This window comes from Schistocerca gregaria, chromosome 5 (genome assembly GCF_023897955.1).
Source record: "Schistocerca gregaria isolate iqSchGreg1 chromosome 5, iqSchGreg1.2, whole genome shotgun sequence".
Taxonomy (NCBI): domain Eukaryota; kingdom Metazoa; phylum Arthropoda; class Insecta; order Orthoptera; family Acrididae; genus Schistocerca; species Schistocerca gregaria.
In genome coordinates, this window is record NC_064924.1 from 526,780,192 (window position 1) to 527,933,624 (window position 1,153,433).

Here is a 1,153,433-nt window from a genome sequence, read left to right on the forward strand (position 1 = left end):
ATCGTCAGGGAGGGTAAAGATATCGGAAAGGTACGAGGGTCAGTCAAAAAGTAATGCCTCCTATTTTTTTTCTACGTTTAATTGTCAGGAAATTTAAATGCAATTACATAGGTTGAAAACCACAACATTGAGGATCATTTTGTCATTTTTCAATGTAATCTCCGCTCATCTCTACAGTTTTGGTCCATCTTTGAACAAGGGCATGTATCCCAGCACGGTAAAAATCACAGCTCTGCTTCTTAAGCCATTGACGCACGGATGTTTTGACGGCCTCCTCATCTTCAAAATGAATCCCACGATGAGCTTCTTTTAGTGGCCCAAACAGATGGAAGTCTGATGGTGCCAGGTCAGGGCTGTATGGGGGATGAGGCAAAACTTCCCATCCAATTTTGACAATCTCGTCAGAGGTGTGACGACTGGTGTGTGGTCTTGCATTGTCATGCAAAAGAAGAACATCTGCCATTGATTTTGTTGGGCGAACTCGCTGAAGACGTGCTTTAAGTTTTTTGAGGGTTGTGACGTATTGAACAGAATTTATTGTGCATCCCTGCTCCAAAAAATCAACCAGAATCACACCCTCTGTATCCCAGAAAACTGTTGCCATAACTTTCCCTGCCGATCGCACAGTTTTTAATTTTTTCTTCCTCGGCGAGCTTGTGTGACGCCACTCCATTGACTGCCTCTTTGATTCGGGTTCAAAAAAATGCACCCATGTTTCGTCCCCGGTCACAATATTTTTCAGAAACTCATCTCCCTCCAAACGGAAGCGCTGCAAGTGTTGGGAGGCTATTGTTTTCCTTGCCTCTTTATTCTGATCGGTTAACATTCTTGGAACCCACCGTGCACAAACTTTTGAGTACCCCAATTGTTTAATAATCGTGATCACACTGCCTTTACTAAGAGAAATAATGCGACACACTTCATCTGCAGTCACCCGACGGTCACCACGAATGATGTCATCAACTTGCTGAATGTTGTGTGGAGTCACTGCACTCACCGGCCTGCCGCTCCGCTGTTCGTCAGTCAACGGTGTTTGCCCTTCAGCTTCCTTACAACGACGAACCCATCGTCTAACAGTGCTGAAATCCACTGTCACAACACCATACACCTTCTTCAGTCTTTCATGAATGCGTATGGGCGTTTCACCTTCTGCATTCAAGAATTCAATCACACAACGCTGTCTCAAACGAACATCGATGTCGGCCATCTTACAAACTTCTGCTGTGCTGCCACCTGTTGACACAGAAAGTTACTACTCCAGTGGATTGCAGAAGAAGGTTTGAAGAATGGCGCCAAATTCAAATTTTTCACTTAACTTAATTTTTTTAAGTAGAAAAAAATGGGAGGGATTACTTTTTGACCGACCCTCGTAGTAGGCAAAGTGATTGGCCTTACTAAGGTTGTCAGGGAAGGGTTGGTCATCATGAAGGAGAGGGTAGTAGGGGAGGTGGGGGGGGGGGGGGGGGGGTTAGATCCGGTAAGTCGGAGGAAGGCAGACCAATACTGGAAAGAGTTGATAGGAAGTGTATCATTAAAAACGGTGCATATCTGTTGCCAGTCCCGGCATTTCTTAGCCACGAGCAAGTTTCTGCCGTGTCGTTGTAGTTGCCGGTGGCGTCGTAGTGTGTCCGGGTCAGGCGTGTGAAGGAAGGCACGTGTGAAGGAAAACACGGTAGAGACGGCGGGATTCACGGAGGAGGAGGACGGCCTGTGGGGTAAAGTGGGACGGTGCGGGTGGATGGCGACAGTAGGAATGGGGGGCTTTGTGTGGCTTTGTATATAAACCTTATTCTCCCTTTATTCACTGTACTTTAAATAATTATAATTTCTACATAGCTTTCCAAAAGATGATATTGCCGCTGCATTTATTGCCAGTTTAGTAACCTTTCCAGACATATTTAATCTAGCAGACCTAACACATTTAATTGAAAAAAGTTATTGTAAGTTTTCGTATATTGACCACTATATACAGTAGCCTTCATCTGTTCCTCATAGCTATGAGTTAACTAATGCAGACGATGCATTTTTAGAAAATTTTTGTTGTAAGTATAGGTGAATTTGAAGCCTGAATGGTGTAGCCTTAATCTGTTGTTCATGATGATCACTTCACTACTGTTAATGGCTCTGTTGCCAATACTGTCTTTGAAGTAGGCCATATGATGGCATTACTAATTTACAGAAGAGCCAAAGAAACTGGTACACCTGCCTAATATCGTGTAGGGCCCCCACGAGAACGCAGAAGTGACGCAGCACGATGTGGCGTGGACTCGACTTATGTCTGAAGTAGTGCTGGAGGGAACTGGCACCATGAATGCTGCAGGGCTGTCCATAAATCCGTAAGAGTACGAAGGGGTGGAGATCTCTTCTGAACAGCACGTTGCAAGGCAGCGCAGATATGCTCAATAATGTTCATGTCTGGGGAATTTGGCGGACAGCGGAAGTGTTTAAACCCAGAAGAGTGTTCCTGGACCCACTCGTAGCAATTCTGGACGTGTGAATTGTCGCGTTGACCTGCTGGAATTGCCCAAGTCAGTCGGAATGCACAATGGACATGTATGGATGCAGATGATCAGACAGGATGCTTACGTACGTGTTACCTGTCAGAGTCGCATCTAGACGTATCAGGGGTCCCATATCACTCCAACTGCACATATCCCTTACTATTACAGAGCCTCCACTAGCTTGAACAGTCCGCTGCTGACATTCATGGATGAGGTTGTCTCCATACTCGTACACGTCTATCCGCTCTATACAATTCGAAATGAAACTCATCCGACCAGGCAACATGTTCCAGTCATCAACAGTCCAATGTCAGTGTTGACGGGCCCAGGCGCGGCGTAAAGCTTTGTGTATGCTATCATCAAGCTCCGAAAGCCCATATCGATGATTTTCGTTGAATGTTTGGCACGCTGACACTTGTTGATTGCCCAGCATTGAAATGTGCAGCAATTTGCGGAAGAGCTGCACCTCTGTCACATTAAACCAACCTCTTCAGTCATCGTTGGTCCCGTTGCAGCAGGATCTTTTTCCGACTGCAGCGATGTCGGAGATCTGATGTTTTAGCAGATTCCTGATAGTCACGGTACACTCGTGAAATGGTTGTACGCGAAAATCCCCACTTCATCGCTACCTTGGAGATGCTGTGTCCCATCGCTCGTTCGCCGACTTTAACACCACGTTCAAACTCATTTAAATCCTATATGCAATTTTATTTGATTACTCCTTTCGGATTATCTGTAAGCCATCATAAGTTTCAGTTATTTATTGCACAAGAATTAAACATTGTACAGATGTCATACATATGAGAATCTCTGAAAGTATTTTTTACAAACATTCGATATGCGAATCATGAGTGACCCGGCAGAGGTCAATACGGTGACCGAACTCTTGCCATACCCGTCCCAGCATGGCATCGTCAACTTTGGCAGTCGCTTCCCGTATTCTCTCCCGGAGCTCTGCCACGTCACGTGGTAAAGGTGGAACATACACCAGATCTTTAACGCGTCCCCACAGAAAAAAGTGCTGATCGGGGAGGCCATTTCATGAGACAGCTCTACCATTTATGTAGCACGGCCGGTCCATCGATGTGGCAGGTCCGAGTTCAGGTACCCACGAACTTCACGATGAAAATGGGGTGGAGCCCCATCTTGCTAAAAGATGAATGGAGAGTCCGATTGCATTTGAGGCATCAGCCATCCGTTAAACACTTGTAGCTCATTTGTTTTTATCGAACTCCAACACACCGAAAGCTCGCTCCACACCTGAACTCAGCCTGTCTGGGACTAGCGCTGACTATCGGCAAATTACCAAACTATGCTGTGGCGGCATATACGAAAAAAACTTTCAGGGTTTCTCTTCAAAATGTCAGATGTATGATTTGTGTGCAATGTTTGGTTCTTGTGCAATAAATAATTGAAAGTGTTCATGGACTTTATGTACACCCTGTGTATAAAATTGCCTGCAAGAAGTACAGACGTTTAAATTACTAATATGAAAGTTCCATAACACGATAAACATCATAAAGAAATGCACTCCATAGCTGCGGTACACATCGCCATAAGTACAATGCACTAATCAATTGCCACTGTTGGCGAGCTGGAAATCGGTGTGCCTGCAGGGCCTTGTGTTGCGCCATCTACCTGCTCTTTGCATGTGTCAAGTGACTTAGTCATTACTTAGAGCATCACATAATAACCCAATTAGAACTTCTGGGTCTAAAAAAGAAGTTACGCAATTATCCCAAATAACAGAGCGTGTGATACATTACAAAAGTGTAATAGAACTACACATTTAAGAGAGACAGTCAAATGAAAACGAGATTGAAAAAAGTAAGTAAACTTTATTATTTCAAAAGTAATCGCCATTGACTACCTCTTACACTTGGAACATGACACGGAGGTTTTCTACTCGAAATTTTGTGAATAATTGTTAATTATGACACTGACTTCATTTGTCAAAATGATTCTACAATGTGATTTTAATGTATGTGCCTACAAGCAAGAGATGTACAATTAGCAACCACAGACAATAAATAATATTTAAATAAACTAATATAAATGGAATGCAGTAGTCTACATCAACCATGATAATTATGCGCTTTTCGTCACTACACTGTAAATGTCTTTTAAATATAGCATTAAATTCAGGTTATCGTAATGTTTCATCAGTTTCGTTCACAAGATGGTACCGAACGATATATTTAACAGTACATGTTAACAATGGCAACCAACACTATTAAAAAAAAAACTGACGTTCCGTTGGTAGCACTGAATAAGCGCTGAGTAGCCACATTGTGTAACACGATTCCATCATATTTCGGGAGTGCATCCAGCAAAGCAAATCTTTTTCTTCCGATATTTCGGCTTATAACCGCACAGCAATCTTCAAGGCATCAGCAGAACTGTTGGAAGAAGAAATATTGCTGCGCCGGATACACGCCCGAAAGATGGTGTAATATTCTATGCGCCGGGTAAACGCCAAGAATCACATTGCTGAACACTGTTTATTACTTCGTTGATTATTGAGCAGTCGTCAGTTGAGTAATAGGTGGCAGAGTTTCTGCGGGTTTTGCAATGTCACATTCACGAGCAAAAAGATGCAACGCAACCTTTTGTGCAGATGTGGGAAAATATTTACGGGAACTAAAACCATCGGAATTGGATTCGAACTCGGAATTCTGCTTTCCTGGAGCAGTGGTCTCACCAGTTTTAATCTGCCAGCGAGTTTCGAAATAGGGCACACTCCGCTGCAGGGTGAGAGATTCACGCTGCCACTTCACGAAGACGTCTGAGCTTCAGAAGTAAGCTTGCGGAGACGATATTCTCAAGCGAACGCGATGCTACGTATGGTGCACCACATAAAAAGTTGTTGTGTATTAAATGAAGATGACCCTTGACTAGGAAGGTCTCTGCCGGCCTCGGTGGCCAAGTGGTTCTAGGCGCTTCAGTCCGGAACCGCGCGACTGCTACGGTCGCAGGTTTAAATCCTGCCTCGGGCATGGATTTGTGCGATGTCCTTAGGTTGGTTAGGTTTAAGTAGTTCTACGTTCTAGGGGACTGATGACCTCAGATGTTAAGTCCCATAGTGCTCAGAGTAATTTAAACCATTAGGAAGGTCTTCTACCACAACAAATAGGAATCACGTTCAGAAAATTGAGACTCTGGTGGAAGTATTCTTCGTCTATCAGAGAAATTGCAGATGAGATTAGGATCTCAGCTATTTTGTTTTTACGAAGTTTGTAACAACTTGTTGTCCCTTCACCATGACAACGCCCTGCCTCACTCAGCTTTAACGATACGCTTGTTTTGTGCCGTACAAAAAGGAGGGTACTGAAGGACGTTCCACATTAAAGTTTTCACCTGTGTGGCGAAGTGGAAACAATACGGAAAGTGTCTGAGTAGACTTGGCGAGTGCTCGTGGTTGTGGTGGAGGGCTGTTCTGGAGGAGACAGAATTAAACAAAAAATTCGGCTATTTTTTTAACATACTTCGCGGAACCCACTTGCCAAAAGAGCTTTCGATCACAACATTATAGTTGTCTGCTGAAACGATTTGAACTCTTTGTGCCACGTCAGACGTCTCGTTGATTTCGAAAGTAATATACTGGGCGAACTTTAACTCTACCGACAAAATTTCAGAAATTTCTCAGAGATATTAGTAAGGTTATTTTTAGATAATAGCCCCTTAATTTCCACTGTCTTTATACTCAATAATAATGTGAATATAATGTACTCGTTTTGTTAACCCATTAACTTTGTTTCTGTGAGAAAATATTCACAACGATGAAAAAGCCGGAAATATACATTCACCAAAAAGTGCAGTACAAATTGTGTATCAATGGAAGAATCTTCAGATGCAAAAGTATTGTGACGTCGTTGTAGCGCTGAGGGATAGCGTTCCATGTCGTGCATTGCGAAGCTTTTCCATTTTTTTTAATCTTATGGGACTTAACTGCTAAGGTCATCAGTCCCTAAGATTACACACTACTTAACCTAAATTATCCTAAGGACAAACACGCACACCCATGCTTGAGGGAGGACTCGAAACTTCGCCGGGACCAGCCGCAGACTCCGTGAGTGCAGCGCCTTAAATCGCTCGGCTAATCCCGCGGGGCTAACAGCAAGTACCGTGAATGAACGGAACAACTTTTTTCCAAAGGACGTACAAATCGCATACAGTTGACAATGACACTGTTGTACAGGTACTTGTAGTGTAATGCAGATACAAAAATGGAGTAAGAAGCCAAGTGGAATCTAGTTACTTAGTAGAAAGACTGTCGACAACAGATACCTTATAGTGACAAAATACCGCCATACAACATTCGAAATTTTGTCGATGGAGTGTTCGCTCTGTATGAAGTCTACAGAAGAAACAAGAAAATCTGTTTTACAACCAAGACTTGTACTTTTCTGTCATCACATTCTAAAACAGCTGGACACTGCAGTAGTCACATCGCCACATCACGGTAAGTGATGACAGCCAAAACAATTGCAGCGTAAAGATTTATTAAAATTCTTGACCAAGGTTTCGGTATATATAAATATACCTTACTTTAATGGGTCTACCTGGCCGTCCAATGTAATAGTTTGGGTAGTCGTTACAAGTAATTGGCACTAAATCCGGAGTTTACAAAATTACTTGTAACGACTACCCAAAGTAGTACATTTGACAGACAGGTAAGGTATAAAGAACACTTGCTAGGTAAAAATGGGGAAAATGTACAGAATTGCACGTTTGCCGAACATCTATGGCTCTTACAGCATACGCCACGTAAACTGGATGACATAGAATTGCTTCATGAAGCGAGTAAGGGTTACAAACTGGACTTGCTCGAAGAACTAGAGATTTTCAAGCATCTGTCACTAAAAGATGGTTTTATTCTTAATGAACAGGTGCAGCTTAGAAACAAATTTTTTTTTTTACTGTTTCAAACCCCTTCTTGCCTTAATGTAATATAGTATGGCTGACTAGAAGTTAGTTTTCTTGCCTGTTGATGCCGATGAAATGAGTTTTTCCTGTCTTGTTGGGATTTTACGTATTTTTGAGGTTTGCTGTTTGTGATTTTCGATGTGTACGTGTAGTTAATTGACTGGTATGTTTTTTTATTCACAATGACAGATGGTTTCGTTTTACTGTAACATTCTGATTGTTTTCGGTAGTATGGATTTTCCCGCTTACGTTACGCGAGATTATTGGGCATGACACTAGTGTCCCCTCTCGTTAGATGTGTTCCATAGCGCAAGCTCCATATGTTCGACACTAGGACACAGGTAAATCGGTTCCATATTTTCAATTTTACACAGATGTTTTAAATGGTCTGATATGTTTTATTTATTAAGACACAAGGTTGACTTATCACAACTTTTAATAATTTTGTTGCGCTTGTGTATGCATCCATGGATTTTAACATGCGCGAGTGTCTGGCACATTCCACAAGTGCCCTCTCTCGGCGAAACCATGTGCCCCAGTGCTTTCACACTCTCGTCACGATAGTTCACAGGCTAAGTACTAGTGCTGAACTGTGTTCGCATTGACCCTGTGTCCATAACCATGTTGTACAAATGGAAATGATGTCTTAACTATTGACGACGCCTTTGGCACAGTTGTTTTATTAATCTCCACTGCAGGATGTAATTTTAGTAAGTAACTAAAAGATTTTGTGCCTGTATTACTCTGGTAATTTTTACGGTTACTTAAGCTTTAGTGTTTTTTCTTTCTCATTTTCTATGCTAAGTTTTTGCTAATGAAAGTGTCTTCCTGTTCAGGATTTTTTACTTCTGATGAAGGTATTTTATATATACCGAAACCTTGGTCAAGAATTTTAATAAATCTTTATTCTGTAACTGTTTTGGCTGTCCTCATTTACCGTGGAGAATATCAACAGTTGCTGTTTGAGCCATGTTTAAAATCTTAATATCGCCACACGCTTCTTTATTGTAAAAATGATTGAACACCGTCACGATGGTATCGGAATCCTGTTCACAATCATGTTGACTGGGATGTAAAACACAGCCGCAGCTGCACAGTTGATCGAGAGCAGTTTCAGCAAAACAGGGAGTCTACAAAATGCTGTCGTCGTCGTCGTCGTCGTCGTCGCCGTCGTCGTCGTCATCCTCGTCGTCGTCGTCGTCGTCGTCGTCGTCGCCGTCGGCGGCCGCGCTCTGCGCGTCCGGGTCCTCGGGGTCGTCGTAGTCGTCGACGTCCTCGTCGTCGCCGCCGCCGGTGCTGCCGAGCGGCAGGCCGCCGCCCTGCTCCGGCGTCACGACGGCGACGCCGTCGGCGCCGAGGCGCACGCAGTCCAGGTCTCGCCGGAACACCTGGTCGCCGTCCCAGCGCGCCAGCAGCGACACGCACGCGTGGATGTTGCGGCCCGCCAGGTACACGTTGGAGAAGCGCACGCACATCTGCAGGATCGGCAGCCGCGGCACCGACACGCACACCGGCCGAGGGTTCTTCCCTGTCGAACAACACTGGCTGCTCATCGCTGCAAGCTGCTGCGGCTGCCACTTCAGTTTAGCGGCAGTCATACAGTTTTCGTTATCACCTCCGTGAACTAAAGTGTCGTAATTAATTGTTTATATGTTTGCAGGGAAACACACTACTGCCCATTAAAACTGCTACACCAAGAAGAAATGCAGACGATAAACGGGCATTCATTGGACAAATATATTATACTACAACTGACATGTGATTACATTTTCACGCAATTTGGCTGCATAGATCCTGAGGAATCAGTACCCAGAACAAACACCTCTGGCCATAATAACGGCCTTGATACGCCTGGACATTGAGTCAAACAGAGCTTGGATGGCATGTAGAGGTACAGCTGCCCATGCAGTTTCAACACGATACCACAGTTCATCAAGAGTAGTGACTGGCGTATTGTGACGAGCCAGTTGCTCGGCCACCATTGACCAGACGTTTTCAATTGGTGATAGATCTGGGGAATGAGATGGCCAGGGCAGCAGTCGAACGTTTTCTGTATCCTGAGAGGTCTGTACAGAACCTGCAACATGCGGTCGTGCATTATCCTGCTGAAATGTAGGGTTTCGCAGGGATCGAATGAAATTAGAGCCACGGTTCGTAACACAACTGAAATGCAACGTCCACTGTTCAAAGTGGCGTCAATGCGAACAAGAGGTGACCGAGACGTGTAACCAATGACGCCCCATACCATTACGTCGGGTGATACGCCAGTGTGGCGATGACGAATACACGCTTCCAATGTGCGTTCACCGTGATGTCGCCAAACACAGATGCCACCATCATGTTGCTGTAAACAGAACCCGGATTCATCCGCAAAAATGACGTTTTGCCTTCGTGCACCCAGGTCCGTCGTTGAGTACACCATCGCAGGCGCTCCAGTCTGAGATGCAGCGTCAAGGGTAACCACAGCCATGGTCTCCGAGCTGATAGTCCATGCTGCTGCAAACGTGGTCGAACTGTTCGTGCAGATGGTTGTTGTCTTGCAAACGTCCCCATGTGTGGACTCAGGAAGCCTGTCATCTCGAATGCTAGTGATACGAGGCCGTTGTGATCCAGCACGGCGTTCCGTATTACTCTCCTGACTCCGTAGATTCCATATTCTGCTAACAGTCATTGGATCTCGACCAACGCGATCAGCAATGTCGCGATACGATAAACCGCAATCGCGATAGAAACGTGATGGTACGCATTTCTCCTCCTTACACGAGGCATCACAACTTCACCAGGCAACGTCGGTCAACAGCCGTTTGTGTATCAGAAATCGGTTGGAAACTTTCCTCGTGTCAGCACGTTGTAGGTGTCGCCACCGGCGCCAACCTTGTGTGAATGCTCTGAAAAGGTAATCATTTGCATATCACAGCATCTTCTTCCTGTCGGTTAAATTTCGCGTGTGTAGCACGTAATCTTCGTGGTGTAGCAATTTTAATGGCCAGTAGTGTAGACTATCTGATCGAAAGGATCTGGACACCGTTGTGTAACGCGGAATAGACCGGTAGATGTCACGAGAATCGGACCCGCCCGTATAAAAGGAGACGGACAGTACTGTGTTTTCAGCAGATGGGTCGCTCACGTGAGCTCAGTGCGTGGTCACGGGATGTCACCTGAGAAACAAATCCATCAGCGGCGTGTCAGACCTTTTACAGCTGCCCAAGTTGACTGTTGGTGGTGTGACTGTAAAGTGGAAGCACGAAGGAAGAGTCACTCTGAACCAAAAGAAGGCTGACGTCATGACTTCCAAACTGCTGCTAGCAGTCCACCTAGGATAATGACAGTGCGAAGAAGAAGTCAGCGGACCACAGTGGTTGGGCGCACGCTCATCTCTTAAGGTTCACATTTCTGTACACATCGCTGAGCGCCGCTTGAGGTGGTGTGAGGAGCCGAACCATTGGACACTGGACGACTGGAAAAGAGTGATTTGGATAAATCATGCTACATCCAGATGGAAGAGTTTATGTTTGGCTAATTCCTGGACAGCGTTACCTGTCGGCGTGTGTACTGCCGACAGTAAGGTGGTGTTACTTATTGTATGGTGGGAGGGGGTGTTTTCCGTGGCTAAAATCACGGAGTATAAATACCTGTGGAGTGAGCGTCGCCTACTGCGCATGTTCTCAACATCAAACTGGGCTAGTCTCGTGGTACTGAGACGTCTCTGCTTGTCTCAATTTGTGGTAACAGCAAAACTTTAATATTCACCTGCTTTTACATACATTTCTACACGTTTTAGTAGTAATAACAGCCATTGTGCAGGATTGTTGTTGCTACGGATGTAAAGAGATCTACGTGCAAGAAGGGTCAGTTACTTTTCATAGGTACTTACAACAAATCTCTAATAGTGAATATCATATTGATGTGAGGCGTTTTATGTTTAAAAATATCGAGACGCGCTATTATCATGTCTTGTATTGTAGAGAAAATTTCTGCATTTTTTCTTTTTTGCCCATGTGCCTACGAGAGAGCACTCCGTCTTCAGGCCACAAGTGGCCCATCGGGACCATCCGACTGCCGTATCATCCTCAGCTGAGGATGCGGATAGGAGGGGCGTGTGGTCAGCACACCGCTCTCCCGGTCGTTATGGTTTTCTGTGTCTATGAGAGAAATGCTAGATAAACACGCAAGTGCGTTTGAGCTGCCAGTCTGTGTTTGCGTATTCGTGCTATGTTCATCTGCAGCTAAAATTTATATAATACAGTGTGATTGATTTCCTTCAGTTTATTTAAGTCCTCAAACCCGTGTGTGTATCTAAGTACTTCAGCATGAGACAGATTTCTTTTAATTTGTGGTAAGTTCTATGGGACTAAAGTGCTGAGGTCATCGATACCTGTAAAACAGTTTCCTACATTATATAATTGAAGATAATGGACAAGCAGATGGTGTAAATTGCTTACTTCCTGTAGCAATTTCATTGCTACAAATGCGCCCTCCCTCCCTTTCTGTGATATTTCGGTGCCCAATACAGTGTGATTCTAACGTAATTAATTGGAATAAAGGTTCGACATTATGAATAAGTGCAATAGAAAACCTAAAAAGGTGTTACTGGCTGTTACTTCTTTTCCCGCACACGAAAAAACGTAAGTGGAACTGAGCTATAATACTGTGGCGAAAAAGCACAATACCCTCCCTCTAGCTTTGAAACTATTTCAGTGACAGGTATAGAATTTTTAAGATGTCTATAACATGCATATAAAAAGTTTCAGTATACTTCTGAAGGTGATCTATCTGTTCTAGCGAAGTAATGACACTCATAATACCCTAAGCGTTATACGGACTAACATGCTCCGTCCCAATACCACGTGACTTGAGCAGCAGGAAGTGTTGTGGACAGATTTCTCGTTTTACGCATCCGAGTGCTTGCTCCGTAGATATTTATACTCTATGGTTAAAATGAGCCGTACGGCAGCAGTCTTGGCCTCGAGTCGTCCTTGTCGATCTCGGGGAGTCTTGCTGCCTCTTTACTTTGATCGATTGTGGTCTTTAGTTTCCCGTGCAGAGGATGACGAGGGCACAGAGGTGTGCTGTATATGCGCCTGGGTGGTGACGCTGGAGATGAGCGGAGTTGTAGAGAGTCAGACGGCCAGCGCCGCGACCGTGCTTTCCCGGCGGTTTAAGGTCTCGAGTTTGCTACACGTGCCAGTACCGTCGACCCGCCACGTGTGTGTCAAGTAATGGGCGGCGCCTGCGGATATGAGTTGTTGTGGTGGCGAGGGGTAGTCTTCACTCGCGCGAGTGGTGCGCTTTTGTCCACTGTTGTAGTAATCGCTTTATGTTATAGGAATTTATTGTCTGCTTGTTTTTCTCTGTCCAAAATTTTCCAAACTCTGCCCGAGCTGTAGGAAGTGGCAGACTCGCATGACATCAGCCACTTTGGCAGAGAGTGATCCTTATATTGTTAATAGCTGAATATGACACCATCTGCATAATTTGACAAATTTGTTCTTAGCTTCATTCACTGTCTTGCAAGTTACCTCACTTATAATTGAGCAGTAGTCGATATTGTATAGAACACACTGCACGACGAATTCAAGCGCCAAAACATAAATGGAAGGTGGCTAGACAAGCACTAACAACACAACAAACCTCATGGGAGGGCACAAGCACGACCACAGGTTCTGAAGCTAAGGAAGGAACCAACACACTAAGTGAACGTGACACAGAAGGGGTCAACACGTAAGGGACCCAAACCAACAACACATGACATTTCATGCCATAACACAGTCACAAACAACTCAACAGGCAGTAACAATCATAAAACAAACGAACACCGACACCACATACTAATCCTCTAGTAATGAGGTAAGGTCGTTTCGGAGGACAAGCCTCGAAGAACTTTCATTCCGAGGCTCCTCCTCCCCAATGACACACTGCATATTGTTTAAAGTACACTGCACGCAAGAAGTAGTGTATTATTCGTCTTATTATGTGAAGACAGAAGTATATTCTCTACTCTATTTAAAGCTACAATCAATGAATTTTATATACCAAATGTATTTTCCGTATAAAGTATGTATAAAACTAAAAAATGTAATATATTAAGTTATTTAAGGAATAATGCATTCAGGTAGCACTGAACTACATTCTATTTCTACTAATAAATTTGCAACCATAAGTCTATTCTTCATGTAAAGCTAAAATTCATGTATCAAATGCCCAATTAGTATTTAACCTATATAATAAAAGGTGTATCTATCTGAGGTATAACGTAGAATATACCACAACTACCAACAATAAGACAAACAAAGAACTGCTGAATATCATGTAGTGCCCTGATTTGCAACACTCCCAGTAATATATCAATACACACAAACACAATAAACATACACAAGCACAAACCACTTTAGATGAGAATAGCTCGACGTTCTTCTCATCTGAAGTAGGTAGAAATAGCCCGTTATCAACCAACAAGCTACTTAGACTGTATTACACATCCAAATATAGTATATCACATCCCTCTACATACTGCAACTTATTTTCAGCACACTCATTGTATTACTGTTTTTTATTTATCTTTGACATTTGCATTATATAAATTATATTCTCATTAACTAGGCAGAAACAAATTATGTAGAACTACTCTGACAATTTTTAAGTATTCAATTCACTGTTACCTTAGAGAAATGTTTATATGCTATGTTCTTTATACTATTTTAAAAAAGAATGAACAACTGTTTACGAGTGAGATCGTAATAATGAGAAGTCTTTGCTGTTAGCTTTAGAAGCATCCGTCCCAAGTTACATTTAAAGGCGGTGGGTTACTCTTTACTGTTAACGAAATAAATAAATAAGTTCTGATCATTAAGTATTTTCTGCTTACTACTAGTTTCAGTCTTGATATTATCTGTAAGCATTAAGATTGTCATCGAGAAGCAGAAATTTGTTACAGGCTGTATAACTTATGGCGAGCTACTCTCACAATATGGTAACTGAGTTCCAAGCCATATGTGGAAATTTAAATTTGGTATAGCTGAGCAGCACGTTCTTGTATTATTATTACTTCACAGTTTTATCAAAAATAGTAAAATCAAGAATATTTACATAACTACAGTTAACTAAAATTGGCCTTATAGAAACACATTTAAGTTATATGTGAATTTCACTTAGTACTGATAGTTCATCAGTGTTCCATGCCGTGGCCTGGATTTCCACTATGTGGTTGTCCACATTAAATAGGATCTTTTATTAAATTTATTTTTTAAAACTTAACTTATTGCAGAATATACTGTCAAAGCTTTACTTTGTAGAGAAAATATCCTGAATGTTCAGGTCAATGATTTTGAATAGTCTTGCAACAATGTATGAAAACGTTTAATGCTGTCATTCTATCAGTTTTGATAACTTCTTTATTGTGTTTTGAAAGTGAGTGTTATAAATCTCTATAAAATTTCGGTCTACCACCTCACAACTCCCTGCTCACCCTGCACTAGTACATAGGGTGTGCTCCCTTATTGCGTTTAAGAAAACGCTAAATGCAGAAGGATGTGAATACATTTTACAGGACTGTGTACTATGTGCAGTAGAGGAACAGTTTGCAGATGCAATGTTGTGCAGAGATTGTAGCGCCACAGACGACAATACGAGTCGATACCACAGACGTTAGCAAGGTCTCGCTGTAGTCTGCAACGAAGTATGGAAGGCGCTCTTGAAGACCACGCCTCCACTCTCAGCACAATAGCGCCTTCGCGCTGGAGGTCAATAATGTGTCGAGCATGCAAGTGCTCTGCCCCAGTTCGCGACCTCACCTGAATACGTCAACACCACAATGTAGGCCCAACGAGTTGTTAAAGTTTCAGATGCAATTATACTGTCGTAAATCTCGAACATGTACATCAAGAGAACAGTTCATTGTTTACTGCATGAAGTGATGCTTTCAAAGTCAATGACAGCAGCAAATTACCCAGTAGTCCTGTTGCAAAAAAGTGTGTCAAAGTTAAATAAAGTTTTGTTCATTAATGCAGTGGAGTGAACTAATATTTCATGTGGTTTAGTTTGATGAGCCTTTTTCCAGAGCACCCAATGGAACCACAGTTATGGTGGGACGAAACTGCGAGGGTCGTTCAATGCCCCATTTCTTTTTCTCTGAACATATTTAATGTTAAGAGTCAGAATTCAGTGACAATATACGTCAACTTGTCTTGCCCATGTCCTATTTTTCTACGAAGTCAGTTCAGTCCCGCGTCCGGCCATCCTGATTTAGGATTTCCGTGATTTCCCTATATCGCTCCAGGCAAATGCTTTGATGATTCTTTTGAAAGAGCATGTCCAACTTCCTCCCCATCCTTCCGTAATCTGATGAGACCAATGCCCTCGTTGTTTGGTCTCTTCCTCCAAACAATCCACCCCTACCCTCTACGTAGTCTCCATCATGTTATATGGCCGTAAGCCAACGTTGTGGAAGAGCTTGTGTGCCCTGCTCGTAAAATCTCTTGTCCTGTAGGCGTAGCCATATTTTCACTGCACGACTGACACTCTCGTCATCTTAAAAGTGGGTTCCCAATAAAGAATCTTTAAGAGACCCAAAGAAATCAAAGTTCAAGGGTGCCAGGTCTGTACTGTAGGGTGGGTGAGGCAATGATGTCCAACTCAGTTTGGCGATGTGTACCCAGGTTCTCGGGCTTATGTTTGGACGTGCATTATAGTGTTGGGGTAAGTTTTCTGCTGGATTATTGTCGATCGAAAACGTCGGAAACGGATCTTGAGTTTATTCAGTCTTCACGTATGCCTCTGAATTGATGGTTGAACCTCTTGGCATCACATCCACGAGAATGACGCCATCACAATCCCAGAATACTGTCACCATGACTTTTCCTGCAGAGGGGGTTGTCTTGAATTTCTTCTCTTGTGGTGAATGAGGATGACGCCACTCCATGGACTGCCTTTCTGTTTCCTGCTAAAAAAGTAGTGCACGCAGCATTCGTTCTCCGTTGCGATCTATGATAGGAATGCGTCTGTCTCAAAACGCTCCAACGGTTATGATGAAATGTCCAATCTTTCAATCTTGTGGTCGGCTGTGAGCATTCGTGGAACCCATCGTGACCACCTCATTGAATATCCGAGAGTTTCGATCATTGCAGACGCACTTCCAATGCTGACCGACAGCTGTAGAGCCAATTGTCGAGTTGTGATGCACCGGTCAGCACGAATAATGGCGTCCGCACTATCTGCGGCAGTGGCTGAGACAGGATGTCCCGAGCATGGCTGATCATGGAGCTCTGTTTCTGCATTTTTTGAGGCTGTAACTTTCTTTACCCATCGCCCAACTGTACTGCTATCAACTGCAGCATCGCCATACACTGCAGACAAACGTTTATGGATGTTCACCACGGTTTCTTTTTCTGCACACAAGAATTCAATAACAGCATGCTGCTTGTAACGTGAGTCGTATGTAGACGCCATTTTGAAGCTGTACTATGGCTGTGCCATCTGCCAGAACGGTTCTAAACTTCTCCGGCGCACAGAACAAACATCAAATGTGAAGAACCAACAACTACGTTTGTCTGTGTATATTAATGATTTTTTTTTAAATGTGGGGAATTACTTATTGAACGACCCTCGTAGTTCCATCTGCTCACAACAGGAGACACGATTGTTTGTATTAGCATGACAATGCCCCTTGCAATAAAGAAGCATCTGTGAGGTAATGTTCCGTGGACATTAGCATACCAGAGATGGACAGGTCAGCCAAGAGTCGCAACACGAACCCAGCGGAACACCTTTGCGATGAATTAGAATGTCGACTTCGCTCTAGACCCCAATATCACTACCTTCTCCGATTTCGGCTCCGGTCTCCGCTTTCGGAAGAATGGGCTGCGATTCCTCCATAGACATACAGACACCTCACGGAAAGTTTCTCCAGCGAAATTTACTCGATCATAAAGGCGAAGGGTGGACACAGCCGATATTAATATCCCCTATTAGGTGTCTGGACACGTTTTATCAGATAGTGTACTATATGTAGTCGTGGTGTACACATTGAAATCCCCGCCCCGCAATACCGCAGTACGCCGCTAGAGGACTCAAAACAAAACGGGGCAGCTCTTTTGTAAAGTGGTGTATCCTACGTGCATCGCCATACTACATCATGTTTAGGAGCAGCAGACGCTTCATGTGTGATCAAACAACCGATAACGGAAAAAGTTAAAATCAGCCGAGGATCAGTTTTCAACATCTTGCACTATATTTCGCAATAGAGTTGATTAGTCCAAGTGCTGAAGTGCACAGAGTTTCAGCTGTGGGGCCCGAAGTTGTTCCGCCCTGCTTGTGTAAGATGTTCCTAGTTCGTATCTCCAAAACCATATTCTTCAGATGCTTCTTGTAGGACAGTGCAGGTCCAATGTAACTCCTAGATATTTTGGGTGCTGACTGTGGTGAAGTGGCCTGACACCAAAATAGACCTGGACCCGCCTATTCCACAAATGAAAGCAAGCCGTCTCTACCTTGTTGGTATTTGGTTTCAGTCTCCATCTCCATTTCCATTATCGCCAGATCAGATGTTAAGATGGTTCTCGTTCCTTCAAACTTTCGATGTCCCTCTGGCAGCATACAGTCATCGCTGCTTACTGTGACGTTTCACCATTTCGTCTACGGGCACATCATCTGACCACGACAAACAGAAGCGAGACTCATCACTGAATATTACAGGTACTACACAATGTTCCAGTTGACTTCGGCTCTACATCCTGCAAGCCTCTGCCGTCTGTGGTAAAAGGTCCACTGCAACGCGAGATCTCAACCCGGACACCTGTAACCTCTTTTGGACGGTTCCTGGTGACACTCTTGCTTAGCCTCTGTCCGCATCTCAGTTGGTACCATCCGTCTATTCGTCAGAGCCAGTGGAACAACACTACGACCTTCCCGTACTGTGGTTCTTCTGCTGTTAGTATGATACTTCCAAGTCATTCATGCCAATCATTCGACGTTTCTTGAAGACCAAGAGATGCATCAGCTACACATGCACCTCCTCTGGAGAAGTCGTGTTGCGATCTCCGCCCGAGAAATTCCAGTAGCCACATACACATTCATAGCCAACACGCACTCACACCATTCTTCTTCTGCACCGAAAATAAAGTCGTATAAGAATGAAATTTTAACATGTCCCACATGTGTGGAAGTAGTGGAATATCAATTTGGTAGTTTTGGTCCAGGTATCTTTGATGTAATATTTTCCGTTTCCGCCACTGCATATATGTATAGTAAGTAAGTAAAGCAAGAGTTGGTCTGATCACTACAGTTCTTTATTAAGCAGGATTTTACGACACACTATATAGTTTCTCGTCAAAGGTAAGAAAAACTTATAAGGTCTGTTCCATAGAACAAAATGAAACGGATTTACAGAAAAATGTTTCAAATGGCTCTGAGCACTATGGGACTTAACATCTATGGTCATCAGTCCCCTAGAACTTAGAACTACTTAAATTTAACTAACCTAAGGACAGCACACAACACCCAGCCATCACGAGGCAGAGAAAATCCCTGACCCCGCCGGGAATCGAACCCGGGAACCCGGCGGATTTACAGCATAATGTCTCTGCGATATCAGATGCAGCAGGAAGGTAAACCCGCTTTTATGCTGATAAATCAGAGAACTGTAGCATGAATGTGCTTTGGAGATAGACGAATATTAGCCAAAAGCAACATAGTGCTACAATTAAGGTATTGTATCACTGAAATAATATTTACACAAAGTGTATAGGCGTATGATTATTAATATTGTTATATACCGTATTTTGTTACTGTAATAAAAGTGTATTTAGGCCATATGGGTTTCACTTTGTTTCAAAGCAGTGGTTACTGTTCTCGCGTTTACGATTACTACTCTTAGAATAATAATACTAAATTACTATTATTACTCATATCGTTTTTTTTGTTTCCTACTCCATTCCTAATGCTCTTCTACACATAAATGTTCGATTTCTAGTAAACTGTGCTTCACTGACACTGAATGTATTTTCGTCTCCATGTTGCAATTAAATGTATAATTAGGAGACTCACTGACTGAAAAAAACGTTAAGAAACTTAATTGATTCAGGTGTTAAATATTGCGGAGGTTCCCAGAATGAGATTTTCACTCTGCATCGGAGTGTCCTCTGATGTGAAACATCCTAACAGATTAAAACTGTGAGCCCGAGTTCGAGTCTCGGTCCGGCACACAGTTTTGATGTGTCAGGAAGTTTCATTGCGGAAGTTTATTACAGATATTTGTTCGTAACCTTTATTAACAGATAATATATCCCGATATACGAGGATACACAGAACGATTGTTATAAATACAAGACACTCAGACACAGATTAAGAAACGAAGAACGATTAAGAGTGTATTAGAGTAAAAATTTGAACTCGGAGTATAAAATAGTTTCTGTCCAGGATAGCGCTGAATTTGAAAACGACAGAAGAAGACACGACACAAGACACAGGACATTGCCAGATTAAGTAAAGACGTAATGAATTCCAAACGTTTACTTAAGCTAGGACAGTCATTGAGGCTGGATGTAAGGGAAATGGAAGATGGAAATTTTATGTAGAGAAAATCAAGAAAGTATTACTGGAATAAGAAAGTTACCAGTAAGAAAACCTTTTATACCACACATGAAAAACGTAATTCAGAAATATACCATATACGAAAACACATGAGTTTATTAAATAACATACTGTGAGTTCGATACAAAACTTATCTCAAATTGATGTCTGTTACCAGAACAGCACCAGTTGGAACCGAAATTCAAACACCCTTTCGTGCATGATGTTACATTCAAATTAACTTTTTGGTTGATGGTTGATTTACTGCTCAAGCTGTTTAGACTGCCTTTATGAACCGGTTATTCCCTGACAGGAAAGCACACTCAGACGTGTAACAAAAGTACTTAACACTAACCAAATTTAGTGTCTGTAGGCATTTTATAAAGCTGAAAATTGTTCTATGTCGAGTTTCTAAAGTAACAAAGATTGCATGATAACTAGTAAAACATTATAATCCATATCATTTACTTACCTGACACGGTATTGGAGTAAAGAACACGATCGTTGAAGTATAACGCCATGTTCATAGCAAAATCATCCGGATCGTATGTCACATTTACACAACCTGTGAACAGAAACGAAAAGGATAAATTGTTAGTAGATAACCAATTGTAGAAACTGCTACTAGATCTTAAAGAATAGAGTGACAGGCTGTTGTGAAGCACTAAATGTTTCTTAATTCCAGCAGGGATCTATTTATTTGTACAACGGAAATCGACATCATTGATAGTAGAAGCTTTGGTGCCACTAGTAACTGAGATCTGAGGTATGCATGGCTGTTGTGCCAACATTAAAAGATAGAAATAAACTAGTGACACTATGTTAAGAAAGCGTAAAAATTTCGCTATCAGGTACTTGTTTCGCTTATTTTCCAGTGTGGATATGAGCGCTACATATAAACTGACAAATGATGTTTGGAAACATTTACTGTTTCCATATATAAGGAGCCCATTGTCTGTTCTCTCATCACTGTTTAATTATGTTACCTTCAGTTTCGTTACACCAGACAATTTTGTACACTGTTGCACATTAAAATATAGGCAACACGAAGGAGGCAAGTAATAAACGTCAATTTGGCATGAAGTCCCTTGTATACTTGGATATGCAAATGATAAGCTTTTAAGTGCAACCTAATAAAGCAGGTTGGAGTAACGCCATCTACAGTGAAGAGCCAAAAAAACTTTTACACCTTCCTAAAATCTTGTAGAGCCCCAGCGAGCAAGCAAAAGTGCGGGAACACGTTGTAGCATGGGCTAATGCCTGAAGTAAGAGCTAGAAGGAACTGACACCTTGAATCCTGCGGGGCTGTCGATAAATACGTAAGTGTACGAGGGGATGGAGATCTCTTCTGAACAGCACGTTGCAAGGCATTCCAGATATGCTCAATAATGTTCATATCTGGAGAGTTTGGTGACCACAGAAGTGTTGAAACTCCTGGAGCCACTCTTTAGCAATTCTGGACGTGTGGATCGTCACATTGTCCTGCTGGAATTGCTCAAGTCCTTCGGAATGTACAATGGATGTGAATGGACGCAGTTTATGAGACAGGATGCTTACGTATGCGTCGCCTTTCAGAGTCGTATCCAGATGCATCAGGAGTTCCGTACCACTCGAACTCCACATCCCCGCTCCATTACAGAGTTTCCACCAGCTTGAACAGTCCCCTGCTGACATGCAGGGTCCATGGATTCCGGAGGTTGTCTCCATGCCCGTAAACGTCCATACGCTCGATAAAATTTGAAACTAGACTCGTCCAACCAGGCAACATGCTTCCAGTCATTAACAGTCCAATGTCGGTGTTGACGGGACCATGCGAGTTTAATGCTTTCTGTCACAGTCATCGAGAGTACACGAGTAGGCCTTCGGCTCCGAAGTCCATATCGATGATGTTGAATGTTTCGCACGCTGACACTTGTAGATGGACCAGCACTGAAATCTGCAGCAGCTAGCGGAATGGTTACACTTCTGCCACGTTGAACGATTCTCTTCAGTCATCGTCGGTCTCGTTCTTGCAGGATCTTTTCCCGGCCGCAGCGATGTCGCGGATTTGATGTTTTACCGGATTCCTGATATTCACAGTACACTCGTGAAATGGCCGTACGGGAAAATCCCCACTTGCCGACCGCAGTGCCATATTCTGACTATTTATATACTCGTATCTCTGTATTTGAATACAGCAGTTTCTTTGGCGCTTTAGTCTGTATTCTGTACATAAGGAATGATTACGCAGTGGATTTCTCATTCAGAAATAAAATTTGAGTGTTGTTTGTTTGGAAGAAAATCGCATTATGCTTCGTGTTCAAAGGAAATACCTAATAACACGTGCTGGAGTGCGACAGTAGAAAGGTTGTGACCCATTGACGCTCCAATTATCTTTCCAGTAAATATATCTCCAGACATGTGCATATGGAATCGATGGGATCAGGAGCGCAGTACTCAACGGCTTGCAGAATCTCAACGGCCCCACGCGACTAGCGTCCGAGAGGACAGTCACATTGTTTGCTTGGCTGTGTGGGATCATTCAACCACTTCACATACCTTGAGCCAGTAAATGGACTCGTTTTCAGTGAGACAAGAATCCAGATTTAATGCTGTATTCTTCCTACTACACTGTTAGGCTACATTAAATGAGTAAAATTTCCTTATTTGCTAACTCGCCTGGTGTTGTAATTTTAATGGCTAGCAGTGTTCATCTTTGGCTTTTCCCCACATCCTAGACACTAGTCTGTGGTGGCTGTGAGAACTCTCGAGGTAAGGTAAGTGCGTACCCCTCTGGCGGAGGTTGATGTTGAGCTGCGAGAGCAGGAAGCCTGTGCAGCAGCCGCACTGGCCATCGGCGCAGGAACAGGGCGACCGCGGGGCCCGCCCCCACACATCGGCCGATGTGCTGTTGTCCAGGGCGCCGGGGGCGGCGTGGGCGGCGGGAGCGGCAGGGGAGGCGGCGACTGCAGCGCCGCGAGCCAAGCCCTCCTCTGAGGACAGTAAAGAATGCGTCATTTTCACTCACTCTCCCACTTCCTACTTTTGTTTCAAATAAAGCGCATATGTTTCAAATGAAAGGCATATTCACAATTGTGTGTCGAATTAGTGGCTTGGTTCATCGGGTTTTTCTCAATGGGTGCTTAGCGTACACTTGCAACTGCCAGATACTACGAAGGTCGTTCAGTAAGTAATGCCTCACATTAAAAAAAAAAATAATAAAAAAAAATAAAAAAAACGCTATTAATACACATAGACAAACGTCCTTGTTGGTGCTTCACATTTGATGTTTTTTTTTCTGTACCAGTGAAATTTTGAACCGTTGGGCAGATGGCAGAGCTGTAGTTCTTTCTGTCACTTGGTGCCTATATCCCGCGGTTTCATAGGGTTGCCATTGTTGGTTTCGGGTTTGGCAAGGTTAATGTTAAGGGGTGGCTGGATGCCCTTCCTGTCTCCACCCCCCCCCCCCCCTCCCCCGAGACGGAATTAGTGTACCCCAGCTGTCTGTGTCTAGTGTAATCCATGGAATAGTATGAAAGTGTTCAGGTGTCTGAGAGTCGTGTAACTGAGGCGGGTCGTGGGGACCAGGCCAGTATTTACTTAGTGGGATGTGGAAAACAGCCTAAAAACCATATCCAGGCTGGCCGGCAAACCGAGCCTCGTCGTCAACCCGCCGAGCGGTTTCGATCCGGGGCTGGCGCGCCTACCCGAGTTCACGAAGCAGCGCATTACCGCCCTCAGCTAACCTAGCGGGTCATGGCAGAGCCGTAATACAGTGTCAAAATGGCGTCTACATACGATTCACGTTACAAGCAGCGTGCTGTTATTGAATTCTTGTGTGCAGAAACAGAAACTGTGGAGAACATCCATAAACGTTTGAGTGTAGTGTGTGGCTATGCTGCAGTTGATAGCAGTGCAGCGGGGCAATGGGTAAAGAAGGTTACAGCCTCAGGAAATGCAGAAACAGAGCTCCATGATCAGCCACGTCAGCGGTACGTCCTGTCACAGCCACTGCTCCAGGCGAGCTGAATCGTGCGGGTGCTATTATTCGTGCTGACTGGCGTATCATAACTCTACAATTAGCTCTACAGCTGTTGGTCATCTTTGGAAGTGCGTCTGCAATGATCGAGACTGTCGGATATTCGAACAAGTGCTCCCGAAGGGTTCCACGAATGCTCACAGCAGACCATAAGATTGAAAGAAAGGCCATTTCATCTGAATTGTTGGAGCGTTTTGAGACTGACGGAGAAGTCTTTCTGTCACGGATCGTTACGGGGGACGAAAGCTGGGTGCAGCACTTTGTGCAGGAACGAAAAAGGCAGTCCATGGAGTGACATCATCCTAATTCACCACAAAGGAAGAAGTTCAAGACAATCCCCTGGGGAGGAAAAGTCATGGTGACAGTCTTCTGGGATTGCGATGGCATCATTCTCGTGGGTGTGATGCCAAGAGGGTCAACCATCAATTCAGAGGCATACGTGAAGACTCTGAATAAACTCAAGAACCGTTTCCGACGTGTTCGATCGACAAGAATCCAACAGAAACCCAGCTCCAGCACGATAATGCCCGCCCACACACAAGCCTGAGGAAATTGCAGACCTGGCACCCTCGGACTTCTCTGCGGGGAACACACTTTGAAAATGATGAGAGTGTCAATCACGCAGTGAAACCATGGCTACGCCTAGCGAACAAGAGCCGGCCGGAGTGGCCGAGTGGTTCTAGGCGCTACAGTCAGGAACCGCGCGACCATTACGGTCGCAGGTTCGAATCCTGCCTCGGGCATGGATGTGTGTGATGTCCTTAGCTTAGTTCTAAGTTCTAGGGGACTGATGACCTCAGAAGTTAAGTCCCAAAGTGCTCAGAGACATTTGAACCATTTTTTATTGGACAAGAGCTTTTACCAATAGGGAGTACATGCTCTTCCACAACTTTGGCGTACGGTCATAGAATCTCATGGAGACTGGGTAGAAGAATAGGACATGGACAAGACATGTTGATGTATGTTGTCACCAAATTCTGACTCTTAACAATAAATATGTTCTGAGAAAAAATGTGGGGCAATACCTATTGAACGACCTCGCGCAATGATGGAAAAAAATTACAACACCAAGAAACAAGTATCGTAGAGTAACGGAATTTCGGAAATGCATTGTTTAGGTAACATACTTAAGTGATTGAGAATGACGAATGACAGGTTAATGTAAACGCGAGGTAAGCCATTACAAATGCGAAATGCTGGTACATTAACAAGCAGTGTAACTGCCAAAATGTTGAATGCAAGCATACAAATGGACATACTTTGTGATGCACAGCTGCCGTATGTCAGTTTTTGGAACGGAGTTCCACGTCTGTACCACTTGATCTGTCATAACAGAGACGGTTAACGCCGGTTGTGGATGACGCTGAAGTTGTCGTCTGATGGTGTCCCATACGTGCTGGATGAGAGACAGACCTGGTGATCGAACAGGCCGAAACTGTGTCAAGACTCCGTTGAGAATGTTGGGTTACAAAACAACAGCGGTATGTGGGAGAGCGTTATTCTGTTGGAATACACCCCGTGGGATGCTGTTCATGAACGGCAGCACAACAGGTCGAGTCACTAGACTGACGTTGAGATTTGCAGTCAGGGTACGTGGGGGAACCACGAGGGCGCTCCTGCTGTCATATGGGATCGCACCCCAGACCATAACTCAAGGTCTAGGTTCAGCGTGTCAAGCGTGCTGATGCTCACCTGGCCTCCTCTCAATCGACACACGGCCGTCACTGACGACGAGGCAGAACCGACTTTCATCAGAAGACACAGTAAATCTCCACAATGAGCTCTTGCTTGACACAACTAAAGTCGCTAATCACGTTGGGGTCAGTGGAATGCACCGTACAGGGTGTCTGCCTCGGAGATGTCCTTGAAATAACAAATTGGTACCAGCTCATTGTTTCATTGCGGTGCCAACTGCTGCTCGAATTGCTGCTGCAGACGTTATACGATGCACCAGAGCCACGTACCGAACACGACGGCCTTCCCTCTCGATAGTGCCACGTGGCAGTGCGAACCCTAGTCTTGTTACGAACGTACATTCATTCCTGTGACCACCGCTGCCAGCAATCACGAACGATGGCTACATTCCTGCCAAGTCTTTCTGCAGTATCGCGGAAGGAACATCCACCTTCCTGTATCCTTATTACATGACGTAGTTCAAACTCAGTGAGCTGTTGATAATGGTGTAGTCGTTGTTTCACCGATATTCTTCTCTAACATCAACTCACTACGTTCAGTCTCAAAGGTAAGAAACGCGCGTAACATTTACAGCGCCTATTTAAGGTCAACCTGATTTGCATCATAGTGGCGCCACGAGCGCCTCTCTTATCCGACTGGCGCCAAATTTGAATAGACATCATCTTTCTCATGTATAAACATACCTACCAACTTTCGTTTATCTCGTACAACACTTTCTTGGTGTTGTGATTTTTTCCTTCCGAGTAGTTTACTGAAGCAGGACGACATCTATCCAGACTCAAGCGTATGTTTGCCTTATCTACACCAGTAGTTAAGTAATTTCTTACAAGTTTTCTTTGTGTGAAGTCCTTCCCTCACATTTGAGTTTTACATTGTGAATATTCATAACCTTATATTTGCGATGATAGCTTGCTTTTTAATTATTTATTATTTTAGTTTATTATATGTCTAAGTTCTCAAATAAGCAGTGATCACGTCATCAACACATTTTAGTAGTAATAAAGTGATTTTCATGGGAAAATCTTATAGTAATGATGTTATGAAGTCATTTTTGTCACTTTTTGTAATCACCATTGTTTTAATAGCTACAATTTTATTGCTTTTTTTATCAATTTGTAAAGTTAAATTTTGCCTTATATCGTACATTATGACAAAACTTCGCTGTGCGAAATGGTAAAAAATTGTTATTAATAAAAAATTAGGTGAAGGTGAAAAATAACGCAAAGGACCTCATAATAACATTGGAAGCGCCTCTCTTAGCCTTTTCACCTGACGAGTTACACTGTAGCGTATTCAATTACGTATGACTGTATATATAAGCTAATTTGATTTCTAAAATAGTTTCATAAAATTAACTATCCACATGTTTCTTCCTTTCTAAATTGAACATAGTATGCTCGAATGGCAATAAATCGAAACTGGTAATGATACGAGTTGTTTGACTTCAGACTGGAATATTTATTACAAAATTAAGAATAAACCTTGTGATTCTAAGAAATAATTGCACTCTGAAACCAAACAGTAATCAAAATAAAGGCAGTCTGTTAGAAACTTCACAACTCTGCACATCTTTGAAATTAAAGGCTGATCCTGGGTGACATTATATATTGAGTTGCTGCCCCTGTAGTAACAGTCTTGGATCCACTTGGCACGCTGTCCACAAAGTGGTCTAGACGTAGTTACATTTTCGACAACAGCCCGCCTGGGGCATCCAGTGTGTCAACAGGACTCCTTGATGGCGCACAGTAATTCTAAACCGGTTCGAAGCTTGCTCAATCGGATCTGAGCCAGAAGATACCGTTCAGTTGAATCCTGCCTCCTGAAGTAATCGTGGCCGTGAAAGAAGGGCTCAAGAGTGGAAAATCCAGGACGAACTTATAACAATGATAGTATCAGCTGATACGGCACTATCCTCAGTTAAAGTGACGAAGAATGGCACGAACTTTTGAATGGAATGAACAATCCATTGAGCACAGAATGTGGAGTGAGAGAAATTACTGAAAGAAGGGCACAGTTGGGAGTAGCTGACATGAGGTTAGCAATAGGCTTTAGATAAAAATTGAGAACCACCACGTAGACGAAGTGAATGAATTCTGCTTCCCTGGAAGTGGTAGAACGCATGATGGACGGAGCAATGAGAATATAAGTAGCAGAGTAGAGCAAGTAAAGAAAGCAATCCTCGCTAAAATGTCTCTGCTATCATCTAACACATGCCTCAGTCTGAGGAAGTAAATTCTGTGAATACCCTTCTGGAGAACTGTTTTGAATGGTAGTGAATCGTGGACTGTGTGGACAGGGGAAAAGAAAAGAACTGGGGCATTTTACATGCAGGCTACGGAAAATTAAGTGAACTGATAAGATTAAAAATGAAGATGTTTTTCCACATAATCGGTGATGAATGGAATATGTAGAAGCGCTGACTAGAAGATGGGACGGGATGACAGGATTTGTGTCATGACATTAGGAAATAAATTCAATGCTACTGCAAGGATCGTCGAGACCAAAACCTGTAGGTGTAGGCCTAGACTGGAATGTATCCAATAATTAATTGAGAGTGTTGAGTGTAGCTGCTACTCTGAGATGAAGGCGTTGACACAGGAAAGGAACTCGTGGTGTGAAACCACCAAGATGACTGTTGACCCCAGAAACATATCTAAAAAAAAGTTACAAGAGAAGTTACATACGACCGGCCCAAAACATGACTTACTCACCCTCCTGGTAAAGCTGTGGGACCTCTCCAGGTTATGTTCTATACACATACTCCGCAAGCCAATGTTCAGTCCATAGTGGAGGGTGCATTTTACTAATGTTATTGATTTCTATCATATTCCATTCACCTTTCGGCGAGAGAAAAATGGCAATAATTACTGTCTATATGTCTCTGTAAGCACGCTAATCTCTTGTATTCTCGCCATCCTTAAGCGATACATACTAGAGTGGCCGTACATTAGCTGCACCTTCTCCCAACAGAGGTTCTCTAAATTTACTTAGCAAGATTTCGTGAGAACTACGTTGCATTTTTCCAAGGATTCCCATCCACGTTTCTTGAGTATTTCTGTGCCAACCTGTCACGATCCTAGCAGTGTGTCTCTGAATTCATTCGATGTCTGTATTATCACAGGTGCTTGACAAATACTGTGAACAATGGACAATATTCTACAATTGTTCCTTTGTCAACTTTTGTTTTTCCACAGGCGTAACAACACCATGAAACCTTACTGTTAACACAGATGTCACTACTCTAGCCAACGATTGTTGCTCAACTCGGAAACCGGAGATCCGGACACAGAAAGAGGAAAAACTCGGCGTGTGGACCGCTCTATGGGGAAGCTGAGAGTCTTAAAACCGCGTCTGCTGTGCACACTCAATCTGTTTCCAAGATATTTTCTTACTTATTGTCCGATTAACACGTTCTTCATTGTACTCCATTTAGAAAGACTGGATCATTGTTTTGTCCCACAATAGCGAATTAATCACGAGTTTAATATATAAAACAGTCGTTTGAAATAAATAAGTGATAATTACTACTACATACAATATTCCAGTTACTTTCTCTCTAATTACTTGTCAGAGTTCGCTTACCTGCTGGTAGGAAGTGGCCAGAGATCTCACGAGAGAGCACGAAACTCACCATAAGGAGTTGAATGGTTGGTAGTGATGGTGGCAGCATGATTCGTAACGCTCCTGGAACAAAATAGAGAAATGTGCGTTGTCCTTGTACAGCGGGCTAGGAGCGAATACTCACTGAAAACGGAACACACTAAAAACAACACAGCATCAGGGTAGAATAGCACGAATTTTGTGAGGAAACGGAATATGACTTCGATCTCCCAGTGGCTCAAAAGCAGAGTGAAACGTGGTCTTTCCAAGCTTTGTGGGCGGACTGACAGAGTTAGCTCCTTGATTTGTTGTGCGTAAACGTACTATTTTATTAAAGAATACAAGGCAGGATACTTCAATTAAAAACTGCGATTTTTAATTTTTATCTCAATCATCAATCTTTTGACAGGTTTGATGTCAGCCTCTCTGTTTTACTACATCCTGTTAATCTTCCTTGCCCCGACTGTCCAGTGGAAATTACGAGTAGCTTCTTAGGGAGAAGAATTACTTGACTCGTTTCGGCCGGTTCCGCTCGTCAGGAGCAAGCATCGTCAGGTGTTCATTGCCATAGTGGCGGGTTAAAAGCACCGCTTGACACTTTGTTTTTGAACTACAACTTTTGTTACTTCTATTCAGTTTATGTAGATTCTTCTCTGCACTTTAGCTCAACTGTCTCACTGTTCCGTTCATTTTACTTCATCTTGCGTTGGCGAACGTTTGTTCTAAGTCCACGTTGCTTGGAAAGTTTCCTGATCTTTATTTCTTCTTCCTTCCATTATTAAGCTCTACTTACATTTGCTCCTCTGATACCTTTTACTATTCTCAAATCAACTGTTTTTCATCGAGAGCTGTTTTTCACTACATTACCCTTGTTGTAAATTTACGAGCATAATATGTCAGATTGCTTCTCTGATAATTTGCACATTTACTCGCTCTTTCCTTCTCCGATAATATGATGATAATTCTCCTCTGGACTTCTAATAGTAAGTCATCCTTGTCAAAAGTTTTTCGCGTAAGCTCAAAGAATCTTGTAGTTACTTTACTTCCCAGACATTCCAGTAACTCAGAAGATGTGTCATCGACTTGTCTGAGCTAATTCTGAGATATGTTAAACACTGGCAAAGTTACTGCGTTATCTTTTCCCACCTCATCAGCTTTTGTTCCTTTTCTGTTTCACTCTGGGACGACTCTTGTCCATCGCACTCGCTTTTGTCGTATTTTTTGCCATCCGCCTGCCCTTTCTTCTGCGCTTAAAAGTGATTTCCCACCTGCACCTCGTAATGCAAGCTTTTTCTATTTTATTTATTAGAAATTATTTTTATGCTTCCTCTGTGCACATTTCACTTTTTCCATTTGATTTACACTCATTTTGATTTAATTCGTTTGCATTTCCCATTAATCTCAGTCTTGTTGGCTTCCTAGCTGATCTTTAAGCTACAATCTGAAGTATTCCTCCGCAGCATGATTTTGTGACTCTGCTATCTGCTTTCCGTAAACTTATTGTGCCCTTTTTACTACATTTTTTTACGTAGGTCATCGTCAATGTGTCGCAGAATTTACACTCAATCTCATTCTGTCCTAAAATTTGAAAGCATTGCTTCATCCTGTTGTCCTTTTTCTTTAACCCTCGGAACAACGGTTCGAACAACATGTGGACAATTTGTAATTAGTTTACTACATCGAAGTCTGTTACAAAATACGTGTTTCCGAGTGCAGAGATATGCAAAAGTGCGAATACATCTAGAAACGTATTTTCGCACATTATAACAAACAGGAACACAACGGCCAGTTACAAAGGAAGGACATAGTGTACATAAACTTGAAGACCTTGACGAGAAATCAGAGAAATTATTATAATAAAAGTATTTCCACTGGATTTATGACAAAACGAGCTGAGAGAGCCTGCATTGGGCGACTATTTACTTCTTCCAGTCTTCTATTAGTCCATCTGCTCCCCCTTCTCTCTGTCCATCTATTCCTTGATCCTCACTGTCTTCTCATCCCCCCTCTTTCTAACACCTCGTTCTCTGTCCTTTCTCTACCTGTTCCCTCTCCCTTTATACACCTCTCCTCCTGCCTCTCTCTCTACCCATCCCCATTGTCCTTGTCACTTACCTCCACCTCACCCTCTCTCTGTTCATCTCCGTTCCCTCCGTCTACCTCCTCCACCCCCACTCTGTCCATTTCCTCCTCTCCGCTCTCTCTATCCATCTCCTCCTCTCCCCTCTCTCTATCCATCTCCTCCTCTTCTCTTCCTCTGTCCATTTCCTCCTCCCCTCTGTCTGTTCGTCTCCCCTCTGCCATCTCTCTGCTTATCTCTGGCTCCCCAATGTCTCTGTCCTTCTCCTTGTCTTTCCTTTCTCTGTCCATCTCCTCCTCTCCTCTCTCTCTCTGTCTATCCCGCCTATCCCTATCCAACTCCTCTTCCTCCTATCTGCACCTATCTCCTTCTTCCTTATCGCTGTCTGTCTGTCTACTCGTCCTCCTTTCTCTCTCCACATAATCACACTCACTACACACCCCTGTAGGAGGCTAGTGGTTCTTACCTCAGCAGCATTTCTTTCCATATTGTAACTAATATATGTACTAAATTTGACTGAAATCGTTCCATGGGTTAGGAGGGCTTTTTACACTTGTCACGTGTTAAACATATTTCACACATATTTGCATATTTAACATATTTCACGGGTATTTGTACTCATATATCACGTGAATGTCTAGCGAAGTTCGCCCTGCTGTTTCATTTTCAGCTTAATGTTTATGACATAGTATCTCCTGAACTACATGCTGTACAGCGATATAATGTTGCAGGTACATCGAGTGGTATATGTGCCTATTGTCTGAGAAATATATTGTGAAGAGAGTTAGTAGTAAATCCGTAAAGAATTAAAACGTCATCCATGATGCGGCAGTTTCAGTTTACGACTTCATATCTCCTGAACTATGAGGCGTAAAATGATAGACTTTTCTAGGTACATTCAACGGAATACGTGAGTGCTGTGTACGAAATGTCTTGTGAAGAGAGTTAGTAGTAAAGAAGTAATAAATTAAAACATCATGCATGATGTGGCAGTTCACGCATCTCATTAATTGACGTCATGTGTACTGGATTGTATGTCGTACAATATATTTCTGCAGGTAAATCCAGTGACACACGTAACTACTGTCTGTGGAAAGTGTTGTGTATTGTTTACTAGCAACGAAATAAAAAAAAATAACGTCTTGCATTACGCGATTGTTTTTACGCATTCTACATCTGTACTCTGCAAAACATAGTAAGGTGCATGGTAGAGGGTCTAGTTATAAGGGTTTCTTCCCATTCCATTCACGTATCGAACGCGGCAAGTATGATTGTTTGAATGCCTCTGTGCGTGCAGTAATATTCCTAAACGTATCCTCACGATCCCTATGCGAGCGATATGTAGGCGGTTGTAGTATATTCCTTGAGTAATCATTTAAAGCCGGTTATCGGGATAGTTTACGTCTATCTTCAAGAGCCTTCCAGTTCAGTTCCTTCTGTATCTCTGTGACATTCCACTATGGATTAAACGAACCTGTGACCATTCCTGCAACCATTCTCTGTTGATTAGATTGGATTCAGTTTTCGTTCCATATACCCAAAAAATGAGATGATTCTCGTTGGTGTGGAACATGTCAGAAAGTATGACATAAAACCATAAAACATTTGAATATAATACTTACTACACTGGAGATTTGTCAAGAGATAGACGAAAATAAGCTAATACGATGCAGTAAACTGGGACAGCTAATATTTACAAAATTAAAAAACTGTCAAAATGAAACACTGTTATACACTATTAATAAATTTATCATACACAAAATACCTAATCTTGACTGTTGTGACAAAGTGTAGTCAAAACTGTAATCTAACAGATATTTTTACTTAAGCTCATTAAAAAGTCTTTCAAACTCTGTTTAATCCGTGCTTTATCTAAAACAAAGTTTCTAATGGTTGCTGGCAATTTATTAAAAATGTATGTTCCTGAATAGTGGACCCCTTTTTTAACCAAGGTAAGTGTTTTTAGGCCTTTATGTAGATTCTTCTTATTATTAGTATTGATACTGTGTACTGAGCTATTGGTTGGAAATTGAGATGTATTACTTGCAACAAATTTCATTAAGGAATAAATATACTGATACGCAGTGGCTAGAATACAAAGTTCCTTGAACAGGTTTCAACGAGATGGTCTTGAATTTACACCACGAATGATTCTTATCACACCCTAAAAACGTTTGCTCGGTTTGATGAGTTGCTCCAGAATATGATTCCATACCACATAATAGAATGGAAGTAAGCAAAGTATGCAAGTTTTTTGCATTTATACCTCCTTCATCTGACCTCATTCTCACGGCAAATACAAACTTGTTTAGGCTCTTAAGCAATTCTGTGGTATGCTCTTCCCAACTGAATTTAATATCGAGTTTTAATCTCAGAAATTTAACAGTTTCAACCTCTTCGATCTGCATGTCTTCATACGTTATACTCTTGTTGGAAGGAAATCTCTTACAGGTTCTGAACTTCATATAGAGTGGGTCTTCTCAAAGTTTAATGACAAAGAATTAGCTTTAAACCAATTATTAATGTCAGTGAAAATTTGATTAGAAGCTATTTCTAAATCTGTACTTGACTTGCTACTTATTGCAATGTTCATATGATATACAAACAAAACAAACTTAGCATCTGGCAATGTAACAGATGAGAGATCATTAATATACACAAGAAAAAACAATGGACCCAGAATAGAGCCTTGAGGAACACCACATGTAATTCATTCCCAGACAGATGAAGACTGACTGATTGCTTGCTAGACAGGTATTTCACAACTTTCAATAGCCCATTTTAGTACTATTTGGTACGTGTCCCACATGCTTGAGCAATATTCTAGAAGCAGTCGCACAAGTGATTTGTAAGCAATCTCCTTTGTAGAGTTACTGCACTTCTACAGTTTTCTACCAATAAGCGAAGCATACCACCCGCTTTACCCATGACTGAACCTACATGGTCATTCCATTTCATATCTCTACAAAGTGTTACACACAAGTATTTATATGAGTTGACCCATTCCAATAGCTAGTCATTTAAATTATAGTCATAGGATACTACATTTTGAGAACTGCAAAATTTTACATTTCTGAACATTTAGATCGCGTTGCCAATCTCTGCACCACGTTAAAATCTTATCAATATCTGACTGAATATAGTACTTCATTATAGGTAATTGCATCATTTGTAAAAAGCCTTATTTTACTATTAATATTGTCTGCAATGTCAATATTCAATATTCAATGTGAACAACAAGTGGAGAGCGAGTTTGGTTTCAAATGATTGATGTTTTCGAAATCCTTGCCGGCTGGCATTGAGAAGCTCATTCTGTTCAAGATACCTCATTATGTATTCAAAGATTTTACAACAAATCCATGTCATTGGTATATATATATATATATATATATATATATATATATATATATATATATATATATATATATATATATATTTTCAGTGTTTGTGACGTCGTATCTCCAGAACTAAGTGTCGTACAATGGTTTAATTTTGCTGGTACATTCAGTGATATACGTGAATATTGTATGAAAATGTGTCACGAACACAGTTAGTAGTAGATAAGTAATAAATTAAAATGTCGTGCTTTATGTGGCATGAACACCAAATAAGTAGTAAGCGATAAACTAGTTCCTTTCATCATTTTGTGGGGGTCATCAGCAAGAAAAGATTTCGTACAGCTTTGAAATTATGTGTAAATGTTGCAAGTCTCTAAGTAGACAGATTCTCAAATACTGGATAAGTACAGTATGGGATTCTCGCGCCGTGGACTCCACAGCCTTTTCACCCTCACCCCCACTTCTTTAATAGGTAGGTGGTTGTTAACCCCAAAGTGATTCTTTCCAGACATTGAATGGTAAGTGTACTAGGTTTCTTGAGATCGGTTCAGTGATGTGGAACATGCGTACATTCAAAGATACGTACATCCTTTTTTTTTTTTAATTTGTTCACTAACACCGCTTTCAAATTCTGTTTTTTCCATGTAATAAAAGAGAACACACACAACAATACAGGGTGGTCCATTGATAGTGACTGGGCCAAATATCTCACGAAATAAGAGTCAAACAATAAACTACGAAAAACGAAACTTGTCTAGCTTGAACGGGGAAACCAGATGGTGCTATGGTTGCCCCGGTAGATGGCGCTGCCATAGGTCAAACGGATATCAATTGCGTTTTTTAAAAACATGAACCCCCATTTTTCATTACATATTCGTGTAGTACGTAAAGAAATATGAGTGTTTTAGTTGGACCACTTTTTTCGCTTTGTGATATATGGACCTGTAATGGTCACAAACGTATAAGTACGTGGTATCATGTAACATTTCGCCAGTGCGGACGGTATTTGCTTCGTGATACATTAGCCGTGATAAAATGGACCGTTTACCAATTGCGGAAAAGGTCGATATCGTGTTGATGTATGCCTATTGTGATCAAAATGCCCAACTGACGTGTGCTATGTATGCTGCTCGGTATCCTGGACGACATCATCCCAAGTGTCCGGACCGTTCGCCGGATAGTTACGTTATTTAAGGACACAGGAAGTTTTCAACCACATGTGAAACGTCAACCACGACCTGTAACAAATGATGATGGCCAAGTAGGTGTCTTAGCTGCTGTCGCGGCTAATCCACACATCACTAGCAGACAAATTGAACGAGAATCGGAAATCTAAAAACGTCCGTGTTGAGAATGCAACATCAAAATCGATTGCACCCGTACCATATTTCTATGCACCAGGAATTGCATGGCGACGACTTTGAACGTCGTGTACAGTTCTGCCACTGGACACAAGAGAAATTACGGGACGATGACAGATTTTTTTGCACGCGTTCTATTTAGCGACGAAGCGTCATGCACCAACAGCGCTAACGTAAACCGGCATAATATGCACAATTGGGCAACGGAAAATCCACGATGGCTGCGACAAGTGGAACATCAGCGACCTTGGCGGGTTAATTTATGGTGCAGCATTATGGGAGGAAGGATAATTGGCTCCCATTTTATCGATGGGAATCTAAATGGTGCAGTGTATGCTGATTTCCTACATAATGTTCTACCGATATTACTACTAGATGTAACTGCATGACAGAATGGCGATGTACATTCTACATTATGGAAGTCCGGCACATAACCCGCGTGCGGTTGAAGCGGCATTGAATAGCATATTTCATGACAGGTGGATTGGTGTTCGAAGCACGTTCACCGGATCTGACGTCCACGGATTTCTTTCTGTGGGGAAAGTTGCAGTATATTTGCTACCGTGATCCACCGACAACGCCTGACAACATGTGTCAGCGCATTGTCAATGCATGTGCGAACATTACGGAAGGTGAACTACTCGCTCTTGGCCCGGTCACGATTAATGGACCACCCTGTACATTCATAACAAATACAACCGATAATTCATTACTTCTGCAGTCAAGTAAAGTGTTGTTTACAGTTTCTGTTGTCTTATATTCAAGAGTTGGACAGTTTAAAGCGCAAGCAAAACTTATTAAGAGAAAGTCGGTTTAAGTGCTCGACATTATTGATTATCTTTGGTTGTTGAGAAACGCAGCTACTTGCCGGATTGGTGTTGTAGTAAAAGTATGTCCACCATAAAAAGCTTATGCAAGTTTTGAATACAGTTTCTGCAGTGATTTTGGATACGAATTCTGAACGAATTAGTTAATCATGCATCGCAGAGATACGCTGAGAAAGAGTGTATCTATGGTCGGCATAGCAACCAGGATAAACCAGACCGCTAAAAGGTGGAGAAAATTTGACATTAATACGTTAAACTTTAAAGAGAAGATACAAGTTACTTCTCAGATCTGCCAGCAAGAAAAGCGGTAAGAACCTGTGTGAAACCATTATCTTCGGACGCAGTGTTGCGAACGGGCTTAAACAATACCGTGGTCGTTTGATCTGACTCTTAATCATGTGCGTGTATTCGTTGTCAGCGCGTTACATTTGTCGACTACACAAAATGTATAAGGTCGTTCCACTGGACACATTGTAGCACAGTAAAAAAATTACAAACAGAGAAGGTAACAATCGAAAAAATACAGTTATACGGAAAAGGCCACTCGGGAACATAGATTACCTATATAAAACCACACGGAAAAAATAAGTTTTCATTACAAAAACTAGATTCATACTATAGATTCTCATTAGCTGTTAAATTTAAATCCACATAAAATCTCTTATTTCCTCCCCCCCCCCCCCCCCCCTGTTTTTAGTTAATGTATTTTCATGTCACGAAAAATGTAAGGTTTCGTCATGTAACTACTCTATGTCATTTTCGTATCTTCAAGAATACTCTGTGTAGTTTTCGTGTCTTCTGTAGATGTAGTATGTAAATCACATATCATGTTCATCTGCTTGGATTGTTATCAAGATATCTTTACGTGTGGTGAGTCTTTTATTCTTTCACTTCATGCAATGTAACACGGCAGTTATGTAACAAGTTCCATTTGTCAGCTTAGGCACCGATGACCTGAGCAGTTTGGTCCCATAAGTTCTTACCTCAAATTTCCAAATTTTTTGTAGCTAGTTTGGGAGACGAAGGTTATACTGTCATCAGAGGTGCTGCATTTTAACTGTCCCCATTTTCGCACTTTACTTACAAAATGTTCATTATTTATTTTCTTCACATATAGTATTGTTCACCTGTTTACTTTTATAGCTAGAGATCAGTGGAAGCATAAACGCTGAAATGTCTGTTTTCCTTCTCGGTCCAATAGAAACTGCAGCGGGACTAAAAATAACTAGCTAAGCCCGTGAAACCCGGTCAACAACTTCAGGATTCAAACGTCCTGCAGATGAAATGAGCGCCGTTCTACTTTCCCTGTGGGCTTTTCCTCCTCTTGGGAATAACCGCCAGGTAACAGTAAGTACTGAACAGCCATTACCAAGTAAGTATACCGTTAAATCTTCAATACAGGCACTTCAGTAGGGAATTGATACTCACGGTCAGTCTCAAATCACAATCGTTTGCTGCATTTTAGCGACTGTTTCTTTCCTTTTGACATTGACATCGCGTTACGAAATTTTGCTTACCGTTACAACCATTTATTTTTATGCACTTTGCGTACATAAACTTTAAAGGAGACATCGTGGACGTTGGGTAGCAAAAATAGCCATTATCGGTAGCCTCTGCAAACCACGCGAAGGTTATCATTGACATCGCGTTACGAAATTTTGCTTACCGTTACAACCATTTATTTTTATGCACTTTGCGTACATAAACTTTAAAGGAGACATCGTGGACGTTGGGTAGCAAAAATAGCCATTATCGGTAGCCTCTGCAAACCACGCGAAGGTTATCAATGTAACCAAAGCAGTGTGTTATTTAAGTACGATTAGTAATATTCCTTTTGTCCTCACTTTGCTTGTACGGCTTAACGCACAGCGTACTGGCTTGCGAGAAGGAAAGAAGGAAAGGAAAATCGGGGCTGAACGTCCCATCGTGGATGACGTCACACACGGAATGTGACGTACTAGACAGGGAACTGAGTGAGGCAAGGATCGAAAGGCTGTGCCGAATCAGCGAAGACTGGTCTGACATACCACCCGATCTAAGTATGGTTTTCTACATTTGTTTACGCAAATTTCCGGCTGCTTCACTATCATGTATTTATAATTCTGTCTTAGGGAAACTGACAGTTGTTGAGAGAGGATGGGAACCTGGAAAAATGATAAAATTGCCTGTAATTCTCAAGTAGTTGGTGGATGGCACTCCATAATTACCAGGTCGTACCGAAGGAGTGACAAATAATGTAAACAGAGAAGAATAGTTTTTCTATCTTTGCGATAAATGTTTAGGAACGAGAAAAAGAAGAGACACATACCAAAATTTCCCAGTGCCATTTCAGCAGTGCAATTTGTGACATGTAAACAAATCAAATAAGCAGATATTTGCATAGAGTAAATGCATCATTCCAGACGCTAGATATTTCTCAGTTTATTCACCGCAGTGATAGGTTCAACATGGAGGCGCTGATAATTTCGTCTTTGCCTGTTTCAAGGCTGGTTTTCTTTCTTGTAAGGAGAACCTCAGATACATCATAGCCTTCTAGTAAGCCGCCACCTGTAACAGCTGATACGCCATTCAAGGCCGAGGAAGCTACGTCCAAGTCATTCTCGTCGACGCTGAACTACAGGCCATCCTGTACGAATTGTGATGATCAAAACTAATTTGTCATCGGCATTCGGTAGTGAAGGAAACATAGTAAAATGGTTCAAATGACTCTGAGCACTATGAGGCTTAACGTCGGAGGTCTTCAGTCCCCTAGAACTTACACCTACTTAAACCTAACTAACCTAAGGACATCACACACATCCATGCCCGAGGCAAGATTTGAACCTGCGACCGCAGCAGTCGCGTGGTTCCGGACTGAAGGGCCTAGAACCGCTCGGCCACCGCGGCCGGCTGGAAACATAGTAGTTTTGGTGAGTTTGTAAGTACCACTCTATATGTTAATACTCGGTGCTATTCCGCGCTGGGGAGCGAATTCATATTATAGATTTTGGAGAACTGGAGTGGTGGAGGGAACGAAGTATTGTTTGTCACCAAAAAATTCATAACGGTTGGAAAACTATGTTTATGAATAGCCAAACAATCTAATGCTACGACTTTGTAATAGGTACCTACTACCTGTCACACAACTGAGAAAGTAGTATAAGATCTGTTCATATTATTGTGCTTGTTAGGCAGGTAACCATCAGACAGATGCTAATACTTTGTATATTCACATTTTTAGTAGTTTTCAAGTTGACTAATAACACGAGAAGGAACATCGCGAACTTTGAGCTACTACATCGTTCTAGAATATTGAGCCATCTGACATTTCTATTTGCAAGGCGAACGGTGAAATAGTTTTGAGATTTCAGATGTGTCTGCACGTTTGTGCTTCTTACCAATATCTACAATACCTAGGACATCTCCTGGCTTTCTTCAAACTGATACAGGACCGATACGTCAGTCTGAATGGTGAGGTAGGACGGGAGTTCGGTTTGCGAATTCCATTTTAGGGGGTGTGGTTAGGGGTGGAACAGGGGAAGCAGCTCCCCTCATTTTGTGCATCTTTATCGATAAACAGATCACATTTATCAAGAAAAAAACTAACAAATAAAAATAGCGTTTTGTGATAGTAATGAAAACCTACATTAAATTATCTGAAGAGTTCAAAGCGAAACATGGGACAGACGTTTTCCATCAAATCAGCGAAATTTACCTTTAAAATAGCAATTACTAGTGATTCTGAAGTACTTGTGATCAATATTATCAATTCTTTTATAACATGACAAGCTGCACGTCTCACTAGTTATGGATGAATGCTATCTTTGTTTCTACGGAGGGCGATTCCTATGTCACAGTAGTTCTGATTTCGGAGTGTGCGTTCAACACACGTAGTGTGGTACTTTGATAATGTGACACCCTTCTCATATAGCATCTAATTCTACATCTACATCTGGATGTCTACTCTGCAACTCGCGTTTAAGAGCATGACAGAGGGTCCATCGAACTACCTTCAAGCTATTTATCTACCGTTCTACTCTTGGACAGCATGAAGGGAACACGAACACTGAAACCTTTCAGTGCGAGCCCTGACTTCCTTTATTTTATTGCGGAGATCATTTCTCCCCGTGTAGGGGATATCAACAAAATATTTTCGCATTCGGAGGAGAAAGCGGATGGTTAAAATTTCGTGAAAAGATCTAACAGCAACAAAAACAAAACCTTTGTTTTAATGATTGCCATCTCAACTCTCTCCCCTGTTTGGCGATAATACAATACGATGTCGAAGGAAATGAAAACGTAGAAATTGGTACTAGTGTCCTTGAAAATTCTGTGAAGTATTTGAAAGTGAATAGGATCAAAGAACGCAATAGAATCCCTGATGGATTTAGAAGTCGGAGACTATGATTACTGCAGATCTCTTGATTGGAGACTCCAGAAACTGCTTGATAATCAAATGTGGTTAATCAGGGAGAACACCTTCACATCTTCTAAGTTGGACAACAATGGTATCCGTCGATGGAAAAGAAATACTCGTATAAAGCCATATAGATTAGGGAAGCATCGGTAGTCTCATTAAATTCTAAGGCTAAAGATGAAGTAATGAGGTCTCAAATGTGGTCTTCTGTTTTATGAAGATATTTATTCTAGTTTTACCCGGTCCTTAGAGCCGGCCGGAGTGGCCGAGCGGTTCTAGGCGCTACAGTCTGGAACCGCGCAAGCGCTGAGGTCGCAGGTTCGAATCCTGCCTCGGGCATGGATGTGTGTGTTGTCCTTAGGTTAGTTAGGTTTAAGTAGTTTTAAGTTCTAGGGGACTGATGACCTTAGAAGTTAAGTCCCATAGTGCACAGAGCCGGTCATTAGATGAAGAAATTACTCCAGTGGAATATTGATCTAAGTTTAAAATTTCGTTAAATGCAGAATTCCCGGTGTGGCTGGTGGCTGGTATGAATGCAGAAAATTGCGAGGTAATGCAGGTCTCTAAAAGCAAAAATTTCCCGTCATTTCTAAACCTTAACGCCAATGAATACTCAAGTGATGACGTCGGTATGACACTGAGGTATCACATATGGTCGTCTGAGTGTAAGGTGATCTTGACTTTGCCAAGTTATGAACATCTGAGAATGGAAGGTGAAGTTAGGTAAATGCTTTATTTGAAGTATTACAGTAGCCGAGTAGTAAAGGAGAAGAATAGTTCCTCGTTTCCTCCTATCATAAAGAAATGCATCTAAAGCAACCAGTTCGAGTAGCTTGGCCGTTATCATACTTTCTTGCTGAATTCTTTTTTTTTTTCGGAAGTAGCCTGCAGCGGTTGTTTCTGCCCATTACTGTATAATTAGACTCGTTCTGCGTCCTTAAAGGCTCTATTTCATGACGAAATTCACGGAACACGAGTGCGAATGAAGGAATAACTGAGTGAATGTTCGGATCGTTACAAATACACTAGGACACTCCAAGTCAGTATCGAATGAGCCTGTTTAAGCGACATTTGTTTGATCGGGGATGGTTGGTACAGGTTTGTCTAGATGTAGACGAATAGTCATCAGTTTAATGAAGTCACATGACTGATCTGTAGACGAGATGAACAGCCCAATTTTTAAGATGATTGGAGAAAGCTGGGGAATATGATGCAAAAAACTTTTTAAGAACTTACGGAGCTAAACTGTAGCAAGCGGCTTTTAAACAGTATGCACCTGATTGTATACACACATGGTTATATCTAAGATAAGAGATCAATGTGGTATCATTTAGTGATAGCTCCTACACACTGATCGTAAATGGAATGAAAAGTGACTTTAATGTCACTGATACAAGGATAGTGACTCAGACAATAACAGGCTTCGTATGCAGTTTGTTAGAAGTTAAGTCATATGGCACTGTTGGCTGCGATACACTCTATAGTTAGAGCTGCGTAATTGGAAAAGGTTTTCTTTCTTTGCAGACATTCGCACAATTGCTTGACGAACTGAGTGTGTTGTGTCGCAAGCGTACAGAATGAGTAACGGTGAAATTCGGTGCTGGTCCATACCTTACTTCTATCGAATGGCGTCAAAAGGGCCGCTGAGCTTAACGCCTCCATTTGACGGACACCATAGTGTCACATGCCCTAAATTCGCTAGACACTGCGGAGAGATTGGAACTTAACCTAAGGCCGCAAAATCTGGTGATTAGAAACCATATGCCACCAACTCTGGTCCATTTCCAATCCAAATACTGGCGATTATTATTTCGTGTGACACCAGGAGTCGTACTGACTAATTCGGAGTCGATCACCACGATAAGAGCGTGTGTTGGTCATCGGCTACGGGTGTAAGGATATGTCTTTGCTATTATATATCTATTGTTTTGGGGTACTATTACACTAGATCCTGTAGGTTTGCTAAATCTCAACATGGTTTTCAACTCAGGGATTATTTTTTGTATGAGAAAAATGATCAAATGTGGATACCCTACACTATGGTTCCTGTGCGAATCTGCGCGAGTCGTATCTCAAGCTAATGAGATGCTAATGACATAGCACTTACAATTTCATCATTAGCGCTGAGACATTCTGATGTACAAAACAACGTTCGGCTATCGAAGAACAATTTTCTTGGTAAAATAATGCTTGTAATTCATCACTAAATAAAACTTTAGGTTAGCTTCTCCCGTGTGTTCACCAAAAGAGACGTAATGTTTCACATTTACTTTGACACTGACTTTCATCGTATTCCAGCGAAATCTCGTGACAGCGTCATTAATAAACATGGCCTCAAGGCCTGTAAAGTACGTACCTTAGGAGCTATGAGTACTCATTCGTCTTGGCTAGTGTGAAATACATCTCTTCTCCAGAACAAGTGCTCATAGTTCATAGGTATGTATTATAGTGCCCATGCTTACCAGACTTTTTTTCTTTTTTTGATTCATACTACCATCTCTGAAAGTTTGTCGGTGGAGTTTTGGTTCATCCTATGTGTGGGTAAAATTACGCAACGATAAATAATGAGGCGAATATTTGAAATCAGTTACAAAAAACGAATGGAAGACAGATTTGTGGAAGTTCGGAGTAACTGTACCAAAAGGAAACCGAATGCAAGGCTAGAGCAACTAATTTTATAATACTGCTCTAACGCTTGCAGTCTTCATCAAATAGGCATGAGAGTACACATGGAACGAATCCAGGGACGCGCTGCAAGTATCGTAGCATGATGCTGCAGGCCATACGAAAGTCTAACGCAGATGATTAGGGAACTAACATGGGAATCTCTGGAAGGAAGGTTACATTCTTCCCTGCTAAACACTATTCGGAAAATCTAGAGAAGAGATAGCTGAGGACCACGATACAACATTTCTGTTGGATGCATTTTATATCCCATGGAGGTATCGTGAGAATAAGATAAGAAAGATCAGAACGCGAGCCGAGGCATACAGCCGTCGTTACCTACTGACATACGTAAAGATAGTAGAACAGAAAAAATAATATTGGATTGAAGTACCCTCCTGTGCAGCGACTAGCAGAGTGTCTATGTACAGATATTGTGAAACTTTGCGTTCGTCTACCTTCGAATCTACCGTGGCGTCCCTCGAAATCACTACTGTGGCCGCGACGTGCGGTGCGCCACACAAATCACGCGACTTAATGTTCCGCATATCAAACCGGAAACGTTTATTGGCGGATCAGAATGCATTCTGTACACTGCGACACTATCCAGTGGATCTAAAAATGTGTCACCAGCCTGTCTTTGACCCACCAAACACAGTTAAGCTTCTCACTTATTTAAAGTCAATTAATGCCATGTAGAAATCCAATTACTATCAGAAAAATTCCGATATGAGAAAAAATGAAATCATCCTATGATGGCATTGATGGCCTGGAGTCCCCTGGGGAAGTTCGACAGCCGAGTTGCAAATCTTTTCAGTTGATGCCACATTTGGCGACTTGCGCGCCGATGTTGATGAAACTATGATGATGATGATGACAACACAACACCCAATCCCTGAGCGGAAAAAATCCCCGACTCTCCCGGGAATCGAACACGGGCCCGCCGCATGGTAGTCAGACACGCTGACCACTTTTTTTAAAATCTCATTTTCTTCGTTCTTATTCGTTCTATTTGTTCGGCCGGACGTCTCATGACGCTGGAGCAAGATCATCGCTGATCCATAGTTTTTTTTACTACACACTGACCGAACACGCTGAGCTACCCTGCCGGGACCACTCAGCTAAGATGATGGGCAATTCCGAGACCCGAGCACTGAACTGGAATAGGAACACAGCTAACAGTTGATACACCGCCTCCAAATTGGCTCCTGACAGCTTCTACCGGCAAAATTCACACTATGAACAGGGGTACGGCTCAACGTCAACGGGTCAAAAGGCACCTACTAACACAACAATCAAACTTCCACGGCAATAAATGGAATTTATTTGATTGAATTAGACCTCACCAAGTCAGGGTCGTTCAATAAACGCCATCTCTAGCTATTTACCGTAGCCACGCCGTGATATACGAAACCCTCTTCCTACGAGTACATGATCGCCCACTAAAAGGCAACAGTCGCCTACAATTCCGGAAAAAGTCCAAACAGTCAACGTTCGAATTACTGTAGTTTTTGAAAAGTTACTTTGTTAATCATGATGTGACATTAAAGTCCAGCCTCCAGTCAAACATTTCAAGGTTCAGACTCCGGTATAAACGGACCACGACTTGCCCCCGAGCCCTACGATGGTTGCCGAGCGACTCCTCGATTTCGCGAACAATAAACCGCTCCAAGAAATTGTTTAACACATAGCCCTGTCATCGAGTCAGAACTAGGAGCAGAATGCAGGGAGTCTCACTGGCATTATACGGCTTCCGCTGATACCGCTTAAGTAAAGTGCTGCCTCTTGGCAGGACTTCGGTTGCACAGCACTGACCATCATGAGACAATCACTCTCCCCTGAAATCTGTCTGCCACGCCCCAACCACCATCCATTTAGGAGGATTACAGAAAGGCCGACCCAACATCCTCAAGTTGTGGAAAGCCTCCTCCACCCGGATGTCGAGAAGAGTCTACGGTGTCCTCAGTAGCTACAGAACGAATACACAGGTGCGACAAGAAAATGATATGTCATAGTATATGTAGGTGTAGATAGGTGTCGCCTCGATACTTTGCCGGAAAACACGGTGACAGGGTGTTGCAGATGCATTGTGTCGCAGTTTACCACTAACACACCCGTTTGGATACTCAGGAGCATTGTATTACTTCGAGTCAGCGATTGATAAGATCAGCAGTATGCCATCGAAAGCAGACGTAGCTGCGGCAGTGGTTGTGTGTACAAAAGTGACGTATTTGACAGGTACTGAAAATATCTAATGGTTTGCTTTCAGGTGTTCAAGCGAGTTGTTGATCGACAACTTGGTTGAACAGCCGAAAGCACACCAATCAATCACGCCAAGAAAACCTGAGAGACCACTGAAGAACTATTTGATTTGTCATTGGAGACTACTTACGGTTCACTGATAGACGGTGTCTGCGAAGTGTCCTCTCCAGAAGCGGCTGCAAACACCCTCCCAAGGAGGAAGAAAAGGAAGTTCAGAACTGGATTACGGACTGCGGCGTTCCTGAACAGCACTGTACCAGCTTGTTCGTATGTGGCGTAGGACTCTGGGTAGCTTGCATGAGATGTGTAACGTTCCTCTCTTAAGGTCCGTGCTCGTAGCGCAGCGTGGGTCTGCAGACCCCAGTGGAAGCTGCCGTGGTGGCGATAGTGGTGGACTGGTGGGCGGAGACGGCGGCTGGCCGCTGGCTCGACGCCGGATGGTGGCCGGTGGTGGGGACAGAACAGGACGGCTCCTCCAGAGGAGCTGAGCGGCCGCGAATCCGTGTCAGGGCGGCTTTCGCGCCACATCTGGGCGCCGCTCGGGCCATTGGGACGACTCACGCACGCGACGAAAGCAAATCCGCTCATTAGCAGGCAGCTAGTCTCTGTCCACGCTGCCAGCACCTTTCTCCTGCGCCCTCCCACTCGGTAACGGTACGTGTGCTCTTCAGGAGCTACCCCACTCTTCTATGCTCTCGGTTACGCTCGTAAATTTAGTACCCGACCGTGATTCGGATTTCCCGCCGAAGCTGAGTGTCGAGATGGAAGACAGCCAGACTGCTCGTGTTATATATTCCGGCAGCAGCTCGCTCTCACTTGACAATCGGGCAGACTCCTTTATGGACGACATGGCAATAAGCATCCATGGCGTAGAGAAAGAACTGAAAGATTTCAAAGCAAATAAGTCACCTGGTCCGGATGGAATCCCAGTTCGGTTTTACAAAGAGTACTCTATGGCATTGGCTCCTTACGTAGCTTGCATTTATCGCGAATCTTTCGCCCAGCAGAAAAGTCCCAAGCAACTGGAAAAAAGTGCAAGTGACTCCTGCATACACTCTACTGGCCATTAAAATTGCTACACCACGAATATGACGAGCTACAGACGCGAAATTTAACCGACAAGAAGAAGAAGCTGTGATATGCAAATGATTAGCTTGTCAGAGCATTAACACAAAGTTGGCGCCGGTGGCACCACCTACAACGTGCTGACATGAGGAAAGTTTCCAACCGATTTCTCATACGCAAACAGCAATTGACCGGCGTTGCCTGGTGAAACGTTGTTATGATGCCTCGTGTAAGGAGGAGAAATGTGAACCATCACGTCTCCGACTTTGATAAAGGTCGGATTGTAGCCTATCGCGATTGCAGTTTATCGTATAGCGACATTGCTGTTCGCGTTGGTCGAGATCCAATGACTATCAGCAGAATATGGAATCGGTAGGTTCGGGAGGATAATACGGAATGCCGTGCTGGATCCCAATGGCCTCGTATCACTAGCAGTCGAGATGACAGGCATCTTATGCGCTTGGCTGTAACAGATAGTGCAGCCACGTCTCGATCCCTGAGTCGACAGATAGGGACGTTCGCAAGACAACAACCATCTGCACGAGCAGTTCGACGACTTTTGCAAAAAGAAAAAAAAAAGTGTGTGAAATCTTATGGGACTTAACTGATAAGGTCATCAGTCCCTAAGCTTACACACTACTTAACCTAAATTATCCTAAGGACAACACACGCACCCATGCCCGAGGGAGGACTCGAACCTCCACAGGGAGCAGCCACACAGTCCATGACTGCAGCGCCTGAGACCGCTCGGCTAATCACGCGCGGCGACGACGTTTGCAGCAGCATGGACTATCAGCTCGGAGATCATGGCTGCGATTACCTTTGACGCTGCACCACAGACAGGAGCGCCTGCGATGGTGTACTCAGCGACGAACCTGAGTGCACGAACGGCAAAACGTCGTTTTTTCGGATGAATCCAGGTTCTGTTTACAGCATCGTGATGGTCGCATCCGTGTTGGCGACATTGCGGTGAACGCACATTGGAAGTGTGTATTCGTCATCGCCATACTGGCGTACCACCCGGCGTGATGGTCTGGGATGCCATTGGTTACACGTCTCGGTCACCTCTTGATCGCATTGACGGCACTCTGAACAATGGACGCTACATTTAAGATGTGTTACGACCCGTGGCTCTACCCTTCATTCGATCCCTGCGAAACCCTAAATTTCAACAGGATAATGCACGAGCGCATGCTGCAGGTCATGTACGGACCTTTCTGGATACAGAAAATGTTCGACTGCTGCCCTGGCCAGAATATTCTCAAGATCTCTCACCAACTGAAAACGTCTGGTCAATGGTGGCCGAGAAACTGTCTCGTCACAATACGCCAGTCACTACTCTTGATGAACTGTGGTACTGTGTTGAAGCTGCATGGGCAGCTGTACCTGTATACGCCATCCAAGCTCTGTTTGATTCAATGCCCAGGCGTATCAAGGCTAGAGGTGGTTGTTCTGGGTACTTATTTCTCAGGATCTATGCGCCCAAATTGTGTGAAAATGTAAGCACATGTCAGCTCTAGTATAATATATTTGTCCATTGAATACCCATTTATCATCTGTATTTCTTCTTGGTGTAGCAATTTTAATGGCCAGTGGTGTAAGAAAGGTAAAAGATCATATCCGCAAAATTACAGACCAATATTCTTAACTTCGGTTTGTTGCAGAATCCTGGAACATATTCTCAGTTTGAATACAATGAATTTTCTTGAGATCGAGAAGCTTATGTCCACAAATCAGCATGGTTTTAGAAAGCATCGCCCCTGCAAAAGTCATGTTGCCTTTTTCTACCATGGTACACTGAGAACTATGGATGAAAGTCAATAGGTAGATTCCATATTTCTATACTGCCGTAAAGCATTTCAAACGGTGCCCCACTGCAGGATGTTAACGTAGATACGAGCATGTAGAAGAAGTTCACAGATATGTTAGTGACTCGAAGACTATTTAAGTTATAGAACGTAGTATGTTGACCTTGATGGCGAGTGTTCATCAGAGCTATCGTCAGGAGCACACCAGGGAAGTGTGATAGGACCGCTGTTCTTCTCTAGCTACATAAATGATTTGGTCGACAGGGTCGGCAGCCTTCTGCGGTTGTTTGCTGATGATGTAGTGGTGTATGGGAAGGAGTCGAGCTTGAGTGGCTGTAGGAGGATACAGGACGACTCGGACAAAACTTCTAGAAGGTGTGATGAATGCCAGCCATGTGGGAAAATGTAAGTTAATGCTGATGGTTAGGAAATTAATAGCGTCCTACTTGACGCAGTTAAGCCGTTTAAGGATCTGGGTATACCGTTGCAAAGCGATATGAAATGTGAAAGCGTGTGAGCATTGTGGAAGTGAAGGCTAGGTAGACTTCGGTTTATTGGGAGAATTTTAGAAAAGTGTGGTTTATCTGTGGACATCGCATATAGGACGCCGGTGCGACTATTCCTGAGTATTGCTCTATACCAGGTCGGAGTCAAGGAAGACATTGAAACAATTCAGAGGCGGCTTGCTAGATTTATTACCGGTAGGTTCGAAAAACACGTAGGTGTTACGGAGATACTTCGGGAACTCAAATCGGAATCCCTGGAGTGAAGGCGACGTTGTTTTTGAGGAAGACTACTGAGAAAATTTATAGAACCTGAATCTAAAGCTGACTGCCGAACAACTCTATTGCCGCCAACATACATTTCGTATAAGAATCGTGAAGATAAGATACGAAAAATTAGTGTTCATAAGGAGCTTCCTCTCTCTGTTTGCGAGTGGAACAGGAAAGAAAATAACCGGAAGTGGTACAGGGTACCCTCCACCACGCACCGTACGATGACTTACGGAGCATCTATGTAGTTTTTTGTCAGATTTTTGTATTATGCAAGAATAATAGAAAAGAGACGGTTTTAAATAATACAAATTAATTAATTCAAAATTGTCACAAAGAGATATAATGGCGGACGATGGCTTTAAATATAAAAAGATTTAGAAGTCAATCTCATCTCCAGTATTATGAGTGATATATGGAAGTAACTAACACTTGTTGGGGTAAACACCTTGGCCACTTTTCCTGACGAGTGGTCTAGGCACTTTTCCCAATTGGGCACCATGTCGGCATTAGTGGTTCAAAGATGAAACTAACTATCAGACCAAAAGAAACAACAAGAAACTACAATTTTAGCCAAATGAATTTGTTTAAACACTGATGCGGTAAAAAGTGTTACTCTGTGTCTCAATAAGATAACAAGAATAATATGAATGACTTAGTAATTGTCAGCATGTTGCTGCTGAATTCTTTATTGCTGCTGCTCCAGTGCCCACCTGAAAAGTGAGCAGCTGATGGACGATACTAAGGTCAGCTACAACTGGCTGCATTTGCGTGTTCCTATTATGTGCACAGTGTTTATTCTATTTACACGCATCGTGAATGCGAAGTTTTAGCACTCTTGAAGCTGATGATGCAACAAGGATGTTAAACGAGTGTCAAGAGGCAAGGCAGTAAGGGCATGTTGCCCTGCTTGAAGAAAGACGATCTCCTCCGCAGCAGAATCTTTCGTGGGGGCACTGTTAATTCTGGCCAGGACCAGTCTCGTCTATTGGTGGTTTAGTTCCCAATGCAGTTGGGTACCCAGCACTGTCATCAAACCCTTAAAAAAAAAAAAAAAAAAAAACTATGCAACCAGGAAGGGTGAATGACATCAGGTAAAGTTCAGTCCCACGTCCACCAGTGAAAATGTATTAGTTTCAAAAGCAGAAGCAAGATTATCATATTTGAGTAGCCTAGGCCCGTATTGACCTTCATTCCAGCATTACCATCACCACAATCGTCGGCACTTCCTGCTTTTTGGGTGACTTTTGATCAGGTCTTGAAGAACAGACGACACTGCCACCTACCAGTGAAGCCACACTGTCTCTGCCGACCACCGACACAATACTATAATGAAAAATTACATACCTACCGACGTTACCAGCAACCTTGGCCTTGCGTCACAGCATGTTTCAACTGTACCAATATCCTTGGAGAAGAGAAACCTAAGAGGGTCATACTACACATGAGACAATGTAACCAATTATGAGCTGTGTGCGCATTGGCATCGATGCATGCCGCTCATTAAAATTCTCTGTATTTCGTTGCACCAGCGGCCCGCCAGAGGCAGCACAGCTGCGCGCTAACCAGATTTAACAGCAGGTGCGTCATCAAGCTCTTTGTGTTTGCTTACTTTTCCGAATGGTAATGGGGCCTGCTCACTGAGGACTGGTTCATCGGTGTTGTGAAAGACGATGCTGTTAAAAGTGTGCCTACCGTATTTGAAGAGTCAGTGCTTCTTTCTGCCTTGAAGTCGCATGTTTGCGTCTTCAGAATCGGCACGTTTCTTATTTCTACTGCCTTGGTTTGTGGATGGTGAGCTGCCAGTATTTAGTATACAGCCAAGGACCGGACTAGAAAGAAAACAACAGTGATCACCTTTTGTTATATGTGATCAAAGTACTGGTTGTCATTCGCCAAAGCCGTCGTATTTCGAGTGAGGCTTTGCTATAGAGATTTAATTTGGGATCTCGTGTGTAATGCTGTCTAACTTCGATTAGCGACAATCTTATTGGTGTTAGTTCCTAATATAGATCAGGATTGCGTTTTGTCAGAACATGTTAGAGTTATTTCAAGCACAATTGTGAAAGGGAAACCGAATTTAGATTTTAATGGCTCTGAGCACTATGGGACTTAACATCTATGGTCATCAGTCCCCTAGAACTTAGAACTACTTAAACCTAACTAACCTAAGGACAGCACACAACACCCAGTCATCACGAGGCAGAGAAAATACCTAACCCCGCCGGGAATCGAACCCGGGAGCCCGGGCGTAGATTTTAATGTTGATAGTTGTATGGAAGTCTTATTTCTTTGTTTATATGCAGAAAAAAATGTATTTTCTGAATTGTGACCGCTGAGCTGTAAGTGTGCCGCGGACGACACTCGAAGGGGTACTGCGATCAAAATAAATGGCAGACCAAATCATCACTCATGGTTCTCGGGCCACATGGCGAGCAACAATCAGGTTGGTATAAGACCGGGTGTCCGGGCCGTTTCCAGACACGTCTTTGCTAGTTGGAAGTGGGAGTCGTCACTGAAGACAATCCTTCGCCAGTCACTGAGATTACAGGTCGAAGACGTATCTGGGGCGCCCCAGATAGCGCTGGGATACCAACCTGTCACCCACCTTGCTGCCTGACAAGGAGGAGCGATGGTCTGCTGTGCTATTTCCTTTATAGCAGGACCCTTTTCGTTGTCATCCACGACACCTTTACAGAGCAGCACTACTTCGAAGATACACTACGTCCCGTTTTGTTGTCCTTAATGACAAGTCAACCTGGGCTTACAATTGAACAAGATTGTGCGCTCCTGAACGCATGAGAGTTTTTACTACTTATCTTCGTACTTGTCAAACCCTACCTTGGCCAGCAAGGTCGCCGGATCTTTCCCCAGCTGAGAATGTTGTGAACATTATGGGCAGGGACTTCCAACCATCTCGGAATTTTGACGATATAACGTGCCAATTGGACATAATTTCACACGATATCGCCCAGGAGGATATCCAAAAACTCTATTAGTCAATGCTAAGTCGAATAACTACTTGCGTAAGTGGACCAACGCATTATTGAATTGCTCAATTAGTGAAGCTCTTTCTCTTGAATAAATCATCCAGTGTTTATGAAATTGTAATCATTTGTTTGTCTGTACATGTACATCACATCAACCGATTTCCGTCCCAGTCAGGTAATTCCTTCGTGGTACGTGTTTCTCGTTCACGGTCTTAGAGTGTTTTTCATGGACATGAAGAAGTGCTGTTCATATTCAAACATGGGTACTTCAGTTTGTGAGGTATCGGACGACTTGTGGCTCCCTGAAAATGTCCTAAGTTCGGAGATGGCGTGGCTGCAGGGGCCACCCTGTGGACGCGGGCTACTCGGCAGGCCGACCACGTGGTGCCGGGCGTTGGCCGAAGCACGAGGGGTGCAGCCCGAGCCCGTGGCTGGGAATTCCATGGTGACGCTGAGGCGAGGACAGTGCTCCGTGTCGATAAAGTAGACGTCTATGCTGGGAGTACCAAAAAGGGCGGTCTTTATGAAACCATCACGGCAGACATTTCACAGTCCATATAGAAATTAATAGTAGCCAGATGAATCATGATACCTCAAAAAGAAACATGTTCATTGCTATTATTTGCACGACGATTCTGATGGTGTAATCAGATTTTCAATATCTTTATTAATTTAAAGTCTATTATCTGACTGTAAACTATACAAGTAACACGCAGCAACAAATTTCCGAAATACGCTTCATCCGATTTTCCCAATCGACATGTCTTTAGAAAGCTATTCGTGTAAACCTAAATTGGTATGAATTACAGACACGTAACTTGAATAGTACATGAGTTATTGGAGGTCAAAGTGGACGGTTACTACTAATCGCGTCAGGCCATAAGTACTCCACACTTACACGAAAAAACGGTAGCAGCATCCTTATAAAAATACACTCCTGGAAATTGAAATAAGAACACCGTGAATTCATTGTCCCAGGAAGGGGAAACTTTATTGACACATTCCTGGGGTCAGATACATCACATGATCACACTGACAGAACCACAGGCACAAAGACACAGGCAACAGAGCATGCACAATGTCGGCACTAGTACAGTGTATATCCACCTTTCGCAGCAATGCAGGCTGCTATTCTCCCATGGAACGATCGCAGAGATGCTGGATGTAGTCCTGTGGAACGGCTTGCCATGCCATTTCCACCTGGCGCCTCAGTTGGACCAGCGTTCGTGCTGGACGTGCAGACCTCGTGAGACGACGCTTCATCCAGTCCCAAACATGCTCAATGGGGGACAGATCCGGAGATCTTGCTGGCCAGGGTAGTTGACTTACACCTTCTAGAGCACGTTGGGTGGCACGGGATACATGCGGACGTGCATGGTCCTGTTGGAACAGCAAGTTCCCTTGCCGGTCTAGGAATGGTAGCACGATGGTTTCGATGACGGTTTGGATGTACCGTGCACTATTCAGTGTCCCCTCGACGATCACCAGAGGTGTACGGCCAGTGTAGGAGATCGCTCCCCACACCATGATGCCGGGTTTTGGCCCTGTGTGCCTCGGTCGTATGCAGTCCTGATTGTGGCGCTCACCTGCACGGCGCCAAACACGCATACGACCATCACTGGCACCAAGGCAGAAGCGACTCTCATCGCTGAAGACGACACGTCTCCATTCGTCCATCCATTCACGCCTGTCGCGACATTACTGGAGGCGGGCTGCACGATGTTGGGGCGTGAGCGGAAGACGGCCTAACGGTGTGCGGGACCGTAGCCCAGCTTCATGGAGACGGTTGCGAATGGTCCTCGCTGATACCCCAGGAGCAACAGTGTCCCTAATTTGCTGGGAAGTGGCGGTGCGGTCCCCTACGGCACTGCGTAGGATCCTACGGTCTTGGCGTGCATCCGTGCGTCGCTGCGGTCCGGTCCCAGGTCGACGGGCACGTGCACCTTCCGCCGACCACTGGCGACAACTTCGATGTACTGTGGAGACCTCACGCCCCACGTGTTGAGCAATTCGGCGGTACGTCCACCCGGCCTCCCGCATGCCCACTATACGTCCTCGCTCAAAGTCCGTCAACTGCACATACGGTTCACGTCCACGCTGTCGCGGCATGCTACCAGTGTTAAAGACTGCGATGGAGCTCCGTATGCCACGGCAAACTGGCTGACACTGACGGCGGCGGTGCACAAATGCTGCGCAGCTAGCGCCATCCGACGGCCAACACCGCGGTTCCTGATGTGTCCTCTGTGCCGTGCGTGTGATCATTGCTTGTACAGCCCTCTCGCAGTGTCCGGAGCAAGTATGGCGGGTCTGACACACCGGTGTCAATGTGTTCTTTTTTCCATTTCCAGGAGTGTACTTATTCTTCTATGTCTTTGTTTATATCCGATATATACTATTCATGAAGAAATTGGTCAAATATTTACTGTGTTTTAGAAAACACAGAGAGATTAGGCTACTGGCCTACTTTCGCTTACTATTCATTTGATATATGTTTATTTAATTTGTTTATGATTTTAATAATGTGTGTTAGAGCGTGTTTATGGTCCAGCCGCAGGAATATTTATTTAATTTCAAGTTGTTTAAATGTAAATCCAGCATTTCGTGTGTGTTTCAATACGTTTGTGAGTATGTGTTGGCTTGGAGACATGGAGGGAGCGCTCTAGCTAATCACAGTAATCGTGAATGCAGACACTGGATGGAAGTGGGAGAAGAGCATCGTTTCCATAGGGGACACGAAGGGTTCTGGAGAGGGAAGTGCTGGACGCGACGGACGCAGGGTCGGCGGAAAGACTTGGACAGTGGAGCAGTTTGCGCGTGGTCGCAGAGGATAGAAATGTTTCGGGATGCCGACCTGAGCTCTAGTGTAATCTCCGTGGCTTCTGCAGAGAAGACGTAGTATGCGTTCAGAAGTGAATATCTCGCTAGCTATGTTGTTGGTCATAACTAATTACGTGAAGTAGGAATCTATTGTTTTCCTATTATTCAATTTATACTTATTTAATTGCTGGACCATCGACACCAATAAGTGCCTTGCAGAAATATACCACATTCGCAAAAGTACTTCTACTATCGTACTCATCACTTAAAGTCGTTAAGATAGTACCCGCAGATTTTATTTAATTTCAGTCTTTTATTTATAAATTTATATGTTACAATCATAATTCGAAATTGCTGAGTGATAGAAACCTTCGACCATTCGATTCATGTGTATATTCGTATTGTATACTGCAGACTCAGCAGTACTTAGCTTGTAAATCGGCAACTACGTATCCAAGCCCCTAGACAACGAAACCAGCCAAAACTTTTAATATTGCAACTCTGAGTCGGAGGGTACGTAGTTCAGGGCCACCACACCAACAACATAATTTCATTCATTATTGATTGAAAGCCCGCAAGTTTCACAGTCAAGCCTTTTTCTAGCCACCACTGTAAACAGTCTGGAATCACATTCGCGTCGCCCTGGACCTCTAGCAGAGGCAATTGGATTCATCTGATCCTTAGATCATTATTACTGTTGTTAACTGTGCTCTGTTATTGCAAGTTATCAGTCATACTGTCTTTTCGACGTTTTTCTTTATTGTAGGTCAATAAGTAGCTTTTTCTTTAGTTCTTCGCTCATATTTATGACTAGGTGTTTAAATAAATGTAAACTTTGTGTCTGGATCAAAATGCTGAAACGCTGTTTTACAGACTTGAACAATTCCTATTATTCAGAAGGGATCAACAAATTAGAACAGCGTTGGACGAAGTGTGTAAGTCTAAAAGGAGACTATGTTAAAAAATAAAATGGCTTACCCCAAACAAGTCGGTAATTTTTTTGTATGGACTTTTCAAATGCCCCTCGTATGTATACATATTTCAATTATGTGAGCTTTTGTATAACATTATTTAAACTGTGCTTGTGGACTTAAGTAACTACTGAAATGATTATTATATAATGTACTGTAAATGATTTGGTCCATAGTCAGGGAACGTAGGGTTGAATGTAAAAGATGTGGGGAAGTTCCGCAGCTACAGAAATAGCCTGGCGGAGTGGAAAAGGTGTGGTTGATGCGCAAGTGGCGACTCGTCCTTTGTGGCAGATAAGGAGTCTGGGCTGAGCAATGCTGTGATTAACACCTCGCTAGCAGCAGACAATCATATTCTTGGAGTTTTGAGGCCAGAGGAGCTTAAGAACAGTATTTATGGGCCTCGGATGCTGTATTTGGTGATATTATTATCGTGGCATGGTTTTTGGCCCTATAAAAGTATAATTCCGACTCCAAGAAGTAACAGGGCTAGGCCAACAGTACTGCCATGACCGCATCGCCGCCATGTTAACAGCCACTGCAAATTTTGCCACCAGTACCACCAGCTTTCCACTAAATTGCTTATATTTGGCACTCTGTAAATGAACCAGGCATTTGTGAAATTTGGTTGATATTAATAATAATCGTGATGTTGCTAAAAACTCTGTCTTACACCCGTGATTATCCGAAATCACAAACCTGGACAGGAATTCTATCCCAGTGAAATTAATTCCGAGTGTTCTAACGCATTATGGAAAAACTTATTCGGCAGGCGTAAAAATAGTTGTGATTGTTTTCTAATGAGTGCAGTTATAGTGTTCAAAGTTCAACTTTATATTTTGAGAAATATTACACTTCCAGTGCATTTTTAAATCAATCTGCAATAATTTTCTTAAATAATTTGCTAACTTGAAAAGCTGCCTGAAAATAGTAACGTTTATCTGAAGTGAGAAAGATTATCAATTGTTGCACTTTGATCAGAATTACAGGGTTTTATCATCTTTTGTTTCATGAGAAAGTGTATGAACTTGAATTTAATGTTTTGTTCACATTCTCACAGCCTACCATCATTTGAGTAGGTTAAAAGACTGCTTACCAAAGCACATTTGTTGCTTAAAGAGCTATAGTTTGTTGTGCTTTACTTAAATAATAAATACTAGTGATAATACTTACCATTTCGCACAGTTTTGTTCATGATTTTGGTTCTTCAAACCATGAAAATTTAAGGGCCCTCATGTACTTGGCTAAGTTAGTTACTGAAGAAAAATAAAGAATCCTTCAGAGTCAGTGTAGTTAGGTTAGCATTCTGTTTAACTCTTTTAAACCAAGCTTAAGAAAGAAATATTTACTGTGCTAGCTATTCTAATGCAAGTTGGTTAATGCACAGACATAGAGTATGTTTATTAACAGACCCCCTGATATAAATCAGAATCATTTCATGCTCTTCCCTGTTTAGCACTGCTACTAGTTTCATGTCTGTTGCTGATAGGTTCTATAAATTGTTGCATGTAGTTCATTTAATATGTAAAGCTTTTTTAACTACCGCTACCAGTGACAATTTTTTTTAAACTATTGTATTATTTATTTGTTGTGCGACATGTTTAGATGGAATACCCTACCATCAGGCTATATGGCATTACAAAAGCAATTTCACAATAAGATCATACGGATGTTAAACAGTCTTTTTGTAAATGCTGTGGTTATCTCTGTTCTTATGGCGTGGCAGTCTAGTTGCGTTGGGCTGAGGTATTTCCATTTCAGTGGCTCGCCGGGCTTTCTTGATCACTGTTCACAAATTTTCACAAACGTACCAGTAACTCGGAAACAAGATCTCAAAAACAAATCTGTGGTGCAGTGGACAAGATGGCGGCATCTTGGAAACAAGATCTCAAAAACAAATCTGAAGTGCAGTTTTGTCTGCTGCCCCTGCCACCACACGCCATTTGCCAATTTTGATGAGTCAGTGGGGGAGAGGGAGAATTACCTGCACCAGCTCTTTGTGCACTGCCAGGTAAGGTGTGCCAACTGTTCAGTTGAAAAGGCTGCCTTTTTGTCCCGCAGTGCAAGTTTACACAAAATTTGAAGTATTTGAATTGCTCAAAATTTGAAGTCCTCCACCAAGTCCGACAAACTCTCCTTTGATGAGCTTTGTTTGTTGCTTACGCAGTATTTCGGACATCAAACCTAGTGATAGTGGCATGGTTGCAGTTTGACCAGCAGCACAAGCATCTAGGACAATTATGTTTAGCCCTGATCCCCGATCTGCTGGGGCCTCTCGTGCAAGTGTTGTTTTGACTGTCCGAAATGTGCTACCTCTTACGCAGACTCACTGATTCCTACAAATGACCACATCGAGGCCATTGAAATCTGCCAATGCACAAGGAGCTCCAGTCTCGTTGTGTAAGTTATTGTATTACACTTAATTCATTCCCTGAGCTGTGCATATGTACTGCAATCTTAACTGACTTCACCAGAAGGGTAATAACTTTTTCTGGTCTGCAGATTGTCAGTGGGCTTTTCAGTCTCTGAAGCAGTGTTTAGTTTGGCTTCCTATTCGGCTTCTTTTGCACTGGGTAAACCTATAAACCTGGCCTGTGATGCATCAGAGTACGGTACTGGTACTGTTTGTCCCACTGGGACCCGAATGGCACCAAAAGCCCATCACTTATGCCTTCAAGCTGCTTTCTGCTGCACATTGTAATTATCACAGATGGGAAAGGAGGAACTAGCTATTATTTTCAGAGTTAAGTTGTTTCACATTTTCCTGTGTGGGGTTCAGTTCCTTCTCATAATTGCCCACAAGTCGTTGGTTTCCTTATTTGGCCCTCATTTCAAGCTCCTAGATAGGACTTACAGCACACTAAATGCAAAAGTGGGCCCTCTTTCGTAATAGCTACTCCTATGATATTCGTCATTGTTCTAGCTCCTAGCATGCCAATGGACGATTGCCGTTTAAGGTAGTTGGTGTTACCATCCCACCCTATGAATCAAATGTGCCACACATTTGCCTCACGAAGATCTCAGTTATCATGTTCATGATTTAAATTTTTCTAATCAATAGGCCAAGACGGTCATCATAAAACAGTCAATGCTTTTCTTTATCTGTTATTAACACACTACTGAAATAACTGAAATGAAAATAATGTTCATGAATATTCCTTAATACCTAGAGAAATGTTTATTATGCTGCTGCTATTGCTGTAACTCACCATGCAGCACGTGCCCCAGATAGTGCTAATGATTGTGCAGTCTCACGAGATTTGTCCACCCCATGGTAAAGAGTATGGAAAGTTTTGCGGTCTATTTTGCACTGGTATCTGTACAAGATTCAGACGGTGCAGCAACTGGAACTTCATGATCAACAGCAACTTTCTGGATTTGCTCTTCGGTTTCTGCCACGGATCGAAGATAATGATATGTAGCTGAGAAATAATCAATGGAAGACGAGGAACGCTTTACACTAAAGGGTGCAGTGAATACACAGAACTGCCAACTTGAAATATTGTTAAAACGTGTATTATGCACGAAGAACCATTGCACTCATCACATGTGACTGTATGGTGTGGATTCACGAGCACCTTTATTCTCGATCAGTTCTTCCTTGAAGAGAATACACTGAGAGGGAATGTAAGGTGTACGGTGACATTTGCTCGTTATCGAAACCTTCTTGTACTACATGTGATTCCTGGTGTACAAGAGTACAACTGTGTGCAAACCACTATTTTTAGGTGAGATGGAGCAACCCTCGTATCACTCGCCCAGTGAAAGATCTGCTTAGTGTAACCTTCCACGAACATGTTATCTCCAGTGGCTTTCCAGAAGGGTGAGCTGTAAGATCACCCGACCTGAATCATTGTAATTTTTTACTCTGGCGTTATCTAAAAGAACGCGTTTACCAGGGAGACTTTCGGTCTCTATCTGATCTGGAGGCTAGTATACAGGAACACGTTGTTAAGTTTTCACCAGAACTCCTGGGACCAACTGCTGATTACGTCATTTTGTGGATGCAGTATCTAGTCGACGTCTCCGATGATCATATTGGATGAATTGCGTAAGCGGCAGTTAATAATAAAATCAATTTTATGTCTTTCTCATTTGTTCGATCTTCTCTGCCCACACCCCATTTCTAATCCATTACATATGGAAACATTTCTATACGTCTGTCTCTCTTGCATTTAAGGCGTCAGATTTGCACCTGGTGACCAAAACTCAAACTAATCTTTTCCAGCATAAATCGGTTCCATATTAACGAATTAGCATATCTACCAAGTTTCACTGCCATACGGTAATTACAGCCTGCACTGGACCCTCGTGAGTAGATGGAAGGAGGCGTAGACAAGCACAAACAACACAACAAACTACATGGGAGGACACAAACACGACCACAGATTCCGAAAATGAGGAAGGAACACTAAGTGAACATGATTCAGAAGGGATCAACATGTAAGGGACCAAGACTAACAATGCATGCCACAACATCGTCACAAACAACAAAACAGTCATAAAACAAATAAACACCAACATAACATACTAAGACTGTAGTAATTAGGTTATGTCGCTTGGGAGGAGAAGGTTCGAAGAACTTTAATTCTGAGGCTCCTCCTCCCCAGTGACATACTGCATAGTTGTTAAAGTATACTACACACAAACACTAACGTATTGCTAGTCTTGTTTTGTGCGGACAGAAGTATATTCTCTTCCTTATTCAAAGCTACAATCAATGAATTTTATATATCAGTAATGTATTAAGTTATTTAACGAATAATGCATTCAAGTAGCAATGAACTATATTATATTTCTATTAACAAATTACAAACATTAGTGTATTTCTCATGTAAAGCTAAAATTCGTATATTCCATGTATGAAGTGCTCAATCAATATTTAACCTGTGTAATCCTTGTAAACATACATTAGCACAAACCATTTCAGATGAGAATAGCTCGAGGTTGTACCAAGACCTTCTCATCTGTAAAGGTAGAAATAGACCATTGTCAACTAACATGCTACTTAGACTATATTACACATCCAAATACAACATATCACTTCCCTCTACATACTGCAAATTATTTTCACTACAGTCATTCTATTTCATTTTCTTATTGTTTTAATTTTTCTTTGACATTTGCGTTATATAAATTATATTCTCATCAACTAGGCAGTAACAAACGATATGGGATCATTTTAACAAGTGTTAAGCATTCATTTCGCTGTAACCACAGGGAAATCTTAATATATTATGTTCTTTATATTATTTTTTAAAAGGATTGACAACTATATACTAATAAAATTTTAACAATGAGGAGTCTTTGCTCTTATATTCAGAAGCATCCGACCCACCTTACATTTCAAGGTGATGGGTTACACTGCACTGTTAATGAAATAAATTAAAAAAATAAGTAGCTGCACTTTAATTACAATCTTCCAGTATTTTTTATTATTTTCAAAAGTCCTTTGCGCTCAAACCTAAAACACAGCCACTGAATTTTTTTTCTTTCTTTTTACGCACATGGTGTTGGTTTTACCTTGAAACAACTAAATATCTCGAAAACGACGCATTGTATGAAAGCTATGTTCTAGGTGAAGGATTAATATTAGTAAAGAGAACATTTGTCTGTGCTACAACTGGCCACCTCCTAACCACCCCTCCTGTGTGCGCGAGGTCAACTTTGAATTTTCAAATGGGAATCCTCGCAAAGTTGGACTCTACGCCAAAAAATACATAATGTTTACTCAAACCATTGTTTCCCATTCGTGGTAGATGGCACTATAATCGACAAAAGTCAAGTGTGTGTGTGTTTGCAATTAAGAACCGACTCATCTGGTTCTACATTTCATTTACCATGTAAATGTCAACCTTTGTATTCTGATGGTTACTGATGTTCACATATTACTCACCGAATGTTGCAAACGTGATTGTCAAGTGTAAATAATAGTGTGCGGTGATGCAATTTCGATCATTTCCGACAAATGCTGTAGTGACTGGAAACATATTGAGGAAAGAAATAATTTAAATTATGGAACTTGTTCTTTGATGTTTAATGAATATGTAACACAAATATTACAGCATTACAAGTGTTGGTTTAAATGCAAGAAAGAGTTACAGAACTGAGTAAGTTTGTTCCGAAATGTGCCGCACTAGATACAATTGTGATCACTTCTTGCTACAATTCTGATCATTGACATCTTCCACATAAAATGTATTTTTTCCCCCTCTGGCACTGATGCAAGCTTTGTAAAACCAGACGTTACATTTTTGGCAGAGAATGCAGTCACCCTTTGCCAATTATACGGCATTGTAATGGTACAAGAAACAAAAACCACAATTATTCTCGTTGTTAGCTGGTGATTTGAAGCTTTTAATACTTCTTTCACCATTACTAACACACCTTTTCTTTATTGTTCTTGCTGCATTTGCCATCTCTTTCTTTGTTCCCTGATGAAAAAGATTTCTCTTTCTGCGGAGGTTTTCCAGGTTTTCATCTGAAATGAGTCTAATTTTTGTTTGTCTTTCTCATTCCCGAGACGATACTCTTTCCTTTGGTGTTGGCAAAATGTCCTTGCCAGTACTGTGCTGAGAAACGGTACTGGATGCTGGTGGTACGGATTTGCCGTGCTCTCCTGTTATATCTCTTAAAACCAAGCGCTCTTCGCCAAAAATGCTGGTATTACTCACTCATTTGAAAATTACTATTGGTTGTAGAAACTTACCTGATGCATTCACACGTGCAGCAAAGTCACATGTTGTCCTATTTCCTCGTTTCTTAACAAAATAACTTCTCGTTTACCTTTACAATTAACTAGATTTGGGGTCTGTTGTTAAGAGGTAAGCCAGACTCATCCACATCATAAATACACTCTAGTTCATCAAACAAATCATATTCCTTTAAGATTTCTTCTGAATTCTGGAAATATTTACTTACTTCTACTTCAGCTCTGGCTTGTGAAAGACCCTCAGGTTTTCGCAGGCTAGGATTGGGTGTCTCTTAATAAATGTGTAACCTCCCCCTCACTTATCGACCTAAACTACAGTGAGAAATTAAACCGCGTGTACCTAATGGAAATTTGGTAAAAGTAATAGTCACCGAAGTTAATCTGTCGGCAAAGAGGGAGGAAAGGGTTACATTTAAATGAAAGGAAAAATGCAAATGAAACTGGTGGAAATTAATTTTTAAAAGGGGTAAAGTTAATAAAGGAAGTAAATGTGCGGCCGTTACGTTAACAATTAACTAGCGGTAATTATATATTGAGATTTGGGGGAAATTACAGTCGCCAGTCCTATGGAGAATTACTATAGTAACTGAAAAAGAAAGGCTATTACACATATAATTAGCACTAGCAGCGTGGCAACTGAAGGTTGACACGTGTAGTGTGAAAATTGAAAGTTTGTCAGAAGTAATAAATTTCGGTACACTCTGATTTAATTTAGCAAAAGAATTAATAAAACCGGAAAATTGAAACTTAATTTAGTAACTGAAATTAATAGTGAGCTTTGTTTCTGAAGCACATCGAAATTCAGTAAAATACGGTTAGTCTTGGGCTACCTCAACAATCATTTCAAAAGCTACTTGAATCTACGCAATTTAGAAATAAGAGATTTAACTTTGAACTTGAATTAAATGATTCTGAACAATTAACCATAGTAAAATTTAGTACGTACCAAGCGGAGCTGCAATCACAGGTAGGCTAAAATACGGTAACAAAACTCGCACTCTTAATTTGTGCTTGTGTAATCTAAATATTGTAGTAAGCTATGAATACCTTAACTGAATTTTGAAATTAAAGCAGTGAAATCGAATGATATTTCCTTAAGTCTGGCGTTTGAATTTCAACAACACTCGGGTTTTGCGGAAAAGGAAGGGACCCTGCTTGGTAATGCAATTGCGACACTGAGCAACAAAGGTTCATGCTACGTTGCTGTAATTTAGTGAGAAAAATTTAACAGTTTGAAAAGCTGAGGTCTGCCATACAGTTCTAAAACTTTACGTGCTACCAGTCTTCCTTGTTGGTTGATTGAAGGTTTGAAGTCGTCGATCGAGGAGTTGGCGACAGTCACTCATTGTCGGCCGTCGTTGTTGCTGAAGCTGGATGTTGGCGCGCCTTCTTCTCGACTCGGTCTCTAGCCGAAACGGGCTCTTGATATGTGCCAGCTAACGCTCCCGTCCGCGGCACCATGTCAGAAACTAACATAGCAAGTCGAGAGCAATTACATGCTGCCAAACCCTGAAAGCGCGGCAACTCGCGGGAGCGTCACACAACACACCTGCTCCACTGCCCTCCTCCAGTCAGACTCTGCTCTGCCCGCGCTCCACGCGGCCGAGTTCACACTATCAAAGATCCTAAACATTTTGGTTCTCCACACGACCTATCGATGTATTCGTTCGATAGCATAGTTTTCCCTAGGCAAGACCCAGCGTACAAATACAAATAGTATTTACAAAACAAACCAATTACACATCGACATAAATGCATGTATATGCAAATAGTAAAACAATTACAATATACAAAGACACAGAAACGTCATACCTTCAGGTAACAAAATAAGGAAAAATTTTAATAGTACAATAGATGGAAATAGGAGGATATGCATTTCCGGCGTTACAAATGCTCTAAGCCGATCGATTCCAGCAACCTTGCCTTCTACGTTCAATGCTTATTTCAAATTATTTTTCTGAGCCAATCGAAATGCCGTTCTTCTTAACTGTAGTGGCCATCGACCCAATCCTCACTGTTCTAGAAATAAAGTTCCTGAACGACAGCATTTTCCGTTTCATAATTGAGCACCGTTGGACCACAACTCTGTTTTCTGCACTTGGAGGTAATTCAGCTGAATTTTCTTTTTAATTTGTACATTACAATGCAGAGCGCTGAAAGGAATGTTGTATAATTATCATGCAGCTCAAATGTCCAACCATTGCACTCTTTATTGCCTGTAGTAATGTAGCTGGACTCCATTTATTGCAGTTTTTTTTGTTGTTTCCAGAGCATCGAAGAAAAAAACGTAAGAGTTTGCTTTAAAAGCGCGCTAGACAAAATATGTTTAAATATGCAGAGCTTATTTTTAGCAGTTGTCTGTAATATGTCTACGGTAACAAGTCTTGAGGAACTAAACTAAAAAACTGCAATGATGAGAATTGAACTGTTGTGGTTGTTGTTGCGGTCTTCAGTCCAAAGACTGGTTTGCTGCAGTTCTCCATGCTACTCTATCCTTTGCAAGGCTCTTCATTTCCGAACAACTGTTGCAACCTACATTCTTCTGAATCCGCTAAGCGCATTCATCTCTTGGTCTCCGTTTACGATTTTTGCCCTCCACGCCCCCCCCCCCCCCCCAATTACTAAATTGGTGATCCCTGGATGCCTCAGAGTGTGTTGTACCAACCGATCCTCTTCTCCCCAATTCTGTTCAGTACCTCCTCATTAATTACGTGATCTACCCATCTAATCTTCAGCATTCTTCTCTAGCACCACATTTCAAAAGCTTATATTCTCTTCTTGTCTAAACTGTTTATCGTCCATGTTTCACATCCATATATGGCTACACTCCATATAAATACTTTCAGAAAAGACTTCCTGACACTTAAATTTATACTCGATGTTGACAAATTTCTTTTCTTCAAAAACGTTCCTTTGCCATTGCCAGTCTACATTTTATATCCTCTCTAGTTCGGCCACCATCAGTTATTTTTCTCCCCAAACGGCAAAGTTCGACTACTACTTTAAGTGTCATTTCCTAAGCTAATTCCCTCATTCCCTCAGTATCAGCCGATTTAATTCGATTACATTCCATTATCCTTGTTTTGCTTTTGTTGATGTTCATCTTATATCCTCCTTCCAAGATGCTGTCCATTCCCTTCAACTGCTCTTTCAAGTACTTTGCTGTCTCTGACAGAATTACAGTATGATCAACAAACTTCAAGGGTTTTGTTTTTCTCCCAGGATTTTAATTCCTAATTTAAATTTTTATTTGGTTTCCTTTATTCCTTGTTCAATGTACTGATTGAATAACACTGGGCATACGCTACAACCCTATCTCACTCCCTTCTCAACCATTTCTTCCCGTTCATGCCCCTCAACTCTTATAACTGCCTTCATTTACTGCATTTTTGTATTTTCTCTTTTCACCAATTAAATTCGATACTCTTGTGTTATCCAAGGATTTCTACTAGCCCTCGTCTGTTTACCTAATTGATTCTCTGCTGTCTTCGTTGGTTCAAATGAGCACTATGGGACTTAACTGCTGAGGTCATCAGTGCCCTAGAACTTAGAACTACTTAAACCTAACTAACCTAAGGACACCACACACATCCATGCCCGAGACAGGATTCGAACCTGCGACCGTAGCGGTCGCGCGGTTCCAGACTGTAACGCCTAGAAGGTGTCTTCATTATTACATCTCTCAAAGCTACCCATTTTTCTTCCACCGTATTCTTTTCCCCTGATCTTCTTAATCGTTCCCTAATGCTTCCTCTGAAACTCCCTACAACTTCTGGTACTTTTGATTTATGCGAGTCGCATCTCCTTAAATTCCTAACTTTCTGCAGTTTTTTCTGTTTTAATCTACTGTTCAGATCCAATGGTTGGGATCCACTTCTGCTCCTGGAAATGTCTTACAATTTAAAACCTGGTTCGTAAATCTCTGTCTTACCATTACATAATCAATTTTAAATATTCCGGTGTATCTAGGTCTCTTCCACATATACAGCCTTCTATCATGATTCTTAAATAAAGCATTATCTATGATTAAATTGTGCTGTGTGCAAAACTCTACCAGAAGACTTCCTCTTTCGTTCCTTTCCCCCAGTCCTTATTCACCAACTACTTTTTCCTTACTTCCTTTTCATACTATCGACTTCCAGTCCCCCATGACTACAAAAGTTTCGTCTTGTTTAACTGTCTGAATAATTTCTTTTATCTCATCATAGATTTCCTCAATTTCCTCGTCATCTGGGGAACTAGTTGACATATCAACTTGTACTACTGTGGTGGGTGTGGGCTTTGTGTCTATCTTGGCTAAAATAATGCGTTCACTGCGCTGCTCATTGTGTCTTACCGGAGTTCCTATTTTTTATTCATTATTAAACCTACTTCTGCATTACCACTTTTTGATTTTGTATTTATAGCTCTGTACTCACCTGACCAGAAGTCCTGTTCCTCCTGCCACCGAAGTTCACAAATTCCCATTATGTCTAGTTTCAACCTTGTCAGTTCCCTTTTTTAAATTTTCTAACCTACCTGCCCGATTAAGGGATCTGACATTCCACACTCCAATATGTAGAATGACGGTTTTGTGTCTTCTGATAACAACATCCTGCTGAGTAGCCCCCTCCCGGATATCCGAATGGGGGACTGTTTTACCTCCAGAATATTTCACTGCAGGAGGATACCATACAGTAGAGCAGCATGCTGTCAGGAAAAATAGGAAAAAATATGGCTGAAATTTCCCCTTGCTTTCAACTGTTCGCAGTAGCAGCACAGCAAGGCCGTTTAGGTTGATGTTACAAGGCCAAATAAGTCAATCCTCCAGACTGTTGCCCCTGCAACTAATGAAAAGGCTGCTGCCGCTTTTCAGGAACCATACGTTTGTCTGATGTCTCAACAGATACCCCTCCTTTGCGGTTGTGCCTACTGTATCGCTGAGGCACGCAAGCTTCGCTCCCAACGACAAGTCCATAGCTCATGGAGGGGGCAGGTAGGGTTTAGTTAACGACCTGAAATTACATCCAGATTTTATTAAATCTTGCATGTCCAATGATTTAGTAAACAAATCTAGAAAATATAGAAAATATTTTATTGGTATATAAATGATGTTGGATTGACACATCTCTGTCTTCCCATTATACACAAAGAGCCAAAGAAACTGGTACACCTGCCTAATATCTTATAGGGCTCCCGTGAGCACGCAGTAGTGCCGCAACATGACGAGGTATTTACTCGACTAATGTCTGAAGTAGTACTGGAGAGAAGTGACGCCATTAACCCTGCAGGGCTGTCCATAAATACGTAAGAGTACGAGGGGGCTGAGATCTCCTCCGAACAGCACGTTACGAGGCGTTCCACGTATGCTCAATAATGTTCATGTATGGGATGTTTGGTAGCCAGCTGAAGTGGTTAAACTCGAAAGAGTGTTTCTGGAGCCACTCTGTAGCAATTTTGGACGTCTAGGGTGTCGCATTCTTCTGCTAGAATTATCCAAGTCGTCAAAATACACAATGAACATGAATGGATGCAGGTGATGAGACAGGATGCTTACATATGTGTCACCTGTCAGAGTCGTATCTAGGTGTATCACGGGTCCCATATGACTTCAACTGCACACGCCAAACACCGCTACAGAGTCTCCACCAGCTTGGACAGTCCCCTACTGCCATGCAGGGGCCATGGGTTCATGAGTTTGTCTCCTACCACGTACAGTCATCCTCTCGATACAATCTGAAACAAGACCCACCCAACCAGGCAACATGTTTACAGTCATCAACAGTCCAATGTCGGTGTTGACGTGCCCAGACGAGGCGTAAAGCTTTGTGTCATGCAGCCATCAAGGCTTCACGAGTGGGCCTTCGGCTTCGAAAGCTCACATCGATGTTGTTTCGTTGAATGGTTAACATGCTGACACTTGTTGATGGTCCAGGATTTATATTTGCACCAATTTGCGAAAGAGTTGCACTTCTGTCACTTTGAAAGATTCTCTTCAGTCGTCACTGGTCCCATTCTTGCAGGATCTTTTTCCGGAAGCGGCGATGTCGGAGGTTTATGTTTACAGGATACCTAATAGTCACGGTACACTTGTGAAATGATCGTACGGGAAAAATCTCCATTTCATCACTGTCTGCGGGATGCTGTCCCATCGCTCGTGAGCCGATTATAGCCCCACGTTGAAACTCACTTAAATCTTGATACCCTGCCATTCTAGCAGCAGTAACCGATCTAACAACTGCGCCAGACATTTGTAGTCTTAATTAGGCTTTGCCGACCGCAGCGCCGTGTTCTGTCTGTTTACATATTTCTGTATTTGAATACGCATGTTTATACCAGTTTCTTTAGCGCTTCAGTGTATAAGTGATCTGAAACCTTCCGATGTCTCCAGGTCTCTTCCAAGTATATAAACTCCTTTCATAATTCTTAAGCAAAGTGTTATCGATGATGAAGTTATGCTGTGTGTTACGGCGTTAAGTCAAGGGCTGGCACGCCAGTCGGAAACGAGAGAGTAGAGAGGGCTGTGAAGAAGACGTCAGCCAATCGCACGCTGACCGACCCCTCTCCAGGACGAGAAAGCTACGGCGGCGACCTCTGAGCGAAGAGGACACTATCGCCGCGCCGACTGGTTGCTCCGCGCTTCTACAACAGCATCAAGATTAGGCACTTCGAGACAATCGACTTAGGAATTGTATATACTGAAGAGTTTTTTATTTGCATATCGCCCTTTGCTTGCCAAACTCCACTGTTATTGTCAAAGCCGAGTACAGTATTGTCATTGTTCATTTAGTAATAGAACTCATTAATACTATTTGTCTGAGTGTTGTCTAGCGACCCGAGAAGGCAGCCTACCTAGTCCCCTTGATGTCAAGGCAGGATTCAACAAAAAAATGGTTCAAATGGCTCTGAGCACTATGGGACTCAACATCTTAGGTCATAAGTCCCCTAGAACTTAGAACTACCTAAACCTAACTAACCTAAGGACATCACACACACCCATGCCCGAGGCAGGATTCGAACCTGCGACCGTAGCAGCCCCGCGGTTCCGGACTACAGCGTCAGAATCGCAAGGGCACCGCGGCCGGCAGGATTCAACACTCTGTGCAAAATTCTACCAGAAAGCTGCCTCTTTCATTTCTTACCCCCCGTCCATATTGAACTACTACTTTTCCTTCTCTTCCTTTCCCTACTATCGAATTCCAATCCCTGATGACTATTAAATTTTCGCCTCCCTTAACTATTTGAATAATTTCTATTATCTCATCATATATTTCTTCAGTCTCTGCTTCATCTGCGTAGTATTAAACCTACTCCAGAATACCCGTACTTGATTTTATATTTATCACCCTGTGTTCGCCATACCAGAAGACCACATGCCAATGAACTTCAATTCCCACTATATCTAAATTTAACCTAACCATTCCTCTTGTTCAATTTTCTAACCTACCTTCCAGATTAGAGGATCTGACACTCCACGCTTAGCCGGCTGGTGTGGCCGAGCGGTTCTAGGCGCTATAGTCTGGAACCGCGCGACCGCTACGGTCGCAGGTTCGAATCCTGCCTCAGGCATGGGTGTATTTGATGTCCTTAGGTTAGTTAGGTTTAAGTAGTTCTAAGTTATTGGGGACATGACCACAGAAGTCTCATAGTGCTCAGAGCCATTTGAAGCATTTTGAACTTCACGCTGCAATTCGTAAAACACCAGTTTTGTTTCTCCTGATAACGATGTCCTCCTGACTAGTCCCCTGCCGGAGATCCGAATGGAGGACTATTTTACCTCCTGAATATTTTACCCAAGACGACGCCATTATCATTGAACCATACAGTAAGGCTGAAGGTGCCGAAATTATACGTTATTTCTGACCAAAAATGTACTACTGGTGAGAGTGAAATTGTGAACAAATGGTACTGAATTGTGGCAAGAAATGGCAGCACATGTCACACAGTCTTTCTCTATGGATGCCTCAGATCACACGGGAACTGGAACGGAAAACAAGCCTCTAAATTGACTAATGTAGAATTTACAAGCACATGGAAACTAGTCAGTTTATAAGAGCGCATAAAACTAAGATCTTCACTTACCTTACAAGAAAACAAAATGTGTCGCATAAACTGATGTATTGAGGAAAAAGACAGGAGGAGCTGCAAAAACCAATGCTATACGAAGGCAGGTATTACCAACACTACGAAACTATACGAAGGCAGGTATTACCAACACTACCAAACTGAAAAACGCACGAAACGTTATGTTGATCCGAACTGTGCCTACATCGAAGTTGTACCTCCTTATCCTATGGCTAGAAATTCACATTTCTGGGCAATAAGCCACTTATTTGGTAACACTGAAAAACGGTCGAAACGTAATGTTGATCCGAACTGTGCCTACATCGAAGTTGTACCACCTTACCCTATGGCTAGAAATTCACATTTCTGGCCAATAAGCCACTTATTTGGTAACATAGTTTTCTGTTCCTTTCCAGGTTGATTGTGGTGAGTCTCCAAACCATCGGTATGCTAGCTTTTGGTGGCCGCCCTCGAACAGTGCCATCAGGTTGACTCGTTTCAATATGCGTTTCCATTCCAACCTGCCATATCTCTCGCACTGCTCGCTACAAGTTTACCTGCGCAATACAAACCACAGACATTGAAAAAAGTGAAATATTCATCAAGTGATAGTCACAGACGCACCCCCATAGATACTCACCGACACTAAGTACTCCAATGTTCGCACACGTCACTCTGCAAGCACAGATGAAACTTCACTGGGCTCTGTGCTGCTAACTGACTCTACGAAATAAACAGATAGCACTGGCTGAGCAAAACAAACAACTGACTAACGACTGCGCAAATTTATACTCTACAGCTATCAGTAAGCAATATTACTCGTAAATACAAGAATACGCAAGAATTTTATGTAATTAAATATGCAAGCGCACAAACACTCGGAAAGAAATTAAGAATCAAACTACAAAAATATGAAAGCTAAATATGCGACTCGCTACTGCACTGTTGCTGCACTGATACTTCACCAGCGGCTGCTCAAGGCTCACTGAGCTGTGTCAAAAGCGCACTGGGTGTCCAAAACAAACAACTGACTAACGACTGAGCGACTTTATACTCTTCAGCTATCAATAAGAAATATAACTCGTAAATACGAGAATACGCAAGGATTTTATGTAATTAAATATGCAAGCGCACAAATACTCGGAAAGAAATTAGAATCCCACTACAAAAGAAATATGAAAGCTAAATATGCGACTCGCTACTGCACTGCTGCTGCACTGATACTTCACCAGCGGCTGCTCAAGGCTCACTGAGCTGTGTCAAAACCGCACTGGGTGTCCAAAACAAACAACTGACTAACGACTCCGCGAATTTATACTCTACAGCAATCAATAAGCAATATTACTCGTAAATACAAGAATACGCAAGGATTTTATGTAATTAAATATGCAAGCGTACAAACACTCGGAAAGAAATTAAGAATCAAACTACAAATCAAATATAAAAGCTAAATATGCGACTCGCTACTGCACTGATACTTCACCAGCGACTGCTCAAGGCTCACTGAGCTGTGTCAAAACCGCACTGGGTGTCCAAAACAAAAAACTGACTAACGACTGCGCGAGTTTATACTCTACAGCTATCAATAAGCAATATTATTCGTAAATACGAGAATACGCAAGGATTTTATGTAATTAAATATGCAAGCGCACAAACACTCGGAAAAAATTAAGAATCAAACTACAAATCAAATATAAAAGCTAAATATGCTATTTGTTACTGCACTGATACTTCACCAGCGGGTGCTCAAGGCTCAGTGAGCTGTGTCGAAAGCGCACTGGGTGTCCAAAACAAACAACTGACTAACGACTCCGCGAATTTATACTCTACAGCTATCAATAAGCAATATTACTCGTAAATACAAGAATACGCAAGGATTTTATGTAATTAAATATGCAAGCGCACAAACACTCGGAAAGAAATTAAGAATCAAACTACAAAAGAAATATGAAAGCTAAATATGCGACTCGCTACTGCACGGGGGTACGTTCCCACAAGCCTGTCAGGACATCTAAAACTAGACATCTACAAACTATAGAGTTTGGGTGTATTTTTTATATCCTAGTGATAAGTTATTTGTTAGTTCACAGTGTGTCGACTGCAGTTAGATTGCAAGAGTTCACCTTCTCCCTACCCACAGAGTGCGTCTCCCAGTCATTGTAATTTGTAGATAAACAGATAGCATGTTATGCATTCGAACCGAGAGCGAGAGAGAGAGAGAGAGGGGGGGGGGGGGGCAGTGCAAGCATATTAAAAATCGCGAAGTGTCGATTTCAATCACTTGAACGTTATCTTCGACTGTGCTATACCCCTGTAAATAGCGAAAACCTCTTCGCAAAAGAATTCTATAGGGGATGTAAGCACATTTAAATTCATCCTGTTAAAGCGCATAACATTTTCAATGCAAGTTACAATACCAATATTTCGTAAGAGTGTTATCTAGATTCTCCAAGAATAACAACAAACCAAAGCATCCTGCCACAACTCTCAGACCTCCGTTTATACTCTTAAAGTATAGCGATGACAGTACATGATTATCCCAGTTCCACTACTTTGTGTGCTAGATGTCCGTTGGAAGGAGGGAGACAGTCCTTCGTGCCTGGGAGTAACGTTGCAAATCGATATGAAATGGAACTAGCATGTGAGGATTGTGGTAGGGAAGGCGAATGATCGACTTGGTTTATTGGGAGACTTTTAGGAAAGAGTGGTTCGTCTGTAAAGGAGACCACATATGGAACGCTGTTGCGAACTATTCTTGAGTGCTGCTTGAGTGTTTGGGATCTGTACCAGGTTGGACTGAAAGCAATTCAGAGGTGGGCTGCTAGATTTCTTGCCAGTATTTTCGAATAATATGTAAGTGTTACGGAGATGCTTCGGGAACTCAAATTGGAATCCCTTAAGGGAAGACTACATTCTTTTTGAGAAACAATATTGGGAAAATTTAGACAATCGACATTTTTACTGTATAACGATTCTACTGCTGCCAACATACAGTGTGAGTAAGAACTACGAAGATAAGATACGAGAAAATGGGGTGTATTAGGAGGCATATAGGCAGTCGTTTTCCCCTCGCTCTGTTTGCGAGTGGAACAGGAAAGGATATGACTAGTATTGGTACAAGGTACCCCCCACGAGGCACTGTACAGTGGTTTGTAGAGTATCTATGTAGATGTAGATGGAGGTAGATATCATTTCTCCATATCAGTACCTTCATGGTACTGACTCCAGACACTGGAATAATGCTCCAGAATTGATAGCACAATTGATTTACATGAAATGCTTCAAACTCCATCTGTCTTGATCTCCATAATGTATAAATCACATATTTCCTCTTAACTATCTGTTATATCCCCACAACACTCTCGTGTCTATTACAAACTGATAAGGGTTGCTAACCTACTTGACATGCATGCACCTGTACATACCTGCTGCAGTTGGAAGGGGTGCCACGTGTAAGGTTGGTGCAGAACAGTCTTTGCTGAACAGCACTTACAGACATAGATCACTCGGTACCTTCAAGAGATGGAATGTACCAGATATAGTACCCTCATACTTCTCGCCAGTTGCAGATTAAATTGGTGATCATATTGCAGGGAAAGAATTTTTTGGGAATATGTGGTAAGGTCTTATGGGACCAAACTGCAGAGTTCATCAGTCTCTAAGCTTACACACTACTTAATCTAAACTAACTTACGCTAAGGTCAAAACACACCCCCATTGCCGAGGGAGAACTCGAATCTCCAACGAGGGGAGCCGCGCGGACCATGACAAGGCACCTCAGACCACTTGGCTACCCTGCACAGCTTGAAGGGAGGACTGATTAAGGACAATGCGGGGTGGGGGGGGGGGGGCGGAGTTATCTGTCAGGTTCCGATTTTATCATGCCAATGGGTGAATACCCTGTGACCTCCATCCACACAAGGAAAATTGGCCAATCGTAACTGCAGTTAATGCACTACAATTGATGGCCTACAAATATGTTGATAAAACTGTTCAAATGTGTGTAAATTCCTAAGGGACCAAACTGCTTAGGTCATTGGTCCCTAGACTTACACGCTACTTAAACTAACTTACGCTAAGAACAACACACACATCCATCCCCGAGGGAGGACTTGAACCTCCGGCAGGAGAGGCCGTGCAGTCCGTGATGCACATACTACATGGTCTATCTGCATCTGTAATATAGTGCATGGTGGTTGCAAAATAATGATGGGATAGTTTAGCGATGCCATTGACTGGCATTGAAATTACAGAACAAATGGTAAAATTGCTAAAACTGATCATGCTGTCAAATGCGATGTTTATTGCTGTACATCATCCCATACCAACAGCGTTTTTACCATCCAATCCATCCACTGGTACACAGTGGATTACCACATAATGACTGACAGACACTACTTGATGGAGAGGGCGTTGGTGGAGTCTGGACGTTTGTTACTTGTCATTGTGGAGCATGGGATTAAATGCAGAGGTCATCACCTTCAGATACTTGTTTGGAAGTTTTACTCAATGGTGTAGACTCGTCCTATTTCCATATGCTGCGATGTCCTCCACATTTTTTCTCACCAATAAGATAACAGTGCCTTCTTTTTATTTCTGCTATCCCACATGTGTTGTGGACAGCACCTTCTAGCGATGGTAAACACTGGAACAGTAATCAAGTACATAAGTAAAAAATGAGGAAGCAATGCCCTCTGAACAGGAACACCAAGAAATCTGCTACTCTGTCACTGTGGAAGATGAGATTAACTGCATATGTCTACACCTTCAGATAGCTGTTTGGAAATGCTTTACAATGCCGACAAATTTTCCAGTTTTCACATATTGCTGTGTCTTCCACATTTTTGTTTTTACCATCCATTGTGTTGTGGGTGCTGTGTAGTTTATACGATGCGGTGTTCAGCTTTCTGTGAGAGTCAGTTGATCGAAATTTGTTAATGTTGATGAAGCATCTGACACAGACCTCGTAGTCATAGTAGAAACACAAAATGTAGCTGTAGTCATACACTTCTTAGATGTGCTACAGCTGAAGAACAATGTATTAAACTGCTTATGAGAGAACAACACAGGAACCATGTCTTATGATTCATAGTACGTTGGAGATGGTCTTCCTCCAGTACAGGCGACAAAACTTTACCCAGGTCTACGCAAGCGACTTCAACCACTGGCCAACTGCTCCAATGGAGTGATATTTGTATCTGTAATATGCTCGATGTCAACATGCAGACATCAGAAGAGAGAGATGGGGTAAAATCTTATGGGTGGTTCTATTACAAGGAGTGGTATGGCTGGATAATGTTTAGATGCAGATAGTTGGTATTTTTTGACCTACTCTGGATCTCACAAAATAATGATGACCTATAAGACTGCATAGATGCTGATCTGTATCGGTATTGCATATATCTGAAATGAATGTAATGCCCTCGTGCGTGACAATTTGTTATGCATGCGGGATGCACCCAAACTGCACTGACTTTGTTTATAGAAGTGATAGAAATCCACTCTATCTGTTCTCATGGAATCATGACTGTTTTCATTATTATCATCAGGACTGCATGTTTAGAAGTAGGTTTTACCACAAGTACTGTGTTATTTTATACTTCATAACCTGCATTTATAAAGTAGATACCACTTGAATTGTAGCTCATTGTGGAACCTAGAAATGATATTTCTTTTCGGGACATGTGGGTAGACTGTATGAAACAGGCTGTTCGTTGATGTTTAAATTGTTTACAAAATGAGAATGCAAACATCTGCTGCTATTGAAAATTAATGTTTACTGGATGACAGAAATTCGACACACAGATCGCTCGAGGCGAACTATGGAACAATAAATGTCAGACTTCCTCATGCATACGTTATTTGTTTTCGATGTATCGGAGGAATCATACAGGATTCTCTACTATGTGACGTTAGAAGGTACTGTTACGCGACATGCACTCACCATTTGTTTCGTTAACACCAGTGCGATATAGCATCACATTGGTAAAACAGGACCTCCCACAGTGTACAAAACAACAACGTCCTCTTGAATTATAGGTTGTTGTTGAGGAACGTAAAAGATTGTGTTCTTCCCGACATGTGAGCTGCTGGTGTGAAAGGCTGTGTTCTGTAATGTTATCTCACGTGTGCGAAACGTTTTTAATACTTCGTTGGATGTCGCAAAATAACAGGAAGCGGATGGAAAGAGAGGTTCAAATTACATCCTGCAGCCAAACATAAAAACTATACCGATTTTCTTATAAAACGGAAAGACAATGGATTGCATCAATTTTCGTGATAAGAGGACATTTATTATCATTGCGAATGTTTTTTTCTTTTTTTAAATAGATCCTCGCTTTCAGGGGTTGCGCTGATGTTAAATAAAAATGTTTTCCATTGCAGAATAGCTTCTTCTTGCGGATGGGGTGGGCGACGTGTGTGTGGATGCCCGAGGGAGCTGCAGTCGTGCCTGGGGGCTTTGAAGCAAGGCTGCACATTCGAGAAACAAGCAAGTTGCGCTTGGGGTGGCCATCATTTGTCTCGCTTTGTTCAGGCGGCTTTATGGTTTTATGTGTATACCTGGATCGTTTGTACAAAGCGGCTGCCTGGACTATGTAGCCGCCATCGCCATGAGGTGGGCTTTGGGCCAGCCAGGTGCAGACTAGGAATACCTGCCCATCCGCTGGGGGAGGAGACTGGTTTAAGACGTAAACCAGCACGCGGCGAGCGAAACCAGTCGTAGCTAATTGTTTGAAAAATGCCTGTATACCTACGATGGTGAGAGGGCGGGAGACAGAGGAATGAGGGGATGTAAGAGTGGATTTCAGCTCTGTAGTTCGTGACCACACATCAAGGAGAATGCACCTTCAACTGCTTCCACCATCTCCTGGTGCTATCTTTTGGGATGACGATTTTCACCCATTACCAGTACATGTGCTGCATTAGGACCCATTGATTAGGACTGCTGGTAATTTTTCACAGCAATTTCGATGCGTAATTAGAACAGTGAAGCACCTTCCATCAGTTATGGTAGTGTGTATTGGCTTTCTTGAATTTCCATTACCTGAGCTGCAGTGTGATTGTCGAGCAATGCATGAGGAGGCATATGTAGCGAACTCTGGTGTCAAACAGTAATAAACCAAGTCCTCTGCTGTATTCGTACAGGTAATACATTTATCAACTTCTTCTCTGTCCAAAGCCGGCATCTCATCAGTTGAACACAATTCCCACCAAAAAATAAAGATAGTACCTTACACTCCAGCCTTTTACCAGCCAGCTTGTATATGAAGGGTAGAGTTTCAGTTCGTCTGCGACTAGTATCGAATTGTATTGTGAAATTTTTCCCAGCAGGATACAAGCAGTTGTATAGAATTGTCAATTTTTGAGTTGTATTGCGCTTTTGTCGCTCCTTCTGTAGCGCTATCCATATAGTTGTGTAATTACTACTAATCTTTATGATTAATTATGTGATTAGGATTCATCATTTCTTCAGTTTCCCAACCCAGATAAATAAATTAATTAACCTAATCTTCCTCTCCTGCATCTGGACAGTTTCCATGTGTTGGGAGAAGAGGGAGGGGGTGCACTTGGGCTTTTCGTCCAGAGGGACCCGGATTCGCGTTCCAGAAAGGGCGCCATTTTGAATTTCCCGCCAGTTCCCGGATGGGGGTGGAACGGGATGTCATCACAGCACTGTAACACTAAAATTCTCGCCAAAATTCGAAATTGCCGCCAACTGGGTAGTTGGAGGTTTGGGAGGGGCGGAATGGGTAGGGAGGGGAGGGAGTGGGGACACACGTGCCGTCTGGGGAAATCACATAACATCATCTGGGGATGTCGGTGGATGAGGAGGGGGGAGGTAATTAATTGATCAGTTCAATTAATTTGCATATCAATTTTATATCAAATGTGCCCTCACGCACACTACATCCCTACTGCTCATACATTGCCTCCAAAGTCGGGTGACCATGTTTGAGCTTTAAGATCTGCCCCACAGTGACCAGCAGTTTTTGAATGTCTTTACATCACTGGTATATGCAGATCTAATTAAAAAATTTCATTGACTTTGTATGCAAAATTCATATGCATCCAAGCTGTTTGCATTCGATACCTGCCGTGAACTTGACTTTAATGTTTGAAGTGTTAAATGTAATGCCACTTCGTTTCCTTGCATCAACTGTCACAATTCATAGGTTGACATTTTTTTGACATCGTAAAAGAAGGGATGACCACCGCTGTTTTTTAGGTTCTGTACAACACTTGACGGTATTAATGAGTCCATGCTTCAATAAATTATGGTAGGGCACCATTGCAAAATGCCTTCGAAGTAAGCCAAAGTACAAGAATCCCAAAAATATGGAATTTGAAACTAACACATGAAGCAGATTAGCGATTTGTCTCACTCTGAAATATTTTGTGGGACAGAATTCTTCCATATTTACTCTCTGTTACGATAAGCTTAATCCTCATACTTCCTTAAAGAAATTAAAATAGAGTGGTCTCTCAGGTTTTCTCGATGTCATTTATTAATAGTGTGATTCTGGGTGTCCTACCGAGTTCTTGATTTCGTTTTGTGTACAAAATTTCGATGACCTACCCAGCCGTCTTTTTGAAGTGCTGTTGAGTACACACAACAGCAAAACTCGCAGCACTGAAGAAGACGGCTGGATCGGTCATCGAAATATTGTACACAAAACGGAATCAACAACTAGGCAGGACACCGGGAACAACAGTATGAACTAAGGTACTGTTAGGACATACTATTTCTCCATGACGTAGTACACTATTGGCCATTATAATTGCTACACCACGAAGATTACTTGCTACAGACGCGAAATTTAACCGACAGGAAGAAGATTCTGTGATATGCAAATGATTAGCTTTTCAGAGCATTAACACAAGTTTGGTGCCGGTAGCGACACCTACAACGTGCTGACATGAGGAAACTTCCCAACCTATTTCACACACACAAACAGCAGTTGACAGGCGTTGCCTGGTGAAACGTTGTTCTGATGCCTCGTGTAAGGAGGAGAAATGCGTACCATCACGTTTCCGACTTTGATAAACGTCGGATTGTAGCCTATCGCGATTGCGGTTTATCGTATCGCGACATTGCTGTTCGCGTTGGTCGAGATCCAATGACTGTTAGCAGAATATGGAATCGGTGGGTTCAGCAGGGTAATACGGAACGCCGTGCTGGATCCCAACGGTCTCGTATCACTAGCAGTCGAGATGACAGGCATCTTATCCGCACGGCTGTAACGGATCGTGAAGCCACGTCTCGATCCCTGAGTCAACAGATGGGGACGTTTGCAAGACAACAACCATCTGTACGAACAACTCGACGACGTTTGCAGCAGCATGGACTGTCAGCTCAGAGACCATAGCTGCTGTTACCTTTGACGCTACATCACAGACAGGAGCGCCTGCGATGGTGTACTCAACGACGAGCCTGGGTGCACGAATGCCAAAAAGCCTTTTTTCGGATGAATCCGAGTTCTGTTCACAGCATCATGATGGTCGCATCCGTGTTTGGCGAAATCGCAGTGAACGCACATAGGAAGCGTGTATTCGTCATCGCCATACTGGCGTATCACCCTGCGTGAAGGTATGGGGTGCCATTGGTTACACGTCTCGGTCACCTCTTGTTCACATTGACGGCACTTTGAACAGTGGACGTTACATTTCAGATGTGTTACGGACCGTGGCTCTACCCTTCATTCGATCCCTGCGAAACCCTACATTTCAGCAGGATGATGCACGACCGCATGTTGCAGGTCCTGTACGGGCCTTTCTGGATACAGAAAATGTTCGACTGCTACCCTAGCGAGCACATTCTCCATATCTCTCACCAATTTAAAACGTCTGGTCAATGGTGGCCGAGCAACTGGCTCGTCACAATACGCCAGTCACTACTCTTGATGAAGTATGGTATCGTGTTGATGCTGCACGGGCAGCTGTTCCTGCACACGCCATCCAAGCTCTGTTTGACTCAATGTCCAGGCGTATCAAGGCCGTTATTACGGCCAGAGGTGGTTGTTCTGGGTACTGATTTCTCAGGATCTACACTCCTGGAAATTCAAATAAGAACACCGTGAATTCATTGTCCCAGGAAGGGGAAACTTTATTGACACATTCCTGGGGTCAGATACATCACATGATCACACTGACAGAACCACAGGCACATAGACACAGGCAACAGAGCATGCACAATGTCGGCACTAGTACAGTGTATATACACCTTTCGCAGCAGTGCAGGCTGCTATTCTCCCATGGAGACGATCGTAGAGATGCTGGATGTAGTCCTGTGCAACGGCTTGCCATGCCATTTCCACCTGGCGCCTCAGTTGGACCAGCGTTTGTGCTGGACGTGCAGACCGCGTGAGACGACGCTTCATCCAGTCCCAAACATGCTCAATGGGGGACAGATCCGGAGATCTTGCTGGCCAGGGTAGTTGACTTACACCTTCTAGAGCACGTTGGGGGGCACGGGATACATGCGGACGTGCATTGTCCTGTTGGAACAGCAAGTTCCCTTGCCGGTCTGGGAATGGTAGAACGATGGGTTCGATGACGGTTTGGATGTACCGTGCACTATTCCGTGTCCCCTCGACGATCACCAGAGGTGTACGGCCAGTGTAGGAGATCACTCCCCACACCATGATGCCGGGTGTTGGCCCTGTGTGCCTCGGTCGTATGCAGTCCTGATTGTGGCGCTCACCTGCACGGCGCCAAACACGCATACGACCATCGTTGGCACCAAGGCAGAAGCGACTCTCATCGCTGAAGACGACACGTCTCCATTCGTCCCTCCATTCACGCCTGTCGCGACAACACTGGAGGCGGGCTGCACGATGTTGGGGCGTGAGCGGAAGACGGCCTAACGGTGTGCGGGACCGTAGCCCAGCTTCATGGAGATGGTTGCGAATGGTCCTCGCCGATACCCCAGGAGCAACAGTGTCCCTAATTTGCTGGGAAGTGGCGGTGCGGTCCCCTACGGCACTGTGTAGGATCCTACGGTCTTGGCGTGCATCCGTGCGTCGCTGCGGTCCGGTCCCAGGTCGACGGGCACGTGCACCTTCCGCCGACCACTGGCGACAACATCGATGTACTGTGGAGACCTCACGCCCCACGTGTTGAGCAATTCGGCGGTACGTCCACCCGGCCTCCCGCATGCCCTCTATACGCCCTCGCTCAAAGTCCGTCAACTGCACATACGGTTCACGTCCACGGTGTCGCGGCATGCTACCAGTGTTAAAGACTGCGATGGAGCTCCGTATGCCACGGCAAACTGGCTGACACTGACGGCGGCGGTGCACGAATGCTGCGCAGCTAGCGCCATTCGACGGCCAACACCGCGGTTCCTGGTGTGTCCGCTGTGCCGTGCGTGTGATCATTGCTTGTACAGCCCTCTCGCAGTGTCCGGAGCAAGTATGGTGGGTCTGACACACCGGTGTCAATGTGTTATTTTTTCCATTTCCATTAGTATATGAACCCAAATTGCGTGAAAATGTAAGCACATGACAGTTCTAGTATAATATATTTGTCCAATGAAAGCCCGTTTATCATCTGCATTTCTTCTTGGTGTAGCAATTTTAATGGTCAGTAGTGTAGTACTACTGTTTCCTACTGTAACAAGTATTTTGGACAGTGGCTTAGAGGTATGTATGAGCTAATTACTCAGACTGTCATAATTATATAAATCTATAGCAACTGGTATTTACCTACGAGATTCAACTTTTCGGCTTCTAAAATATTTCGATTTGCGTTCGTAACAGCAACAGTGACTCACCATTATTGTTATTAATTAACAAATGTGTATATACGGATGGTCGCAGGTTCGAATCCTGCCTCGGGAATGGATATGTGTGATGTCCTTAGGTTAGTTATGTTTAGGTGGTTCTAAGTTCTAGGGAACTGATGACCTCAGAAGTTAAGTCCCATAGTGCTCAAAGCCATTTGAACCATTTGTATATAAGGAGCAGGTAAGTGAAATTTTAAATCTCTGTTCTTAGCGCAAAATGTAAACAATTAGTCTTATACTGAAGTCTCAACACAATTCCAGAACGAGGTTGGAATTTGTTGTCTCACCTCCATAGACATCACTATTGAACATTTAAAGTAGCATAGCGCTGTTGGTGCTTTAAAATGGCAGTTCGGAGCCCATGAGAAATACAGGCCCCGGAACGAACTGGTGACGTCAGACTAGTCGGTCTGCCATCCATACTATACAGTTACACTGATAGTTCCGCTAAGACTAGCCACCATGATGGCCCTAGTATGACCGAAGTGTCGCTCAGAATATTACATTTATCAACGCTCGTGACAAATCCCAGACTTACTCGACGCACCTGATGATCGAAGTTCCTTCGCGAATGCTCGGCTCCATAAAGAGCCTCAGGGATATCATTATGTCAATGAAGAGGTACCCACTAAAGGTCTTAAGTTCATCATGTACTTGCATGCATTTTAAAACCCACGGTTAAGAACTATTAGACTCGTCTGAAACAGTTACTCGCTTACCACCAAAGACGGCTGCTAAAACTCATAAGACTTGGAGTGACATAGGTGCCTGTCTTAACTTGTGGGCCTCGTGGAGAGTTGTCATGCAGTCACAAACTTGAAGCCGACGTCTGCCGAGTTAGTTTCCCGAAACATTAGCTTCTGGTGGAAATGTTTTGATCAAAAATGCCAGCTTGCGACGTTTGTACTTGTATTTGTCTTTCTTATTAAAATCTAAAGGGTAAAAGCATCACATTTCATTTGTAAGTGAACTTGTTCAAGCGGTAATATCTTATATGTAAATGAATTTTAGTTGCACTGTTTAGTTTTACTCTAGTGACTATCTTTCAGTAATTTGAGTTTAGATTTCAGATGAGTTCAACTCGATAAGACCTTTGTATGAACGCTCTGAGTAGGGAATTTGGGAAACTGATAGAAAATTGCGAAATATATTCTCAGAATTTTCGGGAAGAGGACGTAGACCGAATGATAGTTCCATCCGTCCATAGGAAGAAAATGCTTGGTTATGAAAGCAGCCTCTTCATATCACATACTTCTCTTCTTACTAATCCACAACTAATAACAAAAAGGAAGTTCCATTAACGACGCGAAGTGTATCCTGTAACAAGATCAAATATTATTTACGATCAGAAAAATGTTTTGCTAACGATATATTATTTACGAAGCCACTATATCTTTCTCTATTTCAAACAGGTGTTGCGTTCGTACCACAGAAATTAAGAACAGGAAGCAGTAGTAAATAGTAGTCTGCTAATGTATTGGGGCATCTAACTTGGCGGCGCCGGCTTCAAAGCAACGTACAGCGTAAGTCTGTATTGCTATCACCTCCATGATAGCGCACCTCTCTAGGTTTATTAAATTCTTTCTCAGTGACCATACAGCAGGAATATCTTTGGAGCTACCCACACAGTAGTATAAATATCTGTCAAATGAGCATTGCCTTCTGCACGTGTTGTCAACATTAACCTGGAATTGTCAGGTAATCTCGAGACGACGCTGTTTTGTTTAAGACCGCGTCAAAAGATTTCACAACACATTTCAAATGACGGAATTCATAGGGTCGTCATCGGGTTGTCACTTCATGTCATGATTTCTGGGGAAGATTTGACAGTGTCGTCATCTGAGAAAATTGTTAAGAAGCCTGTTTTACGACACATACACGTGACTCGTGTTATAATAGTGGAGTTCATGTGTTTGTATCTTTGTAATCTTTATTTGATTATTATCTCTGTTTTCGTACAAAATTGTAAATGTTCCATGACGATTTGCATGTTTTTTTTTCATAGTGTCGTCACACAATAGCACAATAGAGCTGACGCCCGCAATGTACATAAATAAGAATATAACTTGAAGATGTAATTTCCATTATATAACATTTAAAATGATAAAGTCAGCTTTAATGAAGGCGATAAATACAGTCGTTTATGACGTTATTAGTTACGCAAGAAGAAACATAATTGATATGATTAACAGGCAGAACGTATTCCTTTATAGTTATTGTTTAACGTGTTTGTAGGTAGATATTTTCCGTAGCAAATAAATGTCGATGTTTTTAAATGTTGTCTCACTTCTCAGCACTTAACCAAATAAAATTGACCAAGAACATAAATTGTTAATTTTGCTTCGGCCATTAATGAATTTTTGTCGGTTGTTAGTTCCTGACTTCCGATGATATACTCTGACTCCTTGTACTTCAGATTGTGTCTCATAACGTGACTTTCGCCGGTTGCAAATGGGCTAAGCGAATTGACGTCACGTGATGTGACGGACACTGCGAATACACGCTCACATGAAGGTTCGTGACATTTTGCTCTTCAAAGCTAAGAGCCCAGTCTGTTACAGGTATCAAATGCAATTTGTTATTGTGTCTACAAAACGCCTCTGTCATACCCACGGAACGAACAAAGGAAATCTGTCTGTTCTAGAGATATGACGACATTCAAAATTTCTAGGACGCATTACGAACAAACCTAAGACGTCCCGAGATCACGTGATCATGGTGACAATATATGTTGACAACACAAAATCTACTCTGCGCATTTCAATGCAACTCTGTACACTATGGAGAGACAATAGTGTACTGCTCATGTTGCCAACATCCAAATGATACTGTTGCGTAACTTTCGTATAAAAGTGTTTACATTTTATGCCGATTGTAGGACTGAAACTTCAATAGAGACGTATTTACTTTGTTTCTATATATTTATTTAGCAGTACCGGTAACAGCTGCGATCAATAATTTTTGTTATTACGGACGTAAATTCAAATATGTCAAAGAAGGAAACTTTTCATTGGTATATGCCACAAAGATCTAATTGTGATTACCACACTAATAAGAAGCGCCTCCTATGTCGTAAAATATCGAGACTTAGAGTAATAACGAATTAATAACATAACGCTAATTTAAGTGACTCAGCGGTCATACGGTATATTTAAAAGAGTTATATAAATTCGGGAGTGTGTCACTGAGCCCAACTGCAGAATCTAGCACTCTGGGTGGTGATTAAAGCCTTTAAACATGCTAATGGAGAAAATCATGAATTCGTTGCGGGTATAACGAGATGACTCCCCGAAATTTAAACCAAATCGGTACCACGGGCTGCGAGAAAATCTTGGATTCTTCGCATTATTAGATAAAAACCTCTCATTCTTGACGCCGAGCCGTCAGTATCTGTGTCGACACTCATATAAGAAAAAAATGACATTGTGGCACCGATATTTAGGACCCAAAACCTAATGGGCAAAATATTATTTGTTGCTCGAAAAAAATGGCACTGCACCCCTGATATTTAGGACTAAAACCTAATGGGCAAAATATTATTTGTTGTTCGAAACATAAGAGAGAAATTGAGTGTCTGATTGGTAGTATCTTGAGAATAATTTCATCGAAATCCTGTGTTTAGCGACCAACCTTATACTTATAATGTGTAATTTACTTTCAGTTTCTTTGAAATAAATTAGTTTTGTGCTTGGTATCATAGCTCATGCGACAAGCCGCACCTCAGTTCGTTTGTAAGCAATCGAGCATATTGACTTCGAACATTTACTCAGATATTAGTGAGATTCAAAGGTATGAATATTAGCGACAAGCTGCATTAATATGCAATTACATTACCATTTCAGACACGCCTTACAGGTCCGTGTACGATACTGACGTTATAACACACATTCTCCAACACAAAAAAATTAAAAAGAACAACAGACACTCCACGAAAACGAAACCTCCCTGGCAGATTAAAACTGTGTGCCGAACCGAGACTCGAACTCGGGACCTTTGCCTTTAGCGGGAAAGTGCTCTACCAACTGAGCTTGACATTGATTGATAGAGTGTTGGATGTTGTCCTGAGGATATCATTTCAAATTCTGTCCAACTGGCTCTTTAGCGCACACTCCGCTGCAGAGTGAAAATCACATTCTGGACACCACACGAAAAAATTATCCGAATGTGACGGAATCGGCAGATGTGCTGTACCTGTACAGACTAGCAAATGATAACAGTTTTCGAAAAAATTGTATGACTTAATCAAGAGAAAGAGAGCTTCACAGATTGTTGTTGTTGTTGTTGTTGTCTTCAGTCCTGAGACTGGTTTGATGCAGCTCTCCATGCTACTCTATCCTGTGCAAGCTTCTTCATCTCCCAGTACCTACTGCAACCTACATCCTTCTGAATCTGCTTAGTGTATTCATCTCTTGGTCTCCCTCTACGATTTTTACCCTCCACACTGCCCTCCAATGCTAAATTTGTGATCCCTTGATGCCTCAGAACATGTCCTACTAACCGATCCCTTCTTCTAGTCAAGTTGTGCCACAAACTTCTCTTCTCCCCAAACCTATTCAATACCTCCTCATTAGTTACGTGATCTATCCACTTTATCTTCAGCAATCTTCTGTAGCACCACATTTCGAAAGCTTCTATTCTCTTCTTGACCAAACTAGTTATCGTCCATGTTTCACTTCCATACATGGCTACACTCCAAACAAATACTTTCAGAAACAACTTCCTGATAGATAAATCTATATTCGAAGTTAACAAATTTCTCTTCTTCAGAAACGCTTTCCTTGCCATAGCCATTCTACATTTTATATCCTCTTTACTTCAACCATCATCAGTTATTTTGCTCCCCAAACAGCAAAACTCCTTTATTACTTTCAGTGTCTCATTTCCTAATCTAATTCACTCAGCATTACCAGACTTAATTCAACTACATTCCATTATCCTAGTTTGGCTTTTGTTGATGTTCATCTTATATCCTCCTTTCAAGACACTGTCCATTCCGTTCAACTGCTCTTTCAAGACATTTGCTGTCTCTGACAGAATTACAATGTCATCGGCGAACCTCAAAGTTTTTACTTCTTCTCCATGAATTTTAATACCTACTCCAATTTTTTCTTTCGTTTCCTTTACTGCTTGCTCAATATACAGATTTAATAACATCGGGGAGAGGCTACAACCCTGTCTCACTCCTTCCCCAACCACTGCTTCCCTTTCATGCCCCTCGACTCTAATAACTGCCATCTGGTTTCTGTACAAATTGTAAATAGCCTATCGCTCCCTGTATTTTACCCCTGCCACTTTCAGAAATTGAAAGAGAGTATTCCAGTCAACATTGTCAAAAGCTTTCTCTAAGTCTACAAATGCTAGAAACGTAGGTTTGCCTTTTCTTAATCTTTCTTCTAAAATAAGTCGTAAGGTCAGTATTACCTCACGTGTTCCAACATTTCTACGGAATCCCAACTGATCCTCCCCGGGGTCCGCATCTACCAGTTTTTCCATTCGTCTGTAAGGAATTCGCGTTTGTATTTTGCAGCTGTGACTTATTAAACTGGTAGTTCGTTAATTTTCACATCTGTCAGTACCTGCTTTCTTTGGGATTGGAATTATTATATTCTTCTTGAAGTCTGAGGGTATTTCGCCTGTCTCATACATCTTGCTTACCAGCTGGTACAGTTTTGTCATGACTGGTTCTCCCAAGGCCATCAGTAGTTCTAATGGAATGTTGTCTACTCCGGGGGCCTTGTTTCGACTCAGGTGTTTCAGTGCTCTGTCAAACTCTTCACCCAGTATATCTCCCATTTCGTCTTCATTTACATCCTCTTCCACTTCCATAATATCGTCCTCAAGTACATCGCCCTTGTATAAACCTTCTATATACTCCTTCCACCTTTCTGCCTTCCCTTCTTTGCTTAGAACTGGGTTGCCATCTGAGCTCTTGATATTCATACACGTGGTTCTCTTCTCTCCAAAGGTCTCTTTAATTTTCCTGTAGGCAGTATCTATCTTACCCCTAGTGAGATAAGCTTCTACATCCTTACATTTGTCCTCTAGCCATCTCTGCTTAGCCATTTTGCACTTCCTGTCGATCTCATTTTTGAGACGTTTGTATTCCTTTTTGCCTGCTTCATTTACTGCATTTTTATATTTTCTCCTTTCATCAATTAAATTTAATATTTCTTCTTTTACCCAAGGATTTCTAGCAGCCCTCGTCTTTTTACCTACTTTATCCTCTGCTGCCTTCACTACTTCATCCCTCAGAGCTACCCATTCTTCTTCTACTGTGTTTCTTTCCCCCATTCCTGTCAATTGTTCCCTTATTCTCTTCTTGAAACTCTGTACAACCTCTGGTTCTTTCACCTTATCCAGATCCCACGTCCTTAAATTCCCACCTTTTTCAGTTTCTTCAGTTTTAACCTACAGGTCATAACCAATAGATTGTGGTCAGAGTCCACATCTGCCCCTGGAAATGTCCTACAATTTAAAACCTGATTCCTAAATCTCTGTCTTACCATTACGTAATCTATCTGATACCTTTTAGTATCTCCAGGATTCTTCCATGTATACAACCTTCTTTTATGATTCTTGAACCAAGTGTTAGCTATGATTAAGTTATGCTCTGTGCAAAATTCTATCAGACGGCTTCCTCTTTCATTTCTTAGCCCCAATCCATAATCACCTACTATGTTTCCTTCTCTCCCTTTTCCTACTGACGAATTCCAGTCACCCATGACTATTAAATTTTCGTCTCCCTTCACTACCAGAATAATTTCTTTTATCTCATCATACATTTCATCAATTTCTTCATCATCTGCAGAGCTAGTTGGCATATAAACTTGTACTACTGTAGTAGGCATGGGCTTTGTGTCTATCTTGGCCACAATAATGCGTTCACTATGCTGTTTGTAGTAGCTTACCCGCACTCCTATTTTTTTATTCATTATTAAACCTATTCCTGCATTACCCCTATTTGATTTTATATTTATAACCCTGTATTCACCTGACCAAAAGTCTTGTTCCTCCTGCCACCGAACTTCACTAATTCCCACTATATCTAATTTAACCTATCCATTTCCCTTTTTAAATTTTCTAACCTACCTGCCCGATTACGGGATCTGACATTCCACGCTCCGATCCGTAGAACGCCAGTTTTCTTTCTCCTGATAACGACGTCCTCCTGAGTAGTCCCCGCCCGGAGATCCGAATGGGGGACTATTTTACCTCCGGAATATTTTACCCAAGAGGATGCCATCATCATTTAATCATACAGTAAAGCTGCATGTCCTCGGGAAAAATTACGGCTGTAGTTTCCCTTTGCTTTCAGCCGTTCGCAGTACCAGCACAGCAAGGCTGTTTTAGTTAGTGTTCCAAATCCAGATCAGTAAACCATCCAGACTGTTGCCCCTGCAACTACTGAAAAGGCTGCTGCCCCTCTTCAGGAACCACATGTTTGTCTGGCCTCTCAACAGATACCCCTCCGTTGTGGTTGCACCTACGGTACGGCTATATGTATCGCTGAGGCACGCAAGCCTCCCCACCAACGCCAAGGTCCATGGTTCATGGGGGGGATTCACAGATTGAGCAATTCAATAACGAGTTGGTCCACCTCTTGCTCTTACGCGAGAACCACCTTATTTGTCATCCTCAGCACCATTACAGCACGACGATACGTCGACGATATTCTAAGCCTCGTTTTGTTGCCCCATATGGCGAGCCATCCTGGATTATTTGGCTTGACATTGATTGATAGGATGTTGGATGTTGCCCTGAGGATATCGTGCCAAATTCTGTCCAACTAGCTCATTAAATCGTCAAAATCCAAATGCTGGTTGAAGGATCCTGACCACACTGCTCCAAAAATTCTAAAACTGGGAGAGATTCGGCGACATTGCTGGCCAACCGTAGGGTTTTACAAGCACGAAGACAAGCACTAGAAACCCTCACCATGAGGGGGAGGGCATTATCTTGCTGAAATGTAGACCCAGGATGGCTTGCCATGAAGGGCAACAAAACAGGGCGTAGGGTATCGCCGACGTACCGCTGTGCTGTAAGGGTGCACCGTAGTGCAACAACAGGGTTCCTGCTGTGATCTGAAATCGCACCCCGGGTCATTATTTCTGCTGTCGAGCCGTATGGCAGGCGACACTCAAGTTGGTACCCAACCGCTCTCCAGGGTGTCTCCGTGCACGTCTTTGCTGGTCATCAGGGCTCGGTTCAAAGCGGTACTTATCACTGAAGGTTGCTAGCTTTTTTCTAATGGTGGGTGAGCTCCAAAATTTTCTCGCAGCCAGTGGCAGGGACTCGATTTCCATCTCATGGATTCATGACGGTGGGTACCACATCCTGTGAGATTTGTACCTGCAACGAATTCATGGATTTCCTCCAAGAGCACCCAGTGTGCTAGATTTTATAGTTGCCCTCACTATCACACTAGCAAAACATATAACGCTTGTAAATATATGAGCACTCAGTCACTTAAATTAGCCCTTTGGTATTAATTCGTTATTACTCTACGTCTCGATATTTTTCAACATATAAAGCGCTTCTTACTAGTGCGATAATCATAATTACATCTTTGTGACACTTAACCTACGTAAAGTAACTTTTCCTTCTTTGAAATTTTTTTTTTAATTTGCATCCGTAACAGCAAAAATTAGGGACCACCGCTCTTACCGGAAGTGTTAAATAAATATGTAGAAACAAAGCAAATACGTATATATTGAAGTATCAACTTAATACAAAATGTAAACCCTGTTATACGACTGTTACGTAACAATCGCAGTTTGGTGTCGGCGATGTGATATTCGCTATTGTTGGCTTCATTAAAACAGAAAATAGTTAGCACTTTCAGCCAGAAGACGAATATTTGTTTGTAGAGAATGATTAATGTATAATAAGGCGTCTCATAGCGACGGTGGAATTTCCTATGCAATTCGTCGTCTTTGGGTGGCAATATAAATAGAACAATACGGGTCGATATGCGAACCTTCTCTATTTTGTTCACTGGAGAACAAATGAAGCCATGAGCGCTTAAAACTTGTACTGTTTTTCTTAAGGAAGACGGACGCAGATTTGTGGCAGTCTGATATAATTTTTACTAAATGTATAAAAACGTGTTCCGTCTAAGTTTGAGTGAAGTGTAAAAAGAAGAACTGTTATAACTTATCATGACGACACACGGCGACTCAAGAGGACAATGGCTATATAAAAGAGCGCTCAATGGACATGAAACGGACATAAAAATCTACCGTCATTGTAGTACTAAGCATAAGGTACGATATATGTTTTAGTTATAATAAATATTTGTTCTGGAAATACTAAATCATTTAGCAGTGCTCATTCCTATCATCCCCTCAGTCTTATTTTCATTTTAATTATGCATTTCGCTAAGATTACAGACACCAAGATCAGCAGCCCAGTGTGCGTCTTACATTATAAAACTGTTTTATCGCCTTCCTGCATCAACTTTAATATTGAATTCCCCATTCGTGTGATGTTACAGTTGTTTTTGCGCCCTTAAGAACTTTCTGGTCCCTTAGGAAACGCCGGCCGGAGTGGACGAGCGGTTCTAGGCGCTTCAGTCTCGAATCGCGCTGCTGCTACGGTCTCAGGTTCGAATCCTGCCTCGGGCACGGATGTGTGTGATGTCCTTAGGTTAGTTAAGGTTTAAGTAGTTCTAACTTCTAGGGGACTGATGACCTCAGATGTTAAGTACCATAGGGCTCAGGGCCATTTGAACCTTAGGAAACTGTTTTGTCATAACAATAACTTCACAACCGGGTATGATCGTATCAAAGATCATGAAGTAATAAGAAAGACGATAATGCAATTTCGTAATCAGTAGCACGCTAGCTATGACTGCTATAAGGCACGTGAAACTGCAAGTAAGGACTGCTCACATTTCATAATGCAATATCATATGACAATGGTCAATCCATTATTCTTATGCCAATTGTGATTGATAAAACAGTAAACGAAATCTCAAAGTCCAACTTTTCCATTGAACGACGACATCACTTTTGTTATATTACATCACAGCGACATGAGCAATACACTGTGGTAGCTGCACAGGTGTTCCTGCTCTGTGTTTGTAATGGAGAACGAGTATACTACTTGTAGAGAGCTGCGCTGTCCTGAAGGTATAAAAGGAGGAGATGGCGCTAGAGACTTATGCTGAACGTTGCTTTGAAACCGGCGCCACCATGTTAGATGCCCCAAAACATTAGCAGACTACTGTTATTATTAATTTCTATGGTGCGCACGTAACAGTTGTCTTAAAAAGAAAACATTACATAGCTTTCACGAATAACACAGCGTTTTTCTGGTCTTAAATGCATATTTGATTCTGTAATACGACGCATTTCCTCTCGTTAGTACAACTTCCTTCTTGTTGTATGTTGTGAATAACTAACAACAGAAGTATGCGATGTGAAAAGTCCGCTTTTGTAGTCCAGCATTTTCTACATACGGACTAACGAAATAATGTTCTGTCTATGTGCTCCTACTAAAAATTCTGAGAATATGTTTCCTAATGTTTGGTCAGTTTCCGATCTATCCTTCTCACGTTCACGCAGAGAGATTTTCGAATTGAACATATCGGAAATATAACCTCAAAATACAGAAAGAAAACCACGACAGTAGAAGTAAGCAGCACAACCAAACTTGATGCACGTAAAAGAAATTACTGGTTAAACGAGTCCACTTACGAATGAAATGTGTTTCTTTTACGATTTAGACTGTAATCAGAATGAATAATACACCCCTAAAAAACGCAAGTTAGCATTTTTTAATTCAAAACAGTTCCACCAGAAACTATTGTTTGGGGTAACCAATATGGCGGACGCCAACTTCAATGACACTATTTCCGTGTGCACTACAATATCGTAACCTAGAATAGGTATATCTATGGAGCTGAGATAACATTTTGCGCATTTCACCAACCTCCGACTTGAATTGTCACGTAACTTTAGTATAAGGCTATTTGTTTACAATTTGCGCTAAGACCAGAGCTTTAATATCACACCTACCTGCTCCGTATTTACACGTTTTTTAATTAATAATAAAACTGTGAGCCATTCTTGCTGCTATAGATGCAAATCAAAATATTTTTAAGGAGGAAAAGTTATTTATCATATGTAAGTACCACCTGCTGTTTCATTTATATAATTACGACAATCTGAATCATTAGCTTACACAGATCTCTAAACCATTGTACTTAGCCTAAAGTAGTTACAACAGTAAACTGTAATGTATTAGTACATATGGAGAAACAGTATGTCCTCTGGACCGGCCGTCAAAATATTATACACAAAATGGAATCAACAGCTCGGAAGAACACCCGGAAGCACACTATTAATCAGTCGCGCTGAGAAAAACTGAGAATATTTTAGTTCCTTGTGTAATTTTAGTTTCTCAAGTAATAGTTCCAAATTCCATATTTCTAGAACACTTGCACTTTAGCTTACTAGGAAGCCATTTCGCAATGATATCCTAGCACGATTTGTTAAAGCACAGACTCAACAATGTCATCAAGTGGTGTACAGAACCTAAAAAACAGCGATGCGATAAAGCAGCAACATCTGAAATGTGACGCAAACGCAAGTAAACAAAGTGCCAATGTATTTAACTCTTCAGGTATAAAGACCAAGTTCATTCCAGGGATCCACTGCGAACAGTTTGTATATGTATGAATTGCGTGTGAATGAAATGTTTGAATGAGATCTGTCTGTACTTGCGATGTAAAGACATTCAAAAACTGCTGGTCATTGTCGGGCAAATCTTGAAGCCCTACCGTGGTCACGCGACTTCTGAGTCTGTGCATGTTGTCAACAAAGAGTCTTTCATGCACCTCTGGATGCTCACTTTATGGATATTACTACACTACGTTACCAAAGATCCAACATCTACATTCGTGGGTCACATGCTAGAAGCCAGAATCCACACGGGAATCTCCAGGTGCAATAGAGTTCACAGGCCTGTAAGTTTGAAATGACTAGTAATTTTCAAGTTTAGGATCCCTCTCATACTTTACAGCCTTTGCTAGATGATCAGGATCTCTATAGGCACCAAGCTTGTGTGTTGTAAGTTGATGAACAGAAGTGACGAATGCAGGTCACAGGAATATGTTAGCTGTTGAATACGTCATACTGTGTGTTAATAATTTTTCACTGCGCACGTCAGCCACGTTATGTGTCTTCGATATGGACTCTTATCCTTTAACTCAACGACTGGTCTATAAGACGAGAAATATAATTTTTCGGCGATGATAGGTCACAGACAGGACAGATATATTTTAACATTCAGCACGCATTTGAGAGTGGGTATAAAGCCAAATCATGATTGTGTAAATAAAAGAACAGTTAACCATCAAATGGCAGAAATTTCTGTAAAGAAAATAGATTCCTCGCTCATATGAATATCGAACTCCATACTCGATTGAAAGTAACCATCCACTAACTTTTGTGAAAATTATAACAGTCGTAAAAATTTCTCTAAATGAATCCGAACATACCAAATTTTCAGCTGAGTTAGCCCCTCTTTTAACTATAATCTACCGTAGATCCTTCGAACAAAAAATCGTGTCCAGTAGTTGGAAGAAAGCAAAAATGCGTCATGAGTTTTCTTTTTCTTTTTTGTTTTACGGTGTATTTGTTTTTTCTAGATTTTCTATTCTGGAAAAATTAATGTGGATACGGTCTGTGTATTTACCTCCGAAGTGCTACAGAACACACTGGTTCAGTGGTCATTTTGCTAGATTCATATGTTGTATTACTGAGATTAAAATACTTGTTCGATCACTGCGATTTATATTCTCTGTTGTTTGCTAAATAATGTCAGGCAAAGCATAAGCAGTGCCACTATTTCTACCGATATTCTTCTCCCATTGACTCTACGCTGCGTCTCTCATAATGTCGACTAGACATTCTTCCTTCCTTTACAACATAGAACTGGATCTCATATAATAGAGTCTTAATATATAGTGATAAATATTTTAGACATACCAGGAAGAAGTAGACCTTGTGCTTTGTTAAGTCCGTATTCAAAATTTTCCCGTATGTCTGAAGTTTGTTTCCTCACGTTGTTTGCAGTTCCACCAGGAATATCTTATCACCATATAATGTAAGTTTTCTCTGAACTTAGTCAGTAGTCTTAGACAATCCACTAAGAGATAGGATAAAGAAGCGCCACAGTGTCTAGTTGGTGTTACACTGAGCAAATCGAGTTGAAAGTAAAATTTAAAGGCTCTGATGAAGAACTTCATTATGTTTTTTCTTTAATTTTATAACACGAGCTTATTTAAGGCTCCACACTCGTTTAATAATGTATTTAATAAATATTCAAGTACATTAAGTAAATAAATAAATAAATATGTAAATAAATAAATAAATAACATATTACATGAGTAACACTATTTTGACTTCCCAGAACAACAGAAACCTTAAATTTAAAACTCAAGTGTTTTTTGGAAAAATGCATACCGAGTCGAAAACACTGTCATGGTAGAAAAAAAAACAAAGAATGGTTACACTTGAATGGTTACACTTCGAATGTGTTCCAAAATGTGGACAATTCTCGTGTCTGAAAAACAGGAAAAAGCCAGCAGGAATCCTTGTTACTTGTGATTGATGAAATGCAGTTGGCCTTAGTAACATAAGATCATGTGTTTGAAGGACTAAGAACGTGTGAAGTAAAATGGTTCGTTACAGTCCATTACACCAGAAGTGAAAGACAAAGCGTAACGTAATCTTTCCCATAACACCATTATCACCATCACCAATATCCCTTTCTGACTTGACTGAATAAAGGCATCTGTGTACGGCTCAAAAAGATTAGCAAATAATAGATCTAAGTGTCTGGACTGGCCAGACAAAAAGTTCTTATCTTTGGCATCTGTGATAACGAATGAGAGGTTTTATGAATCGAGTGTTGGGTCATCGTGTAAATGGATAAACTGCAAAAATCCAGGGGTATTCTTTTCGAAAGCGTCTGCCGGTTCTATCAGTACTCATTCAGAGCATCGGAGAAATGAGGGCACCGGAGTCCAGAGTATGTCAGTAGAGCAGTGTAGTCAGCACGTGAGACGCATTTCCCGATGCCCCAGAGCGAAGAAACAGGTCCGACAGCTAGCCGCGTCTGAGCCGGGTCACCGCCTGAGGCGCATGCGCCGGTGGGTGCGGCCACTCAGCGCCGGGACCGGGGGCACTTTGCTGCCCCGCAGTTCGTCGTCGTCTTCGTCGTCCGCACCTTGCTCCTCGTCGCTGTCCTCCACCCGCAGCCCGTAGTCGTCGTCTTCATCGTCCAGGTCCTCGCCACTGTCGCTCAACTCGTCTTCGTCATCGTCATCGGCATCGTCGTCTTCGTCATCGTCATCGTCTTCGTCGTCATCCTCTCCGTCAGGTACGCTGTTGCTACTGTCTGTCGGCTGCTTCTTCTTGTTACCTCCTTGGTGCACATTTCTGTCGATCATCATAAGATCTTCAGCAGGATTGTCAGTCGTGTTCCACGTTTCCTCCGAATCTGGGAACATAGTCACCTCCGCACTGGCTGTTCCTTCTTGTTTATCACCCCCAGCGGCTTCCATTTCGGAACTGGCCTCTCCTAGAGGATCCGCAGGCTTCGAGTACGCTGGCGGCTGTGTCGTCACTTCATTCTTCTCCTCCTCTTCTTCTTCTTCACTCTTATCATCTCCACTATCACCCCCTTCTTGCTGTTCTTCATTCCCTTCTTCCCCAACCTCTTCATCCTTTTCCTCGTCATCCTCTTCGTCATCATCGTCATCATCTTCATACTCTTCATCCTGTTCGTCTGGTGTGTCAGAAGATTCGCCAGCCTCTTCCTCTTCGTCGTCGTCTTCTTCTTCTTCTTCCACATTTTCCTCCGAGCTCTCTGTCGCGGCTGACGCTTCGACAGTTTCGTGCGTGGTAGGCTCCTTGGGGGGTGCTGCTGCAACCGCTGCAGGTTTCTCCGACGCCGGCCTTATCCCAGCTGCGTTAATCTGCGTCGGGGCGCTGGTCACGACTTCCACCACGCTGATACTGGTGACGGTCGCCGTAACAGCTTCCGCCTCCTCCGCGACGTTGTCTGCCGCCGCGGTCGACGACGTCATCTGGTCGTTGCCCGTTCCTGCGACGCTCGACCACGTCACCACCTTCTGGGCGGCAGTGGACGGTGTGGGAGGGAGCGGAGTCGTCGACGGTCTCGTCGGCTTCGCCCGCGGTGTCGTAGACGCGGTAGTGTTGCGGCGGGTCGCCGGGCGCTTCGGAACGGCCGGTCTGGACTTGGGGGGCTTCGGTCTGGTGGCTTTGACCGGTTTGGCAGGCGCCGCGGATGTCGCCTTCGGTGGCGAAGTCGCGGAGGAAGCGGCGCCCTTGCGTACGGGTCGGGGTGTCGTTGCCGTCTTTGTGGGCCGTGCAGGCGCCGCCGCCGGCTTCCTCTTGTTCTTGCCGGGGGCAACGGCAGTGTTGACTGGAGCGGGCTTCTTCTTGCTGGCGCCTCCGCTTCCGCCGCCGGCGAACAGTCCGAGGAGGTCGTCGCCTAAGACGCTGAAACCTGTGTAGTCGGGAGATACGTCGTTCTCAGAAACGTCGTCGTCATCGTCATCGTCGTCGTCGTCGTCGTCGTCATCGTCGTCGAGCGCTATGTCGTCGTCGTCGTCGTCATCGTCGTCCAGTGCGTAGTCGTCGTCGTCGTCGTCGTCGTCGTCATCGTCGTCGTCGTCGTCGTTGTCCTGCTGGAGCGGCGGCAGCGGCGGCGCGGGCTCCAGCGAGAGGCCCTGCTGCGCGAAGCGGAAGCAGGAGACGCGCACGGCCGCCTCCAGGTCCTCCAGCGTGCGCAGCTCCAGCCCGAGGCAGGCGCGGAACTGGTCTCCGTCGCGCTGTACGCCGTACACGCGGCCGCAGAAGCGCGACACGCCGCCCGGCAGCGGCATGCACACCGGCTTGGGGCGCCGCCCTGCCACGGGAGAAAACAAAAACTATTACCTCACTCCTAGCTCACTGCCCGCTGCTTCGCCAACGTAAACTCTGTGGTATCAAAAAATTTTTGGTTTTTTGTAACCGAATTTTTATGTTGTTCACAAACTGCAAGATCTTCTAACCTTTTCACGCTAATTCAAATGGTTCAAATGGCTCTGAGCACTATGGGACTTAACTTCTAAGGTCATCAGCCCCATAGAACTTAAAACTACTTAAACCTAACTAACCTAAGAACATCACACTCATCCATGGCCAAGGCAGGATTCTAACCTGCGACCGTAGTGGTCGCGCGGTTCCAGACTGTAGCGCCTAGAACCGCTCGGCCAGCCCATCCGGCTTCACGCTAATTGATACCATGTGTTGTTGTTGTGGTCTTCAGTCCTGAGACTGGTTTGATGCAGCTCTCCATGCTACTCTATCCTGAGCAAGCTCCTTCATCTCCCAGTACCTACTGCAACCTACATTCTTCTGCATCTGCTTATTGTATTCATCTCTTGGTCTCCCTCTACGATTTTTACCCTCCACGCTGCCCTCCAATACTAAATTGGTGATCCCTTGATGCCTCAGAACACGCCCGACCAACCGGTCCCTTCTTCTTGTCAAGTTGTGCCACAAACTCCTCTTCTCCCCTATTCTATTCAATACCTCCTCATTAGTTACGTGATCTACCCATCTAATCTTCAGCATTCTTCTGTAGCACCACATTTCGAAAGCTTCATTTCTTCTTGTCCAAACTATTTATCGTCTATGTTTCACTTCCATACATGGCTACACTCCATACAAATACTTTCAGAAAGACTTTCTGACACTTAAATCTATACTCAATGTTAATAAATTTCTCTTCTTCAGAAACGCTTTCCTTGCCATTCCCAGTCTACATTTTATGTCCTCTCTACTTCGACCATCAGCAGTTATTTTGCTCCCCAAATAGCAAAGCTCCTTTACTAGTTTAAGTGTCTCATTTCCTAATCTAATTCCCTCAGCATCACCCGACTTAATTCGACTACATTCCATTATACTAGTTTTGCTTTTGTTGATGTTCATTTTATGTCCTCCTATCAAGACACTGTCCGTTCCGTTCAACTGCTCTTCCAAGTCATTTGCTGTCTCTGACATAATTACAATGTCATCGGCGAACCTCAACGTTTCTATTTCTTTTCCATGGATTTTAATACCTGCTCCAAATTTTTCTTTTGTTTCCTTTACTGCTTGCACAATATACAGATTGAATAACAGCGGGGAGAGACTACAACCCTGTCTCACTCCCATCCCAACCACTGCTTCCCTTTCATGTCCCTCGACTCTTACAACTGCCATCTGCTTTCTGTACAAATTGTAAATAGCCTTTCGCTCACTGTATCTTACCCCTGCCACCTTCAGAATATGAAAAAGAGTATTCCAGTCAACATTGTCAAAAGCTTTCTCTAAGTCTACAAATGCTAGAAATGTAGGTTTGCCTTTCCTTAATCTTTCTTCTAAGATAAGTCGTAGGGTCAATATTTCCTCACGTGTTCCAATATTTCTACGGAATCCAAACTGATCTTCCCCGAGGTCGGCTTCTACCAGGTTTTCCATTTGTCTTTAAAGAATTCGCGTTAGTATTTTGCAGGTGTGACTTATTAAACTGACAGTTTGGTAATTTTCACATCTGTCAACACCTGCTTTCTTTGGGATTGGAATTATTATATTCTTCTTGAAGTCTGAGGGTTTTTCGTTTGTCTCATACATCTTGCTCACCAGGTGGTATACTATAGTACCATAGTAATTTTACAAATGTGCTTATGACCAAAAAGGATTTCTGGTAGATAGAGTCCAACATCCAAGGCAGATAAACCAAATGCAAATTTTCATAGATTTAGTCCGAAAAACTTTTGCTTGATAAAATATTAAAATGAAATCTTTCATCCCGTATTTTATCCCCCGGCCAGGGATTGAATTACCAAAAAGAGTGAAACACGTATTTTTATATTATTTCCAACCGAGAAGCCAAACTCCAGTTTTCATAGATTAGCTTTAAAAATGTGTTTGTACTGACATATTTTCATAAAACATTTCATCTTAATTTTAATTTTAAAAACCAACAGCCTCAGTTTCAAAGTTTACCTACATTTACCTTATCTGGAACTGCCTCGGCCCCACTTCGTGACCGCGATGTTGCAGCCATGAGTGCTGTACTGGAGCTGACCGTAGCGTCATGAGACCCAGCTAGGCGGACACACTACCTTGCGCCTGCGCATAAACTGTGTGATGGGTAGTTGTTGGGACAAGACGCGAACCTAACTCCTGACCTTGAATTTACTAGTAAAGTGAAATAAAAGAATGGTACAGCTGGGGAAAAGGGCGTATATGTTATGCTGCGCAGAACGTACTTATGATATGGGGAAGACATCACGTACTTACAACGTTTGGTCTGTCTAGGAAAATTTTGTGCACGAAGGTTAATCACCTAAAAAGAACTTATGAGTGGGAAGGATAATATAAAGCCAACATCGTCATCATTATGACTAGGTCTAAAAAAAAATTTGATACGTAACTGTTTTTATTCCTCTGTTTTATTCTACTAATAATAGTCTTCCGAAGAATCTGATTCATAGTTTTAAAAAGCCAAAAGATAAACTGTCATTATCCGGAGTATAGAAGATGGTCACAGTGGTCACCAGGCCCGATTTATTATGGCAGTGTTCCACACACAGCTTTTACAGTACGTGTGTGGATAACCTCCATGAAGGCTCATAACCATAGCTTCGTCATGAAGCTCAATCAGGCAAGTGCATTAGCTTATTTTGACTTGATTCTACACCATTTCAGGTCAAATATATTAATCTTGAATATTGACCATCTATTTTATATGAGCCGGATTGCCGGATGTTACAGATTAGATGTAGACTTGTTCGTAAGTTCACTCGCGACCATTTGTGTGCTCAGTCAATAGGACGTTCATGAGTTGTAAACGTAGATAAGCAAGTTATTAACATTTACGTCTCAATTTTTTTTTAGATCTAGTCATAATAATGACGATGTTGGCTTTATATTATCCGTCCCAATATAACTTCTTTTTCGGTGATTAAACTTCGTGCTTAAGCACAAAACTCTACTAGACAGACCATACGTTGTAAGCACGTGATATCTTCCTCATATCGTGACCAACGAATACTTCATAAATGTTAGGGCAGACGATCTAAGTACGTTCTGCACAGGATAATATATACGCCCTTTTCCTAAGCTGTACCTTTCTTTTATTTCACTTTACTAGTAAATTCAAGGTCAGGAGTTGGGTTCGCGTCTTGTCCCAACAACTACCCTTCACACAGTCTATGCGCAGGCGCAAGGTAGTGTGTCCGCCTAGGCAGGCCTCACCATGACGCTACGGTCAGCTCCAGTACAGCACTCGTGGCTGCCGCACCGCGGTCGCGAAGTGGGGCCGAGGCAGTTTCAGGTACGTTTTTACAGTCTAACGATAATTTATGGATTTGCAGGCTTAGCTTGACGATGTCCACTACGGACAAACGGTAGTTACTTCTATTCTGAAGAAGGTTGCGTTATCCCGACTGAAACGTAGGTAAATCTAGGTAAACTTTGCAAAAAAGGCTGTTGGTTTTTAAGATTGAAATGAATATTTATACAGATGCTGACAGGGCCGTGAAATGTTGAAAACATTTTCATCCCCTACTTTACCCCCTCATCGGTCGAATTCCCAGAAACACTGAAACACATATTTCCTATTTGTAGCCGAGAACTGAAATACTAATTTTCATAGATGCGGCTTTAAAAATATTTCAGTAGTTCCTTAAAAATGGTTTATTTTAAAAAAAATACCCACTATTTTACCGGCTACAGGGTATACCAAATAGTCGATCAGTACTCAAGAATGGGTCGCACAAGAATTCTATGCGAGTTCTCCTTTGTAGATAAGCTATACTCTCCTAAAACACTCCGAGTCGACCATTTGCCTTCCCTACCACCGTCATTATATGCTCGTTCTACGAGGTGCGACACTGAAGTAATGAGACTGATGTGAAAAAAAAAATTTCTTACCGTTTTAGTCACATTTAGTGCTGTCTCTTTCAAAGTAGTTCCCTTCTGATTGCACACGTTTTCTCCAGCGCTTCTGCCATTGATGGTTACAGTTTTGGTACTCGTCTTCTGTGATATCCTCCAAGACCCTCGTCACAACCTTTTGGACAGCTTGTGCCGTTTGAAACTGGTGTCCCTTGGCCGCCGTTTTGACTCTTGGAAATCGAAAAAAGTCGCATGGTGCGATATCTGGTGAATAAGGTGATTGTGGTAGTACTGAAATTAGTTTTGAGGTTGAAAATTGCTGTACTGTCAGAGCAGTATGGGATGGCGCATTATCGTTATGCAGAATCCAATTATCAGCAGTGTTGCCACGCACACAGGGAACAAAGTCTTTCTAAAATTTCTTTGTAGTAATATTGGTTAACTGTTTGTCCAGGAGGCGTCCACTCATTATGAACAATTCCCTAGGAATCAAAGAAGCACACAAGCATACATTTTACTTTTGACTATGACATGCGAGCTTTTCTTGGTCTGGGTGATCCCTTTGAACAGCACTGCGAACTTTGGCATTTTGTCTCTGGATCGTACTGAAAAAGCCAACTTTCATCATCAGTGATAACAAGACTCAACAATTCTGGATTGATTTCCGTTTGCTCTAACAGATCGGCCGCCACATTTTCCCGTGTTTCTCGCTGTTGTGGTGTGAGATTTTTGCGGACCATTTTTGCACAAATCTTTCTCATACCAAGATCTTCAGTTATTATTAGACGAACCGTGTCGCGATTGACGTTCAGTTCTTCTACAATCATTTTCATGGATAATCTTCGATCAGATCGTACGAGTTCACGCACCCTGACTAAGTTGACATCCGTCCATGAGGTTGATGGTCGTCCACTGCGGTCTTCATCTTCAACATTCGTTCTGCCTTCACTAAACATTTTAAGGCAACGAAAAACTTGAGCTCTTGATATAACCTACTCTCCAAAAGCCTTCTGAAGCTTACCGTAAGATGTCGTCACGTTTTCACCCAATTTAACGCAAAAAGAATTGGCAAACCGTTGCGCAATATTATGCGGTTCCATTTCCGTGACGAGAGACACGAACACGTGCTAATTTATGACAGCACAACTCGCGACTGAGCAGTTGCATCGATGTGCCGCTTGGACTAGAAGCAGCTTCTAGACCAAGGTCAAAGATATTGTGCCTATGCAAGCCTGCAGGGTTGCCACATCTTGCAACGAAAATCAGTCTCATTACTTTTATTGTCGCACCTCGTATTTCTTGTTGTTTTGCAACGCTACGTCTCATATTTAATTGACATAACTGTTTCAAGCATCACACAGCTAATACCGTATTCGAACATTGCAGGATTGTTTTCCCTAGTCACCTGCATTAGCTTACATTTCTCTACATTTACAAAACGTTACACCAAACAGAAACTCTCAGTCATCCTGAAGTCTTCAACAGTCGCTCAACTACGACACTGTCCCCTATACTATAGAGTCTTCAGCAAACAGTACAGGTTGCTGCGTAGTGCGTACCCTGTCCGTCAGATCATTTATGTATATACACTCCTGGAAATGGAAAAAAGAACACATTGACACCGGTGTGTCAGACCCACCATACTTGCTCCGGACACTGCGAGAGGGCTGTACAAGCAATGATCACACGCGCGGCACAGCGGACACACCAGGAAACGCGGTGTTGGCCGTCGAATGGCGCTAGCTGCGCAGCATTTGTGCACCGCCGCCGTCAGTGTCAGCCAGTTTGCCGTGGCATACGGAGCTCCATCGCAGTCTTTAACACTGGTAGCATGCCGCGACAGCGTGGACGTGAACCGTTTGTGCAGTTGACGGACTTTGAGCGAGGACGTATAGTGGGCATGCGGGAGGCCGGGTGGACGTACCGCCGAATTGCTCAACACGTGGGGCATGAGGTCTCCACAGTACATCGATGTTGTCGCCAGTTGTCGGCGGAAGGTGCACGTGCCCGTCGACCTGGGACCGGACCACAGCGACGCAAGGATGCACGCCAAGACCGTAGGATCCTACGCAGTGCCGTAGGGGACCGCACCGCCACTTCCCAGCAAATTAGGGACACTGTTGCTCCTGGGGTATCAGCGAGGACCATTCGCAACCGTCTCCATGAAGCTGGGCTACGGTCCCGCACACCGTTAGGCTGTCTTCTGCTCACGCCCCAACATCGTGCAGCCCGCCTCCAGTGGTGTCGCGACAGGCGTGAATGGAGGGACGAATGGAGACGTGTCGTCTTCAGCGATGAGAGTCGCTTCTGCCTTGGTGCCAATAATGGTCGTATGCGTGTTTGGCGCCGTGCAGGTGGGAGCCACAATCAGAACTGCATACGACCGAGGCACACAGGGCCAACACCCGGCATCATGGTGTGGGGAGCGATCTCCTACACTGGCCGTACACCTCTGGTGATCGTCGAGGGGACACTGAATAGTGCACGGTACATCCAAACCGTCATCGAACCCATCGTTCTACCATTCCTAGACCGGCAAGGGAACTTGCTGTTCCAACAGGACAATGCACGTCCGCATGTATCCCGTGCCACCCAACGTGCTCTAGAAGGTGTAAGTCAACTACCCTGGCCAGCAAGATCTCTGGATCTGTCCCCCATTGAGCATGTTTGGGGCTGGATGAAGCGTCGTCTCACGCGGTCTGCACGTCCAGCACGAACGCTGGTCCAACTGAGGCGCCAGGTGGAAATGGCATGACAAGCCGTTCCACAGGACTACATCCAGCATCTCTACGATCGTCTCCATGGGAGAATAGCAGCCTGCATTGTTGCGAAAGGTGGATATACACTGTACTAGTGCCGACATTGTGCATGCTCTGTTGCCTGTGTCTATGTGCCTGTGGTTCTGTCAGTGTGATCATGTGATGTATCTGACCCCAGGAATGTGTCAATAAAGTTTCCCCTTCCTGGGACAATGAATTCACGGTGTTCTTATTTCAATTTCCAGGGTGTAGGTAACAAGTGCGGTCCTTTCACACTTCTCTGCGGCAGTCCTGCCGATACCCTTGTCTATGATGACCACTCGGTGTCGAGGACAACGTACTGGGTTGTATTAATGAAGAAGTCTTGGTGCCATTCACGTATCTGGCAATCTCCTCCGTTTACTCGTACCTTTGTAAACAGTCCGCAGTGGAGCACTGTGTGAAACGTTTTTCGGATGCCATATATGGCAACGCGTTGATACCATAGTTTTGTAAAAACTACAAACCTGGTATCATCAGCCGTTACTAAGAAGTACATGTAAAGGTAAGCTGTTGTAAATACTGTCTCACGGTAGAAGTGCAACCACACAGCCCAGCACATTAGCGGTACTGCGGATGAGTACTTCCATTTGACCAGCTTACCTGAGATTGTTGTGTTGTGTAGGACCCGATCGGCAAAGCTCATAGTCACCAACATAGAATCACCTTGCAGGTACTGGATACGGGCGCATCCTGAAAAAAATTATAAATCAATTTCATATCTGACATAACGTCTAAATTTTTATTTTATTGGTCTCTCCTGTAACGGTCGTTGTCTCAAAACGTCTCTTTCAGAAAGATATAAGACTCATAGAAACAATAAATACGTAACTGTGAGTAATTCTTAAACATAGCACTTGTTAGCAATAAATTAAAAGTAAATAAACAGGCTAGCATATCGTCGAGTTTTTTATACAACCTATTTTGTATTTATGCCATTTCGAAATGTGTCTCACACTTTCCATTTTTAATCTGATCTAAGACACGGTGTAGTCTTTTAAGGTAGCGACAATAGGTCAGTGAGTAATGCAGGATAAGCCACGACAAGGATGCACGTACAGTAGAAATAGAACAGAGCCATCAGGGCAACACGGAAGTGCAACTAGTTGCGGAGAGCGTCAAACTATTGTCAATGCCCATTGCTAAGATCAATCAGTGAGTAACCATAACAACGATTAAATAAAGTAAGTCACAATTATTTGTTTTCAGGAGGTGGACTGAACAGACGAAAACTGTTCTTTCGAGATAGATGATGAGTATTTTGGTGTCGTATAGGATGTGGATTCGAGACGATCGTTTTCCGCTATCTAAAAAGGGACTTTGGGACCCATAGAAAACCACAATTAGGTTTTAAATGCAGAGAGTTTCTCTGAAATCCCTGTAGTTCTTCTTTAGTTTACTGCTATTGCTGGTGCTACTCTCTGGAGAAACATGGCTGTAATTTAGACTAGACACGAGTGACATTAGAGTGGTAACTTGGATTGGTGATAACATTTTCGCAGCTGTGGTTTTTGAAGTCGAATGCTTTGATTTAGAACAGCGGGTTGTGCTTTTAGGTGTCGGCCTAAAGGGCTAACACAAACGGTCGACTGTTGTTCCTCGTGTATGTAAACAATCTTCCGTCTAATATACAAGAAAATGAATTGGTTCTCTTCTCAGATGACGCTAGTATTGTAATCAGCACGAGCATACATACAGAAACGCCGGCCGCGGTGGTCTCGCGGTTCTAGGCGCGCAGTCCGGAACTGTGCGACCGCTACGATCGCAGGTTCGAATCCTGCCTCGGGCATGGATGTGTGTGATGTCCTTAGGTTAGTTAGGTTTAAGTAGTTCTAAGTTCTAGGGGACTAATGACCACAGCAGTTGAGTCCCATAGTGCTCAGAGCCATTTGAACCATACAGAAACAGAAGAAATAATAAACAAACTACAACTGTCTGGTTTTCTGCGAATCGTCTCTCACTCAATTTTAAAAAGACGCACGATCTTCAGTTCTATAGTTCTAGGAGTACTAAATCAATGATAAGAGTAACACATGATGAGGATATAATATAGAGTGGAAACTTCAAAATTCTTAGGTGTTCATATTGATGAGATTTTAAATTGGAACAAGCATATTTTGGAATTCCAAAAAACAATTTTGTTCTGCAGAATTTGCACTTAGAATCATTGCAAATCTTGGGGAGAGACTGTGGTGCCTCTGGCGCGAAATGCCATGCCTCTGGACCGATGTTCTTTGACTTTACTTTCGTTCACTTTTGTCTATGTCTCGCTCCGCGCTACGTTCGACAGCTTCTCTTGTATTCGCTTTGTTCAGTGTTAAAATAAATGTTCATTCGACTGCGAAAGTGTTTTATTACGGTTCTACGCCAAGTAATACCAACAAGACAAATAAGTTAGTTAACATATTTTGCATATTCTCATTCAATAATTTCATATGAAATAATGTTTTGGGGTAATCCATCCTTAAGACAGAAAGTCTTCATTGCTCAAAAATTTGCTGTAAGAGTACTATGTAGTGTATACCCACAATCATCTTGTTGACATCTGTTTAAAGAGCTGGGCATTCTTACTAATGCTTCACAATATGTTGATTCCCTCATGAAGTGTGTTGTAAATAACCCACTGCACTACAAAACAAACAATGCTGTACATAATTACAATACCCAAAGGAAAAATTTCGTTCATTACTCCACATTAAGATTGTCTTTAGCATAAAAAAGGGTGCACAATGCTGCAACAAAAATTTTTGATCGCTTACCCAGGGATACAAAATGTCTCACAGATAGCAAAGTAAAATTTGAAAACAAACTAAAAAAGTTTCTCCTTGACAATTATTTCTATTCTGTAGAAGAATCTCTGTTACTGTAATGTGTAAAATGTGGTGTTTGGGAATTACTAACTCACATCTGTAGATTTAAAAAAAATTACTGCTTTATAAATGTTTAGCTTAAAAATTAAATTGTGATGTGTACGTAAAACGACTCTGTCCACATCATTATGATTTATCGTGCAAATGATCCATGTAACGTGAAACTAACCAAGTAAGTAACTAACTAACCCTTGAAACTGGTCTGAATGTCAGTGTGCTGAACTAAAGCCAAATCATTAGCACAGATGAATTTTCTGTTGTGAAAAAATCTTGGCTCTGTATTTTCAGTTCGCACCACGGGTCTCGACAAAGAATCAGGGGTTTCACTGGGCCTTTTCAGTGATACTCGTAAAACTATTATATTCTACGGTGGTGCAAAGAAGAATCAGTGTCGCTGTGCACCGCGTTATGAGCTACCGCGAGACTTACATGTGTCACCCAGTAGTCTTCCGTCGTCCGAAACCTTCCTTTATGTGCTGGGAGTGACTGGGTTCTTGTGGTGGAGCGCACTTTCTGCCACATCTAAAGTTCTCTGTTCCTGGATAAGATGTTCTTTAACGTATGTGGTCAAAGAAGAACGCTGCGTGTGTCGCGCATGTGGCAAAATAACGATACGTGTCGCATCTCTTACATCTTATGCAAATGTGAATGTATTACTCAAAGTTGAGACTGAACATTCAAGGGTGTCCTGAACGTCCGTGGAAATGTCCTGCAGGATGCAGGTAGAACCTAAAAACTTTCCTCTGCTTCCATGCATGCTGTGACTGTGCAGAACAATATATATTTCTCTCTGTTGCCAGTGAGTATGTTCTCTCATTTTTGTCTCAAAATTTTTCAGTTTTATTGTCGGGGATAAATAGTTGCATCCATAATTTTCTTTTTTCGGAACGAAAGTAGTGACCCTTAAAAATAGGTGTGTTTATCCATTCTTGATTATTTTTAAACCCTCCTAGAGAACTTCTCAAACCCGAACGGTGGTTAGTGTTGAAAATCGTTTTTGTCTTCAATAGACACACATTGCACTATACTGTTCTCTTTTAGTGCTTCTTCTCGAGAGCATAAATGCGCCCTGCTAACAAGCAGCCGGCAGTGGTTAAAATTGCTTCATTCGAATGACCGTCATCACTACAGTTCACAGACTGAAGAAATTATGAGGATATCCTGCACCATCTATGAACACGGATCCGGTCGAGGAAGTCTTCAAGGCCTACCTTGCTACCTTTTTCGTATATGTGGCCGTTACCTGTGTAGGACACGGTCTGATTGAGGAAACACTCAATGCCCATCCTGGATGTTTTTTCCTTGAGCGTAGCCAGTACGCAAGCAGCGGCGTTTATGTGTTGGATCTATGTCTAGTTTCAGAAGGTCTATCTTTAGAAATTTGCTCCACACTTTGGCTATTTATTTACTCTGAATGTGATAATTTACAAACTCAACGGACTTTCTTGCCGACGTATTTACTTTCTTCCAATGTCATTCCACCTGGACCCGCTACTCTGCCAGTACTTCCTTTTTCCTTTACTTTTTGGTACTTCTTCCAAAGCGTATTTTTTGTGGTCATAAGTCTACATGTTTATTATTTTTTCTATTTACAGCACTTCCTTTTTTTCCATAAGGAAAGGCATCTGGGAACAAGTTGATATGCTCAAGGCTTTTTGTGAAGTTGCCAAAAGTTGTCATGCTTTCTGATTTTGGACATATCAAACTTTTCAAGTGTAGAGACTCATCAAAATATTGTTGGTGCTAAGCCTTTCTGTGCCGTCCCTTCGTCAAGGATTTCAGCTCAAACAGAGCAACAAATTCAGATAAGACAGCTTAAATATATTTACTGAGCACAGGAATATATTTTACTTGGCAGCAATGGAGAGTTGAATGTCAGTACTTGGACAGGTTAAAATAGAAGTAAACCGAATTGTTTTTGTGGAAATCACAATGTTTTATTTGACTCTCTGATGTTGAACTATTATAGCATGGTTTTGGTTTTCTGAGTTTCCAAAGACTTGAAATGTAACAAAGCAGTAGGCTGAAATAAAAACTATTCGCGGTGTGTGACTTTTCGCTCACTGTAGATTTTGAGTTTTGGCTCATAGCTAGATACATGTCCCATGGTTCACTTTGCACGGTATATCGTAATGACGTAGAACGAGCCAGTTTAGAGAACATTTACTTAATTGGCATTTTAAAGGAGGTAACGAGCTGACTATTTACGGATGACCTCACATAACATAAAACAATGTTTGGTTTAATAACACAAGTAAGTATGCAACACTTTTGCAGTAAACGTGATGCAAGTTTCTAAATAACAATTCTTCTGTGGGCTAGAAGGATTTGTCCAGAAGGAACTTTTCCTGTTCCGAATTTGGCTTCTGTGTCTGTAAAGCATTTAATAACATCGGGCAAGTGATCGTAGATGCTAAAAGCAGCATTGTTCATCCTTTTTTTTGAACTCAAGTTAATTTGAACGAAGAGTAACGGTGACCATTTTTTTCTTATAGGACTGTAATTATGGATGTCGTTATTCCTCCTGAACGCCGATGGAAGACATACAACAAATTTCAAGAGAGAAAATATGTACTGGAATGTTGTAGTTAAAATATCCAACTCCTTAAAAAGTTCCTCCAAGTTGAGGTACCCTTGGATGCAATTCCGTTTGAGATTGCTGAATGAAAATACCGAGAGTGTTAGCTTATCAATTTGTGTACGTTCAAGAACTGCAATAAGATCAAAAGTGTCTCCAATAACACAAACCGCTGTTTAAGAAACTCTAAAACGTGTTTTTTTTTTTCAATGTCCGTTCTTGTAAACAAGCAGATCCAAAAAGTTTGAAGATTTTGAAGACTCTGAGAGCAATGGGACTACAACAGGGCTCATATCAGTGCTGTCGGAGCTATCATTATTTTACCTTGCCTTGCCGGTCAAAGCGGGACTGATAAAGTGTGATAAGCGCAGGGCCGCTGAAACTTCATCTCAAGCTGGAGCTACAGCCGCATGTCGCCTTGGCCACACGTTAAAGTTCAAGAGCAGAGGAAGAGGGAAAACTTACAGTTTCTAATATTCTCTTGTCTACAAAAAAAACGACGTCTTCAGTAGTGAAGTCACAACGTGTATAATACAATATTTTGGAGTAACGAAATCTTACTTAGTGAAGCACAGCCAGTTCTTCTCAGAACGAAACGTGTGACTCGTCGTACTAGGTAAAGTATACATTAACTTCATGTAACACGGGTCAGCAGCCAGCGTGAAGTTCTGAGAGGAAATAATATCCCTCTTTCGGCTGCAGACGTTTTATTTATTTGCTGTTGCGATTTCGGCGTTAAGTCATTGTCAAGCATAAATTATTGGTGCCTTGTCACGGCACGGTGTCCTTACTTTATATTTCATCCTGCAAGAGAAACAGTACGACCTATTCTCGGTGGTCGCAGTTATTGCCTCCACTGCTGCAAAGTGGGACACAAGCGTACAATGGTACCGTTAGTTACAACTCATAACTGTTCCGTGACATAGCACCAGTTATTCATGCCTGACGTTGGTGTAATGGCGAAACTGGTATAGCGAAATAGAAAAAAAAAACTTCTACAGCCATAAGAATCATCATTTTTTTAAAGTGTACAGCTCTCCCGGACTTGCTAAGTAATTGTGATGCTATTAATAATGGCAGCAATTCGTTCTCAGTTAGCTATTCAAAGATGTTTATTTTGCGCAATAGAAAACAGTTATTCGTCTTTTGTCGCCTAATTTTACTTCTTAGTCATACACGTTTCATATACATCTACATCTACGTGATTACTCTACTATTCACAATAAAGTGCCTGGCAGAGGGTTCAATGAACCACCTTCAAGCTTTCTCTCTACCGTTCCTCTCTCGAACGGCGTGTGGGAAAAACGAGCACTTAAATTTTTCTGTGCGAGCCTTGATTTCTCTTATTTTATCGTGATGATAATTTCTTTCTATGTAGGTGGGTGCCAACAGAATTTTATCGCAATCGGAGGAGAAAACTGGTGATTGAAATTTAATGAGGAGATCCCGACACTACTAAAAACGCATATGTTTTAATGAAAATGGTTCAAATGGCTCTGAGAACTATGGGACTTAACAGCTGTGGTCATCCGTCCCCTAGAACTTAGAACTACTTAAACCTAACTAACCTAAGGACATCACACACATCCATGCCCGAGGCAGGATTCGAACCTGCGACCGTAGCAGTCGCGCGGTTCCGGACTGCGCGCCTAGAACCGCTAGACCACCGCGGCCGGCTGTTTTAATGATTTCCACTCCAATTCACGTATCATGTCTGTGGCACTATCTCCCCTATTTCGCGATAATACAAAACGAGAAGCCCTTCTTTGAACTTTTACATTATCATCCGTCAGTCCCACCTGATACTGATCCCACACCGCACAGCAATACTCCAGAATAGGGCGGACAAGTGTAGTGTAAGCCGTCTCTTTAGTAGATCTGTTGCACCTTCTAAGTGTTCTGCCAATGAATTGCAGTCTTTGGCTTGCTCTACCCACAACAATTTAGGTTATTTGTAACTGTAATCCCTAAGTATTTAGCTCAATTTACAGCCTTCAGATTTGTGTGTCTTATCGCTTAATCGAAATTTAGCGAATTTATTTTAGAACTCGTGTGAATAACTTCACACTTTTCTTTATTCCGGGTCAATTGGCATTTTTTGCACCACACAGATATCTTATCTAAATCTAAATGTTTAAAGCATGCTCGGTGCTCTAGAAATGAAGTTGTATTACAAGAGGCGATCAAAAAGTTTCCGTTTGAGGCAGTTGCTGCAGCGTATACGCAACGTAGCGCGAATCTTATGCGGGTATATAAACACCGACATGTAGGCAAGGGATTGGTGTGTGCATTCGTCTCTTTCCAATGTCCGAGCAGTAAATGCGGAAACGTGAACTGTGGTGGCGATATTATCAAATGCGTCCAAACAGGACCAACGTGTTATTCTCTTCTTGGACGCCGTAGGACAAACACCGGTAGACACCTATCGGAGAATGAAAGATGTGTATGGGGTAATTAAAGCGAAACGAGGGATAACTGTGACAAGGGGTGCTTCCTCTTCGTGAAAACGTACGCCCCATACCGCAAGTGTCGCAAGGAAGAAGTTCTCACTTGGGAGACGTTAGAGCACCCATCGTACTGGCCTGATCCCTTCCCACCACGCCGTCGGTTCCTTGAGAGACGCCTTGAAGAGTCGACAACTTCTGTCAAACGAGGATGTACAGCAGGCAGTTATGGATTTCTTCGAGTAGCAGGACACCCTGTTTTACCAGACGGGTATGATTGCCTGAATGCCCACCGCGATTTTGCCTAATGAACGTACCGATTCTGGACTGTAAGGCCTTCGAAAGGAAACGTTTTGAGCGCTCCTTATATAATACATTTTTGTTTACTATAAATATTTCATTTTGAGTTGTCTAGTTTAGAATTTACTGTTTCCTTGCAGATTTTTACGTTAACTGCTTAGTTACGTTAGCTATACGTAATGTTGTAGGCCTGTAGGGCGAACGTTTACTTTTAGCTCTCCTGTTTTTACATGAGTTCATTGGCTCTTTTGTTTGCACTTCTGGATGGACATTCATTTAATTACTTTGTACAAATCTATGCACTGTGCTGCATTGCTCTCCCTAGAACTGCGTCGCGCGGGGTAGCCGCGCGGCCTAAGACGCCTTGCACGATTCGCATGCCCTCCCCCCCCCCCCCCCCCCTCCACCCCGTCATAGCCTAGGGACCGATGATCTCAGTATTTGAGTCGCATAGGAACTTAGGGAAACTATGAACTAAGAAACGTAGCAGAAAAATGGGAATCTTGGGGTGAGAAGAGGCGGTGTGGTAGTGGAGGCACTCTTGTAATGGTGTGATATTTATGTGTGTGTGTGTTGGTGTGTGTGCGTGCGCATCTGTGGGCAATATACAGGGTGCGTCAAAAAAGTGTATACACACTCTGAACTGTCATAGACAATTTATTTCCCGTTCTACAAGGTTAAATATCTATGAGAAAGTAATGTTATGTTTCTTCAACAGGTGGCAGCAGTGGCAAGGAAGTAACTGCAACATGGCGGACGTGCGTTTGAGCTTTGAAGTGCGGAAGCAGATAATTAAGTGGTACTAGAAGTTTGAGAATGTAGCTGCGGTTCGAAGACAGTGGAGAAGTGAGTCTGGTACGCAACCATCTTCAAGTTTAACAATTACACGTCTACGAGACAAATTCGAAATTCATGGAAAAGTGTGTGATGTGCATAAAGGTCGATCAGGGCGACCTCGTAGAGCTACAAGTGATGATTCCACAACTGCGATCTTGGAACTGTTTCAGTGTTCGCCTCAAAAATCTTCAAGGCAAGCGGCACATGAGAGTAATATAAGTGCTAGTAATGTGCTACGCATTCTGAAGAAAGGCAAGTTTCATGTGTACATTCCGAGGCTGGTCCAACAGCTAAGTGACGACGATCCAGATCGAAGGTTAGAATTTTGTGAATGGGTTCAGGAGATAGTGAGACGTGAATCGGGATTTATGGGTAGCATAATTTGGTCGGATGAAGCCCAATTCAAACTCAATGGAACTGTCAATAGGCACAATGGTGTGTACTGGGCTGAAGATAATCCTCACATTACAGTTGAAAAGGCTGTGAATTTGCCTGGTGTAAATGTGTGGTGTGGTTTGTCCGCAAGGGGACTCATTGGAACTTTCCGCTTTGAAGGTACTATTACTGGAGAAACGTACCTAACAATGCTTGTTGACTCCATACTCACTGCCATTCGTGCATTATACGGTAATGATGAGTTTTATTTCCAACAAGATGGCGCCCCGCCACACTATCATAGGGACGTCCGAGCATACCTTGATCAAAATGTGCCAGGTCAGTGGATAGGACGCAGGGGACCAATCGAGTTTCCTGCACGCTCTCCAGACCTCACGCCGCTGGATTTCTTCTTATGGGACACAGTAAAAGATGGGGTGTACAAAAGTAAACCACGTAACCTGGACACACTTTCGAATGAGATTCAGGCGGTGTGCGCTGAAATCTCGTTGGATTCAGAAGAATCCAAGAGAAGACAGTGCTGCCAAAGCAGAGTTACTAAAGACAGCCTTCCGAAATTCCTCCATGAAAGAAGACGAAGTAAATATTCCAGAATTCGAATCAAGAACAGCTACCAACATGAGTAACATAGAAGTAGATGTCATCTAAATAGTGAAGCAACTTAAATCACTTACCAAAAGCAAGTCTTCCGGTCCAGTTAGGTTCCTTTCATAGTATGCTACCACAATAGCTCCATACTTAAAAATCCTATACAACCGTTCACTCGACAAATGATCCGTACGCAAAAACTGGAAAGTTGCACAGGTCACACCAACATTCAACTAAGTTAGTTGGAGTAATCCACTAAATTACAAACCCATATCATTAACGGCGACATGCAGCAGAATTTTGAAATACATTTTGTGTTCTAACATCATGAATTACCTCGAAGAAAACATTCTACTGACACACAGTCAATGTGGATTCAGAAGACATCGTTCTTATGAAACACAACTAGCTCTTTACTGGCACGAAGTGTTGAGTGCTATTAACAAGGAATTTCAAATTGATTCCGTATGTCTGGATTTCCAGAAGGCTTCTGACACTCTACCACACAAGCGGCTTGTAGTGAAATTGTGTGTTTATCGAATATCCCTCAGTTATGTGACTGGATTAGTGATTTCGTGTCAGAGAGGTCACAGTTCGTAGTAATTGACGGAAAGTCATCGAGTGAAACAGAAGTGATTTCCGGCGTTCTCCAAGGTAGTGTTATTGGCCCTTTGCTGTTCCTTATCTATATAAACGATTTTGTAGACGATCTGTGCAGCCGTCTTCGGTTGTTTGCAGATGACGCTGTCCTTTATTGACTAGTAAAGGTCATCAGAAGATCAAAACAAATTGCAAAACGATTTAGAAAAGATATCTGAATGGTGCGAAAATTGGCAATTGACCCTAAATAACGTAAAGTGTGAGGTATTCCACATGCGAGCTAAATGAAAACCGTTAAACTTCGGTTACACGATAAATCAGTCAAATCTAAAGGCCGTAAATTCAACTAAATACCTAGGAATTACAAGTACGAACAAGTTAAATTGGAAAGAACACACATAAAATGTTGTGGGGAAGGCAACCGAAGACTGCGTTTTTTTTTTCTTTTTTTTTCATGGCACTTAGATCTAGTAAGGAGACTGCCTACACTACACTTGTTCGTCCTCTTTGCGAATACTGCTGCGCATTGTGGGATCCTTACCAGATAAGACTGACAGACTACATCGAAAAAGTTCAAAGAAGGGCAGCACGTTTTGTATCATCGCGAAATAGGAGAAAGTGACACTGAAATGATACAGGATTTGGGATGGACATCATTAAAAAAAAAAGGCGTTTTTCGTTGCTGCGGAACCTTCTCACGAAATTTCAATCACCAAATTTCTCCTCCGAATGCGAAAATATTTTGTTGACGCCGACCTACATAATGAGAAACGATCACCATAATAAAATAAGGGAATTTGGGTGTGGCACGGAAAGATATATAGGTGTTTTTTTTTCCACGCGCTATACGAAATTGGAATAATAGAGAACTGTCAAGATGGTTCTATGAACCCACTGACAGACACTTAAATGTGATTTACAGAGTATCCTTGTAGAAGTAGACGTAGAAGATGTAAAAGAAACGTGTGTGTGTGTGTGTGTGTGTGTGTGTGTCTGTGTGTGTGTGTGGAACTCCGCTGGCCGGCGGCGCCTTACCTGGCCCACGGAGCAGCGGCAGCGCGAACTCGCGGCAGCACTTGCACATGAGGCTGGCGCACGAGCAGTAGCGGCTGGGCCCTCCGCCCCCGCCGCCACCAGCCGCCTCCACGTCGCCGGTGGCCGCCTCCGCGGGGGCCGGCGCTGGGGCCACGGCCTGCTTCTGGCCCGGGCGGCGCTTCGGACCTGCGCAGCCCATCAGAGTGTCACACCGAACACAAGGCGCATTTCATATAACCCTACATTACACTGAGGTGACGAAAGTCACGGGATAGCGATAAGCACACACACAGACGGCGGTGGTAAAGGGTGTACGAGGTACACAAGGGCAGTCCATTGACGGAGCTGTCATTTGTACTCAGGTGATTCATGTAAAGAGGTTTCCAATGTGGTTACGGCCGCACGACGGGAATTAATACACTTTGAACGTATATTGTTGGATCTGGACGCAAGGGACATTCCATTTCAGAAATGATTAGAAAATTCAATATTCCTCGATCCACAGTGCAAGAGTGTGCCGAGAATACCAGATTTCAGCCATCACCTCTCACCGCAGACAACGTAGTGGCAGACGGCTTTCATCTGCAGTGGCGTTTGAGTAGTGTTGTCAGTGCTAACAAATAAGCAACACTGCCTGAAATAACCGCATAAATCAATGTGGGACGTACGGCGAACGTATCCGAAAGGATAATGCGGCGATATTTGTCGCTAATGGGCTATGGCAGTAGATGACTGAAGCGAGTGCTCTCACTAAAACGACGACATCGCCAGCAGCGCCTCTTCCGGATTTGTCACCATAGCGGTTGGACACTAGACGAATGGAGAACAGTGGCCTGGTCAGATGAATGCTGATTTCAGTTGGTAAAAGCCGATGGTATGATCCGAGTGTGGCACAAACCTCACGAAGCCGCGGACCTAAGTTTTCCCAGGGACTGTTGTCCTCATCATTTCGCAATCATTCGGGAAAATGGCGAGACTGGGCGGAGTAAAGATTGGGATTTTGTATGGGAGCTGATAACCGCGTCGTTGAACGCCCCACAAACCAATCATCATCAGTTGTGAACAAGGTACTGTGCAAGCGGGTGGTGGCTCCATGATGTTGAATGTGTTTACGTGGAATGGACTGTGTTCTCTGGCCCAACTGAACCGATCACTGGCTGTAAATGGTTTTTTTCGGCTACTTGGAAACCATTTGGTGCCATTCATGGACTTCATGCTCCAAACAACGATAGAATTTTTATGGATGACGATGTACCATTTCGCCAGGTCAACATTGTTCCCGGCTGGTTTGAAGAACATTCTGGACAATTTGAACGAAAGATTTGGTCACCTGTCGAACTATTATGCGACATAATCGAGAGATCAGCTCGTGCACAGAATCCTGCACCGGCAACACTTCCGCAGTTATGGACGGTTATAAATGCAGCATGGCTCAACATTTCCGCAGGGGACTTCCAACGACATGAGTCCATGCCACGTCGGGTTGCTGCACTAAGCTGGGCAAATGGAGGCCAGACACGATATCAGGAGGTAACCCATGACTTTGTCACCTCAGTGTAAGATACAATGGTCTCTTTAAATATAATAAAAACTGAAACAATACCAACAGTAACTCAGTTAAACATAACACAAACGATAAGAAAGTTAACTGTGTTTGGATCAAAAAATAAAAAGTTCAAGGATGACATCGTTTCCACGATGCTGTTATAAGTGCACAAATGATGTGGATACATCATCCGCGTACTTAGTGGATATGAGAAAACATGTGCCGTGCGTGACATGGTCGTCAAAGGATGCGACCTCGGATTATGTGTACACAAACCACGCTCAGCTGCGTACCAGATGTCGACCCTTACCAATGGACCTGGACGCGGCGAAGGCCAGCAGCAGGAATATGAGCAGCAGCTCCAGGATAAACGAGAGCCGCATCCTGGATGTCAGAGGTGGTCAGCGGCGCTGTCGGTAGGCTCCAGGCGGTGTGGTTCTCTCTCTGATACCTGCAAAACAGTGCACTCGTTACCATCAGTTGGTTTCGAAGATTAACGGTAATCATGTAGGCCTAGGATTCTGTCTCATTCTCACACAAAAAACCTATACTCATTTCTTAATTGCTGGTGTTGGAGATTAAAAATTAAAACTTTCCCTTCAGCTGTGTATATTGTGTTCAAAATACTAGACGAAAATATTTTCTAAGCTAGGAGAGACGGGGGAACATTGGGCATAGGGGCACGAAAAACAATTAGTATTATTTCGTTGAACTTCCTTCAGACTGCGCCACCAACAAAGACGATTGATGGCAACAATATTGTCGCCTTTCCGTAAACGGGCTAGTGCAGTTACATTGTCCAGCGAGATAGGCATGCTTTTATGTTTTATTGTCACTGAGAGTAAAATTTACTTCCTCAAGATGTTTTGCTGTGTACTCCGAGGTAAAGCTCTCACGAAGCACAAAAGTGCAGCGATAGAAGTCCATGGACTAAGGATTATTTTGACGTTTCAGATGGTGATATAAGTTTAAAACGTTTTCGTAAACGCACTAATATAATTCAAATATGGCGATGGGGTACAATGGCCCATTAAATAGGGGCACGTTGGCCCACATGGCTAACCTGCCCCGTTCTTTTTTTCTAAATGATTACTCTTACTAACTTTAATACTCCCAACAATGTCAAAGATGATATTCAATGCAATTTTTATGTGAGAAAATTATGTCCTGAATTGATTTGAAGCTGGTAATATTATTCAACGTGTAATTATGTTTGTTTTCTTTCCGAAACCAACAACTTTCCTTCATGTATTCAACCAAAACGATTGTAATACAAATTTGAAAGGATTAGTTATGGGACACTGCATGACATATTTTGAAATACACTCCTGGAAATTGAAATAAGAACACCGTGAATTCATTGTCCCAGGAAGGGGAAACTTTATTGACACATTCCTGGGGTCAGATACATCACATGATCACACTGACAGAACCACAGGCACATAGACACAGGCAACAGAGCATGCACAATGTCGGCACTAGTACAGTGTATATCCACCTTTCGCAGCAATGCATGCTGCTATTCTCCCATGGAGACGATCGTAGAGATGCTGGATGTAGTCCTGTGGAACGGCTTGTCATGTCATTTCCACCTGGCGCCTCAGTTGGACCAGCGTTCGTGCTGGACATGCAGACCGCGTGAGACGACGCTTCATCCAGTCCCAAACATGCTCAATGGGGGACAGATCCGGAGATCTTGCTGGCCAGGGTAGTTGACTTACACCTTCTAGAGCACGTTGGGTGGCACGGGATACATGCGAACGTGCATTGTCCTGTTGGAACAGCAAGTTCTCTTGCCGGTGTAGGAATGATAGAACGATGGGTTCGATGACGGTTTGGATGTACCGTGCACTATTCAGTGTCCCCTCGACGATCACCAGAGGTGTACGGCCAGTGTAGGAGATCGCTCCCCACACCATGATGCCGGGTGTTGGCCCTGTGTGCCTCAGTCGTATGCAGTCCTGATTGTGGCGCCCACCTGCACGGCGCCAAACACGCATACGACCATCATTGGCACCAAGGCAGAAGCGACTCTCATCGCTGAAGACGACACGTCTCCATTTGTCCCTCCATTCACGCCTGTCGCGACACCACTGGAGGCGGGCTGCACGATGTTGGGGCGTGAGCGCAAGACGGCCTAACGGTGTGCGGGACCGTAGCCCAGCTTCATGGAGACGGTTGCGAATGGTCCTCGCCGATAACCCAGGAGCAACAGTGTCCGTCCCTAATTCGCTGGGAAGTGGCGGTGCGGTTCCCTACGGCACTGCGTAGGATCCTACGGTCTTGGCGTGCATCCGTGCGTCGCTGCGGTCCGGTCCCAGGTCGACGGGCACGTGCACCTTCCGCCGACCACTGGCGACAACATCGATGTACTGTGGAGACCTCACGCCCCACGTGTTGAGCAATTCGGCGGTACGTCCACCCGGCCTCCCGCATGCCCACTATACGCCCTCGCTCAAAGTCCGTCAACTGCACATACGGTTCACGTCCACGCTGTCGCGGCATGCTACCAGTGTTAAAGACTGCGATGGAGCTCCGTATGCCACGGCAAACTGGCTGACACTGACGGCGGCGGTGCACAAATGCTGCGCAGCTAGCGCCATTCGACGGCCAAAACCGCGGTTCCTGGTGTGTCCGCTGTGCCGTACGTGTGATCATTGCTTGTACAGCCCTCTCGCAGTGTCCGGAGGAAGTATGATGGGTCTGACACACCGGTGTCAATGTGTTCTTTTTTCCATTTCCAGGAGTGTATGAAATCCAAGTGTATCTTAGAATGTAATCATGTTTCTGCTCATATTCGTTATGCCGTTATGTTTTTAGGATGGCTCGAAATTGTAAAAAGAAAACAGAAAGGTGCAATGTTTCTGAAGCAACTATGAGATTAGCAGTGATGGCAGTAAAACGAAATAAAGATTTAATATTTTAGCTACTTTAACAATGGCATCAAATGTAATGGAAGTAATCTATAAAACTAGGTTCGCTAATAGTTTTCTGAAAGATTTCTTTATCCGAGAATTACTCAAATAGGCCCTACATAGGTGAGGGAAATCCATGTTTCCAGGTATTTGACACGAACAGGAAATAATTAGAAAAAATCAGCCTCGATTGCACAAAGTACCTGGTGTTTACCTAGGTTTCAGCGTGGATAACCACGTCTTCTTCAGAACAATTTTATAAAACAGCTTGCCTAAATGGGCATAGTCAAAGGCTAAAATAAACACCTACAGGGGCAAGACCCCACTAAATTTTTTTACAAATATTTTTTTACAAATATTGACTTGGTACATACATCTACATCTACATCTACATGACTACTCTGCAATTCACATTTAAGTGCTTGGCAGAGGGTTCATCGAACCACAATCATACTATCTCTCTACTATTCCACTCCCGAACAGCGAGCGGGAAAAACGAACACCTAAACCTTTCTGTTCGAGCTCTGATTTCTCTTATTTTATTTTGATGATCATTCCTACCTATGTAGGTTGGGCTCAACAAAATATTTTCGCATTCGGAAGAGAAAGTTGGTGACTGAAATTTCGTAAAAAGGTCTCGCCGCGACGAAAAACGTCTATGCTGTAATGACTTCCATCCCAACTCGTGTATCATATCTGCCACACTCTCTCCCCTATAACGCGATAATACAAAACGAGCTGCCCTTCTTTGCACCCTCTCGATGTCCTCCGTCAATCCCACCTGGTAAGGATCCCACACCGCGCAGCAATATTCTAACAGAGGACGAACGAGTGTAGTGTAAGCTGTCTCTTTAGTGGACTTGTTGCATCTTCTAAGTGTCCTGCCAATGAAACGCAACCTTTGGCTCGCCTTCCCGACAATATTATCTATGTGGTCCTTCCAACTGAAGTTGTTAGTAATTTTAACACCCAGGTACTTAGTTGAATTGACAGCCTTGAGAATTGTACTATTTATCGAGTAATCGAATTCCAACGGATTTCTTTTGGAACTCATGTGGATCATCTCACACTTTTCGTTATTTAGCGTCAACTGCCACCTGACACACCATACAGCAATCTTTTCTAAATCGCTTTGCAGCTGATACTGGTCTTCGGATGACCTTACTAGACGGTAAATTACAGCATCATCTGCGAACAGTCTAAGAGAACTGCTCAGATTGTCACCCAGGTCATTTATATAGATCAGGAACAGTAGAGGTCCCAGGACGCTTCCCTGGGGAACACCTGATATCACTTCAGTTTTACTCGATGATTTGCCGTCTATTACTACGAACTGCGACCTTCCTGACAGGAAATCACGAATCCAGTCGCACAACTGAGACGATACCCCATAGCTCCGCAGCTTGATTAGAAGTCTCTTGTGAGGAACGGTGTCAAAAGCTTTCCGGAAATCTAGAAATACGGAATCAACTTGAGATCCGCTGTCGATAGCGGCCATTACTTCGTGCGAATATAGAGCTAGCTGCGTTGCACAAGAGCGATGTTTTCTGAAGCCATGCTGATTACGTGTCAATAGATCGTTCCCTTCGAGGTGATTCATAATGTTTGAATACAGTATATGCTCCAAAACCCTACTGCAAACCGACGTCAGTGATATAGGTCTGTAGTTAAATGGATTACTCCTACTACCCTTCTTGAACACTGGTGCGACCTGCGCAATTTTCCAATCTGTAGGTACAGATCTATCGGTGAGCGAGCGGTTGTATATGAGTGCTAAGTAGGGAGCTATAGTATCAGCGTAATCTGAAAGGAACCTAATCGGTATACAATCTGGACCTGAAGACTTGCCCATATCAAGCGATTTGAGTTGCTTCGCAACCCCTAAGGTATCTACTTCTAAGAAACTCATGCTAGCAGATGTTCGTGTTTCAAATTCTGGAATATTCCGTTCGTCTTCCCTGGTGAAGGAATTTCGGAAAACTGCGTTCAATAACTCCGCTTTAGCGGCACAGTCGTCGATAACAGTACCATCGGCACTGCGCAGCGAAGGTATTGACTGCGTCTTGCCGCTTGTGTACTTTACATACGACCAGAATTTCTTCGGATTTTCTACCAAATTTCGAGACAATGTTTCGTTGTGGAACCTATTAAAGGCATCTCGCATCGAAGTACGTGCCAAATTTCGCGCGTCTGTAAATTTTAGCCCATCTTCAGGATTTCACGTTCTTCTGAACTTCGCATGCTTTTTCCGTTGCCTCTGCAACAGCGTTCGGACCTTTTTTGTGTACCACGGGGGATCCGTTCCATCTCTTACCAGTTTATGAGGTATGAATATCTCAAGTGCTGTTGCTACTATATCTTTGAATTTGAGCCACATCTCGTCTACATTCGCATAGTCAGTTCGGAAGGAATGGAAATTGTCTTTTAGGAAGGCTTCTAGTGGCACTTTATCCGCTTTTTTAAATAGAATTATTTTGCGTTTGTTTCTGATGGATTTGGAAGAAATGGTATTGAGCCTAGCTACAATGACCTTGTGATCACTAATCCCTGTATCAGTCATGATGCTCTCTATCAGCTCTGGATTGTTTGTGGCCAAGAGGTCAAGTGTGTTTTCGCAACCATTTACAATTCGCGTGGGTTCGTGGACTAACTGCTCGAAATAATTTTCGGAGAAAGCATTTAGGACAATCTCGGAAGATATTTTCTGCCTACCACCGGTTTTGAACAAGTATTTTTGCCAACATACCGAGGGTAGGTTGAAGTCCTCACCAACTATAACCGTATGAGTGGGGTATTTATTTGTTACGAGACTCAAACTTTCTCTGAACTGTTCCGCAACTGTATCATCGGAGTCTGGGGGTCGGTAGAAGGAGCCAATTATTAACTTAATTCGGCTGTTAAGTATAACCTCCACCCACACCAATTCGCACGGAGTATCTACTTCGACTTCACTACAAGATAAACCACTACTGACAGACACAAACACTCCAACACCAATTCTGCCTAATCTATCTTTCCTGAACACCGTCTGAGACTTCGTAAAAATTTCTGCAGAACTTATTTCAGGCTTTAGCCAGCTTTCTGTACCTATAACGATATCAGCTTCTGTGCTTTCTATTAGCGCTTGAAGCTCAGGGACTTTTCCAGCGCAACTACAACAATTTACAACTAAAATTCCGACTGTTCCTTGATCCAAGCACGTCCTGTAATTGCCAAGCACCCTTTGACATTGCAGCCCATCCCGCACTTTCCCGAGGCCTTCTAACCTAAAAAACCGCCCAGTCCACGCCACACAGCCTCCGCTACCCGTGTAGCCGCCAGCTGAGTGTAGTGAACTCCTGACCTATTCAGCGGAACCCGAAACCCCACCACCCTATGGCGCAAGTCTAGGAATCTGCAGCCAATACGGTCGCAAAACCGTCTGAGCCTCTGATTCAGACCCTCCACCCGGCTCTGCACCAAAGGTCCGCAGTCGGTTCTGTCAACGATGCTGCAGATGGTGAGCTCTGCCTTCATCTCGTAAGCAAGACCGGCAGCCTTCACCAAATCAGATAGCCGCTGGAATCCAGAGAGAATTTCCTCAGATCCAAAGCGACACACGTCATTTGTGCCGACATGTGCCACCACCTGCAGCTTGCCCCTCTAGGTGTTCATTTTAGCCTTTGACTATGCCCATTTACGCAAGCTGATTTATAAAATTGTTCTGAAGAAGGCGTGGTTACCCACGCTGAAGCCTAGGTAAACACCAGATACTTCGTGCAATCGAGGCGTATTTTTTATAATTATTTAGATACTTACTATTGCTGACGCGCTGCAATGCTGAAAGTTCTCGAACAGAAAACGTTTTTGAAGAGTACCTTAGTAAAGTTAGTGATATACACTTCGGCCTTTGACCAAAAGAAGTTCGACGGTTTCCCTGCACCTAAGCAGTTGCCTGTCAACGCAAAATACTCCAACCTTAGACTGAATTTGGAAAGACGTGACGTGTTGGTTTTCAGTATTTCTGAAACGACATCCAACACTCTCCAATCGAACTCCTCAGTTAGCTAGTTTGGTACGATCTAGTAGCTCCAACAAAAGAAACACAGCTTTGTTTTTTGCCAACCTGACCAACGTTTTGACAGGACTGCAACTGACGCCTGGTGATACCTTGAATGTAGATTAAACTGGAATCACACTGTCCAAAGGCCTGACAGAATGGTAGCTCGAAGGCGATTACATCCAACAGAGCGGAGAACATCAGCTGAAAGAGAATAATTTATCACTAAGACTTTAGCTGTTTGTGCAGTTGGGAATGTCTTGCTTCTATTTTTCATATTCCCAATGATTAACTTCAAACCCCATTTTATCGGACGTGGTCCTATTGGCAGCAATGGTAGTGCGTGACCCTCAAGCTGGATGACAGAAACTACCTTCTTGAAATACACGCAACGTTTCGTATCACATATCCGATGTTCCGAAGACCATCCTTGCTTGGTAATAATTGACAACCGTAGTTCCCTTTTATGAGTTGGAGTCTTATTTGCAAAGAAAATGGTGTCACACTTTTGTCTTTCCCAGCTCAAAGTAGTCACAAACTACAGCTCTTAGATCGAAGTGTTTACGGCTCTTTTAAGAAATTTGTATGGATCATAGCAAACAAAAGATCAATGACAATATACGGGGGCCTAAGCATTGTAAAAACTGTACTGCCAAATGCAGTTACATCTAGAATGATATTGGCTGGATTAAAAGTGACAGGCATCTCCCCCTTAATCAGGCACATTTTCAAAGATACAGACTTTCTGCCTAAGTATACAACAGATAGGCCTGATCCTAATGCTGTCGTTTATGGTTTGATTGCTGAAGCTTGCCCTTCAACTGCTGAAGAATGTAATGGTACGCCTATTTTGTCAGTAAAAACGCCTGTTAAGTTGAACGTCATGTCGCGTGGAAAACCGTGCGTACCAACGCCTGAATAAGTCACAGACAAGAAAAAAAACAGTAAAGAAGTGAAGAACTGCAGCAATAATGACAGACGCTCCAGTTAAAGACGAATTACAGCGCGAACAACAAGCCTCCAAAGAGGGCAAGGAAAACACTTTAAAGGGAAATACATGTTCTGCGCAAAAGTGGCTGTGGTCATTGTAAAGCTGCTCGAATAAAGGGCAGAAAGAAAGCAAACATTCGTAAGAAGGTTCTTCAAGATGAACATGATGAGGGTTAGGATGCTCCCTGTCTTAAACCATTTTCTTGTTGCAATCCAGGTGATGAATAGATTCAATACACAAGTTGCAAGAGGCGGGCATATCAGCCGCGTGTAAATAGTGTCGTGAAAGGATATTTTTATGAATGTTTGAACTGTGAAGATCCTGTCGGACAATCGGACGAAGACTGATAACAATTTTGGACTTGCTTTTGTGTCAAACTGTTATTAAAGCAATGGTAATACAATTTATGACTGTAGTTTCTTTCATAAAGCTGTAGGAATTTATGTTAAAAATGCACTGTGAGTATTAAAGTCGGTATATTTTCAGATAAATAACCAATGTCGTAAGTAATTAAATGATAAAAATCAAATGGGCTAACTTGCCTCATCTGCTAGTTTCACTTACCTCGTGGGTGGGATAGGTTGGGCAATGTGGTATTGCTGTACTAAATATTTTTATGAAGAGAAAATCAGTGAGAGGCCGTAATCACTTAGTTGTAAAGTGCTGAAACTTTGTACCAGTGTTTCCACATAAAAAGATTGTAGGTCCGTAATTGATGAATCGTAACGAGATTTATGCAGGTATAAGAAATATGAGCAGCTACGAAATCGATCGCATATAACATTTTTACATCAATTAATAAAGCTGGACGAAACATTTTTTAAAAATTTTTTTGCTCGGCGTTAGTACAAAGAGCTTAAGTGGTAAGAATTAATGTTCTGTGTGAGAACAACTCATTTTTTTTCTAAAATGCGCCACTGGCAGAAACAAAACAATATCAACCCATAAAGATGTAACAAATTCTGTTTTAGCGGTACAGATTGAGATCACATAATGCTGTCGATTCTTTTCAGATGCTGGGCCTGCCAAGAGCGATGATTCATTATTCTTTCTATATATCGAACTCGATCTGTTCCACTTGTGCAATTGAATCTGTCAGCACTACTCGCTCTATTTGTTTAACTGAGTATTCGTTTTCCTTTCATCGGCGAGGCTACCAATGTCTAACAGCGTGCCATCTCTGTGGACCGGGTACCTTTACACAATACATATTTCTCACACATAATGAACAGAGATGTGGGCACTTGATTCAGTGTCTGTGAATCCGCTTACTCTTCTCTTAGCTAGTCACATAAATCACAACCTTTGCCGAGCCAATAAAGAAAAAAAAACCTCTTAGTTAGTCAGAGAGGAAGTGTGAGTGGATTCCCAAAACATACTGTGACATGCACGCTTTATAGTTCATGTTCACTGGAAAGAAAAGAAAGGGGTTACCAATTACCGCTGCGATTGTTGTGTGTCAGCAGAATCAGCTACCGATGAGTATAGGAAGCTTTTCTGTAGTCTTTGTAAGCACCTCAGGAATAATAATGTAGTTACAACCCCCAGCAGATCTCGACAGCGGTCTACAGCAACGATGACTATCGAAGGCCTACAACACTTTTAACAGATTTTCTCGTTACCAGACATAATTTGGGGTAGGTATCAGCTTGCTCCCACTTAGGATTCGGGAGTTATTCACACTAAGCTTGAAGGCGGTCGCACGAGCTAAAAAAAAAAAAAAAAAAAAAAAAAAAATGGTTATCAGCTGACGTGATGATATCACTGTCTTTTTTCAATAGCCATAGGTGGCTACGAAAGTTACAAGCCATGCTAAATGACAAGCATGTTGTGGTTATCAAGTCAGCTTCAATCAAATTAGACTGACAAATTATATTAATTAACTTCTAATTAAAATATACCCTCATTTACATCTTTGTAGCACACTTCCCAACTTCTAGCCGCGAGAGAGATCAGTAGTGGACGTCTTCACTGCTTCCATTTTATTGGGACTTAATAGTGGTTATGGCATTACCGTTGCAATGAGGTGCTTTCAGCTTTCTAAACACAAACGTCCATTATGATTTTACTCTCAGTCCAAATAAAAATGCCATCGCTGGATTTTGAGATAACATACCGCCTCCAGTTAGTAGAGTGCAATGTTTTTCTTCCACACGACGACCAAAATCTTTCGGTACCAAGACTCTTCAACGCTAGTGCTTGAAAACAGAGTATTAACTATGAAGTGAGTTCATTCTTATGAACAGAAAAGCACTATTGCAATTTCTGTCACCATTCGCAACTTCATCCCAAAGACGAAACACTCTGTTAATAACAATTAAATGAGTAGTATTTAGGACACAGAACTATTTATTTGTCAGTTGTTTTGAAAATATATTTAATTTAAAATAAACAATCTATCTACCGCTGGAGCTACTGAACTAAGAACAACACAGAATTAAGGAGTCTGGGGAGATTTTAAATCTTTCCGGGCTACTGAGTCGTAGCCGAGCAGTAAACTCGACGGAAGATATTTTAGAGGGTGTCGTGGCTTCGATTCACTGCACAAACGGCCTCACTGCTGAGCGATGAGGAATTTCCTATCCTTGTACATTGCGTGACGACTTTTTTTTTTTTTTTTTAATTCGAGCATCGCTGACAGTTACAATTTACTTCCTCGCTACAACTGAAGCTATTGTCGTGTGTTTGGCAATCTCTATCGCTAATACAACAATAGTTTCAATAGGAAAGAGGGAGGCCTCGACCTCATTTCCAGTTCTGTGGAGGAAATTCAGCCTCCCACCGTAGGGCAGTAGCGGTAGTGTACAATAACATACAAACGCAGACTGCTGTCGAATTCCACAGACACATGGCATCACTCCTTGTTGCCGATAGACTTCACTACCAAATTTCCCATTAGTCTACTTAGATACATAATGTGCAGTTAATCGTTACCAATATTCCCCACCCCCTCTGGAGATGCCCTCTGCAAACTCGGAGAAAATATTGCGTTTATCGAGGAAATCCATTCCATTACGATTCAGTAACATGGAAAACTTCAATAATTGTAACTTTTGTGAATATTTCGACTGTGTCCTTAGCCAACAACTGGATCTGTTAAAAATTTCGTGAAACTCAGAATGATTTAGCTGCCGAAACAAGTCGTGTATGAGTTAACCTATGTCTGTAACGTAAGGTCTTTCATAATAAATAGTTTAAAGAAAAAAGAAAAGGAAACTCCGCGATCGTTTCCTCGAGACCAGTCGATCGCCGACCGCCTGCCGTGTCATCCTCAGCCACTGTCATCGGATGCCGTATGGAGGAACACGGGATCAGCACACGGCACTCCCGGCCGCTGTCGACGTTCCGACCTTCAAGCCGCTCGCTTCCTCTGAATCAGGCAGCATCTCAGTTGTCATCACGGGGTTGAGTACGCCCCGGTCAATTTCTCCCGCCGAGGAAAAATCCCTGGCAATCGATGAGGGTCTATCGCGTCGACCACTCTTTTTTGTAGCTCTCGGCATTTGGTCCGAGCGGATTTCACATGACACCAGGTTCATCGTTATTTTTTATTACAAAGGGCAGCTAGTTTAATAATTATTTATTCCAATGAACTGATCGGGACTCCAGTTGATTGTTGGGTGACATAAATTTATACATTACTTTATATTGATATTACCGGTAGAGATTCAGAGTAAGGAAATAAGTTTAGTGTTTAACGTTCCGTCGACAACGAGGTCGTTAGAGACGGACACAAACACGGATTAAAGAAGAATGGGGAAGGCAACCGGCCGGGCCCTTTCAAAGGAACCATCCCGACATTGCCTTAAGCGATTGAGGGAAATCGCGGAAGATCTAAATCTGAATGACCAGACGGGCTTCGAACCGTCGTCCTACCGAAAGCTGGACCAGTGTGTCAACCACTGCGCCACTGCTGCCCCACGTCGCTCGGTATAGAGATTCAAACAATCCCCCTGGAGGTTGCACCCCACAGTTTGAGAACTGCTGTTATTTAGGCTCTCCAATGTAGTTGTATTAGCCACGACCTCTGAGTCGTGGCCGTCCCAAGAGGAAGCGTCTGCTACAAAGATACTATCGCCGCATCTCTCTCAGCCGATTTCCATATCACTGGAGAAGCAGCTTATTAGGAAATAGTACAAAATAACAGATAGAGCTGACTAGTTTTCTTGTAGCAATTACCTTTCTACCCAAAAAACCTGCCTTCAAATACACATTTAAGGGGGGTGTTAAGACTTACTCACTTTTCTTTATGTCTCACCGTACGCTTCAGAACTGATTATTCATACACATTACATAAAATTGGTAGCAGGATTTCTTAGCTTCTTTGGTAGCCGTAACCCTTCTGGCCGCCAGAATTTGGCGCACGTGCTTTGGTTTATTGGGCGAGCTGACGTGATCCCAGATAGAATTAACTGCTATTTTGTCTCTTCATTAACTGCCGGCCGCGGTGGTCTCGCGGTTCTAGGCGCGCAGTCCGGAGCCGTGCGACTGCTGCGGTTGCAGGTTCGAATCCTGCCTCGGGCATGGATGTGTGTGATGTCCTTAGGTTAGTTAGGTTTAAGTAGTTCTAAGTTCTAGGGGACTAATGACCACAGCAGTTGAGTCCCATAGTGCTCAGAGCCATTTGAACCATTTTTTTCTCTTCATTAACTAGGAAACCCCTGTCCCTTCACCGACTACAATTGTGTAAAGTGGCATTTCTCTTCTGCATCGTAACAAAAACGAACGTCCAGAGTCATTCTTAAAGTTTTGGAACATAGGAAACACTTTTGAATCCAACCAGTACAAAACCTGTGGGGCCCTTGTCGTTTAGCCACGATCTTATCTAAAAAACTTGAATAAACTTCCGGAAATTTGACCGATAAATTCCACAGACGTATAGCCACTTCTGTCAGGATCACAAACATTTGTCCTTTCATTCTGAAACAAACGATAAGATTGACGCGCAACACATCCACTTATCACATTCGGTCCGTACACATCAAGCGTGTAGAGATGAGTAACAACAGCTTTGAGATTTTGGTTGCCACAGGCCTTATTACAAAGAATGGATTTCACATTTGGCGGGATTCGCAATAGCTACACTCATTCCGAACGGCTATTGTAGGAGGACGAAAAACAGTGAGCCGTATGAATAAAGTGAAGGAAACGCTTTTCTTCCAAGTTAGAAGCTTAAGTTTCGGAATTTATGAATAAAAGATGAAGCAAGAACTCTAGATTGTGGGAACAAAACGGGGAAAGTAGCTCTTTGAAGAGCATCATCTTTACGCCAGTGATTGTTGTAAGTGCCAGTGATTTCAACGAAGAAAATGTTAAAGAGAATAAGAATTATTTTCTGCCAGACCTACAGAAGAGACGAGGTGGAGCTCGATTCGTCAGAACAAAGGATGAGGCATTTCCTTCGGTATGCAGCTGAATCCAGGATTCCAGTCTGCCATTTCAGAAGAAATGGGCACTCATGAAATTACAGTGATTAGTGCTTTTGAAACGATAATGGAAAAAGCTGATTTGTGGATGAAATTTCTGTCGTCACTACATGATGTGATTTTGGCAAAAGAAGAGTGGCTACAAAAATGTAAATTTGCAGATGATGCTGATGTAATTGACTGAGCGTGTGAATTCCGCAACCAGCGTAGTATGGATACGAATTTATTAACATAAAGTATTACGTTAGTATAAATGTTCATGCTATATGCAGTGTAAATGAACAGAACTGTAGCGTTAAGGCTATCTGGCCCGGGTTATCACTGACGTTCGAATATGAAGAAAGTAAAATGCCCGGGAAGTGCTAAACGAATTTCAAAATGAGTTTAAGAGCACTCTTCTTTTGGGCGATGAAAGCTATTGCCTAGAGCCCTGGCTGATGAACCCTGTCGTAATTCAACAGAGAGTAGTCGCAAATCATTCAGTGTGACGGTGCGTTGTTTTGAGCAGCTGAAGAGGCGGTTTGCTATTGTACAATGTGAGTGTAGAATTGCCTTAACAAATGATTCAACAATTATAGCTTGCTGCTTTGTGCTGCATAATATTGCAAAACATCTGCAGGATGAAGATTTTGAGCATACTGCACAGGATTTACATGGCGGTCCTTCTTCTGAACATCGTTAGTCTACAAGTCACATGTGGGCACTTACAACAAATCGCAAGGAAGCCTTAGGTTTTAAAAAACCGTTTGCTGTACAAAGGCTGCTGACTGTGCAAACTAGGCAGATAGCTAGGAACTTTCGTATTAGAAGTAAATGGAAAAAGGCTATTTATACAATCTGAAAACAAGCTTGATTTCATCATTTTGCTTGCAAGTAAATGTTGTGGCTTCCACATTTTATCTTTCAAACATGCATTTCAGTTTTATTCATACGTTCCAGTGTGAATTTCTCACTGTTACAACTCTGTAAACATAGTTACATACTGCGAAAGCAGTTTCCGAGTGTCCCGTTCCTCCCAGTATTCCCATACGACTAGACCTTTTTACTATCACTTGCACTGAACCCTTCCAATACCATTTCTTTCCGAGTGAAAGACAATGTATAATGATTTTAGTTCATGTCTTATTCAGAACAAACAATATTTTTAAAAAATTTTACCCGCCGTTTCGTATTCCAGTTTGCGGAAGGGTGGGATGTACATGGTTATTCGTAAGTACCTTAGGGGCTTAAGAAGCCGACTACAGAAAAACAACAAGGCCTTCGGGAGACAGATACACGGCAGTGACCAGAGAATCTCTCCAAGTTTTAACTCACATTGCAGGTAGGTGTTCTGTATGGGCAGCGTTTGGGACGCGGCAGACGTCAATACGAGCGTGCGATTCAGTCAAACGAATTCCTCGGGAAGGCAAATCTGTACATCGGGTTGCCTATCTGCACGCGTCAACTAACTCGGTGCTATAATACGGAGCGGAGAGTTAACAATGAAACTTGAAGATATCACAACCTACAAGTTCCAGTTGCAATTATAAGAATTCTGCAGACCATTAGCACGTTTACCATAATCAGTGGGACGCTGATACATAGCAATAACATCCAACAAATTTTCACAGGTTCTCTGATAACGTATCGTCTGACTCGTACACCCAAATGGCGTACTTGTCCGACGATACGTATCCCCATAAATGCCTGGCTTTTAATTCATATCTGATGACAACGCGAAGCTCAAAACAAAGACATCGCGAAACTAAGAACAAGATTATCTGCAAAAAATATGCACTTGGATTACCTACAGCGTATCACATTTGCATACTACGGAAGTACAGGACTACAGTCAAGAATGCACAAAATACCTGAAACTGTAAAAATGTTACGGCTTCTGCATTCGAACGACAGCACTGCTTGTACGATGGAATGACTCAGCATTTCTCCCTCGTTTAGCTGCCATCAAAGAAACTGAATAACACTAATACTGAGTAACAGCTGCGGAACGAACGGCTGCGGTAGAACGTTCCCTAGTAATGAAGACGACGTTGCAGGCGTGAGGATAAAATCCTGGCCGCACGGACTTATCTGTGAGTAATAGGTTGCGCGATGGAACTCTGAGGCTATAAAAACTCACAAGAACCGTTTATCCATAAAATTTCGGGAATACAACCGCGTAAACTTCATTTCTTTAAATATTCCTGCCGTGTATCTTCCTTCCGTCTTAAGTCGGGTTCACACACGCACAAAAGTGTCGCCACAGCTAGTGTCACACTGCAGTCGCTGTGTGAACTCCGAACATTTAGTGCCTTAATTTAAGAGATGCAACTCTTCTCACGGCACAAAACGTTCAGATAGATTGTACTTTGTTGTGCCTACCACCACTGCTCTCTGGTGGCAGTAATTCGAAACACTAGCACTCTGTCACAGTTATCGTGGAGTAATTGCTGCTGCACTCAATCCGATTTCAGTGTGTTATTATTTTATTTCTGTTTAAATTGAAAACAACGGTCGGCAGGTACACTTTCGTAGCTTTCAGAACTACGAGAATAGCAACTGGTTTAATTTTCTGCAGCAGTGTGTGTGTGTGTGTGTGTGTGTGTGTGTGTGTGTGTGTGGGTGGGTGGGTGGGTGGGTGGGTGGCTGTGGGTGTGGGTGTGTGGGCGGGTGTGGGTGTGGGTGTGTGTGCAAACTAATGACATATCTGCGTTTCCGACAGTCTTACAAGATTTTTGAATGAATAAATAAATAAACTTTATATAAGTAACCAAAAATGTGATTCGTATAAACTTCGTAATTCGTGAGACCAAGCATTGTATAAACGATGGATTATATGCAGAAAATAGCTCCAGAACGTGAAGTGCCAGATGTTAAACTAAAAACTAATTTTTCGAAATGCCTGTATCAATGAATACAGCACAATTCTAAGCTTCTGGAGGAGTGGCGTGTCTGCAGATGATATTTACATGATAGCTGTTGGTTAGTTTGCCATTGCACACAGCATTTTCGTCTCCATGTGTTATTTATTTTATAAATGTGTTTGAATCCCCTGGTATACCCACGTGCGAGATCTACTTCCGGATCCAACATCTGGGTTTCATTTTCCTTGTATTTAACTCTTGTCGCAGGTCTAAGGCTACAACCTGCTCTATAACGTTCGTACTCGCCCGTATGATTTCAATTGACGCAATATTGGAAGTTGAGCACCTACGTAGAATTTGTGGCGTCCTGTGTGAACGATCGCCACTACAGCAAGCCACTAGGTGTAGCGCCATATTACAAGCCTGTGTGAACCCTGACTTGGGAATTAGTCGCCTGAAGCTATAGTGCACCACATTACTTATTCCGATGTTTCAAACCACAGAAACACAAGCACCAGAAACGTTTGTCGGAGTTAAATGAGTAAGCCTAAATTGAATCTGTGGCTACGAGTTGTATCCATGCTGAGATATCGATTTGTCATTATTAGCTACACTGAAGCGATTGAAGAAAGAGCCAAAATCCATGATTTGTCTAGGTTTGGCGAGGAATGAAATAACAAAGGTAGCGATTTCATCCTAGGCAAATCATGGAATCCGGCCCTTTCTTTAATCAACTCCCAAAGACGTCGCTGCAGTGTAGCTAATAACGACACATCAATATCCCAGCTTAGATCGATCCTGTAGTCTCAGATTCAGTTTGTTCATGCGTTTTGCTGGAGATCAGCATCTCTGGTGCTTGTGTTCTTTGGTTTTAAACGGCGGAACAAGTACAGTAGCATACTGTAGCTTCCAACGACTCACTCTTAAGATGACCAGAACGTACACAGCCTAAAAGTTATAAGAAATAAAGTTTATGCCAACGCGTTCCCGAAATTTTATGTAAGAATTATTACGCCGCGGAAACACCAAGATGCACTCACGAACGGTACTGATTTGTTCTAGATTACTGAAATTTTAAAGGCATGAGGACAAGCAGTGAAATAAAAACTGTTTTTCTCATTGCTATCCCAAAAGTATGTGAATGGCGAAAACTCGTTTTTCACTTGCTGCATCTAATATGTTCCAGCATCTAACACATTATTTGCTTAATACGAGTAGATACGCAGCAGTAACAGTGCTACTGTAACAGTTCATTACGTGTCGCCTATCCTTGATACCTACCCTCTGTCTTCCAGCAGAACTTGAGGAACCCGTCCAGAACCTCCAGGAGCAGCGCTACTACCGTATGCACCGGTGCTGCACTCTCAGAAGCTCAGCAGGACCACTGTGCCTTCAGTGGCAGCCGAGAGGTGCAGCCAACCGGCAGACCCTCCCTGCGTGGGTGGGGGTCCATGCACGCGGCGCCGGTCGTTGTGCTGGAGGTTCCAGCTGCAGCAAGCGTGCAGCCCTGAGCCACCAGCCGTGTCTGACGACCGCCACACAGAGCCCCTCTTAGCGGAAGTCTCAGAGAACGGCCGCAGCTAGAACCTGATACTGGACGCGGTGGATGCCGTTAGCCGCTAGGCGCCCGTCAGCCGAGCCGTGGCATAAAATTCTATGACGACTGCATTCGTGCTCGAGAGCCACCGTGCGGTGCAATGCACTGTGCGCTTCAAGCTGCTGTTATTCTACTTCCCCGTCCTTTGGCCTCGCGTCCTTCTCCAGAGTCAGACAGAGCTTTAGCGTACCTCCATGTTACTCAATCTGTACAATGAGAAAGAAGTCAAGGAAAACAAACAGAAATTTGGAAATGGGATTGAAGTTCTGAGGGAAGAAATAAAATTCTGTAATTTGTGGATGACACTGTAATTCTGTCAGAGGCAACAAAGAACTTGTAACGCTGAATAAACGGAATGGATAATGTCTTAAAAACAGTTTTCAAATCAAGCTGGGGTAATGAAGTGTAAGCGAATTAAAGCAGGCGATTTTGGAGAAAATACACTACTGGCCATTAAAATTGCTACACCAAGAAGAAATGCAGATGATAAACGGGTATTCATTGGACAAATATATTATACTACAACTGACATGTGATTACATTTTCATGCAATTTGGGTGCATAGATCCTGAGAAATCAGTACCCGGAACAACCACCTCTGGCCGTAATAACGGCCTTGATATGCCTGAGCATTGAGTCAAACAGAGCTTGGATGGCGTATACAGGAACAGCTGCCCATGCAGCTTCAACACGATACCACAGTTCATCAAGAGTAGTGACTGCCGTATTGTGACGAGCCAGTTGCTCGGCCACCATTGACCAGACGTTTTCAATTGGTGAGAGATCTGGAGAATGTGCTGGCCAGGACACCTGCGTCGAACATTTTCTGTATCCAGACAGGCCCGTACAGCACTTGCAACATGCGGTCGTGCATTATCCTGCAGAAATGTAGGGTTTCGCAGGTATCGAATGAAGGGTAGAGCCACGGGTTGTAACACATCTGAAATGTAACGTCCACTGTTCAAAGTGCCGTCAATGCGAACAAGAGGTGACAGAGACGTGTAACCAGTGGCACCCCATACCATCACGCAGGGTGATACGCCAGTATGGCGGTGATGAATATACGCTCCCAATGTGCGTTCACCGCGATATCCCCAAACACAGATGCAACCATCACGATGCTGTAAACAGAACCTGGATTCATCCGAAAAAATGACGTTTTGCCATTCGTGCACCCAGGTTCGTCGCTGAGTACACCAACGCAGGCGCTCCTGTCTGTGATGCAGCGTCAAGGGTAACCGCAGCCGTGGTCTCCGAGCTGACAGTCCATGCTGCTAAAAACGTCGTCGAACTGTTCGTGCAGATGGTTGTTGTCTTGCAAACGTCCCCATCTGTTGACTCAGGGATCGAGACGTGGCTGCACGATCCGTTACAGCCATGCGGATAAGATGCCTGTCATCTCGACTGCTAGTGATACGAGGCCGTTGGTATCCAGCACGGCGTTCCGTATTACCCTCCTGAATCCACCGATTGCATATTCTGCTAACAGTCATTGGATCCCGACCAACGCGAGCAGCAATGTCGCGATACGATAAACCGCAATCGCGATAGGCTACAATCCGACCTTTATCAAAGTCGGAGACCTGGTGGTACGCATTTCTCCTCCTTACACGAGGCATCACAACAACGTTTCAACAGGCAACGCCGGTCAACTGCTGTTTGTGTGAGAGAAATCGGTTGGAAACTTTCCTCGTGTCAGCACGTTGTAGATGTCGCCACCGGCGCCAACCTTGTGTGAATGCTCTGAAAAGCTAATCATTTGCATATCACAGCATCTTCTTCCTGTCGGTTAAATTTCGCGTCTGTAGCACGCCATCTTTGCGGTGTAGCAATTTTAATGGCCAGTAGTGTAGATCAGAAAATGATATGCTCATTGTAGTAGACGAATTTCTCTTCTTGGCCAGCAGATGAATTGAGACCGCAGAATAAAGTGAAGCAAAATTTGGACTGGCAAGAGCAAGAAAAAATTTCCTGAAACAGAGAAATTTTTGCTTACTTCGAAAATAAAATTAAGTGTTAGAAAGTTTCTACTGAAAGTATTGCTTATGAGAGTATTTTTACGTAGAATTGAGATACGGACGATAAACAGAAATATATGTTTTTCCAATGTGATGGCACTGAAGAGTATCGAAAATTTGGGGGGTTAGAAAGGTACTGAATCAAATGAGGGAGAAAAGAGATTTATGCTACAGTTTGTCTGAAAGAAGGGGTAGGTTTATGAGGAAACATCTCGAGCCATCAAGGAATAGTTAATTTGATAATTAGGGGAAGCATGGTGGTAGCCAAGCCGTGGCTACAAAAAGAATGTTCAAGTGGATATGCATAATAGCATTTATGCAGAAATGAAAAGACTTGAAAAATATAGACTACTAAGAATGGATGTATCCTATTTATTTCAACAGCTTACACAGAGACTTATAACTTGACAGACAATCATAAACATCTGCAAAATTCTTTCTAACGATTTTCAGAGAATAGACATTGTAACGTAACGCACATGTTTGGGAGCTGTTCAGCCGCCTAAAGTGATTGGAAACTTGCAATTGTAAGATTTGATTGGGCTGAGGGGCAATGGAGCAATGGCTTGTAGTCGTATGGAGAAAGCATGTTGCCAGGTTGATTCACCACCGCTGGCGTGTGGGCGGCCAGTGACGGGTAATCCGTGGGTTTTCTCAGGGCTCCAGATTATGGGGGAGGTGGTTAGCTCTTTGGATGAAGGAGCTGATTCTATAGATGGTGGCAATCGCAATATTTTGGCCTAGGGCTGCTTAGAAATACTTTGAAATTAAACAGTAATTCACAGTTTCGACGTATAACAAAGTCTGTCACGCCAGAGTAAGCACAGTACTAACGTGCACGTTTTCAGACATTGGCGTCGTGCATGTCAACGAAACTTCAGACTTCATGACGTGATACCAAATTTACACTGTTACGAAAATCTTTAAAAACTAGTAATTGTTAAACATTTTGTGTGATCTTAACAAATCGACTAATTAAATGATAGTGTAGGGCACTAGCTACCATCACTAAAAGCCAAACATGTCTATATTTAATTTATTGATTCAGTTACTACATGTTTTATTTCTTTCTGCTTATGTAAATATGTCACACAATCGTATTCTCCGCGCTTACACAGAACATGAACGCAGTATGACATTCCTTGTACATCTCCATATCTGTCCTTATATCACATATGTAGATTATTAGCTGATTCCTATTTTATTTAAGTATTAAACTTGGTCTTTACTAAAGACTCGCGTTACTTGAAAGTAGTAACATAAATGTAATATTTGATACCAGCAATGAGTAGACCGCGAAGACATGCTTCTATTGGAAAGGTCACTTTTACTTTTTCTTGTGTTTTATCAACAATTTCTTGATTATTCGTCGTGAGCACATGTACGCAAATTTCATGTTTGTCTCTATGAAATTTCTGCATAATGTTGAAGTATGTGGCCAGCAAGATCTCCAGATGAACCCCTGATGGAATATGTGTTGGTCTGGCTCGGACGGCATTTCCCTCTTAGTGCCAGTATTCAGAACATCAAGGATTAGCTGCAACAGTAGTGTGACAGCAAGCTTCAGGATAGGACACAAAGTATTTATGACCCGCCTCCCCTCCCAACCGAATCTGTGCATACAGTTTCATACTGGTAAGTAGTCACATTCTGCCAAGTTCTTTGTAAATTTAACCCGATATTATAATCACTGTAATAACATCATACGTACTCTCAGCCCGCGAACTTTCATTACGTTTCTTCCTCCCTTTACTGGTGCTTCATTTTTTGTCAGCGAGTTTATTTTTAAATATTATCGACTGCTGCCCAATATACGACATAACGCGTTAACACCGCCATATCAACAGACTGATTTGAAGAACGTAATGGAAATCACGAAATTTTCGTAGCTATGAATACTTACGTTGATTATGTTCATAATTTTCTTCTCAGCTGAATATAAAATTGTCCCGTAAAGATAGTAATGAGCAACACCAAAAGATAGTAATTATTTACGTCTAATATCTGAGATGAATCGGGGAGAGAGATTGACAACTGAAGAGAAAGAGATTCGCTAGAGACGATGTTGAAAGAAGAGAGAGCCGAGCTCAAGTCTTTTGTGTTTTTTGTGAAATTTATAATAGAAGATCAATATTGGAGTTGCAAGAAGTGTTTCTTTAAATGAGAAACGTGCGAGACAACCTGAACACAGAGTTATAAATAGGAGCGTTGTTCATCTTTGGGATAAACAAACAATATATGGGCGAAAGATAAATAACTGTGGCTCGAGAAAGGAACGACGTGAGTATCAATTATTGTAAAATAGTTACTACAGTGTGATTTTATGTTTCAAATTTTTTGTTTCGTAAAAAATGGACGCAGGTAAAAGTTATTACATTTTACTTTTAGCAAACGTGGCAGAACCTATGAGTCTTTTCATTCAATAGAAAATACTCACCCACATCCCGAACTGTAATTCTATCAGAAAGTTTTATAGTTTTCAGAGCAGAGACAAACATAATCTGTAGAAGGTTTGTCCACACCGGATGGTAACAGCTGTTATTTTTAACCTACTGCGATTAATACGTTAAACAATACAGTTGCCTTTCCTGGTGAACGGCTTTTTCGCTGATTTTGTCGTCTTCTAAAACAAAACAGCTGCACTCATCGAATAACGACAAAAAACTAGTGAAAGTGCCACAACGAGTTACCGTTAATGATCCATACACGTAGTAAAAGTTTGTAATAAACTCTAACGTTAATCACAAGAGATGTTTGCCATGTAACCATATTAGCTCAGGAATAGATTCTGTCGCAGTTACAGTCAATATAACACTGACTATTCACTTTAACAATACAACACGTACCTCTATCAGTGATAATTAATCGGTGATCGTGTGTATGAAACAAGCGTATATATCTTCTTTATCGGCACGTGTTGAGCAATTGTAAACTTTAGTCTGTTGCGCACGCACACATTTTTGCTCAATAGTGCAAGCACATTATTATTTGTGTGACTTACAAGGCCATTTTACATTTTAATTTAAGAATTTCATTTATAAATGATTAATTATACGTAATATAAGCAAACGACCACAGTAAACATATTGACAGCAAACTGCAGAGAACATATATAATTGAATTCCTTTTATTTATTATATGGATGATAGGTTAAAGTAGGAAAGAGGAAAACTTTGCGCTTTATGTGATTGTGCACAGGGCAGTGAACTCATATGAAGAGATACAATTTTTCTTATCGCTTTTGTACCATGTAAAGGTATGTATAAACGCCTAGTGTCTATTTTTAAGTCGAAGTCTTGTCGTAACATGTGTTGCACTGGAGTCTGATTTTATGATAACTATCTACTATGAGTGAGATCACTGAGTAACTGAATCATCTTGATAGACGTAAGATTTTGTCTTGGAAATAGCGAAGTTGTTATGCAGACCTTATCGGGAATAAACAGTATGTGGATAACTGCTATGTAGTCAAAGGTTTAAAGAATATATGTTTGTGGACTTAAGTATTCTGTCTTCAACAAGTACTTCACAAAGCGCCGATCTTTTGAACATTTCCATCTTAAGCACTCGTTAGTAATTTGAAGACATGCCTATCTCAAATTAGGCTGTCGTCGAACAATATGTTGTTGAGTTCCCATAGAAGAGTGTCAGTAAACAACAGTAAGACGTGGTTTAAACGCGAGAGCGCACTTAACTACTCGTAACTCAATGAATATGCAAACAACACCGAGCGAGGTGGCGCAGTGGTTAGCTCACTGGACTCGCATTCGGGAGGATGACGGTTCAATCCCGTCTCCGGCCATCCTGATTTAGGTTTTCCGTGATTTCCCTAAATCGTTTCAGGCAAATGCCGGGATAGCTCCTTTGAAAGGGCAGGGCCGATTTCCTTCCCAATCCTTCCCTAACCCGAGCTTGCGCTCCGTCTCTAATGACCTCGTTGTCGGCGGGACGTTAAACACTAACCACCACCACAAAACAACAAAACAAGGCGTCTAGTCGTGTCATCGTGAAGCTGCTTTAAACTGACACAACAGAAAAAACAGGATTAGATAATATTTTCAACATTATATTGCCTTCTGTGCCAGCGTATTTAAAGAGCTGCACAGTGTAAGTAGCAAAATGTTGGCGGAGGCTTGGTATCGATTTATCAGCACATGCCAATTTAATACTAGTTTAAACGTCGTCCTCCCTCTACATCTACATCTACATACATATTCCGCAATCCACCATACGGTGCGAGGCTGAGGGTACCTCGTACCACAACTAGCATCTTCTCTCCCTGTTCCACTCCCAAACAGAACGAGGGAAAAGTGACTGCGTATATGCCTCTGTACGAGCCCCAATCTCTCTTATCTTATCTTTGTGGTCTTTCCGCGAAATGTAAGTTGGCGGCAGTAAAATTGTACTGCAGTCAGACTCAAATGCTGGTTCTCTAAATTTACTCGGTAGCGATTCACGAAAAGAACGCCTCCTTTCCTCCAGAGACTCCCGCCCGAGTTCCTGGAGCATTTCTGTAACACTCGTGTGATGATCAAACCTACCAGTAACAAATCTAGCAGCCCGCCTCTGAATTGATTCTATGTCCTCCCTCAATCCAACCTGATATGGATCCCAAACGCTCGATCGGTACTCAAGAATAGGTCGTATTAGTGTTTTATAAGCGGTCTCCTTTACAGATGAACCACATCTTCCCAAAATTCTACCAAAGAACCGAAGACGACTATCCGCCTTCCCAACAACTACTATTATATGCCTGTCCCACTTCATATCGCTCTGCAATTTTACGCCCAAATATTTAATCGACGTGACTGTACCCGCACGGTAGAGAAATTTCATCTTGCATAAACAAGACAGCCGAATCCGACTAAAATATGTTTTCCGTATGCTAAGTTTTCTATCCTTATAACTTTTCGTCGCCTGCTTGTTTCACTTCAGTGACAACTATTTGTGTATGCTTTAGTATCTATCCTGTTAACCTGTCTCTTCGTCTTATAAGGAACTATCATTAATTACATTCCTCCCTGTTGCTTCTGTAGTCTTTTATTTGTCTGTTCTCTCATTTTAAAAACCTTGCATCGTAAGACTTCACAGATGCTTCCAGATAAATCTTCCCTGACTTTTATCTTGCCTAGAATTCATGTTCTTCAGATGGTCACCGAACGAGCAATGATAACCACTCTGTCAGCGTACCGTTCTCACAGTCGTATTTTTTTTTACCATTCTGTTCATTTCTTTACTACTGCACGTCTGTTAATGTAAGCGAGCATAACATTTCAAAACAGCAAGAAATCGGTAACTGCTGACATCTATATTACTAATTTTTAGAGTCTAACATTGCTGGGTGCTGCGAATCGACAGATGGAGAGTGAGTGAGGCAACTGCGCAGCTAGGGGACATTTTAGCTAGCTCTCACGTTTACGAACGTAATATCGATGTTAAATCGACCAAAGCTCGTATAGGGTATTAACTAATCCTAATATGGCACCTGATTTTTTCTTTTACGAACTAGCAATCTTTAATTATCATCAACATCCATAAGCTTCGATTAATATTGGTTAGCATGGACACAGAAATTTTGTAATAACAGTATTTTCCTCCACATCCTTTCCCAGTACGAGCTTACGCACCATCAACAATGACCACGTCATTAACGGGTCGTTAACCAATCCTTCCATCTCCCGGGCGCACAGTTTCAAAGACTTTTACTTCAGTTCCTTACTAACAGAACTTTCTTGTTTATCTGGCCTATCTGCTTGACGTGTCTCCTTTGATCTGGCCATGTTGTGTAATCTTGATTCCTATAAGGGAGAGTATTTTATTTACTCTACCGATACTTAGGAAGCAATTTTTATCTCTTATACTATTCGTATATGATGTAGCGACAAGTTCCAGCTTTCGTACACGTAACATCCTCGTTAGGATCTCCTCTCTCTCCCTCCCCCCCCCCCTCCCCCCCCCCGACCTAACCTATTTAGATTATTACGTTGGGCAAGGATTGTTACATTAACAGTGGTACTTAGTAGGTAACGCAATATTACGGACTTCCTCGAGACACATTAAATAGGTTTTCCGTTAACAGCTTTCCAGCGCTATGTAATTCATGATGTTCTATATTTGTGAGAGAAATAGGTTTTCATTGCATTAAACTTAGCTCACATTAAATTATTTTGAATAATAATACTAGAATGCGTCATTGCTGATGAATATGAAGAAATTCTTCTCAGTCACGGGTATAAACAGAGAAAAGTGAAGTAGTTGTATTCATACCGTTTTTTAATTGCCGAGAGTGGCAACACAATTAAAGAAACGATATTACACTAGTTCAAACAGTTTAAAATAAACTACAGGTAAAGAAACTAACATTATAATGTACTAAACGGAAATGACTGTAGAATCCTTTTATATCCACGTGGAAAACAGGTTAAAATGTACACTTATAAGGAGATAAAAAGTATTTCAATGATTTTGTCGATTTTTATTGTACTGGCCTGCACGCCGAAAAACATTTTGCACTCCCTGTCGTTGAGTGGAACAGTCTCGTGAAGTAGCGCATCTTAGGTCAGTAAAGTACTTACTCTGCGAGAAGCGGTAATAGGAATATGGAATGAGATTTTCACTCTGCAGCAGAGTGTGCGCTGATATGAAACTTCCTGGCAAATTAAAACTATGTGCCGGACCGGCACTCGAAAGCGACACCTTTGTCTTTCACGGGCAAGTGCTCTACCAACTGAACTACCCAAGCACAACTCACAACCCCTCCTCAAAGCTTTACTTCTGCCAGTATCTGGCCTCCTACCTTCCAAACTTTACATAAGCTCTCCCCCAGGCTGTGGCTGAGCCGTGTCTCCGCAATATCCTTTCTTTCAGGAATGCTAGTTCTGAAAGGTTCGCAGGAGAGCTTCTGAAAAATTTTGGAAGGTGGGGGGGGGGGGGAGGTACTGGCAGAAGTAAAGCTATGCGAAGGGGGGCGTGAGTCGTGTGTGGGTAGCTCAGTTGGTAGAGCACTTGCCCGCGAAAAGCAAAGGTCCCGAGTTCGAGTCCCGGTCCGGCACACAGTTTTAATCTGCCAGGAAGTTTCAATAGGAATATGGTTCGTAAAAGAGGAAAATGATCACAGTACGGACTCCACAGATTTATTAATTCTTACAGACAATTCCCAGCACATGTCCTTCGTATTAGTATTTGTGACTAATAATAAAAATAAGTTTATGATGGACTCAGATTCGTAAAACTAAAATATCATCATCACCATCTGTGGCATGATAGCCTTTTATGAATTTTGGCCTTCCACCGCTCCTGGTTGCACTGAATATCTCCGTAATCATTGTGTCATTGGCTTTCAGTACACGTCCTGCTCATGCAATCACTGCAACTCACATTGTCTGGCTCACTGTATAGATCATATAAGGTTCAAAAATTATTTCCACTTAGAGTTTGTTTCCATTTTTATGGCTTTATGCCATTTTTCTGGTGCAGAGGTCTTATACAAGTTGCGTGCAGACTTAAGGTAAAGAATTTCGAATACCTGCGAATTACAAAGAAAATCGAAGAAAAATCTTACTAGTGACTGCTTCTACAAATTACCAGAATTGAAAATTCCTATTGACAGTTTTATTTGTAAGAATCTTCCTTTTATATATGCCTCAGTTTTCACATCATGTAGATGAGTGTAATGAAGCGAAAACTATTATAGTGCTCTTATAAATATTAAGCAAAGAGAAGTAGATAAACAACGGCAACGGGAAAAGAGTTAATTGTATTACATTCATTTATCTCCTTTTTAACTGTAAATATAGCGTATTTCATGTGATTGTTAATTACAGATACAATTAACAGAACCCGTTTTGGAAAAGTAATAATATCTGTTAATTTAGGTACTAACTCATTAACTCCAAAATGTCGAGCCTGGTATGTAGTGGTAAAGTTTGTGCCTGGAAATCGAAACGTTGCGTGATCGAATCCGCGTCGAATTGTAACCTAGCCTTCATCTACCAGTGACGTGAGGATTCGCCAGGAGAGATTCCACGTTAAATAATATTCTCCTTTCCCTGGTAGCATTCTTGGGGTAGATTAAGGACAGGCAATTCGCCGAAGTGGCATCCAATTGAAAGACACACCATGTCGTTGTGCCACATGTATACATTATTATGTATCTCCGACATAATTGGTATATTTTAACACTTCCGGGAGGGTGCCGAATCTCACTGGCATGGCGTTTTAATTTATTACTTCTTTGCTACGATCTCCGGTTGCACCAAATTTTGCAGGACAGCATACACATGTACTTTATGAATGCACTAAATTGTTTCACTGTACGACACATAGTTCAAGAGACAGGACGTCTCTGACTATGTGCCAATGTCCGAGTAAGAGTCTAGCCCGTCTCAAAATCGTTAAAGATATTTTGTATATCATGGTTGAAATATCTATTTAAAAATTAATAGACTGATTTCCAACGTTGGATTGAACGGCTTAGTACCTAGGCCGACAATGACGCAACAGATATCATAGACCTGTATTTTACTGCCCTTCAACCCTTTCAGGTAACTAGGAGTGAGGGCAAGAGTTTGCTGTAAAAATCGCCAGACTCTTTCCTCGCTTCAGTGCATACAGAAGAAAGCTCTGAGAAAACTGAAGACACGTAGACAAATGATAAAATTCCCGACATTATCGACGCTTCGAATCGAGCCGTAAAGTGTAAACATAAGCCTGCATCTATATCTGTACCCTGAAAGCCAGCTAACGAATGTGGTGGACGGTACTTTGTGTAGGATTGTTACAGCTCCGTGAGAGTTCCAATGTCTCTCATTTTACCTTCTTGGGCTTTTTCGCGGGGTACGGGGAGAAAGGAGTAATATATCGGTTAACTATACTACGATTACACACTCGGAATTTTAACAATAAACCACGCTGCGACCTACAACGCTTCTTTTGTAGCGTTTGCTACTGGAGTTGGATGAGCATCTCCGTTTCACATTCGCCCGTACTGAACGAACCTGTGACGAAATGCTCTGCTCTTCTTTATATTTATATTTTTGCTATCTGGTGAGAGTCGCGGGCGAGCAATACTCATCTATAGGTCTAAAGAAAGTTTTGTAATCTATGTCCTTTGTGCGTAGACAACAATTCCTGACTACTTTTCTAACGAATTTCAGTCTGGTCTTTGCCTTTCCAAAGATTACTTTTATGAAGACATCATATTTTAAATGGTTCCATAGGAATGCTGTTGTCTTTGTTGTGATTTTTAGTCCGAAGGTTAGTTCGATGCAGCTCTCCACACTTGTCTGCCCTGTGCGAACTTTTTCACTTCCGAATACCTACTGCAACCTACATAGGATTGAACTTACTTGCTGTGTTCATCCCCTCATCTCCGACTGCAATTTTTACCTCCACTTTCACAAGCTGCGACATTGTCGTGAATAAAACAGTCACCCCTATATGCAATAAGTTTCCTTAATTTACGTCTATGGTCACAAACTTTATGTTAACAGAGTACCGGTTGCGGTCTATAATGACCATCATCAGATCTGCAACAAAAAATGGGAAAAAGCAAAAATACACTCGCAGATTGTCTACAGCTTAAAAACAAGAAATAGACCATAATGAAAAGTACTACTGACATACATATGCGTTTGTGCGCTTAAAGTACGAAGAGGCATACCTGCTTTACAAAATCGAAGCCATAGTGGCATCGTCAAATGTTAAATACAAAATCAGCACCAGCATCGTCAAATATATGTAAATAACATCGTATGGACGAGTCATGCTGTCAGAAGCACTACAGTTCAAAACAAGCTGCTGTACTTTTCATTATGGTCTATTTACTGTTTTTGAGCTGTAGACAATCTGCGAGTGTCTTTATGTTCTTCTTCCCATTTTTTGCTGCAGATCATTATAGACCGCACCGGTAATCTGTTAACAAAAACTTTGTGACCATAGACGTAAATTAAAGGAAACTTATTTTACCCCCACATTTCCCTCAATTACCCGACTAACGAATGATTAATGCCTCAGAATATGTTCTATCAACTTATCCGTTCCTTCGGTCAAATTGTGCCAAAAATATCTTTTTCCCCCAAACTGATACAATAACTCCTCATTAGATACTCGGTCTACCTTTTAATCTTCAGCATGACCACACCACATTTCAGAAACTTCTGTTCTCTTTTTGTCTGAGCTGCTTATCCCCCATGTTTTCAGACGAATTCATTGAGGAGAGTTTCCCTAACACTTAAATTTATTTTAGATACTAACAGTTTTTTTCCGAAATTCTTTTCATGCTATAGGAAGTCTACATTTTTATCCTGTCTGCTGCGGCCATTATCAGTTATTTCGCTGCACAAATAGCAAAACTCATCTGCTACTTTTAGTGTCGCATTTCCTAATCTAATTACAGCAGCATCGCCTGACTTAACGCGACTACATTCCATTACCCTTGTTTTACTTTTGTTGCCGTCCATCTTTTTAACTTCTTTGAAGACACCACCCAGTGCGTGCAACTGCTCTTCCAAGTTCTTTGCTGTGTCTGACAGAATCACAGTATCTCCAGAAAACTTTACGATAGGACATACTCGCAAATGCGAATACATTTCATGTATGTTAAGACTTTTATTTCTTTTCCCTGAACTTTAATTAGCTTTCCAAATTTCTTTTTGGTTTCCTTTATTTTTTGCTTAATGTACAGATCGTACAACATTGGGGATAGGCTACAGCCCTGACAGCCTTAAAGAACGAGATGGCACAATGGTTCACACACTGGATTTGGATCCGCGAGGACGACTTTTCAAATGCCCGTCCACCCATCCAGATTTAGGTTTTCTGTGATTTCCCTAAATCGCTCCATGCAAATGCCGGGATGATTCCTTTGAAAAGTCTCTAATGACCTCGCTGTCGACGGGACGTTAAACTCTAGTCTCTCTCCTTCATAACAGCCTTGATTAGCCTTGTAATGGCGCGTACTGGACGGCGTACAACAGTAAATCTGGCACTCAAGCTGTGGGCGTTGGCAAGTTGGGAGCGGTCGAGGCGAGGGGCCGTAAGCTCCAGCACAGCTTCTCTCCAGCCACGGCCGGCTCTCTCTCCAGCTGGACCGGGACCGGACGCTGCCTTGGCCGTGACCTCCAGCCGGTACACAACGGACCGCGTCCACAGCAGACTGCCTCACGCCTTCCCCCCACACACTACGCTGCTTCTCTGGTTTTCTCAAGCTGCATTACGAACGCAATGCCGTAGAATTCAGCAGTTTACAACTCGGGAAATCTTAGGCGCTTCAACAAATCACGAGAACATTGCCTGATTAGATGACAGGGCATTGCCTTGTTAACCGTTTGAGTACAACAAAATGAAAACAAATATAATTTTGAAAAGTAACCTTTATTACAATGTTAAACAACAAATGCAAGGAGAAGTTGGCTATTGTAAACTCTGAATTGTTTTAAGGAGGTGCTTTCACTTTGGAATACAGTTTTAAAATTTTTCACAAAATTAACCTTTTGTTATCATTGTGAGAACGAATACGAGAAGAAACTCGCAAAAAAATAAACATTCAATTATTTTATGAAAGTGGATTCACTTTATAACCACTATGAATACAGCTTTCAACTACCCGTCATTTCATGTGATATATTTGAAAACAAATCCGTATTGTTCCTAGACACAATCCCATATCTCGAAACGCCCATGAACTCATAATGCCTAAAACAAATTATAGTTCTAAATAACAAGCAATAATGGACATAAAATTTATAACAAAACTACATAATCCACAGTGAATTCATTTGAAACCACTGATAAAAGTAGTAGCAGAAACTCAAATTTACGTGGCACAACTTTACATATACTTACTTTCATTGTTAATCATATCATCAACATGATTATAACAAAAGACGCATGTCCCAATCGCCTACAGCCATACAGTACAATCTCCCACTCCACTGTTGCTTAGATTGCTATAAGCGACTATTACAATGCACAACATTCGTAGAAGTTCCACACTGTACCAGTAGTTATCCCTGTGTCGCAACGGCATCGGTGATTTCATTCTAAAGGCAGTGGTACCTTTAAAAAAGTTAATATGTTGGTTTCACGCAGAAGTCACTGAAACTCAAATGGTTACACTTTCCTGACCTGCGGACATAATATCAGTGGAAAAAGGAATATAGGAACTCACCCCATTTGCGTACTACGCAAGGAAGAGTACATGTAGTGATTTCTACTGTACTTAGTCTGTAATCTTCGGTAATCTGGGAGGGAATATCTGTGCAAACTTGTGTCTTGTGTAACAGTGGTTTAGAATGGCTGTTGTTAAAGTGTAGTTAATGGAACGATCGTTGTGGGTGACTTAGGCGTGACACAGTAGTGCCACATGTTTGGGACAGAAAAATGTGACGCGCGTGTCAGGAGAGCCGTAGGCGACTATCTGCACTCAATGACGAACTTGCGGAAATGATGAAGGAAGCAATTAGAGGGAACAGATGATTACACTCATCGAGTTATCGGACCATTTAGACGTCCTCCTACATGAGCAAGAAATGCCATAGGGCGACAGGGAGCTATAATCTGCCTTTATAAAAAAAATTAAATAAGTGCAGTATTCGTCATATCTTTAAATTTAAGAGTCCGCAGCTCGTGGCCGTGCGGTAGTGTTCTCGCTTCCCACGTCCGGGTTCCCGGGTTCGATTCCCGGCGGGGTCTTGGATTTTCTCTGCCTCGTGATGACTGGGTGTTGTGTGCTGTCCTTAGGTTAGTTAGGTTTAAGTAGTTCTAAGTTCTAGGGGACTGATGACCATAGATGTTAAGTCCCATAGTGCTCAGAGCCATTTTTTTAAATTTAAGGTGAAAGGATTCCTTACGCTAGAGTGTTAATTTTTTACAGCGGTTTTTCTAATCATTTAAAGTATTTTATGTTAATATCGAATATGTCTACTACCATGAAATCTCTTGCTTAACATAAGTTTTTCGTCATTTGAAACATAGATCATCATATGGCATTTTTCATTTTGGATCATCTATGGTTCGCACTATAACGCTATAATAGCTCGAATAGAACAGCATCGGACTGCTGTATATAATATGATGATTACGTTCTTATTTTGTGAAGTGCTTGCAATTAATCTTACCCCTCTCATGTCTATCATCAAATTAGTAAGATATGATTGGTCTCCTTAGCCCTTTTCATCTTAGCTTGCGTCTGACACACAATGCTCTTTCTGCTCTTGAACTTGTTAGTTTGTATGTACGCTTTACCCTGCGAATCCAAAACCAGAAACTATCATCTGGACGTAAGCTATCACTCTTTTGGAGACCCCTTGATCTTCTTGCTGATCAGTATTGGTTGACTGTAATCTTGTCTTAGTGCTATGGATTGCAGTTCGCAATTCAGCTCTTTCTTGGCAGCTGCCAAATCACCTCGAGGTTTGGAGGTTATCTGTTACTTTTAACATTATTAGCAGTGCTATTGACAATCAGTGTGACCCCAAAAATGAACTGTGCCATTTTTCGTGCTTGAAAGTAAACAAAAAATGTCCTTCATGAGAAAAGTAGGAATTCATTGTACTGGTTTTCATACCTGGAATAGATTCCACATAAATATTTATTGTAACTAATAAATTTTTCATGAATTATACTTATTGAAACCGTTCACATTACACTATCACAAGATAAATACCATCCTTGAGAAAAGTTTTAACTCGCAACCAGAGATGCTCGGACAACAAAAATTCTTTACTTATTCACTTACGACAAGAACATCAGTAACATTATGTTAGTGTGCCATTTGGCTCATATTTGCTCTATTATGATAGGTGACACTACTAGCGGCGATGTTTCTGTGTCTTTGAGTGCCTCGGACCGTCAGTTTTCGACTGTATAATACTGTGGACCCGAACAATTTTATTTTCAAGTTCTTAAACACTATTATTAAAATATTTGTGGTAGAGTATCAGTTACAACGTTTTCAGATATTATTTAAAGTTGGTGTGTAGATTTCTAGACCCTTTAGTGACATTTCTTTTTTACCTATATAGATCTTTCACGTCCATATAAAAGCAACGTATTAGTGTAATAACAGAAAGATAGTTGTGGAATACTTCGTATAAAAGCACAGGTCACTCATTCAAGACCATCCCGAGAGTGCTCTGGATCTTTCAACCATCAGCTTTTATGATACTGATATACATAAGGCGAATTTGGCACGGAAGTCTGCCCTTGTTCTGTTCCCTGACTAGCCGTCCGGTGCCCGACCAAGGAACGCAGTGTCACTTCCTGTATGGTAACGGTCTCAGCGCAGCAGTTGAGCCGCGGTAGGTTATGCGCCTGTGTGAAATGGGACAGTGCAGACATTGCCCTATAGTACTCGAAAGAAGCCGAACTCAATTTCTGTATCAGTATCATATTTTTAGTTGTAACGTCTTCCTCACGCCTCTTGAAGAGAATGTTACAATGGTTCCTTTCCTAAGGCCACGATTAGTTCTTTTAACCTTTCTCGTCTGACTATAATCGTGATAAGAATAACCGAAAATAAATATTATTCGCCTCCTTTAAAGAACACACTGGTCGTTTTCGAGCATTGTAGACAGTTCAGAATACCAGGTGGTCACTGTAGACGTAAGTCATGGCACTGAAGTGGTATGTGCTAGTGGTTGCGTAGGATCTGCCCAGTAAGGTGAGTGGACGTGGTGACGTGTCAGAATAGCAAAAAGGAGCTACCGTCTTTGGACGTCCCTACGACCAAACCGTGAAATAACTTGCCTCATTTGTCGGTGTGTCTACACTGTCCAACGTGTTTACAGGGTATGGTGTACCATCCGCAGCCATGTAGATGGCGTAAGAACAATTATCGCAAAAAAGATCGGACGGTCAATGACAATCGGCTAGAAACCTGACAAGAATTCCTGCTGTCATTAAGCGCAGGTCTATCTAAACCAGTTTCCGTGCGAAAACTGAAAAGGAAACTATATGCGATGGACATTATGAGTCGGGTACCTTCCAAAAAAGCGTTGCTTACAGTGGTACAAAAAACTGCACGTTTGCAGTGGGTTAAAAACACAGAAACTGGAGAGTAGATGACTGCAGGCGACTCGTATGCTCTGAGATGCCGAGACTGTGTCTCTTTTCAAACGACGGAAAGCGTGGAGTGCACCGTCGGCCCATTGAGACTTTCAATCCGCAGTGTGTGGAGTGTGTAATTCAGGACGGAGGTGGTTCTGTGTGTTTTGGAGGCGTTTTTACGTTCCCTGACTTGGGCCACTCATTCAAGTCACCGTGAACAAGAACAGAGATATTCATTTTAACATTACGGCGTCCGAGCGTTGCCCTTTCCTCTAAAAATTCGTGATGCGTATGCTGTAGATATTTGCCCTGGATACTGCCTTCCTTGTAGATAACAGTCGTGTACACAAGGATGAAAACTCACATTCCTGCTTACCGTGTATCGACTGCTCCTCTAATTCAGCAGATGTCAGTCCAACAGAAAATGTTGAACTATTTGGAACAGCGTGTGAAACGTAGCAACTAACATCCTTGCAGTTTGGAACTCCGGAGAATCTAATCAACAATGAGTAGCTTTGGTTGAAAGTGAACTCTCTTGCTCACCAAATCGACATTTGGTATCAACGTTAGAGGAGCTGTTGCGTGATATTAATGTGGTGTCTCCTGGGATGATTAATATTTTGTATGGTAGCCTTATGTCGTCCATGGAAGTTTTCCTTCGAATATTTAACAATTTTTGTGATTTGCGCTCATTCTTAAGATATTTGGCGTACTGGAGTTAGCACATGTTTTCTGACAAGAGCACGATTTACGAACAATCTCTTACTGCTATACTTTCTCAGCTGAACCATTAACTCAGTGTGCGAATAAGATTATCCCCCTTTACTGTAGGGCCATGAAAGCGATGTATTGAGTTTTTCACTCATGAATATTAGTGTAGTCACGTACTCATACTTTCATTGCTTTCCGGTTTGTGTTTCCGAAATTGTTCTAATTTATTTGGAAAAAAAACCTGTGCAAACCTTCTGAAAATATAAGAGTAAATTCAAAACTTGTAACGGTAAATCTAAACTGAGTTGTGGCAGGATGCTGTTGTACGATATTGAACTGCTACATGAAAGTCCTTCCATATACCACAGACTCGACAGTTTCTCAAGTTAGTTATCGGCAACAGTCACTGTGTCATACGTGAAATAAACAAATTATTTCTTGTACTATACATTTTCGAAGTCAGTATTGCGTCTTATAGGACAGCAGTTTATGATTATAAAACAATTGCACCATATCATATCATAAAAAAACCTTAAAAAAAGTAAAGCTACCTGTACCATATTCAATATTAAATACTGAAACTAATTCAGATTCCATATCGGAAGAATCAAAAAGAGTACATTAGTCTCAACTGAACATGTAGCAAAATTGCTAAATGCATCCCATAATTCCACGACAAACCGATGTTAGCGAGATAAGGCTGTAATTTTTACAAGCTGCCTTTTGATTCCTTATAAAAACTAATAACTAGTGATTCAAAAAGACACTTATTACACCCCTCTCTTCCAGCGACAAATGATAAATGGTAGCTAGAACTGACAGCCATACAGCGTTCTTGAGTGGAGTTAATTTAATAGAAATTTACAACATATGTAGAAATGCTCTTTCAGCTATGAAACCTCAGTTTCTACTTGTTGCACCAAGTTTTCTCGACCATATCACATCATCCTACGAAGAATTGTCATTGCTAGGTGCCACTAAACGTAGAGTCTATCGTACTCTATGTTTGCTCTATCGTCTTCTCAGTCATTGCGTTCCCTCTTATTTGTCCTCAACTATTACTCTGTAGCACGACATTTCAGAATCTTCTGTTCTCTTCTTGTTTGAAATGTGTATCGTCGACGTTTCAGTTTCGTTCAGGGCTACACTCCAGACATACCTCAAGAAAAGGCTTTCTAACACTTAAATCAATAACAGATGTTAAAAAATTTATGTTTTTCAGAAACGCCTTCTTGCTGTTGCTAGTATATCTTTTATGTCTTCTCTTATTTTGCTCCCCAAATAGCAGAACTCGCCTACTACTTTCACTATGTAACTTCCAGATTTAATTATCTCTGCGTCACCTGATTTGATTCGACAACATTCCTTTACTGTAGATTTACTTTCGTCGATGCTTATCTTATAATCTTCTTTCACGACACTGTCCGTTGCATTCAACCGCTCTTCCAAGTTCTTTGCCATCTCTGATAAATTTTTAAGGTCATTGGCAAACCCTAAATTTGTATTTCTGCTCCTTGGACTTTAACTTCGATTCCAAATATCTCTTTTGTTTCCTTTGCGCTTGTTCAACGTAAAAATTGAATGCCTTGGGGAATAGACTAGAATCTCGTATAACTCCCTTTCAACCAATTATTTTCCTTTATTTTCCTTCGACTTTTATAGCTACCTTTAGGTTTCTGTACAAGTTGTAGGTAGGATTCGCTCTCTCTATTTTACCCTTGTTATGTTCACAATATCAATGAATTAACGCTGACACTAATTACGGAAGTACACTACTGGCCATTAAAATTGCTACACCAAGAAGAAATGCAGATGATAAACGAGTATTCATTGGACAAATATATTATACTAGAACTGACATGTGATTAAATTTTCACGCAATTTGGGTGCATAGATCCTGAGAAATCGCTACCAAGAGACAACCACCTCTGGCCGTAATAACGGCCTTGATACACCTGGGTATTGAGTCAAACAGAGCTTGGATGGCGTGTACAGGTACAACTGCCCATGCAGCTTCAACACGATACCACAGTTCATCAGGAGTAGTGACTGGCGTATTGTGACGAGCCAGTTGCTCGGTCGCCTTTGACCAAACGTTTTCAATTCGTGAGAGATCTGGAGAATGTGCTGGCCAGGGCAGCAGTCGAACATTTTCTGCATCCAGAAAGGCCCGTACAGGACCTGCAACATGCGGTCGTGCATTATCCTGCAGAAATGTAGGGTTTCGCAGGTATCGAATGAAGGGTAGAGCCACGGGTCGTAACACATCTGAAATGTAACGTCCACTGTTCAAAGTGCTGTCAGTGTGAACAAGAGGTGACCGAGACGTGTAACCAATGCCACCTCATACCATCACGCCGGGTGATACGCCAGTATGGCGATGACGAATACACGCTTCCAGTGTGCGTTCACCGCGATGTCGCCAAACACGGATATGACCATCATGATGCTGTAAAATGAACGTGAATTTATCCGAAAAAATGACGTTTTGCCATTCGTGCACCCAGGTTCGTCGTTGAGTACACCATCGCAGGCGCTCCTGTCTGTGATGCAGCGTCAAGGGTAACCGCAGCCACGGTCTCCGAGCTGATAGTCCATGCTGCTGCAAACGTCGTCGAACTGTTCGAGCAGATGGTTGTTGTCTTGCAAACGTCCCCAACTGTTGACTCAGGGATCGAGACGTGGCTTCACGATCCGTTCAGCCATGCGGATAAGATGCCTGTCATCTCGACTGCTAGTGATACGAGGCCGTTGGGATCCAGTACGGCGTTCCGTATTACTCTCCTGACCCCATAGATTCCATATTCAGGTAACAGTTATTGGATCTCGACCAACGCGATCAGCAATGTCGCCATACGATAAACCGCAATCGCGATAGAAACGTGATGGTACGCATTTCTCCTCCTTACACGAGGCAGCACAACTTCACCAGGCAACGTCGGTCAACAGCCGTTTGTGTACGAGAAATCGGTTGGAAACTTTCCTCATGTCAGCACGTTAGAGGTGTCGCCACCGGCGCCAACTTTGTGTGAATGCTCTGAGAAGCTAATCTTTTGCATATCACAGCATCTTCTTCCTGTCGGTTAAATTTCGCGTCTGTAGCACACCATCTTCGTGGTGTAGCAATTTTAATGGCCAGTAGTGTATCATTGGATTGAAAAAATATTTCGTTTCGTTTACATCGAGTCCGCTGGAAAAAATGGTTCAAATGGCTCTGAGCAGTATAGGACTTAACTGCTGTGGTCATCAGTCGCCTAGAACTTAGAACTACTTAAACCTAACTAACCTATCGACATCACACACACATCCATACCCGAGGCAGGATTCGAACCTGCGACCGTAGCGCCACTGGAAATGAAAAGCTGACACAGCTGGCAAGGAAATCGAGCGCAGCTAATTTTGGAGTGATTATTCCTGTTTAGTCTGAAGCAAAGTAAGGAACCCGATTTAGAGTTAAATGTAAGTGGTCAAACGGGGACTAGAACACCGTTTATTACTGCATTACCTCATTCTACTACTGTAGCGAATGCCGTGCTGAAGTCTGTGGCACAACAGAAAGCGAGCGCCCGAGGCGATCGGGAGTTGCCCTGCTGGGTAGGCAATCTTTCGAGGACACGAAGGTCACCGCAGTGTCCAGGACGTCCCACCGGTAGAAAGTGGCCGAGGGAGGAGTCCAGTCCTTCCACATGGGGCGCACACGCGCTCACGCACGCGGCACGCACCGCTGACACACATGCGTGCAGGATCGCGGCCGGTCCTTGTCTGGCGGCCTTCCGGCGTCTGGCGACGTCCAACTCCCGACGCCGTTTCACGGTCAGCTGCCAACGACTCCCGCACGAAACTCGGCCGTATAATGCCACAACCCCTATTCGATATGGACTGACACAGTTTAACACAGTAATAACTTACCCAGCAAGCAGTAAAGGAAACGAAAGAAAAGTTCGGAGTAGGTATTAAAATCCACGGAGAAGAAATAAAAACTTTGAGGTTCGCCGATGACATTTTAATTCTGTCAGAGACAGTAAAGGACTTGGAAGGGCAGTTGAACGGAATGGACAGTCTTGAAAGGAGGGTATAAGATGAACATCAACAAAAGCAAAACAAGGGTAATGGAATGTAGTCGAATTAACTCGGGTGATGCTGCGAGAATTAGCTTAGGAAATGAGACACTTAAAGTAGTAAAGGAATTTTGCTATTTGGGGAGCAAAATAACTGATGACGGTCGAAGTAGAGAGGATATAAAATGTAGACTGGAAATGGCAAGGAAAGCGTTTCTGAAGAAAAGAAATTTGTTAACAACGAGTATTGATTTAAGTGTCAGGAAGTCGTTTCTGAAAGTATTTGTATGGAGTGTAGCCATGTATGGAAGTGAAACAAGGACGATAAATAGTTTAGACAAGAAGAGAATAGCAGCTTTCAAAATGTGGTGCTACAGAAAAATACTGAAGATTAGATGGGTAGATCACATAACTAATGAGGAGGTATTGAATAGAATTGGGGAGAAGAGTTTGTGGCACAACTTGACAAGAAGAAGGGATCGGTTGGTAGGACATGTTCTGAGGCATCAAGGGATCACCAATTTAGTACTGGAGGGCAGCATGGAGGGTAAAAATTGTAGAGGGAGACTAAGAGATGAATACACTAAGCAGATTCTGAAGGATGCAGTCTGCAGTAGGTACTGGGAGATGAAGAGGCTTGCACAGGATAGAGTGGCATGGGATGCTGCATCAAACCAGTCTCAAGACTGAAGACCACAACAACAACTTACTAAAGCCTAATTTGTCTGATGTGATAGAAGAAGAAACAGGAGTCGATTTAGAAGATCTGGGGGATCCAGCGTTGGAAGACTTAAGATCAAATAAGGCACAAGGGATAGATAAAATTCCATGAGAATTTCTAAAATCAATAGGGGAAATGGCAACAAAACGACTATTCCCGTTGGTGTGTAAAATGTACGAGTCAGGCGAAATACCAACTAACTTTTGGAAAAATATCATCCACACTATTCCGAGGACTGTAAGAGCTGACAAATGCGTGAATTATTGCACAAGAAGCTTAACAGCTCAAGTATCCAAATCGCTGAGAAGGATAATGTACAGAAGAATGGAAAAGAAAATGGAGGATGCATTAGATGACAACCAGTCTGGATTTAGCAAATATAAAGGCACCAGAGAGGCAATTTTGACATTGTGGTTGACAATGGAGGCAAGAATAAAGAAAAATCAAGACACGTTCATAGGATTTGGAAAAAGCGAGCGACAATGTGAAATGGTGCTAGATGTTCGAAATTAATGAAAAAAATCGGGGTAAGCTATGGGCAGAGACGGGTAATACACTATATATAGAAGAGCCAAGAGGGAATAATTAGAGTGGACGACCAAGAACGAAGTGCTCGGATTAAAAAGTGTAGGACAGGAATGTAGTCTTTCGTCCCTCATGTTGAATCTGTACATTGAAGAAGCAATGATTGAAATTAAAGAAAGGTTTAGGAATGGAATTAAAATTCAGGATGAAAGGATATCAGTGATACGATTGGCTGATGACATTGCTATCCTTAGTGAAAGTGAGGAAGAATTACATGATTTGCTGAATGGAATTAACAGTATAATGAGTAAGGAATATGGATTGAGAGTAAATCGAAGAAAGACGAAAGTAATGAGAAGTAGCACAAATAAGAACAGTAAGAAATTTAAATACAGGAATTCTGCTACATAGCTAGCAAAATAACCAACAATAGATGCAGCAACTTGGGCATCAAAAGAAGACTAGCACTGGCAAAAAGGGCATTCCTGAGGGCATTTCTGATCAAGAGAAGTCTGCTAGTATCGAACATAGGCCTGAATTTGAGACAGAAATTTCCGAGAATATACGTTTGGAGCACAGAATTGTGTGGCTATGAAACATGGAATGTGGAAAAACCGGAACAGAAGAGAACAGAATCGTTTGAAATGTGCTGTAACAGAAGAATGTTGCAAATTAGTAGACTGATAAGATAAGGAATGAGAAGGTTCAGCGCAGATTCAGAGAGGTCATTCCAAATGAGTGCTAAAAGGAACTCGTTACACTTCGATTACACGATAAATCAGTCTAATCAAAAGGCCGTAAATTCCACTAAATACGTAGGTATTACAATTACGAACAACTTAAATTGGAAGGAACACACAGAAAATGTTGTGAGGAAGGCTAACCAAATACTGCGTTTTATTGGCAAAATACTTAGAAAATGTAACAGACCTACTAAGGAGACTGCCTACACTACGCTTGTCCGTCCTCTTTTAGAATACTGCTGCGCGGTGTGGGATCCTTACCAGATAGGGCTGATGGAATACATCGGAAAAGTTCAAAGAAAGGCAGCGCGTTTTGTATTATCGCGAAATATGGGAGTGAGTGTCACAGAGATGATACAGAATTTGAGCTTGACATCATTAAAAGAAAGGTGTCTTTCGTTGCGACGGAATCTTCTCACGAAATTCCAATCACCAACTTTTCCTTCCGAATGGGAAAATATTTTGTTGACACCTATCCACATAGGGAGAAATGATCACCACGATAAAATATGGGAAATCAGAGCTCGTACGGAAGGATACAGGTGTTCATTATTTCCGCGCGGTATACGAGATTGGAATAATAGAGAATTGTGAAGGTGGTTCGATTAGCCCTGTGCCAGGCACTTAAATGTGATTTGCAGAGTATCCACGAAAATGTAGATGTAGATGTAGGAATGGAATATGTGGTAAACACTGACAAGGAAGGAGAGGATGGTAGGACATCTCTTGAGACATCAGGGAATTACTTCCATGGTACTAGAGGGAGCTGTACAGGGCAAAAACTGTAGAGGAAGACAGAGATTGGAATACATCCAGCAAATAATTGAGGACGCAGGTTGCAAGTGCTTCTCTGAGATGAAAAGGTTGGCACAGGACAGGAATTCGTGGCGGTATGCATCAAACCAGTCAGAAGAGTGTTGAGTCAAACAAAATCGTAATCATTGTTTATCTTTCCTAATAAAGTTATTTTATTGACGTCACCTGTAGAGTGAAATACTTCTTAGTTAACCACAAGCCTCCCTATGGAGACGTAACTCGAAAGTTGTGTAACACATGTCTGTGAGTGGATCACCATTGCTTTGAGGCAAGTTGGACGGTCCATGTCGATACACCAACAAATCGGGAAACATTCACTGTATTGTGACGGGAACGTCCGAGCACGACAGATTCTTTCTGCAATTGTGCAACGTCTCCACGTCGACCCATGATACGACGAAGATTCCTTGCAAACGAGTGGAACACACATACCACTTCGCTGCTGTGACTTAACGTCAGTGCCGGTGAGTTGCATTATCGCCTGGTACCAGTTTATACCATCTACAGCGCTCCAAAGCGACCGATCTCCTCTTTTAAGGATGTGCGCAATGCCAGGGGCGTTCGATAATTAATACAACCTATCCGATCTCCCGTATGCCGGTACGCAGCACACAGCCGTGGCTTTTGCAATGGTGGTACGTGTGGACACTCTCATTCGAGATGCCACAAACATGCAAACTAACTTCTCCTCCATGACAACGTAAGGCTTCACACAAGTCTGCGCACCCGATAGGAGTTGACAAAACGTCACTGAACTGTTCCTCCTCATCCACCTTTCAACCCGGATCTCGCACCTTCCGACTGCCAACTATTTCTTCCGGTGAATGATACACTCGGTGGGAAGCACTACGTGGACGATGTGGAAGTTACTGATGCAGCAAGATGTTGGCTCCGACATCGAGCAGTACAGTGGTATTATGCGGCCCTAAAGGCCTTCCCAGTAAGGTGGCGTAAGGCCGTGGCATTTGAACGGAGATTTTGTTGAAAACTAGAGTTTTGTAGACAAAGGAGTGGGAATATTATGATGTATTGGAATCCTGAAAAAAAAACCAACCTGCTTTCAGAAAAAAAGGCCTTGCATTACTTATTAAACGCCCCTCGTAACTTGCTCTATAATCTTCTATTTTGTTGGTTTATATGTTTGTCATTTCCTTTTGGGAGTGAGTGAAGCAATATCTTTCACCATGCTTTCACAGTAATGGTTGATACGACAAAATTTCGAGGAGCGAACTTTCTGCTTCAGATGTCTAAGACCAGAAAAAAAATACAGTGGTATGAACTGCGACGCTATCCTTGTAACTCGTCTTTCTCTCTGTAACAGTGAATCGTTTCAGTATTTGTTCCTTAAGTAAATTCACACTTCGTTCCTGAAATGCGGTAGCCCTTTATCCTGTCCGTAACAATCTGGACATATTGTTAGTTAATTTGCGTCAGATCAGTTGAACATCGTAGCTTCTGGTGAGAAGTAGCAGGTATCGCACATGTACACTGGGCAAATTACAGAGAAGTCTATGTTGTGCATGGATAAGAAGAGTAGCTTCACAACAAGAATAAGTATTAGCCATTCATTTTCTCTACCACAGCATATACAAAATCAACAAGACTGTGACGTCCATTCTCGCTGATACAGGACGAAGTTTCGTACGTCATAGTGTATTTGGTAATACTGAGCTGAAGTCAATACTAGAATACAGGTTTCCTCCAGTTACGAATCCATTACTATCGAACAGTGAAAATGAACCATATTCGTCGATTATAAAAAAACACTTTGGGAATACTTTCTAACAATGGTTATCCAGATTATCTTATACGAGTAATAAAAATTATATACAGACCCATGGCTACTTTAACACACAAAAATATTGAGGAGGTTAACAAACTAACAATAATAATGAAATGAAGATGTTAATAAATTAATAATAATAAAGATCATAATAAAAGAAAGTAATTTATTGATGTTTTACTGACAGTTACAGAACATCAAGATAGTGTTTCCATTTTTAATTGTTGTCATGGGCAATCAGACACCGATGGAAATTCTGTTAAAGTCATAATAATAAACGACTGGACTAGACAAGGCTGCTGGCTGCCATCAGCATAGTATTTTATTGAGGGTATGGGCAAGAGAAGCGGAAGGAAGTACCGACATTCAACTGTCAGACGGTGGGTACCGTCCTATTCTCAGTCGACCAAGCAATTTTTGCAGCCTTAGCTGCCCTGCAGAAATCCGTTCATTTGTTCCACAAAATTTCTGAATCTCGGTAGCATATACCAGCACCGCGACACTTCAAGGGAAGGATTCAGTTCAATGAAAGATCAGCATTGATAATGTCATATTAGAATACGTGACATGCTTCAAACACCTGGAACATAATATCAAGTAAGACTACGAAAGAGACATTAACAGTGGCGATTTTCTCCAAAACGTGTGGCACAATATGTAGAGTACATAGCCAAAGTTTATGAAGTGATTAGTTCAAATGTGTTTGAGAATGAATGAAACTCACAAACCAAAACTAGCTCTCCGTTATATTCTCTCAGGGAGACACAGTTTGGAACTTCTGAGAAACAACAGAACGTCAGATATTCCGTGACGGTGATGACGATGATGACTATCGAGTAGGCTGATTTATTCTCCATTGAAGCGTGATCTTTCGTTTGTTGGCTCTTTTCGGAGCTACCAGTATTCACAAACTTACCAAATTATCCATGTATAATTTTGATCGTCGATACTTCTGTACCACACATTCTCCCAAATTTACGCCGAATTGCAGCAACGTGAATAAATATAGCCTAGTGAAGCACAAGTGAGACGGAGATGGTCCCCTTACAGATTCTGAGGTGTGTACGAGAGGCCAACATCCTGACGAGATTCTACATACATAATTAATGCTGTGGGCATAAATTATCTATCAAAAAAACACAAATTGCTAAATCTGTCGAATAAAAAGTTGTTGGTTAGTCTACAGCAGTCATTTGTTTTCTGGCACCATTCATCCTTGCATGCTGAAACAGCAGCCTGACGACAAAATTTTGCACTTCAAAAAATCTCTTCAGAAATCAAAAGGACTTTGGGAAGCATTAGCCGTGTGAAAAGCAGCTCGCTCTCTTCACGCACGATCCGAAGGAAAACGTTCACACACTCAAATAGACTCATTCCCTTATTCTGGGTTTCGGAAACACTTCTGGCACTTTACCACATTGCTGTTACTGGCTTTAGCACGCTTGACAGAGCAGTCTTTAGTGACATTCTCTAAAATAATCACATCTGCTCAGTTAAGAAGCATAAAATACTAACATTGTTGAAATTTCCTGGCAGATTAAAACTGTTTGTCGGACTGAGACTCGAACTAGGGACCATTGCCTTTCGCGGGCAAGTGCTGCCGACTGAGCTACCCAAGCACGACTCACGCCCCGTCCTCACTGCTTTACTTCTGCCAGTAATTGTTGTAATATTAGGACACGTCTAATGAGGCTTTAATTATGTGCCTTGGTATACGTAGCCCAGAACAGCGATTGAAAATTTCCCGTGTATGTCGCTTTGTTATAACAATGTAGTTGTTATCATTCTTAAAGTGATCACGATGCGACATGCCTTGTATTTAACATGTTACAATTTTCCGACAATCTTGTAAGGTACAACCATTTTCCATTTGTGTGTTAATGTTACATCGCCGGCCGGAGTGACCGAGCGGTTCTAGGCGCTACAGTCTGGAACTATTGCAGTAGTACATCAGGTTTGAATCCTGCCTCGGGCATTGATGTATGTGATGTCCTTGGGGTAGTTAGGTTTAAGTAGTTCTACGTTTTAGGGGACTGATGACCTCAGAAGTTAAGTCCCGTAGTGCTCAGAGCCATCTGAAACTTTTTTTTGTTACATCAATGTCCTTGTGAATGTCACAGAAGAAATTTATTTTCTTGTATTTTTTATTATCCTTGTCGGGCCACTTATTATAACCACGTCTTGAATGCAACGTTCTGGTCTAACACCTTTGAAGATGTTCTGTGCCACGTTTGAACATGTTCTGTGCAGTATATAACGTTTTTATACAGTCACATCTACATGCAACGTGATTCACGGTTGACAGTTTGTCTCGCCATATCCGCAAAGTAATGCCTTTAACGCCCAGTTGTTAGTTACTAAGTTTCAGTGGAGTAATGTCATTGTCTCTTTCTGCAATGTCGACTGACTTATTGTGGATGAGATGTCGTGCAGGAGTTCTTAAAATATGCAAACATGGCGTAGTCTTGCTGAAAAGAACAACTTCAATCGCTGGTACATTGAAATACTATTGTATATTCGTTGTCAAACACTAAACAGGGATTTTCACGCGAACAGTATTGATTGGAATGTTACTTACGATTCAAATTACTGTTGCAAAAATAAAATACTCCACCTTGAACTGATAAAGATGTAACAAACATACCTGAAATATATAAAAATCAACTTTTCAGGAGAAATGCATAGGGCCGCGCCAAACAGAATTGTGAGTCGCATTATAGCCGAGCTCGGTGACGCTGTCTTCCAGTGTGACTCTGCAGTACTGCCGTACCGCTGAATCATTCTCTGGTTAATTATTCACTTAATGGTAGCTCCTGAGGCATTATTGGTCAGCCCACAGCTTTCCCGGACGCTAATTTCGGCATTCAAGAGCGTAGTCGTTACTCCCGCCTCGAAGATCACCTGGCTTTCCTCATGATTAAGAGTGGGCTCGGCTTGAGTCTTTTCACCACGAAAAATCTAGTGATGTTATAGACCATTCAGTTGAGTCATTTAGCAGCCAGATACGTTGACTATACCGTCGCTGGCGCAATCAAGAAGCTCTAAACTAGTGTACTAGTTTCGAGAAGGCACAAGTATTTCTCACAGTAGATGAACGAGCTTGAGTCGAAACATGTAGCCAACAACGCGAGAATATTTGAAAGAAGAAACGTATAGTTGCGCTATTCTGCAAAACTCGCTTGAGATGCAGTGTACTGATAGATATCTAAAATAACATAATGTATTCCAAATTTAAACTACTGGTAACGTCTGTGCTCTTCTGTTTTCCACATGCAATGAAATGAAAATTAGAAAACTCCCTGAAAGTTAATAAATAGCTTATATTTGAATAATGTCACTAAGTCTTTATAATAAAGTACGTTAAGCGTAATGGATATAATGTTTTACTGTGAGGAATGAGGAATATCTTTTGCCACAGCGTTACCAGAAATACATTGTGGTAAACACTTCTGTAGGCGGTATTGCAGACTGCTTGCTAACGTATGGTCGATCTAACGAGAGAACGACAAGGTGACGCTTTTTAAACTTAGAGCAGATAGTATAACGAATGTCCCAAAATGCAACGAGAAGAATTTTACCGAGAATTATACCAAAACGTTTTCGTGGCTCCGAAACACTTAGCTATGAAAAGACTAAAATTTGAATTCATCAGAGAATAATGAAACTGCCACAGCTAAATAAGTATCCTGAGGCCCAATGTTTCTGTGCATTCCACATGTCTCACGCAAATCCGTTGTGTGAGCTTAGAACGACTATGTTATTGGGGCATCTTTAGTTTACTGCGCATTCGATTAAAAAAGTTCCCCCGTCCCCGGGCATCTTTGATTATTATCCGGTTTTCTTTCTTCATATTCAGATTTGGTTTCTTAAAAACTTCACAGCGTCTTTAATCGCTCACCATTTTCACACTGTGGTGAGCTACTGTTTCAAGACGTTTCTGTTATGGTTAAGTTAGCCTCGGCTGGTTCACTGCGAATAGACTTGCAACTATGTTATGGAATAATGGAAATGGAAATGCCATGTGGCTAGGACCTCCCGTCGGGTAGACCGTTCGCCTGGCGCTAGTCTTTCGAGTTGACGCCACGTCGGCGACTTTCCTGTCGACGGTGCTGAAATGATGATGATTAGGACAACACAACACCCAGTCCCTGAGCGGAGAAAATCTCCGATCCAGCCGGGAATCGAACACGGGCCGTTGGGCATGACAATCAGTCGCGCTGACCATTCAGCTGCCAGGGGCGGACTGTGGAGTAATGAGCTGGCGTCAGTGAGAGACGACACGAGTCTCAGAGTGTAAAATTTATATCAAGAGAAGAAAAGTCTTTCAGATAAATGTATTGCACTCAAACAGGACAGCTGCTCGATAATTCTCAAAAAGCTAAATTAAGAACTTATAATCATTCTACAAATTAAGAAAAGTTTGCTTCTTTATGTCTGTATCCCTATCAGCACTTCAGAAATAATGCCCATTAAAAATTAACATTTATTCATATAATAAGTAAGAGTTGTTAGCCCTTAACAGACATCAGCTTACTGAAGTAATTTTGTAAGTAGGCTGTTTAGGTTTTTTTATTGGTAACGCCACATAGCGCTCTGTATGAAAAATCACTGGCAGTGCTGTGTGCAGTCAGTGGCTGGTTGGCATTGTTGTAATACTCGCCATTGTAGAGTTGGGCAGCTGGATGTGAACAGCGCGTAGCGTTGCGCAGTTGCAGGTGAGCCGCCAGCAGCCGTAGCGCGCCCCCTACCCCATCCAGCCGCCCAACACTACAATGGCGAGTATTACAACAATGCCAACCAGCCACTGACTGCACACAGCACAGCCAGTGATTTTTCATACAGAGCGCTATGTGGCGTTACCAATAAAAAAAACCTAAACAGCCTACTTACAATTTATTACAAGGTAGTAATAGATGAACAGCAGATGAATAGCACAGGTAGAAAAGATGCATATTTTCTTTGTGTTAGAAAGTGAGCTGACCCAGAAGTTAACAAAGTGGACTGGGATTCTGGTGGAACAGGGTTCAACACGGCCGAATTCTTTCCCCCTTTAGCCGTTGTGAGTTTGAGCATCGTCTTTAACAGACTGTTCGTTGGCTCGGTATTAATCCTCAGCTTCATTAGTTCCTTTTACTTCTCTGTTATGGAAGAAGCTCATCTGGAGCCTTTCCAAGTTCAAATATTACATTAATGATAGACTTCTGAAAAATTTTATCACAACTGTATCTACGTCGGGTCTGGTGGGCTAGTGGAAAAACGCGTACATGGAAGCCGAAAGGCCGGATCACGGAAGTTTTAAGTCAGCCTTTAATCTAGCCTTCATCTCTAAACGGTGTGAGAAGTCCTCAGGAATGACTCAAGGTTCGGATAACTGTAGGTTCCCTCTCACCAGTATAACTAAGGAAGATTAAGAACACATATGTCGCCGAAGATGTGGAGTATTGGAAGATTTGCACGCGGCCATTGAGAGACAAGAAATCTGTGTCTGCATCTCCGAAGTAATATGTTTCTTGACGATTGTTCCTCACGAGAGAACACGACGATGATCTGATGAATGGCTGAATGAATGACAGAATTAATCATTAGTGCTTCCGTGGATTAAATCTGACTGTGACCTGTCCACTGGTTTTACCGCCTAGTTCTACAGACATAACGCGAGAATGGGAAAAGCAAAGTACTGACGCAACTGTTGATAAGCGAAAAAGTTGCGTAATGTTATTTTTTATGATATTGATTCATATTGCCTAACATTTACATTTACTCGAAACTTAGAAAGAGATTCTAAGTTACTAAGAGCCTAAGAAAATGTATGCACGTTTTTTTCTGATGACAACTTCAGCATACAGCGGACACATGGGCAGAAATGGTTCAAATGGCTCTGAGCACTATGGAACTTAACTGCTGAGCTCATGAGTCCCCTATAACTACTTAAACCTAACTAACCTAAGGACACCACACACATCCATGCCCGAGGCAGGATTCGAACCTGCGACCGTCGCGATCGCTCGGTTGTACGCAGCTCGTGGTCGTGCGGTAGCGTTCTCGCTTCCCGCGCCCGGGCTCCCGGGTTCGATTCCCGGGGGGGTCAAGGATTTTCTCTGCCTCGTGATGACTGGGTGTTGTGTGCAGTCCTTAGGTTAGTTAGGTTTAAGTAGTCCTTAGTTCTAGGGGACTGATGACGATAGCTGTTAAGTCCCATAGTGCTCAGAGCCATTTGAACCATTTTTTGATCGCGCGGTTCCAGACTGAAGCGCCTAAAGTGCGTAGATATCAGACTATAAAACGAAGTTTCAGGATTGAGATTCCTCGATCTATCCCTAGAGGAAAGGGGACGTTCTTTTCGTGAATCGCTACAGAGGAAATTTAGAGAACCAGCATTTGAGGCTGACTGCAGTACAATTTTACTGCCGTCAACTTTCATTTCGCAGAAAGACCACAAAGATAAGAGAGATGAGGGCTCGTACAGAGGCATATAGGCAGTCATTTTTCCCTCGTTCTGTTCGGGAGTGGAACAGGGAGAGAAGATGCTAGTTGTGGTACGAGGTACCCTCCGCCACGCACCGTGTGGTGGATTGCGGAGTATGTATGTAGATATCCTTGAAAATTTTTGGCATCCGTCTCCTTTTTCACTTCCGACCATAATGAATGTGGAAAATGGAAATCTGTGCCGAGTTTCGGTATCCACATTAAACTGAAATGCTGCTATAAATGACTGGCAGCGAAGTGAAGCGTAGCATGTGCAGTAGGACGATACGTAGTAAAACACTGTGGTCTGAGAACAGCATTAGTTTTTTAGGAGAGCCAGAAACCTTGGAAGGTGCAGCCTGAGAAAGCACGTACCTGTAGTGAGGTGACGGGTTCCGGGTACGTGGCGACCCGCGGCGCGGCTGCAGGGAAGTTCTGGTGGGCGATGCGTCGCGGTCGGTGTGCCGGCGTCTTCTGAGCTGGCGGCGCGGCCGCTTCCAGGTCAGCGGGCAAGTCGGCCGGAGCCGCCGGCCGGATTCGCTTTCCGACACCTGCCGTGCCGTGCCGTGCTGGGGACTCCGGAACCCTCCCTCCGGCTCCCCGACGGCTGCCGCCTGTGCCGTCTCACAAAGTCACAACGCGCGTAGGACGCTCAGTTAATTAGTGACACTCATGTGATGAAACCAGCACTAAGCTAAGACAACAGGACTGAAAGGTTCAAATGGTTCTAAGCACTATGGGACTTAAACAGCTGAGGTCATCAGTCCCCTCAACTTAGAACTACTTAAACCTAACTAACGTAAGGACATCACACACATCCATGCCCCAGGCAGGATTCGAACCTGCGGCCGCAGCAGCCGCGTGGTTCTGGGCTGCAGTGCCTAGAACCGCTCGGCCACCACGGCCAGTAACTGAAAGGTGGAAGGAGTACAGAGGAGAGGGGGTGCCTATATAAGGGAAACAAGTATTATAGATTTCTTTTACATTTCATTCTCCATTCCAATCCGTAGAGCGGACTGTTTCAGAACCGGCCCATTAAAGAGTAGCAGTTACTTTCAGCCACTTACCAGATGTGATCGTAGTGAGACATCGTGAGATCCTAATTGAGCAAAAATGAGAGGGGCTTACCGGCATTTACCGGGTGATCAAAAAGTCATTATAAATTTGAAAACTGAATAAATCACGGAATAATGTAGATAGAGAGCTACAAATTGACACACATGCTTGGAATGACATGAGGTTCCATTAGAATAAAAAAAATACAAAGTTCAAAAAATGTCCTACAGATGGCGCTTCATCTGATCAGAATAGCAATAATTAGCATAATAAACTAAGACAAAGCAAAGATGATGTTCTTCACAGTAAATGCTCAATATATCCACCATTATTCCTCAACAATAGCTGTAGTCAAGGAATAATGTTATGAACAGCACTGTAAAGCATGTCCGGAGTTATGGTGAGGCATTGGCGTCGGATATTGACTTTCAGCATCCCTAGAGATGTCGGTCGATCACGATACACTTGCGACTGCAGGTAACCCCAAAGTCAATAATCGCACGGACTGAGGTCTGAGGTTCTAGGCGCGCAGTCCGGAACCGTGCGACTGCTACAGTCGCAGGTTCGAATCCTGCCTCGGGTATGGATGTGTGTGATGTCCTTAGGTTAGTTAGGTTTAAGTAGTTCTAAGTTCTAGGGGACTAATGACCACAGCAGTTGAGTCCCATAGTGCTCAGAGCCATTTGAACCATTTGAGGTCTGAGGACCTGGTAGGCCAAGCATGACGAAAGTGGCGGCTGAGCACACGATCTTCACCAAACGACGCGCGCAAGAGATTTTTCGCGCGTCTTACAATACTTTGAACTTTTGTATGTTTTTGGTTCTTATAAAACCCAATGTCCTTCCAAGCATGTGTATGTCAATTTTGACCTCTATATCTCCATTATTCTGTGGTTTATTAAGTTTTCAAATTTATACTGACTTTTTGATCGCACGGTATATAGGAAAACCTCCAAGAAACTGTTCTCCATTACCCCAAACATAAATTAAAATTATGTGCGTATGTTTTATGTATGTATGTACATTTACAGCTTTTTTATTTATGAATGTTGTGTATCTGTGTGTTGCGCTTGAACGTTATAGAACTTTTTATTACTTTTCACTCTCTACCCAAGGTAAAGTGGTCTGTTCGAGGAATGCCCCATTGAAGGCTCGGCGACCTTTCAGCCAAATACCAGGCCAGCCGGTAGAGGGCCGAAGAAACCACAACTATGTGGTGTATCTGGGACAGGATTTCCTGTACCTGAATGTGCCTTACGCCAAGGGAAACCTCCCGAAATTCTTGGTCAGAACCGGAAGATGGTATTATAAGTAGGCTATTTAGGTTTTTATGTTGTTAAGGTCATGTAGTGCTCTATATGAAAATCACTGACTTTGCTGTGCGCAGTCTGTGGCTAGTTTGCATTGTTGTCTGCCATTGTAGTGTTGGGCACCTGGATGTTAACAGCGCGTAGCGTTGCGCAGTTGGAGGTGAGCCGCCAGCACTGGTGGATGTGGGGAGAGAAATGGCAGAATTTTGATAGCGGGCGATCTGGACGTGTGTCCATCAGAAAGAGTAAATTTGTAATATTGGATACTAGGAACTGATATATCAAAAACTTTCATTTGCTGACTATGCCTATCAGTAGTTAGTGCCTTCAGAAGTTAGAATCTTTTATTTAGCTGGCACTAGTGGCGCTCGCTGTATTGCAGTTGTTCGAGTAACGAAGATTTTTGCGAGGTAAGTGATTCATGAAAGGTACAGCTTATTGTTAGTCATGGCCACTCTTTTGTAGGGATTTTTGAAAGTCAGATTGCGTTGTGCTGCGCTAAAAAATATTGTGTGTCAGTTTAGTGATGATCAGAATAAGTAAAGAGAGAAATGTCTGAGTACGTTCAGTTTTGCTCAGCTGTTTGAAAAACAAATAACGTAAGGGATTTACCAGCAAAATCATTCATAAATTTTTTCTAAGGGGACGTTTCAGTATTACTTTTAATTTAATTCTGGAAAGCCATATGCCAGACAAAAAAATAGGAAGCCTAGTGTATGTATTTGTTCATGAGCATACCGACTAAACTACATCATTTACTTGACATGCCAAGTGTACGAGACCGGACTGGTAATTACAGAAACGGAACAGAAAGTAGATGAAGATGAGACGCAAGATGTAATAATGGGAGATGAATTTGACAGCACAATAAAAGACCTAAGTCGAAAACAGGCTCCTGGAGTAGGCGACCCTTCCTCAGAATTATTGACGTTCTTGCGAAAGCCATGAAATATTCCACCTGATATGCAGGATATATGCGACTGGCGAAATACCCTGGACTTCATGACGAATACAATTATTCCGATTCTAAAAAACCGTGTGCGGCAAGTGTGAATATTACCGAATCATCGGTTTAATAAGTCACGGCTGCAATAACTGACATGAATTATTTACAGAAGAAAGGAAAAACTGAAAGCAGCCGTCCTGGGAATGTTCCATTTGGCTTCCAGAGAAATGTAGGGACACAGGAGGTAAATGCAGACCCTAGGGCTCATCTGAGACTGAAGTAAGACAAACCAGCTTTTATAGCGTTTGTAGATTCAATACGCTCTTTGAAATTCTAAATGTATCGAGAGTAAAATCCACGAAGCGAAAACTTATCTACAACTTCAACAGAAACCAGGCTGCAGATATAAGAGACCGACGACATGAAAAGGATGCAGTAGTTGAGAAAGGAGTAAGACAGGGCTATAGCCTGTCGCTCATGTTATTCGGTCTGTACATAGAGAAAGCGTCAGGAAATCAATGAGAAATTTTGAAAGGAAATTAAAATGCAGGGAGAATAAATATACGATTTGTTGATGTCATTGTTATTCTGGCTGACACGGTCAAGTACTTGGAAGATAATCTGAACGGAATGTATTATGCCTTGAAAAGAGATTATAAGATGATCGTCAACAAAAGTAAAACAACAGTGATGAAATACAGCCGATTTAAAGAAGAGGTTGCTGAGGGAATTCGATTAGGAAATAAGACATTAAAAACTGTTGATCAGTTTTCTGATTTCGGCAGCAACATAAGGTAATGATGGACGTATTAGAGAAGATATAAAATGTAGTCTGGCAATAGCAAGAAAAGCATCCTGAAAAAGACTAATTTGTTAATACGGAACACAAATTTAAATTGTTGTATGTCTTTTCTGAAGTTATTATTGTGAAATTTTGCATTGTGCGAGAGTGAAACTTACGCAGATACCGGTTCGCCTCTTTGAAATGCGGTATTACAGAATGCTGGAGATTAGATGGGAATATCGAATAACTACTGAGGTATTGAATAAAAATTAGAAAGAGAGAAATTTTTGGCTCAACTTCATGAAAAGAAGGGAATGCATGCTAGCGCACATCTGAGGCATCAAAGATGTGAAGGTAATTGATGGTGGTGTGGGGGTAAGAATTGTTGAGTAGTGCCAGGGTTAGACTACATCTACAGGTATACTCCGACGGTACTTGTCGGAGGGTACCCAGTATCACTATTGTCATTTCCTTTACTGTTCCACTCGTAAATAGAGTCTGCCTCCTTACGAAGCCCAATTTCTCTTACCTTATCTTCGTGTTCCTTACGCAAAATGTACTTTTTCGGCAGTAGAATCGCTCTGCAGTCAGCTTCAGATGATGATTCTCTGAATTTTCTCAGTGGTATTCCTTGAAAAGAACGTCACCTTCCCTCCAGGGATTCTCCTTTGAGTTCCCGAAGCTTGTCCGTAATATTTGCGTGATGTTTGAACCTACCGGCAATAAATCTAGCAGCTCGCCTCTGAAATGCTTATATGTCTTTCTTTAATCGGACCGGGTGGTGATCCCAAACACTCTAGTAGAACTCAAGAATGGGTCCAATAGCGTTCTACATGGGTACTGTTTTGCAGATGAACCCACTTTCCTAAAATTCTCCCTATAAACCGAAGTCTACCATTCTTCTTCCCTGCAGCTATCCTTACATGTACGTTCCATTTCATATCGCTTTCCAACGTTACGCCAAGATATTTAAACGACCTGAGTTTGTCAAGCAGCACGCTATCAGCACTGTATTCGCATATTACAGTTTTGTTTTTCCTACTCATTTGCATTAACTTACATTTTTCCACATTTAGAGCCAGCTGCCATTCATCAAACCAACCAGATATTTTGTCTCAGGTAAGTCACCCTGTGTCCTCCTACAGTCATCCAACAACGTCACCTTCGCATACAACACAGAATTGTCAGCAAACAACCGCAGAATGCTGCCCACATTGTCCGGAAAACCATGTATGTAAACAGAAAATAACAGCAGTGCTATCACACTTCCCTGGAGCACTTCTGACGATGCCCTTGCTTCTGATGAGAACTCACCGGCGAGAACAACGTCCTAGATTCTGCTACTTGAGAACCTATCGGGGAACCTATTCCGTAGGCTCATACGTACGTTAACAGTCTCCCAGAGGGGCACTGTGTCAAATGCTTTTCGGAAATCTATGAATGTGGAATCTGCCTGTTGCCCTTCATCCATGGTTCGCAGGATATCATGTGAGAAAGGGGCAAGCTGAGTTTTGCACGAGCTATGCTTTCTAAAATCGTGCTGATTTCGTTTAAAAATTGCCCATAACTCCTCTACATCCAACACACTGGAACTAAAGGGTGTCATTTCCTTGTCCAATCGGGATGCTAACAACTGCTTATTTCCTCTTTCTAGCAGAAATGCTCTCCTGTCCATCTTAATTGATTTATTAACTTTACTAACCATAGTCGGTATGATTCGTGTCTCTATATTGCCTCCGTCGATAAGGTCAGGTCTGTCTGTACTTACAAGGTTGTAGTGTAACGTGAGATTTTGTTAGGAAATGGCATGGTACACTCTTAGGCTCTTCGAGAAATGTAAGATATTCACGAGAATATATAAAGAAAAACTATTATTTTATGTTAACTGGGCTAGAGTGGAGCAAAACACTGTAGCTGGGCTTCTTTCTATGCACAGCCAAGAGTATACGCGAGAGATGTACCTGTCGTCAACACGAGTGGTGAACGGAAGTCGCCGCTTGATGTAGTGGGCGTGTTGTTCCGTGTAGCCGCCGATATTATGTGTTACGATGGACGGCCAAGGAATAAGAGAATGCATTAGCAATGAATATTATGTAAAATGTATTGTATTGGGCTTACTCTACTGTATATGGACCAGAGAGAAGGACGAACCTGGTGCTTTGACAATATATGATTGAAATTATGGATCTCTGGTTATGAATGCATTCCGTTATTTGAAGCTAGAAATGAGCTCATTTTCCAGCTAATTCACGCACTTTTCGGGTAAGAGGATCCGAGGACGGTAGAGGAGATTATCAGCAGGGATTGATGATGATGATGTTGGTTTGTGGGGCGCTCGACAACGTGGTCATCAGCGACCGTAAAAGTTCCAAATGTTTCCATTTCCAGTCTTGGCACTACCCGACTGATGATGAGGACAACACAAACTCCCAGTCCCCGGGCGGAGGAAATCCCCGACCCGGCGGGGAATCGAACCCGAGACCCTGTGGTCCAGAAGCAGCAACGCTAGCCACTAGACCACGAGCTGCGGACGCTGGGATTGAATAGAGGGACCATCTCGACAAGATAAGTTTATAAGTGACCGTAGCATCCAGAATATATTAGAAAACAATTATAATCTAAAAAAAATCGTGTGCTATTCCAGAAGGACATCTAATTAACTTGCGGAGTTCATAAGCTCCTACAGCCTCTTTTCCGTATTTTTGAGTTAAATTTATGTTTTAAAAAGTCCGCCTTTTTCCTTTCCCTTCATTCTTTATCCAAACATGTATGTACAGGGTGTTTCAAAAATGACCGGTATATTTGAAACGGCAATAAAAACTAAACGAGCAGCGATAGAAATACACCGTTGTTGCAATATGTGTTGCAATATGCTTGGGACAACAGTACATTTTCAGGCGGACAAACTTTCGAAATTACAGTAGTTATAATTTTCAACAACAGATGGCGCTGCAAGTGATGTGAAAGATATAGAAGACAACACAGTCTGTGGGTGCGCCATTCTGTACGTCGTCTTTCTGCTGTAAGCGTGTGCTGTTCACAACGTGCAAGTGTGCTGTGGACAACATGGTTTATTCCCTAGAACAGAGGATTTTTCTGGTGTTGGAATTCCATCGCCTAGAGCACAGTGTTGTTGCAACAAGGCGAAGTTTTCAACGGAGGTTTAATGTAACCAAAGGACCGAAAAGCGATACAATAATGGATCTATTTGAAAAATTTCAACGGACTGGGAAAGTGACAGATGAACATGCTGGAAAGGTAGGGCGACCGCGTACGGCAACCACAGAGGGCAACGCGCAGCTAGTGCAGCAGGTGATCCAACAGCGGCCTCGGCTTTCCGTTCGTCGTGTTGTAGCTGCGGTCCAAATGACGCCAACGTCCACGTATCGCCTCATGCGCCAGAGTTTACACCTCTATCCATACAAAATTCAAACGCGGCAACCCCTCAGCGCCGCTACCATTGCTGCACGAGAGACATTCGCTAACGATATAGTGCACAGGATTGATGACGGCGATATGCATGTGGGCAGCATTTGGTTTACTGACGAAGCTTATTTTTACCTGGACGGCTTCGTCAATAAACAGAACTGGCGCATATGGGGAACCGAAAAGCCCCATGTTCCATCGTCCCTGCATCCTCAAAAAGTACTGGTCTGGGCCGCCATTTCTTCCAAAGGAATCATTGGCCTATTTTTCAGATCCGCAACGATTACTGCATCACGCTATCTGGACATTCTTCGTGAATTTGTGGCGGTACAAACTGCCTTAGACGACACTGCGAACACCTCATGGTTTATGCAAGATGGTGCCCGGCCACATCGCACGGCCGACGTCTTTAATTTCCTGAATGAATATTTCGATGATCGTGTGATTGCTTTGGGCTATCCGAAACATACAGGAGGCGGCGTGGATTGGCCTCCCTATTCGCCAGACGTGAACCCCTGTGACTTCTTTCTGTGGGGACACTTGAAAGACCAGGTGTACCGCCAGAATGCAGAAACAATTGAACAGCTGAAGCAGTACATCTCATCTGCATGTGAATCCATTCCGCCAGACACGTTGTCAAAGGTTTCGGGTAATTTCATTCAGAGACTACGCCATATTATTGCTACGCATGGTGGATATTTGGAAAATATCGTACTATAGAGTTTCCCAGACCGCAGCGCCATCTGTTGTTGACAATTGTAACTACTGTAATTTCGAAAGTTTGTCTGCCTGAAAATGTACTGTTGTCCCAAGCATATTGCAACAAACGGTGTATTTCTATTGCTGCTCGTTTAGTTTGTATTGCCGTTTCAAATATACCGGTCATTTTTGAAACACCCTGTATTATCTTCAGTACGTCTCCTTCTTTTCCTGAAAAATGATATAGGAGACTTCTGTTTAGCACCAAACATTCAAAAAGTGAGCAGCGGCAATAACGTAACGTCTCGATGAGTGTGGAGACTTAAATTTCCCTAAATGTCGTCTTTGTGTATGAAAACTTGCGATACCAAGTGAGACCGAAGTGAAAAAAGTTGAAAAACTGTGTATGTAATTACACTCCGTAAAGGAGCACACCAAGAGTAAACAACACGATGAAAAATATAAGAACATCCACTATTATTCCTCTCAGGAAAAAAAAAATATTTTCTTTCGATTGCATTGCAGGTAACATATTGTTAAGCCATAAAACACGTAACAGCAGTCCAATTGAAACTTTCCCATCTTTAAAATTAATAGTTTCACGAGAGCAATGACAACGAAAAAATATACGTAGCATTTTTTAGGCTTAAAATAGAAAACCAACGAAAAATTTTGTTTAATATTCTACAGAAATAAATCGAGGTCCACTGAAGATGACACGAACATGTCAACACATGTTTGGGTAAAGAAAAACAAAAGGAAATTTATTGAGTTTTGTAGAAAGAGTGGAGTTTTAAAAGCCTGTGTGTTTTTGTCTTCAATACTCATTGCTTTCAAGCATAGACAGGAGAGTCGGCCCGTCAGTTCATCAAGACATTGACATCTACATAGAATGACTTAGTATTAAGTCCCCGCAGACATGCTGAATGTCTGTAAAGAGATGTTCTCAACGTAATGGTTGGTTAGGACACTGCTAAGCTGTACTAGGTATAGTCGTGAAATGCCCTTGCCTTGCTCCGATCATTCAGTTGATTTATCTAGCCAGTTACAGTGCGACCTACAGTTTAACACGGACTAGGAATCACGATGTTACCTGAATGAAATTTTCACTCTACAGCGGAGTTCATTCTAGAAACATCCCCCAGGCTGTGGCTAAGCCATGTCTCTGCAATATCCTTTCTTCCAGGAGTGCTAGTTCTGCATGGTTCACAGGAGAGCTTCTGTGAAGTTTGGAAGGTGGAAGACGAGGTACTAGCGGAATTAAATCTGTGAGGACGGGGCATGAGTCGTGCTTGGATAGCTCAGTCGGTAGAGAGCTTGCCCGCGAAAGGCAAAGGTCCCGAGTTCGAGTCTCGGTCCGGCACACAGTTTTAATCCGTCAGGAAGTTTCACGATGCTACTTGTCGTTAATTCACACAAATGAATCATTGCCTGTGGTGAAAGAAGCGGAAATGTCAGACAAAATCACAGGAGCGTCTGAGGATCAAACCCCATAACTCTGGATTTGTACTTACTCTGTGAACCAGGGAGTTACACTAAGTGTATCATTTTTAAACTGTCGTCAACATACGATCCCGATCCCCAAGATATGGAAATGACGTGGTGTCAGGCGAATTACTGCACACGTGATTGGTTGAAACGCTACTGGATTAGCCGTCCCCTCGCATTACGCGGCATCCATGTTAATTGCGACTCCCCACTTATACTAGTGCTTCTTCACTGATAGTTCCCGTCTTTATGGGATATTGAGCTCTTTCTTATCTTTCTGTCTGTTCAACGTTCCTCCAGAGATTATAATCACTAGGTGTCACATGGATTGTTGCACACTTTGATGGTTGAAAAACATTGGGTTCAAGATCGCAAGCCAAAACCGATATATGTTATTGATACTGTGCTAACGGAACCATCATTGAGCTTAAATTTTACGCTACCACTGAGGTTGCTGCCTCTTCGCTTACAAATGTTGTTATTTACGCATTTTACACGTACACTATTCAAGACGTTGCTAAGTTGAATACCTTCCGCAATCATTCATTATAGAATAGTGAGAGGAGCAGTGTTTTCAGTGTAGCATTCAAAACTAAATTTCAAGGTTTCTCTTCTCGAGGAGGGCTTGCTACTTACAGTTCAGTTGACAATTCACTACATCACTAACGACACTCCGCAGCGAACAGGCGTTCCGCAGCACACTGCCGGAGCCTACGTCCGCCACGACACGGCTTCCCAATAAGATCGTTTTGTAGCGAGCCTGGTAATTTGCTGCTCTTCCTCAATTTCGTGTTAACGTCTGATGTATATAGAACAATTTCATTGAAGATAGCTTTCCTACTCGAGTTTTTGTCATTTCATTCAGTAACATGTACATTAAAGTACGCGGGTTACTTGCACTTTCGTACGTTCTGTTATGTTACAGCACTCATTTATTTTCGTGAATAATTATTGCCATGTAGTTCACAAACCTGAATCAACGATGGACAATTTAATTTTTCACAGCAGTTGATCGAAACAACAGGCATATAGTAAATCAACATCTCCTTAATGGACCATATGCTGAGCTGTTCAAATTTCACAATATCCATCAGTCTCTTACCCATGCGTCAGTCATCTCTTCGAGCAGTGGACTATAGAATAAAGCTTTTTTCGCAGGTCTTTACTTTTCTTTGTTCTCGTGCTCGTATCGGTTGCTACTGCTTTATCGTTCATATTAAATGTCTTTAATTCCTACCTAATTCAGTATTTTTTTTTTTTTTTTGTTTTAGCTCCAAGGAAAAATCGAATAATTCTTTTGTGGATTTCATTTCCACTCTTTCAGTACGTCTTTTGTCTTTTATGTTGAGAGCCCAGTCCTCACAACAGTACACTAGCATAGCCGCTGTCATTGCTTCATAAAATATCATTTCTGCGTCTTATTTCGTTTCGTTGGTAAGCTTTTTGTTTATAGTGTGTGTAGATCATTCACCTTGATCGTAGGATATGATACATCCTCAATAATTACACCAAATTACTACACCACGAAGATGACGTGCTAGAGACGCGAAATTTAACTGACAGGAAGAAGATGCTGTGATATGCAAATGATTAGCTTTTCAGAGCATTCACACAAGGTTGGCACCGATGGCGACACTTACTACGTGGTGACATGAGGAAAGTTTCCAACCGATTTCTCATATACAAAAGGCAGTTGACCAGCGTTGTTGTGATGCCTCGTATAAGGAGGAGAAATGCGTCCCATCACGTTTCCGACTTTGATAAAGGTCGGATTGTAGCCTATCGCGATTGCGGTTTATCGTATCGCGACATTGCTGCTCGCGTTGGTCGAGATCCAATGACTGTTAGCAGAAATCAGTACCCAGAACAACCACCTCTGGCCGTAATAATGGCCTTAATACGCCTGGGCATTGAGTCAAACAGAGCTTGGATGGCGTGCACAGGTACAGCTGCCCATGCAGCTTCAACACGATATCACAGTTCATCAAGAGTAGTGACTGGCGTATTGTGACGAGACAGTTGCTCGGCCACCATTGACCAGCCTTTTCAATTGGTGAGAGATTTGGAGAATGTGCTGGCCAGTCGAACATTTTCCGTACCCAGAATGGCCCGGACAGGACCTGCAACATGCGGTCGTGCATTATCCTGCTGAAATGTACGGTTTCGTAGGGATCGAATGAAGGGTAAAGCCACGGATCGTGACACATCTGAAATGTAACGTCCACTGTTCAAAGTGCCGTCATGCGAACAAGAGGTGACAGAGACGTGTAACCAATGGCACCCCATACCATAACACCGGGTGATACGCCAGTATGGCGATGATGAATACACGCTTCCAATGTGCATTCACCGCGATGTCACCAAACACGGATGCGACCATATTGATGCTGTAAACAGAACCTGAATTCATCCGAAAAAATGACGTTTTGCCATTCGTGCACCCAGGTTCGTCGTTGAGTACACCATCGCATGCGCTGCTGCCTGTGATGCAGCGTCAAGGGTAACCGCAGCCATGGTCTCCGAGCTGATAGTCAATGCTACTGCTAACAGTCATTAGATCTCGACCAACGCGAGCAGCAATGTCTCGATACGATAAACCGCAATCGCGATAGGCTACAATCCGACGTTTATCAAAGTCGGGAACGTGATGGTACGCATTTCTCCTCCTTACACGAGGCATCACAACAACGTTTCATCAGGCAACGTCGGTCAACTGCTTTTTTGTATGAGAAATCGGTTGGAAACTTTCCTAATGTCAGCAAGTTGTAGGTGTCGCCACCGGCGCCAACCTTGTGTGAATGCTCCGAAAAAGCTAATCATTTGCATATCACAGCATCTTCCTCCTGTCGGTTAAATTTCGCGTCTGTAGCACGTCATCTTTGTGGTGTAGCAATTTTAATTGTCAGTAGTGTATGTACTCTGATGGTGCAGTTAAAAGGTGCCTACATGACGTCCTTGGGTGAACACCACTAATTATTCTACTGCTCTCTTTTGTGCAATCAATACAATAGAAAACTATTCCATTAGACATTATTGAGTGGGAATATGCAAAGTACGTTAGGAGGCTGATCTGTTTATTACTGATACTAGCGATTATACGAAGAGCGAAAGAAGCTGAACTTAGTTGTTTGAGAAGCTCAGTAATGTGCTTCTTCCAATTCAAGTTGTCATCAATTTGAACACCAAAGATTTGGAGAAGTCTACCCTGGTAACTGAACCCTGTTCGTATGCTACATCAATTATGGCTATGATTCTATTGGTGTACAGAACTGGATACAGTGAGTTTTTTCAAAATTAAGGGAAAGTCCATTTTATGAGAACCACTTAATAATTCTTTGAAAGACATCGTTAATATCTAGCTCACTATACCAGTATAATCAATATTTTGTAATATATTACGCCTCCTATCTTGATATCGTTTCGTTACTGGATTAAGCAAAAGTCAGAAAATGTTTGTGCTGTTTTATGAAAATACCTGACATTATGCACATAAACGAATTTTCTTTCTTACAAAAGCTTACTAAATCTTTTCACACACATTCTTCTGGAATTGAAATAAAACTAATGCTGCTTTCGAAATTGTTATTTAGCCCTCCACTCCTGTGGAAGCAGTGAACTACAAGAATTCAAAGTGCAAATAAATAAATAAATAAATAAAATAATAAAGTATTCACTAAAGAACAGCCATTCTGTCGCTTGTTAAAAGAACTGTCAATACGTTTCAAATAGACCACATGTAAAAAAGATAACTACTGCTTTATTATCAGGAATTTCTGAGAAATTACCTTAACTGCCCTATTAAATGAATAAAATTGTATTACAGTTCGTTGAATTGTCAAAATCAATGCTAGATTTCACCTATAAATGAGAGAAATTGTAACTGTCAACTCGGCTTCATACAGTGGGTAATGACAGGAACTCAGCTTTCTGCCCCGAGTCACATGATTTACATGTTGGTTTCACGCGTTAACACCGCAGAAATAGGGACATGAGCGGACTATGTTACATATGGTCTATGGTTTATCAAGTGTGGGTGTGCAGTTCTGTTTCATTTCTCTTTGCCCAGGTTGAGTAAGAAATTTGAGTTAGAATTTATAGTTGTCTTGGGAAAGGGAGCTGCCATTTATATTAAGAAGTACGGTAACACAAAATACACCTTCCGATTCCGCAGTGATTAGCATTTTGAAGATTATGCTATAGAAGCAGAATTGATGGAAGTTCATAGTAACAGTCGTGTTACAATAGGCTCCCTCTTGTGAACACGTACTTATACTGTAACGTTCATTTTTCCCGCGCGCTGTTCGGGAGTGGAATAGTAGAGACATAGTATGATTGTGGTTCGATGAACCCTCTGCCAAGCACTTAAATGTGAATTGCAGAGCAGTCATGTAGATGTTAAGAGGACATTTTAATTTCAATGTACAGGACAAATCCATTACACAATTTTACTCAGGTCCGTTGTCATTTCATGTAATCTAACTTTCCTTCGTACAACTTGTAGTAACGGTTACACACTAATCAGTAGTGCCGCCATCGACAACATTTCTATGGGTACATCGAGTAAATTGTATAAATGCTTGCAGTTAAATTATAAGACTAATGTATAGAAAGGAATTCAGGACTAACAAGCGTAAAATGAATTGTAGTGGTACACTGGAAAAAGTTGCACAACCCATTTGGCGTCAGTGAGAAGTGTAATACAAGTCGGAAATGAGCAGCAACTGCTAATAAACGTAGCAGTTCATTTCCCATATCAGAACTTTTCGAAATAGTGACGTTCATAATACTGAATGAAATCTGCTTGGCAAATCGCTTTTGAGTGTGATGTTGAGGCGAGCTACCGATTGCTGGCGACATCGCATGCATAGTTCTTTACGATCCGTCGCTCTTGTGTGGGGCCCCTTAGAATTGCTCTTTTCCGTTTCACTAAAACAATGGCACGTCACGTCGTTAAGTTCGGCAGGCCATAGACACTATTTGGCCGCATTCCCGAGCAACATCGATATAAATGTATCACTTCAAACTGTTTTCCTTTTAAAATGTCAGTTAATATTTGCGATGAGAGCCTAAGATGTGTAATTCTTTGAAACTCCTACATCCACTTTACCGTCAAACAGTAATCTGAAACTGTTAATAAGTAGCGTTCACAGATTCTATTGCTGCAAGTGAAGTTCACGTAACCGTATTGCTCTGGGATTACTCTTGAATTACCATCAAGCTTAGATTTACGCTCAAGGACAAAACGAAACTATTTCGCTGTATTGTTCAGGGTCAACTTTACAAAAGTGTAATTCAGACACTTCTTCAGAAATCTGCAAAACTTTCAATATATGTTCCAACGTGCATCACAGTTCCAAAAATGACTTGCTCACTAATAACTTTAAAGTAGCGTTCCACGTTCAGAAAAAGTTTAAAATGATGTTCTGTCCTTCAGTTATATACATCATTCAATTTTTTTTAAGTTATTCCTTAGTAAGTAAAATTGAAATAATTTGTCTTGCTCGCTACCCAGTAGACGTAGTTATCACACATTTAAAATAACACTAATTTTATTTACAAGACGTTGGAATGGTAAACAGTGATCATTAGAAGCTCACGTCTTATTTTGAACTGATAAATGTACATAAATTCACTTCAAACATCAGTTTTATAATACGCCGCAGAGAAGATGCTCGCAATGATGACACGATGATAACGACGAACGTTGCCGACCGTGATTACTGACCAGTACTCTCGATTACTGCGCCGATGGAACACCGCTGAATCAGCTGCCAGATCTCCCCCGTGACAAATGAAAGAAATATAAAAACAATATTTTAGTACATACATCAAACGTAAAAGATACATAACTAAATCATAGCCTTTTCTTTCCCACTTGATGTCGCTAACACGGTAAGCGAGAACGGTGCTATTCACTAAAACATGGAGCAGCACAAACGTCATGCAGGTTCCCGTTGGTTCCGAGAGACTATATTGTACCCACTGCTGCACTGCATCGTAAACCATATTACGCACCAGCTGGCTTGTTTGCAGCGAGATGAGTATCCATGCGGGCAGTGCGACATTATCTGGAGGACACCATAGCGACAGCAAGGCGACAACGACAGCTGTTGCAGTTAGTTCATTAGTTTCATCTTCCGTAGTATACATTCACGATAAGCATTATCATATGGAGTGTGTCAGTTGAACTCAATGTCACAGAGACACTAATTATTTCTATTCAAGAATTCCTCTGTGGTATAGAAGTTGTTAGAGAAAAACGTCAACTTGTTTGAAATTTTATTCCAATTTACACATTATCGAAGTGTTTCACACGTCAACGTAGCATTCCTTTTTGTGACAAACTTAAGTTCACTAGAGGGAAGTGCATGTCGTTTTTCTTTCTGGTATTGTATTGGTGAATACGGCTATTACTCTCAAACGGTAATGGATTATTGATAACTAATTGCATGCATAAATAAACGTATTGTGAGGCATGGATAAACATTGCTGATTTTTTAAACAGATGCTTACATGATATATGTGTGTGTGATATACACGTAACACTAATTACTTTATTTTGAGCATGTACGACGCCAGTGAATTAAAGCATACAACATCTGTTAACGTACTAATTTCTATTTCCCCAAAAATTGGCAGTTATTGTTATAGCGAAATTTGCTTAACATAACATTTTAGCAGATGTACTATAAGGATGTTACACTATAAGTTTTATCCATACGCACACCCAATAACTTGGAACTTTCTACACTGTTTACTGATATTTTTGTTGGCAAAGTACAATCATAGTATGTGTTACACAATTTACAGTACAGAAGTACATGATACTTTTTGCTGTGTTATTTTCAGTTTCAAGGTAGCCCATTTGTACATATACTCTTTCTATTACCGTTTACTATTTCCACTTTCGGTTATTATTTGATAGGGTTTACAGTAATGCTCGTACCATCTGCAGAAGTATAAATTTTGCGCCACAATTCAAATTAAATGATACATCATTAGCATAGAGCAAGACGGCACTGGGCCTGTATTAGAACTCTTCGGAACGCACATTGATTTCTCCCATGACGATGAAGGCAAGTGCTTTATCGACTAAGCTATCATAGCACAACTCACGACCCGTCCTCACGGCTTTGCTTCTGCCAGTACCTCATCTCCTACCTTCCAACTTTCACAGAAATTCTTCTCCATACCTGACTAGTCCCTCAATGGATGCAGGAGAATTTATGTGGAGTTCGGAAGGTAGGAGATGAAATACTGGCGGAAGTAAAGCTGTGAGTCGGTAGAGCACTTCCCGCGGAAGACAATGGTCCCATATTTGAGGCCCTGTCCGGTGCACAGTTTCAGTCTGCCAGGATGTTTCGTCCTAATGTAACTTCCGGCACCCTGTTTCTTAAACAACTAAACCAGGGATGTACTGAACCATGTACCCCGTAGAAACTCAATTTGTTTAATATAAATTATGGTCGACACAACCAGGTGTCTTTCATAAGTCACCGAAGATCACGATTCGTGATATTTAATCATTTAAACATTTTGTTGTCTGTTCAGTTAAGATAATACAGCTTTCTCGGTGGAGTAGCCTTTCTGAAACGAAAACTGTGACTGACTAAGTATCCCATCACTATTTAGGTGTATGGCCAAACTTTAGTACTTTACAGTCTCAAACTGTTTTTTTTTTAATGATGTAAGAAGTGAGATTGACATATGAGGAGACACCTTTCTTATAGAGTGCTCCAAAGTAGCATATTCGAATCTGTTGGGGGAAATACCCTCAACTAACGATGTGTAACACTTTCGACACATACTATAAGAAATTATAGTGCCACAACTTTTTAATGTCTTATTGGAGATATCATCAGCTCCAGACTTTTCATTTTACTTAAACTGCTCTGTACTCGTCCTTAAGCGTTCTGTTTTATTTTCACTTCTGAACTTATTCAAACTATTTTCTCATTCGCTTTTAAAACGAAATTATTAAAGATATCTGCTACCCTTGAATTGTCCTTAGCAGAAATTGTGCCAGCTTCAAGGGCTTCTTCCCCTGTCTCTATTTTAAATGTATTCCATACTGATTAGATTTTAGCGTCGAATACGGCTATATTGGACAAGATGTGTGCACTCCTGAATGTTTTACAACTTTTCTTAAAATGTTACAGTATTCTTTATAATATGAAAGCACATTCGGATTCTTACTTGTTCTATTTTGTAGATTCGCTCTTTTCGTTCTGAAGATACTTTAATACCTGACGTGATCCAAGGTTTCTTTGAAGACTTACTACTATTGCAAATCATAATTCTTTGGAAAAAGTGCTTTCAAAAATGGTACATTTTGAAATATGCTGAATTTGGAATGGCACTGGACTCACTGTAAATTTCGCACCAGTCACTTTGTTTAAGCTTTCCTGAAAATATTTCGTTGTTTTATCATTAATCGAACTGACGGTTGGACTGTACATGCAGCTAATGTAATGTGATTAACTGCGTATCAATATAGGACATTCCATTTAACACATGATAGGCTTATGTTTATTTAACTTTTGCTTTTTGCGTGAATAGATTATCAGTTACTACTACATTGAACTACTCGAGTAAGGAACTTGATAACGAACTGTTGATACTAAACTGTATGAGACTGATACATCAAGTGTTCACTTATCCTGTCAGATTTCTTTAAAAAATTGCACTAAAATCACCACACATCAGTAACATCTTTCCGTCTGACAGACAGCACAGTGAGGGATCAAAATGTTCCATGAAAATTTCCCTAATACGCAACAGGTACCTTTATATGGTAACGATAAGAAATGTTATATTGTCGCACAAGCACATGCTCCCATATGCTGGTCTATACAAAATTTATTACTTATTTGTAAATTTTTGAATTTATATACATTTTTTATGAAAGTAACAACCTCTCCTTTATCTATATTGGATCTACATGAATTCACTGATAATTGGGAACATTTGTTGACAGAATTTTAATCCCAGTTGTTATATGGTGTTGAGACAGACAAATGACGTCAGTTTCTTCCCTACTATTCTGATCTTCCAAATAAACTGACAATCCCCTTACTTTACTTTTTTCCCCCTACAAATATGTAATAAAAAGTATCCGGACGACCACAAAAACACGCGTTTTTCATATTAGATGCATTGTGCTGCCACCTACCGTCAGGTACTCATTATCAGCGACCTCAGTAGTCATTAGACATTGCGACGGAGCAGAATGCGACGTTCCGCGGAACTCACGGACTTCGAACGTGATCGGGTGAATGGGTTTCACTTGTGTCATATGTTTGTACGCGAGATTTCCACACTCCTAAACATCCCTAGGTCCACTGTTTCCGATATGATAGTGAAGTGGGAACATGAAGGACACGAACAGCACAAAAGCGTACAGGCCGACCTCGTCTGTTGACTGACAGAGACCTCCGACAGTTGAAGAGGGTCGTAATGTACAATAGGCAGACATCTATCCAGACAATCACACTGCATCAGGATCCACTGCAAGTACTATGACAGTTAGGCGGGAGGTGAGAAAACCTGGAGTTCATTATAGAGCGGCTGCTCATAAGCCACATATCACACCGGTAAATGCCATACGACGCCTCGCTTGGTGTAAGGAGCGTAAACATTGGATGATTGAACAGTGGGAAAACGTTGTGAGGAGTGTCGAATCACGGTACACAATATGGCGATCTGGTGGTAGGGTGTGGGAATGACGAATTCCCGGTAAATGTCATATACCAGCGTGTGTAGTGCCAACAGTAAAATTCGGAGGTGGTGGTGTTATGGTGTGGTCGTGTTTTTCATGGAGGGAGCTTGCATACCTTTTTTATTTGCGTGGCACTATCACAGCACAGTCCTACATTGATGTTTTAAGCATCTTCATGCTTCCCATTGTTGAAGAGCAATTCGGGGATGGCGACTGCATCTTTCAACACGATCGAGCACCTGTTCATAATGCACGGCCTGTGGCGAAGTGGTACACGACAAAACATCCCTGTAACGGACTGGCCTGCACAGAGTCCTGGCCTGAACCCTATAGAACACCTTTGGGATGTTTTGGAAAGCCGACCGACCGATCGACATCGATACCTCTCCTCAGTGCAGCGCTCCGTGAAGAATGGGCTGCCATTCCTCAAGAGACCTTCCAGCACCTGATTGATTGTATCCCTACGAGAGTGGAAGCTTTCATCAATGCTAAAGGCGGGACAACACCATTCTGAATTCCAGAATTACTGACGGATGGGGCCACGATCTTGTAAGTCATTTTCTGCCACGTGTCCGGATACTTTTGATCACACAGTGTACATTTTGATGTACCAGGATAATTTTCCATGTCTATGTCTTAAGTGATGGAGTGGGAGTTTGTCTACTTATTTCCTGTAATGCTGTTTGTCAGAATTTCGCCTAAAACATTTGTCTCACTTTTCCCCAACAACCACATGGATTTATTTGTTCTTGTCTGCTGGAGGACTGTCTAAGCTTTCTTCTAATAGATCTGCTAACTTGTCTGCAGCCCTGCTATTCAGTTTTAGACCACGAGAGGTATATCCCGATCTTCCTATAGAACAACACCAACATGAGATCTCTCATCCATCGCAAAGAGCCCACCCAGCTTTGTGCTCCTTCGCTTCACAGGGCGTTAACCCGAGGCCAGCCATGGTTTCACAAGACCTCTACAAGACCCACACGTTTGTGCACAGTGGTTATTGCTATTTTTTCCAGGTCATCCCTAATACTGCAGTTTACCTTTTCAGCCAGGCTGTTTCCAGACCCACGATCTAAGAGCTCCTGATCATCTTCGCTGAAATCGCCACCCGTTTGTCTTACATTTTCTCTTGATGCAGCAGCAAAGATTCTGCCCTAATAGTGGTGTGCTCACGATAGCAACAGGTAGAAGAGGGGACCGCATCGTCTTTTCAGGCGAGTCGGTTCTGCGTGAAGCACCAGGTGAGACGTATGCACGTTTGGAGGCTCCAAGGAGAACGAATATCGTCATATTCCACTCGTCGTAGTCACACAGGCCCACCATGTTGTGTGGTGGTATGACATCCCATCGGGTAAACAACTCTATCACCTCTGGTTCAGGTAGCCATTACAATTCTGCCGTGTTAAGGTCGGTGGCAGTGCCCTGTCTTCGAGGTCTCTCTCTCTTTTAGCAAGGTAACGCATGATCACGTGTTACCTATGCTGTCCTGACCTACATCAGTGTAGAGCGTGTTCGACTGTTGCCCTGACCTTCTCCATATCTCTCACTCACTGAAAACATTGTACCCTTTCTGGACTTGCAGTTTTAATTGCCAGCCTGTAAGTGGAGTGAAAAGTAGGCCTAATTTAATTTTTAAATAGGAACGAGCCATTCATTGAAGTTTTTCTACTTCTTCTTCTTCGTCTAGTGTTCAACCCTGTCTGCCTTCCTCTTCATTTCCACGTATGTGTTACCTCCATCGTCATTCATAATCTGTTGATGTATGATACTCTTGGTCGTCCCCACCGATTCCTTCCCTCAATAGCTCCTTCTGCTATTGTTCCAATGATGTTGTTGTGTCTAGGATGTGCTCTAAAAGTTTTTCTCCTCTTGTTTGGTTGTGGCTCCACAGAGATCTGGTTTCCTGTAATCTTCTAAGCACCTCTTCATTTGTTACTTCGTCTCTCCAGCTGATCATCATCATCCTTCTATAGCACCGCATCTCCAGGGCCTCTAGCCGTCTTCTCTTTTTTCTTCCAACTGTCCAAGTTTCACCTCCGCATAGGAAAGCTTTCATGATACGTTCACTTATTTTCAGACTGATGCTCTTGCTAGTGAGAAAGTTCCTCCCCCATTAAATGCAATGTTGGCCATATGTATTCTGCTAGCAACTTCTTTCTGGCTTATACCAACCCTTGTGATTTTGCTTCCCATGTAAGTAAATTCCTCTATCACTTCCAGCTCCTCTCTTCCAATTCTCATTTTCAGAGGTTCATACTCTGCTCCTGTGCGGCATACCATCACTTTAGTCTTTTAATGTTTATTCTAAGTCCATACTGCCTGCATAGAATCCTTCCCATTGTTCTGAGGACTTCCTCTAGTTCTTCTTTTGTTTCCGTGACTATAGCGATATCATCTGCATAACGTGGCATGTCTATCTTCTGTCCATTAATTTTGATCCCCACCTCAATAGTTTCTCGAACTTGGTCTATAGCTTCCTGGATTTAACCGTTGGATACAAGAGGAAAGAGAGAACATTCTTGTCTTACCCCTTTTCTCAAATTTTCTTCTTGTTCCTGGCGACAGTTCCTAATCACTGCCGCCTCATTCTTAAAGAAACTGAGTATCACACGGATTGTACTTCATTCCATTTTTCCTCAGCACTCTAAACATCTCTTGACAGATAACGTTATCAAATGCCTTTTCCAGTTCTACAAAGGCAATATAAGTTGGTTTATTTTTCTGTAATTGCTTTTCGATACGAAGTCTCAGTGTCAGAATAGCTTCTCTTCCCAATCCCCTTCTCAAACCAAACTTATCTTCACTCAGCGTATCCTCCATTGAAGAAAGAACATTGAAACATTACGTTATTACGTAGTACCATTGGTTTACAGTCCCTCTTTTCTTTCTAAAGCATGTGATGTAGCTTTTTCTCTGTCTAATTGTATATTGTAAGTCTCGGTGAATCGAGCAATAGTAGTCTACCATCGTTCGGTATCGCAACGGCTCTGATAAAGTGTTACGAACTCTTTGATGTTTTTATGAAAGAACTGACTTTACTCAAAATTTCGGGGTAAAATCGAGGTAACTGCTCAAAAAGTGGATCTTGAACTAACATCTTAAACTTTAGCAGCATTTTTGTTACACCACAAACACACTGAAGCGCCAAAGAAACTGGTATGGGGATGCACATTCAATTACAGAGATATGTAAGCAGGAAGAATACGGCGCTGCCTAAATAAGAAAACATGTGTCTGGTGCAGTTGTTAGATTGATACTTGCTGCTATAACGGCACGTTATCAAGATTTAAGTGGGTTTGAGCGTAGTGTCATAATCGGCGCACGAGCGATGGGACACAGCATTTCCGAGGTAGCGATGAAGTGGAGATTTTCCCGTATGACCATTTCACGAATGTACCGTGAATATCAAGAAACCGGTAAAACATCAAATCTCCGACATCGTTGCAGCCGTAAAAAGATCCTGCAAGAACGGGACCAACGACGACTGAAGATAATCGTTCAACGTGACGGAAGTGCAACTCTTCGGCAAATTTCTGCAGATTTCAATGCTGGGCCATCAACTAGTGTCAGCGTGCGAAACATAATCGATATGGGCTTTCGGAGCTGAAGGACCACTCGTGTACCCTTGATGACTGCACGACACAAAGCTTTCCAACTCTCCTGGGCCAGTCAATATCAAGATTGGATTATTGTTGACTGGAAACACGTTGCCTGGTCGGACGAGTCTCGTTTCAAATTGTATCAAGCGGATGGATGTGTACAGATATGGAGACAACCTCATGAATCCATAGACCCTGCTGACGTTGAAGCTGGTGGTGGCTCTGTAATGGTGTGGGGCGTGTGCAGTTGGACAGGTGACACGTACGTAAGCATCCTGTTTAATCACCTGCATCCATTCGTGTCGATTGTGCATTTCGAAGGACTTGGGCCATCTTCCGTGCAGAACACGATCGTGCGGACATCTAATTGACTGTGTGATTATGCCGTGAATTAGACACAGACGGTGAAATAGGAGTTTGCTGCTTTAATTTTGGACACCAGTGTAATATCCCCTGAACTATATATGGTACCATGATATAATTTTGTAGGTTCATTTAGCGGCATTTATTAAAGCTGTCTGCGAAATTTATTGAACGTCATAATGATGGGGCAGCTATTCACGCATCTCATTGTTTATGTTGCCATATCTCCTTAACTATGATAGGTAGGTGGTCTTACCTCCACAACGACTGTTACGTGATAGCAAGGTGTATGTATACCAAGTTTTGTCTAAATCAGTTGAGTGGTTTAGGAGGAGATGCGGAACAAACAAACATATACGCATTAATTTTTGTAATATGTAACCAAACAAAGCACTCTGTACATAAATTTTATAAAGACTACATTCCGAAGAAAAATTTTGTTACATAAGGCAAAGATCGTAGGAAAGAATTGGATTGTGTCTTGAAAAGAGATTATCAGATAAGTGTCAGGATTAAATTAGCTTCAAAAATAAGACATCAAAAGCAGGAGACGAATTTTGCTATTTGAGCATCAAAATAGCAGACGCTGACCGAAGTAGAGAGAACATAAAATATAGACAGAAAACAGCAAGAAAAGCATTTATGAAAAAGATGAATTTGTTAACAGCTACTGCAAACTGAAGTGTTAGTAGTATTTTCTGCGGGTATTTGTCTGGAGTGTAACCTTGTATGGAACTGAAATGTGGGCGATAAGGACTTCAGAAAAAATAATAGCTTTTGAAATATACCACGTGAGAGTACTGAAGATAAGACGCGTATATCTGATGACTAATGAAGAGTCACTGAAATGATTTGAGAAGAACAATTATAGCACAACTTGATTAAAAAAGAATCCATCGGTAGGACACATCCTTTGGCTTCATAGAGTTTTCCGTTTAGTGGAGAGTAGAGTGAGAGTAAAAACAGTCGAAGGAGACCGAGACCTGATTCTATTAAGTATGCTCAAACGGATACAGATTGCAGTAGTGAGATATAAAGAGCCTTGCATGGATGTACCACCGTTTGAGAGCAACATCAAACCGGTCTTTGGAATAAAGACGAAAACACGAAAGGATTTTTAATATGAATATCCACTCCGTGTACTGTAGTAAAATTTTCTTTGCCATTTAGAAAATAATTACTCGTGATTTTGACATGCAGTTATAGGTAGGAAAGGTAATTGCAGTATATCGAATAGCTATATATGTCTTACATTTTTTCTTTTTCTTTTTTACTCGTGAGTTGAATACACTTAAGAGAAAGAAACCAAACAACGTTAAATAACGATAACAGTGTAATCTTCATGCTTCCACTACGGTTACTCTTCCACCCATGCATTGAAGTCTCCAGTCTGAATTTTTCCAGTATGTCCAGTGGCGACCTCTCAGGCAAGGCGTGTGTACTGGGGCGCAGTCAGCAACATTCTCCGGTAGATGGCACTGACAGCCACAATCTGCGAGGCGTCTTTCACAGTCCCATACTTTGCCACTAAGGAAAACTATTCGTACTTCTGAGGTTTCCATTACAGACTCATGCTAGCATTCGTGCAAATTTTTCTGAATGAAAAGGGCCGTTTAGCATTTGCAATAATTTTAAGGAAACTATTCCTCCGCATAAATCGCCAAATCAGTAAGTCATAAAAAATAATTAACACGTCATACAGGAGGATGTCGTTATCAGGAAAAATAAAAGAAGCATTCTACGTGTCGGGGCGTGTATTGTTAGGTTCCTTAATCGAGTACGTAAGTTAGAAAATTTAAAAAGGGAAATGGCTGGACTGAAGTTATACATAGTGAGCATTAGTGAAGAGATGTACGTTTAGGCGCCAGTTGAAAAGTGTCCAAATGAAGTTATCAGGTGATACAAGACACGACCAACACAGCTGATACAACGAGTACTAAACATTGCTATTATAGCTGGCTAGAATTAGTTTTTTCCCTGTAACTTCAGTTCTTTATATTTCTCTTCCATAGTAGTAATTTGCTTTATTTATTTTCAGATCCTTCCATACATCTTCCATGCCAGATGCCTCGGTATCAGTGATAAACTCGATTATAAACAACCGTTATCTTTTATTTTGCATACATTAACTTCCATAAAAAATATTGATTCACCACCCGAAAAAGGAAAGTTACATTCTACAGGTCGGAGTCTGGAAAGGTAGCTTCCTTAATCGGATAGGCAGTTTAGAGAATTTAAAAAGGAAAAGTTGTAGATTGAAGTTAAATACAGTGGGAATTAGCGAAGTGCGGTAACAGGAAGAGTATTCGTTTTGGTCAGATCAGTACAGGGTTTTAAATACAAAAGTAAAGAAGAGTATTTGCAGAAGTAGATCTAATAATGAATAAGAAAATAAGAACGCAGCTAAACTATTATGAACAGTATAGTGAATGCAAATGCGTAGCCAAGGTAGACGCGAAGACGACACCTGCCACAGTAGTACAAGCTTATGCACAAACTAACTCCGAGATGGTAATGAGATTGAAGAAATTTATGATGAGAGAAAAGAAATTTCTTAGATATTTAAGGGAGATACAAATTTAATTTTGTTGTAGAACTGAAATTCGATGGTAGGAAAGCGAAGAGAAGAAAAATTAGTAGGATATTATTGAGAACTTAATGAAATCATTGGTAACATTTGGTTTAAGAATCACGAAAGAAGGTTATGTTCGTGGAAGAGACCTGACTACAGTGGAAGGTTTCAGATTAATTGTATAATGGTAGGACAGATTTAAAAAACAAAGTTTAAGCTGTAAGACGTTTCCAGGGGCTGATCTGGACTTTGAGAATAATTTATTGGTTATGAACTGCATATTGAAACTGAATAAAGTGCAAAAAGGTACGATTTCAAGGCGATGAAACCTGCATGAACTGAAAGAATCAGAGGTTGTTTAGAGTTTCAAAGGGAGCATTAGGCATTGTTGAAATGCAACAGGGGTAAGGAACAGAGTAGAAGATGAATAGGAAGCTTTGAGAGATGGAATGGAGAAGTTAACAAGGATCACAAAGGTAAAACGATAAGGCCTAGTGGAAATCCTTAGATAACACAGGAGATATTGAAATTAATTATTGAAAGGAGAAAATGTGCAGGGTCCGGCAAAAAGACCTCCCATATTTGGAATCAGTTTCGTTGTGGCTGCTGACATGAAGGAGGTATCGATCGATACCGGTGTACGTGCCATTTTCAGCAGGCGCAATGACTTGACTAGGTCATCATAGTGAGTGTGTCATGTCTTAAAGGTGGTTCTGTGATTATTATTCAGTGAACATTTGGCGTCCATTTTTAAGTTAGCCGACATAATTCTGTTTCTGATGAAAAAAAATTCAAGTTTGGGTATCAAACTTTAGAGTAAGATACTCCACCGAAAAGATAATCTGCTGGCAGACCTCATAATGTAACAACTTCCGAAAATTTTGGACGAGTGAGAACGTCTGTCTAGCAATCACCAGAGTGTTCAGGTCTTAAACATTCAGCTGCCTTGGAATTGTCTGACAAGACCATTTGCACAGAGATAATCACATGCACCCGTACAAAATGATGGTTACCCGAGAATGAAGTCAGAGAGATTTTGAATCTCGCAAAGCTATATGTGAAGAAATCCGATGGGCCGAACAAGCTTTGCAGTGGCATCAGTAGGTGACAGCACCTTTGAGGCGCGATGATGGACAAACAAAGTACGAGAAATCCTGGTGCAGGTCAGTTAGCAGAGGCTCTGACCACTCGGTGGGAAAAACCTGACCATTTGAGTGAACTTCGGAAGGTAACCATCGCCGAATTTATTAAACAAATAAAATATTAGAAAAGCGAAACTTTAACCAGTAACAGAGAAGCTAGTCATATGATTTTAAATACAAAAATTAGAAGAGTGCATGGGCTACGAGACTTAGATCTCAAGTTATTTAGTGTTGGACATGTAAGATATAAAATGATATTTAAAAGTTAATAACTCCTGACGCCTTAAGCGAATCATACAAACCTAGTATCAGTAGATGGGTGTCAGTGAGTATGTCAAAATTTATAATAAATCTGGTATTCTGGAAGTTAGATTTGAGGAGAACTAAATTTCACAAGACACCAAAGTTGATTCATTCCTATTGGAATTAGACTCTGGAAATAATAGTTTGCCCAGTTTATATGAAATACACCGTGTAAAGAACTCAATGATTGACGACCCAAAAGTAGAAACCTTTAAGGAAATTATTAAAGACATACAGGAACAGAAAGCCGATCTGCTTAACATTCTGACTAATAATCAGGAAGTGTTTTCAGATAAACTAGTAGTAAAGAACTTTGAATACCGTATTGAACCAATAGAACATGAATCATTTTTCGTGAGACTTTATCCAGTACCTCTAGCTAAGAGAGCAGCCGTGAAGGCGGAAATCGACAAAACGATTGAATGGGGAATTATCGAAAGGAGCAATACTGAGTATAATAGCCCTCTCATTATTGTAAACAAGAAAGATGGAGGCGTGCAAGTAGTAATTGATGCACGAACACTAAACAAGGTGGTCAATCGAAAAGTAGATTGTCCAGAAAACTTAGACGAACTGTTGCAAAAGTTCCACAATGTGCAGTGTTTGACTAGCTTAGATCTCACGAGGGGTATTGGCAAATTCCATTACATAAAGACTCTCAAAAGAGTACCGCTAATACTTCCATCTTAGTTTTTGTTAGGGCTTTAGATTCCGTGCCAGATTGACCACGTAAGTGGACAACTTGTTGATCGCCACGGAAAATTGGAAAGGACACTGGGAATTATTAGAGAAAACGGTTTCTGCTCTTCAAGCAGGATCGATAACACTAAAACTGAAGAAGTGCAAATTCGTAAAACAGGAAATAAAAATCTTGTGGCATATTATTTATCACTTCTGGGATTGGAAAGGACCCAGAGAAGTTAAATACCATTGAAAAATGCCCACCACCTAAGAACCGAAAGCAATTAAAAGCGTATCTCGGTCTCTGCGGATTTTACCGCAAATTCGCGAAGGGGCAAGCATTTAATAGACCTCATTTACATGGGTTAGTTACGACAAATAGTGCATCCATATAGACAGAGGAATGCCAACAAGATTTCGAAAATTTGAGAACTGAATTAATAAGGAACAATATCTTGCATCTCCCTGTTTTAAGTGAACCATTTCATATGGGTACTGATAGCGGTGCATATAGGATCGACATAGAATTTTTCCAAGAAAACATAGATACTTTCGCTAGTCGAACCCTGACTAAATACGAAAGAAATTACACCATTTCAGAAAAGTAAGCTCTGGCCATGATATGGGGTTTGAAAAAGTTTCGAAATTATTTGTGGGGGCATAAGACAATTAAACATACTGATCACAAAGCGTTGACGTTTCTTTAAGACTGTTGCTTAGTTGTCGGCAGATTTAGCCATTGAGCACCGTACCTCCAGCAGTTGGACTACGAAATTTTGGATATTAAAGGAAGTGACAATCATGTATCAGATGCTCGATCCAACTACCAGAAAGCATAGACACTGTGCCAAAGGAAAATAACGATGATGGCGCTTTCCATATGAGGTACATCAAACTGGTATAGGGGAAAAAGAAAATCGAACATATCTGCCAAAATATGCGATACTACCAAAATGAAGACAAAGTCTGGAAGCCAGTTAAACTAAATTATAATAATACTAAATATCCTCAAATTAGTAAGTATTATAAGATCTTCAAAGATATTCTGTAAAAACCAAAAGATATGAGTAGAGAGGATGGAAAGTGTGCTAGCCATCTCAATTTGAGACAGAAGTAATTGACTATTTTCACCTCACCGTACGACAATGTGGTCCGAAAAAGTGTACCGAAAAACTGTCTGACGTAATAAGAATAAATATCAGTGCAATAAAGAAATTGACAGATCGAATTAAGTCATGTGATATTTGCCAGACGACAAAGGTTACAAATCGAACCAGCCAAGGTAACATGCAAAAAAATGTACCAGAAGATACTCTTGACTTATTGTCAGTGGATTTGTATGGGCCTCTACCGAAAACTTCCGGAAATTGTACCTACATTGTAGTGGTATTAGAAGTATTTTCGAAGTTTTTCAAACTTTTTCCTATTAGGAAAGCTACCGCAAAAGCAGTATTTAATAGAATGACTGGATGTTTCAATATGATAGGAAAACCAATTCTTTTCAAAAATATGGAAGGAAGAAATGGAACAGAATGGCATTCAAGTGAAATGTATTTTGGCCTACCATCCTGCAAGCAATCCAGTGGAGCACTATATGCATGAACTAGGTAGACTGTGTTGAACTTACTGCCACCACAATCATAAGGCATGGGGCAGGTTTATTGCAGACTTTGAAATTGTAATGAATACTCTCCACCATGAAACTATAGGATTTCCACCCGAGGAAATTCTCCTTAATCATAAGAGTAAAAGTATAATTGAAGAAAGCCAGCCGCTGTGGCCGAGCAGTTCTAAGCGCTTAAGTCTGGAACCGCGCGACCGCTACGGTCGCAGGTTCGAATCCTGCTTCGGGCATGGCTGTGTGTGATGTCCTTAGGTTAGTTAGGTTTAAGTAGTTTTAAGTTCTAGGGGCCTGATGACTTCAGAAGTTAAGTCTCATAGTACTCAGAGCCATAATTGAAGAAACCTTACAATTTCCACCCTGTGTAGAACTAGATCTAAGGAAGAAAAAAGACTTAGTAAGAAAAAGAATGAGACAAAAAGTGGAAGCCAGATCTAAAAGGCCCGCTAAGGGCCTATATTCAAAATTGAGAATTTTGTTCTCCTAAAAACTCACGAAAAATTTTGTGAAATAAACCAAGAAATTTCTAAGTTCAAACATATTTATAATAGTCCCTTTGAAATGCAAGGAATTCCGCACACGTCTGCAGAAATGAGTAATAAGGGGCAATATTAAAAAGGGTATATGTAATTAATCAAATAGTATTTTCTTTGTATATTCTTGTTCATGATGTTGTGTTGCCAAGTGTTGTTATGTTGGAAAACACTTTTCTGTTATGAGACTATTGATACATGTCTGTAAGTTTCAGAGTCTCTGTAACATAATTGGATATACAAATTACATGTAAACTCCAGGCTATGTCATATATACAGACTGCAATGATTTAATACTTGCAACATGTCTATAGGCAGATAAGGGTTGAAAAGTTTATATAGAATACTCAATGTTATGTTTTTCATGATGAACTGCATGAATATTTAAAGCAGACAAAACATAGTTTCTTAATGATCATACAGTAAAAAAAAAATAGGTGTGGACTAACCACTTGAAAGGAAAGCATTTAAAATATTGACACATCTTACCATCCAAACGAAAATATAATGTAAGCTGTTTAGCTGAGCAATATGTAAACGCCTGTATATGTTTTTCACAAATGGACACATGTACAGAATAGTGTATATTTTCTGAATGTAACAAAAATTCATGTTTTAGTACTTGATGAAACAGAGTTTTGTATAAACAATTATGTGAAGTGTTTCTTGTGTAATATATTTGCAATTTTTTTTCTTTCGGCCAACACAGTTTTGAAGTATTATTGATGTTTCACTGATGTACCCCTGTCGGAAAACCTCAATAAAAAATGTGGCATGTGTAACACTTATATCGATTAGGAGTAGGTTTATTTTATGTAACTGTCTATCAGAAATTTATGAATTCTGTATTCTGTGTTGTTTAAACTCATTGAGGTATGATAAGAAAATTACAGTTTTGTAATGTGTATACAGATTTAACAGACGAATGTAAAAACTGGTAGCAACCACCTCGGGGAAGATCAGTTTCGATTCTGCAGAAATGTTGGAACACGTGAGGCAATTCTGACCCTACGACTTATCTTAGAAAATAGATTAAGGAAAGGCAAACCTACGTTTCCAGCATTTGTAGACTTAGAGAAAGCTTTTGACAATGTTGACTGGAATACTCTCTCAAATTCTGAAGGTGGCAGGGATAAAATACAGGGAGGGAAAGGCTATTTACAATTTGTACAGAAACCAGATGGCAGTCATAAGAGTCGAGGGGCATGAAAGGGAAGCAGTGGTTGGGAACGGAGTGAGACAGGGTTGTAGCCTCTCCCCGATGTTATTCAATCTGTATATTGAGCAAGCAGTAAAGGAAACAAAAGTAAAATGCGGAGTAGGAATTAAAATCCATGGAGAAGAAATAAAAAGTTTGAGGTTCGCCGATGACATTGTAATTCTGTCAGAAACAGCAAAGAGCCTGGAAGAGCAGCTGAACGGAATGGACAGTGTCTTGAACGGAGGATATAAGATGAATATCACAAAAGCAAAAGAGGATAATGGGATGTAGTCGAATTAAAATGGGGCGATGCTGCGGGAGTTAGATTAGGAAATGAGACGCTTAATGTAGTATAGGAGTTTTGCTATTTGGGGAGCAAATTAACTGATGATGGTCGAAGTAGAGAGGATATAAAATATAGACTGGCAATGGCAAGGAAAGCGAATCTGAAGAAACTGAACATCGAGTATAGATTTAAGTGACAGGAAGTCGTTTGTGAAAGTATTTGTATGGAGTGTAGCCATGTATGGAAGTGAAACGTGAACGATAAATAGTTTACACAAGAGGAGAATAGAAGCTTTCGAAATGTGGCACTACAGAAGAATAATGAAGATTAGATGGGTAGATGTCATAACTAATGAGGAGATATTGAATAGAATCGGAGAGAAGAGAAATTTGTGGCACAACTTGATTAGAAGAAGGGATCGGTTGTTAGGGCATATTCTGAGGCCTCAAGGAATCACCAAATTAGTATTGGAGGGTAGAGTGAAGGGTAAAAATCGTAGAGGGAGACCAAGAGATGAATACACTAAACAGATTCAGAAGGATGTAGATTGCAGGAGGCACTGGGAGATGAAGGACCTTGCACAGGATAGAGTAGCATGGAGAGCTGCATCATACCAGTCTCTGGACTGAAGACCACAACAAAAACAACAACAATGTATATATGAAAAAAGCAAAAGAATATGTTGAAAGTTTAAGTTATTATTATATGAAGACGTTTATAAAAAATAGTATGTTTCTTAAAAACTGGTTCATGCTTAGGGCAAGAGAGTGTAAATATTATTGCAAAGAATACCTGCTTCACAGGTAATTAAAGTTCAAGTGCATATAAATTTTTAACGAAGAGATTTACAGTAATATTATTAGAAGAAAAATTATGCACATTTTTAAAGAAGGTGTAATTTTGGTTCCCATTATGAAAGGTTTCTTATTTGAAGTTCATTAACCCCAATGGTGTATTTTATTGTCTTACGAAGGAATTTATGAACTATTCCAAGAGATGTGTATGATAGATTTTAGAGTTAGTCCTTACTATTGTGATAATCAGAGAGCTTGACTAGTGAAACTATATTAGTTTATTGGTCCCCATCATATTCTCAACCTATTAAGAAAGAAATTGAACTATTACTGTTGCTAAGGAAAACTGATACATGTAGAGGAACTTGAACAGTGTATTTATGATGTTATTCATCTTTATTTGTGTTTTTTATGTCGATCAAGATAGATTCCCCTCATGTCCAAATTCAGTTTGCAGTTCATGCAGTGACATTTCAGTATATGATTAAGTAATGCTCTTGAGTGGGCTGTCAGTAGTATGAGCTTGGTGCAAATTTGCTCCCCTTAATTTACTGGTGTGTGTTTTATTGGTAACTGCTGCTACGCACAATACAGAGTGGAATGTGCCAGTTTGTATACTGTTTGCTATTGAAAGGGAAATCTCAACAATATGCAAATTAATATGCCTAATTGGGCTGTCGACCGTACATTTTTTCATTCATTTATGATTTTACCACTTTCGTTAACTCCAAAGATTAAAACCCGTTTCGTTGTTATGTTAATTTTACCAAAATCTAAATTATATGCGATACGCTTGTCCATTAGACACACCTCACAGAGGGTAACATTAGCGTGTTTCACGGCACGTTAGTTTTATAAGTATTACTGAAATTTTATGACAGATTTTTTGTGAATGTAAGGTATTTTAAATTACAGGCCGGAATTTGTATGCATGCATGAAAAATTGAATATTACTGTAAATGAAATACGAAATAGTGAATGTATTGGCAAAACTGTTGAAGTGGTGTAATTAGGGAAGTATAAAAAATCATTCCTCCCATGCACTATTCACGAGGGGAACAGGGTTGGAGGGTTCAGATAGTGATACGGGAGTACCCTCCGCCACACAGCATTAGGTGGCTTGCGGAATATGATTTAGATTTGAATGTCGATATGACTGTAATTAGTTTAGTTGTTCAATATTTATTGATGATATAACGATCCAAAATAGCAAGCGTACGGGCAAAAACACTAACTGTGACAAAACCAGTCAAGCTGCTCGGAAACTGCGATCAACTTTGGAAAACTGATGAAATTTACCTCAAAATTCACGTACAATATATAGCATTATATTTATACTTAAGGTACTCCTTCGAAAGACTGAAGCGTGACAGTTTGACTTACGTTAATGTGAGGCTATAAGTAACAGCGACAATTTGCGTGCGGCACATGCCTTGCATTCGGAAGTCAGTCGGTATGGAGTTCGCGAGTAGACGGGATGTATGAGCGGCAACAGGTGCATCACAAATACGTTCTAAGTGTTTGGTGGTGGACTTGGAAACATTTAGTGTGTACCGCTCGCGAGACACTGAAATTTTTAGCTTGTGACGACTTATAAGAAATTGACATCGAGTGAATTGGTTGTGATGACTCAATAATTTTGGGATAGGCGACCTAGTCTTAAAAATTTAAAAATTGTTCTGCAGTCGATTTTGATGGTGACCAACAATAGAATATTTTGACATTCTGCGATCATAATATTGCGCAGAAGCAGCTTTAACTACCATGCACTTAAACCCTCACACAGAAACATTTCAATAATGAACGATTTTAAATAGCGGGAAATTATTTTTTTTTTTCTGCAATAATCTCAGTTTGTGAAGAGATTAAAACGCAGTGGGAAAGAAATATTATTTTACGACAAATTTTTGCATGTGTTATTGAACTTGCAACAGTCTTCATATGGGATTTTAGGTGATGTATGCGTCGGTTGGCCTCTGGACTGTGCTGTAGCCAACAATTTGAAATCCAACCACGCATCAGAAGGCCCGAAAACAGTGCTGTTCTTGCTTTTATTCAATTTTTATTAGGTGATAGCAATAGCTTTAGCTACATCCTTAGTCACTTAGCTATCTGACAGGAATCAGCAAGAAGCACATTTAATGAACATTAATTATGACTTAAAAAATTTAGCGAGAAAATTAACCAGGAATCTCATACCCTAGTAACGTGATAAGCGAATTTCTTGATTTTAAAAAAAATATTGAATACTTCTTAATAGTTTGTAATGCATCTTATACAGGATGAGTCACTAACTCTTGCCACCTAGAACAACTCCGAAAGCGTGATAGTAGCTGAAAAGTTTGTTGGACAAATGTTGCATGGGACAACGGGGGCCATAATATGACGTTGGTTTTTTGTTGTTAGGTGCGGTCGCGTGAGAGATATGAAGGTCAGCTTTGTTTTCTTAAATGGTATGCTATAGTTTGGTACTTATTTTTTGATAACGGCTATCTAGACGAATCCAATGATGTGTAACAGCAAGATCTTTGAAGCCATTGTTCGCAAGATATCACGTGACAAAAGGAGGAGTTGCGTTTCGCAGGAGCGATGCTGATGCATGGACAGCAACTTCTCTGTCTCAAGGAAATTCATTATATTCGAACTGAGAATATGTTCGAGAATCCTGCAACAAACCGATGTTAAGGATATTGGTCTGTAATTTTGAGGATCCATCCTTCTACCCTTCTTATATACAGGCGTCACCTGCGCTTTCTTCCAGTCGCTCGGGACTTTACGTTGGGCAAGAGATTCGCGATAAATGCAAGCTAAATAAGGAGTCAGTGCAGTAGAGTACTCCGTGTAAAACCGAACTGGAATCCCATCAGGACCTGGCGATTTATTTAGTTTCAACCCATTCAGCTGCTTCACAACCCCAGGGATGTCTATCACTATATCCTCCACACGGGAATCTGTACGAGACTCAAACGGCGGTATGTTTGTACGATCCTCCTGAGTGAAAGATTTCTCAAATGCTGAATTTAAAATTTCAGCTTTAGTTTTGCTGTCTTCCGTTGCCAGGCCAGACTGATCAGTGACTGGATGGAAGCCTTCGACCCGCTTACCGATTTTAAGTAAGACCAGAATTTCCTTGGATTTTCAGCAAGATCTTTTGCTAAGGTATGACGGCGGTAGTGGTTGAATGCTTCGCGCATTGCTCTTTTTACAGCATCACGAATCTCCACTAACTTTTGCCTGTCCTCATTCTTCCGATCTTTCTTGTACCGCGAGTGCAACTGCCTTTGCTTCCTGAGCATTCTCCAAATTGTGCTGTTAAACCACGGTGGGTCTCTTCCGTCCGTAGCCCACTTTATCGGCACATACTTGTCCAATGTGTGATTTACAATGTGTTTAAAATTTGCCCATAATTCTTCCACGTCCGTCGTACCGGAAGTAAATGAAGTCGATTCATTTACTAAGTGGGATGCTAACAACTGCTTATCTGCTCTTTCTAGTAAGAATACTCTCCTAGCCTTCTTGACCGACTTTTTAACTTTCGTAACCATAGTCGTAATGACACCTTCATGATCACTAATCCCTGTCTCAACACTGACACCGTCGATGAGGTCTGGTCTGTTCGTGGCTACCAGATTTAAAATATTTCATTACGCGTTGGCTGTCGATTTAGCTGCTCAAGACAGTTTTCGGATAGTGTGTTCAAAAGTAATTCACACAACGGCTTGTCTGTACCACCTGTAATGAATCCATAGACATCGAAGTCTATACTAGGTAGGTTGAAGTCGCCTCCGACTAATATAGCATGATCCGGGTACCTCTGCGATACAGAATGTAGACTCCCTTTGAATGATTATAGAATAGTGACGGTGGAACCTGGTGGTCAGTAATAACACCCCACAATTAACTTTATTTCCCCTAGCCCTGTTAAACGTGTCCAGATAACTTCACAATCACACTCTACTTCGACCTCAGTAGACAATATTTTCGTCAACTGCAATGAAGACACCCCCTCCTATGGTGTCTAATCTGTCTTTCCGATACACGTTCCAACCCTCACTAAATATTTCAGAACTTGCTATCCTAGGGTTCAGCCAGGTCTCTGTCCCGAGAATAATATGCGCGCCACAAGCTTCCTGGAGGGCAGTAAATTCAGGAACTTTATTCCGAACGCTCTGAAAATTTACTGCTAATATATTGATAGCTGAAGTGTCTTTACACTGAGCGCGTCCTGATTTCCCTGCCTGCACGCCGACTGGTGAGTGTTCATCGGCACACCTCGCACTACTGCATAGCCAAAAAATCCCCCATGTGCACGCCACAAGCACTCTGCTTGCGTTTGAAGCTGTTGCATTTCTTTTTTCGGCAGTGTAGTTCGCTCAGCGCTCCAGTAAACCTTTCTGAGGCACCATTCTCATCTGACAGGTAATCTAACCCTCACCACTGTAACACAAGCTTACTCGATACGTGATCAACGTGTAAACCAATGCTAGACTGCATACTAAACTGAAAAGCGTGCCGCCTTGTCTCACTCCACCATCTCCCCAAGTGCTTCTTCTGCTCAAACCTATTATGTAATAACCATGTGTCTTCTTTATACACATTTTCTTCACTTAAGATGCTCGCCACGCGGGGTAGACACGCAGTCTCGGGCACCTTGCCACGGTTCACTCGGCCTTCGCCGTCGAAGGTTCGGGTCCTCCCTCGGGCATGAATGTTTGTTGTCCTTAGCGTAAGTTGTTTTAAGTTAGTTTAAGTAGTGTGTAAGCCTAGGGACCGATGACTTCAGCAGTTTGGACCCGTAGGAACTTACCACAAATTTCGAAATAAAATGCTTTGGTGACAGGATCTAAAGCTCTGTGCAAACAAGGATTTAATTTTTTGTCTATAATTTTTCCCTCTCGTTGTCAATGAGTGTCCCGTAGTTACCCGCCAATCGCTCTCAGATTGCAAGTTTGCAGTAGTATCATTATTTTTAGACTTTTCATTAAACTTGAAGGGCTCTTTGCGATCCAAACCTTTATGGAATTTAGTTCTTTTCAGCCAAATCACGATGGGCTGAGGGAGAAGAAAAGGGAGACTACAGTTTGAAGTCCCCTCAACAACAAGGTCTCCGGACAGGACACAAGATCAGTCCGGTGAGGGTGAGAAAGAAAATTAGCCGATCCCTTTGTGAAAAAATATCCCGGAAATTGCCCGAAGTGATTTAGGGAAACTATGTAACATTTAAATCTGTATCACGAACGGCGATCTTAACCGTCGTCCTCCAGTGTCTCAAAATGCTGCTGTCCCGCTCGCTGACAGTATTTGGGAGGAGTTCCGGCATGTTCCCTACAACAAAGGAAAACCTCCTGAAAACCTTGATCGAATCCTAGGAGTGAAGCTATTTTTAATTTTTTCTTAGGGCAGTATACTGAGGCGACAATAATGGCATAATAGCATGTTGGACATCCTTTTGCACGGCTTAGTGCAGCAGCTCGACATGGCATGGAGTCAACAACTCGTTGCTGAGTCCCCTGCAGAAATATTGGTCCATGCTTCCTCTAAAGTCGTTCATAATTGTGAAAGTGTTGCCGGTGCAGGATTTTGTGCACGAACTGACCTCTCGATTATGTCCCATAAACGTTCGATGGGACTGATGTCGGGCGAAATGGGTGACCAAAACGACTCGTTCGAATTGTCCAGAATGTTCATCAAACCAGTTGTGAACACCTGTGGCACGGTGACAAGGCGCAATGTCAGCCATAAAAATTCCATCGTTGTTTGGTAACATGAAGTCCATGAACGGCTGCAAATGGTCTCCAAGTAGCCGAACATAACCATTTCCAGTCCATGATCAGTTCTTTTGGACCAGAGGACACAGTCCATTCGTGGTAAACACAGCCCGCACCATTACTCGTGACAGCCGAGCGGTTCTAGGCGCTACAGTCTCGAACCGCGCGACCGCTACGGTGGCAGGTTCGAATCCTGCCTCGGGCATGGATGTGTGTGTTGTCCTTAGTTTAGTTAGGTTTAAGTAGTTCTAAGTTCTAGGGGACTGATGACCTCAAAAGTTGAGTCCCATAGTGCTAAGAGCCATTTAAACCATTACTCGTATGAAGCCACCTGCAGTTTGCATAGTGCCTTGTTGCCAACTTAGCTGAATGGCTTCGTAGCGTCTTCACCACATTCGAACCGTAGCATCAGCTATTATCAACTGAAATCGGAACTCATCTGACCAGGCCACGGTTTTCCAGTCGTCTAGAGTTTAACTGATATGGTCACGAGCCCAGGAGAGGCACTGCAGACGATGTCGTGCTGTGAGCAAAGCCAATCACGTCGGTCGTCTGCTGCCACAGCCCCTTAACGCCATATTTCGCCTCACTGCCCTAACGGATACGTTCGTCTTGCGTCCCACATCGATATCGCCCGGTATTTCACCCAGTGTTTCTTGTCTGTCAGCACTGACAATACTTAGTAGAATCTGTGCTCTCAGTCGTTAAATAAAGGCCGTTGGCCACTGAGTTGTCCGTGGTGGGAGGTAATGCCTGAAATTTGGTATTCTCGGCACTCTCTTGGCTCTGTGGGTCTCGTAATATTGAATTCCCTAACGATTTCCGAAATGAAATGTCCCAAGCGTCTAGATGCAACTAACATTCCGCGTTCACGTCGTTCGGCCATAATCTCTTAAGTAACCTTCCCACATGAATCACCTGATGTGGTATCGATAGCTACGATGCCTCGGCGTAGGTACAAGTTCTTAGGCTGGCACTAAGACACCGACACCCCCGACGACGGCGCCCTCTAGCCGGCGCTGTGTAGCTCTACAAGCGCCGCTCCAGATTCAGCCCATTTGATCAAGAGCAGACGACCAAGCAACTTAGCTTCTACCTCATAGGAGGCTAGCTTCTACTTCATAGGCGTTGAGCCATGACAGACTTTGCCTTTGTTACTTCAATGATAGTTTGTCCAACTACTACTAACTTTTAGCTTTGATACGTGAACGGCTTCGCACTTATGCGCTCATCTGTACGTAAAGTTAAGTAATACTGTAATTTGTATATGTTCATACACCAGTAGAAGAGCTTTAACCTATACGCAGTGCTTCACCTTTTCCTGCTCCTACTCGCGTCCTTCACTCTCGGCCTATTTTGCAGAAGCAGTTCACAGGAGCAGATCCACGCGGGATACAAAACCTGAGACCCGAGTATAAACGGCAGCTCTGCCAATGCGCTGCCCTTCTATACCTTGTGTACGCGATACTACCACTATCTGTGTATGTGCATATCGGTCACAGATGACTCATATATATATATATATATATATATATATATATATATATATATATATATATATATGGTGTTACAAAAAGGTACGGCCAAACTTTCAGGAAACATTCCTCACACACAAATAAAGAAAAGATGCTATCTGGACATGTGTCCGGAAACGCTTAATTTCCATGTTAGAGCTCATTTTAGTTTCGTCAGTATGTACTGTACTTCCTCGATTCACCGTCAGTTGGCCCAATTGCAGGAAGGTAATGTTGACTTCGATGCTTGTGTTGACATGTGACTCATTGCACATCAGTACGTAGCATCAACAGGTTAGTGTTCATCACGAACGTGGTTTTGCAGTCAGTGCAATGTTTACAAACGCGGAGTTGGCAGATGCCCATTTGATGTATGGATTAGTACGGGGCAATAGCCGTGGCGCGATACGTTTGTATCGAGACAGATTTCCAGAACGATGGTGTCCCGACAGGAAGACGTTCGAAGCAATTGATCGGCATCTTAGGGAGCACGGAACATTCCAGCCTATGACTCGTGACTGGGGAAGACCCAGAACGACGAGGACACCTGCAATGGACGAGGCAATTCTTCGTGCAGTTGACGGTAATCCTAATGTCAGCGTCAGAGAAGTTGCTCCTATACTAGGTAACGTTGCTTACGTCACTGTATGGAGAGTGCTACGGGAGAACCAGCTGTTTCCGCAACATGTACAGCGTGTGCAGGCACTATCAGCAGCTAATTGGCCTCCACGGGTACACTTCTACGAATGGTTCATCCAACAATGTGTCAATCCTCGTTTCAGTGCAAATGTTCTCTTTAAGGTTGAGGCTTCATTCCAACGTGATCAAATTGTAAATTTTCACAATCAACATGTGTGGGCTGACGAGAATCCGCACGCAGTTGTGCAATCACGTCATCAACACAGATTTTCTGTGAACGTTTGGGCACGCATTGTTGATGATGTCTTGATTGGGCCCCATGTTCTTCCACCTACGCTCAATGGAGCACGTTATTATGATTTCATACGCGATACTCTACCTGTGCTGCTAGAACATGTGCCTTTACAAGTACGACACAACATGTGGTTCATGCAGGATGGAACTCCTGCACATTTCAGTCGAAGTGTTCGTACGCTTCTCAACAACAGATTCGGTGACCGATGGATTGGTAGAGGCGGACCAATTCCATGGCCTCCACGCTCTTCTGACCTCAACCCTCTTGACTTTCATTTATGGAGGCATTTGAAAGCTCTTATCTACGCAACCCGGTACCAAATGTGGAGACTCTTCGTGCTCGTATTGTGGACAGCTGTGATACAATACGCCATTCTCCAGGGCTGCATCAGCGCATCAGGGATTCCATGCGACGGAGGGTGGATGCACGTATCCTCGCTAACGGAGGACATTTTGAACATTTCCTGTAACAAATTGTTTGAAGTCACGCTGGTACGTTCTGTTGCTGTGTGTTTCCATTCCATGATTAATGTGATTTGAAGAGAAGTAATAAAATGAGCTCTAACATGGAAAGTAAGCGTTTCTGGACACATGTCCACATAACATATTTTCTTTCTTTGTGTGTGAGGAATGTTTCCTGAAAGTTTGGCCGTAACACCATATATATATATCCGGCCGCGGTGGTCTTGTGGTTCTAGGCGCGCAGTCCGGAACCGCGGGACTGCTACGGTCGCAGGTTCGAATTCTGCCTCGGGTATGGATGTGTGTGAAGTCCTTAGGTTAGTTAGGTTTAAGTAGTTCTAAGTTCTAGGGGACTGATGACCACAGAAGTTAAGTCCCATAGTGCTCAGAGTGTGTGTCAGCGCGCGACACACACACACACACACACACACACACTCACAGAGAGAGAGAGAATTTTTCTCGGTATGTGCGGCAGTGCACATGTGTGTGTAGCACCAGCTGAGCCTCGTGCGGTAACACACAACTGCCGCAGAGAGAAACGCGGCACGGCACCTGCTGGCCTGTTTGCGCAGCCGCAGATGACGCCCTCTACCAGGAAGCCGCGCCAGTAGGCCAGTGGACCGGCTCGCCAGCCTGTGCTCGCCCGTTTTGCGCATCGACAAACATCAAAAAAGTTGCTGCAGTTTGCCTCCACATTCCTGACGCATCCGCGCCATCCTCAGCGCGAATAGCGACTCCGAGTCTGGTTTGGGGGCTTCCTACTGTAAGCTTCTGGTTTACTTCTTGTTTATTGTCCTTCCCGTTAAAGATGACACGGATACCAACGCAGCGAAGTTGGCGAAGGCGTTTACTGTGATCCGATGTACGCGTATGTGGATTGTATTGTTCGTATTGTACGTTATTTCAGGCAATTCTTTTCTAGACTATGTGAGAACAATAAAGTATGTGAAAATACTTTACTTCTTATAAACTGATTTTTTATAGAATTCATTTTACATAAATCGTTAAAAAGACCACAAAACGTAATCGTAATTTTTGGGTTTAACTGATGGGATGAATAGATGAACCATGAACTAAGTACGCTTTTTTTTTTTTTTTTTTTTTTTTTTTTTAAGAAAAAGCCAGCCGCAGTAGCTGAGCGGTTCAAGGCGCTTCAGTCCGGAGCCGCGTGACTGCTACGGTCGCAGGTTCGAATCCTGCCTCGGGCATAGATGTATAGATGTGTGTGATGTCCTCAGGTTAGTTAGGTTTAAGTAATTCTAAGTTCTAGGGGACTGATGGCCTCAGATGTTGAGTCCCATAGTGCTCAGAAACATTTGAATATTTTTTTTAACGCAACCAAACCTCTGATGTCGACAGTGTCACTATCAAAGTTTCGTGTCCACATTTCAATTGAGAAAGAGTGATAACTCTTTGATTTCATATTCTCTCCAACTAATAAATACCGTGTATGAGACTGTTAGACTTTATGAAGCATCTGTATGTGGATTATTTGTTTTACGAGAAGTTAGGCGACGGCCTCCAAAGTACTATTCGTTGCATATAGGTACCAGTTGTAACATTTAGTGTCCTTGACGCACGATAGCTGCCAATCTCAGCGGTCAAACAGCTGTGGTGGCTCTATTCCAGCGTGGAAAAGCTTTGTGTCGTGTGACTGTGTTTTTTCTGAGAGGCGTTCTGAGTGCAATAAGATTCGGTTATTCGCTTTAAAGCTTCGTGTAATAGTGATTCATTGATAAAGACAACTTTAGTAACCAGAGCTCTCCATCTACAACTGCAAACAGTAATTTTAATCGTGAGACGGATGAAAGAGATAGTGAATATAATACACCGAAAAAATGTGTCAAAAAAGACTGATACGACGGTAAGTACACAAAAGTGTCACAGAACTATGAAAGTCAAGTGGCAATCGAACATAATGCTTGGCTGACTAACGATGCACGAAACAATACAATGAAAAATGCAAATTATGTGGCGCTACATTTAGAATTGTTTCCGTTGCAGCAGGACAGGTGAGTGGAAAAATGTTTTGTGAATGCATATGTTGCATATACGTGTGTGTACGTTTTGCTATGGTTATTGTGGTTGGCTGGTCTGGTGGTTTGTGATGGATGATACGAACGATTCAGTCTTGTTACTTTCAGGTTAATCAGCACATACACTCCTGGAAATGGAAAAAAGAACACATTGACACCGGTGTGTCAGACCCACCCTACTTGCTCCGGACACTGTGAGAGGGCTGTACAAGCAATGATCAACGCACGGCACAGCGGACACACCAGGAACCGCGGTGTTGGCCGTCGAATGGCGCTAGCTGCGCAGCATTTGTGCACCGCCGCCGTCAGTGTCAGCCAGTTTGCCGTCGCATACGGAGCTCCATCGCAGTCTTTAACACTGGTAGCATGCCGCGACAGCGTGGACGTGAACCGTATGTGCAGTTGACGGACTTTGAGCGAGGGCGTATAGTGGGCATGCCGGAGGCCGGATGGACGTACCACAGTACATCGAAGTTGTCGCCAATGGTCGGCGGAAGGTGCACGTGCCCGTCGACCTGGGACCGGACCGCAGCGACGCACGGATGCACGCCAAGACCGTAGGATCATACGCAGTGCCGTAGGGGACCGCACCGCCACTTCCCAGCAAATTAGGGACACTGTTGCTCCTGGGGTATCGGCGAGGACCATTCGCAACCGTCTCCATGAAGCTGGGCTACGGTCCCGCACACCGTTAGGCCGTCTTTCGCTCACGCCCCAACATCGTGCAGCCCGCCTCCAGTGGTGTCGCGACAGGCGTGAATGGAGGAACGAATGGAGACGTGTCGTCTTCAGCGATGAGAGTCGCTTCTGCCTTGGTGCCAATGATGGTCGTATGCGTGTTTGGCGCCGTGTAGGTGAGCGCCACAATCAGGACTGCATACGACCGAGGCACACAGGGCCAACACCCGGCATCATGGTGTGGGGAGCGATCTCCTACACTGGCCGTACACCTCTGGTGATCGTGGAGGGGACACTGAATAGTGCACGGTACATCCAAACCGTCATCGAACCCATCGTTCTACCATTCCTAGACCGGCAAGGGAACTTGCTGTTCCAACAGGACAATGCACGTCCGCATGTATCCCGTGCCACCCAACGTGCTCTAGAAGGTGTAAGTCAACTACCCAGGCCAGCAAGATCTCCGGATCTGTCCCCCATTGAGCATGTTTGGGACTGGATGAAGCGTCGTCTCACGCGGTCTGCACGTTCAGCACGAACGCTGGTCCAACTGAGGCGCCAGGTGGAAATGGCATGGCAAGCCGTTCCACAGGACTATATCCAGCATCTCTACGATCGTCTCCATGGGAGAATAGCAGCCTGCATTGCTGCGAAAGGTGGATATACACTGTACTAGTGCCGACATTGTGCATGCTCTGTTGCCTGTGCCTATGTGCCTGTGGTTCTGTCAGTGTGATCATGTGATGTATCTGACCCCAGGAATGTGTCAATAAAGTTTCCCCTTCCTCGGACAATGAATTCACGATGTTCTTATTTCAATTTCCAGGAGTGTAGAAACAAATCACCATGAATGTAAATTAGGACTGAAAAAAGAAAATCTCGATTCCTCGAAAAATTCTGGGCTCTGGATATGTTTCCACATCTATAAGTCCATCTTTCAGTGATCATGAAAATTCATTTTTGTAGCCATATTTTAAATTTTTTAACTAAGACTTTAACACATTGTAAGTGTGTAATATCATGGACAATCTTTAAAAAGGACTAAGTAAATGAAAACAAGATCTCTTCTTTCGATATGAGTCAGGAAAAATGTCAACTGTTGTCTTCACCTAAGCTGTCTAGTAAAACTGACAAAATTTTTTATTGTTTGTTAACAAAGCTTTAGAGTATCAACATAAATTGTTTTATTTTAGTGACACAACTAGTTATTTACACCAAGCAACTTAAATTTAGAACGTAATGTTTGATTCGACCATTTTGTTAAGATAGGTGAAAATTTAAAGCTGCCAAAACTCATTTGAAAGATGGGTGAACTTTATGGGGAAACTGCATTATTAAACCAGTTGTATCACATATATTTCTCAAGGTTCTGCAGACTTACCCACCAAAGAAAAATGGCAGCAAATATTTAATAAGACGACTGACCGCTTTACACATATACACGAATTAATTTCATTTCTATTGTTGATTCCTGCCACTTAAGCATTCACATAGTGAGTTTTTTCTGTGATGAATATTAACCGGCATTACAAAAGAGAAAATCTCTGAATTAAATAAAAAGTAATTATTTTTTAATCTTGACTTAAATATAGACTGCAAATATTGTGCGAGGCTACTTATCAATGACAGTTATTTGTTAAATATTGCTGAAGGGAATGATAATATATTTAAAACAAAATCATTAAGGAAAAATGAAATAATACTTTATTTGCATATAGAGTACTCATTTTTCCTGCCTTTAACAACCAATACACTTAATTTGCTCAAAACAAATTGGCAAACCCACTCGTATTTCATAAACTGTGCGTGAAATTTCAAGAAGAATTTCTGATAATGATGCTACGCACTGGGGCCATTTAGTCGTATAGTAAATACGCGTTATCTTTTTATATACCGAAATCTGTACTACTAAAACTCCACCCTGGAACCCGGAACCAGATACCAGTCACAGCCTAGGGGCAACATAAATTCAATATTTCACGTAATTATTCATGAATTTAAAAATTTTTAATGTTGTCATAATACATTTATTAAGAGGTATAATCATATGTTAAAAGGTAAACAGAAGACAAGTATCTCAGAAACAGTGTGTTTCCCCTGAGGCAATGTAACTGAGGACGCGCAAATAACCAGACTTCAATCATTCTGTATTAGAGAACGAGAGGTCTTGGCGTCTGCTAACAAACTTCAGACATAATCTCAAAACTTTACAAAGCTATTTCCCGATGATACCCAGCACAAAATGTTGTCAGGAAAAATATTTGTCGCTTTCTACAGTTTCGTTGTTGATGCAGCCAAACTTCAGCATCAAGCATAACGTTTTAATTATTCCAGCTTTACCTGTAACTCTTTTTGCAACACGGTTTGCAGATAGTTTCCACATAAACCACTGAATGTACTTGCAAAATATCATTATAAGACATATAGTTCAGGAGATGTGACTTCACGACTCTGAGATGGGTGGTAAACTGGCTTTTGCTTAAAATGGAGCGCAATTACCCAGTTTACATTCAACACGTGGATACGCACTCTCGTGTATTACATTTCTATATCATTCGTTGGTGAGAGAGAATAGCAGACGTGTCATAGGCCCCATTACTCCACATGTAAATTTCGTCGGCACATGAATACTCCCACCACCAGAGGTCTCTATTCGCAAGTGAATTGTGTTACCTCATTTGGTTCGCGACTTACCGCATTCTACTCTCCAAGTGCGACAACGTGTATCATGTTACATCAGTCCAGGGAAACGGTTTCCACACTCTGAGCGTCCAGTGTCGGTGGCCATGCTAGTGTTACGACTTGTGCACCACTTGTTAGCAGCAGACACGGTGGCTGCGCCAAAGACTGAGATGGCTTGGAGTTTTACAATTATTTATTGAACTTTCTTTACAATTTCTTCCCCGTCGAGGCTGCCCAGCCCTGCGGATCCCTCCGCCTTGCTGCTGCTGTGTAGATTCTCCGACAATGCCCGCAGAGCGCGCCGCTGATCGCACTCAGGAGCCTCAGGCCACCAGCGCTCCGCTGAAGCCAGGATGCCCTGCGGTTGAGATGAACTCGTCGCCGCTCGGCGCCCCAGTACGGGCACGCCCACGGAGTCGCGTCGCCCTGAGGTCAGCTGCCGACGCCTGCTGCACCGGCGGCTGGGAAACCATCAGTCGCGATGTCCGCGAGGACCCGTCGTGGACAGACCACACGCCGTGGGGCCGGGTTGCCGTGAAGTCCGGGCATCAGTCCCCGGCGGCGCCTGTGACCGAGCCCGCGTTGCGGCCGGTCCTGCTGGAAGTTTTCGCTGTAGATAGTCAGCCATGGTGCCGACCGAACTCGGGCCGACCTCCAGAGCTGAAGTTGACATCTGGCAGCGAACGGATGATTTCTGCGAGCTGGAACAGACTTCCGGAATCGTCATCTACGAAGATTGAACATTCGGACACGGACCACGTCCGTCCTCAGATCGGAAATGCCCTAATGGCTTCTGTCTGTTGCTGCCTGCGCTCCACCATTTATATCCGGTAGGAGGACGTTTTTACGCTCCGTGGTAGCTTTTTGTTATTACTCCTGCAGTATACTGCAGAGTAACTTAGCTTGCTGGCCTCACTTCCCTTTACTCAGCACTCTCCAGGCTTCGCTCGGCGATCGGTCTGTGTGCGTCCTTGCATCAGCCTGCTGGTAGACTGCTGCTGTCAGCAAGACTATCTGTGCCTGCCTACTTCGCATCGCCTCGGTCGCCGGCGTGCCCCTGTTTCGCCATTCTCCACTGCGCGAAGCAATGCTTACTACGTGTGGCTGCAACACTAGTCTTGGTGCCCTGTAACATGTAGGAGCAGTGATGCAGTGCCTTCTATATTCAATAGAGGGCTTGTAGTCTTGGGTGGTATGGCGGTTTACTAGTTGCTATCAGCTTGCGGTTGTGTTATTTGCTGCTGCAACTACTGGGTAAGGGAACTATCAGTTACGGTAGTGATCAGTCCTAACAAACTGTCCGATACGTCAAGATTCTACAAAAATCTGACAAAGAAGGCACCATCCCATTCTCTTCCCCCCAAATGTGTACACCTCAATCCCACAGTTGTGCTACACACGCAAACACACACACACACACACACACACACACACACACACACACACACACACACACACACACACGCGCGCGCGCAGAGAGAGAGAGAGAGAGACAGAAGAAAAGAGACTAATACGAGAACTCAGCACAATGATTAATCATCTCCCTGCTTCAAAATATGATTCAGTCCTCAAATTATAGCGATCCATCAGGAAATCTAGTGTTTTAGTTATTACAGTCTAACTGAATTTAAGCAAATGTCTTCAATTATTAAGAATAACACCAAGAACACAAAGAGTCGCAATGATGTTTGTATCTCTTTTGGATCTTGTAAATCGACCTCACTGCTCTTGGTACATGAATTTCACCAGTAAATATGAAACAATTGGATGGTACTTCAGTTTCTCTTTGAGAAATAGACCTCTCCGTTTAATACAAACTAGCACAGCTTCATAGGAACATGGGAGGTGTATGGGGAAAGTAAGGTCTGATTAGGCGCGAAATGGAGACCACCGTGATATTTCAATGAAACTTTGCACAGATGTGTTGGGCTGTGTCTTTACTGTGCCTGTCGATCGCTTCACGTCGCTCTTTTCGGTTCAGAGCGCAAAGTGACCACGTAGAAATGCCTAAAAGAACAGTGTCTCTCGCCAAGTACGTAGATCTGGTGAGAGATTTCGCCTGAAGCTATGTAGCTGACATAAAATAAACTTCGTACGTTTCTTTCTTCAAAACAACTTTCAGCCGCATTCTGCAGAGGCAATGAAAACGCTCCTGTAGCGTTTTCGATGGGAAGTGTTTGGTCACCCACAATACAGCCCTTAATTGGCTCCTTCGGTTGTTTCGTTTGCTCACTTGAACCGCTGGCTATGAAGACAACATTTTTGTACAAACAACGAAAGGCAGACCAACGTAGAGAATTGGCGGAGAGTGCAGGCGGCTGCTTTCTGTGACGAGGGTACTGGAAAGTTTGTACATCGCCACGACAAATGTCTAAGTCGGAGCGGCGACTATTTAGAGAGGCAGCAGGAAAGTGTCGCTAAATGTAGCGAATAAAATATTTTTTATTTTCACTATGGTTATCATACTGAAGATAAGGTGGATAGATCACGTAACTAATGAGGAGGTATTGAATAGGATTGGGGAGAAGATAAGTTTGTGGCACAACTTGACTAGAAGAAGGGATCGATTGGTAGGACATGTTTTGAGGCATCAAGGGATCACAAATTTAGCATTGGAGGGCAGTGTGCAGGGTAAAAATCGTAGAGGGAGACCGAGAGATGAGTACACTAAGCAGATTCAGAAGGATGTAGGTTGCAGTAGGTACTGGGAGATGAAGAAGCTTGCACAGGATAGAGTAGCATGGAGAGCTGCATCAAACCAGTCTCAGGACTGAAGACCACAACAACAACAAACAACAATGGTTATCATTTCGCGACCGATCGGATCTTACCTTCCGAACAACCCTCATAAGTAGTTGAAACTGGTCAAGAAATATTTGGGGTCACTGAAAAGATGCGCACACCAATCAGTATAGTTTATAATACTGACTGCTTTTGAGAAGACAGATAGCGTCCCTCTCGGGGTGGAAGCAGAGCCATTAGCCTTTTGCAGCATCGTTCACCGAACCGATGGCGGTCCTCTTGTTTGGAGCCGAATGGAGGCTTTGACGAGCCTGAGACGATCCTGGATGCGGATATCTCGACCTCCGGTATCGGGTGGAGAATTATAGGACCCCTCTCTCCCCCCACATAGCAGATCAGGCGTGTACTGCACGCAGGAAGCAGCTACTAGTATACGAGTAGCTAAACACGCTTGGGTTGTTGTAGGACAGAGGCTGCCTCCACCCTTCCGATAAGAGGTGTTGTGATTTCACACGGTTAAGAACATTATCCCTGTCAATTAATGAATGTAACGTTTGTCACGGTAGATCGGACAAAGAAAATGTTAAGATAGCATTAATTAACTGCACAAGCATCTTCAAACAGCCCCCAGAACGAGTCTCTCTTATAAACTGTAACAATGCCCACGTAGTTGTAGGGACAGAAATCAGGCTGAAACAAGATGTTAATAGCAATGAAATTCTAGAGTCCGATTGCAATATATATCGCAAAGATAAACGGTGTTGCAGGCGCGTTTATAGCCTTAAAAATACAAGATTAAAGGTGGATCAAGCATCCAGAACGAAATTTTCACAGGTAGAATACTTGCCCGCGAAAGGCAAACATACTGAGTTCGAGTCTCGGTCCGGCACACAGTTTTAATCTGCCAAAAGTTTCATTTGGATTAAGCATGTTCACAGGATGCTTTTATAGACCCCACCCTCAGCGGTGGTAGCGGCGGACAATTTGAGGGGAAACTTGGAGAAAGGTAATATTACAGTATTAGGTGGAGATATCAGCTTACCAGTTGTAGAGTGGGAGGCTCTAGTGGTTAGAGCCATCTAGTAGGTACACGGAATCGTGTGAAATTGTTCTAGATGTCTTATCCAAAATTTACCTTGAGCAGTTAATCAGAGAAACGGCTCAAGAAGGTAACATCTTAGATCTCCTGGTGACAAACAGACCCGAAGCTTTCAACTCAACGTAGAACAGCGAATCAGTGATCATAAGATCTTTACAGTATCACTGAATACAGCAATGAATAGGAGTGCAAAGACAGGTTTGAATATATTTCTGCTTAGCAAGAGTGACAAGAAACATGTATCAGATAAAGTGAGCGGTTAGTACCAACATTTCATGTCTAACACTGAACAATGTTGAGCATCAACAAAGTTGAAGAGCATTTATGTTAAGCATCAACAAAGTTGAAGATCATTGTATAATACACTGGAGACGGGTAAGTGCCAGACAGAGTTGTGAGGTATGGAAAATGTCCGCTGTGATTCGAGAGCAGTGTTAAAAAATTGCTATGAAAGCAAGGAGAACCTCACAGACAAGCCAAAACTGAACGACGCCGAAATTAGCGTGAGAAGGGCTATACGTGAAGCGTTCAGCGAATTCGCAAGTATTCACAACGAATTCTAAGAAGTTCCGGTCTTATGTTAAATTAATGAATGTATCGAAGTCGTCACTGCGTGACCGTAGTGGGGTCGAAATGGAGGATGACACAGAGAAGGCTGACATACTAAAAGTCTTTTTCCCAAACTGTTTAACTGTGAAAGATACACAGTAGTTTCTCTGTTGGACCGTCGCACGAACGTCGGATTGACAGACGCTCAACGAAAGAAAGACCACAGGAACTGACGGCCCACCAATACGGTTCTATATATACTGTAGTTTGCGAATGCAGAAGTGTATTGTAGGTCGCTGGAGGAGCGAAGCGTTCCTAATAATTGGAAAAGACAGAAGCTCATTCCCGTTTTGAGGAACAGACGCACAAACTCTAGGGCTATATCTTCGACGTCAGCCTGTCGTAGAAGTTTGGAATATGTTTTATGCTCGCGTATTGTGACATTTTTGGAGATCGAAAACCTCCTCCTACAAATCATTTCGAAAACAACGATCGTACGAAACCCAGCTCGCTCTGTTCGTCCACGAGACCCAGAAAGCAGGAGATATCGGCACCCAGGCTGGTGCCGTGTTCTTTGGCTTCCGTATGGCTCTGCCACCTAAGGAACGAAATACGAACGTACAGAATATGAGACCAGCTGTGAGTTTAGATTGAAGAGTTCATCAAACTGAACACAGCATGCCTTTCTCAAAGGATAGAAACCTCTAAACGTAAAATTAACTTCGGTGTACCCCAACGGAGTGTCAGGATCAGTACTTTTCACAACATATATAAAAGACATAATGGACTGCGTCGGAAGTTCCATGAGGCTTTTCACGGACGATATTATTGTATGCAGAGGAGCTGTAACGCTAGAAAATTGTAGTGAAATGCAGAGCATCGACGCTTGGTGCACGGGATGGCAATGACTTCCTTACTCCGCGGCGCTACAGCCCGTGTAGGGGCTTGCCCTCCTGGACAACCTCGGCCCACTCTTCTCTGCTGGCTGCCTTGGCTCTCCATCTTCTAACTCCCATTCTTTTCATATCCTCCACGTTGTCTAGCCATCTGGTACTTGGTCTGCCCCTTATATGGCGTCTATCTGGTTTTAATTTGAAAACTTTCTTGACTGTGCTGCTCTCCACCATTCTTTCTCCATCTCCCAGCGAACGTAGTCTATTACTCTTTATTTCTGTCACTATATATGTTTGTCGTACAGCTCTCTGATATCCTTATTATTTATGATTCGCCAAAACCCCCTGTCACTGGCCCGAAGACTATCCTAGGTATCTTCCTTTCCCATCTTTGCAACAACTTCTCATCATTTTGCGCCATTGTCCAAGTCTCTGAACTGTACATCATCACAGGTCTCCCTACTGTACAATACATTGTCAGCTTCAGATTCCTACTAAGGCTTCTTGCTTTAAATGTTTTAATCAGTGCAACGTAGGCCCTTTAACCAGCTGTAATCCTTACATATACGAGATGCGACAATAAAGTAATGAGACTGATTTTCTTTGCAAGATGTGGCAACCCTGCAATCTTGCCTAGGCACAATATCTTTGACCTTGGTCTATAAGCTGCTTCTAGTCCAAGCGACACATCGATGCAACTGCTCAGTCGTGAGTTCTGCTGTAATAAGTTAACACGTATTTGTGTCTCTCGTCACGGAAATGGAACCGCATAATATTGCGCAACGGTATGCCATTTCTTTTTGCGTTAAATTGGGTGAAAACTCGACAACTTACGGTAAGCTTCAGACGACTTTTGGAGAGGAGGTTATGTCAAGAGCTCAAGTTTTTCGTCGGCATAAAATGTTTAGTGAAGACAGAACGAATGTTGAAGATGAAGACCGCAGTGGACGACCATCAACCTCACGGACGGATGTCAACTTGGCCAGGGCGTGTGAATTCGTATGACCTGATCGAAGATTATCCGTGAAAATTACGGCAGAAGAACTGAACATCAACCGGGAAACGGTTTGCCTAATAATAACTGAAGATCTTGGTATGAGAAAGATTTGTGCAAAAATTGTCCCCAAAAATCTCCCACCACAGAAGCAAGAAACACAGAAAAATGTGGCAGCCGATCTGTTAGAGCAAACGGAAATCACCAGATAGCGCTCTGTGCGACTTTTTTCTATTTCCAAGAGTCGAAACGGCGGTCAAGGGACACTATGTTCAAAGAACACAAAATGTCCAAAAAGCTGTGACGAGGGTTTTGAAAGGTATTACAGAAGATGAGCTCGAGAAATACCATCAACGGCAGAAGCGCTGGAATAAGCACGTGCAATCAGAAGGGAACTACTTTGAAAGAGACAACACTAAACTTGACTAAAACGGTAAGCAACATTTTTTTCACATTCGTCTCATTACTTTATTGTCGCACCTCGTATTTCTTCTCTCATATCATTATTCTCAGTTACCAGTGACATAACATATTTGAAACTCTCACAGAGTTCAAATTCTTTCCCATTCAAAGTCCTGTTTCTGTCCCCTACACTATACCTTTTCCTAGATGCTAACATATACTTGGTCTTTCACCGATTAATTGCCAGCCCCATTTCCGCTCCGTATCTTTCTAATTTTTCAAGGTTCTGTTCTACGTCCTGTTTCTTCCTGGATGACAGGGAATGGCAATTGGCCTTCAACATATCAAATGTAATGTATTACGCAAAAATAGACAAAAATACAGATTACTGTATGATTATAGGATTTCAGAACAATCACTAGAAGTAGTTACATCCATAAATATCTAGAAGCATGTGCACGGAGTGAGATAAAGTATAACGACCACATAAAACTAATCGCTGGTAAGGCAGGTGCAAGACTGAAATTCTTTGAAAGAATCCTCAGGAAATGTAGTCCACCGAGAAAAGAGGATTACAAAACACTCTTTCGACCAATATTTGAATATTGGTCCTCAGTCTGGGATCCGTACCAGGTAGGACTGATAGACGAAATAGAGAAGACCCGAAGAAGAGCAGCACTTTTCGGTACAGGTTCATTTAGTAAGCACGAAACAGTCACGGGAATGCTTAGACAACTCCGGTAGTAGACACTGCAAGAGGTTCGTCTGGCATCACGGTGTGTTTTACTACTGAAGTTCCCACAGCATACGTTCGTGGGAGAGTCCACCAATATGCTGTTTTCTCCTACGTACATCTAGCAAAGCTACCATGAAGCTAACATCAGAGGGATTCTTGCCTCGAATCATACGCGACTGGAACAGGAAAAGGGAGGATTAACAGTGGTACTAAGATGGTACTAAGAGTATCCTCATCCACATACGGCAAGGTGGCTTGCAGAGTGTAGTTGTAGATTTAGATGTAGATGTAAAAATTTAGTCCCAGATCAGTCCAAAATAGTCTAGGACATTTAAGATGATCCAAGATCAATTTGGATACTAAGTGTTTGACCTCTATCTTGTCGGTAAGTGTGTAGTTGTACAATAATCGTTTAGCACACACATATTCACGTTACTTTCACAAAATGGACCCGCGCCATTTTTGTTCATACTTGAAACTAATGTGATACCTGCTTTCGCAACAACATAATTCTACAAAGCTCCTCATCAAGATGCAGAAGAAGCTTGTATCTTTCTTACACATATTAGCTCGCCGAAGACTGTACTCTCCAACTCTCTTCAACGTTCGACCGCTTGAGTCGACTGTCTCCGCATCTCCATAATCAAACTTTCACTACATACGTATACGAACTATTAACATACAAAAATCAAATGGCTCTGAGCACTATGGGACTTAACATCTGAGGTCATCAGTCCCCTAGAACTTAGAAATACTTAAACCTAACTAACCTAAGGACATCACACACACCCATGCCCGAGGCAGGATTCGAACATGCGACCGTAACAGTCGCGCGGTTCCAGACTGAAGCGCCTAGAACCGCTCGGTCACCGCGGCCGGCTGTTAACATACACAAATAAGTCCCGGAGTAGTATAGGATATAGGTATATGTTACACTACACTCCGCCAAACATTCGCACCGTTAAGCCGCTACGATCGACGCCGACACCTGCAGTCCAGTATTCTCCATCTGCCTCCATACTCTGTGAAGAGCACGACTCGATGTACTTCTCATTCATCCACATGATTACTCTGCAAGTCACAAGTATTTGGCATACGGTTCAAAGAACCACTTTCGTGCTGTCACTCGACCGTTTCACTCTAGAATAGCACGTGGAAAAAGTGAAAAGCTATGCCTATCCACGCGAGCGCTGATTAGTCTTATTTTACTGCTATTGTCATTTCTCCGCTTGTAGCGAGCAAAATATTTTGGATAATGAAAAACGGCACTAGGTACCCATTTTTTTTCCTCGCTTGGCACAACACGTTTCGAGAATTTATTCATATTTTCGGGTGCATTTGTTTCCATAAATATTCTGTCACCTTCGCGTTTGTCGTGTCATTTTCTGCCTCTTGCAATATATATATATATATATATATATATATATATATATATATATATATATATATATATATATATTAGGTTACACAGCAATCGGAAAATCGGACAAAATGAATGGAATGTTTTTATATTGTTGCAAATCGAGAATTCTTTGTGACATCAGCAGGAAAATTACCAATGAGATCGCCCCACGTTGGGCGTCAAAATGAAGTGAACGGAGCCGGCCGGTGTGGCCATGCGGTTCTAAGCGCGTCAGTTTGGAACCGCGTGACCGCTACTGTCGCAGGTTCGAATCCTGCCTCTGGCATGGATGTGTGTGATGTCCTTAGGATCGTTAGGTTTAAGTAGTTCTAAGTTCTAGGGGACTGATGACCTCAGAAGTTAAGTCCCATAGTGGTCAGAGCCATTTTAAGTGAACGGAAAAATTGTCCTCTCTTATAGGAAATGACATGTAGATGAATAATGAGGCAGCCCCACGTTGGGCGCCAAAAAATGTTATGAACGTCAATAATTAAATGAAATCAAACACAAAATGTTATGTAATTAGGAAACTGATAAGCGAATGGAACAGACTGTTTAGATGAATATAACATGCAATCACTGCGTATATTTTAGTAACTTTTTCACACAAAACAAAAGAAATTACAAATCTCAGGGCCAGTTTGACTAGGTGCGGACACGGCTCAATCACTGCGGTGAATCTCGGGGGAGGGGGAGAGGGAGAATGAATCATCTCACCATTATTCGTGATGGTTCTTCGTGCAGTGCTGTACGGCGCGAGTCAGCTGCTCCTCTCGGAGACCCACAGCCTTTCGGGGAGGCCCGCGTTGACTTCGCCGTCTGGCGAGTGGCCGAAATGCCGGGAGGTTGTTGTAGGCGATGGATGAAAGAGCCCTTATGTCCTCTTACTTCCACGATGTGTCCCGACTCCTCACTCCTCATCCCTCTCTAAGCCTAACGGTTCTTCGAACTTTTCTTCCTCCCGGCGTTGTCATTGGCAGAATAAATTTCGAATGCCGCCCAGCGCTCAGTTTCATGACCACCCTGTGCAGGGTAGAAATTTCCTACGTCTCGTGGGCTGGTATGTGACTTGGGAATTGGCGTCTGTCTCACGATTTCAGTGGCAAGGCAGTTCTCAGCGTTGATGGCATGACGTTTCGATGTTTTTCTGCGTTCCTAAGTTGCCTTGAAAGCAGCCACGTATCACTTCTTTGTAAATGTTCTCTTTGCATGAGGTCTCAACAGTCTTGTAATTGTGTGTCGTCTAGAGTCTGCTGGTGTTCGTGATTTATAAGCAATTTATAAGCAATGATTTAGACAGTATTCGCGTAATTGTACTGATTAAAAGTTTGTAAGTAATGACTAAAGGTAAATACATTGTTTGTTCTGTATTAAAATCTTTCATTTGCTAACTATGCCTATCAGTAGTTAGTGCCTTCAGTAGTTTGAATCTTTTATTTAGCTGGCAGTAGTGGCGCTCGCTGTATTGCAGTAGCTTGAGTAACGAAGATTTTTGTGAGGTAAGTGATTTGTGAAACGTATAGGTTTATGTTAATCAGGGCCATTCTTTCGTAGGGATTATTGAAAGTCAGATTGCGTTGCGCTAAAAACTATTGTGTGTCAGTTTAAGCACAGTTATGTAGAATTTTTCAAAGGGGACGTTTCAAGTTATCGTTTCCGAAAGACGCAGGTTCGATTATAGCTGTGTGCACTTTTGCGCGTATAATGAAAATATTCATAACACATCGCGTAACAAAAAGAAACCTGCGAATCACAACCGTGATCAAACGAAGGAAATATATGATAACATAAATGTTCTTCGCTGTTATTCAGGACAGGCTCAGATTAGACCTTGAAATTTTTGGTTATAGGAAATCACAAGCCGTTACACCTTCGAGATATTTCTTCTGAATAACTTGTATTTACCTTCTCTCTCTCACCTTTTTACAGCCTTTATACCTTCACATCAATTAAGGAACTTTTCCTTCTCTACCGACCAGTACGAGAACAAAATTCAGACTCAACAAAATGTCTCACATCGAATTATTACTTGCTTAACCCTTAACAATCATATGTAGTTTTGTAGTACAAACAATGCTAATTTATTCCGTGCACTAGTAAGTCTTTGATACACTGATCACAAAAATGAAAATAATAAAATTATAATTACATTTTTTATATCATGAATACTTCTTTAAAACATGAAAATAAGGTTTGTCATCGTCGTAATATTAATTTTCATCGTTGTAGCACTACACCCCCGCGATCAACAGACTTCATGCCGCCGGACTTTTTTCTCTGGGGAGTCTTCACCCGCTGCACGCGAACCACCTAGAAACGAAGAGAAATTAATGGATCGCATTCAACGTGTCGCCAGTCACATCGGGGAAATGCCACGATTCTTTGAGAGAGTTTGGAAAAACACCGTTCGACGTAACCAAGCTTGTGTTGCGTCAGAGGGTAGCCAGTTCGAGTACCTACTTTAAGTAACCAATGTCCTAGCTACAAAAAAGGCCCTTTCAGAGCCGACACAATTTGTAAAAGACTATCTGTACGCGAACTAGGTGCTGTTGACGGGTTTGTTCGCGGTTACGTCTTATCATCAAAGTACAATGGATGTGTCGGGATTCGGGCGGATTCGCCCCCATGCCCCAGAGTGGAAGGCTGGCGCTCTACCACCGAGCGTGCGGGCCGCTTTGTATACATCGCGATCTCCGGCAGGCAGGGCATTCGCGGTCATGCGTTGTCCAGAGCATCAGGGCCATCCCACGGCCAATCGGAGCGTCTGGCGCCAAGTTTCCGTAGTTTAAAAATTGTGCGTTGTCGACCTGCACAACATTAGTGATTTTGGTTTCTACTGGCATCACCTATCCAAGATTAAAATTTGGTGACAGTTTTTCTCCACCCTACATGTATGAATGTTACTGCAATTATCATATGAAGGGCTTATTTCAAGAGTGGTCCAAGTCCATTTTTGTTCATTCTGACATACAGAGTCCTAAAGTTAAATAAGATTTTTCAGCGCTCAGTTAATTTTAGGACTCTGTTTCTCAGAAGGAACAAAAATGGACTTGTACCACTATTGAAATATGCGCTTCATATGCAGGAGAAACATTTGAAAAAAAAAAAGACGAACTGGTGAGCTAACTAGTTCGTCTCTAAGAATTTTTTCTCCTTTCTTTTTGTGGTCTACAAAAGTTTCAAGCTTCTCCATTAAATCCTTTGTTCAAATGGCTCTGAGCACCATGGGACTTAACATCTCATGTCATCAGTCCCCTAGAACTTAGAACTACTTAAACCTAACTAACCTAAGGACATCACACACATCCATGCCCGAGGCAGGATTTGAACCTGTGAGCGTAGCGGTCGCACGGTTCCAGACAAGCGCCTACAACCGCTCGGTTACCAGCGGCCGGCTAAATCCTTTGTATCTCATTTTGGAAAGTAATAGAGTATCGTAAGATCTTCGTCTGTGTTTTTCAATGGGTGTCTAGTGTTATTTCTGTTGTGGGGAAGGCTAACCAAGCGCTGCGTTTTATTGGCAGGACTCTTAGAAAATGTAACAGACCTACTAAGGAGACTGTCTACACTAGACTTGTCCGTCCTCTTTTAGAATACTAATGTGCGGTGTGTGATCCTTACCAGATAGGACTGAAGGAGTACATCGAAAAAGTTCAAAGAAAGACAGCACGTTTTGTATTATCGCGAAATATGGGACAGAATGTCACAAATATGATACAGGATTTGGCCTGGAAATCATTAAAAGAAAGGCGTTTTTCATTGCGACGGAACCTTCTCACGAAATTCCAATCACTAACTTTCTCCTGCGAATGCGAAAATATTTTGTTGACACCGACTTACATAGGAAGGAACGATCATCACGATAAAATAAGGGAAAGATATAGGTGTTCATTCTTTCCGTGCGCTATACGAGTTTGGAATAATAAAGAATTGTGAAGATAGTTCGATAAAACCTGAGCCAGGAACTTAAATGTGATTTGCAGAGTATCGATGTAGATGTAGATGTGTGTTGCTATTGCTGATTTTGTAAACTGGTTATGTGGGTAACAGTTGGTGTGTTCAGTGTCTCTACTTTAAAAGTTCCTGCCGGTTTTTCCTATGTAGTAATTTGAGCAAGTTTCACATGTGATTTTGTATACTCCTGAGTCTGAGAATTGATCTTTATTGTTGTTTAACGTGTGGACTAATTTCTATCGTAGTTTGTTATTTGTGAAGAAAGCTGCTTTCACTTTATGTGGCGTAAGTAGGTTTCGTTTTTTTTGAGAAATGTTTATGTAAGCTATTCCGGCTATACATTTACCGTATTGACTTGGTAGCCTTTCCCGCCGTAATAAGACTCGAAAGCCTCCTCGTGTTTGCTGCCGGATCCTATAATCAAGTTGATTCAAGATTTCGGCGGTCCGTCTGTCCACCATCTTCAGGAGGACGCTGTTGCTGCTGCTACTGAATCCCGCTGAAAGCTGATGAAAAGACTACAAATCGTCATTCTGTAGAGGACTTCGTACCGCGCAGGGTGCATGCACCACCCATCACAATTATTGTCCTCCAAGATTGGGCAGGTGGTGCCTGCCCTAGTACAACACCGGTGGCAACGATATATCGCACTCAAAGACTATTTACGAACTCCCTGATTGGCTGCACCGAAGAACGTTCTGCTTGGAAGCGACATAGTAAATCGTTCCACACCATGCTAAGAGGAAAACCACTCTCTGTATCAATCAAATGGTCTGCCAACCTAATTCAATTGCCTCTTTTTAAACACTGTTCCAAAAACCAGAAGTGTTGCCAGCTGTCACAGTCTTGTCGGATTTCATCCAGTATCCCTAGTTCATGTAATGTTTTGCTACTGCCGATTTTTTCGGCTGCTGTGGCCCCACATGACGGCCATGTTCCACGCACTAGCCTTGAATTGTGCGGACAGAACGGCCGATGTAAGCCTTCCCACAATGACACTGATCCTAAGCCCCAAATCATCTTTCACAGAGAAGAGTAGTGCCCTAGTCTTGGAAGGTGGACGGAAAACACTATTAATCTTAAAACTCCTTGAAATTCTTCCAATCTTGACGATATATCTCCAGCATAACGAATAATACAGTCGGGCGAATTTGCTCCTCAGAGTATCCATTTTTCTTCAAAACAGCCATCAAATGTGCAAGTTCTCGGGTTGAACTGTCCGCGTCGGAAATGGTATATTCTCTGCGTACCAGCGTCCTAAGATGCCACTGCATTAGTATGGTGGATGACAACTCTTGGCATGCAGATACCGATTAGTGTGTGTCGGCTTTCGATGGCCACTGTGTCCCAGAGTATCATCTCGCTTTTTGTAAACCATGACGTCCAAAAATGGAAGCATCCCACCACTTTCAACCTCCATGGTAAACTTAATGCTGGAATGAAGTTGAAGTGGTTCAAACATCTGTTGAGAGCTTTACGTCCATGAGGCCAGACAAAAAGGCCATCATCTATGTAGATGGCTGTTTGTTTTTGGTGGATTTTGATGTTACAGTGTTCATTCTCACTACAGCGACCTTTTCGCCATCAGTTCCTGTAACCGTCATGACGTTCTCTATTTGTTCAGGACTTTTTGTCGCTAAGAGGTCTAGTAGCTTACTGCAACCATTTAGACTTTGTGTGGGCTCCTGAACTGATCAAAATAATTTTGGAAGGAAGCATTTAGTACTACGTGCCGGCTATAACAGAACCTTCGCATTCCATTAGCGTGTGGAGTGCGGAAAGAATGACTCCTTCATTGCATTGTGCATGTAGTAACTGGTCCGATTTTGTCTTAGCACTCCCTGCGGGTCCGATAAGTAGGGAGCTGTAGTACATTCCTAGATTTCTCGCTCAGTACTGGTTCTCTCGTGTGTGAAACAAGCCGGTTACAATTTGCGTTCTCCTCCTCTGCGTACGTTCGATATCCCCCGTTAGATCTATTTGGTATAGGTCTCACACACTTGGCCTGTACTCAAAGATGAGTTGTACAAGTGCTTTGTAAGCAATCTCCTTTGTAGACTTATCCTATTTTCACAGTATCCTACCAATGATCCGACGTCCACTACCTCCCTTAGCAACTATTGAGCGCCATACAAAATATTACTTCCAAGTTTTGTACGAGTTGAGTGATCTCAGATGTTACTCCTTGATACTGTATGTACTAGTTAATGGTTTTTGCGTTATGTGAACACGTCAATTTTACAGCCAATGTTCGCACCACTTTGAAATCTTTCTAATAACTGACTGGTTATTTCTGCAGCCAATTTCAGACTGCACTTCATTATTCGAGGAACGTTCAGTAAGTAACGCAATACATTTTATTCGAGAAAGAAGGTTGTTTTTATTCAGAATTTCAATATATCATATTATTCCCCACTCTTTTGGCTATAAATTCATGTTTTTCAACACAATCTCCGTTCTATGTAACCAGCGTGGTACCCACACTCCATTGGTCGATGTCGGAGCCAACGTCTTGCAGCATCAATAACGTCCCCGTCATCCACGTACAGTTTCCCGGGAAGTGTGTCCTTCATTGGGTCAAACAGGTGGAAGTCGGGAGGTGTGAGATTCGGGCTGTGGGGTGGATGAGGACGGACGGTCCGATGAAGTTTTGTGAGCTCGTGCCGGGTGTACGGACCTGTTCAGGCCTTGCGTTGTCATGGAGGAGGAGAAGTCCGTTGGCATTTTTGTAGTGACGAACACGCTCAAGTCCTTTCCTCAGTTTCCTGAGGGTAGCACGCGGGTGACCGAACAGTTTGCGCTAGTTAGTTGCAATGATGACAGGCGCCTCGCCCAACGTCTCATCGTGCTTTTGTTCGCTGCAAGGTGTCAGTAGACATTCTGCAAGCGCCAGTGAGTATTTGCGATGCTCTGGTTTTCCGGCAAAAGTAGCTCAATAACAGTTCTCTGCTTGGCACGCACCTCCGTTACAGACGCCATTTTGAAGGCTACGTATAGAGTCGCCATCTGTCGGAACTTCGTGAAACTACAGGGGCAGAAGCGGGAATACTGCACCATGTCCCACAACAAACTCTGCATTTTTCCAACCGAAATTCTCCGAGGAAAAAAGTATCGCATTACTTATTAAACGCCCCTCGTGGTAACTCCGTCATTACAAGAAGTCTCAGATTACTATTAATATTATCTTCCAGTCATTAATTTACAACATGAACAGCAAGGAGTCCACTGCGGCACATTTCATGTTATGGCTACGTTTGGCGTTGACTCCATCTAAGATACAATGCTGTTTCCTCCGTCGCACGAAATTTTCGATCCAGTCATAAGTACCTCTTGATATCACGTATGATCGTACTTTCACAAATATGCGTAGGTTTGGCTGAGTGAAACGCTTTTTGGAAGTGAAGAAGTACTGCGTCTACCCGGCTGCGTTGTCCTATGGCTTTCAGGATGTCACGCAATCTTACTTTGGTTAACAAGGCATGAAGTGCTTCGAAGTCCAGTGTTCTGTACCATAGCCACGGAAGCGCTCTCTCTCTTTTCTTTATCTCTTTCTTTCTCTCCAAGACAGCAGCTGTCTCTAATCAAATTTATTCTTGTAGCTATATTTTTATAACTGTTAAGAGCATTCGCCAGTAATCCACCTCTACCCCCACCCTAGTTTCTTTAAAGAATCGAGCTCCCATGCATAAAACATCCGTTTCACGCTTTTCAATGTGTATGACGTCATATCTCCTGAACTATGTGTCGTACAGTCATATAATTTTAAGGTACATTCAATGGCATATGTAGATACGGTCTCCAACTGTATTGCATAATACAGTCGGTAGTAGAGAAGTGATAAAGTAGAACGTCATGCCTCATGCTGAACTTTTATCGCATGAACAGCGAAAATATAGCAAACGATAAACTTTTTTTCCTTTCTTTATTTTGTGAGACGTGTCAGCGAGAAAAAGTTTAGATAATGATTCAAATTATATATAAAGTTTGTTGAAAGCCGCTAGTTGCTCTCATTCTCAAATGCTGGATGAATGTAGTCTGAGTAATTTGCATGCCGTGACTTACGATGCCTTAAGACATAAACACAGTTTCTAACTATAATACTTGTCTTGCTGTGTTAAACCTGTAAAACAAGACTATACTTCTTAATCATCAGATTATGGTACCATTTTAAATAAATAGATTCGATCAGTGCATCAGCAAGGCTTTAGAAAGTATCGTTCCTGCGAAACGCAACTCGCCCTTTTTTGACATGATATCTTACGAACCGTGGATGAAGGGTATCAGACGGATGACATATTCCTTGACGTCCGGAAAGCGTTTGACTCGGTGCCCCACTGCAGACTCCTAACTAAGGTACGAGCATATGGGATTGGTTCCCAAGTATGTGAGTGGCTCAAACACTTCTTAAGTAACAGAACCCAGTACGTTGTCCTCGTCGGTGAGTGTTCATTGGGGGTGAGAGTATCATCTGGAGTGCCCCAGGGAAGTGTGGTAGGCCCGCTGTTGTTTTCTATCTACATAAATGATCTTTTGGATAGGGTGGATAGCAATGTGTGGCTGTTTGCTGATGATGCTGTGGTGTACGGGAAGGTGTCTTCGTTGAGTGACTGTAGGAGAATACAAAATGACTTGGACAGGATTTGTGATTGGTATAAGGAATGGCAGCTAACTCTAAATATAGATAAATGTAAATTAATGCAGATGAATAGGAAAAATAACACCGCAATGTTTGAATACTCCATTAGTAGTGTAGCGCTTGACACAGTCACGTCGATTAAATATTTGGGCGTAACATTGCAGAGCGATATGAAGTGGGACAAGCATGTAATGGCAGTTGTGGGGAAGGCAGATAGTCGTCTTCGGTTCATCGGTAGAATTTTGGGAAGAGGTGGTTCATCTGTAAAGGAGACCGCTTATAAAACACTAATAAGACCTTTTCTTGAGTACTACTCGAGCGTTTGGGATCCCTGTCAGGTCGGATTGAAGGAAGACATAGAAGCAATTCACATGCGGGCTGCTAGATTTGTTACTGGGAGGTTTGATCATCACGGAGTGTTACGGAAATGCTTCAGGAACTCGGGTGGGAGTCTCTAGAGGAAGGGAGACGTTCTTTTCGTGAATCACTACTGAGGAAATTTAGAGAACCAGCATTTGAGGCTGACTGCAGTACAATTTCACTGACGCCAACTTACATTTCGCAAAAAGACCACAAAGATAAGATCAGAGAGATTAGGGCTCGTACAGAGGCCTATAGGCAGTCATTTTTCCCTCGTTCTGTTTGGGAGTGGAACAGGGAGAGAAGATGCTAGTCGTGGTACGAGGTGCCATCCGCCATGCACCGTACGGTGGATTACGGAGTATGTACGTAGATGTAGTAATTATATGAAATATTGAAAATAAAATTTTTGTTGGCCACGGAAGCCGTTACATAGACCTTGTGTTAGTCGTCAAGTAATATACGTGGGATTTCTTGTCTATATGAGATGCACACAGTGACAACGTACCCCACTGCATTAAAAGCCTATACCGATAGTGAAGGTGAACGGGAGTCTTGAACCCGTGACCTCAACTTTCGTGGGATCAACGGTAACCTGGCGATCACGGAAGCAAGGCAACAGAGTTGTGCAGTGTAAGTCCTATAAACGTTCGTTCAAGACCAGTTACGTGGCATTTTTGTTGAAATTACAGGTCAAATCATTCACTTGTACCTCAAATTAGATTTCTAGACTTGCATTATTGTGGTGTGCGTACTGTAAGACCTTCGGAACACACACCATCAGATTATTTGACTTGTCGCTCTGACGAAGTAGGTGAGTAGTGTCAGCAATATGTCTCGTGGTCTTATCGTGGCATGTTTATTTTCTGCCGTTAGGTCATACGATAGAAATGCCATTTGCACGCTTAGAGTAGCAGATTGATAGTGGCCAACTTCAAACAGAACTTGATTAATTTTCACGCACATTAATTAAAATAATAACAGGCATAAACATTACTTAAATTGATTCTGGATGCTATTTACAATTGACAATCTGAAGTTCCTTTGGTCTTGGTACGCTAATCTTATTCTCAAATATCTCTGATGTGATAGTAAAGTGGAAGCTTGAAGGGACACGTACAGGACAAAAGCGTACAGACCGACCTCGTCTGTTGACTGACAGAGATCACTGACAGTTGGAGAGGGTCGTAATGTGTAATAGGCAGACATCTATTCAGACCATCACACAGAAATTCCAAACTGCATCTGGATCCACTGCGAGTACTATGAAAGTTAGGTAGGAGGTGAGAAAACTTGGATTTTATGGTCGTGCGGCTGCTCAAAAGCCACACATCGCTCAGGTAAATGCCAAACGACGCCTCGCTTGGTGTAAGAAGTGTAAACATTGGACGATTGAATAGTGGAAAAACGTTGTGTGGAGTGACGAATCACGGTACACAATGTGTAGATCCGATGGCATTGCGTGGGTATGGCGAATGCAAGGTGAACGTCATCTGACAGCGTGTGTAGTGCCAACAGTAAAATTCGGAGGCGGTGGTGTTTGGTGTGGTCGTGTTTTTCATGGAGAGGGCTTACACCCCTTGTTGTTTTGCGTGGCTCTATCACAGCATGGGCGTACATTGACGTTTTAAGCACCTTCTTGCTTCCCACTGTTGAAGAGCAATTCGGGGATGGCGATTGCGTCTTTCAGCACGATGGAGCACCTGTTCATAACGCACGGCCTGTGGCGGAGTGGTTACACAACAATAAACATCCCTGTAATGGACTGACCTGCACAGAGTCCTGATCTGAATCCTTTAGAACATTGTTGAGACGGTTTGTAACGCCGACTTTACACCAGGCCTCACCGACCGACATCGACACCTTTCCTCAGTGCCGCACTCCGTGAAGAATAGGGTGCCATTCCCCAAGAAACGTTCCAGCACCCGATTGAACTTATGCCTGCGAGAGTGGAAGCTGTCATCAAGGCTAAGGGTGGGCCAACACCTAGTGAATTCCAGCATTAACTATGGAGGGCGCCACGAACTTGTAAGTCATTTTCAGCCACGTGTCTGGATACTTTTTGATCACATAGTGTAGTTACCACATTCATCTACACCTGTGTGACCTGCCTGCATTCCAGTCGCTGTGATGAATGGCAGCTTGCCCTAAACGTGGAAAACTTTAAGTTAATGCGGATGAATGGGAAAAACAAACCCTTAATGTTCGGATACAGTCGCGCGGGATTAGCCAAGCGGTCTAGGGCGCTGCAGTCATGGACTGTGTGGCTGGTCCCTGCGGAGGTTCGAGTCCTCCCTCGGACATGGGTGTGTGTGTTTGTCCTTAGGATAATTTAGGTTAAGTAGTGTGTAAGCTTAGGGACTGATGACCTTAGCAGTTAAGTCCCACAGGATTTCACACACATTTGAACATTTGTTACTAGTGTCCTGCTTGAAACAGTCAAGTCGTTTAAATATCTGGGCGTAACGTTGTAAAGCTATATGAAATGGAACGAGCTTGTGAAGACTGTGGTAGGGGAGGCGAATGGTCGACTTCAGTTTATTGGGAGAATTTTAGAAAAGTATGGTTCTCCTGTAAAGGAGACTTATTCATGAATACTGCAGGAGATTTTGGGACCCTAGCAGGTCAGATTGAAGGAAAGATATCGAAGCAATTCAGAGGCGGGCTCCTAGAGTTGTTACCGGTAGGTTCGAAACACGTAAGTGTCGCGGAGATGTTTCGGGAACTCAAATGGGAATGCCTGGGGAGCACGCGATGTTTTTTTCGAGAAAAATCATTGAGAACATGTAGAGGACCGGGCATTTGAAGCTGACTGCCGAGCGATTCTACTGCCGCCAACAGACTTTGCTCGCAGGTACCACGAAATAAGATGCGAGAAATTAGGGCTCATACGGAGGTATACAGACAGTCGTTTCCCGTCGCTCTATTTGCAAGTGGAACGGGAAAGGAAATAACAAACAGCGGTACAGGGTACCGTTCGCCATGCACAACACGGTGGTTTGCGGAGTGTCTATGTATATGCAGAAGTAGAAATCTGATCGAATTCGTAGCTATTCTATGATTAAGTTAACTGAGAAGGTTTATAAGTGTTACATTGATGTAATCCACTTTTCAGCCTCTCGAATGCATAGTGATAAATCTAGTGCCCCGGAAAGGAAAGAAAATATTCCATTGCCCCAGCAATAACAAAGACAGTCAAATCTTTAGTGGAGTTGGAAAACTAAGAGTGGAAGACATCAGTTCGTGCTGCAAGAACAAAGCAAATACGCACGAACACATTCTCTCTCTCTCTCTCTCTCTCTCTCTCTCTCTCTCTCTCTCTCTCTCTCTTCCTGCCTGTCACTGCTGAGCGAAGAAAGTCACTGGACTTTCTTAGCGCAGTGCAGCGACTCCGCGATTGTGCGAAGAGGGCCGGGAGAAATTAAGCCGCGGCGAAAGCGCGTACTGCGTGAATTACACGCGTGCGTCACCGCCTCTGCGGTCGCTCACCGGGTGGACGGCTTTCCACAGGCGGCGGAAGCAGTCCGTTACTGCGCTGTGGCCTCCTCTATTCTGGCCAGAGCAGGTCAGCGAATTCAGGGAACTTGTCATCTTATAGTTGAGACGCATGTTCTTCTCACCATATGTGATACACGTACTATAAAAGAAAGCGGCCTCCAAGAAAACAGGTCGCCTCACTGTCTTACAGCATTTCCAGTTAGTGATAATAAATTTCAGACGTTAGTAACAATTTCGAAAAAATGTTAGACATTTCTATTTTTAGTTTCCACTGTTACAGACTACATTCCAAAAGAAAACTGTCGCCAGGTGCTACGAAAAAATATATAATCTATCGTTACAATAAATTCAACCTGCAGGAAAAACAGAACCAGTGACACATTTGGACTGAAAAATATATATGAACGTTCTGAAAGTTAGAGATCCATGTGAGACACATTTTTTCATGAAAACACAAAAGTACTGCGAAATAAAAGATAACGTACAGGAAGTGGTGAGAAACTATTCCGTCTGTGTGAGGAAAAATGTCATTGTTGATGAATTTGCATTCTTTTGTATCTTGTACAAACTCCAAGCGAGAAAATTGTAAAGATAGCTATATCATTAATTTAGGTACTGACCTTTTGTCACTGCGCTCATCACCCAAACTGCCGATGTACGCTTTGCAAAAGTAACTGTAGGTACTTTCAGGCCAATATCTCATGTGAAGTCGAGCTTTTGCTGCGTATGATTTTGTGAAACCTAAGTTTGAACGTGGTAGGGAAACTAGAAAATCTGAAAAGGAAAATGCAAAGGCTCAATCTAGATATAGTAGTGGTCAGTGAAGTGAAGTGGAAGGAAGACAAGGATTTCTGGTCAGATGAGTATCGGGTAATATCAACAGCAGCAGAAAATGGTATAACAGGTGTAGGATTCGTTATGAATAGGAAGGTAGGGCAGAGGGTGTGTTACTGTGAACAGTTCAGTGACCGGGTTGTTCTAATCAGAATCGACAGCAGACCAACACCGACAACGATAGTTCAGGTATACATGCCGACGTCGCAAGTTGAAGATGAACAGATAGAGAAAGTGTATGAGGATATTGAAAGGGTAATGCAGAATGTAAAGGGGGACGAAAATCTAATAGTCATGGGCGACTGGAATGCAGTTGTAGGGGAAGGAGTAGAATGAAAGGTTACAGGAGAATATGGGCTTGGGACAAGGAATGAAAGAGGAGAAAGACTAATTGAGTTCTGTAACAAGATTCAGCTAGTAATAGCGAATACCCTGTTCAAGAATCACAAGAGGAGAAGGTATACTTGGAAAAGGCCGGGAGATACGGGAAGATTTCAATTAGATTACATCATGGTCAGACAGAGATTATGAAATCAAATACTGGATTGTAAGGCGTACCCAGGAGCAGATATAGACTCAGATCACAATATAGTAGTGATGAAGAGTAGGCTGAAGTTCAAGACATTAGTCAGGAAGAATCAATACGCAAAGAAGTGGGATACGGACGTTCTAAGGAATGACGAGGTACGTTTGAAGTTCTCTAACGCAATAGATACAGCAATAAGGAATAGCGTAGTAGGCAGCACAGTTGAAGAGGAATGGACATCTCTAAAAAGGGCCATCATAGAAGTTGGGAAGGAAAACATAGGTACAAAGAAGGTAGCTGCGAAGAAACCATGGGTAACAGAAGAAATACTTCAGTTGATTGATGAAAAGAGGAAGTACAAACATTTTCCGGGAAAATCAGGAATTCAGAAATACAAGTCGCTGAGGAATGAAATAAACAGGAAGTGCAGGGAAGCTAAGACGAAATGGCTGCAGGAAAAATGTGAAGACATCGAAAAAGATATGATTATCGGAAGGACAGACTCAGCATACAGGAAAGTCAAAACAACCTTTGGTGACATTAAAAGCAACGGTGGTAACATTAAGAGTGCGACGGGAATTCCACTGTTAAATGCAGAGGAGAGAGCAGATAGGTGGAAAGAATACATTGAAAGCCTCCATGAGGGTGAAGATTTGTCTGATGTGATAGAAGAAGAAACAGGAGTCGATTTAGAAGAGTTAGGGGATCCAGTATTAGAATCGGAATTTAAAAGAGGTTTGGAGGACTTACGGTCAAAGAAGGCAGAAGGGATAGATAACATTCCATCAGAATTTCTAAAATCATTAGGGGAAGTGGCAACAAAACGACTATTCACGTTAGTGTGTAGAATATATGAGTCTGGCGACATACCATCTGACTTTCGGAAAAGCATCATCGACACAATTCCGAAGACGGCAAGAGCTGACAAGTGCGAGAATTATCGCACAATCAGCTTAACAGCTCATGCATCGAAGCTGCTTACAAGAATAATATACAGAAGAATGGAAAAGAAAATTGAGAATGCGCTAGCTGACGATCAGTTTGGCTTTAGGAAAAGTAAAGGCACGAGAGAGGCAATTCTGACGTTACGGCTAATAATGGAAGCAAGGCTGAAGAAAAATCGAGACACGTTCATAGGATTTGTTGACCTGGAAAAAGCGTTCGAGAATATAAAATGGTGCAAGCTGTTCGAGATACTGAAAAAAGTAGGGGTGAGCAATAGAGAGAGACGGGTCATATACAATATGTACAACAACCAAGAGGGAATAATAAGAGTGGACGATCAAGAACGAAGTGCTCGTATTAAGAAGGGAGTAAGACAAGGCTGTAGCCTTTCGCCCCTACTCTTCAATCTGTACATCGAGGAAGCAATGATGGAAATAAAAGAAAGGTTCAGGAGTGGAATTAAAATACAAGGTGAAAGGATATCAATGATACGATTCGCTGATGACATTGCTATCCTGAGTGAAAGTGAAGAAGAATTAAATGATGTGCTGAACGGAATGAACAGTCTAATGAGTACATAGTATGATTTGAGAGTAAATCGGAGAAAGACGAAGGTAATGAGAAGTAGCAGAAATGAGAACAGCGAGAAACTTAACATCAGGATTGAGGGTCACCAAGTCAATGAAGTTAAGGAATTCTGCTACCTAGGCAGTAAAATAACCAATGACGGACGGAGCAAGGAGGACATCAAAAGTAGACTCGCTATGGCAAAAAAGGCATTTCTGGCCAAGAGAAGTCTACTAATATCAAATACCGGCCTTAATTTGAGAAAGAAATTTCTGAAGATGTACGTCTGGAGTACAGCATTGTATGGTAGTGAAACATGGACTGTGGGAAAACCGGAACAGAAGAGAATCGAAGCATTTGAGATGTGGTGCTATAGACGAATGTTGAAAATTAGGTGGACTGATAAGGTGAGGAATGAGGAGGTGTTACGCAGAATCGGAGAGGAAAGGAATATGTGGAAAACACTGATAAGGAGAAGGGACAGGATGATACGACATCTGCTAAGACATGAGGGAATGACTTCCATGGTACTAGAGGCAGCTGTAGAGGGCAAAAACTGTAGAGGAAGACAGAGATTGGAATACGTCAAGCAAATAATTGAGGACGTAGGTTGCAAGTGCTACTCTGAGATGAAGAGGTTAGCACAGGAAAGGAATTCGTGGCGGGCCGCATCAAACCAGTCAGTAGACTGATGACCAAAAAAAAAAAAAAAAAAAAGTTTTATCCGAATATACTACGATAGTCTCCTCAGCAGTCAATAAGTGCATTATGCACAAAACTTCGTTCTTTCTGCCGCAGTGTCCATCATTACACGTTGTGAATAAAAAACCAAGTGAGCGGAGAAGATAAAAACGGAGGTTTCTGAGCCAGAATAGTTAATTTTTTCACAGACAACACCATATATTTTTCTAGCCTTCGAATACTCTCCTCTTTCGTCGTATCGACGTACAGTTCTACGTACTAACTTTTAGTCAAAATTGTAAAATTCCGTAGTTTCCGTTTTTATTTATATCCCTTTCTTTTGGAATCAAAACACGTGTTCATGTATGGAGATTCTGCCGATATTAATACGGAATATGGAAGATTCGGAAATACCACAAGGGATCGGAGTTTCTCTATACATGGGCCCTTGCTCCTGCATTTTGCTCACTACCAAACAGATGTCGAGGCACAAGTTCACGGAAGACTGAAACGACACGTGAACAAACGATATCGCACGGAAACACTGAACATTCTGCGGCAACAAAGCTGTGAGGCAGGTGAATCACAACTCTTAACGGCTGATGACAGCAGGCAGCGGGTACGGAGTATCGTAAGTTAGCGCACGCAGCACCAGTTTTCCTGGTAGATTTGGACAGTTAAGGTCGTACCCGCGTAATTCTATGTTGGCTGTGTTGCGTACCTATTTGGAGTTACCTCACAACGATCGCTTTCTTTACGTATGGGATCAGTTTTAGTAGATTCTCCTAAAAACCAGAAGCGTGAACCGTCTTGAAACTGAGTGAGGATATGTAAAGGAGGGGTAACCAACGAAAAGTGTTTTTTTATGTTTATCCTACTGCCTGTTACTCAAAAATAAACAGTATTTATAGCAAAACTAAGACAGTCAATGGTTAATTCAAATTTAATTGGAAAACTACTGATCTCTAATGTGAAACATAGGAATGCTGTAGTAAAAATAAAGAAAATAATGCAAATTTATCATATGATGCTAGAAAACGCTATTTCCGCAACGAAAGGTGACATAAAAACTGCAGAACATCAATAAAGCGATAATCGTTTCAAAACTTCGTCGAACTTATATAAGTGTGTTGCTGTTATTCATAAACAACCTTTGCCTTTATTAATAATAACATGAAATTCCTGCCTTTGATCAAGATGAAGGACAGTCTAGTGAGTACAAAACGATAACAGTAATTATCAATACTTTTTAATGTTTGTGCATGTAAACTGTGCTTGCATTAATTACTTGTAGTACATAAAAACGGAGAAATCATGCGATCAACTAATTTTCATTACTTATTAAATGCAATTAATATTCTGTAAGTATATACAATACACAATGGACTGACACTGAGTGATGTGCGGTTATAATTATGTGGAAACAAACAACCAAACAAATAAAAAAAAGAAGTTGTCGATGGTGACTACGTAGCCGAAAAAGTCATTTGGTCTGTCTATGCCACAAAATGAAAGGCTGATTTGTGCCATACGTGTTTTACTTCTTCTCATTTACGAAACACCTTCATTGGCTTGCAATACATGTTCGATTTATGTGTATAATAACTGAGCTATATAATGTTCCCAGATATGATTCTACACTATTGGCCATTAAAATTCCGTTATCTGGTGAAACGTAGTTGTGATGCCTCGTGTAAGGTGGAGAAATTCGTACCATCACGGTTCCGACTTTGATAAAGGTCGGATTGTAGCCTATCGCGATTGCGGTTTATCGTATCGCGACATTGCTGCTCGCGTTGGTCGAGATCCAATGACTGTTAGCAGAATATGGAATCGATGGAGTCAGAAGGGTAATACGGAATGCCGTGCTGGATCCCAACGGCCTCGTATCACTAGCAGTCGAGATGACAGGTATCTTATCCGCATGGCTGTAACGGATCGTGCAGCCACGTCTCGATCCCTGAGTCAACAGATGGGACGTTTGCAAGGCAACAACAATCTGCACGAACAGTTCGACGACGTTTGCAGCAGCATGGTCTATCAGCTCGGAGACCATGGCTGTGGTTACCCTTGACGCCGCATCAGACAGGAGCGCCTGCGATGGTGTACTCGACGACGAACCTGGGAGCTCGAATGGGAAAACGTCATTTTTTCGGATGAATCCAGGCTCTGTTTACAGCATCATGATGGTCGCATCCGTGTTTTGCAACATCGCGGTGAACGCACATTGGAATCGTGTATTCGTCATCGCCATACTGGCGTATCACCCGGCGTGATGGTATGGGGTGCCATTGATTACACGTATCGTCACCTCTTGTTCGCATTGACGGCACTTTGAACAGTGGACGTTACATTTCAGATGTGTTACGACCGGTGGCTCTACCCTTCATTCGATCCCTGCGAAACCCTACATTTCAGCAGGATAATGCACGACCGCATGTTGCAGGTCCTGTACGGGCCTTTGTGGGTACAGAAAATTTTCGACTGCTGCCCTGGCCAGCACATTCTCCAGATTTCTCACCAATTGAAAACGTCTGGTCAATGGTGGCCGAGCAACTGGTTCGTCACAATACGCCAGTCACTACTCTTGATGAACCGTGGTATCATGTTGAAGCTGCATGGGCAACTGTATCTATACACGCCATCCAAGCTCTGTTTGACTCAATGCCCAGGCGTATCAAGGCCGTTATTACGGCCAAAGGTGGTTTTTCTGGGTACTGATTTCCCAGGAGCGTGAAAATGTAATCACATGTCAGTTCTAGTATAATATATTTGTCCAATGAATACTCGTTTATCATCTGCATTTCTTCTTGGTGTATCAATTTTAATGGGCAGTGGTGTGTATTCAAGCTTATTATGTATTTATTTTCTGTGTTATTTATTTTTCAAGTTCCTCTGATGTGTTGGATGGTTTTGTGGAGTCTTGGATGTAAGTTCTTGAAACAGTTGTGTAACTGGACAGAAAATGGCTTTAATAACGTACCGGCATGTTTTATGCTTCTGTAGAATACAGGGAAACGATGAAGTTAACTGAATTGGCCTGACAGAGCTGCAAGCGACCCCCGCTACCGCCTCGGACTTCTCTTTGTGTAGCTGTGAGCAGCAGTCGAACCCAGATGGCGGTGCCCTTTGTCATGCTTAAAATGTCGCGCAAGGTGTTAAAAACAGATCGTTGACCGATTCCCATTGTAGGCCGGTCTTCAAGCACCGCGGCCTCCACTTCTTGCGATTTCCAGTTTTTTACAGAGAGCTGGTCAGCCTCTTGGTTCTCCATCATCAGAGTCGTTTGACGGCAAGTGCCGAAATCGAATTAACGTACAAGATTTCACATTATCAGTGGACTGTGCGGTTTTGTTTTGGTTCCTGTAGCAGCGTGCTGCTGTTGTGTGGCGCGAGTATTGCAATGTACACCAGCAGCGCTGACATCTACCTGAAAACAAAAAGGTAGTTTCTTACGTAACTCTTATTTTTTCGAGGTGATGAGTAAATCTTTGATCATCCCTCGTATGATGTATGTCCCAGTTTCAGGTACCTTGTTTTCAAGACAAGAGATACTGACATAGATTGTTTTTCTTTGTATGTTGTGACATTACGAGTAGTATGCCCGCCCTGTACAAATTAATGAAATAACTAGAGGTTTATTTGAGCGACATGTAGCTGAGAAGTTGCCGTGATGTGGCTAGATCAAGTAGGTTTGCAAGAACTATGGTGGCCTCCAGTTCGCTGCGGGAAGCAGTAGAGGAGGTGGGATAGAGATGAAGCGCCTGGAAATCCCGCAGCGGCGACGCTGAACTGTGTCACCACATGGCTACTATAATATAATAAAATAATGGAAAAATGATAATAAAATGTTGAAATGTGAAGCTTTTTAAAATGTATTGAATTAATGAGATTAATTTTTCGGCATGAACGACAAGCACAATAAGCTGAGCTATGCCTGGAAATAAGTTCGTTATTAGTTCATATTATTTTGCAGGGGGGAAGCAGTTTCTTTCTCCGCTGTAGATTTGTGCTCTCCCTTCTTTATAATGCTACGTCTGGTCGCCGTGTTCACCTTCGAAGTCTTGACCGTGTTCCTGTTGAGCTTATCGCATCTTCGTAATTTTCCAAAGTACGCAGGTGGGCTTCAGTTCTTGTAATTAGGGTACAACTTGAAATTATAACTCACACGACCTTTCTGTTAATAAAACAATACTGTATTTTTCTAATTGGTGCACATATGAAATACATACTCCTCATTTATTCATAGCGACCCAAAACGGCGGTCTACAATTACTCGCTAAAAGAAAAAAAAAAAAAAAAAGATGGCGTGCTTCTCACTCGTTCACTAGCTGAGCGCGAATCCTTCCTTCCTACTACTGGCACAAGAAAAGCTCCTCTGTTTTTTAACAACTGAAAACCAAACTATACATGACGGATGACGGTAGGCACAGGCTCTACGCTGGGCTACCGCATAATCTTTACTCTTTGCCTTTAAAGAAGACGAAAACATAAAAGTAAGAAATGGAAAAGGTACATCACACTACGGACGCTAAGCATTATGGCAGGAGTGTGACTGTCTTAAAACTGAAGCTCCAACTATTCACCAATAACGCTAGAATCACTTCCAGACAAGCTACAGGAAATTTGAAGACGCCGTTCAAATCGCAGTCAAGAGACGAATTCAGTAAAATTATTACCATATTTACTCAGCAAATAATATGAAAGTTATTAACATTTATGTGTAAAATTGTTTATAACATCAGTAAAAAAGCTACAGACACGCTAAAAATTTATACATCATGCCATGTGATAGTGCTTGAAGTCAGCTACGAAATGAGTATATTTATTTTCCTGCAAAACAGACTAATTGTTATTTATAAAATACGTAGTAAATAACAACTGAGTGCCAAAACACAGAATTCTCCAGAGATACACGAAAGGTTATCCTCAACATGAAAGATTCATGTAGTTGTTCATTTATTTTGTTTAATAAGTCATTGTTACAAGATATCACTTTGAGTAAGATAGTGAGGAAGTAGATTTCACTAGCACATGCCATTCTGTTTTGTGCTAAACGTAAAATATAACTTCAAATTGATTGTCTTACAATGTTTAATGTATAATGAAGTGATATCTGTCAGCTACGAAATGAGTATATTTATTTTCCTGCAAAACAGACTAATTGTTATATATAAAATACTTAGTAAACAACAACTGAGTGCCAAAACACAGAATTCTCCAGAGATACACGATAGGTTATCCTAAACATGAAATATTCATGTAGTTGTTCATTTATTTTGTTTAATAAGTCATTGTTACAAGATATAACTTTCAGTAAGATAGTGAGGAAGTAGATTTCACTAGCACACGCCATTCTGTTTTGTGCTAAACGTAAAATATAACTTCAAATTGATTGTCTTACAATGTTTAATGTGTAATGATATCTGTACGAAATTGTTAAATGTATCTTATGTGAATCTGAAGTATTTAGAATTGTAATAACCCATACACAACTGAAAGGTGATCGAACATTCAGATATTCACTTGACTGCAATAGTGAGCCAAGTTACAAAAGTGATAAGAGGCAAACACAGCGTGATTCGTGCTCTTGATGTTCGTAGCTGTTTGGGTAAGGTGCTTGGCAAGGTTGAGTTGCTGCATGTGTTCAAGTGTGGTCGGTGTAAAGAATATTTCGAGGACTCAGTCATTTTGCTGTATATCGGCTTGCAATTTAGAGCATATTTGAACAGTGAATGATAGTATAGCTAACACTGACTGACCTCTGTTTGCTGAAATGGTTATTGTGTATAGACTTTGATGAACTAGATGAGCATTAGAAAATTATTCAGTTTAGTTTATTTTGATGCTCTGCACAATGCCTTTTGTTTACATCAGTTATTGTCTGTCAACGCTTTTCTTGCTATGCTGGGTCTGTTATTTCACTTGTACCTCTATATGTGTGGTGTCTGTTCCTTCAGGCATCTGTGAAAGAACATTCATTTCATCATATTTCATTTGTTTCACTTTGTGTAAGCCTATCATTCAAAGTAACTTCTGTTTAATGTGAATAGCCAAATAGTGAATTTTAAACCTGTGGTTAGGCTACATTGCTATCTTGATAGATAACCCTTTATGTCCATTATTCAATACTTTAATATTCATTTTTAGAGCTTCATATATTTACAGGCTGTTCGCAAGATTAATTGATGCTAGTTTTAGTGCACAATAAACCTGTGATCAACCGAACCCCTGTGTTAACAAACAAGCCATAAACAGTTTAAATGTTCTGTACTCGCCATCTCGTGTTTAGGTACCAGGATACTGATTTCATCTTCCTGTTGATATCACAATATTTGTTTATTAGATCCCCCCCCCCCCCTCTCCCACCCGTACAGACGTTGCAGTGTCTGACTGATCCCTCATAAGGAGAGAGTAATTTATTCTCCCATTTTCTCATTATCTGCCCAAAATAAATTCATTAAATGAATTTTGAAAGTAACTTGCTGTGTATTGTAGCTATAGTGTAAGGCCTATACTGTAAAATATGTTTGTAGTGTATTAATCTTCAATATTGTTAAGTCCAGTATAGTAAATAAGGTTTATTCTTTGTGAGAGTATTGATCAACAATTATGGTTTGACCCTCTTCCCAGTGACACAATTACACAAAAACGAAATTACATCAACAGATTGAAAACGAAATGATGGTGTGGTATTATACTCTGGGAGACCTCATTTGGGGTGGTTTGGCTGCCTGATGCAAGTTCTTTCCAAATGTTCTGTTAAGATGATCTGTAATTAACTGTGCGGAATAGATGTGGCACCTACATTATATGCTGATACCATACGGATGGTGTTCGTTCAGCGGAATGTCTTCCAATAACTGTGGGGTATATCTGTTTAGTATTGTAGATTCTTGTGTCTATGTACAGTCCCACCAATCAAACAGGGACCAATGATGGGATGCTTGTAAAGCCTGCACAAGACCCAAACCAACTTAGTATTTACTCTCTTGTCTTAGCCAACATGGATTTTCGACTAACTAGTAATGCATATTGCAAAGACTGATTTGCCCAGGTCTTGTAAATGAGGTCTCATCCATACAGAAAACCTTTCATCTAAACGCTGCACCACTTTGAAGTTTCGATATGCATCATTTGGAGAATTGTGATCAGTTTCGAAAGACATTGGCATGAATTTGTTGATGAGGCAAAATGTGGAACAGATGAAATACGTTAGAATCCAGCATTTTCAGAAAACTCTTATAGCGGATACCATTGACCAATTCAAGCTACTTTGTAGTGACATGCCTTTGGATGACACCTGCATCTTTATGGTACGCACTCATTTTAGATCTGAGCGCCACAAAGTCAAAAATCTGCAACCCATCACCTTGTTTTTCGTCAGGCCAGCAACCTTCCTGTTTTGAGGTTTAATACCATAATAACTATTCGCTGCATATCCAGACGTGTCGAATGCTTCAGGATTGTATCTAATTACCTCATATGGATACCAGCTTTTCACTCAGGAGATGAAACAGTCTGTGTCAATATGAAGCAATTTGGGATGAGCGAAATTTGTCATCGTAAACTCATAGTGGAATCGGTATATGTGGACTCTGGACAGGTTCTGAATACACATACCAATATAGACAGGAACCGTGAGCTGCTCTGAAACTTTAGTCTTTATCACACCAACTAGGCATTCATTGAATATTGTGGCTCACTTAAAATTTGGTTTTTCGATGTAATCCCTTTTGTTGTGATGCTCATCCCAACTGTGAACTAAAGGAATTTTGCAGTGGTTTGTAACATTTCCATTATTTTCCGAAAACAAAATTATTCATTAATTTATAAAAATCCTTTCAGAAATCAGACATCGTAGAGCCCTCTTTTAGGTACCGGTATTTACATAATTTTGCATCTTCAGTCAGAGCTGCTGCTTGAAGGGGATGCTGTGAGTGACTAATAAGTTTAGTCCTTAAATTGAGATACTGCTGGAGGTTTCCATAAAGCAGTATATATCTCTGATTATTCCCCAGCGTTGTCATCAGCTTGGGGACAGAACCATGTCAAGGGACTAAGCTGAAAGTCACTGTGGATATGTCGCAAATGGGCAGGATATGCCAGCTCTCCCTCGAAGACATATCCTTCACCAGAATACGCAGCCATATATTTGGATATTTTTCTGCAGTCTGACGGTTTCCTCTTTGGACAAACAGCAGAGATTCTTGCACGGTGTGCCCATATAGGTTGTTTACAAGTAAGTAAAGGATGTGACTCAAATTGTAAGCTGGCCTGTACTCCTCCTCGCACATTCGCGGGTTATTCATCTTGGGGTATCTGTGCACACAGTTGCAAAGATCCCTGAGAATTCTGCATTCAGAAAAGAGTAACATATCAACATCATTCAACAGTTAGATGTTCACATGTATACTTCCTGATTTTGCATCCTACGAAAGTCCTGATGTGACGTAATAGAAGGCTGGATTCAGAGTCTAAGTGTCCAAGCATACACTCATTACTAAAAAATGTCTGTGAACAGGTGACGTCGGTTTCCACGTACAATCCAGCTTATTCCCCTAAATTAGGAATATTGATCTCTTGTCCACTATTCAATGCCCATACTCTGCATTTATTATGGCAATGGCTGTGAGTTTACTGGAGAATACGCTTACGTCGGGCACTGTGGTTTCTTTGACTACCTTCTTCAAATCCAGTTTCTTCATCACAAGCTAGAACTTTGCATCATCAGGATATGCAGCTCTGATGATATGCGTATCGTCCTGATGCATTGTCTCGACACGTTTCTGAAGAAACGCTTGCATGAAACATAGTGAGTTGAGGAAGTGGGACATTATTCTGTACATGATTCGCTTGGAAAATGAAACATAGTTTCCTACATTGTAAGGTATGACACTGACCTTGTCATTTTTGGTGCCGCTATCCAATGGCAACCCGAATTATGCCTTCTGGTATAAGGTACTGTGCCGTGCGTGGCTCTTGTTCGTAACATCTCTTATTTAACACCCTGTTTTTACCATACTGCCGCCTCGTTATGTTAATTTTCAGTTACTGGTGTCACTGAGTTGCTGCCTTGCCTGCCCGTGAGTGGATGCAGCTGGACTGCTATTACTTCCTGGCCGTCGTGTGTCGTCCAGTAAGTTGGTACGCGCCAGCAGTGGAGTTCGGACCTGGCAGTGTTTGAGTTGGCACGCGGCATAAGTTCAGTCGGGGCGCGGCAGCAGTGAGGTATGGACCGCCATGACTCGCCACACAATTGCTGACACACATGACTTCAGTGGGGACGCCTTTGGTTGGTCATCGGTCGGCCGTCTTGTCGGACGATGTGTATTTGGCCGGCGATCACTTACGGGTTGGCTGCGTGTGCTGACTCGTGATTCGTCCTTGTTATTGTACAGTCACTGCCATTAGCATTGTCTAGTTCTTCAGTGAAGTGTTCGTGAAACTGTGTGTAGTTTGTGTGATGTTGACTTACAAGTTATTTTAAATGTTGTCAGCGTACTGGCTCTCGGTCGGTCGGTTGGCGTGAAGCAGCGAGGAATTCTCTGCTGTGCGTAGTTTGGACGGGCCCGCTGCCCGTCTCTACACAGTGTCGGAGTGTATGGCGCTGTTCCAATTCCTACAGGGTCTGTGGCTTATCGACCCTGGACACGAGTTTTGATTTAACCTACCAGCAAGTCAAGACTGTTCACACTGCGTCGTTTGGAGTTCGTTGTCGGCTATTGGGATTTTCGCGCGAGCAACAATGTGGTTTTCAAGTTGGAAAATTCTAGCCACCCTCTGCTGGAGTTTCACTGTATATGGTTATTTGAATTGAAGTGCACAAGCGGAATCTTCTGGCTTGTGGCCGTTAACATTCCGGTTACCTTCCGTGGCCGTTGACGTAAATTTCAGGCAGTGTAGTTTCCTTATCATGTTGTTGCTGTCCAGCAGATGTGTCGTTTGACAGCTCAATGTATTATTGGTTGTGAGCGCCAATATCTTCTCTGTTGTTCCGTTCAACTCCCTGTTGTGCCCTGGTCGGGTGAAGTGAAAGTTATCTTGTTGGTGGGTCTGTTGACTGTCAGTCAGTCTGGTTGTCGTCGGATTGTAAATGGTTGACTCGACTGCCTGTCTCACCTAAGCGAGCATTAATGTTTGAATTCCAAGCCGACGCTCGAACATCTGTGCTCCCTTGGGTGTACTGCCCTACTTTTTTTTAAAAAAATTGTTCTTGTTGTTTGCACTTGTATGGCTCCCAGACGATTTGTTTAAAAAATAGAGTTGTTTTGCTCCCAAGGCCTTCAGCCTAGTTTAAAGTTCTGTTTCACGTAAGCCCTTTGGCATTTTAAAACTTTTAATGTTGTTGAATTTTATGTCTTGGGCCTTCAGCCAATTTTGAGTTTGAGTTGTTTGCTCTTAAGGCCTTCAGCCTAAATTAAAGAACTGTTTCACGCAAGGCCTTTAGTATTTTTTAAAAAAATAATGTTGCAGCGTTTTTAAGTGTTAGGCCTTCAGCCGATTTGAATTTAACTCGGTTACTTCATTCTAAAGAACTGTTTTAAGATAAGGCTTGCCTTTTAAATTTCTGATTGTGATGGCGTTTCAAGTGATTGGCCTTCAGCCATTTTTAAATTATCGTGGCTTTCAGCTGGTAATCAAGTCCCAAAGATTAAGGCTGCATGTTACAACAAAATTTTATTTGGGTTCTTATAATGTTTGATCAAATAATAAAGTTGTATGTTCGAGTGTAACTGACAGCCCCTTATTTTGGCCCCTTTCCCATGTATACTATCTGTTCTGTCCTGCGTGGTTAGCAGTGCGCCTCAGGTATCATTCCCCCCCCCCCCCCCCCCTCCAATCTCACCACAGGAATGTTGTTACTATAAATCTTATCAACACTCATTTCAACTTTTTCGAGCTCGGAGAGCAACCACCTTGCAGGATTGCTCCCTATGTATGATTTGAATTGACTGTGGTTCGAGTCATATGAACACACAACTGAAATGCTGCCTCATACGTTATGTGCCATTCAGTAGAGGTGGTATGAGAAGCAGTGGAATCACCTTCACGGAGCACCACAGAAATTAGTAAGCACTCGATGTCAGCGTATACGACGAAGGGGCAATGCTCCTGGCGGTGGTCCGTCTTAAACACTTAGAACCTGTTTTCCTTGGTAGGCATTTCCATGAGTTTTGATTCCTGGTTAAGAGCATCAGTTAGGTGCTTTTCTACATAACCGCTCATAGTAAAAGAGCTGAGTCATCTGTAGCAAAAAGGCCTGGTACTATTTCCTTTGTTTTATATCTCTGTCTGTCTATCTCTTACCTTTCTTGTAATTGGCTGGAATGCAGGTGGGACATGATTTTGATCCAGACATATTTTGGCTTCTCGCCGTTGGAGAACAGTAAAAAACCTGGGTCACTGAGATACTGGAAAAGTAGAATGGGTTGAATACGTTACTTCTTCATGCACAGGGTCTTCGTGATCTTCTTCTGGCATGTTTTTATCTACATGCAGGCCATAAATGTCTGTCTCTTTCTGAGGTAGTGTAGGCGGTTGAGTGTCTTACGAGGTGCTCTTTCCAACATTTCGTAAAAATGACCCAGTATGACTCTCTTGGTAAAAAGTCCCAACCACTCTGCAATCGATTCGCTCACTTTCATCCCAGAATTTCACAATGCTTCCTTCTTCTCTCAGCATCACTGCCTTCCTTAGGAGGGGGGAAGGGGGGTAGGGGGAGGGAGGGTCCGTGAGCTCGCAATACAGAATGGCCTTGCACCCATAGTGGTATAATAGTACAGATCGTTGACGATTTTGGTGAGCTCCGTTTCCAAAAGGACTTGACAGACATTGAGGACAATGGTAATTCTCAATAGCGTGCATTAGGGTTGTCAGTGCACCAGCAGTCTTAGAGTAGCCAAATGCAGCGGCGTGATTTACTTGGCGAGCTGTAGCGGAGTGGACCACAGGGCTGCTGTCTGGTTCAGAGGAGTGTTGTCTAGGGAGCGATGGGTCAATCTGAGGAGAGAGCATCGTTGACGGATCCACTCGTGACGAAAGCATCATCATCGATCGGCGTTATCGATGCGTCTGGCGTTGTTGTTCGTGCAAGCCTACTTGTCGATGGTTCCAATACTACTGTAAACCAAGAAACGAGATTGATAAGTATCCTGTGTAACACATTCAATACGCCAATGCATCCATCGACAATTTCTGATATTTACATTGAGGTTTATCGATGTTGGTATAGCCAGTAAGGATTAACCACTCATTGTCATTATCATTTGGGATATTATTAATGTGCTGTAAGGTTTTTCCGTTCAGTTCATCATCAATATCTGTTTGTATATTGTCATCGAGTGCATCTAGCAGAAAGGCGAACATACATGATAAGTATTGCATGCGAGCGTAAATCATTGTAGAAGAAGAAATACGAGTTAACACTCATCTTGAAACTTCTTTATTAAATTCTGAAACTACTGAGTGGAACTGAACGTACTGTTTCTTTGCTATTTTTTATCATTTCATTTCTGACCGACATAACTATTCCTGACAAGTACAACTCAAACTTATTCTATTCACTTGTGACCCACAATGGCCAAGGATAACACAATCTGACTATTAATTAACACAAAAGTATGGCCCTGAATTAGAAGAAATCCTAACAATAGCCTATACATTTCATAAGTCACTTACCTCACAGGAAATCTTCATGACACGAACTACAGCAAATACACAAAGTACTGAGCCAGCTAAATAAAAAAGATTCAAACTACTGTAGGCTGTAACTACTCATAGGCGTGTGGTTAGCAAAGGAAAGACTTCGTTGCAGAACAAACAATGTATTTAGCAAATTTTACCTTAGTAATGAGTCATCCAGTTCCAAAAATTATATAATCGTCAATAATGCCATTACCCACATTTTACAATCCATGTCCAACTAATATTAAATTTCCATGACAGACACATGTCCAGACCGTCTGCTCGCACTATGACTGCTTCCAACCTCCATCACTGCTAACTATTAACTTCCAGCCACACAGACTCTTACAGAGGGCACACAGCGCTGTCAGTGATATTAATGCAGTCTATAGCGCTGGCAACATACAAACACATAAACAGGCTACTTACAATCTATCTGATCAACAACAATCAGGCTTTGAGTCGAGAACTGGGATAGATGGAGCGAAGTAACTCCACCCTGCATGCTTTTAGCCCATTCCGACATAGATATAACAGTACTCAGATAACCTAGAAAAGAAAGAATGCACCGTAAAGCATTGCTTTGGAAACATAAATTACTGAAACTTCCTGGCAGATTAAAACTGTGTGCCGGACCGAGACTCGAACTCGGGACCTTTGCCTTTCGCGGGCAAGTGCTCTACCATCTGAGCTACCCAAGCACGGTTCACGACCCATCCTCAGAGCTTTACTTCTGCCAGTACCTCGTCTCCTACCTTCCAGACGTAGGAGATGAGGTACTGGCAGAATTGAAGCTGTGAGGAAGAGCTTGGTGGCTAGCGGAGTATATATGTATATACAGAATCAAAATACCTGCTGTTAGAGGAGATTTTCCACAGTATTGACGGAGTTACCTACCATAATTTCGGTGAAAGGAGTGATATTCCACAACCTGAAAATGCAAAGCCGAACTGATATTCAGATTCGACGGTGTTGTAATGGAAAACCAGAATCAGATATGCAAATATATTTGATTCATTTGTCATTGAAAGCTGATGTCTTCTGTTGGAGCCAAAGATGTTCCAGCACTCCATAGCAGACGGTAAAGAATAATGTTGTTGTTGTTGTTGTTGTTGTGGTCTTCATTCCAGAGAGTGGTTTGATGCACCTCTCCATGCTACTCTACCCTGTGCAATATTCTTCATCTCCCTCTACCTACTGCAACCTACATCCTTCTGAATCTGCTTAGTGTATTCATCTCTTGGTCTCCTTCTATGATTTTTACCCTCCACTAAATTGGTGATCAGTTGATACCTCAGAACATGTCCTACACACCGATCCCTTCTTCTTCTCAAGTTATGCCATAATTTTTTCTTCTCCCCAATTCTGCTCAATACCTCCTCATTGGCATGTGGTCTACCCATCTAATCTTCAGCATTCTTCTGTAGCACCACATTTCGAAAGCTTCTATTTTCTTCTTGTCTAAACTATTTATCTTCCATGTTCCACTTCCATACATGGTGGCTACACTCCACACAAATACTTTCAGAAACGACTTCCTGACATTTAAATCTATACTCGATGTTAACAAATTTCTCTTCTTCAGAAACGCTTTCCTTGTCATTGCCAGTCTACATTTTATATCGTCTCTACTTCGACCATCATGAGTTATTTTGATCCCCAAATAGCAAAACTCATTTACTACTTTAAGTGTCTCATTTCCTAATCTAATTCCCTCAGCATCACCCGACTTAATTCGACTACATCCCATTATCCTCGTTTTTCTTTTGTTGATGTTCATCTTATATCCTCCTTTCAAGGCTGTGTCCATTCCGTTCAACTGCTCTTCCAGGTCCTTTGCTGATAGTATTACAATGTCATCGGCAAACTTCAAAGTTTTTATTTCCTCTCCATCGATTTTAATTCCTACACCGAATTTTTCATTTGTTTCCTTAACTGCTTGCTTAATATACAGATTGAATAACGTGAGACCTGAGTTTCTCTTGGCGTATACAACTTTCAAATAACTTCCGGGAATTCAAGCAGGTAACACTTTCAGCGACCGCCGATATTTCGTCGGGAGAACACCCCGCCATTTTCAAGGAAAACTGCAATGGATAGGCGAGGTACATGCAAGTTTAAAACCTCGGTTCACGGACTGTCAAAGATAAACCACACACTGAGTACTAGTGCCACCAAAGATGACCAAAGTCAGGGATATCGATAATGAGACTACCAACTCGCAGGTGAGGTAGCATTGCCTCTGTCCCCCTGTTTTTTGACAAGGGAGAGAGCCGGATTCCAAACAGAGATTAAACAAAAATCTCCATCCCTGTTAACGAGGTTGCTCGCTAATTTAATCTCAACTGCCTCCTTAATAACACTGTCCCAATAGCTGGAAGTGCATGCCAATATCTCGGTGTTTTTATATAACATGGGGCGACCAGTATCCAAGCATTGTTAGGCAATAGCAGATCTACATGGGTGCTATAATCGTGTAAGCCGTTTACGCTCAATAGAACGGTCCTCCACGATCCTGATGGTTTGACTAATATATGCCATGCTGCAGCTACAAGGAATGCGATATACACCCACCTTACGCAGACCAAGATCATCCTTAACACAACTCAAAAGCACTCTAATTTTAGATGGAGGTCGGAAAACATATTTCACATCGTATTTCCGTAAAATACGATCGATCTTGCTGGAAGTGTTACCTATGTAAGGCAAAAAGGCAGTAGACTTGGGAGTCGACTCAGAATTATCATCAATCACCCGAAGTACAGTTGGTCGGTATCGGCGGCCACAGAAAGTGTTACTGAATGAATTCCCGGAAGTTATTTGAAAGATTGAATAACACCGAGGATAGGCTAAAACTCTGTCTCACTCCCTTCCCAACAACTGCTTCCCTTTCATGTCCCTCAACTCTTCTTCTGTAAAAATTAAATTATACATAACCTTTCGCTCCCTGTATTTTACCCCTGCCACCTTCAGAACTTGAAAGAGAGTATTCCAGTCAACATTGTCAAAAGCTTTCTGTAGTCTACAAATGCTACCAACGTAGGTTTGCCTTTTCTTAATCTATTTTCTAAGATGAGTCGTAGGGTCAGTATTGCCTCACGTGTTCCAACATTTCTATGGAATCCAAACTGATCTTCCCCGAGGATGGCTTCTATCAGTTTTTCCATTTGTCTGTAAAGAATTCGCGTTAGTAGTTTGCAGCTGTGACTTATTAAACTGATAGTTCGGTAATTTTCACATATGTCAACACCTACTATCTTTGGGATTGGAATTATTATATTCTTCTTGAAGTCTGAGGTTATTTCGCCTGTCTCATACATCGTTCTCAACACGTGGTAGAGTTTTGTCTGGGCTGGCTCTCCCAAGGCTATCAGTAGTTCTAATGGAATGGTGTCTGCTACCGGGGCCTTGTTTCGACTTAGATCTTTCAGTGCTCTGTCGAACTCATCACGCAGTATCATATCTCCCATTTCATGTTCATCCACTTGCTCTTCCATTTCCATAATATTGACGTCAAGTTCATCGCCCCTGTATAGTCTCCTTCCACATTTCTGCTTTCCCTTCCTTGCTTAGAACTGGATTTTCATCTGAGGTCTTGATATTAATACAAGTAGTTCTCTTTTCTCCAAATGTCACTTTAATTTTCCTGTAGGCAGTATCTGTCTTACCGCTAGTAAAATATGCCTCTACTTCCTTACACCTGTCCTCTAGCCATCCCTGTTTATCCATTTTGCACTTCCTGTCGATCTCATTTTTGAAACGTTTGTCTTCCATTTTGCATGCTTCATTTACTGCATTTTTATATGTTCTCCTTTCTTCATCATTTAAATTCAATATTTCATCTGTTACCCAAGGATTTCTACTAGCCCTAGTCATGTAATCACTTGATCCTCTGCTGCCTTCACTATTTAATCTCTCAAACCTAACCATTTTTCATCTACTGTATTTCTTTCTTCCATTCTTGTCAATCGTTCCCTAATGCTCTCCCTGAAACTCTCTACAACCTCTGGTTCTTTCAGTTTATCCAGGTCCCATCTCCTTAAATTCCCACCTTTTCGCAGTTCCCTCAGTTTTAATCTACAGTTAATAACCAATAGATTGTGGTCCGAGTCAACATCTGCCCCTGGAAATGTCTTACAACTTAAAACCTGGTTCCTAAAACTCTGTCTTACCATTATATAATCTATCTGAAACCTTTTAGTATCTCCAGGCTTCTTCCACGTATACAACCTTCTTTTATGATTCTTGCACCAAGTGTTAGCTATGATTAAGTTATACTCTGTGCAAAATTCTACCAGGTGGCTTTCTCTTTCATTTCTTCCCCCCCCCCCCTCCCCCATCCATATTCACCTACTACGTTTCCTTCTCTCCCTTTTCCTACTATCGAATTCCAGTCACCCATGACTATTAAATTTTCGTCTCCCTTCACTATGTGAATAATTTCTTTTATCTCATCATACATTTCATCAATCTCTTCGTCATCTGCGCAGCTAGTTAGCATATAAACTTGTACTACTGTAGTAGGAGTGGGCTTCGTGTCTATCTTGGCCACAATAATGCGTTCACTATTCTGTTTGTAGCAGCTTACCCGCTCTCCTATTTTTTATTCATTACTAAACCTACTACTACATTTGATTTTGTATTTATAACCCTGTATTCACCTGACCAGAAGTCTTGTTCCTCCTGTCACCATCCGGCCGGGGGGCCGAGAGGTTCTAGGCGCTACAGTCTGGAACCGCGCGATCGCTACGGTCGCAGGTTCGAATCCTGCCTCTGGCATGGATGTGTGTGATGTCCTTAGGCTAGTAAGGTTTAAGTAGTTCTAAGTTCTAGGGGACTGATGACCTCAGAAGTTAAGTCCCATTGTGCTCAGAGCCATTTGAACCTCCTGTCATCGAACTTCACTAATTCCCAATACATTTAACTTTTATCAATCCATTTCCCTTTTTAAATTTTCTAATCTACTTGTACTACTAAGGGATTTGACATTCCATGCTCCGATCCGTAGAACGCCAGAATTCTTTCTTCTGATAACGTCGTGCTCCTGAGTAGTCCACTCCAGGAGATCCGAATGGGGGACTATTTTACCTCCGGAATATTTTACCCAAGATGACGCCATCATCATTTATCCATACAGTAAATCTCGATGCCCTCGGGAAAAATTACGGCTGTAGTTTCACCTTGATTTCAGCCGTTCGCAGTACCAGCACAGCAAGGCTGTTTTAGTTAGTGTTCCAAATCCAGATCAGTAAACCATCCAGACTGTTGCCCTTGCAACTACAGAAAATGCTGCTGCCCCTCTTCAGGAACTATACGTTTGTCTGACCTCTCAACAGATACCCCTCCGTTGTGGTTGCACCTACGGTACGACTATCTGTATCGCTGAGGCACGCAAGCCTCCCCACTATCGGCAAGGGCCATGGTTCATGGTTCACCGTTCATGGTCCATGGTTTATGGTTTATATGAACCTTATTATCGCTTTCAAAGAGGATAATATCAATTTAAAACGTATGTACCAATAGGAACGGACAGGACATTCAATGAATTTCCAGTCAAATTCAGAGATTGTTGAACATGCAGTATGGGTTTCTGGTCACTGGTAAAACAATAAAATTGAATGTTTGACAATACGGAAGAAACTTACGGGAGTTTCTTTTTAAAAGATACTGTACCAATGTGTAACTGTCAGTATACTGTATACAATGGACAAATTTGCACTCATCTCGAGGGGATGATGTAGAGACCAACAAGCTTTTATACATTGATACAAGAATTGAAGCAGTTAACACAAAATTTATGGAATTGTATGATATTATCAAGGCAGTAGCTGGAAAAGGTGAGATGTGTGAATCCCAGTTGGAGTTGTTGAATAACATAATCCAGTGACATGAGCTGTATGTTTATGGAAAAATTGAGGCAGTCAATGCAAGACTAACGGATATGCTTCGGTTTATCCAGGCAATAGACATGAAAGTTGATTCCCTTCACCATTATCACTCTAAGGATGTATACACAGGTTGAGACTACTGAGATAGGCTACCCCAAATATATCCAGTATGATAAATATATCGAGGTGCTCCTGAAAATTGTCAACGACCAGTAGTATCGAATCATTAGGTGCAAGGCAGTTCTGTACTGTGAGCTCATAAACCGCCACACACCACTCCCTCCCTCCCAAGCAAAGCAGTGATGCTGAGGGAAAGAGCACTGTGAATTTTTTTTTGGGGGGGGGGGGGGGGGACACCATGACGTGTAGGGCACTCAGCCACATGCTCCACCTCAGTGTGTACTTTCATGTTTTTGATCCAGTTAATGGGGCTCCAGTTTCAAGCCTTTTCCGAAAGATATCACTGCTAAAAAGTATGGAGAACTGTCAATAATCTAGAGGAGAGGAATGAATATTGTTTTGCATGACCCCTTCGGGCTTACGAAAGAACTCACTTGAAAATTGCATGTGTACAGATACATAGAAATCACTAAATGTCTGTGGGCATTATCACTCCAATGGCAATTAGTTTCCCATCAAAATGCAGTATGTACCAAAATTCAAGAGACAGAACACTGATCGTTCCACGTGCAGGAAGAAGTAACCTATTCAACCCATTCTACTTTTCCAGCACAGCTAGCCAACACTTCAGTCACACAGATTTGTTGCTGTTCTCCAGTGGCCATAAGCCAAACTACGTCTGGATCAAAAACATATCCCACCTACACCCCGCCCAATTACGAGAAAGGTGAGAGAGAGAGACACACACAGAGATAGAAAACAAAAAAAAAACAGTGCCAGGTATTTTTTCTGACGATGCCCCAGCTCTTTTATTAAGAGCGAATATCCAGAAAAGCACCGAACTGATGGCTCTAGCCAAGAATCGACTCCTGTGGAAATGCCTAAATATTTAAGAATGCTCCAAATATTTCAGAATTCAAGAATTACCACCACCAGGAGCGTTGCCCGTTCGTTGTATATGCTGACATCGAATGCCTACTGGTTCCTGTGAAGGTGAAGGTGATCCCACTGCCTCTCATACGACCTCCACTGAATGACACATAATATATGAGGCAATATATCAATTGTATGCTCGTAGGACTCTAATCTCTGTCAGTTCACATCATACATAGGGAATAATCCTGCAAGGCTGTTGCTCTCTGAGCCCAAAAAACTAGAAATGAGTGTTGATACGATTTATGACAAAAACATTCCCATGGCTAGATTCTGGAAGGATGATACCTTATACCAGTAGGCAGTTGACTGTCACAATTATGGTCTGCCGTTGGATTGAAAAGTGGAAAAGTCATGATGAGACCACTGTCATGTGATGGGGTAGGTCTCAGCTGTAGCTCGAAATTCATGCAACTTGAGATACCTGCTGGCACCACACATACGCTTCTTCTTCCATAATTTGAATGAGGATGGTGCACTTGGGTGATTTCGCCTTCAAAAATGGTAAAGTCAGTGTCATACCTTACAATGTGGAAAACAATATTTCATTTTCCAAGCGAATAATGCCTAGAATAATGCTCCATTTCCTCTACTCACTATGTTTAATGCCAGCGTTTCTTCAGAAATTTGTTGATTCAATGTACCAGAGCTGCATATCCTGATCATGCAAAGTTCCAGCTTGAGATGTAGAAAGAGGTCTTTCCTTATGAATACATGAATTTGAAGGAGAAACTCGACGAAACCACACTCCCCGACTTAACCGTATTCCCCACTGCCATAATGGAAACAGAGTGTGGGCATGCAGTAAATGTTTGACAAGATATCAACATCCCTAATTTAGGGGAAATATACTAGATTGTACTCCGACGTCGCCTGTTCACGGGCATTTTTTAGAAATTCTGGAGTATACGCATGGACACTTACACTTTGAATACTGCCTTCTATTACACCACATCAGATCTTTCGTAGGATGTAAGGTTAAAAAGTATGCGTGTAAAATCGAATTATTGAATGATGTTGATATGTTGTTCTTTTCGAATGCAGAATACGCAGGGGACTTTGCCAGTGTGTTGTAAAGGAACTGAAAATATTGTGATTTAATCGCAGAGGTGCTGAAAAATTGTTCCAGTGACACACCAGAGAAATATCTGGTCAACTTTTTATCTTTGAGAGACATAGGAACAATTTCGCCCTTCGTTTTTTATTTCTTGTATGAACGACTACTTTTTGTTCTGATGGGCTGGTGGGATGTCGTACTGTCTAATTACTAGTGTGTGTGTGTGTGGTAAATGAAAGAGTTAAAAGACGCAAGATGTGTTTTATATTATTTTCATCGCACAACAAGCCTTATTCCCATGCCTATGGAGTATTTATGTTAAGCAGAGAAGGCGAGTTTTAGATGGAACCGAAGATCTTCAAAACGGCGCTGCTCAACAATAGAGGTGCGTGATTGTGCTCTCTACTTTCCTTTCGTGGCCGCTAAAATTACTTCCGATTCGTTTTGCCGAGACATTCAGAACCTGCAATCTTCTTTTTCTTATAAAAATACTAGTCCGATGCAAAAGAAATACTCTTAGATTTAAATAATTGCCATTCTTTTACCCAGGCCACGGGGAATGATAGAACGTACGTGCCTCTACTCTGAATGTACGTTCGCAATCTCCGAGTGTGTTACGACGAAATTATTTCACAATGAAAATTTCTCATCAGACCGCAACCACTCGCACGCGAATGTACGTACCCTCTGAATGTATCTAGTCAGTCACGCGCGTTGTTCAAAAGCTTTACTTTTAATATTCAGTGGATTGCATTTCCGAAATTAATTTTTGTTTATGCTGCAAATCGTACTTCACGCGAAGTATTTATTACGTAAGTTTCAGGCTAAATTTAATAAAAAAACAAAAAGATTCCGAATAATAGAAATGAAGAATAACAATCAAACAAATCAAACCTAAATAAACAGAAAGAGGGAACGTTACAGTGTGCACAGGTACCCCAAGATGAATAACCCGTGAATGTGCGAGGAAGAGTACAGGCCATCTTAAAATTTCAATTACATCCTTTACATATGCTGCTTGAAGGAACTGCTGTGTTTAAGTAACAAGTTTCATCCTCAAATTGATATATTGCTCGAGGTCTATCTGGGCACGCCATGCTGCCGCTTGGATGTTTCTGATGCCTGTGTAAAGAGGAAATCGTCTGACTGTAGAAAAATATCCAACATGTGGCGGCGGATTCTGATGAAGGATATGTCTTGGAGGCAGAGTTGCCATATATTGCCCATTTGCAAGATACCCACAGTGACTTTTAGCTTACTCCCACGAAGTGCTTCTGTCCCCAAGCTGATGATAACGCTGGGGAATAATCAGAGATCGACCTGGCGTGGAACTATTGAAGCTAAAGTGGCACTCCACAATTTTCAATGAAGGATAACTTCCTTTGAAGACGGCTAAAGTTGCCTTTCTATACTGGTATTTGTATTCGGGGCCCCTCCAAAGTGCACGTGTACCCCTCCCCCCTCCCCCAAAAAAAAAAAAATGGTTAAATGGCTCTGAGCACTATGGGACTTAACTTCTGAGGTTGTCAGCCCCCTAGAACTTAGAACTACTTAAACCTAACTAACCTAATGACACCACACACATCCATGCCCGAGGCAGGATTCGAACCTGCGACTATAGCAGTCGCGCGGTTCCGGACTGAAGAGCCTAGAACCACACGGCCGCAGCGGGAGGCCCCTTGTGTACCCATTCCATTACAAGTTTACGAAGTCAATCTTCGCTCATCCCAAATTACTTCACGTGGATACAAACAATTTCATCCAGTGAGTGAAACGCTGTTATCCGTATGAAGTAAATAGATACAATCCTGAAGCATTCGACACGCCTGGATGTTGTGGGTTAACGAGAATTTCGCTCTCATTTAAGCATATGGGCGAAAGAGTCAGCCTTCAAGAATTGTGAAACGAACCCTGTCGTCCACGACAGTGTAACACAAAGAGCGCAGATTCGCCACGAGATGGGGAAACTCACAGGCGTCTGTTGTGCTGAATGAGACCTAAGCGCTGTAGTGTGCGAGTGAGACAGACGAGAACCTACGTAATAGGGAAACCCAGTAGGAGCTATTTGTGGCCAGGGAGATGAGGCAGTGTTAAATATGGTGGACCTAAGATCGACCATAAAGGGAAACATTTATGAAAACTATTTAATTCTGTTGTAATTCAGGGGATGAATCCACAGTGATTTTAATCTATCATCCTTCATAATATTTTCATGGTGATCCCAAAACACTTGAATATTGATCATATCTATGATAGTTTAGGATTCACTGTTAAAGTGAAATTAACATGTTTTGTTACAGGGACCTGAATGCTAAAATGTGAACGCTTTGACGGTCTTAACGATCGACATTTTATATAGAAGCGCATCATTAAAATGACAAATGTTGTAAATATCAACTTTGTAACTTCATTTGTTTAAAAGATATAGTAAATTTAAAGTATCAGTATTTTCAGTTAAGCATCAGATCATCGTTTCCTCCATACAAAACACATTGAACGATGACAATTACTGAATCATTAGGTAATAGAATATTTGTTGTAAAATTTAGTGCATAATAGTTACTTTTGTTCTTTATTTATTAATCAGAAAGACATTGGTCCAAGGCTACTGGCCGTGACATTCAAAGCTAAGAAGGAAATTGCTTTGGTTTTATTTAAAGGAATTTAACGTTTATTATGTAACGGATATTATTGTTACTATATTTAAAACGTGAAAGCGGTCAAGCTTTGATTATTTAAATACGTTAAAATGTAAAATAATGTAACCACGTGACCACGGCGCTCCTGAGCTCAGACGTCCTTGATGTTGCCTATCTTGCGCATGGACTACTCAGTTTGTATATTTTGCTTATTTTTTTCATAGTTCTGCACAACTTCTTCCTGTTTTCTCGATTGATCTGTGTTCAATTTTTCAATGCCCATCCACTGTGAAAACTTATAACTAAATCTGAGGGGGGTGCCATGGGGAGGTTCCCTTGTGAGCGGTAAAAGTTGGATGAAGTTACTTCACACATTATCAGCCACTATCCTGCGCCACCCACATTTCTTCTGACAACATAAAATACAATAAAAAGTTGTTCAATTCGCATCGCTGTCGTCGCGTTGTCGGCTCTTTATCGTATTCTATTTGGGTGCAACGGCGCCTCTACAGTGGAGACGCTCAGCTCTCATGTCCTGGACGCGGAGGGGTAGTGCTGCGGCGTAGTGGAGTCGATGCGCGTAGACCACAATCGGCGAGTGCCGCCGGCTACGCGCGTCCTGCTTCGGTCAGCCGCCGGGCGTCGAAGCCACGGCCGGTACGTGCCTCGCCGAGCCGGCACACTTGCTGCGTGCTCGCGCTAAGTGGGCCGCTCCCAGCCGCCCGCTGCCCGCTGCCCGCTTTTATTGTCGCAGCCGCCTATCACGGAAGCGCCAAGCCGCACCGCGCCGGCTCTAGTTTCTCCTGGGCCGCGCTACAAATCTTTTACCGTCCGTAATCACAGTAGTCTTGTGGCTAGCCGTAAAACTCCACTCACCGTCCGGGAAATGGCGGGATTAATATTCTCACCGACGTAGTTTTCTCATCTTCTACGCTTAGCGTGTTTGAAACTCTTCCGGCATCGTGACCTTGTTTATAGGGTATTAGGCTGCGTTCACACCGCGCTCCGGAATGGGATGTACTGGATCGGTACACGCCTAGGCTTCACACTGTGCGCCGTGCCGCGACGGTGAAAAGGGGGGGGGGGGCGTCCAGTTCCTCACGCTGTGAAAATTCTTGACGGTGCCCCTGTAAGACTAAGCCACAACGTTTTATGAACTTATCTTTTTCTTACACACTTTCTTTTGCAAAAACAAATCATCATCTTCTTCTCCACTCCAAGTATTAAGCCATTTTAGTTTTACTTGTTACAGTATCCTTGGCCGCTTCTCCCACCTGGCTCAGATCTTTTTACCTGGAGAGGTTGTCTTTCTCCACTCGTTCTTTCAATATGTTCATTTCAGTTTCTCCTATTTTCTTGTGTTTTATTGAAGATGTTGAATACATTTAGCTCTTTCCTAATATCCGCATTTCTAAATTTGTCTGCTCTTATGCATCCGTTTACTGCTCTTAGAAACCTCATCCCCATTGCCTCCAAGTGACTTTCTCACCGTTTGCTCATAACCAACGATTCACTTCAGTAAACAAACACTGGAATTACTATTGTCTTATAAAATATCAGTCTTGTTTTTTCCCCTCGTTTTTATGTTTTAGACATCTGTTCGTTGTTCCACTTATATTCCCAAACTATGTAATTTCCTCCCCATGTCTTCGACATGACGTCACAACCTGAATAATTAAAATGTTTGACCTGTTCTACTGTCGATCACATTTTTTGTCCTTACAGGATATTCACCTTTCAATGGCATTGATTTTGTCCTCTTTTCTGATACCTTACCTAATATTCGTCTTTGTAATCTTCCTTATCCGTCAGCACTGTGGCGTCGCTTGCATATAAAAGACAGTTCAACAGGGAATTACTGTTAGTCACCGGCTGGTGTAGACGAGCGGTTATATGCCCTTCAGTCTGGAACCGCGCCACAGCTACGGTCGCAGGTTGGAATCCTGCCTCGGGCATGGATGTGTGTGATGTCCTTAGGTTAGTTAGGCTTAAGTAGTTCTACGTTCTAGGGGACTGATTACCTCAGGTGTTAAGTCCCATAGTATTCAGAGTCATTTGAACCCTTTGAATTAATGTTAACCTTATTTCCCCCTTGAAATATCTCCTCCCGTTTCCGAAATTCGTCATCTAAATAAATGTTAAAAAGTGTGGGTGAAATGTTGCGCACTCGTCTTACTCCTTTGTTTGTGACTATACGCTGTGTTAGAATGCCATTTACATCTAAATTTACAGTCGTGTGTTTGTACAGACTTTTTAAAACGTTTGCTATATGTTGTGGGTATCTCCTTTCCCATATAATGCTTTACAGTTTATCAACATTATCAAATGCCTTAATGAAATCAATAATCCTAAATTAGTTTCCTCTTACACTCTCTCTGTTTTTCGATTATTTGTTCTATTATAAATACTGCATCTGTCATCGATCTGCCCCTCCGAAATCCCTTTTGTTCTTCACCTAATAAACTCTCAGTTGTAATCTTTAACATCTTGTTCACTTCTGCATAAACTGTGCATGCGGTGTCAAGTAAGGTCAAGTTGATCCCTCTATAATTCTCGCAGCTACTGTGACCTGCTCTTTTAAATAGTGATATCACCTTTCTTTGAGACCATGCTTTTAGAATAGCTCCCCTTCTCCAGCACATATTAAACAAATTTAGTAGTCTATTTTGTAGGAGGGTACATCCTTATTTTATCATTTCACCGTTTGTACCATCCACCCAGTAGCTTTTCTGTCTTTTTGTGGAGTTAAGGGTTTCTCTTAATTCATCCATACATTAATCGTTACACGTCCTATTTGAAGCTCATCCTCTACATTCTCTGGGGAACAGTTTTCTTCGTACCACAAGTTCTTGTAGTGTTTTATCCATTTTGCTTGTTGAATGTTATTATTGACCCAATTTCTTCCTTTTGATTTGACATTTTCACTGTTTTATAAGCTATCATTTACGTTCCGTGAATATCTTCTTCTATTACTTCTTAATAAAACAAGACGCCAACTTTTCATTTACCTTGATTTTTTAGTTCCGTAACGCTTCTCAATTGATTTTGGATAAAGTTTGTGGTTACAAGTTCACATTTTGAACACGTTGTAGTACAGTATCTTAGTTTCTGAATAAACCGTTTACCTTCTCACAGTTCGAACAGTAACTGCGAAATGACGCTATTTGTCAAGCTCGAGCACCTGATTTACAAATCTTGTATTGAAAGATATTGATAGCATGTATCTTGCTGTTTCATACGTTTTAGACCATACATTGCTGTAAGAGAAATATCGCTAAAACTATTAGGTTGGTGGATAAGTTCCTTGTGGTTTACTTTTCCATGTTCATATTCCGGTTGCTATGGGTTTATTTGTTTTTTTTTTTAATTTTAAATTCTTAATTCCAATAATAATAATAATTATACAAACATAATCCACTTCTTCGTTATATGATTAGTGGCTCCTAATTTGTTCAAACATGAATTGCAGCTAATTATAGGTTTAATTAATTTGTGAACTATAGCTATAACTGATGACAATGGGCAGCCAAATTTATACCATTATCATTATTAATATTTAATGTATATTATCTTAACTAGAACTCTATTACCTGCAGCGTCACAGTTGTGTCAGAAATATATATAAACTTACTTTACTGCCTTGCCCATCGAGCTATTCCCGATGGGCGTGCCCCTGACACTGGGCAGGTCAAAGATGTTATTCGCTGCAGGTTCCTAATAACTAATTTCCTAATCTAAGCCCTACTAACTAGTTCTAACCTAAGTCACGTCCGGTGCTTTTGTCTAGTATTGGTGATGTTGTTCCCCACTACTCCTAGTCCTGTACCTGGAGGATTCCAGACTACGAGGAAAGTCGGCCTATCCACGCACAGGCGGTATAGGAGTAGGGTGCGCGTTCAGTATTCGGTATGTATCACTTTTTACGTTAATTTATGTCCCTCAGGTATTCCTTTAACACTTTTCGTGATACCTCATCTGCTAATTTGTTGAGAGTTTGAAAAGTGCCTTCTTGTCTTAGTAACTGGTATGTGTCGCGCTCAGGTAATTGGTCACGTAATGTTGAAGCAACATCATTGAAGAGGAGGCAGTGGTACACCACATGATCTGGGGTACCCTCTGATTCACCACAGTCATAAGCGGGTGTGGCCCTTTTCCCGAATCGACATAAATATATCGGGCATGGCCCATGTCCAGTGAGAAAATGGATCAGTCCTCGAGTGGTTCAAAGTGTCTCACTTCCAGTCGTTCGCTGAAGCCCTGTTTCATCCGCCTCCCATAGTTCTTGCCACACTTGCCCGCCTCTTTGTCGTATCTCACCCTTATCTCTTCTGCCTTCGTGATATTCCCTTTCTTGACCCAGAACCACGCAGCCTGCTCTCTAATTTTGATGGGTTTATTTATCATTGTCATTTTTCATTTGCAGTTCACTGGTGCATCTGAGTGTACATGTTGTCCTTTTGCCATTTGTAGACAGTGAATAGAGTCGCGGACGCTGAAAAATGGAGTGCCAAGTGGAGAAAGCGGAACATTTCCGATATGTTCTCGTGTTTGAGTTCAAGAGAAGGGTGACAGCAGCGGAGGCAGCGAGAAACATTGGCACCGTGAATGGGTTTAATAGTATTGTACAGAACCCCGCAATAAAATGGAAATTGTTTTCTCGTTTTAAGAAGGATCGTTTTGACGTTAGTGACTCCACGTTGAGGAACACCTTCGGCGTTCGGTGAATAATGTTTGAACGCATTAATCCACAATGATCCAAATCACTGTACTTTAAAAGTGGCAGATGTGATGAACTGTGATCATCTTGTAAGGTGTCAGCCAAATCCAACACCTTCCATGAAAACCCTGACATATTAAGCAAATCTAGTAGTATGTCACATAGCTCCGAATAAATCGTGACATTAAATTAACCAAAGTAATACGAGTAACGAGTGAGCAAATGGAATACCACAGACTAACACAAGAATACCTAAATGCATGTCGTACCTTCCCACCGAGAGACCGACGCAGTTCTGAGGGGAGAAACGACGGCAGAAGCTGAGAGCAGAACCGTGTTAAGCTAGAAGGTCCTACGATAAGGGACGGACTGGACACCCACGTTGGCAGCCTACCTCTAAGACTACCACCCGCACGTTTTAGCGTGAGACTTTTTCGCGTCCCTGTTACGTCAAGGACCACCCCCCCAGCCCATGTTAAAAGCTAGAGCCCTCCACAAAAACAGTATAGATCTTACGATAACACAAAAAGGGCCACTACCACCCGCAAGTTTTAGTGTGAGACTTTTTCGCGTCTCAGGTACGTCAAGGACCACCCCCCAGCCCATGTTAAAAGATAGAGCCCTCCTGAAGAACAGTATAGATCTTACAATAACGCTAAAAGGACCACACCAGCTGCAGGTTTTAGCGTGAGAGTTTTTAGCGTCTCTGTTACGTTGCAAACTTTAAAAACATTGCCCCACCACGAAAAGTATAACGTTTCTCATTGGATCGACAGAATTTTTGTAGGCGGAGCTTAAGGTTAACATTGAAACCCTGATTGGTCAGATGAAAACATAGCCAGATAGTTTTTTTAAACTAACTTCGGTAAATTGTAGTAAGGAGAAGTTAGAGGAGAGTTAGTTCCGAGACGGCGAGCTGGATGGCTGGTGCGCCGGCCGCTGTCGCCCTGACGCTGCCTAAACACCGACAAGGTAATGAACGCACGCGATGCCGCATTTTTGAGCGCATAAGGCTTCACTCAGAACTGCAGAAGACACATCTGTTACACCCCTTTTTTGCGTAATACTAGTGTCGATCGTTAATTAAAACTCATGGTGTTCACATTTGCCACTTGAACGACAGATCTGAAACGCGATGATTTTTCTTTTATATGGTTATTGAGAAGCCACATCAGCCACTGTAATTTACGACAAGTTAGATAAGTAATTAAAGATAATTGAGGATCACTGTAGACCATTTTGATAGTTTTCTCTTTTGTGAAACTTAATTTAAACCTAGATTATAGATGTGATATGGCATAGGTCATCCTTCGATCGATTGTAGAACTTGGAAACCCATTCAGGGAATATTCGTTCACATTTTTGTTGAACGCAGTTGGTTTTTACCATCCTGTATTAAAACATTTCCTTTTATCAATAGTGCAATTTATAAACGATGTTTTGTGAGTAGAATAAAATTTCCAATGGTAAACTTAACTGCTTTTTCGACGCTATTTTACCAGCTAACTAAAAATAGGAAAGCCTTGAACCCTTTCCACTATATTTAGTTACTATTAAGATTCTTTTACAGGGAGTGCAGTGGAGCTGACGCTGAGATCATTTAGTATTTGGTTATATCATCGCTAGTCTCACTGAACTCTTCTGAATTCTACATGTAATGTGTGGTATGGCGTCTCCTTACCAGCAACAGGTCCCAGGTTCAAACTAGTTAATTCCCTAAAAAACACGCTCAGAGCGTCGTTGCGCGGAAGTGGTAGGGAGACACGATATAGAACAAACAGACTCCACCATGAATGTTTAGAAAATGCGACCCTGCCAGGATGATAAAATACCATAATTGAAGGTCGACCACATGCCTAACTAGGTCAGAAAAATATCCAGCTGAAAAATTTTCGTAGTAAAAAAAAATTTTTTTTCTAATGTTATACATAGTCGAAAACAGTAGCTGCTGCGATAGATAGTAAAAGTATTCAAGAAAAAGTGAGTCATTGTAGCAAAAACAATAGCATAATTAAGTTATGAATTTTAATATTGTTAGAATTAAGTTTTCTCTCCAATGCAAGCGCACAGGTGGCGGATACATCGTTGACAAGTTGGTTCTGACCCAACAAGTAAGTGAATGGTTTGTCAAGTAGTGTGAACAAAAAGTTTATGAATCGCGTGAGATCGTATGAGGGCATGTTGACGTGAAGTAGGGCACTTGAATTGCTTTTAAAACAGAAAATAAGGGATTCGGAAAGATTAGCAATGGCAAATCGAGACCTTGACCGAACTGAGGTAGAGACCCAGCATGAAAATCGACAGAGAATAGAGGACAGTACAACAGACGATGCAGTATCGCGAGAAGTAGGACAGATAACTAACCACAACGAGGATAATGTACGCCAAGGCACAGAAAACCTAGGTCAGCATACGACAGAGGAGCAGGAAGACAGTCGATGAGGATTCTAACTTGCGTCTTGAATACATAGAACCCATAGTACAAGTAATCAGAGCTCCCTCACCACAGATCACAAGGAATGCGAACAGAAACGTGTCACAGCAGAGGTCAATGCAATCGGTTGAGAACCAACACTTGGGCGAAAACACAGAGCGTAGGATGTCGGAAGAAAACGCAATAGGACCCACCAATCTGGCAGAATTATTACAAATAATTACGAAAACCATGACAAGGCAAAATAAAGACATAGCAAACCAAATTCAAATTCAGAATGCAGAAACCACGAGACAAATGCGTGAGATTAAAGAACAAAACAAAGAAATTCAGTTACACCTAAGTCATATTGAAGACAAGGCAAAAGAATCTCGAGAAGTGATAGAACACTTAATAACAGGTCACAATCAATTGAGAACAGACATTAACACGGTACAAGCGGACGTACAAACATTGCGTAATGACATTCAGGACGAGATCAAAACAAGCAATTACCGAAGATATTACGCATTTGCGATTCCAATCACAGGCGGAAAGTAACATACGTGAAATCAGACAGCCTGCACAGCAACAAACACGTTTCGAAATTCTTGATGAACAAACGTCATCACAAACACATGCGAAACCACAGAGGTATGTTTCAAGACAGTTTGGATCGTGCAGTGAAGCAGCAAGGCTAGCCAGACAAGATACCCAACCAATACGTGACAATGGAAAGTCAGGTCGCGAAGAGTACACTGCAATGCATTCAGCTACACGTTCACAACCGATGGAAGAAAATTATTGCGTACCACTACATCGATACTACGCAAGGGTAGGCGAAAGTTACAGTGGACAACATCCAATGGATCTACCACAACCGGAAAGAACGACGAGAGAAATGATCAGAAACAAAAGTGGCGAAGAATCGCGAATTTCATATGGAACTATGACGAAGTACGACAACGATCATTTCCTCACAGTCAGAAAATTTCAACACTTTCGAGAAGGAAACTCATTACATCCACGAACTTTTATTGATCAATTCCGAGTAGGATTACAAGAACACTGGACGCTAGCACACAAATTAGACTTTATATGTGCACACATGTCAGGAACAGTCGCAGAAACCATGCAGAATGTTGCAGCGACATGCCGATCTTACGAAGATTTCAGAGAGAAGTTTCTCGCACGATATTGGTCCAGCGAAGCACAGAATAGAGTGAAGTACGAATTATTACAGAACCCATATTTTGAAAATTCAGGAGAGAAGAGTTCGGTGAAATTTTTCGAAGTAATGGCAAACAAAAATCAATGCTTAGATGTACCATATAGTGACGGAGAGTTGATTAAATTATGCGCGATGAAGCTACCATTGAAATACCAGCAATCATTAGTAGGTCGCGGAGGCAATGACTTCGAAGCATTCAAAGGTATTCTAAGGGAACTAGAGTTCATATTTTCGGAAGATGACGCAAGAAAAAGACGAAGCGCACGTGAAAACGAAAGCAAAAAGCAGTGGAACCCACAAGACACAGTACGAAGAAACAATAATTACGAACCACGTGATAACTTCGCACCAAGAAACGACAATAGATTTCAACAAAGAAAGAGAATATGGCAATAACTATAATTCACCCAGGAACGGCAACAACTATTACAGAGGGAATAACGACAACCGGAACGGGTACTGGAGCACCAATAGACCGACAAATTATTACTTTTCTGTTGTAATTTCACGTAGTAACACGTTCCATGATCATGGAGATTTGCTTCTCAATTTGGTGCTACGGAACTACACTTGTAAAATAAACAAATAAATAAAAACTTGTGCACCAACCTAATACAAACGATTTGTTGAAATGGTAATGACATGATTTCTGTCTCCTTTCACAAGTGAGTGCGAGTTATTGTGAAGCGTCAATGCCGCGACCCAAGCCTATGCAGTTCGGACTGGTTTAGTTCAGTGTCAAACATTGCAGAACAGAAAAAAGAGTTACTCACGATCAGTGAAGACCTAGTACCGGACTCTCATGTGATTTTAATCATGTATGTTCGGAAATCTTCAAATACACTATGTGATCAAAAGTATCCGGACTCCCCCCCCAAAACACGTTTTCCGTATTAGGTGCATTGTGCTGCACCTACTGCCAGGTACTCCGTATCAGCGAGCTCAGTAGTCATTAGACATCGTGAGAGCAGAATGGGGCGCTCCGCGGAACTCATGGACTTTGAATGTGGTCAGGTGATATGGTGTCACTTGTGTCATATGTCTGTACGCGAGATTTCCAAACAGGTCCACTGTTTCTGATGTGTTAGTGAAGTGGAAACGTGAAGGGACACATTCAACACAAAAGCGTACAGGCCGACCTCGTCTGTTGACTGACAGAGACCGCCACAATTAAAGAGGGTCGTAATGTGTAATACAACACATTCGGGATGTTCTGGAACGCCGACTTCGTGCCAGGCCTCACCGACCGACATCGATACATCTCCTCAGTACAGCATTCCGTGAAGAATGGGCTACCATTCCCCAAGAAACCTTACAGCACCTGATTGAACGTATGCCTGCGATAGTGGAAGCTGTAACCAAGATTTAGGGTTGGCCAACACCATATTGAATTCCAACGTTTCCGATGAAGGGCGCCACAAACTTGTAAGTCATTTTCAGCCAACTGTCCGGATACTTTTGATCACATAGTGTATACACGAATTTTTCCCTCGGTGACTACCGATTTCACTAGACATTCATCTCCTCGAAGTTGGGTACACTTTACATTAAAAAAGACATACATTTATTTATTGCGATATCCTACAATTAGTATAATGTACATTTCGTATTTGGAATTAGAAGAGGAGAGTACCTTAATCTAAAATCGGATTTCGTTGTGGATGGACTATGTAATAAAAGCTCTCTCCCGACACTCTACTTAATTGATTTGTAGTTGGTGATGAAAAACGGCAGATGCCAAAAACAGTGTTACATTTAAACAAGTTTCTACGTCTGAGTTGACTAATGTGGAACATGTTCCTTTCTTAAATTTTCACTTTTGTATTTCTGTGTGCAGTACCAAAAATTGTAAATAATTACACGCTTTAGATCGACCCCATATTCACTTTCAAAGGACTTTGTTTAGCTCTTAGGAATAATATTTCTTTTCGGAAATCCAAATGATGAAACCAATGGCAAATGGAGCAGCATTTCAACGGACTTTTCCTTGAATTATTTGATCTCACCTGGCCAAATTTTTATATTGTCGTCTCCGTGTCTACGAAGTTTCCATTTCGATCTTTCTACACTCCTGGAAATTGAAATAAGAACACCGTGAATTCATTGTCCCAGGAAGGGGAAACTTTATTGACACATTCAAATGGTTCAAATGGCTCTGAGCACTATGGGACTCAACTGCTGTGGTCATTAGTCCCCTAGAACTTAGAACTACTTAAACCTAACTAACCTAAGGTCATCACACACATCCATGCCCGAGGCAGGATTCGAACCTGCGACCGTAGCAGTCGCACGGTTCCGGACTGCGCGCCTAGAACCGCGAGACCACCGCGGCCGGCTATTGACACATTCCTGGGGTCAGATACATCACATGATCACACTGACAGAACCACAGGCACATAGACACAGGCAACAGAGCATGCACAATCTCGGCACTAGTACAGTGTATATCCACCTTTCGCAGCAATGCAGGCTGCTATTCCCCCATGGAGACGATCGTAGAGATGCTGGATGTAGTCCTGTGGAACGGCTTGCCATGCCATTTCCACCTGGCGCCTCAGTTGGACCAGCGTTCGTGCTGGACATGCAGACCGCGTGAGACGACGCTTCATCCAGTCCCAAACATGCTCAATGGGGGACACATCCGGCGGTCTTGCTGGCCAGGGTAGTTGACTTACACCTTCTAGAGCACGTTGGGTGGCACGGGATACATGCGGACGTGCATTGTCCGGTTGGAACAGCAAGTTCCCTTGCCGGTCTAGGAATGGTAGAACGATGGGTTCGATGACGGTTTGGATGTACCGTGCACTATTCAGTGTCCCCTCGACGATCACCAGAGGTGTACGGCCAGTGTAGGAGATCGCTCTCCACACCATGATGCCGGGTGTTGGCCCTGTGTGCCTCGGTCGTATGCAGTCCTGATTGTGGCGCTCACCTGCACGGCGCCAAACACGCATACGACCATCATTGGCACAAGGCAGAAGCGACTCTCATCGCTGAAGACGACACGTCTCCATTCGTCCCTCCATTCACGCCTGTCGCGACACCACTGGAGGCGGGCTGCACGATGTTGGGGCGTGAGCGGAAGACGGCCTAACGGTGTGTGGGACCGTAGCCCAGCTTCATGGAGACGGTTGCGAATGGTCCTCGCCGATACCCCAGGAGCAACAGTGTCCCTAATTTGCTGGGAAGTGGCGGTGCGGTCCCCTACGGCACTGTGTAGGATCCTACGGTCTTGGCGTGCATCCGTGCGTCGCTGCGGTCCGGTCCCAGGTCGACGGGCACGTGCACCTTCCGCCGACCACTGGCGACAACATCGATGTACTGTGGACACCTCACGCCCCACGTGTTGAGCAATTCGGCGGTACGTCCACCTGGCCTCCCGCATGCCCACTATACGCCCTCGCTCAAAGTCCGTCAACTGCACATACGGTTCACGTCCACGCTGTCGCGGCATGCTACCAGTGTTAAAGACTGCGATGGAGCTCCGTATGCCACGGCAAACTGGCTGACACTGACGGCGGCGGTGCACAAATGCTGCGCAGCTAACGCCATTCGACGGCCAACACCGCGGTTCCTGGTGTGTCCGCTGTGCCGTGCGTGTGATCATTGCTTGTACAGCCCTCTCGCAGTGTCCGGAGCAAGTATGGTTGGTCTGACACACCGGTGTCAATGTGTTCTTTTTTCCGTTTCCAGGAGTGTATTTTAACAGAAAGAAGGAAGGGAGGTTAGAGTTTAAGGTCCCATCGAAATCGAGGTCACTACCGACAGTTCAGAGAAAGAGTAATGGGTCGGTGTGCCTAGTATGCAAACAGGCTGGTTGCAGGCTCTCAACTGACCTTCTTCTAACGGTGCAGAACCAGCTTTCATCAGAAAAAACAACAGACATCCACGCTGCCCTCCAGTGAGCTCTCTCTTGACACCACTGAAGTCGCAAACGGCGGCGGTTTGGGATCAGTGGAACGTACGCTACAGGACGTCTGACTCGGAGTTGTCCTCCAAGTAACCGATTTGTAACAGTTCGCTGTGTCGCTGTGGTGTCCACTGATGCTCAAACAGCTGATGCAGATGCAATGCGATGCGCCAGAGCCACAGGCCGAACACGACGGTCTTCCCTTTCAGCAGTGCCAAGTGCGCGCTCTTCTTGCTGCCGTACATTCTCGTGACCACCGCTGCCCGCAATCACGTACAGTGGCTACATTCCTGACAAGTCTTTCTCCAGTATCGCAGAAGGAACATCCATCGTCTCGTAGACCTATTACACGACCTCGTTCAAACTCAGTGAGGTGCTGAAATGGCGTCACCTTAAAGGCGTTCTTGACTAACATCAGACCGCCACGTCCATTATCAAAGGTAACGACCGTTACAGCGTGTATTTAAAGAAAACCTGATTTACATCCACATACATCCTCCTACTATCTGTAGCACAACCACTTCTTGCTGTTGCAGTCTTTTTTCCGACACTGTATTTCAGGCGATGCAAGGTTTAGAATGAGCAATACTTCTGCGGTAGTGCATGTTTCATAATACGAGTAAAAATGTGCTTGCCGTAAGGCTAATCTTCGTTCTACATCGAATATTATACAATCGCCTGTGATGTATCCTTGGTGCAGCTTACCAAATGTTTGCAGTTCCACTGGCGTCTACAACGGAGTGTCAAACCGGGGCACTCCCCCACCCCTCCCGCTTGCAATCCGGAGTTCAGAGTTTGGACTAATATAGTGGGTGAATAACCATGAATTCTCTGGAATATAAACCTACTGAATTTAGTTCTTATGGCATGACATGTCTGGAAACTGACCAGCACGTTTATACCAACAATGGCAATTTCAGAGTCTTGTATCTCCCACCACCCCAACCCTACACAATAAATATTATAGCGGGCGTCGATTTGCGGTACACCACTAGTTGTCAGTGACGGATCATTACTCGACACAAGAACATGCTCACATGCGTTTAATATGTGGTGTTGGAATATGTAGTTCGCGGAGATCATAGCAAATAGAGAGAAGTGTTTTGCAACAAGAGTCGTCGTAATCGGAAGGAATTTAGCTCTGCGGATGGAAATGTGACACAAACTAAACCGTCCGAGCGACAGAGCTGGCCAAGGCTCCCAACAACCGGCTGTTCTCAATTTGAGAAGACGGGTGGTGTTGAAGAAGCTCCATTAATAGCCACCCGTCAACTCTCCTGTGAAATGCACATTTCGGTGGATGCAGTGTGAACAGTTCTGGAGGAGCAGCTGCTACTCCCACATCATTTTATCCATGATGGACTGTTATTCAGTTAAAGATTTCTGGGGAGCCAGCGACCAGACAGAAATTCCATCAGAAGAGCTTTATTTAACTGCCGTACCCGTTTCGAACAAATATACCCGTCCTCAGAAGCTGTGCTTGTCTTAGTATGTGTAGTGTCAGAATCGTCAGTAACATGTCGTTTGCTCCCGTGGGGTGTAAGAATTTATTCAGTGTATCTACATTTACTATTGTGTGGATGACTTGCGTGGTACATAAAATGTGCTAATGTTTATGCTATTCAAACTATATAAAGTGAGTAACTGTTGTACACTTACATTTGTTCTAATGGACAATGATTTTTTCCCCTTCTAACACTATGCGTTTTTTGGGAGGAAGCACGAGATGTTGAAATGCAAACAACAGGCACACACTAAGCAATCAATTGTGGCACACGAATATTTTATAATATACTACACAATAGTTACATCTCAACTACATTTCGTTAAGCGTAGAATATGAGTAAAAGGCGCCACATGTCAAAAGCACAAAGAATTCCATATCTACATCAGAACAAATTTATTATTTAAGGGCTAGAAAACAAATTGCTTACAGATGCGTATGGAAAGAAAACAATGAGAACAAAGATGGAACTAACTTGAAGTTGACATCATAAATAAGTCACTTCCAATATAAATTTATCTAAGTATAATTACAGAACATCGTAGCAAGTTTAAAAATTAAAAATATTTGATATCTACATCCACCTCTACATACATACTCCGCGAGCCACCGTATGGTGCGTGGCGGAGGGTACCCTACACCACTACTGGTCATTCCCTTTCCTGTTTCACTCACAATGACTGTCAGAGCCCTAATCTCTCTAACCTTATTTCCATGATCCTCACGAGAGACGTACGTTGGCGGCAGTAGAATCGTTCTACAGCCAGCCTTTAATGCCAGTTCTCTGAATTTTCTCAATGGTGCTCCTTGAAAAGAACGTCGCCTATCCTCTAGTGATGCCCATTTGAGTTCCCCAAGCACCTCCGTAATACTTACGTGTTGTTGGAGCCTACCGCTAACAAATCTACCTGCCCTTCTCTGAACTGCTTCTGTGCCCTCCTTTAATCAGACCTGATGGGGATCACAAACACTTGAACAGTACTCAACAATGGGTCGCGCTAGTGTCCTATTGGCTGTACCCGCTACAGATGAACCACACCTCCCTGAAATTCTCCCTATAAACCAAATTCAGTCACTTGCCTTACCTACTCCCATCCTTACATGCTCACGTCATTTCGTGTTGCTTTGCAACGTTACGCCTAGGTATGTAATCGATGTAACTGTGTCAAACAGCACACTACTAATGCTGTACCCGAAAAGTATTGATTTTTGGACTACTTTCAGTCTCTGGTTAGCATATATTGGTTTACATTGAAAGTATACTGTTATTTGTGGACTAGCTGATTCTGGGAAAGGGAAGCAATTGAAAGTATGCTATTGTGAATAAAATAATGGTTCTGATAGGATCAGCAAATTGAAAAATTCCTACTTTTAAATCAGTTTCTATGATTTTGGAAAGAGTCGCCATGCGAACTACATTTACCTTGTAGTTTCGTTATAGAACTAATGGTCGCTTAAATTTCATTAACTTTCTTTAATCACTCATTTGATTTACTGGCCCACGTAGAATCTGAATTTGATAATGGCTCTTATAAAAAACTGATAACTTTATTCCATTTCAGTCATTCAATCAAACGATCAGGGCACCACACTCAATTTTTTCCATAAGGACTCTTATTAGTTCATGAACGAATAAAGGGTTGAAAGACTTGCAATATAGGAGTCATGGATTAGTTTTAAATGTTTGTTATGAATGATTTATTTATCTTGCAGGTTAGACTGGATTCGAGATATGTTATGGAATTAAATTCATCAACACAATGCACACACGTGGTCCCTACGTTGTTTGAATTTAAATTTACTGGTATGGCAACACTGAGTATCGATAGCAGAAGATCAGGGTATTCTCACCAAAAAGCACATGCACTATTATAGAAATATCATAATTTATTTGTAAAAGAAAATGAAACTAATTCTCCACTACTGATAACTGCTACATATCCTACTGCGTAATCAATAAAGATGTCTTAGCTCAACCCTGAGCAAGTGCTAAACTCTCAAAAATCCAGCAAAGAAAATTAAAAAAATCAAGCAAATGGATGTTCGTGTAATTCTGTGAATTGAGACCCGTTGTGCTTAGAGTGACACAAGGCTGAATACGCTGCTATGCGTACAACAGGACCTCACGTCTTCCACTAGAAAATTCAACTTACATTTGGAAAACTGCACGCATATGACACGAACATTGAAGGAGCAGGCAATTCGTTACCGAAGAACTGGTGAAGGTTCCTCCATTATCTGAACCAATCCCCAAACCATGAAAAATCCTTTAAATTACTCAATTTCAAAATGATGAAAAATAATGTAGTTATTCACTCTACTTCACAAGTTTCGTCCAATACAATGATTAACAAATAACTGAATTTCGATGTACTCTGAGTGACATGTCATCAAGCACATGATGGTGCCTTCAAAGAAAATCATTCTGTATCCAAAGAAACATAAGTTTAAATTTGGAAACCTCTGCACACATTGATTAAACACTGAAGGTGCAAGCGTTTACTGAAGATTAATGAAAGAAAGAACTTGGCCCATACTGCCAGCCATGTGGCATTGTAGTTGAGCAACGTCACCAACTTTCAAGTCCCTAAAATCCGTGAAAACTATAACATGTATCACCGTGTTTCTCGCAGTAACGTTCCATGCATCTACTTTACACATTGAGAGCAAAGTCACTTTATAAACAGCTTGGAAGAATAAAGTTTCTTTGTATTGCATTACAAATGATAGCTCACTGTCTCACAAACGCATTCACTACCAAAAGCGCGTATGCCCTACCATAGGCGCAAAAATAATGGTAATTCTATATCCGAAGCTACTCCTACCATAACTAAAATAATTTCCCCCACTATCTAAAAATTGAAATAAATACACTGAAATAAATAATACATTTACATGAGTATATTCAAATACCTCTCTCAACAGAGTCTGAAAGGATGCACCTGTTCTTACCAGATCCTAGTGTCAGATTGCCAATCGGACGTACCATGTAAACCTTCTTCCTCGCCAGCACAGAGGGGGAAGCCAGAGATGGCCGCCCATCCCCTGACAACTTAACTGTGTATCTGCTCAGACACCCGACCTAAGGTAGTGCCAAACTTCTCCGCTTTTTTGCTGAATCTACCACTATTGGCACAACTTCACTAGCAGACAACAGAAACTGATTTCATTTACAAAACTCTTACTCACCCTTCTCAGTAACTCATATTGGATCAAACAATAGGAAAAGAATGTAGCAAAGACACAGGTGCATAATCATCAATGTAAATATTGAGAATGAAATGAGTCACTTCTTTCCAAGAGACTCACTACCTTCGCTATCAGGTAGCAGGCGGCAATACGAGAGAAGAATGACTTACAATAGCAGAAAAAGACAGGAGATGTATCTGACAGATCCATCTCAGCACACTACACCTCGTGAAAAGAAAATGTGTTGGGATTAGCCTTGCTGTGGAAGGTTGGTTCAAAACACTTTCATAAACAGTTTCTTTCGTTTGTTTCACAATGCACTCAAAACAGTAACAAAAGTTATAAATCTCCATAGTACACCTGTTAGCTCTGTGTAAGTAAGGAACAGCTGATAACTCCTTTGCAATAATAATATCTAAAATATGCAGAGTATAACAAATAAACAAGAAACATTTCATACATTCAAAATGATTAACAAATGTTACATAAACACATATCATGTCAATTAGTTTTAAGTAGACACCTTTACATAGATGTGCTCCTGCACCAAGTGCAAAAATATTGCATTGACCATTTATATAATAATTTCTTGGCACTAATGGACTAATAGAAACAAAAACATGTAAATCACTAGATATTGAAACAACCAATTAAAGTAGAGAAGAAAATTAAAAATAATGAAAGGAAAAGATATTAAATCCATAACGACACAATGATAAATCTAAGAAGCAATTATGTATGAAAACCCGTCAAAAATACATGTCATAGTGTAATAGTATAAGAGATTTCATATACACACATGTTTTTAATATCATGTGCAAAAATAGTGGATAAAAGAAAGACTTTGTCACAGAAGAGCAAATGTAGTTATGCAAATAGTGATCAACAGGAACAAAATTTATATGAACTCAAAATAGACGGCAGGTACTGATGTATACAAGAAGCAAAAGTAATTATATGTCTTGTGTAAAAACAACAAGAAATTTCAATCATGCAAATGTATTCAGTGTCACATACAAAACTAGTGTGTAAATGAATAACTGTTACAAAACAGCAAATGCGATTAATACTTGAGGGGGACTGTCATGTAATGGCTGTCTACGGGCCACCTTAATAGTTAACAAATTGAAGTTATTTCATATAATAATTTTCATGAAAATAAAGTCCACACTGTGACTTAGCAGATGATGTTTGCCCGTCTTCCCTGTATGTGGTACAAATCTTTCACGGGGTGCCTCTTGAAACACCAAACACTTGAGCTACCTTGTTTATAGAAGTGACCACGAACAATTTCCCAAAATAATGCACTCACGGCTACAAGGAACACTGTTGGACCACAACTTACGTTTGCAAAGTATTGAGGACATTGCACAGGTGGCATTCGTGCGCAAATACAATAGCGCAACTTGCAGGCTTGGCTTCCATCTGCATTCACATACAAGCATGCATTCCTCGTGGTGTTTCCATATTTTTGTGCAACGTATGTAAATGTTTACGCAACGAAATCTGACCTGCTACTTGTTTTACACGCTTGCTATTCACCAGCATTGTTGGTGCAACATGACAGTGCCCTGTCCATCGCAAATGGCGATGGACAGAACTACAGAAACTTCTAGCAGCTAAAACTAGCCAGCTGGCATCTGCTGCTTGGTAGCTTGCGGGCCAGTATCTCTATCGCGGTATCCTTACATTCCCACCATTGATTATTTTGCAAAATGCAAATGTTAGCAAAAATAACAGCTCAAAATCCAATGATATTTACAAACACCCCATCTAGATCGAAACACTCAGTCTCTGGCTTTACTACATTTGTCAAAAGAACAACAAACCAACTCAGTCACAGACTAAAAGTTTACAACTCCGACTAGGACTGACTTAGGTTGGTGATATCCAAGCTTATATTGTATTTTAAGTATCAAAATGTCAAGTATTTATGAAACTCAGTATCACACAAATTGGATGAAGGACTATCATATAGATAGATATAATAGTCTGGAAAAACTTAGTAACTATGCAGTAGTAAATTAAGTAAATAATGAGGAGTATGCCTTTCTGTAAGATCAGTTGCCATGCTGATCATACATACGTATAAATTACATTAATCATTTTCTGTATACATAGTACGGAAAGTATAAATAACCAAAGGGTTCAACTGCTGTTCACCAACATCTTAGAAAACATATAATGTATAAGAAATCATTTCACTTTTCCTGTTAAACATTTCCAACCAAAATACTATTATTAACAAGACGTTGTGTACACGCCGATAAATAAGCCTTGATAATCGTTTTTTATAAATGTGTTTGCTGTAAAAGAGGAAATAAAAACATGAAAAAACATTCATCTTCATTATCAGTGCTTTCCACTTTTCTGAACATGGCGCTTTACTCACTGCGCTGAGAATTGCTTGAAGTTTTCGTACTACTGCATAAGCTGATGAACCGGAGAGCAGACCCACTTTTGTGGATTGCTGATATTTTCGCACCTCCACTCATCGAAGAAAGAGGCGTAGCCCACCTCTGGTGACGCATTTAGTCAGCTGTTGGTGGTAGACCCATGTGGTCAGCAAGTGAATTGAGCCCTGCTGGAATGTGAGTGTTTGGACAGCACTAACAAGAAGACCATCTGACAATGGATTTTTGTAATTTTTTATATTCATGGTATGTGCAGGTTGGGAGTCAGATATTAATATACCAAAGCAGTTCGATGCAACTCTCATTCTCAAAAAATATTCTTTAAAGCTTCCCAGGGAACTTTAATTCAGTAAAATAAAGGCTATTTTTACGATAGACCGTGTGGCCTACTTGGTAGCATTGGAGAATGGAAATTGGATGATCAATGGATAGGTGGATAAAAATCTCATTGTCTTCTTTTTCGTTTTTTTATTCGAATACATCATTTAAATATAAAATTCATCTGTGCTAATAAACACATGTAACCAATTTTTTTCAATGCAAATCTTCTTGTTTCTAATTACACAGGATTCACAAAATTCCAGTTTTCAATGCAAAAATATGTCTTTAATTATCGATGTTTTACTAAAGGTTGCTAATAAATTTGTAATGTTTTTCATTTAAACAATCTTTACTAATGATTTATATTTGCAATGCATGCAATATGCAGTATTAATTTGAAGTAGCGCATTTTTCATAAAAATTGATGATTAAATATGAGGTGATTATCATAAATTTGATGAATTTTGTATTTAAATGATGAAAGTATCAGAGTTGAATAAAAAAACAAAAAATATAGAGAAATTTGAAACGGTTATTCTTTGGTTACCCAGTTACCACTCTACAAAATTACTGTGTAAGCCACACATCTCACTATGGCAATAGCTCTGACTTCAGTGATTGAAACTGCTCGAGAATTTTTTAGAGCACCTCCGAACTGCTGTGAGGGATCGATTTTGAGGTCTGAAGTTTACATACCGTAATCATAAAAAAATCACAAAAATACATTTACCGAGGGGTCTGTTTCTGAGTGTGGTCAACCGTTGATCCATGGCCGTCGGCTGGTATGTGCCCTGCGCACCTCCAAGTACACGACATCATCTCATCCCTCCACTGCGCTCTGCAAAGCCATCATGGCGCCAGCTCATTAGTACTAACGAGTGACTAGCCAGCTGCATGAGCTCCGAGTAGCCTGAGCATGCTATGTGAAACCACCACGTCCGTCGGTGATTCTGACTGTACCATCATGTTTAAAGGCGTGGAATCATTATAAAACAAATCCTTTATTCTAATTTTGGCAGCTTCTAATTGTTTCTTTACGACAAAAGCGATGTATTTTAAACATTTATTTGCGTCATATAAAACTTCTTTTTCTTCTTTTTCCATGTTATATTGCTTGTCTGTTGCAAGTAGTTTTACTTTCAAATTATTACATCTATTCTTAATTTAGAAACGTCAGCTAGACCTGATTATGGAGGTGCAACATTCAATTTGCCTGTGTTTCTCTCTAATGTCTCAGATTATGTTACGATTTTAGCCAAGGTCCTGTTCATATCTCCTGTCTCTTCTTTAACTACAGCTTCCAGTTTGGCAACTGCCATTGTTAAGGCGGTTCCCGCAGCTTTGCTTTTTCTTCTGAGAACCATACTTCTTCGGCATGCACATTCACCACGACTTCTGATAAAGTTGCAAGGTCGCTCAAGGGCTCTGGGGTAGAAGAGTTTGATATTTCTAAAACCATGTTTTTTGATACTCCTGGATCATGTTCTGTTATTTTCTTCTTCTATTGGCTATTTCTTCGGTTTTATTTCTCTGATCGCATTTAATTTATACGTAATTTACTCGTTATTACACAGTCCAGCGAGTTGGGTTGCCTAACTCTGCGTCCATGGGAAAACGGTTGCTGAGTCTAATGATCCACGTTGTGCCAGAATGGAGGCAGAAATGTATGAGCCAAGTGTGCCAGATATAGACATAACTGCGCTCGTACTTAAGTTTGTCATATACCCTGCAATAGACTAGTTTATAAATAAACAAAATCAGGAGCTAGATATGTGCGGTCTCTGTAAAATATCCTGTCTGCCAATGTGGATGCATAGGCATCGTCACTCCTTCACAGGAGTATTGTAGTAACCAACATGTCCTGCAATGATGATAAAAGATGGAGAAACAAGAAGATAAGACCTTCAGAGTGTGGAAAGCCTAATCTTGTTCTAACACTAGTAATGCATCCTGATGGGCTTAATTTTTGGTACAAATATGTTTTTCAGATACCTTGCTTCACCCAAAATAACAGCTATTGCAAAAGATATTGGACAAAATTGAGAGAGTAAAGTAGCGTTTTTCGGCCACCTGGGAAAGTTAATCCAAACAGCATTTCATATTCGATGATGTCTCAGTAGAAAATAGGGATGACAGGCGGAAATATTTTTGCGCTGGCCACCAAATACAAGTCGATGCGTTTTATTTGAACCTGATATACTCAAGTATCCTAAAACAGTTGGTTCAAGTTAATGTGAAACTTATTATAATTTTCAAACAGGACACTCTGAATGTAAAGCATATTTAACAAGATCTTGTAAAAACCAACCTATATCATTCAATGAACTTGTTACCATATGTATGAATTTACTAACTCACAGGATAGATTTCTGATTATTGATAAAACTAGTAAATCGAGTAACGGCCAGTATTGATGAAACTTCAATGTAATTCTGCATAAAAATCAGTCTACTGGAATATAATTGTATCAGTATATTGTAGGCTATGGTCAACTTTGTGCAGATGCAATGTGATCATGCGAATGGGACGTAACGCAAGCCAAACATATGTTTACACATCGACAGAAAAACCGGAGCAATCAACGCAAGATTAACGGAACTGGATGCAGGAGTCGAGTCAGTGATTATGAAAGTTGGACCTCAGCCGAATATGGAAACCAGTGAAGTGAGCGAGCAGTCAACACAAGTCTAACAAAACTGAGTGGCGATATTAAGGCAGAAGCTAGGAGAGGTCAACTTTTGGAGCAGCAGTTCAATGATTTAATACAGTCGCACATTAAGATGACAAATGCAAAGAGACAAATGCAAATGAGGCTCTTACAGCGGCTGTGAGGACTCAAAATACATTAGAAGATATAACAAATAGCATGGAAAGAAAAGCTCGGGAAGAAGGCAATGAAACCCTTATGATGTTACTCAACATAGTAAATACAAAGTAGCTTGAGAGACCTGTCCTGTTTGTAAGTCTATATAAAATGTGTACTATCTCGAAGTGTGACAAACTCCAAAGTCATAGAGATACGAAAGTCATTCATCACAAACTGTGACTCTTGAAACTGGGACGGCTGGATAATGCACAGTCTGTAATATATTTAGACCTGTAACGGAAAATAAGCGGGCCACCCTCGTGGTGGCAACACCAGATGGTGAGTGAAGCAGAGAAGAAGAAGATAAGAACAGGGCAAGGAAGGATATACTGTCACTGATTTGATCAACCTTCATAGTGTTAGCGAACTAGATATGATCAGCCAAGATCAACCATATAAGCTGGGAAAGATACCTTTACAGATAATGAAGGGCACCGTCCACGTTGGTGACAGGGAGTTTGAGTGGACACTTGGTTTAGTGGAGTTAAAATTTCTAAAAACTTCAAACTCCAAAAAGTATCTGCCGAAAGGCAAGAGATCATATGCTGGAATATTACATATGACTAATGTACATAGGGGAGACTGCTTAAAAAGGTCGATTAAAGAACCTATCAGTCTGCAGCAATTGTTTACAAATCTCTGCAACTTTTCTCTCACTCTTCGCTTACAAAGGATGGGTCCAACGGATTTGGAATATGTTTCTATGATCATTAAATATATTTGAATAGTTTATTCAACTGTGAGTATTATCTCATATCTACAAGATCAGTCTGCCATAGATCAGGGCTCTTTCGTGAAACAGGAATTGTTCGAGACAAGAAGCGTAAACGACCTACAGTGTTTACAGAAGCTCGTCTCGATGACATTGCATACCGCCTGGAAAATTCCCCCAAAAAGTCTCTTAGACGTCTTCCGAGCAAACACAAATATCGTGCACCTCTCTACAAAGAGCTGCTAAGCTGCTTGGGCTGTTGTTGTTGTCTTCAGTCCTGAGACTGGTTTGATGCAGCTCTCCATGCTACTCCATCTTGTGCAAGCTTCTTCATCTTCCAGTACCTACTGCAACCTAAATCCTTCTGAATCTGCTTAGTGTATTCATCTCTTGGTCTCCCTCTACGATTTTTACCCTCCACGCTGCCCTCCAATGCTAAATTTGTGATCCCTTGGTGCCTCAAAACATGTCCTACCAACCGATCCCTTCTTCTAGTCAAGTTATGCCACAAACTTCTCTTCTCCCCAATCCTATTCAATACTTCCTCATTAGTTACGTGATCTATCCACCTTATCTTCAGCATTCTTCTGTAGCACCACATTTCGAAAGCTTCTATTCTCTTCTTGTCCAAACTAGTTATCGTCCATGTTTCACTTCCATACAAGGCTACACTCCATACAAATACTTTCAGAAACGACTTCCTGATAAATAAATCTATATTCGATGTTAACAAATTTCTCTTCTTCAGAAACGCTTTCCTTGCCATTGCCAGTCTACATTTTATATCCTCTCTACTTCGACCATCATCAGTTATTTTACTTCCTAAATAGCAAAACTCTTTTACTACTTTAAGTGTCTCATTTCATAATCTACACTCCTGGAAATTGAAATAAGAACACCGTGAATTCATTGTCCCAGGAAGGGGAAACTTTATTGACACATTCCTGGGGTCAGATACATCACATGATCACACTGACGGAACCACAGGCACATAGACACAGGCAACAGAGCATGCACAATGTCGGCACTAGTACAGTGTATATCCACCTTTCGCAGCAATGCAGGCTGCTATTCTCCCATGGAGACGATCGTAGAGATGCTGGATGTAGTCCTGTGGAGCGGCTTGCCATGCCATTTCCACCTGGCGCCTCAGTTGGACCAGCGTTCGTGCTGGACGTGCAGACCGCGTGAGACGACGCTTCATCCAGTCCCAAACATGCTCAATGGGGGACAGATCCGGAGATCTTGCTGGCCAGGGTAGTTGACTTACACCTTCTAGAGCACGTTGGGTGGCACGGGATACATGCGGACGTGCATTGTCCTGTTGGAACAGCAAGTTCCCTTGCCGGTCTAGGAATGGTAGAACGATGGGTTTGATGACGGTTTGGATGTACCGTGCACTATTCAGTGTCCCCTCGACGACCACCAGAAGTGTACGGCCAGTGTAGGAGATTGCTCCCCACACCATGATGCCGGGTGTTGGCCCTGTGTGCCTTGGTCGTATGCAGTCCTGATTGTGGCGCTCACCTGCATGGCGCCAAACACGCATACGACCATCATTGGCACCAAGGCAGAAGCGACTCTCATCGCTGAAGAAGACATGTCTCCATTCGTCCCTCCATTCACGACTGTCGCGACACCACTGGAGGCAGGCTGCACGATGTTGGGGCGTGAGCGGAAGACGGCCTAACGGTGTGCGGGACCGTAGCCCAGCTTCATGGAGACGGTTGCGAATGGTCCTCGCCGATACCCCAGGAGCAACAGTGTCCCTAATTTGCTGGTAAGTGGCGGTGCGGTCCCCTACGGCACTGCGTAGGATCCTACGGTCTTGGCGTGCATCCGTAAGTCGCTGCGGTCCGGTCCCAGGTCGACGGGCACGTGCACCTTCCGCCGACCACTGGCGACAACATCGATGTACTGTGGAGACCTCACGCCCCACGTGTTGAGCAATTCGGCGGTACGTCCACCCGGCCTCCCGCATGCCCACTATACGCCCTCGCTCAAAGTCCGTCAACTGCACATACGGTTCACGTCGACGCTGTCGCGGCATGCTACCAGTGTTAAAGACTGCGATGGAGCTCCGTATGCCACGGCAAACTGGCTGACACTGACGGCGGCGGTGCACAAATGCTGCGCAGCTAGCGCCATTCGACGGCCAACACCGCGGTTCCTGGTGTGTCCGCTGTGCCGTGCGTGTGATCATTGCTTGTAGAGCCCTCTCGCAGTGTCCGGAGCAAGTATGGTGGGTCTGACACACCCGTGTCAATGTGTTCTTTTTTCCATTGCCAGGAGTGTAATTCCCTCAGCATCACCCGATTTAATTTGACTACATTCCATTATCCTCGTTTTGCTTTTGTTGATGTTCATCTTATATCCTCCTTTCAAGACACTGTCCATTCCGTTCAGCTGCTCTTCCAGTTTCTATGCTGTTTCTGACAGAATTACAATGTCATCGGCAAACATCAAAGTTCTTATTTCTTCTCCATTAATTTTAATACCTACTCCCATTTTTTCTTATGTTTCCTTTAGTGCTTGCTCAATATACAGATTGAATAACATCGGGGAGAGGCTACAACCCTGTCTCACTCCTTTCCCAACCACTGCTTCCCTTTCATGCCCCTCGACTCTTATGACTGCCATCTGGTTTTTGTACAAATTGTAAATAGCCTTTCGCTCCCTGTATTTTACCCCTGCCACCTTTAGAATTTGAAAGAGAGTATTCCAGTCAACATTGTCAAAAGCTTTCTCTGAGTCTTCAAATGCTAGAAACGTATGTTTGCCTTTTCTTAATCTTTCTTCTAAGATAAGTCGTAAGGTCAGTATTGCCTCATGTGTTCCAACATTTCTACGGAATCCAAACTGATCCTCCCCGAGGTCCGCATCTACCAGTATTTCCATTCGTCTGTAAAGAATTCGCGTTAGTATTTTGCAGCTGTGACTTATTAAACTGATAGTTCGGTAATTTTCACATCTGTCAACACCTGCTTTCTTTGTGATTGGAATTATTATATTCTTATTGAAGTCTGAGGGTATTTCGCCTGTCTCATACATCTTGCTCACCAGCTGGTAGAGTTTTGTCACGACTGGCTCTCCCAAGGCCGTCAGTAGTTCTAATGGAATGTTGTCTATTCCCGGGGCCTTGTTTCGAGTCAGGTCTTTCAGTGCTCTGTCAAACTCTTCACGCAGTATCGTATCTCCCATTTCGTCTTCATCTACATCCTCTTCCATTTCCATAATATTGTCCTCAAGTACGTCGCCCTTGTATAAACCTTCTACATACTCCTTCCACCTTTCTGCCTTCCCTTCTTTGCTTAGAACTGGGTTGCCATCTGAGCTCTTGATATTCATACACGTGGTTCTCTTCTCTCCAAGGGTTTCTTTAATTTTTCTGTAGGCAGTATCTATCTTACCCCTAGTGAGATAAGCTTCTACATCCTTACATTTGTCCTCTAGCCATCCCTGCTTAGCCATTTTGCACTTCCTGTCGATCTCATTTTTGAGAAGTTTGTATTCCTTTTTGCCTGCTTCATTTACTGCATTTTTATATTTCCTCCTTTCATCAATTAAATTCAATATTTCTTCAGTTACCCAAGGATTTCTAGCAGCCCTCGTCTTTTTACCTATTTGATCCTCTGCTGCCTTCACTACTTCACCCCTCAGAGCTACCCATTCTTCTTCTACTGTGTTTCTTTCCCCCATTCCTGTCAATTGCTTGGGCTAAGGCTCTAAAAGTAACACTAGTGCAAGAACTTCGACATCGTGATCCTGAGCACAGGGTTAAGTTTTGAGAATGAGTTTTAAAACAAGTGGATGTCAGTGAAATGGATCCTTACTCATTCTGTTTTCAGACGAGGCTTTGTTCCATTTACACGGGTATGTTAAATCCCGAAACTGTCTTCATTGGAGCGCAGATAGACCTGCTGTGCTTCATGAGCAACCCCTTCTTGATCAGAAAATAGGATGTGGTGCACAGCTAGTGGTGACAAAAGAACAGGCTCAATTTTTTAATGACACAGTTACAAGGGAAAACATGTGCAAAACATTTTTCGACCGTTTTTTAATTAAATTAGCGAAAAAGAACGAAGCTTCGCATTTTTTCAACAAGATTCGGCAAGGTTTCGTACGGCACGCAGTTTCCAATGTGTTCGATGGAAGAGTGATTACTAACAGTATCTGGCCTCCTAAAAGTCCTGATTTAATTCCATGCGATTTTTATTTGTGGGGAGCGCTGAATTACCAAGTGGACCCAACAAATCCTCACACGACAGAGTAACTCAAGGGCAATATCCGTGAATCGGTTAATTCCATATCTCAGAGAGAATTACATCGTCTGCATAATAATTTTTGAGTAGATGTTAGAAATGAGTAAAAAATAACGTCAGGCAGCTCCAGCATCTCTTGCTTGACGTGGGTGGGTCCAAAATTTATTTTGTTATATTTTAAATGCACTCAAGTCGTACCGCAGCAGTAGAAGGGCGACACGGCATCTGATAGCCGGGCACCGGAGCGCTCGCTGCGCTGCATCTACTGGGCCGCACAGGCGGTCATCATATAAATGCAACACCCAGTATATCTGAAGGTAGCAAGAGCAGGTAAGTGCGAGAACTATCGCCTAGTCCACTTAATAGCTTCTGCACCCAAGTTGCTGACAAGAATACCATACAGAAGAACGGAAAAGAAAACTGAGGAAGTTTTAGCTGACGAGCGGTTTAGCTTTAGGGAAAGTAAAGGCACCAGATAGGCAGACTTAACGGTTCGTTTGGTAATGGAAGCGAGACTGAAGAAAAATCAAGTCACTTTCATCGGATCTGTCGACGCGGAAAAAGGCGTTCGACAGTGTGAAATGGAGCAAGCTATGAGAAATTCTGAGAAAATCTGGAGTATAGGGAAGGAGAATAATATATAGTATGTACAGGAATTAAGGGGGAATAGAAAGATTGAAAGACGAAAAACCAAATGCGTGGATTAAAAAGGAAGGAGAATAATATATAGTATGAACAAGAATTAAGGGGGAATAGAAAGATTGAAAGACGAAAAACCAAATGCGTGGATTAAAAAGGAAGTTAGATAGCGATGCAGTCTTTCAATACAATCCATACATCGAAGAAGAAATTACAGAAATGAAGTAAAGGTTCTGGAGTCAAATGAAAGTTCAGGGTGAAAGGATAGCAATGATAAGATTCGCTGATGAATTTGCTATCCTCGGTAAAAAATGGTTCAAATGGATCTGAGCACTATGGGACTTACCTTCTGAGGTCATCAGTCCTCTAGAAGTTAGAACTACTTAAACCTAACTAACCGAAGGACATCACACACATCGATGCCCGACGCAGGATTCGAACCTGCGACCGTAACGGTCGCGCGGTTCCAGACTGTAGCGCCTAGAACCGCTCAGACACCCCAGCCGGCTCCTCAGTGAAGATGCAGGAGAATTATGTGGATTGAGAGTAAACCGAAGAAAGACGAAAGTAATGAGAAGTAGCATTAATGAGAATAGCAAGAAACTGAACATCAGTCACAAAATATACGAAGCTGAGGAATTCTGTTACCTTGGAAACAAAATAACCAGCGGCGGACGGAGCAAGGAGGACATCAAAAGCACACTAGCACTGGCAGAAAGGGCGGTCATGGCCAAGAGAAGTCTACTCGTATCAAACATAGGCCTCAATCTGAGGAAGAAATTTCTGAGAATGTACGGCGGGAGAAAACACTGCATTGTAGTGAACCACTGAATATAGCAAAACGGAATAGAAGAGAATAGAGGCGTTTGAGATGTGGTGCTAGGGAAGTATGTTGGATATAAGGTGGACTAACAAGGTAAGGAATAAGAGTTTCTCCGCAGAATCAGAGAAGAAAGGAATATATGGAAACACTAACGAGAACAAGAGACAGGATGATAGGACTTGTGTTAGTATATCACATGCTATTCGAAAATTATACCAAATCCGGAACTGAGCAGTAGTGAACAACACGAAAGAAAAAAATATTTTAATACAGTCATCCACAGCCAGTGTGGCAGACTGTCATTCAGAAGACACCCGGGCTGTATTTGTGAAAGGCTTGACACATTTCAAATGTCCGGTGGTTCTGCTCCGTTACAGAATTTGTGGAAATACAATACATGTGTGCACGCACGTTGTTGAGTACCGTGTACAACGCCGTGTTGGAGAGCATGAAGATCCCGTTAACCTGCGATGGCTGACTCCAGCCGAGGAACCGCCAAGAGGTTCGGTTTGCATTGCTGCCCATGCACACACAGGAGCCGTTGCGGAGGCTGAGTTCCTCCATCTTTGGGAGCCACCAGTGCCGTTACGAGAGGCGGTACTGCTGTGCAGAAAGATAGCCGGGAATGCATTTCGACATGCGCATGCATTACTGGACTGTTCCTCTAGCTAATCTCACGACAAAAACCTTTTCCATCCATCCTGAAGGAAATAAAAGAATACAACTGCACTTAAAAAGCTTGATGATGATTTAAGTACCATCATATATCATTAACTGCTGGTTAATGAAAGAGGTTTTGGGCTGCACTAGCTACTGTAGTGGATAGTGCATTCAAGCAGAATGATCGTATCACCTTGACGTCAATCGCTACGTTTACACAAGAGACAACTTCCGGCAGAGGAAAACCGAACTTCGAAAACCATTTTCCGCTGTCGAATTCATACGTTAAGGTCTGAAACGGTTATGCTAGACCGCTCAAATATCCATTTTCCGACAGTCAGTTGTTTTAGACAAATCGACTCTTCAAGGCAATTGTTTCTGTCTCTAATTTAGTCAGCACATTGGCTACTCCTCTTCAGTTAAGCATTGTAGGTAGACTTCATGCTTAGACTCAATTACTGCACACAAACTCACTCCCTTCAGATTAAATGAAACTTTTTAAAAACTAAACGTAACTTGACAAGCGAAGTACATTTTAAAAACGGGTGTGCGTTTACATATAATGAAAATCTATTGTGGAACAAGAAATACGGCAGCTAGAAGCGTAGTTCCGGATTCGATATTGGTGTGTTTACAAAAGCAAAAAGGAGCGGTATTGGGAAATCGGTTAACTAAATCTGAGTTTCGGAGCCTCATGTAAAAGTAGAGAATGTTTACCGCACAGTCAGTGGCCCTCTCTACTTCGTCCACGCGATTACAGTTAACGCTCTGTGAGTCATTGATGCCTCTTTAAGTGTCCTACCAGCTTTCAATGTCCCAGCGATACTGACGGGCAAAACGTTCATCTTACCAGGGACACTTTGACCTCGTACGCTCGGAACCTCACCGAACCGTGTCTGGGATAACACCCGATCATAAAAAAAACCAGTGGTCTGCGTCATTTTCATGCAAAACGTTGCATTCTACCACAAGTGACTTTCAATAGATAAACAAAGTAACAAGATGTTAACACCATAGGAAAGAAATTATAGGTAATTCAATGACTTCAGTGTATAATTACATTTTAAATCAACAGTGGCAAAAACCCTCTGCTTAAAGTAAATATTTCAACGCAAAACACATATATACTAGACACATTAAAGTGCCTATATTAGTCCTCATTGTGCAGATGCTCATTTCGGTGAAGGTATTAAAGCAAACTGCAAGAGAACAATGTGCACACCTGACTGAAACCACGTTTTTACCTTCAAAATCACTTTCTCCTCCAAGCATTCCAATATCAAAAACCACACTAATTACATTTTCAAATGATGATACTGGTATGTCGATATCGTAACCAGCCTTTGGCCAAGCATACCGCGACATAGGCGTATACTTTGAAGCAGAAAATTGATTGTAAATCATAGAGTGAAGTTTTATGATGAAATGACATTTATGCATCTTCGCTTGTGATTTGGCACATTGTAGTCATACAGAATCGGCAATCCTTCTGATACGAAGCTTATACTGCCCAAAGAAGTAAACGTCAAGGGGATGGCAATATTTTGTTGTTTTCGGTGGCAATGTCTTGAGTTTAACATCATTGTTTGGAAATCATGCAACTGGAAGGGTGGGGTCTGTGTGTCCTGACCAGGAATCACACAGCAATAGGCTCTTTTTACTTGTTACATGTTCGCAAAGGACTGAAATTAGAACATGTTTCATGTATTCTTTCGTCATTTTTCCACTTTTGCTTACCACCACATTAATGTTTCGTGGACAGGTAGCTTCAGGTTTCTTTGAAACGTGTGGGCTGAAAGTGTTTTGCGCCTCTTGAAAAAAGACGCAAAACTTGTTTGCTAGTCTACCTGTCCATGATAAATCCACATCAGATGTGTAGCTGTGGGTGAAGCCATGTACGGACTGCAACCTACTAGCTGTAATTTTGCCTGCTCTGTGAGACTGTCTGGATGATGGAGACATTTCATACTGGAACTGAATCTGGACACTGTTTCAAACATTTCCTTTCCCCATCCTCTGTTTTCTCATTATCATGTTCACTTCCTCCACAAAACGTTGCACCTTCTGACGTGTACTATTATCGCCTTCTATGTCTTACGTGTGACAAATGTAGTAATGTGCCTCGATGAAATGCCATATTCAGCCTTAAGATTGTCGATAAAACAAATCGACGATTGAAATTGTCCAAGCCAACCATTTTAGAAGCTTCTAGTGTCCACTTTTGCAGATGTCAATAATGAACTGTAGATCTGTACGACCGTCCTCTATCAGATCGTGATATTACAAGCCTTTTTATAGATTGTATTTAGGACAGTCTGTTTCCTTTGAAACGAGTGCCTGCTTGCCCTATGCTAGATACATAATATAGACTTAGTGTGAAATTTGATTTATTTTTAATGAACTGATAGAGCCTCATTAGTTTGCTGTAGGAATTGAAGCCAGGATTGTAATAGTCTTCGTAAATGTTCGCTAGTACGATGTCATCAATATTTTCTAATACACTGGCCGTCGATTTTAGGGTTGGAGATAGTGCATACTTACTTTGACTGGACTGTTCCTGTTGCTTTGAACATGAACGTCATGTACTGCTTGAACAGTCACTTTCAGGGTCAGGTTCTTCCTGTCCTTCAAAGTCAATATATCTATCCATCGTAACATCCTGTATTTCTGTCTTTCCCACGGTATTCCTGAATTATATTATATTATATTATATACCCACGAACTCTCTATCATCGACCCCGCTTTGACTTCCAATTTCAGAACATTGTAAATTTTTCCCTAATATTTGGACACATTCGTATGATTACTTCTCTTCATGATATCACTGTACACTGTTTACACATAACCCACATGTGAACACTCGAAGAGACGCATTCGTACTGCAGGTGTATCATTCATGCAACGCGAACACTTGTTATTGCAGCTACAGTATGCCATCTTTTGATTGTGTTAGCAGACAAGTGCGGAGCTTGTGAGTTAACGAGCATTTCGCTCTGATTTAAATATATGGCCAAAGGAGTCAGCCTTCAAGAATTGTGAAACGAACCCTGTCGTCCAGGATTATGTGCCACCACTATTGTGCTGAATGAGGCCTAGGGCCTGTAGTATGTGAGTGAGACAGACGAGAACCTACATCGTAGGGAAATCCCATGGAAGCCGTTTGTGGCCAGGGAGACATAGCAGTGTTAAATATGGTGGACCTGAGGTCGACCATAAAGGGAATAATTTATGATAACTATTTAATTCTGCACTAATTCAGGTAATAAAGCCACAGTAATTTTAATCTATCATCCTTCATGAAGTTTCATGGTAATCCCAATAAAACTTGAATATTGTTTATATCTGTAATAGTTGAGAATTTATTGTTGAAGTGAAATTAACAAGTTTTGTAACAAAGATCTGAAAGCTAAAATGTGAACGGTTTGGTCGATCTTAACAATCGACATTTCATATAGAAGCGCATCATTAAAATGACAAACGTTATAAATATCAACTCTGCAACTTCATTTGTTTTAAAGATAAAGTAAATTTAAATTATCCGTATATTCAGTTAATCAGCAGATCATCATTTCCTTCACACAGAACACATCAAACGATGACAGCATGACACCTTATTCAATCATTAGGTAATAGAATATTTGTTGTCAAGTTTAGTCGATAGTAGTTTCTTTTGTTCTTTATTTATTTATCAGAAAGCACATTAGTGCAAGGCTACTGGCCATGGCATTCAAAGTTAAGAAGAGAAATTGTATTGGTTTTATGTAAAAGAATTTAATATTTATTATGTAATGGATATTATTTTGAAGGTGAAAGTGGTCAAGTTTGATTATTTAAATATGCTAAAATGTAAAACAATGTAGAATAAGCTGTAGCCAATCAGATGGACGGCCTTAGGAAAGGGAACTGCACTAGTTAGTTGAGCTAGGAGGTTCGGTGAGCGGGAAACGCAGCCGGGGACGGGCAGAGAGGAGCAGTTCGTATTGAGACGGGAAAGCGGACAGTCGGCCTTCGGGCAGCTAGGATGTGAAGCGACTTAGAAAATTTCGCGTTGTGTGGTATCGCGGTATTTAGTTTCTGAGCGGTGAGTAGCCGCGCGCCTCGTGTGAACTCTAACTTCTCGTGTAGATAATGAGGTGGAGTATTGGACTTGTGTTTTGCGATAAGATAGTAAATTATCGAACTGTGTCAAATGGATATGTGCTCGAGTGTAAGAGTAACTCTAAATACTACTACTTTCTCTATTAGTTTGCTTTCTGAATAAACATTATTCTAACCAAATCGCAACTGTGTGGCCTACATTATTTATGGGTCATTAATGTAGTTCCCGCTATTATTACTACTGTTATTATATGTTATATTAACTTTGTATTTCGCAAACTTGCCCTCAGTCAGACAATTTAACCAAAGGGTAACAAGTGTCTAATTTAGGGCGTGTAATGCGACACATGCGGTTCAGCCCCTAGACTAGTTTGAGCCAAGACATTTCGACGAAGGGGAACCGCATGTGAGCCAGAACATCTTTGGGATGTTAGCTCGCAAGCTTTGCCCGGAAATGACACAGACCACTGTTGTTTTTGTGATGGGTGTTATTCTAAGCATGATTTTGAGCGGTTCCGAGCGTTCGAGGTCAAAGATGTCCCATGTATCACAGGGTCGAGCAAACACACAATAGGTCTCATAGTTGTGGGTGAGTAAAACTCAAGCAGTTGCGAAAAATTAATATAAACAGCTCAAGATTCGACTCAGATGGGCATGTGAGGACTCAATAAATTCAGTACAAAATGATCTGTGCAATTAAAATTGTTGAACTGGGTTGCCATTCAGTTGGTGAACATGTGGTGTGGGTGCGCAGAATCTATCAGTTATTGTGAGGTGTCGGTTGAACATTTAGCAGACCCCTGAGATGCTATAAGGTCTGCACTTGGTAACCTACATAATGAACAAATTTCTCCCTGTGAGATCATGTGAAATGAAAAAGCAAAGTTGCGCTGCAGATAACTAATTAAATATCTGATTTAAACAGGTGTCACCCAACTAAACATGGAATATGGTTATCATAACTCACACAGATATACTGATAACAGTTTCCATCGAGCTAGTAAATGAAGCTGAAGATAACAATCCGATCTATTGGTAGGTAATGTGATTATAATCACTGAACGAACAATACAAATGATTACAAAAGGGTACAAGAATGTAAAAACGTATTCAAACGATCTCGGCGCAGGCGGGTGAATTTGAGATAGAAATGATACAAAAACTGTGTCCATGAAAATCGCCAATAATTGCTAAATAAATTGACAACCTAAAGAAAAGAGCCAGAAAAGTACGTACAGGCACCCGCTCTCTCGCATAAGTGCATATTGAGTACAGCGAGCTGGCGATATGGATTAATTCACTAAAACGAAACCTGACATGAAACAAATACTTCGCGGTCCCCTCGTCACGACATACGCAAATTCGGCACATTTTTGCCGCTCTGCTGATACCCAGGTGCGGAGGAACTCTGCTCAAGTGGTTGAGAACTGCAAGTTCAGCCCTGGCGTCAGTGATAAGCTCTGAGACGAAGACATCGCTCTTTGCAGAACTAAAGTGTAGTCATCTCTCCCTGAACATAAAGGATGAAGAAGTGTGCTATATAATGTACAAGACAAATGTCTTACTCCTCTACTCCCCAAAATCTGATTCTACTAGCGCCAGAATCTGGTAGCCAAGAGCATTAGTATACTTTTCCAGTTTCAACCAATGAAATTTTTGTATCAATTGAAACAATTTTCCTTCTCCTAACGAAACTACCGTGGTTAACCAATACTGCTGAAGTCACCCTTAGAATTGGACAGTAGACAGAAATTCTGTTCCACCACACGTGTACTTTCGAGTTTTGTCCTATTGAAATTCCTGCACGTTCACATTTGCAAGTCTCCGACACCGCTACGATATTAGCTGTCATTCGGTTGCCCTGGTCCTCCGTACAAAATTTAAACATCAACATGTGTGCCTTCGCCAGTCTCCAGCAACTGTGTCCCGTGCGGAGTGTATCGTGTTTCTCTCTTCCCCATGCAGATCTCATCTTTTCTAAGAGGCATTCATTAAGCTGCTTGCACACCGGAAGCTTACAACCGCTACGCACTCTTAGTGCGCCAACCTGACGGCAACCACCCAGGGTCCTCGCATGTGTCGAAAATCAGGGCTCAGTTCCCCACACATACCTGACTGTATCCTGGTTTCCAACAAAAACATTTTTATAGTCCGCTTGCCATGCTCAACTTGGAGCTCTTGTACGTTATCACTGCTAGCTATTGGTCCCAAGTTGCAGAAAAACTCTACAAGGACACATCACCATTCAGAATTAGAGGAAACAGTGCTACTTAGATTTTCAGTTATTGGTGTTAAATTTAGCTGTGTGCATACTTTCATACAGCGTTGGGTATCCTCATGTGAATATTGGTTTATTAACAAGGTTATAGACTAGTTTTGGAAAACCTGTTCCATAACATTATCCCTTCCTTAGTTTCCTAATTGATGCTGATGTACTTACGCTGGGACATGTCAGCAGCACAATTACATCAAAGAAACTTTCTCTTGGCTTGAGCTATATTTTTTCATTTTGTTTTCGTGGGCACTGGGTTAATGTGATTCATTGTGTGGATTATGGCATAAACTAGGGCATCCCGTTGCCAAGGCCAAAACTTTAAACTCGCATTCACTCTTAGCCACAAGTGTCAGCACAAGTACTTATATCTGCTGGCATGAGAGTAAACTTTTATTCAGATACATGTAAATAGGGAGCACCAGATCCCAAACTTACAGTTTTCTTCTACAATAGTCAAGAGAAAAGTCATTGCTTTAAGAATGTCATTCATGTTGCTGAAATTCACTCACATAGTTGTCAGTTGAACACTTACTTATTAGACAAACACATTTACTATATTAGAATCGCAAATCATTCATACTTTTAGCTCTCTTTCCGATTAACATTATTCACAATATAAAAAAACACCTAAATGCCTTGACAAAGTTTCATTTCACTGTATATGAACATAAAATACAATATCGATCTCCAGGACAGTATAAAACTCGTCTGCAATGTCATTTGTGTCACTGTATGAGATAATTTAAGTACAAGTTTATAAAACGTTGTCGCTGTTGTGACATCTTAATTACACAAAACATGGCATTGATATGTTCGACGCAGACTTCAATTATTTTCACATAAAATGAATACATAATAAAATGTTACGATGTTACAGAACTGTACAGATGGCAGCACCGGTGATGGTGCCCCTTAACATTATTTCATTGAATAGGCAGTTCACACAAACATGTTTTTGAATGTCTCAGAAAGCTCTGTACGCCAGTTTCTGCCAATACATTTATAGAGATACACATATCCTCACACAGAGGATTAAATATGGTCCCTGAAAATACATCAAACAGAAACACAAAAATAATACACAGCACTGTTTCTGAGGAAACACTGTCCAACACAAGGGTAGTCTTGACCGAATGTTCACCCCGAGAAATGACATGATTTCGTAGGAGTTAGTGTTCACATAGATTTTATAGTTCATTTCATGGAAGCGTGGCATAGTTTGTAAGCTCGAATAAGGGTTTCCTTTCATTGATTTGTTGGATATCTCTATTTTGGTCAAAGGGCTAGGTAATGTGATTGTTCATGTCCACGGATTGCTTGCAATAAGCAGTCCGATCATTCTCATCTCTACTCCTCTCGATGTTTGTCATTTTATTGTTTATGACTACTGGATCTGAAAGATGACTAGTGTCCCCAACTGCATTATTAAGGCAATGTGAATAGTTTTTCTCGTTGTTTCACAGGAACTGATGCTTTGGTGAGTTTTCTAACAATGTAAAATTGTTATTGTCTGCTGAATTGATTTGATCACACCTCTTATACATGTTCTGTATACCCTAAGGTAAGAGTTCAAGGTAAGTTTCACATGTGATATTCATTGTTTAGTTATGCGGTGTCTCCTTATGTGTGCAACACAGTGACGAGCTCCATTATAGGTTAGTGCAGACCCGACACAGGATCGCTGGTGTCCCAGACTCAAGGCATTGGTGTGACACTGGATAAGTCGACATCTCAAACGTTGCCTTTTGGCGTTGTTGACAGCCATCAGTATGGATGGTCCAAGAAGGATTAGCAAATGGTGAAATATGTTGTGTAGGCGCAGGTAATTGACTGGTGATCAGGTACAAATTCCTCTTGTACTTTCGTCTGTGACTGGTTCCATGCCACTGGCCATAAAACAGTAGTGTGGAACTCCTCATCGAGCATGAGCGTCTTTGACAGCCATGTCACAGTAGACAGAGACTTACATCACAACGACAGTAAAGCACAGCCCGAATCCTCTGTATGCCCAGATCAGACTGTAGGCCAAGGACGATTACATCTGCGACTGGCAACACACGTCAGCTGGACCATCATATCACATGTTCCCTGCTTCCTGCGTCATATGTTTGTCCTCAAACAGCATTGCAATATAGCATACTAGAAATACAAGAAATAAATGTCACTAAACAACCATATGTTAATATGAATATAATATCTTAATATGAATATAATTTGTTAGTTCTTTGACAAATGAAACGAATAAAATGTAGCGTGAATTCAACATTGATTCGTACTTTAAAATACAGAAAACACTGAATGTAGGATGTTGGAAGCCTTGGATGGTACTTCCACTTTATAAAAAAATTAGAAGTTGGTTCTTCGATCAATTGAAGTGAATATGAACATTAAAATCTTCTTCTTCTATTAGAATTAGTTAATGTAAATGGGCACATTGACACCGGTGTGTCAGACCCACCATACTTGCTCCGGACACTGCGAGAGTGCTCTACAAGCAATGATCACATGCACGGCACAGCGGACACACCAAGAACCGCGGTGTTGGCCGTCGAATGGCGCTAGCTGCGCAGCATTTGTGCACCGCCGCCGTCAGTGTCAGCCAGTTTGCCGTGGCATACGGAGCTCCACACTGGTAGCATGCCACGACAGCGTGGACGTGAACCGTATGTGCAGCTGACGGACTTTGAGCGAGGGCGTATAGTGGGCATGCGGGAGGCCGTGTGGACCTACCGCCGAATTGCTCAACACGTGGGGCGTGAGGTCTCCACAGTACATCGATGTTGTCGCCAGTGGTCGGCGGAAGGTGCACGTGCCCGTCGACCTGGGACCGGACCGCAGCGACGCACGGATGCACGCCAAGACCGTAGGGTCCTACGCAGTGCCGTAGGGGACCGCACTGCCACTTACCAGCAAATTAGGGACACTGTTGCTCCTGGGGTATCGGCGAGGACCATTCGCAACCGTCTCCATGAAGCTGGGCTACGGTCCCGCACACCGTTAGGCCGTCTTCCGCTCACGCCCCAACATCGTGCAGCCCACCTCCAGTAGTGTCGCGACAGGCGTGAATGGAGGGACGAATGGAGACTTGTCGTCTTCAGCGATGAGAGTCGCTTCTGCCTTGGTGCCAATGATGGTCGTATGCGTGTTTGGCGCCGTGCAGGTGAGCGCCACAATCAGGACTGCATACGACCGAGGCACACAGGGCCAACACCCGGCATCATTGTGTGGGGAGCGATCTCCTACACTGGCCGTACACCTCTGGCGATCGTCGAGGGGACACTGAATAGTGCACGGTACATCCAAACCGTCATCGAACCCATCGTTCTACCATTCCTAGACCGGCAAGGGAACTTGCTGTTCCAACAGGACAATGCACGTCCGCATGTATCCCGTGCCACCCAACGTGCTCTAGAAGGTGTAAGTCAACTACCCTGGCCAGCAAGATCTCCGGATCTGTCCCCCATTGAGCATGTTTGTGACTGGATGAAGCGTCGTCTCACGCGGTCTGCACGTCCAGCACGAACGCTGGTCCAACTGAGGCGCCAGGTGGAAATGGCATGGCAAGCCGTTCCACAGGACTACATCCAGCATCTCTACGATCGTCTCCATGGGAGAATAGCAGCCTGCATTGCTGCGAAAGGTGGATATACACTGTACTAGTGCCAACATTGTGCATGCTCTGTTGCCTGTGTCTATGTGCCTGTGGTTCTGTCAGTGTGATGTATCTGACCCCAGGAATGTGTCAATAAAGTTTCCCCTTCCTGGGACTATATATATATATATATATATATATATATATATATATATATATATATATATGTGTGTGTGTGTGTGTGTGTGTGTGTGTGTGTGTGTGTGTGTCTGTGTTTTAGTAGTCGTGCTGTTTAAGTCTATCGTATGAAAGTCAATTTACTCCTGAGTTTTCCGTTGATACTTGGCAGACATCACATTGTTACCCTGGTTGTGCATAATTATCATACTTACTAGCGCTATGTGAGGCTAGTTATTTCGCATTCTGCATACGCATTTGTGTACTCCTTTCCTTAATTATAGATCCTCATCATTCTTGCTGTTAAATTCGTCCTTTTTGTTCCTGGAATTCTGACTGCGTGACGGTTACTCCAAATGAAGGTCAGTTACTCTGAAACACAGAACACATACGTGCATAACAACATAAAATACTTAACAATGACCCTCAGCTCAATAAGTACGCCTTTCCTAAATCTACCTTCGTACCTGTTAACTTTCAATATTACGTTTCCCTCTCTTGAAATTATATTGTATTCAATTTACTAATTTTCTCTGTAGTCTCTATCTCTCTTCTTCCATTACGTTTACAATTGAAGACATTATTTTCCTCCAGGCGTTAACTGTACTCCCTGTGAACAGTACAATAAGAAAACAAAAAAATTCTGCACCTTCAGTTCATCTCACGTACTTGTATGTGAAGTGGCGTGTCTTTACTCTAACTCTCCCCTGGATATCCTTGAGCTCTTAAGCATCAATAGAACAAAAATTCCATGGCACTCCATCGCAACTGGCAAATCAACAAGGTTTGGTGCTTCATTGCTACCAGCGATCATAACGTATTGCATCCACTACTGGCTTCTAATGGAGACTCCAACACACAAACCACCTTGATTGGGCACATTCATACAAGAGCTTGTCTGATGCTTTCAGTCCTGTAATCTTTCACACTGCTAGTTGTAGCAGTAATTTTCGTGGAAAGTCAACCAAACGTTCATTTACGAAATTTCTCTCATATTCAGACGTTTATTAGATTCCTTTCAAGCTTTTCAAGTGTACCTCCACCAACAGGTGTGAGACTTACTGTATGATCTTAGACACTCTTTATTCTATAAATCATTTGATATGGGAAATGTGTTGCGGCTCTTGATAGTTTCGAGCTCTACGAAACTGTCATGTATATTTTTCCTTACATGGTATGGTAGACAAAGAAAAAATTGTGGTTTGCGAAGTTAGTTTTTCGTTATCTTTTTCTCTTCTTTGTAATAGAAACATGTTGTCTTCAGAGAACTTAATCTGCGTTCACTCTTTTCTGATTAATTATAAAACACATTTAAGTTGTGCATGCGCCCATGTCGACACACCCGTCACTGTCTTACCTTGTATATTCCCCTACTTCCGGTATTTGCTATCTATGCTCGTCTCTTAACACGAACAGCATGCCTCACAAGTCAACTTCATCATTCAGTGTTTATTTGTTTTTCTTCGCTGTTCAGACATCAGAACAGCTGGGCTACTTTTGCTCATCACACATTCCTCCTCTCAGGGTTCTATCACATGTTCTCCATTCACACATTCGTACTCCATTTGAATCAACATCTTTCCCCGGTGCATCTAGCACCGCATATATCCACTACCTTGCATTAAGAAACACGTTAAATGTCCTACCAGCTCCCTCTAAAGTATCTTGCACCCACAAGAATCCTCTACCATCTTATCACATTCCCACACCTCTTCACCCACATCAAACAGCTCTGCATTTCAGAACGAGATTTTCACTCTGCAGCGGAGTGTGCGCTGGTATGAAACTTCCTGGCAGATTAAAACTGTGTGCCGGACCGAGACTCGAACTCGGGACCTTTGCCTTCCGCGGGCAAGTGCTCTACATCTGAGCTACCCAAGCACGACTCACGCCCCGTCCTCACAGCTTTACTTCAGCTAATACCTCGCCTCCTACCTTCCAAACTTTACAGGAACTCTCCTGCGAACCTTGCAGAACTAGCACTCCTGAAATAAAGGATACTACGGAGACATGGCTTAGCCACAGCCTGGGGGATGTTTCCAGAATGAGATTTTCACTCTGCAGTGAAGTGTGCGCTGATATGAAACTTCCTGGCAGATTATAACTGTGCTTTACTTCTGCCAGTACCTCGTCTCCTACCTTCCAAACTTTACAGGAACTCTCCTGCGAACCTTGCAGAACTAGAACTCCTGAAAGAAAGGATATTGCGCAGACATCATCTCCACAGTTTTCCCACCTAACAAACTCCTATATTTTTACATACCGGCATCAACCTCTATGGAACATATTATCTCTCACCACAAAACTTCTCATCCAGTGTAGGTCCTTCATATTTTAAGTGTAAGTGCAGTGCTTCGTTTCTTTCTTTCTTTCTTTTTTTTTAACAGACGAATGCACCTTCGTGTGATGTGTTTTTAAAATGTATACAGATTTTCGTTTTTTAGCTGTCTGTCAATGATTTTTAGTTTCAAATAGAACATCAGCTACAAATTTTGTTTTCTCATTCTATATTTTTTAATTCGCTTGGTCGAAGAGCGGAATATTGTACAGCTGATAGCCCATCCCTTGCCCATATGGGGCGAGGGGAATGAAATACCAAAACAAGGAAAAAAACCATCAATCTCTTCCCTCCTTCAAACTCAGACGACCTATCCCAGGGCTGGTGTTTCCGATTCTTAGTGACAGGAAAGTGGTTCTTTTAAATATCAGTGTTTCAGCATCAAGTTTTAAATGTTTTTAAATGCGCTTGTTGTGTTTCGTTTTATCTTTTATTATTATTATTTTTAACTATACTTACTATACTATATCTCTCGTACCCTATATGCAAAATCTTCAATTTTATTTTTCATCTATAAAGCGTTTTAAATTGAATGTAAATATATCCCCTATTTGTTTCTTCTTTCTTTTTCATCTCATTTCATTTCTACTGTCAACTGGCTGGAGAGCAGGTTGCTCATAATGCCGACAGCCCACTCCTCGCTCCCGCCCCCCCCCTTCCCCTCCCCCCCCCTCACAACCCATATGCGGCGCAGGGGTCGAAATCACAATAAAGAAAATAAACTAGCGATCTCCAGCGCTGAAAACACATCTAAGGATGGTTGTGTGGTTGTTGGCTGAAATATCGTTGCAAGAAGTCGACGTCATCTGGCTGCAATCCCGAAAATCCATGGAATACCCTTCACGCCGGGAAAATTTCAAGAATCATGTCAAACGACGTGTTTTTGCTGCACAACAACGCACCAGCTCGTGTATCCCAGGGGACAGTCACAGACGGTGCTTTTTTGTGCTATAAAATTTTGCTTCAGCCGCCTGTTTCGTCTGATGAAGAAACCAGTTCGTGGAAGGCAATTCCAGACCAACGGCAAGGTGACTTCCGTCGTGGAACGTTTCCCAAACAACAAAAATACAGACTTGCTACAACCAAATGTCTGGTAATACATTGAGGACAGTGGGACAGTAGCCGGATATGAAGTACTTGAATGACGATGATTAAAACCAACAGCTGTATTGTAATCCAATGTCGTTTATTCAGAACGTGCTACCTGTTTCGACGCTAAAAAGCGTCCTCTTAAGGCCTCAAGCGTAATCTGTCATCAGCATACGAATCACAGTAACAAAGACCAACGGAGTCTTAAATGGAAACAGTACAATTCACTAAGCGTGTTACCCTGACATGCGCAACCAACAATGAAGTCAAGCCCGCATCTCGAGGTCGTGCTGTAGCGTTCTCGCTTCCCACGCCCGGGTTCCCGGTTTCGATTCCCGGCGGGGTCAGGGATTTTCTCTGCCTCGTGATGGCTGGGTGTTGTGTGATGTCCTTAGGTTAGTTAGGTTTAAGTAGTTCTAAGTTCTAGGGGACTGATATAGATGTTAAGTCCCATAGTGCTCAAAGTCAAGGGCAGCGGGGACAAGATCATCTGGATTCGGCAATTTCCAGCAACAAGCCCTCAATAGTCAGATGATCATTGGTTGGCTTGTTACTGGAATTTACCGAATCCAGTTCATTTTGACGACTATTGTGGGGGTTATGACTGGAAGTTGATATTCAGCTGATTTTGGTCACGTTGCACTCGGCTTTGTTGGTTGTAAATAGTGGTATAACACGCTTAATAAGTTGTGCGATTTCATTTAAAGACTCTGTTGGTCTTTGTCACTGTGGTTCAAAAAAATGGTTCGAATGGCTCTGAGCACTATGGAACTTAACATCTATGGTTATCAGTCCCCTAGATCTACTACTTAAACCGAACTAACCTAAGGACATAACACCCAGTCATCACGAGGTAGAGAAAATCCCTGACCCCGCCGGGAATCGAACCCGGGAACCCGAGCGTGGGAAGCGAGAACGCTACCGCACGACCACGATTTGCGGAGTCACTGTGGTTCATTCGTTGATGATAGATTAGGCTTTTGGCCTGAAGATGACGTTTGTTGGCGTCAAAGCTGGTAACATGCTCTGAATAAACGACTTTGGATTGCAATGCAGGTTTCACAAGCTGCGACGTTGTAGCGAATAAAACAGTAGCCCATATATAGAATAAATTTCCTTTAATTAACGTCTATGGTTACAAACGTTTTGTTCACAGATTACCGGTTTCGGTCTGTAATGACCATCTTCAGATCTGTACTTTATAAAAAGTGTCCTAATGTACTGTTGCTGTACGTTGTTGTTGTTGTGGTCTTCAGTCCTGAGACTGGTTTGATGCAGCTCTCCATGCTACTCTATCTTTTGCAAGCTTCTTCATCTCCCAGTACCTACTGCAACACGTCTCGGTCACCTCCTGTTCTCATTGGCGACACTTTGAACAGTGGAAGTTACATTTCAGATGTGTTACGACCCGTGGCTCTACCCTTCATTCGATCCCTGCGAAACCCAACATTTCAGCAGGATAATGCACGACCGCCTGTCGCAGGTACTGTACGGGCCTTTCTGGATACAGAAAATGTTCGACTGCTGCCCTGGCAAGCACATTCACCAACTGAAAACGTCTGGTCCATGGTGGCCGAGCAACTGGCTCGTCACAATACGCCAGTCACTACTCTTGATGCACTGTGATATCGTGTTGAAGCTGCATAGGCAGCTGTACCAGTACACACCATCCGAGCTCTGTTTTAGTCAATGCCCAGGCCTTATCAAGGCTGTTATTACGGCCAGAGGTGGTTGTTCTGGGTACCGATTTCTCAGGATCTATGCACCCAAATTGCGTGAAACTGTAATCACATGTCAGTCCTCATATAATATATTTGTCCAATGACTACCCGTTTATCACCTGCATTTCTTCTTGGTGTAGTGATTTTAATGGCCAGTAGTGTAATAACCTCACGACGTCACGGTCGGAACGTGTTTTTCTCTAGGTCCTAATTAAAACTCTGACTACTCCTCGTCCACCCACGGCTCCGTGCCCATTCCTGTACATCTACATCTACATGCATACTCCGCAAGCCACCTGACGGTGTGTGGCGGAGGGTACCTGAAGTACCTCTATCGGCTCTCCCTTCTATTCCAGCTCGTGTTGTTCGTGGAAAGAAGGATTGTCAGTATGCCTCTGTGTGGGCTCTAATCTCTCTGTAGACCAGAGGTCGCAGCAGACAAGCTTATCACCAGCGGCCAACCGCATCCGGGCCGAGGGAAGCGTCGCCACCGCCCCCTCGTTCTGGCGGCTGGCCGGAGGACGCGTTCCAGAGCTGTCGCGGGCAAACAAAGGCCGGGTTGGAAAGTGCAGGCAGCGTTTGCGCCGGCCCTTTCTCCGGGGAATTTCTCCGGCGCCCTCCCACGCCATCCGGGGCGGCGACCCGGTGACCCGGTTGCGGGGCGGCCGGTGGACCGCGCTGCAGACGCCACACGCCAGACGTCCGCCATGGCCCGCGCTCGCACCACCGCCGCCGCCTCCCGCCGCTGCCGCGCGCAGACACCGCTCCAGCTGCCTCTAGTCCTGGTCGTGCTGTTGGCAGCCTCAGCGGCCGGCGCGCACACCCACCGCGTCGCTAAGGGCTTCTTCGGTGAGTTCAGCGTGTGCGTCGAGGACTTCCTGACACGCAACCCTGGACTCCGAGCTTACATTCAACTTCAGCTTACGGTGTCCCCCGTGAAACGTGATAGACACTAGGGAATTAAGGGAATAGTCTGGTAAAATAATGAAGCTTTTAATCTAATTAAACAATTGGTCTCAAACCTTAAACATACAATTTCTGCATCTTGCTAAATAAAATTACGAAGTTGCAACTCGATCTATCCACCGGTCTTGTGATATTATTATATTTTGATTTTATCCATATTGGATGAGAGGTCGTGGTTGTGAATGTCAATGTTAAAAAAATATATCGGCGCAACCACTTGTTTATAGTGTAAGATTGACGCGTTTCGGAAGTCAAGCTTCCATCATCAGAATAATAAAAAGTAAAAGAACCTGTCAAAACTCGCTAAAATCGAACATGCACCAGGTACAATTTTATTTTGAAGTGTTGTTTTTTAATCTATCTTTTTTTATATAGTAAATTTACTGTAACACTCTAGAAAAATTGAAGACTTTATTTAATAACATAGACAAACAATTTTGTGTTAGCTTGGCTACCTTCTGCGTTGGCCTTAAAATTACTTTTCAAAGTTCTCAATCTTTTTATTTAAATAATCGAAACATTCACTTATCAGTATTTTCTTTTATAAATACTTTTTTTTCAAATTATAATCAAAATTGTTAGCGGTGACAGTAAGAGTGTTCCCTAAAAGTTTCGTCCAGTTTAGGAAAAAAAGTTATATTTTAATGTTCCGTTTCACAAATTAGAGGTAAACGCAGTCAAAGTTACACAGCACAATCACGCCCCGGTTCTTGCTATAAAAGGCCGGGTGGAGTGGCCGAGCGGTTCTAGGCGCTACAGTCTGGAACCGCGCGACCGCTACGGTCGCAGGTTCGAAACCTGCCTCGAGCATGGATGTGTGTGATGTCTTTAGGTTAGTTAGGTTTAAGTAGTTCTAGGGGACTGATGACCTTAGAAGTTAAATCCCATAGTGCTCAGAGCATTTTTTTTTTTTTTGCTATAAAATAGGCCGCGACTGAAATTTGTTCTTTCTGCTCTCTTCTCAGCTTCTATGGCCGTCGATCTGGACGCATGTCGTCTTCTTTTTTTTTTTTTTCAAATTCTGGGCACCGTTTGGCCGCTTGCTTCCTTTGTCGCTCGCCTCTAGCCTTGCTCCTCCACGTCCTTAGTGCTGACAGGCCGGCCGGAGTGGCCGTGCGGTTCTAGGCGCTACAGTCTGGAACCGAGCGACCGCTACGGTCGCAGGTTCGAATCCTGCCTCGGGCATGGATGTGTGTGATGTCCTTAGGTTAGTTAGGTTTAGGTAGTTCTAAGTTCTAGGGGACTAATGACCTCAGAAGTTAAGTCGCATAGTGCTCAGAGCCATGTGAACCATTTGAACCTTAGTGCTGACAGTTGGGTCAAATGGCTCTGAGCACTATGGGACTTAACTTCTGAGGTCATCAGTCCCATAGAACTTAGAACTACTTAAACCTAACTAACCTAAGGACATCACACACATCCATGCCCGAGGCAGGATTCGAACCTGCGAGCGTAGCGGTCGCATCGTTCGAGATTGTAGCACCTAGAACCGCTCGGCCACTCTGGCCGGGCAATGCTGACAGTAGAATGGTCTCTGTTGCTCTTATTGTTTCTGCCATATACCACCCTTGATAGAACTGTGAAACAGCTGATTTCACGGCTAGTTCTGCTTCTCTTTTAAATACAAATACATCCTTTGGGCACTTTGATCAGATTATTCTACTTAGATACTCACTTGCAATTTGAGTCTTTCGAGAAGTGCATCCGGAGGGAATAGTAACTGATGCCAGCCTCTGATAAATAGATATCATTCTAACAACACAAAAAAAGCAGTATGGCTTGCAGTTTTATGTGATTCTGCTTGTTCCTTTTTTGGCAATGGCAAGATTATGGAATGCCAAGAATTCCTGCCTTTTGGACATTTCATCTGTTGCGATTTCTCGTCAGTGCTCGGGCTGTGGTACAGTGTCGCATAGACTGCACCCTTCATTGCCGTAGTGTCTGGAGCATTGTCAACAATGACTCTTCTATAATAATGAGTCAGCTTACAATTGTTTCTTCTTTCAAACTTCCATGTGCTTTCTCATTGAGAGTCACGTTTTGTGCCAGATTTTCTGTCACGAATTTCTCAATCCTGTCCCACCTTGTTTGGCAGTGCGAATAACACAATCTTCCTTCACAATTTCTGTGTTCCCATAGATATTCAGTTGAGCTTATTATATATTTTTATACATTTCTCTTTCGAATTTCACAAAATCCTTTCTCATTATAACAGTGCATGTATGAATGAACATATCTCAGCAAACGAAAGATTTTTTTAATATAAAATTCAATATTTTCTTACCAGAGTATCCCCTTAAGGGGGGACGTATGCGAAATTGCAATATTTTAAAGAAAACCTTATAACGTTCAAAGTTTTCAAGACAATGTTCCTACATCTGGCACAGTTGTTAAGAAATTTTATGAGCATACGCATACAAGTTTTAATGCTTATTGACGTTACACGGTCTTAATTATAAAGAAATGAAATTTTTTCAACAAGGTGAGTACAAACGTTCCTTTTTTGAAAACGAAATTAATGTCTTTTTGTACAAAGTTTGATGTACCATTATTACAAATACCTGTGAAACAGAATTTTGATATCTCCTTTCGCTGTATATTTACTACTCTCCAAATATCTGTGAAAAAATGCACCAAATTTTAATCTTTTTGTCTCTTAAGTGCCTTAATATTGCAGTAAATGAAAGTTCATTGCACAGAATGTTTCACTATAGTATTGACTAATTGTATGCCAGATACAAGTACTGCAACGTCAGTGGTTTGTGAGGAAAAGTTACATAAAGTTTCGAAAATGTTAGCTGCGGAAAATCTGAACCGAAGATTTGTCGATGTGTGTATTATGCCTTGCCTATGCCGGGGTGAACTAGTGCAAATCATATGCATACTCCTCTTCATCCACTAGGACTCTTTTATTTGTCTTCTTGATTTAACCTGATTTTTAAACTGAGTAGTAATAACGTCAGTTGCATCAATTCTCGTCTTCTAGGCTCTTGTTTTCTTGCTTGAAGAGACGTCTTCCTTCAATGTTATTGAGCTTGTTTTCAGGCTGTGTTTATGGAATTGAGAAGAACGACATTTTCTAAACATTTTAAACACTTTACTGGAATGAGTTATGCTGTAGATTGTAATAAGAGATGTATACACAACTTCCGTAAAAGTTACTCCTTTGCAACCACTTGTAAACAAACACCATAAACCGGAGAATACAACATCAATGACACTGATGCCATTCCAAAGCCTTTTTTATGTACCGTATACACATTTCCCGCGTTCTGATTGCATAAAACTATCATAAATCACCGCAGGAATAAATATTATGTGAAAATACCTAACAAAAAAGGAGCGTGGCTTCGAGAAGCTATTTCCGGTTATCATTGTTATCATGCGTAGGAGTGGAATTGGGATCTAATATTCAGGAACCGAAATTCCATTACCATATAGTAAATGAAGAGCCAATAAAATTATGTTTTATTTTGGTCGCTTTCACTTATTTCCCCCCTTAATGACGTCTAGCTGCTAGTGGACATTGATTTACATTAATGGGGAAGGTCGAAAACTTGTGCCAGACCGTGATTCGAACCCGGGTCTCCTACACTTGTGTAGATGCTCTGACCCTAAGCCAACTATTTTATATTTTTATATAATTTTGTTCATTATGGTTCGTTGTATTTGGCGGACGCTCCCAACATTACTCGCGGCATTGCGTCGATTCCCGTAAGAGTTCGAGCATGATGTGCATCTGCACTGAATGGTTCATTGGTCTCACTCGCCTTAATTATGTATATGGTGTCTGTTCTTTCAGACACATATACGAGTAAGCAACGTGATGGACCACTGTTCATGTTGCACACCGAGTATCTAAAATAATAAGCAATGTTTAAACACAGCACACCTTACGTAAAAATAAGACTAAAATCCTGTGTCAACATTTGTCCAGGGGACCTTGCGAACTTCCCTCACCAATTTGATCCATGTTGAGAGGGTGGGTAGGCAAAAAAAAAAAAAAAAAAAAAAAAATGTAAAGAGGAACGCGCCACTCTCAATCGTTTTCGATAAGTCGAGCTTGAAAATTTTAGGCGTCTTTATATGCTTTGTATGGTCGCAGATTTTGAAGCAGTCTGGGGCCGGGTGAGTAAGCGCTTAGTTCCATAAGCGCGAGGTCTACAGATCGAATCTTATTGCTGGTACTTTCTTCTAATCCCCACGTACTTCTAACAATAGAGTTTTACTTATTTTACTACTCATATGTGTTTCGGAGAAGTTTCTCCACCTTCGTTCAGTTTTATTTATTATCTGTTGTGCATTATACGAAGAATATGTGCATCATTATATACACCAGTTTTTTGAGATTATAGTATTTACATTACTATAAGTACTGACATAAATATTAACGCGAAGAATAAGTATATAACTTATTATGACATACTGGTGTCCACATGTCTGTTTGGTATTGACAGAACAGCTACAATTATTATCTGCAGTTAATAAGCATTTGTTTGTTACCTGTACGTAATTTCTCACAACTTTTTTATGTCTAATATAATATTATCGTTTTTTCTTTCTATGGCAGCACTGTTGTTATAATTTGTTGTAAACAAAGATGAGCTATTTTTCTCTTTGACTACCATTCTTAAAGAATCTTTATTTAGAAAACAACAAAACACAACGACAGTAGTGCTATAGAAGGGAAAAAAAACGATAGTATCACATTAAGCATAAAAAGTTGTGAAAAGTTACGTAACAAAACAATGATAAACGCTTATTAATTGCAGATTACATACTGGAAGGTAATAATTGCGGCTGTGTTGCAAATACCAAACATTTGTGAACACCAACACGTAATAATAAGATATATGTTCATTCTATCTAATAATGTAACATTCTAGTGGAACATAGTTCATTCATTTCACATTACCATCACTGCACATGGCACACACACTTACACAAATTGTATCATAATGGAACACTACGCACACTGTCAAATGACACCAAGACACTAGGGAATATGTTTGGTTTCCATGTCGTGTATTGCACCTTCCCATTTGATTGTCTGAAAAGTGCACGTATTTTGTGCGTTTCTTCCCAAGGAAAGAATTCCATAATTGTGTAATAAGAGATATTGAGCTCATAAAGAGGGTAAGATGTTAGCATTGTATATTGCACCTCTGTGGAAATAGGGCATTTGTACCGGCTTCTTTGGCTCTTCAGTGTATAATAGAAGCAGTCTCTTACTACACTGACAACCTCGCAATTTACACGATCTAAAATCAAAGTGTGCAGTCACAGCTATCAGCAGCATTGCTGCTGTGAACACAAGTCTTATACATGTTTGTAAGTTTCGAGGGGGGTGGGGCTGCTGTCTTTTTCTGTCTGTTTTCGGAAAAGTCTTACTTTTTCTTACCGGTGATAAAGTTCATCATCGTCGGTGGCCTCCCAAGTCTCCAGACCTCACACCTTACGACTTTCATCTGTGGGATTACGTAAAAGACCGCGTTTTTATCCCCATGCCATGTGGCATGGATTCGATTAATGTCTGAAGTAGTGCTGGAGGGAATGCCATAGTGAATCTTGCAGGGCTGTCCATAAAATCCGTGAGAGTACATCTCTTCTGAACAGCACGTTGCAAGGCATTTCAGATATTCTCAATTATGTTCATTTCTGGGGAGTGTTTAAACTCAGAGGAGTGTTCCTAGAGCCACGCTGTAGCAATTCTGGAGGTGTTGGGCGTCGCTGGAATTGCCCAAGTACGTCGGAATGCACAATGGACACGAATAGATGCAGGTGATCAGACAGGATGCTTATGTACGTGCAACCTGTCAGAGTCGTAACTAGACGTATCACAAGTCTCATATCACTCCAACGGCACACGCTCTGCACCATTACAGAGCCTCCACCACCTTGAAAAATCCCATGCTGACATGCAGGGTTCATGGATTCATGAGGTTGTCTCCACACCCACACACGTCCATCCGCTCGATACAATTTGAAACGAGACCGTCCAACCAGGCAACGTGTTTCCAGTCATCAACAGTCCAATGTCAGTTCTGACGGAGCAGGCGAGGCGTTAAGCTTTGTGTTGTGCAGTCATCAAGGGTACACGAGTCGGCCTTCAGCTCTGAAAGCCCATATCGATGATGTTTCGTTGTGGTTCGCTGGCTGACACTTGTTGATGGCCCAGCATTGAAATCTGTAATAATCTGCTGAAGGGTCGCACGTCTGTCACGTAGAACTGTTCTCCCCAGTCGTCGTTGACCCGTTTGTAGTATCTTTTTCTGGCAGCAGCGATTTCGGAGATTTGATGTTTTACTGGATTCCTGATATTCACGGAACACTCGTGAAGTGGTCGTACCAGAAAATCTCCACTTTATCGCTACTTCGAAAATGCTGTCCCCCATCGCTTGTGCGCTGACTATAACACCACGTTCAAACTCACTTAAATCTTCAGAATGAGATTTTCACTCTGCAGCGGAGTGTGCGCTGATATGAAACTTCCTGGCAGATTAAAACTGTGTGCCCGACCGAGACTCGAACTCGGGACCTTTGCCTTCGCGGGCAAGTGCTCTACCAACTGAGCTACCGAAGGCAAATGTCCCGAGTTCGAGTCTCGGTCGGGCACACAGTTTTAATCTGCCAGGAAGTTTCACTTAAATCTTGATAATCTACCATTGTAGCAGCAGTAACCGACCTAACAACTGCGCCAGACTCTTAATGTCTTATATAGGCGTTGCCGACCGCAGCGCCGTATTCTGCCTGTTTATATACCTCTGGATTTGAATACGCATGCCTATACTAGTTTCTTTGGTGCTTTAGTTAATTCTTAGGTAAAGTGTGTGGCAAACGTGCTTCTCAAATTTTCAAACAAATGCTCTTAAATGACGTATTTCTCTGAATTCTAATTTCTTGAAGTTATGGCAAAGCGATGTACTAGGTACTGATATAAACACATCATTATTAATGTATTAAAATGTTGTGTAGTTTATTGTTACGTAATTTATTGTTATTGTGTCCTAGGCATCTGTGGTGCCACTTTAAAAGTGGGGATCACAACAAAATCTATTTGGCGTGGATGGGCTAGTTGGAGGAAGGGGATAGTAACAAACTCCTCAGACAATTATTTAAGACAGTGACAAAAGTTTCTTTTTTCTGTCCTGAGGCGTGAACGGGAATTTTTGGATTGAGCAGAGAGGCGTCCTGTGGTACATAGTCTGGACAAATGTGCAAAACCACTGTGCCAGGATAGTATAGTGGTTAGGGCTCGAATCCTGCCCTTGGTAAAAATTTTGCCGCGCATGATTAGCCGAGCGGTCTGAGGCGCTGCAGTCATGAACGGTGCGGCTGGTCCTGGCAGAGGTTCGAGTCCTCCCTCAGGCATGGCTGTGTGTTTTTGTGCTTAGGATAATTTAGATTAAGCAGTGTGTAAGCTTAGGGACTGATAAGTCCCATAATATTTCACACAAATTTCAACATTTTTGGTAAAAAATTTCATTCGTCGCTTCAGTCTGCATATCGATATTGTCGTAGCGGCCCCTTATCAGTTAGAGGGCCCGCACAACCGACAAGCAAAGTGGGCTGCCGACCTCCCTTCAAGAGATCAGATCGAAACATCGCCAGTGTATGTAAACAACAACAGACCCCGCAAAAACACGGAACTACTTCCTGAAAAGCCAAAAAAAAAAAAAGGTCCACATGGCTCTGAGCACTACGGAATTTAACGTCTCAGGTCTTCAGTCCCCTAGACTTAGAACTACTTAAACCTAACTAATCTAAGGACAGCACACACGTCCATGCCCGAGGCAGGATTCGAACCTGCGACCGTAGCAGCAGTGCGGTTCCAGACTGAAGCGCCTAGAACTGCTTGGGCACAACGGCCGGCTCATGAAAAGTCGTATGATAGAGACCCACGAATTGGAACTAATGTGACTAAGTGTAGCACTCCGCCGAATCGGCGTTATGAGCACGCCAGCAGAGTCAGACCGGCAGTGTGTACCAACAGTTAGGACAGCTTCGCCCAGTACCTACACCGGCTCTAGCATAGTAGACACTCTCCATAGCATTCAGTAAAAAGTTGTATCTTTGTAATTGTGTAGCGTAGTATTTTGGTTATTATTTTCTTTTCATCGTGTCGTACTCTTTCCTGGTTTCTGCCATAACAAGAATTATTGTGCTTCTTGTTTTTTTTACGTTTGGAAGGTAGTGCACGGCAAGAAGGTGTTTTAGTTATAAAGAAGTTTGTTCAAACTTGATCGTTAGTTCTTTTCTGTCGACTGCAGGACACTAAACACATAATACATGTTGAAAAAGTCTCTAGAACCACACGGTTTCTTTTGATTAAAATAAGTGAAGTTTTCAGGGAAAGGCTCTTCAGCTTACTGTAGACCATGCGAAAGTAAAACTGGAACTGTTGAAGGTTTGAATTACTGAGCCACGATATCAGCTGCCTGGCATTGGTGAGGAATCGCCACCAGGCCGCCACTAACGGAACACAGCTTCAGTAGTGGCTTTCCACCCGCCGACACTCGGTGGCACCGCTGACAAGCCGAACAGTGGGTGGCCTCAACCGGACCGTCGGCTCGTGACATACTGGGACGGGTCGCTGCTCATTGTTATTTGGTAGTACGGTCGGGCAGGTCATGTGGTTGGCTAGACATGGAGTCAATACAAGGGCTTTCATCTGTGAAGTTGTGAAGAATATTTAAATAAAATGGAGAAGGTTAAACCATGGGAATCAGTAATTTCCAAGTTTTCACTGAACTTCGGAGGCAAAAGTGCTGTACGAAAAAAAAAAAAAAAACTGGTGAGTGTGGAAACAGCAATGATTAACAGACTGGAGAAGCGCCACATTTTCAATTTTATTAAACGAATAAAGACGACAGACCTAGCATATTCAGTTCTGTACAACTCCAGGCACTACGCCAGTTATGCGAGGGTAATCCCAAAAGTAAGGTCTCCTATTTTTTATAAGCACATATACCTGTTTATTTCAACAATGGTTTACATCAGTTTACAGCTTGAACATTTAGCTATTTTTCGACATAATCACCATTTCTGTCGATACATTTTTGTAGACGCTGTGGCTGTTTTTGTATGCCCATGTCATACCAGCTCGCCGCCATACTGCTCAGAAAGTTATGAACCTCTTCTTTCACCTCGTCGTCGGAGCTGAATCGCCTTCCGGGCAAATGTTCTTTTAACCTATGGAACAGGTCATAGTCACTGGGCGCCAAATCAGGACTGTAGGATGTGTGGGTGATTATGTTCCACTGTAACTATTGCAGGAGAGCAACGGTTTGCCTAGCGATGTGTGGGCGAGCATTGTCATGGAGAATGTGTACGCCCTTGCTCAATATTCCTCTTCTCCAGTTCTAAATTGCCCGTTTTAGTTTTTCCAGAGTCTCAAAGTACCTGTCAGCGTTAATTGTGGTCCCAGTGGGCATAAAGTCGACCAACAATATCCCTTTCCGATCCCAAAAAACGATTGTCGTAACTTTACCGGCAGACTGTGTTTGTTTGAATTTCTGGGGCTTTGGCGAAGAAGGATGTCGCCAGTGGCGTGGTTGTTGCTTGGTCTCAGGTGTAAAGCGGTATGCCCCGGTTTCGTCACCCGTGACAATTGAGTCCAGAAAGTGTGCTGTTCGGCTGCAAGGCAGTGAAGAAATATGCGGGAAGCATCAACTCGTTGCCGCATGTGTTCTTCACTCAGCAAGCGTGGCACCCATCCTGCGCACACCTTCCGGTAGTTCAATGTTTCCGTTAAAATTCTGTGAGCCGTGCTTAGGGAAACCTCATGAACCAACGTGCTGAGATCATCCAGTGTGATCCGCCGATCTTCACGCATGCTTTGCTCAACCTTCAACACCGTCTCCTCAGAAATTAACGGTCTCCCGCTCCTTTGTTTGTCGTGAATTTCGGTCCGATCAGCTGCAAACTCTACATCACTTACGAACATTTTTGACATCCATGCACGACTCGCCATACACTTGCGTCAGTCGGCAATGGATTTCAATCGGCGCAGTGCCCTTTGCGTTCAGAAACCGAATAATTGCGCGCAATTAGCAGTTGGCGGTAACATCCAACGGGAGCTACATTCTCAACGGCTGCCAAGCCAAGACTGAGCGCCTCAGCGTGGCGTGTTCATGTTTACACACAGCGCGTGAAGCACTCTTCATAACAGTATGACCAACTGCCACAAAACAGAGTTCTGTAGTTATAAAAAAAAAAACAGGAGACCTTACTTTTGGTATTACCCTCGTAAGTCTAACACATGGTGAGGAAGTAATAGAGCGGAGAGGTCAAAATTTTAAGTGTCCCCATTGATGAGAATTTAAACTGGAGAAAGCAAATTTTTAGAGCTCCTAAAACAACTTAGTATAGCTACGACTGCACATTGACTAATTGCACATATATGTCAGTAAGTTGACATATATTGTATTTTTTCATTCATTAATGTCTACTAGAGGCAAACAAAGGCCTTAATTGGAGGAAGACATTTCCGAGAATACACGTTTGGAGCACAGCATAGTATGGTAGTGAAACATGGACTATGGGAAAACTGGAACAGAAGAGAATCGAAGCATTTGATATGTGGTGCTACAGACGAATTTTGAAAGTGAGATGGACTGTTAGGGTAATGAATGAGGAGGTTCTGCGCAGCATCGCAGAGGAAAGGAATGGGTGGAAAACAATGACAAGGAGAAGGAACAGAATGATAGGACATCTGTTAAGATATCAGGGTCTGACTTCCATGGTACTGGAGGGAGCTGTATAGGGCAAAAACTGTAGAGAAAGACAGAGATTGGAAAATATCCAGCAGATAATTGAGGACGTAGGTTGCAAGTGCTACTTTCAGATGAAGAGATTGGCACAGGAGAGAAATTCGTGGCGGGCCGCTGAATTTCAGTCATAAGACTGATAACTCATTAAATATTCATATGGAATAATGTTCTGGAATAACTTATCTTTAGGAAAGAATGTCTTCATTTGCTCAAAAACGTGCTGTAAGATTAATATTTGGGGCTCACCCAGGATCCTCTTGTGGGCATCTGTTTAAGGGGTTGGACATTTCTCATGAAGATCGTTGTGAATAATCCAGAGCAGTTCAAAAGGAATAATGATATACATAATTACAACAGCAGAAGGAAAAATTACTTTCATTATTCGTATTAGGATTGTCTTTAGCACAAAAAGGGGTGCACAATGGTGCAATTAAGATTTTTGATCACTTATGCAGTGATACAAATTGTCTGACAAACAGCAAAGTAAAATTTGAAAACGAACTGAAAAAGTTTTTCCTTGACAACTCCTTCCATTCCGTAAAAGAATTTCTATTATTGTAGTGTGCAAGCAGTGGTAGGAAGGAATTACTCATACCTGTTTACTAAAAAAATTGTAGATGTTCAGCATATTTACGAATTAATTTGTCAAGTGAATGTAAAATGATTGGTCCGCATCATTACGGTTTATCGTGCAAATGATCCAAGGAACATGAGACTGAGGAAACTAAACTAAACATCCAAAATTTACTTCATTTAAATCAGATTTCGAACAAGATGATCTCGTATTTGTTCATTCCGCCTTGTAGGTAGGTATGGAAGCCAGACGGTACTAAATCTGGACTTTACGGAGGATGCCGTACGTTGGTGAGTCTCAATCTCTGAAGTTGTGCTGTGGTGGCACGTGAAGTGTGTGGTTTGGCATTGTCATGCTGCAGGAAAACATTTCCCTTTCCCTTTAGGACCCTTGTTAGCTGTCGTTTTAGAGTTCGCAGCATTGTGATGTAACGCTCTGAATTTATTGTTGTTCCACAACCAAAGAAATCAATAAGGATAACACCATCTGTGTCCCAGAACACTGTGGTCATGATTTTTCCAGTTGAGGGCTGTGTCTTGAATTTCTTTTTCTGAGCCTAGTCTTTGTGTCGATATTCCATAGGCGGACGTTCCATCTCCTGTCACCATTGAATGAAGAAAGGCGTCACCTTCATTCTCATAACACGAGAGGAGTTCCTGGCAAATTTCAAGTCCGTACACTTTCATTTCAGGAGTCAGCATCCGGGGTACCCATCATGCACAGATCTTCTGATAGCCAAGCAAAGCAATAATGTGACCCACACGTTCTTGTGAAATGCCGATTGTGCTTGCAGTTACTCTCTGAGTGATACGACGATCGTCCTGAATCAATCTGTCAACATTTTGAAACTTCCTGGCAGATTAAAACTGTGTGCCAGACCGAGACTCGAACTCAGTACCTTTGCCTTTCGCGGGCAAGTTCCCTACCAGCTGAGCTACCCAAGCACGACTCACGCCCCGTCCTCACAGCTTTAAATCCTCCAGTATCTCGTCTCCTACCTTCCAAACTTTACAGAAGCTCTCCTGCGAACCTTGCAGAACTAGTACTCCGTGAAAGGCAATGGTCCCGAGTTCGAGTCTCGGTCCGGCACACAGTTTTAATCTGCCAGGAAGTTTCATATCAGTGCACACTCCGCTGTAGAGTGAAAATTTCATTCTGTCAATATTTTGCTTGTGAAACTCGGTGGGTGCTGTCAGAGGTCGTCTAACTCTTTGTTTGTCACGCAGGTCAGATGTTCCCGCCTCAACGTCTTTAAACTTAATCAAAATATCCACGGGTGTACTGCCGGTCTATAGTGTCCAACGGGCACAATATTTCGGCGATCAAACATGTCGCCATCATCAGGTGAACTGACGGATTGAGCTCCTGTGAACGTGCCGGCACGGAGATCCGTACGCTATGGCTGCTCAGGAGGAACTGGGTTCGGTCGCGGCGGCGGCAGATTTAAATACCCTCCGCCCGCGGCGCGCTCCCTCCGCCGTCCGCGCCCCACGCCACGGTCGCGGGGGTGAACAGATTGCGACGGCGTCTGAGATGACGTCGGTGTGATGGCTCTGTCCGCCGTGGTCGTCACAACTATACGTTTGCTCGATTTACTCTTGATTAACCCAATCGCTGGTTCCCAAGCCTTGCTAAGATTATAGCCACAGTCATGGTTTATGAGGTCGTCATTGGTGCGAATTTCGATGGCCTCTCTAACAACGCTGTCCCAGTATCTCGACGTCTGTACTAGAATCCTCGTGCGGTCATACTCCATAGCGTGATTTTCCGACAAATCACGTCTTTAAACTTACTCGCCCAACGACGCACAGTACTCACATCAACTTAATCACCATAAACTGATTTCATCCTCTGATGAATCTCCTTTGGGCTGTCACCTTCTACTGTCAAGAATTCAATGACTGCACGTTTCTCAGATCGCATTGATCGACCATTTGCACGAGGTTCTATACTTTACACTGTAACAACACAACCGTTCAATGCTAAGGCTTCCTACCAACTGGAGCTGTAGAGAAGAGTCTACAGAACAAGCCAGTACCTGCCGCATACCAATGCTGCCAACTGTTGAAGAGTTACGAAGGTGGAGGCATTACTACCCAGTCGACTCTCGTAAAATGCCAGTTAAAGCTACATCTTTCAACACTGGAGAAGAAACAGAGGATGACCCCCAGAAAGACGCGTCACAAACCAGAGAGACCAAAATAAGTACATGTGGATCCCACACACAGTAAAAAGAAGAAACATACAGAAACAGGCCAGCTAATTGGAACTCTTAAAGCTAAATTCTACAGTCGTTTAACAGCGAATGAACAGAAAGCTGAATACACACCCCTGATGTTATCTTTAGTATCTGCAGTCAAAAGTCTTGCAGAACTTGTGAAACTAGACACATAGCGGGGATATTGAATATTTGAAATGCAAGGTCGCATGCTGGTACTTGTTCCATCTGTATCTATACTCTACAAGTGCTTGGCATAGAGTAGGCCTATTTCGCATTGTACCAGTTAGCGGGGTTTCTTCCTGTTCCATTCATGCATGGAGCGCTGGAAAAATGATAGTTTGAATGCCTCTATGCGTGCTGTAATTATTCTAATCTTGTCCTCACGACCCCTGCTTGAGCGATACGTCATTTAAGGCTGAGTCTTCAAATTTTGTGAGCACATTTTCTCGTGTTAGTTTACACGTACCTTCAAGAGTCTGCCAGTTCCGTTTCCTCAGCACCTCGGTAACACTTTCAGAGAGAACTATGGAAAAAGTTCGTCGAGGCATCGTTGGAACTTCGTGCAAAATGTTTCATTACTACAACGCATTTTGTTGCAATTTATGACACGATGGTTATAGTAAGTTAACAATAAACGCCCTATTCTTGGGCTTGTACCACGATTTACTGTGTAACATACCTATGCGTTGCCCGAATTTACCTCTACATTGTTACACTACAACTGACCAGATCACACTGATCACTTTCGTCGTTTGTTAACATCGCTGATTTCTTTGACTAAACTAAACACTGCTAGCACTAGTGCAACAAAGTTAGGGACTCAAAGAGCAAGCAAGTCTTCAACAGAAAAATTGAAACAAGGAAATAAAATTAAAATGAAGAACTTCTCCTATTACGCGGTCATACTTGCGTATATAGCGTTATTCGAAATCGAACTAGCTACAAAAATACCTACGTAAAGTTGAAATATTGGATCTATCACATAAGAAAAATAAAGTTGACACTCACAAGTATATGGCTTATATGAAATTCTTGCACGACTATAATGACATTTTGCGTCTCAAGCAGGTACCGCTAATAGAAGAGGACAGAAAGAAATCAAATCTATTGGCCCCCAGATTTGTTTTGCGAACACAGCTCACCTATAACGGATGACGCCCAACCGGTTAGCCGTGCGGTCTATTGCGCTGCTTTCCGGAGTGGGAAGGAGCGCCTGGACCCAGGCACTAATCCACCAGGCGAATTTGTGTCGAGGTCCGGTGAGCCGACCAGTCTGTGGATGATTTTTAGGCGGTTTTCCATCTGCCTCGCTGAATGCGGGCTGGTTCCCCTTACTCCGCCTCAGATACACTATGTCAGCGATTGCTGTGCAAACAAGTTCTCGACGTACGCGTACACTACCATTACTCTACGACGAAAACATAGGAGCTACACTCGTCTGTTGTGAGACGTTCCCTGGGGTGTCCACCGGGGGCCGAACCACACAATAACCCTGAAAGAGTGGTTCGGAGTGAGGCAGCAGAGGGGTGAAGTGGACTGCGGTAGTCGTCGCGGGGTTGTGGACCACTGTGGCTGAGGCGGGGACGGAGCCTCTCCTTCATTTCTAGGCCCCAATTAACATACGATACAATACAATAACGGATGGCAGACACACTGTCGCTACACTGTCTGTTCTAAGAGCTTTCTCTTATGGTTTCTTTCAATTCCAAAAGATTAGCTGTACTGAAGGACACAAGTGGGGAAGGTAAAGCTCAGCATGAAGGACTAAAACTACTAGCCAGCGAGTGACGACCTGTTTGGCCTTGCAGACTTCCTGTGGGACCTGGGAGAGGAAGTAGCGGAGCAGAGGGAAGTGGCGGACGGCGACGATACTGATGCAGACGTCGACGGCGGCCCGCTGGAGCGCGCCTGCTCTTGCGAAGGACCCGCCTGCACGTGCTGCGTGGACTTCAATTTCACCTACGTCGATCTCGGTGGCCCAGGTGAGGAACTTATACAGCAGAGGCGTTTCCTCCATGTAGCAAATGCTACCGAGCCCTGCCGCACATTTTCTGTTTCTAAGGGCGAAAATTAACCTTTAATTGTTTAGGGTTTTGTGCGAATTATTGTTCAGTATTTTTAAAACACTGTAAATAGTGGATAGTTCACGTAAATTTGTATTTTCTAACGTATGAAGAATAGGCAATGTGTATTGTGCTTGCATGAATAGATTAGTACGACTACTACTATTACTACTACTACTGCTAATAATTATGTTTTAACAAACATTTTACATATTGCAAATTGGCACAAGACTTTTACTGAGACGTTCATTTCCACTATGGTCTGCCGTGCAGTAGATAATACGAACTTGCTCCACAATATTGTGACAGACGTTGTTTGTTTTATGTTATTAACGAGGATCGCCAAAAATCATTAGCTGATAAAAAATATGTAGTACATTTTAACATGAGCTACAATTAAAAAAAAACAATAATGCTAGACAGTTGACACAAGTCTGCACCTACAACTGCCAGCAAATGTCACTTCTGCTCTCCGGCTACTTGTACAATGGTAAAAATGTGGAACAGTTTTTATCCTACTCGTCTCATTAGTGGAAACAAGAGGGGGTCACTTGGCCAGTTCATATGCATACACAACTTGTACAGATACTGGTCGAAAGGGTTTGAATCAGTTTTATAATGTAGAGACTTATCATTCGTAAACAGTTTTTTTCCCTTGCTATTTGGTTGGAGCTGGTAAGTCAGCTGTGAACGGTAGTCTCAGTATCTTGAGTAAATTGATTATATTTCTCAGAAAATAGTTATCACTGAATTTGTTACATTAACAACTGTAATTTGGCAGCTAGACCACAGCAAAGCTACAAAGGTCCTCTTTTCTCCCTCCAACTACATTTGAATGAGTGTAAACAACCATAGGCATCTGCAGAGAGCACAATTTTGCAACTGACCTGATGAGCATGGGAATGTATTGTGCCCAAGACCTAAATATGACAAGAAGTATTTAAATACCTTACAGTTATCCATTCAAAACTTTTAAGGTAGACGAACTTGATACCTGGTATATGTAAAGTACATCATTACATATTATTAAAATCAATATGATTGGCACTTTTGATTCAGCAGTTTCAAATTATGTCCTTAGTATGCATGAATCGTAAGCGCAATATCAAAAAGCAATTAAAAATTGGTTTCAATCATATACAACTAATGTTAAAATCAAAAATATGAAATAAAAATTATAATTATTAAGGAAATCTGTTTGATAACAACAACAAAAATCAGCAATACAACATTAATATTTCTCCAAGGAAAATACAGAAACTAAACTTTTTTGCTTAGAAAACTTCTTTTCTGGCTGCGTGAATGGAGTTATTGTATGATTCTTATATCTTCTATTATGTAATGTTGACTAGCATAATTAAAGTTGGATGAAATATGTGTTGGAAGCAACTTTTTTCTTTTCTTTGTTTGTTTGTGTGTGTGTGTGTGTGTGTGTGTGTGTGTGTGTGTGTGTGTGTGCATGTGTGTACGTGTTTTTGTATTTGTAAAGTGCAATACAGGCCCAGCATTCTACTACCTGTAGAAACTTCTCAAAATTACCCTCAAATTGGTTGATGAAATCAATCTTTAACAGCTTAGAATTGGACCTAAATGGTTGTCACAATCTCCCCTATTAGAAAAGTTATTGTGCAGTTATGTCAGCTTGACTATAGAATTTTTTAAGTCTATATCTACATGCTGTGCATGTCCCCATTCCTGAAAAAGACATTTTTCCTCCTTGAAATTTCATACTTTACCCTCTCTTCTCAAGTGATGCATATGGGTCCCATAGATATACAGATGCACCTACCCACAGTAAAACATTAGTTATATGTTCTCCAGAGTCTACTATAAAATCTGTTACGTGAAACAGAATAGAGGCTCAGGAAACCATGATGAGTCTTCTCTGTCCATAAAACTATCATTATGAAGTTGTGTAATAGGGAGAGGGGTGTCTTTGCAGGAATTGAGGATGGATGTAGGGCAGATATGTTGTAGCCATGTTTATTTTGAGCTGGAAATTGGCACTGGAAACCTCATACCAGTATCCTGGAACAGTGCTTTTCTGCAGCTCAATAATGGCTGTATGACGAAGTGATCAAGAGGTGATTGGGGATTCTATTTTGGCAATGTCTTGTAAAGGTTAAGATCCACTTGGACTGGAGGACAGCATCAAAACCCCAGCCAAGCCAAGAAAATTCTGTAATTTACTGTGAACAGTGTGACAACCAAACAAGTCCTAGTTACATAATTATTGCTAAAGCCACAATATTTCACTTGACATTTAGCGATCTTAAATCACAGATAATTATATCTTTAAATTTTATAATGAATCAACAGTGTATACATCAGATTCCATGATTGGGAGGTAATAGCACCTTCTTGCACCTCCCCCCCTCCGCCCCAACTACAACAGTTTTTATTAGGAGTGCATTTGCCTAATATTAAACAATGGAAATTCTAGTTTAGAATATCAACAATATAAAGAAAAGATAGATTGCTACTTACTGTAAAGATGACACGTTGAGCTGCTGACAGGCACAATGAAAAGATGCTTACACACTATTCAACCACAGTCTTTGTCAATTAAAGGAAACACACACACACACACACACACACACACACACACACACACACACACACATGTCTGCTTCTGTCTGTATATGTGCAGATGGATATGTGTGTGTGTGTGTGTGTGCAAGTGTATACCACCCCTTTTTCCCCCCTCTTTCCGCTCCCGGGATTGGAATGATTCCCTACCCTCTCCCTTAAAACCCACATCCTTTCATCTTTCCCTCTTCTTCCCTCTTTCCTGATGAAGCAACCGTGGGTTGCGAAAGCTTGAAATTTGTGTGTGTGTGTTTTTTTATTGTGTCTATCTACCAGCGCTTTCTCATTTGGTAAATCACAGCATCCTGGATAACATTCCACGTGGGAAGAATATATCTAAAAACAAAGATGATGTGACTTACCAAATGAAAGCACTGGCAGGTCGATATACACACAAACAAACACAAACATACACACAAAATTCAAGCTTTCGCAACCAACGGTTGCTTCATCAGGAAAGAGGGAAGGAGGGGGAAAGACAAAAGGATGTGGGTTTTAAGGGAGAGGGTAAGGAGTCATTCCAATCCCAGGAGCGGAAAGACTTACCTTAGGGGGAAAAAAGGACAGGTATACACTTGCACACACACCCATATCCATTCGCACATGCATAGACACAAGCAGACATTTGTAAAGGCAAAGAGTTTTGGCAGAGATGTCAGTCAGTCGAGGCGGAAGTACAGAGGCATATATATATATATATATATATATATATATATATATATATATGGGAAACATTCCACGTGGGAAAAATATATCCAAAAACAAAGATGATGTAACTTACCAAACGAAAGCATTGGTACATTAATAGAGACAATAACAAACACATACACAAATTCAAGCTTTCACAAGCCACAGTTGCTTCATCAGGAAAGAGGGAAGGAGAGGGAAAGACGAAAGGATGTGGGTTTCAAGGGAGAGGATAATGAGTCATTCCAATCCTGGGAGTGGAAAGACTTACCTTGGGGGGAAAAAGGGACAGGTATACAGGTATACACTTGCGCGCACACACACACACACACACACACATATCCATCCGTGTCTGTATATGTGCAGATGGATATGTGTGTGTGTGTGTGTGTGTGTGTGTGTGTGTGTGTGTGCGCGCGCACGCGCAAGTGTATACCTGTCCCTTTTTCCCCCCAAGGTAAGTCTTTCCACTCTCGGGATTGGAATGACTCGTTATCCTCTCCCTTGAAACCCACATCCTTTCGTCCTTTCCTGTCCTTACCTCTTTCCTGATGAAGCAACCATGGGTTGTCGAAGCTTGAAATCTGTGTGTGTGTTTGTGTTTGTTATTGTCTCTATCAACGTACCAACACTTTTGTTCTCACGCACATGACAGTCATCTCTGGTAACTTGGACCAGAATGCAATGTGTCTTTTCTGTCAAAGGCTGTGCCTGTCTGCTACTTAATGTAGCAATATATTTTGTCTAATATTATAATTTTAAAAGTGTGAATGTTATTCTAGTGGCCTGTTAGAAACATTTGTTACCCTATACACATGGATGATATAGCACAACCCAACAACACTATCTCCTCATATAGTGAGAAGAAACATAATATCAATTTGACAATCATTAACTACAATGTGTGTTTCTTACAGTATACACACTAAGACATACTGTCTGCTGGAATGAATAGTGAGGATGAGTTACAAGAATACATAAATTAAAATGTGAGTTATTGTGGTGTGATGTGGATCTGAGTATGTGGAAAGCATGGTCTCTGTTGTCTAGAGTTAGGGTGTGTATCAGGGACAATAAAACTTAATCTGAATAAAAAGATATACCATTCCATTACGTTGGTATCCTTCCAGCAAGCCAGGTGGGAATTTTATGGACAATACACATTCCAAACAGATCAGTATAACTTACAGATGTCAATGAGCATACACTAAGTGAAGCTTAGGCATCCAGATGCATAACAAATTGAGATGGCACCAGAGTCTGGAAAAAGTTAACTGAAAACCTCAGTTTTGCTGCATTTTTATATTTCCTCTTTTTTATAAAACAAATTTTGTTTGTTTTCTTATCCAGGAAAATCTACTTGGCCTTACCATTTGCATAGTCTATAAGGAAAATATTTTTGCTTGTCATATTGTGCTTTTGAATTTCGCTGTTCATACTAAATTAACTCTTACTTTCACATATACCATAAGGGAGTAAATGTATTGGCAAAGAGATGTAAGAACCCCATGCTCTCAGAACAAGCTTCTGCAAGATGCTCAGTCATCAACTTTACATAATATTCTTACTGCACACTTCTGTATAATGAATCCTTTCACAACCTTAGCTGCTTTACCTTGGTGCATTATGCCTTTGCATAGTACTGAAATCATGCTAGCAATTCTGTCTGCAGTCCAACTTCATTTAGAGAGGTTTCTCAATACAAAGTAGGCAGATCTGCATCATTATCTATATCTATGTGCATACTCTGGAAGCCAGCACATGATGCATGGTGGATGATACCTTGTACTACTACTAATCATTCTCTTTCCTGTTAAACTCACAAATAGAGTGAGGGGAAAACAACTACCTATATGCTTCCACATGCGCCCTGGTTTCTCTTATCTTATCGTCTTGGTCCTTACACAAAATATATGTTGGCAACAGTAGAATTGTTATGCAGTCAGCTTCAAATGTTGATTCCCTAAATTTTCTCAAGAGTGTTTCATGAAAAGGACATTTTCTTCCATCAGTTCACAAAACATCTCCATAACACTCATGTGTTGACTGAACTTAGCAGTAACAGACCTATCATACTGCCTCTGCATTGCTTCGATGGCCTCCTTTAATATGACCTGGTGGGTCCCAGACACGCAAGCAGTACTCAAAAATTTGTTGCACTAGTGTCTTAAACATGGTCTCCTTAACAGATATGCTACACTTTCCTAAAACGCTCCCAATAAACCAAGTTCAACCATTCACCTTTCCTATTGTTATCCTGAAGTGCTCATTCCATTTCATATAGCATTGCAACATAACACTTAGATATTTGATCTCCATGACTATGTCAAGCAGCATGCTGCTGATGCTGTATTTGAACATTACAGGTTTTTTTTCCCTATTCATCTGCATTAACCTACATTTGTTTACATTTAGAACAAGTTGCCATTTATCAATGCATCTATAAAGTTTGTCTAAGTCATTTTGTACCCTCCTACAGTCATTCAGTGACAACATCATCCCATACATCATAGCATCATCAGCAAACAGGCATGGATTGCTGCTCATCCTGTTTGTCAGATAATTTATGGATATAGAGGATAAGGATGGGCCTATCACAATCCTCTGGTGCACTCCTGATGATACCCTTGTCTGTAGTGAACTCACAATTGAGAATAAAGCACTGGATTCTCTTATTTGAGAAGCCTTTGAGTCATTCATGTAACATACATCCAGGTAACTTCACAGAATATTTTTGACAGCTGCAATGAATTCTCCCTCTCCTATGGCATCTAATCTGTCTTCTCGATATACTTTCCATGCCTCTTGGTTCCAAAAATAATTTGAGTGTAAAAGCTTTCCTTGACAGCAGTAAATTCAGGAACTTTGTTATGAATACGAGTACTCTGCTACATGAGTAGCTGTACCCTTTGTGAACTGCACCCACAACCTATCAGGGGGGAGTCCTAAAATCCCCCCCCCCTTTCCCCATAACTCAGGTCAAGAAATGTGCAGTCAAGACTGTCATAGAATTGATAGAGTCCTTGGTTTGTATCCCCCTATCCCCCCCTCGGCTCAAACGATGCCAATCAACATTGGGTACAATGCTGCAAATAGTGAGCCCTGCTTTCACCCCATAAGCCAGGCTAGTGGTCTCCACAACTTCTGCCAGTTGCCCCTACAAACTGAGGATGACCTCAGAACCCAAGTGACAGATGTCATCAGTGCTGATGTGAGCCAGAAATATTGACAACAGTTTTTTGCTAATTCACATGCTGGTCCATCTCAGTCTGGATATCTAGAAATATTACGTGTATTTGTGTGATTAAGGGTTAAACATCTTATTGCGAACCAGTTTTAAGTCATTCCCTCTAAACTCCTGGCTGCACCTGGTGTGGCTGTGGCTGGTATGGATGTGATTGGGCCATCAGTACACACGTTATAGCATACAATATCATTTTTAAGAACCCTCAATTGATTAACAACAGAGCTATGTATCTGACAGGCTGATTATGGTGTACACTATTTAAGTGGTCTCCAAAAAGCTTGAACTAGGCTACGAGCAACACAGAAAGCAAGCAACTAATAAATATTTCTCCTAGATCAGATGATGATAAGATATATTTCAAGTTTCTATTGTCAGTCAAAAACAGAAAAAAATAGAAAGTTGCCTGCTGACTAAACTTCTCTGTTACTAAGTACAGAAAGTTTCATATTGCCTGTAGTTCAGTATTCATATGTAACTTATTTAAGAAAGTTTAGTTGGAAATAAGTCTAATTACTTTATTGCACTACACTTTTGTTTGTTCTTACTCATTTTTCCTGGGGTACTTCTTGAACCAAATAATAAATAATACTTGTACCATATGGGTTGACTGCCATCTTTAGCAACTGCAACAAAACATGCAAAATGGCAAGAGGACAATGATACTTCCCACATGAAAGTGCACTTATCTTAAGTGCAGTGAAAGTGTTCTCTGCAATAACATGTGGAAGATGAAAAAGAATGCAGTAAACAAAAAGAAAAGAAAAAAAACGTTAGTAATGAAAAGAATAAATACTGTTTATAGTAATAAGTAAAGCATGTGAACTATTGATCATAACAAACAAAACTATAAGAGAAAAAACCATATTGTTACAGTGACCACTTCAGGATGTTTTAAAAGAAAGTGAAACGCTTCTGGGCTTAATAAAACTTTTATTGCAGTTGCTAAAGATAGCACTTAACCTATACAACTTTATATGTGCAACTGTGGAAAAAAGAGGCCAGAAAACAAAAAGACAACATGTATAATTAATAAAACATTTGTCACTAATCTTTTCAGGATGTGTGGAGATGACATACTTGTCTCCTGCTGAAGGAATTAATGTGAATATTTCTTATGGAGACAATGTCCTTCTGAGTGAAGCAATCAAGGGTGAGTTTTGTATTTTCTAATCAATCACATTATTCATGAAATTCTTAAATACTTTCCAGTCCATCTGTTCCTGAAAGGTATCCATTGCTAATAATAAAAATTAATTTGAGATTAGCTGTGATTAACAAAATTTAATAAAAGATCAATACATAATTTCCATGTAGATGTTGTCTCCCAGCCTAGAGTTCAGAGTGAGGATCCGCATTCTGTTCGAAAGTTCTTCAGTAAACTATCACCAGATCATGCAATTGAGAACTGCAATAAATTGAAAAGCAAATTGAAAACATATAAGTTAATACTAGTCATTTCTACAAATAATGAACCTTGCTGCAAGGTTTTTGGATTACCAAAGCACTGCAGTTTTCAACATAAACAGATCTCTGTTTTTACTGTAAGAGGATAGCTTCTGTTCTTGATAAGTATAAATGCCAAAACATAAATAATAAGCTGGCAGGAATAGATAATTAGCAGCTATTTAGTATACCTGAGGAAACAGCAATCATTAAATTTATCTTCCATAACCTCATAGGTCATAGTATGAGGGTGGTTTAAAAAGTTACTGGAATCACCATGAAAGGTCAGTGCTAGCACAACGAGTTGTTCACATGATATTCATTGGACTGTTGCCTGTAAACACATGCCATGTCAGTGCTCTTGGAAGAGAGCTGTGGTTGTGATGTGGCTCTGTTGTTGTGATTTGTGAAGATGGAAAAAATCAAGATTCGAGCAGTGATTAAGTACTTCATAAAGAAAGGTATGAAAGCAAAGAACATTCATGCTGATTTCCAGAATACATTGGGAGACTGAGCTCCTTCATATTCAGCTGTTGCCAAGTGGACAAATGAATTTAAACTGGTTGAAGAGCATAGATGATGATCAGCACAGTGGTTGGCCAAGGTGTGTCACTACTCCAGAAATCACTGCGAAAGTGCACGAAATGGTCATTGAGGATCGCCAATTGAAAGTGTGTGAAATTGCTCACACTTGCCAGATGTCATCTGAAAGGGTGTATCACATTTTAACTGAAGAATTAGAAATGAAAAAATTATCTGCCAGATGGGTGCCATGACTTTTGATGCTGTATCAAAAACATGTGCTGTCGCCATGGCAAAATTACATGAACTAAGGTATGAATTATTGCCACACCCACCTTATTCACCTGATATGGCTCTGTCAGACTTCCATCTCTTCCCAAAACTGAAAATTTTTCTTGGTGGATGAAGATACACTTCAAACAAAGAATTGATAGCCAGAGTTGACAACTATTTTGCAGGCCTGCAGGAAATTTATTTCTGAGATGGGATCAAGGCACTGGAACATCATTGGGCCAAGGAGACTACATTGAAAAATAAAAAAGTTTCAGTGATGTAATACTTTTTTTCTATTCTGTTCCATAAACTTTTCAAACCACCCTCTTGCTTTGATGACAGTTAACTATTAATGGTGTTTTAACAACCGTTATACATCTGGATATGTTCGTCAGGCCAGCTTTTCCTTACAGGAAGAAATATACAGAAATGAATGAATGAAAGTTTTTATATTCCAGAGCTTGTTGTTTGGTCAGTTTGCTATGAGGGTACTTAAAAAATTAAGTTATATGTTGTCTAAAAACAAAGATGATGTGACTTAGCAAACGAAAGTGCTGGCATGTTAATAGATACACAAACAAACACAAACATACACACAAAATTCAAGCTTTCACAACCAACGGTTGCTTCGTCAGGAAAGAGGGAAGGAGAGGGAAAGACGAAAGGATGTGGGTTTTAAGGGAGAGGGTAAAGAGTCATTCCATTCCTGGGAGCGGAAAGACTTGTCTTAGGGGGAAGAAAGTACAAGTATACACTCGCACACACACACATATCCATCCGCAAATACACAGACACAAGCAGACATTTGTAAAGGCAAAGAGTTTTGGCAGAGATGTCAGTTGAGGCAGAAGTAAAGAGGCAAAGATGTTGTTGAATGACAGGTGAGGTATGAGCAGTGGCAACTTGAAATCATCAGAGGTTGAGACCTGGTGGGTAATGAGAAGAGAGGATATACTGAAGGGCAAGTTCCCATCTCCGGAGTTCTGACAGGTTGGTGTTAGTGGGAAGTATCCAGATAATCTGGACAGTGTAACACTGTGCCAAGATGTGCTGGCCATGCACCAAGGCATGTTTAGCCACAGGGTGATCCTCATTACCAACAATCACTCCTCTTTCCTGAGAAAGAAGCAACCATTGGTTGCGAAAGCTTGAATTTTGTGTACATTTGTGTTTGTTTGTGTATCTATCAACATGCCAGCACTTTTGTTTGGTAAGTCACATCATCTTTGTTTTTAGATATATTTTTCCCATGTGGAATGTTTCCTCCTATTATAAGTTATATGTTGTTATTGCAGGTCAAGTAACTCATATTGAGTGCTGCACCACACTCCAGAGTGACAGAGGCACATTACACTACTTTTTGACATAGTCACCAATACTCTGTAAACAACAGTCAGAATGTTCTATTAATTGTTCAATGCCTTGATGATAGGAATCCACTTCTCGGTCAGGGTGCCATCTGAGTACTGTTGTGTCAAAATCCAAATCTTATAAAAATCTACACTTACTGCAAATTGGTTCCTTGATTGCTAGACATTGTCATCTATGGGCAGTCACTATCAAATGCTTCTGTGTGGCCTTTGTCATGTTGTTGACACGACTTCACTGTAACTGGACACAGATTTACGTATGGTCCATATACCACCAGAATTTCATGGTTAATCTGTGCAATTTAGACATTTAGCCCACAAGAATAGTGCTGTCCTGCTTAAATCAGCTTTTGAGTGTGTTTCCAGTCACTGTGCCATTTCAGCCCTACACTGTGATGCATTTATTAACCATATCACAGCAGAAATGTGTCCAGAAGAAGCCCAGAAAACAACGTGCCAATGTTCTCAATGTTCTTAGTGTGGATGACATGTTACATACTGTTTCAAGTCACCCCATAATTCTTTTCAATATAACTTAAAAATTAGTGGTGAATCTTCTGTGATTTCCTCCACAGGAATTTAAAGCTGATTTTTTAACCTCAGCTCCAAAGCTGCAAAAAGAAGTGCAAGGTATTGCATCCGGACTGTGATCCGGCACTAAATATCACTCCATTATAAAATTTGATGTACCACAAACATTTTCTGCATAAAGAAATGAGAAAAATTAGCAGTATGAATCCAGAAGTCTTCTGAATCAATTTTTCCTTCATAGTGTAGCAATTCTGGCTGCAAGGTTTATTGCATGTCACATTCATAGAAAGTGGGTGCCAGAGAGGGGGAGGTGGGGGCTCCTCAGCACTCAGACTGGAAATCCTGCACCCCGTGGGACCATCAGGTTATTAGGGAGTATTTGGTGAATCTTTAAATGGTTAACTGTAGCCTAGTAAGAGAATTTCAATAAACTATGCAGAGAGATGTAAATGGTGTTCCATAAAACTTTGCTTGTAGCTATTTATGAAAGGACACCTGAAAAAAGTCTTCTGAATTAATTCCTGTGTACTCACAGTTTTGTATGGGTGGAGATACAGATCTGTACAGAAAACTCAGCTTACAAATTTATCAGAAATCTTGAATGCAACAGCATGTTTTTTAACATTGCCTTGGAGGCTAGTGTGTTGACTTTTTAATGGCAGTGATACTTTTGTGATTTTAATGCTCCTAGGATGGCCAGATGGTTTATTTATAATGGACATACAGTTTTTCTTAGATATGCAACCCATTCCATTATCTCCTGATCTAAAGAGACAACACTGGATTTAAAAGGAAGGACAGGAAAAATGTTTTTGTGTCACAGTAATTGATTCATTCATTATATTTGAAAAAAAAAACAACACTTCAGCTATTTAGTACTCTGTTTCCCGAACCGAAGCATAGATTTCTCTGGTCACACAGGACTCCACATTTGATTCCATCAATGACTGTCTTTTGGGTGATGTATACTGCTATAATGTGGATTAATTGCATATACCTTTAATATCTTATTATTAACATGCATTTCAAATTTATGATAAAAGATTGTTTTCTGTAGTAGGGGGTGAAACTATAAATGACTCTTCTTTTAGAACTGAATAATTCATTTTGTTGATTTCACATTGGTAGGTGCAAAACCAGATCCAGTGTGTCTAAATATGCTGGGTGGCCTCACACAACTGTGCGCACGATTTAGTGATCTTGCACCTACCTCTGATGGGTTGAGATGGTGCTTGCAGTTGGAACCTGCTCTACTTGGTGATGTACAAGCTCAATTCCCACTTGGCTGCTTTCGAATGGGATCAGATGGAATGGTTCCGGATCCACCAGTGAATGCCACACTTCCACCAGCCAATACCGCGTAAGTAACACATATTTATTTGTAATTGGGCATGACCATTGGCATAGCAACTTGCATTTATATTAGAATTGTCAGTAATGCTGTTACTTCATTACAAAAAGCACAAATGCAAATACAAATATATATATTTGTAACATACGCATTTTGTTAGATGTAGGATAGTGTATAATGCTAGACTACAACAAACTTAATATTCTGTATGCAATGTGTTATTGCCATATGAATCTTTTTTTCTAATTATAAATTATCACAATGAGCCAGCTGTTCTAAACAATTTGATGTTTCAATTTGTCATGGTAAAAGTGGTTGTCCTTTACATGACAAATAGATAGGTTCAGTACCACTCTGTGGGTGGACAAATTACTTTCGCATGCACACACACACACACACACACACACACACACACACACACACACACACACACACTCCATATTTGATCTCCCTATCTCTTTCAAATTCTATGGCAGCCAGTTTTGCTTGTTAGGTAGTATCCAGAGTGTCAAACAGATAGAATGTAAACATTTAATTTATCATTGGCAGTGAGAGAATTAAGAACAAAGCACTTTCACTTTTAAAAAAAGGAAGGGCAGGGATATGTGGGGTACTGGTCATGGCCTTATCAATAGAACTAGAGTGAAAGAGGAGGAGAGTGGAAATTTGTTGTGGCTGCATCAACAGAGTTGCAGTGGCATGTGTCTTCTGTAATGTAGAGATACTTCAGAAAATCTTACTGAGGGTGACTGGTCATGAACTGGAGATCCTTTCTTCTTTACTAAAAATTCAGGCTCTGTACCATGTCACTGAGCAGAACAAGAAAACAGTACTGAAAGACATTTCATAATTTAAGGGAAGGTAAACAGGAGACAGAGCCTTAGACCACACTTAAATTTGGATGAATGATAGATACTTTTTGCTTAATTTTACTTTCTGCTCATTTCAATGAGCCTGCTAGTATATCAGATGTTCTGGTCTGGCAACTGAAATAAAAATACATTCTGCACTGATGTAGATGTAGAGGAATTTTGAATAATACCTTTATCTCATTACCAAATGTACTCACAGAAGGGTCTCCCTGTTTTCTACTTCACTTGAAAATGAAATTTTCTAATTTTGCTTCATTTTGGTTATCCCATTATCACATCTTCTTGATTCTGAATACATTGTTATGTACCATCTTAACCAGTACCTTGTCCTGTAAGATTTCATCGGCTATTCAACATATAAGCGGACTTGCTTGCTTTCTCTTCTTTCCTCGGTAGCACAATATGCTCATAGTCTCAAACCAAAAAACTGTTTAGATATTTTAACTATGTCCAACAACAATGAGCTCAGAACTAAAGATTTTTAGTTTTATTAGTGGGCAGATCTATTTTCCTCAACACACTACTGAGTGATGACTAGTCTCTAACAATTAACTGTACTTTCTACATTATTTTACCGGTAGCTCTCATAAACACTGTCCAGCCAATTTTCATACAAAACAGTATCATGAAACAACACAGTGTAGCACCCTTTTATCTTGACATCTTAAACAAAAACACACTCAGTGGTAGTTCATTTGATTAGTTCCTTACTATTGTCTTTAGTAAACTCGTGTACACATAACATTACTTTGTAATTTACTGAAGTCGCTCTCAAAACAATCTAAGCAATTGTTCACTAACTGATGTTCAGTAATCAATGTCAGTGAGCATAACTGTCCTTCATAACATAGTTCATAATAACTGACACAACAAACCAGAAGTTTATGCAATGTATGTGCTCTGTTGTTCACTACAGAAATGTGGATTCCAACACATAACTGTGAACTCCTTACACTGAGATGTTAATGTTTTCAAAACTGACCATTAACTTTAACACACGCATGTGTACAGTACAGTTACCAAATGATGATTACATGTTTAAGCAAGTGAGTGATGCAGAGATGTTAGTGCAGTAATTGCGGTATATGGATTTTTTACGTAGGTGTTACTCGTGTGATTATCGGATGCAGACAGAAGATTTTTGGTATGGTGAGATATATAAAGCATGCCAGAAAGATATATTGTAATCTTTGAAGTATAACTCAATAAATTACACATGATGAGGCAAACCTTGTGTGTATAACAGCAGACACCAAAGATATTCTTATCAGCATCTTCATATTCCACTAATTTCAAATAGTATTGTAACTCCTAGCTTCTTAAAAAAAAAAAAAAAAAAAAAATGAAATGATCGTATGGCATTGTTGGTCGGGAGGCCCCATTCGTGGGAGTTCGGCTGCCGTATTGCAAGTCCTTTTTAGTTCACACCACTTCGGTGGCTTGCGAGTCGATGATGATGATGATGGACACACAACACCCAGTTCCCTGCCAGGAATTGAACCTGGGTCCCCTGCATGGTAGGCAGTAACGCTACGGAGGCGGACGCTTCCTACACATCTTAACAAACATAAAAACAATGTTCCAAATATCCAAAGAACATTCGCTTCTGATCTACACTCCTGGAAATTGAAATAAAAACACCGTGAATTCATCGTCCCAGGAAGGGGAAACTTTATTGACACATTCCTGGGGTCAGATACATCACATGATCACACTGACAGAACCACAGGCACATAGACACATGCAACAGAGCATGCACAATGTCGGCACTAGTACAGTGTATATCAACCTTTAGCAGCAATGCAGGCTGCTATTCTCCCATGGAGACGATCGTAGAGATACTGGATGTAGTCCTGTGGAATGGCTTGCCATGCCATTTCCACCTGGCACCTCAGTTGGACCAGCGTTCGTGCTGGACGTGCGGACTGCGTGAGACGACGCTTCATCCAGTCCCAAACATGCTCAATGGGGGACAGATCCGGAGATCTTGCTGGCCAGGGTAGTTGACTTACACCTTCTAGAGCACATTGGGTGGCACGGGATACATGCGGACGTGCATTGTCCTGTTGGAACAGCAAGTTCCCTTGCCGGTCTAGGAATGGTAGAACGATGGGTTCGATGACGGTTTGGATGTACCGTGCGCTATTCAGTGTCCCCTCGACGATCACCAGAGGTGTACGGACAGTGTAGGAGATCGCTCCCCACACCATGATGCCGGGTGTTGGCCCTGTGTGCCTCGGTCGTATGCAGTCCTGATTGTAGCGCTCACCTGCATGGCGCCAAACACGCATACAACCATCATTGGCACCAAGGCAGAAGCGACTCTCATTGCTGAAGACTACACGTCTCCATTCGTCCCTCCATTCATGCCTGTCGCGACACCACTGGAGGCGGGCTGCACGATGTTGGGGCATGAGCGGAAGATGGCCTAACGGTGCGCAGACCGTAGCCCAGCTTCACGGAGACGGTTGCGAATGGTCCTCGCCGAGACCCCAGGATTTGCTGGGAAGTGGCGGTACGGTCGCCTACGGCACTGCGTAGGATCCTACGGTCTTGGCGTGCATCCATGCGTCGCTGCGGTCCTGTCCCAGGTCGACGGGCACGTGCACCTTCCGCCGACCACTGGCGACAACATCGATGTACTGTGGAGACCTCACGCCCCACGTGTTGAGCAATTCAGCGGTACGTCCACCCAGCCTCCCGCATGCCCACTATACGCCCTCGCTCAAAGTCCCTCAACTGCACATACGTTTCTCGTCCACGATGTCGCGGCATGCTACCAGTGTTAAAGACTGCGATGGAGCTCCGTATGCCACAGCAAACTGGCTGACACTGACGGCGGCGGTGCACAAATGCTGCGCAGCTAGCGCCATTCGACGGCCAACACCGCGGTTCCTGGTGTGTCCGCTGTGCCGTGCGTGTGATCATTGCTTGTACAGCCCTCTCGCAGTGTCCGGAGCAAGTATGGTGGGTCTGACACACCGGTGTCAATGTGTTCTTTTTTCCATTTCCAGGAGTGTATGTTTATGAAATATTCAAACCAGATTACATTTCAATAAATCAAAACTTGAAATTAAACCAAAGCTTTATGCTCTTTTAAGTAGCATAGCTTCCTGCGCACTTATCCTAATCCTATCAATAATTGTCAGTGCAACAGAGTCCGTAGCTGTGATGAATTTTTTTTAAGGGTTTCTTGAAGCCCTCAGCTGCCATTCTCTTTATTTTCTGTACAATTTTGGCCTTAGGCCATTTTCAAGTATTTCATGGATGATTTTTTAATAGCAGATTATGTCATATACGTCGATGCTCCTATAACGTCATGTTATTCTCATAAAATAAATCCAAGCAGTGCTCGAAAGTAATGTGCTCCTAAATAGTGTGAACACCTTGGATTTATTTTATGGGCATAACATGATATCATAGGAGCAACAATGTATATGACATAATCATCAATAAAATACTTGAAAATTGCCTAACTCCAAAACTGTACAGGAAATAAAGAGAATGGCAGCTGAAGGTTTCAAGGAATCTTTCAAAAAATATCCTAGCAATATTCTAATACCACTAAAGCCACTGAGGCTAATTAATAATTATTTTCAAGAGAGAGTAATGTGTTCAGAAATGTAACTTTATTTTGCATGTAGAACACAGGAACAATACCAAAGCAAAGATATATAAAAGAAGATAGCATAGCGGTAGAACAAAACCAAAGAATAAACACATTGTAAATAATATTCTTCACAGAATAAATGCCAAAGTCCACTGTGTGATTTTGTTGTCACCTGGCAGTTCCTAAACAGCCCCCTTTGTAGAGCAAAGATCCGGGCACATAACGATACTTGTATTTTATAATTCTGCCCGCCCTGAAGCACTTCTCTGAGAACAGTGTCTCTTCTGGAGTGGTTTCCTGCTTCTGGCTTGGCGTGTTGCTCTCTGCGGGCAACACCTCTTCATCATATTGTGTAGGGGGCAGTTCTTCACTGGTTCTTGATTTTCTTCATCAGCTGGTGGCCACATGTGTGCATGTTTAACTCTCTCAATGGAAACAGTTTGTCACTTCCCGTCATGATTTATCTGCACCGTATGTTCATCTCTCACGAGTACTTTATACGGCCCAGTATACGGCGGCTGAAGAGCTGTTCGTACAGTGTCTGTCCTCGGCCACACATAAGGGCAATCGCTAAGCTGCCTGTGAACAAATGGTGTGTTGGTGCAGTGTCGAGAACCAGGTGTCAGCTGTAGCTGCCCGCATCTCGTGATCGTGTGGTAGCATTCTCGCTTCCCATGCCCGGGTTCCCGGCTTCGATTCCTGGCAGGGTCAGGGATTTTCTCTGCCTCGTGATGGCTGGGTGTTGTGTGCTGTCCTTAGGATAGTTAGGTTTAAGTAGTTCTAAGTTCTAGGGGACTGATGACCATAGATGTTAAGTCCCATAGTGCTCAGAGCCATTTGAACCAATCAGTCGTAGCTGTGCCATGTGGTTGCGGACTTGTGGTAAGACGTAAGGCATGTCACCCACTGTTGCTTCCATTGGTTCAACAAAAAATTCTGCTGGCAACCAGTTGAGCCATGGATGCACGGAGGTCTGATTTGCGGGCAGTTTGGGGATGTAGCAGCACCAGTGGCAATGCTGAAGTCCAGCTGTCCTTATGGCACATCAATGCTGTCTTTAATGTCCTGTGCCACCGCTCAACCACGCTGTTGCTCGCTGGGTGATACGTGGTGGTGCGGTGATGGCAGAATCTAGAGAGCCTGGCTACTTGTTGAAGCAAAGTGGATTCAAATTGTCGTCCTTGATCAGTTGTCACATATAGTCGACATCCAAAACGGGAGATCCGAGAAGCCAAAAATACTCGAGATACCATCTCTGCTGAAATGTGGAGAAGCTTCCACCCATCTCGTATACACGTCCGCTGATGTCAACAAATACTTGTAGCCTTCCTAAGGTGGTAGAGGGCCCACAATGTCTAAATGAACATGGGAGAACCTCTTTGTTACCAGGGGGAAGTCTCCAACTGCTTTATGTACATGCCGTCCAATCTTGTTCCTTTGGCACAGCAGGCATGTTGTTGCCCAACTGCGGCAAGCCTTCCTTATACTCGGCCAGACAAAATGTTCTGTGAGTAGTTTGATAGTTGCTCTGCTACCCAGATGACTGAGTCCATGTATGCTGTTGAAAACCTCTTTCCGTGGTTGCCTCGGGATGAAAGTCCCGGGTTTTTTCGTAGCTATGTCGCACCATATCTTCACATTCGTGCCCGCTGGCTGGACTAATTTTAACTGAAGTCCAGTTGTTACATCCTGTAAGTAACGTTGGAGTTGTGCGTCGTTAGCTTGTGTTGCGGCTAATTTATTGTAGTCTGTGCTTTGTGAAATAAACAAGACCCGTGACAGGAAATCGGTGGCCATGTTTTCGGCTCATTTGATGAGGTTGATATCTGTAGTAAGTTGACTGATGTATTCTAAGTGGTGAAATTGACATGAAGAACAGTTATCCTGCAACTTACTGAATGCAAAGGTTATTGGTTTATGGTCAGTGTATACAGTAAATGCTCTTGCCTCTACATATGGGTGAAAGTACCAGATAGCTTCATATACCGCTAATAGTTCTCTGTCATATGCACTCCATTTCCTTTGTGGGTCTGTAAGTATTCATGAGAAAAAACCCAAAGTCTGCCATTTGTCATTTACTTTCTGGTGCAGTGCAGCTCCCAAAGCATCTTGGCTGCCATCGTCTACTAATGACAGAGGTGCTTTTGGTACCACATGAGTAATGAGTACTGCTTTTCGTAAGTCAGCCTATAAGTGTTGAAATGCTCTCTCCATGTCCATGTTCCATTGCAACGGTCGTTTGCCATTTGCATTTTTACCTGTGAGAGTGTCTGTCAAGGGTGCTTGTACTAGTGAAGCTTGCACCAAATGCTGTCTATAGAAATCTACCACGCATCAAAATGTTCTGAGTTGACGGTAAGTCTCGGGGTGGTTCACGTTGTCGATTACTGCTACCTTGTCCTCTCGCTGGCATGTGCCCTCCACCGAAACTTCATATCCTAGAAACGTCACTTGCCGTTTTCGCAGTTTGCATTTTGCTTTGTTGACTATTATTCTGTACTGTTTTATGCAGGTGAACAATGTGGACAGTTGCTTCTCGTGTGCTTTTGCCATTGTTGATGAGATTAATATGTCATCAAGATATGTGAAGCATCCTTTCAACCCACGCAACACTTCATCAATAAATAGTTACCATGTTTTAGCTGCATTCTTTAACCCAAAAATCATTTGGACATATTCGAATAAAACCAAAGGTGTTGTAACTGCTGTTTTCAGTAAGTCTTCCTCTGCAACCAGTATTTGGTGATAAGCTTTTTTACAATCAATAGTGCTAAAGATCATTTCCCCAGCTAATTGATTTGTGAAATTATGAATATTAGGCACTGGGTAATGATCTGGTATAGTACATGCATTCAACTTCCTGTAATCGTCACATGGTCTCCACAACCCATTTTTTTTTCTTTACCAAATGTATGGGTGACACCCATGGGCTGTCTGATTTACGTATAATACCTGGTGCCAGTAATGCCTCGAATTCTGCTTTTGCTGCCACAAACTGATCGAGTGCTAACCTGCACAGTCATTGATGTATTGGCTGACCAGGCGTGGTGTAAATGCAGAGTACAATTTTGTGAGTTACTGCGGATTTTTCTGCGACTGTGTTATCATTTATGGCTTGTAACACCACATCACAGTTATTCTTGCCAGTGCAGTTAGTGTCATGTTCCGTGATGCCATCTACTGTCTCTTGATGTCATTTAATCTGTGCATTAGCAAGTTCTATGGTAATGAACATGCCACAAAGAAAGTCTGCATCTAATATCGCCTCTCACACCTCTTCCAGAATTAAGGTCCACTGACAGCTTTGTGAAAGGTCCACTGACAGCTTTGTGAGAAACCTAAAGCAACTTCTATTTTATGTGTGCCATGAGCAACAATTGGCGACTTTTTTTGCTGCGTTTAATTGAATCAATGGAGTGCCATCCATTCCTTGATAGTCAGTAAAGGGGAGCACACTCACATTGGAACCTGAGTCTATTAGGTAGCAACGGTTCGACTTGACATCTCTGACATAAAGCCATTTGGAGGTGGTAAGAAAATTATTGACGTTACTCAACTGTCCGTGGTTTTCATCGATCTCACCTCATTGTTGCAGGCACTTTTCTGTGCTACTGCAGCCCATTGCACCTACTGCTGGCCACCGCTCATGTTTGCGTATGCGCATGGCTCCAAACACTTTGTTGCTCTACCTGTGAAGCGTTGGTAGTATCAACATACACTTTCAACATACACTGGTACCAACATACACTTCTTCTCCATTAAAGATTGCCGTGCAATCCATCTATGGATTGCCTATGGTTGCATGGACTTTTTCTGCTATCTCCAAGAGATTCTGCCTGTTGTTTTTTTCATGAGTTACTAGTGCGGCTTTTACCATGCTTGATAATTGATCTAGCCAGATGTGTTTGAGCATTGCATCTGACAATTCTTCTGCATTGCTTCCAAAATTCCAACGGTGTCCTGTCACCTATAGCTTCTTCTTTAAGCATGTGCCATAAGCATCGATTTCACAGCTTACACATTCTGGTGAGTGATACATTTTTCAATGCTGTGTACGATTGTTCTGCTGGAGGTCGGAGTATTACATCTTCTGCTGTGGTTGCTGCTCTAGCATCCAGTGCATTCACCATTATCATGAACTTTGTCTGCTCATCATGGATCATTCTTTGGGAAAACGTGAGCTCAATCATTACAAACCATAGCTGCAGTTTGTCCAGCAGGAACTGCAGTGTTCAAATTTTTACATGCTGCATGTTTTCTGTCGAACTGTTGGTTTGTACAGCCACACACGTGTTTGATGTTGGAGTAATAGCCATCTCCAACGGCAACTTCAGTGCTTCAAGTTGTTCGTGTATCTGTTCTTGAAAGTTCACCAACTGCATCTCTTCATTCCTCCATGACCTTTCTGAAGTATCTTGTTTGTACATCATAATTTTCTTTATGTTCAGCCACTGAGGCTAATTAATAATTATTTTTGAGAGAGAGAAATGCTTTCAAGAATATAACTTTATTTTTGCATATTGTTAAACACAGGAATGATACCAAAGCAAAGATATATATATATATATATATATATATATATATTAAAAATAAAGATTCCAAGACTTACCAAGCGGGAAAGCGCCGGCAGACAGGCACATGAACAAAACACACAAACACACACACAGAATTACGAGCTTTCGCAACTGGCAGTTGCTTCGTCAGGAAGGAAGGAAGGAGAGGGAAAAATGAAAGGGTGTGGGTTTTAAGGGAGAGGGTAAGGAGTCATTCCAATCCCGGGAGCGGAAAGACTTCCCTTAGGGGAAAAAAAGGACAGGTGTACACTCGCACACACACACACATATCCATCCGCACATACACCCTTTCATTTTTCCCTCTCCTTCCTTCCTTCCTGACGAAGCAACTGCCAGTTGCGAAAGCTCGTAATTCTGTGTGTGTGTTTGTGTGTTTTGTTCATGTGCCTGTCTGCCGGCGCTTTCCCGCTTGGTAAGTCTTGGAATCTTTATTTTAATATATTTATTTTATTTTAATATATTTTTCCCATGTGGAAGTTTCTTTCTGTTTTATTCACACACACACACACACACACACATATATATATATATATATATATATATATATATATATATATATATATATATATATATAAAAGATGGCATAGCACTAGAACAAAACCAAGGTATAAACACATAAGAAATAATATTCTTCACAGAATAAATGCCAAAGTCCACTGTGCGATTTTTTTGTGTCACCAGGCGGTTCCTACACCACCATTCAGCACATCTAGGCCATACTTTGCAGCTATATAACTGATCCAATGCGAATCTATCCATATATCTGTTTAAAATACCTTTACTTGATAATGAGAAGTCTTTTGAGGCACAGATTAATGGGTGACATGACACTGGAAAGAAGAATATAGTTGTAGATCTTAGGAGCAAGAACTTGTGTGGCAGATTCTTGGGAGTGTTGTGTAAACTAGGTACAGGGTGTTTCAAAAATGACCGGTATATTTGAAACGGCAATAAAAACTAAATGTGCAGCGATAGAAATACACCGTTTGTTGCAATATGCTTGGGACAACAGTACATTTTCAGGCAGACAAACTTTCGAAATTACAGTAGTTACAATTGTCAACAACAGATGGCGCTGCGGTCTGGGAAACTCTATAGTATGACATTTTCCACATATCCACCATGCGTAGCAATAATATGGCATAGCCTCTGAATGAAATTACCCGAAACCTTTGACAACGTGTCTGGAGGAATGGCTTCACATGCAGATGAGATGTACTGCTTCAGCTGTTCAATTGTTTCTGGATTCTGGCGGTACACCTGGTCTTTCAAGTGTCCCCACAGAAAGAAGTCACAGGGTTCATGTCTGGCGAATAGGGAGGCCAATCCACGCTGCCTCCTGTATGTTTCGGATAGCCCAAAGAAATCACACGATCATCGAAATATTCATTCAGGAAATTAAAGACATAGGCCATGCGATGTGGCCGGGCACCATCTTGCATAAACCACGAGATGTTCGCAGTGTCATCTAAGGCAGTTTGTACCACCACAAATTCATGAAGAATGTCCAGATAGCGTGATGCAGTAATCGTTTCGGATCTGAAAAATGGGCCAATGATTCCTTTGGAAGAAATGGCGGCCCAGACCAGTACTTTTTGAGGATGCAGGGACGATGGGACTGCAACATGGGGCTTTTCGGTTCCACATATGCGCCAGTTCTGTTTATTGACGAAGCTGTCCAGGTAAAAATAAGCTTCATCAGTAAACCAAATGCTGCCCACATGCATATCGCCGTCATCAATCCCGTGCACTATATCGTTAGCGAATGTCTCTCATGCAGCAATGGTAGCGGTGCTGAAGGGTTGCTGGGGTTGCTGCGTTTGAATTTTGTATGGATAGAGGTGTAAACTCTGGCGCATGAGACGATACGTGGACATTGGCGTCATTTGGACCGCAGCTGCAACACAGCAAACGGAAACCAGAGGCCGCTGTTGGATCACCTGCTGCACTAGCTGTGCATTGCCCTCTGTGGTTGCCGTACGCGGTCGCCCTACCTTTCCAGCACGTTCATCCGTCACGTTCCCAGTCCGTTTAAATTTTTCAAATAGATCCTTTATTGTATCGCTTTTCGGTCCTTTTGGTTACATTCAACTTCGTCTTGTTGCAACAACACTGTGTTCTAAGCGGTGGAATTCCAACACCAGAAAAATCCTCTGTTCTAAGGAATAAACCATGTTGTCCACAGCACACTTGCACATTGTGAACAGCACATGCTTACAGCAGAAAGACGACGTACAGAATGGCACACCCACAGACTGCGTTGTCTTCTATATCTTTCACATCACTTGCAGCGCCATCTGTTGTTGAAAATTGTAACTACTGTAATTTCGAAAGTTTGTCCGCCTGAAAATGTACTGTTGTCCCAAGCATATTGCAACAAACGGTGTATTTCTATCGCTGCTCGTTTAGTTTTTATTGCCATTTCAAATATACCGGTAATTTTTGAAACACCCTGTATGTGGAGATGAACATATTAGCAGAAGGTAAGCAGGGCAGAGGACAGCATTAAATCAGTCAAAAGAGTCATAATCTTAAACAAAATATAATAATTTTGAAAAAACTTTAAAAAACGATTTGTATGATTCTTTGTTACCTTGAAAAATTTCAATAAAAGTTTACATTCAAATTCATGGCTCTTCCGAACCCTGTTGATTTAGTTTGAGGTTTCCTCTGTCCTTAAACACATTGTCAGTGTAAAGCTTAATTTATTTATCCAGTCAAGTGCAAAGAGTGTGAGAATATCTGTGATGTTGATATAAACTGAGATTGTTTTGCTGTTTTTACTACATTTATTTCCCTTCCATCTGATAATAAAAACACTGTTATTGTCAATAGTATCTTTCATATACCTCAATGAACTTAAAAAACCTTGTTACCCATATTTATGATTTCAACAATGATAGTGAAGCAAAATTTAAAGCTATAGATAAAGTTACCTGGTGTATGTATGAATGGTGTTTTTTTTTCCTCCAGTGAGACAACTGAAGAAGACATCAATGAAGAAGCTTTAATTGCAGCAGTAAATGAATCAGCTGAAGAAAGTATTTCATTCCTGAGTAATCTTTTAGGAATTACATTGTCAGGATCAAACAAAACTCAAGAACAAAACACAACTGAAGTAGCAACAGAATCTTCAGAGAATCCAGAAAGCAAAAGAAGATCATTGCAGCAACATAAAAAGACATTCATAAAAAGTGCAAATGAGAAGTTGTGAAATCATTTGTCACAGCTTCATTGATTGTCAAGACTGCAAGAAAATGACTCTCTTGTTACTTCATAGTCATTAATTTATTTATTACATTTCAGAATGTAGTGAACAAAAGCTAATTCCTAAAATTCGTTATATAAGTTATTTATATTTGTTATGTAGAAACACATTAGAGAAACTTTCATTTTCATGATTTTAGCTTATGAGTAAAGTTAATTATATATAACTGATGTACAAACTACTGTCAAGGACAATTTTTATAACATGAAATTACTTATGTGCAGATATAAGAGTTTCTCAGGTCAGTGATAATTTAAGGTTGATCCAGCATTAGTTGAATAATATCCCTTGAAAAAAAGTCATGAAAAGTTAAGTCGGTGATGTTATGTGTGTGACTGTTCCAACTTTTGTATGGTGTTGTATACTGCCAATAATAATCAGTAATGAAACTTAAGATAATAAATTGTTATCTATTGAACATAACATTGTAATTCAATTCAGATAATTCTCAGTTTCTTGTATTTATTTCATTTTAAAATGTTGATGTATCTGAACTCTAGAACAATTTTTAATCAAAAACATGGAATGTGGTAGAATAATATGACCAACTGTTTTAAAAATACAGATACTGCAACTGATACAATATATCAATAATTTCAATGTTTAATTAAAAAAATTGAACACCTTTCATTGTGCACATCCACCTAATGTATTGATGTTTTGATGATGATTTTGAGTGTGAATCAAAATAAATGACACTTTTAAAGTGTGTTCCTTGTTTGTTTCAGAAGACAAAATCATAAAACAGAGAGTGCAAGTGGCTGCCAACTGTTGCACTGTTATGCTGAAAACTGCAGATTAGATCAAAAATAGTGAAAATTTGTGCATTACAATTTTATTTCATGCTGTATTTTATAGGTGCTAAATTTGTACTAGCACAATCACAGATCATTCCAACTGTGAGTAGCATATGGACATTGTGGGTTAATATTTCACCTGGATGATTAAGTGAGGAAATAAATACAAAATTTTATGAGGATTTCCATGGATATGCTGCAGTAATAGGCTCCAGGTTTACATGAAGCCTCTTTCTTGCCACAAGAAGATGTTAAGACACTTATTTTGCCATACACATGAGTAACAGGGGAGGGAGGGGTGGGGGAGTATGTTAACTGAAGTCTGCCATATTAGGGAGGGCCCCAGTGGTTAATCAGAGGCCAACTTTTTTAGATTATCTTCAGTATCCAAGTAGGCAGTTTGGAAACAAATTATCACAACAAAAGACTCCCAAAGAAGTAAAAAATCTCAGGAAAGGTGTTCTATCAGACATTTACCTGAAGAATAAGTGGTTGTCCATTTGTATTTTCCCGATAAAGAAATAGTGTAGGAAAAGGAAGAAATAAAAAATGGTTCAAATGGCTCTGAGCACTATGGGACTCAACTGCTGTGGTCATTAGTCCCCTAGAACTTAGAACTACTTAAACCTAACTAACCTAAGGACACCACACACATCCATGCCCGAGGCAGGATTCGAACCTGCGACCGTAGCAGTCGCACGGTTCCGGACTGCGCGCCTAGAACCGCGAGACCACCGCGGCCGGCCAAAGGAAGAAATAAGGATAGGGCTTATTATTTAACTGATGTGAGTTATTCTGTAGTTTTAACATGCACAAAAAGCTAAAGATGTGTATCTGATGTACAAAGTATTGGAAAGGACAGCTAGCATAGTTTTTGTTCAGCACTATTGTAAAAGAATACAGACACCTTCCTCACAGAGTTCCATCCACTTTTACTGTGCCAAACACCAAACCAACAAATTTTCAGCATTGTGCCAAACCCAGTTCAGTAATGTTTACTCTATCTGCAACAGAGCAAGACGGTGTTCCATCAGGTTCTGGTCACATGAATTTGTAGCTGAGACATCAGTGTGAGTTCACTGTCGTGCTCCTCAGATCACTGTACCACAAATCAGGCCTTGTGACAGGGACAATTATCCTGCTGGAAGAAGCCTGTTGGGCCTTCAAGCATAGAAGGATTGGAAATGAAGTTCAAGTACTCCACAGTTGTCTTGGTGCCTTTGGTTACTACCAAAGGTGTCCAGATGAATGTCCCCCACAGCATAATACTGTCCCCATCAACCTATGTATGTGGTGTGGTGCATGTTTTGACCAATTGCTAGCCCAGATGACAGTGTACTGGGACAAGACCATCGATCTGGAGTATCAAGAAATGTGATTCATCTGACCGGGCAATACATCTCCATTGTTTCAAGGTCCAGTCTTGCCTTCTACAGTCTTAATTAACAATGTCATTAGATCAACATGGAAATACATAGAGGGTCATCTGCTGCATCCAAATACTTGTGCCTGCACCAGCATTGCATTCTGTTCTCAGATCTGCCACAGATCATCATCTTTTCTGCTTTAGAAAGTAGGTAAGCGTCTGACCTCCATATCCTAAGACAAAGCCTCAAACATCTTGTTAATTTACTCATGGTTTCATTGTCCATCAACCACTTTCCATAGATGCTGAAGACAGTAGCAAGCAAACAGCTGACCAGCTCTGCCATTTCAACATGTTCATTGCCACCATGCTTAGCAATCTGTCCTTTGTGAAAGTTGCCTGTATGGAAAGATTTCACTATTTTCAGCTCACACTTGTGGTAGGATGATCCCCATTTGCCTGTGCTCTGTTTATATACTGATCCTGCCATGTCAGGTGCCCACAGTACCACCAAGTGGAATTCATTCTCACCATGGGCAGTGGTCCTAATATTCTGGCTCACCAGTGTATCCTTATGCTGTAGAAATGTAAATGCTCTGTTGAAGATTGGGCAGTTTTCTACTTCACCAGTGACAACATTTGGCAGAGACTTATCAATGACTGAACATGTCCCAATACAGAAAAAATATGAGAACAAAGGGAGGTGTGCGAAACTTAAGAACGAAAGTAACTATTGCATGATGTGCTACTGCCAAGTAACACAGTTTGATGAAATTTGGACTGTACATAGAAAGAACTGTTATACAGTATAGTACAGACGCCAGGTGAAAGAAATATGTAGTGACATGAACAGAAATGATATTTTTATTCATTCAAAGACAATAATTATACTTAAGTCAGCATGATTTGGTCCCTGAACATTCCTGAAGATGTGACATGTTTCTTAAAGGGTGTGTGATCAGCACAGTTAGCAGTGTGTGCTACCCCACTGGCCACAAAGTTGGTAAGGAGATCTTGTGGTAGGGCATTCCATTTCTCCACCCACATGGTGGGCGATTACTGGATGGTCACTGGTGCATGTGGACATGCTGCATTGTCTTCCAAATACATCCCACATACAGTCAGTTGGGTTTAAGTCAAGGAACAGGCTGACCAGTCCACTCGCCAAATATCCACTCATTCCAACAGATCCTCCTTTTGTATTGTTTGATGCCGTCACACATTGTCATCCAAAAAAAATGAAGTCAGGACTGAATGTACTTCGGAAAGGATGTGCGTGGGTAAGGAGTACAGTGTCACAATGTTGTTGACTGGTGAGTTACCATGTTCAACAATTTGGGGGTCAGTATTTCCAAGCAACATTATGCCTCCCCACATCATACACCTGAACCACCAAAATGATCATTTCTGACAATTCTGGACATACCCTCATATGGTGAAAGGTGGAAACACACTGCGTCAAACATGATTGTTTTGATGGTACACATGTTATGATGTGGGAAGTCTAATGGCTCCTATCTTTACTGCTGCTTAAGTTGAATGCCTTGTAATAATTAACCCAAAAACTTCATTTGAGCAATGAGTTGGTTTATTCTTCAATTCTCAAGTATTGTAAACAACTGAAGCATAAAAGGGGGAAGCTTAGTTTTAAGTATCTAATAATTATCTATAAGTCTGTTAACATCTTCACATCTTTTTTACTGTAATTCATTGTAGTTTCTTCTTCTTGAATTCAAAGTTGCAGATGGTCCACACATTTGTTTTCAATCATAATTCACACCTGAAACCTGAACGTGCAACTTCTTACAACAGAACAAAACAGAGTCCAAATTACTAACATTCTTCCATACCACAAACCAGCCAACTCCAACACAAAGCAACCAGCAATGCTCACATTGCATAATAATTCGAAGATATTACAATTACATATCAATGGTCTACATTGAGAGATACAGTTTATAAGTCAGTAATATTTTATGATGTTTAAATTGCAAAAGTTATTCAAATTACAATCTGATATTTATTCAAATAATAACAATAATAAATTAAAATCATTTCAAAACATTCTTTAAAAATTTAATTGATCACAACTCCTCACATTTTTGAAGATTTAGCTATTACATATTTTAGTGTATTTGTATTTAAGTGAAATAATTATCTATAATTTATTTAATGATAATAAAGAAAACAAAAATATACCCATTTCTGAAGCATATTTGCGTATCTGGTATCTAATTGTCCAAGTGTATTCCAAGTACTTCCATGTATCCAATAGCTTGCGTGTATTGGATGTTCCATCCATTTTGTGGTGAAAATAAGATCAATGCCCAATTTCAACCCACAACCACATTGAACAACGTAGGTAGAGCACCTCTTGGAGTAAGGAGATATTCGGCGAATGGACTGGCCTGCCCGTTTCCCAGTCTGAGATCCCATCGAGCATGTGTGGGACACATTGGGGAGACACATTGCAGCCTGTCCATGTGCACCAAAAAGTGTTCAGGTTGGTTGGTTGGTTGGTTTGGGGGAAGGAGACCAGACAGCGCGGTCATCGGTCTCATCGGATTAGGGAAGGATGGGGAAGGAAGTCGGGCGTGCCCTTTTAGAGGAACCATCCCAGCATTTGCCTGGAGTGATTTAGGGAAATCACGGAAAACCTAAATCAGGATGGCCGGACGCAGGATTGAACTGTCGTCCTCCCGAATGCGAGTCCAGTGTCTAACCACTGTGCCACCTTGCTCAGTAAGTGTTCAGGTGTTGTCAGTCATGCTGTGGAGGAAAGGAATGCTCTACCACAAGAACTTCTTACCAACTTTGTGACCTGCAAGGGGACAAGTTTCAGAGCTTACATTGCTGTCTCTGTTGACCACATACCCTTCTAAGAACCATGTTCCACCTGTTGTAATGGCAATGGGATCATCAGGAATAGCAGTGACTTCAGTGTAATTATTGGTTTCAAATAAAAGTGTCACTTCTGTTTATTTCATAGTGTATTTATTTCAGTGTCCTGTGTGTATTGTAGCATTCTTTCTGTATATGGTCCAGGTTTCATTTATTTGTGCTGCCTGGCAGTGACGCACCATGCATAAGTTCCTTCCATCCTTAAGTTTTGCACACTAGTGTAGTATGAATATTACCTGTTTGTAGAAATACCCATTATGGCTAAATCACATACAGCTTGGATACCAATTGCAAGCAAGTGAGTGAATAGTATAAGCCCAAAAGATGCATGGATTTGACAATGTGGCATCCTAAGACCCAAAATGGGAAAACAGAAGTGAGATGATCTCGACAAGGAGAAGAAAGAAGAAGAAGAAGGAAAAGGAGGAGGTGGAGGCTTCTCCTAACTAAACATATTTTTAACATTTGCTTAGCTGTAGTACTCTGCTTTGTTTAGCAACTATTGTGTTTATTTTTGTAGATGATCAATATTCTTACAAACACATCTGAATGCTGATTGCCAATAAGTGGTATTTGATGAGTATTCTTCAAAATGATGGCCATCGTATGTTTGTGAAACTTTGATTCTTCCTGGAGTGACTCATGAGTATGATCAATTATATTTTTTATATTTTCATGACATGCTGTAGATCTCACCATGAAAAAGAAATCTGAGACATAATACTGGGTCAAGATATACATTATCAAAAGGGAGTGGCTGTTAGGAACTAAATCAGTACACACTATTAACAATCATAACTAAAGCTTTTGCGTTGAAAGAAGCTGCTGCATTCTCAGTTGTGTTGAAAGCTGTTATGTATTTTCTACTCTTTGTTTAGTATCTACATGACCACTGTGATTTATACGAAAGAATAAATTCCTACTACTGAAAAATTTTACAAGGAACATTGCTTCCTGCTATGCTGTTAAAAGGAATCTTCAACTCTTGAGTCTATATAACCATAATTTTATGGCTCTCTCATGTGAATTTTCCTTTTGATAATTTACACATATAATTAGTAGAAGGTGTAACCAGTAAGGTGTGTTTTTAATTGTCTTTTCAAATGGAAGGTGTTCCAAATTTCATGTTTTATGTTTGACAGTTATTACCTGCTGAAGACTTTTGCACCAGAAAATGGAAATTTACACTGCAGCATAGATAAGGAGGAGTATCTACAAGAAAATGACTTTTGTGCCTTTTGATGCAGTTTTATAAATCACATTTCATCTCACTCATATTGTTGTTGTTAGCAGTAAGTATAATTAAGAAGTAAAGGTACTACAATAATAATTATTATTATAAAAATAAAATAAAATAATGGAAAATCCAAGATGGAATGTAACAATACCAGAGAAGGAAAGTTGCCACTCAACATATAGTAGAGATGCTCAGTCGCGATAGGCACAATAAAAAGATTCACTCAATTAAAGCTTCCACCATTAAGGCCTTTGTCAGCAGTAGACACACACACACACACACACACACATAAATGCAACTTGCACACACATCTGCAGTATCAGAGAGCTGAGACCAGACTGTGAACAGCAGCACCAGTGCATGATGGGAGTAACGACTGGATGGGGGTAAGGAGGAGGCTGGGGCAGGGAGGGGGAGGCATAGTACGGTGGGAGTGGCGGACAGTCACATGTTGCAGTTTAGACAGAGGACAGGAGAGAAGGCATGGATGGGGAAGGGGGTAAGTAGCGGAAAGGAGAGAAATAAAAGAAATTAAAAGACTGGGTGTGGCAGTGAAATGACGGTTGCGTAGTGCTGGAATGGGGACAGGGAGGGGGCTGGATGGGTGAGGACAGTGACTAACGTAGGTTGAGGCCAGGACGGTTATGGGAATATAGGATGTATTGCAGGGAAAGTTCCCACCTGCGCAATTCAGAAAAGCTGATGTTGGTGGGAAGGGTCCATAAGGCACAGGCTGTGAAGCAGTCATTACGATGAGGGATATCATGTTTGGCAGTGTGTTCATCAATAGGGTGGTACACTTGTTTCTTGGCCACAGTTTGTCGGTGGCCGTTCATGTGGACAGACAGCTTGTTGGTTGTCATGCCTACATAGAATGCAGCACAAAGGTTGCAGCTTAGCTTGTAAATCACATGACTGGTTTCACAGGTAGCCAGGCCTTTGATGGGATAGGTAATGTTAGTGATCGGACTGGAGTAGGTGGTGGTAGGGGGACGTATGAGACAGGTCTTGCATCTAGGTCTGTTACAGGGGTATGAGCCATGAGGTAAGGGTTTGGGAGCCGGGGTTGTGTAAGGATGGATGAGTATATTGTGTAGGTTCCTTGGACAGTGGAATACCACAGTAGGAGGGGTGTGAAGTATAGTGGGCAGGACATTTCTCATGTCAGGGCGTGACGAGAGGTAATCGAAACCCTGGCAGAGAGTGTAATTCAGTTGCTCCAGTCCCAGATGGTACTGAGTTACGAGGGGGAATGTTCCTCTGTGGCTGGACTGTGGAACTTTGGAAGGTGGTGGGAGACTGGAATGATAATTAATCTTTGCAGTTTGTGGGGGCTAGATATATGGTATGCTCAGATAGCTTGCCCTATTGAAGAAAAATGTTCATTGAATATATTTGCAATTTCAGGTTGATCTTCTACTACCATCCCACTGTGGTCAATAATAAGCTCCACACAGGATTTGTCTCTCCCTGTTCTAAAACTGTTTCTCACTCCCAAGACACCATTAGTAACATTGTGTGAAGCCTGAAGATTGTTTCCAACATAATTGCTTCTGGTCTGTATTAATGAATCTTTATAGTATTCTTGATAAATTCTGAAAGCCGCCTTTAGCCTGAGATTCTGTCTGTTGTTGCATTATGAAATAATTTTAACTTTTCCCTTGCTTCAGTGACATCATTATTTATCCAGATACTTTTGTTTATATTTTTTGCTTGTTTAACTTTCTCAAACCATGGTGTGTGTGCTAACATGCAGTTTCTTTTTTAGTGACAAGGGCACCTCATTTGCCTCCAATTGAAGTTGCACTGCATGGTAATCTGAGATCTAAAACTAGCAGTAGATCTAAAACTAGCAGTAGATCTAAAACCAGCAGTTTGTTATTATGTTATCCAGACATGTTTTGCAGTTGTCAGTTTCTCTAATTGGCTCATGAATAATTGGGGTCAGATTGAATTAACCAAGTAGGTAGTATGGCTTTTTTTAGTTGGTGTCACTGGTTAATAAGTCTACATTTATATCCCATTATTATAGTATTTACATGGTCATTTAACACAAAAACTGTATTGTCTATATACATATATCAGCAAGTCAGATAGATTTTTGGAAAATGTATCCATACTTGCCCCAGGTGGCCTATATACACCAATTACTGCTAAATTTTCTCTACCTCATTTGAAATTTATTGCAGCAAATTCTGTGATTCCTTCTATGCAGAATACCCTTACGTCAATAACACAGAAATTACTTGCTTTAACAGTGAAGATTGCTATGCCATCCCCAGTTTTATTTTTCCTACTGAAGGCAGAACAAAATTTCGTGGAGGATGGTTGATTAATGCTAATTACATCTCCAATGTATGAATGTTCAGTTATGACTAAAATATTAGGTTTATCAAGACACATAATAATATCCAGGTCATTAAGGTTATTTGTAAGACTACTGAAATTCTGGTATATGGCATTAAGTCTGAGTTTCTCCTGCTGGGCTATACAGGATGATATAGGCCTACCAAACTGTCCAGCAGGCTTTACAAGTTTCCCAGACTTGCCTGCAGATTCTGATTTGGTGCATTCTGCCATTCCGTGGCAATGCACCTGTTTTCACCGATTTCTGGAAAATTTCATCCAATTTCCTCGAAAATCAATTTATCTTTTTGCTCTTTTATTCATGTGTATACCATGAGTTGTGACCAGGTCTCATTTTAGATTGCTGAGATGTGTGTGTGTGTGTGTGTGTGTGTGTGTGTGTGTGTGTGTGTGTGTGTGTGTGTGTGTGTGTGATGCTGATGAAAATGATTGAAACTAAATGAAATAAGTTAGATTTCTGCGTAAGAGTCAACACAGTGATACACATTTCTAAGGAGAAAACATGCTTAACTGAATTTTTTTTATTAAATTAACAGTGTTGAGACATAGCAAGCTGTAATTATTCTTTCTGTTATGATTTCAACTGCTGATAATAATTAAATTTTTTCTGATCTCTACCCTATGTGGATATAGTAATTTCTGCATAGTATCTACAAAAGAATTTCAGAATGTTATCTAGGCTGAATTTCATTTATATTCATGTGCTTGTTCTCCCAGTGCATGTAGTTTTCCTGGAAGTGTTGCTAATCAACAGATTACTTGTTACTGCAGGAAGACTTAGCAGATACCATATTAACTAACATGTATTTAGGGAAATAGTGGCACCATTCGTTAGAAAGAATGGCATTCTGTATTTTGAGTAACATAGTTCAAATTAATTAACTTAAGATATGTGATTAGCTGTTGAAAATTAATCATTTAGTTCCATATACATTTCATTAATACTTGCTCATATGGGTAAGTTAGAAAAGAGAACCCCTTGTATGAATATCAAGAGCTCAGATGGAAACCCACTTCTAAGCAAAGAAGGGAAAGCAGAAAGGTGGAAGGAGTATATAGAGGGTCTATACAAGGGCGATGTACTTGAGGGCAATATTATGGAAATGGAAGAGGAAGTAGATGAAGATGAAATGGGAGATATGATACTGTGTGAAGAGTTTGACAGAGCACTGAAAGACCTGATTCAAAACAAGGTCCCAGGAGTAGACAACATTCCATTACAACTACTGACGGCCTTGGGAGAGCCAGTTCTGAGAAAACTCTACCAACTGGTGAGCAAGATGTATGAGACAAACAAAATCCCCACAGACTTCAAGAAGAATATAATAATTCCCATCCCAAACAAAGCAGGTGTTGACAGATGTGAAAATTATCAAACTATCAGTTTAATAAGTCACGGCTGCAAAATACTAATGCGAATTCTTTACAGATGAATGGAAAAACTGGTAGAAGCCAACCTCGTGGAAGATCAGTTTGGATTCCATAGAAATATTGAAACACGTGAGGCAATACTGTCCCTATGACTTATCTTAAAATCTGGATTAAGAAAAGGCAAACTTGCGTTTATAGAATTTGTAGACTTAGAGAAAGCTTTTGACAATGTTAACTGGAATACTCTCTTTCAAATTCTGATGGTTGCAGGGGTAAAATACAGGGAACGAAAGGCAATTTACAATTTGTACAGAAACCAGATAGTAGATATAAGAGTCGAGGGGCATGAAAGAGAAGCAGTGGTTGGAAAGGGAGTGAGACAGAGTTGTAGCCTCTCACTGATGTTAGTCAATCTGTGTATTGAGGAAGCAATAAAGGAAACAAAAGAAAAATTCAGAATAGGTATAAAAATCCATGGAGAAGAAATAAAAACATTAAGGTTCACCGACGACATTGTAATTCTGCCAGAGGCAGCAATGCACTTGGAAGAGCAGTTGAACAGAATGGACAGTGTCTTGAAAGGAGGATGTAAGATGACCATTAACATAAAGCAAAATGAGGATAATGGAATGTAGTCGAGTTAACTCAGGTGATGCTGAGGGAATTAGATTAAGGAATGAGACACTTAAAGCAGTAAAGGAGTTTCGCTACTTGGGGAGCAAAGTAACTGATGATGATAAGTAGAGAGGATATAAAATGTAGACTGGCAATGGCAAGGAAAGTATTTTTGAAGAAAAGAAATTTGTTAACATTGAGTACAGATTTTAAGTGTCAGGAAGTCATTTCTGAGAGTATTTGTATAGAGTGTAGCCATGTATGGAAGTGAAACAAAGAGGATAAATAGTTCGGACAAGATGAGAATAGAAGCTTTTGAAATGTGGTGCTACAGAAGAATGCTGAAGATTAGATGGGTAGGTCACATAACTAATGAGAATGTACTGAACAGAATTGGGGAGAAGAGGAGTTTGTGGCAGAACTTGACTAGAAGAAGGGTTCATTTCGTAGGACACGTTCTGAGGCATCAAGGAATCACCAATTTAGTATTGGAGGGCAGCGTGGAGGGTAAAAATTGTAGAGGGATACCAAGAGATGAATACACTAAGCAGATTCAGTAGGATGTAGGCTGCAGTACATACTGGAGGGAGATGAAGCAGTTTGCACATGATAGAGTAGCATGAAGAGCTGCATCAAACCAATCTCAGGACTGAAGACCACAACAACAACAGCATGGGTAAGTTATGTTATCTAATACAGAGAGCAGAGACTACTAAAACTAAATCAAGAGTCAGAGAATAACATGTAGAATGATGAGTGCCATTGAATATTTATGTGCTTTTCGTCACATGTGATACCCTACATGACCCCCCCCTCCAGTATCAATGGTGTACATGATGTCTCATGATGTCATGATGTGCCACACGCATTGCCACTGTTCTTTGGAAACTGAGTATTGGTTGTCATACCTTGTCGGCATTGTTTTGGATGTGTTCAGGTAGTACAGCTTCATCTTTGGCAGTCACAAGGCCAGCAGTCTTCATTGCCTCTTATGTATCATAATGGGCGGGTTTGAGTCTGTCAATGGAAATGGTGGTAGGCATACCCCTTGTTGTCTCTCTACCAATTATCATATATGGAACTTTATTTGGCAACTGCAATGGCTTGCACATTGTGTCATTCTGTATGGATATGTTATTGCAGCTTGAATGGTCCACATTGTTCTCCAGGTATGACTGGCTGGAGTTGCCAGATGTGCGATTGTAATTTGGTGACAAATTCTGATGCATCGATCGTATCATCTATCACGTTATGCATGAACTACCCTCGTAGGTGCAGAGTCTTTCTGTACACTAATTCAACTGCGTAGCCTTCAGGTTGCTCTTAAATGACATACCGAGACCAAGGACAATGACGGGTAATGTCTCCATCCAATGTGCGTAACGCGACATGGAAGGGCTGTCCCGAGTTGGCAATGCAGACTTTCTGCTATTCCATTCACTTCTGGATTGTAAGTATTAGTGTGAATGAGCTTAGTGCCCAATAATCTGGCCAGTACTTTGAATAGGTATGCCTCAAATTGGTGTCCTTGATCTATTATAATGTATATCTGTACCCCAAACTGGGCAATCCATCTGTAAAAAAACATTTGTGCTACTGTCTCAGCTGTGATGTCGTTCATAGGGAAACCATCAGGCCATTGTGAAAATCAATTCATGATGGTGGGGCAGCAACTGTAGTCTTCTGACAATGGTAGGGGCCCTACAACGTCTGGGTGCACGTGTTGAAAGCATTGACTTGGTGGTAGGGGTGTGACTAATGGTGCCTCGACATGCCAAGTAACCTTATTTTTCTGGCACTCCACACAGTGTCTGACAAATGTCTTACAGTCTGCATCCATTCCTGGCCAGACAGAACTCTGTTTGATTAGTTTCACCATGCCATGGGATCCCAGATGAGCTAGGTTATCCACTGACACAATTTCTTGTGACTGAAATCGGTGAGGTATGAACAGTACTACTTTTCCCCAGAGATATCACAGTGCAATGTGACATTGTTGTAACTTTAATCCACCTATGTGATTCAATAACGTGCAAAGCTAGCTCATCATTGTGCTACTGCGACTGAGTGAAGACCTTGTAATCGACTGAGGCAAGGCTATTAATAGAAGAGGCCATACCTGCACAGTTTGAAACAGCTGTAATTCCACCAACCTCTCCCTCTGAAATCAGTAAAATAATAAACTCACTGAAAAGTAAAAGCTCTTATGGAATTGATGGCATTTCCAGCAAAGTACTTAAAGCTTGTTCCCCACAGATAAGTAGAATTCTCAGCCACGTATGTAATAGCTCTTTGGAGCAGGGTGTTTTCCCTGATAGACTGAAATATGCCATTGTAAAACCATTGCATAAAAAGGGGGATATGTCGGATGTCAACAACTACCGCCCAATCTCTCTTCTGACAGCTCTATCAAAAATTTTTGAGAAAGTAATGTATTCAAGAGTAGCCTCCCATATTTGTAAAAATAAAGTACTAACAAAATGTCAGTTTGGTTTTCAGAAAGGCTTTTCAACAGAAAATGCTATATATGCTTTCACTGATCAAATATTAAATGCTCTGAATAACCGGACATCACCCATTGGTATTTTTTGTGATCTCTCAAAGGCCTTTGATTGTGTAAATCATGGAATTCTTTTAGATAAGCTAAATCATTATGGTTTGAGTGGGGCAGTGCACAAATGGTTTAATTCATACTTAACTGGAAGAATGCAGAAAGTTGAAATAAGTGGTTCGTGTAATGTTAAAACAGCTGATTCCTCAAACTGGGGTGCTATCAAGCACGGGGTCCCACAGGGTTCGGTCTTAGGTCCTTTACTGTTCTTGATATACATTAATGACTTACCATTCCACATTGATGAAGATGCAAAGTTAGTTCTTTTTGCTGATGATACAAGTATAGTAATAACATCCAAAAACCAAGAACTAAGTGATGTAATTGTAAATGATGTTTTTCACAAAATTATTAAGTGGTTCTCAGCAAACGGACTCTCTTTAAATTTTGATAAAACACAGTATATACAGTTCTGTACAGTAAATGGCAAAACTCCAGTAATAAATATAGAATTTGAACAGAAGTCTGTAGCTAAGGTAGAATTTTCAAAATTTTTAGGTGTGTCCATTGATGAGAGGTTAAACTGGAAGCAACACATTGATGGTCTGCTGAAACGTCTGAGTTCAGCTACGTATGCTATTAGGGTTATTGCAAATTTTGGTGATAAGAATCTCAGTAAATTAGCTTACTATGCCTACTTTCATTCACTGCTTTCGTATGGCATCATATTCTGGGGTAATTCATCGTTGAGTAGAAAAGTATTCATTGCACAAAAACGTGTAATCAGAATAATTGCTGGAGCCCACCCACGGTCATCCTGCAGACATCTATTTAAGGATCTAGGGATCCTCACAGTAACCTCACAGTATATATATTCCCTTATGAAATTTGTTGATAATAATCCAACCCAATTCAAAAGTAATAGCAGTGTGCATACCTATAACACCAGGAGAAAGGATGATCTTCACTATGCAGGGTTAAATCTGACTTTGGCACAGAAAGGGGTAAATTATGCTGCCACAAAAGTCTTTGGGCACCTACCAAACAGCATCAAAAGCCTGACAGATAGCCAACTAACATTTAAAAATAAATTAAAAGAATTTCTAGATGACGACTCCTTCTACTCATTGGCTGAATTTTTAGATATAAAGTAAGTAAAAAAAAAAAAAAAAAAAAAAAACTTAATCATTAGTGTCATGCAATCTTTTGGGTAATGTAATTTCTTGTACAGACATCTTTTATTAACCTGACACGTTCCACATCATTACGAAGTGTCGTATTCATGATCTATGGAACAAGTATTAATCTAATCTAATCTAATCTAATCTGATCTACTGCAGTGGTTATTGCTTCAACATGTAAGAGAGCTTCTGCAGGTTTACTCAGCTTCCCTTGCATGTAATGAGTGAGTCATAAACTGAGTGATATAGTCCAAATGTTGAAGTTGTCTTGATGATGCTTTCTCTGGTTTCATACTGAACGAGTATGTCAGCTGTGTATGGCCTGTGTATATGGTAAAGTATGAACCTTATAACGAGTGCCGGAACTTCCAGAGTGCAACAGATGCAGCATATAGTTCTTCATCATAAGTTGCCCAGCATTGCTGTGATGGTGGCACCTTGTGACTAAAGAATGTGACTGGCTGCCAGCTACGTTCAACTTGTTGCTGAAGTACAGCATCAGTATCGGTAGCTGATGCATCTACTTTGAGCTTATGCTGTGATTTTGGGCGAAATAATTGTGCAGTCCTGACATTGCTGTTTTTTTTCAGCTTGGAAAGCAGTATCTGTTTTGTTTGTTCATTGCACTCTGTTATTTGGCTTTGGTGTGCCCTTTGGAAGCTCATTCAGTGGAGCTGTTATTAGTGTATGAATCAATGATAAAAATTAAAGATGCCAAGAAAATGACATGACTGCCTAACTGTAATTGGGCAATCTTTAGGAGGCCTGATGCCATGGGCATTGATTGTATGTACAAGAAAATGGACCTCTGTTGCCCCAAAGGTACACTATGCAGTGTTAATAACTAGGCCTTGCACATTCAAACCATCAAATATCTTGGTTAAATGTTCTATATGTTCTGCTTCTGATGCAGACATCTCTCAAATGTTGTCTATGTAGACATCACAGAAATTCAGATCTCGCATGATAGCATCCCTAAAGTGTAGAAATGTCTATGCTGCATTATGCAGTTTGAAAGTCATTCTCACAGACTCAAAAAGATCAAAGGAATTCTTATATTTGTCTTGTGTATGTCTTCTTGTGTGACAGGAATTTGATAGTATGTTCGTACTAAGTCCAAAGTAGAGAATATTTTCTTACCATATGTGTTGAAAACAAAGTTTTCTTGGAGTGGCACCAGATATACCCAGGGATGGTCCTCACATTGAGTTGGCAGTAATACTAGCATGGGTGCCATCGATTATTCTCTTTTAGCACTAAGTGGAACAGGGATGTCAAGCTGCAACTGGATGCTCAACAGATACTTTGTGTCAGCATGCCAAGAATTCCTGCTTCATGACTTTGAATTTTTCTGGTGTTAAATACATTGACTGGTGGTCCTGGTGTGTTAACAACGTGATGTATTGTGTGTGCTTCACTGGTGCAAGTGTGTATGATTGTTTTGTAATCTTGAGGAGCTTCTGTAACAGGTGTATGTACATAGTATTCCCCAAAATTGTGGGTTCTCTCATCAGACTGACACAACATGTCTTTGCTTGGCTATCCTAGTTAGAGATGGAATCTATCAGTTATTGATATCATAGATTTGGGGCCAGCCCTAGAAAAATAAGAAATCAGCTCCTAGAAAGGGCTGCAACACATCTGCCATCATGAACTGCCATTTGAGTCTGTGACGTAATCTGCGATTGAGTAATAGTGTCATTTGCCTATATGTCCTGATCTTTGAACTGTTGGTAATAAATAGGTAGTAATCATTGCAGTTGTAATGTGGTAGTCAGGTTGATGGGTACATTGACACTCCTGCCCCTTGTATGTCGGTGTCACGGTCCATGATGAAGAGGTGACGTGTGCTATTGCCAGAAGTAGCTGCTGCCAATATGGACTCTGTGTCATGGTTCTACTTGCATGGTGGTGTACATTTCCAGACATCATTGGTGAGCTTCTTATAATATTCAGCATAGCAGATGATTGATTGCGGCTTTGCAATGATCAACAACACAGCCGTCGACAAGTGTGCATCATTTGCAGTGCAGTGATTTGTGTAGTCAGCTCAGCTAACTACGACAACAAGGATGAGACAGTCACTGTGGGCACATTACCTTGTAATGAAACTACTGTTGATACACTCACAGAGGGGCACATTTCCATAATTCTGTCTGCTGTTTGTGCTAGCACATTTAAATTGCCAGTGCAAAGTGTTAAAATTTTCTGTGTATTGGAAGGTAGACAAGACAACCAGATGTTTCGTAGTACATCATCACTAACTGCATTACTTGCCAGCATCTGTAGATGTCATGTAAGCTGTGATGGGGTACAATAGCCAAGTTATTCTGTTTGTAAAAGTTTTTCCAATTACCTTGTCTCTGACTGGGATAGGCATGTCATTAAAGCATTTTTTATCGATGCACATCATTCGGTGTTCAGCGGTACAGTCAGGATGTCTTGCACATCCGCAGCAAAATCTTCATTTAGTGCCGCAACAACGTAGTTATATTTGGTCTGATCTGATGATATATGAGCTAACACAAACTGGCTTTCCAACTGTGCAAGCCATAACGCCACATTATGTTACCAGAATGGTGGGTCTTTGATCACGATTCTGCTGATCCCATCGCTTGCAGCCAGTTCTATGGTTGTTGGCAAGTCTGTCATGTCCAACACGGAAATAAGTGTGACACAGCTGGCTTGGAAGGAACAAGCCTGTGGGTTTTGCAATGCAATACGATGCATCATAACTGACACAGTTGTACTGTTGTAACGCTTCACTAGCAGGCAACAAATATGTGGTTATTCATTGAGAATTAATCTCTTATTTACACATATGTTACATTAATACTTGCACATTTGAGTATGTTATATTTTTAATAATTGCAGCATGGAATACTAAAACTAAACCAAGACTCAAGAAACAGCACACAGAATCATGTCAAGGATGCCACTGTGCATGTCATCATGATGTGTTACCCTACAAAGATAACAACAGTAAAGTTCTGAAGCAGTTGCTTTTCCTTTACAGATTCTGCCTCTGAGCTTGTAAGATTCTGATCTCTGCCATTATAGTTTTGTTGACCTGATTTTATGCATAAGATGATATACTTCATTAATTAAGCCATTAACAAAGATTTTTCCCATGATCTACCATAAGTTTTAATATGGTGCTTGTACAACAAAAAGGATGTCCCAAGTGCGGATGCATAAAATGATTTCATAAACTTTTCCAAATTTCCTAGCCCACCATCTAGTCCATAAACAAATTTGTGGTTAATACTTATATTTCATTCTGAGCAGAAAAACCTAACATTGCATTTTTACAAAAGACTGTGTAATTTCGAAAACAACAATTTCTTTATACACCAGTCTTTAGTCAAAAATTACCCAAAATAGTCCGTCCCAGCTGAGAGAGTACATAAGCAACAGCTATGTCAAATCTGCTCCTGGTAATCTCTCACACAAAAGCTATGTGCAACCTGCCCATGAAAACATGCACAACATCATCCACAAAATAAAAACTGCTGATCTTTTTTACCATATGAATAACTGTGGATGTGTTTGGGTTAGATAAAAGGGAGGTATGATTTCACAAATGTGCAGAGACGAGAACTTTTAAATGACAGCCTTTATTTTGGTTATTGTTTTATTCTGAATTGCCAACAAATTTATTTTCTAGTTTCACAATACTGATACGTCCCTTTTATCTAACCCACGCACATCCACAGTTATTCATATGGTAAAAAAGATCAGCAGTTTATATGCAGCGATTTTGCTTTTGCAAGTTATCTAATGTTGTCTACCCACCTTCCATTAGATCATGCAAATGGCCTTTTATTACCTCTTAGAATCCAGCACAATACCTCTTTAATACATGCAATGTTCAGTTTGCCAACTGTTTACACATTTAAAATCTGTATCCCACTTTCATAAACAAAAACTGTTGTAAACTTTTCAGCACACTGGAAATTAAATTTTGAAAATTGTTTAGTTTACCAAAAATACAAAATGATTTTTACTTTTGTCTCTTTAACAGCGAGTTGCCTTGCTTAGAAAAACTCATTAACTGGTTCTATGAAATTGTTATTAAATTATATAATTTTCTTTTCTATTTGTTGATTGTAAATCATTTTACTTGTATGATAATTGATTTGCATATCTTCTTTTAAATTTGCTCTAGTTATTTCTTCTATCCACTGTTAATCTACACTAGGGACTAAGAGCACAATGTCATCAGTGAAATGTAAGTGATTCAGGTATGTTTCATTAACATGTATTACTTCTTTATTTCACCAGTTTTTAGGATCTGTCAACTTCTACAACTGCTTAGGGCACATTTGGTAGTATGAAATGTTTCTGTCCTGGAAGAGGGAGGTCTGGATGTAGCGGAGAAGGATCCACAAGACAAGGATGGGGTAGCAGGATAGTGTGAGCCAGGTGTTTCAACAGCTGAATCAGCGGCTGCATGTTAGATGAAAGGAGTTCAGAGGGTAGAGCTTATAAGGGATAGAGAGAGAGAAAGAGGGGAGAGATGGGGAGGAGAAGAGATTGGACATGAAGAGGGAGACATGCAGAGAGAAGATAGAAAAGGTGAACGTGGAGAATGGGTACAGACGTGGTGAGAGAGAAAGGGGAGGGGGGAGAGGGAGGGGAGGGGTAGAGAGAGGGGGGAGGGAGGGAGGGAGGGAAGGAGAGAGAGAGAGAGAGCATATCTGTATTGGGGGAGGGGGGGCAGGAAGAATGGTGGAAGAAGGTAGACTGTGATCTGGTTGGGAAGGGAACAGTGAGGAGAAAAGAAAGAAGGGAAAAAGAAGTTAATTGAGACAGTGGGAAACAGGTTAGTGGAGGTTTAGGGCAGAGAGACTGCAAAAGTACAGAAAATGTTGGACAGACAATTCCCAACTGCATTGGTCAGAGAATCTTGTGCTGGAAGGGGGTATTCATATGGCCTGTGTAGTCATACAGCTGTTGAAGTGACAGAAGTCATTTGTGTTGTGGTGCACAACATTTTCAGTAACTGGATGGTCAATTTTGTGATTGCCTCACTTTGGTGGTGGCGGTTCACGCAAGTAGACTGTTAGGTTCTTGCTAGCTTACGTAGAATGCAGTGGAGTATTTCCAGTACAGCTTATACATAAGATGGCTCTATCACTCATGACAGTGCTTTTTGTTGGTGGTCCAGTCACTGGTGTCTCCTACTGGGCTACATTTGAAAGCAGTGTAATTATACATCAGCTACATTTGCAATTGCTGTACAGCAGTCTACGTAGGCATCACAAGTAACCAAATGCCTACTCACATAAATGGGCACCGCACATACTATGGCAAATCACAAACTTGACCATCTAATTGCCGAACATGCTGTGCATCACAACACAAGTGACTTCAGCAGCTGCTTCACTACATGAGCCATAGGGGTACTCCATTCCCGCACAAGTTTCTCTGAGCTATGCAATTGAGAATTATCTCTCCAGCATATTCTATATTCACACAATACCCCCTAGCCAAAACCTTCACAGAGCTCAAAAACTAGGGTGACCGTTTCCTGTTACGTTTTTCTGTGTGCCGTACATTGGTCTGCTGTAAATGAGTCATTCCTTTTCCCTTTTTTACGTATTTTCCCATCCAGAAATTTACATTAATTTTGTACATTGCTGATTCAGCACTCTTTCATCACATACCCTTTTACCTTTGTTACTGCTTTTCTTTACCTATGTATACTGCGGTGGAAATATTTATTGCATCACCATGAATTACTTCGTCTTTTTGTCTTTTGCAGCAGTTTGCTTCGGGTTATACCAGTCTCATTGTTGCTAAACTTTGTTGACATATTCTTGCCTTAATAATCTGACTTCTTCACATGTTTTCCAACAGTACACAACTCTTTGTTGTTGTCATTTGGTTTTACAATGAAACCAGTGTTTATATTGCCATTCTGAGTTTGAGAAAATGAGCAGGACAGTTGAATTAATTTCAGAAAAGAAAGCTGCTATACTTGCTTATTTGTCTGTTGGTCTCAGCACCAGAGAGATAGCCTCTATGACAGGATTTAATCAGTCTACAATCTTGAGGTTACTGTAAAAATACAGGTAAAAAGGAAATGTTGATCATGAGAAAGGAAGAGGTCGGGAAAGGGCGTCTACTGCCAAACAGGACAGGGTATTGAAAAGGCTTTTGCTCAACAATCATTGCCTGTCATCAACTGAACTAAAGTGAGGCTGGGAAGAAATGTGTGACATCTCTGTAACCAGAAGAACTGTAAGAAATAGTCTACTGGAGGCTGGACTCTCAGTCCATCATCCTAGAAGGGAGCCTTTATTGACCAATTGCTCAGATGGAAAAGTGCTCCTGCGTCAAAGAAAAGGTGAAGAATTTTTGCCATCATGCATGACACATACAGTCAAACACTCACAAGGACAAATGGTATGGGGGTGCATTTCTAGTCACGGAGTCGATCGTCTGGACTTCATCAATGGCACTGTCAACGCAGATGCCTACATAAGCATGCTTGAAAGGAAGCTTACACCAACCATTAGAGACCAGTTTGGAGATGTTTCCAATTGAATTTTTCAGGATGACTGATCTCCTTGCCATAGAGCTTTGAAGGTGAGTCCTATGACTAATATTTGTACCAAACATGAAGCAGATTACTTTTCTGGTTAATTATCATGTACTTCTACATTTCAGGTAAAATCTTTCCTTCGACAAAATGGGGTTTGAGTGTTAGAGTGGCCTGGAAACAGCCCTGATATCAATCCTATTGAGATTTGTTGGAAGGTTATGGGAAATGCTATCACCAAAAAGAACCCATGGAATAAACAGGAGCTGCTGGAGAACCCCCTGGAGGGTGATCAAAACACACTGTTACAAATGTGTTCTTGGACTTAATCAGATTTTTGTGCAGAAGTGCTCCACAGTGACCACACCCCATTTGCTTAACATAGTGCTTCCACATTGGAAATTGTGCAGACAGACCTGCTCCTTCCCCCTTATGGAAGCCAGCCAGCTGGGTTGTACATGAAGAATTACAGTTTATTTCCCGTGCCGTGCACGATCAAAGATGTTCCATATGACGACACCCCTGTATCACATAACTTGGTGGCATACAGACACAGTTACAGTGATGTGCTTACACTGTAGCATGCATTATGTAATCTCCATTATTTCAACCAGAACACCTGGAGACCTGGTTTGCCACCACAAAAACTGTTCTGTCTGTCCACAACATTGTCAATGATGCAGCGAATTATTCTGCTTTGTTGTGTAATATTGGCAACTATGCATCTATTATCAGTGAAGTCATCTTGTGACCCTGCCCACTAACAAGTTTGAAATGGCAATGGCAGCTTTATTGCAGCATTTGTGCAAAGCAACAAGTTCATTAGGCAATTTGTAGGGAAAAGATGCAGGGCAGGACACCTTTCCAGTTCTGACAACATCTAAGGGTTTGAATGGACACTAATGTTATGCCTGATGATGTATATGCATATGGACAAGCATTTTGCCCCCTCAAATCCAAGTTTCGTTGATTACTAATGAGGGCAACATGCACGATAACAAATTTCATATTGCTGATCGGATTTTTGCACTGCAAGACCAACACTCTTACTACCATGGAACCGCAGGTGATTTTCAGCAGCAGTAGGCATATTACACCACGACACAGCAACTAGTAGCTGACATGAGCTAAGAACATCAGAGTAATGTGGCACGTTCACCAGTGGTCAACGTCAACTGACACCTAGGATGCCTTGTGATCAGCTGCACGTAGCAGACCAGCCACCAGCTGACGCCACCCAGAGCTCCAGCAACAGCTAGCAGAGTGCGCACTAGTACTGGTTTCATTCACATTCTGGAGCAGTCACTCACAAGTGCACCACACCATACATGCACTCGCATGTTTGTGACCTTCAGTAGGTGTCATAGGTTGTGCAATTAAGAAAACTGCACTTAAACCTTATGCATATAAGCCAAACCAGGTTGCCTCATGGTTCCAAGCTTAGCGGCCATTTATATATTTTTGACTGAAATAATGACTAGTGTCTTCTCATTGACTAGGGATCTGAAATGAGTACAATCATCGGAAAACCACCATATCCTACTCCTCCAATGGTAGCAGATTATTCCACATCATCACCAAAAGAGCTTCAAGACTCATACTATTCACTGACTAAATAGCAGGCTACAGTGGAGCAGATGTATGTAGACATGAAAATGTAACATTCAAAACTGGAGGACAGAAAATTGACTATACAGAAAACTTTGCACGGCAAATGTAGCAAACTAGCTGAGATCAGGTATCAACTGTCACTGTTACGGATTAATGCAATTTTTTACCCTAGACATCCTCCGCCTCCTGGTTCCCATCCTCATGCGATCTTAAAAGCTGTGGACAAATTAAAAATTATGACAAACAACTTCACTTGCTGTTTCAAGGAAGCTAAGTAATTTAAATACCTGGATGGTAATCTAAGTCAAACATTGTTAGAGTTGGATGTGGCAAAAATACTGGATATAACAAGAATGTGAAAAAGTTACATAAAGAGGCAGTACCTAAAACTCACAAATGAACTGCCCAGGAATTTTCAGTGACTACACCTACTTACCTACTTTCCCCAACCATGGACTTCAAGCATTAACCATGGAAAATTTACAACTCAGTGACTGTGACATCAGTGAATCACTTCGCACTCACACTGTTACTTAGAGTTTTGCCTAGTGATTCTGCATTCCCTACATATTGTGGAATTAGGGACAATATCATCCATGGAATAAACAGTTCTGAAGGACCTCCAGTCTTCCTCCACAAAGCTTGACATCTAGGTATCAGACAGATATCTGACGCCAAATATCTGCGACTCTGTTCACACATTACTTGGTGCTTTGGTATTTAGTATTAGAGACTGAAAAGACATATCTGCAGATCCCATTGGCTATGGAAGACATTTTCAAGATGGTCATCATTAATCCTTTTGGATTATATGATTTCTTGTACATGCCTTTTAGGTTCAAAAATGCTTTCCACAAATTTGGCCGTGTTTTTATCTCTTTTTCAAATGTAAGGCCTAACAGCTCAGTTCATGGAATCAATACTAGAAATAAGAATAATCTTCACAGAGATTTAAAGTCTCTTCTTTAGTACAGAAAGGTGTGTATTAGTCAGGAACACGCATTTTCAATAACTTGCCAGCAGCCTTAAACGTTTTAACTATCACTAAAGTTCAGTTGAAGAGCCTAGATGATTTATTGGTGGCCAACTCCAACTCCACTGATGAATTTCTTAGCAGAACCATCTAATGTGTACATGTTACTAATAATATCAAATAATGAGAGATGAGTATTATGTACAATTTGACTTCTGTGCAAATTCAGTGCAGTAATGAGATCATTGTAAATAAGTGTTACAAAATGATTTTTCTATTTGATGGTTCTTGGCTACAATAGTGCAAAATTATCATATGCACCTTAGTGTATTGAACATTTGCATGTTTTGTACAAGATTGCTGTTACCCCATAAATGAAAATATGTTGAATATTTTTGACTTATTCCACATCCATGAAGACCATTTCACTTGGGATCTGTGGAAGGTACATTAGCAAATCTGTTTTTCTCGGTAAATATCTAATGTGTATTTTTGTTCTGCATCCTGGAGGATGCATAATGAAAGCAAGGTTTCACACACATATAAATAAATTTTAACCAAAATTCTGTTACAATAATTTTATTCGGTAATCACAAATATGTACATATGAAACATACATCGCCATTCACACAGCTCTAATACTACTAATTGGCTGGCAAACATTTAATAAGTAGCTGACTGTGAATAAAAACATGTGATACGTAAAATGATGAAGTAAGTTTGTTTTGGTATCAAAATTGTACATAAACTGTTATACATAACAGTATCCTTTTCTGGCAAAAATCTAAGCCAGATACTTAGAGGGGGTATGTGTTGTAATGTGTCATGTAATGCCTTTCTACTTATAATTAACAATGTAGAAATATAAATTATATTTAACAAACATTCAAAACCATGTAAAATGACTCAATAAAAAGGAAGACAATACAAAAACATAATTTCAAGTTTGGAATTGGACTGATTCCGTATCCTGAAAGAAATATTCTATGCTGAGACAGTACGTGGTTCTTATTTAAGTGATTTGTGTCGGTTTTCTTTTCTTTTCTTTAAAGTTATAATATATACTTAATGTGAGCTGTAATAAGAAGTGCCTTTTGAACTGCTCTGGGATGAAAACATGGACTGAATAATATTACACAGTAACTTTTTAGCCAATGACTTGTCATTTCCTACCATTTCAGTTTTTCTTGCTTTAATTTTGATTGGTCTAAAGTACTGAAATCTTTTCTGTTTGACTTTCCTGTTATATATTGATATCGATCTAAAAATGCAGAACTGATATGACTGACTGCATTGATAAATCAGTAATAGCTTGCCTTCTGTTAAAATTTACCACAAAAATTTTACAAAGGTTTATACACACATACATTACACAAAAACACACACACACACACACACACACAAACACACACACATGTGGGAAACTGTTTCCTATGTGTAATAATTTCCTACTATATAAGTTACAAATTATGTACATAAATATATACATAATAAATTGCATACATATTTAAAATGGAACACATTTCCAGAAATACACAAATATTTTTAATTATAAAGAACTTGCTCACAGTATCAATTTATGACACATTAAAATGTGCCCTTCAACTATTAATAAATACACATATTTAAAATACCCTATCGGTTTGCTCCAGTCATTAAATGCTTTCCAGGCACTTATAATGACAATATAATGCAAAATGTCACTTTAACAGCACCATATTATCTACAACTTGAACAGAAACTGAAAATATACTAAAACTTGAGGTACATATAAAAACACCATTCATCTTTGTGTAACTAGACAAACAATACAACAGCAATACAAAAATCTGACTGATGTAATTATTAATTTTGTCTGAACTAGTTATCAATTTCACTTAGCTTCAAGGATAACAGCCGTGAACAAACCCACTATATTAGTGATGAATGTTATGCTCCATAGGATGTGCCTCCAACTTAACTGTTCATAATCACATCCAAAGCAATACCTTTCCAACTGTATGTAAAGTATGCAGCTCAATGGTAACAAACACCTCTAGAACTGTTTAGCTTCTGTATTTATGGCTCCACTGAAGATGTCACTGGTCACGACGGGTACCATGTGTTTCAAATAATGTCTTTGGAAAATTCAGGTTAAACAATTTCCAACTGAATTTTCTTGAGGGCACACTGCAGCATTGAGTAACACTGACTGTGGGATGGCATGAGTGTATATTCCCCACGAGTAGCTCACTGGGCCGGCAGCTGTCCTCGGTATCAAGCTTATACCTATGGCAAAATATGCACTAGCAGTTTACCTACAACTTAAATGCCTTGAAAAGCTATGTGTAATTAAATGGTGGAATAACAAAAGTTAACTTGTATGTACAAACAAAAAAGCCTTCTCTAAAATCTATTGCTGTTTGACTACCATCATTCTTTATTAATGCAAGTGCTTCATAAAAGGATAGCAAAATTTTGTTTACTTCAAAAAGCATTTATAAAATGCTTCTTAGCAAATTATAAGCAAGCTTTGTAGCTCCCTACTGGGAGTATGATGATAAAATGACAATCACCATGAATGGATTTTGATATAAAAGATATGCAGAAAGCTGAGACTTATGAAAGATCAAAGCATAAAATGACATCAAATTAATAGTGTAATGTGAAAAGTGATTTGATTACATCCTAAAGTAGCAAAGTGGCTAACAAGAATAGGCAACTGATAAATTTTGTAATTCTCATGGAAATAAAATGAGCAATACTCAGCAAGTGCAAAGCAAGAATATTTAACATCACTTGATATTCATGATTTAATGAAATCCAATAACCAAAACAATTTTACATTTTTCCTGAAAATAATGGTCTGTAAGTGCTAATTGAAGTGTAACAGTCTCCCTTTTGAAAAGTACTGTGACCGACTGCAGCCAATATCAAGTACTGAATCCAGAAGAAAGTGCAGGTTTCACTAAATCTCAAAACCAAAAACTCAAACATAAATTTAAAATTTTGGATTTTTGAGACAAAACATTCTTGGGCTATAGCACAAACAACAAAAATATTATAGTCGTATTTTAGTGATAGGTTCGTGACTAACTGATGTACACCTTTCTAGCTCCAGAAAAAGTATTACAAAATCCCAGTCATTGTAAAACTAAATAAAGAAATAAAGCTTCTGATCTGATTACAAGCTTTTCAGTAATGCAGGCAACTGCTTATTGTGAAACACAACTCCATCACCTATTTACAGTTTGTTTTATGATCCATGATTTTTATGTAATCACCAATAAGCACATTAGAGTATGAGTGCCCTCACACCTCTTACTGCTAACCACCAAATTACAGAATATTTTATGAACTTTTAAGTTGGAGGCATGTTATTGTGTAACCCCACACCATTTATCTTCTAGTGCACCAGTCAGATAAAATAAATAGTATGAAAATAAAGTTATAAACTAGATACCACAGTCAGCATTAGTAAACCCAGCAGTTTCAGTCTTACATGTAGACTGCATTTATTGTATATGAGTTATATTGCACAAAACTGGGACATAATATTATAAATGACATTCGTAGACTACTGTCCACCATATGTTACTCATTTACCATGAATATTTTTATCATTTGGCAGCATAATGACATCTGTTATCAGTTCATTAATGTCTGTTTCAAGCATGGGCACACTTGAAACAAAAACAACTCATACTGTGCGTAATTTCTAGTAAAGAATGAAAGGAAAAAAGGGAACAAGGAAACATGATCTTCATAACATTAATACTTCCAAAAACTTTTCTATGTGCCCTATTTTCTTTTCTTTTTTTTGTATTATTTACAACATTTTTAAAACATGAAAACAAGGATACATACATTAGCACTGTCTTTCCTCACTCATTTTCATATCACTGCACATTCATTTATCAACAGCAATATTTTGTTATTGCATATAAACTATAGCACACTTCAAGCAAACAGTACCAAGAAGCCCAACACACAGCATGTTATCCCTAGAGGTATAGCAACATACCTGATTTGACTTTTTCAAGTTGCATAGTTTCTCATGAAATAATGCACAGATCACTGTTAAATAATTTCCAGTTTTCTATTTCAAGGACAAGACAAACCAAAAGTAATGAAAACCAGTATCCTTGAGGCTTTGTTTTTTCTCACCTCGGATGTTGATTGTCAAGCAAAAATATTTTCTACTTATTTTTGTTGCACTGCTACTGACTTTAGGTTTTCAGTATCACACTTACAAAAATTCATGTATGAAGATATCATAGCAAATCCTGTGAAATGGGCACCAGATAAACAGTTACTGACAAATATCTGCAAAAAGTTGTTGCAGAGGCTATGAATAGAGCAGGAAATGCATCTGATTGCCTGTGTGTCTGGTGAATCTTTCAAGAACTATGCTCAGAGAATGTAATAACAGTTTTACACACCCATTTGATAACAGAAAAGTCTGTGTGAAATACAGACAACCGATGAGGAAAAATTCATCTACTAAACAGGGAAATCACTGAGCAGGTCTCTCTCTCTCTCTCTCTCTCTCTCTCTCTCTCTGTTTCATAGCTTTCAATTCACTTTTTTTAAAGTGCCTATCAGCTGCTCAGCATTTTTCATTGACGTAATATAATGGTATTCATTGAAAAGGGTTTATAAAACTACTTTCCCCTGGAATAAAGAGTGAGTATGTATGTAGATTATCAACAAATCATCAGGAAAAAACAAATTAAGACTTTTTTAAACTGAGGGGCAACCTCTTCAAGCAGTTGACAGAAGGCCTCCACTGCTAAATATCTTTATAGCATTCATCTGAAATACGGAAAGGCAAAACATATATAATAAACTGCAGTGTGCAGTGCAGTCTTTAAAACATCTTTCTACTTAGCTGAGATTGATTCTTACATTAATAATACATGGACCAAATTATTGTAGTACTCTGTCTATCAATCAAGTCAACATGTGAAAATAGAATTAAAAAACAAGGGAAATGTTAAAAAGAACTAGAGAGGGTTATAAAATGAAATACCTTGAGAAAGGCATCTTGACCAGTTTACAGTATGTTAATGAGTTTGTACTCTGAATATGTAAAAACTCTTTCGACGCAACAAATATCAGTCACACAAATAGTTTTGACTGTATAACTGCAAATCAAAATAAATGTACTCTAATATGTAAACTGTCCACAGCCACCACTGTAGCCAACCTCATGCCCCACTATAGCTAGGCATGGCCAACACCAGGACAGGGAATGATAAGCTGGGAGGAGAGCAGTAGAATGCATAGTCCATTACTTGTTATAATCAACATAGACTCTCACTACCTCGCCTGAATATTTCCGCTGTGAAGGCATGAAGTAGAAATCAGGTTGCAAATCAGTAGGCCGTGAGCCTGGACCTCTTGCAACTCTGTTATCCTGGGTGTAATACCCATTGCGGAGCTGGTGGTTGTGTCGTGCACCACCTCCACCAGGTCCTTGAACTGCTGTCCTCGGTAGAGAATATGTAGTGCGTTCTGCAGCTTGCACTGATGATGCAGATGCTGGCAGTGGACGCTGCAGCGATCGTGTATTGTCCGCCGTGTAGCGAGACTGGGAGTGCGGTCGTAATGGTCCAGCAGATGTAGGTGCCACTGCCCTCGACTGTCCTGTTCCCATGCCACCAGTAGACATGCTGATCGCTGAACCATTTCCTGGTAATGTACCACCCCCAGAGCCAGGTCCTCCAGGAATCTTCTCTTCATGTTCAAATGCATCAAATGCATAATTTGTGTTGGCAGCAGAGTAATCCTTCCATGCAGAGTTTGGAATAAGATGATCCTGAAAATGTTTTACACATAAATTGATGTTAAACTGTTGCTGTATTTTTTATGATTATAATTCTTTTTGAAATGTTCTTTATCAAGTATAGGCCTACATTTATTATTGTATGGCAACAATGTGTAATAACTGAGTGAGGAGTAAAACACATCCCTTAAAAGGACAAAAAAAAAGCACATGACATAGCAGGTAAACAAAGACAAGGCATTCTCGCTATCATCAATGATGACATCTGAATATCTGTAAGTCTTATGAAGGCAGTGCTGATGGAAAACAACAGGAATTTACTTGCCTCATTAAATGGTGAGAAAGTTGCACTTTCCACAAGTGATCTGACATTCAATCAAAATGTGTACAAATTTCTGTCATGTACAAACAACATTATAGAAATAAATTTCCTTTAACCTCTTAAGAATAAACATTAAATTTATGCAAGGAGCTTCAAAAATAATATCTGAAAACCTCAATGGAGAAATAACACAGCCAACCAGTTGCAAATAGCTGTTTAATATATTTACCTAGGTTTCAACACCTCTAAGGTTGCCTTCATCACAATGAAAATTTAGAAGCACTATAAAGCAATACATAGAAAATAAGTTTCACAGAAATATTAGCCAAGATGAGGAATGTCACCACATAGAAAGGTTGCTTACATAAAGGTACATTGCGAGAAGGCAAAGTTTACAGCACACATTCTCAAGTAAAATTAAAAATGTTCCAGCCATTGGTATGTACACCCTACAAGGAACAGCATCAGACTGAACAGGCCAGGGGCTGCAACAAAAACAAGACACAGGTTGCCCGATAGGCAGCACAACTTGTGTCTTGTTTTTGTAGGAACAATGTAAGCCACTGGGCTGTTCAGTCTGATGTTCATTGCAAGGTGTACATACCAAAGGCTAGAACATTTTTAATTTTACTTGAGCGTCTCTGCTCTAAGCTTTGACTGTTGCCTTTTTGCAATGTGACTTTATCTAAGTAACTTTTCTATGTGGTTACATTCTTCATCTTAGCTAATATTTCTGTGAAACTTATTTTCTATGTACTGTTTTACAGGGCTTTTAAATTTTCATTCTGATGAAGACATCCTTAGAGTTGAAGAAACCTAGGTAAAAGTATTAAACAATTTTTTGCAACTGTCTCCATTGAAACTTATATACAGTTGCTGAAAGGCAGCTATATTCAAAACTGCAATATTTGCAAATGTCTTCAAATATTCGATTTTGACATTCTGATTCAGTTTTACTAATTTTCACAAACTTCTTCACTGTATTGATCATTTTCTCATTTCTATACACTGTATAATTTGTGCAAATTGTGAATCATAACTTTTCCTGTTGTAAAACATATGGAACAATATCTAATCTGTCACTCCTAGCCACAAAAGCTGTGGCTGAATTATTTTATTTCTATATACAGCAAAAGAGATTCCATGTGCAATCAATCATCACAGCACTTACAGTACCGTAAAACGGGGTGAATAGAAACAGCAGGGTGAATAGAAACAAAACTTCATATACACAATTACTTTGAATACTACAAGGTTTTACTGGATATCAGTTTTAACTGTTATTGTTTTTGGGTTGGGAACACTTCAGAATAACAATGAAATTATGTTTTGTTGGGTTGGCACATTGTAGGTTGATGTTTATCTTTATGTCTGTGTGGATAGTTTTTAAGTTGTTTTCCTACCTCCTTTGAACTTCTCTAGTAAGTAAACATGTATTCTACATATGGCAGTTAATGGCATTGTAAGTACTACATATAACATCTATATAAAACAGTTAGGGCTCGTTTTTGTTTCACTTTCAATGAAATCAGATATGTGAATTTTCAATTTTTTTAGGTTATGTTTATAAACTTTGCGGGGTGAACAGAAACATATGAATTCTGGTGTTTCTATTCACCCCACAATAACAAAATCTAAAAAAAATTATTAATATGTCATATTAATACTATATAATTATCTAGTTATGTTACATGCACAACTAACATATCTTCCTTGTTTCAGAGTTGGTGTTCAAATGCGCCATGGAAATAGAAACCCATCATAGGAGGTTGTTACAAAAAACACAGACCCAATCAAATAAACAATGCCCTCTCTGACATCAAATCAGGGTTAGCTTGCGGAAAGCAGCTGAAATACATGGGATTCATTTTATCCTACTATACAGACACCTAAAAAGAGGCACCGACATTTAACCTCAAGGTGGACAAACTGCCTTGTCTTTTGAAGAAGAGAAGCTGTTTGTAGACAGATTGAAAATATGCAGTGAATGGGGCTATGCTATTGACTTTACAACCTTAAGACTTCTAGAAAAGGATTCTCTAGACAGAAGGGGGGAGGAAGTGAGAAGGTTTATGAATAATCTCCCTGGTCGTGATTTTGTGGAATCATTTATGAGGCGACACAAAGATCAGTTAGCTGTGTGAATGTGCCAAGACATAAAATGCTCCAGAGCTGGTGTTACACCAGAAACCATCAACAGTTACTTCAATGAACTGTTAAAGGAATTGGAGAATGTGCCACCGTCTAATATAATAAATTATGATGAGACAAACCATACAGATGACCCAGAAAAATGAAAGGTAGTCACACGGAGGGGAACTAAATATCCCAAAAGGGTCATGAACTCCTCACAGGCATCAATCTCTGTTATGTTTGCAGCTGCTGCGGATGGCACTATACTACCCCCTTATGTTTTGTATAAGGCTTTGCATTTATATCGAAGCTGGACTGAAGCTGGGCCAAAATATGCAGGATACAATCAGACAAAATCTGGCTGGTTCAATTCATTCTGCTTCGACGAATGGGTCCTAATAGTTGCTGTCCCATACCTGAAAAAGATGGAAGGTAAGAAATTTCTCATTGGAGACAATTTATCTTTGCTTCTGTCTGTAGAATCAGTTAAGCTGTGTCAGGACAGTGACATAAGATTTATATTCCTACCAGCAAATTCAACACACCTGACACAACCACCGGATGTGGCATTTTTTTCGGCCTTTTTAAAACTACTTGGTGCCAAATATTAGTAGAATGGAAGAAAGGCCCAGGAAGAAACGAGGCAACAGTTCCTAAGGATAAATTTACTCTACTTTTGAAAAAGTTGTGTGACTCCTTGAAGGAAAAAAATGTTATTGCAGGTTTTAGGAAATGTGGGATTGTGCCTCTAGACTGCAATAAAGCACTGTCAGTACACCCAGGGATACCAGTAAATGAAAACCAGGATAAGAACAGTCTTGAAGAATCCACTAATGCTGTTGACAACAGTTTTAAAGATCTCTTACAGAGGATTAGGCAAGACCAGATTCCTAAACAAAGGAGAAAAAGGTCAAAAGTTAATGTCCAACCTGGCAGAAGTGTTAGTGTTGATGACTTTGAGGACATGAATGGGGAGGATGTAGCCCCCAATTCTTCACTTTATATCGATCCAAGCCCTTGTACATCTAAACATGCCAAGACAACCAAAAAATACCAAGAAAAACTGAAAACATCATGATTCATCATCAGAGGATGAAGGTACATACTAAGTGCAGGACAGTGATGAAGACTTGATTTTGTCCTCTTCAGATTCTTCAGATCAAGATGAAAATACAGGTATCTCCATAAGCCAAGGTGACTATATGGTGGTCAAAGTATATGGTAAAACATCATCTTTTCGATGTTATGTTTGCAAAGATAATTACCTTACTGACAATGGTTTTCTTGGAACATTTTAAAAAAGAGTTCCTCAAACCAAAAGGTTCACAATGACTGAAGAAGAAGCTTTTGTTTCAAGAAATGACGTCATCCTAAAATTGTTGTCGCCAGTTCTCTGCTCAAGTGCTTGTTTCAAAGATATGCAATGTTTTGAAGATGATCTTTTTGATTTAATTATTTATTAATAATACAATACCAGACTCATGGTAAACAGCTGTGTTCAGTGTTTTTTCACCTTAAGTTTGAATAGATTAGCCATGCGACACAAACATTTTTGTATATTTTACTTACTTTTAAAATTGATAAACCATTTTCATTTGAAATAAATGTTTTTCTGTTTATTTTATAATAGAAAAAAATATATATTTCATGGCTTTTATCAAACTCTCTTTGCTTTTAAAAGAAACAATGATAGTTTTATAACACTGTTTCTATTCACCCCTATCTGCAGGGTGATTAGAAACACGATGTTTAAATTTTTTAAATTTTTTGAAAGAAAATAATTTGATAATACTATCATAAACTGATAAGAGCAATACAGATCTGAGTTTTGGGCAGTACTTTTTGTTTAAACTTGACAAACAATAAGTAAATTTTTCAACCAAAGTTCAAATTTGTTGCTATTCGCCCTGTTTTACCATAATGTAATTCCTATCAATATTTGCCAATAGCATTAGGTGGCAGAAGGGAACATGGTGAATGAATGATGGAGTCTATCATAGCTGAAAGAAACAAATTCAACAAAAGTGGACTTGGAAGAGATCAGACAAGCAAAACAATAATGAAATAATCAACAAGAAGCAATACTACAGATGTGTGTGTAATGTAGGGAGTGACAACGAACTAGTTTGGCAGTTTTCATGTTCAAGTTAACACTCAGCAAAAAGGAACATTGTACTCCTGATATTGATGAACTACAGACGAATTATCATTTTAAATAACTCTTCCTTAAAACCTGACCAATTAGATAACTTGAAGCTGTTAAAGTTAAATGTCTTGAAAAGAACTACAAGAATTCAGGAAGAAGATATATTCTCAGAAGCAAAACAAATGGTTTAGAGCCCTCTCACTCACTCAGTCAGGAAAGACAATCAATGTAGTGAGATACCTGTGATTCTAATGCAGTATGAGAAGAAATAAACAAAAAAGAACATGAGGAAATTTAACAATCACCTCATCATGTAGGTGACAGACTAAAATCAAAAGAAGAAAATTTTGAAATGCAGGAAGGCAATCTAAAGTAGCTTGAATTGAGAACAAGAAAGAACATTATTTCATATACTAGCACAATATCACTAGCACTTTTTCCATTCATTCATTTATCATGCTTTGTGTCTCTGCAAATGAAGGAGAGTCTCAAAGATGCAGAACAACTTAAGTCAAGTTATACATCAACAAACAGAAGCACCTATTACAGACTATTTAAGTTCATTATACTGCCAGCTATTTATAGCTAGTGCTAATCTACTCACATAATTAACACTGGGAACTACTTCTAGTTTAATTTTTAACTTGTTATCAGTCAGTATATAAGGTATATTAGTAAAAAGAAGGTACTTTGGGAGGAAAAAATCCAATACCTTTATCTTGCACTGCTTACTTCCTGTCTTATTTCCCCTTACTTCACACTAAACATTTGTGTAATGATCTCAGAGACTGCTGTTACATGTTTGTATAATGAAAAGGTAAAACTTGTTTAAATTGAATATGAATATTAACCGAATTTACATGACAAAGTCTAAATATTCTGATAAATCAGAAGAGAGTATAGTGCCATACTTTTTTACTTTTTTTTGTACAATGTATACTGACACACCATCTTAAAAAGAAACAACTTCCTTGGACAGCAATACTAATGAAATATTTGATGTAATGACCACTGATGTACACATCACACTGTCAAATTAAAAACAAGGATGCTCCAGTAGAGGAAAAAATAAGATACCTGTTAGAAGCAATAACAGTAGTCATAAATAGAGTACTGAGACTGGGAAAATACTACGCATCTGTAAAAACGTTGAAATGGTGCAACTGTATGAAGAAGAATGTTGTTTGAAAGTTCAGCAAACATTTTCAGTCTGGTTTATGTTCTCATCAGTCACAGAATGCCTTTAATATCCAATCACCTATTACCTTTACTCCTTCCATTGTGATACTATTGTTCAAGAAGGGCAACAGAGAAAAATCTTGAGACTTATCATCCTATAAATTATCTGATTAATGTCATAGCGAAAGTACTTAGTGAACAACAATTGGTCTTCTATCAACCAGTCATATAAGAAGGATTTCGCAAATGTTTATCAAACACTGACCATAACTCATTCAAAAAACCATAGAAAGCTACATCAACATAAATCAATCATTCACTGATTATTGCAAAGCACTTGATTCAATGGACTAGCGGGCAGTCATAAAAGTCCTTTAGAATTCCATTGTCAGTTGGAAATATATGAGCATTTTGGATCACCTTTCTGAACAGGCAATAACATGTGTCAGGCAGATGAAGACCTCATTCCTGACATGATCCCACTATTCAAAGAAGTTCAGTATGGGGATACAACACCTCTGAATGTGTTTACCTTGTCCACAAAAGTTGCTACTACAGCTGAAGAATGAGAGCTACACTAAAGTTTTGAGTACAGGTATCCAGACTGTTAGAACTACCCCAAAGCTAATGAAGAAATAACACGTGAAGAATAGAGTTTGGCATGATTCACAAAGCTCAGTTCATCCTGATCAACAAAGATGTTCCCACATAGTTAAAAACAAAACTGTGCAATAATTGTTACCTGCCAGTAATAACATATGGTATCGAAACACTGGCTCTGACAAAACTGAATTTTAATCAGTTACAGCACACACATAGGACAATGGTGAGCTAGACATTGGGCAAAACTTTCAGCGTCATCAGAAAGAAAACCATAGACAAGATACAGCCTTAGGAGAGTTAAGACATTGAAATGGCAATAGCTTGGCCACACGGAGAAGAAAAGCTTCAATAGGCGATTCGACAAGATTGTTTGATGGAGGCCTTGGGGACACCCAAGAGGTATTGGAATACTAAGAGGAAAATATTTTCCAGATGATTTTTGACATATTCCACTTCCATTTCACTTTGGAGCTGTGAAATAAACTTTAGCATCTTTTGCTCTTACAATATATTCAACATCCCTGTTGATTTTCTCACTATGGCTCAACAGATCAATTTGATAGCTTGATTATATGAAGATGGCTGTGGAAAGCACATGGGCACCTTAGAATTCAGTATCAAATTAAATTCAAGAATATGACGAAAAAATTAGTGTCTAATCTTGTTTTCTAGTCATATTCTGGCACAAACATTATTTTGCAGTTACAAATTCTTAGGACCTCACGTACAGCTGTTGTACTTCTATATACAGGGTGTTTCAAAAATGACCAGTATATTTGAAACGGCAATAAAAACTAAACGAGCAGCGATAGAAATACACCGTTTGTTGCAATATGCTTGGGACAACAGTACATTTTCAGGCGGACAAACTTTCGAAATTATAGTAGTTACAATTTTCAACAACAGATGGCGCTGCAAGTGATGTGAAAGATACAGAAGACAACGCAGTCTGTGGGTGTGCCATTCTGTACGTCGTCTTTCTGCTGTAAGCGTGTGCTGTTCACAACGTGCAAGTGTGCTGTGGACAACATGGTTTATTCCTTAGAACAGAGGATTTTTCTGGTGTTGGAATTCCACCGCCTAGAACACAGTGTTGTTGCAACAAGACGAAGTTGAATGTAACTAAAAGGACCGAAAAGCGATACAATAAAGGATCTGTTTGAAAAATTTCAACGGACTGGGAACGTGACAGATGAACGTGCTGGAAAGGTAGGGCGACCACGTATGGCAACCACAGAGGGCAACGCACAGCTAGTCCAGCAGGTGATCTAACAGCGGCCTCGGGTTTCCGTTCGCCGTGTTGCAGCTACGGTCAAAATGACGCCAATGTCCACATATCGTCTCATGCACCAGAGTTTACACCTCTATCCATACAAAATTCAAACGCGGCAACCCCTCAGCACCGCTACCATTGCTGCATGAGAGACATTCACTAACGATATAGTGCACGGGATTGATGACGGCGATATGCATGTGGGCAGCATTTGGTTTACTGATGAAGCTTATTTTTACCTGGACAGCTTCGTCAATAAACAGAACTGGCGCATATGGGGAACCGAAAAGCCCCATGTTGCAGTCCCACCGTCCCTGCATCCTCAAAAAGTACTGGCCTGGGCCGCCATTTCTTCCAAAGGAATCATTGGCCCATTTTTCAGATCCGAAACGATTACTGCATCACGCTATCTGGACATTCTTCGTGAATTTGTGGCGGTACAAACTGCCTTAGACGACACTCCGAACACCTCGTGGTTTATGCAAGATAGTGCCTGGCCACGGCCGACATCTTTAATTTCCTGAATGAATATTTCGATTATCATGTGATTGCTTTGGGCTATCCGAAACATACAGGAGGCGGCGTGGATTGGCCTCCCTATTCGCCAGACATGAACCCCTGTGACTTCTTTCTGTGGGGACACTTGAAAGACCAGGTGTACCGCCAGAATCCAGAAACAATTGAACAGCTGAAGCAGTACATCTCATCTGCATGTGAAGCCATTCCGCCAGACACGTTGTCAAAGGTTTCGGGTAATTTCATTCAGAGACTACGCCATATTATTGCTACGCATTGTGGATATGTGGAAAATGTCATACTATAGAGTTTCCCAGACCGCAGCGCCATCTGTTGTTGACAATTGTAACTACTGTAATTTCGAAAGTTTGTCTGCCTGAAAATGTACTGTTGTCCCAAGCATATTGCAACAAACGGTGTATTTCTATCGCTGCTCGTTTAGTTTGTATTGCCGTTTCAAATATACCGATCATTTTTGAAACACCCTGTATGATCCTGATACAAAAATAATAGATGTCTCTTTACAGTTACTGGGCACTATTTTCAATTTAAATTTTGAGTAGTATAAATAGTTCCTCCATAATAAAAAGTGTGCATGGGGTATTCACTACAACAAGATGGTGATGTCTATATTGGAATGTTAGTGTCCAATCACTATAGCAAATCATGTTAGTCTGGGACTATATTCAGTTGATACATTAGTACTGAATAGGTTTGCAAACAATGTGATGTGGTGCTATATCATTACTGAAGCACTCCTAGAAACACTGACTATCTTTCCGTTTTACTTTCACTGTCAATAAGCATCCTTGACCTGAATAACACATTGGCAAAGTAAACAAAACCTCAACAAGGTGGCAACACTATCTTCTGTACACCAGAGAAATCAAGAGATGAAGCAGTAACAGCGTGCTCTCCAGTATTCTTACAAGTGGGATGCTCATACGTTACATATCTATAGGCCAGTTTCTTGCATATCTCAGCAATTAAACATTCATCAACACTTTTTTTTGCAATACTTTTACACATTATCACTGTGAAAGTATGTATTCGCAATATATTGTGTTTTAATCCATGCTTCCTCTGCATAAACCACTGGCCTCTTTATCAATGTTCACTTATATATAGTATGCTTTTTTGAAACACTTTAATTTGACTGGCATTTACTGACTCACATATTCTCTCATATTTTCAAAGCAAAGCCCATATGCTAAAACAATTTTCCCAGTTTCTTTGACAACCATGAAGACCTGGTCTATGAGATAAACGCTGTGACTGTGTGCAAAGTTAATATTTCTTTGTTATGTTCATAATATTGACAAAAATGCTGCTTAATAACAAAATCATCAATGGGATATTTTTGTGCACTTTCCTTCTTCTTCTTTAGGGCATATATTTGGATCCCACTATGTACAGCCTCAGTTTCTCCTGTCCTAGTTTGCACACAATCAACGTACTCAACTTTTAACATTTTGCTTCCACATGGTACTTTTTATGTCAGCACTGTCACTTCTTTCTTCTTCTTGACATAAATAAATTTAATGATATTAATAGCATGCAGCCACACCAAACCACAAAAGTATTTTCTGTGATCACTTTTCATGGTTGCACTGTGAGGTAACAATGTGCACTGTTTTAGACTGCATGTGGCTTTATTTAGTTAACTCCTGCTGCAGGCAAATCTCCAGTTCACTTTGCTGCGTAGTGCTTTAAGTTGCTCTATGAAAGGAATATATAGAACTTCAGGTCAGACAATATTATGTTTGTTCTGAGAACCAAAATAATGTTTTTCATAGACAGTGAATGTTACATGAAATACACCACAAGCAGAATTAGTTTGGTCTAACACAAGCAACAAGATACAAAAACAAACTTTTACAAACACACACACACACACACACACACACACACACACACACACACACATATGCATGCACACAATGGCAAAATACACTACATAAATCACATTAATGGGATATTTTCTTAGTGCAGCACACAGTGCTAGAAAATCCACACTGATGACACAAAAATAGGTGTATTGCTTTATGAATTTCATGTGCTCCTACCATTTCCCACAATTTTTATCATTTCTGTGTATGCAAAGACATAGATGTGCACATACATACATGTAGATTACGTATCAAATTACAAATACAATAAATGAATTAAGTTTGTGGTGCCAACTAAGTATTTGATGGAAGTATAGTTCTGCTTTAAAGCCTTCACTCAAATGACACCCAAAAACCAACCTAACAAAGATGGAATTTAATTTAGAAACCTCACACACACTCAGTACACGAACAGATGTTTCCAAGTTTTTGATAGTAGTCATGGGAAAGCAAGGGAACATGATACACCACATACTGCATTTTTAATGGAATTTCAAATACCATGACATAAATGAAATTGGAAAAGCATGAAACTACAGTTGGAATTGTCATAATAAGGCACTCGTATAATGTTTCACATTCATAGCAATCATGGGAAAGTAAGGGAACATGCTATACCACATATTGCATTTTTTTAAATGGAGTTTCCGATATCATGATATAAATGAAATTGGAAAAGTATGAAACTCCAGTTGCAAGTGTCACAATAAGGAGCTCGGATAATGTTTCACATTTCATTATCAATTGGGCACTTCATCCAGTAGATACGAAACCTAACAAAATTAGTTACTATAGCAAAATTAGTTACTAATGTAGAGATAAACCACATACTTCGGATTTATTTTTGACTAGTTTCATTCATCATATATGAGCACATTAAGTAGTCAGTGACTTGGTGGGAACATAAAGCAAGAAGTAACACATCTAGAGATATCAAAAATATTCTAACATACCTCACAGATTGACCAATTCATTAAGCTAAGTTCACATATCATGAAAGAAGACTAAACAGTATCAGTCAAATATCACAGCAATGTCATTTCACGATATAACACACCAAGCTGAAACTACTCCACCTGCTGTTATTACACTCTTGCAAATAATTACTTTTTTTTCTTTACTCATTTTTCAATTTTCATCCAAATATCTACATTTGCATATGTAGTACACACATGAATCTACCAAAATGTTAACCAGACTTTGCTTCACTTACATTTATTATTGAGACTGATTGCAATAGGGCATTTTGTGTTCCCAGAAACCACGTAACTTAAAATATATATAAAAAAGGAACTTATTATTTATGCAACAGCAGATTCAGAGTGAACTAGTATGTTGTTTTGGACATATTTACACCACTCATTAAAAAGACTGGCAGTAAAATATTTTGATTTTTCTGGCACTAATTGACTTAGCAGACAATTAATTTTGAAGTTAGGAGACACCAAAACTTTCCATTCCAGCTTCTATCACTATTCTTTGTTGTCCTAATTTTTATGAACTGACTGACACCCTAGATTACATAATTAAGCCATTAATTAACAAACTGGATAATTCATCACAATTTTTACGATGGCACCTGCACTCATAAATGAGTTATTCCCAATGCAGGCATACAAAATGGTTCCATGAACTTTAACATTTTATTAACTCAACATATACAAAGTCTGTTCAAAAAATTCTGGAACATTCGTAATTTCGCGCCAATGATGTGTTGGGACAAAATGCAGTTGACATCTCTGTACACACCTGTGTTTAATGTGTAGCTGCCAAAAGTTTCATTGTTGTATGTCTCTTAACTATTGTTCAGTGCTGTATTGCGTAGAACGTTGTGTCGCACAGTTTGCGAATTCAGAGATGGTAGAGTTAGAGGAGCAATGCGTCTACATGAAATTTTGCATGAAATTAAAGGAAACCTTAACAGTGATGAGTGCTTAAGCAGTACTCAGTGTTACGGCTTAGAAAAGGCAGGATGAAAGCGAAAGATGATCCTTGTTCAGGACATCCTTTGATTTCTACCAACAATGCTCATGTCAGGAATGTCATCAAAATTGTGTGTGCCAATCGAGGACTGGCTATCCGAGAGACTGCAGAAGAATGTAACATTTCAGTTGGATCATGCCATGATATACTGACACAGCATCTCAGAATGCATCTTTTTGTCACCATGTTCATCCCACAACTCATGAGTCAAGACCACAAAGACTTTCATCTCACAATCTGTGGAGAGCTTTTGGATTATGCAAATGAGAACAAGATGTTTCTTAAGAGAATCATACCTGGTGATGAGATGTGGGTCTACAGTTATGATGTTGAGACTAGGATAAAATTTTCACAAGGAGTTGGGATAGGTTTTCCAAGACTCAAGAGATGAGGTCAAATGACAAAGCCAAGCTGATAGTTTTCTTTGGCTTTGAAGGATCAGTTCATCAAAGGGATGAAATGTTAATCGATGGTACTATCGGGATATGTTGCTCCACTTGTAAGAGAATGTGAGAAGAAAATGGCATGAAATGTAGCAAGACAATTCATGGCTCCTGCATCACGATAACGCACCTGCCCTGTCATCTCTATTGGTGCATGACTATTACACAAAAAATGAAATCACTGTGCTGCCTCATAAGCCATACTCTCCAGACCTGAGCCTTGAGGTCTTTTTTTTATTTCCAAAGTTGAAAACCCCATTGAAAGGATTAAGATTTGCAATGATAGACAAGATAAAATAAAATTCACAAACAGTGCTTCACGCAATCCAGCAAGAGGTGTACCAAGACTGCCTCCAGAAGTGGAAACAGCATTGGAAGTGCTGTGTCAATTGTGGAAGAGAGTATTTTGGGAGACTATGCACAATATGTAAAAGGCAAGCATACAAAAATTTTGGGGACGAAGTTCCAGAATTTTTTAAACAGACCTTGTACTTTGTAAACTAAATGCCTTTAACATTTAACTCATCCACATTAGAAAAATCTGTCCTACCAGTTTTTCATACCATTATGTAATTTCTGAAATCATAATATGTTCATATGCTAGCCTTTATGTAGCACATCTCATTTCATCTCAAAATCATCAATCTGTAGTTAGTTGTCACAATACCCACATCTCAACAAGAGCCAGTGCCAGATTGGTATACAAATAACACCTATGCGGAATGTCGGAAGACCATGACTATTCTGTATTAGTTTTTAATCAGTTTCGAATCTGCTCCCAATCAGTACACTAAACTTCACCCAGTGACTTATGTTATCTTTCATGCATTTATATTTTGTGTCTATTTGTGAGATACTATCACTTTGGGCATTTACTGTGTCTATGCACTGGGTATGTAATATTCGAATTGTTATATCAAGGATCAGATCATAGCATGTGCACTGTCTTTTTATAAAGCAAAGCCACTGTTATGAGAGTGGTTAGTTAGCATGCTCTATAGTTTTGTTGTATTTATATACATCATTTCAATGAAAGGATTGATAGAGGAACCTGCCTGTAAAGGATATTTTTATGAGAAATGGAACTAATCATTGGGTGTTTCACAGAGACAATAAATATGGAAAAAGTCACAATTTTAATTTAAAAGTGTGCAGTGTACATTATTAGAGGAATTCCTGAAAGCCAGTTTGATTAACTTTCTTCAAGGAGACACTGAGTGCGGACTGGACAAAGCAGATAGGTACATTCCCAATGTTATATTGCAAATGTGAAAATCACACACATGGACTACTGCAAAGATGTGAAAATAAAATCAATTAATGTGTAAGATGAAAATTATATGGTAAAAATAAAACATGCACAACTATGTGAAACACATCGTAACACAGTTTCATGAATGTGAACCATGCATTTCAGTCCACCACCATTGGCCAAACGACTTTATTGTTGACTCACCATTAGACAGGAATCATGAAGTTATTGTCTACCAGTCCCTCTGAGAGTGACCACAGCTACTGTTGTAAAGGTATGGTGTGTGGGAGTCGTGGACATGGAAGTGGCCATGGGCTGGAACCCCCAGCGGTATTGCATACACACGCTACACAACAGGAGAAAGGGCTACCAAAGGTGGCAATTGCTGTGGGTAGATACTAGTCATGCAGGGGCTATGTAAATAGTTTTCAGCTTCCTATCTGACTGGTCCTGACAAATTGGCAGCCTCACATTTACCACTTCACAAAGAAAATGATGGACAATAAAAAAACTAAATATTAAATATAATTTAGTAGTGTGTTCAATCCACACTTGCAAAATGGAACTATCAATACCAGAATGAAATCAATATATCTTTCAAATGGTGACACCAAAATGGTAACAATAAATACTATTGAAGCTATTGAATCATTACTTTAAGAAATTATTAAATTATATTTCACTTCCAATGAGGAAAAAGGAAGATACACTATTCTAATGACAAATTTTGAAGATAGAATCCAGAAAAAATACATCTACAGACCATGAATATTTGAGGAAACCTAAGATTTAATTCAGAAATATAGAGGGACTGTATGCAGCTGAATTATGCATACTATAAAGACATATTGCTTGAAAATCAGTACATATGGTATTGTGATGATAGACCTGAATGCTACATAGAAAAAAAGAGCAAAGTATTTATTAATATTAAAACTATAACTGTGAGTTTATACCAAAATTGAGTACCTTTTGGGCATGGTTTTGATGCAATGCAGTGGAAAGTGTGATTTGAAGAAGAGCTATAGCTTTGGCCTTCACTTGCTGCAGAGTACTCAGTATTCAAAATGTTTACAATCATATAATATGATTCAGCCATCTCAAAGCCCTTTAACACATAATGGAACATAGTGCAGAAAACATCAATATCCTAAGTTAAAATAGGTCCCTTGAGCACAGTTGATGCTTTATGAAACATTGTCAGGGAAGACTCATTTACCTTCAGTTACTACAGTGATTCAAACTCTATGTTAAACTGTAGATACCCAAACAACTGGTCTTCTAAGTCAGTTCAAAAGGAAGAAGATAGCAAGGGCATAACACATCCAATAACATTCTGCCCAATAAAGCACTGTGGTGGTAAAACCACCATTCAGTTTAAGGATAGCTTCACCTTTATAATTATGATCAGATATGCATTAGGCAAGTGCTGTATTTTTTATTTATCTTCATCCAGTTTCTCTTCAATTTTCATTACAGTTCTTCTGATATACAATTTGCTAACCTGACATGTTAGGATAATAGCAAAAAAGTTTTCACACGTGTCCACACATGCCTTCTTTGGTAAAATGTTACTGCTTTTCTAGAAATTGGTGGTACTGGTAACATATTGTTAAGATATTGAATAGAACTATTTGAGAATAGGTATACAACTTCAGTGTACATGATATAACCAAAACAGCACAAATTAAAATTGAAAGGTATAAATATATGACACTCTGATTTGATACCTCGATGTGGGAAGACCTTAAGAGTTCATACTGGCATCACAAAATATTAATTGTTGGGCAGTAATGGAGTTGTGTCAGCTTAAATCCTCCATTATTTATTGGCATTACTGAATGTGCCGAACATTTTTGGTAATTAAAAAGTATCTTCAATAATTTCAAGTAGAATTAAATACTCACATACTTCAGGAAAAGCAGATTGATCAAATGATAAAAAAAGTTAACCATCATACTATGACCTGAAAGCAACAGCCATTTAAACTCAAACATATTCAACAAGCACCCTCTGCCCCTTGGCCATATTGCCCTCTGTTTTCAGTAGTGGAGTTAGTATAATCTTTTACACATTTATACCTCAAAGCAAAATAATTCATCATTCATGCTAAAGAAATCACTCTTACAGTGTAAGAAAGTGTACATGTAATTTCTTCTGACTAAACAGAGGCAGATGACTTTTTTCTGACGGTTAAGAGAACCATGTCATGCCCTTGCCTTGTATTTTATTTATAAATGTACTTATCTAATAATATAAACAACAATAATGAGAGGTAACCACCGAATACTATCTAACTGGTGTTGCATACATAAATATGACAGCTCAAAAATTTGCTCTAGCTTGTGAGAAGCGTAACTTGTTGTTTAGAGTCTCTGCCTCCCTCTCTGTCTCTCTTTTTGTTATCATAAGTAATTTTCATTTTCTTGCTTTTGCTGAGAACCACCCACCTCCTTTTCCCCTACTTACCTATACTTCACTCTCTCCACATAACACCACTCATCTGTGTCACTCTTTGTTGTCACAATCCTTTTCTCTCCCCCTTCATCTGTCTGCTTGACAACAGCTCATGTTTGTTTTGGGAGGGGAAGTGGGAAAGGGATGATGGGTATCCACGTATGACTGCAATAAGAAAAAGTGATAGCTCACTCAAAAGCTACAGCAGTTTTCTTAGCTCCTCCATTTGTGTCTGCTCCAGCAATCCACCAGGAGTTGAGTAGTTCCTCCCCTTGCGCCTATGTTTACATCCTACAATCCATACATATTATAAGAATGTGTGTATCATAACAGCATTTCCATGCTGTAAAACGTATGTCTAAAAAGGTCACACATGGGGTCTTCCTGCTCGGTTCCTATTTGAACTGGGAACATGGGGTGAAAAGTTTTTAGTTATGTATAGACCAGCACCCACTTGTATAGCCATTTCAAAAGCTTTCTTACTTTAGGTTTGTTACAGTATATTAAGCGAGGTCTGAATGACAAGCAGAAGCCATTTGTAGGTGTTCCATTTGTAATTTACACAAGAAAGTTGCTACTCACCATATAGCGGAAATGCTGAGATACGCACAACAAAAAGAGAAGAATGATCATTAATTACATGTATTTGCCTACCTTGTTACAAAATTTGAACCGATCCGCACAAGTTTGAAAAACAGAAGTGGTGCACATTAAAAAAACTGCCATGTGGTTTCAGTTGCCTGAGACTGCAGTCGGGCATGTGAGGTAGGTATGTGTGTGTGTGTGTGTGTGTGTGTGCGTGTGTGTGTGTGTGTGTGTGTGTGTGTGTGTGTGTGTGTGTGTGTGTGTGATAAATTTTTGATGAAGGCGTTACTGGCCGAAAGATTTATTTGTGACAGTCTTTTTGTTGTGCGTATCTGCTTCTTCACTATATGGTGAGTAGCAACTTACCTTTTCGTATTTTCCATTCCATCCTAGATTTTCCATTGTTTGATGTTCTTCCTGGAGGTGTTTGAAGTATGTCACTTCTGTACTTTAAACTTGCATGGATTGGTTTAAACTCTGCATAAAGGTAGATAAATGGATAACGTGAAAACTATTTTTTTTTTTCATCCAGTTATCATTACCTATTGTCAAGATATGATAGTTTAAAATATAGCCAAATGTAGCATGTAAAAGTCGTTCTCACATGAACTGAATATGCAGAAAAGTTTTAAAGTGAACAAAATAAATAAAAATCATTCTCATTATAAAACTGAAAACTCACTTCCAAAAATGTAGTTTCATTAGGATTTTATGTGCATAAAACACATTTTAGTGAGGTTCCTTATGCACACCACATCTATGTTTCAAACTTATGCGGATCGGTTCAGATTTTGTAACAAGGTAGACAATTACATGTAATTAATGGCCATCCTTTTATTTTGTGAAAGCTTTAGCCATTGCCACGAATCCACAACATGGTTCGAAAGACAATAAAAGAACTTATACCAGATCAGTCAGTCACTGCCCAAGTCAACCTCAATCCACATTCGTTGTCAAGCTATGGCAGTCTAATGTCAAAATTATGGTATGGTAAAAGTTGGGAACCAGAATGAAAAATAGCACAAAAAAGACAAATATGTCCTGGGCAGAGTTAGGGAGGTAAAAGAAGGGAACTTGCTTTTCAACTTATCTGGCAGCTTTAAAGACATTTAAATGAAAACATCTTGACAAACTGGAGCTTTTTATGAGTTAACCCTACTTCCTCAGCACAGTGAGTGCTCTTAGCTGCAAGGTGCTGGCACACCTGCATCTTGCAATCTATACGCTGCAGTTCCTGATCCTGTACCTAAAATTCAGAAGATTGACCAGCCATAGTAAAAACTATATAAAACATCATATAATATCATATTGCTTAAGAGCATACAAGTAATAGCTAAAAAAGTTTTTTGAGGGGATAAAATTTTTAAGGGAGGATTTGTTCTTGGGAGGACACTAAAACAATCTTTAGATTTCTTGGAGGGGGGGATTGACTTTTTCCCCCACGCAGACCATTTCTCCAACAAATCCACCCCCTATTACATGTACAGTGAGGTGTGTAAGAACAAAGAGAGAGACACAAATGTATGAGCTTCTAGAGAGTGGGATGCATCAACAATAGGAAGTAACCAAGAGGGGGGAGGGGGGGGGGGGTGCATCTATAACAGGAAGTATCCCAGACTGGAGGTGCCCACATCTTGAACTTTAACGACATTTTGTGTCATGCTGTATGTCATGACATAACCGGACATCACCCATTGGTATTTTTTGTGATCTCTCAAAGGCCTTTGATTGTGTAAATCATGGAATTCTTTTAGATAAGCTAAATCATTATGGTTTGAGGGAGGCAGTGCACAAATAGTTTAATTCATACTTAACTGGAAGAATGCAGAAAGTTGAAATAAATGATTCATGTAATGTTAAAACAACAGCAGATTCCTCAAACTGGGGGGGGGGGGGGGGGGGCGCTATCAAGTACGGGGTCCCACAGGGTTCGGTCTTAGGTCCTTTACTGTTCTTGATATATATTAATGACTTACCACTCCACATTGATGAAGATGCAAAGTTAGTTCTTTTTGCTGATGATACAAGTATAGTAATAACATCCAAAAACCAAGAACTAAGTGATGTAATTGTAAATGATGTCTTTCACAAAATTATTAAGTGGTTCTCAGCAAACGGACTCTCTTTAAATTTTGATAAAACACAGTATATACAGTTCCGTACAGTAAATGGCACAACTCCAGCAATAAATATGGACTTTGAACAGAAGTCTGTAACTAAGGTAGAATTTTCAAAATTTTTAGGTGTGGCCATTGATGAGAGGTTAAACTGGAAGCAACACATTGATGGTCTGCTGAAACGTCTGAGTTCAGCTACGTATGCTATTAGGGTTATTGCAAATTTAGGTGACAATAATCTCAGTAAATTAGCTTACTATGCCTTCTTTCATTCACTGCTTTTGTATGGCATCATATTCTGGGGTAATTCATCGGTGAGTAGAAAAGTATTCATTGCTCAAAAATGTGTAATCAGAATAATTACTGGAGCCCACCCATGGTCATCCTGCAGACATGTATTTAAGGATCTAGGGATCCTCACAGTATATATATTCACTTATGAAATTTGTTGTTAATAATCCTACCCAGTTCAAAAGTAATAGCAGTGTGCATAGCTATAACACCAGGAGAAAGGATGATCTTCACTATGCAGAGTTAAAACTGACTTTGGCACAGAAAGGGGTAAATTATGCTGCCACAAAAGTCTTTGGTCACCTACCAAACAGCATCAAAAGCCTGACAGATAGTCAACCAACATTTCAAAATAAATTAAAAGAATTTCTAGACGACAACTCCTTCTACTCACTGGCAGAATTTTTAGATATAAATTAAGGAAAAAAAACTAGCTTAAACATTACATCTACATGACTACTCTGCAATTCACATTTAAGTGCTTGGCAGAGGGTTCATCGAACCACAATCATACTATCTCTCTACTATTCCACTCCCCAACAGCGAGCGGGAAAAACGAACACCTAAACCTTTCTGTTCGAGCTCTGATTTCTCTTATTTTATTTTGATGATCATTCCTACCTATGTAGGTTGGGCTCAACAAAATATTTTCGCATTCGGAAGACAAAGTTGGTGACTGAAATTTCGTAAAAAGGTCTCGCCGCAACGAAAAACGTCTATGCTGTAATGACTTCCATCCCAACTCGTTTATCATATCTGCCACACTCTCTCCCCTATAACGTGATAATACAAAACGAGCTACCCTTTTTTGCACCCTTTCGATGTCCTCCGTCAATCCCACCTGGTAAGGATCCCACACCACGCAGCAATATTCTAACAGAGGACGAACGAGTGTAGTTTAAGCTGTCTCTTTAGTGGACTTGTTGCATCTTCTAAGTGTCCTGCCAATGAAACGCAACCTTTGGCTCGCCTTCCCGACAATATTATCTATGTGGTCCTTCCAACTGAAGTTGTTCGTAATTTTAACACCCAGGTACTTAGTCGAATTGACAGCCTTGAGAATTGTACTATTTATCGAGTAATCGAATTCCAATGGATTTCTTTTGGAACTCATGTGGATCATCTCACACTTTTCATTATTTAGCGTCAACTGCCACCTGACACACCATACAGCAATCTTTTCTAAATCGCTTTGCAACTGATACTGGTCTTCGGATGACCTTACTAGACGGTAAATTACAGCATCATCTGCGAACAGTCTAAGAGAACTGCTCAGATTGTCACCCAGGTCATTTATTTAGATCAGGAACAGTAGAGGTCCCAGGACACTTCCCTGGGGAACACCTGATATCACTTCAGTTTTACTCGATGATTTGCCGTCTATTACTATGAACTGCGACCTTCCTGATAGGAAATCACGAATCCAGTCGCACAACTGAGACGATACCCCATAGCTCCGCAGCTTGATTAGAAGTCGCTTATGAGGAACGGTGTCAAAAGCTTTCCGGAAATCTAGAAATACGGAATCAACTTGAGATCCCCTGTCGATAGCGGCCATTACTTCGTGCGAATAAAGAGCTAGCTGCGTTGCACAAGAGCGATGTTTTCTGAAGCCATGCTGATTACGTGTCAATAGATCGTTCCCTTCGAGGTGATTCATAATGTTTGAATACAGTATATGCTCCAAAACCCTACTGCAAACCGACGTCAATCATATAGGTCTGTAGTTAAATGGATTACTCCTACTACCCTTCTTGAACACTGGTGCGACCTGCGCAATTTTCAAATCTGTAGGTACAGATCTATCGGTGAGCGAGCGGTTGTATATGAGTGCTAAGTAGGGAGCTATAATATCAGCGTAATCTGAAAGGAACCTAATCGGTATACAATCTGGACCTGAAGACTTGCCCGTATCAAGCGATTTGAGTTGCTTCGCAACCCCTAAGGTATCTACTTCTAAGAAACTCATGCTAGCGGATGTTCGTGTTTCAAATTCTGGAATATTCCATTCGTCTTCCCTGGTGAAGGAATTTCGGAAAACTGCGTTCAATAACTCCGCTTTAGCGGCACAGTCGTCGATAACAGTACCATCGGCACTGCGCAGCGAAGGTATTGACTGCGTCTTGCCGCTTGTGTACTTTACATACAACCAGAATTTCTTCGGATTTTCTACCAAATTTCGAGACAATGTTTCGTTGTGGAACCTATTAAAGGCATCTCGCAACGAAGTACGTGCCAAATTTCGCGCGTCTCTAAATTTTAGCCCATCTTCGGGATTTCGCGTTCTTCTGAACATCGCATGCTTTTTCCGTTGCCTCTGCAACAGCGTTCGGACATTTTTTGTGTACCACGGGGGATCCGTTCCATCTCTTACCAATTTATGAGGTATGAATATCTCAATTGCTGTTGCTACTATATCTTTGAATTTGAGCCACATCTCGTCTACATTCGCATAGTCAGTTCGGAAGGAATGGAAATTGTCTTTTAGGAAGGCTTCTAGTGGCACTTTATCCGCTTTTTTAAATAAAATTATTTTGCGTTTGTTTCTGATGGATTTGGAAGAAATGGTATTGAGCCTAGCTACAATGACCTTGTGATCACTAATCCCTGTATCAGTCATGATGCTCTCTATCAGCTCTGGATTGTTTGTGGCTAAGAGGTCAAGTGTGTTTTCGCAACCATTTACAATTCGCGTGGGTTCGTGGACTAACTGCTCGAAATAATTTTCGGAGAATGCATTTAGGACAATCTCGGAAGACGTTTTCTGCCACCACCGGTTTTGAACAAGTATTTTTGCCAACATACCGAGGGTAGGTTGAAGTCCCCACCAACTATAACCGTATGAGTGGGGTGTTTATTTGTTACGAGACTCAAACTTTCTCTGAACTGTTCCGCAACTGTATCATCGGAGTCTGGGGGTCAGTAGAAGGAGCCAATTATTAACTTAATTCGGCTGTTAAGTATAACCTCCACCCATACCAAATCGCACGGAGTATCTACTTCGACTTCACTACAAGATAAACCACTACTGACAGACACAAACACTCCACCACCAATTCTGCCTAATCTATCTTTCCTGAACACCGTCTGAGACTTCGTAAAAATTTCTGCAGAACTTATTTCAGGCTTTAGCCAGCTTTCTGTACCTATAACGATATCAGCTTCTGTGCTTTCTATTAGCGCTTGAAGCTCAGGGACTTTTCCAGCGCACTACAACAATTTACAACTATAATTCCGACTGTTCCTTGATCCAAGCACGTCCTGTAATTGTCATGCACCCTTTGACATTGCAGCCCACCCCGTACTTTCCCGAGGCCTTCTAACTTAAAAAACCGCCCAGTCCACGCCACACAGCCTCCGCTACCTGTGTAGCCGCCAGCTGAGTGTAGTGAACTCAGCGGAACCTGAAACCCCACCACCCTATGGCGCAAGTCAAGGAATCTGCAGCCAATACGGTCGCAAAACCGTCTGAGCCTCTGATTCAGACCCTCCACCCGGCTCTGCACCAAAGGTCCGCAGTCGGTTCTGTCAACGATGCTGCAGATGGTGAGCTCTGCCTTCATCTCGTAAGCAAGACCGGCAGCCTTCACCAAATCAAGTGTCATGCAATACTTTGTGTAATGCAATATCTTGTACAGACATCTTTTATTAACCTGACACGTTCCACATCATTATGAAGTGTCGTATTCATGACCTATGGAACAAGTATTAATCTAATCTAATCTAATCTAACCATGAGAAGTGCCATGATAGTGTATGACATGTTATACGATGTGACATCATGTATTATGTTATTTTACTTGACACAATGCATTACATTACATGGCAAGGGTACTAATAGTAACAAGCAGAAAAGCACAATTAAGTGAAGATGTTTTGATTTAAATGTCTCTGACGTTGCCAGGTAAGTTGAAAAGCTAGTTCCCTTCTTTTACATCACTAACTCTGCCCAGGACATATTTGCCTTTCTTGTGCCATTATAGGAGCTGTTTTCATTCTGGTGTATGTACGTTCCACACCTTCTCCTAAATCATTGGAGCAATTTCAACCAAACTTGGTACACACACACACACCTTTTAACATCGGGAATCAATCACTGTTGGGGTAAAAGCCACCTACCTATCAAAGGTATGGAGGCGGGGGTGAAAAAATGTGCATGACATGCAAATACCCAGACTTTATTCACACAGTATTTTAGAATGAGAGCACTTAGTGACTTCAACAAACATTACACATAATTTCAAACCTTTACAAAACATTTTCTCATTGACAGCCCCCACAAAATGCTGAAAGAAAATAGTTTACTGCTTGCTCACTGCTCCTGCAGTAAAACTGACACATCAGACATGACCTTTTAATTTATTACTTCTGTGCAATTAATTGCATTCATGGCACATTGTGCAGACAGTATTCAAATATACCACTGGATGTGCCTGCAGAATTATATCATTGTACAACACATTGTTCAGAAGATAATAGTGTCATAAAAATTGAGCTGCTTGAAAATGAAACTACAGGGAGAGATTCGATAAAGATACAGATGCAATATGTGTGCAAATAAGTGTGTATATGTTAAATATTTGTGACACATGTGTACTCTACCAAAGCCACAGGTAAAACGCTCCTCCTAAACCCCTGGATCAATTTTAATCAAACATGGTACATATATTACTTACTATCTGGAAAGAAATACTGTGTGGGTAAGAACCACCAGCCTGCTAATACGGTGGTGGTGATAATTAGTGATGGAGAGAGAAAGTGGAGAGGAAGAGATGGACAGAGAGGGGAAGGAAGAGATGGACACATATAGGAGGGAAGAGGATATGGACAGAGAGAGGGGAGGAGAAGGTGGACAGAGAAAGGGGACAGGAGGAGATGAGGAGAGGGAGAAAGAGAGAGATAGGGGGAAGAAGACATGGACAGAGAGAGAGAGAAGGAGGAGGAGGAAATGGACAGGGAGGGGGGGGGAGGAGGAGGTGTATTAAGAGAAGATTGGAGTAAATACACAACCAGGCAATGCTGGTACACAGCTAGTTATTCAGTAAATGCAAACTAACTATTTAAATACATATGACCTGATAACAATGATTGTCTCTATTTTCATCTTACTTTTATAAGTCTCTTTATAGTTGAAAATAATGTTACTGCTGTACATAATATCTTGTAAATTATTTTCTATCTTGATTTAAGGGTTCATCATTCACATCTGATTAGGTATTTATTATTGCTTACTTCATGGTTCTCACTTTGATTATCAACTTTTGAAACAATAGGTAAACAATTGGAGAGACTTGAAGAGTATGTTTAAGAATACCATGACTTTTAGTTTCATTTGTGAAAGCCACGTAAGAGGCATGGCAAAAAAGAGAGAGAGAGAGAGAGAGAGAGAGAGAGAGAGAGAGAGAGAGAGATCCATATTGTGTGATTCAGTAAGTCTCTGTATTATGTCACAGATATCATTCTGGCATAGATACTTCCCACACATTTTGCTGTTCCTTACAAAGAAAGTTTCAATAAAACAGATCAGAAGCAATGGAATGGGGTTGGGGAGGGGGGAAGTAACTTTTTGGTATAAACTTTCATTCTTTCTAATTAATTTGGTTACTGGAAAATATCTTCACACACTTTTTCAGCACATGAATTATTAATTTGTCCCTTCAGCTCATGACAAAGAAGAAGATACCTTGAAAGTAGATGCAAGAAAAGTTAGTGAGTTGCATTAGAAGACACCAGGTTTTACAAGCACGAGCTTAGTTCAAGTAGAAGCCAGTACATCACAAAATCATTTTTACTATAAAACTGTAATTAGAATATTTAATTACAACATTCTGTATATGAGGTTCTATTATTTTTCATAACTTCACAGTAGATCATTTATGAAATTACTATTTAAAATAGTGACAATAACTGTGTAAAGGAGATCTGCAGAAGTAATCTACATTACACTGCTGTAAATGAGGACTCCAGTAGAAGGCTTATCATGATAATGCAGGAGATGAACTGCCATTTTGATAAATACTGGACTGTTTCAACATTTCCTATCAAATACACCCTGTGGTGCAAATCTCTGACTGGCCAATTGATCTAATGCCAGGTAGAGTGTAGCCTTTCTTTCCTGTGACACTAGGAGGGTAAGATGGCAGGCCCATCACCCCAGCCAACCTTTGCCCTTGAGCAAGAGCCACACTAACATTTGATAAATCACATTTAATAAATTTTGCATAAGTAGTGATGCTATGTGAAAAATTCATGTAAACCGTCCACAACAGTGTATAGCAAGAAGAAGCCAAAGATGAATGGCAAATAAAAGATCTCACCTTATCTTTTATCTACCCTTTATTTATAAACAATAGGAGGATTAGTTTCTAATGTAGGCTACCTAACTTGATGATAAGTTGCAGGAAGTGTAGGAAACTCCTTATTATTCTTACAAATGAACCAATAAATGAAAAACACTATAGAAGAGGACAAAGATGTATGCCATACTCTTAGATCTAGATCTGCCAAGTCATTATACATCACAGTTTGTATTAAAATACAAATACATGTTCTGCCATAAATGGGAAATGACAGTTTCAAAGTCAAGGCCATTAAGGCCTACTTATGAGCATGACACAAATGCCACTGGTTTCCAGTCTGAGATGTGATGGCATACAAGCCAACTGAGGTTCTAGATTGCTACACTTTGTACAGATTTTCTAAGTTTACTATGTAATGCCATCTCAACACTAGATCATTATTTTAATATAAATAAAAAGAAATCATTTTGAAATATAAATATCTGGTTTACATGTAAAGCAGTCAATGAAATAAATGGAAGCTTTATCTTATACTAAAAAAGTTTCATTTAGGATTACCTTGTGGTGTGATGCAGGGCTTCTAACTGTTTTATAAATAGTGCAAGCTGCTTGAACAATTGCTATGAACACCAGTGCTGCAATACACCCAAGAACGATATAAAGCTTTGTTGCAGAAAGGACTGTGTCTTTATTTTCAGTATTTTCTGTGTTTTCTGGTAAATCTGATACTTCTGGAAAAGAGACAATTTATTCAATACATAATAATTATTTTAGTTAAAATCAAACAATGGAAAATCCAAGATGAAATGTAACAATATTATGAGAAGGAAAGTTGTTATTATATAGCAGAGATGTGCAACTCACACACACATCTGCAGTCTCAGGCAACAGAAACCATCAGTTTCAGTAGCCTGAGACTGCAGTTGTGTGTGTGTGTGTGTGTGTGTGTGTGTGTGTGTGTGTGTGTGTGTGTGTGTGTGTGCATATGTGCATGTATCTGTGTCTATTGTTGACAAAGGCCATTGGCTGAAAACTTCAAGTGTGAAAATCTTTTTGTTGTGCCTCTCCACAACTCAGCATCTCCGCTATATAGTGAGTTGGATTATGCTGAGCAAACACTTTACACAATAAAAAATGTTACTGATAAACATTAGCAAAGAGAACCAGTTATTCAAAATTATGTAGACTGTATTTACAAACAAACTATCACTACACTTCTAAATATTATTTGTGTCTCAATAATCTAAATTTGACAGTAAAACACTACTGGTGCCCCACTGATCTTCAATAACTACTGGTAAACTTTTGCAAAAAAAAAAAGAAAATAAATAAATAAATAAATAAACAACAACAACAACTTTAATATTTGTCACAGATTAACAATACACTACTTGCTGTGAGATAAGAGACATGTTTACAATAAGCATTATTAGGTGCCCCACAGCTAACTGGAATTATCTTGCCTTGAATTTGGAAGATGAGATAATTTGTAGAAGAAATAGTAATTTACTAAATTTTAATTTTCTTCTTCCCATTTGAATTATTTTTGCCCAATACCTTTGCACCAGAACACAGAAATCCACTTTAAATCCTGAGTTAGGGGGTAAATTCTACACATTATTATTTTTGCCTCTTAATTTTGTCATTAGGTAAACTGAACTTAAACTGGAGCTGATTTTTATTATTAGTAAAAAATACTATCAAGAAGTAACTGCTTTGGGAATCTGCATGAGAGCAATAATTATTGATTTGACAATACATTATTATAGCACACCTCAGCTTAATTTACAATAGGTGCCCAAAAGATAACATGGGGTGAATATGTGCAAAATGAACCAGTAACCTTATCTTCAAGTTTGAGGCTAATATGCAGCAGTCTACAGTTATTTTGTTTATGTGCCATTGTCCAATATCACCCCAGCACAATGAGTAGATTTTTTTCATTCACTATTTTGATTGTATTCCATTCAGGTCAATCTTTAATAGGTCTGTGGAGTGTTTTTAGTGACCCCATTTCCATATTATCTTTTTACAGTACTTAATATATGAACAGGAAGCGATACTGAGCAGTAATGTGAGGATGACAACTTAAGGGCACAGTTGTTACTCAGAGCTAACAAAACATCCTCTCTCTCCTCTGCCCCCCCCCCCCCTCCCCGCGCGCACACACACACACACACATACACACACACACACACACACACACACACACACACACTGTTGTTTGGCAAGATTCAGTATCAAAGGTGGGCATTAAACTTATAACTTAATCCTTGTATCAGTCACAAGAGACGTTCTCAGATGTGGCCAAAAACTTCTGTGTGCCCGACCGAGATTCGATTGAATCTCGGTCGGGCACACAGTTTTAATCTGCCAGGAAGTTTCATATCAGCACACTCGCTGCAGAGTGAAAATCTCATTCTGGAAACATCCCCCAGGCTGTGGCTAAGCCATGTCTCTGCAATATCCTTTCTTTCAGGAGTGCTAGTTCTGCATGGTTCACAGAAGAGCTTCTGTAAAGTTTGGAAGGTAGGAGACGGATACTGGCAGAAGTAAAGCTGTGAGTACCGGACGTGAGTCGTGCTTCGGTAGCTCAGTTGGTAGAGCACTTGCCCGCGAAAGGCAAAGGTCCCGAGTTCGAATCTCGGTCGGGCACACAGTTTTAATCTGCCAGGAAGTGGTCATTGACTATTAGGTTGTTGTAGCAACAGTGATTACCAAAGTACAAAAGGCAACTAAAATAAGTAGAAATCAACTGGATGTAATTAAACCATCAGCCAATTTCAAAGGCAGGTTTCTTGGGCCACCACATCCAATGCTGACACTGTTGATCCCTCCAAACAAACAACCTACGAGTATATATATGGTATATATAATATACCATTATCATCCTGGCCTTGAATTTATTTATCAGCTACTTTGACAAAGCTATGACTTCCTAAAATTGTGCCTGAAATGAGACCCATTCTGTCTGACATTTGGCCACTGCACCTAGAACAGTGTGTAGTTGCCCTCCCTATATCTGAAATATCCTTGTCAAACCCTATGCTCATCTTGCACCCACATCCCTACCCTACGGCTCTTATCCCAGTAATCACCCCTGCTATAAGATTTGCCCTATGCACCTTCTTACCATCACCTATACCAGCCCTGTAACTGGCAAAACATATACTATCAAATGGAGAGTCACCTGTGAACGACACATGTCATATACCAGCTCTTATGTAAACATTGTTTGGCTGTTTACACTGGCATGACCATCACCTAGTTATCAGTTGGGATGATTGGGCATAGGCAGGGGATTGTACACGCAACACAACATTCTGGCGCAGAGCATGCTCTACAACATGACAATCATGACCTCTGTGCCTGTTTCACCACATCTGACATCTGGATTCTTCACTCAGACATGAGTTTCCCAGAACTCAGCAGATGGGAACTGGTGCTACAATATGTCCTTGGTTCTGGCAATGCAACTAGCCTTACTTTGTGTAAATTTCTTAGATCTCACCATTTATTCACAGTATCTATTCCATTCTTCACTCCCATTTATCTTTCGTTTTTTGACCTGTCTCTTTTCTGCAGGCCCCCCACCCACCTCTACCACATACAGTGCACTCAGGTTTTAGCTCTTATTAAGTCATGCTCAAAATTTGCGCAGTAATCTCTTTCCTGCAAATTACCCTCCTATCTTCCACATTTACGCTACCAGGTTTTCAGATATCGTCCTGTGCAGTCCCTACAGTCTGTCTTCCTTTTCGTCCTGTCTGGTAAGTCTCCCCTGACCTTGGGTTCTGGATGACTTTCTTCTGCTGCCACTCGGTGAGTAGATTTTTTATCTATCCCCTTACACTAAAACAAGTAGAAAGATTTATATGTTCAGCAAACTAAATAAAGAGGCAGTAGTGTCAAATCTCAATGAGGGACTTAAAACATTCCATTCTGACAAGGAACCCCTTGAGTAGGAGGTCACAAAAGGCCAATGATGTTTACAGCATTCGACAGCTCTCACATTCTCTACCATGCAACCACAATACTGGCTGCTAATGGCAACAGGAGGTGGAACTGGAGGAATCCGATGCTGAGCACAGCATGAGGCTATGGAGTGTATGTGAACTGCTTAGCCTACGAGTAACTCACAACAGTGCTACAGTGCTAATGGTGCTGTTACAAAGCAAAGCAAAGGCAATCATAAAAAAAGCAAACATTGCATTACATCTACAGCAAGAGTCACCGAAGTTGACATTTCATCAGAAAGAAATTGAATAAATTTTGTGAGGTGAGAAATAAATGGGAAATGAAATATTAGCATTTCTGCAAAATGAGTCAGTGGCAAGTGTGGTTAGTGTTTAACGTCCCGTTGACAACGAGGTCATTAGACAACGGGAAGTGTGGTGTCATATATACTCAACTGTGCCCACAAGGAGTACAGTTATGATGATGTGAAAGTGGTATAGCAAACAACTGTTAAGCCATCTAGTTCATTGTCATGTCAGACAGGAAGCCACAAATCCCATCTCCACTGAAAAGTAGTATAGGACAATATGGTAAAAAAACAACGGTGAACAAATTTCGAATAAGTTTGCAGCAATGTGGCCATGTAGTGCATAAGAAAAACTAAGGATATTCAAGGGCAGACAAGGTGCACTTGTTACAAACACTGCCTTTCCCACGTTTTGAAGATGCTTGATACAATTTACAGGATGAGCCTGATAGTGACTTACTATGTTATGCACATCAAATTGCACACAATGTAGATTACAATGATTTCAAGAGAAGTAATGAAAGATGCAAAACTTCAAACAGCATTACAGAATTGGAAGATTTAAGATAACAACATTTCAAATGGCATCAATCTGACAACACACAGCAAACTGCAATTGGCCTGAAAATTTATAGATGAGATAAACATACATATCCAATTGTCCAGAAAGGAATTTACTTTCAGGTCTGACCAATTGAGGACTCAAAGAGGAAATGCATATGAAATGGACCATGGAAATTAGAGGTACCAAGAGAGTTGTATCAAAATCAACTAACATCTATGTCCTGATGTGTTTGTGAACAATTATGCCGACTGTTAATCTAGATGATAAAGTGGATGGAAAGATATTTAGAGCAAACTATCACTCCTGAAAAGTGTGCAACATTGCAGTTCATACCTACTGAAACCATTGGAGAAATTCAGCCTCTGGATAGTTGTTTTTTCTATGCTTATAAAATTCATGATCACACTATATGCAGCTATGCCTTAAAGGATAGCCAGTTTCATGATAAGCACCATGACTGACTGTTTCACATTCGGTTGCATCCCATCACATTCCATTCCAACAGTTCTCATCACCCCATTACACAATATGATTCTATATGAATTCTTTAAGAGTAGATACCTAGCTGAATATCCTGCATGATTTTAACTACCAAGGAGTTTGCCTTGATCTTAATGGTGCAAACCTTCATGATCACTGTGGCATACCATTTTTCATTCAGTGTTCATGGCACAAGCTAATGGTTTGTTTTGAAGATTTCTCAAATGTCGATGATGTCCATTTTATGAAGGGTAATACATACATCCCATAGAAGATTGAGGTCTCCACCCCCCAAATACTCATTCTCTGTCACCCTCCTGATGCACATTGTGAGTCATTAATAGCTAATATTTTTCCTGATGTAATTGCTAATACAACATTTTCAAAGGAGCCTTACTAAAGATTGTACTTGTGATCTCAATTCAAGGGGTTCCTTGTAATTAGGAGCATGTAGAAGAAACGTGACAAGATCAAAAGAATAGGTGACACTGCACTGGACAAATGCGTATTTATTAGAACAGTATGATATGGTAGAGACTCTCCATGGTATATAGCCACTGCAAAACATCTTCTAAAGAAGCAGCAACTACAGTAGAACACGCATACAGCTAGGGAGAGAGAAATACTAAATGACAATATTATGAAAAGGATAGGTGGCTGCTCACCATATAGGGGAGGCATTGAGTCACAGACATGCACAACAAAAAAAACTGCTATACATTTAAGCTTTTGGGCAAAAGGTCTTCTCCTGAAGTTGAAAACACACACACACACACACACACACACACACACACACACACACACACACACACACACGACCAATGTCTCTGGCCATCCATCTTCAGTGGTCATGTGTGTGTAAGTTGTGCTTGTGTAAATGTGCACATGAGTTTTACCAGTAATTTTCACCCTGCCCATTGATGACAGGAATGAAATATGTTATGAAATGTGTCACACACACATTAGAGGCAGGCCACGAAGTACAAACACCACAAAAGCAGGAAGAGCTGCCATTCAAGAACTAAGGAATGATCCTGAAATAGCCATTCTACCTGTGGGCAAAAGAGATGCCACTTTAGTACTTCCACTGTCAAGTACTATTACAAAATGTACAACCCATTTGAAGATCCAGCACACAGAAAACTGAAGGGAGACCCGACAAAGTGAAGAACAAGACCACTGAGCATTTACACCACTCCCTACCAGAGGAAATCATTAACAAGCTTTGACCTTGAGCTACTACACCACAAAGGCTCTACGGCTTACCAGATGTTCACAAACAAGACGTTACTCTGCATCCAACTGTGAATCACATAGGCGTACCTGTGTACCAGATGACCAAACATCTAACAGTAGTATTAATCTCCACTATTAGTAAATGTCAGCACCACCTGAGAAACTCTGCATATTTCATTCAGGAGAAGCTGGATTCAGTTACTCATTCAGTCATAAAAATTAAAGTTTTCCATGGTTTCACCAAATCAGCAATGGTGAACATCAGCACTGTTCCTTTCAAAAGGACACAGCTGATTACCTTCCCTATCTTTCAGCATTTAAAGGTATCTAATAACTGAATTTTGCTTTGATATTAAATCCTAATCTGCATTTATTACCTGTGGTTATTTTTCAAATTATGCTTGATCCAACATTCTGTACCATGGTCTGACCTACATACTAATATTTTTTTCATTTAAAAAAGTACTACTACGTTTTTCTCCCTAATTCCCTATACCAGAATCAGTGGTTTAATAGCAGAATTTCATTATGTCAGATTTTACAATAAGAACCACCTTACAGAATGCTTATACTTCTGCAAATTATCAGATTTTAATTGTGTATCATAGTGCACACAGCAACAGATTGAAAATTCACTTACTAATTGAATTTCAAGCTTCAGGAACATCAGATTACTGTACAAAAACCAAAGACCAGATGGAGGAAATGAAAAACAGAAACTATATAAAATGGCAAGAGAAATCATTATTCAACAACTCAGCAGTGTGACATAGGATTGTGATCCTGAGAAACGCCCTGCAGCTTTACATTATATGTGTTCAGTTCAGATCCTTACAAAGCACAACCAACTACTATAATTTCAACACTTATATTCTCAATTACTACATATTCCTGTTGGCCTACCCTGAGTTATCATTTTTATTGGAAAATGTTAACTATATGTTCTTCATATATCTGTTTGTTATTTATTATTTTATTCTTAATTTTACTGTTTAAAATATATAGCTATATCTTACGTTTTATAAGATCAAATTCAACATAATTTGGATCAACAGAGAGTGCACCAACACGGCCACTTTTGACAGTCTCTAGGAGAACTTGCTGAATTGACTCTGGAACTTCATCCAGTGGCTTTCCATTTTCATATTTGTCCTTGTCTAGAACTAATTTCATTTTTGCTATGACATTTCCATTTAATCTGGAACACAATAATACGTAATGAGAATTTGAAAAACAGGATGACACTGTGTTTTCAAAATTCATTTTAACACTGGCATTTATTCATGTGAATGAATGAATGGCTGGATGAATAAACAAACATTTAGAGCATAGAATAATATGAGGGCTATCCACAAACTACATTACGGTTTGGAATTAAAAATAAATGAAGTATTGGAATTTTTTTTTTATTATATGCAGATGAAAGCCACACTTAAATACTACTTTTCTACGTAGTTGCCATTTAAATTAAGGCACTTATCGTAGCGCGATGGACGAGCTTGGAAATTCCTTCGTCGTAAAATTCGGCTGCCTGCACCTTCAACCATGTGGTTACCTCTTCTTTTGGGACAGAAAAGGTGTGATTTTTGTGGATTTCCTGGAAAGAGGCACTACAATAAACTCTCAAAGGTATTGCCAAACTCTGCAAAACCTCAGAAGAGCAATACAAAACAAGCACAGGGGAAAGTTGGGCTCAAAGATCTTGCTGATTCACGATAACACCCGGGCCCACACGGCAAATGCCACTTGTGAAGTTCTCGAATCTTTTAAGTGGGAGTTGTTTCCTCATCCGCCGTACAGTCCCGACCTGGAACCGAGTGACTTCCACTTATTCCCAGCAATGAAGAAGTGGTCGGCTATGCAGCATTTTGATGACGACGCACAGCTTCAAGAAGAGGTAACCAAGTGGTTGAAGGTGCAGGCAGCCGAGTTTTACGACAAAGGTATTTCCAAGCTCATTCATCGCTACGATAAGTGCCTTAATTTAAATGCAACTATGTAGAAAAGTAGTATTTAAGTGTGGCTTTCATCTGTACATAATAAAAAAATTCTAATACTTTATTTATTTTTAATTCCAAAACATAATGTACTTTGTGGATAACCCTCGTATAATTAACATTGAGTTTTATCAATATACATACAGGGAGTGAACAAAAATATGAAAACACCAACAACAACACATTGCCATACCTACACAGATTAGAAAAACATTTCGCATTCGAAACAGCTTCCAGTCGTCTCAAAATGGACAAATACACTATTGCATGTTTTTCAAGAGAATCGTATACTATTTTTCCTGCAACATAGTGTCAAGTTCAGGTAATGATTATGTAGGCAGATAGCAATCATGCACCCTTCTCTCCAAAGTAGACTGCTTGGGCTCAATAACATCAAGATCTAGTGGCCATGGGAGATGCAGCACTTCATCCTCTTGCTCGAAAAACCAGTCCTGGAGAATGTGAGCTGTGTGAACAGGAGTCTTGTTGTCTTGGAAAAGAGCATTACCATTGGGGAACAAACATTGTACAATGGGATGGACCAGATAAGCTAAAATGGACACATAATCCTTGGAGCAATGCAGCCTTGCACAGTATCCATGGGGTCTATGGGATACCATGATATGGCTGCCCAGATCATCACTGATACTCCACCACTTTTCAGTCTTGGATGTAAACTAAGCCAGAAGTTGGAAATAGTGTGAAACAAGACTCACCCAACTAAATGACATTCTTCCATTGCTCTATAATCCAAGTTTCATTATTTCAGCACCATGTTTTTCCATTACAGGCATATGTATCAAAGATGATTGGTTTAGGAATTCTATCTTGCCCTGCAGCACACAACTTATGGAGCTCCTTCATGTTGTTTTGGTGCCGAAAGGGTTCATGAGTGTGACATTCAATTGTGCAATGACTCTTGCAGTTGTCATCCTCTTACTTTTGTCACAATCCTCCTCAATGATATCTGTCATGCCACTTTACACTAACTTTGATCCACATTATGACTTAGCAGATGGTATGTTTCCACTTTCCCTATACATGGTACAAATCTTTGATATGGTGTACCATAAAACACTAAACACTTCAGCTAACTTGGTTAGGAAGCACTCACTGTAGTTAAACCAACAGTTTGCCCATATTCAAATGTGCTGAGCTCAGACATAATGCATTCACGACTACAGAAAATAGTGTTTAACCTTGGCTGACACTTGTAATATATTGCACAAGTGTCATTTGTGCTCAAATACAACAATGCAACCTGCATGCTAGGCTAGCATCTGCATTTATATTCAAGCATGCATTTCTCACAGTGTTTTCATATTTTTGTCCAGCCCATGTTTTTCAAAAATGACTTCTCATTATGTCTAGAGTTCTTCATGGATGGTAGATTGAAAAAATCAGATTTACAATGCTGGAGGCAGAGAAGCGAGATAGAGAAACAGAAAAGATGAAATGAAATGAGATGAGATGAGAAAGATACAGGTGAGCTAAGGAGGACCAGAAAAGTTACAGGGGCCAGTGGGAAGGAGGGGGACACTGACATGGGTGGGGGATTAAAGGTACAATTTTGGGGGAATAGAAGATGGAGCAGAGACACGTGGAGAAATAGAAAACATTGAAGTCAGGGGGGTTGCAGGAATAAAGAATAGTGTGTAGATTGAGAGAATTTCAGAAAAAAATGTTGTTAGAGGAGTGTGTATTAAGATGGAAAGCTCTTCCAATCAAAGTTGCACAGTTTGTTGCACAACTGTAGTTATTTATTAGGCCTTTGTTCGCAGTTTGGAAGTGGCCACTCATCCAAATAAACAGTTTTTTCACAGCATGTAGGACACAGCATAGTGACTGCAGGAAGGTTGATGGTAGGTGTGGCTGTTTTCACAAGTAGCCTTTGAAGTAGAAATTGATGCTGACAAAGTTGGAATATCCAATGGTGAGAGGATATTGCATATGGAACAGGCATTACACCTAGGTCTAATAACAGGATGTCACCTATGGAGCAAAAAATTACAACTTGGACCGGACTGAGATGAACAAAAATAATCCATAGATTATGTTCTAGTCTGGAGCCTTTTAAGAATAATGAAGACTGTGAAGTACTTATCAGTGAAAGTAATGTGAAATCACAGACATGTACACATGAAATTAACAGCAGAATTATTCTATTTTGTAAAGGGAGAAAGAAAACATTTTACTGTAAGGAAATAAAAATGAGGCTGCATAAAGTTCAGAATTTTGGCCTTGTATACAAGAAAAACACAGGAAAATTCAATCAATAATGGGGGATTATTTAAAAAAACTCTTGAATAGAGAAGTGGAAGACAACCCAAATGATAATGAAATGCAGTGCGGGTATTACAAGAAGAACAATCACAAAGTTGGATGGGAGTAGAGGAAGCTCTGAGAAGCATGAGCAAGAAAAAAATCTAGTGTAGCTGATGAATTAGATGCAGATACGATCAAAGTGGGAGGAAAACAAAAAATCCATTGGTTGTACAGTGTGTTAAATGCAATCTGGAGAGAGATCAAGATCTCAGATGATTGTTCCAAAGGTGTAATTATACCATTATTCACAAAATGCAACAGAAAACTACCTCAATATAACACAGGTGTAATATTGAGTTTATCTGGAAAATAATTTGGAGAAGATCACAGAAAAGAGTCTTTAAATGATAAATGAATCTCTCCTGGGCAAAGAATGGTATGAGTTTAGGAAAAACAGGAATACAATTTATCTGATACTTGAAACAGTAATGCAACCTGAAACATATTTGAAAAGATAAAATCATCACTCTAGTGTGACGACTGAGAAAAGATCTATGACAGTATACCAAGATCAAAATTCTCAAAATGCCTAGAGAGATGAAACGTACTCAAGGACTGACAGAAGATGAAAATCTCTGCCGAAGATGTGTCAGCTGTGTTTGAGTAGGAAATGAAGACAGCAAATTGTATGAGACTAAATATGGAGTCTAGCAGGGGAGTACCTTATCTCCACTGTCACTGTGATAACTGATATCATGAAAAGGATAGAAGAGCAGTATGGACTTCAGTTTAGAGCAATGGTGTTTGCTGATGATGTTGCAATCTGGGGAGATACAAATTAAATCCAAACAAACTGAGTAAATAGAATAATCACTTTGAGGAGTTTTGTCTTAAAGTTGGTGAATCAAATACTGCAACCATGAAAGTAAGCAGACACAGAGGACAACCCACACTGGAACATCTCTGAAGAATGCGCAACATATCACACATTTGGGCATTGTGACAGACCATAAAAACTTAACATGAAGTGAATTTCTAAATCATACACACTTTGCTATCCAGCTTTACAGTCAAGTAAGGTGCCTTCTTCAAGACAACTAGATACCACGTACCATACAAGGCAAAACTATTTACCTTCAGTTCCTACTATACTCCCATTTTGACCTGCACTCTGATACACACACACACACACACACACACACACAGTGAGTGCGTGAAGTCTGTTAGATTTATGTTGAAGCAAACAAAAAAAGGATAAGATAAGGAATGAAAGGAACAGAATAGTTAGAGGTGCAAATCTCAGCATATTGGAAAACCTCTGTAAATCTAGATTAAGACAGTATGGTCATGTGGAACAGAAGAAAGAAATCAAGAGTATCAAAAAAAAATTCCTTGAAATTACTACAAATGGGAGAAGACCATTTGAATGGCCAATGAGAAGATGAACCAACACAATTAAGAAGGATGTTGCCTAAAGTTGTCTCCTTTATGACAGGATTCATGGGGAAGAACTGTATGAGGACAGAAACAGTTGAAAGACACTCATCACCAGCACCATGAAGACTGGAGCTGCAATCTAATGATGATAATGGTGATTATGTAAGAGAAACCAGATCTGAGTCCCAGTCAAGCCATTGTAGTGTTTCCATAATTTGTGTCCACAGCCAAAGAAAATTTCAAGCAGGTCTTAACAACCACGAAATTAAGTTTCTATGGCACCAACTTTGATTTTTTCTTGGACGCTTCTGCCTCCCACATGGAAATTTGCTATTATTTTCAAATATTTTGCTTCCAACTCCTTTACTTAAGAGTAGTGATCATCTCTCCTTACATCACACAAAGTTATTTGTAACAAAATCACACTATACATATGTTCACACTATACATATGTTTCCATCAATAAATAGACCAGCCCCAATTGAATGTATCACAATTCGTTGAGTTTTTTAAAAAGATCTTGAGATTCCTCTGACTTTCTCCTGAAAATTTACAGTTTTTCAGCGAAATTTTTGTCCTCTACTGGAATTTTTGGCACAGAAGCAGTTGCAGTAATGTGAATACAGTGTCACTTTAAGACAGTTAATATTGTTCCTACCTGTTATCTTCTTCACATTAACATTACATCCTAAAACCATTATAAGTAAATGGCAGGGAGAACCTATCTTAAGCAAAAATTATCAGTAATTTTTGGGGTTGGATTACACTTACTCTTCAAAATCTTCCACCTGCACCTTATGGAAACCTTTCAGTTTTGTGAGAGCATCAGTAAATGCACCGCTCACGGTATTTGTTAGAGTATCATACTCTGGACTCCCTGGTTTTGGTATATGGTAATTTTCACCAAGATTTACAATCTTCACATCAACGGTATAAGCCAGTCTTGGTGGAGCAGGTGTGGTGCTTATTACTTCATTTAACTCCTCTGGAAATGGTTACAGATATTTAAATAATCGTCAGCAGAACAGTACACTAAATATGTATTACTCTTTACTTCTTATTACCTGTCAAGCATGGTTTAATACATATTCTTTCTGCAGAAATACTGGGAACTTGTTCATGTTTCCTCATTCTCTTATTTTTAGAATTAAACACACCACCTCTCACAGGGAACATAAAGTAGTAGCATGTATTTTCAGTGAATGAAAAGTCCTAAAACAGAATTTCATAAGTGTTAACAGCAAATAAAATTAATGTCATCTTGTTATACTGTCATTGGGTGAACAAACTGACAAACTTACTTCATGAAATTGTAGGAAATTAACTCTCTCAAATTGAATTACACATAACAAATAACTTATTGACTACCAACATAAATTAAAATTTGTGATATGAATTAGATTACAATTCATAAACAGTGCACTATGACTATAGAACATACAGTCTTGTACAGGTGGTCAGCCAGTCAAGGAATATCCAAGTTCATAACAAAATTCTATTCTGAAATTTTCTTGTATACTTTTCAACGAAGCTACCAGAGTTAGTTCTTTCAGTGGCTATGTGCCAAGCCAGCATATCCTTCAGGATAAAAGCACTTCATTCCAGTACAAACAGCTGAGCGGGTACACTTTCAGCTCTCTGCTGAATGTGCTGGTGTACTTGTGCCACCATGTTAACCAATAGGAAATGTGGGAAGTCAGTCGTGTAAGGTTGCCAGAGGGTCATGGAGGCAGTTGCACATCTCTTGGTTTCCAGCTCTGAGAGAGAGTAGATGCACTCTCATGAACCAGCCGCCAAGCATCTGCCTGTGGCCCTGCTCACCACAACCAGGCCCCAGTCACATAAACATCAACAGCTGCCTCTCCTGTTCCCCATCTCCTTATTATATTTGACCAAATTCCTAGACCGGCAGTCAACTTTTACCTCTGGCCCCAGGGTGAGCCCTTTCTGTATTCCAAGTACCAAGAGTATACACCAAGTTTTCTTCATTTACCTCTTTTGCTTTGCCACCTCCCTCCTGAACTTACTCATCCCACTCTGTACCCTGTACAGTCTTCAGATTTTGACCAATCAATTACTTTTCAAAAGTTAAAAAGAGATACAGAACCATAAATATGCATACAGTGACTACCAATGTTAGCAATATTACAAATTCTATCCACCACCCCTTCGGTAGAATATGAGCTAGAAGCCAACCCAAACTATGAAACATTTTGGCAAGCTTTGATTACATTAATTCAAATTCTTCTCCTGCATTCTCTCACTTCTTAAGGCCTCAACCTGTGTAGTGTAAATTGAAATACATTGTATGACATTTATTTATTATGACATTCTAAAAAAGTTTCTCTGGTAGTTTATCAACTCCTGTGGTATAACGTGCATTAGAGTTATAATATTTAAAGCATGTTTTTTTCTTTATTTAACTAATACTATGTAGTTGTAGTTTAAATATTTAACTCCTTAATGGATTTTACAATATGTAGCCTTGTTTGAAAGACTAATAAAAAACGAAATTAGTGGAACTTACCTTCTCATCATCAGTGAGTCGCTTACGGCTAAAATATAATGTTGTAATACCGTTATTAATGCGACCACTTATATTATAAATATCTTGTGTCTCTCCAAGTGGAGGAGGAGTGTAGCCTGTCACCCATGTATCCATCATAAATGGCTGCCCATTCTTGCTGTCCACCCATCCAAGTATAGCATCAGTCTGGGACTGTTCATACAGATAATAATAAATATTAATTACAGTATATGAGAGCAGCAGATTTATGTTCATATATGAGTTTGCTACACAGTATTTTTAAATAGAATTATAATAAATAAATGTGACACTGCAAATGAGAACAAAAGTCATCCCTATTCCTGTGCATGGAAGACTGTGGCATGAATTTCACGGTATTTTATACCTGCATAAGAGGCAAATATTTGAAAAATCTTGGACCTTTACTGCACATACAAAATGAAGAAAAAGTGCTAGTGTTTTAGTCAGTTTTTATGTTTCTTGGATTAAATTAGCTAGATACATCTTTTGTTCCTTGCACCCATATATTCTCACAGATGCAGAACACACCGTAAGTAGCACTGTATATTAGAGGTAAGTGATCCCCCATCCTCCACTGATCTACACTCACAATATGCATTTAGTTGTGTACAAATGAACTACTATCTTGCTCTAAGTATACTGCACCTGACTTCTATAAGTAGTTTAACCAAGAAGTCCTTGTCCAGTTGTTCCAGAGCCAAAATAATATCTATAGAGAAAAGTTTACTAAACTCTAGAATCTGTTGATGTGCTCTTTCAAATGAGAGACTGCTGGATATAATACTGTCCTTATGGCACTTTGCAGGAGACGGGTTGGGATCTTTTTTGAGAAATGATACTTTAATAGTTTGAAATGTAGCTGGGGTATGCAGAATTCTGTTAATGAAGTAATCAACAATAGGTGTTACATTCACTTCATGATATGCATTAATACATGTCTTATGTGGTACTACTGATCACAATATAAGTTTCTACCTGTGTTACATGATACTACTGGTCATACAGAAGTAATTATTTCAGGTATTATGGATGAGACATAATAAAAGTATTTCTTTTGGGTTTTGCCATGCACAGCCAGCAGGTACAACATATTCCAATAAAGGTTCATCATCTCACTGATTATTTTGAAAAAGAGAAAGACAAACAGAGATACAAACTTGGAAATAACTATTGTTTAACTTTGCACCCTTGTATTGTTCAGCCATCCGCCTCCGTAGTGCAGCAGTAGTGTTAGTGCCTACCATGCAATGGGGCCTGGGTTCAATTCCCGGCGGCGGACTCGGTGTTGTGTGTCCATCATCATTGACAGACAAGTGGCATCAACTAAAAAGACTTGCAATACGGCAGCCAAACCCCGAATGGGATATCCCAGCCAATAAATGCCATACAATCATTTCATTTCATTTCATTGTTCAGTCTATTGGATTAGTAATGAGTAACAAGGCGAGTGTACAAAATTTCAAGTATTTTATTTGGGATGGTTTAAATTTAGGTTTACTGCTCAAAATGTAGGTAACTGTCATGGTTTGGATATAAAAGGCTAGTTTCAATGAAAACATGTTACTGAAAGAAAATCATCAAAAAGGTAGTGTTATACTGATAAAAATTATTGAAAATAGTTTTGAGTCACAGACATAGACAACAAAAACAGACTGTTGAAAAGTGAGCTTTCAACCAACAAGGGCTTCATTGAAATTAGACAACATACATACACACAACGCAAATGCAACTCACATGCACATGATCACAGTCTCTGGCAGCTGAAGCCAGAAACTGTAATCATATGTATGTGAGTTGCATTTGCGTTAATATGTGTGTGTGTGTGTGTGTGTGTGTGTGTGTGTGTGTGTGTGTGTGTGTGTGTGTTTGTCTATTCTCAACAAAGGAGAAAAGCTCACTTTCTGACAGTCTCTTTTTGTTGTGCCTATCTCCAACTCAGCACCTCTATTATATGGAGAGTAGCAACTATCATTTTCATATTGTTACATTCAATCTTGGATTTTCCATTGTTTGAAAGTAATTCTCATACTTAATGAAAACATTCTGCTGTCAATAAATGCAAAAATAGTTATTTTTGTTCAAAATTATGTTATTTGAAGAATTACAGGCAGTACATAAAGTCCGGGAACACTTTCAATTATTTATTGCACAAGAACCTAACACTGTACAGATATCACACATATGTCATTTTGAAGAGAAACCCTGAAAGTTATTTTTTTTATTTATTTTTATTTTTTTTATTTTTTTTATCATGTATACCGCCACAGCATAGTTTGGTAATTTGCCAATAGTCAGCGCTAGTCGCAAACACGTCAGGATTAGGTGCGGAACGAGCTTTCTGTATGTTGGAGTTCAACAAAAACAAGTGTGCTACAGCTGTTCAATGGATATTTAGAACCAAGTATGGTAAGAAGCCACTGGCACAACAAATTCGTTAAAACGGGTTTCTTGCGCCTGGCAAAGAGAAACAGACGTGCCAGTGTGAGTGAAGTGAATGTGGAGCACGTACGAGAGACATTCATAAGGATTCCAAAGAAATTGGTGTCTCGTGCATCCCGTGAACTCAAAATGGCTCCAATGACAGTGTGGAAAACCCTGTGACAGAAGCTGTCTATGAAACCATTCAAACTGGAGCTAATGCAGAAGCTCCATGATAACAAAGACAAGCATTTTCAGTTTTGTTCGCAGTTGCAACAATTGAATGAGGATGGGGATGGCATTGTTGATCGCTTAATTTATAGTGACAAAGCCACTTTTCACACTAATGGGAAATGAACAGGTATAACTGTCGAATCTGGGGTGCAAAGCATCCACACAAATGCACTGAATTTGAGTGTGGTTACCCAAAGGTAAATGTTTTATGTGCCTTGTCACGTCGAAAACTGTACAGGCCAGTCTTCTTTGCCGAGAGCACTGTCACTGGATATATCTACTTGGACATGTTGCAGCAATGGCTGATGCCTCAAATGCAATCGGACTCTCCATTCATCTTTAAGCAGGATGGGGCTCCACCCCATTTTTATCATGAAGTTTGTGGGTGCCAGAATATGGAGCTGCTACATCAATGAATTGATCATGCTACAGAAGGGGAGAGCTCTTTCATGAAATGGCCTCCCCAATCACCAGATCTCACTTTGTGTGACTTTTTTTCTGTGGGGACATATTAAAGATCTGGTGTATGTACCGCCTCTACCACGTGATGTAGCAGGGCTTCGGGAGAGATTATGGGATGTGACTGCCACGGTCGACAATGCCATGCTGGGATGGGTATGGCAAGAATTCGATTACCCTATTGACATCTGCTGGGTCATTCATGGTTCGCATATCAAATGTTTCTAAAAAAAACTTTCAGTTTCTCTTCAAAATGCAATATGTACGACATCTATACAGTGCTTAGTTGTTTTGCAATAAATAATTGAAAGTGTTCCTGGACTTTAAGTACGCCCTATATTAAAAGGAGTAACCTGGAAAATTCCAAAACTTTGATCTCAAAGCTGAAATTAATTTCAATAATAAACTGTTTCTGCCAAAAATATGTATTTTTTATAACAGAAGTATTTGTTAAAAATTAAAGTAATTAGTAACGCTTGTGGTTCTAGAATGTTCTGGTGGATATAAAGAGTTTATATATATGCAAGAAGTGTGCCACCTGTAGGTTTAGTCTGGCCCATGATTTCAAAGTATTCAGTAATTATTTAGTAAGGATTTTGTTCTCATTCGGTTCAGACATCATGTGATGTTGCATTCAGATATCTTCAAACCACTATTTTTTACTTTTTAATTAAGCCTTTTAAGAAAATTATATTTCATTTACGTGAATGTTGAGGATGAAGTTTATGAGAAGAATTTTGCATGAAAATAAATAATAATGATTCGAAGAACGAGAAAGTGTTCCAATCAAAATGAAATCAAACTCACCTCAGACAGACAAAAAAGTCAATCTTTATCTGCCACTTATGTACCAGACCATAAAGAAGAAGAGCTGGAACATATTTAATGGCAGAAGGAAGAATAAACACAGACAGTGAGTCTGGTTATGCTGTAATGACAGTCAGGATACAGTAGTACATCATGAAAACTTTACCAGAGTAGTGTGTTGTGCCAACTTTCAGAACGTTATTTTTGAGCAGATATTTAGGCACAATTTGTTTTACTTAGATTAGATTAGAATAGATTAGATTAATACTTGTTCCATAGATCATGAATACGACACTTCGTAATGATGTGGAACGTGTCAGGTTAATAAAAGATGTCTGTACAAGAAATTACATTACACAAAATATTGCATGACACTAATGATTAAGTTTTTTTTTATTTTTTTTATTTACTTTATATCTAAAAATTCAGCCAATGAGTAGAAGGAGTTGTCATCTAGATATTCTTTTAATTTATTTTTAAATGTTAGTTGGCTATCTGTCAGGCTTTTGATGCTGTTTGGTAGGTGCCCAAAGACTTTTGTGGCAGCATAATTTACCCCTTTCTGTGCCAAAGTCAGTTTTAACCCTGCATAGTGAAGATCATCCTTTCTCCTGGTGTTATAGGTATGCACACTGCTATTACTTTTGAATTGGGTTGGATTATTATCAACAAATTTCATAAGGGAATATATATACTGTGAGGTTACTGTGAGGATCCCTAGATCCTTAAATAGATGTCTGCAGAGTGTTAAAAACAACATAAGCTAATGACAGCATTGGACACAATGCTAAGTAACAGTCTCCACAGGTATGGAGTAGGCCTTCCACCAAGCAGTAAGCCAATCCAAGTCCAGATATCAACATTTCAAAGGCAACTCATATCATTCCTACACAGTTGCCACATGTGAGGCCACCAGAAGCAACTTTGCACATGTGAGGGCTAAGTTCCAGCATCGTAGCCAGTGCCAAGTCAGGAGCCATGATCTACAGCCATTTACATCATGTCAGCAGCTCATGGTCACTGATGAAACCACATGCATTAACACAAACGTGTGTGACCCAACATACCATGACGGACCGCGAGTGTTATAGCATCACATCCATGAACAACAGTGATTATAAGTGCAAATGTGATGAAAGGTGTATTTCATGGGTGGCTTTTTTCATCAATTTACCTACGAAAAATAACAGTGCAAATAGATGTAAAGGTAAAGTTCTGCATCCTGGCCCTGATTGGCCAGTCAGGAACAACTGACTGCTGTGTCATCCTCTACCAACGGTGTCGTCGGATGCAGTATGGAAGAGGCACATGGTCAGCACACTGCTCTCCCAGATATCAGTTTTCTTCATCTTTGCTTTCAGTTACATCTACATCTGCATCACTACTCTGCAGTTCAAACTTAACTGCCTGGCAGAGTGTTCTTAAAACCACCTTCAGACTATTTCTATATTGTCCCATTTTGTAACAGTGCATGGGAAAAACGAACATTCAATCTTTCTGCACAAGTTCTCATTCTTATTTTATTACGATGGTAATTTCTCCCTATGTATATTGGTGACAATAAAATATTTTCTCATTCAGAGGAAAAATTTGGTGATTGAAATTTTGTGAAAATATCTCGCAGCAGCAAAAAATACTTTTTATCTAAAGAGTGCCATCCCAACTCTCTTATCATATCCACAACTCTCTCTCACCTATTTAATCACAATACCAAACAAGCTGCCCATCTTTGGACCTTTTCGATGTCCTCTTGTTAATCATTTATGGTAAGGAACCCACACCAGATAGCAATAATTGAGCAGAGGACAAACAAGCACAGTACAGGCAGTCTCTTTAGCAGACCTGTTGCATCTTCTAAGTGTACTGCCAATAAAATACAGTCTTTTGGTCTGCCTTCCTCATGATATTATCTATGTGATCATTACAGTTTAAGTTGTTCATAATAGTAATTACTAGATATCTGTGTAAGCGAAATTTAATGGATTTCTCTTCATACTCATATGGATGACTTCACACTTCTTCTTATTCAGAGAGAATTGCCACTTTTTGCACCATACAGACACTGTGTCCAATTGCAATTGTTGTTGATCTTCTGATGACTTTAACAGATGGTAAATGACAGCTGCATCTCCAACCAATATAAGAGGACTGCTCACGCCACGTAACACTTCCTTGGGAAACACCAGGCAACACTTCTGTTATACTCTATGATTTTCCATCAGTCATCATGTACTGTGATCTTTCTAGCAGGAAATCACAAATCCAGTTGCACCACTGAAGTGATACTTCTTAGGCAGTCCACCCTGGTAGCAGAATGGTCAGCATGATGGAATGTCATATCTAACGGCCTAGGTTCAATTCCCGCTGGGTCGGAGATTTTCTCCACTCAGGGACTGGGTGTGGTGTTGTCCTTATCATCTTCATTTCATCCCCATCAACATGCAATTCACCAAAGTGGCTTCAACTTGAAAGACTTGCACCAGGCGAACAGTCTACCTGACAGGAGCCCTAGCCACATGGCATTTCCATTTACTTCTTAGGCACACATTTTGATTACAAGGCTCTTGTGAGGAATAGGGTCAAAAGCCTTCTGGAAATATAAAAATATGGAATCGATTTGAGATCCCCTGTTGATAGCACTCATTACTTCACGAAAATACGTAATTAGCCGTGAATAAAAAATTCTCGGGTTTCCAGCAGCGTTAAGTGATTAAAATTACATGAGCTTTTGGTTAAGCACTCATACACCATTTTCAAGTGTTATAACTGCCATTGGCCTGCTTGAACACCCCTTATATACACTAGCTGCTGGCTATGCATCACTGGTGCTTGCAGCATCACCATATATGGGCATACGTTGACCTGGCAGTCAATGTGCCTACTTCAAATGCGCATCACGATAACCTCATAGTGATGGATAGCGGGCTGAAATTGAAGAGGATAAAGAGAAAGCCCCCCCCCCCCCCCCCCCCAATCCCATGAACCATGGACGTTGCCTTTGGTGGGGAGGCTTGCATGTCTCAGCGATACAGATAACCATACTGTAGGTACAACCACAACAGAGGGGTATCTGTTGAGAGGCCAGTTCCTGAAGAAGGGCAGCAGTTTTACTAGTTCTTACTAGTAGCTGAAGGGGCAACAGTCTGGATCATTAACTGATCTGGCCTTGAAACAACCAATATGGCCTTGCTGTGCTGGTACTGCGAATGGCTGAAAGCAAGGCGCAACTACAGCCATAATTTTTCCCAAGGGCATGCAGCTTTACTGTATGGTTAAATGATGCTAGCGTCCTCTTGGGTAAAATATTCCAGAGGTAAAATAGTCCCCCATTCGGATCTCCGGGTGGGGACTACTCAGGAAGACGTTGTTGTAAGAGAAAGAAAACTGGCGTTCTATGGATCGGATCAGAGAGGGGAATGTCAGATCCATTAATCGGACAGGTAGGTTAGAAAATTTAAAAAGGGAAATGGATAGGTTAAATTTAGATATAGTGGGAATTAGTGAAGTTTGGTGGCAGGAGGAACAAGATTTCTGGCCAAGTGAACACAGGGTTATAAATACAAAATCAAATAAGGGTAATCGAGGAGTAGGTTTAATAATGAATAAAAAAAATAGGAATGCAGGTAAGCTACTACAAACAGCATAGTGAATGCATTATTGTAGCCAAGACAGACATGCAGCCCATGCCTACCACATTATTACAAGTTTATATGCCAACTAGCTCCACAGATGATGAAGATATTGATGAAAAGTATGATGATATAAACAAAATTATTCAGATACATGGGAAACAAAAATTTAATAGTCATTGGGTACTGGAATTCGATAGTAGGAAAAGTAGTAGCTGAATATGGAATGAGGGTAAAGAATGAAAGAGAAAGCTGTCTTGCAAAATTTTGCACAGAGCATGACTTAATCATAGCTAACACTTGGTTCAAGAATCATGAAAGAAGGTTGCATACATGGAAGAGCCCTGGAGATACTGGAAGGTTTCTGATAGATTATGTAATGGTAAGACAGAGATTTAGGAACCAGGTTTTAAATTGTAAGACATTTCCAGGGGCAGATGTGGACTCTGACCACAATCTATTGGTTATGAACTGTAGATTAAAACTGAAAAAACTGCAAAAAGGTGGGAATTTAAGGAGATGGGACATGGATAAACTGAAAGAACCAGAGGTTGTAGAGAGCTTCAGAGTGAGCATTATAGAAAGAAATAAAGTAGAAGAAGAGTGGATAGAGTTGAGAGATGAAATTGTGAAGGCAGCAGAGGATCAAGTAGGTAAAAAGGAGAGGGCTAGTAGAAATCCTTCAGTAACAGAAGAAATATTGAGTTTAATTGAAGAAAGGAGAAAATATAAAAATGCAGTAAATGAAGGAGGCAAAAAGGAATACAAACATCTCAAAAATGAGATCGACTGGATCGACAGGATGACTAGAGGACAAATGTAATGATGTAGAGGCATATATCACTAGGAGTAAGATAGATACTGCCCGTAGAAAAATTAAAGAGACCTTTGAAGAAAAGAGAACCACTTGTATGAACATCAAGAGCTCACATGGAAAACCAGTTCTAAGCAAAGAAGAAAAATCAGAAAGGTTGAAGGAGTATGTAGGGGGTCTATACAAGGGCAATGTATTTGAGGACAATATTATGGAAATGGAAGAGGACGTAGATGAAGATGAAATGGGAGATATGATACTGCATGAAGAGTTTGACATAGCACTGAAAGACCTAAGTCAAAACAAGGCCCCATGAGTAGACAACATTCCATTAGAACTACTGACAGCCTTGGGAGAGCCAGCACTGACAAAACTCTACCATATGGTGAGCAAGATGTATGAGACAGGCGAAATACCCTCAGACTTCAACAAGATTATAATAATTCCAATCCCAAAGAAAGCAAGTGTTGACAGGTGTGAAAATTACCGAACTATTGGTTTAATAAGTCACAGCTGCAAAATTCTTTACAGCCGAATGGAAAAACTAGTAGAAGTCGACCTCAGGGAAGATCGGTTTGGTTTCCATAGAAATGTTGGAACATGTGAGGTAGTACATCTTAGAAGATAGAGTAAGGAAAGACAAACCTACATTTCTGGCATTTGCAGACTTAGAGAAAGTTTTTGACAATGTTGACTGGAAGACTCCCATTCAAATTCTGAAGGTGTCAGGGGTCAAATACAGGGAGCGAAAGGCTATTTACAATTTGTACAGGAACCAGATGGCAGTTATAAGAGTCAAGGGGCGTGAATAGGAAGGAGTGGTTGGGAGCAAGCAGTAAAGGAAACAAACAAAAAATTCAGAGTATGAATTAAAATCCATGGAGAAGAAATAAAAAATTTGAGGTTCGTCGATGACATTTTAATTCTGTCAGAGACAGCAAAGGACCTGGAAGAGCAGTTGAACGAAATGGACAGTTTCTTGAAAGGAGGACATAAGGTGAATATCAACAATAGCAAAATGAGGATAATGGAATGTAGTAGAATTAAACAGGGTGATACTGAGGGAATTAAATTAGTATTTGGGGAGCAAAATAACTGATGATGGTCGAAGTAGAGAGAATATAGACTGGCAATGGGAAGGAAAACGTTTCTGAAGAAGAGAAATTTATTAACATTGAGTATAGATTAAGTGTCAGGAAGTCGTTTCTGAAAGTATCTGTATGGAGTGTGGCCATGTATGGAAGTGAAACGTGGACAATAAATAGTTTAGACAAGAAGAGAATAGAAGCTTTAAAAATGTGGTGCTATAGAAGACTGCTGAAGCTTAGATGGGTAGGTCACATAACTAATGAGGAGGTACTGAAGAGAATTGGGGAAAATAGAAATTTGTGGCACAACTTGACTAGAAGAAGGGATCAGTTGGCAGGACATGTTCTGCAGCAACAAGGGATCACAAATTTAGTACTGGAGGGCAGCGTGGAGGGTAAAAACCGTAGAGGAAGACCAAGAGATGAATATACTAAGCAGATTAAGAAGGATGTAGGTTGCATTGCAGCAGATACTTGGAAGTGTAGAAGCTTGCACAGGATAGAGTAGCATGGAGAGCTGCATCAAACCCGTATCTGGGCTAAAGACCACTAGAACAACAGCAACAACAACAAAAACAAAGAGAAAGATCAATACATTTTACAATGTTGAATGAAAATACATATAATAGAGGGAAACATTCCACATGGGAAAAAATATATACATAAAACAAAGATGCTGTGACTTACCAAACGAGAAAGTGCTGGTAGATAGACACAATAAAAAACAAGTGAGCACAAGATTATTTACAACTTGTACAGAAACCAGAGTGCAATTTTAAGAGTCTAAGGATATGAAAGGGAAGCCTTATTTCAGACAGGAGTGAGACAGGGTTGTAGTCTATGTACCTAATGTTATTCAACCTGTTTATTGAGCAAGTAGTAAAGGAAGCAGAGGAGAAATTTGGAGACAGAATTAAAATTCAGGGAGAAGAAATAAAACCTTTAAAGTCTGCTGATGAGACTGTAATTCTGGCAGAGACAGACAAAGACTTTGATGTGCAATTGAACAGAATGGACAGTGTCTGGGAATGAGGTTATATAAGATGAACATCAACAAAATAAAATGAAATGAGACACCAAAAGTAGATGAGTTTTGCTATTTGGGCAGAAAAATAATTTAGGATAGCCAAAGTAGAGAGGATATAAAATGCAGACTGGCAATAGCATACAATGTCTTTTCTGACAGTATTTGTCTGGAGTGTAGCCTTGTATAGAAGTGAAGCATGTATGATAAGCAGTTCAGACAAGAAGAGAACAGAAGCTTTTGATGGAATTCTCTAATTTTGGGAAGACCGAAGCAGTAATCTGTTTTACTTGCTAAAAACAGTCAATGGCCAATATCAAATAAATATTTCTTTATTTAAAACAACTGGTTTCCATGGACATTTCTGTTATCTCCAGGTGACAAGCTGGCATGAGCTCCAACGTAGAATGAACACGTTTCAAAACAAAAAGATTTTTGTAAGCCCTGAAGATGACAGCACAGTCTGTCAAAACAGGTTGTCTTAAGTGAAGCAATATTCATGCGATCCTGGGTGTTGAATGATTAAGAAGCTTTTTGAATACATTGAAGTGGCTAAGAAACTGTATTCAAATACAGAGATATGTAAACAGGCAGAATACAGTGCTGCGGTCGGCAACACCTGTATAAGACAGCAAGTGTCTGGCATAGTTGTCAGATCAGTTACTGCTGCTACAATGGCAGGTTATCAAGATTTAAGTGAGTTTGAATGTGGTGTAATAGTCAGCACACGAGCAGTGGGTCACAGCATCTCTGAGGTAGCAATGAAGTGGGGATTTTTCCGTATGACCATTTCACAAGTGTACCGTGAATATCAGAAATCTGGTTAAACATCAAATCTACAACACTGCTGCAGCCAGAAAAAAGATCCTGCAAGAACGGGACCAAGGATGACCAAAGACAATCATTCAACATAACGGAAGTGCAACCCTTCCACAAACTGTAGCAGATTTCAATGCTTTGCCATCAATAAGTGTCAGCATGTGAATCATTCAACAAAACATCAGCGATATGGGCTTTCAAAGGCCACTTGCGTACCCTTGACGACTGCATGGCACAAAGCATTACACCTCATCTGGGTCCGACAACACTGCTATTAGACTGTTGATTACTGGAAACATTTTGCCTGGTTGGATGAGTCTCATTTCAAATTGTATAAAGTGGATGGACATGAACAGGTGTGGAGGCAACCTCATGACTCCATGGACCCTGCATGTCAGCAGAGAACTGTTCAAGCTGGTGGAGGCTCTGTAATGGTGTGGGGCGTGTGCAGTTGGAGTGATATGAGACACCTGATATGTCTAGATATGACTCTGATAGGTGACATGTACATAAGCATTCCATCTGATCACCTGCATCCATTCATGTCCATTGTGCATTCCGAAAGACTTGGTCAATTCCAACAGGACAATGCGATACAAGGTTGGATTACAGGAAGATATTAAAGTAGTTCAGAAGTGGGCCGCTAACTCGTTATGAACAGGTTCAATAAACACGCAATTATTATGGCGATGCTCTGGGAACTGAAATGGGAATCACTGGAGGCAAGGCAATGTTGTTTCCAAGGAACACTGTTGAGAAAATTCCAAAAACCACCATTTGAAGCTGACTGCATAACAATCTACTACCACCAATGTACATTTCACATAAAGACGTCAAAGTTCATTTTACCTGGCATAAATGAATCACGCTGACTACTTCATTATGGTAGCAGATGAATGTCATTATTCACAATGAAAATCTCAAAAAAACTATAGTAACTCCTAGTGCGGAGTTTCAAACGAAAGGCTACATGTTATGAGATCCCATTTACAGCAGTATGCAGTAGACATATTACAATGACGACTTTAACTAACATTTTAACTGCTCTCTACGACTTTATATCTGAGCCAATAATCAGGAGGGAAACTTATGACATGAACATCTCACTACAACAGATATTTGGCAGGTGTTGTACTTTATACTTGTATTTATTTACCATTCTTGTATCATTTGAGAAGCCAATTCCTGTCCATGTGTCAGTGTGCTTTGTATGTATTGTAAATCGAAGCTCATCCTTTTTGTTGTGATGTTCCCACCGGGCATAATACTCGCACTGGCCCTTCTCAGGATCACATCCACGAGGAGTTCGCCAGTGACCACCACAGATGCTGGCATCAGTAGTGGCTGCAGTTTTCTGCTCACGCTCTGCTTCTTCTGTAGAAAAAGTTGGCAAACAAAATACTGAGGTATTACATACTTTGCTTAGCATGAGATTAACTTGTTGGTGATAGTATTACCATAGAAGTTGAGTGTCGTTTGTCCTCTTTGTGAGCCATGACCGTGATACTTCAACTCATCCTGACGATAAAAGTCTTTCACTGACGCTTTATCCTTCTCTAATCCTGATTTGGGATTGTGTATGTATCTGTTTGGCTCTTGTCCTTTAGCCCAGATAACATGCATTAAGTCCTCCTCAATTGTGTGATCAGTAGGCTCCACAGCTGTGTAAAAGATTGTACATTTAATAAAATAGTACATCTAGAAACAATTACTTTTGTCTAAAACAGTACCTTATTAATAACATTTTTAATTAAAGCCACATATGTATGTTTTCATCATAGTATAATAAACAAAATAACTGAAACACTATTACTGTGTTTTTCACTTTTCACCTTTCCATTACTTGGGCCTATATGTGATACAGCCAATGGCATTTACTGTTTTGGACATTTTATTTCTGTATAACATAATTATCAGATGCAGTTCTACAACTATTTACCAAAACTCCTCACTACTATCCTCCTCACATTCCTGATGAAGGATATCAGAATCTGACATTTATTATAAACCACTAGTTTTGACCTTTTAAAAATATTGTTGCATTTGATTTACTTTATATATTAATTATCTCTCAGTCTTGGCGATGATTTAATAGATGACCACTTTCCCAAGATAGCAGCTCATCTTCTGACTGATTAGTTGCTCTATAGTTAAATGATTTAAATACCTTTCAGTTTCTTCCTAAACAATATTGTTGTAACTCCATCTTTTTCAAAACCCATTGCTGCAGTCAAATCGTCATTTCCTCCCCAGAACTTATCAACTTTTGGAGTGGACCTGGAAGATACAATCATCTTTTACATTGTAGTACATAAATCACACACAGAAAATTCAAATATAGAGCTATTACACGTCCGTGGCTTGCCGGGTGTCCATAATTACTGAAGTGATGATTGCTATGCAACAACCTTTGTGGGAAAGACACCAAACCTCATTTTTGTGCAAGCATCATAGTTTGAATGTTATACGAGAAACAGGAGATATAGTAAATGGACATTCCTTTTATAGGTCCTCATACTTGCATCGTGTCATTCGCACACTATTTACATATTCCACAGTGCATTCTATCTTATTACTCTAAGATGCAAACATTACTAAATTAAAAAACCCTACTTTAGAGTTTTTGTCATTTATGTTATAAATACAAGAAATATTAGAAGGAACTAGGTGATCTGACCCAGCACACAAGAATTGTGTGTTCTTTCTATTTATTTAGGCAATGTGTCAAATTTAATTCATGAACATTTGGGTGTTTCAGACAATTTAAAACTCTAAGCAACAGCTATCCTAAAAAAAACAATCATTACTATGTGCCAGTTAAAGGCTGCAGTCCTTTGTGTTTTATAGTTAAATTGATTTTTGTAAAATCATGTAGTAAAAAAAAACTATATTTCATCCCATCAATATAAAAAATGGAATCAGAGAATTACACTGAAGAGCTGTATCACAGGAATAAAATTAAACTCAGAATGGGGTACATAAAATATGGAGCCCCATGATTACCCTCATATTCTTAATCTACATTAATAAAGCTTTCTGTTGACACAAAAATATTAATGAAAGATGTGAACTAAACTGTACCATACACAACCATGATGATAACTGAACAGACCTGAACTTCAGAGCAAACACCAAAACAAAGAATAAGAATCATATTATACAATTTTTAAAAAGTGAGTGTGATGTGCTGTTAATACAAATTAACATTACAGATATTCTGTTAATTATGCATTGAGTTTTTCTTTTTACATTTAACATAACCATAAATGGATAGCTTTCATTAGCAGATTCACTGTAAATTTGCTGTTTTCCAATTTCTTTCAGTATCCCATTCAGCTGCTGCTTTCCATTACTCTGTATAGCAATAGCACAAGAGTAAGTTTATGAAACTTGTGGGGAGTGAGGTGACTATTTAAACATGACAATTTACTTTAATTAGAACATTAAAATTAGCAAGTAAAATAAGAATCCAGAGATAAGTCAATATAAGCGAGGAGTGACTAATAAGGAATACTTTTAATCTATATTTCAGTTTTAGTAGATTTACTGCCTTTTGCCTACAAGTCACTTTAACTTCACATCTTTCTGTTTTAGTTTTGAAGAACAGTACATGATATTTGCAATAACACATCTGCCATGCATTGCTCAGTAATAAATAGAGAAGTTATCTCAGGAGCTACAAATACAGTCCAAGATAAATGTTATTTTTGCGTTTTAAAAATAATCTGCTAGGAGCAATGAATTATGAGTAAAAGAATTTTACAGATTCTATGATGCACCATGAAATATCATACACATACCTGTCTCGTGTGTAGTAGTCCATTATACGATGTCTACTTCCCCGAGCAGAGCCAATCACAATGTCAGTGCAATCCATGGCATTAAAGTCATGACGAGGAGCATAGGTATGAAGTGCTCCACCTATAACGGAGAAACCTGTTCAGATAATTATGTCATTTCAGATTAAGATCTTCAAGTTCAAAGTTTACTTGATTAATGTGCTACATATAATTAGTTTCTTTTAATTTTGCTCCCATTAGTTCAACTGCACAAAAAAATCTCTGACCTCAAAGCTTACATTGTAGCAAAAAATTAAAAGACAGAAGATTTCAGCAAAAATATTTTTAAATGTAAATAGTATGTGCTGTGGAGGTTTTAAACCTCACTGACAAACACAAGTGGAAATTTAAGAGAACAAAGTAAGGTGAACTCTTATGCGTTTAGAGTAAAGAAGAGTAATATATGTTTCATATCCATGCCCTTTAACACATTTATGTAAGAAATGTTGAGTGTAAAAACACTGATTGGTGATGTAGAGTGATTCTTCTGCAATTTAGAAGAATTTCTGGATGAACTATCGACAAACAAAAAACAGGTTATAATAATAGTAGATGTGAACATTGACTATTTAAGCTATAACGTAAATTACTTCGGTATTCTGACTTTTATATTGCTATAACAATATCAATACAAATTCCTTACCAACCAAGAAAAACTTGACTCACATTTTGCTCTGTCCATGATGTTATGAAGTTAAATAGGGAAGACATAGTGGTAAAAACCACTAAAATCTCTCTCTCTCTCTCTCTCTCTCTCTCTCTCTCTCTCTCTCTCTCTCTCTCTCTGGCCATAAAACTCTATCCATAGAGATTAACACTCACCACAAAATAATTCTGTTCTGCACAGTGACTTATTCTCTTATAAAAAAATGACCATGACAAACTTAAGGAGAACCTTTCACAGAGAAAGTGGCAGAAGATATACAAAACTGATGATATTAATGAAAAGTGGGGCCATTTCTATGAAACATACAACCACATTTTCAGTGGGCATGTCCAGTAGTAAAAAAAATTAAGGAAATCAGATTACACAAAGAATCCTAAAATTCCTGCCAAAACTGACAAATTAAAGGAAAATATGGACAACTCATGTGTGCTGTTCAGAGATACACATTTGCAATACTTCCTAACAAAGTACAAAAGCAGCAAAAATATGAACAGGAAGTCCCTGAAAACTGTAAATACAAACTATTAGCTGAAAAGAGAAGTGAATTCAGTACTGTCAGTAAGACAATCTTGACTGTAGTGAGAATGTGAAAGCAAAGAGTATTCAGGCTGCAGTAACAAAGCACTAAAAGAAAAATGGAGTGTTGGTGAGGGAGCCCATGACAGTATTTGAGGCTTTCATAAAACATTTCAGTAATGCATGAATAGAAGAAACTGATGAACCAACATTACAATTAAACTCAGTTAAAATGAGTAATTCATTGTACCTAACAAGTATGACAGAATATGAAGTCATGAAAATAATCTCAAAACTCAAAATAAAAACATCCACTCACTGGGATGCCATATCATCTACACCACTTAAAGAACACAAAAATGAATTAATAAAAGCAATAACACATTTAATAAACAGTTCAACTGCCCAAGGGCCTTTTAAAATTTACTGAGATGTGGTCAGTGAATAAAAAGGGAGCAACCACTGAGGTAAAGAATCGAAGGCCAATTTCATTGACTTCAACACTTGGTACATCACTTGAAAGAGTGGAATCTTTCTCCTGTAAATAAAACCTATTAAACAACTTGCAGCACAAATTCTGAAAAGGAAGGTCCACAATAACAGCAGAATAAATTTTTTTCCACACACTGCTAAACAGACTACATAAAGGAAAAAAAGCCATTGGAACATTTTTAGATTTTTCTAAGGTCTTTGATTCTGGGAATCATGCAGTAATATTATCCCAGTTACGAACTTGTGGTATCAGAGGACCAGCACAAACGATTTTAAGTTCTTATCTCTGAAACAGAAGACAGTGTACAGAACTATATTATAAGAATGAAAGTAAGCTGTTAACAGTAAAATCAGCATACAAAACTCTCAGCTGTGGAGTCCCCAGGAGAAGTATTCGTAGCCATTTTTGTTTCTTGTATGTATTAATAACTGATGGTTAGCTGTGGTTCTAGCGAGCAGTTAGCATTCCAAAGCAATGGAGACAACTTTGAACTAAATGTCATACTGAATCCCAGTCTACAGTTGAAACATCTGAGAAACTAAGTTTTTAGGCATTGTGATTGATGAACATCCTCTATGGACATAGCATATTAGCCACATCTGTAAAAAGGTTACCTGCAATATTTACTCACTATAATAGCTCTAAAATATACCTCCTCCTGGTCTTAAACAAGTACGTTTTTTAATCCTTATTTGCAATATGGTGCTGAAATTTGGTGTGGCACATCCACAGCCTAAGTGGATAGCATATTCAGGCTTCAAAAGAGAGCAGTTAGGATAGCTGCTTATATAAGCAGGTGGCAGTTCTGTAGTGACTACTTCAAAAATTATAATTAACTGACTGTGTGTTCACTGGATGTTCTTAACACTGTAATGTTTACAAAAGAGAATGATGAAATAAGTGTAATGAGCAGAAGCATTCATAATTACAATGCATGAACTAGTTGTGATTATCATAGGACACTGAATAATAAACAAGCTACAGATCACAGTCCACTTGGAGCTATAAGACAGTTTTATAGTAGATTGCTAAATAATATAAAGTAACTCCACGGTGATCTTTTTAAGGGCAGGTTGAAATAGTTGTTAACTAAAATATGTTTATACTTACTCAAGGATTTATGATCTGCATTATTTATAGTTCTGCTTTTATGTACTGCAATATATTATAGGTTTTATATAACAGTATACAATGTGCAATGTGGTGTGTGTATCCATTATACATTTGGCAAGATATCATTGTAAATGCACGTACAAAAAATAATCATGTCTAAGACTATTAAGTTATTATTGACACAGATTATTATCAGAACCACAACATGTACACCCAAAAAATTAATTTCAAGAATAACTGCCATACATCATCTGTCTGATGTATATTGATACAAACTATTCGTACATATAACTTTAATGTATTTTCACTTCAAATAAATGCCTTACTTAGCTTCATTTAACAATATCTGTGATACAAGCTGCACATTATCATCCTGCATAACCCTGTACATGCTTGGCATATGTGTACAAGATGTTTCACTAAGTGACAGATACAGATAGTGTGTATTATTTGATAATTAAATATAAAGTACATAGGAGTAAAATTTGTCAGGAGTGTTTTTGCTTATTCTTTGTTTTAACACATATATCAAAATGTTCTGTTATTACCTCCAAACAAATATTTATTGTCACTATGGCATAAGAATCAGTCTTATATTCTGATGTGTACAAATGTCAAGAGATCCCAAGACCAGAAGATTTCGTGCAATATGCACTTTCTATTACCAAGGTGAATATTTTAACATGCTGAATTACAAGTAAATGTTTTAACAGTTGTATGCTGTATACAATAAGGCTGCCTTCAAGGAGGAAAACTCAAAGCAGTTGTTTTTAAGTTAGAGTTTTCTACTTTAAGTTAGAGTTTACTACATAATCTATTACCTTGAGGCTGTAGCACAGCCTGTGCAGAAAAAGGCTTCCCACTGCTTGTAGGCACAAGCTTGGGCTTTGCTTTGGATCCAGTCCCAGATGATGGCTCAGGCTCTGAAGCTGGCTCGGGTTCAGATTTGGGTTCTGGTTCAGAACTGGGTTCAGGTTCAGAACTGGGTTCAGGTTCAGATTTAGGTTCTGGTTCAGAGCTAGGTTCTGGTTCAGAGTTAGGTTCTGGTTCAGAGTTAGGTTCTGGCTCAGAACCAGGTTCAGGCTCAGATTTGGGTTCTGGTTCAGAACTAGGTTCAGGATGGGCTGAAGCATTTAATCCAAGCTTTGGTCTAAGCAGGAAAGCAGGCTTTGTAGCTTGAATAGGACCTTGTGATGTTCCTGGCCTTGATTCTTGAGAGGCAGACTGTTGTCCTTGCACAGAAGTCTTGCCTAATGAAAGAGAAATTGTGCAGTGCAGAGATATACAGAAAACACCAACCACCTTTAGCCCTTACAGTACAAGCTTGAAAGCAGTGTTTTATGGTTCAAGATCAACAACAAAATACTACAGGAACAGAAGATCTATCAGTAGAATAACATACAATATTTACATATTTGACTGTGTATAACTGGTTGACAGATTCTATTTCTGTATCACAGGAAAGTCACAGCAAGATTTTTAAATACCGAAGTTTTGCTTAGAAAAATTAATTACAATTGCACACATATGGCAGGTTTTAAGAGTAATTCACGAATTTTGGTCAGACAAAGTTTAAATTTAATGTTACGATTATTGCAATAAAAGACATATGAAAAAAATCAAAGTGCTTAAAAAATAAGTTTTCAAAAGAGAGCAATGTGCCATAGTTTCCATAAAATGTTTTAATAAACTATGAACGTAGGGTGCTGAGACCACATAATCAAAACAATGTTCAGTCACATAAAATAAGGGAGAAATTCCAAAAGCTAACAGGAATCTGAACTTTTAGTGTATTTTTTGTGTTCCCTACCTTAACTTTGCTGCTCTGAAGAAATCCAAGACCAGAGCTATTTTATATATTATTTTGCAGCAAATTTAGATCAGTAATATCATACACCAATAGATTACAGACATAAGTTGAAATTAACACACAGAAAATGGCCTTTATTTCTTTGCTGCAGAAATTTATCCTGAAATGGAAAATTATTACACTGTAGAGAGGATTGTGCATTTTACCTGGAGACTGTTCCACATTTGGTGTTTCTCTCTTCCGGCGACCTGAAAATGAAGGAAAAAATAAACATACAAAAACATTTAATAATTCTTGCATATTCTATTTAAGGGATTTAATTAATAGTGATTACTGTATCATGTACCTCTTTTGGCACTGACTCGATAAGATACACTTGTCTTCTGGACGGATATTCCTTGGTCACTTGGGACAGTACTTGATTCAGGAATTTCTTCCAGTTTTGTTTCTCTTGATGACACTACCTAAAGAAAAGCAATTAGAACAAAAAGTAGTTATGAATTCCTTAATAATATAATTGTTTACATTACTTGTGAATGAAAAGTAACCAAACATAAACAAATGTGGTATATCTGTGAGTGTCATGCTGAATTTAAATTGCCATATGCACTCATAAATATTATGGCTTGATTGAAATTTATTTTTAGAATAGTTAACTGAACACAGCATCCAATAATATTTTATTTAGACTTTAATATCCTTAATGCTGTTCCACAGTTACTGTTGCTTTGCAGTTAATTTGTGTGTTTTAAGATTCTCCCTTCCCTTCAACACTAAGGCTTTTACTCTTTTCATTTCCTGTACCTTCCTTAACCTCCTAAAGAACTCGTTTTAAAAATTCTGAAAGCTCTGGATTCAAATGTATTTTTAAATCAGCACATATTGTCAGGTAATTTTACTTCTTACAGTTGAAATGCATCTCTACACCACATTCCCAATAAACTATTTTTAATGTTAACTGACTGAAACATATGAATTCAGTTAAGAAATGAAGGAGCTGTTAAATCACTAAGAGGCAGAAAGACTGACCATCATTTACCTTCAATAGACACAACTCCCAGTACAGCTGATAGAAACACTTAAATTGGTTAATAATACTCCTAATTTTTGCAACAATTCATTACCACTCCTGGCATGAAAGAGAGAAGGTTGGAAAGTGGCAGAGGGTAGGTCACTCACACTCTAGATTGAGAAAGATGCACCTGTAATGAGGAGGGAGACAAAGATGTAGGAAAGGGCATACCCTGTGTCTTCTGAAAGAAGACTGACATCAGCATCCTTTATCTGAATAAAGGCTCCAGTGTTGTGATATCTGACCATGACAGAATGCACCCAGTGGGACTTTGTCTGCTCTTACCCACTGTAACAAGCAAAAGCATGTCACAATGACCCAACTCTTTCCATCCAGACAGAGAAACAAAGGCTGTTAAGAACTCTAGGGCCTTCATGGTGGCTCACAGCCACCTTCCTGACAGATGCACCTCCATTTTCTACCAGAAACACAACCTCCCTAGTAATATCGTTGTAGCAGTAGTCTTCAAACCTCCAACCAAACACCTCTAGCTGAACAGAAAGTGTCTCCCACAATACATAAAAGACACCAACCCCTTCCTAGAACATCTCAAATCCATTCTCACTCCTTTGAAAACTTCTATCTCAGCACCAATGTGATCTTCCTTTACACCTACATCCCACATCAACATGACCTCTTAAGTCATTAGCACTTTTGTTTATTGTCACAATAGGAAATTTCATCCTTACCAACATCTGCTTCACCTGTGAGGACCAGACAAACAAAACAAAAATGGGGGAGGGGATTAATTATGTATCCTTGTGTTCTGAGCTCATAGTGAAAAGTAACACTTTTGTGCCTCAAACCACATTAACTTCTTTGCCCGAAGTAAATTCACCTGACCCTTCTCCAAAAACAGAGATACTTTCATGGTTGTTGACCTCAACATCACTGAGGATAAAATTCGAATATAAGTCCACATCAAACCAACCAGAAAGAACAGTATCTCCACTTCAACAGCTGCCATCACTTCCATGCCAACATTTCCTTTCCTACAGTCTAAGTATTTATGGTAAATTTATCTGATCTAACAATAGATTCTTCAATGCTTAGTCATCTCTCAATCAGTCTCCTTCTCCATCTCTCCCCCAATATTGCTCCTCTTTCAAAAGTGTCATAAGCATCCTACTCATCATGCAGTACCATCTAGGCTTTTTAATGCCCCAATACATCACTCTTTCTGAAATTGACCATGGAAATGAGATGGTCTCTTCCAGATATGCTTCCCACACCATCCACTGTTTGCTGGCAGTCACTCTCCTAATTTGCACAACACACTTGTCAAACTATGTCCCAACAGTCTTTACCTACAACAGTTCCCATTGTAGCATTTGCTTTACAGACCCACCCACAAGCACTCAACATGAGAAACTCAAGTTGTATACCAATTGCTAGATGAATGAATATCCAACAAGCTAGCTATCCTTCCATACATACATACAAACATCTCCTCTCTCTTTTCCTCTTTCTCCTTTTTTCTGTTATTTAACTGCATTATTCCACTTTTTTATTCTCACTTCCCTCTTTTACTTCTCACTCTGTTTCTTCTATCATCTTTGAAAGGAAGATAGTACATTGGTATGTAGTGTGCTACCTTCAACCAATTACATTCCCTTACACTTGTCCCATCATCTGCCTTTCTAAAAATAAAAAATAAATAAAAACAAAAAAAAGAAGTAGGTTCCTCTCCATATGAGGCCATGCTCCTGCCCGACTTTCTCAACCTTCCACTACACCCCGCCTTTCACTCTGAAGAAGGAAGATGTTCCTTACTAGTTTAAAAGGGACAGTGTACATTTCACAAAGCACAAAAGGCTAACTTAAATAATTTCCCACACAATCATGATTATATTGTGAAGACTGAAACATGTAGAGCATTTAATAAGTTAATGGCAGGTGTTGGAAACTTGTCAGTCACACCCCTCAAAGGTGCAGTCCATTATGGATTAAATTAAAAAATCTTGCCTTCTCAGAATGGTAAAATTTAATGTGATTCTAAATAAAAAGTTTCGATTCAGTCCTTACATTTAATGTCTGGTGAATTTCATAATCTCAGAGATACATTCTATCAGCAAGCAAAGAAGTTCCTGAACATCCTTACAGTTCATTAAGTAATAATAGTGTTGTCACAATGAAAGCAATAGTAAAAGAAGATTAGAGTTTTACATGGAGGAAAACACAGGAATCTCTAAACACTCAACCAGCTGCAATACTGATTGCATTGAAAAATCACCTGATACCTGTGAATATAAACAGTGACAAGACTGCATCAGTGTGCACCAAGTGAGGTGGTACAGTAGTTAAATTGCTAGAATTACCTTCAGGTAAAGGGGGCTGAAAATCCCCAGCCAGTCATTCTTCCCTAAATCATTAACAGAGAATGCTGTAATTGTTATTTTAAAAAGGGAACACATGATTACCTTCCAAACTTCTGTCTAACCCAAGCTTAGGTTTCATCTCTAATGAACTAATTAATGAAGGTATTACACCCTAATCTTCCTTTTTCTTGTTACATCTGTTCTTATATTAATAAAAGAAAAACAGTCCCATTACATGCTACTGGCGTATAAGACAGATCAAATTTAAGGGCATTTCATTGACATTTTTTTTTAAATCTGTATATACCGCTATAGTCAAGAAAAGCAATTGATAAAATAATGTGTTCAGTCTCTCTCTTCATCTTGTTAAGTGCACCTTTCTTTTGAAGTAAAATTTTCTGTGACGGTGTATCTAGTGACCTTGTATATTATCTCAATAATTGAGTATTTCACAAAGAGAGAAATTTTTAAGTCTGCCTGCACCAGTTTTTTATACATTTTTGCCATAGGCCCAGGTAGGGCATTCACTGCTTGATGTTATATGATGACAATACAACAGTATGAATTTTACATTTTGTGAAAAAATCAAACTTTGAACATACTCTGTCATGACTATTTCCAGTCTAGATGCTGTATGACTTTGAACTGTTTGCAAAAGTCAAGTGAAGTTCTAGGGATGTCAGTCTGAAAAACCAGAAAGTGCCCTTGCAACTCCACCTTAAGACATAAAGAAGAGAAAAGCACACACTAAAATAGTTAATGGCTAAATTTGAAGACTAAAATTTACTGATACACAGAGAAATAAGTTTGAAAAATTCTAGATCTTTACATAAAAGGCTGAGCATTTGTCAACCAAAATAAAATTAATTACAATACATTGTATTATCTATCTTTTTTTTTTCACATGACACACTGAAAGCAGTCAGGCAGATGTAGTATTTCTCAATTTCTGAAAAGCTCTTGGCTTATTATTGTACCTACTCTTATAATCAAAAGTGCAATGTATGGGTAAAGAGCAAAATTTTTAACTGGATTGACGATTTTTTGAAAGGAAGTATGCAGCATGTTATCTTGGATAGCAAGTAATCAACAGATGTAGAAGTAACTTCAAGTGTGCCCAAGGGAACTATATTGCGATCCTTGCTGTTCATATTTTGCGTAAGTTACCCTGTGAACAATACTTCTAGTAACCTCAGACTTTCCACAGGTGATGCAATTATCTATTATACAGTACTGTCCAATAGAAATAGCACAAATATCTAGTCAGATCTTGATAAGATTTCAAATTGGTGGAAAGACTGGCAACTTGCTTTAAATGTTCAAAAATGTAAAATTGTGTGCACCATAAAAAAAAATGTGTAGTATCCTACAACCTTAATATCTTATGTGTCACAGTTGGAATTGGTCAACTCATACAAATACCTGGCTGTAACAGTTTGTAGGGACATGAAATGGAGCTAAGACATAGTCTCAGTCGTACGTAAAGAAGATAGTGGACTGCGGCTCAGCTGTAGAATACTAGGGAAATGCAATCAGTCTACAAAGGCAGCTGCAAACAAAGCACTCATGCAACCCATCCTACAACATTGCTCAAGTGTGTGGGACGCATACCAAACAGGGCTAACAGGGGATACTGAATGGTACGAAAAAGGATAGCACAAATGGTCAGAGGTTTGTTTGAACTGTGAGAGAGTGTCACTAAGATGTCGAAAGAACTGAGCTGGTGGAAGATTGAACACTGATGCTAACCATCCTGAGAAGGGCAACTTATAAAGTTTCTATAATCAACTTTAAGTGGCAACTCTAGGAATATACGAGTATTACAACCCCCAATATATTGCTCACGTAGAGATGGCAAAGACAAGGTTAGACTAATTAAAGTAAGCACTGAGGCATTTAAGCAATAATTCTTCCTGTGATAAATACATGAGTAGGACAGGAGATAGCACGATCTGTCATGCACTTCACAGAAGCTTTGCAGAGTATAGCTTAGGACGTAGCTCTAATATTTTAAAAAAAATGTATTTAATACAATTATTTCACACAAATTACTGATTTCTGTAATGCTGTACTATTATATTAAAGGCCACACACACACACAAACCATTAACTTCTCTAGCATGCCAACAAGATTCTATATAACAGTTCAATTTTTTTGTCAAACTGTACCTCATGTATTCAATGTGTTTTGGCTACTGTATTTTCTAGTAATGACTAAAATTTTCAAATAACACTCACTTTACTGGTAACATTTCTGGACGGTTGCTGAGTTGTACTTGTCTGTGACACATCAGAAAGATTGGATGCACTGCTTTGTGCTGGCTTAGCAGTAGGCTTTAGTTCACTACTGGGTTCTGGTTCACTGCTTGGTCCAGGTTCACTGCTTGGTTCCGGTTCACTGCTTGGTTCCGGTTCACTGCTGGGTTCAGGTGCACTGCTGGGTTCAGGCGCACTGCTGGGCTCTGGTTCACTGCTGGGCTCTGGTTCACTGCTGGGCTCTGGTTCACTGCTTGGTGCTGGTTCACTGGTTGGTTCCGGAGCTGCTGTAGTGTTTGATTTTCTGAGACCAGGAGGTTTTGTGTTTGCTAACTTTGGTTTCCGAAGAAATAATGTAGGCTTTGTGCTCGATGCCGAAGGTTCTGGTTCACTTGTTGGTTCTGGCTCAGTGGATGGTTCTGGCTCACTGCTAGGTTCTGGTTCTGGTTCAGCTGTTTACACACAAAATAAGCCTGAGATAGGTAGTAGATGGCAGATAAATAAACACTCATCATTCATCACATTGCTAAATAGAACAGTGCCTCACACAGTTCCTGAAAAGTATTGTTATAACCAATTCCCATGTATTATATACTTGGACATATAAAAAATCTAATCACCAAATGGTGACAGGAGAAAACCTACATAAAAGATATGGAAATGTGCAAGTTTTCATAGCCAATGGCTTGTTCTTCTGGTAGAAGTGTTGAAGGGAAAGGAACAGGGATGAAGAAAAGGACTGGTGAGATTCAGGAAATGGGAGAGTTATTATTTATTTATTTATTTATTTTATTCATCATCCAAAAGGTAACACATGTGATATAGAATTTGTTATTAGAATGTTTACATGTAACACATGATAACATAATAAACAGGCAAAGCAAATTACATACCCATAATACATAAACAGAGAACAAACACAAAGTACACAAAAAAATGCATATTAATGATAAATATATGTAGGTTATTAAGTGGGTCAGGGGAGACTTGCCAGATAAGATGAGTAGCTGTCTTTTCTGTACCTCTCCCCATTTCCTAAACCTTGCTAGTCCTTTTCCTACCTCCCTCTTTTTTTCCATGCAACTCTTCTGGCACAAGAAGGAGCCAGTAACTCCAAAAACTTGCACAGTTTGAGAACATTTATATTTGTTTTCTCCTGCTGCTGCTTGGTGACAAAATTTTTTATCAATCCAATTATACTATATTTTCAAACATTGATTATTTTGTTGACATATCAATTTCTGCATACTACTTCTGTCTGTGGCAATTTTAGACAAATCATACCAGTCCTCACCATTCAAATGACAACAAATATCTGCTTTCACTGATAACTACACTGGCAGACAATCAAGGGAAGCAGTCAGGCAAAGAACCTTTGAAAATTAACCAACTCATTTCTGTTATGGAAGTCATTAAATGCAAGTTATAAACAAAAACAATCTGTTCATCTGAAGCTCAAGCTTTTAACATCACCTGATGTGAATAAATCCTCTTTTCTATCTTTAAGAAGGAACCTGTGGTTCTAATAGCTGTGTGTAATCCTATGATTTTATTTATTTTTGTGTGTGCCTATAAGCTGCACAAAAAATTGCATTCCTGACTTTGCTGACTGATCAGCCCATATGCCACTCTGTGAAAGTAAAGATTGGGCCTGAAATACAACAGTAATTTGTTATTCCAAACCTGGAAAAATGTAGATGCCAGAAAGGGTAGAAAGAAACAGCAGAATAATGAAACTGATTAGTACAAACTGTACAAAGTAAGTTCCACAATATGAAGTAGCTGGAGGGCAAGGGGCAACCTGTTTCTGTGCACATTTACACCAGTTCATGCACAAAGTACAGCAAATACCTAGAGCTGCCCCTGTCACAGTTTACTGTAATTGTTTATTAATTAGAATCAAGAGATTGGTGCATAGATTAAGTTTTATAACACAATGTCTCCAGCCCTTGAAGTCCATACATTAACTTCGATGATCCAAGCCGTTACTTGCTTAGGCTGACCTTCTCCTAGACAATGAAGATAATATTGCTGTGAAGTGCACACTAGTGAAAAAGACTGATATGTGTCACACCACCAGGCAGAGAAACTTTTAAATCCATCTGCATCTGTATTACTGCATCAGAAGCTGAAGTAAGCAACCACTTTTTATTTGTATAACACTTCTTGACAAAGCAGTATATAGTGCACTTTGTTTCTTAATGCAAAGTATTCTCAAATAAATGTGGAAGAGGCAGATTTCATTGTGTGAATATAAGTGTTACAGTTAACAAACTATGGCTTTATTCCTGCAGTCCCACAACCATATCATGGTAAAAAAAAGAAGTCAATCGTAAAATATTAGAGGTCCATTGGACCATTCTGAAAATACTTTACCTGCAGAACACAACAGAGGCTGCTTCCTTCATTGTATATTATGTGCCAAAGCATATCAGCTCAGTTCCCAGATAATTAACTCAAGATTGAGATTCAGCTGTATAACACCACTCCAAATAACAATAAAAAGGTAGTTACATTATTTAGCTGCAGTAGGGTTCAATAATTTTGAGAACATCTCTTGCCTTCCTGATGTTGCCCGCATTAGGCTTTTCCTTGTGCTCAAAAGTGAAGGTTGACAATTTTTAAGTACTCTGCAGGAGAGATAATGGATAAATGTACCAAGATGCACAAAGATACTTAGAAAAAAATGTCTTTCTGCTAAGCACTGCTCACACTGAGATGGACTGATGCCAGGGTGGATGACAAACTACTGGTGCTGCCACCATCAACTGATGTTCACCATAGAAGCAAGCGTGCTTCCCAGAGTTACTGAAGAATGCTGAAGTAAGATCAGTACACAAAAAAGGTCCAAAAGAAGAAACTGGAAATTACAGACCTGTTTCTATCCTGTCATTTTTCTCTAAGTTATTTGAAAAGTTTGCTGCAACACAGATACTAAATTTTGTCTCAGAATTTAATATCACTGATAAAAATCAATTTGGTTTCCAAAAAGGAAAAAGTACCTCATACACAATAAACACGTTTGTTGAAAGAATTAGCTCCTCATTGGATAACATCAGCAAAGTTGCAGGTATCTTCTGTGACCTAAGCAAAGCATTCGATTCAGTGAATCACTCCTTCTTGTTGTATAAATTAGATATGGGATCAGCGGGAGTGCCCTCCAGTGGCTGACCTCATATTTGACAAACAGGGAGCAAAGAGTTATAATAACATCTAACTCTGCAAATTACTCATATCTCACTAGGTGTTCCCCAGGGCTTGGTTTTGGGACCAATTCTCTTCCTGTTTTATATAAATGATTTATACCCTTGAACATCAGTGTGAAGTCAGTCCTATTTGCAGATCACACTTCAGTGCTGACTGAAAAAAATAATTTGCAGAAATTTCTGACTGTGTTGCAAACACTTTGGATTCTCTGGAAGCCTGGTTTCAATCAAATGGTCTGAAACTAAACATTACAAAAATGCAACTCTCACAATTCAAAACAAAACAATCTAATCTAAGTGAGACCAGCAAGCACAGTGAAATTCTTAGGACTAAACTTGGACGAAAACTTAAGCTGGCAGGCACAATCAGAATATTTAGTTAACAAACTAAATAGCTTTTCTTTTGCAATAGGAATGTTACATGATGTAATAGACAAGGACAGCTGAAAAATTGTGTACCATAGTTACTTCGAATGTGTCATCAGATATGGCATAGTATTTTGGGGTAATTCAAGTTATATGGTATGGATATTAAAACTTCAAAAAAGAATCATTAGGAAGATGTGTACTGCACATCCAAGAACCTCATGTCATTCATTGTTTAAAAAACTAAATCTATTATCTGTCCCATCACTATGCATTTTTGAAATTCTAATTTTCCTGTACAATAAAGTTGAACTTTGCAAATAATTTCGCTTCAAACACGCTTACGCAACTAGGCAAAAACAAAATTTTATGCTTCCTCCATACCAATTAAAGCTATTTCTATGACTCCTCAATATATGATCATGAAAATATACAATAAATTAAAGGGCTGTGATATTCTGGGAATGGAAAATGGTCATGTAAAGAAAAAATTACGTGAACTGTTAGTGGAAAAATGTTGTTATTCAGTGGATGAGTTTATGAATGATGAGGTGATAATTTAAGCAGGGCAATTAACATATCCATAAAAAAAGTGTTGTATAGCTAAAAAATTGTTTGATAACTATATTTGTTATTATTTTTAAGTCTGTAAACTAAATCCCTAAAATTATATATTGATATGTCTCCAGTACAACAGATCACAAGATCTGAATATTGTATGTTATGATATGAAATTAATCAGATCAAATCAAATCAAAAGCAGCATTGTATCTACATCACGGGGAACCAAACGCTGGTGATGGACCAACTGTCACTCTCTGGATGAACGTACTGCCCTCCTTGCCAGCCTTTGCACTGCCCACCATTGATCAGCTGTATTATTTGGATTTAGCTTCAAACTCGCTCTCTTGGCTTCTCTCTTGGACAGTGGCCACTTGCGTATTAATGAAACTTGCATTTCTCAGCATTTAGATTAGATTGTAACTCAACGGACTGGCCACTAGCATGTGATGATTTGGTTCAAAATGTAATTCTAAATACCATGTACTAATCCTTGTGAGTAACTGTTGTTCATAAAATAAAGTGTGGGTCAGAATTAACACACAATTGGTGATTAAGGCTATCATTTGGAATTATTAATAATACAAAATACAGTGTCAAGGCCAAGATGGACCTGTATTTCTTGAAATTTGTGAGAAATTAGGGAGAAAAAAGAAATGATATTGTGGTGTTGATGGCCAAGAGTCCCCATCTGGGGAAGTTCGGCTGCCGAATTGCAAGTCTTATTTCAGGCGATACAACATTGGGCGACTTGCATGTCAGTGATGATTGAAGAGGACAAACACAGCACCCAGTGCACAAGTGGAGAAAATCTCCAACCCAATCAGGAACTGAACCCAAGCCCATTGCATGGGAGGCAAACGCCGTAACCACACTGCTAAGCAGGTGGACAGAAAATAGAAAAATAGTAGAAGCAGTATCAGCAGAAAATTGCCCTGCTACAGTAACTGATGCAAGAAGACGTGACCAACAGTAGTTGATACTTCTCTAAGATAGACACAGCTGACACATATTTGCAGCTACAGTCAGATGAGCAGTCACAGAGAATTATGGTAAAAATACACTGTTTGGTATGTATTGCTGTAAACACTTCTCCTTCAGCTATACCAGTATAACTGGATCTTTCCACTGGTACATAGAATAGATGATACAGGACATCCCCAGTACATCAGTTTCCTGGCGGACATTATCATCACAAAACCCACGAGAGCAACACACTGAGAATATACGAAAGTTGTTTCAGATGCTGCATAATAATAGCTTAAAATGTTAAATGATCAAATGAAGTTTTGTCCAACCCAGTGATGAATATTTAGACCACATTTCAGGAAAGGTGGTCCAAAACTCACAAGACAGAATACTGTATGCCATTGATCACTTCCCAGTTCTCACAACATCAGGAAGCAGAATCCTTACTATGAAAAATTATCCCTTAACTCAATTACGGAAAAAAAGTTTCCATGTATTTTTGGAATCACCAACTCTAAAAAGACATTCCAAACATTAAAATCATGTAAAACTTGGACCTTGTCTAATCACTTACATGCCAGGCAAGAGCTTAGTACTCAGAACACTTGCGCCACAACAGGAATAGTTTCCATGCTGCCCCAGAAATACCTTCATGTCCAGCCGGCACCACCAGTGCCTCCACATCAAAGATGTCACTTATGTCCTTGGCACAATGATCCACTGCCACCCACCAGCAAGAGGAAATGGGGACAAGAGCCTACTGAATTTGCCCCTCACCATGGGGTGTGACACCAATTTTGAAGATTCAAGGCTAAACCAGCATTGTACCACAGTGACAGCAGTACCCAGCTATCACCATTTCGGAATCATCGGTGCGGATTTTGTATCCTCACCCAATGTCAAGATGGGCTAAGACAGTGAAGCAATCAATATGCTAACAGAAACTGGATCAAACTATCACCAACAGAGCCACCAGTGGTGTATCGTATGGAACCAAGCATTGGTAACATGCCAGGCTTAAATGGGCTGTACAACACTCCAGAATGAGGTTGGAGATGGGTAGCTAGCGGCTCAGTGTGAAATAATAAGTTTGGTGGTTAGGAATGTGGAGAGGGAGGGATGGCAAGTGCACAGGCTAGACATGTGACACATTGGTATTGGAGCTGATGAAGTGTGGCAAACGATGAAGATGATGTGAAGGCACAGATTTAGAAAGGGGTGACAGGGCCGAGGACAGGGATACCAACACTTTCCCTTTCCTTTGTCCTATCAGCCCCTTCTAACCAACACTTCCCCTTCATCTTCATCAAGTGCCACACCTCAGCAGCTCCAGTATGTATGTACCTCTCACACCTCCCTCTCCACATTCCTAGTCACCAAACTTACTGCTTCCCTCTGTGCCACTAGCTACCCCTCACCAACCATTCTCTCTGTCTCCCACCTCTCCTCCCTTTACCCACCGTACTCTAGTCCTCTCTCTCTCTCTCTCTCTCTCTCTCTCTCTCTCTCTCTCTCTCTGTGTGTGTGTGTGTGTGTGTGTGTGTGTGTGTGTGTGTGAGTGTGTGTGTGTACTCTAGTTCGCCAAACGATTTATTCCAAAAGCTAGCAAGTTCCTGTTTTGTGTGTGCCTGTTGACGAATCACCACTTCCATTATTTGGTAAGTGTTCTCCTACATTATCAACTCCAGTAACAGACAAATGCAGTTATGTTTGAAAACGTAAATTTATATCTTGTATTTATGGATACCATGCACAACAGAGCTTATAGTAATGTGTACAGGATCTGATAACCCACCTGCAGGTGTTGTGACTGGTGGTGTCACAATGACAGTGTCCTTAATTTCTGGGAAGTTGCGGCATGTTGCAGTTAGAGAGCGAGGTCTCCAACCCAGTCCCACCCAACTGGTACCGTTGACAACCAAAACAGCTTCCAGTTCCTTCTGTTCCTTAAATATTCTCCAGTAGAGAGTAACATCAACACTCATATTTCGCTGGGTGTACTGTGAAAAATCTATTTCTGTAGTCCGCACAGGTGATCCTGAACAATTAAAAAAATTATTGTTAGAAGCACAGAGCAATGATAAATTCATGCACACATCAAAAAGAGTTTTGCGTCACTTCAGTTTTGTGGACTCCAGAACCTGTACAGAAAATTGGAATAGAGATCAACATGAGCATCATTTCCGCCCTTTTTATTACTCAAGAAAACCACACATAGCATGTTGTACCATCATACAGTGAGACATTTAGAGGTGGTGGTCCAGATTGCTATACACACCAGTACCTCTGATACGCAGAAGCACGTCCTCTTGCATTGATGCATGCCTGTATTCGTCCTGGCATTCTATCCACAAGTTCATCAAGGCACTGTTGGTCCAGATTGTCCCACTCCTCAACAGTGATTCGGCATAAATCCCTGAGAGTCGTTGGTGGGTCACATTGTCCATGTTCTTGTTGATGTTGTGGCCTTCACCCCTGAGACTAGTTTGATGCAGCTCTCCATGCTACTCTATCCTGTGCAAGCTTCTTCATCTCCCAGTACCTACTGCAACCTATGTCCTTCTGAACCTGTTTAATGTATTCATCTCTTGGTCTCCCTCTACGATTTTTACCCTCCACGCTTCCCTCCAATACTAAATTGGTGATCCCTTGATGCCTCAGAACATGTCCTACCAACCGATCCCTTCTTCTAGTCAAGCTGTGCCACAAACGTCTCTTCTCCCCAATTCTATTCAATACCTCCTCATTAGTTATATGATCTACCCATCTAATCTTCAGCATTCTTCTGTAGCACCACATTTTGAAAGCTTCTATTCTCTTATTGTCCAAACTAGTTATTGTCCATGTTTCACTTCCATACATGGCTATGCTCCATACAAATACTTTCAGAAATGCCTTCCTGACACTTAAATCTATATTCGATGTTAACAAATTTCTCTTCTTCAGAAATGCTTTCCTTGCCATTGCCAGTCTACATTTTATATCCTCTCTACTTCCTAAATACCAAAACTCCTTTACTACTTTAAGTGTCTCATTTCCTAATGGAATTCCCTCAGCATCACCCAACTTCATTTGACTACATTCCATTATCCTACATTGTCCATAAACAGCCCTTTTCAATCCATCCCAGGCATATTCAGTAGGGTTCATGTCTGGAGAACATGCTGGACACTCTAGTCGAGCGGTGTCATTATCCTGAAGGAAGTCATTCACAAGATGTGCACTATGGGGGTGCGAATTGTCATACACAAAGACGAATGCCTCTAAAATATGCTGCTGATATGGTTGGACTATCGTTCAGAGGATGACATTCATATACCATATAGCCATTATGGCACCTTCCATGACCACCAGCGGCGTATGTTGGCCTCACATAATGCCACCCCAAAACAACATGGAACCTCCACTTTGCTCCACTCACTGGACTGTGAATCTAAGGCGTTCAGCCTGACCAGGTTGCCTCCAAACATGTCTCTGACGATTGTCTGGTTGAAAGTATACGCGACACTCATCAGTGAAGAGAATGCGATGTCAATCATGAGCGGTCCATTTGGCATGTAGCTGGCCCATCCGTACCACGCTGAAATGGTGTCAAGGTTGCAAAAATAGACCTCGCCATGGATGATGGGAGTGAAGCTGTACATCATGCAGCCTATTGTGCACAGTTTGAGTCGTAACATGACATCCTGTGGTTGCACAAAAAGCATTATTCAACATGGTGGCATTGATTTCAGGGTTCCTCAGAGCCATAATCCATAGACAGCAGTCATTCATTGCAGTAGTAGCCCTTGGGCAGACTGAGTGAGGCATGTCATCAACAGTTCTTGTCTCTATGTATCTCCTCTATAGCCAAACAACATCGCTTTGGTTCACTCCGAGACTCCTGGACACTTCTCTTATTGAGAGCCCTTCGTGGCACAAAGTAACAATACAGACGAGATCAAACCGTAACATTTACCGTCTAGGCATGGTTGAACTACAGACAACACGAGCAGTGGACCTCCTTCCTGTTGGAAAGACTGGAGCTGATCGCCTGTAGGACCCCCTCCGTCTAATAGGCACTGCTCATGCATGGTTGTTTACATCTTTGGGCGGGTTTAGTAACATCTCTGAACAGCCAAAGGAACTGTGTCTGTGATACAACATCCACAGTCAATGCCTATCATCAGGAGTTCTGGAAACTGGGGTGATGCAAAACTTTTTTTTAATGTATGTATTATAATTAGAAGTGGAAGAACTTTTCTGTAGAAATTTGGTGGTATACACCCTATTATTTTTGCACAGAAACTACAGAAATTACATTTCAGACATCAAAAAATCATACAGTATTACCAGTATTTATTATGAGATGTTAGTGGATTTTTTTTTTTTTCTTTTTGGGTAGGGTGCACAGCTATGTTACTGCAAATTTTTTATGGGCGACATCTATTGCTCTAGTAGCATTATTATACGAGGGTCAGTCAAAAAGTAATGCCTCCTATTTTTTTTCTACATTTAATTGTCAGGAAATTTAAATGCAATTACATAGGTTGAAAACCACAACATTGAGGATCATTTTGTCATTTTTCAATGTAATCTCCGCCCATCTCTACAGTTTTGGTCCATCTTTGAACAAGGGCATGTATCCCAGCACGGTAAAAATCACAGCTCTGCTTCCTAAGCCATTGACGCACGGATGTTTTGACGGCCTCCTCATCTTCAAAATGAATCCCACGATGAGCTTCTTCATCTGCAGTCACCCGATGGTCACCACGAATGATGTCATCAACTTGCTGAATGTTTTGTGGAGTCACTGCACTCACCGGCCTGCCGCTCCGCTTTTCGTCAGTCAACGGTGTTTGCCCTTCAGCTTCCTTACAACGACGAACCCATCGTCTAACAGTGCTGACATCCACTGTAACAACACCATACACCTTCTTCAGTCTTTCATGAATGCGTATGGGCGTTTCACCTTCTGCATTCAAGAATTCAATCACACAACGCTGTCTCAAACGAACATCCATGTCGGCCATCTTACAAACTTCTGATGTGCTGCCACCTGTTGACACAGAAAGTTACTACTGCAGTGGATTGCAGAAGAAGGTTTGAGGAATGGCGCCAAATTCAAATTTTTCACTTAACTTAATTTTTTTAAGTAGAAAAAAAATGGGAGGCATTACTTTTTGACCGACCCTCGTAATTTTCAACATTTTTGAAGGCACCTGCAAGTTCCGGTTATGGATTAGTAGTGCTAATGTGTTGATAATACCAGAAACATTTTGCAAGCTGTAAACAAATATATTTCTGATGTACATAAGATACTAACACAGCAGAAATATTACAGGGAGAATTTATCTTGTCATATTGCAAAAAATGCTCTACTATGTCTCTAAGCTCAATGTTTTCAGTAAATAGTATTGTACTTAACAAAAATTCCAAAAAATTAATTTACTTTCATAAAGGTAAAATGTTAAATTTTTCACAACATAGACCTAAATTTAAATTTACACTGGCACTCAAAATATGTACTTGACGTAACATAATAAATACAAAACATACAAGGTACACTATCATGAAATGTTTTTTAATCACTCGATGAGCTGGAGCATGGAAAATAGTATTACTTTTTTAACACTCTTGATGCTCTGACGAATGTTAACCTGTATTCACAATTTATATGTGAATACCATGTTTCCCTGCTGTAATGTTCCAAAGAGGAAATTGGTTTCCAAAATTTTTCAAACATTTTTCCATGAGACAATTTGGAGCTTCAAACATGAGCCAGTTCAAACTAGGTTTCCAAAATTTCTCAAGCATTTTTCCTTGAGATAATTTGGATCTTCAAACATCAGCCAGTTCAAACTTCTCAGTACTGTTGATCATCAATGGGAGTACATTTATGAATGACAAGCAACTCAGTGACAAGTATTCTGTCCTTTTGTGCTCACACCACTGACTTCACCAATCACAACTTATTCTCCCTCACTGCCCATTACTCCTCTCAATTGCATGGGTCTCTGACACAGCAGTGAAATGGCAACCTGCAGGGGAATGGCACACTGTGTCATATAATGTTCCCTGCAGTCCTCCTTGGTGGTCCGGTCTGCTTGTACACTTTTCCAAGTCCAACATGCCCCAATACCTGGCAGAATAATACCCGCTTCCTTCATTGTTAAAGGAAATACAGTTGGTCATGTATGAGCTGGACCATTTTCTTTGCTTAGTACTTGTGCTGCAAAGACTGTAGGGCACTAAGAAAATCAGAGCAGATGAGAAACTATTTGCCTGGTAAACACTTTGTCTGCTCCGGTGCCTCCAGCATAGCATGCAGCTCTGCAGTAAATACCCCATCTCTATGCAATCTCTCTTGTGATTCATTAACCTAAAATAATTCTGGACCTCTGCAGAAGCCAAGGTGATCTGCTCCAACCTTGGAGTAAAACTTTAAAATCAACCATACTCAACTCTAAAAGGCAATCCTTCACACGAGTCTCATAGGGCTCATTGCTAGTTGCCAATTATGAAAAACCTATGCAATGATAGGGAATATAGGTGTTTTTGGTGTGGGTGTTGATTTATAGGTCTGTTGTACCATGATAAGTTGTTGCCTGAAATGAAGCAGCGGCTCAGCAGCCTCAGCACAGAGGCTCGGTCTGGGGCTGGTTATAAATGCCCCCCCTAAGTCCTTCATGGTACATCACATCCAACATCTTTAAATAGGAGGGTGCTACAGATCCACAAACCATGCACTCATAATCAAGCCGAGATTGCATGAAGGCTCTGTAAAACTGATCAGACACATTCAGTCTGCTCCCCATGAATTATGACGCAGACCCTTCAAAATACATTCAAGGGAATGTCTTTTCAGGTTCTTAAGGTGTCGCATCCATATAAGTTTATAGTCAAATGTGAGACCCAGGAATCTCACTGTTTCTTTGAAATTAAGGACAGTGTCCCCTCATCCTCAGTTTAGGAATATTTGAAACAGAATGAGAATAGTTTAAAAGAACACACCATGGCCTCTCAGTTGAAAATTTAAAAACCCTCTTCTCGTCCCATTCATACAACCATCAAAGAGTTAGATGCAAGTAATGAGTTTTTGTTGCATGGCTTGAGGAGGAACAAATGACAGAGAAATCATCCACAGACAAAGAACACTGGACAGGAAATTTAAGTACTGATGTGATATGATTAATAGTGATAAGAAAGACAGTGATACCAAAAACACAGCCTTAAGGGACATCGTTCTCCTACTCGAGCTGATGAGAGAGGATGTCACTGAGTCAGTACCTAAAGTAGCATGGCGATAGGAAGGACCACATAAAGGTGGGAAGACACCTTCGAAAACCCCATTCATGGAGCTGCTTGAGGATAATGTGTCTCCAGGTAGTATCATATGGCAAAAGCCTTGCCACTGTGGTAACACTGATTCCTAAAATGAAGTTAAGCATGGTCAGGCTTGGCTATCACTTAGATGAGTGACCAGCGGGGTCTACCAAGTGCAGTTAGCAAGTGGGTTGCACTCACCCCTTGTAAGACAAATTGAGAGCTACTCAACCGAGAAGCAGTGGCTCTGATCATAAAACTGACAATGGCAAGGAGCTGTGTGCTGACCACATGCTGCACCATATCTGCATATGGTGACACGTGTTGGCTGAGGACAAAACAGTGGTCACTCGATGTCATTGGGCCTTCTGAAGCCTGTTCAGGTGGCACACTTTCTCGGTGTGTCAAAAAATATATCCATTACATAGTGCCAGTACAGTAAATCATGTTCCACAGACACTACCAGGAGAGCCAGGTTATCAAAGGTGAAGCGATATCTCCTGAGACCGTCCCCCCCCCCCCCCAAAAAAAAAAACCTTACCTAAGAGAGATGTTTAAAATAACTTGTCAAGTACAAGTGACAAACATGATAGTTAGAATGAACAGAGCAGTATAAAATTACATCTGCAAATAAAAAAAATTAAATCTGGTAGGAAATATGTGAGAAAGTTAATTGTTTCTGGGGTTGCACAAAAGTAGCAGCAGCATGAAAAATGGTTTCAGGACTAAGAAAAGAGGTGAAAGAAAGAGAGAACCTGCTGATTATCAGATACAGTGGGAGAAGCATTTTGAAGTCCTGCTAACAGAAACAAGGATAGAGTATATACAAGATGAAAAGGAACCAGAATGGTGAAGAGGTAAAGAAAATAAGTGCTAAATAAGTACAGAAGGCAGCTACACAAATGAGAATCGGTAAATTACTAGCATCTGTAAATATACCATTAGAGTTACTAAAGTATGCCCCAAGCATTCTGAATGAATATCTGAGCAAGTTATTTAATATAAACACATGTGATATGGTGAGGGAATTCCAGCAGAGTGGAACTTCATGTATTTAAGTCCCGTAAATAAAAAAGGGAACAAGAATGTATATAGCAGTTACTGTGGCATGAGTGTTCCAGGTTCAATTAGCAGGCTGTAAGGGAGGAATTTAAAATCAAGAATGGAGAAGATTATAACTGAAGTGAAAGAATAAAGCTCTTTTGAAGAAGCAGGTCACGAGCAGATTATATCTTTAGCCTAAGACAGTTCATGGATAAGACATTGGAAATAAATTTGATTTTCATAGATATGGGAAATGCATATTACACAGTGCCACTAAAAAGATTGTTCAAGGTGTTCTGACCAGGTAAATTGCCTAAAAACTTATGTAACATGTACCACAAATCTCTAAGAGTCATTAAAGTGATGAAAGAAATTTCTACAGAAGCCTTCTGAGTAACTAAAGGACTAGAAAAAGGATGCTGTCTGTCTTTCCCACTCTTTACGGTGTATGTGCAGAAGACACTGAATCATTGGTGTGCAAAGTGCATGGGAATAGCAACTTAAGTAAGTAACCAGTGTTCATACATACTTTTCTGTGCTGACGATACAGCTGTTGCAGCAAATGATGCAGAGGATGTATCTTACATGCATAAGAAGTTTTTGGAAGAATAAAAAAATGGAGTTTGAAAATTAATTTTGAGAAGACAGAATATTTATGCTACAGAGAGGAGGGAAGTAACCAGGACATTCGCAGATACCAAATTAAAGTGTGTCAGAGTTTAAGTATCTAGGTAATAGCCTATCACGTGTTGGAAGATGTGGCAAAGATATCCAACAATGGTTCAGGCAGGGAAAGGTGGCTACCCAAAAATTAAATACTGTACTTTGGTCCTCAAAATTGAGTTTAAAGGTTAAATTCAACTATACGGATTCATCAGGTAATCAATAACAAGTTATGAGAGTGAGTGTTGAGAATTCACAGGAATAAATACTCAGAGCTTTAGAAATGAATCAATTGAGAAGAGCGTGTAAAATTGCCTGACATTTTCAGAAATGAGGAAGTAAGAGAAAAGACCCAGATCGATTATGTTATTATGGATAGAATAGAATAAAGGCAGCTAGAATGGTTAGGACATGTGAACATGTCAAAAGAATGGAAGAAGACAGGGAAAACCATACCCACCTCCATCCCACAGTGTAAGCAACTCAACCTGTGGTTCACACTTTCGCAAAAGCGGAAGTCACACACAGAGATATAGACAGCATAAGTGTTGTTCACAATCAAAACTGAAGTTATCTTTGTTTAATAGAGATCCTAACTGCAACAATTATGTGCAATTACCACCAGGATAAAAAACAGTGTAAAACAGAATGAAGTTACATCACAGTAACACAGGAGTCAACAATAACTACCTCACACAGTACTACCTACTGTCAGCTAAGTAATTTGTATGATGCACATATACACATTTTCCAAATTTTCCACTTCAGTTTTTGTCTTATCAGTGCTGAGGTTGTACGCATGATAAAAATCATGTGAGTTTTGTGAGATACATATTGTAAATTGAGAACACTAGATTAATGATGAAGTTATTACATTTGGAATGCTATGAGTATTTCAATGGCACAGTTATTGTACACAAATCCAGAGATGATTCCTGAGACAAATTGGTCATCCTTGGTAGAAATAACAGTTTCGTCAGACACTGTGCTTTAAACTTATACCAGACATAAGCACATTATACATAAAATATTCTTATTATTTGAACTTTACAAAAGATTCCTTCTCTAAAGTTTGAAACAAATTGATTGCATAAATTGTTCTTAATGTATAATCATGAATATATACCATATCCCTTTCCGAATGATTGCAATCTTATCACCAACATGTGTATTTGTAAGGTTTATATACATAATTTATTACCACTACACCAGGCGAGTCGTCTGGCTACAGGTACTTTATGCTAGCCATGTGAAGCAGGAGCAGGGAGCTAGTGCAGATCATTTTTGATTCTGTACTCAATTTTACAGTAACTATGTTTTAAAGAAATCTGTACACTGATTGTAAATCTAGATGCTAAATTTCTTTGGTAACTTATGCACAATAATTCATTTATTTTTAACACGCACTGTATGAAGCTGCATCAGTTTACCACTTTTGCATTCATCCTCACTGCACTGGATCACTTCATAACATAGACTTCTGCTCTGATACTCCTTGAACAATGGAAAACCCAGGATGGAATGTAACATTATTATGAAAAGAATAAAATATTATCAATATTATGAAAATAACAAAAAACAATATTATGAAAATAAAAATTTCATAATACTGATACTCTTTGGCTTGTTTGTAATTTATTGCCAATCAGTTGTAACTGTGTCTTCGCACCTAACATGCAACTGTATTTTCTTTTTATTATGGATCATCTATTGTGAGTGTACCACACGATCTCTAGTAAAATATAAGCATGTTATGAGGCGTGGCGATAAAGAAACCAGATTGGCTGTTGTGTGCATTTCCGACTCTGTCAAGGACAATGAGAAGAGTGGGGGGAGTAACATTGGGACTCACCATGGCATGTGTACATAATTTCATGCCTCTGTGGTGGTTAGTCTGGTTGTAAACCTTCTTAGAAATGAGTTGTGTGTCAGAGCTCCATCGGAATTATGCTACGCTCTAAAATGGAACAACATCTTAACATCAAATTCCTCAGAAAGCTTGGAAAGTCTGCCACAGAAACTTACAATTTGTTGAGTTTTCTGGTGATCCATGTCTGAGCTTCAAATATGGTAGGGAAGGAATCAAAGATGATTCAAAATCAGTCTGTCCTTCCATTTTGAATATTGAAGGGAACATGGAGAAAGTCAGTAGAATTGTTCAAGAAGACTGCCACCTAAGCATTTCAGCAATTTCTGAAATTGCCTGCATCAATAAGGAAACTGTTAGACAGATTTTTCACAATGATCTGGACTTGACAAAGGTTTGTGCTAAAGTGGTATCAAGAATTCTCATAAACGAGCAAAAGTGACATCATGTGGACTGCTATGCTGACACTCTCAAAAACACTGAAAATGATGCTGATTACCTCAGCAAAGCAATTGCATGATGAAACATGGATATTCCAACATGCTCCAGAGACTAAGCAACAATCCATGCAATGGAAGAGCCTCAATCCCCTACGAAGAAGAAAAAGCACATGAGCAATCAAAATTCAAAGTAATGATGATTGTTTTTTTTCTATATTCAAGGGTTATCTACACTGCAGAGTTGCAAGTCGTCTTCTGCTATGCTGTTGAGGAGGCTTGTTGCTTTTTCCTGTTTTAACTGCATTGATTGGTTGCCCCAAGATCAGGTGTGAATGGATGCGATGAAAGAAACCAGATGTGGAAGAATCGCTCATGGATTCTTTGTCAGAACAACGAGCCGGCACACAATGCGATATCTGTGAAGAGGTTTTTGGTGAAAAACAACATTCCATTGATTGAACATCCATTGTATTTTCCTGACCTGGCACCATGTGATTTCTTTCTCTTCCCAAAGCTAAACTCTGCACTAAAGGAACCAGGTTCGTGTCCATGGGTGCAATTAAGGAAAAAGCAACAAGCCTCCTAAACAGCATAATAGAAAAAGACTTGCAGCACTGCTTCCAAGAGTGGAAAATTCGAATGGAGTGGTGCTGAGATGAGGTAATGGACAACATTTAAGGGGACAAAATTTCAGTGCGTAAGTCTTTTCAATATGAGTCCGATTTCTTTATTGCCACAGTGTAAAATAAGCATAATAATGAGGTCTGCCACTTTGTTGTTCAGCAGCTCTGATGAGAGACAAGGTTGTAATAATAGCCCAGCCATGATTAAGGTTTAGATGACAAGTGACTAATATTTGGTTTTCTGTAAGTATTAGTTTATACAACCTCACATTTCCATTGAATGTACATGTATTTCTGTTTGTTTTATGCTCTTATTTGCTGTATACAGATGCCACAAAGATGGCTGATAACTAAAAACAATAGTAATAGTAAAATAAACACTGACAGCAGCTTGTCATGAACACAGTGGTAGTCACAGAGTTGCAAGAAAATGCTGATCATAAAGTAACACAGGTGTCACAACTGGGGGTCTATACCTGCTGATAAATGCTTGTTATAATGAAATGCAAGATTGAGACTTTAACAAAGGTACTCATCTCTCGCTGAGTTATCGCAGTCAGCCGAACCATCTGACCATGCCTCATGAAGTGACTCAAAGCTCTAACTCAGCACTATCTATCTTCTAAATTTTTTCAAATTCTGTGGACAGTCTCCTGCACACTTTTCTATAACAGGATCCCTGGGAAAAAGGATAAGGCAGAGAATAGCTTAGGCACAAATCCTCTGCTGCAAACTGAGAGATTTATTCTGAATGCTACAGTTAACTACGGCTAGTCCAGAAAGGTACACAGACAGACCTCTATAGAAAAGCTGGAGGGAAATACTGCCTAACTGATTCTTTTTATCAGGCTGTTAGGCACACCTGAGTGAGACATATGGTAGAGCACTGAGTGAGACATATGGCAGAGCACTGCTAGCAAAAGGAAAACATCTAGCCCTGAGTCCTGGTCCAGTAAACAGGTTTTCATCTGCAAGGTGTTCCATACATTTTCAATATAGAAATGAAATTTATGCATAACTGAATTACTCACTCTTGTTGCACCCAGGACCAAACCAGCCGACATCACAGTAGCACTGCCTGCGGGGTGGTGTGGTGGCGCCGATGTCAATGCAAGCTCCGTGCGGTCCACAGTCGGCAGACGTCTCACACTCTTCCCGGTACTGGCATCGCGGCCCGTGGTACAGCCGGTCGCACAGGCACTTCCCCAGCAGGCTCCGGCCTCGCCCACTGCAGTCCTCCTTCCATGCCTTGCCTATGGAGGCCACAGGAATTCTGACTTGTTGCACATTTGCAAATTTTTCTTCCTACATCTACATAATAGAGTCTCTAACATGCCCTGGTGTGGTAATGTTCTATTTAACTATTTCTAGTTTGAATCCAGGTAGTGGCCTACAAACATTTTTCATCATCAACAACTGACAGTCAAGTAGAAGAGATGTGTATATGTCGCCCACCTTGTCTACCTAGTAAGCATAAAATTCAAAATTTTCTTTAAAAAAATTTCATAAATTTCAAAATTTTCTTTAAAAATTTTTATGGTGTAGCTGTAATTGAAAGAGGACCTAAGTTCTACAGAAGGACAATTGCTTCAGTAGAGGTTGCTCACTTCCTCAAACCGCAGACAACAAATCTGCCCCCTATGCACAACCTGTACTGTCAAGAGGAAAATTTGGGGTGAAATAATGAGCTGGCAGCTACTGAAAAGTGTTGACCCAAGTCATCAGTCCTCTTGTGCAAGCACCTAGCTAGCTGGGTCATCTTTCCTTCCTGACCCTTACAATGATCTAAGTACAAAATTGTGAAACATAGTTTTCTAAGGTGAGCACCTCTTGACCCCCAAGATTGGCTGGTGGCCTTCCAGGCTCTTCTGGGTGCACTTGATTGCACCTCATATAGAAATAAACCTTCAATGTACAGATAAATACATCTTCTCAATTACTGCTTCGTAAGCATGAACATACCTTGTCTATCGTGACCATGCATATTTTTCACCTGCATAGTGGCACACAGTTCCTGACCAATGGATTTGGTGCCCATGTCCCAAGTTGAAACATAAATTTCTCCCTGTAATTGCTGTTGAGTACACGTATGTTATGCTAAATGTTTTGATCTACTTATGAAATGTGGATGTTTAGTTCATTAGCCATCTGGTGCTATTTACCCTCTGCTATTCACATCCATTGGCTTTCAAGAAAGCTGGGCACTTGGCAATTTGCTCTGAAGGAGGAAAAGAAACTCTTAACTCAATATTTCTACTCATCCCACATAAACCCATGAATATGAACCACCATGATTGGCTTGCAGCTAATTACTAGGTAAGCAAATGGCCAAAAGTATGCTAAAGCATTGTCTCTGTTGCCATCACTACCTCCCCCACCCCTTTCCTGTGCTCCTGTAAAACAGTGTTTAATAGTAGTTGCTCTGGCAAGCATATTACTGATTACGTAACAATTAAGGTTCCTGTGGAAAGGACCATTTACTTTATGTTGTTGTTGTGTCCAGTCTGAAAACTGCTTTGCTGCAGCTCTCCATACTAATCTATCCTGTGCAAGCTTCTTCATCACAGCATACCTACTTCCATTACCAAACTTATACGTCCTTGCTGCCTCTGTATGTACTCTATCAACTAACTCATTCTTACAGTCAAGTTGTGCCACACATTTCTTTTTTTCCAATTTAATTCACCACCTCCTCAATGGTTATTCAATCTGCCCTCTAATCTTCAACATATTTCTATAGCACGGGATTTGAAAGGCTTTTATTCTTGTGTTATCTGAAATGCTTATAATCGACGTTTCGCCATCTTAGAATGCTGCACTCCAGACAAATGTCTTCAGAAAAGACTTTATAACATTTAAATTTATATTAAATGATAACAAATTCCTCTTTTTCACAAATTCTTTTCATGCTACTGCCAGTCTGCATTTTGTTTCCACTGTCCTTCGCTCATCATAAGTTATTTAGCAGCCCAAATAGCAAAACTCATCTACTACTTTTTGTGTATTTTTTCCTAATTTAATTCCATAGCATATGATTTAACTCAGCTACACTCCATTACCCTTGTTTACTTTTGGTGAGTTCATCTTATTATCTCTTTTCAAGACAGTATACATTCTATTCAACTGCTCTTCCATGACATCTGCAATCTCTGAACCCAAGTAGAACTAATGGAATTTCGCCTGTCCATAACTCTGAATAGCAATATAAAGCACCTTCGAGCATGCACTGCATACGCTCCACGATCCTGTTACTGGCAAGATGATAGCTCGTAGTCCTGACATGCTTGCAATCACACAGACGCAAATGTTCGTGAAACAGTTGACAATAAAACTGCCTGCCTGTCTGACATTACCAAGTCGGGGTCATCACTTTAAAGGATTCCGAAATCACACCCTCAACACATAAGCTTGCTAATAGAAATCCTTCAATTTTTTTTCCATACCACACAGCAACATGAAATCGAGAATACTTTAGAACAACCGAAAGCAAAGAGCAACATCATCAAAAAAAGCATAAAAGAAGAAATCACCTGCACACCCTTGGGTCAATGATTATTTGTACCTGAACTACTGTCCTCGACTTTATCGATTCTCAGGGCGTTCGCGACACTATACTATTTTCTAGCTGTTCTAGAATTTTGAACAGATACGTCAAGGAACAAAAGGAATCTGCACATTATTCTAATGAAGTGCAGGTCCAGGAATGAAATGGTGTTATGGAACGGCTTCACTCTGCACAACTTTGCAATTAATTCTTAAGATCAGCGAGAACGCTGCTGAATCCAAAGTTCATGCTTACTGTTCTCGCCTTTGATCGAGCGAGATTACTCCAACAATGTGCCACCGGAAAATTTTATTCGGAGGAGACATGCACTGATTGTTGTCTGGTAACACAATTGATGCCCCCCAACACTCTCTCTCTCTCTCTCTCTCTCTCTCTCTCGACAATGCTTACAAGCAGTAAGAATAGAATTTTTTCTCACTGTATGTACTCGAAATTTTGCAGTATTTTCAAGAAAATATCTCCAGCGCTGAAACACACGTGAAAAAATTACACGATTAAGTATATCATAGCGAGACGAACAGTGGCTCGAAAAACATAAAATTCTGTCAGCTCCAAGACTTTCGTTCTCATGCTCTTTATTCACGGTCTCCTGAGCGAGTGGATCGGTCGAATTCTATAAAAAGAGAAATCGGTCAACTTTGAGTCGCGAGTCTTTTGAGGCCGGTCGCTGCCGACATTGGCGATCAGAAAGCCCCCTTTTACACTGGAACGAATGGAAGCGAACACAAGTAGATACGCATTCGCAGACAGTTCGCCAGTGTTATCTATTATTAGCTTATATCTGTGGCTAATCGTTTATGCTAGAGGGAACGGAAATGAACACAAGATAACAAACATGGCCTCTGAACCTTGTGGTGTTTTTTGACGCTAATGATCGGCACACAGGATATAACACTATGTAATTTGAACCACGATGCACAACTTTGATATTGGACGAGACCTTTTTTATGAGAGCAACATTTTACAAACACAGTTTGAAGACATAATGGTGAAAGTGAGCTTCATAAAAAAAGATGCCTTGCATCCAGAACATTCAGTGACTTACCTTACACAGTATATGTACCTAAAGTCAAAAACATTGCATAAATTTGCCGTTTCATTTAGCATAACCTGTGACTTTATATAAACACTGAGATGTTTAAGGTCATTTTTCTCGGAATAAACTCTATGCTTCTTATACAATTATAATTTCCGCTCGAGTCCCATCTTGCACCCCCACCCCCGCCGCCCTGCATGGGTGTGCAGAGATATGAGGCAGACCTATGACCTTAAATGGTCACAACAGCAGCCTGCTTCTTTTTGCACTAGAAGACTGATGAACTTTCACAACGAAGGCACTCAGGTCAAATAGAATCCCCTTAAAAGGGTAACACTCAACACTTTGCAGCTTTGTAAATGGCGTAGGAATGGTACTAGGCGCTCCATAGCTGACATAACTTATGACAGTCAAGAGGCGTATCAGCGCCGAGTCGGTTGTATGGAATCAGCGCAGTAAGGTGGGTCAGCTCCAAGGCGTGACACGGTGGCATGGCAGTAAGAACTACTGTGTTCGGACGCGCCCGCGAGCACAGCAAACTCTGAAGTTCTCATTTCTTGGAATGACGTAGAATTTACAGCGTGTGTACAAGAAACTGTGTTCCGCTGGCAACCGTGTCACCACAGTGTACGAACAGCGGTCGTCAAAATACCCTAATCGACACACACTTTCCGGAAAAGGTTGCACTCTCGATTCAAAAGAAAACGCGCAATGACGACTGGCAGAAGTTAACAGGAATTCGTGCATCTGTAAAAAGATCGATGCGCGAAGCATGCTACAACCACTACCGTCACTCCGCAAAATATCTTGTCGAGAACACGAGATAATTCTGGTCCAACGCAAAAACGCTAAGCGAGTCAAAGGCTTTTATCCAATCACTCGTTGACCAGTCTGGTGTGACAACAGAAGACAGCAAAAGGAAAGCTTAAGTTTTAAATTTGAGCGTTGAAGAAAGACACCGTCGTTTGACAGTCGAACGGATTTCCGCATGGAGGACAAAGTTATAGGCATTCCTGAGGTAGAGAAGCAACTGAAGGAATCGAAAACAATTAAGTCGTAAGATTCGGATGGAATCCCAGTTCAGTTTTACAGAGAGTACTCCACGGTAATGTCCCCTTACTTAGTGTGCATTTATCGTGATCCTCACGCTCAGTGCAAAGACCCACGTGACTGAAAAAAAAGCGCAAATGGCTTCTGTATATAAGAAGAGTAAAAGAACGGACCCGGAAAATTACAGACCAATATCTTTAACATCGGTTTGCTGCGCAATTCTTGAACATGTTCTCAGTTCTAATCTAATAAATTTCCTCGGGGAGGAAAAGTTTCTGACCACAAATCAGCAGGCATTCAGAAAGTAATGCTCGTGTGAAATTAAGTTTTGCCCTTTTCACATAATATCTTACAAACCATGGATGGAGGACAATAGGCAGGTTCCATGTTCCTAGATTTTCGGAAAGCGTCTGAACACTGTGATCCACTGCAGACTGCTGACAAACGTTCGACATACGGATTAACTTCCCACATATGTGAGCGGCTCGAAAACTTGTTAAGTAATAGAAAGCAGTACGTTGTCATCGACGCCGAGAGTTCATCAGAGACAAGGATATCGTCAGGACTGCCGCAACTAAGAGTGGTAGGAATGCTCTTATTCTCTAGGTATGTAAATGATCTTATGGAGAAATCTACGGCTTTTTGCTGATAATGCTGTGGTATACGGGAAAGTTTCGTCGTTGGGTGACTGTAGGAGAGTACAAAATTAAGTACAAAAAATTTCGAGATAGTGTGATGAATGGCACATAGCTCCGAATGTGGAAAAATGAAAGCTGTTGCGGATGAATAGGAGAAAGAATCCCTTAATGTTCGAATTTAGGATCAGTAGTATCCAGCTTGACACAGCCACATCGATTAAATGTCTAGGCGTAACGTTGCAGAGAGATACGAACTGGAACAAGTACATGAGGATCGTAGTAGTGAAGGTGAATGGTCGACTTCGGTCTATTCGGAGAATTTTGGGACAGTGTAGCACATACGAGGTGCGACAATAAACTAATGACACTGATGTGAAAAAAAAAACATTGCTTACCGTTTTAGTCAAGTTTAGTGTTGTCTCTTTCAAAGTAGCTCCCTTCTGATTGCACACACTTTTTCCAGCGCTTCTGCCATTGATGGTAACATTTCTGGAATTCATCTACTGTAATATCCTCCAAGACCCTCGTCACAGCTTTTTGGCATCTTGTGTTATTTGAAAATGGAGTCCCTTGACCACCGTTTTGACTCTTGTAAATAGATAAAAGTCGCATGGAGCTATAACTGGTAAATAAGGTGGCTATGGTAGTACTGAAATTTGTTTTGAGGTTAAAAATGGCGTGTTTCTAGCTGTTGTCTTGTGAGGTTTTTGGGGACAATTTTTGCACAAACTTTTCTCTTGCCAAGATTTTCAGTTATTATTAGATGAACCGTGTCTCGATTGATGTTCATTTCTTCTGCAATCATTTTCATGGAAAATCTTCGATCAGATCGTACGAGTTCACACACCTTAGCCAAGTTGACATCCATCCGTGAGGTTGATGGTCATCCACTGCAGTCTTCATCTTCAACATTCGTTCTGCTTTCACTAAACATTTTATGGCAACGAAAGCTTTGAGCTCTTGGCATAACCTCCTCTCCAAAAGCCTTCTGAAGCTTACTGTAAGTTGTCGTCGCGTTTTCACCCAATTTAACACACCTTAGCCAAGTTGACATCCGTCTATGAGGTTGCCCAATATTATGCGGTTCCATTTCCGTGACGAGAGACACAAATATATCTTAACATATTACAGCACAACTCACGACTGAGCAGTTGCATCGATGTGCCACTTGGACTAGAAGCAGCTTATAGACCAAGGTCAAAGAAATTGTGCCTAAGCAAGCCTGCAGGGTTTGCCACATCTTGCAAAAGAAAATCAGTCTCATTACTTTATTGTCGCACCTCGTACATAAAGGAGACACAGCATATAGATCCATTCTCGCATACCGCTCCATTGTTGGGATCCTCTCCATGTCAGATGAAAGGAAGACGTCGAAGCAATTCAGAAGCGTGCCGCTAAAATTGTTGCAGGTAGATTGGATCACGGCGCGAGTGTTCCAAAGAGGCTTCGGGAACTCGAATGGAAATCTTGGAGGGAAGGCAACGTTATTTTCTCGGAACGCTATTCAGAAAATTTAGAGAACTAACATTTGAAGCTGACTGCAAACGATTCTAGCGCCGCCAACTGACATTTCGCGCCAAGGACCACGAATATAAGATGCGACAAATTATTGCTCGTATCGAGGCGTACGCGAGGGCCGTCCAGGAAGTAATGAAACACTTTTTTTTTTTTTCTCGGCCATTTCGACTGTAAAAATTAGGAATTTGTTGTGGTAAGTCGTGAAATATTCGTGCTTCAGCCCTTATAGTTTCATCAAGTTCCGAAAGGTGGCAGCACTACACGTAGCCTTCAGAATGGCGTCTGCAACGGAGGTGCGTTCCAAGCAGAGCGCTGTCATTGAGTTTCTTTTGGCGGAAAACCAGTGCATCGCAGGCGCTCGCGGAACGTCTACGAAGACATGGCAGCAAAAGCACGGCGAGTCGTCGGGCGAGGCATATGTCAGCATCGCGACAAGGTCGTGCAGAACCTGGCCCATCTCCCGCGTACCGACCAGCCGCACACTGCTGCGAGTCCTGCAGTGTTGGGACATGTGGACACTCTCATTCGACAGATCACAAACATATACCCCGCTGTTCAACAGGGCGTCTGCGTTGGTAGTGCTGACATACTTGTATAGCAGTTTGCCCGCCAAGTTCCTCACCCGCTGACAGAAGATTGTGGAGAGCAACGAAGGAGCATCTGTGCGGAATTGCTTCAAAGTTACGAGGCGGATCGTGACAATTTTTTGTAGGAAATTGTCGCAGGCAATGAAATGTGGGTTCATCACTTCGAACCGAAGAAAACGGCAAACAATGGAGTGGCGTCACATCACTTCTCCTCCGAAAAAAAAGTTCAAAGCTGCATCCCCATGAAATAAATAAGGCCATTTTTGTTTTATATTTCTGTTTTGAAAATTCTGTAATTCCAGTGGTATCTAATAAGTGATTTCGTGTAATATATAAAATCTCGTAAAATTTATGATTCCATTTGGGTACTGGTAGGTCAAGCATGTCCAATATATGTTCGCAAAATTCAGCATTTACAAATAAAGCCATAATTAAGAAAATTTAGGTTAGCATTGTTATCTTCCCACCATGAACAATGGACCTTGCCGTTGGTGGGGAGGCTTGCGTGCCTCAGCGATACAGATAGCCGAACCATACGTACAACCACAACGTAGGGGTATCTGTTGAGAGGCCAGACAAACCTGTGGTTCCTGAAGAGGGGGAGCAGCCTTTTCAATAGTTGCAAGGGCAACAGTCTGGATGATTGACTGATCTGGCCTTTTAACAATAACCAAAATGGCCTTGCTGTGTTGGTACTATGAACGGCTGAAATCAAAGGGAAACTACAGCCATAATTTTTCCCGAGGGCATGCAGCTTTACTGTATGATTAAATGATGATGGCGTCCTCTTGGGTAAAATATTCCGGAAGTAAAATAGTCCCCCATTCGGATCTCCGGGCGGGGACTACTCAAGAGGATGTCGTTATCAGGAGAAAGAAAACTGACGTTCTACGGATCGGAGCGTGGAATGTCAGATCCCTTAATCGGGCAGGTAGGTTAGAAAATTTAAAAAGGGAAATGGATAGGTTAAAGTTAGATATAGTGGGAATTAGTGAAGTTCGGTGGCACGAGGAACAAGACTTCTGGTCAGGTGACTACAGGGTTATAAACACAAAATCACATAGGGGTAATGCAGGAGCAGGTTTAATAACGAATAGGAATGCTGGTAAGCTACTACAAACAGCGTAGTGAACGCATTATTGTGGCAAAGATAGATACGAAGCCCACACCTACTACAGTAGTACAAGTTTATATGCCAACTAGCTCTGCAGATGACGAAGAAATTGAAGAAATGTATGATGAAATAAAAGAAATTATTCAGATAGTGAAGGGAGACGAAAATTTAATAGTCATGGGTGACTGGAATTCAAGTGTAGGAAAAGGGAGAGAAGGAAACGTAGTAGGTGAATATGGATTAGGGCTAAGAAATGAAAGAGGAAGCCACCTGGTAGAATCTTGCACAGAGAACAACTTAATCATAGCTAACACTTGGTTTAAGAACCATGAAAGAAGGTTGTATACATGAAAGAACCCTGGAGATACTAAAACGTATCAGATAGATTATATAATGGTAAGACAGAGTTTTAGGAACCAGGTTTTAAATTGTAAGACATTTCCAGAGGCAGATGTGGACTCTGACCACAAAAATCTGCAAAAAGGTGGGAATTTAAGGAGATGGGATCTGGATAAACTGAAAGAACCAATGGTTGTACAGAGTTTCAGGAAGAGCATAAGAGAACAATTGACAGGAATGGGGGAAAGAAATACAGTAGAAGAAGAATGGGTAGCTTTGAGGGATGAAGTAGTGAAGGCAGCAGAGGATCAAGTAGGTAAAACGACGAGGGCTAGTAGAAATCCTTGGGTAACAGAAGAAATATTGAATTTAATTGATGAAAGGAGAAAATATAAAAATGCAGTAAATGAAGTAGGCAAAAAGGAATACAAACATCTCAAACAGATCGACAGGAAGTGCAAAATGGCTAAGCAGGGATGGCTAGAGGACAAATGTAAGGATGTAGAGGCTTATCTCACTAGGGGTAAGATAGATACAGCCTACAGGAAAATTAAAGAGACCTTTGGAGAAAAGAGAACCACTTGTATGAATATCAAGAGCTCAGATGGATACCCAGTTATAACCAAAGAAGGGAAAGCAGAAAGGTGGAAGGTGTATATAGATGGTCTATACAGGGCAATGTTCTTGAGGACAATATTATGGTAATGGAAGAAGATGTAGATGAAGATGAAATGGGAGATACGATACTGCGTGAAGAGTTTGACAGAGCACTGAAAGACCTGAGTCGAAAGAAGGCCCCTGAAGTAGACAATATTCCATTAGAACTACTGACGGCCTTGGGAGAGCCAGTCCTGACAAAACTCTACCATCTGGTGAGCAAGATGTATGAGACAGGCGAAATACCCTCAGACTTCAAGAAGAATATAATAATTCCAATCCCAAAGAAAGCAGGCGTTGACAGATGTGAAAATTACCGAACAATCAGTTTAATAAGACACAGCTGCAAAATAATAACACGAATTTTTTACAGACGAATGGAAAAACTAATAGAAGCCGACCTCGGGGAAGATCAGTTTGGATTCCGTGGAAATACTGGAACACGTGAGGCAATACTGATTAAGGAAAGGCAAACCTACGTTTCTAGCATTTGTAGACTTAGAGAAAGCTTTTGACAATGTTGACTGGAATACTCTCTTTCAAATTCTAAAGGTGGCAGGGGTAAAATACAGGGAGCGAAAGGCTATTTACAATTTGTACAGAAACCAGATGGCAGGGACATGAAAGAGAAGCAGTGGTTGGGAAGGGAGTAAGACAGGGTTGTAGCCTCTCCCCGATGTTATTCAATCTGTACATTGAGCAAGCAGTAAAGGAAACAAAAGAAAAATTCGGAGTAGGTATTAAAATCCATGGAGAAGAAATAAAAACTTTGAGGTTCGCCGATAACATTGTAATTCTGTCAGAGACAGTAAAGGAATTGGAAGAGCATTTGAATAGAATGGACAGGAGGATATAAGATAAACATCAACAAAAGCAAAACGAGGATAATGGAATGTAGTTGAATTAAGTCGGGTGATGCTGAGGGAATTAGATTAGGAAATGATACACTTAAAGTAGTAAATGAGTTTTGCTATTTGGGGAGCAAAATAACTGATGATGGTCGAAGTAGAGAGGATATAAAATGTAGACTGACAATGGCAAAGAAATCGTTTCTGAAGAAGAGAAATTTGTTAACATCGAGTATAGATTTAAGTGTCAGGAAGTCATTTCTGAAAGTACACTCATGGAAATGGAAAAAAGAACACACTGACACCGGTGTGTCAGACCCACCATACTTGCTCCGGACACTGCGAGAAGGCTGTACAAGCAATGATCACACGCACGGCACAGCGGACACACCAGGAACCGCGGTGTTGGCCGTCGAATGGCGCTAGCTGCGCAGCATTTGTGCACCGCCGCCGTCAGTGTCAGCCAGTTTGCCGTGGCATACGGAGCTCCATCGCAGTCTTTAACACTGGTAGCATACCGCGACAGCGTGGACGTGAACCGTATGTGCAGTTGACGGACTTTGAGCGAGGGCGTATAGTGGGCATGCGGGAGTCCGGGTGGACGTGCCGCCGAATTGCTCAACACGTGGGGCGTGAGGTCTCCACAGTACATCGATGTTGTCGCCAGTGGTCGGCGGAAGGTGCACGTGCCCGTCGACCTGGGACCGGACCGCAGCGACGCACGGATGCACGCCAAGACCGTAGGATCCTACGCAGTGCCGTAGGGGACCGCACCGCCACTTCCCAGCAAATTAGGGACACTGTTGCTCCTGGGGTATCGGCGAGGACCATTCGCAACCGTCTCCATGAAGCTGGGCTACGGTCCCGCACACCGTTAGGCCATCTTCCGCTCACGCCCCAACATCGTGCAGCCCGCCTCCAGTGCTGTCGCGACAGGCGCGAATGGAGGGACGAATGGAGACGTGTCGTCTTCAGCGATGAGAGTCGCTTCTGCCTTGGTGCCAATGATGGTCGTATGCGTGTTTGGCGCCGTGCAGGTGAGCGCCATAATCAGGACTGCATACGACCAAGGCACACAGGGCCAACACCCGGCATCATGGTGTGGGGAGCGATCTCCTACAATGGCCGTACACCTCTGGTGATCGTCGAGGGGACACTGAATAGTGCACGGTACATCCAAACCGTCATCGAACCCACCGTTCTACCATTCCTAGACCGGCAAGGGAACTTGCTGTTCCAACAGGACAGTGCACGTCCGCATGTATCCCGTGCCACCCAACGTGCTCTAGAAGGTGTAAGTCAACTACCCTGGCCAGCAAGATCTCCGGATCTGTCCCCCATTGAGCATGTTTGGGACTGGATGAAGCGTCGTCTCACGCGGTCTGCACGTCCAGCACGAACGCTGGTCCAACTGAGGCGCCAGGTGGAAATGGCATGGCAAGCCGTTCCACAGGACTACATCCAGCATCTCTACGATCGTCTCCATGAGAGAATAGCAGCCTGCATTGCTGCGAAAGGTGGATATACACTGTACTAGTGCCGACATTGTGCATGCTCTGTTGCGTGTGTCTATGTGCCTGTGGTTCTGTCAGTGTGGTTATGTGATGTATCTGACCCCAGAAATGTGTCAATAAAGTTTCCCCTTCCTGGGACAATGAATTCACGGTGTTCTTATTTCAATTTCCAGGAGTGTATATCCTATGTAAAAGCCTTTATTTTTAGAATACGCCAGTGTCAGCATAAAATAAGCAAGGTTTTGTGGATAGTTACTCATAAAATTGTTTAACTTTTAATTATTAATTTAATAAATTTGCACTGTAGCTTTGTTGACTTGATTGTTAAGAAACATATAAATACTAGGAGCACAAGGCTCAAGAAGAGTCAGTTGGACACAGTTTTGAGACGCAACCACTGTGTTGTACGTCTGTGCAATAACCTAATCTTTGTAATACCGTATTGTGACTATGTAGCCTGTTATGTGGAGTGGGCTCCCACTAAGAAGAAGTGGTGCAGTTTGTCATAAATAAACCAATTTAAAAAGATTTGGTACCTGGATTATTTCATGGACTTCACACAACTTGATCCAGTTAGCAGATGAAATGGACCGAGGCAACGACTATTTCAACAGCAACAACAGCAGCAGCGGCAGGAAGCAGATTACTACGAGTTCTAGCAGTGAACAGTTACATTTGTCTCAAAGTAAGTCTTTGAGTGGTGGATGCCAATGTGATCAGTAAGAAACACCCCCACGATCATACGTTTCTTGAATGTATGGAACACAAGAATAATTTTTGAGGTTTTTGTGGTTAAATCAAATAATCGCTTTTCGATGTTAAAAATTTCGCCCCAGCAAAATTTCACTGCCTCCCCACGTAAAGTAACAAAGACGTTTCGTTACACTCAGACAGTAAAGTCATGGTGATCGTCTTCTGGGACTCTGAACGGTTTATTCTCTTTGATGATCTCCCTCACAGTGCACCCGTCAAATCAGGAATGTGTTGTGGCATTCTCAGGAAACTGATGATACGACTTCAACGTGTTCGTTGCCACAAAAATGCAAACGACAATTCAAGTCTTTACCCAAGTCTGAGCACCCGAAAGCAGCTCACGAAACTTCACTGGATTGTTCTCCCTTATGCTCCCTACAGCCTACATCTCGCACCTTCCGACTTCCATCGATTTCGCTTAACGAAGGATGCACTCTGCGTGGAGCAGCACGAGTACAATGGGGAGGTTATTGATGCAGCAAGATGTTGTCTATGCCATCGACCAATACAGTGGTATCATTCGGGCATGCAGGCCCTCCCAGTAAGCTAGCCTAAGGCCGTCGCATTGGAGATTATGTTGAAAAATAAAGTTCTGTAGCCAAACGATTGGGGACTAATATGATGTACTGGAATCCTGAATAAAACTAACCTGCTTTCAGAAAAGAATGTGTGCCATTACTTTTTGATCGCCCCTCCCAGAAAGTCATTTTTCCCTCGGTCTGTTCGCAACTGGAACGGGGAAGAAAATGACCAGCAGTTGTACCCTGCGCCATGCACCATATGACGGCTTGCGGAGCACGTATGTAGACGTAGACGAGTGTCACGGCTTGTCAATCACAGTCGGTTTCAAACTCAACAGGAACTGCTGCTGTATGCGAATGCAAGTCCATTTAAGCCAGTTTCAGAGCGAACACTGAAAGAGAGCGGCTCATATCTCTGCTCGTCTTCTATGGGCCAGACAATAGTTACAGGGTAGAGGCAGACTGGAGGCGTGGAGTGTGTCGGACGAGTCGCGATTTTGCCTCTTCTCAAATGATACAAGGCCGGCGGCGCAATGAAGCGTTTAACCCGCATTGGGTATTGTTCAACATGGAAGTGGTTTTAGGGCGTTTTTCGCACCATCACTTGGACGCATTCATTGAGGTCACCGTGAACGTGAAGCAGAATGTTTATTTCAACATTCTCAGTGGCCAAGTGTTGCTTTTTATTCTACGTGTTATATATATATATATATATATATATATATATATATATATATATATATATATATATATATATATATACTCCTGGAAATGGAAAAAAGAACACATTGACACGAATTGCTCAACACGTGGGGCGTGAGGTCTCCACAGTACATCGATGTTGTCGCCAGTGTTCGGCGGAAGGTGCACGTGCCCGTCGACCTGGGACCGGACCGCAGCGACGCACGGATGCACGCCAAGACCGTAGGATCCTACGCAGTGCCGTAGGGGACCGCACCGCCACTTCCCAGCAAATTAGGGACACTGTTGCTCCTGGGGTATCGGCGAGGACCATTCGCAACCGTCTCCATGAAGCTGGGCTACGGTCCCGCACACCGTTAGGCCGTCTTCCGCTCACGCCCCAACATCGTGCAGCCCGCCTCCAGTGGTGTCGCGACAGGCGTGAATGGAGGGACGAATGGAGACGTGTCGTCTTCAGCGATGAGAGTCGCTTCTGCCTTGGTGCCAATGATGGTCGTATGCGTGTTTGGCGCCGTGCAGGTGAGCGCCACAATCAGGACTGCATACGACCGAGGCACACAGGGCCAACACCCGGCATCATGGTGTGGGGAGCGATCTCCTACACTGGCCGTACACCTCTGGTGATCGTCGAGGGGACACTGAATAGTGCACGGTACATCCAAACCGTCATCGAACCCATCGTTCTACCATTCCTAGACCGGCAATTATTTCAATTTCCAGGAGTGTATATATATATTCCACAAGCCACCTAACGGTGTGTGGCGCAGGGTACCTTGAGTACCTCTATCGGTTCTCCCTTCTATTCCAGTCTCGTGTTGTTGGTGGAAAGAAGGATTGTCGGTATGCCTCTCTGTGGGCTCTAATCTCCCTGGTTTTATTCTCATGGCTCTTCGCGAGATATTCGTAGGAGGAAGCAATATACTGCTTGACTCCTCGGTGAAGGTATGTTCTCGAAACTTTAACAAAAGCCCGTACCGAGCTACTAAGTGTCTCTCCTGCAGAGTCTTCCACTGGAATTTATCTATCATCTCCATGACGCTTTCGCAACTACTAAATGATCCTGTAACGAAGCGCGCTGCTCTCCGTTGGATCTTCTCTATCTCTTCTATCAACCGTATCTGGTACGAATCCCACACTGCTGAGCCGTATTCAAGCAGTGGGCGCATAAGCGTTCTGTATCCTACTTCCTTTGTTTTCGGATTGCATTTCCTTAGGATTCTTCCAATGAATCTCAGTCTGGCATCTGCTTTGCCGACGATCAACTTTATATGATCGTTCCATTTTAAATCACTCCTAATGCCTACTCCCAGATAATTTATGGAATTAACTGCTTCCAGTTGCTGACCTGCTATATTGTAGCTAAATGATAAGGGATCTTTCTTTCTATGTATTCGCAGCACATTACACTTGTCTACATTGAGATTCAATTGCCATTCCCTGCACCATGCGTCAATTCGCTGCAGATCCTCCTGCATTTCAGTACAATTTTCCATTGTTGCAACCGCTCGATATACCACAGCATCATCCGCAAAAAGCCTCAGTGAACTTCCGATGTCATCCACCAGGTCATTTATGTATATTGTGAATAGCAACGGTCCTATGACACTCCCCTGCAGCACACCTGAAATCACTCTTACTTCGGAAGACTTCTCTCCGTTGATAATGACATGCTGCGTTCTGTTATCTAGGAACTCTTCAATCCAATCACACAACTGGTGTGATAGTCCATTAAACGACTGTGGGGAACTGTATCGAAAGCCTTGCGGAAGTCAAGAAACACGGCATCTACCTGGGAACCCGTGTCTACGGCCCTCTGAGTCTCGTGGACGAATAGGGCGAGCTGGGTTTCACACGATCGTATTTTTCGAAACCCATGTTGGTTTCTACAGAGTAGATTTCTAGTCTCCAGAAAAGTCTTTATACTCGAACATAATACGTGTTCCAAAATTCTACAACTGATGGACGTTAGAGATAGTTCTGCACATCTGTTCGACGTCCGTTCTTGAAAACCGGGTTGACCTGTGCCCTTTTCCAATCCTCTGAAACGCTACGCTCTTCTAGAGACCTACGGTACACCGCTGCAAGAACGGGGGCAAGTTCCTTCGCATACTCTGTGTAAAATCGAACTGGTATCCCATCAGGTCCAGCGGCCTTTCGTCTTTTGAGCGATTTTAATTGTTTCTCTATCCCTCTGTCGTCTATTTCGATATCTACCATTTCGTCATCTGTTCGACAATCTAGAAGGAACTACAGTGCAGTCTTCCTCTGTGAAACAGCTTTGGGAAAAGACATATAGTATTTCGGCCTTTAGTCTGTTATCCTCTGTCTCAGTACCATTTTGGTCACAGAGTGCCTGGACATTTTGTTTTGATCCACCTACCGCTTTGACATAAGACCAAAATTTCTTAGGATTTTCTGCCAAGTCAGCACATAGAACTTTACTTTCGAATTCATTGAACGCCTCTCGCATAGCTCTCCTCACACTACATTTCGCTTCGCGTAATTTTTGTTTGTCTGCAAGGCTTTGGCTATGTTTATGTTTGCTTCCACAGCAGTTTTCTAACTCGGTTGTTGTACCACGGTGGCTCTTTTCCATCTCTTACGATCTTGCTTGGCACATACTCGTCTAAAGCATATTGTACGATGTACTTTGTCCACTGATCGTCAACACTATCTGTACTTGAGAGAAAACTTTTGTGTTGAGCCGTCAGGTACTCTGAAATCTGCTTTTTCTCACTTTTGCTAAACAGAAATATGACGAATATGACGCAAGCAGTGTTCACGGGGCTACACGCATACGTTCCTGGTTTGACGAATACTGAGGTGCTCTATAGCACCTCGACTGTCTAGCTGAATCACGCTATCTTCAATCGCAGAGAAAATATATGGCGCTATCTGGAAAAGCTGGTGAAACATAGCAATCAACATCCATGCAGTTTGCTAACTAGTGTACGGGATCGAATGACCGACGCGTGGCTTAAAGTGCATGAGGCATTCCTCACCAAATTGAGTCCGTTATCGCGGCTAGAAGCGGTGTCTGTATATAAGTGATGTGATTTGTGAAACAGACGTAGCCTGGTTTTTCTCTGTGTGTAAAGGGAAAATCTCGACAAGGATCGACCGTGCCAGGACCTGGACTTGTGTCCAGTCAGCAAGATGAGGGCTGAGTTACTCACGGGCCCGGATGTCGACGTCGGCGCAGGACCAGAAGCGGTAGCTGCTGCCCCACTCGTCCGCCTGTCGCTGCAGGCGCAGCGTGCAGTTGGAGCACGTGAAGTCGGGCGGCAGCCGCACCTGGTAGCTCTGCGCCCTGCAACAGCACCAGCGTAGCACACTTCTCAGAAATTTACCCAAGAGGGGGCAATATTCTAAAATTGCAGCTTTCTGTACGACTGATTCAATGAGTCTGAGAATGGATCTTGCCCAAGAACTGTACGGCCTGACAAAATAAAATAAAAAAAATAAAAAATAAAAATAAAAAAAGTGAGGCACCTAGATGACATTCTCAGCATACACACGACCAGCGGATATGTAAATGATTAGGGGTGCAACTGTACATGACAGGTAGAGCGGCTATCAGTGTTGTGCGTGTTTAGTGTTGTTACCGTGGTAGGGTATAAAAGGGATGCAGAAAGTGTGGGGTGCTGGGAGATCGCTGTGAAGGGCACGGAGGTGCCGTGCGCTAGTACGAGACTGCGTTATCAGCACCTGACAGTTTGAAATCGGCCTCATTGCGGTCTACATTTGGCCAACTGGTCGAATGGTGGAGCATTCATTCCTTTGTGACAGTGGCCCAATATTGGACTGCATGACAATGTGAGGGCAGGCATATTCATTGTCAAGGTTCCAGCCAACGACAGCTGGCCACCACATGGGAGGATCGCAGTATTGGGCACCAAGCACATCGTAACCCTTTCACATCTCCATCTGCCATTCAAGAACAAGTAATGGATTCCAGAGAACTCGAACCAGTGGGCTCTACAAGCTGAGCTACCCGAGCTCGACTCAGGACCAGTCCCCGCAATTTTACTTCCACCAGTACCTCTTCTCCTATCTCCCGAATTTCACCGAAGTTTTCCTGCGAAACTTCCCCGACTAGCACTCCTGAAAGAAAAGATATTGTGGAGACGTGGCTTAGCCACACACTGGGGGATTGTTTGCAGAATGAAGGTCCTGGAAACGAGTCCTGATCCGACAAACAACTTCAATCTGCCGCCGGCCGGAGTGGCCGAGCGGTTCTAGGCGCCACAGTCTGAAACCGAGCGACCGCTACGGTCGCAGGTTCGAATCCTGCCTCGGGCATGGATGTGTGTAATGTCCTTAGGTTAGTTAGGTTTAAGTAGTTCTAAGTTCTAGGGGACTGATGACCACAGCAGTTAAGTCCCATAGTGCTCAGAGCCATTTGAACCTTTTTTTCTCAATCTGCCAGATAGTTTCAGGAGATGGACTCCCTGCAAAATTCTGTGTCATCCCACATCTCTGGTTGCAGACTCGCAGGAGCCAGACTAGGGAATCATCACCCCATGGGTTGGCTACCGTTGACACAACAACATAAACCGCTACGTTTCGAGTGGGTCTGTGACCAGGAAGCATGGACTGAACATGAATTAGGCCCCACTGTGTTCACAAAACTTACGATATCTCAAATGAGTGATATGTACCAAATCAATCCTTTTTGAAGGTAGATGACTTTCATACCTACACTACAGGGTGTTACAAAAAGGTACTGCCAAACTTTCAGGAAACATTCCTCACTCACAAAGAAAGAAAATATGTTATGTGGACATGTGTCCGGAAACGCTTAGTTTCCATGTTAGAGCTCATTTTATTACTTCTCTTCAAATCACATTCATCATGGAATGGAAACACACAGCAACAGAACGTAGCAGCGTGACTTCAAACACTTTGTTACAGGAAATGTTCAAAATGTCCTCCGTCAGCGAGGATACATGCATCCACCCTCCATCGCATGGAATCCCTGATGCGCTGATGCAGCCCTGGAGAATGGCGTATTGTATCACAGCCGTCTACAATACGAGCACGAAGAGTCTCTACATTTGGTACCGGGGTTGTGTAGACAAGAGCTTTCAAATACCCCCATAAATGAAAGTCAAGAGGGTTGAGGTCAGGAGAGCGTGGAGGCCATGGAACTGGTCCGCCTCTACCAATCCATCAGTCACCGAATCTGTCGTTGAGAAGCGTACGAACACTTTGACTGTAATGTGCAGGAGCTCCATCGTGCATGAACCAAATATTGTGTCGTACTTGTAAAGGCACATGTTCTAGCAGCACAGGTAGAGTATCCCGTATGAAATCATGATAACGTGCTCCATTGAGAGTAGGTGGGCGAAACTAAAATGTGCTCTAACATGGAAATTAAGCGTTTCCGGACACATGTCCACATAACATCTTTTCTTTATTTGTGTGTGAGGAATGTTTCCTGAAATTTTGACCGTACCTTTTTGTAACACCCTGTATAAGCATATGCTAATTTGATCTCTTCATTTTATTAATATAAATGCCACTATATAATTAATCATATGATCAATGTAATGTAAAATAATTTAAGTCCTGGATATGCAACGCTGTTAATATTAACAAAAATATTTTTATTCATATACCAATAATGTTGGGGTTTATTACGAAAATAAAAAAATCTGAAAAAAATCAAATGACTGAGTAAATCTTGCTAGATAACAACAACAGAAACCAGAAAAAAAATGCGACATTGATTCTTCCGGAAGTGGTAAAACATAAAACAAACTTTAAAAAATACTTATTCAATTGTGAATCCATCTATACCACGTTTGCTCATCAAACTTCACATTTTACCATGTCAATAGGTTTATTGCATTATTTTCATGCCTTCTTATACCTAATGTAAACTTTCATTATTACAGTTGATGAATATTTGTTTTAAAAGCTGAATATCTTGATTGTTTGTATAAAGTGTATCCGGTACAGAAACGCTTTAAAAAAGCTCCGGAACCCCTCTAAAATTGCCCGGTAGAATCGACTCTTTACAGTCTAATATGTAACCTTGACAGTCGTTGTCGCTCCTGTATAACACATTATCGAGCAATGCTAAGTGGACTGCATGATTCATATCCCTATGGCCGCACGATGCGCTGTGTTGCACCCCATAGAGTTTCAGAAGGTCCCAGTTGCTGGAAAGGACATCTTTTCGACCTTGAAAATTACCATTTTCGCTCTCTTTTCGGCTGATTCATTTGGGGCCAGGGATGTGGAAGATGTGCGCATCTACAATTCTGCGTGACAGTGTCCTACAGAGCATACCACAATAATTCAGCCGCGTGAACTGGGTGTAGACTCAGGAAGCCGTCACGTGTCGTCTTTGCCCATCGACAAACGGTAAACTACGCTGAGCAGGATGAGGGAAGCGGGGTGGCAGTCCTTGTGGGAACTTCGTCAGGTCAGATGCACTGCATCCATGTTTAATTTGCGCTGGAAATTTCCCCGGAATCGGCCCTCCTCGCTGTTGGAGCTGCCATTTCCTGGAACTCGATAAGATCCGTACGAGAAAGCGACAGAGAAAATACTGAGTGCTCTACTTCGGGTCTGCTCGCATCAGCCTTGACTGCGGGGCGCAACCCAAACCACCCCGCGCCAAGGAAACGGCATAATATCTAGCGAACTAGCGCGACATTCAAACACATTCACATTATAAGGTAACTGCTAAAGCGAAACTATTTCCCGTTGTGCTTGGCTGTGATAAATCTACTGTCTACTAGAGTCGCAGACAATGATTGTTAGAAATTTGTGAGAATCCTGTAATGCCTGAAAAGTCTATCCTCTCTTTTCCTCTTGCGGACTCCTATGTTCTCAGGGTAATATCTCGACAGGGTTACCAAACGTTCCGTATTGTAGGGGAATTCCCGTACTTGATAGATAAAAAGTTATTCCGTATGGGACTTCTAGCGACGCAAAAATCCCACATTTAACATTTATCTACTAATTTATCTTCTTCTTGAAACCTTTCTTCGAAATGTTCAAGCCCATATGTCGCTGATCAATATACTGAATTTGAATTATAACTCGCTTTTCGGGGACAAGGTACGGTACATCATCTTTTTTTTTTTGCGTCATCAGTTTTCTGACTGATTTGATGCGGCCCGCCACGAACTCCTCCCCTGTGCTAACCTCAACTCGGAGTAGTATTTGCAACTTGCATCCTCAATTATTTGCTTGACGTATTCCAATCTCTGTCTTTCTCTACAGTTTTTGTCCTCTACAGCTCCCTCTATGACCATGGAAGTCATTTCCTCATGTCTTAGCAGATGTCCTATCATCCTGTCCCTTCTCCTTATCAGTGTTTTCCACATATTCCTTTCCTCTCCGATTCTGCGTAGAACCTCCTCATTCCTTACCTTATCAGTCCACCTAATTTTCAACATTCGTCTATAGCACCACATCTCAAATGCTTCGATTCTCTTCTGTTCCGGTTTTCCCACAGTCCATGTTTCACTACCATACAATGCTGTACTCCAGACGTACATCCTCAGAAATTTCTTCCTCAAATTAAGGCCGGTATTTGCTATTAGTAGACTTCTCTTGGCCAGAAATGCCTTTTTTTCCATAGCGAGTCTGCTTTTGATGTCCTCCTTGCTCCGTCCGTCATTGGTTATTTTAATGCCTAGGTAGCAGAATTCCTTAACTTAATTGACTTCGTGACCATCAATCCTGATGTTAAGTTTCTCGCTCTTCTCATTTCTACTACTTCTCATTACCTTCGTCTTTCTCCGATTTACTCTCAAACCATACTGTGTACTCATTAGACTGTTCATTCCGTTCAGCAGATCATTTAATTCTTCTTCACTTTCACTCAGGATAGCAATGTCATCAGCGAATCGTATCATTGATATCCTTTCACCTTGTATTTTAATTCCACTCCTGACCCTTTCTTTTATTTCCATCATTGCTTCCTCGATGTACAGATTGAAGAGTAGGGGCGAAAGGCTACAGCCTTGTCTTAATACGAGCACTTCGTTCTTGATCGTCCACTCTTATTATTCCCTCTTGGTTGTTGTACATATTGTATATGACCCGTCTCTCCTTATAGCTTACCCCTACTTTTTTCAGAATCTTGTACAGCTTGCACCATTTTATATTGTCGAACGCTTTTTCCAGGTCGACAAATCCTATGAACGTGTCTTGATTTTTCTTTAGCCTTGCTTCTATTATTAGCCGTAACGTCAGAATTGCCTCTCTCGTGTCTTTACTTTTCCTAAAGCGAAACTGATCGTCACCTAGCGCATTCTCAATTTTCTTTTCCATTCTTCTGTATATTATTCTTGTAAGCAGCTTCGATGCATGAGCTGTTAAGCTGATTGTGCGATAATTCTCGCACTTGTCAGCTCTTGCCGTCTTCGGAATTGTGTGGATGATGCTTTTCCGAAAGTCAGATGGTATGTCGCCAGACTCATATATTCTACACACCAACGTGAATAGTCGTTTTGTTGCCACTTCCCACAATGATTTTAGAAATTCTGATGGAATGTTATCTATCCCCTCTGCCTTATTTGGCCGGAAGTCCTCCAAAGCTCTTTTAAATTCCGATTCTAATACTGAATCCCCTATCTCTTCTAAATCGACTCCTGTTTCTTCTTCTGTCACATCAGACAAATCTTCACCCTCATAGAGGCTTTCAATGTATTCTTTCCACCTATCTGCTCTCTCCTCTGCATTTAACAGTGGAATTCCCGTTGCACTCTTAATGTTACCACCGTTGCTTTTAATGTCACCAAAGGTTGTTTTGACTTTCCTGTATGCTGAGTCTGTCCTTCCGACAATCATATCTTTTTCGATGTCTTCGCATTTTTCTTGCAGCCATTTCGTCGTAGCTTCCCTGCACTTCCTATTTATTTCATTCCTCAGCGACTTGTATTTCTGTATTCCTGATTTTTCCGGAAAATGTTTGTACTTCCTCCTTTCATCAATCAACTGAAGTATTACTTCTGTTACCCATGGTTTCTTCGCAGCTACCTTCTTTGTACCTATGTTTTCCTTCCCAACTTCTGTGATGGCCCTTTTTAGAGACGTCCATTCCTCTTCAACTGTGTTGCCTATTGCGCTATTCCTTATTGCTGTATCTATAGCGTTAGAGAACTTCAAACGTATCTCGTCATTCCTTGGAACTTCCGTATCCCACTTCTTAGCGTATTGATTCTTACTGACTAATGTCTTGAACTTCAGCCTACTCTTCATAACTACTATATTGTGATCTGAGTCTATATCTGCTCCTGGGTACGCCTTACAATCCAATATCTGATTTCGGAATCTCTGTCTGACCATGATGTAATCTAATTGAAATCTTCCCGTATCTCCCGGCCTTTTCCAAGTATACCTCCTCCTGTTTGTGATTCTTGAACAGGGTATTCGCTATTACTAGCTGAAACTTGTTACAGAACTCAATTAGTCTTTCTCCTCTTTCATTCCTTGTCCCACGCCCATATTCTCCTGTAACCTTTTCTTCTACTCCTTCCCCTACAACTGCATTCCAGTCGCCCATGACTATTAGATTTTCGTCCCCCTTTACATACTGCATTACCCTTTCAATATCCTCATACACTTTCTCTGTCTGTTCATCTTCAGCTTGCGACGTCGGCATGTATACCTGAACTATCGTTGTCGGTGTTGGTCTGCTGTCGATTCTGATTAGAACAACCCGGTCACTGAACTGTTCACAGTAACACACCCTCTGCCCTACCTTCCTATTCATAACGAATCCTACACCTGTTATACCATGTTCTGCTGCTGTTGATATTACCCGATACTCATCTGACCAGAAATCCTTGTCTTCCTTCCACTTCACTTCACTGACCCCTACTATATCTAGATTGAGCCTTTGCATTTCCCTTTTCAGATTTTCTAGTTTCCCTACCACGTTCAAGCTTCTGACATTCGACGCCCCGACTCGTAGAACATTATCCTTTCGTTGATTATTCAATCTTTTTCTCATGGTAACCTCCCCCTTGGCAGTCCCCTCCCGGAGATCCGAATGGGGGACTATTCCGGAATCTTTTGCCAATGGAGAGATCATCATGACACTTCTTCAACTACAGGCCACATGTCCTGTGGATACACGTTACGTGCAGTGGTTTACATTGCCTTCTGCATCCTCATGTCGTTGATCATTGCTGATTCTTCCGCCTTTAGGGACAATTTCCCACCTTTAGGACAAGAGAGTGCCCTGAACCTCTATCCGCTCCTCCGCCCTCTTTGACAAGGCAGTTGGCAGAATGAGGCTGACTTCTTTTGCCGGAAGTCTTCGGCCGCCAATGCTGATTATTTATCAAATTTAGGCAGTGGCGGGGATCGAACCCGGGAACTAAGACGTTTTGATTATGAATCAAAGACGCTACCCCTAGACATCTCGTTATGTAACTGTTATTGGACAATGCACTGATGATTGAAATTGCGTTATCGAAACTGTACCCCGCGTCGCTTGTCAAAGCCCATTGGTGTACCCTTGATGGCCGGCCGCTGTGGCCGAGTGGTTCTACGTGCTTCAGTCCGGAACCGCGTGACTGCTACAGTCGCAGGTTTGAATCCCATGTCGAGCATGGATGTGTGTGAAGTCCTTAGGTTAGTTAGGTTTAAGTAGATCTAAGTCTAGGGGACTGATGACCTCAGATGTTAAGTCCCATAGTGCTCAGAGCCATTTGAACCATTTTTTGTACCCTTGATGACTGCAAGACACAAAGGTTTAGGCCCTCGCCTGGGTCCATCAACACCGACATTGCACTGTTGATGACTCCAAACATGTTGCCTGGTCAGACGGGTCTCGTTCCAAGTTGTATCGAACGGATGGACGTGTACGGGTATGGAGGCAACCTCATGAATCCATAGACCCTGCATGTCAGCAGGGGACTGTTCAAGCTGTATAATGGTGTGGGACGTATGTAGTTGGAATGGGACCCCTGATTCCTCTACATACGACTGATAGGTGACACGTACGTAAGCATCCTGTCTGATCATCTGCATCCATTCATGTCCATTGTGCATTCCAACGGACTTGGGAAATTCCAGCAGGACAATGCGACACCCCACATGTCCAGAATTGCTACAGTGTGGTCCTAGGGACACTCTTCTGAGTTTAAGCACTTCCGCTGGCCACCAAACTCGCCAGACATGAACATTGTTGTGGACAAATGTTCAAGTTTGTGTGAACTCCTAAGGGACCAAACTGTTGAGGTCATCGGTCCCCAGACTTGCACAATACTTAAGCTAACTTTAACTAACTTAAGCGAAGAACAACATACACACACACACCCATTCCCGATCGAGGACTCGAATCTCAGGCGGGAGGGGCCGCACAATCCTTGACATGGCGCCTCTAACCGCAAGGCCACACTTCGCGGCTGTTGAACGTATCTGGGGTGCCTTGCAACGTGCTGTTCAGAAGAGATCTCCATTCCCTCGTACTATTAGGGATTTATGGACCGCCCTGCAAGATTCATGGTGTCAGTCCCCTCCAACACTACTTCAGACATGATTCGAGTCCATGCCACGCCGTGTTTGCGGCACTTTCGCGTGCTCACGGGGACCCTACACGATATTAGGCAGGTGTACCAGTTTCTTTGGCTCTTCAATGTATAAATATAAATCAAACGCGGAATTGACAAGGGATTTGATTTCCAGAAAACAATTATTTTTCAGATTCTGAATTTAATTTCGAAATTACATTAGAAATTATAATTATTCTTATATTTGTAGCTAACTATGAGCTGTAAAAAAAAAAAAAAAAGAAAAAAGAAAGTTCAAATGGCTCTATCTGTGAGATCGCTGTTTTGCGACTGTTATTTAATATCTTTGTTCTTTTCGACATCCTTTGGGTGAGTTGCTCACAGGTTTCTGTTGTAGGCAATTGTGGCAGCGATTTGGAAGGACTGCGTTACGTTGAAAGTGCATTATGGCAATAAACGTGTTTTGAAAAGAATTCACAATCCTGCAACGACGTATTATACACCTAATCTAAGTGAAATAGCCTGGATATCTCCTCGTAACTGCTGCATAAAGGAATCATCCACTTGGATTACTGTTCCGCGAAAACAAAAGATACGGATTTACAATTTTTGCCAAGAAACAAGGTAAGTCGACCACAAATTCTACTAAAATTACATAAGATAATTAATTGCACCATTCACTCTCAAGCTCATGCTTTACGTAGATGAACATTTTTTTTATTCCAAATAAAACACAGTTAATGCTTAGTTTGTAACAATTGTCAATAATTATTTTAGACAATTATTTACACAGGTTAATGAGTGAAAGGTCGGAATACATAGTGGTGACCATCCACGGGTGACAAGTCGTGTTACTTATACAGACGGACATCGGTATGACTTACGTGACATCGTCCCGGATGAACTCCGAGTTTCCCACTTTAGGCGTCAGATCGAGCACCGGGCGGTCCAGGCTATCGAGCACCTGCAGTTTGTAACCACCCTGTGAACAAAAAGAAACATCGTTTATAGTGCTCCCTTAAGGAAATTCAATAATCGACATGCACTGGTCTCATACGTTTTTTGACAATGCAATGTACAAGTTACACGTTTTATTGGTCTGCGTGTCTTTTGTTAATGTACTGCCATCTTCATTCGGTCCACATCCCTAAAAATTGTTCTTTCTGATGAGATGTACGGTGGATGAATGAATCAATCAAATACGGAACACTTTCAATACAACTGTGAAACATAGAGTGGAGCCACCCTATATGAGTTATTGGAGCAACTACAGCAACAACGTTATTAATCAGGCTTTGTGCAATTTTGTCAGATAGTGACAGTATTGGTGAACCGTATCTGTTACTGATGCACAATGATTGTTCATATTTTTGTATACGCTCTGTAGTTTTCGTTACCAGCCTATTTCAAATGTAGTAAATCTATATGAAAACACGAAAAACGTAGCAACTGTTGCTCGTTAGAGAAAGGTGATAAAAACGAGTGGTCCAGGCGGTTATTTTATGGACGTTGCATTCTAACGCGAGTTTGTAGCGCAGCCAATATTGTACACTCCTGAAACTAAATTTTTGTTTTCTTCTTCTTTCGTTTCACCCTCTTTGGGGTACGCTGGATCAGTCATTTCTTTGCACGTTGTTCTTTTCTTAGGGCTCAGTAATTCTTCATTGTTTCTAATCTTCTTTTCCTCTCTTCTTCCGAGATGGACTTTTGTGTAGATTTGTCTTGAACCTTATGTTTTCATCTTTAGTAATTAACTTAGCTGTTCGATCAATAAGTGAATTTTCTGAAATCTTTAATCCTATTAGGTCTTTCTAAGTTTCTTTGAACCAGTTGAGTTTCGTTTTGCGGTTACAGAAAAAGTCAATTTTTGTTTGTTGTATTGCAACTTGTCTTTAAGCAGGCGTCCGTGAATTGTTAATGCAGCACGTAAACAACATGACAATCAGTATGTAAATTCGGGCCGGCAATGGCGCTTTTTTTTCAGTAAAGTAAATCAAAACCAAACTGTGACTGGCTGTGCTGTAATCTATAAGCGCTCTGATAAGGATTTGTTTCTGTTCTTTTTCACCTTGATTTTGCTTAAACGATTGTTATTAGTGTCAGTTCAAAAACGACAGTGACAAATATTCTTCTATAGTAACTGTGAATTGTCATCTACTTACAGAGTGACATGCTCTAAAGTGTAATATCCGTTTTCATAAGTATGGGAATGTAGGAAAGTATGCATTTGTTGATTTATCCTTGATGCGTTCAGATCTTCACGAATTTTGCCACGAGGTTCGTTTTGTCATAACAAAAGCGGAAGAGGAGGAGATTATAAGTTAACATCGACGTCCCGTAGCGCCTCTTCGGTCGGTGTGTTTGGTTTATGAACAGCGATAACGTTTCCAAAATCTGAATTTCTGTATAAACAGTGTACTCTTTGACAGCATTAAATGCCAGGCGTCCACTATGATAAAATGGCTTGCATGTCTGATATGAAGAAATTCAGTAATTCATTGGCTTCCGTTTTGAGTCTTTCCCATACATCAAAAAAGGTCCACAGAACAGAGTAAGTACACGAAATTACACGTTTAACAAGGAAGAATAGACTCTAACGTCACGTCGACACTCGTTCATTAGAGACTGGCGATTTAACAACAAAACTGTGTATTCGTTTTGGCTTATACTGAGGGATTTGCAGACACGAAGTTATTCGCTTTTGATGTATATTGTCAACAGTGAAGTAATGGCAGTATTCAGAAGTAAGCTCCTTAAGAAAAAAGTGAAAAATTGAGCAGCACCGAGAGTGCTAAGCCCCCCCCCCCCCCCCCCCCCCCGGGCCCCTTCAATCCTGCTCCTTTCGCTTTCAGGCATAGTCGACCTTTTCACAATGTCTTTCACCCATTACTCTTATGTTCACACATCTCGCTAACTCATACTTTTTTTTGATTGAAGACGTCTTAAAAGACCTGGGCCAGACCCATTCATGGGACATCAGTCACTGACACAGGAGTGAAATGTTTTGTGTAATACATCTTGATTTATAACTGCTAAATTAATTATGCAACCACAAGTAAGTTATGTCACTCACAGATTACATAACTTTAATATGTTTCCTTATTTTTCATTCATTGAGCAGAGGGAAGAGTGCAGAGCTAAACCTGCAGCAACCGGCACAGCTGAGTATTGCATTGTCGCCAGTACGTCATCGCTTCTGCTGTGGAAGGTCATAGATAGCGAGTCACTTACGTGTAAATGATTTATTTGTTTATAATTAATTGCATAAATCCCCGGTGTCTATTTAGTATGTATGGTCGAATATAAAGAAGGTTTCCTTTCCGATACACCACGACCATGATTTATGGCTTAAAACAAGAAGTTTTGAAAGCAGTTTCATTTACTCTAATAAAAAGTAACAGTAATAACTTGAATGACGCTGTTCGAACGCAAACAGTGTGAGATACAACTAAACTAGATAAACAGAGCAGTTTAGTTGCTTCAGCTGCAAAGTAAGCGTTGATAGGTTTCTCCAATGTTATTTTAATAGCACTATCAATTGATTATGGCTTATACCTTACCGATAAAGGAAACGAAGAGAGAAGAAACTTAAAAGAAGTTCCAGACAAAGCAGAAAAAATTAATGTAGAGGGGCGTGCAAGAATGGCAATATCAATGGTATAGTGAAAGGAGAGGGAGTGGTAGGGGAAGCATGCGATGCATCTTACCACGTCTACGCGCCCCTTAATCACACTGTCTCGATTTTTTTTTTTAAAAAAAGAAAAAGAAAAATCTATGACAAGCGACGGGCAATGTATATTTTATTTATTTATTACACAGTGTTTTTCTTAGTGATACTGTCACAGGTATAAAGAAGGACCATAAAATGCTGATATTTATTTTTATTATTTATTTTTATATCTTTATTACAAATTTTTTCGTTGTCTGAAGGGGCTCTCAAGATGATATATGTGCGTTCCAAGTGTTGTGTAGACACACGGCAGAAACAGAGTTGGCAACATTTGCTTTTCTGAAAGACGCAGCCAAGGTGACCAACTCCAGCGGTTCCTTCGTCAATTTTCTATAAGACACTAGATTTGATGAATGATTTGTATTCCCAACTTATTCTCAGACTCTTCGTTTATTGACAACTTTCACTGTCTTGTTTGAGTCATGCTTTTGGGACCTTATTAAACTTTTAAGATTTTGCCGCCCCCAAAAACCTGCCATCCAGGGCGTTGGCATGCCCCCCCCCCCCCCCCGCCCCCCTCGCGCCCCTTACAGCACCAACATATCTGAGAACGTGTTTAGGCTTAGACTCAAGGGTAGCGGCGAATGAAAGAGTAAGCCTTAAGGGGGCGGGGTGGATGCCTATTAAAAAAAAAAAGAACCCTTTTCTCCTGAAGTCACCCAGTGAATGAGGAGACGCACGCCATGTTTTCGTTGGTACCAAGCAGCCTCAAACGTCCTTTCTTTGCCAGCAGGTACCTGAGGCCATTTCCTGGACGAAAGTGTTCATAATGTGGGTGCAGTAGGTTCGTGTATCACCGTCTTGTAAGAGTAAAGCATCGCCGAAATATTGACCTTACTTTGAAACTGAACAGTCCTCAAGTTACCATCGAATGCGATGACATGCGTCCGACAAACGTACACAGTAGTGACATAAAACATATCTGAACCATATCCCTGATTATTCCAAGGATCTGGATGCTTGGGACGTGGATTAGTACCCAGTGGCCTCCACCCTCTTCTGTGATGATGATCATCGTGTGTCAGACAGATCCTGCACCTCGATGACGTCATTGATCTAGATTCCATTCGAGATGTTTATCTGAACAACTTCGTCACGTATCACGATGTTCTGGGTTTGTACTCATGTTCACAGTAAACAACTAGAGACCAGTTTGATCTTATGGAGACTGTTGTATTCTGTTGGGGTCGACATAGCCTTCTCAGTTGCCTACTAAAAGGCAGTGAGCTTTTTTTCCCCATTCTCCTCCGCTTTATTATAAGCGATAAATTGTAGGTAGCGACCATCAGTTAATATTGGTAGCCATGGGTCATCACATCCACAGCTACATCTACATCGATACGCATCAAATCACATTTAAGTGACTGGCAGAGGGTTCATCGAACCACCTTCACAGTTCTCTATTATTCCAATCTCGTATAGCGCGCGGAAAGAATGAACACATATATTTTTCCGTACGAGCTCTGATTTCCCGTATTTTATCGTGGTGATCGTTCCTCCCTATGTAGGTCGGTACCAACAAAATATTTTCGCATTCAGAGGAGAAAGTTTGTTCAAAATGAAATGTGTGAAATCTTATGGGACTTAACAGCTAAGGTCATCAGTCCCTAAGCTTACACACTACTTAACATAAGTTATCCTAAGGACAAACACACACACCCATGCCCGAGGGAGGACTCGACCTCCGCTGGGATCAGCCGCACAGTCCATGACTGCAGCGCCTCAGACCTCTCGGCTAATCCCGCGCGCCCGGTAAAGTTGGTGATTGGATCTTCGTGAGAAGATTCCGTCGCAACGAAAAACGCCTTTCTTTTAACGATATCCAGCTCAAATCCTGTATCATTTCTGTGACACTCTCTCCCATATTTCGCGCTAATACAAAACGTCCTGCCTTTCTTTGAAATTTTTCGATGTACTCCTTCAGTCCTACCTGGTAAGGATCCCACACCGAGCAGCAGTATTCTAAAAGAGGACGAACAAGCGTTGTAGGCAGTAGGTCTATTACATTTTCTAAGTGTCCTGCCAATAAAACGCAGTCTTTGGTCAACCTTCCCCACAACATTTTCTATGTGTTCCTTCCAATTTAAGTTGTTCGTAACTGTAATACCTAGGTATTTAGTTGAATATACGGCTTTTAGATTAGACTGATTTATCGTGTAAGCGAAGTTTAACGAGTTCCTTTTAGCACTCATGTGGATGACCTTACACTTTTCGTTATTTATGGTCAACTGCCACTTTTCGCGCCATTCAAATATTTTTTCTAAATCGTTTTGCAGTTTGTTTTGATCTTCTGATGACTTTATTAGTCTATAAACGAAGGCGTCATCTGCAAACAAACGAAGATGGCTGCTCAGATTGTCTCCCAAATCGTTCATATAGATACCCTCTGTGACAGGAAATCACAAATCCAGTCTCATAACTGAGACGATATTCCATAAGCACGCAATTTCACTACGAGCCGCTTGTGTGGTTCATCGTTAAAAGCCTTCCGCAATTCCAGAAATACGGCATCGATCTGAAATCACTTGCCAATAGCACTCAACACTTCATGTGAATAAAGAGCCAGCTGTGTTTCACAGCAACGATGTTTTCTAAATCAATGTTGGCTGTGTGTCAATAGACCGTTTCTGCATCTACACCTACATCTACATGACTACTCTGCAATTCACATTTAAGTGCTTGGCAGAGGGTTCATCAAACCACAGTCATACTATCTCTCTACCATTCCACTCCTGAATAGCGCGCGGGAAAAACGAACACCTAAACCATTCTGTTCGAGCTCTGATTTCACTTATTTTATTCTGATGATCGTTCCTACCTATGTATACTGGGTTCAACAAAATATTTTCGCATTCGGAAGAGAAAGTTGGTGACCGAAATTTCGTAAATAGATCTCGCCGCGACGAAAAACGTCTTTGCTTTAATGACTTCCATTCCAACTCGCGTATCATATCTGCCACACTCTCTCCCCTATTACGTGATAATACAAAACGAGCTGCCCTTTTTTGCACCCTTTCGATGTCTTCCGTCAATCCAACCTGGTAAGGATCCAACACCGCGCAGCAATATTCTAACAGAGGACGAACGAGTGTAGTGTAAGCTGTCTCTTTAGTGGAATTGTTGCATCTTCTGCGTGTCCTGCCAATGAAACGCAACCTTTGGCTCGCCTTCCCCACAATGTTATCTATGTGGTCTTTCCAACTAAAGTTGTTCGTAATTTTAACACTCAGGTACTTAGTTGAATTGAGAGCCTTGAGAATTTTACTATTTATCGAGTAATCGAATTCCAACAGATTTCTTTTGGAACTCATGTGGATCACTTCACACTTTTCGTTATTTAGCGTCAACTGCCACCTGCCACACCATACAGCGATCTTTTCTAAATCGCTTTGCAACTGATACTGGTCTTCGGATGACCTTACTAGACGGTAAATTACAGCATCATCTGCGAACAACCTAAGAGAACTTCTCAGATTGTCACCCAGGTCATTTATATAGATCAAGAACAGCAGAGGTTCCAGGACGCTTCCCTGGGGAACACCTGATATCACTTCAGTTTTACTCGATGATTTGCCGTCTATTACTACGAACTGCGACCTTCCTGACAGGAAATCACGAATCCAGTCGCACAACTTCTTCGAGGTAATTCATAATGTTCGAACACAAGGTATGTTCTAAAATCCTGCTACATATCGACGTTAACGATATGGGCCTGTAATGTAGTGGATTACTCCTACTACATTTCTTGAATATTGGTGTAACCTGTGCAACTTTCCAGTCTTTAGGTACGGATCTTTCGTCGAGCGAATGGTTGTATATAATAGTTAAGTGTGGAGCTAATGCATCAGCATACTCCGAAAGGAACGTAACTAGTATACAGTCTGGACCAGAAGACTTCCTTTTATTAAGTGATTTAAGTTACTTCACTACTCCGAGGATATTTACTTCAAGTTACTCATGTTGGCAGCTGTTCTCGATTCTAATTCTGGAATATTTACTTCGTCTTCTTTTGTGAAGGCATTTCGGAAGGCTGTGAGACAAATCTTCAGTCTGTATTAATATCTGCATCTATACTCTGCAAAACATTGGAAACTGCATGGCAGACGGTACTTCCTGTTCTGCCAATTATTAGGGCTTCGTAGCGATCCATTCACGTATGGATCACGGAAGGAATGGTTGCTTCAGCGACTGAGTGCGCTCTTAACTTGTCTAATTTTGTCTTCGCGATGCCTACGAGAGCGATATGCACGGGGTTGTAGTATATTCCTAGATTTCTTACTTAAAGTTGCTTCTTGAAATTATGTAAGTAGGCTTTTACGGCATAATTTGTCTCTATCTTCAAGTATCTACCAATACAGTTTTGTTAGCGTCTGCGTGACACTCTCCCATGGGGCAAGCAGACCTCCTGTGGCCATTCTTTGTATATGTCCAATATCCCATGTTAGCCCTTTTTGGAATAGGTCGGACAAACTTGGACAATATTCTAGGATGAGTTGCAAGATCTCCTTTGTAGATGGATTCCATTTTCCTCGTATCCTACCAATGGCTCGAACTCTGCCAGCTGACTTACCTGCGACTGAGACAACGTGATGCATTTCGTATCTCGACAAATTTATTCACCCAGAAATTTGTTAGAGCAGAATAATTCCAATTCTGTCTCACTTGTATTGTAGTCCTAGGAAATAACATTTTTTCGTTTAGTGAAATACACAAACTTACGTGTCTGAACATTTCAAACAAGTAGTCGGTTTTTCCATCACTTTGAAACCATACCAAGATCAAACCGAATATTTGTGCAGCTTCGTTACACAGTAACAACATCATAGATAATTGCATAACCTGCGGAAATTCTGTGGTTACTACTAATATGGTCATTCTTCAGTTTCTCCTGGCGTTTTTGTTGATCGAACATCCTACGGGCGTACTGCCTGTTCATAGTGTCCAACCATCAGGTGCGCTGACTAGGGGCGCAGTGCCGACTTGCAGCGCGCCCCAGTTGAGTTAGCGTGGGTGTAATTTCTCCGTCCGCTGTGGCCATCAGAACGTTTTGTTTCCCGTGTGTCTTCTTGATTATACCCAGTGCCGGTTTCCATGCCTTGCTGAGATTATAACCACAGTCCTGTTTGACGAGATTGTCCATGGTGCCGATTTCGCCGACCTCTCTAACGAATCTATCCCACTCTTTCGAGGTTTGTGCTAAAATGCTCGTACGTTCGTCTCGGACAAACTGTGCTCTGCGACCACTAAGTTGTTGGGTACGTTAGTCTAGTGTGCCGCTTGTGTTGTCGGCATCGATATTCGATGGTGCGTTGTTTGCCTTGCCACAGTGGTACGGTATCTGACATACACTGGCCTTCCGTGAACCGAGACGCTCCGAGTTTTAATGGGCGGGCAAAAGACAGTTCTTACTCGGTGCTTTCTAGGTGCGTGCCCGATTTTTCCAGGTAGCGCGTCTATGTAGGGTAAAAAGGCAGTGGCTGCGCCTTTCTCCCTGTCTTCGTCCATCTCCACAGGTTCTGGAGTGCAGGGGCACAGAACGCACCTAATCTACCGCTCCGAGACACCTTTTGCCGGTACACGGTTTTCAGGTGTATTTATTCCTTAACGAAATTCGTCATTATAACATTTCTCTCTTTTTCTTACCAACAGCTTAGTTCATCGAATCAAAGCTAGAAATGAAAAATTGTCTGTACAAAGATTTAAAGTCACTTACTTTCGTCCAAAAGTGTTCCCATTTTCCAGGAACACAATTTTTCTATGACTTGCAAGTAGCCATAAAAAGTTTAACTACTAACAAAGTTCAGCTTAACAGGTGTCTAAAGGATTTATTGGAGACCAACTAACCGTTCTCTGTTGACGAATTTCTTTGTAGGACCAACTGATTTGTATATGTTAGTAATAATATCAAATAATACGAGTATTAGCGCAATCTGACTTCTATACATATTCAGTGCAATAATTCGACCATTGCAAATACTTTACCTACATTACACAGAAAAAGGAAAATTAAGGGTCAACGTTCCGTAGATGACTAAGTCTTTAAAGGTGGAGCACAGGCCACGATCGAGGGAGGAAACTGGATGTCTCCTTTCAATGGAACCATCCAGGATTTTGCCTTAAGCGGTTTACAAGACCCGCAAAAATCGGACCTCGCTGTCCCGAGTCAGTAAAGAGAAAAAGCCTACAAGCTTTTATCAAGCCCACACAGACATCCTGAGCTGCCCATTTCGGAGGTTCGAGTCCTCCTCTGGCATGGATGTGTGTGTTGTCCTTAGCGCAAGTTAGTTTAAGTTAGATTAAGTAGTGTGTAAGCTTAGGACCGACGACATCAGCTGTTTGGTCCCATATGAACTTACCACGTATTCCCAAATTACTTTAGTGAGAAATGGTCCAGGTGGTTTATCAAATGCAAGATCTCATGTTTCTCTTATATCTGGGTTACTATGTTACGGCTTGCCTTGGGTCATTAATCCTGCGTCTTGTAAATCGAAGTGAAAGTCACTGCATGGAATCAAACAGCTACCTATAGCACTAAGTTGTGCATTAAAAAAATTATTTCCGTTACGCGAGGCAAATTATAATGTGAAAGAGTCTCGCAACCAGAAGAGAAAACGAATAACTTTACCCAATGAGACAAGTTTGTCACAGATAACACAAAAAGAGTGTAAAGGTTTTGAACAATATCACAGTTCCTATCCAGCATTTCAAAATAGACGACTGAGCAATATTTCAGCACCATCTGAACTGAAAGGATGAAGAACACGTTACTCTTACACTCCTTTTCTATGCGGTTTTATACGACTTCAGTGTTGCATTACCCAGTTGCCCTCGAATACCAGTGCAACAGATTATATGTATTCCGTAGACCCTTACGTACCTACCAAAGAAAGTGCAAGACAAAATATTGTAATGGCTAGAGCGCATGCCTTCGATCAACTTTTTTGTGATAAATAAAAGAGAAGTATCCACAGAAATAGCATAGTTGAGTCTTCTGTTACTCGAAAAACCAATACATAATTTATCAACAGAATTTTTTAACACAGCATAATAGAATCTGGCAAACTGATTATTAATCCATGTCATCAGCTAAACGATTTCGCCTACACTACCAAGAACTCTGAAACGCCATAAGTTTCGCATTCCTTATGCGTTTGATATTTGTCGAACACTTGCGATTCACGCATGGGCTGTACAATTTAGAGAAGTAACCAGGTCTCCCCTGCCATACTGAACATATCTCTATGTGAAGCTGTTCTCACTAAGAGCAATCCTCTTCTTGTTCTGAAGGTCAGGCAGACCTCTCGTCTCGTTGTGGGGAACATGTTAATGAAGTGTCCTTAAGACGAGCGCCTGCGTATGGAGGCAGCACCGCACAGCTGTTTTGCAGTGCAGGTAGCGTAGACGAGTCTGTGTAGGCGAACACACCATCGACAAGGCTAACAGTGAAAGTTCCACTGGACTGCAACAAGATGAATACACCACTCACAGCTTCAAAGCACAACTCGCTTCGTAGAATATATATTCTTTGTAATAAGGGTATAAATGTCAACTATTAAAGAATAATAAAAGAAAGTGGCGCCGAGAGTGAGCAGAACGCTAAAGAGGACAGATTACAGTGACGGGTGTTACAGTTTGATTGTTCATTCCAGGAAATTGCCTGTAGTACTTATTTTTCGTTCGCTTGTACTATCATAAATTTCCATTCCAATTTCATCGATTTTTCCACATCACAAATAAATTATTTCACAATGTTATTACATCATAATTTAAATTTAATTTCATCTATGGAAACTGAACCAAATAAATACTGTTACGTCACAACCCGGCTATTGAGCGGTTACGCATAAACAGCTCCACTTGCTAGGCTGGTTTAAGTTTGAAAATTAGCTAACTACGTCTTTAAAGTTCCTGACCGGCCTAATGCCCATAAAACTGAATTCATCAAGAAAATACAGTAATTGTTTTTCTCTTCTACATAGACCACTTCGCCTGAGTCTGAAATGTTTTACAATTACCCTTCCGTAGATATATGAACTAGCATTTTCGTAAGGGATTTCAAACTTTGCATTTTGACCTCGTCGAGTTACCCAATCAACCAAGACTGCGGCTATAACCTCAAGCAATTCTGGGAACCAGAATCTATGTTGTTGTTGTTGTTTGATGCAGCTCTCCATGCTACTCTATCCTGTGCAAGCTGCTTCATCTCCCAGTACCTACTGCAACCTACATCCTTATGAATCTGCTTAGTGTACTCATCTCTCGGTCTCCCTCTACGATTTTTACCCTCCACGCTGCCCTCCAATGCTAAATTTGTGATCCCTTGATGCCTCAAAACATGTCCTACCAACCGATCCCTTCTTCTAGTCAAGTTGTGCCACAAACCTCTCTTCTCCCCAATCCTATTCAATACCTCCTTATTAGTTACGTGATCTATCCACCTTATCTTCAGTATTCTTCTGTAGCACCACATTTCGAAAGCTTCTATTCTCTTCTTGTCCAAACTAGTTATCGTCCATGTTTCACTTCCATACATGGCTACACTCCAAACAAATACTTTCAGAAATGACTTCCTGACACTTAAATCTATATTCGATGTTAACAAATTTCTCTTCTTCAGAAACGCTTTCCTTGCCATTGCCAGTCTACATTTTATATCCTCTCTACTTCTACCATCATCAGTTATTTTACTTCCTAAATAGCAAAACTCCTTTACTACTTTAAGTGTCTCATTTCCTAACCTAATTCCCTCAGCATCACCCGATTTAATTTGACTACATTCCATTATCCTCGTTTTGCTTTTGTTAATGTTCATCTTATATCCTCCTTTCAAGACACTGTCCATTCCGTTCAACTGCTCTTCCAAGTCCTTTGCCGTCTCTGACAGAATTACAATGTCATTGGCGAACCTCAAAGTTTTTACTTCGTCTCCATGAATTTTAATACCTACTCCGAATTTTTCTTTTGTTTCCTTTACTGCTTGCTCAATATACAGATTGAATAACATCGGGGAGAGGCTACAACCCTGTCTCACTCCTTTCCCAACCACTGCTTCCCTTTCATGCCCCTCGACTCTTATTACTGCCATCTGGTTTCTGTACAAATTATAAATAGCCTTTCGCTCCCTGTATTTTACCCCTGCCACCTTTAGAATTTGAAAAAGAGTATTCCAGTCAACATTGTCAAAAGCTTTCTCTAAGTCTACAAATGCTAGAAACGTAGGTTTGCCTTTCCTTAATCTTTCTTCTAAGATAAGTCGTAAGGTCAGTATTGCCTCGCGTGTTCCAGTATTTCCACATAATCCAAACTGATCTTCCCCGAGGTCGGCTTCTACTAGTTTTTCCATTCGTCTGTAAAAAATTCGTGTTAGTATTTTGCAGCTGTGGCTTATTAAACTGATTGTTCGGTAATTTTCACATCTGTCAACGCCTGCTTTCTTTGGGATTGGAATTATTATATTCTTCTTGAAGTCTGAGGGTATTTCGCCTGTCTCATACATCTTGCTCACCAGATGGTAGAGTTTTGTCAGGACTGGCTCTCCCAAGGCCGTCAGTAGTTCTAATGGAATGTTGTCTACTCCAGGGGCCTTCTTTCGACTCAGGTCTTTCAGTGCTCTGTCAAACTCTTCACGCAATATCGTATCACCCATTTCGTCTTCATCTACATCTTCTTCCATTACCATAATATTGTCCTCAAGAACATTGCCCTGTATAGACCATCTATATACTCCTTCCACCTTTCTGCTTTCCCTTCTTTGGTTTTAACTGGGTTTCCATCTGAGCTCTTGATATTCATACAAGTGGTTCTCTTTTCTCCAAAGGTCTCTTTAATTTTCTTGTAGGCTGTATCTATCTTACCCCTAGTGAGATAAGCCTCTACATCCTTACATTTGTCCTCTAGCCATCTCTGCTTAGCCATTTTGCACTTCCTGTAGATCTCATTTTTGAGACTTTTGTATTCCTTTTTGCCTGCTTCATTCACTGAATTTTTATATTTTCTCCTTTCATCAATTAAATTCAATATTTCTTCTGTTACCCAAGGATTTCTACTAGCCCTCGTCGTTTTACCTACTTGACCCTCTGCTGCCTTCACTACTTCATCCCTCAAAACTACCCATTCTTCTTGTACTGTATTTCTTTCCCCCATTCCTATCAATTGTTCTCTTATGCTCTTCCTGAAACTCTGTACAACCATTGGTTCTTTCAGTTTATCCAGATCCCATCTCCTTAAATTCCCACCTTTTTGCAGATTTTTAGTTTTACTCTACAGGTCATAACCAATAGATTGTGGTCAGAGTCCACATCTGCCCCTGGAAATGTCTTACAACTTAAAACCTGGTTCCTAAATCTCTGTCTTACCATTATATAATCTATCTGATACCTTTTAGTATCTCCAGAGTTCTTCCACGTATACAACCTTCTTTCATGATTCTTAAACCAAGTGTTAGCTATGATTAAGTTGTGCTCTGTGCAAAATTCTACTAGGCGGCTTCCTCTTTCATTTCTTAGCCCCAATCCATATTCACCTACTATGTTTCCTTCTCTCCCTTTTCCTACACTTGAATTCCAGTCACCCATTACTATTAAATTTTCGTCTCCCTTCACTATCTGAATAATTTCTTTTATTTCATCGTACATTTCTTCAATTTCTTCATCATCTGCAGAGCTAGTTGGCATATAAATTTGTACTACTGTAGTAGGTGTGGGCTTCGTATCTATCTTGGCCACAATAATGCGTTCACTATGCTGTTTGTAGTAGCTTACCCGCATTCCTATTTTCCTATTCATTATTAAACCTACTCCTGCATTACCCCTATTTGATTTTGTGTTTATAACCCTGTAGTCACCTGACCAGAAGTCTTGTTCCTCCTGCCAAGGAACTTCACTAATTCCCACTATATCTAACTTTAACCTATCCATTTCCCTTTTTAAATTTTCTAACCTACCTGCCCGATTAAGGGATCTGACATTCCACGCTCCGATCCGTAGAACGCCAGTTTTCTTTCTCCTGATAACGACATCCTCCTGAGTAGTCCCCGCCCGGAGATCCGAATGGGAATCTATACAACATCAAAAGTGAAAGGATTTCCGATGCAGGTGGAGCACCAACGGACACGTTGCTCATTGCATGTGCTGCTGGATGCAGGCTTAACACCGAACATTGGACACGCTCCAAGGTATGAACAGCAGAAAAATCGCCTTGGGCCCGCTACGTGAGGTAAGTGGGAAGGTGTATGTAGATAAAAGACCCGCACTCATCCGCAGGCAACCAATAAATAAGCGCATCTGATGATGGAGACGTGATCGATTTTCGAAACACTGTGCCTGTTGGACACACAGATCCAACCCCACACTAGTGTGTTATCATTCCTTTAGTACAAATATTTTGCTCTATTTCTTTTTTGTCAACCCATCTCGCACAAAGTTTTCTCATAGAGAAGGAATCATACAAAATGTACCCCACTCTTTCTTTAGATACGCTTTTAGTGTTAGGATCTTCACATACTCCTAACACCCATCACCAAAGACAACATTGTACAGCTTCTTCATGTTGTGTGGTTACAGTTTTTGTACCTCCTATAAATGTTTCATTTTCGAGGGAAGTGGCGCGGCGTTTGAATCCAGCCACCCACTTTGTAACTTCAGTATGTCGCAGCACATTTCTTATAAACATTGGCTTCGAAAGCTTTTTAGTATCTTTGAACAAATTATTTCGAACGTGATAAATTTGTATATTTGTCACAATTCATATGTCCTCTGGATCAATCACAAGCCTTTTCAAGATCTAAAACTACACATTCGGTGGACAGTCAAATTCCTTTCTTTTGTGGGTTAATGGCTCAGTTGTTTGTCAGCGATATACGAACAGCCCTACCCAAATCCTCGTACTTCGTATCAAATATTGTGAATCATTTTCCTTTTCAGAATTATTGGAAGCATTTTATTGTCAACACCTGTTCGAACGAATCTACATTTACTGTATACTCCCCAAGTATACTCCCTAAGCCACCTGACGGTGTGTGGTGGAGGCAACCTCTATTACAACTAACTGATCGCCGGGCGGAGTGGCCGAGCGGTTCTAGGCGCTACAGTCTGGAGCCGCGTGACCGCTAAGGTCGCAGGTTCGAATCCTGCCTCGGACATGGATTTGTGTGTTGTCCTTAGGTTAGTGAGGTTTAAGTAGTTCTAAGTTCTAGGGGACTGATGACCTCAGCAGTTAAGTCCCGTAGTGCTCAGAGTCATTTGAACCATTTTTGTTGAACTAACTAATCTCCCCTCCCCCCCTTCCTTGTTCCACTAATGAATGGCTTCCGTGAAGAATAGCTGTCGGCAAACTTAATACCTCGGATTCCGACGTTCTGTGGTCATCTCGCGAGACGTAAGTGGAAGCAGATAAAATGTTGACCGACTCTTTCCAGAACGTACTCTCTCGGAATTTCAATAGTAAAGCACTCCGTGATGCACAACGCCATTCTTGGTGCCCCTGCCACTGGAATTTGCTCCAACATTTCCGTTACGGTCTCGCGCCGACTAAACGATCCCGAGACGAAACCCGCGGCTCTCCGTTGGATCTTATCTATATCTTCTAGTAAACCAACCTGGTAAGGTCCGAAACTAAAAGCAATGTTCAACAATCGGTCTTATAAGTCACTTCTTTCGTGGATGAATTATATTTCCGCAAGATTATTTCTATGAATCTCTGTCTGTCATGTGCTTTTCCTGCTGTTTGTTTTATGTGGTCACTCCATATGGTTAACTCCTAGATATTTTACAGTAGTTACTGCCATGAGTACTGTAACTATACAATAATGGATTTTTTTCCTTAGGTACGAGCAATATAATGCATAGGAGAAGCAGTCCACTACTGTATAAATAGACTGCTGATGATAAACTTCTGTAAACAGTAAATACCGTAAAATATCTAGGACTAACCATACGGAGCGACGTTATGTGCAATGACCACTTAAAGCAAATAACAGGAAAACCAGATGCCAGACAGATTCATAGGAAAAATCTTAACACTTTATAAGAAGGACTACGAGACTTCTAGAAAATATAATTTTATTAATCTCTTTCAGCTGTTGTTGCGTAGGACGGTCTTTTACTCCTCAGGCGTGCCGAGACGGTTTTCGAAATTCTTTGATTTGTTATTCATACTCGGGTCACAGAAATAGTATCATGACTGGTTTTGACTTCTTAGCAACTCATTGCCAGGTGATACGAGTACGTTCAAATAGTAACTCGCTAAAGTACAGCATGTCCGTATATTGTCTTTGCAAGTTAAGACTTTAATAACTTTAAAATTATACTAGATATTAACAAATGGTTTCCAACATGTGACAAGACAGCCCATAAGTTTTTTTTACCTTCCAGGTGACGCAATTTTGACGCAAAATTGAACTTGAAAATACAAAATGTGGACGCCACAGCTGAAAGCTCATTGTATCGCCTGGTTCACACAGAAGACGTCCGCTTCGCAACGACACTTAACACGGTATGGAAGACAATCACTGTCCCGCCCAATTATTCTGGCTTAGGATACGTCATTTATGGAAATAGGTAGTGTTCTCCATAAAAACAGACCGGTTCGCCGACGCTGACAAGGTATTGCAGGCGTCTGAAAGAAGTCCGACAAAATCGGTGCGTACGGCAGCCAGAGTGTTCTAAAGAGAATATCAACAGTGTGCATAAGAAGTTCGGTGATATATCCCTACAACTGTTTCAGGTGTTATAATGTCTACGGACAAATCTCACTGATCAATTCTTTTCCATCGAGTCTACCGTCAGCAGTGATGTTGACCAGATCTTGCTGTTCCACAGCTGGAACACCTGCAACCTGACGTCGTACTCCAGCAGAATGGGTCACCACCCCATAGGTCCGTAAATGTTCGTTAATTTCTAGACAAGAAGTTTACGGATAGGTGGATTGGACGAGAAGGTCCAATTCGATGGCCGTCACTATCCTCTGACCTCACACAACTAGGTTTCTTCCTGTAGGATCTGGTGTGCTGAACAAAAGTAAGAGACCTATAGGCCTTGAAGGCGCGCAAGCACAACGCATTTGAACGTATCACCGTGGAGATCGTGAATCGTACATGGAGAGGGAATTCCGAGTAAACGTTGTCCATGTCACCAAGCGCGCACACATTGATGTGTCTGATTGAGGAAACAAAACTTTATGAGTTATCACATGTTGAAAACCATTTGTTAATATCTAGTATAGTTCGAAAGGTATTAAATTCGTTCTTTGCAAAGATGATTTATTAACACCGTGTACAGCTGAAAAGGGCACGAAAAAGCTGTTCTCTGGCCCTTTTCAGCTGGACTTTCAGGAGTTACCATGTACCAGGTGCATAAGAAAGATACCGGAATTTGTCTGCAATAATTACACGTCTGTTGTTTGAAACTGATAAACGATGTTTTATTCAAAATAATCGCCATTGTTATTTATGCATTTCTCGCAACTCTTCGGCAGGCTATGAATTCCACGGCAAAAAAAAAAAAAAAAAAAAAAAAAAAAAAAAATTTCTTCTTTTGAAGCGAAGCAGTCAGCGAAGTATTTTCGTACATTTTCACACGAATTGAGACGTTGTTCAGTGAGAGCGTTCTCAGTGATGCAAACAGATGATAATCGAACGGAGCCAAGTCTGGAGAATAAGCCGTATGCCCTGGTATTTCCGACATTAACGCCTCGGTGGTTTCCCTGACCCGTTTTGCTGTGGGCGATGGGGCGTTATCACGGGAGCCATATGACTTTGTGTTGCCTTTTTCCATATTCAGGTGGTTTTTCACATAATGCTGGATTTAAATCGATCATTTGCTGCTGGTAGCGATCAGTGTTAACGATTTCACAAGGTTTTAGCGGATCATAATGGATAGCACTCTTCTGTCCCACCAAACACAGAGCATTGACTTCTTTCCAAAGCGATTTCATCTTGCAATGGATGTCGATGGTTTTCCTGGATTCACCCATGATTTACGAAGCTTAGAAGTCTCAAAATATATCCATTTTTCATCGTCTGTCAGTATTCGATGGAGAAACTACTTTCTTTTGTATCTCGCGAACAGCAATGCACAAACAGCTTTTCGATTTGCTTGCTGCCTATCATTCAGTTCAGGCGGAACCCATTTTCCCACTTTCTGCACCTTTCCCATAGCTTTCAACCGAAGAGATACGGCTTTCTGAGTCACATTCAATTGTTCCGCGAGTTCCTTTTGACTTTAAGTATCATCTTCATCCTCCTGCAATTCGTTGTCTCCGAAATTTTTCAGTGGTTTCCCACGCTCGTCGTTTCTCATGCCAAAATCACCACTTTTTAATTTTTTAATCACTCGAAACATTGAGTTTTCGCAAAAGAATGTTCCCCGAAAGCTTCGAGAGGCATTCGATGCGATTCTGCAGCAGTTTTCTTCAAATGATAACGGAAAACCAATGCTGTCCGCAAATCGTAGTTCGTAGGCAAAAAACTCGACATGTTTACGGCTTTGAAAGAGATACTTATGTATGAAACTTGGGTTACTGTGTTGACATTCGTCGTCAGCCGTTACAGGAAGCAGGAGATAGCGCTGCAGATGCGGTCTCACGGGCCCTACACTCACGGCTAGCACCATCTATAGGGAAATTCCGGTTTTATACTTCTGCAACTGGTAATGTACTCATGTGACCTGACGATGACATGCGAAGAAGCTGAGATCGGTTATCATATCATTTGTGCAGCCTTAGACTGAAAAGCAAATTAAAGGATTCCGCTGTTTTATCCTAAAGTGTTACGTCTAGTCTGTCTCTTTAATTTACTTCCGCGGATTGCTCGCCCTAGCCGGCTGCAGTAGCCGTGCGGTTCTAGGCGCTTCAGTCCGGAACCGCGCTGCTGCTACGGTCGCAGGTTCGAATCCTGCCTCGGGAATGGATGTGTGTTATCTCCTTAGGTTAGTTAGGTTTAAGTAGTTCTAAGTCTAGGGAACTGATGACCTCAGATGTTAAGTCTCATAGTGTTCAGAGCCATTTTTTGTTTACCCTACGCTGGCAACCGTACAGGTGTGCCCTGAAAGTATCCTTTGGGGCGCTGTCAACTATTTTGTGAGAAATGTGCTGTTCACAATCTCGCTTTATACGCTTCCAGACCCACCAAGATACTAAGTGCTTTTTTTTCTTTTTTCCCCCTGCTTTGGATGCCAGTGCCGGCTGGAACGAATGAGACTATAGCGGAGCCTTTCTGTCGCAGAGCGCGCTTTTTGTGTGTGTGTGTGTGTGTGTGTGTGTGTGTGTGAAGCAGTGAAGAGCGTGCTGTGCAGGTATTCACTGGCCCGGAACCACACTGGAAGCCAATGGCCGAGAATCGGCGGCCCCCTCTGCCGGCAACCGATACGTGCAAACAGAGCAAGTAGGTGGGACCACCGCCGTGGGATCTCTCAGCCTGCCAGCTAGGCAGGAGCAGCGGGTGAGGCGCGCGTTTGCGTGCCAGGTCACGCCCCGGCTGTGGCCACGAGGGGAGCACGTCCATCGCGGCCCATTCTTCTCCGGGTGCTTCTTCCTCGCCTTTTACTGAACCTCGCCTCCAGTGCAAACACACGCTCTGCTCCTCGGATATTCCTCGACTGGCGACAGAGATTAAACAGCGGATCGGTTCCTGCGAAATTACTGGCAAAGAGCTGCAATACCTACAATTCGTGTTCGAGAAAAACTGATATTCCACATCATACCAGGGCGGCTTTAACATCGAATCATCAAAAGTAGGGTCGCAACCTTCATATGGGTGGCGGAATTTATTAAATAATCAGGATAATTAAAGCACAGGAAGGCTTTAAAGCCAGAAGTAACATAAAAAAGATAAATTCCGCCCTAACCTGTCATGGAGGCCCAACGGTACCGACCGACTGCCGTGTCCTCCTCAGACCACAGGCGTCACTGCATACGGATATGAAGGCCACGTGGTCAGCACACCGCTCTCCTGGCTGTATGTCAGTTTACGATACCGGAGACACTACTTCTCAATTAAGTAGCTCCTCATTTTGCCTCCCAAGGGCTAAGCACTCGGCAGACCGGATGGCCATCCAACCAGGTGCTAGCCCAACCCGACAGCCCTTAACTTCGGTGATCTGACGGGAACCGGGGTTACGACTGCGGCAAGGCCGTTGCTAGAAGTAATATACGCTCATCAAAAAGAGTTTTGCATCACCTCGGTTCCGAGAGTTCCAGAACCTGTACAGAAAATTGGAACAGAGACCAACATAAACATCATTTCCGCCCTTTTTATTGCTCATGAAAACTACACATTGCATGTTGTACCACCATACAGTGAGACCTTCAGACACGGTGGTCCAGATTGCTGTACACACCGGTACCTACAATACCCAGTAGCATGTCCTCTTGCACTGATGCATGCCTTCATTCGTCGTGGCATACTATCCACAAGTTGATCAAGCCACTGTTGGTCCAGATTGTCCCACTCCTCAATGGCGATTCGGCATCGATCCCTCAGAGTGATGGTGGGTCATGTTGTCCACAAACAGCCCTTTTCAATCTATCCCCAGCATGGTTGATAGGGTTCATGTCTGGAGAACAGATTGGCCGCTCTAGTCGCATGATGTCGTTATCCTAAAGAAAGTCATTGACAATATGTGCACGATGGGGGCACGAATTGTCATCCATGAAGACGAATGCCTCGCCAATATGCTGGCAACATGGTTGCACTATCGGTCGGAGGATGGCATTCGTATATCATACAGCCATTCGGCTACTTCCATGACCACCAGCGGCATACGTTGGCCTCACATAATGCCAACCCAAAACAGCAGGGAACCTCCACCTTGCTGCTCTCGTTGGATAGTGTGTCTAAGGCGTTCAGCCTGACCGGGTTGCGTCCAAACACGTCTCCGACGATTGTCTGGTTGAAGGCATATGCGACACTCATCGGTGAAGAGAACGTGATGTCAATCCTGAGCGGTCCATTTGACATGTTGTTGGGCCCACCTGTACCGCGCTGCATGCTGTCGCGGTTGCAAAGATGGACCTCGCCATTGACGTCGGGAGTGAAGTTGCGCATCTTGCAGCCTACTGTGCATAGTCTGAGTCGTAATACGACGTCCTGTGGCTGCACGAAAAGCATTATTCAACATGGTGCCGTTGCCGTCAGGGTTCCTCCGAGCCAAAATCCGTAGGTAGCGGTCATCCACTGCAGTAGTAGCCCTTGGGAGGCCTGACCGAGGCATGTCATCCACATTTCCTGTCTCTCCGTATCTCCTCCATGTCCGGACAACATGGCTTTGGTTCATTCCGAGACGCCTGGACACTTCACTTGTTGTGAGCCCTTCCTGGCACAAAGTAACAATGTGGCCGCGATCGAACCGCGGTATTGACCGTCCGGGCATGATTGAACTACAGACAACACGACCCGTGTACCTCCTTCCTGTTGGAATGACTGGAACTGATCGGCTGTCGGACCCCCTCCGTCTAATAGGCGCTGCTCATGCGTGGTTGTTTACATCTTTGGGCTGGTTTAGTGACATCACTGAACAGTCAAAGTGCTTGTGGCTGTGATACAATATCCACAGTCAATATCTATCTTCAGGAGTTCTGGGAACCGGGGTGATGCAAAACTTTTTTTGAAGTGTGTAGAAACGAGCGCTGCTTCTTTGTCACTGTCACTTTGTCCTCGCCTTTCCCCATTACTCGGGGTCGGCTTTTCTAATCATGCGGCTCCATCTATACTGTCTGATCAAAAGTATCCGGACATCACTATTAGTGCAGAATTGAAACTAGATATGACGAGTGGGGGGGAGGGGGATGCCAGTATGAAAGGAGATGGGAAATACTGTGTGGTCAGCAGAGTACCAGTAACAGTAGGATGGTCAGCCAGCAGAGCTCAATGACTTCGAATGTGGACGGTCATCGGCTGTCACCTGATTAACGAATATAGGATGTCAAATTAAACAGCTTTCAGCCGTCTAGTTTCCAAACATTTTTTTTTTTCAAACTTGTTTCAGTGTTTTTCTACGCCATCTTCAGGCCCCTGACCGACCTGTAGGAAGATTCTACCGCGGTTCTGATCAAAACAGGGGCCAGCCATACTGGCAGACTTCAGCTATGACTATGGCGATTACTTCAGGCATCACCTGTGGGCGGATGAAAGTTGAAACAGACTGATAGACAGAAATGCAGTCGGAGAACAAATGGAAAAAATGTGATATAATTAATAATTAACAATTTTCGGATTTGTTACCTTTAGTTTGCTGCGAAACCTTGCTTCCTTCCGTTGATATCATGCGATTTTTTAGAATTATACTCCGCAATAATCGGCGCTCCCTGTCCGAAAGTAGAGGGGGTCTGGCTGTTCTCCGTTTACCTGTGCTTGTTCCTCTAAGCTTCCTGTTCGTAATCACAACTGTCGACCTGGGCATCTGTAGAAGGGCTGAAATTTCTCTGACTTATTTATTGTAATCGCCATGGCAAAAATCTACTAATACCAGTGTTGCTGGCCCCTGTTTTGATCAGAACCGAGGGAGATTCTTCCTACACGTCGGTCAGGGTCCTGAAGATGGCGTAGTAAAAAGGTGAAACTGGTAGCCAAATAAAACAAGTTTGGAAACTAGACGGCTGAAAAATGTTTAATCTGACATCCTGCATCGAACGGCCGAGTCGCGCAACCAGCTCTAACAAGATGGAAATAGAGAGACTTTGTCAATAAATAAGTCAGAGAAATTTCAGCCCTTCTACAGATGCCCAGGTCGACAGTTGTGATTACGAACAGGAAGCTTAGAGGAACAAGCACAGGTAAACGGAGAACAGCCAGACCCCCTCTACTTTCGGACAGGGAGAGTCGATTATTGCGGAGTATAATTCTAAAAAATCGCATGATATCAACGGAAGGAAGCAAGGTTTCGCAGCAAACTAAAGGTAACAAATCCGAAAATTGTTAATTATTAATTATATCACATTTTTTCCATTTGTTCTCCGACTGCATTTCTGTCTATCAGTCTGTTAAGATCCCTTTCTTTTCTAAAATGGTTAGAGGTATCAAGTAGAAACTTACGTCACGTACTAAGGTCTACGGCCCCTTTGCAGTATAAATAATTTACGTTTCTAAGTCAACGAAATCAAAAGGTATGGCCATATATGTCACATATTTTAATACTCGACAAAAATGCTTACATATATGACGGTCCTGGTGGTTTAACGATAAAATGCATATCTTGAAACCGAGATTTTGTGGGGTCGAATCTAGTTCGGACCGCGGATTTTTCAGTCTACGTTTTAACCTAGCCTTCATCCCTCAACGATTTGAGGAGTCGGCATAAACAACAAATGGTTCAGAGTGCTGGTTAAACTGAAGGTCCCGTTTCCCGTTTTGGATAACTGGGGTGGCGCCGAAGTTGCGGCCAATAGAAAGCTTCTATCAAGCCGCTGAGCCAAACGAAATTGTTATTATTGTTATTGTTATCATCTACATACATAATTTTGTGAGGAACGCTCAGAGCGCGATTCTACTGACATTTGCCCAGTTTTTTCAATTAAGTTTATGTTTTCTGTAGGACAATGAAGGGACGAGAAGTAATGCGGTAAATAAAAACAACAGAGTTACAGGTAACTGCAGGTCGGGAGAAATTACGGTTTTCTGTAGAAGATCCCCCAATTTTTTTGCAATATGAAAGTTATACGCATGGTTGAGAGGAGAGGGGGGGTGGGGGGGGGAGGGGCACTTGCTGTGCTCTTAGATAGATTTGACGAGAGCGGCGATGTGACTCGTAAACTGGCGAGGCGAGAAGTCATGAGGAGTCGGTGCTAGCGCCGATTACTTACCCTGTGTGGGTACGCCAGGTGCCACGTTACGTTGAACACAGCGCCAGCGGGAAACGACGTCTGCGTGGTACCTGAGAAAAGACGACATCCATCAGTAAACTAAAAATTTACAAGTAGTTCAAATATATAGCTAATAATGGGCTCTATCCACCGCTTATTCCTGACGTAAGATTTTGTTTCGATTGAAATCAGTCGATCGCAACAGGCAGAGCCAGTTATCTCCGTCGTATTTTTCCCATGAAATGGAGGACGCTCATTAATTTCGGCGGGCAATTGTAAGTGAGGCAAACAGTTTACAAGTAAAAAAAAAATTGGAAAATAAACGAGCTTTCATTTAGGAAATCAAAATACTTACCTTTGGACTCATTGGGTACTATTACAGGCTGACATACAGTCGTTTTAAGGGCGATGGCTATTTCACCTGCTGTCCTCATCTCTAAAACGAATCTCTCAGATGCAGCACCAGTGAGTTTCTACGGGGTAAGAGTCGTCGTGCATTTATCTCTGTCTGAAAGGGCTTTGTTTGTACAGTGAACCAGAGCTTTGTTCGATGGTTCATGACTCTTTGAATGCAACACTTTCTCTTAGAGTTTACAAAATATTTTGTTTTATTGTTTGGCTAGTGTTTTAAAGTCACTAAAAGAGACTCTTAAGGAAAAAGTTCTAAACCACAATGATGAGATCATTCATTTCATGTATCCTGGTTGCCAGTGTATGCTGTTGTCAAACAAAAGGAAAAGTAATCCACGCGGCCAGCGAAAGTATTGTAGGTGTCCCTATACAATCAGTTGCGTAGGGAATGTTCTCATCAGAGGATTACCTCTTCTAAGAGGATGAAGCTAACACTCGCGCTTCCCCTCTTAATGTCCAAAGAACGTTTAATGAGTCTGAGGTTAAAATATCCCGTCATCACTGAGTCTCAAAAAATTCAAATATGAATGTTAACAATCCACGATGGTCGGTATCGTGGGAGGGGGGGGGGGGGGGCGGTGCCGGAGGACGGGGAGTACGTTTCAAGAATGTGAGTAATATTTTTCTCGACGGATGGTTTAAAGTCCCACTAACTATCGTTTAGGATTTTGTCACGGTGATTCAGGCTGGTCTGGATTCCATATTGTGTGAGAGTTCATACTATGTTATCCAAGCCTTGTATTGATCAAGGTTCTAATGACCCACTTCTGATGACAAGTGGGGCTGCTTCCGCTGATGAGTGGTGCTGTTTAGCGACGTTACCGTGTGAAGTAAACAGTCAAATACGATAGCGCACTGCCAGTGCTAGGAGGACAGGGTGGCAGTCTCCTATGTGCCTGGTGTGTCGTCTGTTACTCCGATGAGTTTAGTGTTCCACAACGTCGAAGGAAACGGTACAGGCTGCCGCTTACTACGTCTTCAGCACGGAGTCAATCAAACCAACTTTTTTAGGCCATGTCTGTCAAGAAATCTCTGTCTTCCATTTCTACAACTAGTCACTACTGAACGGGGCTTGAAGACACTGCTACCTACGAATGATAAATTTTTCCTCCTTTCTTTACTTTCGCTTCTTTTCACTCTGTACGTACAAGCTGTTTGACGATTCAGGATATTTTTGTTTCCTTCTGTATTTGAAATGTAATTGTGTTTTACTTTATGTTGCAAGACGAATCTCTTATGAATTCAGTATGCAAAAATTTCAATTTCCTTTTGATCTTCTTTTTAATTCGTTTGTTAAATGCATCGCGTAAAACTAAATATAATATGCAGAACTGTTATACAATCTGTGAAGCGAGAGCGATACCGATACTGCTAGTCGAAGAGGAAGAGTCAATGGGAGTGTAGCCAAGTGTGCGTTGCTAAGAAAAAAAGAAAACCTTTTATATTTAGAATGACGAAAGATAGTTTCTGTAGCTGTTTTATTACATCATGACTTAATTATTTTGCTTATTTCTAACAATCTTTTTAATAGAACGATGAAACACTTAGCAGTGCACCGCGAGTGTTATCTGTAACTCCTCTTCAGAATAGAAAGCTAGCTATCCACATTGAGGATAGACACTTGTTACAAAACGGGTTCCCTCTGCATCACTACTCTTTGCCTCACCCACGATATACATCCCCGTTTAAAAGCAACTGAATTAAAATGCATGTGCTATACTTACTGTTTGTAAATTACTTCGTTGCTGGACTCCTTACTTCTGAATTGGTATGAATTGCATTGCCTTAGGCTGTTGTGTTACAGACAATTGGCAGCGATCGGTGCGAGAGTACTGGGAGCAGAGCACCACAGGGGCAGAGAGATATTTAAGGCCCTGTGCTCTCTTCCTTACATCTTGGGTTATGATGTCACTGTTGCGTGATTCTGTCTTTCCGGTGGAGAATTATAGCATCTGAAGTTGAATTGCAGTGCAAAGTTGAGTACATTTCTATGTCATTTCCTGTCTCGTGGATCTCTCCTATTGATTTGAATCCTTGGTCTGCTCGCATCTATCGCTAATTCACACGCAATATTGAAGCAACCTCATTTTATGGTTATTGTCATATGGTTATGTTCTGGTTGTAATCATTCTAAGAATATTGTCGATTGATTAACTGAGTAAGTAAATTTGAGGATAGGTTTGGTCAAAATTAAAGCATCTCCTTAATTGTTTTAGTCATTTGTATATAGTTTTGTTTAGGAAAGTTGGCTAGCCAAACCTTAAAAGATCTGTGTTCTTACCCTTAATCTGTTCCTCAGCTGATTGCAAGTAATGAGAGTTCTGATGGGAATTGTATGGACCTTTGTACGTTTTAAGTAAAGCTTTACCTAAGTATATTTAACTAGTCATATTCAAATTTCAAGTTTTATGGGTGTTGTTCCGGTTAAAGAAATTCATTTGGTATTTGTCCAAGTGATGTGACCCTGTAAGGCAGTCTCCTGTATTATTGTGATTGTAGTTTTATAATACTTTTGATTGTAAAAAATATGTAGCAACTACAACGGATTAACATTGTGATTTTGGTGTGTCACTTCCATTACACATTTCATATTGTAACTAATTTGTGTGTTTTTCATATAGTTCAATAATTGTCAACCCGTGCAAGTGAGCGATATTGCGAGGTGTACCATCTTTATTTACGAAATTACTTACAGGTTTTTTTTGCGATCTGTTTTCTATCAGGGTTTTGTTTACCAGATTCTGACACAGTTCCCACCGGTAACCTCGGAAATGTAACGGGTTCTTTTGAGTCTAAATAATCAAACTTTAGTTCATTACGCTTTTTCCGAGTTAAATTTTCAGATAAATTCACGGTCAACATTTCGCAAAAGTGCGTCTCTTAGAACCGGTTTCTTCATGCACGGCTCAGTTCTCTCACAGGACTGAGTGACACGTTACAAGGACACATCGCGTCGGATTCTTGGACTCTTTGAGGGAAGGACCGCTGCTCGGGTTGACGTGTTGTGGTAATGGCAGGCGTAAGCAGTGCCCCCTGTGGGAGGGAAGCCAGTTCCGCGAACACATTCCGGCACGCTCCGGCGGTAACTTGTGACAGGTGTCGGGAGAGGCAGCGCGTGGGACGGGGTCTGACCAAGGCCGCGCCATCGCCTGTGTCTGCCTTCCCGCTGCCGCAGCTGCTGCTGCCTCTACGTCTCGCAAGGCCGGCAGCCGTGGCTCGCTGTGAGTCACTGCGCGGCCATTCCACATGCCTGCGTTCAGCCTACTTCCCTCTGTGTTGCTGCAGCCGTCGACGCTAGTGGACCAGGTACACTTGTTAACAACTTGCTCTCGTCTACAGACAAAAGTATGTAGCATCCCCAAACAACAGACAGAAACTAATAGAGCTGACAGACAACACCTCAGTTCTGCTTGCTAACGCCTCTTCCATTTAACCAGTATATCGCAGACACTGAAGGCAGGGAGTTTCAATATGATAATAAACTGTCAATTACCTTGAAACACGGAGGAAGACGATAACAGACCTACCGTAACTAGAGTACGAATTTCCCTGGAGGCGTAGTTTTATACACTCCTGGAAATGGAAAAAAGAACACATTCACACCGGTGTGTCAGACCCACCATACTTGCTCCGGACACTGCGAGAGGGCTGTACCAGCAAAGATCACATGCAAGGCACAGCGGACACACCAGGAACCGCGGTGTTGGCCGTCGAATGGCGCTAGCTGCGCAGCATTTGTGCACCGCCGCCGTCAGTGTCAGCCAGTTTGCCGTGGCATACGGAGCTCCATCGCAGTCTTTAACACTGGTAGCATGCCGCGACAGCGTGGACGTGAACCGTATGTGCAGTTGACGGACTTTGAGCGAGGGCGTATAGTGGGCATGCTGGAGGCCGGGAGGACGTACCGCCGAATTGCTCAACACGTGGGGCGTGAGGTCTCCACAGTACATCGATGTTGTCGCCAGTGGTCGGTGGAAGGTGCACGTGCCCGTCGACCTGGGACCGGACCGCAGCGACGCACGGATGCACGCCAAGACCGTAGGATCCTACGCAGTGCCGTAGGGGACCGCACCGCCACTTCCCAGCAAATTAGGGACACTGTTGCTCCTGGGGTATCGGCGAGGACCATTCGCAACCGTCTCCATGAAGCTGGGCTACGGTCCCGCACACCGTTAGGCCGTCTTCCGCTCACGTCCAACATCGTGCAGTCCGCCTCCAGTGGTGTCGCGACAGGCGTGAATGGAGGGACGAATGGAGACGTGTCGTCTTCAGCGATGAGAGTCGCTTCTGCCTTGGTGCCAATGATGGTCGTATGCGTGTTTGGCGCCGTGAAGGTGAGCGCCACAATCAGGACTGCATACGACCGAGGCACACAGGGCCAACACCCGGCACTTGGTGTGGGGAGCGATCTCCTACACTGGCCGTACACCTCTGGTAATCGTCGAGGGGACACTGAATAGTGCACGGTACATCCAAACCGTCATCGAACCCATCGTTCTACCATTCCTAGACCGGCAAGGGAACTTGCTGTTCCAACAGGACAATGCACGTCCGCATGTATCCCGTGCCACCCAACGTGCTCTAGTAGGTGTAAGTCAACTACCCTGGCCAGCAAGATCTCCGGATCTGTCACCCATTGAGCATGTTTGGGACTGGATGAAGCGTCGTCTCACGCGGTCTGCACGTCCAGCACGAACGCTGGTCCAACTGAGGCGCCAGGTGGAAATGGCATGGCAAGCCGTTCCACAGGACTACATCCAGCATCTCTACGATCGTCTCCATGGGAGAATAGCAGCCTGCATTGCTGCGAAAGGTGGATATACACTGTTGCCGACATTGTGCATGCTCTGTTGCCTGTGTCTATGTGCCTGTGGTTCTGCCAGTGTGATCATGTGATGTATCTGACCCCAGGAATGTGTCAATAAAGTTTCCCCTTCCTGGGACAATGAATTCACGGTGTTCTTATTTCAATTTCCAGGAGTGTAATTTGAAAAGAAATGAGGAACAGGAAAAGAAAACGAGGAATGGGAGAGGGGAAAGGAGAAGGAGAAATGATTGGAGACCAGTGAATGGATTGGGTCGGAGGTGTACAGGTGGAAATCATGGCGAGCTTCAGATTGGACCATGCTCAGTCCTTGTGCGGAGAGGCTTGTTTATGGTTTTAGTCACTTCCGTTGTGCCAAGTAAGAAAATGCAACCAAGTGTAATGAGTACATTTTGCGTTTGTCGTTTCGCTTGTTACGGGTTTGCGCTGATCGGCAACGACACAATGGAAAAGCATTGGCGTTACTGCTGCAAGCAATGTGGCTTTGGGCTGTGTGTTGCTCCATGTTTTGAATGTAAAAGGTAAAGCTGTCGTCAAAACGAGGGCTGGTCTGAACATCACACTAGGCGTGGTCCAGTTAGATGTTGTACGCCGTTGCCTTCCTCTGACCTTTGAACTGCTTTCTCTTCCCAGTTAGAGGGGCACTCCGAACTACGACGCAATTCTACGTTTTTCACTGCAACAAACACTGCCAGAAGTGGAAGGCTGGGAATAAAAATCCTAGTACTGACAGGAGAGCGAATCAGAGAGCTTTGTATCTGTATTCTAGCACTTTGCCACTTTTTTACCTTTATTTAACAAAATAATGTTACACAAGCATATGAACAAAATAAATAGTTCACGAATTGTTGGCCGAGCGGTCTAAGGCGCTGCAGTCATGGACTGTGCGGCTGGTCCCGGCGGAGGTTCGAGTCCTCCCTCGGGCATGGGTGTGTGTGTGTGTTTGTCCTTAGGATAATTTAGGTTAAGTAGTGTGTAAGCGTAGGGACTGATGACCTTAGCAGTTAAGTCCCATAAGATTTCACACACATTTGAATATTTTTGAACGAATTGTTGTGCACTTTTCAACATATCACAAAGTATGGAGTACATCTTCTGTTTGTTCCGGCGGGATGGGTGCGTGTAAAATGTCATCAACTTTTAATATAAATCTATTGGTGATAACTATCAGATCTGTGGATATCTGTTGAAACTTTCCAAGTTAACTGTTATTTAGTTCTCTTTTTTCTGGTCGATTTCAATAAGTTACTGTTTTTTGTTACATAATCGTAATTTTTAAGAAATTTGCGAACTTGTCCTTATATTTTTTGTTTACCTTAGGCTGTGATGTTCTGTAGCGCTTTCATTTTCTTCTGTCAGTATGTAGTGTACTGTATGTCTTTTGGTCCAATTCACAGCACTGTGTTTTCTGATTGGGCACGAAGTATCACATGGGTTTAGAAAATCTGCTGGTGTAATACATTTGGGAGCTGTTCTTTTTATATTCGCTAGCTTCTGCCTGACAACATGCCAAATTTCAGTTATCTTTATACACACAAATGTTTGCCGCTGCCGATTAAATTACACGACGGTGTGGTTTTCCGATCATAGGCTGTAAATTTTAAGCTATTGCGTCAATTACATCACACGCCTTTAATGGCTGATCGCCTAACACCACACAGAACACATTCTCTAATTTTTTTCTCTGTGGTTGCTGTTTTCGGGCGTGCTTTTTACTCTGAAGCATGCAACATTTACTGTCAAGTGACCCAGTCGCCCTCGCTTTACTAAATAGGTATAAAAGTTCCTCAGTTTACACACGATTCCGTAGAAAGTGGACTAGGTGACGCACAGCATAACTGGTCACGCCTTCCCACCTGAGACTGCTCTACTTAAGCTAACCTGTTCTTGGATTATCTTAATGAATTGGCACGAAGAATTTGTTCCTACCTCTTTCCTCTGAATCTCTCCTGGATGTTGTCTCTGGAAGCAGTTCTGGATACTTCAGAAAATCCATACAGCCTACTTGGAGTTCTAAGTGGATGAGCGGATAGCTAATTTATTTGAAATAATTCCCGGGATGCCATTAGGACGTATTTATTAGCAAACACCGTAAAACAGTAACAATTTAATAGTCTAAGACAACTCATCTGAAGAAGTTAATAAATTAACAAAAGAACTGGCTCCAAGGACAGTGCGTCCTATCACCGTTTGGCGAGATCGGAGAGCGGTGGAAACCTCTCTCTTGCATCGTAATACTTCGTAGCTTTTCGTTCATCTTCGGCAATTTAAAAATTTTCATTTTCCTACCGAATTACTGCTTAGCGATACTATGGTATTAAAGTTCTGGTGACCAGTAGGCTCCAACTGGTATTTGATGTATCAAAAGTGGACTTTAATAACTGATATTTAATAAAGAAAATCCTGAGTTTCACGTCACAACACTTGTGGTTCTCTTACGTATTGACTGCCCAGAAAGATTAGCTTTCAGGGCTCGCGAACATTACCCCACGCCCATGACTCACTAACGGTCCTTGTAGTTTACTCGTCACTGCTACCTTCCAGGGAACCACCTTCCTAGCCGCTGTCATCGTATTTTGCTGCGCTGCTGAAGGCAGGGAGTTCCTTCTACTATCGGCCGAATTCCAGTAAATGTAAAATTCAGAAAATAAAATACATTCCTGAAAAGGAGGAACCTCGCACGCCCTAACATGAATCTGTTCACCCACTGGACTTGCAGTTACCTACCATCAGCCCCACCCCCACCCCTACCACGATGTGTTGCATGACGAGTGCGTTCACTTGATTGTCCGGAAACTTCTGACCACGAAGTGTGTTTCGGTAGTCGCACCACAAGTCCTCATCAGGCGCAGATTTGGGCACAGTGCAACAAGTGAGATCTGCGTACTTCCCTTCACGTCAGGCGATTCGGGCGGAAGGGAAAGCTGGACGCAGTGAGGTACGCGCCCCCGGTCCACCTCGCCGACTTAATTAACGCCGATACGCGTGGCTGCGCCCCCCATCGCAGCAGCCCGGGGGTGAATCTAATTACAGCCCGAGGCGAGGTAACTCGCCGCGTGTCGTCACGAAAAACTTAACGACTTCTCTGGTTAATCTCGGGCCGGTGTCCTTTCTATTTGACGGTCTCGTAATGCTCCCCTTTCGATTAATCTCGAAACGTATTTCGTGCCTGTGCAAAAAAGAAGCTCGCATTCAGCCGTTATTCGAATGCTGGGCGATTGTGTAAGAGTACCGCGCTGTAGGAAATTGGAGCGCCGTCGTTTTTCCTACTTAGAAGCAGATTGCAGTCAATCTTCAGGGAGACGATTGCTTTGTCTCTCAGCTCGAAGAGAAAGTATTCTACAACTCGACCCGTCCTAAGGAGATTGCTGTTCCGGGTAATGAGTGTCTATTACAGTCAGGCGAAGTGAATTGCGAAGTACTAACTAAACAAGAGAAGTTCGTTCTCTTCTTCATACTATCTGAGTTCAAAAAAATCATTCAGCAGGAATGACATTAGAATGTACGCCGATGGCATCTTTAATGTATTGGTTTGGTTTATAAGTTCGTAATGTGTTTATTTTCATGTTGGTATTCCGATTTCTATGGCTTTACTTATCGATTGTAATTGTTTATTTGTAGTTCACTGTTGTTATCTGAGTTTACATATTGTCGTTTTGTCATTTGGAGATAGTGAGCGGAGTTGTGGACGCTAGAAAATGGAGTGCCAAATAGAGAATTCGGAACATTTCCGACATATTCACCTGTCTGAGTTTAACAGAGGAGTCAATCTGAAATATTTTGTTGAGATAATGCCATTGGACAGAACACGGTAAGAAAATGGTTTTCTCGCTTTCAGCAAGATCGTTTTGACATCAGTCACTCGCCAGGTTCAGGAAGGCCTTCTGGGTTTGATGAACATCATTTAAACGCATTTACCTACAATGATGCACGTCAGTGTACTCGAGAACAGGCGAATGTGATGAGTTGTGATCATTCCACCGCCGTGCGACAATTGCATGCAATCGGGAAGGTTCAAAAACAGGGTGTATGGGTGCCGCGTGCTCTAAGCCAAAATCACAAAACTCAGCAGGTGGCCATATATATTACTGGCCATTAAAACTGCTACACCAAGAAGAAATGCAGATGATAAACGGGTATTCATTGGATAAATATATTATACTAGAACTGACATGTGATTACATTTTCACGCTATTTTGGTGCATAGATCCTGAGAAATCAGTACCCGGAACATCCAGCTCTGGCTGTAATAACGGCCTTGATACGCCTAGCCATTGAGTCAAACAGGGCTTGGATGGCGTGTACAGGTACAGCTGCCCATGCAGCTTCGACACGATACCACAGTTCATCAAGAGCAGTGACTGGCCTATTGTGACGAGCCAGTTGCTCGGCCACCATTGACCAGACGTTTTGAATTGGTGAGAGATCTGGGGAATGAGATGGCCAGGGCAGCAGTCGAACATATTCTGTATCCAAAAAGGCACGTACAGGACCTGCAACATGCGGTCGTGCATTATCCTGCTGAAATGTAGGGTTTCGCAGGGATCGAATGAAGTGTAGAGCCACGGGTCGTAACAAATCTGAAACCTAACGTCCACTGTCCAAAGTGCCGTCAGTGTGGACAAGAGGTGACCGAGACGTGTAACCAATGGCACCCCATACCATCACGCTGGGTGATACGCCAGTATGGCGATGACGAATAGACGCTTCCAATGTGCATCACCGCGATGTCGCCAAACATGGATCCGACCATCATGATGCTGTAAATAGAACCCGGATTCATCCGGAAAAATAACGTTTTGCCATTCGTGCACCCAGGTTCGTCGTTGAGTACACCATCGCAGGCGCTCCTGTCTCTGATGCAGCGTCAAGGGTAACCGCAGCCATGGTCTCCGAGCTAATAGTCCACGCTGCTGCAAACGTCGTCGAACTGTTCGTTCAGATGGTTGTTTTCTTGCAAACGTCCCATCTGTTGACTCAGGAATCGAGACGTGGCTGCACGGTCCGTTACAGCCATGCGGATAAGATGCCTGTCAATCGACTGCTAGTGATACGAGGCCGTTGGGATCTAGCACGGCGTTCCGTATTACCCTCCTGAACCCACCAATTCCATATTCTGATAACAGTTATTGGATCTTGACCAACGCGAGCAGCAATGTCACGATACGATAAACCACAATCACGATAGGGTACCATCCGACCTTTATCAAAGTTGGAAACGTGATGGTACGCATTTGTCCTCCTTACACGAGGCATCACAACAACGTTTCACCAGGCAACGCCTGTCAACTGCTGTTTGTGTATGAGAAATCGGTTGGAAACTTTCCTCATGTCAGCTCGTTGTAGGTTTCCCCACCGGTGCCAATCTCGTGTGAATGCTCGGAAAAGCTAATCATTTGCATATCACAGCATCTTCTTCGTGTCGGTTAAATTTCGCGTCTGTAGCACATCATCTTCGTGGTGTAGCAATTTTAATGACCAGTAGTGTATGTATCTCTGCTTGCTCGTCAGCAATTGGCTCGTGAACAACGCCGACCATTCCTACCCTGTATCGTTACTGGTGACGAGAAGTGGTGTCTTAACCCAATGTAGGGAAAAAAGGAATGGTTGAGCCAAAAAGCAAGAACTTCCCAGCAGGCATCCACAAAAGATAATCTTATGCATTGGTGGAACAGCGACGGTGTGGTATGAACTGCTTCCCCGGGATGTAACCATCACTGCTGAGATTTATTTTCAACAACTAATACGTTTTGCAGACGCTGTCCAAGAACAACGCCGAGCGAGGTGGCGCAGTGGTTAGCACACTGGACTCGCATTCGGGAGGACGACGGTTCAATCCCGTCTCCGGCCATCCTGATTTAGGTTTTCCGTGATTTCCCTAAATCTCTTCAGGCAAATGCCGGGATGGTTCCTTTGAAAGGGCACGGCCGATTTCCTTCCCAATCCTTCCCTAACCCGAGCTTGCGCTCCGTCTCTAATGACCTCGTTGTCGACGGGACGTTAAACACTAACCACCACCACCACCATCCAAGAACAACTACCGCGAGAACTGTGTGAAGTTATGCTACTCCACGATAACGCCCGTCCGCGTTCTGCCAGACTGACAAAAAACGCTTTAGAGGAATTGGTCCAGCAAGTTATTTCGCACCCATCTTATTCACTTGGCCCTTCACCCTCAGATATTCGCCTTTTCCGCTCTCTATCGAACTACCTCTCCGGATGAAAACGCGTTCGCCTCGAAACCAAGTGCTTCTACAGTGGTAAAATCAAAAAGTTACCTCAGCGTTGGCAGACTGTTGTAAATAGTGAAGGAGGATGTATTATAGAAACTAAAGTCCTTGGTATGTACATCTGTTGTGCTACGAACTTATGCTCGGACCAAATATATTGGCAATTGCTGGTTAGAATCCTCAATTTCTGGGAACTTCCCTCGAGGTGTTGATTCCGGTTCAATAAAATACCACCTTGGTGAAACAGTGTGTGTGTGTGTGTGTGTGTGTGTGTGTGTGTGTGTGTGGTTGCAAATATTTTAAACATATAAAAGAGATTTACAGTTGAAGAAAAGTACGTCTGCTGACAGTCTCTTGTTTAAAACAAATATAGTTTTCTATGAATATGTTACGCAAAATCTTTGTCTAAATATGTAACTTCTTCACTATACGCACAACGTTGTGTAACAGATGTACAATCAGAAGCACACACAATTTTCTTTTACAATTCAGCATGCGTGCTATTCTTCTTAGACTTTAAGAGCCTTTTATGTCTTAAACTATTCGGTACGTCTCACATCTATGAATACTATGCTTAACTCGTTTAAGTATTTACGGTGTAAGTCATAACTTAATGTATCGGGAACAACACATGAAGTGGCAGGAAATCGCCAATGATTACCGCTAAGAACAGTCATGCAAAAATGCATTCTCCCAGAATTTTGTACAGACACTGAAACACATATAGTAGATGAAGTACAAAGTTTGTAACTGATCCAGAAATATGTATCATGTTCATATTGTTAACTGCTAACGAGTCTACGATCATGTGAAGTATATTCACGAACAAACAGTTAGCTCTAAGAATTTCTGAGGAATGATAGTATCCAATATGTTATACTGACAGCTTACTCATTAATGGAGAAGATCTGTACAGCGCTCATTCGGTAACTTAGTCAAGCATCTGCAACTTGCGTCAGACTCCTATCTTCCGAAGAAGAATATATCCAGATTTTGATAGGAGATAAAATACCACTAGAAAACGAGTGTAAAAGACCAGTTTTATTCTTTTGCTGTTTTATGTACCACTGAGAAGAAAGCTCGGCCAATAAAGCCACATAAAATGTAACCCCAACGGAGGAAACTTCGTGAACCACACTGCTTTTATCTGATTTGCAAACGACAGGCTCTTTGTTGAGATGGATGTGTAAAAACCTGCCATCAGCAATAAAACATTTTTATTAGCATTTTTTTAATACGACGTTTACATTTTGCGTCTGGAGCAATTTTATGTGTAGGAGCTTTTTGTGTGAATTTTATGTCCCTGTATCCTCAGTGAGGAAATAAAAATTCTGGCATACCACGTTCATGATCTATTCCTATCTCTGACAGGCACGATCTGTAAATTTCATGTATCCGCTGTTACTAACTTCACGGACAATCTCATTTCGTAAGAGCTTTAACGCTCTGTTGGCGCCAGCGGCTACTCGTTAAGGTGCGACTAACTCTTAGTCGGCAGTCAACGTATTAACTAGATCGATAAAATTCTCGACATTCCCAACGTAGAAGAAGCCAGTTTACCTTGAACGCAGAAGACAATGTGAGAGGTAAGACGTCCTAAGTAAATAATCCGAGTCGCAGTCGAAGGACAGATAGCTGGTAAAAGAAAAACGAGACCTTGGCCGGAGAATATCGGAGAACATAAACTGAGCCTTGAAAGTGCTTCTGCATATGTTGGCCACTGAGACGTATGTTAGCGAAAGGATTTTTACCGTGCGGAGAGGAAGGATACTAAGACAGGTTAACTACATATTCACGACAAAACTAAGCTGCTCCTTCGATATTCTCGTTTTCTTTTTACCCTCTCTTCTCGCGAAATATCTAGTAACTTCTCCTTATTTGTAACAGACTCCCTGTCTAATGCTGCTTGTGTCGTTACGTGTTCCGCTCTGGTATTCCAAAGCGGTAGGTGGGAAGCGGTTTACTACCACTCGTCAGGTTCATGATAGTCAATCCAAAACGTCGGCCAGGCAGGTTACCGTTCTTATATACTTTCTGACGTGCACTGAAGTAAACGTCCAGCTAACCTCCGACTTCCATAAAATACAATAACCGGAGACACACAAGCTGTGCTTCCTTATACGTTATGAGTGACTTATGACTGTAATCGTGATTGCCAAGATTGCCGTAACAATGCTCCGGGGCATCCAGCCACTGCTGGGTCTGGAAATTTTGTTTTCCATTTCCAGCAGTTAAAGTGACTCGCTTCTAACAAGACTTGGTGTACATGAAAAAAAACCTAAGGTCCATAGTACTAACAAGTCAAGTGTTTCATAATTTTTTGAAATCAGCTCCAATAACGTAGCTGTTATTGACGAGCACAGATTTGAGTAGCTCTGAATGTGTAGCATCGACTTCTGCTGACGAATTAGAGCCCACATTATTCACTGCTCCGTCAAAGGCTGACAGCCTTTCTGGATCACTTATTTCCTCATCGAACAGGCCATCTCTGTGCTACTCCTTTCTGTACGTCCTTTGCCGGCCGACGTGGCCGAGCGGTTCTAGGCGCTTTAGTCTGGAACCGCGCGACCGCTACGGTCGCAGGTTCGAATCCTGCCATGGGCATGGATGTGTGTGATGTCCTTGATGACCTCAGCAGTTAATTTCCATAGTGCTCAGACCCATTTGAACCATTTTTTTGTTCGTCCTTTCTTCCGCAATAAACAGTCTTCCTGCCTACTCCTCTTAGGTGAACGCCTTTACATTTTACTTTCCCCAATTTAAGTTCACTCTGTATGCTTTTTGATTTCCTTCGATAGTTTCACGTCTTTGTAATTCTAGTCTTAACCTATCTATCCTACCGGCCCCCTACCACATTCTTATAGTATCTCCTTTCACTGATGAGTTACAGTACTTCCTGAGTAACCTATGGCTTTTGTGCCACTGCCATCTCGGTACCTACGGTATCATGTCATTCCTTGATTACCTTCCTCTTTATCACATTCATCTCGTCTCCGCCTGAACAACTCACGATATTGCCACTGTCACCGAGAATTTCGCCTTTTTATTATCTTGTTCTAAATTGTCAATTTCTATCGCAATTTCACCCTGGCCTTATTCTCTACTAGATAACGATCTGCGTCTATGTCCGTACCTGGATACGCTTTGCAGTCCAGCATTTGACCTCTGATTCCTGTCTAATCATTGTTATTCCAGCCGATATCTTCACGTATCTGCCCGGTTTTTTTTCCCCTTCAGTTATTCGTTTGCGTTGGGAATCACGAAAAACTAATTAAAAATAAGACTTTTCTACATGTGTCAGCCTGCTTGTTTCCTCAGGCTATGAACCACGGTATGTTATATCTCCGAGCGTTCACGAAACATCTTATTCAAAACTGTTGCGTCTCTCCTCGCCTCTTGTCCCACACCAGTCCATTACTCGTTCGGGACAGTACTGTACATAGTGGCCTAGGGAAAACAGGAATATTTGTATTGGAACGCACTAACAAAACAAAACAAAACATGGTATACCACTGGCTATATAACTGAGAATGGCTGTCAGCTTTAATACTGTAAGAAGCTTCGGCAGTATGCATTCCATTTTATCGTTCACTACTAGACTCTGAGCGACCCTCAGAACGTTAAGACTCGAGGAATGTCAGGGTTCCTTTTCAGTCTGAACTTTATGTGCGTTCCAGTTCAAGGTGTCACTGCAGCAAGAATTCACAAATATTGATATCTCTGAAACAGAGCAGTTGCAATGATACATGAAATGACGCTCCACTGAGACGATCTGCAAACAGATGTGATTGATTCTCAAGCCTCAAGTGACGTACCGCCGTCTTGCTGAATCCACGTATTTTTCATCTTAGCGCCTACGTTGTTATGCGTCTTCCGCGCAAATGGTTCAAATGGCTCTGAGCACTATGGGACTTAACATCTATGGTCATCAGTCCCCTAGAACTTAGAACTACTTAAACCTAACTAACCTAAGGACAGAACACAACACCCAGCCATCACGAGGCAGAGAAAATCCCTGACCCCGCCGGGAATCGAACCCGGGAACCTGGGCGTGGGAAGCGAGAACGCTACCGCACGACCACGAGATGCGGGCATCTTCCACGCAGACAGTATCTCGCGCATTGCAACGTAGTTACTTGATGCCACTGTCCTAGCGACACATACTTTCAGTTCGCGAAGAAATCATTCCAGTATATACCAAGAATGATTTCAATGAATTAAGAGTTTCTGCTTTTACCAAGTTCTCCGTCAGTTAATACATTTTAAGAGAGAACATAAGAGTGCCATAATGCAAGGGATTTCAATAACTATCTTATCTGTCGACACTATCATTTACCACTCCCTAGAGAATGACTGATTAGCATGAGAAATAAGCAAGCTAAAGTGACGAGAAGACACTTTCACTTCTGTAATGTATTCAAAGGAGGTAGACGGAGGTTCTCGAGGTCACTTAAATACGCCTATACCGTCACATATTACCATACATTTCGGCATCGTATGCTTCTCTACAAGCCTCCCATCCCTCCTTTCTATGTTTTGGAAAAAAATTCCGGTTGGACTTCTCAGAAACTGTCGTAATGAGTAGGTGCAATTTCTGATGAAGGCTTTCCACCATTACCATAATCTCTTTAAAGGAATGATAGTGCTTCCTTCAAGGGATGTATAACTGTTATCCGAACCTATCTTTTTCTGACTGAGCAGGTCCTCTCCCTCAATAGCATCTTACGAAAAATACTTTTCAAGAATCCTCTATAGCTTCAGAAGTGACCTAAATATCGAATACCGTTTTCACAATCTAAACTAAAATATATGGCTCTGATTGTTTATTTCTCCGGACAGCCCTAGGATTTTTACAAGTCACTTACCACTTCTTTCACCTCTAGCAATGGTTGTTGACAAAAATTCCGAGTTGCACCGCGTTTCGGAGTCCACTGTGAACCACAGGTTCCTCTGCAGCTGAGTGCGTAAGAGGGTTCAAAGCTCAGCGGAAGACATTGTAAGTAGGCTGTTAAGGTTTTTATATTGGTAACGCCAAGTAGCGCTCTGTATGAAAATCACTGGCTGTGCTGTGTGCAGTCTGTGGCTGGTTGGCATTGTTGTAATATTCCCTATTGTAGTGTAGGGCAGTTGGATGTGAACAGCGCGTAGCGTTGCGCAGTTGGAGGTGAGCCTCCAGCAGTGTGGGGAGAGAGATGGCGAAGTTTTGAGAGCGGATGATCTGGACGTGTGTTCTCCAGAGACAGTAAATTTGTAAAACTGGATGTCATGAACTGATATATGACTTTTGAACACTATTAAGGTAAATACATTGTTTGTTCTCTATCAAAATCTTTCATTTGGTAACTACGCCTATCAGTAGTTAGTGACTTCAGTAGTTAGAATCTTTTATTTAGCTGGCAATATTGGCGCTCGCTGTATTGCAGTAATTCGAGTAACGAAGATTTTTGTGGGGTAAGTGATTAATGAAAGGTATAGGTTATTGTTAGTCAGGGCCATTCTTTTGTAGGGAATATTGAAAGTCAGATTGCGTTGTGCTAAAAATATTGTGTGTCAGTTTACTGATAATCTGAATACGTAAAGAGAGAAATGTTTGTGCACGTTCAGTTTTGCTCAGCTGTTTGAAAATCAAATAACTTAAGTGGTTTATCAGCACAGTCATTCATAAATTTTTCTAAGGGGAGGTTTTATGAGGTTTCAACATCTCTCAGAGGGCCATGCCCAGTCAAGCACTATGGTGTTCAAAACAATCTTTGGCTTGATAACACTTTTACCTTATCTTTACACACATTTCATTAATTATAACTGTACCTAATGTGCTAATACGTAATACTAATACGTACATTACTTACCTAACAGGATATATACTTCTTGCGATGAGTGGACGATTCGCTTATTCCAGTCACAGACGAAGTTATTGCGAACGTTTCCTCGATCTTCCAGTGTCTATTTTACTATTAGGTGTATATGATGCAGCACTCGTTCGGTATTCTTCGCTCTTGCTTTCTGTTCGGATGTGAGGAATGTATTTCTTTATTTTCGTTGATTCTATCTTTATTTTTTAAGTAGCCAATCCACTTCGCACATCGTCATTATTTATTCATGAAGTCTCGTGCAGCCTAATACGGATCTCAGGAACCTCATTTCTGATCCGTGCATATTATTAAGACGATTAGCGACCGTCACTCATGTCTCTGAGGCGTAAATTGAACTGACACAGTCATCAGTTTATAGCACTATATTATTTTATCGTTTTGTTAGGCAACGTTGTTCAGTTTGTTCCACACCAGGCCTGGTACTTATTCAGATTGTGAGTGATATCAATACAGCCAAGATAATGGGAGTGAGGCAGTTGCCAAATAGGCCTGTTATTTTCAGTTATTTCTGTTCACACTGGATATTTGCCTCCACAGCATATTTCATTCGCACATCCAGAACATAGATACTAGATAAGAATTTAGGGAGCATCTTTCCCTCCATTCGTGGGATGAGTAGACCGAATTCACTAATATTGGTAACAAGTTACCACGGCATACACCGTATAGAAATCTGCAGCGTAGATACATCTGTACTGAATATGAGTAAAAATACAAAATAGATCACAAAAAATGTTACTCTGTATGACGTTAGCCGTATCTGTTATCCTGCACCCTTACACTGCATCATCTGGCATATATTACTATCAAATTCTTAGCACGGCAATATAGTTTTCTTATACGCTGAAGGAGAGACTGATGACCTTGGAAGTTTAGTCTCTTTAAACCTACACTCCTGGAAATGGAAAAAAGAACACATTGACACCGGTGTGTCAGACCCACCATACTTGCTCCGGACACTGCGAGAGGGCTGTACAAGCAATGATCACACGCACGGCACAGCGGACACACCAGGAACCGCGGTGTTGGCCGTCGAATGGCGCTAGCTGCGCAGCATTTGTGCACCGCCGCCGTCAGTGTCAGCCAGTTTGCCGTGGCATACGGAGCTCCATCGCAGTCTTTAACACTGGTAGCATGCCGCGACAGCGTGGACGTGAACCGTATGTGCAGTTGACGGACTTTGAGCGAGGGCTTATAGTGGGCATGCGGGACGCCAGGTGGACGTACCGCCGAATTGCTCAACACGTGGGGCGTGAGGTGTCCACAGTACATCGATGTTGTCGCCAGTGGTCGGCGGAAGGTGCACGTGCCCGTCGACCTGGGACCGGGCCGCAGCGACGCACGGATGCACGCCAAGACCGTAGGATCCTACACAGTGCCGTAGGGGACCGCACCGCCACTTCCCAGCAAATTAGGGACACTGTTGCTCCTGGGGTATCGGCGAGGACCATTCACAACCGTCTCCATGAAGCTGGGCTACGGTCCCGCACACCGTTAGGCCGTCTTCCGCTCACGCCCCAACATCGTGCAGCCCGCCTCCAGTGGTGTCGCGACAGGCGTGAATGGAGGGACGAATGGAGACGTGTCGTCTTCAGCGATGAGAGTCGCTTCTGCCTTGGTGCCAATGATGGTCGTATGCGTGTTTGGCGCCGTGCAGGTGAGTGCCACAATCAGGACTGCATACGACCGAGCCACACAGGGCCAACACCCGGCATCATGGTGTGGGGAGCGATCTCCTACACCTCTGGTGATCGTCGAGGGGACACTGAATAGTGCACGGAACATCGAAACCATCATCGAACCCATCGTTCTACCATTCCTAGACCGGCAAGGGAACTTGCTGTTCCAACAGGACTATGCACGTCCGCATGTATCCAGTGCCACCCAACGTGCTCTAGAAGGTGTAAGTCAACTACCCTGGCCAGCAAGATCTCCGGATCTGTCCCCCATTGAGCATGTTTGGGACTGGATGAAGCGTCGTCTCACGCGGTCTGCACGTCCAGCACGAACGCTGGTCCAACTGAGGCGCCAGGTGGAAATGTCATGGCAAGCTGCTCCACAGGACTACATCTAGCATCTCTACGATCGTCTCCATAGGAGAATAGCAACCTGCATTGCTGCGAAAGGTGGATATACACTGTACTAGTGCCGACATTGTGCATGCTGTGTTGCCTGTGTCTATGTATTTTGTGGAGGAACTCAGGGAATTTAACTCCATAGTATTGACAATACTACAGCCTCGGCATAGCCAGCCCTGACAAAACTCTACCATCTGGTGAGCAAGATATGAGAGACAGGTGAAATATACTCAGACTTCAAGCTGAATATAATGATTCTAATCCCAAAGAAAGCAGGCGTTGACAGGTGTGAAAATTATCAAACTATCAGTTTAATAAGTCACGACTGCAAAATGCCAACACGAAATCTTTAGAGACGAATGGAAAAACTGGTAGAAGCCAACTTCAGGGAAGATCAGTTTGGATTCCGTAGAAATGTTGGATCACGAGAGGCCATAGTGACCCTAAGAATTATCTTAGAAGATAGGTTAAGGAAAGGCAACCGTATGTTTCTAGCATTTGTAGACATAGAGAAAGCTTTTGACAATGTTGACTGGAATACTCTCTTTCAAATTCTGAAGGTGTCAGGGGTTAAATACAGAGAGCGAAAGGCTATTACAATTTGTACAGAAACCAGAAGGCAGTTATAAGAGTCGAGGGGCGTGAATAGGAAGGAGTGGTTGGGAAGGGAGTGAGACAAGGTTGTAGCCTATCCCCGATGTTATTCAATCTGTATATTGAGCTAGTAGTAAAAGAAACAAAAAATTGGAGTAGGCATTAAAATTCATGGAGAAGATATAAAAACTTTTATGCTTGACGATGACATTGTAATTCTACCAGAGACGCAAAGGACTCGGAAGAACAGTTGAACTTAATGGACAGTGCCTTGAAAGGAGGATATAAGATGAACATCAACAAGAGTAAAACGAGGATAATGGAATGTAGTCGAATTAAATCAGGTGATGCTCAGGAAATTAGATTAGGAAATGAGACACTTGAGGTAATAGATGAGTTTTGCTATTTGGGGAGCAAAATAACTGATGATGGTTGAAGTAGAGAAGACATAAAATGTAGACTAGCTACAGCACGGAAAGCGTTTCTGAAGAAGAGAAACTTGTTAATTTGAAGTATAGATTTAAGTGCCAGGAAGTCCTTTCTGAAAGTATTTGTATGGAGTGCAGCCATGTATGGAAGTGAAACATGGACGATAAATAGTTCAGACAAGAAGAGAATAGAACCTTTCGGAATGAAGAATGCTGAAGATTAGTTGGGTATATCACGTAACTAATGAGGAGGCACTGAGTAGAATTGGGGAGAAGAGGAATTTGTGGCACGACTAGAAGAATGGATCGGTTGGTAGGACATGTTTTGAGGCGTCAAGGGATCACAAATTTAGCATTGGAGGGCAGTGTGGAGGGTAAAAATCGTAGAGGGAGACCAAGAGATGAATACACTAAGCAGATTCAGAAGGATGTAGGCTGCAGCAGGTACTGGGAGATGAAGAGGCTTGCACAGGATAGAGTAGCATGGAGAGCTGCATCAAACCAGTATCAGAACTGAAGACCACAACAACAACAGTATTGACAACAGCAATTAGTGCACGTTAATGGCAGATATTTCTGCTTTTTATGCATTATGTAAAGGAGTATGTGGACCTGGTGGCGTGCGTAGCTCACTCCTCTCCGTGAAGTCCCAAGCAGCTGCCGTATAGAATTACTCCTCACAACACCTTAGGGACCATCAACAATGAACCAAAGAATAGGCACACTGTCGACACTGAAGCTCGATCTGAGGTGTCTTTGACTATTGCTATTCACAAGGGATTTCAGATCGATTCCGTATTTCTGAATTTCCGAAAGGCTTTTGACACTGTACCACACAAGCGGCTCGTAGTGAAATTGCGTGTTTATGGAATATCGTCTCAGTTATGTGACTGGATCTGTGATTTCATGTCAGAGCGGTCACAGTTCGTTGTAATTGACGGAAAGTCATCGAGTAAAACAGAAGTGATTTCTGGCGTTTCCCAAGATAGTGTTATAGGCCCTTCGCTGTTCCTTATCTATATAAACGATTTGGGAGTCAATTTGAGCAGCCGTCTTCTATTGTTCGCAGATGATGCTGTCGTTTATCGACTAATAAAGTCATCAGAAGATCAAAACAAACTGCAAAACGATTTAGAAGAAATATCGGAATGGTGCAAAAAGTGGCAGTTGACCTTAAATATCTAAAAGTGTTAAGTCATCCATATGAGTGCTAAAAGGAACGCGTTAAACTTCGGTTACACGATAAATCAGTTTAATCTAAAAGCCGTAAATTCAACTACATACCTAAGTATCACAATTATGAACAATTTAAATTGGAAGGAACACATAGAAAATGTTGTGGGGAAGGCTTACCAAATACTGCGTTTCATTGGCAGGACACTTGGAAAATGTAACAGACCTACTAAGGAGACTGCCTACACTACGCTTGTCCGTCCTCTTTTAAAATACTGTTGCGCGGTGTGGGATCCTTACCAGATAGTACTGACTGAGTACATCGAAAAAGTTCAAAGAAAGACAGCACGTTGTGTATTATCGCCAAATATGGGAGAGTGTGTCACGGAAATGATACAGGATTTGGGCTTGACGTCATTAAAAGAAAGGCGTTTTTGTTGCGACGGAATTTTATCACGAAATTCCAATCACCAACTTCTTCTCCGAATGCAGAAATATTTTGTTGACACCGCCTTACATAGGGAGGAACGATCACAAAGATAAAACAAGGGAAATCAGAGCTCGTACGGAAAGATATAGGTGTTCATTCTTTCCGTGCGCTACAGGAGATTAGAATAATAGACAATTGTGAAGGTGCTTCGATCAACCCTCTGCCTGGCACTTAAATGCGATTTTCAGAGTATCCATGTAGATGTAGCTGAAGCTGCCTTGTTCTTTTCTCGCTCAGCACCCAGAAAACGATAACTATTTCCATCGATGAGATTCGAAGGCCACCGCGTGAACACGATGTAGCGACGTGCGTCACGGAGGGCGTGTCCGGCCGTTACCTCAGAGGAACGCAGCAGAAGCAGCTGGGGAAGTACCGGACAGCGGCGCCCGCCAAGGGCCGCCGTCTTTTAGCCGGGCTGCGGCGCTGTCGAGACGCCACCTCTGCGCTCACCTCGTCCCCCCTCGCCGCCTCAAAACACTTGCTATGCTGGAGACGCGCCTGAATTCCGAATACCGTCTCTGTGACCGGACTGGCGACGGTCTCTGAATGCCAAGCGGCCGAGAGTCCGCGTCAGATTCCTCAGCCCAGCAAGTTATCCAGGAGCGACGAGGGTCACATTATAACAGTCTGCTGGCTTGAAACGTTATCGCGAAAGTATTCCCCCGTTCACTAGACTTTTGTTTACAATCCGGAACCTAAGCCAGGATTGGAAGTCGGCCTTGACCTTACCTAGGCAACTATTCTATTCTATCGCTTGAGCCTCGTCCCGCAGTTACGCACGGTCAGCCACTGTTTATCGGATTTGGCATGTTAATGGTTAAGGGATGGCCGGATGCCCTTCCTGCCGCCACCCCGTACTCCCCCGGGATGGAATTAGTGTACCCCAACTGTCTGCGTCGAGTGTAATCCATGGAATAGTGCGAATGTGTTCAGATGTCTGCGAGCCGTGTAACTGAGGCAGAACATGGCATTCACCTAGCGGGATGTGGAAAACCGCGTAAAAACCACATCCAGGCTAGCTGGCACATCGGCCCTCGTCGTTAATCCGCTGGGCGGATTCGATCTGGGGCCGGCGCGTCTACCTTAGTCCAGGAAGCAGCGCGTTAGCGCTCTCGGCTACCCTGGCGGGTTTGACCTTACCTAGATAACGACCCTCAGCATTTAAGAAGGCGAGTGAACACATGGAGATAGCACTTTGCACCATCGCCAGTGTCCCACGCCTCACACACCTGCCGCTGCCAACCCTGTTAACTGGCAACACTGCGGAAGCTACCACGTTGCCCCCCCCCCCCCCCCCTTTCCCCTGTTCCTGCTTCTGACTCTCCTTATATAGGTTTATATTCTCGGAAAACTATCACCGTCACTTCTTAACGCAGTACTTGTGTCTTATTTATGCCATCCATAATGGACACTACAGTGTTTAAGTACCTTCATGACACATGTGCTATGGTCGACAGTCCGAAGACTGGTTTCATGCAGTTCTCCCTTTATCTATGAGTAACCACTGCAACCTACATCCTTCTGAATCAGCTTACTGTATCCATCTCATGGTCTCCATATACGATTTTTTACCCCCCACACTTCCCTCCAGTACTGAGCTTGTGATCTCTTGATGCCTCAGAACGTGTCCTCGCAACTGATCCCTTACTCTACTCAGATTGTGCCACAAATCCACAAATTTCTTTGCTCCCCAATTCTATTCAGTACATCAGTAGTTAGGTGATCTACCTAAATAATCTTCAGCATTCTTCTGCAGCACCACATTTCGAAAGCTTCCATTCTCTTCTTGTCTAAACTGTTTATCGTCCATGTTCCACTTCCGCACATGGCTACACTCCATACAAATACTTTCAGTAAAGATTTCCTGTCACGTAAATCTACATCTACATGACATCTACATCTACATGACTACTCTGCAATTCACATTTAAGTGCTTGGCAGAGGGTTCATCGAACCACAATCATACTATCTCTCTACTATTCCACTCCCGAACAGCGAGCGGGAAAAACGAACACCTAAACCTTTCTGTTCGAGCTCTGATTTCTCTTATTTTATTTTGATGATCATTCCTACCTATGTAGGTTGGGCTCAACAAAATATTTTCGCATTCGGAAGAGAAAGTTGGTGACTGAAATTTCGTAAAAAGGTCTCGCCGCGACGAAAAACGTCTATGCTGTAATGACTTCCATCCCAACTCGTGTATCATATCTGCCACACTCTCTCCGCTATAACGCGATAATACAAAACGAGCTGCCCTTTTTTGCACCCTTTCGATGTCCTCCGTCAATCCCACCTGGTAAGGATCCCACACCGCGCAGCAATATTCTAACAGAGGACGAACGAGTGTAGTGTAAGCTGTCTCTTTAGTGGACTTGTTGCATCTTCTAAGTGTCCTGCCAATGAAACGCAACCTTTGGCTCGCCTTCCCGACAATATTATCTATGTGGTCCTTCCAACTGAAGTTGTTCGTAATTTTAACACCCAGGTACTTAGTTGAATTGACAGCCTTGAGAATTGTACTATTTATCGAGTAATCGAATTCCAACGGATTTCTTTTGGAACTCATGTGGATCATCTCACACTTTTCGTTATTTAGCGTCAACTGCCACCTGACACACCATACAGCAATCTTTTCTAAATCGCTTTGCAGCTGATACTGGTCTTCGGATGACCTTACTAGACGGTAAATTACAGCATCATCTGCGAACAGTCTAAGAGAACTGCTCAGATTGTCACCCAGGTCATTTATATAGATCAGGAACTAAACTTGATGTCAACAAATTTCTCGTCTTCAGAAACGCTTTTCTTCCCATTGCCAGTCTACATCTTAATATCCTCTTTACTTCGACCCTCATCAGTTATTTTGCTGCCCAAATAGCAAAACTCATCTACTACTTTAAGTGTCCTGTTTCCTAATCTAATTCCCTCAGCGTCACCTGATTTAATTAGACAACACTCCATTATCCTTGTTTTGCTTTTGTTTATGTTCATCTTATATCCTCCTTTCAAAGCAGTATCAATTCCGTTCAGCTGCTCTCCCAGTTCCTTTGCTGCCTCTGACAGAATTGCAATGTCATCGGCAGATCTCAAAGCATTTATTTATTCTTCCTGGGGTTTTATTTCTACTCTAAATTTTTCTTTGGTTTTCCTTACTACTTGCTCAGTGTACAGACTGAATAACACAGTGGTAGGCTACAACTCTGTCTCACTTCCTTCTGAACCACTGTGTCCCTTTCATACCCATCGACTGCCGTCTGGTTTCTCTAAACGTTCTAAATAGTCATTGGCTCTCTGTAGTTTACCTCTGATACAGCTGTCAAAACCTTTCTCTGAGTGTACAAATGCTATAAACGTAGATTTGCCTTTCCCTTAACCTATTTTATATGATAAGTCGCATGGTCAGTATTGCCTAGTGTATTCCTACATTTCTCCGGAATCGAAACTAACCTTCCCCGTGGTCGGCTTCTGACAGCTTTTCCGTTCTTCTGTATAGAATTCGTGTTAGTATTTTGCAATCATCACACATAAACTAGCAATAAAATCAATACTTAATGTCCTATGCGTGTCACTAAGGTCACAGTTAAGCCGTTGTCACACGGACTGCATTCTTCAGCGCGTCGAGTTTACGAGGACACAGCGTGGAAAAAGCGCATTTAGGTGTCTTTCAGAACGTCTAGAGACTATCAAGCATGACAAATATTCTGAACGTACCATCAGTGAGATCGAAGAACGCCACCTATGACCTATGCCACGTGCACAACATTTCTTTTCAGTACAGTGTCCGGAGACGCCATGTTGGCTGTCAGCCCATATTTTGTGGGTTTAATATTACAACTAACATGAAATGAATGTATGTCGTTTCAAAGTACCAGCAGATTGAGGATCTCACGAAAGCCCGTTGTTTATTGGTACGGTTTATTGCAATAAAATTACAGGAAACATCATATTGTTCGTTTAAGAATTTTTGAACTGTACCTTACGGGTTACGGAAGTACATCGTTTCGAGGCAAAGACACACTGATGATCCATCAAAAGCACATTGTTCTCGGTACGATTGTTATAATTAAATGCCAGTTAGTGACACGTCTACGGCTGAAGCCTTCGGCTGACAGTGATATACAAGACACGGTCACGTATTACGGAAGTTACGCGTAGAGTGATGTGGAGCAGCTTTGTGTCTCAGAACAGAAATACAGGGTTCTAAAATACTGAATATTATGCAAATGTAAATGCGCTGTCTCTCTCCAGAGTGCCTTTGTTCGACTGGCTGTATCTACAAGAGTGCTTGCACTACTTGCAATAAGAATTTTGTTCCTTCTTGTTTAAAATCTTGTAGTTCACATGTCCTAAAGATTCTGCTACTGAATAGAAACAGTGATCAAATGAAAATGACCCTAGGGTTTTATTGAAAAGTGAGAATGATGAAATAATTTTTATTTTGTGTGAAAGACAATGATAAAATTGTCGTACTATTTGCAATAAAACCGTTCCTTACTGACTGGACATGGAACATTCCTTTTTGCCTAAACACACGTTCATTGATATTGAAGTTTTTACTTATGTGTACTGCAGACAGAACAACAGGGCTATCAAGTATACAAGTGATGATAGTGCATTTTAATAGAACTAAAGTAGGAATTTTAGGCCCGTGCTTACATAAACTAACTGTTTGATTTGCGAGCCATATACAGTTGACAACTATCGATGGAGCGCGTTGCGATTGCAAACGAGTCTGTTCAAAAAATTCCGGAACATTCGTAATTTCGCGCCGATGGTGTGTTGTAGTGAAATGCGGTTGGCTTCCTTGCACACGCCTGTGTTTAATGTGTAACTGCTGGAAGATTCATTGTTGTATGTCTGTTAGTTATTGTTCAGTGCTGTATTGAGTAGAACATTCTGTCCATCAGTTTGCGAATTTCGAGATGGCAGAGTTAGAGGAGCAACGCATCTGCTTTAAATTTTGCTCAAGAAAACCTTTACACAGACACAAAAAACGATGCAGGAAACCTAAGGTGATGACTGCTTAAGCCGTACTCGGTGTTACGAACTGTTCCCACGGTTTAAAAATGGCCGGACAGAAGTTAAAGATGATCCTCGTTCAGGACGCCCTTCGACATCTACCGACGACACTCACGTCAGGAACGTCGACAAAATTGTGCATGTCAATCGTAGACTGATTGTCCGAAGATTGCAGAAGAATGTAACATCTCAGATGGATCATGTCATGAGACCCTGACACAGCATGTTGGAATGCATCGTGTTGCCGCCAAACGTGCTTTTCGATCGCACAAATGAGAACGAGATGTTCCTTAAGAGAATCATCACTGATTCGTCCAAATGATCTAGGAACATGTAACTAACACCAACAAAACGAGCAACTTGATTCACTGAGTGGTCATGAGTATCCCCTAACACGATAGCTTCTTTCTGCCATGTGTCTTACTCTGTCAGTGCCATATAACTGACTGAGCGCGCGTGTTGCGTCATCCGTGGAGGGTCACATGACCCATAGTTGTCCACAGCACCCCATAGCTGTCAGTGTACTCTTTTATGGGGATGGGGGTGGAGAGTGGGGGGAGGTCAATGCTATGTCCGGAGAGCTTAGAGGCATTGGTGGTAGTAGTAGTAGTAGTAGTAGTGGTTGTTGTTCGATACCAGAAATGTTTCCAAACCGTTCACAGGATCATGAGTATGCCAATGAAGGATCATTATGTTCAGTGGATGTCTGCTACAAGCGAATGTAGCAGCACAATCCAGAGTTTTCTTGACGTTATTTAGACAAGTGCAATCGAAATACTGACAGTTCCAATGTATAAGGGACAAATATCACCTGAAATAAATTACGCTATAGGAAATACTGCAACTAGCGACAAGCTTTTTTGAAATCATTTTATTATACTTCTACTACTAGTTTCGGGCCTGAGCTCAGCGTCAGATGGTAGTGTTGACTTCTTTGCAAGATTTAAATTTGTTCCTTGATGAATAAGACAGAGATTTGATTTTCTTAAACAATCCACATTGATCAGTGAAATGGACTAAATTTTTATTTAGTCGTCCAAAATAAAAAAAATACAACTAAAGTAACTGATGAATGAATATACCGCAAATGTGGAGATTAATTATTGCTCATCCTGCAAAACAAAAACCAGATTACAGAAATGACTAGCTGTGTACTCCTCTTGCCATACTATACTTTCTCAAAACAGAGGACATGGCATGGGAAAGCCAATCGTATTCAAGTCGTCCCATAACAAGAGTAGAGAAGCGACGAAATCGGCAGTTTAAGGGTACATTTTCACGACGAAAGCAGTCTTGGTGCAACTCTCGACACAGAGAGATTGGGGCGGGGGCTGATGTAGCTTTCCCTTTGACGATGACTAATTTTTTACAGTGAGCCGTGTCACTCAGACCTAGGTGTACCTGTTTGAAGTCAACTTTACAACCCCAGTAACGGAAGAAGTTCTCAGTGCCTACTATATGTCACAAATCGGATGCTACAGGGACATCCATTAAGAGATAACTGGACGCCTGCGGGTTAACTACCCTGACGCTAGTGTGGCACGGAGTTCATGGTTTTTAAGGAGCAGAAGTGGGTAAGCCACGTTAAGCACGCTTTCACCCCAGGGCACACTTCTGTTGTCCCCGTCTCTTCCCGTGACGCCAGGTGCTCCGCCGAGAGTGCTTTACGCGAGGAAAGCTGTCTTCGCCGTTCGCGCTGCCGGCGTCTTTAAGCGGTACTCTGAAAGAACACTCGTTACGAGAAAGCGAAGCAAAGTCATTGTCGCCCTGTTACGGTATCTGCGCCGTTCCTACAAAGCCTTCCAGGGCGTAGAGCGCACTGAGAGGTTAAAAGAGCGTGCCGAGCAGAGAATAACTCGGACCATGATTTTTTACAAACTTTACACACTCCAGCCAACGGCCTTGCCGCAGTGGTAAGACCGGTTCCCGTCAGATCATCGAAGTTAAGCAATGTCGGGCTCGGCTAGCACTGGAATGGGTGACCATCTGGTCTGCCGAGCGCTGTTGACAAGTGGAGTGCACCCAGCCCTTCTGAGGCAAACTGAGGAGCTACTTGATTGAGAAGTAGCTGCTCCGGTCTCGGAAACTGACATACGACCGGGAGAGCGGTGTGCTGACCACTTGCCCCTCCACATTCTAACAACCCTACCACGATAAAGGTAAGCATTTAATAACGATTGTGGTGTTGCTCACGCTGCTAAATACCGCACTTTCGGGCAACAACAGTCATATTATGTGGCAGGTGTCATTGGAGCACAGTTAATAGTCATTTCATGTTGTTGTTGTTGTTGTTGTCTTCAGTCCTGAGACTGGTTTGATGCAGCTCTCCATGCTACTCTATCCTGTGCAAGCTGCTTCATCTCCCAGTACCTACTGCAACCTACATCCTTCTGAATCTGCTTAGTGTACTCATCTCTCGGTCTCCCTCTACGATTTTTACCCTCCACGCTGCCCTCCAATGCTAAATTTGTGATCCCTTGATGCCTCAAAACATGTCCTACCAACCGATCCCTTCTTCTAGTCAAGTTGTGCCACAAACTTCTCTTCTCCCCAATCCTATTCAATACCTCCTCATTAGTTACGTGATCTATCCACCTTATCTTCAGTATTCTTCTGTAGCACCACATTTCGAAAGCTTCTATTCTCTTCTTGTCCAAACTAGTTATCGTCCATGTTTCACTTCCATACATGGCTACACTCCAAACAAATACTTTCAGAAACGACTTCCTGATACATAAATCTATATTCGATGTTAACAAATTTCTCTTCTTCAGAAACGCTTTCCTTGCCATTGCCAGTCTACATTTTATATCCTCTCTACTTCGACCATCATCAGTTATTTTACTTCCTAAATAGCAAAACTCCTTTACTACTTTAAGTGTCTCATTTCCTAATCTAATTCCCTCAGCATCACCCGATTTAATTTGACTACATTCCATTATCCTCGTTTTGCTTTTGTTAATGTTCATCTTATATCCTCCTTTCAAGACACTGTCCATTCCGTTCAACTGCTCTTCCAAGTCCTTTGCCGTCTCTGACAGAATTACAATGTCATCGGCGAACCTCAAAGTTTTTACTTTTCATGTAATAATGAAAAAACTAGGCACTCATCTTTTTCTGTTTCCCACGCTGGTCTCGTCGTAAAATCATGGCTCAATCGTTGAAAATCTAGTTGGTTATGATTCCAAGCTCGAATGTAAAGAGGCCTAGGTTTTATCCTGCTTTATATTCAAAAGTTTTGTAGATGCGCTTCACAAACCATTCTTGAAGATTACACTTTTACTGGACAATGGTGATGAAAAAAAATATTCAGCACTCCGAAATTTACACTTCCTTTTAATTGCTTTTTTTTGCAATATCACGTAAACACAAAACATCACTTCACAGTACAAAACATACTTGAAAACATCTTCCTCACATTTTATAAGCCAACTACAATATGCATCTTTCCAACATGATGTCCAAGACTTGACTTTTTCAACGTCCGACTCTCTAACAAGTTAACAACCAACTAATAATCGCTTACGCGCCCAAAAATCAGAGTTACAAGTACGTCAATGATCGTAGTGACAAAAGAAAGAATACGCATAAGAATAATATCATTGCAATATAAACATATCGCTATATCAAAAGTGAAATCAAATCTGAATGTTATCTCAGAAATATGTTAAGCAGTTAACAGAAATACAGTAGAATATTACTGGTATCGAGAGTTTCAGGTGAGGTACCATAATGGTTACGTAATTCAAGTACCATTACAACATCCGCATCCAGTGACGCATGTGGGCTGAGGATGACACGGCGGCCGGTCGGTACCGTTGGGCCTTCATGGCCTGTGCAAGAGGAGTTTACACACTCCATGCTAGGCTTGAAAGAAGGTCCTATGAACAATCTATGAACTTCACTGTCGCACGGCGTGGCCGCGCGGTGTGAGGCGCCATGTCACGGATAGCGCGGCCCCTCCCGCATGAGGTTCGAATCCTTCCTCGGGCATGGGTGTGTGTGTGTTGTTCTTAGCATACATTAGTTTAAGTAGTGTGTAAATCTAGAGACCAATGACCTCAGCGGTTTGGTTCCTTAGGAATTCACGCACTTACTTACTCTTTGGCGCTAAAGCTCATGTAGGGCCGTGGCCTCTCTGATGATGATAGCCCAATCCTGACGATTTGCTGCTCGTTCCCTCCATCTCCTGTCTCCAAACTTTCTCTAATCATTTTCCACATCCTCCAGCCATCGTTTCCGGGGTCTCCCTTTGCTCCTTTTGCCACCTGTATTTCCTGTGTAAACCTTTTTGACAGCTCGATCCTCCGACACCTGCTCTACATGATCCAGCCATCGCCATCTGTTACACTTAATTTCAGTCAACAAGTCAGGATTTCTATACAGTTCTTCCAATGCCTTGTTTCTCCTTATCCTCCATTGCTCCACCTCACACAACGCTCCAAAAATCTTTCTTAATATTTTCCTCTCCCATCTTCTCAAGAGCTCTTCTTCTGCTACAGTCATTGTCCATGTTTCTGAGCCAAACATTATCACCGGTCTTATGACTGTTCGATAGACAGTCACCTTCGATTTTCTGCTCAGGCTATGTGACTGAAGGATCTTTATCAGTGCCCAGTAAGCCCCACATTTGAATATTTTTATGAACTACGCTCCGTTTTGACCACCACAAAACTTGTATCGCGTAGCTTGACGAATTACAACTGCTAACAGAAAGAGTGCCGGATGTTCATCGCTCCGGCGATTTGAGATGATAGATAAACTCCAGTGAAAGACTCTGCAAGAGAGACGCTTAGTAGCTCGGTACGGGCTTTTGTTGAAATTTCGAGAACATACCTTCACCGAGGAGGCAAGCAGTATATTGCTCCCTCCTACCGTATACCGCGCGAAGAGACCATGAGGATAAAATCAGAGAGATTAGAGCCCACAGATTTAATCTGCCAAGAAAAGAATGACTGGTTATTCCTTGTCTTCCTTCAGTTTTTACCCTGCCTCAAAACTGAAAGTAGCAGTACACCATATCAGATATTAAATATGAAATTTATCTCTCCTCCTACAAAATGGTATTGGTTAGCTCTGGTGTAATCAGTCACTGTTTTTTTCTACTGAAATTTTAATACATATATAAAACATTTCCTCGGGTGCTGGTAACAAATGCTTTAATTTCCACTAGCAGTTACGTTCTTTAAACATTTTCAGGTGACAGATGGGTCTGACTTAACCGAATGCTTTGGTACATATGGAAACAGTTTCAGTTGTATGTGGCTTTACACCAATCCCCATGATAGAATAATAGCGAATACAAATGTCACTACAGCGCCACGTGGAGGAAGAACCAAGCGGAATGACAGCTATGCATCGTACCTGCCCACAAGCAAGTAGCAAAGAACATTGCTTGTTGGTGTACGTAGCCGGTAGTGGAAATATAAGTACACTGCTTCTTCACAGGAAGTGAGTTGATGCTTTACACACACTGAAGAGCCAAAGAAACGGGTACACCTGCCTAATATCCTGTAGGTGCCCCGCGAGGACGCAGAAGTGCCGCAACACCACGTGGCATGGAGTCGACTAATGTCTGAATCCGTAAGAGTACGTGGCGGGGGGAGGGGGGGCGGGGGAGATTTCTGAACACCACGTTGCAAAGTATGCCAGATATTCTCAATAATGTTCATGTCTGGTGAGTTTGGTGGCCAGCGGAAGTGTTTAAATTCAGAAGAGTGTTCCTGGTGCCACTCTGTTGGGACTGTCCAAGTCCGTCGGAATGCAGAATGGACATGAATGGATGCAGGTGGTCAAACAGAATGATTTCGTACGTGTCACCTGTCAGAGTCGTATCTGACATATCAGGGTCCCATGTCACTCCAATTCCACACGTCCCAGACCATTACAGAACCTCCACCAGCATGGATTCATGAGGTTGTGTCCATACCCATACACGTCCACCACCTCGATACAATTTGGAATGAGACTCGTCCGACCCGGCAACATGTTTCCAGTCATCAATGTCGGTGTTGACGGGCTCTGGCCAGGGGTAAAGCTTCGCGTCGTGCAGTTATCAAGGGTACAGGAGTGGGCCATCGTCTCCGAAAGCCCATATCGATGATGTTTCGTTGAATGGTTCGCACGCTCACACTTTATGACCCAGCACTGGAGCAATTTGCGGAAGGGTTGCACTTCTGTCACGTTGAACGATTCTCTTCAGTCGTCGTCGGTCTCGTTCTTGCAGGATCTTTTTCCGACCGCAGTGATGTCGGAGATTTGATTTTTTACTGTATTCCTGATATTCAAGGCACACTTGTGTAATGGTCGTGCGGGAAAAGCTCCACTTCATCGCTACCTCAGAGATGCTGTGTCCCAACTCTCGTGTGCCGACTATAACACCACGTTCAGACTCACTAAAATCTTGATAACCTGCTGTTGTAGCAGTAGTAACCGATCTAACAACTGCGCCTGACACTTCTTGTCTTAATATAGGCGTTGCCGATTGCAGCGCCTTATTATGAGTTTAAATATCTCTGTATTTGAATACGGACGCCCATACCAGTTTCAAAAAAAAAAAAAAAAAAAAATGGTTCAAATGGCTCTGAGCACTATGGGACCCAACTGCTGTGGTCATCAGTCCCCTAGAACTTAGAACTACTTAAACCTAACCAACCTAAAGACATCACACACATCCATGCCCGAGGCAGGATTCGAACATGCGACCGTAGCAGTCACACGGTTCCGGACTGCGCGCCTAGAACCGCGAGACCACCGCGGCCATACCAGTTTCGTTGGCGCTTCAGTGTATGAGAGATAAATGACACAAAATAATTACATACCTTTCACCACAAAGGTTCCCTCGTATCAGTCATTTTTTTTCGATTTTAGCCGAGTTACTTTAAATGGCTGAAATGAAAGTGAGAATCGACCTGATACTAGTAAGGAAGACAAAATGAAAGTCTGCTGTAAGAAAATAAACATCTCACTCCACCCTTTTTTTTTCACCCACTTGTATACCTTCGGCTTGTGAAACGGACGAATGCCAAACTGCTGAATCGGGTGCTCGGGATTCCTCCAGAGCTCCTACGCACAGCGCGATGTCGCCGCAGATTTCTCCGGAGCGACACCACCTCGACACAAAGGACACTCGAGGTCGGCAAGGAGGACACGGTCGCGGACTGAAGCAGACACAATGGGCGGGCAGGCCATCGGAATTGTAAATCCGCAGTGCCTGACCGCGAATAGAGTGGGTGCAGCCGACACCTGCGGCGGCGCGCCCAGCGCCTGGAATGCGCAGGCGTGCGCAGCCGCCGTCTAACGGTGGGCGCCACTCTCACCGGCTTACTGCAGCAGCTCTCCGTACATGCCGTGAATCTGCTCGAAAGTGAGAGCGCCAAGTATCAAGCTGTGGGTTTTGGGTGTTCAGCTGGACAGTACGCTGTCTGAAACTTCAATTCACAAGCAGGAGTTCTTAGTCAACCCTTTACGTAAGACATTCGGCCCAAGGCGTGGTTCACACTGTCATACACGCTCTAATGAAGACAGCGCGACGTCACGCTTTCGGTGCGGTGCACGGGTTCCCACTGGGATGAAGCGATATGCGATGCGACAAGACAGCACGAATCACGTTTCAGTTTCGGTTGCAACAATGAGCCCTTCTGAAGAGGACATCATTGGAGCTTAAAGCGCTATAAATGTCAAACTTTGAGCTTTCTAATGAAGAGTTTCAACACGAAAAATTCCCCGAGTTCTACAGAATGAATCCATACAGTTTCCACTTTTTTCAGGAACTAGTGTCGACTACTCTGAGGAAGCAGCACACACATTTTCGACTTGCTACTTCTCCTCTCACTGCGATATAAGGTAAGATGATGAAATTGTTTGAATGATGATAAAAATGCCCCCATGAAAAAAATGCCGCCTTGAAAAGTTTGTTTTTTGTTAAGACTACTTAGTAAAGTACTTAACTCAGGTGGTAGATATACACAGCCGGAAAAAATTAATACACCTGGAAAGACGACGTCGATTTTGATCAGATGGCGGCATGTCTCACCAGGGGGTAGTAGATATACACTACTGGACATTAAAATTGCTACACAACGAAGATGAGGTGCTACGGACGCGTAATTTAACAGACAGGAAGAAGATGCTGTGATATGCAAATGATTAGCTTTCCAGAGCATTCACACAACGTTAGCGCCGGTGGCGACACCTACAACGTCCTGACATGAGGAATATTTCCAACCGATTTCTCATACACAAACAGCAGTTGACCGGCGTTGCGTGATGCGTACCATCACGTTTCCGACTTTGATAAAGGTCGGATTGTAGCCTATCGCGATTGCGGTTTATCGTATCGCGTTGGTCGAGATCCAATGACTGTTAGCAGAATATGGAATCGGTGGCTTCATGAGGGTAATACGTAACGCCGTGTTGGATCCCAACGGCCTCGTATCACTAGCAGTGGAGATGACAGTCATCTTATCCGCATGGCTGTAACGGATCGTGCAGCCACGTCTCGATCCCTGAGTCAACAGATGGGGACATTTGAAAGACAACAACCATCTGTACAAACAGTTCCACGACGTTTGCACCAGCATGGACTATCAGCTCGCAGACCATGGCTGCGGTTACCCTTGATGCTGCATCACAGACAGGAGCGCCTACGATGGTGTACTCAACGACGAACCTGGGTGCACGAATGGCAAAACGTCATTTTTTCGGATGAATCCAGGTTATGTTTACAGCACCATGATGGTCGCATCCGTGTTTGGCGACATCGGGGTGAATGCACATTGAAAGCGTGTATTCGTCATCGCCATACTGGCGTATCACCCGGCGTGATGGTATGGGGTGCCATTGGTTGGTTACACGTCTCGGTCACCTCTTGTTCGCATTGACGGCACTTTGAACAGTGGAAACTACATTTCAGACGTGGCCAGGACAATCTCCGGACTTGGATCCAGTCGAGCACGAGTAGGATATGATGAGACAAGAAGTGACTCGCGCGATTCATCAATCAACAACTCTTGCAGAACTGCGTGAAAAGGTCGAGCAGGCGAGAAATAATGTATCACAGGACAGAATTCGCAATCTGTACTATCGACTACATGCCTGAGTCACAGCAGCTGCACCACCGCCCGTGGACACTACATCACGTACTAATATGGGGGTCTCAGAATGGGTCGACACTGGTATCCCAGAACCGCTTGTGCTACTGATCTTTAAATGTAAATATTTCATGTACTCCTTATGCAGCGTTGCCACAATAAATCTTCAGTGAAATGGAAACCTCTAGAATTTGTTTTCTGCTGTGTGCAAATAATGATTACAAATCAATAAACCGAGGATAGTATTTCTGCAGCTGTTCTGTTGTGCAAAGTAGTATATGATTCAAATGAGAGGATAAGAAGAAACGTTGCCGAATTTGACGCGAGGTCAGTCACCATCAATGGTGTACCAGTGGTTGGTGAACACTGCGTACAGACAGACAGTATATTTGAAGAAATGGAAGAGGCCCATGATGATAAAAATTCCGACGTGTCCTCGGCTTCATCCAGCTGCTCGTTGAGAAGTGACAAGACTTTATCTTTCACATTACTTTTATACCTGTCACAAAGTATCCTGAAAACTGCGTGCACAGACTGAAAAAAAAAATCCCGTCAGCAATATCAGCTGATGACTCCCAGTGTCTTTCCATTTCAGTCTGTTTTCCTTTCGTTTCTGACTTCGGCTTGTATCGACAGCATACGAAAAAAGAGAAACAGGAGGCAGGTCCCCCCCCTCCTATTACCAGGTGGCCATAGCATCGCGTATATCACATAGCTGCCAACCTCGTTGTGGACAACCTCCAATACGTACCGTGCACTTTCGCGATAACGGAAAGAGGTACCGTTCTCCTTCCACCGTTAAAAATAGTTTTGATATTTTAGCTGTATTTCGTACACACGAAAACCGGTCAAACGTAAATTGGCCAGGGACTGCATTCTTCAGTGCAAAATTTTCATATTGTGGCTGGTGATTTACTTATTTGTGACGGCCACAATAAGTGTGGGCAATAACAAAATGAAAATCAGTTCATTACCAAGCTGTGATGCCACGCTGTAAGACGTGGAAAGATCAGCTTTTTTCTGAGCAGTTTCCTCAAAATTCAATGGGAAAGTCTGCACAGCAGAGAACACGCGCAAATACCGAAACAGTGATTTTTAATTCTTTGCGCAAAAAAAAGTGAAACTTCTGTTAACACTGAGTACAGAGATGGATGTAGCTTTGCCTCGTTTATATAAAGCAGTTTATTTTAGGCACACCCTCGCCACGTATTGTACAAGTTGAGTGGAGACAGCAGCACTCCGTGTTGCACCGAGCGATGTGATAGAGAAACGTGTCGATGACATATCGCTGTCGCCCCTCATTACGTTTTTATGACTCCGACGATGCAGCTTGTTTCTTGCACCGTATCGGGAGTAGCGTTGCTTATAGTATCGCATCGACTCAGCGTGAACCATGTCTAAGATTAGCAGCAGAACGTTCTATTGAACTATATTGTAATATTGCACTGTGCAACATTCCCAAATTTCGTCATAATCACTGCAGCCATCATCAACAATTAAACTATCTCTGATTTGATACATCAGCAAACATCTTCCTCTGTCCTCTTTTTTATTTGGGCTATCGATCTTTCTTCTTGCTTGTTGTAGCGTAAACTTTAACGCTGACTTTGTTGTTCTGCTTTCTAACATTCTTATTACATACTATCTCCATTTGATCATGTGAATGTCTGGCTTGTTTTTTGCATCGACGTTTGTGTTTCAAGCCATACATGATTCAGTTGTACAAGCCACGTGTGACGGTGATAATTTTCAGTACGAAGATATGTGTGAATTCATTGCGGAAGGCGGGGTAGTAGATATTTCTTTTCATGTTTAATAGTAAGTGATGGAGGTACATCTCCATTTAAATGGAAAACTGAATCTCTACAACGTCACAATTTTGGGTTTACAGCAGTCACATACCATACCGGGTACGAGAGAGACTCTCCAAAGCTGCGCCGTTCCCCGAGATAAAATTTACGGCTATTTTGTTTCTTTTTTTCGCGAAATAAGTTTACTAAATCACGTGGCTGGATATGATAAAGATCTGACTTTTTCCACAACTGCAGGAATAGCCCGAAGATTACTGTTTTTAGGAGGATTGGGTACCACCGCACCAGTACCTCCATGTAAGGGCATAGCATAACAATGAAAGGTCTCAACGATGGACCAGCCTTAAGGGAGCTAATGGGTCTGCACGGTCCATGGTTTTTCAGTAATTCCAGACATGCTCACAAACATGTGGGGAGAGTCTGACCATCGTGCGTGCAGTGACGGCACACGGAAGATTTGTGAAAGATAAGTGAAAACTTTCATCCTAAACGTGACTGAGAACCGTTTTTTTCCAAAACTCTCTCTCTGCAAAATTGAAATTTTTCAGAAAACGCTAAAGATGGTTTAGGAAGATGTATGTGGAAAACTTTGCAAACTTCACATATTATGTATTAATTCCTAAAAAGCAATTGTTACATCCGTAAATCACAAGTGTGTGTGTGTGTGTGTGTGTGTGTGTGTGTGTGTGTGCATGCGCGCGGAAGCGGAGAGTTCTTGTGATTCATGGGTTATCAATTTCTTTGATATATAAAAGACCACGAAAATTACAGACTATTTCAAAACTTGCTTTCTGCCTAACATATTGTTGTACAACTTCCTTTCTTATCATCCATTTATCAAGGAAACACAATAAACCAGTACATTACATTAAGAAAAACATTTAAATATTTCAAGTTAGTGCAGTTAACATGTTTATACATCAGTGACCCATCTATATTTTCACAGACCTCCCTGAAATCATCCGATATTCCAGGAACCTTCATCAACTTTGCCATATATTGGCTCATTTCTTTACTGACATGATTCGTCGTTTTCTCTTCTTTTTTTTTTGGGGGGGGGGGGGGGGGGGAGAGAGAGAGAATCTGCTTCCATGGCTCTGAAGGCTTTCTGTCTTTTCTTGAGTATCTCTATTGCTGTTGACTCCCCACAGTATGAGTATGTAACAGAAATATGAACTTTCAAGTTACAATGCTTCCTGTACTGAATGACGTGGAGTTTGGCAATGCTGAAAAGCATTGCTGCTACACTACTTCTGCTTGAGATTATACGCATTCTAGTCATATTCGAGTACCTTGATGCCACCATGGTCTTTGAAGATGTTATTATACTGTTTAGGTGATTTATTTATTCTTTCTCTCTTTACTTATTTCACACATCACCAAACATACGATCAGGAGACATATAACTGTATGAGGAAGCAAAGGTCTATAGCCGTGAAAACCTTGGACTTTTCCAGGAATCTTAATAAAGTTGTCATTACAATTCTTGTTTTGTGAAATACAGAAATCAGAGAAAAGTCTTGGAACTCTCATATAAAATGGCATTATTAAAATCAAAAGTCTAATCGTCCTACAAATATTAGCTGCGGAATGAGAATGTTGCTATACCAGTTTCGTGGCAGACAGTGAGTTTTAGAATAATCGTGAAGGTACCTGGGTTCTGAAAAAACTGTTTTCTGAATAAGAAAGGCGTCAAGCCCACATAGCATAAGCAGAAAAAACTCATTCCGTCCATTTTTACAGAAGGCAAGGATTGATAAAACGGTCCTCAATGGGAAAAGGTCCTCCAAGGTTGTATTCTTATTTCTTATGTACGTAAAAGATATACCCTTGTAAAATTGAATGAAATAACGTCTCATTGGTCTCACAGACAAATCACGCCATCCTAAAACTCTATTTTGTACCCCCCCCCCCCCTAAGAGAATATATTTTATTACAATTGTCCTCCGAAATATCCACCCCTCTGAGCGATTCCATATAATTGATCGTATCACTCTGGCTGCACAGTCCATATTTCACCTAAATGTCAAAATACCTTCGCCACATACACCCAGAATCACTCAAATTTCACCGGCTAGTTAACGTTGTTTGATCCCACTTCAGCCTATTAGCGTCTCCAATCCAACTACATCAAATCATCGTCGCAGATACAACCATATCCCTGCCTGTTACCCCAATCCTTCGAACGGAACCTGTGATTTTCTCCTTTTACCAATCCACCCCCTCTCCCTCCCCAAATGTTCTTCTTCAACGCCTATTTTCGTTTTCCCATTTTTGAGCCCATTCCATTCGCCTGTCTTCCATCAGCATCATCCAGCTTACCTGCTGCTGTGGCACCAGCAACATCACCAAGCGCCAGAACGACGCAACAACTCTCATGTTTGCCAATGAGCGCGATAGAACCACGCAATGGTAATTCGTTTTAAGTAGTATACTCTACATGTTGTTCTCTTTTAATAGTTGCTTTTAATGACATCATAATTGTAATACCTTGTGCGATAGAAGAGCCACACGTGGGGAATGAAATAACCACTATCAAATGGCCAATAACAGCCAGTAGCATAACAGTCATACACATTAGCACTCCAGAAGTTAGACATGTTTGCCTCATGGGTGTACTGCTCGACGGACACTGACGTCAGAGCCAATCATCATACTCCGGAGACAAACATGCTGTACAAATTTTATCATTTCCTTTCCATCAGAGTATTAATACACACTTAGTTACGTTAGCTATTCAAATTACAGTCAGAGAGGTTCGTAACGCTCTGAAAACTTAATTGTTTCTGTGTTTGAAATTATTTTTTAGCATTATACGGCTGCAATTTCTACCTGGTGTTCAGAAAAGCGTGCAATACATTCAAATAGCTTCACACAGCATTTCGTGATCTCTTTAATGTCAAACGTCGCTCGAGACTAAACAAGAGTATTGATCTCCACAACATAGCTAGCAGGAATTTGAATGTACGGGCATTTCGAGGCACTTAACTGAATTGTGTTATGCTTCGGTCACAGCTTTCACCGGGCTGAAGGTTGTGTAAACAGCATATCAGCAAAGGTAACGCGTCTGCGCTCTTCCAGCAATGTTTATAATTCATTCCGTATGCACTTTTTCTATTGTGAATTGTGCCTTTAATGGAGAGTGCTTCGTGTTAACGACTCGTCAATTATTCTTCACACCGTGACTTTTAAAGAGCGACTGCTAATGATTATCTTCTTTAAATGGTAGATAATTTCGCTTAATGTACCTGAATTCATATTTTCAGTAATTCTTATTACGAAAGGAATGCGTGCTAATGACCGCGTCCCCTTTGCTCGGTGACGTGGCTAAACAGATAGAAACACGTTTACGATTTTAACTGCTAGCGTTTAATTTACTGCTTATCACTGTGCATGTTTCACAAAACTCCTCCAGTGTAACTCCTGTGTTTCTCTTACGATTATATGTTACTTAGTTACACGGTGAAATTTGGTTTCTTGTTCTTTTGACAATGTTTTTCAACTATAGTCATTTTTAACTTTAGTTTCTGGGACTTCCGGTACATTTTTATTCAGTTTGGTAACTGAATTTTGTTAAGTCATACATGGCATTATGTCTTAATGGCACACACATGTTATTCATTTTGGTTTGTTCCTGCCCTGAATATAATCCCCATCAGATAGTACCTGAACGTCCTAGAGAACTTACGCCTTAAATTCGGACCGATCATCTAACACACATAAGGCATTTAATTGTTATCATGTTACCATCAGTTGTGCTGATGTCTGTCTACATATCTCTGGCCGTGGAGATTTACACCTAATTATTCACAGTAGCTAACATGGTCCTAAAGAGAACGACATTATGAAACGCAGAAGCCCTGATTTACAATACTAGCTTCACTGAATGTGCAAGTCTCGGCTCCACATCTTTCCCATTTGGCTGTTGAAGCAACGACACATGAAGTTTTCCTAACGCTGTCAATATGGAGAGGCTTGCGGGATGAATGCTGTCTACTCTCTGCAAAGTATTTTCAGTCGCTGTCCTACAGAGTCTGTGTGTGCTTTTTCCAGTTTTTCAGTTGATCTTAATTAATGATCCCTAATATTTATCGATAAATGCTGGATTCTTTCAAAAAATAGCCTCCAGCTGGATAGTTTGCACCACATACTGATTTCTTGTGCCAGTGAATTTTTACCCCTTTCTCCTCGTCTCGAGGTTATCTTCGTCAGTTCTCTCTATGTTCTGGTTGCTGAATGATGAGACTAACATTAGTAGCAATGTACACCAGTAACAGCCTTCTAGAAAGTATGGCCTTATTTCATCTCTGCAAAATATACAGTTACAGAAGCAACGTGCAATTGGAATCTCAGAACGTGAGAATTGTTAGAGCAACCGGTTTGTAATTCTGCTTTCTTGGCGTGACCGTCATTTGTTCATGACGAGGAATAGAACGCAACCAAACTTAGAACTGCCATGGTACGAAGCACAGGTTCTTTGAAAAGAAACTCCCGAAGAAGTGCTATACTTCCGGAGAATGTAGTTGTACCATTTATGTTCTCTCTTACCTGTTTCCTAACTTCTTGCAGAAGCTTTCCATAGATAGTCGCATACAAACAGCTAGGGCAAGGATTTCGAGAAATCTGTCTGTCACCGAAACTCACACCACGTTTGTCGTCTTGTTCCTAATATCAAAGGCTATTTGAATCTCCATTCGCGAAGATAACGCACCAGTCGTTCTGGCTCTTGCACGGGACATTGTCAGCGTTTGTATATCTTCCAGTCAATATTCTCCGATTTATGCACGGTATTTTTCAAAATACTCGTACTTTAACGCTTTTCCACCTGCAGAATATTATTTACATGTACACAAATATTTAGAAGCTTGATTTTCTCTATTATTTCTGCATTCTCTCTCATTGTTGCGTAAATAAGAGCGCGGCAAAACATTCTGATGTTAACATGGAGGAAGAAAAACTACATAGGCTACTAAAGTACTTCGAGAATTCATAGTGAACGTGATAAGTATACAGAGGGAATTGAGTCGTGGTTGTAGTAAAAATTGAATTATTAGTTCTTCTTCTTCTACTACTACTACTATTACTATTACTACATTCGCGAAGCGTTTCGACTGTATTTAAAGGTAGCTTCAGACAGTCGAACTATGGGTAAACAATCGTCTAATGAACTGAGCAGTCAAACGCCTAAAATTACACCCAAGAAAGAAAGGGCCAAGTGCATGTACGACGCCCATACTTTTCTGAGTGTAATTTTATGCGTTTGACTCATTTCATCAGACGATTGGTTACCCATAGTTCGATTGTCTGAAGATATCTTTCAATACAGGCGAAACGCGTCGCAAATGAAGAACTAAAGATAAATCCATCTTTACTGCGACCACGACTGAATTCTCTCTACAGTCATTACTACTGTACATACTAAACAATTGTGGTCGAGCGGTTCTAGGCGCTTCAGTCTGGAACCGCTCGACTGCTACGGTCGCAGGTTCGAATCCTGCCCCGGACATGGATGTGTGTGATGTCCTTGGGTTATTTAGGTTTAAGTAGTTCTAAGTTCTAGGGGACTGCTGAACTCCGATGTTAAATCCCATAGTGCTCAGAGCCATTTGAACCATGCTAAAAAATTAAGAATCAGTCAGGGGCGCCACGAACAGGCGCGAATTAGCTGAAAGGCTTCGATAAAATTGTTAAATTGCATATGAGTTCGTTCCTCAATATCGCACTTCACATGAAGGTTGCACGATCGCCAGCTTTCTCGATTCGGTAGCAGTTTCGCAAGCAGACATCGCAAGCGGAAATACGAGTACGTAGACGCCCGAAAAGAGGAGGAAGAGTGGATCGCCAGCGAAAGAGAAAGACTACATTTTGCATACAATGACCGAGTATTACCCGCCGGCTGCCGTTTCATTTTCTTCGCCATATCGCAATCCCAGTTTCACTTTTGAGGTTAGAGGGAGTGAATCTAAGGAAGGGGCGTATAACCGTCTCTTGTCTGCGTGGTGTTGCGGTCTCATTGTCTCGAGAGTTTTAAAATTACAGTTAGAAAGCCTTCCACTACGGAAAATCGGATGTCTTAATATCTTGTGCGCTTCAAAATGGTTGTCAGAATTGTCTTCCAGGTGTCAAAAAGTAGTTTTGCAGCAACTGTTACTCTGGAAGTGAAGAAACGAATTCTATATTTCTTTCATGCAGAGAATCGATTTAGTAAAGAGTATCTGGACTGACTTCGTGAATGAGCTCTTTAAACGATGGACACGATGAAAAAATGTTTTAAGGTTCGATTATATCGTGCACGGCGAGGAAAGGAGTTACGTGTATCACCAGATTGGGCACCGATACCATTAATTAAAATCTAAATCGCTTCGCAGGCCGTTAGTGAACCGTACATCAGATGGGAGCAAAATTCGAATATGACCGTTCTCACGCGGAGAAAAGCAAATCAAGTTCTCATAAATCACGCTTCCTTCAAACATGGACCAGTGTTTCATCAATTCGACATAGCTTTGTTCTCTCTCAGTAAATTGACGCTGAAATGAGAGAAATTCGATTAATACAAAGGGTGTAGCGACAATCCTCATTCTGAAAGTTCAATTCGAGAATGGAAATAGGAAAGGGGGAAAATGCTACGCTTGGTATCTTGGCTTGACGAAGTTCAGAGGTTGTGAGGGTGTCGTAGAAATCTGTTTTTGCGAGCGGGTGTTGAAGCACACGACATGGTCAGTTGCAGATACGTAGTAGTGTTTCTACAGTACCAACAGGTACATAATTGCACTTTTTTTTACACGTATCTCTTTACTTTGTTTACAGACACGTCATGTAATACATAGGAGACTCGCCCTTGTTTCCAGAGAATAGAAAAACTAAGAATAAACGGGCTGTGGGCCGGACAGAATTTGCCGACAGCGATGGCTTCTTCTTGTTAACATTATAATGGTGCGAAAAACACCGTAATTGTGTTTTAGTTCCACTCAGAGCTGATGCGAGGCAGACATTTATGCACTGGCAAAGTAAAAAGGTCGAAATTTTATCAGTTCAACCTTTTTCTTTAATTCTGGTCTGAAAGAACTGAAAGTGCTTGTCGTAGGCCAAGAAAGTAACTGATATTTGCTGCGTACCCGAGTATCATTCTTGCGTAATTAGTGGGAACGTAGGTTAGGCAGAGCCAATGTCAGAGGTGGTTATTTTTTGTAACAGTTGAAAAGTAGTCCTCGAGGTCTTTATTTTTGTTAAGGCTTTTGACGCAGTTAGAGCTCAGGTCGTCGAGCATTTAGAATGCATAGTAATAGAACTGATTTACCAGTAAAATATCTGGACTTGTATACCGTTGACTAACAAAAATAAAGAAACAAATATTTATTGTCTTCAAAAGGAAGAAAAGTACGGTTTTCTCACGCGAGTATGTGTGTGTGTGTGTGTGTGTGTGTGTGTGTGTGTGTGTATCGTATTTAACTTTCTACTATAGTTTAATGCGCAGCTTAGCTGTCTTATGCTAAGATAGCATTTTTTTTTTTTTTTTTGTTATGTAAGGAGAGCTTTAAGTTCGACACCAGCTCGATCGTGATAATAGTATCCCTCGAGTTGTGCGACCGGAGAAATATAAAAAGAACAATTGTTTTGTTTGCAGCCAATTGTATGATGTGGTGGTATATAATAAAACATAATTTTTTTGTTTGGTGTAGGACAATATCATGTAAAATTGTAATTTCCTTTTTCTGTTGTGGTACTTGATTTAAAGAGAAATGACCATCATTAGCATTCGGGTCTGATTTTGTCTAGCATGAGTCTGTTAAGCAAACTCAATATCGCCAACTATTTATGTAGATCTTTGATTTTCCGCGTACGTAACATTTTTTGAAACACGGCGCGCGACTCACCGCCTTCTACTGTTAGGTTTGCGTGAGTGGCTGCTATTATTAATAAAGATCTGCGTATATTACGCGGAATGGTGTAACAAAAATTAGTTCGCAGGGGGCCTGATGGCAACTTGTTTAATTATGTACCGATTTTAAAACGACAACATCTCAGATATTTCTGTTTCCATGAAAAGTAATAAACTGCTTTGCTTATTTTTAATTAGCAAGGCAAAGCTAAGGACATTGTTGTCATCTACCGTTAAGCGGCCAATCGAAAATTTACCGGACTCAATGCAACGAAAATATTAATGATTGAAGCTTTAATTTAAATTTACTGGCTTTAGAATACTGAATGAGAAAAACAGAGAACTCTCATGCATACATTTACATTTAATGACTGATTTAATAAGAATAATTGTTTTGCCAGCGTAATGACCAACCTATGCTGCAAGAGAAATGGTGGTCACCTCCGGAGCACACGATCTGCATCGAGCGTACATAGACGCCTACCCTCCATACCAGAACGGAAGACAAGAGAGTGAGTCACATGATACAGTGTCTGGTCTTTTTTCATTGACCACCACAGAAAAAATAAAGAAGATTCGATATCATTGTCTTTAGTTCTCTAGATTTTTCTTCCAATGTTAATGTTCCTTGCACAAAACACATCGCACTTTAACACTTCCAGCGTCACATGACGAACTATTCATCAGAATACAAAAATTCCATTTGTTGTTTTAATGAATATATGTGGCGTTCCGCCACAATGGGGGCGTTGATTTTTGCAGAAGTCACACTGGACCTAAAAGCATAGCAAAATAATTTGTTATGCTACAATGTAAATGTACAATGTGACAATCAGATGTAAACTAGGCAGATGGGGAAAAAAGCAAATATATTGGTTATTTATTTCAAAATAAATCGGCATAACTCTTAATACATTTATTCAACAGTGAGCCAAGATGGTCAATGCTCTCATGGAAAAATGTATTCGGTTACCTACAGAAGCGTGTTGTACACAGGACTGCACTTGGTCGTCTGAAACAAATCGACAGCCACGAATGTCTTTCTTCAGCGCTCCAGAAACATGCAAATCGGATGGGGAGAGACCGGGATTGTATGGAGGATGTATAAGGGCTTTCAGGGAAACTTCTGCAGCGATCTCGAAACAACTTTGGCATCATGTCTGCGGGCCCGCATGTTGCTAAGATTGTTTCGCTCGGAAGGCCTTACACATCCTCCATATAGTCTCAATCCCTACCCATGCGATTTTTATATATTTGGAGCCGTGAAGAAAGAGATTCGCGGCCGTCGATTTAATAAGGGCGAAGAGGTGTGCGCCTGGACGTAATCAGCTTTCCGTAAACATTTTTCCATGAACTCATTGACCATTTTGATAGTGGGATATATGTGTTAATAGCTATAGCGATTAATTTTAAATAGTTCACTTACTTTTTTCCATCTGTCTCGTTTTCATTTGACTTCCCTTTATATTATACTGCATGCATCTAAAAATCAGCATATTTATGACATTAAAGTCGACTAAAAATCTTTACATAATGTATGATGGTTCGTCTGCTGCCCTATTTTTTTTTTTACACTTTGAAATGTTGTCAGTGTGTTCAGTACATAAAAAAGAGAGGATTTAATCTCCCGTAAACGAAGAGGTTATTAGAGATGAGGCACTATCTTCGATCGGACAATGATAAGGCAGTAACTCGACCGTATCCTTTTCAAAGGAACAATTCTAACATTTGCCTTAAGCGATAAGGGTTACTCTAAAACAGGACTACCAGAATTCCGACCGTTCGGAATGTGTGTCCACTGTGTAAACAATACGCCAGTGTATTTGCTTTGGAAGTGAATAGTTGGTATGCTTTTTGAAAGGGAAAGCCGCTACTGCTTGTTGACACGTGTTGAGAGCAATTAAAATGCTTTGTCTGTGCTTCTGTCGTCCTCTTATGAGATTTAAATCTGATGTGTCTAGAGAGAAAGGATACAGTTAGCTTAATGTGAGAATAACCAGGGGAGGGGTGGAGAGAACATGAGAAACAAGAAGCGCATTCTTGCGGCGAAGAGAGACAACAGTTAGACGGCTGTTTGTCTCTTCACTCTCCCACAAACTCGCACTTTGGGGAAAGCGAGTGGGAGAAAATTTGAGCACTGGCAGCGCGGGGCAGATTACGAGAGTCCCGCCAATTTACTGGGCTGCTACAGGAGCGCCTTCCGCCAAGCAAACGCGTCTCACCACGTGGTCAGCTTGCTTTCGCTTGCTTTCCCTTTCACACTTGTGCTCAGCTGCACCCTCGTCTCCCTGTCTTCCTGGACTTAACGGAACTCACTGCGTACATGAATACCAACACAACATACTCAGACACATACAAACACCACGACATTATTTCGAGGGTAACAACTCGAAATAAGTACACCAGACCAAAAAAGTTAGGTCACTCTAAGAGACACTACGCAAATTTCGTGTAATACTGCCTCAGACTTCGAGATGAGCGCAATGATTCCAATTTCAGAGAAAGCATATGCTGACAGGCGTGGTTATACCTAAGTATCAGTCTGAAAAGTAATAGTTGCAAAATACTGACACGCATTATTTACAGAGTAATGGTAAAATCTCCTAGAAGTGGGTCTTGGGGAAGATCAGTTTGGGCTCCGGAGAAATGTTGGAACACGAGATGCAATATTGACCTGGCTCAGAAGACAGGTTACAGAAAGGCAAATCTATATCTATGCAGTTCTAGAATTAGAGAAAATTTTTGACATTGTTGACTGAAATAATATGAAGTTCTGAAGATAACAAGGATAAAATACAGGCAAAGGTTGTATACAACGAAACTAGTCTAGCTTGAAGGGGGAAACAAGATGGCGCTATGGTTGATCCACTAGATGGCGCTGCCATAGGTCAAACGGATATCAACTGTGTTTTTTAAAATAGGGACCCCCATTTTAGTACATATTCATGTAGAACGTAAAGAAATATGAATGTTTTAGTTGGACCACTTTTTTCGCTTTGTGATAGATGGCACTCTAATAGTCACAAACGTATAAGTACAAACGTATAAGTACAAACGTATAAATATGTAACATTCCGTCAGTGCGGACGGTATTTGCTTCGTGATACATTACCCGTGTTAAAATGGACCGTTTACCAATTGTGGAAAAGGTCGATATTGTGTTGATGGTTGGTTATTGTCATCAAAATGCCCAACGGGCGTGTGCTATGTATGCTGCTCGGTGTCCTGGACGACATCATCCAAGTGTCCGGACCGTTCGCCGGATAGTTACGTTATTTAAGGAAACAGCAAGTGCTCAGCCACATGTGAAACGTCAACCACGACCTGCAACAAATTATGTTGCCCAAGTAGGTGTTTTAGCTGCTGTCGCGGCTAATCCGCACGTCAGTAGCAGACAAATTGCGCGAGAATCGGGAATCTTACAAGCGTCGGTGTTGAGAATGCTACATCAACATCGATTGCACCCGTACCATATTTCTATGCACCAGGAATTGCATGGCGACGACTTTGAACGTCGTGTACAGTTCTGCTATTGGGCACAAAAAAAATTACGGGACGATGACAGATTTATTGCACGCGTTCTATGTAGCGACGAAGCGTCCTTCACCAACAGCGGTAACGTAAACCGGCTTAATATGCACTATTGGGCAACGGAAAATCCACGATGGCTGCGACAAGTGGAACATCAGCGACTTTGGTGTGTTAATGTATGGTGCGGCATTTTGGGAGGAAGGATAATTGTCTCTCATTTTATCGATGGCAATCTAAATGGTGCAATGGATGCTGATTTCCTTCGTAATGTTCTACCGATGTTACTACAAGATGTTTCACTGCATGACAGAATGGCGATGTCCTTCCAACATGATAGATGTCCGGCACATAGCTCGCGTGCTGTTGAAGCGATATTGAAGAACATATTTCATGACAGGTGGATTGGTCGTCGAAGCACCATACCATGGCCCGCACGTTCACCGGATCTGACGTCCCCGGATTTCTTTCTGTGTGGAAAGTTGAAGGATATTTGCTGTCGTGATCGACTGACAACGCCTGACAACATGCGTCAGCGCATTGTCAATGCATGTGCGAACATCACGGAAGGCGAACTACTCGCTGTTGGGAGGAATGTCGTTACACGTATTACCAAATGAATTGAGGTTGACGGTCACCATTTTGAGCATTTATTGCATTAATGTGGTATTTACAGGTAATGACGCTGTAGCAGCATGCGTTCTAAGAAATGATAAGTTTCAAATAGGTACATGTATCACATTGGAACAACCGAAATAAAATGTTCAAACGTACCTAAGTCTGTATTTTAATTTTAAAATCCTACCTGTTACCAAATGTTCGTCTAAAATTGTGAGCCATGTGTTTGGGCTATTACAGCGCCATCTATCACAAAGCGAAAAAAGTGATCCAACTAAAACATTCATATTTCTTTACGTACTACACTAATACGCAATAAAAATTGGGGGGGGGTCCTATTTAAAAAAAAAAAAAACGCAGTTGATATCCGTTTGACCTATAGCAGCGCCATCGAGCGGACCAACCATAGCGCCATCTGGTTTCCCCCTTCAAGCTAGACAAGTTTCGTTCTTTGTAGTTTTTTTCGTTTGACGCTTATTTAGTGAGATATTTGGCCCGGTCACGATCAATGGACCACCCTGTAGAAGCCAGATGGCACCAAAGAGTCGAGGGTCATAAAAAGATAGCAGTGGTTGAGATTGGAGTGACACAGGGCTGTAGCATATGCCCGTTGTTGCTCAATCTGTACATTGAGCAACCAGTGATGAAGTCGAAGAAAAATTTGGAGAAGGAATTAAAGTTCATGGAGAAGAATAAAAACTATGGGGTCTGTTGATGATACTGTAATTCTGTCAGACAGCAAAGGTCTTGAAAGTGCAGTTGAACGGAACGGACAGTGTCTTGAAGTCACGATAAGATGAAGCAAGAAAAGAGTAATGGAAGGTAGCCGAATTAATGAGAAGGTACTGAACAGAACTAGGAATAAAAGAAATGTGTGGCATAATTGACTAGAAGAAGGGCTTGGTTGATAGAACACCACAGTAACATCTACTTAGGACTTGAGGAGAGAAATGGGAGGCTACAATGGCGCATGGAGACAGAATACACGCACAGTAAAAAGGTTCAAAAGGCTGTGTGTTGCAGTGGTTATGTAGAAGTTTGCGCAGGAAGAGTAGCCTAGAGACGTGCTCAAACCAGTCTTCAGACTGAAGACGACAACAACAACGACAACGACGACGCCTCTGGCCTGATTTTCTTTTTTTTTATCATCGGTCTTCTGACTAGTTTGATGCAGCCTTCCGCAAACTCCTCTGCTGAGCCAACCCCATCATCTCAGCGCAGCACTTGCAACTTACGTCTTCAATTATTAGCTGGACGTATTCGAACCTCTGTTTTCCTCTACAGTTTTTACCCTCTACAGCTCCCTCTAGTACCGTGGAAGTTATTTCTTGATGTCTTAACACATGTCCTACTATCACGTCCCTTCTTCTTGTCTGTGTTCGATATTCTCCTTTCCTCGCCGAGTCTGCGGAGAACCTCTTCATTCCTTACTTTATCAGTCCATCTAATTTTCAACATTCTTCTGTAGTATCACATCTCTCCATCAGTCCATGCTTACGAGGGGACCTTCCGGGAGGTGGATCGAGTTGAGTTCCAGTTCGCCTGCTTACAGTGTGGGTAGGCTCCTATCACACCCTAAAATTGTAGGTGCCAATGCGGCCTCGTTTTTTACATATTGCGTGATAAAGTTTGGGCAGCTCTTTATATACAGAAAAGTTTCATTATGGTGGCAAGTGAGCGAGTAGCAGAGTGGCAAGCGAGCTAGACTCCCTTCCAGGCTACTTTTGTTTTCTTTTTGTTTTTTCAAATGCTTGTTTTAATTTATAATTACTCATGAAAATTTTGTAAGGAATTGATTAACAATAATTACAAGCCTCTATAAATCAAAATTAAAAAATGGATTTCACATTTTGTTTCTATTTTATTTTAACAGGAAATTAACAGTAATTAAAACGTTGGCATACATAAATTTTCCTATTTACCTGAAATTGAGAGAAGTTGTTAAAATATTTCTTCGAAAATAGTCATAAACCCGGCATACAAATGTTGGGAGAGGGTCATAGAACATTTTATACCTGTCAGATCGTTGACGCGTTGTCGCGCCTAAATCCTGTTTATGGTCTGTGACCGTTGGCGTTCCCCTATTTGTACCTGACGTTCCACGAATAAAGGGACTCTACTGTCTGTGAATGTTAGTAGCGACGGTTATAACTGCCGTATAAACGTTTCACGTCAGTTGAAAGCTTGGCTTTGAAGTGTGCAGACGTTTATCCTTTAAAATGGAGCAAAAAGTGCAAGTTGTTCACGAGTTGTCAGTCAGTGCAATTTTAACAATATTGAACATTTGGTGGAAGACAAAGGACTTCTTTTTTGGGCTCCACCTAACAATGAAGAACGGCAAGAGTAAACAAATTTTGACAAAATTTGACATTAAAAGTGTAATTTTGGTTTATACAGGCTTGTAATTCTTTTTAATCAATTCCTTGCAGAATTTTGATGATTAATTATAAATTAAAATAGGCATTTGAAAAAAAAAGGAAACAAAAGTAGCATAGACATGACTCGAACCAGGGTCGCCTGGACGGGAGTCTAGCTAGCTTGTCACTCGTCTACTCGCTCACTTGCCACAACAGTGAAACTTTTCTGTATATAAAGCGCTGCCCAAACTTTAACAGGAAATATTTCAAAAAAGAGGCCCCATTGGCATCTACAATTTTAGGGTGTGATAGGTGCCTACCCACACTACAATCAGGAGAAGTGGGAGCTCATCACGCGATGCACCTCCCAGAAGGTCCCCTCGTTAGTTACCATACAACGCTGTGCTCCGAACTTATATTCTCAGAGACCTCTTCAAGGCCTATGTTTGACACCAGTAGATTTCTCCTGACTTTTCCCAGTACTACTCTGCTTCTGATGTCCTCCTTGCTCCGTCCACCATGGGTCAGTTTGCTGCCTAGGTAGGGGAATTCCTTAACTTCGTCTATTTCGTGATCCCCAGTTATGATGATAAATTGATCGGTGTTTTCATTTCTGCTTTTTCTCATGACTTTCGTCTTTCTTCTAGTTACTCTCAATCCATATTCTGTACCCATTAGACTGTTCATTCGATACAGCACATCCTGTAATTCTTCTTCACTTTCAAAATTCATATGGCTCTGAGCACTATGGGACTGAGGTCATGAGTCCCCTAGAACTTAGAACTGCTTAAACCTAAGTAACCTAAGGACATCACACACATCGATGTCCGAGGCAGGATTCGAACCTGCGACCGTAGCGCTCGCGCGGTTCCAGACTGAAGCGCCTAGAACCGCTCGGCCACAGCGGCGGGCTTCTTCACTTTCACTGAGGACACCTATGTCATTAGCTAATATTAACATTAATATCATTGACTCCGAATTTTTATCCCGCTCCTGAACGTTTTTGTTTCCGACGTACTGATAGAATAGTAACACGTAAATACGACGCTGAAAATCGGTTTCTGAAATTCGGTTTTCTGCTTGGGGAGGGTGTGTCGTAAGTGAACGTTGTGTATCAAAGCCGCCGAGTAATTACACGAGCGGCGAGTGGCGGCTGGCGTGTCGGCGGCCCATTGTGTTCACGGGGGCGGCGCGCCGCTCCTTTCTCCCGCCTCGCCACCCCCGCCACCTCCCTCGCCACCAAGCAACGGAGCGGATGAACTTGTCTTCTTGTCTCCGGCGAGATGAGATGCGCGCGCGGAAATTGCGAGAGCAGCGTTGCGCGCCGTAACCCGCCAGGCCGTCCGCTGCAGAAAAGTGCCCAGTGTGGAAGGCAGCCAGGCCGTTCTATAGCGCCGGGAGAAAGGTGGAGCTAAGGCGTGTGCAGGAATGCGTGCCGTTTAGTAGTATCCATTGTAGCCAGTACTCTACTTTCCGCCACTGGCGATAGTAGGTAAAAACATAAAACAAGATTTAAAAACAGTTATTTTACTGCCACTCACAATTTGTGTTAATGTTGTACGTTGTTTCATTACACAATGACGTGTTCAAAGAGGGCACTTTGCACAATATCAGACAAATGTGCATGCAAATTACGATTTATTTTTCAGAAACATGAGTATCAAGACTACACCTCTCTCCTTCCTAACACTCACACTCACACACACACACACACACACACACACACACACACACACATACAGATCTCCTACTCTTACTACACTCGTTCGTCCTCTGTTAGAATATTGCTGCGCGGTGTGGGATCCTTACCAGGTGGGATTGACGGAGGACATCGAAAGGGTGCAAAAAAGGGCAGCTCGTTTTGTATTATCACGTTATAGGGGAGAGAGTGTGGCAGATATGATACGCGAGTTGGGATGGAAGTCATTACAGCATAGACGTTTTTCGTCGCGGCGAGACCTTTTTACGAAATTTCAGTCACCAACTTTCTCTTCCGAATGCGAAAATATTTTGTTGGGCCCAACCTATATAGGTAGGAATGATCATCAAAATAAAATACGAGAAATCAGAGCTCGAACAGAAAGGTTTAGGTGTTCGTTTTTCCCGCTCGCTGTTCGGGAGTGGAATAGTAGAGAGATAGTATGATTGTGGTTCGATGAACCCTCTGCCAAGCACTTAAATGTGAATTGCAGAGTAGTCATGTAGATGTAGATGTAGATGTACTCCAGCCCACCGCGCATCGCTTCATCGTTCTAAGATATCACTCCCACCTTAAATTTCGTGCCGGGAATATCGAGGGTGACAATTAGTAAATTATATGAAATAAAATTGTCATGACTTCTCAACAGTTTGCGTTAGGGCTTTAAAAGCGCACGGTTGGCCGCAGGGCATGATGGGAATTAGTATGCTTTGGTTTCGTGACGAAGCCCACTTCCGTGCGCGTGGTTCCGTCAATAAGCAAAATTACCACATTTGTGGGATTGAGAATCCGCATTTCGCGATCGAGAAGTCTCTTCACCCTCAATGGGTGACTGTGTGGTGTGCAGTGTCCAATCACGGAATAATCGGTGAGATATTCCTTGATGGCAAGGCGACTACCGAACGGTACGTGAAAGTTTTGCTAAGATGAATTCATTCCAATTATCCAAAGTGACTATGATTTCGACAAGGTGTGGGTCATGCAAGACGGAGCCAGACCCCATCGAAACAGGAGAGTGTTTGACGTCCTGGAGGAGCGCTTTGGGGACCGCATTCTGGCTCTGAGGTACCCACAGGCCACTGGTATGGGCCTCGATTGCTCGCCATATTCTCCGCGTCGGAACACATGCGAATCCTTTTTGTAGGGCTATATTAAAGAGAACGTGTATAGCAATTATCCTAGCCCCATACGAATTCCTAACTCCATACAGATAGTCCCGAAAATGTGGGACTGTGAAATTGAAATAGCTATGAAAATGCTTGTAAGGTTTATAACGAAGAGCGTGGGGGTAAACTATTCATGAATGAGAGTCATACGTTTTTCGTTACGATCCTCGTAAGTATTCCCACAGCTACTATAAATTTGGTCACAACTATTTCAGGTTGACATGTACAGGATTAGGAATCTGTAAGAAGCTAGGAAACATTAATTTATATCTTTTAGTCTGATTTACAAACAAGTATATTAAAAATTGATTTTTATTTAAATAACTATTTTGTGCTTTTTGGTCTTGTGTGTGTGTGAATTTTTTCAATCGATTTCAAATATTTTGATGATATTACATCAGAGACATGGAGTAAATTTCAAGTTTATTTCAGGTATTGCACCTGAGTCGACCAATATATTGCTTCCTACTATGTATATCTCGCAAAAAGACCGTGAAGGTAAAAATTAGAGAGATCCGAGCCCACACAGATATTTACCAGCAGCCGTTCTTGCCGCAAACCTTTCGCGACTGGAACAGGAAATAAGAGGGCAAATGACAGTGTTACACTGAGTACCTCCCGCCACACACCACACAAGAAAGCGAGTTCATATTACATTGTCACTCAGTTCTGTGCTATGTTTAAAATTTTCAATCTCTAGCTCACCGAGAAGTTAGTTTAAAATAAACTGCGATAAACGGACAGACAAGAACGCGATATCCATCTCCTGATTCCCGCTCTCACTGGTCAGCCCTGACCATCCGCTCACTTGCCGCCTGAAACACCTTTCGATACTACCTACACAACACACCAGTCCTGTAGGGCAGTGGAGATGTCAGGCGTTACCAAACCTTTTCGCTTCCACCTCTACTCCCATGGGATGTAGGTGGAAGAAAGCGAGTTAATATTGCATTGTCATCGATTTCTGTGCTTTGTTTGAAATTTCAGGTCCCTAGATCATTGGGAAGTTAGTTTAAAATCGATTGCAAAATTTGTACCGAATGGATAGACAGGCCAAACACCGACCGAACCTGGAGTGCGTATTAAACGCAGAGAGAGAGAGAGAGAGAGAGAGAGGGGGGGGGGGGATAGAGAGAGAGAGAGAGAGAGAGAGAGAGAGAGAGAGAATCAGACAGTCAATGACCGCAGGTGAGTGACGACCGACCGCATCTCACAGGCCGCGTCCTAAGGCAGCCGGATTTGCGGCCAGACTCAGCTGTGTGTGGGCGGCGTGGGCGGCTGAGTCACACACCGGCTGGCGTGCTAGCGGGCATGAGCCACCACAGCTGAGGCGCTGACCGGACCGCTACGACTGAGTCGGCGCTGACTGCCGTCGCCCACTGGGAACCCCCCTGGCGCAATAGATCCTCTGTGAACGCAGCGACTAAATGGCCGTTTATTCACAGAGAGAAATTTGTCACAACTTGAAAGTGATATTTGAGGGCATCCGGACCACATTTAAAGTAACAAAGAAAGGCAGATACCGTCTAAGCCACTCACATATTTTAACCGAATCCTTGTCCTGCTGACGAGCCGCAGTCTCTCATAAGTTCGCAGCTTTTCGTTCATAAGTTTAATAAGCGCAACACATAAACATAACAGAGACTCCTATACTATTTACAAAACTCTGCCAAAGTTGGGGTAATTCTCCGATTCCGCGACAGCCGAATTCACGTGGTTCTGAGGTGAAAGAACTCGTCGAGCCATGTTAGAAGCGCATTTTGATCCAGAAAGGAAGTTATTTGAAGTTTGTTCGATAGAGAGTGGGAAAGGTGAAAATTTGAGAGCGCAAGATCAGGTGAATAACGTCGGTGCGGACTGGCTTACCAACCTAACTCCTATATAGCGTTTTTCATCTCTCTAGTAGAATGTGCGAGGGCGTTATCGCGGAGCAGCATCACTTCACGCAGTCGCTGGTGATGGAATGCATCTGCAAGAGGTCTCAGTTGTTGACAATAAACGTCAGCAGTGTTGGTTACTCCTCTGGGAAGCAATTCGCAGTACATCACAACATCGCTGTTGTGGATGCGTGCAGATCTCCGTACAGGGAGTTCCTGTTTTGTTTGGGCTCAACCATTCCTTTCTTTTCCTTAGCATAAAGACATCAAGTCTAGCCACCAGTAATGATAAACGACAGTACTGGTAGGTGTTGTTCACGAGTCAATTGATGACGAGCAAGTAAAGATGGACATGTGGCTGCATGCTCATTTCTGTGATTTTGGCTGAGAGCATACGCTACCCATATGTCCGATTTTTGAACCTTCTCCATTGCATAGAAATGTCGCACGATACTGGAATGATCGCAGTTCGTCGTATTTGCCAATTATAGAGTACGCAGGCCATTGTGGATTAACTCGTTGAGACGATCTTTATAGAACCCAAAAGGTCTTCCTGAACGTGTAGAGCCACTATTGTCAAAACGATCCTCCTTAAAACAAGAAAAGCATTATCTTGCCGTGCTCTATCCAATGGCATCATCCTCGTACACGGGGCAAATGTTTCTTGTTGCTTTCGCTGTTGTCCTCTCTCTACTGAACTCAAACAGAAGAATATGACAGAAATGTTCCGATATTTCCACTTGGCAACGTATTTTCTAGCGTCCACAGCCACCCCCCCCCCTTTTACCATCTCCAAATCACAAAATTACAATATGTAAACTCAATTAGCAACAGTGAACTACAAATAAAAAAATGACAGTCGATAAATAAACCCATAGCAACGAGAGTACCAACATGCAAAACAAAAACGCTACGAAGTTACGCACCAACCTAATACATCTAAATGTACGTGATTACTCTGCTATTCACAATAAAGTGTCTGGCAGAGGCTTCAATTAACCACCTTCAAGCTGTCTCTGTGCGAGCCCTGATTTCTCTTATTTTATCGTGATGATCAATTCTCCTTATGTAGGTGGGTGCCAACAGAACGTTTCCGCAATCGGAGGAGAAAACTGGTGATTGAAATTTCATGAGAAGATACCGTCGCAACGAAAAACGCCTTTGTTTTAATGACTGCCACTCCAATTCACGTATCATGTCTGTTACACTATCTCCCCTATTCCGCGATAATACAAAACGAGCGGCCCTTCTTTGTAGTTTTTCGATGTCATCCGTCAGTCCCACCTGATGCGGATCCCACACCACACAGCAATACTCCAGAATAGGGCACACAAGCGTGGTGTAAGCAATCTCTTTAGCAGATTTGTTGCACCTTCTAAATGTTCTGCCAATGAATCGTAGTCTTTGGTTTGCTCTACCCACAATATTATCAATGTGATGGTTCCAATTTAGGTTATTTGTAATTGTAATCTCTAAGCATTTAGTTGAATTTACAGCCTTCAGATTTGTGCGACTTATCGCGTAATCGAAATTTAGCTGATTTTTTTTTAGTACTCATGTAAGTAACTTCACACTTTTCCTTTCTCAGGGTCAATTGCCGCTTATCTCACCATACAGATATCTTATCTAAATCATTTTGCAAGTCGTTTTGATCATCTGATGATTTTACAAGATGGTAAATGACAGCATCATCTGCAAACAATGTAAGACGGCTACTCAGATTGTCTCCTAAAACTGGTTCAAATGGCTCTGAGCACTATGGGACTCAACTGATGTGGTCATCAGTCCCCTAGAACTTAGAACTACTTAAACCTAACTAACCTAAGGACATCACACACATCCATGCCCGAGGCAGGATTCGAACCTGCGACCGTAGCAGTCGCACGGTTCCGGACTGCGCGCCTAGAACTGCGAGACCACCGCGGCCGGCGATTGTCTCCTATGTCGTTAATATAGAGCAGTAACAATAGAGGATCTACAACACTTCCTTGGGGAACGCCGGATATTACTTCTGTTTTAATCGATGACTTTCCGTCTATTACTACGAATTGTGACCTTTCTGACAGGAAATCACGAATCCAGTAGCACAACTGAGGCGATATTCCATAGGCACGTATTTTGGTTAGAAAACGCTTGTGAGGAAGGTGTCGAAAGCCTTCTGGAAATCTAAAGATATGGAATTAATTTGACATCCCCTGTCGAAAGATAATTGCTCTGAGGAAGACCTGTAACAAAGCCGAGATCGGTAATGGAATGAAACTAAACAAATGACGCAGGAGGAGCCTATCGAAACTATCTTAGAAACTTCGATGGCAATTGTGTGACACTGCAGCTCCACCCGCCTCTTCACGTACCAAGGAGTCTGCCATCGGCGCTACGCGAGTTGAAAGGAAGAGCCAAAATCAATTAAAATCATACTTAAATTCTTGCGCAGTATTAATTCGCTCATTATAACTTACAGTCTAAAGTACTTAATTTGTTAATAATCTTACTTCAAATTCAACGTAACTTCATCATCATCATTATCATCTACATCAAGGACTGGCCCTTTTGGTCCGTTCCATCTCCTTCAAAATTGGTCAAGCCACCTCTTCGTCGGTCTTCCTAAACCCCTTTTACTTCTTGGTTATGTTGTTTTATGGCTTTAGCGATTCCTGCATCTGGTATACGATCTATATGATAATGTTTTATTTTGAAATTATATTTTACATAATATTATAATAATATATATAATAATATAAATTATATTTTACATATTCAGTTCAATTCGGATGTCATCATTTCTTTCTTTACCCATCTAAGAATATCCAGCCAGCCTGAATAACTTAACACGCAGAGATCTCTCTCAGAGAAAAATCGGAGAGTGAAGAAACAATCGCAGTAAAATCCCTTCCCGTGTGATCAAAAGTATCCGGGCACGTAATGCGGGACTCACCACCAGATGTCATGAGAGTCGGACACGTCAGTGTGAAAGGAGGCGGGGACAAATGTTTTCTCAGTACAGAAATAGTAAAATCGGAATAGGTACGTCAGGAGCATTCAGTGACTTCGAACGTGGACTACTCATTGGATGACGCCTGAGTAGCAAATCCTCCCTGAGGGACATTTCAACCCTTCAAAATCTGCCTAAATTGACTGTTCTGACGGGCACGGAACGTTGAGCATTGCTGGGGGTAGTTGCAAAAATCGCAAGAAATCAGCGAAAGGAATAACTTGTGAGTTCGAAAGTGCCACCAGCAGTCCAGGTAGATCAATGTCTGTGCGTACGGAGTTAGAAAGAATGATGCACGAAGATCGAACCGCTCCTGATTGGCGACACATTACTGCTGTAGATGGTAAGCGACGCTTGAGGTGGTGTAAAGGACAACACCACTCTACAGTGGATGGCTGGAAACGAGAAGTTAATCACGCTGTACCCTGCGGCAATCCGATGGAAGGGTTTAGGTATATCTAGCGCCTCGAGATGGCTACCTGCCATCATGAATAGCGCCATCGGTGAAGTGGTATTATGGTCTAGTGGTACTTTTTGTGATTAGCGTATACTCCTCTTATTGTCCATCAGAAAACGTTAAGTGCGTACAGCGGAGAAACATTTCGGAGACAACAGTTGACTGTACCAGCAAGAGAATGCACCGTGTCATAATGCAGCATCTGTGAGGCAATGCTTTGTGAGCAATAACATTCCTGGCATTGACCGGCTTGCTAAGAATCCTGGCCTGAACCCAAACGAACCTTTGGAATGAGTTATAATGACGATTACGCTCCAGACATCAGAATCGTACACCATTACTTTCTCTAGTAACGGCTCTTGAGGTAGAGTGGGCTGTCAATACTCCAGAGACACTCGGAAAGTGTTCCAGCAGAGTTCGTGTCGCCACTAAGGTAAAGCGTGGAGATAGACCATGTTAATGTCCGCTAAATAGGTATCCGGAGTCCTGGAATCTAAGATATGATCTTAAAATTCAGTGAAACAGTCTCGATCGCAACAGACGTTTACTGTAGTTGGCAACCTGTTTCTGACTAAAATTTAGGCCATCTTGATGCCGTAAGCATCATGATGGCAGCTGGTGGCGGTGGACTCTTAAGAACACGGACGTATTTTACACCGATCGCTGTTAATCTTCAGTGAAAGAACGCTTTCTAAAACTTTTAACGTACTGTGATCCTGAGGTAGCTTATAAATTTTTCCAAAGTGACTGACCCTTAGAATTCGCGGAATATTTGAATCGCTTCTTCTTTTTCAAAGAGGCGCCTCCAAACAGAAAATGTTCTTGCGTTGGTCGGAGGCTAGGTGGGATGGAAATCCCCGAAGGATACCCAGCAGGTACGAACTGACAGCTGCCTTTGTCAGCAGCGCAGATGGCAGACGACTTTGTTTTTTAAACAAAACAAAAAGTCTGAAGCTTAACGGTGCACCAATGACTCCGAGGTCGTGAGACTCCGGCACGCGGCCATCTCAGTCTCATTCTCGTTCTTCGGAGTCAGCGGTTGCACTCTAGGAAGGCGCCAGCCGTTTCCGCTTTCGGGTCCAGGCACTTGCCGCCTAGAGTCTCGTTACGGTTTCGCTGTTGATTACCTCGGGCAGAGACACTTAATGACGCCCGCGATTTTGCGCCTCCACTTTTAACACGATGGAAGCTGCAAACCACCTTCGACATTGCAACCCTCTCCATTTGTCTCCTCGACCGAATTCTCACGAGTGCAAGGATTCTAGACATCTTCCTCTGATCTCTCTGGTTCATCTCGAAAGTTTTCCGCCAATAATACCTGCAGTATGGATGTTAAATTTAATTTCTAGAGTAACAGCACCTTGTCCGTCGCTCTGCAACCACTACTTGTTACGTAATTTACTAGTAATACTTGTTTCCATTTAAATGTCACTTATTTGCTCAAGTTGTCTGCAGTGAATTCTTCGCAGCAACTGTACTTTGTCAAAGCTATTCTCGACAATGTGGAACTTATTGGTGTAATTCACGAATATTTTCATGGCAACCTTCTTGTTTTCGCGTCGTAACTCCCGTCCAACTCCACAGTTTTTTAATCAATTTAGAAACCCTGAATGTATGGACAAAATTCTTTACCTTAAGGACTGAATATTGAGACTAAGCTAATTTACCAATGGACAGGGCACAAAACTGGAGATACTTTCCTCCCTCACTTACAAGGACTGAATCTATAGCAAGCAAATCGCTATCAAACTGTCACAAAGGTGTGAAGATTTTCCCATCGATGTTCGTCAAAAACACAACACGTTTCCATACTTACACACGGTGTAGGGAAACCGTTGGTATTCAAAACAGCTTCGACTTATCTCGGAACGGATAAATACAGGTTCTGTACGGTTTTCAAGAGAATCTTACACTATTCTTCCTCCAAAGTAGTGGTAGGCTCAGATAACGATGATTTAACTGTATAGTAATCACACAACTTTCTCTCCAAAGTAGACCACAACGGGTCAATATTATTGAGATCTGGTGACTGATCTGGCCAAGAGAAAATGCTACAGTTCGTCCTCGTGCTCACAAAACCAGCGTGTAAAGAAACCCTATCGCCTTGGAACACATCATCACCACTGGCGAACAAACATTGTACCACGGGAAGCCAAAATGGTTGCATAATCCTTGGCAATAATGCGATGTTACGAAGTAACCGAGAGGTCCATGGAATACCACAATATGGCTGACCAAAAGATCACCGGAATCCCGCATTGTTTCACTCCTGGGACGTAAATTCTACCAGAAGTCAGAAACAACTTGCTACAATCCAATGATCATGTGGCGCTGTTGCTCAACACACGCTTTCGTTCGCGTTGTGACTCAGCGGATCAAGTTTCAACGTTTTCCCTGTATGCGGCATAAATCTTCGATACGGGGCCTCTAGAAACACCAAACACGTCGCTCACGCCGGCCGTTGTGGCCGAGCGGTTTTAGGCGCTTCAGTCCGGAACCGAGTTGCAGCTACGGTCGCAGGTTCGAATCCTGCCTCGGGCATGAATGTGTGTGATGTCCTTAGGTTAGATAGGTTTAAGTAGTTATAAGTTCTAGGGGACTGATGACCTCAGATGTTAAGTCCCATAGTGCTTAGAGCCATTTGAACCATTTGAACTTCGCTCACCTTGGCTACGGAAGCACATACCATACGAGCACCAATAATTTGCCCAAGCTCGAATTCATTGACGTCCGACGTAACGCACTCACAACAACACAGAACACTGTTGTGACCACGGCCGCCCCCGCAAGATGTCGAGGGCGGTCTGATTAGCACTGGGCTCTGTCACACACCTGGTTTCTCGCCGCCATGACAGGCTAAATAACAGTCGCGCCACTTCGTCTCGTTTTGTTATCCACTGCGGTCGCAGCGTCCCAAGAGGCTAGCAGGTGACACTTCCGAATACGATATCGGATAAGTGAGAATGCTAACGGTTGTGTTTTTGCAAGAGGGGATGTATGCAGTGCCATAAAAACCGACGATATCTAAAAAGTCATACCACTTTTGTCGTTACTTCGTTTCTTAAGGAACTTGGGAGATACGAAACAGTACATTACAGGACAGTTAATTTATGATTCTGTTCTAACGTATAGACATTTAGTGCATAATATCGTTTTCCTTCGACAGCAAAAACTGCTGGTAAATACCAGAAGGTCTGACTTTTCGCAGAAAGAGATCGTATACTTAGCTAAAATGCAGAGTTTTGGTTGCTATACTTTCTGCCAAATCATTTAGTGGTGGAGCGTAGGAAACCTATATGGAATGTAGTACCTACATTGTTTAACGTATCAAATAGGGCACCACAATTGTCGCTTAAGGAAAAACCACACAGGCGTGATAATAAGTCGTCCTAGGCAGTAAAACTATTTCTCAACAGCGAGGAAAACAGTTGCACAATAGGTGCTAATTCTGAGCTACCAACGAGGAGAATCTTCAGCACATTGCTTTTGAAGTAAAAGTTATTACATTTACAAAAATATTCGTGTATTGGAAAGTTGAGTGAAGTGTAAGAATGGGCGAATCATTAGACGTCATCAAAACTTTTAAGTGTCAAGGAAATTGCCTATAATAATGGTTCAAATGGCTCTGAGCACTATGGGACTTAACATCTGAGGTCATCAGTCCCCTAGAACTTAGAACTACTTAAGCCTAACTAACCTAAGGACATCACACACCTCCATGCGCGAGACAGGATCTTCATCCACACAAATTCTAAAAATTTGGGTATATATATATATATGCCTAAATGTGTGTTCCATCGAAACTCCTTCTAAACCACTGGCCCGATTTCAACCAACACGTATCATTTACTGTCTGGGAAGAACCACTCTCAGGATATGAATCACCAACTTATCAAAGAGGTGGTGGGAGTAAAAAAGCAGTGTGGCCCACGACACGAGAATACCCGCCTTTAGTCATCCAGTATTTGAAAATGAGAGCACTCAGAGAGATGCAAAAAACTTTATTCTTGATTTCAAACCTTTACGAAAATTTTTCTGTCTGACAGTAACAAAGAAATGATGAAAGGAAAACAGTTTAGCGCTTACTACATTTTGGCAGTTTATGCGGTAAAACTGCCACATGAAGCAAGGCGTCCTAATTTATTACTTCTTTACTACTAACTGCAGTTTTAGCACGGTTTACAGACATCATTCACATATATCATTGAATGTACTGAAGCAAAGCAAGCGCTGTATCATGTATAAGATACAGAGGCGAGCGAGTGCACGGGACTTACCCTAGTTCACTGCTAGTAGCGTCACGTCATCGTAACGCGCCTGCATATAGTATTGCACCACATTTAACATAAAAGTAAAAATTAAGATTTGTGTGTAAAACTTTGTTAAAGTATAGTTCTATGTAATAATGTTTCAGGTAACAAATCTTAATGTTATAAAATTAGTAGTTTACGTAAAATTCATTTTTTGAAAGAAAAATAGGAGGCGCTAAATAATGACGCTAGGAAGCCAAAATTTGGTGAGAAGGTGCAGTAAGAAGTCATTAATGAGTGGTGCTGGTTTCCAAAACCATAAAACTAAAATTGACTCCAGAATCCGCGTTTTTCGGAAAAATCAGAGGCGCGAAATAATAGAGCTACAATATTGAAAATTGGTAGGATGCTTCAGTTCACCCTAATAATAATAATGGAAATACCACAATCAGTTACCTCTTCTAGTTTTTTAGTAATTTAGTAAAAACTACTTTTGTGAGTAAAATGTACATAAGCATTATAGATTAAGTACTTTAAATTTTAATGATAAAACAAATTCTTTAAGACCAATGATCAGATAGGACAATTAACAAAGCTACACCAAGTTTTAGTCTTGTAGCATAATTAACAGCTGATACAAGTCTTGATAAAGCTATGGTTCAGAGGTAACAATCTACCGTTAGTTCCATTGTAAAAATTCTAGAGAGTAAAGTTTTAATTTTAGCGGGCTGAGATTTTCTACGTGCTTCTGTACTGCTCAGATGTATGTATACAAAAATTGAGAAGTTTGTAAAGCTATTATTAAATGTGATATTTAAGATTATGTGCCTGAGATAGCGATCATTTGGAGGCTGCAGGTGTCTGCATAGGAACGGAAAGAACAGATGCTCTCTTGGCGGTACGCGCCGGAGCTATATAAAAAGAGCGGCAGAGGCAGTAGTAAGCTCACTCCGCATTAGACCAACGCCTAGTCCACGCGAGCTTAACGTCCGATCGCGCCTCGCCTCGGGTGACGTCATAGCGGGCTGTGACATGCGCGTACTTAGCAATGTAAACGGACATTGAAAATCGCGAGGACTGTACACCGTCCTGGATCGTTTAGACTTCGGTAACAAACTGTTATTGTGCCGTCCGTGTGAAGTATAATTCCGCTTGGCAAGTGGTGACTAACTCCACTTTTAAGGCGAGCATTAATCTTTTTTTTTTAACATTATTGCGAACTATTAATAGAGCACCGTTAGTTAGAGTAATGAACTATTCGGGAGGAACTTGCTGTAGAAGTCGCCTCTGAACTATTAAACGATTGGCTGAATTAACAATATTTAATGTCTTTAGCATTTTCAGAAGTTTCGAGTAATTTGTGTGAGCCTTTAAGATAATAAAATCTTGTTTGGAACTTTAAATTTTATTGAAGCAGCCCTAATCCCGTGAAGAACTATGGATATTTTTCGTTTAGCTGGGCTGTACAGGAATGTGGCCGTGCAGACTGGGAACTAAGGTCAGTAAGTTTCCCTTCGCTTTCTGACTGGCCACCAAATTAGTTGCCAGGCTCGCGTGATTTAAGGTGGCAATGTTCAACTTTCATTCAACATTAAACAACGACTTCTTCGCCGTCCCACATATGTTGCATCGGCAATAGTCTGTTACGTGAAATGAACATTCAAACAACTCATTCGACGACTTCTTCGCCGCCCCACATATGGTGCATCGGCCGGGACTGTCACATTTGACAGAAAAGATGAAGCCAGATATGATCATTATGGGTTTAGAAGGTAAGCTGCCGTGGTACTGGCAGAAGAGGATCATTTCCGCCCCTAGAGATAATATAGACAAATTTATTGAATATCTGGAAAGAGTGGAAAGAGTAGCTGCTGCTGAGGAGCAGGTGCAGCAGAATAACAAATCTTCTAACAATCACGTACAAAATAATGGAAACGTGAACGTTAGAAATATGGAAGTTAGGCACACCAGAACAAACTATCGAAACCAAAGCCGTGGCAGAGGAAGAGGGGGTAGATACTCACCACGCTTTCGTAACAACTACTATGAACGAAAGTGGAGAAGTAAATACTATGCCATTAAGACAAGAAGGGAGTCATGATGCTACTATATCTAGTGGTGTCACAGATGAACACAACAGGCCGCGTTTGGGAAACTAAATCCCGTCTATGAGGAAACTGGCGCTCACCAGGCGGTAACAGTAACACAGCCAGTAACGGAAACACAGACAATCAGCCAACATACACAGACAGACAACATGGATGACGAAATAAATACAGATAATACCAGTGATGTGTTAAGCCACTCTCACAAAATAGTGGATAGTATTTTGGATACACTAGAAAAATGGGTCAAGGAAGAACAGGAACTCAAGGTAGATAATGGGGAAGAAATAGATAATGGGTTTGAGTCTGATGGGAATAATGATGAAGTAAAAGCTTACATCTTCGATGAAAATGGCAATCTAAAAGCTGAAGTAGAAGTAGCAGAAGTAGAATCAGTACTGCAAAACTTTAGAGAGGAGGAAATGATGAATGAAGGGGGTAGAAATAGTAACGAGGTGAAAGAATCTAGTAGCTGTGTAAACGTGCCACAAATGGTTGAAGGTGACGACATTCTGATGAACAGCAATATTGCGCAGGGACGCAGTTGCTCAGAGGTAGAGGATAGTTTGGCTGATGTGCAGCAAACAAAAGTAGAAAAAGTCGTCAGATGCTTCGATTTAAAGTTAGTGGACAGATTAGAGAAAGCAGCTAGGATTATAGAGCATGATGAGCCCCAGGATGTAAATGTAAATGTAATTGCAACTGATCAGAATTACTTTAGCTGGAAGAACATAGAACGAGATTTATTAGACGAGGTGTGTGAGCAACCTGTTCAATGTAAAATAACTCACCCTGTTATCAAAGTAAACATATCAGGAGTCACTGTGCGTTGTCTGCTTGACAGTGGCAGTGAAGCAAGTGCTTTATCACAAACATTTTTTGACACCATACCCAATAAAGAGAAGTTAACAGTTATGAAAGTAAGTGGCTTAAAGATTATAGGTGCTACTGGAAAAGTCTCTAGACCAGTTCAACACGAAGCTTTGATACCCATTGGTATAAATGACGTAGTAGTAGATCATCTTTGTTTGACTGTGCTAGGCTTAAGTGTTGATATGTTGATTGGTACTGATTTCTTATCAAAGTACCAGGGAAAGATCAATTTTGATCAGAACAACTTAATTTTAACTTTACCTGACTCTAAAGTGATAAGAGAGTCTTTTATAGGAAGTCATATAGGCGGTAGTAATGAAACTTGGGAACTGCCTATTAGAGTAATAAAGAATAAAGGATACTTGCAGGAATTTAAAATTAACAGTAATTAATTACTGTAGGGAGTCTGCCACTCTTTGGCGGATACACGGTTTGGCGTACCGTGCAGTCCCAGCTGGGTGAAACTTTATTTCCTTTTCAAGTTTCATTCCCTTCTTCTGGTCTATCATAACACGTAAGAATCACATATGTCTTCATGTTGTATATATGCTATTAGGTTTTAAGTATTCTTAGTAAGGATCTACCTAGTGAATGGCAAAACAAAAGTCTGAGTACCAATAAGAGGCAAACATGGCTAAAATAAATAAATTAAAATATTTCATGTAATTGTAAAGGGTTAGAAACTACAACTAAGAGAGACACTTTGCAGTATACGAAGTACGGTATGAATATGAATAATCCATGAGATTATGCAGAAGGTAGTATGTTGCTAGAAATAAGGTTGTCTGAAGGAAAACAGCGTAAGAAGGTAATGCTCATAGAGGCAAGCAATGGCGTTTTAGAATTAAATAAATGGAGATGTGTGGAAGTGGTGTGAGGATCGCACCAAATATATAGAAACAGGACGTCAATAGGCTGACAAAAGGAAAAGGGAGAAAGAAGTGGAGAAATGAAGTATTTTGAATCTGGAAGAAAAGGGAGAAAATGAATAAGGTGAAGAAGTGAAGTAAGTAAATTGAAGTAAATGATGTAGGATTAAAGAATAATTCCCTCACGTCTCGTGAAATGGTGAAAAACGCTAAATCTTGCTTGAGGCAAATAAATAGTTAAACAGACAACAGAAACACACAAATATTGGAAAATGCAGAAATTTGGAATCGGTATACTGAAAATAACTAATTTCTTTAGTAATTCATACAATAAAGCAAAGTGCTGGTCAGCAAATGACTTCTTTGATGAACTAATCCATACGATAATTAAGCCAGAGTACATTAAAACTAAAAGGTTACTCAATTTTCTAAGTTGAAGCAAGATCTTAATATATTAATTTGCTAAAAGAATTTTCACTATTTAGGAACCTAAAAGATTATTTATGAAAGAAGAAAGTAGGAGCTATTGTATCAGGTACGACTTAGTGCTAAATGTCTTTCTGACAACTTCACAATTAGTAAAATAGTGCCAGAATATAAACTATAAAATGTACTTTGTCCTACCTTAGATATAAGTTGAAAACAGAAACTTAGACTGTATTGTCTGTTTCTCAGGGACATGCAGGCTGCATGAATGACTGACAACAAGCGGTAGGGAGATTGGAAGTAGAGACGCAAACCACAGTGAATACAATTTCCTCCCACAATTTTGTCAATCAGTGAAATTAAATGAGTGTTACAATAGGACACCCACCACAGTGCCGAGTATTATAGTAAAAGAAAAATGTGAGTGCGTTGCAGTGATAAAAGTCGTGTGTATTTTCTTTTTCAGGAAGAGACTGATTTTAAAGAAAAAAAAATAACTATTTTGTAACCATTGAAAAATTTATATTTCCATGTAAATTTATGTAAATAATTTGTGAATGTCTTCTGTACTAGGTTTTCTATGTGTATATGAGTATGGTTATTTTGTGTATGTAGTAATAAGGAATTTCCTAAGAAGAAGCAACTTAAGTTGAAAGAGGTATACTAAAGTAATCCATCGCTTGTTTGTTCTTTTAGAAATTTAATTTTGTTCAAAAATAGATTTTCACGAAAATTAAAAAGGGGGTGATGAAGCAAAGCAAGCGCTGTATCATGTATAAGATACAGAGGCGAGCGAGTGCACGGGACTTACCCTAGTTCACTGCTAGTAGCGTCACGTCATCGTAACGCGCCTGCATATAGTATTGCACCACATTTAACATAAAAGTAAAAATTAAGATTTGTGTGTAAAACTTTGTTAAAGTATAGTTCTATGTAATAATGTTTCAGGTAACAAATCTTAATGTTATAAAATTAGTAGTTTACGTAAAATTCACGTTTTGAAAGAAAAATAGGAGGCGCTAAATAATGACGCTAGGAAGCCAAAATTTGGTGAGAAGGTGCAGTAAGAAGTCATTAATGAGTGGTGCTGGTTTCCAAAACCATAAAACTAAAATTGACTCCAGAATCCGCGTTTTTCGGAAAAATCAGAGGCGCGAAATAATAGAGCTACAATATTGAAAATTAGTAGGATGCTTCAGTTCACCCTAATAATAATAATGGAAATACCACAATCAGTTACCTCTTCTAGTTTTTTAGTAATTTAGTAAAAACTACTTTTATGAGTAAAATGTACATAAGCATTATAGATTAAGTACTTTAAATTTTAATGATAAAACAAATTCTTTAAGACCAATGATCAGATAGGACAATTAACAAAGCTACACCAAGTTTTAGTCTTGTAGCATAATTAACAGCTGATACAAGTCTTGATAAAGCTATGGTTCAGAGGTAACAATCTACCGTTAGTTCCATTGTAAAAATTCTAGAGAGTAAAGTTTTAATTTTAGCGGGCTGAGATTTTCTACGTGCTTCTGTACTGCTCAGATGTATGTATACAAAAATTGAGAAGTTTGTAAAGCTATTATTAAATGTGATATTTAAGATTATGTGCCTGAGATAGCGATCATTTGGAGGCTGCAGGTGTCTGCATAGGAACGGAAAGAACAGATGCTCTCTTGGCGGTACGCGCCGGAGCTATATAAAAAGAGCGGCAGAGGCAGTAGTAAGCTCACTCCGCATTAGACCAACGCCTAGTCCACGCGAGCTTAACGTCCGATCGCGCCTCGCCTCGGGTGACGTCATAGCGGGCTGTGACATGCGCGTACTTAGCAATGTAAACGGACATTGAAAATCGCGAGGACTGTACACCGTCCTGGATCGTTTAGACTTCGGTAACAAACTGTTATTGTGCCGTCCGTGTGAAGTATAATTCCGCGTGGCAAGTGGTGACTAACTCCACTTTTCAGGCGAGCATTAATCTTTTTTTTTTTAACATTATTGCGAACTATTAATAGAGCACCGTTAGTTAGAGTAATGAACTATTCGGGAGGAACTTGCTGTAGAAGTCGCCTCTGAACTATTAAACGATTGGCTGAATTAACAATATTTAATGTCTTTAGCATTTTCAGAAGTTTCGAGTAATTTGTGTGAGCCTTTAAGATAATAAAATCTTGTTTGGAACTTTAAATTTTATTGAAGCAGCCCTAATCCCGTGAAGAACTATGGATATTTTTCGTTTAGCTGGGCTGTACAGGAATGTGGCCGTGCAGACTGGGAACTAAGGTCAGTAAGTTTCCCTTCGCTTTCTGACTGGCCACCAAATTAGTTGCCAGGCTCGCGTGATTTAAGGTGGCAATGTTCAACTTTCATTCAACATTAAACAACGACTTCTTCGCCGTCCCACATATGTTGCATCGGCAATAGTCTGTTACGTGAAATGAACATTCAAACAACTCATTCGACGACTTCTTCGCCGCCCCACAGTACCAGAAAAAGTACACCACTGTACGACACTTAGTTCAGGAGATACGTCACAAACACTGAATGCGTCAAAAACTGCCGCATCATGCATGACATTTAAATTTATTACTTCGTTGCTACTAACTCTACTCGGAACACTTTTCACAGGCAGTATCCACATTTGCCGCTCAGTATATCTACAAGAATATATCACTGAACGACACACAGTTCACTGAGGTGCCTGAAAATCTGCCACATCATGCGTCACGTTTTCATTTATTACTTATTTGCTACTACATTCACGACACATTTCGCAGACAACAGGCACAGACACCACTGGATGTACCTGCAAAATTATATCATTGTTCAGCGCATACTTGAGGAGATACGGCGTCATAAACGTTAAGCTACGTGGAAATGAAAGTGCAGGGCGAAATTCGCTAGAATGAAATAAGTGTAGAAATACGTGTGAAATATGTTAAATGGGTGTGAAATTTGACATGTGCATATAAGATTTCAATCATATTTACTACAGGCATTAGTTATCATGTGGAAAGAATCACCCGCTTCCTATTGGGGTGAGCGTCAGAAGGCGGAGAGAGAAGGGAGGACTCGGACAGACAGTAAGGGGGAAGGAGGCGATAGGCACAGATAGGAGTAGGAGGAAGAGGTGGACAGAGATAGGCGAAGAGGAAATGGGGAGAGAGAGGGGGGGAGGGAGGAGATGGACAGAGACAGGGTGGGGAAGAAAAAGGCACTGGCATGGCGGAGGAGGTCGTGAACAGACAGAGGGTGAGGACGAAGTGGATAGAGAACAGGAAGAGGAGGTGATGGACAGAGGGAGTGGATAAGTGGAGATGGACACAGAAAGGAAAGAAGAAGAGATGAACGGGGAGTCGGAGAGGAGGTGATGGACATAGGCAGGGGGACGTAGAGATGAACAGGGGAGAAGGAACAGACTGACAGAGAAAGTGCTAGGAGGGGATGGACAGAGGGGTGCTGGAGATGAAGAGAGCGAGGGGGTGGTGAATATGGACTAATAAAAGATTGGAATAAGTACACATATGGGCACTGCCGGATTCTGAGCTAGTATCTGAAAAAATGCTTGGTAATTCCTACAACACGATAGTATTTGGTTACGAGTTTTGTGGTAAAAATATTCATCACGTCATATCGTGTGTACGCAGTACTTAGACAGCTAATTTACAAAGCAATAAGAACTGTGCCTAAGCTGTAGTAGGGAAGGTTATTGTAATACCAAAACCTGTCAGGTGGGTTCTCAAGGAGCGCAGTGTATCAGTAAAACAGAATACGAGATATTAGTCCGACCAGGTCTAGAGTACTGCTCTTGGAGTGTTGATCGAGTAGGCATGACAGCAAGCACGCAACATGTCCTGAGACAATGTGCTAGGATCGTAACAGATCGGCGTCGATAGGATGAAATTAGAGCTCAGTAGATGTAAACTTTTCGATTAAGTTTCCAATTAAAATACACTTGTACTTTAGTTGTACTGACCGGCCGGTGTGGCCGAGCGGTTCTAGGCGCTTCAGCCTGGAACCGCGCGACCGCTACGGTCGCAGGCTCGAATCCTGCCTCGGGCATGGATTTGTGTGATGTCCTTAGGTTATAGGGGACTGATGACCTCAGATAAGTCCCATAGTGGTCAGAGCCATTTGAACCTTTTGTTTTAGTTGTACTGCATACTGAAGTCAGTGACTCATAACCAAACGTTACCAGTTATCTCGCAAACAGCTCTTTTGCGAACCCGTGTTTACTAGAACATTTTCGCTCCCATTACCGTATGCGTACAACCGTGTCACTTGTCGCTGTTGTGTTCGATACACGTTGTATACGTCAGGGGCGGTACTCGGCGAACTAAACATGTCGCGAAATCTTTGTTCGCAACTGCTGCCTATGACGTATAGAATCCCGACGGTCACTTTGTGATCCAAACCGGATGCGATGTACTAAAATTAATAGGTGGCTATAATAAGCCGACCACTCTTCTCAATAGACGGCATGTGGTTATCTCTTGAGAAGACATCCAGAGCGTACTCTTTTTTTCTTTTGGCAAACCTCCTGGTGTTGGCCAGCTGGCCTCTAGTAGCTTGACAGCTGTAGCTACCGCACGGGATATTTTCTTTGGCGCGGCAATTAACCGCCGCCCCCGACAGGTATAATGGCCGGTTAAACGGCCGCGCATAAACAAGCCAGTCCGTCCTTTCGCTTTTTTTCCGGCCCGCCGCGCCGCTCCTCCGAGCGGCGAATCCGAACAGCTGGTGAGAAAGGTCGCCGTTGCGTAAGGCGCTGCTCCTCCAGGCGCAGAGGACAGGCCTCGCATCCGCCTCGTAGCGGCCACCGCGAATACCTGATGAGGCTGCAGGCGCTGCCCGCCCCTCTCGGGTTTCACGCACCGAGCGCTGCCCGGACCTGCCCGAACTCCCCCTGGAGGCTGTCTCCCGTCTAAGAGGCAACCATCGCCGGCCGACAAAGCAGGCGGGCCCGATAGAGCAACAGCACCGACCAGAGCAGAGTCCTGTTCCCCGCTAAATAAAAGTCAAACACACGGTTGCAGTATTTCTGGCTCTTAAGGTAAGAGCACTTTTGTGTGTAAGATCGAGCGACTATCTATGGAAATTGCAGAGGAACTGTCTACAGACATGCATCTATTCAACACGCTTACTTTCCATGTTAGAGCTCATTTTATTACTTCTCTTCAAATCACATTAATCATGGAATGGAAACACACAGCAACAGAACGTACCAGCGTGACTTCAAACACTTTGTTACAGGAAATGTTCAAAATGTCCTCCGTCAGCGAAGATACATGCATCCACCCTCCGGCGCATGGAATCCCTGATCCGCTGATGCAGCCCTGGAGAATGACTTATTGTATCACAGCCGTCCACAATACGAGCACGAAAAGTCTCTACGTATGGTACCAGAGTTGCGTAGACAAGAGCTTTCAAATGCCCCCATAAATGAAAGTCAAGAGGGTTGAGGTCAGGAGAGCGTGGAGGCCATGGAATTGGTCCGCCTCTACCAATCCATCGGTCACCGAATCTGTTGTTGAGAAGCGTACGAACACTTCGACTGAAATGTGTAGGAGCTCTATCGTGCGTGAACAACATGTTGTGTCGTACTTGTAAAGGCACATGTTCTAGCAGCAGTGGTAGAGTATTCCGTATGAAATCATGGCGGTGAAGCGAGAAAGTACAGTACATACTGACGAAATTAAATGAGCTCTAACATGGAAATTAAGCGTTTCCGGATACATGTCCACATAACATCTTTTCTTTATTTGTGTGTGAGGAATGTTTCCTGAAAGTTTGGCCGTACCTTTTTGTAACACCCTGTATAGACAGTCTAGATATTTTGTCTCGTGTACACACACACCGGGTGATCAGAAAGTCAGTATAAATTTGAAAACGAATAAATCACGGTATAATGTAGATGAGGTACAAATTGACACACATGCTTGGAATGACATGGGGTTTATTAGAACCAAGAAAAAAAACAAAAGTTCAAAAAATGTTCGACAGATGGCGCTTCATCTGATCAGAATAGCAATAATTAGCATAACAAAGTAAGACAAAGCAAAGATGATGTTCTTTACAGGAAATGCTCAGTATTTCTACCATCATTCCTCAACAATAGCTGTAGTCGAGGAATAATGTTGTGAACAGCACTGTAAAGCATGTCCGGAGTTATGGTGAGGCATTGGCGTCAGATGTTGTCCTTCAGCATCCCTAGAGATGTCGGTCGATCACGATACACTTGCGACTTCAGGTAATCCCAAAGCCAATAATCGCACGGACAGGTCTGGGCACCTGGGAGGCCACGCATGACGAGAGGGGCGGCTGATCACACGATCATCACCAAACAACGCACGCAAGAGATCTTGCACGCGTCTAGCAATATGGGGTGGAGCGCCATCCTGCATAAACATCGTACTTTCCGGCAGGTATCAGCCAGGCTGGGGATGATGCGATTCTGTAACATATCGGCGTACCTCTCGCCCGTCACGCTAGCACTTACAAAACCAGAATCGCGCATTTCCTCCAAGAAAAAAGGCCCGATAACGGTAGATGTTGTAAATCCAACCCATACCGTGACTTTCTCGTCGTGCAATGGAGTTTCCACGACAGTTCTAGGATTTTCGGTAGCCCAAATTCTGCAGACCCTCGGAGCGTGAAATGAGCTTGGTCGGTCCACAACACGTTACTCAACCAATCGTCATCTTCCGCCATCTTTTGAAACGCCCATACCGCTAATGCCCTCCGCTTCACTAAATCGACAGGTAACAGTTCATGATGCCGATGGATTTTGTACGGATAACATTGGAGGGTACGCCTAAGTGTCAACCAAACAGTAGTGTATGGAATGCCGGTGCGACGTGCGACTGCACGAGCGCTGATTTCCCCGTGCAAAGGCGGACCCGCTACAGTCTCCATTTCTTCCTGGACTGTCTCAGCAGCATTACGCCTTGTGCTCGGTCGGCCACTACGGGGTCTATCGTCTAAACAACTCGTGGCGTCGAATTTCGAAATCATTCTCGCCACAGCTGCATTTGTCCACGGACCTTTAACCGTTCGAATCCCCTTCCTATGGCGATAGCATCGTAACGCTGAACTAGCACATTCCCCATTCTGATAATACAGCTTCACTAAAAGAGCCTTTTCAGGTAACGTCAACGTGCTGCGACTGCTGGCGCATCTGATTCTCTCTCTCTCATTACAGCTTCTTTTATACACGATTGCCATACGCAGTCACTGACGTTTTTTGTCCAGCGCCATCTGTCGGACATTTTGTAAACTTTTTTTTTTCTTTCCAATAAAACCCCATGTCATTCCAAGCATGTGTGTCAATTTTTACCTCTCTGTCTATATTATTCCGAGGTTTATTAAGTTTTCAAATTTATACTGACTTTTTGGTCACCCGGTATTTGCCCTGTTCCTCCATATTTTCTAAATATGGCTGTGTTGTGATTGCGGCTTTTGTAGTAGTAATACTGGATAGTGAAACGTTGGTGAATACTGTTTGTGGAGGGGCCTTGTTTCGGCTGTAATTTACTTTCGACTTTGAATTAGAAGACAGCATGTTTTTTTTTTTTCTTTTTTCTGCATAACTCACTGATTCTCAATATTTTTCGGCCAGTACTTCGACAGTATTTTTTTTTTTTTTTTTTTTTTGCGATGCATTACTAACTTCCCATAAGCATGAAGCTGTGCGGAAATATTCCGTCAGGTAGAACTGTCTCTCTCTCTGTTGGTCACATCTTGATTTGCGATGTTAGACAATGAAAAAAACAAAAGTAGTAAAAAATCGACGTAGCTTTTCCCACTTCGCGAAGAAAATATCTGAAGGCCACGTCTTCCAATACGCCCACACTATCAAATGTTGCGCAATTTCGTGTAAGAATTGTCTGATGTCTCCCATATCACATGGGAGTCGAAAGTACTGCGACTGTTTTGCAAAAGCGTGTCTATAGACGAGAAAACTGAAGGAAAAGCGAAAAAAAAAAACAGTGGAAGGACACTTGGTATTTAAAATAATTTCCTATATGGACAATACAAAGAAGACCCGCTTGTATAGATCATAGCGCAGCGTGCTTGCATAAGAGACGTGGAGCTGACGGGTACCCTAATCGCATACGCGTACCGCATTAACGCCAGCTGGTCTGCTTCAGCGGGCAGCCAGTGTGGTTTGTAGGCGCTTTCTCATGCTCGTTTAGGCAACTTCTGCAGCTCTTTCCTAATGTCCATCTCAGCAAACTCGATACACAGTAAAAATTACGAGTACACGCATAACTAAGTTTACTCGATCCAGAAACAGATGGCACACATGACTTTCCTCATGCTGACCGACGGCTGTGGCGGTGGGAAAATAAATAAATAAACCTAATCGTCCAGATTGTCACAGCCATTACTTGAAACATTGCCTGGATGCGTCTGATTGGGTTTTTTAACTGACAGCTGTTTGATTGGTCGGATTAAAGAAAGACATCGAAGCAATTCAGAGATGGCCTGGTAGATCGGTTACCGGTAGGTTCGAACACCACGCAAGTATTATGGAGACACTTCGGGAACTCAAACGGAAACCACTAGAGGGAAAGCGACGTTATTTTCGAGCAACATTAACGAGAAAATTTAGGGAACGGCATTTGAGGCTGACTGCAGAACGATTCTACCGCCTCCAACGTAAATTCGCTTAAGGACCATAAAGATAAGATTAGAGAGATCACGGTACAGGGTACCTTCTACCACACACCATAATGTGGTTTGTGGAATATGTATGTACATGCAGTAATGGAAGGCAATTGTTTGAGACTGTTAGCCACTTGTGCTGCCGAAATGTCGGATCACCCATCTAGGAATCGTCGGTCGAAGAACTCGAAGTAGATGCCTCCAAATAAGTAATGGCCAAATCGTCTGACGTGGGTCAGTAACAACAGTTGTGAAGGAAGACGAACCTCCACTCGAATGTTTGCCTTCGCCCCTCCACCTCCCCGTTAGCTCATCTATATATTTTCTTCTTTGGACACCTCCTCCAATCATCAAGTTCTCCACTAAGCCGATGGAAATCTGCCAAAATGATCAACGTGATGCTTGTTCTTCAAAGCAAATTTACTTGTGCAGTGCATTGCGTAAGACAGGAATCCATCACCAACAAGAGAGGGTTTACTTCACAGGGAGGAAGGTTGTGTGTTTGAAGGTGAGGCAATATTCGTCCAAAGTTGAAAGCACTATTGACAAGGAGTCAAGTTGTTAATTCTAGCGTGGCAGTAATTAGCGAAGTAATACCGTGCTTCTACTGAAATTCTGGCACAAAAATGCAAGCAGTGAGATGCAGCGTGTCTAAGGAGCGGTTGGGTCTGTGAACGAATGCTAGTTCCTTCATCAGTATTAGAAAAAATGCTGTGCGGTGGAGTTATAATCTGTTCAGACAGTAGAGGATGTTTATTTTTCAAAAAAATTGTTAATAGACATATGTTCAGGGAATCATTTAAAGGAAAAGAAAGGAAAATTACCTTATAATATCTCCTATTTCTGGAAGCTGCAAAAGACTGAGTACCAGTTCAGTTAGACAAAAATAAATGAAATAGAACATGTATTTATTGGAGGAAACATCCCGACGTTCTCTTCAAGTGTCTTTACGTAAGCACAGAAAACCTAAAACAGGCTGAGGGGTGAGCTGCATTATATACCTCCATCCGATTTTAGGGGAGTCAACTATCATGAAATTTCACTGAGACCAATGGTGTACAGACTACGTATGGAAATTTCGTACACCTCCAGGATCTCAAAAACTCATCGAGGACTTTGTCACATGCAAGGTAACCACTTAGCAGAAGACTCTGTGATGGTTTGAGGGAATAATTAGGTGAAGGAGATTTTTGTCAGAGCCTCGTCAGATTAGTTTCTCGACACTTTTCATTTGCTTAGGCTCTTTGCCAAACCAGGGTGATTGAATAAACGTTTAAAGACGTGTTGGGCGTTTCGTGATAGATTTTTTCTAACAGCACGACAGCGTTTTAAGAAATTTTCAATCTCATTCGGTCAGTGGAACGTGCTAAGAGAAAATTGCGTCATATTACGATCAGTGCATTTTAGATAGCCACGACAAAAAGAAGCTGTTTTCAGTAGATAAAGCTTACTTCGGCCGGCGATAAAGCTTTCGAGTACAATAGAGCCATAGTCGCTATTCTTGGGTTCGACATCCGGGTGAGTGCTAAGCATTTGCTTACGTAATTCTCGTTTAGCAAGAAGACGACAATACGATTGACATGTCGCTATTAACGTACTTAGACGTCTTTAAACAGTTATTCCACCATAAGACGTAGGCTTGTCTAAACAATCCTTCAAACTACAGCGATCACTTACAGCTCTCCTTACAACCATACAAAACGGAAACAAGAAACAACTTAGTTGACGGATTTTTTTTCTTTTTTTTTCGTCATCAGTGTACTGCAAATTGTGGGTTGCTTTCATCGAAAGCGTTCCGCTTTTACTAAGAATCATCAGCGGCTATGCTGTAAACACTGTAAGTCTATAATAACTTATCTTCCGTTTACTAAGGACAGAAAAAAGTTGATTGGGAAAGAGATTTAATTTTGCTACTTGCTTATGGCTTTTATTCTTCCCTGTTACATGTTCCGATGCAATCGGCTCGTAAAAAATATTTCTATTAAACAAAAATTTTACATGTGTAGTTCTTGAAACATTGAAAGTACTCTGTATTCATAATGTTAATAGTATTACACAGAAGTTTCTTAACCAACAAAAACTACATGCGTCTTGAGAAAACATTTTTAGTTTGCACTACGCGCAAGACAGAAACATTCGCAACAATACTTATTTTAACACCTGTTGCGAAAGACAGTCGTCGAAATAAACGTTGGAAGTTCTGTGGGTACAACTTAGATCACAATAGTAGGACACAGGAAAACTGTTCCGCGCAGAATGCGGTGCATATTGTTCCTTGGAACTTTTAATTTTTTAAAGACTATTGGGAAACATAAGATGCATTATTGTTTTCCCAAATTATGCGAGAGTTATCTTGATGGAAGTCTCTCTGAAAGCTAAGAATACTGATTAAGATCTTGTCTTAGACGTACGAAGACACTGCGAAAAGTTGCGAAAGCAACGCATTGTTCGTGGAAATTTAGTTTGTATGCCACTTTCATCTTTCGAAGAGGTCCAAACAAGCAGTTTTAGTTTGCGAAACTGCTTCAAACGAAAGAAAAGGAACTGAGGACAAAACTCGTACTATAGATACGGTATTTTAAAGATAACTTCGTCCGACAATAACACATCGAGAGTGATATGGACGACGACTTTTGGTGTGTAGCTACAAAACTTGGCTATAAAGCTGTCAGACTCATGTGAGAGACTGTGCTTAATTAACCTGTCGTACGCCTCAAAGAAAAGGCTGCAGTTACCAAACAAGTAGGCGTAAACAGGCAGACGGAAATTTATTTTGCCGTGGAGACAGCAGTAATTAAAAGCTACATTCCCGCTTGATTGGCTAACGGTATGTACGAAACTAAATCTCGTTCGTATATGTTACAAGATAAAACTTTTTTTTTCTTGGGATGACAGATTTTATGCTTAAAAGTTCATTATACCTTGTGTATGAGAACAACAGCTCTTGCGTTCAGAAAACAATGAATGTATACGTCCTAAACCGTAGCTCAGTAGCTCCATCGTTAACAATTCGTTACATTTTTCTACAATTTCAGTTCTTGTCAGCATGAACCATTCGCAAATGTTTTAACGAAAAATATCTCTTACAAACAATAAAAATTCAGCAAAGCCGATTCAATGTACTCACTCATGCTGTCATCATATTTCGCTTTTGCTTATTAATTCAACATTCGGCTGTAAAACGGGGTGGTATTTACATTGAGGTCACTCATCAGTGCTCTCTCGGAACCAAGGTTGATTAGTCCTTTTTTATTTCACTTTGTCTACAAGTGTCAGTGACAGCAACTCTGATTGTTGAAGGGAAGAACTGCATCCAAGGGTTGCATTTCCAGAATACATAAGGAATATGAATATTGAAAACGTTGTAACGTGTCCAAATTGCCGCGCGAACTAGGGCGTCTTGTCACGGACCGCGCTTCTCTCCCCGTCGGAGGTTCGAGTCCTCCCTCGGGCATGGGTGTGTGTGTCGTCCTTAGCGTAAGTTAGTTTAAGTTAGATTAACCAGTGTCTAAGCTTAGGGACCGATGACCTCAGCAGTTTGGTCCCATAAGACTTTACTACAAATTTTTGGACAGATGGAAAGAATCACTTTCGATTGTTCACTGAATTTCATCATTTCATAACAATAAGTGAATAAGCGATTGCTATCAGTAATACTGCGATCGTCCAAACTCATTATAATATTGTAATTCTGTTTGGGTCCAGTGTTTCAAATTTAAAAAAAAGATGAGAAACTCCTTCGTTCTTGTGCATAGCTAGTTGATGGGGCTCAAATAATATACGAGGGTAATCCCAAAAGTAAGGTCTCCTATTTTTATAAGTACATAGACCTCTTTATTTCTACAATGGTTTACATCAGTTTTCAGCTTGAACATTTAGCTATTTTTCGACATAATCACCATTTCTGTCGAAGCATTTTTGTAGACGCTGTAGCAGTTTTTGTATGCCCATGTCATACCAGCTCGCCGCCATGCTGTTCAGAAAGTTATTAACCTCTTCTTTCACATCGTCATCGGAGCTGAATCGCTGGGACCACAATTAACGTTGACAGGTACTGTGAGACTGAAAAAAACTCAAACGGGCAATTCAGAACCGGAGAAGAGGAATGTTGAGCAAGGGCGTACACATTCTCCATGACGCTCGGCAAACCGTTGCTCTCCTGCAACAGTTTCAGTGGAACATAATCACCCCCACCCTATAGTCCTGACTTGGCCCCAGTGACTATCACCTGTTCCCTAGGTTAAAAGAACATTTGGCCGGAAAGCGATTCAGCTCCGACGACGAGGTGAACGAAAAGATTCATAACTTTCTGAACAGCATGGCGGCGAGCTGGTATGACATGAGCATACAAAAACTGCTACAGCGTCTACAAAAATGCATCGACAGAAATGGTGATTATGTAGAAAAATAGGTAAATGTTCAAGCTGTAAACTGATGTAAACCATTGTAGAAATAAGCAGGTCTATGTACTAATAAAAAAATAGGAGACCTTACTTTTGTGATTACCCTCGTATATATGTATATATTCAAGACGCATTCTTCTTGCTGCAACATTATATTTATTGACGTACCAGGCGCGTTTCGCTTTTTAGTTAAAGGGTAGCATCAGTGGATTTATTCTGACAAATAGCCAGAGAAACCTCCCCCCTTGAACCATGGACCTTGCCGTTGGTGGGGAGGCTTACGTGCCTCAGCGATTCAGATAGCCGTACCGAAGGTGCAACCACAACGGAGGGGTATCTGTTGAGAGGCCAGACAAACGCGTGGTTCCTGAAGAGGGGCAGCAGCCTTTTCAGTAGTTGCAAGGACAACAGTCTGGATGACTGACTGATCTGGCCTTGTAACAATAACCAAAACGGCCTTGCTGTGCTGGTACTGCGAACGGCTGAAAGCAAGGGGAAAATACAGCAGTAATTTTTCCCGAGGGCATGCAGCTTTACTGTGTGATTAAATGATGATGGCTTCCTCTTGGGTAAAATATTCCGGAGGTAAAATAGTCCCCCATTCGGATCTCCGGGCGGGGACTACTCAAGAGGATGTCGTTATCAGGAGAAAGAATGGCATTCTACGGATCGGAGCGTGGAATGTCAGATCACTTAATCGGCAGGTAGGTTAGAAAATTTAAAAAGGAAATGGAAAGGTTAAAGTTAGATATAGTGGGAATTAGTGAAGTTCGGTGGCAGGAGGAACAAGACTTCTGGTCAGGTGACTACAGGGTTATAAACACAAAATCAAATAGGGGTAATGCAGAGTAGGTTTAATAATGTATAGGAAAATAGGAATCGGGTAAGCTACCACAAACACCATAGTGAACGTATTATTGTGGCCAAGACAGGTACGAAGCCCACACCTACTACAGTAGTACAAGTTTATATGCCAACTAGCTCTGCAGATGATGAAGAAATTGAAGAAATGTATGATGAAATAAAAGAAATTATTAAGACAGTGAAGGGTGACGAAAATTTAATAGTCATGGATGACTGAAATTCGGTAGTAGGAAAAGGGAAAGAAGGAAACGTAGTAGGTGAATATGGATTGGGGCTAAGAAATGAAAGAGGAAGCCGCCTGGTAGAATTTTGCACAGAGCACAACTTAAACATAGCTAACAGTTGGTTTAAGAATCATGAAAAAAGGTTGTACACATGGAAGAACCCTGGAGATACTAAAAGGTATCAGATAGATTATATAATGGTAAGACAGAGATTTAAATTGTAAGACATTTCCAGGGGCAGATGCGGACTCTCACCACAATCTATTGGTTATGACCTGTGGATTAAAGCTGAAGAAACTGCAAAAAGGTGGGAATTTAAGGAGATGGGGCCTGGATAAACTGAAGGAACCAGAGGTTGTACAAAGTTTCAGGGAGAGCATAAGGGAACAATTGACAGGAATGGGGGAAAGAAACACAGTAGAAGAAGTATGGGTAGCTTCGAGGGATGAAGTAGTGAAGGCAGCAGAGGATCAAGTAGGTAAAAAGACGAGGGCTAGTAGAAATCCTTGGGTAACAGAAGAAATATTGAATTTAACTGATGAACGGAGAAAATATAAAAATGCAGTAAATGAAGCTGGCAGAAAGGAATACAAACGTCTCAAAAATGAGATCGACAGGGAGTGCAAAATGGCTAAGCAGGCATGGCTAGAGGACAAATGTAAGGATGTAGAGGCTTATCTCACTAGGGGTCAGATAGATACTGCCTACAGGAAAATTAAAGACACCTATGGAGATAAGAGAACCACTTGTATGAACATCAAGAGCTCAGATGGAAACCCAGTTCTAAGCAAAGAAGGGAAAGCAGAAAGGTGGAACGAGTATACAGAGGGTCCATACAAGGGCGATGTATGTGAGGACAATATTATAGAAATGGAAGAGGATGTAGACGAAGATGAAATGGGAGATATGATACTGCGTGAAGAGTTTGACAGAGCACTGAAAGACCAGAGTCGAAACAAGACCCCCGGAGTAGACAACATTCCATTAGAACTACTGACGGCCTTGGGAGAGCCAGTCGTGACAAAACTCTACCATCTGGTGAGCAAGATGTATGAGACAGACGAAATACCCTCAGACTTAAAGAAGAATATATTAATTCCATTCCCAAAGAAAGAAGGTGTTGACAGATGTGAAAATTACCGAACAATCAGTTTAATAAGCCACAGCTGCAAAATACTAACGCACGTTCTTTACAGACGAATGGAAAAACTAGTAGAAGCCGACCTCGGGGAAGATCAGTTTGGATTCCGTAGAAATACTGGAACACGTGAGGCAATACTGACCTTACGACTTATCTTAGAAGAAAGATTAAGGAAAGACAAACCTACGTTTCTAGCATTCGTAGACTTAGAGAAAGCTTTTGACAATGTTGATTGGAATACTCTCTTTCAAATGCTAAATGTGGTAGGGGTAAAATACAGGGGGCGAAAGGCTATTTACAATTTGTACAGAAACCAGATGGCAGTTATAAGAGTCGAGGGACATGAAAGGGAAGCAGTGGTTGGGAAGGGAGTGAGACAGGGTTGTAGCCTCTCCCCGATGTTATTCAATCTGTACATTGAGAAAGCAGTAAAGGAAACAAAAGAAAAATTCGGAGTAGGTATTAAAATCCATGGAGAAGAAATAAAAACTTTGAGGTTCGCCGATGACAACGTAATTCTGTCAGAGACAGCAAAGGACTTGGAAGAGCAGTTGAATGGAATGGACAGTGTTTTGAAAGGAGGATATAAGATGAACATCAACAAAAGCAAAACGAGGATATTGGAATGTAGTCGAATTAAATTGGGTGATGCTGAGGGAATTAGATTAGGAAATGAGACACTTAAAGTAGAAAAGGAGTTTTGCTATTTGGGGAGCAAAATAACTGACGATGGTCAAAGTAGAGAGGATATAAAATGTAGAGTGGCAATGGCAAGGAAAGCATTTCTGAAGAAGAGAAGTTTGTTAACATCGAGTAATGATTTAAGTGTCAGGAAGTCGTTTCTGAAGGTATTTGTATGGAGTGTAGCCATGTATGGAAGTGAAACATGGACGATAAATAGTTTGGACAAGAAGAGAATAGAAGCTTTCGAAATGTGGTGCTACAGAAGAATGCTGAAGATTAGATGGGTAGATCACATAACTAATGAGGAAGTATTGAATAGGATTGGGGAGAAGAGAAGTTTGTGGCAGAACTTGGCCAGAAGTAGGGATCGGTTGGTAGGACATGTTCTGAGGCATCAAGGGATCACCAATTTAGTATTGGAGGGCAGCGTGGAGGGTAAAAATCGTAGAGGGAGACCAAGAAATGAATACACTAATCAGATTCAGATGGATGTAGGGTGCAGTAGGTACTGGGAGATGAAGAAGCTTGCACAGGATAGAGTAGCATGGAGAGCTGCATCAAACCAGTCTCAGGACTGAAGACCACAACAACAACAACAGCCAGAGAATAAGTATGGTTTGAATTGAATCTAGAAGATACCTTTAAAATAAAAGGAATAATGCGTCTGGAGCGTAATTAATTATTAATGCAGCAGAAAAAAGGCGTCTTGAATTTAAAAAACGAATAATAAATGCTTTCGCTTACTTTTCCGGTCGAAACTGCTTTAATTACGTCCTCTTCAGCCATAAACACACACACACACACACACACACACACACACACACGCACACACACATTTACTCACTGGTCGAATGTGTTGTCCTCAGACCGTTCCTCAAGTACGCCCGCCAGTGAAATATGAACGTGGCCAATCGATCGTTCATAGCAAGCCGATGATGTCCATGTCGGCTGAATGTGCCATTAGTAGTATGAAGTATGGTGCAAGGTTGCCAGTCGAAAGTAACTGGACACCCCCACCCCCATTCACCCGGAAACACACACACACACTCGCTGTCGTCTGAAGGTACAGTTTTTCCTGTCGCCGCAGGCGGCAGCTTTACAAGCGATGTCTCCTCTTAGACACCTACGCAGCAGAACCGCTGTCCGGGAAGTGTCACCGGCTTTCCTTACACACGCGTCCCAGACCCCTGCCCAGCGAGAGGACGACAACAATGACGTACACCGCCAACTTATAGTTCTACGTGATTAATGAACGTTTCGCTCTGTATTAGAAGCAAGCGCAGTAACTCTGTCTCTAGAATGTTTTCGCCTCTTTGAGAAATACGACAGGAGGATATTACGTGACAGCTGCGAACTCACTGTTGTTAACACGCGCATTATCTGAGTTCACTGTCTCGTCGGCAATGACAGCAGACTGACAGGGACCACCTTCTCAGAGGGTTAAGTCTCTCGTGGAGAGAACCACGACTCTCGCGCATTGGCGGATATAGAAAAACTTCACTCTGAGCACTATGGGACTTAACATCTATGGCCATCAATCCCCTAGAACTTAGAACTACTTAAACCTAACTAACCTAAGGACAGCACACAACACTCAGTCATCACGAGGCAGAGAAAATCCCGTGCGTGGGAAGCGAGAACGCTACCGCACGACCGCGAGCTGCGGTCTCTCAAGGAGGAGGCGCTAAAAATTATCTTTACTTTTACAGTAATAAAAAATAATCAAGTCACATGCAAAGTTTAGTTCTCGAATAAACGTTTTATTGGCACTGACCAATGCCACACCAATACACTTAGCACTAAAATACACACGGTCACACTCCGCGTTTTTCGAATATCACTAAGCACAACACTGGCTAAAGTCAGCCAATAATCGCAGTTGTTCACTTTTTATCACTTCCAACTTATCGCGACGATTGTAGCTTTCAAACTGAATACCTGGCAGCGACTCTGCTTCCGTTATATATGTGGCTCGGTTGTTTCGAGAACATTCAATGCCAGAATGTTCGCTTCCAGACTTTTACGGAGATTGAACAAATACCTACTGTGAAAGAGGAAAGCCAATATGTACCTTACGACGTATAACATAAAGGTGAGTATCCAATGATGACGTCATCTGGCAATTTATATGTGTGGAGCTTTTATTGTCGATTCCGTTCCTTTCTAGTGCATTCCATAGAGGGCCTACATAGTAACAATGCGATTTTAGTAATCTTCTAGAAAGTCACTATTACCGGACATACACGCATCAATAGCTACCATACCTATAATGAAGGGAGTTCTGTCGACCGAAAAATGCCGCACAGCAATACTAAATCAGACGTTGCCCTAAACCGAGTACTTCCGGAAACGAAAGAGAAAAGTCAACGCTGGTGGAGTGTTGGCCCGCCCGTGACCGCACAGTATCCCGTCTGAAGTGAGTCACGCCGTGGCCAGTCGCGCTTTAAATGACTGTAATAGGCTGACCATAAATGAAAGCGACGTTATTCACACATTTTTTAGAAGTCCTCTTATCAGCACTATCACTTCGTACAACTGTCTCATGCTAACGATGTTTTGTTGGTGGTGTAAAGACAACTTATAAGAGTGGAGAGAAAAAGTCAGCTCGAGCACCTAGTACTGATGAGCTATGAAACAGCTATCAGAGATGTACACAGAATGGCTCATACCACAACGTATACATAGTGACCAATATTTCCGTTGCTTCCACCCCTACGAATAAAGCAGGAAGGTGCCAGACTCCTCATAACTGTGGCACTGGACTGTCCCGCGATTACTACTAATACTGCTAGTACCACCACTACTACCATAGTTCGGTCCACGAACGATGGCGGTTCGCTCATGTCGAGACACGGACGGGGATTGCACTGTTGACCATTCCACGCGACAGTTGCAGAACGCACAGGCGCGTGTTTTCCGCCTGAGGAAAGCGTATAGCCTGCGAATTACCTCTCTCGCTAGCTTATACATAATTTATCATTTACCGAACAGTCAGCGACGACAACTCGCAACAAATGGAATCGCAACTGAGTAAGCAACACGCTAACATCAAGTTTAATGCTCACATTAGGTACAGCATCACGGCAGAGCGCTCAAAACAGTCCGAAACGCTCGTTGCCTGTCGGAGAATGTGTGACTTAGGTGTGCAGAACAAACCTAATCTCGACTGCCATCGTTCGTGACTCCAACTATAGTACTAGTAGTACTAATACTAATAATAATAACATTAATAATACTTTTCTCATGAAGCAGTTAAGGAACCACTGATAAGAAAGTGGTATGATTGTAATATACACTCCTGGAAATTGAAATAAGAACACCGTGAATTCATTGTCCCAGGAAGGGGAAACTTTATTGAAACATTCCTGGGGTCAGATACATCACATGATCACACTGACAGAACCACAGACACATAGACACAGGCAACAGAGCATGCACAATGTCGGCACTAGTACAGTGTATATCCACCTTTCGCAGCAATGCAGGCTGCTATTCTCCCATGGAGATGATCGTAGAGATGTTGGATGTAGTCCTGTGGAACGGCTTGCCATGCCATTTCCACCTGGCGCCTCAGTTGGACCAGCGTTCGTGCTGGACGTGCAGACCGCGAGAGACGACGCTTCATCCAGTCCCAAACATGCTCAATGGGGGACAGATCCGGAGATCTTGCTGGCCAGGGTAGTTGACTTACACCTTCTAGAGCACGTTGGGTGGCACGGGATACATGCGGACGTGCATTGTCCTGTTGGAACAGCAAGTTCCCTTGCCGGTCTAGGAATGGTAGAACGATGGGTTCGATGACGGTTTGGATGTATCGTGCACTATTCAGTGTCCCCTCGACGATCACCAGAAGTGTACGGCCAGTGTAGGAGATCGCTCCCCACACCATGATGCCGGGTGTTGGCCTTGTGTGCCTCGGTCGTATGCAGTCCTGATTGTGGCGCTCACCTGCACGGCGCCAAACACGCAAACGACCATCATTGGCACCAAGGCAGAAGCGACTCTTATCGCTGAAAACGACACGTCTCCATTCGTCCCTCCATTCACGCCTGTCGCGACACCACTGGAGGCGGGCTGCACGATGTTGGGGCGTGAGCGGAAGACGGCCTAACGGTGTCGGGACCGTAGCCCAGCTTCATGGAGACGGTTGCGAATGGTCCTCGCCGATACCCCAGGAGCAACAGTGTCCCTAATTTGCTGGGAAGTGGCGGTGCGGTCCCCTACGGCACTGCGTAGGATACTACGGTCTTGGCGTGCATCCGTGCGTCGCTGCGGTCCGGTCCCAGGTCTAAGGGCACGTGCACCTTCCGCCGACCACTGGCGACAACATCGATGTACTGTGGAGACCTCACGCCCCACGTGTTGAGCAATTCGGTGGTACGTCCACCCGGCCTCCCGCATGCCCACTATACGCCCTCGCTCAAAGTCCGTCAACTGCACATACGGTTCACGTCCACGCTGTCGCGGCAAGCACAGCCCTCTCGCAGTGTCCGGAGCAAGTATGGTGGGTCTGACACACCGGTGCAATGTGTTCTTTTTTCCATTTCCAGGAGTGTATGTTCCCAGGCGAATTTAAACAATCAGTTGTTCACTAAGATGAACAGTAAATACATTTTTATAAAACTGTTTCGTAGAGGAAGACAGTGTCACGCTTCTTCTGTTCAATTTTTACACGAACGCAAAAATTATTGACAGCGAAACAAGCGATCATGAGACAAAATAAACTAAATTCCCTCAACAAAGGTGACTGGATGTGATGGGATAGCTACACGATTTTACAAAGACTGTGCGAAAGAAGTTGTTCATCTTCTAACAGCACTCTACCGTAGATCGCTGGAGGAACGGAGCGTCCAGGTCATGGAAAAATTAGCAGGTCTACCTCATGCCCTTAAATTAATGTTTTTTCCCCGCTCGCTCCGTGCAGACGAACCTGTAGTGTCTGTGTCCCTGTGTCTCAACTTGGAAGACCTGGAGGGCTCGAAGCTTACTAACAGTTGACAGTCAACATAAACAAAGTAACGTATTCCGCAGAAGCAGGCTGTAAGAGCCGTTATTGTTTGATTGCACGACAGCCAAATAAGCGACTGAAACAGTCGCATCCAATAAAAATTTGGGAGTACACGTACGGAGCTGTAAATGTGGAAGGACCAACTGAAACCAGTCGTCCGTAACATGTACAATCACTAAATGGGTCTAGGGTTTCTATTCAGTCCTTTCTTGACCAGTCCGGTGTGGCATTTCAAGTTTAAAATTTCACATTCAACAAATCGTTCACACAGGAAAATCGTACAAACATGCCACCATTTGACAGATTCCCTTGTGGACGACACAGTAATAAGCTCCCTGGCACAGAGAAAGAACTGAAAGATTTGAACGCAAATAAATCACCACGTCCAGATGGAATCCCAATTCGGTTTTGCGAAGAGTACTCTACGGCACTGACCCCTGACTATTTTCGTGAATCTCTCGCCCACCACAAAGTCCCAAGCGACTGGAAAAAAGCGCAGGTGACTCCAGAATACACGAAGGGTAAAAGAACGGACCCGCAAAACTACAGACCAATATGCCTAAATTGGGTTTGCTGCAGAATCCTTGAACGTATTCCCAGTTCGAATATAATAAACTTTCTTGGGCTGAGTAGGTTATGTCCACGAATCAGCGTGGATTTTGAAAGCGTAGCTAGTGCGAAACTAGGCTTGCCCTTTTCTCACATACCTCGAACTATGGATGAAGGGCAACTGGCGGATTCCATATTTCAAGATTTCCTTAAAGCATTTGACACGGTACCCATTGCAGGCTGTTAATGAAGGTACGGGGATGTGGAATAAGTTCACAGATATGAGAGTGGCACGAAGACTTCTCAAGTAAGAGAACCCAGTATGTTGTCGTCGAAGGCGAATGTTCATCAGGGACAAGGGTATCTTCGGGAGTGCCTCTGGGAAGTGCTGTTTTTTTTTTTTCTACATAGATAAATGATTTGTCTGACAGGGTGGGCACCGATTTGTGGTTGTTTGCTGATGATGCCTTTGTGCATGGTAAGGTGTCGAGTGACTGCAGGAAGAGAGAAGACGATTATGACAAAATTTCTGGTTGGGGGTGGTTAATGGCAGCTAGCTCTAAATGTGGAAAAATGCAAATTAATGCGGATGAGTAGGCAAAACAAACCTGTAATGTTCCGTTACAGTATCGCCAGTGTTCTGCTTGACTCAAGTCGTTTAAATATTTGAACGTAACGTTGCAAAGCGATAGGAAATGGAACTGCGGTGGTGAAGGAAAATGGTCGACTTGGATTTATTGGGAGAACTTTATGAAAGAGTGGTTTACCTATAAAGGAGACCGCACGTGCTTCATATTCTTGAATGCTGCTCGAGTGTTTGGGATCCGTACCAGGTCAGTTTGAAGGAAGAGGTCGAAGCAGTTTGACATGCGGGCTGTTAGATTTGTTACCGGTAGGTTCGAACAATACCTAAGTGTCACGGAGATGCTTCGGGAACTCAAACAGGAATTCCTGGAGGGAAGGCAACGTTCTTTTCGAGAAACACCATCGAAAAAATTTAGAGAACCGGCATTTGAAACTGACAGCCTAAAGATTCTACTGCCGCCAACACGCATTGCACATAAGGACTACGGAGATAGGATTCGAGAAATTAGAGCTCATACAGAGGCGTATAGGCAGTCAAATTTCCCTCGCTCTATTTGCGAGGGGAACAGGGAAGGAAATGACTAGTTGTGGTACAGGGAACCCCCCATGGAAGTAGCTTAGAAATGTCATTCGACGGATAATTCGAAACGTTTATCAATTTGGGACTCTTAAGGGCAAGGACTAATAGAGTAAATAGGGAATATGCAGAGAAGAGCATCCCCTTACGCTACACACCTGTTTTGCAAGAGGGAAAGCGTCACAGAGAGGCTAATCAAACTCCAGTTCCAGGCGCTGCAAGAGAGGCGTTGTGCTTCATCATGTGGTTTACTATTAAAATTTCCTAGGGTGTACGTTGCCAGGAGAGTCAACCAATATATTGCTTTCTCCTAGTTACATCTAGTGACAAGACCTTGAAAGTAAAATTATTAACATTCTAGCTCACACGGATCCCTAGCAACAATCGTTCACCTCGCTCACCATTCAAGACTGGAAATGTTGGGGAAGGGGGGGGGGGGGCGGTGAGAAGTGACAGTTGTACACAAAATTCGCTCCGCCACACCTTATAAGGTGGCTTCCAGAGAATGGATGAAGAAGACATAATATGCTTTTACAAGAAAGTTAGATAATACGCTTCTGCTTCTACATCAGCCGCCAGCCGACGTTTGGTTTGTGCGGCGCTCAAATGCGCGTTCATCAGTACCCGTACAAAATCCCAGTCTTTACACGGTTCAATCTAGCCACTTCCACCAATGATAATGAAATGATGAGGAAAACACAAACGCCCAGTCCCCGGGCAGAGAAAATCGTCAATCCGGCCGGGAATCGAACCCGGAACCCAGTGAGCCAGAGACAGCAACGCAGGCCACTAGACCACGAGCTGCGGACGCCAACTGAAATACATTTCGCTTATTGTTTTAGAAATATGACAGACGCGTAAGTTCTGAGGTTATCACAATAGACAGCTTACGACACCTGATTCCAGCTGAGAGAGCACGTACGTTTAACAGTTTGAGGCTGCGTGATGTGGAGGACGCAGTCGGAAGTTGAGCCTGAGGGTCGGTTATCCAGCGGCGAGGCGAACTGGGTCATCCGTGGGAGGCTTCCGCAGCCCCGTATGATACCAGCATCGTGCCACACTTCCTGTCCCCGCGGGGTCCGCTACGAGTAGGAAGCTAGTGCTCAAGGTTATGGTCTACTCTGTCACTGGAGCACTAGCACAGCTGGACAAGCAGAGGACAGGAAAGGACCACCCCAGCATTCAGCTGAAAGGACTTGCGGAAACAATGCAACACCAAACTCGGCCTGGCAGGCATTTGAACTCTGATGCAGGTGAAAAAAGTACAACGGCTTAAACAATGCGCCAGTTGTATCTCTCCCATGGAGTTCGCGGTTCCGTTACATCATACTCCCCAATTAGGGTTGCCAACTCTCTCGCATTATACGGGTACTCGATATTCTCCTAAATTTTTAAGCATAATCCCGTCTCCCGTTTTTATTTTATACGGGAGATACGATATCCCGTATTTGAAAAAAAAACAGATTAAGATTTAATCCTGCCGCATATTTTTAAATCTCGTTGCTGGAGGATCGTTACACCACAGATTGATCAATACGGCACAGTATTACGATACAGTTACTAAACCGATAACCAGGGAAAACAAAACATTACACGGTGTCGCGAGTCACGTTCCGATTACCTTGTTTCTTTGTCGTTCCGCCTAATCTGAGTTACGCGAAATGATAGATTCTAAAACTCCGCATAAAACAGAAGAAACGGGAAGCAACTCATTTATGGGTTAATCCTGGAGACAACTCCAAACCGTATTGCACCCTTTGCAACCGTGAATTCAGCGTAGCACATGGTGGTGATACAGGCTGTCAGCAGCACGCCAACACCGAAAGACACAAAAGTAGAGTTAGGGGAAGTAACACATCTAAGATATCCAGCTACTTTCACTGCCTAAGTGTCCCACTAGTGGTGAATCCGACAAAGTTGCAGTGGGTGAGTTATCGTTTGTGTATCATACATTGAAACTCAACCTAAGTTATAGTAGCATGTCGGGTCGAAGTCTCCCTTATTTCGACAAAAGAAAGTTGGCAACCCTATCAGCAATACGGGACTCATTGGATGAAAGTTGCAGAAAACATGAACTTTCTCAGAGTTGTAATAGTAGATCGCAAGTGCAAGAAAACTAGGACTGATCATTATGCTTTTTTGTGGCTACTAACCTCTAGAACTTTATCTTCTTGGTCTTTTTTTGGCGGGAAACGTGTAGGAGGAAGTAATATATTTGTTGACAAACAACTTAAAAAAAACTTCTCTTCCTATCAACATTAATGACAGGAAAGATCCTGTCCATCGCATCAAACTTCTAGTTCCTAAATGAATCTGTAACGAATTGTACTGGTCTTCTTTGGATCGTCTGTATTTCCCGTATCAATCGTATCTGGTACGGATCCCACACTGACGAGTAATATTCAAGTATTGATTTAACTTGTGTTTCGTATGCTACTTCCTTTGTTAATGAGCTACATCTGCTGAGGATTTCACAATGAATCTGTCTGGCATCATCGTTACCTGCAGTCAATTTGATGTGGTCGTTCCACTTGAAATCGCTGGGTGCGTACAGCACTAGATTTTTATAAATGTGTTTCCCGTGCTTGTTCTGCAATCGTGCAATCATACAATAAAGGGTCTTTCCGAATTTATATTCACAACACGTTACATTTGTCTATGTTGAGGGTCAACTGCCAGTTCCTGCACCAACTGTGGATCCTCTGCATTTCGCTACAATTTCCTAGCTACGCGACTTAACGAGTACACAACAGCATCATCTGCAGAAAGCCCCTTGGAACTTCCGACGTCACCGCTAAGTCATTTGTATATACATTGTGTAAGTAAATTCACTTTAGAGACTTTCAGGAAAAGTTGCCTACACCAAAACATGTTCATAGCTCGTAAGGCGTGGATTTTAGAGCCCATGTTTACTGGACATTTTTTTCTACTTTTGGTCCATACTACCTGCTCCCAAAATATGGAAAGCAAGGAGCCTGCTGCAGACGAGACGTGCTTCACAGTATCGAAGATCAGAAAGTGCCCTCAGCTCATAACTTCTACGTTTTTGAGCCCCTGTTCACTAAACGTTTTCCTTGTTTTGCTGTAAAGAACAAGTCCTCAAAGTCTGTAAAGGAAATTCAGTAACATCCTGTATATTGCTAACAGTAATATTCAGATAGCACTCCCTGTGACACACCAGAAGTTCTTTTTATGTTTGAGGACTTCTTTTTGTTGAGAGTGACGTGGTAGTGTTACATTTGCCGGGCTGATTTTCGTACTCTCGTATATTTTCATTAGGCTTGTTCATTAGGACACTGCAATAGATTATAGTGAGAGGTGATAGACATTATTAAACAAGACACCATTGCCAGCGTCGGGCGATAGCAGTAGGGGACGAAAACAGCCGGGAACGGCCAACATAGCTTTCGATTTTTGGTAACGGGTGAACTCACACTTCTGAGAGGAAGCACGTAGAAACGAAATTTTACTTCGGTCAGCAAAGAGGTAACGTGTGAGCCAGATCTTCATAAAATGTGCAACTGCCATCGAAGGTGTCCTCCGCTGTTGGCGAAGAAACTTTGGGGTTCTGCAACAAATTCGTTGTGTCACGGCATCATAGCCCGGAATAGTTTGATCAGTGTCACATTTTTGTCTTGAAATCTCACATTTTAAAAGTTGACCACGTTGAATGAGTGATGCAGCGTCTAAAGGTCCAATATCTTCATGCGAAATTGGTGATGGTGTATCGATAATCACGCAGCAACAGCAGCAGCTGGTTACATTGTGCCCAGTGGTAAAACGTAAACTTTGTCTATCGTCAGTATTTCTTGGTTTCTGTAGTCAGTTGTAGTTAGTGGTTTCAGTTGGCCAGTAGCACTAATGAGACGTGGCCTTATGGATATGTGTGAGATGGCGTATTGTTGTTGTTGAGGTCTTCAGTCCAGAGACTGGATTGATGCAGCTCTCCATGCTACTCTATCCTGTGTAAGCTTCTTCATCTACCAGTACCTACTGCAACCTACATCCTTCTGAATCTGTTCAGTGTATTCATCTCTTTGTCTCCCTCTACGATTTTTACCCTCCGCGCTTCCCTCCAATACTAGATTGGTGATCCTTTGATGCCCTACCAACCGATCCCTTCTTCTAGTCAAGTTTTGTCACAAATTTCTCTTCTCTTCATTTCTATTCAATACCTCCTCATTAGTTATGTGACCTACCCATCTAATCTTCAGCATTCTTCTGTAGCTCCACATTTCGAAAGCTTCTATTCTCTTCTTGTCCAAACTATTTATCGTCCATGTTTCACTTCCATACATGGCTACACTCCATACAAATACTTTCAGAAACGACTTCCTGACACTTAAATCTATACTCCATGTTAACAAATTTCTCTTCTTCGGAAATGCTTTTTTTGCCATTGCCAGTCTACATTTTATATCCTCTCTACTTCGACCATCGTCAGTTATTTTGCTCCCCAAATAGCAAAAATCATTTCCTAGTGTAATTCCTGCAGCATCATCCGATTTATTTCGACTACATTCCATTATCCTCGTTTTGCTTTTGTTGATGTTTATCTTATATCCTCTTTTCAAGACATTGTCCATTGTGTTCAGCTGCTCTGAGGTCCTTTGCTGTCTCTGACAGAATTACAATGTCATCGGCGAACCTCAAAGTTTTCATTTCTTCTCCATGGAGCCGGCCGGAGTTGCCGACCAGTTCTAGTCGCTTCAGTCCGGAACCGCGGGGCTGCTACGGTCGCAGGTTCGAATCCTGCTTCGGGCATGGATGTGTGTGATGTCCTTAGGTTAGTTAGGTTTAAGTAGTTCTAAGTTCTAGGGGACTGATGACCTCAGATGTTGAGTCCCATAATGTTCAGAGCCATTTGAACCTTTTTTCCCACGGATTTAAATTCCTACTCCGAATTTTTCTTTTCTTTCCTTTACTGCTTGCTCAATGTACAGATTGAATAACATCGGGGATAGGCTACAACCCTGTCTCACTCCCTTCCCAACCACTGCTTCCCTTTCATGCCCCTCGACTGTTATAACTGCCATCTGGTTTCGGTACAAATTGTAAATAGCATTTCGTTCCCTGTATGTTACCCCTGCCACCTTCAGAATTTGAATTATTGTTTCAGATAGGAGTTTGGGATTAGATTATTCAGTCCTATAGGTGATTTGGCTATCATGAAGTTTCGCTGTGAAGGAATTTCTCGCAACCTACTTGCGTTATCCAGACATAACGTATTTTAGATTGTTGGTGTTTTCGCGACAAATGAGGTAGTAAACAGTTAGTTTGTTACCTGAAATTAGTTGTTCTAACTTACAACTTCCACTGTCCGCATCATCGTTCGGTTCTAAGTAAAACATTCACAGTATCATAGAAAGTAAATACAGCAAAATATAGACTTATGACTGACAAAAAATGGTTCAAATGGCTCTGAGCACTATGGGACTTAACAACTGACGTCATCAGTCCCCTAGAACTTAGAACTACTTAAACCTAACTAACCTAAGGACATCACACACATCCATTCCCGAGGCAGTATTCGAACTTGCGGCAGTAGCAGTCGCGCGGTTCCGGACTCAAGCGCCTAGAGCCGCTCGGTCACAGGGGCCAGCTTATGACTGACAGTTTAGGAAAGGAGAAAATAGTACTGAAAAAGAACAAAAGAAGTTGATAGATGTGAGAGTGCTAGAGAGTGTCGCAAGCGCCTTTCCGTGAGGTTTCTTTGCGGGAGCGACGCTTTTGCCGTGCCGGGCTTCGGTGTCGTGCATAGTGAGACACGTGGGGGCAGCGGCAGGCCCGGCGGCGTCAGCCGGCTCACCCGCAGTGTCCGGCCGCCCCCGCCTCTTGTTTTGCAGTTCCAGGAAGCCACGAGCGCTGCGCGTGCGTCACGACGGAAGCTGGCGGCCGCTGGTGGCTGAGTGGGTGGGTGGGTGCAGCGAGGCAGCCGCGGCGGCGGCGACGGCAGGAATGCGGTTTCCCAACGGTGCGGCAGCGCCAGCCCGCGCGTAAACAACGCACGCTCCTTTCTCCCCTTCCTTTCTTTCAACGGCCCTTACAACTTAGACCTTACTCGAGCGTCAATGTTAATCATTTTCTGTCTCCGTGTCTGGCAGCGCAGAGTAAGAAATGGACAGCAAAGTCTCCTTCGAGACTTATTTTACTGTTTGTTTGTTTATTGCACCGGTTTCGAAATGTTTCTCATATCCAACTCTTCGCAGTTCCAGACACTAAGTACGTAGATTTTAAACTGCCTGGCAGGTTCAAACTGTGGTGTCACCGCAAGGCACTACACTGGCTAGGTTGTAGGCTTCAAATCGGCCGCGGTCCGTCAGTACACATCGGACCCACGAGTCGCCACTGTTAGCTAGCAGACCGAGCGCCGCCACTCGGCTGGTCTTACGAGACAGGCTAGTGCACTGGCCCAGTTCTACAGCCGACTTTAATAGGAATGGTTCACTTGTTATAGCTTCAGAGACCTCATTTACAGGGACGCTAGTTAGCATAGCCTTCAGCTAACTCGGTAGCTACGACCTGGCCAGGCGCCACATACAGTTTATGCATTGACAATTCATCAATATGTGTGGTTCAAAATGGCTCTGAGCACTATGGGACTTAACATCTGAGGTCATCAGTGCCCTAGAACTTAGAACTACTTAAACCTAACTAACCTAAGGACAACACACACATCCATGCCCGAGGCAGGATTCGAACCTGCAACCGTAGCGGTCCTGCGGCTCCAGACGGTAGCGCCTAGAACCGCTCAGCCACTCCGGCCGTCGAACTATATGTGTGAAGCAATCAGAATTGTAAAGAAGTATTCGCAGTTGAGTCTATAACTGCACTTGTAAATATTATTGTACAAAGTCAAGATCGACGTTCACCGCTGATGCCGAATTAAAGCTAAGTATTTAATTGTATTTCTGTCCACTAACTTTCTGAACACTTAAGATGTTCCAGATACATCCCGCCAAGTATAGTTCATTGATCCTCACGTAAGCCTACGTGATCAACGCGTTCAATTAACGGCCACGCCTCGTGATCAGACTAAGAGTCAAATTGCGTGACTCAGCCGGGTCACCCTTTTTCCATGAGGCCCATAGTTCCGCTTGATACATAACACAAACTTTGTACCGAACTACGACTCAAACCTTTCCCATTTGCGGGTAATTGCTCTACGATTTTTTTTACTTTTTTTTTTTAAAAAAAAAAAGCCTGAGAGTAGGGTCGGGGGCAAAGAGGCCATGGGTCGCCTTCCGAGGCCTGCGCACAATGTCCCGTTCTGCCCTTCCGGAGCCAATGAAGGACAAGAGCCTTACGGGATCAAGAGAGCTTTATTTGAACCAATTTATTTATTTATCGTGCAACGGATACTACTACCACCAACAGAAGCTTCCGAGTCGTCTTCGAGCAAATTAATGGTGGGTGGGACTCCCTCTCAACCGTTTCCTCAGAGCACCAATCATGTTCCGTAAGTCGTCTGCAAGTGTGCCTTCTAGGACTCACAGCGCCCCAATGGGCAGGAGGATCGATGGAAAATGCTCCTAAGTAATTCGCTAGATGTATCCGGTACAATGAATGGTGGCAGAACACCTCGTGAATCGTCGTCCGGTGAAACCACAAGTCGAGAGCGCTTTCGGGAGCGGCTTGCAAAACGTAATGCAGCACCAAGCCCTTCACCCAGGCCGGCCGAAGTGGCCGTGCGGTTCTAGGCGCTGCAGTCTGGAGCCGCGAGACCGCTACGGTCGCAGGTTCGAATCCTGCATAGGGCATGGATGTTTGTGATGTCCTTAGGTTAGTTAGGTTTACCTAGTTCTAAGTTCTAGGGGACTAATGACCTCAGCAGTTGAGTCCCATAGTGCTCAGAGCCATTTTTTTTTTTAACCTTCACCCAGTTGACGGCATTCGTTTTGGCGGTGGGAAAGTAAACAGTGTCTGAGTGTAGGAGTTGGTGCGGCGTGACAGACTCCGGCTGTCGCCGTGAGAGGAGTGCCAGCATCCGTTGTGTAACATCCCCGCAGGCGTTAGTTGCAACGCACGTCAAGCGGTGTGCGTCCGAATCGACGACTGCGCAGTGCGGGCCAAAGCGTCGTCTATAAGGTGGATGGAATGGAGGCGCTGCCCCGTGGCTAGTTTGCCGTTCATCACCACGTACAACAGGGAACGAGCGCATGTCGGGAGGTGTGGACGGACCTCCACACCGTGGGCCAACGGATAGTCGGAGGCTACTGTTCGACCTTGAGCTGTGGGGCTGTCGTGCTTGATAGCAGCGGTAATAGTCGATCGTGCTCGGCGTTCTCGTCGTCGGTATATCCTCGGCCAACGTAGCTCAGTTCCACCAGAAAATCCCGGATGTGGGCGAGAGACGCAGCCTTGTGGCCGACGGCGACCGGCTAAAAAAAGGGGCACCATGGAGATGTGAACACGGATCTACCGCTTCGTAGTGTAACACCGTGACCACACAACCAGGAAGCCGACTGAGCTGCCCAACCATGACTCACCAACCGTCCGTACAGCTTCACTGCCGCCTGTACCTCATCTCCTACCGCGCAAACGTCACAGAAGTTTTCTTCCGAAACTTGCAAAACTAGCACTCCTGGATGAAATGTTACTGCGGAGACATGACTTAGCCACAGTGCAGAGGCTTTTTTTTAGTGTGAATTAGCAGGAAAACTTCTGTAAGGTACTGGGAGAAAGAAAGCTGTGTCGGGTAGGGGGTCCTGATTCGTGCTTGGGTAGCTCAGTCGGTAGAGCGGCTGCCCCCGAAAGACGAGCGTCACGTGTTCGAGTCCCAGTCCGCCACACAAATTCAATCTGCCAGAAAGTTGCAAATCAGCGCACATTTCGGTGCAGAGTGAAAATTCATTCTGGGAACTAAGTAGATCGAGTCCTGGTAGCTGACACTGAACGTAAAAAATGTATCTTATTGCGCATAAATCGGTGAAGATCCAGAATAATTTTATGGACGACGTTGTTGTTTGCTTTGTAACAACGTTTTCGACTAAGTCCCTCCTCCCCCCCCTCTCTCTCTCTCTATACGTTATATATATCATCTCACTGTGCTAATCTTCACAAGCGTGAAACACCAAAAAAACTCTCGGCAACCTCAATTCCAATTAGAGTAATCTTCATGCAGCGTAACGTCTTGTAGCACGGTAGTGTTCAACTAATTTTGTGGAACATAAACCACAAAAATAGGACTTTAGAGCATTTTTTGGAATTAAGACTATAATGCAGAATTTAAGGTTTATAAAATCAAATTGTATAAAATAGTGCTTACAAATTGTGATTTAATGAACGGATGCTATTAAAAAATGAAAGGAATTTGCACGATATATTAACATCGCTGTGAACAACTACACCCGCCCAGATAGCGGAGCGCATTTAACATTCCGCTTGCGCAGTTCCGGGCGACAAGCCCACAGGAGACCGAATCCGCCTAGCGGGTTAACGACGAGGACGGGAGAGCCGGCCACGGCGAGCCTAGCAGTGGTTTTCAGGCGGTTTCCCGCATCCAACTGCATGAATACGGGACTCCGATACACGCTGCGCACACATGTAGGAGCTAAACTTGAGCACGAGATCTACTCCGGACGCAGACAAAAGAGGTGTACAGATTCCGTTCCAAGGGAAGTTTTGGCGTCGGAAAGGGCATCCGCTCACCCACTGTCATTGACACTACCAAACCCTGTATAAAAAATGCGGTCCCTCTAAAGGAATGGGGCAAGGGAAACAAGGAGGAAAAAGAAGAAGTAGGAGGAGGAGCAGATTAAGAAACTGTAAACAATTACACTTAATAAACCATAAGCTTTCATTCGTGTCCTTGCAAAAATCAGTACTTCAGTTTTAACAATAAAATATTGTAACTTTAAGCACGCATGTTTTATAGGCAAACGTAAAATAGCAAAAAGATGTAACAAGCATGCCAATTTTACTTATAACAGTTAGCCTAACCATGAAAGCTGGGACTAATCTTATTCAATAATCAGTATGCCCCTGCTCTTGATGCTAATGACACCACTTATGCCTTCACGGCTTAGCAGTCTTCGGATTTCACTTTTAATACTCAGTGAAGACGGAGGTTCTTGTCAAAACTCTCAAGGTGGTGTGGCATCTCGTGTCAGAGAACTGTCGGACGCTGCGGATGTGGTTTTTAGGCATGTTGCCAGCAATATCTCTTTAATGAATTAAACTATCTAAAACTAGTTTTCGTTAGTCTTAAGAGCACAATCCACCTGTGGCAACAGAAAGCGAAAAACATTATACATCCTAGTTTGGGAACGTTTGCTGTAGTGTAGTTTTGTACGGAAGTAAATAAGCAGTTTAGAGAAGAAGGCAGCAGAAACTTTTTGAAATATGATACTACGGAAATATGCTCAGTAAACCGCGTAACTAATGAGAAGGTACTGAGCAAAACTATGGAGAAAAGAAATTACCGGCACAACCTCACTGAAATTTAGGACACTTTTTGAGGCGTCAAGGAATCGTCACCATATTGTTGGAGGCAAGTATGTCTGTTGAGAAGGGGGAGGGGGGTGGGAAAAAAATTGCAGAGGGAGGCCAGAGACGAAAAATGTAATAACGTTCAAATAGATATGGGTTGCAGTAGTTACTCGGAAATGAAGAGGCGTGCACTGGACAGAGTAGAATGGAGAGCTACATTAATCCAGTCTTCAGAACGAAATCCACAACAACAGGAGTAAGGATGAAGTCAGGTATGTAATAAATCGAAAGGTACGTAAGAAAGCGAGAAAAGTGGTCCAACTAAAACATCCATATTTCTTTACGTACTACACGAATATGTAATAAAAAATGGAGGTTCCTATTTTTAAAAAAACGCAGTTGATGTCCGTTTGACGTATGGCAGCGCCATCTAGCGGGCCAACCGTAGGGCCATCTGGTTTTCCCCTTCAAGCTAGAGAAGTGTCGTTCTTTGTAGTTTTTTCGTTTGATGCTTATTTCGTGAGATATTTGGCCCGGTCACGATCAATGGACCACCCTGTATATATAGAAATGCTATTTACAAATGGTCAAAGAAAAATCACCACAGAGGACTGGAGCTATATCAATAATAATAATAATAATAATAATAATAATAATAGAGAGTAAAGAGTTTTTCTTTTGCGTAATAAGGCAATGAATGTTTCTGGCGTCGATCATCGTTACAGCGCACAAGCAGAGTATTTCGGGACACACGCGCAGTGCAGGTTGGAAGCATCCTCGTGTTAAAGGGCGCGTGTGCGCCGTGAGCAGAGGCGTTCCGCTGAGGACAAGTGGGAAAACGCCGTCTTCCCTCGGCCACAATGGTTTCCCATTGTGTGGCAGACAATGGCAACACTGACTCACAGCGGGCGCGTCTGCATGCTGAAGGGAGCTCGGCTCACGCATCTAGCACGCACGTTTCACGCATACTGTGGCCTTACTTTCCGTTTTTGTTGTTTCTCTTATTAAGTGCCGAATATTTCTCTCCGAGGGTAACAATGGCACAACGGCTGTTTATAGAGTGCTGTTGCATTCTTTCAATTAAAAAGTAAATTAAAAGGTGTAAAACTGTGAAAAGATGGGCGTGAGTCTAACGCGAGAATGAGAGTGTCTGAATTGGCGTTGGATCTGTTTTGAAACTCATTTTAGATTATTATAATCCGAACTAAGAAAGATGGCAGTTCGCGCATGTCGAATCACGGACGCGAATTGCATTGTTGACGACTCCAAGCGACAGCTCCGATACGCCCATCCGCGCTTTGCGCTTGAAGAAAGCGTGTATCCTGCAAATTAATGTCTCTCGCTTACGTATGGGTACTTTATTACTTACAACCACTCTCAGCGATGACAACTCGCGACAAATGGAATCGAAATTCAGTAAACAGCTCGTTACGATCACGTTTAATGCTCGCAATAGCTACGGCATCCACAGCAAAGTACTCAGAATATACTGAACGCTCATTGGCTGTCGGGCATACGTGACGTAGGTGTGCAGGACAAACCTAAACTCAACCACCATCGTTCGTGACACCAGCTATGGTAAACAGAAAATGGAATAAGGTATACGTGGCAATAAAATCTATTTCGAAGGGGCAATAAATAACGGATAAGATACTTATTTTGCAACAGGTAATGGTGAAAATGGCAGAACTTAATTACGGAATGTGGCGGAGCGGTCAGCGTGCCCGATTGCGACAAGCACTGACATTAGATGGATGTTTCCCTGAAGCAAGATGGCACGACATCTGAGTCTGCAGTCAGCTAAGCGGCTGCAGTCAACTAAGCGGTTACTCGTACTTCAAGGGGAAGTAAGCACTGCAGTTTAAGGGTGTCAACATTAACGGTTGAGAGAATGTGACCTCACGAACCTCGAGAGAAACCTGCGTCCGCCGAAAACACCTGACGACGGATTCATAAATTTAGTGCCGAGCTCCTCATTGCCAAGAGCGGGAATATAAAACATGCCTGCGGTTGAATGGAAAACACATTGTGATCTGAAGTCTTTAACACTGCACCCGACAAGTGGAGAAGGCCCAGGTAAATTCCAGCCTGGGAACGCTTGATTCCTCCTGTTAAGCACTGGAAATCGTGTGTGCTGTTGTTACCCCTGACGAGTGCGCTATTGCCAGGGACTATAAAATCATATTAGCCCATCTAGTGCAGATGTTCTTTTGCAAAAAAAGTTCAGTGCTTCAAACTATTGCACTGACGCGAGCGAACATGAAACTGACGTTCATCAACTTCTCAAGCCACTGAGAGCGATACTAATGGGCCCTTAACACCTAATTAAGTGATCAAACGAGTCTATCTCTATCTTGTTGGCTGCAGTGATTGTATGAAGAAAGGAAGTAAGGAAGGCTGGAGTGTTCGACCCGTCAGCGCTTGGGCTACAGGGTGGTCAAAACAGTCTGAAAAGCTCGCAAGGGCGTTTCGACATAGGTTGTGCTGAAGAATGACTATTAAGAAAAAAACAATCGATACGTTGCGCCGTTTCCGAGTTAATTAGCATCGAAGGTAGCCAATCACGCCATTGCGCGAGCAAATTCAAGCGGTCTGCTGTGTCACCAAATTTGTTCTTTGTTTCGCTTTCTAAGACCGAACACGAGAGTGATAAAAAAGTTGGACACGGTACGTTAGTAAGGGCAGAACCCGAGCCAAAGACTGAAGTGTCGTGCGCTGCCATCTACGCTAAGAGAAGAACTGACACTGAATGCATCTGGCGGGCCTCTTGAATTTTCACGCGCAATGGCCTGATTCGCTAAGACTTCAGTAATGATTAACTCGGAAACGTCACAACGTATGGATTTTTTCCTTAAGAATTACAGGGTCAGACAAAGTCTTGCCCTGATTGTAACAATTTATTACAGAACTACCATTTGCCCCTTTATTTTGCATCTGATGCCGTTACATAGATTAGTGTTACTAGTTTAAGACCACTTACGTTAGTAAACCTCAACGTGTGCTCCCTTGGTAGCTCGGAGAATGTCGAGGCGGTATTCCAGTTCCCGCCAGGTGTGTCGTAACATCTGTTCTGTCACAGTATCCACAGCAGCTTGAATACTAGCCTTCGGTTCGTCGACGTCAGCAGCTGGTGTGACGAAGACTCTGTCCTTGATATAGCCCCAGAAAAAGAAGTCAAAGGACGTTATGTCTGGAGAGCGGGGTGGCCAGGGTGTTGCATCGTTCCTTCCAATCAATCGATCCGAAAATGCTTCATCCTTGTGCGTTTCGTTAAACGTTGCATCATTTCATCATCATCATCATCATTTTCTTAGGCCTTTGTCCCACTGCCGGCCCTGTTACTACGGATCTGGCGATCTTAGTATCAGAGGGAGGCCGGATGCCTTTCCTTTCGCCACCCCGTTACCCCCAAGAACAGAATTAGTGTACACCAACTGTCTGCGTCCACTGAAAGCCATGGAAGACTGCGAACGTTTTCAAATGTCTGAAAGTCGTGTAACTGAGACGGAACACGGGGACCAGCCCGGTATTCACCTGGGGGCGGCGCGCCTACCCGAGTCCAGGAAGCAGCGCATTAGTGCCGTCGGCTAACCTGGCGAGTTTTCGTTAAACGTTGCATACCATCGCTTTATTGATTTAGCGTCAGGAGGGCTGCGTCCACAAGAAGCCCGAAATTTACGCTGAAAACTGATGGGCGATTTCGTTTCGTGAAACCAAAGCACACATTGCGCTTTCTCCTGCTTCGACGCCATTTCGCCAGCAACTAACGCGACCTAAGAAACCGCGTCGGTGTTGTGGAGTAGTAGCGCCATCAATTGGTCACAACAACTAGTAACACTAACCTATGTAACGGCATCAAATGTAACTCATTACGTCAAACGGTTATTCTGTTATAAATATTTATAATCAGGGCAAGACTTTGCGCTCGCCCTGTATTTCTCAGCGCAACGTACCATGCAACACCGCTACAAGCTTTTCAGACTTTGTCTGACCACCCTATATAAACATCCATACGAGTTTATTGGAGGCTGGTAAGAATTTCTATCCGGGAGAATGGGTGTTAAAATGAAAGTAAGGGGCATCTAACGCGTTATGAGTAAAGAAGCCTGCATCTCGGTTAAGTTTTTGCAGTACAGACTGTCTCGAAGAGATATCTCTGATTTCAAAAGACTCTTTACCTTCTACATGAATGAAGATAGGAACTTGGGGTAAATTAATTACATTACGCATCGATAACCAAAATTTGCCTTTGGGAGGGGGGGGGGGGGGCGATTGTGAGTTTCCGATTCTCGTTCTCCGTTTCAACTGATGCAAATCAGTGACAACTGCGCGGCTTCATTTTCGTCATCAGCACGGCATTGCACGATCTTGGAGTGCGGATCTTAGGATATACCATTCGCCTCCAAGGTTGGCTGATCTCAAGGTATGTGACTTTTTGTTGTGGGGTTTGTGGAACACTCCATCTGCCCTTCCAACGGCACTTGTGAAAGATAAATCTGAACACTGATCCTAAAAGTAACTGCAGAAAGTATACCCCAAAGATGTAAGCGCATACATTTTAAAAAAATATGTTCTTTCAAAATACAAAATCTTTGTAAATCTATGCGTAAGCTAAAATTAACCTCTAGTTCCTATCTTCATTCATATAGGTGACGCAGTTTTGTAAAATCGAATGTGTTTCTTTTTAAACACTTTGTATTTTGTTCATCTACTGCACACGTTAATAAACGACGGAGGCTGCACGAGATCGGAGACTGACGTCGCCTAAGTTTCATTCCAGGATCTCATTGCACGCTTTAGCCGCTGTACTACGTCCATCAGTCGAGGATCTGTGCGGCACAGTAACCCTCAATACGTTTGCCATGTGACTGCGGGAAAGTAAGACAGCTTCTGGTTCCCAGAGTGTCCGGCGAGATGGGAGCGGAACCTGTCCACCTTGGAGCAAGGCCGAGTTCGTGTTTCGGCGAACAGAAAGAGCCGACTGGTGCGTCACACACCTGTCCAGGGGCCTCACACGTGACGACTGTTTTGTATCAAACACTCACTGCTCACCTGTAGCTCTGTCGATTCCGTTAGTCAACACTGGAGACACCGAGGGATCTTAAGTACTGCTGTACGCTGTCAGTTCCAAGCACTGCCGCTCTTAAGATCACACAGGGCTGTCAGGTATGACTCGAGGGTTCAGTACTGGGGAAGGCTGCTGCGACATTTATAAATCGGAACTAAACTAGACCTCAGGGTATATTACTGTTCAGTCTGTCACCATAAACAATATTTCATGGGGGTGAGGGGGGAGGCGGAGGAACATCATCACACTTTAGCCAAACGTTTACATAGTGTATCTTCTTTCCGTTTCATAATCAACAAAATAACATCAAAAGCTAACTCGAACATAAAATCTATAGGCAGCTTATTTATCTCCCAACGTCACACTTCCCGACAGTTTACCACAACAAATGGTACCAAAATACCCGTTTTGGATATATCTTTAATGCGGTGTATGTTAGCTTCGTTGCATGCTTATAGTTTTAAGTATTTTCATTCCTAAACGTCACACCTTTAATGTTTAGTGCACTCTAACCGCGGTGTTTATCAGTTCGTGACGAAATAGTCACGTTTCAATGACGTCACGAATCTTGTGCTGTGACTGGTTGACATGAGCAACCTGAGCAACCGCCATGAGAATGTAGAGACCGTATTTACACTTGCGTCTTACAAAAATGTGCATTGTAAGTGATATAGCGCATACCACTCAGCTGCATTGCACATTGCTCTGTTAAAACTGTGTACATACCCTTGTCTGGATTTACACCGTTTTTGTTCTTGATTCATGTTTACATGGAATCTGAGCGCATCAGGTTCCATCATTTTACCCTAACAGCATGTTCCAAATATTTACCCGATAAAATTGCACACTGAATTCATATTGAGTTATTTTCGAACTCTTTGTACACAGTTTTATTCGCAAGAAAGTAAAACTCACTACACTGGTGCATAATATACTCACAAAAAGAAACTTGCTAAAAAACACGTTCCCCGCAGTCAGCAAGCAAGGGAACTAAAGTAACGGGACATTATTTCGCGCAAGGGGATATTCGCGCGCTCTTTTCCTCTAATCGTTCGTGAAATTCTCGATAGGTGGTAATACTTACGATACCGTTCTATAGTACACTCTGGCGAGAGATCTGCAAACTTATTCCAGTAGTGGATAGAATAGCCAATAGCCGAAAGAAAAAAGCTGTGTAAAACACTATCAAAACAAAATATTAAACATGACTACGAAATAGCCACTGTGTAATTCTGAAAAGACGGAAAAAATCAGCCAACAATTACAAATAAAGGTTTATTATCCCTTTATTTGCAACATTTTTTTGCAACCTTTATCTACAACTGGTTGACTGATTTTTCAATCGCTTCACTATGAGAATAATAATACTAAACTTCGATTAAAGACGCATCAAAGGGCTGTATACAGATACAACGATTCGATAGGGGAGTTTCAGAAACTCTTTTCATACCTTTTTGATGTCAGCAATGGAAAGCGAAAATTGTGTGCAAGTGGGTAGGACACCTTTAGAGTGAAACACCAGAGCCCTCAGGATGTTCGCAAGAACCATATCCCCAGGAAACCACGTCTTCAAACCTCTGTTACATAGAGCTAAACGGGATTTCAAGGCGCATCCTTACGACTTGCTACTATCTCTTCGAAAAACATCGCGTGACATCACATATTAACAGTCCAGTCTTTAATTATGAGCCGCGCCAAGTCACTACACATTTTTGGGTAGATCAGTAAAAAACACACAAGAATGGTTACCTCAGACGAGGTACAGCTTTCGAGGACGCACTGTAAATCACTGAACAGCTTTAGCTGTTTAGTGACCTTACCTCTAGGCCAACGAAAATCATTCAGCCATTACCTCACATACTTTCCAAAATTCTCAAAGTTCTCCTGCATTCCTAGCCAGAGTTCCATGCCTCAGACGACGGAAGTGGCGGAGAAAGAGCTCAGGCACAAAGCAGGGACTGTTTCCGAAATGAATCCTTCTTTTTCCAGCATAGTATCCTATTCTACATCTATGTCTACATAGACACTCCGCAAGCCACCGTACGATGCGTGGCAGGGGGTATCCTATACTGTCTGTATGCCTCCCCATTAGCCCTAATTTCTCGTACCTCCTCACGCGCAATGTATGTTGGCAGCAGTACAATCGTTCGGAAGTCAACTTCAAATTCCGGTTCTCTATACTTTTTCAATAGTGTTTCTCGAAAAGAACGTCGCCTTCCTTCCAGGGACTCCCATTTGAGTTGCCGAAGCGTCTCCGTAACACTTGCGTGTTGTTCGAACCTACCGGCAACAAATCTAGCAGCCCTCCTCCGAATTGATTCGTCTTCCTTCAATTCTACCTGCTACGGATCCCAGACACTCGGGCAGTACTGAAGAATAGCTCGCACCAGCGTCCTATGCGCGGTCTCCTTCACAGGTGAACCATTCTTTCCTAAAATTCTTCCAGTAAAACGAAGACTACCATTCGCGTTCCCTACCACTGTTCTCACATGTTCGTTCTACCTCACATCGGTTTGCAAGATTTCGCCCAGATATTTAAACGATTGCCGGCCGAGGTGGCCGAGTTGTTCTAGGCGCTACAGTCTGGAACCGCTCCGGTCGCAGGTTCGAATCATGCCTCGGGCATGGATGTATGTGATGTCGTTACGTTAGTTAGGTTTAAGTAGTTCTAAGTTCTAGGGGACTGATGACCTCAGAAGTTAAGTGCCATAGTTCTCAGAGCCATTTGAACTGTTTGAACGACTGTGTCAAGCAAAATAATAGTAATACTTTATCCGAACGTTACAGGTTTAATCTTCCTACTCAACCGCATTAACTTACGTTTTTCGGTATTTAGTGCAAGCTGTAATTCATCACAGCAACTGGAAATGTTGTCTAAGTCGTCTCGTTATCTTCCTACAGTCACTCGACTTCGACACCTTACCGTAGACCACGGCATCATCAGCAAACAAACGCAGTCTGCTGCTTAACCTGTCTGCCAAACCATTTATGTGCATAGAGAACAACAGTGGTCGTATCACACTGACTTGGGGCGCTCCTAACGAAACCTTTGTCTCTGATGAACACTAGTCGTCGAGGACAACATACTGGCTTTTATTGTATAAAGTCCTCGTGGCATTCACATATTTGTCAACTTATCCCATATGCTGCTACCTTCGTTAACAGCCTTCAACGGGACACCGTGTCAAATGCTTTTCGGGAATCTAGAAATACGGGATCTGCAAGAGGGTAACATCCATGAATGTCAAGGGGGAAGCAGCGCGGAGTGGCCGCGCGGTTTGAGACACCATGTCAAGGATTGCACAGCCCCTCCCGCTGTAGTTTCTAGTCCTCCGTCGGGCATGGGTGTGTGTGTGTGTGTGTGTGTTGTTCTTGGCAGAAGTTAGTTTAAGTAGTGTGTAAGTCTAGGGACCGATAACATCAGCAGTTTGGTCACCTAGCAAATTCACACACCCGCATCAACGGGGAAGGGTATTTCAAGAAATATTGTTGTCTCCTGTTCACGAATTTCATTTTGAGAGTATTTTTCGTAATATGTTGTCTTAAACGCCTTTATAGAGTGCATTCGTTTAATAATAGAGAAAGGGCATGATCATTCCAGCAATAGCCCTATTGAGCATCACTTCATTGTGACTCAGGGTGTCAGACTGCGGATATGTGATGCTGCTGATGACCGCCCATGGCTTGGACAGGTTAAGCTTAGCTGCACTGGTTCTCTTGTCAACAGTTGTTGCTAAATAATTCTACTGTTTTAAAAATGAAAAGTGACACAACTGGAGTCTAATCAGGCACACTTGGTCAGAATCCAGATTAAAGTTTACGATAAGCGCTCCAGTACACTTAGTCGGGTAGTTACTGCTCGTACATCGGAGCGCCCTTGGCGGCGGCAAGCAGGCAGTAAACACGGGACAAGTGCCTGGAGTGGCGGCGTTGCGCAAACTGGAGGGCGTCGCCTCTGCAGAGTCGCGACGTGGGCGCCCGGCCTTCGCCGCGGAGGCCGCAGGCTGCGTGGGCGGCGCTGGCGCTTCTCCCTGCAGCTGTCAGCTCTGGGGAGGGCGGCTCACGGCTGGCGCGTCTCCCTCCCGCAAGCGTCGCGGGCCTCACCCCGCTCACTCTGCCACTCGGTTTCTGCGTTTTCGTGGTATGTGTGTTTGGGGGGGGGGGGGGGGGGGGGGCTTAAATTATGTAGAAAACATGGTGTAAGCCTCATGCAGACAAGCAGGCGAGTCTTACCTGTGTCACTGGACTCGCATTCGGGTGGACGACGGTTCAATCCCGTCTCCAGCCATCCTGATTTAGGTTTTCCGTGATTTCCCTAAATCGTTTCAGGCAAATGCCGGGATGGTTCCTCTGAAAGGGCACGGCCGATTTCCTTCCCAATCCTTCCCAAATCCGAGCTTGCGCTCCGTCTCTATTGACCCCGTTGTTGATGGGAAGTTAAACACCAACCACCACCACCATCTTACCTGTGTCTGACCGATGGACCCCCGTGCACAGCACCATCGCGAGAGACCGAGGGCAAGATCCGTCCAAGAAATTCCGAGAGTTATTTTATTCCTGGCGTACAAGCGACGCCAGAGCACTAAGGTGGCAGCTTGAACTATGTTCGGACTCTGCTACTCACTCCAACTGCCATCTAGTGGCAGCTTCAAACTGGGCAGGTCATATTGTCCAGTATAGTCTTCTCCCTGTCGGAAGAATTTGCAACCTACATGCGGAAGTGGACCTCCCCAGTCCTTTGTGCACGCAGGTAGGATTAGTCATTGTAACGGCCGAGCAGGTAGCTGCGAGACCCCGTAGCGGACGGGCGTGTATGTCTTCCAGCTAAGCGAGGAGCCGCAGATGGCGCGCTGCCTGTGCAAGTTGTAAGGTTTAATGTAATAAACACTTATACCAGACAACTTGTTCCGTCTAGTTATTGTGAGTGGAAACAAGGGGAGGGCAGTCAGTCCTCTCGCACTATACATTCACACTCCAATGTGCCACCACGGGAAGAAGAGCCCGCGCGCACAAACTATCAGTTCTGAAAAAGATATGTGGATTCGCCCAGTGAGTGTTTTGACGTGCGGCCGTGGTGTGTCGAGCCACTGCGACACAAATCGCTAAGGAGCACCATCTCTAAATCAAGCAATCAAGTATGTTCCAGGATGTTTCTAAGAAGAGGAAACTGCGTGTAAAGTTTATTCCGCACACCTTGACCTCAGAGCAAAAACAACGACGCCTGGACACTTGCCGCAATTCGAATGAATGTAAAACACGGAGAACAGTTCTTTCTGACACAAAACATCACGGGTGACGATACTTGATACGAAGTGCATAATGGATCTTTCAGGAAGAAGTGGCGAATGTGTCACGTGAGTTGAACAGCACCCCAAAGACGGACTTTCCCTTCACTTTCACATGGTTTTGTGAGTGTTCTCTGCATTGTACTTAAGAGGCGCGTGGAGACGCGGGTTGGGGGTGGTTGTAGGGTGATGGACGGCACTATGTCAAACACATGACGCATTTTAACACTATCTTAATTTTTGTCATTTCATCGTTAATCCAGTCTCGAAATTTTTTAAACACACGGGTTATATCTATTTCTCTCTCTCTCTCTGTCTCTCTCTCTCTCTCTGTCTCTCTCTCTCTCTCTCACACACACACACACACACACACACACACACAATCTCTCACTCACAAACTCAATCACACACACACATACACAGGTGCGCTCTGGGAAGTAGAGAGGGGAGGAGGAATTCACTTCGGTTACTAGAAAGTAGAGACGGAGTGCAAGCTCGAATCAGACAATGGAGGGGAAGGAAATCGGTTGTCGTTTTCAAAAACAGAATCCCAGAAACTACATTAATCCGCTGAAGAAAATCACGTGAAACGTAAATCTAAATGATTGGAGTCACGTGAGTCCAGAGCAACAAAATACACCGGTATCCAACAGTTAAGCGTAATAGGGGAAAATAAGAAATAGAAGTGAGAAAAGGGTAACAAACCTTCTAAAATGCCGATATTTTCTGCATTACCGATAAATATGGTACTTATCACCAACCAAGAACATTGCATTAGCATTTTATTTCCGAGAAGATGTCTCTTTTTGTCATTATATAGTGATCTCTACCAATACGCCGTTTGAATTCCGTTTTGGGTGGTTATAGTCCTTTGACACCTTGAAGCAGATCAGAGTTAGAGCCAGAAGTTTCAGCAGGTGCCTCTGTCATTTCTACGTTTTGCGAACGGCTCCCAGAAAAAAAAGTTGCGTTCGTTACGTACCAGCACAGCGCTGATCAAAACAACAAACCGGCCGCTGTGACCGAGCGGTTCTAGCAGCTGCCGCTACGGTCGCACGTTCGAATCCTGCCTCGGGAATGGATGTGTGTGATGTCCTTAGGTTAGTTAGGTTTAAGTAGTTCTTAGTCTAGGGGATGATGACCTCAGATGTTAAGTCCCATAGTGCTCAGAGCCATTTGAACCATTTAGATTCGAACGGCGCGGAACACTGGCTTGCAGTCGCCAGGAGAATCAGTGAATGAATGTAGCATGGCTGCTGGGAGAAGGTGCGACTGCCGAACCGACGCGCCAAGTGGGTCGTGAGTTACAAAACGCAGCCGGCCTATTACAACACACGCACGTTGGTCCTCAGAGAAACACCACTCATTATACCGCACCGAGGCTGAGGTTCGTGCGTAAACGGCGCCTCACGTGGCCCATGTCGGCATCAATTGTACACAGCGCTCATTTCAAACACCCGGCACTTTCTCCATTTTCGATACAGTGGTCACGAACTGTACAGTCTGCAGGCACCTCTGGCTGGTAAGATTTTTCTCTGCCCACAAAAAGAATGCGTGTGAACATATCATTCTTGTCACCAACACAAGACCGGGCAGAATCGCGTAAGTTATTGTTACGGCGTAAAGTCAAGCGCCAGCACGCCGTTCGGGAACGATAGAAAAGAGATGGCTGTGAGAAGACGTCAGCCAATCGCACGCTGACCGACTTCCCTCCAGGACGACAACGCGACAGCAGCGGCCCCTATGCGGAGAGGAAATAAGCGCCGCGACCAACTGGCGACGCCCCAGCTGAATAACAGCTTCAAGACTACCGACTTGGATAGAAGCGTCAACGCTAGTTACTTCGCTTGTACTGTCTGTGAAACACAGACTTGGGATTGTATATGCCGCAGAGGATTAATTATTTCGTATGTCGCCCTTTGCATGCGACACATCTATGTAATTGCAACGTTAAATTTGTACACCACTGGCCATTAAAATTGCCACACCAAGAAGAAATGCAGATGATAAACGGGTGTTCATTGGAGAGAGATATTATACTAGAACTGACATGTGATCACATTTTCACGCATTTTGGGTGCATAGATCCTGAGAAATCAATATGCAGAACAACCACCTCTGGACCTAATAACGGACTTGATACGCCTGGGCATTGTGCCAAACAGAGCTTGGATGGCGTGTACAGGTACAGCTGCCCATGCAGCTTCAACACGATACCACAGTTCATCAAGAGTAGTGACTGGCGTATTGTGACGAGCCAGTTGCTCGGTCACCATTGACCAGAAGTTTTCAGTTGTTGACAGATCTGGAGAATGTGCTGGCCAGGACAGCAGTCGAACATTTTCTGTATCCAGCAAGGCCCGTACAGGACCTGCAACATGCGGTCGTGCATTATCCTGCTGAAATGTAGGGTTTCGTAGGGATCGAATGAAGTGTAGAGCCACGGGTCGTAACACATCTGAAACCTAACGTCCACTGTCCAAAGTGCCGTCAGTGCGAACAAGAGGTGACCGAGGCTTGTAACCAATGGCACCCCATACCATCACGCTGGGTGATACGCCAGTATGGCGATGACGAATAGACGCTTCCAATGTGCGTTCACCGCGATGTCGACAAACACGAATGCGACCATCATGATGCTTTAAACAGAACCTGGATTCATGCGAAAAAATGACGTTTTGCCATTCGTGCACCCCTGTCTGTGATGCACCGTCAAGGGTAAACGCAGCCACAGGCACCGAACTGATAGTCCATGCTGCTGCAAACGTCGTCGAACTGTTCGTGTCGATGGTTGTTGTCTTGCAAATGTCCCCATCTGTTGACTCAGGGATCGAGACGTGGCTGCACGATCCGTTACAGCCATGCGGATAATATGCCTGTCATCTCGACTGCTAGTGATACGATGCCGTTGGGATCCAGCACGGCGTTCCGTATTACGCTCCTGAACCCACCGATTCCATATTCTGCTAACAGTCATTGGATCTCGACCAACGCGAGCAACAATGTCGCGATACGATAAACCGCAATGGCGATAGTCTACAATTCGATCTTTATCAAAGTCGGAAACGTGATGGTACGCATTTCTCCTCCTTACACGAGGCATCACAACATTTCACCGGGCAACGCCGGCCAACTGCTGTTTGTGTATGAGAAATCGGTTGGCAACATTCCTCGTGTCAGCACGTTGTAGGTGTCGCCACCGGCGCCAATAGTGTGTGAATGCTCTGAAAAGCTAATCATTTGCATATCACAGTATCTTCTTCCTGTCGGTAAATTGCGCGTCTGTAGGACGTCATCTTTGTGGTGTAGCAATTTTAATGGCCAGTAGTCTATATGCTGAAGAGGATTAATTATTTCGTATGTCGCACTTTGCTTACACATCTGTGTAATTGCAAGGTTAAGTATTGTATGTTTTCATTTTGTAATAGTATTCATTAATACGATTTGTTTGAATTGTTCGTCTAGCGAATCTAGTACATAGCGTTCCTAGACTCCATATTGTTGACGACGAGCATGGAGACATATCTGTTACTAACCAGACATGAGTATCCCTCGTCTCCATATTTATTTAATGTGTTCATTGAAGAAGCTATTCAGATCATAAAGGATAAGACCTGGGGAATAAAAGTCAATGGCGAAAGGTTAAATTGTATCAGATATTGTGATGACATCTTAATACACTAGTGTGCAAAACTTAAGAACGAAAGTAACTTTTACAAGATGTGATACTGCAAAGTAAATTAGGTCGATGGAATTTGGACCATATATAGAAAAAAGTACCAAAGTATACTATAGACGGTAATTGAAAGAGATATGCAATGAGCCGAACTGAGACGACACTTGTATTCAAGGTCAATATTCACGCTGCAGTCTCCGCAATTCATGATGGTCCCCTGACCATTAGAAAAGTTGGGACATGGTTCTTAACAGCGTTTCTGATCACCACGGACGGCAACTCATGCTCTGCAACGTCCACCAGTTCTGGCCACAAGGTCGGTAAGCAGCTCTTGCGGCAGGGCCTTCTATTTCTGCACCACCACGCTTTTACAAACTGCTGAATGGTCGTTGGTGCATCTGGCGCGCTACAAACGTCTCCCCAACGCCTTCCACACGTGCTCAATGGGACTTAAGTCGAGAGGAAGGGCAGGCCAGACCATTCCTAAAATATCCTCTCGTTACAAGAACTTCACCTGCGCTGTTCGATGCAGTCGCGCGTTCCAATCGTAAAAATGAAATCGGGGCGAACGCCTCCTGAACGGACGCATAAGGGAATGTGAACAGTGTCCCAACAACAATGACTGGTGAGTGTTCCGCGTTCAAAGATGTGGCAGTACGCCCAGGCAGCACATCTTAGGATGTGCCATGTTCCACAATGGTGGACGTATCCGTGTATGGCGAGAGGTGGGAAGAAGTAATGCAACCATCAACCTTTCCTGAATATGATCGTTTTGGTGGTCCAGATTTTACGGCATGAGCAGGTATAATATGGAAAACACTCACTCGTCCGCGTCCACTGTACCCTTCAAAAATGGTTCAAATGGTTCTGAGCACTATGGGACTTAACAGCTGAGGTCGTCATCCCCTAGAACTTGGAACTACTTAAACCTAACTAACCTAAGGACATTACACACATCCAAGCCCTAGGATGGGGTCGAACCGTAGCGATCGCGCGCTTCCAGACTGAAGCGCCTAGAACCGCTCTGCCACACCGGCCGGCACTGTACCCTTCCCCACGTGCGTATTTTCGGGGGGCGCATTCGCCGCTAACTTCATTTTCATGGATGACAATACCAGACAGTATACAGTGCACGTCGATTTCTGGAAACGAGAGGACTCCAGACACCAACTTTCTCATCCGAATGCGAAAATATTTTTTTTTTTTGACTCGCACATATGTAGGGAGAAATCATCATTATAATAACGGAAGAGATATTAGAGCTCGCACGGTACGATCGAACTGGTTGTTTCTTCCGCACGCTTTTCGAATGTGGAACGCTAGAGACATAATGAGATTTTCACTCTGCAGCGGAGTGTGCGCTGATATTAAACTTCCTGGCAGATTAAAACTATGTGCCCGACCGAGACTCGAACTCGGGACCTTTGGAAGGTAGGAGACGAGATACTGGCAGAAGTAAAGCTGTGAGGGCCGGGCGTGAGTCCTGCTTCGGTAGCTCAGATGGTAGAGCACTTGCCCGGAAGGCAAAGGTCCCGAGTTCGAGTCTCGGTCGGGCACACAGTTTTAATCTGCCAGGAAGTTTCGTTGCTAGAGACATAGTCTGAATGCGCTTCGATGAACCCTCTGCAGAACACTTGAGTGTGAATTGCAGAGTAGACATGTAGATCTAGATGATGGTGCCCTCAAAACTCATCTTTACGGTTTGTTTTGAAGTCTGCCCACTAACTACATCATAGAGCAATTAGCGAGCTTCACGGACTACATACTGTGCTGATGGTCAGTTCTGATTCTTCTAATAACGCGTATAACAGCGCGAGAGGTCCAAAGCCGTTATTACGGTATACTGGAACGGAATATGAGGATCTTGTTAGTTCTGGTGGCTATGTCTTGTAAGACTTCACTCAGCAGGAACGCCTCATATACTTGGTCACTCTAACTGGCTTTTGATAAATTTCACTCACGTAGATAATTAATAACTTAGCACTGCTAATTCTCCTTCCTTTGCAGACGAGCGCTACCGAACTATAGTGCGTAAGAACGCCTCATATACTTGGTCACTCTAACTGGCTTTTGATAAATTTCACTCATGTAGATAATTAATAACTTAGCACTGCTAATTCTCCTTCCTTTGCAGACGAGCGCTACCGAACTATAGTGCGTAAGAACTCGATCATGGGTACTTACATTGATAGGGTCACAGATGAGTATGTGTGTGTGTGTGTGTGTGTGTGTGTGTGTGTGCGAGGGTGGGGTCCCGGAGGGGGGGGAGGGGGTTGATTGCTAAATCACTAATAGCGGCAAGTAAATTAGTTCTCAGTGCCGAATGGCGTCCAGCACACGTTCGCTATTTTTAAGGGACAATGTTAATGTTGTGCTGGAGTTAGATGACTCTGTGCCTAGACGTCACTTAAAACTTCCGGGCTCTTAGGCCGTGGTCGATGTATAAAACTTTCTCCTAACGTTTCCTCTCCGACTGCTGCAGACATCTTCTGAGGTAAAATGGCTAAGAGCCACGTTAGGAGAAAGTTTTATACATCGACCACGGCCTAATAGCCCGGAAGTTTCAAGTGATATCAGTACCAGCCGTGAAAGCTTACATTATATGATCTGTGTGTCTAGAGTTCAGCACAATGTAATCCCACTGTCTTATAACAAACCAGCACTACATCTGCAACATTAAGAACAAAAATGATCGTATGGCTTGATTGACCAGGACATCCCATTTGGGGTTATATAATAAAGATGCACTGCTGTTCAGTTACTTGCGACCGATCAAGAGCCGTTTCGGGCAAAAGAGGGAATGGCGCCTACTACGAATCCACAGCGGATTTCCTCTTTCCTTTGGTAGCATAGAGAATTGTCTAATAACTTACTGTAAGTCGTTTCGCAGTATGTAAACTGGATGCACCCAAGCTGAAACCCGGCACAATCGACATAGTTTTAATGGTCTTATAAAATTCGGACATTTACAAGCTTTTGTTTTGGTTAAAAGAGTATTTCACGGCACTGAGGTACCTGAACGTGTCTCAGTAGACTGGCAGCGATCCACTGATGAGCCACAACATGATGACCAATGTCCGACGCGAGACTGGTTGCCGACTCCTGACGTAGTAAGGAAAGTACGCAAGCGGATCAGAGACGAATTGGGAAACATGTCTGTGGCGACATGGGTCTCAAATGGGGAAATGCCACTGTCTCTGACAAAGGCCAGATTATTGTGGCCCGGCGCCTGGGAACGAAAATCTCGGAAACGGAGAAGCTATTCGGTCGTTCATGTGTTACTGTCATCAATATCTACGGAAAGTGGTTGGCAGACGGTGAAACCAAGAGTAGGCGAGAGTGTGTTGAACGTCCATGCCTCATCATCGAACGTGGAGGTCGTAAAATTGTCCGGTCTAGACAGTAGGGCAAGCGCCGATCTGGCGACAGAGCGGAAAGCCGGTGCAGGAGCAAGTGTTTCGGAGCACAGTGTCGGATTCCTGGCTCCGCAGCAGACTTCATGTTGACTCAAAGACAACGTTAATTAAGTTTACAGAGGAGATTGGACCGCGGAGGACCAATTGAAATGTGTCGTGTGGCCGGATGAATCATGTTTCTTGTTACACTTTGGTCGTGGCTCCGATTATCCCATTATCCAGGAGAACGGATGCTCCAAATATGCGCCGCGTCATTGGCACAGGCCTCTGGAAATAGTATTACGCTATAGGAGACATTCATCTGGCTTCCAAGGGCGTTGGGTATAAATCGAAGGAAGCACGACACATATGGACTACACATTAATAAAACATTATCGGGTTTCAAGCTGCGTCAAGTGGTTTTACTGCCCACGAGCTTTCGGCAGTGATCTCCTCTCCCATCGTCAAATATCATCCACTTCACAATGGCAGAGGAGATCTCTACCGAAAGCTCGTGGACAGTAAATCACTTGACGCGTCTTGAAACCCGATAATGTTTTATTAACTGATATCGCCGCGAAAGCATGCATTCGCACATGGGCTACACATTATTGCGGACCACTTGCATCTGTTCATGTGTGATGTCTTCCCTGACGGGGATGGCATCTTCTAGCAAGATAGAAGTCTGTGTCATCAGGCCAGAACAGTGCTACAGTGGTCGAGGAGCGTGATAGGGAACTCACGTCTTAGTCACTGATACAACATGCACTGATCAGATGGCACTAAAGGCAGACCTGGTGATACAAAAGAGGGCGGGGTGTATTGAGTTGTCAGCAGAGAAGCAGTAAGAGCAAAAAGAGTCGGACACGAGAGCTCAGTGATTTCGACATTGACTAGTCACAGGACTTCACCAGAGTAACAAATCGATCAAGAATATTTCAGTCCTTGTAAAGCCGCCCAGATCGACTGTTGGTGTTGCGATTGTGAAGTGGAAACGCGAAGTTGTGTGATGTATCACACCCAATGGAAACCCGATGGAGGGCTTTGGATTTGGAGAACACCTGGAGAATGTTACCTGCCATCGTGCGCATTACCAACAATGAAGTCCGGAGAGTTGGTGTTACAGTATCGGAGTGTTTCTCGTGATTGAAGTTTACTTCTCTTATGGCGCTTAACAAAACGCTAAATGTGGAAGAATACAAACACGTTTTACAGCACTGTGCATGGCGGACAGTAGACGGTTGTTCGTGGAGGTAGACGAGGAGGAGGAGATGGCGAACTCATTAAGGACAGTAGACGGTTGTTCGTGGAGGTAGACGAGGAGGAGGAGATGGCGAACTCATTAAGGACAGAGCTCCGATTAGGGAACGATGGAAAGCGGCCGGATGCTATCGAAGTAACCCTCCCGGCATTTGCCTCAAGCGATTTAGGGAAGCGGGTTTGAACCGTCGTCCTCCCGGATAACAGTGTACTAACCACTGCGCTGCCCCGCTCGGTACGGTTGTTAGCATCAGCAAGAAAACGCACCCTTTCATAAAGCAGCATTTGTGAGGCCATGGTCTGTTGACACGATTCATGAAATCGATGAGCTCCCAGAGTTCCTACCAGAAACTTAAGGAACACCTTTGGAATGAGTTAGAAAGTCCAACATCTGGATCCGGCTCTTGACGAATAACCAGCTGTCACTTCTCAACAGGCATACAGGCACCTCATTGCAACTGTCTGAAGCAGAGTTCAAGCACTCATAGAGGCGAAGAGTGAACACACCGTTTATTAATATCCACTAATAGGTGTCATCCCGCCCGGTTAGCCAAGCGGTCTAACGCACTGCTTTCGGGGCGGGAGAGCGTGCCAGTCCCCGGCACGAAACCGCCTGGCGGATTAATGTCGAGGTCCGGTGTGCCAGCCAGTCTATGGATGCCAGAATGTGATTTTCACTCTGCAGCGGAGTGTGCGCTGATATCAAACTTCCTGGCAGATAGAAACTGTGTGCCGGACTGAGACTCAAACTCGGGACCTTTGCCTTTCGCGGGCAAGTACTGTACCATTTGAGTTACCCAAGCACGACTCACGCCCCGCCCTCACAGCTTCACTTTTGCCAATACCTCGTGTTCTACATTCCAAACTCTACAGAAGCTCTCCTGCGAGTCTTGCAGAACTGGCACTTCTGAAAGATAGGATATTGCGGAGAGATAGCTCAGCCAAAGCCTGGGGGATGCTTTGCCCGCGAAAGGCAAAGGTCCCGAGTTCGAGTCTCGGTCAGGCGCACAGTTTTAATCTACCAGGAAGTTTCAAGTTTCAATCTGTGGTTGGTTTTTAAGGCGGTTTTCCATCTGTCTCGGCGAATGTGGGCTGATTCCCCTATTCCTCCTCAGTCACACTATGTCGGTGGTTGCTGTGCAAACACTGTCTCCACGTATATGTACGCCATAATTACTCTAACACTGGGGTTACACTCGTCTGGTGTGAGACGTTCCGGGGGAGGGTCCTCTGGGGCCCGAACCACACAATAACCTTGGGTTCGGTATGGAGCGACGGTTGGGTGAGTGGACTGCTGTAGCCTGTTGTGGGGTTATGAACCACAGAGGGCTATGGCGGGGACGAAGCCTCTCCACAGTTTCTAGGTCCCCAAATCGATACAATACAAAACAATACGTGTCTACATACCTTTGGTGACATAGTGCATTGCTTGGTGTCAACCACAAATTTTAATGACATTTCAACTACAATAGTGTATAATCTATCACTGACATGTTGTTGTTGTTTGCTGTTGTGGTCTTCAGTCCAGAGACTGGTTTGGTGCAGCTCTCCATGCTACCCTATCCTATGCAAGCTTCTTCATCTCCCTGTACCTACTGCAACCTACATCCTTCTGAATATCAGGGATAATAAAACAATAAAATATGGTAATGTTTTACATCTACAAATCAGAACAAGAGCATCTTAGGATTCAAGCATCTTCATAATTTCCCGTATTGCCTTTTCACTGCATCACCGTGACAACCTGGTGTCATCTTGGGTGCTGCAGGAAATCTTCGTAGAGTTGGAACAAAATTATCCAAGAATTTCTCATATCTGAACTCTTTTTTTCTATGACAGCGAACTGATCTTATTTTTTTCTATTTTCTAGTGGTTTTATAACACCTCAGTATAGGTCATGTTAGGTTAATAGCAAAGGGCATACTGTTTAGTTTTATTAAAAAATTAAAAAGTATCTCGTGCTGATGTCGAAACGGAACCTACCCAAATAAATCTCCCCTTTTCCTTCCAGAATCCGCGTTGTTCGCAGCCAATGTGGTCTGGTCGCGGAGAACAGGTGCACAACGGGAGCGACGCTGGCCACATGTCTGGCTGGCCGTAAATTAACGGCGGCGTGCGTCGCGGTGCTAATAAGTGAGTGGCAAGGGCGCGGGACGCTGGTGGCAGCCAAGGTCGCGCAGCGCCTCTGCAGGTGGCCGCCGCAACCACCACTAACTACGAAGTTATGACCACAGGCTGGCCTCTCAGTATTCCCGCGACCTCCTCGCCAATGAATAACGCATCGCAGAAGGATTTCAGCTTTTATTCGCGACACACAATCAAGAACAGCTTCTCTCAACATTCTCATAAACTAAGGCTATAAAACTTGGAGTCCTCGGAGACTACATCGACGTCCCACAAGTCTCCAAATGGTGTGGGGTGGATTTTTTTCCTCCTTCGCCGTACCATTCGCGAATGGCACTTGGGACGAATGATTGTAAGCGTGCGTCTGAGTTGTACGAACGACATTCAGTAATTAGAGAGACAAATGGATGTAGAAATGAAACAGTTTGTAGCAGGAGTTTTGTGCTTTCATGACGTCAGTTTGGCATCACACGGATGAGCTGAGAAGAGCTGACGCTTAAAAATTGTTTTGTTTACAACCCGAAGTTTGCATATAATGATGGCGTGTCTCCCTTCAAGTTTCCGTATTAGCTAAACAATGTTCAGTGATCCAGTTTTTTTCTGCAGGTGGAAAACTGGTTAAAATCTTTTCGCGAATGATTTTACAATAAAGTGAAAGTTGTGTGAACCGCGTGAATTTTTGTAAGTGATGGATCAGTTCAAAAACGGTCGAACCGCTGTGGCTCCTGAGCAATCAGCTGGTGTTAACTCTCGTATTGACGACACTATTCGGGAGGACCGTCGTGCTATGGTAGAATATATGGCAAAAACAGTTGCAGTGAGTATTGCCACAGTTCATAACTTTGTCAGTAACTAGCTCGAGTTCAGCAAAACAAGTGCAAGATGGGTGCGGAAAAAGTTAACGCAACAACATAAGAAAACAAGACCCAAGGTGCGTGTACAGACCTGAAAGAACGCTATGAAAGGGAAGATCACCCTTTTCTAAAACGTATTTTAAAGTACGATGAAACTTGGATTCACTATTCTGAGCTAGAGTCCAAAAAAAAGGAAGGTGGAAGAATTTGTGGCAATGTGCTCAAACAACGAGAAAAAGACGTATCACACATAAAATAATTAGTTCATCGGTGAGAAAAGTGTATTAATAATGGTGGAGATTATGTTGAGACGTAGTAGAAGTCCTATTTTCTAAAAATACAGTTTTTTTCCACAACAATCTATCTCTTCAATTACCGAATGTCCCTCTTAATTCGTCCAGTATTCTCGTCGTAGCTCGTTGTAGTCACTTGGCGAGATATATGTGGGAGGAAGTAACCTGTTGGCCGGCTGTTCTTGCGTCTAGTACAACATAAAAAAACAAAAACCCGAATTTCAATAGTAAATCTCTTCGTGATGCAGAACGCCTTTCTACACTCATGCTCATAAATTAAGGATATTGCTGATACATGGTGAAACAACGCTCTGGTGGGCGATTTTCGGGTTTAAATCACCTTTGGGTATGACCATACGGTGCATTTGACCTGCGGTCGTCGCACAGTGGCGCTGGCAGCAGTCCACATATATGCAGAGTTATGTTGGTTTATGTCAGAGTACGGTGCAGCGAGTAAGTGTGCAGACGTTTTCAGACGTGCTAATGATGACAGTGTGTTGAAAATGGCTCAAAGAACACATATTGATGACGTTATGTGGGTAGAATACTAGGGTGACTGGAGACTGGTCAAACACAGCAGGTCGTAGCACGGGCCCTCCGTGTGCCACAAAGTGTGATCTGAAGATTATGGCAAAGATTCCAGCAGACAGGAAACGAGTCCAGGCGCTGCTGTACGGGCAATCCACAGTGTACAACACCACAAGATGACCGATATCTCACCATCAGTGCCCGCAGACGGCCACGGAGTACTCCAGGTAGTCTTGCTCGGGTCCTGGAACAGTTCTCCAGGCACACAGTCTACAGACGACTGAACAGACATGGTTTATTCGCTCGGAGACCTGCAAGGTGCATTCCACTGACCCCTGGCCACAAGAGAGCCCGTAAAGCATGTTGTCAAAAACACAGCGAATGGTCTTTGGAATAGAGGTCCCAGGTTATGTTCAAGGACGAGTCCAAGTATAGTATGAAATGTGATTCTCGCTGGGTTTTCATCTGTCGTGAACCACGAACCAGATATCAACCCCTTAATGTCCTTGAAAGGGACCTGTATGGAGGTCATGGTTTGATGGTGTGGGGTGGGATTATGATTGGTGCACGTACACCCCTGCATGTCTTTGGCAGAGGAACTGTAACAGGTCAGGTGTATCGGGACATCATTTTGCACCAGTATATCCGCCTTTTCAGGGGTGCAGTGGGTCCCTCCTTCCTCCTGATGGATGATAACGCACGGCCCCACGGAGCTGCCATCATGATGGAGTACCTTGAAACAGAAGATATCAGGCGAATGGAGTGGCCTGCCTGTTCTCCAGACCTAAACCCCATCGAGCACATGTGGGGTGCTCTCGGTCGACGTACCACTGCACGTCTTCAAATCCCCGGGACACTTCGGGAGCTCCGACAGGCACTGGTGCAAGAATGGGAGGCTGTACCCCAGCAGCTGCTCGACCACCTGGTCCAGAGTATACCAACCCGTTGTGCGGCCTGTGTACGTGTGCATGGTGATCATATTCCATATTGACGTCGGGGTACATGTGCAAGAAACAGTGGCGTTTTACAGCACATGTGTTTCGGGACGGTTTTCTCAACTTACCGCCAATGCCGTGGACTTACAGATCTGTGTCGTGTGTGTTCCCTATGTGCCTTTGCTATTAGCGCCAGTTTTGTGTAGTGCCACGTTGTGTGGCACCACAATCTACAATTATCCTTAATTTATGAGCTTGAGTGTAGTAGCGTCTGCCAATGTCGCTAATTACGCATCTCCGCATCGCTCACCCGCCGATTGAGCAATCCCGTGACGAAACGCGCCATTCACTATTGCATCTTTCTGAAACCTGGTAAGGGTTCCGGAGAAGTGACCAATAATTGGCATTAGAAGTGTTCTGCAGACCACTCCTCTTTCGGGGATGAATTAAATTTCCATTTCTCCCAAAAAATTTCAGCCTGGCATCATCTTTTCCTCGACTTTTTGCGCTCATTTCACTTTAGGTCGCTCCGAATAGTTCCTCCTAGGCGCTGTACGGTAGTTACTGTTTCATCAAGTGATTTGTTGCCAACAGAGTAATCGAATAGCCACAGGAAGACGCATTAGTGAAGGAGTCTCCCGTCGGAAATACAACGGTATAAAAGTGGCTGGTCGGAAGTTCCATGGCACCTGCAGCACCCACACAATGGTAGGAAACGCCACGATCTGAAAATCCACGGAGGCAGAGACACGACCCTGTCGTAGCCAGTGGCCACACAGGCCCGGCTAGGAAACGAGATGTTACACCCGCGAGCGACTTGGCGGTTTCGGCTATGAGGGCATCTGAAATAAGCTTTAAACACTTTCAGTTACTAAAATTTAACTATATCTGGACGCAGTTTGACGTGTATTATCTTTCACACAACCCTTAGTCAGTAAACATGTTTACGAAAACTTCAGTTCCGCGAGTCTGTCCTACCGTTAGTTGGTCTGCATTTTCTTGTAGTCTAGCTGCTGTCCAGAGCGCGCGCTGCGCGCTGCGTGCTTACCTCTGGGCATTCCGCAGGGCGGCCTGGTGCGCGAGGAGTCGAGGAAGTCGAGGGCGTACCTCCTGGCCGGCGGGAAGGTGAGCGCCACGTGGGCGCTGGCCCGCCACAGCCAGCAGGCGGCCGCCAGCAGCCCCAGCACCCGCGCCGTCCCGCCCATCGCGCGCTGCAACACACACCTGAAGATGTCAGCTCTCTGCCCGCCGAAACGTTCGAAAATTAAACACAGCCAACGACGAAAAACAAATCTGCCTCCAGGTACAAATCGTCATTCTATTGGAGACAGTAAGACCGTCAGAGTTCCCGAAGCAAGTCTCCGCACGTTTAACATAAGCATCATTTGAGGTTGCAGCTTGTCTCGATGTAGCTTTCCACTTTAATCTAGACTGCTCAAGTCTGTTCATCTCCACTTAATTCCTGGACACTACATCAGTTTGAACCTGTATACTGAACTAAAATGGTTCAAATGGCTCTGAGCACTATGAGACTTAACTTCTGAGGACATCAGTCACCTAGAACTTAGAACTACTTAAACCTAACTAACCTAAGGGCATCACACACATCCATGCCCGAGGCAGGACTCGAACATGCGACTGTAGCGGTCGCGCGGTTCCAGACTGTAGCGCCTAGAACCGCGCGGCCACCACGGCCCGCTCAAATATAGGCCTCTCTCTAAAATTCCCCTAATATTCTCTCTCTCTCTCTCTCTCTCTCTCTCTCTCTCTCCCTCCCTCTCTCCACACATACACACACACACACACACACACACACACACAAACACAAGCACTTATTCATCCATTAGTAAGTTAACCGTACCTTGATGTTAAAAACTTGAATACACAGCATTAATGTACCACAATTATACATATTTAATAGTTTATTATGAACCGGCTTTCGGCTTCTTAGGCTATCCTCAGGTAACTTGAAACTAAACAGTCCACACATCTTCAGCGGAAGTTCCTAGCTGTGCAAAGATTGTTGTACAAAGATATGATACATTTTATGAATATATCGATAGAAAACGGAAGCATGGCGTAATACCCCAAGAGACTCTAAGCAAATAAAGCTTATATCACAGTATATTCAAATATTAAAACTACGTGAATGTATCAGCCAAATATGCTGTAAAAGAGAGTAATGGTACAGGTCACTATGTTATATGGATAAACTTATAAACAGGCCGAAATAAGGAGGGGGCGGTGGAGAAAGCAGTCTGTGAAATTTGGGTGTGAGAGAAGCAGTAACTGGCTGCTGCTACTTTAGTAAGGATGACTAAGTGAACTGTGTTTGGTCATTAAGGACCAGGTCCGGATACTCTGATTCGTGTCTATTAATGGCCAGAATTTCGAGTAATTTTAGTTTTCTGTTTTTTGTACCTCTATGGAGAATACATTTCGTATCGTAACAAACTATTAAATAAACACTATTGTGGAACATTAATACTGCGTATTCAAGTTTTTAATATGTCTTTTTGTCAAAAAGCTGGCAGAATATTCCATAAAACTTCCTTGATGAATGACAGGTCTCTTGATACGCAATTCTCGTTTAAACGTAAAACTGATTTGCTGACTAGGCATCCAAACTCACAGAACGCCATTTCTTAGCATATATATAATAGACTGCTACGGTCGCAGGTTCGAATCCTGCCTCGGGCATGGGTGTGTGTGATGTCCTTAGGTTAGTTAGGTTTAAGTAGTTCTAAGTTCTAGGGGACTTATGACCTAAGATGTTGAGTCCCATAGTGCTCAGAGCCATTTGAACCATTTTTTTTAATATAATAAACAAGGCCCTACAGAACCTACTACTAAACAACAAGGAAATAATCACAACAGACATAAAATGCTTTTAGGACTAATTTACGTTCCCACAGTTATTTCTTAAAATATGTTTGAAAATTTGCAGACCTAAATAAAAGCAACCTAAAGGTGCCTACACGCGTTCGGGCAGTAAAACGATTAGCTGATAATGTTCTTGGTCCTGCAGCCGGACCGAACAATCGTCTTGACTCAATATTTAAGGGGTCAATGCGGGCGCCGTCTCGAGGTGAAAACTCGCATTCGCTAATCTCGCCAGAACCGATTCATACCGTGAACGACGGCACATTTATACGTCGCTGACGGTGGGAATCAGTTCATACCTGAAGTTGGTGCCCAGACGGAGCTCTGGAATACTGTATCCCATTGACTGCATAAACCGGCTGCAGACCTACAAGAATGATATCAGGTAATAGTACAGGAAAGTTTAGATAATCACAGAAAGACTTCTTGTTTGTATAATAAGCGGACCTGAAATCCTACAATTTTGTCTGAAAAAAAAAAACAGCTACTGTTAGAGCTTCAAAACGAAACGATGATATTGCTTAGCACCCCTGGATCTGTGCTTCTGTCAACCTGTCCTTTCTTTCACTCAAGTTGTGCCATTAATCTCTTGCATACTCAATTCGATTGATGAACCGATTCTGTGGTTCAACAGTTAGCGCTGGCCGCTAGTGATACGGGGGTTCCTCCATCTGTTTCCAGACTATACCCCACGTCTTTTTTTCTGTCATTACTTGCTTCATTCACCTTTGGTAACGATTTGTATACGTGAGGGCCCCTCCCGCCGTAGGTTCGAGTCCTCCCTCGGGCATGGGTGTGTTTGTTGTTCTTAGCATAAGTTAGTTTAAGTAGTGTGTAAGTCTAGGGACCGATGAGTACAGCAGTTTGGTCCATTAGGAATTAACACACATTTGAACATTTTGCATACGTGAGAAGTGCCAAGTAGCACCGTGGTTGGAAGTTCACGTGGAACTGAAGGCCCCCATGTAACTGGCTGCGTGCGTCAGCTCACAAATCGGAGGACGGCAAATGTATACCATCTCCAATACGACAACGCCCAGTAAATCACTTGGTCAGTGACAGCTTTACGTTACCTCACCATCACTTATCTGATCTGTGTACATAATCTTCAGCTTTCCCCCCTAACATCACACTGCAAAAAGTTATGCCACGAAATGAACTAGAATTAAATAAAATGTGAGTTAGGTAAACACCTGTAGAAGAAAATTGTTCTTTCTGAATTAATCGACAGTGGTCTGTAATGAAATGCTTTGCATAGATTATGCAGATGGTGTTGTCTGCTGAACAATATAAACATACCTTAAGGCACATCCGCCAGTGGAAGTAATCCTTCATACCTTAGCTTAGTCGCACTGGCAACAACAGACGCGTGTTCCTGGAGTGGCAGTCTTGCCGTGTTCTCGTCGTGAGTCAGCCGTGGAAACGCGCTGCTCAGCAGGCGTGAAGGCTGGGCCTTAACCGCGTGCTTACGACACGCCAAGCGACCGCGGCGGGCCTTCAGCGAATAATGGACGACCCAACAATTTTCCAGACATAATACAGAAGAGGCAGGCGTCCAACTAGGTCTAGGATGGCCTTTGAAGTCTTATGCACAGCCAGTGAGGTAATGCACAGTCCTACTGCTCTTTAGCTAGCATCCATTGATAGAGTGGCTGTTTATACGCCTGCTTCAATGTTACTTGTGCCTTCATGAGTACCCCGAGGTGAAAAAAGTCGTGGGTTAGCGATATGCACATTTACGGACGGCGGTACTGTCATAGAGTGGCTGTTTATACGCCTGCTTCAACGTTACTTGTGCCTTCATGAGTACCACGAGGTGAAAAAAGTCATGCGTTAGCGATATGCACAGTTACGAATGGCTGTACTGTCGCTTACACGAGGTGTAAAAGGGCAGTGCATTGACGGAGCTGTCATTTGTACTCAGTTGATCCGTGTAAAAAGGTTTCTGAAGTACACTACTGCCCATTAAAATTGCTACTCCACGAAGATGACGTGCTACAGACGGGAAATTTAACCGACAGGAAGATGTTGTGATACGCAAATGATTAGCTTTACAGAGCATTCACTCAAGAAGGCTGGTGCCGGTGACACCTACAACGTGCTGACATGAGGAAACTTCCAACCGATTTCTCATACACAAACAGCAGTTCACCGGCGTTGCCTGGTGAAACGTTGTTGTGATGTCACGTGTAAGAAGGAGAAATGCGTACCACCACGTTTCCGACTTTGATCAAGGTCGTGTTGTAGCGTATCGCGATTGCGGTTTAACGTATCGCGACATTGCTGCTCGCGTTGGACATCTAATGACTGATAGCAGAATATGGAATCGGTGGGTTCAGGAGGGTAATACGGAACGCTGTGATGGATCTCAACGGCCTCGTATCACTAGCAGTCGAGATGACAGGCATCTTATCCGCATGGCTGTAACGGAACGTGCAGCCACGTCTCGATCCCTGAGTCAACAGATGACGACGTTTGCAAGATAACAACCATCTGCACGAACAGTTCGATGGCGTTTGCAGCAACATGGACTATCAGCTCGGAGACCATGGCTGCGGTTACCCTTGACGCTGCATCACACACAGGAGCGCCTTCGATGGTGTACTCAACGACGAACCTCTTGATGAACTGTGGTATCGTGTTGAAGCTGCATGGGCAACTGTACCTGTACACGCCATCCAAGCTCTGTTTGACTCAATGCCCAGGTGTATCAAGGCCGTTATTACGGTCAGAAGTGGTTGTTCTGGGTACTGATTTCTCAGGATATATGCACCCAAATTGCGTGAAAATGTAATCACACGTCAGTTCTAATAAAAGATATGTGTCCAATGAATACCCGTTTATCATCTGCATTTCTTCTTGGTGTAGCAATTTTAATGGCCAGTATTGTAATCACGGCCGCACGCGGAACGCGGAATGGGACATTCCATTTCGGAAACCGTTAGGGAATTCAGTACTGCGCAATCATCAGTTTCAATAATGTGCAGACAATACCAAATTTCAAGCATTACGTTTCACAATGGACAACGCAATCGCCGATTGCTTTCACTTACGACCGAGAACAGCGGCGTTTCGGTAGAGTTGTCAGTGATGACAGACAAGCACCATCGCGTGAAATAACTTCAGAAATCGACGTGGGACGTACGGCGACTGACGCGAGTGCCTTTGCTAGCAGCACGAAATCTCCTGGCTTGTCGTTATATCGGTCGGACCCTAGACATGTGGAAAACCGCGACCTGAACCCCCAGTTTCATTTGCTAAGAGCTGACGATAGGATTCGAGTGTGGAGCAGTGTCAACAAGACACTGCGCACGCTGCTGGTGACTCCACAATGATGTGGGCTGTGTTTACATGGAATGGAGTCGGTCCTCTGGTCCAACTCAGTCGATCACTGACTGAATAATTTAACCATCCAGATCGCCCAGCATGAATCCCATCGATCATTTATGGGACATAATCGTGAGATCAGCTCGTGCACAAAATCCTACATTGACAACACTTCCGCAGTTATGGACGGCTACACAGGAAGCAAGCCTCAATATTTCTACAGGGGACTTCGAACGACTTTTTGAGTCCACGCCACGTCGTGTTGTCGCGCTACCCCGGACGAAAGGAGGTTCGACACGATATCAGGAGGTACCTCATGACTCTCCTCACCTCGGTGTATGTGTTGCAATGCTAGTATTCTTTCATGAATTGAGGTATGTACAAAATTTTACTCTGTGCTGTTCTGGCCTCAATAAAGTTGAGTTTACTTACAATCCCAGTTGCATTCGGTTGTTCTTGTGACCCGACAATTTTTCGCTGAGTTTCCTGTTTTATTTCTTCCTGTTTTATTTCTTCAACTGTACTGCCATCGTAGACGCTCACATACGCGAGTAAGACCTGGTAAATATAAGCGAAATCATTACAGGAAGTAAACGTTTTTCACCACTGATGCTTGAGGGAAATTTTGAACATCAGTTATCGCGACTACGTTTCGAATGATGAAGTGTTGACGATTAGACACCTATGCAGCCAGCACAAAATCGTTCCTGGAAGGTGACTGATGCTCGCGGGGCATGTTCTACGCAATGACCTTTCTAGACTCTGAGACGCTCATCTGCAGATACCAGTACGGCTTTTGGAACAACGATCATGCGACACACAACTGGCCCTCTTTGTGCATGATATACAATAGGCTCTAGATAACGGCTCCCAGGATGATGCCATATTTCTCGACTTTCGACTCAGTTCCGCACTGTCGCTCGCTCCAAAAAGGGCGCGCTTACGGTCCATCCGATGACATATGCGGGTGGATAGAAAGTTTCCTAACAAACAGAGAGCAGTATGTCGTCCTGAAGGGGTGACTTCAACAGAAACAAGTGTAACTTTAGGTGTGCCCGAGGGCAGCGTAATAGGTCCGCTGCTTTTTACGATTTACATAAACGATCTTGTTGATGGTATTGACAGCGGCATTAGATTGTTTGCCGATGATGCTGTAGTCTATAGGAAAGTAATATCACACGAAAGTTGTGAACAAATCAGTCAGGATTTGCAGAAAATAAATGCGTGATATAATGACTGGTAGTTATCTCTCAGTATTAGTAAGTGTAACCTACTGCGTATAACAAGGCGAAAGCGGTTCTAGGCGCTTCAGTCCGCGCTGCTGCTACGGTCGCAGGTTCGAACCCTGCCTCGGACATGGATGTGTGTGATGTCCTTAGGTTACTTACTTTTAAGTGCTTCTAAGTCTATGGGACTTATGACCTCAGATTTTAAGTCCCATAGTGCTTAGAGCCATTTGAACAAGTCCAAAATACCTATTCATGTACAAGTACAAAATAAAAGCCCAATCTTTGGAAGCGGGAACATCTGTGAAGTATCTGGGTGTGACTATTCGAAATGATCTCAAAGGGATGATCAGATTACACAAGTACCGGGCAAGGTGAACTCTAGATTGCGGTTAGTTGGTAGAATCCTGAAGCGATGCAGTCCTTCAACAAAGGAAATTGTTTACAGTACTTTAGTACGTCTAGTTTTAGAATATTATTCGTCTGTATGGGACCCTTACCAGTTGGGTCTGATCCAAGAGATTGACAAAGTCCAAAGAAGAGAGGCAAGATTCGTGACTGGTACATCTAGCTATCACGAGAGCGTTACAAATCTCATAGAAAGTTTGAAGTGGGACACACTTGCAGATAGACGACTCGCTAAATGGAAGGGACTGCTCACTAATTTCCGAAATCCGATCTTCGCCGAGGATCTAGAGCATATATTATTACCACGAACTTTCAAATCGCGCAATGATCACCATTCAAAGTTACGGGAAATTAGAGTTCGTACTGAGGAGTTCAGACAGTCGTTTTTACCCCGCGCGACCCGCGAGTGGAACAGAGAGGGGCTGATAATGTGAAGAGGATATTTTTAAACAGTAGGCTACGGTTCTTTATTTTCTGTAGGTATTTAATGCTTCCTGTTCAAATAATTGTCAGACTGAGCAGTCAGGAATGCCAAAAATAAAAAATTCAGATAAAATGCGATGTTTTGTGCCCATAATAATGACAAAGTAAAGTTTTACTGATCTACTTGCCGAACAGCTGTACACTGACAGCTGGACAGAGAGAGACAGATATACGTTCAGCAACATGGCGGCCAAAGATGTCGAACGTCACGACTTCATAACACACAGTGCTGCCTCCAGATTATCTTAGTTGAGCTCACTGCCCTACACTGACGGCTAGCACCGTCTATAGGGAAATTCCGGTTTGAGACTTCTACAACCGGTACACGAGAAACGAGAAACGGCACTGGTAAATCGGTTTACGAAATCCGGTTTTAGGAGCGCATGTACGCATAGTGCGTATGTACACTACTGGCAATTAGAGTTGCTACACCAAAAGGAAATGCAGATGATAAACGGGTAATCATTGCACAAATTTATTATACTGGAACTGACATGTGGTTACATTTTCACGTTATCTGGGCGCATAGATCCTGACAAATCAATACCCAGAACAACCACCTCTGGCCGTAATAACGGCCTTGATACGCCTGGGCATTGAGTCAAACAGAGCTTGGATGGCGTGTACAGATACAGCGGACTATGCAGCTTCAACAGGATACCACAGTTCATCAAGAGTAGTGACGAGCCAGTTGTTCGGAAGCCATTGACCAGACTTTTTCAGTTGGTGAGAGATCTGGAGAATGTGCTGGCCAGGATAGCAGTCAAACATTTTCTGTATCCAGGAAGGCCTGTACAGCACCTGCAATATGCGGTCGTGCATTATCCTGCTATAATGTAGGGTTTCGCAGGGATCGAACGAAGGGTGGAGCCACGGGTCGTAACACATCTGAAATGTAACGTCCACTGTTCAAAGTGCCGTCAATACGAACAAGAGGTGTCCGAGACGTGTAGCCAGTGGCGCCCCATAGCATCACGCCGGGTGATACGCCAGTATGACGATGACGAATACACGCTTCCAATGTGCGTTCACCGCGATGTCGCCAAACACGGATGCGACCATGACGATGCTGTAAACAAAACCTGGATTGATCCGCGAAAACGACGTTTTGCCATTCGTGTACCCATGTTCGTCGTGGACTACACCATCGCAGGGGCTCCTATCTGTGATGCAGCGTCAAGGGTAACCGCAGCCACAGTCACCGAACTGATAGTCCATGCTGCTGCAAACGTCGTCGAACTGTTCGTGCATATGGTTGTTGTGTAACAAACGACCTTATCTGTTGACTCAGATATCGAGATGTGGCTGCACGATCCGTTACAACCATGCGAATAAGATGCCTATCATCTCGACTGCTAGTGATACGAGGCCGTTGGGATCCAGCACGGCGTTCCGTATTACCCTCCTGAACCCACCGATTCCATATTCTGTTAACAGTCATTGGATCTCGATCAACGCGAGCAGCAATGTCGCGATTCGATAAACCACAATGGCGATAGGCTACAATTCGACCTTTATCAAAGTCGGAAAAGTGATGGTACGCATTTCTCCTCCTTACTCGAGGCATCACAACAACCTTTCACCAGGCAACGCCGATGAAACGCTGTTTGTGTATGAGAAATCGGTTGGAAACTTTCCTCATGTAAGCACGTTGTAGGTGTCGCCACCGGTGCCAACCTTGTGTGAATGCTCTGAAAAGCTAATCATTTGCATATCACAGCATCTTCTTCCTGCCGGTAAAATTTCGCGTCTGTAGGACGTCATGTTCGTGGTGTAGCAATTTTAATGGCCAGTAGTGAACGAGACTGTGCCGCCATCAGTGGACCGCGCGTCCTCGTCGCCGCAGCCAGCGACCTTGGCCAGAGGCGCCGCTTGCTTTCCCGCGACGCCGCGGCGGCCCGGGACGGGATGGCTGCATTCTTGGCAGCGTCCGCGCCTGCGCCGTACCCGTGGCGCCTCGCCTTCTCCGGGGAAGAACGCGATCGCTCCTGCGCCCGGCGCGGCACATATTACGGCAACCGGCGGAAAGTTTCCGCACTGCGTCACCGTGAACTCAGCATTCCGCCCGCGACAGTGGCCACATCTTGGCCGAGGCTCAGGTAACTGAATAGGGAATTCTGAGGGGCTCCGCTTCAGTCACGCCGGACACTTGACTTTCAAATGCACCCAAGGTTACCTTCACGACTGGCAAAACAGTCCTGACGTTCTGAAAACACGGCCATAAGGCAACCGAGCTCGTGCCCCTCCGTGTCCAGATAAACATCAGTGCACCTACGTCTTTTTAGATGAAATTCTTTGTCCACAGACTGTAATATTATTTTCTACACCGGCTTTGCTGGTCTGAATGCGGATATTTTCTAAAAGGAAACAGTGACTCAGCTCTAGAGCAAGGCAGGTGAATGTATGCCACAACTGCTTCAGCCTTGCTTGAGATGTGACATGCTTGTTAATTACAAGGATTAAGAAAGGAAATTTGCTCTTTGCTCACTTTTGTTCGTCTCTAACTTATCCCGGCTGGAATTATAGAGTATTTAGCAGTCACCCGATGTCTCCATTTATTCGGAACAAATACGTAATCCGGGAGATACCTCACACCATTCCGGAGGTCACTCTTTCCAAGGAATGGGAGAATATAGGGTGATTCCGAGATGATGATACAAACTCGAAAGATGATGGAGAACGGCAAATGTATGAATGGTTAAAATGGCTCTGAGCACTATGGGACTTAACTTCTGAGGTCATCAGTCCCCTAGAACTTAGAACTACTTAAGCCTAACTAACCTAAGGACATCACACACATCGATGCCCGAGGCAGGTTTCGAACCTGCGACCGTAGCGGTCGCGCGGTTCCAGACTGTAGCGCCTAGAACCGCTCGGCCACTCCGGCTGGCGGTAAATGTATGACTCTATGGTAAGGGACCCCGGACCAGAAAAGACGAAGTCGAAAGTTATAAGCGAAAATCGTTCTGTTAGCTCTTGACGGTCGAATACCCTATGGATCGGTAGTGTTGTTGCTAAGACTATGACTATACGGTAGGAAATTTTCGGACGTGATACTAGGGACCAAAACAAGAAAAGAAGTCCGGTAAATGTGGGCAACAAAATGAATACCTTAAGAGCTATGAGAATTTCTTCATCTTCACTACTGTGAGCCGGCCGCGGTGGTCTCGCGGTTCTAGGCGCGCAGTCCGGAACCGTGAGACTGCTACGGTCGCAGGTTCGAATCCTGCCTCGGGCATGGATGTGTGTGATGTCCTTAGGTTAGTTAGGTTTAAGTAGTTCTAAGTTCTAGGGGACTGATGACCGCAGAAGTTGAGTCCCATAGTGCTCAGAGCCATTTGAACCATTTGAACTACTGTGAAACACACCTTCTCGAGTGATAAAAGTGCCTATAGATCTTAAGGTATGCATTTTAGAGCCCATATTTACCGAACTTTATTACTGTTTTGATACATACTACGGTTTCTGAAAGTTGTAAACTCTACAATCTTCTGCTCTCTATCTCTCCCTCTCTCTCGGTGTGTGTGTGTGTGTGTGTGTGTGTGTGTGTGTGTGTGTGTGTGTGCGTGTGTCTGTGCTCGCGCACGCGCGTTTGTTTGCAGGTAACGGGGGTGCTTAAAGGATAGGTGAAACGCGCATAAAATGGCTAAAAAGGTTACCACACAGTGAAGCGTAAAGCTACAAAATGACTCTCTGACACTCCCATATCTCTCGTGTAGACGCACATAGTTACTCCCTATCGCTACGCCTTAAGGTAATGGGGGCAAGAGTGAAAGATGCCACACGTTGCATTAAAACATAAGTAAAATGACAGAGGAACTAAACTAACGGCAGAGGGAAATGTGACTGGCTTACATGAGTAAGCCTGTCACCCTGTTAACACACTAAGAACATCCCCCTGAAATTTTACTAAGCAAGCTGGACGTATCACAAAATGTTAAAACTCTCACCACACTCGTTCGAACGTCACTTAGAGAAGAGGGCAGATCTGTCGGGAAATATGCCGCTGCGCTCGGGTCTGAAAATAAAACTCAGTCTAATAAGACGTGGCGCGGAGTGATATGTAAGGCACGAGCACCAAACATTGGATGGTCCTCTCGCCGTGTCAAGAAGCCATGTGCGACGGGCAGTGAGGAAGACCTCCTCCACGGTGTGGCTGGAAGCTGGTATCCGTGTTGTGGACTTCACTGGACGCAACTTATTGTCTGCCACATCCAGCTATTCTTCCTTCCATCGACTAATGAGAGCTTACCTCAACAACGGGACGACAACACGCAGGAGAATGGCACACTGAAGTATCTCAGGATCACGGCTAGCCTCTTTGGCTGCTACATCCGCCCTCCCATTCCCTAGAATATCCATTTGCCCTCTATCTGGTAGGAAGACTCCCATCCCCGCCTTTGTACTCAGAGAAGGGTGCCCTGAATATCCTGGATTACTTTACCAGCTAGATACACGCGTTGTCCAGAGTGAAGGACGCTCAGGGAACCTGTACCACATCTCATCTGCCCCGAGGACCGCAGGATCGCATATAATTCCCCGTCAAGAACAGTGAATTCCTGAGGCAACTGGAACTTGAAGAATTTTCTGTGGGGCGTCGTGGAATATTCCCGCTTCAATCCCCCTATTTCATGAAGTTCTTCAAAATGACGTCTGTAATGGAGGTGCGTCCCAACCAGAGAGCTGTCACTTTCGTTTGGCGGAAAACCAGAGCATCAGGAATATTCATAAGCACTTGCAGAATGTCTACGGAGACATGGCAGTGAACAAAAGCACGGTGAGTCGTTGGGCGAGGCGTCTGTCGTCATCGCAACAATGGCGCGCAAACCTGTCCCATCTCCCTCGTGCCGACCGACCGCACGCCGCTGTGACGCCTGCAGTGTTGAAAGATGAGGAGATCGAAGGATAAGGAACACATCGCCGCCCTGACGGTAGCGCTAACGTCCACCAGTTGGGGGTACTCAAAGGTGTGTGCCGTTTGGTTCCTCGCCGCCTAACAGACAACAACTGTGTGTTAGGAGGCTGATAGTGGCAATTTCTAGTCGAGTATTCCCACAGGCGGCGAAAGAGAGTTTATCGCTTCAAACCGGAAACAAGACATCAATCAATGGAGTGTCGGCACACCTGCTCTCCTCCCAAGAAAATGTTAAAGCTCCACCCTTGGCAGGGCTTCTGTATCTCCATAAATGATATAATGTTGTTGTTGTGGTCTTCTGAGACTGGTTTGATGCAGCTCTCCATGCTACTCTATCCTATGCAAGCCTCTTCATCTCCCAGTACCTACTGCAGCCTACATCCTTCTGAATCTGATTAGTGTATTCATCTCTTGGCCTCTCCCTCTACGATTTTTACCCTCCACGCTGCCCTTCAGTACTAAATTGGTGATCCCTTGATGCCTCAGAACATGTCCTACCAACCGATCCCTTCTTCTAGTCAAGTTGTGAACTACTCTTCTCCCCAATTCTATTCAGTACCTCCTGATTAGTTATGCGATCTACCCATCTAATCTTCAGCATTCTTCTGTAGCACCACATTTCGAAACCTTCTATTCTCTTCTTGTCTAAACTATTTATCGTCCATGTTTCACTTTTATACATGGCTACAATCCATACAAATACTTTCAGATATGACTTCCTGACACTTAAATCAATACTCGATGTTAACAAATTTCTCTTCTTCAGAAACGCTTTCCTTGCCATTGCCAGTCTACTTTTATATCCTCTCTACTTCGACCATCATCAGTTATTTTGCTCCCCAAATAGCAAAACTCCTTTACTACTTTAAGTGTCTCATTTCCTAATCTAATTCTCTCAGCATCACCCAACTTAATTCGACTACATTCCATTATCCTCGTTTTGCTTTTGTTGATGTTCATCTTATACCCTCGTTTCAAAGCACTTTCCATTCAACTGCTCTTCCAAGCCCTTTGCTGCCTCTGACAGAATTACAATGTCATCGGCGAACCTCAAAGTTTTTAGTTCTTCTCGATGGATTATAATACCTACTCCGTACTTTTCTTTCGTTTTCTTTACGGCTTGCTCAATATACAGATTGAATAGAATCGGGGAGAGGCTACAACCCTGTATCACTCCCTTCCCAACCACTTCTTCCTTTTCATGTCCCTCGACTCTTATAACTGCCATCTGGTTTCTGTACAAATTCTAAATAGCCTTTCGCTCCCTGTATTTTACCCCTGCCACCTTCAGAATGTGAAAGAGGGTATTCCAGTCAACATTATCAAAAGCTTTCTCTAAATGCTAGAAACGTAGGTTTGTCTTTCCTTAATTTTTCTTGTAAGACAAGTCGTAGGGTCAATATAGCCTCACGTATTCCAACATTTGTACTGAATCCAAACTGATCTTCCCCGAAGTCGGCTTTTATCAGTTTTTCCATTCGTCTGTAAAGAATTGGCGTTAGTATTTTGCAGCTGTGACTTATTAAACTGATAGTTCGATAATTTTCCCATCAGTCAACACCTGATTTCTTTGGGATTGGAATTATGATATAATGTTAGAACTTAAAATGAGCTCTAAAATCCTCCAACAGGTGCACGTTGGTCTGTTAATTTTGCACATTCGTTGTTTTGCCGTTTTTACAAAAAGGAGTGGATTACGATCATCTCTCCTAATCCGTGACTGTTTGCAGCGTGTAAGATCTTAGGTAACTCAGCAGCGATTTCAATAGAAAATCTAATAGCTAACTAGACAATGCTTCATTTATCGCTCGATTTCTCCAGTCTTAATTATTTTTTAATTCGGTAGCGTCTAAAGTCTTAACAGAATTCTTCTAGATCCAGAATTCGAAATATAGAGACTACACTATCTCCTTAGAAAAAAAATACTGGAGAAGACTGTATTGAAAACAACTTATAGAGGTATAAGACTCAGGAGGAAGGAAAGTTTTTATTTAACGTAGAGAGTGACGTCATTAGTGATGGTAGGATAGCACGGCGGAGAGAGGGATGGTAGAGGGAGGAAGTAATTGCGAAAGTAGCCATTCCAGTGTTCCCCTGAAGTGGTTTATGAAAACAAATGAGAGGCTAAATTAGGATAACCTGACTGGCACTTGAAACCGAGAGAAAGAGAATGTCTTAAGACCTGAACGCAGCGCTGTACACTTGTTTCTCAGGTAAATTTTCCTTAATAGTGCTTTTAACGACGAACGACGATGAACAAAGCTGAAGAGATACCACGAAGGTGTGATGAGTAGAGATCTTGATTAATATGGGAAAAAGTCTTGTCGGTGAAGGTCAGAGCAATGGACCGGAAATCAATAATGGTCATAGTAGTCTGACTCTCGGGACATATAGACATGAGTTTGCTCCGGGAGGCTTCTAACAAACATACCTGTTCATCAAACATTAAGAGACTCCTTTTAGCACAGTGATCTCGTCTCAGAGGTCCATCCGGCAAAGATCATAGTTAAGACGCACTGGGTCAGGGTTCGTTTATTATACAAGGGAGTCAAGGATGCCATTAAATTACACTTTATTGCGACCGCATTGTCACCGCACTTGTCAAGGAAGATTAAAACGGAACATTTAACTGGTTGCTTGTAACGCAGAGACTTCAGTCCCTGTACAAAGACAGGGGTGTACAACAAAATGAAAACTGCTATTCCTGTCAGGTTCCTTACGCAATTACAACTTCGATGGTAGTAGGCACGGGCTTGCACATTCCTTTATTAAGAAAACGATGAATTTATTTCGCTTAGTTATGCTTGGAAAGTAATTTTGTCAAGCCATCTGTAACCACAGATAGCTCGTCTGAGTGCAGGACTGTGAAATTAAAGGGACGGAGAAATCCGTGAGGTCGCCAATCGTTTAATTCATAAATTCGTCAAAATGGCGTACAACTGCAGGAGATCCAGAGGCCGTTGGTTTAAAAAAATCCACGCCGAGGCGACGGCTGCACGGAGGGACAGCAGCCTCTCCAACGGCCAGACTGCTGGCGCCACACCTGTCTGTGGGCATCCCGAACTACCACTCGGCTGGAAGTCTAGCCGACCGCTGGCATTTCCGCGCCTGCTCACGTCGGCGACGGGGCCTTTTGCTGTCAGAGGAAGCACATACAGTGTGCGTGGACCCGGGATTACAAAACTACTGAAAGTAGTAGTAGGCTTTAATAATGCGTAATTAGCAGTCGCCATTTTGCGCAGCATGTGTTCGTCTCCACCGCAATGGAAGCAACCAGGCACCATTGCTCTCAGTTTTTATCAAGTCATTCGTGGAGAATGCTCATAGCAAAGCCGATCGTGTTCAAGGGGACCACACCCTGCCTTTCTAACCCATGTTAATTTAGGCAAGTATTTGACCTATTTCTGAAAAAACTATTTGACGCAGGACCTTAATATTTTTACTGTATGTTACATGATGCTAATAGAGTCAACTGTACTAAAATCTACTTTATAAATTTTATAGTTTTTAAGAAACACTTTTTTAAATTTATTAACAAAAAAATTTAAGTTTTTTCTGCAGAAAATATTTTTTGTGAACATCCTAATAGGAGAATATTAATGAATGTAGTGCCATAAGTGGCTTTTTATGTTACGCAGAGTCTCTGAAAATTTCATTCATTTATCTGTGATAGCTTCTGATATAAAGTGGGATATATACTGAAAAATTTAGTTTGCGGGAAATTGACTTTAAAGAAAAAACTTACGAAATTTGTTACAGTTTATTAAAACTGTCCTGCTGCATATGATGGCCCTTCTTTGGTCTGTAGCAGGTCTTCCAGCTTCTTTTTCACCTTACTTATGTTTGTCTTGCTTTCTTGACCATATTAGATGCAGACCTGTCTGCATCGGCTATCCTCATTTTATGGCAATGTTGGAGCCCAGTGATCATATTTTCACCCGGATTAATTCCCAGCTTGTTCAGTACTCAACACTTTCCAATATTACCACAATTGAATGCAATAACAGTATCATGAACTCCTAGTTTCATTGTATGCATGCCTACAAATACAGTTTTAGGGAGGCTGTCCCAAATTATGCTGTTGAAACATTCATTTGAGTTCTGTGTCTGCCCATGCAGACATTTCCTTAAAAGGTGAGGATGAGCCAAGTCTCTGAAAATAGGTTTAATTGCTGTAATAACAGTAGCAGGAAGAGAATGCTGTTGCTACAAGCAAGCACACAAGTTTATGTAAAAGTGATTGTACGAGATGTTGCGTATAGAATTTACCTAAAGATGGGAAGATAAGCGCAGAATAAGACAATAAGAAGAATGTCGTTAAACCATTCGAAATACTCATTACGTTAAAGACAGATCAACAATATTATCGTTTGCTGAAGACTACGGTTTTTTAAAATATAACTTTATTATTGCGTCATGTATTTGACGGAATTAGTACAATATTTAAGCAGTGATTGAGGTGCCACACATGTAATTTGCAGAATTATAAATCTGAAGAGTGTTAAATCTACCTGAAACTGGTAATACGCAATACAGTATTGCGATTTAACCAATTAGTAATTTCTTCTGCATCACCATTCTGAACCTTTCAGTTTCGTTCGTTGCTATTTGTATCAGCACAGTGCCACGTTAATAACAAAAACTGTAAGATTTGCCAAAGAAAAATCGCCAAACAGGCGAATGTTTTCAGAAAATGTTTAATTTCGACCACCGGTTTCTGCATCTCATTAATGCGATCTTCAGGCCCTCATGCACTCCATGTATAAGAGAGTCAGATATATCGATAAATGCATAACTGAAGCCATCGATACCTGGATCCCGTGAATTGGTTTGTGGAGAAGTATGTAACACTCCACAAACGAATCCACGGAATCCAGATACTGATAGCTTCAGTTATGCATCTATCGATGTATCTATTTTTCTACACAAGGAGTGCATAGGGGCCTGAAGATGGTATTAATGAGATGCCCAAACTATTCGTCTAAATAAAATAACTTCTGGAAACATATGGCTGGTTTACGATTTTTCTTTTGTAAACATTTGACAGGCGCTGTCCTGTATTTAAAAAAAAATGTTCAAATGGATATGAGCACTATGGGACATAACCTCTGAGGTCATCAGTCCCCTAGAACTTACAACTACTTAAACCGAACTAACCGAAGGACATCACACACATCCATGCCCGAGGTAGGATTCGAACCTGCGACCGTAGTGGACGCGCGGTACCAGACTGTAGCGCCTAGAACTGCTCGGCCACTCCGGCCGGCCTGTCCCGTATCCATGATGGATTAAGTGTAAGACGTAGGCTGTGTCTCACTCAAATTTACCGAACCAGGATATGTACCAAAGCAAGAGTGGACGGAATAGAAATATGAACATTAAGATGCCGATACGATCGCAGATAACACAGCAAGTTTTCTTGTGACATTTAATAAAGTGTATAAGGCAGTGGTGGATAGGGACGGGTGGCAGAGCGAGCGCCCGGTTGCAGTGAGGGCAGACTGCGTCGCACAGCAGGTACCGGTATGGCGTGGACTTGCTTCCTGCCGACGCGACGCCTCTGGGATGCTCGTCAGGTGCGCCTCCGGAAGTGAAGGAGTCACCGGCCGACGGCTATGGGCAGCGGACGTCGACGCCCTGCCTCGCAGCTCCCTGGTGGCTCACCCAGCCTAGACTGCTGCCGAGCAGAAAACCTGCGCTACAGCACGACGATCTCTCGAAACCACTTCGCTCACAACTTGCGAGGAACAAGCAAGCGCGACCATTTGATCTTACTACTATGTAAAGATAATCTACAGGGTTGTCCACTGATAGTTACCGGGCCAAATATCTCACGAAATAAGCATCCAACGAAAAAACTACAAAGAACGAAACTTGTCTAGCTTGAAGGAAGAAACCAGATGGCACTATGGTTGGCCCGCTAGATGGCACTGCCATAGGTCAAACAGATATCAACTGCATTTTTAAAAAATAGGAACCCCCATTTTTATTACATATTCGTGTAGTACGTAAAGAAATATGAACGTTTTAGTTGGACCACTTTTTTCGTTTTGTGGTAGATGGCGCTGTAATAGTCACAAACGTATAAGTACGTGGTATCACGTAACATTCCGCCAGATGGATGGCTCTGAGCACTATGGGACTTAACTTCTGAGGTCATCAGTCCCCCTAGAACTTAGAACTACTTAAACCTAACTAAACCAAGGACATCACACACATCCATGCCCAAGGCAGGATTCGAACATGCGACCGTAGCGGTCTCGCGGTTCCAGACTGTAGCGCCTAGAACCGCATGGCCACTCCGGCCGGCAACATTCCGTCAGTGTGGACGGTATTTGCTTCGTGATACATTACCCGTGTTAAAATGGACCGTTTACCAATTGCGGGAAAGGTCGGTATCGTGTTTATGACGGCTATTGTGATCAAAATGAGCAACGGGCGTGTGCTATGTATGTTGCACGGTATCCTGGACATCATCCAAGTGTCCGGACCGTTCGCCGGTTATGTTTGTGACTATTACAGCGCCATCTATCACAAAGCGAAAAAGGTGGTCCAACTCAAACATTCATATATCTTTACGTACTACACGAATATGTAATAAAAATGGGGGTTCCCATTTAAAAAAAAAAAACGCAGTTGATATTAGTTTGACCTATGGAATATATCTTGAGGGCCAACCATAGCACCATCTGGTTTCCCCCTTCAAGCTAGACAAGATTTGTTCTTTGTAGTTTTTTCGTTTGACGCTTATTTCGTGAAATATTTGGCCCGGTCACGATCAATGGACCACCCTGTTACTACCATACAAAAATCTACTACCATACCAAAAATCTCGAAAAGTTCTTGACGGATTTACATTAATTTTTTAAACGCTACTCCAATAACCTTCGGCTGGACATAGCTACATATTTTTTTTAAACAACAATGTGCAGGTTTGCTGTTAAGAACCGACTGCTACAAAGGAAATGTTGTGCTGTGAAAATGAGTGGTTTCGTTTTCTCTTTCACAGTCAGTTTCGACAGAAATCAGGAAAGCTGTATTTATAGCTTATTGGCTTATGATTAGGATATTAGTACGGAATCTTAATCTTCCGCAACTTTATGATCCTACCATTTGGCAGATTAACCCAAGCGAAAAACGTTCACTGAAGCTACTATGCTCACAGATCCATCAGCACGAGAGGCCTCTCACACCCCCGTATACCAATAATCCTAACTGACTTAGCCATTTATTCTAAGCGACTTCAGTTTCCAACTAAGACATCGTTCGCAATAACAAACAAGGCTCAAGATCATCGAGAGGGAGGACGAGGACGCGGACAGAGTGGTGGGAAAGAAATGGACATAGAGAGGGGGAATGAGGATGTGGAAAGTGATACGGGAAGGATCAAAGGATGCGGACACCTGGCCGAAAATGACTTACAAGTTCGTGACGCCCTCCATCGGTAATGCTGGAATTCTATAAGGTGTTGGCCCAACCTTGGCCTTGATGACAGCTTCCACTCTCGCAGGCATACGTTCAATCAGGTGCTGGAAGGTTTCTTCGGGAATGGCAACCCATTCTTCACGAGGTGCTGCACTTAGCAGAGGTATCGATGTCGGTCGGTGAGGACTGGCAAAAGTCGGCGTTCCAAAAAACCCCAAAGGTGTTCTATAGGATCCAGGTCAGGACTCTGTGCTGGCCAGTCCATTACAGGGACGTTACTGTCGTTTAACCACTCCGCCAGAGGTCGAGCATTATGAAAGGTGCTCGATCGTGTTGAAAGATGCAGTCGCCATCCCCGAATTGCTATTCAACAGTGGGAAGCAAGAAGGTGCTTAAAACATCAATGTACGCCTGTGCTGTGATAGTGCCACGCAAAACAACAAGGGGTGCAAACCCCCTCCATGAAAAATACGACTGCACCATAACACCACTGCCTCCGAATTTTATTGTTGGCACTACACACGCTGGCAGGTGACGTTCACCTAGAATTCGCCATACCCACACGCTGCCATCAGATCGCCACATTGTGTACCGTGATTCGTCACTCCACACAACGTTGCACAATTCAATCGTCCAACCTTTACGTTCCTTTCAGCAAGCGAGGGGACGTTTGGCATTTACGGGCGTGATGTGTGGCTTATGAGCTCAACCATGAAATCCAAGTTTTCTCATCTCCCTCCTAATTGTCATAGTACTTGCAGTGGATCCTGATGCAGTTTGGAATTTCTGTGTGATGGTCTGGATAGATGTCTTCCTGTTACACATTACGACGCTCTTCAACTGTCGGTGGTCTCCGTCAGTCAACTGACGAGGTTGGCCTGTATGCTTTTGTGTCCCTTCACGTATCCACTTCACTATCACATTGGAAACAGTGGATCTAGGAATACCTAGGAGTGTGGAAATATCGCGTACAGATGTATGACACAAGTGACATCCAGTCACCTGACCACGTTCGAAGTCCGTGAGTTCCGCGGAGCTCCCCATTCTGCTCTCTCACGATGTCTGATGATGACTACTGAGGTGCCGGCCGCGGTGGTCTCGCGGTTCTAGGCGCGCAGTCCGGAACCGCGCGACTGCTACGGTCGCAGGTTTGAATCCTGTCTCGGACATGGATGTGTGTGATGTCCTCCCAGAAAAAGAAGCGTACTTCATCGGTTGCATCAAATCGATGTCACTGGAGAGAATATCTAAGAGTATTCTTACCTTCGGGGAAAGCAGGAAGAGAGAAATTAACTGTCTGGAGAAAACAGAATACATTGGAAATACATCTACATGCACACTTCGCAAGCCACCATACAGTATTCCAGTGGCATATGGTTCGCGGGAAGAACGAGGAAGCAACGTATTTGTTGACTCTTCTAGGAACGTTCGTTCTCGGAACAGTAGACCACAATGTGATGCAGAGCGCTTCCCTTGTAGTGTTTGCCAATGGAGTGTGCTTAGTATCTCTGAGACGCTGTCGCGCTCATAAATGAAAAGCGCTGCTCTTCCTTGAGTCTGTTCTATCTCCACTGTCAATCCTATGTGGTACGGTTCCCGGACTGACAAACTGTTTTCAAGTACTGATCAACGTGGGTTTTTTACGCTGCCTTCTTTCGTGATGGGCTACATTTCCTGAGGATTATCTCAGTGAACTGTTTGGCATCTGCCTTTCCTGCGTTTTGATTTATGTGGTAATTCCATTCCAAATAGTTCCGTACGCATACTCCTAGGTATTTTATGGAAGTAACTGCTTCCAGCGACTGTTCTGCAATCGTGTAATCATACAAAAATGAGAGTTTCTGTCTATACAATTGCACTACGTTATATTTGTTTATGTTGAGCGTCATCTGCCACTCCATGCACCAAGTGTGTGCCCCCTGCAGGTCTTCCTATGTTTCCTTACAGTTCTCTAGCGTTTAGACTTCTCTGTACACAACAGTACCATCCTCAAAAAGCCTCATGCATCTTCTGATGTTTCCTGCTAACTCGTTTAGTACATATTGAGAAAGGTAATGGGCCCATAATACTCCCTTTGGACACGCCGAAAACTTCTTTTACTTCTGATGATCTGTTCTCCGTGGAACATTATATGCGGCGTTCTTTTTGCTAGAAACTCTTCAATCCAGTCACATAGATCGATATTCCGTGCTTTCGTATTTTGTTCATTAGGTGGCAGTGAGGGACTATATCGAATGCGGAACCTACCTGGGCGCTTGCATCTGCTGACCTCTGTGTCTCGTCGATAAACAGTGCGCGCTGCACTTCATAGCATCGTTATTTTCGGAGCATTTGTCGCTTCCTACAGTGGAGATTCTCAGCCTTCAGAAATGTCTATAATACACGACCATAAATCATGTGCCAAAATTCTACAACTGATTGACGACAGAGATGTATGCCTTTAGTATTGTGCGTTTGTTCGACGCCCTTGCTGAAAACGGAAGTGACCTGTGCTTTTTTTCCAATCATCAGCACACACTTCGCTCTCCCACATACCTACGCTACAGTGGTTACTTCTTTCGATGGCAGCCATTTTGTCGTTCGTACCATGATTTAAATGAGTTACTATAGTGCGATCTCCCTCTGTGAAACAGTTATGGAGAAATACATTCAGTATTTCGGCCTTTCCTGTGTAGCTCCTCGTTACAGTGTCAGTGTGGTCACAGAATGTGTGGACAGGTGGCTTCGATCCATTTACTGACTTAACAGAAGACAAAATTTCTTAGGATATCCTGTCAAGTCAGCAGACGGAAGATTACTTTCGAATACGTCGAACGCTTCACGCATGGCTCTCCTTGAGCTAATTTTGGCTTCGTTTGATTGATATTTGTCTGTGAGGCTTTGTCTACACTTAATTTTGCAGCGAAGCTCCCTCCGCTTTCGTAGTAGACTTCTCAGAACTTTGCTCAACGCACACACCAATATTCTAGAATGGTAGTAGGAGTAATGCACTAAATTACAGGCCCATATCTTTAACGTCGATATGCGGCAGGATTTTGGAACATATATTGTGTTCGAACATTATGAATTACCTCGAAGGAAACGGTCTACTGACACACAGTCAACATGGATTTAGAAAACATCGTTCTTGTGAAACATAACTAGCTCTTTATTCGCATGAAGTGTTAAGTACCATTGACAAGGGATTTCATATTGATTCCGTATTTCTTGATTTCCATAAGCCTGCCTCGTTATTAACCGAACTGGTATCGAACATTTCGCTTACCAGCAGTTTGCATTACGGTGCAGACTTCGCCTATGCTGCTTAATTTAAAACTAAAATTGTTAGTAAAGAGCATCACCACGTCGACTGAATACATTCGAACTGGAGAACTATTTTCCTAATAGCTTTCAATTAAAGGATCTGTCCAACTAGTCCGCTGTCGTCCTCTACCGCTTCCTATCCTGCGGGAGTCCTTTCACTTTTACATAATTACTACACTCAACATCGTCGATAATCTTCTTTACATATTCCATCCCCGTCTGTTTCTCTAATTTTCTCCTCTGTTGCTCTTTCTAGTGGCAAGCACCCGCGGATAGGTGGTCAGAGCTAACCACAAAAGAATTTCTCGCTTGCATTACTTCCGTTCGTTCTTCCTGGCTTGGGTGACACAAGAAACTGCGAAAGATTAGTTATCGAAGCTTTCACATGCTCTTACATAATCGCTTCCTCTGAAGCTCAAGATTGCATTGTAGCCAGAAACAATGTTTTGTCTCATCATTTGTGTACCTTGCAACAACGGTGAAAGTTTGGTGATGCATTTTCTTTTCGTCAGCTCCATCGTCTCTAAAACTCTACAGAGTCGCCGCGACATCTGTGCTTGCTAGAAAAATGTTCGCAAATTAATCCGTTTGGAATCATTGTCTGTGCGATATTCACGGTTCACTGCAGATATTGTTGACCTCGCAAAACTGACCATGTTTAATTTCCGATACGCTATTACCCACGTATCTTGCACCGATTCTCAACCCACGTTCAATGTCGGTTTTGTCCAGGTAAAAAGAGACTTAAATTACAGTAAAATGTATCTGAATAACTGACAAGACAGTTCTGTGGTTAGCCAGACTTTACAGTAATCGTAGCCGAACGTAACAGCCCATATCGGCTGCATAGTGTGGACCACGTTGGATGAACGAAATTTACATTCCACTTATATGAACGTGAATCAGAGTGGAAATTACATTCAGATTTCTGAGAATATTCGCTAGGAAACATTGAATCGTCTTAAAGACTGTAAATTATCATTTAAAATTTGGGACTACAGAAGTACCGAATGAAGTCACAGAAGTCTGCGCGGCAACATGAGCTTGGGCATCGAAGAGAAAGGTACAGGCAAAAGAGACTTGAGGAAAACAAAGACAATATATGTGTCACAGAATTACTGAAGATACTGGTTTTAGAATGTGCGCAAAAATAACGAGTGTAGGATATCGAGGAGGGAAAGTAGTGTTGTGGACGACAATGTGAGTGGACAGGAGGACCTGTCAACAGTAGTGTTTGTTTATTTATTTATTGCAATCATAAAAGGTGCTCTCCTGTGTGTCTAGACTAGATCGTACAATTCATCAGTGCATTGAAAATTCTCTACATAAGAATATAATTTTTCCTTTAAATTCAAACGATGGAATATTAAGGAACTAAATTATACAAGAAAACTTGATAAGTATAAAAATAAAAAAGGTGAGTAGTAAGCGAGAGAAAAAAGACGAAAATAATGAAACAAAAACAGAAAGGATAAATGTATTATGATACTAATTACGTAAATTTCTCCAGCTAACTGAGGCTTGCGGCTACCTCGGTACATGACCGAGTTTTGTCCTCGCTGTTCAGGAAAACAGCAAGCGCATGGGGCATCTGTAATTAGCTGTCCAGTTGTTTGGCGACTCAGCAAAAATGTCGAGTCATCACAGCTATTGTTACTAGTGACTAATATATTTACATTGAAAATAAGTTAAAATTTTATTACAGTAGTATATGCTCTTATTAACAGACAACACACAACACAGTAATCACGCAGTGTTTGTCTCAACATCGTCAGTACCGTTGTCCTTTCATATCTCACCATCATTCACATATTCCCTGCCACTCATCCCTTTCCCTCCTGTTGGCATTTCTTGTAAGCGTATTTCTGCTTCTAATAGCTGCTCTGAACTTGTTTAGTACATTACTGGATATATTGTCCGTGAATGTGTTGAGTGACTGGAATGTAACAGCATTCCCGATTAGGTACCTCATTTCGTCCTGAGGATGTTCATGCCTCCTAACTTCCGCTTTGAGTGGGCATGTGAATACCGCATGCTCAGGGAACCCTAAATCACCTGTCACACAATGCTGTCATTGTATGTACGTGCTGGGAGTAAGAGCCGTGCCCTGTTGTAAAGTGAACCATACTTCTTCTGGGAACGATATGTTTAATTTTCAGTATCTCTCTTACGTTTGGAAGGAGACTCTACACCCGGCGTCCTGTATTTTCACTGTCCCAATCCCGCTGCCATTCATCGAGTGTTCAGTCTGGCAGATCTAACTTATTAGTTACTCTGAAATACGTAATTCCTTGCACTTTATCTACGTTAACCTGGCGCCAATATCCTGCGACAAAATGTCAGCTGTATATGTTCCCAGAGTGACGGGAAGAGCCTCTGCCGGTGAAGTACTGTGCGTTTCAGTCGTCCTTAGGAGAGCCTCCCGTTGTGTATGTCTCAGCCCAATCACTTACTACAGGTTCAAATGGCCCTGATCACTATGGCACTTAACATCTAAGGCCATCAGTCCCCTAGAACTTAGAACTACTTAAACCTAACTAACCTAAGGACATCACAGACATCCATGCCCGAGGCAGGATTCGAGCCTGCGACCGTAGCAGTCGCGCGGTTCCGGACTGAAGCGCCTAGAACCGCTTGGCCACCGCGGCCGGCCTTACTATAGGACCCACAACGGAGATCAAGAGCAATATAAAGAACAATAAGGATTGTAGTGATACGGTATTAGTTATTTGAAACGATTACTTTTAGCGCTTTATAGCATAACCATCAAATTAATCGTTTGGAGTGTTTTCGTTTTCCTGACGTTACGAAAATTACTGTCAGTGAAATAAGCAAATGGGGAAGTCGATAAATGCTAATTAACGATCAGAGTGATGAGCTGTATTTCGTATATGATCGATTACCTGTCAGTCTAGTAGTTCTGGATGTACATCACTCGTACATGTTTACGCAGCAAATTAGGGAAAATTTCGAAACTAGGGTCAGAATCCAGATTGCGGGCTGGCATGATAACAGAAATGAGCTGATCGTAAAAAGATCGCGAAAGTTGTGCGTGTGTGACCTTGATCGCATTTCAACCACGCGGCATGGTGTCTCTTGTAACCCTGCCTGCTGAAGCGAGAAACTATGCCAGAGCTGCGAGCTGTAACCTTGTAGTCGTCCTTGAAAGACATTGGGAAGCTTTGCATTCTGTCAACACCTTTCAGTTTCTCGCGAATTAGCGTTGCGGTCGGCGTGTGAGACCATTCGCGTTTATAGTTTGCCCGTGGAGACGCAAGCCAAGCGAAGCGACCTCTAGGCGCTCGTCCAGTGCTTCCCCTGGAACTGGGAGAACAGATGAGGCCAGCGAGTTTCTCGCTACGGAAACTAGACTCGGCTACGAGCTACGCATTATGTCCCTAAACGGTAACCGGAATTACCGACAACGTATGCAAGTAGAATGGCGTATGTTAAAGATACGTTTTCTATTCGAACACATTATAGTGTGTAGAATTTGCAAACTGCTTTGTGTTGAGCTCTAGGGTTCTTCCACAGTAGTACAAAGAGTCCACAAAAATCATTACGATAAAATTTAAAATCTATAAACTCCAGTAAAGTGATTAAAGGTAATTAGAATACATATGCGCTAAGCATAACCAGATATCTATAAACACTCAGAAAAAAGTGCAGTCATTTAATGTGGACAGGATTGTTTAGTTTGGGATATTGCTGAAGAACTAGCTCCTGCTTCTTGTCTACTGTTTAATTCCTGTCGCACTGCAATTTTTAAAAACATTCGTGATATGGAAAGAAACGCTGTATACAGGCCCCAAACGGAGAATGCTCACAAAATGTGGGTACAAACGTTGAGACTTGACAATACTCTCTGGTCCTCTACTTGAACTAGATGTAAACTGATGGTAACAGAAAAATATTCACACAGTGGAGACAAAAATAACAATTTTGGAACATCATTCATTTTGAAAAAATGAAAAAATGCGATATTACATCACTAGAAAATAAATTAGAGCCAGAATAAATCTTAGCAAAATTTAAATTGTTGCTATTCAAAGAAAGACTGGACCAGTCTTGTTTTAAAATATAAATTTTCGACTAACTTTCAAGCAAGAAATTATTTACTACACTTCATCAGGGGCAAAAGTACTACTAAGTCCCTGTGCTTCAGAAATCTACATCATAATCCTAGTGAATTAGTGGATCATATACCCTGCACTGTCGCCGAGGGTGCTACCGCTCGATTCTGAGACACACCGGCTCGAATCCTAGTGGTGGATGAAATTTTCACTGCCAGTATTTGGCCTACAAGGGGAGGAGAGGCGGCGATCACCAGACTTCGCATCAGCATCCTGCTCTCAGTTCTAGATATGTCCGCAGTGTCTCATGACCTGAGGGTATGTGACACTGACATAGTTGATGGTAAGTGCCCAGAACCCACGTTTCCCGTGGTCAGAAAAACAGGTCCCATGTCTCCCAGACGCTTAAAAGGTCCGCTTGTTGTGAACAACTCTCGCCTCCCACAGTCAATGATGGGACCCGGTACTCCCGTCCAGAGCAGGTAGCTACTCACGTACTTCTCGCAGAAGCCCTAACACATTTTCTGCGTCTGTCGTAGGTAACATGGAAAAACGTTCACATTATCCTGCGTGTCAAGATCAAAAGAAAATGAGACTATAAGGCTTAAATGTGGATTAGTGGTCTTTTTATTAGTTACTTGGCGCAGTTATTAGATCGGTTACTGCTGCTACAGTGAAAGATTATCAACATTTAACTGAGTTTGAAGGTGGTGTTATAGTCGGCGCACGAGTGATAGGACACAGCATCTCCGACGTAGCGACGAAGCGGGGATTTTCCCGTACGACCATTTCACGAGTGTACCATGAACATCAGGAATCCGATAAAACATCAAATGTGACATCGGTGCTGCCGGAAAAAGATCCTGCAAAAACGGGACCAACGACGACTGAAGAGAATGGTTCAGCGTGACAGATGTGCGATCCTTCCGCAAACTGCTGCAGATTTCAATACTGGGCCATCAACAAGTGTCAGCGAGCGAACCATACAACGAAATATCATCGATATGGGCTTTCGGAACCGATGGCCAGCTCATGTGTCCTTGATGACTGCACGATGCATAGCTTAACGCCTCGCCTGGGCCCGTCAACACCGCCATTGGACTGTTTATCAATGGAAACGTGTTGCCTGGTCGGACGAGTTTCGTTTGAAATTGTATCGAGTGGATGGACGTGTACGGGTACGGAGACAACCTCATGAATCGATGGAACCTGCATGTCAGCAGCGTACTGTTCAAGCTGGTGGAGGCTCTGTAATGGTGTGGGACGTGTGCACTTGGAGTGATATGGGACCAGTGATATGGGACCCTGATATGTCTAGATACGACCCTGACTGGTTGAAAGGTGGCTACACTAAGTCACAGCGCCAAAGATTGCGCCAAAGATTATTATTCCGCCGCCTCCACTGGACAGTAGTAGTTCAGAGGATTTCGAGGACAGTTGTTGTTCTGTTGGGGGAGAGAGTAGACGCTGTTCGGCTGGTGTAATGTTTAGATGGAACAAGTTGCAATTGTCAGAATATATTTGAGAACGGAAATGGGCTTTTGATTTATGATGCTGGTGTAGTGGAATATTTTCGTCAATATATAATGAGGTAAGAAGGTATTACGGTTTTCTTTAATGACAATCCCTCTTGCTCATAGGTACGCTCAACAAAGCATCTGGCTCGTGTTCATTTATTAGACTTGTAATTCTGGTTTCTCTGTGCAATTATAGTATTTCTGGTTTTTCAATTAGTTCATTGTAAATGGTGTTTAAAACATTTTGTCGTATTGAGAAAGAACAGAGCCAGATACATGTACGTTGAGTCACACTACCACACACAGAACAGTTATACTTGTGCTTTGTTGTTTCGTAGCTTTTATAGTTGCAGGGGACTTAATTAATCAACTGTGTTAATGGAAATTCTCTGTCATTCTTTATTTTTATTTTATGCAGACAGATTGCGTACTAATATTACTCAGAGCCAACCGGTTACGAGACTTCGCAACCGATCACACAGCTACTAAAATTATTGCATTTATTCATTAATATTAGTCCTTTCTTTTTAATTAAGCCCCCATGCAAAGCTACGCGTACTTGAGCATCCTGTCTGATCACCTGCATCCATTCATGTCCATTGTGCATTCCGACGGACTTGGGAAATTTCAGCAGGACAATGTGGCACCCCACACGTCCAGAATTGCTCGAGGGTGGCTCCAGGAACATTCTTCTGAGTTAAAACAATTCCGCTCGCCACCAAACTCCCCAGACATGTACACTATTTAGCATATCTGGGATGCCTTTCAACGTGGTGTTCAGAAGAGATCTCCATCCCCTCGCACTCTCACGGATTTTAGGACAGCCTTGTACGATTCATGGTGTCACTTACCTCCATCACTACTTCAAATATTAGTCGAGTCCATGCCACACCGTGCTGTTGCACTTCTGCGTGCCCGCGGGACCCTATACCATATTAAGCAGGTGAACCAATTTCTTTGGCTCTTCAGGGTACAATACCACAATGCGCAGAACATTTGTCTGTCCTCGGTCGAGTGTAACACATCCTTGATCTTAAGGGTGCAGTAGAAATGGTTCAAATGGCTCTGAGCACTATGGGACTCAATTTCTGAGGTCATTAGTTCCCTAGAACTTAGAACTAGTTAAACCTAACTAACCTAAGGACATCACAGACATCCATGCCCGAGGCAGGATTCAAACCTGCGACCGTAGCGGTCTCGCGGTTCCAGACTGCAGCGCCTAGAACCGCACGGCCACTTCGGCCGTCGGTGCAGTGGAAGATGGGCTGGACATGAACCCTGGCGAAGTTGTTTACTACTTCGCCAGCCGGGATGGCCGAGCGGTTCTAGGCTCTACAATCTGGAACAGCGCGACCGCTATGGTAGCAGATTCGAATTCTGCCTCGGGCATGGATGTGTGTGATGTCCTTAGGTTAGTTAGGTTTAAGTGGTTCTAAGTTCTAGGGGACTGATGACCTCAGAAGATAAGACCCATAGTGCTCAGAGCCAACTGAACCACTTTTTGTTTACTACTGCGATCGCCTGTCACTTATGGTAATGGCGTCGCGACTGCAGTTTATCCATGTCCGTCCTGTTTTGCCTTCCACTGGTTGCGGTGGGTCTGTGTATCAATTTTAGGTTGTAGCCACTGGTCAAGAACTTTGTTCGCATCAGGTGTTATATTGTGAGCAAGAGTCAGGTGCTGCGCGCGTGGTCAGCGAGCGTATGAACAGAGTCCGTTCTCTTTTACTGCTTCTCCGCGTGCTCGACTCTTAGAACTACAGCTGGTTTGTGTATACGTAAGACATGCCTTTCACTCTCTGTACGTCAAATTCGCATAACTTCTCTGGATCTCAGATTGCGCTTCCTTCAATCTGCAGGCATTGCGATTATGGGGCAGTGTCAGTGACGAGACGAAACATGTCCCAGGTGACAGATATGGCGTTGCAGCAGCCGACCGCAACTCGGATGAAGAAACGCGGCAGGCGGCGGTGGGTCAGGAAATGAGAGCAGGAAGCGGCAAGGAGTGCGCGCAGCACAGCTGGCCGGCCGGCCGGGGAAGTTGGCCAACGCGCCTGGGTTAGGCTAGGCTCGGGGGGTGAGGGGGGGGGGGGGGGGCAGCGCAACGCCCGCGGCGCTGCACCGCACTTCCTCTGGTACACTTGTCCGGCAGACCACCACCTCACAGCTGCGGCCGAACATTAAAAAGCACATTAAAAACCACAGTTACTGTATTACAGCTCGTGATGTACTGCTTCTTAACACATAATGATTAAAAACCTTTTCACCTTGAAGACGAAGACGTTAAAGCACGGCTTCCAACCTGTGGTCCGCGGACCCCTCAGGGGTCCGCCGGCTCTTTCTAGGGGGTCCGCCGTCACCCTTCACCAAGTCGTGTAAAATAATGAGTAAAATTATTGAATAAAAATGTGAAAATCAAATTCGTCACTATTTTTTTCGTGTGAAAAACATTTGTACTTCAGGTCGCATTCCCAAGCAGCCTTTGCGGTTCCTAAGTGAGAACGCATACACAGTTTAGTGCCGGAGAATGCGGCTTCTCTGGTCAACTGTTTCGCAACAATACGGGGGTCGTTTGTGCGCCGGTTCGTGGCGGTAGATGCCCTGAAACATTTTACGCACGCGCGGGTGAGCTTCGTCGACCAATCACAGTGCTCGCTGGTACGTATGCGGCCCCAGGCATCATTAAATGTTAAACTTGCTTTCTCAGTGCACTACCTATTTCATAAGTCGATTTTTGACCTTCAAGTTGCTTTCATTCATCTCTAAACCAAAGGCTATTGATACTTTGGGAAGTGCGAGGGAGGGGGGTCTTTGGGAATATGGAATTTCCTTTAAGAAGCTTTCAGTTCCCATGGGTATCGCTCTAAAATTTAAAGTTACTCCGCCATGGATTTTCGACTGAAGGAGGGGTCCACCAGCTGAAAAGGTTGGGAAGCCCTGCGTTAAAGCATGTTATGCGCCTTAGTCCCATCTGCCTCAGTTTATGTACCCTCAATACTAATGTGTAGTAAAGCAAATTTATAGTACAGCAAAATACGTTTTAGCTCGATGACCAGTTGCACGATTTTGAATCATTATACGAATAGTGAGATAGAAGGTGCAGTAGCTGTATGATGGACAAGTGGCAGAAAGGTTCAAGAACAAACCGTGGTGGAATGGAGGAGTCAGGGTAGTGGCAAGGAAATACAAGGTCTTCAGACCGTGGTTCCAAAAAAGGACTGAAATAGCAAAAGAGAATACAAAGAAGAAAGAGGCAAAAAAGACAGTGGCTGAGGAAAGAAGAAAGTGGATTGGAGATTGTACGAGTGTTACTCGGAAACTATGGTTAGAAGCATGTGATGTCGCTGGGGAAAGTTGGTACCACTTCCGTGTAGCGCGAAGCCAGCGGAAGGAACGAGCATTCCCAACAATCAGTAGCTAGCCGATTAGTGTTGTGGTGACTGTTAGAAATGAGCGTTTTCATTCCGGCTGCCGCAAAGTGCGAAGCGTGCGCTGTAATTCGCCACCTAAATGCTAAGGGCATGAACGCCTCTGCGATTCGTCGCGAAATTGTTTCAGTTTATGGAGAAGACGTAATGTCAAGGCAGCATGTGACGGAATGGGTACGGGATTTCAACTCTGGAAGGATGGAAATCAACGATGAAGACAAGCGGAAAGCCGTCTAACAGACGTATGATGTGCGGCAGAAAATTATAGAACACATCTTCTGTCTGATCCCCGTTCGACAATTGACGACCAGCATGCAATTTGTCCTAATATTTCACGAACTCTTGTTCATGAAATCGTAACTGATCGACTAAATTTTCACAAGTTGTGAGCGCGATGGATGCCCGTAATGCTTACTGAAGCACACAACATGAACTTCAGTGCCGCTCGCGAATTTCTTAACGGCTTTTAGAGTGAAGGCTACGCTCTAATCAACTCTATAGTGACAGGAGGTGAAACTTGGGTTTATCACCATACTCCAGAGAGCAAACGACAATCAGTGTAGTGGCGCCGTACTCATTCTCGCCGGTCGTTGTGGTCGAGCGGTTCTAGGCGCTTCAGTCCGGAACCGCGCTGCTGCTACGGTCGCAGGTTCGAATCATGCCTCAGGCATGGATGTGTGTGCTGTTCTTAGGCTAGTTAGGTTTAAGTACTTCTCAGTCTAGGGGACTGATGACCTCAGATTTTAAGTCCCATAGTGCCATTTGAACCATTTTACTCATTCTCCTTCAGCCAAAAAATTCAAAACTCAGCAAACTGCGAGGAAAATCCTGGTGTCAGTGTTTTGAGACAGAAAAGCGGTCCTGCTCATTGATGTTTTGGAAAGATGTTAAACAATAAATGCTGCAAGATATTGTGAGATGATGTTGAAACTTCAAGAGCCGTACAAAACAAACGTCGCCGGATGCTGACAACGGGAATCTGTCTCCTTCATTACAACGCGCATCCGCACACCGCTCATGCAACACATGATTTGTTGACATCGTTTGGGAAGTTTTAAACCACTCCACACAATCAAGATTTCGCACCTAGTGACTGTCATCTGTTCACTAAATTGAAGGAACAACTTCGTGGAAAACACTTTTCGACGACACCGAGGTGAAAATCGAAGCGAAGAACTGGCTGAAAGACGGAGTGGGAGACGTCTATGACACAGGAATAAATAAAAAAAAAAAAGAAAACTCGTCCCACGGATGACAAAATGTATTGAGGTAAATGGTGGTTATGTGTAAAAATACTACAATGCATTAAGTTACATTAAAATAAATTCTTGTTTTGTATTTTGTAATTCTTGTACTCTAACTTTCCGGATTAGCCTCGTATATGGAATGGTCAAAAGTAAGAGGTTTGCGAGAGTATGCGACAATGATGGATAAAATTGGAAGAGAGGTTAATTACAAGGAGACATTGAAGATAGTGTGGGAGGAGTACTTGTTAGGGCGCTTGCTAAACCCGAACAGTCTTAGAGACTAAAGGAGATGGAAGTGAATTATGTCTGAAATGGATGGGAAGAAGAGCCCGACATGGAAAGAAGTGGCAATGGCAATTGACAAGGCGGAAAGGCACCAGGTGTGGATGAAGTAAGTGTCGAGAAGGTGAAGGCAGCAGGGGAAGTTGGGAAACAGTGGCTGTATCGTGTGATGAGGTTGATATGAAATGAGAAGAAGACTTCAGAACGGCGCTAATTGTTCCTATATTCAAGAAATGGGGTAGGAAGGATTGTAGAAACTACACACTCATACCGCACTCTGAGAACTAAGTCGGAACATGGATCGAGCACTGCTTCATACTCGGGAAGTCGCCTGTAGACGCCATATTTGCAGTTAGGCAGCCCCAGAGCACCACTGTGAATTTGGGAAAGACCTTGTGATAGCATTTTTCGATATAGAAAAGGCATTTGATGGCGTCTGTAGAAAAAAGTCTAAAAAACACTAGAAAAGAAAGGAAATGCAAAGAGAGACAACAATCAGAGTGGAGGAGATATGTTGTGGAAGTCTGAGTTGAGAGTAAGTGGGAAATGAAAGGACGAACTGATTCCAGCAAACAAGTGATGTGAAATAGAGCAGTGCATTGCCACCTCTGCTCTTCATTGTGGTCTTGAACGTGATAATGACTAAGGTCGCAGAAAAAAACAGAGAAGACAAGATGAAAGCGACGGTGTTCGAAGATGACTTTATTGATCTGGGGAAACAGGGAGGAGGAGATCCAGGAACAGCTGGAAGAAACTGTGATAAAATATAGAATGAGATTTAATGTAAACAAATGTGAGATACTAGTTACAACTAGTAAGAAGGACAGACCAACAAGAGGAATTAGGATTGGAGACGAACAACTGAAGAAAGTGGAAAGTGTCAGTTACCTGGGAAATATGATAGAGCAAAGCGAAAGAAATGAGAAAGAGATCAGTGAATGCGGCAGCCAGGCAGAAGCATTCCTGCGAAATGTCAGGAACCTGGTAGAGAACAAAGAGGACTCACAAAAATGAAAAGAAGTAGTATGTAAAAGTTACTTCATCCCAATAGTGACCTATACATATGAAACATGCGTAATGAAGAAAAGAGATGTAAGCATATTATAGGCATGTGAAGTGCAGTTCCTCAGAAGCAGGGGTTGAGCAACGGGGAGAGATAGGATGAGGTATGAAAGGGCAAGGAAAACCGTGGAAGAGGAACCCTTGCAGACCAGGATGGAAGCATCAAGGTTGAAAGGAAATGGGCACTTGAAGAGAATGGAAAACAAGAGGATTCCCAAGACATGAAATGGAGATGCGGAGGAAGAGAGAGGGACAGTTGGCTGAAAGACGTGGAGGAGTGTGTTGAAAAAAGAGGCGAGGGCTGGGAAAGAGTGAACACAGAAGTATGGTGGGAAAGGGGGACTAGATGGCGAAGCTGATGCTCAAGATGATGACGATGATCACGACGGTGATGATGATGAAGATGACGATGATGATGAAATGACTACTTCTTCCGATATCAGTCCAACATATCCATCCACATACCATATTATAACAATGAAATTTTTATCGTCCCTCCCCCCTCCCCCCCTTCCCGAAACACGACCACGAAATGCGTCCAAAGATTCCCCCACTCTTCCAGCTTTAACCGAATACTTCTTTATAATTCCTTGCCTTTACATGTCATGTTCATGTCATGTCTCCTTCCAGCTTTCCTCCCTCCAAGAGCCTGGTTCTGGATCCTCTAACGCACCTTTCCCATCGCAAATCCTTTCCAAAGCACTCTCCCACAAATCCCCTATGTCAATGCCAATCAGTTTTATTTATAAAGACACAAGAAATCGGCTTGCATCTTTTGAAGAAAAAGGGGCGGGGGAATGTTTAATACGTTAAATTTAAAACCTTACGTATTTTTCCACATTTTTATTGTTTTAAAGTCGGTTTTGTAGAGGCAGCTCGACATTAAAATTGTAACATTTGTAAATCTAGCGAATAGTGCAATTTTTCTTATTGTGCGTGTAGAGCAAAGTAGTTAGAATACATAATTAGGTGTAACCATTTATTTGTAGGTGGTATGGGGAATTCAGGAAGCGAAATTTGTTACACAGCGGTTCCACCTGTGGAAGTGACAATGTTTCTAACATGTTTGGACTTCGATTTCAGTTCTGACACTGGTATTTTATATACTGTAGAAATGCTTCATACTGGCAACACATGGGCTGAGGCCCGGCCTACCTTCCCGCCGCTGAGGAATCTGTCCAGAGACGGGGGGCCGGCAGGAGACACGGAGAGCGCGGGGAAGGGCGCCGCCTTCCAGGGTTCAACGTCCGTCGCGAACACTTGTGCTGGCCCAGTGCCGGCCGCGCAGGCACTGTCTGTGCCTTTGTGTTCGTTCTGTCTTCTCTTCTCCTCTCCTGTCCTCTCCTCTTGCCTTCATTACCGTCCCCGCGGAAGGCTGCCTGCACCTCGCGCCGCTGGCCACACTAATTGCACGGCGTGTGTGGTGTATCTAGGGCGGCCTGTGGCTACGGAACTCCGTACTGCTTCGCCACTCCTTCCGCACTCAAGGCATGAAGGGGAAAGCCTAGACTCTTATTTGCCCCCCGCGCTCTGAAAACCGGGAAGTGCATCCAGGTGCATCCGCAGTGGTATTAGCATGCGAGCTCCCTTGCTACAGAGTATAGGTTTTGGTATAAGCATTAAGAAAGAATAAGAAATGCGTATTCTTTTATCATTTTAACCCCCCCCCCCCCCCCACCACCACCACCACACAAACACGCTCTGACGGAGAGGATTAGTTTGATAGTGGTAACTATTTTCTTCCTTTCTTTCGCTTTCGCCATAGTCGCGCAGCTATCGCAGGGTCGGCGTGGTTACAACGGATTGGGCAATGTTAGTTTTAGGGGTGGCCGAATGCCCTTCCTGCCGCCACCCCGTACCCCCCAGGACGGAATCAGTGTACCCCACCTGTCTGTGTCTAGTGTAAATAGGGGAACAGGGCGGACGTGTGTCAAATGTCTGCGACGTGCGTAACTGAGGCGGAATGTGGGGACCAGCCCGGTATTCACCTAGCGGGATGAGGAAAACCGCTTAAAAACCACATCCAGGCTGGCCGGCACACCGGCCCTCGTCGTTAATCGGCCGGGCGGATTCGATCCGGGGCCGGCGCGCCTACCCGAGTTCAGGAAGCAGCACGTTAGTGTTATCGGCTACACTGGCGGGTCTGATAGTGGCAACTAAACACATCAAAAAAGTTTTGCATCACCTCGGTTCTGAGAGTTCCGGAACCTGTACAGAAAATTTGAATAGAGATCAACATAAACATCATTTCCGCCCTTTTTATTGCCCATTAAAACCACACATTCCTTGTTGTACCAGCATACAGCGAGACCTTCAGAAGTGGTGGTCCAGATTGCTGAACACACCAGTACCTCTAATACCCAGTAGTACGTCGTCTTGCATTGATGCATGCCTATATTCGTCGTGGCATACTATCCACAAGTTCATCAAGGCACTGTTGGTCCATATTGTCCCACTCGTCAAAGGCGATTCGGCGTAGATCCATCCCTCAGAGTGGCTGGTCGGTCACTTCGTACATAAGCAGCCCTTTTCAGTATATCCCAGGCATGTTCGATAGGGTTCATGTCTGGAGAACATGCTGGCCGTTGTAGTCGAGCGATGTCGCTACCCTGAAGGAAGTCATTCACAAGATGGGGGCGCGAATTGTCGTCCATGAAGACGAATGCCTCGCCAATATGCTGCCGATATGTTTGCACTGTCGGTTGGAGGGTGGCATTCACGTTTCGTACAGCCGTTACGACGCCTTCCATGACCACCAGCGGCGTACGTCGGCCCCACATAATGCCACCCCAAAACAACAGGTAACTTCTACATTACTGCACTCGCTGGACGGTTTGTCTAAGGCGTTCAGCCTAACCGGGTTGCCTCCAAACACGTCTCCTATGATTGTCTGGTTGAAGGGATATGCGACACTCATCGGTGAAGAGAACGTGCTGCCAATCTAGAGTGATCCGTTCGGCATGTTGTTGGGCCCATCTGTACCTCGCTGCATGGTGTCGTGGTTGCAGAGATGGACGTCGCCATGGACGTCGGAAGGGAAGATGCGCATCATGCAGACTATTGCGCACTCGCCCGGAAAGCATTAGTCAACATGATGACATTCTTGTCAGGGTTCCTCCGAGCCGTAATCAATACATAGTAGTAATCCACTGCACTAGTAGCCCTTGGGCGGCCTGAGCGAGGCATGTCATCGACAGGTCCTGTCTCTCTGTACCCCCTCCACGTCCAAACAACATCGCTTTGGTTCATTCCGAGACGCTTGGGTACTTCCGTTGTTGAGAGCCCTTCCTGGCACAAAGTAATAATGCGGACGCGATAGAACCGCAGTATTGGCCTTCTAGGCATGGTTGAACTACGGACAACACGAACCTTGAACCATTTCCTGGTGGAAGGACTTTAACGGATCGGCTGTCTGACCCCCTCCTAATAGGCGCTGCTCATGCATGGTTGTTGAGATCTATGGACATCTCTGAACAGTCAAAGGACTGTCTCTGTGATACAATATCCTGTCTTCAGGAATTCTGGGAACCGTGGTGATGCTAAACTTTTTTTTTTTTTTGATGTGTGTACTTATTTCTAACTTATACAAAATAGATACATGCTCCGAAGTATGACTGTCTTTCGAAACAGCCACCAGCATTGTGTACATCCTGTTATCAGCGATGTGGAATCCGTAGCATACACAACGGCTTCCCAATCGCCTAGATTACGGGACAAAGTCACCACTCCACTCAATAATTACATAAACTACTGCAAATCAAATTTTTGTTGCTCCTGGAAGCTGTTAGATAGGCAGTCTACAACAGCGACCGTCCGTTTAAGCCGTTTAGGGGGGACGTTAGTCAACTAAAGAGACAAACTGACGTAGAAACGAAACAATTTATAGCAGTAGTTTTGTCCTTTAACGACTTTAGGCTGCAGTAACTGGGATGAACTGAGAACGACAGATGGATAAGAATTACTTTGTTTATAATTTCGATATTGCATTTAACAACCGTTTGTTTTCCGACATTAGCCGAATAACGTTCATTGATCCATTTTTCGCTTACTCAAGATGAAAAACCGTCTAAAATCTTTTCGCCAATGATTTTACAATACGGGGAATGTTGCGTGAACGATGGAAAGTTTTATAAGTAGGCAGAACAGTTGAAAAACGGTCGAATCTCAGTGGCTGACAAGCAACGTGTGGCCGCCCATCCGAAGTGTCCTAGCAACCCGCACTGATGACATTACTCGTGAAGATCGCCATCTTCTAGTTGAATATACTGCAAAAACTGTTGCTGTAAGTATAAACCCAGGCTTCCGCGGCCATTGTCACATTCAATAACATTTTTCTGGGTTTGTGACCGCATTGTCAGTAATATAAAACTACCGACGTTTCGGTCCCTATTGCAAGCAACTTTCTTCGGAGTGTTTTTGTTTACTGGGTATACAAAAAATACCCTGAAGAAGATCTGAGTAAACAAAAACACGGTCGCTTGCAATAGGGACCGAAACGTCCGTAGTTTTATATATATTGACGATGCGGTCACAAACCCAGAAAAATTTTATTGAATGTTGCAGTTATTGTTTGCACAGTTCATTACTTTATAGGTAACAAGCTCAAGTATAGTAAGATAAGCAGGTAAGTGCAAAGTAAGTCCCGAAATAGTTAATGCAACGGCACAAGGAAACAAGACTCAACAGGGTGTGTATGGACTTCAAAGAACGCTATGAAAAGGTAGGTGGTCCTTTTCCAAACAAGATTTTAAAGTACGATACAACTTGGGTTCATCATTTTGAGCTAGAGTCCAAAAGACAATTGACCTGCCCGAAGGAAATTCAGAACGCACGCATCGGCGGGAAAAGTCACGTTGACACTCTTTTGAGATGCCAAAGGTGTTGTTTTTTGTGATTATTTAGAAGATTAGTGTACAATAAATAGTGCCTACTGCACAGACATGCGAGTAGCAAAGTAAAGGCAGCAAAGAGAGAGGAACGACACGGATCTTAAAGAGAAGGCGTGAGTTTCCTACACGACAGTGCTAGGCAGCACACCGCTCAGGTGACCCAAGGATCCAGATTTGGCTCTCTCGAGTCACTCAGAGAGGCATTACGTGCAAAAAAATTTCAGCAAAAACGAGGAGCTCAAAGGATTCGTGGCAAGGTGGCTCAAACAACAAGACAAAGACTTCTTTGCATCAGATATAAAGAAAAAGTAATTCTTCGTTGGAACAAGTGTATTAATATTAGTGGGTATCATGGTGAGAAATAGTAAAAGTCTCATTTTTTAAAGATACATTTTTTGACAATGTTGACTGGAATATTCTCTTTCAAATTCTAAAAGTGGCAGGGGTAAAATACAGGGAGCGAAAGGCTGTTTACAATTTGTACAGAAACCAGATGGCAGTTATAAGAGTCGAGGGACATGAAAGAGAAGCAGTAGTTGGGAAGGGAGTGAGACAGGGTTGTAGCCTTTCCCCGATGTTATTCAATCTGTATATTGAGCAAGCTGTAAAGGAAACAAAAGAAAAGTTCGGAGTAGGTATTAAAATCCATGGAGAAGAAATAAAAACTTTGAGGTTCGTCGATGACATTGTAATTCTGTCACAGACAGCAAAGGACTTGGAAGAGAGGATATAAAATGTAGACTGGCAATGGCAAGGAAAGCGTTTCTGAAGAAGAGAAATTTGTTAACATCGAGTAATGATTTAAGTGTCAGGAAGTCGTTACTGAAAGTATTTGTATGGAGTGTAGCCATGTATGGAAGTGAAACATGGACGATAAATAGTTTGGACAAGAAGAGAATAGAAGCTTTCGAAAGCTTTCGAAATGCTGAAGATTAGATGGGTAGATCACATAACTAAAGAGGAGGTATTGAATAGGATTGGGGAGAAGAGGAGTTTGTGGCACAACTTGACTAGAAGAAGGGATCGATTGGTAGGACATATTCTGAGGCATCAAGGGATCACCAATTTAGTATTGGAGGGCAGCGTGGAGGGTAAAAATCGTAGAGGGAGACCAAGAGATGTATACACTAAGCAGATTCAGAAGGATGTAGGTTGCAGTACATACTGAGAGATGAAGCAGCTTGCACAGGATAGAGTGGCATGGAGAGCTGCATGAAACCAGTCTCAGGACTGAAGACCACAACAACAACATTTTTTACGTCAGATTATCTAATTACTGAAGTCCCGTCGTAGTACTATAGATTATGATTACTATTTGAAAATCTGCATTGCGGAATGTTTTGACTTTGCGATTTGTTGCCTGACGACCAGTGTGAATCTTCAGTGTTTTGGTGCGATTGCGCTAGCAGCTGCAGCCTGACTGCAACGTTCCCGAGAGCCGAAAGCGGCAGTGAGCTGCAGAGATCCGGGTTCGACTTCCGGACTGGCCCATATACTTAATGGCTAAGAGGCGGCCGGCGCGTAGCGATGGACGCGTTTCTCCGCGGGCGCGACTGAGCCGGTAGCCGCTTTCGCCTCATTACGGAGCTGCGTGCCGCCGGTCCGTTGTTCTCGCCGGCCGGCAGCGATCGGCGGACTGGGTGGGTGGGATTAATAGCCCCGGAGGCAGCGGACGCCCGGTGCAGGATGGAACGAACACCCCGAGCCCCACTGCCCCGGCGAGGAAACGGCCAGCAGCCGTGGAACCCAGCGAGCCTGTTCCCGTTATTAATAAAATAATAAGCCCGCATCTTCTGATGTGTCGTGGGCGCACCGGAACGCTTTAATGGGGTAACGGGCAGCGGCACAGTTGGTACCGTGTTTTCGTTCTCGTAGCGTGCCTGTCCCTCCGATGGTCACTGGTCCACGGCCCGTTACTCTGATATGCTGACTCGCTGACCGACCAGAGCGCCACTGAGAACAGAGCACAAATCAACACTTTCTACAAACAAGAGATAATGAACGGATTCCCAGGACTAATCGTCGTTTTGTTTGGACTGCCCAAGGTTAGTTTTCTAGTTTTCTCTCTCATATATATCACTACAGATATTACGTCATAACATGTTCGATATGCCTACCATCATTGGCGATCATGTAAGTGGGCTGCTTCTGTGTTGGCAGCGCTTTCCATTGGATCTCTGACTGCGCTTTCATTGTAAGAGACTCTGTGGCTGATGGCTGCTGGAAGTTAATCAAATGGTTCAAATGGCTCTGAGCACAATGGGACTTAACATATGAGGTCATCAGTCCCCTAGAACTTAGAAATACTGAAACCTAACTAACCTCAGGGCATCACACACATCCATGCCCGAGGCGGGATTCGACCCTGCGACCGTAGCGGTCGCGCGGTTCCAAACTGAAGCGCCTAGAACCGCACGGTCACAACGGCCGGCGGAAGTTAATCGCCAGTAGTGTTGGGCAGTTGGAATCACCAGCAGTGGTGGAAGCACTGTTGAGCAGTTGGAGGTGAACAGCCAGTAGTGATGTATGTTAAATGGGAGAAGTTAGCATTCATGGAGGGTAGAGGTCTGAAGTGTTAGCGTAGGCTAACGATCTGGAAGTATCCGACTTGAAAATTATTCATGATTATACAGGGTGTTACAAAAAGGTACGGCCAAACTTTCAGGAAACATTCCTCACACACAAATAAAGAAAAGATGTTATGTGGACATGTGTCCGTAAACGCTTAATTTCCATGTTGGAGCTCATTTTAGTTTCGTCAGTAAGTACTGTACTTCCTCGATTCACCGCCAAGATTTCATACGGGATACTCTACCTATGCTGCTACAACATGTGCCTTGACAAGTACGACACAACATGTGGTTCATGCACGATGGAGCTCCTGCACATTTCAGTCGAAGTGTTCGTACGCTTCTCAACAACAGATTCGGTGACCGATGGATTGGTAGAGGCGGACCAATTCCATGGCCTCCACGCTCTCCTGACCTCAACCCTCTTGACTTTCATTTATGGGGGCATTTGAAAGCTCTCGTCTACGCAACCCCTGTACCAAATGTAGAGACTCTTCGTGCTCGTATTGTGGACGGCTGTGATACAATACGCCATTCTCCATGGCTGCATCAGCGCATCAGCGATTCCACGCGACGGAGGGTGGATGCATGTATCCTCGCTAACGGAGGACATTTTGAACATTTCCCGTAACAAATTGTTTGAAGTCACGCTGGTACGTTCTGTTGCTGTGTGTTTCCATTCCATGATTAATGTGATGTGAAGAGAAGTAATAAAACGAGCTCTAACATGGAAAGTAAGCGTTTCCGGACACATGTCCACATAACATATTTTCTTTCTTTGTGTGTGAGGAATGTTTCCATAAAGTTTGGCGGTACATTTTTGTAACACCCTGCATATCAGTCACATTATTAAGGTAAAAAAAACATTATTTGGTTTCGTTTGATAACCACATGCCTATTAGCAGTTAGTGACTTTAGTAGAACCATTTATTTAGCTTGCGGTATTGACTCTTACTGTGTTTCAGTAGTTTGCGTAATGATGATTTTTGTGAGGTAAGTGCTTAATGAAATGTATAGGCTATTGTTAAGATTTCTTTTTAGCCAGGGTCATTCTTTTGAATTAATTATTTGAAGTCAGGTTATCCTATTTTTGAGCAGTCAGATTGCGTTGCGCTAGAATTTTGTGGTCAGTGTTGACACGATAAGAATAAGTAAAGAGAAAGTAGGTTCACTTGCAATCAATTTCACCCAGCAGTATAAGTATAACATTTAGTAGACGAATAACGAAGTTCTGCACGACCCGCTGAAGTGTCGGAACATCGAAGCTGTCGATGACCTCTTGAATCGCTGTTTTCAGCTCAGCAATGGTTTCGGGGTTATTGTGGTGCACCTCGTCTTTCGTCTGTCGCCACAAAAAGGAGTCGCATGTGTTCAGATCCGGAGAATACGGCGGCCAATCGAAGCCCAGGCCAGTGGCCTCTGGGTACCCCAGAGCCAGAGTGCGGTTCCCAAAGTGCTCCTCCAGGACATCAAACACTCTCCTGCTGCGATGGCGTCGAGCTCCATCTTGCATGAGCCACGTGTTGTCGAAATGGATGATGTGGACGAAATCATCTTTCAAAAGCTTCACATACCATAACATTAAGGAATATCGTACCGATTACTCCGTCACTGGGCACTGCATACCACACACTCAGCCGTTGAAGGTGAAGAGACTTCTCGATCGTGAAATGCGGATTCTCTGTCCCCCAAATGCGCCAATTTTGGTTATTGACGAAACCATCTAAATGATAGTGGCCTTCGTCGCTAAACCAAACACAATGCGCATACTAATTCCCATCATGGCCACGCCTTCTTCTCGTTGTGCCTTCGATTTTCCGCAGCATTAACGTCTTTTCTAACGAATCATGTCTTCTCATCCGGTGCCCAACGTACGTCAGTTTTTGTTTCAGTATCAGACCGTCCTATCAGTAATCGGGCGTTATTTGCCGTAATACTGACCTATTACGTTTCTCTGCGGTCTATGGATATTTAAGGAATTTCATCCAACAACACAGTTCAAAAGTGTCTGTGCTACTTCGTTTAGCGCTTCCTATGGTTCAGGCCTCACATCCGTACATGAGGGCTGGAAAGACCGTAGCCGACACAATACGGATCTTTCTTGTTAAAGTTATGTCTCAGTGCCTTTCCTCAAAGTAACAAGCTTCTGACGATTTTGTGGCTGCAGTTACCATCAGCAGAAATCTGCGAGCCGAGGCAACTGAACACAGAGTATTCAAAGAACTGTGACTGACGCCCGACAACAGGAGTTTAAATGCATTGAGAATAGAAAATAGTGCATTGAGAATGGCTAGCTACTAACAGAAATTTCAAGCTACCTGTGGGACAGTTGGAATAATTTGGGAAGAAAAACAAGATAGGAACGACAAATGAAATCCTATAAAGTTATGCCTGTGCCTACTCTTGTGTATGGTTCCTAATCGTGGACAGTCACAGAAAGAAAACAAAAATCATGTACACTCGCTGCAGAGGTTAAATTTATGAGACATGTAAGGGGCTGTAATGAAATGGATAAAATAAGAAACAAAACAATAAGACAGATTTAAAAGTCTTTTCAGTTAATGACAAGACGGAGGAGAATAGAAGTGAAATGGGAGGCTCATGTTGGTAGAATGTTAGAAACTAGATTGCCAGATATATAATGAATTCTCGGCCGACTGGAAAGAGACCTTGAAAGAGGTCGACGGATGATAGAGACCGAAACAGATGACAGTAACACCTCATTCTTGGAAGGAGATGACGATGCTTAAGAGGAGCTGATCTGGCTGGAATATATTATTATTACTATTATTATTATTAACATGAGTCTGTTTCATAAACACAATGCTGTCTGAATATTTTTTGTCTATTACAGAGCCATAAAGCTCCAGAGAGCACATCTGGGTCATTGTACACAATATGAGTTCTGTACAAATCATTGTAAATAAATTATGTAAAATGATTTTTCTATTTTATGATGCATAGGTACAGTACCCTAAGAGTTGTCATACGCACTTCACTGTATTAAACATTTACGTGTTTTGTGACAAGTTCGCTATCACCTTTTAAATGAAAATATGCTTAAATTTCTTGACTTATTCCACATCCTTGAGGTCCATTTCACTTGGGATCTGTGGAAGGTACTTCAGCACATCTGTGTTGCTTTGCAAATATGCATTGTGTATTCTAGTTTTCTTATATGTTGTACATTATGGAGGATCTCCTCATAATTTATCTATTAGAACGAAATCTAATCTAACTATGAACACACAAATAGATCTTCTTTGAGCAGTATTTATAGGCGACTGACTTGGCAATGCTAAGTAGCAAAATTATTACTGTCTAAATTAAAAAACTTTGTTACTGAAAGTCTGAAACTGACCTTTCCTCTGGCGTAGCACCGCTTCTTCAGGTAACTTTTCTGTACAACGGTATCAGTACCAATACGGGCTCTTGCACGTAATCTAAATCGCTCCAGCTATTTAGAGCTCTGGAGGAGCAGGAGAATCAGTACGAAGTAACCAGACTAAAAAAATGATGAGATTCTGTTCGTAATCTGTTTTCGTTATGTCTTTGGGTCTCAGTCACTGCGCAGTAAGGCGCTGTGTTGTGACTGCGTACGTGACTCACCTCATCTCTTCGCAGAACGTGGAAGAAATGCTTTTTAACTTTCCGTTTTGTTTGTCTACGACACACACACACACACCCACACACTCACACTGCTTAGTTTGTCAAGGTTCACTAAGTTTACCTACGTTTAGCAACTGTCACGTCGCCTCGTTTCTGAAGATAGCTATGAGGTGATCTGTTAACGCAGGGATGGCTTCACGTCTCATTATAAGTTTTCAATCTGAACAGCATTGAAGATATTGTGTTTGGAACAATCGCTGCTACCGCTGCGGATCTAGTATAGTAAGAGACGATTTGCATTACGTAATCGCACTGTTATCTAGCAGTAAAGTTCACTATAGAGACAGTCCAGCATCAGCAATTTTACGAATACGTGTTGTAATACCTTTGATAGGGGACGACCAACAGCCGTTGAGAATTTTTTAATGTTCAAGATTTAATCTCGCAGATATATGTCAAGAAAATCTTCGTTAACATTTTCAGCTCTGGAATGCACGATTAATCGGCACCACCAAACGTGTGTGATGAGTACTTACGAGAGAGATTGACGTAATTTGCTGAGGTTGACGGTTTCAGTAATATTCGCAACTGTTGTTTGTTAAACCAAATAATTATCTTAAAAAACAACCAAGCGAAACACTGACCCTTAACATGAAACGTCCCCTTTGAACAATTATACATGATTGTGCTTAACCTGACACACAATATCTTTAGCGCAACGCAATGTGACTTTCAAAAATCCCTACAAAAGAATGGCCCTGACTAACATTAACCTATACATTTCACAAATCACTTACCTCACAAAAATCTTGGTTATTCGAACTGCTGCAATACAGCGAGTGCCACTACTGCCAGCTAAGTAAAAGATTTAAACTACGGAAGGCACAAACTACTGATAGGGATAGTTAGCAAATGAAAGATTTTAATAGAGAACAAACAATGCATTTACCTTAATATCATCAAAAGTCATAACATATATAGCAGTTCATGACATCCAGTCTTACAAATTTCAAAACTCTCCCCACACCCACCACTGCTGGCGGCTCACCTCCAACTGCGCAACGCTACGCGCTGTTCACATCCAGCAGCCGCTGCCCAACACTACAATGGCAGACAACAATGCAAACCAGCCACAGACTGCACACAGCACAGCCAGTGATTTCATACAGAGCGCTACGTGGAGGCGACATTACCAATATAAGAACCTAAACAGCCTACTTACAAACAGAAAACACAAACTTGAAGGAATCAAAAAAGAAGTGAGGAAGATCAAAGGAAAATTCCAGGTGTAACATATACCCAAGACGATTTACAGGCTATAATCGATCAAAACAACAGTAGAATTTCCGAAGGTCGAAATGAATTCTTTGTTCGTTTCAACAGACTACCAGAAAAGTGATTGTCAAAAAGGATAATAGACTAGGTGAATCACTTAAGAAAATGGTTCAAATGGCTCTGAGCACTATGGGACTCAACATCTGAGGCCATCAGTCCCCTAGAACTTAGAACTACTTAAACCTAACTAACCTAAGGACATCATACACATCCATGCCCGAGGCAGGATTCGAACCTGCGACCGTAGCGGTTATGCGGTTCCAAACTGAAGCGCCTAGAACCGCACGGCGACACCGGCCGGCATCACTTAAGGACTTAACATCTTTTGGATGAACGAATTTCGAGAGGACCTTAAAAAAGCGATCATAAAACCAACTGGCGTTTTAGAAAGACACACCTTCACACAGAAAGTAAGCAAATGGGTAGTTACATTAGAGAAACCAAAACAAAAATAGTATAGATCCAAGTGACGGGAAGAACGTAAAGAAGCCTTCTCGGAAAAAAAGGAAAACCTATTGGAACAACAAGAAGTACCTGAAGCGAAGTTGATTTACTTATTTGCTTAACGTCTTTCATTTACTGGGAGAACAGGAAAGCCTACCTCGTTATCGCTCTGTGACGATACAAAATGGAATAAACATTCAGTATTTCAAGCATTACTGGTAACATATGGCTAAACTCTGCTGAAGCCGAGTTAACAAGAATGAATGAAGATTAACTGGGAGCTTGGTATCATGGACGATGAGCAACAAAACTATCATAAGACGATCCGCGGTGTCAGAGGTCAGCTACACATGGCGCTTTAACCTCGCCAAATCTCTGAGGAATTCTAAACGAAGAAACGAAAGAAAGTTCAAAGCTTCAAGCCTCCGCGATACCGGAGTCATTTCGAGTTGGTTTTAGCTCATGGTCGTCGTTTTGGTATGGCAACCATACCGATATTCTCAGCTTATATTCCTACCGTTTCTGAGGAGGGTGGAAACTCAGAATCTTTCTTCCTTTCAGGAAGGCCTAACGAGATTTTTAAATTTGCTGTTCCCAATTACTGGTCCAATGCCTGAACCAAGGCGCAACTCATTCCATTCTCATCCATATGAATTCCATGACATCAGCGCAGTGGATCGTAGAGTCCATGAGTTCTAAATTAAATATCGTTCAGTAGGAATGAACAACACTGAGGGATGTGTATGTGAATGCTATCTGTATACGACAAAAGCAGAGGAACTGACTATCGCGCATTGTACGGATCCACAACAAAAATTTGTCGGTAAGGCCATTGGTTTTTACCGCAAGAAATAACACAACAGCCACAGCCAGGTTGAAATGTACTTACGTAAGAATAGACAAAAGAGAAGTATCGAAGAGTAGCATGTAGCTTACTTGCTGTAACAAAAAACAGTAAAATCTCTTTGTGAAAAATGTGTAGTTCACGTCATCAAGTAAACACTTCTTCGGTGCTAATCTCTCTCGCATTCTGATAGTTCCAGATTTTGTTTATTACCCTATCAGGTGCTCGTGGAAATTAACTACTGATCACAATTTTACTAAGATATTTTACAGCAAACATTAAAGCTGTCTTAGTTGCTTTAGGTTAAGTTCATTTAATTTTAAGAAAGTAGAAAGTTAAAATGTTGGGTCGTCCACACGGCCATGAGGTTTTAGGGCATAAAATAATTTTGCTATTCTACTGCTTTTAAACAAAAATGCTACATGAGATTCATTTCTCAAATTTAAGCACATAATATCGTAACATTAACTGGTGTAACTATAATTTTTTTAGCTAAGTAATAACTTTATCTTCATTATGTTCGTCTTGCATAGCACTCCCCATGTTATATTAGTAAATAAATTTATTAAATTATGAAATACCAAAATTCACGAAATTGTTAAAGCCTCCAATTGTTTTGAAACATCAACGTCAGCACTCCATACATTCTAACATGGAATGACGAAATTGTGTAAAACGTGTAGCAGAGCATATAGTTAACAATGCGAAGTCGGTAGTTGTGGTTTGCACAATTGGATGTGATCTCGTTCAGATGTTCGTTATTCAAATAAAATAGAAACCTATTTCGACTTTTATCGTATCACTCTAGACTTTGATAAAATCGACGCTTAAGTTTCTTGTTTTGGCCAAGTCCACTTGGAGGGCTGGTCGTGAACGCATCATATTCCGCATTCGTCGACCATGAAAGCTCGCAGGTTCTCGCGGCTGTTTCTCCAAATGCGTTATTCACAATAGACTGGGACGCTGTATTCTGTTGCGAACTGTTAACAGCAGAGACAAGAGCCGCAATGCACGCGAGCATTCGCCAATCCAGTGCTGGGCTACAACAAACTGTGAGTAGGCGTTCTGTCATCCCAGTGTACTGGGGTCATCCCACGTCACCGGCCATAGAGGCGGGGCAACAACGACGCGGCAACACCATCATTGTGCTTCTCTAAGACCTTTTCTGTACCAGGAGCCCGACCCTGGAATAATCACCCTCACTACATCATTTAGTAACATCTCCAGTTTAAAAAGACAACTTAACACAAAATTAAAACAATAATATGTGCCTTTGTCCTGTATCAAACCTATATCCCATTAAAACTAAGCACCCTTTCATTTCCTAAAGTCCGTAGCCGATACACTCTATTTGAGTATAGCAAAGTATATATCTTCTCCAAGCTCGTCATGTACGAAAATTTCACTTTTGTATACCCACCCTCATACATATTTTTTATGTTCAAGTGTCACTATTTTTATCTTTGCTATCTCTGTTATTAGTTGTTATTCAGTTCTCTTCCTCCAAAGCAGATAAATATCTGTTTCCAACTCTTTTTAATTCTGTTACTGACACTTCATTACTGTGTATCACATTAAATGTAGCAAAATGTTCCACAGATCATTTGAACGACTGTTTTATCGAAATGATGTGGAGGAATCGGTTTGCAGGATGCGTCTACACGATAACTGTTAACATTACTGAACATATTTTTTTAGTCCTACTCGTGCAACTACATTTAAAATTTTTTTTTCCACGTGCTACATGTTTCTGGGCATATGATCAACATTTTTGTTGGTGCATACCCAACTCCTTTCTGCACCAATAACAGCTTTAATAATGCGTAATAAAGGTCACTTTTCCCCTCTAGTATTGCAGGTATGGACAACACTGTAGCCGGTCGCTGGTGGCCAAGCGGTTCTCGGCGCTTCAGTCTGTACCGCGCGACCGCTACGGTCGCAGGTTCGAATCCTGCCTCGGGCATGGATGTGTGTGACGTCCTTCGGTTGGTTAGGTTTAAGTAGTTCTAAGTTCTAGGGGACTGATGACCTGAGATGTTAAGACCCATAGTGCTCAGAGCCATTTGAACCATTTTGAACAACACTGTTCTCCTCAAATTGTGGTGGATTCTTAATGAGGAATTTCATTAGCAAATATATGTCCTGAGACGGTGCCGAACTCATCGAAGACGTACCTGCGACCGCTGGTGAACACCTAATTGGTCGCTGTTGTGCAGTCTATACTTTACAAGTGGTGGGTTGTGCTAGAAAATTATTCCATAAAACAATACTGAGTGGAAATTTGCAAAATATTTCGGGAGGTTGACTGCTTTCACGACTAGCAATTATACGAAGGGCAAAAGTAGCTGAACTTAGTTTGTAATGGAGAAGCTCAGTAATATGTTTCTACCAGTTCTAGGTGCCGTCAATATTACACCCAAAAATATGGAGCATTCTACCCTACTTACTGACTTCTGTTCGCGTGCTACGTCAACTGTTGTGGTGACTATTTGTTGTAAAGAACTGAATATAATGTGTTTTCTCGAAATTTAGGGACAGTCCATATCCAGAAAACCTTTTATTAATTCTATGGAGAACGTCATTAACAATCTCTTCTGTGGCTTTCTTTCTAATGGATTTTATTGTAACACTAATATTACCTGCAAAAAGTATCAAGTCTGCTTGTTGAATGTTAAGTAGGTCATTGCCATATATAAGAAGTAGGAGTGGAACGAAAACTGAACCCTGTGGGACTCCTTTTGTGATTTCTCCCCGGTCAGTAAAATTTTCCATCCTTCCAAGATCGTTTGAACTATTCAGCACAGCTCTTTGCATTATGTTTGTTAAATATGATTCAAACCATCTGTGTATAAAGCCACCGATTCCATAAAGCTTCAGCTTTTTCTAAGAGGTGTAACATGACCCACATGATCAAATGGCTTGGAAGATCACAAAAAATACCATGTGGCGATATGTTATTATTTAAGGTTGTAATATTAGATTCTGAGTCGAGCATCCTGCCTGAAATCCAAACTGTGGTAGGCTAAATAAATTTTTCTACTTAAATGTGAGACTATTCTTAAGTATAGTATTTTGAAAAAAAAAGAAAATGACAATAAGGAATTTGGACGATAATTGTTTCAGTCTTTCTTGTCGCCTTTCGTATGTGGAGGTTTATCAGTTACACGTTTTAATCCGTCTGGAAAAATTGCCTGTGCTAGTGATGCATTACATGTCATTTTTAAGCAACCGGGTTGCAAAAGTATTGCGTGTGCGCGCGCTTGCGTGTGTGTGCGCGTGAAACTAAGACCCATGTATGAAAGGGCCTGAAGACAATAACCAGATCAGGTCAAATAAATAAATGAGGCTGTGTATCTCGCAACATTCACACACATGGGACGTTTACATGCGATGAAATGGAGTTCGTGACGCAACTGCAATCTTATATCGCCAGTGAATAAGACAGAAAGCTATGTCTGATCACGTGCATGCTCGTCGCCCCCGAGACTGTGGATCATTCCGCAATCCGATGGTCCGCACCCATCGCTCCAAATCTGTTTCTCGATGATTTTGCGCGGGTGTTCCGTATGCCTTCCGGCCCTCCGGGTGTTAGCACTTGTAACGTCTGTATCTCAGCATCTCTGGACGAAGGCAAGCACACTAAGTACGTGCTGTCTCCTCTGTAACAGCAATGAGATATTTTGTATAAATATTGTGCCAAGAAGACAACAATCTAGCAGAACTATCCGTAGGAATATTATACGTTATCACCGCCGGGAGTATATTTTTTTTTCCGCCCGTAATATTTCGCATCGAAAAAAAGTAAATTGTTTCGTCTTTCTCCAAATTTTTCCTGATTGAAAATATGATCTGACAGAGTCGGTTACAAAGATGGTACTCAATAGAGCTGACTGATCGATCGAAACAGGAGAAACGTAAGGAGACGTTGGGGTTGGAATACTTTTGCGAAGAGAAGATTGGTTATAAGTTGGCGATGCAAACGAATGTGTAAACAAAAACCTGATTACGGCGACAGACTGAACCGTATATTTGTAAAAGGTCCACGTGAGGTCGGAAGGCGAAAGTTCGGTGTGAGTTGCTGGAGCCAATGAATGTGAAAGCAAAACATAAGTGTCTTAGGCTCCACAGAAATGGCAACATATTCCGACGCCGCAGAAGTGTCAGAAACTCTAGACAGGGAACTGTAGAGTATCCGGATTGACTGTTTCAGAATTGCTGTTCCATAATGACAGAGTGGTGCCCCTCTTGTCCACTGTACGATGGCTTATGGACGACATGTTCTAGACATGAGAGACCTGACTTTCTCCTGGCGTATACAACTTTCAAATAACTTCCGGGAATTCAGCCAAGTAACACTTTTAGCGACCGCCGATCTGTCTGATTCGTTGCGGTTAATTGAGGCCAGGTTTGATGCTGAATTAACTAGTCCCTTTCGGCATGTGTTGACATCCGCTTACTTTTTATTCAATGACCAGTATTACGAGCAGACAGATGGAGTTGCGATGGGTAGTCCGTTGTCTCCTGTGATCGCAAATTTGTTTGTGGAAGACTTCGAGCAACGTGCATTGGAGTCGGCGCCTTTGAAACCCGCCTGTTTCTTTAGATATGTTGACGATTCCTTTGCTGTTTGGCCTCATGGTAGGGAGAATTTGAATACCTTTCTAGAAAATCTGAACTCGATCTACCCGAACATTCGTTTTACGACGGAGGTGGAAAAGGATGGTTGCCTTCCCTTTCTTGACGTGTTGGTTAGGAGGAAGGATGAAGGATCATTGGGAAACGCAGTCCACAGGAAACGTACTCACACCGACTTGTGCTTAAAGGCTAATAGTTGTCACCATCCGGCTCAGCGTGAAGGGGTACTTCGTACCTTGGTACACAGGGCACATGTTGTTTCTGACGCTGTGACTTTGTCGGCTGAGCTGTCCCATCTTGAAGTTACATTTCGCCAAAATGGTTATAGTGATGGACAGATTGAACGTGCGTTGCGCTATCGACCAATTGTACGTCGGGTGATTGATGATAATTCTGAATCAACACCAAGCCTACTGCCTTTTTGCCTTAGGTAGGAAACACTTCCAACAAGATCGGTCGTATTTACGGAAATACGATGTGAAATATGTTTTCCGACCTGCATCTTCAATTAGAGCGCTTAGGAGTTCTGTTAAGGATGATCTTGGTCTGCGTAAGGCGGATGTGTATCGTATTCCTTGTAGGTGCGGCATGGCATATGTTGGTCAAACTATCAGGACCGTCTACTGAGCATAAACGATTACAGCAGCCAAGTAGATCTGCTATTGCCGAACATTGCTTGGATACTGATCACCCCATGTTATATAATAACACCGAGATATTGGCATGTACGTCCAGCTATTGGGACAGTGTTATTAAGGAGGCAATTGAGATTAAATTAGCGAGCAGGGTGCTCTCCCGCCGAAATATCGGTGGTCGCTGAAAGTGTTACCTGGCTGAATTTGAAATATTCTAGACATACTTGTAAACTGTATTTAAATCAGTTACTCAGAGGTATCCTTCGCGAACCTACGTTTCTAGCATTTGTAGACTTAGAGAAAGTTTTTGACAATGTTGACTGGAATACTCTCTTTCAAATTCTGAAGGTGCCAAGGGTAAAATACAAGGAGCGAAAGGCTATTTACAATTTGTACAGAAACCAGATGGCAGTTATAAGAGTCTAGGGGCATCAAAGGGAAGCATTGGTTGGGTAGGGAGTGAGACAGGGTTGTAGCCTCTCCCCGATGCTATTCAGTTTATATATTGAGCAAGCAGTAAAGGAAACAAAAGAAAAGTTCGGAGTAGGTATTAAAATCCATGGAGAAGAAATATAAACTTTAAGGTTCGTCGATGACAGCAAAGGATTTGGAAGAGCTGTTGAACGGAATGGACAGTGTTTTGAAATGAGGGTATAAGATGAACATCAACAAAAGCAAAACGAGGGTAATGGAATGTAGTCGAATTAAGTCGGGTGATGCCGAGGGAATTAGATTAGGAAATATGACACTTAAAGTAGTAAAGGAGTTTTACTATTTGGGGAGGAAAATAACTGATGATGGTCGAAGTAGAGAGGATATAAAATGTAGACTGGCAATGGCAAGGAAAGCATTTCTGAAGAAGATAAATTTGTTAACATCGAGTATAGATTTAAATGTCAGGAAGTCGTTTCTGAAAGTATTTGTATGGAGTGTAGCCACGTATGGAAGTGAAACGTGGATGATAAATATTTTAGACATGAAGAGAATATAAGCTTTCGAAATATGGTGCTACAGAAGAATGCTGAAGATTAGATAGGTATATCACATAACTAAAGAGAAGGTATTGAATAGGATTGGGGAGAAGAGAAGTTAGTGGCACAACTTGACTAGAAGAAGCGAACGGTTGGTAGGACATGTTCTGAGGCATCAAAGGATCACCAGTTTAGTATTGGAGGGCAGCGTGGAAGGTAAAAATCGTAGAGGGACACCAAGAGATGAATACACTAAGCAGATTCAGAAGGATGTAGGCTGCAGTAGGTACTGGTAGATGAAGAAGCTTGCACAAGATAGAGTGGCGTGGAGAGCTGCATCAAACCAATCTCAGGACTGAAGACCACAACAACAACAACACCTTTCGCGAATGTGGTTGCAAACACTACCTTTGTGTGAAGTACTTGGTCACGTCGCTATTGTTGACGGCGCTTCGGGAACAAGTCTGACAGCTGGCTACTGCGCAGTTCTGTGTACGTGACTGGCACTTCTCGGTCTCTCAGCAGTGCAGCCCAGGAGAGGCGATGACGCGGGGAGCGCGCGGCAGCGGCGAGAGCGCAACCTGCAGAGTAATGCAGGGCGGAGAGCGCCGCCGCGGACGACAGCTGCGAAAAACTGGCAGGAAAATCAGAGTCAAGGCGATCCGGTGCTGGCGGCGGCGCGCAGAGACAGCTAATGAGCGGACGGACGCGGCCGAGCGTCCCAGGTGGCGCGGATGCCGGCGCGGCTTCTGCCAACTGGAGCGGCCGGCGCGCGGGAAAGCGCAGCCGTGGCCGATAGCATTGTGTGCGATCGGCACAGGAAGAGCCGTGCACTCGCGGTGGGAAGGCAGACGCAAGCAGGGACCAGGCAGGCACTAACATCAATCTAGTACGGGGGTCACCCGGAAAGTACTGCACCGCATTTCTTTCTTTTTTCCTCTCAGCCGAAACCAATGCTACGAATGCTAAACGTCACGTACATACACTACTGGCCATTCAAATTGGTACACAAAGAAGAAACGCAGATGATAAAAGAGTTTTCAATGGACAAATAGATTATAATAGAACTGACATTTGATTACATTTTCACGCAATTTGGGTGCATAGATCCTGAGAAACCAGTATGCAGAACAACCACCTCTGGCCCTAATAACGGCCTTGATACGCCTGGGCATTGAGTCAAGCAGACCTTGGATGGCGTGTACAGGTCTAGCTGCCCATGCAGCTTCAACACGATACCGTAACAATAGACACACTTACGAAAACGCAACTCGCACTCATGACGACAGTCTCTAGCAGCTGGAGATAGACTGGGTTCAGCAACCAAAGACTGTGATCATGAGTCTCTCTCTCTCTCTCTCTCTCTCTCTCTCTCTCTCTCTCTCTGTGTGTGTGTGTGTGTGTGTGTGTGTGTGTGTGTGGTGTCTGTTTTCGACGACGGCCTTGTTGGCCGAAAGCTCACTTTCGGACAGTCTTTTTGTTTTGCCTGTCTTTGACTCAGCATAATATGCAGTATGGTGAGTAGCAACTATTATTTTCATAATATTGTTAAATAAAATTTATTAAGTCAAAACGTCTAACTTCATTTCTATGTATGTAGCTTTGTTAATTTGATTGCACAAAAGATTAACATTATATCTTTTGCTTCTTTTCATTCTTGCCCTAAAATTTACGTTCTTTTAAGGAAACTTTCAATAACTTTTTCAAGCTCTATTGAAAAAACTAGTCTCAAAACTCGTCCCTTCAGGATTGGGACCAATTCTATAGGAATAAATGTCCATTAAAAAAAAAGTTAAGGTGAGTTTGTGCTGCTTTCTGATCCAATTATAAATACTGATTTATTCAAATGACACGTAAGGTAATCAGTGAAGTGCATGAAAAAGTGGTTGTTTCTTTGTAGAAAGACCCTGCTAGAATCTACTAAACGGTCCAGATAAAACGATAGCATTCGCAATAGACAAACAGGTTTTACAGAAGGTTAACTTTTATTAAAAATTAGCCCCAATAAAAGCAGTTCTCAAAAGTGTCGAAGCGAAATTTTATTACACTTTTCGAGTATGCAGCTTTTGCTACCCTAACAAGCGAAAGTCGTAGCAAGTTGACGTGTAACTTAGCAGACGCGATTTGGGACTCGTGAAGTAGCCGAGTAAAGTCACGATATTTAGAAAAAAATGTGAAGTAGGATCACTACAAGTAGTTAGTTAATTTTCAAACACGCCCAGCAAGCTCAAGAATGTGGCTTCTTTAAGCGACTTAGCATCACATTCTGTGAAGATACTTCTAGGGCCCTTTACACACTCAGGTATGTGCACCGACTTGTCTACACACACAAATCGGTATGCGTGAGCGAATCACCAAATGAAAAAATTGACACAGACCGCTTGTGCAGACCAGATGAAATGCTTTAGTACTTCATATGTGGCACTACATGTTTCTGGAATGATTTGGCTCAACGATAACGGTGACGAAACAGCAGAAATTTGCAGACCAGCTTAGCTTCTGCCTGTTGCCAAGCGCCATATGGTGTAACATACTGCAACAACACAATGTGTCTTCGACCTAGGTAGTTAAACCAGTCGTCCTTTTCAATATTTAGCACCATCACAGGATTAAGGTACGAAAGCCTTACACGTTTTGGAAGCCAGTCTTTTGTCTATATTCTCTGCGCAAATCTTTATCTTTTTATAACTTCCAAAATATTAGGATTAATCAGAATAAGTATCCAACAAGCCATGGCCAGAAAATACTCTGCACACTCCGACCACTGATTCAGTACTGTGCGGACACGTGGTTGGCAGGTGTAAATGCGAAATGAATACCGTGGACGGTCGTTGCGAACTTGACTTACTCAGAAAAAACCTGGCTGCGTAAAGGAGCCTTTACTCTTCTCTTGTCACTTTCCACTCTGACTCGTTAGTACTGAGATATATGAATCCCGACGTCCAAACACTGAATATGAAGATCAGAGGTGAATGAATAAATTGCATAGGAGCAGAAGAGAGTCGGCAAGGCCGTGCAGAGAAGCTGCTACCGTAAACAGCAGATACGGCCCGGAGGGGTCGCCACAAAAGAACGGCGGCAGACGACGCTGTGGGGCTTCGCACTTCCTGTCGCCTTGGTGACGTTGCTGTCTCTCGTCCTCTCTCTCTCTCTCTCTCTCTCTCTCTCTCTCTCTCTCTCTCTCTGTTGCCGTTCGGCCGGGTGTAACTCCCGAGAACAACGCCATCTCTGCCCTCCGCTGTCCTAAGGAACGTACTTGCAGCACCCGCCCTATTCTAAGAGGATGGCACCACGGTAAGGCAACTTGCTTTAAAGTTAAAAGGAACGAAAGCTTATGTACGTATCCATAATCTGAAAGTCACTGTAGAGCGTTCGGCGGAGGATACTTTCGGTACCATTTCGTTTTCCCCTCTTCTCTGTCCCATTCGCGAAAGGCGTGTGGGAGAAATAATGGCCGACTAACCTTTGTATAACTTATAACTTTCGTGGTTCTATCGTTGTGGTCATGACGAAATAGACGTTTCCGACTAAATCTTCGCAGCAGTACATCCCGTAATGTGTCTCGCGCTCCGTATATCGTTGAGTCCGCGTGAATTCTGTCTGCAGCCGTAGGTGTGATTTCTTGTGACGCAATGGAAGCTCCAAGGATGGATCAAAGGAAAGTTTCAAAGGGAAGAACCAACCTGGCCAAACAGCGGAAAATGTTAGATAGCAATCTGGGCTCCTCAAGTGCCGCCCTCCAGAATTCTAATCCCGTGTCTAAACCACTGCGCCACCTTGTTCGACGCGAAGCCATCAAAGACTGAGAAAGAGCTCAGAATACTCAACTTCGGCTTGAGTAGGCAGATTCTCGGCGCGTACTGCGGGTCTACTTCGTGTATACAATGAGGTGACAAAAGTCATTGGATACCGCTTAATGTGGCGTCGGACCTCCGTATGCCCGGCGTACTACACGAACTCTGTCATGGAATCAAAAAATCGTTGGATGTCCCCTGCAGAAATACTGAGCCGTGCTGCCTGCCTAGCTGTCCATAACAGCGAAAGTATTGCCAGTGCAGAATTTTGTGCACGAACTAACCTCTCGATTATGCCCGATAAAAGATGCGATTCATGTAGGGCGATCTGGGTGGTCAATTCATTAGATTGAACTGTCCAGAATGTTCTTGAAACCAACTGCGAACAACTGTGGCCCGGAGTCATGGCGCTCTGTCTTCCAAAAATATTCCATCGAAATTTGGGTACATGAAATGTAACAATTGCTGAAAATAATTATTTCCAGTCAATTATCGGTTCACGTGGACGAGAGAACACAGCCCGTTCCATTTAAACAGAGACCACACCGTTATGGATCCACCGCTAGCTCGCACAGTGCCTTGTTGACTTCTTGGCTCCATGGCTTCGCCGGGTTTGCGCTGCACTCGAACCCTGCCATAAGCTCTTACCAGCTGAGACACGCACTCACCCGTCCTGTTCTCTAAGGTCCATCCGGCATGATAACGAGCCCAGAAGATGAGCTGCAGGCGATGACGAGCAGTTAGCAAAGGCACTCGCGTCGGTCGTCTGCTGCCATAGCTCATTAACGTCAAATTTTGCTGCACTGTCGTAACGGATACGTTCATCATACACGTTTCACATTGATTTCAGCGGTTATTCCAAGCAGTGTTTCTTGTCTGTTAGGACTGACAGCTCTACACGGAAGCGATTGCTGTCGGTCGTTAAGTAAAGGCCGTCGGCCACTGCGTTGTCCGAGGTTGCTGTTGTTGTGGTCCCCAGTCCAGAGACTAGTTTGATGCTCTCCATGCTACTCTATCCTGTGCAAGCTTCTTCATCTCCCAGTACCTACTGCAACCTACATCCTTCTGAATCTGTTTAATGTACTCATCCCTTGGTCTCCCTCTATGATTTTTACCCTCCACGCTGCCCTCCAATACTAAACTGGTGATCCCTTGATGCCTCAGAATATGCCCTACCAACCGATCCCTTCTTCTAGTCAAGTTGTATCATAAATTTCTCTTCTCGCCAATTCTATTCAATACCTCCTCATTAATTATGTGATCTATCCATCTAATCTTTAGCATTCTTCTGCAGCACTACATTTCGAAAGGTTCTGTTCTCTTCATGTCTAAACTATTTATCGTCCACGTTTAACTTCTATACTTTGCTACACTCCATACAAATACTTTCAGAAACGACTTCCTGACACTTAAATCTATACTCGATGTTAACAAATTTCTCTTCTTCAGAAACGCTTTCCTTGCCATTGCCAGTCTACATTTTATATCCTCTCTACTTCGACCATCATCAGTTATTTTGCTCCCCAAATAACAAAACTCCTTTACTACTTTAAGTGTCTCATTTCCTAATCTAATTCCCTCAGCATCACCCGACTTAATTCGACTACATTGCATTATCCTCGTTTTGCTTTTGTTGATGTTCATCTTATATCCTCCTTTCAAGACACTGTCCATTCCATTCAACTGCTCTTCCAAGTCTTTTGCTGTCTCTGACAGAATTACAATGTCATCGACGAACCTCAAAGTTTTTATTTCTTCTCCATGGATTTTAATAGCTAGTCCGTATTTATCCTTTGTTTCCTTTACTGCCTGCTCAGTATACAGATTGAATAACATAGGGAATCGGCTACAACCCTGTCTCACACCCGTCCCAACCGCTGCTTCCTTTTCATGGCCCTCGACTCTTATAACTGCCATCTGGTTTCTGTACAAATTATAAATAGCCTTTCGCTCCCTGTATTTTACCCCTGCCACCTTCAGAATTTGAAAGATAGTTTTCCACTAAACATTGTCAAAAGCTATCTCTAGGTCTACAAATGCTAGAAACTTAGGTTTGCCTTTCCTTAATCTATTTTCTAAGATAAGTCGTAGGGTCAGTATTGCCTCACGTGTTCCAACACTTCTGCGGAATCCAAACTGATCTTCCCCGAGGTCGGCTCCTGCCAGTTTCTCCATTCCTCTGTAAAGAATTCGTATTAGTATTTTGCAGCCGTGGCTTATTAAACAAATAGTTCAGTAATTTTCACATCTGTCCGTGGTAATGCCTGAGATTTGATATTCTTGTCGCGTATTTTTGACACTGTGAATCGAGGAATATTGAATTCCCTAAGGATTTCCGAAACTGAGTGGTGCCTGCGTCTAGGCCAACTAGCATTCCGTGTGAAAAGTCTGTTAATTTCCGTCGTGCGGCCATACATCGGAAACCTTTTAGACGGATCAGCTGAGTGCAAATGACAGCTCCTTTTACAAATGGACTACCCTTTTACGAGTACACCTTGTGAACGCGGTACTGCCTCCATCTGCATACGTGCATATCGCTCAGTGTAAAACTTGGCAAGGCTCTCCTCAGTGCGAAGCGGTGACGTACCGCGGCCTCCTCCCGACAGTCCGGTCGGACTCCGGCACACCCTCTGGGGCGAGGAAGACATTGCGCAGCTGCTACAGCAGGCCGGCCGCGAGTGGCTGGCGCCTTGGAATGCCGCCCCCCGCCCACTGACGGCGCTCGCGGCTGTCCAGAGGCAATTTACCGCACGGCGCGTCCGTCTCGTACCTCGCCTGCGGCCGACTCGGCGCTTCATTAGAATGCAGACGCTCTTGCTCCTAACGAAACACGTCGCGGAGGGCTGGAACAGCACGCGGGGAAAGCATTCGGGCGACTACGCCCACAACTTCGCAGTCGAAGTGCACTGACGCAATGCCTGCTACGTGGAATTACATACTATCGGCGAGACCGTCAACAACACACATCACAACAGTGAAGATATCGAAATGATTCGAGTGACGTACGAGGGGCGTTCAATAAGTAATGCAAAACTTTTTTTCCTGAAAGTAGATTCGTTTTATTCGGGATTCCAATACATCATTTTATTCTCAACTCTTCTGGCTACGAAAGGGTGTTTTATTATAATCTCCGTTCAAAGCGTTCAGTGCGACGGCGTTAAGCCGTCGGCACACGGACCGTGCTGTCGAACGTTAACGTTGAGCGTGCCAAATTCAGCGTGCTGCTGAACGCTAAGGAACGATGCTACTTGTGCATACGGTACGTGGGCCCCAATGGGGTATACGCGATCGCAACGCACTGCAGGGCAGCTGAGGGATGTTTCTAGTTTGTAAATCACACTGTTTACTCAACGGGCACGTGTAAAATGCCCAAGTTAGCTCTATTAAAACGCACATTTCCTCCATCGTCCACGAAAAGGAAAGTACCATGTCTATTGCAAACAGTGCCACACAAATTTGGAATACTTCTCCGCATAGCCGGCAGCAGTGGCCTAGCGGTTCTAGGTGCTACAGTCTGGAACCGCGCGTCCGCTACCGTCGCAGGTTGGAATCCTGCCTCGGGTATGGATGTGTGTGATGTCCTTAGGTTAGTTAGGTTAAAGTAGTTGTAATTTCTAGGGGACTGATGACTTCAGAAGTTAAGTCCCATAGTGCTCAGTGCGATTTCTGAACTTCTCCGCTTAAGATAACCATTATTTCATCATTCCCACATTTTAGTAAAACCTCAAGGTCAGTCTTCCTTTATCACTGTTCCTACCCAGTAGCAAAATCTTTGCAACATGTGAATTATGAAGCGTAAAGGAAAAAGGAGGAAAATATCTTTATGCAAGTAGCGCAAGCTGTCCTGTAGGTTAAGCCAATCGAACAAAGTCACCCCTCAAAAACAGGTTAACTTATATTTACAAAACATCAAATATTATAGTATATACTTATATTCAACTAATAATAAAGTATCAGAACCTACTAAAAACGCAAATGATAGGAACAAAAATACGCGAACCATCGCCCCGACGAACCGGTAAATACAGGACCTTGACGCTTCTCATTACGCTAAACTAACAACACAACCTTCCCATCTATTCATATTGTGTTACCCATTGATGAAAACCTTAATCGTAGATATGTTACTAATTGAAATTTTATTATAACAAATTGTACCAAGAACAATGCGTTTTGGGTGGATCTTGAGTATGTCGCTGCCTTCAAATAGCCTACTCTCATAATACGCAAGTTAGAATAATTCTTTTGCCACGAATATGATGTTTCTTTATTTTATTGGAACGAATCACACAGTCAACAACGTCTTTTCCAGTGATTCTCAATTTTCTGGCGTTCAGAAACAGCATATATACATATAGGCTTGAAAGAAATGCCAATATGGCGCCTCACAACTCTGTACTTAAGAGAGACGGCCTGCGTGTGACGTAGGTAGCGTTGTGCCATCTCATTGGTCAACGCTCAGAATATCTGACATGCCAGATATTGCTCTGCACGTTCGGAAAGACTCCCGAAAGTGCTATTCCACGTTATGACGTCAGAAATTCGGCACGCTCAACGCTCAGATGCAAGGTGTGTGTGCCGAAGGCGTTGCCCCACTTTGCTGCGAGCGACTGTATGCCGCACGGTCGGTGTCGGAGTCAACGTCTCGTTGCATCAATAACCTCCCGTCTTGTTGCATCAGTAACCTCCCCATCATTAATGTAGTGCTTCCAGCGGAGAGCATCGTTCACTGGGCCAAACTGATGGATATCGCAAGGTGGGAGATCCGGGCTGTAGGGCGGATGTGAAAGAACTGTACAGCGAAGTTTTGTGAGCCCCTCTCAGGTGCGCAGGCCTTGCGTTGTCATGGGGAAGAAGTTCATTAGCATTTTTGTGGCGACGAACACGCTGAAGTCGTTTTTTGTATTTCCTGAGGGTAGCACAGTACACTTGAGAGTTGATTGTTACACCATGAGGGAGGACGTCATACAGAATAACCCAAAGAGTCCCAGAAGACCAGCTGGGGGAGAGGCTTTGAACTTTTTCTTCGGAGGAGGGATGGTGTGGCACCACTCAATGGATTACCGTTTCGTTTCCTCTTCGAAGTGATGAACCCATGTTTCATAGCCTTTGGCGACGCTCGACAAAAAATTGTCGTGATCGGCCTGGTGACGCGCAAGTAATTCCGCACAAATGGTCCTTCGATGCTCTTAATGGCCTTCTGTTAGACAGCGAGGAACCGAGCGGTCACAAACGTCTGAATAGCTCAACTGGTGGATGAGTGTGTCAGCAATGCCGGCAGAGACGTCCAGCTGAGCAGCGATGTGTGTGTGTGTGTGTGTGTGTGTGTGTGTGTATGATCCATCGATCACGTTCGAACACAGGCGTGTGCGCCCGACCAGCACGCGGAATATCGGAAGGTTCACGTGATCATGTTGCGACGATGACATGCGCATCGCCCAACGACTCAACGTACTTTTGTTCACTGTCAGGTCTCCGCACACACTGCGCAAGCGCTTACGAATATCTGCGATGCTTCAGCCTTACACCAAAAGAGACTCAGTAACAGCTTTCAGCTCGGAACGCATCTCCCTTACAGACGCAATTTTGAAGGATACGGATAGAGCTGCCACCTGTCGAAACTTCGGGAAAATGTAGCGACTGAAGCGAGAAATTCAACGCTGCCCCACAACAAATTAAACATTTTTCAACCGAAACTGGCCGAGAAGAAGAAAAATGTTTTGCATTACTTATTGAACGTCTTCCTTCTATGTATCTCTCGCGATTCTGCATTTTTTCAACCGACATTTGTCGAGAGAAAAAATGTGTTACACTACTTACTGAACGCCTCTTGTAGAATGGACGTCATTTTAAGTCAACATACAAAGGCTGCACACTACGATTTCAGAAATAAGCGAGCTTGCGTATGGAAAGACGAGGAACTGTCCACAGACGAACGAAGACTTTATGACCACTACTCACAGGGAGATTCGATGCTGCCGTCTGGGGTTGTGAGTACGTGAGGCAGTGATGTCAGTACATAAGGGAGCACAGACGATTGTAGAATTATTCTAACGACAATGGAGAAGTCCACAGACATAAGTGACAAGTTGGTACGGTCCGGGGCCTAGGAACAAAATTCTCGGCAACGGCAAAGATACTCAGCTGTTCGCGCACTGCGTGAAAGTAGTTGAGGGAAACGACGAGTAGCAGACAAGATGGAGGACGTCCACAACTCATCACAGAATGTGGAGGCCGGAGCCCTGACCATTTTTGTAAACGAGGATAGGCAGCTACCTGTGGCAAGGTCTGACGACAGAGTACCAAGCTGGTGGAAGCACAAGAGTTTGGAAGTACACCGTTCAGTGCACATTGTTGAACTTGAGGCTATGTGTTTCCTTGTTGACGAAATTGTCCTTTGCGATTCTAGTGGGGACGGTATCTTCGAGACTGGACCTTGCATTGACGGAGAGCTGTCGCCAGGTCGGATGAATCACGGTTCTTATTGCGCCAGATAGATGGTCTTACGCGGATACGCCGTCATCCCGGTGGACGGCTGCAGGAAATGTCATCTGAAGGTCTCGCGTGTTGTGTGGTTTCATCAGTACATTCAATGGTGCCTTAAATGACCAATCTACGCATTCCCACATTACGACATTGACTAATTACTTTGGAGAAAGCTGTCGCAGTGATAACTATATTCCAGACAGAAGTGGTACGTATTCCGGAAGGAAATTTTTTTATCCGTTAGAGTACCAAGTGCGGTCTGCGGTAACTTCAGATAGCGTCATCAATACTGTGAACAAAGTACTACAAACAACCAGACCACGTCCGGTTACAGCGCACCTTCGCAACCATTCACAGATCAGCCCATAGCTACTCGCAACACAAACGCATTATTCGTGTTCTTTGACCTTTCACGCTACTGCACGGCGGAGGCCATGAAAAAGTATACGACTGACGTTTATCTTAGCGGCCCGAAGTCAACAAAAACTGGATGTCCAGAATGAAAGAAAATTATCGCGTCAGATAAACCTGCTATTAAAACTGAAGAATTATGTTTACGCGGATTTATCCCACTTAAATAGCATACTTCTAGCAGGTACATGGTTACTTCTAACAGACACGATTTACATTGTACTATCCTTGGACCGAGGACAGGAAATTCGATAATGAGATTTCAAAAGAATGCATTATCCGTTATTCCCCATTTTGGCTCTAATATTGGGGCGCTACACACTATTTCACGTGCGTTAATTATTTTGGGGCATTGTACAAACGAAATCCCATATTACTTTTACGGAATATAACTTTAACGAATTTCCCACCGTATTTCCAGGAGAAGAGACTAAACGTAGTTCGCGTCCACATCTGTCGGTTGTGCATTTGTAGCAATATTTACTGCGTTTCTCTGTGGTGGTGGAAATGGGAACAAGCATTCTTGAGGTTATTGTGCCTGTAAAACAATAACACGAGACAAACAAATAGTAGGCTCCTACATCGTAACTATCCACAGTGTAGCTTCGTCAGTAGAAGTATTCTGTGTCTCTAGCTATGTGTCAGAGATGTTCTTGTGATTTGCCGACGGAAAGCACAGTTTGGTACATGCTGTATGAGCGAATGTCTACAATTATGTCGCTTGTGTATGTGTGTGTGTGTGTGTGTGTGTGTGTGTGTGTGTGTGTGTGTGTGTGCGTGTGTGCGTGTGCATGTATCGACGAAAAACAGCGCTGCACGTAGAAACGCCATAATAACATGCTTCAAACAAATTATAAAACAAAGGATATAGAAAATGTGTATCTGATAATGTAGCAATAAAGGCCAAAACGCGTTGTAATGAAGACACAGCATTAACGTGTGATGATCTGCAATTTACACTGTTGTGGAACAACTAACAACGTTATAGAACTAGAAGAGGGTCCTGATTTCCGTTCTAGATTTATGAAACGTACTTATCCTGGTGAATCAATGATAATAGTAAGGCTATGAAGTCGAACAAAGATTCTTCAAACGCTTGAGGAGAAAGGCGCCCGGTTCTGAAATCAAAGTTCAGTTTCGCTGTCGACAGCGAAGAAACACCGGCGGAGCCTTCGGAAATACCTGAAACTATCAGGAACTTTGCTAGAGGGGGCATCGGATGCCTTCTAAATGCTAAGGTCCACGGCTGCACGAGGCAGGCAGCTTGCCCTCACTGCACTTCGCCAGAAGCGCGGCTTGTGATTTGTATACATTGCAGACAATTTTGATGCTGGAACTTTGTAAACATTTATCTTAAATTTCTTTGCGAAAAATTTTACTCCAGAATGAAGACCCAAAAAATCTACCTCTTCCGATCGTATGGGTATATCCAGGTGTTCCACAATTCGTTCCACACTTCTGTAAGTTGTAGAGGGGAGTCAGTAGATCGAGTTTTACCTAGGGACCCATGTCCGGGAACATCATGCAACGACGCCACAGAGCGTCGAAGTCACAGGCGCCGGCGCCTGCAGTGCTTCACGAGTGATGCGCAATAACCCACACTTGGAAAGGTACAGGCCAAATATAGCTAAAAAACTCCAATAAACATGAGTCCGCAAATCAACCGTTGCCGAGGTATCGCACTAATTCCAGTTGGAACCAACTGTAAACGTCCCTGGATATCTTGGTATTTACGTTGGTATCTCAAGGTTTGGGATCGACTATCTGTTTGTTTCCACATGCGCAACTACTTCCCTTCCCCCTCCGTTCATTGGGCCGTACCGACTTCACAATCAGTTACGAACGTGAATGCACCACGGACGGAGATTACACCAATGAAGAGAAAATTGACATGCACTTCATGTGTGACAAAGCGAATGGCAGTGCCTTTGAGGTTGCACGGTTGTATGAAGAAGCTTTTCCTCTTCGCAGGCAGCCTGACAGGCGTAGGTTTAGCCAGGGACATCAGAGAGAGAAAACCGGAGTTTCGCAAGCCATATACGAGAAGCTCGACCCAGATCCATTAACATCCGTTGTTGAAGAAAAGATGTTACGCTTTGTACACGAACGTCCGAGTACTTCAATAAGGAGGATTGCTACCCAAGAGTGTGTTCTAGGCTAGGGCACGCTCTTGGGTATCCTCCTTATTGAAGAAATGCGCAAGATACGTCGTGGAACACCCGGGGGTAGACATCTGCGATGAGAGTTAAGCTAACACCTCACGAAAGAGCAACTGAAATGAAGTCACGCTTCCATCTCATGTATGGGCTTCTCTCAGGCATATGGGCAGCTGCAGCATTGTCGCGGCCAGGTAGGCAAAGAACCGGGTCTGGAAATTGTAATTTACTGGTTGATGGTCTAACCAAATAACAGAAGCTTGAGTGAAGAGGGTGCGTAAGCTCCTCCGATAAGGTTGTAGTTTTGTCAGAGACTGCAAAAGACTTCGTGAATCATTTGAACAGGTTGGACAATGTCCTGAAAAGGCGTCGTAAGATGAACGCCAAGAGAAGTAAAATAAAGAGCAGTGGCGTGAAGTCGAACCTAATTAGGCGATGCGGGGGTAATTAGAGTAGGAAATGCGACACTAGAAGCCCCTGACGATATATGCTATTTTGGCAGCTAAGTAACGGAAGACAGCCGAAGTACATAGAATTTAATTGTCAGCAGAGTATTTCTCAGAAGTGTGACCTTGTATGAAAGCTTAACTTGGGCGATTTATAGTTGAGGCAAGACGAGAATAGCAGCGTTTGAAATGTGGAGCTAAAGCAGAATGTTTAAGATTAGATAGCTGACTGGATTAAGAAGTACTAAATCGAACTGGGGAAAAAAAGTAATTTATGCACAACTGCACAAAAAATAGGATCGGTTGATCAGACAGCTTCCGAGGCATCAAGGAACGGTAAGATTGTACAGGGAGACGAAGGTCTGATTACAGCAAGCAGATTCAATGGACAACTTTTGTGAATATTTTTCTTTTTCATTCAAGTATCTGCCTAAGATATACCGGATTAAATTTGGGTTAGTCGAACATACAACAGTTCGTACACAGCACTAATTAACACCTCGTTGATAGTAGTGTCGTATCTGTTCAGCTCCTTAGTGTCATATGTGTCTAGTTTCTCAGTTTGAATGTCAGTAATAATAAGGCTAAGCTATTGATGTAAGTTTAAGAAATCAAATTTCCTTTAAATAGTCCCTGTACTGAAAACAGTCAAGCAAGGCAGTTATACACCTAGTCTGCTTTCAATCACATAAGACCTTTAAGAGATTATATATCTTCAAACACAAAAATGCTTCGCAACAGATATTCTTTTACTGTTCGCAAATAGGTAAAATTTAATGGTCGCACTGAAGTCAATTTAACAGCGTCAAAATATTGTAACAACATTCGCTGGTTAGTGAACATGCCCACCGCATAACTACGATCAGTTAACGTTATTTTCTACCTAGTTCGTTAATATCGGGATCGTTTAACTGGCGATAGAGCGTTACGGAGATGCAAAACAAGCTCCACTGGCAGATGTTACAAGAGAGGCGTTGTGCATCACGGAGAGAGTTACTATCGAAGTTTCGGGATAGGAGGAGTCGGACAATATATTACTTCCCCCCACGTACATCTCGCTTATTGACCACGAGGAGAAAATTCGAGAAATGAGACCCAATACAGATGTTTCCCACGCACTATTCGTGAGTGAAACGGAGTTGTAGGGATTAGATAGTCGTACCGCCACACCATTATGTGGCTTGCGGAGTATGATTGAGATGTAGATCCATATAACTAGCACGAAATTTAAAGAACAGTTAAATATTCTCGGTATAATTTTATATCCATCCATCAGTTCCAAGCAAACATCTTTAGTAAACTCTCCTTTGTTCTGAGAACAGCAGCGTGCTCCAGACACCCACCGTTCGAGTTCGCCAACTTTTTCTTTCAGTGTGGTATCCAAGCGGACTTACTCGCGTCGCTCAGTATAAGGACCACGGACTGCGGCTCGGGATAAGAGGTTTTCATATATTCGTTATCTGCAAGTATGAAAACATACAAACATCGTTAGTACACCAGTTCGTAGCTCCAGCCTATGGAAGTCTAATGTTGCACCGCCATCAGAGTCATACATGCGTCCTAAACCATAATTTCATCAGATAATATGTTTCACATAATTACTTAATATTGCAAGGAAAACGTATCTGAAGAAGAGAGTATAGATTTAAGTGTCAGGAAGTCGTTTCTGAAGGTATTTGCATGGAGTGTAGCCATGTATGGAAGTGATACGATAAATAGTTTAGGGACGAAGAGAATAGAAGCTTTCGAAATTTGTTGCTCCCAGAAAAATGCTGAAGATTAGATGGGTAGATCACATAGATAAAGAGGAGGTATTGAATAGAATTGGGGAGAAGGGGAATTTATGGCACAACTTGATTAGAAGAAGGGATCGGTTGGTAGGACACGTTCTGAGGCATCAGTGGATCACCAATTTAGCACTGGAGGGCAGCATGGAGGGTAAAAATCGTAGAGGGAGAGCAAGAGATGAATACACTAAGCAGATTCAGAAGGATGTAGGCTGCAGCAGGTACTGGGAGATGCAGAGGCTTGCACGGGATAGAGTAGCATGGAGAGCTGCATCAAACCAGTCCCTGGACTGAAGACCACAACAACAACTGTTCATAAGAATCAGCCATATACAATAACTTGCAGACTGGTGAAGCTAACTGATGTTTGTAAAAAATAACAGGGAAACGTGATAACTTTTCATAGGAGAAGAGGGGGCGGTGAGAGGGAGAAAAGATCCAAAAAAGTGTTACACCGTCTGCGGTACTTGTTGTCTGAAAGGCGAACATTTCGTAAACGTCGAGAGATGTATGTAACTGAAAAGCGAACACGGGATAGGAATAAATGAAAGAACTGTTCACGACGTTATTCTGGAAATGTATACTCTGGCAGAAAGCTTAAAATCAGTGAGCATTCCATTGCGGAGTGAAAATTCATTCTACAAACCATCCCCTTGGCTATGGATAACCCGTGTCCCCGCCATGTCCTTTCTTCCGGGAGTGCTAGTTCCGCAAGGTGTACAGAACTGCGGAGGCTGGAAGCTAGCAGAAGAGGTACTGGAGGAAATAAGGCTGTGAGGACAGATCGTGAGTAGTGTTTTGGTATCTAAGTCGGGAGAGAAATTGCTCATGAAAGGCAAAGGTCCCCGGTTCGAGTGCCAGTCCGCCATACAGTTGTAATCTACCAGGCAGTTCGAAGTGTAGAAAGTTTAGCTTGTCGTACTCAAGATTCCCTTCTCTCTGTCACATTAGACCCGATTATCTACATCTACATACATACACTGTACTGCGCAAGCCACCATGCACTGCGTGACAGACGGTATCTTGTAACAGTGCTGGTCATTCAGTTTCCTCCTCCACTCGCAAATGGAGCGAAGGAAAATCTATCTGCATTCCTCCGTACGAGCCCTAATTTCTCCTGTCTTCGAGAGTCTTGCTCCTAAATATACGTCGGCGGCCGTAGAATCGTTCTGTGGTCAGCAGCAAATCCCGGTTTTCTAAATTTCCTCAATATGTTCCGCGAAGCAAACTTCTTCCTTCTACGGATTCCCGCCTGATTTCACAAAGCATCTTCGTAATGCTAGGATGTTTATCGAACTTCCCGGAAACAAATATAGCAACACGCCTCTCACTTGCTTCGATGTCTTCCTTTAATCCGAACTAACGGGGAACACAAACACTCAAGAATGGGTCGCTCTGGCTTCCTATACTCGCCCTCCTTTAGAGACGAGATTCATCTTCCTAGAATTCCCTTAATTAACCGTACCGTACCGCATATCATGTCTGGCCTCTTGTCTGTTTAGTTTTGATGGACTGATGAGCTTTGCCTTAAAACTCTTCTGAGTTTTAGTTTTGAAGCATGTGGGGTCGATGAATACATGTGTTATTGATTTCTTTCGATGTGTGTGTGGTTTTTTTGTTTTGTTTTATTGATTCAAACCCTGAATCGACGGGTGTCAATGTTTTTTCGGGTCTTTGTAGTTGCCTGGAATGGGTCAGTGCCTAAAGCTGAGAGAGGTGATGAACTGAATTTTGTGAATTGGTGTAAAACAATTGATGGGACGCTGGGCATGTTTGTGTCTTTATGCGTAAGTGCGTCCAGGATGGACCAGGCTGCATCAGTTATTATCCTGAGGGCCTTGTTTGGAACTTAAACATGGTCCGTAGTAGTCTGTAATGCGATGTTTATTTAATCGTGCGATTACCTAATTTCGATTAAGCGTCACTGTCAAGCACATTTGTGACATCTGTATTTCATGTCATTTTCAAATTAGTCTTAATTACAGGTACAAAATATCCATATTTCGTCATTTTACGAAAGGATCCACACTACAGTGACACCTTTTAAGATCGTATCCCAGACTTCGCTCTATGTAGCACAATATGTCCTTGACAACGACGCTTATTCGAAACCAGCTAACTGCACGATTAACAGTACATTACGACCTACTACGGATCATGTTAACGTCTATTAAGCATCTGGAGACTATGGATCCCAACAAATACAAAAATAAACTGGAACTATTTTCAATTTTCATACGTGAGCATTTGCGTCCATGCCACAGATCTCAGAGTCACAAAAGTAAAGTTGGAAAGACGACCATCTCCTACAAACGTAACATGATTTGGATGGGCAGTCCATTGCCTCTGAGCATTTGGTATAACTCAGTCTACCCGAGTCCCAATTACAGAAGTCGAATATGTGTGCACTCCACAAGAGTTTTTTTGAATCAAATTTCAGACCTAGGTATTTGAACGTGTTGCACCAGGGGATGTCTCTACCGTCGATATAGATCTGACAGTTTGGAAGTCTCGTGGTTGTGAACGTTATGGCATTGCACTTGGTCGGGTTGATTTTAATTTTGTAGAAATTCCATCACTGTGTGATCTAGTCGAGATGCCGTTTGATACGACTATGTAAGTGGGGTTCCGGTGACTGGTGTAAACAGCAGTGCCATCTCCGAAGAGTGCCAGGTGAACGCTGTCTCGTAACTCGTAGAATGTCGTTCGTAAAAAATGGACCCAGAACAGATACCTGGGGGTTTCCCAACTAAACTGACTTAATACTATTCTTAAGTCTATCTAGGTTAACATAAAATTTCCTATTGCGTAAAAAGGAGTTCAGCATATTCAAGAGATGTTGTGGGCAGTTGTACTGGTGGACACTGTAGATTAGTCAGTCGTGCCAGACACTGTGAAATGCGTTTTCTGTCTCTGAAGACCGAAGTCCACCATTCGCCACCTTACGTGCTAATTCCAGATCAAGTCACTCTACAGTTTTACGCATAGATATTTAAATGGTGCAAATGGCTCTGAACACTATGGGACTTAACTTCTGAGGTCATTAGTCCCCTAGAACTTAGAACTACTTAGACCTAACTAACCTAAGCACACCACGCACATCCATGCCCGAGGGAGGATTCGAACCTGCGACCGCAGCGGTCTCGCGGTTCCAGACTGTGGAGCCTAGAACCGCACGGCCACTCCGGCCGGCATAGATATTTAACTGGCCTTACTATGACAACCGGCACACCGCCAATACTGTATTCGAATATCGCAGGAATGTTTCTGCTACTCATCCACATTAGCTTCCAGTTTTCTACATTTAGAGCAATGTGTCATTCATCACACCAAACAGAAATCCCCCTGCAGTCACTCAGCTACCCCACTTATCCTTACACTGCAGTATAAGTTACCCTTTACGCATTAGCTTCCAGTTTTCTACATTTAGAGCAAATCTGTCATTCATCACACCAAACAGAAATCCCCCTGCAGTCACTCAGCTACTCCACTTATCCTTACCCTGCAGTATAAGTTACCCTTTACGCATTAGCTTCCAGTTTTCTACATTTAGAGCAATCTGTCATTCATCACACCAAACAGAAATCCCCCTGCAGTCACTCAGCTACCCCACTTATCCTTACCCTGCAGTATAAGTTACCCTTTACGCATTAGCTTCCAGTTTTCTACATTTAGAGCAATCTGTCATTCATCACACCAAACAGAAATCCCCCTGCAGACACTCAGCTACCCCACTTATCCTTACACTGCAGTATAAGTTACCCTTTACGGTACATTACGGAAAGTTTTTCCTGAGTATTAGCTGAAATGGCAAGAACTTGGAAACACGCATCGAAGCACGTGTCCAACGTCCTATGAAAACAGGACTGGCGACCTACAAAATTACGACGTATACGCGTTACAAATTGCCCGCTGATTTATATTGGAAAAAAGTCCACACAATAGTGCTTCGTGAATGAGAATAATTCCCGCGAGTAATTAATTATGGCGAACAGCACAAAAGGTATTTACAGCGTACGCAAGCTTACGTCATGCGCAACGTAAGCGTCTCGGTTATCCTATACATATATATATTCATGCAGCAGGCCAGGCTCCTTTCCCTCGCGTGGCGTGGGGAATAATTTTTCGACGGTAACGACTGCAGTTGCCAGCCGTTTGTGGCGGGCGATTACCGGCTGCCATAAAGTAGGAGAAAGCCCCGGCAGGGCAGCCTTCGAGGGATCGCCGCTCCAGCGAGCCACGGGCCGCAGGTGGTTCGGGCTTTCCACGGCGCACAGCGCACCGTGACCACGTGAGGCCTGCTTTGATTTGCCTGTCCAGCTGCCACGGGCCGAGGTCGCTCCGCGGTACCAGTCACCTCGCCCGACAAGGGCCTACTGGCCGCTCCCTGCTGCTGCTGCTGCTGCTGCTGCGTCTTTGCGTCTCGCCGGCGAGCGAGAGGTTCCTTTCGCCTCGCCTGGGTGTGAATGGTGCTCGCTTTTGTGTACCTGTCGACCGTTACGCCTTCGGCTGGGGAGTTCTCTCTGACAAGGCTGTAACCATTTCTGGAATCGCGCGATTAACAGCGTAAAATTCGCTGTCACGTCCGATCATTATGACCGCTTCCTAGACAAACAGGCACACACACACACACACACACACACACACACACACACACACACACACACAAATGTCTGTCAGGAGGAAATGTTCCAGCGAAGTGAGTATTGGGTTGGTGCATAAGTTTTTCCCCATTTTAGTTTACACGATAGACAAACATAACAGAAACTTTATTCACCAATAAACTATTCTCCTTGCAATATTTCTGGCTTAGTCAGCCGTCATATTAGGCTCCAAGAAGCTGTTCCCAGAGCAGTGAAGATGCAAAAAGTATATAGATGAAGAAATGTGGTGTGAGGTACCTGTGACAGATGTTAGATTCGGTACCATTCCCGTGAGAAAGACCGCCTGCATAATGCTACTGCTCTGTGATTGGCTGCTGTGTTCGGAGCAAGGGCTCCAAAACGTTTAAGTATAGTTATTATTATTAATTAAACTACTCATTGGAATGACTTCACTTTTTAATATAAATATCTCTGAACAGCTGACTATCAATCAGTCATTTTAGAATTATTAAAAACAATTTAAATCAAAAACAAACCGTAAGTAGGCTTGTAAGGTGTCAGGCAAATCCAACACCTTCCATGAAAACCCTGACATGATAAGCAAATCCAGTAGTATATCACATAGCTCCGAATAAATCGTGACATTAAATTAACCAAAGTAATACGAGTAACGAATGAGCAAATGGAATACCACAGACTAACACAAGAATGCCTAAATGCATGTCATACCTTCCCACCGTGAGACAGACGCAGTTCCGAGGGGAGAAACAAGAACAGAAGCCGAGAGCAGAACCGTGTTAAGCTGGAAGGCCCTACGATAAGGGATGGACGGACACCCACGTCGCCAGCTAACCGCTAAGACCATACCACCAGCAAGTTTTAGCCTGAGACTTTTTCGCGTCTCTGTTACGTTAGAACCACCCCCCAGCCCATGTTAAAAGATAGAGCCCTCCACAAGAACAGTATAGATCTTATGATAAAGCTAAAAGGACCACACCAGCTGCAAGTCTTAGCGCGAGACTTTTTCACTTCTCTGTTACATTGCAAACTTTAAGAACATTGCCCCACCACGAAAAGTATAACGTTTGTCATTGGATAGACAGAATTTTTGTAGGCAGAACTTAAGGTTAACATTGAGACCCTGATTGGTCAGATGAAAACATAGCCAGATAGTTTTTTTTTAAACCAACTTCGGTAAATGGTAGTAAGGAGAAGTTAGTAGGAGAGTTACTTCCGAGACGGCGAGGTGAGCGGAGCTGCGCCGGCCGCCGCCCCCTGACAAACACCGACGAGGTAATGAATGCAGGCGATGCCGCATAACAGCGCATAAAGCTTCACTCAGAACTGCAGAAGTCTCATCTGTTACACCCCCTTTTTGCGTAATACTAGTGTCGATCGTAAATTAAAGCTCATGGTGTTCACATTTGCCACTTGAAGTAAAAATCTGAAACGCGATGATTTTTCTGTTATATAGTTATTGAGAAGCCACATCAGCCACTGTAATTTACGACAAGTTAGGTAAGTAATTAAAGATGATTGAGTGTCACTATAGACCATTTTGATAGTTTTCTCTTTTGTGAAACTTAATTTAAACCTAGATCATAGATGTGATATGGCATAGGTCATCCTTCGATCCATTGTAGAACTTGGAAACCTATTCAGGGAATAATCGTTCACATTTTTGTTGAACGTAGTTGGTTTTTACCATCCTGTATTAAAACACTTCCTTTCATCAATAGTGCAATTTATAAACAATGTTTTGTGGATAGAATAAAATTTTCAATGGTTATTTTACCAGCTTACTAAAAATAGGAGAGTCTTGAACCCCTTCCACTAAATTTAGTTAGTATTAAGATTCTTTTACAGGGAGTGCAGTGGAGCTGACGCTGGGATCATTTAGTATTTGGTTATATCATCGCTAGTCTCACTGAACTCTTCTGAATTCTACATGTCATGTGTGGTCTGGTGTCTCCTTACCAGCAACAGGTCCCAGGTTCAAACTAGTCAATTCCCTAAAAAACACGCTCAGAGCGTCGTTGCGCGAAAGTGGTAGGGAGACACGATATAGAACAAACACCACCATGAATGTTTAGAAGCTGTTTAGGTTTTTATGTTGGTAAGCTCACCTAGCGCTCTGTATGAAACTCACTGGCTGTGCTGTGTGCAGTCTGTGGCTAGTTTGCATTGTTGTCTGCCATTGTAGTGTTGGGCAGGTGGATGTAAACAGCGCGTAGCGTTGCGCATTTGGAGGTGGGCCGCCAGCAGTGGTGGCTGTGGGGAGTGAGATGGCAGAGTTTCGAGAGCGGATGATCTGGACGTGTGTCCATCAGAGACAGTAAATTTGTAAAACTGGATGTCATGAACTGATTTTATATATATATATATATATATATATATATATATATATATATATATATATATATATATATATATATAATGAGTATTGAACACTATTAAGGTAAATACATTGTTTGTTCTGTATCAAAATCTTTCATTTGCTAACTATGCCTATCAGTAGTTAGTGCCTTCAGTGGTTAGAATCTTTTATTTAGCTGGCAGCAGTGGCGCTCGCTGTATTGCAGTAGTTTGAGTAACGAAGATTTTTGTGAGGTAAGTATGCATGAAAGGGATAGGTTATAGTTAGTCAGGCCCATTCTTTTGTAGCAATTATTGAAAGTCAGATTACGTTGCGCTAAAAATATTGTACGTCAATTTAGTGTTGATCAGAATAAGTAAACAGAGAAATGTCTGAGCACGTTCAGTTTTGTTCAGCTGTTTCAAAACCAAATAATGTAAGATGTTTATCAGCACAGTCATTCATTAATTTTTCTAAGAGGACGTTACAAAAAGACACGAAATTGCAGACGAAGCACTTCGGAAGCGTTCGGGTCGCGCCTTTTCTGATATGGCGCGCGAAGTGTTTCGGGCTGTTCGTCACTCTGGATTAGGCAGTCGAGAAGAACAGACATGTTGTCTGCCGTAGGATGTGTTTCCACTTTTTATTTAAGGTTCCTGTTCGTCACTCTGGGTTAGGCAGTCGAGATGTACAGTCATGTTGTCTGTGTCAGGATGAGTTTGCCAGTATTCAGTATTAAAAGATTCACTCCGGTAGTCATGAGGCACAGACACGTGCCACAAATAGTGTAAAAATACATTTTCGTAAACAATGTGTTTGATCATGTAGTCTTGTATTAAGATCATGTAGTCTTCTCGTGTGGCTATATTAAAACACGCGAGTGGCATGCCAAAGAAGTGATACACTATTTCAGAACAGAATCTCGCTAAAAGTCAGTTTCAGCCTCAGGATACAGAACCTACGATCTGCGTGCTGTTTTCTGCGCTGGGGACATCAACTTGAAGACAGCAGGTTAGTGGACTATAACAGAACCTTCGTATTCCACACAGTGCAGTGGAAACAACTAGCCGCCTCACGTGTACTGCATACACAGAACGAATGTGCTCAGTGACACGTCATCTGCAGTAATGCGGAGGAGGTAAAGGAGGATGATCGTTATTAACACCAACAATCAAGTCATTCTTCCTTTCTTGCCGTATCCTTCACTATTAACAACTGTCTGCCGGCTATGGAGTATTTTTTTCGAGTCCGCGAGTGTAGAAATCACGTGGTTCTGAGCCGAAGAACTCATGGAGCCATGTTCGGAGCGCATTTTCATCCTGAAAGGAAGTTCCCCTGAAGGTCATTCGATAGAGGGCGCAAAACAGGTGAATAATACGGTTGCGGAATGACTTCCCAATTGATTTGACTTTTGTCAGTCTAGCAAACCGCGGGAGGATATTATCGTGGAGTAACATCACTTTATACAGCCCTCCTGGTCTTTGTTCTTGGACTGCGTCTCAGTTGTCGGCAATAAACGTCAGCACTGATGGTTACGCACGTACACCCATCTACAGATTTTACAGCATGCGACAACTATACACTCGATTTTTGAAGGCTTCTCATTTGCATACAAATGTCGCCCGACGCGGGAATGATCATAGTTCGTCACATTTGCCAGTTGTAGTGTACATTGTCGTGACTTTTGTGCATTAATGCTTTTAAACAATCCTCGTCAAACACAGAATATCTTCCTGAACGTGGAGAGTCGTTAATGTCAAAAAGATCCTCCTTAAGACGAGGAAACCATTTTCTTGTTGTGCTCCGTCCAGTAACATCATCCCCATGCACGTCGCAGACGTGTTTGGCTGGCTCTGCTGCTGTCACCCCTCTATTGGAATCAAACAGAAGAATATGTAGGAAATGTGGCGATGTCTCGACTTCGTTCTCATTCTATCGTCCACAGCTCCACTCACTATCTCCAAATGACAATATGTACTCTAGTAGCAACAGTGAGCTACAAATAAAAAATTGCAATCTATAAATAAACCCGTAGCAACCGGAATAGGAACATGCAAAACAAGGACACTACTAACTTATGCACCTACCTAATAGATTGGAAAGGCGGCAGGTTGTTTCGGGGTTTGGAGGTGTGCCGTGAGACTTCTGCTGGGAAACAATTCTGAAAAGCCGGCGGCTCTTTCTGGGATAAGCAGCTACTCGCTACAGAAACACAAAGAATTTGATGAACGGTGTTGTTATGGTTCGACATCGGCTATTAGTTACAGGTATTTACTCTATTTAATTTCGTACAACTGGCCAATTTCGGAATTACAGGCCATTGCAAGTGCTGTAGGCGCCAATACGTCGTAATGCATCCGACTATTTAGCAGCTGACATGGCAGCGAGCATGTAGAGGTGTAACCGTCAAATTTAAAACAGAATCCAGAACTAATTTTCACTGTGCAGAGAGATGTGCGCTGATAGTGCACGCTGATATGAAACTTCCTGGCAGATCAAAACTAAGAGGCGGACCGGGACTCGAATGAGGGACCTTTGCCTTGAGGGCAAGTGCTCCACCAGATTACTCCCTACTCGACCTCACAGCTCTGCTTCCACTAGCACGTCATCTCTTACGTTCCAAACTTGAAAGAAGTTCTGCGAAACTTGCAGGAATAGCTATCCTGGAAGAAAGAATATCGTGAATACTTGCCATAACCACCGCACAGTGGATTGTTTCCAGAATGAATTTTCACTCTACGGTGGAGTGTGTGCTGATATGAAATTTCCTACAAGACAAAGGTCCTAGGTTCGAGTCCCTGTCCAGCATACAGTTTTAAGCTGCCAGCAAGTTTTAAAAAATGTTTACTGAATGCAATAATAGATGTCGTAAATTTGCCCAATCATGTGAAATTAAATAAGGCAAATAGGTGTAAACAACAACCGATGTGGGATCGTTATAGTGTCCTTCAACACATATATGGTTTTGGTACCAAACAGGAAATTCTAAGCAAAGAAGGGAAAGTAGAAAGGTGAAAGGTGTATATAGAGGGTCTATACAAGGACGATGTACTTGAGGACAATATTATGGAAATGGAAGAGGATGTAGAAAAGATGAAATGGGAGATACGATACTGCGTGAAGAGTTCGACAGAGCACTGAAAGACCTGAGTGGAAACAAGGCCCCGGGAGTAGACAACATTCCAGTAGAACTACTGAAGGCCTTGGGAGAGCCAGTCCTGACAAAAATCTACCATCTGGTGAGCAAAATGTATGAGACAGGCGAAATACCCTCAGACTTCAAGAAGAATACAATAATCCCAATCCCAAAGATAGTAGGCGTTGACAGATGTTAAAATTACCGAACTATCAGTTTAATAAGTCACAGCTGCAAAATACTAAAACGATTTCTTTACAGACGAATGGAAAAACTGGTAGAAGCCGACCTCGGGGAAGATCAGTTTGGATTCCGTAGAAATATTGGAACACGTGAGGCAATACTGACCTTACGACTTATCATAGAAGAAAGATTAAGGAAAGGCAAACCTACTTTTCTAGCATTTGTAGACTTGGAGAAAGCTTTTGATAATGTTGAGTGGAATGCTCTCTTTCAAATTTTAAAGGTGGCAGGGGTAAAATACAGGGAGCGAAAGGCTATTTACAATTTGTACAGAAAGCAGATGGCAGTTATAAGAGTCGAGGGACATGAAAGGGAATCAGTGGTTGGGAAGGGAGTGAGACAGGTTTGTAGCCTCTCCCCGATGTTATTCAATCTGTATATTGAGCAAGTAGTAAAGGAAACAAAAGAAAATTTCGGAGTAGGTATTAAAATCCATGGAGAATAAATAAAAACTTTGAGGTTCACCGATGACATTGTAATTTTGTCAGAGAAAGCAAAGGACTTGGAAGAGCAGTTGAACGGAATGGACAGTGTCCTGAAACGACGATATAAAATGAACATCAACAAAAGCAAAACGAGGATTATGGAATATAGTCGGGTGATGCTGAGACAATTAGATTAGGAAATGAGACAAAGTAGTAAAGGAGTTTTGCTATTTGGGGAGCAAAATAACTGATGATGGTCGAAGTAGAGAAGATATAAAATGCAGACTGGCAATGGCAAGAAAAGCGTTTTTGAAGAAGAGCAATTTGTTAACATCGAGTATAGATTTAAGTGACAGGAATTCGTTTCTGAAACTAATTGTATGGAAGTGAAACATGGACGATAAATAGTTTGGACAAGAAGAGAATAGAAGCTTTCGAAATGTGTTGCTACAGAAGAGTGCTGAATATTAGGTGGGTATATCACATAACTAAGATGAAGTATTGAACATAATTGGGGAGAAGAGGAGTTTGTGGCACAACTTGACAAAAAGAAGGGACCGGTTAGTAGGACATGTTCTGAGGCATCAAGGAACCGCTAATTTAGCATTGGAGGGCAGCGTGGAGTGTAAAAATCGTAGAGGGTGACCAAGAGATGAATACACTAAGTAGATTCAGAAGGATGTAGGCTGCAGTAGGTACTGGGAGATGAAGAAGCTTGCACAGGATAGAGTAGCATGGAGAGCTGCATCAAACCAGTCTCAGGACTGAAGACCACAACAACAACAACATTTGAAGAAAATGATTGGCACAGAGAATTTGTTTCCTATCGAGCAGTGTAGCTCAGCGTGCTGTAGGGTACGACACGGGTTACTCGGAATTAGTTTTGAAAAATGTTGAAAAGTTGAAAAAAAAACTGCGACCAGTCATTGTTTCAAAGATAATTTATTTTGTCTTCGTCGTCCTCAGGTTGGTCTGTTCGTGTTTCATATGTGGTCTCTGGGATGTGACAGTCTAGATGTGAGTAGGTTGAGACGACGAATGTGAAAATAAAAAACGTTGTTTTTGTGAGACTGATCTGTAGCTTAGCTCGATGTCTAGGTTGCTGGACTAAGACAGTTTGGTTGTGAGATGCTGAAGACAACGTACACGAAAGCGAAAACCTGCCTCAAGTGTCTTGGCTTCCGCAGAAATATTTGCACCAGAAGTCACCTGCCACTGCTGTGACCGCCAAATGAATCGCTTTATAGGTAGTACGGAAAGGCTTGGATGATCGGATTTTAAAAGCGGATGAGGGAGAGGTAACGGCGGGGGGGGGGGGGGGGGGGGGTCGTCAACTGCTCACGTGGGTTTGTGGCGCCTCGACTTGTCGTTGGGGTCGTATGTGGATGAAGATAATGGTGTTGCGAGCAGGCCAAGCTGAATCATGCTACTGAACAATTTAACTAAAAAGGCGAAAAGACAAGTGTCTCCAATCAGTAGCGCAATGCCTGCTGTTTTGAAACTTCCTTGCACAAAAAAAAACAGTGTGCTGGACCAATAGGAGAGCTCGTCTAGCAGAAGTAAAGCTGTGGAGTAGGGTGACAAGTCGTCCCCGGGCAGTTCAGTCGGAAGGGCATTGACCATGAAAGGCAAGGTCCCGAGCTTTTCACACCAGTGTCTATATGAATAATTCGTTGTTTAAAGTCTTCTTCAATGCAGTTACACTTGTGCACTACATACCCGTACACATAACAAAAAAAGAGTACATATAATCAAGGAACTAACTGTCGCGGCGTCTTAGTTAGCTTGCGCTGCGTCCTTACGCTGTGAGTGGTAAGTTTAATTAAAATCTCAGCGGCAGTGGACAAGCAGTTTACTTCCGACATATTCTGGTGACCCATATTAAGACAAAAATGGCGGCGTCTCTACGGGAAACAAAATGTAAAAATATTTTTAGCAGTAGAAGAAACCGGTGAAAATGTGTTCGTATTCCAATGGATCCTACGTTAAGTCAGCATGGGTATTCCGTAAGTATTTAAATTTGCAGCCTCTCTCTGCTTTGGGGTCGGACTTTCTACATGACACCTTACGGCGACATCCAAGAACTCTCGTCTGTATCGCCCACGATCACACACTACACTCATTTTGATAAAACTTGTTACTGTATGAGGACACTAATGCGCCGCAACAAATAATTTGTCAGTAACGTAAACCAGTCTTGTTTCTTTCGAGTCATGGTTGTACACACCAGACAGCTAGTGTGCGATTGTGACTGTAATAACGAAGGCTTTGATAAACGGTCTCTCGCTGTAGTTCTTGGCCAGTTATGGTTAACATGAACAGTTTAACAAATTCTGCTGTTTTGGTAATCATATACACCAGCTGACCCCGATGGTAGCAACAGTTCATTATTTTGTTGTCAAATGAGAAAATGGCCCAATTCGGCCGCAGAACGTGCAAGTGGACGGCGTTTGCTTTCATACGAAAACTCGGTGCTGTGAGGGGTAATATTTGAATTTCCTTGTGCATTGGGGAAACTGGCTGATATGATTGGCGAAGGATAGCCTTTCCAGGTTTTCCGATTCATAGGACAGATGGCCGTTAGCGTCACTGAAGACAGAGAACACCGAACAAGGACACCAGGGAAGACTGCTGGTTGAAACAAAGGCAGTGGCGTGCGGACCGCGTGTTGGTCTAAGGACTGTTGTATATACCACTCGCTAGGAATATTAATCTGCATGGAAGGTATTCTTCACTGATCTGGTTACGACTCCAGCCTCAGAGGTCATACGAGTCCCGTACATTATGATATCTACTCGAAGACGTGCTATTTTACGAAGATGATCTGCTGCGGATGGCTGGAAGAGCACGATCAAGTTTTCGAAGTACTGTTTGCCCCTCCCCCCCCCCCCCCCCCTCTCTCCTCCACAGCCCGCAGAATCCTTCTTAAATCTATACAAGATATTATGGAGCTCATAGATCGTCCTTTTCGCTTTGTCAATTATCCACCACTCGCTCGACCACACCTGTTGGAAGCTCCGCTAATAGTGTGGCCTCATAGACCCGAAAAAGCTACCAAAGCCAGACTGCATCAGTTCGACAAGGTGTAGCTGCAGTTTAGCCATCAACCTGGAGTTGCAGAGGTCACGATGGGGTGTAGGACTCAATGTTTCTGCTAAGGAGCATTTCTTTAGATTAAACATTACATAAAAAAACGTTAACTTTCACAGGGTTAGATACATACCGTGCACACAGTTTACGTGCATCAACTTTAACTGTCAAAGAATCCATAGTTACGCATAATAAGTGCTATAGTCTGTAACGTGAAATCATTTCGTACAAATGGGCAGGATACAAATTAACAATGAGCAGTTTGTCCCGGAGCCCAAGCTACTCAAGGAAGTGATGAGTGAGTGAGCAATACAGTTTCTAAGACTTGACGCTCTACTACAAGCCAAGCTGCATCACCGATCCTGTCTCATAGGTACAGCAAATTTTGCATGGCTAGTCGAAATTCCACCTCTACAAAATCACGATATAAAATGTCTGCTTTTGTCTGCGTTGTAGCAATAATAAGAGATCTACGCACGTTTACATTTGGACAGTACTGTGGATAAATAAGTAACTCCACAAAATATTCTACTGCCCTAACTTTGCTATTTTGATCAGTTTGTTGTCCCGCGCATTTCGTAGACTACGGCACATCAAGAAGGGAGTTTCTAATGAAATGGATCCACAGTCCACATTGCCGAAGATACAATGCAAGTCATAAAATACACTCCTGGAAATGGAAAAAAGAACACATTGACACCGGTGTGTCAGACCCACCACACTTGCTCCGGACACTGCGAGAGGGTTGTAGAAGCAATGATCACACGCACGGCACAGCGGACACACCAGGAACCGCGGTGTTGGCCGTCGAATGGCGCTAGCTGTGCAGCATTTGTGCACTGCCGCTGTCAGTGTCAGCCAGTTTGCCGAGGCATACGGAGCTCCATCGCAGTCTTTAACACTGGTAGCATGCCGCGACAGCGTGGGCGTGAAGCGTATGTGCAGTTGACGGACTCTGAGCGAGGGCGTATAGTGGGCATGCGGGAGGCTGGGTGGACGTACCGCCGAATTGCTCAACACGTGGGGCGTGAGGTCTCCACAGTACATCGATGTTGTCGCCAGTGGTCGGCGGAAGATGCACGTGCCCGTCGACCTGGGACCGGACCGCAGTGACGCACGGATGCATGCCAAGACCGTAGGATCCTACGCAGTGCCGTAGGGGACCGCACCGCCACTTCCCAGCAAATTAGGGACACTGTTGCTCCTGGGGTATCGGCGAGGACCATTCGCAGCCGTCTCCATGAAGCTGGGATACGGTCCCGTACACTGGTAGGCCGTCTTCCGCTCACGCCCCAACATCGTGCAGCCCGCCTCCAGTGGTGTCGCGACAGGCGTGAATGGAGGGACGAATGGAGACGTGTCGTCTTCAGCGATGAGAGTCGCTTCTGCCTTGGTGCCAATGATGGTCGTATGCGTGTTTGGCGCCGTGCAGGTGAGCGCCACAATCAGGACTGCATACGACCGAGGCACACAGGGCCAACACCCGGCATCATGGTGTGGGGAGCGATCTCCTACACTGGCCGTACACCTCTGGTGATCGTCGAGGGGACACTGAATAGTGCACGGTACATGCAAACCGTCATCGAACCCATCGTTCTACCATTCCTAGACCGGCAAGGGAACTTGCTGTTCCAACAGGACAATGCACGCCCGCATGTATCCCGTGCCACCCAACGTGCTCTAGAAGGTGTAAGTCAACTACCCTGGCCAGCAAGATCTCCGGATCTGTCCCCCATTGAGCATGTTTGGGACTGGATGAAGCGTCGTCTCACACGGTCTGCACGTCCAACACGAACGCTGGTCCAACTGAGGCGCCAGGTGGAAATGGCATGGCAAGCCGTTCCACAGGACTACATCCAGCATCTCTACGATCGTCTCCATGGGAGAATAGCAGCCTGCATTGCTGCGAAAGGTGGATATACACTGTACTAGTGCCGATATTGTGCATGCTCTGTTGCCTGTGTCTATGTGCCTGTGGTTCTGTCAGTGTGATCATGTGATGTATCTGACCCCAGGAATGTGTCAATAAAGTTTCCCCTTCCTGGGACAGTGAATTCACGGTGTTCTTATTTCAATTTCCAGGAGTGTAGATACTTGATCTCACATTCCGACGTTTTTTCTTGGTCCCCTATATTCAGCAGATTTTTCAGTATATTGTATAGGTTAGCTCAGGTACAAAGTCTTCGCTCACAAATCATGTACAGTAGACGACAGCCGTTTGCGAATAAACTGTTGGGATAAATGCTGAGGGGGTCACTGTGGAGCTTTTACCTCCACTCTGGCGTGATTAGGGGATTCCAGGGACTTAACAAAAACCTCTCTCTTCCCTCGTAAACATAATTACAGGTATCGCCGTATACAGTGTGTTCTCTCCAAGAGATGTTCTCTTCCGCAGTTTCGGGTGACGTCAGCGTTTTTCTGTGGCCGGCTCGGATCGGCTGTAGCGGCAGAATGCGGGGGTTTAACGACCTTGGAGGTGCAAGGCGCTTCTGGTAACGGCACGCTATTCCACGCCCCAGTCTGCGAGTTCACGGAAGCAACTACTGGGAGATGTTTGCTCCGCATTGGACAGGGAGAGGATTTTCGGACGAGGCGCTCGTGACTCAAACGAAAGACAAGGTGACGGTTGCTCTGGCGCTCTAACGGCGTGTCCGGAAGGCTGTGCACTCTACGAAATAGCCACTAAGTCGCGTAATGTTGTACCCCAAGTTGGGCGGAAATGTCGTACCTCGCTTGATACTGAGCCCACGCTCCATGCTAGAGTGTGGCGAATGGGAATTTTTAACAGTTATATAAGGAGAGATTAATTGAATTTCTTGTTTGCTGGCGTCCAGACATGATCATAAGTAATTAAACCGAATGTCACCTTGTACGGGGTCCGTAGGCCCTTACTATAACTTTTCACTCGGCACAGGTCGATAGGGCGAACAATCGATTGTGACGTGTTGCGAGAGCGAGTGTCGAGAAGCGCCAGAGCGGTTGGCGGGAATGGTGTGTGTGTGTGGAGGCCATTATTGGAATACAGGGTTTTTAACCGCGAAGGGTGTCACCATCGCCGTGGTTAGACCCCTAAATAATAAATAAATACCCGGAAAGTGATGAAGTATCTTTATAAAAGTGATCAGTGACGTTACTAGTGCCGATATTTGGTTTCACGTCTACCGCGCCGGCCTAACCTTGGATTGCAGTGTTGGATGCAGTGATGGATTAGCGTGTGACGATAATGGCAAATGAAGAAAGCCTGTGCTGAGATTAGCCGTAATTAGATATGTATGACGAAGGCAGTGGCTGTCTCCTTTTTGTGTTTTGAGAAGAATATAAGTTCGTAATTAGTAAAACTGTGTTGGTGTTCCTTATTACCATACATTCAGTATTATAGTATTGAACAGCACGAACTGGAAAGTAACAACTTCCGTAGCAGTGAATTCCGATTACCATCCCCATTAGGTTCACGGTCTTGTTAATAATAAATATTGGGCTGCTGTTCGATCACATCAGGTCGGGATAAAAACGGAGGTGTTACATCCTCGTCTCTGCTTGGGTGCAAAACATTGGAATGACAGAGGCGAAAAAAACACAATTAAGTTTATTTTCCTTCAATGTGCATCACACTTACGTCAACAGTCATTTCTTTGTGGTGACTAGTTTCGGCCAAGCACGTCCCTTTGCAGACCATGGCATTAAACGTACAGAAACTGAAAGTGATTGTCCGAAACAAGTCACCACAAAGATTGGATTTTCTCATTTTTAGAAGAACGAAGGAGCGATCTGGTTTACTTGCTAAAAAACATTCGACAGCCACGATCATATAAATGTATCTTTATTTAAAAACAACCGGTTTCGACAGACTTTATTGTAATCTTCAGGTCCTAAAAATCTTTTGTTATGAAACATGTTCATTTTACGTTTGACCTCAGGCCATTTGCACAAGGTGCTTTATATTTACAAATACTTTAGTTATGACACAGCTTTTATAATGTGCTCATTTTTATCCACATCACAACCTGGCGTGAGGTCCAAAGTAAAATGAACACGTTTCATATCAAGGGATTTTTTAAGACCTGAAGATGACGGCAAAATCTATCGAAACCTGTTGTTTTAAGTAAAGAAATATTTACGCCATCTTAGCTGTTGAATGTATTTAGTTACCACAGAGAAATGACTATTATCGCAACGATGACGGATATTGAGGGAAAATAAAGATTTTAGTAACCAAAGTTTCTGGTCCTACCCTCCATGAGCATGTTAGAGTACTGATAATCAAAACAGTATATTAAAATAATGAAAAGCCGGCCGCTATGGCCAAGCGGTTCTAGGCGCTTCAGTCTAGAATCGCGTGACCGCTACGGTCGCAGGTTCGAATCCTGCCTCGGGCTTGGATGTGTGTGATGTCTTTAGGTTAGTGAGGTTTAAGTAGTTCTAAGTTCTAGTGGACTGATGACCTCAGATGTTAAGTCCCATAGTGCTCAGAGCCAAACCAATGAAAAACAAAAACCCTCGTTAAATAATCTCAGGTCGTTTGGAATGGACAGACAAAGCACAAGCCGGCCGCGGTGGTCTCGCGGTTCTAGGCGCGCAGTCCGGAACCGTGCGACTGCTACGGTCGCAGGTTCGAATCCTGCCTCGGGCATGGATGTGTGTGATGTCCTTAGGTTAGTTAGGTTTAAGTAGTTCTAAATTCTAGGGGACTGATGACCACAGCAGTTGAGTCCCATAGTGCTCAGAGCCATTTGACCCATCTGAACAAAGCACAAATGGGTGCGCTCGGAGGAGATGGCACTGGCGCGTCCGTCAGGTCTCACCAGTGACTTGAACCGGCAACCGGCAAACGGTTCATGGAATGAAGTACTTTTCCATTGCAGTTATTCTGTGAAGAATGAGAGTAAAGAGAAACTAGGTCCATATTTTCAGCATGTGAATGCTTTTGTTGCTGTCTTCTGCTTCTGGAACACTGACGTTAAGATTCATCGAAATCTTTTTTGTAATTTGTAGTACAATTTGTACTGAATATTTGTCTTTGCGAATAGTCTTACTTGCTACAAATTAAGCGTACATTTCGTATTTAAATGATTATTTAGCGATACGTAAAACGTGAAGTGCCGAAATCATGGTACCGTAACATCAATGTCTGTTCTCTACTTTTGCACGAAGTTTGTTATTACTCACTGTGTGGTGCGATCTTCGTCTTGACAGCTAAATGTTTCTGACAAGCAAGAATATAAATGTCATTGATGCTCGTCTCAGTCGCAGTATTGTAAACTGTACAAATAAAACAGTATGTGCGTCATTCACTTGTTTGTTTTACGACTACGCGTTTCGATGGTTCACACCATCATCTTCAGGTACAGAACTGTTTATTTACATGGCAGGTGTTGGTGAAGTGTACAGAGGTCTTTTCACACGCAAACCGAGTGCAGTGTTGGTTATTTTGTGTCTTTTGCTAATGATAAAAATTTTAACTTCTAAAGTGCCATTTCTAAATCAACAATTTTTATCATTAGCAAAACACGCAAAATAACCTATACTGCTCTTGGTGTGCTACTGTGAAAAACACGTCTGTACTCTTCACCAATACCTAATGTGTGAATAAGCAGTTCTCCACCTGAAGACGATTGTGTAAACCGTCGACACGCGTGGTGACAAAATAAACAACTGACTGACGCAGAAACTGTTTTATTTGTATCGATCAAAAGTCGCAGTCCTCAAAATGCCGTCCCTTATGGACGAAATATCAATTTAAGCTGTGATCTTATGTTTCTTTCCAACCCCCTCCCGCCCCATGAAAACTTCCTATTGCAGAAGGACAGCTGGCATCGAGTCCCCTCAGTCAATAATAAGCCTCTTCACTGTAAGTAATCTCCGCAGATCCCCTTTGTCTGTCGCTCACTACAGTAAGTAACAGAAAATGGATCAGTGGCACACGTGCTTGAATAAATATCTATGTATCTTCTCATCACTTTTGACATATATTACGATAGCTATTCTTTTAAAGAAAATGAATTGAATAAGTATTACTATACCAAATATGGCGGCACTTTTTTCTGTCGTCTGTATGATATGAAAAGTCACCGTTCTCCTTGAAATATAAATGAAATGGCACTACTAACACGTATCCATATAAAAGAATAAATTCAAAACTTCATGCCAAGAAGTACTGTGAGGGTAAAAAATTTAAGTTACCTTCTCCTTGTAATTGTGAGTCGAGTGCGAACTGTCAGTGATCCTGTGAATTGTGAGGTCGTACTGAAGTTGGGTCAATCGATTCAAAACAAACGGCACGGCGTTGTGTATGTGGGAATTTGTTTAATGCACACTACACATGAATCGCCGAGGTCTTCCAAGCTAGAATTTTCGCTACATCCATCGTGCAATATTGATCTCAGTTCAAGCGGCTCATTTGTTCAGCAACTTGATGGTCAGAAGAAGTTTCTAGACGGAGTAGTTTTCGAGAGGCATTAGTTAAAGCGGCGAACGTAACAATTCTATTAGGCTTAAATAGAAATGGAAAAAACAAGGTGAGAAAAGATAAGAAAAGGTAGTGGAAAATGACATGATGCACAAGTATTTGCGCAGCGGTAAGAATGAATCGAAGCGGGTGTGGACACAACACATTAACTAAGTACACAGATTTATAGCAGCAATCTCGTGTGTGTGTGTGTGTGTGTGTGTGTGTGTGTGTGTGTGAGTTTATCAAGAAAACACGCGAATGTTATGATGTCATGCACCAGAAATATGTTGTGTGGTTTGTGACTCCGACATTTGTTGACGCTGAGAAAAACTGTAAACATGGTATTTATTTGCAGTTGCGAACACGAACAAGCATCAGCAGTGTAACGGAAAAGCGACAGTGAAGATCTATGCCGGAACGGTACTCGAACCCGAGTTTCTATCTTTATGCAAAACTGTATACATTTCTGATCTTACATTTATTTACGAAAGTTTTACTTTCCTGATGCAGACGCACCCATCCGTCTTTTTCTATTATATTATTAATCAGAACCTTTCTATCTGTACGGGTTTATCGACATCTGTGATCAGTATTTCGGGAATTGCTCATGAAATAGTAACTAAATTGTAGGCAAGTTTTCATCTCGTGTAGGTGCGTACACTAGGCACATTGCTCATTGTTTGTATTCATTGCAAGTTCGGTTGCAGCAACATATTAAGGGCTACAAGGCAAAAGATATCCCCTATAATTTTAAGCTGAATCCTCCGGACGAACTAAAATGAGGGCAAGTATCGATCTGTGTATTTGTGGTATGGCGCGAAGTTGGTGCTCCAAGAGAATACATAAATAGGCGGTCTGAGTTCTATGGACACAAGTCTGTGAGTTTCGTTTTTAAGTGTAAAATCATTCCCCTGGTAACCATGGAGACAGGTGTTTCTTTGTATTGTCACTCTTTGTGTTTCTTAGGGGACTGTTTTTCAGCGGTGGACGATAGGAGGCTTGCCCTCATACACAGCACTAACGGTATCGAAATTTCCTCCCCGACAGCTCAATGGTCAGCGTGACGGACTGCCATCCTAAGGGGCCCGGGATCGATTGCTGGGTCGGGTATTTTTCTCCGCTCAGGGACTGGGTGTTGTCTTCATCATCATTTCATCCCCATCCGGCGCGCAGGTCGCCCAATGTGGCGTCGAATGTAATAAGACCTGCACCAAGGCGGCCGGACCTGCCCCGTAAGGCGCCTCCCGGCCAATGACGCCAAACGCCCATGTCCAGCATCGAAATCTTCTCCCGAGAATTGGGACTACGTTTTAATTTTTCCCTCCGCAAGTCCTGGGCAGTTTTCTAAAGCAACATTCGAAAAGTATTCGGATAAATTTAAGATAATACTGGCGAAAAGACATTATATTGTTTGATGTCATCATCTGCTATCACTCAATGGATCCCGTAACGATTGTAAAATATCTAGGACTAATTATTCGGAAGTGCGACGACCACCTACACCATTCAACGATTCTTTTTTTTTTTTAAATATCAACTTATTAGTCTATCGCTGCCACTTTAACAGAATTAACGGTAACGTATGTGCCATCTGCAAAAAGTACCAAATCTGTTTCATATTTTCCACTGGCGGTCATTCACATATACAAGGAATAGGAGAAGACCGTAAACTGAAATGTTTTTCATATCATTGACAAATATTTTTCCCTTTCAACATTATTTGAAGTCTTGACAATCAAATGCTTGTAATAGATCAGGAAAAATATTAACCGATGACATTTTGTTATTTAAAACTTATTACAAGTTATTGGACTTTTATAAACAATCGTTTATTGGTTAATATTGCAAAACACAGTTGTTTATTAGAATCTAACAACTTTTAAAATTCATAAATCGCTTATTTCCAACGTGATTATGTCAGGAAACAATATTAAAATTTATTGTTTTGTAAGTGTATAAATGACATTTTGAATTGTTCAGTCCTCCTTTAACCCCAGCTGTACGAAGTGTATTGTTACTACTTAAATATGACACAAATACTGACTAAATCGTTTGCGGAAATAGAGGTTCAGTTGTTTACGGACGATAATTATTGTAACTTACTCGGTTATTGAAGGGATACGGCATTTCGTCACGTTTACATTTCGCAATGAACATGAACTGAGATGAAATGATTCTTTGAGCTCAATGATATTTTTAATATCTACTTTTTACACTAGTGCAATGAAGAATCATAACTCCAAGCCGAAATGCCGTGCGTTCCACACGTTGACCAATCGTGTTCACCTTTTCGTCCGCTTGGAACAGCGGGCGCAACCTGCATGATCCACGAAACAGGGGCCTTGGATGTGTTTGCAATGCTTGACTTCGCGTAGAAGCTGGATAACTTTGATCATGAAATTCATGTGGCGTACGTTGTGGTCGACATAAATATCCAGAATCCTTCCATAGTCCAGTAACTCAGGCGAAGCCGCGCTTCCTATGCCAATATTTGAGGTTTGTCCCTTTGAGGGTCCTAATGAGTCACGTTATCTGGTCGATAGGAGGCAGTTTAAAAGAGTAACAGAGCGTAATAATGCTTGAAGACGATTTACGAAGGTGGAAACGGGCACAATATATGTGGAACCGTCCATCGATGTACACTGGTGTCAAAAATAAACGCAACAAATCGCTATTTCCCCTTCCTGTGTCTAATTCACGGTATAACCATACAATCTGTCAACCATATGTCCGTACGATCCTGTTCAGCACGGAAGATGGTATTCCGGTGAACGGACAACCGTGCAAACGTGACGCCAGAGCACCTGTGAAACGAGTTAGTGTTTGCTGGATAGCCCCACGTCCACAATCGCTGTGTACACAGCCATGACTTAATTACAGAAACAAATTTGATGTAAGAAGACATCCGCATCAAACATTTTCTGCAAAATCTTGCAAGGACTACTTCTTGAAATAGCTCTTCAGTTTCTGCTTACGAGTCCTCGTAAGATGTCAGGGTTCGAAGGCTTATCCTCCGAGTGGCAGTGGAACACCCTGACGATTCACCCGTCCACAGAGGCCGCCGGCGTGCTATTGATTTCTTACGACGGACGGACACCAACAACACTAACCAACTGTTTGCCGTGCTACATCAAGATATCAATTATTTCACAGGCGTCCACTGTAAAGCATTCAAGACATTTCTTAAGGACGCTACCTGTTTCTTCATCAAACGGAGAGGTAAATTTGTATTTGCTACGTGCCCTAATCAATACCAAAAGAAAACAAGTCACGAAACAGTTTTTGGATGGACATGTGCGTTACGCTTTCAGGCACTTCCACATATTACACTAGTCCTCGCTAATGGTTTCTGACCTTAAGCTGCCGCAGTGTGAAAGCTTCGGATCCACAACTATTCTGCGCTAATCTACCGCGAGGTAAAAACTTCTTTTTTTCTTCACTTCTGCGGAAGCTCCACGTTCCTTCCTCCTCCATCGGTAAAGTTAACATAATTCCTGTCACGAAGAAGTATTGAGTTGCGAAGGAACGGTTCTGAAGTTAGACTACTTACTTCCTGCCGCTACAGCCTGGAGATCCCGCATGTGAAGTGCGGGCTCTGAGGAGCATGGGACATACCTGTAAAACAGAAGAAGAAGGAAATTAGCTTATTCATTAGTAACATGAAATGCCATACCGTACTAATTACTGGCCATTCTCCACTAACTACGTAATACGTGTAAACAGTAACTGCATGCAGTAATTGTTTACATAGGAGTCAAACATCGGATTTCCCTCAGTGACTGCATCCATACGAATGTCTATCTTCCAGTACTAGTACTAGTGAGAACAGAGTATCAGACATTTTATGTAAAACAAGAGACTTGTAAATAACTAGTCATTGGTGTTCTACTGAACTACTACTGCCATTAGTGAAGACATTCCGAACTTATAGTCAGTCACCATTTTGACTCTCACTCTCTCTCTCTCTCTCTCTCACACACACACACACTCTCTCTCTGCATATTTTCAGTCTTTCCTCTTCTTCCCATTGGTTGAATCAGATATTCTTCTTCCTACCTTAAAGTGCTACTTAGGCCATGCTGTTCACGTTGGAAGTTATCTAAGTCAATATGTGAGAGTCTGGGATGGAATGAGAAGAGAAACATTCTTGCTCGGCCTACTACTGAATTATATGTATCCTCCAGCTTGCTGTAACCACACGTCCAATCTCCTGTATGCCACGAAACACCTGTCATTGCTATACTTAGGTGGAATTAGACGCAACTGAATACACGATGCGACAGAAACAGCATATTCAATGCCGTTTGCTTGACGTCCAGCACGGCGCAACATCGACGAATATCGTCTAGAAGCGGACACAGACTTTCAGGAACATGAAACAGATGCCTAGCTGACAAACAGGGTGCGATAACGCAGGCAACCGAAAGCTGTTAGCTTCTCAGCGACTGACGGGACACGCCACTGACGATTATTCTCGACAATTCGCCAAGGCGCAGAGGACTGAGGTCATAGATGTCAATGGTAATCATCCGATGGAGGAGCTTATAGTGGAAGTTAGAATGATAATCAAACATTAAGACAATCACATGTCGAGGAAGAGTTCCCAGGGAATAATCTTGACAGACACAACCTAACCAAACCCGTATTGCGCCCTGTAGCTAACAAAATAGTTCAAATGGCTCTGAGCACTATGGGACTCAACTGCTGTGGTCATCAGTCCCCTAGAACTTAGAACTACTTAAACGTAGCTAACCTAAGGACATCACACACATCCATGCCCGAGGCAGGATTCGAACCTGCGACCGTAGCAATCGCACGGTTCCGGACTGCGCGCCTAGAACCGCGAGACCACCGCGACCGGCTGTAGCTAACACCTAAGCAGGGAAAAAAAAATGGTATAAGGAAACTGTGCCGGAACCCGACACCTGGTCCGTGACGGGTTCATTAAACATCCCTTGAAGAATATTTTACAACTCGTTTGGATCACTGTTTTCAGTGGCACTGTGAGACTCCGTCTTTCATTTCTAACAGGGAAGTTACGCTCTAAATTAGTAGGATGCGGACTGCAGGAACACTTCTCTTTAAACTTCTGCCGGGAAGTACAGTAAGCTTCACGTATCGAAACGTCTCCTGCGAGGGCAGCAAATGATTCATCTTCTAACTTCCTTGACACACGGAAGAAAACAATGAACCCTTTCACAAATTTCCTGATTGTCCTGAAAACTCTACCGTTTCTCTTCCATAAAGTATTCTAGTACTCCATATTTGCTGCGAGCCTATCTGCGTTTCATAATCGGACGATACTGTGTCCCCTCACGCGTTCACATACAGAACTAAACGCATTAGGAATCTGACAAATATTGTGATGTTTATTTGCGCGTTTAATACTGTAGGTAGACAGATATTGCTGGTGGACGGGATGCCGAACCGCAGAAAGTGAGACCTCCGAAGCAGCCACGTGTACTCGCCAGAAGCAACCTGTTTGCGTCTGTCTCGCTCAACAATCGACAGCGTACGCCGGCTCTCGGTGGCCGTCAGTTGGTAGGACTGACGCCGCATAGCGAGCTAGGGCGTGCGTCCACGGTTTGCCTTCCGGCTCACCTCACAGGTCGATGACTTCCTGCGAGGACCCGGGCAGGTCGCCACCAAAGTGTCGCAATCGCCAATCGCTCCTCCACTACTCACCGTCCCGGTACACTCGTGGCATCAAACTGCTTTCGTCATCTGGAAGTACGAACAACACACTTTCTTCGCCCTCTATGAAGCTGTCGATAAATCGATATGGAAAGTGATTGTCCTCCAGGGTTCTCGACTTTCTGCGCCACACAAAGAGGAGAGGCTCTGTAAAAAAGTACTCGAAGCCCAAAATGCCTGCTGCTTGTCGCACCTTTTTTGGAATGTAAATATTGAACCACATAGAAGATTATCTCAAGCTATGAACTTAATGCTTACAACTTTAAAAACGTAAAGAACTCTCCTTAATGCAACAGATTCGATGCCGATCGAACAGAATGACGAGACAAGAAAAAGAAAAGCTATCACTTGCACATTAAGAATGGCTCTGAGGACTATGGGACTTAACTGCTGAGGTCATCAGTCCCCTAGTACTTAGAACTACTTAAACCTAACTATCCTAAGGACATCATACACATCCATGTCCGAGGCAGGATTCGAACCAGAGACCGTAGCGGTCGCGCGGTTCCAGATTGTAGCGCCTAGAACTGCTCGGCCACTTCGGCCGGCGCACATTAAGAATCTCTCACACCACTGCCAATCGTTCCTCTTCATTATCTTTCAGAGTGATGCTCACAGGATCTGTAACAACAAATCTGTTTCTCCAAAGGGCAATATTACGAAATAATAACATAAGCTAGAGATCAACAAACTGAGATTCGACCTTTATCGATCATCTTTTGTTGGAAATTACTCATAAGATGTAGAACGTGAAGGTTCGCTATCTTTTAAGAAAAGTAGAAAAATACCCTACCAAAAGTAGTGAAATTCATAAAAAAGACAAAAAATAGCATCTTAGTATTAAATGACCATATTCAGTTTCCTTTTTCCTCTCTGAAAACTAAGTTTTAGCTACAAATACTAAATTAAAATTTTAAATTCAACTTTAGTTTTCATCAATCGTTAAACGCGCATCCACGTAAAAAAGGGTTTCCTTTTTCAGTTAATTTAACTATTTGTGATAATGAGGTAGAATTACAGGATCTGTTGAATAGAATGAACAGTCTAATGAATACAGAATACCGATTGAGAGTAAATTGAAGAAAAAAGAAAGTAATGAGAAGTAGGAGAAATGAGAGAAACTTAACATCAGGATTGTTGATCGGCCGGCCGATGTGAGCGAGCGGATCTAGACGCTTCAGACCAAAACCACGCGGCTGTTACGGTCGCAGGTTCGAATCCTGCCTCGGGCATGGATGTGTGTGAAGTTCTTATGTTACTTAGGTTTACGTAGTTCTGAGTCTAGGGGACTGATGACCTCAGCTGTTAAGTCCCATAGTGCTTAGAGCCATTTGAACCATTTTTTTAATTGTTGATAACGAAGTAGATGAAGTTTAGGAATTCTGCTACGTAGGCAGCAAAATAACCCAAGACGGACGGAGCAAGGAGGACATAAAACGCAGACTAGTACTAACAAAAAGAGCGTTCGGCCAAGAGAATTCTACTAGTATCAATTGTGGACTCTACTTTGAGCAAGAAATTTCTGAGAATGTACGTCTGGATCACAGAACTGCATGGTAATGAAACACGGACTGTGGGAAATCCGGAACAGAAGAGAATCGAAGCATCTGAGATGTAGTGCTACACAATAATGTTGAAAATTATGTGGACTGATAAGGTGATGAATGAGGAGGTTCTCCAGAGAGTTGGGGAGGAAAGGAATGTATGGAAAACACTGACAACAAGAAGGGGCAGAATGGTAGGACATCTATTAAGACATCAGCGAAGAATTTCGATGGTACAAGAGGGAGCTGTAGAGGGTACGAACTGTAGAGGAAGACAGAGATCGGAATACAGCCAGCTAATAATTGAGGACGTAGACTGCAAGTGCTGTTTTGAGATTGAGATTGAGGTTAGCACAGGAGAGGAATTCGTGGCGGGCCGACTTAAACCACTCAGAAGACTCATGAATAAAAATAAAAAATAAAGACATATGTAAGTGGCAAAGAATGTAATGCTTTCCTTTGACATGACTCTACACGTCATGGTTTTTGTATCTTCCGTATAAATAATAACTGTGTTACGTCATACATCATTTAATCCGTGTTCGCCTCGGATGTTTTTGACATTCAGCTGTCGCCTGAAGATAGACTAAGAAGCTGAGAGCCGGTTCGCGACCGAATGCATATAATTTTACTCTACATCAGCAAGTGTTCCCCATTTAATATTATGATCATAGCCTTACAACCACCGACGAAAAGTTCGGGTAAATAATTTTGCGTCCTAAATTCTGTGAAGCACATGCTGAATAGCAACTGTATATTCCAACAGAAGGACACAAACGAGTGTCCCCCATATCGAAGATCTCTGACATTCCCTCCCCCCCCCCCCCCCCTCAAAAAAAAAAGAGATAGCTTTCTTTTGGATCAATTATGGTTCGCGCTCACTACGAAGTCCAAACGGAACTCATCTACTAGAAGATATTGCTTTTTCGGCCTTGCCACCTCATAGTGGTAATTAACTTGGTCTCACTGTAGTTATAAAACCTAAACAGGTTACCAAATAGAAATAAATTGTGATATCGGCAATTATAAGGTAAATCATTATGAAAGTTCTGTTACCGACAGTGGAAACTATGACGATGTTCTCTAGACCTGCAGACGAAAGCCATTCTTCCACTCTTAAACACAAATGTTATTGTTGTTGTGGTCTTCAGTCCTGAGTCTGGTTTGATGCAGCTCTCCATGCTAATCTATCCTGTGTAAGCTTCTTCATCTCCCACTACTTACTGCAACCTAAACCCTTATGAATCTGCTTAGTGTATTCATCTCTTGGTCTCCCTCTACAATTTTTATCCTCACGCTGCCCTCCAATGCTAAATTTGTGATCCCTTGATGCCTCAGAAGATGTCCTACCAACCGGTCCCTCCTTCTTGTCAAGTTGTGCCACAAAATCCTCTTCTCCCCAATTCTATTCAATACCTCCTCATTAGTTAAGTGATCTACCCATCTGTACTGGGACGAAATAGAAGAATACTAGTAGCAGGCAGCCGGCCGGTGTGGCCTTGCAGTTCTAGGCGCTTCGGTCTGGAACCGCGTGACCGCTACGGTCGCAGGTTCGAATCCTGCCTCGGGCATGGATGTGTGTGATGTCCTTAGGTTAGTTGGGGTTACGTAGTTCTAAGTTGTAGGAGACTGATGACCACAGATGTTAAGTCCCATAGTGCTCAGAGCCATTTGAACCATTTTGAAGCAGCAGACACATAGTGATTCGTGAGAGGCATTTTAATCGTATCAATGTTGTGCTACGGAAAAATAAACCGTTTCAGCTATATCCGAATTCAGTAACACTAAGCATCCAGGTCCCGTAAAAAGGACATCACAGAGAAACGACCAGGTCCAATTCGAAAGTAAAAGCTGACACAAATTATCTCACTCTGAGATGAGCCAACATAGGACCAAGCACATTGTAATTTCGTGAGTCAGGAATAGATAAATAATAATGCTATTACAAGAATTTGAATTTTATCCCTGCCTGTAAAGTGGTAGCGATTGGTCATGTCCCACATCGCGGAAGGAAATCCATGTGTAGTGTAACACTTTGTTCAAAAATAATCATAAAAGATTGATACAAGTATGACCTAAGTTTCCATCGTATTGGGTGCAAAGATCCCCTCTATCAGATCCGGGCCTGAAGTACACTGAAAGATTCGGTGCCGCCTAAACAGGATATCGTCGGTACTCTTAGGTATGACTGCGAAATGGGTCATGGAGCACATCGCCGAACGGAGCTGCTCGAAGAAACATCCTGGAAGATACGGTTCAAGTTGCTAACTGGATGTGTTAACACTGATATAAGCACTTTAATATGAAATGCCAAGCCAAAATATCTTTTTTTCATTGTCTACCTTGAGATGAACTTTCAGATCTTATTTTGACAAATAATAAATAAAATACCTGTGTCATAAAATACTTCCTCTACTTTTCCGGCGTCTGCACGTCTAAGTAAACTGTCGTCTAGTTTCTGTGGACTACAGGTAGGGGCGCCTCCTCGTAAAGTCGAGGTTATGAGTATGAGCTCCGCTTCGGGATGCGACGCGGAACATTCTAGAACTGTAAAACTATGCTACCGTAGACTATCATAAGTAACTGTAGAATACGGTAGTTTTCCTAGCAGCTTTGATCAATTAAGGTCGTAACCGCGTTACCTCTACGTTAGGTGTGATGCAGATCTATCGGATGTTATCTCATTTCGACTGCTTCGTTTACGTATGTGACCAGTCGCTTGGTAGGTTCCCCTAGAAACTGAAAGCTGTGAACCGTCTAGAAACTGAGCGAGGATATATAAAGGGCCGCATAATATACGGAACAGTTTTGGCTGCATAGTCATCCTACTTCTGTTGCTTAAAAATAAACATTATTTATAGCAAAATTGAACTTATCCATGTTTAATTCTGTTTTATTACAAATTGTTGATTTTTAACGTGAAGCAGAGAGATGTACTAAAAATAGAAAACAACAACACAGATTAATCAAATGCCGCCAAAAAACACTGTTTCCACAAAGGAAGGAAAAATTAAAAAAAAAACGCGAAAGGAAAACATATCGCTCATAGCTTCAATACGTCGTGGAGTTCATATAAACATATTTCTGTCATTTATAAACAACGTACGCACTTGAAAATGAGCATTTTGCGTCATTGGCCGGGAGGCCCCTTACGGGGCAGGTGCGGCCGCCTTGGTGCAGATCTCATTACATTCGACGCCACATTGGGCGACCTGCGCGCCGGATGGGGATGAAATGATGATGGAGACAACACAACACCCAGTCCCCGAGCGAAGAAAATCCCAGGCCCAGCCGAGAATCGAACCCGGGCCCGTAGGACGGCAATCCGTCACGCTGACCACTAAGCTATCGCCCAGTAGTAACAAAAAACTCTTGCCTTTGATTATAATGAATAACGTTCTGTTGCGTACAAAATAATTATATAGACATTTTTATGTTTGCGTATGTAAACTGTACTTGCTGGAAAGATAATTTCTTTTGTTACATAAAAGCCTACGTGATCAACTAATTTTTATTACTTACAAAATGCAATTCATATTTTGTAGGGATATAAAATACTCAATAGACTAACTCCAAAATATGCGGTTCTAATTATGTGCAAAACAAATAAATAAAAAACAAAGGGAAGTCGTCGGAAACCAATTTCCCTCTCGCACATTCATTCATGTTTCTTTCCCAACCAATATAAATAGTACCGGTGATCCTACCGTTCACTACATCATTTACGCACTGTACAAAAACTGTAGAACCACTGTTTTGGCAGAGTGGTACTCTAGAAATTACCGATACTGTTGAAAAACTAAATGAGGTATATGCTTTCGGCGCCTGACAGCATCTCACTGCTCGGAAGCGCCTCGCGCACTATATGATCCAGGAAGCAATCAAAATTACTTCGATGATACTACATCACTAGAGGCGTCGTGGTCTTTTCCGACCTCCAAACTTTCACGCCGAGGCATGGCTGTCCCGAAAGGGAGACTGTTCCTGTGTGAGGGACATGGCAGTGCGGAAGGCTTACCACGGAGAGGTTACTGCGCCTGCGCACCGCAGAAGAGAAAACGTGGTTACCTACCGCCCAGCCGTACAATTTGCCAGAGCCGCCCTCTGACCTCGACCCCGCTTCAAATTATGACGGAACCACGTCGTTCTTTCCGCAGGCCTGCTGACTGCTAAATCAACCGCAAAGACACATGTCCCAGCTTATTACGTGTTGCGTATTGAGTCTGTGATGACGAAATAGCAGTAGCCAATCAGTCACTGTATGACCACACTTCTTTTACAAAAAACCACGTATTTCATACTACTCAAGTGACTCATTGGAATGGATTTACTCCGGCTGAACGCCAAAAAGACGAGGAAATGAGCAGCGTGCCGCATCAGCAGTGGGTGGGAACGGTAAACAGTCACCACTATCTCCCGTTTCGTAGCCTTTTGTTACATTGCTGTTCAGGAGGAAGTCCGTGAGCCACTGGTAGAACGTGGCTGGCAGTTCAAAATAATAAAAAGTTAAAGCAGTTTATGGTTCTAGCACGGCGTCATGGCTTCACTGACATAATGACATCGCCTTAAATAAGATTGCTCTGTGACATACGGCACCTCTCCCTGCGAGGGGTCGGGACATCAGTTTCTGGTCCTAAGCAGAAGGAAGGAAGCACAGTTGTCACAGACAGAGCACAGGCTCGGATTATGAAGGGATGGTGAATAAAATTATCCGTGCCATTTTCAGATGAACCATCCCGACATTGCCGGGAGGGATTTAGGGAAACCACGGGAAACCTAAATGTGGATGGCCAGATGGAGATCTGAACAGCCGTCCTCCCGAATGAGAGTTCAGTGTGCTAACCACTGTGCCACATGGCCCAGTATTTTTCAAGTAATGACAAGGCGAATGTGCGAAAGATTTTTGTCACTATCATCTTGATGGGAGCGCACAGTACGTTCAGCGCGCCGACAAAAGTGCGACGGTTCATCTGAATATAATGAGTTCAAAAACGGTTCAAATGGCTCTGAGCACTATGGGACTCAACTGCTGTGGTCATAAGTCCCCTAGAACTTAGAACTACTTAAACATAACTAACCTAAGGACATCACACACATCCATGCCCGGGGCAGGATTCGAACCTGCGACCGTAGCAGTCGCGCGGTTCCGGAATGAGCGCCTAGAACCGCTAGACCACCGCGGCCGGCTATAATGAGTTAAAGCTGTCCAGTTCACGGAAGCACACGGCAGAACTTGGCAGCGAAAAAGTCGACAGCTAAAGGTTTCAGTCACGTTCATTGCCTGAATATTTTGGTATGGTTCACTCATCCTTGGTCTGTGATCTACAACGCATCCCTGTCTTCCTTTCCAGTTTTAGCATGTAGTTCACTTATACCATCTCCTTTTAACGTAAATATCACGCTAAGACAGTATCATCTTAGAAGCGTCGAAGTACATGCACGTGTGCCCTTGTCTGAAATTATCTACTTTTAATGTCCGATCGTAGGTACATAATCCTGGAACCACATTCGTCTGTTATTTAGATGAGGACTAAAGACCGAGGTGTGGCCATGAAATTAAAAAATATTCTCGCAAAGAAGTAGTGAAACCAACACACAATTGTCAGAAATGAAATGTGAAAATCATAATTATTATAAGGGAACGATGGAATAAAAGATTATATATATATAAGGACATTATATAATCTCCTTCTCCCACTCTTTAACAATGTTGCTGTTATTCCATCGTTCCTTTATAATAATTATGATTCTCAGACTTCATTTCTGACAACTGTCTCTTGGTTTCAGTACTTCTTTGCGAGAATTTTTTTTAATTTCATGGCCACACCTCGGTCGTTATATATATATATATATATATATATATATATATATATGTGTGTGTGTGTGTGTGTGTGTGTGTGTGTGTGAATATTATTGAACATATCTGTGATGCTTTGCAAGAGATCTCCATTCCCTCGTACTCTTACGGCTTTATGGACAGCCCTGCAGGATTCATGGTGTCAGATCCCGCCAGCACTACTTCAGACATTAGTCGAGTCCATGTCACATCGTGTTGCGGTACTTCTGTGTGGTCGAGAGCCCTACCTGATGGTGTACCAGTTTCTTTGGCTCTTCAGTGTAGAAGCAATAATCTTCTGAAATCGCCCTGAATTTATCGTTATGTAACGAGTTCCATAAAAATTCTTGAGAGTGCGTGCATTTAAGACTGTAAAGTCTGGATTGAAAGATCCAGTGCCTGCGCTGGCAGCAACAGATGTCCGTCTCCGCGTCGCCTCCTGACGTGACGTGGAGTAGGACAGGTGTTTCCGCGACGTCTGCGCTGGGGGAAGAAACCAGGTAAGCGGCTGGCCGCTCAGTTAAGGCAGTGACCTCACGCAGCGAGACCGCTCCGCTCAGGCCAAAGACGGCGGCGGCGAGGGAAAGGAGAGGCGCGACACAGATAACTTCTGCGGAAAGCCGGCCCGCGTCTCAGTCTCTGTCCGGAGTCTGCAGTACACCTACCGGTTTCTCGCGACTGCCCGGCCGGCAGGTTTCACTCGCGTGGAACGCTTTTGCTGTTGCGGTTTGGCGGTGACCACTACGTCTCCTTCTTTTCCTTTCTTTCTATAGGCGCTGTCCCACCCTCCCCCCTCCCCCCATCACCCAAAAAAAAAAAAAACTCCCTCCTCGGTCGCTTGTCGAAAGAGTTCTTGTGGTGTCCGAACCGGGCCTCACCTGTTAGAAGAAAAAAGACCTTCAAATTTTATGCGTGGTTGTCCACGTCTGAAACTCTTAAGGTGGATATCTCAGAGCGGTCGGGAGGTGAATGTGTAATTAAATCCGATGGTCCAGAAAAAAAATTACGTCTACAACCTAGTTCTTGCTTAAAATTTGTGTTCGGTCTTATTATTCGAATCAAGACAGGTGTTGTACAGCACTATTGAGATCGACACGTAATCACCTAAAGAATCTACACGCCAATAATTGTTTGCTACATGTTTGCCATTTTAAGCCGAGGACAGCATGGAGCTTGCTTTATGACTGTACAGCTTATTAGATTCAGGACTCGAGTAATATTTCTGTGCCTATACTACTTCTCATTTTCAATAGCCCATGACATGAATCTTCCGTCATTATGTGTTGAGCATCATCATACATGCGAGTCCGTCAACCTACAGCACAGTTGATGGAATCAGTACTAGAAGTAACAATAATCTGCATAAAGTTTTAAAGTCACTTCTTTGGTCTAGAAAAGTGTCCACTATTCAATAAAACGTATTTGCAATAATTTCACAGCAGCCAACAAAACTTTAGCTGGTAGTAAATTTCAGTTTAAAGGCATCATATAGGATTCATTGATGGACAATCTCTATCTCGTTGATGAATTTTTTAATAGAGCCGACTGGTGTGTGTGTGTCTGTGTTTATTATTAATAATATCAAATAATGTATTCCATTAAATCTGACTTCCGTACATCTTCAGTATACCTATGTGGTAAAAGTAAATGTGTTGTAAACTGATTTTGTCTTTGATGATGGGCAGCTAGAACTACATAATTCTTATCACCCCACGAGCTCAAATTTATAGAGAATGGTTTTAATGCCTCTGGTGCTTTACACAGTCTCCTCCCACTTGACTTGAGTACAACGCATAGAAAGTCCATACAACCGTGGGAGACGGTCAGAGAAGTCCCGCTCTGGAATATTGTTCAACTAGGGCGTCACAGTAACCTCAGTGTGAATTATGCAGTCAAAGCGTTGATCCTTTATGTCAATTTTAGTGCTTTGTCGTTTTGTGGAAGGTTCGTATTGCCTGCACAAAGTCGCCTCACCCACGATTATTTTTTCCAGAAAAGAAGTGTCCCCGTTTGTGTTTTAAATCGCAACAGGTGTCTACACCTCGGTATTTTTGTCCGGGAGTAAAGGTGTGCGGACCAAACTCTGCACACAATTTTCTCTCCTTCAAAACATTGTAGAGGCTGTCTTAAGGGCTCGGTTGAGGTATGTTGCTATATTGCGATTTGACGCACCGTGGCCGCACGTCCAATACTTTTTTTTTTTTAAATACTGCCCGCTCAAAACTCACAAGTCGAAAGCATAATTGTTGTTTGAAGCTGTTACCGTAGTTACCGAACTAACGTGGTTTGTACGCAAGTGATAAAATAAATGTGGAAAGTTGTTGGACGGGTGATGTATGCACATTAGAGTAATGTACATTCACAAGTTTTGTGACATTTCTGTTATTATCCCCGAAATGTTAAATTTTTTTTTACTTGTTCCGCATCCATGAGGACTATTTAACTTCCTGAATGTCAAATAAACACCTTCCACCGTAAAACTTCCAACCTTATTCTATTTGGCGACCAGTCTCAGCGTTTTACTACGCCATCATCAGGCCCCTGGCCGACGTTTAGGAAGAATCTACCTCGGTTGTGATCAAAATAGGGGCCACTGTAGTAAATATCTACTAATACCAGTGTTGCTGCCCCCTGTTTTGATCAGAACCGAGGCAGATACTTCATAAACGTCGGTCAGGGGCCTGATGATGGCGTAGTAAAACGCTGAGACTGGTCGCCAAATGGAATAAGGTTGGAAGTTTAACGGCTCATGGGTGTTTAATTTGACATCCTCTGTCGAACAGGTGATTCCCGCAACCATCTCTAAAAAGATGGACGTGCAGAAATTTCACTTCCTCTATGTGGCAGGTATAACTCTGTGCTTTATGGAAATACGAGCGTTGGAACTTAAATAGTGGCAACTATTTATTCAAAACCAATACAAAAGATTTACATGTTTGGACCTGTTGCTGTCCTTCAAAGTAGTCACCAGCGTTATGTAGAACCGTTGCCAGTGATGTGGAAGGCGCATTTCGTCTCCTACCTTCTAAACTTTACGGAAGCTCTTCTGCGAACCTTGCAGAACCAGCACTCCTGAAAGAAAGGATATTACGGGGACATAGCTTAGCGACAGCCTGGGGTATGTTTCCAGAATGAGATTTTCACTCTGCAGTGGAGTGTGAGCGGATATGAAATTTCCTAGCAGATTAAAACTGTGTGCCAGACCGAGACCCGAACTCGGGACCTTTGCCTTTCGCGGGCAAGTGCTCTACTATCTGAGCTACCCAAAGCTGTGAGGACGGAGCGTGAGTCGTGCTTGGGCAGCTCAGATGGTAGAGCACTTGCCCGCGAAAGGCAAAGGTCCCGAGTTCGAGTCTCGGTCCGGCACACAGTTTTAGTCTGCCAGGAAGTTTCAGACACTGTGTTGTCGGCCCCTCCCGCCGGAGGTTCGAGTCCTCCTTCGGGCATGGGTGTGAGTGTTGTTCTCAGTGTTAGTTAAAGTAGTGTGCAAGTTCAAATGGTTCAAATGGCTTTGAGCACTATGGGACTTAATTGCTGATCAGTCCCCTAGAACTTAAAACTACTTAAATCTAACTAACCTAAGGACATCACACACATCCATGCCCGAGGCAGTAGCGGTCGCGCGGTTCCAGACTCTATCGCCTAGAACCGTTCGGCCACTTCGGCCGAGCCTATGGACCGCTGACGTTAGCAGTTTGGTCCCTTAGGAGTTCACATACGCACACACACACACACACACACACACACACACACACACACACAGTGTTGTACCTCTTTTCGTTCTGAAATAGTGCTAAGAAAATAAGACAAACATTAAGTATCCTAGTAAGTAACAGCACGGAACCAGTTAATACAGTATCTCAATTAACCAGTCGAAGCGTAAATTCTAGGTAACAGATGATGCTACGACTCGTGAAAAATAAAATGTACTAATGCACGCTTGATCAAACACTGCCATATTCTGTCAGTATTTTTAAAGACAAATTGTAGAGAACTTAAATTTTATGCAGCAGTACCACAAACAAAATTAAGTGCTTGCGAGAATCAAGCGTTTAGCCTCTCAAGTCAACGTCATACTAGTACGTGGTTTTCGGCGGCCAGAGTCAACTAACACCACCTTTTTCTGGCTGTACGGGCGCGTCATGTTTGTTGCTGGCCTTCAGTCGTATTTTGATACATTGACGTGTTCTCACTGATTACCGCAGCTTCTTAAAACGCATGTGAAACTGCGGTTTAAGGTGTACATCTGTATACAGACGACTACGCCGTGGAACAGCAGTGTGCCTTCTCGCAGGCTGGCCTGGTCTCGTGTCGCAACCGCAGGCTGTCCGCGCACACGACGACACCGGCCAGCCTTGGAGACGCCAACTAGCCCGGCGTTCCTTCCACATACTTCCTCCAGCGGCGAGCAAACACACAACGCTCCAGCGGCATTCCGCGTTTCGTAACATATACGTCGCTGCACTTTCAAAAAAAAGAAAAAAAAACAATAAGGCCGGTATTTTTTCTTCACATTACAGTTCTGATGCTAGAACGGCTTACTGGCCTTCGGTCCGGAGGCTGTCCATATCCCAGATACGTGCTGTACAGTGCGACGCTGCAAGGGTACTCAGGGGTACTTTCTTGTTGCATTTCTAATTTATACTCGAACGAGCTTGCACGGTGTTCCTCTGTTGTTCATTTAAAATTTTTATTTCATGGAAGTGTAATCAATTATACCTGTAGTACAAAATTAAGGGAATTTTATTTGCACAGTTTTAATAGTATAACGTAGTATGCAAATTATAACAACTCCCTTTTCTTCCAACACTTCCAACTGAATGCTAACAGCGGTATGGACGATTGCACACAACAAAACCTGGAATCCTTATTTTTTTGTGAAAGATTCTACAGAGTTTCACCGAATCATAAGTCGGATTTAAAAATGTTCATAACTATCGGAAATAACAATTCTTATACCTAAGTTCTACTCCCACCATACTTCCAGCAGTTATAACGATGTCGCAGTCTATCTTTTATCGTTTAGACAGAAAATGATGCTGGTATTGTGCATCATGGAGAAGTTTACTATTGAAGTTTCGAGAGAGTATTTTCCGGGTAGAGTCAGACAACACATACATCTCTCGAAATGACCAGGATGAGAAAATTCGAGAAATTAGAGCTGAAAAAGAGGACTGCCGACAGATACTCTTCCCACGCGCCATTCGTGAGTGAGTGCAACAGAGCAGGGGGCGGGGGGGGGGGGGGGGCGAGGATCAGTTAATGGTAGCAGAAGTACTCCCCTCGCCACGCGTTTGCAATTGTAACAAAGCACGTTTCGAGAAGAGACAAGCGAAGTATTTGACACATTTACTTCCTGTAACTATATCTCGTGGAATGACCATGAGTGAAAAGTAAGAAATATTAGAGCTTGCTGGTACGCATCATGCCATACTCGGAAACGGAAAGAGGGGGGCGGGCAAATCAGTACTGGTTCAAATGGCACAAAAAAAATGGCTCTGAGCACTATGGTACTTAACATCTGAGGTCATCAGTCCCCTAGAACTTAGGACTACTTAAACCTAACTAACCTGACATCCCACACATCCATGCCAGAAGCAGGATTCGAACCTGCGACCGTAGCGGTCGCGCGGTTCCAGACTGAAGCGTCTAGAACCGCTCGGCCACCCCGGCCGGCCGATCAGTATTGTCCACCATACACGGTACGCTGGCTTGCGAAGAATAGGTATAGATAAAAGAGTTGCAGAAACAGAAGTAGGCTGCAGTGAATCATCATAATATTAGTACGCTAACACGAAAATCGAAGTACCGATTTTTAATGGCAATTGTACAAGAGGCCAATCATCCGTAATTCGAAAGGTACTTTGCCATAGATGCGCACAAAGAAAAAAATAATGTAGCCGTTAAGAGTGCTAAAAGGAAGTAGAAGCTTTCACATTCATAACACTGATGTTACATTCGCTGTCGCGCATTACAATATCCAGTACCTGAATATCGAAAATTGAAGAGCTGCTAACCCCTGCCCTATGCACCGATCAGGTACTACGGTAGAAAAGGCACACGAAAGTAACAGCATTTCGTGAAATGGCATTCTAAGGGTTTTCATGTTTTCACGAGTTGATCGCAGTAAAACACGCATACCGCGGAGCTACAGAGTTGCAGTGGTGATGCTGGCAGTAGTGAAATTCAACAACGTACCGTACTAACAAAGTCTTTAAATGACGTTGTATATTGGTGTCGTTATTTCGCTTACTTTTCTGTAAGAGTAACTGTGTTGTCATTTGTTGCCTGTACCAGAAAATTTTAAGTAAGTTTCTTCATTTTGAATAACTACGGCTTCTGACTGTCCTTATGATGCGGAAACCATATTTTTTTTTTTTTTAGTCTGTGCCTAAAAGGAGAATACCAACAAGCCAGAGCGAAAGAGGCATAGCTAAACAGACACAGTTTTTGCGCAGTGGAAGTAACAGCAATATGGACATTCACAATGATAATCCACGTGTTTTATTTAACAATCATAATATTAATACGTGAGCATCGAAAATTGAAGAACCCATTTTTAAAATCAATTGTACGAGGAGGCCACTGAAACTTATATACTCTGAAAGGAACTTTGCCGCAGATGTGCACAAAAGATAAACATCATGTGTATACGTAGCCATTAGGAAAGGTAAAAGGAAATACACACATCAGAAACGTTTTCCTTCGTCTCTGACATTGCTATCAACTTCTACCACGCTTAACGACCGAGTGCGCTCTAGTAGAAACGACACACGAAACTAACAACGTTTCGCGTAGTTCGTTCATGTCTAAATGTTGCAGATAGTTGATTTACAGTAACACACGCAAACCGGGCAGCTACAATGCCGCAACTGCTACGTCGTTCCACGGAAAACGAAACGTCGTAACGAAGCCATCGGGGACAACAAACGTTGTTTATTAGCGTCATTTTTTCACTTACTTTGGTACTAACCCTATGTTCGTTTGCCGCCGCCAAAGTTTAGAGTGTTTCTATTTTTCAGTATCTTCATCTTGACTAGCTTCAGCATCCCTTATTATAAGGAAACTATATCTGTTTTAGGCTGTGCCTCGAAAACGAACATTAACGGGCCGGAATGAAGAACGAATATCTAGAGAGAGACAATTGTTGTGTAGAGAAAGTAATAAGAACTATGCAGGTGTTGATAGGGATAATTTTATTGTCGTTTTGAAAGATATATTTAAATGTGCACTGAACCTAATTCCAAATGATTTTGAGAACCGTAACTGCAGTTCGATGAATTTAGAGTGTAGGTTTTGTAATTCAAAATGTTGGGAGATAGCGGCGGCGATAGAGAGCACTGGGTGCACCCGACTGCAAATTGTTGCTCATGTCGGCACCAATGACTCCTGCCGTCTGGGTTCAGAGGTCATCCTCAGTTCGTACAGGCGGTTGGCGGAATTGGTGAAGGCGGAAAGCCTCGCTCGCGGGGTGGAATCGGAGCTAACTATTTGTAGTATCGTTCCCAGAACCGATCGCAGTCCTCTGGTTTGTAGCCGAGTGGAAGGCTTAAACCAGAGGCTCAGACGATTCTGAAGAGATCTAGAGTGCAAATTTCTCGACCTCCGCTATCGGGTGGAGAAATGTAGGGTCCCCCTGAATAGGTCAGGCGTGCACCACACGCAGGAAGCGGTCACAAGGGTAGCGGAGTACGTGTGGAGTGCACATGGGGGTTTTTTAGGTTAGAGAATTCCCTCCCTAGGCCCGACAAGACGCCTCCTGAGACGCGACAAGGTAGTAGGCAAAACTCAACGGGGAATAACAGTATTAATGTGGTAATAGTAAACTGCAGCAGCGTCTATAGAAAGGTCCCAGAACTGCTCTCATTAATAAACGGTCACTGAGCCCACATAGTACTAGGGAAAGAAAGTTGGCTGAAACCAGATGTAAACAGTATTGAAATTCTAAATTCAGATTGGAATGTATACCGCAGAGACGGGCTCGACAGTGAAGGGGGAGGCGTGTTTATAGCGATAAGAAGTGCAATAGTATCGAAGGAAATTGACGGATATCCGAAATGTGAAATAATTTGGGTGGCGGTCACGGTTAAAGCAGGCTCAAACATGGTAATTGGATGCCTCTATAGGCACCCTGGCACAGCAGCTGTTGTGACAGAACACCTGAAGGAAAATTTGGAAAATATTTCGAGTAGATTTCCCGACCATGTTATAGATCTGGGTGGAGATTTTAATTTGCCGGATATAGACTGGGAGACTCAAACGATTATGACGGGTGGCAGGGACAAAGAATCCAGTGAAATATTTTTAAGTGCTTTATCTGAAAACTACCTTGAGCAGTTAAACAGAGAACCGACTCGTGGTGATAACATATTAGACCTTCTGGTGACAAACAGACCCGAACTATTTGAAACAGTTAACGCAGAAGGAATCAGCGATCAAAAGCGGTTAGTGCATTGATTATTTCATCCGTAAATAGAAGTATTAGAAAAGGTAGGAAGATTTTTCTGTTTAGAAAAAGTGACAAGCAGATTTCAGAGTACCTGATGGCTCAACACAAAAGTTTTATTTCAAGTACAGATAGTGTTGAGGATCACTGGGCAAAGTTCAAAATCATCGTACAACATGCGTTAGATGAGTATGTGCCAAGAAAGATCGAAAGAGATGGAAAAGAGCCACCGTGGTACAACAACCGAGTTAGAAAACTGCTGCGGAAGCAAAGGTAACTTCACAGAAAAAAACATAAACATAGCCAAAGCCTTGCAGACAAAAATTACGCGAAGCGAAGTGTAGTGTGAGGAGGGCTATGCGAGAGGCGTTCAATAAATTCGAAAGTAAAGTTCTATGTACTGACTTGGCAGAAAATCCTAAAAAAATTTTGGTCTTATGCCAAAGCGGTAGGTGGATCAAAAAAAAAATGTCCAGACACTCTGTGACCAAAATGGTACTGAAACAGAGGATGACAGACTAAAGGCCGAAATACTAAATGTCTTCTTCCAAAGCTGTTTCACAGAGGAAGACTGCACTGTAGTTCCTTCTCTAGATTGTCGCACAGATGACAAAATGGTAAATATCGAAATAGACGACAGAGCGATAGAGAAACAACTAAAACCGCTCAAAAGACGAAAGGCCGTTGGACCTGATGGGATACCAGTTCGATTTTACACAGAGTATGCGAAGGAACTTGCCCCCCTTCTTGCAGCGGTGTACCGTAGGTCTCTGAAAGAGCGTAGCGTTCCAAAGGATTGGAAAAGAGCACAGGTCATTCCCGTTTTCAAGAAGGGACGTCGAACAGATGTGCAGAACTATAGACCTATATCTCTAACGTCGATCAGATGTAGAATTTTGGAACGCGTATTATGTTCGAGTATAATGACTTTTCTGGAGACTAGAAATCTACTCTGTAGGAATCAGCACGGGTTTCGAAAAAGACGATCGTGTGAAACCTACCTCGCGCTGTTCGTCCACGAGACTCGGCCGTAGACACGGGTTCCCATGTAGATGCCATGTTTCTTGACTTCCGCAAGGCATTCGATACAGTTCCCCACAGTCTTGTAATGAACAAAGTACGAGCATATGGACTATCAGACCAATTGTGTGATTGTATTGAAGAGTTCCTAGATACCAGAACGCAGCATGTCATTCTCAATGCAGAGAAGTCTTCTGAAGTAAGAGTGATTTCTGGTTTGCAGCAGGGGAGTGTCTTAGGACCGTTGCTATTCACAATACACATAAATGACCTTGTGGATGCCATCGGAAGTTCACTGAGGCTTTTTGCGGATGATGCTGTAGTATATCGAGAGGTTGTAACAATGGAAAATTATACTGAAATGCAGGAGGATCTGCAGCGAACGCATGGTGCAGGGAATGGCAATTGAATCTCAATGTAGACAAGTGTAATGTGCTGCGAATACATAGAAAGATCCTTTATCATTTAGCTACAATACAGCATGTCAGCAAATGGAAGCAGTTAATTCCATAAATTGTCTGGGAATAGGCATTAGGAGTGATTTAATATGGAAAGATCATATAAAGTTGATCGTCGGTAAATCAGATGCCAAACTGAGATTCATTGGAAGAATCCTAAGGAGATGCAATCTGAAAACAAAGGAAGCAGGTTACAGTACACTTGTTCGACCACTGCTTGAATGTTGCTGAGCAGTGTGGGGTCCGTGCCAGATAGGGTTGATAGAAGAGATAGAGAAGATCCAACCGAGAGCAGCGTGATCCGTTATAGGATCGTTTAGTAATCGCGAAAGCGTAACAGAGATGATAGATAAACTCCAGTGGAAGACTTTGCAGGAGAGACCCTCAGTAGCTCGGTACGGGCTTTTGTTGAAGTTTCGAGAACATACCTTCACCGAGGAGTCAAGCAGTATATTGCTCCCTCCTAGGAATATCTCGCGAAGAGATAATGAGAATAAAATCAGAGAGATTAGAGCCCACACAGAGGCATACCGACAATCTTTCTTTCGACGAACAATACGAGACTGGAATAGAAGGGAGAACCAATACAGGTACTCAGGGTACCCTCCACGACACACTGTCAGGTGGCTTGTGGAGTATAAATATAGATGTAGATTTCGCGTCTGAGGCGACTTCACGTCATACAAAGGCATTCTCGTTGTGTTGTCACAAGGGAAAAGTTAATTTGCTCCCTTTAACACAAAATTTATTTTTCAACGTTGTGTGTGAAAGACTCCCTTCAAATGATCGTAAAGAGAAATCAAAGAATTGTTTCAAGAATACCCGTAGTTGCAATGCAGCATTTGCCACGGACGAGTGGTGCGGCTAAAATTTCAGATACTTCAAGCTACATCACATTTGCTGTCACAGATCACGTCCACTGATGTAACTGATCGAATCACGAGCACAGGCGACAGTAGTTATCGTTATTGCCTGGTTTTACGTTGTCTGTCCATGTGGGCGCCCAGCTATGCTGTGACTCAGGATCGACCGCATTTTTCGGTAAACGAGATACGGAAATGCATTAGCTTGGTATGCATGCCTAATGAGCTATCCGTAACGACGCAGTCATCAGTCTCTGCTTTCCTGGAAAGACCCATAAGATACTGGCACCCGAAGAGCCTGGTCCTACGGACAGGTGCTCTACTAGAACCTTGAATTCACAATTCATATTGCAATCTGCAGCGCATGTCATAGTCAGACGGAGGTGACGAACATTCATGTGGAGAAAGATATGAGAACGTGCTTCATATGAGTGATTGGTATCTTAACGACCTAAACGGCAGGGTCTCCAGTTTGATTCCAGGGAACTACTTTGAATTTTCAAGGTAATCTGTCCTCGCGAGGCCAGTCGCGTGGCTATTGGAATACCCAAGTTGAGTGTAGCTGACATTGAAACGAAAGACTTACAGCAGAGACAGAGCTACAAAGAGCACATTTTTCTGTTTTTACAGAAATCTAAAACAGTGCGCGCCGGCGAACGACATACTATATCATTTAACTAAACCAAATGATTGAATAGGTTACACAGAAAGCGACACGTCAGAGTTCTTATATTCACCAGTCGACGTGAGCATTTGCTACGGTTTTGCACAGTTATTAATCGGCTGTCTTCCTGTCAACGAAATCATCAGTTTGCCTAACCGAATGACCACCAAGCTGTCATTCACTTCACCTACGGACGAGTGTTGGCAGCACTGAACGTCCCTTTTTGGGACGTCGCTAATTATCCAGATTCAGTAAGATCGCCTTGATAACCGAGGTGCGCCTCAGGCTAGACTGGAAAAAAAGATTTCCGCATTCTCTAAGTGGAAGAAATTTTCAGCACCTGCGTCTGAGCAGCAAGATGGAGAGCGGTGGCAGTGTCTGACGGCCACGCTATGCCTGAACACCCAGTGTTAAAAGAAGTTTCCAGCCATGTTATTCCTGAACTGAAGTCCGTATATCTTCATAGATCACACGAAGTAACGCCATGCGGCACTGTTGAAAATGCTAAGCCGATCACCGAGAGTAGCTTTCTCATCAACGGATTAATCAATCCGTTGATGAGAAAGCTACTCTCGGTGATCGGCTTAGCATTATTCAAGAGGAATTAGATACTTGCATCGGGTTTCATTCGCTTCCTTCTCTCGTAATAACCGCCTACACACTACACTGGGCAAGTACTGTCCCAGTCGTAATGTGCGTAATAGAAGAAGCTGTTCGTATTAGCTCAGAGAACAACCGCTCGGCGCCTTTCAGCCAGCAATGCCGTACGACTCTTGCTTCTGTGTAGAAAAAATCTGCCTCCGACATTACTCGAAATCTGGGAAAAGTGCGCTGTGGATGAGTCGGATCATTGAAAGTTTCACATCTACTCTCGGCATATAAGCCAAACGTTCTACCAGTGTAGGCTACTTAGGAAGGGGAATCAGGGACATTCGGACGTTCTTTCTGAAATGCCACAGTGTGCCGTGCAACCACAGTGTGATAGTGGACGTGGGGACCGTAATACAGTAGAGACTCCGGCAAAAGGGTGATTATTATTATGTCTGCTGAAGGAAAGGCTGCAACGTTCCGCGTAGCTCATCTCAGTATCGGCGACACTGCTACAAATAATGTCGGTAAGCAGAAGTTCTCCTAGCAGCTTCATGAGATGGAAAATTCTTTTATTATCAACTAACTAAAAACTTCAATATGAAAACTGTCTTTCAATTTGCGACAGGAAATCGCAGCCAGCGTTATAACCACTACATCATTACGTTCTTAGAAAGCATGCCAGTCAAGTTTCAAGTCCTTCGAACGTGTTGCCGGCCCCTGTGGCCGAGCGGTTCTAGGCGCTTCGGTCCGGAACCGCGCTGCTGCTTTCGGTCGCAGGTTCGAATCCTGCCTCGGGGATGGATGTGTGCGATGTCCTTAGGTTAGCTAGGTTTAAGTAGTTCTAAGTCTAGGGGACTGATGACCTCAGATGTTAAGTCCAATAGTGCTCAGAGCCATTTGAACCATTTCGAACGTGATGTTTCAAGTCGCACCTAACCGCACCTGTTGTGAAATTCAATTGAAATACACAAATAACTTTAATAAGTCTCTTCTTTTAGGTTTCCACAACGCGTTTTGGAACTGATATTCTTAACAATCACTTATAGCCAGGACCTAACACGTTCGTATTCAGAGTTAATCAGCTCAGTCAGGCAATGACGGATACATTAGAATATAAACACTCTTTAACACACATATTTTATACATTTCATATAAACCCACTTGATAATGGAAGCATAATACTTCGACAGGCGTAGAGCAAACGTAAATAGTCACCGGTTACAGTTATGTGTGTGTCAAAATCCAAGAAAAATGGTTCAAATGGCTCTGAGCACTATGAGACTTAACATCCGAGGTCATCAGTCCCCTAGACGTATAATTACTTAAAGCTAACTAACCTAAGGACATCACATATTTCCATGCCCGAGGCAGGATTCGAACCTACGACCGTAACAGCAGCGCGGTTCCCGACTGAAGCGCCTAGAACCGCTCGGTCAGAAAGGCCGCCTGTTAAAATTCATTTAAAACTATTATTTTTGCTAACTGATTTATGTACAGTTTTCTTATAAGGGTCTTGCGCGACATTTTCTCTTTCTCTTCAGAGGCATTCTGTCGTTCTCTTTAACTGACATCGCCGACTCGTTCACTTTGCTGAGAGTTCGGTTCCGCATCGACGCGTGGATCTAACTGATTCAATTGATTCATTTAACTGGAACGTTCTTTTCGTCTTTCTTCCTGTAAGTCTTAAATGGACACTTTCCATTCAGCTAGTAAAAAAATTGCATTTTAGAGAGAGAGAGAGAGAGAGAGAGAGAGAGAGAGAGAGAGAGAGAGAGAGAGAACATTGAAAGAACGGAAAGCAATGCGTATACTTCTTCACAACAATGTACTTTTTTTATCCAGGTAACTAGAATACAGCGTTTTTTTTTTTTTTCAAGCAGAAAATAATACTATTTCATTGTGTTACAGCTTCAGATTTGTCATTTCAGCAGTTTTAACATGACGCTGGGTACAAAGTACTCTCACAATACAGATGCCTTTCTGCTTTCGTGGCTCCAGCATACCACACCGTATCTTGCACGGTTCTACTTTGACGTCCACGGCATCTTGCCTGGGAGGCAGGGCTGTAGTTTTGGACTTTCGACGGCCAAATATTTTCCATATTTCCAGTCTACCAAACTGAAAGTAAAGTCTACCCGAGGTAACAGCCCACCACTCTTCTTGAACACTATGCATATATTGCGTAGTATTGCACCAAACATGTAGCTTAGAACCTTCTGCGTAATCTATTGTCACCTATCCTCGCACCATTTTCTAGCTTCTAAGCTTGCCATCACTCTTTGCCTACAACTACAGGACGCCTTTAGTCTAACAAGAGCATTCGCTTAGTATTCTGGCTTTTCTTTCGCTCCCCTCTACCATCACCTCATAAAATGCTTTCACCATTAGCGCCCCTCTTGTTTTTTCCACTTCTAATCGCTCGCCTCTCTCTGTCTACGCCGCAACACTGTCTTCTGTCTGTAGTTCCAAAAGAACTTTTACCAATATTTGTCCTACAGGACGTCTTTGTTCAATGTAATGACAAAAATTCATTCTTATTCATATTTATTTGCGCAAAGTGGTAAACTATCAGCCCAAAACTATTTCGTCGGCGGGATGTACTGTAAGCAGTTCAGGCTTCCTCTCCAAAGCACATAGGCTAGTCAAAAATTTGTTCGTGGGCGTACGTTGAAGAAATTTTAATCTCAGATTAACAAAAATTAGTTTAATTGTGCACAGTTCCTTTTAATATAGAAGACACTGAAATTTGAAGTTACCCGCGAAATGAAGAAATTTTTGTAAGATTTTTTGGCCTCTAATGCAGCAGAACTTTTCTCAATTACAGCATAGTAACGACCTACCTGGATAACAACTTGCGAATTTCAGACCCGTAGAACATGTTTCGTAAAACTAGCAATGTGCTATTCATTTTAATTGCTTTACATGTCTGTCAGTCCAGATTCTAAATCGAAGCCATGGTTTCATGACAGAATGCGTTTCCAGGGGAGTGTCTCATGTTTATGTTTGTTCAGCAATCGATCTATCGATCGCCTGACCTTTGAATATTACAAAATATTTCACATCCTCTTCGTTTCTGACGTTCGTCTGCACGATGCCATTACTAAAGAAAGCAACAGTATTATTAATATTATCGTTAATAATTAATTTGAGTAGTTTACTGAGTTGAAAACTACGGTAATAACCTTTATCTTCACCAATAGAGACATCTGCAGCGTAATATTTCAGGTAGCTCATGTTTAAATGCAAGAGGAAAGATACTCAAAGATATATGTTATTTAGAAAGAAAGAAAACAGCAGAGCAATATACTGTCGCTAAAAATATTGCCGCAACTGTTAATGCAAAAAGCGATACAAAACAACGAAATCACAAACAGTAACTCATAGTTTCATTCAAGCCCTTAGGCATGACGTCTCTTCGGCTACGTGTGAGTGCAGCGACGTAAGTGCAACCGTTTAATATACAGGGTGTTACAAAAAGGTACGGCCAAACTTTCAGGAAACATTCCTCACACATAAAGAAAGAAAATATGTTATGTGGACATGTGTCCGGAAACGCTTACTTCCCATGTTAGAGTTCATTTTATTACTTCTCTTCAAATCACATTAATCATGGAATGGAAACACACAGCAACAGAACGTACCAGCGTTACTTCAAACACTTTGTTACAGGAAATGTTCAAAATGTCCTCCGTTAGCGAGGATACATGTATCCACCCTCCGTCGCATCTAATCCCTGATGCGTGCATGCAGCCCTGGAGAATGGCGTATTGTATCACAGCCGTCTACAATACGAGCACGAACACGAAGAGTCTCTACATTTGGTACCGGGGTTGCGTAGACAAGAGCTTTCAAATGCCCCCATAAATGAAAGTCAAGAGGGCTGAGGTCAGGAGAGCGTGGAGGCCATGGAATTGGTCCGACTCTTCCAATCCATCGGTCACCGAATCTGTTGTTGAGAAGCGTACGAACACTTCGACTGAAATGTGCAGGAGCTCCATCGTGCATGAACCACATGTTGTGTCGTACTTGTAAAGGCACATGTTCTAGCAACACAGGTAGAGTATCCCGTATGAAATGATGATAACGTGCTCCATTGAGCGTAAGTGGAAGAACGAAACTAAAATGAGCTCTAAGATGGAAATTAAGCGTTTCCGGACACATGCCCACATAACATGGAAATTAAGCGTTTCCGGACACATGCCCACATAACATTTTTTCTTTATTTGTGTGTGAGTAATGTTTCCTGAAAGTTTGGCTGTACCTTTTTGTATCAGCCTGTATAAGACAATTCAGCGGGCGTAGTGTGCGTGTTGTAAGCTAAGTTATTGTCTCCGATCAAATAACAGAAATTACTCTTTAAAGCTGTGCTGCGCTGGCCGAATTACTTGGCAATATACACAAAGTGCAAGGTGGTACTGGAAAAAAATGAGAGGGTCGTAGTTAATTCCCCCACTACACGCTTGCAGTGACAGATATGTTTCAAACGTATAACATACAGGAGGCTGAATCACTTTTACGAGAACTGTTCACGAAACCCCTTCGTTTGCTTTTGTCGCAGCAGCAGCTGTCCACGCCGTTACGGAACCACGATACATGCCATCGGCATTCCGACCAGGCACCTCTTTTTTTTTTATAAAGAAGAAAACAACACGCTAATGAGTAGGACAGCTTACAGCTTGGCACGTCCATAAAATACCGCTTCCAACTCCCTGGAGATCCTGCCACCTAAGTGTATTCTGGTGAAAGAAATTTATGTTCGCGCTTACTTTGTACTGATTAACTAGTTTTTCCACTAGATTCCGAAGCACCACACGAGGACAATAACCTACCTGCAGCACACCGTAATCAACAGAAGACAGCTTAAGTCAGTAAATAACTTTCACAATTTTAGTATCTACACTCCTGGAAACTGAAATAAGAACACCGTGAATTCATTGTCCCAGGAAGGGGAAACTTTATTGACACATTCCTGGGGTCAGATACATCACATGATCACACTGAAAGAACCACAGGCAAATAGACACAGGCAACAGAGCACGCACAATGTCGGCACTAGTACAGTGTATATCCACCTTTCGCAGGAATGCAGGCTGCTATTCTCCCATAGAGACGATCGTAGAGATGCTGGATGTAGTCATGTGGAACGGCCTGCCATGCCATTTCCACCTGGCGCCTCAGTTCGTGCTGGACGTGCAGACCGCGTGAGACGACGCTTCATCCAGTCCCAAACATGCTCAATGGGGGACAGATCCGGAGATCTTGCTGGCCAGGGTAGTTGACTTACACCTTCTAGAGCACGTTGGGTGGCACGGGATACATGCGGACGTGCATTGTCCTGTTGGAACAGCAAGTTCCCTTGCCGGTCTAAGAATGGTAGAACGATGGGTTCGATGACGGTTTGAATGTACCGTGCACTATTCAGTGTCCCCTCGACGATCACCAGAGGTGTACGGCCAGTGTAGGAGATCGCTCCCCACACCATGATGCCGGGTGTTGGCCCTGTGTGCCTCGGTCGTATGCAGTCCTGATTGTGGCGCTCACCTGCACGGCGCCAAACACGCATACGACCATCATTGGCACCAAGGCAGAAGCGACTCTCATCGCTGAAGACGACACGTCTCCATTCGTCCCTCCATTCACGCCTGTCGCAACACCACTGGAGGCGGGCTGCACGATGTTGGGGCGTGAGCGGAAGACGGCCTAACGGTGTGCGGGACCGTAGCCCAGCTTCATGGAGACGGTTGCGAATGGTCCTCGCCGATACCCCAGGAGCAACAGTGTCCCTAATTTGCTGGGAAGTGGCGGTGCGGTCCCCTACGGCACTGCGTAGGATCCTACGGTCTTGGCGTGCATCCGTGCGTCGCTGCGGTCCGGTGCCAGGTCGACGGGCACGTGCACCTTCCGCCGACCACTGGCGACAACATCGATGTACTGTGGAGACCTCACACCCCACGTGTTGAGCAATTCGGCGGTACGTCCACCCGGCCTCCCGCATGCCCTCTATACGCCCTCACTCGAAGTCCGTCAACTGCACATACTGTTCACGTCCACGCTGTCGCGGCATGCTACCAGTGTTAAAGACTGCGATGGAGCTCCGTATGCCACGGCAAACTGGCTGACACTGACGGCGGCGGTGCACAAATGCTGCGCAGCTAGCGCCATTCGACGGCCAACACCGCGGTTCCTGGTGTGTCCGCTGTACCGTGAGTGTGATCATTGCTTGTACAGCCCTCTCGCAGTGTCCGGAGCAAGTATAGTGGGTCTGACACACCGGTGTCAATGTGTTCTTTTTTCCATTTCCAGGAGTATATATATATATATATATATATATATATATATATATATATATATATATATATATATATGTGTGTGTGTGTGTGTGTGTGTGTGGCAGTGCAAACGACGTATATGGTGGTCTATTAGTTGAAGGAGAGCAAATCAGCAACTATACTGATTGACAGCAATTTAGGTGAGCAGAATAAGTATTCAAATATTAAACAAGTTTCAATACAGAGAGAATACCACAGCTATTTTTACAGTAAAAATCAGTAAAGCATTAGCAGTTGCTTTAAACTGATGAGACGGTAGTCCAGTCATTTTCAGTCGTTTTAGTCCACTAACAGTGTCTGGAACTAACATTGACGATACTTCTGCGTTACTAGTGCAAGTAAGCTACCATCTGTTTCATAACGCGTGCCACGTTTCCATATGAAAAAAGTCAAAGAAACAAGGACCGTTAAAAGTTATTCTGTTCATTAAGAGTCTCTTATCATGCAATTTTTAATCAGTTTATGTACTACTCTGGTGTAAATTATCATTGATTACACAATGTTCATCTCTTACTACTTTTGCCGTTTATTGTTGGTGATTTCTTGTCACACTGATCCCTTTAACTGCTCAGCATTCGAAAGATAGGTTTTTAGGAAAGACAAGCTCGTAGTAAGAAGAGTAATACCAGGGCGACAGCCAAGCGCTATCGTCGTGTAGTATGAATCGCGTAGAAACTTCAATAGCGAGAAAATGTATTTCACAACAGCAATGAAAATACATGGACAAAAGAAATAATGGAGGAGTTATAACTGTCGAAAACAATTGCAGACCTATTTAGAACATTATTTTGATCAAGGATAATACAAAGACGGAATTGATGAACGGTATTAGAAATTTAAGTGGCCTACTCATCATAAGAATTGGGAGTTACAGTTGCACAAGAAGCGAAAGATATTTATTTAGGAAGCAAGATTACACACGGTGACCAATGCAATGAATGAAAATTGGTAGATAGGAAGCTTTCCTTGATCTATCAACTCCCCGAATCGTGGCTGTGTCCAGACAGAGTAAAGCTCACCTATCAGCTTGTTGACAGTTGCGCTCGCGTCCCACCAGACGCGCAACTTGTAGCAAACAGGAGACTTCGTGGAACCGTAGAATGGTGTCGTAAATGGAAACGCTCGTACGATTGCGATTGTCCGTGAAGAGATTGTTTTGAAAACAAGTAACTTTAAGGGAAAAGGGCCAGTTTATGAGTAGTCATTATCGGAATAGTACCCTCGAATAATAGCACCCTATCTGCAACAGCCTTGTACATACTTACACGCAGCTTTGCAACGTTGTGTCAGATAGAAGAAAATTTTCCCACTTACTTCTGGTCAAGACTTCTCAGACTTGGAGAGTGAGGGTAATGAATAAACTTAGCCAATGCCGTTTCGGTTTTCTATAAAATACGTGTGTTATGGAGTTCAGTCCGGTTTGATGTAGCTCTCCACTCTACCCGTGCAAGCCTCTTCATCTCCAAATAACTAGTGCAACGTACATACTCGTACTTTTGAATCTGCCTGATATATTCATCTCTTGGTCTCCTGTACGATTTTTACCCTGCACGCTTCCGTCCAGTACTAAATACGTGATCGCTTGACGTCTCACAATATGTCCTATGAACCGATCCCTTTTTTTACTCAAGTTGTGCCACAAATTTCTTGTCTACCCAATTCTATTCGGTATGGCCTCATTTGTTACGCGATGTACCCGTCTAATATTCAGCATTTTTCTGTAGCACCACATTTCAAATGCTTCTATTCTCTTCTTGTCAAAACTATTCATCGCCCATGCTTCACTTCTGTACATGGCTACACAGACAGGCGGCTCTCTCTTTCATTCCTTTCCCCCAGTTCACATTGACCTACTATTTTTCCTTCTCCTTGTTTTCCTAATATCAAATTCCAATCCCCCATCACAAAAAATGGCTCAGAGCACTATGGGACTTAACATCTGAGGTCATCAGTCCCCCAGACTTAAAACTAACCTAACGACAACACACACATCCATGCCCGAGGCACGATTCGAACCTGTGGCCATAGCAGGAGCGCGGTTCCGGACTGAAGCGCCTAGAACCGCTCGACCACAGCGGCTGGCCAACCATCACAATTTAATTTATGTCTCCCTTAACTATCTGAATAATTTCCTGTATCTCATCACCCATTTCCTCAATCTCTTCACTTTCTGCTGAGATAGTTGACATATGAAATTGAAAACTGTAGTTGGTGTGGACTTAGTATCTGTATCGGATACGATAATGCATTCACTATGTTGTTCAAAGTAGTTTCCTGGCATTCCTGTTTTCTTCTTCATTATTAAACCTGTTACAGGATTGACCCTATTTGATTTTGCATCCGTAACCCTGTATTTACCAAGAGTGTGCCCCGGAATGGAAACGAGTTGGTCAGTGGAGCTGTTACAGATGCTTTGCAGTGTAGTAGCTGTAACAGCTCACTCGACGAGCTCGCCTCCACTCCGGGGCACTTTGTTGGTGCTATGGACTGCTTATTAACTCCGTTTTATGTGGATGACAAGCCGATGTGGCGCCTTTGTTTTAGAAGTGGAGTGTGCTCTCATTATGTTTCTGCGATTCATGTACAGTAATGTTTCCAGAAGGCCCGAAAGTGACAGCTAGACTCTGTCGAAGCCGGTCATTAGCGAAATAAAAATAATACAAAACGCGGTCTTTGGTGCCAACATTCCTATTATGTTTAAATTTGTCATATGTTATTTCTATACCCTGATGAAGATGGTTGCCGCTTTGTGTTCCATATTTCGAAGACATTGAGCAAAGTATTCTTCCTTTGAATAATGTTATTACGAAGTCAATACTGCCGAAAGTATATATTTCAAGCATTTCAAAGTGTTTTTTAAGAAAATATTTAGGTATTTGTCTAAATTCCTTACAGTTTTGTAAGTAGTCCAATGTTTTACATACATATATAGTACAGATAAAATGACAGCATGTTCCATCTGGACTGTTAAGGTATTTGAACGTCTGACAATTAGGAATCCGTCATTTTTCTGTTTTGGAACGATAACATGAGGTGTGTTTGTAGCGTCCACCTGTCTAACCATATACATATCTTTCACTTCATCTGTATCAAAGGAGGACGTAACACTTCAGATGATAATTCCTATTCATCTTAATGCAAAGACTGCATTCTTGTCACCAGCGATACCTGGTGCATGTACCGAATTTGCATTTAAGCCGACAGTAATTACTATATGAAGTCTTAAGTCTTCATTTAATACAGACGACGAAAAATTTGTGTATATTTTTACAAGTGAAGTCAAATACATACACGGGATTGGACGCAAGAGCAGCCGGCCGCTGTGACCGAGCGGTTCTAGGCGCTTCAGTCCGGAACCGCGCTGCTGCTACTGTCGCAGGTTCGAATCCTGCCTCGGGTATGGATGTGTGTGACGTCCTTAGGTTAGTGAGGTTTAAGTAGTTCTAAGTCTAGGGGACTGATGACCTCAGATGTTAAGTCCCATAATGCTTAGAGCCACTTTTTGAACACAAGAGCAGTGTTTTCTCCACATAATTTATATTGACGAATTTCATGTCGACTTGTATGAGAATGAAATCTTTCGCGACGGCACTGTTGTATAAAACGTTCTCAGACTTCTTCTCGCGCCAATACAGGTTAAAACTCGAGTTCTGGACGGTTATTTCCACCGTCTTCGTCAGGCGTAACTAACTGTCAAAACTGCTACTGTGGTGACCTTATATAGCCCATAGACGACTTCTGATTACTCGGTTATTACGTCATGCTGTCGCAGATGGTGTCAATGTCTGCGCTGCTGGCGCCACTCCTCCCGCCGTAGCGTAAACATTGCGGTGAATATCTCTGGCTCTTCTCTGCATCGAGAGCTCTCTTACAGGTACCGCTAAGATTGTATTCGCTGTCACGATTGAAGATTTTCTCACGGATTCTTATTTCTACAGCCTCTTTAATTACAGAATCCCAGTATGACAGATCCTGGGACAAAATTTTGTTTCGTCAAACAGTAGTTTATGTTTGTTTGCGAGGCTGTGCTCAGCAACTGCAGATTCCTCTAGTTCTCCATTTTTTAAATAAGCCGTCGATCTTCTGCACGGTGGTCGGAAACGGCGCGGATAGACTGACTGATGTAATTGAGTTATCACTGGAAAATAACACATGCATCGAAATCAAGATTGTGAGATAAATAAATTCAATGACAGTACTAACCGGACATGTTTCTGAAATATGTGGGACTATGACGGCAAGCAAACAGAAAATAACAACATACAACCCACTACTGAATCATGGTAATGCAGCTTCCCAAATGCACGGTCTGTCCGGTATTCCTGGTGTTGAAGGCGTGCTAGAGTAACTGGTAAGTTTCAGAGCAGAATAAGATAATACTATGAAATCCCCACCTTTGTAGAATACTTAGCAGCCAAACTAGTAACCTAGTTCTACGGCAGGACATCACAGTCTTGAAATGCTCTTCAAATGCGCAGCCTCTGCTCTTGGTATGTATGAGCTGTTGCGGCCAGGCCTTACAAATAAGCAGGACTGTTTATCCAATGAGAAATTTCCCACCCTTTCACATTACCTTCAGCGTACGGACTCCGTGCCATTTACAACCAGGCGGAGAATGGATATTGCGCAAGAAGCTGCGGGAGGAAGATGAAGTCACCGGTAACTGGCAGTTAGCACTCGCTGCGTGTCAGGTTAAGAGTAAGTAGACGCACTACCACAAAGCTGTTACGTGACAGTGTTTTCCTATTTTTCTTTGAGTCATCAGTGTTCTGATTGGTTTCACGCTGCCTGCTACCAATTCCTCTCCTGTGCCATACTTCTCATCTGAGAGTAGCACTCGCAACGTACGTCCTCAATTATTTCATGGATGTATCCCAATCTTTGGCTTCCTCTACAGTTTTTACTCTCTATAGCTCCCTCTAGTACCGTGGAAGTTTTTCTCTGATGTCTTAACAGATGTCCTATCATCCTGTCTCTTCTTCTTGTCAGTGTTTTCCATAAGTTCATTTCCTCCCCGATTCCGCGGAGAACCGCCTCATTGCTTACCTTATCAGTTCATCTAATTATCAAGCTTCTTCTGTAGCATCCCATCTCAAATGCTTCTGTTCTCTTCTGGTCTGGTTTTTCCACAGTCCATGTCTCACTAGCATAAAATTTTGTTCTCAAAACGTACATTCTCAGATTGTTCTTCGTGAAATTAAGGCCCATATTTGATACTACCAGAATTCTCTTGGCAAGGAATGTGCTTTTTACCAGTGCTAGTCTACTTTTTACGCGCTCCTTGCTCCGTCTGTCATGGTTATTCTGCTGCCTAGGTAGCAGAATTTCTTAGTTTCGTTCTACTTCGTTATCGCCAATTATGACTTAAGTTTCTCGCAGTTCTCATTTCTGCTCATTCTCATTATTTTCGTCTTTCTTCGATTTACGCTCCATCCACAATCTTTACCCATTAGACTGTTCATTCCTTCAGCAGCTCCTGTAATTATTCTTTACTTTCACTCGTACAGAAATTAATGAGCATAAGTCGCTGATCGGACGTATTGCAAGAAACTGTTGAACAGATGGATTGGAGATATCATGCAGCAAGTTAGTGAGGAAAAATTTCAAACAATGTACATAAGGAACTAAAGAACGCGAGTGGTTCGGCACGTCTTATTACACGACCCGTCTTTTAAAAGAGTAACTGATGGGTGGTGGGAGGATAGAATTACAAGAGTAGTCCCAGAACGAGTACATAAGACAGTCCGTCGATGATACTACATCTACGGTCGCTGGTTCGAATCCTGCCTCGGGTATGGATGTGTGTGTTGTCTTTAGGTTAGTTAGGTTTAAGTAGTTCTAAGTTCTAGGGGACTGATGACCACAGATGTTAAGTCCCATAGTGCTCAGACCCATTTGAACCATTTTCATACTAAATGCAGCAATGATGCTCAACTGCCAATCAACAGTTGTGGAGACCACGAATTCAACCTTAAGGTTGATCGGTTGGATGACTGAAGCAGCAGCAGCAGCAGCAAGAACAATAATAACAGCAACGACGATAACAAGCACTTCCTCTGATTCAGTATGTTGCCCGGGAATAAAGTGTTAAAGAGTGCTATTATGTTGCTTCTATGACGCGTTACTATACAGAGTGTTACAAAAAGGTAGGCCAAACTTCCAGGAAACATTCCTCATACACAAATAAAGAAAAGATGTTATGTGGACATGTGTCCGGAAACGCTTAATTTCCATGATAGAGCTCATTTTAGATTTGTCAGTATGTACTGTACTTCCTCGATTCACCGCCAGTTGGCCCAATTGAAGGAAGGCAATGTTGACTTCGGTGCTTGTGTTGACATGCACCTCATGGCTCTACAGTACTAGCATCACGCACATCAGTACGTAGCATCAACAGGTTAGTGTTCATCACGAACGTGGATTTGCAATCAGTGCAATGTTTACAAATGCGGAGTTGGCAGATGGCCGTTTGATGTATGGATTAGCACGGGGCAATAGCCGTGGCCCGGTGCGTTTCTATCGAGACAGATTTCCAGAACGAAGGTGTCCCGATAGGAAGACGTTCGAAGCAATTGGTCGGCGTCTTTGGGAGCACGAAACATTCCAGCCTATGGCTCGCGACTGGGGAAGACCTAGAACGACGAGGACACCTGCAATGGACGAGGCAACTCTTCTTGCAGTTGACAACCCTAATGTCAGCGTCAGAGATGTTGCTGCTGTACAAGGTACGTTGACCACGTCACTGTATGGACAGTGCTACGGGAGAACCAGTTGTTTCAGTACCATGTACAGCGTGTGCAGGCACTATCAGCAGCTGATTGGCCTCCACGGGTACACTTCTGCGAATGGGTCATCCAACAATGTGTGAATACTCATTTCAGTGCAAATGTTCTCTTTACGGATGAGGCTTCATTCCAACGTGATCAAATTGTAAATTTTCACAATCAACATGTGTGGGCTGACGAGAATCGGCACGCAATTATGCAATCACGTCGTCAACACAGATTTTCTGTAAACGCTTGGGGAGGCATTGTTGGTGATGTCTTGATTGGGCCCCATGTTCTTCCACCTACGCTCAATGGAGCACTTTATCATCATTTCATCCGGGATATTCTGCCTGTGCTGCTAGAACATGTGCCTTTACAAATACGACACAAAATGTGGTTCATGCACGATGGAACTCCTGCACATTTCAGTCGAAGTGTTCGTACGCTTCTCAACAACAGATTCGGTGACCGATGGATTGGTAGAGGCGGACCAATCCCATGGCCTCCACGCTCTCCTGACCTCAACCCTCTTGGCTTTCATTTATGGAGGCATTTGTAAGCTCTTGTCTACGCAATCCCGGTACCAAATGTAGAGGCTCTCGTGCTCGTATTGTGGACGCCATTCTCCAGGGCTGCATCAGCGCACCAGGGATTCCATGCGACGGAGGGTGGATGCATGTATCCTCGCTAGCGGAGGACATTTTGAACATTTTCTGTAACAAAGTTTTGAAGTCACGCTGGTACGTTCTGTTGCTGTGTGTTTCAATTCCATGATTAATGTGATTTGAAGAGTAGTAATAAAATGAGCTCTAACATAGAAAGTAAGCGTTTCCGGACACATGTCCACATAACATATTTTCTTTCTTTGTGTATGAGGAATGTTTCCTGAAAGTATGGCCGTACCTTTTTGTAACACCCTGTATATTACAGTACCTGAAAAATACAATAATGAATAAAATATTAAAGATTACGCTGACAATGATGTTCTCGGAGAAAGAAGTTTGAAATATTAGACAAAATTATTAAGTGTTCTCTATGCAGCTCTGGAAATAAGCAAGAAAAGTTTGAGCTAAATGATCCTCTAGAGGGGAGGTAGATGACAGTGAACGAACGCACGTAGGAAAGTCAGTCGTCTACGCCATTGTTGAAGAAACCATCCCAGGCACTTGCCGGTTCATCTGACAGAACCACGAAAAGTCGAAATCAAGATACGTGGACGAAAGTTGGAATTCTGAATGTGGTCTGACTGTCTTAAGAACCATATATTTCGTTTGGTGTTAGTTTCCTGATACATGATCACTGGCGCTGGGATTAGTAAAATGTTCAAATGTGTGTGAAATCTTATGGGACTTCACGGCTAAGGTCATCAGTCCCCAAGCTTACACACTACTTAACCTAAATTATCCTAAGGACAAACACACACACCCATGCCCGAGGAAGGACTCGAACCTCCGTCGGGAGCAGCCGTGTGATTAGTATCTATGGATCACTTATCGTGGGTGATGTAGTCGTTTAGATAAAGCTTTACAGTGAACCAAGGAAGATGTCTGGTGTCCAGGGAGATTCGAGCTGACTGAGCGGAGAATAATGTTGTGGTGTCACTGCCAGACACCACACTTGCTAGGTGGTAGCCTTTAAATTGACCGCACTCCGTTAGTATACGTCGGACCCGCGTGTCGCCACTATCAGTGATTGCAGACCGAGCGCCACCACACGGCAGGTCTAGTCTAGAGAAACTCCCTAGCACTCGCCTCAGTTGTACAGCCGACTTTGCTAGCAATGGTTCACTGTCTACTTACGCTCTCATTTGCCGAGACGATAGTTTAGCATAGCCTTCAGCTACGTCATTTGCTACGACCTAGCAAGGCGCCATATTCAGTAATTAGAATGAATTCTGAACAGACAATATTGTGATTCATGTACTGTCAAGAGCGACGTTCATCATTAATGGATTAAAGTTAAGTATCAAACTACTTACGCCCGCTTTCTGAATTCTAATTCCTTGTCATGTTACAGACCTCACGTCAGTATAGTTCTTTCCTCCTCACGCCAGCCTGCGTGAGCTAAAACGCGTGCATTTCGGCCTCCTCTCGCAACACAGTGTTGGCGCTTCCGCCAACACTACAAATGTATTATGTGTTTACTTTTCCGGAAACATACCCGCTGGGTATCTTCTGAATATGATGACAAAATATTAGTGAAGTTAGTCATTCTGTCGGGTACAGGTGAGTGACGAGTGGTGAGCTGATCTCAGCGTGCGCAGCGGCGACTGGATGTGGGGTTATGCAACAGAACAGGCGGCAACCAGGAACTGGCGCTGTGTGGGCTCAGCCTATCCGCGAGGAGGCGTCACGTGGGAGGTGGAAGCACGGGCAGCGGCTTGGACGAGGGTTGGAAACTAGTCCGAGAACTGCAGTAGTTTGGCGTGCAAATGGCCAACACTTAAACTAGAACTACAGGAGGCTCCCAACAAAAATCAGCAACAACGTTTCAAAAAACCTGTGTTTAGGAATTGTCTACAGGTAAAAGGCAAAGCTGTCATCAATGCAAAGGTTGGTTTGACTACCGCAGCGCTTCTTCAGGAACGGTAATATTGGAGGTTGTTTGTCCTCGCAATACTCCAGTCTTTTCAACTGACATATGGAATCATTTATGCGGGAAAATATAATTTATTTAAGATGGACTCCAAGCCACGAAACAACTAGGCATTTCTCATGTCAATAAAAGAAGCGACAACTGACAAAAAAAAGAACCTAGCATCAACTGGCTGGGATTGCATCCCGGACATTTCGATTTATAGTCCGACATTTATCCACTCAACCACCGGGTCACACACTTCTACGACACTATTCTCAATTTTGCAACGTAATTTTCATTTAACTCTTACGGAATTCTTGGCACCACCAGTATATAACAGATAAGTTGCACTTGAGATTTGTCAGTTAAGAGCAACATCCCGAAGACAATCTTCAAAATGGTTCAAATGGCTCTGAGCACTATGGGACTTAACTTCTGAGGTCATCATTCCCCTAAAACTTAGAACTACGTGAACCTAACTAACCTAAGGACATCACACACATCCATGCCCGAGGCAGGATTCGAACCTGCGATCGCAGCGGTCGCGCGGTTCCAGATCGTAGCGCCTAGAACCGCTCGGCCACTCCGGCAGGCAGAGAATCTTCACTTCTTCGTAGCAGATAGTAGACAGTTCGAACTTGGTGATGAAAGAAGGACGCAAGGGACAGCAAACGAGGAGACATGGTGACGTAAAGTTCCTCGATACTGAACTATGCGTCAGTATCCTCGGTTGAATCTCAAAACTCTTCACAGTGTTCCGTGGTCTGAGAATCAGTTGGTGATCATTTGGCCGGACGAGTGCTTAAATTCCTGCAAAAGTCTTGTTAGCTACAGCGTCAATCGCGTAATACATAAGAATCGTCCAACCGCTTTCAGCTCCTAACGGCATCTATCTACAGCTACACTGTACATATCAGCAGAAAGTACTTTTAGTCATGTCACAGATTTTTGTTTCTTCTCGATCCATTCACAGATGCAGCATGGTAACAATGACTGCTTGTTCACCTCTGTGCGAGATGTTAATTTTTTTCTGTATGGAGGTTAGATGGGTAGATCACGTAACTAATGAGAAGGTACTGAACAGAATTGGGGAGAAGAGAAATTTGTGGTACAACGTAAGTAGAAGAAGCGATCGGTTGGTAGGACAGATTCTGAGGCATCAAGGGATCACCGATATAGTACTGGATGGGAGTGTGTGGGGTAAAAATCGTAGAGGGATACCGAGAGATGAATACTTTAAGCAGATTCAGACGGATGTAGGTTGCAGTAGTTTCTCGGAGACGAAGAGGCTTGCACAGGATAAAGTAGCATAGAGAGCTGCATCAAACCAGTTTTTGGACTGAAGACCGCTACAATAACAATAATCTGTACGAGATCCATATGAAGAGGGCTGCAAAATATGCGTAGTTTCTGCCTCGAAAGACTTTCTGTACGGCGCATTTTTCAAGTGTTTATCAGTTAAGACAGTTCAAAATTTGTTTTTACACGCTCTCGTGCCAGTCTTCTTTGTATATGCTATGCTCGATGCCCTTCTTGTTAAGAATTGTGGTCCGTAGAAGTGTTTGAGTGTTTTGTATGCACTTTGTTGAGTAGGTAAACTGCAAGTGCGTAATATCCTACCAATGAATCACCGCCTGTCATTTGCATTACCTATAAAGATCATGTGTGGTCTTTCATTTTTTATTGCTACACACAGCTAGTTTTAAATACCTGTATGACACGACTAACTAGTTATGACCCATCAATCGTGTAACTGGTACCTGTCAGCTAGAACTGTCTGAAGGTGACTATACGATATCAGTGTCACAAGCAAGACATAAACTGTCCCTTTCTGTTGTTCTCGGCCAGCTATGGCTAACTTAAAGGAAAGCTTTATAGCTCTCTCGGTGCCACTAAACACACCGACGATATAACGTAGACACGTTGCAAGGAAAGGATTGACACGAACGGAGTAAGAAAGACTCTTACTAATTGGGTACCCAAATCAACCAACATCTGGAGGGGGGATTCAACCAATATGCTATAACAACCTACCTTTGGTTAAGGCAACAATGGAGGTTGCTTCTCCCAACTCTTTCGCCTTACTGGCGAGTAAAGGTGTTGAATAACGCCTGCAACGGACCTTTTGCTGTGGTGCCTCTGTTGTCTTGAGTTTCCCGCAAAGAGTCTTTCGAGTTATTGCTGAGCAGCTGTTGCGTTTCCACCATATTCTTTGCCTACATTACGTATTTATTTTACTTCTACTTGCTATTAGTCTGACAAGAAAATTCGGTAGCAGTAAGGTAGTATGGTACCGTGCACCGATTTGCGCGGCAGGTGATTTCACAGAGTGTGGGAAAGCGCTTGCTAGCGGTGACGCTATCATAGAGACAGCGCGAAGCAGTCCAATGTTTCTAGTTAATATTTACTATTTGAACACTGCTCTGCTCCTCAGTCATATCGTCAACATTAGTTAACTTATAGAAACTTAATAATAATTTCATAAAGTCATTTACGGAAGTAAAAACGCAAATGAGAAGAACGTTTCAGCTTAGTCGTTATTGGTGGAAGACGAAGGACCAATCAGAAGCGTGCACTGAATAAGCAAACGGCAAACTGTTACTGTGTGTTGGGGCGGTCGAATGGAATACGATACCGATAATTATTTTTCGCAGTTCGCACTATCTCGGAAAACGTTTGTGTGCAACAACACACTAGAAGTTTTATTCCACTTACGAACAAACGCATCACGGGCTTTGGACGGTATAATGTAAACAGTTACCGAAAATCATTTTTCGTGTCGAACGGTGCTTTACTGAACGGACGTGTTAAATTCTGAACACTTTGTAATACGGTGAATATTTAGATTATGTCCTGCTGCGGGCTCTGAACACACCTAGCTTCTGCGGAATTTGATTTAATGAATGAACATAATCAGCCTATTCCTTGTGGTTCTTGATTACCGTTAAACGTTACCGAATAAAAAATCAAGTATCATCATATATTTTGGTATCTCTATTTCGTAACACTGTGTTTTCTCTCATGCTGTCACTTCAGCTTAGTATAGTTAGGTGTCTGCACGACGAATCCTGTGCCTACATGGAGAAAAAGTAAATAGGGACGAGATCTACTAGATAACATAAAAAGCAGCGAGGTAAGCAAACCAAAGTCAGTGACGCCAGGAAAGTGGAAAAGCATACCCTAACTAAACTACACCACCGGTCATTAAAATAGTTACACCACGAAGATGACGTGATACAGACGCGAAATTTAACCGACAGGAAGAAGATGCTGTGATATGCAAATGATTAGCTTTTCAGAACATTCACACAAGGTTGACGCCGGTGGCGAAACCTACAACGTGCTGACATGAGGAACGTTTCCAACTTATTTCTCATACACAAACAGCAAATGACCGCCGTTGCCTGCTCAAGCGTTGTTGTGATGCTTTTGGAATGAGGAGAAATGCGTAGCATCACGTTTCCGACATTGATAAAGGTCGGATTGTAGCCTATCGCGATTGCGGTTTATCGTATCGCGACATTGCTGCTCGCGTTGGTCGAGATCCAATGACTGTTAGCAGAATATGGAATCGGTGGGTTCAGGAGGGTAATACGGAACGCCGTGCTGGATCCCAACGTCCTCGTGTCACTAGCAGTCGAGATGACAGGCATCTTACCCGCATGGCAGTAACGGATCGTGCAGCCACGTCTCGATCCCTGAGTCAACAGATGGGGACGTTTTCAAGACAACAACCATCTGCACGAACGTTTGCAGCAGCATGGACTATCAGCTCGGAGACCATGGCTGCGGTTACCCTTGACGCTGCATCACAGACAGGAGCGCCTGCGATGGTGTACTCAACGACTAACCTGTGTGCACGAATGGCAAAACGTCATTTTTTCGGATGAATCCAAGTTCTGTTTAAAGCATCATGATGGCCGCATCCGTGTTTGGCGACAATCGCGGTGAACGCACATTGCAAGCGTGTATTCGTCATCGCCATACTGGCGTATCACACGGCGTGATGATATGGGGCACCATTGGTTAGACGTCTCGGTCACCTCTTCTTCGCATTGACGGCAGTTTTAACAGTGGACGTTAAATTTCAGATGTGTTACAAACCGTGGCTCTACCCTTCATTCGATCCCTGCGAAACCCTACATTTCAGCAGGATAATGCACGACCGCATGTTGCAGGTCCTGTACGGGCCTTTCTGGATACAGGAAATGTTCGACTGCTGCCCAGGCCAGCACATTCTCCAGATCTCTCACCAACTGAAAACGTCTGGTCAATGGTGGCCGAGCAACTGACTCGTCACAATACGCCAGTCACTACTCTTGATGAACTGTGGTATCGTGTTGAAGCTGCATGGGCAGCTGTACACGCCACCCAAACTCTGCTTGACTCCATGCCCAGGCGTATCAAGGCTGTTATTACGGCCAGAGGTGGTTGTTCTGGGTACTGATTTCTCAGGATCTATGCACCCAAATTGCGTGAAAATGTAATCGCATGTCAGCTCTAGTAAAATATACATTTGTGCAATGAATACCCGTTTATCATCTGCATTTCTTCTTGATGTAGCAATTTCAGTGGCCAGTAGTGTATATTATTGATAGAACCTGGCATTTCTGCATCGTAGATAGGGAATTTAATGCAATCCACCGCGTAACGGATAGGTAGGCGAACATTATAGTTATAAGAATAATACACCTTCGCCTTTCTTCTGTTTTTCTCTAAACGTGACTCTGGCCGCAAACGCAGGCGCGTGCACACCCACAGCCGGGACGCAACCCTCCACCCCCCCCCCCCCCCCCCCCCCCCCCCACACACACACACAATCGCTGCTTAGCCGGCAGTAGATGGCTTATCTCCGCGTATCGGGTGACCCCTCATTGACTACGCGCTGGACTTTACGAGGTTCCCACATTTCGCGAACGGATGCAAGATATTTTCTACCTTTCACTTATTCCCTCGGCCTTCCCGGGCAGGTCTTTCGGCCAGGCGCAGAGGTGGCTTTTCAGGACACACTGGATTTGCATAAACCATGACGCATACAACTCTGCCGTAATTATTCGCAGGAACTTCCCTTTCTCCTTTAACGACTGTACTGAAACATGACATTATTGTTATTGCTTTTCTCGCGTTTTAAACTCGAGGACGTACGCTTTGAAACGACTCTGGGAACGGAAACCGCATTTCCAGGTAATACCGCGATCGTAATCTCAAGTATCGATACAACTGCGTTCCTCTACGGCTACGAAATACACCAGTCAAATGCAGACAGAAAAACCCCTTTATCTTTTGTGTTTATTCATTCTGAACTCCATATGACGAGCGGGTTGATTGTAAATGAGTTTGTTCTCAGCGTACATACATGATGTGATAAAAAGTAACGGGAATTTTTTAATTGCGCGGGCTTTATAATTCGATTTTCAATTTTTTTATCTCGTTATACACATGCTCCTGATGTGTGTTTGCATGTTTCAATATTTAGTTCATTGTTGACAGTCGAAAATGTTGTACGTGTTTTCGAAAGCTCGGCGAATGTTTACTTTGTAAAAGTTGGATCAAAGAATTTGCAATCAGTTTTGCTTTCAGTCAAGTACAGCACCGCGTTCGAAATGTTGACTGTAGCTTTTGGCGACTCTGCTATAAATAAAGCAAGAGTTTCCGAGTGGTATAAACGTTTAAAAGATGTTCGAGAAGACATTGAAGACGACGACCTCCCCGGACGCCTTCGCACATCGATTACTGACGACAGTGTGGAAGAAGTAAGGAAAATGGTTTTGGAAAATTGTCAAATCACCATCAGAGTGGCTGATGGTGTCGGCATATCCTTTCGTTCATGCCAAGTAATTTTTTCGGATATTTTGGGCATCAAACGTGTAGTAGCAAAGTTTGTTCGAAAACAATTGAATTTCGATCAAAAACGACGTCGAAGTTGACAACGATCCAGGTAAAGGTGATTATAACACGTGACCAAACGTGGGTATAGGGGTACGAAGTCGAAACCAAGGCCCAATCGTCCCAATGGAAACTACATGGCCGGCCGCGGTGGCCGAGCGGTTCTAAGCGCTTCAGTCCGGAACCGAGCGACTGCTACGGTCGCAGGTTCGAATCTTGCTACGGGCATGGATGTTTGTGATGTCCTTAGGTTAGTTATGTTTATGTATTTCTAAGTTCTAGGGGACTGATGACCTCAGATGTTAAGTCCCATAGAGCTCAGAGCCATTTGAACCATTTGAAACTACATGAAGAGCCAAGACCGAAAAAATTCAACAAGTTAAGCGCCGGCACGCCAGTCAGGAATGAAGGAGAAGCCTGTGAGAAGAAGTCAGCCAATCGCACGGTGACCGACCTCCCTTCCAGGACGACAACGCGACAGCAGCGACCTCTAGATGAAGACGATATAAACCCCACGCCCGACTGCTCGCGGCCCAGTTCGACAGCAGATTCAACATCAGTCACTTGGATAGCAGCGTAAACGTTAGGCACTTCGATAGCAGTTCAGGAAAGACTTTCGTCACTTACAGATCAGCCGTCATGCAAAGACTGATTATTTCGTAGGTCGCCCTTTGCTTGTGACACATCTGTGTAGTTGCCGAAGTTAATTATCTGTAATTTTCTTTTTGTAATAAAACTCATTAATACGAGTTGTTTGTTTGTCTAGCGAACCGGACAGGCAGGATTCCTAGACACAACAAGATTGACGACAAGGCTGGAAGAAAGGCTTTAAGGTTAAGTGTAGCTGTTAATTGAGTGTGGGGCTTTAACAGTAAGCGCGCACGCTACACGAAGAGCTAAATCTGTTATATATTCTCGCCTACACGAAGTCAGATCACTTTACTTAAATCAGATCCTGTTGAAAGGTTTATGAAGATAGTTATTTTTCCTCTCAGTCTTTAGCGACAGGCACGTTAAAGTAAACGAAATGTTTTTCTTTTTCCCGATCTAGCCAACAGTTATGTGAAACCAAAGATTCTTAACTACACGTTGCATTCAGTTCCCTTAAACAGGCACTTAAATATGATTTGCAGAGTATCTGTGTGGATGTAGAATACTAGACAGCGTAGCGCTCACTGTTTGAAGACACCGATAAGTAATGCTGGGCCGGCCAGAGTGGCCGTGCGGTTCTAGGCGCTACAGTCTGGAACCGAGCGACCACTACGGTCGCAGGTTCGAATCTTGCCTCGGGCATGGATGTGCGTGATGTCCTTAGGTTAGTTAGGTTTAATTAGTTCTAAGTTCTAGGATACTGATGACCTCAGAAGTTAAGTCGCATAGTGCTCAGAGCAATTTGAACCAAGTAATGCTGAAAATACTTACCTTAACGTCCCACGATATTATTTAATTTAACTATTACTGGTTCTATGTCTCTCTGTCTAGTCTAGAAAACACTCCTTGATATTCTTATATTAACTTCAGTTTCTAGGGAAAGAATATCTTTTGGGAAATGGAATTTCTATCTTAGCGGCGGATTTCACTTTTCATAAATGATCAGGCACACAATTTGAATGACTCTGCTATAAATTCGTAAACACTTCTTTTTACACACAAATCACATAAGTAACTACCAACAACGCACACTCAGTCGCAGAATGAAAATTTCATTCTGGAAACATCCCCCCGGCTGTGGTTGGGCTATATCTCCGCAATATTATTCCTTCTAGAACTGCTTATCTTGCAAGGTTCGCAGGTGAGTTTCTGTGAAGTTTGAAAGTTAGGAGACGAGGTATTGGCGGAAGTACAGCTGTGAGAAGGGGTTCTCAGTCGTGCTTGGATGGTTCGGTCGGTAGAGCACTTGCCCGCGAAAGGCAAACGTCCCGATTTCGAATCTCGCTTCGGCACACAGTTTTAATGTGCCAGGAAATTTCATATCAGCGCACACTCCGGTGCAGAGTGAAAATTTCATGCTAGTTCCCTACGGTGCTTATATAGAAAAGAGCGTGTCTAACACCGAACAAAACAGAACGGAAACGAGAGCGTACAGTGACTGCCCCTGACTTACAAACTACGAAACTGAGGTAGGAAGCTACAGCTTCCTTAACTTTTGCGTTCTTTGCCTCTTTCCGTTACCTTTGTACTTCGTTTATATTGAAAATTTGTAAATATTCTCTCGAAAACATTTACTGAAGGAACTATTTCACTCACCAAAAATGAGCGAGGGGTTAGAATGGGACACATTGTTCCGATCGATGGATGACGTCGCGGTGACTTTACTCGTAGAAGTCTGCATTTTGGCTGTTCAAGAAATGTTCGAACTCGAAAATCATATCTTCGACATTCAGGAAACCACGCAATGATTTCTTTATTCGAGTCATGCAGCAAACACTGCCTGATGGGCAGCTTCCTGCAAGGCATCGTTTTGACAGTCCCCCGTAACCTCGCCAGGAGATTTCAGTGCTCCTGTTGACAGTTTCATTTCTTACGATCATAAACAGTGGGCGCTACATCACGGCACTTTTCAATTTACCCGATTATACACAGATCAAGCAAAAAGTTGTATCACTCTGATATCTCGTGCAGGTGAGTTGCTAAGGTTGTTTTGCCCGAAGTTATTTGTAAACATACGGACAGTTATCACGAGCGCGCTACCTGCGACTAGAACGCTGCACTTTTATGGACTGCACAATTTCAGTTGAAGATAACGCATCTTCGATTAGAATACAAGTAATGAATTAAAATTTGTGGCTAAGCGGGGTCTTGAACCCCGGTCTCCCGCTCCATACTTAACGATCATCTATAACCGTTCGCCCGACGAAAGATCCGTACCCAAAGACTGGAAACTTGCACAGGTCACACCAATATTCAAGAAACGCAGTAGGAGTAATCCACTAAATTACAGGCCCATATCGTTAACGTCTATATACAGTAGGATTTTGGAACATATATTGTGTTCGAACATTATCAATTACCTCGAAGAAAACGGTCTACTGACACACGGTCAACATGGGTTTAGAAAACATCGTTCCTGTGACACATAAGTAGCTCTTTATTCGCATGCAGTGTTGAGTGATATTGATAAGGGATTTCAGACCGATTTCGTATTTATGGATTTCCGGAAGGCTTTTGACACTGTACCACACAAGCGGCTAGTAGTGAAATTCCTTGCTTATGGAATATCGTCTCAGTTATGTGACTGGATTTGTGATTTCCTGTCAGAAAGGTCACAGTTCGTAGTAATTGACGGAAAGTCATTGAGTAAAACAGAAGTAATTTCTGGCGTTCCCCAAGGTAGTGTTTTAGGCCCTTTGCTGATCCTTATCTATATCAACGATTTGGGAGACAATCTGAGCAGCCGTCTTCTGTTGTTTGCAGATGACGCTGTCGTTTATCGACTAATAAAGTCATCAGAAGATCAAAACAAACTGCAAAACGATTTAGAAAAGACACCTGAATCGTGTGAAAAGTGGCAGTTGACCCTAAATAACGAAAAGTGTGAAGTCATCCACATGAGTGCTAAAAGGATCTCATTAAACTTCGGTTACACGACAAAACAGTCTACGGTAGTCTAAAAGCCGTAAATTCAACTAAGTACCTAGGTATTACAATTACGAGCAACTTAAACTGGAAGTAACACATAGAAAACGTTGTGGGGAAGGCTAACCAAAGACTGCGTTTTATTGGCGGGACACTTACAAAATGTAACGGGCCTACTAAGGATCCTGCCTACACAACGCTTGTCCGTCCTCTTTTAGAATACTGCTGCGCGGTGTGGGATCCTTACCGGATAGGACTCACAGAGTACACCGAAGGGACCGATAACTGTAACAGTCTGGCCCCTTTAATAATAATAAAAGAAGTACACCGAAAAAGTTCAAAGAAGGTCAGCACGTTTTGTAATATCGCGAAATATGGGAGAGAGTATCACAGAAATTATACAGGGTTTGGGCTGGACGTCATTAAAAGAAAGGTGTTTTTCGTTGGGACGGAATCTTCTCACGAAATTCCAGTCACCAACTTTCTCCTCCGAATGCGAAAATATTTTGTTGACACCGACCGACATAGGGAGGAACGATCACCAAGATAAAACAAGGGAAATCAGAGCTCGTACGGAAAAATATAGGCGTTCATTCTTTCCGCGTGCTATACGAGATTGGAATAACAGAGAATTGTGAAGGTGGTTCGATGAATCCTCTGCCAGGCACTTAAATGTGATTTGCAGAGTATCAGAGGAGATGTAGATGCTTACTAGGCAGCCTGATATTAGCTAACAGAGCTGCACTCAGTACTGACGATATAAGAAAGGGAACATCAAGTTGGGCTGAGGTGTGAACTGAAGTTAGTGTTAGGGAGAGCGCTGGACTAGGGTAGTTGGGTTGGGTTTTTTGGGGGAGGAGACCAAATTGCGAGGTCATCGGTCTCATCGGATTAGGGAAGGACGCGGAAGGAAGTCGGGCGTGCCCTTTCAAAGGAACCATCCTCGCATTTACCTGGAGCGATTTAGAACTAAAGTAGTCCAGGCAACTATAAGACCAGGGTGGTGTAAAGGATAACATTTACCAAGTAAGCAGGAGACTCAGGTTCCAGTGCCGACGCTGGCACAGACTTTAATTCATTCCTTCAGCTTCTACCGTTATCGAAGATAAAGTTGAGACTCGGTATGTCTCCAGGAGAATGTAATTAGGTCAGAAAGTGAAGCACCTATAGGGACGTGTTCCAGATGTCTGCAGAACATTAGGGTGAATGTCAGTGACGGCACGGAGGACAATAGCGAACAATGATCGGGTCCGCATCATAAGTTACACACAGAGCGCTTGTCAACAAGGGAAGCTGCTCTACGACCACCGGAATCAAATGGTGTGTTGCGGATATGGAATCGGCTCTAACTGACAGTTGGTGTTGACGATGTACACCGCATAGGCCGTCCACGATCGACAGGAGTACAGCATGATGGATATCTACGAGTTTTGAGTCAAAGGAACCACGTGGTGTGTCCTCCAGAAGTGAATTTGGCCGTCAGAAGAGGCTACTAGCAATCGTATTCTCATCAAACTGTTAGGAGACGATGTACACCACAACACTGTGGACTCCAGAGGGGCACGAAATCAAGCAGAATGGACGCCCCTCCATTGGCGTCGTATGTTGTTTGAGGACGAAAGTCTGATTTGCTTTTACTCTGATAATCGCAGACAACTTGTTTTGGTGCATGAAATGTATTCGCAGGTGCAAATATGGACAACTATCAGCTTCGTAATGGAATGATGGCAACGAAAATTTATGCTGGTTCGGAACGCGAACCCGGATTTCCCGCTTATGACGTCACTCGCCTTACCATTAGGCTACCTGAACACTACTAACGGCCAGACCCAAACTTCCCTATGACGTCAACCGTGTGTCTACATCCTGTGCTCGTACATGCACGGATCTCCGAAGGAACACTGCATCGTAGCTTGGAGTAACAAAGGCACTAGAGTATCGAAAAATGGTTCAAATGACTCTGAGCACTTTGGGACTTAACTTCTGAGGTCATCAGTCCCCTAGAACTTAGAACTACTTAAACCTAACAAACCTAAGGACATCACACACATCCATGCCCGAGGCAGGATTCGAACCTGCGATCGTAGCGGTCGCGCGGTTACAGACTGTAGCGCCTAGAACCGCTCGGCCACTCCGGCGCGCCACAACAGTATCGTATAACTTGTCTGGAGGAAGTCCAGTAATATCGAACGCCCCCAACACTATGTCCCATGTGTGCAACAAGGTATAAGTGGAGATGTTCTGAGGTGGCATTACGTTGGCTCAAACTACACGTCTCGCGGTTGTTGAGGGCAATCTTACTGCTCTACAGTAGTAGTGGATCGTGTCACTAATATTTTGGTGGTGATAACTCGCCTCCCTTCAGTACGCTAGGGTCAATACTCTCCTATTGTTTTCATATCTGTGTCGAAAGCACCTGTTGTAGACGTCGCCTCTAACACTGCTCGTTCGAGGGGAACGCCTTCCTATCCATAATAATAAGCATACCAGCACCGCCCATAGACATCTTGGGCAGCTGTGAGATGTGAGATAAGCCATACAGGCGGGTGGAGTGGCCTGCATGTTCCTACATGAGCCGAGCCGAACATGTCTGGGAACTGAAGCGAGTCGTTTGTGGACATTGGTAACGACCACATACTCTGCGCGACTTATGGAGAACCACCACTGAAAAGTGGGACAATCCGGGCCAGTGCGGTCTTGATCATCTCATCGATGGTAGGCCACGACTATCCAAGCCTGTAGCCGAGCAGGGGGACTTTGTTCAAGAGTGCTGTGAACCCTCCCCCCGCCCTCCCCTGCCTCCCCCTCCTACGTCACAGTACGCTACTCCACTTCATTAATGGGCTGCGTCATTTGTTTTGGTTACTCTAGCGACTTTCTACGGTACTGTGGCGAGGTGATTTTAATGAGTAGCAGGACGATAGACATATTTTTGCAAACAATAACAATTGTTATTGTTGTGGTCTTTTTGGAGCGTCAGTTGTTTTACACGAATGCTGTCTCTAAATCAACTGTTGTTGTTATGTCATCGGTTAAATAGTTGTGTAACGTATTACTATCTTTACGACGTTTCTCTTTGAGCCACATTCGTTATCTCGCATTTCTCGCTGCTTCTTTCTCATCAATAATGACAAAAAATCAGAAATTCAGGTTCGCCACCAGCCCAAGCCCTTCCTAACCATTTAGAAAATAACGGAGCTGGAAAATTATTAGTTTAATTACTTTGTTGTTGTTGTTGTGGTCTTCAGTCCTGAGACTGGTTTGATGCAGCTCTCCATGCTACTCTATCCTGTGCAAGCTTCTTCATCTCCCAGTACTTACTGCAACCTACATCTCTTGGTCTCCCTCTACAATTTTTACCCTCCACGCTGCCCTCAAATACTAAATTGGTGATCCCTTGATGCCTCAGAACATGTCCTACCAACCGATCCCTTCTTCTAGTCAAGTTGTGCCACAAACTCCTCTTCTCCCCAATTCTGTTCAATACCTCCTCATTAGTTATGTGATCTACCCATCTAATCTTCAGCATTCTTCTCTAGCACCACATTTCGAAAGCTTCTATTCTCTTCTTGTCCAAACTATTTATCGTCCATGTTTCACTTCCATACATGGCTACACTCCTTACAAATACTATCAGAAACGACTTCCTGACACTTAAATCTATACTCGATGTTAACAAATTTCTCCTTTCAGAAACGCTTTCCCTGCCATTGCCAGTCTACATTTTATATCCTCTCTACTTCGACCATCATCAGTTATTTTGCTCCCCAAATAGCAAAACTCCTTTACTACTTTAAGTGTCTCATTTCCTAATCTAATTCCCTCAGCATCACCCGACTTAAATCGACTACATTCCATTATCCTCGTTTTGCTTTTGTTGATGTTCATCTTATACCCTCCATTCAAGACACTGTCCATTCCATTCAACTGCTCTTCCAAGTCCTTTGTTGTCTCTGACTGAATTACAGTGTCATCGGCGAACCTCAAAGTTTTTATTTCTTCGCCGTGGATTTTAACACCTACTCCGAAGTTTTCGTTTGTTTCCTTTACTGTTGCTAAATATAGAGATTGAATAACAACGGGGAGAAGCTACAACCCTGCCTCACTCCCTTCCCAACCACTGCTTCCCTTTGATGCCCCTCGACCCTTATAACTGCTATCTGGTTTCTGTACAAATTGTAAATAGCCTATGGCTCTCTATGTTTTACCCCTGCCACCTTTAGAATTTGAAAGAGAGTATTCCAGTCAACATTGTCAAAAGCTTTCTCTGTGTCTACAAATGCTGGAAACGTAGGTTTGCCTTTCCTTAACCTATTTTCTAAGATAAGTCGTTCGATAAGATAGAATTATAACTAACGCTAGTATAGCATTCATACGCTCGGCATGGAAAAGCCGTTTTCCAATCATGTAATCGAGACAATACTTTCCTGTTGTTCTCAGATCTGTGTGGAAAGCACCTGTTGTAGAAGTCGCCTCTACCACTGCTCGTTCAAGGGGAACGCCTTCCTATCCCCAATAATAATCATACCCGCACCGCCCACAGACACCGTGGGCAGCCGTGAGATGCCGTGAGATAAGCCGTACAGGCGGAAGGAGGCGCGGCGCTGGCGCAACGTGGACCCCGCAGAGGTCGCTTTCTCCGCGGCCGGTCCTCGCACTGGCCGCCGGCGTGGTTTCTCCGCGCCGCTTAATGAGGCCTTTTCTCGTGAGACAACACAGCACCTGTTGCTGCTCCTACCTAGGCGGGCCTCCAAAATACCCGGTTGCGCGAGACGCAGTGTTCCCTCTCTGGTGAACCTCTCGTGGTACCCTCTTACCTCTGCAGCCCACAGTGGGCAGGTGACGCAAGGCCGAGACACGTTTCATAAAAGACAACTACTCTTACGTTTTTTCGTAGACAGACACTGATCACTTTTATGTACCAAATTTTGTGGAAATGTTACTCGCAATAATTTCGTTGTATGGCCAGGTTAAAAATCAGTGTAAGTTGTATGATAATTTACCTGACGAAAAATTTGTAGTTGAGAATGGTCTTAAAAAGTGATCACAGCGATGAAAAAAATTCAAATGATGCCGTACACAGGTGATAGCACTGAGGTGTGAACGACATCAGGTAAACACAGCACCACTGGTCGGGATACCACGTCTGGGGTTGTTCGGACTCCTGACACATGTCATTCCATTTGACGCCACTTGCGGGGAATCGGGCGTCGATAAAGATGAGATGAATTGGTTAGGATAACACGAACGCCAAGTCCTCGAAAGAAGAAGATGTCGGGTCCGGTCGCGGATTGACCCCGGGACCCATCGATCCAGAGACAGCAATGCTAGTCAACAGACGACGAACTTCCGCTAATAGGGTTTCCTAAATACTTCCAATAGTGCTAAAAAGTTGCAGTTTGGTGGTGTAATGGAACAGAGAAAGGGCAGTATCACAATCTAATGAAATATGTGAACGGGGATCTCTAAGAATTATTTTTAAATTTCAACAAACTATTTACAGATATGGTGGAATCCTAGTTTTAACATTCAATAACCTCTCAATGGTTGTGGAATCCAACATAAAGAAAATAATTCAAATAAAGTAATTCTTCACTGTAAGTAGGCTAGTGCATTATTAAAAATATTAAATCTATCCTGATAAACGAAAGTATCATGGTGGCCGGGCAACTGGCTCGTCACAATACGCCAGTCACTACTCTTGATGAACTGTAGTATCGTGTTGAAGCTCCATTGGCAGCTGTACCTATACACGCCATCCAAGCTCTGTTTGACTCAGTGCCCAGGCGCATCAAGGCGGTTATTACGGCCAGAAGTGGATGCTCTGGGTACTGATTTCTCAGGCTCCATTCACCCAAATTGCGTGAAAATGTAATCACATGTGAGTTCTAGTACAATATATTTGTGGAATGAATACCCGTTTATCATCTGCATTTCTTCTTGGTATAGCAATTTTAATGGCCAGTAGCGTACGCATGAGAAGTAGGGACAGGTTTTGGCCTTGAGGGCGGCAGCGAGTGCGGACGCTGGTCAGCTCGGTGTCGGGCCGTGGTGCGGCCCTGGGGCGGCCGGCGGCTGCAACGCGATCCGCCGCGTGCCTACTGGAGCGGCTCCAGCACGCACCGCCGGCCACGCCGCATCTACAGCCTCCGATGTCTGGCTCTCCCAGGACCCTGGGCCCGCCTCCGGACCGCCAGGCACCGCGCCGACTGCAGCGAGCCTAACAAGGGAACTTCCCCATCGGACCCACCTCGGATTTAGTTATAAGTTGCCACAGTGGATAGGCCTTGAAAAACTGAACATAGATCGATCGAGAAAACAGGAAGAAGTTGTGTGGAACTATGAAAAAAATAAGCAAAATATACAAATTGAGTCAGGAGCGCCCTGGTCCCGTGGTTAGCGTGAGCAGCTGCGTAACGAGAGGTCCTTCGTTCAAGTCTTCCCTCGAGTTAAAAGTTTATTTTCTTTATTTTCGCAAAGTTACGATCTGTCCGTTCGTTCATTGACGTCTCTGTTCACTGTGATGAGTTTAGTCTCTGTATTTTGCGACCGCACCGCAAAACCGTGCGATTAGTAGACGAAAGGACTTGCCTGTCCAATGGGAACCGTAAACATTTGCTCGCAAGATCATAGGTCAACCGATTCCTCCACAGGACAACACGTCTGATGGATTCTATACGACACTGGTGACGGCATGTGCGTCACATGACAGGAATATGTTGTCGACCCACCTAACTTGTACACTTGGAGAATGGGTAAAAAGATTCTTCTACCTTGACCGATTTAGGTTTTCTTGTGGATGTGATAATCACTCCCCAAAAAGTAATGAAAATATAACGAGTTTGTCACATAAACTGAAAATAAGAAATTAAACATTTCACTCGAGGGAAGACTTGAACCACGGTCTTCTCGTTCTGCAGGTGCTCACGCTACCCACGGGACCACGGCGTCCCTGAACTCATGTTCTCCTTAATGTTGTGTATCTTTCGCATTGACTACTCAGTTTGTATATTTTGCTTATTTTTTCATAGTTCCACACAACTTCTTCCTGTTTTCTCGATTTATGTGTGTTCAGTTTTTCAAGGCCTATCCACTGTGCCAACTTATAACTAAATCTGAGGGTGGTGCGATGGGGAGGTTCCCTTGTAAGCAGATACTCGGAAACATTTCGCCCTCTATTAGTGTGTGGAATCTGCGCGATCACACTGGTGTTCACGTAGACACGAAGAGCAAAGACGCTGAATGTTAATAGCGTTTATTTCATCAAAAACCTTTAACACTTTTCACATAAAAATGTTTCGCGGCGTTACTTTTCAGCACCACCAAGCATTAAGGCAACACTCGAGTTTATCGCCATTGGCTTCATCAGGAGTAATTGTCTCTCGTCACTCTCAATTAACGGCCCGTGACTTGCCAGTCTATGCTATCATGACGTCATGTTGCCTGAGATGATATCGAGGTCTACGATGGAAGAACGCCGGTGGGGCCACGCTCCCGTTGGAACCTAAACCACTACGTGCATTTCTCTCACGGTCACGACAGTTTTACCTGAGGAAAACGTTAAAGGGAACCGATAAATTCTCATCTTCATTGTAATATGACGGGAAAACTGACCGACAACGTCTTACATTACTTGTAGTAGATCGGATGGCGAATTTAACCATTCTGCTGCTGAAAACGCCTCAACTGTTGCCACTGCGCCAATTCCCTTGGTTCCTGACAGGAAAGACCTGCACCTGATGTTTCCACCATCCGGTGCTGATGGCTGTTTGAATTTTATCAAAACAAAAATGGGAGTCTGATGAAGGCGGTATTAAGCTATCAATGTCCTCACCTCCTCCAAGGTGGTGCTTGAAATGTTTGGCGGTGCCATATCATATTGAAGACAGTGTTTTTATTTTGCCACTTTCGCATCTCCCACAACACTAGATGGACTCGCTAGCATTTCGGTATTCGCATTGAAGCTTCTGTGATGATGCTGTTTGGCATGGGAGGGATTTTATATTGCCTTACCACAGTAAATTTGCCTTTTCCTTGAGGGGAAATGGTGTTAGCAACATTGTACATTACTTTCGTCCATTCTTCGTTTATGAAATGTTCATACAGTCGTTGTGTACTCATTGTTGATTCCCTAATTTCATCACACGAGACAGTACGATCGGAAAATGCTGTATGACCACAGTGACACGTCTATGTCTTTCGCACTGAACCTTTGCAGGTAAACTGCATTGGCCGTGTCCCTGATTGCGGTTTGCAAGGCCAACAAGGGAACACTCGCTTTTTGTAGTGTTGCCGACCCGTCTGCCATGCACGGTCAAATTACAGCACTATCTCAATCAGTAATACGAAGTCCGCCTTATCCGTAACTTATTACATCAAAATTCAAAACCCAATCAGATTTTCTATTTTGTATTTTCACGGCAGAACCCCGAGGAAAGGAAACACTACAACACGAAGCCTGTGATGGCAGTGCCGGCCGCTGTGGCAGAGCGGTTCTAGGCGGTGCAGTCTGAAACCGCGAGTCCACTACCGTCGCAGGTTCGAATCCTGCCTCGGGCATGGACGTGTGTGATGTCCTTAGGTTAGTTAGGTTTAAGTAGTTCTAAGTTATGGGGGACTGATGACCTAAGTGTTAAGTCCCATAGTGCTCAGAACCATTTGAACCATTTTACAACGGCAGTGAAAAGCGGCATCGTGATACATTCGTATCACATTCAGCGGTACGTCTTAGCTGTTGAGCGGAAAATTTTGTGAATAATGTTGCTAGCGACTGTCTGATCGTGATGTGCGAAGTTTCGCTTTTCAACCAACTGGACTCGGAGGTATCATGCGACTGTCGACTCAGATGTTTTCTAATTCAACTGTAGCGTTTCTACACGATGAAATATTTGGACACACAGTAGCCCTCCAGATGCTAAATCTGATAGTAGGTAAGACTGGATCGCCTCTTTTCTTTCGTTTCTACGAAAATTTTGTCACTTACACTGGGCCGACAGAAGTTATGGTACACCTCCTAATATCGTGTCCGACTTCCTTTTGCCCGCTATAGTGCAGCAGCTCAATGTGGCGTGATCTCAACAAGTCGTTGGAATTCCCCTGCCGAGACACTCTGCCATGCGGCCTCCATACTCGTCCACAATTGCCAAAGTGTCACCGGTTCAGGATTTTGTGCACATACTGACATCTTGATTATATCCCATAAGTTTTCGATAGGGTGTATGTCGGGCGTAATGGGTGGCCGAATCATTTGCTAAAATTTTCCAGAATGTTCTTCAAGCCAATCGCGAACAATTGTGGCCCGATGACATGGCATATTTGTCATCCATAAAAATTCCGTACCGTGAATGGCTGCAAATGGAATCCAGGTAACCTAACATAACCATTTCCAGACAATGATTGGTTCAGTTGGACCAGAGCATGCAGTCCATTTTATGTAAAAACAGTTCACACCGTTACGGTCCCACCACCAGCTTTCGCAGTGCCTTGTTGACTACTTGGGTCCTTCCCTTCGTGGGGCGTGCAACACGCTGCAAGCCTACTATCAGTTCTTGCCAATTGAAATCGGGACTCATATGATCTGGCCGCGGTTTTACAGTCGTCTAGGGTTCAAACTATATGGTCAAATGCCCAAGAGAGGCGCTGCAGGTGGTTTCCAGTTAATGAAGGCTTCTTCGTCGGTCGTCTGCTGCCACGGCCCATTAACGCCAAATTTCATCGCACTGTACTAACGAGTAGTTTCGTCGTACTCCCACATTGATTTCTGCGGTTATTCCAGGCAGCGATGCTTGTCTGTTACCAGTGACAACTCTACGCAAACTCTGCTGCTTTCGGTGGTTAGGTGAAGGTCCCTGCCACTGCGTTGTTCGAGGTGAGACGTAACGCCGGAAATTTGGTGTTCTCAGCACACTCTTGACACTGTGGATGTCGGAATATTGAAATTCCCGAAATGGAATGTGCCATGCGTCTAGTTCCAACTCGCATCCCACGTTCAAAGTGTGTTAATTGCCGTCGTGCGGGCATAATTATGACGGAAACCTTTTCACATGAATCACCTGAGGGCAAACTACAGCTCCACCAATGCACTGCTCTTTTATAAACTGAAGCGCCAAAGAAACTGGTATAGGCATGCGTATTCAAATACAGAGAGAAACAAACAGGCAAAATATTGCGCTGCGGTTGGCACCGCCTATGTTAGACAACAAGTGTCTGGCGCGGTTGTTAGATCAGTTACTGCTCCTACAACGGCAGATTATCAACATTTAAGTGAGTTTGAACGTGGTGTTACAGTCGGCGCACGAGCGATGAGACACAGCAGCTCCGAGGTAACGATGAAGTGGGGATTATCCCGTACGACCTTTTCAGGAGTGTACCGTGAATATCAGGAATCCGGTAGAACACCAGATCCCCGACATCCCTGCGGCTGGAAATGATCCTGCAAGAACGGGACCAACGATGAGTGAAGTGAATCGTTCAACGTGACAAAAATGCAACCCTTCCGCAAATTGCTGCAGATTTCAATGCTGCGCCATCAGCAAGTGTCAGCGTGCGAATCATTCAATGAAACATCATGGATACGGGCTTTCGGAGCCGAGGACCCACTCGTGTACCCTCGCCTCGCCTGGACCCGTCAACACCGTCATTGGCCTGTTGATGACTGGAAACATGTTGCCTGGTCGGAGAAGTCTCGTTTCAAATTGTATCGAGCGGATGGACATGTAGGGGTATGGAGACAATCTCATGAATCCATGGACGCTACATGTGATCAGGAGACTTTTCAAGCTGGTGAAGGCTCTGTATTGGTGTGAAGCGTGTGTAGTTGGAGTGACATTGCACCCCTGATCATCTAGATACGACTCTGACATCTGACACGTACGGAAGGATACTGTCTGATCACCTGCATCCATTCACTCCCATTGTGCATCCCGACGGACTTGGGCAATTCCAGCAGGACAATGTGACACTCCACACGTCCAGAATTGCTACAGAGTGGCTCCAGGAGGGTAAAACCTTCGCCGGCCGCGGTGGTCTCGCGGTTCTAGGCGCGCAGTCCGGAACCGTGCGACTGCTACGGTCGCAAGTTCGAATACTGCCTCGGGCATGGATGTGTGTGATGTCCTTAGGTTAGTTAGGTTTAAGTAGTTCTAAGTTCTAGGGGACTGATGACCACAGCAGATGAGTCCCATAGTGCTCAGAGCCATTTGAACCATTTTTTTTTTTTTTTTTTTTTTTTTTTTTTGTAAAATCTTCCGCTGGCCACCCATCTCTCCAAACATGAATACTGTTGAGCATATCTGGAATGCCTTGCAATGTACTGTCAGAAGAGATCTACACGCCCTCGTACTCTTACGGACTTATAGAGAACCCTGCAGGATTCGCGGAGTCAATCCCCTTCAGCACTACTTCAGACATTAGTCGAGTCCATGCGATGTCGTGTTGCGTCTCTTCTGCGTGCTCGCGGGGGACCTACACGATATGAGGCAGGTGTAGCAGTTTCTTTGGCTCTTCAGAGTACATTGTGTTCGCTACAGTACCGCCATTCTGTATCACCTCACAGTAAATGCTGAAAATAAAGTGTCTTGCATATGTACGCAGTGATTTAACGAAGTTATTTTTTCATTCAGGTAAATTTCTACTCTCTCTCTCCCTCCCTTCCTCGTTCACACCGAGCGAAGTGGCGTAGTGGTTAGCACACTGGGCTCGCAGTCGGGAGGACGACGGTTCAATCCCGTCTCCAGCCATTCTGATTTAGGTTTCCCTTGATTTCCCTCAATCGTTTCAGGCAAATGCCGGGATGGTTCCTTTGAAAGGGAACGGCCGATTTCCTTCCCACTCCTTCCCTAACGCGAGCTTGCGCTCCGTCTCTAATGACCTCGTTGTCGACGGGACGTTAAACACTAACCACCACCACCACCACTACCACCATCCTCGTTCACGAGAGGCTTTCGTGCCTACGAGATCCCGTTTGTCACGACGTCCTGGCACCGACAATCTTGCGCCGATTACGCAGAGCAACTACGCGCTGACGAGCCGCTCAGACCTTTACAGCGGCCGGAGAAATTACCAGAGCGGCAGTGGGGCCGGTACCCTGACGGCTCCGACCCGAGCTAATAACACGGGCAGCGGTGTGGGGCGGCGGGCCGCAGCGTGAGAAATGCACGCACGTGCGTGAGCGCAGGGCAGCTCACGCACCTGCATGCACCCCTCTACATAGTCTGGGGCGCCGCTCTTGCTGTTGGCTGTAACTGGCGTCGCGTTGTTCGCGTCCTTATGTGGTCGCGTGCCACGAGACGGCAGCGAAGCGCTCAGCTACTCCTCTGACAAGGGAACCTCTCCATCGCACTCCCCTCAGATTTAGTGGTAAGAGGGCCAGTGGACAATCCGTCAAAAACTGAACACAGATCACACATGAAACCAGGAAGAAGATGTACTGTAATATAAATAAAAAATGTTCAAATGTGTGTGAAACCTTACGGGACTTATCTGCTAAGGTCATCAGTCCCTAAACTTACACACTACTTAACCCAAATTGTCCTAAGGACAAACACACACACCCATGTCCGAGGGAGAACTCGAACCTCCGCCGGAACCAGCCGCACAGTCCATGACTGCTGCGCCTGAGACCGCTCGGCTAATCCCGCGCAGCAACGGGAAGAAAAGCAAAATAGAAACTTCCACGGTGCATGCTCAAGAAGTGCAACACTACATGAATGAGCGATGGCGTCGTAGTTAAGTGGTTACGGTGTTGTGTATTCAAAGCTCCCTTGTGACTTTTTTTCCACAAAATTATGAACCGTCCGATCACTGAAGCGTCTGTTCGCGGTATTCAAATTTGTGTTTTTTTGTCTATCTATATCCCATTTACAATAGTGAGGTGTAAGGAGGATACTTGAGGCGAAAATTGATTCTGCTCAACTACTCTATTTGCAGACGAATGAAGTGGCTTTCGAATGAGAACTGCAAACGTTTGGTGACAAACCGACAAATCAACCGAATCGTCCACCGGAAAAACAGGTCTGGTGTATGATGGGAGTCTCGTATCGACGCAGCTAACTTGTACGCCTAGTAAGTGAAGTATGGCTCCTTGATCGATTTAGGTGTTCGTATGAATATAATCATTCCGAAAGAAATGATGAAAACATACACAAGTTGCAACAATGACACAGTTTTCCATGTGCTCTGTCAAAGCATATGTTTTTAACGTTTTTTTTGAAGTATCGTTCCCTTTTGGAAGCTTTGACTCTTGTATTCCTTTATTGTAACATTGTTGCCCGATGCAGGATTCGAACCTGCGATCGTAGCGGTCGCGTGCTTCCAGACTGTAGCGCCTAGCATGAACAAGGGTTTCTACAGTGATTCAGATCGTTTCGTTTTCAATAAATTTAGCCTTACATTTCTAAACGACACATTATGACTGCTTTTCTCTATCTGATACACCTCTCGCCTTAGAGGAATCCATTTCCACCTTTTACTAACTAGAGAGCGAAAAGCGGAGTGGTCAAAGGAACGTGAAAAGGAGGTGGGATCAATTAGTTAGTACCAGGCAGCAAAAGAACTTTCTTTTTAATTATAATACTTTAGTAGACGATATGAACAGTGCATTTTCGGCAGAACAGGATTCGAAGGTTTTTTCAGACTTTTCCCGAGCAATGATGAGTGCGCAGCTCAACTTCGCTGCGTTCGCACTAGCGTTACGTGCGCCTTGTTTCCGAAGCCCGCGGCGCGCTATGGGGGATTGCCGGCACGTCCCCGAAGGCCGGCGCGCCGTACCGGCCGCCGGTCCTGGAGGCGCGTGCAACCAGTTCTGGGCGTGCGCCACTTTGCGGCTGACCTTCTCCTTCGAGCGCTGCCCAAGTCAGATGTGAAAGTGTGACCACTGCCGACTCTGTTTTTCTCCGTTTTCATCTGCTGCTGTGCGGAATGCCAATCCCACAATCACGGGCTGGCGGGCGCGCGTTACGTGACCAACGGCGAGAACCATCCTTTGGAATGTCGTTAGATGTTTTTTGTCTTTTATTTTTTATTTTTTTAATGTCGTGTGTCTGGCAAGTAGTTGGTCTGCTAAAAAGGGCCTTTCTCAGTACGCACGATGTACTATTCAGTGTTCCCAAAATATATCAAGAACAGCCATGCCCAGTACCCAGACATCACCTCGCAACATTATCCTCATACAAACCCTATTAGGAGTGCATATTCCACCTGCAGCATTCCTGCTATTTTTGAACTGCATCTTCATATCCTTTACTTAAGTCTACGTCTACGTCTACGTGATTACGCTGGTATTCACTATCAACTGCCTGGCAGAGGGTTCAATGAACCACCTTCAGGCCGTCTCTCTACATTCCACTCTCGAACGGCACGCGGGAAATACGAGCACTTACATTTTTCTGTGCGAGCTCTGATTTCTCTTATTTTATCGTGATGATCATTTCTCCCTATGTAGGTGGGTGCCAACAGAATGTTTTCGCAATCGGAGAAGAAAACGTGATTGAAACTTCATGAGAAGATCCCGTCGCAACGAAAACGCCTCTGTTTTAATGAGTGCCATTCGAATTCACATATCATGTCTGTGACACTATCTCCCCTATTTCGCGATAATACAAAACGAGCTGCCCTTCTTTGTACTTTTTCAATGTCATCCGTCAGTCCCGTCTGATGCGGATCCCACACCGCACAGCAATACTCCTGAATAGGGCGGACAAACGTGGTGTAAACAGTCTCTTTAGTAGACCTGTTGCAGCTTCTAAGTGATCTGCCAATGAATCGCAGTCTTTGGTTTGCTCTACCCACAACATTATCTATGTGATCGTTCCAATTTAGGTTATTTGTAATTGCAATCCCTAAGTATTTTATTGAATTTATAGCGTTCAGATTTGTGTGACTTATCGCGCAATCGAAATTTAGCTGATATCTTTTAGTACTCGTTTGAATAACTTCACACGTTTCCTTCTTCAGGGTCAAAAAATGGTTCAAATGGCTCTGAGCACTATGGGACTTAACTTCTGAGGTCATCAGTCCCCTAGAACTTAGAACTACTTAAACCTAACTAACCTAAGGACATCACACGCATCCATGCCCGAGGCAGGATTCGAACCTGTGACTGTAGCGGTCGCGCGGTTCCAGACTGTAGCGCCTAGAACCGCTCGGCCACCACGGCCGGCTATGAAACACGTTCATTTAACGTTTGACTTCACGCCATTTGCACAAGGCCACTCCGGCCGGCATTCAGGGTCAATTGCCACTTTCTGCACCATACAGATATTTTATCTAAATCATTTTGCAAGTCGTTTTCATCATCTGATGACTTTACAAGACGGTAAATGACAGCATCATCTGCAAACAATCTAAGACGGGTACTCACATTGTCTCCTGTGTCGTTAATATAGATCAGGAACAATAGAGGGCCTATAGCACCGTCTGTGTTTCTGCTTCCTGTTCTTGATCAGCATCCAGTCTTTGTCCCTTTAATTTGATTTGCAACATGGGAAAGAGTATTAGTTCGGTCGGCGCTAAGTTCGATCGTTAATAAAGCTGTAATCTAATTTTTAAGCGTAACATATTGCATACTGTGCCCATATCCGGTCACACGTCGTCGTTATGCAGCAGCTAGCCGTTTTATGTCTTCTCTCTGCTTCTTATATTTCTTCTTCTTCTTCTTCTTCTTTCTCTTCTTATTCTAGCGAGGTTCGCTTATTCATGATATGACAATTTCTTTCAACTCCATGGCCGAGTGGCTCTCCTGTCAGCATGCGCGTCAGTCAACGTTTGATAAGAAAGTTTTTTGTGCCATCTGTCTCTGAGTTCATGAATTCTATAATATCTGCTACGTGTGACCTCGTGTTTTTACTATGTTTATCGTGCTCTGCGTGGCGCAGACTGGGATGCAGCCCGGCATTTGCCTACGAAAGCCCGAGACGAGACACTGTCTGGCCAGTGCACTTGGCCAAAGGATTCCATCCGGATCTAGTCACTTCGTGTGTCTCACCATTTAGCGAGCTGCTGCCTTAGGCGCAGCTCCACTCGTTTCGTTCTTCCTCAGACCTTAGCCTCGTAACACTATAACACCCTATTGTTCAGTTGGGATGAACTGCCGGCCAAGGTGGTCTAGCGGTTCAGGCGCTCATTCTGGAACCGCGGGACTGCTACGGTCGCAGGTTCGAATCCTGCCTCGGGCATGGATGTGTGTGATGTCCTTAGGTTAGTTAGGTTTAAGTAGTTCTAAGTTCTAGGGGACTGATGACCACAGATGTTAAGTCCCATAGTGCTCAGAGCCATTTGAACCATTTTTTTGGGATGAACTCGTTACAACTGATGTTATAGTGCTAAAGCTTTTTTTCCGTCTAATAATGTATCTACCATCACGACGAGACTTAGTATTTTAACGGTCTTAGTCATAAACCATACCTGCGCCACTGGGCTAAACCTTCTCAGTAAGGTCAAAGTCCTTTTGGGGCTGTTGCCGAAGTCTTTATATTCCCGGAAAACTTGTAACCAGTATTTCTTCCGTTCATAGTCCACCAGGCTAACATATTTCGCTGCATTCTCCTCCATGTTAGGCGATATGACCTCAGTGTGTTAAGAGACCTTGGACGACCAATCTAAGATCTTGCAAAAGCAAAAACCTCGCTTTCGAGACTCTGAATTACGAAGGATGACTGTCGGTCGTTTTTAAACTTTTTCTTAAATTCCAGTACTTGTCGTTAACTTAGTACCTTACCTAAAGAGTTGTCAAGAAACGTTTTGGGTGTTTCTGCCAAGTGGTGCTATTTCATTTCTGCCACACAAAACTTATGGAAACACAGCAATGGACATACATTCATTGGTGGTAATGAAGCAATTCAATCAGTTTGTGACACTTGCTGTATTACAAGGGGCGTAAATTAGTAATGAAACACATTTTTTTCTCTGGTCAATTTCGCTTCAAAAAATTAGAAATTATGGAATATTCCCTTTTCAGCTCCTATAGTTTCATTAAGTTCTGATAGCTGGCAACGCTATAAGTACCCTTCAAAATGGCGACTGTAACGGAGGTGTTATTTAAGCAGACAGCTGTGACTGAGTTTCTCTTGGAGGAAAACCAAGGCATAGCAGAATGTCTGCGGAGACCTGGAAAATAACAAAACCAGGGTGAGTCGTTGATAGGTCTGTCATCATCGCAACAAGGTCGCACAGTCCGACCTCCCACGTGCCGGTAGGACGCACACCTCTTTGACGCCTGGAATGTTGGAACGTGCGGACACTCTCATTTGAGGTGGCGGATTACATTGAGACACCTCGCTGTACAGCTGGACGTATCTGCTGACAGTGCTGTCATGTAATGAAAGCCCCTCGTGGGGTTTCGCTGGGGTACGCTTTACTAATAACCACGTCTGTACGAATTTCAAATTTCAGAAACTTATGGATAATCATGTATTTTCCCTTCCACCACAAGCAAAGGCTTCACAGCGACGAATTTTCAAAGGTTCTGTAGCAGATGCCTGGTGAAGATCCTACTGCCGCATCGTACAGACCTAAACGCCTGTGACTTTTTCGCTCTTTGAACGTCGAGAGTTTTCTACAGTAACGTGTAAGATCACCAACAAGTTTAATTTTGGCGCAGTTTCCTCCACCTTTAACATACACACAGACAGACTCCCTTTCCCTTATATTACATTGATTCCTTGTGCGTAGAACCATAGCAGTTGATGCCACAAAACATGAGTTTGCATTTGTCCTATCATAGAACTCACTTATTTCAAAAGTACGGTAAGCAATAATGTCCCTTTCATTAAAGCTCTCACGTCCTGCAACTGATGCCACTTTGTCTCCAGGATACCGTACTATACCTACAGTCACCCAACCATTTCCATTACCATTGTCAGCAATACTATCCAGAGTAAAATTGAACACAGCTCCACAAAACACTCAATGGCCGTGTAAAAACACTTGACCGCTTACAGGTTGAGCATTTAATTCAAGCCGGCCTATGTGGCCGAGCGGTTCGAGGCGGTACAGTCTGGAACCGCGCGCCCACTACGGTCACAGGTTCGAATCCTGCCTCGGGCGTGGATGTGTGTGACGTCCTTAGGTTAGTTAGGTTTAAGTAGTTCTAAGTTCTTGGGGACTGATGAACTCAGAAGTTAAGTCCCATAGTGCGCAGAGCCATTTGAACCATTTAATTCAATACCATCTACAGCTTTATAAGGGACATTATTGCTTACCGTACTTTTCAAATAAGTGAGTTCTATGATAGGACAAAAGCAAAAGAATGTTTTATGGCATCAACTGCTATGGTTCTACTCACAAGGAATCATTAAAATAAGTGAAAGAGAGTCTGCCTGTGTGTGTGTTAAAGGCGGAGGAAATTGTGCCAAAATTAAACTTGTTGGTAATCTTAGATATTATTATAGAAATTGAATGAAGTTCCATTCCTTATCGCCTTCCTTTATATCCCATCACGTCTGGAGACTTTTGAATGAATACGAGATGCACAATTTTTGGAAGTTAGGTGATCTGCTGCACATACTAAAAAATTCCCTATTAAGCACAAAATAAAAGTAGCGACTCTTTTCTGGCTTAAACACGTAAGTGATTAAGCCGTTTTTCCAAATTGGGTATAAACATCTTGCGTCAACACACTGACACTGCACTAAAGACGTTGACTTACAATCATGCCAACCATGTTCCATGCAGGCATGAGAAATTTATCTCGTTTTACAGTAAAAGTAGAGAAAAATGGACGTGCCGGAGCACATCGTGTGCGAATGTAGTGGGAAAGAGCGGTACCTTGCGCACCCCTCGCCAACGTAATGCGGCGACGTACGGAGTACAGGCGTCCTAAATGCAACTGCGACACCGGATGGCTAATGACGTGAAATGTACTTGGCACGAAGCTATCACATTTCCACGCAGACGAGAGTTGCGGTGTTCCGCAGTCTGTTACACTCCTCCGCCAACTTCCGCCGTCTCATTAGCGGCATTAATGAAAGAGAAAGTGAGCTCATGTCAGCCACATCATCCAGCACCTCTTCTCACCAAGTCGCTGCAGAGTTCCGACGTGACTGCGCGATGAATTAGCGGTTACTGTAACGGCACGTCTGTCTTTGTGCATAGTTTATGGCCAAGAAGCGCCGGTGTTAGGCCAAAGAAGCCGGGAGCTGGTTCATACCCAAATAAATATATTGTGGCAGAATATTATGAAGCGTTATATTAGAACAAATGAGCCCTCGGTCACAAATATTAATATTTGTGACCGAGGGCTTATTTGTTCTCATATAATTCTCACAAGGTCACTGAACCTTAGCAGCTATGTTCAAAGTTTTATACATTGTGAAGCGTTTCCTATTTTATATTATAAGGGGAAATCAAAAAGTTTCCGTTAGAAGGCCGTACAGTCCAGTATGGGTATGCCAATCAGGGAACATGCCGTGAGCGTTGAGGCAATAATTCAACCAACGCACCAGACTGACGATGCCCGTTTGGTAAAATGGCTCTGAGCACTGTGGGACTCAACTGCTGTGGTCATCAGTCCCCTAGAACTTAGAACTACTTAAACCTAACTAACCTAAGGACATCACACACATCCATGCCCGAGGCAGGATTCGAACCTGCGACCGTAGCAGTCGCACGGTTCCGGACTGCGCGCCTAGAACCGCGAGACCACCGCGGCCGGCCGTTTGGTAAAACATGTTGACCTGCTGCCGCGCGGGATTAGCCGAGCGGTCTGACGCCAACGTGCCTTTTATACCCGGAAGAAGAACCATACCCCAACTAGAAGAAAAATACCGGCAACTGGTTGAAGGGACACGCGGTATTTTACCTGCTGTCCAGTAAAGAAAGGAGCGTAGGAGATTTTTGGACGTACATCTCCGACCAGCATCACAAGCTACTACGCATGAATAATTATTATGATACATACGCCAACTTCCTCAGAAGAACAGTGATGTGATCTCCATTTTCGATGATGCGATTCAGAACATGAACAAACGAGAGGCAATTTGATCTTTGAAAAACAAATACGGTCAAGTGACGAACATCACTATACGGTTTCGACTTGGATTTTCTAAAATGTCAAGGAACCTGTAATTAATTTTAGTTTGTTTTATTACTTTTAAATGACAGTTGAAAATTTTGTACTACTGTGGAATGTTATGACCAATACAGTTAAAAAATATAGAATAAAAGGTTCGCATTAAAAAAAAAGCGGTCTAAGGCGCTACAGTCATGGATTGTGCGGCTGGTCCCGGCGGAGGTTCAAGTCCTCCCTCGGGCATGGGTGTGTGTCTTTGTCCTTAAGATAATTTAGGTTATGTAGTGTGTAAGCTTAGGGACTGATGACCTTAGCAGTTAAGTCCCATAAGATTTCACACACATTTGAACTTTTTTTTTCGTGTTCTACAGAAGTCTTTCTTATGCACATCATAGTCCGAATGGAAAAATCGACCCTTAAAGGTCTTCTTTAAGGAACCGAAGGCGTGATAATCTCGTAAGGAGAGATCAGTATTGTAGGGCAGGTGCTCGAAGGTCTCCCACTGAACTCTTGCACACTTGTATTTTTTTTTCTGGAGGAAGGAAAATTTTCGTTTATGTCCTACTGTCCATAGGTGAATGGCTTTAGATGCAAGATTTACACAAAAATATGTACTCATTTTCGAAGCACTGGCTTCATTTTATGGACTGAAATAACTAATTACGAAACATTCTCTATTGTAATAAACAGTAAAATGATCATTTATTATTACCATGCAGAATAACAATAACAATATTCAATTACACAATGCCTCAATCTGTATATTGAGCAAGCACTAAAGGAAACAAAAGAAAAATTCGGAGTAGGTATTAAAATCCATGGAGAAGAAATAATAACTTCGAGGTTCGCCGATGACATCGTAATTCTGTCAGAGACAGCAAAGGACCTGGAAGAGCAGCTGAACGGAATGGACAGTGTCTTGAAAGGAGGATATACGATGAACATCAACAAAAGCAAAACGAGGATAAAGGAATGTAATCAAATTAAGTCGGGTGATGCTGAGGAAATTAGATTAGGAAATGAGACACTTAAAGTAGTAAAGGAGTTTTGCTATTTGGGGAACAAAATAACTGATGATGGTCGAAGTGAAGAGGGTATAAAATGTAGACTGGCAATGGCAAGGAAAGCGTTTCGGAAGAAGAGAAATTTGTTAACATCGAGTATAAATTTAAGTGTCAGGATGTCGTTTCTGAAAGTACTTGTATGGAGTGTAGCCATGTATGGAAGTGAAACATGGACGATAAATAGTTTGGACAAGAAGAAGGTTCAAAATCAAATGGCTCTGAGCACTATGGGACTTAACGTCTGAGGTCATCAGTGCCCTAGAACATAGAACCACTTAAACCTAACTAACCTAAGGACATCACACACATCCATGCCCGAGGTCGGCCCGACAAGAAGAGAAGAGAAGGTTTCGAAATGTGGTGCTACAGAAGAACGCTTAAGATTAGATAGATAGATCACATAACCAATGAGGAGGTATTGAACATAATTGGGGAGAAGAGAAGTTTGTGGCACAATTTGACTAGAAGAAGGGATCGGTTGGTAGGACATGTTCTGAGGCATCAAGGGATCATCAATTTAGTATTGGAGGGAACCGTGGAGGGGGAAAATCGTAGAGGGAGACCAAGAGATGAATACAGTAAGCAGATTCAGAAGGATGTAGATTGTAGTAGGTACTGGGAGATGAAGAAGTTTGCACAGTATAGAGTAGCATGGATAGCTGCATCAAACAAGTTTATGGGCTGAAGTCCACAACAACAACAACATAGTGGGTCCCCCACATCTGTACATTCTGGTGGTCACGGGCTGCTGCGCACTGCTGCGTTGACTTGCTGATATTTTCATGGTGATGCCCAACAGATGGCAGCGCTTTCGCATGATGAAAATGCTGAACATTCACAAATGTGTATCTCAGGTTACCATTGACAAAAAATACTTCTGTCAGAGCTACGACACAGTAAAAGTTAATGTGCACAGTTGTAAACAGAGGCTCTGTAAGGGTTAGGTTGGCGTAACGTCTGCGTTACATTTGGGATCAAGGGACGTGTGTCGTCGTGAAGCAGCAGCAATTCTCATCGCATCATTCCACAACGCTGGTTTTCGGCAGACATGCTGCCCCATACAAATTATTCGTTCTCCCATGGACGTCTACCGATGTTTGCCCTTCGATAGCTAAGAGAAGAATAACAGCACTTTCGTCGTGTTTCGAGGCGTTTGATAATAATATAGGCACAGTGCACCTTTGCGCATTTACTGCAAGCACGTCTGAAAGACGCGAATGTGACAGTAATCTTTTGCCTACATATCGGTGCTGATACACTCGAATCACAGTCGCCCTACGCTGCAGCAGCGGCCTTAAACCGGAAACTTTTTATCGCCCCTTATACTGTTCAAGTCTTTGTCTTCCTCTACAAATTTTATCCCCGACAGTTGCATCCATCAGGAAAGCGACGATTTCTTCATGGCTAAAGAGGCGTCCTACCAACCGAGAGCTTCTTTTACTTAGGCTGTTCCACAGATTTCTTTTCTCTCCGATTTAAAACCTCATTATTCATCCTGTCTACCTTTGTGATCTTCGGTATTCGTCTATAGAAATGCATTTCAGAAGCCACTACTCTCTTTCTGTCTGTATTGCTTACCGTCCGACGTATCACTTCCGTAAGAGGCTGCACTGCAGACGAACTATTTTCCCGCCACTAGGATTCAAACCTGCTTCCTCTGAGTCGTGCGCCAGCGCACAAGCGTACAGTAGGGACGTCGTCTTCGAACGCGGCGCCTGTCTCAGAATGTTTGTCTTTTATGTTCATAAGTAGTTTTTAAAAACTTAAAACAGCCGTTAACTTGACTTGCAGAATTGTTTTGTTTCTACAGCGCTGTAAGGCAGTGTTACATATGTATCGTTCAACTGGAATAGTGTGCCGACATAAAGTTATGTCTTTTGGGTAATTCATAAACGTGAATTCATCAAAAACTGATGAAAGTTTTAAGAAATCTACTCCTTCAGTTCCAGCGATTAACAAATTCACCTCTGACTTCAGACGTGGCCTGTTTCTGCTGGAGATGTTGAAGTTGGTGTGCGTCCCGAAACTCCAGTCGCGGATAAAAGCAGAAAGGCTACAATCTTTTATTGCGCGATCGGCGATTAACGATGTATAAAATAGCTAACGCTATAAAGGTATCAGAGCTAGGTATAAAATTAATTATGAAATAGCTTTATGGAAGTTGGTTGCGTTATTTGTTGAATATTGACTAAAAACGAATCTCTTTAAAAAAAGAAATTAATTGCTTTTCACGTCAAAAGCAAGGGCGCAACAGATGAAGCCGCAAACCTTACACCTATTAAAGTTCTGGCAGGAATTTTGTGGTTCTGTACCGAAAAAGGCTACGTCGATTTATTCCCACTCAAAACGAAGTATTGAGTGTAATTAGTTGAAAAGGTATTGATTTCAAACACGTATCTATTCTAGTCCTGCGTCAGTCACTTTCCAACCCTACGGAATGAACTTTAAAGACACCCTTTACTGCATCTGCAATATAATCGCATGCACTTTGCTTGGATGAAATATGAAAAATTCAGACAACAGAAGAAACAAGATAACTACATCGACGGCAACTCTGCTGATTCCGTATATAACGTGTGTAATTCAGCAAGACTTGCCTCTTACATAATATTATCTTTAATGTTTCATAAGCTTATATTTGTGTTTTAGTTGCACAGTGTGATAGACTAATTAATTTTCTAGGCCAGCGGAGTCTTTGGCACAAGATAGGTTATACGTTAAGTAAATCTGTTGCCACTTTAAGCAACTAAAACTGTATGACACATTTTTGTAAACACGGTGTATAGAAACATCGCTTGATTGACGTGACGAACGAAATAAAAGTAAAACAGCATGACCCTCACTTCGTCGACACACGTCTCTCCCTGTGCTTCCTTCTTTCCTCTAATTCGGTCTTTCCGGCTTCCCGCGAAGTAGGCGTTACCGAAGACGGCGACGGATTTTATTGCGACAGTGGTAACGGTATCGGCTTTAACGACTAGGTAACGTCTCGTGCACGGAAGTTAAACTGACGTGGCTCGATGAAGCCTTAAGTTTACTGTCACTCAACCAACTAGCCTTTGACACGTCATGCCACTTGAGCATTCGTTGAATAATAAACATGTAGAAACAGCAGCTACAGCTGAATACCAACGAAAAGTATAAAAATAACGAATTGGAAGAATTTTCTGTGTGATACTGTTATCGACGACGACTATTTCGTACTGGGAGGCCTTTACATCTTACAATTAGCGCAGGCGATAAAACTGTTACGTGTTCCAGCGTCCCGAGTATGCCATGTATTTCGCGTCAGACCAAGCAAAAACGTTCAGGAAACAGATGGCTACTGACAGAAATTATAGAAAAATGAAGAAGCAACTTAAGTAACCTCTCACGTTTGTGATAACTGCCAAGCTAAACGCTACACCAGTTTCCAATTACAATTGTACTCCGACTTTGGTTGGATGAGTGATCCGTTTGTCAAATCAGCGGATGAAAGGGCATAAAACCTTCCAAACGTAGCGAAGAAGTGAGAGGCACAGATCGCTCTACGGACGAGCGCTGTACTTTAACGATTACCATACCTGGCACCCGCAATCTTCGCAGTTTACCTTTTGACAATGAACAAATAGGAAATAACTTAGCGGATGCCTAGAAAGAAAGTAAAAAAAGGAAGACAGATGCAACTGAGAAAGGAAGTGCCGCTAGAGAGGCACTTCTAATCGGTTTCAGCAGTGTTAAAGACACGGCGCCGTAGCGTCCAAGGACCGTCGCCTCCCTGCGCGCTGCGCCGCAGACACGACAGCAATTCTTCAGGCCACAGCCAATCACCCCCCCACAGCCAATCGCTTGGCTCCACTGGATCGGATAATTCGTTTGCAAACGCTGCAGGCGGAGAGGCGCTTAGTTTCGGCTACCGACACGCTTTCGCTTCGATTCCGCAGGGCCGCTCATTTCGTGAGAGACGTCTATATCATTAGTCACGCACAGGCGACGTCAAGCAAAGTGTCCTGCTTCCCTCAGTTGACAATACGAAGTGTAGGTACTAGCAAACGTATTTACTCGCAGTACATTAATTTTTCCTTCCGCTTTAGTACCCGTACATGATTTTTAACTCAAATTACCAAGGAGAAATCAAAATGTAACTATTTATGGAGCACCTATAGCTACGGGGGTGAGTCAAATGAAAACCTTAAATATTTTTTAAATATTATTTATTGTGCAGAAGTGGTACAAAGCTGTATTACTTTTCGACATAATCTCCCCCACGCTCAATGCAAGTCCTCCAGCGCTTACAAAGTGCATAAATTCCTTTGGAAAAAAAATTCTTTTGGTAGTCAGCGCAACCACTCATGCATCGCGTGGCGTACCTCATCATCAGAAAAGAACTTCTTTCCTCCCGTTGCGTCTTTGAGTGGTCCAAACATGGAAATGACTTAGGTCAAGGTCTGGTGAGTATGGTGGATGAGGCAGACACTCAAAATACAGGTCTATGATTGTTGCAACTGTTGTACCGGCAGTGTGGGGCCTTGCATTGTCATGTTGCAAAAGGACACCTGCTGCCAGTAATCCACGTCGCTTTAATTTGATTCCAGGCCGCAGATGAGTTTTTAGGACGTCTGTGTATGATTCACTGGTGACAGTGGTCCCTCTAGGCATGTAATGCTCCAAAATGACGCCTTTTTCGTCGCAAGAGTCAGCATAACCTTCCCTGATGATGGTTCTGTTCGATACTTCTTTGGTTTTGGTGATAAGGAATGGCGCAATTCCTTGCTCAGTCTCTTCGTTTCCGGTTGGTGGAAGTGAACCCAGTTTTCGTCCCCAGTAACGATTCTTGCAAGGAAGCCATCACCTTCTAGTTCAAAGCGCCGAAGAAGTTCTTTTTGTTTCTACATCCGACATCCGGCTGACTTCCACTTACTTTTTATTGAATGGTCAGTACTACGAACAGACTGATGGAGTTGCAATTGAAAGCCCGTTGTTACCTATTGTGGCCAATTTCTTTATGGAGGACTTTGAGGAATGTGCATTGGAGTCAGCGAACTTGAAACCTGCGTGTTTTTTCAGATATGTAGACGATACTTTTGTTTTTTGGCCTTATGGTAGTGAGAATTTAAATCGGTTTTTGGAATAACGGAATTCCATCCACCCGAATATTTAGTTCACTACGAAGGTGGAAAAGGATGGATGCCTTCCCCTCCTTGATGTGTTGGTCAGAAGGAAGACTGATGGTACGTTGGGACATTCTGTTTATAGGAAGCCCACCCACACTGAGTTGTACCTGCGAGCTGATAGTTGTCACCATCCAGCTCAGCGTGAAGGAGTACTTCGTACCTCGGTTCATAGGGCCCACGCTATCTCAGGCCCAGAAAATTTGGCAGATGAGCTACGACATCTCGAAGTCACCTTTCGTCAGAATAGTTATAGTGAGAGGCAGATCAAACGTGCGTTGCGCTATCAGCCTTCTGTGCAACGGCTGAGTGACGATAGCAACGATGTGGCACCTAAGTCTACGGCCTTTTTACCTTAAGTAGGAAGCATTTCCAACAGGATTGGCCGTAGTTTGAAGAAATATGATGTGAAATCTGTTTTTCGACCACCTTCTATGATTAAGGCCCCATTGGCGTCCGTAAAACTTGATCTTGGTTTCCGTAAGGCTGGTGTCTATCGTATTTCTGGCAGTTGTGGCAGGTCATATATTGGTCAGAAAATCAGGACTGTGGGAGGCCGGTGTATTGAACATCACCGTCACACACCGTACAACAGCCGAGCAAGTCCGCTATTGCGGAGCATTGCCTTGACACCGGTCATCCTATGGAATACAACAACACGGAGATTCTGGCAAGCACGACCAGCCATTGCGATAGAGTTTTAAGGAGGCGGTTGAAATCAAACTATCAAGCAACCTTATAAACAGAAATGGTGGATTTTGTTTAAATGCTGCTTGGAATCCGGCTTTGTCACTCACCAAAAAAACAGAGGGACCGAATGAGTGCTACTTCACCTGTTGATTAATAGTCGCTATCGATATTTCTGATGTTGGTTATCTTTGGTTGTGTGTTGACTCTGCGGTTACTTGTTCTGTGTGTGGTATCTTCCTTGTTTCTCCTCTGTAAACCGAGGTATTAAATTCCCTTGCACACTGCTTCCTCCTTGCAGTTGTGCCTCGAGGACGGCAGGGTGCGCTGCTGTCGAAATATCGGCGGTGTTCGACGACGTCTACCGGCAGCAAACCTGTAAGTTATTTGAACATACATTGTTCATGCTTTGTCAAACAAAGATAATTCCAGTTGACTGGCAAACTGCACTGATAAATCCATTACAGCGCACAATAACCGACACATAACTGATGACCGAGCGAGGTGGCGCAGTGGTTAGCACACTGGACTCGCATTCGGGAGGACGACGGTTCAATCCCGTCTCCAGCCATTCTGATTTAGGTTTTCCGTGATTTCCCTAAATCGTTTCAGGCAAATTCCGGAATGGTTCCCCTGAAAGGGCACGGCCGATTTCCTTCCCAATCCTTTCCTAACCCGAGCTTGCCCTCCGTCTCTAATGACCTCGTTGTCGACGGGACGTTAAACACTAACCACCACCACATAACTGATGTTTGTATAGCAGAGGAATTTCCTTCATCCTCGCCCACAGAAAATGTCTCTTGGACCGACACAAGAACCACAGCTAAAGTGCAAAACTGATGAATAACAAGCAGGTTTCAGACCAAATAGATCTTGCCTAGCACACATTTTAGTTCTAACACTAATTTCCAGAAATCAAAAAAGTAGTTTGCACCTTTCTAGATTTTAATAAAGCTTATGACTCAGTGAAACGTAAGTCTCTCTTCCAAATTGGTAAAGAACCAGGACTGGTTTTGAAAACTACTGCAATTATCAGTGCAATACTAAATGGTATAAAATCTAAGGTAAAAGTCGGGGGAGAAATTTTGGAACACTTTGAAAACAAAGCACAAGTGACACAATGAGATGGGCTCCTTTCATGACTTTTCAACAGTGCCTTTGGAAATGAGTGACGAAAACTAAAAATAGACGAAGAAAGCAAATAAGGGAGAAGCAATAGTAGGGCAGACTGCTTACCTTTAGTAGATGACCAGACGATTCTATGTCAGGACATTCAAGCAGCACAGGAACAATCAGAAATTCTTAAAAAACAGCAGAAAGAGTAGGACTTTAATATTTTTGAAGAACCAAAACACACCTCTAGAGCAACCTGCCACAAAACATTCTAAAAACTAAATACGGAAAAATCTATAGAGATTATTAGCTGAAATTTTTTCAGCGAAACAATTTAGGACCAGGTCTGGTAAAGTCTGTTAACGAAATTCGTTGTCACAAAACGGCAACAGATTTCAGGTTTACAAAATACATATATATATTTTTTTAAATGCATCTCAAAATACACAAAATTGAGACGCTACTACAAAGTTATCGAACCAGGGTGTGTTACGATACTGAATCAGTCATTTTAAAAAGAAAGAGTAAGACAAAGGAAACCCAAAAAAAGAAAACGAAAAGTAATCGGGAATATTTTAGGACCAAATTATCCCGAAGAAAGAAGAACATTTACTTCGATATGAAAATAAACAGGCTAAAACTCCACAGACATTTTATAAGACTGGAACCAACCAGGTTAACTAGCCAAGTTATGGACCTGGATGAAACTCGGAGTAATGCTAAAATCGAAACAATACCATGAATTGATGCTGTAAAAGGAGACCTGGAGGGAGCAGAAGACAAGGAGGAGGCAGCAATAACACAACTAGAGTACCAGACAGAAAAAAAAATTTGGAAGAAAATTGACGGCTAGCCAGCTGGCCTGCAGGAAAACGCAACAACGAAAGAACTTGCTCTGTTGGGTGCAAAAGAACCCATTCTTTGGGAGTGAAAGTAAGATGGGCGAAAAGAAAAGCTGAAACAATAACTGAAAATTTCCTTTGTACATCGCGTGGTCTAGAAGGATACAAACGAACATAGTAAATATTTTTGGTGTGGTTGCTAGCCCGGTGCGAGGCATTCGATTTCACACCACGTCGGCCGTTTGCGTGTCAGTTCCGAAACTTCTTCTATCGAGCAGCTTTCCATATGGCTGAGACGAGCCTGCTCCGCACCTTTCCACTACAGAAAAATCTGAGGTCACCACCGGGTAACGAATAGGCAGTTCGATTACTGATTCGATGTTACAGCTCGTGGGCGCTCTTGCGTCAGCTTCGTTAGTTAATAAGTTTGGGCACGAAAAACTAATTTAGTGGTTTGTCCATTTAAAAATTTTTCGTTTCCCTTTTCTTATTCTTCTGGACTCCACGGATTAGGCAACGTTGCCTGTTCGGACTTCAAAACATACCTCACCATAGTTTCCTTGGTCTTCACGGATATCTTGTTCCCTTAGGCCAGGGGTCTCCAAACCCTTTAGTCCGCGGTTCACATTGACTCCTCCACGAAGCCATAAGGGCCAGGATCTACCTAGTGGGATTAAAGCACCCTAGGACTCCACGATCACCGTATTGTATGGCTAAAGGAAAAATTAAATCGCAAAAATCTAAGGTTGTGGGAATAGCTAGCACTGATACGAACTACGATTTTTATTTAATTACATAATTTTGATTGGTGGACGTACCTGACCGAAATTCTGGTGAATTTCACCGACAAAAAAGTATGTCACTGCGCATTCTTCATGAAAGCGCCCTACAAAAGTAACGAAATCTGAAAATCATTGTTAGCAACACTATTACTGCAAGACGTAACAGAGGTAGAGTATGTCAACGCATTGTTATTTCAAGCGGCGCAACAATAAGTTTAGTTAGGCAGTCTTGTAGCGAGTAGCAGATCCAATGTCGTGGTGTATTGGTCGCGATAGGCCTCGAAACACAATTGTTGGCAGTATAGGTACTACCTCAAATATTTGGCGGGCCGGATACCGGGGATGTCTGGCCAGCTAACGCGGGCCGGTTTCGGCCCGCGGGCCGTAGTTTGGAGACCTCTTCCTTAGGCCAATAGAACAACACTTTGCTGGAGGTCCTCTTTTTCGGCATTCTGTCAATATTCGTCCGCCTGTCATCTCCATAGTTAATAATTCTTTTCTCCAAAGAAGTTATTCCTAGTTCTCCTCTTATATGTTCATTTCTACATTTCCTTTTTACTGTGCTTAACAATCTCATTTCGGCAACCTATATCTTGTTTCTATTAGCTTTTGTCAACGTCGATGATTCAGATCCGAACAGAAAAGCAGGCGCAACCATTACTTTGTAGAACTTCATTTGTGCTTATTTTCTGGTTTTGGTTTCTACTTTTCTATTTATTGTACCGCATGTTTGCTGGAACGTGGGTAATTTATTTTTAAAATCCGTTTCATATTTATAAGTGACGTATGTTCGCAAGTAATTAAAACACAGGACGTTTTCTAATGTACACTACTGGCCATTAAAATTGCTACACCACGAAGATGACGTGCTACAGACGCGAAAGTTAACCGACAGGAGGAAGATGCTGTGATATGCAAATGATTAGCTTCACAGAGCATCACACGAGGTGGCGACACCTACAACGTGCTGACATGAGGAAAGTTTCCAACCGATTTCTCATACACAAACAGCAGTTGACCGGAGTTGCCTGCTGAAATGTTGTTGTGACGCCTCGTGTAAGGAGGAGAAATGCGTACCAGCACGTTTCCGAATTCGATAAAAGTCGGATTGTAGCCTATCGCGATTGCGGTTTATCGCATCGCGACATTGCTGCTTGTGTTGGTCGAGATCCAATGACTGATAGCAGAATATGGAATCGGTGGGTTCAGGAGGGTAATACGGAACGCCGTGCTGGATCCCAACGGCTTCGTATCACTAGCAGTAGAGATGACAGGCGTCTTATCCGCGTGGCTGTAACGGATCGTGCAGCCACGTCTCGATCCCTGAGTCTACAGATGGGGACGTTGGCAAGACAACAACCATTTGCACGAACAGTCCGACGACGTTTGCAGTAGCATGGACTTTCAGCTCGGAGACCATGGCTGCGGTTACCCTTGACGCTGCATCACAGACAGGAGCGCCTGCGATGGTGAACTCAACGACGAACTTGGCTGCACGAATGCCAAAACGTCAGTTTTTCGGATGAATCCAGGTTCTGTTTACAGCATCATATTGGTCTCATCCGTGATTGGCGACATTGCAGTGAACGCACATTGGAAGCGTGTATTCGTCATCGCCATACTGGCGTATCACTCGGCGTGATGGTATGGTGTGTTGTTGGTTACACGTCTCGGTCAACTCTTGTCCGCATTGACGGCACTTTGAACAGTGGACATTACATTTCAGATGTGTTACGACCCCTGGCTCTATCCTTCATTCGATCCCTGCGAAACACTATATTTCAGCAGGATAATGCACGACCACATGTTGTAGGTGCTGTACGGGCCTTTCTGGATACTAATAATGTTCGACTGCTGCCCTTGCCAGCACATTCTCTAGATCTTTCACCAATTGAAAACGTCTGAACAATGGTGGTCGAGCAACTGGCTCGTCACAATACGCCAGTCACTACTCTTGATGAACTGTGGTATCGTGTTGAAGCTGCATGGGCAGCTGTACCTGTACACGCCATCCAAGCTCTGTATGACTCAATGGTCAGTCGTGTCAAGGCCGTTATTACGGCCAGAGGTGGTTGTTCTGGGTACTGATTTCTCAGGATCTATGCACACAAATTGCGTGAAAATGTAATCACATGTCAGTTCTAGTATAATATATTTGTCCAATGAATACCCGTTTATCGTCTGCATTTCTTCTTGGTGTAGCAATTGTAATGGCCAATAGTGTAGTGTAGTATCACAGACTTTGATTCTAACAGTAGATTTACCTTCGGAGGTCATTGTTTTCGACTTATATACGGAAATTTTAAAATTACAATTCTCACATAACTTCCCTAACATATATACTCCTCTTTGCAGCTCGTCTTCAGTTTTACTTATAATAATCTGATCAAATAGCGTTGTCTTAAGCGTAAAATGTGGTTCAATGTAATTGCCTCCATTAACTTTATGCATCCATTCTGTAATCAGGTCGTCTATATAAATTGTAAAACAAAATAAGAGAGAATCTACAACCCTGCGTCTCGTCTTTGTTTGTTTATATCTTTTTACAACGACTTTAGTTTCCGACATGTACACAGATTATTGTGTGTTTATAATACACAGACGATATTGCAGTGCCTCTGTTGTTAAGACAAACTATGAAAGCAGTGCAATGTTCCTTCGGATACGCATGCATGTCTGAAGGAAGTCTGCATCGTTCTTCTTAACAACAGAGGCACTGTAGAATTGTATTAATCCGCCGATATCAGGCAGCGACTTTCAATTAAAAAATGTCCCTCCCTACTCGGGAATTCAAATGGTTCAATTGGCTCTGAGCACTATGGGACGTAACAGCTGTGGTCATCAGTCCCCTAGAACTTAGAACTACTTAAACCTAACTAACCTAAGGACGTCACACACATCCATGCCCGAGGCAGGATTCGAACCTGCGACCGTAGCGGTCGCGCGGTTCCAGACTGAAGCGCCCCTACAACTGCTTGGCCACTTCGGCCGGCGGGGAATTCCAAAATCTGTGTACAAATACAGGTTGTGGCGCAGGCCGTGAGTCGCGCACCGATAGCCACAGCGATTGAAAAAAGCGTTAAGTGGGAAATCCGGGTTCGAGTCACGGTTCGGCACAAATTCCCTTCTGCAGCTGATGGTTGTTCGCATTCGCAACTGCGGATACATTTCATGTATTTACAGATACTTTGTAATACTTTAATGGGACTATTAGGAGCCTCTGAGTCATCGCATCCCATTTTTCCATATTTACTGGATCGAATGCTTTTCCATAATAAAAGCTGTATGAGTTTCAAGTTAACATTCCCTTTTCAAATTCTGTTATCTGCTTAAATGTGAAAGTGACAGAAATCATTACAGGGTCGTATCTTCCTAAAATAGCTTCTTTTTTTTGTTCTAATAATGAAACATCTTTGATGATCCGGACTCTTTTCTTTAATATTCTTGCATATATTTTATATACTGTATTCAAAACACTTATTCCCCTACAATTTCACCTTTCTGTAGGTAAATTTTTGTACATTTATGACGCTGCCTTCAGTATTCTGCATATTTTCACAATCATCGGTACAAATTCAATGTAGCTAAAATCGGTTGGTACCGCTTACTGTCCCCTCCCGCTGGTGTACCAGCAGGCAAGCCATTTTGATTTCATTCACCTTCTCCATTAACGGGCGCGGTCCGCTAGGCGAAGGAGAAGCGTGGCACCGATCGTATCGAGGCGTCACGATGTGCTGGCGACTCGGAAACTCGTTTCGCGCTTTTATTTTCACTCGCCAGTCTAAACGCTGGGCTCGTGACCGAGTTCCAGATAATCTACTCTGTTCATAGGTTTACTCTAACAGCGCAAGTATACAAAGATATTACGCGCAACATCTGAGCTTTGTTGCAGGTTAAGTTTCCTTTTCGTCTGGCAAATTCTGATTGCTATAGAGTTCTTTCCTCATTCGTAGTTATAAGTCTTTTATCTGCTTTCTTACGCATTACAGTTTAAATGTTTCCATTATCTTCTCATCCGTGTTTCCCACTGTCCACATGCCATTTTTTCAAATATTTTATTTCCGATGTCTATTTCAGATTGAAAGTTCCGCCACCAAGATTTCGAAGAACTGCAGGAGGCTTTCCGTGATGACCTGGTGAAGGAGGCGAACAACTATTCGTTAAAAAAATAGTTTCCTTATAATCCTAACTTGGCAAGGCCCTATAGCCGATGTTATAACCATCCAAACTTTGTTGAAGTGACAGTCACGCTGTTACAGGGAGACCAAGAGACTAACGTGAAATCCGAACTACGGTGCAGTTTGTCAATTTTTACATGTAAAAATAATTTTCAGCAATGAAAGAACTGATATGTGACGGAAGTCCTTGGAACGACCGTGGACTGAAATCAGGAGTAAAGTTGGCGCGCGCACATGAGGGATGTGTATTCTCCGTTTGAATGAGGGAGCACAGGTTTCTGGATCACGAGTGACTGATTTTTCAAGTCAGGACTGATAAAGATGAAACTGTCTAACTTCGGTATCGACAGCGTGTAAAACTGATACTAAACACGGCTGATGTAAAAAAAACAAAAACAGTACTATCTTTGTGTCAAGTTTGCACTCGTAGCCTGAAGTAAACACGAGACCTAGTCACACGCCTTGAACGTGGTCCCTTAAAAAGCTGTGATGAAGACTTACGGTTTCAGACAATTACTTGCAGTCCGAGGACTTCTGATAAAAACGTCTTCACTATAATTCTAAATCAAATATGGTTAAAATGGCTCCGAGCACTATGGGAGTTAACTTCTGAGGTCATCAGTCCCCTAGAACTTAGAACTACTTAAACCTAATCAACCTAAGGACATCACACACATCCATGTCCGAGGCAGGATTCGAATCTGCGACCTAGCGGTCGCGCGGTTCCAGACTGAAGCGCTTAGAACCGCTAGGCCACAGCAGCCGGCTGTCAACAAGTCTTCGAAATAAACACTCCAAAAACGAATGCACGCAATCAATATATTGGTGTCTCCAGTTATTCAAGTATTGATATATCTGATAGTTTTATACATGGAGTGCATAGGGATCTTGAAGATGGCATTAATGAAACGCCAAACCTGGTTGTCTAAATAAAATAAGTTCACAAAAATACGGCTATTTAGCGGTTTTCCTTGCTAAACATTGCACCGGCCGCTGTTCCGTTTTCACGATGGATCAGCGGAGATATGGCGGTGTTGTCTTTAAATCTTGTTGAAATATCCACTCCTTCGTGGAAAGCGTAGCACACGGCTTACAGCTGTTTCTTTGGCATCTAGGATCCCTTGCAGATGGTGTCCTAGGTTCTTTTGACGTCGCAGCTCTTGGGTAGCTGAACAGTCTTCGAGGACGTGACGGAGCATTTAAGTTTCTCCACAGAACTCCTGCGAGGATTCTTCCGGTCGCAGCAGAAATTCACGAATTATTTAGTATGTCCAGCTCTGAGACAGCATAAGGCTATACCCTTCCTCGTTAAGCTACATAGCGAAGTCTGTCAGACCTTGCTGGCGCGTCTGACGGCGCGTAGGTTACTGGTCTCTGTAGTAGGTGAGTGCGGTGGTGAATGCGAAGGTGCAGGATGGTTGGGATGGGGGGGGAGGAGGGGAGGGAGGGTTCTCAGCCGGCAGGTGGCAACGACACGGCGAGGAGCGGCCTGCCAGCCGCCCACGCGTTGCCAAGCCCAGCCCAATCCAGTCCAGTCCAGACCTCCGCGCTGTGCGCCGAGCGTACAGAACAGACGCAGCAGGGCACAACACTGCAGTTGGAACAAGTAGGTTCGGTAGATGAGGCACAATCAGCTAAACTGTGTACCGTGCACCTCCAAGTATCGGTTGAAATGTAATGAAACCCTCGAGAGAGAGAGAGAGAGAGAGAGAGAGAGAGAGAGAGAGAGAGAGGGATTTAAATCGCCATTCTTGGCCGCGCCCTTGGGCCCGTGGTTTGATTTCCACGGATGCCACAGCAGTTGCCTGTATCCAGGAAAAGCGCGGCTTTGTCCTGCCTGGAGATGGTTTGTCAGTCTTTCCGTAATCCTCCTAAACTGGCTATAGTTGGGGCCTACCACGCTGCTACCATGCCGGTTTAAGGGCGATTCATGTTTTCGGGACGACAGCCCGAAAGGGAGCATCACTTTGCAGAAGATAGTCTTTAAGAGGAGAGACAAACGGGCAATGAAATTCTTGCATTCTGCTCCTCGGATTAATTGGCCGAAAGGCTTGAATGTGGATGTGAGCTCGCAAAATGGAGGAGTCGAGCAGCAGGCCTCGCTCGTATTGAAGATGACTCGTGGGGCGAAGCCGAGGTACGTTTTAGGAATGTCGAGTGTACCCAGTCAGGAGTGAGTGATTCTCTATGATAACTCAAGTTGTTCTCCCAGTCTGGCAAGCTCTGACGGAGATCGCCAGTTCGCAGACGTGCAATACTGCTTCACTTTACCGGAAACGCGTTACAATTTTAGTGACTGTTAAATGTGCTCGGTGGGAGAAGCCCTATACTAAAATGCAGAGTCATTAGCTGGCTGAGGATGATGTTTAATGAACGGAATGGAATGGGGAGGTCTCACTGAAGGTATTAAATTCCATATGTTGCTATCGAAACTTAAAGTGTTGTAACAAGCTTGTTTGCGTGGCTATCAAATGGTTCAAATGGCTCTGAGCACTATGGGACATCTGAGGTCATCAGTCCCCTAGAACTTAGAACTACTTAAACCTAACTAACCTAAGGACATCACACACATCCCTGCCCAAGGCAGGATTCGAACCTGCGACTGTAGCAGTCGTGCGGTTCCGGACTGAAGCGCCTAGAATCGCTCGGCCGGCGCGTGGCTATCTTCCACAGCAAGCATAGAAATATTCGTTCTGTATATATATATCGCCTTTTTCTTGCTGCAGTGTGTTTTATTTGTTCCAGGCACGTTTCGCCTTTTACTTTTAAGGCATCTTCAGTAGATTCTAGTGACACGGTTTCGCTTTGATATGCGATACCTGTAGATTATAAAATAGTCCACATCTTATTTTTTACGTAAATAAGTGATTACTTACAGTTATTCTAGTTTTTGCGTGGCGTCTCCGTTTCCTCTTATTTGGCCACATACTGAAGGGCGCACTCTAACTTAACCGACGAATTTCATGTTACGAACTTTTTTCTTCAGTTTTCTTGTTCTTTGCGCCAATTGCTTTATTTTTGTGACACTAGCTGTAGATATTTTATCGGTGACTGTTATTTAAATTCGTAACTACCGACTGTTCATTTTCGATCTCTTCCTATTTGTTTTGTTTATGTTAATGTTGGCAACATAACGAAGTATATCCTGAAAACCAACGTCTGTCATTTCTGTTCTGGTTGTATTTGTGTGTATGTGAGGCGGGGGGGTGGGGGATGTTAGTCAGAGCAAGTTCTAGAAAGTTCGCTGTGAATGTAACAGCTGTCAACGTATGGTTAAACGATTTGGTGATACGCTGATTTAAGTTTTGGTTTAAATGTTTTGTGGAGGAGTTCATAGAAGAGCGATGAGAAGGCGTTGGATGGTATTATTACGATAATAATCATCTGTTGGAATGTTACTCTACTGTTTTTTTGTTAATGTAAACACACAGTAGTTATGACTTTAAATAGCAGTTTTTAGTAAAATATATACAGCTTTTGACAGAAGAGTAATGGTGCTCTACAGCATTTAGCGCAAAGAACATGAAAACCAAGAAAGAAAAAAGTTCGTAACGTGAAATACTGCTTATATTTCATAAGTGAGGTTATAGTGCGACATCCAGGATGGGACCCGATGACAGGGAACGCGGGCATCAGCCAGAAACTCGAGTAACTGCAGTAAAAAGTAAAACGTGAACTGTTTTATAATCTGCAAATACTGCATATCAAAACAAAACTGCATCTACAAAACGAATACTAAAGTGTGGTGTCTTGTGCCTTTTTCCCCTCTTTGATTTTGATCTGTTGTCCACATTTGTTTTTGAGGAGGTTATTACGGGATGCTGTTAGACTACTGCGAGGCGGTGTTAACGACCGATTGTGGCGTTTGCTTCCCCATGCCAGTGGCCGAATCAATTTTTTACTGAAAGTGGTCGGACATTTATTTGCCGTATAGCACAACTGACGATTTTAACACTGTCCTGCGGAACAAAGCGAGGCTGGCGACGTTTATTCACACTGATTTCTTTTATTTTATGACGTTCATTGGACCACTGTAGTCATTTAAATAAAGCTTTATACAAGTTGTTGTCATTCAGTAATATAATAAGTAACAAAATAAGTAATTCAATACGAAACTTAAACGGTACAGTGGCTATACAAGGAGTATTATAATTTATTACTATATAAAGTCTTTTGCCCTTCTATCTTCCCAATACTTCTTCATTCTTTCAAGTATTTTCTTTTTTCTTCGTCTGAGATCATTCTTCCTGTAGCCCTTTCATTGATCTTCGTTTGTAGTCTGGTTTGTGTGTCTTGCACTTTTGTTTTTTAGATATACCTACTGTAATTTGCAGTTCTCTCAGATCTTCCTTAATTTCTGTGATTCATTTAATATTGCTCTTACTATTCCGTAATGTTTCTATTATCCCCTTACTAATTCGTTTCCTGGTATTCTCATCAGATAACCAAAGAATGAGAAACGTTTCTTCCTGATTGTGCTCATTATTGGTTCTATTTTATCGTGTACTGTTTAATTTGAAGCTGTTCTCCAATACCCACATACCCGATATTGTTTATTTATACATGTCCTAATTATTCTTCTTCCTACTTTCAGTATTTTGTCAATTTCTTCTGTGTTAATTGTTTTGAAGATCGTTTCAGCTGTGTAAATTATTTCTGACTGTGTAACTGTTTTATGAATTTCTAATTTTGCATCTATCGATAGGCTTTTTTTGTTGTATGTGTTTTCGGTAATGGAATTTGCTTTGTTCAGTTTTTTCATTCTATTCCGCCATGATGGTTTTAACTTACACTGTAAGTTACGATTTCATCTAAATATTTAAATTCATCAACAATTTTGATTTCTCGTTCTCCTTTTGTAATTTCGTTTGCAGCTGGTGGGTCAGTTAGCATAATCTCCGTTTTTTCAAACGATATTCTGAGGCCAACTTTCTGTGCTATTTCTTGTGGTGATTTAAATTGTTGCCTGCTTTCTTGAACATTTTTGGGTAGGAGAGCGAGATCACCAGCAAATCCCAAGCAATACATCATTTTTAGCTTTTCCAGTTCTTATGTTCTCTGGGTTATCCTTCTACCATTCTCTCATTATGTATTCGACCGCACAGTTGAACAGTAACGATAATAGACAGTCACTTTGTCTTAAGGCTGAGTGGTTCAGAAATCTGTCCTCTAAACTTTACTTTCTATGTGGTGTTGGTTAAAGTACGTACTAATAATTTAATTAGTTTTGAATGGACCCAGATTCCTCAAAACTTTTAGTATTGAAGGTTTATGGAGACAGTTATATGCCTTCTTAAAATCTACACATGTTATTGCCAGGGGTCTGTTCCGTTTCTTGTACTATGCCATGATCAATTTTAAATTAATGATCTGCTCTGCACAGCTTCACCCTGGTATTCCCCTAACTCCTGTTCTTATTGTTCCTTGATTTTTCCACATAGGATCTCGTTCAAAATCTTGTGTGTTTCGTCTAGGAGGGAGATTCCTCTGCAGACTGCTTTAATAGTGAAGCAGCGAAGAGAATTAATCCAGTCTACCAACGAACGTTTCCTAATAAATTTGCAGATCAATAAGTCGCGTAGTTCGTGTGGCGCTCCGCCTAGCGCTGAGAGAGTGTGTGAACTGGGACGGGTCCGCGAAAGATCCTTCGCACGCCACGAAAGTCCTGAGGACAAGGAAGCAAATATTCCAGCATGACTGCCGAGGACAAAAGTGATCGAGCAACTTTTCACAGCTCGCAGACTCGACGCACTGCATGAAACCCGACAAAAAGTTTAATCCTTTCTGGTTTTGTCGACGTATTCAACAAAGTCCAACTGGAAACTTGTTTACAAGTAAACTGCAACATCTTCAGCTCCTCTGCAAAGGTAAAGTTCTTGTCAGTCCAAACACTGGCTTAAACACCGCAGCAGCTTACAACGCACGGTCCTGTTGGATGTGGGAAGTCCGTCCTTTCCTCTGACCCTTCTGGATTCATTAAATTAGCTGTAGCGAAGTCCTGCTGTTGAACATGGACTCAGAACCGCTGTAAAACTTGGCACATTTCACACAAACAAATCTATGTAAGAGGTGAAATCAACAATAAGGGACATAAATTCCTTGGGCTGGTTGAGGAATGCACAACGGATCTTTCGATTAGTAATATGACTCTCGTTGGCCACCGAGCATGCACTATATTCTTTTATCTCCCGTACTTAAAATGCTTCCGTACTTAAAGTGTTTCGAGCTTCTATTTCCCAGCCGCCTGGGGTGGACGAGCGGTTCTAGGCGCTACAGTCTGGAACCGCGCGACCGCTACGGTCGCAGGTTCGAATCCTGGCTCGGGCATGGATGTTTGTGATGTCCTTAGGTTAGTTAGGTTTAAGTAGTTCTAGGGGACTGATGGCCTCAGATGTTTGATTCCATCCCGGGGGGTATCAGGCCACCCCTTCAAATTAACCTTGCTACATCCGATTGTAACCACGCCGACCCTAAGAAAACTGCAGGACAAAGGCGTAAGCAAAAGAAGACAATTACATTTTCGCTGTTCATGCAATAAAATTTCAGCATGGGGCATGATGGAGCCATTTGAACCATTTAAACAAGAGTGTCGCAATGTCAGAGGAGAGTACGTGTTCTGGGCTTTCTGCTGTGATACAGATAACGGGTGCATCACAATGTGGAAGTGAAATGGGCTGCAACTGGAAACGTACTGCACTCCGAAGCTCAAGTACGAGGGATAGAAAAACTCTTGTGGGCAAAATGGCCAAATGGCACACAGTTCCACCGACAAAGTCTGGCGGTGTATGGACCAAATGCAATGTCGTGTCCAACAGTAGCGCAGTGGAGTCAGTAATTTGACTAAGGCCGTACAGACGTGGGTAACGCAGATCAGGCAGGAAGACGTTCAACATCGACCACAGACTTTAACGTTCCGAGCATTGTTTACAGATACATGGTCTCTATGTTGACAAACAGTGTCAGGCATCTTTGTCAGTTTTAGCTGCAGTGCAGCATTCAGTAAAAATTACTTGGCCTGTCATAATAACCTGCCAACGGCCTAGCAGCAGTGGTAACACCGGTTCCCGTCACATCGAAGTTAAGCGATGTCCTTCTTGGATGGTTGACCATCCGGTCTGCCGAGCGCTGCTGACAAGAGGGGTGCACTCAGCCCTTGTGAGGCAAACTGAGGAGCTACTTGACTGAGAACTATAGGTTCCGGTCTGGTAAACTGACATACGGCCGGGAGAGCGGTGTGCTGACCACATGCTCCTCCACATCGGCATCCAGTGATGCCTATGCGCTGAGAATGACACGGCAGCCGGTCTGTACCGTTGGGCCTTCCAAGACCTGTTCGGACGGAATTTAGTTTAGCCATAATAACGCGGAACTTGCTTTTTGAAGTGCACTCGTAGAATTCCAAGTACGAGATATACTCTAATTTAGCGAGATCATCTTGTAAAATCATTCGAGTAATATTCTCAAATTGAAAGAAGTAACCTGAATGTCCCGTATCCACAAAAACACACACACACATGAATACGCACATATGGAGGACGGTGCAGGTGACCATTGCAGTACAACATAGCCGACAATCTCATCGGGCGAACGCTTCAGACTGACTATTGTAATGCAATGCAACGAGCTACAGAAATTTCTGCGATGCTGTGCAGAAGAAAAGGAAATACCAGTCTCTGTAACAGCTTTGCACCTTTTCTACAGCAGAACTGGATTTAAATTACGTTGCTGCCGATTGCAATGAGCCCTCGCTAGAATCTGCGGAATCGATTCACATTGTGAACCTTAGTGTAACAACGCGATCTCTGTACGATACCACAGTTATTATACCGGAATATTTTGTATACGTCTTTATTATTAATATTTTAAGCATCTGTGGCACTATAAACGTACGGGTGCCAATCAGTTATACTTCATAATGCGTGGACTGGCTAGCATCATATTCGTTCATGAGTAACGGTCTACATCTACATCTACATCTACATCCATACTCCGCAAGCCACCTGACGGTGTGTGGCGGAGGGTACCCTGAGTACCTCTATCGGTTCTCCCTTCTATTCCAGTCTCGTATTGTACGTGGAAAGAAGGATTGTCGGTATGCTTCTGTGTGGGCCTGATTTTATCCTCATGGTCTTTTCGCGAGATATACGTAGGAGGGAGCAATATACTGCTTGACTCTTCGGTGAAGGTATGTTCTCGAAACTTTTACAAAAGCCCGTACCGAGCTACTGAGCGTCTCTCCTGCAGAGTCTTCCACTGGAGTTTATCTATCATCTCCGTAACGCTTTCGCAATTACTAAATGATCCTGTAACGAAGCGCGCTGCTCTCCGTTGGATCTTCTCTATCTCTTCTATCAACCCTACCTGGTGCGGATCCCACACTGCTGAGCAGTATTCAAGCATTGGGCGAACAAGCGTACTGTAACCTACTTCCTTTGTTGTCGGATTGCATTTCCTTAGGATTCTTCCAATGAATCTCAGTCTGGCATCTGCTTTACCGACGATCAACTTTATATGATCATTCCATTTTAAATCACTCCTAATGAGTACTCCCAGATAATTTATGGAATTAACTGCTTCCAGTTGCTGACCTGCTATTTTGTAGCTAAATGATAAGGGACCTATCTTTCTATGTATTCGCATCACATTACACTTGTCTACATTGAGATTCAATTGCCATTCCGTGCACCATGCGTCAATTCGCTGCAGATCCTCCTGCATTTCAGTACAATTTTCCATTGTTGCAACTTCTCGATAGACCACAGCATCATCTGCAAAAAGCCGCAGTGAACTTCCGATGTCATCCACCAGGTCATTTATGTATATTGTGAATAGCAACGGTCCTATGACACTACCCTGCGGCACACCTGAAATCACTCTTACTTCGGAAGACTTCTCTCCATTGAGAATGACATGCTGCGTTCTGTTATCTAGGAACTCCTCAATCCAATCACACAATTGATCTGATAGTCCGTATGCTCTTACTTTGCTCATTAAACGACTGTGGGGAACTGCGTCAAACGCCTTGCGGAAGTCAAGAAACACGGCATCTACCTGTGAACCCGTGTCTAAGGCCCTCTGAGTCTCGTGGACGAATAGCGCGAGCTGGGTTTCACACGACCGTCTTTTTCGAAACCCATGCTGATTCCTCAGAAAGACTGAGCTGATTTTAAATTTCGCGCTCACTTAAGACAAATTCAGACTGGGTGTCACGTCACCTCCCATCAAAACACTCTGCAATGCCATTCTAATGGCTGTATCCACAGTGTCCGTGACATCGCGTCACCGGTCAAGGTTTCTCGGGAAGAAAGTCTTTATGGCTGACGTCATCCGTCCGCAAGCTCATTTCCTCCCGATGCACAGCCATGCATTCATTTCCATATTTCGTTTCGTCGAGGTTTTCGGTCGTTATTCTAAATCTGTTGTTCGTTATTTGTTATAAATTGTTTCGTTTTGTTATTTCTTTTGTTAAAATTTATAATTTTGTATGACGAAAGACTAACTGAAGCAGTGAGACAGCACTCTGAATCGTAGAATGTGAACGTACTAAATTATTTGCCCTTTACTATATTTATAAAGTGGGTTTCTTCAAATTTCGATACCGTATTTAATATTTATTCTGCAACGAAATGGATTGCAATATGGCTGCAACTTGAAGGGAAAAAAGTACTGCGAGTAGAATCAGATTGATGGTAAGTTGAATTCATTTGTATGTTGCCAGACAATGTTTCAGAGAGAAATGGGTTAAAGCCTTCGGACATTGCAAAGTGGCAAAATCGTTTTTTTGAGGAGTATTTTGTTTAAATACGTGTCTGTGGTTGTCTTATTTTGTGTTAAGTTGCTCTCTGGACCGTGTGTCAAATAGTTCTGGAATCATCAATTGCCAGTGTTTATGTGGTTTCACTAGTTAACCGCAGTACAAATAAGGCGCTTTAACTATTAAAAGCCAAATACGAGATGTAACGAGAACCTATAAACCTTGAAGGGAAAGGTGTTGAGGGAGATATGATTATTGCACAAATACCTTAACAATCCAGTTTTTAAGGGGATGTGATGGCAGCTCGTAGCACTGTGTTCATTTGCGCAATTCGGGTTGCAGTTTGACGTAACAAATGAAATAGACCGCTGATTCGACTTTCTAAAGTAATTATAAAATGCAGAGTCCTCTTCCTCGAGCTCCTTGCGTAGTGTGTGAAATTCCCCTTCTGTGTCACGTACTGACATTTTTCGGATTGACACTCTTCTTTGCGTTGTTTTGCACTATGTCTTCCTTCTCTAATGTAAGAGCTACCACTGCCAAACTGCGAACTATTTGAATCCAATAAACATTTTCGTACAAATTCGGACTCCAGCATCCAGGTATACAGGATGCTTCACAAGTCGTGTTACACACTTCTATAGGTTGTAGAGGGGAGTTCGTAATCAAGTTTTACATTGGAATCCATGCCCGGGAACGTCTTCCAACTACGCTACAAAGCGTCAAAGTTATAGGCGCCAGCGCCTGTAAATGTGTGTATATAAGGGTGATTCCGTGATGATGTTGTAAACTCTCAAGGATGATGTGGAAGGATAAATAAGGGTAAGGGTCCCTGTACCGGAAACAAACCCGTGGAAAGTTATAAGCGAAAACCTTTCTGAGTGATGGGAGGCTGGATTTAACATGCCGTCGACATGGAGGTCATTAGAAACGGAGCACAAGTTCGTACTGCGTGACAGATGAGGGAAACCGGCTTTTCAAAGGAACCTCTGAGAGTGGATTGCATGTACCGGTACTGGTCGTAGGTAGGTAATTATCAGAGGTGGTAGTATGGACCGAGACAAGAAAAAAGGTTTGGTAAACACGGGCTTAAGACGTATGACTGAAGAGCTATGAGTAATTGCTGAATAGCGTAGATGTGTCACAGTAGCGAAGATGGGCAAAAGCTCTTAACGTGTGAATTTTAGAGCCCATGTCTACTGGACATTCTCTCATTGTTTTCGTCGATACTACCACTTGTGACAGTTGTCTACCCTGCAATGTTAGCAACGACAGTAGCAGTACATGTATTCCACTGTCAGACGTGTCATTACGGTTTTCGATTGTAACTTTCGACTCGTTTGTTCCCGGTACGGGGCCCTTACCTCATACTGATACATTTATCCTTCTCCGTCATCCTAGAAAGTTTGTATCGTCATCATGGAATCACCCTGTATATACACTACTGGCCATTCAAAGTACTACACCACGAAGATGACGTGCTACAGACGAGAAATTTAACCGACAGGAAGAAGATGCTGTGACAGGCAAATGATTAGCTTTTCAGAGCATTCACACAAGGTTGGCGCCGGTGGCGACACCTACAACGTGCTGACATGAGGAAAGTTTCCAACCGATTTCTCATACACAAACAGCACTTGACCGCCGTTGCCTGGTGAAACGTTGTTGTGATGTCTCGTGTAAGGAGGAGAAATGCGTACCATCACGTTTCCAACTTTGATAAAGGTAGGATTATAGCCTATCGCGATTACAGTTTATCGTATCGCGACATTGCTGCTCGCTTTGGTCGAGATCCAATGACTGTTAGAATATGGAATCGGTGGGTTCAGGAGGGTAATACGGAACGCCGTGCTGGATCCCAACGGCTTCGTATGACTAGCAGTCGAGATGACAGGCATCTTATCAGCATGGCTGTAACGGATCGTGCAGCCACGTCTCGATCCCTGAGTCAACAGATGGGGACGTTTCCAAGACAACAACTATCTGCACGAACAGTTCGACGACGTTTGCAGCAGCATGGACTATCAGCTCGGAGACCGTGGCTGCGGTTACCCTTGACGCTGCATCACAGACAGGAGCGCCTGCGATGGTGTACTCAACGACGAACCTGGGTGCACGAATGGCAAAACGTCATTTTTTCGGATGAATCCAGGTTCTGTTTACAGCATCATGATGGTCGCATCCGTGTTTGGCGACATCGCGGTGAACCCACATTGGAAGTGTGTATTCGTCATTGCCATACTGGCGTATCACCCGGCGTGATGGTGTGGGGTGCCATTGGTTACACATCCGTGTTTGGCGACATCGCGGTGATCCCACATTAAAAGCGTGTATTCGTCATCGCCATACTGGCGTATCACCCGGCGTGATGGTGTGGGGTGCCATTGGTTACACATCTCTGTCACTTCTTGTACGGATTGACGGCACTTTGAACGTTAGACGTTACATTTCAGATGTGTTTCGACCCTTAGCTCTACCCTTCATTGGATCCCTGCGAAACCCTAAATTTCAGCAGGATAATGCACGACCGCATGTAGCAGGTCCTGTACTGGCCTTCTGGATGCAGAAAATGTTCGACTGCTCCTGGGGCCAGCACATTCTCCAGATCTCTCACCAACGTCTGGTCAATGGTGGCCGAGAAAGTGGCTCGTCACAATACGCCAGTCACTACTCTTGATGAACTGTGGTATAGTGTTGAAGCTGCATGGGCAGCTGTACCTGTAAACGTCATCGAAGCTTTGTCTGACTCAACGCCCAGGCGTATGTAGGCCGTTATTACTCGCAGAAGTGGCTGTTCTGGGTACTGATTTCTCAGGATCTATGCACCCAAATTGCGCGAAAATGTAATCACATGTCAGTTCTAGTGTATTTGTCCAATGAATACCCGTTTATTATCTGTATTTCTTCCTGGTGTAGCAATTTTAACGGCCAGTGGTGTACGTACGTTTACAGGTGCCGGAGCCGGCGCCTGTAGCTTTGACGCTTTGTAGCGTCGATGGATGACGTTTCCGGACATGATGGGTTCCTATGTAAAACGTGAGCTACTAAGTCCTCTCTACAACCACTAGGACTTTGTGACATGAATTGTGAAACACCTCGTATAAGCTACCGTCTTGCGTATGTACACTTCGCGCGTACAAGCACTTGAAAATCATCTTGCGAAAGTCGGAGTTCGCGGGATAAACAATTGAGGACAGCCGTGCGAGTGAGGTCACGTTATGGATTGACTTGACGCGACGGACAGTGTGAATATACCCTAATGTGACGGCCAATGTGAATTGGCTTTATTTCCGAACAGATTTCGCTGGACCAGCACGAGGAAGTGCCGCAGGGTGTATAACTCAACCGGCCGCTGTGGGCCGGGCGGGAGGTACGGCGGCCGCGTTGCTGTGGCAACACCGCCACTGCACTGGGGCTCAGCCAGCCGGCGGGCCCGGTCTACCTCGCCAGGGCCGAGGCGAGGTAGGCGCCGCGAGCGGGCGAACAGACTCTGGCCGGCCGGCCACGCCGAGTTGGGCTCTGCCAAGTCGAGACACGGCACGCCGCTCTGCACAAAAGGCACGCCGCGCGGGGTACGCGCAGGTACCGCAGGCGGCGACGCGAGCTGCCAGTGGGGGCGTGATCTGCGCGCACCGCAAGTGGGGACCGAGGCTGCATGTACGGAGACGTTCCGTAACCAGTCAAAATCTCGCATTTCCTAGTCACAACGCGTTTCGGCGCTCGATCTGCAACTGACAATGTTAGATCTCATTTCCCGGTGTAACACGAAACACAAAGTGGTTCAAATGGCTCTGAGCACTATGGGACTTAACATCTGACGTCATCAGTCCCCTAGAACTTAGAACTACTTAAACATAACTAACCTAAGGACATCACACACATCCGTGCAAGACGCAGGATTCGAACCTGCGACCGTAGTGGTCGCGCGCTTCAAGACTGAAGCGCCTAGAACCGCTCGGCCACCATGGCCGGCACTCGAAACACAAGATAGAATGAAATTTTCACTCTGCAGCGGAGTGTGCGCTGATTAAAATTGTGTGCCGTATCGAGACTCGAACTCGGAACCTTTGCCTCTCGCGGGCAGGTGCTCTACCATCTGAGCTACCCAAGTTTGAGTCTCGGTTCCGCACACAGTTTTAATCTTCCAGGAAATTTCACACAAAAAAGTAACTTTATAGAATTCTCAAACTCTTCGATGGCGCTTTGAGCAGTGTTATGCGTGATGGATGGTTGATGAGCAACAGGCACATTCCATATTTTCAGATTTCAGGAAAGCATTTAACACGGTGCTCATCGCAGGCTGTTAGCAGAGGTACGCCAGTCGGTGTGGCCGAGCGGTTCTAGGAGCTTCAGTCTGAAACCGCGCGGCCGCTACGGTCGCAGGTTCGAATCCTGTCTCGGGCATGGATGTATGTGATGTCCTTAGGTTAGTTAGGTTTAAGTAGTTCTATGTTCTAGGGGCCTGATTACCTCAGATGTTAATTCCTATAATTCAAATGTGTGTGAAATCTTGTGGGACTTAACTGCTAACGTCATCATTCCCTACGCTTACTCACTACTTACTCTAAATTATCCTAAGGACAAACACATACAGCCATGCCCGAGGGAGGACTCGAACCTCCGCCGGTATCAGCCCCACAGTCCATGACTGCAGCGCCTTTGACCGCTCGGCTAATAACGCGCGGCTAAGTTCCATAGTGCTCAGAGCCATTTGGTTTGAACGGAGATACGAGTATATGGAATAAGTTCTCACATATGTGAGTGGCTCGAAGACTTCTCAAATTGTCCTCGACGGCAAGTGTTCACCAAAGACAAGAGTTCCACCAGAATTGCCCCAGGGAAGTGTGATAGGACCCTATATACATAAATGATTTTGCGGACAGAGTGCGGTTGTTTGCTGATGATGCCGTGGTGTACGGAAAGGTTGAGCCACTATAGGAAGATACAAGACGACTTCGCCACAATCTCCATTTGGTCTGATGAGTGGCAGCTAGTCCTAAATATGGAAAAATTTAAGTTAATGAGAATGAGCAGGAAGACCAAACCTGCTTGGCAGTGTCAAGTCATTTTAATATCTGGGCATAACGTTGCAAAGCAATATAAGGTGGAACTGTGGAAGGGAAGACGAATGGTCGACTTCGGTTTACTTGGGGAATTTTAGGAAGGAGTGGTGGTGGTGGTGGTGGTGGTGGTTAGTGTTTAGCGTCCTGTCGACAACGAGGTCATTAGAGACGGAGCGCAAGCTCGGGGTAGGGAAGGACTGGGAAGGAAATCGGCCGTGCCCTTTCGAAGGAACCATCCCGGCATTTGCCTGAAACGATTTAGGGAAATCACGGAAAACCTAAATCAGGATGGCCGGAGACGGGACTGAACCGTCGTCCTCCCGAATGCGAGTCCAGTGTGCTAACCACCGCGCCACCTCGCTCGGTAGGAAGGAGTGATTCACCTGTAAAGGAGACCCCATGTAGCACGCTGCTGCGACCTATTCTTGGGTGCTGCTCGAGTGTTTGGGATCCGTACCAGGTCGGATTGAAGAAAGACATCGAAGCAATTCAGAAGCAAGCTGCTACATTTGTTACCGGTAGGTTCGAGCAACAAGTAAGAGTTACGGAGATGCTTCGGGAAATGAAAAGTAATTCCGTGGAGGGAGGGCGACGTTCTTTTCGAGAATCACTACCGAGAAAATTTACAGAACCGGCATTTGAAGCTGACTGCCGAGCGATTCTACTGCCGTCATCATACACTACTGGCCATTAAAATTGCTATACCAAGAAGAAATGCAGATTATAAACGGGACAAATATATTATACTAGAACTGACATGTGATTACATTCTCACACAATTTGGATGCATGGATCCTGAGAAATCGGAATAATGTAGATAGAGAGGTAGAAATTGACACACATGCTTGGAATGACATGGGGTTTTATTAGAACCAAAAAAATACAAAAGTTCACAAAATGTCCTACAGATGGCGCTTCATCTAATCAGAATAGCAATAATTAGCATAAGAAAGCAAGACAAAGCAAAGATGATGTTCTTTACAGGAAATGCTCAATATGTCCACCATCATTCCTCAATAATAGCTGTAGTCGAGGAATAATGTTGTGAACAGCACTGTAAAGCATGTCCGGAGCTATGGTGAGGCATTGGCGTCGGATGTTGTCTTTCAGCATCCCTAGAGATGTCGATCGATCACGATACACTTGCGACTTCAGTTACCCCCAAAGCCAATAATCGCACGGAGGGTCCTGGGAGGCTAAGCATGACGAAAGTGGCGGCTGAGCACACGATCATCACCAAACGACGCGCGCAAGAGATCTTTCACGCATCTAGCAATTTTTTTTTGTTCTAATAAAACCCCATGTCATTCCAAGCATGTGTTTCAATTTTTACCTCTATATCTGCATTATTCCGTGTTTTATTAAGTTTTCAGATTGATACTGACTTTTTGATCACCCGGTAAATCGAAAGAAATCAGTTTTAACAGCTGTGCAGCTGTCGATTGTAAACGACTCTAACAGTTAAGTAGTGTGTTGCCATAGATCAAGAGGGATGCCAACTTCATATCGGACGCTAAAAGGAGTCAGTATCTTAGTGTTTTTCCACTGAAAATAAAAATAATTGCACGATATTGTCTCTAGAAAAGTGATCAACTTAACGGATTGTCCCAGCGTGCTTTTATACGGCACGCCTGGGTGTAGCGAAACAGCCAGGCGGAAAACGAGTAAAAAACGTATCGGCGATAAAACAAACACCGTAGATAGTTGGCACGATAACCACCATTATCAATTTAACGCACAAATGCGAAGAACTTACCACGTTTTAGGAGTGAAGAACGAATCGCCAAGCTCCACAACCGGGAATTTACTACTTTTGCGTGGAACGATAAACCAAGCAAGAGGAGGAGAGAGGGACGTAAGTGGCAATTACACGTGCAGCCAGGCGGCGAGATGTATGTGCGCTGATTGCGTACCCGCGCGGCGCGCAATTCTTCCCGAGCTGTCACGAGAGTGGAAAGAACATTAACAGTCGCCACTTCCGCTATTTAAAACTTCAGCGAAAATTGCATTGCTGCGTCTGCGAAGCAGTACACTTCCCATGCTCGGTTACGTTCAGTTGCGAGAATGCGATAAAGGCACTATTTGCCGTTAACTTTGGTATGCTATCAGTAGTTTTACTAATAATTTTATGCTAAACAGAAGAAGCTCGATTAAGTCAACGACGTTTCCCAGTATTGCAGCTACACAATTAAAAATTAGCTTGGCTCGTAACGATATAACAGTGCCGCTAAATAATTTCTGTAGTAACTTCGAAAAGTATCAGGAAACAAGAAATTGTTATTGCGAACTGTTGTTAAAGTAGCAGGGAGCACTAAGCCATAGAAGCTTTTTGTAGACGTAAATCAGTGATAACTAAGAAAAGGATTGGAAGAAATAATATGCTGTTGAAATCTGGTCTAGCGAAGGATATTTCCTGCGAAAGAAAAAGTCGCTCAGTGCTGGTCGAAACTAAACCATGTTGACACTGGAAAGTAAAACTCAAAAACTGAAATACATTATTCAGGCAAACAAGGATTCCTTAGAAGGCGGTTTTCACACAGTGGAGTGGCAGGAGGAAGGAAGGAAGGAAGGTGTTGTATCCCACCTGGAAGGCGGCGCGTGGTTCTGTTCCTGTAAACGGAAGGGTAGGCCGAATGTAGGAAGTGAGTAGGAGCAGGTGAGCCAATAATCTCTCGGTACTGCTCTTAGAAATGGTTTTACTATCTTACTACACAATAAATTGAATTCATAAACTCTAACTTAACTTTGGCTGAGACGAGTACGTAGGTGCGAAGCTGTACATCAAATCTAACATCGGGTAGAAGTTACAAAGGCAAAATCTGTAGTGGCTGGCCCACAATGAACTAGAAACAATGTTCTTGGTCGTCTACTCGGAAGCAAATGGGTGGAATCTGGAGCGGCGCTCGTAGAACTGCACAGAGAGCGCTGTCGTCGGTGTCGGCGTCGTAGTGCCAACCTATGAACTTGTACCTACGCCGTGGCATCGTAGCTATTGATACCGCAGAAGGGAGTTAGTGGAAGGAATAGAACGCTATTGAAACAACGGCATACTTCAGAGTACGTCGAATGGAGTGGCCACAAATTTTCCACGTTCTCACAATTAATCGGAAGATTATTCCGAATTTAACTTGTTGTCTAAACTTTTATAACGAAAGAGGATTAAAAAGGGCCAGAATTTAGACAGTGGACTGCGCTACAGTTTAGTCTATTACCTTATCCCTCACGTCCGTTGCCTTTAACGACTCTCAAACAAATCGTCACTTTCCAACATGACACAGACCTCGGACTTCGATAAGGACCAGCCTGTCACAACTAGCAAGATTTCCTCAGGAAATGGAAAATTCGTGTTTTAACATCCTAGGCAAAAATATAAGCTGGCTGAAAAATAAAAATCCTCTTGTGTACCCGAAGCTAATAGTAGCTTTGGTGACGTGTACGTAGTGAGGAGAGATGTGGATCAGGAGAACCTCTCTCGCAGTCACGACCTGTTCAATGCGTCCAAGGCAGAGGTCGTGTGACTAGGGCTTTCCATCGGGTAGACCGTTCGCCGGGTACAAGTCTTTCGATTTGACGTCACTTCGGCGACTTGCGTGTCGATGGGGATGAAATGATGATGATTAGGACAACACAACTCCTAGTCCTTGAGCGGAGAAAAATCTCCGACCCAGTCGGGAATCGAACCCGGTCCCCTAGGATACACAGTCTGTCGCGCTGACCACTCAGCTACCGGGGGCGGATCCAAGGCAGAGGTAAAACGCAATGCAGCATATACCCTGTGTAACACTTGGCGCTAGGCTGATGTGACCGAATGGCTAAAAAAGCGGTCTTCTTTCTTCTACTAATGAAGCCTCACACTGTAAAAGAAATCACGTAATTCGCCTGTTTACCGCCTGACATTGACCCCGAGAGAGCACCGGAATGGCAGTTGCCGAAGAATACGTGTTGAACTTCTGCTAAAAAAAGCGACCGAGCCGAGGTTCTCATTGGTGGCTAGACATACGTAGAACTCGCTCTGCTATGAGGTGGAAGTTTCTGCATAATCCTTCCAGGTCTGGTTCCGACATATCCATTTGATGCCATATGGCCCCCTTTCCCAAGTGAAAACTACGTGCTTGTAAGAATATAGACACACCTGTAGATATTGTTCTTTGGGTACCCAATCTACCCTTACATATCTCTGTGAGGCCAGAGGATTACGGAAGGCACACGGATGCCGCATCATCGGAATTAAGTTTGGGTTTGGTGCGTGCCGATAGAGTGCACAGCAACTAATCGGTCTACTCTGAGCGAGCCTCCAGGGCGGGTCGTGGGTGCGCGCGATCACACATAGAATTGAGCAAGTTTAGAGACAGCATTGATATTTGTGGATTGGTAGACACATTAACACAAGTTTGGTATCGACCCGTATATTGTGCACCGTGTTGTTATTGCGACTCTGCCTGTACCGATCGGAAGATCACTCCCGATGTTCGTTTATAAACATACGAACAATTACCATGAGCGCAAATGATGATTTGAACACTGCACTCGAATCCATTGCAGCATTCCAACTGAACGTTAGGCACCAATGGGGACGAAATGCAGTTGGCTGTGGGGAGCGAACATCCACCATCCAGAAGGACAGTTGTAGGTTCGCATCATCACGTTACGTCACCAACCAGGGAAGTTACTCGACGCTGCACCAGAGGCAAATGATGTGCGAACGTGGCATCGGTTCCAGTTGACAGGAGGCGTTAAGGACGTACATCGCACAGGCCGTCCTCATTCGACAGGCGCACAGGATATGGCGAGTATCCAATACTTTTGAGTCAAAGGAACCGTGGGCTGAGCGCTTCAGAACTGAATGCGTCGATCGAAGAGGCTACCGGACGTTATGCGTTGCGTCGAAGTCTTAGGAGACGACTGCATGGTGCGAATCTGCGTTTCCGACGGCCATGCCGAGCACCACGTTGTACATCGCGGCACCATGGACTCCGGTAGAGATGGGCACCAAACCATGCAAAAATGGACGCTCCGGGACTGCCGTCGGGTGTTGTTTACTTGTATAACTCAGATATGTTTGTACCATGATAATCGCAGTCATTGTGTTTGGAGACAACGCGGTAATATCGACCGCCTCCAACACTGTGTCCCACATGTGCAACAGGATGGTTGTGGATTGATTGGGGCCACCGCACTCCTCTTGTGGTGTTGAGGGCCATCTGACTGCTCTACGGTACAGGGACGAGGTCCTGTAACCAATAGTGGCACTGTAGCGGCAACATTTTGCCGATAGTTTCTTCTTGTTGGATAATAACTCGCGTGCTTATCGAACTGTTCTCTCGCACGTTAGTTCCAGATATTAGAATCACCAGAATGGAGTGGGCTGCCTCTTACCCGGACATGTACCCAATCGAACACGTCTGGGATCGACTGAAACGAACTGTTTTCGGACGTCGATAACGACCACGTACTGAGTCTAACTTCCGCAGAACCGCCACTGATGAATGAGACGGTTTGGACAGGTGCTGGCTTGATTATCTCATCGATGATATGCCCCGACGAAATCAAGCCTGTGTCGAGCAAGATGTTGCTTAGGAGTGCTGTGAACACGCCTCCCCCTCCCCCTCCCCCCCCCCCTCTCCTCCCACCCAAGAGACGATTTAGTCATTACACAAATGTTTGTTTCTTTAACTTGGTAATGTGGACACACTGCATACGGATATATACCCATACCACAGAGCCAATTTTTGTACCTGTACCACGACTCACAAAATAAAGGGCTAATTCAAAATTTGTGTTGATGTGTGCGTAAATTCTATACTAATCGCGACAAGGCAGAATATTTAATCCAGTCCTGTGGGGCACTGAAGTGTAATAACAGAGGATCAATTTCGTATTTACTGATAGAAATTTCAATTCACTGCAGCGACCGTATCAATTCTGAGAGCAATGGCTAACTTGAACAGAACGGTGAAATTGTGTGAGTAGAACGGTGCTGTGAATGCTAGACGTTGCAGAGACATTTTCGCTGAACTTAAAGCGGTTTATGGTTGGGTTGTTGTGGGGGAGGAGACCGTACAGCGAGGTCATCGGTCTCATCGGATTAGGGAAGAACGGGGAAGGAAGTCGGCCGTGCCCTTTCAAAGGAACCATCCCGGCATTTGCCTGGAGCGATTTAGGGAAATCACGGAAAACGTAAATCGGGATGGGCGGACGAGGGGTTGAACCGTCGTCCTCCCGAATGCGAGTCGTGTGCTAACCACTGCGTCACCTCGCTCGGTGAACTTAAAGCATAATAAATTCAGTGCTCTTTATCAACAGTTCGTCATTTCAAACGACCTTTTTCATCCTTTTACGTGTAGTGAGAAGTAATAAGGGTAGAATTTTGATAGGGCGCATGTCACTTAGGTACACAGTTACAAACTGTAATACCGTGGTATGTGTATCTTGGGACTAAGTTTTTCCTCCGGTTATGTCCAAGTACACTCTTGGAAATTGAAATAAGGACACCGTGAATTCATTGTCCCAGGAAGGGGAAACTTTATTGACACATTCCTGGGGTCAGATACATCACAGGATCACACTGACAGAACCACAGGCACATAGACACAGGCAACAGAGCATGCACAATGTCGGCACTAGTGCAGTGTATACCCACCTTTCGGAGCAATGCAGGCTGCTATTCTCCCATGGAGACGATCGTAGAGATGCTGGATGTAGTCCTGTGGAACGGCTTGCCATGCCATTTCCACCTGGCGCCTCAGTTGGACCAGCGTTCGTGCTGACCGCGTGAGACGGCGCTTCATCCAGTCCCAAACATGCTCAGTGGGGGACAGATCCGGAGATCTTGCTGGCCAGGGTAGTTGACTTACACCTTCTAGAGCACGTTGGGTGGCACGGGATACATGCGGACGTGCATTGTCCTGTTGGAACAGTAAGTTCCCTTGCCGGTCTAGGAATGGTAGAACGATGGGTTCGATGACGGTTTGGATGTACCGTGCACTATTCAGTGTCCCCTCGACGATCACCAGAGGTGTACGGCCAGTGTAGGAGATCGCTCCCCACACCATGATGCCGGGTGTTGGCCCTGTGTGCCTCAGTCGTATGCAGTCCTGATTGTGGCGCTCACCTGCACGACGCCAAACACGCATACGACCATCATTGGCACCAAGGCAGAAGCGACTCTCATCGCTGAAGACGACACGTCTCCATTCGTCCCTCCATTCACGCCTGTCGCGACACCACTGGAGGCGGGCTGCACGATGTTGGGGCGTGAGCGGAAGACGGCCTAACGGTGTGCGGGACCGTAGCCCAGCTTCATGGAGACGGTTGCGAATGGTCCTCGCCGATACCCCAGGAGCAACAGTGTCCCTAATTTGCTGGGAAGTGGCGGTGCGGTCCCCTACGGCACTGCGTAGGATCCTACGGTCTTGGCGTGCATCCGTGCGTCGCTGCGGTCCGGTCCCAGGTCGACGGGCACGTGCGCCTTCCGCCGACCACTGGCGACAACATCGATGTACTGTGGAGACCTCACGCCCCACGTGTTGAGCATTTCGGCGGTACGTCCACCCGGCCTCCCGCATGCCCACTATACGCCCTCGCTCAAAGTCCGTCAACTGCACATACGGTTCATGTCCACGCTGTCGCGGCATGCTACCAGTGTTAAAGACTGCGATGGAGCTCCGTATGCCACGGCAAACTGGCTGACACTGACGGCGGCGGTGCACAAATGCTGCGCAGCTAGCGCCATTCGACGGCCAACACCGCGGTTCCTGGTGTGTCCGCTGTGGCGTGCGTGTGATCATTGCTTGTACAGCCCTCTCGCAGTGTCCGGAGCAAGTATGGTGGGTCTGACACACCGGTGTCAATGTGTTTTTTTTTTCCATTTCCAGGAGTGTATTTTAAGTCCGATGCTAAAGAGATGCTATAGCAAGTAATTCGGAACCAACTCTGAATAGCAAACACTAAGTGCGAAGAATACATGTTGCATCCAAGACGGCGGCTTCTGAAATGGCGGCCATGTTGGTAATACAACCTTACAGACCCCCTCTCCCTCTCTCGTCTTATTCTGCATTACTTTAAATTTCTGTTTAATCAGATGTTTTGTTTTAAAAGAGTGGTTTCACACTCATCGACCGACCTGTAAATTCTGACCATTTGCTGTTGGTCCGTGCCACCATAGCAAATATTTACGGATGTTGACTGATGTTTAGTGAGGTCTCGCAACATTACAGAAATGAAGTTACCTCAAATTGCCATAATGTGGCTTCGAATTTTTGATACACGGAAGGATTCATCAAAGGTCAAAAACATGAAAAACAATTAAAAGGCTCATTTTTAAGCCATGAACTTCTCGAATTTTGGTCTGACATTGTAGCCTAATCACAGAAACGTCACTCTCCCCTGTTGGAAACTTCACAGTGTAGAAACAAAACAGGAGAAAAAAACCTGTCGCGTGTGCCATAGTCTCAGCTTTAACACTGTTTAAAAGTTGTTCTCAGTCCAAGAAACGTGCTGAGACCTCGATACGTATTAAAGGCATCTGCACGTGTGTTAGACCAAATGTGTTTTAACTTATCTACGATATTTTTGCTTGCGACACATACTTTTATCATAAATGTGTGCAAAACGATCTACATTTGTCCTCTGTTGGCGCATCTCAGTACTTGATATTGCCCTAAAGTAAGTGCTAACTGGTCAGGTGAAAGACCATACGTATGATGCCGAGATATCCTGCCCGGGCGAGAGAGAAAGAGACAGAGAAAGACAAAACACATTTCGAAAACGAAAACCAGTTTACGCGTCGGCAAGGGCGCGAATAGCGAAATTAAAAGACGTAGTGGCTATTACGAGTCCCTTTGGGTGGCTCAGAAAACAAAATAAAAACTTGAAAGTGTGAAAAGTGGATCGAAAGATAAACTCTACGCGGAACTACTGCTTAAAACATTTAGTCACAATGACAGCCTGTTTACGAGACCAGCTTGTACGATGTAAAACATAGTGCTGGCCTCGGAAACAAGTTCGTTACCAACAGCTTACGTAACGTAATAGAAAAATACAAAACGCCCGTGTGTCCAGGAAACCTGAGTGCGTAAAAACAGAAATGGAACGCGATTTTCAAGGACGGAGGAACGGTTGAGACCAAGAAGGCTGTTTTTCAGTCTATTCACACAAAATCGTTTACAAATGAATCTCACCGCTTGGCGTACCCGAACAGGCAGTTACAGTGCTAATAGTTACAACAAAAGACGTGTAAAACCAGCAGCTCTACTCGTGCCGTCAGAGGATCATTTGGAAGTTGGAATGGCGCGCCGTGGTCTTCAGCGATGGTCGATTGCGCGTACGGCTTAGACCTGGTAAGCGCTGTCTCGTAGAGTGCGCTCGTGCAAGACACGCTGGCCCGCCCCAGGCCTTATGGTGGTCTAAGGTGCGATCACCTACAACTCGTGTTCATCTTTGTTGTTTCCGTAGGGGGGGGGGGGGGCGCTAAGAATAATGCTCACCCAGACGGTGCCTGCGAAACTCATCGTGCTGTGCACGGTGTGCGGCAACTTCCCTGGCCGGAACGATGTCCTGACTTGTCTCCAGTCGAGACGAGAAGTGACTCATGTCACCCGTCAATTAACAACTCTTACAGAACTATTTGAACAGGTCAACTGGGCGTGGCATATAGTATCCCCGGTCATTATTTGCCATCTGTACGATCGACTGGATTCCAGAGTCACCACGTGCGTTGCCCCTCGTGGAGGCTACTCCACGCATTAATATGAGGGTTTCAGCATTTGTCGATAACTGGTACCCTATGTATGCTTCGATTTTTTAAAGTAATTTGCCGCCAACACTCTAATAGAAGAGTAATGAGTCTTTCAGATTACTTGTGCCTAATAAGGAAGCCATACTGTATGAAACTACCTGACAGATTAAAACTGTGTGCCGGACCGAGACTCGAACTCGGGACCTTTGCCTATCGCGGGCAATTGCTCTACCGAGTTACCCAATCACGACTCAGCCCCGTCCTCACAGCTTTACTTTAGCCAGTACCTTGCCTCCTGCCTTCCAAACTTTACAGCTCTCCTGCGAACCATGCAGAAGTTTCATATCAGCGCACACTCCGCTGCAGAGTCAAAATCTCATTCTGGAAACATTCCCCAGGCTGTGGCTAATCTATGTCTTCACAATATCCTTTCTTTCAGAAGTGTTAGTTCTGCAAGGTTCGCAGGAAAGCTTCTGTAAAGTCTGGAAGGTAGGAGACGAGGGACTGGCAGAAGTGAAGCTGTGAGGGCAGGGCGTGTGTCGTGATTGGGTGTTTCAGATGGCAGAGCACTTGCCTGCGAAAGGCAAAGGTCCTGAGTACGAGTCTCGGTACGGCACACAGTTCTAATCTACCAGGAAGTTTCATATCAGCGCACACTCCGCTGCAGAGTCAAAATCTCATTCTGGAAACATTCCCCAGGCTGTGGCTAATCTAGGTCTTCACAATATCCTTTCTTTCAGAAGTGTTAGTTCTGCAAGGTTCGCAGGAAAGCTTCTGTAAAGTCTGGAAGGTAGGAGACGAGGTACTGGCAGAAGTGAAGCTGTGAGGGCAGGGCGTGTGTCGTGATTGGGTAGCTCAGATGGCAGAGCACTTGCATACGAAAGGCAAAGGTCCTGAGTTCGAGTCTCGGTACGGCACACAGTTCTAATCTACCAAGAAGTTTCATATCAGCGCACACTCCGCTGCAGAGTCAAAATCTCATTCTGAATACATAGTGTATTTTTCGTGAAAGAGCTCGACTGCCAACCTGCACCAATCGCCAGTCCACTGCAGGTTTTCCTGCATTTCCTTACCGTTTCCTGGCGTTTCCAACTTTCCTATACACAACACCGCCATTTAAAGAACTGACTCACGGGACTTCGGACATTACCCACCAGATTATTTGTATATTTCGGGAAAAGTATGTGTTCAAATGTGTGTGAAATCTTATGGGACTTAACTGCTAAGGTCATCAGTCCCTACTTAACCTAAATTATCCTAAAAAAAACACACACACCCATGTCCGAGGGAGGACTCGAACCTCCGCCGGGACCAGCCCGGGAAAAGTAACGGCCCAATAACCTTCCCTTGGAGTACTTGTGAAATTACTTTTACATCTGACGATTTTGTGTCGCAAAGGTCGACGTCTTGATGTCTACCTGTTGCGCAGTCCTGAACCCAGTCACAAAGCTGGTTCGACATTCTGAGAAAAATCTTTGGGCCAAAATCCGAAAACTGAATTTGGATGAAAAAGAAATCTCAGGACATCCACCAAGTCACAGAAAAAAATCTTGCAGATACCACCAGAAAGCGGCGATTATAGCTTATGGTCATCTGTAAATGCAATCGACATCAGCCTTATACATGAAAAACCGCAGTAAGATTAACAGAAGATAATGAAGAAGGAAAACAAATTGGCATTCATGATGAAATCATTCAAGGTAGAGCCCCAGTCATTCAATTTATAGCCCCAATTCTCGATACATACAAATTTTGCTGAGAAGCCCAACTGACAGAAGAATGTAAGAAGAAACACAGCGGACAAATGAAGGGAGACTGTGAGAAGAAGACAAGGCTAAATAAGTCCAGGCGCTCTCCTGAAATGGCCACAACGAATTAAAATGAAAAGGCGAAAAAAATGGAAATACAACAACAATAACAACTTCATTGACAGAAAACACCACTGAGAGGGGCCCTCGTGATACCATTTTTTCTACACGAGTTCAACCGCAGGAAGGAAGTGCGTGTCTCCAGCACTGCGGGAACTTCCTCCTGATCGACGCCATCTGCTGGCACAAGAAAACATTGCGACCCTTTCTTCGCTGAGGGCTCAGGCAAGGGGGAACGAAAACGCGCGCTGACTGCAGAGTGTGTAATGGCGCCGGAACGCCCGGAGCAGCCAGCCACGCAACACGCTGAAGGCAACTGCTTCGTGTCCACCGCACGCACTCCCCAACACGGTCATTACAGATTCCGCCGCCGACCACCGACCGACCACTTTCACATTTTTGCCGCTTTCTATTTGCCCTCCCGAGCTGCTCAATGGACGGAAGAGAGAAAATATTTCTCGGCCGCACTGCCGTGTCTGCGGTACAACCCAACGCTGCTACCGTGCGTTTTGTAAGTAGCACATTCTTCCGTTACCTGAGACGCGTTCAAAATATACGCTGCTGTTATGATACCGGCATATAGAAAGAGGCAGTGCAGGCCTTGGGGCGATAACAGGCTAGAGAAAGCTCTTAAGGTGTCTCCATCTCTAGCTTGTATCCACGTGGTAGAGGACCCGAAACAGGCCAGCTTCACACCGCAACTCGCTACCGCATACACTCATCGGCTCTACCTGACACACCCACTGAGTTCCAACTGTGTAACACAAAATCTGTGTCAGTTATTTTTGAGACTGCAAAAATACTTTCCTACCATATCCTTCTTCCAAATCACGCCAGTTCGCCTGAAGCCTGAGCTGTCAGAGTGTTACTATTCAGGCTTTATACTACGTTAGTGTACTAAGAACAGAATAAGAATACGCCCTCACTCTCAGTTCATTCAGATATATTCCGATTGAATCGTATTAAGCATCTATTCATAACCTTCTTTACTGCGCCGTTGGTCGAGACACTGGACTCGTACTGGAAATAGGAGAGTGTAAATACGCATTGGGTTTGATTTATATTAATGTATGTTTTCAAGAGCTACCCTGTGTTGGCGTTCAGTTGTTAGACATTCCCAACGCCGCCGAGCCACACAAAACTATACAAGCTGCACCAAGTCACTTCAGGCGAAAATCGGAGTCATTGTTGCTCCACCGGAGCATGGCTCTAATTCTGGCGACATTCTTTTAAGCTTTCCGTGGATCGTTCAAGACTGTTTAAGAAGGCCACGCCTGATCCCTTGTCCTAGCCTTACCAAAAAAAGTGATTCATCTATGTCAAGCTTGCTTACGTAAGTAAACTGCGATTAACACAATGTATTTTCACACGTGTTACGAAGACTATTTTTTATTTTTTATTTATTTATTTATTTTTTTTTTTTTACCGCATCATGTTTTCAGTACTACAGTCTCTAGTCATGTGTCACCAAAAGATACTCTGTAGAGTATAGCAAATTTTAGGTCTTAAGGGGGCAACCACTTTCTTCTCCCGATGGCAAGAGCAATCTTAACTCCTTGATAACGTGATGTTTTTACTTCAGGGGAATCTGGTAAAGGTTACGTACGGCATAACCAAGTCAATTAGAAAATAACTGTAAACGATAATCTGTATCAGTTGTCACTAAGAATGTTCTCTTATGTTGTGAACACGCTTCGTTTTCGTAAATTTACGGTCTATGAGGCCAATAGAAAAATAGTTTGCTGATTATACTAGTCACCGGTTCCAGAACCGGAATGAGTGTTTACATTTTATACAAAATGAACTGCATCGTTGTTTTCGATCTGCCTGTAGGATCGTGCGCCAATGTTTTCGCAACAACCACGGATCAACAACAGTGCTTTTGGTGCCGGGCACAGAACTGACATGACACAACGTGAAGTACAAGTTTCAAGAACAATTCTGAGACGTCAAATAAAACAATTCGGTATCAAACATCATTTGTTAGACAACGGATAGAATACAGCATACCAAAGTCTCATTCTGCAAACCCGAAAATTCATTACAGGGATTGATCTTTCATATACTATTTCTCAAAGTTTGCTTGATAGATACTGCAAGAGAAAACGGCTACTTGTTGTCAGAAAGCGGTTTCTCTGCAAATTACAGTATTTATTTGTTTTACCAGTACCTAGAAGAATGATAAATTAACTGGCATGAAAAGAAAAAATGAAAAGTATGATTCTACTTCTTAAATAGCTGTTCAGCGAATTTGTAGCATAATTTTAGTACAACGTTTCGTGTTTACTCTTTAAAGAATACTAGGTAATAGCGCTTGAAATATATATTTGCGAGTGGCTTTATACTTCTTGAACTGTAGCTGTCGAAACTCAACAAATATACGTTAGTAACATACGATCCCGTGGAAGAAACGAAGACGACGGTTCCCACGGACGTCTTCAGATCTGGTAGTAACACGTTCTCAGTGCCAAGTTGTTAGACAACAAAAATTTCGCTGAGCTTACCTGTGGGTGGTTATCCAAAGTTCTATCGAGCCCCTGCCTCGCTGCTGAGAGTTACGTCCAGCAGACAGTTCACTGCCACACAGATGTACAGGACACGAGAAGTTACGACTAAATGTCACTCGCAACACAGCAGCGCCCACACACAACAGTCCTCCACGGCGGTCCGCGTGCGACTGGAGTCTCCCAAGACGCTGACTACTGGAGTTACCGCGGCGGCGCCTCGCCACGCGGGCACCCTCTGCGCATGCGCGAGTCCGCGCGCACCTGTTGGAATTCCTAAGTCATTACAATGCGAGAGGGACGCTTACGGGAAGGTGAGCAGTGACAGACCAGAAACCGGTTGCCAAAAGGTTCTACGGGAACGGAGAGTGGGCCACCGATGGTGGAACTTCGGCCGGACGAGTAATACTGAAACTTGGGCGAAACACACTGGTAGTGGAACGAATGCAGTGTCTGTTTGAACAAAATCCTTTCGGATTTTAGGTCGCAACTGGGTAGAGTCTACAAGGTGTATCAAACATTGAAATGACAAATACCAATGACATAACGATATGCACATGTACAGATGGCGGTAGTATCGTGTACACAAGGTATAAGAGGGCAGCGCATTGGCGTAGATGTCATTTGAGCTCTTATTTGTACTCGGGTGATACAGGTGAAAAGGTTTCTGACGTGATTATGTCGGCACGACGGGAATTAACAGACGCTAACGCCGAATGGTAGTTGGAGCTATACGCATGGGACATTCCATTTCGGAAATCTTTAGAGAATTCAATATTCCGAGATCCACAATATCAAGAGTGTGCCGAGAATACGAAATTTCGGGCACTACCTCTCACCTCCGGCAATGCAGTGACAGATCTTCACCTAATGACAGAGAGCGTCGGGTTGACAGTGCTAACAGACAAGCAAAACTGCGCGGAATAACCGCAGAAACCAACGTGCGACGTACGACGAGCGATCTTTAGGGCAGTGCGGCAAAATTTGGCATTAATGGGCTACCAGGCGAGCGACGTGGGTGCCTGCAGCACCTCATCAGGGATACAGAGCTTCTCGATTGGACCGTGTACGACTGGAAACCCGTGGCCTGATCAGATATGTCTCGATTTCAGTTGCTAATGGCAAAGTTCGAGTGTGGCGCTGACCACACGAATCCATGGACACAAGCTGTCAACAAGACACTGTGCAAGCTGGTGGTGGCCCCTTAACTGTGTGGGCTGTGTTTTAATGGAATGGACTGGGTCTGAAACGATCACTGACAGGAAATACACTACTGGCCATTAAAACTGCTACACCACGAAGATGACGTGCTACAGACGAGAAATTTAACAGTCAGGAAGAAGATGCTGTGATATGAAAATGATTAGCTTTTCAGAGCATTCACACTAGGTTGGCGCCGGTGGCGACACTTACAACGTGCTGACATGAGGAAAGTTTCCAACCGATTTCTCATACACAAACAGCACTTGACCGGGTTGCCTGGTGAAACGTTGTTGTGATGCCTCGTGTAAGGAGGAGAAATGCGTACCATCACGTTTCCAGCTATGATAAAGGTCGGATTGTAGCCTATCACGATTGCGGTTTATCCTATCGCGACATTCCTGCTCCCGTTTTCTCGAGATCCAATGACTGTTAGAATATGGAATCGGTGGGTTCAGGAGGTTAATACGGAACGCCGTGCTGGATCACAACGGCCTCGTATCACTAGCAGTCGAGATGACAGGCATCTTATCCGCATGGCTGTAACGTAGGCTACCGTGCAGACACGTCTCGATCCCTGAGTCAACGTTTGCAAGACAACAACCATCTGCACGAACAGTTCGACGACGTTTGCAGCAGCATCGACCATCATCTCGGAGACCATGGCTGCGGTTACCCTTGACGCTGCATCACAGACAGGAGCGCATGCGATGGTGAACTCAATGACGAACCTGTGTGCACGAATGGCAAAAGTCAGTTTTTCGGATGAATCGAGGATCTGTTTACAGCATCAAGATGGTCGCGACATAGTAGTGAACGCTCATTGGAAGCGTGCATTCGTCATCGCTATTCTGGTTTATCACCCGGCGGATTGTATGGGGTGCTATTGGTTACACGTCTCGGTCCCCTCTCGTTCGCAGTGATGGCAATTTGAACAGTGGACGTTACATTTCAGATGTGTTACGACCCGTGGCTCTACCCTTCATTCGATCCCTGCGAAATTCTACATTTCAGCAGGATAATGCACGAACGCACGTTGCACGTCCTGTACGGGCCTTTCTGGATACAGAAAATGTTCGACTGCTGCCCTGGCCAGCACATTCTCTAGATCTCTCACCAACTGAAAATGTCTGGTCAATGGTGGCCGAGCAATTGGCTTGTCACAATACGCCACTCACTACTCTTGATGAACTGTGGTATCGCGTTGAAGCTGCATGGGCAGCTGTACCTGTACATGCCATCCAAGCTCTGTTTGACTGAATGCCCAGGTGTATCAAGGCCGTTATTACGGCCAGAGGTGGTTGTTCTGGGTACTGATTTCTCAGGTTCTATGCACCCAAATTGCGTGAAAATGTAATCAAATGTCAGTTCTAGGATAATATATTTGTTCAATGAATGGCCATTTATCATCTACATTTCTTCTTGGTGTAGCAATTTTAATGCACAGTAGTGTAATTATGTTCGGTTACTTCGAGACCATCTGCATCGCCTGCCGTTGTAGCCGATTGGTTCAAGGCGCTTCAGTCCGGAACCGCGCTGCTGCTACGGTCGCAAGTTCGAACCTGCCTCGGGCATGGATGTGTGTGATGTCCTTAGGTTTGTTAGATTTCAGTAGTTTTAAGTCCATGGGACTGATGACCTCAGATGTTAAGTCCCATAGTGCTTAGAGCCTATTGAACCATTTGCAGACATTCATGGACTTCACCTTCCCAAAATTCATGGACTTAACGTTCCCAAATAACGATGGAATTTTTGTGGATGACAATGCGCCATGTCACCAGACTGTAACTGTTCGCGATTGGTTTGAATTCTGACAGTGGTCTGGACAATTCGAGCGAATGATTTGGCCACCCAGATCGCCCGATATGAATTCCATAGAACATTTATTGGACGTAATCGAGAAGTCTGTTCGTGCACAAAATTCTGCACCGGCAACAGTGCGGTTATAGGGACAGCATGGTTCAATCTTTCTGCAGAGGACTTTCAACGAGTCCGTGCCATGTCGAGTCGTTGCACTTATCTGGGAAAATACAAGGTTCGACTCGATATTAGGAGGTATCCTAATACTTTTCTCACCTCAGTGTATACGTAATAAATAACTACGACGTAATTGTGTGAAGACCTGTCTCAGAGCTTAACCTGAACGTTCGTCGCCCTTGGGAGAACCGCAGCAAGCCGGGCGAATCGTCGGTTTTTGATTTATAAAAGGTGTCTCACAGTTAACAGCGAAAATTGACGTGGGAGAAAGTAAGTAGGAATTGAAGCATTAACGTTGCACTAATCATGAGATAAATGCGAATATTTGGGTATCGGCCACCACTGACTTCAGTATGAAACGTCAATAACAGTTAAGCTTTTTTCTGAAATCACGTAACTATAATCAAACAGTTACGAAAATTGAACTCTCCTTAAACAAAATTCCAAAATCTAATTCTTACATCAATTTCTCTCGCGTTGATCGGTAAATACTAATAAAAAAATGAGAAGCAAAAAGATTCCTGATCTGGTTGTCTGAGGAACCAGGAATGCTACATTATCAAACCGCTGCCGCAAATCGAACAAACTTAATCATTACCTATAATCTATTCTTCACAAAGAGTATGATTGTACCAATGCAAAAATCAACTCTTTTTCTCTCCACGATAAATCTTCCATTAGTTACGAGCGCGGTTTAAGACATTTAAAAAAATTCCTAAGAAAATTTACACGCACACCTAGCGGTGTTAATTAAGAAAAACTGGAAAAGTGTGAGTAGGACTCTCGCTCGCTGGTTCCGTACAAAACTTAGTTATGTGTATGGATGGTTTTTATGATTTAACTTTGCGACTATCAAAACTCACTCCTAAAAACTATCCATATACATAAGTATCTATATACATAACTATCAGTTTAATAAGCCACGGCTGTAAAATACTAACATGAATTATTTACAGACGAATGGAAAAATTAGTAGAAGCCGAACTAGGGGAAGATCAGTTTGGATTCCGTAGAAATGTTGGAACACGTGAGGCAATACTGACCCTACGATTTATCTTAGAAGCTAGATTAAGGAAAGGCAAACCTACGTTTCCAGCATTTGTAGACTTAGAGAAAGCTTTTGACAATGTTGACTGGAATTCTCTCTTTCAAATTCTGAAGGTGGCAGGGTAAAATACAGGGAGCGAAAGGCTATTTAATATTTGTACAGAAACCAGATGGCAGTTATAAGAGTCGAGCGGCATGAAAGGAAAGCAGTGGTTAGGAAGGGAGTGAGGTAGGGTTGTAGCCTCTCCCCGATGTTAATCAATCTGTATATTGAGCAAGCACTAAAGAAAAAAAAGAAAAAATTCTGAGTAGCTGTTAAAATCCATGGAGAAGAAATAAAAACGTTGAGGTTTGCCGGTGACATTGTAATTCTGTCAGACACAGCAAAGGACCTGGAAGAGCAGCTGAATGGAATGGACAGTGTCTTGAAAGGAGCATATAAGATGAAGATCAACAAAAGCAAAACGAGGATAATGGAATGTAGTCGAATTAAGTCGGGTGATGCTGAGGGAATTAGATTAGGAAATGAGACACTTAAAGTAGTAAAGGAGTTTTGCTGTTTGGGGAGCAAAATAACTGATGATGGTCGAAGTAGAGAGTATATAAAATGTAGACTGGCAATGGCAAGGAAAGTGTTTCTGAAGAAGAGAAATTTGTTAACATCGAGTATTTATTTAAATATCAGGAAGTCGTTTCTGAAAGTATTTGTATGGAGTGTGGCCATGTTTGGAAGTGAAACGTGGACGATAAATAGTTTGGAGAAGAAGAGAATAGAAGCTTTCGAAATGTGGTGCTACAGAAGAATGCTGAAGATTAGATGGGTAGATCACATAACTAATGAGGAGGTATTGAATAGAATTAGGGAGAAGAGAAATTTGTGGCACACCGTGACTACAAGAAGGGATCGGTTGGTAGGACATGTTCTGAGGCATCAAGGGATCACCAATTTAGTATTGGAGTGACTCAAGATCACAACAACAACGACTAAGTTTGTACGGAAACCAACGAGTCTACAAATATGTGACATTAATGGGCGCATCTCTTGATTTCATTAACTTAATAGTGTCAATTTTTACACTGCCAATGGACCGTGGACATTAGTATTTGATGTAAATTTCAACTTAATATCTACACCCGTACCTGGGAAATAAGGGTCTTAGAAGACGGACAGACAGACAGACGACAAATGGCAAATAAATATATTTTATGTGATATAATTTCAAACTAGCAATTTTCAGGTCTTTTCCTTTAATTTTACTGTGAAACCTTGCTTCTTGGAAAATTTCGTGGTTCTAGGTTTTGGTGAGTGAGTTCACTAGTATCAAAATATGTGTCACAAATCGCTGTATCTTTTAATTACATTGACTTAGAAACTAAAATGTTTTACACTATTTCACATTAATTTCATCTTGATCCCTTTACCCGTTCCTGAGTAAAGGTGTGATAACAGACGGAAGGACAGGCGGTCATCCAAGTGATTCTATATAAGAGTTCCGTTTCTACCGACTGAGGTAAGGAACCATAGAAATGGAAACGATCATCTCATATCAAATGCCTGGACAGCTGCAGATTAGCAGGTGCGTCCATGATCCAAGCAGCACGAGACAGCTGACAGCTGACATCGAACGAATATTCATGATCAATCCATTATTGGAGGATCATGATTTTTCCGTATTTCCTATCTGACACCAGGTTTTTTGCCACTCTAATTATTAATTAGCATCAATAGCACAGCATTCGGGGAATGGCTGTCAGCAGGGAATCAACTGCTCCCGTGCACACAAGTAAATCCTCAGTGCACAGAAAGGGCTGCGAGACGAGAGCGAAAACACATTTCAGGACGATCGCGTCAGATAGCACATTTACATGTGACACAGCCTACAGAAGAAGAAAACCAGATTTCGAAAACAAATTTTCACTTTCACGTTTAAGTGTTGTATCTGGATCGATATTGCTAGTTTGATCAAATACCGATTTTTGGAGCGTCAGTTGTTTTACACGAATGGTGTCTCTAAATCAACTGTTGTTGTTTAGTCATCGGGTTAAAGAGTTTTGTAACGTATTACTATCTTTACGACGTTTCTCATCGAGCCATATACGTTATCTCGCATTTCTCGCTGCTTCTTTCTCATCAATAATGACAAAAAAAATCAGAAATTCAGGGTCGCCACCAGCCCAAGCCCTTCCTAACCATGTAGAAAAGAACGGAGCTGGAAAATTATTAGTTTAATTACTTTAATAATTTAATTACAAGTATGCAAATTTCTTTAAATAGCAATTTCTTTAAATAGCAACTTGATTAATTCAGGAATGGAAATGGGAGTAAGTGGGTAAGGTCAACACCACAGAATTTATATTTCACGTAGATTATTTATTGTACCTAAGTATTTGCACATCCTAACTACACATAACTGGTGCCTGGCTAGAAATATTTAAGTAAGAATTACGTGCGAATGTAACAGAGCACAATGTAACTACGGCAAGAAGAAACACAGGAAACGGGGGTGGGAGACATGATACTATTTCGCATTACGATTCTACGCATGCACTGTTCTGGACAGAGGTTTAACCAATGTACGACGTTGTGCGATAATTATTCAACATACTAACTGCGTCTGCTGCTTGCATACAGCCGAACTAGAGCACGTGGTGCATTCCGAATCAAACTTTTGTGGTGCTTTGTAGAAAGCGCACGAAAGAACAGACATTCTTGCAGAAAATTATAGCTCATTAAACAAGCACACTGTTAAAATAAAGCCTATTGCGATGCCGTGGTGGACTAGAAGGGTCATTGATTACTAAACACGTGGCACGAAACCGACACACAAAGACAAAAGTAACTTCCACTAAAAAATAAGATTAAAAATCATTAAAAATCATATTGGCTTCGACACAGTATTACACTCACGTACGGTTTAAGTGATACTATCCAGCTTTTCCTAATCAGATTTACCGTTTGAAATTCTACTTCATCTTTGTTCAAAATGAACAAAGTAACTTCCACACGTTTAACTCAAACATCCAAAATCGCCTGTTTGAAGCAATATAATTATGGTACATTTGGAGAAATAACTCGCATCACACGCTTCAGTTAAGCCGAAGTTCTTAAGTATTTCAACAGTTAAACGTAACGAAGTCCTAAATCAACCTGCTTCCTACCACCTGAAACCCCCATTAAGAGCTTCAATCCGTACTCACCAAGCCTTCACCGAAGAGTGCCCCTTTCTCTCTCCAGATTACCTAGTTCCCCGTGCAGCGGAAGCTACCAGAGGGGTAGCCCTCCGTCACCAACCTCACACACAAAAACAGCCTTCGACTAAGATGGGTAAACCTCTCTATTGAGGTACTGGAAACCTAAGTTGGTCATCCTGTGCTCTCTTTCGAACAAGAAGCAACATCGTCTGTTCCCAGCAGACGATGACCAATTCAGCGTTTCCCACTAAATAAATCCGAAACCCCCCTTTAAAACAAACATATAATATTCAATAGGCCTTATCTGAGTGTTCAGTCTTTCTGGAAGAGTTCATGAATAGAGCTAAAATCAGGTAGTAAAGTGAATAAGTTGTACCGAATTCGACAAGCGTCTTATGAAACGACTTCACAGAGACGTTTCAGTGGTTATTAGTACCTTCCTAATTTTATAGTAACGAAGCAGTGCGACTTCCTTATGGGTTGCAGTGAAGTCGTAAGGAGGAGGAAGAGGAGATTGTTCAAGGAGTGTTCTTTAACTACTCATCAACGCCAGTGCGAAGCTGTTTTACGAGGGTTGTCCAGAAAGTAAGTTCCGATCGGTCACGAAATGGAAATTACAGTGAAAACCAGAAACGTTTTATTTGAAACAGTTAGGTACATCTTCCACCTACTTCTCTACTTCGAGTGTTTTCGTAGTGTTGTATCAACTTTCCATTATCCCCTCACCATAGAAAGCAGCCGCCTGTGCTTTCGGCCAATTATCTGCACTGGTCTACAGCTCGCTATCTGTGGAAAAATTTTGCCTTCATAGCCAGCGGTTCTTGTGTGCAGAGATGAGACTCAGGGTGAGCCAATTACGGACTGTATCGTGGGTGATCAAACAGTTCTCGTCGGAAACACTGCAGGAGCGTCTTCATTGCCCCTGCAGTGTGCGGCCGAGAACTGGCTTGAAGAAGGAACTGCTCTACATTTGTGTTATGTGGGCTGCATGACACAGGCGAAATCTCTAACCAGGCCCTCGTACTTGGTAGGAGACGCAATTCCCTACACATCTTTATGTGCTCACTGTTCACTCAAAACTGAAAAGAGCGACGGGACACGATCGATGGGTATACTAGAGACACTGCCCAACTCAACTGTGCAAAGCTGTTTCCAGATTTTTCCCAGTAGCTTCCATTTGGCGACCGATCGGTACTTACTTTCTGGACAACCCTCGTATTATACCCACATACTTGACGCACCTGTGGAGAAGACGCGAAGTAATCGTTGTGGAATACGATAATACTCGAACATTTTGTAAAGTTGAAACGCCTAGAAAACTGCAGAATGAGCAAGGCAGATTTTTATTATTTGTGTGGAACATGGCGACTGTTTTGTCACCAACCATTACCACTAGGAAGGAGAGTGGATACACCATTTCACAGATTAGCCAGCTACGTAGCTCACAGTATTATCGCCAAACTATTAGAGTCCGATAATTCAGCAGACACATCAGTGTTTACGTATATTGTTCCATAGAAATAAGACAAAATATGATTCTTTACAGTTAAATAAGGCAAACAAATATCTTCTCAGTCAGTCAAGTACTTCTTCTCTTTATTCACTCCACACAAAATCACTTCGTTCATATTAGCCAACATTTAAATACTGTTTTAGCAACATGACAATTAAATCACGACTCAGTCACGGTACGGTGTTTGCATGGGGCGAAAAACGATTGTGGGAGCTGAAATGCGGCAGTCATTTCCCTATTAAATAACTAGAGTCTTTACATGACCGACCAGGAGTGGTATCGAAGAATCGGTTTACGGTAAACCAGATTTCGGAGCTCATGTAAACTTAAGCCGACCTCACGCGGCACATGTTTCTCACCTTGAAGGACATCAGACGACGTTTCCACTGTGGTTGGTATACGCTTGGAAGCAAGTTGTGCATCACACGTAACGCGCTCCTCGTCGTGATTTGCGACTGCTGCGTTTTCCAACAATTATTGTTGGCTGTATCTGGCTCGCAAGCCAGACAGTTTCTTTACGAAAATGAACCCGCGTTAAATTGTTGCAATGGCTGCATTAAAACGCACATTTTCTCCCTTATCGATATGCTAGCAACATTGTTCTGCCTCTAATAAACAGTAATTCAAAAAATGGTTCAAATGGCTCTGAGCACTATGGGACTCAAGTGCTGTGGTCATCAGTCCCCTAGAACGTAGAACTACTTAAACCTAACTAACCTAAGGACATCACACACATCCATGCCCGAGGCAGGATTCGAACCTGCGACCGTAGCAGTCGCACGGTTCCGGACTGCGAGCCTAGAACCGCGAGACCACCGCGGCCGGCTAACAGTAATTAAAATTCCAATATCTATGAACGTTATAAAGGTAATAAGAGAAACATTATGTTCAGCGACTATGGACATTACCTTTTAAACCTCCATTACAAATAGTGAGATACAAATTTACAGTATTCATCCACATAAGATAAAAGTTATTCATCACTCGCACTAGTTTGCTAAACCCTAAGATCATTCTTACTAGATCACTGATCACTGTTTGTAAAGAGTAACAGAACTTTTAGAACCTATGAAATAAAAGACTTGAAACAAGAAAATGCTAAATCTCCTATTGCATGTAGTGCAAGCTCTCTTGTACGTAAAGCCAAAAACATCATTTAAATATTGCATTATTTCTGTTAAATTTCTTGTATTGAATGTAAGTGTCTGTGTGTGTGTTGCTAAGTGATGCATGTGTACATGCATGTTTGAGCTCACGGTCAAACACAATATTTACAAAAGAAATACGTATCAAACAATCTCGATAGCTTTTCGGATGAATAAATACATTAATAAACAAGTACTGATTTGCGATGGAATCAGACAGTGTTTTAGAAAGTGTAAGTAGGCTGTTTAGGTTTTGTTATTGGTAACGCCGCCTCCACGTAGCGCTCTGTATGAAAATCACTGGCTGTGCCGTGTGCAGTCTGTGGCTGGTTGGCATTGTTGTAATACTCGCCATTGTAGTGTTGGGCGGCTGGATGTGAACAGCGCGTAGCGTTGCGCAGTTGGAGGTGAGCCGCCAGCAGTGGTGGATGTGGGGAGAGAGATGGCGGAGTTTTGAAATTTGTAAGACTGGATGTCATGGACTGCTATATACATTATGACTTTTGAACACTATTGAGGTAAATACATTGTTTGTTCCCTATCAAAATCTTTCATTTCCTAACTTTGCCTATCAGTAGCTAGTGCCTTCCGTAGTTTGAATCTTTTAGTTAGCTGGCAGTAGTGGCGCTCGCTGTATTGCAGTAGTTCGAGTAACGAAGATTTTTGGTGAGGTAAGTGATTTGTGAAAGGTATAGGTTAATGTTAGTCAGGGCCATTCTTTCGTAGGGATTTTTGAAAGTCAAATTGCGTTGCGCTAAAAATATTATGTGTCAGTTGAAGCACAGTCTTGTACAATTTTCTAAGGGGACGTTTCATATGTCGACCCTTAGCCGAGGATACCTCACTGGACTCTTCTGATTTTTTCTTGTAGTTTGTGTAATTAGTGTAGCTTTTGTTTATTGCTAGCGCGTAATCATAGAGAGAATTTCCTTTGTAGTTGCAGTCTTTCATTGTTGTACAGTAAAACAGTTGTGGCATGCATGTAGTTTTGCACGAAGTATTTCGCAGCTGCGCTTGCAATTAACTAGATATTATTTTCAGTGCTATGTTAAAGTGTTCTCTTATTTTTGCTCTTCAAAATCTGGTTTTCTGTGTTATCGTGTGAAATATTGTGACAAGAATGGCGTGTGAAAAACGTAACACTAGGCTCCAAAGTAAACTGAGAAATAATAGTGACGACGAGCGTAGCTTACCAGCACCACTGTGTAATGAATTAACAGACATTCAAAGTAGTAATTTGGTAACTATGCATAGGGAAATGGAGCGGGCGTCAAATAATGGTGTAGACAGTGAAACAGGTAGTGAACAGGGAAGCATTATCGATCGATCGGTCGGCAACAGCTCGCCTCAGGAATCGGGAATGACAGGACACAATCTTGCAAATACTGCAGATTCAGGTTTTGCGTCCTCACCGATTTCTCAAATAAATCAAGACACATTTTCTGCTTTTCAAAATGCGAATATTGCCGGCTCAAATGCACTGCCGAATAGCACTGAGGAACATGTTTCAGACACCAGTGTACTGTTATTACAGTTAATGCAACAAATGGGACAAAGGCTGCAAAAGTTAGGAAATAAAATATTTTGATAGGGAACAAACAATGTATTTACCTCAATAGTGTTCAAAAGTCATAATGTATATAGCAGTTCATGACATCCAGTCTTACAAATTTCAAAACTCCGCCATCTCTCTCCCCACATCCACCACTGCTGGCGGCTCATCTCCAACTGCGCAACGCTACGCGCTGTTAACATCCAGCCGCCCAACACTACAATGGCGAATATTACAACAATGCCAACCAGCCACAGACTGCATACGGCACAGCCAGTGATTTTCATACAGAGCGCTACGTGGCGGCGGCGTTACCAATAAAAAAACCTAAACAGCCTACTTACAAAAGTGGTCTTGCAATTCGTTGCTCCATGTTCGGTAGCATGCTCACAGAATGAAACCAACTCAGTCCTGAAAGAGAGCTCTCTTGTATTTATGTACTGTGGAATATTAAGGGTTGATTTACTATCTTTGGCCCGAAAAAAGCAAGTTCTTTGAGATTTTTTTCCCGGGATGTGTTATAGATATCAATGTCAAATTTGGTCAAAATGTTTATCAATATTTCCTCTACAAACTGGAATTTTTTCGACCCGAAATGTGGAAGAGCAAATGCGGAAGTGCTATAGGAACGAAACAAAATTTCGATGTAGACCTCCACAGGTCAGCCGGCTCGTCTGAAATCAAAACTGAGTTGACGATAGCGAAGTATATAAGATTCTCTAGGAGTTGTACCGGCGTAAGGTATTTGGACCATAGGAAACAAAATGGCGGCCATTTAAAAAAATAGGGTTTTTTCATCGATTTTTCCACCTCGTCGGGCAAGTACAAATATTTATAGTTGATGGTTCGGAATAAAAGTGGTACGACTCCTAGAAAATTTAGTTAGCTTCGTCGGAAACAAAGAATCATGCCAATCGGTTCAGTAGATTTGAAGCAACAATACCGCGCGATAAAAAAAGTCATTTCGAGAAAAACGCGTTTGAAGTTTTGACTACATATAAATGCAATATTATGCAACATACGTTCAATATGCTATTCCGGGTCCATAAACTAGTCCTTCCTGTTCCTCATAGATGGCGTTCTGTTCGATGTGGGCCGTTCTGCGCTGCTCCAGAGCCGCTCGTACGGCCAGTGACAAGCGGTTTTCGGCCGTTTGAATCCGGTGGTCGTCCGAATGCTTGGCGAAGTGCGTCGAGTAGAGTCCCAAGGTGACGTCGATCGTTGTCATGGTCTTCAGAATTGCTGAATACCCTTCGTTGAAGCTACTCACTGCCAGGAAAGTCGCAGTCTCCACAGTTGTTTTGGGTTGTTTGGGGGAAGAGACCAAACTGCGAGGTCATCGGTCTCATGGGATTACGGAAGGACGAGGAAGGAAGTCGGCCGTGCCCTTTCAAAGGAACAAACCATCCCGGCATTTGCCTGGGGCGACTTAGGGAGATTACGGAAAACCTAAATCAGGATGGGCGGACGCGGGATTGAACCGTCGTCCTTCCGAATGCGAGTCCAGTGCAATCTCCACAGTCTTCGCACTAGAATGCAAATGCTTGGGGGCTAACGTCCAAAGAGACACGTTCAAAGTTTCATTTGAATTTGATGTGTTTCCTCCGAAGCACCGGCACAATAACACGTCTTCCGAAAGAAAAACACTGGTGTGTGAAAAAGGCCGATTTCAGGCAGGTACATTTTTTTTGTTCAACCGCAAATAACAAACATTTCCGTTCCGCATTCGGAAAAACCTTTTCAAGGGTGGATTCTAAACATTTTTATGGATCCCAAAATACAATTTTTTTTAAATCGATTTTTTTAACTAAAAGATGGTAAACCTCCCCTTAAAGAACATACTTCTGTTAAGTTAATAAGGAAGTCCAGAATCCTTTAGGAAGCGCAAAGGAAAATAACAATATATTTGGATGTGAACGAACTGTATTTAACTTCGAAACTGCCTACCTCTACCCGGCTACCCTACAGTAAAATTTTCTCATAAATATTAATGTCTGTAATGTTACGATATCCTGAAGGCTTTAAAGGGACAGCCCTCTCTGAAAACTAAAAAATAGCGCTTTTCTTTTTGCTGAGTATATTCTTGGGTTGTCTGCTTTATAGTAGCGTTCATCTCAAGTTTGCAAGAAAATCCGTTACCGAGTTACACGACGATTTGTGGGAAAGTGTCTCCGAAAACAGTTCGCATCGGCTGAAAAATAGTCGACATCGCGGCGAACCTGGCAGCATGTTATTTCAGCGTCGGTGGCCGGTATTATGGAAATTATGAACGTGCTCGAACTTGATATCGGACCAGCTGGTCGGAACTTCTGCGCCAAAGCGGACGAAAAGCATATGGAGCGAGCAGAACGGCGGATGACGGAAACTGCCAAAGAGGCCCCAAGAAGAGGGAGGTGGATGTCCTTTTAGATCTGGAAGATTTCTGTATGGTGCAGGGATCGCTGACTAGAAGTACGTTTAATTTAGCAACAAATAATGGAACCGAAAACTTTTCTCTCGGAATCGTATTTTTAAAATTGGCGGGAAACATAACTCGAGAACAGTGTATACGACTGTGGTCGTAATTTAATGCCGATATTCTAAATTGAATTCTCTATCAACGTACATAGCCGTTCTGCGATATCTTCAGGAATCTGTTGTTGACGCACACGTTTGTCTCAATTTTGTGGGCAAAGAAAATGACATTAGTTTCAATTCGTCACCATTTCGTTAGAACTTAATATTTTTCAATTAGTCTCTGTATCCTGATAGAAAATATATTGAAAACGTCGTAATCAAAACTATTTTGTTACGAGTCCAAAAGGGCTTCGGCAGTTCCCGCCGGTGACCAATGTACCGTAGCAAGGAATTCTCCCACCTGGTGGAGCGGTTGCAGGGGGTGTCAGATATGGTCACAAAAATGATTCTTAGAGACAAAAGTGTAAGGAGTAAAACTGTATCAACAGATATGGCATTACTTTTTATTTACCTTGAAAAAATCACGAAAGTCATCTACGTTCGTGCGTTCAAAGAGGGATACACCCTTAACAGCTCATATGTCATTAACTGATGTTTAATTCTAAAGAATCATACCAACAACGACGGGCTTTTGATGAATCTACAATGTGTAATCCCATCTAAAAAGGTATACTTTGTAGATCGCAGGTTAGCGGGTTCAGTTTCCGGCCGGGCTGGGGATTTTCTCCGCCCGGGGACTGATGTTTGTATTGTCCTCATCATTTCATCATCATTCAGGAAAATGGCGAGACTGGTCTGTGAAGAGACTGGGAATTTGTACGGGCGCTGACAAGCAAGCAGTTGAACGCCCCACAAACCAAAAATCTTCATCATCGCAGTCATCACGGTATAGCTTCATAACACGCAAGTTATAACACGAAAACAGCTAAGTACATTCATTAACCACCAACATACCGTCTTCCCATCGTTGTATTACACCAAATCGTTCAAAAATGACCCAAATGTACCAGTGCCGTCCAACAGCACCGATCCTTAGGACGTAATTTGCAGTACAGAGCCCACCAAATAAGTGCTTCAACTTCAAACGACATAATATCATATGGCGACCTTGGTCACGTTCCTCGCCGCGAAGCAAAAATCTGACTTGTAGACACGCTTCGGAATGCCGTGGAACGTGAAATTCCACGTTGTGACGTCACAAAACTTGTCCAGCTCCCCGTCCACAAACGCGTTCACATCCCGTCTGGGGACGACCTCATAAACAAGGAACCCACACATCAATCTTTAGTAAGGCACAACTGAAAGTGTTGTGTTGACAATTATGACAGAAAAAGTATTTCCAGAATGAGATTTTTCACTCTGCAGCGGAATGTGTGCTGGTATGAAACTTACTGTGCCGGACCGAGACTCGAACTCGGGACCTTTGTTTTTCGCGGGCAAGTGCTCTACCATTTTTTAATTTATTTCTCATTTTATTCGTTGTTAGTTGTTTGGTTGTTGCGGACGTCACATGACATCCGTTCAAGTTAGTTTTGTTGATCCTTCCACTCAGTTTTTTATTACAGAGGCCAACCAGCTCTCCGACCGAACACGCTGAGCCACAGTGCCGGCAGTCAGCTGAGCTACCCAAGCACGACTCACGCCCCGTCCTCACAGCCTTACTTCCACCAGTACCTCGTCTCCTAATCTACCAGAAAGTTTCAGAAAAAATATTGATTGCTAATGACTCACACGTGCATCAGGAGGCTGGTAGAAATGAGTGTACGGGAGGTGTAGAGATCAACCTTCTATGGGATGTATGTTTCAAACGTCACAAAATGGACGTCGTCTGCATTCAATTTGTCGTGACTAGGTGATGAGAACTGATGGAATGTGATGGCGTGCAACTGAATGCAGAACAGTTTGTCGCGGAGCTTATTTTGAAACTGCCTATCCTTCCAGGCTTAGGTGCAGAGAGTGTTGTTATATGTTTTATAGCCACGAAAATGAGACTTTCAGATGCTGAATTTGTCCAGTGGTTCCAGGTTGTATGAACTGCAATGTTACACACTTTTCAAGAAGGATAATTTGTTCTAAAATAGTATGACTTTTATAAGCTGACAAGAAATGAAGCAAAAGCAAGTTATTTTGCCCAGGAATTGCCCAAAAGCAGTAGTATTAATAGTTCTCTTACCCCCCCCCCCCCCCCTTTTCCCATTCTTTCTTGCTGTGACGTAAATATCCCGTACTGTCCTTCCGCGCTACGGTCGCAGGTTCGAATCCTGCCTCGCGCATGGATGTGCGTGATGTCCTTAGGTTAGTTAGATTTAAGTATTTCTAAGTTCTAGAAGACATTACCTCAGAAGTTAAGTCCCATAGTGCTCAGAGGCATTTGAACCATTTTGAACTGTCCTTACGAGATCATGCACACGAGAAAGAATCGTATGGGTCAGAGCACCTCCAACTTCTCACAGCACAATAATATCTTTCCAGCCAATTTACCAATATGATTAACAGTCAGCATAATTGTATGAAAATGCGTTAAGGCACTGATGTTAGTTGATCTTGATACAATTCTCTTGGTATCTGTAAGTTTCAGGGTTTCTTTCATATGCATTTCCCCTTAAAATCCCGATTTGTCGGAGTTGGAAACAAATTTCTTACTTTTTTTTTTTTGCTGTGCTTCAAGTTGACGCTTTATTTCAAATTTCGTTATCTTACGTCTTCCAATTCTGTAGTACTGTTTTGAGGTTATGCAAGCATCCACCGCTTCCCTTGAAATCACAGTAATGTATGTCGCGCACAATTTGATGTGCGTAATGTAATGGACAACTATCAAGCACCTCTTGTAAATTGTATCGAGCATTCTTGAAACACTGCAAACACCAGTTTTTGTAACAAGTGCGCCTTGTCCTTCCTTGATTAAGCGTTGCTTTTCCCATACGCTACACGGAGTTAATGGTACAAACTTATTAGAAATCTGTTCATAATTCTTTTCTTACTACACTGCGAATGATTGTCCAAGTACGTAATTATATTTAGTACCTGCTGCTTGGACAACGATTGTCCTTTACTAGGTTTCACTGGAGATGGGATTTGTGGCTCCCTGTCCGAAAAGGATGACGAACTACGTGGCTTGACACTTGTTTCAAAATCAGTCTCACTTGGTAAGCATCAGTTATCATTGTAGTCCTCATGTACCTTGTCCGGCCTGGTCATGTCGGCATATGGGGCAACGAACAGACCGATCGCGCTGCCAAGGAGGCCTGCAGAGAGCAGGATGTGCTCCAGTGTCCTATTCCCTTGCAGTCAGTCATCGCTGCACTCCACAGGAAGTGCATGGAATTGTGGGAGGACGAATGGCTGGCGGTGACGGCCAATAAATTGCGGTTGATAAAGTCAACCACTCGGCCGTGGCGTACCTCCTGCCGGTTGCTCAGGCGGTAGGAGGTGGCCCTCGCACGTCTTCGGATCGGGCACTGTCCTCTCACACATAGCTTTTTATTACGGCGGGAGGATCCTCCGTTGTGTGATGCTTGTGGTGTGCACATCTCTGTCCGGCACATTTTAACAGACTGCATTTTATACCGTGATGCACGGGCAGAAGCACAAGTTGATGGGATCTGCCTTCTGTTTTAGCTAATGATGAGACGTGTGTGTCTAGGGTTTTTAAGTTTTGTGATGTGTCTGGACTCTGGCCTAAACTTTTAGGCTGGAGGTTTCAGTGTATTGCAGAGTGGCTGACTCCTCCCCTTTTTTCCTTGCGGTCAGCCAGCCACTTCCACCTGCTACATTGTTTTAGCACCCTCTATCATTTTCTTTCTGTGTTGTCCATGTTTTACTGCTGACGCTCTGCTTCATCCCACGCTTTGGTGTGGGTGAGCACATGTCTTTCAACGATTGTTACCCATGTTTTCTGTTCCGTTTTATATTCCTGTTCTGGGACTTTTTTTGACACCCGCCTCACTGTGTTACTGAACGGGCGCTGAAGACCTTGCTGTCGTGCGCCCAGAACCCCTCTACTACTACTACTGTCCGAACTGTCGAGCGTATATGACACCACACATTCCACTGACTCATCTTGCAGAAACGCTAGTATTTCGTCTGCACTTCTTTGCGAAATTCCTTGGGTTCTTTCTGACGAAATGTCAACTTCGGCAACTGTTCTTCTAGATATAACGCAAAGTTTGCTTTATTTATTACTGCCGTTGCTCTGCTTTGTATCAACATTACTAGCACTGTAGTAATATTGTGGGTTGCCCGCCGACTAAACAGCTCAACTATGCGCCATAGCCTCATGGTGTGCTCACCATTTTATTCCGTTAACAGCCAATATTGTGGTTACATGTTAGACAGTAAGTGGGGCATCGAATGCCGTAAACATCATTGGTCTTTTGTGACCTCACACTTAAGGGGTTACCTGTAAGACAGTGGATGTCCCAGTACTCTGGTAAATAACCAAGCGTTGCAATATAGGCGGTCCCGATGGCCGAGACCTTGGGTAACGTTGTCAGCCAGTGCCGAGACAGCGTTGGCCCGCAACTGTGACAGGCGTTGCTTCACCGTTGCGTCGCATTCCTGACCTGGTTCTGGTATCAGTTACTGTGGTCAGGGCCGGCGCTGAGCGTCCTGTGTCTCTTCCTTTTGCATCTCCGGTCGCTTCCCAACTCGTCACTTATATCTCCGCCTTACATCTTCCAAATTCAATTTGCATTGTGGTCTTCGCTCTATCCTTTGCAAACCTCTTTATCTCCCAATAACTACTTTAACCATTTGCTTACTGTATTCATCTCTTTGTTTCCTTCTACAATTTGCACCTCCCACATTTTCCTCCATTACCAAACTGACGATTCCATCATACTCCAGGACGCGTGCTCGCACCTGATCCTTCTTTTAGTCAATTTGACATAAATTTATTTTTGCCCTAGTTCGAGCGAAAACCTCCTAATTTATTATTCCATCTACCTATTTAATCCTCAGCATCCTTCTGTAGCATCAAAAGCTTCTATTATCTTCTTTTCCAAACTTTTAATTTTCCACATTTCGCTAACACACAAGGTTACACCCTACACAAATACCTTCAGAAAAGCATTCTTAACACTTAAATTAATATGATGTTGAAACTCACCCTTTGTATGTAAAGAATGACAGTGCTGGAAATACTCTTACGTTATTTGATATTCAAACAGCTGAGCAAAACTAAACGTACTCAGACAGTTCTCTCTTTACTTATTCTGATCATAACTAAACTGACACACACTATTTTTAGCGCAACACAATCTGGCTTTCAATAATCCCTACAAAAGAATGACCCTGACTAATAAGAATCTACACCTTTCACGAATCACTTACCTCACAAAATTCTTCGTTACTGGAACTACTGCAATACAGAGAGCGCCAATACTGCCAGCTAAATAAAAAATTCTACCTACTGAAGGCACTAACTACTGATAGGCATAGTTAGCAAATACAAGATTTTGTTAGAGAACAAATAATGTATTTACCTTAATAGTGTTCAAAAGTCATTATATATTCATGACATCCAGTCTTACAAATTTCCTTTTTCTGACGGACACACGTCCAGATCGTCCGCTCATAGTAATCTCTCAAAACTCTGGCATCTCTCTCCCCACATTCACCACTGCTGGCGGCTCACCTCCAACTGCCCAACGCTACGCACTGTTCACATCCAACTGCCCAACACTACACTAGAAAATATTCCAACAATGAGTCCAACCTGCCACAGACTGCACACAGCGCAGTCAGCAATTTTCATATAGAGCACTACGTGGCGTTACCAACATAAAAACCTACAAAGCCTATTTACAATGTGTTAACAGATTCCTCTACATAAAATATACTTTTCGTGCAATAGTCAGTTAACATTTTATACTCTCTCTACTTCGACCATCAACAATTATTTTGCTGCCAAAAAGCAAAAAGAGTCTACTGTTTTTAGTAATTTCCTTCAGCATCACCTGATATTTCATCACCCTTGTTTTACTTTTGTTGATATTGATTCTACAGCCTTCTTTCAAGATACTGTCCATTCCGTTCAACCCCTCTTCCAGGTCCTTTGGCATCTTTGTAACAATTACATTGTAATTTCAAAGTTTTTATTTCTCCTAGCTCAACTTCATTCGCCTTCCAAATTTCTAATTGACTTCGTTTACTGCTTACTAAATGTACAGATTGGTATCAGGGATAGGCTACAAAACTCTCTCACTCCCACCTCAACTACAGCTTCCTTGTCGTTTCCTTAATCTCTTGTATTTCTGGACAAGCCGTAAATAGTTTTTGGCTCCCTTTATTTTATCCCTGCCACCTTTAGAATCTGAAACCGTGTGTTCCAGCCAGTATTGTCAAATACTTTCTATAAATCTACAAATATTATAAGCGTAGGTTTGCCCCTCTTTACCACATATTTTAAGGTAAGTAGTTGGGTCAGTATTGCCTCACGTGTTCCTGCATTTCTCCAGAACCCAAATTGAACCTCCCTGAGATTGGCTTCTACTAGTTTTTTCCACTGTTATTAAGTAATTCGTGTCAATGCAACCATGACTTATTCAACTGGTGGTTAGGAAATATTCACACCTGTTACTACTTCACTGCTATTAAATTCCTCTTCAAGCGCGAGGATATTTCGCCTGTCTTACACCTTGCACACCAGCTGCAATAGTTCTGACATGGCTCGCTCTCCTGTGGGTCTCTATATTTCTGAGGAAAACTCATCTGTTCTAGGTGCTTTGTTTCCACATATGTCTTTCACTGATCTATTAATTTCTTCTTACGATAGCATATCTCCCATCTCATCTTCATCTTCTTTCTCTGCCTCATATACTATTGTCTACAATTTTCGCCTGCCTTGTACAGTCCCTCTATACATTCCTTCCACCTTTCAGTTTTCCTTTCTTTGTATAAAACTAGCTTATCATCTGAAATCTTGATATTCGTACGGCTGCTTCTCTTTACTCCAGCCATCTCTTTAATTTTCCTTGTCAGTGGCTTCTGTCTTTCCCCTGCTTATGCATGCTTCTACAGATTTGCATGTGTCTTCTGACCATTCATGTTCAGTTCTTCTGCATGTTTTGTAAATCTGATTTTTAAAAGTGTCTTAACTATTACCTGCTTCATTTTCTGCATGTTTATGATTTCTCCGTTTTCAGTTAAATGCGGTGTCTCCTGCATTATCCAAGGGTGTCCTCTAGGGCTTGTTTTTTACCTACTTGATCCTGTGCTGCCTTTCCTATTTCGTCACTCACAGCTACCCTTTCCTCTTCTGTTGCATTCCTTTCACCTGTTACAGTTGAATCTTACCTAACGCTCCTTCTGAAACTCTTAAAACATTTAGTTCTGCGCCCATTCCTGAATTTCCTGCCTTTCTCCAATTTTTAATCTGCCATACATATGAAGGGCTTATTTCAATAGTGGTACAAGTCCATTTTTGTGCATTTTGATATACTGAGTCCTAAAGTTAAATATGCGCTGAAACATCTGCAATTGAGATACCAGAAATATGACTTCTTGCTAGAGATGAACCTTTCTTTACGTTTGTTTGGATCAGTAATTTCAGAAACATTATAGACAGAAAAGTGGAGGTAATGGAATTGTACCACTATTGAAATAAGCCCTTCATATAATGCAGACCGTATGTGTATATGTATGGGACCGCCTCCCTAACCTTTGGATCGATTTCAACCAAATTTGGCACAGAAAGAGGAGGCTTCACAAGTATCAGCACTGTGGTGTTTGCCGGCCGGAGTGGCCGAGCGGTTCTAGGCGCTACAGTCTGGAACCACGCGACTGCTACGGTCGCAGGTTCGAATCCTGCTTCGGGCATGGATGTGTGTGCTGTCCTTGGGTTAGTTAGATTTAAGTTGTTCTAAGTTCTAGGGGACTGATGACTACAGCAGTTAAGTCGCATGGTGCTCAGAGACATCTGAACTGCGGTGTTTATACCCTCCTAGGTACAAGAGGAGTGGCGATAAGGGCAGGAATGTGTGTGTGTGTTTTTTCAGCCACTGGCACATAAGATTGTCCTGCATGAGAGGCGTTCTGTATGGGAACAGCCAAATCAACTTGCTTTACAGGCTAGTCAACATGTCAGGGGGTCAGTGGCAGAACACTTTTTCTGGGCCATGACATATGTGTGATGTGTTGGGGTAGTAGCGCTCTGCTTTATCGATCAACTTGTTATGGTGCTCTTATGTCAGGGGTAAATAAATGATTTTCAAGCCCCTGATGTGTAGCCTGCCTGATTTACAGGCATGTTATGGGAGAAGTACTGGCCTGCTTTATTGAACTACACTTCAGGAACTAAAAGTACTGTTGAGCATGGCTGGAGGTTGAGATTGATGGACAAGGGCACAGACAGAGTGAGGGGAGGAGGAAATGGACAGAGAGAGGGGATGAGGGGGAGATACATGAGGCATGTGAAGGTGTAGGGAGGTGCTAGGGGGGATGGAAAAGGAAGACGGAAAGGCAGAGATAGAAAGGGAGATGGAGTGGAGGAAGAAGATATTGTCACAGAGGATAGAGGAAAGGGACAAAGAGAGGGGGAGGAAAAAATGAAGAGACAGAGAGAATGGAGAGAAAGAGGCGCGTTCAATATATGCCAAATGGATATGCAGATGAACCTGTGGGGAAAAGGCTGGCAACCAATAAATTGAGGTCAAAGTCCACATCTGGCCCTGGATATGTTTAGTAATTTAAGATCCAGTTTTGGAATCTTAGATATAATCTGTTTGATACTTTCAATGTCTCCAGGTCTTCTCCATGTATACAATATCCTTTCATGATTTTCAAAGGAAGTGTCAGTGCTGATTTCTATCCCTTACCATAATTAAATTTTCGCCTCTCTTAACTAAGTGAAAAATTTAGTTACCTCGTACTCAAATCTTTTAATCTGCAGAGCTGTTCACCATATAAACTTGCACTATTGAGGTTGGTGTTGGCTTAGTGTCTATCTTGGCTAGGATAATGCGTGGATCACACTTTTCATAGAAACTTACCTGCATCCCGATTTTATTATTAGTTACTAGCTGGTGTACTCGGCTTTGCTCAGGGAGTTGATATGAAATTGTGTGGTAGTTGGAATAAAATGATAAAATTTAAAGTATACAAGGTAAATAAATTATTGAAAACACATTCTAACTGCTTACAATACTTGTCAAAGTATAAGATGCAAAAAATTATTGAAATCATATTCTAACCATTTACAGTACTTGTTTATAAACAACATTTTTCGTTTTATTATTCAGGGTATATATGTACAAATTTATCTAATTTCCAGGTTGACGCCGCAATATTTTAAAGTTTGTCCTCGTGTTTTGTTAATTGTAAAATTGTAGACTAATTTGATTGGATATTGCAGTCTTATAAATTGGAATAGCAGTTCAGTAGAGATCAGTGGTATTATGTTGGTAATAGTGTGTGTCCTTCGTACTTTCCAGTCATAAGTTCGGCTTCTATTATATTATTCGATAGCTGTTTGACGATCATTCTCATTCCATTACGCAGTTTTGGTGAGTAGAGATTTGTGAGTACTGTGATTGAAGACGCAATTTTAAGCCAAAGACAGTGTAATGGCGTTCCTGGTACTTGCAAAGAATTTATAAATTCTGTAGGGAAGTTCATACTTTCTTCAACATTTACCAACCGCCGGTCAGAGTGGCCGAACGGTTCTAGACGCTACAGTCTGGAACCACGCGACCGCTACGGTCGCTGGTTCGAATCCTGCCTCGGGCATGGATGTGTGTGATGTTCTTAGGTTAGTTAGGTTTAAGTAGTTCTACGTCTAGGGGACTGTTGACCTCAGCAGTTAACTCCCATAGTGCTCAGAGCCATTTGAACCATTTACCAACCTTCGGTCAATTTGTATATTATCTCTTCACTGGCTATTTTCTTTCGAATATTAAAGTTGATATCGTCGACAGTTATAGTTTTAGTTACCAAAATAGCCCTTTCAAATAGCCAGTCCAGGTTAATGTGGTTGTGCATATCTTTGGGTAAATTTGGTCGATGATTCGTTTTCAGCAATGGCTGTGCTGAAAAAATGATTGCTGAGTTTCACGAGGCCAGTCGCCTGGTCAGTACGACACGTACCAACCCCTATTTGTAAAACTTGTTGAGCAAAATGTGTTGTTGTTTTCTCTTTCGATAGTTCAGCTCTCATATATTTTGTTAGTCGCAGTATTTGTATGTGCGGCCAGAGATGCATTGATCTCGTCTGCTGGTGTTGACTTTGGGATAACTGGATGTGTTTTTGGAAAATCTCCTGTGAGAGTATGAGAGGTGCTCCTCTCATCACTTCAGGGTTTCCTCGCAAGTCTTGTAATGTTCTGTCCATGGTTTCGGATGATTTTTTTATGTGTCATTGTGCACTCGTCCCAGAATATAATTTCAGCTTCCTTTAGAAGTTCACTCCTTATAGATGCTCTTGAGATTTTACCTACCGAGAATCGTTCTTCAGCTGTATTCAATAGTAGTTGTTGGGCGGAATGGGCAGTTCGTTCTCCTTCCATAAACGTGGCTGCAGTACGGGATGACGCTAGTACAAGTGCAAAGTGTTGTTTAGCACCTATTTCGGCTAGCAATAGATTTATTACAAACGTTTTCCCAGTGCTGCCTGGAGCGTCCAGCTAAATAATTCCGACAATGTTAGTGATCCGGTCTATGATAACGTTGTAAATATTCAGAATGAGATTTTCACTCTGCAGCGGAGTGTGCGCTGATATGAAACTTCCTGGCAGATTAAAACTCTTTCAGGAGTGCTAGTTCTGCTAGGTCCGCAGGAGAGCTTCTGTAAAGTTTGGAAGGTAGGAGACGAGATACTGGCAGAAGTGAGGCTGTGAGACCAGGCGTGAGTCGTGCTTCGGTAGCTCAGATGGTAGAGCACTTGCCCGCGAAATGCAAAGGTCCCGAGTTCGAGTCTCGGTCGGGCACACAGATTTAATCTGCCAGGAAGCTTCATATCAGCGCACACTCCGCTGCAGAGTGAAAATCTCATTCTGGAAACATCCCCCATGCTGTGGCTAAGCCATGTCTCCGCAATATCCTTTCTTTAAGGGGTGTTAGTTCTGCAAGGTTCGCAGGAGAGCTTCTGTAAAGTTTGGAAGGTAGGAGACGAGATACTGGCAGAAGTGAGGCTGCGAGACCGGGCGTGAGTCGTGCTTCGGTAGCTCAGATGGTAGAGCACTTGCCCGCGAAAGGCAAAGGTCCCGAGTTCGAGTCTCGGTCGGGCACACAGTTGTAAATATCCATTTGATTGTTATTGAGAAGTGGTTTGTTGTGAGCAGTGTACTGAAGTAGTCCGTTGGTGTTGCAGCAGTTTTTTCCTTTGTAATTTCGAAGTTGAGCACACTGATAGCTTCTTTTCAGGTGCTTGCATCCCACGTTGTACTAAGGTCTGGTTGTTTATTGCTAAAAATTCGTTTTCTAGGCGAATGAGCGTTTCATTGAAAATGTCGTCGTTGAATTCGATTGTCAGTTCAGGATGGAATTGTCGGGTTTGGTACAGTACATCACCACTCACACGGTCTTTGAAGGAGTTCCGTGGCCGTTTTGGATTCAACGGGTAATATGTTGTTAGAATTATGGCGAATAAGTCTCTCATTTGTGCTGATGAAGCTGTGAGTGTGGTTTCTTGTAGTGTTAATTCCCGATGGATGTCGTTTTCCAGTAGTCCTAAGCACTGGAAGCATTGGTTCAAATGGCTCTGAGCACTATGAGACTTAACTTCTAAGGTCATCAGTCGCCTAGACTTAGAACTACTTAAACCTAACTAACCTAAGGACATCACACACATCCATGCCCGAGGCAGGATTCGAACTTGCGACCGTAGCGGTCTTGCGGGAAGCATTGGCATGCTTATCTGTACGTCTGGCATAGGTAACGGTCAACAGTCTTGAGGCCTGTGAAACTTGTTGGTCCCCATATTTCGTGTAGTAACATCTGGAGATGGAAGCATTCGGTGTTGTTCGGATATACTGTGCTATCTGCTTAGTGCGCCCGTTTTCATGATTCCTGAGTGATATTCTTTCGGTGTTGAAATTTCTTGCTGCGTTTCACGTAGAGACGTCAACATATAGCAATGTTTTCGCGAATGGACCCGTCTGACATAGTTGGTAAAAAGCTGTTAATGTTTTGTTTTGAGATGGATCGCTCGGAGTTTTTCCGGCGGTGTCTTTTGTGAAGCAGTCTTTGTCCATTCCCCAAATGTTCTGCTTGATGTTGTACAGTTCGTTCGCGTTCGTGTATGGGAAAACCGAAAATCCGCCACGCCGCTTCGTTACTGTTGATGCATCTTCCCATTTGGTACATGAGGACCTCGTCGTTTCTGTTTTGTTGTTTTCTGTTTTTTGCTATTTGAAATACTGCCATGTCACTACCTTTGATCACATACTTACAGACATATTTGATGGATTTCACTGAATTGCAGTATTCTACGTTTATGGGTGCTTGGAACATTTTGAAAAATAGTGTGTTATATTGTACTACCCATTGATTATCTACTTCCAATTCGTTGCTACCTCGAATTCGTATTTTTGCTGTGAATCCGCCGGTTTTGGGCGCTCTTCTTCTGAATTCAGGATAGCCGTCAACTCCGGTTTGTGAGTCGTTGAAGTATGATTTTGGGTATTTTTTTTTGTACATTTTACATCACTCATACAGGCCAAATTTGGGGAAATTCAGCTTGGATGATTTTCTCGATAACCGTGGGATGAATTCTGTCATGTAGCGATACGAGATTGTGTGATTGAGGCAGTCTACATCTACATCTACATACATACTCTGCAATCCACCATACGGTGCGTGGCAGAGGGTACCTCGTACCACAACTAGCATCTTCTCTCCCTTTTCCACTCCCAAACAGAACGAGGGAAAAATGACTGCCTATATGCCTCTGTACGAGCCCTAATCTCTCTTATCTTATCTTTGTGGTCTTTTCGCGAAATGTAAGTTGGCGGCAGTAAAATTGCACTGCAGTCAGCCTCAAATGCTGGTTCTCTAAAATTCGTCAGTAGTGATTCACATAAAGAGCGCCTCCTTTCCTCTAGAGACTCCCACCCGAGTTCCTGAAGCACTTCCGTAACACTCGTGTGACGGTGGAACCTACCAGTAACAAATCTAGCAGCCCACCTTTGAATTGCTTCTATGTCCTCCCTCATTACGACCAGATACGGATCCCAAACGCTTGAGCAGTACTCAAGAATAGGTCGTGTTTTATAAGCGGTCTCCTTTACAGATAAACCACATCTTCCCATAATTCTACCAATGAACCGAAGACGACTATCCGCCTTCCCCACAACTGCCATCCATGCTTGTCCCACTTCATATCGCTCTTTTTTGCCATTCGATTGGGTGCATCCAGTGTCAATGCATGGGGGCGTGGCCGTATCTTAGTTGTTCTTTGATTTCTGCCCACGACGGATCTTGCTTTATATACCCCTACCAATGGGTAGCCACACCAGTGGCGAATCCCAGAACATGTTATAGAACATTCCACAACATTCGAGAGTCTTCTGGAATGTTTCACATTGATCTGGGATGTTCCGGTATGTTCCCGAACTTTCTGGAACCTTTGCGAATGCTCCAAACTATTCCAGAACATCCCAGAGCATTGTGGAACGTTCCGAGACATTCTGGCATGTTGTCGAATGCTCGAGAATATTCTCGAATGTTGTGGAATGTTCTCGAATGCTCTCAAATGTTCTAGGAATTTCTTGAGGACGAAACTTCCCAGCCCTTATATCTTCAAAATCACGCCGCCCGGTAAAAACGGGAAAATTCTTCATGGGTGGTGTATAGAGCGCTACCACATCATGTAACTCCCTTGATCGTACCGGAATTCATTTCTTAGTTTCAGTGGCACGCACATTGTACACTTACTTTTACGATATATGTTCATTAGACCAGTTCTTGCATTATCATTATCTGATTTTGTATTGATAACCCTGCACTGCACAGTGCATCTCTTACATTGCCAGTTTCGCTTTTCATAATAACGACATCCTGTTGAGTATTTCCGCGCGGAGATCCCAATAGGGGCTCTCTGCCTCGTGATGACTGGATGTTGGTGATGTCCTTAGATTAGTTAGGTTTAAGTAGTTCTAAGTTCTAGGGGACTGATGACCATAGATGTTAAGTCCCATAGTGCTCAGAGCCATTTGAACCCAATAGGGGACTATTTTATGTCCGAAATATTTTATCCATCAGGACCCATTACTTAATCATAAGGCAGAGCTGAAGTCCGGGAAAAATAACGGCTGTAGTATCCCCTTGCTTTCAGCCGTTCGCAATACCAGCTTAGCAAGCCCATTTGACTAATGTTATTAACCATGATCAGTCAATCAAAAATACTGAGCCCCTGCAACTACTGAAAAAGTTGCTGAGCGTTTTCAGGAACTATATGTTAGCCTGGCCTTTCTACAGATACTCCTCCGATGTAATTACTCCTACAGTATATCTATCCGTGTCACTGAAGCATGCCACCCATCCTCAGCAAGATCCATGGTTCATGGGTGAACTTTATTTTAACATCGCAACATACATTTAATTGCTTCCACAGGTGATCGTTCGAGTTCACTAACCATGTTCTTGGCCTCTGTAAAGCCTACACCGTAAAGCAGAGCACTTACTACGAAGTTTCTTCCTAATACGCAGCTGCACTCACATTTCGCTTACTTCTTCTTACTTCACGCTCCGACACATTCATTTCCACAGATCTTCTCTATTTTTGCTCATTTCCATTCGGAGAAAATATTTAAAAATTGTAAACGCAAACTTTGTGTTGTTGGGGAAGAAACTAGTCACAAGTACCTTTAAAAATTCTTATTTTAATGCCATAACCTGTTTCGGGCTATCTTGCCTATCTTCAGACGGCTTGCTTTTCCAATTACATTTCTGTTTTCGTCAGCAGCATGCAGTCCACCCGCTGGAACGTACTGCTGGAGCAGCAGTGATGGTGCTGACGAAAATATTAATGTAACTGGAAAAGCAAGCCACCTGAAGATGGACAAGATAGCCCGAAATCTGTCGTGTCACTGAAATAATGCTTTTTTTAAAAATAGTGTTGACTGGTTGAATTCTTAACGGCCGCAGAGTTCACGAGATGCAGGATGCATGAAGTAACATAAAAACTGCGTTTTGCTTTACAATTGTATTTGCTAGACTATCATAAGACAACAACTGAGTGGTATCTTGAAGACCATAACGATACATTATATAATGCCGGAATGAGTCCCACTCGGGGCTTGGGTGTGCACTTTAAAAGTGTCACTTTCTGTTTTCTACACAGACGAATTATTAACAGATACAAACAAGAGCGTATGTTTGCTGGATGTGTACCAAATAGAATAATCCTGTAAATAAATTAGAATATACCTTGTACATTACTCCAGTCTCTGATATCTTGTATTGTAGCTGGATGAATTGATAAAGCATCTCCAGAAGTTTCAGTATACCAGCATTTCAAAAGATAACGAAGGAATGAAAACTTTGTTTGAAATGAATTCTTATGGGCACAAACTAGGAAGAAAAAGGAACTTTGATGATTCCTGCGTGACATGCACGAATTGCGTATTTGGTAGCGTACTGCGTTCCAAATTTGAGGATTATCTTTGTCGAGGACGTAAGCTTAACTCTTCAGAAGTGTTCCCTCTTTGGTTTCTTTATTCAAATTCGTTTTCTAGGACATTGTGTGTAGAACGAAATTGATTATTTAAAAACTCTATTGGATCCACTGTGAACTCCACAAGGGTGTTCAGGAATATCTTCACTCATGGCTCCCGATCGTTAATAAAGTTACTTCATGTTTGTACGTTTTGGAAAACAAACCCAGTATGAATTTCGCGCCACATATTGCTGGAGAGGGCTGCTACCAAAGATTGCGTTGATGGGCCGGTAGCAGCGCCAGAGTGCCGCTGATACGATACGCAGTCGACGATGTGATGGTTGCACACAGCGTCAACTTTGAGCCACGTAGCCAGTGAGGCTGTGATGACCTCGGTACGTCGGCCACAAAGTAAAGACGCTATTTAACGCTGCCACAAATGAGGCGCTCGTTACCTCTAGCTACAAGCGCCCTGCTGACCTGAATCACAGCATGACACGTCCCGTCCGTGGTCTAGGACCGTCATAAATCTGAGCTCTATCTTGGATCGGAGCGAAACATGGAAAAAAAACCTGTACAAAGTGTACAAAACATCAGCCGGAGCGACGCTACGGCCTGTACCCCATCCTCAATCCAACGGAAACTGAAGCAGTAGCATCAACGTTGCACCGAGCTGACAAACATAATAAAAGGAAGGAAAAAACCGAGGCCAAAGGCTGCAGCAACAGACAGCACTGCAATTATGTTACAAGTTCTTGGGGTCTAGTGCCGCGTTATTCTCTCCAGGATCTTACGACCCAACAGTAACCGTCTCTCTTTTATCGCTTACCTTCCGCCCCTCCCGCTCTCCCTTGCGAATCGAGATCTTGCAATACATGTAGCTATGGACCGTGGGTTACGTCAAATTAGTTGGCGCCAAAACAATTGCGGAGAGATTTCTTGTCCAGCATATGGAGCATCTTAGCGTAGATTCCGCATTTACAGTAATAGTTTTGAAGAAAATGCGAGCACCAGCTGCAATTTTATTTTTGTTTTAAACTGAGACCGATTTTGGTCCCCAAAGTCATTATCTAGTGGAATCTACACGGTATCAAGATCAGAGTTAAGCAGAAATAGTCAAATGTTGGAGACTATAGCAGTTATTATCAACAAAAGTTCAGATACATAAAACTGGGTGTTGTGTGGTGTCCTTAGGTTAGTTATGTTTAAGTAATTCTAAGTTCTAGGGGACTGATGACCATAGATGTTAAGTCCCATAGTGCTCAGAGCCATTCAGATACATAAATGTTCAAAGCAGGTTGTCCACACACTTCATAAGAGCAACAAATTAAAAAATAATGTAGTGTGAACTAGTGGTACCATTATGTGAACTAGTGGTAACATTAAAAAGAGAGATATATCTTGTAAACCAAATAAGGCCGAAAAACACCTCATCAACAAAAATCATAAAAACACCGCAGTAGCATAGATATTATACGAAGTCGGTTACAGTGTAGAACATCGATGTATGTCACCTGAACTTTAATGTCAGGCAACCAGAGAGGACACAGGACGACAGCTGAGAGGTGCCAGGGGATGGCACTTAAATAGATGAGAGAGGCAAGTTACAGCGAGGGACAAGTAGGTAAGCAGGCAGAGGAAAGTCAATTTTATCAGCTTTTGTCTCATCACTTTCCTCTGCCTGCTTACCTACTTGTCCCTCCTTGTAACTTGCCTCTTTCCCCTACTTACGTGACACCTGGCCCATCTCAGCTGTAGTCCTGTGTCCCTCAGGTCGCCTGGCATGTAACTTCAGGTGACATACGTCAATTATCTAGACTGTAACCGACTCCGTATATCTATGCTATTGCAGTGTTTTTATGAGGTTTTCAGCGTTATATGGCTAATAATATATGTCTTTGTTTCTAATAGTACCACTAGTTCACAGTACATTCTTTTTTATTATGTTGCTTTTATGAAGTGTGTGGATCAATTGTTTTTAACCTTTAACTGTCTCAAATTTTTGTATTTTTGTATTTTGGTCTACATTGACGAAAACAATTTTTTTTCCTTTTTCTTTTTATTTCCCAGACATCTTTCGCTGAAGTTACAACATCAGTGTATTTTCTGCTATCTTCTATAAAACAGGAGTAGTAGAACAACATATGTGTGGCCCCACTCTCCATTGCTGCCGGATGTATTCCAGATGGCGACAGTGACGTTATCCAAGATGGCGGCCTGTAGACTTGGCGGCAACAGATGATGTCATCCACGATGGTGGCCGTGAAGAGAGTATCTCTATACAAGATTGTGGCTTTTGGCGGGAAAGTGCGCCGCTCTCTGCCACACCCCCTGGTGTAAGTTTGAATTCTGGCGAGAAATTGAATTATGTGCTTCTATGGGTCCCCTACCCCCACCCTTTCTGACTTTTTTTGCATGAAGGAGCGTCATCCTTTTGGAAAATAGGCGGGAAAATTTGAATTTTAGAGCTTACTCCTGCAGCTGAGGGGAGTTAGTATGGTGTTGCCCCCACCAGAAGCTGTTCGTGATATCCTTCAGTTCGAATATAAATTGCTTAAATTTGTATAAATTTGTTTAAGTTTGTTGAAATTTGTTTAAATTTATTATCTACCTACAGCATTAGTGGCTTAGTATGGTGCTATTGCCACGTGGGATTCGCCGAGTGGTCTAAGCGCTGCAGTCACGGACTGTGCAGCTGGTCCCGGCAGAGGTTCGAGTCCTCCCTCGGGCATGGGTGTGTGTGTGTTTGTCCTGAGGCTAATTTAGGTTAAGTAGTGTGTAAGCTTAGGGACTGATGACCTTAGCAGTTAAGTCCCATAGGATTTCACACACATTTGAACATTTTGTGGTGCTATAGCCACAAGAGGCTGAGATATTAGTGCTTGTTGAGCTGTCGGTGTGGAAGGAGCATATATTCAATTAGTGAGGTGTTGGTGCCAGGAGTTTCAATAGCTGTATTACATGCACTCATTCAGCCAAGGAATGCATTCACAGCTCACTGCATGAAGTATGGAGTCAAGCATTAATGCTTGAACTACAAGGAGAAATAAAACAGTCCTGCAAATAAATGCTTTGCATTAAAGATGCGTTACACAACACATGGAAACATCTGCCTCTGCTGGAACCGCCTGTCATTTCTAAAACTTACATATAAGCTCCCACCCGCAAAACACAAATGCTTCCGATACAGCAGACCAAAGAACTGAGCTAGTTCGTGAGTTCACCACTAGAGGGCGCCGTGATAGGTCATGTGATCAGGCAGTTCAGTAGATAGGAGCACAGCATCATGATAACATCACATGTTTTTCTCAGCTGCACATGTGACCCAACCTCCTCATCTCCCCCCCCCCCCCCCCCCTGATAGTCCGGAGGGGAAAATTGGCGGGAAAGGAATCAGACACTCAGCCTCACGCGCTTGTGGTCACAATATACAGTTTACAGGCCTGGAAACTACTCATAAATAATCTAGTACACTGATGTGCAGATACGCAAACAACTCGTAAATTACCGAAATAATCCAGTACACAGCATACAGATGTGCAAACTACTCGTAGATCACCGAAATAATGCCTGTGTAATGAAATGCAAACATGATCACAACACTTAAACACCAGAAAATAATTCAGTGCGCAAACACTCAGTGCACATAAAAAACGCAACATATCAGTGACTCTAAGAGACTCTAACCCTGATTCTACTGGATGGAAAGCCTAAGAGCACCCCCTAACACACGGAAACTGTCCAGATGCGAGAGAGGAAGGTTAGGTTAGTGTACTTTATTTATTTTGGTCGGGAAACTGAAGCAAATATCGATCCCAATTACATAATTAATCACATTGATCGGGCCTAATTACACATCTACATGCATAGCGCTACACAAGGATACCAAAAAAGCGCAAAAAGCCGCAAAAACTGATGATACCATACAACTGGTGTTATCTCATTGGGAAAAAATTTCGCAATAACACTCGAAACCAAAGACATGATCACTCAAACTCTACCCTACGTCTACAAGCTAGGTGGAAAAAGGCTGAGGTGTAACGTGCTATCTTTATTCTTTTTGGTGGGAAATACGTTCAACTGACTAGATGCTGGTGTTGGACAGAGAGCAGTTTAAAAAAAGTGTATTACCTGCAGACATTTAGCATCTATCGCTTTTAGACGTCAGAGTTCACTACAGAAGCCTACTAAAAATCAAACTACAGCCGAGGTAATCGAAGCCAATACAAGCTTTCACATCTGATGGAAAAATGCGTCACAAACCAGACACAAATATTAGTAAAAATTAAAATGGAGAAAACGACAGACTAAACACAACTTTCAGGAAGAATCCGAGAGGCCATGAAACTAGCGCAAGCACCACGCACAAGGAACCAGCGTTGATGGAACCACACATGTGACCAAGCTATTAGCCGACGAATCAGTACATGGAAAAAAATTTAGTAGTCATAAATCCCCGGAGAACTGGATGAACTTCCTGAAAACACAGAACAATCAAGCAAAATCATTCGCAGTGAAAAACGACAGTATGATAAATGGCGACTGGCGGAGATGCAATCAGACTTCTACAGAACGTTCAGAGAAAATATGACTGGATATCAACCACCCAAGTTGTGCTTCAGAAGACCGGATGGAACCCTAGAAGCCAATACCGAAAACAATTGTGAAATTCTGGCAAAGTAGTTTGAAAAACTCCTCAACACGGATCCCCCTATGGAAGAACCGATGACAAAAACGAGCATGTACAATCCAGATAGTGAACATCCAACTGTAAAAGAAGTTTAAGAAATAATTAAGTTACTCAAGAATCGTAGAGGACCAGGAGAAATGGCATCAGCGCGGAAATCTACAAGTTACAAGGCCCAGAACTGACCAAAGACATCCACAGGGTCTTGGAAGATATCTGGGAAACCATGAACATTCCTGACGACTGGAAAACTGCCCTGATATACCCAATACACAAAAAAGGTGACAAGACTGACCGAACAACTACAAAGGAATATCCCTGCTACTGGTCACATACAAGGTCCTCTCAAAAGCTTTAGTAAACAGACTAGAATGCCAGACCGACCACTTGATTGGGGAATACCAAGCAAGCTTCAGTAAAGGGCGGTCTGGTGCGGAGCAAATTTGGAACCTGAAAATGATTTTACAACACAAACAGAACCTGATCATTACCTTTGTCGACTTCAAAATGGCGTACGACTTATCACCGGAAAACTCCCTTCAGAATTCTAGCTGAATACAAAGTAGACAACAAAACACGGAATATCATGGAGCAAACCTTGACCAACACGACCTCCAAAGTAAAGTTCTGTGGGGAACTATCAGAGCCCTTTGAAATTCCCACAAGTGTCTGACAAGGCGATGGCTTCTCACCTCTTCTTTTCAATCTAGTGTTAGTGATAAGGTAATAAAAGAATGGGAAATATCATAACAGGGGATAACCTAAGGAAACCTACAGATGAAATGCCTGGTTTTTGCTGACAATTTGGCGATTGTCACGAAATGTATAAACGAAAAAAAAGACGCTATTGAAAAACTACACGAAATCGCTTCCAAAACTGGACTACGGATGTCTTACGAAAAGTCTCAGTTTATGAGCACAAAGAAACTCTCAACTCTGAGCACAAAGTACGGCACGATTTTCAAAACGGCAAACTTCAAATACCTCGGAGAAACCCTACAAATTAGCGGACATAACAGAGACTCAAACGAAGAAAGAAAAACTAAACTGTACAAGGCATATAAAGTAGTGTGGAATCATTATAACAAGAAGTTTATCTGACAAGAAGCCAAATTACGGCACTACGACGGAGACAATCACAGAAAAAGATTAGAAAATGCAGACTGCAATTCTATGGACACCTCTTCAGAATGCCATCACACAGACTGACCAAACAGATCATTGACTGGGTAACCACTAGAAACAACAAATGGGTGGCAGAGGAAGAAAACGAGCTGAACCAACTAAACATCACACCAGACACAATAAACGACAGAATAAAATTCGGAAAAAATGATAATTAATTCCTCAGCTACCTACAGGAGTTGTTGACATACCTCGATGTGGACAGCTGAAAATGTGTGCCCCAACTGGGACTCGAACCTGGGATCTCCTGCTTACATGGCAGACACTCTATCTAGGTGGAAAAAGGCTGGGGTGTAACGTGCTATCTTTATTCTTTTTGGTGGGAAATACGTTCAACTGACTAGATGCTGGTGTTGGGCAGAGAGCAGTTTAAAAAAAAAAGTATTACCTGCAGGCATCTGAGCCATTGAGGACACAGAAGAATAGCGCGACTGCACGGACTAATCCCTTGCACGCTCCCCGTGAGACCCACATTCCCTACTGTCCACAATATACAAATGTAATGTTCTTAATAGATATTTGCCCATCCACTCATTACTCGCGCCAACTAAGGTGACGATTCCCACAAGAGTTCGGGGAACCTGTGCGCATTCGCACAGACGAAGGTCAATGGCCGGGTAGCCTTTAACTACAAATGAAGATAGTAACTATTCTCGAAAGAACAGATACCATTGACGACCGTGTAGCTTCTCTAGAATAAATGATAATTAAGTGAAACCCTCAGCTTCCGACAGGTATTGTTGATATACCTCAATGGGGACAACTGAAAAGGTGTGCAAGGGATAATTCCCTGCAGTAGCGCTATTCATCTGTGGCCTCAGTGACTCCGATGGATAGAGCGTCTGCCATGTAAGCAGGAGATCCCGGGTTCGAGTCCCGGTCTGGGCACACATTTTCAGCTGTCCACATCGAGGTATATCAACAACATCTGTCGGCAGCTAAGGGTTTCACTTAATTATCATTTATTCTAGAGAAACTGCACGGTCATCAATGGTATCTGTTCTTTCGAGAACAGTTACTATCTTCATATAAAAAACAGAAACATCACTAAGAAAAGTAAACTACAAGAGATACACTGTGACAAACAAACAGGCGTAAAATGGACCGAAGAACACAAGCAAGATCACACTCATGGAGCTGACAGCATTTGTCCGAGTGAAATCGAAGAACGACCCCGTATTCAGCTTAAAAGCTAATTCCGCTACATTGTGTGGGAGCGCCCAACATATGCATTCTTTACAAATATAGCACACAGTTTCAGAGATTTTCACAGGGAGACAGCAAACGCCAAACGCCGATGCTACAGATTTCCGGATTGGTCGCCTTAAACGAAACGTCATTCACCCGTTTTAGAAGGGCAATGCTGATTGGCAGACGATGTTTCTGACGCCTTGAGCTAAAGGAGTAATGGGAGTCACCGAAAGATATACCCCTTCACGTCTGGCGTGGAGAGGGGCCGTTCCGATGTCGCTCTTGGAGCGAGAACACGTACGTGTACTGATAGAGCGAGGAACAAGTCTCTCCTCAATACTTCACTGGGAGAGCACCTCTGTTGAGAGCGAATCGAAATGGGACTCTATATTGCGTTCTTGCAATTAGGTGTTGTTCACTGTGTTGGCCGACACACTTATTGTGCGGTGTGAATGGACAGAGTCATAGTTAAACACCTGCAAGCGAATTTTTGAGTGGCATCGCGGTGGACTGGTTATCTGACATGTGTACCACGCCAATAGTTAGACTAGGGGCGAATAGGAGTCCTTGACTTCATCAAGGTGTAGGGAGAGTTTGATTGGCGAAAGTCAATCCAGATAGAACGAGAGTTACCTTATTTGTCAGCAGCGAGCGGCGCATACAGCAGTCATCGGAGCTTACGGTATTGTATGCTACAGCTATTGCTAGCCCCATATTTCCTCCACAACAGTACACTGCACTGCATTTCACACGCGACAGTCTCGACCGTACCTAGCAACATTCAAACGGATAATTATTCAAGTTGAGTAGGCGGGGCTCTCAGCCATTCTGCCAAGTCGATAACACTCTTAAACTTTGTACAGAAATTTCATTAGCGAATCCTATCCTTAAGAGGTAACTTCACGTTCCGAAAAGAACCAGGAAATAAAGTGTTCAATTCATAACTAAAAGTGCCATTGTGATTTCTTAGAATTTTTGCCAAATAAATAATAATTTTCGTTAGTTTCATGTTTTTCTTACACTAACTGGCACTACTCCAGTACCCAAGTATCCCACTAGCTATATAAGAAATTTTGTGTCATTTCCTTACAGCGGACGACTCCAGAAGATATTTATTGCTGAAAGTTTTTCAGGGATTTCTCTTTAGAACGTCGGGAGCGTCTGTCTGACTTCTGTAGTAATGTGCGGGTGGAAATTGCATCTTGCAGGAGCCACATGGTAAAGGGTACATCTCAGATTAATCCGTTGCGCAGAATGACAGAATAGTACCCACACGCTCAGAACACGAAGCTGACAAGAAGCATGGACAGAGAACCGGAAACAGAAACATAGAGAGCGAATGAGGGAAGTCTGGGCAGCAAGGAAGGTAGCAAAATGAATTGGCCATTTAGTTTAGTCTGTGCTCTTTAAGGGCAAAACACATATAAAAATTTGGTGACTATGTGTTGCCTGTTCCTCTATATGTTCATGTGGATTATGGTGTGGTCCCTACAGTCTTCCAAGATCAGAACAGCATGGTCCACAGGATTGCATGCAGGCGTTCCTGGCGCGGCGAAAACTCAAGCTCTCTATCACACCCCGAATGGTCTGCTTAATCATAAATCTTCATCCCAGAGAAAATGTGTAGGACTTGGAACAGCGGGTGAAACGTAGCAGTCAACACCTCTACAGATCCAATGGCCAATGAGTGGCTCCAGCTGGGTATGACGTAACTCAAGAGACCTGTGGATTCCCTATATCGCCATCTCGAGGTGTCATTAAATAGTTTTAGCCTGATATCCCCCCCCCCCCCCCGGGTTACTATAGTCCGATCCACGAACGAAGGCGGTTCCCGCATGTAGAGGCAGCTACTGCACTGCTTGCGATTTCAAGCGGCAGTTGCGGCCCGCGCAATGCGAGGGCTTTCCGCTGGAAGAAAGCGTGTATACTGCAAATTACGCCTCCCGCTTGCTCATGCAGAATTTATCGCTTACCACCATAGTCAGCGACAACAAATGGAATAGAAATTCACTAAATAACTCGCTATGACTATGTTTAATGCTAGCTACTGTGTTCACAGAAGATTGCTCTGAACACTTCTGATCGCTCATTGGCTGTCGGAGAATGGGTGACACAGATTAGCAGGACCAAGCCTTAAGTCGACCGCCATCGTTCGTGACTCCAATTGTAGTGACTTCCATCTTGTCCGGTGTGCTTAACACTACTGAAAGGAGCGGTAGCGGAGGTCCTCGGTTTGGTTACTCAACCGGACAATGTCTTACACCTGTCACCTCCTCCCTGGCAGGGTCACAGACAGGTAGACGCGGCATTTGTACGATGCCCCGCGCCTGTCCGTGCGGTCCGCGCTTTCCCCAGAGCCACTCTCGCACCAGCAGCGGCAGCTACACGCCACACACGCGCCTCCCTTACATAACGCACGGCAGCCACATCTCGAGAAGGGCACAGCGGGTGCGCCGCATTCCTCGCTGTCCGCCCCCCCCCCCCTCCCCTACTCTCTCGTACACACACACACACACACACACAACACACACAGAAGTTGCAATCCCTTCCTCTCTAGCCACTTGTCTCCCAGCTCACATCCGTGTGCCGGAGCGCGTGGATGCCTACCGAGTACGGCGACCAACATTTGATTATGATTTTAAGGGAATTGACAAACATCTGACCATGAGCTTAAGCTAGGTTGAAGGGAGATTTGTTAGCAGTAAATTTCAGCTGCACAACTACCTCGCATTGTCCTGGAATGGGTGACAACGGTGATATAAATATTAAACAAGTGGTATATTTTACTTTCTTCTATTCTTATTATGTGAACGGTATTACATTTTGGGGAATCACAGAGAAAGATTTTAGAGTGTAGAAGCGTGTAATAAGACCCATCTGTGGTTTAAATTAAAAAATGAGTAAATGGGTCATGTTTCCTGACATATTCCTCACCTTTGCTTATTCTTTGATTTTTTTCCGTTTATGGAACGAAAAATAAATGTAATCTAATCTAAACGGCCTTGCCGCAGTGGATACACCGGTTCCAGTGAGATCACCGAAATTAAGCGCTGTCGGGCGTGGTCGGCACTTGGATGGGTGACCATCCAGGCCACCATAGGCTGTTGCCATTTTTCGGGGTGCACTCAGCCCCGTGATGCCAATTGAGGAGCTACTCGACCGAATAGTAGCGGCTTCGGTCAAGAAATACCATCATAACGACTGGGAGAGCGGTGTGCTGACCCCACACCCCTCTTATCCGCATCCTCCACTGAGGATGACACGGCGGTCGGATGGTTCTGGTAGGCCACTCGTGGCCTGAAGACGGAGTGCAATCTAATCTACAGTGAGCAAAACTATTTGTTCGCCGCAAACCTCACAAATCTAATTACTATAAAATTAAACAAATTTTTATTATATATATATATATATATATATATATATATATATATATATATATATATTATGTGTACCCTAGAATTACTTATTTATAGAAGCTGCAGAATTGCGATTGTTTTAATTTACTGTGAAAATTTAAAAAACTCTTTGTATACACTATGTGATCAAAAGTATCCGGACACCTGCTTGAAAATGACTTACAATTTCGTGGCGCCTTCCGACGGTAATGCAAGTATTCAGTACGGTGTTGACCCATCGTTAGCTTCCACTCTCGCAGGCGTACGTGAAACAAGGTGCAGCCAATCCTTCACGGAGTGCTGGAGAGGTATCTATGTCCCTCTGTGCTGTCTAGCACCAAGTTGGCGTTCCAAAACACCCCAAAGATGTTCTATAGGATTCAGACCAGGACTCTGTGCAGGCAAGTCAATTACAGGGATGTTATTGTCGTGTGACCACTCCACCACAGGCCGTGCACTAAGAACAGGTGCTCGATCGTGTTCAAAGATGCAGTTGCCATCCCCGAATTGCTCTTCAACAGTGGGAGCAAGAAGGTTTTTAAAACATCAATGGAGGCCTGTTCTGTGATAGTGCCATGCAAAACAACAAGGGGTGCAAGCCCCTTCCATGAAAAACACGACCGCACCATAACACTACTGCCTCCGAATTTTACTGTTGGCACTACAGAAGCTGGCAGATGACGTTCACCGAGCAGTCGCCATACCCGCACACTGCCATCGGATCGCCACATTATGTACCATGATTCATCACTCTACAAAACGTTTCTCCACTGTTCAGTTGTCCAATGTTCACGCTCCTTAAACCAAGCGAAGCGTCGTTAGGAATTTACCGGCGTGATGTGTAGCTTATGAGCAGCTGCTCGACCATGAAATCCACGTTTTCTCACCTCCCGCCTAACTGCATGGTTCTTGCAGTAGATCATGATGCAGTTTGGAATTTCTGTATAATGGTCTGGATAGATGTCTGCCTATTACACATGACGACCCTCTTCAACTGTCGGCGGTATCTGTCAGTCAACTGACGAGGTCGGACTGTACGCTTTTGTGTTGCACGTGTCCCTTCACGTTTCCACTTCACTATCACATCGGAAGCAGTGGACCTAGGGATGTTTAGGAGTGTGGAAATCTCGCCTACAGATGTATGACACAAGTGAAACCCAATCACGTGACCACGTTCGAAGTCCGTGAGTTCCGCGGAGCGCCCCATTCTGCTCTCTCACGATGCCTAATGACTGTTGAGGTCGCTGATATGGAGTACCTGGCAGTACGTGGCAGCACAATGCACCTAATGAAAAACGTATGTTTTTGGGGGTGCCCATGTGCTTTTTATCAATAGCGTATTTCGAAACTTTATCCACGCCAACCATTGCCTGCACAATGAAACGAACACTTCACTAAGCTCCACTCTACACCAGCCACTTAGAAGCGAGTTCATGTTACTTCAAGTCGAAGTAATATTCTTTACATATAACAAAACAGCAAAGAATGGCATTAGGCCTGAACTGCATGCGCTCTACACTGTGGGTTGACTGCATCATCGGGCACCTGGTGCACTCGTAGCCTTGCATCATTTGACAAGGCGGCCGAGGCCCACAAGAGAAACAGGATATGGTGTTACGTCACAGCACGTGACTCTAGAGGTCCTACCAGTGCCATCAGCCGTCTCTGTGTGCAGAGAGTGGCTGTTGTTGAAGAATTTAGTAATTCCTGACTGTGTGTTTAAATACTTGGAAGTTATCGATAGCACACGACCAAGTTAAGACCTTTATTGGGCCTCTTTACTATTAAATACTGATTTCGTGTGCACGCTTCACGGAGCCGAGCGTTCACGAAGTTTGGCGGACAAGCCGACTAGTGTGACGTCACAACTTCGTTGCAGGGCCCGTTTATATCATTAGCCCTGCAAGAGACTAAAAACTGTGGGACGTCGGCCCACACCAAAGGTCACCGGTCAGCTGCTGTTCGCTAGCTGTGTTGTTTAGCCCCTTCGACAAGTTCAGCTTTCAATGTTCCAGTGTGAGCGATGATCTCTTGAGAGGTATCCGACTCCGAATATCCGTTGCATGCAGCTAGGGTAGCATTGTTCTCTCGGAAACTGAGATGGACCTACATTAACTGACGATAGTATTTCCTGTCGGGCTTGAAACCGAACGTAATTGATAAAGCGTGACAGTCATCTCCTGTTCCTCTCAGTTTAAATCTTCATACGGCCGCTGCTCTTGCGCCTTGTTACCGTTTACGTGGCTATGGTATACCTCTCTGTCACTGGCTAATTAGTAGGTTGCTATACCCACTGCTTTTAGTAGCAAAAGCTCTCACATACAGTCTGTGTCTTGTGACAACATACCGCTGACACAGTTCATAGCGACATCGTATTTCAACGACGCATTGGCTGTAACAGCGGAATCTCTTCTAAATCTTATGTAAACGCTATATTTAAACATCGCCTAGTACTATATCGATTATTGCGACTTTTCGTATAAACGACCTATTTTTTTATATTTTCATAGACTGCTCACTGTCGCCCGCCAATTGTCATGTATTGTTTCGAAGCTGTTACGATTACGTTTTGCATTATCAGTATGAAAGCCGTTGCGACTTGTCAAAGACGTGTGAAGTTAATGTCTCGGTGAGATGTATCCTCTTCAAGAAAGAATTGTTAGTGGAGGGGGACGCATCTACCGGTTCATTTAAGGAAACGCGTGACATTTCTGCAAAGAAGTTTGCTGACGTTTCGATACCAGCAGAGGGCAGTGCGCAGGATGTGCTGACAAAGTGGCTTACTACAGGAGCAGTTGCAAACGCAAAGAGGGATCGAGCCCGCTTCGTTTGTACGCCTGCTGTGGTTGCTATCCGAATTTCTCAGACTGTTTTCAATCATGTCTAAGGCTATATTAATGCTAATTAGTGTGTTAAATACAAACGTAATTATAAGATATAAATGAAAGAAGAAAGGTTAATTAGTATGAATTGTACTAAGAAAAATAAATTCATCTTATCGAGATAACATAACTGTTTAAGTAAGACAAAGTACCCCAGATCTATACGAATTAGCAAAATATTAGGCATATTCAGCCGTGAAACGGTCTGCGTCAATGTTCAGACCAGTCATACTGGATTACCGTTGCTGACCTACCATGAAAGTGAGCAAATTTAGCAATGCGTGAATATTCTTAGCGAAATTCATTTAAAAATCAATTTCATTATTGACAGAAACGGAAAAAGTAACAAGTATGAAATTCTACAAAAGTTTCATATCGACATCCACAAGGCGTCAGTACAGAATAAAGGTAGCAAAAAAACGTAGTGGGGACGCGAGAAATTCTTAAAATTGCTTTATTGATAGTCTATCTGCCTCCATCGAGATTAGAACCGAAAACAAACCAGACATCCCTTGCAGTAGCAAACACCTTTCACTACGCTAGCAGCCAGCCCAGGCAAACAGCCTTCTATTGTTACCCCAGACATGAATAAGCTGGAAATTTCGCAATGGAAATGGCAAAATGACCTGCAGTTTCTGTTGCATAGAGCTTTCAGGACTCAAAAGCATGAATTTTCTACCCTTATGTCACCGCTTATGTGACCATCATTCGGGATGTTTATCTAAATACCAAATAGTGTTATTAGCGAGTAAATTTAGTAGGATAATTCTGCACCACCCCAGGAAATAAACGGCGACATAGCTGTCAAACGTATTCTACAATGTTCCGAATTCTCCATTAGACTCGCCACAGCCAGGAAACGTTCATTAGCCGAAGTGTTTCTTAAGCTGTGGGAATGATCGCACTTCTAAAACGCGGTGGCATTAATACTAGGATCTGAATTACCATGTGTGTAGGCAAATGGATTTTATTTGCTTTCCTGTAAACGTGATTTGGATCGAAAGCGGAGCTACGATTAATATGCTGATGTATCGACTGCAACTAGAACATTTCGAATAACGAGTAGGGGGAAATATTTATGCGGCCTTCATCTTCAGTAACTGTCGTAGCTATTTTCGTTGTTACGATTTAGTCACTTAAATACGTAAAAATGGAACCCTACTAGTCTCATTTTATTGACCGTCTGTCTCTCTACCCAACCCTCAAAACCCGTTTACCTCGAGGACGGGCAGTCATAATAAGCGGAAATGTATCGCACTTACTGCGGTATACGGTCCCTTAGTTGGTGTAAAAAAGTGAGCTTCTATGTGAACGCAATCTAAAGATACGGGTGTTTATGTAAGGAAAATTTACGCAACGGTAATCCAGTATGATTGGTCTGAACGTTGACACAGACCGTTTCGCGGCCGAATGCGCGTAATATTTTGCTAATTCGTAACGATCTGGGGTTATTTGTCATACCAAATCAGTTATGTTATCTCGATAATCTGAAATTCATTTTTATTAGTACAGTTCATACTAATTAGGGTTTCTTCTTTCATTTATATCTCATATTAACATGTTGTGTTTAATACACTAATGAGCATTAATATAGTCTTAGACATGATCGAAAACAGTCTGACAAAGTTAGGATAGTTTTTCAATTTCACGCCTGTACATAGTATGTTGGCAGCACTTCGTTATGCCTGTTATGCTGTGTAGCAGACTTTAAAGCTGTGCGGACCAGCATAACGAAAAAGCGAGGGGTCTCGCTCGTTTTGTCCACGACTGTACATGTCCTGTGGATATGAGCATCCTATCTCTAGTTTTTCAAAGTGTTCTGTTTGTTCTCAACATGACTATAATAAAACTTAATATTATTTTACACCTGCACATTCATGATAATGCCAGTGTTGATTAAACTACTTGCGCATAAATTGACCGAATTATATGCTAATATAAGAATAGAAATAATACACCAGATCTTTTGAAGTTTGTTGTTGTAGTAATTTAATTATTTAAATTTGGGCATTAACATTAACGGCTTTAACAGATGCAAACAAAAACCATGTGAGATTTTCACTCTGCAGCGGAGTGTGCGCTGATATGAAACTTCCTGGCAGATTAAAACAGTGTTTGGAAGGTAGGAGACGAGGTACTGGCAGAAGTAAAGCTGACGGGGCGTGAGTCGTGCTTGGGTAGCTCAGATGGCAGAGCACTTTTCCGCGAAAGGCAAAGGTCCCGAGTTCGAGTCTCGGTCCGGCACACAATTTTAATTTGCCAGGAAGTTTCAAAAACAATAGCTCTGAGCAAAGTAGGCCTATCTGTATGTCACATCACTGTGTGAAGTTCTTTGTAACAAGTAATAGTTGTACAGCACATGGTGGATGCGGGCAAAGTATCGTAGGTATGCATACATATTCTGTGAAAGTGGTGATGTGGTACCAACTATCCGTCACAACGGAAGCAACAAAAATCGTCCAAACGTAGCAGTAAGAACAAAATTAATTTTGGATCAAAATCGACATGAACAATACTTATGACGATGCATTAAAGCATTTTCCATCTTGTCACTGAGCCAGCACCCAGCATTACGCTTTGAAATAACTTTGTAACCTCCTGTACACCATCTGAAAATGAGCCTGAAAAGGTTCGAAAACCGGCTCATGGAATAAATAACTATTTCAAAAAGTGAATGATTGCAGTTTTCTCTATTTGCATTGATGAAGCCTGGTTAAATCTGATAGGACTTGTGAACTCGCAGAAGACTGAATACTGATCAACAAACAATCACTATACGAGTAACGAGGAACCTCTTCACATTCAAAATGTCGGAGTGTGTTGTGCCTTGTCAGAAAGTCAGGTCCCATATGTTTTCGAAATAACAGTAAACACGGCTGTGTATATGCGAATCTTTGAGAAACTTCGTGCACAGTTGATTCCCCCCCCCCCTCCCGCCCTCCCCCCCCCCCCTCCCCCCCATGAAAGTAAATATGCTGCCTTTTAACATGATGCCGGCAACATGTCACACGCCAAGCCAGTCAGTCTCACGAATCATAAAATGTTCACAGAAGAAAATACTGTCAGCAAAGGATTGTGACCGCCGCGTTCGCCCAACCTAACCATTTCTGACTTTTATCTGTGGGGAACTCACCAGAGGAAAGTGTAAGCAAGTAACCCAATAACGTTAGAAGACCTACAGGAAAGCATTATTGCGGGAGAGTTGCCATCGTATGTATTAACAATGTGAGCGGCTGTGTGGGGTTGCTGTTCTGTCATTCTGCGCAACGGATTAATCTGAGATGTACCCTTTACCCTGTGGCTCCTCCAAGATGCAATTTCCACCCCCACACTACTATAGAAGTCAGACAGACGCTCCTAGCGATCTAAAGAGAAATGCCTGAAAAACTTTCAGCAATAAATACCTTCTGGAGTCGTCTGCTGTAAGGAAATGTCACAAAAATTCACAAACTGTCTTACATAAGTAGTGGGATACTTGGGTACTGGAGCAGTTCTAGTTAGTGTAAGAAAAACATGAAACTAACGAAAATTATTATTTATTTTGGAAAAATTCTAAGAAATCACAATGGCACTTTTAGTTATGAACTGAACACGTTATTTCCTGGTTCTTTTCAGAATGTGAAGTTACATCTTAAGGATAGGATTCGTTAATGAAATTTCTGTACAAAGTTTAAGATTGTTATTGACTTGGCAGAATGGCTGAGAGCCGCGCTTACTCAACTTGAATAATTATCCTTTAGAATGTTGCAAGGTACGGTCGAGGCTGTCGCGTGTGAAATGCAGTGAAGTTTACAGTTGTCGAGGAAATGTGGGGCTCGCAAGAGCTGCAGCGCACAATACCGTAAGCTGCGATGACTGCTGTATGCGCCGCTCGCTGCTGACAAATAAGGCAACTCTCGTTCTATCTGGATTGACCTTAGCCAATCAAACTCTACCTATGCCTTGAAGAAGTCAAGGACTCCCATTCGCCCCTAGTCTAACTATGGCGTGGGACACCGGTCAGATAACCAGTGCACCGTAATGCCACTCAAAACTTCGCTCGCAGGCGTTTAACTATAACTCTGTCCGTTCACACAGCACAACAAGTGTGGCGGCCAACGCAGTGAACAATGCTTAATCGCAAGGACTCAATATAGAGTCGCACTCCGGTTCGCTCTCGACAGAGGTGCTCTCCCAGTGAAGTACTGAGGAGAGACTTGTTCCTCGCTCCATCAGTACACGTACGAGCGCACACGCTCTCGTTGCGTGTTCTCGCTCCAAGAGCGACAACGGAATGGCCCCTCTCCACGCCAGACGTGAAGGAGTATATCTTTCGGTCTCTTCCATTACTCCTTCAGCTCAAGGCGTCATAAATATCGTCTGCCAATCAGAATTGCTCTTCTAAAACGAGAGAATGACGTTTGTTTAAGGCGACCAATCCGGAAATATGTAGCATCGGCGTTTGGCTTTTGCTGTCTCCCTGTGAAAATCTCTGAATCTGCATGCTATGTGTAAAGAATGCGTAGGCTGGCCGCTCCCACACAATGTAGTGGAATTTGCGTTTAAGCCGAACATGGGGTCGTTCCTCATTTACCTCGAGGAAATGCTGTCCGCTCCACGGGCGGCCGCCGGCCGACGTAGATAGCTCACTGTGAAAACCTCTGAAGGGACCGGCGTCCTGGCGTGTGGTGTTTGCCTCTCCCGACCTAAAAGCTTTGGTGACCGTCGTGTCTTGAATGTGTGTGTGTACGCCAGCCTCGAGTATTTCAACCACGGTGCACACTTGCGATTTATTAGTTATTTGCATATCGTTTACATGAATTCATACAACATTGACTTTATCTTATCGAGTTAGGGTTCGAATGAAGCGTCTTGATGTGCGGAATATGATTGTGAGGGCGGAATATGTAAGCAATGAGACCACGACGTCTTACAACAAGTTAGGGAGCATGCAAAAGTTCATTGAAGCCCAAGGTCAATTTCAGATCCTAATGTCTCGTAAGTAAAAGACAAGATCACTTCCCTACATGTAGACCATCGCATTTTTCGTGCGCCACCCTGTGTATCGGTTATAACATCAAATGATCACTTTTGTCTTTTGTGCATTATGGGATTACTAAAAGCAATGTAATGCCTGTTTACAAACTCTTTTTTTCTGTAGATTGTTGGTTTTAAATCAATCATTAAAACTGTAAGTAGCCTGTTTATGTATTTGTTGGCAGCTCTATGCAGCGCTATAGACTGCATTAATATCTCTGATAGCGCTGTGCTCCATCTGTAAGAGACTCTGTTTCTGGTTGGACTCGTAGTTAAGAGGTTAATAGTTAGCAGTGATGGAGGTCGGAAGTATTAGCCCAAGCGGACGGTCTGGACGTGTGTCCCTCATGGAGATTTAATGTTGGCTGGAAATGGATTGTAAAATGAAGATGGATGTATTTAGTACGTTGTGGATAATGGAATTATTGACGATTATAAATTTTTTGCACTGGTTGTCACATGATTAAGGTAAAATCTGCTAAATACATTGTTTGCTCTGCAACAAAATCCTTTCTTTTGCTAACCACATGCCTGTTAGTAGTTAGAGCCTACCGTAGTTAGAGTCTTTTTATTTAGCTGGTTGTATACTTGCTGTATTTGCTGTAGTTCGTGTCATGAAGATTTTCTATAAGGTACGTGACATGAAATCTATGGGTTATTGTTAAGATTTCTTCTAAATCAGGGCCATTCTTTTGTGTTAATTAATAGATTGCGTAGCGTTTGTATATTGTGGGTCATTAATGAAAGAATACATTTGAGCTGTATTTGTCAGGGACAATTCTGTAGGTCAATGTTCAAACGATAAAGACAAGCAAAGTGACAGTACGTTCAGTTGCACTCAGCAGTTTTAAAAAATTCAGTTGCATTATGTAATTTAAGTAAAAACTTATAAGTTTCACCTTCTCAGTTATTTCAGTTTAATTAAGAAAAAAATTATATTAATAAGTTTCAAAACAAATGTATCATCAAATGTAAAATGCGTACGCACATCTTAAATGCAATTACCTCAAGTAGAGCAGTATACTGTAGTATGCACTACTGACTTGGATTTCAGCGCGTCCGAAGATTGGAGGTTCGAATCCTGTCACGGTCGTGTTTTTCCAGTTCTGCGAAAGAGACATACCGTTTTAGTGTAGCTATTTAGCAGTACGAAAGAACACTGTCTTTTCTGCGATTGTAGAAAGCTAGAAAATTAAAAATCCAACATATCTTACATTTTCAAAATACATAAGTTTAATAATAGTGTACTCGTTATTAATGCTTTACGGTTATGTGTGTTAGATATTTTCTACGGTTTAGTCACAATACATTCGGTTGCACAACATTTGAGAGAGAAACATGGGAGAAAGTCTAGGCCTTCGTGTAATTGAAGAGATGCGCGGAAAAAAGGACTAACCTTCAAATGTAAAAACTTACGAGTTAAGTGTTGCGAGCTGTTGGTGGGTACAGGAGCTTTCGAAACTGACATGGGTCCCACTCTAACTGGTCTCAATCCTAAGTAATATTTAGGGGTGAGACAAATGTCAATTTTGATAGTTCCCATACCTAGCAATAGATGGTAATAGTTACCTCTGAGTTTTTACGTTTGAGGATTAGCTCGTTTTTCCGTGCATGTCTTCAATTTATGTATAGACTAACGTTTTGGTACTGGCTGATTAACTTTTTTAATACGGTAAGTGGAACGATGCTCTGGCAGTCGTGACTATTACACAGCACTTACAGTTAGTTTTAAACATTCTCAACATTTTATAGACCGTGTTCGACATTTTTGAACAGTTTGTATTGTTGCTGTTTCATTCTTCGTTTGTTAACTGTATTTACATTTTTCTAGAATTTATTTGCAGTACGTGCTGCATAAACATAAGAAAATTCGCTTCAGTTTCTCTCCACAAATACTGCAAGTGTCTGCATTTCTGCTACTTTTTGAAGTGTTAACTCTTTGGCAGCCTGCAATTTAAAGGAAAGAAATTTTTATCAAAAAAACGAAACGAAGGCCCGGTTTCTACGACTATCACTTTCAACGACCGTTAACCATCGTTTCGACTGTATTCGCTTATTCTACGCACGGGAATAAGAATACGTCTCTACTCATTAAGAATTATTCTAGCAATTCGTCTAGAAAACATTCGAGTATAGTAATGTTCGGCCAGCTATCGCTTCGCATTTTTACTAAATCGCAGATTATCTAGCTGAGTGTCATAAAACAGATACATACGCATTACCGCGCACGGGTAAGAATTCAAAACACCTTCTCCTCGAACACTCTTCTCCTCCTCATCATCCATTAGAGTTCAGTGACCTATGCGGTGTTTCGATGTGATATGGAAAGCCCAATGTCATCTCTTTGCCTGTGTCGCTAAGAGAGTGTCACTTTCGCGTCCCGAAAGGGACCACGTGCGCCGACTAAACAGCGATGCGCGCCCGCTCGCTCTCAGTGATATACCACTGACAAGTGGAGGATGGCCCTCCAAGGACGAGTACTGGCTGTGGAGATGAACGCTGTGAGCAGCTGCCGAGTCTTCGTTGCTGCTCTAGTAAATTCTATGCCTGAGAAGCACTTCGCTCGAGTTCGGTGGAGGGGTGGTCCTGAAACTCGCTCTGCTATTTGTGGGTACAGAATTCACGGGCAAACTGAGTCGTAGCGAAAATGGTTCAAGTGGCTCTGAGCACTGTGGGACTTAACATCTGAGATCATCAGTCCCCAAGAACTTAGAACTACTTGAACCTAACTAACCCAAGGACATGGCACACATCTATGCCCGAGGCAGGATTCGAACCTGCGACTGAAGCAGTCGCGTTGTCCCGGACTGAAGCGCCTAGAACCCATCGGCCACCGCGGCCAGCTGAGTCGTAGTCATCAGCGCTTGTTGAATTTGTTTGATGAGCACCTTCGTGTGTGGCCTGAACGAACAGTCATTCGCAGCAATCCGCTCAGTCATAGGGTTTTTCACACCGTGTGTTTTGGTCGAGTTGCCGGCCGTAGTTGCCGAGCGGTTCTAGGCGCTACAGTCTGGAAGTGCGCATCCGCTACGGTCGCAGGTTTGTATCCTGCCTCGGGCATGGATGTGTGTGATGTCCTTAGGTTAGGTTTACGTAGTTCTAAGTTCTAGGGGACTGATGACCTTAGGTGTTAAGTCCCATAGTGCTCAGAGCCATTTGAACCATAGGTTCAAGTTAATACCGATTTTATCTACAGAGTTTACCGGTTCCATCTTGGTCATCTTACATTGGTGAAAGTGTCCCCAGAGTCTGAGCCTTGTTTCTACACTATGAATATTATTTGTGCTGCTTTTGTGTAATGCTGTTTTTGGTGAAGCCATTTGGACTTCGTCCATTACATTGCATTTATATATTCTTTCATACAACTAGTTTATGTCGATTCTACTGAAAGAGTTAAACTAATATTTCCGTGGTTTACCTAAAGGGAAAATTTTAAAGTGTTTTGTAGCTGCTCATCGAGTGCTCTGATCCGCTGTGCGAGTACGTGCTAATTGGTGCGTTAACTAAATATTTACCGATGCCTGATGTATTTTTTAGAACAAGTGGTTAACGGAAAACTTCTGTTTGTTCTAGTAGTGCCTGGTTTCATACTGTGCTTTATTGAAATTATTTGAGACAGAAGCTCTACGGCATGTCACCGCTGAAGATTGACCATTGAACAAACATTAATTCTTATGGAACATTTTTTGCATTTGTTTTATGTTGTCATATTTTACGTGTTAAAAGCAAATTCGTGATAACGGTTTGCAAAGGTTTAAATAAATTTGCCTTTTCCAGATGAAGTGTTGTTTTCCTTGCGATCTGACACCTTACCACTTCCAGCTCCGGGTTGGTAATGCATTTCATACACTGACATTCACAAAGAAATCGTAGTCACTTCTTATTTAAAACATTACGAAGGTGTTTAGAAGAACTTCACTTCATCGAGCTGAGGTAACAGGTACAGCTGATTTATGGGCACTGTTTATCTTAAACAATTAACTCCAGGAAAACCGATATTTAATCGGGTTAGTAAAATCAATTCAGGGCTGAAGTGTGAACACGACGGTGGAAATTGGATCTTCAGCTTTCCTAAGTTGTTTCACTGAGCTAGGTGGCGCAGTGGTTAGCACACTGGACTCGCATTCGGGAGGACGGCGGTTCAATCCCGCGTCCGGCCATCCTGATTTAGGTTTTCCATGATTTCCCTAAATCGCTCCAGGAAAATGCTGGGATGGTTCCTTTGAAAGGGCACGGCCTACTTCCTTCCCCATCCTCCCCTAATCCGATGAGAACGATGACCTCGCTGTTTGGTCTCTTCCCCAAAACAATCCAATCGTAACTTGTTTCGCACGTAAAGGATAGCGCTAGTAGGCATGTTTGGACGTGCTAATGGTTCAAGTCCTGGTTCTGACATAAACTATCAATTGTTACTTCGAACTGACATCATTTGCGTAAATATTGGAGACTTACGTGAGATCTGCTACTTATCGCAGTAACTGCGTTGATATTAATCCACAGTCGTCGCCACGACGCTAAACCATATTATCTGTTTTTTTTTTTTTTTTTTTTTTTTTTTAAAGATTGTCTCTTGACTGCCGTAACCTCTTTGATTGCACTGTTAGTAAAGTTTCTGTCACATTTAATGACATTATTTAACATTCATTATTGATATGAATGTTCTCAAGGCCACTTACCGCTGTACAGATTGTGCTTAAGGAACAGAGTTCTTTAGATTGTAACAGATCTGTAGCATCTTGTTCAGTTTATAACCGGAACAGCATAGTCTCAGCAGAGTACATACTTCCACTCGCATGTTCCAGTAACAGCAGCACAGTTAGTAAGCAGCTTCGCGTTCCTGGAACGGTTACCAGTGTGACCTCCTTCTTCTCCATTGAGTATTTCTGCTTTTGGAAGCAAGGTCGCCACCGGCTCCTGGCTTAAGAAGGCTGTCGTGGCACACACATCTTAATGCTACGTGAGGTTGCCCATCGGTGTGTCTGTCTCGGAGACGTGTCGGTTTCACCCGTCATATGTGTCTCTTCTAGTCCAAGAAATGTTAATCCGATAAGGTAGCTAGAAGACATCCAAATTTCGGTTATACGGATGACTGTAACTGCCCCTTAAATCAATTCAGAGGTCCGGAGTGCCGAAAATTTCGGTGTCCCTTAATGGCGAATTCGAACTAGAAGAAGCTTACTCTCTGTCTGCAAAAACTAATCCAGCGCAAACCTTAAAATTTTGGGCCATAGTAATGCAGGTGCGTTGGTTGTACGAGACCATTACCTTTGTCTTGAAACATCTTTCTCGGTAAGCATTATTGTTAACTATTTCTAACCCTGTAATTGGTTATATAACGGTAAATGCTTGTGTGGGGTATACTAAACAGGAGAGCTGCTTAATGTCCCAAGATGCAGTCGTAACATTCCTCTACTCTTGCGCGGGCAGTCGTGCGAAAATACCCAGATTCTGCAACACGAGGGGCGTTTGAAAAGTCCGTGCAAAGTCCGGGAAATGGCGCCACCGGCGCGTATCGAGGTCATCTTTAGTTAATAGCATCTTTGGAAAGAATTCACACCAAGTTTCAGCCATATTGGTCTATTTCTTTGTGTTTGGCATTAGTGTGAATCAAGAAAGTCGATTGATTGTCAAAAAATGGACGAACAAGAATTTCGTGTGGTGATTAAACATTACTTTATGAAAGGTAAAACGCCTCAGGAGACTAAAGAGAAGCTTGATAAAAACATTACAGTTACTCTGAAACTTCGATTAAAACAGTTCATAAGCGGTTTAAAAATTTTCGGAGTGGCCATATGGGCACAAGTGATGCTGAACATTCTGAACGCGCTGTGGAGGTTACGACTCCAGAAATCATTGGTAAAGTGCATAATATGGTGAAGAATGACAGAAGAGTTAAGACGCGTGAGATTGCTAGTGCTGTGGGCATCTGGAATGAACGGGTACATAATATTTTGCATAAACATTTGGACATGAGGAAGCTATCCGCAAGATGGGTTCCGCGATTGCTCACGCTTGACCAAAAACGGAATCGTGTGAAGTGTTGCAAGGATGGTTTGCAACTGTTCACGAAGAATCCGCAGGACTTTAAGCGTCGTTTCGTCACTGTGGATGAAACAAGGATACATTACTATACTCCTAAGACCAAACAACAATCTAAACAATGGGTTACCAAGAGAGAATCTGCACCAAAAAAGGCGAAACCCTTCCTTCGGCAGGAAAGGTTATGGCAACTATCTTTTGGGATTCGCAAGGGATAATCCTCATCGACTATCTGGAAAAGGGTAAAACTATTATACGTGAATATAATTCATCGTTATTGGACCGTTTCAAAACCAAGCTGCAAGAAAAACGCCGGAGATTGGACCGCAAAAAAAGTCCTTTTCCATTACGACAATGCACCAGCACACACCTCAGCAGTTGTGGTCGCAAAATCAATGGAAAAAGGATTCCAACTCGTTTCACATCCCCTCTATTCTCCAGACTTGGCTCACTCAGCCTACTATTTGTTCCCCACTTTGAAGAAATGGCTGACGGGACGAAGATTTTATTCAAACAAGTAGGTGATTGCAGAAAATAATAGCTATTTTGCAGACTTGGACAATTCCTATTACTCGGAAGGGATCAACAAATTAGAACAGCGTGGGACGAAATGGATATGTCTAAAAGGAGATTACGTCGAAATATAAAAAAGGTTTGCCCCAAACACGTAAGTAGTTTTTATTCTTGCAGAGACTTGTCAAACGCCTCTCATACTAGTTGGAGGTGACTTTAATATACCGAATATAGACTCGGACGTCTATGGATTCATCGCAGGGGAGGACCGACAAACAGTCTTATGAAGTACTTTTGAACACGTTTTCTGAAAACTGTTTTGAGCAGCTACAACAGGCCTTACCTTATCGATAGCGTCACTACAGAAACGAGGATTAGTCGTCATGATGTCATTACAGAAACTACGGTTACAAAAGTTAATAAATCAGTCAAGAAGGTTAGAAGAATGTTTTTGCTAGAAAGAGAAAATAAGCAGTTATTGGCGTTTCACTATGTCACTTAGTTCCAGCAAGATAGGACATAGATGAATTACGGGCAAAGTTTCAGCAGAATGTAAGTCGTGGTCTGGAGAGCTATGTGCATACTAACTGGGGTAAGAACGGAAAAGACTCACCCTGGTTTAACAACGAAATTGGGAAAATGCAAAGGCTGTTGCACTTCCGGTTCAAAGGAGGACGTTTAAATGACGACAGGCAGATTTAGTCCCTTATGGATCATGTAGCATCCCCGGCGCTTGGAGAAACAACTGATGGGGTTGAAAAGAAATAAGTCAGCAGGTCCGGATGGAATTCAAATTTGGTTTTGCGAAGAGTAGTCTACGGTATCGGCTCCTTGCGTTTATCGTGAATCTCCCGTCCAGCGCAAAGTACCGAGCGACTGGGAACAAGCGCAGGTGGTCCCTGTGTACGAGAAAGGGTGAAAGAACGGACCCGCAAAATATCGGTAACTTCGGTTTGCCGCAGAGTCCTTGACCATAGTCTCAGTTCGCATTTCATAAATTTTCAGACTGAGAAGCTTATGTCCACGAATCAGCACGATTTTAGAATGTATCGCTCGTGCGAAACTCGGCCTACCCTTTCCTCACATGATATACTGCGAACTATGGATCAAGTGCAACAGGCAGTTTCTATATTTCCGGAGAGCGTTTGACGCGGTGCCACACTGTTGACTATTAACGAAGGCACGGCCAGTGGAATAAGTTCACAGTTCTGTGAGTAGCTCGAAGACTTCTTCAGTAATAGAGCCCAGCATGTTGTCGCCGACGGCGAGTTTTTGTCAGAGACAAAGGTTTCGTCAGGAGTGCCCCACGAAAGTGTTATAGGACAGTTATTATCTTCTATACACGTAAAAGATTTGACCAGCAGTCTGGGAAGCATTCTGCAGTTGTTTGCTGGTGATGCTGTGGAGTACGATAATGTGTTGAAGTTGAATGATGATGAGGATACAAGATACCGTAGACAAAATTTCTAGCTGGTGTGATGAACGGTAACTAGCTCTGAATGTAGAAAAATGTATGATATCGAGTGAGTAGCGAAACAATCCCGTAATGTTTGGATACGGCCTTAGCAGCGTCCTGCTTTAAATATCTGGGCGCGATTATGCAAATCTGTATGAAATGAAACGGTCACGTGACGATTGCAACAGAGAAGGCCGGCTTCGGTTTTTTGAGAGAATTTTCGGAAAGTTTGATTCATCTGTAAATGAGGCCGCACATAGGACGCTAGTGCGACATATTCTTGAGTAGTGCTCTAGTGTTTGGGTTCCGTACAAGGTCGGATTAAAGGAAGACATCGAAGCAGTTCAAAGTCGGTTGCTAGATTTGTTACCAGTAGGTTCGAACAACACGGAAGTGTTACGGAGATACTTCGGGAAATCAAATGGGAATCAAAAATGGTTCAAATGGCTCTGAGCACTATGAGACTTAACATCTTAGGTCATCAGTCCCCTAGAACTTAGAACTACTTAAACCTAACTAACCTAAGAACATCACACAACACCCAGCCATCACGAGGCAGAGAAAATCCCTGACCCCGCCGGGAATCGAACCCGGGCGTGGGAAGCGAGAACGCTACCGCACGACCACGAGATGCGGGCAAATGGGAATCCCTTGAGGGAAGGTGACGTTCTTGTCGAGGAACAATATTGAGAAAAATTGGATAACTGGAATTTGAAGTTGGCTACAGAATGATTCTACTGCCGCTAACATGTACTTTTCGCGAAAGGATCACGAAGAAAATATACGAGAAATTAGGGCTCATACTTAGGTATACAGACGGTGGCTTTGCCTCGCTCTATTTGCGAGTGGAAAAGTAAAGGAAAATTGCTCTAACCACATACTGCTGAGTTACAACTTACACAGGGATGACACATGAGGAAATAATAGAAATGACAGCAGAGAAATAGCACCTATAGGGAAGTATCATCTTAAGGAGATCAGATGACTTGCGTCCTTCAGTGGTACAGGTAGCCGTACCATAGTTGCACCGACATCGAAAGAGTATCAGCAGTGAGGCCATACTTACTTAACGGTTCCTAAAGAGAGGCAGCAGTCTGGATAAGTGACTGATCTGACCTTCTATCTTTAACCATCATGGCCTTGCTATGTCGACATTGCAAATGGATGAACAAGGGGAAACTAAAACCCTTCTATTTTTCTAGAACAATCAGCACTGCTGGACTAATGTCCAGAATTAAAGCTACAAACCACTGTTTCCCCATCCTGTGTGTAATTCACGATATAATCATACAAACAGTCAACAGATTGCATTTTGATCAACGGACAACCACGCTAACGATGACGTCAGGCCACCTATCAAACGGGAGAGTGTTTGCCGGGTAGTCCCACATCCACAATCGATGTGTACACATTCACATACGGTGCAAAATGGCACAAAGATGACACCTAGCAGGCTCTCTGCGGCGGAGGGCCATGGAAAGAATGGATACAGGGAAATCGCAAACTGATATGGGCCGGAGCCTTAATGTGGATTGTTCTGTTGTTTTTCGGATGTGGGAAAAGTTTGTAGAAATTGAAAATGTATCCCCAAAACCGGGGCGGTGCTGACCACGTATAACATCAGAAAGAGAGAACCGACGGTACCGCCTTAGTACTGCACGGCAACTGACATCTGACGTCGCAGCATCTACTGGACGTGTTGTAGCGAGGCAAACGGTTTGCACAATGTTTCGGCAGAGTGGTCATTATTGTCGGAGATCTGCTTTATTTGTACCTCTGTCGCGTCTTCACAGAAGGGAGCGTCTAGAATGGAGTCGTCAACATGCCACCTGGACGGTTAAACAGTGGTCCAAAGTTCTTCTCACAGATGAGTTCCGACATGGTCTGGAGAGTGATTCTCGACCTATTCGCCTCTGGAGGGAACGTGCAATACGGTTTGGGGACCCAAACATTCTGTAAAGAGACCGATATCGAGGAGGATCCATAAAGGTGTGTACAGGGATTATGCTGATCACTCTAACAGCTCTTCATGAAATTGTACGGGTGAATCGGTAAGGATTGACTGCTGTCAGGTATCATGAAGAGATCTTGGGACCTCTTTTGCGGCTGTTGCGAGGTGCAGTGGGCCCAGACTTTGTATTGATGGACAATAATGCTCGAGCTCACAGAGCACAGGTGGTTGATGTTTCCTTGGGAGATTTTGCACGCAGGGTGTGGCCTGCTCGCTCTTCCGATTTGAATCCTATAGAACATGTCTGGATGCACTACGGCGACGGGTTGCATCACGTCAGCATCCACCAACCACTCCCCAAGACTTGCGAGCAGCTCTGCACTAAGAACGGGCATTATTCCCTCGAGATTGTTGACATCATTCACAACATGTCCCGCCGTTTGTTAGCCCTGTATTGCTGCCAGAGGTGGTCACACCCCATAATGGCCGCATTAGCGAGTTGTCGGAATGTGTGTGTAAATACGTTAAGTCGGAAAATACGTAAAAAGATTTTTATCTACCGTTATGCATGTTGCAGTTATTTACGTTCTGTATTCTTTATATTTTTTCTACTTTACTATCACCAGATTATACTGTTTTGTGGCAAAATAAACGCAACCTTGCAAAATTTCAGTTTGTTGCTTTAATTTTGCACACCAGTCTATATAATGATGATGAATACCTATTGTGTAAAATATTTCGGAGGAAAATAGTTCCCCAACTTAGGTCTCCGGAAGGGGACTTCTCAGAAGGGTGTCGTCAACAGCAAAAACAAAAGTAGCGTTCTACGCGTCGGAGTATGGAATGTGAGATCCTTTAATCGTATAAGTAGACCACAGAACTGTAAAACAGAAATGGATAGACTGATGTTGGACCCGGTGGGAATTCGTTAAGTGCGGTACCAAGAAGAACAGGACTTCAGTAAGGTGAGTACAGAGTTACCAAAACAAAATCCAATAGAGCTAATCCAGAAGTGGGGCTAATAATGCATAAGAAAATATCAATGTGGGTGAGCTACTATGAACATGATAGTGAGTGTACAAAGCCAATATTCACGAGAATAGTGCAAATTTATATTCCTGCTAGCTCCGCAATTGATGAAGAGATTGAAAAAAATGTCCATTTAGAAAAAAATTAATCAGATCGTAAAGGGAGATGAAAATTTAATTGTGAATGAGGAATAGGATTAGAGGTAAACGAAGAGAAAACATAAAAATGTCCCAAAAGAAGCAGCCAAAAGGAATAGAGAGGTCTCACAATTACTTTGACAGGAAGAGCAAAATGGCAAAGCAGAAATGACTAGAAAAGAAATGCAAATCCGTAAAAACACACATGACAAGGTGAAAGGTAGATGCCAGCTATAAGAAAATGAACGATTTCTTTGGAGGGAAGAGAAGCACCTGAATGAATATCAGCAACTAGTTGGCATGCCAGTACTAAGCAAAGAAGGCAGAGGTGAAAGCTGGAAGGTATATGCAGACCGGCTGTACAGTGAAAATGGAGAAGTTGATCTGGGAGATGTGATTGTGTGTATTGTGTACTGAACCAGGCACCTAGATATGACGGTGAGGCTTGGTCCCACTGTAGCGGTTCATAACCCCACAACAGCCTACAGCAGTCCACCCCCACCCTATAGGCGCTACACACCGAATCCAGGGTTACTGTGCGGTAGCCCCCCCCCCCCCCCCCTTTTCACACGAAGGCCTCATACCAGACGAGTGTAGCCCCATATGTTTGCGTGGGGGAGTAATTATGGTGTACGCGTACGTGGAGACAGTGTTTGGGCAGCAATCGCCGACATGGTGTAACTGAAGCGGAACAAGGGGAACCAGCCCGCATTCGTCGGGGCAGATGGAAAACCGCCTTTAAAAACCACTCACAGACTGGCCGTCACACCGGACCTCGACAGAGGAAGACTGCCCTGTACTTCCTTCTCTAGATTGTTGCACAGATGACAAAATGGTAGATATCGAAATAGACGACAGAGGGATACAGAAACAATTAAAGTCGCTCAAAAGAGGAAGGCCGCTGGACCTGATGGGATACCAGTTCTATTTTACACTGAGTACGAGAAGGAACTTGCCCCCCTTCTTGCAGCGGTGTACCGTAGGTCTGTAGAGGAGCGTAGCGTTCCAAAGGATTGGAAAAGGGCACAGGTCATCCCCGTTTTCAAGAAGGGACGTCAAACAGATGTGCAGAACTATAGACCTATATCTCTAACGTCGATCAGTTGTAGAATTTTGGAACACGTATTATGTTCGAGTATGATGACTTTTCTGGAAACTAGAAATCTACTCTGTAGGAATCAGCATAGGTTTCGAAAAAGACGATCGTGTGAAACCCAGCTCGCGCTGTTCGTCCACGAGACTCAGAGGGCCATAGAGACGGGTTCCCAGGTAAATGCCGTGTTTCTTGACTTCCGCAAGGCGTTCGATACAGTTCCCCACAGTCGTTTAATGAAAAAAGCAAGAGCATATGGACTATCAGACCACTTGTGTGTTTGGATTGAAGAGTTCCTAGATAACATAATACAGAATGTCTTCTGAATGGAGAGAAGTCTTCCGAAGTAAGAGTGATTTCAGGTGTGCCGCAGGGGAGTGTCATAGGACCGTTGCTATTCACAATATACATAAATGACCTTGTGCATGACATCGGAAGTTCACTGAGGCTTTTTGCGGATGATGCTGTAGTATATCGAGAGGTTGTAACAATGGAAAATTATACTGAAATGCAGGAGGATCTGCAGCGAACGCATGGTGCACGGAATGGCAATTGAATCTAAAAGTAGACAAGTGTAATGTGTTGCGAATACATAGAAATAAAGATCCCATATCATTTAGCTACAATATAGCAGGTCAGAAACTGGAAGCTGTTAATTCCATAAACTATCTGGGAGTACGCATTAGGAGTGATTTAAAATGGAATGATCATATCAAGTTGATCGTCGGTAAAGCAGATGCCAGACTGAGATTCATTGGAAGAATCCTAAGGAAATGCAATCCGAAAACAAAGGAAGTAGGTTACACTACGCTTCATCGCCCACTGCTTAAATACTGCTCAGCAGTGTGAGATCCGTACCAGATACGGTTGATAGAAGAGATAGAGAAGATCCAACGGAGAGCAGCGCGCTTCGTTACAGGATCATTTAGTAGTTGCGAAAGCGTTATGGAGATGATATATAAACTCCAGTGGAAGACTTTGCAGGAGAGACGCTCAGTAGCTCGGTACGGGCATTTGTTGAAGTTTCGAGAACATACCTTCACCGAGGAGTCAAGCAGTATATTGCTCCCTCCTACGTATATCTCGCGAAGAGACCATGAGGATAAAATCAGAGAGATTAGAGTCCACACAGAGGCATACCGACAATCCTTCTTTCCACGAACAATACGAGACTGGAATAGAAGGGAGAACCGTAGAGGTATTCAAGGTACCCTCCGCCACACACCGTCACGTGGCGTGCGGAGTATGGATGTAGATGTAGATGTAGACACTAATCCGCTGGCAGATCCGCCGGCACGCCTTCCCGCTCGGGAAGCAGCGCGTTAGACCACGTTACTAGCCGGGCGGGCGGGATATGTGATACTACAAGAAGGATTTGACAGAGCACTGAAAGAACGAATTCGAAACAAGGCCCCTGGAACAGATGACATTCTCTCAGAATGATTAAGACCTTTGGGAGAACATAACACGATAAAGGTATTTCACCTGGTACGCAAAACACATTAGATAGGCGAAATACGGTTAGTCTGCAAGAAGAACGTATTAATTGTAGTTCCAAAGAAGACAGGTGCCGACATACGGGAGTACCACCGGACCATCACTTTCACACTTAATAACTGGAAAACAATGAAGCAGATTATTTGCTAGAGAATGGAAAAAAATGGTGGAAACCAACTCCGGGCAATATCGGAGAGTATAGGAATAATAATGGCTCTACGAATTATATCAGAAGATAAGTTGAAGAAAGACAGTAAGACGTGAATAGCATTTGTAGACCTAGAGAAAGGAACTGACAATATTGACTGGAATACAGTCTCTGAAATTCTGAAGTTAGCACGGATAAAAAGCTTATGAAGAGCTTGTACAGAAACGAGACTGCTTTTGTAAGATTCAAAGGACGTGAAAATGAAGTGGTGGTTGAGAAGGATATGAGACGGAGCCCTAGCATGTTCTGAGTGTTAGTCGGTGTGTACACTGAACAGGCAGTAAAGGAAACAAACGAGAAAATTCAGATAGTCGAAATAAAACTTCGAGATTTTCTGTTGGAGATAGGGAAGGACTTGGAAGGCAGTTTGAACATAAACAAAAGTAAAGTAAAGCATATGGAATGCAGTCCAATTAAATCAGGTCACGCTGAGGAAATTACATTAGGAAATGAGACACCACGGGTAGTTGACGGCTTTTGTTATTTGGGCAGCATAATATCTAATTATGTTCGATATACTGAGGATGTAAGATGTAGACTGGAATCGCAAGAAAATCGTTTCCGAAAAAGAAATTATTTTAACATCTTATATAAATTTAGTTGTTAGGGTGTATGTCCTCAAAGCATCTGAAGGGTAGCCATGTATGGAAGTGGAACGTGGACGATGAACAGTACATACAAGTACAGAGTACAGGTTTTTGAAATGTGATGGTACAGAAAAATACTGAAGATTAGACGGATAGATCGGATAATTGACGATGAAATACTGAGTCGACCTGGGGAGAATAAAAAATTATGACATAACTTGACCGAAGGAAGGTATCGGTTGATTCCATACACTTCGAAACGCCAAGTTAATTTGACGAAGGGGGGAGGTGTGGAATTGTAGAGGAAGACAGACTCTTGAATAAAGTAAGGCGCTTCACATGAGTGTAGGTCGAAAAGCATGACTTAATTTTTACTGGGATGAAATTTCACCCCTCTCACAATTTCCATGGCTTATTTCATGTGTTTTGTAGGCCTACGTTTTGAGATCAGACGCTTTAAAAAGACCCATAAGAGGCCTAAAAACCAAGAAGACAATATGTAAATTTCTTCACGCCCGTAGAGCATGAACTCACCTCACACCGAAAAGAAACAAGTGGTTCTATTTGTAAATCAAGTCTGTGTATTTCAGACTGACAGCTGCCAATACTTCGTGGTTCTTTGTCAAATCAGGGAAAGTTTTAAGTCACCGTTCCAACATTTGATTTAAGAGTGGGTATGTATTCAACGCTTCAGTCGCAATGTAGCGGAAGAAGTGAGCGTAGAAAGAGAAAGGACAGGGGAGAAAGGTTGTTTACCTGAGACTGACGGAGCAGAATATCGGTCTCGCATCATCGCCGCCAAGCGCTCTACCAAGCCGATTGATGCTACTTCACGGTAAAAGTGTATCCCACGATTTCTAATTTCTCCGTTACACATCCCCCCACCCTCCCAGGAATCAATTTCTTATCTCTCTGCGTCTAGTTTCATCCCAAGTGAAAATGACGTTGTCGAAATATTCGCGAATCATGTGACGCGGGACGGTATTCTTCAAGTCGTATGTGGGAAATCACGTAAAAACTACATCTAGGCTGGCCGTAACATCTCTCTTCGTCGATAATCGGTCGGACGCATTCGATCCAGGGTGGGTGCGCTTCCCGGAATCCCGGAAGTGGCGTGCTCACGCTCGGATGCCCGGGCGGGTCAGGTTCAGAAAGATTGTGCACCAGTCTAAACGCTCCTGAAGCGTGTGAGGGTCGTCCGATGATCGTCCATCGGATGGAAGATTGTTCTCCGAGATAAAGTGAAGTTTCATGGGACTGACAGTATTGGCAACCAATGGATAATATCATATCTAAACAAAATAATGCAGAAAGTAAAAGATTTTCCGTCTGATACACAACAAGCAGAATCTGTTCTTTTTGCGGATGACTCTAGTGCTATAATCAATCCGAGCATTTATACGCAACAGAAGAAATGGTAAACAAACTTGTTAAATGAATCATTGACTGCTTTTCTGCGAATGGTCTCACACTCAGTTTTAGAAAAACTCAACAGTTCTGCACATCTGTGGGTACTATACCAACGCAAAGTGTGGCACATTGTAAGAAAATAATGAATATGGTGGAAACTACAATCTTATTGAGAATCGATATTCAAGAGATTGAGGTGCTTGCACCCGTGGCCTGGGGGTAGCGTCTTCGATTAGTAATCAAAACATCCTCGGCCCCGGCTTGGAACACTACCACCATTGAAATTTTGAATATCAATCACCACTGGCGGCCGAAGACTTCCGGCATAAGAAGTCGCACTCTTTCTGTCAACGGCCTTGTCGGAGACGACAGACGAGTGGACAGAGGTCCAGGGCACTCTTTTGTCCTTTGGGGTGGGAAACTACCCATAAAAGCGGAAGAATGAGCAATGATCAACAGGATCAGGATACAGAAGGCAATGGAAACCACTGCAATAAGGCAACTAATATGAGTCCACGGGACATGTGGGCCATAATTGAGAATGTGTCATGATGACCTCTCCTTTGGCAAAAGAGTCCGGAATAGTCCCTATTCGGATCTCCGGGAGCGGCTGTTAATGGGTAGCCGACCCCGAGAAAGAGACTGAATAACCAACGAAAGATAACATTCTGCGAGCCTGAACGTGGAATCTCAGAAGCAGTGGGCATTAAAAAATTTTGCGCCCCTAGGCACACCATATTATATGCGGCCCCCCCTCCTCCCCCCAAAAATCAAAATATGCTTTAAATAATAACTAGCACAAAGAAAATAACTTTTCTTTTCGGCCTAAAAATTCAACAGATCGTTCAGGAGACAACGGATTTTTGTTATACATTCACTTTTAATGTGTTTTTACACATAACCGTTGAAAATGAAAAAGTTGTGTTACGTTCTAAAGATTGAAGCCAACGTGTCATACATAAGAAATTAATACGTACTTTTACAGAGATGCGTTCAAAATTAAAATTAAACTGTCGTTTTATGTTCTAATAACTTGAAAATGTAGCAGATAAAAAACACACGTTCAGGATAAATACGTGAATCTATAGGAAGGCGTAAGAAAGGAAAATGAAATAGAGATTTCTGTGCACGAACTAACAATTAAATACAGACGAACAAACACAGAACTGGATTCGCTATTACATAATTTTACAGACGAGTGTGGAAAACTCAAATTTGTTTTATAATCTATTAGTTAACGTGTAAAGCATTAGGGTCTGTGTAGCTAGATGCTGCATAATAAGTGTGCACAATACCTTTAATCCATGAAAGGGCTCAACAGATTTGTACTGCTGCTACTGCTCTCACCATAGCTCTTTCTAACGGTGTTAGCAAAGCTTTTACGTATTTATCGACAGAACTGAACTACGTTATTTATTAATACTTTTTCATCTGAGCGTACTCTCCAATAACGTATGTTTCCGCGATAACTATACATTTCAGCCGACGCCAGGAATACGCGTCAGTTGTAATATACTACAGTATCACTGTGACTTGACTGTACAGCGCCGAGCAGCCCGGGTCATTCGAGTATTATTTGGTATAGTCCGGCACCTTCGGTCACGTTATCACGTAAACGAGGCTCAGTTCCGCGTGCTGCCATCGGTAATTGTAAAATAAACAGGTAATACGTGGATTGTAAATTCAATGAAAGTGCTCTAAGTTATAATAAAAATCACATTATAATCTTAAATTTTTAAAAGTAATATGAATAAATAAACAAACTCACCTGTCAGCAAAGTCTGCGTCTTGCTTTGACGACAGAAAACTCGTTGATCATATCTTCATAGTTAAGACGGTTATCAGTTAGCAGGTCGGCTTCGATGTGAAGAATGGACAAGGCGCTCAACCTGTCCTCAAACAAAATTGAACGTAGATACCATTTCAATCTTTTAAGAGCCGAAAACGAGCGTTCTGCTGAACAATTTGTAAGTGCCATGCATAGAAATATTCTAAGAGCAATGTCAACACTCGGAAACACGGACTGTGACCTCTCTATTAATAAAACTCCTCACTTCGACTGGTATAGCACTAATCTCAGAAGATTTCAAAAGTTCCGCGAAATGCACACGTTCTCTAGGGAAGGAAGGCTGTAAATCTGCGTCATATGACGTTTGGAGTTTGGCTGCACGTTCGGCAATATCGTCAGGTGAACTGTTCTTAAGGTTACTGAAAACTGTGGAGGGGTACAACAGTGTTCTGTAGCTTTCCTTCCTCCTCACTGATTCGGCGTACAAGTTGTCGCGTACTGGGAGAAATGTTTCGACTCTATATTTTTCCCTTCCAGTCAGAAAAACTTCATCAGACTCCGCTTCTTCGTCATCATGAAGTTTGCGTTTTCGTGATCTTTTATAGGTGCATTCATGCAATAAATTCTAAATCCTTCATATAAGTCATGCACTATTTTAGTATCAATAGTTACACTTTGCAATTTCAGATATACAATTTTAAATCTCTGGAGTATGTCCTTCCAAATTGTCATCATGAATACTGTTTAAAGTCTGCTAAGTTGATTCAACAAAGCTGAAGCCTTATTTCACACAAGTGGTTTTTCCAACGTATTATTGGCAATATATGTGAGGGCACTGATAACGCCCTTCCACTTTTCATATAGACTTACAAACGCTTTCTCTCTTGCTGACTAACGTCTTTTTGATAGACTTTTTACCGTTTTGCTTCTTGGTTTCATGAAAGAAAGAAGTTTATCCCAGCGCTGTGCAGAATCAGAGAAAAAATTATAAAGGTTTTGCACTACGCTGAAAAATGAGCAAGCTTCCCGACAACAGCTTGCAGCACTAGTGCCGACTAAATCCAAAGAATGTGCAGCACAAGGCACATAATTTGCTTTCGGATTTTGTTCTTTAATGCGTGCTTGCAGACCATTGTAGGGCCATGACACATTGCTTGCGTTGTCATATGACTGGCCTTTACAGTCTTTAATATCAATGGAATTTGTAAACAGGACTTTTAGTACGGCCTCAGCTAAGTTTTCGGACTTGTGTACCGGATTTGGTAAAAACAGAAGGAAACGTTCAACAGGTTCACCATTCTCGTTCACACAACTTAATATGGAAGATAGTTGATCAATATGTGAAATGTCCGCCGTAGAATCTACTATTATAGAGAAATATTTGACCTGTTTTATTTCACTTACGATAATTCTTTTTATTCGTTGAGAAAGAAGCTCTATTATTTCATCGAAGATTGTTGAAGAAATATAACTTGTATGTCCCTGCCCTGGATTTCCAATGTGCTCTGCGAGACAAGAATCAAACTTGGCTATAAGTTCAAGAGACATCATAAATTGACCACTATGTAATGAATGGAATCTTTCAACTTGTCCTCATAGGGGAAGTCCACGACTTGTTAGCTTCTTCACTACTGCGCCAACACCCTTCTCTACGCAATTGGCCAACACATTTTTTCTGTCTCAACATATGGCTCGAAATGGTTATCTATTGTTACAAGTGACTTTTCTCTTGTTAAGAGTGATAACTCAGAATTTTTGTGTTCAATTGAATTTTCATGATGAGATAAAATATTAGAAATATTTTTCAATCTGCAATACCATTAGTAGCATTTGCGGCCTTACCTCCGAACAATTTACATGGTGCACGAAAAACAGCAGCGGTCCTACTGGAGTATATTAGAAAATTACGCAAAGTTGATTCACCATTTAAAAGTTTACGGTAAAATACATTTTTGTTCAAATACCTGGTTTTATCGCCTATTGGTCTTCCTTAATTACAAAAATCACCTTTACAATTTTGATTAATGCCGCGCTGTCAGAGAATGTCGACTGTTGATTCGTTGACACACAATTCTGCTGGATCATCAGTAACGAGGTTATTTCTTTGTGTATTTGATCTGACTCGACACTTAGTCTTTCGTGAAACTCGAAATCAGGAACAATTTGCTTTTCTTCGTCTTTAACTTTTGTTTCGTCTGTATTTACTTCTTTCACAACAGCTGCAGTGACAGAAATATCATCCGTACTACTAGAACTCGAAGTCGAACCAGCAACCTTTTTTTTGCGAAAAATTTATTTACTCCGCCAAGCGTTTTTAGGTGATTGGCTTCTCGTTCTCGCCTTTCCTTCGATAATTTCCGAAATGGCGCTCCACTTAATTTTGCACGTTTGCTTTTTCACTGTTATTCAAGTTAAGGCACTTACAAAATTGTCAAGCAACAGTTAAAACAAAAGCAAAAAATTGTGAAAGGAAAGAAAGAAAGACTGTATGCAGTTCCAATCGTACTACACCGCACATGAGCTATTTACTTTAAACACGGCCCTCGAGCACAAAGATTTTTCCTTTCAACACGAAGCGATGAACTGACCAACTCGGATTACTCGACGTAACTGTCCGAAAGAACGACAACGCAGAATAACTTGATTTCATTGTTGCCTATTTCTCTGTTGTCGGTGAACAGTGGAAGCACACTTGCTGGCTGGAATTAATCTCGTAAAGAATCGTGACAGTCCCTTTCTGCGCTTCTGTTTCCCGCGTCTCCGGAATTTTGGGTGGGACGCAAATATGTTCTGAATATTCTTGACGCTGTCTTTCTAATTTAAGAAGCAAATAATTTTCGCAATTTCTTGCAGTGAGGTGTGCTGGATCGGCTCTTATCCCACTTATTCTTATAACATTTTAGCGGTTTCTTTGGCAGAGAAGACAGACTACAAAGTTTAAGTAGTCTTGTTGGCAGTTGATGTGGTGCGCTGTCATTTGTATGAACACTGCTGTTATGTCTACACGCAAATGAATCTTTTGCTCCAACATAAAATAAAAATAACCTTTCCTCGAAAAAAAAAAAGCTTAGTTAAGAAGTTTAATATAAAATTTGCAATGGCACGTAGGCCTACTATTCGATTCCACAGAGTGGGAATTTTGATATCGTGCAGGCAGCAGCACAATAAATGAGACAAACGAAAGTTGGTCTATTCTTTTTTCGCCAAAAAAAGTAACTAAATAAATAAATAAAATTTTTAAACTGTTGTGAAGTGTATTTCACGCATTATTAGACATTCCACTCATGTTCTTTTCGTATAAACATGTGTTTAAAAATGTAAAACATTCCCAGTATCGACATGTTTTGTGAAACGGGTGTCATTAAATCAAAGATCAAATATTCAAGACCATAGAGCTTTCACATTAATTACAGTAATGGAGAGTTGACTTGATACTTCCCCGTAATTTCTACTAGAAATGTGAGTAGAATCGGGCTTTACATACTTAGATCCACACATGTTACAGTATTTAAGAAACTGCTGTTTAATTTATCACAGTTTTTCATGAGTCCCGGTATTTTCACGGGAAAATACGGTAGGGTTAAGTACAAGCCGACAACATTCTCGGAATAAGAACGTTTCAAACATTTTATTGTACATTTCCGTCCTGACAGCGTACTTCAAAATATTTTGAACAATCATGAAGATGATACCAGACAGAAACCAAATATTAAATTTCCATTCAGTTACCAAGTAAACTATGTACATTTCCAAGCTTGTATTGTCGAATTTCGTTCTTAAGGCTTATTTAAACTAGCAAGTTGTTTAACTACATTAAAAACTTTGTCGTTTGTAATCGCAGTTATTTTAAAATACAAAAGGTCAAAATGAGTACAGTGAAAAAATGCTGCCCCTCTTACGGTGCCTCCGCTAGGCCCGTGCCTAGAGGGCCTATATGTAAATCTGCCACTGGTCAGTAGCTTGAACGTGGTAGGGAATCTAGAAAAACCCAAAAGGGAAATGCAAAGGCTCAGTCTAGATGTAGCTGGGGTCAGTGAAGTGAAATGGAAAGCAGACAAATATTTCTGGTGAGACAGGTATAGAGTAATATTTTAAAAAATGTAGAAAATTATGTAAAGGGAGGATTCGTTATGAGCAGGAAGGTAGGGCAGAGAGTGTGTTACTGTGAACAGTTCAGTGATAGGGTTGTTCTCATCAGAATCGACAACAAATCAACTGCAACAACGATAGCTCAGGGATACATGCCGACGTCGCAAGCTGAACATGAAGAGACAGAGAAAGTGTATGATGATATTCAACGGGTAATGCAGTACGTAAAGGAAGATGAAAATCTAATAGTCAGGGGGGACTGGAATACTGTTGTAGGGGAAGGAGCATAAGGAAGGATTACGGAAGAATAGGGACTTGGTACCAGAAATGACAGAGGAGAAAGGCTAATGGAGTTCTGCAATAAATTTCAGCTAATAATAGCCAATATTCTATTCAAGAACCACGAAAGGAGGAGGTGTACATGGAAAAGGCCGGTAAATACGGGAAGATTTCTGCTGGATTACATCATGGTCAAACAGATACTCCGAAATCCGATACTGGATTGTAAGGCGTACCCAGGAGCAGATATAGACTCGGAATACAATGTATTAGTGATGAAGAGTAGATCGAAGTTTAAGGGAATAATCAGGAAGAATCATTACGCAAAGAAGTAGGATAAGGTAGTACTACGGAATGAAGAGAGATGCTTGAACTTCTCGAAGGCTATAGATACTGCAGTAATGAATAGCTCAGTATACAGTACAGTTGAAGAAGAATCGGTATCTCTAAAAACGGCAATCACAGAAGTTGGGAGGAAAAACATAGGTATAAATAAGGAAACTGCGAAGAAGCCGTGGGTAACAGGAGAAATAACTCAGCTGATCGATGAAAGAAAGAAGTACAAAAATGTTCAGGAAAATTCAGGAATACGGAAATACAAGTAACTTAGGAATCAAATAAAAAGGAAGTGCAGGGAACCTAAGACGAAATGGCCGTTGAAAAGTGTGAAGAAATCAAAAACCAAATGTTTGTTGAAGGACTGACTCAGCATGTAGGAAAGTCGAAACAAACTTCGGTGAATTTAAAAGCAAGGGTGGTAACACTAAGAGTGTAACGGGAATTCCACTGTTAAATGCACAGGAAAGAGTGGATAGATGAAAAGAGTACATTGAAGGCCTCTATCAGGGGAAAGATTTGTCTAATACGATAAAAGAAAAACCAGGAATCGATTTAGAAGAGAGAGGGGTCCTAGTATTAGAATCAGAATTTAAAAGAGTTTTGGAAGACTTAAGATTAAATTAGGCAGAAGAGATAGGTAATATCCCATCAGAATTTCTAAAATTCACGTTGGTGTGTAGAATGTATGAGTCTGGCGGTATACCATCTGACATAGGAAAAATATCATCCGCACAATTCCGAAGACTGCAAGAGCTGTCAAGTCGAAAATTATCCCACAATCAGCTTAATGGCTAATGCGTCCAAGTTGCTAGTAAGAATAATATACAGAATAATGGAAAACAAAATGGAGGATGACGATCAGTTTGGCTTTAGAAAAGGTAAAGGCAGCAGTGAGGCAATTCTGACGTTGCAGTAGTTAATGCAAGCAAGACTAAAGAAAAATCAACACACGTTCACAGGACCTGTCAACCGGGAAAAAGCGTTGACAATGTAAAATGGGTAGTAAAGACGTTAGAAATTCTGAGAAAAATAGGCGCAAACTCTAGAGAGAGATGGGCAATGTACAAGAGTCAAGAGACAACAATAAGAGTAGAAGACCAAGAACGAAGTGCTCGGATTAAAAAGGGTGTAGTCTTTCGCCCCTACTGTTCAGTCTGTGTATCGAAGAAGCAATGACGTAAATAAAAAAGGTTTCAGCAGTTGAATTAAAATTTGAGGTGCAAGGACATATCAGTGATACAATTCGCTGATAACATTGCTATGCTGAGTGAAAATGAAATAGAATTACATGATCTGCTGAATGGAATGAACAGTCTGATGAACGCGGAATATGGATTGAGAGTAAATTGAAGAAAGATGAAAGTAAAGAGAAGTAGCAGAAATGAGAACAGTGAGAGACTTAACATGAAGATTGATGGTCACGAAGAACATGAAATTAAGGAATTCCACTACCTAAGCAGCAAACTAACCCATGATGGATGGAACAAGAAGGACATTACAAACAGACTAGCACAGGAAAAAACGACATTCCTCTCCTAGAAAACGCTACTAGTATCAAACACAGGCCTTAATTTGAGGGAGGAGGAAAAAAGACATTCAGTACACCACATTAAGGTTATCTTTAGCATAAAACGGGATGCGCAAGGCTCAACAATAAATTTTGATCAGTTACCTAGTGATATAAAATGTCTGTCAGACAGCAAAGTAAAATTTGAAAATAAACTGAAAAAGCTTCAAGTTGACAACTCTTTCTGTTCTATTGAACAGTTTCTAGTGTAGTGTGTAGAAGGTGGTGCGTGGGAATTGTGATGGGTAGAAATTACTAACTAATGTCTGCACACAAAAAAAAAAAAAAAAATTAAAAATAAACGTAAACCTTATAAATATTCAGCATGTAGCCAATTTTACAATTTAATTTGTGACGTGAATGCAAAATGAGTCGTTACACATGATTAAGATTTATTGTACAAAATGAGGCATGAAACATGAAACCAACTTCAGTCTCACAACAATTTACCTGTACACAGAGCTGTGATATCAGGATGATTGAAAGTAGTATGGCAGAAATGGTTAGCTGGAAAAGCGTGAGGGGTAGGTTCAGCCACCTAATTGAAATTGTTTTTGTTCTTTTACAAATAACTGTATCTTCTCTTCGCAAAGTGTTACAGTTTGGACAGGCATGTATCTGTTGAGGGCAGGTGACTGTAATTGGTGTTTGCGTAGTGTAATGCAGTGTTTCCGCTGTGTGAAGATGAAAGAAGGGAGGGATTTAAACCTGGTCCGTCTCTATTATGATTGTCTGTGTTGTTACCTGACTGCCGGCCGCGGTGGTCTCGCGGTTCTAGGCGCGCAGAACGGAACCGTGCGACTGCTACGGTCGCAGATTCGAATCCTGCCTCGGGCATGGATGTGTGTGATGTCCTTAGGTTAGTTAGGTTTAAGTAGTTCTAAGTTCTAGGGGACTGATAACCACAGCAGTTGAGTCCCATAGTGTTCAGAGCCATTTTAACCATTTGTTACCTGACTATAAGCGAGTTAACCCGTCTGGGATTCCGTACTGTCAAGGAATTAGTGGACATCGATTTACATCAATATGGAAAGTTGAAAATTTGTGCCAGACAACTATTCGAACCTGGGTCTCCTCTTTACTAGGCTGATATTCTGACAGCCTACCAAGCAGGAGATATAGGTTCGAATCACGGTCCAGCACAAATTTTAATTTTCTCCATTGATGTAATGCAATGCACACTATCAGCCACATGTTGTAATTCCTGTGCGTCTTTCCTGATAATGGCTGGATGAAAATATTGCCTGTGCTTCCAGATATGTCCGAAAAAACAGACATCATGAAAAGTAGCGATCCTTTGGGTACACCATCTTTTACCGCCTTTTGGTTATGTAGTCCCTGCAAAGACATTGCAGTCATGTCAGCTAGGTAGCGGGCCATCAGGACAAGTTAATTGTTGGTATGACAGGAAATGACAGTTTGTTTGTCGCTAGCAATAAAAGTTATTGCACTAGAATATTTTCTTTGTCAGCGAGGACGCCAGGGCGATGTGGCCAGGACGGGAGACGTCAAAGAAACAGCCGTTGGCTCTTCCAGGAAAGCATTTGGGCTTCTGCAAAAGTCTCACCGCTTTGTTTGTGAGTCGAGGCGGTGGCCTTTCGCCATAAAGTCGGCCCATGAGGGCGGCCCCTTTCCAGCAGGACAACGGCCGCAGCCTGCATTCCGGAGGCGAAATGTACACCTCGGGTGTGCGGCCAACAGACTGACTTTGAGCCTTATACTTGTTCTGGGAAGGAGGGTATTGTTTGCCTCAGACGTGGAACGCACCCGCGTTTCTCTGGCACAATGTTAAGCGGAGGAGAGCATAGATTTTGGCAGCACATTTTCTCATTGGAAGGATCTACATCTACATGACTACTCTGCAATTTACATTTAAGTGCTTGGCAGAGGGTTCATCGAACCATAATCATACTATCTCTCTACTATTCCACTCCCTAACAGCGCGTGGGAAAAACGAACACCTAAACCTTTCTGTTCGAGCTCTGATTTCTCTTATTTTATTTTGATGATCATTCCTACCTATGTAGGTTCGGCTCAAAAAAATATGTTCGCATTCGGAAGAGAAAGTTGGTGAGTGAAATTTCGTAAAAAGATCTCTCCACGACGAAAAACGTCTTTGCTGTAATGACTTCCATCCCAACTCGTGTATCATATCTGCCACACTCTCTCCCCTATAACGTGATAATACAAAACGAGCTGCCCTTTTTTGCACCCTTTCGATGTCCTCCGTCAATCCCACCTGGTAAGGATCCCACACCGCGCAGCAATATTCTAACAGAGGACGAACGAGTGTAGTGTAAGCTGTCTCTTTAGTGGACTTGTTGCATCTTCTAAGTGTCCTGCCAATGAAACGCAACCTTTGGCCCGCCTTCCCGACAATATTATCTATGTGGTCCTTCCAACTGAAGTTGTTCGTAATTTTAACACCCAGGTACTTAGTTGAATTGACAGCCTTGAGAATTGTACTATTTATCGAGTAATCGAATTTCAACGGATTTCTTTTGGAACTCATGTGGATCATCTCACACTTTTCGTTATTTAGCGTCAACTGCCACCTGACACACCATACAGCAATCTTTTCTAAATCGCTTTGCAGCTGATACTGGTCTTCGGATGACCTTACTAGACGGTAAATTACAGCATCATCTGCGAACAACCTAAGAGAACTGCTCAGATTGTCCCCCAGGTCATTTATATATATCAGGAACAGCAGAGGTCCCAGGACGCTTCCCTGGGGAATCACCTGATATCACTTCAGTTTTACTTGATGATTTGCCGTCTATTACTACGAACTGCGACATTTCTGACAGGAAATCACGAATCCAGTCGCACAACTGAGACGATACCCCATAGGTCCGCAGCTTGATTAGAAGTCGCTTGTGAGGAACGGTGTCAAAAGCTTTCCGGAAATCTAGAAATACTGAATCAACTTGAGATCCCCTGTCGATAGCGGCCATTACTTCGTGCGAATAAAGAGCTAGCTGTGTTGCACAAGAGCGATGTTTTCTGAAGCCATGCTGATTACGTGTCAATAGATCGTTCCCTTCGAGGTGATTCATAATGTTTGAATACAGTATATGCTCCAAAACCCTACTGCAAACCGATGTCAATGATATAGGTCTGTAGTTAGATGGATTACTCTTACTACCCTTCTTAAACACTGGTGCGACCTGCGCAATTTTCCAATCTGTAGGTACAGATCTATTGGTGTTGTGCCCTGCGTTCATACAGTGCGGCCACTGCACGTAAGACGCGGCCACCGCCTTCTCGAGCACCGTGTGCCAGTGGTGCAGTGGCAGCAGCGCGGCGTACTTCGAAGCGCTCACAGTATGGGCGCCACATGAGATGTAGCAGTTATAACACCGGAGTCGACGGACCCAATTAGGATGTAGCCCCACCTGACTAACCAAGAAAGTACTTGGGCTCGAACAAACAGATTTGCACAGGGTGTTTCAAAAATGACCGGTATATTTGAAACGGCAATAAAAACTAAACGAGCAGCGATAGAAATACACCTTTTGTTGCAATATGCTTGGGACAACAGTACATTTTCAGGCGGACAAACTTTCTAAATTACAGTAGTTACAATTTTCAACAACAGATGGCGCTGCAAGTGATGTGAAATATAACGCAGTCTGTGGGTGCGCCATTCTGTACGTCGTCTTTCTGCTGTAAGCGTGTGCTGCTCACAACGTGCAAGTGTGCTGTGGACAACATGGTTTATTCCTTAGAACAGAGGATTTTTCTGGTGTTGGAATTCCACCGCCTAGAACACAGTGTTGTTGCAACAAGACGAAGTTTTCAACGGAGGTTTAATGTAACCAAAGGACCGAAAAGCGATACAATAAAGGATCTGTTTGAAAAATTTCAACGGACTGGGAACGTGACGGATGAACGTGCTGGAAAGGTAGGGCGACCGCGTACGGCAACCACAGAGGGCCACGCGCAGCTAGTGCAGCAGGTGGTCCAACAGCGGCCTCGGGTTTCCATTCGCCGTGTTGCAGCTGCGGTCCAAATGACGCCAACGTCCACGTATCGTCTCATGCACCAGAGTTTACACCGCTATCCATACAAAATTCAAACGTGGCAACCCCTCAGCGCCGCTACCATTGCTGCACGAGAGACATTCGCTAACGATATAGTGCACAGGATTGATGGCGGCGATATGTATGTGGGCAGCATTTGGTTTACTGACGAAGCTTATTTTTACCTGGACGGCTTCGTCAATAAACAGAACTGGCGCATAGGGGGAACCGAAAAGCCCCATTTTGCAGTCCCATCGTCCCTGCATCCTCAAAAAGTACTGGTCTGGGCCGCCATTTCTTCCAAAGGAATCATTGGCCCATTTTTCAGATCCGAAACGATGAATGCATCACGCTATCTGGACATTCTTCGTGAATTTGTGGCGGTACAAACTGCCTTGGACGACACTGCGAACACCTTGTGGTTTATGCAAGATGGTGCCGGGCCACATAGCACGGCCGACGTCTTTAATTTCCTGAATGAATATTTCGATGATCGTGTGATTGCTTTGGGCTATCCGAAACATACAGGAGGCGGCGTGGATTAGCCTCCCTATTCGCCAGACATGAACCCCTGTGACTTCTTTCTGTGGGGACACTTGAAAGATCAGGTGTACCGCCAGAATCCAGAAACAATTGAACAGCTGAAGCAGTACATCTCATCTGCATGTGAAGCCATTCCGCCAGACTCGTTGTGAAAGGTTTCGGGTAATTTCACTCAGAGACTACGCCATATTATAGCTACGCATGGTGGATATGTGGAAAATATCGTACTATAGAGTTTCCAAGACCGCAGCGCCAACTGTTGTTGACAATTGTAACTACTGTAATTTCGAAAGTTTGTCTGCCTGAAAATATACTGTTCTCCCAAGCATATTGCAACAAACTGTGTATTTCTATCGCTGCTCGTTTAGTTTGTATTGCCGTTTCAAATATACCGTTCATTTTTGAAACACCCTGTATGAACGTTTGGTTACAGGACCATTATGTACCTCTGAATGTGCTGGTGGGTGTCGTTTTTTTTGCAAAACTCAGCAGTCATGCTCTAAATATCACTGTAGATGTAATTGTAGACGCCATACGCAATGCAGCAATCTTAACTATAAATGTAAATGCGGAATGTCAATAAAATGCTCCGAGCAATACGAATGACTGCAAAACGCACAGGGAAGAAATGCAAGATGATCGCATGGCGTATTTGCACATTCTATAATATCAGTGTTAACGCCACGTCAGTGAAACTTTTGAAGTTGTTCACCGGTTCACCAATATCGTAGCCAGCGTTCTGCCACGCGTAACGAAGCATTGGTCTGTATACTCCCGCAGATAACTGATTGTAAATGACAGAATGGATATCCATGATAAAGAATCTGTCGTGCAATTTCGGCTGCATATTACTGGAACGTATTTTAATGAAGTTCGTTATTCTCTTGGCATATATTTTATATTGCCTGAAGAAATACACATCCACAGGTTGTGCATATTTTGTAGTTTTAGGCGGAATGATGTTTAAATCTCATGTTTTCCGCCAGATGCAGATAGTGTCGGGAGTTCCATGAGGCTTTTCGCGGATGATGCTGTAGTATACAGAGAAGTTGCAGCATTAGAAAATTGCAGCGAAATGCAGGAAGATCTGCAGCGGATAGGCACTTGGTGCAGGGAGTGGCAACTGACCCTTAACATAGACAAATGTAGTGTATTGCGAATACATAGAAAGAAGGATCCTTTATTGTATGATTAAATGATAGTGGAACAAACACTGGTAGCAGTTACTTCTGTAAAATATCTGGGAGTATGCGTGCGGAACGATTTGAAGTGGAATGATCATATAAATTAATTGTTGGTAAGGCGGGTACCAGGTTGAGATTCATTGGGAGAGTCCTTAGAAAATGTAGTCCATCAACAAAGGAGGTAGCTTACAAAACACTCGTTCGACCTGTACTTGGGTATTGCTCATCAGTGTGGGATCCGTACTAGGTCGGGTTGACGGACGAGATAGAGAAGATCCAAAGAAGAACGGCGCGTTTCGTCACAGGGTTATCTGGAAAGCGTGATAGCGTTACGGAGATGTTTAGCAAACTCAAGAGGCAGACTCTGCAAGAGAGGCGCTCTGCATCGCGGTGTAGCTTGCTGTCCAGGTTTCGAGAGGGTACGTTTCTGGATGAGGTATCGAATATATTGCTTCCCCCTACTTATATAAAATTAGAGAGATTCGAGCGAGCACGGAGGCTTTCCGGCAGTCGTTCTTCCCGCAAACCATACGCGATTGGAACAGGAAAGGGAGGTAATGACAGTCGCACGTAAAGTGCCCTCCGTCACACAGCGTTGGGTGGCTTGCAGAGTATAAATGTAAATGTAGATGTGGATGTAGTACTCGTTCATCCTTATGTCCAGACCAGGAGTCACAAAGTACTGATGACTTTCTCGACAAATATGGATTCAAAACTGACAGAAAAAACTTCTTCAGATGTTGTTTCATCTTCCCACTCACACTTGCATCGACGACGACATTTGGAGGGCACCGCGTTTCTATTTCCCTTGGCAAACGGGGTCCAAACTTTCCAATGGATTCTTGGAAGCAAATATAGAGTTTGTCTGTCAATCGTCCATCCATTTATTTATTTATTTATTCTTTGCCCATGGACTCCAGCTGAAAATCCAGTTGAGAGTATTGGGTGTGTCATACAATAGGCTATTAACATAAAACTTGATTTCATTATATATAAATGAAACAATTAATTAAACAGAAAGAGTCCATAAGCATACAAAGGTATTACATGTTTCACATTATACACTCCTGGAAATGGAAAAAAGAACACATTGACACCGGTGTGTCAGACCCACCATACTTGCTCCGGACACTGCGAGAGGGCTGTCTGTACAAGCAATGATCACACGCACGGCACAGCGGACACACCAGGAACCGCGGTGTTGGCCGTCGAATGGCGCTAGCTGCGCAGCGTTTGTGCACCGCCGCCGACAGTGTCAGCTAGTTTGCCGTGGCATACGGAGCTCCATCGCAGTCTTTAACACTGGTAGCATGCCGCGACAGCGTGGACGTGAACCTTATGTGCAGTTGACGGACTTTGAGCGAGGGCGTATAGTGGGCATGCGGGAGGCCGGGTGGACGTACCGCCGAATTGCTCAACACGTGGGGCGTGAGGTCTCCACAGTACATCGATGTTGTCGCCAGTGGTCGGCGGAAGGTGCACGTGCCCGTCGACCTGGGACCGGACCGCAGCGACGCACGGATGCACGCCAAGACCGTAGGATCCTACGCAGTGCCGTAGGGGACCGCACCGCTACTTCCCAGCAAATTAGGGACACTGTTGCTCCTGGGGTATCGGCGAGGACCATTCGCAACCGTCTCCATGAAGCTGGGCTACGGTCCCGCACACCGTTAGGCCGTCTTCCGCTCACGCCCCAACATCGTGCAGCCCGCCTCCAGTGGTGTCGCGACAGGCGTGAATGGAGGGACGAATGGAGACGTGTCGTCTTCAGCGATGAGAGTCGCTTCTGCCTTGGTGCCAATGATGGTCGTATGCGTGATTGGCGCCGTGCAGGTGAGCGCCACAATCAGGACTGCATACGACCGAGGCACACAGGGCCAACACCCGGCATCATGGTGTGGGGAGCGATCTCCTACACTGGCCGTACACCTCTGGTGATCGTCGAGGGGACACTGAATAGTGCACGGTACATCCAAACCGTCATCGAACCCATCGTTCTACCATTCCTAGACCGGCAAGGGAACTTGCTGTTCCAACAGGACAATGCACGTCCGCATGTATCCCATGCCACCCAACGTGCTCTAGAAGGTGTAAGTCAACTACCCTGGCAAGCAAGATCTCCGGATCTGTCCCCCATTGAGCATGTTTGGGACTGGATGAAGCGTCGTCTCACGCAGTCTACACGTCCAGCACGAACGCTGGTCCAACTGAGGCGCCTGGTGGAAATGGCATGGCAAGCCGTTCCACAGGACTACATCCAGCATCTCTACGATTGTCTCCATGGGAGAATAGCAGCCTGCATTGATGCGAAAGGTGGATATACATTGTACTAGTGCCGACATAGTGCATGCTCTGTTGCCTGTGTCTATGTGCCTGTGGTTCTGTCAGTGTGATCATGTGATGTATCTGACCCCAGGAATGTGTCAATAAAGTTTCCCCTTCCTGGGACAATGAATTCACGGTGTTCTTATTTCAATTTTCAGGAGTGTATATACACACAAATCCAAACAATATACAGAAATGATAATTTTTAAAGGTACATTTCAGTAATGATATAACATACTTAAACACCATCTTAGTATTCACTCAGACTGTATATACATTTCTCTGTGAGATATAGTTTCAAATGATTTTTAAAACATTTTGGGTCTGTTTCTTTTTTAATGATTTTGGGGATTTTATAAAAAAAACCTTTTGCCTCCTTCTTCAGGGGCAGTCATAGACAGTTTTAGATTTCTGTTTATCATGCGGTAATTTTCATTTCCTCTTGTACCGTGTTTGTGTACAACTTTATTTAGGACGTGTTTATCTCTTGACCTTACCACCATTATGCTTTGGTATATGTACAGTGAATATACTGTAATAATATTATAGTGTACAAAATCTTGCCTGCAGGGCTGTCTTGTTGGTATTTTTGCAATGCATCTCACTGCCCTTTTCTGAATTGTGAATATTCTTTTTAAGTAGCTAGCTTGTGCACTTCACCATATATGAACTGAATAAGACAAATGTGGGAAGACAAGTCCATAATACATTGATCTGAGGACTTTATTATCCACGGTCTTAGCTGTTTTATGCATGATGAAGATCTGTTTGTTTATCTTTTTACACAGTGCATCTATGTGCTCCCCCCATGCCAAATGTTTGTCTATTATAGTTCCTAGAAAATTTGTGCTGGTTGCTTCTTTAATAGTCTTTCCATTTATATTAACATTTATATTATAATTTTCACTATGCTTGGTCTGAAATACTACATTCATTGTTTTAGACTGATTCATAAACAGGTTGTTTTGTGTTAAATATTTATTTGCATTTTCGATATTCAGGAGTGCCTCCTTCTCAAGCTCCTCCTTTGTGTCAGCTGTGCAAATGATTGTTGTGTCCTCAGCATACATTATAAGTTTCTGATTTATATAGCTAGGGAAGTCATTTACGTAGTTTATAAATAATACTGGCCGAAGCACAGACCCTTGTGGCACACAGTGTTTAACTGTTATAAAACTTACAGTTCTATTCTTTATTATCATTTCATAGATTTTAACAAATGTTGAGATCAATGGTATTGGCCTGTAATTTCCTAATTCATCCCTGTTCCCTTTCTTAAATATTGACTACACTTTACTTACTTTCAGTGAATCTGGAAATATACCTTCTTCTATCGCAGCATTCAGCATGTGTGTCAATGGTTTTAATATACATTCTCTGCATTCCTTTATGAGATGTGATGTGACACCATCCAAGCTAGATGAATGTTAAATTTTAAGTTGTTTTATTAGGTTTGACACTTCTGTATCTGTTGTGGGTGTGAAAACCATAGTATGATTAATATGTGGCGGGTTTAACAATTTACTTACTGCATTTGTTTTATTTTGTCTTATTAATTCGTCTGCTACAGTAATATAATATCTGTCAAAAGTATTGGCTATTTCTAGAGGGTTTGCGTTGCTTTTCCCACTCATCAGTGGGCAGATGTCCTCTGCCTGATTTGTTACTTTTCCTCTCTCTTCGTTAATGAAAGACCATAAACCTTTTGAGTAGTTCTTTCCCTTATCTATAGACATCCTGATAAATGATGCTTTAGTTTCTCTGATAAAACTACAGTACTCTTTCTTTTTTTTATTTTGTACAGTGTGTTGTAGACCTCAGCATTTTTTTGTTTCGAGAGGCCATAATACACTCTCAGATTATTTCTGGCATGGATTACTTCTCCAGTCACCCAGCTTTTCTTTTTTTGTTGCTGTTTGACAAGCCTTTTAGTAACAGGACATGTAACATTTAATAATAACTGAATAAAGAAAAAAACTGGTTCCATTTGGTGTTTTCATCTTTAGCTGCATATATTGTTTCCCAGTTTTCTGCCTCAAACATCCTTTTTAGCAGATTTATGTTATGTGAGTTGTTCTGTCTTCTCATCTCCCATATCTTCTGCACTGATTCACTAGTCTTTATATTTATGTATATCATGATTGCAAAATGGTCTGCTAATGTGGAGTTTATTACCTGTGTGTCATAATAGCAGGTAGGAATATTTGTCATTACGTAATCAATTATAGTTTCACTGTGCTTTGTTTCTCTGGTTGATTCATCTATTTTTATTTTTAGATTGTATATGATCAATAAGTCCAGTAGGGACTTAGTATTGTCTGTATTTTTACTCGTGTCTGTGTTCAGATATCCTGTAATGATCAAATAAGCATATGTTTTTGAGAGTTGTTGGATTATATCTTCCAGCTGTTCAAAGAAGGTTTCAATTACACCATTTGGTGATCGATACAAACCTAAAACACAACATAAATTCCGAGCAATTTTAGTTTCAAGTGCTGTAGCTTCAAAGCTCAATTCTGTAGTATATTTTGTTATATTTATGACTTCAGTTGATTTATAGTTAGAAAAAATGGCAACCCCACCCACCACCTATATAGGAAGTTCTGCAAAAACTGGCTACTTTCACATAATTCTTCAAGTTGTACATTCCTATGTGATTTTCTTTTAGCCCATGTTCTGTAACTACTAGAATGTTTGGCCTATATTCCTGTAATATTACCTCTAGTTCCTCTGTTTTATTGTTTATGTATTGAACATTTTGGTGAAGTATTCTAACAGTTGGCTTTAAATGTAATAGTCCCCCTTCCTGTAATATACTAAGCACTTCACTTGCTCCCTTTGCTTCTGGTTCTATGCTGTGATTTTTTCAGTTTGTGTCATTAAAGTAGGATCGTATCTTTGTCCTGTGTTTATATTCCTCTCACTATTGTTACACTGGTATTTAAGATGGACAGTTTTACTTACATCTTTTTCCATGTTCTCTTTCTGCTTACTCGGTACCATAAAAAATCCTCACTTAGTGTAACAGGTCTCCTAGTTCTCAGCATCTGTCTTGATTGGAAGCTGCTTCCGCTGTTGATCTCCCAGGCCTCAGGTACCTCTTCTGTGTGGTTGCTGTTGCTGGTGGCTCCTGTGCTGTCCGACTTGGTGATTGCCCTTCTTTGTTAGTTGCTGCGACTTGTACGTTTTCCTCGCAAGCATTTTCATTGCCTTGAGATAGTATTATGGGGTCTGCTGTTCTGGATGCTGTTGCTGATGACGACAGCTCTGCTGATGATTGTGGTGATTCTGCTGCTGTTGGTTTATCTGACACTGCTGCTGAGAATATCAGAGCCTTTGCTATTGGTGTTTGTTGTAGCTCTACTGCAGATAATGATGGTTCCACTGTTACAGACGACTCTTGTTTTGGCGGAATTGGGATTGGAGACACTTCCATTACAGATGACTCATTAATAAATTTAAGTATTTCGGCACTAATAATCTTTTTCCCTTTTACGTTCATGTGGAGACCATGTCTTGTGAAGTGTTCTCTGTCAACACTGTTTATCTCTACGAAAGTCGTATTCTGGAAACCTCTACATATTTTCTCAAATAGCCTGTTTGCTGTAACAATCTCGATGTTTACACACGAGTTTTCCATCAGATCGCTCTCCTGGGGATACTAACAATGTAGAAATGCACTCGAGGCATCCTTTTGATTGTTTGCTTTAGGATTCTCGTTGCACGCCAAGTTTCATTACAGTAAACATCATTTGCGCCTCCTATTATGATGCAGCTGTTACCGGTCGTTAATATGTTGTCACAGTTTTTCAGAATTTCGCCTAATGGCGTGCCTGGTTTGATGATGCCTGTTACATAAAGGTCTGGGTGATTTCTTCTCATAATTTATGTAACTCCTCTTCCATGACTATCTGCAAAAATATATGTCTGTTGCTTGTATCCTTGCTTATGCACAACGTGGTTGTTTACTTTTCTTTCTTTACGAATATTTCTCCGTTTCATCCACTTGCATCTTTTTGTGTGGATAGTTTGTTCATATTTTTATCCATAGACGCACTATTAACACTTTCTCTTCTTGCGTTTAATTCACTTGTGTCTTTTTGAGTGATCAGTTCGTTCATATTTCTAGTTACAGTCGTACTGTTTACACTTTGTACATTTGGTTGTGCAGACCTACGAATTTTATGGCTAGCATTAATGAGATCTTGTTGCCTTGACGGTTCAGACAGTTCCCGTATGGTTAGAACCACATTTTCCATTGTTTTTATATATTTTTTTATAATGTCAAGTTCTTTTTGAAGTTCGTGATGCACGCTGTCTTCTATTCCCGCGTAGCACTTTTCACTTGCGATCTCGCGGCCGTTACACTCTGTCACATTTACACTGTAGTTGTAAATCTTCTTGAGCAAAGCAGTGTGAATGGCACCATTTATGTTTAAACACGCATACTCTAATTCCATTTAGCACTGTTTCGTCACAAACAAAATACTTGATTGAAATTAAGTCCTCAAAAACAGCAGAGCAGTTTAAAGTTACGTGTACACTTGCCGCCATCTTGCCTTGCAATTCCAACACTGATATAGCAACATCGTTCGTGTAACTATGTGTTGCACAGTTAACTGATTACAACATGGCGACAGTGTTTCTCTCCCCTTTCATAGATAGTGTTCTGTCACAAGAAAGTTCATAGTTCAACTGACTCTGATCACAGTTCCATACAGAACTAATATCGACGTTTTCTCTCGTGATATGCTCATTGACGTCAGCAAGAAACGTTTGAGCTCTTTCAATCAGCTCTTCTTCGTCATCCTTATCTTTTCGTGCTTGGAGCATAGTGATACGGCGTGATGTTATACTAAACTCCTTTTTCAAATTAGTAATAAATCCTAGTGAAGCTGTAAAGTTTGAACACCGGATTTCTGGCTACGTCCAATGGCCAATGTTGTAAATGCCAATAATGAACGGCGGAACCGCATTGTCGCGCTTCATCGAATTTCGCCATTACACGCTCCTTGATGGTCTTGAACAGTAGTGTACGATTTCCTTTGTAAACTGTATTTCCTTCTCTTTTCTTTGCCACGTAATTCAGTATGTTTTTAATATTGCTTTTAGACTTCAGTTTAGGGCATCTTTTCAGAAGCTTGTTGTATGTGTCGAAACCACTTACGTAATAATCATCGTACATGTTCTCCAGTGTGTTGTCATCAAACGCTGTGATGATACTTGCAACTTTAACCTTCTTCTTGGGAGATGGTTGGTATTCACTGTCACTGCTTCCATCACCCCTTCCTGCACTTGCCGTAGCACTGCCGTTTGCAATGAGTTGTTCGTCATTATCATCCCTATCATCATCATTATGTGTTAAACAGTATCTGTTTCTAACTTATGCTCATTTTTCTGCACTGTACCAGAAAACATGCGAATGATTCGTCTTTTACACCAATACCATCTTCACGAAGAGGGGTTCTTCGTAACTTCATCTCAACCAATCGCAATACATTAGCAGGATTGATTACCAATCGCCGAGTCACTGACGCTTCAATACACAAAACGCAACTTCAGAGACACACTGCACCGTCCCTACTGGTCCCGACTGGCACACCGGCAGGTCAGTGTGCAGTGCGGCATGGCATACACAGAGGCCTCTAACGGACGACTGCAGAGTTTTGCAGATGCGGGAATATCACTAGTGCAATAAGAGACCTTTACATTATTCCTCACAAGATTTTGGTGTATTTGTGTTTGTTCGAGCCCAAGTACTTTCCTGGTAAGTGGCGTCGTCGGGCCCCGGGAGGAGAGTAGTATGTTGTGCCTCCTGGAGCACGGAGTAAGTTTCCTCTGAGCCTGTAACCTCGATAGTGCTTACGGGAGATGAACTTTGGCTACGGAGCTGGACACCAGTGATTACGCTGAGTTATGTTTCACCTTGTTTTCAGAATAAACCGAAGTTGTAATTAATTCGACTTTCCATTTGGCTGAGATACAACAACCACTATGATGTGTCTAGGCGGGAGTTCTGACGCAGCGTTGTAAATACGTCATTGGCGCAATTTGCCTCAGCAGCTTGGCCATCGGAGGGGACAATGCCGGCCGTGGTGGCCGAGCGGTTCTAGGCGCTTCAGTCTGGAACCGTGCGACTGCTACGGTAGCAGGTTCGAATCCTGCCTCGGGCATGGATGTGTGTGATGTCCTTAGGTTTAAGTAGTTCTAATTTCTAGGGGACTGCTGACCTCCAATTTTAAGTCCCACAGTCAGTCGGAAGCAAATTAATTAGATGGTTGGTTAGTCCTTGAGCCGTCCCTGGGTCGGGTTGCCATACGATTACTTAGCCTTACTCTTGGCTGTCTGTCTCACCTGACCTTACGTTAGAGCTACCTCCTCAGGCTGACCCTTGGAACACTTCTGAACACCACTGTTCAGTTGGTTTTAGATTGTGATTTTCATTTTATTCTGAAGCACTGTGCGAGGCCTTCAGCCGTCTATCTATTTACTTGGTTTTAATTTTAAAATAAGGCCTTCGACCGTCTTAAATTAAAAGTTGAAGATTCATTTGTTTAAAATGATTTTTTTAAATTTTTTTCTTGTTATCCAGGCCCTAAACCATGTGTTGTTTAATGTTTCGTATGTGGCCTTCAGCCGAGTATTTACGTGGTTTTCTTTTTTTTAGTGTGGCCTTCAGCCACATGTATTCTTTTAAGCAATTTTTAGTAACTTGTGTTCAGGCCTTCAGCCGTTCTTTTTTCTGGTGTGATTTTGGCCTTCAGGCCAGGAGATATTGCAAGTTTTCTTAATTAGACCTTCAGCCTTATTGTTTTAATTTAATCCTTTTAAGACAATGTGTAATTAAGTAGTTCTTAGCAATATAAATGTTTTTGTGTTTTGTACAACTAACAGTAACTGATTACGGCCCCGTCCACAACCTTAGCCTGATCCGCTCTATCCTGCGAAATTCCAGATTTCAATATACATGTATTTATTCACACAAGGTAAAGAGTGTTATCGACAGGATGTCTCAATTATATATTTCCGGAAGACTTCCGACGCCATTCTTCAGAAGAAGATTCTAATATTGCTTGCGTGCAGATTATCATCTACTATGAACACCGAATAAAAATTTGGGTATCCTTTCTGAAGGTATTTGTCTGGGGTATATCCTTGTACGAAAGTGAAACGTCGGCCATAGGCAGTTCAGAGAAGAAGAGAATAGATAGTTTTGAAAAGTGTTACTACAGAGGAATTCTGAAGATTAGATTACTAGATCGGCTAAATAATGCGAAGATTCTGAATAGAACTGGTGACGAAAGAAATACGTGGCATAACTCGACTAAAAGAAGCGACTGGTTGACAGAAAACATTCTGTGGCATCAAAGAATCACCAATTTAGTATTTGAGGAGATTATGGGAAAGGGAGGAAGTCGTAGAGGGAGACCAAGAGACGAATATAGTAAGCAGGTTCAGACGTATATAGGTTGCAGTAGTTGCTGGGAGACGAAGAGGCTTACAAGGATGAAGTAGCATGGAGAGCTGCAACAGACGAATCTCAGCAATAACAACGACACATGCAATATCATCTTAGATGTGCAACTGGATTCGTGATTTCCTGTCAGAAACGTCACTGTTCGTACTAATTGACAAGAAGTCGTCTAGTGAAACAGAAGTGACGTCTGGGGTTTCCCACGAAGTGTTAAAGGCCCTCCGCTGTTCCTTATCTACACTACTGGCCATTAAAATTGCTACACCACGAAGATGACGTGCTACAAATGCGAATTTTAACCGACAGGAAGAAGATGCTGTGATATGCAAATGATTAGCTTTTCAGAGCATTCACACAAGGTTGGTGTCGGTGGCGACACATACAACGTGCTGACATGAGGAAAGTTTCCAACCGTATTCTCATACTAAAACAGCAGTTAACCGGCGTTGCCGGGTGAAACGTTGTTGTGATGCCTCGTGTAAGGAGGAGAAATGCGTATCATCACGTTTCCGACTTTGATAAATGGATTATAGCCTATCGCGATTGCGGTTTATCGTATCGCGACGTTGCTGCTGGCGTTGGTCAAGATCCAATGACTGTTAGCAGAATATGGAATCGGTGGGTTCAGGAGGGTAATACGGAACGCCGTGCTGGATCCCAACGGCATCGTATCACTAGCAGTCGAGATGACAGCCATCTTATCCGCATGGCTGTAACGGATCGTGCAGACACGTCTCGATCTCTTAGTCAACAGATGGGGACGTATGCAAGACAACAACCATCTGCACGAACAGTTCGACGACGTTTGCAGCACCATCGACTATCAACTCGGAGACACGTCTCGGTCATCTCTTGTTCGCATTGACGGCACTTTGAACAGTGGACGTTACATCTGAGATGTGTTACAACCCGTGGCTCTAACCTTCATTCGATCCCTGCGAAACCCTACATTTCAGCAGGATAATGCACGACCGCATGTTGCGGGTCCTGTACGGGCCTTTCTGGATACAGATAATGTTCGACTGCTTCACTGGCCAGCACATTCTCCAGATCTCTCACCAACTGAAAAGTCTGGGAAATGGTGGACGGGCAACTGGCTCGTCACAATACGCCAGTCACTACTCTTGAACTGTGGCAGCGTGTTGAAGCTGTATAGGTAACTGTACCTGTACACGCCATCCAGGCTCTGTTTGACTCAATGTCCAGACGTATCAAGGCCGTTATTACGGTCAGAGGTGGTTGTTCTGGGTACTGATTTCTCAGGATCTATGCACCCAAATTGCATGAAAATGTAATCACATGTCAGTTCTAGTATAATATATTTTTCTGATGAATACCCGTTTATCATCTGCATTTCTTCTTGGTGTAGCAATTTTATTGGCCAGTAGTGTACATTGCCTGGTATAGGAAGCGAAGCGCCCAGAAGACACGGTCGGATTTCAATACAACTACTCACATGTACACACCATGCGCGGGCATGTAAATGCAGTTCTCTCTTGCGAATACAACAGCCACGGAGTGCATTAGTGATATTGGTGTTTAGTGTTGTTACCAGGCCTACGATTGGACCTAGACAGCGTCAGATGGTGGCCGGTCTCTGTCAAGGAGACAGAGATTCCGCGTACTGATTTGAGACAGCGTTATCAGCACCTGACAGAATTTGAAAGGGGTCTCCTTACGGGTCTCCATTTCTCTGGCTGATTGAATTGTACAATATCCGTAGTGGTGGAAGATTAAGCTGTTACAGTGGCTCTGTGTTGGGATGCATGACAAAGTATCGTGCAAGCATACTCGCCGTCAAGGTTCGAGTCGTCTGCATCAGAGCACCACAAGGGAAAATGACTGTATTGTGCATTAAGCACATCGTAACATCTTCATATATGCGCTTGCCACCCGAGAACAAGAAATGGAGTTCCTGCAACTTTCTATGTTATCCCGCACCACTGATCGGATTCTGTACAACATGTTATGCATCAACGTCGTATTATTCTCCATCTTCCACGTACTGCTTCCCACAGAGTGCGTCCTTCATTGGGCCAAATAGATAGGAGTCGGGAGGTGCGAGATCCGGGCTGTAGGGTGGATGAGGAGGAACAGTCAAATGAAGTTCTGTGAGCCCCTCTAGGGTGCGCACACTTGTGTGAGGCTTTGAGCTGTCATACAGAAGTAGTAGTTCCTTTGCGTTTTTGTGGCTACGAACACGGTGATCGTTTCTTAAATTTCCTCAGGGTAGCAAAATACACTTAAGAGTTGATAATTTTGCTCGGAAGAGTGGTGGTTGGCACCACTCCATCGATTGCGGTTTCGTTTCCTATTCGAAGAGACGAACGCCAGTTTAATCGGCTGTCCCAACATCGGACAGAAAATTGTCACGGGCAGCATTGTACCGTGTAGGCAGGCCCTGACAGGTGGCCCTTCGCTGCTTTTTATGGTTTTCTGTTGGGCGGCGAGGAACTCAGCGGGCAGACACCTTCGATTACCCCCAGTGGTGGATGAGTGTGTCAGCACAACCAACAGAGACGACCAGTTGAACAGCGAGGTGTGTGACTGAGATCAGGTCGACCATATCGAACGGGAGTGTCCGCACGTTCCAAAATTGCAGGAGTCACAGCTGTGCGCGTCCGGCCGGCAAGCGAGAGATCGGACAGGTATGCGCGACCTTGTTGCGTTGATGACTTGAAGCCTCTCTCAACGACATAGTGCTTTAGTTCACTATCAGGTCTCCGCAGTCATTTTGCAAGCGCCTATAAACATTCGCGATGCTCTGGTTTTCCGTCGAACGAAACTCAATGACAGGTCTCTGCTTGGAAAGCACTTCCGATACCGAAGCCATTTTGAAAGCTACGTATAGTACTGCCACGTATCGCAACTTCATCAAACTGTATGGGCTGAGGCGGGAATATTCCACGGCGTCACACAACTGCTTTCCGCTTTTTTTCTACCGAAACCGGCCGAGAAAAAAAAATGTATTGCATTACTTGTTGCACGTCTCTCGTATTTAAACGGAATCGAGGCAGACAACCACTTGCAATGTCTTCACAAAGCTGCATAAAATTGAGTGAAATTTGGGCCCAGTTAGGTGTAAACGTGACTGAAAATTCTACAATTAAAATACAGTCATACTGAGAAAACATTTGAAGCGAGTGGCAGCTAGTAAGCATAGAGTCTCAATTTTCTCGCAAACTGCTCGTTTGGCCATCCTGATTTACTGAAACATTCGGTCGTCTATTATACCATACTTCCGCTCGTGTCAGTTTTAGTCATTTATTGTGAGACATCCCCTGTATAAATAATGCACTTTCGAGTCCGTTGCGCCCCTCTCGACTTGGTCCTTCAAGAGGTCGCTTGTGTCCCTAGGGAAATAAAAAGGCCCTGTAACAGGGCAGCAGTGAATAAGTGAATTTCAGTAGACCGACTGATTAACTGTGGCCGGCGGCTGCATTACGGTATGTCAAGCTTAAGCACGCTTGCGAGGCTTCCACCACAACCCTGGTAGGGGCCTGGCACAGAGAGGATACTCGATGTATGATGTCGCATCCATTGGCCAATACTCAACAGATGGACAGTTGAACACGATTCCTCACTAGAGATATTAACAGAATTTTACTGCTGTAAATTTCTAATAATATGTTGTATGATTTCTCTGTTCGGAAACAAACAATGCAGATCTACTAAACAAAATTGTATCCCTGTCTGCTCCGCAATACATATCTTAAAGAATCACAGAACTAAGTAGCGGGAGCAAATACGTGCCTTTGGCTGATTTATTGAACAGTTAACGTGTTCGATATCAGTAAGGATGCCCTCATTAGGAGCCTATAGAATGGAGGCTCTGAGCACTATGGGACTCAACTGCTGTGGTCATTAGTCCCCTAGAACTTAGAAGTACTTAATCCTAACTAACCTAAGGACATCACACACATCCAAGCCCGAGGCAGGATTCGAACCTGCGATCGTAGCAGTCGCACTATAGAATGGAGAATGAATCTAATTATATCTAACAGCTGCGTTACTATGAACAGTGATAATTCACTTTTCATTTTGGTAAAAAAGTTCTAAAGCCGAGATTGCATAAATATTTCCGCCATCATAGCGTAGAGGTAGCGTTTCCGCCTACCACGCAAGGGGCCCGGATTCCATTCCTGGCAGGGGATTGGGTGTTGTGTGTCCTTCATCATCATTGACCCGCAAGTGACCGAAGTGGCGTCAACTAAAAAGGACTTGCAATACGGCGGTCGAACTCCCCCGCATGGGGCTTTCCGGTCAACAATGCCATACGGTCATTTCCATTTTTTGCATAAATATGTCTTTATTCGCAACAACTGGTTTCGACAGTCATCTTCAGGTTAGCAAAGTCTGTCGAAACCGGTTTATATAAACAGCGAAACATTTACACGATGTTGGCTTTAGTTTTTCCAAGTAAAACAGATCGCGCCTTCTGATGTGTTAACACGAGACATTTCAATCAACATATTTTGTTAAGAATACATCCACATAAAATAATATTCATGCATACGGTGTCGTCTGCGCATGTGCCCAACTATGCGCTTCGTACAGAAGTTCAATAAGTAACGTTTTCATGAAAAGATACTTAATCTTTGTAATAGCTTACATCTCAGTTTATTGCGTTTTGTTTTGTTATTAGAATGTGTAACGTTCGGAATGTACGAGTCACTGTTTTAGAGACGCGACTATTTGAAAATGTGACAATGACCTTGCGTAATGATAAACTTCGACAGCACGAACGTGTCTTTGTGGCCACATGGACATCTCAAGCGCCTAATTTAAGTGACATCTACGAAAATGCAGTATTACTATTATAAAACAGCAAGATAACACTGGCGTGCGGTCGTTGGTGACCAATACCGACTGTCGCCTCTGTCCGTGCCTCCGAGACCGGGAAGGATGCAGAGCGGTTGTTGGCACGGTTTCCTTCGGTGGCACCAGGATGTGATGTCAGCGCGTGCCGCATGTATACGTATGTGTGTGTGTGTGTGTGTGTGTGAGCGCGTGACCTTGCTTTCACTATCGGTTCCAAGGCGTTGTCCATAGCATTGGCAGAGGCCTCCCACAAGGCGACTGCAGTATTATAGTGTATTAAAGGCCGCTAATCATTATCACGAGCTTATAGAAAGTACACGGTAGACCGATTGAATTGTGACCAAACACTTAAGACCGCACAGTCACCTCTGTCATTTACAGCACTCTGCTGTGGTCGACTTTTATTGCGACACCTGTAGCAGCAAAATTTTATGCTCCGATATAATATATGCATAGAGACTGACATCTCATTAAAAACGTGGTGTTTATGAGCCTAAGTATTTGCAATAAGGCGTAAGTTTTCAAAATATAAATATTCATTTCAGACCATTATATTATTATCTCAGAGCAGCCTGCTCTCGAGAAAGGCAAGTGAGCCACACACAGTACGAATCTGCACGGCTCTTTAACGACCCTTGATTGGCCTTTAGGCGGTTTTCCAAGCCCGTTTGGGCAAATGCTCGACTATTCCCAAATCTTCCTCAAAAAATATTACACACGAACAGCTGAAATACGATAAAACAGAATAAACTGTACACGATTCACAGACGGATGACGCACAGGAAGGGCAACTAGCCACAGAATTGATTTTTTTTTTAAATTGCTAAATCATGGGAAAAGCGGACCGGTGTACAAATTATTTGGTAGATGATGTCAATATCTGTGTGAGCTGTTCGCGGGTGATGGTGTTTACAGGGAAGTCGTGAAGCCCGAAAATGGTAGCGAAATGTGAGAAGACATGCAAAGGATCAATCCTTGGTATAGATACTGCCAAATGACACTCTCCATAAATAAATGTAATACGTTGCACTCAAAGCTCCATTATTTTTCGATCCATCGCTGGAAACAGCACGACCGTACAGTGTGTGTGTGACCTGCTAAGGTCATCAGTCGCTAAGCTTACACACTAATTAACCTAAAGTATCCTTAGGACAAACACACACACCCATGCCCGAGGGAGGAATCGGACCTCCGCCGGGTCCAGCCGCACAGTCCATGACTGCAGCGCCTAAAGCCGCTCGGCTAATTCCGCGCGGCGATCATACAGTATCTAGGAGAATGCATCAGAAACGATCTAGTGTGGAATGACTACATAAAACGTGCGTGGGCCACACTGGTCATTGTGGTGGTTCACAGGTACTTCCATCAGCGCCATAAATGTCGTCATACGAGCCACAGCGACAGTTTTGCTCGGCTTTTCCCACAACGACATCTAAGAGTACCTATACTACGCAAGCAGAATGAAACGTAGTAAATTAACACGGAGGTTGTTGCTTAAAAACCAACTGTTGCTTCATCTGTTACGTTAAATATTAATATTTGCAATACTACATCATTATTTTTCATACACGATACGTACCTACACAACAGAGGCCTGTTTACATCACATTATTACTTGCCATGCTTTTTATTAAGGATGTTCCAGGAGGTATGCTTAATATTCATAAATATGGCAGGAACGATCGTTCTAAGCAAGAAATCTTGTAAACATCGGCTCTAAAGTACGTTGCTTAAGAGATATAAGCACTGATAATGGATATTATTATTATTATTATTATTATTATTATCATTATTATTTTGTCCTTTCTTTTTGTACATGTAGGCCATAATAAAACCAACGGTAAAATAATAAGTTATTTTGTACCAGCGATAATGTTCAGATATAAACAGAACAAGTAGAGATACGCTCTTCAATTGATTAATAATCTGCACCTTCACCTGTTTGTTTCTATAAGCAGTAGCGGGCGGACATATGACGAGTTCCGCCGTGTCAATATTGATCAAAATGTGTATTCTAACCATGCATTAAACAAGTGTTCTAAAAGTGATTAGGGAGTCGAAGTTTATATATGGATATTTATATAAATAACCCCATCTATTCATCATTTCGCCCGCGCCGAGAACCCTGCATCAAGAGGATCGAAGCAAACAAGAGGGATTTGCGTGAGCAGAGGAGGGGCGATCCAGTAACAGCATCGTCATAACCAGCTCTATGCTCAATGGCGATAACGAGAAGTACGTAAACTTAAATGATGAATGCTGATCTTAAATGTATTGAATATTGAAGGTCTGTTGATATAAGTGCCAGCTAAAATTCGCTCAGATATCTGTACCTTTCAATTCAATTTCTTTCTATTTTTCTTTCCAATTTTTTCTAATTATTTAAGCAATATTATTAATCAGTTTCCATTATATATTATATTTTATGCACTCCCCCCTCTTCCCCTGTTCTGCCACTATTCACACTTCTTCGTCTTCGATACTGTGAAACAAATCAATTCTACTACAAATTACGCTGACGGAAAAAACGGCAACGCTAAAACATAATTAACATGGAAAATGTTCAAAAGTGTGTGAAATCTTTTGGGACTTAACTGCTAAGGTCATCAGTCCGTAAGCTTACACACTACGTATCCTAAATTATCCGATGGACAAACACACATACCCATGCCCGAGGGAGGACTCGAACTTCCACCGTGACCAGCATTAAAGTCCATGACTGCAGCGCCTTAGACCGCTCGGCTAATCCTGTACGGCAATTAACATGGAGTTCAAAATGGTTCAGATGGCCCTGAGCTTAACAGCTATGGTCATCAGTCCCCTAGAACTTAGAACTACTTAAACCTAACTAACCTAAGGACATTACACAACACCCAGTCATCACGAGGCAGAGAAAATAACACGGAGTTATGAAATTTCGGGAATACATTTCTCTAGGTAACAAATTTAAGTGATTAACACAGCAAGATCACAGGTTAATGTAATTGTGAGATAAGCAATTTCAAATGTGAAATGCTCGTACATTAATAACCGGTGTAGCCGCCAGAATGTTGAATGCCAGGATGCATGCGTGCTTGCATTGTGTCGTACAGGTGTCAGCTGTTAGCTTGTGTGATGGAGTTCCGTGCCTGTTGCACTTCGTCGGTCAGAAACGAACGCTTAATGCTATTTGTGAATGAAGTTAGAGTTGCCGTCCGATGCCCTATTGGAGACAGATCTGGTGGTTGAGCTGGCCATGCTACATGTCGACACTGTGCAGGCCTTGTTAGGTTACAACAGTGGTAAGTGGACGGCGTTATTCTATTGGAAACCACCCCCCTGGAATGCTGTTCATGAATGGCAGCATAACAGGTCGAATTACCAGACTGACGAACACATTCGTAGTTAGAATGGGCGGGAGAACGACGGGAGTGTTCCTGCTGTCATATGAAACGCACACCATATCATAGCTCCGGGTGTAGGTCCAGAGTATTTAGCAAGCAGACAGGTTGGCTGCAGGCTCTCAAGTGGCCTCCTATTAACCAACGCCGGCCTTAACTGGCATTAGTGTTAAACCAGCTTTCATCAGTATACACAAAAGATATCGAACGTACCATTCAATGAGCTCTTGCCACCACCGTGTCGCAAATGGAGATGGTTTGGGATCAGTAGAATGCACGTTGCAGGGCGGTTGGCTCGAAACTGTTCTTACAGTAACCGATTTTTAATAGTTAGTCGTGTCACTGTGGTGCCAACTGCTGGTGCAGATGCAGTGCGATGCGCCAGAGCCATCTGCCGAACACGACGGTCGTCCCTCTCGGTTGTGCCACGTGGTCGTCCGGAGCCCGGTTTTCTTGCGAGCGAATATTCTCGCGACCACCGTTGCTAGCAATCGTGTCTTGTGGCTAAATTCCTGCCAAGTCTTTCTGCAGTTCCGCAAAAGGAACATCTAACTTCTTGTAGCCCTATTACACTACCTCGTTCAAACTCAGTGATGCGTTGTTAATGGCGTCTTTGTCGCTTTAAAGGCATTCTTGACTAACATCAACTCATCATGTCTAATCTCAGAGTTAACTAACGCTCACGACCGTTACAGCGTGTATTTAAAGCATGTCTGATTTGCCACTTAGTGAGTTGTTGTATGCGACTGTCCGCCCCGATAGCTGAGTGATGCCGGCACGGTAGCTCAGCGTGTTCGGTCAGAGAGTTGGTTGGCCTCTGGAATAATAATAATTTAAAAAAACTGAGTGGAAGGATTAACAAATAAACTTTAACGGATGTCATATGACGTTCGCAACGACCAAACTCAACGATAAAAAAAAAGTGGTTAGCGTGCAGCGTGATGGGTGCCGTCCTACGGGCCCGGGTTCGATTCTCGGTTGGGTCGGCGATTTTCTCCTCTCAGGGAATGGGTGTTGTGTTGTCTTCATCATCATTTCATCCCCATCCGGCGCGCAGGTCGCCCAATGTGACGTCGAATGTAATAAGACCTGCACCAAGGCGGCCGGACCTGCCCCGTAAGGCGCCTCCCGGCCAATGACGCCCAACGCTCATTTCCATGTTGTATGCGACTGACACGAAACTGAATAGACATCATCTTCCTGATGCAGAAACACGTCTACCAACTTTTGCTTATGTCCCACAGCTCCTTTCGGTGTTGCGCTCCTTTTTTTTCCGCCGTTAGTGAATTTTGCTTCCCGTATTTTTAAAGGAGATTGTATTATGGACCAAACCAACAACAAATTGCCTGGTAAACATGGATTGTACAATGCATAGAGGAGTAGGTCCAAATACGGGCAGTGGTTTAAATATGGGCAAGAAGACCTGTGGGCGGAGAAAGTGCTGCCACCTGTGTTTAAGTCTATCCCTCACCACCTCCGAGGACGACTTTAATAGGTTGTGCGAATATGTATATTGTTTGCCAGCAGTGAGATTTCGAGAGTAAAATACTCGATTCTGTGGACTGTGCTCTATCGACAGATATGTGCTTAATCATTTTCTTTGGATGCAATTCGTTCTACGAATTGTATTACTGGTATGTGAAAGTATGTTTCCCTGCTTTCACTGTTCTCTCTGTATTTCGTAATGTCCGTTAGGGCCATTTTGCAGGAACCACAGCTTGGTGCAAATATGGGCCACCATGAAAAGTGTAATTATGGACTAGCCTATATCTGGACCAATTTATAATCCATAATTTTAATTGAAATCTACTCAAGATTGGTTTCAGGATGCTTTGTAACGTTTCAGGATGGCACGTAACAAGTACATTACTGGCCATTAAAATTTCTACACCATGAAGAAGACGTGCTACAGACGCGAAATTTAACCGACAGGAAGAAGATGAGGTGACATGCAAATGATTAGCTTTTCAGAGCATTCAAACATGGTTGGCGCCGGTGGCGACACCTACAACGTGCTGACATGATAAAAGTTTCCAACCGATTTCTCATACATAAACAACAGTTGACCAGCGTTGCCTGGTGAAACGTTGTTGTGGTGTCTCGTGTAAGGAGGAGAAATGCGTACCATCACGTTTCCTACTTTGATAAAGGTCGGATTGTAGCCTATCGCGATTGCGGTTTATCGTATTGCGACATTGCTGCTAGCGTTGGTCGAGATCCAATGACTGTTTTCAGAATATGGAATCGGTGGTTTCCTGAGGGTAATACAGAAAGCCGTGCTAGATCCCAACGGCTTCGTATCACTATCAGTCGACATGACAGGCATCTTATCCACATGGCTGTAACGGATCGTGCAGCCTCAACAGATGGAGACGTTTGCAAGACAACAACCATCAGCACGAATAGTACGACGACGTTTGCAGCAGCATAGACTATCAGCTCGGAGACCATGGCTGCGGTTACTCATGACGCTGCATCGCAGACAGGAGCATCTGCGATGGTGTACTCAACGACGAACCTTGTCGCATGAATGGCAAAACGTCATTTTTTCGGATGAATCCAGGTTCTGTTTATAGCATCATGATGGTCGCATCCGTGTTTGGCGACATACCGGTGAACGCACATTGGAAGCGTGTATTCGTCATCGCCATACTGGCGTATCACCCGGCGTGATGGTATGGGGTGCCATTGGTTACACGTCTCGGTCACCTCCTGTTCGCATTGACGGCACTTTGAACAGCGGACGTTACATTTCAGATGTTTTACGACCAGAGGCTCTACCCTTCATTCGATCCCTGCGAAACCCTACATTTCAGCAGGATAATGCACGACCGCATGTTGCAGGTCCTGTACGGTCCTTTCTGGATACAGAAAATGTTCGACTGTTGCCTGGCCACCACATTCTCCATATCTCTCACTAATTGAAAACGTCTGGTCAATGGTGGCGGAGCAACTGGCTCGTCACAATACGCCAGTCACTACTCTTGATGAACTGTGGTATCGTGTTGAAGCTCCATGGTCAGCTGTACCTGTACACAGCATCCAAGCTCTGTTTGACTCAATGTCCAGACGTATCAAGGCCGTTATTACGGCCAGAGGTGGTTTTTCTGGGTACTGATTTCTCAGGGTCTATGCACCCAAATTGCGTGAAAATGTAATCACATGTCTGTTCTAGTATAGTACATTTGTCCAATGAATACCCGTTTATCATCTGCATTTCTTCTTAATGTAGCAATTTTAATAGCCAGTAGTGTATAAATACCAAGCCAAAGGCAAAAGGAAGACAGGGCACCCTTTGAAGATGGCTGACGCCAACACTGCTCCGAGGGCCAAGAAAATAGGAATTCTAAAGGCTGCAAAAGTTTATGATGTACCTCCCTCTATCCCGTGAACTTTAAGTAAGGGAACAGATCTTAGTTCCACCACTGCTGACCGTGCCAAGCTAGATAGGCCTTCTGTATTAGGACCACGTCTGGAAGAAGAGCCTGTTTCTTACTTGATGACTGTGGAACAAATGTTTTTTTGGTTATACTGTAGCCGATTTGAAACGAATGGCGTTTATTTTACCAGAGAGAAATTATATTAACGCAGCTTTTATCACTAATGCAAGTGGTAGGAGTTGGGCAGATTATTTTCTGAATCGTCATTCATCTCGCCTATCGCTCGATCCTCAGCCAGGATCGTCGCGAACGGATAACATAGAGGTTATCCTCAACTCAACCAGGAAAGTTTCCTGAATTCCCTCCACTCATTCCTTCCTCATCACACGCAGAACCAGAAACTTTGTCTCCTGTTAGCCCTTTTGGCATTTCCCATAACTGCATAGAAAACAAGCAACAGAAGTCGGAAATATGAAAAAGCTTGCTTGACTACAGCATCACAGTACAAGGAAATTCTTACAAGTTCCTTGGACAGGTTGCTGAAGAGGAAAAGACAGCTAACTTTTCCTTATCAAAAATTAAAGCAGATTCAAAAATCAAAAAAAGAAGGCAAGAAAAGCAAGAAAGTAGACCTATCTTCGTGTTACTAATTCTCTTATGGGGATGAGCCTATCCTAGACGGCGAGGAAAATGATTTCGAGCTTTTTGAAGACCGCACGTCTTCTGGGACAGATGTATCGTGCATATTCCGCGACAGCAATTTTCAGCGAACGCCAACGGAGAAACTGGGATTCAGTGTATCCAGTGCCGCACGTAGACGCATAATGAATGTGCAGGATGGACAATGGAGTTTATATTTGTGATTATTAGAAACAGAATTCCATTTCAAAGTTGTTTTTAAATATTTATTCCTTAATGTTAAAGGTAGCGCATATTTTGACCCAAGAAAATACCGGCGTTTTTGTGTAGGTTTTTTAAACAAATTATTTAAGATAAGAATTTTTTTTTAATCCCCGTAAACTCCGAAGGGCTCATGTTATTGTACCGTCCCAGGGTTTCTTCAAAATGTTACTGAGTAAAAACCTTACTTAGCCTGTATTTGGACCTTCTCCTCTACTTCAAGAGCTATGAGTACTTGTTCAGTGGAAGAGATGCGTTTCACAGTAGCGGAGGTGAATAAATGCTCATAGCTCTTAGGGTTAACACTTTAGAGGCCTTGTTTATTAGACTTTTTTTCTTGTTTTGGTTCATACCGAAGTACCACCTCTCAAATTAAGGAAGGCAATGTGCTTGCAGTAGAGGAGATTTACTTCACAGTTCGAAGAAGAAGTGCTTGTAGCTTTTAGAGAGTCAGTTAATTTCTAGAAGAAATGGCTACGGGGGTTCTTAATTTACTTTCGCATTCGGAGGCTTTCTGCATACTCCGTATCCGGTACCACAACTAGTCATTTAATCTTACCTCTTCTTTATGCTCCATGCAAGTTTGTTGCAGAGTGATGCTGTCTGTTGCAAGTCGTTCAACAGACTTCTACCTAACATTAGTTAAGAAGTTGGGAAACCCTACCAATTCCAAGTAAACACTACAAGAACTCACTAAATCGATTTCTTGAATCTGCGTGTGAACTTTCCCGAAAGCTATTTCTCAGGTAGAAATATGTCCATATGACTACGAAAATACAATTCCCCAGGTTCGCGAAACCGTCCTGCGTCACGCACTTTCAATTTCAAACATTAGTAGACGCTCATCTTTCCTTCATTGGCAAAACGGCGCACAATAAACACAGGTCCTTTCAGGGGGTGGTGTTACTTGGATAAGGGCGTATGCACTTTTACGGCACAGTCAAGATATCGTTTTTCTGACGTGTTGAGTCGTTTCTAAATTAGATCCCCTTTCCCATCGACAGAGGAGTCGAGAATCCAATATGTAATACAGCACGCCCCCAAAGATAACCTGGCGAAAAGTAAGTACCCCGTAATAAAATGCCTATTTCCTTTCTCACCTTTTCGAAGAACAATTTGGTCTGCCGGACTTTACGAGTATTTTCGTAAGATTGAATAGTCTTTCACCGTAGCTATGGAATTATTGGTTTAACACTGCATAATCTGCCGGCCGTTGTGGCCGAGCGCTTCTAGGCGCTTCAGTCCGGAACTGCGGTGCTGCTACGGTCGCAGGTTGGAGTCCTGCCTCGGGCATGGATGTGTGTGATGTCCTTAGGTTAGTTAGGTTTAAGTAGTTCTAAGTCTATGGGACTGATGACCTCAGATGTTAAGTCCCACAGTTCTCAGAGCCATTTGAACCATTTGAACCACTGCATAATCTGCTGTTTGTTTCCGTTCAGTGAATTATTTGTATACGATTGTTCTATTTCAAGCATGGGTTATCTCAATATACCAAGGAAATCGATGTGGATTTTTCAATGTATACGGAGGGATGCCTTATCCGGCTGGTTAGTTGCAAACGTCATGCACAAACTGACTCCACGAAAAGGAAGGAAGGAAGTTTAGCATTCAGCTTCTCGTCGACGGCGAGGTCACTGGAGATGGAACATAGTCTCGGTATGCGGGAAGAAAGGGGAAACAAGTCGACCGTGTCCTTATGAATGGACACCTCCCAGCATTTGACTTAAGCTATTTGAGGAAAGCGAGGTAAACCTAAATCTAGATGACCATACGGGGATTTGAACACCTGGTCTTTAGACTTAGGTTTTCCGTGACTTCCCCAAGTCGCTTAAGACAAATGCTGGGATGTTTCCTTTGACGAGGCCACGGCCGACTTGTTTCCCGATCTTTCCCGCAATCCGAACTTGTGCTAGGTCTCCAGTGACCTCGTCGTTGACGAGACATTGAATCCTGTCTTCCTTTATTCTTCCTTTATTTTCAAAGAAAGCATTCCGATATTCACCTTAATCTATTTACTACAACCAGGGAAAACCTAAATGCGAATGGTGGATGGAGATTCGAACCAGAATCTTCCCAAATGTGAGTCCAGTACCTTAACCCCTGCGCCGCCTCGATGTATGTCACCGATTAAGACAAGGAATGTTTCGTGCTTGGTAACCCAAGGAGGAGGGAAATTAGTATCGTAGCATGTTCTGTTTCATCCGCTCTCCACGTGAGGTGTATGTGCCTCGTTATACCAGTTTCCCAGTGTTCAATGAGAACGTGCTCTTCTGTACAGTGATGTGAAATTATCAATCAGCAGCTTCTGCTGACATTTCTTCTGTTACCACATAGCAGATGAAAAACCGTAGTGTACAGAGGACTGTGCATGGAAAGGAACTTGAAGGTGACATTATACAAAGGGAGAAAGAAGTAGTTGCGATGGGAGATATAATATTGCAAGAAGAAGTTGACACACCACTGAAGGACTCCAGTCGAAACAAGGCCCCTGGAGTAGGACACCCCCAGAACTACTGATATCCACGGGAGAACCAGTCATGACAAAACTTTCCACATAGTGTGCGAGACGTACGACCTGCAGATGTACCCTCAGATTATTACATTTAATAATTAGAATTCTAAATAACGCCGATGCTGACAGCTGTGAATATTACCGAACACTCTGTTTAATAAGACGTGTTTGCAAAATACAGACACGACTCATTTATAGAAGAATGGAAAAACTGGTAGAAGCCGATCCCGGTGAAGATCAGTTTGGGTTCAGGAAAAACATAGAAATATATGAGGCAATACTGACTCTAGACTTACCTCAGAAGAAAGGCTAAAGAAAGGAAAATTTACATTTATAACATTTGAACACTCAGAGAAAGCTTTCGACAATGTTGGCAGGAATACACTCTTTGGAATTCTAAAGGTAACAGGGTTAAAATACAGGAAGCGAAAGGTTATATACAACTTTTACAGATACAAGACATCAGTTATAAGAGTCGAAGGGCATGGCAAGCAACAAGGGAGTGAAACAGGCTGTAGGCTACACCCGACGTTATTCAGTCTGTACACTGAGCAGCCAGTAAAGGAAACCGAAGAAAAATTTGGAGAAGGAATTAGAGTTCAGGAAAAACAAATAAAAAAATTGAGGTTTCCCGACGGCATTGTGAAACTATATCTTTAATTATTTTACTATACTAAACACTGAAGTCCCTTGGAAGAAATAAATTACAACTACAAAGGAAATTCCATACATACCATTACGCGCTAGCAGTAAACAATAACTAATTTATAATCATGCGCTAATTATTCAGACTAAAAGGAAATCAGGATATTCCAGTCAAGTATCCTCGGCTAAGGGTCGACAGGTAATACTGTGTGATTACTTATTTTTATCATTTAAACACTGACCTACAGACTTTTCCCCGACAAATACAAACTTAATCTATTCATTTATTACCCACAATATAAAAGTCCAGCGCCACCTGACTACTATAAGCTGACAACATGACTTCCAATAATCAAGGCCCTGAATTGCAAGAAATCCTAACAATAATAAAAATCCAAAAAATATGAAATTAAAGAAATATGAAACTACCTCAAACTCTGTTATTGTCTAAATGCATTTCAATCACGAACCCCACAGTTTGTTTGTACAAATCATTTTCCTCGCAGAAAATTTTCATAACACGAACTGTACTCGTATTTAGAAATTTTCACTTTATTCATGTGGCATCCAGTTCCAAAAACTATATAGTTGTCAATAATTCCCAGACATTACCAATCAAACATACGTCATCGTACATTTCCATGCGTCTCACTTTACAATGCATGTTCTATCAGCACAGAGTCTCCACTAAGGAAAAAAAAATTTAAAAAAAACATGTCCATACACTTGTCTATCCACCCGCTAACTGCTAGTCCGTCCAACCACACAATCTCTTGCCGACGGCGCAGAGCGCTGTCAGCGATATTAACAGTCTGTAGCGCTGCCAACATGCAAACAGGGTACTCACAATCGTAATTCTGTCAAAGACAGCAAAGGACTTGTAAGAGCAATTGAACGGAATGGACAGTGTCTTGAAAGGAGGAGAGGAGGATATAAAACAAACATCAACAAAAGCAAAACAACGGTAATGGGATGAAGTTGAATTAAATCAGGGATGCTGACGGCAGTAGATACGGAAATGAGGCACCAGATTCGAACCAAGGTCTCCTGCTCGCTATGCAGATGCTCTGGTACTAAGCCATCAGGTTCAGTGGTCACTGCAACAGCACGGATCACCCTAGCACGCCTTCCGTCCGACTCAAACTCTCAACTTAATCACAAGGCCCGCTCGTAGCCAATGTCTGTAATTCCTTTGTGTCTTAAGTAGTAGACGTGTTTTGCTATTCGGGTAGAAAAATAACTGATAATAGCTGAAGCAGGACATGAAATATAGAGTGGCAATAGCAAGAAAAGCGTTTCAGAAGAAGAGTAATCTGTTCACATCGAGTATAAATTTAAGTTTTAGGAACTCTTTCTTGATGATATTCGTTTGGAGTGTGACCTTGTATGAAAGTAAAACGTGAAGGATAAGCAGCCCACATAAGAAGAGATCAGAACTTTTTGGAATGTGGTGCCACACAGCAATGCTGAAAATTGGATCGATGGTACGCGTAAGTAATTAGCGAGTACCGAAGAGAACTGAAAGAAAAAAATTGTGGCATAACTTGACACATTATGAGACATCAAGGAATCGCCAATTTAGTATTGGAGGGATATTTGTGAGGTAAATATTGTACGGAGAGACCAAGAGCCGAATGTAATAAGCAGGTTTAAGGAGTCGTAGGTTGCAGTAGTTATTCGGAGACAAAAAGGCTTGTACAGGATAGAGCGGCGCGGTGACCTGCATCGACCCAGTCCTCAGACTAAAAATTACAACAACAATATAGCAACAATAAAGAAGTTTATTAGAAGCTAGAGTAGATTGTTTTACTAGTGACTGACATAGTTATCTCTAAACTGAAGGTCACCGCTAGTTATGAACTTTAAAATAGAAAAAAATAGTACTCAACTCGATGACTGCTTGTAATGCCAAGGGGAAAAGTTATTTTCTTAGTAATGTCGGGCCGTGTTTTCTAGGTCAAATTCTCCTGTTATTTAACGCCTTAGGCTTACATCGAAGGTGTACTTTGTGTAACTTTTTCCAGGGACTAAATCTCTGAAAAGAGTTCTGGAAGGTCTAAAAAATATTGCTGTTGTAAATTCTTCACTGAACTCAAACATTTTCCATCCACAAATGAAGGACTCTCTGAGGGATATCCAGCAAGTGATGTACACAGTACTGCGATCGATAGTGGTACCCTTAAAGCATCGATTGTTCTCTTGAACATTCGAAGTTGAGTTGACTTTCTCAGACAGGACATACTGTTTGCTGTTTCGTTCAATAGGGCACAAGCGCAACCAGTCACTGGTCATACTAACCCAGTCAACGAAGACAACAAAATGTCGATTAGTGGAAAAGACCGCGCAGTCGCAAATTTTTACGCACTCCTAGGAGGGAGCATCTTGAACAATATACTGAAAGTCCTGAGGTGCGGACTGAGCGTTGGGTTGAGAGGTGGGGAGGGGACCCGTTTAAAAGTCACTTTTCTATGTTTTTCTCGAATAGATCGAATACTGCGACTGCTGGCGAAAATGTTTTTCAGCAGAAAATTAAATCATACGAACTTTCAGAAAAAGGGCACTATTCATTTTTTTTCTCTAGGACGAGTAATTTCCGCGCAGATTAGTGAAAATATGGCTTTAATAGAATAAAATTAATGCCTGTCATTAAACGAAGTCGATTAGCAACAAGTATTAAATCTGTGCACGAGGTCTAAGTACAGTAGAGCTGTGTTAAGGGATAGACTGTGTTCAAGGGTTGTAACACGGCTTAGGGAAAGATTTGTGGGGTAGAAGTGCAAGGGAAGGTACATATACATCTACATGACTACTCTGCAATTCACATTTAAGTGCTTGGCAGAGGGTTCATCGAACCACAATCATACTATCTCTCTACTATTCCACTCCCGAACAGCGAGCGGGAAAAACGAACACCTAAACCTTTCTGTTCGAGCTCTGATTTCTCTTATTTTATTTTGATGATAATTCCTACCTATGTAGGTTCGGCTCAACAAAATATTTTCGCATTCGGAAGAGAAAGTTGGTGACTGAAATTTCGTAAAAAGGTCTCGCCGCGACGGAAAACGTCTATGCTGTAATGACTTCCATCCCAACTCGTGTATCATATCTGCACACTCTCTCCCCTATAACGTGATAATACAAAACGAGCTGCCCTTTTTTGCACCCTTTCGATGTCCTCCGTCAATCCCACCTGGTAAGGATCCACACCGCGCAGCAATATTCTAACAGAGGACGAACGAGTGTAGTGTAAGCTGTCTCTTTAGTGGACTTGTTGCATCTTCTAAGTGTCCTGCCAATGAAACGTAAACTTTGGCTCGCCTTCCCGACAATATTATCTATGTGGTCCTTCCAACTGAAGTTGTTCGTAATTTTAACACCCAGGTACTTAGTTGAATTGACAGCCTTGAGAATTGTACTATTTATCGAGTAATCGAATTCCAAAGGATTTCTTTTGGAACTCATGTGGATCATCTCACACTTTTCGTTATTTAGCGTCAACTGCCACCTGACACACCATACAGCAATCTTTTCTAAATCGCTTTGCAACTGATACTGGTCTTCGGATGACCTTACTAGACGGTAAATTACAGCGTCATCTGCGAACAATCTAAGAGAACTACTCAGATTGTCACCCAGGTCATTTATATAGATCAGAAACAGCAGAGGTCCCAGGACGCTTCCCTGGGGAACACCTGATATCACTTCAGTTTTACTCGATGATTTGCCGTCTATTACTACGAACTGCGACCATCCTGACAGGAAATCACGAATCCAGTCGTACAACTGAGACGATACCCCATAGCTCCGCAGCTTGATTAGAAGTCGCTTGTGAGGAACGGTGTCAAAAGCTTTCCGGAAATCTAGAAATACGGAATCAACTTGAGATCCCCTGTCGATAGCGGCTATTACTTCGTGCGAATAAAGAGCTAGCTGCGTTGCACAAGAGCGATGTTTTCTGAAGCCATGCTGATTACGTGTCAATAGATCGTTCCCTTCGAGGTGATTCATAATGTTTGAATACAGTATATGCTCCAAAACTCTACTGCAAACCGACGTCAATGATATAGGTCTGTTGTTAAAAGGATTACTCCTACTACCCTTCTTGAACACTGGTGCGACCTGCGCAATTTTCCAATCTGTAGGTACAGATCTATTGGTGAGCGAGCGGTTGCATATGAGTGCTAAGTAGGGAGCTATAGTATCAGCGTAATCTGAAAGGAACCTAATCGGTATACAATCTGGACCTGAAGACTTGCCCGTATCAAGCGATTTGAGTTGCTTCGCAACCCCTAAGGTATCTACTTCTAAGAAACTCATGCTAGCAGATGTTCGTGTTTCAAATTCTGGAATATTCCATTCGTCTTCCCTGGTGAAGGAATTTCGGAAAACTGCGTTCAATAACTCCGCTTTAGCGGCACAGTCGTCGATAACAGTACCATCGGCACTGCGCAGAGAAGGTATTGACTGCGTCTTGCCGCTTGTGTACTTTACATACGACCAGAATTTCTTCGGATTTTCTACCAAATTTCGAGACAATGTTTCGTTGTGGAACCTATTAAAGGCATCTCGCATCAAAGTACGTGCCAAATTTCGCGCGTCCGTAAATTTTAGCCCATCTTCGGGATTTCGCGTTCTTCTGAACTTCGCATGCTTTTTCCGTTGCCTTTGCAACATCGTTCAGACCTTTTTTGTGTACCACGGGGGATCCGCTCCATCTCTTACCAATTTATGAGGTATGAATATCTGAATTGCTGTTGCTACTATATCTTTGAATTTGAGCCACATCTCGTCTACATTCGCATAGTCAGTTCGGAAGGAATGGAAATTGTCTTTTAGGAAGGCTTCTAGTGACACTTTATCCGCTCTTTTAAATAAAATTATTTTGCGTTTGTTTCTGATGCATTTGGAAGAAATGGTATTGAGCCTAGCTACAACGACCTTGTGATCACTAATCCCTGTATCAGTCATGATGCTCTCTATCAGCTCTGGATTGTTTGTGGCTAAGAGGTCAAGTGTGTTTTCGCAACCATTTACAATTCGCGTGGGTTCGTGGACTAACTGCTCGAAATAATTTTCGGAGAAAGCATTTAGGACAATCTCGGAAGACGTTTTCTGCCTACCACCGGTTTTGAACAAGTATTTTTGCCAACATACCGAGGGTAGGTTGAAGTCCCCACCAACTATAACCGTATGAGTGGGGTATTTATTTGTTACGAGACTCAAACTTTCTCTGAACTGTTCCGCGACTGTAACATCGGAGACTGGGGGTCGTTAGAAGGAGCCAATTATTAACTTAATTCGGCTGTTAAGTATAACCTCCACCCATACCAATTCGCACGGAGTATCTACTTCGACTTCACTACAAGATAAACCACTACTGACAGACACCAACACTCCACCACCAATTATGCCTAATCTATCTTTCCTGAACACCGTTTGAGACTTCGTAAAAACTTCTGCAGAACTTATTTCAGGCTTTAGCCAGCTTTCTGTACCTATAACGATATCAGCTTCTGTGCTTTCTATTAGCGCTTGAAGCTCAGGGACTTTTCCAGCGCAACTACAACAATTTACAACTATAATTCCGACTGTTCCTTGATCCAAGAACGTCCTGTATTTGCCAAGCACCCTTTGACATTGCAGCCCATCCCGCACTTTCCCGAGGCCTTCTAACCTAAAAAACCGCCCAGTCCACGCCACACAGCCTCCGCTACCCGTGTAGCCGCCAGCTGAGTGTAGTGAACTCCTGACCTATTCAGCGGAACCCGAAACCCCACCACCCTATGGCGCAAGTCAAGGAATCTGCAGCCATTACGGTCGCAAAACCGTCTGAGCCTCTGATTCAGACCCTCCACCCGGCTCTGCACCAAAGGTCCGCAGTCGGTTCTGTCAACGATGCTGCAGATGGTGAGCTCTGCCTTCATCTCGTAAGCAAGACCGGCAGCCTTCACCAAATCAGATAGCCGCTGGAATCCAGAGAGAATTTCCTCAGATCCAAAGCGACACACGTCATTAGTGCCGACATGTGCCACCACCTGCAGCTGGCTGCACCTGTGCTCTTCATGGCATCCGGAAGGACCCTTTCCACATCAGGAATGACTCCTCCCGGAATGCACACGGAGTGCACACTGGATTTCTTCCCCTCCTTAGCCGCCATATCCCTAAGGGGCCCCATTACGCGCCTAACATTGGAGCTCCCAACTACCAGTAAGCCCACCCTCTGCGATTGCCCGGACCTTGAAGGTTGAAAATGATCCTCTGAAACAGGGCAGGCAGCTGCATCTGGCTCAGCCAGAGACAGTGCCTGAAACCGGTTTATCAGACGCACTGGGGAGGCTTTCTGATCAGCCTCCGGGGACGCCTTTCGCTGCCTGCCACGCCTTGGAACGACCTCCCAATCAACCACAGGCGAGGGCTCAGCCCCACTGCGGGCAGCAACCGGAGCAACCACAGCGGCAGACCGATCTGGGGACAGACGGGACGAAGTTGACATCCCCATGATCCCAAGTCCGGCTCCCCACAGTGGTGCCCATTGGCAACAGCCTCAAGCTGCGCGACCGAAGTCAGCGCCGATTGCAGCTGTGAGCGAAGGGATGCCAAGTCAGCCCTCATCCGAACACAGCAATCGCAGTCCCTGTCCATTCCAATCGATGTTGAACAACAGTTACTGAAACACGAGTCCGTGCCTAGATAACGCAAGCGAAACACGCAAAGAATGTATCAACTAACCTGTACAAATGCCTAACGACTGCGCTACAATCTGCTGAATTTACGATTACAGTAACTAAAACTCGAAATTGCACCTCCTATACGAAACTCACACGCAATTTAAATAAGAATCTACCAAGTAAACACTAAAGCGCGATGCTACAACTGTCAAATACTATAATACGCCCGAAATATATGAATTAAACAATGCAAGTACTCAAAAACACGCAAAGAAATTAATTAAACTATCTAACAAATAAGTAAGCTAGGGTTATACGACTTGCTGCTGCAGCTGCTTATCCGACGGCGGCAGGGAGCACAATGGCTGTGACCAACCGACACTGGCTGTTCAAAACAAAAACAGAAGACAGACGACTACGCGAATTTACACTATTCAGGTACTAAGGCGCGATGCTACAACCTTCAAATACTATAATACGCCCGAAATATATGAATTAAACAATGCAAGTACCCAAAAACACGCAAAGAAATTAATTAAACTATCTAACAAATAAGTAAGCTAGGGTTATACGACTTGCTGCTGCAGCTGCTTATCCAACGGCGGCAGGGAGCACAAGGTAGGTCGCTTGATTGTGTTCACGCGCTTCCCTCCTTCATAGAGTGCAAACTGAAGACCGAGCAGGTGATTGCCCACTCTAGCTACTTCACTCCGTCACAAGAAGCAACTTCAGGATATCACAGAAGGATATGTCGACCCTCCACCGTGTGCCTTATGAATCACAGGCAACGCAGTGAACACACATGCCTGCAGGGTGTTTATTTTCCACGAAGTGCCTTGACACTACATGGAATGCAGATATTCGTTACTAATGAGACTTACGCAAGAAAGCTTACGGAGAGAATCCACGTATATCCCTGCACACTGTCCTACCCAGCTACAGAGGAAATTGATTCTTAGTCGTCCTACACAGCAGCTGTAGTGTTCTTCCGGTAAAGACACCTGCCCCCACTGCGAGTGCTACTCGATTTTCAGTTTACAGAGAGATGATATGTCCCTAGCATTCCCTGTCTAGTTCTCTTATGTGAACAGACAAAACAATTTCACTGAGCTCGTATCTACACAGGGTGGTCCACTGTTCGTGATCGGACCAAATATCTCACGCAATAAGCGTCAAACAAAAAAAACCTACAAAGAACGAAACTTGTCTAGCTTGAAGGGGAAAGCCAAATGGCACTATGGTTGGCCCGCTAGATGGCGCTGCCATAGGTCAAGCGAATATCAACTATGTTTTTTTTAATAGGAACCCCCATTTTTTATTATACACTCCTGGAAATTGAAATAAGAACACCGTGAATTCATTGTCCCAGGAAGGGGAAACTTTATTGACACATTCCTGGGGTCAGATACATCACATGATCACACTGACAGAACCACAGGCACATAGACACAGGCAACAGAGCATGCACAATGTCGGCTCTAGTACAGTGTATATCCACGTTTCGCACCAATGCAGGCTGCTATTCTCCCATGGAGACGATCGTAGAGATGCTGGATGTAGTCCTGTGGAACGGCTTGCCATGCCATTTCCATCTGGCGCCTTAGTTGGACCAGCGTTCGTGCTGGACGTGCATACCGCGTGAGACGACGGTTCATCCAGTCCCAAAAATGCGCAATGGGGGACAGATCCGGAGATCTTGCTGGCCAGGGTAGTTGACTTACACCTTCTAGAGCACGTTGGGTGGCACGGGATACATGCGGATGTTCATTGTCCTGTTGGAACAGCAAGTTCCCTTTCCGGTCTAGGAGTGGTAGCACGATGGGTTCGATGACGGTTTGGATGTACCGTGCACTATTCAGTGTCCCCTCGACAATCACCAGAGGTGTACGGCCAGTGTAGGAGATCGCTCCCCACACCATGATGCCGGGTGTTGGCCCTGTGAGCCTCGGTCGTATGCAGTCCTGATTGTGGCGCTCTCCTGCACGGCGTCAAACACGCATACGACCATCATTGGCACCAAGGCAGAAGCGACTCTCATCGCTGAAGACGACATGTCTCCGTTCGTCCCTCCATTCACGCCTGTCGCGACACCACTGGAGGCTGGCTGCACGATGTTGGGGCGTGAGCGGAAGACGGCCTAACGGTGTGCGGGACCGTAGCCCAGCTTCATGGAGACGGTTGCGAATGGTCCTCGCCGATACCCCAGGGGCAACAGTGTCCCTAATTTGCTGGGAAGTGGCGGTGCGGTCCCATACGGCACTGCGTAGGATCCTACTGTCTTGGCGTGCATCCGTGCGTCGCTGCGGTCCGGTCCCAGGTCGACGGGCACGTGCACCTTCCGCCGACCACTGGCGACAACATCGATGTACTGTGGAGACCTCACGCCCCACGTGTTGAGCAATTCGGCGGTACGTCTACCCGCCCTCCCGCATGCCCACTATACGCCCTCGCTCAAAGTCCGTCAACTGCACATACGGTTCACGTCCACGCTGTCGCGGCATGCTACCAGTGTTAAAGACTGCGATGGAGCTCCGTATGCCACGGCAAACTGGCTGACACTGACGGCGGCGGTGCACAAATGCTGCGCAGCTAGCGCCATTCGACGGCCAACACCGCGGTTCCTGTTGTGTTCGCTGTGCCGTGCGTGTGATCATTGCTTGTACAGCCCTCTCGCAGTGTCCGGAGCAAGTATGGTGGGTCTGACACACCGGTGTCAATGTGTTCTTTTTTCCATTTCCAGGAGTGTATATTCGTGTAGTACGTAAAGAAATATGATTGTGTTAGTTGGACCACTTTTTTCGCTTTGTGATTCATGACGCTGTAATGGTCACAAACATATGGCTCACAATTTTAGACGAACAGTTGGTAACAGGTAGGTTTTTTAAATTAAAATACGTTTGAACATTTTATTTCGGTTATTCCAATGTGATACATGTATCTTTGTGAACTTATCATTTCTGAGAACGCGTGCTGTTACAGCGTGGTTGCCTGTAAATACCACATTAATGCAATAAACGCTCAAAATGATGTCCGTCAACCTCAATACATTTGGCAATACGTGTGACAACATTCCTCTCAACAGTGAGTAGTTCGTTTTCCGTATGTTCGCAATGCATTGACAATGCGCTGACACATGTTGTCAGGCTTTATCGGTGGATCACGATAGCAAATATTCTTCCACTTTCCCCACAGAAAGAAATCCGGGGACGTCAGATCCGGTGAACTTGCTGGCCATGGTATGGTGCTTCGATGACCAATCCACCTGTCATGAAATATGCTATTCAATACCGCTTCAACCGCACGCGAGCTATGTGCCGGACATCCATCATGTTGGAAGTACATGGCCATTATGTCATGCAGTGAAACATCTTGTAGTAACATCGGTAGAACATTACGTAGGAAACCAGCATACATTGCACCATTTAGATAGCCATCGATAAAATGAGGGTCAATTATCCTTTCTCCCATAATGCGGCACCATACATTAACCCGACAAGGTCACTGATGTTCCACTTGTCGCAGCCATTGTGGATTTCCCGTTCCCCAATAGTGCATATTATGCTGGTTCACGTACCCGCAGTTGGTGAATGACGCTTCGTCGCTAAACAGAACGGGTGCAAATAATCTGTCATCGTCTCTTGTGCCCAATGGCAGAACTGGCCATGCAATTCCAGGTGCATAGAAATATGGTACGGGTGCGATCAACCTCTCTTGTGCCCAGTGGCAGAACTGTACACGACGTTCAGAGTCGTCGCCATGCAAATACTGGTGCATAGAAATATGATACGGGTGCAATCGATACTGATGTAGCATTCTCAACACCGACGTTTTTGAGATTCCCGATTCTCGCGCAGTTTGTCTGCTACTGACGTGCGGATTATCCGCGACAGCAACGAATCCACCTACTTTGGCATTATCATTTGTCGCAGGTCGTGGCTGACGTTTCACATGTGGCTGAACACTTCATGTTTCCTTAAATAAAGTTACTATCCGGCGAACGGTCCGGCACTTGGACGTTGTCGTCCAGGATACCGAGCAGCATACATAACTCACGCCCGCTGGGCGTTTTGATCACAATAGCAATACATCAACACGATATCGACCTTTTCCGCAATTGCTAAAAGGTCCATTTTAACACGTGTAATGTATCACGAAGGAAATACCGTCCGCACTGGCGGAATGTTACCTGATACCACGTACTTATACGTTTGTGACTATTACAGAGCCATCTATCACAAAGCGAAAAAAGTGGTCCAACTAAAACATTCATATTTCTTTAAGCACTACACGAATATGTAATAAAAAATGGGGGTTCCTATGTAAAAAACGCAGTTGATATACGTTTGGCCTATGACAGCGTAATCTAGCGGCCCAACCATAGCGCCATCTGGTTTCCCCCTTCAAGGTAGACGAGTGTCGTTCTTTGTAGTTTTTTCGTTTGATGCTTATTTCGTGAGGTATTTGGCCCGGTCACTATCAATGGATCATCGTGTATACTGGAGTTAATCTCAGTTTATTAAGTCGGTGGCTATTTTCAGTTGTTAATTGAACTATTACGTAAAAAAGTTCAATAGTTGGAGCTGTCAGTTATCTACCGCACTGGAGAACCTGTCACAAGTGTAACACACTGTCAATATGTACTCTACAATGTCGATTTCATTGTCTCCACTGTCACTGGAACACTGTCCATAGCTTAAGAGGTATAAAATGCATCATTCTGGCGTGAGCTCTTCCAACATCTAGAGAGATCAGCGGCTTAAATTGCATCCCTCTACAACAGAAACAGGTCACCTTGGTGTTATAGAGCTTCAGATATTTCAACGTAAGTCAAGAAATGCACTACAGCAGATCACTGTTATAGACTTGAACATGATCAGTCCCATTTCATCAGACGTATTCACACCCATCTTGGAAGACATACTATGGATGTGAGGTAAGCGGTCCCACTTAGCACAACCAACTCTACAGATAAACAAAGTGTTAAAAAAAGGTACGGCCAAACTTTCAGGAAATATTCCTCACACACAAATAAAGAAAAGATGTTATGTGGACATGTGTTCGGAAACGCTTACTTTCCATGTTAGAGCACATTTTATTACTTCTCTTCAAATCACATTAATCATGGAATGGATACACACAGCAACAGAACGTACCAGCGTGTCTTCAAACACTTTGTTACAGGAAATGTTCAAAATGTCCTCCGTTAGCGAGGATACATTCATCCACCCTCCGTCGCATGGAATCCCTGATGCGCTGAGGCAGCCCTGGAGAATGGCGTATTGTATCACAGGCGTCCACTATACGAGCACGAGGAGTCTCTACATTTGGTATCGGGGTTGTGTAGACAAGAGCTTTCAAATGCCCCCATAAATGAAAGCCAAGAGGGTTGAGGTCAGGAAAGCGTAGAAGCCATGGAATTGGTCCGCCTCTACCAATCCATCAGTCTGTTGTTGAGAAGCGTACGAACACCTCGACTGAAATGTGAAGGAGTTCCATCGTGCATGAACCACATTTTGTGTCGTATTTGTAGAGGCACATGTTCTAGCAGCGCAGGTAGAGTATCCCGGATGAAATGATGATAGCGTGCTCCATTGAGCGTAGGTGGAAGAACATGGGGCCCAGTCAAGACATCACCAACAATGCCTGCCCAAACGTTCACACAAAATCTGTGTTGATGTTGTGATTGCACAATTGCGTGCGGATTCTCGTCAGCCCACAGATGTTGATTGCAAAAATTTACAATTTGATCACGTTGGAATGAAGCCTCATCCGTAAAGAGAACATTTGCACTGAAATGAGGATGGACACATTGTTGGATGAACCATTCGCAGAAGTGTACCCGCGGAGGACAATCAGCTGCTGATAGTGCTTGCACACACTCTACATGGTACGGAAACAACTGGTTCTCCCGTAGCACTCTCCATACAGTGACGTGGTCAACGTTACCTTGTACAGCAGCAACTTCTCTGACGCTGACATTAGGGTTATCATCAACTGCACGAAGAATTGCCTCGTCCATTGCAGGTGTCCTCGTCGTTCTAGGTCATCCCCAGTCGCGAGTCATAGGCTGGAATGTTCCGTGCTCCCAAAGACGCCGATCAATTGCTTCGAACGTCTTCCTGTCGGGATATCTTCGTTCTGGAAATCTGTCTCGATACAAACGTAACGCGCCACGGCTATTGCCCCGTGCTAATCCATACATCAAATGGGCATCTGCCAACTCCGCATTTGTAAACATTGCACTGACTGCAAAACCACGTTCGTGATGAACACTTACCTGTTGATGCTAGTACTGTAGAGCAATGAGTCGCATGTCAACACAAGCACCGAAGTCAACATTACCTTCCTTCAATTGGGTCAACTGGCGGTGAATCGAGGAAGTACAGTACATACAGACGAAAATAAAATGAGCTCTAACTCGGAAATAGAGGGTTTCCGGACACATGTCGACATAACATCTTTCCTTGATTTGTGTGTGAGGAATGTTTCCTGAAAGTTTGGCCCTACCTTTTTGTAACACCCTGTAAAAGTCGAATGGGGTTCACTGCTATCAGCTGCATCGGGACAATAAGTGGGATCAGCGGCGACGAACAAAAATGTGTACCGGACCGAGATTCGAATCAGGTATCTCGTGCTTACCAGGTAGGTGTGTAACCACCTTGCCATCCAGGACACAGTGTTACCGCAGCTGCGCAACTGCGCAGACTACCTAGACATGCCTCACGGCCGATCCACACTCCTATCGAGCGCCACCTATCCGCTGTTCCTGTCCATTACACTCCTGTTCGCTGCTAAGAGATTCCAAAAGGAGGTCGGACGTATTTGTGCATTCGCACTGAAGAAACGGATCATTGTTCAGCCAGGCTTACCAATTATTAGAATCCGTAGCATCTCGTCCTTCGAACAGGGACTGCGGATAGGAGGCGCTCGGTGGGAGCATGGATCGGCAGTGAGGAGTACCGATACTGTCCGTGCAGTTGCGATAACGCTGTGCCCCGGATGCCACAGTGGTCACCACACCTGCCTAGTAAGCAAAACATCCCAGGTTCGAATCCTGGTCCGATACATATTTTCGTTCGTCGCCGCTGATTCCGCTTAATGTCCCGCTGCAGCTACATCTACGTCTACGTGATTACTCTACTATTCACAATAAAGGGCCTAGCAGAGGGTTCAATGAACCACCTTCATGCTGTCTACCATGCCACTATCGAACGGCACGCGGGACAAACGAGCACTTAAATTTCTCTGTGCCAGCACTGATTTCTCTTATTTTATCATGATGATCATTCTCCCTTTGTAGGTGGGTGCCAACAGAATGTTTTCGCAATCGGAGGAGAAAACTGGTGATTCAAATTTCATGAGAAGATCCCGTCGCAACGAAAATCGCCTTTGTTTTAATGACCGCCACTCCAATTCACGTATCATGTTTGTGACACTATCTCCCCTATTTCGTGATAATACAAAACGAGCTGCTCTTCTTTGTACTTTTTCGATGTCATCCGTCACTCCTAACTGATGCGGATCCCACACCGCACAGCACTACTCCAGAACAGCGCGGACAAGCGTAGTGTAAGCAGTCTCTCAGGTAGACCTGTCGCACCTTCTAAGTGTTGGGCCAATGAATCGCAGTCTTTGGTTTGCTCTAACCACAATATTATCTATGTGATCGTTCCAATTTACGTTATTTGTAATTGTAATCCGCAAGTATTTAGTTCAATTTACAGCCCTCAGATTTGTGTGACTTATCGCGTAATCAAAATTTAGCTGATTTCTTTTAACACTCATGTAAATAATTCGCATTATTCTTTATTGAAGGTCAATTGCCACTTTTCGCACCATAGAGATATCTTATCTAAATCATTTTGCAAGTCGTTTTTATCATCTGATGACTTTACAAGACGGTAAATGACAGCATGATCTGCAAACAATCTAAGACAGCTACTCAGATTGTCTCCTATGTCGTTAATATAGGTCAGGAACAGTAGAGGGCCTATAACACTTCCTTGGGGAACGCCGGATATACTTCTGTTTTACTCGATGACTTTCCGTCTATTACTACGAACTGTGACCTTTCTAACAGGAAATCACAAATCCAGTCGCACAACTGAGGCGATATTCCATAGGCACGCAGTTTGTTTAGAAGACGCTTGTGAGGAACTGTGTTGAAAGCCTTCTTTAAATCTAAAAATATGGAATCAATTTGACATCCCGTGTCGATAGCACTTATTACTTCATGAGTGTAAAGCGCTAGTTCTGTTTCACAAGAACGATATTTTCTGAATCCGTGCTGACCATATGTCAATAAATCGTTTTCTTCGAGGTACTTCATAATGTTCGAATGCACTATATGTTCTAAAACCCTACTGGAATTTGACGTTAGTGATTTAGGCCTCTAATTCAGCAGATTACTCCTACTTCCCTTTTGGGTATTGGTGTGACTTGAGCAATTTTCCAGTCGGTAGGTACGGATCTTCCTGTGAGCGAGTGGTTGTATACAACTGCTAAATATGGAGCTATTTAATCAGCATACTCAGAAAAGAACCTGACTGGTATACAATCTGGACCGGATGTCTTGCCTTTATTAAGTGATTTAAGCTGCTTCGTTACTCCGAGTATATCTACTTCTGTGTTTCTTATCTTGGCAGTTGTTCTTGATTGGAATTCAGGAATATTTACTTCGTCTTCTTTGCTGAAGGAGTTTCGGAGAACCGTGTTTAATAACTCTGTTTTAGTGGCACTGTCATCAGTGACTTCACCGTTGCTATCGCGCAGTGAAGGTATTGATTGCATCTTGCCAGTGGTGTGCTTTATGTATGACCAGAACAGCAGTGATAGTTTCACAGCAGCTGGATCTGCATGGTGTCTGTTCCTTCGGAGGAACAGACACACTTCGCATTCATATAATCTCTGCAAATGGCAGCAATTCTTGAACAGAAAAGATTATTTAGCCCACCAGGCACACAATTAACAACAAGAGAAGTGAGTAACTTCCTGGCCATTTATTAATACACCACAAAGTGACGACTACGCAATCACACGGCGTTGCAGTAAGCTGTCAACGATAGACAGCAGCAAGGTGTCACATTTACCTGTCCAATCCCTTCCCCATCAACACCACATAGGTCACTGACATCACCACACTTGCAAATTACACACTTCTGAGCCATTGTTTACAAGAACGTATTTTACGTAAAAGCTAACTTAACACTTGAAAAAAGTACACATTTCGTAAACTGAAATTAGTTCCACTGTATAAACACATGGTAAGTGAAGCTATTTTGTAGTTCGTGGTGAAGGAAGGAGTTAGTAACTCGTATCTGCATTCTATGTAGTGTTAATGCATTTTGCCGGAAATACCCCCCCCCCCCCCCCCCCCCTGCATATTGTGCACTGTCGCCAGTGAGTCAAAAGGCAAGCTGTCGAGTGTCGTTGTAAGCAAATAGCGTACAAAGATAATAGCGGGAGCTTTCGCAAGAATGCGTTAGTTCCGTACGAAAGAGCCTACAACTATGACATCTAGCGGTGCCATAAGATAACGTTATTTTTATCGTCTGTTAGCATGTAGTACCTTGCATGAAATACTAGTATGAGATGCCTTGGATATGGCTCTCTTACATAAAGCAGTGTGTGTTTACTGAATCATAGGTTGAGAACTGTGGCATAACGATTGTCAGAAAACTGGGTGTGATAGACTATATCACGTTCTGCACTTGACGTCTTACGCAAGTTATTTGATCACCTCTGCATAATTTTCTGCATTTCGAAATTCTTTTTTGATAGTCGAGATGCGGAAAACTTGTTTATTTTATTTACACGTACTTAATCAGCACCGCGAGGTATTCGTTGGCCAGTAAGACGAAACAATTGTTGCAAACACCCTCTACAGCTGACACTGTCGTCCACTTTACCCTGAATGTCGGAGACTGATCCTTGTTGCTCCGCTTCTTCTTCTCTCTTTTTTTTCCTTTGGAATTGATCTGAAATTACTTTTCTTTCTGTCGGGCAAAACTTAAGAAACAGAACCAGATCAAATACTGAAACGAGGACAAAACAAATTATATGTGACAGTAATAATGTAACAAATCAATGAACAGGTTTTAAAATATAGCTGTTTTATTTCTCTTCAAATACTACTTACTCCTGGCTTAGTGAATTATTATTTCTTAAGTCCTTCTCTACAAAATGACAGGAGCATACTGCACGACTACTATTTAAATATTATGATCCATCTTTTCTAAATATTTCATCAAGACCTGTTCTTCTACTGCTAATACTCCTATGTGTAATTTAAAATCAGAAAAGCCAAGTTGCAAATAATATTGTTCTCAATTATGCGAAGTAAAACTAACTCACCGAGAGACACTAATCTCCAATTTTTATTCTTACTTGCATTTATTTATTCCGTGATAATCCGTAGAAAGATATTCTGCTACTTTGTTCCCAGTAATTACTGCATCCATATATGGCACAACCATTTTCAGCTCGTAAACGAACTGAAAGTGTCTTTCAACAAGGCTGTTAGTATTCTTTTCCAGCCACCAGAGTATGCTGCAATCGCTGTCACGCTCTTTCGGGCACATTTTCCGCTATTTGGTTGTGAAATACTCCGTGGTTTCTTCTTGTGACGTAGTGGGGTAGACAGAGCGAAGAATTTTCAATTCGCGGACCTAAGATTTGGGGAAGTCCGGTGACGTACCTTCCCTCGTTATTCTACTGCACACACACCACCCCCGCCCTCCCCCTCTCCCTCACTCCACGATGTTACATTCCGAGAACACAGTTCACCATCTGGAGGGCTGGCTCTTGTGTTCCCCGGAGGCGCACAGGGAATTGCGGCCCTTGTGTGTGGAAGGACACCTCGCGCAACGGACACCTGTGTCGCCACGCTGAGCAGCGCCTGCAGATCGTACAGATCGGAGATACACTCCTGGAAATTGAAATAAGAACACCGTGAATTCATTGTCCCAGGAAGGGGAAACTTTATTGACACATTCCTGGGGTCAGATACATCACATGATCACACTGACAGAACCACAGGCACATAGACACAGGAAACAGAGCATGCACAATGTCGGCACTAGTACAGTGTATATCCACCTTTCGCAGCAATGCAGGCTGCTATTCTCCCATGGAGACGATCGTAGAGATGCTGGATGTAGTCCTGTGGAACGGCTTGCCATACCATTTCCACCTGGCGCCTCAGTTGGACCAGCGTTCGTGCTGGACGTGCAGACCGCGTGAGACGACGCTTCATCCAGTCCCAAACATGCTCAATGGGGGACAGATCTGGAGATCTTGCTGGCCAGGGTAGTTGACTTACACCTTCTAGAGCACGTTGGGTGGCACGGGATACATTCGGACGTGCATTGTCCTGTTGGAACAGCAAGTTCCCTTGCCGGTCTAGGAATGGTAGAACGATGGGTTCGATGACGGTTTGGATGTACCGTGCACTATTCAGTGTCCCCTCGCCGATCACCAGAGGTGTACGGCCAGTGTAGGAGATCGCTCCCCACACCATGATGCCGGGTGTTGGCCCTGTGTGCCTCGGTCGTATGCAGTCCTGATTGTGGCGCTCACCTGCACCAATGCAGAAGCGACTCTCATCGCTGAAGACGACACGTCTCCATTCGTCCCTCCATTCACGCCTGTCGCGACACCACTGGAGGCGGGCTGCACGATGTTGGGGCGTGAACGGAAGACGGCCTAACGGTGTGCGGGACCGTAGCCCAGCTTCATGGAGACGGTTACGAATGGTCCTCGCCGATACCCCAGGAGCAACAGTGTCCCTAATTTGCTGGGAAGTGGCGGTGCGGTCCCCTACGGCACTGCGTAGGATCCTACGGTCTTGGCGTGCATCCGTGCGTCGCTGCGGTCCGGTCCCAGGTCGACGGGCACGTGCACCTTCCGCCGACCACTGGCGACAACATCGATGTACTGTGGAGACCTCACGCCCCACGTGTTGAGCAATTCGGCGGTACGTCCTCCCGGCCTCCCGCATGCCCACTATACGCCCTCGCTCAAAGTCCGTCAACTGCACATACGGTTCACGTCCACGCTGTCGCGGCATGCTACCAGTGTTAAAGACTGCGATGGAGCTCCGTATGCCACGGCAAACTGGCTGACACTGACGGCGGCGGTGCACAAATGCTGCGCAGCTAGCGCCATTCGACGGCCAACACCGCGGTTCCTGGTGTGTCCGCTGTGCCGTGCGTGTGATTATTGCTTGTACAGCCCTCTCGCAGTGTCCGGAACAAGTATGGTGGGTCTGACACACCGGTGTCAATGTGTTCTTTTTTTTCCATTTCTAGGAGTGTAGTTGCCTCTGCTGTGAGTATTGCGGAGAGGAAGGTCTAAAAATAATCCCATCTTCAAACTTATCTAAGATCCTAATGGCACATTTCTCGACGTGGCTCCCTTATCATTTCTTTACCTACGAGTACACTCTACAACATCAAGGAGCCTGTAATAGGAGTTATGGCGCGTACTGCATACAAGGTGAGTGAGAAAAGTAATGATACTGATTTTTTATCTACCAAAATTCTTACCTTTTTTTTTTCAAATAACAATACTGTGGCCTTCATAGCAGTAGCCTTCAGCAGCTGTACAAAGTCATAATTGTTGTTTCCAGTTTTCGCGGCAGTGCTGAAAGGCTTCGGCTGGTGGCGCCCTTAAGATCACGCTCTTTTGAATGTTCTCTGGGATTCAAAATCACGTCCTTCTAAGACGTTCTTCAATTTCCGGAAAAGAAAAAAGTCACAAGGACGAAGATCGGTCGAAGAAGAGGGGAGGGTGTTGTGGAACAATAGGAATGCCTTTTGAGGTAAAAAATTCCGTGATGGAAGTGGGCGTGTGACATGGGGCGTTGTCATTATGCAGAATTCACTTGTCTGCAGTTTACGCAGTATTCACTTGTCTGCAGTGTCCGGTTTCACTCGTTTCATCCTTTTCCTGAGTCTGTCAAGGACATCTTTTTTAAACGCTTGAGTGACAATTTGTCCCGGAGGAATACATTCCTTATACACGATTTCTGTGAAAAAAGCAAAGCAGCACTGTTTTGATCTTTGATTTGCTCATTCGAGGTTTTTTCAAAAAATGGTTCAAATGGCTCTAAGCACTATGGGACTTAACAGCTGAGGTCATCAGACCCCTATAACTTAGAACTACTTAAACCTATCTAACCTCAGAACATCACACACATCCATGCCTGAGGCAGGGTTCGAACCTGCGACCGTAGCGGTCGCGCTGTTTCACACTGAAGTGCCTTGAACCGCTCGGCCACACCGGCCGGCCAGGTTTTTTCAGTCAGACAGATGTCTCAGTGTGCCACTTCTCACATCGCCGCTTTGTTTCAGAACTGTACAAAAAAATTTGGGATTCATTACCTGTAATGACACGACTGAACCATTCGTGGTCATTGGCAATCCTCTCGAAAAGATCGACGCACAAGTTTCTTCGATTGTCCTTCTGCTCAGTTGTCAAGGTTTTCGGCACCATTTTGGTACAAATCTTTCACATGTGTGAAAAGTCAGTCAAAATTTGGTGTTTGACAGGTCACCCAACATCCTTAGTATTAAATATCTGTCTGATCTCACAATAGCACCACACGTTCGACGTTTTCATCAGTTTTTTAAATTGAAGCTCTCCCTCAGGGAGATTCATCTTCAAGGTGTTCCCGGCCTTCCAAAAATGACTTGTGCCAGCGAAAAACTTGCGCTGTTGATAAGGTGAGTCCCCTAAAGGCCTGTTTCAACTCAAAGGTCACACTCTCGGATTCCCCAAGTTTAACAGAAAGCTTGATGGCATGACGTTGCTCTAAATTCCGCTATTTCATTACAGTAATACAAACACACAAACACACACACACACACACACACACACACACACACACACACACACACACACACACACACACACACAAAACAGCTTCACCAATGGCGTTCTCAAAAGTCACCTGATAGGTTTACGCAGCTGAAACTCGTACTCAGCGTCTGCACGACGGGTGATCCTCCATACATTCTAGCATATAATAGGCTAGTTCAATTGAACAGAAAGAAACTACATGTATGGTATAGAAAATTCCTCAGTACATGAAAGTTCCTGGCAGATTAAAACTGTGTGCCGGACCGAGACTCGAACTCGGAACCTTTGCCTTTAGCGGGCAAATGCTCCACCAACTGAGCTACCCAAGCACGACTCATTACCCGTCCCCACAGCTTCAATTCACCTCACCTCACAGAAACTCTCCTGCGGACCTAGGTTTTTACTTTTAAAAATATGCACCTTAACGCGTTTCGACCACAACCATCATCAGAACCAAGAGGTCTGGATGGAATCCCAATTCGGTTTTACAATGGGCATCATCAGAAACACCAGGTCTGAATGGAATCCCAATTCGGTTTTTACAATGAGTTCTTCACGGCATTGGCCCCATACCTACCCTGCATTTGTCGCGAATCTCTCGTCCAACACAAATCCCAGTTGACTGAAAAAAACGCTGTTGACTCCTGTACATAAGAAGGGTAAAAGAACGGATCCGCAAAACTACAGACCAATTTCTCTAACTTCCGTTTGCTGCAGTGTCTTTGAGCATATTATCAGTTTTAATACATTAAACTTTCATGAGACTGAGGAAGCTTATATCCACGAATCAGCATCGTTTTAGGAAGCGTCGCTCGTACGAAACACAGTTTGCCTTTTTCTCACATGATATTCTGCGAACTATGGATGTAGGGCAACAGGCAGATTACATATTTCTAGATTCCCGGAAAGCATGTGACACGGTGTCCCACTGCATGCTGTTAACGAAGGTACATATTTGTGAGTGGCTCGAAGGCTTCTTAAGTGATAGAACCCAGTATGTTGTCCTCGACGGCGAATGTTCATCAGAGGAAAGGATAACGCAAGGTGTGCCCCAGAGAAGTGTCATAGGACCGCTGTTGTTCTCTGTATGCACAAATGATTTGGCAAGCACAGTGGGCAACAATCTGTGGTTGTCTGCTGACGAAGCTGTGGTGTACGGTAAGGTGTCGAAGTTGAGTGACTGCAGGAAGCTACAAGAAGACTTAGACAAAATTTTTAGTTGGTGTGATGCTTAGTGGCTAGCTCTAAATATAGAAAACTGTAAGTTACTGCGGATGAGTAGGAAAAACAAACCGGTAATGTTCAGATACAGTACTACAAGTGTCCTGCTTGACATAGTCAAGACACTTAAATATCTGATAATAACTTTGCAAAGCGATATGTATGAGAACTGAGATAGGGAACGCGAATGGTCGACTTCGGTTTATTGGGAGAATTTTAGGAAAGAGCAGTTTACCTGTTAATGAAACCTCATATACGACGCTGGTACGACCTCTTCTTGAGTACTGCACGAGTACTTGGGATCCGTACCAGGTCGGATTGAAGGAAGACATCGAAGCAGTTCAGAGGCGGGTTGCTACATTGCTTATCGGTAGGTTCTAACAGCACGTAAGTGTTACGGAGATGCTTTGCGAAATCAAATGAGAATCCCTGGAGGGAAGGCAACGTTCTCTTCGAGAAACACCAGTGAGAAAATGTAGAGAACCGGCATTTGAAGCTGACTGCCAAACGATTCTACTGCCGCCAGCATACATTGCGCCTAAGGACCATGAAGATAAGATACGAGAAATTATGACTCATACGGAGACAAATAGACATTCGTTTTTCCCTCGCTCTATCTGCGAGTGGAAGAGGGGAGGAAATGACCAGTAGTGGTACAAGGTACCCTCCGCCTCACACCGTGAGGTGGCTTGCGGTTTCTGTATGTAGATGTAGATGTGGAATCTGTAAGACAAACAGAAAAAATGAGAAGTACATACTACAAAAATTACTGTAGCACAGTTATAGAACAAAATTATGGTATACCGCATTTAAGTCTCAACGTACTGTATATTGTCAGTTCACGTCTACTCTTGAACCAGTGAGGCATTCTACCTTAAGTAACAGTCTGTGGCCATTATGGGGCGTTAATGCAGATGGAATTGTTAAATTGAAATTCAGATTAATGTCTACCTTCTTTGCACACAGTCATTTCGTAAAATAATCTATAAAAATAATAAACTGGAAACGACAAGATAAAATTCAAATTAACGTCTGCAAGATGGGCATATAGTTATTTCAAAGCCCATAAAAATAGTGAGCTGATCTCATCAAGTTAAAAATCGAAACTAACGTCTACAAAACACATATAGTTATTCTGTAAAAAGTATTCTATATAAATAACGAAAAGGCCAATTGTTTTGATAAAAACAATTTAACGTACAGCTTTAAAATTATAGCAGAGATTATTGTAACATTACATCTACAGTTAGGGATTTAGAGATGTATTGCAACGGGTATTTCTTTTTCTGACATGAGAAGATAAAACAATGATTTTTTCATTAAAATACAAAGCAGAACTATAGACCTATATCTCTAACGTCGATCAGTTGTAGAATTTTGGAACAATTATTATGTTCGAGTATAATGACTTTTCTGGAGAGTAGAAATCTACTCTGTAGGAATCAGCGTGGGTTTCGAAAAAGACGGTCGTGTGAAACCCAGCTCGCGCTATTCGTCCACAGATTCAGAGGGCCATAGACACGGGTTCTCAGGTAGATGCCGTGTTTCTTGACTTCCGCAAGGCGTTCGATACAGTTCCCCACAGTCATTTAATGAACAAAGTAAGAGCATATGGACTATCAGACCAACTGTGTGATTTGATTGAGGAGTTCCTAGATAACAGAACACAGCATGTCATTCTCAATGGAGAGAAGTCTTCCGAAGTAAGAGTGATTTCAGGTGTGCCGCAGGGGAGTGTCACAGGACCGTTGCTATTCACAATATACATAAATGACCTGGTGGATGACTGCGGAAGTTCACTGAGGCTTTTTGCAGATGATGCTGTGGTGTATCGAGAGGTTGTAACAATGGAAAATTGTACTGAAATGCAGGAGGATCTGCAGCGAATTGACGCATGGTGCAGGGAATGACAATTGAATCTCAATGTAGAAAAGTGTAATGTGCTTCGAATATATAGAAAGATAGATCCCTCATCATTTAGCTACAAAATAGCAGGTCAGCAACTGGAAGCAGTTAATTCCATAAATTATCTGGGAGTGCGCATTAGGAGTGATTTAAAATGGAATGGGGATCCGTACCAGATAGGGTTGATAGAAGAGATAGAGAAGATCCAACGGAGAGCAGCGCGCTTCGTTCCAGGATCATTTAGTAATCGCGAAAGCGTTACGGAGATGATAGATAAACTCCAGTGGAAGACTCTGCAGGAGAGACGCTCAGTAGCTCGGTACGGGCTTTTGTTAAAGTTTCGAGAACGTACCTTCACCGAAGAGTCAAGCAGTATATTGCTCCCTCCTACGTATATCTCGCGAAGAGATCATGAGGATAAAATCAGAGAGATTAGAGCCCACACAGAAGCATACCGACAATCCTCCTTTCCACGAAGAATACGAGACTGGAATAGAAGGGAGAACCGATAGAGGTACTCAGGGTACCTTCCGCCACACACCGTCAGGTGGCTTGCGGAGTATGGATGTAGATGTAGATGTAGCAAGGATATTAAAATATTAAGACTTTGGTATCTTCACAATCTCGTGGCTTTTTGTATTCACTAAACATTGCGGCCTCGTGCAATGATTTTGTCATTTATCAGCTTGTCTACCGTTGTGTCCTCTGTTGTACTTCGGTCTCAACAGCAATTTATAAAAATAATGCGAAAACAATGTTTTGTCAGGAATTTTCGATTCGTAACCCGGTTGGTGCTCAAAGTGATAAGCACTTTCCCCTTGCAATCGTTGGGAGACATATAGCTTAACGTGGAAGTACGAAGCAGAGTCAACATGCACAAAACATCTGCTCAATAGAAAATTGTTTCGATTGTAGGAAGTATTAAAGGACGAAGGAGGAGCCGAATTTTGAACTTTCGGAATTTGTAGAACGACAGTTGGCCACTTTTTCGCCATTTTATTTCGTTAAAAGTGGGCTGTATCAAAATTCTTTTACAAAATACAGTAACTGTGACTACCATAAGGTATTTTTAGGTGGAACTTCTTGACGCTTAATACACCATCGGTTCAGTACAAGACGTCAGTATCGCATCGCTTTAGATCTATTTGCCTCCCATTATATTGATGTACTGCCTGCTTTTCTATGCGTGTGCATAGCTGCTTCTTGTGTTCGACTCAGAAAATTTTCATTCTCAGATACTTGACGCATTACCTTTGCGGATTTGTTCCTAGTATTTCCAGGGGAAAATAATGAATTAATACTAAGAAAAATGAGAAAAATCCTACCGAAAATTGCGCAGATTTGATATTCGATTGGTGGTTTGTCTAACAAGTTCGAAGTAAAATTACTTTATACTGTTCTACAATTCAGAGCGAGAAGTGCCAGATCAGACATTCTGTTTTAAATATAATGTGTTCATTCGGAATATTATTTATAGTGATTTATAGTTCACAGAAAAGAAACAATAAAGCTACTGTGAAAGCCAAAACTTCCAGAGAGGTAGTTCATGGCGAAGGGCAGCTCAACGTAGTACCAAAATATTAATGTGGTTTGTACTTTGCTCATAAAAGGGTGCGTGATGTATAAATCAAAAAAGTTAAACAACAATGCTGGTCACTTCTCTGAAGTATCGACACACGAGCGACATCTCGCAGTGATCCGTCGCAGCGATGTCGCTGCAATCTGTCGCTTTCCTCAACCGCAACACACACGAGCGAGTAGCTATGTAATTTTAGTAAGTATTACGAACTATGACGAAAAGCTAGACTTCGCTAAGGTCAGGGATGAACTTTTTTGCTTAATACAAAATTTATGTGTACGTACCGAATTAATATTTTTTAAATTATGATTTTATTTTCTTTTTAAAAATGTGAGCGACGAGTTTTCGTCATCTAACCCTTTCAACCAGGAGCCACTGGACAGTCAAATCACGTAATTAGAGTCCTCTTGAGAATGGTTTGCAAATAATAAATAATTATGACGTAATTATATTTCATTTGAATGTATTATATACAAAACCTTAGGATCTTCTAAAGGATGCGATCTTATAAGTATTTTGCAGCCTGTTAAATTGGTTGGAAGTGGTCGATTTGGTGACGCGAGGATTTCTCGCCATCGTTTCCAAGTTACGACGTACATCGTGCGAGCCTGCAGTTTATAGTGATGACGAAATCAGATTGTTTTTACCATTAGCATGCAAAAGTTGCCTTGCATTGAAACCTAACATAAAACACGGTTTTCTGTCACCCAGCTTTTCCACTCTCCAACAACGAAGTCTGTGCGTGTCTGTAATCCACTTTCACGAACGTAAAATATATGTAATTAATTCAAAGGCGCCGACGAAGCAGGACAATTCTATTTCATTTTTTCTAAAGCCTACGTTTTCAAAATTTTATTATTCTCTTGCTGTCATCAATGTGATGCCACCTTGTTTCCTAAACGTTTCACTTCATATTCTAAAAACATTTAAAAATCCACAAACATCGGTTACAGCACACCACTATGTAGAAAAGGTCAGGTATGGAACCTGAACTGTTTGCTATGTTAAGCAGCAGCGGCAGTTGATTTCTGTATCACCACGAATAATTACAAATAAATTTTGAAAGAAAACGGTAATTGTAATTTATTAAACTTGTTTTTTAGTTCTTTTTGTTGGGAACTGTAGGTTACTTTATAATAGGCAGTCTTTGGTGATTCGTGGGCTTGATTCACTTACGCTCGCAGGCTTTCTCGTCACGTCACGTGACGCGCCAACAGCGCTCCGAGCACAAAGACAAAACTATAGCGTCCGGACGTTGTGTTCAGGGGGTAAAGCACCTAAATGAATGGCACCCCTTTCCCGACACGCCACGCCTACAAATTATGTCTTAAAACACGCAATTATGTGAGTACATCCACTTTATGTTCATCTCATCTTCACATGTTTCATTTATTTACGCTGCGTGAACACTATTTCTTAACGTATGGTATTTTGCAATACCAGCCCTAAAAACTTCACTTACAAAATTCTGCAAAAGCATTAGTATAGAAACAATGTTCATAACACCCACATAAACGCAAAAATCTGAAGTTGGAATGGCAGGCATCTTGGAATGTCACAATGGAAACACAAATGCCTATAAAAATCAACTGGTTGCAGATAATTCATTACAAATTACCTTTGGTGTCAACAGCAACAATGTTATATTACATCCACCACGGACAAGAATTATTAATTTTAATACGAGAAAGAACAGAAAAACAAAATACAGCAATGGGATTGACACCAAGGAATTAATATTAAGTTTGTGATTTTTGGCCATAGGCACGTCATTCGAGTCTTTGAAACTTACAAATAAACACTATTAGCAAGTATTTTTTCGATATTTATCAAAAATACATTTGCTGATTACTCACTCAGGCATTGACTGGTTCGGCTCTGAGCACTATGGGACTTAACATCTGTGGTCATCAGTCCCCTAGAACTTAGAACTACTTAAACCTAAATAACCTAAGGACATCACACACATCCATGCCCTTGGCAGGATTCGAACCTGCGACCGTAGCAGTCGCGCGGTTCGGGACTGAGCGCCTTAGCCGCGAGACCACCGCGGCCGGCTTGACTGTTTCTGCAACACTAAATAAATTAAGGCATCATTTCTTTGTTCATTTCAAAGTCAAAATCGCGTAAACTTAGAATACGTCGGCTATATAGAAGCCAAACGGAAAAAAGCGAACTTTTACTGGTCTGCTACGAACTTCCCATCAAATCTACTTCCGAAACCGAAACCTACAAAATGCTGATCACTGCAAATCGGAGGGTGTGTCCTCTGTTACCTCTTAAATACCGAGCGAGGTGGCGCAGTGGTTAGCACACTGGACTCTCATTCGGGAGGACGACGGTTCAATCCCGTCTCCAGCCATCCTGATTTAGGTTTTCCTTGTTTTCCCTAAATCGTTTCAGGCAAATGCCGGGATGGTTCCTTTGAAAGGGCACGGCCGATTTCCTTCCCACTCCTTCCCTAACCAGAGCTTGCGCTCCGTCTCTAATGACTTCGTTGTCGACGGGACGTTAAACACTAACCACCACCACCACCAACCACCTCTTAAATGGCAACACCTGCCTCAGCTACACTTCAAAGAGTGGTTCGTGCTTCCTGAATAACTAAATATTCTAAAACAAAGCGAAAAGAAACAAAACGACACAACCACGCTCAATACCTACACAAACGACTAGCAGAATGCATGAGATTCATCAGATTGCCTGGGATTTCCACGCGATCAATGACCGATCGCTACCAACTGCCCATATACGAGCGATCTATGAAATAATCGCATGCCGGGTCGCTGCGATCCGTCGCTCGTGTGTGGAGCTGTTAGTAAAGTACATGAGTGTAACAAGCTCTAGTTGGAATGTTGGCAGTACCGGGCAACAGCTGTGCATTTTTTCGGTTACTCGCGCTGGAAGTAGTCGGTTAATTGTCGGCAGAGCGCGGCGGCGTTAAAATCGATAGTTGTACGGCACGTTCGATCAGCAGTGGCCCATTACTTCCGGGAATTTATGTAAACAATCATGGCCGAGTGGTTGAGCAGAGCGTGCTGTTGAGGGGTACGAGAAGACGATGGAAGCAATTTCTGTACAAGCTTTCGATTTCGAATGGATGCATCTGTCAGCCAGTGGAATGAAGAATGAGAGACGCCAGAAAGTAAGTACGTCTCGTAGCTGTTGAGCGAACTCCATGAAATGGAAAGAACTATGCTTTAAAGGGAAAGCTGATAAAAGGCACAGTTCAAGTAACGGTATCCAACCTTTTTAGAATGTAGGGACGAACAATTCAGGCTTTGCAAAAGTGCTGTTTAATTTTATGTTGTATGTTTTCTTTTAGTCTACAGCTATGTTTTAAATTAATTTTACATGAGGGTTGTCGAATGTGCAAAAATTACAAAACTGAATTCCGTATTTAAATGATTATAATCTCTTTGATTAAAAAAAGAAAGCAAAACGGTTTGAGGTAAATTAAGTTTTGGTTAATAATCCAAAGAAATCTGGCTGTAACATGTTGTTACGGTTTCAGAAAATGCATTCCACCTACCTATCGATGATTTGTGCTCCTGGTATGACTGTGGTTACGTGGTGTTAAAAGTTTGGTTGGCTTTTCAGAAAAATATAGGTGTTCTTTTTTTCCTAAAAAAAAATAAAAATATAGCGTTGTAATTATGGAGGCGTACTTTCCGTTCAGTAATGCTATGAGCTGTGATTTTTTTCGCGGTGATTGTTAACGATGGACATTAAAAACGCAATGCATTGAAGTAGAACATGTTGCCTTTTTTATGAACTGAAGTAGAACATGTTGCCTTTTTTATGAACTGTCCCTTTTCTTGTGCTTTGTATGTTGCATTGCTGCATGTTGTCTTTAGTCTGCAAAGACTCTGTCGTTTAACGTACAGGATGGGAGTAGAGGTTAGGCGCGTCGCAAAGAAACTAATAATTTCTACTTCAGAAAGTATCAGAGACGTTGGGCCTCAGTTGATTGTCCGATTTCTTCCTTCAGCTATAATGACAATACACACATTTAGTTCTTTGCAATAATGCCTACGTTTTATGTAAGATAGGCTTCACAAGAAGCATATGCGACGGATCCGAGTTAACAGTCCCAAACCTTTTTGAAAAAACAATTTATGTTGCACTCTAGCAGCACCCTCGTTACCTCATTTCGTTTTCTCAGAAAACAGTAGGCCTAATAGCTTTTTATTATGTAATCTAAAGGAAGAAGAAAAGTGAAAATAACATGGGAAGTATCGAAAGTGGTGCGTTGCACTAGTGGAAACTGCATGGTAGTTTTTTTTTTTAAATTAATGAAACTGTCAGTAGCGTCAAGAATTATTTGCAGCTACTTTCCGGCTGCTGCTGTTAGCAACATTTTGCTGTCTTGTAAACAAGAAACTGCTACTAATTTGAAGAATAAAATAAAATGTTTGCTTCATCCTCAATTCTTATCTTCTACTAGAGTGCATGTATTTTTCAAAGAAAATAGTTATCCTGTCTGTAAAAACTGAGTCATGTTTACTGGCAGCCTTACAACAGACACTGTAACCCTTGTAGCTAACAACACTTCCAGTCCATCGATATACACATTTAAAGTATTGTAGGAAGAACACACCGGTAATTTGGTAAAAGTTTATCTTTAGAGTTAGTTGGGATCACCAATATCGTGTGCTGCGTGGTTTGAGGCGGCATGTCTCGGATTGCACGGCCCCTCCCGTTAGTCTTCCCTCGGGCAAGGGTGTGTGTTGTTTTTAGCGTAAGTTAGTTAAGGTAGGAAGTCTAGTGACCAATGACCTCAGCAGTTTGGTCCCTTATTATTTCAAGCATTTGAACCAATTTCGTACTTAGTTAGGAGGGGTCCTGTTAGATATTGTTACGCCACAGTGCATTGATCTGAGCATTTTATAAAGCAGCAAAATACACGTTAGTTTTCTCCATTTATAGTGAGACTGTGCTCATTAAAGATCGCCTGGAAGTAATTTGTCAGCAACAGATGCATTCAGCTGTGCGGTTATCCACACTAGACAATTCTCTTACTGCTCGCTCCCGTTGACTAAATACTGTATTCAGTTTAGGTTCACTGCCTCAGAAGATAAATTCATAATTCTGAAAAAAATAAGTTAACATTTTTATCTTCAGGTCAGCACAATGAGTTGATTGTAAGGGCAAAACATGAACTGAGCAGTTGATTAGTTTCTGTACGTTGGCTCCATTTTAACTTGTTATGCAACATGACCCCAAGGAATTTTACATTGGGTGTTTCATGTAGTGTGTTATGGTGCTAGCAGGTGAGTTTTGCTTGTTAGAAATTGTTTAACGTGGTTCTCTGCGAGATTGAAAGTTGAACTGTTAGCTCTTGTAGATCTGTTCAACCATCATCTGAGCTGTGTCTGTTAAGATTGAGGCTGGATCCTTATCAATAACCAGTATTCCAGTTATTGAATTGATATTTGATGTTACTGGAGTATCATTTATGTTGTAGAACAAGAGTTCGTCCAGTGCCGATCCTTAGGTGACGCCAAATGTTTCCCCGTTATCAACAGCAATGTGTATATGCTACTCTGGAAACGACTTTGAAGTGCATGACGCAAGGTTCTTAGCTCGGTACCATATGTCGGGGTTTCTTCTCGCTCCAATCGTGTATGTTAGAAGAATGACCTCTAAAATACTCCTGATTGTTGTAATTAGTACAATTTTATAATTTTAACTTCACTTTCACTACAGGGAGCCGAGTATGTATCTAGGTTCTTCAGTTAATATCGGTTTTTGATATTTAAGTACGCTGTCATGAGATAAACGCACGGTCTTCAGTAATTTGCGTTGCAGATTTTTTGTTTCTGTATCAAACCTGTCACCATTTGTAATGTACTTGTATACGTTCAGTATCCCTTGTTTTGATATGGGTCCCACACACTTGAACAATGTTCAAAGACGGGACACATAAGTGATTTGTAATCTCTTTTGTAAACTAACAGCATTTCCAAGTATTGTCAATGAAGCCAAGTCTACTATGTCTTACCTGCGATGAGACTATGTGATCATTCCATTTCACAATCACACAAAATTGTTACACCCGGGTAATGGTGAATTCTAATTGTTAGTAACTGACATTGTGGCCGTAGCATACATTTTATACGGACGTCAGTGAAATTGGACGATAGTTTAGTATGACGTCCGCAACTCGTGGTGTAGTGGCTAGCGTTGCAACCTTTAGAACACGGCTTCGATTCCCGGCCAGGTTGGTGATTTACTCTTCCCGGGGTTTGGGTGTTCATGTTGTCCTAATCATTCGTGAAGGTGGCTAGATTGGACTGTCAAGACGGGGAGCTGAAGACCGCGCAGTTGAGCGCCCCACAAACCAAATATCATTACTATTCTGTTCTAGATAACTTTTCCAAATTGTTTGAAAATTTCGGAGTGATGTATGACCGGAGGTAGATGTGATGTTTCTCCAGTTTCGTGAATAGGTGTTACTGAGCCATATTCTAAGTCTAGAAGGAAACACGAGTCATTGTTCAGAAAGACAGCTTAAATGTAGCACTATCTTCAGCACGACGTTGCAGTAATCTGATAGAAACACCACCATAGGCAGCGGAATTACTACTTTCAAGCGACCTGACTTATTACGTAGTCTCTTTACGGTCTGTTTTTCTGCAACCGTCTGCTGGTGTTGTAAGCAGTGTCTGCAGTTAGTTGTTCATTAGTGGTTGCAACTTTTGTGCCGTTGTGATCACTTAATGTCATCGTTTGATTTGAAAGTGTCATTTCTGCCAGAGTTATTTTCAGTGGACTGTTATATTTGGGTCTCTATTTTAGAAGCCTGATCATTTTTCAGATCTTTTACTGTAGTCTTGGAGCATTGCGTTTTACGAGAACAGTAAATGATTTTCGTATTAAATGACACACTAAAATTTTAAAATACGGGTGGTAATAGTTTAAAATATTGACTGTAGCTTGACCTCTAAATCAGGAAGAAATGTCTTCCTAGCACAAGGTAATTTTGTTATGCGTACAGCGAAAGCGGCGCCTTGACTCCCAAGGTGATTGGTCACAACTGCGGTTGCCCTGTTCCAAGGTTTCCGAGAAGACTCTAAGGGCTGTAGGAATGTATCAAAGAAAGAGTTAAATTTCCCGTCTTCATTGTCTGCTTTTTAAATTTCGTACATCGTTCTTGCCGTTATTTCTGTCAGAGCATTGATAAAGTAATACTTAGGGAAATGCGTGGTACACACAGTGCTTCCTTTCTTGTCATCGGTCTGGTTTGATGTGACCCGCCACGAATTCCTGTCCTGTGCCAACATCATCTCAGAGTAGCACGAACAGCCAACGCCTTCAGTTATTTGCTGAATCTATTCCAGTATCTGTTTTCGTCTACAGTTTACAATCTAGAACCATTTAAGTTATTCCGCCACGTGTTAAGTTGTTCTACCATGTTGTCCCTTCTTGTCAGTGTTTTCCATATATTCCTTTCCGATCCTGTGGAGCACCACCTCATTCCTTAAAAGTCCACCTAATTTTCAATATTTTCTGTAGCATCACATCTGAAAATTTAGATTCTCTTGTTTCTCGGTTTTCCCACAGACCGTGTTACACTACCACATAATGCTGTGCTTGAGACGTACATTTTCAGAAACTTCTTCCTCTACATTAGGTCTTTGTATGATACTAGGAGACTTATTGCACCTTTTTGCCTGTGCTAATCTGCTTTTTACAGCCTCTTTGCTCTGTCCATCATGGGTTATTTTGCGGCCGAGGGAGTAGAATTCATTAACGTCATCTACTTCGTGATCACCAGTACTGATCAGTTTCCAGGGTTGCCACAGGTTCTGGATATCAGGGAGTTTAACTTGCCAGGAAAATCAGGAAAATTTGAAAAAGCACTGGAAAATCTCGTTTTTTGTCTCAGTAGATGAAATGGTTTGTTTACTAACACGTCATGCATCGTCACTGGTTGGGTTCAGCTGAGCATGTGCGCCGCTTCTCTACTCCCTCATTATGACTGCTTCGCCCATTCCTACCACTCCCCACACTTTAGTCAGTACTGCCACCACATGTCCCCAATAGCCTAGCAGCTGCAGACGAGAGGCAGGGAGGTGTGAGGAGTGGTTTGTTGGGATCTGATTCTCAGAGACCGTAGATGTACGGCCCGGAGAAGGCAGACAAGTGTGCACGAGTTGGGTCTGAGTGATTGCGTGAATGTGTTGAATGTGTGCGTGCTCTCCTTTTTCTCAAGTAAGCTATGGCCAAAAATTTAGTTGTGCTAGTGTGATTCTCTTCTAAGTGCCTGTCTGTGGCTCGGCCTCTGCGGTCCCATTTCAACTACATGCCGTTTGTGACTCCTGAAAAGCTGGCCACACTAGTGGATTTCCACGACAACCGAAAGTCTCGGGCCATTTCTGCGGATAGGGCATGCCGATATGAAGCCCTTCGTTTCCCTCTAAAGTGCAGGATCTGCCCCTCATCTGTAGTCTCACCGATCAGCCTGCAGGCCGGGTCTGTGTTTGGTGTAATGCTGCCGATTTTCGTGGTTTATCCATAGATCCAGAGGTCACGGGCGATGGATTTCAGGAATTGAGTGTCTCACTGCTAGTGCATAGTACAGCACCCTGTCTTGTAGACATTCTAGTTTCTCTAGTATATTCTGGTACTACGAAAGTAGTTTATTTATTAGAAAGTCTAGATGATAACAACAAATTTGTGCCAGTCACTGGCGGTTTGTACGCTATGTACTCAAATATTTCTCGAAAGAAAAATTACATAATATCTGTAAAATAATGGATCTGACAGTGGACAATAACCGACAATAATGAACACAGTAGTACCAACATTCTATTGGCGGTCACCCATTTCGTTTGTTTACACAACTCTTCCCGCCCTACACACTTCTTTCAATAGGCCTATTTTTCCTGAGGTTATTTCTGAAATCAGTGAAGGTATTTTAAATCTGTCTTGCGACTCCAGGAAAAAGTATATTTTTGCCACCAAATGTATTTAGTTTTATTGCTTTCTCCATCTAAAAACAATTACGAAAAGTGTTGATGCTACTACTAACGGGTTTGTTCACATTTGGAAACAGTCTGTTTGCAAGTTTCATTTAGATAATCTCCTCGTTTGCCACTTGTTTCTTGTAGCGTAGCTGAAAAGAGGGACTGTCAACTTACTTCTTTACTTACCCTTGATCTCAAAATTTGTAAGGGAAAATGCTAAAACTTGTCTGTAAATCAGGGAATATCACTTGGGGTTCTTGTGGCAACCCTGGTTTCCTGCTGTTGTCGTTTCTGCTATTTCATCACGTAAGTCGTCTTCGATTTACTCTCAAGCAATGTTCTGTCCTCAGTAGACTGTTCGTTCCATCCAGCAGATCCTGTAATTGTTAGTAACTTCCACTGAGGATAGCAATGTCATCAGCGAATCTTACTATGGGTGTCCTTTCACCTTGAAGTTTAATTCCACTCTTAGACCTTCCTTTGATTTCCATCGTTACTTCTTCGATCTATGGATTGAAAAGTAGGGGAAAAACATTCCTGTTCCTACATAGTTTTAAAACCTACGGCTTCTACTCACACCGTTCCCTGTTGGCTGTAGTACATCCTGTATATTACCCGTCTTTCCCTATAGCTAAAACCTATTTTTCTCAGGATTTCGAACATATTGCACAATTTGACTTCGTGGAACGCTTGTTCAGAGTCGACAGATCTTTAGACTCGTGGCTGGTTTTTGCTTATTCGTGCTTCCGCAAAGTCAGAATTGCTTCTCTGGTGTTGTTACCTTGCCGAAAAGCAAAGTGGTCGTCTGACACATGCGCAGTTTTCTTTTCTTCTGTATTTCATTCTTGTATGAAATTTGGGTGCATGAGCTTTTAAGCAGATATTGCCATAATTGTCGCACTTGTCGGTTCCTGCTATCTTCAGAATCGAGTGGATGATATTCTTCCGAAAGTCAGATGGTATGGCGTCAAACTCAAAACATTCTGCACACCAACGTGAATCGTTACTTTGTTACCCCTTCCCCCAATGATTTTAGAAATTCTGGTGGCATGTTATCTATCCCTTCTACCTTACTCGGTATTAAGTCTTCCAAAGATCTTTTAAATTCTGATTCTAATACTGCATCCCCTACCTCTTCTACATCGACCCTTGTTTCTTCTTCTGTCACATCAAATACCTCCCATGCTTATGTCACCGAAGGTTGCTTTGACTTATCTGCATGCTGAGTCAGTCCTCCCGTCAAGCATTTCCTTTTCGATTTCTTCACATTTTTCGTGCAACCATTACGTCTAAGCTTCCCTGCTTGTCCTACTTCTTTCAGTCCTAAGTGGTGTCTTAAACTACATTCATTCACTTACGGTTTCGATCAAGAGCAATCTTGACAGTGGAAAAATATCTAACGTCACATGGCATGCATGCTATTTAACCAGAAATTATACGCCATCTCAGATTTGAAAACGCAAGAAAATTGACACTAAACGCCGTAATAAAGACTTAAGCTAGCACAAAAGAACGTTGAAAACAAAGCTGTAAGAACAGTAAGCGCACAGCACCGCTGCTCAGGTATAACCTGTCCAGAGGTGAGAGCGAAAAGTGCTAAACGAAATCTAAGACCCGAAACAACTTCACTAAGATTGTTGTGTACGATGTAATCGCTTTGAGACTAGTCCTTTTCTCAGCTCTACAGTTCGGTGTTGCACTTTCATGCATCTTTTTCCGTCAGTCGGAGGGCTAAACGTTCTATCCACTGGGAAATTTAATAACAAAGCTACATTCCCACATACGGAAATTTTCTGAATGAACTAATGCGCGGCGGTTCCAGCATACAGAGAAACGAGCTCTCAAATCTTTTCCCAGGCTCTGTGCCAGACTTTCCGCCCCCACAAAACAGTAAACGAGTACAGTCCAAAATGGCGATTGATTTCGGTGAAAACAGCCAGCTTTGGAAGTCGTTGTCTGAAAAAACATTGTGGCCTGGCCAAAACGGAAGCATGTTCCCCTTTACGTTTGATGCCAGAGAACCCTTGGGATGGTGGTTTCTTCACTGCCAGTTTAACCGGACCGTTACAACGGCGCAAAATAAGAGTTCTGAAATAAGATTCCCAGTATTTTATTCGTATTACTTTTTGTAATTAACGTAGAAATAGAACTAAAATTGCAACATTTTGACTCCCTCAGTTGCAAGATACATAGACTCAAAACCTTAAATACGCAAACACAGGAAAACTTAGTCCGTCCATTGTTTCGTACTTTTCTTGAAGTCATAAATGGTTGACTATTACAAACAGTCACCAGTGTTCTCCTAATGATTCTGATTTTTCGAAACTCCGCTCAAAAGTCATGTTGGAATCGCGATTATACCACTATTCCGACGTTGCGAATAGTCAGTGATAAAGGACGAAAACTGAGGTTGAAGAGCTCTATTTTTAATGTTAATTTGTTCTCAGGGCATGTTCTTGTTGTTGTGGTCTTCAGTCCTGAGACTGGTTTGATGCAGCTCTCCATGCTACCCTACCCCATCCTGTGCAAGCTCTTTCATCTCCCAGTACCTACTGCAACCTACATCCTTCTGAATCTGCTCAGTGTATTCATCTCTTCGTCTCCCTCTACGATTTTTACCCTCCACACTGCCCTCCAATGCTAAATTTGTGATCCCTTGATGCCTCAGGACATGTCCTACCAACGGATCCCTTCTTCTGGTCAAGTTGTGCCACAAACTTCTCTTCTCCCCAATCCTGTTCAATACCTCATTACTTACGTGATCTACCCACCTAATCTTCAACATTCTTCTGTAGCACCACATTTCGAAAGCTTCTATTCTCTTCTTGTCCAAACTATTTACATCTACATCTACATGACTACTCTGCAATTCACATTTAAGTGCTTGGCAGAGGGTTCATCGAACCACAATCATACTATCTCTCTACTATTCCACTCCCGAACAGCGAGCGGGAAAAACGAACACCTAAACCTTTCTGTTCGAGCTCTGATTTCTCTTATTTTATTTTGATGATCATTCCTACCTATGTAGGTTGGGCTCAACAAAATATTTTCGCATTCGGAAGAGAAAGTTGGTGAGTGAAATTTCGTAAAAAGGTCTCGCCGCGACGAAAAACGTTTTTGCTGTAATGACTTCCATCCCAACTCGTGTATCATATCTGCCACACTCTCTCCCCTATAACACGATAATACAAAACGAGCTGCCCTTCTTTGCACCCTCTCGATGTCCTCCGTCAATCCCACCTGGTAAGGATCCCACACCGCGCAGCAATATTCTAACAGAGGACGAACGAGTGTAGTGTAAGCTGTCTCTTTAGTGGACTTGTTGCATCTTCTAAGTGTCCTGCCAATGAAACGCAACCTTTGGCTCGCCTTCCCGACAATATTATCTATGTGGTCCTTCCAACTGAAGTTGTTTGTAATTTTAACACCCAGGTACTTAGTCGAATTGACAGCCTTGAGAATTGTACTATTTATCGAGTAATCGAATTCCAACGGATTTCTTTTGGAACTCATGTGGATCATCTCACTTTTCGTTATTTAGCGTCAACTGCCACCTGACACACCATACAGCAATCTTTTCTAAATCGCTTTGCAGCTGATACTGGTCTTCGGATGACCTTACTAGACGGTAAATTACAGCATCATCTGCGAACAACCTAAGAGAACTGCTCAGATTGTCACCCAGGTCATTTATATAGATCAGGAACAGTAGAGGTCCCAGGACGCTTCCCTGGGGAACACCTGATATCACTTCAGTTTTACTCGATGATTTGCCGTCTATTACTACGAACTGCGACCTTCCTGACAGGAAATCACGAATCCAGTCGCACAACTGAGACGATACCCCATAGCTCCGCAGCTTGATTAGAAGTCGCTTGTGAGGAACGGTGTCAAAAGCTTTCCGGAAATCTAGAAATACGGAATCAACTTGAGATCCCCTGTCGATAGCGGCCATTACTTCGTGCGAATAAAGAGCTAGCTGCGTTGCACAAGAGCGATGTTTTCTGAAGCCATGCTGATTACGTGTCAATAGATCGTTCCCTTCGAGGTGATTCATAATGTTTGAATACAGTATATGCTCCAAAACCCTACTGCAAACCGACGTCAATGATATAGGTCTGTAGTTAAATGGATTACTCCTACTACCCTTCTTGAACACTGGTGCGACCTGCGCAATTTTCCAATCTGTAGGTACAGATCTATCGGTGAGCGAGCGGTTGTATATGAGTGCTAAGTAGGGAGCTATAGTATCAGCGTAATCTGAAAGGAACCTAATCGGTATACAATCTGGACCTGAAGACTTGCCCGTATCAAGCGATTTGAGTTGCTTCGCAACCCCTAAGGTATCTACTTCTAAGAAACTCATGCTAGCAGATGTTCGTGTTTCAAATTCTGGAATATTCCATTCGTCTTCCCTGGTGAAGGAATTTCGGAAAACTGCGTTCAATAACTCCGCTTTAGCGGCGCAGTCGTCGATAACAGTACCATCGGCACTGCGCAGCGAAGGTATTGACTGCGTCTTGCCGCTTGTGTACTTTACATACGACCAGAATTTCTTCGGATTTTCTACCAAATTTCGAGACAATGTTTCGTTGTGGAACCTATTAAAGGCATCTCGCATCGAAGTACGTGCCAAATTTCGCGCGTCTGTAAATTTTAGCCCATCTTCAGGATTTCGCGTTCTTCTGAACTTCGCATGCTTTTTCCGTTGCCTCTGCAACAGCGTTCGGACCTTTTTTGTGTACCACGGGGGATCCGTTCCATCTCTTACCAATTTATGAGGTATGAATATCTCAATTGCTGTTGCTACTATATCTTTGAATTTGAGCCACATCTCGTCTACATTCGCATAGTCAGTTCGGAAGGAATGGAAATTGTCTTTTAGGAAGGCTTCTAGTGGTACTTTATCCGCTTTTTTAAATAAAATTATTTTGCGTTTGTTTCTGATGGATTTGGAAGAAATGGTATTGAGCCTAGCTACAATGACCTTGTGATCACTAATCCCTGTATCAGTCATGATGCTCTCTATCAGCTCTGGATTGTTTGTGGCCAAGAGGTCAAGTGTGTTTTCGCAACCATTTACAATTCGCGGGGGTTCGTGGACTAACTGCTCGAAATAATTTTCGGAGAATGCATTTAGGACAATCTCGGAAGACGTTTTGTGCCTACCACCGGTTTTGAACAAGTATTTTTGCCAACATACCGAGGGTAGGTTGAAGTCCCCACCAACTATAACCGTATGAGTGGGGTATTTATTTGTTACGAGACTCAAACTTTCTCTGAACTGTTCCGCAACTGTATCATCGGAGTCTGGGGGTCGGTAGAAGGAGCCAATTATTAACTTAATTCGGCTGTTAAGTATAACCTCCACCCACACCAATTCGCACAGAGTATCTACTTCGACTTCACTACAAGATAAACCACTACTGACAGACACCAACACTCCACCACCAATTCTGCCTAATCTATCTTTCCTGAACACCGTCTGAGACTTCGTAAAAATTTCTGCAGAACTTATTTCAGGCTTTAGCCAGCTTTCTGTACCTATAACGATATCCGCTTCTGTGCTTTCTATTAGCGCTTGAAGCTCAGGGACTTTTCCAGCGCAACTACAACAGTTTACAACTATAATTCCGACTGTTCCTTGATCCAAGCACGTCCTGTAATTGCCAAGCACCCTTTGACATTGCAGCCCATCCCGCACTTTCCCGAGGCCTTCTAACCTAAAAAACCGCCCAGTCCACGCCACACAGCCTCCGCTACCCGTGTAGCCGCCAGCTGAGTGTAGTGAACTCCTGACCTATTCAGCGGAACCCGAAACCCCACCACCCTATGGCGCAAGTCAAGGAATCTGCAGCCAGTACGGTCGCAAAACCGTCTGAGCCTCTGATTCAGACCCTCCACCCGGCTCTGCACCAAAGGTCCGCAGTCGGTTCTGTCAACGATGCTGCAGATGGTGAGCTCTGCCTTCATCTCGTAAGCAAGACCGGCAGCCTTCACCAAATCAGATAGCCGCTGGAATCCAGAGAGAATTTCCTCAGATCCAAAGCGACACACGTCATTAGTGCCGACATGTGCCACCACCTGCAGCTGGCTGCACCCTGTGCTCTTCATGGCATCCGGAAGGACCCTTTCCACATCAGGAATGACTCCTCCCGGAATGCACACGGAGTGCACACTGGATTTCTTCCCCTCCTTAGCCGCCATATCCCTAAGGGGCCCCATTACGCGCCTAACATTGGAGCTCCCAACTACCAGTAAGCCCAACCTCTGCGATTGCCCGGACCTTGAAGGCTGAGAATGATCCTCTGAAACAGGGCAGGCAGCTGCATCTGGCTCATGTTTCACTTCCATACAAATACTTTCAGAAATGACTTCCTGACACTTAAATCTATACTCGATGTTAACAAATTTATCTTCTTCAGAAACGCTTTCCTTGCCGTTGTCAGTCTACATTTTATATCTTCTCTACTTCGACCATCATCAGTTATTTTGCTCCCCAAATAGCAAAACTCCTTTACTATTTTAAGTGTCTCATTTCCTAATCTATTTCCCTCAGCATCACTCAACTTAATTCGACTACATTCCATTATCCTCGTTTTGCTTTTGTTGATGTTCATCTTATATCCTCGTTTCAAGACACTGTCCATTCCGTTCAACTGCTCTTCGAAGTCCTTCGCTGTCTATGACAGAATTACAATGTCATCGGCGAACCTCAGTTTTTATTTCTTCTCCATGGATTTTAATACTTACTGCAAATTTTTCTTTTGTTTCCTATACTGCTTGCTCAATATACAGATTGAATAACATCGGGGAGAGGCTACAACCCTACCTCACTCCCTTCCTAACCACTGCTTCCCTTTCATGCCCCTCGGCTCTTATAACTGCCATCTGGTTTCTGTTGTTCCTCCTGCCACCGAACTTCACTAGTTCCCACTATATCTGACCTTAAACTATCCATTTCCCTTTTTAAATTTGCTAACCTACCTGCCCGATTAAGGATCCGACATTCCACGCTGACATTCTCAGGGGATATAAGCAGATAAAGGCTCGTTATGTAGACACAGGCAGCAGACCAACTGCTGTCTATATTTGTTGTAAACTGTGAAACTGAGTTTCCTCCTTGCGTTACGTCCAAGTTTGTGGGTTCTCCCGTTTTTAAATTTTAAAGCAAATGGAGCATGGTACTTCATTGATACTACACTTACTAATAAAATGCTTCACGGCTAGGGATCGTGCCATTCTGTAAACGAAATCTGTCGACTCCAATGGCGAAACTGCCATATGAACCAGATGGGAGCGAGTCTTGCACAATTCATGTACCAAACGGGACTTGTTTTGTGGACATACCTCGTATACCTGTGTATTAAAATAAATTTTTACATGGTTTTCAATGTAATTCATGTCTCACTCATTGAATAACTTTGTCACATCATGATTTCTTTTCTATATTTCGTATTCACTGGTATAAAAAGGTTCCAAAACTTAATATAAATTTGCACAAATACGCTTTCAGCAAATGTTTACTTTCGCGCCGTTAGCACCATAATTAGTGAGGACTGCGTACCCGTTGGCAACACTGCGAGGAAGCCATTTCGCTGTTACACGTTGGCTTTAGCTTTCGTTCGTCCTTGTCGAGCTTCTCCCTTATCCCAGGAAGCTAGAAAACTTTACAGGGAATAACGGCCAATGCCCATGTGCATTGTAAGTTATACTTCTAATCTGCGTGGAAATGACAAGAGCACAACAGATCGTTCCTCAGCAATTCAAAAATTATTTAATGTAATACACAAGGAGATTAGATCTATTCTCAAAGGTAATACATTAGACTCGTTCATTTCCTAAATATGGCGCAATGTTTTCTAAAATTAGCGCTTTTGTTGTTAGATTTTTGTACCTTTTAGTTACAATTTAAATTTCTAAAATTTTGACATAAACTCAACAGGCCCTTGACTTTCCTAATTCTAGAGAAATTAAATGTTTTATTGTAATAATGTCATCAATCAATCTTTACGTGCAATTCATAAAAAAAATTAGTTGATAATGCCTATCTCTGGAATTCATTTTAACTGTTTCGAATTTTGCACACTAGAGTACGTGACAGTGAGCACGAAAAGTCCAATGGAAATATTTTTTTGCTCATTGATATTAATTTTCGTTTCAGTTGCCTTCAGTGACACAAATTTATACAACACTTCTAATCGTGTACTGAAAGTCTACTAAAAAGTCTACTATATGGTTGGTTAGCAGGGAATCCGCGAGGAACAGTTCCCATTCTTCGTTGTTGTCTCTATCACAAAAGCGAAAGGACTTATCAGCGAAGAATAGATGGCCACTTCCTCCGACGCTTACCGACAAATACCGAACTGAAATCGCAGCGCTGCCAACATATGCAGTCCAATAATGCCTGGTGCGGTATTATTTCAGTAGGTATTTCATAATGAAGTGGCTACAAATTTGAAAATGAACACACATGAAACGCTCTTTAACGAAATCAGGTGATCGTTACGGCGCTCTGAGTTCACAGTGCATCAATAGTACAACGCAGGTGTGTTTGCGGAACTGAAAATAGCTCGCCTTTTCTCTGTTCCATACGTGTAGTATTTTATCTCTTGTGTAGTTGTTTGTGCTACCTATTTACCCATAATTCAGTCATTTGGAGGAAGAAAGTGACCGTTCGTGTACTCATATTCCACCTAGAAAATACCCAAAAAAAGACGGCTGGACAAGAAATAATGAAGGTATCGCAGCATCACTCAGAAAATTTTTAGACCGTGGTTAAGGGGTCCGGCTTTTAAGAACTGGCTTTTGCCAGACACCAATGATTCAACCAAAGCTAAGTGTGCATTTGGCCTGGGAACATCGATGGTAGCTGAAATATCTAATTTGAAAACTCGCGCCACTACATAAAACAATTCTAGTGTAAAACGTGAACATTAACATTGCTTCGATTCCAAAAAAGTGTAGCTGCTCAAAATAAAGGACATACAGAAATGAAACTTGTTGCTTCTTTCAGAGCATAACGTTGCTTTTTCGGTTGCTGACCATTTGATACCTTTATTAAAAGTTGACTGATTCTAAATTAAGGAAATAGAGCTCAAGCGAACTATACTAACAGCAGTGGTAGACACACATGGACGTGGTCATAAAGCAGGATTAGCCCAAAAACTAAACAAAAATTGTCATGAAGGACGAGACAACCGACATTTCAATGGTCAAAAGCGGCTTGCGTTGTGGTACACTATTTTTATCCAGTCATTTGTTGAAGTGGGGCCCCACAACATTTTTAAACCATCTGACAAGATGGCTTTAATTGTCAGCAGTGGCTGAGAGAGTATTAGATCAGTGGGTACGTCTATTTTTTTATCGGTTGCACGACAAATTGTGCACATACAGCCAAAGCCGATGTGCGAAATCGGGCAGTACTTATTTCTGAAACACTCAGCAACCAATTCTACAAACTTTATTTTTATTTCCTTGAATGGTCGCTCCCTTCTTTTAATAAATTCAGTCTGTTGTTGTTGTCTTCAGTCCTGAGACTGGTTTGATGCAGCTCTCCATGCTACTCTATCCTGTGCAAGCTGCTTCATCTCCCAGTACCTACTGCAACCTACATCCTTCTGAATCTGCTTAGTGTATTCATCTCTCGGTCTCCCTCTACGATTTTTACCCTCCAAGCTGCCCTCCAATGCTAAATTTGTGATCCCTTGATGCCTCAAAACATGTCCTACCAACCGATCCCTTCTTCTAGTCAAGTTGTGCCACAAACTTCTCTTCTCCCCAATCCTATTCAATACCTCCTCATTAGTTACGTGATCTATCCACCTTATCTTCAGTATTCTTCTGTAGCACCACATTTCGAAAGCTTCTATTCTCTTCTTGTCCAAACTAGTTATCGTCCATGTTTCACTTCCATACATGGCTACACTCCAAACAAATACTTTCAGAAATGACTTCCTGATACGTAAATCTATATTCGATGTTAACAAATTTCTCTTCTTCAGAAACGCTTTCCTTGCCATTGCCAGTCTACATTTTATATCCTCTCTACTTCGACCATCAGTTATTTTACTTCCTAAATAGCAAAACTCCTTTACTACTTTAAGTGTCTCATTTCCTAATCTAATTCCCTCAGCATCACCCGATTTAATTTGACTACATTCCATTATCCTCGTTTTGCTTTTGTTAATGTTCATCTTATATCCTCCTTTCAAGACACTGTCCATTCCGTTCAACTGCTCTTCCAAGTCCTTTGCCGTCTCTGACAGAATTACAATGTCATCGGCGAACCTCAAAGTTTTTACTTCGTCTCCATGAATTTTAATACCTACTCCAAATTTTTCTTTTGTTTCCTTTACTGCTTGCTCAATATACAGATTGAATAACATCGGGGAGAGGCTACAACCCTGTCTCACTCCTTTCCCAACCACTGCTTCCCTTTCATGCCCCTCGACTCTTATGACTGCCATCTGGTTTCTGTACAAATTATAAATAGCCTTTCGCTCCCTGTATTTTACCCCTGCCACCTTTAGAATTTGAAAAAGAGTATTCCAGTCAACATTGTCAAAAGCTTTCTCTAAGTCTACAAATGCTAGAAACGTAGGTTTGCCTTTTCTTAATCTTTCTTCTAAGATAAGTCGTAAGGTCAGTATTGCCTCACGTGTTCCAACATTTCGACGGAATCCAAACTGATCCTCCCCGAGGTCTGCATCTACCAGTTTTTCCATTCGTCTGTAAAGAATTCGCGTTAGTATTTTGCAGCCGTGGCTTATTAAACTGATAGTTCGGTAATTTTCACATCTGTCAGCACCTGCTTTCTTTGGGATTGGAATTATTACATTCTTCTTGCAGTCTGAGGGTATTTCGCCTGTCTCATACATCTTGCTCACCAGCTGGTAGAGTTTTGTCAGGACTGGTTGTCCCAAGGCCGTCAGTAGTTCTAATGGAATGTTGTCTACTCCGGGGGCCTTGTTTCGACTCAGGTCTTTCAGTGCTCTGTCAAACTCTTCACGCAGTATCGTATCTCCCATTTCGTCTTCATCTACATCCTCTTCTATTTCCGTAATATTGTCCTCAAGTACATCGCCCTTGTATAAACCTTCTATATACTCCTTCCACCTTTCTGCCTTCCCTTCTTTGCTTAGAACTGGGCTGCCATCTGAGCTCTTGATATTCATACACGTGATTCTCTTCTCTCCAAAGGTCTCTTTAATTTTCCTGTAGGCAGTATCTATCTTACCCCTAGTGAGATAAGCTTCTACATCCTTACATTTGTCCTCTAGCCATCCCTGTTTAGCCATTTTGCACTTCCTGTCGATCTCATTTTTGAGACGTTTGTATTCCTTTTTGCCTGCTTCATTTACTGCATTTTTATACTTTCTCCTTTCATCAATTAAATTCAATATTTCTTCTGTTACCCAAGGATTTCTAGCAGCCCTCTTCTTTGTACCTACTTCATCCTCTGCTGCCTTCACTACTACATCCCTCAGAGCTACCCATTCTTCTTCTACTGTATTTCTTTCCCCTATTCCTGTCAATTGTTCCCTTATGCTCTCCCTGAAACTCTGTACAACCTCTGGTTCTTTCAGTTTATCCCGGTCCCATCACCTTAATTTCCCACATTTTTGCAGTTTCTTCAGTTTTAATCTACAGGTCATAACCAATAGATTGTGGTCAGAGTCCTCATCTGCCCCTGGAAATGTCTTACAACTTAAGACCTGGTTCCTAAATCTCTGTCTTACCATTATATAATCTATCTGATACCTTTTAGTATCTCCAGGGTTCTTCCACGTATACAACCTTCTTTCATGATTCGTAAACCAAGTGTTAGCTATGATTAAGTTGTGCTCTGTGCAAAATTCTACTAGGCGGCTTCCTCTTTCATTTCTTGGCCCCAATCCATATTCACTTACTATGTTTCCTTCTCTCCCTTTTCCTACACTCGAATTCGTCACCCATTACTATTAAATTTTCGTCTCCCTTCACTATCTGAATAATTTCTTTTATTTCATCGTACATTTCTTCAATTTCTTCATCATCTGCAGAGCTAGTTGGCATATAAACGTGTACTACTGTAGTAGGTGTGGGCTTCGTATCTATCTTGGCCATAATAATACGTTCACTATGCTGTTTGTAGTAGCTTACCCGCATTCCTATTTTCCTATTCATTATTAAACCTACTCCTGCATTACCCCTATTTGATTTTGTGTTTATAACCCTGTAGCCACCTGACCAGAAGTCTTGTTCCTCCTGCCACCGAACTTCACTAATTCCCACGATATCTAACTTTAACCTATCCATTTCCCTTACATTTTCTAACCTACCTGCCCGATTAAGGGATCTGACATTCCACGCTCCGATCCGTAGAACGCCAGTTTTCTTTCTCTTGATAACGACATCCTCCTGAGTAGTCCCCGCCCGGAGATCCGAATGGGGGACTATTTTACCTCCGGAATATTTTACCCAAGAGGATGCCATCATCATTTAATCATACAGTAAAGCTGCATGTCCTCGGGAAAAATTACGGCTGTAGTTTCCCCTTGCTTTCAGCCGTTCGCAGTACCAGCACAGCAACGCCGTTTTGGTTAATGTTGCAAGGCCAGATCAGTCAATCATCCAGACTGTTGCCCCTGCAACTACTGAAAAGGCTGCTGCCCCTCTTCAGGAACCACACGTTTGTCTGGCCTCTCAACAGATACCCCTCCGTTGTGGTTGCACCTACGGTACGGCCATCTGTATCGCTGAGGCACGCAAGCCTCCCCACCAACGGCAAGGTCCATGGTTCGTGGGGGGAAATTCAGTCTGGGGAATTTTAAAGCGAGAGAGTAGTTACAATCTACATGAGAAAATACGTGAACACTTCTAGGAAATCCTATTGCGTTATTTACAACGTGAAAATGTCATGAGGCCAAACATAGATGAAATAGACCCTGAAAGTCAGCGTCATCAACTCCATAACACTGAACTGTTTCTCGTCAAAGTGCATGAGCTCTTAAAACATCCACATATGGTCAGGCATCCTGCAGACATTGAAGAATTCTTCTCTTGTTGTGAAGATTTCTATAGAGTTGCTGCCACAGAAATAAGAAAATGATACAATGTGGAGGACCCTGTCTTGTCAATGTTAAAAATTCTCAAACCAGAATCAGCGCTCTCACATAATTTTCAAGAGCCGTGTCCCAACACTAATGCCTCTTACTGAAGTGGTTCAGCTTGTAATTACACCAAACGATCAAGCAAAAATAAAAAATAAAAAAAGACGATTAATGGAGACGGCTGCAAACGCACAAGCTCGGTAACCTGAAGGGTTGAATGAAATTAGTGAGACAGCTAAGTTTTGTGATCTTTTACTGAAAACTGAAGATTTTTTTGAGCTGACGCTTTTTGCTCAAAGTGCACTGTCCTTACCTCATACAAATGCTGAATGCGAGCGGATTTTCAGTAGGGTTAATTTGATAAAAACAGGCATAAGAAACCGGCTAACTGTGGAAAGTGTGAACGGCACACTTCTAACTGCAGAGAGCGTAAAAGGACCAACACGTATTGGAAATTGTCAATTTTGAACCAACAAGACACGTATAGCCATATGACTAGGAAAAAATTATATGACAGCATAAATAAGAAAGATGTCGGTGAGGCTGAGGATGTACCTGATGTTTTATTTGGAGACATAATCCAAGCTTGAAAATACCACAAAAAAATTTCATAGTTGTATGGAAATGTAAGTTCGATGGCGCCACAGTTGAGTGATCTGTGGCGTTGTCGTGGCCTCAGTCGCACCTCTAATGGCAGACAAGTAACGAAGAACGCTTCAACACCGCCAGACATTTGTCAAAGCAACAAAGAGATTTCTCCCGCCAATGAGGGGGGAATATATTCCAGTCAGCTAACACAGTTAACTAAAGTGCTTTGAAGATCGTCTAAATAATGTCATGTACCTGTGTAATTTTATAAACTAATAATAACCTAATGGTTATATCTCGTGGTGAAATTAGTGCGCATTCTCAAGTAGCCTCAATGTATAATGCGCTTTAGCGAATCTTTGTTACTTCCGAGAGTGAAATAAAATGTTACAGTTGTTAATCGATATTAACCATTCACGCATTCCAGTACGTCTCATGTCACCGGCGCTACTCAACCCCCCTGGCGCAAACAGCAGAGACGAGTAATGTGTCCAGAATTTGGGTTTGTAATTATGGCCCCCGTAACATTGTATTTAATTCAAAATTTTTAAATTAACAGATGCCTGCTAAATTTACACATTTAATGCCAGATTTTTGGTTTTATAACATTTTAAATACTTGATAAATGTAAGATGTTTGAAAGCCAAACTACGGTATTTTTATGTACGAGGAAAAAGCTCTATGGTTGGCTACCCTGATATTTGCCACCACTAACTCGTTAGCGCCCAGTGGTTGCCAACACCTGGTCTTGTGCGCGACGTGTTGTGTAAATCGCGTTGTCTTAGTGTCTGTTTTTCGTCTGGTTCCAGTGCGTGTATGTGACAAATTACTACAGTGGCTTTGGGTTGTCCATACAAAATGTCCGAAAAGAAAAGGCGGGGCCGTCCTAGAATCCACAGTCTGAAACCATCTTTGAAGAAAGTCGGACAGGAAATATTATGCGAGGACAATACCGTGAATACGTCTGCATCGTAAGACAATAGTCTGAGATGGGAAAGGATAATGGAGACCCCTTTATTTCCATTAATAAGGTTGTAGAGAGGACCACAGAATTGAGAGAAAACTGAATAATTGTTATAAATATAGGCAAAGAACAGAATGAAAAACTGAATACTGATTCCAGGCGATCAAATCTTGATTCAGAACCACGAAGTCTGGGAACTCCGGGGAAAAAAACGTTGCGCGGAGAAACGTGTGACAAATCGTAATTCTTTCGAACAGGATGCAATTCGCAGACATTTTTATGCATAAAATCACCGTAGAGGGCATCCAACGTTAAGAAAAACTGCGTGTAACTCTTAAAGAAGCTGGTCTTTTTGTTCTCATCTGGCCGTAAGCTATTCTTGGAACAAGATACTGCTGCATTCCGATGCGGATTATTGCGGCAGGTAAGACATTGCTTTCGATGATCCAGTGTGGTTCGATGAAGCATGGGTGAATTCTGGTCATACGCTGGACACAGGTTGGTCTGACGGATCACAAGAATAAATGGCAGTACATGTTGGTAAAGGAAGCACACTTACTGTTTTTGCAGATACAGCCTGTGGGTTTATTTCCGCCCGTCTACACATTTTCAAGCTCGCATTTTCATGGGGAAATGAAGTACCCCACCTCTTTACGATGGTTTGAAACTTCGCTGTTACGAATGTGGAGAAATCTTCGTACATTGTTATTAACAATGCGCCGTACCACACTGTTGTAAAGGACACAGCCCCAATGACATCTTCTAGAAAAGAAACGCACCGTGGTTATGACGAAATTATATAAAATTCGATGCCGGAATAAAGTGGAACTACTAGAACTTGGCTTAACGTAAGCCACGACACCCGACATGCGTTGTAGACGAAGATGCCAACAAGCATGGACATTCTATAAACTAAATTACCGCTCCATCATTGTCACTTTCATGCTGTATAGCTTGTATGGGCCCATATCAAAGGGTACATAGAACATCAAAACAAGAAATTAAAGCTTTTGGTACAGGAAAGACACTTATATGATGCTGTTTCCGAAGTAACAGTGGAAAACTTTAGCAATGTTGTAGCGCATACAAAAGGTATTATGCAGGAAGCATGACATAACCGATGTGTATTAGAAAGTAGTGTTTACGAACTAATTATTGCCGTCGAGAAGTCATCTGAAAGTTCGCGACACAGATATAAGCGGCATTTTTCAAGGAACACTTCGACTGGTGGTAAGTTGCAAAAAGAAGTATCTTTTGGTGGTGGTGGTGGTGGTGGTGGTGGTGGTGGTGGTGGTGGTGGTGGTGGTATTTGTTTCGTTGTCTTGGTATTTTTTAGTTTTACGATTTGGTGCGAAGTTCAAGACGCAGGACGAAAATGTAACAGTAACCCTCTCTCTCTCTCCCCCACCCCATGTAAGTCATATCAACAGTAACCTCTTCTCTCCCCCCCCCCCCCCCTCCACACCCTCACCCCATGTAAGTCATATCAGAACTTAAACAGCACCGCGCTAGCAGAAGCTTGCGCACAGCAGCAGATGTAGGGTCACCATACGTTTCGATTAATCGGGATTGTCCCGTTTTTTGAGGCTGCGAAGTTTGCCCCGACTCAGTTTATAAAACAAGCAATTTGTCCCGATTTTCAAGGATTATTTTCAGACATTCACAAAGTGGTTAAAATATTTTCTGAGTGTCGATTTTATAAACTATCAATTGAAACTGACAGTCCGTAAGTTGGTACCCCCTGATAATGTACAGCTTAAGCACTAAAACTGTTGCGTACTCTTTATTTTCTTTGCTTTTGCTTGCCATTGTTGTCAGCAGTCAGTATCAGTTTCGTGAAGTGCTAGCACGTCGTGGCGATGCCGAAACGAAAATCGAAGTTTTCGGAAGAGCTTCAAAGGAAATTTCCTTCACTGCTACAATGACTGTTCAGCAAAATGTAACGTATGTAACTGTGCTGTATCCGTGTCTCATGGTGGTGCTGCAGATCTCAAGCATCATATGGAATCAGAGAAACAGGAAGAATCTTCGATCGGCAGGTTCCTCGCAAAAAAGACGAGATATTTTGTAACTTCAAATACACAGGAACAGAAAAACGTGGCTGCAGCAGAAGGAACCCTGTCATTCCATGTTGTTAAGCACCACCAAAGCAATCGTTCTAATGGCTGCAGTGTTCAACTAAACAAAAACTTTTTCCTGATTCTAAGATTGCAGAAAATGTTTTGTGTGTAAGAACAAAGTGTGAAGCAATTATCAACAATGATACAGCTCCGCGTTCCCAGAAACAGGTAATAGCTGCTGTAAACAGTACAAAATACTTTTCAATATCTACTGATGCTAGTAACCATGGGCATCAGAAAATTTTTGCTGTGATAGTTCAGTATTTTTCTGTAACTGAGGGTGGACTGCAGACGAAATTGCTTGATCTTGATGAATTGCAGAATGGAAAGTCCGAAACAATTTCCAATTATCTTACTCATGTTTTACAGTCATTCAGTATAATCTCAAAGTGTATTGCATTTCGTGCAGACAATACTAACTGTAATTTTGGGAGTTAATGAAGAAAGAGGATAATAAGGTTTCCACACATCTGAAAGAAAAATTAAACACTAACGTTGTTGGCATAGGTTGTCCAGCACATGTTCATAACACACTTCCAAGTGCTTGTGATGTTTTACCTGTTTACATTGACTGCATTGTCATGAAGTTATACAACCCTTTTCATATTTTTTCTATTCGTGTTGCAGAACTAACTGAATTCTGTGAATTTGTTGGTGTCACTTAAAAAATTTCCTTTTCCAGAACAAGGAGACTTTCATTGTTGTCAGCCATAGAAAGGATCTTGAAAATGTATGAACCTTTGAAATTTTACTTCATGTCACAGTCAAACTCAGTGCTCCGCAATCTTAGTTTTTGCAGTAATCCTATAAATGACTGTTGTTTACTTTTGTACATTCACAAATGAGTGTTCTACAACAATCCATTCTGAGCATTGAGAAACAGAATAATTCCATATGTGAAGTATTAGCAGTCTTAAATAAAGCTTTAAGTCTAAATTCAAGGAAACAAGAACATTTTGTACCACTAAGTGTAAAAAAACTGCTGAATGATTGTGATGACTAGTCTGTTAAAATTTTGACATAGCAGTATCAAGGTTTTATGATGCTTCAGTAGACTATTTACCCTCATGGTTACAGGGAATAACTGAGTTTTCTGTATTATTATGGATGATGTTCACAGGACCACCAGAATGGTCAGTAGTTGAAAATACTTTAATGTAGCTAAATGAAAAGGGCATTCTAGTAAATGACAGCCTCTTATTTGATGAAATAATTCATATACAGTCATTTGTAAAACAAGTGGAAACAGACAATGAACAGTGGCATCAGTTGATGCCACATGAAAAATGGTGTCAGTTTTTCAGATCTTGCCAGTGTAATGAACAGTTCAGAGAATCGCTAATTTAGCGCAGTACTTCTTTTCACTCCCTGCCCACAATGCAAATGTTGAAAGAGTTGTCAGCTTACTATCGTCACAGTGGACAAATGAGAGGAATAGATTTACGGTGAGGAGCGTTAAGTGTATTTTACTGACATGTTTAAACTTCAGTAAATACAGTTGCACTAACTTATGTTCATACCTATTAGACAAACCTGTGTTGCTGAATGAAATTTCATCTTCGGAGAAATATGATGGCAGTGTGGAATCCACAAAACCATAAATTCCTTGTGTCCACTAAGAACTTTTTTGTAGTGATTGTTACTGTATGTCTTCCTACATTCTGTGTTAGAAATGTTACATTTCTTAAGTAAATTAATAAGTAAATTTCTGAAAACTTGAAATGTACTTTTTTCCAGTCTTTCCATTCTTTGTTTGGTTTTGTACACACACACACACACACACACACACACACACACACACACACACACACACACACACACACACACACACACACAAAACCAGTGAAGGCTATATTTGCAGAGGAAGAAGAAGTGTTGGCATTAAAAGTGACATTTTACGAGAAATAAAAATTGCCCCACTTTTTAGCCAAGAAACTGTATGAAACTCCCACTTTTGTACGAAGAAAATATGGTCACCCTAAGCAGATGGCGAGATAGCACGGCCGCTCAGTGAACTGTCAGTTACAAAGTAGTTTCAATCGCATTATAACCGATCTGTTTCTCCCATCTCTACGAACACCTGCTGCACAAACTGTGTTCGCAAACATCTCATATAAACGTTAAAACATGTATTCTTCCGCGTTTGCTTGAATCTCATTGGATTTTGTGTCACGTGGAGAGGAAGCAAAGCTGTGTCCACTACAGTCGGGTAGAGGACACGCACATAGGCTGAGCCATGATGCAGGGTAACGGCTTTACCGAAGCATTTAAATTGGACAGCACTGGCCAGGCAGCTGGTTCAACTAACCTGCAGTAATGTGGGCAGTTGCAGTTCAGATAAAGAGGCGAGTAAAGAAACAATATAGCTTCTAATGTTGTTTAATTTTTAGAGATAATGAAATAATAATCGGCAAAACTCAAGCACTATCGCGCCCTTCTTGGGTGACGAGACGGAAAGCATAAAATGCACTCGTTGTCACTTTACATTGTATCCTAATTACAGACACGAGTGATGAAAATTCCTTGTTAGTGATGCAAACGCATACTGCAGGGATTTCATCGCATTGTTGAATATTGATGCCTGAGAAGGTATTAATTGCAGTCAGTCATCTGATAATATGTAAGCTCCTTCATCAGAATCTGAGAAATACATTCAGTTCTGGAACTGACATCTGCTACCCTGATAACTAGTCAATCGACAACAGAACCCCCGAAGCCACCCAGGTGCCGCATTTTCTCTTCCCCGACGTGCCGCTCTATATTCCGCCAGCGTTCGGCAGTGACGTGTGAAAAAGCTGCGTCGGTTAATTCCAGTACGTCTGTAAGCTTAACTGTCTTGTTTATTCTTGCGACGAGTCCCGTAACTTGGCTCCAGTTCTGTTGAGTTCATATTTTAATCGCTGAGTAGGAAATGTGAAAATTCCGCATTTGCATGCTGTGCTCAATACTGTGAAAATGATAGTTCTCATGTTTCTAGGAAACTTAACACTTAAGGTCATTTCACACCGGCGTAGCGTATCTCGCGCTACGTCTTCGGAAGACGTCGCAGGACGTAGCACGTATCCTGACTAGAGATACGTACCCTTCAAACCGAAAGCTACGTATTAAGAGCTACGTTTTCCATCCCATCTTCGTATTTGCTCAGTTGTTGAGATGGTGTGCTAACGTGAGTACAGTTTTTAGAGTAGTGAGAGACTACATCTGTGGTATGAAACATTGGACATAGTCCAAAGAAAGAGTATCTGGTTTTTCATTGTTGGCCAAAAATTAAATTTTCTTAATTGAAGCAACCTTTATTAACAATCCTTAATAAAATATCGATACTGAAGAGCTTCTATTTGAAATTAAAATAGACATTGTAGCATTACATGAGTATGTCCAGGACGTCATATCAACTTAAGATTTTTACACATAGAATTCATTTCTAAATTTTATTGATTATTTACAGAGAATAGATTTTAATTATGTAGAACGTTTAATAGGTAATGAGTTTTAATGAGATAGATATAAATGTTTTGACATAGCAAATAACCTTGTGTATTATGCATGACATGTTTTCTCTTTGTAAGACCAAAAACTTCCGTGTTGCTAGAGTGCGCGATCTAGTAGTCGTGGAGTGCGGATGTGCTGTAACTTTCATGAATGGGCATAGAATTGTTAATTTATTAAAAATTCTAGGGATTTTGGTGCAAACAAATCGGACGCGAATTCTCAAATATCTGCGCGGCTGGATATCGAACGTTATTGTCGCGTGTGTGATACAGTAAAATTAACCGCAATTTACGGACATTAGTTTGATAAAAGCGAGAAGCGTTTTACTGTTGGGATACAAATTTTGATCATCGCATAGTCAATTTGTTGATACGTGGCTTAGAAAGTCATAAACGGACAGTGATAACTTACTGAAATGATCTTTTAAGTATCAATGACCGCTACACACACTTCAGAAACCAGTTTAACTGTGAGTGACTTCTGGATTGGATGAATTTTTTTTTTTCATTTCAGCTAATTGGTATTAATAAGCTTCTTCCGAGGTAGGTTGAAAATTAATCAATGGTGTCGCGCTCATTCACTTCAGTAGAAAGATATAGTACTAGCTACGCTACTTTTTATAGTTTTAAAAGAAAAGAAAGCGTATACCTGTTTTTCCTTTGAGAAACGTTCGTACTTAAGTCATCAGTCTTCTCAAACCAGAGGCACGAGTAACGCTCCCTCACAGCACTCAGATATCGTGAACCACAAAACACACGTGCCCCTTCTCACTACATTTCTGCATTGAAAACCCTGAGATACAGCCGCGGTACGATGAAGGAAGAAAGAAGAGGAATTATCAGCTAAAGAAACGGAGCAAAGAGAGAAGGGGAGTTCACATTTCGCGTGCAATATGTATCTAGAAACAAGACGTGCATTACTCACAAATATGATGAATTTTACAGTTAAAAGATATGTTGTTGTTGTTGTCTTCAGTCCTGAGACTGGTTTGATGCAGCTCTCCATGCTACTCTATCCTGTGCAAGCTGCTTCATCTCCCAGTACCTACTGCAACCTACATCCTTCTGAATCTGCTTAGTGTACTCATCTCTCGGTCTCCCTCTACGATTTTTCCCCTCCACGCTGCCCTCCAGTGCTAAATTTGTGATCCCTTGATGCCTCAAAACATGTCCTACCAACCGATCCCTTCTTCTAGTCAAGTTGTGCCACAAACTTCTCTTCTCCCCAATCCTATTTAATACCTCCTCATTAGTTACGTGATCTATCCACCTTATCTTCAGTATTCTTCTGTAGCACCACATTTCGAAAGCTTCTATTCTCTTCTTGTCCAAACTAGTTATCGTCCATGTTTCACTTCCATACATGGCTACACTCCAAACAAATACTTTCAGAAACGACTTCCTGATACATAAATCTATATTAGATGTTAACAAATTTCTCTTCTTCAGAAACGCTTTCCTTGCCATTGCCAGTCTACATTTTATATCCTCTCTACTTCGACCATCATCAGTTATTTTACTTCCTAAATAGCAAAACTCCTTTACTACTTTAAGTGTCTCATTTCCTAATCTAATTCCCTCAGCATCACCCGATTTAATTTGACTACATTCCATTATCCTCGTTTTGCTTTTGTTAATGTTCATCTTATATCCTCCTTTCAAGACACTGTCCATTCCGTTCAACTGCTCTTCCAAGTCCTTTGCCGTCTCTGACAGAATTACAATGTCATCGGCGAACCTCAAAGTTTTTACTTCGTCTCCATGAATTTTAATACCTACTCCAAATTTTTCTTTTGTTTCCTTTACAGCTTGCTCAATATAAAGATTGAATAACATCGGGGAGAGGTTACAACCCTGTCTCACTCCTTTCCCAACCACTGCTTCCCTTTCATGCCCCTCGACTCTTATGACTGCCATCTGGTTTCTGTACAAATTATAAATAGCCTTTCGCTCCCTGTATTTTACCCCTGCCACCTTTAGAATTTGAAAAAGAGTATTCCAGTCAACATTGTCAAAAGCTTTCTCTAAGTCTACAAATGCTAGAAACGTAGGTTTGCCTTTTCTTAATCTTTCTTCTAAGATAAGTCTTAAGGTCAGTATTGCCTCACGTGTTCCAACATTTCGACGGAATCCAAACTGATCCTCCCCGAGGTCCGCATCTACCAGTTTTTCCATTCGTCTGTAAAGAATTCGCGTTAGTATTTTGCAGCTGTGGCTTATTAAACTGATAGTTGGGTAATTTTCACATCTGTCATCACCTGCTTTCTTTGGGATTGGAATTATTATATTCTTCTTGAAGTCTGAGGGTATTTCGCCTGTCTCATACATCTTGCTCACCAGCTGGTAGAGTTTTGTCAGGACTGGTTGTCCCAAGGCCGTCAGTAGTTCTAATGGAATGTTGTCTACTCCGGGGGCCTTGTTTCGACTCAGGTCTTTCAGTGCTCTGTCAAACTCTTCACGCAGTATCGTATCTCCCATTTCGTCTTCATCTACATCCTCTTCTATTTCCATAATATTGTCCTCAAGTACATCGCCCTTGTATAAACCTTCTATATACTCCTTCCACCTTTCTGCCTTCCCTTCTTTGCTTAGAACTGGGCTGCCATCTGAGCTCTTGATATTCATACACGTGGTTCTCTTCTCTCCAAAGGTCTCTTTAATTTTCCTGTAGGCAGTATCTATCTTACCCCTAGTGAGATAAGCTTCTACATCCTTACATTTGTCCTCTAGCCATCCCTGTATAGCCATTTTGCACTTCCTGTCGATCTCATTTTTGAGACGTTTGTATTCCTTTTTGCCTGCTTCATTTACTGCATTTTTATATTTTCTCCTTTCATCAATTAAATTCAATATTTCTTCTGTTACCCAAGGATTTCTAGCAGCCCTCGTCTTTGTACCTACTTCATCCTCTGCTGCCTTCACTACTACATCCCTCAGAGCTACCCATTCTTCTTCTACTGTATTTCTTTCCCCTATTCCTGTCAATTGTTCCCTTATGCTCTCTCTGAAACTCTGGACAACCTCTGGTTCTTTCAGTTTATCCAGGTCCCATCTCCTTAATTTCCCACATTTTTGCAGTTTCTTCAGTTTTAATCTACAGGTTATAACCAATAGATTGTGGTCAGAGTCCACATCTGCCCCTGGAAATGTCTTACAACTTAAAACCTGGTTCCTAAATCTCTGTCTTACCATTATATAATCTATCTGATACCTTTTAGTATCTCCAGGGTTCTTCCACGTATACAACCTTCTTTCATGATTCGTAAACCAAGTGTTAGCTATGATTAAGTTGTGCTCTGTGCAAAATTCTACTAGGCGGCTTCCTCTTTCATTTCTTAGCCCCAATCCATATTCACCTACTATGTTTCCTTCTCTCCCTTTTCCTACACTCGAATTCCAGTCACCCATTACTATCAAATTTTCGTCTCCCTTCACTATCTGAATAATTTCTTTTATTTCATCGTACATTTCTTCAATTTCTTCATCATCTGCAGAGCTAGTTGGCATATAAACGTGTACTACTGTAGTAGGTGTGGGCTTCGTATCTATCTTGGCCACAATAATACGTTCACTATGCTGTTTGTAGTAGCTTACCCGCATTCCTATTTTCCTATTCATTATTAAACCTACTCCTGCATTACCCCTATTTGATTTTGTGTTTATAACCCTGTAGTCACCTGACCAGAAGTCTTGTTCCTCCTGCCACCGAACTTCACTAATTCCCACTATATCTAACTTTAATCTATCCATTTCCCTTTTTAAATTTTCTAACCTACCTGCCCGATTAAGGGATCTGACATTCCACGCTCCGATCCGTAGAACGCCAGTTTTCTTTCTCTTGATAACGACATCCTCCTGAGTAGTCCCCGCCCGGAGATCCGAATGGGGGACTATTTTACCTCCGGAATATTTTACCCAAGAGGATGCCATCATCATTTAATCATACAGTAAAGCTGCATGTCCTCGGGAAAAATTACGGCTGTAGTTTCCCCTTGCTTTCAGCCGTTCGCAGTACCAGCACAGCAACGCCGTTTTGGTTAATGTTGCAAGGCCAGATCAGTCAATCATCCAGACTGTTGCCCCTGCAACTACTGAAAAGGCTGCTGCCCCTCTTCAGGAACCACACGTTTGTCTGGCCTCTCAACAGATACCCCTCCGTTGTGGTTGCACCTACGGTACGGCCATCTGTATCTCTGAGGCACGCAAGCCTCCCCACCAACGGCAAGGTCCATGGTTCATGGGGGAGGTTAAAAGATATGGGTATCTCAAATTACACGATAAAAAGATGACAAAAGCGAGACTTGAACCAGTGATAAACGCCCGCTATACATCCAATGTGGATGTTACCGGTCAGTCATTCAGTACGATCACCACGACAGATCTCGATCGACGGTAGCACTCAAGATGTCACTCGCCTTCATACATGGCAGTGGTAGTTTGAAAATTTGTGACGCTAGCCCAATGGCCGTCAGTTGATTAAAATGTTATTCCCGGCTGACTCTTAATTCAATTAGTGCCACGGGGTTGAGGAGAAAGTACACATCCTGATGATACCAGCATTATGCGTATTTCGAGATGTTCGATTAATCTGAATGGTTTGCAATGTTGCAGCGATTCTATTCGAACTCTCTGCTGATGCACCGACAAGGACCACTTTCGCAGACAAATATGCGAGTACGTAGTGGACGTTCAGTTTCTCAATATAGTTCGTCGCACTCAAACATTATACATCCGCTGTAAGAACAATTTCATGTATTTTTGGTGTCCCACAATATTGGTTGACGATACGTTGTATACAATTCCACAGATATTGTTTATCATGTAGTCAAGACTACGTAATGAAGCCAAAATCGTGGATAAAATTGAAATTTAGTTTAACACTATTCTTTTAACTAAATATGAGATATGAATCTAGATTGGAGGTGATGCTAGCCTTCTTTTCAGTATTAGAATGGTCGATATCGTGTTCTGAATAACGCGTGTCATATTATGTCCAAATATAGACACGACGCAGGCTCTCAATCTGGCACTTAAATGTCTATTCTTCGCTCTCGAAATGATGCGATTGTCTTTCACACGCAGGGTTCAATTTAACGGTGTATGACAGTGTTTTCAGTATTTTAGGTCCCCGTTAATTAATATCTGGTAGTTAATAAGCGAACTATTTTTATGCTTGCGCGTTGTTGGTATCAGTTAACCGCGCAACCGTTCAAGGATTAGATTCCGCGCGCACGCGTTTCACAATTTTATGAAATGCAGAAATACGTAAACTATAGCTTTCCGTTGCGTACAACTTTCGTGGGCTCCACAGCAATAATAGTTTCCCAAGAGTGTTTTTCCCATTTAACACAAAGTTCGAATTATGTTGTCTGAATCATTTTCACTTCACCTGACTTGTCTGATGACTGTCACACGTAATGTTTTTTAAACGTGCTTGAAGAGTCTTTTTCGACCGCTACTCAAAAAGAAGAGATCGACAACCCCTTGGTTGCTTGTCAGCTCACTGTATTGGTAGCTGTAGTATGTGTCTGATCGAATTTCACAGCAACCTTTTTTATTGTGTCGCAAATATATCGTGCTTTGTTTACTTTTTGTTTTCAAATTACATTTTCTTTTTTACTTTTCAATATTCTCATCAGTAAATAACTAATTCTGGATTGCGAATTTGATGTCACATAATCTTCCTTGGAAGCTAATATCCCGTAGCAAAATAGTTGTCTTTGGAGGGTGATTTCATCTGAGCACTTAACATAGTTGCAAGTAGATTTGTATTTTGAAATTAATATTGTTGGCCTAATAATTATGGAGGCCTTTTAAAGAAAAATGAAATAAAATGAAGAGTGGGCTACATATAGCTTCAGTAGTTTTTCCACATGCTGTTGGCACCAACAGCAGCTTGGATCCTTGGAGGCATAGAATTGACAAGTCTGTGTAAAAAGTCCTCATCCATGGCAATTTTCTCCGCTGAAGAATGAAGCCAATTCCATAAGCCATTCACAGTTCGCAGTGGAGGGTCTGGTCAATTGGCTCGCAGTCTTCTTAAATTGAGCCCATGTGCGCTATGGGATTGATCAGATGACGTTGGATACATCGCAGCCCATCTGTGCGTTAAACAAGAGCAGCACTTCTGCTTCTCGACTCGATTGCGCGCACGTCGCAGAAATATGACTTTCCTCTAGTTAACCTATTTGCAGGAACTCACAATTGCTAGTCTATCGACGGCTTGTCCGTCAGACAACGGATCTTTGATGAAAGTACGACGGGACCTATTCCATAGCTCTTCAATCTTCTGAGAGCAGCTCTCGTTGAGCCCGGAGAATGTGAAGCTCTCTTCAATTCCCGGATGAGTGACAAAGCAGCATTCTGGACCGCCCTGACCAATTCAACATGTCTACTTGCCAAGTACTTCTGTAAAAGTAATTTTTCCCAGATGAGAGTATGTGCAGAAGAATCTTTGACAGAGTGGGTACCCTTAACGCGATTTTCGCCTTCTGCCTAATGCCTTTGTATCGTTTTTCGTTCTTTTTGTTTCGTCTTACTGTATCCCCGTTGTTACGACAAAGCTGATGTTGAAGTGTTCACCTGGAAGGTTACGTATGTATGTACTACAAGCAGCTAACAGTTTGGAAATAAGTTGTCTGATGTGAGTAAAATTAGGCGCAAGAGGTCAGACCTTTTACATAATAGGTGGAGTTTTACGTAAATTCAGAAGTACACCACTATATCCTGGTCTAGTGCCGCCGCCAGACAGTTTTAGAATGTCTATAGCTGTTTACTGCTTTTTTATGGTGTATCCATAAATAAGAGAAACGAGACAACATCGCTGATTTTTTTGGTCTATAAAGCCGAAGGCTGTGTGGCCTAAAAGCCACACCATTGTGATGCGTCGGCCTCGGGAACGGTTTAAAATCAGGTTCCAGGATGCAACAGACGCTCACGAAAGCAGGTGTGGTGTGTGGTGAATTAATGCCACCATTACCTGGCATGTTTCCCAACCACTTCCGGGCACAGAAAGCTGTGGTCTCGTCGCTGGGTCACAATCCATTTTTCGACTTCTTTTTAGTCCGTGGAACTAAACCGCGTATCATATGAACATTACAGATGCCAACACCTGAAGCTCGAAGAAAAGAGGTAACGAACGATACTGCGTAGAAACCCTAGCACCTATAATCCGTTCATCATAAGAATAAACCTGATGTGAAATGCTGTATTATGTGCCCATAGACTGAGCGATCATGCGGGACAACAGCTTTATGGGCGCATTTAACTTGGACAGCACTGGCTTGTCAGCTGTAGAGCTAGCCTGCAGTGACGTGGCCAGGTGCGGTTCACACGTAAAATGAAGCGAGCAGAGGAGCAATACAGCTTCGAATGATTTTAGTTTTAAGCAGAATGAAATAATTCACTGCAAATCTCGATCATACGCTCCTTAGACGACTGGGCGAAAACTGGAACACGTTATCGTTTTTAGCTAACTTACTATTGTAATTAAAAAAAGAATGATGAAAATTCCTGACTTAACAAAAGCGTAATTTTTCTGCTTGAGCTGTGTTTCACGTAAGATAGTATTGAAGGGTTTCACTGTGTGCTTAAATATTGAAGCCACTGAAGGTATTACTTACAGTCATCTGGCAATCTCTTAGCTCCTTCTTTATCCGAATCAGAGAAAAAATTTCAGTTCTGGAAGTGTCACACGCTACGTTCATAAAGAGCCTATCAACAACAGAATCCATGAAGCCAACCAGGCGCAGCATTTTCTCTTCTTCATTTATGACGAGCCCTTTATATACCTCCAGCGCTCGGCAGCTGCGTGCATTTGATTCCAGTAAGTCTGGCAGCGTAACAGCCTTGTTACTTCTCGGGCGAAGTCCCGCCACTTGGCTATCTGTTTTGTTAGGTTCATATTGTAGTGGTACAATAGCAAACGTAAAAATGCAGCATTTGTACGATGTGTTCGATGCTATGAAAATGATTTTTCATGTTTCTACGATACTTATTTGCCTCTGATACAAAACGATGGGCAGTCCAAATTAAAAAGGATATAGTTTTTAATTTTTCCCTTAAAAATTAAATTTTCGATAATTTTCGATAATTTAAGAACCTTTTATGCAATTTTTCATAAAATATCGATAATTGTGAATTTGTATCTGAAATGGGAACAGGAATTTCGCGTCCAGTATGTAATTAGAAACAAGATGTGCATTATTCATAAAAAGTTTTATAACAACGAGATGTAGGCATCTGAAATTGAACGAGGAAAAAAAAAAGTTGAACCAACGCACGAATAACCGCAATTCGTTCACATAGCATTACGCTACCTTTTTCATTCAGAGATAGTTAAAACTTAATGAAATTGCTTATTATAGTGACGTAGGTCTAAAGATAAGGCTTCCAGTAATGTAGGTGATTCGCAAAGGCAAAAACAAAAAATTTCTTGAAATTAATGTCCGTCGTTTGGTCGTATGTGGTTTTCATAGATCAGATTTTCTCTCGTTTTTCCATGTTCTGAATCGCATCGTCGAAAATCGGAGTTGGCATGACGATTCTTCTGAGAAAATTGGTGTAAGTATCACAGTAATTGTTGATGCGTAGTAGCTTGTAGTGCTGGTCGGAGATGTAGGTCCAAAAATCTCCTGGACAGTAGGTAAAATACAGCGTGTCCCTTTAACCAATTGACGGTATTGTTCTTAGAGCCGGGATATAGTTCTTCCGGGTATAAAAGGCACGTTAACGTTATCAAATAAGGCTGATTTCCCTGCGTAGTTATTTTTTTCTGATTGACAACCATATGTTATTTGCAGTTCCACAGACAAATTGCTCATCTGTGTCAACCAGGCTGCAAGTTACCAAAGGGGAATGCGCCAGGAGAATGGAATGTAGTCGGGAATTCGATGGAAATATTCTATTCACAAAATAATACCACAATGACCGCACTTCTGTTGGTAAATGCGGGTGGTGTATGTTCCTCCAGGTATCATGCCAAGGGTGCCCGACGTATTTTTGTTCTATGATGTTCTTGGTCTGAAAGTTCATTAAGTTTTGATACATTTTCTTGACTTTGATGACATCGTTCTCGGGTGTTCCCAGTCTAACGTAGCCATATTCTACAAAGAAACTATTTAGATGGTAAAGTTCATTTGAGATTTGAACGTCAATTGGGGCTTCCGGGCTGTCGGCGCTATTTCATTTAACAGAAATGCGGCAACACCATTGACAGACCGCTTCCACAGTTTGTTTTACAAACAAAGCCTGTCCTTTATTGTACACGTCTGTAAGATTAAATTCACCGTTGCCAGTCGGTAGTCAACGTTTGGTATTTGACTTTGAAGATATGGCCGCGGCTGACGAAGTGGTGAAAAGCAGCCAGAATCCTGTTCCACTTCCCATGGGATTGGAAGGGCTCGCGCCACGTATTTTAGAGGATATATAAATGTTCACGAGAGCCACGCTGTATCTCATAAAGAGTACGGAGATTGTACTGACGTATACGGGCACGGATGGTGGTGAGGATTTTTCTGCAATCAACTGTGATGGTCTGCCGGATATTTCTTGTATGTTCCACCCCAAGACATGTCATGGTAATTGAGATGTGGTTTATTGGTCCATAATGGGAAACTCCTAGTCCACTTCCAGTATTCATTGCGCCAGATACTAATTCATATTTGTTTATTATGACGAGTGCTTTCTCTATCTCGTCGTTGTCTTCGACAATAAATGCAACGTCATCGGCATATGCCCTGAAGACAATCCTTCGGCTGCGTGTAACGAGTATTTGGAGGTTGTGGCTCAGGCGATAAAGTAATGGGTCGATTGCTATTACGAAAGTGACAACACAGGTCACCCTTGTCGCACCGAACTTATCGCTGCAATGGACCTACTCGAGTGACCGTTACCATGATTGTCGATGTTACTTTATGCATAAGATTTGTAATAATGTCGATAAAACATTGCGGAGAGTTCGTGGCGCGCATGGTGTGAAAAAAATTAGCATGATCGGGATCGAACGCTTTCTCAAAGTCCACTGATACGATGGCGCACTTAATTTTACAGGCTGTAGCAATAGAAATAGCATCTCTGTAGTCGCGGAGTGTGTGGTAGATGGACCTGTCTTTCCCTACGCTCGATTGATATGATCCAGTGACTTGTGTTCAGTACTGATTCTAATCTTTCATTTATGATGCGGGCAAATATTTTACAGTCAACAGTTTAGGAGAGTGATAGGCTGGAAATTAGTTACCAAGTTTCCGGCAGGATGTTTCGGGATTAGAACTATGGTTCCTTCTAGGAAGTCGTGTGGAGCGTCATTGACGGGATTCTTTAGTTCGTTACAGATACACGTTAATTTGGGAATCAACTGGCTTGTGAACAGTTGGTAAAACTCCGCCGGAATGCCGTCAGGCCCTGGAGACTTGTTTTCCGGGCTTCGTGTTACAGTGTCTGCGACTTCTTCTGTAATTTAACAGGTTGTTTCCTTCTACCGGGTCGAGCCTGCGTGTTAATCCTGTCATGAAGTAATTGTCCGCCGGGCTATCCGTTGTCGTATTGCCTAATAGCTTTGCGAAGTATTTGTGAATTTCGTTCTTGATGTCACTTTGCTGCGTCAGTAATCTGCCGTCAGAAGACTCTAGCTCGGTTATTATTTTCCTACGTTGCCCCTTCCTCTCATTGATCACATGAGATATCGATTTTTCTTCTCCTTGTACGGCATCGTGAAGTCTTGCTCTTATTTGATGACCTTCCATCTGTTTCCGTTTCAGTCCGAGTAGTTTAGCCTGAATTCGTTTTATTTCCACGTAGTTGGCAATTACTGACAAATCATATCGGTACAGATCACGAAGGACTTGGAAGTAGAATTCTACTGCCCGTTTTTGCCAAACGTTTTTCTCGCGAGAGTAATTCATCAGCGATTTTCTTATCGCGGGTTTCACATATTTAATCAACCATGTCAGTGCCGAGGTATATGAAGTGAATTTGTTCTCGCACGCATTCCATACGTTACTGAATATTAATGGTATTCAGGGCCTTTTCGGTGTTCCCCGTTAAACTTCCACAAGCCTCTTCCCCTGTACGTTTCTTGCCGTTTTAAGTTCACGGTACATCCTTATACAGCGTGATCGGAAAAGATAGTGGGCCATAACTGTGTTCGGAGGACGTGCGTTTTCAGGCAGTCTGTTACATAGATCCTGTCGATGCGACTAGCGAAATGATTCGTAATATAAGTGAAAGCCGGCAATGCGCCGTTCTTGAGCTGCCAGGTGTTCTGTAATTGCGGCTCAGAGTTCTGTACAGTTAATAAAATGCAGCGCCGGATATCTCAGAAACAGCACACAATTATAGTCGCCTCCAAAAATCATATGCTCGATGCGGCCGCCAAAAAGGGGAACTTTAAGATATTTATAAAATCCTCCTCTTCGCCTCCTGTTCTCGATGCCAGATGGTGAATATATATATATATATAAATGGTGAATGTGGCCGCTAGACCTTTGGTGCTTGCCGTTTTCTCGAACTCTTTTATGATTCCGTCTTCGGTGAGTATCGCCGTTCCGAGGTCACTGTCGTTCCCTGGATTTACGACTGCATAATAACCTGTGATGGCATCCAGTCTAATATGTTATTTCATGTAACATAATATCAATATCGGCGACGTAGAGCATATCTTTTCAAGTTCTTGAGGTTTAATTCGCTACGGATCTTGTTTAGATTCAACGTCCTGATTCTATAAACTTGTAATGTAGTCCTGGTTAAGTATAAAAGTCGTTACGGCCCACTGTCGATGAAGCCTAAGGCTTCCCATGTAGTACACGAGACTGCGTCTCGCCCCTCATTTCCTTGTCTTTCTGCACTGGAATCTTTCCCCCTGGTAGGTGTGACACTTCCTCCATTGCCTCGTCTGCGGGTAATTAAATGTCAGTTTCTCGTATCACTGCGTTGACACAACTCATACCTCTGTCCCACGTTGAGATGGAGTCCTGTTCTTCGTTTCCTTAGTTGTGGGCCGTTTCGATTCGCCTTCCTGTTGCGTCTGCGTTTTCACTTCCCGAAAGTGGTGTTCTCCCGCTGTGTGCGGGGTCTGTGGGTCTACGTAAAAATAGCTACCGACTGCGCTAGACATTCAACGAGGGTTTTTTACCAACTGTAATATATACAGGAAAACTTCAAAGTCGATTATCTCCGTAAATTTAAGAAAAACATTAAGAACAGCCTATTACTCGGCACTTCTCAAACGTGTACCACGCGTGCGTTTCGCTACGGAATATTCTGCGAATTAATAGCGCTACAGTTAGAGCACAACGCTGCCAAGACTGTGACTGTACACGATTTTTGAGATAAAAACTACGTAGCTATAGCGTGATTGATGGCTGTCAACACATTTGAATATCTTAAAAGTTCCATATAGCGTAACTTGGCAATAAAAGTAGGGCCTACTTCAAGAGCGTAACACCGGCGTACGTGTGCTACGGCATCTGACCAATCATCACGTTTGTGTTCGTTTACATCAGGTTTATTCTTATGATGAGCGGTTTATAGTCCACACCGGCATCGTAGCGCGGGAAACGCCGGCCGCCACCGTCAAAGCGACAACACACAGCTTGGCGGCCTCTATGAAAACTTGAGAGCACTTCAAAGCAAGGTCTAGCAGTGAGCTGAAGTGATTCGCTTTAAGCCGCGTCCACTCCTTCAGTCGGCGTCCTACGTGAGTGAACTGATGGGAAAGCTCTGAGGTGAGGTGCGACCGCGCGGAAATAACAAACAATGGCCGACGGTCAAATTGTCCTACGTGCTGGGCAGGGCGAGACGCGATCAAGTTGTTTGAGATTTCCACGCGAAGTGGACGCGGTTTGCAGTGTTTTTTCATCTTAAAATGGCTGAAATTTTGATCAGTGCTGTTCAAGAACGGCGTGTACTGTGGGACAACAGAAATAAAAATTATAAGTTTATCATACCGTGAACGGGAGGAAGTTGCAAAAATAATTGGTACTACAAGTAAGTACATGTGTAACATACTTTTATTAAGCAGTGTCATTTACTTTCAGGCCGCAGGATTTTGTTAATCATACAGTTTCAAATTTTTCTTTATTGCCAATATAAATGATACTAAAAGTTAATGCACATAATAAATTTTAAACAGTGTACTCTACATTCTTTGTACAGGATTTAGTTCAAAATACAATTTAAAATTAGCCCTCACTTGCACAGCTGCTCGTGATGATCCATTGTATCTCTTTTGTAAATTGTCTTGCGCTGTTGTTTGTATATTTCGGTATACATGTTGGAAAAAATGCCACCTGTGGCTCATTTATTGATTAAAGATCATGGATGATGATGATGGGTAATAAAGTATAAGCTTCAACAATATGTACTGCATTTTGGACACTAGTTTAGAAAGGTTTTTGCAAAATTCTAAATTTAGGTATTATAGAACATTCTACCACCATTCTTGCCCGAGATAACCGATAGTTGTATATACCTTTGCCGTCACCTGCAGTCGTTCTTTCTTTCTGGAAAAGACCTCATTAGATGCTGCATTACCTAGAAAAACATACGGACACTTGATACTGAATCCTGGCAAAAATTCTTCAGTATGTTTGTCTTCCTTTTTCAGTTGCATGCCGGAAGGGGCATTCATCACACACATCTGCGTCATTGTCTTCGCTGTAGGAGCCTACATTCATCATGACAAACCTATAATTTGTGTCAGTGATGGCCAGTAATCCAGTGGAAAAGGAGGGTTTGTAGCAGTAATACATGCAGACCAGATTTACTGTTTTTTTTTCCCTTAATACGAATGTTCCGCATTTTACATCCAAGACATAAAATTGCCATCTGCCCCAAAAATATCGTGCTATTTTTTAAAGTCAGCATCTGTTAGCTCAAGCATGTGCTTTTTCACGAGTTGTCCAGATAGCTTTACAAACCTTAGCAACGATTGTGGAAATAGACGTTTCAGAATTTCTGAATGAAAAAGCGAGTTGGCGGGATGGTATGCCCGTGGCCAAGTAGCAATTTGTCCTTTTTACGTATGTAATGCGATATATCGAAGGTTAACAAATAACATAATTATTTGTATAACCTGTCCCTTTCACAATTGCTGACAACTGAATGGTGAGCTAGTCTTAGTTTACACGCTTACGAGATCGAGATTGTAGTCACTATAGTATCCTGAGTGATATCTTGCCATTATGTGCCTTTAACATCTTTTGAAATAGATCAACAAGCAATCAGTTGTTACGATGTGGAGCAATTCATTGGAAACGCAATTTTTAATCACGTAGGCCAAACTTTCCAGAAGAACGCAGTTAACTGTGGAGTAAAACGTCTGCAGCATCTCATGAGTTATGTCTTTAAACAATCGCTTTAATTTTCTACACTTCTATGTACAAGGATGAACCAGTAGTGTGGAGAGTTCGATACTACATTTGTCTCATGTTCGACAAAAATATAGGGGACACGTTTGCGAAAGCATTGAAGAAAATACCTAAGCTTCGTTAAAGAGCTGACGCCGATAGTAAACCGATATATACAGGCATTTGGCCATATTTCGCGTCCATGCTATTTTTAAGATATTTTGACACAACGAAAAACAAAACAGAACGGAACATCCATTTAGAACACTCAGGAGCGAGCACGTCTCCGGATTTTTTTGACTCTACATGTGCTATTACTCTGGAAGACGAAATGGATTTGAGGGACACAGAAAAGTCTTCGAAAGTGCTATTGTCAGTATCAGTTATGGAACTCACTATGACAGTAGTGGTGACAACGATGAGCCTGAGCCGGCTGGAGTGGCTGAGCGGTTCTAGGCGCTATAGTCTGGAACCGCGCGACTGCTACGGTCGCAAGTTCGAATCATGCCTCGGGCATGGATGTGTGTGATGTCCTTAGGTTAGTTAGGTTTAAGTAGTTCTAAGTTCTAGGGGACTGATGACCTCAGAAGTCCCATAGTGCTCAGAGCCATTTGAACCATTTGATGAGCCTGAACTTCAGGTTCCTGTATTGGACAGCAACAAACTACCCGCAATGATAGCATGCCTTCAGGCTCGACAAATCCACCGGTTGCAACGAGAAATAAACGTAAGCAAAAAAATGGGCTATATGCATTTCTCCAATTAGAGAGAGAGAGAGAGAGAGAGAGAGAGAGAGAGAGAGAGAGAGAGAGAGAGAGGGGGGGGGGGGGGGGGGGGGGAGGGAGAGAGAGAGAATGAATTAAAATGATGCGTCAGGACCAATAAGATAACATTGAACCCTCTGTGGTTCAAGACCATCTTGCCATTTATGAAACATTAAATAAATTAAATCTTATAACACAAATGCAGGCGTTATCAAAGGAGTTGTCGAAGCTTAAGGCGCCAAAGGTGCCACAAGTTGATCTTTCAGATCTTACTAATTTTTGAGAAAGGTGAAGTACATACAGTCATGTGAATAAAGAAGTAAGAAGACTGATTTATCATTTGTGTTCTTACCTTAGTCACCATTAACCGGTCAACTGAAATAGGTCGCTGGAAATCAGTCGAATTCAGTGGCAGAACAGGTTTTATAGCGTCCACGGTATAATCGAACGTTGTATGTAACATTCGAGAATACTCCTTGAATAGCAAAGGTTGACATTTCAATTCTTCATACAGACGTGAATACGCCTTTCCAAATATACAGGGTGCGTCAGGAGGAAAGCCACATGCTTTAAGGGGTGATAGTGATTCTGAACGAAAACTTCATGTGGACGTATGCCCTATTCCGAATGATTTCAGAGATAGAACACATTTAATATCGCATTCGCCCGTTTTTCTTGAATAACTCGAAAATTGCACACTCTAGCGAAACCGTGTTGTAGTCTAAATTTAAACTATATTAAATTTCCTACAAAAAAGATCCTATTCATTTTTTTCTAGAACTAATGGTTTGTGCGAAGAGAGCGCGAGAATGTTGAAAAACTGGCTAAACGCGCATGCGCTGTACGTAGCCTTTGTAGGCCACTTTGAGGTAGCAAGTTCAGACGAACAGTTTGATACGGGAAACTTGTGGTCTATAAAGACGCGGAATCTACCTCCAATTGGCCTACAGGCTACTCTCAGGTAGCACGCTCAGGCAGCGCTCTCGGCACTTGGGCCATGAATAAAAATACTTAAACATGTATCTCCATTCTGTAGAGAGATATGGCCTTTGTTTCGGCTTTTAAAATCAATTTTAATATGTCTGCTACTTTCTATACGCAGAAACACATCACCTAAAATTAACCAAACGGAAAGTAGCCAGCGACCACGTTTTTCACTGTAAACACTCTAAATTTGATGCGATAGCTTACCTAGAAATCGATTATCACAATGACTGACAGATATCGAAAAAATGGATGATGATGATCTCCTCGCCGTGTCCGGCGTAAAGTTGGTAATATTATTGCTTCGTAGTCCGCAATTTCAGTTTGTAGTCTGGGATCATGTGATTTCCATACTCGGTGATTGTTTGCCGAAAACTGAGGCTGCATTGAGTATACGAGCTGCAATTTCTGTTGTCAGGCTGCTGTCGCTTCTAATTTGGCTACCTAGATATTCAAAGTGTCACAAGTTTTCCAAATGTTTGTCCAGCTTAATACTGCAGTCGTCTGAATTGGAACCCCTTAGTGGTTGTTGAATGACTTATCTTGGTGATGCTTACGACTAAACGAAATCTTCTGCAGGAGTCATTTAGCAGGTTCATGTATGTTTGGAGAGATTCAGGAGAATTAGCCATCATACATACGTCACCTGCGTAAAGAATTTCTAACATTTATTTACGCTACTTATTGTTCTGAGGCGACAGATGCTGGACACTTTTGTATGTTCTCGAGTCGAAGCCCATTTGACCACTGCAGGCTTTGGTCGCGTCTCTCATAACAGCTGCGAAATAAAGTGAGGAGAGTGTGGGCCAGTACACAGCCCTGTCTTACACCGCGTGTCACTAGAAAGAACTGGCGTGAAAGCTCGTTTTCATGGCGGATTTTTGCCATCGTGATGTCATGAAACTAATCAAGCAAATAATTTTGTCAGGGCAGCCGGTTTTCTTTAGTATAATCCAGAGAGATTCCCGTGGGACTGGATCGAATGCTTTTTCCAGGTCTACAAAGCACATGGACAGATGATGTTGCTCTAAGCTTTCCTCTTGCATTTGTTTGACAACAAATTTGGCATCCACTGTGCCTCTGTAAGGGTGAAAGCCACACTGGGTCTCTGGTAGCAATTTTTCTGCAAGGTGCGTTAGCCGGTTGTTGAGGATGTGAGCCAGGATTTCCCTACTGCTGAGATAAGAGATTGCCCTGTGAGAACTGCAGTCAGTAATGTCACCTTTGCCTTTGTAAATCTTGCAAATGCGGGCATCTTTCTAATCTTGTGGAATTATTTCGCACTCCCAATTCTTTGAAATTGGAACAAACAGTGGGTTCGGAATGTTTGGTCCACCATATTCATAAAGTTCTGATGGTAACTTGCGTAATCCTGCTATTTTTCACCTTAGCCAATGCAGAAGTGAATTCATTGAACGAAGGGGCATCAGCAAGTTGTTCATCGACTGGCAGGCCTTCAGGTGATCATATGTATGGAATAGAAGTGGTCTGATGGTTGGGATTAAGAACGTCCTCAAAATGTTCTTCCCACCGAGCAGGGATATTATTCTGTTGCGTCAGCCGACAGGTATTATCTTCGTCATAAACAGGTTCTATCTTCCTTGATTTTTGGGCCAAGGATAGTTTTCAGGCACTCGAAGAATCTGCCCGTTTGTTTTGTGTCAACGTATGATTGTATATCATTGGCTTTGTTCAGCTACCATTGTCTTTGAGGGCGCAAACCTTCACTTTCAGGTTATAATGTGCTACTTTACGCTTGTCAAGATTAAAACCGCGAAGAGATAAGTCATTAACAAGCTTTTTGATCTCTGCATCTGAACGGTCAAACTATACTTGGTTCTTTTTGTGAGGTTTTCCCAAGACTTCGGTGGCACATCTGCGCAGTTAAGTAGCATATACATTCCAGTGTTCATCTACGGAGGCAGACTTGGATATCAAAAGCCCATCAGAACCGACTGCATCTTTCAGTTTTGCTCTCATAGCCTGATTGTGGACCAAGATTTTGCAGGATAATTTTGATGCTATTTTGTGTGAAGCTCGGCGTGGTGCTTTCAAAGTTATGTTGAATTAAAACTTCACAAGTTGGTCTGTCCAACCGAGAGCGCCTCTCATAGCACGTGTGATCCAGTACTTCACAAAGATATTTTTTCCGTATGATCACATAATCTAGAAGGTACCAGTCTTTAGATCTTGGGTGCATCCACGGCGTTTTATATTTATCGGGCATCCGGAAATATGTATTTGTCAAAAAGAGTTCAAATTCAGCACATAAACTTAAAAGATTAAGACAATTTGAGTTGGATTTTCCAATTCCATGGCGACCAATGACTCCATTCCAGACATTGAAGTTACTGCCAACCCGAGCATTGAAATCTCCGAGCAAGAGCACTTCATGCGCAGAAGGAATGCCCTGAAGTACATATCGGAGTTCTTGGTAGAACCTGTACTTCTCTTCATCGGGAGATGGCAGTGTGGGTGCGTACTCAGTGATCAGCTGAATGTATTTCTTAGATGTTAGTTGAAGTCTGAGCGTTATGATTATGTCGCTGAAGCTTTTTGGAAGTTCCATCAGTGAACACGCCATTTTCTTGCGTACGGGAAAGCTAACGCCAGTTTCGGTTTCCCACTCCAGTAATAGGTGTAACCTCAGAGCTGTTCACACAGCTCCCAGGAGTCACTAAGATGTTTCACTTAGGGCGGCGAAGTCGATGTGAGACCTAGCCAGCTCTCTAGCAATTAGTGCTGTCTTTCTCTCCGGACATTGATTATGGTCATTATCCAGCAAAGTACGTACGTCCCATGTACTAGTCATAAAGTGTTTAACCCAAGTATTTCCTTCATTTTTTCGGCCGCAGATTTTGGTGAACAAGTGACCGCGGTTTGCCACTTCCACTGAGATGAGACTGGCTATGTTTAGACCACTTTTTCTAGGCCCTTCCTTGGATTTGGGAAAGCAGAACGATCCTAAATAGGGCTGCTTTGTCATCTGACAAGCTCCCGAACCAGTCGTCCAGTCCCTGTCGAGTTCCAGAACAACCGTCTCCGTCTGACCGCCTAACGTGCAGAGCACCAACTAAGGTTCGGGCACACAAAGTTTTTGCCTCACCGTCAGTACTTCATCGCTGCAGGACTTTTTTTTTATAAAAAAAACTCGTAGCACGTGAAACTTTGCCGGCGTCATCTGTGCGTGAATTTATTTAAGTGGACAAGCAGTTGCGCAGGTGCAGTTCCACCGTATCTTCCTCAACCTCGGCTGGCAGTGGATTGCAAGCCCGATACAAGTGCCGGGATGCAGAGGTTGCAGTGAATGACCGCATGCCAGTAGGAGTGTCCTGACATAGGCCCTTCAGGCGTATCACAGATGCCTTGCCTCATCGATACAGGAGCCGTGAGTATTTGCCTATCGACGTTACCCGCCTCCTACACCGATGACTTACGACGAGGGATGGTAGGAGAAAGGACAAGGCTAGGACAGGATGAGGATAGACAAGTTACTGTAAGATATGGAAAAAATTAGTTTTTGCAAGAATTGGTTTTCTTATAATCGAATGAAAAGTATTATATAGTGGAAAAACTTCCAAAACCGAAAGAACCGGTTTTAATTTTTTAAGGGAAATGAATTTCTACTGAAAAGCTAACTATAGGAGTTGACTTACCTTTGCTTCATTAGCATACAATGTTTTTTACTGCAAGAAAATCGGTAAACACTTTTTTCTCATGAACTGTTACATCCACCGCGCAGCTGACAGCAAACGTAAGACAGAACGACCTAATCGCACCGTTTCGCAATGTCTCTCTCGCCTGTTCACGCGGTCCGGCGGCGCGCCGCGTTTGCAATTGACCGCTCACGTATGGCGTGTTGTTAGTGTCGAGCAGCAACAAACAAGTTACAGACACTGTCACTACATCAAAGACAAGGTTCATTCGTGCGCGCACACTCAATTTGGGCGGTGTTTCTCGCTACCCAGCCAGAACGAGATGGTAGTATGCCTACAGAAGATGAGTACATGAATTCATATTCTATCCCGAAAGTGTTTAGAGTGAATCAGAAAACAGGAAACTTACTAGCTACTTGCCGGTAACGGACTTACGGAATCTAAAATGATTACCACAAAAAATGACTGCACTCCTGAGTACAATCCCGTTAAATATAATTAAGTAGTGGCGCGCCATTCTACTCCAACTCCTTCACATCTATATCCTCCACATCAGGTACGTCAGTCGCTCTTTCAAGGAGAACATCGCGTGCTCCCCTGTCAGTATTATGGCTCTCGCTGAACCCTCCTGCGGGTCCGGGGGTTAGAATAGACCCGAGGTATCCCTGCCTGTCGTAAGAGGCGACTAAAATGAGTCTCACTTTTCGGCCCTATAATTGCAGGACCCATTTTATGATTTGACCTGTCACTTTCCAAATTCTACAGAAGTGCGTGCCATAGGGGGATGGACGCCTTACGTGGTGCATGAGTTACCCATAGTGCCCTTACATTCGGTCTCCTGAACCTCTTGTCATGGCTTTGCATCGCCACCTTCAATTCAACTATTTGGGCTCCAGGGAATGTCATCTTCTGTTGTGTCTTGTCCTTCATCCCCAAGACAGTATTGGATTTCTCTGCGCCCACTGTCCAGCACTGCAGCCAGTCATGTACCCATTTAGTGGTAGCCCCGTGAAAACACAGGGTTGGCACTGCTGATACTTGAGCTGTAAACTCGCCACATATGCCAACGAGAAGGTGCCTGTCGTCCTGGGACATGACTCCCGGCAACGGCCATCATGCCAGGTTGCCTTTGCTGTGTCTGGGTGGCGCCCATGGAGAGAGCCCCTGATCGGAGAGGGTGGCATCAGGGCGGAGGACCCGCAATGAAGCGGACTAAGTCATCTCTTGGTCGTGACCGTACGGCACCAACAGCCTCTAAGAAGGGCAAGATGGAATGCAAAGCCGACAGGTATGACCCTAAATCGTTTCTCCTCCATCGCACACCGTAGGAGGAACATACGGCTACAGACGGAGAGAGCCATATTGTTGTAACCGCAGAAAAGCCAAGTCTAAATGCAGTTGTTCTCAGACGATACACCAGAAATCATACGGGGAGATAGAGTTAACAGGGGACGCCAGGCGTGTCAGAGGGGTCACAAAAGATAACGACGCAGCCAGATAGCTGAGGCGGCGGTCCAAGCGGCCAGGCAGCTGCGCGTGATAAGCAAGGAAGCAGACTCAGCTATTAAGATAAACAGGGCGCTCTGGGCAGGTCCCTTAATAAACAATAACTTGCAGTATCAACACTCTTGGCTAGAGGGAGAAGTCTGGGAGCGGAGAGAGAAAGAAAGAGGGCCCTAGGTGGGGACCGCACTACGTCATGAGGAGCCAATGAAGGGCTCAGGACGCAGTGCGTGACCATATAGGGAGAGGCCCCTCTACCCCTCCACCCAGCTTCTGAAGAAAAGTACTGAAGTTAATACTAAAACAATCCCTAATAAGGAAAAGTTGCACTCGACGCTGTCATGCCAAGCGCTGGCGGGGTCGAAGGGGAAGAGCTAACAAAATTCGGAGGCACGCCGCTCCGGGGATATCTCTCTCTCTCTCGGGTTTAGGCAGCGACGGTAGTCAGCGTGAGTAGCAGCCGACTTGGGCTGAGGGCGGGCTGCAGGCAGACAGTTGGAGATAGTCGCCGATGAGCGTTTAGGCAGCGACCGCGGGACTCTGACGTAGGGTGCTAGTGTGGGCAGCAAAGTGCTGGAAAGTTCTATCAGGCAGCCAGAACGGTGGAAGTCAGTCACCGTCTCTGTAATGGGCTTGGCTATTCTGTAGGTACAATCACTACGCAGTTAGGGTGATCTGTATTCTTTATGAATAAATTAGAACTTTTATAACGTCCATACGAGTTTACTTCTACCAACATCCTAGCCTTGTACCTTCACACCAGGGAATTTAACATCTTAGCCAGATCAAAAGTCTCCCTCTCAATTAGGTCAACCGGCTAATTCCCGTTTACGAACCGTGTCGCTCAATCCCTCGCAAAACCCACGCTTGGGACGCAACAATATTCGCTTTGGTATTTAATCTGTGGCAAAACTGATGGGGACTACTTTCTCTCTACGAATCCTTAGTTTTTCGTTGACTACCTTGCGGATGAGTTTGGAGAAGTGACAGCGCTGTCAAAGATGAGAAACGGCGCAGTCTTGATTCAGACAGCATCCCCAGCCCAATCCCTGTCGTTACTCGCCTGTGACCGGCTGGGTGATATTCTGTTTCCGTCACTCCCCATAAGCCTCAACATTGTCCAGGGGATCATTTTCCTTCGCGACCTCCTCTAGTAGTCTGTCGACGTGCTTGCTCCACGCCATTTTATAACGGCGATGTGTTCATTTCATCCGACGCGTCTACAGGGACCCAAAGATAAGTGTTGCTCCCAGTGCCCTCATCTTAGTCTTTGAGGGTGATTCATCGCCTGAAAAGGTAAAGATGCTGGTTTACCGCTGTGACGTTAAACCATACGTCTCTCCCCTATGCGGTGCCTTTAAGTGCTGCAAATTCGGCCACATGTCTTCCCGCTGCAATTCCAGCGCCACATGTCGAGACTGCGCACGTCCACTGTATCCAGATACTCCATGTGCTCCTCCTCCCACTTCTATCAGCTGTGGAGAGCACCACTCACCCTGCTCACCAGACTCCACAGTACTCCAAAAGCAGCGGAAAATCGTGGAGTAAAAGACCCTGGACCGATTGACTAAGAGAAGCAGAAGTAGTCTACAAAGAAACAGGACACTCTGGTGTTCCCAACACCTCCACTCCCTGTCAATTCTGCATCTGAGGATGCGGTGGAAATCTCGGCGTCCCCTGAGGACCTCCATCTCACTTATGCCTCATCCATAATATACAGAATAGGTGGCAGCAGGTGACCCTGTAGCATAACCTGCCTCCTTGCGCGCTTCATGCCTTCCCAGCCTCACGATAACGTCATCCTCCACAGGAATTACGACGGTTTTTTCCACCACCTGGGTGAGCTACGGCAACCCTTAAGCTTCACACCTTTCTGCATTGCCCTTCAGGAAACCTAGTTCCCGAAAATGCAGACTCCTTCCCTCCCCAGCTATAACGGATATTACAAGAATCGTAATAGTGTCGGAGTTTGTGTCTGTCCTGAACTCAGTACGCAGTGAACCTGTGCCCCTTCAAATCCTCTTGAAGCTGTCAGCATAAGGACAATGCAGGAAATAACTGTCTGCAACGTATATCTTCCTCCAGATTGTTGCAGTACCTCTGAATGCATTGACTGCACTGATCGATCAACTCCCTAAACCTTTCCGACTTCTGGGAGATTTTAACGCTCATAACCCCTTGTGGGGGTGGCACCGTGCTTACTAGCCGAGGCAGAGATGTCGAGAATATACTGTCACAACTCGACCTCTGCCTCTTAAATACAGGTGCCCCCACACATTTCAGTGTGGCACACGGAACATATTCGGCCATTGATCTCTCGGTCTGCAGTTCTGGCCTTCCCCCATCTCTCCACTGCAGAGGACATGACGACCTATGTGGTAGTGAGCACTTCTTCACCTTCCTGGCACTGCCCCGGCGTCATGCCCACGGTCGCCTGTCCAGATAGGCTTTAAACAAGACAGACTGGGATGCTTTCACCTCTGTCAACGTTGAATCTCGCCCACATGGTGACATCGATGTGGTGCTTCAGCAGCTAACTACAACGATCGTTTATGCGGCGGAAAAAGTGATCTCTCGTTCTTTAGGGTGCTCCGGCGAAAGACAGTCCCTTGGTGGTCGTCGGAAGTCGCTGTGGCAATTATGGAGCGTCGGCGAGCTCTACAGAGGCACCCTTCACTGGAGCACTTCATAGCCTTTCAACAGCGCCATGCCCACGTTAGCCAGCGTACCAAAAGATGGACACAGGAGTGTTGGGAGAGATACGTGTCGACCATTGGGTGCCATACGTCACCTTCCCAAGTCTAAACGAAGATCAGACGTCTTTTTGGGTACCAGGCCCCAACAGGTGTCCCTGGCATTAACATCAATGGCGTGTTACCTACCGATGCAAACGCGATTGCCGGGCAGTTGGCTGATCACTATGCTTGAGCCTCTTCGTCGGAGAATTACCTACCAGCCTTTTGCACTCTTAAACGGCGGATGGAAGGGAAGTCCCCTCTTTCACTACATGCCACAGTGAACCCTATAATGCCCCATTCACAGAGTGGGAGCTCCTCAGTGCCCTTCGACATTGCCCCGATATAGCTCCTGGGCCAGATAGGATCCACAGTCAAATGATTAACCGTTTCTCATCTGACTAAACGCGACATCTCCTCGTCATCTTCAACCGGATCTTATGCGACGGCGTCTTTCCATCGCACTGGCAGGAGAGCACCATCAAAGCAGTGCTGAAACCCGGCAAAAACGCGCTTTATGTGGATCGCTATCGGCCCATCAGCCTCACCAACGTCCTATGTAAGCTTACTACACGACCCGGCGACATCATACCCTTACCACATTATATGAGTGGTGGTCTTCGAGGCCCAATACCGATTTTTATCCAGAATTTCCTGTCGCTTCGTGCTTTCCGTGTCCAAGTTGGTGTCTCCCATAGTTCCTCCTATATCCGGGAGAGTATTAAGTGTATCTCTATTTTTGGTGGCCATTTACGGTCTAGTAGCAGCTGTAGGGCCATCTGTCTCACCCTCTCTGTATGCAGACGACTTCCGCATTTTGTATTGCTTCGCCAGTACTGGTGTCGCTGCATGGCGCCTACAGAGAGCCATCCACAAGGCCATGGCTTCCAGTTTTCGGCCGCAAAGTCGTGTTATGCACTTCCGTCGCCGTTCATCTGGAACCAGAACTTTACCTTAATGATGATCCATCACATCATCACTGTAGTGGAGACATCGATTTTTAGGACTGGTTTTCGACGCCCGATTGATATTGCTTCCTCACCTTTGTCAGCTTAAGCGGAAGTGCTGGCGGCACCTCAATGCCCTCCGCTGCATGAGCAAGACCAAGTGGGGTGTAGATCGCTCTAAGATGCTGCAGCTCTACAGAGCCCTTGTTCAATCCCTCCTTGACTAGGGGAGTCTGGTTTATGGTTCGACAGCGCTCTCAGCGTTGCATTTACTGGACACCTCCATGGAGTACACCTATACCGCAACTTGGCCTGGACCTTTCACATGACCAAAAGAACTCAGTTCACCCCGCAGCTATCCGCTCCCACGTTTTCTCGATTCTTGATATGTAATAAGGCCATGAAGTGGTTTACACCGTCGGCTCGATGGCTGACGGTCACGTCGGATTCACGTATGTCCATGAAGTACATATTGAACAGCATTCCTTTCCCGAATACTGCTGTGTATTCACTGCAGCGTTGGTGGCTATGTCTCGTGCTCTTGAGGACATCCGTTCATGCCTTGGGCAGCCGTTTCTTCTGTGTACTGACACCTAGAGCAGCCTCAAAACTATCGACCTGTGCTACCCTCGTCATTCCTAGGTAGCGACCATACAGGAGTCCATCTGTGCCCTGGAACGCTACGGTCGTTCAGTGGTGTTTGTGTGGACCCCCAGTCACGTCGGTATCCCAGGCAACGAACTTGGTGACAGGCTGGCCAAACAGGCAACACGGAAGCCGCTTATGGACATCGCATTCCAATAAGGGACCTGCGTTCGTTTTTACGCGGTCTGGTTTTTCGGCTTTGGGAGACGGAATGGCGTATTCTCAGCACGAACAACAAACTGCGTACCATTAAGGAGACTACGAATGTGTGACAGTCCTCCATGCGGGCCTCTCGCAGGGACTGTTGTTCTCTGCAGTGATGGGATGGCGAGGCTCGGCGACTGGAGCACACTGCGAATTTCTGGAGGCTCTAGTTCTCAAGCAGTTCTCGAGAAGCTCACGAGAAATGCCGCGGCGGAGTGTGACGCTGCGCGCCAGTTCGCTGGGACAATATGCGCCGCGCCGCTGTTGTTTTATGAATTGAATGGCACCGCTAGAGAAACACGCTCGCTCTGCTCGTCTAGAATGTCTCAGGTTTCATTCGAGTACAGTTGTTATTCAAATCAATATGGACACTCGAAAACGAACGTCATGGTCCTGGCAGTACTTTACGGAGGATGGAGATAATGTTACTTGCAACATTTGTCGTAAAAATCTCCGTAATGTATAAAAAATACAACGGGCATGATTAGACATCTTAAACTGCACAATTTATCGGGCAATAAAACAGCGACGTCCTTGGATACAGAGGCCCATTCTTCCATAAGTGCGAGGCAGACAAAAATCGAGATACGTATAGTACAAAAGGTTAATTCCGTGCAAAAGTTCGGATAGTTTCCGAAGCGGTCCGCCACGCTTAAAAAACATTGATTATTTAATCGTACTCCTATAACATACGACATACCCCAATATCAAACCTATACTATCCTAGCTTTTGCACGATACGATATTTAATTTTATTGGACTAGTTGTCGAGCATAACGTACCCCCTTGCAGGAGCACTGATCTAAATCTTACGTTTCTCTTCATAGAGGGAAGTAAACGGCAACAACAGCTAGATGAAGCAGTAGTGGCCATGATAAGACGATTTTCAGCCACTTTCAATCGTCGAGGACACTGGTTTTCGACGTTTTGTTTCACTGTTGGACCCACAATACTCGATACCAAATCGAAAAAAGTTGCGCCTCATGATTGAGGACGATTACCATAGACAGAAAGAGGCTGTAAACTTGGCAGTGGAAGACTGCTTGTGTTTCTTTAACGAACGATATTTGGACCTCACTCAATAGTGCTGTAACTGGTCATTTCATTAACACTAATTGGTGCCTGAAAGCTTTAGCTCTCGAGACATTCCGTTTCCCGGAAAAGCATACAGCGCTAAATATTAGTGAGGCGTTAGATAACGTGATTTCAAAATGGAGCATTGAAAACAAAGGTGTAAGCATCACAACTGACAACGCCAGTAACATGACGGCAGCCATACAACTTATTCACAGTGGCAACAAAGATATGCAACATGTGCCTTGTTTAGCACACACCATCAATTTAGTTGTGAAAAGTTCTTTGAACAGCAACAGTGAGCTCTGCATAATGCGCGAAAAGGCCAGAAAAATTGTTGGCTATTTTAAAACTAGTTGCAATGCTAATGAAAAACTCCATGAGATCCAGGATCTAATGAAAAAACCTGTTCATAAATTGATTCAGGAAACCAAAACCCGATGGAACAGTAAGTTTTATACGGTACAACGTCTAGTGGAGCAAAAGGAATGCATTGCAGCCTGTTCATCATCTTTGTATTCAGGTGTAGAGAACCTCACAGCTGACGAGTGGCGAATTTTGAGCGAATGTTTGAGTGTACTGTAGCCATTTGAAGTGGTAACAAGTGACATCTCAACTGAAAACTATACCTCTCTTTCGAAAGCTATTCCAGTAATCAGACAGCTAATCCTAACCGTATGTAATGGGAAGTGGGCTACCACGACAGCGCAAGAGCTACACCAACATCTGCACAACTCACTAATAGCCCGGCTAGGATTAGTAGAAACAAAGTACATGCCGTTGCCACAGTTCTCGACCCAAATTCAAAACGTTACCATTTACGAATCCCATTCGTTCAAAACATGCCGTTGCAAGCCCAATTGCAGAGTGCACAAACGTGGTAGAGACCGTACGATCTACTCATTCGGCTGCTAACGACACTAGCCACGAGTACCATTTCGTACAAAACGCCAGTAGTTCCTTATGGGCTTCTTTCGATGAAGAGGTTTCCAACAAAAATCTAATGAAAAGCGGTTGTGGTAGCATAGACCTGGAGGTACAACGATATTTGTAAGAACCGTACCTACAACGCAATGAGAATCCTTAACACTATTGGAAAAAAAAATGAAAAGTTACCCAGGTCTAGCTGTCGTGGCAAAAAAATACCTTGCAATACATGCAACTTCTGTTCCCAGTGAAAGAATATTTTCGAAAACAGGACTATTTTTAAACAAACAAAGAAGCAGACTAAAAGGCCAATTGGTTAATGAAATCATATTTCTAAACAAAAATCGACGGCGGTGTAGCAATGGGATGTAAAAATGCCTTCTGCTGAACAACTTTTGTTTCCTTTCTTTCTTCAGTAAGTAAATGCACGTACGCAGTTTCTGTATATAAAAAAATGCTATAGCACTTGTATTTTACGTTTAAGTATGTATGCATACATGCAGAATGTACAAGGTAATTTATTTTGTAAGAATAAAGGTTCTGTTTTATATGAATTCTGTGCTTTGTTTTAAACAACAAGTCTATGATTTTTCTCTTATGAGACATGTACTAATACTTCAGTACACATTAATAACGGTAGTACAGTTGAATCTATTATAGAATTTCAAAGTTTTCCGAGCACGATTGTACGACGAGTACGACCGCTGGGGCTCAGTGCTTCGTGTACTGAAGGTTTGCGCAATTTCTCAGAGAGCGCAGCACTGTCAACTTCTCGAGCGTACCCGAGAAATTCTCGAGAAATTGCCTTCGCGTCGCGCGTTTCTCGAGCGGGATCATGGCCCATCCCTGGTTCTCTGCCGGCTCCGTATTGGCCACGCTTGGGCGACCCACGGCTATCACCTGCACCGTGAAGACCCACCTGAGCTTCGGTGCAGCGCCCTGTTGACAGTGGCCCATATTCTGTTGCACTGTCCCACTTCGACTGTCCGTTGGTTACTGTACCCTGTGCCGCTAATTTTGTCTGACAACGCTTCATGGGCTGAATTAGTTGTAAGTTATATTATTGAGGGTGGGTTTTTACATTTGATCTAAGTTTAAGCGCATGTCCTTTGTCTCTCTGCGTCCTCCACCCTAGCGCTCCTAGGTGGAGGTATTAGTGTGGTGCAGAGTTGGCTGGCTAATCCTTTTTATTCTCATGGTCAGCCAGCCATGGTAATCTGGTTTGTCGTTTTAATCTCTGTTCCGTGCGTTTCCGTGGTGGTGGTCTCCCCTTTTGTTCAGTTAAGTATTTTTTGCCCTTCCGTCGCTCTTGTGGTTTTTCCTTTCTCTCCGTTTTTTTTTTTTTTCCGTCTCGCTTATCTCTTACCCTTGTGGCATTGTTTGGTTTGGAACAAGGGACCGATAACGTAACAGTTTGGTCCCTTCCCCTCCTCTCTTAAGGCAACCAACCAACTCTTGCTGGAATCTGTTAATAATTTTACCTGTAAGTGGTACTGATAATAAGGGAAATTGGAAATCGTGAAAATATACTTTTTCAGTGCGTCATTAACATGCCTGCGCACTTCAAGAACTTAACTGAGATGTATTTTGAAGAGGTACATCAAACTTTAAACGAAGTACGCGGTGTTACTGGTATACTCTTCAGAACACGCTGGCTGTACTTAGTGTCTTGCTTTTTTAGTACTGTTTCAGTCAAACTTCTGAAAGTCTTTAGACGGCAAAAATTTTTACTTCCCATCGCTATATATATATATATATATATATATATATATATATATATATATATATATATATATATAGTGTGTAAATTAATGCGTAAATTACCTAAAATATTTCTGCCGTCCTTAGAACCCTTGCCACACCCGCTGACGTTCTGTTTTCCGTCCTTCAGCTGGTGATAAACAACTATGTGCAAATTACTTCCACCTTCCAGTTTTCCAGATGCGTGCACACGCATACCGTAAATACTGCGCACCTACACACATACTGCGCAGTTGCACGGCGCGCCTGGTGTGGATGAGGCCAAAGGTTGATGCGTCCTTCCACACGACAGGTGCAGAGCTTCGTGTTGTGTTCTCTATGACAGTGGTGTAACTTTGGGAGTGGATATGTGCTACTCGCCGCCCTTGTTTTGCTTTAGTTGTTGCTCGTTTTACCTATTCTCAGGACACTGTAGAATGTGGTAAACTGCTTTTCAAAGTCGTCTGCCTTCTCTGACACAACTAAAATGTTTTTGGCACATCTCAGGTGTTGATTCCTCTCCAAAAACTTAAACTACCTTCCAAATTCCGCTATTGGTTTCCTTTACTCCTTGACCGTTGTACAGACTGAATAATATGAGGGGAGACAGCCACCTCACTCCCTTTCCAAGGAAGGATTCTCTTTCGTGTCCACCGAGCGAGGTGGCGCAGTGGTTAGACACTGGACACGCATTCGGGAGGACGATGGTTCAATCCCGCGTCCGGCCATCCTGATTTAGGTTTTCCGTGATTTCCCTAAATCACTCCAGGCAAATGCCGGGACGATTCCTCCGAAAGGGCACGGCCGACTTCCTTCCCCATCCTTCCTAATCCGATGAGACCGATGACCACGAAGTCTGCTCTCCTTCCCCAAACCAACCAACCAATCTTTCGTGTCCTTAGTCTCCTATGAGTACAGTTTGGTATCTCTATAAGTTGTAAACGATCTTCCACTCCTTATATGTTATCCCAGCTACTTTCGGAATTTGAAAGCTTGTAGCCCAGTCAGCATTGTCAAATGCTTTCTCTAAATTTACAATGTAAACGTATGTTTGCCTTCCTTTAACCAATCTTACAGGGTCAAAGGATCGCTGTTACGTCTGTTTTCAATATTTTTTTTGTGGGATCTAAAATTTAAGAAACCTCTCTCACACCGGCCTGATATAGCTTCACTGATCAGGATAGTAAAAACATGCGTATATTAAGGAAATTTTCGTTCACAAAGCAGGCTTATCACATTCACACAGTTCAGTACTGTTCTATCCTGATTAAATTGAGCTTAACTTAAATTCCATAAGGCAGTGAAGCAATTTCGAAGTCTCGGTGCGACGAAAATTGTCAGTGGATCTCCTGAAAACATTTGTAATTATTAACTTTCGGTGATCACATGGGGAGACCGGAGATCTTTTGGTAAGACGTTGCTAGCCTATTTATTTGAAATAATAAACTAGATATCTTGAGCATACAAAACGGCAGGTTCGTCCAGTAAATCAGACGTTCCCCACTGATCCCGTGCTAAAAATATGGTTCAAATGGCTCTGAGCACTATGGGACTCAACTGCTGTGGTCATCAGTACCCTAGAACTTAGAACTACTTAAACCTAACCAACCTAAGGACATCACACACATCCATGCCCGGGGCAGGATTCAAACCTGCGACCGCAGCAGTCGCACGGTTCCGGACTCCGCGTCTAGAACCGCGAGACCACCGCGGCCGGCGATCCCGTGCAACACAGCGCAGTGAGCAGACACTGTCAATAATAATCAGTTAAACAACACGCGAACACACTTCAGTTTAGTTCATGTATTAAATTCCTTCTCATACAGAATCTCATAAAGATGCCGACTAGCTCAACAATACATACATATACGTCTTCGTTCTTTCACTGCTTATCCGCAAGATCTCCTTCATTCTTTTTATAAGAGAAAACATAGATAGCAGAGAAGCTATTCCATGGAGTAATAGGGCTTGAAACTACTTTGCATTGATAATCATCGTATATTAAAGCTTAGGAATCAGTAAGATAGGAAGAGATATTTCGAGATATGTACTGAGTTATATAATTTATAAAATTTCTGAAAATATCGCAGAGAGACGCTGCAAGAGACATTATATGTTCCTGCGTTTCTGTGAAACTCAAACCTATACCCTGAGGTAAGCTTCTACCAGTTTTTCCGTTCTTCTGTAAATAATAGGGGTTTATATTTTGCAGCCATGATCTCTTAAACTGCTGGTCGAGTAGTACTCTCGGAACCTGCCTTCTTTGGAAAAGTCACGTTCTTCGTTAAGTTAGATTGTTTTTCGGCTGTCTTACACATGCTGCACAAATTTTTTCATGGCTGGTTCTCACAAGGATATAAATTCTAGTGAACGTCGGCTACTCCAGGGGCCTTGTTTCAGTTCAGGTCTTTCAGTGCTGTCAAATTCTTGAAGTATTATATAACCTGTCCGTTTCACGGACTTAATCTTCTTTCTCTATCATACTATATTGTTCTGAAGCCAGTTTCACTTCCTTTCAAGTTTTCCTTTCTTTGATTAATACCACCTTGCCATCTCAGTTCTCGAATCTGTCTTCCCAAACCAGTAAAAGCAGAAACACTTGTAGGGAGGCGGGAGCCTCAGTTTGAAACGTGGTGTCTGCTCCTAACTCCACCTGACATCATTCGGTCCCACGACAGTTCTGAGCTACGGCTGTTGATATTTTTAAAAATATTGGCCATCCGATATATCGACACGTAAAAACATAACATGCCATAGATATATCGGTATAATCATCGATGTATCGGCAGAAAATATATCGACTTGCCGACGTATGAAATGTCGGCTGAACATCGTAAACGCATTGCCGGTTTTAGAGCTGTATATTTAAGTATTGACTTATTATTGGATATTCTGTGCGTCAACAAAGTAACGGCCTCCCTATCCTTTTTAGAGCAAGAATGGAAAGGAAAAACATGCACGTTCACGCTTGGCGATAACCACTTTGCTTATGGTAATCACTGCATGTAAGTGACACAATGAAAGGTGTCAGATGTGTCTGTCGTTCGGTTTCGTTACATACTGGATTTGCCCGGAACACTTCTTTTCTACTACCCTGTTTCATCATTTTTGCCAGCGCTAACGACGTAGCAATTAGTGTCAAAATAGGGTGGTGAAGTTGACTTTTTTGTTGGTAGAGCAGAGCGCCGATTGCGTCTGCATTTCTCCTCACACGCCTCCGCCCGCCGTAAAGAGCCATTTACATTGTCTTTAATTATTTTCAGCAGCTGTTTAAGAATGTCGATGTGAAGAAACAGCACCCTAGTTACGTTAAAAAAATTTTTTAATGCAGCTTGTGTGCTATTTCTTAACACCGGAAATCTTGTTACTGCACTCACACTGCCATCCCTCAATGCAATTCCACTACTTCTTTGTGCCATCTACACTTGCTTCACACAGTCAAAGATAAAGACTGGACGTCATGAAAGCTCAAATAGCAATAAGATCTCTACACACTGTGGTGGTTGGCTGGAGAGCCAACACCGTGTTACTAGGGGACGCCGAAAGGCACGCGTTTGAGCTCAGGCAGGCTGGCGTGAGGTCTGGAACAGGACAAGGAAATTAGAATTTAGAGAAACGGACGTAGCTGGTGGAATACTTAACTTTAATCCATTAATGGTGAACGTCGCTCTTGACGGTACATGATTTACAATATCAATATTAACTGAATATGACGCCTTGCTAGGTCGTAGCAAATAACGTAGCTGAAGGAGATGCTAAACTATCGTCTCGGCAAATGAGAACGTAAGTAGGCAGTGAGCCATCGCTAGCAAAGTCGGCTGTACAACTGGGGCGAGTGCTAGGCAGTCTCTCTAGACCTGCCGTGTGGCGGTGCTCGGTCTGCAATCACTGATAGTGGCGACACGCGGGTCCGACGTATACTAACGGACCGCGGTCGATTTAAAGGCTACCACGTAGCAAGCGTGGTGTCTGGCGGTGACACCACACACACAGTGTAGGTAAAATTGTTCTACAATTTCAAAAGAAAAATATTTACCGAAAATTACGAGAAAATATATAAAAATGTCGCCACTCATTATTGCTTTTCGATATCAATGTATCGATATGGCGGAGAAAAATGTCGCCTACAGGTATCGATATCTTTTTGCCCTACCTACTTCGTAAAGACCGATGTTGACTGTCTACAGATGAAATGCACGCTGATGCTTATTTCAACCCTGCGTCGTCATAAAAGTTGGGCCACTTGGTAACAGTCTACTAACACTACCAACAACGAAACTTTTCAGTGCACAGTCCCTACATCATTACTGTGGAAGTTCGGTTTCCTTCCGGTGACCAGTTTTCCATGTATACTGGCTCAAGTAGCGTAAGTTAATTTATAATCATCCTGCATTTAGTTCACAAGAAGCTCTGTTGCTCCTGCCATAGCACTCCAGACATTTAAGTCAGCAACTTTGTTAGGCAAACGGAAAACCGTGTTTTATTAGCAGAACACTTAGATGATGTCACAGATATACTGAAGAGACTGCGTACACTACGCTTGTCCGCCGTCTTGAGGAGTACTGCTGACGTTGAGAGATCCACACCAGATGGGATTAATGGAATACATGGAGAAAGTTCAAAGAAGCGTTTCCCGAAATTTCAATCAACAACGTTCTCCTCCAGATACGAAAATATTTCGTTGGCGCCGTCCTACATAGGAAGATACGATCATTATACACTAAGGGAGATCAGAGCCCGTACGGAAAGATAACGTGTGTTCGTTTTTCCGAGCACTTTCCAAGAGTGGACTAATAGCGAATTATTGTGAAGGTGGTTCATGAACCCTCTGCCATGCACTTAAGTCTGACTTGTAGGTTATCCTTGTAGATACATTAATCTTCACCATTAATCTTAAAGATTTTGACTGTACAAAAATGTATAACTTGCACATTTTACTAAAGTGCTTTCCAGACTGACGTTGTAAGTTAGAAATAAATTGAAAGTATTGATGTTAGCTTTCGAGAACACTGCAAGTGTACTCCGCTAAATTAATAAGAGTAATTTATGCTGCACTCGATCTGCCACTTATAGCCGAGACTGATTTTATATCTTTAAAACCATCCCACTCCAACAGATCGAACTCCACCCCGTCTCGAGTGCTGCGACAGTACCCATACATCGCTTTGCGATACTCACCAAATTTCGTAGCTGTATTTTTCTGATTTTGCTGGAGGGAAATACACAGAGCGTGGCTTCCGGAGTAATATTCTTAAAGTTCTCTTCCCCGAGGCAGGACCGATGTATCGCGAAAAGCTCGGGTGTTCTTGACGCTTTGAATACGAGATAGTTTACAACCCTCTTGTTAGGCTGTGGCTTTGCAGAACTGCTCTGCCGAAAGCTGGCTCCGTCCCATTGTTCGTGCGTCGGCATTAAAATTGGAGCATAGCGACCATAGGTCCCTTGGGAATTGGAGTGACGAATATGCACAACCTGCAGGCTAATGTAAACTCGCGAAACTGCCGTTTTGTCGTCTTCGATGTGGGAAAATCTCTGAATCTTAAACTCTGTATACTGTCGATCAATCAGATGAGATATCAGCATCGGCGCTCTGATAAGAATATCAGGGCCAGTGAGTGGCGTCACAGCAAATAGAGCGTAACAACATTAGGTAATCGACATACGCTTAAGGGATGGAAGAGAAGTTTTACAGTTTCCCTCCATGTCTTGGCGGTATTAGGGAGATGTTTGACTTTGACAGTAGCGTATGTTGTGAATGCTCCCCGCAAAGTCGTAGATTTTTGGGACTGGGGATTTTAACTGCTCAGTGTGAATACATTTACTAGTCAGTTGTACAGCTCAAAAATTACATTAGTAGTTACTGCACAAACAGTTCCATGACCATGAAACAAGAGATAGACTCAACTTACATTTACTGAGAAAAATTAACATAGAACTCAAAACAGCATGTCCTACGAAGGAATGAAACCACAATAAATTACCAAAAGAAATTAAAAAAAATACTTACTTAAAAAGGCAGCTAAAAAAGTACGTGCGACATACATTTTATACATTGAAGCATTACTTAGATAAAACAGAGTAGGAGTTTGGCAAAACAAGTGTAATACAAATAAATAATAATGTTTATAAAACACCCGACAACCCACATAATACCTTCACAATGTTTTTACTTTCTTTCTTCCTTTTCTAGAAAAACATACCTCCGAGCTATGCATAGCACAATACTAACACCTCATTATGGAGGGATGCTGACTCTGGTTTTGAGGATAGCAAATGGGATGTTGCGGTACAGAAAGTGTGTGTGTGTGTGTGTGTGTGTGTGTGTGTGTGTGTGTGTGTGTGTGTGTGTGTGTGTGTGTGTGTTTGTGTGCGCGCGCGCGCGCGCGGTTTTGAGGATAGCAAATGGGATGTTGCGGTACAGAAAGTGTGTGTGTGTGTGTGTGTGTGTGTGTGTGTGTGTGTGTGTGTGTGTGTGTGTGGGCGCGCGCGCGCGCGCGCAATGTGTGTATAGTGTGGCCAGTGACGGATAGTGAGATATGAGTGAACAGTACGGCATTAAAGTATTTACTAAGTTAGTTGTAAAAGAAGTATTGCATACCAGTAGTAAATCTAATGATTGTCTCCAACTAGAAGTCCGTAAGTATGTGTACACGAATTAGCTTATTTTAAATTGGTCGAAACTTGCAAATACTTGACACGTCCTAAATCATTGTGAGAGGAAGTAGAGAAGACGGTTAGACAGCTTGGCCGTGACGACGTATCAAGGGAGACGCCCCAATAGCAGCCTGGCTCAGTTTACTGAGGTCTTAAGTGGAGTTTTTAGCCTTTTTGCTGTCTTTGCACTGTGCAGCTCACAATTTACGAGGTTTATTCCGCGACTTATGTTGCGTCTTCCGTGATATCACTTACGTAGATCATCGATCCGTTGTTTAACTTCGGTCTGTGTGCTGTGCGGATTTGGTAAGCTAATCACGGTTCCGTTCCAATCTTCCACATAGATTGAAGTACCCACTAATATAAATAGAACATCCTGTACCAATGAAGCTTCACGCAAGCGTTACTTGCATTTTTCTATAGAATATTTTTTCGTTTGAAGGATAGTATTTGTTACACTAATTTCGGGATACATAATTTTTTTTACGTTTAAGCAGTATCTTTGTCATAATTAAGTGAATTGATATTCACATTTTGTTTCAAATAAGTATTTGTAAATCATTTGTGAGAGTTAACTTAAGGAAATAGTAATATGTTGAATGTTTAAGACAGTATTGTTTTTGTCCTACATCCCCTGCGGGTTCGGGGGTTAGAATAGGCCCGCGGTATTCCTGCCTGTCGTAAGAGGCGACTAAAAGGAGTCTCAAACGTTCGGCCCCTATGTGATGGCCCCCTCTTGGGTTTGACCGCCATATTTCCAAATTATTCTGTAGAGCGATCCAATTGGGGAAGGGCGCCTTACTTGGTGCATTGTGTCCATCGTGCATTGAGATCCTTAAGCATCTTATTTTTTCGTTGCATTGCAGTCCCGCTCGCTCTCCATCTCTTGGCGAGGATACATTCCTGGTAGCGATTTTCGCCATGCACTCTGCAGTGTCGCTTTATGCGCTGACGACGACCATTGACCACTTGCCAGTCCATTGTGGTGGAGCCATCAAGTACCCTGTTGATTGTAGGCACCTGACAACACAGGGATCGACCTACTGATGTCTGCGCCGTTAACTCTTCACGTATGCCAAGGAATAGATGCCTATACCCCGGGGGCATCGAGACTCCCAGCAATGGCCATTCTGCCAGGTGGCCTTTGCTGTGGCCAGGTGGCATCAGGGTGGATAACACGCAATGAAGTGTGGCACATCTTCTCTTGCTGGTTGCCAGCCGCCAGCAGTCTCTAAGCGTTCGAAGGCTCTCTTTAATGCAAACATGTATGACCCCAAATCCTTCCCCTCCCTGGCCACGCCATGGGAGGAACGAAAGGCTATGAACGCCATGGGAGGAACGAAAGGCTATGAATGACGAGACGTCTTTGCCTCGGTATCTAGTCTGTATGAGAGCTGATGGGTAATCCTTTGTGTCCATGAGGCCTCAGTTCTTCATAGAGCATTTAGAGGACAAGTTTTGGGGAGGTGGAGGGCTGGTCAAAAATGCGATCCAGGTCAGTCTTGATGAAAACAGCATCCTCTGCCCTGTCACAGGCATTACTCGGTTGTAAGAAGCTGAGGATGTTTCTTTACTATCACGCCTCATAAAAGCTTAAATATGGTGTAGGGCATTATCTTCCACGGGGACCTTCTTTTGCAGTCTGATGACGAGCTGCACGCCAACTTAGAGCGACGAGGTGTCAATTTCGTCCGGCGCGTCCACCGCGGTCCGAGGGATAATCAGGCTGCCACCGGTGCCTTCATCTTGGCCTTCAAGGGTGACACCTTACTCGAGAAGGTGAAGGTGATGGTCTACGGCTGTGATGTCAAGCCATATAACCCTCCCCCAATGCATTGCTTCAAGTCTTGGAGGTTCAGCGATGTCTTCCCGCTGTGCTTCCAGCCTCATATGTTGCGATTTTCGTTGTCGATTCCATCCCTATACCCCATGTGCCCTGCCTTCCATCTGTGTCAACTGTGAGAGCACCATCCCCCTTGCTCGCTGTTGCCGCTGACCTCCACTTCCCCCTTTGGATTCGCCTCCTGGATGAGACTGTGGCATTACCAGTTCCGCCCAGGTGGCACCTCTGCAGAGCTGACTGGACACTTTTCAGCCATTTAGCTGTTTTGAACACGGTGCCAGAATCGGCGAATGGGTCGACAATGTTACAGCCGTGATCTCCCATGCTGCTGAATTGTCGATTCCACGGTCCTCAAGTCATCCCAAGAGGCGTCCTGTCCCTTGGTGGACCACTGAGTGCCGCTCAGCCATCCGAGTCCTCCGTGCAGCTCTGCGCCGCTGCAAGTGCCGTCCCTCAGTTGGCAATCTTGCGCCTTTCGGGAGGCAAAGGCCAAGGCGCGGCGAGTGATTAAAGAGAGCAAACGAAAGTCAGGGCATTCGTTCTTGAACTCCATCTCCCGCTCCACTAGTTCTATGAAAGTATAGGAAGCCATCAGCCCACTACCTGTCACGGCACTGCTGCATCAGGGATGTCTCCTCACGGCGCCTAGAGACATTGACCAGACACTGGCCATGCATTTTGCGGAATCTACTGCCACTATTAACTGTGATCCAGATTTCTGCCGCTACCGCACTGCCATCGAGAGGGATCACTTGGACTTCCGGTCTCCAAGTTCTGAACCCTACAATTGCCCCTTCACAATGTGGGAACTGGATTCGGCGCTGTCTGTGGCTCATTATACTGCGCTGGGTGATGATGAAATCCTTTACAGCATGCTGCAGCACTTGTTGCTGCCATCCAAGGAAGTTCTTCTGAATTGTTTTAATATGATATGGTCATCCGGCACATTCCGTGACTCGTGGAGGGAGGCGATTTTGATTACCCTCCTGAAACCGGGGAAGGACCTAACGCATCCCAGTAGTTACCGGAGTATAGCTTTGACAAGCTGTGTCGGGAAGACGTTTTAACGCATGGTCACCCGTCGCCTGGTTTGGCTGCTCGAGACCAGGCAGCTCCTTAGCGACTCTCAGTGTGACTTTCGGAGATGTTCAACTATAGACAACTTGACCCTGCTCGAGGCGGCCATCCAGCAGGCGTTCCTACGTAACCAGCATTGTGTAGGTGTATTCTTTGACATTAATAAGGCGTATGACACTATTTGGCGCCGCCTTATCTTCAATTAACTTCATCAGTGGGGCTTTCGTGGCCAGCTCCCCATCTTCATTCGGTCCTTTCTTTCCCGCCGCCTCTTTCGATATCGGGTTGGTAATGTGCTATCTGATTTGTACGTGCAGGAGAATGGTGTTCCTCAGGGAAGCGTTTTGTCACCCTCTTTGCCATCGCCATTAACAGTATCACGTCCACTATCCGGAGTCCGGCCCACTGCTCCTTGTTTGTGGACGATTTTGCTGTTTTCTGTTCTTCCTCCGGTCTTGTCACTGTTAGTCGGCAGCTGCAGCTTACGATAAAGCGATTTGAGGCATGGACTGCGAAGACGGGTTTCACCTTTTCTGCAGACAAATGTGTGTGTGTGTGTTCATTTTAATCGTTCTCGACGTGCCTTTTCCTCCCCTGAATTGCGTCTGAGGGACACCATTATTCTTTTTAGACACACTGTGAGGTTCCTGGGCCTCACTTTTGATTCAAAGTTGTCGTGGTTGCCGCACCTTAAAGACCTCAAGGTGCGTGCCCTGAAGGCGCTGAATATTTTGAAGTGTCTGAGCCATCGGTCCTGCGGAGCAGATCGGGTGCGTCTGCTGCAGTTGTATAGGGCTTTCTTCCGGTCTCATCTTGACTATGGATGCACCGTGTATGGGTTAGCGAGGTCTTCGTATCTGAAGATTCTTGATGCAGTACACCATGAGGGTATCAGGCTGGCCACTGGTGCATTCCGCACCAGTCCCATCCCCAGCCTGTGTGCTGAGGCAGGGGAACCGCCGCTCGCCATCCGGCGGAAACTCCTCATGGTGCGACGGGTGTGTCAATTCCTTGCCTGTCCTACCTCCCCTGCGTACCCTACTGTTGTCTGACCGCCTATGGAGCGTCTCTTTCCAGTCGTCCCAGGGCAACGAGACCATTTGGGAGTCGTGCCAAGCATTTGCTCGAGTCCCTTGGTGTGGAGCGTGTGACACCCCAACTCCAGGGTTTTACCCGCCTGCCTCCCTGGTTGCTCCATAGGCCTAGCGTCCTTTTAGACTTGCCAGAGTACCAGAGGAGCTGCACTCCTGCGTTTGTTTTTACCTGCGTTTGTTTTTACCTCCTTATTTTACGATATTTTCCCGACCATGTACCAGTATTTACGGATGGCTCTAAACAGGGGGACTCTGGTGGTTGTGCTGTTGTTTTCCTCGATCTAGTCGTCAAGTTGGGGCTTCCTGCGGCGTTTACCATCTTTGATGCCGAATTGTTTGCGATCTTGCAGGCATTGGAGCAGATGGGATGTGTTCCCAGTCTTAAGTTTCTCATCTGTTCTGACTCCCTGAGTGCCCTTCAGACCATGCAACACCTGTACCCAGCGAATACGGTCGTCCAGAACATCCACGAAGCCCTACTCCACCTGCAACGGCAGGGGAAGGAGGTTTCCTTCTGCTGGGTGCTGGGGCACGTGGGTATTAGGGGAAACGAACTGGCGGATGTGGCTGCCAAAGATGCATGTTCCCTCCCTCAAGTTGTTGAATGTGCCGTCGCCCTCCATGCTGTTACCTCCCTTTTGCGTTTTCGTGTTATGCGTCAATGGGAAGAGGAGTGGCTGGCAGTCGGTGAAAATAAGCTGCGTCTGGTCAAGGCCACCAGGCGGCCATGGCGTACGTCCTACCAGTCATGCAGGCGGCATGAGGTTCTCCTCACTCGCCTCCGCATCGGGCACAGTCCCTTAACGCACGGCTTCTTACTCCGGCGGGAGGACCCCCCAATCTGCAGTGTTTGTGGCGTCCAGATTACTGTCCGCGACATTTTACTTGACTGTCCTTTATTCTCTAACCAGAGGGCGGTGGTTTCCTTGCCACCGGATTTGCCCTCTATTTTGCAAGACGACGCAACGACTGTGGTGAAGCTCTTACGGTTTTGTGTCCTGTCCAGTCTGTTGCCCTGGACTTTAGGGAGAGGATTTTGATGTGCTGCTGGGTGATTGGCTCACCCAGGTTTTAGGTAAGAGGTCCACCAGTCACGATTACCTACTTGTTTCACTTAGATTTCTGTTCTCTTTTCCTTGTGTTTCCGTTCCCTTCTTAGAGCGTTTCTTCTCTTGTTTTGCCTCTGTATGTGAGGCTTTGGAACTGCATCAGGTCTGTGTCCTTTAGCCGTTCTCCTTGTTCGCAGTCCATCTTCATCCCTTCAACACACACACACACACACACACACACACACACACACACACACACACACACACACACACACACACACACACACACACACACACGAGAGAGAGAGAGAGAGAGAGAGAGAGAGAGAGAGAGAGAGAGAGAGAGAGAGAGAGAGAGAGAGCGCACTTGGGAGCATCCCCCCCCCCCCCCCCCCAACCTTCGGGCCAACAGTCTCAACTTCCAAGCCGGAGAAGCGTAACTCTTCTTCAGCTTCTCTCACTAGGAAGAGATCCCTTGAGTTCCTACCAGTGACAAACCAGACACCCGCCAGGGGCTGAAGAATTCCCAGGTAGCTGGTCACCGACATCGTTACTGCCGCAGAATATGCAGTTCCCTGTTCCTCTGGGTCCCCTTGGCGGAGGACAGTGCCTTGGTGGTCGCCCGAGATCGCTGAGGTGATTAAAGATTGCAGGCGGGCACTTCAGCGTCACAAGTGGCATCCCTCATTGGCACACCTCATCGCTTTTAAATGGCTCCGAGCGCGAGCCAACGCGCCTCATTCGCCAATGCAAGCAGTAGTGCTGGGAAAAGTATGTCTTCACCATTGGACTCAGTACCTCTCCACAGCAGGTTTGGACCAAGATTAGACGACTCTATGGCTCTCGGACTCCTGTCAGCGTAACTGCACTTTCGCTGAATGGAGCAGTCATTACTGACTTGGACACAATTGCAAACCGCTTATCGGAGCATTTTGCTCTGTGTTCCATTTCTGCGAATTAGCCACTCGTATTCCACTCCCTGAAAGAGCGGTTGGAACGTCGAAGCCTTTCATTTTGCACGTGCCACTCTGAATCGTACAATGATCCGTTCAGTGAGTGAGTGGGAATTTCAAAGTGCCCTAGCTGCTTGCCGCTTCCCCTGATACGGCTCTCAGGCTAGATCGCATCCACTGTCAGATGCTCAAACACCTCTCAGTGGACTGACAGCGACGCCTCGTAGACCTTTTCAACCTTATATGGGTTGAGGGCGAATTCCTATCGCAATGGCGGGAAAGCATCGTAATCGCAGTGTTGAAACATGGCAAGAACCCACTGGAGGTGGACAGCTACCGCCCCATTAGCCTCACTAATGTTCTTTGCAAGTTGCTCGAACCCATGGTGAGCCGGAGGTTGAGTTGGCTACTTCAGTCTCGGGGCCTTCTGGCTCCATCTCAGGGTGGGTTCTGTAAGGGCCGTTGTGCCCCCGATAATCTGGTGTGCCTGGATTTTGCCATCCATATGGCCTTTGCCCGCCATCAGCATCTGGTCGCATGTTTATTTTTGACATTTGGAAGGCATATGATACGACACTGCGATATCACATCTTCTCTACACTTCATGGTTGAGGCCTTCGGGGTCCACTCCCGATTTTAATACAAAATTTTCTGTCGCTTCGTTCCTTCCGCATGCAAGTTGCAGCCTCCATAGTGCCTCCCAAGTTCAGGAGAATGGGGTACCGCAAGGATCTGTCTCAAGTGTCTGCCTCTTTTTAATTGCAATTAATGGGCTCGCTGTGGCGGTGGGAACGCCTGTCTCAGCTTCCTTGTATGCTGACGGCTGGCATTGCAGCTGATGAATGGCAGCTGCAGGGAACTATCCGAAAGGCACAGTCTTGGGCTGTAGCGCATGGGTTACAGTTTTCGGCTGCCATGATCTGGGTTATGCATTTCTGCTGGTGACGCACTGTTCACCCTGAGCAATAACCTTATCTTGACGGTGAACTTCTTGCTGTGGTGGAGACGCGTCGGTTTTTGGGGTTGGTTTTTGATACCTACTCATATTCGGCAGCTTAAACAGACGTGCTGGTGGCATCTTAATGGTCTTTGTTGCTTGAGTCGCACCAGCTGGGTTGCCGATCGGTCTGCCCGTCTATGGCTGTACCAGGCGTTAATTCAGTCCCGTCTAGATCATGGGAGCCTGGCTTATGGTTCGGCATTACCTTCGGCATTTCTGTTGCTTGACCCCATCTTTCACAGCGAGGTCAGACTCTCCACTGGAGAATTCCGGAGCCTGTCAACGGCATACTTGTGGAGGCAGGTGTTCCTCCATTGCGGTTCTGGCACCAACGATTACTGGCCACTTATGCTAAACATGTATGTAGCTTGCCCGGGCATCCCATTCATTGTCTCCTGTTCCCTCAGTCGGTCGTCCATCTTTCGGAATGGCGGCTCCGATCAGGGTGTAAGATTTCGGTTCGCGTCAGAGCTCTTTTCTCTGGGCTTCCTTTTTTCCCCCCTCTTCCACCACTTTTCCGCGCCCCTCTGGTTATTCCCCCGTGGTGTGTGCCCCACCAATGCCTTTGGCTCGATTTGACACAGGGCCCGAAGGACTCAGTCCCTCCTCCCCCCTGCCGATCTGGGGTAAGAATAGGCCCGAGGTATTCCTGCCTGTCGTAAGAGGCGACTAAAAAGAGTTTCAACCGTTTTGGCCTTCCATGTGATGGTCCCCCTTGGGTTTTGACCTCCATTTTTCAAAATTCTACAGAAGTAAGAGCCTTTTGGGGAAGGACACCTTACGTGGTGTATCCACTGGTCCTCAGTGCACTAAGACCTTGGCACTCAGCATTGTAATGGCGTTGTAACCGCACCCACTATTCCTCAGATTGGACCTAAACGCCAGATTGGTTGCACAAGTTATGCCCATAGTGCGTCCCCATCTGCACCTACGATCATGATGGACTTTCCATGGCACCCAAAATCCAGCACGGTAGCCAGCCCGTTGTGGTGGTGTGGGGCGGCGAAGAAATTGTCGAATGAGTTGTTTGAATGTTCATTTCACGTAACAGACTATTGCCGATGCAACATATGTGGGACGGCGAAGAAGTCGTTGTTTAATGTTGAATGAAAGTTGAACATTGCCACCTTAAATCACGCGAGCCTGGCAACTAATTTGGTGGCCAGTCAGAAAGCGAAGGGAAACTTACTGACCTTAGTTCCCAGTCTGCACGGTCACATTCCTGTACAGCCCAGCTAAACGAAAAATATCCATAGTTCTTCACGGGATTAGGGGTGCTTCAATAAAATTTAAAATTCCAAATAAGATTTTATTATCTTAAAGGCTCACACAAATTACTCGAAACTTCTGAAAATGCTAAAGACATTAAATATTGTTAACTCAGCCAATCGTTTAATAGTTCAGAGGCGACTTCTACAGCAAGTTCCTCCCGAATAGTTCATTACTCTAACTAACGGTGCTCTATTAATAGTTCGCAATAATGTTAAAAAAAAAGATTAATGCTCGCCTTAAAAGTGGAGTTAGTCACCACTTGCCACGCGGAATTATACTTCACACGGACGGCACAATAACAGTTTGTTACCGAAGTCTAAACGATCCAGGACGGTGTACAGTCCTCGTGATTTTCAATGTCCGTTTACATTGCTAAGTACGCGCATGTCACAGCCCGCTATGACGTCACCCGAGGCGAGGCGCGATCGGACGTTAAGCTCGCGTGGACTAGGCGTTGGTCTAATGCGGAGTGAGCTTCCTACTGCCTCTGCCGCTCTTTTTATATAGCTCCGGCGCGTACCGCCAAGAGAGCATCTGTTCTTTCCGTTCCTATGCAGATGCCTGCAGCCTCCAAATGATCGCTATCTCAGGCACATAATCTTAAATATCACATTTAATAATAGCTTTACAAACTTCTCAATTTTTGTATACATACATCTGATCAGTACAGAAGCACGTAGAAAATCTCAGCCCGCTAAAATTAAAACTTTACTCTCTAGAATTTTTACAATGGAACTAACGGTAGATTGTTACCTCTGAACCATAGCTTTATCAAGACTTGTATCAGCTGTTAATTATGCTACAAGACTAAAACTTGGTGTAGCTTTGTTAATTGTCCTATCTGATCATTGGTCTTAAAGAATTTGTTTTATCATTAAAATTTAAAGTACTTAATCTATAATGCTTATGTACATTTTACTCACAAAAGTAGTTTTTACTAAATTACTAAAAAACTAGAAGAGGTAACTGATTGTGGTATTTCCATTATTATTATTAGGGTGAACTGAAGCATCCTACCAATTTTCAATATTGTAGCTCTATTATTTCGCGCCTCTGATTTTTCCGAAAAACGCGGATTCTGGAGTCAATTTTAGTTTTATGGTTTTGGAAACCAGCACCACTCATTAATGACTTCTTACTGCACCTTCTCACCAAATTTTGGCTTCCTAGCGTCATTATTTAGCGCCTCCTATTTTTCTTTCAAAACGTGAATTTTACGTAAACTACTAATTTTATAACATTAAGATTTGTTACCTGAAACATTATTACATAGAACTATACTTTAACAAAGTTTTACACACAAATCTTAATTTTTACTTTTATGTTAAATGTGGTGCAATACTATATGCAGGCGCGTTACGATGACGTGACGCTACTAGCAGTGAACTAGGGTAAGTCCCGTGCACTCGCTCGCCTCTGTATCTTATACATGATACAGCGCTTGCTTTGCTTCAGTGGGGTCATCATGTACTTTCTAGGTTGTAGCCCCCTGACAACACAGGGATTGTACTGCCGATGCCTGAGCTGCACCCTCCCCACATCGGCCAAGGAGTAGATGCCCGTCTCCCTGGGGCATCAGGACTCCCAGCAACGGTCATCCTGCCAGGTGGCCCTTGCTGAGGCTGGGTGGCGCCTGTGGGGAGACCCCCCTGGTCGGAGTGGGTGGTATCGGGGCGGACGTTTCGCAGATGAAACGTCAACATGTATCAGGTCGATCTGCGGCAGTCTGTTAAAAAGTAAGTTACTGTCTCTGGTTCTGGTTCTCCTGCCCTTTCCCACTTGGCCACTCCCTGGGAGGAAGGACAGGCCCGCCAGCTTCGGGCGAAGTACTTCCCCCGCTATTTAGTCTGTTCTCGGACCGATGGGGAGACGTTCGCCACCTCCAAGCCCGTGTTCTTTGTCCAGCACATTGACATCTTCAGGGAAATCGAGGCTCTCAGTAAAATGCGTTAGGGGTCCATTCTTATAAACACCACCTCCGCCACACAGTCGGCGGCGCTCCAGGCGTGCGACCGACTAGTGGACATCCCAGGGTCCATTGTCCCACAAATTGGCATTGAATAGGACACAGGGGGTTATTTTTCATCGGGACCTCCTGCTGCAATCTGATGAGGAGCTCTGGGCCAACTTGGAGCGCCGAGGCGTGCATTTCGTCCGGCGAGTCCAGCGCGGCCCCAAAGATGGTCGCATCGACACCGGGGCCTTTATGCTCGCCTTCGAGGGGCACGTTCTCCCGGAGAAGGTAAAGGTGATGTGCTGCCGGTGCGACGTGCGACCTTACATCCCGCCTCCTATGCACTGCTTTCGGTGTTTGCGCTTTGGGCACATGTCGTCACGGTGTGAGGCTGAGCCCCTTTGTGGCGATTGTGGACGTCCTCTTCGTGAGGAACATACATGCACCCCACCACCTCGGTGTGTCAATTGTCCTGGCCTCCACTCGCCTAGATCTTTAGACTGCCCTGCGTATCAGAAGGAGAAGAAGATTCAAGAATTAAAAACTTTGGACGGTCTCTCTTATTCTGAGGCCAGGAAGAAGTATCACCGCCTCCATCCCGTGACGTTGACAGCTTCGTTTGCCTCAGTCGTGTCCACTCCTTCCACAGTATCCTCACCCCTATCCTGTCCCCCCTCCACCTCCTCACCCCATCCGGGGTCTATGCCTCCCCCTCCCAAATCCCTCCCTTCCAAATCATCCTCCCTCGCGGCCCCTCCCCCCTCTGCCCCAGGGGCCACCCTTCCTCCTCCTCCTCCCCTCCTCCCCCTCCGCCGCCTGAGAAGCGATCCTGTTCTCAGGCGTCCATTGGGGAAACATTCCGGACCCCGGCTTCAGAGGTCCGGCGTTCCAAAACGGACCTTCTTCGGGTCCAGCCTACCATCCCCGTGCCTCATCGGACTACCAAGAAGGCCTCCAAGAAGTTCCATCCGTGAGTAGCTGCTCCCGGCCGTCCTCAGTTTCGCTGGGATGCTCTGCTGCCAGGCGCTCAGCTGGCCTGTCGTCGGCGAATGATGCTGCTCCTCGTACGCAACCTAGGAATGCGGCTGCAGCTGGCGCCGACTCGATGGAGCAGGACCCGCCTCCCTCCGGTTGTAGCGTTGTTCCCTTCCCTCGAAACCTGGCCCTTCGCGGCCTTCGAGGTGACCACCTCTTCACCCGTTTCGTTCCCCCTGTTTTCTGACTAGCGATGGCTTTTTTACATTGGAACATAAGAGGTATTCGATCTAATCGGGAGGAATTATAACTGCTCCTCCGCCTGCACTGTCCGCTCGTCCTTGGACTCCAGGAAACCAAGTTGCGCCCAACTGACCGTATTGCTTTTACCCACTATACCTCGGAGCGGTCTGACCTCTCCCCTGTGGACGGAATTACAGCTCACGGTGGGGTCATGTTGCTCGTTCGGGACGATGTCTATTACCATCCCATCCCATTGACCACCCCACTCCAAGCAATAGCTGTCCGTTTTACTCTTTGTGCCTTTACTTTTTCTGTCTTTATTGTCTACACTCCATCGTCATCCGCAGTTAGTCGGGCTGACATGATGCACCTGATTGTTCAGCTTCGTCCGCCGTTTTTATTGTTTGGCGACTTCAATGCCCATCATCCCCTTCGGGGCTCTCCTGCATCCTGTCAGAGAGGCTCCCTCTTGGCGGATGTCTTCAACCATCTGTCTTGTCTGCCTCAATACTGGCGCCCCGACCTTCCTCTCGGACTCTACTCATACCTACTCCCACTTGGACCTCTCGATCTGTTCTACCACTCTTGCCGGTCGGTTCGAGTGGTATGTCCTTTCTGACACCTATTCGAGCGACCATTTCCCTTGTGTCGTTCGTCTCGTGCACCACATCCTTCGAGCTGCAACATATCGAAAGCTGACTGGGGACTTTACTCCTCCCTGGCGACCTTTCCGGACCACGATTTTCTCAGTTGTGACAGTCAAGTCGAATACCTCACGGCTGTTATCATCAATGCTGCCGAACGTTCCATTCCTCGTACTACCTCTTCTTCACGTCGCGTTTCTGTACCCTGGTGGAATGAGGCTTGTAGAGACGCTATCCGTGCTCGACGACGTGCTTTACGCCACTTTCGCCGCCATCCTACGTTGGCGAATTGTATTGGATACAAACGACTCCGAGCGCAATGCCGTAGAGTCATCAAAGACAGCAAAAAGCTTGTTGGGCCTCTTTCACCAGCTCCTTTAACAGTTTTACTCCCTCTTCTGTCGTCTGGGGTGGCCTGCGCCGGCTGTCGGGCATTAAGGCCCACTCCTGGGTACCTGGCCTGACTTCAGGTAATGAGGTACTTGTTGATCCTGTGGATGTCTCCAACGCCTTCCTCCGCTTTTTGGCGGAGGTTTCAAGCTCCGCCCATTACCACCCTGCCTTCTTTCACAGGAAAGGGGCAGAAGAGGCTCGGCGACCTTCCTTCCACTCGCTGAATCTGGAAAATTATAATGCCCTATTTACTATGCGGGAACTCGAACGTGCACTTGCACTGTCCCGGTCCTCTGCTCCGGGGCCTGATGCCACTCATGTTCAGATGATGACACACCTTTCTCCGGCAGGCAAAAGCTTTCTTCTTCGTACCTACAATCGCGTCTGGACCGAAGGTCAAGTCCCCATGCGTTGGCGTGACGCCGTCGTTGTTCCTATACCCAAACCCGGGAAGGATAGACACCTTCCTTCTAGTTACCGCCCCCATTTCTCTTACAAGCTGTGTCTGTAAGGTGATGGAGCACATGGTTGACGCTCGGTTAGTTTGGATTCTTGAATCTCGACGGCTGCTTACCAATGTTCAATGCGGCTTTCGTCGCCGCCGCTCCGCTGTTGACCACCTTGTGACCTTGTCGACATTCATCATGACCAACTTTTTGCGAAAGCGCCAAACGGTAGCCGTGTTGTTCGATTTGGAGAAGGCTTATGATACCTGTTGGAGAGGAGGTATCCACTATGCACAGGTGGGTTCTACGCGGTCGCCTGCCACTTTTTATTGATTCCTTTTTAACAGATCGAAAGTTTAGGGTATGTGTGGGTTCCGTATTGTCAGACGTCTTCCTCCAGAGGAACGGAGTGCCTCAGGGCTAAGTCTTAAGCGTAGCCCTTTTTGCCATAGCGATCAATCCAATTATGGATTGCATTCCACCTAATGTCTCAGGCTCTCTTTTTGTCGATGACTTCACGATCTACTGCAGTGCCCAGAGAACATGCCTCCTGGAGCGCTGCCTTCAGCGTTGTCTTGATAGCCTATACTCATGGAGTGTGGCTAATGGCTTCCGGTTCTCTGAAGAGAAGACGGTTTGCATCAACTTTTGGCGATATAAAGCGTTCCTTCCGCCATCCTTACATCTTGGTCCCGTTTTTCTCCCATTTGTGGAAACAACTAAGTTTCTAGGGCTCACACTGGACAGGAGACTTTGTTGGTCTCCGCACGTCCCTTATTTGGCTGCCCGTTGTACACGTTCCCTTAATGTCCTCAGAGTTCTTAGTGGTTCATCTTGGGGAGCGGATCGCACTGTCCTGCTTCGCTTGTATCGGTCCATAGTCCGATCAAAGGTGGATTATGGGAGCCTCGTCTACTCGGCCATTCCTCTTACGCCGTCTCAACTCCATCCACAATCGGGGGTTACGTCTTGCGACCGGAGCATTCTACACTAGTCCCGTCGAGAGTCTTTACGCTGAAGCTGCCGAATTGCCATTGACCTACCGGCGCTGCGTACTGCTTTGTCGGTATGCCTGCCGGCTGTTATCAATGCCCGACCACCCCTCTTATCAGTCCTTCTTCGCCGATTCTCTCGACCGTCAGTATGGGTTGTACGTGTATGCCCTGCTGCCCCATGGAATCCGCTTTCGTCGCCTTCAGAGAGGGTGAGAGCCCGACACCACCTTGGCTCCAGGCTCCGGTTCATATTCATCTCGATCTCAGCTCACTCCCGAAGGAGGGTACTCCGGCTGCAGTGCATTGCTCACGGTTTTCTCGAACTTCGTGCGCGACTTGCCAGTCACACCTTTATTTACACTGATAGCTCCAAAACTGACGATGGTGTCGGCTGTGCCTTTGTCGTCGGAGCCGCCACCTTTAAATAACGGTTCCTCGACCAGTGTTCCAGCTTTATGGCCGAGCTTTTTGCTCTCCATCAGGCCGTTCAGTATGCCCGCCGCCACCGCCATTCATCGTATGTACTCTGCTCTGATTCACTCAGTGCTTTTCAGAGCCTTGGAACTCCATATCCGGTCCATCCCCTGGTGCAACGGATCCAGCAGTCCCTCCATTCTTTTGCTGATGATGGCTCTCCTGTTAGCTTTCTGTGGGTTACCGGCCATGTAGGAGTGCCTGGGAATGAGGCTGTTGATGCTGCAGTCAAGGCTGCCGTCCTCCTGCCTCGTCCAGCCTCCCATTGTGTCCTGTCATCTGACATTAGTGGGGTTGTTTGTAAGAGGCTTGTCATTGTGGTGGGATACTTGGTCATCACTTTAAGGAAACAAGCTCTGGGCCGTAAAACCGTTCCAAACTGCTTGGACAACCTCCTCCCGACCATCTCGGCGAGAAGAGGTCCTCCTGACCAGGTTGCGGATTGGGCATTGCCGGTTTAGCCACCGCTACCTGCTCTCCGGTGACCCAGTCCTGCAGTGCCCTTGTGGTCATGCATTGACAGTGCGCCATGTTTTATTGTCGTGTCCCCGTTTTAGTCAATCTCGTGTTGTCCTGTCTCTGCCATCTACTTTACAGGATATTATAGCTGATGACACTCGAGCAGCTGCTCGTGTTCTTCGTTTTATTACTTTGACTGGCTTGTCCAAAGACATCTAACTCTCTCACTTATTTTATCTGCATCTTTGTAAGAACTTCCTGGTGTTCCCCGCCCCCCCCCCCCCCTCTTGAGTTTCACTAGATTCTATGTGCTCTTACAGTTGTGACTGGGCGCTAATGACCTCAGTAGTTGAGCGCCCTTAAACCCCAAACAAAAAAAATCAGTCCCTCCTGAGGCCCTCCACCGCCACTTTCTTTCAATCCTTGCCGCGTTTCAAGGCTCTGACGTCCATACTGACGGTTCGATGGTTGCTGGTCGTGTCGGTCATACTCTTACTCTAAGGGATCATTATGAACAACACTCATTGCTGGCTGGCTGTTGTGTTTTCACTGCCGAGCTGGTCGCCATCTCTCGCGCCCTACAGTAAATCCGCTTTTGCTCTGGTGAGTCCTTCATTATCTGTAAGACTTCCTGAGCGGCTTACGAGCTATCGACCAGTGTTTCCCTCGCTCCCATCTAGTGATGGCTATCCAGGGGTCCCTCCATACTCCTGCCCGTTGCGACCGCCCTGTGGTCTTTGTGTGGACCCTGGCTCATGTTGACATCCCAGGAAATGAATGTGTTGACACGCTAGCCAAACAGGCTGTCGGTGCCCAGCCTTGGAGAACGGCCTTACGGAGAGGGACCTCAGGTCAGTTTTGTGGCAGAAGGTACTTTGCAGCTGGGGTGAAGAACGGCGCACCCTGCCTTCACCCAACAAACTTCGGGTCGTCATGGAGACTACTGGTGTGTGGCGCTCCTCGTTACAAGCCTTCCGCAAGGAGTCTGTACTCTGCCGGCTGCGCTTTGGCCACACCTGGAAAACACACAGCTATTCATTACCCCACGAGGACCCACCTTTACGTCGCTGCGGGTCAGTTTTGACCGTGGTCCAAAATTTGTTGTATTGCTCGCTTTTAACTCCTCTCAGGCAGACGTTTGCACTGCCTGATCCGCTTCCTGCACTTTTATCAGATGACGTTGCGATGGGAGATTTAGTTTTGAGTTTTATTCGTGTAGAGGTTCTTATCTCTTGATCTAAGTGTTTGTCTTTTTTGTGTTGAGTGTGGGCTTTGGCCTACGATTTTATAGTGGTGTTTGTAGCGCGTTTCTTGGTGGTTGTATTTTACTTTTTTGTTTCTATGGTCGGCCAACCACTGTCACACTAGGTGTGATTTTAATTACTTTTTTCTGGTCTCTGCGTCTTTCTTGTCCTATGTCGTCTCTTGCCATCTCCATTGTTCGTTCTTATTCTTTGAGTGTGTTTCAAGTTCTTGGAAAAAGGGACCAATGGCCCTAGTAGTTTCGTCCCTCCGAGCCCACAAACCAACCATCCTTTTTGTCCTACAGCAGTCGAAGTCAGGTGACACTAATTAAAAAATGACGGATTTCTTTTGCATAAATGAATAGTGCTCATTCTAGCTGCGCTCAATTGTAGAACAGGCGCCCCACCTTCGAATATTTAATGTGTACTGTAGGGAATTTACTTCATTTTCCTCACCATTTATTTATAAGAATTGCTGCCGTTTGTATTGAACACAGTGGTGGAATCATAGTGTAACTAGCAGCTCGTCTGTTTATGGTTACACAAGCGAACACTAGCTTGTGTAAATGTGGCACGCAGTTTGCACAGTCCTCTGCAGCGCCCCAGCTGGTCACAACCTTCCTCGAACAAGCAGCCTAAACAGTTCAGTGCACACAAGATATTGAAGCACTACGTAACATTTTATAAGGTCTTTCGGAAATTGTATGTTGTAAAAAGATATAATTTTTGCTGGTATATGTGCCTGTTGTATGCAAAATGTTGCAAATAATATCATAAGTAATAAATTAAAACTCCATAACTGATGCTGCAGTTTTACTGCATGAACAGCGAAAATGTGAGCGATAAGCGTTTTTACTTTCACCGTCCTGGGTGGATATCAGCGAGAAAGTGTTTCGTGAAGTTTTGAAATACTGTGTACAGTTTGTTGGAAATAGCTAAGTGCTCTCCTACTCAAATATGGGGTGAATAGTGTCTGGATTCTTGTGTTCCTTCCACGACTTCAAAAGCTGCCTCAAACCAACTATATATATCCCCAGTTTCAAACTGACTTGTTGCGTTAAACATGAGTTTACACTTTTTAATTAGTAGGTCAGACAGTATTTGAAATATTTAAGCTCGTGCACCAGCTGTGTGAAATACTGAAAATCAAATTTTTGTCGCACCCAGAAGCCTGTTGATAGGCACCCTGCAACTGGAACTTTGCTCAAAGTGAGCCGTTGAGTAATGTACGTACCTTACGAGGCCCTTTGTGTACTGCGAATAATTAGGATACACCTAGCTTTGGAAGGACGAAAGAATGCTACGTTCGGACGTTGAGTCGAAATATATTGACACATTGACAGAACATATCATGGGGATTTTCGAAATCCCTAACAAAGTAATTAATATTATTAAGCACTTCTAAAATTCACAAACAAGTTTTTTCCTTAGTGGCTGACTTTTTCTCACTTTGTCAAACGTGTTTCATTCCTCTCACCTCAGTTTTTTTAGTTCAGTACAAAAGCTTTGGTTCTTTCTGTTTTAGTGCTCTGAATTTCAAAAACAGTAAAATATCTACTTTGGGTACCGTTTCTATCAAGCTAATACTGGTATCTTGTATTAGAAATACTGTAATAATTGCCTTGAATGGTTGCTGTCTTCTATAAATGCTGTCGGTTTTAAAAAGAGTAATTGGTTTTCCACGCAAGTATGGATGCTTAAAATAGTGCAGTATAACGTCTACATGTTACTATCTTTTAATTGCGCTATTAGGAAACTTTTTGGTCTCACTGAAATATCGGTGTATCTATAGTGATTATTTTTTGTACGGTATCGACATTTTCACAAGTTTGTATTATAATTATTGTTAACGTTAACTTCGATAACACCGATTACATGTAATGATGCTCAAATACAAAACATAACATTAGTATTTACACTTGTCGTATTGACAAAAACAAGAAAACAACCTCTGCATGCCAGTTTTAGTGGCTCTTAACCTGCAGCAGACGTTACTAACCCAGGCGGGTGACAGCATACATACAATTATTACTACGCGGCGATTCAAGTCACAGTTTGGTGGAAAAAAAAAAGCAACTTCATGCTTGACATGCATTTAGACATCTGTGTGGAAGTTCATTAATGTTATTGACTTTCACGCTGGCATCAAGCTTGTGCTTCAGTCTTCACATGCATAAACCGTGATGGCGGAACGGGAGACGATCAAAATGTCTCGCATTACACGTTAAAGGGAAAAGAAACAGAACACTTCACATAATATTTAACGTAGAAGACGGTCGTATCTTCATATACACGCCGTCTACTTGTAACCACGGCTCGTTGGTCTAGGGGTATGATTCTCGCTTCGGGTGCGAGAGGTCCCGGGTTCAAATCCCGGACGAGCCCTGAAAATTTTTATATTATAAGATTCCGTTTTTAAGTGGCATTTATTACGTAGATACACTTCTTTCGCCCTATGATTAGTTTATAAATCAGTACATAGGAAACTAACGAAATTAGAGCTGTTGATAAAATGTATATCTGAAGTGTGCAAGCGAAGCTTAAACAGTGTGAATAAAATAAGACAGCGTCATAATTTCACCGGATTAATGGTGCAAACTAAATATAGACATATGACTACCTAACGCTCCCCGCTACCACATATTTATCTTGTGGAGGGCACATTATTTTCAAAAGAAGATTCACAAATACTTGCCTAATCGCGGTCGTTTACCTGTTCTCCGTAAACTTCAGCCGGGAGGACCATTGGTGATGTTTTACGACATAGCACTGAAGAGTTGCACCGGCTCGAGAGCGACATCGATGTAGTAATATTACTTAAGTGTAAATTTATATGTACGTAGAAGTGCGTGTCCCATAAATAATTCTTATTCAACTAGTTAGCTATGGACGGAGTTAAATATAAAGAAAATAAAGAAGCCATTCATTCATTTGTTTAGAATGGGACGTGGAATAAGGTTTCCAGCTATAATTCCATAGTAAAAGCGGCCTGTAAACCCAGCAACACTGAAAGATTTCACGTTGTATCTTTGACATCGTTCAGTAAGAAAGTGAATTAAAAGTCAGTAAGTTCTTGCATAACTACTAATAATTTCTTCTAGAGAAGACAGTTTGTTGACATCTATTTTGCAATGATATCCATATGGCGTGCAAATTATCGCAAATCACTGCAGAATATGTGTAGATTGCATTAATAGCAATAATATATAGCAACTATGACTACCTTAATATTCCAAAATGTTTTTTGCTATGTATTCATTGCACATTTCCACTTAATTACTTCGATACTGCCACAGGATGGCTCACATAATGAAGGCGCATTTCCTATATTGATATGAAGCATAGTTCGTAATTCAGTCTATTAGATGCGCATATTGAAAAACATGGAATTTCACTACAATTTTTCTCTTATCTTCTGAGTCTGTGAATATGTAAGTTATTGCAGCATTTAATTTGCTCTGTTTTTTGCACAATCATTTGTTTGTTCGAACAGGCCTTTTGTATCAAATAGTACGTTTTTAATATAAGCGTGTGGTCTCCTAAGAAAGTCGTCCAACTACACATTTTTCATTCGGTTCACATAACTTGTTGACTTCTTACGTAAGGTTTATCCAATTCTGTACGTAAGTTAATTTCTGAGGTTTCTGCCAAACGACCCTGAAAGATTTCACGTTGTATCTTTCACATCGTTCAGTAAAAAAGTGAATTAAAAAACAATAAAAGATCCTTTTTTTCAGTCAGTTTTCATAGTACAGCCACATTTTACTTTTATAACATTAACGCTCTATGCTCGTTTTATCCGCCCACATTTAGACAGTTGTTCGAACTGGCCACATTAATTCTAAAACACAACATGAAAGAGCTCTTGATCTCTCGAGTCTCGCTCTCTTCCGTGACGAGCCTTTACTTCCACGTGGGTAATGATCGCAAGCGATTCCTCTTCGTGTAACAAAAAAATTGTTATCCATGTACTGGAGCGTTGACTTGATAAAAGAATCAACTATCGGGGCTTACAAATTTGACAGATAGCTTGAAACGATTATATAACTTGAGTCAAGGGCTGTTGCGTGCACCACTTCGCAACAATTTATATCTGAATAGAACACCATGCATTTCATTGCGGCGGAGAAAACAATAAAAATTTGTTAACCGCAAAAGAGTACATTCACGGTGTAGAAAACAATTACCACGTTCTTCTTGGAAGATCGAGGTGTTCGGTATGCGACAGCTGTTTCGACGTCATTGGACTACCGTAGGCATTATTTCCTAGCGTGAAACATTGCGTCGTTGGTTTTATGAATGCTTATTTGCTTTGATGCATAGTGTATCCATAAAGGACATGGTTCCGTCACCTGAATTTCATCTTACAGGGCGCGTTTTGTTAAAGGCATAGACGGGACCATTACTAGTCTATTGGCTTGTACGACATCTTCGCTGGTTCCCATAAGCTAGCAAGTTAATTCCAGTGAAAGATGACGGAAGTCGACCTGAGCGGGAAGGGTCAGGGAGTCTGAATCGTTTCTCCTGAATGTCTAAACCAAGTCTTAAGATCGAACAATGTGGAATGTTTATGCAAAATACTGGAAACGTTACCTTGTGCCGGATAGACAAGTATAACTTTCGAATACTGCTCGCCGCTCTTGAGGTTCTGTCTCGATGTGTGATAAAATAGTGCTCCAAAACTTACAATAGAAAATCATACTATCGACCCTAGCATATGTATATAAAAATGTATAGATGTTGCAGCTTTTACGCCTTTAATCTGAAGAGTTACTCTATTTAATGGCCTGAAAGATGGTGTTTAACTAATAGGTCCCCCAACCATCCTTTCTCGAGCGCTCAGCTCAACAAATACCTCAGTTTTAATTCTGGCTCTAAAGAACCGTCGATCTGGCCAAACACGCAAATCCCCGATTACGTGCAACGAATCATTACTACTTGCACCTTAAATTTACATCCGACTGCCTAATCTCTTTCCATTTTTGTAATGGGAAAAGTTGCGCCTCCCTAGGAGAAAATAAATCTCAAAGAATATTTCTCTCACATATGACCAAAGAGAGAAAAAAAGTACCTCACACTTGAATGAATTGTAAAATTAACAGTAATCTAATACTTTAAAAATTGTTACCAGCCAATCAATTAAATACTCCTATCACTTCGAAAGAATTCTTGAATACTAAATTTTAAAGTACATTCTGAAACAGTAAACACACTGTGCGCGTCGTAGTATCTCTTTTCATGTAAAACTGTTAAGTCCCATGTCAGTGTTAATTAACCTGACTTGGCGCAATAAGATATTAACATCTGTTTCAAAAGAATAAAGGAAATGAATGATGCATTACAATATAATTCATGTCCTCATTATTCTTTTCGGCAGCTTCTGGAAGTTCCCTAGTGGTAAATTGATTATTGCGTTGTCGACAGGTATTCCATCCCCTGGCGGCTCGCTACGTAACAGAAAACAATTTCAACAATTAATAAAATGATTTTCTCCAACTTTTATCTATAATGCCATCACTTACCAATATTTTTAAGGCACCGTCTGCAACGTCGCAGCTGCTATGTGCTCGTCCCACGGAACTAACGTTGACTCATCTGTCGATGATTTCTTCTTCTGCAGTCCGGCCCACACGCATTCCCTGTTAAGAACTTAAAGATGTTCCTCTGCCGGCCGCGGTGGTCTCGCGGTTCTAGGCGCGCAGTCCGGAACCGTGCGACTGCTACGGTCGCAGGTTCGAATCCTGCCTCGGGCGTGGATGTGTGTGATGTCCTTAGGTTAGTTAGGTTTAAGTAGTTCTAAGTTCTAGGGGACTAATGACCACAGCAGTTGAGTCCCATAGTGCTCAGAGCCATTTTTGATGTTCCTCTACTGTAAAAGCTGCAGTGAAACTAGTGGCAGTATACTAATCCAACAGGTGCAACAAATGTTTCTCAGTGACAGGTTAACAGAGCGATTAATTGAAGCGTAATTTGCTACTGGAAACTTAGCTGTATTTGCACTCGTTTGATACAAAAACCCATGATAATCTTCAATTCTAGTTGCAGCACTTACTCACAGTCATAGTTACACGTAATAGCCAGCACATAACCAACCGAACTCGTTACCAAAAAGATCACCAAACAGTTTCTCTGACTGAATGCTCGCTCAAATATTACACAGTTTTGACCACTATAAATGTTCAATTTGTGGTCACGGCTTGTATAAGATGCCACGCGGACTTTGGTTACTCAAGTCACAGTTCACATATTAAAATCGGAATTTCACGTGTTCGTTCTTCTCTCACTTTCGCATTCACTTTCCTGCACTCCATGTTCAGATTTTCATCACTATTCTGCAAAATTCACACCTATTCAGAGCTCCGTAACATCTGCATGCGAAGGTGGTGATGGTTGAGGGCCGAACTCGCTCTAGTCTTCACAAAGTAATGCTGTATTCCACAAAATTCGTGCTTCCGTACTGCCCTTTGTTTTGCTGATACACATCATGGCTAATCCGATATTAGTATTAAACGGCGCAATGCTACGTCGGTTGCATTTAGCCAATCACAACCTAATAGCTTTATGAAGAATTTACTAAATGAAAATATTTAGAGATTTCACGAATATCAAAACAACCACCTCTTTATCGTAAAGTTTTAGTTTTCCCAGTCCCGTAAACTGGCTAGTTACGTTACAAAATTCCCCCGATATTATTAACTTTCTCTGTACAATCACAATTCCCACGTTAACATTTAATCATTTAATAGACATTACAATATTCATTTGCTATATTACTTTCCATTCAGACATTAACATCAATAAATAAATTAGCAGTAGTTCGTGACAGTCTTAATAGTTAGTACTACTTCTACTACTACTACTACTACAGTTTCGTATGCAAAATGTGTTCTAACTTGCCGATAATTTCATAGTCCTTAAATCAGCTGACACCTTTCGCCCACAGTTGTAATTACTTGCAGGTAGCTACTTAACACCGGCGCGATATCAAGTGCTACACCTCTCGGTCTAGAAATACTACTGTAAAGGGGGAAACAATAAGCAGCATTTATGATCGGTATAATCGCACTGTTACTTGCCTTGCATTGCAGAAGCTCTCCGCGTTTACTTGATAGTAGTAGCGTGAAGTCGAAGGCCAACTGTTCGTTACCCTAGAGTAAGGCAGCGGTATAGGGTGAAGTTGCAAACAGCATATAAAGTTTACAGTTCTATCCAAATTATGTTAGTGTACTAAGATTGCTGAGTCTACTATTACATTAATTATTAACACAGTCACATGTGAATTAAGCTGAAACTAATTTGTATCAGTAACTGATTTAAATCTGTAAAATGAATCATGCAACAACTCGCCACTGGTCACCTCATTTTAACACAACTGCATGTTATGTGTCGTTATACGCATTACTAGGCCCTGCGCGCAACACATCATCACAAGTACGCCTGCTTATGTCTGAGAAATGAGGATCGCCTAACGATGGAAGAAGTAGCAAAAACGGTTCACAAATGTAAGTCGATTTCACTGTTACCATACGTTTATTCAGTTTTAAAAATCAAAGTACCTTCTGAAGCGTTACTCTTAAAAACAGAAACAGAAAACTAACATGAAAAAGTGAAACAAATTTTGTTGGACTTTAATTGAAATCATTACGAAACAAAGGAAAACGCTCTTCACGTGGTCAGTTTGCATTTTCAAATTAACAAGAGAAATACAACACTAAACTCGCCGTTCTAAATGTACTGATGAACTAGATAAATGCGAACTGCTCACAATACGGACTGTTTCTGCAAAAGTGATACTTAAAATCTTCAAACTTCGGTCAGCATGGGACAAGTTAGGAAGCGAATGCCTTAAAATTCCCTGTTCACCGTTCAAAGCTGAACACCTCGCTCAAACTCCCTTAAAGGGGCAACAGCACGCTTGTTGCAAATATGATGAAACGTGGATATGTATTTAAGCTTAAAATTAACGAGAGCGCTGATGAAATTTGTTATTGTGAAGTGGCTGCTCGGTTTGAGGCTCCATGTCACGGACTGCGCGGCCCGTCCCGTCCCGTCGGAGGTTAGAGTCGTCCTTCGGGCATGGTTGTATGTGTTCTTCTTAGCATAAGTTAAATAGTGTGCAAGTCTAGGGACCGATGATCTCAGCAGTTTCGTCCCTTAGGAATTCACACACATACAAATACACACATTAGTGCTATCGAGGGGCCGGGTGGGGGGGGGGGGGGGGGGCGGGCGGGCGGGCGGTTACAGTGCCTGAACAGTCTTAAAATCTCAAATTTATGTGTGTACAAGTATTAAAACAGCATAATTCCTATTTCAGAGAAAGAGGACGAAAACCCACTTATGCTGAAACTTGAGCAAAACATGCCTGGGAAATAAAAATTGTTTTGCTCTAGGCGGGCCCTCTGCAAAAACAAATCCGAACGGTCTTTTTACGAGGGTCAGTCAAAAAGTAATGCCTCCTATTTTTTTTTACGTTTGTCAGGAAATTTAAATGCAATTACATAGGTTGAAAACCACAACATTGAGGATCATTTTGTCATTTTTCAATGTAATCTCCACCCGTCTCTACAGTTTTGGTCCATCTTTGAACAAGGGCATGTATCCCAGCACGGTAAAAATCACAGCTCTGCTTCCTAAGCCATTGACGCACGGATGTTTTGACGGCCTCCTCATCTTCAAAATGAATCCAACGATGAGCTTCTTTTAGTGGCCCGAACAGATGGAAGTCTGATGGTGCCAGGTCAGGGCTGTATGGGGGATGAGGCAAAACTTCCCATCCAATTTTGACAATCTCGTCAGAGGTGTGACGACTGGTGTGTGGTCTTGCATTGTCATGCAAAAGAAGAACATCTGCCATTGATTTTGTTGGGCGAACTCGCTGAAGACGTGCTTTAAGTTTTTTGAGGGTTGTGACGTATTGAACAGAATTTGTGCATCCCTGCTCCAAAAAATCAACCAGAATCACACCCTCTGTATCCCAGAAAACTGTTGCCATAACTTTCCCTGCCGATCGCACAGTTTTGAATTTTTTCTTCCTCGGCGAGCTTGTGTGACGCCACTCCATTGACTGCCTCTTTGATTCGGGTTCAAAAAAATGCACCCATGTTTCGTCGCCGGTCACAATATTTTTCAGAAACTCATCTCCCTCCAAACGGAAGCGCTGCAAGTGTTGGGAGGCTATTGTTTTCCTTGCCTCTTTATTCTGATCGGTTAACATTCTTGGAACCCACCGTGCACAAACTTTTGAGTACCCCAATTGTTTAATAATCGTGATCACACTGCCTTTACTAAGAGAAATAATGCGACACACTTCATCTGCAGTCACCCGACGGTCACCACGAATGATGTCATCAACTTGCTGAATGTTGTGTGGAGTCACTGCACTCACCGGCCTGCCGCTCCGCTTTTCGTCAGTCAACGGTGTTTGCCCTTCAGCTTCCTTACAACGACGAACCCATCGTCTAACAGTGCTGACATCCACTGTCACAACACCATACACCTTCTTCAGTCTTTCATGAATGCGTATGGGCGTTTCACCTTCTGCATTCAAGAATTCAATCACACAACGCTGTCTCAAACGAACATCGATGTCGGCCATCTTACAAACTTCTGCTGTGCTGCCACCTGTTGACACAGAAAGTTACTACTGCAGTGGATTGCAGAAGGAGGTTTGAGGAATGGCGCCAAATTCAAATTTTTCACTTAACTTAATTTTTTTAAGTAGAAAAAAATGGGAGGCATTACTTTTTGACCGACCCTCGTATTTTAGTGGGCACAGATCACACTGGCTAGTGGAAGGGGCACGACACTGAATTCTACGGACAGAAATTTTGTGGATATAGTAAGAATTTTCTCTCGTTGCAAAGAAAACGAAAAGTGGGTGTTCCTGTTGACATCCGTGCTGAATAGGTACTTTCCACAGCTCAGGTGGGCACTTGAGGGCTTAGGAACTCCTATAGCTGTGCATAGTGATTGTACCAGGAAACCTCCAATTCAAGAGCAGTTTACGACGACGTGTCCCGGGAGCCGCCCAAGTCTTGAGAAAAGCGTACCTGTCGCAACTGTACAGTAAATACGGATTGTGCCGGAAGTCGCTTCCATGCCTGATAATATTCAATGTCACCCGAAAAGTTTGTACTGTATCCTTTTATATGTGGAACTAACATAATTCAGTTGATGCAGAATATTGAAGCAATTTGTACCAGTCATTTACAGAACAAAGGGATCAACTGCACCTTCTGCAGGAATGTAAGTAGACGAACTTGTACTCTTTTATTTCCCTAAAATGTCGTACTTCGTACGATGGTAAACTAATTTGTTGCTCCTTGCCAATCCAGTTAGAGTAACGATTTAAGCCGTCATCTACCCAACGGTTAATTTGAACACCACAGTGCATTAGTAGGCATGGTCCTGTTGGGTGTCCAACGCGATCCGTCACGTGACACCTGCCCATACATGGTGCCAGTGCTCCTAGACGCCTCGGCTACCCCACAAGGAAAACACGCTACCAATTTAGACCTTCCCCACCCGACCCTGCAACACTCAAATAACATTCCCAACATGCAAAATTCAATACAATCGCAAGTACTACACTATCAGTTGAAATAAAAAAATTACAAATGGTAAACATACTGTGACGGCTTATTCTTCTATTTCGGTATAACCTTTGGCCATCGTGTCCAGTGATAAAGGTTTAATTTTTACTCGAACTGGAGCCTGTGTGTGTGTGTGTGTGTGTGTGTGTGTGTGTGTGTGTGGGGGGGGGGGGGGGTCGCAGTTGGATCTTAACGCATCGGAAAGGAACGCCAAGTTCTGTAAATTGTATTTTCCTCGTGTCTGGACCAAACGTAGTTGTCGTAGCACAGTGAAGGGCGAGACGTCGGGTCTTGGTTAGGTGTTGTTGGCTGAAATATACGTGACCGGGGCTAAGGCACACTGTTAAGGGAAGTAGTCGAAATTTAAACATGGACTCTTGTTATTTTATGTACGACTTTAGCAATTGTTAAAGTAAGAGCCACGGTGATAAAATTGTGCGCTCACTAGGCGATCTACAGTCCACATGCAAAATAACCCACTCAAATGAACAATAGATAAAAGTTCCCTAATATTTAACCGGCTGGAAATGCAGAGTGGTTGCAAGCACTACATATTTATCGGATGTCCGTAAGATTTGTACTCTAACTCCCGGCCTCTTGCCAGCACCCAGCTTCATAGGACTGGACCTGTTCCACACAACCGGTGTGGATCACTCTCGTGGTGCATCGTTCGTGGCAATATGACAACACACGGAGATACGGGCTGTTAATAACTTGATTGTTTCAAACTTTTTGTCAGACCATTAAACTCACGACCCTTCGAAGAATTGAACTCGTGTACAAAATAGCTACGAATATCTGGTTACTTTATACTTTGATAGTTCATATCTTTAGAACAGAATGACATTTCGTGGCAATTTTGCGCGGTAGCGTATTCCGTTGTTTTATCAACAATCACGGCGCGCGATTTCCAGCAGACGACAGTACACCAAGGAATGAAGGAAGGTCGTCGTTTGAGTAACGTAAGTCCATATTGAAGTGTTACTGAAAGTACGAAAACATGGAGGTACCACGGCAATGGCGTGATGTGTACGGAACTCAGCCACCAACACGTACGATTTACCATATTCGGGATAAATTTGAAGCCAACGGTTCTGTTCAGGATGTGCGTAAGGAAATGTCTGGCCGACCAAAAACATCATTTACTCCAGCTTCCAGCGCTGCTGTGTTGCAACAGTTTACTGCGTCACCTCAGAAATCAGTGGAACACGACGCCCCTGAAGCGGGGTAAGCCCATCAAGCATACGACGAATTCGGAAGGCTGCGAAGTGGAAAGTGTACATTCAAAGATTGTTGCACGCTATAAACGACGAAACCCTGATGGAAGACTGGAGGATTGCGAGTAATTTGCTTCGCGAGGATGAACGTTTTCTTCGGGGATGGTTATCGATTCTGACGAGGCGCAATTCAAGCTAAAGAGCACTTTAAACCGCCACAGCTGTGTGTTCTGGAATCTTCAAAGTTCCTGCGGTAAAGTAGACAAACATGTTAATCTACTGGGTGTTAATTTGTGGTGTGGTCTGCCATCGCGCGGTTTGATTGGTCCATTCTTTGAAGGTATCATAACTGGTGAGGTGTATCTTCATATGCTGCAAACACCTTTGGACGTGCCATCCGAAAGGTATTTGCAAATCAAGGATTTTACCTACGAGAAGGCGCTCCGCCTCACTGCAATAGAGATGGCCCAGGGCCTATTTGGATGAAAGTCTACCTGGACTATGGATAGGTCGAAGAGCAGCTGTTGAGTACCCATCGCCGTCTCCAGGCGTTACGCCTCGCTACTTCTACCTATGGGGGACGTGAAAAATGAAGTTAAGCAACACTGAACGAGCTAAGAGAAGCAATCGAGGCGTCCGTTGCGGCCATTACACGGACACCAGTGACAGCTGTTGTTCGTTCAACAGTTCAGCGGCATCGGCGTTGTTCGGCTGCTAATGGGGCTCACTTCGAATACACAAAATGACGTTCGCCCTGTGCAAGAATTGTAACGGTATGACATGTTATTCCGTTAATACTGTTAGTGTGTTTACATTTTTCTGGACTACTCCTGTTTTTTACATTAAGAATGTCAGCGAGAAAAAGTTTAGAAAAGATTAGAAATTAATAAGAGTTTATTGAAGTCGCCGAAAGGGGTAAGGTCCAAGAGACACTTTACTAATCCAATTCATTTCGGAAATTTATTTGCCTACCTCGTTATTATTCATTCTTGATTCACTTACCTTACCAACCCTTCTGTTCCTACTAATTTTGATATGGAAAAAACATAAATGGGAAAAAGTCTACCGAATGCATAAGTTCTCTGCCCCCCCCCCCCCCCCCCCCCAGCCAGATGCTGTGGACGCAACGATTTCTAGGAAAATATGTGGACATCCAAGATGGACTTGGGCATGGATGCTCAGTTTTCAGTTAGCTATAGACCGTATCAATTTGTAATCTATAGTGTCGTGTACTTCAGTTGCTGTTCGCAAAAATGGATAGGCATTGAGCGAAAATCTTAAGATTAGCCTTCCGTTTTAGATTCTAAATGAGTTGCCAAATATGGGACTAATAGGTTGGCTGCGTGAGGCCTTTCCCTCGTTATGAAACGCTGGATATGTACAGTCTGGGTAATTTCCGCTCAGTTTTAAGCAAAAGCTAGTTTTTTCGCACATATAAACATTTATGACGTCATACCTCCTGAACTCTGTTTCGCGAGGAACACCACTGTCGGATTTAGGTTGGAGATAAGGTTCCAAAATTGATCCACCGGTATTAGATCTGGGATATTGTTTGGGGTGGATCCACCTGCGTTACGTCTGGGAAAGGGGGGGGGGGGGGGCTCTGTAACCTCCGTGAGAAACTGACTCGCAGGTTTGTTTACAAAATGATAAAGTTTGTTGCCTGAACATTACTTTTTCGATGTGTTACATGATGATGAGCTTTACTCTACAGGAAACTGATACCTGTAGTTGGACTGTATTGTTTCATTAACACATACAGCACAAAACGACGGTCATCGTTGTTATGAGTCATGGAATGATCTTTTCTGAGTTTACATTTGGAAGGCATATAAGTGATATTGCAGACACTCTAGATTCTCTCCAGTATGGTGGAGGGGCCCAAATAATTGTTTGATGCTACAGATATACGGCAGTGTAAAAAGTAAGAACATAAATATTCTTGTACATTTACGCATAAAATATGAATAAAAATTTGGGAAAATACGAAAAAATGGAGAACCCGGATACGAAAATAGGAATACACGATAACTGAATTTATATAGAGGGCGTAATCGAAATCTGTGGCAACCAACCACCACCATACGGACACCAAAAAATACTATTAATTATAGGGAGGAATCGGAATTTACGGTAAAACTGTAGAACTTTACCGTGTCCACAAGATGTACGCATGGGATAACGCCAAATATATGTTCTTTAATAGTGGAAGCACGGTACATTTGAGAGAAGAAACGCCCATGTTTCCCTATATGGACACCATACCGCATCAGCAATAGGCATATCAGAAAAAAATAGCTGATGTACTGTACATTGTAACTCTCTCTCTCTCTCTCTCTCTCTCTCTCTCTCTCTCTCTCTCTCTCTTACTCTCTTACTCTCTTACTCTTACAGATTCTGATGTCATTTACTCTCAGTGGCTGTCGTATCACGTTCACTGGCAACGGCTCCTGCTCAGTCGTAATGCTTTGCGGTGCATTAGAGCGCCAGTGTCGCATCATCAGATCCTTCCTACCTGATGCGATAACTCCAGCTAGCGCCTGTTGTTGCCCCATACATTTACCATCATAATTATTTTGTAAATAAACAGATACTCTTATTGCGAAGTTGAAATGCTTGACTTTAAAATGAGTTTTCTAATGGGATAGTGTAACACATTCTTGTAGACGATACGTGTGTAAGCCGTAAGCGCCATAGTGTTTAAAGCTGGTGAAACACATTTTAAGCTCCGTCTACGCCACACCATGGTTCATAAAGCAATTTCTGCATGTGACTACGTTGCATTTGATTTATATGGATCTAATGCTTTTTTCTCTGTTAGTTTTTAAGAGGGTTTAAGGAACTCATCTCCATTCCAGCAGCTAACAAGGCTCTCATACAAAAAAATAAGCTGAACAGTTAACAAATAAGAATTAATGTTGATACATACCTGTTGACTTTGACTTGTGGCATTCCAGATAATCAGTACCAAACATAGGTTAAAATTATCTACCTATAGTTTCTAATTATTTAACATGGAAATCGATTACACAAACTAGCAAACAGCGATACTAACTGCCACAAACTCTCTCTTGGTTGATTTCGATGTTGAGTATATGATTTTGTTGCTCTCCTGAATGACGCTATTCGTCGTGAGCAAAAGTGTGGAGTGAATGTAGTAGAAAACGGTTGCTTAAAAATAAATAAATAAATTGTTAATGGTGGGAGGCAGTATTACATCAGAAATACTAGCCGGAGAAACATTTTTTCTCTATCCATAGCATTCTTCTCCTCAGTAATTTTCTCAAATTTATATAAAAGGTTTGGCGTGCAGAATGATCTTAGGTAGTTACCAAGCCCCGATTCACATTATAATGTGGACCTATTAGTGGATAATTATGCCGCAGTGTTTTATACATGAAAGTACAGGTTTTAGACAGTGAGAGAGTGGTTTCCTTTCGTATGGATAATTTCGGGGCTAATTTAGCTGTGCCATACAGCCAACTATGGATTGCAGCCAGAAGCAAATCGTCTATACAGCTGAAACATATTACTTCGCCTCACAAATGTCTCGGATCGGGAAAATCTGCGAAATTATTAATAATATGTAGGTTTGCTGACGATCACTTCTTAGGTCCGTTGCCGATTTTCATTTAAACCTATGGAATAATTGTTTAACGAGCATTTGTTTTGTAGAGTGGTAAACTACGTAGAAATAGATTAAACATATTTTATGTTCAGAGAGGCAGCTTACTGGGATCCGGTCCTTAGTAAATTACAAATAGAACCTCAGCTGTGTCCAGAATGTTTTTTTATTTGCTGCGATGCACTAGCAGCAGCTCCGTCTTCCAGAGGGTTTTGGTACTGGTACGAACAATCATCATCAACAACCGTTTGCTTATGGTCGGCACTGCGATAATGATGCTGTGAAAAATACATTCCAAGCGTGGGAAGATGAACAGTTTGTAACGCTCTTTAAAAAAGTTTGTGTTTTTGTTTGCCAGTGAATATGCAATGCGCAATGTTTGTCGTATGCAAATTTACTGTGTGGCGTGCTTAATCAGTTTTACTGTAATCCAAAAAAATTGAACAACTTAATCTGGAAAACTAATACGCAGTGAAATGAAATCGATACCTCTAAAATTTACTCAGTCTCGTAAGCACGGAGTTATATGGCCCTTGATAAAATTCCCTTGCAAATAAACAATGGAAATTATTTTCTTTAGTTCTAGAGTCGCAACGGATGTAATCTTGGTATTCTTTTCTCTCCACTGGCTGCGTAGAAAATATTCAATCTTGGCACAGCGAAGTGAAATGCTCTTCGCACAGCGAAGTGCAATGCCGGCCGTAAAATAGCTTCATTTAAATATCAGTACATTAGCTGATAAATGAAAAACATTGCAATTCTTCAGTGAAAATACTGGATATTGGCTGCGTGCTGTGCAATGCTGCCCGCATTGAAACTGTTAAAAACATTAATACTTTTCTGAGTCTGGAACATTAATATTTTTCTGACTGATTGAAAAATCATTTCTTTAAAAAACATTCGTTGGATTTAAATGAACACGATATGGAAGAGGATGAGGCATTTATAAGGGGATATGTTAAGACAGAATGCTTCAGTTTGAAAATTGTATTCAAAATAAAGTTTATCCTTCACAAAATTAGATTTCGAAACATTTTACATTAATTTCATAATCAGTGAACTTCTCACTGTTCGACGATTCTCACTTACTGTCGTAGTTAAAACACTTGAATTGTCGCATGGCAAGAAATCTGACGTCGTTTGACAAAATAGATTCCAGAATTTAACTTATCTGTATCGGGATTACAAAACATAAGGTGGCGCACGAAAAACCGACCCCGAGTACAGACTGCTCGCCAATTACGCACGATTTCTTGACCGTTACGAGCAGAATAGATAAACACGCAATAATTAGGCAGTGAAGAAAGATCAAACCAATTCAAGCGACTTCGAAACAATAGACGATGATTGGTAAGCGACAATAAGTCAGTTACTCGGGGCCGATTTTTCGTCACCACCCTCTACCACTGAAATAATATTGTAGGAGTTATCATATTCTCTTTACAAAACATGACGCCATACACTCAATTACGAAGCGCGTCCTTCATTCGGTTGTAAGTCGGTCTGCCTTCCATAACAATGAACATGCTCTTTTACCTCGGATAATAAAAGACGGAAAATGGCCACTCGTGTGGGCCGTGCCGACGTCCTTTGCGTGTCTATTAACAAAGAATCTAGCCTTTTTACAAATATTTCTTCAGCTGTTTATCGACATAGTGAAGTAAGCTGATACGCCGTTTTGTTGTTTGAAAAGATGTATGTATTACATACCACGTAAGTTTTATGTCATTTAAGAAATCATAATATGTATTTTAGTTACCGGTCGTGGACGCTAGAATACGAAAAGAGCCAGAAGTTGAGAGTTCAAAAAAGGTTTGAAACAGATCTAGAATGGCCGTGCGAAGCGAACGAAACGAGACGAACAACTCGATACTGAACTACGAGGAGTGGGCAGTGGAACTGCGACGAGTGGCCACGCGAAGGACAAGGAGTCCGGACGAGTGAGACCGATGCTGGAACGAGACCGGCCGACGTGCCGTTCGGGAACGAGACCGGCCGTATTCCGTTCCCGGGAACTGTAAGTTGAAGGCCGCGATCGAAGTGAAATATGGAAGACCATTCCTTAGGATTCGTTCCTCGCTCGTTCCGTTTGTCTTGGTGAACCGTTCCTTCGCACGCGTTAGTTCGTGAACGACCCATCTCTAATTCGGGCCACTCGCAGCGACTATGGTTTTCTGCCGGTTCCGCATTGGCCATACGTGGCTAAACATAGCTATTTACTCCGTCGCGAGGACCCACCTGGGTGTCAGTGTGGCTCACATTTGACTCTCGTCCACATCTTGCTGGACTGCCCACTTCAGCACCTCTGTGGCGGACTTTTAACCTTCCCAGCACCCTGCCTGCGGCGCGTGAAAAGCCTAGTTTACGAGACGCTGATCGATACTCGCCAGGGCCTGCTTGCTGGGATTATCACAGCCGTGGAAGTAGTACACCAATATCCCTTAATTTTCGAACATGTAAGACAGTCGATAGGCCTCCATCACCATAGTGGTCCAAATTATGAACAACTGCAAGGGAACAATACTGCATTTATCATCTGCTGCACTGTGCCCTGGCAGATGAGATTCAACACACTGATTAAAATGAGTGTTTCGTCGGAGGCCTGTCGGGTTACTTGCGTTGTGTGTTATTGCGTATTAAAGGCTTCTTAAAGATATTTACACAGAATCAGATTGCGGCAACACAGTGAATAATTCATAATTACGTTGTTTCGCAGGACACTGTGCCTTGCAAAACAAGTAGACGCTACGCAGAGGATACGTCGAGATCGTTTTTCTCGGCGCTGTGTCGCCTTGCTGCGTTTTTAGGTCGCGCAAGTCAATAGTGACGAAGGTGCTAAGCACCTGGCGTTTCACTGGCCCCGCGTGTCCCAGTTGGCTGCGTGCTGCGTTACGCAGCACTGTGGGTGCGGCCCCTCGCCAGTGCCTGCCGACCCTTCGCACGCCCCCGCCTTGTGACGATATCGACTCTTACAAGTATCGAGCCGCACGCGTTCTGTGAGCAGAGTCTCTCGCACGTGCGCTGTTTGAACAAGTCAAGAGTACGCGGAGAGATTTCGAGTGAGAAGGCGGTACAACCAACACCGGACAAGTTGGAAAATTCTGATTTTCTCTCTCCTCTCCGTTTGCTATCAGAACTCATTAACATTACCACACCATAATGGACCACGCATCTTTGGTGCTAATAATGAAACTGCAAAACTGTCCTTTCTGTCCGTTTGTTTGACTGTGCTAATCTTCAAAACTAAAAGACGAATTTCCATGATGTTTTTACGGATAACTTAAGAGTAGCTTCGTGCAATCTATAGGATATATTTCGTCAAAATCTGGTCACGAAAAAAAAGATGTCGTGATTTAAAGGTTTAGGACTCTACCATCACTACAGAAACATCGAACTACTGTACTAAACTGGGCATAGTACACCAAAGAACCAATAAATGGCGCTGTTACTTTATTTACGTCAGTGACAAGTTTTTGTGGAGAATTAAGTGCCACAATTTTATCTCCAAGAAAACAAACACCGAATTTACGTGGCTAGGATAAACCGTTTTACTGATTTCACATTGTGTATTTAAAACTTACGAAATTGCTTTGCCTCTTTCGATATGCTTAATTTATATTTGACTTCTTGTTTATGACAAACGAATTAAGTGACATTGTGAGTTGCGTCTTTGCCAATTGATGTACGTAACCCTAAAAAGCTGTGAGACACTAGTGCATAGCTATGTATTACTGAATAAGTCCGTAGAGTAATAGGAAGCTTAATTGCGAATTATTAATGTTGAAACTAATTGATATTAATAACTGATTTACATCACTATTGTCAAATTTGCGAACAGTTGTCATCCGCCTGGTTTAACACATTTGCATGTTAGGTATCATTACGCCTCTCGTTTGGCCACTGCGCACAGTGGAAACACATTGAAAACATCAGCTCAGAGTACATGTGGTCAAATTTGTTCGCGTAAGGTTGGGAGAAATTGTGGGCAATAGGGTCCACAAATGGAAGTCGTTTTCACAATTACCAAACTTTTGTTCAGTTTTAAAAATCAGCATGGCAACATGAAATATTATAGCATTTTCTCAGAAAACAAAGGCGCAGAAAAGCAAGGTACTTTCGAATTTCATTGAAACTGTTACGAAGACTGAAAAGAGGAGTATTTCACAAATGCTTCAAGCTATCTGAGTTTCTGCAAAAGCGACACATCTTCAAACTTCAGTCAGCACAGGACGAAAGCCGCAAGCTACTGCCTAAAAAAATTCTATGTTCACGCATTCGCGGCAGTACATTTAGCCTAGACTACGTTGGAGGGGCGACAACATGCTGCTTGCCAATATGGCAAAACGGGAATATGCCTTACCGAGGCTAAAATTTATTGCGTACGAATACACACATCACAATTGTCAGTTTGATACAGAGTTTGGCCCATTCTTTTATGTTGGTGGACATAGCCCATACACTGTTGATTATGAGCGACAGTACGTTAGATTGGACGGACAGAAATGTTGTGGAGATTGTAGTAATTCTCTTACGTTGCAAGGGAAACGAAAAGGCGGTGTTATTGTTAGCATCCTTGCTGAATAGGTACTTCACAGCATGTCAAGTGGACACTAGACACCTTACCCTTATCTCTCTCCACGCTTAGGGATTTCTGCAGATATTAGCCACTTTAGAATTTAGTCCCGCTGGTTCCTGGTAAGCTCCAAACTGTCTTGCAACCATGACTCCAGGCAGTGTGAAACATTTTATGCTGCAAGTGGACAGTAAACACGGGTTCTACTGCAATTCGCTTCTGTACGTGAGAACCTGCAACCTCCTTCCAAAAGTATGTATTGCCCGATTTTATTTATGAAATACAAAGGTTGTACAAGAATATAGAAACACAGCGAGAAATCGGTGCTTGAACATAAAGGCAGATGCTACCCAAGCCTGCAGGAGCGGCGTTGTATTTTAGCACCAACGTCGCCTGTGCAGTTTCCTCAGTTCGTTAAATGTCAAGCCGTGATCATTGTTTTGTGTGATTGTTACTATGTTACCTCGGAGTTGAGTGAATCTGAACATGTGCCAATTGCTGATGCTCGTACTGTGGGTGCTTCTATGACCTAGGGTGCCGAAGAGTTTCGTGTTTCAAGAGGTGCCGTATCGAAGGTTTATATCGTTTACTTCGATAAATTACGTCCTGCTGCCCAACTTCCATCCTACCTAAAACTCCAGGTGCCGGGGCTTATTCTCAACTACTGCCAGACGACCGAAAAATGTCACGAAATTTTAGGGAAATTGGAGAAAACGCTGGAAGCTTCCCCTCATTGCATACGCGATACATTTTTCCGTCGCGGGGTTGGCACTACTGGACTGAAGCAAGGTTCTTTTGACTAGTCGGCCCGTCCGACCTGTTTAGATTAGATTTACTTTCATTCCAATTGATTCATAGTGAGGTGGTCATCCAGTATGTAGAACATGTCAGATGTGCTATGCGGCACGACGCGATCACGTTGGGTGAACCAAACTTTTGTCAGCCGGTCGGATTACCTTCTCACGTAAGACATGACGATCCAGCTGCTGGTAATCAGTCCACCTCCATGAAAAACACACACACACACACACACACACACACACACACACACACACACACACACACACACACACACAGCCATTCGATAACGTAATGTGAAATGGGGTACGGGGGCACTGCAGCCACACTCTGCATGACCTGAGATAAAATGACAGCAAACATGAGAAGTGCAGGAAGCATGAAAATAATCCATAACCCAAATTGTTAAAAAATGGAGATGCACTTTGTTCTCTGTATTGCCATAAATGCACTAGTTACTGAATGTCACGTGTCACATGTTTCTGTGTGTAGGCGGTTGGTAGCCAGTGGTTGCTATTGCTGCTGACAGCTCTCACCCTACAGCCCAGCAGGCTGGAGTAGCATCTCCTATGCTATCTCCTTTACAGTATACAACAGAGCCTCACTTCACACAAAATAGGAAGACACATAAGCAATCCTAAAACCACCAGAAATACTACTTCAATCAATGAAATTTTGTATAAAGCCTCCTCCCCAGGTGTGCTCTTGTGCTTCTAAAATGACTAGTGTACTGGCAGCACCGAATTCTGCCATGTTGGTCCAAGTATTGGGATTCTGTGTTACAGGGATTGGACAGGCTCTTGACAGGTTGAAAGGGATGGAGTACATGTTGTTATGTCTCCAGAAAGGTCATAAGACAGTCTTCCAAACATGAACATTTTACTAGCACTAGCAAAGTACACCGATTCGCCAAAACATTATGACCACCAACCTAATATTGATATAAATCCGTCGAGGCGATAGCAGTGTCATCTGGCAAGGAAGGACTCTGTCAGAGGCACGTACGGCGCATGTAGTATCAGTGGGCATGCTGTCTGTGTGTAGAATGGAGAAGGCGCACGATCTGAGTTAGACCGAGGGCAGATTGTGATGGTCCAGAGGTTCGGCACATGCATTTCGGGTGTTCGAGGAGTGGTGTGGTGTCTTCAACATGTGGCGAAACCATGTCGGAGGTTGCAGGCTGGGCAGACTGGTAAAACAGGATATGCAGCGAACTGTGATGGAACTAAAATCAGACTATAATGCTGGGCAAAGTACCGAACATTTCGACATTGCGTCTACAACTGAAATGGGAACATGACCATCGACAGTGGACGTTGGCGCAGTGGCAGAGCGTTGCATGGTCTGAGGAATCCCGGTAACTATTTCACCATGCTGATGGGAGCGCGAGACTCCGCCGTCTTCCAGGGGAACAGCTCTTCGACATCTGTACTGTGGTACAGAGACAAGCTGGAGGCGGCTCCTTTATGCTCTGGCCAAAATTCACTTGGGAATCCATGGGTCCAGTGGAGTTCGTGCAAGGCACGTTGTCGGCCAAGGAGTATCATGTATTGGTTGTGAACCACGTACACCCCTTCCTGACGATCATGTTTCCTGACGACAGTAGCGTTCTTCAGCTTGATAATAGTCAGTGCACAAGGCCAGAAGTGTGATGGAATTGTTCGAGGAAAAAGTGACGAGATCTAATTGATGCGCGCCCCCCCCCCCCCCCCCCCCAACTCTCCAGATCTGAACCCAGTCGAACACATCTGGGATCTCATTGAACGTGGTGTCAGAGCTCATCGGGGATTATGTGGAGACCTGCCAAGGCCTTACTGCTTCCATGCGATGACGCATCACTGCTGTTATCAGTGCCAAAGATGGACATACCGGCTGTTAGGTAGATGGTCTTAATGTTCTGGCTGATCAGTGTAGACCTTTGGTTGTGTGAATCCACTTGATAACTAGACACTAAATTTATACTAAAATTCGTAACTGGAAGAATAAGTGCGGTTCTGACATACATCCATTGCATTATCACGTTACGTTGTTCAGATTTGTACCACAAAACCCAAAACCACCACAACTTGGACGTTCTATACACATTTCTGATGGCAGAGTTAAAATCGCAGAGGTTCACTACATTTTACCGCTTAAAGCTACTTAATAGAGACACAGATTCGTTCTCCCACTGCTTGATGTACAAGTGGAATAGCAAAAGGGATTGACTAGCAGTGATAACATTCTGCTGACACATTGCCTGACTGTAGTGACTGTTTCCTCATGACCATACAGCATGGGTGAGAAGTGGTCACCCCCAAAGTATGCAGATAACCTGCGTAACACCTGAAGATCGAAACGATGATCATTATTTCAAAACATTTGGGGATAGCGGCTTACCGATTTCATGTCAGATTCACTGTCGAAAATTTACGGTAAACACAGACAAGTCTTCCACATATAGTGCACAAAAATTCGCCGTGCCTTCTCCTAAAGTGGATTAAAACCTCGAAGGAGGGTAATGACTAACTTTATTTCTTTGGCCGATTTGGGATCATGGGGCGCCAGATTCAGGAGAACTCGCCATCTATCTTTCGTCAGCTATTTCTTTCAATTTCGACCAGGAGTTACAATTTGTCCTTGCTTCCCCTTCCATCATCCTCTGTGTACCTCTGGGCTTGCCACTCTTCTATCTTTCTCATGGATTCAATTGCAGTGCCTTCTTTTCGATTGCCTCGTGTGGCTTTCTCAGTGTGTACCCCAGCCATCTCTTTATCTCAGGTGTCTAATCTGCTGTACTTACGTGGTGTGTTTCCCTGCAGAGCTTCTCATAACTTATTTATTCTTCCATCAGATGCTCACGACGCACCGGGGGCGATAAAAAAGTTTCTCTTCGAAGGCTGTGTAGTCCAAAATCGGTATGCCAATGAGACAAAATCCGCATGAGCATTGAGGCAATCATCCCACCGATGCACCACGTTGGAGAAACTCGGTTAGTAAAACAACGTGACGTAGTGCACGAAGAAGACCGTAACTGCCTGCTGTACATCCTTATTCGACAGGAATCGTTGACCCTTCAAGGCGTGTTTTAAGATATCGAAGGCTTGATAATCGCGTGTGAAAAGATCAGAAATGTAGGCGCTCGAATGTCTCCCGCTTCTGCTGGCCTCCCAAATCGATAGGCGTCTTGGGCGGGATGGGTACGAGCACGCAGCTTTGCGCGCCGTTTAACAGCCGTCGTTTTCGACAGGCACGCTGCCTCCCATACACATTCTTCATTCTCGGTGGGTGTCTGTTCGCACCTCATGAAGACACGAATGCCACAGTAATCCCTTGCCTACGTGTTAGTGCTTGTACACCCGCATCTGCGTCGCGCTACGTTGCTTGTTGCTTGTACGTTCACCCCCCACCCCCACTGTATTTCAAGATCTGTAGCTTACGTGTACTCCTGTCTACTTCACTGGCGTATAGGACTGCCTCCGCACTCGTATTGAAAATACGAAGTATGGTTTTGCATGTGATATTGGTTTCTCTACACTGGATGCAGTTGTATGAAGGCGGCCTGTATCTCCTTTTTACGGCTTTTCAGGTCTTGTCTAGTTTCATCGTTTGTCACCATATTACCCAGCTACAAGTGTATCCGTCACTGACGAGTGCTCTTAAATGTTCCCGAAATTACTCTCATATCCTTCGTTCATCTTGAGGCTGCTTCTTTGAGGACGTTTAATTCAGCTTTCATATGTCAGCCTCTAAGGTAATAAAACAGTCGTCTGCGAAGTCCAAATCCTCCAGACGTTAATAGATTCGCCATTGGATTCCTCCTCCTGCCTGTTGCGACTCTTCTCACAACTGAGCCAAGAATGAGTAGGCAATATGGTTGATGAAAAACATGTCCTGCTGGACCTTAGTTGTTAACCATATTGGCTCAATGAGATTTTCCTTGTGGCGCACAAATTTGTAGCTTCGATGTCGTTTAGAATTGTGTGTTACGCCATACTTCCGCGACAGATGTTACAGACGTAATATTTCGGTCGTACTTCCTTTCAAACCCAATGAATGCCAGGAGTGATGTCTTGAATTCTCTACTTTGCACCAAGAAACCTGCGGTCTAACAGAAAATCGGTCTGTTATTTACACAGTCGACCTTTAAGTGAATCTTCAATAGAATTTAAGAATGTTCTGATGAGAAAATAGCTAGGCCCCAGTTGTTACAGTGAGACTGATGTTGCCTGATCATTATCGATTTCCTTTTGCCTCGCCTTGTCCCTATTTTCACGCTTTTGTACGCCTGTCTTTATGCGCTTTGATTCCTACGCTTTCGTCTTCAAAAGTTTTAACGTTTGTTTTGTTCTTTCTTTTGGTTAATTTGATTCGACGAGACATAGAAGATGCGTTATTTCTTTTGATTTGTCTTAAATCCTAAGATGATATCAACATCTAGATAACACTGACTTCTTGCCGAGGTGCTTCAATTCCTAGCTGCGGAGGGGACCTAAAATGCGATTTGTAGTTGAGGGGAGATCTGTCTGAACTTTCGGTATTTCATCGTTCCCATATCAATTTCTTCAGTTCCTGTGATTGAACTTGCTTCCATTTTGCCACTGTCATTGTTCCTCACACTTAACAAAGTGTGGTCTATTTCATTTACGATAACATGATGCGGCAAGAACCAAGCAATCTTATGGCAGTTACGATTTGGAAACAGTATACCTCCAACGAGCAGGTCACGTTCAGCGTACATATCAGCAGTTCACTATCTACATTTCTGTTCCTATTACCGTGGACGACCATAATGTGTTAAACGCTTTCGTTTTCTGAGCCCAGTTTGGCGTTCAATCTCCCATTATAAATTTTTACGTTCCTGCACTTAGTGTTCTTAAGGACGCCACTTAGCTTTATGTAAAACACACAAATTCTCTCTCAGCCACTTCAGTGGGTGCATAGTGCGGTGGGTCAACATGCTCATACTACTTCTTCAGTGTCCGTCAATCGACCTGACAGTGTAATTCATTAATAACAACACATTTCCAACGATATTAGCAGCTCTTATAATATGATGATCGGTTCGGTCATCCAAGACTCTCAACAGCTAACTAGCCTTCACACTGGCTTATAAAATTATCCTGCAAAGGCTTTAACTTTACGAGAATTGTGCAAACTGTTCCACCAGTATTGATTGGATCGATATTAGCGTCGGCTCTTCCGAAGTAGTACTTCATCCTAGCGGACATTAACTGCGTAACTGTCATAAATAAATCTGCTCATAATCTTAAGCAATAACGTATTTTTTTGCAGCTCAACATACAGTTATCCGTTGCTAAGATAGCCAGTGATACTAGCACGTATAGCCAGTCATGAGCGCAACTATGCAACTCACATCTCTAACGTTACGTCACGTTCAGAAATTACAGCACCTTTTCAGTTTGGAAAACTGTAGATCACTTCAAAATCGTGTAATAGCCTTTCAGTACTGATCTCGAAAGTTAATACTGGCTCCAAATCCGAAAGTCACTTCATCGAAAATATCAGTCTCGAAGATAGTTCATTTCCCTTTTCTCAACCACACTGTGATTCGACTTTTGTTCAATAACATGTTGTGGATAAGATTTAAGACTAACATTCTTGGTATAAATAACTTTCCAACAGAGGTTTTAAATTTCCGTTAATAATACCTGTTCAGATTTTATTCAGGCAACGACAGATAACAATTGAGAGCATACAAAGTACTTTATCTTTTTTCCTTTCTCAAATAAAATAAATCTTTAAATAATAATCTAAGGCCGTTGTTGCAACGAGACGTCTTTGTTTGGCATGTCCGTCGGCTTCGCGCTTATGGTGACCAGCATTCAACCATGCCGTACCTTTTTGCAGCAAGTCCGCGTTGCTCCAGCCTCCTCGAAGCCAGTGAACAGGAGACAACGCACAGTAAACGCTGTTTCTAAGGTAAAAGTGTTTTTATGGCAGGTATACACAGTTTTGGCATTATCACCCGATACAACGTAACTAAGTTTCCTTTTATATTGATGTCACGTACTTCGTCAATTCAGAGTTCTTACAAACCATGGGTCCAATAGCGTCACTAAAGAAAGATAGCGCTGGCCAAGGATGTGCTACATTCCCATCAAAATCAATACAGTAGCACTGTATTACAGTTATATTTCACACATTTCTTTTAAAATGTGGAGTTCTAACCCTTCCTGCGGCTGGTTTCCACACCAGTAATCTCCTTTTGCAGTTCTGTGGTAATTGGAGCCCTACATCATTCATTTGCGTCATGTCTTCACCTGTCTGCCCTACTTACAGCAGCATGCCACCATTTTGTATTTAAAGTTCCCTTTGATTAGGGCCATCTTGTTTCACTCAGTCCCATGTATCCATGTGGTAGTTCTATACCTCTTTCTCGAGTTTTCGTAATCTTCCCGCCTTTTCACTGTTCTTAGATTCCAAAATCCAGTTTCCGTTTTCAGGCCAAAGGTAACACCCTCAGGATCCATCCAGGTCTTTCTCCTCCTAGTTTCTGTGAGACTAATGTTATGGTTGCGTGCTATCAGCCGACAGCCCCGACTGCCCTGGTGAACCTGCTACGTCTTGGTCTGGCACCTGCCATGTGCTTATTTCAGGGTGATACGCCTTGGATATAACGCTGTCCAACCTTCCTCATTAAGAGCCGTATGTGCTTCACCGATGTCCTGGTTGCAAAGGTTTTCAGTTTCCACGTTACGGGACACACTGATGCCACACAAACGACGCCCCTGTGGGTTCGGGGGTAAGAATAGGCCCACGGTATTCCTGCCTGTCGTAAGAGGCGACTAAAAGGAGTCTCAAACGTTTTGGCTTTGTGAGATGGTCCCCTAACGGGTTTGACCTCCATCCTTCTAAATTTTCCGAAGAGCGAGCCGATTGGGGAAGGGCGCCTTACAAGGAGCGATGTGTCCATCATGCATTACCATCTCTAGCCAGGTTTGTCGTCATCGCTTAGCAGTCCTGCTCACCTACCATCTCTTGGGCGTGGATTTGTTCTTGGGTGCAGTTTATTGCAGTCTGCTATGCTGTGTCGCTTTATGCGCCAATGACGATATTGGACTACATCACCTGAAATCCAGCAATGTAGCCAGTCCGTTGTGGTGGGGCCGCCATGTACCCTGTTGGTTGTAGCCCCCTGAGTACACAGGGATCGCTCTGCTGATGCCAGCGCCGTTAACTCCCCACGTATGCCAAGGAGTAGATGCCTATCTCCTTGGGGCATTGGGACTTCCGGCAATGGCCATCCTGCCAGGTGGGCGTTGCTGAGGCTGGGTGGCGCCCGTGGGGAGGGCCCTTGGTCGGAGTAGGTGGCATCAGGGCGGATGACCCGCAATGAAGCGTGGTACATCATCTCTTGCTGGCGGCCAGCCGCCAGCAGTCTCTAAGCGTTGCAGGGCTCAATACAACGCAACTACATATGACCCCAAATCGTTCCCCTCCCTGGCTACACCATGGGAGGAACGAAAGACTAAGGATGCCAGCGAACCATACTCGCCCCACTACCTGGTGTGTACGAGAGCTGATGGTGAATTCTTTACATCCATGAAGCCTCAGTTCTTCGTCGAGCACTTAGAGGACAAGTTCGGGGAGGTGGAGGGCTTGTCCAAAATGCGCTCGGGCTCGGTTTTGATCAAATCGGCGTCCTCCGCCCAGTCCCGCCGGTTACTCGATTGTAACAAGCTGGGGGATGTTCCGGTTACAATCACGCCCCATAAGAGTCTTAATATGGTCCAGGGCATAATATTCCATCGGGACCTTCTCTTGCAGTCCGATGACGAGCTTCGCGCCAATTTAGAGCGGCGAGGTGTTCACTTTGTCCGGCGCGTACATCGTGGTCCAAGGGATAAGCAGGTTGCCACTGGTGCCTTCATCTTGGCCTTCGAGGGTGATACCTTACCTGATAAGGTCAAGGTGATGGTCTATCGTTGTGACGTCAAGCCATATATCCCTCCCCTGATGCGGTGCTTTAAGTGCTGGAAGTTCGGGCATATGTCTTCCCGCTGTACTTCCAGCCTCACATGTCGAGATTGTGGACGCCCATCACATCCCAATACTCCATGTGCTCCGCCTCCCATCTGTGTAAACTGCGGAGAGCACCACTCGCCTTGCTCGCCGGACTGCAGGATATTCCAGAAAGAGCGCAAAATCATGGAGTATAAGATCCTGGACCGCCTGACATACACTGAGGCCAGGCAGAAGTTCGAACGCCTCCATCCTGTTCGAATGACTGCCTCTTACGCCGCGGCTACTACTGTTATGGCCCCATTAGCTCTCCCTCAGACTGCCACCTCTCAGAGCCGGAATGCTACACCTGCCCCCTTGATGGTGGGGGGCACTTCACTCCCTGCTGCTCCTGCACTACCTGCCTCAGGAGCAGCAACCCCCCAACCATCGGGGACATCAGTCCCCACTTCTAAGCTGGGGAAGCCTCAAACTTCCCCGGCTTGAATAGCACGGAAAGGGTCCCTTGGGTCCCTTCCTTCCCAGGTTTCCGCCTCTGGGAAGGGTGACGTCAGCCAATGGAAGAAAAGCAGACCAGCGGCTGGTCGCAGGGCTTCCCGCTCCTCCTCCGTCCCGGAGACTGACTCGCTGGAGCCCTCCCAGCCAATGAAACCCAAGGACCAGAGAGACAAGACGAAGAAGAAGACCTCTAAGGCCAAGGAACACGCGGTGGCATCCACCCCACTGCTCCCTACAGGCTCTGCGTCCGAGGATAAGGTGGAGATCCGGGCGTCCGCTGAGGACCTGGATCTCGCCGGACCCTCAGACACCATGGAAGCAGATTGTACTGGTCCTTCATCGGTGGCAGCAGGTGACCCAGTGGCGTGATCTGCCTCCTCGGCCCCTTCACGCCTTTTTCGGACATGGACAAAGCGATACTCCAGTGGAACTGCAGCGCTTTTTTCCACCACCTTGCTGAGCTTCGCCAACTCATCAGCAGTCACCCTTTCCTCTGCATTGCCCTACAGGAAACTTGGTTTCCGGCAATGCGGACCCCTGCCCTACGTGGGTATCGGGGTTATTACAAGAACCGGGCAGCTTATGAGAGGGTATCTGGTGGAGTCTGCGTCTACATCCTTAACTCTGTCTACAGCGAATGTGTACCTCTTCACACACCTTTAGAGGCTGTCGCTGTAAGGATGTGGACGCCTCAGCCTATTACTGTCTGCAGTTTGTATCTTCCGCCAGATGGTGAAGTCTCGCGTCATGTGTTGGCTGCATTGATAGCACAACTGCCTCCTCCTTTTGTGTTACTGGGCGACCTTAACGCCCATAACCCCCTGTGGGGTAGCGCCGCGATTACTGGCCGGGGTAGAGATGTCGAGACTCTTCTCTCGCAGCTTGACCTCTGCCTCTTAAACACGGGAGAGCCGACACATTTCAGCGTAGTCCATGGCACATTTTCGGGCATCGACCTTTCTATCTGCAGCCCCGGACTTTCACCATCCATCCACTGGAGTGTCCATGACGACTTATGTGGTAGTGACCATTTCCCCATCTTTCTGTCACTACCACAGCGTCACTCTTCTGAACGCCCCTCCAGATGGGCTCTGAATAAGGCTGATGGGGGCTTGTTCTCCTCTCTCGCCACTATCGCACCTCCTCCCCATGACACCATTGATGCGGTGGTTCAGTCGGTCACCACCGGCATCGTTTCTGCTGCGGCATCTGCGATTCCCTGTTCATCCGGGTCCCCTCGGCGGAGGACTGTGCCTTGGTGGGCGCCCGAGATCGCAGAGGCGATTAGAGATCGCCGGCGGGCTCTTCAACGCCATAAGCGGCACCCGTCCTTGGAGAACCTAATCGTTTTTAAACAGCTCCGTGCCCGTGCCCGACGCCTTATTCGCCAACGGAAGCAGGAGTACTGGGAACGGTATGTTTCCACCATTGGCGTCTGTACCTCTGCATCGTAGGTTTGGGCTAAGATTAGGCGACTCCATGGCTATCGGCCGCCTGTCTCTGTCCCTGGGCTTTCGCTGAATGGAGTGGTGTGTACTGACTCCGACACGATTGCGGACCGGTTAGCAGCATCTACGAATTACCCACTGGCCTTCCGCTCCCGGAAAGAGCGGTTGGAAAGTTGGAGGCTTTCCTTTCACACGCGCCACGCGGAGTCGTACAATGCTCCTTTCAGCGACTGGGAATTCCAGAGTGCACTATCTGCTTGCCCTGATACGTCTCCTGGGCCAGACCGCATCCACAGCCAGATGCTGAAACACCTCTCTGTGAATTGCCAGCGACGCTTCCTAGATGTTTTCAACCGCATCTGGGTTGAGGGTGTGTTCCCGTCTCAATGGCGAGAAAGCATCGTCCTCCCCGTGTTGGAACCTGGCAAGAACCCGCTGGAGGTGGACAGCTACCGCCCCATAAGCCTCACCAACGTTCTTTGCAAGTTGCTAGAACGTATGGTGAGCCGGAGGTTGAGTTGGCTCCTCGAGTCTCTAGGCCTTCTGGCTCCGTCTCAGGGTGGGTTCCGCAAAGGCCGCTCTGCCGTCGATAATCTGGTCTCCCTAGAGTCTGCCGTCCGTACAGCCTTTGCACGCCGCCAACATCTGGTTGCCGTCTTCTTCGACATGTGGAAGGCGACTTGGCGATATCACATCCTGGCCACACTTCATGGGTGGGGTCTTCGGGGCCCGCTCCCGATTTTTATTCAGAATTTTCTGTCGTCTCGTTCCTTCCGCGTGCAAGTTGCTGCGTCCCATAGTTCCTCCCGGGTCCAGGAGAACGGGGTCCCACAGAGGTCTGTCCTCAGTGTCTCCCTGAGCTAGCTGAGGCGGTGGGATCGTCCGTCGCAGCTTCGTTGTATGCAGACGACTTCTGCCTCTACTACAGCTCCGCTAGCATTGCAGTTGCTGAGCGCCAGCTGCATGGCGCTATCCGCAAGGCGCAGTCGTGGGCTGTAGCGCACGGCTTCCAGTTTTCGGCCGCTAAGGCCTGCGTTATGCATTTCTGCCGGCGTCGCACGGTTCACCCTGAGCCACGCCTTTACCTTGACGGTGAACCTCTTGCTGTGGCAGAGACGCATCGGTTCTTGGGACTGGTATTTGATGCCCGGTTGACTTGGCTGCCTCATATTAGGCAGCTTAAACAAACATGCTGGCGGCATTTAAACGCTCTCCGTTGCCTTAGCCACACCGGATGGGGTGCCGATCGGTCCACCCTTCTCCGGCTGTATCAAGCGCTGATCCAGTCCGCCTTGATTATGGGTGTGTGGCTTATGGTTCGGCATCGCCATCAGCATTGCAATTGCTGGATCCCATCCTTCACTGCGGGATCCGACTCGCCACGGGAGCATTTCGGACAAGCCCTGTTGACAGCTTACGTGTGGAGGCTGGTGTTCCTCCATTGCGGATCCGGCGCGACCGTCTTCTGGCCGCTTATGCTGCCCACGTTTGTAGCTTGCCAGGGCATCCCAACTACCGTCTCCTGTTCCCGCACTCGATCGTCCATCTTCCAGACAGGCGGCCCCGGTCAGGGTGTACGATCGCGGTTCGCATCCGGGCTCTACTGTGTGGGATTGAGTTTTTTCCTCTCCCGCCTGTTTTCCGGGCCAATCTCCGTCTACCCCCTTGGTGTGTGCGCCGACCATGCATTCGGCTGGATTTGGCACAGGGTCCGAAAGACTCGGTCCCTCCTCCGGCCCTCCGCCGCCGCTTTGTTTCTCTCCTTGCCGAGTTTCCCGGATCTGCCGTGGCCTATACCGACGGTTCGATGGTCTCTGGTCGCACTGGTTACGCTCTCACTCTAGAGGATCATTGTGAGCAACGGTCGCTGGCACCCGGGAACAGTGTATACACTGCCGAGTTGTTTGCCATCTATCGCGCCCTAGAGTATATCCGCTCCCGCTCAGGTGAGTCCTTTGTCATCTGTAGTGACTCCCTGAGTGGTTTACGAGCTCTTGACCAGTGCTTTCCTCGTTCCCGTCTGGTGATGGCCATCCACGAGTCGCTCCATGCTCTTGCCCGTTGCGGCCGCTCCGTGGTCTTTGTTTGGACCCCAGGTCATGTCGGCATCCCGGGCAATGAGCGGGTTGTCACGCTGGCCAAACAGGCAGTTTGTTCACCGGCTCTGGAACTCGGCCTTATGGAGTGTGATCTCCTGTCGCTTTTGCGCCAGAAAGTGCTTGGTGCCTGGGGTGACGAGTGGCGCACCCTGCCCACGCCCAACAAACTTCGGGCGGTGAAGGAGACGACCGGTGTGTGGCGCTCCTCCATGCGGGCCTCTCGGAAGGAATCTGTCGTCCTCTGCCGGCTGCGCGTTGGCCACACGTGGCTGACGCACGGCCATTTGTTGCGCCGGGAGGACCCACCGCTATGTCGCTGCGGGACAGCTCTGACGGTGGTCCACATTTTGGTGGACTGCCCGCTTTTAACAGGACTCAGGCAGACGTTTGCGCTGCCTGATACCCTCCCTGCCCTTTTATGTGATGACGTTGCTATGGCGGCCCTCGTGTTGAGTTTTATTCGGGCAGGGGGTTTTTATCGTATGATTTGAGTGCTTGTCCTTTTATTTCCTGTATTGACTTGGGCCTTTGGCCTGTGGTTTTAAACTGTGGGTTTTAATGTCATTTGGTGGTTGGCTTTTCCTTATTTTCATGGTCGGCCAACCACCTTCACACTCGGTGTGATTTTAGTTCCGTTTGTCTGGTCTTTGTCTGTCTTTCTTGTATTGTGTCGTCCCTTGTCTCAGTTCTCCGTTTTTAACGACTGACAGTTTTTATTTCGTGTGATTTTATCGTGGAACAAGGGACCGATGACCTTGGCAGTCTGGTCCCTTCAATCCCACACCCAACCAACCAACCACACAAACGAAGAGAAAATATAAGAGAGCATAACAGTTCAGGTATCGTAGAACGCTTCGTCTGAATCCCCTGTGGAGTCCTGCAGGGTTTGGGAGACCCTGCCAGTAGTTTCCCTGTCGTTGGTATAGCACACACCAGTTACTTGGATCCCACGAACCTCTTCTCTCATACGGACTGTTCAGTTAAGGTCGCTTCTCCAGACGGTCGTGAGGGGAGGGCGGGAGGAGGAATAATAATATGTGGCCAGTTCTTTAAACAGGTGCTCGCTGTCCATAACAATATAAGCACGTTATGTCTGTGAATGTTTACAAATATGCGTTGGTAAAGCAGTTTTTCAGCAATATCTCTGAAAGACGTACACAGTATCTTAGGAAATGTGTGCACCACTAACATTTGCCAGCGACTGAAGACACTGAAAACAGATTTTTTTTACGAAAGGTAATACAGATACCAAATTTCTTCTGAATGGCTTGTGGTCGCAACTTTTTTTCTGGCGAAATGACGAACTATTTTTTTTATCGATAGACTGTTTATGACATTTAAAGCAATTACTTTGAACAGAGTAGAATGGCGTGATAACTGTTATGCAATGAATCTTCACCAAAAGAGGAGGCAGATGAGCTGGATAAGAACCCCGAGCTGGCCAGTCCTTGCCCATTGATTTCGTGGCAACGCTTGCGATACTGCCTGACGTTGCTCTTAACCCCTTAGCGGAGCCCTCTCCTCTTTTGCAATCCGTAACAAAAAAGTATGCTCCTCGCGGGCTTTAGATTGTCATTAAAATAGTCGGCTGGAGAAATTATCTTGCAATTGGAAAACTTGTAGTAATATTTCCTTTACGATACGGTGATTCTTCAGTTCAGTGTAACTCAGCGCTTTCCAACAGATCGACACTGCAACCAACTTAATAAATTTTGGTGTAGAATGGGTCGCAGAAAAAAGAAATTCCTAATATAACAAAAGCAATGGACACTCAAAACAAAATTACTCGAAGTATTATTTGTTGGTGTCAAATTGTTTACACCTTACTTTTGTTAAAATTCATTGAGTGCATATTTATATAAAAATTCACACTAAACCTGAAGATGGTTTTGTAAGACCAACTTCCCCCCCCCATTAAGGAAAACGCGTCTCTGAAGGTGCGTCGACTGACTGATATGTGCTGTTACGCCAACAGTGAACCTTACTTCTGCAGTGTAATGCTCGCAAACATACTCCTTCGCGAACACAGAATTGTACATTTTAAAACTGTAAGACGAACTGAAAGATATATTACTGCTGCACGCAAGACCTCTGAAGGAAGATAAATTACACTATAGAGGCCTGTCGATGACACGGTTACTAGATATAGACATGTCACAGAAGACTTAACTGGAGTGGAGTTCAGGCTCAAATGGTACAGCCTTCCCCGAAGAAAGACAAAAGGTAACATTTCGCTAACAGTCCCACGGTGACAGTGCGCTATTCCTCAGCATTGGGAAACACTTTTTTACTTCGGACACCCCCTTTATAACCCCTCTCCCTACGAAATAGATGTCTCCGCTTACCCATTACGTTTGCTGTAGAGTTCATGACTGTGTACTCAATACATATTCAGAAATTTACAACCAGCCACTTGTGTAAATTACTCGTTTATTCCATTAATTTGTTTAAAAACTTTTTCCGACTCTTCTTTATATAGTGCACAAGGAAGTTGCATGTTAATTTCCAAAACGTGATGTTGGTGCTTCCTATGTGACATAAAGATAGGTAATGATTTTCTATTGTGTTGCCATGAGCAATGTTTATGCTGCGAGCTGTCCAAAAATAATTACTTACCGCAGTATTACTCAAGACCATCAGTCTGTTTACTTGTCACACAGCTGGAACCCACCATCATTAAGTGCACTTCATTTGCACCACCTGAAGATGAACCTGAAAAAGTTCGAAAACTAGTTAGTGCAATAAACTAATAATAAAAAATTCATGTTGCAGTTTCCTATATTTATACAAGACTTTCCCGTTATTTCTGTTTACAAAGGTAGGAAGAAATATATAATTTTGTAATTATCATCTGTGCAATTAACTTCGTTTCGAAAACCCGGGTAAAAACGTAAACAAGAGCTTCAAAATTCCTTTTCCACCAACTATCCGTATAAGGAAAGATCTTTCAAGTCTGCAGTTCATTTTTAAACCGATTTTTTATTTTAGGTCAGTACAACGTGGATAAAAAAGTAGGGCTCGTCCGGGATTTGAACCCGGGACCTCTCGCACCCTAAGCGAGAATCATACCCCTAGACCAACGAGCCAACATGTTTCTTCATTGCGAATTGAAACTGATCGTGGTGTGTGTGTGTGTGTGTGTGTGTGTGTGTGTGTGTGTGTGTGTGTGTGTGTACACACAACTAGGGATAAAACTATATATAGGTACACTTCACGGAATACAAGGGAATAATTTTGATCAACACTAATAGGCGGTAACATAGCAGTGATCATAGTCATGAAAACATTTGTTTTGTAGTATTTATCAGATTTAAATAGAATTTTCTAATCAGTTTGATTCATCCGTAGAACAAAATACATTGCATGGATGTCGTCAAATGTTTGTACAATATTTCTTATAAAATAAACATGTCTCCTTACAGTATATACATCTCCTATACTTCTACTTTTCCAGTCACGTCAAGTTAAATTTGGTACACAGTACAGTGTTCATGAACATTATTCTATAGTTATTTTAAAAATTTATCTGCAGTGTAATACCTATTATTTAATATTTTTTAACCTTTGACTAAAGGTGTGGGATCATTTACATCTTTTATTTCTAGTGGTAATCTGTTTCACAATCTAATAAAATGATCTAATACACCATTTTGAGTTTCTGGCTTGTTTCTTCTGTTTGAATGTAAACAGTGTATGGATTTGGTTCCATGGTCGTGAATTGTGCTGTTGTGGTATACAGATTGTTTTCCCTTATATACATTATGTTATAAATATATTCACACGGAACTGCCAGACTTTATAACTTTTTGAACAGCTCTTTACAGTGTGGCCTGTTACTGCTATTTGTTACTATGCGAACAGCTCTTTTCTGTATCTTGAAAATAGCTTTGTTTCCAGCACTTACCAACCAAAACATAGCTGAGGACTGAATGCATATGCCCGAAGTAGGCTACTTTGAGGGATGAAATATTGCACACTGGTGGAAGGATTCGCAGGGCGGATTTGAATAAATTAGATACTTATTATGGTTTCCAGCGCACTGAGACAGAACAAAGCTTGCTGTACATCCTTAACACGAATAAATTATCACGAAGATCATAATTATACAGGTCATATTATGATGTATACGTTATGATACTGGTAATCAGATTTGTAATTTCACGCTATGAAGACGCATTAGAAGTTTTCTTTGTTCTAATTTGTTAAATTTCTTCTGGAATCCCATAGTATTTTTATTTTATTTTATGGGCTTGTTACATTGTTCGAAGAATATCACAGCTGCTGCAAATAAGAGCATTGACGTTCGTACAATTTAAACAAGTGTATAAACAGGCAGACTGTCCTGAGATAGTCACAGACGTTGTTGGCATGATGATGATCCGAATCGAATTGTTGGGCTGCCTAAAATATAATCAAATTATTATTCGTATAAGCTAAAACGAGAACCTTGTCGCCTTTACGTTTGTCATACTGCTCAATGCTTGAAATGTTGGCAACTGGCATGTCAGCAAAAAACCAGTTCACAAAATCTAAAGTAATGTATAATCGAGGAGAAATTACGAGTAAGAACGAAAATAAGTTTGTACTTTACCATCTGTTTCCGTGGTGTAGTGGTTATCACATCCGCCTAACACGCGGAAGGTCCCCGGTTCGATCCCGGGCGGAAACATAATTTTTTATCTTTATTTACAATTATTGGTAGTGGTGTACAGTCATCGAAGAAAATTGTTAGTCGACTTTGCACGTGTAACTGCGGAAAATTTTCTGTTCCCAAGTAGTCGACTCCACACTTGGTCGTGGAGACGCTGTTGTCGATAGCATTCTCTTGTTAATAAGTGTAGGTGATTCTAAGAGGGTTACACAACTTGACCCACACACATCATTTCATTTTATTGAGGGGACTTATACGGGTAGTATATGTCATCTTGCAGTGAAATACTGCAAGTTTCATTCCATAGATTTTCACTTTTGCTGAATGTGACTGCCATTGATCATAAAAAAATATAGCGCATGACATCAGTTTCTTGTCATGCTTTATTCAGTATACCCTGTGAAGTGTGCAGTTTTGATTTTCAACTTCGTATCGTCCCTAGTAGTGGAATTCGGTAGTGAAACTTCCGCTACAAGATAGCACGTTAACAACGTGTCTGTTTGCTCACTAAATTTCTGCGTGTAAGCGACGGCAAGTCTTTTTAGAATCGCAACATGTAAAATTAAGACCTGAAGGTGACCTTACTACTGAAGAACAAATTGTTTAGCAAAATCTATTTAATGACACTTTTAGAACCGTGCTGGAAAAAGAAATGCTATTGAGAGAAAAAACGCGGTATGATTATTTCTCTGATGAAGAATAAGGGCGAAATAGAATAATTTCTGCAGAATTTGCTGCTGTTTCTGGGGATTAAAGATTTTGACAGTTCCCTATTCGTGTATATTTTGTTTTCGTCATTCAACATCGTGCTACTAACGATAAGGAAAACGTCTATCCGTATTTGCAATAAAATCTTAGAACCAATAAACATTTATTTGTTCGTACGTCTCGTACAGAGCGGCTGTCGGCTTAATTTACTAGTATCTACTAGGATATAAGCACTGTGTGCTATACGTATGGAACATTCGTAGAGAGATGATGCAGTTTAATAGAACTGCTTCGAGAAGTATGAGTATAGTAAACACGGTGAGGCAAATGGAAACTGGCCTGGAAAATATTTACAAGAAGCTTGACTGGAAATTGAACCTTCTTAATTAACATTACAGATGCTGGAAATGGTCAGCGTTGTCGTAAATCCAGCGCTTTGCTCTATTTTTCAAACAGAGAGACAAGCTTAGCAGCACTGCTTGTGACATGAGCAGCAATAGTGTTTTCAGTGTTGTGCTGCAGCTCTTCCACTGTGTGAAATTTGAGTTAGTCTTAAAGATGAAAATCACAGGCCATTACGGTGGCCTCTGCTGTGTGTCCTCTCCCCGCCGAACACGTCAGGCACTCGTGACAGACTTGGCTTTACTGTTGGTCCACCATGCTGAAAAATCCATGCAGGTTCTTCTACATATGGATTAAACACCTTCTGGACGTACTAGTTTGCTTAACAGTTTGTTTAAAGAATCGTGTTACGATGTGGACAGCAGACGTTGCTTACTAACACAAGTCTAGAGATTATGCAATAGCTCTTCGAAGTACTGGTGGGCATTTTCTGATGCATAATGACGCATGTTCTGTGATTTCACATACCCTGAGAGAGAGAACCAGGCCCCATGTGAAGAAATGAGAAGCTGGATCCAGAAGTTCTGATTTAACTTCACTCAGAAGCCACCTGCAGGAGTCCACACGAAAGTTCGTGCGGACGCTTTACCACAATAGTAAATTTGTAGGGATATAGGTGCAGGTCTTTTCTGGTAATCATTCGACAAGACTTAATTACCAGTTGCACAGATAAAACGACAGAGATTTCATCGGATTTTCTTCTAGATTTTCCTTCAGTTGAGCAATGTTTTCTGGTTTTCAAAGTGTTTCCGAATACTTCAGGTTTTCATTCGCTACAGAGCCCGTATAGCGACGTGTACCTCTGTTATAGCCGCCTGACAGCAGAGGAATCACACAGCTGATGCTTGATAGAGAGCTGGAACCTCCTCACGTACGCCAAGGATTAGCTGCCTAAACGATCCAAGGCACCCGGACTCATACCAGAGGCTTTGCGATGGAAGTGAGCGACATTGTGAGCGAATGATCCGCAGTGCAGTGGATAGAAATTCCACTACGTTGGCCGTGCCAACAAGTCTCAGCAGATAGAAAGCGAGGTTACAATGCAGAGACTTAAAACCATGGCGTTTCCATCTTCGGTCACGCCATGGAATGAAAGTGGACAAGAAAAAATGGAGGCAGGCAGTGAGCCCAGTTCCTGGTATGCCCCAGAACCGAAGAATCTTTCGTAACAAAGAAATCGCTGTTTTTTTAAAATGAAAATACTGAGGATAGTTTTGGAGAAGTTGCTGCAGTTAGTAAAATGAGATGGTTCTGCAGTCATCAAACCTTTGCCTGCTAACCACTTACAGGCACTTCAGCCCTCTGACAAGCTTAGGGATATACAAATTACGAGTACCATCACTCTTCATAACAAACTCAAATGGGTTCAAGGTCGTATCTTCCATTGAAACCTAACTCTACGAAAGACGAACTGCGTGCTAACTTCGAGCCATCCCGAGTACATTTTGTTCATTGCATTGTGGGATAATTAGGTTGGACACGGGAGGTTTCATGCTAGTCTTCGATGGAAATATTTTATCTAAGAAATGTCAGTTTATGGTTAATAGGCCTTATTTGACACTATTTTATATTTTCCTCCATTTCTGAGACGTCTTAGGTCTGCACGTGTTTTCTCCTACTATACTAATCAACTCACTTGTGAGGGTGTGCGGAATCGCTACGCGAAGGCACACCTAGTGAACAACCCTCTACATGTGTAAACTGCTCAAAACATCAGCATCCTCGTTCGCTGAAATGTTTACTTTTCAAAAGGGAGAAAAATGTCGAGAAATAAAGGTACCTGACTTGCTGCCATATCAGTAAGTTACGGAAAAACTTGAATGACTCCACGCAGTTGACATGACGTCAGACATTGCAATGAAATACACAGCTAGCAGGACGACGATAGGGTGTCGGACACACACTCATTGTCTTCAGCCATACACCAAAGCCAGTTTTTCAGTCCCGAGGGAGGACATCAGCCCCTCAATCCGTAGCAAATGCGACGGCCCCGTTGGTACAACCGGAGATACCTCATTCAACTCTGCATCATCAGGGAAGAGGATACTTCCCAAGGTGCTCCCCACACAGGTTGACACATACCAGCAGTGAAACACCGACAAATGGCTGAAATAGCCACATAGTGCAGGTCATAGAAAGACCAGTTACCTTCTGTCCGACATTGCAGTAAGAAAATTCTTCCAGATACACACCTCACAGGAATAAAAAGAAAGCACATGAGCCGGCCGCAGTGGCCGAGCGGTTCTAGGCGTTTCAGTCTGGAACCGCGCGACGGCTACGGTCGCAGATCCGAATTCTGCCTCGGGCATGGATGGGTGTGATGTCCTTAGGTTAGTTTGGTTTAAGTAGTTCTAAGTTCTAGGGGACTGATGACCTCAGGAGTTTAGTAGCATAATGCTCAGAGCCGTTTGAAGCATATGAAGACCAGATTATGGTTGTTCTCATTAGATTCGGCCCCATCCCATCCGAGGTCCAGCCTGTGAATATTCAGGTAGAACCACAGATTCAGATTGAGCATTACTCAACAGCAAAGCAAACCCTTTCAGACCAGCTGTCATAGCTGCTGGTAAATCTTCAAGGCTTTATGGTCGTGGCCCATGCTGTCAGTACTCGGCAGTTCCAGGAGCACCTCTGAGGAAGTTGGGTGCAGCGCTGGACTAAACGTTCGAAACGAAAAGGTATGATGGACCACAACCACACCACACCACCCTGTAGGTTTACCAGCAACCATGAAATACTTACTCCAGTTTGCCATGGGCTCTTTTCCCAGATCCCAAGATGGTGATACTTCAGTGGCATTGTAACGGTTACCATCACCTTCTGCGCAAACCCCATCAGCTAATTTCTATAAATTCAGTAGAAACGGTACTGAGAAAGCCAACTTCCCAGAGTTAAAAATTGTACAACATGCGGTAAATATCGCATTAATACCGAGATGGCATCTAGGGGAGTCTGCACGTTCATACATTATCTGGTAAAAATAGCTGGAGACGTTTTAATGGATATTAATATGGAGTTTGTCTAATTTTTTCGCCAATATGGTGACTAAACCTCTGCTGGGGACGTTTTCAAGAGGTGCCTGAATGTCGTGGAGGAATAACAGCCTATTCTTCCTCAGGAACCGAAATCAGAGAATACAGTGGTATTGGACACTGTGTCTGGAGCTAAGTCAACATTCCAACTCATACGAAAGATGTTTCATTAAGTTCATGTCAGGACTCTGTACAGATCAGTTCATTTCAGGAATGTTATTTATAGTCCGTGTAACATTGCCTCACGGATGTTGCTTTATGACAGGCTGCAATTCTCATGCTGATGTGAAGAATCGTCTCCAAATGGTTCCTCTGCTCTACGCACTAGGACTGTACCCCAACCACGGAAAAAAACCAGATACCATAAAACCACCTCATCCATACTTCGTTGTTGGCAGTACACATGTTATCAGGCAACGTTCTCCAGGCATTCTACAAAACCACGCCCTTCCATCGGAATGGCACGGAGTGCAGCATAATTCATAACTCCAAATCACTCGCTTTCTATTGATTACGGAAAAGTCTTCGAGAAGCTGATCGACCACTGTAACCAGTTCTTCCTAATTACCTACAAACAGCCATTGTGCTTTGTTGATTGTACTGGGAGCATTTAGGAGCTCACGGGTGATTCCTTCCGCCGATTTCATGCTTTTTCTTTTTACGCACTCTGCAGCGACTGGCGGACGTTGCCCGCCAGTACACGAGATCTGTCAGGTCTTGGTTTAGCTGTGGTTGTTGCTTCGCGCTTCCGCTTCACAATTGCAACACCAACGTCAACGTGGGCAGGTGCAGAAGTGTTGATTGATTTGTTAGTCAGGTGACATCCAATAACTAGTCAACGTTCGGAGACCCTGTGCACTCCCCAGCGACTTGTTCTGGTGTTACTATGGGCCTGCTTTTATGCAGGCAGACTCGCCTCTCATTCCATCAAGTGGTCAATCCAGCATTAAGCTTTACATAAGTGTCTAGGCAATTCTTAGCAGATAGTGTATGTTCAGACGGTTCGAGTAATCTGGTGCCTCTAAATGCTAAATTAGAAAATGTGCTAGTCCATGTCCGCTTGTTGGTTAAGTAACAATATGTAATACACTACTGGCCATTACAATTGCTACACCACGAAGATAACGTGCCACACACGCGAAATTTAACCGACAGGAAGAAGATGCTGTGATATGCAAATGGTTAGCTTTTCAGAGCATTCACACAAGGTTGGCGCCGGTGGCGACACCTACAACGTGCTGGCATGAGGAAAATTTCCTACCAATTTCTGATACACAAACAGCAGTTGACCGGCGTTGCCTGGTGAAACGTTGTTGTGATGCCTCGTGTGAGGAGAAGAAATGCGTACCATCACGTTTCCGCCTTTGATAAAGGTCGGATTGTAGCCTATCGCGATTGCGGTTTATCGTATCGCGACATTGCTGCTTGCGTTGGTCGAGATCCAATGACTTAGCAGAATGTGGAATCGGTAGGTTCAGGAGGGTAATACCGAACGCCGTGCTGGATCCCAACGGCCACTTATCATTAGCAATCGAGATGACAGGGATCTTATTCGCATGGCTGTAACGGATCGTGCAGCCACGTCTCGATCCCTGAGTCAACAGATAGGGACGTTTGCAACCACCTGAACGAACAATTCGACGACATTTGCAGCAGCATGAACTATCAGCTCGGAGACCATGGCTGCGGTTACTCTTGACGCTGCATCACAGACGGGAGTGCCTCCGATGGTGTACTCAACGACGAACCTGGGTGCACGAATGGCAAAACGTTACTTTTTCGGGTGAATCCAGGTTCTGTGTACAGCATCATAATGATCGCATCCGTGTTTGGCAACATCGCGGTGAACGCACATTGGAATCGTGTATTCGTCATCGCCATACTGGCATATCGCCCGGCGTGATGGCATGGGGTGCCATTGGTTACACGCCTCGGTCACCTCTTCTTCGCATTGACGGCACTTTGAACAGTGGACGTTACATTTCAGATGTGTTACAACCCGTGGCTCTACCCTTCATTCTATCCCTGCGAAACCCTACATTTCAGCAGGATAATGCACGACCTCTTGTTGCAGGAACTGCACGGGCCTTCCTGGATACAGAAAATGTTCGACTGCTGCCCTGACCAGCACATTCTCCAGATCTCTCACCAATTGAAAACGTCTTGTCCATTTTGTCCCAGCAACTGGCTCGTCACAATACGCCAGTCACTACTCTTGATGAACTGTGGTATCGTGTCGAAGTTGCATGGGCAGCTGTACCTGTACACGCCATCCAAGCTCTGTTTGGCACCGAAATTGCGTGAAAATGTAATCACATGTCAGTCGTAGTATAAAATATTTGTCCAATGAATGCCAGTTTATCATCTGCATTTCTTTTTGGTGTAGCAATTTTAATGGGCAGTAGTGTATGTACGTATTTATCGACAGACAGATACACAGGGTGTCACAGGCTTAATTCGTGGAGGCGACTGTAACGAAGCAAAGGAGTCCAGTAAACACGGGCTGTAAAATACGTCCCTTAAGAGCTTGTTCAGTAGAAGAGAGGTTACTTAGTAGCGAACACAATGCGACATCATTAACTAGCAGTTCATGGCCCCCCCCCCCCCCTCTCTCTCTCTCTCTCTCTCTCTCTCTCTCTCTCTCTCTCTCTCTCTCTCTCTCTCTCTCTCTCTCATATATATATATATATAAAATTCCAAACTCACTTTTGTTATAGTTATAACTGTAGCGTGCGCTTGATACGGTAATTCTTTAGTCTTGCAGCTGTTAGTCATCGACCAGTGTTGCGGGATGACACAAAGCTACGTATTCGACCCCTGACACTGTTGGCGCCCTTACATTCCCAAGCATGGTAACACTAGACACAAACAACAATGCATTCGGGACGTCGTTCAACCTGTCACAGAAAATTGCAATTACAATCATTTTCATACCTGCCGATGCGTCATGTATGTGGACGAAGTTACACTGATATTCTGCAATGTCAACCATGTTCTTCACTTCTTTTTATCGGACAGTGCATTAGCACCCCGGATTCTAGCGACTTATGCCGATTCAGTACTAGGGGACATGAACGCAAGAAAATGTGGGCGTGCTGGTATGGAGAAGACCTACACTGGGACAAAAGCAAAAAACTGACTCCCCCTTATATGACTGTCATGTGGAACAAAGCATTCAAATCGAAGCTTATTCCATTAACAAGAAGCCTATGATGGAAATTTAGTTTCCAGACTAAAAAAAGAGCTTATTGATTGAAATTCATCTACAATCGTTAAAAATTCTTACAAAATGTATTATTTCTTACGATATGTGTTTCAAAATTGTTACCATCGTGTCTTAGACTTGTCGAACAATGTCTGTACAAGCGAGTATAATTTGTGTTCTGATTTAGAGTAATTACAGGTTTTATAAGATCATTGCATCTCAAAAGTGAACTGGCTCAGACTGACTATGAAAAATGGTTTCGATGACTGGTCTGCAAAATCAAATAATTTTGAATGTAACTGCAGTCTTTAATATTTGCACATTGCAAGTTGTGGCGCCCTGGAAATATTATATGTTCGGAGTTGAGCGGCTGCACAGGACGTAAGTCAAAGCTGCGGCCCGGCAGCAAGCACGTGGTGCCGAACGTTAGCTGAGCATGAGAGGAGCCCCAGCGCGTGGTCTATCGAGCACGTGCCTGGGAATTCTTTGGTGATGCTGTGCGCCGGGAGGGCCAAAGATGGCGGACTTCGTGAAACCTTAATTGTACACATTTCACAGTTGGAACAGAAATTAATAGTAGCCAGATGAATCCTGATACCACAAAAAGAAACATGTACATTACTATTATTTGCACGATTATTATGATGGTGTAATCAGGTTTCCAATATCTTCAGTAGTTTAAAGTTTAGTATCTGACGATAAATTATACAAGTAACACCCAGCAACGAATTTCCAAAATCTAAACGCTTCATCCCATTTCGTCGATCGATCGGTCTTTAGAAAGCTATTAGTTTTAACCTAAATTGGTACAAATTACAGGCATGTAACTTGAATATTACATCAGTTGTTGGAGGTCAAAGTGGCCGATTACTATCGATCGCGTCAGACCGTAAGTACTCCACAGTTACACGAAAAAAACGGTAGCAGCATGCCTATAAATATATTTATTCATCTATGTCTATATACTATTCATGAGGAAATTGGTTAAATATTTACTGTATTTGATAGAAAGCACAGACATTAGGCTACTGGCCTACCTATTGTTGCTATTCTTTTGATGTATGTTTATTCAATTTGTATAGGTATTTAATCATGTGTGTTTGAGCGTAGGAATATTTAATTAAGTTATTTAAATTTAAATCCAGTATTCGGTATAGGTTTCATTATGTTTGTGTGGATACGTTGGCTTGGAGACGTGGAGGTAGCGCTCTAGCCAATCACAGCGTTCGTTACTGAGAGAGACGTGTGGGGGAGCATCGTTACTACGGAGGACACGTGGTAGTTGGGAAGTGCTGGACAGTACGGCACTGGACACGGGAAGTGCTGGACGCGACGGCGCGACGGACGGGTGGTCGGCGGAAAGACTTGGACAGTGGAACATTAGCGCGTGGTCGCCGAGGATAAAAATATTTCGGAGTGCCGACCTGTGCTCTAGTGTGATTTTCATGGCTTCTGCAGTGAAGTCGTAGTATGCGTACAGAAGTGAATATCTCGCGTGCTATGTTGTTTATAACTAATTACATGAAGTAGGAATCTATTGTTTCCCTGTTATTCAACTTCTATTTTATTTAATTGCTGCACCATAGACACCAATAAGTGTTTTGCAGAAATATACCACATTCTGAAACGTACTTCATCATACTCATAATTTAAAGTCGTTAAGATAGTATGTGCAGATTTTATTTTGCAATCTTTCATTTATATATTTATATGTTAATTCATAATTAGCAATTTCCGAGTGATGGAAACCTTCGACCATTCGATTCATGTGTGTATTCTTATCGTATACTGTAGACTCAGCAGTATTTGGCCTGTAGTGCGGCAACTACGTATCCCCGCCCCCTAGACAACGAAACCAGCCAAAACTTTTAATATCTTAACTCTGAGTAGGAAGGTATGTAGTTTAGGGCTACCACCACCACCACCACCATTCATTTTCTATTTGGAAGCCTGCAACATTAATCGAATATACATACCTGTGAAAATGTGATTTCACAGAAGAGTACAGTCGATTTAACGCTTATGTTTGAGCGCCGAACATAGGCGGAACTCAGTGTTGGTTCATGGATTATCTTCTGCCTGCTGGTGTTTGATGTGTATTGGTTTGGCATTAATCGGTTTTTATTGCATTTCAGTGACTGGGCACGAATAGTCATGTTCTCATCTCAAACTGACAAGCACCCATGGCATAGGTTGCTGTTGACCCCTGCGTTGCTGAAAACTGTCATGTCGCCATGTTACTTGCTTAACGGAGGACAACAGCAGGGGCGTAACAAGGCTGTGTTAAAATAATGATTGTTTTGGAAATCAATCTGGTGGAAAGATATTTACTTCCTTTACCAAAATTAAACGTCAGTCTTCAATAGGATAGTAACATCAGTTAACTGGATATGTAGGATGAAACAGAACAATGCAAGTGTTTCGTTAGAGGCTGTAGCGGAGCATTTTCCTTCAGTGGCGTGTACAATGATTTTATACTCGTATGTGACGTTAGAAGCTTTAGAACTGTGGTGCTTTAGAAGAATGCTGAAGATTAGATTGGTAGATCACATAACTTTTGAGGAGGTATTGAATAGAATTTGGGAGAAGAGGAGTTTGTGGCACAACTTGACACAAAGGGACCGGTTGGTAGGACATGTTCTGAGTCATCAAGGAATCATCAATTTAGTATTGGAGGTAAGTACTTCGAGAGGAAGAAGCTTGCACAGGATAGGGTGGCATGGAGAGCTGCATCAACCCAGTCTCAGGAGTGAAAACAACAACAACAACAACAACAACATGATACAAGCCTAGACAGTTCCAGTTCAATAGATTTGACTTCTGGAGGTGATCATGTGGAGGTGACAACATACACACTCCTAACATATTAACTCAGCTTCAGTACAAAAATTCTTTAATACAGAAGACTTAACAGTATTAGTGGGCAAGGCCTATATGATGCCACTACCTGTATAAAATTGATATACAATTAATTGACTAATTAAATTGACAAATTAATTACACCCTCCCCATATGGGAAATACCCAACCTCTCGAATGGTCTTTCCTCCTCCTTGTGGGACATATCCAGCCCTCACCACACACTCTCCCTCCCATACCCTCTTCCCACCCCTTCCCTCTCAGCTTCCCCCCGTTCCTTCTCAGCTTCTCCCCTTTTGGGAAAAAATGGCAGGAAGGATAAGTCAGTCAGTGCTGAGCTGTTGCTGTGGAAGGGCATAGGTTTTTTATTTCATCTTTAGAGTGTTATCCTGTTGGAAAGTGCTTCCAAAAACTTTTCCCGTGTGTGTTCACCTTGACGTGTGGAGACCTGCTGACCTTGTTCACATTACCAATAGCAGAGGGCGCTCGAAATTATCATGGTGGTATCTGGTCACATGATCATGACATCAGGGATATAAGGCGGCGCAGTAGCTCACTGGCCTAACGGCTGAAAAGGGACGCCAGCATGCCCTAAAACAGCCCGCCTTCCTCCATCAGAGGAGGGAATGAAAAGTGCAAAAAAAAAAAAAAACTCACTGGCCTCAGTTAGTGGAAGGATCATGGGGTGGCGTCAGCGGCAGCAGCATCAGCAGCAATGATAATTCAGTGCTCCAAGAAGAAGAGGAAAAAGTGGAAAAGTAAGTAGTCTTTACATGTCTTTGTCTATCTGTAGTTGATATTATTATTTTTATTGGACATAATTCTTCTTTTCACTTGTGCAGTGATCTGTGTGTCAGGTCTTGCAGATCTGACGTCCTGTCGGGGGCCGCACAAGTGGCTCCAACTTCCGTCTTGCTGGGAGCTGCAGCAGCAGTAGCCTTCAGCTTGTTGGGACTGGAAGTGGCCTCCAGCATGTCTGGACCTGCAACAGAGGTGGTGACCTACAGCACATGCGATCCTGTAGTGCATCTGGTCAGCATGTTGGAGCAGGAGAAGCAGCTGCTATTATCCATGTCACTCGTCAATGAAGACACCCAGCCTGTCTCAGACTCAAATAATATTCCAGTGGTACTGTAAGGACAGTTCGTGGATGTGCTGGATAAGAAGATAACATTTGCTCCCTGTACACGATCGTTATTCACCTCCACATATAATTTAATTGCTAGTTGATCAAACGGTCTGTATATAGGCATAGAAACACCAGGCTTGAATACAAGGCAGCCAGCACTCTAATCGCTCCAGTCTATCTAATGTGAGAGATATCACCATCCTTAATCGAATCAAGTTCGCTACAGCGGGGTGCTGTAAATAAATGGATTGGTCTCCAGAATGCACTTTAATGCTCGTCGTTGCATCCGGAAATCCATGCTTTCTACGATAACGTGTTTCAAGGTGTTAAATAGCATCCATTCATGTGAATGGACTCCGCTGCCCTCTGGAGTAAGGCATGACATACCCTTGGAAGCATGCCTGGTTGTTGTTGTACCTGCTGGCGCGCATTGAAGACATGGCCCTGTAGTGTCTGCATATCGTCGTTTGGTGTGGTGTAGACCAACTCCTTCATGTATCCCCATAACCAAAAGTCTAGGGGGGTGAGGTCTGGATAATGAGCAGGCTTAGGTGTCCCCCTCCCCCGACAAATCCAGCACTGAAATGTCTGCTTCAGATGTGCACACGGTAGGCAGTGTATTAATGAGAAAGTCCAGATAATGCACCCCAGTTACCCTTTCTGTTAGCACATATGGCACTAGCAATCTATTCGCAAGTATGCCTGCCCATACATTGACTGAGAATTGGTGTTGATGCCGTCTGCCCTTAATTTCTTGGGGATTTACATCTGCCCATACATGCTGGTTATGAAAATTGACACCGCCACAAACATCTCTTGTGAATCGCACCTCATGAGTGAATAAAATCTTGGATGTGAACAGTGGATCTGCAGTCCACTTTTGGAACAGCCATTGACAGAACTGCTCACTGCCATGATTATCACTTGACCTTAGGGCCTGAATGTGCTGTAGATGATATCGGTACAGCAAATAATCATGAAGTATCCCCCAGATAAAAGCGTGAGATATGCCAGCTGCTACTAGTCCCAGGGGTTTCTTCTAACAAATGTAGCACCCACTCCCACATGTCAGGTGTGTGAAGTGTGTGGGACCTTCCAGTGTCAGTCTTCGGAATTTCAAACGTGCCAGGTAAATTAGGGAAACTTGAAAGAAAACCACTCAAAATCTATTTTTTTGTCTCGGTAGATTAAATGTTTTGTTTACCGAGATGTCTTGCAGCTTCGCAGGCTGGGCACAGCTGGGTACGCGCGCCACTTTCCTACTCCCCCAGTCTCGCTGCTTCTCCCCTTCCTACCACTCACCTCAGCTTACAGTCAGTGCTGCCACCACTTCGTGCCGCTAGCCTAGCGGCTACCGACGAGAGGGAGGCAGGTGTGAGGAGTGGTTTGCTAGGATCTGATTCTCTGAGACTGTTAACGCAGTGGCCAGAGACAGGGATCATGTGTGCATGAGTTGAGTCTGTGAGAAAATGAGAGCACATACACGTTCACACAATCACTCAAAGGCAACGGCCAAAAATTTAGTTGTCATAGTGTCTCTCTTTATGTGCCTGTCTGCGGCTCAGCAATCATCAAAGGTGAGTTGTTACCTATCCTCACTAGTGTTGACTCTGAGTGTTAACGCAAATTATGTTGCATAGATTGATCACCACAGTCCTCATTTCGTTAACATGGTGTCTTGTGACTAGCTGGCCACATGAGTGGACTTCAGGATGAGGCAAAACTACAGTTAATTTTTGTGGGTACATCTCATGGGTCAGGCCTGCTGATCTGAAGCCCATCGTTTCCCACTACTGTGTTGGCCCTGCCCGTCGGATACAGTCTCACCGATCTGCCTGCTGGCAGTCTGTCGTGCTTGTGTACGTGCGTGCCATAATGTTTCAGGTTTTCGTGGTTTATCCATGGACCCAAAGACTGTGGTGCTACTCACCAGGCCAGAGGCCAGGGGGCGATGGACTTAGTGAGTTGCGACTGTCTCACCTCAAGTACATTGTACAGTGCGGTTTTACATATATATTTTATTTATTGTAGCACATTTTGGCTCTTCGGAAGTAAGTTATGCATTAGAAAGTATGTAAGAACAGAAGAATAAAATTTTAGCACTCGCTGGCTGTTTGTACGCTATGTACTCCCGTATTTCTGGACAGAAAATCATACCTGTAAAATAATAGACATAACACAGTGAGTAATAACCGACAGTAACGAACATAGTAGAAACATTATTTTGTTGGTGGTCACATATAGTGCTCGTTTTCTCATCTCTTCCTCACCTTACGCAATTCTTTCAAGAGACTTTTTACTGAGGTTATTTCTGAAACCAGTGTAGGTATTTTAAATCTCTCTTTCGACGCCAAGGAAATGCGTATTCTTGTCACCAATTTGTTTCGTTGTATTGAAATAAAATATCTGTGGTCTTAAAGAAACACACATACCATTTGGTTTGCTTCCTCCACCTAAAACAGTTCATTGAAAAAAGATGTTGATACTAGTACTTAAGATTATTGCTCACACATTTAGAAATACAGAAGTCCTCAAATTTTCTGTCAACTGATACCTTTACTCAATCTTGGTCTAAAGTTTGTCCGGGAAAAATGCTAAAACTTGACTGGAAATCAGAAAAATAACGGGGAATTTCACTTGGGGGAAACTTGTGGCAACCCTGTCACCATCAGTACAGTCCGTGTCAAGGACAACATTGCAGCGAACTCATCTCAACACCAGACACGTTCATATAATTTACGTGTTCTTCCTGTCAGTTGGATCAGAGTAGAAGAGCGTCGAGATAGCTGCTAACGCTATATATCTCCCAGTGACACTTTAGACATTACGCTGTCTGGAAGTGTGTGTATTGAGTACCAGAATGATCAACTTGCTGATTTTCGTGACAGGGAAATCATTATGTGAACAATGTAGGACAGGATGGATGTTAGGTATAAAACAGGCACTCACAATCCACAGCACAGCACTCCACATCAGAACCACATGGTGATAATATGTGCGAACTCAGTTTCTTAAATCAGTGGACTTTAAACCCTTCAATCATGTCACTCAGTATAACGGTTCTAGTAGAATGTGATGAAAAAGTTATAACCCACGAATACTTGACCCATAAACCGTACGCTTAAACCACATTTAACTAGAAGACGAAATTATGATTGTTGTTCAGCACAGATTTTCTTTAACCCTCCCATGCAAGATTTTCATATATTTGGATGGGGTATTTAGGAAAAAGGATTGTTCTCTTACAGTGGGGTCGAAGCTTACATGTAATTGTTTAGCATTCCTTTTTCATTTAAGATATGGATTTAACGGGTGTGAGATTGAATGTACACGTAATGCAGGCATAGCATCAACCCCTAAAACAGTCTCTGCCTCGCCATCAGCTTCGGGAGATTCAGAATATGCAGCATGGTTCATAGACAAGCCAGCGGGTAGACAGTGAAACACTAAGAGACATCCACTGCCTTCATACCTATGACACTTTCATGGGGTACTTCGACGACATGTGGCGAATTATTATGAATGCTAAACAGAAACTTATTCTGGTATGGAGTGCAACAGATAACTCTTAGTGAAGGACCCCAAGAGACGAATGATACCACAATCATTAAAGTAACATGGAAAATGCCACGTTTTCAGAAACTCTTTCCTTACCATTGCCAGTCTACATTTTATATCCTCCCTACTTCGACTATCATCAGTTATTTTGCTCACCAAATAGCAAAACTCATTTACTACTTTAAGTGTCTCATTTCCAGATTTGTTTGCCTCAGCATCACCTGATTTAATTAGACTGCATTCCATTACCCTTGTTTTGCTTTTCTTGATGTTCATCTAATAACCTCCTTTCAAGACACTGCCCATTCAGTTCAACTGCTCTTCCAGGTCCTTTGCTGTCTGACAGAATTGCAGTGTCGTCGGCAAACCTCAAAGTTTTTATTTCTTCTCTGTGGATTTTTTTTGTTTCCTTTAATGCTTACTCACATACAGACGGGATAACATAGGTGATAGGCTACAACCCTGTCTTACTCATTTCTCAACCACTGCTTCTCTTTCATGTCCCTTGACTCTTATAACGGCCATCTGATTTCTGCACAAATTGTAAACAGCGTTTCGCTCCTTGTATTTTACCCCTGCCACCTAAAGAACTTGAAAGAGAGTATTCCATTCAGCATTAAATATATCTGCACTAAAAATAAGACTTAAATGAGTAGCAGGAAGTGTAGCTTAAATACTTTTGTTTCATGATGTGTAGGAGTTATTTACAAGTGTATACATCTGATGAAAGCGCTACTTGCAATTATGCATTCTGTCATTACATATGGTGTGCATATATTTACAAGTGCACAACTGTGTCAGTACACATAGTACGTACGTGGATATGTACGTAGCGAGCACATAACCTGGACCTAGTTCGGCCCTCCTTCCTTTCCGGGCTGCATACATTCCTTTTCCGTATCCTTCCCCATCTCCCCCCCCCCCCTCTCACCGACGCCTCTTCCCTTCCCTTCCCTTTCTCCCCCTCTGGGAGTATGTTTAGTGCCTACATACGGAGACGGATGGTCGAAACTGTAAATCGGTCTCTCTTTTATGCTTTCTCTGCTGGCAAGTCTTTATCCTTCCTTTTTTCTTACCTCTTCTCTTTACCCTTTTCTCCGCTGCGGCGTTTGAGACCTCTTCTTTCCTTTCCTTTGCTTTCCTTTTCTTCGCTCCTCCCTTTCTCTTTTTTCCTCCCTATGAGTGTCTGAAAGCCGACAGGTAGGACACGTACGTACCCCCTGGTAATGGCCAGGCCCAGGGAGGGGTGATTACCCGAGCCGATACCTTCAGAAAGTGCCGATTGGTCCCTCCATCCGTTTTTCGGGAGGTGTGACCTGAGGTGTGAACAATCACCTAAGGCGGGAGTGCCCTCAAAGGGGACCCCCCCCACAAGGAAGGAGCGCGCCATCGGAGACGCTGGTAATCATGGGGGATACTTCCACAATGGTTTCCTCATCGTCTACTGTGGCTGCTTACAAGCGTAACTTCACTGAGTCTCAGCCACGGACAGTTCTTCCATCGTTGCCACAGATCCTTGTTCTTTCTCGGTCGGACGAAGGTCACGACTTATCGCAGTCAACCCTTTTATTATTCAGAAAGGTGTCTGTGCAATTGCAGGTCCTGTAAAGTCTTGTTCCCGTTTACGAAATGGCACCTTGTTATTAGAAACAGTCAGTGCCCTCCAGGCACAAAAATTGCTGCGTACTTCACTGCTACACACCTTCCCTGTCAGAGTTGAAGCGCACCACACCTTAAATTCATCACGTGGGGGTCGTTAATACACGCTCCCTCGACAGATTGTCCGACGACGAAATTAAAAACTACCTGTCTGACCAGGGTGTAACAGCTGTTAGTCATGAAAAGGGTTAACAAGAACATCGTTCCAACCCAAACTGTCTTCTTTATATTTGACAGAATTCAACTTCGATCGAACATAAAAGCGGGCTATGAGATAATTTCCGATCGCCCTTACATCCCAAACCCTACGCGTTGCTATCGGTGTCAGCAGTTCAATCATACCAGTCAGTCCTGTTCCAATCCGGCCAAATGCGTTATGTGTGGCAAGCATACCCATGTGGGTGCTTGTCCACCTCCATCCCCTCGTTGCATCAACTGTATGGGTGACCACACTGCTTCCTCTCGAGATTTAAAGACGAACGGCTCATTCTGGAATTCACAGCGAAGGAAAAGGTGTCGACATTTGCTGCTCGAAAGTTATTCGCCAGTCGAAAGCCTACTATGCCTCACACAGGTAAATACAGCACTGTCCTTGCCTCCCCTCAGCCACTCAGACTTGTGATCTCACCTTTAGTGCCATGGTCGTCAGATCGGCCAGCGCAAAGATCGCCCGTTCATCGTCCCCACTCTCACCTACTCACTCTATGGCTCACCCTTCATCGGGTTCTGCTAAATCTCTAGCCCCAAATTGACACTCGGAGTTCCAAAAAAGAGCTTACTCATGATCTTTTACGTACCCCAACTTCACAACCATCGGTTTCTCCTTCGTCTCAATGTCCAGTTTCCAAGAAGGCTAATAAGAAACGCAGTTCCTCTTCTCCTCCGTCACGGCTTGTGTCATCTACAACACCACCTGGCGGTAACCGCCCTCGGCCGTCTTCTGTGTCGCCGAGGCGCGCTGCTGGTAGCCGATCAAACGGCCGATCGCTGGTGGTAGGACCTGCTCCCGGACAACCTATGGATGAGGATATTCTGCCTTCAGCTGATAGCCGTTCCACGCTGTCGGTCGCAAGGTGTGAACAGTCGTTGGGTTGAGGGCAACCTTTGTCACATTCTCTCCTTTTCTGTCCACCCAGTGTCCATTATCCATTGGAATATCCGTGGCGTTCGAGCCAAGCGGGATGAATTGTCGATCCTCTTACGATCCTATTCGCCAGTCACTCCGATTTGATCTCCCCTCTGTTGACGGCACTGCTGCACATGGAAGACTCATGATTGTTCTCCATGATACTGTCCATTATCAACCAATACCCTTAAACACTTCTTTCCAAGCTGTTGCTATCTCTTTCCCTTTTTGGATACACCTTCTCTCTTTGTACTGTAAATATGCCATCATCCACACCAATCGTAAGAGCTGATCTCCTTCATCTTCTTAATCAGCTTCTGCCCCCCTATTTGCTGGTTGGGGACTTCAATGCCCACCACCCACTTTGGGGATCTCCGCGCCCTTGTCCGCGTGGCTCACTATTGATAAGACGTCTTCCACCAAGAAGATGTTGTTTACCCCCTGCGGGTTCAGGGGTTAGAATAGGCCCGCAGTATTCCTGCCTGTGGTAAGAGGCGACTAAAAGGAGTCCCAAACTTTTCGGCCTTACGTGATGGTCCCCTGTTGGGTTTGACCTCCATCTCTCAAAATTTTCCGAAGAGCAAGCCGACTGGGGAAGGGCGCCTTACTTGGTGCATTGTGTCCACCTTGCGATCAGACCTTTCGCCAGCTTATACGCCGTTGAATTTCAGTCCTGCCTGCTCTCCATCTCTTGGGCATGAATCCGTTTCTGCGTGCAGATTACAGCTTGCACTGTGCAGTGGCACTTCCTGCATCGACGGCGACCATGGACCACATGTTACCTAACATCCAGCACGGTAGCCAGTCTGTTGTGGTGAGGCCGCCATGTACCCTGTTGGTTGTAGCCCCTTGACAACACAAGGATCGCTCTAGTGATGCCGGCGCCGTTAACTCCCCACGTATGCCAAGGAGTAGATGCCTATCCTCCTGGGGTATCGGGACTCCCGGCAAAGGCCATCCTGCCAGGTGGCTCTTGCTGTGGCTGGGTGGCGCCCGTGGGGAGGGCCCTTGGTCGGAGTTGGTGGCATCAGGGCAGATAACCCGCAATGAAGCGTGGTACATCGTCTCTCGCTGGTGGCCAGCCGCCAGCAGTCTCTAAGGTTCTCGGGCTCAGTTTAACGCTAAGAAGTATGATCCGAAAACGTTCCCCTCCCTGGCCACACTGTGGGAGGAACGTAAGTCTCAGGATGGCAGTAGCAGTTATTCGCCCCGATTCTTAGTTTGTACGAGAGCTTATGGGGAGTCTTTACTCTTCACAAAGCCTCAGTTCTTCGTCGAGCATTTAGAGGACAAGTTCGGGGAGGTGGAGGGCTTGTCGAAAATGCGCTCTGGGTCAGTCCTGATACAAACGGCATCCTCTGCCCAGTCACGACGGTAACTCTCTTGTGACAAGTTGGGGGATTTTGCCGTTACGATCACACCCCATAAGAGTTTAAATATGGTCCAGGGAGTTTTTTACTATAGGGATCTTCTTTTGCAGTCTGATGACGAGCTGCGCGCCAATTTAGAGCACCGAGGTGTACATTTCGTCCGGGGCGTTCATCGGGGTCCGAAGGAAAATCGGATTGCTACCGGTGCCTTCATCTTGGCCTTCGAAGGGGATACATTACCGGAAAAGGTCAAGGATCGTCTACCGATGTGACGTTAAGCCCTATATCCCTCCCCCGATGCGGTGCTTTAAGTGCTGGAAGTTCGGCCATATGTCTTCTCGCTGCACTTCCAGCCTCACATGTCGAGATTGCGGACGCCCATCACATCCCAATACTCCATGTGCCCCGCCTCCCATCTGTATCAACTGTGGGGAGGGACCATTCACCTTGCTCGCCAGACTGCCGAATCTTCCAGAAAGAGCGTAAAATCATGGAATACAAGACCCTGGACCGACTGACCTATACTGAGGCCAAAAAGAAATACGACCGACTCCATCCTGTGAGAATGACATCTTCCTATGCTGCTGCTACAACACCTGTGCTAGCTCCGTCCGTTTCTCGAATTGCGTTCGGATCGACGAGTAGTACAACTCTTCCTGCCCCCTCGCCAGTGGGGGCTATACCCACCGGGTTGCTCCTGCCTCAGGAGCAACACCATCCCACCCATCGGGGATGTCCGTCCCCACTTCTAAGCCGGAGAGGTGTCCAACTTCTTCGGCTTCCCACGCTCGCAAGGGGTCCCTTAGGTCCCTCCCTTCCCAGGTTTTCACCAGCGGAAAGGCTGACGACCGACAGTGGCGTAAGTGTCCACAATCAGCTGGTCGTAGGGCTTCATGATCCTCCTCTGTCCTGGAGACTGAATTGGTGAAGCCCTCCCAGCCAGTGCGATCCAAGGAACGGTGTGAGAAACCCAAGAAGATGAGCTCTAAGCCCAAGGAACTCGCGGTGGCAGCCATCCCACCGCAACCTTCCAGCTCTGCGTCTGAGGACGAGGTGGAGACTCTGGCGTTCTCAATCGGAGGTGGCAGGTGACACAGCGATGTAATCTGCTTCCACGTCCCGTCATACCTTTCTCAGACATGGACAGTACCATCCTTAAGTGGAACTACAGCGGTTTCTTCCACCCTCTAGCTGAGCTCCGCCAACTTATCAGCCTTCACCCTTTCTTCTGCATTGCTCTTCAGGAAACTTGGTTTCCAGCAATGCGAACCCCCGCCCTCCGTGGCTATCTGGGTTATTTTAAGAGCCGGGCAGCTTATGAAAGGGTGTCTGGTGGCGTCTGCATATGTCCTTAACTCTCTTCACAGCGAGTCTGTCCCTCTAAACACCTATAGAGGCTGTCGCTGTTCGGGAGTGGACGCCACAGGCTGTTACCGTTTGCAGTCTTCACCTTCCACTGGATCGTGATGTTGTGCAGCATGTCCTGGCTGCACTGATAGCCCGATTGCCGCCACCTTTCTTGTTACTGGGCGACTTCGACGCCCATAACCCTCTGTGGGGTGGGTCGGTGGCGACATGTCGAGGCGCCACCATTGAGCATTTATTGGCACAACTCGATCTTTCGCTTTTAAATAATGGTTCCTTCACACACTTAACGTGGCGCATGGCACGTACTCCGCCATCGACCTTTCCATCTGCAGCCCTAGCCTCTTACTCTCTGTCCAATGGAGAGTGCATGACGACCTGTGTGGTAGTGACCACTTTCCGATCTTTGTTACTGCCACAGCGTCAGTCTTCTGGGCGCCCTAGCAGATGGGCTATGAATAAGGCTGACTGGGACTTGTTCTCCTCCACTGCCGCTATTGAGCCTCTCCCTAACGATGACATTGATGCAGTGGTTCAATCGGTCACCACCGGCATCGTTACTGCCGCCGAATCTGCCATTCCCCGTTCTTATGGGTCCCCTCCGCGGCGGACTGTGCCTTGGTGGTCGCGTGCGATCGCTGAAGCGATTAAAGATCGCCGGCGGGAGCTCCAGCGTCCCAAGCGCCATCCCTCCATAGACCACCTTATCGCCTTCAAACGGCTGCGTGCGCGAGCCCGCCTCCTTATCCACCAAAGCGAGCGGGAGTGCTGGGAGCGGTATGTGTCCACCATTGGCCTCCATTTCACTCCATCTCAGGTTTGGGCTAAGATTCGACGCGTCTACGGCTATCGGACCCCTGTCAGCGTCCCTGCGCTCTCACTGAATGGAGCAGTTTCTACTGACTCCGACGTCATTGCAAACCGCTTGGCAGAGCATTTTGCAATAAGTTCCGCTTCTGCGAATTACCCCCTGGCCTTCCGCTCAATTAAAGAGCGGATGGAACGTCGGAGCCTTTCGTTTTACACCCACCATCCAGAATCGTACAATGTTCCATTCAGTGAGTGGGAATTTCGCAGTGCCCTAGCCGCTTGCCCTGATACCGCTCCTGGGCCAGATAGCATCCACTGTCAGATGCTGAAACACCTTTCAGTGGACTGCCAGCGCCGGCTTCTCGACCTTTACAACCGTATTTGGGTCGAGGGTGAGTTTCTGTCGCAGTGGCGGGAAAGTATTGTTGTCCCCATTCTGAAACCAGGGAAGAACCCTTTGGAGGTGGACTGCTACCGTCCCATTAGCCTCACCAACGTTCTTTGCAAGCTTCTCGAACGGATGGTGAGCCGGCGCTTGAATTGGGTACTGGAGTCTCGGGGCCTTCTGGCTCCATCTCAGGGTGGGTTCCGTAAAGGCCGCTCCGCCGCCGACAATCTGGTGAGCCTGGAGTCGGCCATCCATACTACCTTTGCCCGCCGTCAGCACCTGGTAGCTGTCTTTTTCGACATGCGGAAGGTGTATGATATGACATGGCGTCATCACATCCTTTCTACGCTTCATGGATGTGGTCTTCAGTGCCCTCTGCCGATCTTTATCTGCAATTTTCTGTCGTATCGTACCTTCCGCGTGCACGTCGTGGCCTCATATAGTTCCTCCCAAGTCCAGGAGAACGGTGTGCCACAGGGTTCTGTTTTAAGTCTCTGTCTGTTTTTAATAGCCCTTAACTGGCTCGCTGCGGCCGTGGGAAATTCTGTCTCCGCTTCCCTGTATGCTGACGACTTCTGCTTTTCCAACAGTTCTATTGGCATTGCAGCTGCTAAACGTCAGCTACAGGGCGCAATGCACAAGGCAGTCTTGGGCGGTATCGCATGGTTTTCAGTTTTCGGCTGCCAAGACCTGCGTTATGCATTTCTGCCGGCGACGCACTGTTCACCCGGAGCCGCGGCTTTATCTTGACGGGGAGCTTCTTACAGTGGTGGAGTCACATAGGTTTTTGGGGGTGGTTTTTGATGCCCGGTTGACTTGGCTGCCTCATATTCGGCAGCTTAAACAGGCGTGCTCTGCGATGCCTGAGCCACACCAGGTGGGGCGCCGACCGATCTACTCTCCTACGGCTTTACCAGGCGTTAATCCAGTCCCGTCTGGACTATGGGAGTCTGGCGTATGGCTCAGCATCCCCATCTGCGTTGCGGGTGCTGGACCCAATACTATACAGCGGGATATGACTTGCCACTGGTGCCTTCCGGACCAGCCCTGTGGACAGCATACTAGTGGAGGCAGGTGTCCCTCCACTGCGGTTACGACGCCAACAATTACTGGCTGCTTATGCTGCCCATGTTTTTAGCTTGCCCAGGCATCCAAATTATCGTGTCATGTTCCCGCAGTCAGTCGTCCATCTGCGAGAAAGTCCGCCTCGGTCAGGTTGTCCGATCGCCGTATATGTCAAAGAGGTTCTCTCTCGGGCTTGGGTTTTTCCCTGTTCCACCTCCTTTCCAGGCCCCTCTGCATACACCCCCGTGGTGTGTGCCTCGCCCCTGCCTTCGGCTTGACTTGGCACAGGGCCCGAAGGACTCAGTCCCTCCGGAGGCCTTCCGCCACCGCTTTTATTCCATCTTAGCCACGTATTAGGGCTCTGGCGTTGTCTACACAGAGGGTTCGATGGTTGCTGGTCGTGTCGGTTATGCGCTAACTCTAGGGGAACATTGTGAACAACTTTCATTGCCGGCTGGCTGTAGCGTTTACACTGCTGAGCTGGTCGCCATCTTTCGAGCCCTAGAGTATATACGCTCCTGCTCAGGTGAGTTCTTCATTATCTGTAGCGATTCCCTGAGCGGTTTACGAGCTCTCGACCAGTGTTTCCTTCCTTCACGTCTGGTGATGGCTATCCAGGTGTCCATGCATACTCTTGCCCGTTGCGGCAGATCTGTGGTCTTTGTTTGGACCCCAGGCCATGTTGGGATACCCGGCAATGAAACTATTGACCACCTGGCGAAAGAGGCCACCAGTGCACCATCTCTGGAGAGTGGCCTCCTGGCGACTGATTTGCGGGCACTATTACGCCGCAAAGTTTTCGATTTATGGGACACTGATTGGCGCAACCTGCTCGTGCCAAACAAACTCCGTCGTATCAAGGAGACGACGACTGTGTGGCAGTCATCAATGCGGGTCAACCGCAGGGACTCAGTCATCCTTTGTCGGCTCCGCGTTGGCCACACCCGACTGATGCACAGTTATTTACTGTGTCGTGAGGATCCACCTCTTCGTTGTTGTGGGGCGTCCTTGACGGTGGTCCATATTCTGTTGGAGTGCGCCCTTTTAACTGTGCTCAGGCAAACTTTTGCACTGCCTGATACGCTCCCTACACTTTTAACTGACGACTCTTCCATAGCGGACTTAGTTTTGCGTTTTATTCGGGCAGGGGGATTTTATCGCTTAATGTAAGTGTGTGTGTTTTTGTGTTGATTCTGGTCTACGGCCTACGATTTGTCTGATTTTTTTTACATGTGTTTCTCGGTGGTTGGCTTTTCCCTTTTTGTTTCTATGGTCGGCCAATCACCGTCACACTCTGTGTGATTTTAGTTCGTCTTGTCTGGTCTTCGTCTACGTTTCTCTTGTTCTGTGTCGTCCGTCTTCTCGCCTATTGATCGTTTTTATTCTCTGTGGGTGTTTTTAGTATTTGGAAAAAGGGACCGATAACCGTAGCAGTCTGGTCCCTTTAATCCCCACAAACCAACCAACCAGATCTTGTTTGCCTCAACAGTGGGGACCGTACATTTTTTGTCTACTTCCATGACAAACTTCTCTCATTTGGACCATTCAGTCGGTACTGTTCTGCTAGCTCGGCGCTTTGAATGGTTCGCTCTTGCTGATACACACTGCAGTGACCACTTTCCATGTGTCCTTCGACTGCACCCACAACTGCCATATATGCGCCCGAGACGCTGCAAGTTTGCCCAAGCCGATTGGACACATTTCGATGACCGTCACTTTCCTAGCGTCGACGATGAGGCCACTCATATTTCAGACTTTATTCTTGCAGCTGCGGAACGTTCAATACCTCGCACCTCCGAATTGCCCCCCCCCCCCCCAGTTCCTTGGTGGAACGGGGCGTGCCGTGACGCAATACGTGAGCGGCGACGTGCTCATCGCGCTTTCAGACACGATCCTACTTTGGCCAACTGTATCCGCTATAAGCAGTTCCGTACGCGATGCCGTCGCGTCATCCACGATAGCAAGAAGGCAAGCTGGGAATTCTTTACTCGCTCATTTAACACCTTCACCCCCTCCTCAGAAGTTTGGAGTCAGATTCAGCGGTTATCGGGAGTGCCTAGTTTCTCCCCGGTCTCTGGGATCACTGTCGCGCATTATTAGCGGACCCCGTCGCAATTTCGAACTCATTGGGTCGACACTTCGCTTAGATTTCGAGCTCTTCAAATTACCTGCCAACGTTTCTCCCGAAGAAACGTGCAGTGGAAGTGCAACCTCTTGCCTTCTCTCAAAAGCGCGAAAGCTACAATACTGTTTCCTCCATGCAGGAACTCAAACATGCACTCTCCTCTTCTCGCTCTTCCGCCCTAGGATCGGATGGTATCCACATACAAATGTTGCTGTATTTATCATACCATAGTCTGCGTTACCTCCTTCGCCTTTATAATCGAATTTGGACCAACAGTACTTTTCCCAGACGATGGCGGGAAGCTATCGTCCTTCCTGTTCCGAAACCTGGAAAGGACAAGCATCTCCCCACTAGCTATCGCCCCATTTCTCTCACGAGTAGTGTATCTAAGGTTTTTGAGCAAATGGTGAAGTGCCGTTTAGCCTGGTGGCTGGAGTTCCGCAGTCTTTTAACACCTGCCCAATGCGGTTTTCGAAAGCATTGTTCTGCAGTTGACCAGCTTTTTGCTCTCTCCACTTACATCATGAACAATTTTCTCCAGAAACGCCAAACAGTAGCGATATTTTTTGATCTGGAGAGACCATACGATACCTGTTGGAGGACACGCACCCTCTGCACACTGTTCTCTTGGGGCTTTCGAGGTCGGCTGCCCCTTTTTATTCGTGAATTTATCGCAGAGTGCACATTTAAAGTGCAGGTGAACACTACTCTCTCCCGTACCTTCTCCCAAGAAAACGGGGTACCCAGGGCTCCGTGCTAAGTGTTGTACTGTTTGCCATTGCCATAAATCCAATTGTGGCTTGTCTCCTTCCTGATGTCTCGGGCTCCCTCTTTGTGGACGATTTTGCGATCTACTACAGCTCTCAACGGACCAGCCTTCTTGAATGACGTCTTCAAGGATGCCTCGATCGCCTCCACTCTTAGAGCATCGAAACCGGCTTCTATTTTTCTCCCAGTAAGACCGTTTGTGTCAATTTTTGGCGTCATACGGAGTTTCTTCCGCCTTCCTTACATCTAGGCCCTGTCAACCTTCCGTTCGCGGGCGTCGCAAAATTTTTGGGTCTTACGTTTGACAGAAAACTGTGCTGGTCCTCCCACGTTTCCTATATTTCGGCTCGCTGTCTGTGATCCCTCAACACCCTCCGTGTCCTGAATGGCACCTCCTGGGGAGCGGACCAAGTGGTCCTTCACCGCCTCTATTGCGCCTTAGTGCGCTCGAAATTGGACTATGGAAGCATAGTTTACTCATCTGCTCGGCCGTCTATTCTTCGGCGTCTCGACTCTGTCCACCACCGTGGATAACGTTTAGTGTCTGGAGCTTTTTACACCAGAAAACCTTTATGCTGAGACTACAGAACCTCCACTGTCCAATAGGCGAGCTGTCCTTCTGAGCCGTTATGCTAGCCATCTGTCTTCCACGCCTGCAAATCCGGCCCATGACGTTTTTTTCGACGCCTCCTTGGATTTAGGGTATGCAGGCCGCCCTTCCTCGCTACTACCAACGGGAGTCAGCTCCCGTCAACTGCTCCATTCTCTTTCCTTCCACTTTCCTCAAACTTCCTTGACAACGTGGGGTACAGCACAGCCTTAGCTTCGGTCCCAGACCTGCCTGCTACGTGACCTTTGTCAGTTTCCCGAGGACGGTACCCCTTCCCTTGTTTATCGTCGGGCATTTGCTGCTTAATGAGCACAAATGAAGGATGCCACATTTACTTACACTTAGGCTCAAAACATCATTTGGAGTTGGGAGTGCCTATATTGTTGGCGATTTCGGCTTCCTGACCAGTGTTCGGTTTTTACTGCGGAGCTTTGCGCTGTTCTCCAGGCTATCCAATACATCAGTCACCATCAGTTGATAAGTATGTTATCTGTTCAGATTCTCTGAGCTCTCTCCTCAGTCTCCAAGCTCTCTACCCCGTCCACCCTCTGTTCCACCGGATACAGGACTGCCTCCACTTGGGGGACGTCTCTGTTGCGTTCCTCTGGATCCCAGGACATGATGGTATGTGTGGAAATGAGGCGGCAGATATAGCGGCCCAGGCTGCAATCTCTCTTCTCCAGCCAGCTATTCGCATGATTCCCTTCGCCGATCTGCGGACGGTTTCAAGTCGTCGTATTGCTCTTTTATGGGATCACATTGGTCGACACTTCCCAATAATAAATTGCGGGACGTGAAAGCTGTTTCCTGTGCTTGGACCTCTTCCTCCCTATCTCGTCGTCGGGATGAGGTAATTTTAACTAGACTTAGGATAGGGCACTGTCTTTTTAGCCATTGAAATCTTTTAAGTGGCGATCCTCCTCCACTTTGTCCGCACTGCTCTCAGCCGTGGACGGTGAGACACCTTTTACTTGAGTGCCCCTATTTTATTCCATTATGCGCTCGTCTACAGCTGTCGCCTGATATATCTTCCATTCTAGCAGATGACTTCACTCAGCTGATCGCGTTCTCGAGTTTATTAGTGTCAGTGAGATGTCAGTCATTTGAAGCTCAGTTTGGGGGACAACCAACCTCCCTTCTATAGTGGGTTTTTAAGCTGTCCTTCTGTTTTTAGTTTCCCCACTTTTTGAGTTTCGCTCCCATTGCTGCTGGTTTTCCGTTTGGTGTTTTTACCTTTTCCTAAGGCACTGACAGGGCGCTAATCGATGTAGCAGTTTTGCGACCTAAAACCATAACAAAAAAGTAGCTCCTCAGTTTGCCTCCCAAGTATTGAGATCACCCATAGTGCCAACAGCGTTTGGCAGCGTGAATGGTCACCCATGCAAGTACTAGCCCAGCCCAACAGCGCTTACCTTCGGTGTTCTGATAGGAACCTGTGTTACCACTGCAGCAAGACTGTTGTTGGCTCTGTGGAACACCACCATAAGGTTTATTGGCCGCAAAGGTAGTCTCAAACGCATTGGTATCTCACCTCATTACTTCATATGGCTCTAAGCTCTTCAGTCAGTAGATGTTGCCTGTATCCATTAAAGTAAATTTGTATCAGTGAAATGGATTTTTCGCAAACTCATAAAGATATAGGTGCTTGTAGAGTTTGGAAAGATGTGATATTTAAATTTCTTAGATGGACTTAACAAACTCTATTGCAGTCTTCACTATCTTCACAGCTACGAATATCGTATGGAAGATGGTAATCTGTTTAAAATTTGGTCTGGCGATACGTTTCCTTACCCTATAATGCCCATCCCATTTCCTTCTTAAGGAATTTCAAGGTGGTATCCCAAATTTTCCCCCCTCAGGCGGCCCAGCATTTAGTTGCTGGCATGGGCTTGGCGACCCCGGGGTCCCTGAGCTGGGGACTGGGAAGCGCCACCAGTCCTCAATACCGTAAGCTCTGAGTGTGCATAAACGACCACTGTTAGGTACGACGGTGGAACGTTGTATGGTACAGAGCCCGGGGATCTTGGCTTAACTGCCTGGGTCGCGAGGATGGTATAATCCTCTATAAAAAAAAAACCTCAATCTCAAGGTGTTCTGCGCGCCGAGGAGACACATGGCTGTTGATGTAGAACAGTTGCTAGTGGGCGACCTCTGGGGAACCTGCCGGCCCCCCCCCCCCCCCCACCCCCCTGTTGTATTAGGCTTACCCAGGCAAGTGGGACTCTGTCTGGGTGCACATTCCTTTCCCTAGCTGCTCATGGGACCACCATGAAACGAAATACGTATAGTGCGCAAGCACGAGTGTCTAAGAAATTAAAGGTCAATGCTTCACAGTATGACCCCCAATCGTTCCCTTCCCTGTCCACACCGCGAGGCCTTCTTACTTAAAGATATTGGACGTTGTGCACCATGAAGGGCTTCGGTTCGCCACTGGGGCATTTCGAACTAGCCCCAAACCGAGCCTATGTGCAGAGGCTGGTGAACCGCCACTTCATATGCGGCGACGGCTACTTACAGTGCGCCAGGCGTATAAAACTTTGTCCACACCATACACCCCTGCATACCATACCGTTGCTCAGCCTCCTCTGGCACAGTTATTTCATAACCGGCAACGTGCGACGCAGCCCTATGGGATTCGCGCACAGGATTGCCTCGCTACGATGTCTATGGCTGGTCTTCGTGTTTTGCGTCGCGGTTGGAGCAGATCTCCACCTTGGCTCCTCCGGAGACCCAAACTTAGTTTAGATTTGACTAATTTTAAGAAAGATGGCACACCAGATTTTACATTCCAATCTCTGTTTTTAACATTTTAGATGTGCATCACGGTTTCACTGTCGTGTACCCTGATGGCTCCAAACACGAGACTTTCCTTGGCTGTTCTGTGGTGTTCCATGATCAAGTTACCCGGATTCGCCTCCCTGCTGAATATACCGTTTTCGCAGCGGAGCTCCACACGATCCTGAAGGCACTGGAGCAGATGAATCGTGTTCGGGGCGATCGATTTCTTCTCTGCTCCGATTCTCTTAGTGCCTTACAATCACTGCAGTACCTATACCCGACTGAGGAGATGGTCCAGCTGTACTTGCTCCAACGGCGGGGTAAAGAGGTATCCATCTGGTGGGTGCCTGGTCATGTCGGCATATGGGGCAATGAACAGGCCGATCGGGCTGCCAAGGAGGCCTGCAGAGAGCAGGATGTGGTCCAGTGTCCTATCGCCTTGCAGTTTGTCATCGCTGCACTCCACAGGAAGTGCATGGAGTTGTGGGAGGACGAATGGCTGGCGGTGACGGCCAATAAACTGCGGTTGGTAAAGTCAACCACTCGGCCGTGGCGTTCCTCCTGCCGGTTGCTGAGGCGGCAGGAGGTGGCCCTCACACGTCTTCGGATCGGGCACTGTCCTCTCACACACAGCTTTTTATTACGGCGGGAGGATCCTCCGTTGTGTGATGCTTGTGGTGTGCACATCTCTGTCCGGCACATTTTAACAGAGTGCATTTTATACCGTGATGCACGGGCAGAAGCACAAGTTGATGGGGATCTGCCTTCTGTTTTAGCTAATGAAACGTGTGTGTCTAGGGTTTTTAAGTTTTGTGATGTGTCTGGACTCTGGCCTAAACTTTTAGGCTGGAGGTTTTAGTGTATTTCAGAGTGGCTGACGCTTCTCCTTTTTTCCTTGCGGTCAGCCAGCCACTTCCATCTGTTACATTGTTTTAGCTCCCTCTAACATTTTCTTCCTGTGTTGTCCATGTTTTACTGCTGACGCTCTGCTTCATCCCACGCTTTGGTGTGGGTGAGCACATGTTTTTCAACGATTGTTATCCATGTTTTTTGTTTCGTTTTATATTCCTGTTCTGGGATTTTTCTTGACACCCGTCTCACTGTTACTGAACGGGCGCTGAAGACCTTGCTGACGTGTGCCCAAAACCCCTCTACTACTACTACTACTACTACTACTACTACTATTACTACTTCCTATCCACACCAGGGGAGGAACGGCAGTCTAAATTACCTGGTGAGACGTATTCTACTCGATTTTTGGTTTGCAGCCGAACAGATGGGGACTTATTTCTGACCACAAAGCCTCAGTTTTCTGTGGAAAATTTACAGGACAGGTTTGGAGAAGTTGAGGGTGTAATATCTCTTTATTTTCGATGAATTATTCTGATACAATTCTACCCTTGAATGACGTCTACAAAATTTCTATCTTCATACTCGCAGAATCCATGTGCAAAATATTTTCATACAATAGCTATGCCACGAGCGCATAATTATTCTTTGTAGGACTCTCTCTGGTGGTTGTTACAAGAACAAAAAGCTTCCGAGATTGTCTTCGTGCCGATTAGCCGTAGTTTTTTGTTTGAAGATTTGTAATCTGATTATTGAGATTTATGACAGAAGATAATTGGTACGAAATTGTACAATTAGAAGGGAAATACACTCCTGGAAATGGAAAAAAGAACACATTGACACCGGTGTGTCAGACCCACCATACTTGCTCCGGACACTGCGAGAGGGCTGTACAAGCAATGATCACACGCACGGCACAGCGGACACACCAGGAACCGCGGTGTTGGCCGTCGAATGGCGCTAGCTGCGCAGCGTTTGTGCACCGCCGCCGTCAGTGTCAGCCAGTTTGCCGTGGCATACGGAGCTCCATCACGGTCTTTAACACTGGTAGCATGCCGCGACAGCGTGGACGTGAACCGTATGTGCAGTTGACGGACTTTGAGCGAGGGCGTATAGTGGGCATGCGGGAGGCCGGGTGGACGTACCGCCGAATTGCTCAACACGTGGGGCGTGAGGTCTCCACAGTACATCGATGTTGTCGCCAGTGGTCGGCGGAAGGTGCACGTGCCCGTCGACCTGGGACCGGACCGCAGCGACGCACGGATGCACGCCAAGACCGTAGGATTCTACGCAGTGCCGTAGGGGACCGCACCGCCACTTCACAGCAAATTAGGGACACTGTTGCTCCTGGGGTATCGGCGAGGACCATTCGCAACCGTCTCCATGAAGCTGGGCTACGTTCCCGCACACCGTTAGGCCGTCTTCCGCTCACGCCCCAACATCGTGCAGCCCGCCTCCAGTGGTGTCGCGACAGGCGTGAATGGAGGGACGAATGGAGACGTGTCGTCTTCAGCGATGAGAGTCGCTTCTGCCTTGTGCCAATGATGGTCGTATGCGTGTTTGGCGCCGTGCAGGTGAGCGCCACAATCAGGACTGCATACGACCGAGGCACACAGGGCCAACACCTGGCATCATGGTGTGGGGAGCGATCTCCTACACTGACCGTACACCTCTGGTGATCGTCGAGGGGACACTGAATAGTGCACGGTACATCCAAACCGTCATCGAACCCATCGTTCTACCATTACTAGACCGGCAAGGGAACTTACTGTTCCAACAGGACAATGCACGTCCGCATGTATCCCGTGCCACCCAACGTGTTCTAGAAGGTGTAAGTCAACTACCCTGGCCAGCAAGATCTCCGGATCTGTCCCCCATTGAGCATGTTTGGGACTGGATGAAGCGTCGTCTCACGCGGTCTGCACGTCCAGCACGAACGCTGGCCCAACTGAGGCGCCAGGTGGAAATGGCATGGCAAGCCGTTCCACAGGACTACATCCAGCATCTCTACGATCGTGTACATGGGAGAATAGCAGCCTGCATTGCTGCCTGTGGCTCTGTCATTGTGATCATGTGATGTATGACTCCAGGAATGTGTCAATAAAGTTTCCCCTTCCTGGGACAATGAATTCACGGTGTTCTTATTTCAATTTCCAGGAGTGTATATATATTGTTCCTTCAAACAAAAGGTGTGTATTTGACAATTGATAATTAATGATATTCATCGATGTATTGCGTAGTTGTTAATCAGAAGGGAACTTCCGAAAACTGGATACGAACCTGCATTTAATAACCCAAGAGCTCCATTACTTCTTCGGAAGGTTAAACTTCATCGAAGCTGAATATCCGCTTGGTCTGAGGTTTCCCGACTGATTATACAACGCTCGCAAAATTACGAGACATTTTATTTGTACAGATTAGCACCCTGCCTCAAAGCACGAGCCTGCAGAGAAGAAGAATCATCCCCTGATTTCATTCTAACAAGTAAAATTTCTGAATCATTTTGAATGACTGAGCTATGACTGGGTTTCCTATCATGAATGATTGATTGCTCGGACGAATTGAGAACTAAATAGATAGGAGGAAAAATTACAAGGGCACGTCTAATATGAGGTCTGGAGCAGTCCTCATACAGACAGCATCCCCAGGACAATCACGGGCATTGCTTGCTTGTGACAAGCTCGGTGATATTGGAGTCTCCTTCATGCCTCATAAGAGCCTCAGTATGCTTCAGGGAATTATTTTTCTTCGTGACCTGTTGTTGCAGTCCGACAGCGAGCTCCGTGCAAATCTGGAACGCCGCAGTGTCCAGTTTGTACGACGTGTCTTCAGGAGACCTAAAGATAGTAGGGTCGCCACCGGCGCCTTCATCTTGGTTTTCGAGGGAGACACCCTGCCCAAGAAGGTGGAGGTGGTGATATATCGATGTGATGTCAAGTCTTACGTCCCTGCTCCCATGCGCTGCACTAAGTGCTGGAAGTTAGGGCATATGTCATCGAGATGCGACGCTAACCCTACCTGTCGGGATTGTGGACGTCCCTCCCACCCCAGCGTCCCGTGTTCGCCGCCCCCCTGTTTGTGTCAACTGTGAAACATTCACCTTGCTCGTCAGACTGCGCGGTTTATCAAAAAGAACGGAAGATTACGGAGTATACGACCTCGGACAGGCTCACTTGCACAAAGGCTAAACGCAAATACGACCGACTTCACACTGTGCGCATTTAATCAACGTTTGCTGCAGGAGCTTTGCTGTCGCCATCCGTGGCGACGAGCCCCCAAGCTCAGCCGCTTTTTGTGGGCTCTCCAGCCCGGCCGTCTATTCCTGCCCCCCCCCCCCCCCCAGTAGTTGGGGTGAACGCCCTCTTCCTTTGCTCCCCTGTTATCAACATCGGGACTAACAACCGCTCCTTCTTTGGGGACTTCAGTCCCCACCTCTGAGCCAGAGAAGTGCCCACCTTCTTTGGCTCCTCTCGTGCGGAAGGGGTCGCTTGGTGCTCTCCCTTCCACGGTTACTGCCCCTCCAGAAGTCAGCCAGTGGCTGTAAAAGCCACCAATTGAGGGTCGTAGGGCTTCCAGGTCTTCCTCGGTCCATGAGACTGGGTTGGAAAAGCCCACCCAGCCTAATAAACCGAAGGACAAACGTGACCTTACCAAAAAGAAGAAAAAGCAAAAGAACATAGAGACAGAAAAGGAGTTTACTACTGCAACTGAAGATGATATGGAGCATCTAGCGTCCTCTCAGGAGCTAGATGTTGCTCGACCCGCAGCTCCTATGGACGTTGATCAGGCTACTTTGCAATCGGTGGCGGCGAACGCTTCTAAGGCGTAACCAATCCCCCCTCCCCCCCCCCCCCCCAGATTCTTTCATGTCTTCACAGTCGGATACCATTATCCTTCAATGTAATTGCTGTGTTTTTTTTTTCCACGACCTTGCTGAGTTGAAACACCTTTTGTGCTGCTTGCCTGCCACTTGTCTGGCCCTCCAGGAGACCTGGTATCCTGTTCGGCGGACTCACTCCCTCTGTGGCTACTGGAGTTACTATAAGAACCACGTAGAATAAGACGGGTGTCTGGCAGTGTCTGTGTTTATGGTCTTGCCACTGGTCCTAGTGCCCCATTGCCACTTCACACAGCTCTCAAGGCTGTGGCTCTTAGAATCTGGGCAGGAATGAAGCTTACCATCTGTTACCTCTTCCTTCCCCTGGATAAGGTTGCCCCTCTTTCCGACGTAGCTGCCTTGTTCACCCAGCTTCCCCTGCCATTCCCCCTTTTGGGGACTTTAATGCCCACCACCCTTTATAAGGTGGGGCCCAGATCTCAGGCCAGCGTAGGAACATTGAGGCTCTCTTGGCACAGCAGGATATTTGCCTCCTTAACACTGGTGCTGCCACATATTTTAGCTTGACTCATGGCACATACTCGGCCATTGACCCCTCTTAGTAGTCCAAGTCTTCTTCCATACCTCAGTTGGAGGATCCACGATGACCTATGCGGTAGCGACCACTTTCCTATCCTGGTTTCTCTTCTTCAATCCCAACCCCCAACCAGCTCCCACGATGGTCTCTTCGTAGAGCTGATTGGGCAGCCTACACCTTGGCTACTATGCACATTCCCCCCCATCCTGGTGACATTAATTCAGCAGTGGAGATTCGGCAGTGGACGAGGTCACTATGGCGATTGTTTGTGCTACCGAGGCAACTGTCCCTTGCTCTTAAAGTACCCTAAGGCGTAAGTCAGTCCCTTGGTGGACACCAGAGATTGCAGAAGCTATCGAGGGTCGCCGGCGAGCCCTGCAACGACACTGGCTTCATCCTTCCATAAAGAATCTGGTTGCCTTTAAATGGCTGCAGGCCCGGGCTTGGCAGTTAATCCGACGGAGCAAACAGGACTACTGGGAATGATATGTTGCCACCATAGGTTCTCACACCTACCCATCTCAGGTGTGGTCGCGGGTTTGGCGCATTTTTGTCTTTCTCCCTCATGCATCTGTCCCTTGCCTTTCTCTTCGGGGTGCACTTTGTACTGACCAAATCGCCATTGCCCAACATCTGGCAGAGTACTTCGCTCCTATTTCCGCGACAGCAGGCTACAGCGCAGAATTCCGCGCCATTAAAGAGCGGGCTGAGCGTATGCAGTTGTCGTTTAGAACGCACCCTTGGGAGCGATACAATGCCCCGTTTTGAGAATAAGAATTCCAAAGTGCCCCTACAGATTGCCCCAATACCTCTCCAGGTCCAGACCGAATTCACAACCAGTTTCTTCGCCATCTCTCTGCGCACTGTCATGGTGCAATACTCGCCCTGTTTAACCCCATCTGGATGGAGGCCGTTTTCCCAACTCGTTGGCAGGATACCTTTACCATCCCAGAGCTGAAACCTGGTGCAGATCCGCTGGTGGTCGATATCTATCGCCCTATCAGCCTTACCAACGTTATGTGCTAACTCCTGGAATGTATGGTGAGTCGGCGACTCACGAGGATCCTCGAAGCTAGGGGCCTCCGAGCCTAGCAACAGGGGGGGCTTCCGTCAGGGCCACTCAACGATCGACAATTTAGTCTCGCTAGAGTCGGCTATTCGTACAAGTTTTACTTGGTGAGAACATCTAGAGCTGTTTTCTTTGATCTTCAGAAGGCATACGATACCACCTGGCGCTATGATATCCATGCTACGCTGCACGAATGGGACTTACGGGGTCCACTTCCGATTTTTCTACAGAATTTCCTCTCCAATCGCTCCTTTCGGGTTAGAGTTAGCACATATTTTAGCTCTGCTCATATTCAGGAGAATGGTGTCCCCCAGGGCACGGTTCTCAGTGTTCCCCTTTTTTGGTGTAGTCTACACCGATGGTTCTGTGGTGGATGGACGCACTGGGTTTGCTTTCATCCATAACGACTACGTTGAGCAGCATTCCCTGCCTTGTGGGAGCAGTGGTCTCACTGCGGAGCTGGTTGCTCTTTATCGTGCACTCGCTCACCTTTCCTCCTGCCCTGAGGAGTCAATTGTCATATGCAGTGACTCCCTGAGTGGATTGCAAACACTCGACCAGTGTTTTTCTTGGGACCCTTCGGTGCGCGGTATTAAAGATGCTGTTTTTGCTCTAGCTCAACGTGTCGATCGGTTGGCCAAGCAGGCCACCACTTCGCCACCCCTGGAGCTTGATCTCATGGAACGAGACCTCTGGTCAGCCCTACATCGCAAGGTCCGCGATGTCTGGAGCTCTGAATGGTCTGTCTTGAACACGCCATATAAGCTCCGCATGGTGAAGTCGTCCACGACCGTATGGAACTCATCCTTGAGGAGCATGCGTAGGGACTCAGTTGTTCTCTGCCGTCTCCGAATTGGACATACGCGGTTGACCCACAGCTATCTTCTTCATCGTGAGAACCCGCCCAAGTGTTGATGTGATGTAGGGCTGACAGTGGTCCATCTTATGATAGACTTCCCCTTTTTAGCCCCCTTGCGGCAGTCCTTTAATTTACGAGCTGCACTTCCTTTAATTCTCGGTGGTGATGCCTCTGTAGCTGACTCAGTCTTATGTTTTATCCGTGCAGCTTGGTTTTATCACTCGCTCTAGGGTGGGCGCTCTCGCATGATTTCTCAGGCTGCACCAACTCCAGCGACTTCTAATTGTGATGTGGATGCCAGAATAGTCTCTCTTATGGTAACAAGTTGTGTTGGTACCTCTATCAACGTTTTCCAGCTGGAGGTTCTTTGTTTGTAGTTGAGTGAATGACCTTTTACCTGATCCATCAAACACTGTAGTCTGTTTTAAGCAACTATTTGCTCTGATTCTTTTAAGTGTCCTCTATTTTGTGTTACTACGGTGTTCATTTTAGCTCTGTACCCCTTGGTGTTCCCTCCCTCTGGGTGCAAAGGTTACGCTTTTACTGTATAGGCCTTTTACAAGTATGTCTGTTTGCAACTGGGGACTGATGACCTGCATGTTTAGCCTCCATCAAACCCTTAAACCAAACAACCAACCAACCAAATTTTTCATTGTCTTGCGAAAATTTCGTTGAACATTGAGTAAAGAAGTCCTTTTAGAGATCATTCTTTGGGGAAACCCTCATTTCAATAGTTAAATCGTTATTCTCCAACCAATGTGACTGCCTAAAGGGGAGAGTGCAGATAATTGTAACCAGCTCCATCCCTAACTGAGAAACTGTTGAAGGTTTCTGTAATGCATTACATACCTCTGCTTTTTCCCAGCATTGTCATCGGTTTGGGGACGGAAGTTTCTCGCAGAATTAGTTGTTCTGTTCGTAGCAAATTAATAGGGTATTTGAGGCCTGCCTGCACAACGTACCCACATCAGAATCGGCTGCCACACCATGAATATTTCGACGTAATCTGGACGTATTCGTCTTCAGCCAGCCATTGAAACTCGACAACTGGCAGCGGTTGTTGGATGGTGTGTTTGTACTAGTTAAGTCCAAGTACATACCGTATCTTGAATAGACAGACGGAGTGAACCTTTCATCCCTCAATGGGTTATTTGCCTTGGCATGCCTGTGATCACATCGGCAAAGTCTGTCATGGATCCCTCGCTCAAAGAAAAAGCATGTGAACATTGGTCAGTAGTTCGATGTTGACTTCGGTTTTTCTTGAACATGGTGTCCCAAGACAGCTCAGGTGCTGCGTAACAAAAGGCAGGATCCAGAGGGTATGTGGTCATCCATACACTCTGGAATTTCTCAAAAACGTTTGTGTTTGTGTAAAATTTTGCGTACTGTCGTATAGTGGAGTTGCTAAACTCCGCCAAACACTCACAGCATATTTATACTCTGCATCTAATATGCCATCACCTGTGAGGTTACCGGTGAATGCAGTTACGGTGAGTAGTCTCGTTTCATCGAGTTTTCTCATACAATTTAGATGCTCTATGGGAAAACCCTCTTCCTGTCTAAAGTCGAGTGACAGTGGTCACGATTAGGAGTTGCTGCTTTCCAATCTAACCTTTTTGTACATATCATCGTTCTCCTTTGACTTGGTTGTGGGAATGTTCGTGCTGTAAAGCTTATCAATCTCCCACGAAAGGTTTTAGAGCTCAGTGACCAGCGAAATCGCAGGATTATCCCTGGAATGTGATTTGTGGCGGCTAAGACTCGAATCATACGAACATACAGCCTGGTACGCTGCCGCCTACATGCTTTACTGTAAAGTTGGTATGGTCACTTTTACAGCAGGAGCTAGGAGGCACTCAGTCAGCATATACTACAAAGGGGGCATGACTGCTGATGGTGGATAGTACAACACATACGCTTTGCTAACACATCAGTTGTGGAAAATGCATTGAGGCACCTAAGGCAAATATGTTGATGCCCTTGTTTACTCAGTTGTGATGAATGGAGTCGGGATATATACACTCCTGGAAATTGAAATAAGAACACCGTGAATTCATTGTCCCACGAAGGGGAAACTTTGACACATTCCTGGGGTCAGATACATCACATGATCACACTGACAGAACCACAGGCACATAGACACAGGCAACAGAGCATGCACAATGTCGGCACTAGTACAGAGTATATCCACCTTTCGCAGCAATGCAGGCTGCTATTCTCCCATGGAGACGATCATAGAGATGCTGGATGTAGTCCTGTGGAACGGCTTGCCATGCCATTTCCACCTGGCGCCTCAGTTGGACCAGCGTTCGTGCTGGACGTGCAGACCGCGTGAGACGACGCTTCATCCAGTCCCAAACATGCTCAATGGGGGACAGATCCGGAGATCTTCCTGGGCAGGGTAGTTGACTTACACCTTCTAGAACACGTTGGGTGGCACGGGATACATGCGGACGTGTATTGTCCTGTTGGAACAGCAAGTTCCCTTGCCGGTCTAGGAATAGTAGAACGATGGGTTCGATGACGGTTTGGATGTACCGTGCACTATTCAGTGTCCACTCGACGATCACCAGAGGTATACGGCCAGTGTAGGAGATCGCTCCCCACACCATGATGCCAGGTGTTGGCCCTGTGTGCCTCGGTCGTATGTAGTCCTGATTGTGGCGCTCACCTGCACGGCGCCAAACACGCATACGACCATCATTGGCACAAGGCAGAAGCGACTCTCATCGCTGAAGACGACACGTCTCCATTCGTCCCTCCATTCACGCCTGTCGCGTCACCACTGGAGGCGGGCTGCACGATGTTGGGGCGTGAGCGGAAGACGGCCTAACGGTGTGCGGGACCGTAGCCCAGCTTCATGGAGACGGTTGCGAATGTTCCTCGCCGATACCCCAGGAGCAACAGTGTCCCTAATTTGCTGTGAAGTGGCGGTGCGGTCCCCTACGGCACTGCGTAGGATCCTACGGTCTTAGCGTGCATCCGTGCGTCGCTGCGGTCCGGTCCCAGGTCGACGGGCACGTGCACCTTCCGCCGACCACTGGCGACAACATCGATGTACTGTGGAGATCTTACGCCACACGTGTTGAGCAATTCGGCGGTACGTCCACCCGGCCTCCCGCATGCCCACTATACGCCCTCGCTCAAAGTCCGTCAACTGCACATGTGGTTCACGTCTACGCTGTCGCGGCATGCTACCAGTGTTAAAGACTGCGATGGAGCTCCGTATGCCACGGCAAACTGGCTGATATTGACGGCGGCGGTGCACAAATGCTGCGCAGCTAGCGCCATTCGACGGCCAACACCGCGGTTCCTGGTGTGTCCGCTGTGCCGTGCGTGTGATCATTGCTTGTACAGCCCTCTCGCAGTGTCCGGAGCAAGTATGGTGGGTCTGACACACCGGTGTCAATGTGTTCTTTTTTCCATTTCCAGGAGTGTATTTCATCCATACATAGAGATGAGTGCTAGTTTGATTGCTTCCACTGGAGAATAGCTTATGCTTATTAACAAATTCAGAGAAATAAATGGGTCTGACAACTTTGTTTGTAGTTACACTATCTTTATTTGGCTTGTTCTAGTTCAGGCCACAAACATGAACTGATATCCAGGTATTCTGTGCCTCAAATTTAGGAATGTCCTGGGTCTTAAAAGGGAATTCCATACCTTGAAAATTATAACACCCATGAATGTTATTACACACACTATATCTAGAAGGTCGATAGGAAGATCCTCGTAATTGTAACTTCTCTCACAAGACAATATTGACGATGCAAAACAAGGATCGTATTTTCTTATTTTGGAGAATAATGCTTGGTTGCTTTGCTGCTATATCCTTAGGACGTTTGATTTAGGTGGACCACCTTTTATCGCATCAAAAATGTGTATGGATGTGAAGGTATAGTACTCAGCTGAGTGCTTTACAGGAATCTGTAACTTCCATCTCAGGAACCTTGGCCAATATTGCACTAAAGGTAAACCACTTAGCAATTGAGATGCTGTGAGATACCACGGCAGTTTTCTCGAAATGTAGAGGATACTTGCCTCCTCAGTGCTTGCGTCCCATTTGGGGAGATGTGTGAGTTCACAGCACGATGGTATAACACGGATCATTAATGATTTAGAGTATTTGTTTCTGAAACAAGAAGCCACGCCTTCAGTAAACCGATCGGGTGTCTGTGTCCTGTTGGGTTCTCTATATAAGGAAACGAGATGTGCTCGTCAAATGCATCCTCAATCACGTCATAGTTCAGCTGTGGCATAACGTGACTATTATCATGTCTGTCTACAATAGAATGGGAGAGAGAACTGCGACTAGCCAGAGAATCACTAAAACTATCACTATGATTAGACTGCGTCCAGTCCTTCGGTGACACTGGGTGTGGTGAGGAGGGGGAGAGGAGTAACAACCAGCAAGGTGCACCATTCTTCCACAGGTTTCTTGGGTGGTGGCGGTGGAATAGCATTGAATTTGTCAAGTGGAAGCAACCCGGCTTCAGGGATGACTCAGGTGAAGAGTGTTGGCAGCTTCCAACTCTGACCCAGTAGCGAGAGAGAGAGAGAGAGAGAGAGAGAGAGAGAGAGAGATTAAATGCAACTCGCCTGCTGCTACAAAGAAAGAATAATACTGTTTATATATATTACGAACATAATAAATATGTATGTATAAATTACCAAAATCTCTCTGCCTTCATGATTATATTCCGAATCTCACCATTGGCACCCCCATCAACCCATTCAGGCATAGATGATTTAGTATCAGCTGGCTGCAACCCTTCCTCCATCATGTCGCAATGTCATAATTGGTATGGATCCAATTATCAGGCTCTCACAATTGCCTACCAATACAGAAACAATAATACATCAGAGGGAAACATATACAAAAGGGAGAGGGAGGGGACGAGTGGGGGAGGGAGGGGGAAATAGCGCATAAAAATAAGCTGAAGGCTTCAGAAGAAGACGACGACGCTAAGCCAGTAAGTGACCATGATAATGAAGAGCAGCAAAAATTCTGGTGGCAAAAATAACCGAAATAATTAAATATTGTCTTGAGATGATGTACTTCATTAATCTATAGTAGGAATAGAAGCGGCGAAGTGGTTTCCGCTGTAATCAATTATATGGCGCACTGATAGGCTAGAAATAGTCCTGCCAAAGAGGAGTATAGGAAACGGAGAGTTACGGTTATTAGGCGACAGAAAAGTCGGCCAATTGGGTACATAGGAGGAGGGTGAAATACCGTTAGGCGACAGGAAAGTCGGCCAATCATTAATGCAGAGTGAGGGAGAAAAGGCAAAAGGCGACGTGTAAATCGGCAACTAAGTAGCGGTATCTATCGGTGAAATAGTTTCCGTTAACTATTTTATGAAGTAAGAAAAAGTAGACACATTGTCGACATGGAACACACGACTGATACGGAAATCTCATAAAAAGACATATATGTAGTAAATAACGTGTAAATAGGCCACGTAATATGAAGGATAGAGAATGCTCTACGGTGGTTTCAAATATGAAGAGTGTCTGGAATAACGATGTAAGAATAGAATAATTAGCTCCTGCGTATAAGACAGTCACATTATGCTCATACGTGTATGTCAACAGAAAATACAGTCATTACATGAACTCAGTTCCACTAGTACTTCTTGCAGTAAGAATGACACTAAAATGTAGAATGAATGATACCTCATACTGTGGATCGAGGCTATGATTTGTGAATGAATGTTAGTGCATTACGTTTGAGCAAGATCCTAAAGGTTCTCTAGATGTGTCTGTGAATCACAATTGTAAGCCTCCGTAGGTAAGATTTAATGAGCATAGCACGTGACGCAAGATAGCGGCGAGTCATTAGCGAAACGAGTCGGCAGTAACAGATAGTGCGAGCGAGCACCGCGCTCTTAAGAGTGCGAAGTGCAAGGCTGCATGTGGTTGCAGCTGTGATGAAAACAAAATACTGATGAACCACCGTCGTAGTATGCTGTACACATGCTGTGTTTATAAACACTAACATCAAAGTAAAACATCACGTATTACGTATTTATGTATTAATAATGTACGAAAACGTGTCTATTTATAACTAGTTTGGAATTCTTAGGAAGCCAGTTTACGCATTTTGTATTTAATGAAATTGTACTGGAGCTGTATGCTGTGGTTGGATACGGGAGTATGTACCGACAGTTGTTGAACTGAACACCACTTTAGAAAGTCTGGAGTTGCATAACCCCTGACCTCACCAAGGACAACAGAATCATCAGTATGCGTTGCTGATGTGGGGTGCTTGCGTATCTTCTGATAAAAGGTGTGTGTGTGTGTGTGTGTGTGTGTGTGTGTGTGTGTGTGTGTGTGTGTGTGTGTGTGTGTAAAATGGTCTTCCGTCTCCACGTATTTGTGAAATATATAGGTCTTGTGTTTGTTATATTTGTAACCATGTGAAGTGGGCATCTTCATGACCCGTTCAAATATAAAGTGCAGAACGGTACCGACATAATAGTGAGGAAAAGTGTAAAGCGTGAAGAAGGTTTCATCGAATTGAAAGGACTGTAGTGCGCCGATGGTGGATAGCAGTTAGTTCAAAGAATGGCACTGTGCCGAAAGTGAATAGCAATGTAAATTCTTCACGAGAAATATTTTGTTGAATTTAATGGACGGCAGTGCGCCGATAATAGCTTAGGTTAAGAGCAGTTTAACATTTTATGATTGAAACTTGGCTAGGAGATAGTGGTTGGCTGTAGAGTATAGTAGCAGAAATGATAGATGATTTAACAAAGACTGCCAATATATGAAAGTCTGTGCTGTTAAAAGAATAATGTAATTGGTATTGAAAATGTAACTAAAGATTAATAATTTTGTGATATAAGATTATAAACGAATTTATTGAGGGTTATAGTTTTCTGTAATCACAAAATAGTCTGATGGTGTAAGTTAATAATACCAGTATAGTGGAATGGCATGGCTCTTCAGATATCTCAGTATAGTGGGCCGGCCGCGGTGGACTCGTGGTTCTAGGCGCGCCGTCCCGAACCGCGCGACTGCAGGTTCGAATCCTGCCTCGGGCATGGATGTGTGTGATGTCCTTAGGTTAGTTAGGTTTAAGTAGTTCTAAGTTCTAGGGGACTGATGACCACAGCTGTTAAGTCCCATAGTGCTCAGAGCCATTTGAACCATTTTTTCTCATAATAGTGGAATGGCATGGCTCTTCAGATTATACTTGAAAAAAAAAATTATAAAACATTTGAATAAACACTGCTTATTTCCAAAATTGATTGTCGTCTAAATCTCAGGAGGGGGGGGGGGGGGGGGGGGGAGTAATGTTTCTGGCAGCCATCGTTTTCAGGTACAAGAAGCTGCTCTTAAAGCAGTTGAGAAGGCAGCAATGGGAAGATGACGTAGTGTGATTAAGATATAACGGTTTCACGACCTTCGTGTTTTCTGCGCAGGGGACAACTACTGCAGAAGACGGCAGGTTGATGAACGTTAATTTGAACGTATGTATTCCACGAATTCGGTTGAAGCAAATAGGCACCTTGCGTGTACTGCAGTCTTAGTACAAGTGAGATCAGTGTGTAGTTTAATTACAGCTATTCTGATTTATCTTACAGCGGCTTTTGCTAGAAGTGAGCGTTTTTTATAAAGCTAAATTTTTTATAAAGCTAAATTTTTTATAAAGCTAAATTTTTTATAAAGCTAATTTTTTATAAAGCTAAATTTTTTAATAAAGCTAAATTAAAGCTGAATTTTTTAATAGAGCTGAATTTTTTAATAGAGCTGAATTTTTTAATAGAGCTGAATTTTTTAATAGAGCTGAATTTTTTAATAGAGCTGAATTTTTTAATAGAGCTGAATTTTTTAATAGAGCTAAATTTTTTAATAGAGCTAAATTTTTTAATAGAGCTAAATTTTTTAATAGAGCTAAATTTTTTAATAGGGCTAAATTTTTTAATAGGGCTAAATTTTTTAATAGGGCTAAATTTTTTAATAGGGCTAAATTTTTTAATAGGGCTAAATTTTTTAATAGGGCTAAATTTTTTAATAGGGCTAAATTTTTTAATAGGGCTAAATTTTTTAATAGGGCTAAATTTTTTAATAGGGCTAAATTTTTTAATAGGGCTAAATTTTTTAATAGGGCTAAATTTTTTAATAGGGCTAAATTTTTTAATAGGGCTAAATTTTTTAATAGGGCTAGATTTTTTAAAGAATACTTACAGTCTACAGTTGACCAGGAATGACTACGTGATTTGAAAACACTGTCGTATAACTAGTGGAGCGAATGACCGCAGGCTTATTTGAGTGGCGAGTGTGTGTACAACAGAAATGCTGAAAATCGACAACTGGCGAATTGGAAGCAAAGCGCCTTATCTCTCTCAACAACATCCTTGGAAAACTCCCCGACTCATTCAGCGTAGAAACGATGACTTGTCATTTATGTAAGACAAGAATTCAGGTCACTAAGCGAACACTGTTCATTACCAGATTATTCTTCTATATGTCGATTCAACCTATGTACTTATTAGATATTACGTGAAAAACAAGTTGTGAACGGCGTTTTATCGAATTGAGTATGTCTTCGGGTAGTTTCAGTGTGGACGTAGCCTTCCCCCTCCAAAACAGTCTAAATGAAATTACGCACGACCCAGCTGTCCCGTAGTGAAATTCAAAGCTGTTTCAGTTATGAATCATACGGCGAAAAATGGATCGCACTACCGATAGTAAATATTGCTATCGACAGATTTAATCTATTGATATGTCGATAGCACTACTGTACATTGTTAACCTTCCTCAAGTTCAGATGTTCTGTTAATCAGTTCAGTTCATACTTGTAGTTGAATTTAATGGAAGTGGTGCCGTTTGTTGTTGCGCTATGCTCTCTTCTGATAGTTTCTAATATAGAATAAGTTTGTATCAAGAAAGAAGGGAAAACTAATTTTGATTCGTCCACTAGCGATATGGTAACTTAAAAAAAAAAAAAAAAATGCACTGCTCTAATAATGTAACTATATCCGTTTATAGCACTGTCACACAAGGCAGCGAAGCGGTAAACTCATTACAGATAAGATTAAATTAAATTCAATGCGTAGACGTATATGTTAATTTTAATGTGTCACTCAAAAATAGCGGTGATCAACAGAAATATCGCCTAACTGGCGATGGTTGCATTGAAGACAAGGCATCTTTTCCACGTAACAAAATACGAATCCGTTATGATCCAATCATGGCTTCACAAAATATGATTTGAAAGGTTCATTTCAATTTTTTATTTTATTGTTGGACACAGCCCATCACGTACGAAAGTAAAGTTCTTAACATGTTGTTCACGGTAGATCGATTACAATCTTGCACCTCGTCCTCCTCCCTCATACAATCTGTAATCGTCCTCATCAGTCGGCTTACCAATTTCGCCTGATGTCGCACCGATGTTTGCTAGAAACTGCAAGTTATCAACCTCTTTCCAGTTTTCCCCAAATCTTGTTTTTAACAATTTATCGACATTCAGTTTCTTAGCGTTAGGTAATGCAGTTTCAGTGGAATTCCAACTGCGCTTTCATGCTTAATCCTTTCTAGTTCATCATACAACTAGAGTCTGCGATCATCTTCTTTGTTCCGTACGCTATAAGCATTACTTTTTGCGTTCTCTAGGTAGAATACTGCGATGCTTCCAAACTTGAATCTGCCTTCTCCGTGATTTCAAGGCGGCTGAAAATGACTTAAATGTGGATCTCGGTTGAAGTACCTAAAATAACTTCGTCAGTTCCTAAATATAAATAACAAAGCGCAATCAAAGCATAAAAACTAGATTTGTGCAATCTTCCCTGCGCGAATAACACATCTGTGCACCGACATTGCAGATTTAACAGAAAATGATCATTCTAAAATACATAAAGTGCTGTTACTGAGTTTCTTTGCACGCTCTTTGTTTTCGCGGCTCTAATTCTCATTCTCCTTCGTTATGATCAGTCTCCCATGGGTAAATATCTCTTCATGGTGCTCCAAAAGTGCACTGTCATGTAATAAACACCACACTGTGAGTTGTGTGATGAAAATAGCAGAAACAGCATGCAAAGGAGCAGGCTGGGAAACTGGCACTAAACATAATACGTTGTGAACCGTCGACTGCGATTTACGTAATACGATTTCATCCGATTCATGTTTTTGGACTCTAAATTACTATGGTAAAGAATACGAAATGACCCGATCTGACAACGGCGTTGAAGGGCATACCACAATTGGGGGGGGGGGGGGGGGGGGAGGGAGAGAGAGAGACTCATCAAACTGTATTTTGCCATCGGCAGCATTTAAAACGTTTTGAAACGATGCTCCTCATTTCGTTGAAACAATTGCTCGAAATTTTGTCATTAGTAGCCTAAATGGCTAACTATGGCCCAGTCTGGTCGTCCTGACAGCACTCAGTTATGAAAACCAGTCAGCATAAGGAGCGATTGGGAGGGGTAAGGGGTGTGTGATGACTGTTCGTATCTTCATTTCTAAAAGATCTTTTTCTGCGGGCTGTTCAAATTCGTCCGAGCGGACTGCCCTGCGTCCCCATCCTAACTTACCGTACCTTACCGGCATCCTCTACGGTCAAATTCAATTTATGATCTTGTAACACTTTATAATAACTGAAACCAGCACTTCCATGCACAATTAAAGCTTAAAATACGCGTGCATTTACGGACTATCAAATGACCAAATATGCGCAATTAAAGGAAAGCCGTACAGTATCAGAATTTCACCTTGTGTTGTGATCAAATTTATTTTGAAATTGTGTTCAACTACTTTTTTTTCCAAATTGGCCACCGAACGGTGTAGCTCTGCCCGCTGAGGCACTCAGCTAGTAATCCCTGTATTTTGATTTGGAGATGAGGTGGTTCGAATCCATCCGCCTGCAATCCAGAAACAGTTCTCCGTGGTTTCTCATTTCCAGTTTAGGCAAATACCGAGGTTGGTCCCATACCTAGGCCACAGCCAATTCCTTACGAATTCCTTTCTTTCCTGAAAGATAACAATTCCCATAAAGAGGCTTAAATCAAAAGAGCTGCATCAAAGGTGAGAAAACATCTCTTCCAAAGACGTGCTGATATGTGTCTTCAAGTTTTACTACAAGAACGATAGTCTACAGTAAAATGTCTCATTTGTAATAACCTCAATATTCTTGGAACAGCGAGTCCAACCATTGCAGCTCTAACATATTTGTAAATAAAGTTATGCAAACAGCAACGTATGTTGTACAGCATAAGCAACAAACAAACTGATTTATGAGGTCGCATACATTAGAAGACTGGTTGCAATCACTGTTACATCCCATAACTGTAAATCATTCGGTTTTATTTAATATACAAATGTGGTTACTACAGTTTAAATTTACTGTTAAAATAATAATTTAAAAAAGGCCTTGATAACGTAAGGAAATTGAAGAGTATTGATGAAGTAAAAGACACTTTTGTAAAATCTGAGACTGATTTGCGGGGGAACCTGGGATACTATGATGTGACGAAGGAATTACGACTTTGTTTAAGATAAACCAGACATTTATATAAAAAACTGTTGTTGGAGAAATACAGGTATTGTCAAGAGATTTTAACATGATTAACATTGTGTTGTGCGATAATCTATCTTACATAAGAAGATTGAGCGATTTTTTATTATTTTATAGCCAAGAGCAGTTCTGTATTTTAGAATGCTAATTCGTTCGACAATATAGTGAAGTTATCATACTGCCATATAAAGTAATATTTGACTGCATTTGGTTATTTCTCAGCTGCATGTATAGTCTGTGTTACATATCTTTAGGAAAAGAGTTGTTTGCTTAAATTTGTACACCTAATACTATTTGTATGTCGGATTCTCGAAAGGAAATGTTGATAAAATTAAAAAGCAATAAATGTAAAATATTTTTAAGGCCCGCTGTAATAAGTTGGACACCCAATCCCGCCACTTTGATGGAACACCTAGCTTATTTTGAAGATTAATAAACCTTGAAAAATGAGGAACTTGTTTTATTCAATGATCCCCACAATTTTAAATTTTAACTAATAACACGGAATTAAAAATGAAATTGTAAAATAATAGTTACAATCGTCAAAATGCCGGACGACAGACGCGCCTATGTTGAGCAATTATTCACTTCCTGTGGAACACCGTGTTCCGCGAAACACAGTTTTGGAAATCCTGCTGTAACCTAGTTATGCACCTGACGCTGATTTCTCTAATGAATGGAAAAGACTGCAGAAAACGTTTACAGGTGGCTAGAGATTTGGTCCATTCCACAATTACGGATTTTCAGATATTCTTCATTAGTGTCCTGTTGCAAACAGCGGAAATTAATCACAAGATTTTTAGCGCTCTCTCTCTCTCTCTCTCTCTTTCAGAGAGAACTTCCTGACACACCTAAACTCAATGTTCACAAATTTCTCGTTTTCAGAAACTCTTTCCTTAACATTGCCAGTCTACATGTTATATCCTCCCTACGTGTATAAATACGCATTTACAGCATGGAATTGTCAGGTGTTTCCGTGGTGTAGTGGTTATCACATCCGCCTAACACGCGGAAGGTCCCCGGTTCGATCCCGGGCGGAAACATGTTTTTTTTTCTTTTCTTTAATCAAATTGTAATAACAAGACCTATTTAAAATAACGGCTTAAACATTTAGTTATACAGAATTACTATCTTAAATAAGCCAAATCCCTAAAAACTTTTAACGCGTATTTGCAGCCGGTTTTAGGTGCTTATATCTGCTTCAGGACTACAGTTTAATATGGTATAAATGTACCGGATGTTCAAAAAGTCAGCATAAATTTGAAAAGTGAATAGATCACGGAATAATTTAGATAGAGGGGTACAAATTGACACACATGCTTGGAATGACATGGTTTTATTAGAACCAAAAGAAATAGAAAAGTTCAATAAATGTCCGACAGATGGCGCTTCATCTGATCAGAATAGCAATAATTAGCACAACAAAGTAAGACAAAGCAAAGATAATGTTCTTTACAGGAAATGCTCAATATGTCCACCATCATTCCGCAACAATAGCTGTAGTCGAGGAATAATGTTGTGAACAGCACTGTAAAGCATGTCCGTAGTTATGGTGAGGCATTGGCGTCGGATGTTGTCTTTCAGCATCTCTAGGGATGTAGGTCGATCACGATACACTTGGGACTTCAGGTAACGCCAAAGCCAATAATCTCATCGACTGAGGTCTGGGGACCTGGGAGGTCAAGCATGACGCAAGTGGCGGCTGAGCACACGATCATCACCAAACGACGAGCGCAAGAGATCTTTCACGCGTCTAGCAATATGGGGTGGTTCTAATAAAAAACCCCGTCATTCCAAGCATGTGTGTCAATTCTTACCCCTCTATCTACATTATTCCGTAGTTTATTAAGTTTTCAAATTTATACTGACTTTTTGATCACCCGGTATTTGAATTCACAAAATGTAATAGTACATAGTACAGTTATTATTCAATATCCGCAAATCCGCTGGAATGGTTTTCCTTCTCTAAAGTAAATTTGACGGAGTACTGTGTGTGTGTGTGTGTGTGTGTGTGTGTGTGTGTGTGTGTGTGTGTGTGTGTGTGTATTTTTTAGACTTGCGTTTCTCTCTCGCTTTGGTTGATCATTCGTTTTTGTGACATATTTTTTGGTACTTCGTGAGAAATAATTCACTTAGAACGTCTACATTTGTCGAATTGAGTGTGTTATCATCGTTTACAAATAAGTTAACTGTAGCGTATTCGTTTGTGCGTATTCTTGAGCTGTTGAAATGCACAGCCCCTTCCGCATAGCAACCATTCGTGATGGAGATAACAGCAGTTTAGTAGTCCCTCCGTTCACCGACCTTCTGCACACGTATGGGCTAAATTGATTTGTATGCACTGTAAGGCAACGTTCGCCACTGTCGGTAAATCCACTAGAATGTCGCTTATGTCCATCTTTACAGAGATGGTTGCGGGACACGGGTTTTTGATACAGGACGTAAAATTAAACACCTTTCAATCATCTAGTTTCCAAACTTATTTTATTTGGCTACCAGTTTCAACGCTTTGCTGCGCTATCTTCAGGCCCTTGATCTACGTGTAGGAAGATTCTACCTCTCATTTCTGATGGAAACAGGGGCCATCAATACTGGTATTAGTAGATTTGTGCTATCGCGATTACTTCAGAACTGTCATCCACATGACTTCGAGTCCAATGTGCTACCTGCTGCGCCAGCCCACTCGTGTGTGATACTAAAGTGGTTGTGTGCAAATTTCCTTTAAACAAAGCTAAAAAATAAACAATTGTCAGGTCTAATATCTTCGTGTAAATGGTCTGTGGATGAATACAGTAACTCATTTGTACTATATTTTCTCTCATAAAACGGTATCTGAATGCCAAAGAAGTAAAAGGATACAATACATACCTTGTAGAGTAAAAGTTGTAAACATTACTTTGCGTATCGTTTGTTATTTAGGAGACTGCCCAATGTTCTTAATATGCATGGACCATTGTTCAAGCAGCCAGAGCTGCAATCATGGAATCCAAATTGTCTGTGGCAAGAAATTCAGAAATAACAGATGCACGTGTAGCTAAAAATAACACGCTAAGCAGGCATGCATTGGTAGCTGACAAAAAAAAGCAGTCTGAATTACTGTTCGTAGCTCTGTCACTTGAAGAGTGTAATTAATGTATAACTTACACTTGAGCTTAAAACATTACTGTGAACCCTCAAATTGTCACAATACTCATTCCATGTCTGAATTACGTGTAAATATGTAAAGATATTGACATTTCGATTTAGAGCAGGGTTTGTCATAGGTGGTACATAGATGGGAAATTCATTACATGACGTTTTTAGGGGGAAGAGTTGGTGCATCGTGTTCTAAGTTAGAAAACCTAATTCACGTTATTGTCTGGCTAAAATACCTTCCTTTATTACGAAACGTGCCTGTAAAGTAAGTGCTGTTTCGCTCTACCCCCACTGCAGCAGTAGTTTCGCAATTATATACGTTTGCTCTCCTGGTTCGTCGTCTTTCAGCTGACCCATTCCAGCCAGACTGTGTGATATTACGAAACTTCCTGGCAGATGAAAACTGCGTGCCGGACCGGGACATGAACTCGGGACCTTTGCCTTTTGAGGGCAAGTGCTCCACCACCTGAGCTACCCAAACATGACTCACGCCCCATCCTCACAGCTTTACTTCTGAGGGTGGTTCAGATGGTAGAGAACTTGCCCGCTAAAGTCAAAGGACGCAAGTTCGAGTTTCGGTCCGGCACACAGTTTTTATCCGCCAGGAAGTTTCACATCAGCGCACACGGTGCTGCAGAGTGAAAATCTCATTGTGTGTTGCATTACCTTTGCCAGTGATAGTTCAAAATGTTTAAGACAGTATCTGACTCACGCTCTGTGATACATTTTTTAAACGCATGGCTGTTAAGCCAGCGGAACTCGTCAGCTAGTAGAGATTCATGGTGAAAATGTAATGACTGATGGAATGGTGAGAAAGTGGGTGAGACAACTCAGTGATGCACGAAACAGTGTTCATGACAAAGCACGGAGTGGACGGCCTTCTGCTGTCAAAGATGATTTGGTTGAGAAAGTGATCGAGAAAATTCATCGCAGCAGCCACTTCACAATTATAATGTGTTGTCGAGTTCCCACATATTTCAGAAATGTTTTGCATGAGGTTGCCATGTTGTTGTTGCGGTCTTCAGTCCTGGGATGGTTTGATGCAGCTCTCCATGCTCCTCTATCCTGTGCAAGCTTCTTGATCTCCCAGTACCTACTGCAACCTACATCCTTCTGAATCTGCTTAGCGTATTCATCTCTTGGTTTCCCTCTGCGATTTTTACCCTCCACGCTGCCGTCCAATACTAAACTGGTATTCCTTGATGCCTCAGAAAATGTCCTACCAACCGATCCCTTCTTCTAGTTAAGTTGTGCAACAAACTTGCAATACTTGCTCATTAGTTATGTGATCTACCCACCTAATCTTCAGCATTCTTCTGTAGCACCACATTTCGAAAGCTTCTATTCTCTTCTTGTCCAAACCATTTATCGTCCATCTTTCACTTCCATACATAGCTACACTCCATACAAATACTGTCAGAAACGACTTCCTGACACTTAAATCTATACCCGATGTTAACAAATTTCTCTTCTCTTCTTTCCCTGCCATTGCGAGTCAACATTTTATATCCTCTCTACTTCGACAATCATCAGTTATTTTGCTCCCCAAATAGCAAAACTCCTTTACGTGTCTCATTTCCTAATCTAATACCCTCAGCTTCACCCAACTTAATTAGACTACATTCCATTATCGTCGTTTTGCTTTTGTTGATGTTCATCTTACATCCTGCTTTCAAGACACTATCCATTCCGTTCAACTGCTCTTCCAAGTCCTTTGCTGTCTCTGACAGAATTACAATATCAGCGAACCTCAAATTTTTTTATCTCTTCTCCGTAGATTTTAATACCTACTCCGAATTTTTCTTTTGTTTCCTTCACTGCTTGCTCAATATACCGATTGAATAACATCGGGGAGAGGCTACAACCCTGTCTCACTCCCTTCCCAACCACTGCTTCCCTTTCATGTCCCTCGACTCTTATAACTGCCATCTGGTTTCTGTACAAATTGTATATAAACTTTCGCTCCCTGTATTTTACCCCTGCGAACTTCAGAATTTGAAAGAGAGTATTCCAGTCAACATTGTCAAATGCTTTCTCTAAGTCTACAAATGCTAGGAACGTAGGTTTGCCTTTCCTTAATCTAGCTTTAAGATAAGTCGTAGGGTCAGTATTGCCCCACGTGTTCCAGTATTCCTACGGAATCCAAACTGATCTTCCCCGAGGTCGGCTTCTACTAGTTTTTCCTTTCGTCTGTAAAGAATTCGCGTTAGTATTTTGCAGCCGTGACTTATTAAACTGATAGTTAGGTAATTTTCACATCTGTCAACACCTGCTTTCTTTGGGATTGGAATTATTATATTCTTCTTGAAGTCTGAGGGTATTTCGCCTGTCTCATACATCTTGCTCACCAGGTGGTAGAGTTTTGTCAGGACTGGCTCTCCCAAGGCCGTCAGTAGTTCTAATGGAATAATGTCTACTCCCGGGGCCTTGTTTCGACTCAGGTCTTTCAGTGCTCTGTCAAACTCTTCACGCAGTATCATATCTCCCGTTTCATCTTCATCTACAGCCTCTTCCATTTCCATAATATTGTCCTCAAATACATCGCCCTTGTATAAAGCATCTATATACTCCTTCCACCTTTCTGCGTTCCCTTCTTTGCTTAGAACTGGGTTTCCATCTGAGCTCTTGATATTCATACAAGTGGTTCTTTTTTCTCCGAAGATGTCTCTTATTTTCCTGTAGGCTGTATCTATCTTACCGCTAGTGAGATAAGCTTCTACATCCTTAAATTTGTCCTCTACCCATCCCTGCGTAGCCATTTTGCACTTCCTGTCGATCTCGTTTTTGAGACGTTTGTATTCCTTTTTGCCTGCTTCATTTACTGCATTTTTATATTTTCTCCTTTCATCAATTAAATTCAATATTTCTTCTGTTACCCAAGGATTTCTACTAGTCCTCGTCTTTTTACCTACTTGATCATTTGCTGCCTTCACGACTTCATCCCTCAAAGCTACCCATTCTTCTTGTACTGTGTTTCTTTCTCCCATTCCGGTCAATTGTTCCCTTATGCTCTCCCTAAAACTCTGTACAACCTCTGGTTTGATTGCTATAAATCGCTTAAATGTTCGCAAATTGTGTTCTCGTTGGGTTCTGAAACTGCCCATGTATGTCCACAGAATGGAGCAACTTAACAGTGCTCTGACATTTCTCAACTGATACAGTGATGAGGGAGAGAAGTTCTTAAACAGAATTGTGACCGCTGATGAAACTTTGGTTTGTCATGTCACTTCAGAATCCAAACGGTTGTAGTGGAGGCGCTTACGATCCTCAAAATACAAAACTTCAAAACAACATTGTCAGCACAAAAAAATTACGTGCACAGTGCTCTGGGAGAAACAGGGCATTCAGCTTTTTGAGTTCCTTCCCAGACGTGAAAACGTCAATGCAATACTGAGATCTTGGGCATACTTGTTGCTACGTTCCACTTGTGTTATGTACACAGACATCACCTTTTCCAATACTTCAGTACAATAAACCATGCTAAAAATGACTCATTTCGACGATATAACACCACTACATATTTTCGTAATACGCAAAAGAACTTTTTAATGCTTGAAATGAGTAATTTAAACATAGGTAAAGACGACCTTGGCAGAAGTCTCCATACAGAGGCGAAAGTTTGATATATAGAAATATTTATTTTGCACCTTAGTAAAATCATTTATCACAACTCATGCAGATTGTCATGCTATACAAATATAATTATAGGTCTCCGATCATGAACGAAAATTCAGTCTTGTACCGAATTGAAATAATTTATCAAAATACATAAAATTTCGAGCAAAAAATACACATGGCACTACCATTGTAACCTAACTGATCTGTGACATTTAAAAAGTATACACGCGCCACATAATAGCACTGCTTCGAAAGGGTACAAATAAGCAGAACTTGTGGATGAGCTTCCTGCGATGTTATTACCACACACGGATGAAACCAAAATGGGTAAAGATTTGTTATGCAACATTACGAAATACGTATGGGCACTACTGCTGATCTTAGACTTTAAAGTGCATTTGCCAGTGAGAAAAGTTTGTGATTGTACCAAAGCAAATATACTGTCACCCAGTGCAAACTTAATAACACTTCGATAAATATGTACACTGAACAGTAGTAATATACATTCACATTGGTAGGAAATTAGGGTTGCTATTCTTGCGCCATTGTTACACCTGGTGAGCCTGGGGTTGCAGAAGATGCCACTCAAAACGCCTCTGAAAGGAATGCTAGATATTATGGCACTGGCAGGTTTCGTGAAGGCGCTGACATGATGGGAAAGATGTGCAGATGTCAGGGTTAGCCACGGCACCTCTGGTCTGACTCGACTTACAGGCAATTAAAACTGCCATTTCAGAAACACCAACTGGCCATGCTTGCGTAAATACTGTCTAATTCAGGTAGACATAATGCAGCCATCACCAGCCACTTCTCACGACAAGACGTCTACGCCAATCTAAACAAAGATGAGGCATTAAGCAGATGCTGCCTTCATTAGCTGTAAACACCTACATGTGCTAAGTTTGGAAGGTGGGTGACGTGACATTTGGTGCTGGTCACTGTCCTGGGACGTCCAGCTGCTGTCACCACCTGAACAGTCTCACTGTTAGTTGATCACTCTGTGCAGGCACCTGCCACCGCCGTCATCCGTTCTGTGGGTCATATTTTGACTCCATGTGCCTCAATGTCCTTCACGCCAAGCACCATAAATAGCCCAGTGGCTTTGCCCACCTTTGCTGTTCGCCACTCGTCAGCCTCCTCTGTTAGGTGCTGACTGCACAGGTCCACCAGCTGCTCTCATTAACTATGCTGTCCATCGATGAGCTGCTGGTGACAACATACACTTTGCCGTCTGAAGTCAGGATAGTTCATGGAGAACACAAGGCCAGCTTCACAGTTCCATCTTTGAAGCTGTGTTTGTTATGAAGTAATGGCATTATTCAACCGGTAGTGTTCCGTGATGGTTCGATACCTGTCACCACACCACTACAGCTATGCCCAGGGTGGTGAACCGCAGATATCCTGAGCCTGACCACCCACTCATCCAGCTCAACTCTGCCATGGTAGCCATCACATCCTCAGCACTAAGCTTCATCTACTTTTCAGTCAACCAAACATGACAGTGACTCCATGCTTGGATACGAACTTCATATCGCAGTTCACAGCGTTTGTTATCTTACGCTTATTATTCTGACTTGTGCTATTGCATAGTGGAGACTACGTGACACTTCACCCCCTTCTGCCCACTGTACATCCTCATGTTACAGATTTATTGTAACCAACTGCACCATAAATCTACGTGCTACACGAAATGGTAACAAACTGGGACAGTGGTGGTCAGATTATTTCTCGGAAACTCTTCTCTGTTAACTTTCAAAGGATCAACCTAAAAGGAACTCGTATACCACAGAATGTATATGTAGCATCATATATTGAAAAACAGATGTTAGCTGTAATAAGCAACCTCTGTATTACATTCATTATTTTGAGAAATAATGAATGTGCTAAGATGATGCTTCCTCTTCTGCTAACTAGCTTCTGTTTCAGATTTCGTTGTATTCCTGAGGTACGTGGTGTTAGCTTTTTCGTATTCATCAGATAATAATTTTTTCCATAATCGCTGTTGTCCGCAATTATATTAATTTTACTTAATTGTCTCAAATGTTTCAGATGTATTAGGAAATTGTGCACAAATTGTGTGAAGGCAGAATGACATACTGCTTACCGCATCGTGTCGTTAATACATTATATTCTCCATAAGTCGAAAGCGCAGATCTTTTTTGTGAAGTCCGAATGAGTATTCATTACCATTTACATGGAAGTCAGTACAGTATTTTCAGTCAAAGAGTCGTCAAATAGTGGTGATAACCAATAGCAGTCATTATCCAGTGACGCCGAGGAATTCAGAGGGCAGACAGAGGATTTAGTTCAATCAGCTGGTAGTGTAATAATGGAAGTTTCCATATTGTTGTCATAGACACAAGCGCCATGATAAACATTATGGCTATTAATTTTTTTGATAAAATCGGTGAGACGTGATGTACGCCCACCTTGCCAGTGCAGAATTGCGAGATAGGAAATCGCATCGTGTGAAATGGGAAGCACAGATGAATTGAATGTAGAGTGTGGAGTGATTCCTAATCGTTAAAGGCTTAACTGCAAGCTGCATAATTAGGTTATAATTGGTTTGTGAGAGGAACAGTGTCATTGATCCTCCAACTGGTAAAAGGATTTTGGCAGATGATAGTGAGGAAGTAATTGTGGATCTGTTGAGAAGTAAAGCACCTAATAGCAGAAACTACAATGCTAACAGGATAAAAGTCATACAGAAGGCATTCTATATATATCAGTGACATACTGTCTCACTGTTTTGGCAAGTCAGTGACGCTGTACTGACATGGGTGTGAACCGCATTCAGACCAAAGTTGCACTGTCATATGCGTCAGTGCTACACAGAAAATCGAATTGACCCATCTACTAATAAAATACATTCTTACTAACAAACCTGATGTTTTAAGGGATTACCAATATAATGGTGAGGTAATGCCCCACAAAATCTACTGCTCACATACTTATTCCATTCCGTGAAATGTGAAGGTGTAATGGAGATTAGAAAGATGCTAGACTTAAGGGTAATTGAAGCATCACTTTCACCCTAGTCACCTATAAAATAATTGTACCATGGCGAAATTTTGTCTGATATGATAGAAGAAGAAACAGTAGTTGATTTAGAAGAGATAGGGGCTCCAATATTAGAATCAGAATTTAAAAGAGCTTTGGAGGAATTAAGATCAAATAAGGCGGAATGAATAGTTCTATCAGAATTTCTAAAATCTTTGGGGAGGGGGGGGGGGGGGGGGCGGCGGCGGCGGCGAGGAATGGCAACAAAACGAATATTCACGTTGGTGTGTAGAATCCATGAGTGTGGCGACATACCATCTGACTTTCGAAAAAGCATCATCCACACAATTCCGAAGGCGGTAAGAGCTAACAAGTGCGAGACTCTTCGCACAATCAGCTTAACAGCTCATGCATCCAAGTTGCTTACAAGAATAATATACAGAAGAATGGCAAAGAAAATCGAGGAGGCGATGGATGACAATCAGTTTGGCTTTATGAAAGGTAAAGGCGCGAGGGAGGCCATTCTGACGTTGCGGTTAATAATCTAAGTAAGACTAAAGAAAAATAAAGACACGTTCATAGGATTTCTAGACCGGGAAAAAGCGCTCGACAATGTAAAATGGTGCAAGATGTTAGACATTCTGAAAAAACTAGGCGGTAAGTTATAGGGAGAGATGGGTCAAGTACAATATGTACAATAGCCAAGAGGGAATAATAAAAGTGGACGACGAAGAACGAAGTACTCCTATTAAATAGGGTGTAAGACAAGGAAGCAGCCTTTCACTCCTACTCTTCAATCTATACACCGAGGAAGCAATGATGGAAATAAAAGACTGGTTCAGGAGTGGAATTAAAATTAAAGGTGAAAGGATATCACTGATAAGATTCGATGATGACATTGCTATCCTGAGTGAAAGCGAAGAAGAATTACATAATCTACGGAGTGAACAGTTTAATGAGTACACAGTATGGACTTAGAGTAAATCGAAGATAATGAGAAGTAGTAGAAATGAGAACACCGAGAAACTTAACATTAGGATTGATGGTCACGAACTAGATGCAGTTAACGGACTCTGCTACCTAGGCAGTAAAATAACCAATAACGGACAGAGTGCGGACGACATCAAAAGCAGGCTAGCAATGGCAAAAAGAGCATTCCTGGCCAAGAGTGTCTACTAGTATCAAACATAGGCCTTAATTTAAGGAAGATATTTCTGAGAATGTATGTCTGGAGTACAGCATTGTATGGTTGTGAAACATGGACTAAAACCGAAACAGAACAGAACAGAATCGAAGCATTTGGGATGTGGTGCTACAGACAAATGTTGAAAATTAGGTGGACTGATGAGGTGGTTCTACGCAGAATAGGAGAGGAAAGGAATATGTGGAAAACACTGAAAAAGAGAAGGAACAGGATTGTAGGACATTTGTTACAAGAGGGAATGACTTCTATGGTTAAAGGGAGCTCTAGAGGACAAAAACTGTTGAGGAACGGAGAGAAAGGAATACATGCAGCAAATAATTGAGGATGTAGGCTGCAAATGCTACTCTGAGATGAAGAGGTACAGGAGATCGATGACCCGAAAAAAAAGTATGAACAAGACCAAATGTGCTCAAAGAGCAGACCCAAAATTTCACAAGAGTTCGATACTTAACTAGTATCGATCTCAGTGCTCTATACTAGCGGATTATTTTGTCAGAAAATTCCATGAAGTGTACAGCCTTTCTTTTTTTTTTTGGAGTCTGAATCTATCAAGTTAGGGTACTTCCTCTTGGCTTAAATATTAGTGCTGGAGCTTTTATTACAACACTGGACACAGTATTGGGACCAGATTTGGTGGATTAGAGACACTCTATGAAAATGATGTACTAATAGCTACACTTACATGGGAGGAGCACTTCGAGGTAACAGAAGTGTACTGCATAATTTTTTGCAGTCAAGAGTAACGGTTAGTCTAGAGAAATCTGAGTTTGGAAGAGACCAGCTCAAATTTTTAGGTCATATCATTAGAGGGCATTGTACTGAACCTGAATAAGATCAAGGCAGTCAAGAATTTTCCACAACTAACAACACGGAAATAACTGAAAGCTTTTCTCGGTCTCTCACCATTCTTTAGGAGATTTGTGTCACAGCAACTACAGAACAGCCATAATTCGCTGAAGTTATTAAGAAAACATACTCCGTGGTTTGGGAGAGGGGAATGTTGAGCAGCATTCAATAAAATTAAGGATGCCGTAGTCCACTCAAAAATATTACACCATCCAGACATGGCCACACATTCATGTTCACGCCTTATATCATGTATATTTGAGACTTTAAAAGACAGTGGAACTCCTGAAGCACACGTAGTAGGTTTTTCCAGCAGTGTGTTAACAGAATGTGAAAGGTCGCATTCATGGAGCCCATGCTCTGCGCTCGTTGGTAGTACGCCGTATCTTGTACACGTCCACCGCGGCGCTTGGGTCACAGCACCAAGTTTCGACACCTGAAGATGAGCGTGTGTTAAAGAAAATAACTTTACAACTGTGGCGGTATTTTCAACCTCTGGTGCAATGCTCAGTTGCGAATGTTCCTCTGACATGACTGTTTGCAGTAAAATGATTGTTATTACAAGCGCACTATTTCGAAATATTGCACATAAGTGGAAGGATAACATATAATAGCTGGTGCTCTTACGTGGTTACCTGAAGGTTTGCCATAAGTTTCAGAGATTGTGGAACGGGAATCAAATTTCAAGGTGTACTTAAAGATGCTAAGCGTGACTGTACTATCTAGAAATGTGTCATAATATAGGGAGTATCCAGAACAGTGACCACATAAGATGCAAAATAAAACAAACGCAAATGCAAAACACTTAAGACCGGCACAATACATCATCATTCACAACTACTTTTTATTTCGGAGTTAAGATTGATAGAGATGAATGATATGTACCCCAACAGAATCACAGGAAAATTTATTAGGTATATTAATGTGTCTAAATGAATTGAAGTTTCAAAATGTTCACACAAGACTGATGAACACTTCTGCTTTCAGAATGTATGCAGGAGAGTACAGCAGATTATATGAACGTCTTTAATCTGTCCCCTCAGTAAAAGTAATAAAATACAATTACACTGTACCGTCACAGAAAAACATTGCAAATTGTATCAACTGATGTTGCAGTCCCTCTGCCATAGCCCTAAACTAACCTGAGAAAGTCTACTAACCAAGTTCCAAGAACTGTCTTTAAATGATGATGACGTGAGGACAAGATTAGAATAATTACAAGACGCACATAGGCAATCAATCATTCTTCCAGCGGCTTGTACGTCAGTGGAACAGAAAGAAACGCTAATAATAGGTACGTACCCTCTGCCGTGCATTTCGCAGTGGTTTGCAGAGTACGGATGTAGGTTTTGATAAAAATTGAAACGTTAACATTTAGTAGAAGTAACTAACACAAGCCTAAGGACGTGTGACAAAACGTAATAAAGTGTAGGACCACAATATAAGCATTAAAACATCAAGAAAAACTACGCAAATGTTAAATTTTTATTACCTTCCAAGAGGAAAACTAAAATTAATTTTCGTCCTTTTACGAGCTGAGAACTTCATTTGTGATACTTTCCGCTTCGTATAAAAGTACTAGTTGTTTAACACCTTGTAGTAAAAAAAAATTTGAACTGGAGTCTGAAGGTTCAGATTCGGGTTATAATGTCAGTTTTCCTCAATCATGTGGCCAGATTGGTGTACAAATAAAAATATCCATCCGGACTACAATTTAAACGATTCCAGGCTAACCAGGCAGGCCGTTAAATTCTTAAATAGTTTGCACTGAAATCATATTTTCTTATCTTGTAAAAAGGTGCAGACAATTCAAGTGAATGCACCACACATCCATTTAGCCAATTCCGAGTGAATCCTAAAATTGAGATGTTGTTAAACCGACACTTCCAGAATTCACGGAGACAATGGAGGAACAATCAACCTGTAAGTAACCCTTCTATCACAAAATTTATATGTAATACCAATGGTTGACGAACAGATGTTAATTGTAGCTCAGTATGGATAATGCATAATAAGCAACCTCTGTATTGCATTACCTTCTTTTGTGTTAGAAACAAACGACGTGTTAGGAAACTGAGACTTCCTCTTCTGGCTGCTTACTTATGTTTGGGTCTCGATGTATTAGGAGATATATTTTGTTAGCTGGGTGTCACATCTGATTTATCGGACAATTTTAACCTTCTCCATAATTACTGGTTTCTGTACTAACTGTAGAACCCTTTCTAATTATGTTAATTTTACTTAAGGATCTCGCATGTTCCAGGTAGACGTATCTGGAAATAGTGTATCCATTGCTTGAAGGAAGATCGATAGATCGCTTATCGCATGGCATTGTATTGTCCACAAATCGAACTTGCATATCTTCTTTATGAAATCTGATTTAATGTTCACTACCACTTTCAGTATAGTATTTTCATGGTTAATGATCCTCCAAAAAATGTTGGTGATCAATAGCCACCATGGCATGATAAATCAAGAAAACATGATGTACGATGAATGGTGGTGATTAGTGTAGCAGAAAATTTGATTGTATTCCGATGTGCGTCATCCACATCATGCCATCGCACGTGTCTTTCCCGAGACAAATCTTCATTCGTACCTTTGCATATTTTAATCAAAAGTTAAAAATATATCTCGCTTTTATTTGCATAAGGGAAAGAGACACTGAAGAGCCCAAAAACTGGTACACCTGCCTAATATCGTGTTGGGCCCCCGCTAGCATGCAGAAGTGCCGCAACACGGCGTGGCATGGACTCTACTAACGTTTGATGTATTGCTGGAAGGAACGGACCACATGAACCCTGCAGGGCTGTCCATAAATCCGTAAGAGTACAAGGGAGTGGAGGTCTCTTCTGAACAGCACGTTGCAAGGCTTTCCAGATATGCTCAGTAATGTTCATGTCTGGCGTGTTTGGTGGCCAGGGGATGTGTGTAAACTCAGAAGAGTGTTTCTGGAGCCTCTCTGTGTCGCATTGTCCCGCTGGAATTGCCCACGTCCATCGGAATGCACAAAGGACATGAATCGATGCAGGTGACCAGACAGCACGCTTACGTATTTAACACCGGTCAGAGTCGTATCTAGACGTATCAGGAGCCCCATATTATTCTAATTGCCCACGTCCCATGCCATTGTAGAGCGTCCACCAGTTTGAACAGCCCTCTGCTGACATACAAGGTCCATGGATTATTGAGGTTGTCTTCATACCCGCACACGTCCTTCCGCTCGATACAATTTGAAACGAGACTCGTCCAACCAGGCAACATGTTCCCAATCATAAAGAGTCCAGTGTCGTTGTTGACGGGCCCAGGCGAGGCGTAAAGCTGTGTGTCGCGCAGTCCTCAAGGGTACATGAGTGGGCCTTCGGCTCCCAAAGCCCATATCGATGATGTGTCGTTAAATGGTTCACATACTGACAGTGGCACAACATTGAAAATCTGCAGCAATGTGCGGGAGTGTTGCACTTCTCTTCAGTCGTCGTTGGTTCCATTCTTGCAGGATCTTTTTCCGGCCGCAGCGATGTCGGAGATTTGATATTTCACCTATTTCCTTACATTCACGGTACACTCGTGAAATAGTCGTACGGGAAAATCTCTACTTCATCGCTACTGTTGAGATGCTGTCCCCCCTCACTCGTGCGCCGACTGTAACACCACGGTCAA

The 1,153,433-nt window shown here is 42.8% G+C and overlaps 4 protein-coding genes and 5 non-coding genes across 15 annotated transcripts; 5 read left to right on the forward strand and 4 right to left on the reverse strand.

The window, feature by feature from the left end:
* Window positions 1-4,322: 4,322 nt before the first annotated feature.
* Window positions 4,323-46,619, reverse strand: LOC126272995 (uncharacterized). The gene is made up of 5 exons (XM_049976348.1): window positions 46,363-46,619; window positions 29,287-29,388; window positions 22,760-22,963; window positions 20,464-20,556; window positions 4,323-8,955 (listed from the first exon to the last, which is right to left on the reverse strand). Exons 2-5 carry the CDS (start codon window positions 29,372-29,374, stop codon window positions 8,558-8,560), a joined length of 783 nt encoding a protein of 260 aa, XP_049832305.1. The 5' UTR covers window positions 29,375-29,388; window positions 46,363-46,619; the 3' UTR covers window positions 4,323-8,557.
* Window positions 46,620-96,496: 49,877 nt separating this feature from the next.
* Window positions 96,497-170,343, reverse strand: LOC126272820 (nucleoprotein TPR). The gene is made up of 5 exons (XM_049976016.1): window positions 170,227-170,343; window positions 119,463-119,603; window positions 117,607-117,792; window positions 106,562-106,651; window positions 96,497-99,138 (listed from the first exon to the last, which is right to left on the reverse strand). The coding sequence occupies exons 2-5, from the start codon at window positions 119,533-119,535 to the stop codon at window positions 97,331-97,333; spliced, it is 2,157 nt and encodes a 718-aa protein (XP_049831973.1). The 5' UTR covers window positions 119,536-119,603; window positions 170,227-170,343; the 3' UTR covers window positions 96,497-97,330.
* A 139,877-nt stretch (window positions 170,344-310,220) lies between these two features.
* Window positions 310,221-351,181, forward strand: LOC126272821 (uncharacterized). Its single transcript, XM_049976017.1, has 5 exons — window positions 310,221-310,388; window positions 325,881-326,054; window positions 333,716-333,808; window positions 337,926-338,157; window positions 350,178-351,181. Exons 1-5 carry the CDS (start codon window positions 310,247-310,249, stop codon window positions 350,416-350,418), a joined length of 882 nt encoding a protein of 293 aa, XP_049831974.1. The 5' UTR covers window positions 310,221-310,246; the 3' UTR covers window positions 350,419-351,181.
* Window positions 351,182-374,552: 23,371 nt separating this feature from the next.
* Window positions 374,553-843,154, reverse strand: LOC126272819 (uncharacterized). Of its 7 annotated transcripts, none has more exons than XM_049976011.1 (22): window positions 842,869-843,065; window positions 640,027-640,189; window positions 513,308-513,378; window positions 489,669-489,766; window positions 480,475-480,608; window positions 463,488-463,709; window positions 452,310-452,552; window positions 445,395-445,864; window positions 440,113-440,230; window positions 439,973-440,014; window positions 438,778-439,206; window positions 435,129-435,249; window positions 433,496-433,605; window positions 432,786-432,989; window positions 432,485-432,702; window positions 420,016-420,207; window positions 418,553-418,700; window positions 418,260-418,473; window positions 412,806-412,987; window positions 405,803-405,975; window positions 379,295-379,789; window positions 374,553-376,257 (listed from the first exon to the last, which is right to left on the reverse strand). In XM_049976011.1, the coding sequence occupies exons 2-22, from the start codon at window positions 640,181-640,183 to the stop codon at window positions 376,252-376,254; spliced, it is 4,047 nt and encodes a 1,348-aa protein (XP_049831968.1). In that variant the 5' UTR covers window positions 640,184-640,189; window positions 842,869-843,065; the 3' UTR covers window positions 374,553-376,251. The 7 variants fall into 7 exon arrangements, with proteins under 7 accessions (XP_049831968.1, XP_049831970.1, XP_049831965.1 ...); XM_049976013.1 differs by having other exon boundaries at window positions 405,803-405,972; window positions 842,869-843,037; XM_049976008.1 differs by having other exon boundaries at window positions 374,553-379,789; window positions 842,869-843,154.
* On the forward strand, window positions 407,826-407,900 carry Trnas-cga (transfer RNA serine (anticodon CGA)). The gene has a single exon. It is a non-coding gene; the product is annotated as a tRNA-Ser (tRNA).
* A 211,988-nt stretch (window positions 843,155-1,055,142) lies between the features above and the next one.
* On the forward strand, window positions 1,055,143-1,055,214 carry Trnap-cgg (transfer RNA proline (anticodon CGG)). The gene has a single exon. It is a non-coding gene; the product is annotated as a tRNA-Pro (tRNA).
* Window positions 1,055,215-1,088,661: 33,447 nt separating this feature from the next.
* Window positions 1,088,662-1,088,733, reverse strand: Trnap-agg (transfer RNA proline (anticodon AGG)). Its single transcript has one exon. It is a non-coding gene; the product is annotated as a tRNA-Pro (tRNA).
* Window positions 1,088,734-1,090,243: 1,510 nt separating this feature from the next.
* Window positions 1,090,244-1,090,316, forward strand: Trnav-aac (transfer RNA valine (anticodon AAC)). Its single transcript has one exon. It is a non-coding gene; the product is annotated as a tRNA-Val (tRNA).
* Window positions 1,090,317-1,138,940: 48,624 nt separating this feature from the next.
* Window positions 1,138,941-1,139,013, forward strand: Trnav-aac (transfer RNA valine (anticodon AAC)). Its single transcript has one exon. It is a non-coding gene; the product is annotated as a tRNA-Val (tRNA).
* The last annotated feature ends 14,420 nt before the right edge of the window (window positions 1,139,014-1,153,433 follow it).

Coding starts and splice junctions, on each gene's coding strand:
- LOC126272995 (XM_049976348.1), bottom strand. CDS start 29,374: ATGCTGCCACCATCACTACCAACCATTCAACTCCTTATGGTGAGTTTC. Junction 22,964..29,286: donor TGGCCACTTCCTACCAGCAG/GTAAGCGAACTC, acceptor TACTGTCCTCAG/AGGAGGGCTTGGCTCGCGGC. Junction 8,956..20,463: donor TTACTCCAATACCGTGTCAG/GTAAGTAAATGA, acceptor GTTGTTCGACAG/GGAAGAACCCTCGGCCGGTG.
- LOC126272820 (XM_049976016.1), bottom strand. CDS start 119,535: ATGCGGCTCTCGTTTATCCTGGAGCTGCTGCTCATATTCCTGCTGCTG. Junction 117,793..119,462: donor CGCCGCGTCCAGGTCCATTG/GTAAGGGTCGAC, acceptor TGGGCTGCGCAG/GTCCGAAGCGCCGCCCGGGC. Junction 99,139..106,561: donor ACACAACACAACAATCTCAG/GTAAGCTGGTCA, acceptor CTCCCGTGGCAG/GGCGGCGCCCCAAGCCGGTG.
- LOC126272821 (XM_049976017.1), top strand. CDS start 310,247: ATGGCCCGCGCTCGCACCACCGCCGCCGCCTCCCGCCGCTGCCGCGCG. Junction 310,389..325,880: donor CGTCGCTAAGGGCTTCTTCG/GTGAGTTCAGCG, acceptor TTGGCCTTGCAG/ACTTCCTGTGGGACCTGGGA. Junction 326,055..333,715: donor CGTCGATCTCGGTGGCCCAG/GTGAGGAACTTA, acceptor TAATCTTTTCAG/GATGTGTGGAGATGACATAC.
- LOC126272819 (XM_049976008.1), bottom strand. CDS start 640,183: ATGGGCGGGACGGCGCGGGTGCTGGGGCTGCTGGCGGCCGCCTGCTGG. Junction 452,553..463,487: donor TGGTCCTGGGTGCAACAAGA/GTGAGTAATTCA, acceptor TTAATTGTTCAG/GATCACCTGTGCGGACTACA. Junction 432,703..432,785: donor AACGACACTCAACTTCTATG/GTAATACTATCA, acceptor CTTTTTCTACAG/AAGAAGCAGAGCGTGAGCAG.